A 1153433-nucleotide genomic window follows, 5' to 3' on the forward strand; every position below is an offset into this window, starting at 1 on the left:
AATACCTTTGCAATGGTAGCCACAGTAAACAAATTATTAAAACATATTGGGGTGGAGGTAATTGAATAAAATTTAATTGCCAATTTTCAAAAGGTCCAATAGGTAAAGGAAAATGTCCTTGAGAGGTATGGAAAATGTTTTCCTGAATTGTGACTGGGACAAATTAAACAATTGTAGCATATTTTCCTGAGTTTGATAATCAGTATGCTTTCAAGGTTGTTCATAATTTTAAGATATTATGAAAACAGAGATTTTTTTTTAATCTCTAATGGAGAAAATTAAAAAAGATTTTTTGTGTTTAAAAAATTGCTGGGGGGAGTGGAAGTAACTCAAGAGGTTGAGCGCCTGCTTCCCATTACAAGATCCTGGATTCAATCCCCAGTACCTCCTAAAAAATAAAAAAATGAGGAAATTCCTGAATGGCCAAAGCTTTTAACTATAATTCCTGGAAACTTTTAGGCAAGTACAGATGAAAACTCTAGTAACAATGAGGCAAATACAGTTGCAAAAATGTAGCGACAAAATCTAGCCCTATTCCTGTCTCTATAATGACCTTTGAACCAAACAACTCTATTGGAAATACTTTTAAAAGAATGCTTTTATAAGCCTGTAATCAATTAAATCATGGCTTTAAACCAGTCCTCCCTCCTTGCCTCCAGAAAGCTGCTTTGGAAATTATTCATAATATATCTCACCAGAAGGAAGCAGATATGGCTCCAGCGATTGGGTTCCCACCTACCACATGGGAGGTCCCTAGTTCGTTTCCCAGTGCCTCCTAAAGAAGACAGCAAGCTGGCGCAAGAGGCAGGTGCAGTGAGCTGACACAAGATGACACAACAAGAGACACAAGAAGAAAAACATAATGAGAGATAAAACAAAGCAGGGAGCAGAGGTTCCTGGTGCCTCCAAAAGAGGACAAGTAGGACTGTGCGCTGGAGCAATGCGTAGGCACAGCAAGCAGATGCGACAAGATGATGCAACAAGAGACACAAGAGGAAAAACGTAACAAGAGACACAAGAAAACAGGTAATGGAAGTGGCTTAAGCGGTTAGGCGTCTCCCTCCCACATAGGAGGCCCCGGGTTCAGTTCCTCGTGTTTCCTAAAGAAACAAAGAAGACAAACAGACACAGAAAGTGCAAACAATGAGGGGCTGGGGAGAGAAAAATAAAATAAATTTTTAAAAATATATACATGTCTGACTGGAATACTGATAAAATGTAAACTGAAGAAAGCAGTATTTCTGGAAACTATGCCCTAAAATAGCTATGTCCTCTGAACTATCATTGTTAAGTATAATACAAGCATACAGTGTTATTCTACCTGGGAATACTCTCCCTAAAGTTACACAACTTTACTGATAAAATTAACTGGCATTATATCTCTTAGATCTTAAGATGATGAAAAATGTAAATTTATGTTTAACAAAATTTAGTTATTATTTTGACAAACTTTATTTTAAGAATAATTATGTTTTATAGGATGTTTGAAGACAGCTTCAAAGACCTTTTTGATAACCTAAGGTAGCAGATATGTAAAGTGTATAGGATGTGCTTTGTTAAGAAAAAGAGTGCATGGTTTTCACAGAATGAAAAACAAAATTGTAGGACAAAGCCTTGGAGGATACACAAAGTTGTGAAGAGTTAGTGAAATGAATTTTATTTGTCATGGTCAATACTGATTAGAACTTGATAAGCTTATTTATAATATTTTTAAAAGCTTTCATATTAAACTGTGTATTCATGCAGAACTGAAATTTGTTTTTTTCTCTGTTAAAATAACGAAATTTCTCAGTTTATTGGTCTGCTCTCAATGAGAGATTATAAAAAGTTTTTCTTAACCATTTGAGTTTTCTGTCATATCAGAATAATATCCTCATTGATGTTTATGTTGACCTTATAATCCTTTATGTTTTGTAAGCCAAGTCTTCTCACTTTTAAAGGAACCAAGTCTTTTTCTGACAATCTATTAATTCCTATTCTACTCTTTTATTGTCACTTTGGTTAAATAGGGAACCATATATTATTTCACAGTGACCCATTTCCTTAATTAACAAAATGTTCAAACCTGACAACTTTGAGATTTTGCCTTCCCAGAATTAAACCCTAAAGGATATCTTTTTATTTCAAACTGTTGCAAAGGATTTAGTCTTTCACCTTATAAAAAGAGAGGTGCTAAAAATAGTTAGGTCCATTTGATATGTTATCAGTTGTGTGGGAAGTATTGTAAAAACTAGAAGGGATTTTCTAACCTCCTGTTGGCTGAATTTGTATGTGTGAAATGTTATTCATTTAAGTATTTGGGGACTATATAAAACTCTAGGAGACTTGGCAGCGTGCTCGGTGTCCGTGGTGTGTCCTGTTACTGGTCTGCGTGATATTAAACACCATCTTGGTCCTGGTTTTAGTTATTCTTAAAAAAAAAAAGTTACACATCAGAGAAGCAACCAAATTTCCTCATCAGTTACATTGTTTTACTCTGACACTTCCCTTAAAGTACTTGCAGGCTGCTACAGGTCAGAGCTTCATCTTCCAAAAAAGGGAACTTTAAAAGAGAAGTAAGGCAAGACTATAAATTCTATTCTATTAATTAACATAACCCCGGTGAAAGCGTAAAGGTGAGACGGGGGAAAACCTGCCACAGTCTGCAGTTGAAGGCCTCAACGTACGTTAATTGTCAAAAGTGTTTTTTTCTGGAAATAACTTCACGTGGAAAGTGCTCATTAGGGAATTAGAGCCTAGATTATAAACTCTTGCAGCAGCCTTATTTGTTCCTGGGCCCTGGTTGCTATTTCTAAACTGTGAGCGGCTCTCTTCTTGGTGTGCAGCCTGTAGCTCCCTGCGTCAACCTGGGGCTCAGAGTGCGAGTTCTCCAGCTCCGGAGGTGCTGAAGGAGCAGCATTAATGCTCAAAGACAGCTCCACACGGCAACTGCTGAAGACGCTGAAGGAGGGATCAGACTTCAACTGGGGACATGAATGGGGCTGATCTGGTTAGGACTAAGGTGGATCAGAATACAGGGTGAAGAGTGATAGTGTCTGTATCCTGGGACTTTTAATTTCTATGCGAGCAGCTTTATTTGACTTAAGAAAAGCATAGAACTGTAAACTTCCCCACTTGGGGAATTCCCGTCATTCTCTCAAGCAATAGGGGCTCCTAATTTACTGAAACCATAATGAAAAAATTTTTGCAAAGTCTAAATCTAAAATCTACTCCTTTAGAAAACATAAATTATGCCCTTCTAAACCTATAACAGGGAGGCCTATGAAAATAAACTCCGGAACATATGAGCCTTGCCCAAAAAAGGAAATATGCTAATGAGCCAAGCCCTCGATTTTGAGGCTTATACTTAGGAGACTTATTTCTGTAATGATGAAACTAAGCCTAATTATAATTAATGCATAAGAGTTACCCCGTGAAAACTCGTGTTGTTGCTCAGATGTGGTCTCTCTCTAAGCCAAACTCTGCAAATAAACTCATACCTTCTCCCCCACCCACCACCACGTGGCACATGACTCCCAAGTTTGAAATTCCCTGGTGTGGAGGGATAGAACCAAATGTTGATCAGCAATGCTTTTTTTTTTAAGATTTATTTTTATTTATTTCTCCCCGCCCCATTGTTTGCTCTCACTGTTCTCTGTGGCTCCTTGTCTTCTCTTTTAGTAGGTACTGGGAACTGAACCCAGGACCTCCCATGTGAGAAGGAGGCACCCAATTGCTTTCTTGAGCCACATCCAGTCCCTGCTTGTGTGTCTCTCATGGTGTCTCCTTGTTGTGCCTCCTTGTTGCATCAACTTTTTTGCATCAGCTTGCTGTCTTGCTCTTCTTCTTTAGGAGGCACCAGGAGCTGAACCCGGGACCTCCTATGTAGGAGGCAGGCACCCGACTGCTTGAGCCACACCTGCTCCCAGCAATACTTTTGGAGAAAGATCTTGATCAAAAGGGATAAATGTTAAAAGAAAATAAAAACACACAAAATAAAGTTTCTATGGCCAAGAGATTCAAAGGGAGTAAGGAGGTCATTCTGGAGGCCTCAGCCAGACACAGCGAGCTTCCCGCCATGCCACAGAGGGCCGTGTTCCCAGGAAACCCGAGCGGGGGCTTCTCGCCTGGAACCGGCCCACTTCACCCCGTGTGCCTGCCGAGGGAGGGGCACATGGTGTTTAGGGTCCAGGGGAAAGAATGAGGTCGTTAAGAAAACAAATGTAGGGGGGAAGCGACCTATACTCTTAGAGCACCCATACAAATAAATCAACAAGAATTAAAAGCTATTTTTAAATATTTGCCAAAAATGGCAAGACTCTTCTTCACTTCCCACTAGCCCAGCCTCAGAGAAGGCAAAGGCTAACTCTCAAGTTGGCCAGCCCCATGGGCCAGGGTCCCCTGGGGAGCCCCCCACCCCACAGTCACCCGTCCCTCCTGGCCCCTGGGATGGCACAGCCGGCGGCGCAGAGCAGGCCCCCCAGATGTCCACGTTCCTGGGGGCCCTCCGGCACCAGCAAGGACCTCAGCCTTCAGCGCCTCCTTACTGGGAGAAGGAGCCCAAACCCACCCCAGGCACTAGCTCTGCGTTTCCGTTCCACCGGGGCTCGGCCACTGCACCTTCATCCTGAGCCCCCTGGCTCAACGCTGAAAGGCTTTCTCTAACCCACCAAAGGAACCTTTGCAAAGGCCCTGACCCCTGACCTGCCCTGACCCCTGACCCGCCCTGACAATCGACCAGCAGCAGACAAAGCAGAAAGAGGCAGAGGAAATGGATCTCTTGCTTACCCCAGGAGCCCTGGGGCAACTCCGCCTACAGGAAAACTGATCCTAAAACAAACCCTGCCCCACAAAAGTGGGAATGAAGGTCCCGGTGGCTACCTAGAAGTGAGGCAAATAATCCAGGGGGGACAGGCAGCGCTGTTGTAACTCAGGTGCTTTGTGCTTTGTCCCCACCTCAGAGCCCCCACCCCGTACCCCCTCACTTCCCCGCTCCCCTTGGCATCTGCCCCAGGGGTAAACAGGATGTCACCCCATCTTGCTCGGACCACCTTCTATTGAAAGCAGACAAACGAGTTTGAGGAAAGCACGCATGTTTGGGGCAGTGAAACCATTCCAGACAAGGCTGTAATTGTGGGTCCACGACGTCATGCATTTGTCCAACCCCAGAGAACTGCAAACTCTAGAGCGAGCCCTAATGCCAGCAATACACTTGTTGTAGAATTTGAGAGAGGTTCAATTATTTGCATATAGAAAGGCCAGGACTCAGTAATGATTTTGATAAGGAAAAATGGTTTATTGACAGCCGGAGGGACTCGGGAGCTTTCCGTTGAAAACCCGAGGCCCAAATAAGATTTTTGAGTCCCTTTTATTCAGAGAGGAAAGCCCAAATGGTTCTTTTGTTTCAGTTCTCAATAGGCTTGAATTAGCTTATATCTTCCACACCCTAGGTAAGCTATTAGCATGGACTTCATACATTCTAGATAAGCTTTTAGCACATTTGGTTTACATTTTCCCTGAATATTTAAAGTTTATAGAGTTTGCATTGATAAACTGTTTCCTGGGCCTGGAGTTGTTGCCATGGTCACCGAGGGCAGGACTGCAGCCTCTCATCATCCCACACCCACAAGTCAGGACAGACAGCTTTGGTTAAGGTTATCTCTGAAGAGACAAAGAGCCTCCCACCCATAGCCCACATCACACTTAGCTACTAAAAACACACCAGCCCTGGTTGTCAGTTGTAACCAAAGTCCCACACTATTGCAAGAGGTTAAGAATATGGGATACTGGGGGCAGGCGGGGCATGTACAGTAATCAGAAACTCTGTACTTTGGTGCAATTTTTCTGCAAACCTAAAACTGCTCTAAAAATAAAGTTGATGGTTTAAAAAAAGAAATAAAATGAAATGTGTAAGAAACAAAGATTAGTTTAGTTTTCACATAAAGGAAGAAAATAATGAGTAATGTAACCTGGCAGCCTACTGCCTCAGTCTCCCACTCCCGGGTTAAACAGCAACAAAGGAAACCAGCTTAAGCCAGTCCTACAGGCAATAAAAAGATGCCCAAGAAAGAGCTAAGTCAATACCAATTCATGCATCCAGTACCCATGTGCAATCTAAGCCCTCACTTGACATAGGTGTGCAATGGACACAACCAATCCAATGTCCACAGAGAAAATGTGGAATGGGTGTGGGAACGGTAGCCATGGGGGCTGCTGGGTGTGGGGAACGGGAGGAAGAGATGAGATGTGGAGGCGTTTTCGGGACGTGGAGTTGTCCTGGATAGTGCTTCACGGACAATTACGGGACACTGTAGATCCCCCCAGGGCCCACTGGATGGAACGTAAGAGAGTCTGGGCTATGATGTGGACCATTGACTATGGGGTGCAGTGATGCTCAGAGATGAACTTACCAGGTGCAATGGATGTATCACGATGATGGGAGAGAGTGTTGCTGTGGGGGGAGTGGGGGGCGGGGGCGGTGGGGTTGAATGGGACCTCATATATTTTTTTTAATGTAATTAAAAAATAAATAAATAAATATTAAAAAAAAAAAACCAATTCAGCACTAAATTCCATTCCTCATTTGACAAAGGGTAGCAGGTAAAAACTAAAGTGGTTGGAATGTGATGGGGGAAGCAATTAATCATAAACTTTTGCGCGGGAAAGATAGATCTTCTTGGATAGGCTGTAACTTCTGAAGTATCCAATCTATGGAGAAACAGAGGAAAGCCTTGCCTCCTAGGCTTAGGGGTATAAATTGTGTCATTTTTCTTTGTTCGGGGTGCCAGCCATGTTTTCTGGTTGTGCACCCCTTCTTGCAAGATTGAGAATAAATTCTTTTCTTCTCCACAATCGGGTGAGCCTTATTTTCTTCCAGAAGAAGATTTCTTTCTAACAGCTTTGGGGGCTTGTCCGGGATTCTGAGGCTTCAGAGAGTGGACCCCTGGGTTGGGCGACAGGGAGGTGCGCCCCGCTGTTTAAGCGATCTTGGACTCCACCGACGGGGGCTTCTCCTCTGGCAGCAGGAGGCCCGAGAACAGATGCTTAGATGTGCTGATTGTGGACGAGAAAAAGGGAAGGGAAAATCTGCCTCTTGTTGACCAGGTGACTCCATGCATGGACCAAGGTAAGAACAAAGGCTATTAAGTATTACCTTGGTGGTCGGGAATTCTGATGCGTCTGAGGTTCACTGTGTGTGCATGAGATGTGTGACATACAGTGTGAAGTGAGTGCAGAGTCCCAATTCACATTTCCCCTCTCCCGTGAGGGAAAGGGCCGGATACAGACAAAGAAAAGATTCAAAAGAAAGAGACCCAGACAAGATTCAGAATGGGAAATAGAGGCAGTCAGTCGACTGGGAAAAAGGGGAAGGGAGTATCTGTAGGATCCCCCAGAGACATTCCAGATAGTCCACTAGGGAGGATGCTAAAGCATTGGACCGATAGTAATTGGACCAAGGGAAAAGACAAGCAGAAAATGACTAAATACTGCTATTGTATCTGGACCAAGGAAAGTATTTACTGCCTGACATATTCTGGCCAAAATACCGGGCAGATGAGGATTGGCTTTGTGCTAAGCTTATACTGTATTGATGTGGGCTATGGGTGGCAGGCTCTTTGTCTCTTCAGAGATAATCTAAACTATCTGTGATTTGTGGGTGTGGGATGATGAAAGGTTGCAGTCCTGCCCTTGGTGAGCAGGGGACAGTTTAACAATGCAAGGTCTATAAACTTTAAGTATTCAGGGGAAATGCAAAGCAAATATGCTAAAAGCTTATCAATGCCTGAGGTCCATGCTAAAAGCTTACTAAGATGTGGAAATATATGCTAATTCAAGCCTATTGAGAACTGAAACAAAAGGACCATTTGGCCTTTCCTCTCTGTATAAAAGGGACTCAAAAATCTTGTTCGGGGCTCGGGATTCAAACAGAAAGTTCCTGAGTCTGGCCGGCCATCAGTAAACCATTTTTCCTTCTCAAAATCATTCCTGAGTCTTGGCCTCTCTATACTCAAGTAATTGAACTTCTCTCAAATTCTACAACAGTATGTTAATGGAAAAACACCCTTCTCCAAAGAAGAGTCTGACTACGCCATGTGCTGGTTAAAGAGAAAGGGGGCCACTCTCTATCCTATGAAAGCTGAGCATCCAGACCCCAAGACTAAGCTTGCAGAAACTAAGGCTGCAGAAACTAAAGCTGTAGAAACTAAGGCTGCAGAAACTAAACCCTGGGGCTCCCTGTCTACTTTCCCTCCTCCTTATGTTCCCTCTCCCCTCCCAGGAGAAGGGCCATTAGACTTGGAGGGCCCAATAGAACCCATTGTAAGCCCTGGGGAACCAGAGAATCAAGCAGAGCCAACAGCTTCACGGGTTACAACCCACCAACAGCTGAGGAAAGAATTGGAACAGTGTGAGAAAGATATACAAAATTTTCCATTTCCCAGAGCATCTGAGGAAAAGAGAGTGAAAGAACAAAACTCCATTGAGCCTTTGTATCCCCTGAGAGAAGTACCAATGGGGCCAGGGGAGATTGGCTATGTAAATGCCCCAGTGACGAGTACTGAAGTAAGGAACCTCAAAAAGGAGATGAAATCACTAGTGGAAGATCCAGCAGGGCTGGCTGAACAAGTAGATCAATTCCTAGGTCCTAGCTTATATACCTGGCCTGAACTTATGTCCATACTGAATATCCTCTTTACGGGAGAAGAGGAACGGTGCGGAGGGCAGCTATGAAGGAGTGGTAAAGGCAGCATCCCCCGGGACAGGGGGTAATGGCAGCAGAACAGGAGTTCCCAAATACAGACCCTAATTGGGATAATAATGACCTGGGGGACAGAGCACAGATGAAAGATCTTAGAGACCTCATTATACAGGGGATCAAATTGGCTGTACCCAAATCTCACAACTTGAATAAGGCCTTTGAAGTAGCCCAGGAGAGGGATGAAACTCCCTCTGCTTACCTGCAATGATTGAGAGACCAAGTGAGGAAATACTCAGGGATGGACCCTGATGATCCTGTGGCTCAGGGAATGTTAAAAGTCAGCTATGTGAAAGGGTCTTGGCCTGACATTCAGAAGAAGATTCAGAAAATAGAAGGATGGATGGATAAGCCATTGGAAGAGTTATTGAGAGAGTCCCAGAAAGTGTTTGTAAGGAGAGAGGAGGAAAAGCAGAAACAGAAAGCAAAGGTTAAAATTAGCACAGTTGATCAAAAGGTTAGGAAAGGACTCGAGAGGAATCAGGGAGGGGACAGGCAGAGGCAAGATAAAGATGCAAAATGGGCCTATTTAGATAAGGGGACTAGGAGAAGGCAAGGATCTGCAGGGTGCTATCACTGTGGGAGGCCTGGTCCTTTCAAAAGGGAATGCCCAAGTTTAAAGAAAGAGAGTCAGGTAATTCCCCTCGTGAATTTTGAGGATTAGGGGGGTCTGAGGCTCCTTACTTCTAAAGCCCACTGGGAGCCTTTAGTAATTCTAAGAGTGGGCCCATATCAGGAAGAAATTGCATTTCTAGTGGACACTGGCGCAGCCAGATCCTCCGTGACTCATCCCCCCAGAGGAACCAAATTCTCTGGAAGTTCCCTTACAGTCTCAGGGGTAAAAGGAGAAAGATTCAAGGTCCCCATTCTTTCTCCCACTAATATTTGTTGGGCAGACAATCGAATTGTAAGCCTTTTGTTGTACATCCCAGAAGCTGGGACTAACTTGTTGGGAAGGGACTTAATAGTATTCACGGGTCTGGATTTGGAAGTAAGGGATGGGCAGATAGAAGTAGTCTTAGCCACGCTCACTGAAGAAGATGAAAAGGATATCAGAGGGAAGTGTGGGTGAGAGAAGGGAATAGAGGGGGTTTGCAGGTATGCCTTATTAAAATCAAATTGAAAAAGAAAGGGGAAATTATTTGTCAAAGACAATATCCCATTCCCCTTAAGGGGAGGCAGGGGCTTCAACCCATCATCGAAGGCCTCCTTGGGGATGGACTCTTGGAGCCCTGCATGTCCCCCTTCAATTCTACCTTGCCTGTTCAGAAATCAGATGGAAGTTGGAGGTTGGTATAGGATCTAAGGGCCATTAATCAGCTCATTCAGGTTCGACACCCAGTAGTCCCAAATCCATACACTCTCCTTAGTAAGATCCCCTGCCATCATAAATGGTTTAGTGTAGTATATTTAAAGGATGCCTTTTGGGCCTGTCCCCTTGACCCAGAGTGTAGAGACTTGTTTGCCTTTGGGTGGGAGGATCCCTCTACAGGAAGAAAACAGCAGTATAGGTGAACAGTTTTACCCCAAGGCATCAGAGAATCCCCCAACCTCTTTGGGCAAGAACTGGAGAAAGTATTGGAGAAATTTGCAGTCCCACCTGAAATTTCCCTTTTACAATATGTAGATGATATGCTATTATTAGGTGAAGAAAGGCAGATAGTGGTCCGAACTACAAAGAGCTTATTGAATTTCCTGGGGAATCAAGGGCTAAGAGTGTCAAAAAGTAAGCTACAATTTGTAGAAAAGGAAGTCAAATACCTGGGTCATCTCATTAGTGAGGGAAGGAGGAAGATAAATCCAGAAAGAATTCAGGCCATTACTGAATTACCTCTTCCCCAGACAAAAAGAGAACTAACAAGACTTTTGGGATTGGTGGGATATTGTAGATTATGGATAGATTCTTTTTTTTTTTTTTTAAATTATTATTATTTATTTATTTAATTTCCCCCTCTCCCCTGGTTGTCTGTTCTTGGTGTCTATTTGTTGCGTCTTGTTTCTTTGTCTGCTTTTGTTTCTTTGTCCGCTTCTGTTGTCGTCAGCGGCACGGGAAGTGTGGGTGGCGCCATTCCTGGGCAGGCTGCACTTTCTTTTCACGCTGGGCGGCTTTCCTCACGGGCGCACTCCTTGCGCATGGGGGCTCCCCCACGCGGGGGACACCCTTGCGTGGCAAGACACTCCTTGCGCACATCAGCACTGCGCATGGCCAGCTCCACATGGGTCAAGGAGGCCCGGGGTTTGAACCGCGGACCTCCCATATGGTAGACGGACGCCCTAACCGCTGGGCCAAAGTCCGTTTCCCATGGATAGATTCTTATGCATCCCTAACCAAAGGGTTATATCAAAAACTGTCGGAGGAGGAGCCTGACAAGTTAGAATGGAAGGAGGAGGAAGTAAAGGCCTTAGAGGGGCTCAAAAGGGCATAGGTGCAAGCCCCCGTTCTAGCCCTTCCCTCCCTCAAGAAACCTTTCCACCTGTTTGTGACAGTAGGTAAGGGGACAGCCTTGGGGGTCCTAACCCAGATCTGGGGAGGGCAAAGGAAGCCTGTGGCCTTCCTTTCCAGAATCCTGGACCCTGTCTCCAGGGGATGGCCAGGGTGTGTTGAGGCCGTGGCAGCAACTGCTCTCTTAGTAGAAGAAAGCAGGAAACTGACCTTTGGAGGGGCCTTAGTTGTTAGCACCCCTCATCAGGTCAGGACTATTTTGTCTCAAAAAGCAGGAAGGTGGTTAGCAGATTCCCAAATTCTGAAATATGAGGCTATTCTAATGGAAAAAGATGATTTAATACTGACAATTGATCATAGTCTGAACCCAGCTTCTTTCCTTTGGAAAGGTCCCAACCAGGTAGAAACTCCTGAACATGATTGTCTAGACGTAACTGAATACCAAACCCGAGTCCGGCCTGACCTAGGGGATCTTCCCTTACATTCGGAGGAAAAATTATTTATAGATGGGTCTTCTAGAATCCTGGAAGGAAAAAGGCATAACGGCTATGCTGTTGTTGATGGACTAACTTGTGAGGTGAAAGAAGCTGGCCAACTGCCCAATGATTGGTCAGCTCAAACTTGTGAGCTGTGTGCATTAAATCAAGCCCTTAAATTGTTAGAGGAAGAAGATGGTACAGTCTACACAGATTCTAAATATGCCTTTGGCGTGTTCCACATCTTTGGAAAATTTTGGGAAGAAAGGGGATTGATCAATAACAGAGGGAAGAAATTAGTCCATGCAGAACTGGTAATACAAGTGTTAGCCAGTCTGCTCTTACCAAGGGAATTATCTGTGGTACATATAAATGGGCATCAGAAGTGTCAACTTTTGAAGCAAAAGGCCACAGATTGGCAGATGAAAAGGCCAAAGAGGCTTCCCTCTGTTCCCCTCTGGAACTAATGGTCCTGATACCCTCCATCCCCAAAGAAATTGGAATCCCTGTATTCTCTGAAAAGGAAGTAAAAGAACTAGAACAACTGGGGGAACCTTAGATAGCCAAGGGAAGTGGCTCCTCCCAGATGGCTGGCAGATGTTGAATAAGCAAATAATGAGGGAAGTACTAGCGGTTTTGCACCAAGGGAGTCACTGGGGAGTGCAGGCCCTGTGTGACCTGGTCCTCAAGCATTTTGGGTGTATGGGCCTTTATACTATAGCCAAACAAATAAGTGAATGGTGCATAATCTGTCAGAAAGTTAATAAGAAAGTTTTAAGAAAGCAAGTGCCAGGGGGGAGGGAGCCTGGCCTCAGGCCATTCCAGAGCATTCAGGTTGATTATACTGAAATGCCCCCTGTAGGTCGATTAAAGTATGCTCTGGTTATTGTAGATCACCTGACAGGGTGGGTAGAAGCATACTCTCTTGCTTCAGCTACAGCATCAGGGACTTCAAAAATTATCCTTGAACAACTCATTCCCCGATACGGGTTAGTAGAAAACATAGATTCAGACAATGGTAGTCACTTTACATCCAGAGTGTTGCAAAATTTATTATGCAGGGTCTGGGTATCACATGGAACTCCCATACACCCTGGCACCCACCATCCTCTGGGAAAGTGAAAAGAATGAATCAAACCTTAAAAAATCATCTAAGTTGGTGTTAGAAACCAAGTTACCATGGGTTAAATGTTTACCTATAGCTCTGTTAAGAATCCGAACTGCCCCTAGGAGGGAACTGGGAATTTCTCTTTATGAAATGCTCTTTGGTCTGCCCTTCCCTGGGAAGTCTGGAGAACTCCCCTCATTTGAGTCAAAGGATCTCTTTCTTCAAAATGATATACTGGCATTGTCTTCTACTTTGTCATCCCTCAGACATTGGGGTTTGCTGGCTCAGACTCTGCCTCTTGAATTTGCAGTCCACCAACACCAACCTGGCAGCTGGGTCCTAATCAAGTCATGGAAAGAGTCCAAACTCCAACCGAGCTGGGAAGGACCTTATCAAGTCCTGCTGACAACTGAAACAGCAATCTGAATGGCAGAAAAAGGCTGGACTCACTACACTCGAGTAAAGGGACCAGTACCCAAACTGCATGATAAGTACCCAACAACTTTATCTGAGTCTTGGAAAATAATTTCAGCCCCAGATCCCTTAAAGATTACATTGAAAAAATAATAACTGGGGTGGGGGGGGGGAGGGGGCTGAGCTGTGTATTGTCCTTGTCAACCATGGCCCTAGTCCTATCAGAACACCAAAGGAGAAATTCAGATCTTAAGTTACAGGTGAAAATAATCTTACTAGCCATGATGTTTCAAACCCTAGAAGCAACTAGCCCCATCAAATTAGTTATAAATGTGACTGAAGGTCTGGAGTCCCAGACGGTGCAGTTTGACACCTGCCAAGTAATAGACTGTGGGAATTTAGAGCACCAGTGATGGCTGAGTAGGGAAAATGAACACCTGTGCCCACAGCCAGTGGGGAATGGTTACAGTCAAGCCCCCCCCCCTGCCCCTCCTGGGATGATGTATAGTGGACTACCCAGTATAAGGGATGGACTGTGAATATGGGATGGGTCTCACCAAGTTCAAGGCCATTAAAGGGTAAGATAACCTTTTATAAAGGTAATACCCTGCCAGACTGCAAAAGTCTTCAGTCCAATCCAGTAGTAATAACTATTAAGGAAGAAGACAACTTAGAAACTAGAAGCAGCTGCAGGGACCAAGTGGTGGATAGTGTCTATGGAATGGGAGCAGACGTTACAGGTAAAGATCCTCTGGGGAGGTTCTGTATCCGAGTCCTTCCTCCCCCTGTAGATATGACATTGACAATGCCCTCTCCAGCCAACCCTTCAGAAACACCACAGGAAAACCCAACAAAGTCCAGTTCTCCAATTCAAAATGATCCCAAAGCAGTTAGGACACTTAACGCAGAAGATTTAAAGCAAACTATAGAAATAGAGACAGGATATGGGGACACAAATGCCTGGGTAGAATGGATCAAATATACAGTCCAGAGTCTAAACAAAAGCAACTGTTATGCTTGTGCAACAGGCCGCCCCACAGCTCATATTGTGCCCTTTCTGCTCAGTATGGAAAAGTATGAAAAGGAGTTTTAAGTGTATGATACTCCTCTTTCAAAATGCTTCTCCTGGTGAAAATTGTAGTACGTTGTCCTCTCTCTTCCCACCAGTCAGAAATAAGAACATCAAGGCCATACCTGCCTCCCGTCTGGGCCCAGGGAATTACTCTGCTTGTCTCTCTAGACAGGGGGAAGGATTCCAGGACCTTGGAACTATGGCCTCGTGTACACAAGTGTGGAATGTGAGCAGTGATCGTACTGACAATTTCTCCAGTTTGGTCAGACCTCGAGCAGACCTGTGGTGGTGCTGTGGAAAAGGTGTTCTCCGACCAATGCTGACTGAGAGGTGGGGCGGAACCTGTGCTCTGGTCCAACTGGCTATCCCATTCACCTTGGCATTTGAAAAAGAAGCGCGAATATCATCCCAGGGAGGGAGAGAGAAAAGAAGTTTACTTGGTTCTCTTGATGAGTGGATCTATTTAGATAATATAGGAGTTCCCCGAGGAGTCCCAGATGAGTTGAAGGCTAGAAATCAGGTAGCAGCTGGGTTTGAGTCATTCTTGTTCTGGTGGGTCACCATTAATAAAAATGTAGACTGGATTAATTATATCTATTATAATCAACAGAGATTTATTAATTACACCAGGAATGCAGTTAAAGGAATTGCAGGACAATTAGATGCTACTAGCAGAATGGCATGGGAAAATAGCATGGCCTTAGCTATAATGCAAGCTGAGAAAGGGGGAGTCTGTGTTATGATTGGAGGTAGTTGCTGTACATTCATCCCCAAAACACTGCCACTGACGGAACTATCACTAAAGCTTTACAAGGTCTAACAGCCCTAACTGAAGAATTAGCAGAGAATTCTGGCATTAGCAATTCACTCACAAGATAGCTTGAAAATTGGTTTGGAAAATGGAAAGGGGTTGCACTGTCCATCTTAACTTCCCTCATTATCTCAGCTGGGGTGCTTACCACAGTCGGATGCTGTATCATTCCATGTGCCCGCAGGCTAGTTCAAAGACTCATTGAAACTGCCCTAACCAAACAAATGCCCATACAGTGTAGGCAAAACAATCTGTACCCCCTTAAAGAAGGAGATTCTTATGATGAAGAGTGTGAGATAGCACTTAGAAAATTTGAAGAACGGAAATGTGAAAACTAAAAAGAATTTAAAAGAAAGAGGGGCAATTGTAAGAAACAAAGATTGGTTTAGTTTTCACATAAAGGAAGAAAATAATGAGTAATGTAACCTGGCAGCCTACTGCCTCAGTCTCCCACTCCCGGGTTAAACAGCAACAAAGGAAACCAGCTTAAGCCAGTCCTATAGGCAATAAAAAGATGCCCAAGAAAGAGCTAAGTCAATACCAATTCAGCACTAAGTTCCACTCCTTATTTGACAAAGGGGAGCAGGTAAAAACTAAAGTGGTTGGAATGTGATGGGGGAAGCAGTTAATCACCAACTTTTGAACGGGAAAGTTAGATCTTCTCGGATAGGCTGTAACCTCTGAAGTATCCAGCCTACGGAGAAACAGAGGAAGGGCTTGCATGCTGGGCTTAGGGGTATAAATTACGTCATTTTTCTTTGTTTGGGGCGCCAGCCATGTTTTCTGGTTGTGCGCCCCTTCTTGCAAGATTGAGAATAAATTCTTTTCTTCTCCACAATCGGGTGAGCCTTATTTTCTTCCAGAAGAAGATTTCTTTCTAACAAATGGAAATAAAATCAATAAAGGAATAAATAAAATAACCAAACAGTGTACATAGAAGAGCCAAAGTAAATCCTCCCCTCAACCCCTTCCCCAGAGGAAGCTCCTGGGAGCCGTCCAGTGTGTGCCTTTCTAGTTGCTCTCTGGATGCCCACACACAAGCCTGCACACACAGTTGGGTTTGTAGTGGAAGCAGGGAGGATTCAGTGAAGGCTAGGACTCAGGAATCTCTGAGAAGGAAGATTTATTAAGACCGGCCGGGCACGGCGGACTCCTGTTCAAAAAGCTGAGCCCTGAGTAAAGGTTTTAGGTTATTTTTCTACAGGAGACATACATGGTGGGGCCAGGAGAGGTTTAGGGGTCAAAAAGACTTTCTTTGTAGTTTTTTAGGGGTTAGCCATTTGTTTGAATACCAGCTAAGCTTGAATTAGCATATTGCCCACATTCCAGCTAAGCTTGAACTTGAATTAACATACGGCCCACATTCCGTCTGAGTGTAACTTTGAATACACATTCAGCCTACATCCTTTCTGAATATTCAAAACCTATAGGGTCTATATTACTTAATTAGCTTTCTAGAAACTAGGCACACTTGGATACAGAATTAGGTAAGTTTGAATTCATGCACAGGCTATATTAGGTTCACGCCACACACATGGCTTGGAGGGTGGATGCTTTCTACTTAGTGTATCACGGACACCTTTCCATGTTGTACACACACCACCGAGGTACCACGCTCTTTTAAGTGCTGAAATACGTTCCATTTCATGTGTGTACCACATGAATTTCTTTTTAAATTAGGTGTTTTGTTGTTGTTGTTATTGTCAATTATAGAAGCAATGCACACAAGTGATCGAATGAAACTGAATCAGAAGACTATGAAGCCCACCTCCCTCAGCAACCAGCCTCAGTCCTCAGAGGCACCCACTGTTGACAGTCTCTGGTGGCTTCCATTATTGCTCTAAAGACTGTTACTCCTCTATTTCTTGATTCAACCAGAGACATCAGAGAATGATGATGAAATAGCACAAGCTGTGTTTCCCTATCTATTCTCCACATTGGTGTCCTGGTCTCAGTCATCTCCACAACTCAGAACACTACCTTGCTGATTTCTGTCTTCAGCCTGACTTCTCCCAACTCAAAGACTTGTAACTCCAAGTCCCATCTCACCATCTCCACCTGGATGTCCAATAGGCACCTCCAACCTGCCTGTCCAAAGTTGAATTATTATATCAATTTCTGCCCCGCCTCCATCCTCCAGTTTCATTCTGCTCCAAGCCTTCTTCCATCTCAGTAAAAGCCATCACCATCCTCCAGTGGCTCACATCGGAGTCTGCCTGTAACTCCAATCTGTCGGTAACTTCTTGTTGACTTTTTCTCCAAAACTGTCCTAGGTCCAACCACCACTCACCATTTCCTCTGCTACAATCCTAGTCCAAGGCAGCAGGCTCTTTCTCCTCAGCTGTCACATCGGGCTCCCCCCTCCAGTCCCATTCCCTGGACTCCAGGGAATCATTCTAAAGGTAAACTCTATTACACGTCCATCCTTAAAGCCATGCTATGGCTTCCCATTAGAACCAGAATAAAATTCAAACTACTTACTATGATCCACAAAGCTCCATAGGATCAGAAGGTGAGTCCTTCAGGAAGCAAGCTCTGAGATGGAGTAGTAGCTGTGGAACAGAAGGGGCAAGAAGCCGAGCTTGGCAGGGAGAGCCTCAGATTTCCCGTCTGTGGAACCCACTGGACAGAGATGACCAGGCTCTAGTACCCCGAGCCTGCTCAGCCATTGGCTTGGGACTGCCCAGAAAAAGAATGGCCTCAGCTCAAAAGCTGGAGGCTTTAAGCAAACTGCACACTTTGCAGCAGGTTCCTTCTGGAAGGGAGGCCCAAGGGGTACACATCTGGGTCTCATCCTTATCTTGTACTCCTGTTACCAGATTTTATCTAGGTTCTTGGCTATGCTGCAGAAATGAATTTCAAGAGCATGCCAGGTGAGTTAGGCCAGTAATTTATTCAGGTAGGGAGGGAAGAGAAATGGGAGAAAATAACAAGCAGGGGCCCCAGGTAGAGAGGAAGGGGGTGAAAAGGGATAAAGTGGGCTGATTTACAGACGACAATTCCCCATTACAGGTTATAAATGCCCAGGTTTTACTTGCGTGGAAAATGGTGAGAGCAACACGCAGAGGGCAGGAATGGGTCCCAAGCCAAGAGAGCAGAAAAAGCTAGGAGCTCAGGCCTGGGGGCTGCCTTTTAAACTGTTAATTATTCCACCCCTTTGCTAATGGCAGGGGAGGGGTTCCAGCTGTTTGCTGTTTTGTTTTGTTTTGTTTTGTTTTTAAGATTTATTTATTTATTTAATTGCCCCCACCACCCCGGTTGTCTGTTCTCTCTGTCTATTTGCTGCGTCTTCTTTCTTTGTCCGCTTCTGTTGTCGTCAGCGGCACAGGAAGTGTGGGCGGCGCCATTCCTGGGCAGGCTGCACTTTCTTTCGCGCTGGGCGGTTCTCGGTATGGGGCGCACTCCTTGCGTGTGGGGCTCCCCTATGCGGGGGACACCCTGCCGGTGGGGCTCCCCTACGCGGGGGACACCCCTGCGTGGCAGGGCACTCCTTGCGCACATCAGCACTGCACATGGGCCAGCTCCACACGGGTCAAGGAGGCCCGGGGTTTGAACCACGGACCTCCCATGTGGTAGACGGACGCCCTAACCACCGGGCCAAGTCCGTTTCCCTGTTTGCTGTTTTGATTGATTACCCCACCCATCAATTCCCCATGAGGGCCCAATGATAAGGTCCTTGGAGAATATCCCGGGCTTCTCCTGGCTTCCAGAAGAAGTCTTTGTTCTGGATGGCAGGATCTTGGGGGTGGAGGTCTTCCAGCAGCCATCTTGGGGGTTACTGATGTCCACATGGACTTCTTGCCAGGTTCCAGATCCATCTATTGGTTCTCTATCTTACTAGCCTGCTTCACTCCTCTCCTACTCCTTCACTTTGACCCAGCCACACTGGCCTTCCTTCAGTCCCGTGAGGATGTCAAAATTAGAAGGAAAGCGGATGTGGCTCAACTGATAGAGCATCTCCCTACCATATAGGAGGTCCTGGGTTTGAACCCTGGCCTGTGTGGTGAGCTGGCCCATGAACAGCACTGCCACGTGCAAGGAGTGCCATGCCACGCAGGGGTGCCCCCCGCTTAGGGGTGCCCCCCACTTAGGGGTGCCCCATGCACAAGGAGTGCACCCCGTAAGGAGAGCCACCCCATGCAAAAAAAGCGCAGCCCACCCAGGAAGGGCACACACAGAGAGCTGATACAGCAAGATAATGCAACAGAAAAGAGACACAGATTCCCAGTGTTGCCTGATGAGAATGCAAGTGGACACAGAGAGCAGACAATGGGGGGGGTAGGGAGAGAAATAAATAAAAATAAGTCTTTAAAAACATTAGAAGATAACAGGAAATGAGTTCAAGTTGGAGGAGGTGGGGGAGAAGATGCTGAGGAGCCTTGTAAATCATAGTCAAGCATTTGACTTTCCCTCTGAGAGATTTGAGCAGAGGAGGACCAAGCTCTGAAGAGTCCACTGACGACTCTGGCCACTGTGTTGAGGACAGGCTATAAGGGGCAAGGGCAGAAGCAGTGTCAGCACTTAGCAAAGGATTGTGGGAACAGACCAGAGGAGACCAAACCTCCACGCATAGCAAAGGAAATGGTGAGAAGCATTTGGAGGAATGTTTGGAGCCCAGATACATTTAACGGGTAGAGCCAACAGGAGTTGCTGATGAATTGGATGGGGGGGGGGTCAGCAAAAAGGGAGTCAAACTTTACCCCAAGGGTTTAACCCTGAGCAGTTGGAAGATTGGAGCTGTCACTTCCTAAAGATGGTGGCAGGAGCAGGTTTGGGAGACAAGGTCAGGAGTCTGGTTTTGGATTTGATAAATGTCTTAGTGTGGGCTCCCCAAACACAGCACAGTCACAAGGACTTGGGGATGATTCCAAGTGAGCAGAAGGAAGAAAGCAGGGAGAGGGAGACAAGTTTCAAATAATAATTCTGTGCCATGCCTCATTTCTCCTTGAAAATATAAATACGCTCAGACACACCCACATAGATTCATGTTTTGTCTTTTCTTACTAAAAAGGTAGCATCCCGCAAACCATCCTGCACCTTGCTTTGTCCCTCCATGCTTGCGCTCACTTTTTTTTTAAGATTTATTTTTATTTATTTCTCTCCCTTCCCCTCCATTGTGTACTCTCTGTGTCCATTCACTGTGTGTTTTCCTTTGTCCACTTGTATTCTTATCAGCAGCACCTGGAATCTGTTTCTGTTTTTTGAGCATCTTCCTGTGTCAGCTCTCCATGTGGGCAGCACCACTCCTGGGCAGGCTGCACTTTTTTCACATGGGGCAGCTCTCCTTGAGGGACGCGCTCCTTGCGCATGGGGCTCCCCTACGTGGGGGACACCCCTGTGTGGCAGGGCACTCCTTGCGCATGTCAGCACTGTGCATGGGCCAGCTCACCACACAGGTCAGGAGGCCCTGGATTTGAACCCTGGACCTCCCATGTGGTAGGTGGACGCCCTATCAGTTGAGCCAAATCTGCTTCCCTCGTGCTCAGTTCTAGTACCCATTAGATGGCCATGGGTGACAGCAAGGTGGCTGCTGGACATGTGGCAGGAGCTTGGGGGAGAGGCCACTCTGGAGATAGAGATTTGGGAGTCAGTGAGACCCCCAAGGGACCGAGTGTACCCAGAAGAGAGAAGGGCTCCCAGGACAAGAGCAGACCTCCAGGTCACACCATTGGCATGACTATAGAGGTTTTAAAGTTTTGTTCCAGAAAGTTTCAAACATACGTAAAAGTAGAGATGATGGTTTAAGGATCTCTCTTAGGCCCATCATTCAGCTGCTACCTAATCATCTTTTTTTTCCTTTCTGGGCTATTTTAAAGCAAATCTCATGAACTGTGTCATTTCACCCTTAAAGTCTTCATTATGTGTTGTAACTGACAAGGTCTTAAAAAAATGTTAACTACCATATTAGCTTCTTATGGCTGTTGCAACAAATCACCACTAATTCAGTGGCTTAAAAGCACACAAATTTATATTATCTGACAGTTCTGGAGATGAAGAGTCCAAACACGGGTCTAAAATCAAGGTGTGGGCCAGGCTGTGTCCCCTCTGGAGACTCTAGGGGAGAATCCGCTCCTTTGCCTTGTGCAGCTTCTAGAGGCCACATTCCTCACTCCCACCTCACCACCACCTCCGCTTCTGTCTTCGGCCCCTCTCCTCCTGACTCAGCCCTCCTGCCTCTGTCTTCTAAGGGAGGTTCTTTGAGATGACATTGGGCCCCCTCGACAATCCAGGATGATGTCCCCATGGCAAGATCCTTAACAGATCACCTGGGAGTCCCTTTTGCCAGGTAAGGTCACATATTCACAGGGTCTGGCTTAGGACATGGGCATTTTAGGGAAGTATTACTCAGTCTGCCATAACCACCAGACCACACTCACAATTAACAGAATTTCCAGCTATTCCTTAAAATCAGTTAATGCTGGGAAACGGATGTGGCTCAACCAATTGGGCTTCCATCTACCATACAGGAGGCCCAGGGTTCAATACTCGGCCTCCTGGCCTGTGTGATGAGCTGGCCCACAAGCAGTGCTGCCGCATGCAAGGAGTGCTGTGCCATGCAGGGGTGCCCCCCCATGTAGGGGTTCCCCATGCACAAGGAGTGTGCCCTGCAAGGAGAGCCACCCCACACAATAAAACATAGCCCGCCCAGGAGTGGCGCCGCACACATGGAGAGCTGATGCAGCAAGATGACACAACAGAAAGAGACACGGATTTCCAGTGCCACTACAAGAATGCAGGCGGACACAGAAGAACACGAAGCAAATGGACACAGAGAGGAGACAACTGGTGGGGGGGAGGGGAGAAAAAAAATTTTTTTTAATTAAATAAAATCAGTAATGGGGAAGACCTTTGTTGCATTCCTGACTTAAAAGGATGGTTTCTCAGTTTAAGTAATTTCCCTTCTATTCCTAGCTTGCTGAGAATTCTTACCATAAATGATTGTTGACTTTTCTCATATGCTTTGTCCATGTCTATTAGGGTGATCATATGGATTTCTCCCTTCAGTCATATCTGTTCTAGAATATTCTCAGCCATTATCTTTTTAAACATCATTCCTCTCCATTCTCTTTGTCTTCTTGCTCTGGAACTCCAATTAAACTCAGGTTAGGGAAGCAGATGTGGCTCAAGCGGTTGGGCTTCTGCCTACCACATGGGAGGTCCCGGGTTCAGTTCCCAGTGCCTCCCAGAGAAGGCAAGCTTGTGTAGCAGGCAGGCACAGCAAGCTGACACAACAAGATGATGCAACAGAAGAGACACAAAGAGGAAAGACAATGAGAGTCACAACAAACCAGGGAGCTGAGGTGGCTCAGGTTATTGAGCGCCTCTCTTCCACATGGGAGGTCCCAGGTTCAGTTCCTGGTGCCTCCTAAACAGAAGACAAGTAGACACAGAGAGTACACAGCAAATGGACACAGAGAGCAGACAGTGACTGCAAACAATGCAGGGAGGATAAATAAATAAATCTTTAAAAACAAACAAAACTCAGGTTAGACTTTGTATTCAATCCTCCATGTTTCTCATCCTCTCACACTTGCCTTTTTTTGTCTCTCTGCGCTGTAGTCTAGCTTTTTCCACTCAGTCTTTCTGGTAACCAATTCTGTCTTCAACTGTGTCTAATAACTTGCTATTTAACCCATCTGTTTTCATTTCTAAAGGTTATATTCATTTCTACAGGTTGATACAAAAATTCACCGTATTAGTCAGCCGAAAGGGTGCTAAATGCAAAATACCAGAAATCTGTTGGCTTTTATAAAAGGGTATTTATTTGGGGTAGAAGCTTACATTTACCAGGCCATAAAGTGTTAGTTACTTCCCTCACCAAAGTCTGTTGCCACATGTTGGAGCAAGATGGCTGCTGAAGACGGTTCAGCCATCTTCTTCCCCTTAAGGCTCTGGTCCCAGCTTCTTCTAATCTCAGCTGCAGGCTGGGATAAGCCTCTTCTCTCTCCTGGGGCTTGTCTCTCTCCAGGCTCAGCTGCTCTGGTCTCTCCACAAGGTCAGCTGTAGACTCTCAGGCTCTCTCTTCCCAGGGCCTCTGCCCTGTCTATGGGGCCATCTCTACTCTGTGTTCTCCTGTGTACTTACTTCCTGCACCTCCAGCATCAAAAACTCCAACTGTCTCCTCTGCCATGTCGTTTTCATAATTTAATCAGCAAAAGTGAAACCTCTGAATCCAGTACAATCTAATATGCCCAGAGGAACAGATCAGTTTATAAACATAATCCAATATCTATCTTTGCAATTCATAAATACTAAACTGCTACAGTTGCCTATCATAAAATTCCATTTATATGAACTATCTCAAATGGGTAAATCCTTAGAAACAAAAAGGAGATTAGGGGTTGCCAGCAGCTGAGGGGAGAGTGGACTAGGGGGTGACAGCTTAGTGGGTATGGAGGTGATATTGGGGGTGATAAAAATGTTCTGGAATTAGATAGTGGTAATGGTTACACAACATTGTGAATGCACTAGAAGCCAAGAAATTGTACACTTTAAAATGCTTAGAGATTTAATCCTTAGGAATTAGGATTGGTGTGAGAGGAGTGGGGTGGGGAGGTGCGGGGAACACAGGAACCTCTTATGTTTTTTGATGTAACATTTTTTGAGATGTATATATCTTCAAAAAAACACAATTTACAAAAATAATGGGGGTGGGGGTGGGAAGTGGGTTATATGGGAACCTCTTATGTTTTTTAATGTAACATTCTTTGTGCTATTAACTTTAATTTTTAAAAATTTAAAAAAGAAATAAAAAACATTAAAATGGGCACACACAAAAAAAGAATCAATAATAGAGTGGTATAAGAAGTGTGGGGTTTTTCTTTTTGAAGTAACGAGTATGTTCTAAAATTGATGGTAGGAATGCAATGCAATGAATGTGCCACAATGATAAATGAGGTTGTTGATTTGGGAGGAGTGGGTGGGTTGGGGTGTGGGGTATATGGGAACCTCTTATATTTTTTAATGTAACATTTTTGTGATCTATGTATCTTTTTTTTTAAAAGGCAATTAAATTTAAAAATTTCAAAAAATAAAATAAAATGCTTAGGGAGGGAAGTGGATGTGGTTTAACCACTTGGGTGCCCACCTACCATGTGGGAGGTCCCAGGTTCAGGTTCCAGTGCCCCCTAAAAGAAGATGAGCAGATGCTGCCTCCTGCTGCAACAGAGCTAGATGCTGCCACAAGAAAGCTAGGCGCTCTCCTGTTACTTTTACCGGGACTTTAGTTGGTGCTGGGTTTTAATGTATACCCAGGGAACCTGAATCTCTGAACTGACCACGTGATAGCCAGGCCCTGAGCCTCAACAGACTTCAGCTCCTATACTCTGGTTTATTGGACTTACCCCACTCAGCTAACATGGAATTGAAGAATGTCAACCACCACACCATGGAGCCAAGAGTGCCTACAACTGAAAGCAGGAAGATTGCATCCAGCATCCACGTGGAATCTAAGCCCCCTCTTGATACAGATGTGGAGTGGACACAACCATTCCAAGGTCCACAGGATGGAGGAATAGAGTATGGATTAGAGTGGACTTACTGATATTCTATTCATGAACTATTGTGATTAGTAATTGAAGAAAATGTGGCATTGGTGTGGAGAAAGTGGCCATGGTGGCTGCTGGGGGTAGGGAGTGGGAGAAAGAGATGTGATGTGGGGGCATTTTCGGGGGTTGGAGTTGTCCTGGGTGGTGCTGCAGGGACAGTTACTGGACATGGTATGTCCTTCCACGGCCCACTGGGTGGACTGTGGGAGAGTGTGGGCTATGACATGGACCACTGACCATGAGGTGCAACGGTGCTCAGAGATGTATTCACCAAATGCAATGAATGTCTCATGATGATGGAGGAGGTTGTTGTTACGGGGGGAGGGGTGGGGAGAGAGGGGTGGGGGGTATATGGGGACCTCATATTTTCTGAATGTAACATTAAAAAAAAATAATAAAGACAGAAAAAAAAAAGGGATGAGGATGTGAAAAAAAAAAAAAGAGAGAGCTAGGCGCTGCCACAACTGAGCTAGACTCTGCCCCTGCTGCAACAAGCAGAGGCCACAAGCCAGCAGACGCCGCAGCCCACGGGGAGCAGTTGTGGCTCAGGCCATTGGGCATTTGCCTCTCATGTGGGAGGTCCCAGGTTTGGCTCCTGGAGCCCTCTCCAAGAGGCAAGCAAACAATGAGCAGACACACAAGAGAACCATCTGGGGGAGGAGGGATAAATAAAGAAAAATAAGGTAAATTTTAAAAATAAATCTTTTTAAAGAAATGCTTAGGGAATGGATGTGGCTCAAGCAGTTGAGCTCCTATCTCCCACATGGGAGGTCCCAGATCCAGTTCCCAGGGCCTCCTAAAGAAAAAACAGACAATGAGCAGACAATGAGCAAACCAAAGAGCAGACAACGAGCACAAACAACAAGCAAAAAACAATAAGCAAAAAACAAACAAACAATGAGCAAACAGCCGAGAGGGTCATCTGGAGGGAGGAGGGGAAATGCTTAAAATGGTGAATTTTATGTTATGTGCATTTTAGCTCAATAAAAATAAAACCTTCCTGGTCACTTTTGGAAGTCTCGTCTTTTTTGCTTCCTCCCCCAACTTTTTCTTTTATTTCTTAAGCATTTCATATATAGTTTTTTTTTAATTCTCTGTATCTGATCACTCCAATATTTGAAACCCCTTAGGTGGTCTACGTCTTGTTCAGAGTTCCTGCTTATTCTCTCATGATGGCTTGTTTCCTTGTGATCTGGTAAAGGCTTGTCATGAGTTTAAATTTAGTTGAACTATGTGAAATCCTGAGCGCTAAACTGAGGACGCTTTCCTCTAGAGAGGAGTAACTGGGACACAGTCAGTTAGCTACAAAGGGAAAATGACAAAACAGTGAAGGAAATATAATAAAATGTCAAATGGTCTGACACTGTGGAAGCAATAAGTGCCCCAGAAGATGAGAGAGATCTGATGAAAGAAATGGCGTTTGCTGATAGATAAGAATCTGTTAAGTAGGTAAGAAGACTATCTTTAGAAAAAAGTTTTTCTCACAGTCACGGGATCACAGGCATGTTACCAAATACAACCTCTTTGGAATCCCTGCTAAATTAGCCTGGAAAAGAACTTAGAGTAGCTCCAGATCTCCACCTAGGAAGGGCTTAGAGAAGCAACTAAATTGGAAGAGACGTAGACTTGTCTTAAAAGCACATTTGTAGAAAACAAAACTAGAAAAAGAGCGTTCGTGGATTATTTTTACCTAGATCATGTTTTGGAGGATGTCACGGGGGAGATGCTGGTGGAGGTTACAGGGGAGCTAACGGCCCTCTTGGTGCCACACTGAAGGTACGTCTGCAAGCTGCCGAGAAACCGCACCTCTCCTCTCCTTCCTACTCAGCTGCCCATCCTGCGAAGAGTGGGAAGGAATGTCTCAAGAGAAAGAGTTGAAAAGGAAGGATTCTCAAGCAAACCTCCAGGCCCTAAGCTTCCCTTGTCATTCTTTCATTTCAAAACAAGTCAAGGAGGGAAGCGGCTGTGGCTCACGCAATTGAACTCCCATTTACCATAAGGTCCCCGCGTGACAAAGCAACGCACCAAAAGGACGATGACGCAACCAGATAGGGAAAAAAAAAAGTCAAGGAGAGGCTGAGTACAGTAGTTTTTACAACTCGCACCACCTGCTCTTGCTGATGTGATGTTTGGAGCATGAACGCTTTGTAAATTGCTGGTTGAAGGAGGAAAACCTTGCCCACAGAGTTGACTGGTGCCAACACAAGTCAAGGATGCTTGGCTCCCGTTGCCTTGGGCGCTTGCTGAGTTTCTGACCATTTCCGTTCCCCTAGTCCCAGAAAGTTGGGAGTGGCTGGCCCAGCAACCCAGGCAGCTGCAATCTCCCCAGAGAGATCCTGCCTGGGCCTCAGGAAGATGCAGGGTCTTCTGTGATCCCACCAGGCGATCCCCACTGGGAAGGGAGATTTGGATGCGTGTGGTGGCTGGACCCGTTTCTCTTTCAGAATCTCGTGGGCGCAGGTGGATTCCTGAAGCTTACCACCAAATCTCAGCACTGCCTCCCAAGGAATCTCAGACTCAGAAAGTGGGTCAGAGGGAGCTAGAAAAATAAATCCAGCATCCCCAAGGGAGAAGCACTTCATTCATTCAACAGAAGTTTATCACGCACCGGCTTTGTGTAGGAGGGGGGGATAGACGGTGACCAGGAAAAGCCCCAGCCCGGGGCTCCTCACCGTGGGGCGACAGCCTGGTGAGCGGTCAGTCGTCCTGTCGTAGACCAGAACCACACAGCTGGCGACTCCCGTCGTGCTGTGAAGATGAATGACTCTGAACCACACACACAAGCCCTAGGATGAGTCCCAGAAGCAGAATACTGGTGACAGGTGGAGGCGGCGGGCATAGAGCAAAGAGAAAACCAAGAGCGTAATTCCATTTTCAAAAAGTCCAAAAATGTGCAACAGTAAACCACACTGTATATGTGATACAAGCATATGTAATAAACCTTGAAAGAAAAGCAAGGGAACAATAAACACAGTTCAGGAGAGTGGGCATCTCGGAGGTCAGAGAAGCAGATGGAATCGGCCGGGGCTTGCGGTCTTAAAGGGAAGGCTGTGTCCTCCAGCCGGGTGGTGGTACCCGATGCTCAACCTACGATAGCTGTCTACAATTGATGGTTAAAATACAGTTTTGTCTTTTACTGAAATTTGCTCAAAATGATTAAAAAGAAGAGATGTGAACCTGTATCCCTGGATCTCTTTGTCAAAGACTTTCTTCCATTCCTCTCGCTCTCTTTTTACCCCTTGTCTTTGTCCCCTCATCTGGCACAGACCAAACAGGCTGATTTTAAAGTATGTGTACTGTGTTACGCTCTAATGGACAATTTTTATCTTGAACAGTGTGTAATCCCAGAACTTCATTTTATGTACTTGGCATTAGACCTTTTTATACCAGAAGTAACCACATTTAAAAATTGAATTGAAAAATTCTTAAAGCCAGTTCAGGACCTTTGAACACACACAAAGGTCAAACATGCAGGTCATGGAGGCCGCGGGACAGAGTGAAAATCCCACGTGGGATGCTGGTCCCCCTGCTGGCCACACAATGACCTGCCCAGCATGAGAGAAAGGGGACCTGCTCCTTCTCAGAGCTCTCCTGGAAGAAATCCTCCTAAGGCCAGAAAATGCAAAGGGCCTGGGGCTCAAGGGATCCAAATGGAAATAGGTGGCTAGATGCCCAATTACGGGGATCACTGCCAACAGGCCACAGAATCAAAGAGGCAGTTTGTTGTTTGATTTTTTTTTTAAGATTTATTTTTTTTCCCCATGCAACACAGCCCTTCCCCCATTATTTGTACTCACAATCTGCTCTGTGTCTGCTCATATTTTTAGGAGGCATCAGGAACTGAACCCAGGACCACCACACAGGAGGGAGGCACCCAAATGCTTGAGCCACCTCCACTCCCTGCTTGTTGTGTCTTTCATTGTGTTTCCTTGTTGCATCATCTTGTTGCATCATCTTGTTTTGTCATCTTGTTGCTTCAGCTCGTCTTCTTTAGGAGGCACTGGGAAACAAACCCCAGACCTCCCATGTGGTAGGCAGGTGCCCAACTGTTTGAGCCACATCCATTTCCCATGTTGTTTGATTTTATTATTAAAGTAACAAAAAAAAAACTTACAGAAGGCTTGGGAAATGGGGGTACCTAGGGAACTTGCCCACGATTCCACCTCATAAATATCATTTTCCAGGCTTAGGCTGTATTTTTTCAAAAATACTAATTTGTTTTCAAGATTATAGGTTAAGGACACTTAAAGACATGAAAAAATGTTCAAGGTATATTGTTAAGGGGAGGAAGCAAGCTACTAAACACTAGGTATAGAAGAATCCATTTGTAGAAAAACACATAAGCACAGAAAAAATGATGAAATAATTCAGCAATCCCACTCCTAGGAAAAAATGATGAAATAATTCAGCAATCCCACTCCTAGGCATATACTCCAGAGAAATGAAACATGAACAAACACTTGTACACAAACATTCATAGCAGAATTATTCATAACTGCCAGAATGTGGAAACAACCCAAGATTTCATCAATGGAAGAATGGATAAACAAAATGCGTTACATCCACACAGGGGCTATTGTTCGACAATAAAAAAGAATGGAATTCTGATAGGTGCTGCAGCATGGACGGGCCTTGAAGACGTTACACGACAAGAAGCAGGTGCTAAAGGCTACATATTGTATGATTCCATTTATATGAAATGTCCAGAATAGGCAAATTCATGGAGACAGAAAACAGCTTAGTGGTTGCCAGGGCTAGATGAGGTGGGGGAAATGGAACTTGACTGCAGGTGAGTACTGGATTTCTTTTAGGAGGGACAAAAATATTCTAAAATCAATTATGAGGAGGGCTGCAAATCCTATAAATACACTAAAAACAGGGAATTGCACACTTTAAATGAGTGAATAGTATGGTGTCTGAATTATATCTCAATGAAGTTTTTTTTTAAAGACAAGATAGACATACTCCAAATTGTTTATAGAATTATTTATGGCAGCATGAGAGGGCTTTATTTACCTCTTTGTATTTTTCTGTGTTTTCTAAATTTCAGACACCTTTTATATAAGCAGAAGGACTGGGTGTTTTCATTTGTTTGGTTTTTTTTTAAGATTATTTCCCAGTGGCCATGCATGTTAATATTTCTTTTTTACCTTTTGTTCTAAACTTGGTTCACACTCTTCAAACTGCTTTCAGAAAACAAGGGGATTCTTTTTCACGTAATACCAATCAATAAACATTTATTAAGATCTACACTATTTGGCACAAATTCTTATTTCCACCTGACCCTTATTTCCAGGGACATCTGTCTCCACCTCCATCATAGTTTGAAAACTAAGGGGTACAAGCACGAATCATTATCTGCAGTTTCTATATTAAAGACTTAATTACCTTAAAGAAAATTTAAAGGCTTAAGTGGACTGCTGAAGTGGACCAATTAAGTGGTGACCAGTTAGATCGGAGATTTACATAACTTACTCTCAAAGGTGTCAACAGATGAGGACCTGGGGAGTTGGTTGTGCTAGGAGTTTTTTACTTTTAAACGTAGAGGACACTACCTCCTACAGGGTTTGTCTGCATTTTCAAATTCATCCCAATCAACAAGCCAAGCCATCCTCCAGGCTGGGGAGCAGAGGTGGCCTCGGGGGACAGAACTCCTGGCTCCCAGGAAAGACATTCTACAACAAGAAAGAAGCAGGCGCTAAAGGCTATATATTGTATGATTCCATTTATATGAAATGCTCAGAATAGGCAAATTCTATTCTATTATATAGGACCTTAATAAATTTTTATTGATTGGTATTACATGAAAAGTAAGCCTCAAGGTCCTTTATCTGGCAAGCGGATGTGGCTCAAGCAGTTGGGCACCCACCTACCACATGGGAGGTCCCAGGTTCAGTTTCCAGTGCCTCCAAAAGAAGGCAAGCAAGACAGCGAGCTGATGCAATGGGCTGATGCGACAAGCACTGATGCAACAAGATGGTGCAACCAGATGACGCAACAAGGAGACATAACAAAACACACAACAAACAGGGAGTGGATGTGGCTTCAGCAATTGGGCACCTCCCTCCCACATCGGAGGTCCCAGGTTCAGTTCCCTGTGCGTCCTAAAAAGAAGGTGAGCAGACACAGAGAGCACACAACAAACAGACACAGAGAACAGACTGCAAAACAGTGATGGAGGGGCAGAAATAAATAAAAATAAAATAAATCTTATTAAAAAATAAGTTCCTTTATCTTCCTTTACCACCCTCCCCTCACATTATCCCCACTTTTTCCATTTGGAGGGCTGGAGGGAATGAGAACAAATATATGAAAAGAAGCTCAATTTAGCCAACAATCAAAGAAATATAGTTACCAATCAGCCAAAACCATTTTTAAAAGGAACAAAATTGGAGGACTCACACATCCGCATTTCAAAATATATTACAAAGCTATGGTAATCAAAACAGTTTGGTACTGGCATTAGGGCAGACAGATAGACCTATGCCCTGGACCTGAAAGTCCAGAAATAGACCCACAGATCTATAGTCAAGGGACAATCTATATATTTTGGTTTGTTACAATCCATATATTTGCTTATTGATTGTCTTCCACCCCAGAGTGTAAACTCCATAAGAGCATAGCAAGAATTTTGTCTTTTTCTCTGTTCTATCTCCAACCCTTAAAACAGTGTCTGGTATATAGTTGGCACTTGATAAATATTTGTTGAATGAATGAGTGAACTTTGACTCAGAGGAATGGCAATGGAGGTTTAGACTTTGTAGCGTGAATCATGTTTCAACACAAATCAGAAACTGGAGGTGTTGCTACTTCAGTTATGACATTTAATTTCGCATCATAGTGTTGTGAGTAGAAGGGTTTAAATGAATGTTGCTGGGGAGCAGATGTAGCTCAGTGGTTGAGTGCCTGCTTCCCATGTACAAGGTCTTGGATTCAATTCCTCATACCTCCAAATAAATAAATATCGCTGCCTATGGAGCTTTTGTAAATAGCTCAAACAGAAAATAAGTAAAAAGGAAATGCTCTTTCCTCTATTTACATTCAAGAACACCCCAAAGTTCTATGTGAATGCATCCAGAATGTACATTTTTTCCTTGGGCAAGAGCCCCAAACTCCAAAAGGGAATGTAACCATCTCAGAAAGGTAAAAAGTACTGATGAGGGTAGGAATGGATGTTTTATTTCCTTTTTTATTAGCCTCTCCAAGCATATTTATCATAGATAAATGCCCCAAGGCATTGCTCCAAATTAAACTGGTGGGGATGGGTGTTGCTGGCTTTCCCAGCACCCCCCACCCCTTAGGTACAGAATTAGACACCAGAGAGTAAAATCTCAGAATCAGAGAGGCTACTAGTGAAGCCGGCTAGTAAGATAGGGTATCTATAGATGGATCTAGAAGCTGGCAAGAAGTCCACGTGGACGTGATACCCCCAAGAAGGCTGCTGGGAGACCCTCCCCAAGATTTTGCCATTCAGAACAAGATTTCCCCTGGAAGCCAGGAGAAGCCCGGGATACTCCCCAAGGACTTTATCACTGGGCCCTCAAGGGGGATTGATGGGTGGGGTAATCGATCAAAACAGCAGACAGCTGGAATTCCTCCTTCCATGAGCAAAGGGGTGGAATAATGAACAGTTCAAAAAGCAGGCACAAGGCCTGAATGCGCCCTCGCCTTTGGACCCCTGTTCCTGCCCTCTGCGCCCTGCTCTCACCATTCTTCCTCTGCCATGATGGCCACGCAAGTAAAACCTGGGCATTGATAATCTATAATGGAGAATTGTTGTCTATAAATCAGCCTGCTTTACCACTTTTCAGCCCTTTCCTCTCTACCTGGGGCCTCTGCTCTGTTGTGTTCTCCCATTTCTCTTCTTCCCTCCCTACCTGAATGAATTACTGGCCTAACTCACCCAACATGCTCTTGAAATTCAAGTCTGCAGCAAGTCAAGAACCTAGACAAATCTGGTAACAATAGTGAAGTGGAGAGTACTGGGAAGCAGATTGGGCCAAGTTCCTTTGACTCTGATGAAGGGTCTCTTGCTTCATTTCCGTGGGAGTCTCCTGAGAAGCTGGGCGCAGAGGAGAGGAAATGAAGGGGTTCCTCCTCCCTGTTCCTGAGCTTACACTGGAGAACTACGATGTTAGGTCAGAAAACACAGGGACCTTTGGCAGAATGTGTAGAAAAGGTAAGTTATTTCACTTGCCCCAGTGATACAGATGAGGGAACACAAACAGGATGTCCTCTGGGGTGGGTCGTAGTTTTTTGGGGGCACCAGACCTCTTCCGGAACCCCTCGCCACAGAATGCATGCACAGACCAGCCCTGGAATTCAGCTCAGGCCCTCTTGGGGCTCGTGCCCAGATGAGGAAGCTGTATGTGGACGTCATCCATGGACTCTTCCAACAAATGAGCATAAATTAATCTCTCAGTAGAAAAAGCACTGGCGGGGGAAGTGGATTTGGCCCAACGGATAGAATACCCACCTACCACATGGGAGGTACAGGGTTCAAACCCAGGGCCTCCTGACCCGTGTGGTAAGCTGGCCCACATGCAGTGCTGATGCGTGCAAGGTGTCCCCCGTGTAGGGGAGCCCCACGTGCAAGGAGTGCGCCCCATAAGGAGAGACATCCCATGTGAAAAAAGCACAGCCTACCCAGGAATGGCGCCGCACACACGGAAAGCTGATGCAGCAAGATGAGACACAGATTCCCGGTGCCGCTGATAAGGATAGAAGCCGTCATAGAACACACAGTGAATGGACACAGAGAGCAGACAACTTGGGGGGGCAGGGGGGAGAGGAAGGGAAGAGAAATAAATAAAAAATAAATCTTAAAAAGAAAAAAAAAAAAAGAAACACAGATTCCTGGTGCTGCTGATAAGGATAGAAGCAGTCACAGAAGAACACACAGAGAATGGACACAGAGAGCAGACAACTGGGGGGGGGGGGAAATAAAAATAAAAATTTTTTTAAAATTTAGAAAAGCACTGGCGGGATATAAGCTTCTGGCCACGGAGCTGGAGCTGCAGCCCGGCCTAGAGGATGAGCTGACCGGAGCGAGCCCGGCGATGCCGTTAGATGGGACCTCAGATGGGACCTGATCCTGACGGGGCCCTCGGGCCGAGTCTGCGCCGAGAGCCACCGTGGCCAGGCTGCGACAGGCCCACATGGGGCAGGCTCTGACCGGGAGGTCACAGGAGCATCTTTGTCTTTGCCTGAACTCCTGGGCCCAAAAATCTCTTCGTGGTGAATGGAAGGAGAGGCGGGAGCCCGGGATGTCGATTCCTGGTCTCTTTCTTTTTTTTATCCCGAGGTTTCACAAATGATCTTAAAGATATTCTAAAAATCTCAAAAAAATTGAAAATAAATTTTAATTTGTTTAAATATAATAATACACCAAAATCCCTTTTGACAGAGAGGGAGCAGCTGCTGCCTTCATATGACGTCTTTCCTGGGCTCCCCTTGAAGAGCACCCAAGAGCGGGAACCCTGTGTCATTTGGAAATGGTTCATTCGATTTTTCTCTTAAACTGAGCTGCTCTCACCCCGCCGGAACTTCGCCTGTCTAGTCATTGTCCCCATCTCAGGAGTCACAGAGATTAAATCTATTCCCTTTACCACATAAGGATCCTTCAATAACTTGAGTATGGCTCTCGCGTCCCCCTCCACCTCCTCCCCTCCTTAGGACCCCGTGGTCCCGTGTCCCCCACATCCCGGCCTCCCCCAGAGGCAGCCGTGTGGGGTTATTACTCGGAACTTAGCACCCTTCCCGAGAGCACGATCCTTCCGTGAATGCCACTTGTTTTCGTTTTCTACGCAGCTCAAGCAAATACCATGAAATGGATGGGTCTATACAATGGGGATTTATTACCTTATGCTGTTGCGGCTGAAAGAAAGCCCAGTGCGGGCAGTGTTAAGGCGATGCTTTCTCGCTGAAGACTGGCACTCTGGGGCTGCCGCCGGTCAGCCTCGGATCTTCTGGTACATGGCAAGGCACAGGGTGGCATCTCCTGGGCTCTCGTCTTCCATGTTCTGTCCATGTCCAGCCTCTTGCTTCCTGTGGCTTTCTCTCTCTAGGTCTCAATTTCCCTCCACTTACAAAGGACTCCAGTAATAGGATTAAGACTATCCAGGCTGAGGTAGGCCACACCTCCTGAACTGAAGTAATCTCATCAAAAGGTCCTATTTACAATGGGATCACATCCATAGGAATGGTTTAAAAGTAAGAAAATGTTTTTCTAGGGTACATACAGCTCCAGACCACACTGCTTAAGTGTGAATTACAGAGCTGGGATCATGGTGAAGCAAGTGAGGCACAGGCCAGGGGTGCAAAATTCAGTGGGGGGAAGTGGATGTGGCTCAGGCGATTGGGCTCCCATCTACCATATGGGAGGTCCAGGGTTCTATTCTTGGGGCCTCATGGTGAAGGCAAGCTGGCCCACGCGGCAAGTTGACCCTGACAGAGAGCTGGCCAAGTGGCATGCTGACCTGTGCAGAAGTGCTGGCCTGTGCAGGAGTGCTGGCCCACGCAACAAGGCAAGGTAGCCCGAGTGGAGAGCTGGCATAGCAAGAAGACACAACAGAAAGAGACACAGAGGAGAGACAATAAGAGATGCAGCAGACCAGGAAGCTGAGGTGGCACCAGAGATTGAGCACCTCTCTCCCACTCCAGAAGGTCCCAGGATCAGTTCCCAGTGCCACCTAAAGAGAAGACAAACAGACACAGAAGAGAAGATAAGCAGACACAGAAGAACACACAGCAAATGGACAGAGAGCCAACAACAGGGGGCAGGGGAATAAGTAAATAAATCTTTAAAAAAAATTCAATGGGCACCAAAAACCTCAGAAATCGAGAGAAATCACACTTTAATGCATTAATGCCTAAAAAAATTCATGATAAACAAAACATTAAAATTTTAAATAAGACCCATAATATCGGATCCTAACACAAAAGGAAAAATGTGCGCCCCAATACTTGATTTTATATATATGTATTTTTTAGGAGGTAGTGGGGTTTGAACCCAGGATCTTGTACATGGGAAGCAGGCACTCAACCACTGAGCTACATCTGCTCCCCTTCCACCATATTTTTAATAGTTAAGTTTTTACAGGTCATAAAGATGGTTGAAACAACATAGAAAATGTTTGAATATTTATTTTTAGATATTTCAAAATCGACTAGAGGCAAACGGATGTGGCTCAAGTGACTGGGCTCCTGCCTACCACATGGGAGGACGCAGGTTCAGATCCCAGTGCCTCCTAAAGAAGACAGCAAGCTAGCACGACGGGCAGACGCAGTGAGCCGACACAAGATGATACAACAAGAGACCTGGGGAGGAAAAACAGAATGAGAGATACAACAAAGCAGGGAGGGGAGGTGGCTCAAGCGATTAGGCACCTCCCTTCCACATCAGAGGTCCCGGGTTCAGCTTCTGGTGCCTCCTAAAGAAACAAGACCAATGAACAGACTTAGCAAGTGAAAAACAACAAGGGGGTAGGGAGAAATAAATAAATTTTTTAAATTAAAAAATAAATCTTTTTAAAAAGAAATCTACCAGAATATGCTCACTTTTATTCTGCCAATCACCCCTCCCCCAGTGCCTACAGTCCAGCTAGCTCCCAAGAGGGGCCACTGCCCACACACATGGAATAAGGACGCAGCCTGTGACCAGCACCGTCCCCAGCACAGACAGCTTTAGTCTTTGAAATCTGTGCATTTTCACTATAATGTATTGGCTTCTAAAATGGAAGCAAATGCCTCAAAGAGCAGGTGTCTTTTTCTAATTCTCAACAGGTGCCCTGCTGCTAAGTCTTTTTCCCTGCCACCCATGCTTGTTTGTCTCTCTCCCTATATTGGTACCTTCTAGTATTGATCTAATGTATATTGATTTTATTGCACTCAACTTTCTATGAGGGAAACGGACTTGGCCCAGTGGTTCGGGCGTCCGTCTACCACATGGGAGGTCCACGGTTCAAACCCCGGACCTCCTTGACCCGTGTGGAGCTGGCCCATGCGCAGTGCTGATGCGCGCAAGGAGTGCTGTGCCACGCAGGGGTGTCCCCCACGCAGGGGAGCCTCACGCGCAAGGAGTGCGCCCATGAGGAGAGCCGCCCAGCGTGAAAGAAAGTGCAGCCTGCCCAGGAATGGCGCCGCCCACACTTTCCGAGCCGCTGAGGACAACAGAAGTGGACAAAGAAACAAGACGCAGCAAATAGACACAGAGAACAGACAACGGGGGGGGGGGGGGGGGATTAAATAAATAAAGAAATCTTTAAAAAACAAAAACAAAAAACTTTCTATGAGGAACCTCAGATTCTTTTTGGAAGTAGGTGGGGTTTTAAATAAATAATTGAGAGTTTTGCCCAAATCCAGTCCATCACCAAAAACTGCTTTGCTTTCAAGTACAGTCGATTCTAATTATTCATGACAGTTAGGATATAAAAATCTCCTGAATTAGTGAATACTGAACCATCGTCCTTGGGAGACACACAGGTTAGTCCCCTGAACCTCTGGTCACATTTTCATCAACCAATCCATATATAACCTTGTTTCCTGTGTGTTTCTGTTAAAAGATGTCCTATTTCATATGTACTGTTGATTCATGAACACTGAACTCTTAGCCAGCAGCACCATAACTCATGCCTGAAGCTTCTCTCTCCTGGCACATCACAGCCTTCTTGCATTTAGGAACACAATACAGCACGTCAGTGCTATGCTTGAGGGCCATATTAGACAGCAAAGTCACCAACAAAAAAACACAAAAATGAGGAAAATCTGGCCCTAAAGGAACTACAAAGAGGAAACCTGCTTACAGATGAGAGCTGAAACAAGAAGGCAGAACTCACCTTGCTCTTCCTCAGCTGGAAGGTACGCAGCGGGCAGTTCAAGTTTCTCACCATCTGCACATGTGCACAAATGACCATGAAAGTGCTGTGAGTTTTGATTTGGAAGTGACAAATATGAGTAGTTGAATTTGGAAATACAGAATCCACACATAAAGGGATTGACTGTATACCTAGAATCCAATGATTTCTCAGCCTTCCACTGCTACCACCCTAAGTGGAGCCGCCTGGTCTCCCCTCTGAGTGATGGAAAGAGCCTCCTCACTGGTGTCCCTTTTCTGGCTCTGCCTCCTGTGCTAGATGTTTCTTTGGTGACCCTGATGAACCCCCCACATGACATCCATGCCCTTGGGTAATGCCCTCTCCCCTTGAGGCTGGGCTTGACCACGTGACTTGCTTTGCCAACGGGACATCAGCACACAGAGGCTCCGTTAGAATTTGCCCACTGGGACTCGTCCTCTTGGAAGTCTTGTTTTGGGGAGGCAGCGGCCATGGTAGAAGCTGGGATGGACCAAGGATAAGCAAATTTTTTCCGTAAAGGGCCAGATAATAAATATTTTAGTCTTTTGCCACTACTCAACTCTGCCATTATAGCTTGAAAGCCATAGACAATATATAAGCAAATGCGCATGGCTGTGTTCCAATAAAACTTTATTTATAAAAACACATTTAGCCCATGGGTCATAGTTTGCTATCCCTGGGCTAGACTACTGAACAATGAAGAGCCGCGTGGAGATACCATGGAAGACGGAGGCTATCTTGCACATGTCAACCTTCACCAGCCTTCCATCTGAAAGCACCCACGAGAAACTCCAAGTGAGACTGGCAGAAGAACTGCTGGCTGAGCCCTGACCAATCCCACAGAACCATAAGCAGATAAAAAGGCTGTTGTTTTAAGCCACTAAGATTTGGGATGGATGGTTATGCAGCACTAGATAAGTGAAACACGCCTTCTAATCTTTCCTCAGCAGAAGCCAGAGTGATCATTTTAAGACAGAAGTCAGGATGCCATTCCTCTGTCAAAACCTACCAGGTTAGACACAGCAGAAACCCCAAGGAGAGAGACAGAACCATTCAGTTTATAGTAAACAGCTGACCTTGCAGAAAAAAACAGAAAAGCTGAGCCCAGAGGAACCCAGGAAGCCTGAAACCTGGCAGACGTCAGCAGCCATCTTGCTCCAACATGTGAAAATAGACTTTGGTGAGGGAATTATGCTTATGGCCTGGTCTCTGTAAGCTCCTCCCCCAGATAAAACCCATTATAAAGACCAAAAAAAAAAAATTCCAAAAACACACCAGGACTCCCTCAAGCTCAGGGGAAACCGACATTCCTTTCCTTTGCCTTCAGGGTCTCCACCCGCTAGACTCTGGCCTTGAGGATCTACCACTGTCCCAATGCCTGATTTTACATACATAACGACTCATTCATCCTGCTGGTGTCCCACTCCTCCAACACACAGCCAGCTGCCCCCAGCCTTTGCCCTTGAGGTTGCCCTGATGGAAATGCTCTTGCCCAGTGACTTCCCCATAGTCTACCCCAGAGACTTCCTTCGGTCTCTGCCCAAATGTGGCCTTTATATGGGTCATGTGGATAGTCACATGTATTTTCCTGAATTGCCTGCCTTCCTCCTCCCAGTCATAGAATGTAAGTTCCTTGAGAGTAAGGCTCTCCTCTCTCCCCCTTGCTGTATCCCCAGAACCTGGCACATAGTAGGTGCTCAATGAATCGTCACCAGATTGACAAATTTGAGTCACCTTTTTTCCCACTTATGGTCTGTGTCTATCTCTTTTCCATTTCCCTGAGTCCAATTTGGACCTTCATTCCAGCTGGTCAAGGTAAGTTTGTTAAGTTCTTTCAGATTCGAAAGCACAAGCCTCATACAGATTCCTTCCCTGTGGGGTTTCCTGGAGGAGCCGCAGAGAAGCAGCGTGGGCAGGGATTAGGGCAGTGGCACATCTGGCCTGCCTGAGCCCTAAGAGAGCCTAACACTATGGCTCTGAGGACAGTGCCTTGGGTACCCAGCAGCCACTTGGCTGAGCCCCACCCCATCAATCAACCAACTGATCCTGCGCGTCTCGCTGCCCGATGGGTGTTGACACCTCATGGCCTGTCCAGCCTCGTAGCTTCTCTCTTGACATCTGCATTTTCCTACCATCATGTCGTTCTCTTCATAGATCTTGAATCCAAACTTCCCAAGGGAAAGTATCTGACTGGTTGGCCAGTCACCCACCATTATGGATTGAATTGTATGTTCCAGAAACACCTGGCCAAGCCCAGTACCTGTGAAAGTGATCTTATTTGGAAACAGGGTCCTTGCTGATGGAAATAGTTAAGATGAGGCCCTGTGAATTAGGTGGGCCCAAATCTAGTAACTGGTGTTCTCAGGAGACGAGAAGAGACAAACACAGAAGGAAGAATGCCTTGCGGTGATGGGGGAGGAGACTAGTGGTGCCTCCACAAGCCACAGAACAGGCAGAGCCAGCAGGAGCAGGAAGAGCCCGAAGGCTCCTCCCTGGAGCCTGCAGAGGGAGCAGGACCCCACCGGCACTTTGATTTTGGACTTCCCGCCTCCAGAACCGTCAGTTTACATCTGTGTTGCTTTAAGCCCCCCAGTTTGTGACAACAGCCCCAGGACACCGAGATTCCCACCGTCCCCTGTGACAAGGCCCTGCTGGGCAGAGCTCTCAGGTCCGGCCACCTCAGAGGCCACCTTTCCTGTTGATCCCTGGTCCTGTTAGCTGCGATCAGAGGGCACAGGCCTGCTCAGCCTATGGAATCCGTCCCAAGGGACTGTGGGTGTGTCCGGCACACAGAAGGCCACACCCACAGGGTGAAGGGCCTGGCCCCACGCCTGGCCTGGGCAGTGCAATTCTGAGCTGGCCATTCACTGGTGGAGCTGTCCCCACCTCTGCTGGTCTGAGCCTCAGCAGCATGCTGTCACCAGCCGCAGCTAGAAGGGCAAGAGCCACCCCTTGGGGAGTCCCTTTTGACTAGTGATCAGTCTATCCAATGGCTCCTCCATCCTATCTGCGTTTTCCTTCCTGCCACAAGAATATTCCGAGAGGCTCTGACAAATGCTTTCCTCGCATTTTCCTGACCATCAGGAAACCGGGGAAAAGCGAGTGAGAGAGAGACTGAGGGGGTTACAGATTCCAACACAGGAGGGCCAAGGACCTCATCTAGGAAACAACAAGCGGATTTGGAAAATCAGGGAGTTTCTCCCCCTTTGTTTAGGAAAGGCAGAAAATGTCATCCCAAGTGTGGGACTGGGGACATTTTGTCACGGGAACTAGGTAGAATGTATCCAACTCCCTGATTTGTGCTGCTTTATTCTTCCAGCTACAAGAACAGCTACAAGCTTGTTCCTGAAAGAATACCGGCTCCAGCACCACTGAAGGCCTCATGAGTATTGCTCCGCAAACCCTGAAGCTGCTGCAGTTGAATTCTCTTCCTGGTCACATTTAAGGCACAGCTGTCCAAAGTAAAGGAAGGCTCCTTTTTTACCAAGTTTAGCGTCGCAGCCTTATACTCACCTCCTTCATCTCGGGGGAGCAGGAGGCTGAGCAGCTGAGGGCAAGGGCTTCCTCGGCTGGTCCCCCAGCGCCGTCACAATCCAACTGTGGACTTAGCAAGAGTGATGGTTAGGCTATTGCGTCAACTCGGCCAGGTAACTGTGCCCAGTTGTTTGGTCCAGCAAGCACGGGGCTAACTGTAATACAAGGGCATTTACGGACTTTAGTCACCATTGACTTTCTGCGATGGTAAATCCTAGATAGCTGATTACAATTAAATCAATCAGGGAGATTACCAATAGCAATGAGTGATGCTTAATCCCATCAGTTGAATGCCTTAAAAGGGAAGTGATTCCAGCATTGAGAGAATTTCCCAGCTCGTCTTTGGACAGGTAACATCTCCCAGAACTCATCGAGAACCTTCATTGGACGTTCATTGCAGCCCCTGGTTGCAGCCTGCCTGCAGAACCTGGACTTGTACATCCCCACCATCCCCATGGCTGCGAGAGAGACTCTCATAGAATCTCATACTATTGAACAGATATCTCTTGTTGGTTCTCTTTCTCTAGAGAACCGTGACTAATACAGCAAGTCAGTTAACTTCTCTGCGCTTTGAAAACTGATGATCATAGTGGAACTGTTCATGGACTTGATGGGATTTAATGACTAATCCACACATGAGCAGCATGGTGCCTGGCGGGTAATTAAGGCCTCAGTGATGTTCTCTCTTTGTAGTAGGTGGAAGGAGAACTTTATCTTGCTGTCCACATGAAGCCTCCATAGAAACCCTATTCTCAGTGAATCACAAGTGGCAACTCCCACCTGAAGGAAGAGCTGGTGTTCTGATTTGCTAGGCTGCTGAAGACAACCAGAAATGGGTTGGTTTTCACAATGGGGATTAATTAACTTGTAAGCTTAGAGGCCATGAAAATGTCCAAATCAAGACACCATCAAGGTGATGCCTTCTTCCTTAAGACTGGATGTCAGCGACCCTGGACTCCTCTGTCACATGGCAAGGCACACGGCAGCATCGGCATCTTCTGGGCTCTTCCTTCTCTTCCAAGTTTCCTTGCTTCCCGCTTCTTGCTCCTGTGACTTTCTCTCTCTTTGTCTAAGTTCCATTCTCTTATGAAGGACTCCAGTAAGAGGATTAAGGCCCACATCTGGATGAGGTAGGTCATATCTTAACAAAAGATCCTACACATGAAAAGATCCTATTTACAAGGGGCCTACAGGAATGGGTGAACTCTAAGGAATGGGTTAACACCTTTCCAGGGTCCATACACCTTCAAACCATCACACCTGGCTTCTGCTTTTCCTTCCATGGCTGTGCTGCACCCTCTGGCCCTCTTCCTTTCAGGGGCCACTCCTGCCTCTGGCTCACTTGGCTTATGGGCCAGGAACCCTTTGTGGCCACCGGCTCGGGTTCTTTGGCCCCCAGCTGCCCTGGGCCTGGCCTCAAGCATCTGATAGGGATGAAAATTAAAATGTCCCCCAGATTTTCTACTGCAGTTGCTACTCAGAGCTATCAGTGCCTCACAGGCCTCCCTCCCACCGTTAAGCAGTGATTCCCAAAGAGACGATAAGAGCCTCTGGAAGCTGTGACTGCTGGAGACATCCTCTTGAGGGTGGTGTTATCACACCCACTTCAAAGCTGAGGGAGCCGAGGCCCAGAGACCCTTGCACAGCTCCTTGACAGCAGGATACAGACTCTGTCCTCTGACTCTGACTGATTTTTCCTGAAGGTGATCCTTTGCCAGTCTAGAGACCCCTCAGTGTTCACTTGGTTCTTCCCTCATTAGCTCCTCTGAGGGGGCCTATGCTCGCTGGGTGCCTGCTCCTTGCAACCCCACCCCTCCAAGCCCCTTTGTGGGCAGGTCTCCTTATTTTAATCTCTTCATTGGGGCACCCCCAAAGAATGCCTCAACGTGATGTGGTTGAAAACCATACCGTCCTCTGCCATCTGTCTCCCCAAACGTATGCTGGGTTTCTAGGATAGGTTTGTTCTTTTCTAAGTGAAAGACTTGGAAAGGGTGGTAAAGCGAGAATCCAAGAGGATTGAATTTATTAAAAAAAACACTTGCAAGGAAAGAACTGAATTTTATTTTTCCAAACTGGGTCAGAACTCATATGCATACAGGTACAAACCCTTTAGAAAGCAAAGGGGAAGATGTGTGTACCCTACACATCCTGGTGTGCTCCCCAGAAACTCCTGCACCCATGCTCAGGAGACATTTACAACAAAGCTCAGAGCAGCATTGTTCACAGGAGCAAAAAAGAAAACCGGAACCAAACCAAAGGTACATTGACCAGAGAGTGTGTGATGGTCACACAGTGGAATGCTACACAGTACTGAAAATGAACCACCTACAGCTACCTGGATGGGCCTCACAAACAGCTAGGTGAAAAACAACAACAAAAAAATGACGAAAGTCTACAAACAGTAAGATGCCTGTTTACATCAAGTTCAAGAAGTATTTTAAAAACCCCAAAGAAATGCAAGGGAATAAGCATAACATTTAAAATAGTAGTTACCTCTTGGGCTGAGGAAGGACGGATACCCAAGGGTTTTCGATGATGACAGTGCAGATAATACATGTCTTATGCAGGTAGAGGGCACACAGAGATTCGTTTACTTATACCACATTAATGATACATAGTCTCTGATATGTGTTAAATATTTAATGATTTGTAAACAAACACAAAAACCTCACCCCCTGTTAGGAGGTTCAGCCTAGATGCTCAAGGATTTTCTGTTCTTATCTGCTATCTTACCTCCTTGGGGGAGGGGGTCATCTCACCCTCAAGTTTTCTAACTGGCTGGAGGCCTTACCCCCAGAAACAGTCCTATCACTTTTTCAGTAGACTAGCAGGTTTTCCACCACTGGCGCTCATATCACAGATGGAATCACTTATCTAGGAGGGTTCTAAATTGCTGCAGATTCACTTTCCCTCCATCAAGCACTACCTGCAAGGCTTCATCTGTGGTGTGCTGATAAAACCTTGGCTATCCCCTCCCTGTAAAAAAGTAAAGCCCCTGCGCTACCCTACAGGCAGCGATGAACTCCACAGCCTACCAGAAACTCAGGAGCCACCGAAATGGAAAGGATTATTTTGACAGCCTGTGGATTCAGGGACTGATTTGAGGGCATCTCCAATAAACATTAACATTTCAGCAACAATTTGAGGTCAAAGTGCTGGCTCAGAACACAGTGGGGTGACCTCCAAGAATCCTGCAGTAGCAGGTGTCACAGATCACGTTGTACTGTTTGATCTCCTGCTACATTCACTGCTTCTGGCCAGAGACCTATTACAAGAGCCATGTCTATCTTCCTCTCTCTAACAATTTTAGTGTAAAATAAAAGGCACTGTCTGGAGCCCTTTCAGATTCACACCTTAGAATTGCACTGAAAATAAAAGCTCTTAAGTGTTTGATTTCCTTAGAGTTCTTTCAAAGGCTTTAGCTGCTGAGTCATGGAGCTGGGATACTGGTCTTTCAGGAGTCAGAAACATCAGTGTACCACTGTGAAATCAAACTCTCCTAGCAAAATTCATAGAATTCTTTAGTAAAGCATTTTACCATTTCCTTGTTTTTTTCCTTGCTGAATTTAATCCTAAAGTTCTTGCTTAAAGGACAATAAATATGTGGGCTCAGTAGGCCTTCTTTAGCCTGTGTTTTGGAAGCCTAGCTCAGGGGGAAAAAAACAAATAATTAAATTCAAATACTGTTTGAATTTCTCTATGCACGTTGGTGTGTTAAACAAGATGACATTGTTTTGGCTCTCAGACTTTGAAATCAGGAGGAACGTTCAGAAAATACAAAAATAAATGCAGTAGAAAATAAAGCGATCATCTCAGCCTCCTCTGGGGCAGGGACACGTGCTGCAGAGTGATTTTTACTGGACTATCAGATTTTTCTCGATCAGAAAGGCAAAACCATTTTGCCCACCCCTTCTTGGTTTTCATTTGATAGACCACGGTGGAATTTACCTACCATTCTGTACTTTGAGAAATCACCCCGGGGCATGTGAAATTCCATCTCTAAATATTTATTTCTCAGTTCACAGGAAGCTGGGTGGGTTTGATCCAACCCTATGCATGGGAAAGATGGGAGAAATGACAACTTCTGTTTAAGATAAATCAAGAACAGCAGCTGGAAAACGAAACTCGCGTGGGACGTGGGCCTGGCGCGTAGGAAGTGCACGCTGTTAATAAATGAATCTCCACTTCCGTTCCCTGGGTGAGACACTCAACGTCCCACCAACGCCGCAAAATGAAAGGGACTCCGGGGTCACCTTGGCGGTCGCAGGGGCGTGGGACGCAGCGCGCAGGCGCAGGCGGGCGCACGTGGCCATAGGCCTGCGGCCCTGCGGGCCTCCCCCTCCCCCATCACTCTGCCCCTCCCCCTAAGGGGGGGTCGGGCCCGCGCCCCGTGGCCGCTTAACGTTTCCACGCCGACCGGGTCTCTCCCGCACCGCGCTCTGGGGCGGGCCGGGAAAGGGGACGCCGCGAAGGTCATCGGCAAGGTCGTGCGGCGTCGGAGGTACGCGGCGTGCGTGCGGGACTCGCAGTACGTGCCGGAGTCCTGAGCCCTCATGCCCGCCGCGTCGTCCCCGCCCCGGCCCCACAGATCCCCGCCCTCTTCAGGGGCCCCGGCGTGGGGGCGGGAGCGGGGGCCGCGGGGCCCGGGGCTCACTGGAGGGTCGGGTTCCTCACGGCCCCCGCCACGCTTCTCCTCAGCCCCTAGTCCCGCCCCTTCCCGGCGAGGGCCCGAGTGGCGGAGCGCTCGGCCAATGGCGAGGCGGCGTGAGGGGGGCGGGCCCGGGGGCGGGAGGGGGCGGGGCTGCGGGGCGGCTCGGAGGCGGGGCGACGGCGGGGAGAAGAACCCGGGCCAGCGGCGCGCCCAAATCTCTCGGCCTCCGCCTCCCTTCGTGTCCGGTGTCCCTTCGCTCTTTCCATCGGCCACGAGGCCCGGCGTCCGGGTAAGGACCGCGGGGCAGGGCCCGCGCTCTCGGGCGAGCTTCTCGGTGCACCCCGAGGACCGACCCCCAAGGGGCCACGGGCCGCACGGAGCCCGCGGGGCCGCACCTGTGGGACGCCCGGCTCCTGGGCGCGCGGGAGGGCGGCGTTCCGGGGCTGGGAGCTGGGTGGGGGCTGCGAGCATCCGGGGGCAGCCAAGTAAGGTGATTTTGGGGCAGAAAACGGCCTTCGTGGTCCTAAAGCCAGGCCCTTCCTAAGGCGGAGGGAGACGCCCTCGAAGCCGCGGCCCCCTGCTCCCAGCTCCGACAAAGAAACGGTATTAAAAGAGGAATTTTATATCCATTGTCTAAAAAAGTGCGTACCCCACTTGATCGTGATGCACCTTTTTTTTTTTTTTTTTTTGAGAAGTTGTAGGTTTACAGAAAAAAACATGTGGAAAGTAGAGAGCGCCCATACGTATCCCCCGAACCGTAACGGCAGGAAGGGGCTTTTGGGGGCACTGAAATGCCCGGCCCACGCAGGCGCTGCCCCCACCGCGGGGCCGGCCACCCGCGTTCCGGTCCCGAGCCAAGCCCCAAAGGAAGCATCTTGAAAGAGCTTCCTGTTGGCAGCTGCCCGCAATGAGGTCTGGCCTCTGGGCGGCGAGGGCCACGCGTGGGCCTGGCCACCCCTATGAAAAGCGACCCCGAGCGGTTTGCTGAGCAGCCTTCTAAGACCAGCCTCCGTCCTGCCCTGTGCTCCCTGAACTTGCGTTACTTTGGAAAACAGTTAACCAAATTTACAAACGCGTCATACTGACTGGATTATGTTCTGTATCATTAAAATGAAACAGAAAATTAGGTCTTTACTGTATACTGCACCACTCTTAGTGCTTAAAAGTAAGGTTAAAATCTACAGTGACGAAGGAAAGCTGTGGTTGCCTGGGAGATTGACTGCTGACGGACGTGGGTGTATATAATTCGTCGAAATTCATTAAGCTGCACGCTTGAAATGGGTGCATTTTATTGTAGGTAATTTTTTTTTTCACAAAGTTGATTTAAAATAAATACGTTTAAACCAGTTTGCTTTGCTGGAAGCTAGTAGATAAAAACTGGATACCTTTTTATTGGCTAATGAATAAACTCCACCGTTAATTAAAAAGCAAAGCCACGGAGATAACTTCAGTATCTTTAATTTTGAAACTTAAAATTTAAAACTAAAGATACATGCCATTTTTACTTCTTCAGAACATTCCAGAGAAGATGTTGGAAGGGAGCCCAGTGAAATAATGGCTTCTGAATGCTAACTTATTTCCTCTCATCCACTTCAGTGCCTTAACTTGTTGAATTAGTTTTTTCTTTGGGGGCACATCCTTTTGGTTGTTTTTGGTTTTGTTTTAGGTATATTTCCCTCAGAATGCTGTGGTCAAAGAATTTTGTTTTTACAAATCCTAACATGTCATATTAAGCTTTTTTAGTGGGTAAAATGCCCTTTGGAAGAAATGCTAGTTAATATATCTGTCTTGCTGAAGACCACATACTGAGATTTGAAAGACCCAGAAGGTGGCAAGATCCCAGCCCAGAGCCCAGGAGCACATGTTCCTAAACTCCAATCTTAAGCCCCCAAGTGAACACTCTACTGTTACCTCGGACATGATGAATCAGGTCCCAAACTTATAATTGAAAGGAAATGACAGAATGAATGATTTTGAAGTAAAAATCAGTGGCATTTAGTACTCTGATGATGCTGATATGGTTCCGTGCCTCAAAGTTCACTATTGAGACACTATAAATTAGAGGTTACTCCTGTTCCCTCCCCCTTTCTTTTTGCCCTGTTTTTACATGGTTTATCTTTGAACTTTCATGTCCATTCTTTGTCTTTTGGTCTTGCCTAGGTTCCTTTCCATTGCCATGGCAACCTTACTAGCTGATGAAACCAGCTTCAGACATTTTCCTCTAGCCATCCTGCATGCAGTCACCATGCTAATCTTTCCACATGGATTTGGTTTCCCCTGGCGCACACATCTTCCAGCTTTCTCTGCTTATGGAATGAGGCCTGACCTGGCGTGTAAGGCCTCTCAAAGTTGGGGACAACCCCCCCCCCTTTTTTTTTTTAAAGTTCCATTCCTACTGCTTCCAGTAGACTGTTTCCACTCCATCCAGTCTTCCTATATCTGATAACCGGTCCAGGAAGCCTTGGAAGTGATCCTTGAAGTAACGAGTAGAGTATGCATGATGGTTTGCAGAAAGTATAAACTCTGCTTCCCCCCACAGAAATCCACCATGTCTATTCTCAAGGTCGTTGCCAGAGAGATCTTCGACTCTCGTGGAAATCCCACCGTTGAGGTTGATCTCTTCACCCCAAAAGGTATGTGCCATCTGTGTTTCTATTGTTCCATCCACCATGTTCCTTTTTAAAAACAGGAGAGCCTTAGGCAAAAGAAAATCTTGTTAATGTAAAACTTTCCTTTTTGCTCTACACTCCGGTAGGTTGTGGTAGGTTGTGGTTTCTGGTGTGAGATGGGGAACTTGTGACACGAGTCCTTGACTTGCTGCTGCTTGGTGGTTACAGCATAGCCCCCGGGGGCCCTGGGTCCCTGCTGTAGGAACGAAGGAGAGACCTTACCCTGGAAAGGTCCCTTCACCTAGTCACCGCCTGTGCCAAATATGCAGATGTGATCTGATAGGATCTTTCTCCCTTGATAAGGAAAGAGATGAGGGGAGTCTGAACAAGTGTAGTAAATACAGTATTCTTTCCTTTGTTTCCAGAAATCATGTGGGGCTTTGGGAGAACCACAAGCTTTTAACTTTGCTGGCTGTAAATCTCCCCAAGAGTTTTCCCACATGAGAAAAGAAGAGAATGGGGACTCTTCAAACTTGTCCCCTTTTATTAAAGAAGAAAAATTGGTCTCTGGGTAGCTCTGTTTTATCCCCCAATGTCTCTACCATTTTAAAATGGACAGAGCAGGCAAGGTTGGAAAAGGAGCTTCAGGCGGAAAACTACTGGTGGTGCCCACAGGACCGAGTCACTGTGAGTCACAGCCTCCGCCCCACCCCACTCCTTCAGGAAAAGGAGGATCCTGGTGTCTAGACTTCATGGGCACCAAAAGTCTCCCGGTTAGTGCTGTGGGCTTGTGTAGGGCCCTGCTTAGTCAGCGGTAGAACTTAAAAACAGACATTAGGGGGTTTTCCGGAGGGGATCATGCTTAAACCTAGAGAGAAGAGTAGACATTTTCTCTGAAACCACTATAAATGACTAAAGGTAATATTTTGAAATTTAATTGAATGGAGCTTCCTCTTTTGTTTGTCTTAATCCTTTTATTAAAAAACTGAAGAGATGGATTGCTTAAGAGCCTTTCTTAACTTCTTTGGGTGGCCAGTGCCTGGTGGGGACACAGGAAGCTGGTGCATTTCAAGAAGAATGTGTGTCCCGCTTATCACATACAATCGCTGCAAATGGCACAAGTGTACAAACAGGTCACCTGATGCAAATACCTGGTTCCTTTTTTTTTCTCATTGCTTTTTGCCTTCACATCCCATACTCACTAGTTGTTCACATAGCTCAGATGGGGGAAATGCCTTACAATTTAGAGTAGTTTCAGGAAGCTGCCTACTTAGTCTGTGTAACTAGGTAGCTGCAAACTTTTCTTGTTTTCTTCCACATCCGTCTATCTAACCATGGGTTTCATTCATCCATTCACCTACCCATCCACTCATCTATATTTCCCCCATCCATTCATTTTCCTTCCCTTTTCTCCTCATCTTTACAAACCATCAACATACCAAATCATTCATTCATACCCAACACATCTGCAAGCCTTTCTCTTTTTTTTTAAAGATTTATTTTTATTTCCGCCCCCCCCCCCCCCCCCCCCAGTTGTCTGCTCTCTGTGTCCATTCGCTGCATGTTCTTCTTGGGCAGGCTGCGCTTTCTTTTGTGCTGGGCGGTTCTCCATACGGGTTGCACTCCTTGCGCGTGGGGCTCCCCTAGCAGGGGACACCCCTGCATGGCAGGGCACTCCTTGCACGCATCAGCACTGTGCATGGGCCAGCGCCACATGGGTTAGGGAGGCCCTGGTTTGAACCTTAGACCTCCCATTTGGCAGGTAGGCAGATGCCCTATCCATTGGGCCAAGTCCGCTTCCCTGCAAACCTGTCTTGATACCGCCTGCCCCATGCCTTCTCCGAGATTCACCGTTTTTAAACCATATAGGCTTAACCAGGTGGCTGGTTTCTGTATCTAGATAATAACTGCACATTCTAGTGCTTGTGTCCCAGTATTATTAAACTTTGCACCTTTTGTCTTTATTCCTTCTCCCCCCTACTCTATCCTGTTTTCAGTCTTCTCATTGTGCAGGAAAACCACAAAATAGCATTTATCACTGTCCAAGTTGAAGCAAATGAGCTGCAGAGATTTCCTGTAACTATTTGGGCCAATACTTTCAGGACTTGAAAGCGGGCAGTCTGATTTCAAACCCCTGAGAACTTCATGTTCTGAGCTGGGCTGCTGTATGATGACCACTAGCTACAAAAAGTAGTTATTGGACACTTAATGTGACTAATCCAACTTACGATGTGCTGTGAGTCTAAAATATATATTGGATTTTTAAGCCATCGTATGAAAAAATAGAACTTCTAAATAAATATCTCATAATAATTGTATTTGTTACATATTGAAATGGTGCTATTTTGGATGAATTGAGTTAAATAAAATTTGCCCTGTTAGTTTTTAAACATAGCTACTGGAAAATTGGAAGTCACCACCCCAGTTGCTCACATATTAGTATTCTACGGCCGTGCTCGAGGCCTACGGGCTTGCTGCTGGCACACAGGCCTCCCAGGCCCAGGTCTGCATTTTTTAACAAAATCCTGCATGATGTGTGTGGGAAGTGCTGCTCTAAAGCATTTTCTTTAGAGAAAGATGGGGAAGGCAGAAAGAACAGACTATTTGAGGCCCCTGTTGGAAGAAGGAAGTGGCAGTGTTTCCTGAGGGTGGGTGCCATCTGCAAGTGGGAGAGGGAACGTGGGCATGTGCTGTAATTCTTTCTTAATCATCACTCTTGGCTTCCTTCTCCCCCTCAACACCCAGGGCTCTTCAGAGCCGCTGTGCCCAGTGGGGCCTCTACCGGAATCTACGAGGCCCTCGAGCTCCGGGACAATGACAAGACCCGCTACATGGGAAAAGGTGAGAGGCAGCCCCACAGCCCACCTCCCAGCCTGTGGCCCCTGTTCTTGTGCTTCCCCGGCCTCTGGCGCTCTGTGGGGAGCTGGTATACATGGGTCACCTGCCTCGGTCCGTGAAGCACGGGGACGAGAGCTGTCAAGCTGGTTCCTGCTCAGTTTGTCTCCGTTCTTCATGTCTGCTTCATGGTTAGGCCGAAGAACGTAGGATTGAGAAGAGGACTATCAAATAATACTAAAGAGCCTTCCCCCCCACTCGGGGCTCCTGGGCCCCTCAGACCATCCCCTTCAAGGGGCTTTCTCATCCTTTAAGGGTGACCTATTGGTCCCTCCTGTTGACAAACTCACCGAAGTCGTGCTCTGTGGCAAAGCCAGTGTCGTCTTGTTTTCACATTGACTTGATAGGCTTTTTGCAACTTTTACCTCTACAGATAGGACCTATTGGGGGGTGAGGGGCCTGATTCTTAATGAGTGGAGACCAAAAAAATCTTAAAATATTATAGCATGCAGTATACTTGTAGGGTTAAAATTGCCTGGAGTGGGGACAACTACAAAAAAGTCAAAAGGCTCAAGAGATGGGCAATAATAGGGTGAGAAACACTGGGCTAGAGTCAGCGTTTATGTGGGCAGGAGGCTACGCAAAAGCAGTATCTAGTTCTGCAAAGAGCTGTCCACGTCCTACAGTGTTAACTGCCTCCTGGATACCGGTCTCATGAGGGACAGCGCTGTGCCTTGGTTGTAATAAGTGTAATAAGTGCTCAGGAAATAACTCTTTATCAAGGGGTGATCTCGTGGGCCTGCAATATCTGGCCCTGCCCGCCTGTTCTCTCTCTCTCTCTCTCTCCTTGCTAGCCAGTTCTCTTCTGAGCCTGTCTTTTTATCTCCATTCCTCTCAACTGGTCAGGTGTCTCCAGGCCTGTTAAGTACATTAACGAGTTCCTGGCGCCAGCCTTGTGCACGCAGGTAACGCATTGGCCCTGCAGTTGCTGCAGCTGGGCTTCCAGTGCATGGTCTTGCAGACTAACCTGCCTTCAGACATTCTGTGGGTTGCTCTATGCTTGGCTCTAATCCTTTGGGGTCCTTGGTAAGAGCACTCAGACTGGGCCAGAAAGTCCTTGATTCTGTGGGGGGCAGGGGGAAGGGGATTGTCAGGAGGGGCCCCTGGAGTTCTTCTGGTGGGCTTCTGGATATCTGAACTAGTGTCATCAGTGTTCTCTCCTGCAGTGCTGCTCAAGCCTGTTTCTTAACCTCAGTAATTTGATTTGATTGTTCCTTCTAGGTGTCTCAAAGGCTGTTGAGCACATCAATAAAACTATTGGGCCTGCCCTGGTTAGCAAGGTAGGAGCCTTCCCTCCTGGTAACTAATGTACATTAATGTGGTTAAAGCATCGCCCAGCTCAGTGGGCTTTTTTATTTACCAAAGAGCTTATTCTGAGAGCTAAAGAAGCCGACTGGATTCCCTGACAAAGCATGAGAAAGATTGGGTCTCTTCTAACCTGCCCTCTGCTTGTGTGTCCATGTCTAATCGTGCATGGAGTCGGTCAGAGTTGGCATGGGAGACTGTCCCAAGCCTCAATTCTCACCTCCAGCCATCTAGCCCTTTGGGAAATGAAGATCTAAAAGCTTTAAGAGTCCAGCTCTCAGGGAGTTGGAGTTCAGTACCTGTGGTGACCAACTCATTTTTCATTAACTGTAGAGATTTACTCTGTTTTCACTGACTTTAACATCAGAAACATTAAATCTTAGTTGGAATGTTAGTGTCAAACAGGTAAGAGCAGTGCTGCTGCCATTGAAGTAGAGCTGGGAGACGGGGCAGCCCTACCTGCTTGGCCATTTTTTTTGTCCCATTTATTCTCCTATGGCACCTCCCTCTAGAACTCCTGTGGGGCTTCCGCAGAAGGGAAGAGGGGGGCCAGTGTAGTTCGAGACACAGCTCCAATCCCCACCTCTGTCCTCCCTGCATCTGTCTAGTCTCCTTGCCCCTTGGGCTACCAACCGCCAGATGAGAGCCTCAATTGTCCCCCTCTTAACCTGACCTTGGTGGTTCTCTCATTGATCCTGGGTGCCGCCACACGTACCACTTTCTTGGGTCTTCGTACCTTACACGGCATGACTGATGTCATGAGTTGGGCTTTCGTTGACTTTTTTTTTTCCCCTTTAGGGAAACATATTTCTGCTTTTAACTGTTAATGAGGCTTGGCCTCTGAAGTCACCTGCTTAGGTGACCGCTTACCTCTTCCAGTGATGCCTTATCTAAAAAGCAAAGATACCAAATTGCCAACATGGTGTAGTGGTGATAAAAAATTTTCACATTTTAGTTTTTCTATTGAGCACATCATTTATAAAATAATGGAGTGTTGGGGAAATTTACTTTTTTAACTGTTTTCAAGACTAACACTGGTATTATGTATGTTTCACCAAAAACACTGATTTCTATCCAACATTTTGCTAAATTGTTTTTGACTACTTGGACAGATTTGCCAGTGTGAAGGACAGTCAAAGACGGCAGTGTAGCCTGCTTTGAAAGGCGTAACTCATCTGTATGAATAATACTTTCATTTATTGCCCAAAAAGTAGTAATGCATTCTAGAATATGTACCACAAGTTTTGTTTTTGTATAATTATAATAAGATTCTGCTTTTCCTACACAGAATAATCTCAAGGACTGTTTATTCCATCGTTTAATTATATTTCATTGTTGGCTCCCTGCTGCTTGGAAAAGCACCTAATGCTGCGAAAGCAAGTCAAGGCAGTTTTGTGTGTCTCCCATTGTTTTCATTTTTCCCTTTTACGCCTATAAAAACAAGCATATGCACAGAGCTGGCTTTGACGTCATGCGGTTGACAGGGTTTATAGATTCCAGGACAGGTACTAATTAGGAATGGGTATGCCATTTCCCTCCCAGGGGGCTTATCTTCTCTCTCCTTGTAGAAACTGAATGTCGTGGAACAGGAGAAGATCGACAAACTGATGATAGAGATGGATGGAACTGAAAATAAATGTGAGTGACCTGAGGGAGTTTTTGCCAAGGATTTTGGAATTTCCTCAAGGCTTTTTAAAAAAAAAATTCTGGAAAAGGTCATGTAATCCCTAAAGAAGAACTAAATGGCAGTCTGTGGACCCTTCCAGTTTCTTTGCCTCGCCTTAATCACATTTTTAAATGTCAGGAAGTCAGGCAAATGACAGAAGCTTGTTTAAGGGGTTGCTCAAAAGAGGTTTGCCTTTTGTATCAGTTTATAGAATGGGTGATAGTTCCATTGACCATAGGAGGGGCTTTCTCATAGGGGTCAAAACAGGGTGGGCCCGCATGGAATTGAGTTGGCATTTCTAGTTTGAACGTAGAAAGTGAAACATGAAGAGGGCGAAAGTTCCCAATGGAATCAAAGGTACAGCACAGTGTGTGGCACTTCCAGGAGAGGTGGCAGGAGAAAGGGGGGCAATTAGGAACACCTGGATTTAACTCTTCGGTTCTATTCTAGCTAAGTTTGGTGCGAACGCCATTCTGGGAGTATCCCTTGCCGTCTGCAAGGCTGGGGCTGTGGAGAAGGGGGTTCCCCTGTACCGTCACGTTGCTGACTTGGCTGGCAATTCTGAAGTCATCCTGCCAGTTCCCGTGAGTTGCTCATTTAAACTTGCTGTCTTAAGGTTTGCTAAAAGCTGCTGGGAGAATATTCCAGAAATGGGTTAGTTTTTAAAATGGGGTTTATTAGGTTAAAAGCTTACAGTTCTGGGGAGCTATGGTTGAGTACCAGCTTCCCAGATACAAAGTCTTGGGTTCAGTAACTTAAAAGGAAAAAAAAGTGCTTAATAGTTCCCAGGAGATATGAAAATGTGCAAATCCAAGGCATCATCAGTGATGCTCTCTCACCAGAGGTCAGCTGCTGGCTCTCCTGTCGTGGTTTTGCCTGTGTGGGTCTCTGCCTCGTCCTCCAGGCTTGCCTCTTTCTCCTCAAACTCAGCTGCATGTGACGAGACATAGGGCTCATGTCTCCCCCTCTCTTCCAGCCTCTCAGGGTTTCTATCTCTGCTGCTTTTCCTCTGTGTGTCTGTGTTCAGTCCTCCGTTTATAAAGGACTCCAGCAAGAGGACCAACCACCCTGGGTTATGCCTCGCTGAAACAATCCAGCAGAGGCCCCCTCAGCTGAATCAAGTGCCATCAAAGAGTCCCACATCCACAGGAATAGATTAGTTCCAAGAACATGATATTTTCTGGGGTCCACAAAAAGCTTCAGATGGTCACACTGGGGTGGGAGATGTTAGATGGGGACCTGAGACCCCCCACACCCTCTTCTCTTCAACCTTTGACTTGCCCGGCTCAGAGAAGGGCAGACTCTGGAGGTCCCAGCCTGAAACAGCTCCTCTGCCCCTTCTGAGCGTGTCAGCAGGTGACTGGACTTGCCTGGGCATACCACCCTTAGGTCATTAGCAGAGATGGTGGCTAAGCACTTAGGGTGATAAACATTACAGTTACCAGGAGAGACCTGGTGAGCACTTGATGGCCACACCTGGCCTTGATGGTGCTCTTCCGAAAACTGATCCTTACTGTTCTGTGGGTGACCCTGGGCCAGGTGCCATACCTTCTCCCCTCTGCTCTGCCAGGCTTTCAACGTGATCAACGGTGGCTCTCACGCTGGTAACAAGCTGGCCATGCAGGAGTTCATGATCCTCCCCGTTGGCGCAGCGAACTTCAGGGAGGCCATGCGCATCGGAGCGGAGGTTTACCACAACCTGAAGAATGTCATCAAGGAGAAGTACGGGAAAGACGCCACCAATGTGGGAGATGAAGGAGGCTTTGCTCCTAATATCCTGGAGAATAAAGAAGGTACCTGCTCTAAACGGGGTCCCCGAGCCCTGCCAGCCTGCAGCTCTGTCGCCCACTCTAGATGGTCCTTCCACAGGACTTGGAGGAGGGAAGTGGGTGGCTCACTTTGTTTTTAAAGAGTGACGAATTTCACTTCTGACTGGCTCAATTTGCTATTGGGGATATAGAGAGGCGATTTATTTTGCTTACTATTTTTGCTCCAACTTCCAATGGGGAAGTTTTGAGATCTGCTCTGTAAAGAGAAACAAAGGTTCAGGGCTGTGATCAGTTACTGTTTTGGTTAACTCAATTACAGTAACGCTTAAACGGGCTCTTTTTTTTCCCCTTTAAAGTCTTAAGCAGAGAATTTGAGATTGAATAGAGAAAGTCATAGGACATGAGTCAACTGCTGAATTTTTTGTTTCAGAAGGAAAAATATTGTCCCTTAAAGGGCAACTAAGGAAAAAAAGCATACTCCTACTATTTGGTTCAATCGTTTGAAATTGGTGGTGCTTGGGCCTTTCCTGAAAAGTACTTTCATGTGGTTTGATCCAATCCTTTGGAAATCTCTGGTTTGGAGCAGGAGCAGGCCCAGCGGCAGCTGCCACTCAGGCAGCAAGTGCTCCATGTAAGGCAGACTTGGAGGGCTAGGCTTTCGCCATCCAGGCCTCACCTTCTGGGCTTGCTTTGCTCTATTTAAAGCCACTTCCTGGGGACAGCTGATCTCAGCTGGTCACTGTAACTGTATCTTGGCCAGCACAGCTGTTCTGGGCACTAAATTTGGGCACAGTTTGTCAGCGAGGAAAACTGTCGCCTGCTGAGTGGTGGACTGAGGACCATGAGCAATGGTTTCTTGCCCCAAAGCAAAACAAAGTAACTGGAGTTGTCAGAACTGATGTTTGGACCAGAGCATCTTTCGTCTTCCTGTTAATCCCCCCATTTGGCTGCCTTTAAAGAGAACTTTTCCTTTACCTTCCTGCTTTCTAAACTTGTCACTGCCATGTCTTTCCAGCCCTGGATCTGATTAAGAGTGCAATTGGGAAAGCTGGCTACACTGACAAGGTGGTGATTGGCATGGATGTGGCTGCCTCTGAGTTCTTCAAGTCTGGGAAATATGACCTGGACTTCAAGTCTCCTGATGATCCCAGCAGGCACATCACTCCTGACAAACTGGCAGACCTGTACAAATCCTTCATCAAGGACTACCCAGGTGAGTCCTCCAGAGGTGCCCCAGCTTCCAGTGGGAGCTTGTCCAAGGAGTCTCAGGATTGTTCTTCAGGTGCCAGTAGTGACATCATTGGATAAGTTGTTTTACAAAGTACCCATACCTTTCAGTCACTGTCCCAACCTAGTAGAATGCAGTCTGAGCTCTGTTCAAGGGTGAGGAAGCCAAGCCTGAGCTTGTGAGAGCTGGGTGCTGGGTGCTGGCATGCGTTCATGCCTACAGAGTGGCTGTTCCTGCCTCTTCGTATGGGAGGAAATGGAGATGCAAGCATTTTCATAACTTGCCCAAGGGCACCCAGCAAATGGTGCTAAGTAACTCAGTCCAGGTTTAGCCAGTATTTAGATTCAGGTTCTTCCGTTGTCAGTGGCACTAAACTCTAACCACCCTGTAGAATTAAGCATCCCTTTTAAAAACATGCACTGAAGGTGACTTTTGTGCCCTGCTATGGGAGCAGGTCACCAGGGCAGTGTGTTTCCCCAGGGACGAGTTAGGGAACCTTTAGCATCCTGCGTGGGAGGGGTGTGTCAAGAAGGGGAGATAAGGCTTTGCGCATTGGTCATCAGGCCTGAAGGGCCACCCTGATGGTCCGCATCTCTCCTTTCCTCAGTGGTGTCAATTGAAGATCCCTTCGACCAGGATGACTGGGAAGCGTGGAAGAATTTTACTGCCAGTGCTGGAATCCAGGTGGTGGGAGATGACCTCACGGTGACCAACCCAAAGCGGATTGCCAAGGCCGTGAATGAGAAGTCGTGCAACTGCCTCTTGCTCAAAGTGAACCAGATTGGCTCCGTGACTGAGTCCCTGCAGGCGTAAGTGCCCTCTCAAGTGCACTGTCGTCCTAGAACCCGGGTACTGGGTGGTCCTGCTGGCTGGGACCGAAAGCATCCAGGTGGCAGGGAGGTTGCAGCCTGGAACTTAAGGGGTGGGCATTGAACGCCTACGGCCTGATCGTGGCCAGTTCTGACAGACCAGGCTCTCCCCTCAAAGGAGACTGAACCCTGTTTTCACAACAGGACTAGAGGGCTAGGGGAGGTCCCTGGTGTAGTCTGGCCCTTGCTGGTGATTTCCTAAGGCCCAGGAGCTTTAGCTGCCATCGCCTGCCCCTGCTGGCTCCTGACCCCCCACAGACCTCCTCCCAGGCATGATGGTGTCAGGAGAGTTTCTCTGGTTGCCCAGGTCACCATCCTGGTTCCCAGTGCTTGGCAGGAGAGGCTGCAGTACTGGGGCTGGGCAGTCACGTTGTCGGCTTTTGCTTCCAGGTGCAAGCTGGCCCAGTCCAATGGCTGGGGCGTCATGGTGTCGCACCGCTCCGGGGAGACTGAAGACACCTTCATTGCCGACCTGGTGGTGGGGCTCTGCACTGGGCAGGTGAGTGCGCTCAGCCCCTCAGGACACAACTTTCCTTGCTGCTATTCCCCACATAACTGCCAGGGTTTATGAGCCTGAACGGGGACGGTAATAGACGCCCTTTTTATACCCACTCCTTCCTGGAGTCAGAGACCTCTAGTTCTCTGTCATCACCCTTCCTCTTGCTGGAAAGATACAAGCAAATGTGGCCCTTTTTCCCCTCCTTGCAGATCAAGACAGGTGCACCTTGCCGGTCTGAGCGCTTGGCCAAGTACAACCAGCTCCTCAGGTAAAGGAAATGCACTTAGTAACTGAGTGGGTGGGCAGGTGGGGCTGCTTTGTACTTGGCCTCCTGCAGGGTGGGGCAGACCCTGATCCTGAGCAGTTAGACAGATCTCACTGCCCCAAGCAAGCCTTCTCTGGATCCTTTTCCAGAAGCAGGCCCCTGTTCTGTACGATACTGCCACCTTCTGGTGGAGAGCGAAGAATCCCCTTTAAGCACCTTAATCATTAGCACGGGTAGAGCTCAAAGCAGCTTAGTGGTTATCTTTTTTTTTTTCTTTTTAGTGTTTATCTAGTTTAGTGTCCTTGTTTTGTGGACGACAGACAGGCTTCTCTCCATTGTGCCAGGGGTGTCTGCTCCCCCTTTCCTCCTTGGTGTGTCCTTGGGAAGCCCTTGGGCATAGGGAGGCAAGGGAAGGAACGTCCATTCATAAGTTCACCTTGGGGGAAAAAACCTATTCTGGAAACATTTGAGCCTACAAAAAAGTAGTCTTTGTGCCCATCACCCAGAGACAAGAAGTTACCAAAATTCGTTCATTGTTTCTGTTTCTCATTTGTTTTGTGTGTTTTGTTTCGGTTTTTTGTGATTTTTTTTTTTTGAGGTACTGGGGGCTGGAAATTGAACCCAGAACCTCCTGTGTGGGAAATCAGCACTTAGTCAATGAGCTTCCCTGAGTTGATTAGCTGCTTGTTTTTGTTTTTATAGGAGGTAGGCATTCAGCTGCTTGAGTCACATCCATTCGCTCATTGTTAACTTTTTTTTTTTAAAACATTGTTTATCTTTTCAACTCCACAGTTGTGTTTTTTTGCTGGGGAATTTTAAGCATTTTAAATTCTAGACATCTTAAACATCTTATGATTTCATCTGTAAATACTTGAGTAAATATTTTTCTCAATAGACTTTTTTTTAATAGCAGTCACCTCACTGTTATATATTATATTGCCCAAAATTAATAGTAATTCCATGGTATTAACACCAAGTCTTTTCGATCTGCAGTGGTCTCAAAATACTTACTTTTTTTTTTTTTTTTTGTCATTGAGATCCAACCAGGGTTCATGCATTGTCTTCCCCATACCAAAAAAAGGAGTAGGGTTTTTTGATTCTGAGAAATCACAATCTTGACATTGCATATTTTTGTCCTTGGAGTAGAGAAGAGAAGGGATGGTGGGTGGATGACCTGCAGGGCACATTGAGGGTGAGGGGCACAAGTGTTGCTCTGTTTTTGGCAGCTCAGAGAAGCACAGGGGTAGGACAAACTGGCAGAGTGCTGGGTTTGTAGCTTCCGGGAGGGGGTGGGAATGTGGGTGGGGAAAACTGACTACATGGAAAAATTGATTGCTCTCTTCCTTTTTTCTTCTGAAGAATTGAAGAGGAGCTGGGCAGCAAGGCTAAGTTTGCTGGCAGGCAGTTCCGAAACCCCCTAGCCAAGTAAGATGGGCCCCTGAGCCCTTCACAAACAAGTCCTTGCCTGGTGTGAACACGGGCAGCTCAAGGCTGCATGCCAGGCCTGGCAGGGGCCTCTGGTAGTTAACTCCCTTCCCACCCTGTGATGTTCTCGCTGCTTCATAGAACGGCTGCAGAAACCAAGCCTGACCATCTGGAACCCTGGTGGAAACGTAGCTTTGTGATCATGTGATTGGCCCAAATCATTATTTTTCTCAGCTTGCTTCCCACTGAGTGTCTGGCCACAAACACATACAGTGTCATCCCCGAGGTAGCCACAGGAAGGACCCCAGTGATTCTGTGTACAAAATAAAAGGCCTCAGTGACCATAGAATACCATGTGTGTGTGTCTGTACTAGGAGTCCAGGTTCGTATGTCACTGCTATGAGTCCGTCATCCTTATACTGTGGTATTCCAGGCATTGCAAGGGGGGAGTACACCTGCCAGATTAGAGGCAAGAAGTGAGAGGGTGACTTAGAGCATCCGTTAGCAGAAGGTAGGTCAGAACAGGGGGTCCAAGCTAGAAGCAGGCACACAAAAAATTTTTTTTAAAGGTTTATTTTAAATCTCTTGTGGTCACTGACCTCTGTGTCTGCTCATCTTCTCTTGAGGAGGCACCAGAAACTGAAACTAGGTAAGTATTTGATTAAATAACTGGGCCTCTAGTCAAGCTGATACATCACAAAGCCTTAACAGTCTATCTCTTGTCAACCTGGCACCCATACACTTGGCTTTAAACCATACTTAATCTCAAAATAGCGGTATCAAGGTATACTTTGGCCTCACATGACACAACCATCCCATGTACAACCAAAATCAAACAAACTAATCCTTTCCTGATTTTTAAATGACTTTCTATCTGAAAATTGATTCTGGAGAGAATTGACCCATTGAACTGGGGCTAAGTAGTTCATCCTTGCTTTAAAGTAAGCTTTAACAACTTAAAATTTAGTTCAATGACATTTCCTGATGTTCAGTATTTAAAACTATGCCTGGCAGATACAGGCCTTTATCACTGTGGTTAGAGGGCAAGTATAGGTAGAAGCCCTTTCAGATTTGCTAGGCTGTTAAAGAAGGCTGCCAGGCCGCAGCTGGTATATTTCCACCACAGGCTCTTTGGTTTGTCATGTAGGCCCCGGGTAGAGAAAGTTGGCTGTGACTAAACTTCCTGATGCCCCAGAAGTGACACACATTCCTGACTGGCAGAAAGACACTGCAAAGAGTTATAGACCAGACCCAACTTTTTCCTAAGGTCCTCTCTGAAGCTGGACATTTGACATTTAGTTTCCAGAGAGGCATTCTTAGTACGACATCTGAGATGGGCCTGGGTTTTTAAGCATGCTTCTGGGCAACATCAGAACTCCACGTGTCTTTGAACAGCTCTGTTAGTGCATGTTAGTGGTCTGGGCTTTACATGTCCTCTATCCTTTAAAAATGTATTTTCACTTTTCCTTTCTGCTGGAACTGCCATCTTGCAGTAAGTCAACAAAATGACAAGCACAGAGGGAAAGAGAAGAGGTACCTGCTATGTTTTCTAGGCTTTTTATTTTTTTTATTTCTTTTTTTTAATTATTTATTTATTTTTAAATTTACATTAAAAAAATATGAGGTCCCATTCAACCCCACCGCCCCCACCCCCCACTCCCCCCACAGCAACACTCTCTCCCATCATCATGACACATCCATTGCACTTGGTAAAGTTCATCTCTGAGCATCACTGCACCCCATAGTCAATGGTCCACATCATAGCCCAGACACTCTCACGTTCCATCCAGTGGGCCCTGGGGGGATCTACAGTGTCCCGTAATTGTCCGTGAAGCACTATCCAGGACAACTCCACGTCCCGAAAATGCCTCCACATCTCATCTCTTCCTCCCGTTCCCCACACCCAGCAGCCCCCATGGCTACTGTTCCCACACCCATTCCACATTTTCTCTGTGGACATTGGATTGGTTGTGTCCATTGCACACCTATGTCAAGTGAGGGCTTAGATTCCACATGGGTATTGGATGCACTCCTCCCGCTTCTAGTTGTAGACACTCTAGGCTCCATGTTGTGGTGGTTGACCTTCTTCAACTCCATGTTAGCTGAGTGGAGTAAGTCCAATAAGTCAAAGTGTAGGAGCTGAAGTCTGTTGAGGATCTGGGCCTGGGTGTCATATTATCAGTCCAGAGATTCAAATCCCCTACATATATCTCAAACCCAGCACCAACTACAATTCCAATAAAGTAGCATGCAAGTCTTGTGAAAAGAGATCCCCTCTGAGTCCAATTCCATCACGCAGACTCAAAAGAACCAATACCTGGGGTTGTATCTACCTTATCTGTCTCTTAGACTCTGTTCAGTTGTACATAGGGGTATTCCTTCTGACAACCTCCAGACTCTTTTTTAGAGACTCACAGCCTTATAATCTCATTTCTCCTTTCCATTTCCCCCTTACTTTAGGTCAAACCGCTTCCCGAAGTCATGTTATTATATGTAGACAGGTATATTCTGCTGTTCCGCATTGAATCTTTAATTCAAGGTCATTTTCTAGTTGCTTCTTCAGCTGGTATGTGGTAGTGATCCCTCGGTGCCAGGGAGGCTCATCCCCGGGTGTCGTGTCCCACGCTGGGGGGAATGCATCACATCTACACGCTGAGTTTGGCTATGAGAGTGGCCACATTTGAGTAACATGAAGGCTGTCAGGAGGAAACCCCCAGGCACAATGCTACTCTAGGCCTTGTTCTTATTGCAGGTGTATAGGCTCAAAAGTGTAGCCATTAGTATCAAGAGCCCACTGTTGGGCCCTCCTTCCTTCCTGGTTCTTGCCGTTGCACCTGGAGGATTGCCGCTGCTCTCCCAGGGCCCACAACAGTGACCCCCCAGCCAGGAGCCCAGTACCCCCCCAGCTGTTGTTTTTAATTGTTTCCACTATGAGTATATATAGACATTACCATATACCCTGGGCTCTAGGCTTTTTAGAAAACAGTTGTTCTTCAGCCACATGTATGTGAATCTACAAGAAGGGCGATACCATAGACGTCAAGGGAATGGGTGCTGTTCAAAAAGGATGCCCACAGGGCAACAGACTTTGCCCAGTGGTTAGGGCATCCTTCTACCACATGGGAGGTCCACAGTTCAAACCCTGGGCCTCCTTGACCGGTGTGGAGCTGGCCCATGCGCAGTGCTAATGCACGCAAGGAGTGCCCTGCCACGCAGGGGTGTCCCCCTGCATAGGGGAGCCCCACGCGCAAGGAGTGCGCCCTGTAAGGAGAGCCGCCCAGCATGAAAGAAAGTGCAGCCTGCCCGGGAGTGGTGCCACCCACACACAGAGCTGACACAAGATGACACAACAAAAAGATTCCTGTGCCGCTAACAACAGAAGTGGCCAAGGAGATGCAACAAATAGACACAGAGAACAACAACCGGGGGGGGGGGGGGGGGAAGGGGAGAGAAATAAATAAAATTTTTAAAAAAGGATGGCCACAAACCACCATTGCAAAGTCAGAAGAGTTTACATTGTTACCCAACATGCTGTTGATATGGTAAACAGGTTAAGGGCAAGATTCTTGCTAAGAGAATGAATGTAATGAGCAGATTAAGCATGCCAAGAGTTGAGATGGCTTCCTAAAATGTGAAGGAAAATGATCAGAAAATGAAGGAAGCCAAAAAGCTATCGGTTCAACTGAAGTTCCAGCCTGCTCCCCACAGAGAGCACTTTGTGAGAACCGATGGAAAGGAGCCTGAACTACTGGAACCTTTTATGAATTGCATAGGAGGTATATAAAAAAGCCTGGATTGTAAAAATGCTGGTCTTTGATTTTCTCTTCAGTAGTAAGTGTTGTGTCCCTTCCCCAAAAGAATGAGCATTTAAAGCAAAACCGTGTCCTAATCATTGGGTAATAAATATTCTTGTATTTCAAAAACTTATTTCATGATACAAATGCTTTTCAACAGTATTTCCCAGCTGGTTCTCCCAATCTACAAATTCCTGTACCTCAGACATTAGAACAGTGTCAATTGATGAAAGCCCTGAGGTCAAGACAAGGATGCCCACTTTCATCACTCTATTCAATATTGTCCTGGAAGTTCTTGCCAGAGCAATTAGGCAAGAAAAAAAAGTATCCAAATTGGAAAGGAGGAAGTAAAACTAGTCACAGATGAACAGATGACATGGTCCTATATATAGAAAATGCCAAAGAATTTTAAAGTTTGCTAGAACCAATAAAGAATCCAGCACAGTTGGAGGCTACAAAATTATCAGTTGTGTCTCTATACACAAGCAAATTTCCTGAAATGGAAATGATTTTTTAAATTCCATTCACAAAAGCTTATAAAAGAATAAAATATCTAGGAATAAATTCAAAGAAGTGAAGGACTTGTTCACAGAAACTACAAAACATTGCTGAAAGAAACAAAAGAAGACCTAAATAAATGGCAAGACATCTATGTTCATGGATAGGAAGATTTAATATTACTAAGATGTCGATGTTATTCAAAGCTATCCACAGATTTAATGCAATACTTAACAAAATTCCAGCTGTCGTTTTTGCAGAAATGGAAAAGCTAATCCTCAATTTTGTGTGGAACTACAAGGGGCTCCAAAAAGCCAAATCAGTATTGCAAAGGAAGAACAAAGTTGGAGGTGTCACGTTTACTGATTTCAAAATTTACTGCAGGGAAGTGGATGTGGCTCAAGTGATAAGGCCTCCACCTACCATATGGGAGGGCCCAGGTTCAGTCCCTGGGGCCTCCTGGTGAAAAAGAAGAGATGTGTCCGCACAGTGAGCCAAGTGCCCGTGCGAGTGCCCACATGGTGAGCGAGTGCCCACACAGCTAGCTAGTGCCTACATGGTGAGCTGAGTGCCCTCACAGTGAGCCAGTGCCCACACAACTGGTCACAAAAGAAACATGAAAAGGAGAGTCAAGGTGAAGCCAGCAGAGATAAGAACTAAGGTGGCGCAATTGACAGGGAATCTCTCTCCACATCAGAGTTCCCCAGGATTGAATCCCAGTGAATCCTAGAGGAGAAAGACGAGAAGAGAAATAGAACAGAAGATCACACAGCGAATGGACACAGCAAAAACAGGTTAGGGGATGTGGGAGGGGAAGAAAGAAAACTACAAAGCCACAGTAATCAGTGTGGTATTGGCATAAAGATAGATATAAAGACCAATGGAATAGAATGAAGAGTTAAGAAATAAATCCACACATATATGGCCAACTGATTTTTGACAAGGGTGCCACGTCTACTCAAGGGGGAGAGAATATCTCTTCAACAAATGGAGTTGGGAAAAATGGAAATCCATATGCAAAAGAATGAAGTTGAAACCCTACCACACATAACATATAAAATTTAACTCTAAATGGATCAAAAACCCAAACAACAAAACCCATAAAACTAGAAGAAAACGGGGGAATCCTTCATAACTTTGGATTTGGTACAGGTTCTTAAGATACAATATCAAAAGCATAAACAAAAGAAAAAAATAGATAAAAAGGACCCTATTAAAGAAAAGTGAAAAGTCAATCTACAGAATGGGAGAAAGTAACTGTAAGCTTATATCTGATAAGGGTTTAACAGGCAGAATGTATAAAGAACTATGAAAACAAAAAGACAAACCAAATAAAAATGGGCAAATGACTTGTATACACATTTCTCTATTAACTATAGTCCATGGTTTACATTAGGGTTCATTGTTTGTGTTGTACAGTCCTATGAGCTTTTTAAAAATTCTAGTAACATATGTATAACCTAAAATTTACCCTTTTAAGCACACTTGAATATATAATTCAGTGCTGTTAACTATGTTCACATGTTGTGCTACCATCACCACCATCTCTTACCAAAACTTTTCTATCACCCCTGTAGCAGTTTGATATGGTGATGAATTCCAAAAATAGATATTGGATTATGTTTGTAATCTGGTCTGAACCTGGGCATGATTAAATTATGATTAGGGCTTTGATTGGGCCACATCATTAGGGTATTGAGTCTCCACCCCTTAGTGTGTGGGGACTCAGATAAAAGGCCTGGCAAAGAACAGAGTTGAGGGTTTTTGATATTGGAGTTTGATGCTGAAGCCTTAAGCTGGAATCCCAGGAAGTAAGCTCACAGAGGAAAGAGAAGCCAGCCCCAGAAGAGAGGAACCCTGAGCCTGGAAATAAGCAAGCCCTGGGAAGAGAGGTGGCCTGAACCCTCACAGATGTTGGCAGCCACCTTGCTCCAACACATGAAAATAGACTTTGGTGAGGGAAGTAACTTATGCTTTATGCCTGGTATCTGTAAGCTCCTACCCCAAATAAATACCCTTTATAAAAACCAACCAATTTCTGGTATTTTTGCATCAGCAACCCTTTGGCTGACTAATACAACCCCAAATAAAAACTGTTCAATTAATTCCCCATTCCCTAAGACCACCTCAGCCCCTGGTAATCTGCATTCTCATTTCTGACTATGGATCTGCTTTTTCTAGTTATATTGTATTGTGAGATCAGACCAATTTGTCCTTTTGTGTCTGGCTTATTTCATTTACCTTGTCTTCAGGATCCATCCACGCTTCAATGAGCCAAAACATCGTTCCTTTCTCAGCTGGTTCATCCTCATGGGTGGTGCAGGCTGTGGGTTAGTTAGCACATCAATCTAGACTCCCCGCTGAGCACAACGCAGTAAAGCCACAATCCAGGCTCTGCACACAGACCCGGCGAGAAGAGGGACAGGCCACAGGGAATTGGAAGCATATGAACCCCTGTGGTCTGGTTAAAATGCAACCAGGTCTCCCTGGCCGCTGAACTCCTTCCCCTTTCATTTAATCATCTTTATTGAGGAATAATTTACATCCAATCAAAGGCACTCCTTTTAAGTACTCAGTTAAATATATTTTAACAAATATATTCACTGTGTAACCAGTGCCCCGATTTTAACTTAGAACACTTCCAGCATCCCCAAAAGCTCCCTTGTGCCCATTCCCAGACAGTCCCCACCCGCCCCCAACCCAGGCAATCTACAGTGCTTTGTAAAACATTCCAATTAGTTGCCAACATAGGAAAACCCTCTATCTCCAGGGATTCCATAGGAGGTCAGTTCCCCCAGGGCTTCCCCGCCATTGACAACTGACCTGGTGCCTTGGAGAAGCAAGGACACCCTAACACGACCTTGAACTCTGCAGCTCAGCTAGTCCCAAGATGGAACGAGTGTGAGCACCACCGGGCCCTTCATCCCACCCCCCTGCCAGTCTTGGTGCCAAATTGGGTGCTTCACAGTGGGGACTGTCCCCTGGGACCAGGAAAGAGAACAGACTCATTTGCATATGTGAGCATAAGGCAGTAATTAAACCCAGGTGCCCAGGGGTGAGAAGGAAGTACATTAATACAGGAGCAATTAAAAACCCTCCAGCAGCCCCCATCTCCCAGCCCTCACTTCTGAGACTGGCTCTGACCGATGACCGTGGCCTTGGGGCTCCCACTTTCGCCACTGGACTGCGCCTTGGCTGCCTGGTTTTAGGGACTAGGCGGCAGCAGTTTGCCCAGAGGCTCTGGTGGAGAGGTCCTGCTGCAAGACGGTGGCGGAAGCTTCCACACCCCGGGCTCGTTTACTCCTCCCCGGTGCCTCTGCCATCAGCCTTGTAAGCATTCTCACAGTGTAGAAGAAATTTGGGTCTAAAGAGGTTGGTGGTTTGCCCTAGGTCACAGAGCTGGTGGGTATGTTGTCACCTGCAAGGTGACACTCTAAGTGCTTCCGGGCTGGCAGGCAGAAGTGGGGATTCAGAAACAACCTCCGCAGCGGCGTAGCCATGTCAGATGGCGCCTCGCCAGACCTCCAGCAACCAGGATCCCAAAGCCGGGCGTCTCCAGGGGGAAGAAGGCAAGGCCCCGGCACCTCGGATCCACCTGCGGGCGAGGAGGTGCTCCCCCAGATACACCTCCGGGGACGGGTGCTTGCCAACTCCCTTCCCCCAGGGCTAACGCTGCCCTCCTGGGGTCCAGCTAAACCTGACCTTCAAAGCCCGAGCCCCCGGGGCTGTCTGGGCTTGACTGCCCCCCTGCCGCAGTGCCGGGACTTTCCCTGTGACCTGCGCTGAGGTCTGGGCAGGTCCGCGTTGAGGATGAATTCCCGGACTGCAGGATGCTGGGGCCGCGAAGCTTCGGGAAACGCTCTGCAGGCCAGCGGGTGCCTTCGTTTCCTGGGGCAGCCAAAGCAAAGAACCACGAACTGGCCTGAAACAAAAGAAATTTGTTTTCTCACAGCTCTGCGGGCAGAAATCCAAAATCAGGCTGCGGGCAGGGCGGCTCCCTCTGCCGGCGGCCCGGAAGCGCCTTCCTGGCCCGCGCCCAGCTTCCGGTGGCGGCCCGCGATCCTCGGCGCGTGGCCGCAGCGCTTCAGTCTCCGCTCCACTGTCACGCATGTCTGTCTCTTGTCCAAATTTCCTTCTTATAAGGACCCACGTCATAGCAGATCAAGGCCCACCCCAGCTCAGTGTGGCCTCATCTTAACCAATCACGTCTTCAAAGACCGTGTTTCCAGCCCCACGCCCCGCCCCACGCCCGTGGTCTTTTTCTCGTTTTGTTTGTTAATAAACTCTTTACTCCCTTGCCAGAAACAAAACAAAAAGCATAAAACTACTTCCAAATAAAGTCACCGTCATTCATGGGGTCAGGTTTAGGACTGAACATGTCTTTTGGGGGACCCAATTCACCCCAGAACAGAGGTTGCTGCTGTCTCCCTGAAATGTCACCTGCGCACGCTCCCTACCTCCCCGTTCCAGCGCCGCCCCGGCTGGCATTCTGTCAAACTTTATTTTTTTTCTCCAAAGCACTTACCAACACCTGAAATGATGTATCTGCTTTTTATTTTTCTTAATTAGAATAAGCTCCGTGGGGGCAGGGACCCTGTCCGACACAAGGCTGATACACCAGGAACAAATGGGTGATGGAAAGTGCTCCTCGGTCCACAAGTTCGTGCCAGTGTCAGACATACAGGGCCTCTGCTGCTGCTGTAGGACCTCGAGCTCTATGTTGATTCTGAAGTTTTGGTGCTCACGATGAAGGAGAGGAAGCGGGAAACGGACTTTGGCCCAGTGGTTAGAGCGTCCGTCTACCATATGGGAGGTCTGCGGTTCAAACCCCGGGCCTCCTTGACCCGTGTGGAGCTGGCCATGCGCAGTGCTGATGCGCGCAAGGAGTGCCGTGCCACGCAAGGGTGTCCCCCGCGTGGGGGAGCCCCCCGCGCAAGGAGTGCGCCCGTGAGGAAAGCCTCCCAGCGTGAAAAGAAAGAGCAGCCTGCCCAGGAATGGCACCGCCCACACTTCCCGTGCCGCTGAGGACAGCAGAAGCGGACAAAGAAACAAGACACAGCAAACAGACACAGAGAACAGACAACCAGAGGAGGGGGGGAAGTTAAATAAATAAATAAATCTTTAAAAAAAAAAAAAAAAAAAAGGAGAGGAAGCTTTTTATTTTATCTTATTTTATTTTTTAAAGATTTTTTTTTTCTCTCCCCTTCCCTGCCCATACCACCCTCTGCTCTCTGTGTTGTCTGCTCTCTCTGTCCATTCGCTGTGTGTTCTTCTGTGTCTGTTTGTATTCTTGTCAGCTGTACCGGGAATATGTGTCTCTTTTTGTTGCGTCATCTTGCTGCTGCAGCTCTCCGTGTGTGCGGCGCCACGCCTGAGCAGGTGGTGCTTTTTTCCTGTGGGGCAGCTTTCCTTACAGGGTGCACTCCTTGAGCGTGGGGCTCCACTATGTGGGGAACACCCCTGCGTGGCAGGGCACTCCTTGTGTGCATCAGCACTGCGTGTGGGCCAGCTCACCACATGAGTCAGGAGGCCCTGGGTTTGAACCTTGGGCCTCCCACATAGTAGGCGGAAGCCCTATCCATTGGGCCAAATCCACTTCCCTGCTGTGTCTTTTTCTGTGTATCTACTTCCATGTAAGAGTCTGTTTTATTGACCCACCAGGGGGGCAGGGACCCAAGCCTGCATGCCCTAATGATGTGGTCGAATCAAAGCTCTAATCTTCACATAATCAAAGTCATCTCAGTTGAATCTAATACAATCAAAGGGTATCACACCCAGAGGAACAGACCAGTTTACAAACATCAATATATCTTTTTGGAATTCATAAATAATATCAAACTGCTGTAATGGGTATTTTGGAATTCTCTGTATGGATTTTGTATTATATTTTGGAACTGTACTATAACTTTGAAATATTTCAAAAGTTAAACTTTATGGAAAAATAAAAATAAAAAAAAATAAATCAAGTCCAGAGAAGTGACTGCAGCTGCCTCTGGGGGCCTGCCTGCAGCTCCTGCCTCTCCCACCAGAGGACGTGAGCCTGGGGCTGGGGCGAGGCCACGCAAAGGGGGCTGCCCTTAGGCTGCCCACTCCACAGTGGTTCCCTCTGTTGTTTTCTTCCCTGAGGTCTTAACTATTGACAGATCACCTGGAAAGTTGTTGAAAAAGGGGCATTTTCAGAGAATGTGCCACCCCCGGAACCCCACCCGGCCCAGCAATGCTTCTTGCTATCTTTAAACAAAGCGCTCCTATGGTTTAGCACAGTTGCTTTAACCGGGCTTAAATCCCAGCTCAGGCTGGAGAAAAAACTAAGCTCGGCAGCCAGGGTGAAACGTCCATTCCCCCTGCCAGTGTGGAACCAGGTCTCCGACCAGAACATGCAATGTCTGAGGCCCAGGGCGACAGGAGCCTTCTCTCAGGGGTGGCCCCAGGCCCACCCCCACCTTCTGCTGGTGCAGCTTCCGCTCCCCCTGGCAGGAGACGAGCTGCCCATCGTAAGGCCAGGAGTAGGCTGAGGCAAGAGAGGACCGAGGGCACAAAATATAGAGAGGCACTCACTGTGATGGGTCCTGGCTCTGCTCGGGACACTCCATCCCGACTGCCCCTGCACTGGGCAGTAGCAACGCTGGTGGCCTGGGATCTGGTGTTCGCAGGACCCCCCTCCCGCCACCAGGGGGCGCTGTGTGAACTGCCCAGAGCCCCTTGGCCCGCTCTGCCTGCACAGTTCTGCCCAGCTGTCCTCGCCGGCCCCAAGACAGCCACTGGCACGGGACTGTCCTCCCAGCTCCCGGCTCTCAGGAGCTCGGAGCCAGAGGTAAGGCCAGCCCAGAGCTGCGGGCGCAGCTTGCTGAGGCGAATGGCGCTGTCGTTGAACACAGGAAAACTCCCGGGCAGAACAGCCCCTCTCGTGGTCGACCACAGACGCTGCGGCCAGGCAGGGAGGACCTTGCCCGGCACCCGGGGAGGCGGGTGCAGTGCCCCCTTCCTTGATTTCTGAACCTTTTAGGAACCGTCTCCCTCATTCCAATTTCTTGGGTGCTGAGGACTTTCATTTAGTCTTTCCAGGAACAAAGGGAAACAGATGCCGAAAGAGCCAACAGCGAGCCCTTCCCTCTGCGCTGGGCCAGCGTTCTGCTCTCCCTACCCTTGCTGTGCCACCCCTGACACCACCCCCTGGGGGCTTTAGCCCTGAGCCTCTGCTCCCCTCCCCCGGGCTCACATGGGAACAAAGTAACGTGGCAAGTGCTAAGCTCAAGCCTGGCCCTGCTTTCCAGCACGGCTGTGTTTGGCATTGCCAGAGACATGCCAGAAAAACAAACCAACAGGGGCTGAGAATGGTACTTCCTGGGGGCAGCCTGGTGCCCACTCTGGCAATGATCCGAGCAGACGCAGCCACACAGTAAGATCACGAGGCCACATGCAGCTGCTTGAGGGAAATATGCGTGTTGTATGCAAAAGAGCTGGCTGAGAGGGCCTCTGTGGGCGGACTTTTGAGGATTTCCCACAGGCACCTGCTCTGCAGCCATTCCACACCTGAGTGCCTGCACCTGTTTCCAGGGCCACTCGGGGGTGCAGTTTCTGGCAGTGCAGTCCGGCTCTGCCCTGGTGCTGTTCTGTTCTATCCCATCCCATTCATGGAGAATCAGTGACCCAAAAAAGGGCAGGGCTCCTGGACACCTGGTGTGGTTGCTGGGAGCTATTGTCCCCAGAAAAACAGGTTCTTAACAGGTTGTCAAGGGAAAACTTAACCCTTTCCTGTGGGTGTGAACCCTTGAAAATAGAACCTTTGGATGTGGTTACTTCCCTTAAGGCATGACCTAACTGAATCAGGATGGGTCTTAATTAATCTTGTCCCTGAAGGTCTTTTAGGGAAGGCCACACAGACAGAGAAAGCCAGACAGAGCAGGCAGAAACTGAAAGTCAATGGAACTGAGAAAGCAGGAGAGGCCGTCATGTGCACTGCCATGTGACAGAGGAGCCCAGGACCAGGGACTGCCAGCAGCCAGACCCAGAGCGCCACAGTCTTCTGGAAGAAAGCATCTCCTCCATGATGCCTTGATTTCGGACTTCACCTATCCTCAAAACCAGGAACCAATAAATTCCTGCAGTTTAAGCCAACCCATTGTGTGGTAGTTGTGTTTAGCAGCCAGGAACTTAAAAGAGCAGCTAAGAAATTAGAACACCTGGTCTCTGGGCAAACCTCGTATGGGGAAGGACAACCAGAGTTGGGGGTGGGGGTTGATCAGATCCTTGGCTCTCTTCTCTTGGTCTGTCCTGATCACACCTTTTTCCCTGCTTCTACGGCCTCTTCTTATTCACCAACATCAATTCATCCAGCCAGCAACCAGAGAAAAGGGATTAAAGAAATTGGCAGAAAGAGCTTGTTGTATTGAAAGACCCATGTGAATCTCTGGCCAGGGCCTCTAGAAGCCCTAGCGATATCAGCACTGGAAAAGTAATCTTGGAGCAGATATGGAGACAAAGGCTGAAAAAACAAAGGCTTTACCACCCTTCTCTGATCTCATGGGAGGCAGTGTATGTGGGAGCTGTCAGCATGGGTGAGCACTCTTTTCCTGAAAGAAAGTGACACTGTCAGCAATAGACTACCCTGGGAAGCAGATATGGCTCAACTAATAGCGTCTGCCTACCATATAGGAGGTCCAGGGTTTGAACCCAGGGCCTCCTGGCCTGTGTGGTGAGCTGCCCCACATACACTGCTGCTGTGCTCAAGGAGTGCCCTGCCACGCAGGGGTGCCCCCTGCATAGGGGAGCCCCACGCACAAGGGGTGTGCCCCACAAGGAGAACCACCCCACATGAAAAAGCACAGCCAGCCCTAAGAGTGGCACTGCACACACAGAGAGCTGATGCAGCAGGATGACGCAGCAAAAAGAGACACGGATTCCCGGGCCACTGATAATGCAAGTGGACACAGAAGAACACACAGCGAATGGATGCCAAGAGAGCAGACAACAGGGAATCTATTGCTGGGGGAGGAGGTGAGAAAAATAAATAAAAATAAATCTTGGGAAGCGGACTTGGCTCAATGGATAGGGCGTCCACCTACCACACAGGAGGTCAGCAGTTCAAACCCCAGGCCTCCTTGACCCGTGTGGAGCTGGCCCATGTGCAGTGCTGATGCATGCAAGGAGTGCCCTGCCATGCAAGGGTGTCCCTCGCTTAGGAGAGCCCCACGCGCAAGGAGTGCGCCCCGTAAGGAGAGCTGCCCAGCACAAAAGAAAGTGCAGCCTGCCCAGGAATGGCACCACACACACAGAGAGCTGACACAGCTAGATGATGCAACAAAAAGAAACAGAGATTCCCGGTGCTGCTGATAAGGATAAAAGTGGTCACAGAAGAACACACAGTGAATGAACACAGAAAGCAGACAACCTAGGGGGTGGGGGAAGGAGAGAGAAATTTAAAAATAAATAAATAAATCTTTTAAAAAATTAAAAATCTTTTAAAAAAAATAGACTATCCTGATGAACACAGGTTACCCAGTTCAAGAGACCCAGAAACATAGAGACGACCTCTGTATTTAATAATTCTTGCTATAACCTAAATCACCTTCACAGGGCAGGAGTGGGGTGGGGACTTCATAGGGTTGTTGGTCTATGAGGTTTGCAGAGCAAAATCCCTCAGGAACCACACACAGGTTTGGGGAGTGACATGTCCTCAGGCAGCACTTGCAATCTTTCGTGGTAGCTCTTGCCAAAAGCAATGTCTGTCACACATGAGACTGCAGCAAAGCAGCTGTATTTGTCAAAACAATAGATGAGGCTGGGAATTCATGCAGATTCCATCACAAACACACCCTAACGTTGATTTTCTTTTCTTTTCTTTTCCTTTCTTTCCTTTTCTTTCTTTCTTTTTTCTTTCTTTCTCTCTTCTTTCTTTCCTTTCTTCTTTCTTTCTTTCTTTTTTAAATATTTATTTATTTTTATTTATCCTCCCCCCACCCTGTTGTCTGCTCTCTGTGTCCATTCGCTGTGTGTTCTTCTGTGACCACTTCTATCCTTATCAGTGGCACCATGAATCTGTGTTTCTTCTTGTTGCATCATCTTGTTGTGTCATCTCTCCGTGTGTGCAGCACCATTCCTGGGCAGGCTGAACTTTCTTTCACACTGGTCGGCTCTTCTTACGGGGCACACTCCTTGCACATGGGGCTCCCCTACGCGGGGGACCCCCTGCGTGGCAGGGCACTCCTTGTGTGCATCAGCACTGCACATGGGCCAGCTCCTCATGGATCAGGGAGGCCTGAGGTTTGAACCATGGACCTCCCATGTGGTAGACGGATGCTCTAACCACTGGGCCAAGTTTGCATCCCGCTTCTTTCTTTTTTAAATCCTAGATACTATAAGGAAACATCTGCAGGATGGCAAAAAATAACATATATGTGCAAGATACAAAGCTTACAAAGTTTAACGTGTAGGTACTTGTTCATGGTTCTGCCTCTTTTGAGATGGTAGATGGAAGCTCCCCTTTCACTTGCCTCTAGCTGTCTGCTTCCTGGGATGAAGAGCCAATGAGGTGACTGGAAAGGGTGTGGAAAGAGATGCATGGAGAGTATTCTGGGCCCTGCATGGCTGTCAGACTCCCTGGAGCGAATTTGATCCAAAGGAGAAAATAGTAACAAAACTGTGCTTGCTTATTTATCTGTTCCTCTGGACTTTTTTTCCTCCCCCTCTCCCCCAACTTGCTGTTTTTGCTGTCTGTGTCCATTCACTGTGTGATCTTCTGTGTCTATTTCTCTTTTTTGTCTTCTCTTCTCATTTTCTCCTCTAGGATTCACCGGGATTTGATCCTGGGAACTCCAGTGTGGAGAGAGGTTCCCTGTCATTTGTGCCATCTCAGTTCCTGGTTTCTGTTATGTCTTGCCTTGACTCTCCCCTTCATTTTACTTTTTGTTGCATCATCATCTTGCTGTGTGGCTCACCACACGGGCACTGGCTCTCCATGTGGGCACTGGCTCGCTGCGCAGGCACGCCTTTACCAGGAGGCCCCAGGGATCAAACCTGGGTCCTGCCATATGGTAGGCGGACGCCCAATCTCTTAAGCCACATCCACTTTCCTGTTCCTCTGGATTTTAAAGGTAAACACAGTTTTACAGAGCAGAGATCAACTGAGGCTAAGTTACAGGAGTACAAGCCCTGGCAAAGACTGGGATGGTGCTCTGGGGCATGAGAGACCAGTGCTGATGGCAATGGTGGCAGAAGAGAGCATGGCTTTGGGGTCCATGTGGTACAGGATCTTTCTTTGTTTTTTTAAAGAAACAAGCCTTATCACTTTTTTTTTAAGATTTATTTATTTATTCCCCCACTTGCGGCTTGTTCCTTTCTTTGCTCTCTCTTCTGTGTCCATTCACTGCATGTTCTTTCTGTATCTGCTTGTCTCCCTTTGTTGCATCATCTTGCTGCACCAGCTCTCTGCGGCACACGGGCCATCAGCTCTCCACAGCACATAGGCCAGCTTGCCTTCTCAAGGAGGTCCTGGGACACGAACCCAGGACCTCCCATATGGTAGACGGGAGCCCAACTGATTGAGCCACAGCCGCTTCCCCAGCATCTTTCACTTGCAAGCAGAAGTGACAAATTCAAAGTGTCTTGAACCCAAAAGGAGATTTATTGGTGTATGACTTCAGGCATGCTGCGGTCCAGAAGCTGAAACAATGTCATCAGGACTCAGCATCTCTCCATCACTCAGCTCTGCTGTCCTCTGTTTTGGTTTTACCCCCGTTGCACACTGTTGCACTGCTCCCGCTGGTTGCGGAGCTCAGCTGGCTCAGGGAGAGCTGCGGGGGGGCCAGGGGCCCTTTGAGCCGGCAGCAGGCAGCTCAAGGTGTGGTGGGGACGCGCAGCGCGATAGAAAAACGCCGCGGAGACGAGGACTGTGCGCAGGTCTACTTTATTGAGGAAGTGCACTTGGTTATATAGTGTCGGGTGAGGGAGGGGTTAGTGCAGGGGTGGGCTAGCTATAGGGTGGCGGTGGATAGGTGGGTAAGGGCGGATGGCTATGAGGTAAGCAGTGGCTAAGGAGGGAGGCAGATTACATGTTGGCAATGTGGGCGGGAACAAAGGCTCGGAGGAGAGGTGAGGGGAGGCAGCAGCATAAGCTGCTGCTAAAGAGGGCTATAGTGTAAGGAGGTTACTAATGGCTAGCGGGCAGGGGAAGTGAGGTGGGGAACATACCCCTATGGGGGCTCTTCAGGCTTGGTGGACCCCATACATCCCTCAGCGGCTCAGCTTAGCAGCCCTAGGTTTTTCCCCCAAATTATTCCACCCAAAATGCTAAGACTGATTCTTATTGGCTGAGACTGGGTCACATGCTGATCCTTAAGCCAATGACCAAGACTCACTGTGGCCAAGGGGATGAAATCACTGGTCAGCTAGTTCTGGGTCACATGTTCACCTCCGGATTCTGGGAACAGATTGGCCTCAGCTAACAATGTGGACTCCCAATGAGATTGGGAAACGTGTGTTCCGCAAAGGAAAAAGAGGATGCTGCAACTTGAAGAAGAGTGAGTGGATGAAAGGCAGGCACAACCATCAGAGGCCACAGCTGGTACTCCTGCCACTCACTGGTTGTGTGTCTTTGGTCAGGTCACTTAACTTCCTTAAGCCTCAGCTGGAAACAAAGGCTTGCTTCAATCTTAACGGCCTCTTCCATTATAGGGAAACAGAAGGGGTCTGAGGTGTCATGGATTCCTACTATAGTGGAAGCTTTGGTTAGAATTGATTACAAGGTGATCTATTAAGACTTTAGCTGCTTTAACCCCTGGACACAGAGACTGAAGAAGAGGCAATGGTAAAACGTGAGCAGTTGGCTCCTTAGGAGATCAGCCATGATGGAAGCTCTTCCCCTGCTCTTTTGGATCTTTTGTGCTGTTTAAGTAATAAAGTGTTCACTTGCTGAAAGTTTGCTGTGCCTGAGCCTGCGTTCCCATGAAGCACCACATAGCAAGTCACTCCACAATTCCTGTTGGTGTGAACCCTTAAAATAGAACCCTTTGATAAGGTAACTTCAGTTAAAGTGTGGCCTAACTGAGTGAAGATGGGTCTTAATCCTATTACTGAAGGTCTCATAGGGAAGGCCACAGAGAAAAAGCCAGAGGGAGCAGCCAGAAGCTGAGAGTTAGCAGAACCTCGAGGAGAAAGGAGGAACCAGAAGAGGCCACTATGTGCATTGCCGTGTGACAGAAAAGCCAAGGACCAAGGATTGCTGGAACCAGCCCCAGAATGCCAGTCTTCCGGGAGAAAGCATCACCCTGATGATCCTTTGATTTTGGACTTTGAGCCTCAGAAACGTGTGCCAAGAGGAGCAGACGTAGCTCAGTGGTTAGTGCCTGCTTCCCATGTACGAGGTCCTGGGTTCAATCACCAGTACCTCCTAAAAAACAAACAAACAACAACAACAACAAAAGTGTGCCAATAAATTGTCATTGTTTAAGCCAACCCATTGCATGACATTTGTTTTAGCAGCCAGGAAATGAAAAAAATTACCCTACATTTTTTGTTCCATTTTCATATCTTACTTAGTGGCTCATGACTGAGCAACAAAGCTCACTTTTTAATTTTGAGTATAAAGCTCTGTAGGAAACCATAATAAGTATAATGACCAAGCAACCCTTTTGTTTTGCCAGGAAGAAAAGGGAGAGGTTGAGAAGGGTGGTTGGAGGAGTGTGGGGCTTCCTTCACAGCTTTAAGCAAACCAGATTAGAGTCCCCAGGAAACAGAAGGTGCAAGGGGTCATCCCAGCTCTGCTGAAACACAAGTAAAACCAGCTGGGTCGCTAGCAGAGACATGCCAGAAGACCGTCCATATACTGGTTTCCTTACATCCACACACAGGCTAGTGTGCAAGAACTCCTTCAGGGTGCTTGGGGCCTCAGCTGTGGGCCCTCAAATCAACATGCCACTTTGTCCAGATGCTGAAAAAATAAAGAATGGATCCCTCCACTAAAGCTGTCACAGCAATAACAGAGGGCCAGCTGGAGGTGCTGAACTGTCATCTGACTTCAGCCATGGCAGTTCTAAGGCCCCAGAGGGAAAATGTACAGTTCCAAACTGAGACAGGCCAGGACCTTAACAGGCCACCTGCTCCTGCCTGTGCACTTGAGCTGTTACTGCCCCTCAGGAACCCCACACTCCTTTTCCCATTGCCGATTGCTTCTAAGGGAAGGGAGAATGAACCCTGAGGTTTTACCATTGCCTCTTCTTCAGTCTCTGTGTCCAAGGGCTAAAGCAGCTAAAGTCTTAATAGATCACCTTGTAATCAATTCTAACCAAAGCTTCCACTATAGTAGGAATCCATGACACCTCAGACCCCTTCTGTTTCCCTATAATGGAAGAGGCCATTAAGATTGAAGCAAGCCTTTGTTTCCAGCTGAGGCTTAAGGAAGTTAAGTGACCTGACCAAAAACACACAACCAGTGAGTGGCAGGAGTACCAGCTGTGGCCTCTGATGGTTGTGCCTGCCTTTCATCCACTCACTCTTTTTCAAGTCGCAGCATCCTCTTTTTCCTTTGTGGAACACGCGTTTCCCAATCTCAGTCCACATTGTTAGCTGAGGCCGATCTGTTCCCAGAATCTGGAGGTGAACATGTGACCCAGAACTAGCTGATCAGTGATCTCATCCCCTTGGCCACAGTGAGTCTTGGTCATTGGCTTAAGGATCAGCATGTGACCCAGTCTCAGCCAATAAGAATCAGTCTTAGCATTTTGGGTGGACAATTTGGGGGAAAAACCTAGGGCTGCTAAGCTGAGCCACTGAGGGATGTATGGGGTCCACCAAGCCTGAAGAGCTCCCATAGGGGTAAAACCAAAACAGAGGACAGCAGAGCTGAGTGATGGAGAGATGCTGAGTCCTGATGACATTGTTTCAGCTTCTGGACCGCAGCATGCCTGAAGTCATACACCAATAAATCTCCTTTTGGGTTCAAGACACTTTGAATTTGTCACTTCTGCTTGCAAGTGAAAGATGCTGGGGAAGCGGCTGTGGCTCAATCAGTTGGGCTCCCGTCTACCATATGGGAGGCCCTGGGTTCGCGTCCCAGGACCTCCTTGCAAAGGCAAGCTGGCCTATGTGCTGTGGAGAACTGACGGCCTATGTGCCGCAGAGAGCTGGTGCAGCAAGATGATGCAACAAAGGGAGACAAGCAGATACAGAAAGAACGCGCAGTGAATGGAGACAGAGAAGAGAGAGCAAAAAAAGGAACAAGCCGCAAGCAGGGGAATAAATAAATAAATCTTAGAAAAAAGAGTGCACACTATCTGAATAGGCTCACAATTTCCCAAACCATCCATTTCTGGGTTCTTTGTGCTTCAGAGTTTAGTTCTCAGCTTATCCCTTTCCTCTTACATTTTATTACAAACTGCAAGGAGAAGCCAGGCTGCACCTTCCTCACTTTGCTTGAAAATTTCCTCAGTTAAATATCCAAGTTCATCACTGACAAGTTCTACTTTCAATCTGACATGTAAATACAATTTTCCTAAGTTCTCTACCACTTTATATCAAGGATCAACTTTCTTCCAATTTCAAACAATACATTCATTTCCTTCTAAGGCCTCATTGGAAGTACAGTTAATGTCCATATCCCTACCACAGTAATCCAGGCCTTTTCTACCAAGCACCTCAAAATTCTTACAGGTTCTACCTATTATCCAGTTCCAAAGCCATTTCCACATTTTAGGTATTAGGAGCACCCCACTTACCTGTACCAAAAATTTAGTTTCCTGGCTACTAAAACATATACCATATGTAGCAGTGTGATATAGTTATGAATTCCAAAAATAGATACTGGATTATGTTTGTAATCTGATCTATTACTGGGCATGATTGAGTTATGATTAGGGCTTTGATTGGGCCACTTCATTACAGATAAAAGGCATGGCAAAGGACAGAGCTATAGCTTTTGATGCAAGGGTTTTTGATGTTGGAGTTTGATGCTGAAGCCTTAAACTGGAGCCCTGGGAAGTAAGCTCACAGAGGAAAGAGAAGCCAGCCCCAGGAAGAGAGGAACCCTGAGCCCAGGAAGAAGCAAGCCCTGGGAAGGAAGGAACCTTGAACCTAGAGAGAAGCAAGACCCTGGAAGGGAGGAACCAGGAAGCCTGAACCCTCGTATCTGTAGCAGCCATCTTGCTCCAACACGTGAAAATAGACTTTGGTGAGGGAAGTAACTTATGCTTTATGGCCTGGTATCTATAAGCTCCTACCCCAAATAAATACCCTTTATAAAAACCAATTTCTGGTATTTTGCATCAGCACCCTTTGACTATTACACCATACAACGGGTTGACTTAAACAATGGGAATTAGTTGGTTCATGGTTTTGAGGCTAGGAGGAGTCCAAAATCAAGATGACTTTTCTGTCATACCGTGTGGCGGTTTGGAACTATGCACTCCAGAAAAACATGTCCTTAAGCTTAATCAATTCCTGTGAGTGTGAACCCATTGTAAGTAGAATCTTTTGATGTGGTTACTTCAGTTGAGGTAGGGCCCAGCTGAGTCAGGATGAGTCTTAATCCTGTTACTGGAGGCCTTTATAGATGGAATGAAATTCAGACAAATAGAAAGCCAGAGGAGCATCCAGACGCTGAAAGTCAATGGAACCCAAGAGACTGCCATGTGTATTTTCACGTGACAGAAAAGCCAAGGACCAAGGATCATGGACAACCAGCCCCAGAATGCCAGCCTTCAGGAAGAAAGTATCATCTGGAGGATGCCTTCATTTGGACCTCTCTTAGCCTCAAAACCATGAGCCAATAAATTCCCATTGTTTAAACCAATCCATTGCATGGAATTTGCTTTAGCAACAAGGAAGTTAAAACACATGGCAGTTGGCGGCGGACTTGGCCCAGTGGTTAGGGCGTCTGTCTACCACATGGGATGTCCGCGGTTCAAACCCCGGGCCTCCTTGACCCATGTGGAGCTGGCCCATGCGCAGTGCTGATGCATTCAAGGATTGCCCTGCCATGCAGGGGTGTACCCGTGCTGGGGAGCCCCACACGCAAGGACTGCGCCCTGTAAGGAGAGCTGCCCAGCGCCAAAGAATGTGCAGCCTGCCCAGGAGTGACACCGCACACACAGAGAGATAACACAACAAGATGACGCAACAAAAAGTAACACAGATTCCCGTGCCGCTGACAACAACAGAAGCGGACAAAGAAGATGCAGCAAATAGACCCAGAGAACAGGCAACCGGGGTGGGGAGGGGAAGGGGAGAGAAAAAAAAAAACAACACATGGCAATTATATTTTTTATGATCTATGTATCTTCAAAAAATTACAATTAAAAAATGAAGGAAAAAAACAACACATGGCACTGCATATGGCAACATCTCTTTTCTCGTTCAGGGTCAGTTGACTTTCAGCTTCTGGCTCTTCCTGTGACTTTCTCCCTGTAGGCCACTCTATAAGGCCTCCAGTAAAAGGATCAAGATCCATCCCGATTCAGTTGGGCCACATCTTAACTGAAGTAACCTCATTAAAAGGTTATATTTACAGGTTCACACCCACAGGAATGGATAAGTTTAAGAACATATGCCCCCCCCCACATCCGGGGTACATAACTCCAATTCACCATAGCAATATTATCCATTTTTCAGTAAAACACACACGAAAAATCTGACCATCTGTTATGGATTGAATCATGTACCCCACAAAGACGTGTTCAAGTCCTAATTCCCGGTTCTCTGGATGTGGACCCATCTGTACATAGGATCTCTAAAGATGTTATTAGCGCAAGTGAGACCAATCCGAATCCAGGTGGGCCTTAATCCCATTTTTGACTGGAGTCGATACAAGCAGAGGAAGTTTGGACACGGATATATACAGCAAGGGAGCCAGATGGCCATGATGGAGGCAGAGACTGGGTTATGAATGCCAGCAAGCCTCTGACTTCAGAGGAAGCACGGCCCTGGGGGCACCTAGATTTTGAACTCCTGGCCTCCAAAACCCTGGGACACTGAACTCCTGCTTTTTAAGCCATCCGGTCTGAGGTGCCTTGGACCACAGCCCAGGCAAAAGAGGGTGCCGTTCTTCCGTTTCCGGTTTCCAGCAGGGCCCTCCCTCTGCCCAGCTCTGGAACACGCCCCACCAGAGGGCTCACCCTTGGTCCCTCCAGTTCTTGGACTTAGTGGCCGACTTCCCGGCTTTGCAGCTGGTGCCTCCCACCAGCCCTCTGCCACCTGAGTCATCAGCCCACAGGAGGGCGTGGCGGGTGGGGAGGTGAGCGGCAGCAGCTCCATCCCCGGAACCCCAGCGTGAGCCCAGAGCTGGGACCCTGAACCCTGATGCTCACCCGTACTAGCAGCCAGGATGACTTCCATTTGCGCAGATCTTTGCCAGGCAAAAGTCCATTCTATTACTTGTTCCTACTTATCCCATTGATAACATAAGTTCTTGTCCTCTCTGCTTCTTTCTCATGGAGGACTGGCTGAAGAAATCGTATATGGAAGATAGGAGAGGAGATAAACACTTCCGAGTGCGTTAAGGTCAGGCTCTCTCTAGCATTGCCCTCGGTGACCTGGGCCATCCACTAGCTATGAAGCAAGATGATATCTTGAAAATCTTGACCTATCGATATTCATGCTCCCCCGCAAACACACACACTGCCTTTGGGACTCCTCCCCCTAGTAAGAGGCGTCTACATTCCTTCAAGAGTACGAGAGCTACAATAAAAATGTCAAGGTCAAGAAGCAATCAATACCCACCTTTTTTGAGATTCAACTGGGAAAGCCTAGGGAAAAAACAGCATTTATATCACACTGGGAGGATTGAAAAGAGAATAAGGAAAGAAGAGACCACCTTCCACCCCTCTTGGAGACCAGGGGAGTTTCCTGGGCTACGGCAGGAGAAGCAGAATGGAGCTGGGGCACCTGGAAGCAGGTTAGCCCAGGAAGACTGCTTTTAATTAGTTTCATTACAGACACAAAAATCCTTTAATGTGAAAAATATCTTTTCATATTTTTTCCAGTTCTTCCTGAAGACGGTTTATTGGTGTGCATTAATGACAAGGAGATACAATTTAGATTATTGATTTCTAAGATTTTTAATGATGGAAAAATGATTCAAAAAACTCAATTTATCATATTACACGTGTCCTCTGTCCCACCAAGTGACAGTGGGAGGCATCCTAGATGGAGGTGGGTGGTAGGTTGAATTATGTACCCTCCAGAAAAGACATGTTCTTAATCTTACTCCACATCCCTCTGGGTGTGACTCCATTGGTAAACAGGACCCTTTGAAGATGACTTGCACCCTTTCTTAATCCGTATTACTGGAGGCTTTATAAAAAGCCAGGAGTCAGAGAAAGACACAGAAGGAGACAAAGGACATCACCATGTGATGGAGACAGATGCAAGTCAAGAAACTCCAAGAATTGCAGCAAGCCAGCACCAGAACGCTATAGACTTGAAGGAAAAAGCAATAAACAATGAACGTTTGTTATTGAAGGCAAACTCTCATGTGGTATTTGTCACAGCAGCCTGCAACCTCATTTGCAGGGTCATTTGATTTTCAGGCAGAGAATAGCAAGTGCCAATACCCTGCGGTGGGAGCAGGGTAAGGGTAGCTCAGTAACAACCTTGGGCCAATGTGCTTGAGGGGAAACGGGCCAAGGGAAGAACAGCGGGGGGAATGAAGTTGAGATAAACCACGTAAGACTCCGTGGAACTCTGGCAAATCTCTGGGTTTGCTCTGAAGGAGATGGAGCAAGTGGAAGGGTTTGAGGGGAGGAAGGCAAAACCTACCTAAGTTTTAAAACAATCCTTCAGGTCATTCTTCTGAGAATAGGCCATTGGAGGCAAGGAGGGCGATGGTATCACCCAGGCGAGAGGTGGGGGGGTCTATGTTAGAAGTGAGCGAGTCCAGGATCCACTTTGCAGGTAGAACCAATGGGATCCACTGAGGGACTGGGTGTGGGGTGTGCACGGGAAGGGCCCAAGGTGATTGTGAGGATCTTGGAAGGATGGAGTTGGTATCAGGAGAGAAGGGGAGACTTGCATGGGAGGCAGATTTGAGGGAGGGAAGTTTGGTCTTGGACATGGTAAGTTTCAGACCTCCACTAGCTGTCCACTTAGGCTTTTGGACATGTGGGTTCTGGGGTTTGGGGAAGAGATCTGGGCTGGAGATACACATTTGAGAATTGTCAGCATAGTGGTCCATTTATGGCATCCAAAACAGTGAGTGTAGAGAAAAGAGCAGGGCTGAGGACTGAGCCAACATTTGGATGTTGGAAGACTGAAAAGGTAAGCCATCACCTACATTTCCCCCTCACTTTAAATTGCTTTGTTTATTATATTCATGCTATAAATCATTGAAGATTTATTTTGTGTACAGTGAGAAGCAAGGATCTGCATTGATTTTGATCCCGCCTTCCTCCCAGATGGTCCCAGTAGAGAGCTATTTAGCTGTTTTATCCGAAGAACCCTTCCCAGTCTAATCTCCTGCTCAGTCATTATCGATTAACCACGCTGCCACGCGACCATGTCTTCATTGGCAAAACTGTAGTCCTGGACTGAAGCAATTGAAGGTGACACGTTCGAACCTGTTTTCAGAAATGCATTGTCGCTTACTAACCAACCTTAAAAGAAGGTTATGCAGTTAATGAAATGTAAAGCTTTAGGGGAGCTTCTAAGATGCTTGCTAAATTCAAAGTATAATATGCTCACAGGACAAAATCTTGCACAGCAAAGGGACACACATCTGTGCAATCACCTAATCGTTACACCTATCTTGACGTCCTTACCCTTTGTTAATAAGGGAAAAGGCCTACATTTTCATTTCAGATGTCAATGAAAGAACCACTTTGTTGTTTTGAATGAACATGGCTTTGTGTTCCTCTCTAAGGGATAGGTTGACAGGGGGCTTCCAGCCTGAAGCTCAAAGGTCTTGGCTATTGTGTCCCCTGGCTCAGGGATCAGTCCTAGAAACATTAAATGCATTTGAATTATTGGAATAATTTATTGCACTTATATACTCCCTTTAGAAAGTTTGTGCTTTCAATTAGTTCCATTAGAAACACAAAATCTTTTATTATGACATCTTTTAATACTTTTTTCCATTTCTTCAGTCTTCCTTTTTTTTCTATAAAGACTCACTGATGCACATTAATGATAAGGAGATACAACTTGGATTACTGTTTTCTCAGATTTATAATGAAGGAAAAGTGATTTTAAAAACCAGTTTACCACATTACAAATGTATATCACATTTATTTTGACAAGATGGTAATTATTTGATGTCAGGAAATGGTAAAGGGCATACCCTAAATCAGCTCTTTGTAGACAAATAATGATGACACAAAGATATTTGTGAAATTATTTGTAAATCAGCCAAGTTAAGAATCAGCCAAATTATCCTATAAGTCCTTTAACCTTTTAGATAAGCACAGTTGAATAATGAACTGTAAAACATAGAGGGACGTAGTCCATGGATGTGTAATGATCATAACGCAGAGTCGTAATCGTCTTGGCATCCATCAAGAAACCTATAACTTCTATGACATTGAGTAGAGACTGTTTTGGATTCAGACCAAAATAATTTAATAAACTGTAATATTTTAGCAGCTGAAAACCTGGAATGAACTACCTTTTATTGCTCTAAATTATAAACAGAATATGTAAGGATGGATTGGGGGAATATGCGATTAAATCCCACACACGGGGAAAGAGCTTCATTGGCAGTTTCAGCGTTGGTGAATTTTTTTTAAATAATAGCATTGATCGTATTGAAAACATAGCACCTGCCTAGCACTTTGTTAAACACTTTATATGCATTAACTCAGGTAATCCTTACAGGAACCCTGGCAAGTGGATACTCTTACTAGCTCCATTATATATTTTAAGATTTATTTATTTATTTTATTTTTCTTTATTTATTCCTTCCCTCCCCCAGATGGTTCTCTCAACTGTCTGCTCATTATTTGCTCGCTTTCTCCAGAAGGCACCGGGAATTGAACCCAGACCTCCTACATGAGAGGCAAGTGCCCAACAGCCAGAGCCACATGTGCTTTCTGTGGGGTGCAGTGTCTGTTGGCTTGTGGCATCTGCTCGTTGTGGTGGGGACAGCGTCTGCTCATCTTCTTGAGGAGGCACCAGGACCCAAACCTGGACCTCCCATGTGGTAGGTAAGCACCCAACTGGTTGAGTCACATCCGCTTCCCAGCGTTTGTGAATTTAAGGTGAATAAATACACCTCTTGGAAGAAAGATTTCCTTTTCCATAAATGCCATTCCATCTTTATATTGTAACACAAAATATGAAAAAATAAGTGATGAATTATTTCAAACATTGATTCAGTTGGAAGTTATTTTTTATTGCTTTTATACCAACATATTTTTGGAATTTAGAAGAAATTCAATCTGCTGACTTTCTCTACTCAGAATCCTCAAAAATAATATGATTTTGGAAGGTGCAGCTGATTAATAAACATAAACATGCACAGGCAAATTACTTAAGAGTCTGGTCATCATGAAATTGAACTTTATTTTTCATGAAATTGAACTTTAGATAGTTGTAAGAATAAAAAGGGCAGATTTTCTTTTTCTAAAATATAAATATATTTACAAATATATACATATATATATTACTATTTAGTTCTAAAGGGAAAAAAACTTACTTTAATTTAGTCATTCAAGATCCATCCAATATATATTCAAGTGTTAAAATATTTAGAATTTTAAATGTCGTGGTTACAGTGTTCATATTTGTATGTACATTTTGCCCTTTGGGGCCAAACTGAGTGACTGAAAACCCAAACAAGCTTTGTACATCATAGCATTCCCCTCCTGGCTCCAGCACCCCTGAATTATTGTTATTTGATGACCATAGACAGCTACTGCAGGTGGAGGTCATTCTTGATAGAACTTTTTAATTGATTGGCTGTTTCATGCACATCTATTTTCATGTCATGAGACAGGGAAGGAAAGGTTCAAGGTCGAGGGAGGGCCGCATGCTGTCAGTGGACAGCATCAGCCATGCAGAAGGGCGTATCCCTTGGGCACAAAAGGAAGAAGCAGGAAGCAGCCTGATTGTCAGGGCCACACACGGTGCAGAGGGCAAGCTGCTAAGTTGCTATTGCCTGGATGACCTTCCCTTAGAACAGTGATGCGTAACCTTCTTTTGAGTCCTGGACCCCCGTGAGAATCTGATGAGAGTTTTCTCCTCTTCCCTGCAAAAATGTGTGTTTGCAAGTCCTCGTGCACATGCGCACACATGCTCATGGGTTTTCTTCTTTTTTTTTTAAAGATTTATTTTTATTTATTTCTCTCCCCTTCCCCACACCCTACCCCTCAACAGTTGTCTGCTCTCTGTGTCCATTCGCTGTGTGTTCTTCTGTGTCCGCTGTTATTCTTGTCTCAGCACTGGGAATCTGTGTCTCTTTTTTGTTGCGTCATCTTGCTGCGTCAGCTCTCCGTGTATGCGGCGCCACTCCTGCGCAGGCTGCACTTTTTTCCCCCACTGGGCAGTTCTCCTTACAGAGCACACTCCTTGCACGTGGGGCTCCCTTACATAGGGGACACCCTTGAATGGCACGGCACTCCTTGCACGCATCAGTACTGCGTGTGAGCCAGCTCATCGCATGGCTCAGGAGGCCCAGGGTTTGAACCCTGGACCTCCCATGTGGTAGGTGGGCGCCCTATCCATTGGGCTAAATCCACTTCCCTCATGGATTTTCTTTATACAATTTCAGGGTCTTCTTGGGTGCGCCAGGATCCCTTGGAATCAGATTAAGAAACTTTGCCTTGGGAAATGAGGCAATTCTCTTCTCTTAAAATGTGGACCACACTCTAAATCACTTTTACAAATAAATGAGTATGTATCCTGCCATAACCTACTGAATAGGCTGGGAAAGAGTGTAAACTACAACATAAGCTATAATCCATGCTGTGCAGCAGTGCTCCAAAATGAATTCATCAAATGCAATGAATGTATCACACTAATGAAAGAAGTTGTCCATGTGGGAGGAGTGGGGGTGGGGGTGGAGAGTGGAGTATATGGGACCCTCTTATATATTTTTTAAAAATTTATAGAAGTATATCACCCACACATAAACATACATAAACAATAGGTATATAGTAATAGTTGTGAATTTACAAAACAAACATACATAGCATCATGCAGGACTCTCATAACTCACCCTACCACCAATACCTTGCATTGTTGTTAAACATTTTAAATTAATGATTGAAGAGCACCGCCAATATATTACTACTAACCAAAATATTTTCCCCCAACCCACCCTAATATTATTATCTTTATATCACTTACATATGAACATATATAAACAATAAATGTAGAGTAAAAGTCATGGACTTAACAAAGCAAACATGCATAACATTATACAGGGATCCCATACATCAACCCTCTGCCAACACTTTGCATTGTTGTGAGACATTTGTCACAAATTATGAAAGAATATTGTCAAAATCTTACTACTAATTATAGTCCTTATCTTACATTTGGTGTATTTTTCCCCAACCCATCCTATTATTATTTTCTAAATATATTTTTTATGACAGAAGCTGTAAACTTATAAAATAATCATGCACATATACAGAATTCCCAGACAGCATCTATCTATCAACACACCACACCATGGTGGGACGTTTGTTACAGATAAAATAATATCATCTGCTTGTTACCACTTCTACAGTGTACATTTGGCTCACATTCTCCATACTGCCCCATTGTCAACACAGTGCATCTTTGGCATAGATGCAAGCATATTACATCATCACTGCTAACCACAGTCCATAGATCACTTAAGTTGTATTTTTCCAATGCTTCTCCACATTCCCAGCACCCTGCAGTAGTGATGTACACTTGCTTTAGCTGAGAAAGGACACTCTTGCATCTGTACTATCAACCACAATTGTCATCCACTTCTTGGTTTACTGTGCTATTCAGTTCTTAGATTATTCTCTAGCATTCTTTCAATTGACATTTACATCCACCTCTTATATATATATATATTTTTTAAGATTTATTTTATTTATTTCTCTCCCTTTCCCTCCATTGTCTGCTCTCTGTGTCATTTGCTCTGTGTTCTTCTGGGTCCACTTACATTCTTGTCATGCAGCACTGTGTCATTTTGTTGTTGTTGTTGTGTCATCTTGCTGCATCAGCTTTCTGTATGTGCAGTGCCACTCCTGGGCAGGCTGCACTTTTATTTTTCACACGGGGTGGCTCTCCTTGTGGGGTGCACACTTGCGCATGGGGCACACCTAAGCGGGGCACCCCCTGTGTGGCAGAGCACTCCTTGCATGCGGGCCAGCTTACCACATGGGTTAGGAGGCCCTGGGAATCAAACCCCGGACTCTCCATATGGTAGACGGATGCTCTATCAGTTGAGCCACATCCGCTTCCCATCTCTTTTATATATACATATATATATATTTTTAGATTTATTTTTTATTTATTTCTCTCCCCTTCCCTCCCCCGCCCCAGTTGTCTGCTCTCTGAGTCCATTCACTGGGTGTTCTTCTGGGTCTGCTTGTATTCTTGTCAACAGCACCGGGAATCTGTGTCTCTTTTCGTTGTGTCATTTTGCTGCGTCAGCTCTCCATGTGTGTGGTGCCACTCCTGGGCAGGCTGCACTTTTTTTTGCACAGGGTGGCTCTCTTTACAAGGTGCACTCCTAGCGCATGGGGCTCCCCTACGCAGGGGACACCCCTGTGTGGCACAGCACTCACTCCTTGCACGCATCAGCACTGCACATCGGCCAGCTCACCACTTGGGTCAGGAGGCCCAGGTGGTAGGTGGATGCTCTATCTGTTGAGCCAATCCACTTCCTTATATTTTTTAATGTAACGTTTTGTGTGATTCATATATCTTTTTAAAAAAAAGATAATAATAAAAAAATTAAAAAATATTTAAAAACACTAAAAAATAAACAAGGAAGTGGATGTGGCTCAAGCAGGTGGGTACTCACCTACCACATGGGAAGTACTGTGTTCGGTTCCCAGTGCCTCCTTAAAAAAAAAAAGAGGAAAACAAAACATCAGGGGTGTGTGTGTGTGTGTGAGAAATAAAAAAATTGGGAAACGGACTTTGGCCCAGTGGTTAGGGCGTCCGTCTACCACATGGGAGGTCCGCGGTTCAAGCCCCGGGCCTCCTTGACCCGTGTGGAGCTGGCCCATGCGCAGTGCTGATGCGCGCAAGGAGAGCCCTGCTACACAGGGGTGTCCCCCGCGTAGGGGAGCCCCACGCGCAAGGAGTGCACCCGTAAGGAGAGCCGCCCAGCGCAAAGGAGGGAGCAGCCTGCCTGCCGAGGAATGGCGCCGCCCACACTTCCCGTGCTGCTGACGACAACAGAAGCGGACAAAGAAACAGACAAAGAAACAAGACAGGGAAATGGACTTTGGCCCAGTGGTTAGGGTGCCCGTCTACCATATGGGAGGTCCGTGGTTCAAACCCCGGGCCTCCTTGACCCGTGTGGAGCTGGCCATGCGCAGTGCTGATGCGCGCAAGGAGTGCCGTGCCACTCAAGGGTGTCCCCCGCGTGGGGAAGCCCCACGCGCAAGGAGTGCGCCCGTGAGGAAAGCCGCCCAGCGTGAAAAGAAAGAGCAGCCTGCCCAGGAATGGCGCTGCCACACTTCCCGTGCCGCTGACGACAACAGAAGCGGACAAAGAATCAAGACGCAGCAAATAGACACCAAGAACAGACAACCAGGGGAGGGGGGGGAATTAAATAAATAAATAAATCTTTAAAAAAAAAAAAAAAGGAAAGAAACAAGACGCAGCAAAAAAGACACAGAAAACAGACAACCGGGGGAAGGGAGGGGAATTAAATAAATAAAAATAAATCTTTAAAAAAAATAAAAATAAAAAAATTAAGTAAATCTTTAAAAAATAAATAAAAATAAATGAGTCCTGGAGTGGATGTGGCTCAAGCAGTTGAATGTCCCAGGGTTCAGTTCCTGGTGCCTCCTGATAAACAAAACAAAACAAAATGAAAACAAGCAAAACAAATGATAAAACCAACTCAGGAAGCCAAAATGGCTCAATGGTTGAGCACTGACTTGCCACAGACAAGGTCCCGGATTTAACTCCCAAACCCTGGTACCTCAAAATAAATAATAAAGGAGTGCCACGTACAAGCCAGTTTAATGGACAAACACTGAATGGAATAGCAAAGTCTAGAGTGTTAACTAGTCTAGAGTAACTGGCAGGTTCACACCAGTTGCTTGCCCCTACCCCTCTCCTAAACACTCCTTCTGTGGCTCTATGATTCTAGCAAGTCCCCACAAAAGCGTCAGGAAGCTGGGACACTAGTTAGTCCAAGGCTGGAGGAGCCCATTTCCCCTCATTGGGTCTCAGTTTCCCCACCCGAGAAAAGAAGGGATTTGCAGATGTTTACACTTGCAGATATTTATATATTTATGTCTCCTAAGAAACAAAATATCAGTTGAAAACACTGTGATATAACCTTAAAGTATCAACTTTCAGCAGTCCAGCCAACCATGATTACCAAAACCTTTTTCATGGGGATTGAAGGTCGATGAAAATTTTCACAATGCTGAACAGGAGTGTATATTAAATTTACCATTTCCTAATGGATCTCAAATCCCATTTAATTCAGCTTTGAGAATCTGAGATCCTAAGCAAAGCAAATGGAACTTTGTTTACCGGGTGAAGGACACTTGTCACTTTTCTAATGTTGCTGAGTTTATCTCTGCTGTTGAAAAACTGTAAACTGAGTGCCAGGGATTTATCTAAAAACATATGGAGGAAAAGGAGAAAGTAAATTTTTGTAATATTAGAAGGATCCTGCCTCTACTATTTGCTTTATATTTAAAATTTTTATTAACAAGTTAAATATGGAAAATAATAGACAAATAGATTTTGGAAATGTTTTTTAGTATTTGCTTCCGATATATATTTTTAAGAAGTAAAAATATCACGGTTATGCTAAAAAAAACTCCTGTGCTGCATTCCTCATTCCTGCCACCCACCCTAGAAGAAACCTATCCAGAAAATGGGTTTGGCTTTTTAAAATATATATAATAATCACCTTTAGTTTTGGAGTAGTTTTAGGTTTAAAGAAAAATTGCATAGAAAGTACAGAGAGTTTGCATACAGTGCCTCACACACACACACAGATACACACACACAGTTTTCCCTATGACCTTACATTAGTGTGGTACATTTGTTTAATTGATGAACCAATATTGATACATTATTAGTATATAGTTGGGAGTGCATATTGCTCAAGGAGTTGAGCTCCTGCTTCCCACACAGGAGGTCCCAGGTTTGTTTCCCGTGCCTCTTAAACAAAAACAAACAACAAGTAAAACAAACTAAAAGATCAGCTCAGGGGAGCCAGTGCGGCTCAGTGGTTGGCTACCGGCTTCCCACATTCAAGGTACCAGGTACCTCAAAAACAAAGTTTATAGTTTACTTTAGGGTTCTTTCTTTGAGTTTATAGTTCTGTGGTTCTTGACAATTGTGTAATGTCATGTGTCCACCATTACAGTATCATATAGACTAGTTTCACGGCCCTAAAAATGCCCTGTGCTCCCCCTCTTCAGCCCTTCTGAATTCTTTCACTTAGCAATAGGGTTTCTCCATGTTTTTTTCTTGACTTAATAGCTCATTTCTTTTTATCGCAGTTTGGCTCTTTTTAGTGAATGTTTTTATATTTTCATTAACTATATTTGTATCCATAAAATATATATGGCATTGTTTAGTATGTTTTTATAATTTATTTTAATGATATGCTTCTATTCAAGTCCTTTTGCAAATTGCCTTTTTCCTTCAACTTTATGATTCTTAGAGATTTTCTGTATTATACACTACATTAAATTCATTCCCTTTACTGTGAGGCATTCCCTTACATATTACAATTATTCATCAATTGACCTGCTGATGGACTTTCTAATTGTTTTTAATTTTTTTCTATTGCAAACAATCCTGTTATCAAGGTCTTTGTACAATTTTCCTTTGGTACATGTGGAAGAGCTTCTCCAAGCTAAATATTGAGAAGTGGATTTGCTGAACTGGAATTGCTGAACTGGAGGGCATGCCTGCCTTTGACTTGACTACTGAGTGTCAAATTGTTTTAGAAAGTTAAAAAAATAAAAACTAAAAAAAAGAGCTACAAAGTGGTTGTAGCATTTTATGCTTCCTCTGACAATGTAGGAAGATTCCATTTCCCTCTATCCTTGTCAGGACTTGCTATTGTCAGATTTTAAAATTTTGCCATCTGATGGATATGAAATGGTGCTTTGTGGATTTAATTTGTATTTTTCCTGATTCCTACTGAGGTTCATTCATTCGACCAATACTTTTTTTTTTTAAGATTTATTTATTTATTTATTTCTCTCCCCTTCCCCCTGTCCCGGATGTCTGTTCTCTGTGTCTATTTGCTGCATCTTCTTCTTTGTCCGCTTCTGTTGTTGTCAGTGGCATGGAATCTGTGTTTCTTTTTGTTGCGTCATCTTGTTGTGTCAGCTCTCCGAGTGTGCGGCACCATTCTTGGGCAGGCTACACTTTCTTTCACACTGGGTGGCTCTCCTTACAGGGCACACTCCTTGTGCGTGGGGCTCCCCTACGCGGGGGGCACCCCTGCATGGCACAGCACTCCTTGTGCGCATCAGCACTGCGCATGGGCCAGCTCCACACGGGTCAAGGAGGCCCGGGGTTTGAACCGTGGACCTTCCATGTGGTAGATGGATGCCCTAACCACTGGGCCAGTCTGCTTCCCTCAACCAATACTTTTTGCATTCCTACCATGTACCAGGTCCTGTCCTTGGCTTGTGGGATACATCAGTGAACAAAATTAAGTGTCTGCCTGCCCTGCCCTCATGAAGCTTTCATTGTTGTGTGTGTGTGTATGGGCAGGGGAGAGGAACTTGGAAATGGAGAAGGTTGGATTGCAATTTTAAACAAAGTGTTTTGGGTAGAAAGTGAGGAAATTAGTTGTGTAAAGTATCTGAAAGAAGAGCAGTCCAGGCAGAGGAAACATGTTCTCAAGTGTGATTGTGCCTGTGTGAGAGCAGAGGAGTTGGGGGGAAAGAGCATTGGTAATGCAGTGCTTCACAGGCCACTGTAAGGACTTTGTTTTTATTCTGAGCTCCACTGGCAGCCTGGGATGCACCATGTATTTCTGGCTTTCTACCCTCTGAGCACATTAAGGATGATTCTGGCTTTCTTAAGGATGGATGAGGCTCAGCCAGTTCTGACCACTGAGCATTTAATTGCCAGTGATAAATCTCCTAGAGCTTTTTACTCCTCTACAAGGTGACCAGAAACATTCAGGCTTGTGTCCTGGGCTGAAAGCTCAAGTCCTTAAGCAATGATGGTGCTGAGCAGGGGTGACTGGCTGCCTGAGATGGACATGGTGCATGAGTAAGAAATGATCAGTATTTTAAGTGACTGAAATGTTGGAGTTGTTTTTTGACCACGGCATAATCAGGCTCATCTTTTCTATTTTTTTTATTTTTTTAAATTTATACCCTCGCCCTTGCCGCTTGCTTGCTGTCTGCTCTCAGTGTTCATTTGCTGTGCGTTCTTCTGTCCGCTTGTCTCCCTTTGCTGCATTATCTTGCTGCACCGGCTCTCCGTGGGCGCGGGCAGTCAGCTTTCCACGGCATGAGCCAGCTTGCCTTTACAAGAAGGCCCTGGGAAGCAAACCCATGGCCTCTCATATGGTAGACGGGAGTCCAATTGATTGAGCCACATCTGCTTCCCAATCAGGCTCATCTTGACTGATACTAAGACATTATCAGAAATTGGACTGAAGAATGATGTAATCGAACTAACATTTCAAAAGGATCATTGCTTATTGTGTTGAAAAGAGATTGCCTGGAGACAATGGTAGAAGCAGGGAGACCAGTAGTTAGGAGTCTATTGCACTAATCCATGCAAAAGATGATGGTGGTTTTGACTAGGGTGGTAGTTCTTCTGCCATATTGTTATTTTGTCTTTGTAAGTCTTATACCATTTTTGTCTCTCAATTCTTCAACCAATGCTTACTTTCATAATCATTTTTTTGTAGTGTACCATTTTGATTCCCTTCTCTTTTTTTCCTCTGTATATATTTTTTCAGCTGTTTTCTTTGTAGTTATCATGGGTCTTCAATTTAACATCCTAATAACACTCACACTTGATTTGATACCAGCTTGACTTTAATATCATACACTGGGAAGGGGCCTTGGCCCAGTGGATAAGGCATCTGCCTATACATGGGAGGTCTGCAGTTCGAATCCTGGGCCTCCTTGACCCATGTGGAGCTGGTCCATGCACAGTGCTGATGCATGCAAGGAGTGCTGTGCCACACAGGGGTGTCCCCCATGTAGGGGAGCCCCACGTGCAAGGAGTACACCCCATAAGGAGAGCTGCCCAGTGCGAAAGAAAGTGCAGCCTGCCCAAGAATGGCCCCATACACACAGAGAGCTGACACAACAAGATGACGCAACAAAAAGAAACACAGAGTCCCAGTGCTGAAGATAAGGATAAAAGTGGTCACAGAAGAACACACAGAGAATGGACATAGAGTAGACAACTGGGGGGGGGGGGAAGGGAAAAGAAATTTTTAAAAAATAGCATACACTAACACCTCTGTCCCCCAACTTTTTGTTGCACTTGTAAAAATTATGTCTTTATACATTGTATGCTCCAAGCAATATATTTATCATTACTTTTTATGCATTTTCATGCATTAGTACCTAATGCACTGCTTTATGCATTAGTACCTAATGCACTGCTTTTCTCTTGCAGTTTTCAGAACTCTTTTCTTGTCCTTGGCATTTGACAGTTTAACTACTATGTGTCTGGGCATGGTTTTCTTCAAGTTTATCATGCTTGGGGGTTCTTGGGTTTCTTAAATGTGTTTATTCATGTCTTTCATTAAACTTGGGAAGTTTTCTGTCATTATTTCTTAGAATATTCCTTCTGCCCCTTTCTTTCTTTCTTCTCCTTCTTGTACTACCATAATATGTATATTTGTATGCTTGATGGAGTTTACAATTCTCTTTAGGCTCTGTTCACTTTCTTTCATTCCCTTTCTTTCTTTTCCTTAGCCTGATCATTTCAATTGGATTGCCTTCAAGTTCACTGATTCTTTCTTCTGCCAGTTCAAATCTGCTGTTGAAACCCTCAAGGGAATTTTTCATTTCTGTAATCATGGTCTTCAACTCATTATTTCTATTTGATTCCTTTTTAAAATTGCTATCTCTTTATTGAAGTTTTCATATGTTCATTCTCCATTTTACTGATATTCTATAGTTCTTTCTCCATGTTTTTCTTTAACTACTTGAGCATATCGAGATTATTTTTTAAAATCGTTGTTCATTATATTCAAAGTCTGGGCCTCTTCATCAACAATTTCTGGATTTTTATTTTTGTTTCTTTGGATGGGCCATAATTTTCTGCCTCTTTGTCTTATAAGACTTTGCAATCTTTTCTTGCACACTGACATTATAATATTTTAATGTGTTAACTCTCGAATTTAGTCCCTAGTCTGTCTGTTCCTTAAGTTAGTATCCATACAGTGATATGACAGAGATTTCCTTGAGTGCCAGGAGTTAAAAAAAACAAACAAACCACAAAACAGAAAACAAACCACCACCACCACCACAACAAAAATACCTTTCACAGTCTTCACAAATTGGCTTCTGATCTCCTTCAGAGCTTAACGAACCTATCAAGATTAGCCTGGGCAAAAGTGAAGTGCAGGGTCTTTTTTGTCTTTTCTGAGCCTGCATCTTTTCCTTGTCTCGTACCTGCTTATGGCCTTAGGGCTTCCCTCTTTATAGGCACCTGAATGTCAGTAATCCTTTGCCCCAATCCACTTTGACTTAATTGTTTTTATACTCCTTTGACTGTCTGCAGGCTGCTTCTGCCTTCAGGGAAAGTTCTGGGAGGGCAAGCCAGAGATGAGTTTTCTGGTTCTGTCTTTCAGGCTATCACCCAATAGATTGCCTCAACATACAGGCACACCATTATGTGCAAAGGATTACTCTGCCTCATCTGGGGTACACAACGGGAACCCAGGACTGCTCCACACTGTACTGGGGAGGTGGTTGTGGGGCCAGCAATAGCACTGCAAACTTCTACTACTGTTTACTGTTTTTAACACTGCATTTTCTCAATTTGGCACTTGTTCAGCTACTGCAACCTCTTAACTATTTTCCATAGTTTTAAGGAAGATGGTTCTGCCATTTTTTTCTAGGTGTAAAGATTCTGTGGGAGAGGGCACCCAGGTGTGTCTTATGCCACCATCTTGGTTGACTGAAAATTTCAGTCCCTTTTAATTATTCCTTCTCTTCTCCTCAACCTCTTCCTGTTGGAGTCTCCATTCTCAGCCCTTGATCTTTTCTCTACCTATACCCAGGCTCAAGACTTTAAAGGCCATCCAATTGCTGATGATTCTCAAATTTATATCTCCAGTCCAGACCTCTCTCCTGAATGGAACCCCAGACTCATATCCAATGGCCAACTTAATCTTTTCACTTGGATGCTCTTTTAGTTTCCTTTGCTGTTCAAGCAAATAACATGAAATGAGTTGGGTTAAACATTGGGAATTTATTCATTCATGGCTAGATGCTGGAAAAAAATTCCAAATCAAGGTGTCATCAAAGTGATGCTTTTTTCCTGAGGACAGGTATTCTGGGACTAGCTGCCAGCATTCCTTGGTCCTTAGTTTGTCATATGGTAAGGCATATGGTGGCATCTTCTGGTCTCTCCCATCTCTTCCAGATTCCATTGATGTTCATATTCTGGCTGTTTCCTCTGTGCCTTTCTTTCTGTGTGTCTGAATTTCATTCTCTTAAAAAGGACTCCAGTAACAGGATCAAGACTCACCCTGGGCCACACCTTAACTGAAGTAACATCATCAAAAGGTCCTACTTACAATGAGTTCACACCCATAGAAATGGACTAGATTTAAGAACATGTTTTTCTGGGGGTACATACAGTTTCAAACTACCACAGGCATCTAATGGCTATGTTAAATTTAACATATCTAAGACTAAACACCGAACCTCTCCCAATCCTTGCCCCACCTGAAGTCTTCCCTATCTCAGCTAATGGTAACTCCACCCTTCCAGTTGTTCAGACTAAAACCTTCAAGTCTCTCATATCCACATCCAATCCATTGGCCCTTCCTTCAAACTACATCTAGGAGCGGACTGCTTGGGCCAGTTCACCATGTAGGTTAGCTTGCCTTCACCAGGAGGCTCTGGGAATCAGGGCCTGGAGCCTGGTAGACGGGAGCCCAATTGCTTAAGCCACATCCATGTCCCCTTCTGTTTCTTTTTGAGTCAAAGTATGTAGTTTATGTGTTTCTAGGAATTTGTCAATTTCACTTAGGTTATCTAATTATTTGGCATGCAGTTGCTCATAGTATCCTCCTATAGTCCTTTTTATTTCTGTGAGGTAGGTAGCAATGTCCCCCTTTTCATTTCTTTTTTTTTTTTTTAACTAGGTCAAAGAGCTTTTATTTATTTATATATTTTTATTTTACCTTTAAAATAACCAGGTAATTTTTTGTTTACTTTTAAAGAATTTTTACTTTTATTGGTTGTAAAAGTAAAACATGTTCATTATAGAAAATCTGGAATTTTCAGAAAGGAATCAAGACAAAAAACCACCATAATTCTATAACCCAGAGAATATCCATAGTAAACATTTTTACATATTTTCTTTCAATCTTCTTTGCACATAGATTTCTTTGCCTCACAATTAAGATGGTTTCTTACATAAGTTAGTTAGGGAATACATTTTTATATGCCTTTTGAAAGAACAAATTGTCTCTACTTTCCAAAAACTTGAAAATGTATTTTGTCAGCACTACTTTATTACATTCCTTCAAAGAGACACTAAAAGCCTAAGTCAATTATGAAGCTGCCTTTTCTAGGTGACAGGCTAAAATTTTTTTTTTTTAAGAAGGTACTGGGGATTGAACCTGGGACCTCGTACACGAGAAGCAGACGCTCAACCACTGAGCTACAATCACTCTCCCAGGCTAAATTATTTTATGTAATTTTTTAAGATTTTTTTTTCTCTCCCCTTCTCCCTAGTTGTCTGCTCTCTGTGTCCATTCACTATGCATTCTTCTGTGACCACTTCCATCCTTATCAGCGGCACTGGGAATCTGTGTTACTTTTTGTTGTGTCATCTTGCTGTGTCAGTTCCCCATGTGTGCGGTGCCATTCCTGGGCAGGCTGCACTTTCTTTCGTGATGGGCGGCTCTCATGGGGCGCACTCCTTGAGCATGGGGCTCCCCTATGCGGGGGACACTCCTGCATGGCAGGGCACTCCTTGCGCACATCAGCACTGCACATGGGCCAGCTCCACACAGGTCAAGGAGGCACGAGGTTTGAACTGCGGACCTCCCATGTGGTAGGCAGACGCCCTATCCATTGGGCCAAGTCCGCTTCCCTAAGTAATTTTAAGTAGCACAATATTACTTGACTGATGTTACTTTATTTGGAGGCAGAAGTTAAAATGCTTGTGCATAAGACATAAAGTGGCACTTAAGATTTTGTTTGGTACTTTTTCTTATGATTTGGCTTGGCTCAGGAGTGCTAATCTAGATCTCTGCTGTCCAATATTGTAGCCAGTAGACACGTGGGGAAAATTTTTTTTAATTCATTTATTCAGTTTTACCAGTCACATTTCAAGTGTTTAATAGCCATATATTGCTAATGGCTGCCATACTGTCAGTGCAGATAAAAAACATTTGCATTACCATAGAAAGTTCTTGTGGACAGTGCTGATATAGATGCTGTCACCAAAGAAAATGGCTTAAAGATGAGTTTTAGGGACGGGAAATGAGAAATAGACTTGGATATTTCAGAAAGCAAAACTAGGTACAATAGGAAGAATTATAGCTACCATTTGATCATGTGCTATATTAGGCAACTTAATATACATTATTTCATGTTATACCAACCTTGAGTGAGGTCATGATGAAGAAACTGAGGGTTGGGTTAGTAACTTACTTAGCATCACTTAGAAAAGAGGCTCATGTTTGTGTACTTCCAAAGAACCATCCCACACTACATGGGAGCATCAAAAAATTGCCTTTCTGCTAAGAATATAACTTTCTGAGGATATAAATAAGGTGGCTCAAAATGGATGGCTCTACCATTAGGATAGCTGAAGCTGAGCCTGAATAGCCATCTATCAAGAAGACTGGAATTGTTCCTCTGTGAGGAAGCTGTTAACATGATATTTGAGGGAAACGGACTTTGGCCCAGTGGTTAGGGCGTCCGTCTACCATATAGGAGGTCCGCGGTTCAAACCCCGGGCCTCCTTGACCCGTGTGGAGCTGGCCATGCGCAGTGCTGATGCGCGCAAGGAGTGCCGTGCCACGCAAGGGTGTCCCCCGCGTGAGAGCCCCACGCGCAAGGAGTGCGCCCCGTAAGGAGAGCCGCCCAGCGTGAAAAGAAAGTGCAGCCTGCCCAGGAATGGCGCCGCCCACGCTTCCCGTGCCGCTGACGACAACAGAAGCGGACAAAGAAACAAGACGCAGCAAATAGACACCAAGAACAGACAACCGGGGGGGGAATTAAATAAAATAATAAATCTTTAAAAAAAAAAAAACATGATATTTGATATAAAGGAGTAGAAAGAGCTAAACTGAAGAGACAATATTGGGCACATTAAAGAAGTAATGCCCTTGTTTAAGTGGCTAACCTTTACTGCAATTCAGTCTTTTGTTGCCCTGTTTAGTCTTTTATTATAGGGCCTAAAAATGTACCTCCTGTAATAAATTACAACCTTATGTTTACTCATAAGTTAGACATGAATTATTTTTACCATTTTATTTCTGTGTACAGATTTGCTTAAAATCAGTGAATTTCTAGGCCAGGTTCAGGTCACAGAAGAGCCTTTATGAGCAGTTTATATTGCCTAGCTCCAAGGTATGCTACAGAGTCTGGAGCAAAATGGGAAATAACATCTTTCTAAAGACAGGCTTAGAGATTCTCATCCAATAAATTAAGATGTTTCCTTTCTCTGGTAGCACAGCTGAGACATATCTGGCTGTGAGGCCACCATTCACAGAATAGCCAAGAAAACAGGGTATAGACCGCCAAAAACAAGACCAACCAGTCCACCCCGTGTTATAGTACAGGTCTCACAATTCAAATCACCTGTAGTCAAAGGTAAACTTACAAAACCTTTGTAAGATGCATGTGCTGTCAAAAATGGGGTCACTGCCATTGGTAAGTCAGCGGCTATACGAGCCTATGTCACATTTAAAACACGTCAAAAAAGACTGTTTGCTATTAGTCCACAGAGAGCAGCATTAAGTCCAATATATGTTGATCAATGTGCAAATAGATTCCTTTCTACTTCTGGAAGTTGGTTAATTTTTCTGCTTACTATATTGAAAGTTGTTAAGTTTTCCTCTTCGTATCATCTGGTTCTTGGTTTTCCATCTTGAACCTTAAGCTCTGCTTCTCTCAGAGGTTGCCGTAGTCCTGGTGGCTACGAGAGCTTCTCTCAGCCGTGCTACCTACCCTAACTCTCATAGCCACCAGGACTCACCGCAACCTCTGCACCCCACACACGGGAGCAGCCATCCTGACTGACACGTGACTCCACGGCGGCCGACTCCCCGCTCCCTCATTTCTGGTTTTAGTTATTTGTGTCCCCTTTTTTTCCTTTGTCAGTCTAGTTAAAGGTTTCTTATTTTATTGACCTTTTCAAATAACCAACTTTTGGTTTCATTGATTCTTTTTTTTTTTATTCTCTATATCATTTATCTCTACTCTAGTCTTCATTTCATTCCTTTTGCTTACTTTGAGTTTAATTTGCCCTTCATTTCCTAGATCCTCCAGTTGTGAGGTTAGGTCTCTGATTTGAGAACTTTCTTCTTCTCTCTTTTTTTAAAGATTTATTTATTTATTTATTTCTCTCTCCCCCAATCCCCCCCGCCCCGGTTGTCTGTTCTCTGTGTCTATTTGCTGCATCTTCTTCTTCGTCCGCTTCTGTTGTTGTCAGCGGCACGGGAATCTGTGTTTCTTTTTGTTGCGTCATCCTGTGTCAGCTCTCCATGTGGGCAGCGCCATTCTTAGGCAGGCTGCACTTTCTTTCTCGCTGGGCGGCTCTCCTTATGGGCCGCACTCCTTGTGCGTGGGGCTCCCCTACACGGGGGACACCCCTGCGTGGCATGGCACTCCTTACGCACATCAGCACTGCACGTGGGCCAGCTCCACATGGGTCAAGGAGGCCCAGGGTTTGAACTGCAGACCTCCCATATGGTAGATGGAGGCCCTAACCACTGGGCCAAGTCTGCTTCCCTCTTCTTTTTTTAATGAAAGCATTTAGAGCTATAAATTTCCCTCTCAGTACTCTTTTGCTGCATCTCATAAGTTTTCGTATGTTGTGTTTTTCATTTTCATTTCCTTCAAGGTATTTCCTAATTACCCTTATTATTTCTCCTTTGATGATTGGTTGTTTAAGAGTGTGTTGTTTGAGGAAATCAACCAATTGGGCTCCTGTCTACCATATAGGAGTTCCAGGGTTCGATGCCCAGGGCCTCCTGGTGAGGGCAAGCTGGCTCACATGGCAAGCTGGCCCATGTGGAGTGCCAGCCCACACGGGAATGCTGCTCTGTGCAGGAGTGCCACCCTGTGTGGGAATGCTGCCTAGCATGGAAAAGCTACCCTGCGCAGGAGTGCTGGCTGACGTGGAGAGCTGGTGCAGGAAGATTATGCAACAAGAGACACAGAGGAAAGAAAATAAGGGGTCGTAGCAGAACAGGGAGTTGACATGGCACAAGAGAGTAATCGCCTCTCTCCTACTCCAGAAGGTCCCAGGATCGGTTCCCGGAGCCACCTAATGAGAATACAAGCAGACACAGAAGAACACACAGCAAATGGACACAGAGATCAGACAACAGGGGGAATGGGCGGAGAGGGGGCATAAAATAAATAAAATAAATCTTAAAAAAAAAAAAGGAGTGTGTTGTTTGGACTTCTGGGAATATGGCAGATTAGAAGAACACATGACTCTCTCCCCTCACAGAAAAACAGCTAGAGGACAGGCAGAAACAGTCTGGGAGAAGTGTTCCAGGGTGTAGGACACCAAAGGAGAGCTGGACACCACCCAGGGGAGAGAGGCACAGGAAAAGAACCTCAAGGTTGAGACCTTGAGTAGACTGCAGTAGGAGCTGCCAGCGCCCTTCCCCCACCCTATGAGGAGATAGCATTGAATTCTCTGGCCCAAGGCCACAAACAAACAAAGTCCCCCCCCACTCCCCCACCCCCCCCACCACCACCCCCACCCCCCCCTCCCCCGTGCACAGAGATCCACCTCCCCAGGAAAGAGGAGAAAGAGGGATTCAACCTAAGGCTGATTCAGCTTTTGACCCACAAATTTGCTCTGCCGTGTCCCTCAAGCTCTTCCAGGCTGTAAATGCCCTCCCTACTGACTGGAACTTGTTGAGGATGCAGAGGGAAGTGGAATTATTTCCCACCTGGGAAAAGAGAGGGGGCTGCCAACAAAATTTGGAGAAATTTCTCTGAAAACGTTTAGTTTGTGAGGTTTTTAGCCTCCAGGTAGGAACCTCTGTCACATCGATCCAGTCTGTGTCATGTTGCAGCAAACACACTCAGATAGGCTTTGGACTGAGAGGCCTGCTGAAGAGCGCCATCTGATGGCCAACCAAGGAAGGACATATGAGGGAATTAAAAGTAAAGAAGAGAGGCTTTTCTGGCCTTTAGAGCCTCCCTCCCCAAGGCCCTTGGAAGCAGGTCTGCAACCCGTTACTGTGTCTAGGGCCCAGATTAGAGCAGCTAACAGGGACAATCCTAAAGACCCAGAGCAGGTCGAGCCAAGAATCAAGAACAGCCATAGTACAGTCTTCTGCCACTAAATCCCTACAAAAGAAAAAGAAATTGAGCAGCAAGTAAACTCATTATCATAATCAGATGCCCAGACACAAAAAATTACAAGGCATATTATGAAAATGGAAGAAATGGCCTAAGCAAAGCAATGTATCAAAGACCTAGATGAGACACATTATTTGAGACAACTGATCGAGATTCAAACAAATTTGCAAAATCAAATTAATGATTTGAAAGACAATATGGATAAAGAGATAAAGGACATCAAGAAGACACTGAGTAAGCACAAAGAAGAATTTGAAAACCTGAATAGAAAAGTAGGGAAGCGGACTTGGCCCAGTGGTTAGGGTGTCCATCTACCACATGGGAGGTCCGCGGTTCAAACCCTGGGCCTCCTTGACCCATGTGGAGCTGGCCCACGCGCAGTGCTGATGCATGCAAGGAGTGCCATGCCACGCAGGGGTGTCCCCGTATAGGGGAGCCCCATGCACAAGGAGTGCGCCCCGTAAGGAGAGCTGCCCAGCATGAAAGAAAATTCAGCCTGCCTAGGAATGGTGCCGCACACCCAGAGAACTGACGTAGCAAGATGACGCAACAAAAAGAGACACAGATTCCCATGCCACTGACAACAACAGAAGTGGACAAAGAAGAACACGCAGCAAAATGGACACAGAGAACGACAACTGAGGGGGGGAGAAATAAATAAAAATAAATCTTAAAAAAAAAAGGAGAAAAGTATGAGCTCATGGGAATGAAAGAACACACTATGTGAGAACAAAAACACATTAGGGCTGGGAAGTGGATGTGGTTTAAGTGATTGAGCTCCTGCCTACCACATGGGAGGTCCGAGGTTTGGTTCCTGGTGCCTCCTGGAGAAGACAAGCAAGACAGTGAGCTGGAGCAATGGGCTGGCACAATTAGCTGATGCAACAGTATGACACAACAGGAAGACACAAAGAAGAAAGAGAATGAGAGACACAACAAAGCAGAGAGCAGAGATGGCTCAGGCAATTGAGCACCTCTCTCCCACATGGGAGGTCCCAGGTTCTGTTCCTGGTACCTCTTAAAGAGAAGACGAGCAGATACAGACAGTACACAGCAAACAGACACAGAGAGCAGACAGCGAGCACAAACAATGGGGGGGGGGAATAAATAAAATAAATCTTAAAAAAAACCATATAGGTGGGAAGCAGATGTGGCTCAAGCAATTCGGCTCCTGTCTACCATATAGGAGTTCCAGGGTTTGATTCCCAGGGCCTCCTGGTGTGGCAAACTGGCCTGAGCAGAGAGCTGGCCCACACAGGAGTGCTGACCCGTGTGGAGAGCTGGTGCAGCAAGATGACACAACAAAAAGAGACACAGAGAAGAAACAATAAGAGACACAGCAGACCAGAGAGCTGAGGTGGTGCAAGAGATTGAGCACCTCTCTCCCACTCCAGAAGGTCCCAGAATTTGTTCCCAGTGTCACCTAGAGAAGACAAGCAGACCCAGAAGAATGTACAGCGAAGGGACACAGAGAGCAGACTGGGGGGGGGGGGGGGCGGGGAGAGAAATAAATAAAATAAATAAATCTTTTAAAAAAAGAAGAAGAAATAGGAGATCTCAACAAACCAAAAACAAGTAAAGAAATTGAATCAGAAATCAAAAACCTCCCAACAAAAAAAATCACAACAAAACCTCCCAGAAAAGCCTAGTACCAGGTCACTTCACTGGTGACTGTTACCAAACATTCCAAGAATTAAAACAATCTTGCTCAGGGAAGTAGATTTGGCTCAACTGATAGAGTGTCCACCTACCACATGGGAGGTCCACGGTTCAAACCCAGGACCCCTTGACCCATGTGGTGAGCTGGCCTGTGTGCAGTGCTGATGCACGCAAGGAGTGCCGTGCCACACAGGGGTGTGCCCCACATAGGGGAGCCCCACACGCAAGGAGTGCACCCCATAAGGAGAGCCGCCCCTCACGAAAAAAGCACAGCCTGCCCAGGAGTGGCACCGCACACATGGAGAGCTGAAGTAGGAAGATGCCGCAACAAAAAGAGACACAGATTCCCTGTGCCATTGACAAGAATGCAAGTGGACACAGAAGAACACACAGTGAATGGACACAGAGGGCAGACAACAGTGGCAGGGAAGGGGAGAAAAACAAATAAAAAAAATTAAAAAAAAATATCTTGCTCAAACTCTTAAAAAAATTTTAAGAGGAGGGAACACTTCATAACTCACTCTATGAGGCCAATATCATCCTCTTACCAAAGCCAGATAAAATTACAAGACAAGAAAATTACTGACCAATATCCCTTATTAACATAGACACAAAAATTCTCCACAAAATACCAGCAAACCAAACTTAACAGTACATTAAGGGAAACAGATGTGGCTCAGCAGATAGAGTGTCCACCTACCATAGGGAGGGTCCAGTGTTCGATCCCCAGGGCCTCCTGACCTGTGTGGTGAGCTGGCCCATGCGCAGAGCTGCTGCATGCAAGGAGTGCCATGCCATGCAGGGGTGTCCCACGTAGTGGTGCCCTACATGCAAGGAGTGTGCCGAGCAAGGAGAGCTGCCCTGTGTGAAAAAAGTGCAGCCTGCCTGGGAGTGGTGCGGCACACATGGAGAGCTGACACAGCAAGACAATGTAACAAAAAGGAGACACAGTTTCTCAGTGCCACTGAGGGTGCAAGTGGACGCAGAAAAACACACAGCAGGTTGACACAGAAAGCAGATGGCGGGTGGGAAGGGGAGAGAAATAAATAAAATCTTGAAATAAAACCACAGTACATTAAAAGAATTATATACCACAATCAAGTGGGAATTATCCCAGGTATGCAAGGGTGGTTCAACCAAAAAAAATTAATTAATTTAATATACCACTATCCTCTTAATTGATGCAGAAAAGGTATATGACAAAATTCAACACCCCTTCTTGATAGAAACAACAACAACAACAACAAATATTAGAAAACATTTGAAAACCACATATCTAATAAGGATTTAATATCCAGAATATATAAAGAAATCCTGCAACTGAATAAAAAGATCCTGTGGGTTGTCTTTTTTACTTTCATGATAAAGTCCTTTGATGCACAAAAGTGTTTTTAAAATTTTTTTTGTTCTTATTTATTTCATTTATTTTTTAATTTCTCTCCCCCCGCCCCCCTCCCCAGTTGTCTGCTCTCTGTGTCCATTCGCTGTGTGTTCTTCTGTGACTGCTTCTATCCTTATCAGTGGCACCGGGAATCTGTCTCTTTTTGTTGCGTCATCTTGTTGCGTCAGCTCTCCGTGTGTGAGGCACCATTCCTGGGCAGGCTGCACTTTCTTTCACGCTGGGGAGGTTCTCCTTATGGGGCGCACTCCTTGCGCGTGGGGCTCCTTTATGCGGGGGACACCCCTATGCGGGGGACACCCCTGCATGGAAGGCACTCCTTGCATGCATTAGCACTGCGCATGGGTCAGCTCCACATGGGTCAAGGAGGCCCGGGGTTTGAACCACGGACCTCCCTTGTGGTAGGCGGATGCTCTATCCATTGGGCCAAGTCTGCTTCCCCACAAAAGTTTTTAATCCCTACTTCCTTCCAGATATTTTTTATTTTTGTAGGATGTACCAGGGCTTGAACCCAGGACTTTGTACATGGGAAGCAGGTGCTCAACCACTGAGCTACATCTGCTCCCCCACCCCTAGGAACCTTTTTCTAAATGATTTTTTAAATTATGGAAGTTGTAGATTTACAGAAATACAATGCATAAACTATAGAGCTCCCATATAAGCTATTATTAGCACCTTGAATTAGTGTGGTACATTTACTATAATTCACGAAGGAACATTTTTTAAATTGTAATATTAACTACAGTTCATCATTTACAGTAGGGTTCACAGTTTGTATTTTACAGTTCTATGTTTATTTGTATTTTTTCATTCTAGTTACATATATACAACCTAAAATTACCCCTTTTAACCACATTCCCATAAATGACTGTTAAAGTACAGTACTGTTAATCAAAAGTTTTAAATTTTGATGTCTCATTTACCTATTTTTTCTTTTGTTACTTGTGCTTTTGGTATAAAGTCTAAGAAACTTTTGCCTAACACAAGGTCCTGAAGACGTTTCCTGATGTTTTCTTCTAGCAGTTTTATAGTTTTTGTTTTATATTTAGGTCTTTGATCCAATTTTGAAATAATTTTTGTATATGGTATGAGGTAGAGGTCCACCTGTATCCTTCTGCATATGAATATCCAGATTTCCCAACGTTGTTTGTTGAAGAGACTGTTATCTCCTCATTGAATGGAATTGGCACCCTTGTAAAAAATCAGTTGGATATAAATGTGAGGGTTTATATCTGAACTCTCAATTTGATTCCATTAGTCTATATGTCAGTCCTTGTGCCAATACCATACTGTTTTGTTTACTATACATTTGTAATAAGTTTATAAAAATTTATTTATTTATTTATCTATCTATCTATCTATCTATCTATCTATCTATCTATCTATCTATCTATCTATCTATCTATCATTTCTCTCCCTTTCCCTGCCCTGCCCCTGGTTGTCTGATCTCTGTGTCCATTCGCTGTGTGTTCTTCTGTGTCTGCTTTGTATTCTTGTCAGTGGCACCCGGAACCTGTGTCTCATTTTGTTGGATCATTTTGCTGCGTCCGCTCTCCATGTGTGCAGTGCCATTCCTGGGCAGGCTGCACTTTTTTCGCACTGAGCAGCTCTCCTTATGGGGCACACTCCTTGCACGTGGGGGCTACCCTGTGTGGCATGGCACTTCTTGCGCGCAGCAGCACTGCGTGTGGGCCAGCTTATCACACAGATCAGGAGGCCCTGGGGTTGAAACTTTGACCTTCCATGTGGTAGGTGGACGTCCTATTCATTGTGCCAAATCCACTTCCCTGTAATAAGTTTTAAAATTGCTAAGTGTGAGTCCTTCAACTTTGTTCTTCTTTTTTTCAGAATTGTTTTGGCTATTCAGGGTTCCTTACCTTTCCATATAAATTCAATAATCAGCTTTTCCATTTCTGAAAAAAAAAAAACTGTTGAAATTTTGGATAGGATTTTGTTGCATCTGTAAATCACTTTGGGTAGAATAGACATCTTAACAATATTTATTCTTCCAATCCATGAACATGAAATGCCCTTTGATTTATTTAGGTCTTCTTCGATTTGTTTTAGCAATGTTGTGTAGTTTTCTGCCTACAGATCCTTTACACCCTTGGTTAAATTTATTCCTGGATATTTTATTCTTTTAGTTGTAAATGGATTTTTTATTTGCACAGTGGTGCAACCACTGTGGAAAACAGTTCAGCAGTTCCTCAGAAAGTTAAGTATAGAATTACCACAAGACCTGGCAATCCCACTTCAGGTATACACCCAAGAGAATTAAAGCAGGGACTCAAATCTATATATATATATACATTTATATATATCTATATACAAATCTATATATATTTATATATATCTATATACATATATATATATATATTTATATATTTAGGAGGGTATCAGGGTGATGGAAAATTTTGGTTGGGTCATGGTATTGGTAGCACAACATCGTGAATGTGATTAACAGCACTGAATTAAATACTTGAATGTGGTTAAAAGGGGAAGCTTTAGAAAAAATTTTAAAACCATAGGGCTGTACAACACAGTGAACCCTAACATAAATAATGGACTATAGTTGACAGTAAAATTATAATAATGTTCTTTTGTCAACTGTAACAAAGGTACTCCACTAATGCAAATTGTTACTAGGGAAAACATGTATGAGGGGGGTATATGGGAACTCTGTTTTCTGTATGATTTTTCTGTAAATCTACAAGTTCCCTAATAAAAAAAAAAGAGAGAAAGAGAGACCAAGGAGTCCCAGGTGACGATGTAGTGTCCTGGCTGCCCAGCAGAAAGAGCATGTCAAAAAGGCAGTGATCAATTGTGTGAAACGCTGCCTAAATCAAGAAAGAGGAGGGCTCAGCATTGCTCCCCATGGTTAAGCAATCTGGTGTTCACCGAAACTGTCAGGAAATTTTTGGTGCAGCAGTGGCATCAAAAGTGAGATTGAGGGAAGTGATTGTGGCTCAACTGATAGAGCTTCCACCTACCATATGGGAAGAGCTGGGTTCAATCCCTGGGGCCTCCTGGAGGGAAAAAAAGAGAGAAAGCATGTCCACACGGCAAGCCAGTGCCCACACGAATTCCCGTGTGGTGAGCCAGTGCCCTGCACAAGTGAGTCACACAGCAGTATAATCATGCATCAAAAGAGAGACAAGGGGAGAGTCAAGATGAAGCACTGCAGAGTGGCACAGCTGACAGGGAACCTTTCTCGCCATCAGAGATCTCCAGGATCGAATCCCGGTGAATCCTAGAGGAGAGAAAATGAGAAGAGAAGACAACACAGACAGCAAAAAAACCCAGCAGGGCGGGAGGAGAGAAAGGGGGGATATAAACAAACAAACAAATAAATCTTAAAAAAAAAAAGTGAGATTGAAAGAGATTTGAAAGAGAAGGGAGGGAAACATGTGGCTCAACCAATTGGGCTCCCGTTTACCATATGTAAGGTGCAGAGTTTGATGCCCAGGGCCTCCTGGTGAGGGCGAGCTGGCCCACGTGGAGTGCCAGCCCACACCGGAAGGCCGCCCCACCCAGGAGTGCCAGCTGACACTGACAGCTGGCGCAGCAAGATGATGCAATAAGAGACACAGAGGAGAGAAAATAAGAAGATGTAACTGAACAGGGAGTTGAGGCGGCACAAGAGAGTAATCGCCTCTCTTCCATTCTGACAGGTCCCAGGATCAGTTCCTGGAGCCGCCCAATGAGAATACAAGCAGACACAGAAGAACACACAGTACCCAGTGAATGGACACAGAGAGCAGACAACAGGGGGAATGGGGTGAGGGGAGGGAGAAATAAATAAAGTAAATCTTTAAAAAAAAACAAAAAGAAAGAATGGAAAAGAGGAATTGGAGACAACACACACAGATCCTTCATTTAGGTATTTTGCTATAAGAGGGAGCAAAAAAAACGGGGCAGTAACTAGAGTGTAGTTGAGAGAAGGATTAAGGAGGAAGAAAAACGAATTTATTTGTGTTGTTGGGAATGATCCAGTGGGCGGGCGGGGGGGGGGGAAGCTGCAGCAGAGAGAGTTGCTGTGGGAAGTCCTGGCATAATGAGAGGGGATGGGATCAAGGGCCAAGCAGAGGGCGAGGCTTAGGAGCATAAATAGTTGGTCTGTAATAGCAGACAGGAAGCCAGGATGTAGGTTTAGCGATAGGTAGACGGGATGAGGGTGGAGCCTGTGGAAGATCCCTGCCGATTACAGCAGTATTCTCAGTGACCTGGGAAAGAAAGTGATTAACTGAGAGTGAGAGGGGGAGGAAAGTATGTGAAATACTTGGCTGGAAAATTGGGATAGAAATTGCCAGCGGCATTAAGAGTCTTCTTGAGGTTTGTGGTCATGAATACAGTCAGTGTGACTTTAACCTCATTTGGATGGGGCAGGTGCCTAGTGGGCAGGGAGTTGGAATTATCACCAGGGTTGTGGTTTTGCCAAGGGGGTTATTAGGAAGTGAGAGGAAGAAATTATGCAAGGGAGAGCAAACAATGACTGGTCATGGGATATGAACAGGGAAGAAAGGGAGGGAGAAGATCAAGGGGTGACAGTGAAAAGGTGAGGGTCCATGGACCAGATATCCTATCAAGGTCAAAGTACTGGAATCAGGATACAAGAAGAATGACAAAATAGCTGAAAGAAGGTGGGCTGCAGGATGGGATGCACAGCAGTGGAATTAGGTTGGGCTTGTAGGTTTTCTTAACGTGAGTTTAGGGGAAAAGGTAGAGACTAAGGTTTGGAGGAGAGAAATTTTTAGGTTATTAGAAGGATCAGCCATGTGTATATTGAAACTATCAAGAATTAATGCAGGGAAGTGGACTTGGCCCAATGGATAGGGCGTCTGTCTACCATATGGGAGGTCCATGGTTCAAACCCCGGGCCTCCTTGACCCGTGTGGAGCTGGCCCATGCGCAAGGAGTGACCTGCCACGCAGGGGTGTCCCCCACGTAAGGGCCCTCCACGTGTAAGGAGTGCACCCCATAAGGAGAGCCACCCAGCACAAAAGAAAGTGCAGCCTGCCCAAGAATGGCGCTACACACACAGAGAGCCGACATAGCAAGATGACGCAATAAAACAGAAACACAGATTTCTGTGCCACTGACAACAACAGAGGCGGACAAAAAGAAGAACACGCAGCAAATGGAAACAGAGAACAGACAACTGGGGCGGGGGGTGGGGGAAGGGAAGATAAATAAAATAAATCTTAAAAAAAAAAGAATTAATGCAGTAGTTGCTGAGGGTGGGGAGAGGGAAGAAGGGATGTGATGTGGGGGCATTTTTGGGTCTTTGAGTTGTCCTAAATGATACTGCAGGGTCAGATGCTGGACTTTATATATCCTGCCGTAACCCACTGAATGTACTGGGGGAGAGTGTGAGCTACAGGGTCAACTATTATCCATGTGGTGCAGCAGTGCTCCAAAATGTGTTCACCAAGTGCGATGAGTAGGCCACAATCATGGTTGTTGGTGTGGGAGGAGTGGGGTGGGGAGGTGGAGGGTATAGGGAAACCTCTTATGTTTTTTAATATAACATTCTTGTGATCTATTAATTCTAATAAAAAAGTGTAATAAAAAAGAATTAATGCAGGAGTAGGAGTAGGAGTAGGCTGAGCATCTTTTCATGTTTATTGGATATACTAATTCTTCTGTGGAATGGCTTCTCTTAGCCTTTTCTCACCTTTCCATTTGCCTTTTTCTTATAGATTTGTAAGCTTTCTTTATAAATCCTGATCACTAATTCTTCCATGGTTATAGAAATGACAGTGATCTTTTTCCAATCTGTGGCTGTCTCTGATTATGATATAATTTATCATAAGAAATCTTTTTTATTTTAGTCAAATGTATCCGTAAACAGTGTATGCTTTTATTTAGGTCTTGTTCAACAACTTCTCATGTATTTCATCCTAAAGTTTCTTAAGTTTTGCACTTCACATTTGAGTCTCTTTTTTTTTCTTTGTTTAAAGAGGTACCAGGTCATATATTTTTTTTATTGTAATTAAAAATAATAATAATAAATAAATATTAAAAAAAATAAATAAAAATAAAGAGGTACCAGGAATTGAACCTGGGACCTCGTACATGCAAAGCAGGCACTCAACCACTGAGCTACATCAGGTCCCCCACATTTGAGTCTTTAATCCATATTCTTCATTTTCTATATTGGGTTTGGAAGTATATTTTCATTACTGTATTATCACAGGCTCCTAAAAGAAGTTAAAAAAAATCTGTAAAATTTTGTAAGACACAACAATGTGATTATGAACTTTGATTTTCTCTGTCATCATACCTCATTCTAGAAATATGCTAATGGTTTATGTGTCTTTACTTCTCAAGGCCAGGATTTATTAGCCTGTTTCTTTTACTCTTTCTTTTTTTTTTTTAATTTATTTCTCTCCCCTTTCCCCTCTTCCCAGTTATCTGCTCTCTGTGTCCATTCACTGTGTGCTCTTCTGTGACCGCTTCTATCCTTATCAGCAGCACCAGGAATCTGTGTTTCTTCTTGTTGCATCATCTTGTGTCAGCTCTCCGTGTGTGCGGCGCCATTCCTGGGCAGGCTGCACTTTCTTTCAAGCTGGGCAGCTCTCCTTACGGGGCGCACTCCTTGCACGTGGGGCTCCCCTATGCGGGGGGACACCCCTGTCTGGCACGGCACTCATTGCGCGCATCAGCACTGCGCATGGGCCAGCTCCACACGGGTCAAGGAGGCCCGGGGTTTGAACTGTGGACCTCCCATGTGGTAGGCAGACGCCCTGTCCATTGGGCCAAGTCCACTTTCTTTACTAGTTTTTTTGTTCCTCCATTTTATCCTTAAGTAGAGAGACTGAAATACATTTCATTTATTTGTGGTAATTAATTTACTTGAAGTCTTTATGTCCCAGGATAAAGTCATTTCATCACCTTTCCCTGGTTCACTAGCTCTAGGCCATTTCTCTCACCCTGGGATTAAAACCAGAGTCACAGAACACAAGGTTAGATGGTGTTTCAGAGCTGAGCAAATATTCACCACACCTTTTCTTGGCTTTATGGTTACTCTCCTTGGATGTAGTGAGGATGTGCTATTGTTTTGAACAATAATGGGACCCTTCTGATGGCTGAATGGAAGCCCTTTTGGGGGCTGCAGTTTCCTGGGCCATTCTTGTGGAATTCTCTTTGACCTAGAGAAAGTGAAAGTTCTGCTCTTTCTTTTGGATTTCCTCTATAAGAAAAGCCAACTGTCCATTGAAAAGGTGATTTTAAAAAATGTAACGAAATGGTTAGTTGCTCAGGTTCAATTTTAACCCCATCCCTTTTTTTTTTTTAAGATTTATTTCTCTCCCCTTCCCCCCCCACCCCAGTTGTCTGTTCTCTGTGTCTATTTGCTGCGTCTTCTTTTTTCCGCTTTTGTTGTTGTCAGCGGCTCGGGAATCTGTGTTTCTTTTTGCTGCGTCATCTTGTGTCAGCTCTCCATGTGTGCGGCACCATTCCTGGGCAGGCTGCACTTTCTTTCGCGCTGGGCGGCTCTCCTTACAGGGTGCACTCCTTGCATGTGGGGCTCCCCTATGTGTGTGTGGGGGGACGGGACACCCCTGCGTGGCAGGGCACTCCTTGTGCGCATCAGCACTGCGCATGGGCCAGCTCCCATGGGTGAAGGAGGTCCTGGGTTTGAACCGTGGACCTCCCATGTGGTAGGCAGATGCTCTATCCACGGGGCCAAGTCCATTTCCCCGCCACCCACCCCCCCCAGCTTTTTTGACCCAGGCCATACTGAAAGTCTGCTAGTCGCAGAGGCACACAGAGAGCGAGGCGTGCCCACCCGCGCCTCTGAAGGGAAGCTGCCCCGCGTGGTCGCTGCTGAAGGAGCTGCAGGCTCCCGCACGTCGCTGCACGGGGCGTCCCACAGCGGCGCAGTGAGCAGTGCACAGCCTAGCGGGTCATTCTTGCTCAGAAATTCGAGGGTCCGGAGGCAGTCGGCAGGCACTGAAGCCAGTGACTCACGAGATACAGAGAAACGCGAGAAACCCTAAGATGCCACTTGCAAGCCCCAAATGAGGGAGCTGAGACGAGAAGGCAGAAGCTGTGAAGAAAAGCTCCATGGTAAAGGGTGAGGAGGCCAGCCTGTGGGAAAGAGGAGGAGCTCAGAGGGCGAGGGATATTACCGGTGGAGAGATGGCCTGCGACACGGCTTCTAGTTCTTTCTTTGCATTGGGCTTTGCCTGGGCTTTTTATACGAGTATTCTCATTATAAATCTTCCACTACCTGAGATGTTGAGTGAATCTCCATTCCTCACGATACAAAGAACAGAACTGAAGTGCTCTATTTAAGATTAAACAAAACTGACTGTAGTGGAGTTTATTCTGGAAGTTTGGGTATTAAAAAGAGACATTTGGGGTTGAGGAGGATGGGAACATGGTTTTTTTGTTTGTTTTTAAAGATTTTGTTTCTCTCCCCTTCCCCGCTGCCCCCCCCCCCCCCGGTTGTCTGCTCTCTGTGTCCCTTCACTGCGTGTTCTTCTGTGTCCACTTCTATTCTTGTCAGCGGCACCCGGAATCTGTGTCTCTTTTCGTTTCATGGTCTTGCTGCATCAGCTCTCCGGGTGTACAGTGCCACTCCTGGGCAGGTGGCGCTTTTTTCGCGTGGGGCGGCTCTCCTTATGGGGTGCACTCCCTGTGCATGGGGCTTCCCTATGCGGGCGACACCCCTGCGCACATCAGCACTGCGTGTGGGCCTGCTCACCACCCCAGTCAGGAGGCCCTGGGTTTGAACTGTCGACCTCCCATGTGGTAGGTGGATGCTCTATCAGTTGAGCCAAATCTGCTTCCTGGAACGTGGGTGTTCTGAGATGAACATGGGTGTTCTGAGATGAACATGGGTGTTCTGAGATGAAGGTGTTCTGGCTCCCCAGCGCTGCAGTACCCTTCTCAAGTACCACATGCTGGGGACTTAACACAGCAGAAATTTTTTGTCTCACAGTCTGGAGGCCAGAAGTCCAAAACTAAGGTGTTGGCAGGGCCAGGCTCCCTCTGAAACCTGTAGATTTGGCTCCTCCCTTGCCTCTTCTAGCTTCAGATGGTTTGCTTCAACCTCTGCCTCATACTGACATGGCATTCTGCCCTCTCTTTTTCCAGGTCTGTGTCCAAACTCCTTCTTCTTATAAAGACACTGGTCATATTGGGCTAAGGACCCACTGTACTCTGGAACTCCTTTTGGCTGAACTAATTCCATTTGTAATGATCCTATTTCCAGATAGGGTCACATCACAGATACGGGGTGGGAGGCAGGTGAGCTCATTGTCTATGTTTTGGGGGGACACAATTCAACCCATAAGAGAGTTGACTAAAAAGGAAGGAAGCATCCAGCTGCGCATCCTTGGCGTGTTTAGCGCAGCAGTGGAAGCACAGCACGGCTGGCAGAGGGTGCACTTTGCTAGCTCTTCCAGGTTAGATTTGTTAATACCTGCCTGTCTGCTCTGTTTCTAAAGATGCTTTAGATTGAAGGAAAACATGTTGGTGGCCAACAGCACCTGCCACATCAACGTTATAAGATTGAATTCTGGGTGCTCAAATTAAAATTTTAGAATCTAAAATATGTTGTCTTTGGGTAGGAGATTCCTCTTTCTAGGACCCCTCTGTGATGAACAGGAGTTTTTTTTATTCACCATTTAGACAAAATAGGTTTTGCCTATAATTCTTAATGCGCCCCCCCATTAGTAAATTCTTACTACCCCTAAAAAGCAACACCTTTCCTCCAAGGTAAATCTAAGTAATTTGCCAAGAGATGCAGAAGAAATGTTTATCTTGAAATGCCGCTTCCCCCAGGGTGGGATTCACCAGCTCTTGGCCTCGTTCAGTTTACAGTGGACAGCTGTTTATAGCAGGAACTGTGCAAGAGCACTAACGTCTCAGGGAAAAGGGAGGGAGACTGTTAATTATCAATCTTGGAATTGGGCCAGACAGTGAAAATCAGCATCTCCTCCCCTCAGTTCTTTCACAAAGCCCTTGAGACTCTGAATAACCACAGATAGTCAAAAGTGGGCATTGGGGCTGAGAGCAGTCCCAAAGGCATCAGCCCCAGGGCACTGGCCAAGCACACCTCAAAGGGAAGATCAGCAATGCCACCGAATCAAGGAGGTGGGTTTGAGCAAGGTTTCCTTGAGATTTGTCTGTAAGTGTGTTGAGAAGCGACCCATTTCTACTCTGGCTGAAATAAAACACACCAGAGCTAACTGCTCTGCTTAACCAGACATGCCCAAGCAGGGGAAAGTGTTCTTCATTTGATCCTTTTTCTGTAAGGCATTTCAACTCTGAGGTATGTGTTTGCACACACACGATAACTGCCCCAAATCACTGATTTCTACATTCCAGTTCGGGACAAGGACTTCCAAAGGCTACCAGGGAAAAGACTGGAGAAGAAGCAATTCTGATTTACAACAAATTATGAAGTGAAAACCTACAATGGGCCAGTGTAAGGCTAGTGCTGGCAGAGTCCTGACTGGGAAGGGAGCAGTGCTCAACCTGGAAAAGTGCAGTGGGAAGTAGCTGGAGCTCCTTATCGGCTTGTATTTGTGCTACATCAACTTGGAAGCCAATTTCAAAGAATATGCATAGAAACAAACTTCAGTCTGTTAACAAGCTTGCTAAAGCACCCTATTTCTGCTTAAGGCATTTTAGGGGAAAATAATTTACTTGTTCTAAAGCTTGAGAATAGCCATATGTCCAAATAACTTGAATCCTTATTTTTTAATACAAAAATTATACACGCTTGATATGAAAAGAAAAAAAATCAAACAGAACCTAACTGAATGAAATAAAAAGTCAGTTTCTGGGGAGTCAATGTGGCTCAGTGGTTGGGTGCCGGCTTCCCACATACGAGGTCCTAGGTTCAATCCATAGCCCTGTTACCTAAAAAAAAAAAAAAATCAGTTTCTGATTTCCTTTCTACTCTCCATGCTGGCGTATATGTTTTTTTGTTGTTGTTTGTTAAGATTTATTTCATTATTTTATTTCTTTATACCCCCGCCCCACTGTTTGCACCCGTTGTGTGCTCATCTTCTCTTTAGGAGGCATGGGAACTGAACTCTAGCCCTTCTGTGTGGTAGGTGGGAGCGCAATCACTTGAGCCACATCTGCTTCCCTGTATGTGTTTCTTGACATTTTCATGGCAAATGCAAATTTGTCCTCTTTTTTTTATTCAAATAGAATTATACCTTACATCATTGTTCTATGACTTGCTTTTTTCATTTAACTCTGAATTGTGGCTATCGATCTAGATCAATTCAGATTTACTTCATTTGTTTTCAAGGCCATAAAGTATCCTATTGTATGTTGGTACCACAATTTATTCAAATATACTTTATTGATAGACATTTAGGTTTTTACAACTTTTCACTACTGTAAATAATGTTGCAAACCTTTTGTATAGATCCTTGTAATACTTGTGCAAGATTATTTGTAGAATGGCTTTCTAGAAGCAGAACTGTTGGGTTAAAGGCCATGGATATTTAACATTTTGATAGATAATGCCAAATATTCTAAAAAATGGCCCATTACATTCTTACCAACAGTGCAGGAGAGTGCCTGTTTTCCCACATCTTTCTTAATATTGGATATTAAGAAGTAAAAAAAAGAGTTTCCTAATCTGAGAGATGATTTTTTTTATTTAAAAAATTATTGAAGTATGTCACTCATACATGAAAAAACATAAGCAATATTTACTATAAAAATATACTAAAAGTTGTGAATTTACAAAACAAACATGTATGACATCATAAAGGCTCCCATACCTCACCCCACCACCAATACTTTGCATTGTTGTGAAACATTTGTAACTAATTACGGAAAAGCATGGTGAAAGTACTCCATATTTTACATTTGGTGTATTTTTCCCTCAACTTACCCTATCTGAGAGATATTTTAATTTGCATTTATTTCATTATGACTGCATCATATGCTTACTGAGTACATGTTTTCCTGTGGATGTTTTGTTCACATATTTTGCTCATTTCTCTCTTGATTTTTTCTTTTTTTTTAAAGATTGATTTTTAAATTTATTTCTCTCCCCTTCCCCCGCCACCGCCTCAGTTGTCTGTTCTCTATGTCCATTCGCTGTGTGTTCTTCTGTGTCCATTTGTATTCTTGTCAGTGGCACCAGGAATCTGTGTCTCTTTTTTGTTGTGTCATCTTTCTGTGTCAGTTTTCCATGTGTGCGGTGCCACTCCTGGCAGGCTGCACTTTTTTTTGGTCAAGGCTGGCTCTCCTTACGGGGCGCACTCCTTGTGCATGGGGCTCCCCTAAGCGGGGGACACCCCTGTGTGGCAGGGCACTCCTTGCACACATCAGCACTGCGTGTGGGCCAGCTCATCACACAGGTCAGGAAGCCCTGGGTTTGAACCCTGGACCTCCCATGTGGTAGGCAGATGCCCAATCAGTTAAACCAAATCTGCTTCCCTTGATTTTTTTCTTACAAGTTTATAAGAGAGGTTTGTGTTAAGGAAGTTAGTCCTTTATTACAGGACTATTGAAATATTGAAAATATTTCCCCCTAGTTTGCTTGTTCCTTGCATTGTTGTGGTGTTTTTTGCCATACAGAGATGCAAAATATTTATGCAGTAAGATTTATTGGTGTTTTTCCTTTATGGCTTTTAGGTTTCCTGTAATGCTTAGAAAGAGCTTCCTCATCCCAAGGTTTGAAAAAGTTTTAATAGTCTTCTAATACTTGCATGGTTTCTTTAAAAAAATTAATCATAAAATATTTAAGAATGTACATAATGCATATGTAGTTATAGAGGACAATAATAAAATAAACACCCAACCTAAGAAACAGAGGTTTCATTTTTACATGAAAAAAAATTCCTTCTTTAATTTTTGAAAAGGAATAATGAGAACCTAGTGTTGTTGTTGTTTTCCTGTTTTGCTTTTGCTTTTCTTTATAGCTGCCAGATTGTCTGAACATTATCTATTGAATAATCTCTCTTTTCCACAGGCTTCTTTTAAATAATGCTATTAAATTTCTTATATGACCTCTGTATACAAAATATAATCATTTCTTACCTATTGTAAAGTATATGAAGTAATAAAAAAGTCTCATATGTTTCTTCTTGTTTTCAGATTCAATGACGAAAATAATCCCCATTTCTAAAGCTTGCTGAAAAGAGAATAGGGAAACATTTTCCAATTTCACGGAGGGCGGGGTAATGTTGAACAAGTTATTTAACTTGTTTCCCCAGTTTTGTGACCTTTAAAACAGAGATAATAATAATAATACACCTCATAGGCTTGTTGTATGGACTAAGTGGGCTGAGGATATAATGTGCTTAGCATGGTGCTTGGGATGTACTAAGCATTCAATCAATAGCTTAGAAGTTGTTCTTATTACTATTGTTATTGTTATACCATTATCAGTTCTCAAGCCTTGGAAGGAAGGTCCTAGTGTCTGGCTTTACGGCTAAGCTAGATGTAGTATGGCCCTGATTTATAACATTACGCTTTGAAACTCTGTGGAATTTCGAGATTTCCAACTCAGTATTTTTATAAGTAAATGAAAATGGCACCAATCCCTAATACTGCAGATGCTGTTTCTTAATCTTGAGAGCCTGTCTCCTCCATGCTGGCCAGGCAGGATGCACAGGTATCCTCTTAAAGCAGTGTCCGTTTGCCCACCAGAGACAAACCTTTATTAGGAATAGCGTTTCTGTAAATGTAGATTTTGATGGAAAGTGAAGCCATCTAACCAATACACTTTACTGCTCATTATTTCCAAATTGATACCAAAGAGTTCCACTCATACCTTGAAAGCAGTTTATTGAATTTAATATGTTATAAAATTCAATTCTCACATTATCAGGTATATAAGGAGCTATTAACTAGTTCCCCCATTTCATAGCTCAAGGAATTGCAGGAGAGGATTATTTTCCCTGAAAGTTACTCAGAGATGTAATACCAGAACCCATTTGTTTTTAGATCTCTGGGGTCACAGTCCAATAATAACTGCTAGCCCAAATTATTCTTAAAAGAAACTGTTGATGTGGAAATTAAAATCTGAATAGATATTCCAAAGAGAAAATTAGCATTATTATTTGAAATAGATGAGTGATTTTGAGCTATCATTCTATCAATTATGCTGTTATACACAGGTTTTAACTCCTTCAGGAAAAGTATATGGTGTAAGGAACAAGACACCAATAAGCATTTACAGTATATTAATAAACCAAAAACAGGTTGATGATTCACCCGGGATTCATGCCAGTATCTGTGTAGGAACTCCTATAATCACGATATGCATTTCAAAAACCGCTAATTATAATTAAAATCCCAACCTCAATCCTAGAAGTTATATTACTTAATATATAAGCATTTGACCTATTCGCTCCCTTTTCCTCCCCAAAGGAACTGCAGACCTGTAATTATCGGTCTTTTTTGGAAGTAGAAGGCAATACTACCTTCTTCAAAGAAAAAAAGGCAATTTTCTTTTGGTAATTTTTTTTCCTTCAAATTTACAGCATAGAGTTGTACATAGATAGCGCTCTCTCTTTAAAATCCCCCCTTTATACCTTGGGGAGACTTTTCAGGTTTTCCTACATTTACATTCTATTCAGATAAGCAGGGCGGTTTATTAATTTTGCTTTTCTCTTTCTTAACCTTTCTTCAAATATTTATTTTTAAAATGTCATAATTGCTCATCAACATTTCGAAAGCGTCCTTACTACATGGTTCCCCAGAGTTAGGAACTCACGACTCAGGTGACTGAGAAGGCAAACTGTGATCATGGCACAAAAAAAAAAAAAAAAAAATCAACTTGACTCTAGACAGCCCTGCCTCCGCCGACAAGCTCGCGCTGAGCCGCCGGCCCAGGCCGGGGGGTCCCGGGAGTTCCGGGGCGCGCAGCCCGCGGCGGGGAGGGCTCAGCTGCACAAAGACGCGCCCCTCCGTCCCGCCCCGGCCGCCGCCCGCAGCGCGCACCTCCCAGCCCTGGGCGGCGGCGGCAACCCGCAAACTCGGCCTCGCCCCCTCCTGCCCTTCGGCTCGTTTTATTAAAAATGAAAAAAAAAAAAAAAAAAAGAAAAGTCCCGCCCCCTCCGCCCCCGATAGGCCCGGCCCTCGCGCGGGTCACGCCCGGCTGCGCCAATGGAGAAGCGTGATACTGCGAGGTGGGCCGGGCCGGAGCGGGGAGTGGGCGGTGGGTCGGCGCAGCAGCCCCGCCGCGACTCCGCCACCATCGCGGAGGCGCCGCTGCTCCCACAGACGCTCGCGAGCCGCCCCCCGCGCTGCCAGCCTCCTCTTCCTCCCGCACGCCCGGAGACGCTCGCCTCGCTCGGCTCCCGGTGCCCGCCTCCTCTTTCCCCGCTCTTGCTCCCCACATTGTCTCCGCCTGATTTTCTCTCCCAGCTGAGGAAAAATAAATCACCATCATCCTCAGGGAGCCCCCGCGCCCTCAGAAAAACAAAACCAGACATGATATTGGGCTCCCGTTTCTGAGGGATCTGCCTGACCGAGGAGGAGGGAGCCTAGTTCAGAGCCCCATTAAAGGTCACCGGAGGAAGCCCCCTGCCGCCCCTCGTTCCCGTCCCACTGGGCCGGCCCTGAGCCCGGCGGCCCCGCAGCCCTCCTCGCTGGCCTCCCGCCCCGTGCCCTCCACTTTCCGAGCTGCTGGGCCCCAAACACATCTCTATTGATGGTGTAGCGCATTAGGGAAGGTAAGTCTCCAACTTGCCTGGGCCGTGTGGTGTGGTTTATTTTTTCGGCCTCTGCCTGGTTACGGGGTCTTGGGCGGGGAAAGAGGGTCGGTCGTGAAATCACTCGTCCAGGGTGAGCCGTGAGCCCGAAAGAAAAGGTGGGCGAAGAAGCAGCTGAAGTCCAGGGGAGCGAGGAGAGAGGGCTGGGAAGGGGGGTGGGGGTGGGGAATAAAAGAGGGCCGGGGACTGTAGTCCTCTCCGAGCAGGTAAAACTGCCCAACTTGCCTTCTCGCCCTCGTTCTTTCTTTGCTTCTTGTTCAGGCTCTTGTTTTACTTGTCTGAGCTTTAAACAATTTTATTATGATGGACTACATTGTTGGCTGAACTGTCGGAGGAAAGGAAGTCTGGGATTGAAACTAAATTTCTTGAATGGTTGTAGATTCGGGGGTCTTGGGAGGGGACTTTTTAAAAAAGTATCATTTTCACATTGGGGAAGACTCTTCTTTGTATTCTAAATTTCTGGTCCTCTGCCCTATGTGATTACAAAATTAGGAAACCAAAATTCAATTGCGGCCGTGTAAGAATTCTTACTGTCGTGTTAAATTCTGCTCTCTGAAGGAGGGTGGCTTCTGTGTTTTTTTTTTTTTTTAAGGTTATGGAAATATGGAAAGGATAAGTAGTTTTACAAGGAATCGTGTGTTGGGGGGGGTGGGATGGAGAGAGTATTGCAGGTTTCCTTTGAAACTCGTTGCTTGAGAAGTTGCTGAAAGGAAAACAAAATGATTCATTGTTGAATTGTCATTTCTCTCTGCTGCTTTTCCAAGGTTTGCTTACAATTTTTCTGGATTACAGACTTCAAACATTGATTTAAGCAAAATGTGTCCTTGAGAGACTGGGTGCTTTAAATGTTTCAGTATGTGTTTCTATTTTAAGGAACATTTAGAAAGTAGTTTTGTATGAATTCTGAAACCGCTTTCTCCCAAGCAATTTTTTAAAAACAAAAAGGTAACTAGTAAGAGGGAACTTGGTGAATTACAAAACAGACATTTTAATGTGGCACAAATTAATGTGTCCTGTGTTCAGATTTGAAACAGTTTTAATTACTGCTTTCCATTTAAAGAGAGACCTTTTTGTCTGGTATACACTGGTTTCTTCAGGCTCAGTCTGTTGGGGGAGGGGAGAGAGGATGGCTCTATACAATAATCAGATCATCTTTTGGTAGATATTTGCTCCCATGGATTTGCTTGCTGAATTAATTCCACTTTAAATTTTGAACCAGTTTTGATTTTAGTGTCCTGATCTCGGTGGAAAAGTGGCTTCCAGTTGCCCCCTGTTGTTGTTGAGGTCGAAGGGAAAAGAGACAGGCAGACACATACACACACACACACACACACACACACACACACACACACACACTGTACCAGGCTGAGAGCTCATTGTTCTTCCATACACATTCATTCTCTTTCTCCCATATTTGGGACTAGGTTTGCTCAGACAAATACAGCTCTTTTTGGGGAGAGAGAGGAGAGAAGATGGGGGAAAGGAGGGTACTTTCCCCCCCCCAGCTTTCTTTTACCCATCTCATGTCTGGCTCTCCGCCCCCCCCAACCTTGCAAGAGCTGCAGAAGTGTACATTGGAAACTAAAGGACACTCAAAAACATGTTTAGTGACTCTTCTTTTGCACCTCCCTTTATTCCTTTTGCAGTTTTGGTTTCTGCTCCTCTTTTTGTGTATTTGAAGGTAAAATTCTGCCTTCTGTGTTGTGGCCTTAGTCATCTTTCGCTGTTTTCTTCTTCTTCCTTGCCCCTGACTTGGATGGGGATAGTGGTTAGTTCATTTGACTATTATTGTAGTGAGTGTGACCAGTGTCTTCTTTTCTAGGTAGAAATAGGTTGTCTCAGTTATCCTGGAGTTAAGAATATAAAGATCATATCTGAGGTTAATACTTGGCAAGCTAATGTATGTGTATGTTTTGAGTTACTAGTGATCAGGTATGCTGGTAATGAACTGTTTTTTTTTTTTGTAAATAATTATAGTAAAAGATCTGTTTTTCTGCTTTTGGGACTATTGTAGAGGCTCCTTTGATAAACAGACAAGGAATGGGCTGAGATAACCAGATAGGGTGGGTAAATCCCCCACCTCCCTCTGGGCCAAGGATGGCGGTTGGTGTAGTTAAGTGTAGATTTCAGAATAGCTCCTTCTACAGGTTAATTGCTTCGAAGGCTCCAGAGGAAGAGGTTGGGGGCAGGGATTGAGGGCTGATGCTAAATGATTTTCTTTTGAACACACTTACAGTGTCTTTCTGCAAATGCCACTTCTCCAAGCTGCTAGTACAAATGCCCTTCGACAGGCACGATTGCATCAAGGCTTATTACATTATTGGCTGTTTCCTGACAATTTGTTCTGTTATCAGAAGTATTTACACATTGTAATTCCTTTGAATTCATAACTCTTCCATCTTTCAGGAGAAATATAATTTGTCTTGAAATGTTAAGCAAAATAGGGGGGATCATTGGCATTCTAGGTGTTGGAGACTGTACATGCACAAGCAATTTTTAAAAGGTTTTATCTTCATTAGTAAAAAGTTAAATAGACCTACACAATAGAAAAGAAAATCCTAGCATTGGATAGAAATTTTCCTCAAGGATTTAATCAGGAAGAGGTGAGGGTGGGTTGGGGCATGGAAATCTTACTAAAAAAAGCAATTTTGCATACATATTACTGTTGCTTTTTAAAAGTGTTGTTTTCAATAGTCCTAAAAACATAAATGAAATTTCTGATAGGATGACTCATTCTATGTATTAAATGTTTTTTTTTTTTCTTAAAAAAAATTGGAGGCAAAAGAAAATGTGAAATGAGTGTGTACACAGATTAACATAGAAGAGGGCCAAATTCCTGCTAGAGGCTTCTAAATCTAGGTGCAGTTTCAGAGATAATCTGCTTGATAAACACCTGGAAGGATTGCATCCTAACCCTTCTCAGTTGTCTTTTACTGGGGATGGAGGGGGTTGGTATTGCATTGGTAAGGAGGACTCTTAGGATAAACATCTGTTCCAGATGGGCTCCCCCTAGGAATGTGATTTCAGATTCACTTTGTTTTCAGAATTTAAAGTGTTATCTCTAAGGTTGTATATCTTTTACAGTGAAATGTGAACAGTTTAAATGTATTATTTATTCAGTGGGAATAGAGTCAGGTAATTTCAATCCAGTATATCCTCTGCCAGTGTTTTGTTGCAAGGAAACTAGAGTAACTGAGAACAAATTCACAGGAAAAAGGTGACCCAAATCAAAGAATAAAATGAGTTTCTTAGCTTTTCAATTTTATTTATTGGTTGGTCAGAAACATTTTTGAAAAGCGGGATAGTAATCATTGCCAGGTCCTGCAATAATTGTACATAATTTTGAACCGATATATGCAAGGTGCTGTAAAGAGACACACACACACAGAGTGTCTTTTTAAAAAGTTGTATATGCTGAATATTATGAATTTAGTAGTATCCATTGCTTTTTAAATTAATTTTGAATCTTTAACATCTTGCTCAAATTGCAGTAATAAAAAACGCTAAATAGTAATATGCATATTCAAGGTCTTTTGGGAATAATATGCTTTCCTACTAACTGCCTTTTCAGTTGACTTAAAGGGTAAGAAAGAGAGCAGAAAGTTCAAATGTTTGTGAGTCATTACTGTAACCAAGCTGTGAACTTCATTACACACACATACCCTGGAACAATACTTTATTATCTAACATAATTTCTGATGGTGTTGTGCTCTAGTTGATCATAGTTTTTTTTTGATTGATTGTTAATTATTGTTATCCTGATAATTATCCTGAAGTTGTAACTTAGCTTGTCCTGTTTAAGCGTGATTTTGGTAAGCCTGTTGACTTGGGCCTGGTTTCTTTTTTTAACAGAGTTATAGTGTTATTTTAAAAAGAAGAAGTGAACATTGAGAAAATTAAGACTGCTTAAGCTATTTTAATGAACATTTGACCACGAATACTTTAACCTCAAATACTAAATATGTTTATTAGTTTGGAGTTTTGGTTGGAATTGTAAATTGTATCATACAAGTGTGTCAAGATGCAATATGTGGGGAGCAGATATAGTTCAAATGGTTGAGAGCCTGCTTCCCATATCCGAGGTCCCAGGTTTGATCTTTGGTACCTCCTAAAAAGAAACAAACAGAAAAACCAATTCTCATTGGGGAGCGGATATAGCTCAGCGGTTGAGGCGTTCCTCTTGTGCCACCTCAGCTCCCTGGTCTGCTGTGTCTCTTATTGTCTCTTCCCTGTGTCTTTTTGTTGCATCATCTTGCTGCTCCAGCTCTCTGCTTGGGCCAGATTGCTACGGGGGCCAGCACTCCCGTGCGGGCTAGCACTCCTTTGCGAACCAGCATGCTGCATGGGCCGGCTCTCCACTTGGGCCAGCTTGCCGCATGGGCTAGCTTGCCTTCACCAGGAGGCCCTGAGAGTTGAACCCTGGACCTCCTGTGTGGTAGACGGGAGCCCAATTGCTTGAGCCACATTTGTTTCCCACCTGCCCGATTTTAAACTAACTAAACTCATAACTTGTAAGGGCTTTGGTTAGGCTTATTTGGTTGCAAGAAACAGAAAGTCTTCTAAGCCACCTAAGTATTGGGGAAAGTAGAACAGAAATTTAAACCTTTGAGTCAGGCCTCACAAAAAACAAGAATATCAGATTTAGCTAGGCCTCATGGAGACTTGCATACTCTTAGGGATATGGGTCCTGCCCAGCTTTAGCCATCAGATTCTTTGTTGCTTCCACAGCTATAAGGATTTGTTTAGCCCTAACTAGTGCCAGGGCTGTGTTTGGTTGCCCAGGCTCTGTGTAGCATAAGGAGCATAAAGGTACTACATCTAAGAGGGACCGTGTTTACTTTGTGGGCCTAGTCTAACCTGAAAGAGAACATACGAGCAAGTATGGCCATTTAGTGTCTAGGCAGAGTTCTGGAGCAGCAGGGGAGTATCCCCTCCTACAAAATGCTAGCCCTCTCTTACAAAACCCCACTCCAAAATACATGGCCACCCACACATATATTTAGTAGGGCATGCATGTACACGTTCATTGGTATGTATATGTGCCCACCAGGCTCTCAGAGGTCTGATTCCCATTCCCCTTCTTGGAGTGGGGAGCAATGGCAGTGGGGTAGTGGTGGCATACAGTGTGTGCCAGGTGAACATGGTTTGGTGTCCAGGGGGAGTGTGCAAGAATGTGTCATGTGTTTTTATGCATGAACTCAGACATACTGCCTGGGGAGGCTTGGGAAACCTGTCTTCTAGCCAGAACCTGGCTAGACCTGGGAGGCAGATCTTTACAAGAGCAGCTTGGCTTGATTCCCAATAGGATGCATAGACTCTGGCCACTGATTTAGAAAGAAGTTCTGTATAGGAAGACATCATTCAGGTGAGTTTAAACTTAAATGCTCCTTACCCAAACCAGTGTTCGCCTCGCACCCTCACTCCTCTCTTACATTATGTGTGGGTTGCCAAATATGACTGAAGTGGGCAACAGTGCATATTCTCCTGCCTGGCAAGGGTCACCACATAAGGTTGTGCAGATTGGGCAACAAATGTACTGACTTAAATTTTTTACTGAAGGAAGGCATGCCTTTTAGTACAAAGGCATCAAAAAGCCAGTGCTGGCCCATCTAGGTCTCTACTATTAAATCAGCTGTTTATCTCTAGTTTGTGTCCTTATGCTTCTGCTTCCACTTCCACTACTAAGAACTCTTTGTATTTTTAATTAAAATTTCCCAAGAGAAAAGATCTGATAGGTCATTAGTTCCTTTCCCTAGCTAATGTTTTATTTTGCTTTAAGAAACTCTGTCTTATCTGGGAGTATCTGATTCCTTGTTTAGGTGAGATCACTTTATTGCATTTTTCTCTTTCTCCTTTATTTTCTGTGAATCTACTCATCTACCTATCTACCTGCCTACCCGAATCAGTGTTCTCAAACTGTATTCATAGCATTCTTAAGTACTGCAGCTATTTTAAATGTTCTGAGGTCAAATGAATTTATAATACACATTAGCACCTTAAAGGCTCAGAAATATGCTTATAGTCTAGACACAAAAATATTTTTTTTTCATTCAAAGAATACCTGTGACCTTCTCATGGAATACTAATATTCTGTAGAACACAGTTTTAAGAAACACATGTAAAATGAATCCTTTCTTTTAGCTAAATGGCTTATTCTTTTTCTGCTTAGTATTGAAGAAGTTAAGTTCTGAATGTTATCACAATGCTTTGCTACTCTGTACTATCTTTCTTAAGCGACATTTGTACTCCAGTACTTCCAGCTGTACAGAAAGACTGCTTTTTCCACCACATATTTCATTCTGGAATCATTGTTGCACCCAGTATCCCTCATTCTATTTCTCAATCACATGAGTCAAATATTTTTCTTTCTTTTTACTCCTTTTCAGTAGCTGTTCTTATTCAAGGTTTGATCACTTCAGTTTTGGACAATTGCAGTTAATTGTATAAGCCCTGGCAAGAATCTTTCAAGAAATAATAAAAACAAATATTTATTCTTTGCAGTGCATTGAGCTAAGCTTTACAGGAATGTTAAGGTAAAGAAGGTGGCCTTCTAGAAGATTATTCTCTTATACTACCTACTATATACATTTAACTGTTAGAAAGATAAAGTGTTTTAGAGACACAAAATATCATGGGATTTGTATTAATTATTTATTGCTATATAACAGATTAACCCAAAACTTAGTGACTTAACATGGTTAACATTATCTCACAGTTCCTGTGCGGGTTAGGTATCTGGGAATAACTTAGCTAGGTTGTTCTGGCTTAGGGTCTCTCATGAGGTTGTGGTCAAGATTGGGGCTGGAGTATGTGCTTCCAAGATGGAGCATTCACATGGCTATGGGCAGAAGGCCTTGGCTCTTAGCTGGATATTGTCAGGAGGCATGAGTTCCTTGCCATGTGGACTTTTCCATAAGGTTATTTGAGTAACTTTACAACATGGCATTTGGTTTCCCCAAGAACAAGTGGACGGAGAGAGAGAGAACAGAAAGAAAGTCTTAATGCTTTTTATGACTTAGTTTCAGAAGTTGCACATTATCACTTCATCTTATTCTGTTCATTAGAATCAAGTTACGAAGTCCGGCCTATACTCAAGGGAAAGATGCTTAGGCTCTACCTCTTGAAGGAGTATCCAAGAATTTGTGGACTTACTTCAAAACTATCATGATGGGGGAGATTAAAAGGAGAGAGAGCTAGATTAAAAAAAAGTTTTTCTCCCTTGATTGATTGTCTTCAGACAAGACTTGACTTTGGAGGATAGTTGCTGGTTCTTAGATCAAAACCTCACATTTTCACTGTTCCTTCTTCTTTTGTTGATCTGTCACTTATTTCCTGTCTTCTTCCTGTTCTTACATCAGACCATAATCTTTTTCAATTAAAACTGTGCTTAGGACATACTGCCTTAAGTTATTTTGGTTTGGCCAATCCTTTTTCCAGTCAGAGTACTTTTCTTTAGAATTTTAACCGTCTCACTCATTTTGTCACTTCATGTCTTGTGTTAATGTTTATTACTTGCACTGATACCTTAGTGTTATGTTTTTTCCATTAGATTTTAAATTTCTTGAACACAGAGCTTTTTAACTATACCAGTATGTGTGTTTACACTTGGAATTAGATGTATTCTTGAAAACGTTTCATTGAATCTAAGATGTGATTGATTGTGAGATGCACTATTATCATATGTGTCACTAAGAAAAAAATGCTGCGAAATAAACTTTGTAAGACCCATCCCACTTCCAATGATGAACAAATGTAAAACACTGTGCATCTTAGAATCGTTGAAATATGATTGCGCTATCTATTTTGGAAGTGTTTTCTTTTCACAGTTGTGTATTTCCTGGAAAACTTGTCCGAGAATCATCTTAAAACAGATTATTTTTTCCCAAAGTAACAGTATTATAAGCTGTGTTTTACCTAATGATTTCGCATAAAAAATCTTAGCTATGGTCAACTAAGTGCCTAAAAAAACAAAACAAAACAAAAAACTACCATAAACTGACAATCACTATAGTTAAATTATGTTCTAGTTCCTTTCGAATAGATTAAACATCCCTATGCATTTTAATTTGTAATGTAATATACATTATACATATAATACACAAAAAATACTACCTTATTCCAACAGCATTTTGATCTAAAATATGCTAACTTTATTTTAATTTTTTAAAAGATTTATTTATTTAACCCCCCCCCCCCCGTTCTCTGTGTGTATTTGCTGCGTCTTGTTTCTTTGTCCGCTTCTGTTGTGGTCAGTGGCACGGGAAGTGTGGGCGGCGCCATTCCTGGGCAGGCTGCACTTTGTTTTGCGCTGGGCGGCTCTTCCTACGGGGCGCACTCCTTGCATATGGGGCTCCCCTACGCGGGGGACACCCCTGCGTGGCAGGGCACTCCTTGCGCGCATCAGCACTGCGCATGAGCCAGCTCCACACGGGTCAAGGAGACCCGGGGTTTGAACCGCGGACCTCCCATGTGGTAGATGGACGCCCTAACCACTGGGCCAAGTCCATTTCCCATAACTTTATTTTAAATATTGGTATTTCTCAAAGTTCTATCCCATAACTTCCATCTCAGCCCCATCCTTCAGGGTGACTTCATTCCATGACTTCCTTTAACACCTGTTTGCTTCCAACCTCCAAATTAACAAATACATTCTTGATCTCTCTCCTGAGATCTAGACCCTAATTGTCCTCTGCTTCCTATACATTGTTACTTTGGATGTCTTTTGGGCACTAAACCTCAAACTGTGTTTGTCCACTTTTAACATTGTGTTATTGTAGCAAAGTAGTTAAGAGCTGTAGACTCAGTACCCAGCTTGCTGCTTGTTAACTTTGTGACTTTAGGTAAGTTATTTACCTTTGTGTATCTCAGTTTCTTTATCTGTAAAATGGGGGTAATAATAGACCTACTTCATAGGTTTGTCATGAGGACCAAAATAATTAACATGTAAAGTACTTAAAATGTGCCTGGCAAATAATAAGTGCTCGGTAAATAGTAGTCTTTTTTGTCATTATTGGTGTTACTGTTCTCATCCAGAAATTTAGCCTTCCACATGTGTTCCCTTTTGTTGCTATTTGCATCATTCAGCAACCAGGACTTGAAAACATTAAAAAAAAATTAATTTTATTTCTCCCCCTCCCCCATTGTTTGTGCGGGCTGTCTGCTCTCTGTGTCTGTTCATTGTGTGCTCATTTTCTTCTTCTTCTTCTTTTTAGGAGGCACCAGGAACCAAACCTGGGACCTCTCATGTGGGAGGGAGGTGCCTAATGGCTTTAGCCACTTCTCCTGCTTGTTGTGTCTCTCACTGTTTCCTTGTTGTGTCTCTTCATTGCATCATCTTGTTGGATCCTCTCGTTGATCATCTTGTTCTGTCAGCTCACTGTCTTGTTTGTCTTCTTTATGAGGCCCTGGGAACGGAACCCAGGACTTTCCATGTGGTCAGTGGGCATCCAACTGCTTTAGCCATATTTGCTTCCTATCAACCACAGGACGTTGGAACAAGTTCTCTCTAAGGTACTATATTAGTCAGCCAAAGGAGTGCTGATGTGAAGTACCAGAACTTCGTTGGCTTTTATACAGGGCATTTATTTGGGGTAGAAGCTTAGGGTTACAAGGCCCTAAGGAGTCCAATTCAAGTTACCATAAGAGGAACTTTCTCATCCAAAGTCTCTTGCCATGTGTTGATGGAAGATGGTGGGCATCCTCTGCAAGAGTTTAATCTTCCTCTTCCCTTTTAAGGCTCTGTAAGTCCAGCTCTTTCTGATCTCAGCTGTAGGCTGGCATAGGGCTCATTTCTTCCTGATGTTCATTTCTTTCTGGGTTCATCTGCTCTGGTCTCTTCGTAAGGTCAGTTGTAAACGCTCAGGCGAATGGCTTAACTCAGTTTCCAGGGCCACAGGATCCTCTTCCTTGTCTATGGCCCTTTCTTTCTTTTCTTGTGTATCTGCTTCTGTGTTTTCGATTGAGTGTCTGTTTATATAGGGGGTGAATACTCAACCCTGCATACTCTAATGACGTGGTCTAATCAAAGCCCTAATGTTGATTTAATAAAGTAAAAGTGAAACCTCTGAATTTAATAAAATCAAAAGGGTGTCATGCCCAGAGGAACAGACCAGTTTACAAACATAATGAGTATCTCTTTTTGGAATTCATAAATAATACCAAACTGCTGCAGGTACAAACTCTAAAATTTTGCTATCCCTTGACTTGAGGAAATGCTGTAAAACAGTACATGATGCCAAATGAATGGCATAGACCAGAGAGTAGTGCTGAGGTTCTGAGGTCTTAAATGATGAGAATGTCATTGTGAAGTTGTTCCTTTTCCTTGTGATGTTCCTGAGGGAGACTTATATGAGTAGATTAATGGCAAGTGGGGAATTCAAAATACTACTTTATTACCAGTGCAGAGCTGCCTAGTAAACTGGGTTGGATGGAGCATATGCCTAAACTTAAGGCCTGGGCAAAGGATTTCCTTCCCTCTTAAATCTCACTATTTTACAGAACATCCAAACATTAAATGTCTTTTTTTTTTTTAAGATTTATTTTTATTTATTTAAACCCCCCCCCCCCCCCCCGGTTGTCTGTTCTCTGTGTCTATTTGCTGCGTCTTGTTTCTTTGTCCGCTTCTGTTGCCGTCACCGGCAGGGGAAGTGTGGGCGGTGCCATTCCTGGGCAGGCTGCACTTTCCTTCACGCTGGGCGGCTCTCTTTATGGGCGCACTCCTAGTGCGTGGGGCTCCCCTGCGCGGGGGACACCCCTGCGTGGCAGGGCACTCCTTGCGCGCATCAGCACTGCGCATGGGCCAGCTCCACATGGATCAAGGAGGCCCAGGGTTTGAACCACGGACCTCCCATGTGGTAGACGGACGCCCTAACCACTGGGCCAAGTCCGTTTCCCTAAATATCTTTTAGAGTATGTGTGAGAGAAATGAAAGACAGCAAGATAGATACCCTTATATATATGTATAACTTTTTAAACCATAGTGAGTCTTCATACTTACCAAGAGGGTCCAATCAGTATTTTGGACTGTGACCCAGTTGGTTTAGTATTTCCTCTTCTTAGGGAGATTCAGGAGGGCAGGGGATGGAGTAAGAGTGTACATCTTTTTGGCCTAGCTTTGGGTCTGTAATGATCTTGGTTTAATGGCCTGTGAGGAATAACTAAAAACAGTTGGTTATCTGTCTAGCAGCCCTCTATTCCTACTTTTCTTTTCAGGACAGCCTCTGGGATCTGGGAAGAACAGCAAAATACTTTTCAAATTTAAGGATCAGGTTACCCTCTGAGGAGGAAATGAAAGAATAATAATGTGATAAATAATATTTCCTATTTGGGAAAGTGACCCAACATTAGTGATAGTTTTTGTGATGTTTTTGGAAATAGGCTGATTCTACTTTTGGTGAGTGGGGTGTAATCTTTGGAGAACATGATTATATATGATTGTATTAGCAGAGCAAAGCTAAAGCTCAACTGTATTATATTATCTGAAGCAAGGCTATGACAACAGAAGGGGGATGATTGACCTTGAGCTGGAAAAGAGGTATTCAGAATGTTGCATTCAGATTCTGCAGCCTTGGGTACTTTGCTGATTTGTCAACTCCAGGAGGGAAAAAGCCATGTCTACTTTGGTCACATCTAGCATGTGAGGAATGTGGTAAGCATGTATTTGTCGAATGAATGAATGAATATTGTATAACATTGTCAAAGCAGGTGATAAAGGAGCTTTGACTTAATCTCTTGACCCCAAGACATACCAGGAAGCTGATTTTTGACAAATTCTTGAGAACATTTTTATATCTTCATAAAATATAGTTTAGAAAAAACATTTTAGAGCTGCTTATTCACATCATCAAAAATTAGTTTTTAATTTAATCCTAGAAAGTTAAAAATATGTATTAGAGATTTTTAATGAAGTGGTACTTAATAATATATATGTTTTGTGTGACCTATTTATCTTTCAAAAAACAATTAAGAAATGAAAAAAAAATATGGTTCTCTGTAATTTTACCTTGTTTTTTATTAGTCTCAGCAGTGAGTAGTAGAAAACCAAAATAATAGTGGCTTGAAAAAGATAGTAGGTTACTTTCTATTTGTGTAAATGAGGCAGTGCTGAGCTGCTATGGTAGCTAGAGTCCATCTTCTTCAATGTGTGCCTTTCTCTTTATGGTCAGAGTGGTTTCTCCAGTTCAAGGCGTCAGTTTTTCTTTTTTTTTTTAAAAAGATTTATTTATTAACCCCCCCCCCCCGCCGGTTGTCTGTTCTCTGTGTCTATTTGCTGCGTCTTGTTTCTTTTGTCCACTTCTGTTGTTGTCAGGGGCACGGGAAGTGTGGGTGGTGCCATTCCTGGGCAGGCTGCACTTTCTTTCGCCCTGGGCGGCTCTCCTTACGGGGTGCTCTCCTTGCGCGTGGGGCTCCCCTACGCAGGGGACACCCCTGCGTTGCAGGGGACACCCCTGTGTGGCAGGGCACTCCTTGCGCGCATCAGCACTACGCGTGGGCCAGCTCCACACGGGTCAAGGAGGCCCGGGGTTTGAACCGCGGGCCTCCCATGTGGTAGACGGACGCCCTAACCACTGGGCCAAGTCCGTTGCCCCTCAGTTTTGCTTTTTCACCCACAGGAAGGAGGAAAGGGCAGAGTTTGGCACATTTCCATCCTGTGAGGATACTTCCCAGAAGTTGCACATATCACTTCTGCTTATGTCCCTTCAATTATAACTGAATCACAGGGACCACAAATAGCAGCAAGGGAAGCTGGAAAATGTAGTTTTTCCTGGAGATGGCTGTGAGCCTAGTCAAAAATTAAAGATTCTATTATTTTAGAAGAAGCAAAGAATCAGTATTTAGGACATCTGGCCATCTGTGCTATAAATCCCAAAGGATAATAATGTAGTATTAGCACATTTGGTAATTTGCCCTTTAATATTGTTTGTAAGAATACCATACTGCTACCATGAGTTCACTATTTAGTATAGAATTTTCACTAAACTTTGTCTTGATCTAGTGATAGCTTCAGATTTTTATTGCTAGGTAAATATTTTAACAAGACAAACTGCCTTCTGATTTTAATATTTTGATCTTAATAGCATAATGTACCCTGTATATATATATATATATATTTATTTATTTATTTTTCTTTCTTTATTTGTCCCCTCCCGCCTTGTTTGGGCTCACCATCAGCTCCCCATGGTGGCGTGGGCCATCACCTCTCTGCAGCGGTGCAGGCCAGCTTGCCTTCACTAGGAGGCCCTGGGAATTGAACCTGGGGCCTCCTAGATGGTAGATGGGAGCCCAATCGCTTGAGCCACATCTGCTTCCCTATGTATTTTTTTTTTTTAAAAAGATTTATTTATTTATTTAATTTCCCCCCCTTCCCTGGTTGTCTGTTCTTGGTGTCTATTTGCTGCGTCTTGTTTCTTTGTCCGCTTCTGTTGTCGTCAGCGGCACGGGAATTGTGGGCGGCGCCATTCCTGGGCAGGCTGCTCTTTCTTTTCACGCTGGGCGGCTTTCCTCACGGGTGCACTCCTTGCGCGTGGGGCTCCCCCACGCGGGGGACACCCTTGCGTGGCACGGCACTCCTTGCGCGCATCAGCACTGCGCATGGCCAGCTACACACGGGTCAAGGAGGCCCGGGGTTTGAACCGCGGACCTCCCATATGGTAGACGGACGCCCTAACCACTGGGCCAAAGTCCGTTTCCCCCTATGTATTTTATTTTCATGTGATTGATTATTGTAGGAAAGGTTACTGAAGTTTCCTGTTTTTATGTATTAAGTTTATAATAAAAAACTTAGAAACATTTAATTCTTACCATTTGTAAACTAGAAAAATGAGCAGATATCTTGTTGCTATTAATCTAATATTAAGAAATGCTTTTTAAAAATGCTTTATTAATATTCCATAAGAAATCTAATTTTATAAGACATCTGTATTGTTAGTATTTTATTTGTAATGACTTGGCACCTTTGTTCTCATATCTTAGAATTTCAGGATCCTTATGGACTCCTTCAGCAGTTAAAAAAAATTTTTTTTAATTAAAAAAAAAATTTTATTTTGTTTCTTTATTTCTCTCCTCCCCCCACCAGTTGGTCTGCTCTCTGTGTCCATTCGCTGTATGTTCTTCTGTGTTTGTTTGTATTCTTGTCAGTAGCACCTGGAATCAGTGTCTCTTTTTGTTGGGTCATCTTTCTGCGTCATCTCTGCATGTGCGGTGCCATTCCTGGGCAGGCTGCACTTTTTTCACACTGGGTGGCTCTCCTTACAGGGTGCACTCCTTGTGCGTGGGGCTCCCCTATGTGGGGGACACCCCTGCGTGGCGTGGCACTCCTTGAGTGCATCAGCACTGCGCGTGGGCCAGCTCATCACATGGATCAGGAGGCCCTGGGTTTGAACCTTGGACCTCCCATGTGGTAGGTGGACACCCTATCCTTTGGGCCAAATCCACTTTCTTCCTTAAGCGGTTTGACACTATAAAAAACTTTAATAACTTGGGTTATAGATAATGCTTAAATTTATCTATAATTTTCCAGATAATAAACAATGACTTCTTTTCAAAGCTCAGGTAAACTTTAGTTTTACATGTCATGGGACGGTTGTATAATATAATTGTCATAAATATATTTACTTTATTTTTATATATTTTTAGAAAGATTTATTTCTCCCCCTGCCCCCCCCATTCCCCCCCCCCCCCCCCGTTATCTACCTTCTCTGTCCATTTGCTGTGTGTTCTTCTGTGTCAGCTTGTATTCTCCTTAGGTTGCTCTGGGAACTGATCCTGGGACCTTCCGGAGTGGGAGAGAGGCATTTACTCTCTTGTACCACCTCAGCTCCCCTATTCTGCTACGTCTTCTTACTTTGTGTCCTCTTTGTCTCTTGTTGCATCATCTTGCTGTGCCAGCTCTCTGCGTTGGCTGGCATTCCTGTGCGTGGTGGTTTTCCCATGTGAGGTGGCATTCCCATGCAAGGTGGCTCTCCTGCGCAGGGCCACATTCCTGCATAGGCTGGCACTCCCAGCTTGCCACTTGGGCCAGCTTGCACTCACCAGGAGGCCCTGGACAACAAACCCTGGAACTCTCATATGCTAGAGGGGAGCCCAATTGGTTGGGCCACATCCGTTTCCCTATCTTTACTTTAAATGCCATTTATAAATTATTTGTCAATGTAAACCTAAAGTTATGAGTGTGTTATAAAGTTATAGTGTCCAAGGACTTCATAAAATCTAGTTTTAAGAAACTGGTCATAGCAGTTGCCTTTAAGAGGCATTCAAAGGCACTGGGCAAGGGGACAGAGAGCAAGGCGTTCTTACCTTTCATAGTCTTACATAATTACCTCACTAATCACCTAATTAAAGTAAATACGTAATAAAAGCCTATACTTTTTGCTTTTTAGGGGCTTTGGTGAAATGTAAGTTTGATTTATATATTAAATGAGGCTTACAAAATGACCAACACAGATTGTACCCTGGAATTGTCCCTCAGGAGATGATGGTATTGTGTGTGTTTTTTTTTCAAAGATTTATTTATTTCTCTCCCCTTCCCCCCACCCCCAATTGTCTGCCCTCTGTGTCCATTCACTGTGTGTTCTTCTGTGACCACTTCTGTCCTTATCAGCGGCACAGGGAATTTGTGTTTTTTTTTTTGTTGTGTCATCTTGCTGTGCCAGCTCCCCATGTGTGCAGTGCCATTCTTGGGCAGGCAACACTTTCTTTTGCACTGGGAGGCTCTCCTCATGGGGCGTACTCCTTGCGTGTGGGGCTCCCCTATGCGGGGGCCACCCCTGCGTGGCGCGGCACTCCTTGTGCACATCAGCACTGCGCATGGGCCAGCTCCACATGGGTCAAGGAAGCCCGGGGTTTGAATCCCATGAAGGATTGGCAGTATTTGGACATATGGTAAGTAGCTAAGAGGATTTCAGTCAGGAAATTGTATGGAGCAAAGGCACAGAGGCTGGAAACCATGGAAAATGGTGAGTACTTTTCTTGCTTCTATGATGAGGATAATTATATTGTATTTCACTTTCCTTTTACTTATTTATTTTTACTTTCCATTTTAAAAAAATGTTTATAGGTGGGAGGGAGGGGCAACATACAAACATGGGAGAGTGCCAGAAGTTCATTGAGAACTAAATGTTGAGTAAAACGTATCAAAGTATAAGTAGGAGGGTTACCTGGTTAGGACGCTCAGGGGGTATGGTCTGATGCGGGACGGACTCCGGAGGGAATAGCTGAAGGCTCATTTTGCCAAGGTGGGTTCTACCATTGGGTGGGGTGGACCCATATCCTGGGGAAGACTAATGCCGTCGAATAGAGAGAACTGTATCTCTCGTGAGAAAGGACGGCTCCCAGGGCATTAGATTGGCAGGCGTTGTGGGCCCTAAGGGGAGGGGAAAATGGACGTGCAATGGATGGAACAAAGGTAAATAAGGGGGCAAAAGAGGAGTTATGTGAGAGTACACGAGGATGAATATAAAACAGCTAATATTACACCAAAAACATATAGGGGACGACAGACTAATAATGAAAACCATAAGACAAAACATAGGATAACTAAAAAATTTAGAAAACTGTACAACCTAAAGTATGGACCACATAGTAAGCACAAATGTTACCTTGTTTGAAAACTATAGTTTCGGAATCTGTACATCAGTTTCAGGAAATATGATATGAATAAGTTAAAAGATTATTGCTGTGGAAGGGAAAAGGTTTTATGGTGGATCTGGGGAAATACTGTATATTGTATATATGAATTTTGGTGATCTAAGACTCTTCTGAAGCTGACATTATGTTGGGATTCACTTTACGGGAAGTTTTGGATCACAGAGTGGTTCAACAGTGGCAGCGGAGGAATACTGATATGGGATGTTATTGACAGGATATATATGGTTGACAGGGAGTTATACAGGGCATATGTCCAGGGTATATGGTAATGTCTATATATACTCATAGTGGAAACAATTAAAAACAACAGCTGGGGGGGTACTGGGCTCCTGGCCGGGGGGTCACTGTTGTGGGCCCTGGGAGAGCAGCGGCAATCCTCCAGGTGCAACGGCAAGAACCAGGAAGGAAGGAGGGCCCAACAGTGGGCTCTTGATACTAATGGCTACACTTTTGAGCCTATGCACCTGCAATAAGAACAAGGCCTAGAGTAGCATTGTGCCTGGGGGTTTCCTCCTGACAGCCTTCATGTTACTCAAATGTGGCCACTCTCACAGCCAAACTCAGCGTGTAGATGTGATGCATTCCCCCCAGCGTGGGACACGACACCCGGGGATGAGCCTCCCTGGCACCGAGGGATCACTACCACATACCAGCTGAAGAAGCAACTAGAAAATGACCTTGAATTAAAGATTCAATGCGGAACAGCAGAATATACCTGTCTACATATAATAACATGACTTCGGGAAGCGGTTTGACCTAAAGTAAGGGGGAAATGGAAAGGAGAAATGAGATTATAAGGCTGTGAGTCTCTAAAAAAGAGTCTGGAGGTTGTCAGAAGGAATACCCCTATGTACAACTGAACAGAGTCTAAGAGACAGATAAGGTAGATACAACCCCAGGTATTGGTTCTTTTGAGGGATAAAGAGACCCACGGGTTCTGTGGTCATGGCAGAAGGGGTTCACTGCCATGACAGATGGCCCTTCTTTGGAGCTGGTGTTTCTGCGTGTTGGAAATGGACTCAGAGGGGATCTCTTTTCACAAGACTTGCATGCTACTTTATTGGAATTGTAGTTGGTGCTGGGTTTAAGATATATGTAGGGGATTTGAATCTCTGGACGGATAATATGACACCCAGGCCCAGAGCCTCAACAGACTTCAGCTCCTACACTTTGACTTATTGGACTTACTCCACTCAGCTAACATGGAGTTGAAGAAGGTCAACCACCACAACATGGAGCCTAGAGTGTCTACAACTAGAAGCGGGAAGAGTGCATCCAGTACCCATGTGCAATCTAAGCCCTCACTTGACATAGGTGTGCAATGGACACAACCAATCCAATGTCCACAGAGAAAATGTGGAATGGGTGTGGGAACGGTAGCCATGGGGGCTGCTGGGTGTGGGGAACGGGAGGAAGAGATGAGATGTGGAGGCGTTTTCGGGACGTGGAGTTGTCCTGGATAGTGCTTCACGGACAATTACGGGACACTGTAGATCCCCCCAGGGCCCACTGGATGGAACGTGAGAGAGTCTGGGCTATGATGTGGACCATTGACTATGGGGTGCAGTGATGCTCAGAGATGAACTTACCAGGTGCAATGGATGTATCACGATAATGGGAGAGAGTGTTGCTGTGGGGGGAGTGGGGGGCGGGGGCGGTGGGGTTGAATGGGACCTCATATATATTTTTTAATGTAATTAAAAAAAAATAAATAAATATTTAAAAAAAATAAAAAAATGTTTAGTAGCAGATACAGCAGGCATAGTTCTTTCAACGCAGGTAATTTATATTTGAGGCTGTTACTGGTACTGTTTAAACCAAATTTTCAGAGCAGTTTGGAGAGGAATACTTTAGGTTGATGTCTCAAAGGAAAACAGTTTGGTTTGGCTGGAATAATAGAACACTGTTTGGAGTCTTAGTATGGGGAGTTTTAACACCAGGGTGGTAAGACTTTATTTGATAGTTTCTTACTTTCAAATGCGTATATAAACACTTATTGTACACTATAATACTATCCTGAAATTTACTTTTTAATTTAATGTATCAAGCACCTATTTTTCAACTTAATAGCTGTAATTATGTCTCAGATTTTTTTTTTCTTAAGATGTCTCCATATTACGACATTGGTTGATACCTTAATTTCCTAATAATGGACACTTAAATTTTTTTTTTGTGTGTGGTAATGTTTTTTGGTGCAATATTTTGTACTTTCGTCTGTAAGATAAATTCTTAGAAGTGGAATTGCGGAATCAATGGATATATGCAATTTTTTTTTTAAGATTTATTTTTTATTTATTTATCTCCCTTTCCCCCCCAGTTGTCTGCTGTCTGTGTCCATTCGCTGCATGTTCTTCTGTGACCGCTTCTATCCTTATCAGCAGCACTTGGAATCTTGTTTCTTTTTGTTGCGTCATTTTGTTGTGTCACCTCTCTGTGTGTGCGGCGCCATTCCTGGGCAGGCTGCACTTTCTTTCGCGCTGGGTGGCTCTGCTTATGGGGCGCACTCCTTGCGTGTGGGGCTCCCCTATGCAGGGGACACCCCGGCGTGGCAGGGCACTCCTTGCGCGCATCAGCACTGCGCGAGGGTCAGCTCCACACGGGTCAAGGAGGCCTGGGGTTTGAACTGTGGACCTCCCATCTGGTAGGCGGACGCCCTGTCAATTGGGCCAAGTCCGCTTTCTGATATATACATTTTTAATTTTGAAAGCTATTAACAAATTGCCCTCCAAGATATGTCCAGTGTATATGAAGAGTTTTAAGATTTTTATTTCCTTCTCTTCTCACCAGCCTGGCTGTTACTAAATCTAATGGGTGAAGAAGTGTGCAGTATCATTTTAATTTGTATTTCTTTGACCATGATTTGATAATCTTTTCATGTATCAGAATTGAAAAATATACATTTTGTGGACTCTCAGTAATAGAGCCCAAATGGTCTATGTTATAGAATACTTCCTTCAGAGTACTGTTTATATTTAAAACATTTTTGTAATAACAGTTTTATTGAGTTATATACTTCACATACCAAAAGATTCACCCTTTTAAAGTATACAATTCAGTTATTTTGAAATTGAATGCCAACCATTGCTTTATTTTTTTGAAGTAAAAATAACAATCAAGTTGAAATTGAGGTTCTTTCTTTCTCAAGTCATCAGCATATTGGGACCCAAATATGAAATGAGAAAGTGAAACTTTTCCTGTTATTTTTCCAGTCCTGTAGTCTCTCTTACATGAGAGTGCAATTAGGCTAGCTGGGTTCTGAAATGGAATGGTACATGACAACTGCTTTGGAATCTCAGTGGTTCGGTACTGGATGGGAAGTGATTTCTTTTAAATCATTAAACTGATTCCAACTGCTAAAGGTGATACAGACTTCAGTTTTTTTCTGAAAATGTTTTAAACGCAAAATGAAAAGTGAAAAAGTATTATGAGGTAAAAATATTTAAAAAATTTAGTGTTTAAAATTAGTTATTTTTGTAGGAATGATTGAACTTTTTAATAACTTGTTATTTTTCATTTCAGAGATTTCTTAATCTAATAGAGCGTGAGAGCGAGAGTGTTTAAGGTAAAATGAATAAGTTGCTTCACTTGCAGAACGGCAATGATGTGGCCTATGTGTGTTTCTGTTGTGATTCACACAGATAGTTTAAATGTAGAGAAAAGCATATGGGTAATTTACTTGACTGATTTTGTGAGTAAACTATTTCTGCCCTCTGACACTGGCTCCCATCTCATAGGGTCCTCAGGTAGCTCCTGTAGATTGCCCAAGAACCATTTACAGAATAGTAGTTTTTATTACTGGCTAAGTTTGGGACCTTGATCTGTATTGTTCTTCTCCTGGGGAAAAGATGACAGCAGAGGCCCATAGTAGATGGTTTTATATTGATTTTGATAAAACCAAATGTATCATTTCCTTTCCCTTTGATTTTATAAAGTAATATTTAAACATTTAGTTTCCTATTTTTCTTATTAATAAATATCCTTAAAATTGGGGTTGTCTGCATTTTAACCCCCTCATCTGCCATTATTTCTCTTTGTTTTTATATCTCTGTTTGGAAAATTATCTTTTGTTGGTGTGGTTTTAGTCGTTTAAATTAAAACATTCGCCCCCCCCCGGCATTCCTTGTCTTGTTACCATTTTTTTTCCATGTTATAAGGTTTTTTCCCTACCTTAATGTCCCTTTGTCTATGATTTGTAGTTTTGATAAAATGGAGTTTTTCTTGGGCTTTTAATTAGATGTTTTTGTCCTTTTAGCTCTTAGGGAGGTTGAAGATGATGCTGACATACACTTGGGTCAGTGGAATGATTACTTATAATGAGACTAATGTGAACACTGAGCGGCTCGAATATAGCATTTAGTTTAGCATTTGGGTGTTTCCACTTTCACTTGAAGGCTGTTTACTAGCTTAAAGGTACTGTCCTAAACAATAAAAAATAAAATTCTTATGTAATATGTGTATTCAAGTCAGGATGAGATATGAAAATTAGGTCCATGATGGGGTAACAATGTTTATAAATCTAGAAACTATTCTGCTAAGACATGCAACGTTGATTTGATTGGAGAGAGTAACAGGGTCTTTTAAAATACTAAGTATACCAGGGGTTCTTAACCCTTTTCGTTCCACGGACCCCTTTACCAGTCAGGTTAAAGCCACGGATCCCTTCTCAGTTGTAGCGGCAGAGAGTCGTATGACGCTCAACTAGCATCGGGTCTGATAGCTATCATAATTTCAACGTATGGATGAATGTAAGTGATTTTTCAAGATGTGCAACAACTGTAATGTGATATGAAATGAATGCTACTGTAATTTATTGCTTATATGCATAAGTGAAGGAAACGCTAGATTTCAGTTAGAGGTCAGAGAAAAATAAAGATAATAAGTTGTTTTTTTTTACAGACTCCCTGAAATCTTTCCTGGGCCCCTTGTGGGGGGTCTCTGGTCCCCTGGTTAAAAATCCCTAATGTATACTGTGTAATTCATGTGTTTTCTTGCTTTACTGAAATTTTCTTAACCATGATAGCCTATATGCATTTTAAATAAGTTTGATATGCCTCCTAGTCAGCATGAGAAAACTTGGATTCTGGTTCCACCTTTACCATGGACTTTAAGTATGAGTAAGTCCCCTGGTTCCTTAGCTGTCAAATGGGGACAGTCATATAAAAACTGAAATGAAAAAATAGATATGGAAATTCGTTGAAGCTATAGCATTCTACAAATCTGAAATATTTTAGTTATTCTTAGTGAGGAACTCAGGGAGATTGCAGCTCTCTATCCTTACTTAATTTAGCAATTTTTATCCTTTGTAATGTTATCTAGAGAAATCCATCCTTTTCTCCATACACTTCATATATATGTGTAGACATTTGTTCCGCATACTTTTATGCAGATATTACTAAGATCGTGCTTACCATTTCTAAGATACAGTAGAGAAATACTGTTTTGTCCTTAAGACTTTTTAATTTTATGACAAAAGACATCAAAAAGGCATTTTATGACAGGAATAATGCCTTTCTTTTTTTCTTCTCTTTTAATAAAATCAGCAATTTTTCAGTCCTTGAAATCTGTAAAAATATTGTTCGTAGAAACATACAGGGGGAATGGCATCAGTAGGTTGTTATTTGAATTAGGAATGGAATCAAATAGCGGTTTTTCTTTTTTTTTTCTTCTCTTTTAATAAAATCAGCAATTTTTCAGTCCTTGAAATCTGTAAAAATATTGTTTGTAGAAACATACAGTGGGAATGGCATCAGTAGGTTGTTATTTGAATTAGAAATGGAATCAAATAGCAGTTTTTCTTACCACCTCAATTTCAGACCCAGGACCGTTAATCTAAAAATACAGAGAGAGCTAAAGTTAGTTTGTAGTCCCCGAAATGATTTAAGATGCCTTTCTCTCCCTCCCTTCCTCCCTCTCTCTCCCTCTCTCTCTATTCATTCAGGAAGAAAGCTCTGAAGTGTTTTTGCTTTCTGGAAATCAAAGAATAATTTATGACAACAACAATTAAAAATAGGTCCTCTTTTTTAAAAAACAAAAAACAAAAAAACAAACACTTAAAAAAAACTCTCCTGAATTGGGGTAGATTTCTTTGGTTAAGTTATATCTTCCTATGAGATGCGCTCATAAAATTTTTGGATATTTGGGTGTAGTTTTTCTTGAAAATAAAATTCTGTAGGAAGTGACTATATTTCATCACCCCATTAGAAGAATTCAGGTACCAACAAATTCTTTGCATCCCCAAAGTCTGGTTTGCTTTTTTCCTTTTTGTAATTTTTTAGGATGCCAGTTGCCAGCCTTTCTGATGTGGAGCTATCTTTGAAATCCAAAGCATCTTTTGAGCATATTGAAAGACTCTAGAGATGGAAATGTTAAGGTTGCAACATGCTTGCAGAGTACCACATGCTGTTGGCATGCTTAGTGTAGTGATTTATGATTCTTGAAAATTTAGGCCTTTGATACAGCTGTCTTCAAGGTGGGCCTTAGCCCTGTCTGTGCATCTCTCCACAGTAATTCACCTTAAGCTCCCAATATAAAAACAGACCCATGCTTCTTTGATAGCCTCCTCCCTCTGCTGCCTTTCACAGCTTCTTTAAGCCTTCTTAAAATTGAGAAAAAATACTTGGTGTAAGACAACACTAAAAACAAACTAACATCTGGGGAAGTGTCAGAGAATTGAATGTTGCTGATGTATCACAGAGAGAGGAGTTTGACCTATTTGAACTCAACCATGACACCTGTTTAGTTTAGAAAACTTAATGACACTGAGTTGGCAGAGCTGCATTTTTGAGGTTCAGTTCCATTTAGACACGGTGACAGTCTACCGTCTTCTTTTAGGAGGTGATTGTCTAGGAGTAACTATATGCGCTTTTAGCATTGAGTCACAAGCACCAAGGAATCCACATACAAAAGATTGGTGGAGGGATTTTTAAGGAAATGTGATTATTTTATGAGCACATCTCATAGGAAGAGGTAACGTAACCAAAGAAATCTACCCCAATTCAGGAGAGGTTTGTTTGGTTTGTGTTTTTTGTTTTTTAAAAAAGAGAACCCATTTTTAATTGTTTTTGTCGCAAATTAATCTTTGATTCCCAGAGAGCAAGAATACTTCAGAGCTTTCTTCCTCAAGTAGTGAGGCAGCTGGTGATGATGGAGGTAAGTCTTTCTTAGGACTTTTGGTCCCAGACTTGTAATGTGGTGATAGGAAATGCTTTGGCCAGGCTTTGTAAAGAGTTGTCTGTGCATTTGTGTGATGTGTTAAGTGTGCTTCCTGCTCCTGTCCCCGAACAGTGAGATAGACTGAACGAAGGAAGAATAGCCACACGATCAGATGGGCTTTTTGAAGTCCTAGTGGTTGGTAAAGGATCATTATTTGCTTATATTTAGTACCATATTTTATTTTTAAAAAAATTTACCAAAAACCCCTCCCCAAATATGGACATTATTTTAGCTTTTAAAAAAACCATAAATCACAGTGTACATGAGTTTTATCTCTTCTCTTGCCTCTCACCCAAACATCCACTTTATTTCATACCTGTCTTTTTCTTCTCTTTTGCTTTCTTCTGCCTCTTTCCTTTATGTCCCATCATGGTTTTTTTTTTTTTGAGGTCTCCATGTAGGCATCAGTTCACTGGAAAGCCTTTCCTCAGACAGGGTCAGATGCCTGAACTGCTCACTTCCCCATGCCTTCTCATCACACTTCTTGTCAGTTCACTTGACTGTGGCCTCTGCTACCCTCTGAGCTCAAAAAGTACAGGGGCAAGCAAGTCTTGTTTGCTCTTGAGTCCTCATCTGCTAGGGTATATCAGGCATATATTATATGGTCAATAAATATTTTTGCAGTGTAAATGACTATTTTTGTCATTATAATTACAGCTTTTTAAAACTTATCTCCTAAACACCAGCACTTTTCTGCTTCTTTGGCTTCTTTATTATTATTATTATTATTGCAGAAGAACACAGCGAATGGACACAGAGAGCAGATGATGGAGGGGAAGGGGAGAGAAATAAATGCATCTTCACACACAAAAAAGGCACTGTCAAAATATTACTACTAACCAAAGTATTTTTCCCCAAACCAACCCTATTATTATTATGGTTATATCATTTATATGTGAACATACGTAAACAATTAAGTGTATAGTAAAAGTTGTGAACTTACAAAGCAAACATGCATAACATCATACAGGAGTCCCATACATCAACCCTCCACCAACACCTTGAATCGTTGTGAGACATTTGTTACAAATTATGAAAGAATATTGTCAAAATCTTACTACTAATCATAGTCCTTATCTTACATTTGATGTGTTTTCCCCCCAACCCACCCTATTATTATTTTTTAAATATATTTTTTATGACAAATTGTATGTAAACTTATAAAACAATCATGCACATGTGCAGAATTGGCAAACAACACACCTCCATCAACATACCACATTGTGGTGGAACATTTGCTACAGATGAGATAATGTCATCTGATTGTTACTGTGTCCATAGTGTACTTTGGCTCACATTTTCCATACTGCCTCATTATCAACACAGTACATCTTTTGCATAGATGCAAGAATATTATATTGTTACTACTAACCACAGTCCATTGGTCACTCCAGCTGTATTTGTCCCATGCATTTCCACATTCCCAACACCCTGCAGTAGTGATGTACATTTAGCTGTAGCTCACAAAGGACACTCTTGTAGCACTTAATTTTAATACTTTTAAATTAAAAATGGTAAAGAGAGCTACGCAGCAAAGCACATGTTTATATTTTTTAAAAGGTAAAGGTGTGTGGATATATTTATTCTGCCTAACTTCATAGTGAGTGGCCTATAAAATAGCATTTATTTTTTGCCCAGCTTTCATATCTTTACCTTTTTATTTTGAAATAATTAAGAACTCCAACATATTCTCACCCTTCCAGATACTGAGATCTATCATTTTAGTGTTTTGCCACCTTTTTCCCCCCAAAGACTTATTTATCTCCCTCCCCCCCCCCCCCCATTGTTTGCAGTTGCTGTCTGCTCTATGCTCTCTGTGTCTGCTCGTCTTCTCTTTTGGAGGCACCGGGAACTGAACCTAGGACCTCCTGTGTGGGAGAGTGGTGCTCAATCATCTGAGCCACCTCAGCTCCCTGGTTAGTTGTGTCTCTCTCTCATTGTCTTTCCTCTTTGTGTCTCTTTTGTTGTGTCATCTTGTGTCAGCTTACTGTTTCTGCCTGCCATGCCAGCTTGCCTTCTCCAGGAGGCACTGGGAACCAAACCTGGGACCTTCCATGTGGTAGATGGAAGCCCAGGGAAGTCCCCTTACCCGTTTTGCCACCTTTGACATATTCTACTGATATATCATCTATTTATTCATCTCTTTCTCTAATTTTTAACATTTGAGGGCAGGTTGCATACATCATACTCCTTGAACACATAATACATCCATGAACATTTTCTGTGGACAAGGATATTCACTTATACAGTCAACTTAAGTCCAGTTATCAAGTTCAAGAAATTATAATGTTGATATAAAGCTTACATTCTGTACTCCAATTTTTTCTTATGTCCCAGTAATGTCCTTTTTTCCTCCATTTTCATATCCAATCCAGTGCCATACATTGCATTTCATTGTCATTGTCTCTTTAGATTACCTTCCCTTTTTTTTTTTTTTTTTTAAAGATTTTTAAATTTATTTCTCTCCTGTACTCCCCACCCCACAGTTGTCTGCTCTCTCTGTCCATTCGCTGTGTGTTCTTCTGCTTGGATTCTTATCAGTGGCACCAGGAATCTGTGTCTCTTTTTGTTGCGTCATCTTGCTGCTTCAGCTCTCCATGTGTGCAGGGCCATTCCTGGGCAGGCTGTGCTTTTCTCGCTTGGGGTGGCTCTCCTTATGGGGTGCACTTATTGTGTGTGGGACTCCCCTACATGGGGGACACCCCTGCGTGGCATGGCACTCCTAGCACACATCAACACTGTGTGTGGGCCAGCTCACCACACAGGTCAGGAGGCCCCGAGTTTGAACCCTGGACCTCCCATGTGGTAGGCGGATGCCCTATCAGTTGAGCCAAATCCGCTTCCCTCTTCCTTTTTTTTAAATTTTGGAAATATATATGTACGACCTAAATCTTTCCATCCCAACCTCTTTCAAGCATACCATTCAGTATGCAGTATTTACAGTGTTGTAGTACCCTCACCACCATTCATTACTAAAACTTTCCTTTCATTGCATTCAGAAATCCTGCAGTCATTTTGTACCAACTCCTCATTGCTTCTGTCCCCCCATCTCTAGTAACCTGTATACTACCTCTGTCTCTTTGAGTTTGCATATTCTCTGATATTTTTTATGGTTACCATGAGGCTTAAATTTAACATCTAAAGCTTTAACAGTCTTGTCTGCTTTAGTATCAACTTAATTTCAATAGCATATATAAACTATGTTCTTTTATCCCATCTCTCTCCCCACCTTTATGTAGTTCTTGTCACAAATTGCATATTTATACATTGAGTCCCAAAGCATTGATTTATCATTACGTTTTATGCATTTGTCTTTTTTAGATCTAGTAGGAAGTAAAAAGTGTAGTTACAGATAAAAATAAAGTAGTACTGGTATTTATATTTGTCCATGTCATTGTCTCTACCAGAAATCTTTTTCTTAATGTAGCCTCGGTCAGGTTTCTTTTCAACTTGCATAACTTCCCTTAGCGTTTCTTGTAGGACTAGGCTAGTGGTGATGAAGTCTTAGATTTTGCTTATCTGGGAATGTCTTAATTCTGCCCTCAATTTTGAAAGATAGTTTTATCAATATAGAGTTCTTTGTATTTGCCTATATAGATATAGTTGGCAGTTTTTGCTTTCATCAATTTAAATATGTCATCCCATTGCTTTACCTCTCTTCTTTTTCAGATTGAGCATATTATAAAATGAGGCAACTGTGATGCTTAGACAAAGGAACAGACACTGATGGGGTGTATAAGAGGTATTGTTTTAAGTAGTGTATTCAGGAAAGGTTTGCCTGAGGAGGTGATATTTTAGCAAGGCCTTGAACAGGGTAAGGAACTAGCCATGCAGGGATCTAGGGATAGAACATTCCAGGTAGAGGGAACATGAAATGCAAAAGTCCCAAGGTGGGTGCTTGTTGGTGTGGTCAAAGAACAGCAGAATAGCTTGGGGAGAGCAGGAGGCTGGGACTGGGTCTGGATGGTCCCTGAAAACCCTGGGCCAGGCCTCTTGCTATTATTTTAAGTGCGATGGGATGTCATTGGGTTGTTTTGATTAGGCGTGTGCAGGATCTGATTGCCTTTTTAAAAAGATCTCTCTGGCTGCTGTGAAGAAGTTAGACTGCTGACAGTAGAAATGGGGAGACAGTTTAAGAGGCTACTATAGTAATACAGGTGAGAGATGATGTGGTTTGGATTAGCGTGATAGTAGACGTGCTGAGAAGTGATTAGGTTTGAGGTTTGGTGAAATGAAGTATCCTATGAGCTGAAAGTCTTACCACTAGTGAAAAAACAGCTGAAGGCTAACACCTTGTTGAGTATTAGTAGCATGCAAAATGCCTTTCTTCTTAAAGGATCTGATAGAGTCTATATCTTTGAAATTCCCGAACTAGTGAAATGGGGAAAGGAACCAGGGAAGGCAAGGGCTGGGACTTGATCCTATTGCCAGTCCATTTGCTGATGGAACAGGAAATATTCCATTACAACAGATGAGCAAATTCTCATTTGTAATGGTTACTTAGTTAATATAAAAGGTTTGTCTGAAGAATATATACTTAGGTAAATAATATACTGAGTTCTGTTTAGTATGATTGTGTTAAACTAGTTTTGTTTAGTATTAACTGAAATACATTGCAACAATAATAAGGAATGCAATAGGGGCCTTTCTGCTATTACCACAATCCATTAACAAGTTTTGTTGTGCTTGAATGCCTTTCATTGTTACGCTTTATGGTTCATACCAAAGCTGTAGTTGTAAATGACATCCATTTGACAACAATTTCTTAAGGCCCAACGACCAATAATGTATTTTTAGTAAATATCTGTTTACTGCATAGTAATGATAGATATTAGATTTTGCTCCTCTACTTTGTATAGCATTTTGATAAGGTAGAGAAAAGTATTTGATAAGTTCTTGAGCTTTGTTGAACTACACTATGTGAATGCCTTCTCTGTTGGCTACTTTAAAAAATTTTTTATTTTATTTTTACTTTTATTATTTTTTAAAAATGTTACATTCAGAAAATATGAGGTCCCCATATACCCCCATCCCCCTCACCCCACTCCTCCTACATCAACAACCTTTTTCATCATCATGGCACATTCATTGCATTTGGTGAATACATTTTGGACCACTGCTGCACCACGTGGATAGTGGTTTACATTGTAGTTTACACTCCCCCCCCCCCCCCCAGGCCACCCAGTGGGCCATGGCAGGACATACAGTGTCCAGCATCTGTCCCTGCAGTATCACCCAGGACAACTCAAAGTTCTGAAAATGCCCCCACATCATATCTCTTCTTCCCTCTCCCTACCCTCAGCAGCTACCGTGGCCACTTTATCCACATCAGTGTTACAATTCCTTCCATTACTAATCACAGTAGTTCCGTAGTAGAATATTAGTAAGTCTACTCTAATCGATACTTTATTCTTCCAGCCTGTGGATCCTGGGATAGTTATGTATTCCCTTTCTATAGCAAGAAGGGGCTTAGATTCCACATGGATGATGGATGCATTTATCCTTCTTGCAGTTGTAGGCACTCTTGCCTCCTTGGTGTGGTGTTTGACCTTCTTTACCTCCCTGTTAGCTGGCCAGGGTAAGTCCAATTAACCAGACCGTAGGAGTTGCAAGTCTCTTTCGCCGTGGAGGAATGTTTGCTTAGTCCAGGCATATCCTTCAGTGTAGAAGGGCCTGTGAAAAGTGGTTGAAGGTACTTCTCAAGCCTCTGAATTGGAAAGTCTCTTTTTCAAAATTTGGTTTTGGAACTATGAAATTTAAACTTTATGATATCTGTTATTTGTAATATAATAAGTCATTGTGTGTGTTTTTTTTTTAAGGAATACATTAAGATATAATTTTATAATTCTGTTTTATTTAGCCAATTAAAGATTTAGAACAAAGGTTTAGAAATCTTTTATGGGTAACAGGTCCCTTTATTAGTCTGATTAAAACTGTGTATTTTCTTCCCAGCAAAAGATGTGTACACATTTATGTAGCAAATGTATTCAACATGTATTTATTGAACAGCCACTGTTTGCCTCTACCCGGAATGCTCTATTCCCACATCTCTGTATGGCTAGCTCCTTACCCCGTTCAAGGCCTTGCTAAAATATCACCTTCTCAAACAAACCTTCCCTGAATACCCTACTTAAAAGAGTACCTCTTATACACCTTATCAGTAAATGATGCTTAGAATACATCACCAAACAAAATAGAAAAACCAACCAACCAGTCCGCCCCTATGGAGTTTTAAGAACATTGTATAGTATATTAGAATGTGATAAGTGCTATGGAAAAAATAGAATATGTAAGGAAGTTCATGTATAGGAGAAGAATGATGTTGTTGCATTTTAAATAGGGTAGTCAGGTTAGGCCTCATAGAGAGAGTGATATTTGAGCAGAAGCTTGAAGACGATGGTGTTAGTCATGTGGCATCATGTAGAGTTTTGGGATTTGAACATTCCAGTGCAAAGGTCCTAAATGGGAACAAGGAGGAAAATGGTTGGAGCAGAACAAGCAAGGGAGAGTAGTATATTAGTTTCCTAGGGCTGCTGTAACAAAATACCACAAACTTGGTGGCATAAAACAACATTTATTTGCTCACAGCTCTGAAGACCAGAAGTCTGAAATCAAGGTGTTGGCAGGATTGGTTCCTTCTGAGGCTCTGAAGGAGAATCTATCCCAAGCCTCTTTTCTAACTTCTGGTGGCTTTCAGCAATGCTTGATGTTACTTGGTTTGTAGCTGTATCACTCCAGTCTGCCACTCTTCATATTGCCTTCTTCTCTGTTTCTCTGTGTCTCATCTCCCTTTGCTTCACCTTTATAAGGATATCTGTCAATGGATCTAGATCCCACTCTTAATCCAGGATGGTGTCTTCTTAAGATGCTTAGTTTTTTTTTCCTTTTATTTTTTTAAATTAAATTTTATTTTTTAATTATCTTTTTTTAAAGTTAATAGATCACAGAAAACGTTGCATTAAAAAAACATGAGGTTCCCATATACTCCACTCCCCACCCCCGTACCCAATCATTTTTTAATTTGTATTTTTTTGAAGATACATAGATCATAAAAAATATTACATTAAAAAATATAAGAGGTTCCCATATACCCCCCCCACTCCTCCCACGTCAACAACCTCTTTCATTATTGAGGCACATTCATTGCATTTGGTGAATACATTTTGGAGTACTGCTGCACCACATTGTAGTTTACACTCTCCGCCAGTACATTCAGTGGGTTATGGCAGGATATATAATGTCCAGCATCTGTCCCTGCAATATCATTTAGGACAACTCCAAGTCCCGAAAATGTCCCACATCACCTCTCTTCTTCCCTCTCCCTGCCCTCAGCAACTACCATGGCCACTTTCTCCACATCAGTGCTACAATTTCTTCCATTACTAGTTAAAATAGTTCTATAGAGCTGCAAAGATCCTTTTTCTGAATAATGTCACATTCATGGTTTCTGGGGGATAGGAGTTGACCATATCTTTTTGGTGATCACCACTAAGTCCACTACTACTATAGTGACTCCTAAAATGGAAACAAAATGCAGTATGTACTGGTAAGGGGGAGGGGAGAGTAGTCCATTGGTGCCCTTGGGGCCCCTTTTAAGGAACTTGGCTGAAATTGAAATGGGGAGGCATTTTAAAAGGATCACTCTGACTGTTGGGTTACATTGGGTGACAGGGTAGAACTAGGGAGATTAGGTATGCTGTTGTAAAAATATCCGTGTGAGAAATAATGGTGGTTCAGACTAGTGTGACGGTAGGGAGAGTGCTGAGAAGTGTTTGGCTTCTGGATGTATTTTGAAGGTAGGACCAACAGTATTTTCTGGTAAATTTCAATGTAAGATAGGAATGTAAGAGAGGAATCAAAGATGTGTCCAAAGGTTTTAGGCTGAGCAACTGGAAGGATGGAGTTGCCATCAGCTGACATGGGAAGGCTGCTCTTAGTGCAGGGTTGTGGGGAAGAGCAAAAGTTTAGTTTTGGACATAATGAATTTAGGATAAGTATTAGACATCCAAGTAGAGATATCAGGTAGACAGATGGATATGACTTTGAATTCATGTGTGAAACCGGGATTGGAGTTATACAATTGTGAGTCCTTGGCAAATGTATGGTAATTTAAGCTGGGAATTAAATATTCTGAGAGAAGAACAATCAGGCAATGAAAATTGAGACGAGATCAGCAAAAAGGGAGGAAAACCAAGAGACTAAAGGCTTTTTGGCCTTCTGGAAGCCATGTGAGGAAAATGTATCGAGGAGAGGGAGAGAAACTGCGTCAAAAATTTGTTAAAATAAGATCAGGTTAGGACTGAGAATTAATCATTGGATTTAGCACTATATAGAGGTCAGAGGTGATTTTGACAGGATTCATTTCAGTGGAGTGTGTCAAGAGCTTTATTGAAGTGAGTTTAAGAAAGAATGGAGAGGGAAACGGACTTTGGCCCAGTGGTTAGGGCGTCCGTCTACCACATGGGAGGTCCGCGGTTCAAACCCCGGGCCTCCTTGACCCGTGTGGAGCTGGCCATGCGCAGTGCTGATGCGCGCAAGGAGTGCCCTGCCACGCAAGGGTGTCCCCCTCGTGAGACCCCCACGCGCAAGGAGTGCGCCCGTGAGGAAAGCCGCCCAGCGTGAAAAGAAAGAGCAGCCTGCCCAGGAATGGCGCCGCCCACACTTCCCGTGCCGCTGACGACAACAGAAGCGGACAAAGAAACAAGACGCAGCAAATAGACACCAAGAACAGACAACCAGGGGAGGGGGGGAAATTAAATAAGTAAATAAATCTTTAAAAAAAAAAAAAAAAAAAAAAGAAAGAAAGAATGGAGGGAGCAGATGTCGCTCAAGTGGTTGAGCACCTGCTTCCCACATGGGAAGTCCTGGGTTTGGTTTCTGGTACTTCTTAAAAACAAAAACAAAAAACCAACTCCAGAGCTGATGTGGCTCAGTGGTTGAATGCTGGCTTCCCACATGCAAGGTCCTGGGTTCAATCCCTGGACCTAGTACCTCAAAAAAAAAGAAAGAATGGAAAGAGAATTTGAGGAAGTGAGTATACCACTTTTTTTGAGATTATTTGCAGTAAAGGAAAACAGAGAAATAGGATTGTAGCAATGGAAATTTAATGAAGACTTTTTTTTTTTTAGATAGTAGAAATAACTATAAAAGTATTGCATTTCTTCAAAATTTTGTATAATCTCAGGGGATTAACTGGTCCCCTGAATCCCTCCATGGAGCTGGAATTTAAAAACTCCTGGCATTTAGCTTTTCAGCAAAACTATGGGAGAGTAACTTAGAGATCATGTGATATGGTAATTAACCACAAGGAATGAGAATTCCTAAATGTGTTCAGTTTTCCTTATACGGACTAGCCTTATTTGCCTTACATTTTAGAAAAGTTTATTTTACACTTATTACTTACCCAGGCATTGTTGTACATAAATTTAATCATCATAATAATCCTATGTAATAGGTGTTATTATACCCATTTTGTAATTGTGGGGAAACAGAGGCACAAGACATTACTTAACTTGCCCAAAATCACCTAGCTAGTAAGTGATAGTCAACTTTTGAACCCAAGCAGTCTGATTCCAGAGTATATGTGCTCCTAACCACTGCAATAGACTTCCTCTCATGGTTCTTTAATTGTGGGCACTAATAAAGCGAAGGAGTGTGGGGTGTTGAAGGGCAAATGATACTTTGGGAACTCTGAAAGATTCTGTGAAAGAAAGAGTTGCTGTTATGGATTTGACCCCAGGTGTAATGAATATAGTAAAAATATAATTTTTATTCCAAGGACTTGAGAAATAGCTGCTTTTCAACTCTAGCAGAAAGCATCCTATCTTGTATGAGAGTTGTTGGTTGGCACACAGTTCTACATTTTCTGTTTCCAGCAGATGAAATTGTTCCCTCTCCACCTGTACTTTATTTTCTGCTTCCTTTGACACTAAGACTTGATATGTTTGGTGTGCTCTAGATGACATTGTTCTCTTGGACCAGATGACCTAAATTACTGGCTCTGTTTATTGTAGAGGTTCAAGTATGCCTTTGGGGCTCTAGAGTTAAAATGGATGATTCTGAGCCAGTGTGGCTTGAAGCGCATAGCTGCTGGATATTACAGACTCCATTTGGTTTGGTATAGTCTATATGATCCCTTTCTCCATCATGCAATCAGTTCTTTGCTTTTTGAGGTACTCAGGCATGTTCTTTTTCTCCCTGTAATCTCTAATCAAGGATGGTCCCATTAAAACTAGCAAAAGCCAAGAATTGTGAATAACGAAATGATGAGAAACCACTTTCATTTTAAAATTTCTCTTTCTCTCTTTCCTTTATCTTATTTATATAATTTTGAGTTATACATTCATATGGTTCAAAATTCTTGGGGTATCATTAAAATATATACAATGAAAATACTTCCCATTCCTCTCCCCCCTTTATCCACATCCTACCCACTCCCCCACAATGTTATTTCTTAAGTATTTTTCCGAAGTTCTTCTATGTATCCAAGTAAATATGAATATAGACTCTTTATTTCTCATACAAAAAGTGGTATATTAAACACATTGTAATACTACATATATTGTTTGGCACCTTTTTTCCTCTTAAAATATTGGGAGATCTAATTTGGGGAAATACATATTGGAATCATTTTATATCTGTGCCCAGAGAGCTTCCTTGGTTTTGTTTTTTAATATATATTTAATGTATGTATATCCATTTGCATAGGATTCCATTTATCTGTTTATTTAAGCATCCCTTTATTGATGAACATATTGTTTTAGTTTTACATTATTAAAAGGCAGTATTGGGAAGTGGATGTGGCTCAAGTGGCTGGGCGCCCACCTACCACACAGGAGGTCCCAGGCCCAGTTCTTGGTGCCTCCTAAAGATGAGCAAGACAGTGAGCTGACGTGGTAGGTTGGTGTGGCAAGGTAACGCAACAAGCTGATGCAGCGAGATGACACAGCAAGGAAACACAAAAAGGAAACATAATTAGGGATATAATAAGCAAAGAGTGGAGGTGATTCAAGTGATTGGGCGCCTCTGTCCCACATGGGAGGTCCCGAGTTTGATTCCCAGTGCATCCTAAAAAAAAGATGAGCAGACACAGAAGACAGCGAGCACAAACAATGAGGGGTGGGACGGGGAGATAAATTTTAAAAATCTTAAAAAATAAAAGCAATATTGCAATGAATTATATACATATCATTTAAAAAATTTTGTCCTCATATATAAGCCAGTTTAAGGTGAGACTAGAGTGAGTGGGAAGTGTGTTGAGATGTTAAAATAACTCATATATTTTAAAAATAACTCATTTTGAAGAGACTTGAGTGTCTTAGAGAAAACTCGGGGCTTTCTTGATACCATTTCTCCATTCAAATCACCTTGCCAGTTGGATCACTTTAAATAGCTCTTTGGATGTGTTATTCCTCTGAGAATCTGTGATGGCTTCTTGCTTGGTTTTTAAGGTCTTTTTTTGAACCTTTGGCAGTCAGCCTTATTTCCCTTTCTTCTCCATCATGTCCCTAATCATGTGGTTCTCTTTCTGTAGGATTCTCATCTTGAAATGTTGCCTTTGTTTAGTCAGTTTTTATTACCTGGGTGGATAGTCCTGTCTCTTCACACAGCTTATCTAGATCTTACTTCATTTTTAAGTTCAGATTTCCCAACCAAGGACAATAAATTGTTCCCTGATTTTGTCTTGTGTTAATTCTCTTTGCCCTACGGCCTGTGGGTAGGTATTGGCTTAGGATGGTCTTGACTTATATTCTTTTTAATAGAGTAAGAACAGGATGAGGCCATGCAATCTCTAGCTTCCTCCCTCTTCTTTTTATTTCAAAGACTGATTTTTCATTCCTCTCACTTTTTGTGGCATCTTCATGTACAAAAGTTGTAAGCATGACCTATAGGGAATTCTTGCTGTTATCTATACTTTGATTTGGGAAATAACAGAGTTACAATTTATATAGAAGCAAGTGGTCAGATATATAAATTTTGATTTCACAACAATCCTATGAAGTAGGTAGGGGAAGAAGTCATACACATGAAGATATACTGGAGACCATAGAGATTGTTTACCCTTCAGGACAAATCAAGTTAGAGACAGCTGGGATTAGAACCCCGTTTCCTTAATATTTAGGTTAATTTTTTTTTTTAAATGTATGAATGAGTTGTATAAAAAAAGTTTAAGGACTTCCATATTATAAAATTTTCATTATTACAGTGAATAAAGAATGTTTTATAAGTATTTTCCTTTTTTTAAACTGTTGTAACACTTCATGAGTCTTTTGTTTAATTGACATATTTATTGATTTTACTGTATGTTAAACACTGTTCTGAGTATTGGGAATATGTAATGAATAAATAAAAAAAAATCTTGGGGGAAGCAGATGTAGCTCAAGTGATAAGACCTTTGCCTACCATATGGGAGGACCCAGGTTTGATCCCTGGAACCTTCTGGTGAAAAAGAAGAAGAGAAAGTGTGCCTGCGTGGTGAGCCATTGCTCACATGGTGAGCCGAGTGCCCACGCAAGTGCCTGTGTGGTGAGCCAATGCCCGCTCCGTAATCCAGTGCCCATGCAAGTGAGTCACGCAGCAAGGTGATGATGCAACAAAAGAGAGACAAAGGGGAGAGTCAGAGTGAAGTGCACCAGAGTCCAGGAACTGAGAAGGCACAATTGACAGGGAGCTTCTCTCCACATCAGAGGTCCCCAGGATCAAATACCGGTGAATCCTAGAGAAGAAAGATGAGAAGAGAAGACAAAAAGAGAAATAGATACAGAAGGTCACACAGCAAACGAACACAGACAGAAAAAGAAAAAAAGCAGGGCGGGGGCGGGAAAAAAAGAATTAAAAAAAAACCTTGGCTTTTAGAGCTTATATTCTAATAGATATTAATAAGCATCTTCTCATTTAGAATTCTTTCTTAGCGTAGATTATAAATGCATAATGATATTAAAATTAAAGTGGTTCAGTAACTGCATTTCTAAGCATCAGAACCAATTTTTTTTTTAAAGGTTTGTTTATTTATCCCCCCACCGTCATTCTCCCTGTTTTGTTGTCTGCTCTCTCTGCCCAGTTGTTGGATGTTCTTCTGTGTTTGCTTGTATTCTCATTAGGCAGCTCTGGGAACCGATCCTGGGACTTTCCGGAGCGGGAGAGAGGCGATTACTCTCTTGTGCCACCTCATCTCCCTGTTTTGCTACTTATTTTCGCTCCCCTTTGTCTCTTGTTGGGTCATCTTGCTGTGCTAGCTCTGCACGTCAGCCGGCAGTCCTATGCGGGGTGGCTTTCCCATGCGGGATGGCATTCCCATGCAGGGCGGCACTCTTGTGCAGAGCTGGATTCCTGCATGGGCCAGCTCACCTTGTGGGCCACCTTGCCTTCACCAGGAAGCCCTGGGCATTGAACCCTGGAGCTCCTATATGGTAAATGGGAACCCAGTTGCTTGAGTCACATCCACTTTCCTAGTTTGATGTTCTTTTAACATTCAGTAGGGAAACGGACTTGGCCCAGTGGTTAGGGCGTCTGTCTACCACCACATGGGAGGTCCGCGGTTCAAACCCCGGGCCTCCTTGACCTGTGTGGAGCTGGCCCATGCGCAGTGCTGATGCGCGCAAGGAGTGCCGTGCCACGCAGGGGTGTCCCCCGCGTAGGGGAGCCCCACGCGCAAGGAGTGTGTCCGTAAGGAGAGCCACCCAGCGCGAAAGAAAGTGCAGCCTGCCCAGGAATGGCGCCACCCACATTTCCCGTGTGGCTGATGACAACAGAAGCGGACAAAGAAACAAGATGCAGCAAATAGACACAGAGAACAGACAACCGAGGGAGGGGGGCGGAATTAAATAAAGAAATAAATCTTTAAAAAAAAAATTCAATAAAAGAGAAAGTATGTAAAGGGAAGCTCAAATATTGATGGCTTTTAAAGGGAGAGAAGAGAAAAACTCACTTTTAAAATTTGGCAGATTGTGTGTTATATACTTAAAATAGAATGAGACAATCTTTTGGGGAAAGAAAGTACCTGATAATTTCAGGTGAATGAAAGAATTTAGAAAGTCCCTGAACCATGTAAAGTGAAATCATTTTAGGAAGTTTATGTAAGGAGTGGTTTGTGAACAGAGAAAGAATGTATTGTTTTATTTTGAATAATAAGCATATACTAAGAACTTTGGGATTATTACAGTTTTTGTTTAAACTAAGTACCTATGTGATGATGTTTACTTGACTCATGTTGAAATCAATTATTAACTATGTTTTCAATTGAAAGATTTCTCAGATAAGCAAAAGTTTAGCTTTGGTTTGAGAGGCAGTGTGTCATGATGGTTAAGAGCATGGGCTCCAAAGCCACGCCACATGGTAGCTTTATGTTAATAATGAAGTTACTTAACTTCCCTGAGCTTCAGTTTCCTTAGGTATGAAACAGGGATAATGTTAGTCACTACCTCAGAGGACTGTTGTGAGAATTAGATGAATTAGTATACACAAAGCACATGTGATGAGAGTGGTCAGACATGCCAGTGTTTATCGAACATCTGATGTGCGTGTGTGTGTGTGTGTGTGTTTTAAGATTTATTTATTTACCCTCTGCCCCCCATTGTCTGCTCTCTGTGTGCATTCGCTATGTATTCTTTTGTGTCTGCTTGTATTCTCATTAGGTGGCTCCTTGAACCTATTATGGGACTTCCTGGAGTGGGAGAGAAGCGCTCACTCTCTTGTGTGACTTCAGCTCTCTGGTCTACTGCATCTCTTATTGTCTCTCCTCTGTGTCTCTTTTTGTTGCATCATCTTGCTGTGTCAGTTCTCCATGTGGGCCAGCACTCCATGCAGGCCAGCATTTCACATGGACCAGCACTTTTCCATGGGCCAGCACTTCTGCACGGGCCAGTGCCCTCCGTGGGCCAGATGCAGGCCAGCTTGCCTTCACCAGGAGACCCTGGGTATTGAACCCTGGGCTTTTTATATGGTAAATGGGAGCCCAATTGCTTGAGCCACATCGCTTCCTTGCCATGTGTATTTCATGTTAGATGCTAGGAAATAGATTTTATGGAGAATTTTTTTTTTTTTTTTAAAGATTTTTATTTTTATTTATTTAATTCCCCTCCCCTCCCCCGGTTGTCTGTTTTCTGTGTCTTTTTGCTGCGTCTTGTTTCTCTGTCCGCTTCTGTTGTCGTCAGCGGCATGGGAAGTGTGGGCGGCGCCATTCCTCGGCAGGCTGCTCCCTCCTTCGCGCTGGGCGGCTCTCCTTATGGGTGCACTCCTTGCGCGTGGGGCTCCCCTACGCGGGGGACACCCCTGTGTAGCAGGGCACTCCTTGCGCGCATCAGCACTGCGCATGGGTCAGCTCCACACAGGTCAAGGAGGCCCGGGGTATGAACCGCGGACCTCCCATGTGGTAGACGGACGCCCTAACCACTGGGCCAAAGTCCGTTTCCCGATTTTATGGAGAATTTAGAGATGATATCATGAGAGAGTGTATGAGGATTAGATAGAGAGGTCACATGGTTGAATTCTGTTCTGCTAGAATAATAGAATAACTTTGAGGAGATGAAGGTTGACTCATTCAACAGTTAAAAATGCATGCCAAGGGAAGCACATGTGGCTCAAACAGTTGAGTGCTTGCTTGCCTCCCACATGGGAGTCCCAGGTTTGGTTCCTTTACGTCCTAAAGAAGATAAACAACCAGCAGACATCGAGCAAAAACAAGCAGATAACAAGCAAAAACAGCGAGCATATGAGTTAAAAAACACAACAATAAACGCAGACAATGAGCAAAAACCAAAATGAACAGGGAGCACATGTGGCTCAAGCATTTGAGTGCCCACCTCCCACATGGGAGGTCCTGGGTTCGGTTCCTGTTGCTTCCTAAAGAAAAAAGATAACAAGCAAAAACAATAGCAGACAGGGAGCACAAAGAATAAGCAAAAGCAATGAGCAAAAAACAATGAGCAAACAAACAAGAGAACCATCTGGCAGTGAGAAATGCATGCCAGTGAACAAGTAATTCTGTGATCATCTCTTGGAAAGGATAAGGTAAAGCAGGATTTTCCTCCATAAAATAGAAAAATTATTCTGGTTTCATTCTCTCCCTTTTTTTAAAAGTCATTGCAGTAAATTAAATTTGATGTAGAGTTTAAACAGTTAACCAAAATGAAGGAAGTGATATGAAATTCCTAGAAGCAGTAAGTGTTAAGTGGAAGTGTAGGTGGACATGAAAGTAAAAGGAATTAAAATCTGAAAGATGCTGACAGGAAGAAAACAAAGGATTGAAAGGTGAAAATCCTGTCCAGACGGGAGAACAGAGTATCATGAGCATTCAGGGTTGCTGGAAGTTGTGGTCAGTGAATGGAATGCCTTCAGTTGATGGTTTTAGGGAGGAAGCAAGTTGTGTGTTTGGCTTTAGAGAGTGAAGATAGAAATCACTGGAGATGAGCACATGCAGGAACCAGATACCTCATGTTGCCAACACCCTGGATTATAGCAAGACCTCAGTAAGAAGGAAGAGGATGAACAGGTGTCAAAGACCTCAATAAATTAGGGAGAAGAACCATCCAGAGGTAGCCCTATTAACATTGTGGCATTTTTTGTCTGAATTTTTTTTCTCTCTAACTCATTGTCTTTGAATATCATTGATATCATATTATATATAATGTTTTATAATTTACTTTAAAAGTAACTTTTTAGTTTTGCATGTATATAAAGTGGTTGTAGGCATTCATTGTAGAAAAGTCAGAAAACTGTTAAAAAAGAAGAAACTAAAAAGCATTCATAGATAACTAATGTAGGCTATTTGTGAAATCCCTCTTTAGGCTTTTTTTCCTACTTGGTATAATTTAATTTCAAAATATGGTATCCCCCTAGATACATTTTTTTTTTGCAATTACTCCACATTTAGTAAATGTGAATATTTTATATGCCTTTCAGTGTCAATAAACTTTCAGTATTTTTTTAAAAGATTTATTTTTTTCCCCCTTCCCTTGTTGTTTGCCCTCGTCTACTCTCTGTGTCTGCTTGTCTTGTCTTGTTTTCTCATCTTCTCTTTAGGAGGCACTGGGAACCAATCCTGGGACCTCCAGTGCGGGAGAGAGGCACTCATTCGCTTGAGCCACCTCAGCTCCCTGGTATGTTGTGTCTCTCATTGTTTCTCCTCTTTGTCTATTTTGTTTGGCCAGCTTACCATGCAGGCCAGTTTGCCTTCATCAGGAAACCCCGGGAAACAAACCTGGAACCTCCCATGTGGTTGACAGGAGCCCAATTGCTTGAGCCACATTTGTTTCCCAGTATTATTATTATTTTTGTCTTTATTTTTTTAATATTGCATTAAAAAAATATGAGGTCCCCATATACTGCCCACTCCCCTCACTCCACCCCTCCCATAACAACAACCTCCTCCATCATCATGGGACATTCATTACACTTGGTAAATACATCTCTGAGCACTGCTGCATCACATGGTCAGTGGTCTACATTATAGCTCCTGTATTATTTTTAATGACTGTTGTGTTCTGTTACATGAATTTGCTTTATTTTACTAACTAAATCCAATTATTAAATGTTTGTAATATCTTTTATTTTCCTCAACCAATTGTGTATTTAGTCTTTAAATTACAATGGGGGAAGCAGATTTGGCCCAATGAGAATAGGGCGTCTCCTACCACATGGGAGGTCCAAGGTTCAAACCCAGGGCCTCCTGATCCGTTTGATAAGCTGGTCCATGTGCAGTGCTGATGTGTGCAAGGAGTGCCGTGCCACGCAGGGGTGTCCCCTGTGTAGGGGAGTCCCATGCGCAAGGAGTACGCTCCATAAGGAAAGCAGCCCAGCACAAAAATAGTGCATCCTACCTAGGAATGGTGCTGCACATAGGAGAGCTGATGTGGCAAGATGATACAACAAAAAAAGAGACACAGATTCCAGGTGCTGCTGACAAGAATATAAGCAAACACAGAATAACACACAGCGAATGGACACAGAAAGCAGACAGCGGGGTGGGGGAAGGTGAGAGAAAAAAAAATCTAAAAAAATTTATAATGGTTGCATAGTGTTTTTTTTTTTTTTTTTTTTTTTAAGGTGGTGCTGGTGATTGAACCCTGGATCCTGACTGTACATGTGAAACAGGCACTCAATCACTGAGCTACACCTGCTTCCTGAATATAGTGATTGTGATTTGATGCATGGATGCACCAAGTTACCAGTGGGGAAGGGTCTTTTTAACCATTAACGTGATTTACAGAGGTCAGTTCAACTGTGCAATTATGGCCACGTGCATTAACATTTTATCTGTAGTATAAACTTCCATGGTTTGTTTTTATTTTTTGGCAGAAGTTGATCATGTCAATCTGGGCATTTATGCCATTTCCTGGACAAAGAAAATTTATATTGAAGGTAGTGAATGCTTAAGAATTTGGGATTTATTTTGCCATGCCAACAAGATGTTCACATTTTCCTTTCTTCAGTGAGAAAGGGTTAATCATCAAGGACTCCTCCCCCCCCCAACCGCCTTCTTAACCATTAAAAACCAAACTGACCATTTCAGTGTTATAAGAATCATGGCAATAACACATAAATTTCCTTACGTTTTTTTCTGATATCTTTGGGAATAGTACATGTTTTTTTGTAGAAAGCTTTAATGGAAAATATTTATACAGAAAATGAGCTTGTAGTATGAATACCTTAAAATAACTCATTTATCATCCTTAAAATAAATCTCAGTGCAGCTTCCAAGGACTCCTAAAAGCTTATTCTAAATATAAGGTTGGCCTTGAAAGGCTCACAACTGACTCCCCCTCCCCCCTCCCCTCCCCTCCCTCCTCCCCCCACCTCCTTTGTCTGCTCTCTGTGTCCATTCACTGTGTGTTCTTCTGTGACTGCTTCTATCCTTCGCAGTGGCACCGGGAATCTGTGTTTCTTTTTGTTGTGACATCTTGTTGTGTCAGCTCTCCGAGTGTGCGGCGCCGTTCTTGGGCAGGCTGCACTTTCTTTCGCACTGGGCGGCTCTCCTTATGGGGCACACTTCTTGTGTGTGGGGCTCCCCTACGCGGGGGACACCCCTGCGTGGCACGGCACTCCCTGAGCGCATCAGCACTGTGCATGGTCCAGCTCCACACAGGTCAAGGAGACCCAGGGTTTGAACTACGAACCTCCCATGTGGTAGGCAGTACGCCCTGTCCATTGGGCCAAGTCTGCTTCCAACTACTGACTTTTGTTCACATGACTTACTGAAAGCACTTTTCTAAATTGTTTCTTCATTTATTGTTAACTTGTTCGTTGTTTGCTCGAGCCCCGTGACCCCAGAAAGCAAGCCACATTCTTATTCACCACAGCACCTCCAATGCCCTGTTAATAAACATTCTTAAATGAATGAATTGTATCATATCTGTTTTCAATCCATTAAGTGACTAAAGAATTGACAGTAATTTGCCAGATACACATGAAAAAAGTGAAATGAAGCAAAGAGGGTTTGTTACAGGTGTCCCCGTTGTACAGAAAGATAATCAGTCTGAGTATCCTCTTTTTCCTAAATAGTGTTTTTCCCTCCATATTGTCTAGGTAACAACTACAGCACCATTTTGACCATCTCAACCTTTGCATGGTTTTCTAAGTCTTGATGCTCAAATTGAAGTCCTTATTCTATTGCTACTTTGATATATCTAGGACAGCACATATCATAGAAATACAATGTGAGCCTTAAATAGAAGCCACATATATAATCTAACATTTTCTAGTGACTGCATTTAAAAAAGGTAAAAAGAAACATAAAATTAATTTTAATAATATTTTATTTAACTTATTATGTCCAAAATATTTCAGCGATGTAAAGAATAGAAACATTATTGAGCTCTTTTTATATTCTTGTTTTTCACGCTAAGTATTTGAAATCCTGCATATATTTTAACTTTATATATTAGTTTGACTTAGCACATTTATTAGAGTCCTCAATGGCCACATGTTTGGTATCTACTATATTGAACAGCGCAGGTCTAGGAAATCATATAAAAACAAAACCATAAGTCAAAATGTTAATAATTTAGATGATAGCCATTTTACAGTCTTTCTGAGGATAGCATTCATAGTTATTTGACTTTTTTTTTCTTTTTTAGGATTACTGATATAAATTTATATGATCATTGTTAAGTTTTTGCTGCATGCTCAAATTTCTACTTTAAATTGGTGAAAAGTTTAACCAGGGTAATAATATTAATTTTATAGAATTTTAAAAATCCAGGAACCCCAAAGTTTGATCACATCCAGTGCTTCCTTCAAAATATTAAATACTAAAAATCAATAGATTGAGAGGCTCTAACTAGATCTATAATATTTTATTAATTGTTTTAGGGGAACAAAGATGTGAAGCATATATGGCAAAATGTTAACACTTGTTACATCTGGTTGATGGATACGTGGTATGCCTTATATTTTTAAATACTTGTCTTTTATGTTTTGAGTATTTCACAAATAAATTTGAAGATTTAAAAAAGCTTCACAAAAGTAAAATGTGAATAAGAACATTATTTGATGCATTATAGTTTCTGGAGATGATAACTGTGCTTGAACTTTTCCATATTGACAATATTCTATCTTATGCCCTAGTTAATAGTGAATTATAGAAAAATGGCAACTTATTTTCAGCAACTGCTTTCTTTGGAGGAGGCTTATGAAATACATACAATCTGGGTATGATTTAATATAATTTCACTTCATTGCTGTAGTATTTCAAAGAATGGGATATATTTTAGGATTGCTGTTCAGACAGATGCTTGACTTTCAAATCTTTAAATTGAGATATCAAGTAGAAGTGACATTTTTGGAGCTTAACATTTTTCAAAACGTTTTTTTATTTTGTAACTTAATCAACAGACTTCTTTATTTTTTTAATTCAATATTGCTTTAAAAGTACAGACCAGATGACCACTTTTTCAGTGGAAATAGGTGCTTTTTAAAATTTTTAGTTTTTTTAAGTAAATTTCTTTTCCTTAGAAACATTGATTGTCCTTGCTGAATTTGCACAAAGTCCAAATAAAAGTTTTATCAAAGCAAGATATGCAGTCTTATCCCTTCCTTGATAGAACCCCAAGTTTACCTGGTAAAATTTCATTTGGAATGATGCTTCAAGGAGATAAGGTAAAACAGAGTTACATCAGAAACAAAATCTTCAAGGTAGTAGCAAGTTTTACTCAAATATAGAAAAAGAGTATATCTAGAAATATATACTTAACAAATATTTATTACCGCCTATGTATTTCAACAAATATGAAAACAGTTGAAGCCTCCACCATCATGGAATTTATAGAGATAATTGCTGTTTGCATTTTGCTGTCTTTTCTTCCAGTCTCTTTCTAGATCATCTTGTGTGTATAGTGTTTTTTAAAAAAATTTATCCTCCCCCTGTTGTTGTTTGTGCTTGCTCTCTGCTGTCTGTGTCCATTTGCTGTGTGTTCTTTCCACGTCTGCTTATCTTTTCTTCTTGAATTTCCCTTTAGCAGGCACCGGGAACCAATCCCGGGGCCTCCAGTGTGAGAGAGAGGCATCTCATTTGCTTGAGCCCCTCAGCTCCCTGGTCTGCTGCGTCTCTCACTGTCTCACCTGTGTGTCTCCCTTTGTTGCATCATCTTGCTATGCCAGCTCTTCACCGTGTGGTCTGTCAGCTCTATGTGGCACAGGCCAGCTTACCTTCCCGCCTACCCGTGTGGTAGATGGGAGCCCAATTGATGGACCCACATCTACTTTCTTGTATATAGTGGTTTGTATCTTAAGCAGCATTTGCAGGGTAAATAATTTCTCCCAATACTAAAGTCTTTGGAAACCTCATTTTAAAGGGCTTCCTACTATTAACTATATAAATATGCTATTTATAAACATTTACATTATGCAAAAATGTATAAATTAGCAAATTTCCTAATTGTTCTGACCTCTAAAATGATAACTGTTTGTAGTTTGGTATACATTCTTTCTAACTTTTTCTCTAAAAAACCTATATACTATATATCTTTACATTTTAAATGGGTTTTAGTCTACACACTACTATAATTTACTCTTTTCACTAATCCACATACTCTGGACATTTTTTTCATATCAATAACTGCAGAGTCTACCTAATATTTAATGATCACATGGTATTCCCTAGTAAGGTACATTAGTCTTTGAACTTAACCAGTTTCCTGTTGATGGATATTTGGGTTCTGTTCAGTTTTTTGCTATTATGTATAGCGCTTCAGGTAATGTCTTTGTTAATATCGTTATGTAAACCTGTGAATATTTTTGTTGGATAAATTCCTAAAGATAGAATTACTGACTCAAAAGTTAGGCGCAGGGAAGAGGATGTGGCTCAAGTGATTGAGCTCCTGCCTACCACATGGGAGGTCCCGGGTTTGGTTACCAGTACTTCCTGGAAAAGGTGAGCAAGACATAGACCTGGTGCGATGAGCTGACACAAGATGACTCAGCAAGGAGATGCAAAAGGGCAAATACAATGAGACACAACAAAGCAGGGAGTCGAGGTGGCTCAAGTGATTGAGCACCCCTCTCCCACAAAGTCTCAGTTCCCAGTGCCTCCTGAAGAGAAGACAAGCAGACAAAAGAGCATACAGCAAATGGTCACAGAGTGCAGACAGCAAGCGCAGAATAAGGAGGTGGGGAGGGGGGAATAAATAAATCTTAAAAAAAAAAAAAAGTTAGACACATTTTAAACTTTAATAGAAATAGCTAACTTAGCCTCTGAAAAGGTTGTATCAGTTTGTATTCCTATGGGCATTACACTAGCCATAATTCTCTTCAATACAGCATTTATTGAGTGTGTTCAGTATGTCACTGCTGTTCCACGTTACTGTAATCCTTTCCACATTCTTCATGAAGTAGAGATGGTTATTTCCTCAGATTAGGAAATTGAGGACACAACTAGTAAGTGCTAGGACTACATGTAACCTGAGGCAGCTGGTTCCAAAACCTGTGGTTTTAATTACTATGCAACATTTCCTCTTAGATCTAGGATTGACAAAATGGTCAGTGCTACTACAATTGTGGAAATGTAATTTTGCGTTATTGAGAAAATAAAGCCTAATTATCCATAATGGGTTGGGAATGTCCCCTCCAGTCAACTTTATTACTGTTTTTTAAAAAATGATACTTAAAAAAAAGATTTATTTCTCTTCCCGCCTTCCCCTGGTTGTCTGCTTTCTGTGTCCATTCACTGTGTGTTCTTCTGTGTCTGCTTCTATTCTTGTCAGCGGCACCTGGAATCTGTGTCTCTTTTTGTTACATCATCTTGCTGTGTCAGCTCTCCGTATGTGCGGCGCCATTCCTGGGCAGGCTGGACATTCTTTCGCACTGGGTGGCTCTCCTTATGGGGCGCACTCGTTGCGCGTGGGGCTCCTCTACGCGGGGGACACCCCTGCATGGTACGGCGCTTCTTGCACACATCAGCACTGCACATGGGCCAGCTCCTATGGGTGAAGGAGGTCCTGGGTTTGAACCATACACCTCCCATGTGGTAGGCAGATGCTCTATCCATTGAGCCAAGTCTGCTTTCCTATTACTGTTTTTTTTTAACCAGGTACCCTCTGTATTAGGCTCTGTGCCTTGTATACCTACCTTACTTAATCCTCACCATAGTCTTGGGATTGGTGAGTTTTCTTTCTGTTGCAGATGTAGACACTATGCTCAGTGGTACCTGCTCTCTGTACTACAGAAAACAATTTTTTGTTGGTGGATTCAAATTGTTGTAGGAAATCTTCAATATGTTAACATACTTGAAAAATAATAATGTATTTTATCTCCTTAAAATGATTTGGGAATTCAGTGTCTTAAGGTTGTCATTCTCAGTTAGGCAAAAAGTTCTTATTTATTAGCTGCCTATCACTTTGTACCTGTATATTTATTTCATGGGTTAGTGATTCTTGTGAAGTATTATTGATTGGGCTGGAAGTGCAGTATTTTAAATCTTCCTTTTGTGTTTTTGTTTTCCTTGTAGTTGCTTCTCTCATTTAAAAAAAAAAAGGGCTTTTTCCCCCAGGCAAATAAAGCCTTTTGTACTCTCATATTATTGCCCTAAATTAACAGAAATGCCTTCAGGTTTAAGATTTTTTTTTTTTAATAGTTTTTTTATTTTTACCTTTCGTTATGACCTGGATGGTTTAGGTATTAGGAATAGCTTTTCAGTTGATGATTGTGGTCTATGGAATCTACTTAATCCTTCCCTTGTGCAAACAGTTTTTCTTTTTTTGTTGCATCATCTTGTTGTGTCCCTTTGCAGCCGTAGCGAGGGCCACCTTTGCTTCCACCAGGAGGTCCTGGAAACTGAACCCAGGACCCCCTATATGGTAGACGGGAGCCCAGTCGCTTGAACCAAGGCTGCTTTCCTGGAAACACCTATTGTGGCCTTTAGCCTAGAACAGGGGTCTACAAACATTTTCCATAAAAGACCAGTAGTCAGTATTTTAGGCTTTGTGGCCTGGATGATGTCTGTCATAACTACTCCACCTTGCCATTGTAGCCCCAAAGCAGCCATGGACAGTAAGTAAACAAACGAGTATGGCTACATTCAATAAAACTTTATTTACAAAAATCATATTGATTTGGTCTGGGGGCCCCAGTTTCCTAACTTCTGATCTTTATAAAATGTTTAATAACATGTTTTCTCTGAGAACGAAGGGCTTCTCCACTTAAGTTTCCTGGATTCCTTAAGACTTGTAATGGGTTTCCTTTGTCCCTCTAGTTACACCAAAGGCTTTTCTTGGGCAAGGATCAATATTACATGCATTAAAAAATGAGTGAATTCACATATTTTTTTTTCATGTGTTTTAAACAGTATTCTTGGACACATAAGTTTCTTCTTTTTCTTTACTAGAAAAGTCTACTGCACATTGTCCCATATGGTAGCTAGTAGCCTCAGGTGGCTATTTAAACTAAAATTAATTAAAAGTAAATAATTCACTTCTTTAGTCGCACTAGCTTCATTTCACTTGCTCAATAGCCATATGTAGCTAGTAGCTACTGTATTGGATAATGCAGAGACAGAATATTTCAATCATATAAGAAAATTTTATTACACAACATTGGTCTAGAATCCTTACGAGGGGTTAGGGGAAAAAAGACAGGAATAAGTATAATGAATAAATAACTTTATATTTTTTGGAGAGGTATAGTGTTTTTACACTTCTTTTCTGGAAATAATTTTTTACCAAAGTCATGATTAGAATGTAGAAGTCGAATTACATTGTATGAACTGGTTTTCCTTTTAGTTATTTCTATCTTTAAGTTATGGCTAAAAGATCAAAATTCTAGAAACATTTCTTATATCTCAGAGTAACCAAATATATGTGACATTAATTAGAAATTAGTCCTTATGCAAAATAGTTGTAAAGTAAAAGGCATTGTCCAGCCAATGGGTGCCTCTGTGATGTCACAGTCTCCATGCTCCAAACCAGGCCAATACAAGTGTCCAGTGGTCCTTCTGTATCCCTGCTTTGCCTTGTTCTTTCTCTGTCACTTTTATTTCAACCTTTTCCTTAAAGCTAAGATGCCTTTTCTCCTTTCTCTCATCACTCATCCTTCCTTTCTACCTTTTGCACAGATGACCTCACTTCCTATTTCACAGAGAAAATGGAAGCCATCAGGTTGGAACTTCTCACCTTCTGTGCTAATGCTACATGTCAGTGATAACCAACTACTCACAGTTACTGGTATTTAAAATTAATAGCCTATTAAAGTTAGAAAATTTAAAACCCTAGTTTTCTTTAAGCCTTAAATTCAATTTATAAATCTTATTAGAATACTTATTTTTTAATACAGTATGTTTTGTATAAAAATATAAGAAAAAACTATAAGATAGCTTTTGATGTATGTTGATGACTTTAAGTTAAATGAATTTATTAATTCCTAATCCAGTTCCATTTAAAAGCATAATTAACAATAAATTGCATTTAGAAATTGAATAAACAAATATATGACCTGGAAAGCTCACAATATCTTAAAAGAACACCTTCTGCAAGTACTTATACAACTTTTGTAAATATAAATAACTTAAAAATACGGTGAATTTCCTCTCATCCAAACCTGTCTTTCTATGCTTTCCTGTTTCGGTAAATGCTTCTCAGTTGTTCAGGCTAGTAACCCTGGATAGTATTGACTCCTCTGCTTCTCCCCACTGTCTATAATCAAGTATTGTTTCTTTTTCCTCCATCTCTTCCTTGTCCTAGTGCTCTGTCTAGTTAAGGCCCCTGTCTCTTGCTGAATTACTTTATAATTTCTAAACCCATCTGCCTGTTCAAATCCTTTGCCCTCCAATTTGTCTTCACCTTTGCACTCCTTTGATCTTTTTTGCTTTGTTTTATAACAGCTTTATTTATATTTAATTCACATATACAATTCACACATTTAAAGTATAAACTTGATTCTTTTTTTATTTTTATTTTTTAAAATTCTTTGTCCTATTTATTTTTTTAATGTTACATTAAAAAATATGGGGTCCCCATATAATCCCCCACCCCCTCACCCCATTCCACCCATAACAACCACCTCCTCCAACATCATGGGACATTCACTGCACTTGGTTAATACATCTCTGAGCACTGCTGCACCACATGGTCAATGGTCCACATTATAGTTTACACTCTCCCCCAGTCCATCCAATGGGCCATGGCAGGATGTACAATGTCCAGTAACTGTCCCTGCAGTACCACCCAGGACAACTCCAAGATCTGAAAATGCCCTCACATCACATCTCTTCTTCCCACTCCCCACCCTTAGCAGCTACCATGGCCACTTTCTTCATCTCAGTGCTACATTTACTTCCATTACTAATCACAGTAGTTCCAGAATAGAATATCAGGAAGTCCACTCTAATCCATACTCTATTCCTCCATTCTGTGGACCCTGGGATGGTTATGTCCACTCCACCTCTGTATTGAGAGGGTGCTTAGATTCCACTTGGATGATGGATACAATTCTCCTGTTTGCAGTTGTAGGCACTCTTGGCTCCCTGGTTTGGTGGTTGACCTGCTTCACCTCCCTATTAGCTGGCCGGGGTAAGTCCAATAAACCAGAGGGTAGGAGTTGCATGTCTGTTGAGGCTCAGGTCCTGGCTATCACATGGACAGTCCAAAGATTCAGGTCCCCTGAGTATACACTAAACCCCAGCGCCAACCACAGGTCTGGTAAAAATGACAGGAGAGGCTTGTGAACAATGATCACATCTGAGTCCAACTCCATCACACTCAGGAGCACAAACTCCAAAGTAGGGCCAACTGACATGGCACTGAAATCCATCTGCCATGACCATAGAACCTGTGGGTCTCTGTAGCCCTCAGAAGAACCAATGCCTGGGGTTTTATCTACTTTAGCTGTCTCTAGGACTCTGCTGAGGTATGTGTAAAGGTGACCCCTCTGATGACCTCCCAGCTCTTTTTTGGAGACTCATAGCCATATAAACTCACTTGTCCTTTCCATTTCCCCCTTTTATTCAGGGTCAAAAAGCATTTTTAACTTCTGATATTACATGTAGGCTGAGATATTCTTCTGGTCTGAGTTGACCCTTTTATTCATGGTCGTTCTCCACCCACATCATCAGCAGGTACTTGGTAATAATCCCTTGGTGCCAGGGAGGCTCATCCCCAGGAGTCATGTCCCACGCTGGGGGCAAGGCAGTGCATTTACATACTGAGTTTGGCTTCGAGACTGGCCGCATTTGAGCAACATGGAGGCTCCCAGGAGGTAACTCTTAGGCACCCTGCAGCTCTAGGCCTAGTTCTTATTTCAGGCACACAGGCTCACAAGCATAGTCATTAGCATCAAGGGCTCATTGTTGGACCATCCTTCCTTGTTGATCTTAGCTATTGCACTCTGGCGATTGTTGCTGTTCCATTAGGGAATGAGACAGAGCTTCCCTGGCTAAGAACTCAGCACTCCCCTAGCTGTCATTCCCAACTGTAACCACTATGAAAATATCCAAACATTTTTATGCACCCCGCACATATGCCCTGGAGAACTCCCTCCCAGCCATGCGCCCCCCCCACCAATAACATCCCACACCAGTAGTCTTCCCCTGCCACCATCAAACCCCTCTGTGGTCCAAAACCTCCCTGAAAATGAAGCCCAATATATTGCCAGGTTCCATTAATAGTAAAATGGAATATAGTGATGGGTTTAAAGGTTAGATATAGAATACATACTAATTTAGGAAAATTAAAGTAAAAATAAATTGGGTATCAAAAATTTAAAAATGAAAAAGCTTTGTTTTTGATGTTTTGCCTTCCATCACTGCAATAAGTGTTGCCCTGTATGCACATTGGCAAGGCAACTTCTTCCATATCTTCCTCAGTGTGTATGTCTTTTCTTTTTCTTTTTTCCCCTAATTATTCAGCTTGTCTTCACAAAAATTTTAGACCACAGTAATTCATATATACAATATATGGTACTCCCACATATTCAACATCAGACACTTTGTCCTTTCCCCAGCAATAATCTTTTTACATGTTCATACTATATTTACTGCAACTGATGTGTAGATATTGAGACAATAGTTTTCAAACAAGGTTATACTTGGGTTTACATTGCGGTTTATTTTTTAGACTGTACAATTTCCTAAATTTTTAGTTATCTTAGGTTTTACATTATGATTTACATTTTAGCCTATAGGCCCCTATACATTTTTAGTGTAATTTAACATGTCCTATATCCATCCTTGCATAATCTTGTGGAACACTTTCATTGCCCCACAATTACACTGATTCCACCTATTCAATACCTCTTTCCCCCTCCCCTCAGGGCCCACAGTGACAATCACTCTTCATTGCTTGAAGGGACATGTTCAGAGATACTTGCAACAATGTTGAGGGCTTGACATGCTCCACTGCCCTAAGGCATTGGGAGCCACCATTTCTCTTGAGAGACACAATTCCCTCTATTTGAGAATGTCAGCCCTCCCCTGGATGTGGGTATACCTTCACTCTCATTGTATGGGTCTCCCTCCAATGATATAACCCACTATGACAAAATGAGCACTCGCACACTCCCTAGAAGCCTGTCCTGCCATCAGATTATCCCCTTTAATCATCTTAAACAGGTAGCCTTCCTTATTATATTTTTGAAAAAGTTTTCTCAACATTATACTCTTAACCACATAACTGACAATCTCCTATGTTCATATGTTCTCCCACCCTCCCCCCAATTTCTTATATTATCCATCCTCCCATCGTTAGCCCCCTCAAGCCCACAAAGCCCCACCCAAAGGTATCCCTATGCCTCCTTTTTATCCCTTCCCTGTGCAAATATTTATCATAGATTTCACCCAGGTAGGTGTCACCTCACAACCTTCCTCTACCCCCCAAATTCCTTTAAGTCTATCATCCAGTCACTAGCTTTCTGAGGCAGCTTGGTTTACTTATTTCATACCATTGAGGTCATGTAGTATTTGTCCTTCAATGCCTGGGTTGCTTCACTCATTATAAAGTTCTGAAGATTCCTCCATGTTATCACATGTGTTTGTAGTGTATTCGTTCTTAAAGCTGAGTAGTATTCCATTGTATGTATATACCACATTTTATTTATCCATTCATCTGTTGATGGTCATTTGTGTTGATTCCAGCTTTTGGCAATATTGAACAATGCTGCTATGAACACTGGTGTGCATATATCTGTTTGTGTCTTTGTTTTCAGTTCTACTGGGTAAATACCCAGCAGTGGAATTTTGGGTCATATGGCAAATCTATAGCTAGTTTTTTTGAGAAACCACCAAACTGTCCTCCAGAATGGCTGGATCCTTCTGTATTCCCACCAGCAGTGGATGAGTGTTCCCATTCCTCCACATCCTCTCCAGCACTTGTAGTCTTCTGTTTTTTTCATAGCTGCCGTCTTATGGGAGTAAAGATGGTCTCTCATTGTAGTTTTGATTTGCATTTCCCTAATAGCTAGAGATTTGGAGCATTTTTTCATGTGGTTTTTAGCCATTTGTATTTCTTCTTTGGAGAAGTGTCTGTTTAAATCTTTTTCCGATATTTAAAATGGGTTGTTTGTCTTTTTATTTTCAAGATATAGGAGTTCTTTATATATGCAGGATATAAGTCTCCTATCAGATATATGGTTACCAAATATTTTCTCCCATTGTGTAGGTGCTGTTTTCACTTTCGTGACAAACTCCTTTGAGGTGCAGAAGGCTTTAATTTTGAGGAAATCCCATTTATCTATTTGTTCTTTTGCTGCTTGTGCTTTGGGTATGAAGTTCATGAAGACATTTCCTATTAAGAAGGTCTGGTAGATGCTACCCTACATTGCTTTCCAAAGTGTTTATGGTCTTAGCTGTTATATTTAGGTCTTTGATCCATCTTGACTTGATTTTTGTGTAAGACGTGAGTTGGTAATCCTCTTTCATTCTTTTACATATGGATATCCAGTTGTCCAGGTACCATTTGTTGAAAAGGCCATTCTCTCCCAGTTGAGAGGGTTTGGTGGCCTTATCGAATATTATATGACTGTATATATGAGGATCTATAACAGAATTCTCAATTCGGTTCCATTGGTCAGTGTGTCTATCCTTGTGCCAGTACCATGCTGTTTTCACCACTGTAGCTTTGTAGTATGATTTGAAGTCAGGTAGTGTGATTCCTCCAATTTCACTTTTCTTTTTCAATATGTCTTTGGCTATTCGGGGACTCTTTCCTTTCCAAATAAATTTCATAGCTAGTTTTTCTAGTTCATTAAAGAATGCTGTGTTGATTTTTATTGGGATTGCATTAAATGTGTAGTTCAGTTTTGATAGGATAGACACCTTAATAATAATTAGTCTTCCTATCCATGAACATGGAATATTTTTCCATTTATTTAAGTCTTTGATTTCCTTGAACAGTGTTGTGTAGTTTTCTGTGTATAAGTTTTTTTATATCTTTAGTTAAATTTATTCCTAGATATTTGATTTTTCAATTTACTATTGTAAATGGTATTTGTTTCTTGATTTCCTCCTGAGATTGCTCATTATTGGTGTACAGAAATGCTACTGATTTTTGTGCATTGATCTTATAACCTGTGACTGTACTGAACTCATTTATGAGTTCTAGAAGCTTTCTTTTAGATTTCTCAGGGTTTTCTATGTATAGGATCATGTCATCTGCAAATATAATGAGATTTCGACTTCTTCCTTTCCAATTTGGGTGCCTTTTGTATCTGGTTCTTGCCTCAGTGCTTGAGCAAGTACTTCTAAGACAGTGTTAAATAGAAGGGGTAATAGTGGGCATCCTTGTCTTGTTCCTGATCTTAAAGGGAAAGAATTTAGGATTTCACCATTGTAAATGATGTTGGCTGTGGGTTTTTCATATATACCCTTTATCATGTTCATAAAATTTCCTTATATTCCGATCCTTTGCAGTGTTTTTATCAAGAAAGGGTGCTGTGTTTTGTCAAATACTTTTTCTGCATCTATAGGTATGATCATGTGATTTTTTTCCCTTCAGTCTGTTTATATGGTGTATTACATTGATCGATTTTCTTATGTTAGACCACCCTTGCATACCACTTGTTCATGGTGTACAATTTGCTTAATGTGTTGTTGAATACTATTAGCAAGTATTTTGTTGAGGATTTTTGCATCTAGGTTCATTAGAGAAATTGGTCTGTAATTTTCCTTTCTTGTGGTGTCTTTGGTACTAGGGTAATGTTGGCATCATAGAATGAGTTAGGCAATGTTCTTTCTATTTTGATTTTCTGGAAGAGTTTCAGCAAGATTGGCGTTAGTTCTCTCTGGAATGTTTTGTAGAATTCACCCGTGAAGCCGTCTGATCCAGGGCTCTTCTTAGTTGGGAGGTTTTTAATGACTGATTCTCTCTCTTGTGATTGATTTGTTGAGATCGTCAGTTTCTTCTTTCATCAACATAGGCTGCTTATGTGTTTCTAGGAATTTGTCCTCTAAATTGTCCTTCTTGTTGGAATATCGTTTTTCAAAGTATCCTCTTATGATAGTCTTTATTTCTGTGGGATAGTGGTGATATCTCCTTTCTCATTTCTTATTTTGTGTATTTGCATCTTCTCTCTTTTTTTCTTTGTTAGTCTAGCTAAGGGTTTGTCAATTGTATTGATTTTTTCAAAGAACCAGCTCTTGGTTTTGTTTATCTTTTCAAGTGCTTTCTTATTTTCTATTTCATTTAGTTCTCTTATCTTTGTTCTTTCTTTCTTCCTTCTTCCTTTGGGGTTACTTTGTTGTTTTTTTACTAAGTCCTCCAAGTGTGCAGTTAGTTCTTCAAGTTTAGCTCTTCTTTTTTGATGTATGAATTTATGGCTATAAATTTCCCTCTCAGTACTGCTTTTGCTGTATCCCATAAGTTTTGGTATGTTGTGTTGTCACTTTCATTAGTTTCAAGGTAGTTATTAATTTCTTTTGAGATTTCCTCCTTGACTCACTGTTTTTCTAAGAGTGTGCTGTTTAATTTCCATATCTTGTTGCGAAATCTGGGCTTCTGGCCCTTGAAGATTTCCAGCTTCACTCCACTGTGGTCAGAGAAATTATTTTGTATGATTTCAATCTTTCTGAATTCATTGAGACTTTCTTTGTGGCCTAGCATATGGTCTGTCTTGGAGAATGATCCATGTGCACTTGGGAAAAATGTTTGTCTTGCTGTATTTGGGTGTAATGTTCTGTATATGTCTTTTAGGTCCAGCTCCTCTAATATACTGTTCAAAGTTTTTGTTTCTTTATTGATTCTCTTTTGAGATGTTCTGTCTAAAGTTGATAGTGGTGTATTAAAGTCCCCTACTATAATTGTAGATGCATCTATTCTTTCACTTAGTTGTTCCAGTGTTTGCCTCACTTATTTGGAGGCGTCCTTGTTAGGAGCATAAATGTTTATGATTGTTTGTTCTTCTTGAAAGATTATCCCTTTTACTAATATGTAGTATCCATCTTTGTCTCTCACAATTGTTTTGCATTTAAAGTCTATTTTGTCTGATATTAATATTGCTACTCCTGCCCTTTTTTGGTTATTGTTTGCTTGTAAGATTGTTTTCCAGCCATTCACTTTCAGCCTTCTTGAATTCCTGGGTCTAAGATGAGTTTCTTGTAGACAACATATAGATGGGTCATATTTGCTTATCCAATGTTCCAATCTGTGTCTCATGGAGCCTCCCTTGTATTTGATGGTTCTCTTTTCTCTTGCTGCTTTTAGTATTTTCTCTTTGTCTTGTGCATTGGATAATTTGACAAGTATATGTCTTGGGGTAGGCCTCTTGGGATTTATGCTGTTTGGGATGTGTTATGCTTCGTGGACATGTACATCCATCTCCCTCAGTAGGTTTGGGAAGTTCTCAGCCATTATTTCCTGTAATGCCTGTAATGCATATGTTTGTGCGTTTTGCATTGTCATTCAGGTCCCTAAGTCCCTGCTGGATTTTTTCTATCTTTTTATCAATTAATTCTACTATCTGTTTGATTTCAGTTATACTGTCTTCCACATCACTAATTCTTTCCTCTGCCTCTTCAAATCTGCTGTTATTTGCTGAAAGTGTAGTTTGATTTCTTGGATTCTGCTATTGATCCCCATCATCTCCGTGATCTTTTTGTGCATGATCCCAATTTCTTCTGTATGCTCTCCAAGTGTTTTCTGAATATGCTTAATCTCTTCCTTCACTTCATTGAATCCATGACACATGTTTTGAGAGCTTTAATTACTTGTTCAGTGTTCCACTTCTCTTTCTGGTTTTTAGTTTGTTCATTGTATTAGGCCATGTTTTCCTGATTATTGATATGGTCTGTAGTTTTTTGTTGCTGTCTGGTCATCATTTTATCTTGTTGGGTTTATTCTGTTGATTATCTTCTTATTCTAGCCTTGGGGTTTAATTAGTTGTTTTTGTGTGTGTGTTAAGGCTTCTCTTTGTCAGTTTTTTCTTCTTATTCTATTTCCTTGTTGTTGGCTAAGTTCTCTCAAAGGAAAATATTAGGTCCAGAGAAAGCAAAAGAGGTAAGGAAAGAAAAATATAATAATAGTATTGATAGTGAGTGTTAGCAGAAGAACCATGTGAGATCTGGGAAAATGTATATAGAACTCATGGAAGCTGTGTATAGTTACAGCCCTAAAAAAGTGGAGTATGTATAATAAGATATTAAACTGAATATTGGGAGGAATATACTATGAATTAAAAGGTCAGTGTGGTCAAGAGAGAGGGAAAAAGAAAAGAGAGGACAATAATATAAAGAGTGAATAAATGACAAAACAGATTGGAGGTATTAGAGATAAAAAGTTAGAAATATTGGGGGCTAAGCAGAGAGAAGTGGAATGTAAGAGGAACAATAAATGATGGAGCTGAGAATGATGTAAAGGAAAGGGGATAGCATTGGTAGTTAAATTCAATACACACAGAAAAGAGAAAATTGAGGATGGGGAAGCACAACAAATAAATGTTGCCTGCAGCACTAATATTAAAAAAAGGGAAAAAGAGAAAAAAAGAGAGAAGGGAGAAAAAAGAAAAAAAAAAAAGGTGGTTGGGGGGGTGATAAAGAGGAAGAAAAAACAAGGAAACAGACCAACAAAAAAGACCACATAAGGCCCCAGGCAAAGAATCCTTTTTGCAATGGAATAAGCTGCTTTGGAGGCTGACCTTCACCCTTTCTCCCTTCCTCACTTTTTTCTGTCCCAAGACAGCAGAAGGCAGTGTGAGGGCTCCTGTAGGATATTCAAATGGGTCCCTGGTGAACCAACTCACCTGAGAAAATAATGACTCTTAATTTCTTGAGAGAGTACCCACCCCTGTCCAGGAACTCTAAATATGCTATTGGAAGCCTGTAAAGCACGTCCTACTGTCCCCCTCCCTTAGATGTGCTACAAGGGGGCTGGCTAATTTTCTGACTCCACCTTCTCCCAGACCAAGTTTCCTATCCTAGGGCGTTTAGGTAAATTGGGCTCTCTCATCAGATTTGCCTCTTCTCTATTCCTAGGCTCTCCCCAAGTCAGCTAATATCTCCTCCAAACTCAATAAAAAGGGGGGCCCAGAAAATTTAACCTGCACTCCTTGGCCCCTGTGCACCTCCCACCTAAACTCTCCCACTTCCGGAGTTAGTCCGTGTCTGGAGGGGTAGGGCAATGCTGGATTTCCGGGAGTGCTGGCCTTGGGAAACAGAGGCCCAGGAGAATGTGGACTCGGGGTATTTAGCGTGGGCCGTGGGTGTCCAGGGGACACAGGCTTGGGATTCACACATTTGGGGGATGCAGGGCTTGGAAACTGCCCCACGACCAGCAGTTCTCAGTGGACGCCCTGGCTCTTAGCCCTAGGGGGGAAGGGATTTACCTTCCCACGGCTTCTGCGTTCAGTGTTAGAAACCCACAGTTCTACCGTGAGCAAACACCAATTCTGCAGTCACTCCATATCGATGTCCGGACACCTCCTGCCCTGCAGGTTCCCGAAATAGCCTGTTCCAGTAGGACTCCGTCACCACACAGCCGGTCTTTTGTAAGAGAGATGACAACTGTGTACTTACTCAGATGCCATCTTGCCCCACCTCCAAAGACCTCGATCTGATTCTTTTTAATATGCTCACAAAGTTATGCAGTCATACCACAGTCAATTTCAGAACATTTTCATCACTTCAAAAAGAAACCCTGTAATCATTAGCAGTCACTTCCCAGCCTAAACAATCACTAATCTACTGGTTTTATGGATTTGCCTATTCTGGACATTTCATATCAGTGGAGTCATACAATAATATATAGTATTTTGTGTCTGGCTTTCTTGATTTAGTACAATATTTTCAAGGTACATCCGTGTTGTAGCATTTATCAGTACTCCATTCAATTTTATTCCTATGTAATATTCCATTGTATAGATAATAGCATATTTTATTTATCCATTAATTTGTTGATGGACATATGGGTGGTTTGGGTTGTTACCACTCTGCCTATTATAAGTAAAGCAGCTATGAACATTCATATACAAGTTTTGTTTTGTTTCCCCCCCTTTAGGTACCAGGGCCAGGGATTGAACTAGGACCTTAGATTGAACTGGGACCTCATATGTGGGAAGCTGGTGCTCAACCACTGAGCCACATTGGCTCCCCTGTGTTGAGTTGAAGTTTTTTCTAAATGCTTTTTTATTTTGTTATTTATGATTTATTTGTATGTATGTGTGTTTGTGTGTGTGTGTATATGTGTGTGTATGGCCCCTACCATTGATGACTCCCTCGTCTGTCTATTCATCTTATTTAGGGGCACCAGGAAATGAACCTTGGACCTCCTATGTGGGAGGCACTTGAGCCACTTCCGCTCCCTGCTTGTTGCAGCATCTGCTGGTAGTGGCATCTGCTTGTTGCAGTGTCTACTGGTTTCAATGTCTACTGGTTGCAGCGTCTGCTCATCTTCTTTAGAAAGCACTGGGAAATGAACTTGGGATGTCTCATGGGGGAGGTGGGTACCCAGTTGCTTGACCCACATTGGCTCCCTGAGTTGGTTTTTTTGTTTTGCCTTTTTTTTTTTTTTTTTTTAGGAGGTACTAGGAACTGAACCCAGGACCTCCCATGTGGGAAACAGGTGCTCAACTGCTTGAGCCAAATCTGCTCTCTTGTGTACAAGTTTCTGTGTGGATATGTGTTTTCAGTTATTTTGGGTATTTATCCAAGAGCAGAACTGCTGGGTTATATGGTGACTGTAGGTTAATTTTTTGAAGAACTGCCAAGCTGTTTTCTAAAGTAGCTGCACATCCTGGTAGGTTTGAAATGGTATCTTATTAAGTGTTGGTGTGTTAGGCATCTTTCTTGTGCTTATTGTTGCTTTGTTATCTTCTTTGGTGCCTTTTAAAATATATATATATACTTTTTTAAAAAAGTACTTAGATTACGTAACTGTTACAATAAAAATATATGGGCTTTGGAGCCTTTTGATCTTTAAAAAAATAAAAATCTGAATGTATTAGTTCCCTAGATAAAACCTTCTAGTGGTTCCCTTATCCTGGAACATTCTTCTCTTCTGTTCTGCCTGGGCATCACTGATTTATTTAATTCTTTGGGCCTCAGCTTAGATGTAATTTCCTTCAGGAAACCTTGCCTGACCCACTGCCCATCACCCCATTACTGTCACTTAAACTGGGATTGTTTATTTGTACTTCCTTCTATATAGCCAGGTAGTAAATTTATTCACCAGTGATTGTGTAAGGCTGAATGACTGAAAAATTGGAATGAGTGTGGTTTTTTTTTTTACATTTAAAGTTTTATTTATTACTTTTTAATTTTGCCTTGAGGTTTTAAAAGATCTGAAGGTATTTCATGACTTTTGTGCATATTTTGCTTTCACTCTTGTTTTTACAGATGATGCTAGGATAGGATCATATAGAGAGCCATTTTGCTGTTCTGGGCATAGAGTGCCCCAGAGCTGCTGGTGGCTTAGGTCCTGTGAAACCTGTGCTTGCTTTTCACTTCTTCTGGTTGAGGGTGGATGTAGAAAATGAAGATGCAGCCTGCCCTGAGGGTGATTTTTGACCTGGCGGAGGCAGAGATAAGGGAAACTGAAGAACCACAGAACTGACAAGAAGCTTGGGTGTTTTGAGTGGAAACTGCCTCCTAGGACTGGTACAGCACAAATGATGACAGAGGTCTGTTTGACCTTGAGTTATCTTTTTGCATGGGAATAAATATTCGGTTATCTGGTGCCCTAGTTCTGCCTTTAGTTCTAGAACTATGGGCCAGACGTTCATTTTTAATGCTGTATGGAAAATCTGATCACGGGTTTAGATTTTTTTCCTTCTAAGTTTCCTTCTTTTTTTTTTTATTTTTATTTTAAAGATTTATTTATTTTTATTTATTTCTCTCCCCTTTCTCCCCCCCAGTTGTCTGCTCTCTGTGTCCATTCCCTGCCTGTTCTTCGGTGAATGCTTCTATCCTTATCAGTGGCACAGGGAACCTGTGTTTCCTTTTGTTGCGTCATCTTGTTGTGTCAGCTCTCCGTGTGTGCGGCTCCATTCTCAGTCATGCTGCACTTTCTTTCGCGCTGGGTGGCTCTCCTTATAGGGCGCACTCCTTGCGCATGGGGCTCCCCTACGCAGGGGATACCCCTGCATGGCAGGGCACTTCTTGCGTGCATCAGCACTGCGCGGGCCCCTCATGTGGTAGGTGGACACCCTACATTGGGCCAAGTCTGCTTCCCTTCCTTCTAAGAAAGGACCTCTTCTTTCTGAACTGTAAGTGGATCACACCATTGGCTTTCCGCGTTGTGCAAAACAATTAAAACAGATCTATTTATTTCTATGATTGTGACCTTACTGAGGTAAATATTACCATTCTCCATCAGGATATCTGGAAGTAGTCTTCTATTTTCATTTTTGTTCTCCAAATCTGCTGCAAATTGCTGACAGGAAATTTTAAAGACTCAAATGTTTCCTTTTCTCAACTTACTAGGTGCTGAATTCTTTGACTCTTATATGTCTAGATTCTTTTATAAGAGAAGTTGTGAGTTTACAGAACAGTCATGTATAGAATACAGGACTCCCATATACCACCTCACCACTAACACCTTGCATTGGTGTGCCATGTTTGTTATAATTAATAACACATTTTTATAATTGTACTATTAATTAAAGTCCATGGGTTCACTTAGGGTTCACTGTTTGTGTACTTTAGTTCATGGATTTAAAAACTTTTTTAAATTTTTTTTTAAGATTTTATTTATTTCTCTTCCCTTCCCCCTGATGTCTGCTCTGTGTCCATTTAAGTGTGTGTTCTTCTGCGTCCACTTGCATTCTGGGAAACTGTGTTGCTTTTTTTTTGTTGTTGTTGTTGCTGCATCATCTTGCTACATCAGCTCTCCGTGTGTGCAGTGCCACTTCTGGGTGGGCTGTGCTTTTTTTTGCGTGGGGTGGCTCTCCTTACAGGGCACACTCCTTGCATGTGGGGCACCCCCACACGGGGGATACCCCTGGGTGGCGTGGCACTCCTTGTGCTCAGGTAGCACTGTGCGTGGGCCAGCTCACCACATGGGTCAGGAGGCCCTGGGTATTGAACCCTGGACCCTCCATATGGCAGGTGGACACTCTTATCAGTTGAACCACAACTGCTTCCCTTAAAAAAATTTATTCTACCATATAATACAGTCTTAATACTTTCACTTTTAATCATATTCAGATACATTTTTTAGTGCTGCTTTCATACATATTTTTCTGTGCTGCTAATTGCATTCACAATGTTATGTTACCACCATCATTACAAATCCATGCCTAGATTTTTGCTGATTGTAGAGCTGTGATAAATGTTTTCATTTTTTCTTCCTTGCCCAAGGGTGTAGCTTTACTGTGGAGGGTAAATAATTTTCCATGACCCCCTGTTGTTCAGGCATTTTTAAACTCCTAGTCTTCATTTACTTGGCTTAGTTTCTCCCTAAGCCATGCCTCTAGGGCCTTGCTATAAGAGGGAAAGAAGAGTTAATCTATGAGAGAGACATCTGAATGTTTGGAAAACAGGTTTTGGGTAAATGAGGAGGGTGTTTTAAACAGAGTAGTCATCATGACTCATTTAGTGCATTTTCAGAATATAGCCCTTTTGAGGCTTTTTCATCCCAAAGTACCAAAACTGAGGCCTCATGTGGAGATGATTCCTGGCCTCAGTGCATGGTAGGATTGATGCTGCTTGGCATAGCTGACCAGTGCTACCTTTTTTCCAGTCTTCAAGTAAAATAAGCACTTTTCCTGGCTATTCTAGAAACCAAATAAAAAATTTTAAAGAGCTAGTTCCATGGGAATTACAGGTCCTCACAGATTTGTAGTATGTTTTTAAAAAAATTAAGTAAACGAGTATAAGCCATTTTGCTAAAAAGCTTGTTTTACACCCAGAAAGCTGATTTTGAATTTTTCATTCATTTATCAGATATTTGAATACAGTACCATATGTACTATATTCTTACCAGAATCTTTGGGAGACTTAGAGATGAATCAGATCTTGATCCTACTCCTAAGGAGCTTGTCCCCTAGCAGTGGCTATTCTTCTTGGTACATAAAGAATTGAAATCAGGAACTTGAACAGCTATTTGTGCACCAGTGCTCATAGCACTATTATTCACAATAGCCAAAAGGTGGAAGCAAAGCGAATGTCCTTTGATGGGTGAATGGATAAAATGTGATGTATACATACAAACAGTGGAATATTATAGCTAGCCACATAAAGGCTTGAAGTTCTGATGCATCCTACAGCAGGATGAATCTTGAAGACATCATGTTGAGTGAAAGAAGCCAGACTCAAAAAGACAAATATTGTATGATCTCATTTATATGTAATACCTACAATAAGTAAATTCATAGAGATAGAAAGTAGAATACAGGTTACCAGAGGAATAGGGAAGAGTGAGAGGAATGGAGAGCTGTTGCTTAATAGGTGCAGAATTTCTTTTTGAGGTGATGAAAAAGTTTGGAAAATGGATGTTGGCCATGATAGCCATGTGAATTAATTAATACCACTGAATTTTACACTGGAAAGTGGTTAAATGGGAAATTTTGAGTTGTTCATATGTGACTAGAATAAAGTTTAAAAAAAAAAGTATGAACACTAGCGTAGAAAGATTTGAATCCTTGTTCAGGCCTTCCTACTTGCCTGTCCCGTGACCTCTGGTCCTCCACACTGTGGCCCCTGCTAATCTCCACATCTTGAGAATTGTCTCACACTGGCATCATTTGCTCTCTAAATCGGGTTCTTAACCTTTTTGTTCCACTGACCCCTTTGCCAGTCAGGTGAAAACCATGGACCCCTTACTAAGTCCACACAGTACTGTGTATTATTCAATAAATACATCATACCCACACCAACATGTCCCCCAGGAATAGTGGTTTTTTGAATTTCAGTTCAATCTCATGGACCCCTTGTTAAAAACCCCTGCTCTAAATACAGCATAACAAAGCTTTTCTACTGATAAGGATCTTTTCATTCAACATTTTGTTCCCCATCTTATCCAAGGCTGACATTTCTGGTTTGTGGTGACGATATAAATGGTTATAGATGATATATAAATGATTGTCCAGCTGTTATAGGATTGGGTCTAAATGTTTGAGGGTATTTTAAGTTATTTCTCAGAGAATTGCTCCTTTTCCTTATTAGGGAAATGTGGCCTTGATTAAAAAAGAGTTACAGGAAAGCGGACTTGGCTCAATGGATAGGGCGTCCGCCTATCACGTGGGAGGTCCGCGGTTCATACCCAGGGCCTCCTGACCTGTGTGGAGCTGGCCCATGCGCAGTGCTGATGCACGCAGGGAGTGCTGTGCCATGCAGGGGTGTCCCCCGCATAGGGGAGCCCCATGCGCAAGGAGTGCGCCCTGTAAGGAGAGCCGCCCAGTGCGAAAGAAAGTCCAACCTGCCCAGGAGTGGCGCTGCACACACGGAGAGCTGATGCAGCAAGATGACGCAACAAAAAGAGACATATTCCTGGGCTGCTGACAAGAATAGAAGCCGACACAGAAGAACAGGCAGCGAATGGACACAGAGGGCAGACAACTGGGGGTTGGGGGGAATGGGAGAGAAAAAACAAAACTTAAAAAAAAAAAAAAGTTACACAATGTATAATTCGTAAACTGATCATAAGTAAGTATCTTATATATAGTAAGAGTATCATACATGTATTAGCAGGAAGATTGTGCCTCACATTTAAATTTTGTAGTGTTTTAAGTTCTGTATGACTGTCTTGCAGTTGAGCCTGGTGGAATTATATTGCATACAAGTAGCAGGCTAACCAGTTCTCCAAAAGGAATAATAAAGATTTTGCAGTCTCCATTCAATTTTTTAAACATTTATTTTTTATTTATTATCCCCCAGTTGTCTACTGTCTGTGTGACCATTCTCTCTGTGCTTTTCTGTGACCACTTCTATCCTTATCAGCGGCACCGGGAATCTCTGTTTCTTTTTTGTTGCATCATCTTGTTGTGTCAGCTCTCCATGTTTGCGATGCCATTCTTGGGCAGTCTGCGCTTTCTTTCGCTCTGGGTGGCTTTCCTTATGGGGTGCACTCCTTGCATGTGGGGCTCCCCTACGCGGGGGATACCCTTGCGTGGCACGGCACTCCTTGTGCGCATCAGCACTGCACATGGGCCAGCTCCACATGGGTCAAGGAGGCCTAGAGTTTGAACTGTGGACCTCCCATGTGGTAGGCAGATGCCCTATCCATGGGCCAAGTCCGCTTCCCTCCATTCTATTTTTGCTTTTGTTATCTTAGGAAAAATTTGCTTTGAAAATTTTCAACACTCTTGCAACTGCAAAATTCTTTCATTCCTCTTTTAGAAAACAATATGAGTTGTTAGAGTCTGTACAAACAAAGGCATAAGGTGCCTTGGCTTGTTTCATTTGTGAGCTTTTGGTCTTTCCATTGTAATTGTTGGATATATTCTTTTTTTTTTGAGGTACTAGGGCTCAGGATTGAACCCAGGAGCTCGTATGTGGGAAGGTAGTTCTCAACCACTGAGCCATATCAGCTCCCCCGAGATGTTTTTTTCGTTTGTTTACTTTTTGTTTTTTGTTTTTTAGGAGGCCCTGAGAACCCAACCTGGGACCTCCCATGAGGGAAGCAGGTGCTCAACTGCTTGAGCCACACCTGCTCCCCTATTCTTCATCTTTGCCATTTGAAGGGATGATGTTTCTTTCCATGTTACATCTGATGAATTCTAAAGTGAGAGCCTGCTTTAATAGTTTTCTAACATAACAGGATTCTGTATTTAAATTAATGTGTCAGAGGAAATAATTGACAGTAAAATACTAATTTTTCATTTTTCTGAAGGAAAAATATAACTTTTCTGTATCTTAATAGTTCTACTTCCTTTCTTTGATGATCTCTTCTACATTTCTTCCTAGACAGTACCTCAGATATTGAGGTGAGAGAATAAGCCCATATTGTGTCCATATAGGGAATTTGAATGTTCATCATCTTTATGATGGAGAAGCTGTCTTTGGTGAACAGGTAGAATGTTTGTTATTTTGGTTGAATTAATACTTTAGAATGAAAAAAAGGCTGAGAACAATTAAGTAAAATATATTAGAGATATATATTCTATCAGTTCTCTCTCTCTCTTTTTTTTTTAAAGGTCTATCTATCTATCTACCTATCTATCTACCTATCTCTCTCCCCTTCTCCCGCCCGCCCCAATTGTCTGCTCTGTGTCTATTTGCTGCGTGTTCTTTGTCTGCTTCTGTTGCTGTCAGCGGCACGGGAATCTGTGTTTCTTTTTGTTGCATCATCTTGTTGCATCAGCTCTCCGTGTGTGTGGCACCATTCCTGGGCAGGCTGCACTCTCTTTTGCGCTGGGCGGCTCTCCTTATGGGGTGTACTCCTTGCGTGTGGGGCTCCCCTACGTGGGGACAGCCCTGCGTGGCATGACACTCCTTGCGTGCATCAGCACTGCGCATGGGCCAGCTCCACATGGGTCAAGGAGGCCTGGGGTTTGAATCGCGGACCTCCCACGTGGTAGGCGGATGCCCTAACCACTGGGCCAAGTCTGCTTCCCTCTATCAGTTCTCTTAACCCACCTACAAAGTTTGATCAGCTGTGGGGAGAGTTGAAAAAAATAAGAATACATAAACCAGGAACAATGAAATGATACTGTTTTCCTTCTCATTGTCTTACATTTGGTCCTCTGGTAAGAGTATGGAGAAATCTATAAATTCGTGGTCTCTTTTGACTGAGCGTCACATTTAGTATTAGATTAATGATGTAGAAGAGAATTTGGTTTTGGAAAGCCCTATAATTCATTCACTTTGATGTAGGTAGAGGATGAGAGCTGCCAGTGGTATTTCTTCAGTGTTAACTTTGGAAAAAAATGATTATTTAGTGATGAAGAAATGGAGCAATAACTTGTTAACTAGGGTAAGTTTATTTGGGACAGGGGTTATTAGACATAAATTTTAACAGGAATAGGGAAATGTTTACTTAGTGACATTTGCCAGTTTTTGATACTTTTTTTGTTTTTGTGTACATTTTTTGTATTGAATGGTAAGTAGCTTCATTACTTTTCACCTTTATTAATGGCATTGGAAGCAGTGAAAAATAATAAGTGCCCTCCTAATGAGGGAATAATTTTCAAAGTTTTAAGCCTGCTAAAACTAAAGAGATTATTTTCAGTGCTATAATAATATAATAGCACATTTTCCTCCTATTATTAAAGTGATCCTGATCTTCAAAGAGAACTTTCAAAAAGATACACTAAATCAACAAAGCAGACTAATATTTTAGAAAGAATATTACCAGTAATAAAAAGGACAGAATTATGGTAGTTTGATGCATTAATTTTAACAAATTTTTTTTTTGTATAAGTTGTGTATCAAGATGAGAAATGTTAAACAGAAATATGGTTTTCATTTTGATTGTGTTGGATTTATAGGGATTACTGTCTTAAGAAACAGAATCAAGGTTTAGGTTTTTTTTGTTTAAGAGAGTATGGATGAAGTCAATTTTCTATGGCAGTAGAACAAAAATCTATTTACTGAATATGATTCAAAGCAATTTAATAAAAAATGTAGTAATATAAGTATAGCAGACTAGGCAGTAGTTATTTTAGTTATACATCGTCTGCTGCCTTCTTTTGATTAATAAATTGCCACAGATGATCTAATTCTGCTTCGTAAAGTAGTTGCTTATAAACGTTCTACTTGTTCTTTGTCCTATAGCTATTGTAAAATTGTTAATTTTGTTCTTTCATTTGCTTTCCCCTCCTTTACCTTGTTCCAGTGGTCTGCCAGAGATTTGGGGTTGTGCATTTTAGAAAGATTTATGTTATAAATCTTTTCTAAGGAAGTAGTCAATTTTTACTGATGTGTCTGCCTAGAAAATCTTCTTTACAACTCTGCAGGTTGTCAGTGAAATTGTCTGCTTTTTATTTTTACATTCCTATACCTACTCCACTTAACCACTTGGTGTATGTACCTTTCACTGTTGGCCTTACACAGCCTTTCCTTTTACCGAAGGCAGATTGCCTGAGGAGCCAACGAGGCTTAAGCTATATAGACTGTCCCTGAGACCCTTGGGAGGGCCTCTCACAATTTTAAGTAGTCTTTTTCCTTAGGAAGGGTCCTCCGCGTTGTAAAAACATCAGAACCTCAACCTTGCCCTTTATTAAATAGATAATATATATTGCTGTTAGAGGAGATGGAAAACAAAGGTAAATGTAGATTTTTAGCTTTGTGTTTTAAGTAAGAAGGGAATAGAATAGAATATTGAATGGGTTTGTGCTTGCAGTGTCAGATTTAATTTATCATGATAACCATCAGCAGTGCACCAGATGTTTTGACTGTATTTAGCTTCATATTAAATTAAGCCTAGCCAGTGACCTGCAAAGTCCATTAATACTGCTGCCAAAGGTAGCACTGATGACAGCTGCCTTTCATGTGTTACCACTGCTAACTGCTCTTTCCCTCCTGTCATATTTATTTTTTTAAAAAAAGATTTATTTAATTTATTTATTTCTCCCCACCCCCCTCGTTATTTGCATTTGCTGTGTCTATTTGTTGTGTGCTGGTCTTCTCTTTCTGGAAGGCACTGGGAACTGAACCCAGGACCTCCCATGTGGGAGATAGGTGCCTAATCACCTGAGCCCCCTCTGCTCCCTGCTTTGTTGTGTCTTTCATTGTGTTTCCTTGCTGTGGGTGTCTCTTGGTTGAGTCATCTCAGTGTGTCATCTTGTTGTATCAGCTTGCTGCACCAGCCTGTCACGCCAGCCCACTGTCTTGTTCGTCTTCTTCAGGAGGCACCGGGATCTGAACCTGGACCTCCCATGTGGTAGGTGGGAGTTTAGTTGCCTGAACCACATCTGCTTCCCCATATTTAGTCTTTGGAATTGCCAATGTAAAAGGTGAATCTTTGTATTGAGATGAAATTTGTCTTCTGAAAACCTGTGGTTCTGAATGAAAGAAGCTTGCATTTTTCTTTTCAGTCCGGTAGGTAGGCAGTTTTTATTTTTGGTTACTTATAAAGCAGTGGAAAGAATTCAAATAAATAAAATTAGTTAGAGATTTGTTTAGGCCTGACGCCTAGTGACAGGGTAGCTATTATATGAAAGTGGCAGTTTTTATATATGTGCAAAAACCAGAACCAAAACCAAAAAACCCAAATAACACACTTATGTACCCTTTAGAAGATAGTTCTATATCTGCTCCTAATCATGGGAAAACAATTAACTTATTGATATTGTCATATAAACACATTAAGATCTGAAAATCCTAGTATTTAGTTTTATTTACACATAGAAAGGCAAGTGTTAAAATCACTCAAAATCTTTATAAGGATTTAAATAAATACACTTTGACTTTTACTTGATTCCTACTTTATCAGCATAAACAGGGAATGCTTGGATTCTTTCCCCATGAATGAAGTTAAAACTGATCTGCAGTGTTCTCAGTGGGAGGATCATTAAGATGGCAGACCTTGCAGATCAAACAGTTTCTCCCCACACATGCTCTCTTTCCTAGAAAATCATTTTCATTTTTGAAATTAGACCTGTAAAGCATGTACTAACTCCAGAACAAATATCGTGAAAATTTTATCATAATGTTGCTTTTTAAAGTCCTAAATGTCTATTTAAAATGAAATTCTTTTGTATTAACCTCCTTTCATACGCTAGCTTACACTAGCCTGCAGAATTGCCTGATTTGACTTTCTAATGTAACTATAATGAATCTTCTGGGAAGCCAAATGATTGAACGCACGTCCTCTCCAACTCCATTGTAAAATATTCAGTCAGTACTGTCGATGTTGCTGATTAAAAATGAAAAAAACAACAACAACAAAATAAACTCCCCACAAAAGCGGTGGGGAATTGGAAGTGGGGAGAGAAAAATGAAAAAACAAAACAAAACAAAAAAAACCCAAACCAAACAAAAAACCTTCCTAAAATACATTAAGGCTTAAACCCAAACATATTCTCTTAGGGATTTCATCCTTTACTGACATCATGATGCGCAACGATACCTTGATTAAATATATTAAGGAACACCTTAATAAAAACATCAAGTTGGGTGGAGGTAAAGTTTGTGTTGTACAGCCAGAATTAGGGCATATGATTACATTAATTTAAAACACTTATTCCATAAAAACTCTTGGAAAAAAAAGTCCATTTGCACAAGCAGACAAATTACTGTGTATTTTATGCTTGAGTACCCAGCAGTGTTAAACATTTGCTCACTAATAAAAGCAGCACCTATGTAGGCCAGAGCCCAAATGTTTAATGACGTTCTGGCAAATGTGTGTCTGTTACAGACTTGGAGTCTTACAATAGCCAGAGAGTCAAGAGGAAAGCCCTCCATGGTATGTTGTAACTAGTTTATCCTATGTATTTATAACTGTACAGTGTATTGTATTTGGCTTATCTATGTGTAAGAAATTGAACACCAGAGTTTAATAATTAAGGATTTATTAGTTAAAACTTAATGTTGTAATAAGCCAGATGCTGCAGCATTGAAATAGTCATTTTCATTAGCAATTTTAAATGGAAGAGAATTGAATTTAAATTTGCAGTGTCTTGACTTTGATGTGTTAACATTTTAAGATATTTTTAAAATCCATCAAGTAAAAGGTAAGTTTCCCTTAATTTAATTGAGAGACAACAGCACTCATACTAAAATATCAGGATAGGTAGGTGCATTAAAACCCTCTGACTTTTTAAAATATTGCACTCTTTTGTTTGAAAAATGATAAAATAATCTTAAAATGCTTATGAAGAGAAATGATTGCAAAAATGTGTGGAATGTGAAGATTTATTTTTACTTTTAACTGTGAAAGATAGAAATCACTTAAATGGAAGAGGCAATGGTGAATGGGAATGAGGTAGTGTATTTTTATTGTTTCTTTTTGAATCTCAGGGAAACATTTTTAATAATAGCTTGAATGGTTTGGTGAAGCATGTGAAGGATACTCCCAGGAGAGGAAGATTATACTAGAGAGGGATCTCTCAATGAATCATTTACACTAACCTCTTGCTGAAGCACACTTGCATTTTTAATGAAGGATGATTGTATTTCATAAACAGACCTTTAAAAATTAAAATAATATTGATCCTTCCTCATTTAGGCCTATTAATATAACATGCTATACATCTCTTTCTAATAGCTCAGGACAGACTATTATTTTTAACATTACAAAACTTAATAATTTCCAACCAAAAATTTATTTATCTGTCTATCTATCTATCTATCTATCTATCTATCTATCTATCTATCTATCCATCCATCTATCCATCCAGCCAAAGGAGTCTATCTGTCTGTCTGTCTGTCTGTCTGTCTGTCTATCTATCTATCTATCTATCCATCCATCCATCCATCCATCCAACCAGCCAGCCAAAGGGGTGCTGATGCAAAATACCAGAAATTGGTTGGTTTTTATAAAGGGTATTTATTTGGGATAGGAGCTTATAGATACCAAGCCATGAAGCATAAGTTTCTTCCCTCACCAAAGTCCATTTTCACATGTTGGAGCAAAATGGCTGCCCACGTCTGCCAGGGTTCAGGCTTCCTGGGTTTCTCCCTTTCAGGGTGTTGCTTTTCTCTCCTCTCTGTGCTTACTTCCTGGGGATCCAGCTTAAGGCTTCGGCATTGAGCTCCAACATCAAAAACCCCTAACTCTGTCCTTCGTCATGCCTTTTATCTGTGAGTCCCCATCCACCAAAGGTGGGGACTCAATGCCTTAATGGAACAAGAGGTTTACATAATTACTTAATCAAGTAAACCAATGAATCCAATATAATCTAATATGCCCAGAGGAAAAGATCAGTTTACAAACATAATCCAATATATATTTTTTGAATTCATCCATATTTTATTAACAGTTCCCCCTCTGATATACTTGTCTGATGATCTTTTGTCTGAAGAACTATTACAGAAGAGTTTCTTCTCCTTGGGAATGGTGCTGACTTTAGGCATAATAAGGAAATAGACAAACTTTGGTTTGGGGATCCTCCCATCTTCTTTAATATGATTTTTCTACTTTCTCCACCAGCCCTAAGACCACAGCTCTTGCCTCATACCTGCCCTACCCCTCAGGTGCTCTGTGTAGCACTTTACCTACCTCTGCTTCCAGAGGTTGAAGACTTTGGTACTCAGTGTGCCTGCTCTCAGCCATCTGATGAACTATTTCACATTAAGGTATTTTACCCATAACTCTTCCAGAATTGTTTGCATTTAAAAGAAAGCACAGATCCTTTTGTGGTTCATAAATGTGATGAATGGGTGTTCACATGCTTGTGTGAGGTGTGCCTTCCTTCATTCTTTTTTACAATGTTGGCACATTACCTGTCTGACGTGAAGGAAAAAAAAAAAGAAAGCACAGGGAAGCAGATGTGGCTCAGTCGATTGAGCTCCTGCCTACCATGTGGGAGGTCCCGGGTTCAGTTTCTGGTGATGCCTGGAGAAGATGAGCAAGACAGCAAGCTGGTGCAATGGGCAGGGCTGTGAACTGATGCAACAAGATGATACAACAAAGGGACACAAAGAGAAAAGAAAATGAGAGACAACAAACCAGGGAACTGAGGTGGCTTAAGCGATTGAGTGCCTGTTTCCCACATGGAAGGTTTGATTCCTGATGCCTCCTAAAGAGAAGATGAGCAGACACAGAGAGCACACAACAAATGAACCCAGAGAGTAGACAGCGACTGCAAACAACCAAGGGTGGGGGTGGGGAGGTAAATAAATAAAATAAATCTTTAAAAAAAAGCACATATAAATAATAGTAGGTAGCCTTTTTTGTATGCCACCTATGTAATAAATGTGCCAGGCACTGCCCCAAGCTTCTTTACATTATGTAAAGGAAATTTATCTTTGCAATAACACCTATGAGGGAGATACTATTATTTCTCCATTTTATAGATGAGAAAATCAAAGCAGAAAGAGTAATTAAAACAGTGCTTACAGCTAGAGCAGGGATTCAGACCCTGGCAGTTAGGATCCAGAGCCCAAGCGCTACTCTGAATCACTACCTCTTTATTGATGTATTGATTTCCAGTTGGTAGGGTACCATGTAGTCCAGGTGAAATACCTGGTGGTGGTGGTGTCGCAGTTGGGAAGACAGGTGCAGAGATTTTTGCCTTCTTTACCCACTCTTCATCTTCAGGCTGGCCTGCTTTTCCTAATTCCTTTTCTGCATGTTCTTCTAAATGTGTGGTTAAAAGTACTGGTTCTAAGGACAGATTGAAGTGGGTTTAAATCCTGACTTTGTAATTTTGAGCAAGGTACTTAGTTTCTCCAATCCACAGTTTCCCTATCTCTGAATTGGGAATAACACTAGTGCCAAGTCTTTAATACCTACATAGTGAAGAGCAAACTAGGTAATAGATGCAAAATGCTTGTGACATTTCTTAGCACATGATACGCACTTACCCTGTAGCTCTACTGGCAGGGTGGACAGAGGTAGGGTTGGTAGGTGTTTGTGAACAGGGATGGCTTGGATATGTGTTTTCCAGAGTTAATGAGATATTGTCCTGATGGGCAACAGAAAAACACCTGTTTTAGGAAGAGTGTTCAGATATTTAAGCACTTTGGAACAGCTTGTATTAGAGACAGTCAAGGATGAGAATTGGTTTTGAGATGAAATGTTCAATATTATAGTAGTTTGAAGCTGTGAAAGACAGACTGTGACTGAAAATTACATTAACCTGAAGGTTTTCCATTGTTGATAGAGATTAATTTCAAAGGGAATAAAAAGGCAGATGGATTTTGAATCTAGACATCTATCTATGTATATATATACTTAAAATCACAACAAGGGAAGCTTCAGATTATGAAAGAAAAAGGATTTTTATGTGGTGATAGCACCAGGTTTTCTAGTTTTGAGTTAAATATTTGAAGTCTTTGCCAGAAATCTTAAAATAGAAATATTACATAGAAGTGAGAAAGCACCTTTTTAGTGAAAATAATTTTGTAAACTAGTTCTTGATCCTTACTACTAGGTTCTTAAATATTAATTTTTCTAATTAATTATAAAAAGCTAAAACTGCATGTGAAATATGAATGTGAGTAAAACTGCATATGTAAGACTGTTTTTCTTTGAAATTGAAAATGTATGTTAATGTATGTTAATATCAGACCCAGAAAACCCCACAACATTATGCTAAGTGAAAGAAACGAGACACAAAGTACTACATATTGTATGATTCCATTTATATAAAATGTAAATATAAATCATGCTATAAAGATGAAGTTAGATTAGTGATTATGTAGGGCTGGGGAAGGATTGTTAAAGAGTGTGGAGTTTTTCTTTTTGGAGTAATGAAATTGTTCTAAAATTTTTTTGTGGTGATGAATGCACAATATTGTGATTATAACTAAAAGCCACTGGTTATACACTTTGGATCGATTGTATGGTTTATGCATGTATCTCAATAAAACTGTTTTATAAGTAAATAATTGTGCAAGAACGGCCAGAAATAGCAGCTTTGTACAGCAGGGGAAGCACAGAATGCGCAGGTGGTAAAGAATTTTCTTGTTTGCTTATTATTATTATTATTGAAATAATGAAAATGGTCTCATGATGATTGAGGTGAAGAATGCACAACTATGGTGATTATACCAAATACCATTGATTGTATACTTTGGATGAATTGTACGCTTTATTAATAAAATTTACTTGTTAAAAACATTTCTGTAAGGAAGCAAGATTCAAGTTCTTACGCTATTTTAAAATCAGAGCTAATATTTGTGATACCATTTTATTTCATTTAATAATATATGTACCATTAAGAAAACCTCACAATTTGAGACCTTAAAATCCTAATTGTTCATAATTCTCAAACATTTATTAAGATTCTTTTTTGATAGTGGATATCTTTGATATTTTCCCTGTTAATGTAACTATTGATTTTAAAAGTGTGCAATATCTATAGCTTTTGTCCTTCACAAACCTTGACAAACTACAGAAAAAAACGTGTAAGAGGAGTTATCTAAAAAAGACAAACTGATTGTATCTCTTATAATCCCATTTGCAGGTCCTACTCCCATTTTAAGTGTTAAGTATTTCCTTTAACTCTTGCTTTCTGCTTTTCCCTATCTTTTTTTAAAAAAACAGATTATTTATTTATTTATTTATTTCCCCTTCCCTCCTCCCTTCCCCACCCTGCTGTTTTTGCTGTCTGTGTCCATTTGTTGTGTGATCTTCTGTATCTATTTCTCCTTTTGTCTTCTCATTTTTCCTCCTCTGTGATTCACTGGGATTGGATCCTGGGGACCTCTGATATGGAGAGAGGTTCCCTGTCAGCTGTGCCACCTCCGTTCCTGGTTTCTGCTGCACTTCACCTTGACTCTCCCTTCATCTCTCTTTTGTTGCATCATCATCTTCCTGTGTGACTTACTTGTGTGGGCACTGGCTCACCACACAGGCACTTGCTTGCCTCACGGGCACTGGCACAGGCCCTTGATTAGCTGTTCGGGCACTTGGCTCACCATGAAGGCATGGTTTCTCTTCTTCACCAGGAGGCCCCAGGGATCAAACCCAGGTCCTCCCATATGATAGGGGGAAGCCTTGTCACTTGAAGCACATCCGCTTCCCTTCCTCCTATCTTAATGTCTATTCTTCCCATGTTTAGAAACATCTTTTTTAACATATCCAGAGCCAAAGATTTTAATATAGCATTTGCTTTCATTATATTATGACTGTACTAGGGAATGTAAATATATGTATAAACATATTAATCAGAAGCATTTAAATTCCTTTTTGAAAAATACTGATTAAATTGTTACCCACTTTCTCAGGAAATATATCCTTAGTGTGAGAAAACCATACTGGTAATTGACACGACATTTTCTTAGTATTTCTTTCTGTCTACAATGTGCAGCTTTTGGCAGTTACAGAAGGAGACTACGGAATCTAGTTCTCCTGGGGCATTCCCTGGGGTGACTGACTTTGATGGCTCTTGGTTGCTGCAGTGATATGCATCCAGTGCTAGAGCAAGCTGCTGCATGAAGCCTGAACGCTTCTGTACCTGTCACTATATATCCTGAGCTTGAAACAGTTCTCTACTCTTTTTCTTGTCAGTTTATTAAAAGGAATACTTGCTACATTTACTGTCCATTTGGTTATCTACATAGCTTTAGCTGTCATGGTAGAAGAAAACAGTATCCTAAGAGTCTGTTTATAACAGTAGTATTTGTTTGTAGCAACTTACGGCATTTGATAGAAAGAATGTGATTTGAAGCAGTTGGTCCCAATTCTATTTTTAAAGGCAGTATTGATATGTTAAAAAAAATATGCAGTATTTAATATGGGCTAGTCAGTGGCAAAAGTGTGATTGTGTTTGTGGCTACAATTAAAAGTACGGCAAAAAAGAAAAAAAAAACAAAAACAAAAACAAAGGGAAAGAACACAGAATGACACAAATAAGAAGCAGAGCCCAACAGGATGTGATGACTATTTTTAGGTGACTGCTGCAACCCTAATCAGTGAGTGTTTTTCCTATTATGATACCTGATAGAAAATTTTATTTTTGTTTATTTATCTTTTTAATCCTTGGCTTTTGGGAGGGAGGGAGAATCTTATTTTGGGAGTGGCTATTTTAGGGCAAGAAATTAGGTAATGTTTTAGAGCTTAGTTGGAATATTTAACTAGTAGTTCTGAAAAGGACAAGTTGGTTAGCAGGTAAACCTTAAAATGAAAAACAAAAATAGAAAAACAATCTATTTTGTTAGTATTCTGGAAAAAAGTCACCACTGTACCTTTCCTGACAGAAACTCTTAGGCATTGATAGGTAAACAGGTACAGAAAAGTTACTGAGGATTAAACAAACTGGTAATGTGCGTCATAATGAACTGCGTTAGTTAAATTCTTTGCATAAGTTAACAGTTATATGAAAGGATGCTGCAAACTGATGTAATTTACAATTATTACATTCTTTTTGGAGATATCAGTAACTTTAAGTAGAGGAAAGAGAAGACTGGTGACAGGCTGAGAGAAGAGAGGATTGGAAAGTCGTATTTATAATAGTAGTACTTCAACAACAGTTATTGCTATGCTGCTGCTGCTGCTAAGAAGAACTAACATCTCTGGAGTCCTGGATATGTCCTAGGTACTGTGTTAGGTGCTTTACATGAATTATCTCATTGAATCTTCCCTACAACCAGATTATTTCACTATGTTACAGTAAGCCTACTGAGTTACAGAGAAGAGAAATAACTTACTGGTAAAAGATGTAACCAAGATCTGAATCTAGGCTGTTTGATTCTAGAGTCCAAGCTCTTAACCATGACCTGAGTGAGCAAGAGGCCTTTAAAAGAGTCTGGACTCTTCTCAGTGAAAGAATGCCTACTGCTTCTTGTATGACTTTGGGTTTCTGATACTCACTAGCTGTCATATGCTGCTTCTACTGTAGTACCTTAGTCTTTTTTTTTTTTTTTTTTTAAGACTTATTTTTCTCCCCTTCCCCCCCGTTGTCTGCTCTGTGTCTGTTCGCTGTGTGTTCTTCTGTATCCACTTGTATTATCAGGCGGCACTGGGAATCTGCATCTCTTTTTTGTTGCATCATCTTGCTGTGTCAGCTCTTCGTGTGTGCAGCGCCATTCTTGCGCTTTTTTTCACTTGGGGCGGCTCTCCTTTAGGGGCGCATACCTTGCATGTGGGGCACCCCTATGTGGGGTCACCCCTGTGCATCATGGTACTCCTTGCACACGGCAGCACTGCGAGTGGGCCAGGTCACCACACGTGAGTCAGGTGGCCTGGGGATTGAACCTTGGACCCTCCATATGGTAGGCGGATGCTCTATCAGTTGAGCCACTTCCGCTTCCCTGTAGTACCTTAGTCTTAGTCCTCATCTTTTCCTACCTAGACTATTGCAGCATGCATTCATTCAGCATTTTTTTTTTTTAGACTATCACTCTGTGACAGGTACAGTTCTAAGAATAATAGCTCCCTAATACCTCTCTAGTCTTCCGTTTTTTGTTCTTCTGTAATCCTTACTCCATTCAGAAGAGTGATCTTTCAGAAACATAGATCACCCCATTCCTCTAATTCAAACCCTTCAGGACTTCCTTCTCCTGCTAGAAATAAATTCTAGATTTTTAAAAAAAGATTTATTTATTTATTTAATTCCCCCCCTCCCCCGGTTGTCTGTTCTCTGTGTCTATTTGCTGCGTCTTGTTTCTTTGTCCGCTTTTTGTCCGCTTCTGTTGTCATCAGCGGCACGGGAATGCTGCGTCTTGTTTCTTTGTCTGTTTCTGTTGTCATCAGCGGCACAGGAAGTGTGGGTGGCGCCATTCCTGGGCAGGCTGCACTTTCTTTCGCGCTGGGTGGCTCTCCTTATGGGTGCATTCCTTGCGCGTGGGGCTCCCCTACGCGGGGGACACCCCTTCGTGGCACGGCACTCCTTGCGCGCATCAGCACTGAGCATGGGCCAGCTCCACACGGGTCAAGGAGGCCCAGGGTTTGAACCGCGGACCTCCCATGTGGTAGACGGATGCCCTAACCACTGGGCCAAGTCCGTTTCCCCTAGATTTCTTTGTATGATCTTGTTTCAGGATGGTTTGGCCCTTCTCAGTCTCTCCTGTAACCTCTGACCACTCTGCACCTTCCTGTTAGCTTCAGCCACATTGAGGAATGGACAAACTAACTCTCACCCTGGGAGGATTGCATTTATTATAGCCCCCTGTATAGTATGCTCTTTCGTTAGGTTTTTGCTTCACTCACTACATCTTATAATTTAGGTCTCACTTCCATATTATTCCTCAGGCTTTCCCCTGACCACCATTGTAAAGAAGCCCATCACTTCACATCACTTTATCCTATTTTATTTCATTTGTCTTCTGAAATTAATGAATTATGTTGTTTATTTACTGTGTATTGCCTGTACTCCCATCCCCCTGGTTATATGCTCTATAAAAACATTTTTTACCATTGAATTCCCAGTATGAGAAATAGTTCTGGAACATAGTAAGTTGTCAAGAAACATTTTTAAAGTGAGTGAATATGCTCACCATAATCTTTTCTCCCTCTTTTAGAGTCAGCCATGGTGGTGGTTTGCAACTTTTTGTACCCCAGAAAACCATGTTCTCAAAGCTAATCCATTCCTTTAGGTATAAACCTATTGTAAACAGCATCTTTTGATGAGGTTACTTCAGTTAAGGCATGGCCCAGGGTAGGTTTTAATCCTCTTACTGGAGTCCTTTATAAAAGGGATGAATACAGAGAGAGAATGCCACAGAAGCAAGGAACTGAAAGCAGCAAAAGCTGGAAGACAGAGACCAGCAGACATTGGCATGTGCTTTGCCATGTGACAGAGGAGTCTGGGATCTCTAGCAGCCGGTCTTAGGAAGAAAGCATCAACCTGATGATACCTTGATTTGGACATTCTCACAGCCTCCTCTGTAAGCTAATAAATTTCCATTGTTAAAAGCCAACCCAATTTATGGTATCTTCTTTCAGCTACCTAGCAAACTAAAACAGCCGCTATAGCGACATGGTTAGTAATGGGTGTTAGGAGATCTCGATCTGAATTCAGACTGCCTGGGTTTTTAATCCTGGCATTGTGTGCTAACTGTGTGGCCTTAGACATGCTACTTCTCCAACTTTCAAATTCCTTATCCAAAAAAATTAGATAACCTTCATGGGGTTGTTGTGATGATCAAAGGAGTAGACGACTAAATACATGCAAAGCAAGTTAAAACAGTATGTGGCAAACAGCTTACTAAATCTTGATAAATGTTAGCCATTATTATTTTTATTTTTATCACTGTCTTCCATGTCTATAATGTGCTAGATTTAGAAACTTATTTGTTTAACATTTCTCACTGGGTGAATTAGGAATACAGGCTTGAATCTTAGGTCTCCCACGTCCCAGCAGAATAACCTTGGCAAACGAATTTATTTTTCTGAGCTCAGGTTCATTACTTGTAAAATGGTGGAGGTAAATGATGTTGTTTCTCTCATAGAATTGTCTTGAGGTTTAAATGAGATTATATGTAGTATCTTGTTAGTTACATAGTCATATACAAAGTGATTAGTAAATTTACTTTGTTTCTTATTATCTTTAGTAACAACCAGGAAGGAAATAATAATATTAATGAAACAATCACGTTAGGGAGTAATGGAAGAGTAGACTTGGGTTGGGTGAAGTGAGTATGCGATATCCAGTTGGAGAATTCCCAGGAGGCTGTTTGCATGTGGCTCTTGAGCTTAGAAAGAGTTCTGGACTTGATTATTACATCTGGCAAAGAGGGACTAATTAAATAAGAATGTCTGGGAGGTGGATGTGGCTCAAGTGATTGGGTTTCTCTCTTCTGCATGGGTGGTCCTGGGTTCAGTTCCTGGTGCCTTCTGGAAAAGATGAGCTGGTGTAATGGGCAGGTGCGGTGAGCTAATGCAGCAAGGTGATGCAACAAAGAGACACAAAGAGGAAAAACAGTGCAAGACAACAAACTAGGGAGCTGAGGTGGCTCAAGCAATTGAGCACTTTTCTCCCACATGGGAGGTCCCAGGGTTGGTTCCTGGTGCCTCCTAAAGAGAAGACATAGAAAGCACACAGCAAATGAACACAGAGAGCAAATGCGACTGCAAACAGTGAGGTGAGTGGGTGGGGGGATAAATAAATAAAATCTTTAAAAAAAAACACAATGTCTTACAGTAGATAATAAATAAAGTATGAATATCTAATGTGCTGATTTATCTGTCTTGTCAAAGTTGTAATTGGTAGCAACAACAAAAAACAGAACCCAAAAAAAGGGATATTTAAAAAAAAGGGATATAACACAAGAGAAGGGTTTGTAGGACCTATCTGTATTGTTAAATTTTTCTCTATACCTAAAACTACTCTAAAAATTATTAATTAAAAAGAAATGAGCAGTGAGCTGATGTGGCTCAGTGGTTGAGTGTTGGCTTTCCACATGTGAGGTCCTGGGTTCAATCCCTGGCCCTGGTATCTCAAAAGGAAAAAAAAAGGGGGGCGGGGAAGCAGATGTAGCTCAAGTGGCTAAGCACCTGCTTCCCATGAATAAGATCCTGGTTCAATCCCCAGTATCTCCTAAAAACAAATGAAAAAAAAAAAAACAACTCTCATTGGGGAGCGGATGTGTAGCTCAGTGGTTGAGTACCTGCTTCCCATTTACGGGGTCCTGGGTTCAATCTCTGATACCTCCTTTTTTAAAAAAAGTGAGGCATGTCGAAAGATAGAAAAGAATGGGAATATGCATTAGATAGTAGAAGCAAGTATGCCAAGACATGGAGGTTGGAGCCTGGAAAAGAGGGTTAAGTCCCTTTCAAGAAGGTTGAGGTTGGGTATTTGAGTGCTATGTTGAGACTACTTTAACATATTTTTTTTAATGGACATTGGAATCCACTAGAAGTTTCTAAGATGGTGTGAAAGTTTGAAATTATTAATTCCAAAAAGAGAGATTAGATTGATTGTAAACTGATCTGTTCCTCTGGGCATGATCCCCTTTGATTGTATTAGATTCAGCTGAGATGTCTTTGGTTAAATTATCTTAAGACTAGGGTTTGATTCGACCACATCAGTAGGGTGTAATTCAGTTTAAGTTCTCATGCCTTTGGTTGGCTATATAAACATACACTTACTCAAGAATTCACACAGAAGAGAGAACTTTGTCAGTTAAAGTTTTCCATTCTAGAGTTTGGGCATTTTTCTCAAATATGCTGCAACTCATTTATTTTGTTTCACAACTAGATATTTAATGTCTTTTAGCATGGGGACCATTTGTATGTTTTATTTCTTTTGTCTTTTACCAGAAAACTCAGAATAGACCAGTGCACATTGTGGCTTACTGAATATATTCTAACTCAGCAATATCTTTGTTTTCTTATTTATTTATTTATTTTTTGCCTCACTAAAATCTGAAGATGAATTGATTTCTTCCAGACCAAATAAATATTGTGAGCTATTTAGATCAGTTCTGTATTTCCTATTCTGTTTTAATGACCAAATGTCACACCTGATTGCATAATTTTCTTCATCAGAGTTACATGATTCAGAATTTACCCATCAGTTATATTGCTGTGTCAGAATTCTTAATGAGAGTGTCTAAGACTGCAATTACCATGTCTTACTATCGTAGTTGTGATGAGTTATAGTATCAGAAGGATATTGAAGAAAAAATTCTTTTACATGTAAGACCAAATTCTATCTGTAGTTTGTCTGAACCTCAAAGTTTGGAAGATGTGCTATAAAATCCCTAATTACTCATATATGGAATTTAAATAATTTACATTTTCCATAGCAGAATTTTCTCTCATGTTGTAATAGGACATAGAATTTTTGCTTTTTGCTGAAATGTACTTGAGCAGTTTCTTAGGGCCAGCCTTAGTGATCTTCGAGTGCAGCTTTGAGTAGCACTTTAATTTTGTAAAGCCTTTTAGGTTTTGAGTTGAATTTAAATAGATATCACCTCTCAGATATAGGTCCTCTCCCACTTGGAAAGATTTTCATTTCATAGCTTCCATTTTAAGATCAATTTCTGGGATTATTTTCATTCATTCAGCCAATATTTATTGAGTACCTACTGTGTTCTGCAAAAGACAAACCATCCCTTTGTTCATGGGAGCTTATATTCTAGTGGGAGGAAACAGAAAATAAAAAAGTAAAGATGTGTTGATAGTGTTAAGTGCTTTGGATTGAAATACAGCAGAAACAGGATGGAAGTTTCAGGATCTAGCTGAGGGCATGGGAATGATGGGTCTGCAATTTTAAAGAGTATATAGGGAAGTAGGCATTTGAGCATAGTGAGGGAGTCGTGGAGATTTCTGAGTAAAGATTATTCTTAGCAGAGAGCGTAATCCTGAGGCCTATTTTGAGTTTCGTTTTATGCTTGGCTTCCCTTGATTAGACTGTGGGTGTGTGTATGAAGAAATTTATGGAAAATGAAATATACAACAGATGGAATAAAAGTTAAAGGATTTCTGAGGAAAAAGCCACACGAACATATTAGGTACTTGAATTCTTTCCTTGACTTTAGTATTAAAAATATTGCCTAAGGTCATGTATTTTACCAGAAGGAAAACTAAAAATTGTAACATTGGGACTGTGTAAGATAGTAAAACCTCATGTAAAGCACAAATATGGGTGATATTTCTTATATAAGACTATGTTTTGTAAAATATAAAAACAAATATGCTAGAGAGAAGGAAATGTAATAGCAGGGGAAGCATAGAAACATTGAGAGGTGTGAATTTTGTTTTGTGTTTATTATTGTAATAATTAAAGTGCTCTAAGAATGATTGAAGTGATGAAGGTACAAATAATATGATTACACTGAATAACATGATTATACACTTGGGGTGGATTTATGCTTTATTAATATGTATCAATAAAATTGATTTGTTAAAAATATTGTGTGTGGAATGTGTGCATGCATATCCCTGGGCTTGTGTATATGAATGTTTTACCCTGGCAGGCTTAGTACTTACATTGCGGAATATTCTTATAGAGGAAGTTGTAATTAATAATTTCAGTTCAGTGGTCAACCTGTGTTTATTATGCTTCTGTTGTTAGTTCAGTGCTCTGCTGGGTGTTGGGGAGGAGAGAAGATGTAAGACATTATGATCTGATCAGACTGGCCAGATTATTGTCTATACAAGATACAGTAAATTAAACCAGCATAGTTGAATGGGAGCAGTTACTGGATTGGTAATTCGAAGATGTATACATTTTGATTCTAGTTCTATTTTGTGATGATCTTGAGAGGCACCTAGCAATGTTGGTTAAGAGCATGCCCACTGTTGCTCATCTTCCAGGGCTCTTATTCAGGCTTCACCACTTATTAATTCTGCAACCTTGAGTTTTATTCCAAAGTTAGTATTCTTTTTTCTCTCCTCTACCCTCTTACCCAAAAAACTTAGCTTACTATTTAATGTCTCACACCTTTTGACCTTGAGAGCCTAGAAAATAAAAGCCTAGGATTATTTTATGAAATTATTTGAAGGAGAGTATGGTTTGCCAAATGGGGCCTTGAACCTTTTGGAAGGAAACTCTATGATGCTATTTGTCATGAGTCTTCTACCCTCCCCCCCCTTTAAAAAAATACATGAGTGATATACTTGTCAGTAAAGATTATTTAAATGTCTGGTTTAAAAACCACCAGGATATTCATGTTCTAATAATAATGAACTGATTAGAAGCCTCTTTATGCACTAAAATGATTTCTGTGAATGTCTCAGCGTTGTGATGTCCATAGGCTTGGGTACTGTCAGTCTGGTATTACTATTGACCTGCTTTTAATAGAGGCGATAAAGTATTTCTGGTCCAGTGTGAAAATATTAACAATTTCATTATTTGATATTGCATACAAAAAAAGCATATGTATGTATTATATGTTTTCTTTAGAGGACTGGTGGTTTATTTTCAGTTATGCAAGGAACTCATTGAAGGCTGCCATACTTTTTAAAAGAAGGTACCAGGGATTGAATCTGGGATATCATGCATGCAAAGCAGGTGCCCAGCCACTGGGCTGCACCTGCTCCTGCCATACTTTATTTTTTTTTAAGATTTATTTTATTTATTTATTTTTCCCCACCCCCTTGTTGTTTTCACTTGCTTTGTCTGTTTGTTTTCTTCCTTTGGGGGCATCGGGAGCTGAACACGGGACTTCTGATGTGGGACAGAGGTGCCTAATTGCTTGGGTCATCTCTGCTCCCTGCTTTGCTGTGTCTCTCACTAGGTTTTTCCTTCCTGTGTCTCTTGTTGCATCATCTTATGTCAGCTTGCCGTGCCTGCCTGTTGCATCAGCTCTCTGTTTTCTTTAGGAGGCATCAGGAACCTCTGCTCCCTGCTTTATTGTATCTCTCTCTGTTTTTTGTTCTTGTATCTCTTGTTGTGTCAGCTTGCCACTCCTGCCCATCAGGCAAGCTCACTGTCTTCCCAGTGCCCAGGAGGCACTGGGATCTGAACCAATGACCTCCCATGTGGTAGGTGGGAGTCCGGTCACCTGAGCCATATCTACCTACTCTGCCATACTTTTAAAAAATATATTTTTTGAAAAAGTTGTCTGAATAAATTTGCACACATTTAAGTTGTATAATACATTCATCAGCAATTTAGGTCTTTTTAAAAAAATATTTTTAAAAAATTAAAGTTAATAGATCACAAGGAATGTTACATTAAAAAACATAAAAAACAAGAAACATAAGAGGTTCCCATGTAACCCACTTTCCACCCCCCACCACATCATTTTTGTAAATTGTATTTTTTTGAAGATACATACATCACCCAAAAAAAGTTACACTAAAAAATATGAGGTTCCTGTATACCCCCAGCAAGTTAGGTCTTAAGAGGATTAAAGAATTAATTCAAAATTATTGAATTGCTGAAAATAATATCAGACCATTGTATGTAACCTAAGAAGATTTACACCTCTACAGACTGTAAGAAAAATAATTAATTATTAAAGGCTATTGCCTATATATATATACTTCCTTTAGTGCTTTGCCTTAAGTGAAAACCAGGTTCCAGAAGTCCTGAATATATATTTCCATTGGCTGTTGAGTAGGTAGGATCTTGCTGCTCAGTTTTGTAGGCTTGGTTAAAGATTCCTCCAAAGTGGCAGAGTAACTTTACATACCAATTCACATATCCAGCTTTTGCTCCGTATAGCCCTGAGCAAATTAGTAAGAAGGAGGTTCTGCATTGGCTTTTATGTGTAAGAAAGGACCTCATTTTTATTTCAGATGCGTTCAAAGTACTTGAGAAAATTGTTTGCATTGCATGACGATTCTAGAACTGTGGTTGGGTAAACAAGTTACTGAAAATGAATATGATGTATTGATTTTTCTACTGTGGAAGGTATGGTGTGCTCTGGAGTGTTCTGTTGCAATGTTTGATTTTCATTAGGTGGGTGTAAACAAACGGAATCCTTTGATAGACATACTACATTAGAATGGCACTGTTCACCTTGAAAACGGACTTTTTTGCTTATCTTAGTATAATATAATACTATACATTTATATTATCAACTGGCTGAATTAGTTTTTTTCTCTGAGGAATAGATTTTTTATTTGTCTTAGTTGTTAATCATGGAACAAAGGCATTTTCTCCTCATCCTTAGAATGATGTATGGGTAATGTATTTATTGCATGTATACTGTCAGGTATAATGTCAAAGCCGTAATCTTTTCCTTTTAAGCTGTTAACTTCATTTTTTTTCCCTCTTCATTCAGTATTCATTTGCTGAATTGATATTGATTGCTTACTTTTTTCCAGATACATTGTTAAGTCTTTGAAATTCAGTGATGAAGCTCTTTTTCTTGTCTTCGTAGAGGTAAAACTATGGAGATGAGAGAGGTATCAGGAAATTACAGTAATGTGTGATGTGTTCTAAATGTGGAAGAAGAGGGTTCTTTTGGGAGCACATAATGGGGTATCTGACTTGGAGCTAGAGACCTCTAAGGTGAGAACTGAAGAATGATGAAGAGTCAACTTCAAAGTGAATATGGAAATGTGGGAAGGTAGGGAGGGTGTTCTGGGCACAGGAAACGTGTGTGCAGTGGCCTAGAGGCAAAACAGAACAACAAAAAAGCAAGCAAGCCAGCAAGCAAGCAAACAAATAGCACATGGTAAAGAACATGGAAGTTCGAAATGTCTGGATTATAGATTTTGAAGAGGGAAGTTGCAAGGAACTTTCAAAGCCATTAAGAATTTTTGGGGAAGCAGATGAGGCTCAAGCATTTGGGACCTGGTCTACCATATAGGAAGTCCAGGGTTTGATTCCCAGGACCTCCTGGTGAAGGTTAGCCGGCGTGCACAGCTAGCTGGACCGAGCAGAGTGCTGGCCCACACAGAGTGCTGGCCTGTGCAGGTGTGTTGGCCTGCCCGTAGAGCTGGCACAGCAAGATGACACAAGAAAAAGAGACATAGAAGAGAGACAGTGAGAGATACGGCAGACCAGGGAGCTGAGGTGGCACAAGAGAATGAATGCCTCTCTCCCACTCCATTCGGTCCTAGCATTGGTTCCTGGTGCCACCTAAAGAGAAGACAAACAGATACAGAAGAACACACAGTGAATGGACACAGAGTGCAGACAGTGAGCGGAAAAAAACAAGGTGGGGGGAAGAAATAAATAAATCGGAAAAAAAAAGGATTTTGAATTCTATCCTATGGACACTTAAGAAATCCCTGAAGAGTTTTTTTTTGTTTTGTTCTTTTGTTTTTTGTTTTCAATGTTTTAGGGGGTTGGGGGGGATTGAACCCTGGAACCTTGGAGTTTCTCATTCACCATCTTGCTGGCATCCTGTTTTTAAAAGACATTGTTTTTTTTTTTTTTTTTTTATTTGTAGCATAAAGATGTTTATTTTTTTTTTATTTTTATTTTTTACTTCTTTTTTTTTTTATTTGTAGCATAAAGATGTTTATTTTTTTTTATTTTTATTTTTTACTTCTTTTTTTTTTTATTGACTTTGTAATAATATTACATTAAAAATATATATGTGAGGTCCCATTCAACCCCACCCCCCCACCCCCCCTCTCCCCCCCCAACAACACTCGTTCCCATCATCATGACACATCCATTGGATTTGGTAAGTACATCTTTGGGCACCTCTGCACCTCATAGACAATGGTCCACATCATGGCCCATACTCTCCTCCATTCCATCCAGTGGGCCCTGTGAGGATCCACGATGTCTGGTGATCACCCCCGAGGCGCCATCCAGGGCAGCTCCACGTCCCAAATACGCCCCCACCTCTCATCTCTTCCTGCCCTTCCCCATACCCATCGTCCACCATGTCCACTTTTCCCAATCTAATGCCACCTCTTCTATGTGGACATTGGATTGGTTGTGTCCATTGCACCTCTATGTCAAGAGGAGGCTCAGATTCCACATGGATGCTGGCTGCCATCCTCCCATTTTCAGTTGTAATCACTCTAGGCTCCATGGTGTGGTGATTGTCCTTCTTCAACTCCATCTTAGCTGAGTGTGGTAAGTCCAATAAATCAGATTGTAGGTGCTGGAGTCTGTTGAGGCTCAGGACCTGGCTATCACATTATCAGTCCAGAGATTCAAATCCCCTAACTATATCTTAAACCCCAACGTTAACTGCACCTCCAGCAGATTAGTATGAAAGTCTTATGAAGGGAGTAAAAGACATTGTTTTTATTGTGGTAAAATATATGTAACAAATTTTTTTTTTTAACCATTTAACTGTTTTTATGGTTGCAATTAATTGGCATTATGTACACTCACAGTGTTGTATAATTTATCACCACTGACTTTTTCCAGAACATTTTCATCATCCTTAACAAAAACTTCATATCCTTTAAGGAATAGCTTCATTCTTTCCTTCAGTTCCTGATAACCTCTAGTTTATTTACTGTCTTTATTAATTTGTCTTTAGGTATAGATAACTCATGTTAGTAGGATTATACAATATTTGTCCTCAACTAAAAGGTTGTATCATATTGAAACATGTATCAGAACTTAATTCATTGTTACAGCTGAATAATATTACATTGTATGTATGTACTACGTTATGTTCATCTAGTCATCTGTTGATGGACACTTGGGTTGCTTCTGTCTTTTGGCTATTATGAATAATATTGCTATGAGTATTGGCATAAATTATCTATTCAAGTCCCTGCTTTCAGTTCTTTTGAGTATATACCTTGGAGTGGAATTGCTTGGTTATATGGTAATTCTGTATTTAATTTTTTGAGGCACCACTGTAGGTTCCATAGCAGCTGCACCTTGTTACATTTCCACAAGCAATGCACAAGGGTTCCAATTGCTTCATAACCTCACCAACACTTTTATTTTCGCTTATTTGAAAACTGCCATTTTAGTGGCTATGAAATGGTATCTCATTGTGGTTCTGACTTACTTTTCCCTAATGGCTAAGGATATTGAACATGTTTTCAGAAGCTTGTAGGCCATTTGTATATGTCCTTTGGAGAAATGTCTATTGCAGTCCTTTACCCATTTTTAATTTGGGTGTTTGTCTTTTTGTTGTTAAAATGTAGGAGTTCTTTATATATTCTGGATATTAAACCCTTATCAGATAAATGATTTCCAAATAGTTTCTCTAATTCTGTAGGTTGACTTTTCACTTTATTGATAATATTCTTTGATGCACAAAAGTTTTAAATTTTTGATGAAGTCCAAAATTTTAAAAAATTGTTGCTCATGCTTTGGGTATCATATTTAAGAATCCAACGACAAATACAAGGCCTTGATGATTTACCCTTATGTTTTCTTCTAAGCATTTTATGGTTTTAGTTCTTATATTTAGGTCATCGATCCATTTTGAATTAATTTTTATATATGTTGAGACATAGGGGCCCTATTTCATTTTTTTTGCATGTGGGTATATGGTTGTCCCAGCACTGTTTGTTGAAGACACTAGACTGAAGTACTTTTTTAAAACTAGCAGATTGACAGATTGAATTTGCTATTAGAAAGTTCACTGTGGTTGCAATTGAAAAAAAAATTAAAGAGAGTATTGTCTGAAGTAGGAACTCTGAAGTTTTGACAGTGGTACTTAAAAGAGATGTTGTGGGCTGGGACCTGGGCAGTAATTGGGATAGAGAGAAGTGGATGGGTTCACAAAATACTTAGGAGTTAAAACTTACAGGACTTGGTGATTGAGGGAGTCATAAAGGATACTTCTAGATAATGGACAACTGGTAGATGATAGTGCTTATTCCAGTTATTTTTGCCTCTTCCAAATTTTTACTCTTCACTGCCTGCTCCTTGAAAATGATCTGGACCCTTTAAATACTTTTCCTGTGTTAGCTTTGTCAATAGAAGGCAATGGAGAAACATTGAAGGACAAAAGAGCTTTATTTGATGGCTCCAGTATACTTCTTGGGAGGCCCTTGCAACACGTGCCACTTCTCCAGTGCCCAGGCTGTGCGAGCTCCCCATAGGCTCCTCTCCAACCCCTCTCAGGCTGTTTTGTAGCAAAGTCCTCCATAAGACACCTCCCACAAACAGTTTTTCTGGCACCCTAGAGGACAGATTTCTGGCCAGCTCTGCTGGGTGTGTGCCCTCTCCAGCATGAATTGGGGTCCAAGCCTATGGGCAGTTGGGAGCCAGCCTGAGGACCCAACTTTTCGATGGGCCTCTGGGTGGGGGAAGGGTTGAGAAAATGTCTGGCTCTCCTAGTTTCATCCATGGCTACGGTGGGGAAGAGGAGGAGGAAGATAGAGGATCAAAGGCAGGTGGAGGAGAGAATCCTCTGGTCAGCCTTACTCTGAGGTGTCCTGAAGGGTGGACTTCAGGGATAGGAGTGTATGTGGGGAGCTTCTCCCTGTGATTACTCTGCTTAAAAGCCTTGTGGGTTGCCTCTAATCAGATCAGAATTTGTAGCCTTGGAGTCCACCTGGCATTGTATACCTCCCCTAACATTGTACAACCAGCTGTGGATGGGTCCCTGGAGTGGGGCCAGTTTTGGAAGACCCCTGTCCCTGGGTCTGGTAGGGTTACAGGCAGATTTCCATTTCTTCCCAGAAAGATAGGTGGCAAGTGCAGAAGAGTAAGAAAGTCCTGTGTGGCCTCTTTCCCTTTTCTTGTCTGTTCCAAGGCTGACACAACTGTGGCCAGTGATGTCTGTGCCGTTTTAGCTTTAGGGCGCTAGCTGGAAGTGAAGGTGTTTGGATGAGGGGCCACAGCTCCAGTCCCTGTCCTTCAGGAGAGGAGAGTGGTGGCGGTCAGGCCTTGCCCTAGTTCTGCTAGAGGAGGGTTTAACTTGAAGATGATGATGTCTAAAGCTCCTGTTATGCTAAATAAATACTTTTGAATAAAAATGGAATTATTTTTAAATAGGGCTCTAAAATTGAGTAAGATTTAGCCCTCATAAATCCTGGCTCTGCCGCTGTCCTACCTTGAAGGGGTTCATGTCATATCCCCAGGTACCAAGTAGCCAGACTAGGGCCCAAACTGGTGTGGGGAGAGGGATGTGGCTGGGAAGCCCCAGCCACCGAGAGGATTTGAGTTAGGGTGTGGGGATAGGTTCATTGGCAGAGTCAAAAGGGCAGGGAGTAGCTTATTGCTGCCCTCCCAAAATCCAGGTCCTCAGTCTCGATCTTAGCCCTGAGGGATGGGGAAACTCTTCCTTGAATGCTAGGTCTCAGCGCTAGGGGTGGTGTTGATTAGATCTTATGTTGTATAATATATCTGCTATTATTTATTGTATTTGTTGGTACTGTGATGGGTAATGGGTGATGGAGATAGAAAGATGACTAGGACTGTAGGCTAAAGGAATAGGGAGAGGAACAGGCTCATTTTAATTATTGAGGTATAGATGTCAGAGAAAGGCTGGAGCAGAGTGCCAGAGGCTTCTTCTGCCTGAGGAATTCTGATCAGGAGTTCCAGGGAAGGTGATGGCTGAGCTGGATCTTTCAGGGGTGCAGTTTTGCCCTGTGGAGAGAGGGTAGGGAGGAACTTCTGAACAGAGGGTACAGCATGAATCTGGTATAAAGCTGGTATGAACATTTGACATGTAGGGTGGGGTAGTAACAGAGGTGTGGATAAATTGGACAACCACTCGAAATGTCTGCTCTGTATCTCTGTGTCCTCATATCTATCTAGGTTTATTGCTTAAAATTCTTTTCTTCAGAACTGTTGCTATTTAACAGCAACCTAAAACTATTTAAAACTTTCTCTTAGTGCCATCATTTCCTTTAAGCTTTCATTGACTTTGAGCTTTGGATGTTGTAGGTTGAATGAGGTAGTATAACTAGTACCTGATTCCTGGTCATTAACAAAGCTCAGAACTATTTATAGTTTACACGAGTTCTCTTCATCTTGCCATTCTTGAAAAATTCAATAACTGAAGAAATTCCTCAAAATGGTATGAGTGTTCTTTCAATCTATATTTTTGGAGATTTGAGAAGTAAAAGTGTTTTTAACTTTTAGGAAAAAAAGCAACATTTCAGCTGTAAAGCACTTTGTGGTTTCATCTCTGTGACTGGAATGCCCTTTTCTTTTCCCGTTTTTTTCTGGTTGGCAAACTGCTACCCTACCCCTCTTTGAACATATAGCTCACATGTCAGTTTTCTGTGAAGTGAAGTCTTCTCCTGAAGGTTCCTGAGTATTTATTTGGTCTTAACAAAGCACTGTCCTGAGCTTTTTGTAATGTTGATTGCTTTTACCTAAGACCCTCAGGTTGCAGAAAAAGAAAACAAGGAAACATTCTTTTTTATTTGTTATCTTAATATGTTTAGACTTGTTGATGATACCTTTGGCTGAAGTGGTGCTGTGTATCCGGAAAGTCTCTTGAAGGTTCTACCTTTGAATCTTTAGAGAAATGATGAATATATTCTCTAAAGAAAGAGTAGAGGAATAATCATTGATTTTTAATTTTTTTTCCTCTATAAAGTAGAGTTAAAACATTCTTTATTGACTAGGAGAACTTCTGGGATTTTATACCCTCTGAAGGTTTTTTGTTTCTTAGTTTTGGTCAACCATTTTTTTTTGTATTTATTTTCCTTTATGTTTTAATATAATAGTTGACAAATGCAGAAAAAGCTATATATAACGTAATTGTAAGTTATAAAGCATAATGCAAAATACTAGCGATCCTTCCATGCCATTCTACAACCAGAGTAATCCTCATCAATCTTCCTGTGTGCTCTCCTCTTACCACATCCTCTCTTCCCCAGGAAGAGCCACTCTAATTTTCTTTTCATTATCACTCTGCATTTAAAAATAGTTTTCAAAAATCATACATATATATATATATATACTTCCATGTTTCTGTCAGTTTATTGGTTAATTTTACTTAATTTTAAGATTTATAAAAATGGTATCAAACTGCTTGTAGTTTTCTGATACCTGTATTTTCCCTAACCATCTAATATTGTTTCTAAAATTCTTCATGTAATTACACATAGCTCTAGTTCATTTTCATTACTGTATAATAGCTGATCGTGTGAATGAATATACTGTTTTTTTAATATTTAAAAATTTATTTTTACATCAGTGTTACAAGTTTTACTTAGTTAACACAAGATAATAACTATAATAACAATATATCTGCTTTAGTCAGTGGTTATACTCCCTCCTTATATTTGTTCATTCTTCAATCTTGAGGGATTTGGGACGACATCCACTGACTGCTTCAGGCTGAGAAGGGATGCAGATATTATCCGACAGAGAAATGAAATTATTTTGCTTGTAGTGAAGATGCTCCTTTCTTTTGGGATGTGGCTGCTCCATCCTTATCATTTTGTTAGTTAACAGGGCAGGCCTGAAGAACTGGAGAGTAGGAGCTGGCTTTATATCTGCTGGATTTCAGGCCTCAAAGGGCATAAGAACAGTCTGAAGGCTTTAAGCCCCCTGCTTCTCTTAGGTACTTAGACGGAACTTTTTGCTTTTGGTGAAGACGTGCTTATATAAAGTATTGGGAGACCAAAGAAAATAGGACTTTTGGCAATTTAACTTGATATTGGGTAAAATGGCAGAAGTCGTGTGATTCTGTGATTAAATATAAATTTGAAAAGCTGTTTGATAAAAACAGCTTTTTTATCCAAGTAATTATAATGAAAAAATTTTAATATATATATTTTATTAGAGAAGTTGTAAGCTTACAAAACAATCATGCATAATGTTCAGAATTCCCATACATCATCCTTCCACCAACACCTTACATTGTTGTGGAACATTTGTTACAGATTATGGAAGAACATCATTAGACTGTTACCATTAACTGTGGTCCATAGCTTACATTTGGTATGTTTTTTCCATATTATTAGCACCATGTATTAGTATTATCCATTTGTTATATAGTTCCTGAGAGAACATTCATATTTGTACAGTTAACCACAGTCCATCTTCTACCTTATGGTTCACTGTGTTATACAATCCCATTCCTGTACATTCTATCCAAAGTGTACACGCAGTGGCTCTTACTTTCATAACCGTGTTGTGCAGTCATTGCCTCAGTAAATTTTTGAATGTTTTGAAGCCTACTCCTTTTGATAATTGCTTCTCTTTGTTTGGGTTGTAAACGAAGGGCAAGAGCAATGTCCAGATTATTATATTTTTGGAAATATTTTTTATTGTTTTGAAGGTTGATAAAATTTCATATTAGGGAGTTTTTTTAAAAGCTGAAAGAAAAATGGCATGTTCACTCTAAGAATCATGTATAAATTTGGTAGTTTATTTTCAGAAATATTGAAAGAATTTGCTTTTTGCTGTTCTCTATGTATCTACTATTTTTGTATACTATATTATCTGATAAAACGTATCTGTACTCTAGCCATCCCTCTATTTTTGTATAAGGCTTTCCATTAAAGTATTTTATATTATGGCAAAAGATGGCCGACAACATAGGGGATTGGTTAAATAAATATGGTATACCCTACAATGAAATTCTGTGCAAATAAAAAGAACGAGGCACTTTATATGCATTGATGTGGAACAGTCTCAGAGATAAATTAAGTAAACAAAACAAGAAGCAGAAGACTATATAAAGTATACATTTGTGTAAGGAAAAAATTTATTCATATATATTGAATATGCATAAAATATCTCCAGAAAGCTTCAGTAAGAAGTTGATGAAAGTGTGTGTGGATGGCAGCCCCCTATATATTATGAATGTTAATAGCTGCTTATTTTAGTTGCTGGAAATTTAAATCTTGAAATTTTCAGGATGGCAAGATGTCAAGTTTAAGTGTTGAAAAGCACAAGTTACAGTCAGACAGCTAAGGTTCAAATTCCTACTCTGGTGTTTACATGCAGTATAAATTTTCCTATTAATAAAGCAAGGATAATAATAATACAGTTATTAGGGTTAAGTAAGATTGCCCATGTAAAGTGCCAAATATAAGCACAGTGACTGGCACACAGTGCTTGACACCCAATAAATCAATCTTGTCAGAAGCACATAGTTTTGTGGAAGAAGCAAATAATAAATAATTGAAATATTTTCACTAAGTGTATATATTGGGATCAGGTAAGTAAAAGGGTAATCAGAGAAGGCTGTATAAAGAAGGGACCTTTGAAAAATTTAGAAGGGTGAGTAAAAAATAAGGAAGACCATCACAACTCTGGAGAGTCCTTTTAAAAGGTGGAAAAATATGAAAAAATCTGGGTGGGTTCATAGTGGTTGGAACCAGTATAGGCTATGAGAATGGGAATGCCAGATGATAATGATAATAACTAACATTGAGCACTTAGGCAAGGCCCTATTCTAATAGTTTTTGTTTGTTTTGTTTAATTTTGCTGCATCCCTACAGTAACCCTGTTACTGATACTATTTTCATCTTCAATGTACAGATGAGGAGACTGAGGCAGAGATGTTAACTAACTTATCGAAGACCCTACTGAGTAAACCCATGTTCTTATGTATTCATTATGCTGTCTGATGAGGTGAGTAGGTAGGGATAGGACGGACCTTGAACAGTTGTGCCTGGTTTGTTTCCATAAGTCTTTTTTTTTTTCCTTTCTTTCTCTTTGATATATATTTTTAATTATTTATTTTTAAAAATTACATTCAAAAAATATGAGGTCCCATTCAACCCCACCGCCCCTACCCCCCCACTGTTTCCATAAGTCTTGACCCTCCCCCACCTTTCTTCCCTTCTCCTTCCACCCCATAGCTTTTATGTCCTAACAGAATTGTACAATTAATTGTAATACTTTGAGAAAAGTGGAAGAGCTCTTTAAACCGATCTTCACTTGCTAGTGAACATGGAGACATTTTTTAGGACTTCTCCAACTGTATCAGAGTAAAGGCAGGAGTCAACAACACAATCCTATTATTACATATGTTATATTAAGCCTGTATATAATTATCTATTGATGTGTAATGATTTCCCCCAAAACTTAGTGGTTTGAAAAAACATTCAGCATTTTTTATCTCATATAGGTTTTATGGGTTAGGAATTTGGTAGCAGCTTGGCTGTTGTGTTTTGGCTCATTGTCTCTCCTGAAGACTTGAGTTGGGGCTAAAGGATCCAATTCCAAGGTGACTAACTCATGCAACTGGCACGTTTGTGCTGGCTGTTGGCTGGAGGTTCAGTCCCTTGTCACATGGTTCTTCCTCTCCACAGGACGGTTTGAATGTCTTCATGATATGGCAGCTGGCTTTTCAGGGAAGGGTTCCAAGAAGGAGCAAGGTGGGAGCTATAATGTCTTCAATGATCCAGCTTTGCAAATCATGTATTGTGATTTCTGCAATATTCTTTTGTTATGGAATCAACAAGGGTTTGACTACCATGAGGCAGAGGTCATTGGGGGCCATCTTGGGGATTAGCTCCTATCCTTCCATGAAAACGTGAGTGACAACAGAATCATAAAATGTAGGATTGAAGGGAGCTCTAGCAGTAGTTCTCAAAAGTATGGCTCCTGAAGCAGCAACAGCAGCACTTGGTAACTTCTTAGAAGTACAAATTATTGGACCTCTCCCTAGACCTCTACTGACTCAAACTCTGGGGGTGGTGTCCAACAAACTATTTTTTTTTCTTTCTTTCTTAAAGACCTTATGTTTTAACATAGGTATAGATTTACAGAAAAGTTGAACAGATAGTAGAGTTCCTGTGTATATATTAATATAACCCTATAACCACAGATTTCTCTATTGTTAACATCTTGCATTAGTATTGTTCATTTATTACTGTTAATGAAGGCCAAGATTAATACATTGTTATTAACTAAATTCTTAGTTTCCATTAGGGTTCACTTTTTCCTTTGTATAGCTGTATGGATTTTGATAAATGCATAATGTCACCTATCTACCATTACAGTATCACACAGAATAGTTTCATTGCCCTAAAAATCCCCTTTGCTTCATCTGTTCATCCCTCTCCCTCTCCTCCCCTAATCTTTGGCAATCACTGATATTTTTACTGTCTGTATAGTTTTCCCCTTTCCAGAATATAATACAGTTAGAATCATATACTTTGTAATCACTTCAGACTGGCTTCTTTCATTTAACAACAATATGCATTTAAGATGGTTCTTTTTTCTTTTTTTCTTTTTACTTGATAGCATATTGCTTTTTTTCCCTTTATCTTTTTTCCTTTTCCTTTTTTGAGATACCAGGGCCCAGGATTTAACCTGGACCTCATATGTGGGAAGCTAGCACTCAACCACTGAGCCACATCAGCTCCCCTGAGTTAGGCTTTTCGTTTGTTTGCTTGTTGTTTTGCTTTTTGTTTTTAGGAGGCACCAGGGATTGAATCCGGAACTTCCCATGTGGGAAACAGGTACTCAACTGCTTGAGCCACATCCTCTCCCCAACATACTGCTTTTTTTGCTGAATAACATTCCATTGTATCATTTGTACCAGTTTGTTTATTCATTTAGCCATTGAAAGACTCTTGTGTCCTTCCAGCTTTTGGTGTTTATGAATAAAACTGTTAACAAACATTTGCTTTTAGGTTTTTGTGTAGATATTATTATTTAAAACTCATTTGGATAAATACCTAGGAGCACAGTTGCTGGATTGTGTAGTAAGGATTTATTTTAGTAAGACTGTTGTAAAAACTGCCAAACTTTCTTTCACAGTGGCTGTACCATTTTGGTAGTTCTGTCAGTGAATGAGAGTGCTTCTTGATCTGCATCTTGACAGCATTTGATGTTGTCAGTTTTGGGTTTTAGCTATTCTAATAGATGTATAGTGGTATCTCATTTAATTTTTAATTCACTAGTGACATATGATGTTGCAGATCTTTCATATGCTTATTTGCCACCTGTACATCTTTATTGGTGAGGTGCCTGTTCAGATCGTTTGTCACGCCCCCCCCCCCTTTTTTTCCAGGGCCAGGAATTGAACCTGGGACATCATATGTGGGAAGCCAATGCTCAGTGCTCAACCACTGAGCCAGATCTGCTTCCCTTAGTTTTTTTGTTAGGTTTGCTTGCTTGTTTTTGTGTTTTTCAGGAGGCACTAGGACCTGAACCAGGACCTCCCATCTGAGAGGCAGGCACATTCAACTACTTGAGCCACATCTGCTTCTTGCCTATTTTTAAATTGATTTCTTTTCTTTTCTTTTTTTGTTTTAAGATTTATTTTATTTATTTCTCTCCCCTTCCTTTTGTCTGCTCTCTCTGTCCATTCACTGTATGCTCTTCTACATCTGCTTGTGTTATCAGGGGGCACGGGGCAACTGCATCTCTTTTTTGTAGCATCATCTTGCTGTGTCAGCTTTCTGGGTGTGTGGCGCCACTCCTGGGGGGGCTGTGCTTTTTTCATGCAAATCGGCTCTCCTTGTGGGGTGCACTCCATGCATGTGGGGCTGCCCTACATGGGGGACACCACTGCGTGGCATGGCACTCCTTGCACGTGGCAGCAGCACTGTGTGTGGGCCAGCTTACCACACAGGTCAGTAGGCCCTGGGTATTGAACCCTGGACCTCCTATATGGTAGGCGGATGGTCTATCAGTTGAGCCACATTCACTTCCGAATTTGTTTGTTTTCTAACTATTGGGCTTTTTTGGGTCTATTTTGGATACAAGTCCTTTATCAGATATGTGTTTTGCAGAGAATTTCTCCTGGTCTGTGTCTTGTCTTTTCACTCTTGTAACAGTGTCTTTTGTAGAGCAGTAGTTTTTATTTTTAATTTCAGTAAAGACCAACTTTAAAATATTTGTTTTCATGGCTGTCGCTTTTGGTATTATATCTTAAAACTCATCACCAAACCCAAGATCACCTAGATTTTTAATGTTATTTTCTAGAATTTTTATGGTTTTGTGTTTTACATTTAGGTCTGTGATCTATTTTGAGTTAATTTTTGTGAAAGGTTTTTTAAACTTTTAAAATTTGTTCTTGTGTAAGAATGTCCATCTGGTCCAGCACCATTTGTTGAAAAGACTATCCTTTCTCCATTGAATTGCCTTTGCTCCTTTGCTGACGGTCCAAGTTGAGTATATTTGTGTGACTCTGTTTCTGGGATTGCTATTCTTTTCCATTGATATGTTCTATTGCCAACATCATGCAGTGTTTTGTGTTTTTTTAATTATCTTTTTTTTTAAAAAAGATACCTATATCACAAAAAACCATGCTGTTTTGATTACTGTAGCTTTATAGTAAGTTATAAAGTCTGGTAGTGTCACTTCACTCCTTCAGTTTTCTTCTTCAGTATCGTGTTGGCTATTCTGGGTCTTTTGCCTTTCTATATAAACTTTAGAATTATTTTGTTGATATCCACAAAATAACTTGCTGGGATTTTCATTGGGATTGTATTGACTCTGTAGTCCAGTTTGGGGAACATTGACATCCTAACAATATTGAGTCTTACAATCCATGGAGGTGGAGTATCTTTCCAGATTTCTGTCATCCAAGTTTTGTAGTTTTCCTCATATAGATCCTGTACATATTTTGTTAGATTTATACCAAAATATTTCCTCTCTCTTCTTTTTTGATGCTGTTAGAAACGGGTATTGTGGTTTTAGTTTCAAATTCGAATTGTTTGGGAAGCGGACTTGGCCCAATGGATAGGGCGTCCGCCTACCACCTGGGAGGTCTGTGGTTCAAACCCAGAGCCTCCTTGACCCATGTGGAGCTGGCTTATGTGCAGTGCTGATGGGCGCAAGGAATGCTGTGTCACGCAGGGGTGTCCCCGGCGTAAGGGAGACCCACGCGCGAGGAGTGTGCCCGTAAGGAGAGCCACCCAGCGCGAAAGAAAGTGCAGCCTTGCCCAGGAATGGTGCTGCCGCACACATGGAGAGCTGACACAATAAGATGATGCCAAAAAAAAAGAGAAACACAGATTTCCGGTGCCGCTGATAAGGATAGAAACGGTCACAGAAGAACAGACAGGGAATGAACACAGAGAGTAGACAACTGGGGGGGTGGGGAGGGGAGATTAGAAAAAATCTTAAAAAAAAATTCAAATAGTTCTTTGCTGTATATAGGAAAGCAATTGGCTCTGCCTATTAGCCTTGTATCCTGCAACCTTGCTATAATTCTTTATTAGTGCCAGGAGTAATTTTGTTGATTATTTGGGGTTTTCAATAGTGACAATCCTGTCATCTGTATGCTCCTCTTCATAGTGAATCTTGAAGCTCACTTGAAGTGTTCTCTTTGGCGTACATATCAAACTATCTTAGGTGTGTGCTCTTTATGTAACATCTCTGGAGTAAAGTTGTATATGTGAAATTTTATTTTCCCCATTCTTTATAAAAACATACCTAAAATATTATAAAACCTTAGAGCTCTCTATTCAGGCTTTTGGAAAGCCTCATGTGGACCACAATATAGGATGAATTAGCTGCATCTGTCAGTTCTTCTATTCCCTGAGGGCCCATCATTCCATTTCCTTAATATTTAGTATAGAGTAGATAACTTTTCTCCACACCAAGTCCTCCCCTTTCCCCCTTCGTGCTCTTACAGTTGGTATCCTTTTAAGTCTGGAGAAGTCTAGGGCATCTTTGTTTTCAGCAGGGTTTGACAGACTTTGTTTATAAAAGGCCAGATAAATATTTTAGGCTTCCTAGGCCACATCATCTTTGTTGGGACTGCCCAGCTCTGCCATTGTAATGGGAAAGCAGCCAACCATAGACAGTATGTAAATCAACAGATATGGTTGTGTCCCAGTAAAACTTTATTTAAAAAACAGGCTGCAAGAACTTGGCCTTAGTTAGGTGGCTTCTGTTCTAGATCCTATTTCACTTCTGTGCCCCCCAAATCACTTTTATTAGGCTGCTTTCAAAAGTAATGATAGATGTTTGGATGTGGAATGTTGCATTTTAGTTTTAATTTCTTTGTTGAGACATGCGCTTTTGGTGTTGAAGGAATATAGATTTTTTTCTCTAAACAAGGCTGGAGTAGGAATGGTTAACTTACGGTTTCATGTGAATCTAGATTAAAACAGGAAAAAATACTCTACTCGTTATAATAGTTGAGGGAAAGTATATGCCTGGATGGAGTATAGTAAAATATGTCTTCTAAGAAGTTCTCACGTTTTAGCAATAAAAGAAAATCTCAAGTTTTCTTTTGTGTTATAGGTGCATATAGAGTTATTAGGTTAGAAGATTATTTTAATTTTGAATCCTTGGCAGGTTGCTTATTCCAAAGCCTCATTGAAAGTGGGATACTGGTGTGTGTTTGTGCTTTTTGCAGCTACCACTAAGATCCTTTTATGGACCAGGTTGCCTGTTAGGACAAAAGGTGGGCTAGAGAACTGCTAGGATCTGAGAGAAAATATGGAAGCAGTAGAAATAGTTCCTGGGGTGGGTGCACTGGCTATATTGGGCCCAAGTTTTGTATGTGTGGTCAAATGTATGAACTTGGGAGGTTTTTCTAGACTGAACTGGCCACATGGGTTAATATAGATTTTATTATATTAGTGATCTTTGTTTTAGAGATCTCTGCAATTTGTTAGAGCTTTTGAAAAAGTACTTTTAAAAATGCAAATTAAAGAGTAGAATTATATTGGATGGTAATATAGTGTGATGGGAGGAAAATTAGAATTAGAATTTAGTTCACTCTTCCTACCCCCTTAACAACCCACATGGAAAGCCAGTTACTACACACGAGTTTCATTCATCTTACCTATCTGTAAAATGGAGAACAGTATTTCTCCTGCCAAGTTTGAAGATATGCAAATTAAGGCAAATCTTTTAAGACTTTGAAAAAGCAAATTAGAAGATGCTGTTTTGGGTGTGTTCTTTTGGGGTAATATTACTGATCTTTAAAAAGGATGGGCAATTGAAATATTACAGGTTTTAGTAATGACCACTACAAATTCATTTAAAAAAGGTTAGCTGCAATATTAGAATACTGAAAGCTTCCTTAAATTCAAAGGGCGTTATGATTACAGTATAATTATTCCAGTCTAAGAAGTCTATCAGAAGGAGACTCTAGAGGGCAGTGTAACTCTGCATATTCATGCTTCTCCTGTGTAAGGTTAAGTGTAAGGTTTTGCTTTAGGAAATTTTCTAGGTCTTCTGAAATGGTTCCCTCCACATGGTGTTCCAGTTTGGTGGAAATGAAGTGCTCTGGTTTGGCTTGGGAAAGTTATTTAAATAATATATCATAATTATTTGGCCCTAGGGAATATCCTTGCTGGGTTTAAAACATATTGGTTTAGAAAAAATGGAATTTGCTTATTGATTCACCTAAATTGAATTGAGTTTGCTCTTGAGGCATTTGTGTTACATTAGGCAAAAGAAATGTTATATCTTGTATTTCTTTCAAATCTTTTTTGAGTATTAATTAAATTTATCCTCTTAGAGAATTCAACAAATGGGAAAAGTTTGACTTATTCTGACACATTTTTAAACACCTTCTTTAGTGGAAAGGTTGTAAGAAGATGCATGAGTGGTGAATGCCTTGTGTCAATGTTGAACCTTTTCAAACTTTTCATGTTGGCATTCAGCAAAACTGGAAGTATATTATGCCACTTTCTTCTAATTTTTAAAGTTCTGTATATTTTCAGGGAAATCTAATATGCATGTTTTTGACTCATTTACACATAAATCGTGTGTATAGATGTGCCTTGAAGGAACTGTTTTGACATCCGGGGAACTTTGGGAACCTTTCAGATTTTCTCCCCTAAAAACAGAAAATGGGGATTACAAAGGGTAAACTAGTGAATCTCCTAGAATTTTAGGTTTAAGATTTTAAACTAATAATGATGAATTTAGGAAATAGAATTTTTGTAACTGCATTTTCTGCTGTTAATTGCAGTGTGGGAATGGATATAGCCAATGAACCCTTTGACAAATGGACATTTGAGATAGTGAGCTATTTTTTTTTCTTCTGCTATTCTGTTTGTGTCTCTCTAGTTTACTTGTATTTATATATTTTAAAAAATATATAGGGATATATTTCCTATATTCATATTTCACGTGCGGTTTCACTATGTTACACAGTGCCCTGTAACATATTTTAGCTATCCTTCTAGTAATATACATGTCCTTAGACTTTTCAACCACTGTCATACCCATACAATAGCACTGTGATGTGCTTTATCATTTCTGCTTATTTCCAAATTTACTAAAAACCTTTTTACCATTTCTGTATAGATTAACCCTCAGCTTTCTATTCTCTACCTTCATTGGCTTTCCTGGTGACTTATATTCTAATTATAAATTCTATGATTTATAATTACACAATATATATAGTTCATAATAACGCAAGTATTCAGTATGTGTCCTTTTGTGTCTGGCTTGTTTCATTCAATATAATGTCTTCCAGGTTCATCCATGTTATTATATGTTTCATAACTTCATTTCTTCTTACATCTGCATAATATCCCATCATATATATATACCACAGTTTGATTATCCATTCATTTGTTGAGGGACACCTGAGTTGTTTCCATCTTTTGGCAACCATGAATAACTCCACTATGAACATCAATGTACAGATGTCTGTGTCACTGCACTCAATTCTAATGGATATATCCCTAGTAGTGGTATTGCCGGGTCACATGGCAAGTCTATATTCAAATTCCTTAGGAATTGCCAAACAGTCCTCCACAGTGGCTGTATCATTCTACATTCCCACCAGCAGTAAATAAGCATTCTTATCTCTCCACATACTCTTGAACACTTGTAGTTCTCTGTCTTTTTAATAGTGGACATTCTGATAGGTGTTGAAATGTCTCATTGTAGCTTTGGTTTGCATTTCCCTAATCGCTAGTGATATTGAACATTTTTTTCATGTGTTTTTTTCCCAATTTGTGTTTCTTCTTTGGACAAGTGTCTCTTCAAGACTGTTGCCCATTTTTTAATTGGGTAGTTTGTCTTTTTGTTGTTGAGTTGCACTATCTTTATATATCATGGATATTAAACCCTTATTGGATATATGATTTCTAATATTTTCTCCAATTGAGTCAGCTGCCTTTTCACTCTTTTCAGAGTCAGTCCTTTGAGGTACAAAAGTGTTTAAGTGTGAGGAGGTCCCATTTATCTTTTTTTTTTCTTCTTCTGTTGCTTGTGCTTTGGGTATGAGGTTAAGAAACTTCCACCTACCACAAGATCTTGAAGATGTTTCCCCACATTTTCCTCTAGGAGTTTTATGGTTGTTGCTTTTATATTTAGGTCCTTGATCCATTTTGAGCTAATTTTTGTGTTAAGATAGGGTTCCTCTTTCTTTCTTTTAGATGTGGATGGATATCCAGTTCTCCCAGCACCATTTGCTGAATAGACTGTTCTGGCCCAGCCAGGAGGGCTTGACAGCCTTGTCAAAAATGACTTGACCATAAATGGATGGGTCTATTTCTGAGTTCTCGATTCAGTTCTATTGGGCAATCTTTCTGTCTTTATGCAAGCACCATGCTGTTTTTACCACGGTAGCTAAGTAATATGCTTTTAAAAGTTAGGAAATGAGAGTCTTTCAACTTAATTCTTCCTTTTTAAGACATTTTTGACTGTTTGAGGCCCCTTACATTTCCAGATAAATTTGATAATTGGTTTTTTCATTTCTGCAGAAAAGTGTGTTTGAGTTTTTTGGGATTGCATTGAATCTGTAAATCAGTTTGGGTTGAATTGACATTTTTATGATACTTAGTCTTCCAGTCCATGAATACTGAATGTCCTTCTGTTTATTTAAGTCTTCTTCAGTTTCTTTTAGCAAGATTTTGTAGTTTTCTGAATACAGGTCCTTTATGTCCTTGGTTAAATTTATTCCTAAATATTTGATTCATTTAGTTTCTATTATAAATGGTTCCCCCCCCCCCCCCCCCCCCCGATTTCCTACTCAGATTGCACATCAGTAGTGTATAGAAATGCTATTTATTTTGTATCCTTCTGCTTTGGTGAACTTGACTAATAATTCTAGTAGCCTTGTAGATTTTTCAGAGTTTTCTACATAAAGGATCACATCAGCAAATAGTGAAAATTTTATTTCTTCCTTTCCATTTGGGTACCTTTTTATTTCTTTCTCTAGCCTCATTGCTCCAGCTAGATCTTCTAGCACAATATTGAATAATCGTAGTGACAGTGGGCATCCTTGTCTTGTTGCGGATCTTAGCGGGAAGCTTTCAGTCTTTTACTGTTGAGTAGAGTGCTCACTGTAGATTTTTCATATGTGCACTTTCGCATATTGAGAAAGCTTCCTTTTAGTCCCATCTTTTGGAGTGTTTTTATCAAGAAAGGACACTGTTTTGTCAAAAGCTTTTCTGCATCAATTGAGAGCATCATGATTTTTCTTCAATTGATTAGTGTGGTTTATTTTTATTTTTATATTTTCTTTATTAAATCTTACAGGTATTGTTTAAGGGACAAACACACAGACAAGTATGCTACAGTGATGATGTCTTATTTTTAATACTTGAGAAGCTGTCAGATACTTCCAGGCATTATCTTCAGTGATGCTTCTAATCTTTATTCAAGAACTCCAGGAAATATTCAGCCCCTACAGCTACCACATATGTAGCAAATCCACATTTGAGTCCTTTCAGTAATGCACCAGTGAAGGAAAGATTGTTTGCAAGGCCATCTGTGTATCACCAAGCTTCATTGCAGCCCCATGGATCCCTTAGGCTTCATGTAATCAGCTTCTCCTGGGTAGCTTCTAATGGTTTTCCTTCTGTCTTTCATTGTTTATGATCTGGAAGTTCAATTTTATCATGAGCATGTTGATGTCCATGATCAGGGACCATGACCTCTCAGGACTCTCAAATTCAACCCTCCAAGCAGGAGCCAACTGGAAACTGATTAGCATGGTTTAATATGCAAATTGTTTTCCTTCTGTTGAACCACCCTTGCATACCTGGGATAAAAACCCACTTTGATCATAGTATATAATTCTTTTTTGTGTGCTTTTGGGTTTGGTTTGCAAGTATTTTATTGAGGAATTTTGCATCTATATGCATTAGAGATATTGGTCTGTAATTTTATTTTTTCTAGGTATCTGTCTAGTTTTGATATTAGGGTATTTCTTCTGGGTGACTCCTTTTATTACTATATAATGACCATCTTCATTTATTATAACAGATTTGCATTTAAAATCTATTATGCCTGATATATTTTTTATAGATTTATTTATTTATTCACACCTCAGTTGTTTTTTCACTCACCATCTGTTTTCCATGTCCATTTGCTTTGTATTTGTCTGTGTCTGCTTGTCCTTCTCTTTAGGCAGCACTGGGAACCTATCCTGGAACCTTTCGGAGTAGGAGAGAGGCACTCAGTCTCTTGTGCCACCTCAGCTCCTTAGTCTACTGCGTCTCTTATTGTCTCTTCTCTGTGTCTCTTTTCGTTGGGTCATCTTGCTGTGCCAGCACTCCTGCATGGGTCACCACTCCGCGCGGGCCAGCTCTCTGCTCTGGACAGCTTGCCTTCACCAGGAGGTCCCAGGAGTCAAACCCTGGACCTCCTGTATGGTAGACAGGAGCCCAATCACTTGAGCCACATTTCTTTCCCTATTCTGTCGGATATTAGTTTTGCTGCTCTAGCTCTTTTTTGGTTACTATTTGCGTGGAATATATTTTTCCAGCCTTTCACTTTCAACCTGCTTGTCTCCTGACGTCTGAGGTGAGTCTCTTTTAGACAGCATATAGATGGCTATATTTTTACATTCATCCAATGTCTTTTAATTGGGTAGTTCAAGACATTAGCATTCAGTGTACTGTAAAGTTATTATTTACTTCCTCTTTGTTATCCTTTGGCTGTCCATTGTCATATCTAAGTCTTGACTGTCTTTTTACCGTTTAATTTACCCTTCTTACTAATCTTCATTTCTATATTTTTGTCCAAGTCTCTCACCCTTGTTTTTTCCTTTCAGGCTATAGCATTCCCTTTAGCATCTCTTGTAATTCTGGTCTTTTTGGTAAATTACTCTCTCAGTTTTTGTTTGTCTATGAAGACTTTAAATTCTCCCCCATTTTTGGAGGACAATTTTGCCAGATAAATAATTCTTGGCTGGCAGTTTTTCTCTCTCAGTACCTTAAATATATCATACCACTTTCTTCTTGCCTCCATAGTTTCTGATGCGAGGTTGGCATTTAATCTTATTGAGGTTCCCTTCTATGTGATGCTTTGCTTTTTTCTTGCTGCTTTCAGAATCCTCTCTTTACCTCTGATATTTGTCATTCTAAATAGTACATGTCTTGAAGTACGTCAGATTTATTCTGGTTTGGGTGCATTGTCCTTGAATATTGATATTTTTGTCTTTCATAAGGGTTGGGAAGTTTTTGGTCATTATTTCCTCAAATATTCTTTCCTTCCCTTTTCTATTCTTTTCTCCTTCTGGAACATCAATAATATGTATTGTTTGTGCATTTTGCGTTGCATTCAATTCCCTGAGACCCTGTTATATTTTTTTCCATTCTATTCTCTTTTTCTCTTTTCCTGTCTTTTCTAGTTTGGATGTTCTAATCTCAGAGTCACTAATTTTGTCTTTGGGCACCTCAGTTCTGCTCTTATGTGCCTCTAATGTATTTTTTTTTTTAAAGATTTATTTTTATTTATTTCTCTCCCCTTCCCGCCAGTTGTCTGTTCTCTGTGTCCATTTGCTGTGTGTTCTTCTTTGTCTGCTTCTGTTGCTGTCAGCGGCACAGGAATCTGTGTTTCTTTTTGTTGCATCATCTTGTTGTGTCACTCTCTGTGTGTGCAGTATCATTCTTGGCAGGCTGAACTTTGTTTCACACTGGGTGGCTCTCCTTACGGGGTGCACTCCTTGCGCGTCTAATGTATTTTTAATCTTATCCATCATGTTTTTCCCATAAGCTCTGTTAATTTTCTTTGCAGGCTTTCAAATTGTTCTTTATGCTCACCAGTGTCTTCTTAATATCTTTTATCTCTTTTGTCACATCTTCCTTTACTTCTTTGAATTGGTTTAGGAGATTGGTGTGATGATCATTTATTAGTTTTTAAATACCGTATGTAGCCGGGCTCTTTGGTTTGTTTCTTTGACTGGACCATCTCTTCTTGTTTCCTAGTATGGCTTTTAAGTTTTTGCTTATGTCTAGGCATTTGAATATGTTGGTGAGTTTACCCTGATTCAATTTATCTCTCTTGCCTAATGTTTTTTTTTTTTTTTCCTTCTTCTTTTGTTACAGCTCCCCTTTGATTTTTGGTTCAAGTTATTCTAACTCTTTAAAATTACCCAGCTGAAGTTATCAGAATTGGGTCAGGGACTCACTAATGGGGTGTAGATTTCCTTCTGCTAGTAGGGCTAAGGGGAGACCTGAAAGCTGTTTTCCCCCTTGCGGTTTCCTCCAGGCCAGCAGATGGCTCTCCTTGGCAAACCTTTCCATGGAGGTGTTTCATTCAACCTTGGTTTTCCCACATTTCTGATGTGGCCAGAGCCACAAATCAATGTGGGCTCTGCTGACCCAATTCACTGTGGAGAAGCCTCCGACTCTCCCTCTCTCTTCCCTTGAAACATCTCCCCTCTCAGTCTGCTGCAGTGAAACAGGGATTTTATCCAGGCTTAATACCTTGAAGGTGGTGGATGGGAACATTTGTTGTTTCATGTTCTCTCTCTGCTCCTTGCCTTCCTGGGAGTTGTGCAGCACTGTCCTGGTCTGCTGACCCCCAAAACAGGTTCCTTGGACAGCTTTTGCCCCCTCTCTCTTGTTTTTGTGAGATAGTTGAGTACTGTCTACTTACTTCCTGGAACTCCCTTGGGATTTTGACCTCGTTGAATGACCTCTAACTGCAGTTTTTCAAGGTACTCCTCATTTTCTTTAATCCATCTAGAGTATTCAAGTTTATGGTTGAAATGAATGTGTTAAAGTACTTGACTGTCTTTTCCAAAAGCTCTTATATGAGTACAAATAGTGCAAATTTAAGAAAGATACATTATGGAGAGTCTGTTCTGGTGTATGGTCACATTGGTTTATGGAAACCAACCAAAGTGAATGAATAAGTCTTCTGTCTTTTTGTTTTGTCTAGTTATTCAAGTGAGTTACTTCTTTCCCCCCATGGATAAAATAATTATTTTGACCTAGTTTTGCTTTGGAAAGAAACAGATCAGGATTTTTTTTTTAATGATAGTGTTTCACACATTTTTCAGTGATGTTAAAACTGAAGGGCAGGAAAACGGACTTGGCCCAGTGGTTAGGGCGTCCGTCTATCACATGGGAGGTCCGCGGTTCAAACCCCGGGCCTCCTTGACCCGTGTGGAGCTGGCCCATGCGCAGCGCTGATGTGCGCAAGGAGTGCCCTACCACACAGGGGTGTCCCCGCATGGGGGAGCCCCACGCGCAGGAAGTGCACCCCGTAGGGAGAGCCGCCCAGCGTGAAAAAAAGTGCAGCCTGCCCAGGAATGGCGCCGCCCACACTTCTCGTGCCGCTGACGACAACAGAAGCGGACAAAGAAACAAGACGCAGCAAATAGACACAGAGAACAGACAACCGTGGGGGGGGGGGGGGGGGGGGGGAGGGGGAAATTAAATAAATAAATAAATCTTTAAAAAAAACAACAACACAAAACTGAAGGGCAGTTGGGGAACAGGAGTGAATATGGGGTATTAGCTTTGACTTTTTTTTTTTTAATATTATTTATTTCTCTCCCTGCCCACAGTTGTCTGCTGTCTGTGTCCATTTGCTGTGTGTTCTGTGTCAATTGAATTCTTGTCGGCGGCACCCGAATCTGTGTCTTGTTTTTTTGTTGTGTCATCTTGCGTCAGCTCTCCGTTTGTATGGCACCACTCCTGGGCAGGCTGCACTTTTTTCGCGCTGGGTGGCTCTCCTTACGGGGCATACTCCTTGTGCGTTGGCCTCTCCTACGTGGGGGACACCCCTGTGTGGCATGGCACTCCTTGTGCGCATCAGCACTGCGCGTGGGCCGGCTCATCACATGGGTCAGGAGGCCCTGGGTTTGGACCTTGGACCTCCCATGTGGTAGGCGGATGCCCTATCCATTGGGCCAAATCTGTTTCCCAGCTTTGACTTTTGGGTATTAACTTTTTCTCTGGCTCCACCTTTATGTATATAAATGCTTTTTTCCCCATTACTAATCAAAGAGAGTAATATAAAATATTCGTGTGTACAGAATATGTAACACATAGCAGAACTTTAACATGAAATTATGTACTTTTAAACATGTACAGAATTGGTATGATGTGTGGATAAATTAAAGAGTTTTTTTTTTTTTCTTAAGAAACAGTGAAGGAATTACATGGTTTTTGGGAGAAACAGCTTTAGATTAAGTAGTTTTCACATAGTATCTAGAAATAGAAAGTAAAAACTTTTTCGCAGATATAATTTGTAGGGAGAAGAACTAAATCCCTGATTTTACAAAAAACTGGGAGGTATCTGTTAGTTTTCAAATTTGAAATAAACGTAAATGTCTCTTTCTTCTTATGACTGATGATAGAATCTATATATAAGACCCCATCCCATTCCTTAGAAGTAAATACTTTTTTAACTTTTAAATTTTTTTTCCTTCTTATTTCCCCTTCTTTCCTACTCCCCTCTGTTGTCTTCTCTCAGTGTCCATTCACTGTGTATTCTTCTGTGTCTGTTGTATTCTCATTAGGCGGCTCCAGGAATCCATCCTGGGGCCTTCCGGAGTGGGAGAGAGGTGATCATTCTGTTGCTCCACCTCAGCTCCATAGTTCACTGCATCTCATATTGTCTCTTTTCTGTGTCACTCTTTTGTTGAGTTGTCTTGCTGCGTCAGCTCTCCTTGTGGACTGTACCACTCCTGGGAGGTCTGCCTTCCTGCTCAGGGGCCACTCCTTGCCTGATGGGCACTCCTGTGTGGAGTGGCATTCCTTGTGTGTTGCAGCATTCCATGTGGGCCAGTTTGCCAAACAGGCCAGGAGGCCCTGGGTATCGAACCCTGGGCCTCTTATATGGTAGGCGGAAACTCTATCCCTTGAGCCATATCCGCTTACCTTTAGAAGTAAAATTTAGATTTGTATCCCCCCCCCAATGGAATCCAAAATGGTGCTCCATTTGTTGTTTTGTTATTCCACTAATTGGTGGCAGTAGCTCCTTTTGCTCTAGACAATAGATTTTCCTGAAGTTCTTCTTATAAAATGTCTCCAATTGGCTCTCTAAGTAAGACTTGTTTTATACAGTTACACACCTTTAGCTACTACTTCAGAGGAACACATGTTCTGGTTATATGGCAATTTCAGAGCTAAGATACTTCATGAAACATTGATGTCCATTGATAAATACCAGCAGGAATTTACTTTTCAGTTCCAAATTTGTTCATTAGAGCACATTCCCTTTCAGTAATTGCTTTCCTTTTTATGTTGCTGCTCCTTAATAATATGTTTTGTAACTCTCTTGGAATAGCTGGAACAGGGTTCAGCATGGTTTTTCTGTAAAGGGCCAGAGAGTTAATATTTTAGGCTTTCTGGGTCATACAGTCTCTGTAGCAATTCTGAACCCTGCTTTGTAGCTTTTGTGCTACAAATACAATATGTAAATGAAAGTGCATGCTTGTTTGCAATAAAACTTTTGTTTATGGACACTTGAAATTAGAATTTCATGTAATTTTTATGTATCACGAAACATTATTGTTTTTTTTTTTTCCCCCCAGCCATTAAAAAGAATAAAAACCACTCTTCACTTGCAGGCTTTGATCCATGGCCATGTTTTGCCAACCCCTCAACAGGAAAGCCAAAGAAGGCAGCACATAGAAGTGGTTACTTATGACAACTTTAATTTATGCAATTGCTTATCCAGGGTTGTTTTTATTATATATAAAATATAAAAAATAGGTATTATTATGTTCGACAATATAGTTTATGTACTTTTAAACAGTTACCTGAAGGTCTAGTGATTGAAAACTTCTGTCAGAGAAAAGATTAAAACTGTTTTTCTTTGTCAGATATTAAATGTGGAAAATTGCCAAGGGCTATGGATTTACAAGTTGGGAAAGGCTAGAACACAAAGAACGTGTATAGATTTGTTTGATATAAAGTCTTCATTTAAGGAAAGAATTGCCTTCAAGGCAATTTAGGGTATGATTCTATTTTGGTATATCCCATCTCCACTTGATGATTTGTACAATGTAATGATGGTAATTCAGAGCTGGGCAGTAGGTTGTCTGCTATTTTGATCCTTAGCATTATAGTTTTTTATCTGAAATAATGAAAGAGCCAAACTATCTTCTGTTCAGGTAGGGATTACTTTCCTTCTGCTTAAAGTTAAAAAAAAGTACAGCCTGTTTGTTAGCTTTTGTTGGACACCAGATCTTTCATAGCATCTTTTTTTCTACTTAACATTGTGAGCAGTTGCTTAATTTGAAGAAATGTTACTTCTGTTGATCCTCACTATGACAAAGATCAATGTACACAACACAGTCTGAATTAATAAGGTTCAAACTCATTAGGCCATGAAAATGGTTTAATCAGCAGTGAACCCTCTAAAGACCTTGTGGAAAGAATCCTAAAACAGATTCGAGGGGAAAAAAATGGTTAGTGCTTAGAAAAATGGTTAGTGCATATAAAAAATATAAAACCTGCTTCAAAGTTTATACTCCTCCTTTTTAACATCCCCTTGAATAACTTATGGAGTTGTTCCTAAGTTTTATTTAGGCGGGGAGACAGACCTCTTATTCAAGTAGTTTAAATTAAACCACAGTCATTCAGTGTAATTACTAATCTCTTCTTGGTGAAAAGTCTTTTCAGATACTGAAAGGGACTTTATCCATTCTCTTTTCTAACCTGAGGGTATATTCAGGCCGAGTTGTTGGATTCTTTTCTTCTCTGCTATCATTGTGCAGTTTTATTCCCTCTCTGCCCCTACACCCTTTCATTTTGGTAATATGTAGTTGGTTAATTTGAAGTGTGTGAAACATTTAGGATTTGGTAGCTGTGTAAGTGCTGACCAACCTTTCCTTCCATGCACCCTCTCTTTTCTCTAGTGAAAGTTCTAACTATTGTGTTGTAGGTAGTTTGTGACATGTAGGTAAAGGGTCGAAGTGGGAAAGTTCTATTAACAAATCAACTGAATTTTCATGTGACATAGCTTTTTATTATAGGGTATAGAGCCTGGTTCTGAAACTTACTAACTCTATGGCTTTATTTAACATATTTGCTCATATGTAAAATGGAGATAAATTAATAAAACCCATCCTTTAGGCATATTGTGGTACATGGAAAGGGCTTAGAAAAGTATCTGGCACATAGCTTATAGCATTATAGTTATAAAAAACTATAATGCTAAGGATCAAAATCACAGACAACCTACTGCCCAGCTCTGAATATTAGCAAATATTAACATCATCATCATCATCATCATCATCATCATCATCATCATCATTCACAGTTTGGATGAAAAAGAGCTAATGGGGAACCTTGGGATTTAAGCAGAGATGTGACATTATCAGAATTGAGTTTTGGAAAGATTGCTTTGATAGACCATGGGAAGAGGGATGAGGGCCCTGGTGAGCAAAGCTAGGGGCAGAAGACAAACTCTGGAGATTCTGAACTGAGGCTGTGGTAGTGGTGGTACTGAAGAGAAAGGGATAAGTCGTGTTTTCAAATGCAAACTTAACAGTTCCTTGGCTTTGGGATGGCAGATGGTGGGAAGAATGTAGAGATTCTTTTACTTGTGCAGATAGTGGTGCCATTAACCAATTAACCAAGACTGAATTTACAGGAGGAGAAAAAGGTGTGTGGCGTGTGTTGAGTTTGAGGTGCATGTAGGACATTTGGAGAGAGGTGCCAAATGTAGGCAGTTGTATAATTATATATCTAAGCTCAGGAGGGAGGTTGGGTCTAGACTAGTTTTGGTAATTATCATCTATATAAGCAGGAGTTGAGAACTTTGGAGGGAGTAGCATTGCTCAGAATAGTGTTTGGCATGTGAAGAGAAATCTGTAGACAGGCATTCTGTCTACAGATTTAAAAGTTCCAATCCTTGTGCCAAGATTTTACACTCACTAGCTCCTAAATCCTCATACAACTCTAATTTAGGTACTGTTGTTATTTACAGATGTAGAAACCGAGGATTGGAAAAATTAACCAATTTTCCTTAGTTTAGACAATGAGTAAGCAGTAAACTCAGAATTTGAATCAAGGTGGGCTAACTCTTGAACCTGAGTTCTTTTTTTAAAAATAAGATTTATTTATTGCTGAGTGTGTGTTCATCTTCCTCATTTTTTCAGGAGGCACTGGGAACTGAACCTGGGAATCCAATGTAAGAAAACCAAACCAGGGACCTCCCACGTAATAGGCAAGAGCCCATTAGGTTGAGCCACATCCACTTCCCTGAACCTGAGTTCTTAACTACTGCATTAGGATGTCTCCTCACCCAGAGTCAGGGTTGAAGATTTTTGGGGTGGTTGTGAGACAGGAACAAAGGAAACGGGTGAGGATGCTGGAGAGAACAGTTGAATGAAAATGAAATATTTGGTTCTATGCCAGGCATTTGGGAAAAAAGGGACAGATCAGTAGACTGGAGTTCTCATTGAAAGCCAAGAGGGGGATAAGAAAGTTGGGGCAGGGCTCGACAGTACTGTCAAAAGAGAATATGATCTAAGGGCTTCTCAACTACTGGTAATAACCAATGGTTTTGAAACCCAAGACCGAACTCCTGAGAACTTAAAATCATTTTGTCAGTTTTCTTTGCCACTCCCCAACCTCCAAAAAGAAACAAATGAAAGAAAAACCTACTGGAATTTTGATAGAAATAGTATCAACTAATTAGAGGACTAAGGCATGGGAATTTTTCCTATTAGGAACATTGTATGTTTCTCTCTTTATTCAGCCCTCGATAAAGTTTTGAGTTTTATTTATATTAAGTTTATTTTTGTGACAGCTGCACTGATGCCATCTTGACCTCTTTATGTTATTTTAAAAAATTATTATTTTTATATAAGCATTAGAAAAGCACATTTTTTTTTTCTTTTTTAGAAGGTACCAGAGATTGAACCCAGGACCTCATATATGGGAAGCAGACACTCCATTACTGAGCTATATCAACACCCTATATTGTTCTTGTTTTTCCTCTTAAGTTGATTCCTAGGAATGTTGTTTGTATTGTGAATCTTTTCCCCCAATTTCTAACAGTTATGTTAATATTTAGAAAAGCAACTGCATTTTATTTATTATCTAATTACATTGCTAAATTCTTATTAGTTTTAATACTTTTCCAGTTTATTTTCTTAGGTTTTCACAGTCAAGCAGTCATATCATCTACAAGTAATTTTCTCTTCCATGTGTGTTTTAACCTCTTCTTTCTTTTTCTTGTCTTACTAAAATATAATGTTAAATAAAACTGGCAGTAGTGTATGCCCTTGACTTATTCAGGATTCCTCTAGTGTTTCATCATTTATAATGCTGTTGGGTATTGGTTTGAAAAGTATTTTTAATATCATGTTAAAGAGAACGTATTTTTTAATGAAGACTTTTATCAGTTGCCTTTTTGGCAAGGCTTTCTTTAACAGAAATGTCTTCTGTTGTGTGGCGATCTTGGCTGAATTAAAGATGGACTTTGAAGATTTGGTTCAGTCTTGTGGTTCACTCAGTCCACATCCAAGTGCATTTGTGACCTAGCCTGAAAATGTAACTATAATTTATAAAATTGTTTCTTTGGAAATTTATGTCACATGTAAAAGCTAGTCATTTAAAAAAAAGTTTTTTTATTTCTCTGATATACTCCCTTCTTTAATCATTATCTAGTCCTTTTGATTCGCTTCTTAATTTTTTTTTTTCTTTTAAGGAGGTACTGGGGTTGAACCTGGGACCTTATAACATAAATTTCTTGATTTTCCTCACTCCTACAGACAGCCAAGCCCAGGCCCCCACAATCTTTGCTTAGAATACAGTTTGGCTAATTTTTCCTCAGTCTTTCAAGTCTCAGTTGTCCCTGGGACTTCTAGATTATGTGAAGGCTGGTTTTAGGTACTGTACTTGTCTGAGCATATCACTGATCACACATGACTATGATTGCTTATTTAATTATGAAGAAGGGATGGTGTGGTGCAGTGATGTACAACCAAGGCTGCACATTTGAATCCTCTGGGGAGTTTTCTGTACTATTGGTCCCTATCCTTTGATCACAAGAAGTATATTTCTAAAGTGCTCTCCTGCTATTCACTGTGCTGCCATGATAGGAACCCACGTATAGAAAGGGTAGTATGTGAACACCAGAGTCAGAAATATCCAGGTTCAAATTCTGGGTCTACCACCTTCATTTATTCGGCAGATACTTGTGAAAATCCTGTATGGTAGGCACTGTGCCAGGTGTTAGGAGTGTGGGTAGGGAGTAAGACAGATGGTCTGTGCCTGGTGATACCCACACCTTAGTGTGTTCTACCATAGCATTGTTTCCTCCAGTAGTAATTTACTGTATGCACCCTCATGATTTCTGTTCCTTCTATACATACCACTGGCACTTCTAGTTAATATTAAAAAGAAATTATTCAATGTGAAATATAGGGCTATTTATAATCATTTAATAATAGGTGAATATTCAGCTCCATGTCACACTGCTAGTAATACAGGGATGAGGGATTTACATTAATAAGATGATATACAGTTTTGAGTTTTGATATTACCTAGCACTGAAAATCCCACCATATGTGTTTAAGCAGTCAGAAAAGACAGTATGTTTGCCAGATTGTAATTAAAATTTCTACTAGAGGCCAGCAGCCCTACTAGCAGAGAGAAAGCAAGACTGAGACAGGAAGTCACTTTGCCAATTCCCATTGACCTGGGTGAAGTATCTGCCTGCAACTGCACTTTCACTCCCATCCAGCAGAAGATGTTTTAAGAAACTCTTGGGTGAAAATAATATCACTTTCAATTCATCCCCTCCCACATCCTGGGACCTTCTTTTAAAACCTGCAGGAAAGTTGGAGGACTGTGTTGAAAGGTCTAGAAAAGCAGACCCACTGCATTGCTCCTAGCGGTACAATGTTAACTATCCAAGGTAGGACAGCATAGGGCATTGGTCTTCAAAGGAGAGTGCTCCTTTTCCAAGGAACAGTATGTGCAAGATGATTCATTGGCATGCAGGAGAACTATTAAGGCTTCTATTTTAAAATTTTCATAGGGCCTGGGTATATTTCATGCACAATTATACATATTTTGGTTGTATACACCTGGAAATTTTCTACTCTACGAGTTATACAATTAAAGGAACACCCCTATAATGGCCTATGAGGCTTTCTCTGACCTTAACTTTCATTATTAGTGCTTCCTTGTTCCCCACCCCCTAATTCTGCTCCAGCCCTTCTGGCCTTCTTGCTGTTTCTTAAACAAGCCAGGCATGCTCAGAGCCTTTGCCCTTTTGCCCAGGTGGTTCCCTCTGCCTTGAATGCTTTTCCCCAGAGATCTTCCTTATCCTCTTGGCTGACTTCCTCACTTCTTTAAAGGGGTTTGCTGAAAATGTATTTTCTCATAAAAAAAAATTTTTTTTAAAGCTTTATGTTACATGTTAACATAAGAAATATAGGAGATTCCTATAAGCCCCATTCCCTCCCCCTCCCACACCTTCCCACAGTAACAACATCTTTCATTAGTGTGAAACATTTGTTACAAGTGATGAACACACATTAAAACATTGCTACTAATTGTGGACTATAGTTTACAGTATAGTTTATACTCTGCCTGCACCATTTTATAGGTTATGACAAAATGTATAATGGCCTGTATCTGTCATTTCAACATCATGCAGGACAATTCCAGTGTTCCAAAAATGCCCCCATATTCTTCCATATCCCTCCCCTCAGAACCTTTGGTGACCACTGCCTTTATATCACTGATAAAGATTCTTCTATTGCTAGGTAATGATAAGTCTATAATAGAATAATAATGTCTACTACAGTCCATTGGTCATTCCCCAATTTTGGGATGGTGATGCCATGCATTGTTAGTACAAAACAATTCCATGAATTGTTAGTGGAACTACTTTTTTTTTTGTTCATTTTAAAAATTGAAGTATATCATTCATATATGAACACACATAAAGTAAAGATTGTCAATTTTTACTTTATAATAAAAGATTGTGAATTTACAAAATAAACTTACATAACGTTACACAGGGGTCTTATACATCACCCCTCCACCAACTCTTTGCATTGTGAAACATTTGTTACAAACTATGCAAGAGCATCATCAAAATATTACTATCAGCTATAGTTGTTATCTTACATTTGGTGTAGTTTCCCCCCAACCCATGTTATTTTTTAAAAATATATTTTTGTTATAGATTTTGTGAACTTGCAAAACAATCATACAGATATGTAAATTTCCCATACAACTCCACACCCTGGTGGAACATTTGTTACAGATTATGAGACAATATCATCAGACTATTACTACCAATCGTGGTCCATAGCATACATTTGGCACACTTTTCCCATACACCTCCATTATCAGCACAGTATAGCTTTGGCACTGATGCAAGAATATTATAGTACTACTGTTAACCACAGTCTGTAGGTCACACCAACTGTAGTTTTCCCATGCTTGTCCATATTCCCATAACCCTGCAATAGTGCTATATATCTGCTCTAGCTCACAGAAGGACTCTATTGCATTTGTACCCTTAACCACAATTCTCAGCTGCCTCTGGGTTCACTGTGTTATTCAGTCCCTAGATTATTCTTTAGCTTTCTTTCTATTGACATTTACTTCTCCAGACTACTTTTTTCAGCCACAGTCTCATTTGTCAACCAGTTGGTACTCTCTATAATGTGTTACTATCAACTCTTTCCATCTCCACACTTTTACAGTCAAGTTAATTAAAACTTCTACATACATTAAGCATCCATAGTTCTTCTCAACCCTCCTCTTATCTCCTAATAACCTATACTATAGATTTTAATTCCGTGTATTTATTATTTGTATTTAGTTCATATTAATGAGACCATGCAATATTTGTCCTTTTGTTTCTGGCTTACTTCACTTAGTATAATGTCCTTAAGACTCATCCATGTTATCACATTTGTCCTAATTTCATTTCTTCTTACTGCAGGTGAGTATTCCATCGTATGTATATACATTTTGTTTATCCATCCATTGGTGGAGGGACACTTGGGTTGTTTCCATCTTTTGGCAATTGTGAACAGTGCCGCTATGAACATTGGTGTGCAGATGTCTGTTTTTGTGTCATAGTTTTTAGTTCTGGATATATTCCTAGTAGAGGAATTGCTGGATCATATGGCAGTTCTATATTTAGCTTCCCGAGGAACTGCCAAACTGTCTTCCACAGAGGCTGCACCATTTTACACTCCCACCAACAGTGAAGGAGTGTTCCTATTTCTCCACATCATCTCTAGCACTTACTGTTGTCTGTTTTGTTAATAATGACCATTCTATGTGGTGTTAGATGATATCTCATTGTTGTTTTAATTTGCATTTCCCTAATAGTGATATGGAACATTTTTCATGTGCTTTGTGGCCATTTGTATTTCCTCTTTGGAGAAATGTCTATTTAAATCTTTTGCCCATTTTTTAATTGGATTGCTTGTTCTTTTATTGTTGAGTTGTATGATAACTTTATATAGAATGGAAATCAAACCCTTATTGGATAAGTGGTTTTCAAATTTTTTTCTCCCATCAATTGGACTGCATTTTCACCTTCTTGATGAATTCCTTTGAATCACAGAAATATAGTGTAAGTTTGAGGAGGTCCCATTTATCCATGTTTTGTTTCGTTGCTCATGCTTTTGGTGTAAAGTTTAAGAATCCACCACCTACCAGTAGGTCTTTTTTTTTTTTAGATTTATATATATATATTTTTTGTTTCTTTCCCCTTTCCCCCCCAGTTGTCTGCTCTCTGTGTCCATTTGCTGTATGTTCTTCTGTGACCGCGTCTACCCTTATCAGTGGCCCCCGGAATCTGTGTTTCTTTTTGTTGCGTCATCTTGTTATGTCAGCTCTCCGTGTGTGCGGCGCCATTCTTGGGCAGGCTGCACTTTCTTTCGCACTGGGCGGCTCTCCTTACGGGGTGCACTCCTTGCGTGTGGGGCTCCCCTATGTGGAGGACACCCCTGCATGGCAGGGCACTCCTTGCGTGCATCAGCACTGCGTGTGGGCCAGCTCCACATGGGTTAAGGAGGCCCGGGGTTTGAACCGCGGACCTCTCATGTGGTAGGTGGATGCCCTATCAATTGGGCCAAGTCCGCTTCCCTACCACTAGGTCTTGAAGATGCTTCCCTACGTTTTCTTCTAGGAGCTTTATTGTTCTTCCTTTTATATTTAGGTCTTTGATCCAGTTTTAGTTAATTTTTATGTAATGTGTGAGATAGGGGTCTTCTTTCTTTCTTTTGGCTGTGGATATCCAGTTCTCCCAAAACCATTTGCTGAATAAACTGTTCTGCCCCAACTGGGAGGGCTTGACAGGCTTGTCAAAAATCACTAGAACATAGATGTGAGGGTCTGTTTCTGAAACATCAGTTCAGTTCCCTTGGTCTATGTGTCTATCTTTATGCCAGTATCATGCCGTTTTTACCACTGTAGCTAGGTAATACGATTTAAAGTCTGGAAGTGAGAGTCCTCCAACTTCACTTTTCCTTTTTAAAATATTTCTGGCTATTTGGGGCCTCTTACCCTTTCAGATAAATTTGATAATTGTGTTTTCCATTTGCTTAAAAAATGCTGGTGGAATTTTAATTGGGATTGCATTGTATCTGTACATGAATTTGGGTAGAATTGACATCTTCCAATCCATGAGCATGGAATGTTCTTCCAGTTATCCAGGTCTTTTTTTATTTCTTTTAGCAATGTATTATAGTTTTCTGAATACAAGTGCTTTGCATCCTTGGTTAAGTTTATTCCTAAATATTTGATTCTTTTAGTTGCTATTGTAAATGAAACTTTTTTCCTTACTTCCTCCTCAGATTGTGCATTATTACTGTATAGAAACATCACTGATTTTTGCGTATTGATCTTGTATCCTGACACTCTACTGAAATCATTTATTAGCTCTAGCAGCTTTGTTGTAGATTTTTCAGGACTTTCTAGATATACAATCATATCATCTGTGAATAGTGAAAGTTGTAATTCTTCCTTTCCAATTTGGATGCCTTTTATTTCTTTTTCTTGCCTGATTGCTCTAGCTTGAACCTCTAGCACTAGATTGAACAACAGTGGTGACAGTGGGCATCCTTGTCTTGTCCCTGATCTCAAAAGGAAAGCTTTCCTTTGAGTACAACTTCAGCTGTGGGTTTTTCATATATGGCCTTTATCATGTTGAGAAAGTTTCCTTCAATTCCTTTTTTTTTTGCAGTATTTTTATCAAGAAAAGATGCTGTATTTTGTCATGTGTTTTCTGTGTCAATTGATAAGATCATGTGATTTTTCTTCTTTGATTTATTAATGTGGTGTATTATACTGATTGATTTTTTTGTGTTAAACTAGCTTTGCATGCCTGGTATTAAACCCACTTGATCATGATGGATAATTCTTTTAATGTGATGTTGGAGTTGATGAACAAGTATTTTATTGAGGATTTTTGCATCTGTATTCATGAGAGAAATGGGTCTGTAATTTTCTCTTTTTGTAATATCTTTGTCTGGCTTTGGTATTACGGTGATATTGGCTTCATAGAATGAGTTTGGTAGCGTTCCTTCTTGTTCAGTTTTTTGGAAGAGCTTAAGTAAGATTGGTATGAAATATTTGAATGATTGGAAGAACTCACCTGTGAAACCATTTGGTCCTGGGCTTTTCATTTAGGGGAGCTGTTTGATGACTGTTTCAATCTCTTTACTTGTGATTGGTTTGTTGAGGTCTTCTATTTCTTCTAGCATTGGTGTAGGTTGTTTGTACATTCCTAGGAATTTTTCCATTTCATCTACATTGTCTAGTTTTTTAGCATAAAGTTGTTCATAGTATCCTCTTATGAGCTCTCTTATTTCTGTGGCATCAGTAGTAAGGTTCCCCTTTTCATTTTTTATTTCATTTATTTTCATCTTCTCTCTTTTTTTCTTATTCTGTCTAAAGGTTTGTTGATTTTGTTAATCTTCTTGAAGAACCAACTTTTGGTTTTGTTAATTTTCTTTACTTTTTTCCCTCAATTTCATTTATTTCTGCTCTGAACTTTGTTATTTCATTTCTTCTCTTTGCTTTGGGATTAGCTTGCTATTCTTTTTCTAGGTCTTCCAGCTGGGTAGTTAGGTCATTGATTTTAGCTCTTTCTTCTTTTTTAATGTAAGCATTGAGAGCTATAAATTTTCCTCTCAGCACTTCCTTCGCAGCATCCGATAAGTTCTGATATGTTGTATTCTCATTGTAATTCATCTCGAGATATTGATTTCTCTTGAAATTTCTTCTTTGATCCACGGATTATTTAAGAGTGTGTTGTTTAATATCCACATATAGATGTGAATTTTACCCTTATTTGCCACTTGTTTATTTCCAACTTTATTCCATTATTATCAGAGAAAGTTCTTTGTATAATTTAGGTTTTGTTGATTTTATTGAGATCTGCTTTGTGACCCAACATATGGTCTATCCTGGAGAAAGATCCATGAGCACTTGAAAAGAATGTATATCCTGCTGTTTTGGGGTGCAGTGTTCTGTATGTGTGTATTAGGTTTACTCCATTTATCATATTATTCAAGCTCTCTGTTTCTTTATTGATCTTCTACACTGATGTTCTGTCCAGTGCTGAGAGTGGTGTATTGAAGTCTCCCAACTATTATTATAGAGATGTCTATTTCTCCTTTCAGTTTTGTCAGTGTTTGCCTAATGTATCTTGGGGCATCCTGGTTAGGTGCATATATATTTATGATTGTTATTTCTTCCTGGTGAACCATCCCTTTTATTAGTATACATGTCCTTCCTTGTCTCTAATAACAGTTTTGCTTTTAAAGTCTATATTATCTGATGTAAGTATAGCTACCCCAGCTTGTTTTTGGTTACTGCATGCATGGAATATCTTTTTCCAACCTTTTACTTTCAATTTATTGGTATCCTTGGGTCAAGGTGCCTCTCTTGCAGACAACATGTAAGATGACTTATATTTTCTTATCTATTCTGCCAGTCTGTGTCTTTTGATTGGGGCGTTTAATCCATTAACATTCAATGTTATTACCATAAAGGCAGTTCTTATTTCATCATTTTGATCATTGCATTTTATCTGTCATTTTATAATTGACGGTTTTATTTACTGTTACTGATACGGTTGTCATTTCTAGACTCTCTTCCAGGCCTCTGTCTCCTGTCTTTTCTTTACAGGCTGTAACACCCCTTCAGTATTTCCTGCAAAGCTGGTCTTTTTGTTATGAACTCAGTTTCTGTTTATCTGTGAATATTCTAATCTCACCCTCATTTTTAAAAGATAATTTTGCTGGGTATAAAATTCTTGGCTGGCAGTTTTTCTCCTGCAGTATGTTAAATATATCATACCACTGCCTTCTTGCCTCCATGGTTTCTGATGAGAAATTGGCACTTAGTCTTATTGGGTATCCCTTATATATTATGCATTGTTTTTCTCTGGCTGCTCTCAGAATTCTTTCTTTGTCTCTGGCATTTGACATTCTGATGAGTATGTTTCTCTTTGGTCTATTCAGATTTATTTGGATGGAAGTACATTGTGCTTCTTAGACACAGATATCTATATCATTCAATAGTGTTGGTTAGTTTTCCACCATTATTTCTTCAAATATTCCTTCTGCCCCTTTTCCCTTTTCTTCTTCTGGGACACCCATAACACATGTGTTTGCATGTCTCCAGCTGTCATTTAGTTCCCTGAGATGCTGTTCAATATTTTCCATTCTTTTCTTCATCTCTTCTTTCGTTTGTTTGCTTTTGGAGGCCCTGTGGTCAAGCTCGCTGATCCTTTCTTCTCCTTCCTTAAATCTGCTGTTATATGCCTCCAGTGTATTTTAAATTTCATTTATTGCTCCTTTCATTCCCATAAAGTCTGCTGTTTTTCTAGGTATGCTTTCAAATTCTTCTTTGTGCTCATCCAATGTCTTCTTTTTTTTTTTTTTGTCCATAATATTTTAATACTTTCAATGTCTTCTTAATAACCTTAATCTCTTTAGCCATTTCATTGAATTTATTAAGGAGATTTGTTTGAACTTTTAAGATTAGTTGTCTCAACTCCTTTATGTCATCTGCAGGCTTATCTTGTTTCTTTAATTGGGCCATCTCTTCCTGTTTCTTGGTTTGGATTGTATTTTTTTGTTGGTGTTTCCGCATCTGGCTTACTAGATGTATTTATTGTGGGTGTAGTTTTACCCTTTAGTTTAGGGATTTCTTTTCTTTTCTTACTTGCTGGTTGTGTAACATGTAGGAGCCTGGGATGTAGTTGGTGCTGTAAACTGTGAAGGCTGAAGCTGCCCACATTGTCCCAGGAAGTGATGAAACTTCTCCCACCTTTCTCCTCTGTCAGGGGTAGGGACAGACCTGTAGCCATGTATAATAATCTAAGCTGGGCACAGCAAGACTGTCTGTAGTCACCTGGAGACATTGATGAAGCTTCACACCCCTTCCTCCCCTACCTTTGTCAGGGATTGAGCCATAGTTTTGGCCAGCAGTCTATGCTGTGTGGGTCCACAATGACCACAGTTGCTCAGATAAACTGATGTAACAGCAGACCCTCTCCCTCCTGGGGGTGGGAATGGACCTTCTGGAGTGTGCAGCAATCTGATCTCTGTGGGCCAGATACACCTGCAGTTGCCCTGAGAGGCTCAGGGGTACTGTCACTTCTGCCCTTTAGGGGTTGGGAGCAGAACAACAAATGCTCAACAATTCATTCCTGTTGGCTGAAAGTACCCATCGTTGACCGGGGAGGCCAAGGATGCACCAGCCCCCTCCTATCCTGTTGTGTGGTAGGGGTGGTTCTAAGGGTGCTCAACAGTTCAGTCTCTTTAGGTGAAGAATACCTGCTGTTGCCTGGAGAGGCTGAGGAAACACCAGCCCCCCTCTGTCCTCTTAAGGGGTGGGTTGGATCCATAGGCACCCGACAGTTCAGTCTCTGTTGGCTGAAAGTACCTACTGTTTTCCAGAGAGGCTGTGGAAACACCAGACCCTTCCTGTCTTATTGGGGGTGGATTCATAGGCATTCAGTAGTCCAGTCCATACAGGCCAAAGGTCTGCCATTGCCCAAAAAAGGCTGTGGAAAGAACAGCCCCCTTCTTTCCTATTGGGAGTGAGGGTGGGTCCACAAGTACCCACCAGACCAGGCTGTGTGGGCCAAAAGCACCTGCAGTTACCCAGAGAGGCTGGGCAAACACAGTCCGTCTCTTGTCCTATAGGGGATGGAGGTGGAGCCACAGATGCCCAACAGTCAGGCTTGTGCAGCCTGAAACTATCTGAAGTTGCCCTGAAATGTTGAGGCAACACCAGCTACCCCTTACCCTGCGGGGAGACAGAGGTGGAGATGGGCTCAGAGGCACTCAACAAACCTACTGGTGTGGGCTGAAAACTCCTGCCATTGCCTGGAGAGGCCAAGGATACCAAGCTCCTCTCCTGTTCTCTTGGGATGAGGGGATGCAGCCCCAGGTGTTCGAATATTCAGCTTGTGCCAGTGGAGAGCACTTGCAGTTGCCTGGAGAGTTTGGTGGAGGTACCGCCTCCTTCCTGCTGGAGTTGGGGCTGGATCCTAGGCTAGGGCTGCATTCAGATCTTGATGGAAAGAAGCCTGTCCCTAACTTCACTGGATTCCAATCAGCCAGACTCCCCCTCGTGGGGAGTCAGAGTCAAAATGGTGGCTACCGGACTCTTTCCTGCTTGGACATGTTCAGACCCTAGCTATTTCTAGGATTATACTTTAGCCAGCTGAGTCCACTAATCAGTAGCTGAGGTCAGTGGACATCTGTCTCTTCCTCCACCGTTAATGGGAAATGGAGCCTCCAACTCCAGCCACAGAATAGCTCCTGAGGCGGCTTGCATCCCTGAAGTAGGATGGTCACCAGCCTCTCTGGCATGGCTTGCAGCTTCCCAGAGAGGTGGTGCAGGTCCCCCCAGCTTCCTCCCTGCTGGAGGTGGGATTCAGACTTAGGCTAGACCTGCAATCGAACCTGGGTGGAAAGAAGCCGGTCTTTACAGGCAACATGATTTTCAGTCAGCACTGCTTCTCCTTGTGCCCAGGGTGGAGTCAGAATGGCAGCCACCAGCTTCTCTCTGACCCGGACAGGCTCAAAGTCTAGTCCCTAGGATTCTACTTCAGCTCGCTGAATCCACTAATCAGTAGCTGAAATCAGTGCCACACTGTGTTTTCCTCCCATTTTTATTGGGGGAAATGGAACTTCCAACTCCAACCACAGAATAGCTCTCGAGGTGACTTACATGCCATGGGCACCGACTTTCGTGGCATGGAGGGCTCTACTCACAGTTCCTCTGTGCAGATGGGTAGTCTCCTTCCACACTCTCAAGAATGTTGCAGGATATTCCTCTGGTCTCCTGGGTCCTCTGAACAGGTGCTTTAGGTAGCTCTGGGTGACCACCAACTGCCCTGTATCACGAGCTGACTCTAGGAGCTCCTTACTCTGCCACCATCTTGGCTCCACCCCCAGTAGAACTACTTTTAATTCCCCAGGAAAAATAGAAATGAGCAAAGTTATTTTGAATACAGTGCTTGTGACTCTATAGAAACTCTGTCTTGGATAGACACGTCTTTCCTCTAACTTGAATAAACTGGAAGGAAAATCTCCATTATTTGTTATTGTGTGTAAATATTCTGTAAACTGGTGTTATTTCAATAATTTCATTAGATGTGCTTTATTTAATATATACTAGAGTGCCTATTGGAAATGTGCTTGTGTTTTCTTCCCTCCCTGTCTCTGGGTTGTTTTTTTTTCCCCCTCAACTACACCTTATGCCTCTTTGGATATTTAATAGTATTTTAAGGACACAAATTGGGAATAAAAAGAATCCCTTGGTAATGGCTCATTTCATTTAATCAAAAACTTCAACCAGAACACATCACATGGACACAATAGCTTTTGACATTGTCTGGCCCTGTGCAGCTTTGCTGTACCCCTCCCCAGTGGGGGTGAATGGTGAAGGGAAGGGAGGAAGCAGTGAGGGAGTTTGCTATGGGGACAGGCACGGTCTATCTTGATAGATGCTCTGCAGGCTGAACCCAGTGGAGTATCTGTCCAGTCACACCCCTCCCTCTTTCATAAATAATGCAGCAGGGGTGGTAACAATAATTAAAAGCAAAATGCTAATTTTGCTTCTCCTCCCCATCATTTTTCTTTTTTTTTAACAGAGTGATATGCTGTGTAGACAAATAATGAATTACTAACCTCACTTCACTGATGGGGTGATTTAGGCCTTGGTTGATTGTTTTAATCAGGTTCTTATAATGAGTCCATGACAGAGTCCGTGACTACAATACTAATAATACCTAACATTCACTGTGCACTTCCTGTGGGCCAGACACTCCAGGGCATTATTTGAACTATTTTATTTCATCCTTCTGATAATGTTATTTAGTAGGTACTATTATTAATCACATTTTACAGATGAGCATATTGGGACTTGCCCAAGGTTATAGAGTTAATAAATTGTAGAGCTGCGATTTAACCCCAGCCATCTGACTCTTAGAACTGGAGCTCCCTACCCCACTAGGTTAAATTGCTCAGACTGCGAAGCTTATTCAGAGCTAGAAATGAAATGGTGCCTCCTGTTCTTAAAGCACCAGATAAGGAGACCATCACAGACACTAAAATCATCTGGGAAAATACATAGGCCTAAACCTTACCCGCGTCCCGTTCCCCCCGCCACCCCCATGAAATAGAACACATTTCTGCCTTTGCCTGTCTAGTTTGCTTGATTGTCTTCAGGCGCATTGCCTCCGCTGGTGGGGTCTAAGTAAATTAGTAGGGTGGGAGTCTAGTTGTCACCTGACATTATAATTTTTTAATGCCTTTTTTTTAAGTTAAAAGAAACTTTATTGATATATTATTATTAACTAGAGTCTGTGGTTTACATAGGTTTTAACAAATATAAAATATGTATTTACCATTTTGGTACCATGTAGAGCAGTTCTATGACTTTTTTTTAAAAGAAAATCTGTAAAATTTTAGAAATCTAACCATGTTAGAATTTATAATTATAAGAACTTATACAAAAGTCTCAATAATATTTCCTAAGGTAGATTCACTGTTCTGTTTCTTTCTTTTGCATTTCCCTGAATAAAGCAATTGAGGATATAATGGATACTATTGGTAAAACATGTTTCTTACTTGACATTGCATGCACTATGGTCTTGAATGCTAACCACTTTTAACTGTATTTACTATTGGAACTGGAATTAAAGACTTGGATTATAGTTTAACCAGCTTTTCTCATACTGCTCTCCTGTTATTTTTAGTTTAAATTTTTGCTGCAAGCTCTTTCCCACTCCTTAATTGACTCTTCAGTCACCACTTACCGTGCACATGTCAGCACTGCCACGGTTGCTAAACACACTCATTGTTGGCACTGTGGCAGTTTCTCTGTGAATTATGGGTCTCTTTTTAATCACTTTTAATGTTGAAAATAGGATCCATTCTGGTCCTTTAATGGAAATCTAGGGAGTGTAAGTCTGTCTCCTTTCAAAGTTTGTCCAACAGCTCTTGGTGGTCATTGTAAAATTATCCATCTGAAACTTTAACAGATTGTAAATGAGATTGGTATCCCAGTATTTGTTTTGCCATTGCCTAATGACACCTCTGTTTGTGTCATTGAATACTTCCAGAGCATAACCCTTAAGGTTTTCCCACATCTTAACTTGCCACTTGGCATACTTAGTTTTGACATCCAGAAGCAAATTTTGCTTCATGAGAAACTGCTTGCCAAAGTTTAATTTAGGTCTTCTTAGTAAAGCAGGGGTTCTTAACTTTTTATTCCACAGGTCTCTTTGCCAGTCATGTGAAATGAATACAACTGTAATTTATTTATTGCGCACATTCATAAGTGAAGGAAATGCTAGATTTCAGTTAGAGCTCAGAGAAAATAAAGATAATTAATTGATTTTTTTCAATTCAAACTCATGGATACCCTGAAATCTTTCCACAGACTCCCTTGGGGGTCCATGGACCCCTGGTTAAGAACATTTCTTTTAGAGGATTATTAATGAACTTGTGAAATGTACAAAAACTTTTATTATTGATGAAATACAACACACACCAAAAAGAAAGACCAAAAAAAAAGTGACATTGAAATTCAGCAGTATTTTTAAGACTAGGCATTGTATTTGGGAGATACTGAAAAATACCCTGTTAATCTAATGATTAGCTTTTAATTTTGCCTCTAACTAGTGTTTGAAAATATCCTTGACTTCCCTTTTATGCATCTTAATCTTTAAAAAAAAAAAAAGCAAACAAAAAAGCTTAAGCTGATTATGGAACATAACTGAATAAAATGGGTAAAATGCTAAAAATTGCTTAAAAATCCATTTTAAGTTGTTTGAAGCTGGATGATATATTTGTTCTTTTGCTTTATAGCATTTATCTTTTTAATAGCTGTTAACTTCAGTTAATAATATGTTTGGCCATGTACTAAAATTATAGTGATTTTTGGTTGTTATATCACTTCATTATTTCTTGTGATTGTTTCTATAGTTTTTCCCCTCTTTTTGATTTTATATTATTATTGTGATGGAGTGGCTAAACTTCAAGATTCTTCTTGCCCAGCATGTGGCAAAATGAAGCACAATCTGTCCTTTGAAGAAAAACAAATTTCAGTTCTGGTACCTGCAACTTAAAATGATTGACTGTGTCTTTGGCTTAAGAGTAGATTTTTCTTCTTTTTTTAAATCTGAAATTTAACTCTCTTCTCCAGGTGACCATAGCCCTCCATAAAAATGTTAATGGTTTGTGTCAATGTATTTCTCAAAAAACAGTAACTAAGTTCTTTCAGCAGTCTTTTTGTTGATTTTTAATTAAATTTTATCGACATAATGTATGTGCATGGAATTAAAAAATCAAATGGAGGCAAGTGGATTTAGCTCAACAGAGCATCTGCCTACCACATGGGAGGTCCAGGGTTCAAACCCAGGACCTCCTGACCCATGTGATGAGCCGGCCCACGCGCAGTGCTGATGTGCGCAAGGAGTGCCATGCCATGCAAGGCTGTCCCCTGTGTAGGGGAGCCGCATACACAAGGTAGGCGCTTTGTAGGGAGAGCCGCCCAGCGGGAAAAAAGTGCAGCCTGCCCAGGAGTGGCGCCGCACACATGGAGAGCTGATGCAGCAAGATGATGGAACAAATAGAAACAGATTCCCAGTGGTGCTGACAAGAATACAAGTGGACACAGAACACACAGCGAATGGACACAGAGAACAGACAACTCGGGGGATGGGGTGGGAAGGGTGGGGTGTAGGAGGGAGAAATAAATAAAAAATAAATCTTAGGGAAGCCGACTTGCCCCAATGGATAGGGCGTCCACCTACCACATGGGTGGTCTGCAGTTCAAACCCCGGGACTCCTTGACCACTGTGGAGCTGGCCCACATGCAGCGCTGATGCGCGCAAGGAGTGCCGTGCCACGCAGGGGTGTCTCCCGCATAGGGGAGCCCCTTGTGCAAGGAGTGCGCCCTGTAAGGAGAGCCGCCCAGCACGAAAGAAAGTGCAGCCTGCCCAAGAATGGCACCGCACACACAGAGAGCTGATGCAGCAAGATGACGCAACAAAAAGAAAGATTCCCATACCGCTGATAACAACAGAAGCGGACAAAGAAGAACACACAGCAAAATGGACACGGAGAACAGACAGCTGGGGGGTGGAAGGGAAATTAATAAATAAAAAAATCTTAAAAAAAAAAAAAAAAGAAATGGTAGGAGTGTCTGTAGCTCAGTGGTTGACACCTGCTTGTATGAGGTTGGGGGTTTAATCCCCAGTGCGTTCTCCCCTGCCCCTCAAAAGAGTATTATTATTTTTTAATAATTGTTTCCTGTTCCACCTCTCCCATTTTGGAGTCTTACTTTCCGGAGGAAACCAACTTTAACTTTGTAAACCAGTTTTTTTTTTATTTACCTCAGTATTGCTAAAGAATGTGCTTGTATTTCTAGTTTTCTATTTTAGACAATCTTTGTGTACTTCATCCAATGATAGGTAAGGATTTAGCCTTTTTATATCACCTACTTTCTCCTCCTCCATCTTTCCCCTGTAGTGAATCACAGTTTGTAGTTACACAGATATTGATCGAATGTTTATATTACTATGGCTATATATATATTAATATATATTATCCTAGCTGGATCATATATTTTATTATGATTTAATTCTGTTTCTTGTACAACTTCTTTAGTTTCTTTCCTGGAATTAATAATTGTCTCTTTATTTTCTGACCTTTTTATGTTCCTATTTATTAATCACATCATACTGTACAGCAGAACTATATGAAACTCCTCTCAATGTAGTGGTGAAATACCAGGTAATCTATAAATTACTCTTGGTAGTTTTCTTCTTGGAAGTACTTGTCCAAAGTTACTGTGTAGACCTGCCATGTACCCATTCAGATAAATCTTCCCTTTCATGTCACCCTGGGTGTGTACCCTCAGCCTCTCTTCTAAGTTAGAGATAATTTTTCATGGGTTCTTGCTCGACTCCCTCTCTCATTTGTGGAGTAACTTCCTGGGAAAGGGTTCTTGAGAAGCAAATGTCTTGATGCTGTGCATGTCTGAGAATGTCTTCATTTTTCATTCATATTTGATTCATAATTTGGCTAGGTATAAAATTTTAGGTTTGAGATTATTTTTCCTAAAAAATTGGAATATGTTGCTGTATTCCAGAAAAGAAGCCTGAGCTAATTTAAAGTGTACACTAAAGTATAAACCAGTGGGCTCCTAAAGGTTGTTTTTGGAGCAATGCCTTCTGAAAGATAAGGATGCCTATTTGGTTGAGGGAATGTAATTTTTCTCCCATATGCTAAATAAATATAGTTCAATCCCTTGAAGGATTATTGGGGATGTAAATTAAAATAAATAACATGCAATGAGTTGGCTTAATTGAATTTTTTATCCCCCTCCTTGTGGCTTTTTGCTTGCTGTCTGCTCTCTGTGTCCATTCTTCTGTGTCTGTATTTTATTTATTTAATTTCCCCTCCCCCCTTGTGGCTTGCTTGCTGTCTTTACTGTCTGCTCTCTGTCCATTCACTGTTCACTCTTCTGTGTTTTTTTGTTTTTTTTTTGTTTGTTCTTGTTGTTGAGTCGGTTCTCCGCAGCACGTGGCGTCTTCGGGCTAGGGGGTACTTGCAAGCCAGGCAGGTGTCTACAGCATGCGGGTGAGTCTGCCTTCACAGGGAGGCCCTGGGTTCACGTCCCAGGGTCTCCCATATGGTAGATGGCAGCCCAACTGATTGAGCCACAGCTGCTTCCTGGCTTAATGGAAATTTAATTGACTCATAGTTTTTAGGCTAGGAAGAGCCTAAAATTGAGGGATCAGCAAAGCAGTGCTTTCTCCCTGAAGACAGTGGCATTCTGGGGCTGGTGATCCCTGGTCCTTGACTTTTCTATCACATGGTAATGATTATAATGTAAGGCATGTCTTACAAGTGAAAGGAAATGACTGTCTTCTTTTTTCTTCTCCAGATACCAGATATTTTTGACTTTGGCATTGACTTGCAAGTACTCTCTGTTCCTTTCTTTTTCTCTCTCTGAAATGTATTCTGTTTATAAGGATTCCAGTAATCCAGATCAGATCCCAACCTGGATTAGTTGGGCCACACTGTAACTGAAGTAACATCTTCAAGAGATTGTATTTACACTGGGCCCATACCTCTTGGAATGTGAACCAAGACCAAAAACATATCCAAACTGGGATATATACGCTTCAATTTACCACATAAACATTAGAAATTAAAAAAAAACTATACTATAATGATCAATAGAGAATTTCTTAGATTGTTTCTCTTCTTGACACACCTTGGGCTAAATGACAAATTTTTGTGGTAATAGCCCTTTGTGTTTACATTTTAAAGCTCTTTATCTTGATATTATGATTTTTAAAATCATACTTTTTAGAAGCCAAATGGATTTTAAATTGATGTAATATGTATATTATGATAATGGACCTTTTGACTTAAAATTTTCATAATATAACATAAAATGGAGTCCAGAAATGATAAGCCATTTATTTTAATTGCCTGTGTAAGTAAAGGATATATATGTAAAGGATAGAATCATCAAATGGGATTTTTTTTTCTTTAAAGATTTATTTATTTATTCTCCCCCGTCTGTTCTCTGTGTCTGTTTGCTGCGTCTTGTTTCTTTGTCCGCTTCTGTTGTCGTCAGCGGCACGGGAAGTGTGGGCGGCGCCATTCCTGGGCAGGCTGCACTTTCTTTCCCACTGGGCAGCTCTCCTTATGGGGTGCACTCCTTGCGCGTGGGGCTCCCCTACGCGGGGAACACCTCTGCGTGGCAGGGCACTCCTTGCGCGCATCAGCACTGCGCATAGGCCAGCTGCACACGGGTCAGGGAGGCCTGGGGTTTGAACCGCGGACCTCCCATGTGGTAGACGGATGCCCTAACCACTAGGCCAAGTCCGTTTTCCCAAATGGGATTTTTTTGAAATAAAATATTACCCCCCCTTTAAAGATTTATTTATTTTTTTCTTCCTACCCCCTTGTTGTTTGCACTTGCTGTGTGCTGTGTCTTTAGGAGGCACTGGGAACTGAACCTGGCACCTCCAATGTGGGAGGGAGGCACATAATTGCTTGAGCCATCTCCATTCCCTGCTTTGTTGAGTCTCTCGTTATGATTTTTCTTGAGTTTCTTGTTGTGTCAGCTTACCATGCCTGCCTGTCATGTCATCTTGCTGTCTTGTTTTCTTTAGGAGGTACCTGGAAGCTCTGTTCCCTGCTTTGTGTTGTTTCTCATTATGTTTTTCTTCTTGTTACTTTTGTTGTGTCATCTTGTTGTACCAGCTTTATGTGCCTGCTTGTCATGCTGGCTTGCTGTCTTCTTTAGCAGGCGCTGGGAACTGAACTAGGAACCTCCCATGTGGTAGGTGGAAGCTCAGTCACATGAGCCACTTCCGCTTCCCAAAATATTAACCTTTAATGTTGAATATGATATGAATTTGTTTTGCACTCTAGGAGAATTTTTAATTATCTTAAAAAATATCCTTAATAGCAAAAATCAGCCATTTTGTTAGGAATTTTTTTTTCTAGTTAATTTGCATTGATTTGGTTAACAAGAATTTTCATTCAGGAAAATTATCATGTTATCATTTGATTACAATGAGTGATATTAGTATAATGATTTAAAATGAGGAAGTCACTAGAAAGCACTTATAAAATGGCCAGAATCAAATCTTAATCCAACTGCTAATTGTTATTAGGAGGCTGTTTAGCATTGATGTTACTATGGCTTTTCTTTTGCTTTTATAAATTCTCACAAAAGATAAACTGTTCCTCCTCCTACACTTAAACACACATAAAACTAGCTCCTATTTATGGTGAAGAGAGTCATGGAAGATTTATAATTCAGATTTTATAACAAGACTTATTTTATAATAATATGCTTTTTAAAATGTCTGTGTACCTTCCCACCTTCCCCACATTAATCTCTGGCTGAAAAGAATAAACTCCAGTCCTCTATAACACCTAACTGCAGACTGCAAGTATAAAGCCTTAAACTGTTAAAACAAACATTTCCTCAACCTTATTGCACTGACTTCCTGTTTTTAAAGCTTTTCTGACTTTCTTTAGAGAAAGACCAGTATAGCTATGGTTACATTCTGTGGTTATTGTCATTAAAAAAAAAGACACATATAAAACAAAACAAAAACTGTAGAATTTTTCTAAAGTCCTTGAGTATAAAATTCATTAGTGTACCAAAAAATGTAAATAGCATTGGATTCATATATGATCTTTGGTAGGCCTTCAATAGAAGGTAATAGGACCAGGTCAGTTTTTAATGTGTTTCTGTTCATTGTCTGCTACAATTGGAAGATCAGGATAATTTCACATTAAAAGACCTGCCCTATTCTTGGAAAGATTGTAAAGGAAGTATTTGGCAGTCATTTCCTTTCTCTTGTGAGACATGCTTTACATTATAATCATTTAAACATACCATAGAGACTACTGTAGGGCATATTTTTCTTTGTAGGGTTAGCTTACTCTGAAGATTGGAGGGGATGATCAGTGTTTAGATTTTATTATTAAATTTAATCAAAAGATGTAAATGTTAGAAGTTTTTAACCCATGTTGTTTTTTATACTAAGTGTGTTTCTTTGTAGCCCTTCTAATTGCTTTTCTGAGTCAGTTGAAACTAAAATTCAGAATGGACAGTCAGCATTTGTCTTCATGACAGTCTCACTCATCTCTAATCCCCTTTTCCCAAAAGAAACCACCCTGTTTTGTTTAGGTAGAACATTTTTGAAACTGTGCGTTTGATTTTTGTTTTAGCCAATGTATTCAGTGTTTGAGTGCATATTTTGAACTAGTTTCTTCTGAAGTAAAAGCACCCGGTTCTGGAGAGAAGTGTTTTGTTTTTAGACAAAAATTTACTGGAACAGTAATGCTACCTGTGATGTTGAACCTGGCCCACGATACTCATTTAATGTTTCAGAATATCTAAAAATATATTTTCCTGAAGTACATGTACGTTTGTGGGATTTTTTGGGAAAAAAAAAAAGTTTCCTGGAGGCATATTACCAGAGAAAACATAATGAGGATAAAAAATAAAAGGTGAAGCAACGTTTCGTTAATTAATGCCTAATTAATGCCTAATTTAAAAATTCTTGGTGTAATAATTCCAGTTGGGGTTTTGAGTTGTCTTACAAAGCTTGCTTTCTTTAAACTTGGCTGAATCTCCTCAAGTATTCGATCACATATTGTATTGTCAGCTCAAAGTACCCAAGGAACCTCATTCTAAACATCCATCAGGGTCTGGAATCCCTGTGCGCTTTCTTCCACAAAGTGTTTTTTGTTTTTGTTGTTTTTTCTTTTCTTTTTTTTTTTTTTTTAACCCATAATACTTTTCCAAATGAGAAATCTCTTTTCTTGATTGTATGTTTACCCTTTCAAAGCATCACTCTATTGGAACTCAGGGATACAATCTGACTAAAACTCTAGTGAGTTATGAAATAGAGATGAAAATGTACTTAATGTTGGGGAATGGATGTAGCTCACACAGTTGAGTGCCTGCTTCCCATGGGAGGTCCTGGGTTTGTTTCCTGGTGACCCCTAAAAAGAAAAGAAAAGGAAACAAAGCAAAAAGAAAACAACAGGCAAACAAATGAAAAAATCAACTCAGAGCAACCTATATGACTCAGTGGTTGAGTGTTGGCTTCCCCATAGGAGGTCCTGGGTTCAATCCCAGGCCATGGTACCTAAAAAAAATTAAATAAAAAAGCAATGCCTTCTTAGAGTTTCTCTCCCTCTCCTCTCTCCTCTTTCCCTTTTTCCCTGTCTTCCCACCCCGTCTCTTTCAGTTCCTTTAAGGCATTTCACTTCCTGTATCCATGAGAGGGCTGCATGCTTTAAAAACGAAAACCTCCAGGCCTGACCTCTGATTGGCTTTTTTTTTTTTTTTTAAAGATTTATTATTGTTATGGGAAGCGGACTTGACCCAGTGGTTAGGGCGTCTGCCTACCACATGGGAGGTCCGTGGTTCAAACCCCGGGCCTCCTTGACCGGTGTGGAGCTGGCCCAAGCGCAGTGCTAATGTGTGTAAGGAGTGCCCTGCCATGCGGGGGTATTCCCCCCCCCCCCCCCCAGGGGAGCCCCACGGGCAAGGAGTGCGCCCTGTAAGGAGAGCCGCCCAGTGGGAAAGAAAGTGCAGCCTGCCCAGGAATGATGCTGCATACACGGAGAGCTGACACAACTAGATGACACAACAAAAAGAAACAGATTCCTGGTGCCGCTGATAAGGATAGAAGCGGTCACAGAAGAACACAGCGAATGGACACAGAGAGCCAACAACCCGCGGGGGGGGGGAAGAGAAAAAAAAACTAAAAAAAAATATTTATTATTATCATTTTTATTTACACCCCCCCTTGTGGTTTGCTTGTCTTCTCTCTGTGTCCATTCGCTGTGTATTCTTCTGTGTCTGCTTGTCTCCCTTTGTTGTGTCATCTTTTGGCGCCAGCTCTCTGTGGGTGTGGGCTGTCAGCTCTCTGTGGGTGTGGGTCAGCCTGCCTTCACAAGGGGGCCCTGGGACGTGAACCCAGGGCCTCCCATATTGTAGACAGGAGCCCAGTCATTGAGCCACAGCCGCTTCCCTCTGATTGGCTTTTTATGTAAGAAGATTTCGCTTGTGAGTGCACACTGGAATTTAGTGCTTCTCCTGTATATAACTGTAAAAGGGAGATTTGATACCGCAAGTTGTGTTATTTTCTATTAAATAACAGTAAATACCTCTTAGCAGTTTATTACTTTTACATATATGATTAGGGTTGTGTTGGAACATGTCATACAGAACAGTTGTAATTAGTGTCCAACCTTATTGTTGTACTTTCTTATTTAATTTTGAAGTATATGCTGTTTATAGTTTTACTAAAGGTCAGCCTGGCCTTATATTTGAATCTGATGTTATGTGGGTTTCAGCAGTTTGTGTTTAGTTTTAAATTACCTCAAGTTTTATTGCTAAATATAAGAGAGTAAATATATTATGATTCTGGCACAAAAGGGAAAACTCACTTCTACTCAATACTCATGAATTATTGGTCTAATTATTTCAACATATATGTTCATTGTTCTCCATGTAAGTCTTTTTCTATGGATGTAATTATCATTAGCAACTGAATTGATTTAAGATTTTATCTTTTTGTCCTTCAGCACCTTTACCTACAAAGAAACACATGTGTTAGTAGATCATTAAATGTTAATTGGATGGAATTTGATATGACAAACAAATGGATAAGTAATTAGGAAAATTATTTTCTTAATTCATATTATTATAAATGCCTGACTTTGATTTGCATTTAAGACTTGTGTACCCTGGTTTGGCTGATAGTAATCTATTATTAAAATAAAAATAATCTAAATCATCCAGTAGTGCTAAAAGCCAAAAAATATTTTGGTATATTTTATATTCATGTACTGGTTCTGATTTCACATACATTTTAGGATATACTTAAATAAATGTGTGTGTGTGTGTATTATATAAGGTTTCCTTTGAAAAATAAAAGGCATGCTATTAGTACTTAACTAGGGCAACCCGAGTATCCTAGTTGTGTTGGGAAGCCAGATGATATGTGGAAGGGCATTTTTATCGGTTTAAGTTGATTTGAAAATGTCTGTGGAATGGCATTGTGGTGGAACCCAGAGGACATTTGAAAATGTGAGCCTATTAGAAGCAAGCTCAGGGTTGGAAGAATAAAATTTTGGAATCATTTGCACAGAAGCTTGAGAGTAGATCTCAGTCCTCACTCCAGAGATGCCAGAATGTGATAAGAAGCAGCTAGACTTTGACTCCCTAAATTCAAGAGGAGTCATTGAAAGAAACAGTGAATGGCCAGAGAAGTAGGTCAGGAGGGTACATAATCAAAAACTTAACCAGAGGGAGAATGTAACTAGAGGGAGAATGTGGGGACCTGGTATAGTGTTGGTAAGAATATAAATTGGCCCAGCTTTTCGGAAGGCAATTTGCTTGCATCTCTCTGACCAAAAAGTGCATAGCAATGGAATTAGAGATTCCTGCACTTTTTATAGAAAACCCACATAGGTACACAAAGACACGCTCAAGAAATTTATTCCAGCAATACTTAAAAGAGCAAAAAATGTGGAAATAGCCCCAATTATGAACTTGTTAATTATGGTACTTCCACACTGTAGAATTCTGTGCATCTATGTTAGAAAGAAATCTTCTTCTGGAAGAAAATAAGGCTCACCCGATTGTGGAGAAGAAAAGAATTTATTCTCAATCTTGCAAGAAGGGGCGCACAACCAGAAAACATGGCTGGCGCCCCAAACAAAGAAAAACGTTACAATTTATACCCCTAAGCCTAGCAAGCAGGCCCTTCCTCTGTTTCTCCATAGATGGGATACTTCAGAAGTTACAGCCTATCCGAGAAGATCTAACTTTCCCTCGCAAAAGTTAGTGATTAATCGCTTCCCCCATCACATTCCATCCACTTTAGTTTTTACCTGCTCCCCTTTGTCAAATAAGGAATGGAATTTAGGGCTGAATCGGTATTGACTTAGCTCTTTCTTGGGCATCTTTTTATTGCCTATAGGACTGGCTTAAGCTGGTTTCCTTTGTTGCTGTTTAACCCGGGAGTGGGAGACTGAGGCAGTAGGCTGCCAGGTTACATTAATCAATATTTTCTTCTTTTATGTGAAAACTAAACTAATCTTTGTTTCTTACAATCTATAAAAAGGATCAGGTGTTAATGGTCTTCTGTAAAGATAGAGCAGCAAGTTGCCATATAACATGATTAGTAAGATTTCATTTTTGTGAAGTAAAATTCAACAGAATGAACCCCCACATAATGAACGTACATGTTCTTATGTAAATGTGTATGTTTGTATATGTATATTTTAGAAGATAATATGGATAGATACACTTTAATCTCTTGAGTGGATTTGTTAGAATTTTCTGTAGGAACATATGTAATAAAACATTTTAATGATAATTAAAAATCCAAAAGGGCTTCCAAAAGAAATAAATATTTTTCTTTTTCATTTTCAGAATTGGCGTCTTTTTTTTTAGATTTATTTTATTTATTCACCACCTTCCCCCTTTCCCTGTCTTCTGTGCTTGCTGTCTGTTGTTCTCTGTGTCTGTTCTTTGTGTGCTTGTCTTCTTTTTAAGGAAGCACTAGGAACTGAACCCGGAACCATCGCATGTGGGAGGGAGGTGTCTCATTGCTTGAGCCACCTCCACTTCCTGCTTGTTGTGTCTCATTGTGTTTCCTTATTGTTTCATTTCATTGTGCCATCTCGCCACATCAGCTCACTGTCTTACTTATCTTCTTTAGAAGGCACCGGGAACTAAAGCCAGGACTTCCCTGTGGCAGGCGGGCACCCAACTGCTTGAGCCACATCAATTTTCCTCTATAGTTTTTGTTGTTCCATTTTGGGCAACTTGGAAAAGGGAAAGAAGCGATTGGGTAGCTTAAAGTTATAACTCCATAATCCATGTAATAATACAAAACAAAACCTCCCAACCGTAACATACTGTGCAAATGTAGCTAACTAGTATTATCTACCCTTGACTTTCGTATTCTTTTGACATTTTGACCCTAAAGTAAGCTACGTTACTTCAACTGAATGGTCATACTACATAATGTCATTGTTGATTGTCTCAACTTGGTAGTTATTTAAAAAAAAAACACAAAACTTGGTAGTTATATTTTTGGCAGGCCTCAATAGTTACTATTATTGGATGAATTTTAAGCTTTCATGTAAAAATGCGTGCCCCCACCTCCCTTTGGTAGTCTTGAGGAATGGTCCAAAGCTGCCATCTTTAGATGATGTGGCCAAGAGTCTTCCTTGCTGCGAAAGAAGCAAGTGATAGAGTAAATGCAAAGTACTTGGTTGTTGTTAAGGGTCTGGAATAACCTGGGCCCAGTTCAATTAGTGCTAAGGTTATACTTTTTATTTCCCCTGTGTGCTGTTCCTAGTCAAAGCTTTACTGTTAGTTTAACCAGACTTTCTATTTAATTATAACTGTTAGGGTAAAGTCAGATGTCAGCTCACTTGGCTGCTTGCTTAGGCCTGTAGAATATGGAGTGCTTTGCTTCTGACTGCATCTGTTGTCTGCTCTCATTATCTGTTAATGGTACTCAACTTGACAGGGTTGTTTTGATAAATGAAGGGTGTTATGAAACCAGGAGCTGGAATTTACATGGAATGGAGCTTAAGACAAAAGGAAGCAGTGACATAGACGGAGGTGGGAAGGGGAGGGGGGGAGAGGAGATCAAGTCATATCCAAGCAGTACTGTGTAGACTGCTAAAGATAATGAAGCTTAATATCTTTTGTGTGTGTGTGTGTGTGTGGGGGGGTAAATTAATATTTTTCATTCATCTCATACAATTATTCTCTTTTTTCCTGTGCTCATGTGCAAAAACATCTGAGAAATTATTGGTTTTGTTTTAATGATGCCCCTTTCTCATCGTTTTAATGATGCCCCTTTTTCAACTACAGATCTCTTAATTTACAAATTCACACTAATGGGGTTTGAATGGAACTCTTTGAAGAGTTGAAGGGTGTGCAGATTCCGATTGTCTATCTCCATTGCCTTGGGCTCCTCAGGTCAAAAGAGCTGCTGTTTTGGTTTCTATGTGAGGGGGAAAAAGAGGTGTTTTATTTAGAAAGGAAAAAACTGGAAATAAAGAAAAAGTTCAGTGTAAAGGGAAATGAGGATTTTCCTCCCAACCCCTTATAGCAAGCATTTGCTATTACATTTGCATTCAGAGAACCTGTGAAGACAAACTAGTGTACAAATGTGCTTTTACATTTTAATATTCTTTTTATATTGCTGTGTGTATATGTACAAGATTTAATCAACTATCCTTTTACCTCTTGCTGTTTGCATATTGCTTAAATTCCAGGTAAGTAGGAAGAACTTGAATAAATTACTGATGACTTCTGTTCCTCATAACTGTAAAAAAAAAAAGTGTAGTTTGTGAGTAGGACCCTGGCTAGGGTCTTAGTGTTTTCCTGAATTACCGCAGAACATTTATTTTTATCTCTGTAAAGTTAAAAATCCTTTTATTAGATTTTAGACGTTAATAAAAGATAAGCTATTTATTTGAGAGAGGCTTCTTTGTGCCAAGAACTGTGGAAAGAATACGAAGATGAGTAAAACAGGGTTGTTGCCCTCAATTCATTTATTCATTCCACAGATCTGTGTATTTTACACCCAGTATTTGATAATAAGCAAACATAACCTTCTCTAACGGAACTCACTGTCTAGGGGGGGATTATGGATATTAATCAGAAAATCACAGCAATGAATTATAAACTGAGATAAATGCTTTGGAGAAAAAGAACCATGAGAAATTATAACAAAGGAACACAACCTAGAATGGGGCCTCAGGGGAGGCGACTCTGAAGAAGTGATATTTGACCCGAGATCTGAAGGAGAGATCTGAGATCTCTGTGGGAGAGTGGGGGTGGGGAACGGCCCCAGCAAGGTTATTACTGTTGTGGAGGGAATAAGCAGTGCTGGAGACCTGTGGTAGAAATTGTGGTACCTTGGGGGAATTGAAAGACTGGTGTAACTGGAAGATGGGGGAGGGGATGCTTGTGGATTAGCAGAGGGTGCAAGACAGGAATGAAAAGAATTTAAGTGTCAGAATTACAAATAGTTTAAAGCAGTTAGAAACCCTTGGAGATAGCATGAATTCCGAACTGAGCAATTTGGTTATTCTTATCAGTCTTTCCCAACTCATTGTAAACCAGCACTTTTTAGATGGTCTGCAAGAGAAAAATCCTCTTCAGGAGCTGCCATGTGCCTGGGTATTGCTGGTTAGAAAATCGGAAGTGTGTCCAAGTATAGGAGTAGCTTTTGTAGCGAAGGTTTGGGATTGATTTCATCTCTGATACGAATGGCATGATCTCAGAGCGACCTGGTTTCACTAAGCAGATTTTCAAGCCACATTTCCCCTCTGGAGGTCTCATTGAGAAATAGTGTTTAGTGGAGTTTATAGCACAGCTAGATTTGTACCATACACCACCTCCAATTTGTATTGATCACAGCAGCCTTCCAGGGTGGCAAAGGCATTATATACTTACTTCATCAGCTTTGGCTCTCAGTACATGTGCTGTGTTAGTAGTTTGAGAGATATATTTCTCTTGATTTTTCTTTAAAAGAAATCAGCAGAATGATCGTTACTTTTTATTTAAAATTTTTGTGTGTGCGTGTGTGTGTTTACAGCAGAATGATCTTTAAAGAGCAAAATATTCATATCAGTTTGATTATTTGTGCCAGCAAGACAGGATTTCCTGGGTTCTCACCAATTCTTTCTTTCCCTCATTTGTTGAGACTATGGGCAAGTCACTTAATCTGTCTATATCTCAGCTGCCTATTGGTAAGGCGGTACCTGATAAATTCAGCAAATTTATGGGACCTTGGAAGATCAATTTATAAAGCTATTTGAGAATTCCATGATCCCCCTGGAGGGTGAATGGTGTATTATTAAAGATACTAGAAATGGTGGTTTAAATTTTGAGCTTGTACTTTCTAATTTTGGTGACACTGATGTTAATACTTTCACTTTCTTGTCCATAGGAATACATTTATTATTTAAAAAGTCCTATTGAGTGTCTTATTTAATAGGACAAAATTATCTTGGCTATTACCACTAGGGAATGAATTATACATGGTATAAATGTAGTGTGAATTTTAAAAAATTTTAGCAATTCGATATATTTTGCCAGACTTCATTGGGGATGGGGAATAAACTAACTTGAAATTAACAGTTGGTAATTCTATTTAGATGTACATAAAATTAGAATTAATTAGGGAGCCTGGAATCTTGTAACCAGTGTGTGTTATATGTTTAAAGCCACTCGATAAGGAATGTGCATTTATTTTGCTTCTTTATTAGATGAATTTCAATCCTTCACAATTTAAGCTATGCCTTCTCTAGCAGATGGAGCTTTATTTTCTTGTGGAAAAGGGGTTGAAGATTTTAAAGCAAAATGATTTACAGAGAATTCTTAAACTGTAAGGTAAATTGGAGTCAGAAATGTTGTTTGATATTTAAAAATGCTTTTTTCCTGTGCATCTTTGAAACAAATGTTCAGCGTGTCTCTTATTGTTGGGTATTTCTGTGCATTTGTTAGACATCAGAGGTGGCTGGCATTAATATTCCTGGCAGAAGCAGAGGCAGCTCTAGGATGTGTGAACTGCTGATCACTCACGGGGATGCACTGCTTAATATCTTGCTTGCAGATGCATTTTCTAGCTGACCACGCTATTAAGCGCTGCCATCAATCACGCAGCTTCTCGGTTCCGGCTGTAGGGAAGGGAGGGAAGCTTGGGGAGAGCAGAGGCTCGCCAAGGAAGGAGATAAAATTGCAGCCCGTATTGTGTGCTTGTCTGTGTGTGTGTGTGTGCGTGTGCGCGCGCGCGTTCGCGAGTTCGCGCGCAGAGCGGGCCGGGCTCCAGCCCGGGTTTTGCCGGCCGCCGTCTCCGCCGCCGCGGGAGGCAGCTCTTTCTCTTCGGGCGTTTGGGTCACAGGCATGTGGCGGTATCGGCCCCTCGGTCCTGGCTGAAGGAGCGCGGGCCGGAGCGGCCTCATCCCCCAGCCCCGCGCAGGGCCCCGCGCGACCACCGCCTTCCGGAGCCCCGGAGCAGCGGGAGATGTGCCAGCACAGCGCTGCCCTGCGGTCGCCCCGGCCTCCTTTTGTTTAGCAAGTGCATTTCACGCCCCGAGCCCCGCCTCTGCCCGAGGGCCTGGAGTTTGCAGGGGGTTCTGCGCGATCCTCTCCTCGCGGCGGGCGCCGGAGGTGGAGGAGGAGGAGGAGGAGGAGGAGGAGGACCAGGCCCGCGGGGTCAGCCGCTGACACCCACCGGCCGCAGGCAAGTGGCGGGGAGAGCGCGGCGGTGGCGACTGCAAGCTGCGAGTGGGGCGCGAGGGGCGGACCCTGGAAGTTGGGCAAGTGTGGCCGCAGGGGCTTTCGGAGGGGCGTGCACCAATAGTGTTCAAGCTGACCCTAAAAGATGAATTTGGGTATTTTTGAAGAAAGAAGATGGCTTTCCAGGAATAAGGAGTCTGTGTTTCCTGTGTTCCATTGCATTTCTGCTGGTCTTTCTAGTTTTTTAATTGCTCTAACGCTGTCATTCCAGTTTAATAAACCGAATAGGAAACATCTTTCGGACAGGGAAATTACCATTTTAAAAAGTATATGTGCGTATGTATGTTTTTTTTCCTTCTCTGAAGGGAAAGTTATTGAAGATGACTTGTAAAGATGACATGTAAAATACAAAAGTCGCTGTTTAATCAAGAACTTTATCCCTTACTGTGGAGTAAATATAAGTTAAAAAAAGATGAATCTGATAGATTTGATTATAAAGTAATTCTGGGCTACTTAAGTGACAACTATAATTGGTTTGATGGATCAAAAAATTTTTTTTCTGTCAAAGTAGCTAAAATATAAGTCATTTTTTGAAGATTGCTCTAAGTTTAAGTTACTAAATTATTTTGGTGTGAAGTGGTGGCTTATCTGCCCAGCTTCCCCTTGTTTACTCAATCTTGTTCTCTGGTGAAAGCAACTGGGAGACCTGCCTGACCGCTTTTTGTTTGCTAGGAAAACTCATGTAATAGGTTACTTTATTTTACACTCAGCTTTTAAGCTTCTCTGGCACACATGTGCCACAACTCCATGGGGCATTGTTTGACTGAAGGCCTCCTCTCAGCCATATGGAAAAATTTTAAAATGGTATGTGAATGAACATGGCAGTCAAAGGAGATTAATTTTTCCCATTGAAATTCTGTGTGTACTGTAAGGTTGAGATACTGAGTAAAAGTTAAAGACAAAGTTGACAAAGTCATTGAGATCGTGTGCAGGATTACAGTATTGAGGTATGACTTTTTATTTTTTTTTTAATTTCCGGAGAACTCCAAATTTAAATTAGACACTATTTAAAACCTTACAGATGGGAACAATATCCCATGTAAGCTGGTTAATCAGTGGGCAATTATTTCCAGACGGACAACCGAGTCTGCGTTTTTATATGTGTTAGATTTGAGTTCTAAGAGGCAGTTGCCTTTCTTAATATTTACACTGCCTAGTAAAATAACACAAGACAGACATTTTAGATGCTTAATAGCAACATTAGAATAGTATGGGAGCAGAAGTTAGGTATTTATGTCCTCTCCCACCCCCCAACTCTAATTTCGCAGTGTTTAAACTATTATAAAGATCTCGGGGACCAGTGAAAGGTGATTTTGAGTCCAGAGCACACGAATGCTCATTGTATTCTGGCAAGCCCTGGTGCTTGGCAGGCTGTTTGAAATGTTATTTGATCTGGTTGCATGATAGAAGACTGAGATTCCCCTTTTCCCCCCAAGTTGCCTGTGAAGGTGATGCATCAAGGAGTACTGTTCGATAATGTTTTTAAAAACTTAGCCTACATTCATTCACTCTTAAGAAGGGTTCCAGAAAAAGACTGTTTCGATTTTTGTCTTGTTTTGTGGTTTGGCATTTATGAATTGAGGCGGGAGCTGACGTAATGTAGCAGTGCCACTTCCTTTGTGTGTGTTTTTATAGCACATAGGATATGTTCCAGCCTACGTGGTTGTGATAATATCAGAATTATTTCTGAAATGCTTGAATGCACTTCATCATTCTATCCATCCATCCATTCAGCCATCCATCCATCGATGGATTGATCTATCTATCTTAAACCCAAATACCTTCAGTTATGTGCCAGTTAATTTTTTTACATTGTAGATTTGGGCGGGGGGAAGAGTGTAATGCTGAACTCAATCACCTTGTCATTGACTGAACATTTACAAAATTGCCTGTAACTAAAGCAGACTAGCTTTTCATTTTAATTAGTGCAACTGTGTACAGCTGTTAGGTCAGAATGCATTGGCTGCTCCTGCAGGGTCACTTTGTCTTACACTCAGGATTTTATGGACTTGGCTGGCTGTGTTTTTTAATCTCTCTCCCACCACTGTGCTTGATTTTGGGGAAAGGATAGAATAAGACAGGCTTTTGTTTACTCATGTAATAGTTTACTTGTGAGAGATTTATTTTTGGTTTTGAGGAAATTGGTAAACCATGTAATTTATTAATAGGTATTACATTTACCATGCTTTTCCCAGGTCAGAGGGTTTTGCTTGCTATTGTGTGTGTAAGTCAGAGTAGCCAGTGTGTAGTCTGAGTAGTTTCTGACATAGGAACCTGATTTTTTAAAAAGGTTCTTTGTTCGTTATTCTATGATTACGTTGTTAAACAAAAAGAAATGTTAGCATCAGCCAAGATAACATGACTAGAATGAGTGTTTCGCCTTGTCTCTTCCAAAGGAACGGAAAGAGACATTGACTTAACAGTAGTTTGGCTGCTGGCTGGATGATTAATAAAAGGATTTAGAGATGTCTCTGCTCAGGTGAATGTGTGGCCAATTTTAAATTTTAAAATGGTTTTGGCTCCAAGTTTTCAGAAAGTGCTTTAAGATTGAGTAGATTTGAATCTTTGAATGTAAGTCCTGTGAAAAGCAGGTCATCAAACTGTATAATAGATTGTGATGTGAATGATACATTTTCTCAGTGGTCCAGTTTCCTGTTTACCTCCATATACTGAAGAGACACTGTCCAGAGTTGTTTGTTATCATTACCACAGGCTTCTAAGTCTATCCACTAAATTTTAAGTAGCAAAAGTCATAAAATTGCTTGAAATTTGTTTAAACATAAAGCTAATGTGGTGCCTTTTCTAGAGACCTATTTTACTGATAGACGAATATGCCAATTGGTGAGTGGGTAGCTGGTAGGGGTAGTGGAGCGGATAGTGCGGTTGAGGGAGAGAAAGGGAGTTGGTTGAGGTTGAGGTGGCCTTTTTTTCTTCTTCTTTTTTCTTCCAATAACTCATTAGAGAAATGGATCCTTCTTAAATGACCTGGAATGAGGAAAGACTGCTACATTTTCTCGAAAATGTGGTCATTCCAATGTATCATAGAAAATGTTTTCCCTTATTAAAAGAAATGAAATCATTTAGATGCAGAGACTGTTAAAGCTAAGGGAAAAATAGAAGGAAGTGAAAAGTATCCTAGATTCAAACAGGTTATTTCAGAAGTTCATTTGTATGACTTTAAAAAAAAATTGAGACCATATTTTCCTATTCTAAATATTAATGGTTATTAGAGACTTAGTCTTGCCTCACAAGTCTATTTTATCTGTGATATAGTTGACATGCTTATATATGTGTAATGAGAAACAATAAAACAATAATGTTGACATTTAACTAGCAGGAAAAATTGGCACAATTTTAATAATTTTTTAAGGCTATCACATGGAGCCATGCTGGTGAAATTAATCAGTTTATTCAGGATAGCTTGATGGTTAATAGTGAGACTGCCAGAGTTGTTCTCCTAGGTCCATTACTTACTCACTAGAGACCTGAGTTCCTTAAACCCTTTATGACTGTTTCTTAAAGATGAAGCAGGGAAAATTATCACCTTAGCACAGAAAGTATGCAAAATGCTTAGGAACTTGCTTGACATGTAAATAATGATGAATACTTAGTATACTGAGCACTAATTATGTGCTAAATACTAGTTTAGTTACTGTGAAGATTAAAAAAGACTTAAATACTTGTACTCATGGCACTTAAATTTCAGTTGAGGAAGACAAAAGAAAGCATGATTTGTGAAACTTCGAAGGATAACTTTGGGGCATTTCAGTGGTTTTTAGAAATTTAACATGGGAAGTTTAACTTCATTCTTTAAGCCATTATTTTCCTCCTCTTTGACTAAAAACATGTTGTTTTCCCCCTCACACCACTAGTAGGGTATTAGCCATTGTTAATAATTTTGGCTCACAGATGGCGAAGAGAAGGAGAAAGAGACTTTTTCTAGGGGGAGAAAGGAATGGGAAGTAACTTAGTGATATCAATTTAAATGTCCAACAGTAGTAGGGGAATGTTTGAATCACGGCTCTTCCATCAAAGGAAATATTATGTAGCCATTAAAAGTCATGATTTAAAAATTATCATGATGTAAATCTAAGTGGAAAAAACTGTAGATGCTAAACTATGGAGTCTGATTCCAGTTATATACATATCCATATTTACTCACAAAGGCTCAGGGAAAAGATTTGAAACAAAGTGGTAACCATGCTGATCCATCTACTGTGGGATTGTGGATGATATCATTTCATGAATATTGTTCTGTCTTTGCATGAATTATTTAATCCTTTTAGGTTTAAATCCCTGTGAAATACAAGTGAGGAAAACCTGAGACTTTAGGTTAAGGGATTTGTCCAAGGTCTGGTAGCTAGTGAGTGGTGAAACCAAGATCTCAAGCTAGAGGTTGACCACCTCTCATTTTATAGGAGCTGACCTTTGTAAAAGGACTTCCTCCCCAGGGCTGGCAGTTCTGTGGCCCACAGGGTCTAGGGATTTGTTTATCAGAACAAGGGTGCTTGCTGAACTTCAAGTGGAAGGAGCTAATACTGAGAGAATGCAAATACATGTAGTTATTGGAAAAGAAAAGCTGACACTTGGGGAAAGACTACAAAGATGATGGGTTCGCTCAGTGATCTTTGCTCTATGGTAATAAATTTAGAACTATAATCGAAGTCTTTATTTTTAAAATTCCTCAGGAAAGCTTTGTTATTGTAAGTCTGAAACTCTGGCTTCTAACCTTCTTTCCCCCATTAAAACAATTGGTTTTGTAAAAATTTATTTACCTTGTGGAAATAATTTTTATTAAGAAAATTCAAACATTACAAATAGGCATGTAATGAAAACCATACCTCATGGGTAACCCGTATTACTCCTTCCCTGTATTCCAGAAATTTTCTATGCATAAAGAAATATATGTATTAAAAATATACAAAAATAGTATATACTGCATGTACTGTTCTGCTTTTGACTTCTTTCATTCTCCATATTTGTACTTATGAAGAGTTAGGGAGAAATGAGTGTCTGTCCTTTAACCAGTCCTCTATTCATAGACATTGATTGTTTCAGTTTTTTATTTGTTTCTATTTTGATTATAGAGCAGTGCTGCAAAGAGCATCAGTGTCTGGTTCATAAACCTTTGTTTCCTTGTTCATAAAATTATCTGTGGGATAAATTCCTGGGTCTAGAATTACTTTAATGAAAGTTCTTATTAACTGAAAGTTCTGTTAACAATAGGAAGGTAACTAGGTAAATCAGGGTTCCTTGAAGATATCTGAGGTTTTGGGAAAAATCAGGTGTCATATTTGTCTTAAATTTAAAGCATTTCCTCCAAATAAAATGATAAGCAGAATTCTTTAAAAGTTATTTTTAAGGTCCTATTTATAATTAATAAAGGAGCAGAAGAAATTAGAGAATCTGCTAAGATTTGGTGCTAGAACTAGTAGATTAGGCAGTATGGCATTATTAAGTCTTTAAATAATTTCAGACAAGGTTGACTTTTTTGGTAGACGTGGAAAAGGAAATACTGGCTGAAAGGAACCCTTATTCTATTTGTCATTTTTGAGGATATCATATGGTATAGTGTTCGCTAAAAATTTTTCTTAATAAAATTGATTTAGTAATTCAATAAATATTTATTGACATTCTACTTTTTTCTTAAAATTTAAAGAGCAATTGTAGTTTACAGAAAAATCATGTAGAAAGTACAGAGTTTCCATTACACCATGCTCCCACCCCAGTTTCCCTGTTATTGACAGTTTGCATTCGTGTGGAACCTATGATGCAGTTGATGAAATGATATTATTATAATGATTAACGTCCATAGTCCATGGTTTACATTAAGGTTCACTCTTTATGTTGTACAGTTCTATGGGTTTAAAAATTTTTTATTATGGTAACATATTTATAAACTAAAATTAATCTGTTTAGCTGCTTTCAAGTATATAATTTAGTGGTGCTAATTTCATTTAAAATGTGTTGCTAATACCACCACCACAATCCATTACCCAAACTTTTCTATCACCCCGAACAGAAATTCTGCACCAATTGGGAGTTAAGTCCCCATTCCCCACCCCCATCCCTGCCTCTGGTAATCTGTATTTTAATTTTTGGCTCATTTTGCGTGTTCTCCTTATTTTGTATAAGTGAGATACAATATTTGCTCTTTTGCGTCTGGTTTATTTCACTCAACATGATGTCTTTAAGGTTGAGCTGGGCCTGGTGATAAGGAATAAATAAGACAGACATTGTGCCTATTCTCATAGGAGGACCCCTGAGAATTTGGTGAGAGCAGAGGAACCTAGGAGGTGAAGGATGGCCAGTGATGTGTAGAAGCTAGTTTGCAAATGGTAAGAAAATGGTGAGTTTTGTATGATAGTTAGAAGAGGCTGCAGGGCTAATGGCAGTGGCATTCTGTAGCTAGGATTTTATGGCGATCAATCTGACAGTTGTGGTCATGTTTTTGAAATAAAACGAGGTCATGAATATGAATCACTTTTTTTAGTAGAAAGTAGAAAAAAATTTTAATTTTAGTGTATCAATCAGAAGTTACCTGTGAAGATTTTTTGAAGAGCATGGAAGGTAAGTATAAGATATCCTTTATAAAATTAAAATTTTTCTGCCGTTAAAAATTTGGAATGGTCACTGGGTTCTAGAAATGAACAATTGTATCTATGTTTGTCATGTCTTGTTTCCACAAAGTGTATTAACTTTTGTAGTTGTGGCTTTAAAAAAGGATCAGTTTATATGTGACTGTGCTTCAAAGGAACAAAATAGAGTGAATATACTGTGCATTTGAAAAATTGCTTAAGTCAAAAGCCTCCAGATGGTTGTGTGCTGCTGTGTTCACAGCTGTATTTACTGCTAACTCACCAGATTATCTATTAATAAGTTAAAAATAGCTGGTTAGAAACAGTGATGTATTCAGGTCTCTGTTGGTTTTGAGTCTCAACAGCAGTAGTGACTTGTGTATCTTCTAGTAAAATGCCAGTTGAAATGACTTAATTTCTTTTGCATTGCTTTTTGGGATTTCTTAGATGGGCTGATTTATGCTTTCTTTAAACAACCAGAGTGCTTACATACAGAAATAGATAACCAGGTTGTTTTCATGTGATGTTCTTATGGGAATATGATTGGAAAAAGGCTATTGATTTATCTTTTAAAAATATTTTTGCTGTTTTACTTACTGTTTGTCATTTTTAACATTTTAAAAATGTTGAATATGTATAGTTGGCACTTTGTGTGTATATATATGTACATGTATATATATGTATATATACATACCTTCTATAAGTGTTTTGTCATTACCAAAAAATAAAAACAAGACAAAAGCCCTCCAATACTCAAATCCATTCCCCATTGTTTCTATTGTAAAGATTTAGTAAAAATTTCAGAATGATTGGAATTACTATTACTAAACCTTTTTTAAAAAAAGATTTCTTTTATTCCCTCCCCCCCCCCCCCCCATTGTCTGTTGTGTGCTCTCTTTTGTCTGTTTGCTGTGTGTTCTTCTATGTCTGCTTGCATTCTTGGTGGCACCGGGAATCTGTGTCTCTTTTTTTGTTGCATCATCTTGCTGCGTCAGCTCTCTGTGTGTGTGGTGCCACTCCTGGGTGGGCTGCACTTTTTTTGGGCAGGGTGGCTCTCCTTGCAGGGCACACTCCTTGTGCATGGGCTCCCCTACTTGGGGACATGCCTGCATGGCATGGTACTCCTTGCACGCATCAGCACTGTGCGTGGGCCAGCTTACCACAGGGGCCAGGAGGCTCTGGGTTTGAACTCTGGACCTCTTATATGGTAGGTGGTTGCTCTATCAGTTGAGCCACATCTGCCCTCCTGGATTACTAAACCTTAATTCTTTTTTGACAGTCACTGTGTATTTGCTTAATAAAATGAGCAGTTTGTATTAAATTAAATGTAAAACATAGGGTAATAATTTGAAACATTATCCATGAATTTTAAGAGAGAGTGAGTGTGTGTGTGTGGTTACATGGGCATTTATTAGTTAACTAGTATTATATAAAAAAACCCTATAACTTGATTAAATATTTTGGACAATTATTTCTTTTGGTTTTAACTATTTCTTACTGTTGTCTTTGTTTGTATTCTAAATTAGGAAAATTATACAGAAGAGTTTCTGCCTTCTGTGTATATTCTTTGACCACCTACCTAGACAATCTCTTTTCTTTCATAGGCTGTGCTCTTTTCACAAAACAATATTCTCACATTGAATAGGTAAGGGGGAATGTTCAGCAGTTGAATGTTCACCTTTCTCAACCAGATAATAGCAGTGATAATAAATGTTAGATGTTAATGGAAGGAACTTTAGCAATTAGGATTCACTCTTAAGTGTGTTGGGGGTAGGAGCAGTTTGAGTTTGGATTTTTGAATGGAAAAGAATGGAATGCTGAAAGTGCAATAGCTAAAGCAGTCTGGCTTTCGGGGAAATTTTTCTTCAGTTTTGCCAAAAGGTTTAAATTGAGTACATAAGCAATTTACTGGATAAGTAATATTTTATTATATGTGAATGTTTCAGTTTTTTTAAACTATTTCTGGTGTCAGCTATGTTGCAATTTTCATTTTTCCTATTATTTGCTTATAGAGTGGGAGAAAGGAGGACCATACTTTTATGTATTACATGTGCCTCATTGTCCATCCTGTCGGGGAGTGCATAAAGATATAAACTTAAAAGGAATAATAAAATCTGATTAGACTTTAAAAACAATTTGGGTGTAATTCTGGTACAGTAATGGTATGGTTCATGTGAAATGTAGTAGTAGTAATTTTTCAGAGGTTCTATGTTAATAATATTTCCCCTCAGTTTCCTAGTGTCCATGTTGCAAAAGATTTTTTTTTGGTAAAGAAATGGAGGGTGTAGCAGTTTCATATGGTTATGAATTCCAAAAATAGATATTGGATTATGTTTGTAATCTGGTCCGTATTTGGGCATGATTAAGTTGTGATTAGGACTTTGATTGGGCCTCATCATTAGGTTGTTGATTCCCCATCCCTTGGTGGGGATGGCAAAGGACAGAATTGGAGGGGTTTCTGATGTTGGAGTTTTGATTTTGGAGTTTGATGCAGAAGTCTTAAGCTGGAGCCCCAGGAAGTGAGCATGCAGAGGAAAGAGAAGCAAGCCCCAGGAAGAGAGGACCTGAGCCAGGAGAAGAACACAGTGTAATAGAGATGGCTCCTTAGACAAGGCAGAAACACTAGGGAGAGAGAGAAAGCCATTCACCTGATAGTCTACAGCTGACCTTATGGAGAGAGGCAAAGTCTAGAGAGCCTCAGAGTCTACAGCTGACCTTGTGTAGGAAATAGAGTTGCTGCGCCCAGAGGAACCCAGGAAGCCTGAACCCTCACAGACGTCAGAAGCCATCTGGCTCCAGCACGTGAAAATAGACTTCGGTGAGGGAAGTAACTTATGCTTTATGGCCTGGTATCTGTAAGTTCCTACCCCAAATAAATACCCTTTATAAAACCAACCTATTTCTGGTATTTTGGATCAGCATCCCTTTGGCAAACTAATACAGAGTGATACTTTGAAATTTTAGAAATATACAAATTCTGCCAAGATCCTTATCTGCTAGATATTTATAGATTTGTATTAGTTTCTATATTTATTGAGGAACCATTTATTGAATGATCAAGGCACTCAGAAATGAGGAAGACTTGATCCTGGCCTGAGAGTTTATAATATATCTAATGATCGCAGCACTATCTGAGGGCTTACTATGCACCAGGTGCTATGCATTTCAAAGACAAATTTAGAACTACTTCCCAGCCTTGTCTACTTGGAGCATTATGACTCTGTGTTTATCCAGTACCTGATATTATCAGAGATTAACACTATTCTGACTACTGCCTAATACCCACCCAAAGCATGGATTATGAAGAAAGAGAATTTGAGTAAGCTCTTCTGATAGTTATGCAATTCAGTCATTCCTCTGTCAAGGTTCTTAATGTTATTTTTATCATGAATTCCTTCAATATTGATGCAAGCTTATGGTCCTTCTCAGAATAGAGTTTGTGAACATTTGGTCACATACCCACAACACACAATTGTGGTTGGTTTGTTTATGGGACCCCCAAAGCCCATCTATGGACTTTTTGCTAAGAATTCCTGTTCAAGTGAGCCCTGAATCTACCTTTCAATTACCAGCAAAGCTTTGCATTTCTTATTTTTGGCAGATTTGCTTTACTTGAATTGTATTGGTCTGAGGCCATTGCTCTGTATGGAGCCTTGTGGAATGCACTGTTGTATGTACTGAGTGGTTTATAAAGTAGTTCACTAGGATGCTCTTCTCCTTGTCGGTCAGCTCTTTGTAAGACTCCAGAGGAGAAACGTTTACCAGAAATGTTTTAGCACCAGAAAGAGCAGACCTCCTGAGCATGTGGTATTTAACCTTAAGGCTTAAAATTCTGATCCCATTTCCTTTGAGCTAACTAGAGTTATGAAATACATAAATTCATGTACCACCTCACTCATGGTTTCATTTTCTTCAACCCCCCCTTTCCCCTACAATTTTCCCTTGTCTCAAGGAAAAGAGGAGCAATAGGGAATAATCGAGTACAGGTTCTGTATCCAGACAAGGTGTGTGACTTGAGGAAATATACTTCACCCATGGGTGCTCAGGGTCTTTTCTGTAAGTGGTTTCTACTTCATGCAGTTGCTGTGGGGGAAAATGGAAGCGCTTAGAGTAATACCTGGTACAGGTAAATAATAAATCTTAGCTGTTATTATCTCAGTTTCCTCTTCTGATTTAAATTTTATTTTATATTGTATGTATTTCAGTAAGTTGTATTGACCCTTTAAAGTAAGTCATCCTTTAAATCTATTGTCAAAAAAGGTTTAATTTCTATTGAAGACAGTCATTAAAGAAATGATACAGGAGAGTAAATTTTGTACATGTGGGATAGGAGGTGGCCAGTAGCTCACCAGAGAGACGGAGCTTTTGGAGAATGAAATAGTGGTTATGTTTCTTTTTGCAAAAGGCTTTACACCTACTGGATAGCCGTCACTGTGCTCACATTTGGTCCTTACCACTACCTTTTGAGGGAGTCAGAGCAGATGCCAGCTTCTCAGGTTGCAAAACTGGAGAACCAAGTGTAAACATAAATTGACTTGCCCGCGTTCACAGTTTACATTTGGAAAGTGGCTAAGCCTCTTCTTTTTTTTTCTTCCTCTGAATATATATTTTTTAATTTTATTTTTTGTCTGTCTTTATTTTTTTAATATTACGTTAAAAAAATATGAGGTCCCCATATACCCCCCACCCCCCTCACCCCACTCCTTCCCCCGTAACAACAATGTCCTCCATCATCATGAGACATTCACTGCACTTGGTGAATACATCTCTGAGCACTGTTGCACCTCATGGTCAGTGGCCCACATCATAGCCCACACGCGCCCACATTCCACCCAGTGGGCCATGGGAGGACATACCATGTCTGGTAACTGTCCCTGCAGCACCACCCAGGACAACTCCAAGTCCCAAAAACGCCCCCACATCTCATGTCTTCCTCCCATTCCCTACCCCCAGCAGCCACCATGGCACTTTCTCCACAGCAATGCAAGATTTTCTTCGATTACTAATCAAAATAGTTCATGAATAGAATATCAGTAAGTCCACTCTAATCTGTACTCTATTCCTCCATCCTGTGGACCTTGGAATGGTTGTGTCCACTCCATATCTATATAAAGAGGGGGCTTAGAATCTACATGGATGCTGGATGTAGTCCAAGCCTCTTCTATATCCTTTGTTCCATCTGTGAACACCTTTATTTTGTCAGTTCGTTCTTCTAATCTCTTTGCTTAGAAGAGCATAAGGTTTATTTTTAGTCTTTGTGGGGATATAATTTTCAAAGTGGAGAAATGTTCCACTCCTTACATTTTGACATGGGAACTCAAATTTCAGTGGTGAAAATTTGAATGTATCTTTCCTATCTAAGGGTAAAAAAGAGATATCTTTCCTATCTTAGCTTACACATTCTTTGATTAGATTAGAAGTGTAAAATTTCAGGGGAGTATCATAACCCTAAGAAATATGATATGACCTGAATTAGTACTCATGGCATTTTTATCCTTCAACTTTGGTTTGGGTATTGATTTGCCATTTAATCTTGCTGATTAGTGCCTGTGGTAGAATGTGGGAATTATTTGAACCTATTTGTAGGAAAAATATTGCTTTTCATTTTAATTAAAGTAGTTTGAATATGTCTTCATCATAGGGATGAAACATGAATTGTTAAAAGCTACAAACTTCAAACATTTAAATGGGGGAGGTGTGTGAAAAAACCCACACACCAAACAAATCCCTGAACCCCAGCTTAAGCCCTGCCCTTCATTCTGAAGAGTTCCACATCCCAACAAGTTTGTATTTATAAGCCATTCAAAACATAACCATATTTACTCCATTTCTTATTGAAATTTTAACAAAGACTCTGAAAATAAAAATCTGAGTTTTACTTCCTGATGTAGAAACTCTTCCTTTGAGATTAAGAGCTTGGAATAAATTTAAAAAAAAAAAAGGCTTTATTGGAGATGTAATTGCCATACCTTACAATTCACCTACTTGAAGTGGTTTTTAGTATATTCACATAGTTGTACAACCAATACCACAATATAATTAGGAATAGATTTTTACATTGCCGTTTCTGTTGATTAATTGAATGCTCCTAGTTAATCTTTTATGTGTAAGTTTAGACTTTTATGAGTAAGAATATAACAAAACCGACAGCTTCCCTGTTACATTATTGTAATTGGCTTAAGGCATTCAAACCCAGTCTGACATAAGGGAACTATCTTCAACCTAAGGTGTTAAATCCTTCAGAGACTGATGACTCCCTTCAGTGGATAATAAAGCAATTATGAATATGGTGTGAAAATGGGATGTAATTTCTTTCAGCATATTATGTGGAGAAATCGCAACTTTTCCAGAGCATTGCTTTTACATTTTGTGTACTCAAAATATATTAGATACTTGCAATTTTAATCAGTTTGTATTAAAGAAGTCTTGTTACTTGAAATGCAGCCAACTGTATGTCTTAGATTAGGAGAATTTTGTAGTGTTCATAAAATTCAAGTGGGTCTTTAAGTCTTTTCACTTGCCTGCTTTCCTAGATCACTGTTCTTTGTTTCTCTTTTCATACTTCATCACCCATCCTCATACTCAGATTTGTGTTTCAAAGAGAAAATCTTTGAAACCTTGAAGAGAACTGCAGACTCCCACCATCAGCCTTGCTACATGGACTGCCATTCTGCCTGTTGGTTTATAGATAGGTCAGTCCTTCTGTTCCAAGGTTCTATCCCTTGTCCTCTCCCATTGTAATTTCCTGTCTTTCATTCACGTTTCATTCTCTACTGGATCATTCCCAATAGCATACAAACGTGCTCTTTTTCTCCTATCTTTAAGCAAATACAAAAACAAAATCCCTTCTTTTGACTCTACCTCACCTTGCCAGGTATTTATTTCTCCTTTGCAGCAAAACTTTTCAAAAAGAGTTTTCTGCACTTAAGGCTTCCACTTCTCCTCTCTTTTCTTAAATCCATCCTATCATAAGACTTTTTCCCCATCCCTCCAGGGAAACTGCTCTTGTGAAGATGCACTAGCTCTTCTTCCTGGAATACATTTCCCCAGATACCAGGGTGGCCCACTTCAACACTTCGAAGACTCAGTGAGACCTACCTTTGACTCCTATTTCCTCTTCAGGGTCTCCTTACCCTGGTCTGCTTTTTTTCCCCCAGAGTACTTGTCTTCTCACATACTATGTGCTTTTTTTTTTTTTTTTTAAAGATTTATTTATTTTATCTGCTCCCTGCCCCATTGTCTGCTCTCTCTCTCCATTTGCTGCACAGTCTTCTGTGTCTGCTTGTATTCTTATTAGGTGGCCCTGGGAACTGATCCTGGGACCTTCCGGAGTGGAAGAGAGATGCTCATTCTCTTGTACCACCTTAGCTCCCTGGTCTGTGCATCTCTTATTGTCTCTCCTCTGCGTCTCTTTTTGTTGTGTATTCTTGCTGCGCCAGCTGTCCGCATGGGCCAGCTCTCCATGTTGTCCAGTACTCTGTGTGGGCCGGCTCTCAGTGAGGGTTAGCTTACCTTTACCAGGAGACCCCGGGAATCAAGCCCTGGACCGCCCATACTGTAGACGGGAGCCCAGTTGCTTGAGCTACATCCGCTTCCCTGTGCTTATTTGTTTTTATTGTTTATTGTTTTGTTCTTCCCACTAGAATGTATACTACTGAAGGGCGGGCAGAGAATTTTGACTGGTTTGGCCCATATAACAGTACTTGGCACATAATAGGTGTCTGATAAATATTTGTCAAATCTCTGCATTATTCAGTAGGACTAATGGCTTTAAAAATACTCTAAGTGAATATAACTATTTTATCTCTAGTCCTACTTAGCACCCTCCTCACATCTTTTGAATGACTTAATAACCATTTAAAAACACCCTGTGCGCTCTTCAGTAGCATATATGTAGGGCTTTTGTTTTTTTAACTTATTCATTTAGGGGTTTTACTTGGTCGCTCTTTTCTTTGGAATGCCAGCTATGACTGGAGCAATCTTAGATTATTTAAATTAGTTTCATCTGGCACCTCTAAAATAGCTACATTTTTGAACACTGAAAAAGTTCTAAATAGTATTAATGAAAAAAGTCGGTGTACATTATTAAGTCATTTTAATCTAATAACCTGTTTTTAAAAAAGATTTATTCCCCCCCCCAATTGTCTGCTCTCTTTTATCGGTTTGCTGTGTGTTCTTCTGTGTCCGCTTGCATTCTTGTCAGGTGGCATTAGAATCTGTGTCTCTTTTTTTTTGTTGTGTCATCTTGCTGTGTCAGCTCTATGTGTGTGGTGCCACTCCTAGGCAGGCTGTGTTTTTCGCACAGGGTGGCTCTCCTTGCGGGGTGCACTCCTTGCGCATGGGGCACCCCTATGTGGAGGACATCCCTGCATGGCAGGACACTCCTTGCATGCGGTAGCACTGTGCTTGGGCTGGCTCACCACATGGGCCAGGAGGCCCTGGGTTCAAATTCTGGACCTCCTATATGGTAGGCAGACACTCTATCAGTTCCGCTTCCCTCTAATAACCTTTTTATTGTAGATTCCTTAGGACCGTTAGGTACTATTTTGTTGTTTTATTATTGGAAATATGTTTTTAGCTTTAAAAGTAGGGAAATAACTCTGTGTTATGGAACCTTTGATTTTACAGTATTTTAATTGTCATGTACTTAGCAAATATAAAATACTTCTCAGAAAGCCTTTTTAAAGTGTATCTGGTAAACTTTTGATTCAGGGAATGTGTAAAGTTCATCTCTATGGAATGATCCAATCAGTCCTCTTAAAGTCCAGACCTTTTATGTAGGGTTTCAGCAACACATCAGTAATGGGGCATCCTCTTTAGAAATGCTGATCAGGGCACACAGCTTCATAAATATTGAAGTAGCTTTCTTCAGATTGGATTTAAGTGGGCAATTATATTTTATACTTACCAGTAAATTATTATATTCCTTTTTCTTAATTTACCCATGAAACTCTTGAAAAGAATCTTGTCCTTGTAGATATATGTATGTTGAGAGTTTGTAGGAGAATCTCTGGACATTGTAGGCAGACCTTTTAGGCGGAAACGTTATCATTGACTTATTTTATATATATATATATTTGGAACCAGTAAGCTAGCAAAACAATCCTTTTTAGCCTAATTCAGTACTGTGGTGTTACAAAAGGAATCAGAATCAGAATATGTCCAGTCCATACCAAGACAACATAGTTATTCATCAAAAAGTTAGTTGATATTTGGAAGATGGGGGGAGGGGGAGAGGAGGAAGAATTTGCCTGAAATTTTAAAAATTAACTTTTAAACCAGTTGAATTTCCATTATGTGTATAATTTGTTTTTATGTTTAAAGTGAAATTTTATTAAGTAGTTACAAAGCATGTTAAATGTAGCATCTTAATCTTCATAACCATCCTAAGGAGTAGGTACTAATATTATTACCATTTTAAAAAAATATTTTGTTATTTAGAGAAGTTGTGAGCTTACAAAACAATCATGCCTAACGAACAAAATTCCCATACATCAGCTTTTCACCAGCACCCTTACATTGCTCTGGAACATTTGTTACAGATTATGATAGAACATCATTAAATATTACTAGCTATGGTCCATATTGTATATTTGGTATATATTTTTCCTATATCTTCCCCAATATTAACAACATTATTATTAATGTCCATTTGTTATATTTACATTGTTAACCATAGTCCATCTTCCACCACATCGTTCACTGTTATATACTCCTATGCCTTGTACAAAATCTCTCCAAAGTGTACACTGTTGCTTCATTTTCATCACAAAGTAGTGCAGTCATTGCCTCAGTAAACATTTGAATGTTTTCCTTGTTTCAAAAGAAAAAATCCTAGTCCCTATTATTGATCCTTAGTGATGATATAGTAGCTTCTTTGACATTGATGCAAGAATATTACAATATTACTGTTAACTACATTCTGTAGGTTACACTATTTGTATTTTTTCCCATGCATCACCATATTCTTACCACCTTGTAATAGTGGCATACATTTGTTCTAGTTCATAGAAGAACATTTTTGTATTTGTGCTATTAACCACAATCCTCATCTACCTCTGGGTCTACTATGTTATTCAGTCCCTAGATTATTCTCTAGCTTTCTTTCAGTTAACATTTACATCCCTCGACTCCCCCTTTCAGCTGCAACCCCATTTATAAACTAGCCATATTAGTTATACTCACTATAATGTGTTATCATCAACTCTGTTCATTTCCACATTTTTAGTCAAGCTAATTAAAAATTCTGCATACATTAAGCATCAGTACCCCCTTTCAGCCCTCATCCCATCTCCTAGTAATCTATACTCTAGGTTTTAACTCTGTTTATTCTTTGTATTTTGTTCATGTTAGTGATCCATACAATATTTGTCCTTTTGTGAATGGCTTATTTCACTCAGCATAATGCCCTAAAGGTTATCCATGTTGTCATACATGTCCCAATTTCATTTCTTCTTACAGCGGCATAGTATTCCAGTGTAGGTATATATACCACATTTTGTTTGTCCATTCATCAGTTGATGAACACGTAGGCTCTTTCCATCTTTTGGTAATTTTGAACAATGCTGCTATGAACATCGCTATGCAAATGTCTGTTTGTGTCCCTGTTTTCAATTTTTCTGGATTATATTCCTAGTTGAGGGATTGCCGGATCATCTAGCAGTTCTTTATTTAGCTTCTTGAGGAACTGCCAAACTATCTTCCACAGAGGCTTCACCATTCTTCATTCCCATCAAGAGTCAAGTAGTGTTCCTTTTTCTTCACATCCTCTCTACCACTTGTTGTTTTCTGTTTTTTTAAAAATTGTCTTTCTATGAGGTGTGAGATAGCTCATAGTTTTGATTTACATTTCCCTAATAGCTAGTGATATTGAACATTTTTTCGTGTGCTTTTTCTCCATTTGTATTTTCTCTTGGGAGAAATGTCTTTTTAAGTCTTTTGTCCTTTTTAAATTTTTAAAACAGATAAATTTTACTGATATATATTAGTAAAGCATACAGTTAATCCAAAGTGTGCAATCAGTGGTATTTGGTATAATCACATAGTTGTGCATTCATCACTTCAGTCCTTATCAGAGCATTTTGATTATTTCAGTAATAACATAAAACCTTCAAATAAACAAGAAAATTCTTTACCTCTCCATCTCTGTATGCTTTCCCTACTGCACATGGCTGGTGTTTCTGGCTGTTTGATCCAAAGTGTATAATCAGTGGCTTCAAGTATGATCACAATGTTGTACATTCTTCATCTCAAAAATTTTAGGACAATTTCATTACTCCAAAAAGAAAGACTCACACCCCTTAGCATTCCTTCCTCAGATCTACATAACCACTAGTCTCATTTCCTATTTATAAATTGATTTATATTTACATTTCATATAAATAGAATCATACAATTGTGTAGTACTGTGTCTAGTCTCCATCACTTAGTATGTTTTTTTGTCTGATATTAACATTTTGTAGTATTAACTTAAATTTGTTCAGCTTCAAAGAAAAAGGATCTTATATAGACAATATATAAATATAAATATTCATATTTCACATAATATATTTAGTTCATAATTGGGCAGTCATACAGTATTTGTCCTTTTGTGTCTGGTTTGCTTCACTCAATATAATGTCCTCCAGGTTCATCCATGTTGTCATATGTTTCACAACTTCAGTTCTTCATACAGCTGCATAATATTCCATCGTGTGTATACTCCACAATTTGTTTATCCATTCATGAGCTGATGGATACCTGGGTTGTTTCCAACTTTTGTTTTGCCCACTTTTTAATTGGATTGCTTGCTCTTTTATTGTTAGTTGTATGATCTCTATAGCATGGAAATCAAACTTTTAATGGGTATGTGGTTTCCACATATTTTCTCCCATTGAGTGAGTGCCTTTTTACCTGCTTGACAGAGTCCTTTGAATCACAAAAGTTTTTAAGTTTGAGGAGGTCCCATTTATCCATTTTTTCTTTCATTATTTGTGTTTTTGGTGCAACGTTAAGAAACCACCACCTATCACCAAGTCTTGAGGATGTTTCCCTACATTTTTAAGGTTCTGCTTTTATATTTAGGTCTTTGATCCAGTTTGAGTTAATTTTTGTATATGGTCTGAGATAGGGGTCCTCTTTCTTTCTTTTAATTATGGATATCCAGTTCTCCCAGCACCATTTATTGAATAGATTGTTTTGCCCCAGCTGGATGGGCTTGATAATAACCTTGTTAAAAATCACTTGAGGGAAGCAAATGTGGTTCAAGTGATAGGGCTTCTGCTTACCATATGGGAGGATCCCTGAGAAAGTGTTCCTGCATGGTGAGCTGAGTGCCCACGCGAATGCCTGCGTGGTGAGCAAATGCAAGTGTGTCATGCAGCAAAATGAGGATGTAACAAAAGAGAGACAAGGAGAGAGTCAAGATGAAGCGCAGTAGAAACCAGGAACTGAGGTTGCGCAACTGCCAGGGAACCTCTGTCCACATCAGAGGTCCCCAGGATCAAATCCCGGCTAATCCTAGAGGAGAAAAAATGAGAAGAGAAGACAAAAAGAGAAATAAAGAAGATCACACAGCGAATGAACACAGACAGCAAAAACAGCAGGGTGGGGAGAGAAGAGGGGGAAAAATAAATAAATCTTTAAAAATACATATATATATATATTGAGGATCTGTTTCCAAACCATCAGTTCGGTTCTGTTGGACTGTGTGTCTATCTTTGTGCCAGTACCATGGAGCTAGGTAATATGATTCAAAGTCTGGAAATGAGAGCCCTTCAACTTCTTCCTTTTTAAGATTTTTCTGGCTATTTTGGGTCTCTTCCCCTTCCGAATAAATTTGATAATTGGCTTTTTCATTTCTTTAAAAAAGGCTGTTGAAATTTTTATCCAGATTGCATTGAATCTGTATATCTATTTGGGTGGAAATTGATGTCCTAATGATATTTAGTCTTTCAGTCCATGAACACGGAATGTTCTTTCCATTTATGTATGTCATGTTTGATTTCTTTTAGCATTGTAGTTTTCTGAATACAAGTGCTTTACATCCTTGGTTAAGTTTGTTCCTAAATATTTGATTCTTGTATTGTAAATGGAATTTTTTTCCTGACGTCTTCCCAGATTTCTCATAGAAGTGTATAGAAACAGTATTGATTTTTGTATCCTGCTGCTTTGCTGAACTTGTTTATTAGCTCTAGTAGGTTTGTTGTACATTTTTTGGGAACTTCTAGGTATAGAATCATCTGTGAACAATGAAAGTTTTACTCTTTTCCAATTTGGATGCCTTTTATTTCTTTTTCTTGCCTAATTGCTCTAGGTAGAACCTATACCACTATACTGAACAGCAGTGGTGACAATGGGCATCCTTGTTTTTTTCCCCATCTCAACAGGAGAGCTTTCAGTCTTTCACCATTGAGTACAATGTTAGATGTAGGTTTTTCATATATGCCCTTTATCATGTTAAGAAAGTTTCCTTCAATTCCTGTCTTTTGGAGTATTTTTTATCAAGAAAGGATGCTGTATTCTGTCAAATGCCTTTCTGTGTCAGTTGAGATGATCATGTGATTTTTCTTCTTTGATTTATTAATGTGGTTAATTACACTGATTGATTTTCTTGTGTTGAACCACCCTTGCATGCCTGGTATAAAACCCATTTGAGGGGAGTGGATGTGGCTTGAGTAGTTTTGCGCCTGCCTCCCCTACGGGAGGTCCTGGGTTTGGTTCCCAGTGCCTCCTAAAAAAAAAACCCAAAACAAACAACAAGCAGGAAATGAAAGAAAAAAAAAACCAACCCAAAACAACTAAATGGAGGTGATGTGGCTCATTGGTTGTGCGCCGGCCTCCCCCATATGAGGTCCTGGGTTCAATTCCTGGTAGTCCCATTACCTAAAACAAACACCATTTGATCATATGAATAATTCTTTCAATGTATTGTTGGATTCAGTTAGTGAGTATTTTGAGCATTTTTGCATTGTATTCATTAGGTGTAAAGGGTCTGTAAGTTTCTCTTTTTTGTGATACCTTTGTCTGGCTTTGGTATTAGGGTGATATTGGTTTCCTAGAATGAGTTTGCATATAACATTTTAATGTAGGTATGTCTTTAATAATCATTTGCAAAGGTAAGTCTATGAACTATAAAAACAGAGACAAAGTCCTTGGTTTACTAGTTTGAGTTTACCTTTCCTTTATGTAACCCTAAAATAATCTAAATTTAACCCTCAACTTAACCTCTTGGAATGGGATCATAATTCCCATTGAACAAAGGAGAAAACAGAACTCTGAGAGGTCAAGTTGCCTTGCTTGGTCCGTAGTTTGATTCCACTGCCAGTGTTACATATTTCTACCCCACAGCCTCCAGACTTGTTGGGAAGGGATGAGAAGGACTTAAGCAAAAGTGGATTGCTGGGAGAGAAATTTCCAAAGAACAAAAATGCCAGGACATGTAGAAGAAGAGAGAGGAGAGGAAGCTATCACTTATACTTTGAATATGGTCAGTGTGGTGAATTGCATTCTATACTCCAGTTTGGACGTGATTTTGGTCTGCATTCTGGTGGGTGTGGACCCATTGTAAATAGATCTCTTTATGATGTTACTTCAGTGAAGGTGTGGCCCAACAAAGTCAGGTTGTGTTTTAATCTGAATTACTGGAGTCCTTTATAAGCAAAATGAAATTCAGATGTAGGGGAGAAAGCCAAGTGAAGAAGCCCCGCCAAGTGAAGAAGCTGGAAATCCGTGGAACCTGGAGGAGAATGGAGAAGATGGCACTCTGTGCGTTGCCATATCACAGGAAAGCCAAGGACCACGGATGACCAGCCCCAGAATGTCACAGAGTTCCAGAGAAGGCATTGCCTTGCTGTTGCCTCAGTTTTGTGCAACTATGAGCCAAGAAATTCCTGTTCTTTTAGTTAGCCATTTGTATGGTATCTGTTTTAGCAGCTGTGAAACTACAACAGTTTGAGTAGATCACTTAACTATAATAAGATGGGGAACACTAGAAGATTGATTTTGGTCATATTTAAATATTTCTATTTTGTTATCTGGATGTGTTATTTTAAGAGGTAAAAAAACTGACTTAATCTGATATCAGTTTTTCTCAGAAGATCCTCATTAATCAGGTGTTGTGGGAAACTGACTTACCTGTTCCCTATTTGTTGCACTTGTCCCCAGTTATTGTAGATGTTGCCATGCTGATGAGGAACAGCTGCTTTGGGGTTCCTAATAAATGTGATGTGGAAACGAGGGTCGAGACTCGCAGTTCCAGAAGCTGTGAGTCCCCTGGTCCCATTATCTCCTTTTTTTTTTTTTTTTTTAAAAAAAAAGATTTATTTATTTATTGAATTCCCCCTCTCCCCCGATTGTCTGTTCTCTGTGCCTATTTGCTGCGTCTTGTTTCTTTGTCCGCTTCTGTTGTCGTCAGCGGCACGGGAAGTGTGGGCGGCCCCATTCCTGGGCAGGCTGCGCTTTCTTTGGCGCTGGGCGGCTCTCCTTATGGGGCGCAGTCCTTCCGCGTGGGCCTCCCCTATGCGGGGGACACCCCTGACCGCGTGGGCCTCCCCTATGCGGGGGACACCCCTGCGTGTCAGGGCACTCTTTGCGCGCATCAGCACTGCGCATGGGCCAACTGCACATGGGTCAAGGAGGCCCGGGGTTTGAACCGCGGACCTCCCATGTGGTAGACGGACGCCCTAACCCCTGGGCCAAGACCGTTTCCCTATCTCCTCTCTTGTGTCTTTCTCTATGTCCTTCAGTTCATAAAATTCTGTGTTGCCTTCCCTTTGAGCCAACCTATTGCTGAGCTGATCTCAGCAATCAGGAGGTTGAATTTTAAAACATAGGGGCCAGAGAGTTTGTTTGTTTAGTGACTACTTAAAAAAAATTGATTCCAGCATTTAGGAAAATACAAGGGAGCAAAAATTTGGTCTTGTGACAGTGCTGAGAATTATTTTATTTGTTGAAATTAATGTTCCCTTGTCAAAAAGCCATTTCTGAGTTCTTGGTGGGTGAATTTGATTTAACTGAGAATAGTTTACAGATTACAACATTAATTCATCTGGATTGTGCTAATCTGAAAAAAACAAAACGAAATTTGTTTTACTGTTAGTAGATGTCCTACCTGGTATTATCATATATCATATCATATAAAGGGTTTCCCCCCCTTTTTCATATTTTGACTCCTTCTGGGATAAAATCAAATGTTAAATATTGGGAGCATATGTGGCTCAAGCCGATGAGCACCTGCTTCCCACATGGGAGGGTCCTGGTTTTGGTTCCGGTGACTTCTAAAAGAACACACAAACAAAAAAACAAAACAAAGAACAAGCAAAACAAATGAAAAAACCAACTCAGGAGGCAATGTTGCTCAGTTGGTTAAGCACCGGCTTCCCACATACAAGGTGGTCCTGGGTTCATTCCCCTGCCCCCGGTACCTCGAAAAAAGAAAAGTTATATATTTTGACATACCTTAGTAGTCTATACTTATTTTCAGTTTTCCTTTAACTTCTCTAACACCTATTTAAAATTAAAAAAAATTATCGTTTTAAGATAGAATAAATTTAATCAGAAGCTATAATATGTTAGATTTGTAGTTCTTTATCTGTTGGGATCTGAAGAGGTTTGGTTAACAGATGTACCAGTCTAGTCCTTAGTTGAAAACTTTAAAGTTTTCTGTGGAATATGATTTGGAACTCAGGAGATTAGCTCTAAATATCTGGACTGGTGAAGTGGTTTCTGGTCCTTCTCTGTTATTTAGCTACTGAAGATGACCACCTTGTGTTCCATGTTCACTATCATTTTAGGAAAGATGATATGATTTAAAGACCTTGTCATGATGGGGAGAGCTGAAGTGTATCAGATTTTGCCACATTGGATGTCAAATAAGAGTTTAGAATTTAATATAGCCTCAAGGAGTTATTTGTTTTAAACAGTCAGATAGAAGTATACTTTTATAATTTGTCATGGAAGAATATTTTCTATATTTTATACCTTTATTGGTATTCTGTCCAAAGCAGCATCAATCACTTGGGTGGATGGTTTTCACTAGGCAGTCTGCAGTGGAGTGTGTCTAGTTTCTGTATCACTGAAGAGATTTGTGGAGAGGTTTGTTGTCCCTGTCCTATCGCCCACCCCAGCAGGTCCAGTGATTTAATTTCTCTAGTTCTTAAAAATATAAATTAAGTTGTCTGTTGTACTAAGTTGTACAATGCCTGGAAAAATGGCTAGGGATGGTGAGTGCTACTTGGTTTCAGTGAGCCCCCATCTCCTCTTTCTACTTAAATATTCAAGCTGTAGAGTTCTTAATCTGACAGGTATTCAGCACCAAAATATTGGTAATTTGTGACTTTTGTTAAATTTGTTTTGTGAAGTTATTCAATTTAATATTGATGAATCATAGTAAGAATTTTATTTTTTGTGTGTGGGTCTTCCCTCCCTTGTTTTCACATGAAGAAACTGAGACAAAGAGTTGGTAAATACAGCCCGATTTATTTTTTTTTAATTTTATTTTTTAATTATCTTTTTAAAAAAGTTAATATATCACACAAAACGTTACATTAGAAAACATAAGAGGTTTTCATATACCCCAGTCCCCACCCCCACGTCATTTTTTTAAATTGTGTTTCTTTTGAAGATACATAGATCACAAAAAATGTTACATTAAAAAATATAGGGGCTTCCCATATTACCATGCCCCCCCCCCCCCACACACACTCCACACTCCTCCCACCCAATTTCTGATTGAGAGTTTTTGGTCTTCAAACCAGTGCTCACTTTTCCACACCTAGCATTGAGTAGTTTTATTGCCTGCTTTTGCATCTGTACCTTCCTGAGATTGATTCTTGATTGCTTTTTAGAGTGAATTTAAGTCATGTGAAAGAATCACTGTCATTTCTAATAAAGGCTTGGTTAAAAAACCTGACTGAGGCTGATGCACTTGTAAAATATAAGTCATTACTTGACTGTCTAATTTTTATTCTAGAGCCAGCATTTCTTCTTAAATAATCATTGTATGCTTCACATTTCTGGATATAGAGAAGTGAGTTAGTATAGTTTTTATTTTGTAGATAACATTAATTTTCCAAACCCTTATATTAAAAGTCTTTGGTCTTATTTTCAGTAAATAGTGGACATTTTGACTTGAAAGAAACCAGGAAATAATTCCTCATTGAACAGTGCATGATCACAATAATTTTTGAGAGTTTATGGTCAGTAATAATCAACAACAAAAATGGACTTAGGAACGTTTCACTGAAGCAAAAACAACTTAAAGAAACTACCTACTTTACATAAGAACAGAAACTGGTTGTGTAGCTTAAGGAACAAGTTCACAAGTTGTGCTGTTGATAGCAAGATTTATGTTGAAATGTGTATAATTTATTATACACATTCTATGTTCCATAAATGGTATAAAGGAAGTGAGATGTAATTTAATTGCAATTATTAGTCATGAAATTATGAAAAATATAAAGCCCTGCTTTGTTACAGATAGCAAATAATTGAAGGAAAAGAACAAGTCCCCATTTCACACATAAATAAACAGACTTAATCTCATGATATGATAGAGCCACAGTACAGGGGAAGTGCCTGGGGGTGAGGAAAGCAGAAATCTGTGTCACTTAGTCAAAGTAGGCTAGTGGTAAATGAGACCTAGGATTTAAATAAGCCTTACTTGTCATTAGGTGTGGTTTCTTTGTGGTTATCTTGAAATGGGAATAGAGAATACAAAGTTGTTTTTAGGCATGCAATTTATTGTACTTAAGTGCCTCCTTTGCATACCTGAAGTGTAGAATCAAATTGAGTTACCTTATTTGACCAAATCTCTACATTTGAATATTAGGATATAAAATAATCTATTTCAGATTCTTCTCCCATTCCTGGACTACTTCCTTAATGCTGTCATTAAAAATCCAAGTGAGGATGGTATTTCTTTATTTGTACTGGCACCTGTGGTGATTATATGAATATTTCAGGTAACTTCTGTCTGTGCTAGTTTATAGTATTAAAGATAAATTTCATTTTATTTTTTAAAAATTTAATAGAAGGCCTGTGATATGGGACTTCAAGAAAAGTGTTGCCCAATTTCAGATTTTGTCGAGATACTTAATAGGATATTTTATTTTAACCTGGGATCAGATTTTTAGGCGTTAATGATTTTAGATTTCATCCCACATTGTGTACTTAGAGGGGAAATAGAATAATATATAGAGAATGATTAAGCTATGCAAATATTTGCAGTTTTGTCAAAATGTTAGTTGTTCTAAAGCCAGATATTTACCATAGAAATTAAAGGCTTAGGTAAATTGAAGAGCCAGCTATCTTACCTTTTAATGTGAATAGGCAGAAGATGTGGTTTCCAAAATTTTACTTTCAAAACACTTGACAAAAATACTAAGAGAAGGATTTCTTGGTTACTATAAATAATTCAGCACATCCACAGTGATCAGTGAAATCCTTAAGATTTATTTCTTTTATATAAAATCCATATCTGGTTTGGCTTGGAAGTGCCTCTGCGACTCAAGTAAGCTATTTGATAGGAATGTAGTGGTATTGTGGATTGTTGCTCTTTTCTTGCTTCCACACCCCTCTCCAATATCTTTTTCTTTCTGGGTGGTTTCTCTTAGCTCTGTTGTTAAGTTAGAAGAGACAAATCATTTTAAGAGCCCGGGAAGTTTGTTTCAAAGGTCAGCCTTCCCACCCTCCATTTAGGATTGCTACAACTCAGTGCTTATAATTGTTCTAATGAAGAATTTTCAAATTTGTATTCTTTCTTGTTTTATGTGCTTTCCCACTTCTCTGACCCCCCACATATGTGGTTGAGCCATTGGAAATTTTGACCTGTATTTAGATTTATAGAAAATATGCAGTAATATTTCCTTCACATGTATTCCTGCAGGATTGACCCTTATTAGTGGGAAGCAATTTTCTTCTGATCTTTTATCTTTCTACCTCCTTTTCCTGGGTTATATTGTACTCAGTTTACAGTTTGAGCTGGATGTGAAGAGTGAAAGGGTGCTTGGTCACTTCTAAATTGGTAAAGTTTTTCATACTTCAGTGGAGGGAGTAAAGTGGTATAATTCTTTCTTTTCCTTTTATCCTGGCTGAGTGCTTCCTTTTCTTCTAAGGATCCATTTAAGCATAGACGGTATATTTCACAGCCTCTTTCCTTTTTAATTCTGATTCTCGTTCCCCAAGATCTAAGATTCCCCTCTACCCCGTCCCACCCCTGGACTCCTCCATTCTTCTCTTTCTTTACTCCTCTCTCTTTCCCTTACCCATATGACTTTATGTCCTTGTTCTTGATTGGTTCCTTCCTGTTCTTGATTGGTTCTTTCCTATTCCTGTCAGAGTCCTTTTGGAAACATTTTCTGTGGAATCCTTTGCATTCAAGCCAGAGTTCCGTAGGGAGAATTTGCTTGATATAATACCATCCTACTTTTGCTTGCTTTCTCAGATTTGGAGACTCTTCCAAAGGGAAGTACTCCAGAAAAATTCAACCTCTTACATACACTCCAGGTTCCCACCTCCCTCCCCATTCTTATAAAAGAAACAAAAAGAATGGTAATCACTAAACAGTTTTGTATGCTTGTATTAGTCAACCAAAGGGGTACTAATGCAGAATACCAGAAATCTGTTGGCTTTTATAAAGGGCATTTATTTGGAGTAGGCGCTTACAGATACCAGGCCATAAAGCATAAGTTACTTCCCTCACCAAGTCTATTTTCACATATTGGAGCAAGATGGCGGCCAATGTCTGTGAGGGTTTCAGGCTTCCTGGGTTCCTCTGGACTCAGCTCCTCTGTTGTCTCCACAAGGTCAGCTGTAAACTATGAGACTCTCTAGACTTTGCCTCTCTCCACAAGGTCAACTGTAGACTACCAGGTGAACGAGGCTGTCTCTTTCCCCGAGGCTCCAGCTTAAGACTTCAGCATCAAACTCCAACACCGGAAACCTGCAATTCTGTCCTTTGCCATGCCTTTTATCTGTGAATCCCCACCCACCAAGGGGCGGGGACTCAATGCCCTAATGATGTGTCCCAATTAAAGCTCTAATCATAACTCAGTCAGGCCCAGCTACAGATCAGATTACAAAATCCAATATCTATTTTTGGAATTCATAACCATATCAAACTGCTACAATGCTCTTCCTAATTTTGCCTCAAGTGTGTATGGAAAGGGCGTCAGTGTAATATGACCACCATTCTTCCAGGTCATTTAATCCTTTACCACATGCCCTATGATAACTCCCCTCCTTCCCCATACATCACTCAGAAAACAGATCTCCCCTGAATATTATTTTCAAGCTAGTACTACAGTGTTGCATTATAGAAAAACGTTTATGGTTCAAGTTTTAGAGGGAATTTTATAAAATTATTCCCGCCCAAAGTCTCGAGTCTCCCATCTGTCTTTCTGTGTGTAAGAAACCTGTGCTAATCAGTGCAAGTGGCAGGTAAAACTAGCATAGTGCCCAGGGGAGGCTTTGAGATATTTTAGTCATTCTAGGGAAATAAGTGATTGAAAGTGTGCTTCTAAAACTTCTAGTTTTGTTAGAAAATCAGAATTCTTCCTTTCATCTTGTTTTATAAATAAAGAAGTAATTTATCAACTTTGCAGAAATTGGGGCTTTGTTTTTATTATGAAGAAAAACATGCAGCCTTCTACATACCCACACAATTGTATAGAATTGTTAAAATCCTCTGAGAGGGGATAGATTCATGATTTTATCCAGACTGACATTACATAAAGCCTGTCTGCCAAGAGACTTAGACCCTGATTTTAGAATGATGGCATAATATGTTGAGTGTGTCCGAGGAGATCAAGGTGAAAGGGGAATTTATAAAGGAAGATTGCTGATGGGGTAAGATAATGGAACCTGTGATTTTAAAATTTGGCAGATGTGACTATATGGATAAAAGGTATAGTGGAAAGATCTGCTTTCATGCTCTTTTTTTCCTCAGGTCAAAGTTGTGTGAATTGCTGAAAGAATAAAACCCTAGATTGCTATAGGACTCTCTCACCCTATTTTTCCTAAGAATTGTATTTTATTGTCTTTATATCAAGGATAAAGTTCTTGTACTTTAAAAGGGCATGGGTTAATGATGAAAAGGGAAAAATGGATTCTTAACATTTTACGAACCACATGTGGCTGCTGAGTACTTGAACTGTGGCTAGTGTGACTGAGAGACTGTGGTTTAAATTAAATTAAATTAAATTAATTTAAATAGCTGTATGTGGCTAATGACTGTCTTATGACAGTACAGCCCTAGATCAAAGCTCTTATGTGATTCACAGGACTATAAAGTGAATCATATCTGAGGGTATTATCTCATGTATAGATGTGGTATAGATTTGTGGACTTATATGCTTTTATTCTTTCTTTGTTTTCTTTTAGAGAAAGTTGGAATGTAAAAGGGAGTATAAAGGCACTCTGTGTGCAATTCAGAATTGTGATTTAATTTTTAAAACTAAAAAAAAAGGTAGCTTATTTTAATTTATTAATGAGAACCATATTACTCTGCCTTAAGAATCTGTGCTCTTTGATTATAAAAGAGGAACGCTTGTTAATGGAAAATGAAAATTGAAATCTAAAAGTGGATTTTGTTCATTTATCAAATATTTGAGTGCTTTTGAAGGTAAACATGGCACAGTCCTGCTCTGTGTGGGATCTAATTAGGATCTCTGCGTGCTTATTCAGACTGATTAGGATTGGCTTGGGGAAACCAGCCTCTCGGAGGGTAGGAGAGCTTTTTGAAGGGTGTGGTTGTCAAGGAAAGCTTCCCTGAGAACTGACTCTTTTCCTATTTAGCAATACAAACTAAAATAACTTTCCTAGGATCAGCTGGATGTGTTTTAATATACTGTTTTCTGCAAAGTGTTTATTGAGGGCCTCTGTGCTGTGGAGTTCTTAGGATGTGTAGAATGTGATTTGTTATTATCAGTGTTAACTGACAATTAAGCATCTTGTATGATACATATCTTGTGCAGATTAGTGCTTTACATGGATTATATTACCTCATTAAATACATTGTTTTATATATATATATATATATATATATATATATATAAAGAAATTGAAGTGTAGACAGAGAAATTGACTTGTCCAAGGTTACAGAGCTAGCAAGGAGAAGAGTGACATTTGTATTTTTATGGAGTAAGATAAAAGGTCGTGGCATTTTCATTGATTAAGAAATGAGCTCTTAATTTATGAAGAAGTAAATGGTGGCACTGAGGATGGAGAAAAGCGTTCACAGTATTTCCCCAAAAGTTTTCCTCTAAATTCATGTGGTTCAGGATGGTAATGGCCCCTTGCCTGCTGTTGTCTCCATCCATGTGGTGCTCATCTGCTTTGATTGGATGGCAGTTCTTGGTGAGCTAGGGAGGTTATGACTTTTTCCCTGTTCTTGGGACCTGGGTTGCAGCTAGGGTGCCCTGCCTCTGCGTCCTAGAAAGACTTTCTTTTTTTTAAGATTATTCCTTGATTCCTGACCCCTCCCCCCTTATCCCCCATTCTTGGTACTTCAGTTTATTAACATTTTAATTGAATGTTCCACCTGAGTGAGTCACTCCTCTCCCTTGTTTATGCTCTTTTTTTGTGTTTGGCCAAAAGAAAAACAAACAGAAAAACCTGACTTGATTCATTTAATCTTTCAGCTTGTCATTAAAGAATATTTCGTGAAGAGACTGATTCTTTATATGGTTTTGTAGTTAGAGTTGGGTTTAACCTCAAATGTGGCCAATTGAATATCTTGCTTGTCTCTTCTAAAACCTGATCAGTGGGCAAGGCACATATTGATGTGGCAGGTGTTTGGGATGTTAGATTCCCACCGAGAACACCGAAAATTAGTTGAGTGCATTTGAGTTGTAGAATTTCTTCTATGCTTGTCCATGACTTAATTGCTGTTCTAAGGAAGAATGAAAGTCAAAATTGAACATTTATAAGTTTTGTCATATAGAGATAAATTACATTGGGAATTACCCTGTGAATGAATGGTAATTAATTTGTTGAGCTGTTTTCTTACTGTTGGACTTCTTAGAACCTTTAATGTGACAATATATAGTATAGACTCTATGTGTCTTTGTAAGCAGTGTGTCCTGCACTTTACACAGTAAGTTTTATTGTTGTGATTGTTGGGCTTGAATGCCTGTCATACGGCCTCTAGATGGTCTTTCTGAGGAATTTGATTTGGGAAATGCTACCATGGGCTGTCCTTATTTATATGGTTTCTATCTTTTTAGCCCTTATTCTTCACCTACTGCTCTTCCTGGGGTACCTCATTCATTCCTATGGATTTGAGTATCTTCTATACATTATTGACACCTGAGTTGATATCCTTGCTTTGGTCTTTTCCTTGAGTGTCATATTGTACTTCTAGCTTCTTAGTAGATACCTCAGTCTGGAAACACTTTATATGTTGGCAATACCTGACATTTCTCAGAATCAAAATCTCTACTCCATTCACTAACCTCCCACACAAACCTCCTGCTTTGCTTTTCTTTCTCCTTTCAGTTATGTGCATCATCAGCCACCCAGTTGTTGAAACAAGGAATAGAAATCATAGTTCTTATGTCTTAAAGCCCCATCTGGTTGATTACCAAGCCTAAATTCTATAGGATATGTTAATAGTGTCACCAGCAGGACACACATCTTGTTCCTGGTGGAGATTAGGATTGGTTTAGTTATAGTAGTGATTGTGGGGGCCCCTCGGGATACTTAAAAATGTCTTTTTTACTATTGGGCACTTCGGTGTGTTTTTCTTTGGTGACAACAATTGCCTTTTCTTATTGTGTCTTTTCCACAAATTTCTAAAATTCTGTAACAGTCAAAAAATACTTCCCACTTGTTATGTATTATGTCGTTTGTTACCAAAAGTGATAGAGAAGTGACACACCTGTTCAGCTACTTTTAAAATAATATAATAAATTATCAATTGCTGAGAATGGCAGGCATGTGTTTAGGTAGTTAGTCATATTGTTAGTCAATTTGCAAGTTGCTAAGTAAAGCAGGGAGGAGAGTAAAGAAAGGGATCTATGTATTTCTCCCAGGCCCCATGGATTTGATCAAATTAACTTTAAGCAGAAGTGGTAAGTTTCAGTTGAAAGCTCTTGAGAAGGAATTCCTGTTTGTGGAAATGAGAGTTTGTTTTTTGAGAATGATGTTATAACCCTGTGCTCCATTTACATTTCAGTCTTGTAGTTTCTAGTTTGCATTTGTCGGTTGCTTTGGGGATTTATGTCCTCTAGTGTTGAATATTGCCTTGCTTTCATTTTCCAGGTAGTCTTAAAATCACTAGAGACTAGAGTTCTTCAATATACGTTTACATTGGGCAATAACCCTGAGCTTCTGATATTTTGGTTTTGGAGTGTGAGATGAATATTTTGCTTCTTGGTTTAATTTTTCCTTGACAACAATATTGAGGAAGTTTGTCAAGGGAACTTGACTTTAAAAGTTGGGCTACATACCTGATTTTAACCTGGCAGTTGCTCTCGAGGCTTTTATCTTGCGGTATATGAGATGAAAGCTTAGAAAAGAATGTGTGGTATTAAGTCTGCAGAACACGAGGAATTCAAATCTTGTTGAATGATCTCTTGCTTGTTGAAAGATCTACTGGCTTGCAGAAGAGAAATGTATTTTCTCCCTCTTTCAACCCTGCTCAGTGTTAGCAGTTTTTGTTCATAGGTGTGATCCTATATAGTTGCTTTCAAATGTGAAAAAAACTTGGTTGGTAAAGCTCTGAAAACTTAACTCTGTAGCCTTGAAAAAGAACTCTGCGATTCTTTGTTTCTGATGATAATGTTCAAGTCTGGAAATCAAATGGTTCTCTTTTAGCCTAGGTGATAGTTAAAGGGTTGGGTTAATAATTAATTGTAAATGTCAAGATGAGGCCTCTTTATGGCTATGGAAAGAGATGCAACTTTACCTTGTTATTTAACAAAAGCTTGTGTTTTAAATTGTAATGCTATCATTTTAACCTTGGTATCTTTTAATATAAAAATATTTAGCAACACAATATTTAGTTCTTCTTCCTTTGGCACTTATTTATTGTTTCACACATTAATGATTTTCTTAGTAATTACTTTCTTTCCAAGGTCTTCCTAAATAGATGACTTAGAGAAGAACCATATTTATATTGGAATTCCATGATGTAGACTTGATAACATTCTCTTTTCATTTCCAAGTGGGCCTAGTCAGAGAGGTAAAGGAGTATTTCACTAGAGAATATGTTACTTGCTGATTAGGACTGGAGTAAATGATCTGTGATGGGGTGGGTGTGGGGTAGGGGAAAGGATTATTTATTCCTATAAAGCTTCCTTTAGTGGAAAAAAAATAAGTTCCTATATAATAATAGGTACAATTCTTGAATTTGTGGCTCCTCCCCTTAGCAAAAGAATAGAAGTGAATATTAACTTTTCTCATTGTAATTCTGCCCTCTGTCTCAGTTTATTCTAGTTATTTAAAGAAGTTTTAGATTACATAAAAATGGCTTATTAGGAATTATTTTATTTTGAGACTCTCTGAAAACTGTGAAGATGGGGTGGGGTTGACATGTTGGGGCCAGAAGCTGGATATACCTGAGGCGGAATAACCAGAGAGCTTTTTATAGCAGCTTTTCAGCTCCTGCTGATACCCACAGTGGGATAGGTGATGTTCTAGAGGTATCTGCTGTCCCCGGCTTCCTTTCATATTTCCTTCTTTTCACTTGTAGTGTATTCTCTCATTTTCAAGTTCCAAAGTGGGAAGTACCTGCTTGACTTAGTAGTGTCCACAGATTTGCCAGTTGTGCTTTTCATCTTCTTGTTATATGTATATATATCCACTTGACTGCTCTTGGCTGTCTTGTGTGTACTCTTCCTGGCCATGGAGAGAACCTCAGTGCTCAGGAAAATAGCAGAGCTGTCCTCCTTGCCAGTGAATGACAAGGGCTAGATCAAGGTTTCTAAGAATTTTTGTTTAAAAATCTCCTTTCACTGGGCAATGATTCTTTGGGACTTTTCCTAGTCTGGACATTGCCCCTTTTTGCCATCAAATACAGGGAATCTAAATAGTCAATAGGCAGCTGTCAAATGAGTAAGGTTATGTGGAGTCATTGCTTTCCACCTTTCCTCATTGTGCCATACTGAAAAAATGATGTCTATAGAGCAGTCTGGGGAAGTCTGGAAATATTTTGGATGTGTTCGTATGAGGCTTTGTGAAAAATTAATTATATACTCTTTAATATTATAAGACAGGAAATGTAATGAGGGAAGAGAATAAATACTGAAATCATATAAAATGCTCAGATAAAATGTCTTAACAATTTCTAATGGAAACTTTGATTCTGTGAATCAGACATTTTCATATCAAATTTTAGATGTGAAATGACTACATGTAATTTATGATGAAGACTTTATGACAGAAATTTCTTCAAATACTTGAAGATCACCATTAATGGAAAGATTTGTTCATATGGGGGGGATGGCAAATGGAAGAATCAGTGCATTTTTTTCTAGTTACTGGAAACATCTTTGTTATTAACCAGAATTTGGCAATTTGATCTCTTTAAATTGCATTTCAAGGGTATGATTTTCTTTCTTTCGTTCCTGTTTTTTTTTTTTTTAAGAGGTACCGGAGCTGGGACCTTTTATGTGGGAAGCTGGCACCCAACCACCGAGACACATTGGCTCCCCTGAGTTGTTTTTTTCCCAACTCTGTATTTTTGGAACCCGGGACCTTGCATGTAGGAAGCAGGCCTTGAACCACATCCACTCCCATAATTATTTCTTTAAATGTAGCAGCTTTCCCTTTTCTTTCATTGGCAAATGTCATTTCAAATTTTTTATGACGATTCATAGATTTTGAATCTAATTAAACATTTTAATATGAAATATTTAAGAACAGTAAGCTTTCCTGATGTGTAGGTCAAGGGTTCTTAACCTTTTTTTCCTACTATGGACCCCTTCTCAGAATGTAGCAGCAGATAGTTTCATGATACTCAGCTAACTTGAGTCTAACTACTACTGTAATTTTGAAGTATGGATGAGTGTAAGCCATTTTTCAATACTCAACTGTAATGTGATATGAAATGAATACTACTATAATTTATTGCATACATTCATAAGTGAAGGAAAGGCTAGATTTCAGTTAGAGGTCATAGAAAATAAAGATAATAAGTAGATTTTTGTTCAATTCAAGCTCACAGATCCCCTGAACTCTTTCCGTGGACCCCTGGTTAAGAACTCCTGATGTATCATTAAGGGAATGCAGTATCTGTAACTGCCAGTATCTCTGGAGGCTTGTTGCCATTTTTGTCTTGGAAAATTCTTGTCCCCAAGAAAGGCAGGAATACATTTTTTCCCGAGTTGGTGTCTTGTATTCTTGGTTGTCACAGTACCTCATGGCTTTGGGGCTTTGAATGAGTAAATATTCATGATGTGTGAAAAAGCATGATACATTCTTTGTAATCTTGATCTGTTAAAAATGTATGACCAATTGTATGTATACACACATGGGACCTAGAAGGGCATGTCAAACTGTAAACTGCCTGTGATTCTGGATGACTTGTGTGTTCTTTGCTTCTGTGTTTTTCAGTTTTCTGTATTGTACAAAGAAAACTTTGGAGAAAAAAAAAAAAGAACCCCTGATGTAGATGTTCTGTTTGACTTAATTCTTCTTTAGGTTTCAAATTATGATGCTGATCAAAATTTACTAGTGACCCTTTAAATCTCATTTTTTTGGATCTGAGTTTTCATTTTGAATTCAAACATTTAGTCACTACATGGTTGTATTTTCCCTTTTCATGAGGACTTCCCAATTTTGGTATAGTTCATTCAGGCCCTGAAAAATGTTAGTTAAAGGAGACTATTTTTCGAACCCAACAACTCTCTTTCATTCATTTTCAAGGTAAGAACCTTTCAGATTTATTCATTCATTCATGCATACATACATACTTGCATACATACATACATACATACCAGAAACCCCTGCCAGAGGCCTTCATTTGGACAGCCTGTGTATTTTCCTGTGAAGCAGCAGAAGGAGGTATACGCATCCTATATCTCCCAAAGCAGAAACAGCCAGGACTGTACCAGCCTGGATTTTATTAGATACAGCACTTGATGACATCCTTAATATGGAATTTACCCACAGGTAGTTTTTACCTATATAAAGGGTTTCTGTTTCACAGTGTATTTTGGCCACTTTGAATATTTAATCCTTGGTAGTTTATTTGATAATACCACCCAGTCTTCTGTTTATATGAACTTGAATGCTGAGGATTCCTGGATTTATATCTCTAGCTCAGAGCTTTCTGACCTCTTAATTGATACATATATCTCTGCTTGGATTTCTGCTAGGCACCTTAAATTTAACATATTCCAAACAGAACTCCCAATTTTCCTTCCCATTTCAGTATTAGTAAATGACAATTCTGTTCTTCTAGTTCAGGCCCAAACCTTGGAGTCTTCCTTGACTGTCTTCTTTGTCTTATACTGCATCCAATCTACTAGCAACTTTAGATGGCTCTACTTTCTAAACGTATCCACAATCTGACCACTTCTTAACAACTGCACTACAACTACCTTTCCTGAAGTAGTAGTTTCCTAACCCTATAGGCAAAGGGAGTCTTTTAAAATGTAACTTAGATCATTACCTCTCTCAAACCATGTGGTGACTTTTCTTTTATTCTAGTAAATGCCAAAGACCCAGCCACTACTTCTTTGTCCTTACTGCTTCAGCCACCTGCGTCTTTTGCTTGGGTAGGTCAGGCAGCCCTTTCTACAAGCTCCTTCTCTGTGTTCTGGCCATGGGTATATCTACAGCTCTTAGAACAGTGCTCGGCACCTAGTTGGTGCTCAGTAATTATTTGCTGAATTAATGAAGAAATTGACAGAGTGTCTGTTCTGGAGATGGATATTTACTTGATCAGTGGCACAGCTACAGCATTTAAGTATTGCTGTCCAGGTTCTAGGACTTGTGTTCACAAACCCTCTGTCTTCCCTCCGTGGTCACTCACTAGCTGCTGGCATCTGGAATTGAGAGGTTCTCATGACTCTGCTGCCCTTCTCTTTGAATGACGTCAGATTAAAGAAGATGGTAGGGTAACACATTTGGTCAGCCTAGAGATTACATCCAGCTAAAATATTAATAGATTAGACATACAAAATTACAAATTGAGGTTTTTGATTTTTTTTTTAAAGATTTATTTCTCCCCACTCCGTTGTTTTCTCTTGTGTGAAAGTGTCTGTTCATCTTGTTTCTTTAGAAGGCACCAGGAGCTGAACCTGGGACCTCTAATGTGGGTGGGACGTGCCTAATCACTTGAGCCATGTCTGCTCCCTGCACTGTTGAGTCTTTCCTTATGTTTTTTCCCTACCCACCTCTCTTGTTGCATCATTTTGTTGTGTCAGCTCTCTGTGCCTGCCTGTTGTGTCAGATTGCTGTCTTCTTTAGGAGGCACAGGAACCTCTGCTCCCTGCTTTGTTGTGTCTCTCATATATATATATATATATATATATATATATATATTTTTTTTTTTTCCTTCTTCTTCTTGTGTCTCTTGTTGTGTTAGCTTGTTGCACCTGCCTGTCACGCCAGCTCGCTCTTTTCTTTAGGAGGCACTGGGATCCAAACCAGTGACCTCCCATGTGGTGGGCAGGAGCCCAATCCCCTGAGCCACATCTGCTTCCCCAGATTGAGTTTTGACCAGGACTTTTGCTTTCAGTCAGAGCTATTTTGTCTTTCCATCTAAAACTTACATTCTGAATGTTTAGGACTGCTTCAGGGAATTTTCTGTTTTCATTTTTCCCTAGATATAATTTGTACCCATGGAGCAGAAGTACATTAAGAATGCTTTTGATTTTTCATATATGTGTGAAGTTAATTTATTAAGTTAGGTATAAAATTCACTGTCATTTCCTTTCATCAAATGCTGAGAGCTTGTGTCCATGATTGCAGATTACTTTGAATCTTAGAACTCTGCAAACTGAAAGAAATCCTGTCCAGTTTACCTACTTCTGAACATGCTATGCATAGAGGTAGTAAGCCTGACCAAGAATTCTTGCCTGTTAAAGATTATTGTGGTCCGAAGAAGGTTTTCTTTGATTCTCAGAATTGGAGGAAATAAAATTAATCTCTGTATTTGCTTAAACTATATTTTTGCAGTTTTAAAAGGTGGTTTTTCTCAAATGTAGAGGTAGAGCTCATCCTTGTGAATTTTTATAGCCAGATGCATCTTCTGTTTGGCTGTAGCAAAGCCTGAGCAATTTCTTATTTGCAGTGTTGATGCTTGTTATGTTTTTAAAAAACAGCTTACTGAGGTATAATTCACATAATGTATAATTTACCCATTTAAAATGTATAATTTAATGGCTTTTAGAGTATTCACAGATTTGTGCATCTATTGCTACAATCAATATTAGAACATTTTCATTATCCCAAAAAGATGCCCTGTACCCCTTAGTGGTCACTCACCAAACCTTCCACGCCTGCTACTCCTAGGCAAACACTAATCGTCTTTCTGTCTTTATGGATTTGCCTGTTTTGGACATTTAGTAAATGGAACCATATAATATGTGGTCTTTTGTGACTGAGTTTTTTCACTTCACATAAAGTTTTCTAGATTTTCCTGTGTTGTAGCATGTGTCAGAACTTCATTTCTATATTGCTGAATAAGTTTTCATTGTATGGATATATCACATTTTGTTTATCTATCTGCTTGACTCTTATGTTTATCCACTCCTGGCTTTCTCTTTACTGCCTTGTTTTGGGAAAGTGTATTTAGGAAATGTTTAGTCCTTTCAGATCATAGACTTGGTTTCACAGGCATTTAGTTTCCATTGTTCTTGTTTGGCATTATGGCACTAGGTTTTTCCTTCTCCTTGGTTGGCAGCGGAGGCCTCCAGTTGACCCCATAACAGTAGCAGGTCACCAATGAATAATACTGCTTCTAACCAATCTTCAAGGCTTGTCAGGAAATACTGAGATTTTCAGAGTCTACGTCTGCTTACCTAATCCAGCTTCCAACATCTGTGGAATTATTGTTTTGGGTCATGCTTTGAATTGGTCCAGTTTTATTTCAGAGAACAAAAAACATGGCATATTATAGTTTCTGTAATAGTGTTAGCCTTATGGATTCCATACAAGTTAAGCATAATTTCAAATAAAGCAACTCAAATGCTTAACCCTTTTGAAATATCTGCATAGTCAAAATTATTTGTTGAAAACAGTGATTCTAAACTAGGGGTGAATTTTGCTCCCCAGGGTATGTTGGCAATCTGGAGATACACAACACACACACACACACACACACACATTTTTAAAATTTTTATTTATTCCCCCCCCCCCACACACACTTGTTTGTGCTTGCTGTTTGCTTTCTGTGTCTGCATTGTGCACTTTCTGCATCTGCTTGTCTTCTCTTTAGGAGGTACTGGGAACCAAACCTGGGATTTCCTGTGTGGAAGAGAGGCAGTTGATCTCTTGAGCCAGCTGCACTCCCTGCTTTGTTGTGTCTCTCATTGAGTTTCCTCTTTGTGTTTCCTTGTTGCATCATCTTTTTTCATCAGCTGCAGTGCCAGCCCATTGGGTCGGCTTGCTGTCTTGCTTGTCTTCTCCAGGCGGCATCGGGAACCAAACTCAGGACATGTGGTAGCCTGGCGCTCAAATACTTAAGCCACATTTGTTTCCCTCTGGAGATATTTTGGTTGATTTAACTGGGGCAGTGGGTTTGTCTATACAGGTAGAGGCCACAGATGCTGCTGAACATCCTACAATGCTCAGGACACCCCCATAACAGAGAATAACTGGCCCAAAACGTCAGTGGTACCCAGTGGAGAAGACCTGGTTTAGAGGTAGCAGTGAATTTCCCATAACCCAATGAGTAGGAGAGAGACAGCTTTAAGCAATAGTAATTGGCAAAAACTTTACTGTTAACAATATAGGAAGACAGTTGTTTGTGTGAATGGGTTTGTGTGTTATTTAAAGAAAAGGAAGATTAAAAAATTTTTATTGGAAATCTCCTGGGCACCTTGTTTTTGGGAATTTTGTACTCCTGTTTCAAATAATAAAGCTTACTATGAATTGTTTTTTAATTTTAATTGGGTTATTAATTGTAACCTTGAGATTTGCTTTTCTGGGTACTTTTATGTCCTTTGCCGTGGTCCTGTGTTTTGTTAGAGGAAATTAAAATTTTACTTGTAGTGAGAGTCCACCAGTCTTAGTTTTCTCTGTTTTTTTCCAAAGTCTCTCAAGGAAATGAGAAGGGGGAGTTCATTCTGTGACTCCTGTTTCAGTGCTACACAGGTCCTTCTCAGTTTTGGTCAGGGGATCCCATGGTGGTTATTTACGTTCCTTTGATAAGCCATGTGTTTGGGGAGTGGGTAAATAAACACTCAGGAGGATTGATTGAGCTTAAATATATGTTAAGTCCAAATGTAGAGTGTTAGGGCACATGTAGACTGAATGCATAAGCTTAAATAAGCCATTTGCCTAGATGGTCAGATTTGGTCAGGTGGAAGAACTTCACATCCCATTTATTTTTACATGAAAAAGCTTCTCCGAATACATCAGTTTCAGAGAGAAAAAAAGTCATACTTTTGTGTGAGTTTAGAGATCAGTTGACTACATATTTCAGTGTTGCCTTGCAGTGATTCTCTGGCATATTTTGAGATATTCTCCACATCATGTTGCTGTTTGCAAGAACACCCCATTTCTTATCCAGTGAGTGTGTTAGAGAGTGACATTGCCCCTTTCAAAGCAAAAGTCATCACATTTTCTTTCCCAGTCATGTTGATAGGAAAGGAAATAGGAAAAGAGAATTGATTTTCCTTTGAAAAGCAAACTGTTTAGTGTCACCTTGGCTTTCTGTTTCCTGTTTGTTGCAGCTGCTACACTTGGAAGCCAGACCCCAGCAGAGTGGGTAGCCCACTTAGGACTTTCACATTTGGACTATTTGGTAATGTTCCTAAAGGAGGATGCTAAAACATTTGTTGAGACATAGTAAATACAGAAATGGCAAAGAAGTACTTAAGATACTTTGGTCCTTTTTTAGGCTTCAGAGGTAGTGGATTCGGAAACAAGCTTGTTTGGATGGTACTAACAACTCTTGATGAAAAATAGGTCCTACTGCCAGCTGAGATGAATATTCCAAATACAATTTTCATCTCAAGAGCCTGCAACAGCACCCTGTTGCTTAGCATGATGTTTTGGAAAGCTTGCCTTTAAAGATTGTAATTTAAGGCAGTAGAGCTTTGGCTAAGAGTGTGGGTGCAGGAATTAGCTCCCTGGGTTCATCTTTTTGTTCTAAAACATAGTTGTATGGCCTTGGTCAATTTGCTTAGCCTTTCTGCATACTTTTTTTGGGCGGGGGGAGTATGAGATACTGGGGCTGGGGATTGAACTTCGTATGTGGGAAGCTGGTGCTCAACCACTGAGGTTCTCCCCCCCCACCCCTTTACCCCATTTGCTTGTTAGTTTGTTTTTAGGAGGCACTGGGAATGAAACTGGGACCTTCCATGTGGGAAGCAGGCGCTCACCCACTTAAGCCACATCTGCTTCTTCATATACTTTTGCATTGGTAAATGTCAAAGCAATAATATCTACTGAATAAGTTTGTAGTTAAGATGACCATATGACCTGATTTACAGGGTGTTTTTCCTGTGTAATTATTAATCATGCTTTCTTTTATTCTCAGATGGTAAATCAGTTTGGATGGTAAATCATGTAGTCACTCTTGGTATAGTGAAGATCAAATGCTTGTTAGTATATGTTAACTGCTCAGTTCAGTTTTAACTACTTTATTATGTAAAGATCTTCTATCATCTGTTTTACCCTTTCTACTTAAAGTTATTCCTACTGCTGTTCTCCTATAGCTGCCATCAAGATAGTCTATTTTTATTGAATGTTCTTTTTAATGAAGTTCTCACCTGGAATGTCTTTTACCTTTTTATTTCTCTTTATCCTGTTCATAGTTTATGAGCCAGTTTAAGTACCACTTCAGGTATTTTATTCATGAAATAGTTCCTTTCCTAAATAAAATTCTTGTCTAATTCCCTCTTGATTTAGCCAACTTGAGTGTGAGAGGAAGGAAAGGAGAAGATATAATTTCTTAATCTTCTTAGTGTGTTGGGCAGTGAAGTAGGATCTCAGAATATAACAGAGGGCAAAAACAGTCAAAGGTCAGTATCCTCACAGTTTCTAGCTTGGAAGTAGAGACCCGTGTAATCACACGAACAGATGTAAAATCACGGTTTCGCAAAGTTTTCTGAAGGGGATTTGATCTAATCGTACTGGACAAGAAAGGTTATCCTGAGGAAGTTGCTGTTGAACTGTGATCTGAAGGAAAAGAAGGGGATAGCTAGGCCAGGAGAGCTGAGCATTTCAGACAAAACAAAGGACATGAGCAAAGGGCTCAGTAGGAGGGGAAGTGGTGTGTTCAAGGACCTGAAGAAGGTAGTGTGATTGGGTTTAGAGTGTGGGAGAGTGATGTGAGATGAGACCAGGCAGTAAAAAGATAAGGGCCTTTTAGATCCTTGTTAAGGATTTGGTTTTTATCTAGCAAAAATAGGAAAGCACTAAAAGTATTTTAAGGTAGGGATTGACATACCAGTAGCCTTTTGAAAGAATCATCCTGGCTGCAGTGTAGAAAAAGAATTGTAGGGTTTCAAAGGGGAGTGCATTTGAAAAGACCAATCAAGACACCAATTTGAGGTCGTTTTCTTAGGAAAGCCATACTAATGTAGCTTGAACTAAGATTGTTGCAGGTATTAGGAAATAAATGAATTTGGGGAGAAATTTATAAGGTAACAATGATAGGATATCTTGATGATAGGATGTGGGATGAGATAGAGGAAGTGCTAAGGATGCTGCTTAGGTGTCCTTCTTATGTAACTGGATGGATAATGTGCCAGTCACCAAAAAGACAATCTAGGAAAGGGACTGGTTTGGAACAGAGTGAGCATTTCATTTGAACACGTTGAGATGTCTTTGAGACATCCAAGAGAGACCTTAGTAGGCATTTGTCACATGCATCTGGAGCTAAAAGAAAGTCTCATAGACATGTGTAATTGTGGGTACATGGTACCAGAGGGCTGATATGTGTTTATGAGATTGACTGAGGAGAAAGTAAAGGGTGAGAAAAGAGGGGTCTGGATAGTACCTTGAGGATCAACTACATAGGTTGACCCAGTAGAGGAGCAGTTAGATAGGTCCAGGAGGGGACCATGCCAGGAAAGCCAAAGAGAGCCTTTCTAGGAGAGTGTGTGGTCAGTCCTGTCAGATGATACTGAACAGTCAAATGATAAGAGGACAAAAAATCTGTAGTTAATTTCATACAGAGAGAAAATTGTTATGGTGAAGTCAATATGGTAGACCTGGTGGTCATCCTCATAAACTTTGCAGTTAATAGAGAATTGATGTAAGATACCAACTGGTAACAATAGTGACATCAATGAGGCCTTTTTTCTCATTTTTTTAATTAGAGAAGTTGAAGGTACAGAATTCCCATATATCACCCCTCCACCAAAACCTTACATTGTTGCAGAATATTTGTTGCAGTTTATATAAGAATATAATCAGACTATTACTATATTCCATAGCATACATTTGGTATATTTTTTCTGTACACCCTTATTATGAGGACTGTTTTGTACATTTGTTATAGTTGTGCATTTGTTATAGTTCATGAGAGAACACTCTCGTACTGTTAACCACAGTCCATCTTCTACCACATTGTTCACTGTTGTCAGCCAAAGGAGCGCAAAGTACTAGAAATCTGTTGGCTTTTATAAAGGGTATTTACTTGGGGTAGAAGCTTACAGTTACCAGGCCCTAAAGAGTCCAACTTAAGGTACCATAAGAGGTATTTCTCACCCCATGTCTGTTGCAATGTGTTGACGCAAGATGGAGGGTGATGTCTATAAGGGTTCAGCCTTCCTCCTTCCTCTTAAGGTCCTGTGGTCCCAGTTTCTTCCAATCTCAGCTATAGGCTGGCATAAGGCTCATCACTCTCCCCAGGACTTGTTTCTTTCTGGGCTCAGCTGCTCTGTTCTCTTCTCAAGGTCAGCTATAGACTATTGGGCTCATCTCTCTTCCTGGGCCAGTGTCAGTGGAGCAGTCACTCTTCCTGTGTATCTGCTTCTGCGTGTCTACTTCTGTGGGAGAGTCTGTTTTTTCAGCCCAAGGGGACTCTAATGATGGGGTTGAATCAAAGTCCTAATCTTAACATAGTTTATTTTTTTCTTTATTTATTTTTAAAGATTTATTTTATTTATTTCTCTCCCCTCCCTGTTGTTGTGTGTTCTTCTGTGTCCACTTGTATTCTCCATAGCACTAGGAATCTGTGTCTCTTTTTGATTGCGTCATCTTGCTGCGTCAACTCTGTGTGTGCGCGGCGCCACTCCTGGGCAGGCTGCGCTTTTCTTGAGCCGGGCAGCTCAATGCGGGGTGCATTCCTTGAGTGTGGGGCTCCCCTACACGGGGGACACCCTGTGTGGCACAGCACTCCTTGTGTGCAGCAGTGCCGTGTATGGGACAACTCACCACATGGGCCAGGAGGCCCTGGGTTTGAACTCTGGACCTCCCATATGGTAGGTGGACAATCTATCCATTGAGCCACATCCGCTTCCCTTAACATAGTTTAATCAGATGTCTTCACTGAGTCTAATACAATCAAAGAGTTATTCCCAGAGGAACATATCAGTTTAAAAATATAATCTCTCATTTTGGAATTAATAAATCTCAAACTGCCACAACTGTGTTATACAGTCCCTTGTCCTGTACAGTCTTGCCAAAATGTACACTCAGTGGCTCTTATTTTCATCAGAGTTCTGCAGTCATTGACCAATGAGATCATTTTATAGGCAGAATGGGACACAGTGAGAGAAGCCAGACTTTGGAAGGGTGAGTGAGTCTTCCTAGAGTTGAGATCATAAATGCCTGAGACCCTAATTGTGAGTAGAGGTTGGGTAGGCAAAAGGGAGGGGAAGTGTATTCAAAGCAGGTGGGCTCCAGGAACTGAAGAAGGTGGCTGGAACAGACTGGAGGGGCACAGATGGGAGCAGTAGAGGAAGCTGGAGAGAGAGATAAGAGGCAGCCAGGATGTGAAGGTCTGTAATCCTTGAAACAAAGTGGTGGGCATGGAATTGTACACTTTAAAAGGGTTAATTGTATGGTATATGAATTATATCTCAATAAAACTTACAGTTAAAGAAGTGGTAGGGTGTCAGATATGCTGGCTGATTGCATTGAAGGGCATATTGGAAGAAAGGCAATAAAATTAACAAATTTGTAGTAACAGACCATTTGGAGGCAGTTACAGTAATCTGAGAGATGATGATGGCTTGAAATAAACAAGTTATGTTTCAGAGTAATGAATTACAGATATAGTCAGGATATGTTTGCTAGATTATAAGAGCTGAGCAAAATGCCTGGTGTGTGCTTAGACATTTGAAAAATATAAATATTTCCTCCTGTGGCTGAATGAAGAAGAATTAATTGGACTTTACTGACTGTTTTTGGAATGAGAGTCATGTCCTACAAAGAGTCTGGTTTGTGCAACTGAAATGAATAGAACTCAGGGATTGAGAATTTAGTTTCCATGGGTAAGTTTTACAGGATCCAAAAGGAGATACTCTTGAAATTTTACTTGATTTGTATCAATAGGGTAGATTTTCCTCAAAGTAGATGATAAGTTTCCTGAGGGTAGGGACCATTTTTTGATACCTTTGGATCTCTCATAGCCCAAAACATTATTGTATATACAATAGATGATAAATTATGACTGATTTAAATACATGTTGTACCTAGTATACAATGGTAAAGGACTTTGCCAGTTATAAGTGCGTTACATATGCTATACTTAATTCTCACAGTAGCTCTGTGAAGTAGCCAGACAGTGTCCTACTTTTACAGAGATGACATTGTGACTCAGAAGAAGAGTGATTCGTCCAAGGCAGTAACCTACATGGCAGTACCAAGAACTTGGATCTTGTCTTCTTAAAGGGCCAGTGTTCTTGCAGTTCTGTCAATCAAGTCAAACCTGGTTGGGACTTAAAAAGGAGAGAAAAGAAATGGTTTTCTTAAATCACCCAGAGCATGACTAAGATTTGAGTCCTTTATCTGGATCCATTCTCTTGTTGGCTTCATTTTGAAAAGTTAAAATGATGTTTTTAGAAGTTGAAGTAACTGAAAATAGTTATTATTTCCTGCTGAAGGTCTTTGCCCCTGATTAAAAATTCAAACAAAACCAACTAAATTTGCTGTTCTTTCTGTTAACTCCAATCAACCTTATCAATTAAAATAAAATGATGAGGTGCAATCTAATTAGGAAACCATTGAGAGGAGTATGGGTTTTGTTATGAGTCCTGAAAGTACTCCTTTTGGAAACGTATGCTCTGCATTTTTTGGATAGTTTCTCTACCTATGCATGAATAATAAATGTTTTATGGATTAAAATTTTTTAATCAAAAATATACATTCACAGTCTCTTATTGATCTCACTCCGTCTCATGACTTTAAAACCCAAATAAAGCAGTAAATTTTTATCTCCAGTCTGTAACTCTCCCCTGATCTCTGTGCTCACATTTTCTACACAGTTTTTATTGGCTTCTCAAACTGAACATGTTCATACCTGAACTTCTCATATTCTCCCAAAACTCAAATAATGGCAATATCATCCAAGGTCAGGCTAAAAATCACGTGGTCCTTCTTGACTTCTTTTCTCACACCTCCTCACCTCTGAGTTTATCAGCATATCCTATTTAACTCATGTTTTAAAACTATATAAACAAAATGAGTCTCCTCACCACTCAGGTCACCCTGGTCTGTCCCAACTACCTTCAACTCTTGCCTGGGTTATTGCAATAAGCCTCTTCACCAGTCTTCCTGCTACAGCCTTCCACATCCATTCAGGTTTTTCTTAATGACCAGAGTAAGCTTATTTAAGCAGAAATCAGATCATGTGACTCAGCTCCCTGTGTGGGTAGAGTGCCATGTTTCACTTCATGTCATTCAGGTAAAAAACAGAAACAAAGTCCATATACTGATCTACAAGGCCCTACACTATCCAATCCCCCCTCCTCCTCCTTTTTCACCCCTCTGAACTTATTGCTGACCACTCTCTTCCTTCCTCATGCTACCTCAGCCCCTCTGCCTACTGTGTCTTTTTTTTTTTGGAGGGGGGTGTTAATTTTGTTTATTAAAGCAAATCAGTTTTATTGACTGATTTATTTACTTACCCCCCCACCCTTCCCCCCCCCCCCCCCCCGTCTGCTGTCTGTGTCCATTCGCTGTATGTTCTTCTGTGACCGCTTCTATCTTTATCAGAGGCACTGGGAATCTGTGTTTCTTTTTGTGAGTCATCTTGTATCAGCTCTGTGTGTGTGTGGCACCGTCCTTGGTCAGGCTGCCCTCTCTTTCGTACTGGGTGGCTCTCCTCATGGGGCGCACTTCTTGCATGTGGGGCTCCCCTAAGGCGGGGACACCCCTGTGTGACAGGGTACTCCTTGCGCACATCAGCGTTGCGCATGGGCCAGCTCCACACGGGTCAAGGAGGCCTGGGGTTTGAATCGGGGACCTCTCGTGGTAGGCGGACGCCCTATCCGTTGGGCCAAGTCCGCTTCCCTTATTGATACATATTAATAAACCATACAATCATCCACTTTCTTTGTCTTGAGTGTGCCTGGCTCTCCTGCTTTTAGACGTTGATACTTCCCCTCTGCTGGAAGGCTCTCTTTCATGTGTCCTCAGGATGACTTTTCTGATACTAATATTCAAGGTCAGCAACACCTCAGTGAGGCCTTCCCTGACTATCCTGTTTAAATTGCAATCCCTCCTCACCTCCTGTCCCCATTGGATTTTGTCACATACTATATAATCTTTTCTTTTTAAAGCAGTTTTATTGAGATGTATTCACATACCCTACAATACATCTAAAGTGTACAATCCGTGGCATTTAGTATAATCACAGTGTTGTGCATTCATCATCACAAAAAATTTGAGCACAATTTCATTACTCCAGAAAGAAAACCTCCATACTCCTTAGCAGGCACCTCTTAGTCCCTCTGTCCTTCGCCAGCCAACATAACCAGTAATCTAATTCCATCTATATAAATTGTTTTATATTTACATTTTATATAAATGGAATCATACAATATATAGTACTTTGTCTAGTTTCATTTAGCACAATGTTGTTGTTTTTGCCTGATATTAACATCATGTAATATTAAATTATGTTTGTTCCGTTTCAAAGAAAAAGTTTTACATGTGCAGTATTATCCATATACATGTTTCGCATGAAGTCTTACTATGCTGTATAGCCCCATGTACATTTTTAAGCTTTCCTTCTAGTCATATACATGTCCTTAGACTTTCCCTTTTAACCACTTTCACACCCATATAATAGCACTGCTAGTTGCAAACAGTATGATGTGCTTTCACCATTTCTATTCATTTCCAAAAATTAATAAACTACGTTCTTACCAGTTCTGCACAGATTAACCCTCAACTTTCCATTCTCTAACCTCATTCTATTTTCTGGTGACCTCTATTCTAGTTATTCACTCCATGAGTTTACACAGTACATTTATTTCATAACAGCGCAGTCACACTTTTATGTCTGGCTTGCATCACTTAATATGTTCTCCAGGTTCATCCATGTTGTCCTATGCAACTCTTTAAGGAACTGCCAAACAGTCCTCCACAGTGGCTGTACCATTTTGCATTCCCACCAACAGTGAATAAATGTTCTATTTCTCCATATCCTTTCCAAGACTTGTAGTTTTCTGTCTTTAAAAGTGGGCATTCTAACAGGTAAGAAATGATTTTTCATTGTAGCTTCGATCTGCATTTACCTAATTGCCAGTGGTGTTGAACTTTTTTTTTTTCATGTATATTTTCACCATTTGTATTTCTTTGGGCAAATGTCCATTCACGCCTTTTGTCTATTTTTTACAAATGTTTAAAAATTTTATTTTTTAATATATGTTTTTATTACAGAAGTTGTGAACTTTACAGAACAATCATCAAACAAAAGTGTTTGATTTTGAGGAAGTCCCATTTATCTGTATTTTCTTTGTTGCAGTGCTTTTATGAAAGAGCCAAGAAACTACCTCCTACCACAAGTTCTTGATGATGATTTTCCTACATTTTCTTCTAGTAGTTTTTTTAAGATTTATTTTATTTATTTCTCTCCCCACCTGCCCATTCCCTCCATTCCCCACACTGTCTGCTCTGTGTCCATTCGCTGTGTGTTCTTCTGTGTCTGCTTGTATTCTCTCATTTGGTGGCTCTGGGAACTGATCCTGGGACCTTCCAGAGCGGGAGAGAGGTGATTACTCTCTTGTGCCACCTTTGCACCCTGTTCTGCTGTGTCTTCTTATTTTTTCTCCTCTGTGTCTCTTACTGCATCATCTTGTTGTGCCAGTTCTCTGCATCAGTCGGCACTCCTCTGCAGGGTGGCTTTCCCTCATGGGCCGGCACTCCATGTGGCCCACCTCTCCGCATGGGCCAGCTTGCCCTCATCAAGAGGCCCTGGGCATTGAACCCTGGGCCTCCTATATGGTAGACGGGAGCCCAATTAGTTGAGCCACATCTGTTTCCCTCTTCTAGTAGTTTTCATGGTCCTAACTTTTATATTTAGGTCTTTGATCCATTTTGAGTTGATTCTTCTATAGGGAATGATATAGCTGCTCTGTTTCATTATTGTGGTTATGGATATCCAGTTTTCCCAGCACCATTTATGGAAGAGACCATTTTTGTCCTGGCAACATAGGCATGGTAAGTTTGTAAAAAAAACCAGTTGGCTATACAAGTGAGGGTTTATTTCTGGGCTCTCAGTACTATTCCACCGATCAAGGTATCTATCTTTTTGCTATAGCACAATTTTTTGGCTACTGTAGCTTTTTAATATGTTTCAAGGTCAGACAGCAAAAGTCCTCCCATATCGTTCTTCTTTTTGAGGGTGCTTTTGGCTATTTGAGTGCACTTTCCCTTTCATATAAATTTGGTAATTGCCTTTTCTATTTATGTAAAGTAGGCTGTTGGAATTTTGATTGTAGTGCATTGAATCTATAAACAGGGTAGGATCGACATCTTTACAATTTTTAGAGCAATCCTTGAACATGGACATGAAATGTTTATGTCTTCTTTGATTTCTTTTAGCATTGTTTTGTAGTTTACTGAATATATTTCTGTTCTTCTATGGTTAAATTGATTCCTGGATATTTGAGTATTTTTTTTACTATTGTAAATTGAATTTTTTCCCTGATTTCCTCCTCAGATTGTTTAATACTGGAGTACAGAAACATTTTTGTGTGTTGCTCTTGTATCCTGCCACTTTGCTGAACTTAGCTCAAGTAGCTTTGTGGCAGACATTTTAGAATTTTCTAAATATAGGATTGTTTTACTTCCTCTTTTCCTATTTGGATGCCTTTTATTTTATTTATTTTCTTGTCTAAATTGCTCTATTAGAACTTCTAGCACTATATTGAATAAGGTGGCAGTGGGCATCCTTATCTTGTTCCTGATCTTAGAGGAAAAGCTTTCAACCTTTCCTCATTGAGTGCGATATTGACTGTGGGTTTTCATACATGTCTTTTGTCACTGAAGAGTTTTCCCTCTATTCCTGTCTTTGTTTTTAGTCAAGAAAGAATGCTGGATTTTGTTGAATGCCTTTTCTGCATCAGTCGAGATGATCATGTGGTTTCTTTTCCTTCAATTTGTTAATGTAGTTTATTACGTTAATTGATTTTCTTATGTTGAACCACCCTTGCATACCAGGAATAAATTCTACTTGGTCATGGTGTATAATTATTTTGATATGCTGTTAGAGTCTATTTACAAGTATTTTGTTGAGGATTTTTGCATCTATGTTCATTAGGGAGATTGGTCTGTAATTTTCCTTTCTTGTAGTATCTTTATCCGACTTTGGTATTAGGATAATGTTGGTTTCATAAAATATGTTCGGTGGTGTTCCTTCATCTTCAATTTTTTGAAAGAGTTTAAACAGGATTGGTGTAAATTCTTCTGTGAAGCTGTCTTAGTTCTGAACTTTTCTTTGTTGAGAGATTTTTTTCCTCTCCCCTCCCCCCCCCAGTTGTCTGCTCTCTGTGTTCATTCGTTGTGTGTTCTTCTGTGACCGCTTCTATCCTTATCTGTGGCACCAGGAATCTGTGTTTCTTTTTGTTGCATCATCTTGTTGTGTCTGCTCTCCGTGTGTGCTGCGCCATTCCTGGGCAGGCTGCACTTTCTTTCGCGCTGGGCGGCTCTCCTTACGGGGTGCACTCCTTGTGCGTGGGGCTCCCCTACGCAGGGGACACCCCTGGGTGGCAGGGCATTCCTTGTGCACATCAGCACTGCACATGGGCCAGCTCCACACCGGTCAATGAGGCCCAGGGTTTGCACTGCGGACCTTGCATGTGGTAGGCAGACGCCCTATCCATTGGGCCAAGTCCACTTCCCTGTTGGGAGATTTTTGATGACTATTTCAGTTCTTTAAATATGATTGGTTTGTTGAGTTCTTGTATTTCTTGTAGAGTCAATGTAGGTTGTTTGTGCATTTCTAGGAATTTGTCCATTTCACCTATATTGTCTAGTTTGTTGGCATACATTCCTCATAATATATCCTCTTATAATCCTTTTTATTTCTGTGGGGTCAGTCATAACTTTACCCCTCTCTTTTTTTTTTTATCTTACTTGCATCTCTCTTTTTTTCTTTGTTAGTTAGCTAAGGGTTTGTCAATTTTATTGATCCATCTCAAAGAACTAGCTTTTGGTTTTGTTGATTTTCTTTTTTTGGGGGGGTTCTCAAATCCACTTGTTTCTCCTCTAATCTTTATTATTTCTTTCATACTTGCGTTGGGATTGGTTTGCAGTTCTTTGCCTAGTTTTTCCCATTGTTCAGTTAGATCTTTGCTTTTTTAGCTCTTTGTTCTTTTTTAATATAGTCATTGAGGGCTCTAAATGCCCCTCTCAGCAATTTCTTTGCTGTTTCCCATTAAGGCTGTTGAGTTGTGTTCTCGTTTTCATTCTTAGTTATATATAAGTTGGCCATTTATATAGTTTTTGAGTTTCATTTTGTGGATGACTTGTCTTTTGTTTCTTGAATTTTTATTACTTCCTTGCTTTAATCTTGGCAGAAACAAGTCTACCTTCTTGTGTATTGAAACAGTTTGATTTTGTAAGGAGTAGCATTAAATGTACACTTTGGAATTATTGTTTTTTTCACTTAAGTGCTAAAATAACATTTCCCCACAATTTTCTAGGGAGCAATTATCTTGTTAACTCCAGGGAGAGAATGATCTTTTCTTCATCTTACCAGAAGTATTTTTGTCCTGAACTGCAAATGAAAGGAGGTTTTTACCCCAAGCTCCTTATTCTTTTTAGATTACCAGTTGACCTTTAAATTTTTTGTTGTTAAAGAGAAATGTTGTAACAACTGTTGATATTTTTCTTTCTTGCATGATTGACTTGTTCATGTTCTAAATCTAAGCCTCTTGGAGAAATTCATATGTCCTGTCAGCAATATTCCTCCTTTGTCTGTGTGCCTCCCAGAGGTAATTGTTAATATATTTTATTTTCCTGAATACACAAGGAATTTTGATGTCCTTATGAGGAGAGATTTTCTGGTATCAGATTTGACCCAAGAGCTTTGGGGAAAATATATGTTAATTTATGGTTTTGGTATATACCAAGGAGAATTCTCTCTGCCTCTGAGATATATAATTGGAAAACGGATTTGTTTGTTGTTGTCTGGAGATGGTCAAGTTTTTGTTTGCTTGCGTTATCTGTTTCCTATCTGTTTCAGTAACATGAAAAACTTGTGGTTCTCAAATTATTCTCTGCTTCATTTTTTTACATTTAGGGCAGGTACCATGAGTTTACCCTCTGTGTTTCTTCAATTCCTAACACCTGGCACTTAGAAAGTGTTTAGTGTACATTGTTGAAAGAATAAGATGAGATGTTGGGAAGATGATATAAAACTGTAAATGGAAAGTGAATTGTTATGACTTCCAAAACTGGTTTGTAAAGCAGAACGGTTTTTCCTCTATTTAATTTTTATAAGAATTACATAAGGATTAGAGTTTGAGATTCACTTTTCTTATGATAGACTCTTAAAGATTTGAGACTTTTCTTATTGTATTTAGTTCTGTGGAGGAGTTTATTAAGGAAACTATGAATAGTGCAAATTTAAAAGAATGGAAAAAATAATTGTTAAATTTTGGTGGATCTCTGTTTCTGAGGTGTGTGTGTGTGTTGGAGTTCTGTATAGATGTATTATTTTTGCAACTGTCCTGTTGGAAAAATTGATGTTTGAAATTATTTAACATCCCCCTGGCCCTCCTTCCCACGAACCACCTAGTATTCTCTGAAGGTGGAAGGCTGTTCTGGAAGCTATTTTGTTTTGCTAAGGTGGAAATAATATATATATGTATTTTTTTTAAGTTTTTTTTTTTTTTTTTTGAAAATAACTAGGTTTGTAGACTTAGATGATATGTAAAAATGTAATTGAAGGAAAAATTCTTGCTTTGAGGCTTTTTTTTTTTTAAAGATTTATTTATTTCAGCGCCCCCCACCCCCACCCCCCACCACTGTTTGTGTTCATTGTCTGCTCAGTCTTCTTTTTAGGAGGAACCAGGAATGGAACCCCAGGCCTCCCATGTGGGAGGGAGGTGCCTAATTGCTTGAGCCACCTCCACTACCTGTCACTTTCTTTTGAGTTAAATCCTGTGTTTTTTTTTTTCTTGAGAAGAGTTAAGGGTCTTTAAAGTGGGTAGAAGGAGTCTTTTTGTGTGAGTCTGAAGTGGGTAGAATGAATCTTCAGATGTTGGTACATTATAGACATCCTAAGACATTTCCTGAGGCTTACCCAGATTATCTTGTTTTTCAGGTAGAAATAATTTTTTATTAAAGATTCTTTTCTCTTTAATATTGTGGGTAATGAAGTTCCTTTTGTATCGTTATAAATATTATATGTTGTCTACTGGAATACAACATATTTTTCCTTTCTCTTAAAAACGAAAACATCAATTGGTGTGCACAAAGCATAGCTTACTCTTTTCATTTTGGTATTGGTGAAAAACAAACCCAAACCATTTGCTCATAAGGCTCTAAACTGTATATTTGCAGTTTAGATTATATTATATATTTATATTCCTTGTTCTAACTTTTATGGTCTGTGAGAAGTTTTTAGTGCTAAAACATGTATAATTAAGAGATTCATTTAACAAAGCATTATTTTGGAAAAGAAATATGAGAGAATATTAAACCAAAATCAATCAATCTCTGTCTTTTCTGTTCTAAATAGCATTTTTGAAACGTTGGGGTTGTTGGAGTGGTTGGATTTTCCCTGGAATTGAGTGAGAAATTCAGAAGACTGAAGCCCAGGCTTACTGTCTACCTTTCACGGAGGCCTAGCCGTGAGAGGACAGAAGAAGGCACGTGGCGAATCATGACAGCTGACAAAGACAAAGACAAAGATAAAGAGAAGGACCGGGACCGAGATAGGGACCGAGAGAGAGAAAAAAGAGACAAAGCAAGAGAGAGTGAGAACTCAAGGCCTCGCAGGAGCTGTACCTTGGAAGGAGGAGCCAAAAATTATGCAGAGAGTGATCACAGTGAAGATGAGGACAATGACAACAATAGTGCCACCACAGAGGAGTCCACGAAGAAAAACAAAAAGAAACCACCGAAAAAAAAGTCCCGTTATGAAAGGACAGATACTGGTGAGATAACATCTTACGTCACTGAAGATGATGTTGTCTATAGACCAGGAGGTAAGAAAGGATTACATTTGGAACTTTACAGTGTTTGTGGTTGAAAAATGGCACCTGCATTTAAAATGAAATAAATATCTTTTTCACATGTTAAGAAAGGAAGCTTTGAACCCAGAAGACTAGAAAGCAATTTGGGGTTGGAAAACTTGAGATTATAAAAATACTTGGACCCGTGGTTGGTCATTTATCACTTGTTTGCTTTAGCAAGTCTTCCTTGCTGGTTTGTACATTTATCAGTTCTTCCCTTATTTTCTCATGCTACTTGTTCTCTCATTTACCATCTGCTCAGTAATTTTCATATTTTGATTTCTTCCTTGTTTTTTATCTTCAGCCACAAATTAGGTTGTGGTGATCTTGCAGAATGAAATACATGGTGGCCTGAAGTAAACCTAAATAAAGATTCTTGGAAATGGAATTTTACATTATTTTGTGAGATTGGCCAGAAGCTGGAGGGGGATTTTTATTTGCTTTCAGACCAAGGTTTATTGCTCCGGTTAACCTTCTTTTCCTAAGTATTGAGCTTAAGCCCTGTAATGATGATCATAGATAAAGCCCACTACCCTGCTTGTTTTTTCAGAAAATGTAAAGTGGCTGTATTGAGGTTTATAGGATTGCTCAAAAAGAGACAATTCATCTTTCAGGTGAGATGTTGGTAACAAGTCACTCAAAAGCCTTCCTTTTTAATTTAATGTATTATGTATGTTAAGGCACTTTTCTTAAAAGAGCCAGTATAACTAGCTAAGATCATTTTGTTCTCATTACGTGTACTGCTGAGGAGTGACATGTAATTTTATATGAAATATAATTATCAGATTATAAGCCACCCAGTTTGCTGCTTTCCCAGGAAAGGGAGATAAAAGAGACTATACTAAGTTATACCTTATACCATCAATCTGGTACATTCATTTTACTGAGGAGTATTGTCACTGTTTGAGCATCATATAAAGTTATGGATTATTTCCCCTTAAATATAGATGCAAGTTGGGAATTTCAAAAGATAATCAGTATTAAACTGTTCACAAATGAATTTTTCTTCACAACTACAATTTCTAAGAAGATACGTGGTATAATAAAAGATGAAGTTTTAGAGAAGTTAGAGCTCTGTTACAGAGATTTAGTGGTGTTTAGGTTACAATATTATTGGTATTTATCTTTGACTCAGACTTACATTTTAGGTAGTATGAATGAATTTCTTAATCACTGAAGAATCTCTAATTAGAGTTAACCAAGTTTGTAATAGACCTAGTTAGTTCTAGATTATGAGAAAGAAACAATGTGTTAACTCCTTAAATGTAGATTACAGTCATTTAAAAATAAGGAGAGACATACTTGTTATCCATATCTCTCAATACATATCAATTTATTAAAAGTATCAGTGGTTAATGTGATTGTTTTGATCATTCTCAGAGATTAGCTATCTGCCTTGTGCAGTTTTAAGCAGCAGTCTTTCTTCAAGTATGCAATATGGAGCATTACTCCTGGTAAATATCAATAGAGATACTTCCAAAAGTTCATAGTGAAGTACGTGTGGAGAAATGCTGCACATATACTGTCGGCTTTGTATGAAAATCTTAATTAGTAACTGAGAAATCTTTCAGTTAAGCAAACCTCTTTAAAATTAAAAAAACATACTGTTTTTCACATTTATGGGACTATGGCACCCTAAATTTGCTGAACACCTTTCTGGAAAAAAAAAACCAAACAAACCAGGTTGGTAAGCATTGCACATGCATTTTGCACTGCTTACAGGGTAATAGGAAGTCCTGTTTGGTGTCCAGAAGAATAAGTGGAGGAAGGTTGCTAAGAGTTTATTTATAAAGCAGTAAGTTCCTAATAAAATGTTTTGTTTTTTTTTTAATTTTTTTTTTAAAGAACTGTGTTTATGAAGGCTTGCATTTTTTCAGTAAATTTGAGGACCTTTGTGAAATGTGAAAAATGTGTGCTGTCTCTGGAAGCTAAATATGTTACAAAGGATCTGTAAAGGCCAAAAAAGGGTTGGGAGTTTTCTCTGGTACCCAAAATATACCCACTTCATGCAGGGCTCCTCTTGTGCTCAGGTGGGTGACAGTACTGTGCTCTTGGTTTACATCCAGCAAGGGCCAGTGGTTGTTCGATTCTGATAAGAAGGCTGTACTATGACCCTCTCAGTGGTTCCCTCCCTCCCTCCTCCCCATTTCCTCCTCTCTCCTCACTTGTTCCCTTTCTTCTACCTTTGCAGCTCATTTACTTGGTTGCTTTCTCCAAGTAACTTCTTAATAATGGAGGCTTGTTCAGTATTGCCTTTTCTTTAGGTTTACTTAAACTCAAGAATCAGAAGTAGAGTACTGTGATTAGATTTCCAGATGGGACTTGAATTTTTAAAAATTTTGTCGTTCTTCCTAGTCTTTTAATTTCTTGGTATAAACCATTACAGTGACATCCTTTGTTAATTATCCATACTCTATTGCAGAGATTCTGTATGCTTAGTTTTATCTTACACATTTAGAAGCTCTACAAGATATTATAAGGGGGATATCTTCAATGGATTGCTAATTTTTTTTTTTTTTGAAGTATAACTGGGCTGGAGATTGAACCCGAGACCTTGTATGTGGAAGCCAGCATGCAACCACTGAACCACATCAGCTCACCCGAGTTGGATTTCTTGCCTGTTTGCTTGTTGTTTGTTTTTAGGAGGCCCCAGGGACTGGAACTGGGACCTGGGACCTCCCTTGTGGGAAGCAGGTGCTTAACCACTCGAGCCACATCCACTCCCCAGATTGCTAATTTTAAAAATTCATTTGTTTCTTTAGGTAATAAAGTACTGATTGAGAGTTTTTTTTCCTTCTTCTACGTTTCTGAATTGGTTTTAATTTTCAGATTAAGTTTACATTTTAAATATCTACCAAAATATCATTTAAAAATGAGCTCCACAGTGATAATGGTGAGGATCAAACAAGGCTATTATAAAACCATTTCCCTGTCCTTGTGGGACAGGTATATATTCACGTTATTTGGTGTGAGAAACAAATGAGAGTTCCTCTGAGAGGTTTTATTGAGAAATGGGATATTATTTAGAATTGGTCACTAGCTAAGCTTTAGTCCCATGCATTGTTACTACCACCACCTCTTTTGCCTCTGCTCATCTCTGGTGTTACCATCACGGTATCCTTAGAAGCTTTGCATAAGCAGAATGGACTTTAGGTTACTTTTACTACCCCTTTTTCCTCCTGCTTCAGGACCTTTGTACTTGCTGTTGCAGCACTTACCTCTTATCTTTTCTTGAGCTCTCCCACTCCAGTGTCACGCCTTTCTAATCCCAGGTTAGTCAGCTCTCCTTAATTGGTGCTGACTTGGCATTTTGTATTTTTCTTCAATGCTTGTAATAATGATAATCTTCTGTTTTCTTCTGATATTATTTTAGAATTAATAACTTTTCCCCTTAAGATGGTAATTTTTTACTTATCATTATATTCTGGTACATTCCACAATAATGTATGTATTTCATAATACTTATAGAATGAATACATTTCTGGAAGCCTTTTTAAAAATTACTGACTGCTTAATGTTGAAATTAGAATAAATGCTTCTGGAAATTATCTTTAATCATTTATTTCACAATGGCATAACATAGTCCTTTAAAAAAAAACAACTATTGTATGTTGCTCCTGGGTTTAATCTGACTCCTTTGTTATCTGTCAGTGGTTACTCTGCTTTTGACATGACTGTCACATTAACAAATTTATTGATTACACAGCTGTGTGCAGTCAGTTTCCTTATGGGGCTTCTTTAGCCTAGGTTATTAGATTTCTAAAGTTTGCTGTGGTTGGCATATTAATTTCTTTCTAAAATTTTCATTTAGGTAGTAGGAAGTTTGAATCCTTTGTTCTCGATCTAGGTAGAACAGGTCAAAAGATTAAATCCAAATTATTGGAAGATACTTTCTTCATTTTTGTATATCAGTATTGCTTGCTATTGGGGTAAGGAAACCATGGTCTTTATAAATTTCCTATTAAGATGCTTCTCTGATTCTTGTATTCTGTCATATCAACTGATGATTTTTCCCCCAACTCTCTCATTTACTCTAGATGTAGTCCCAAAATAAGAGAAATCTCTTATATATATGAGGAGGGGGGATAAAATCAAGACTCAGAATTTTTGAGTTTGTTTTATCTAAGTCCTTTATATTTTCATGAAATAAGTGTGACATCAAGTTTACATAAAATAAATTTTATATATAAAAGACAAAGATTGAGTGTGTGGTTTGTGACTTCTTAGGGTGAAATAAAACCTTTCTCCCTTTATTTGCTAAGTTTTCTCAATGTTGGGAATTAGGCTCTTGAACTAAAAAATGACCTGGATACTAGAATTGATTATACAGTGAACACTGAAGTGTTAAAATTTGTTGATTCAAATGGAATTTAAGCTTGAAAAAAATGAAATCTGGGGGTTAAAATTATTGAAGTTTAAAGTAGACAAAAATGTTATGTTGAGCAAATGAAACCAGACACAAAAGAATACAATGCTGTTTGATTACATTTGTCTAAAGCTAAAAAAGGAAAAAAAACAATTACTCTTTAGTGTTCCAAGTCAGCATGGTGGTTAACCCTTATGGGCACTGCTGGCATGAAGAAGGCATGAACTCCTCCTGGATTCTGGTCATGTTCTATCTTGTGATGTTGGTTCTGGCCACATGGGTTTGTTCACTTTGTGAAGATTTAAAGTTATTTGTACTCTTCTGTATATATACACATATATTGTACTTCAGGGAATTGTTCACTTAAGTAAGAAAAGTAAAGTTAAAATATTATTTTACTGAGGGATAATTTTCCTTTAATTCAATATCTTATTTAAAAGGAATGAGTCACCAGCATTTTAACAAATGGTATTGTCCCAACATTTAGGTAATGATTCTTCATTGTGACATTGGGTTATGATTTTTAAGTGGTTGAATTTTTTTATTTTTAAAGGAGATAGTGGGGATTGAACCCAGGACCTCATACATGGGATATAGCTCAACCACTTGAGCTACATCTGCTCCCCAAAGGGGTGTTTATTTTATATATACTTAAAAAAAAAATTTATTTATCTCCCCCCGCCCCAGTTGTCTGCTCTCTGTGTCCATTTGCTGTGTGTTTCTCTGTGGCCACTTCTATCCTTATCAGCGGCACCGGGAATCTGTGTTTCTTTTTGTTGTGTCATCTTGTTGTGTCAGCTCCCTGTGTGTGCAGTGCCATTCTTGGGCAGGCTGCACTTTCTTTTGCACTGGGCAGCTCCCCTTATGGGGCGCACTTCTTGCGTGTGGGGCTCCCCTACACGGGGGACACCCCTGTGTGGCAGGGTACTCCTTGTGCGCATCAGCACTGTGCATGGGCCAGCTCCACTCGGGTCAAGGAGGCCCGGGGTTTGAACTGTGGGCCTCCCATGTAGTAGGCCAAGTCTGCTTCCCTGTATAAGTTTTTAAAAAGGGGGTACTGGGAAGCAGGCGCTCAACCACTTAGCTACATCCTCTTCCCAATAAGAGTTTTTTTGTTTAATTTTTAAGAGGTACCGGGGATTGAACCTCTGAATCACTGAAAACTTATCTAAGACAGTTGCTCAGACAAACAAACATTCCCATCCCAAACTAAAGCAAAACAAAATGCTAGCATGGGAAGCAGGTATAGCTCAGTGATTGGGCGCCTGCTTCTTATATATGAGGTCCCAGGTTCAGTTCCTGGTACCTCCTAAAAACACAATACAAAAAAAAACAAAACAAAATTTTGTCATTTGGTGTGCTGGGACATAAATTTATTGGGAAAAATAAAAACACATTTAGTCTGTAATTTTTATCCGTGTTTCTTATTTTTAGAAGAATTTTGCACGTACTTGATGTGCGAGTGAAGGTATCTCTTGGGCCATTCTTATTTTGGGATGGGGCAGTTTTCCTGGTGATGGCAAGAGTAACAAGATTCATGAATTCTGGCATATAGAAACTTCAGGGCACCTTGAATGAATGTTGTTTTTTTTTTTGTTGTTGTTGTTTTTTTTTTTTTTTTTTAAAGATTTATTTATTTTATTTAATTTCCCCCCTCCCCTGGTTGTCTGTTCTTGGTGTCTGTTTGCTGCGTCTTGTTTCTTTGTCCGCTTCTGTTGTCGTCAGCGGCACGGGAAGTGTGGGCGGTGCCATTCCTGGGCAGGCTGCACTTTCTTTTCACGCTGGGCCGCTCTCCTCACGGGCGCACTCCTTGCGCGTGGGGTTTCCCCACGCAGGGGACACCCTTATGTGGCACGGCACTCCTTGCGCGCATCAGCACTGCGCATGACCAGCTCCACACGGGTCAAGGAGGCCCGGGGTTTGAACCGCGGACCTCCCACGTGGTAGACGGACGCCCTAACCACTGGGCCAAAGTCTGTTTCCCTGAATGAATGTTGTTTGAGATTCTTCATTGACCTTGATGGTTTCCCATCTCCTCAGATAGGGTTTGTAGCATCTGTGAACCCACAATGACATGGGTTATGGTAGATGGGTGTTGAGAAAAATGTTTGTCAAATAAATAAAATATTTCCAGTCCAAAAAAAGAAAGTGGTTTGTTGCCTATTACAAGTTCATTTGCATTTTGTAGGCCTAATATTAAAGTGTTCACAAACTTGGAATGGATCCCTGCTGCCCATAGGATCAAGTCCAAAATCTTTGCTTGGCACACATTAGCTTCTGAGCTTCTGGAATTTGAAGTTGTGTATTTATTTGTGCAATCATCTGCAGACCTTACTGGTATTTGGGGAGGCAGCATGCTGAGGTGTAGGAAGATCTTTCTTGTTAGGTTGACATGGGTTGGAGCAACTGCTTCAGCACCTGTAGTTGGTGTCCTTGGAACAGCTGATGTTTTCTGAGCTTCAGTTTCTCTTCAGTAAAAAGGGAAAATTTAATTTTTATTTTTAATCAGATTATCGTATACAATTAATTGTGGATTATATTAAAAGTAATAGTGTTTTATTTATTTTGTTTCTCTTGAATTTTTGTTTTATTTGAGATCATCTTTTCCCAAGCCTCAAGAAATGATTGCCTTTTATTGTATACTAGGAAGTTATTCACATACTACATATGTAAAAGAAAATTCTTTAGCACATAAAAAATTATTGATTTATTTTATCTCTGAGAGGGTAGAAGAAACAGGAGAAACTGCAATACTAAAGTGATTCTAACCAACAAATGGAAAGTGATGGAAACTTCAGTAATAATTAACCATGTCTTTTTAGATTTCAAAATGAAAGGATTTTTAAGCATAGTTAGACAATGTATTTTAGCCACTTGCTACCCTCGTTGTTGGCCACAGATTGGCATCCCTTGGGCATCTGTTAGAAATGCAGCATCTCAAATTCTGCTCCAGATCTGCTGAATCAGAATCTGCATTTTCAGAAGACTTCCATATAATTTAAATACACATTAAAGTTTGAGAATCATCAATTTACATTGTTGCTCCCCAGTCTTTTTCAGGTCAAGGCACAACTTAGAAAATCAGTCAATTGCCTTGGGAACTGAGAGGCTCAGTATATCTCAGCACACCTGTCAGCGATTTGTGCCTGAATGGTTAGGAAGACCTGCCTCTAATTTAGGCAGATCAAGTGATCTTTTTTAAAGGGAAGAAGGAAGATATGATCTCTTGGCTTGAGATTTTGAAGTGAAATATAATGCATACATATTGTTCAAGAGAAACAGAGGTGGCTTCAGAACTAAATTTGACCAATCAACTGGGAACAGTTTGGATCTTCTAGAGAAATAAGTGCTTAATTGCAAGGAAACTGTGCAACCTGAGGGTTAAATAGGCATGAGGGAGTGAGGAAGCTGTGACCATAGGTGATACCTAACCACCATTTCTTAAGCACTCGCTATTTTCCAGGACCTGGCTCGTTTTACACATATTATTTTATTACATTAAAACATTCCCATGTAATCCAGGCATTATTTCACTATACACAGGTGAGGATAGGTCAACCCAGAGGCCAACTAGTTTGTAAAAATGGCAGGGGCCTCTGAGAATTGGTATAAGCCAAGAATGAATGGACATGTGCTTAAAATCCTGAAGATAATTGTAAAAACTAACAGTGTTGAAGGAAAAAGAAAGGGTAGATACATTTCTTGGAAAATGCCAAATGATATCATTACTTTGTTCTTTTTCTCTCCTTTCCCCACTCTTACTTCTAAAACTAGTTATATCTTACCTGCTTTTGAAAATTGTTTCTCTTACCTACTAGACCAGTTGAAGGTTTTTTTTTTTTTTTAACTAAAAGACAAATTTTTAATTTTCAATTTTGTATAAAAAGAAAGTAAAATAGGGAAGCAGATATGGCCCAATGGATAACGCGTCTGCCTACCACATGCGAGGTCTGCAGTGCAAACCCTGGGCTTCCTTGACCCGTGTGGAGCTGGCCCATGCACAGTGCTTATGGGCGCAAGGAGTACCGTGCCATGGAGGGGTGTCCCCCGCGTAGGGGAGCCCCACGCGCAAGGCGTGCACCCCGTAAGGAGAGCCGCCCAGTGGGAAAGAAAGTGCAGCCTGCCCAAGAATGGCGCCGCACACACGGGGAGCAGGCACAACAAGATGACACGACAGAAACACAGATTCCTGGTGCCATTGATAAGGATAGAAGTGGTCACAGAAGAACACACAGCGAATGGACAGAGAGAGCAGACAACGGGGGGAGATTAATAAATACAAAAATAAATCTTAAAGAAAAAAAGAAAGTAAAATAGAAATTGGTTTACACTATAAGCATGGGAAGGGCAAGGGAAACAAGGTCTTATTCCTTTTTTAAAAAAATTTATTGAAGTATATTACACATAAACATATATAAACAAGTATATAATAGTTGTGAACTTACAAAACAAACATATATAACATCATACAGGACTCTCATAACTCACCTTACCACCAATAACTTGCAGTGTTGTTAAATCTTTTTAACATTATCAAAATATTGCTACTAACCAAAGTATTTTTCCCCCAACCCACCCTGTTATTATCTTTGTATCATTTATATATGAACATACATAAACAAGTGTATAGTAAAAGTTTTGAACTTACAAAGCAAACATGCATAACATCTCATACATCAACCCTCCACCAACACCTTGCATTGTTGTGAGACGTTTGTTACAAATTATGAAAGAATATTGTCAAAATCTTACTACTAATCATAGTCCTTATCTTACATTTGGTATGTTTTTCCCCTAACCCACCCTATTATTTTTTAAATATAGTTTTTATGATAAAAGTTGTAAACTTATGAAACAATCATGCCCATGTGCAGAATTTGCAGACAACACACCTCCATCAACACACCACACTGTGGTGGAACATTTGTTACAGATGAGATAATGTCATCTGATTGTTACCATGTCCATAGTGTACATTTGGCTCACATTTTTCATACTGCCTCATTATCAACACAGTACTTCTTTGACATAGATGTAAGACTATTATATTATTACTACTAACCACAGTCCATAGGTCACTCCAGCTGTATCTGTCCCATTCTTCTTCACATTTGCAACACCCCACAATTCTCATCCATTTCTTGGTTTACCGTGCTATTCAGTTCCTAGATTATTCTCTAACATTCTGTCAAGTCGCATTTATATATTAGATTACCATTTTCATTCACATCCCCATTTATAAACTAGCTGTTACTGTGTGTTACCATCCATTCTATACGTTTGCACACTTTGTAAAGCTAATCAAAACTTCTACATACATGAAACATCAGTAGTCCATCTCAGCCCTCCTCTTACCTCCTTAAAGAATCCACCACCTACCACCAGGTTTTGAAGATAATTTCTTATTATTTCTTCTAGAAGGCTTATGGTTCTTGCCTTTATTTTAAAGTTTTTGATCCCTTTTGAGTTAATTTTAAAAAATTATTATTGTTTTATTTCCCCCCGCCAAGTTGTCTGCTCTCTGTGTCCATTCACTTTGTGTTCTTCTGTGACCACTTCTATCCTTATCAGCGGCACCTGGAATCTGTGTTTATTTTTGTTGCGTCATCTTGCTGTGTCAGCTCCCCGTGTGTGCAGTGCCATTCTTGGGCAGGCTGCACTTTCTTTCGTGCTGGGTGGCTCTTCATATGGGGTGCATTCCTTGCGCTTGGGGCTCCCCTACATGGGGGACACCCCTACATGGCAGGGCACTCCTTGCACACATCAGCATTGCACATGGGTTAGCTCCACACGGATCAGGGAGGCCCGGGGTTTGCACTGCAGACCTTGCATGTGGTAGGCAGACGCCCTACCCATTGGGCCAAGTCCGCTTCCCTGAGTTAATTTTTGGATAAGGTGTGAGATAGGTGTCCTCTTTCCTTCTTCCAGCTGTGGCTATCCAATTCTTTCATCACCATTTGTTGAATGGATTGTTCTGTCTGAGCTGTGTTGAGTTTGACAGGCTAGTCAAAAATCACTTGTCCATACATGTGAGGGTCTGTTTCTGAACCACCAATTTGGTTCCATTGGTCTATGTGTCTGTCTTTATGCCAATACCATGCTGTTTTTACCAGTATAGCTAGGTAATATGATTTAAAGACTGGAGATGAGGACTGGCTTTTCCTTTTTATGATGTTTCTGGCTATTCAGGACCCATGACCCTTCCAAATAAATTTGATGATTGTGTTTTCAAATTTTTTTTAATGCTGGTTGAATTTTTTTTAATCAGGATTGCATTGAATCTGTATATCAATTTCAGTAGAATTGACATCTTAATGATATTTAGTTTTCCAATCCATGAGCATGGAATGCTCATCCTGTATTTAGACCTTTTTTGATCTTTTTTAACCACTGATTTACAGTTTTCTGAATATAAGTGCTTTACATCATTGGTTAAGTTTATTCCTGACTATTTGAGTTTTAGCTGTCATATTTTATTTTCATCACTCTTTTGAGTGACTTTTATTGATATAATCTTCATTTCTAGACTCTCTTCCAGACCTCTGTCTCCTGTCTTTTCAGGCTCTAGCACACCCTTTAGTATTTCCTGAATATCTGGTCTCTTGGTTAGAAATTCTGTCAGTTTCTCTTTATCTGTGAATATTCTAATCTCGCTCTCATTTTTGAAATACAGTCTTACTGCATATAAGATTCTTGGCTGGAAGTTTTTTTCTCGTAGTATCTTAAATTATCAGACCGCTGTCTTCTTGCCTCCATGGTTTCTGGTGAGAAATCAGCACTTCATCTTATTGTGTATCCCTTATATGTTATGAATTGCTTTTCTCTTGCTCTCCTCAGAATTCTTTTTTTGTCTTTGGCCTTTGACGTTCTGTTGAGTATGTGTCTTGGAGTCGGTTCATTCAGATTTTTTCGGATGGGAGTACGTCGTGCATCTTGGACACCGACATCTGTGTCCTTCAAAGGGTTGGGAAAATTTCTACCATTATTTCTTCTAATATTCCTCCTGCCCTTTTTCTCTTCTCTTCTCCTGGGACATCCATGATGGGTATGTTTGCTCACCTTTTGCTGTCATTTAGTTCCCTGAGACCGTATTCAATTTTTTCGATTCTTATCTTCATCTGTTCTTTTGTATGTTTACTTTCAGAGGCCATTTCTTCAAGCTCACCAATCCTTTCTTCTGCCTCCTCAAATCTGCTATTATATGATTCCAATGTTTTTAAAATTTCATTTATTACACCTTTCATTCCCATAAGCCCTGCTGTTTTCTATGTATGCATTCAAATTCTTCTTTGTGTTCATCCAGTGTGTTCTTAATCTCTTTAGCCATTTCACTGAAATTTTATTTTTAAAGATATATTTTTTATTTATTTCTGCTCCCCCCCCCCCGTTTGCTGTTTTCTATGTCCATTTGCTGCGTGTTCTTCTTCGTCCGCTTCTGTTGTCAGTGGCATGGGGATCTGTATCTCTTTTTGTTGCGTCATCTTGCTGCGTCAGTTCTCTGTGTGTGTGACGCCATTCCTGGGCAGGGTGCACTTTGTTTCTCGCTGGGCGGTCTCCTTATGGAGCACACTCCTTGCACGTGGGGCTCCCTTACATGGGGGACACCCCTGTGTGGCAGGGCATTCCTTGTGCGCATCAGCACGGTGCATGGGCCAGCACCCCACGGGTCAAGGAGGCCCGGGGTTTGAACCTTGGACCTCCCACGTGGTAGATGGACACCCTATCCATTGGGCCGAATCCGCTTCCCCATCTCACTGAATTTACTAAGGAGATTTGCTTGAATATCTATGATTAGTTGTCTCAACTCTTTTATGTCATCTGGAGCCTTATCTTGTTTCTTTAACTGGGCCATAGCTTCCTGTTTCTTGGTGTGGACTGTAATTTTTTGTTCGTGTCTTGGCATCTGGCTTACTAGAGAATTTATTCTGGGTGTAGTTTTTCTCTTTAGTTTAGCGCCTCCTGCCCTTTCTTCCTTGCTGATTGTGTAGTAGGAGCCAAGTTCGTACTGTAAGCTGTGGAGGCTCAAGCTGCCCTCATTGCCCCAGGGCCCAATGAATCTTGTTCCAGCTTTCTCCTTTGCCAGGGGTAGGGACAGAATCACAACTGTGTGGAATAATCCAAGATGTGCAGGGCTAGACTGTAGTTGCCCAGAGAGGCTAATGAAGCTTCAGTCCCCTCTGTCCCCTGCCCAGGGTGGGGATGGAGCTGTAGCTGTGGGCAGCAATCTCTGCAGTGTGGGTCCAAGATGACCACGGTTGTCCTGATAGACTTCTGATTTTCAGTCTGTGCAGCCAGATGTACCTGCAGTTTCCTGGATGGGCTGGTGCAGGGCCTGCCAGCCTCCTCCCTGCCAGAGTAGGGGTTGAATCCTAAGCTAGGGCTGTGGGCTGATTTGGGTGTAAGAAACTGGTTCCTACCATCACTCTGATTTTCGGTCAGCTGGGCTTCCCCTCTTTCTGGGGGCGAAGTCAAAATGGCGGCCACCAGCCTTCTAACTTTGACTGATTCACACCCCAGCTCTTCCCAGGGTTATATTGTAGCCAGCCGAGTCTGTCAATCAGTAGCTGAAATCTGCAGCCAACCGTCTCCTCCTCCCGTTTTTGGTAAATGGAGCTTCCAATTCCAGCCACAGAATTAGCTCCTGGGGAGGCTCATGCCACCAGAGTAGAATAATCATTGGCCTCCGTGGCTTGGCCGGTAATTTCCCAGAGAGGCTGGTGCAGATCCTTGCACCTTCCTCCCTGCTGGAGGTTGCATTGGGGCCTAGGCTAGAGCTGCAATCTGACCTGGATGGAAAGAAGCTAGTCCCCATCAGCACTGTGGTTTTCAGTTCGTCCCGCTTCCCCTCGTGCCAGGCGAGGAGTTAAGATGGCGGCCTCTTCTGACTTCGACAGGCTCAAACCTTAGCTGTGCTCAGGATTATACTTTAGTCCACTGAATTTACTCATCAGTAGCTGAAGTTGGTGCCCAACTGTCTCTTCCTCCCACATTTTTGGGTAGTGGAGCTTTCAGTTCCAGCCGAGAAACAGCTCTCCAGGTCCCTTGTGCCTCCAGTGGAGGATGGGCACCAGCCTCCGGGGCATGGAGTGCTCTACTTAGGAGTGTTCTCTGCAGATGGGCAGTCTCCTTCTTCCATTCCTTCCAGGATGTTGCAGGATGCTCTTCTGGTCACCTGTAGCCCCCAAACAGGTGCTTCAGTTAGGTCCAGATAGCTCTGGGTGTGTACTAACTGCCCTGTAGCAGGAGCTGACTCTAGGAGCTCCTTACTCTGCTGCCATCTTGCTCGTTCTTTCATTCCTTTTTTTTTTTTTAAAGATTTATTTTTTATTTACACCCCCACCCCTGGAGTTGTTTCTGCTCTCTGTGTCCATTCGCTGTGTGTTCTTCTGTGACCTCTTCTGTCCTTATCAATGGCACCGGGAATCTGTGTTTCTTTTTGTTGTGTCATCTTGCTGTGTCAGCTCTCCGTGTGTGCGGCGCCATTCTTGGGTAGGCTGCACTTTCTTTCGCGCTGGGCGGCTCTCCTTATGGGTCCCACTCCTTGCGGGTGGGGCTCCCCTATGTGGGGACATCCCTGCGTGGCTCCGCACCCTTGTGCCCATCAGCACTGTGCATGCACCAGCACCACATGGGTCAAGGAGGCCCAGGGTTTAAACCACAGACCTCCCATGTTGTAGGCGGATGCCCTATCATTTGGGCCAAGTCCGCTTCCCTCTTGTTCCTTTTTTTTTTTTTTTTTAAGATTTATGTATGTATTTATTTCTCCCCCCCTCTGCTTTTTTTTTTTTTTTGGCTGTCTGTTCTCTGTATCCATTCGCTGCATGTTTTTTCTGTGTCTGCTTGTCTCCCTTTGTTGTGTCGTCTTGCTGCATCAGCTCTCCGCCGTGTTCGGGCCAGCTTGCCTTCACAAGGAGGCCCCGGCATGCGAACCCAGGGCCTCCCATATGGTAGACAGAAGCTCAAGTGATTGAGCCACAGCTGCTTCCCTCTTATTCCTTTTTATAAAGGAGAAAACAACATTAATAGTAACGACTACAAGAATAGCATGGCTGGGTTTGTTTTGGATTATACTTTCTTTCCTGTGACTTCTGTAAAGTCTGTAGTGTTTCTAGCATTACATCATGCTGTTAAACTATACTAGTCTGATTTTTACCAATGATACAGAATGATTTTTTAAAAGGTAAATGCATAACAGTTATGTAATTGGCAGGGAGGTAAGGTGAGGGGGAAGAGTTAAATTGTAATTGAATATTTAACCTAATGCTTATAAGTGGATTTGAACCGTTAATTCACCAACTGAAACTGAAATACATAATAACATACATGAAATATATAATAAAAGGTAGTATGTTTTTATACATAGAAGTTTTTTTTTAATGAAAACTGGGAAACACTGGCCAAATTACACAGAAAGACAATTTGTTGATGGGGTAACTTGCTGGATGGCGGTGGGAGGCAGAGGGTGGGGCAGGAAGAGCGGCAGCTGGAGAAAAACCTCAATGTGTTTGGAATTAGGACAGTTCTGATTTTTTGGTCAGGAACTACTGACATTAGGAACTGCCTACTACTGGAATAGGTGCCTTAGCATTTTCCTGTCCTTGCTGTCAATCATCGCAACAGTCATGGTCTGGGAAGAGGAAATTCAGTTGGTCAAGCTTGAATTGTATGTCTGTGTCTGGAATTAAAAAAGGAGGAATAGGGGAGTTAGTGTAGTTCAGTGCTTTGAGTACCTGCTTCCCATGTATAAGGGCCTGGGTTCAATCCCTGTACCTCCTTTGAAAAAAAAAAAAAGGGCAGAAACCTTGATTTGTACCTCCTTCTAAAATTGCACAGGGGTCTAAGGTAATTGCCTGCAATGAAATTAGGTATTTGTTAGGTAGGGGTAATAGATGCTGGATGGACAGAAAAACAACATATGTTCACTGCATACACAACTTTATCAGGAGACTATAGCACTAGAATCTATGAGAACTTTAACATGGATATTTTGAATAATTTGTTTTGCTATGTGTGTGATAGGTATGTAAGGAATGATGAAAATAGAATGTGCAATTTTTGCTGGTTCATATGCTATGTTTCCTAGGCAAGAGAAGTATGAATAGAGAAAGTTATAACATATAATTATATGTTATAATATAGAATTATATTTTTGCTGGCAAGATAAAAGAAGGTGAAATTTTAAACCCTTTAATTCAGCTGTTGCATAGGCAAAAGCCCTTTCAGCTCTATTTAAAATGAAAAGTGAGCACCTCCACCTGCACGCCAAGATACCCTCCTCAGAGAGTTCCACCCTCTGTGACAAGTTGTGTTGCCTGCTATTCCCACCTTCACAACAGGCTACTTTAATCTGTATTATTTCGGTGCCTCTAAGTCAGTACCTGTTGTTTTAAGGCATTTTAAATATCCTCTACGTCGGCCTTCAGTCACGCTGGGGTACATGTCATATCTTGAGGTATGAGTTTTTTTTAACATAGCAATATAGTTAGAGAGTTGGATTGGATGCTTCTTGAGAATCTTTACATAAGTACTTATATTTTTAGTGAACATTTTTTATGGAACATGAGGTTTTCCCAACAACATATATAATGTATTATAGCAGAAGTGCCTGTATAAGAAACAGTGAACCACAAATGCATTCCAAAACTGTATATTCCAAAAAAAGCGGAAATGTCTTTTAAGCGGTCATTTTACAATCATTCCTGATAATTGGAAAGAACATGTTAAATTATAATTCTTTGAAGTCATTTTTATGAGCAACTATTAATGTAATAAAATTCAGAATGTAACTTTCTGGTAAACTGATAATCTCAATTTTATGGATCTCACTCTTCTGCCTCTTAGCCTTTTAGCCTTTTAGGGCTCTCCACCTATTGCCCTGATTTCAACAATTGTTTGACCACGTTAGGACCATTGATCCTACTAATTTTTCAGGGTCCCTTACCCTGTTAATGTCCTTATACCTGGTTTCAACACCTTGTCCATCATTTAATGACTCCCTTACATAGTCCCTCCATTTCCATGTCTTCTGTCTCCCTTCTTATCTGTTACTGGACAGGATCTTTATCCTTTAGTTCAGTGATGTGCCTAGAAGTGTCTAGCATGCGATAGACACTTAGTCATTCATTCCACAAATACAGAGCTATAACGTGACTATAACCCTGCCAAATATAACATAGGCAGGGTTATGATGAAGGCTTTTTTTATTTTTATTTTTTTGGAGTCCTCAGGATTGATACTTATATGCAGAAAGACTATTCAGAAATTTACTTAGGCTTAAGAAATTGGTATTCAGTTTGTTAAAGTTACAAAATAAAAAATGCTGGCATGAGTGCCTGCTTCCCATGTACTCATCCTGGGTTTGATCCCTGGTAGCTCCTAAAAACGAAACATAGAAACAAATGAATGAAGAAAACAACTCTCATTGGGGAGGGGATGTACGTCAGTGGCTGAGCTCCTGATTCCCATGTACAAGGTCATGGGTTCAATTTCTGGTAACTTCTCTTAAAAAAAAAAGTGCTGGTCTACCTTAGTGTTTAGTTAACAAATCTTATCTCATTTATAAGTTTAACAGTCACTTTTAAGAGTTTTGAAAATATAATAGGTCCTTTGTTATAAACTCAGTTAATTGAATACCTCCAACATTTAAACTTGCCTTTATAAATTTAATATTTGGTTTTTATTTTTAAGGAACCTATTAATGCAAAACCTTTCCAAGTTGAAAACCTGTAAGTGAAGTAAACAAAAAATTTCTAGTAGATGTTTCAGTGCTTTGCATAAACTTACTTTTTATTTTAACCACAAGTTTGAATCAGCTCAAACAACTCCCATTAATTGATTACCGGATTTTTTTTTTTAAGCATTTCACATTTGGCTCAAAAGATTGTTTGAACATGATGGGATCCTAAGATAAGTAATTATGTTTCCTCTCCAAAGACAAAGATTTTTGAAACTGTTGGGATCTTACATTTGTTCATTTTCCTAGGACTATATAATCCTTATGGATATTTAAAGTGTTTAATTAAATGCTATATCACATGGCCTTGTCTGACTTGTGGTCACATCTCATGAAGTTTTTTCTGTAACACAGGAGTAGGCTGTGGGCAAAAGTTTTCTTCAGAAAGGTATTTTGTCTGTACAAATACATAAATGATACCTTAGTAAAAAGATATCCTGGTAATGCTAAATTCATGAGTAACATTATTTTGAGAGTAGACTTTGCCCTAATGCAGTTCCTGTTGACTATAGGATTTTGATTCTTTAGGACTTGATTCTAGTGTGGTGATCATGGTACATTCCTGGTAGCATGTATTTTACTCAGTCTGTCTGAGTCTTCTCAGACCTACATCTCAGTCTAGTTTTGGTTCTGAAGCCCAATGTTTTTCATTGATGACATATAGCTTGCTTATTAATACCTTGTCCACAAAGAGCAAAGAGAAAACATACCTATTCCACTTTGTTTTGCTTTTGTCCTCCCTATCAAGGAACATGGTCTTTAGGCAAGAAAAGATAGAAGTACAAAACAGGTAAGAAGAATATAAAATATCTTCTAGGTTAAGATGACAGAAGGATTTCATCTTTTCTTTCTAGTGAATGTTAGGGCTCCTTGGAGGCTTGCAATTGTGAAACGTTGACTAGGTCCATTTTTGTTGAGAGTGTTTCAGTTAATTGACAGTGTTTTGATTCGGCTCAGGTATGGGAATATTTCCCACCCCTCATCTGGATCAATAAATTAAAGTGAGTTTTCTGCCCAAATGAAGTACTTGAAAAGTAACTTGCAGATGTCTTGTTTGAGGCTATTATCCTTCTGAAGGGATGGGCTAAAAGGCTTATTTCATGTAGTGTGCTTTAGACCAATATGCTTGATGTTAACCTCTAGAATAATTTTTGAGTGTTTATAAACATATGGTTTGCAAGCATTTGGCTAGAATGTAGAGAGACCTGGAAACCCAGTTTCCACATTGTGTGCCATTATAAAATAAAACCCTTTCACATAGGGGTTTTCTATGATGTAAAATTTACGTCATCAGTTGAGTTATCATCAATTACTTTTTAAAAAAAATTTTCTCCCGCCCTCCCCCCTGTTGTCTGCTCTCTGTGTCCATTCACTGCGTGTTCTTCTGTGTCCACCTGTATTCTTGTCGGTAGTACCTGGAATCTCTCTGTCTCTTTTTGTTGCGTCATCTTGCTGCGTTAGCTCTTCATGTGTGCAGTGCCATTCCTGGGCAGGCTGCACTTTTTTCGCGCTTAGTGGCTCTCCTTATGGGGCACACTCCTTGCTTGTGGGGCACCTCTACGTGGGGGACACCCCTGCATGGCATAGCACTCATTGTGGGCATCAGCACTGTGCATGACCCAGCTCATCACACGGGTCAGGAGGCCCTGGGTTTGAACCTTGGACCGCCCATGTGGTAGGCAGACACCTTATCCGTTGGGCCAAATCTGCTTCCCATCAATTACTTATTGTTTAGGGAGCTCTTCTAGAGTTGTGGTCAGCAAACTTTTTCTGTATAGGGTCAGATGGGAAATATTTTTGGCTTTGCAGGCTATACTGTCTCTGTTGAGCTACTCAGCTTTGCTGTGGTAGCATGAAAACAGCAATTAGTGTGTCAGAACATATTCTTCTTTTGATTTTTGTTTCAACCATTGAAAAATGTTAAAGCCACCTTAGCCGATTTGACCTGCAGATCATATTTCTCTGAGGTTTTTGCCCCTGTGCCTCTGTCAGAAGTGCTCTGTCCTACCTTTATGCCTGTTTGAAACAATGCCATCCTTTAAGATCCAACTTGCATTTTTCTTTTATAAAGCCTTTCTTAACCTTTAGTTTAGCCTGCTCATTTAGTCCATAAAATTCTTTCACCTAGGAAAACGGATGTGGCTCAAATGATATGACCTCTGCCTACCACATGAGAAGACCCAGGTTCAATCCCTGGGACCTCTTGGTGAAAAAGAAGATAAAGTGTGCCTGTGTGGTAAGCCAGTGCCCACCTGGTGATCCGTGTGCCCACGTGGCAAGCCAGTGCCCGTGCAAGTGAGTCACGCAGCAAGATGATGACGTAACAGAGAGACGAGGGGGAGACTCAAGTGCACTGAGCCAGTGCCTACTCAGTGAGCCAGTGCCCACGCAAGTGAGTCATGCAAAGTGATGGCGCAACAAAAAGACAAAGGAGAGAGAGTCAAGGTGAAGCACAGCAGAGACCAGGAACTGAGGTGGTGCAATTGACAGGGAACCTCTCTCCACATTTGAGGTCCCCAAAATCGAATCCCTTTGTACCTAGAGGGGAAAGATGAGAAGAGAAGACAAAAAGAGAAATAGATACAGAAGATAACACAGTGAATGGACATAGACAGCAAAAACAGCAGGGCAGGGGAAGGGGGGGGAGAAAAAAAATTCTTTCACCTAGTGTTTTATGCTGTATTTTAAATTATTTGCTGGAATGATCCATTTAAGTTTTTAAAAAATAATTTTTACATGTTTGTGTGGTTGAAACCATTTAGGTATTAAGGTGTAACTTTTTCTGCTTCCCTTTCAAATTCCACCAGGCATAGGATGATGCCTTATAAATTAGTTGTGATCTCCACCTCCACTTGTTAATTCAGTGTAAACTCTTCTCAAAAAGCTTGTCAGTAAGAAAGATATCCCTGTGAAGCAGCTGCCATCCCAAATAATGCCACTTTGAAACCCTGTGTTTATTTCTGTTTTCTTTTTGAAAAAGTATACATAGCCTCCACATAGAACCTGAACAGACTGGATGTGGAAAGAAAGCAAATTAGTTAAGATGTCACTATTATAAATTAGCACTAACCATAAACATGTTAGAGGCTGTTACTGCCTCATGATAGTGTGGTAAGTTTCATGAATTCTCTTGGTTGTAAGAGCAAGTTGACAGCCTTCCAGGATGGAATCCGCCTCTATTTAGTATAGAGCCTCAGAACCTGGAGGTCCCGGATTAATCATGGAGAGAAACAACAGAGGGGGCAGAGGTTTCTTTTGTTTGATTTGCCAAGCTCGATACTAAAATCAGTCTGGTGGACTGTAACAAATAGAGTTCCAATCACAGTGGAACAAGATTTATATTTACCTAGAGTCTAATTGGACTGAGATTTCCTGCAGCTATGTTAAAATCCTCTGCCCTTTTGCTTAGTGAGCAAGCATTTGAACCCCTAAGCTCTGGAGGTTTTGCTTTTGCTGGCTCAATTAATTGTTAAATGTTCCTTTTATTATAATTATACATTGATGCCTTGCTTTGTAGTTGCCAAGGAAATTGCTGAAAGAGTCGTTTAATCTGTTATACTCTATGAGTTTTGTAAAAAGCTCCTTTTAAAAGGAAACTATTTTGATTTGAAGTAGCAGGGTGGTATTTGAGTTGGATAATGTCATTTAAATTGAAATGCAGGAATTTGGCTCTGCTCTTGACAGAGATTGGCTTGTACTTGACATTGACCCATGTGTTTGTCATCTTTCCAGATATTGCCTTCTATTTATTCTGTCAGCTTCACCAGCTGAGAAAACCAGATTTGCCAAAATTAAAAATATTGTCTGGGCATTTAAAGATGGAGCAGTGTATTATGTTTGTCGAATTACTTTAAAATGTACATATACGTATGCATATACATATATATGATACTTCATGTTTCTTCGTTATATCCCTGCATTTATTTTCTTACTTCTATCTCTAATTAAATTTCATTAGTCATTTTGAATTTTTGAACATTACATGCAATTGCCTTTGCAAGGAATGTCTTTTCAGTAATGTCCAGTGTATTGTTAGTATTATTTGTAAAATGTATAAATAAACTAAACTGTAAAAGGTAAAGATTTAGTTGTTGTATATTCTTTCTGAAGGCTGCAGGCATTGTTTTGGCTTTGTTTGTGTGTTGAGCAGATAAGTTGATGCTTGACAGATGGAGTTAGTGTTTCACTTTAGAATGATCAGCAGAGATTGGGAGAGTATAAGATTTTTGTTTGTTTGATTATGGCTATAAGACCTTTTTATAAAGAGGAAACGGGTATGAGTTTATACTATGGATTTTTAATATTATTTCAAAATATTACTTTTTATTCTCAATTTTTACATTAACATTTAAGATGTGCTGTATTATTAAAGCTATGTATAACTGTTGGCCCTAAGGCAGTCATTATCGTTAGATGGTATTTAGTTTTTGGTCCTCACTTGTCCTGTACATACCATTGTACTGGTATTGTAAAACAGAGGTATTGTACAATTGCCAAATTAATTCAGGGATTGTTAATAATACCTTGTATAATTAAAATTTTTCCCTCTTTAGTAGAGGGAAGGGAAATGTTATGGAAGATTTCCCCTGGTAAGTTGTGTTTTTACATTGTCAAGAACAGTTTAACTGAAGTGGTTTAATTACCACTATTTCACAGTACAAAATAAGTAAGATTTTTAAGTTTGTATTTGAGAGTTAATGCTTAATGTCACTCAGTCTTAGAGAGATAATGCTTCTTACGGTGAGTTTTATATCTTTCTTTTTAAACTAGACAATAAAGACCTGATTTCTAATTTGCTCTCTCTACTGCCTGAAAGACATTTTGAGGGAGAAAAACTCAGGGCTATCTTCCAGGGTCAAAACTAGTATGACTTTAAAGTCTGCAGCAACTCTCCAAGAAAATAGATATCTGGTGTCATGGAGTATATAGTCTTTTAAAAAATTGCATTTGATGTTTAGGTCATGATTGGTGGAGGCTAGTTGTTTGGAGAGACCATCATTTTTGTCCTGGGTTTTACTTGCTATTAGCTGTTAGGATTCTGAGTTTGGTGCTTTTTAACGGGTCTAAATAAGAGTTTCCTATTCCCCGTGATGTGTCTGTAACCAACTTTCTAGAATGATTAGTGGTATTTAATTTTCATATTCACTCCTCTGAATTCACCGACTGCTTTTTTTATGCATAATGTTTTGGCAAATGAATGCTTTATTTTAATAGAAGTTCTTTAATGTATGATCCTATTACATTTTTTTTAAAAAATATTTATTTATTATTATTATTTTTAATTACATTAAAAAAAATATATGAGGTCCCATTCAACCCCACCGCCCCCGCCCCCCACTCCCCCCACAGCAACACTCTCTCCCATCATCGTGATACATCCATTGCACCTGGTAAGTTCATCTCTGAGCATCACTGCACCCCATAGTGAATGGTCCACATCATAGCCCAGACTCTCTCACGTTCCATCCAGTGGGCCCTGGGGGGATCTACAGTGTCCCGTAATTGTCCGTGAAGCACTATCCAGGACAACTCCACGTCCCGAAAACGCCTCCACATCTCATCTCTTCCTCCCGTTCCCCACACCCAGCAGCCCCCATGGCTACCGTTCCCACACCCATTCCACATTTTCTCTGTGGACATTGGATTGGTTGTGTCCATTGCACACCTATGTCAGGTGAGGGCTTAGATTCCACATGGGTACTGGATGCACTATTCCCGCTTCTAGTTGTAGACACTCTAGGCTCCATGTTGTGGTGGTTGACCTTCTTCAACTCCATGTTAGCTGAGTGGAGTAAGTCCAATAAGTCAAAGTGTAGGAGCTGAAGTCTGTTGAGGCTCTGGGCCTGGGTGTCATATTATCAGTCCAGAGATTCAAATCCCCTACATATATCTTAAACCCAGCACCAACTACAATTCCAATAAAGTAGCATGCAAGTCTTGTGAAAAGAGATCCCCTCTGAGTCCATTTCCATCACGCAGAAACACCAGCTCCAAAGAAGGGCCATCTGTCATGGCAGTGAACCCTTTCTGCCATGACCATAGAACCCATGGGTCTCTTTATCCCTCAAAAGAACCAATACCTGGGGTTGTATCTACCTTATCTGTCTCTTAGACTCTGTTCAGTTGTACATAGGGGTATTCCTTCTGACAACCTCCAGACTCTTTTTTAGAGACTCACAGCCTTATAATCTCATTTCTCCTTTCCATTTCCCCCTTACTTTAGGTCAAACCGCTTCCCGAAGTCATGTTATTATATCTAGACAGGTATATTCTGCTGTTCCGCATTGAATCTTTAATTCAAGGTCATTTTCTAGTTGCTTCTTCAGCTGGTATGTGGTAGTGATCCCTCAGTGCCAGGGAGGCTCATCCCCGGGTGTCGTGTCCCACGCTGGGGGGAATGCATCACATCTACACGCTGAGTTTGGCTGTGAGAGTGGCCACATTTGAGTAACATGAAGGCTGTCAGGAGGAAACCCCCAGGCACAATGCTACTCTAGGCCTTGTTCTTATTGCAGGTGCATAGGCTCAAAAGTGTAGCCATTAGTATCAAGAGCCCACTGTTGGGCCCTCCTTCCTTCCTGGTTCTTGCCGTTGCACCTGGAGGATTGCCGCTGCTCTCCCAGGGCCCACAACAGTGACCCCCTGGCCAGGAGCCCAGTACCCCCCCAGCTGTTGTTTTTAATTGTTTCCACTATGAGTATATATAGACATTACCATATACCCTGGGCATATGCCCTGTATAACTCCCTGTCAACCATATATATCCTGTCAATAACATCCCATATCAGTATTCCTCCGCTGCCATTGTTGAACCACTCTGGGATAATGTGAATCACAGTTTTGCTTTTTAACTTAAGATATCCTGAATCTTTTGCCATGCCAGTGATTATAAATCTGAACCAATATTGTTGCTTAGTATGCCATTAATGCTGGAGTTCTTAAGCTGGAGTCTAGGGTTAACCAGGGGGTCTGTGAATAGAATTCAGGGGACTGTGAATTTGGATGGAATAAAGCTACATCTGTATTTTTATCATTTTATTACATTTCAAATGATATTTAGCATTTTCTTCAATTTTGAAAGGAGTCAGTAAACTACAATACTATTAGCAGGATCTGTGAGTGTCAGCAGTATAAATTGCTGATATTCTTATACCACACCACATAGGGAAAGTCACCTCAAATGTTTATGCTCATCACTACTTTGAAATTATAGAGGATATTAAGAGAATAATCTCTAGTAGAATCTGGTGTTTCATGAATCAATACAGAAGTAGGTATATTTACAAATTTGTTTTATAAATATTTCAATCCATTTTTTTCTTTGTAATCTGTGAATTTTATTTTCCGCATTTGAAAACTGTGTGTGTGTCTGAGAATGGGTATGTAGGTTTCACCAGATAGTTAAAAGCATACATGGTACAAAAACGTTAGGCACCCTTACATTAATAGAGATATACCATATTTTGACTAGTACTACGTTGTTGAGCTTCAGGTTGTTCCCAGATATTCTTTTTTTAATTTAAAGATACTTAGATTACATAAATGTTACACAAAAAATATAGGGGATTCCCATATACCCTGCTCCCCACATCTCCCTTTCCCACACCAAGAACATCCCGCATTACTGTGGTACATTCATGGCAATTGAACATATTTTCGAGCATTGCCACCAAGCATGGATTACAGTCCACACTATAGTCAACATTCTCTCCTGCACAGTTTTGCAAGCTATGACAAGATATACAATGTCCTGTATCTGTCACTGCGTTGCCACCCAGGACAATTCCCAAGGCCCAAAAATGACCCTGTATTACACCTGTTTCTCTCTCTCACTACCCTCAGAACCTCCAGGTATTCCTTTTTTTAAAAAGCTATATTTTTTTAAAGATTCATTTTTTATTTTATTTCTCTCCCCTTCCCCCTCCAATCCCCTCGTTGTCTGCTCTCTGTGTCCATTCACTGCGTGTTCTTCTTTGTCCACTTCTGTTGTTGTTGTCAGCAGCACGGGAATCTGTGTTTCTTTTTGTTGTGTCATCTTGTTGTGTCAACTCTCCGTGTGTGCGGCGTCATTCCTGGGCAGGCTGCACTTTCTTTCGCGCTGGGCGACTCTCCTTACAGGGCGCACTCCTTGCGTGTGGGGCTCCCCTGTGTGGGGACACCCTTGAGTGGCATGGCACTCCTTGCGCACAGTAGCACTGTGCGTGGGCCAGCTGCACATGAGTCAAGGAGGCCTGGGGTTTGAACCGCGGACCTCTCATGTGGTAGATGGATGCCCTATCCATTGGGCCAAGTCCACTTCCCCCATATATTCTTAATTATAAACCTCCAGATAGTCTTAATTATAAACAATAGTAATGATCATTTATAAATTCATTTCTGCTCACTTTCATTAGGAGGGTGTGATGGTTAGACTATTGTGTCTACTTGGCCAGGTAATTGTGCCCAGTTGTTTGGTCAAACAAGCACTGGGCTAACTGTAATGCAAGGGCATTTATGGACTTTAGTCACCATTGACTGGTAAATCATAGCTAGCTGGTTATAATTACATCAATCAGGGAGAGTACCATCAACAGTGAGTGACACTTAACCCATTCAGTTGAATCCCTTAAAAGGGGAAGTGATTCCTGCATTGAGAGAGAATTTCCCAGTTCATCTTTGGACATCCAGCATCTCTCAGAACTAATCAGGAATCTTCACTGGACTTTCATTGGAGCTCCTTGTTGCAGCCTGCCTGTGGAACCTGGGCTTGTGCATCCCCGTGGCTGCATGAGAAACTCTGATAAATCTCTTACTGTTGACGGATATCCCTTGTTGATTCTGTTTCCCTAGAGAACCCTGACTAATACAGAATTTGGTACCAGAAGTGGGGTAGGAGCTTACAGATACCAGGCCATAAAGCATAAGTTAACTTCCCTCACCAAAGCTTATTTGGAGCAAGATGGCCGCTGATGTCTGCGAGGGTTCAGGCTTCCTGGGTTCCTATGTTCCCGGGGCTTGCTTTTCTCTGGGTTCAAGGTTCCTTTCTTCCTGGGACTGGCTTCTCTTTCCTCTGCATGCTGACTTTCCGGGACTCCAACTTAAGTCTTCAGCATTAAAGTCCAGCATCAAAACTCTAAAATCAGAAATGCTCTGCTTTGTTCTTTGCCATGCCTTTTATCTGCGAGTCCCCACCCACCAAGGGGTAGGGACTCAGCACCCTAATCATAACTCAGTCATGCCCAGGTACAGATCAGATTACAAATATAACCCAATATTTCTTTTTGGAATTCATCAATAATATCAAACTGCTGTAGAGGGGAATTGCTGAGTGTCTGGACTTTTGAAGATTTTTAAAAATGTATTGCCATTTCAGTTATTTCTAACTAGCCCTTCATGCATCATAGGACTTTGGCATTTGCAAGCAACTGACTTTGTGGCTTTGAAATTGGAGAAGTATTGTCTAGGTAGAGACAAGATTTACATTATCTTTGAATGGTAAATATTCACCTCCTTGTGTGGATCCAACACATATGTCAGCTTGTTTTCCTTATCAGGTTAATGGCTTGGAAAGGAGGAGATTGAAGACGCTGTCAACAGCAGAGAGGATGTCTTATCAGTATGAAATAGCACATGGATTATGTTCAGAGAACTTTAGCGTAGTATGAATTCTGGTCAGCTTTAACTTATAAACGATAATGTTCCAGAAAACTTGGTTATCAGTGGTCCCTATATTTTTTTGGGTAAGAGGAGTCACACATTCCCTCTCAAGTTCTAAAATCAACCAGAAAACCAAGGCAGAGAAAGAAAGAGGGGACCCAAGTGGTGCTAGTAGATACCGGCAGCCTGCATCCAAACAAAATGTGTCTCTAGGGTAGGGGTTCTTAATGTTTTTTGTTCCATGAACCCCTTTGCCAGTCAGTTGAAAACCACAGACCCCTTACTAAGTCCACACTATACTTTGTATTATTTAATAAATATATCACACCTGCACCAACACTTCCCCACGAGAATAATTTTTTTTTTTGAATTTTCAATTCAGGCTCATGGACCCGTGGTTAAAAATCCCTGCTCTAGGGGCTGATTCTTAATTCTACTAAACATAGTAGTTTATCCTGTGTAATCAAGCTGGTTTAGTCATTTGAAAATCAAGAGCTCTGGATCTTTTTGTTGATTGTTGTTAAATGTCCGTGCTAGGGTCATCTGTTGTATTGGTCCCTCTTTTAAAATAATTTAAAGATAAATTTGAGTACAGTGGCCAAAAATGCAGAATTATGAATCAGGCAATATGTATTCTTGGCCTGGCTCTTTAACTACAGTAGAAGATTTTGTTATTCCATTGTGTGTGACCTGTATTCCACTGATGGTCCATCTGGTGTTTTTCCTCTAGCCAATATATTTGCTTTCAGAATAGCAAAAGGATAACTGGGTCAGGGCCTCCCTTTTTAAGGATTCAGTTCTCAGAAGTTGAAAGGATCTCTTTATAATCGCATGGCTAGAACTTAGTCACATGACCAAACCCACTGCAAGGGAGCCTGGGAAATGTTGTCTTTATTTTGAAGGGTCATGTATCTAGCTAAACATCAGATGTTCTGCTTTTTAAAAATGGGGGGAATGGAGATATGATTCAGCTGACAGCCTCTGTTGCAGAAATTGAAAATCAAGTACAATTAAAATGATTGAAGACATAGTTATTTGTTTCCATGTCTAGCTTTTATTAGATTGTGAACTTGTCAAGGGAAGGATGATATTTTTATTCATCTCAGGATCTCTAGTTCTTAGTTACACAGAGGTGGTTCCCAATAAGTTTGTGTGTGAATGTTTTTTGAGATTATGATTCTGTTCCTTGTAGAATGTTTCTCTTCTCTTTTTATCTTTGTTGTAATCTTGACAAGACTTGACTATTACCATTTTGATAAAAAACGAGAAGTTTAGTTTTTCCCCAAGAGTTCTGATTCATTTTGTCCAAGCAGATGTTCAAAACATGCTTTTTCCAAAATACAAATTACAAAAGGAACATGCTGAAGCAAAACTCTCATTAAGTGTTATACTGGCCCAGAGCAGCTGCACTCATTTCTTGGAGTGTGTTGAGTACTGAACCTCTGTGGCCCAAACAATCGACTCTCCTCTCATTTTAGGAAATGAGGCATTTAGACACTTTAAATGCTACTACCTTGCTCAAATCTCAAATTTTGATTATAAATATGACAAGTAGATGGTGGATTACCAAAGTCCCCAGCCAGTGAAATACTTTACAGCCTGAGAATGATGTACATGTTATATAAAGCGAAATTGCTGCATGTAGAATCCTAAGGAGAGAGGATTCGAAATCTCTGTGTTGGTCGAATTTCTCCTCCAAAATACTTCTTGAATACTTATTTTAAAAATGGCATTTAAATTCACAGTGGACTGATGATCCTTAGTGAAAAATCTGAGGTCTCTTTTATTCAGTCGTGAAAATATTCAGTCTTACTTCAATTAAAAAAGTAGTGGCAGAATAACAGTATAACAACAGAAGTCCAAATGAAAAACAACAATGAATGATTTAAAGGAGAGAAGAAAGAGGCATGGATACAATAAGAGCTGGGAACAGATCTTGCTTTCCAAGTTTTCCAAATGATTAAATTTGTAGCCCACTGAAAATGTAATATACTTTGAGCAAGCGAAGTTTATTTTATGGGTTATGTTCAATGTCAGCTATAGTATTTAGCAGTGTTATTAATCACCCAACAATAAGAGCCAAATCTTCTCTATCTGTATCTTAGTGTTTTTGGAGGTGAGATAGGACAAGGTACCAGTAGATAGGATTCTAGCCCTTGTGCCCTCTTTCTGTGGGGAGCAATGACACTCATTCAAGTAAAGTCATATGTCAGTAACAGGCAGTAAATGGGCAAATACCAACCGAATAGGACAGACCTGTAAGTTGGTGCATTAGAAGAGACATGAATGGGCAAGGAGAACTTAATTTAGGTCTTGGATGTTAGCCGGGATTTTTCTTTTTTTTTAAAGATTTATTTATTTCTTTATCCCCCCCGTTGTCTGTTCTCTGTGTCTATTTGCTGCGTCGTCTTTGTCTGCTTCTGTTGTTGTCAGTGGCACGGGAATCTGTGTTTCTTTTTGTTGCATCATCTTGTTGTGTCAGTTCTCCGTGTGTGTGGCACCATTCCTGGGCAGACTGCATTTCTTTTGCGCTGGGCGGCTCTCCTTACGGGGCGCACTCCTTGCGTGTGGGGCTCCCCTACATGGGGGACACCTCTGCGTGGCACGGCACTCCTTGCGCACATCAGCACTGTACGTGGGCCAGCTCCACATGGGTCATGGAGGCCTGGGGTTTGAACCGTGGACTTCCCATGTGGTAGATGGACACCCTGACCACTGGGCCAAGTCCGCTGCCTTGGACGGGATTTTGATAGGTCCAAGTAGAGGGAAAGCATCTTTAAAAGGGATAGCAGCATGAACAAAGGAATAGAATGGAATGGGGGTGTGATTAGAATGTGGTTTTAGGAAAATCAGAAATACACTGTGCAGATGTAGAGTTTTCAAGCTGGAAAACAAAATGAAAGGAGTATCTTGAATTTTTTTCTGTATTTTTCTTACTTGCTAGCAGCATTTGTGTGAACTTGAGTCTCTCAATCTGTGACCCTGGTTGTTACAGTTCTGGGGCAGGAAATTCTGGGTGCTTGCCATATTAAAGTAATTATTTGCAAAGTTTTTAAAAAATGTGCTTCTTTGCATGCCTATCTTTTTCTCCTTTGTGTTTTATTTTGTTTTGTTTTTTTGAGGTACTGGGGCTGGGGATTGAACCTGGTACTTCGTATGTGGGAAACAAACAGGTGCTCAACTAGTTGAGCTACATCTGCTCCTTCTTTAAGCATCTTTTACATAGCTGTGTGATTGGTTAAGTGAAAGGCAGTTACGCAAGAGGAAAAATCACTCATGGGGTTGTTTTGTTGTCTGTTAAGTAAAAATCAGAAGTTAATTTCTGTTTAAACAGAGTATCAATTTCAAAAGCAATTCAGTATGCATTGTGTGCTATGTTCCTTGTTTGTATATTTAAATCCATACAATAAATATAGCCTACTTTAAAATTTTTTCACTTAATTTTGACATCGTGACTGATTTGAAATACATAAGAAAATCATCCAAAAGTAAAAATGATGATATGGTAAGGCAGAAACTACTGCCATCCATAATAATAGAGCATCTCTCTGATCAGCTGATAGTTAAGCTTTTATTTTGTCTACCTGTAGTTACATTAAGTCCTAACTATTTCTGGAAAATCAGTAGTAAATATTTGAAAGGAAAGAATGGTAAATGAATACATACATTAGCTTTCCAAGCAAGGCTTACACGATGTGGGTGCCTATAAGGAATAGAAAAAAATAATTGGTATGGGAAGTTTTGCGACTTGATGCTTGAACTGTGGAACAGTTGCTTTTACAAAATTGAGAGCTGCAGACTACAATTAACTGTCATTCATTTCATCAAATAGAAATATGTTCCATTTACTGTACAATCAGGAACAAGGCGTGAATGAGTTTAAATAGATGGAATTTAAATTATACTGACTGTCCATTACACAGTAGCAGAAAACTTGTAAAGAAAATGGATTCACTATGATACCAGTTTACAGTAAAATCATTTGCCAAGTAAGAATTATAGGCCAGGCCTGTGAATACTTATGTATGTTTCAGATGAACACTGCAAATTGGTTGAATCATTTATTGTAAAACCTAGGTTCCCAGTGCATTGTTTTCTGAAAAAGGACAAGCATTGTTGCTTGAAACCTGGTCTGCATGATGTGACAGCAGATCCAGACCAGTCTACCTGTGACTGACTATTTTTCCAGTATTCTTAGAAGTGTTTGAACTCTCTCCACTTTGGTTTCTTAAATATACATTATCTCAACCAGTTATAATCTTTGAATTAAGGGTCTGTCAGCAATTCCTTTAGCAATCATCCTGTACTTCTTAGGAATTTGACAGCAGACCTTTTTTAATAGGGTAGAATTCACTAAATTGGGGGTGGGGTTGTTAGATGCCCTTTTTAGGCTTTAGAAAGTTAGGTTTAGTACAATGGCAAAGGGGCAGAAGGATGTGAGGGCAACTTAGAAATGCCCTTCCCTTATGTTTCTAAGGCCCTAAAATAGTGGCCCTTGCTGATTTTTTCTGCCATATAATAATTATTATTTTTAGATAAGTTTTAGATTACCTACATAAAAGTTACATCAAAAGTTTAGGGGATTCACATGTACCGCATCCTGTTCCCCTGCTACATTTTTTTTTTTTTTTTTTTTTTGAGATCTTGGGGCCTGGGGATTGAACACCGGACCTTGCATGTGAGAAGTCGGCACCCAGCTACTGAGCCACAGCACCTTCCCTGAGCTGGTTTTTTCATTTGTTCTGCTTGTTTCTTTTTATTTGTCCAGGAGGCAGTGGGAACTGAACCCAGGACCGTCCATGTGGGATGTGGGTGCCCAACTGCTTGAGCCACATCCGCTCCCCATTTTCTCTTATTAATAACATCTTATGTTATTGTGGTACATTTCTTATAATCGATGAACTAATACTGAAGCGTTGCTACTAACCATGGTCTATAGTTTACATTATAGTTTATACTTTGTACCATACAGTTTTATAGGATTTGAATCTTGAGCATTTGGGGATGATGATGCCTGCTCTGCTTCAGATTGAGAGGTGGCTTAAATCTTATGAGGCAGATGGAGGGAACTGTTTTGCTTGCAGTTGTAGATACTCTTTGTTTTTCAGGATGAGGGTTGTCCATCTTCCTCATTTTGTTTGTTGTCCTGGTTGAGTCCAATGAACTGGGGAGAAGGTGTTGGCTGCAACTCTGCTGAAATTCAGGGCTCAACTGGCCTATGAACAGACCAAAGATCTAGTCTCGGGGACATATTTAATGGGTATATTACTTGAAAAAAAAACAAACAAACTTTATTTTATTCTCTCCCCTTCCCCCCACCCTGCCCCTGTTGTCTGTTCTCTGTGTCCATTTGCTGTGTGTTCTTCCTTTGTCTGCTTCTGTTGTTGTCAACAGCATGGGAATCTTGTATCTCTTTTTTGTTTTTGTTGCGTCATCTTACTGCGCCAGCCCTCTCTGTGTGTGGCGCCATTCCTGGGCAGGCTGAACTTTCTTTCACGCTGGGCAGCTCTCCTTATGGGGCGCACTCCTTGCACATGGGGCTCCCCTACATGGGGGGCACCCCTGCATGACCTGGCGCTCCTTGCATGCATCAGCACTGTGCGTGGGCCAGTTGCCCACGGTTCAAGGAGGCCCGGGGTTTGAACCGTGGACCTCCCATGTGGTAGATGGATGCCCTATCCACTGGGCCACTTCTGCTTCCCTATATTACTTATTATAGGTTCAAATAAAAGGGGTAGACATTGTAAATGAGTCAAGCTGTTACATTGGGAACACATTATCATATATTCTAAGGTAAGGCCCACCACTGGTGGGATGCTTTTTTCATGGGTTTATATGCTTTTCCTAGTATCCAGATGCCTCAGAACCCTCAGGAGCACCCTTGTTTGGGCTTTGTTTACTGTGGCAGTCAGTGAGATTGACCTGAGATGTGTATAAGTGTAACCTCTGAAATCACCTCCTGACTCACTTTGGAATCTCTTAGCATAAAAATTCATTTATATTTAATGTTTCCTCCTTTTGGTCAAGGTCTTTTCCAGATGCATCACTAGTTTGTTGTTAATCCCTCCTTGTGAGGGAGATGTATTCCTGGGAGTCATGTCCCTCATCTGGGATGGGGTAGGTGGGTTGGTGAGTTTATTGGCTTAGAGAGAGGCCACATTTGAGTTACAAGGAGGTTTTCAGGAGGGAACTCTTAGGCAAGGGTTATTATTAGGTAAAGTTTCAGTTGTACAAGAATAAGGTTTATGAGTACAAGCATTAATATTGAAGGCTGACATATTTTTCCTTTTATTAGGCACTGCCTTTGTAGTCTAGAGTTTCTTGCCACTCTGAGAAAGTAGCAGGCTCCCCAGGATGGAAGTTTAGTATTTTGTTGGTTGTTATCCACCCACTGAGATAACACCCTATAACAGCATGACATATTCATATTCCACAGAGGCGTGCCCCAGGTGTACCCTTCCTCACACATCCCCTCTACCACCAACAGCCAGCACCAGTGACCCTCACCTGCCATAGATACGGAAAGAACACTCTCACAGTTATATTCTCAACCACACACCTCCCCAAAGTTAACCTGTTCTTTCCTCCAGTCCTTACCCAAGCTCCATGGTTGGCCCCTCCCATCCCCCTACCTCATTCACACTCACACTCCAACACCCCTTACTGATTTTGTTGTTGTTTGTTTTGTATGTGTGTGTGTGTTCATCTTAACTCAGAGGTTTCCAACACATTTTATTTTGCTGACCACTGGTTTGTAGCTTTTGGGGACCGACATCTGATGGGACATTTTATAGGAGGGTATGCAGATGTTGGTCCTCACTGATTTTGAAAATAGATTTCTCCCCTTACATTACCTGTATTCTCTGGCACCTAAATCCTGTGCAAATACAGTAGCTATAATCTATAAGATTATAATTTATTGGGTATTTGGGATGTTAAGCTGACTAGAGTGTTTTTCATAATGGAGATTCAATATAGGCTACAAGGTGCAGGCAGTGGTGGTTAGGAATATTTTCAGAATTAAATACAGTGATGAGAATGCTTACGATATTCTTTGCTTGAGTAATACAAATGTCAAACCATTATTAATATTTAGCATATCAGTATAAGTATTAAGATTGCTGTTGCTGACAGGATGATCTTGCTTTTTCTTGTTTTACAGAGTTCTCATGTCCATACAGGATATGATTGGTTTGGGAAGGGGGTCATAATGTATAATTATTCCAGTATCAGCATTCCTTCTTAAAGTTAGAAAGACAGTTATCTTTAAGCTTTTGATGCATTCGACGATTTCCTAACCCCTATAGGAGAAAAGAGAAATGTGTGAAATGTAAAAAATCTCTTTGGTTTGACCTGCAAACCCCTCACCCATCCTTGGTTTTCCTCATAATTTAGTTTTCCTTGTTAGGAATTAGGACAAAGATAGGCAAATGTTTGCTTAGAAGTAAATAGTGAGTTTTATTTTTAGACAAAGATAAGCCCATGTAAACCTGGTAGCACTCTTAGGAATCTATAGGCATTTGAATACTTAAAAAGGAAAGGAACCAAGAATATGTTACCTGAAATCTTTCTTCCACAGAATTTAAAATATGTAAAAGGATGTTACTGGCCAATTTTGGTAAGTTTTCAGGGCCAAGCACCGGTTTCTAACCACAGGATAAGAGTAAGGACTGGGAAGGTTTCACTTACTGAGGTGCTGTTTTCCCAATTTTTGTTTCCTTTCCCTCTTAAATTCTCTATTATTCCCGAACAATGGAGATGTCCCCTTCTCTTGAAAGCATCCAACAGAAAACTACAAGTAGGCTGTCCTGCAGTTATTTCCTAAAGAAGTGTTGATTAGAAAGCAGAAATCTTTTTGTTCATCTTAATAGAGCATAGCAACTTTATCACTATGATCCTTTATACTTTTTCTCCTTTTACAGCATCGTCACCTTCATTGAATTCATTTATTTTGAATGCTTGCTGTGTAGAGTAGAGAATTTCATTTATTGCAATAATGGGTAGGACGTTAAAAAGAGGACTGGTTAGAGGCTGCCACGTGTGTCATCAGGGCTTCTGGATTGGCATTTGGGTGTCAAGCCTCCAGTGTTGTTTCTAGCATGTGTGTAAGCACATATACCCTTTCTGGGTGTTGGAAATTGGAAACATCCTTTTTTTTTTTAAACTAGTAGACTTTTTATTCTGCAGTATTAAACCAGCCTATTTTTATTTCTTTGAATGGTTCGGAGCATTGGTAGAGGAATCATCTAAGTTAACTGGAAAGCTGAAGAGCACAGCAGTCCTGAGGGGTCGCTTCCCGTGTCACTGCAGTGCCGTGGTCCTCATTCTCACTCCCCCATGTCTCTGGGGAATTTGTTTGAGAGGAAGTCTTGGTTCATACATTCTTTTTACAAGTAGAGGGTCTTCTATTAGAAATTATACTATATTACAGCTTTAGGGTGACATGTCATGCTTTGTGAAAGGACTAAGGGTATTTTCAAAGGTTAATAAGTTAATTAATGGGGAGGGGAATTCTTTAAAGTGGGGCAGAGCAGTGACTGGACATTCCCTGTATGTTGTGACCATAGGCTCACAGTGCTGCTTGCTTGAAGATGGGGTGAAAGGGTGTCCACTGTGGTTTGTGAGGAGCCTCTCTGGAAAAATGCTGACAGTTTCTTTGTGTTTCATGATGACAAACTACGTAATGCTGCAGGCTGTGATTTTTACCCTTGAGAGGAAAGTGTTCTTGCTCTGTTTATATAAACCTGCTGAAAACAGAGAGGGCTTTCTCTGCTTTTGAAATCTGCCTTCATTTTTTGAATGGCTTCCTTCCTAAGCCTAGCAAAATGCTCTTTTGTTTTCAGATGGCACAGTAGATTTTTTTGGAAACAAAGCTATGTGGTTTTGAGAAACAGCCAGAAACATCCCTGTTCAGTACTATTGTCCAAATCATGGATTTTTTTGCTCCCTGTTTTCTAGGATTTGGGGTTATTTAATCGTGTGAGTCATTCCCAGGCAGAGGCTAGGTATTAGAGAAAAAGTCTCAAATCTAGACTGTTGATTTCATTTCCAGATGACTCTAGTGAAGAAAAAACTAATTATCAAGTGTTGTTTAGAATAACTGATATCTATGGTAATAACCCCACTGGTTTTTCTGGTCAATTTCAGGAATACTGAATTTAAGATTAAAAATATATATATATTTGCTGTAGCACTTGTTTGTCTAATCTGGTAAATATGTGTTTTCAGACAGGCAATTTTGAAAATGTGCATTATGCACTTTTAAAAAAATGATTTATTTATTTATTTCTCCCCCCTTCCCCCACACCCCGGTTGTCTGTTCTCTGTGTCTATTTGCTGCGTCTCCTTTGTCCACTTCTGTTGTTGTCAGCGGCACAGGAATCTGTGTTTCTTTTTGTTGCGTTATCTTCTGTCAGTTCTCTGTGTGTGCGGCACCATTCTTGGATGGGCTGTACTTTCTTTTGCACTGGGTGGCTCTCCTTGCGCGCATCAGCACTGCGCATGGGCCAGCTCCACATGGGTCAAGGAGGGCCTGGGGTTTGAACTGCAAAACTCCCATGTGGTAGTTGGACGCCCTAACCACTAGGCCAAGTCTGCCTCCTGCATTATGCACTTAATGGATTGCATCAGCTTTGCTCAGTTCATAACTGCTAGCTTTCTAATTTAAAAAAAAAAAAAAAGGCTTTTTCTTCTTCTTTCTCTTCCTTTTCCTCTTACCTGCCATGGAGGATTGTTGCTTTAACTGACTAAACCCAATTTTATAACCAGCTTCAGACAACCCATGCACTCATCAATCGTATTAAAATATCAGCAAATTATTTTGACTTTAAAGATTACTGGGACACATATATATTATAACCGAGGTCTTGACAATGCTTTTGATTCATGTCCTTATCTTTTCCTTTCCAAATAAACCACTTAATTTTTTTTTTTCCAATTAAACACCATCTCTCTTTAATGTGAACGTTGAGCCAACAGCGGCAGCACATTCCAACAAGAATATTTTTTTTTAAATATTTATTTATTATTTTTTTAAAATTACATTAAAAAAAATATATGAGGTCCCATTCAACCCCACCGCCCCCGCCCCCCACAGCAACACTCTCTCCCATCATCGTGATACATCCATTGCACCTGGTAAGTTCATCTCTGAGCATCACTGCACCCCATAGTGAATGGTCCACATCATAGCCCAGACTCTCTCACGTTCCATCCAGTGGGCCCTGGGGGGATCTACAGTGTCCCGTAATTGTCCGTGAAGCACTATCCAGGACAACTCCACGTCCCGAAAACGCCTCCACATCTCATCTCTTCCTCCCGTTCCCCACACCCAGCAGCCCCCATGGCTACCCTTCCCACACCCATTCCACATTTTCTCTGTGGACATTGGATTGGTTGTGTCCATTGCACACCTATGTCAAGTGAGGGCTTAGATTGCACATGGGTACTGGATGCACTCTTCCCGCTTCTAGTTGTAGACACTCTAGGCTCCATGTTGTGGTGGTTGACCTTCTTCAACTCCATGTTAGCTGAGTGGAGTAAGTCCAATAAGTCAAAGTGTAGGAGCTGAAGTCTGTTGAGGCTCTGGGCCTGGGTGTCATATTATCCGTCCAGAGATTCAAATCCCCTACATATATCTTAAACCCAGCACCAACTACAATTCCAATAAAGTAGCATGCAAGTCTTGTGAAAAGAGATCCCCTCTGAGTCCATTTCCATCACGCAGAAACACCAGCTCCAAAGAAGGGCCATCTGTCATGGCAGTGAACCCCTTCTGCCATGACCACAGAACCCGTGGGTCTCTTTATCCCTCAAAAGAACCAATACCTGGGGTTGTATCTACCTTATCTGTCTCTTAGACTCTGTTCAGTTGTACATAGGGGTATTCCTTCTGACAACCTCCAGACTCTTTTTTAGAGACTCACAGCCTTATAATCTCATTTCTCCTTTCCATTTCCCCCTTACTTTAGGTCAAACCGCTTCCCGAAGTCATGTTATTATATGTAGACAGGTATATTCTGCTGTTCCGCATTGAATCTTTAATTCAAGGTCATTTTCTAGTTGCTTCTTCAGCTGGTATGTGGTAGTGATCCCTCAGTGCCAGGGAGGCTCATCCCCGGGTGTCGTGTCCCATGCTGGGGGGGAATGCATCACATCTACACGCTGAGTTTGGCTGTGAGAGTGGCCACATTTGAGTAACATGAAGGCTGTCAGGAGGAAACCCCCAGGCACAATGCTACTCTAGGCCTTGTTCTTATTGCAGGTGCATAGGCTCAAAAGTGTAGCCATTAGTATCAAGAGCCCACTGTTGGGCCCTCCTTCCTTCCTGGTTCTTGCCGTTGCACCTGGAGGATTGCCGCTGCTCTCCCAGGGCCCACAACAGTGACCCCCCGGCCAGGAGCCCAGTACCCCCCCAGCTGTTGTTTTTAATTGTTTCCACTATGAGTATATATAGACATTACCATATACCCTGGGCATATGCCCTGTATAACTCCCTGTCAACCATATATATCCTGTCAATAACATCCCATATCAGTATTCCTCCGCTGCCATTGTTGAACCACTCTGTGATCCAAAACTTCCCGTAAAGTGAATCCCAACATAATGTCAGCTTCAGAAGAGTCTTAGATCACCAAAATTCATATATACAATATACAGTATTTCCCCAGATCCACCATAAAACCTTTTCCCTTCCACAGCAATAATCTTTTAACTTATTCATATCATATTTCCTGAAACTGATGTACAGATTCCGAAACTATAGTTTTCAAACAAGGTAACATTTGTGCGTACTATGTGGTCCATACTTTAGGTTGTACAGTTTTCTAAAATTTTTAGTTATCCTATGTTTTGTCTTATGGTTTTCATTATTAGTCTGTCGTCCCCTATATGTTTTTGGTGTAATATTAGCTGTTTTATATTCATCCTCGTGTACTCTCACATAACTCCTCTTTTGCCCCCTTATTTACCTTTGTTCCATCCATTGCACGTCCATTTTCCCCTCCCCTTAGGGCCCACAACGCCTGCCAATCTAATGCCCTGGGAGCCGTCCTTTCTCACGAGAGATACAGTTCTCTCTATTCGACGGCATTAGTCTTCCCCAGGATATGGGTCCACCCCACCCAATGGTAGAACCCACCTTGGCAAAATGAGCCTTCAGCTATTCCCTCCGGAGTCCGTCCCGCATCAGACCGTACTCCCTGAGCGTCCTAACCAGGTAACCCTCCTACTTATACTTTGATACGTTTTACTCAACATTTAGTTCTCAATGAACTTCGGGCACTCTCCCATGTTTGTATGTTGCCCCTCCCTCCCACCTATTTCTTGGACCATATTACCCCTCTTCCCATCCCCAGCCCCCCTCAAACCCAGAAAACCCCACCCGAAGGTAACCCCTTGCCCCCATTTTGTCCCTTCTTTGTGCTCATACTTACCCCCAGCTCATCACAGATTCCACCCCTACAGACATTAACTCACAGCCTTCCTCCACCCCCCGATTTCCAGTAAGCCACTTTTCCAGACTCTAGCTCTCTGAGGCAGTTAACTTATTTCATATCATTGAGGTCATATAGTATTTGTCCTTCAATGCCTGGGTTGCTTCACTCAACATAAGATTCTCAAGGTTCATCCATGTTATCACGTGCGATTGTAGTGTATTGGTTCTTACAGCTGAGTAGTATTCCATTGTGTGTATATACCACATTTTGTTGATCCACTCATCTGTTGATGGACTTTTGGATTGATTCCAACTTTTGGCGATGGTGAACAATGCTGCTATGAACATTGGTGTACATATATCGGTTTGTGTCCTTGTTTTCAGATCTGATGGGTATATACCCAGCAGTGGTATTGCTGGGTCATATGGCAAATCTATGGATAATTTTTTGAGAAACTGCCAAACTGTCCTCCAGAATGGTTGGATCCTTCTGCATTCCCACCAGCAATGGATGAGTGTTCCCCTTTCTTCACATCCTCTCCAGCATTTGTATTCTACTGTTTTTTTCATGGCTGCCAATCTTATGGGAGTAAGATGGTATCTCATTGTAGTTTTGATTTGCATTTCCCTGATAGCTAGGGATTTGGAGCATTTTTTCATGTGCTTTTTAGCCATTTGTATTTCTTCTTTGGAGAAGTGTCTGTTTAAATCTTTTTCCCATTTTTTAAATGGGTTGTTCATCTTTTTGTTTTCGAGATCTATGAGTTCTTTATATATGCAAGTTATAAGTCTCTTATCAGATATATGGTTGCCAAATATTTTCTCCCATTGTGTGGGTTCCCTTTTTACTTTCTTGACAAACTCCTTTGAGGTGCAGAAGGCTTTAATTTTGAGGTAGTCCCATTTATCTATTTGTTCTTTTGCTGCTCGTGCTTTTGGTGTGATATTCATGAAGCCATTTCCTATTACAAGGTCCTGTAGATGTTTCCCTACACTGCTTTCTAAGGTCTTTATGGTCTTGGCTCTTATATTTAGGTTTTTGATCCATCTTGAGTTGATCTTTGTATAAGGTGTGAGATGGTAATCCTCTTTCATTCTTCTACATATAGCTATCCAGTTCTCCAGGCACCATTTGTTGAATAGGCCATTCTCTCCCAGTTGTAAACCACTTAATTTTTGTGCTAACTGAAATATTTATGAGTTATTTTTGTAAATAGCTTTAATTAATGGGACAAAGATGAACCCCCCCCCCCCACCGCTCTCTCTGTCCATTCACTGTGTTTTCTTCTGTATTAGCTTGTATTCTCATTAGGGAACTCCAGGAACTGATCCTGGGACCTTCCAGAGTGGAAGAGAGGTGATCATTATCTTGTGCCACCTCAGTTCCCTGTTCTGCTTTGTCTTACTGTTTCTTCCTCTATGTCTCTTTTTGTGTCATCTTGCTGTGCCAGCTCCCTGCGTCGGCCAGCGCTCACACACCAGCATTCCTGCGTGGTGTGGCACTTACGCGTGAGTTGGCACTCCCTGGGCCAGCTCGGCTTGCGGGGCAGCTTGCCTTCACCAGGAGGCCCTGGGCATCAAACCCTGGACCTCCTATATGGTAAATGGAAGCCCAACTGGTTCCGCCACATCTGTTTCCCGAAATTCTTTTTATATAAGTGTTTGGACTGAATTTAACCTTGCTTTGAAAATCATTAGGAGTAATAAAAGATAGATTCTTTTCCTGTGACTCCTGATTGTATTCTCTTTTAGCTGGATCATCCTACTTTTGGTGGAAGTACTTGAAGGAAAAGTTTGACTCTACAAGAGTTTTTCATGCTTTCATTTTACAAATGAATCAGAAAAGCCAGGTCAAAACAATATGTCAAATTTGACATGGTTTTAAAATTTTTAATTCATACTACCCCCTACCTTGTCATTTTGTTGTATGACTGTTAATGTCAAATAAGCTCTCTATTTTGCCACTTAATTTTGTAGTGAGCTTACCTGATTTTTTCAGGCATAAGTTTCGAAATACTGATAGTTCAAAATTACTTTATAAGTGATCTGTTTTAAAAATTAATAGCCTTGTGTATTGGAGTCTCATATGAATTCATAGTTCTGGATCAGTTTAGGTTGCAATGGTAACTTTTTAAAATTTTATTTTTAGGTGGTACTGGGGATTGAACCCAGGAGGTTGTACATGGGAAGTAGGTGCTCAGCCACTGAGCTGCACCTGCTCCCCAATGAGAATTTTTTGTTTTTGTTTTTGTTTTTAGGAGGTATTGGGGATTGAACCTGGGACCTTGTACGTGGAAAGCAGGTGCTCAACCATTTGAGCTAAATCTGCTCCCCCATGGTACCTTTTTCAAACAACAAGGTGGCTTTGTAATTTAGCAGTAAGGCATTAATAATTGTAATAATTCCATGCTTCATGCCTGATGGTCAGATCTTCCACTTTGTGTCCCTTGTGGCACCATTCACCCGGCCAGGTGTGAAGCGGCCTCCACTAAGACTTGAGTAATGTTTAGATAAATGGGTGTAGGTGGCTGCTGTTTCTGTACCAGCATATACTTTCCTCCCTTCTCTAAGTTACGTTCTGGTATACTTACAGATCATCATTTTCCTACAGTAAGCAATGAAAGCATAGATTCTCTCTCTTGTTTATGGTAAGCCTTTTATATCCAAGTTAATAACTGCTTTATTTCTCAAAATAAGCGGGTTAGGAGTAATAATGATCCTGTTGATTATGAAAAGTATATACAAAGCTTTTCTTCATGTAAAAAGAACACAGCTGTTCATAGTCCTCACTTTCTAAGCATCTGTCATTTGATTCAGTTCTGTCTTATTTTATGAGCATTAATGCCAGGCATCATCCTCATGGGTACAGGGAATGCAGTAGTAAGTACCTTTCTCTGCAAGCTAGGAGCCTCTTAGTTTGCCACCTAAGATTGATAGTAATGTAGACAGTGCAGACCTTCTGACTGCCAGATAATAACTGAACAAACAGAAAATATAAATTGTTAGTTTTTGTGTAAAGGAATGGAGGTGTTGCCATTTCTTTACAGAGGAACCATGAAAATTACTGCCTTTAGACCTAACTCATTATATGGTTGGTATGACTAGGAGCTGGTGGAATGAAGGAGTAAAGAGGGTTTGGCATGGGGGTGGGGTAGGGTGTGTTGATGTGTCTTTTGGAGAATGCAGCAAAAGGGGAGGATGAGGTATGGTGGGACCAGGCCTTTGAATGCAGCACGCTCTTTGTCGGGTGAACCTTAAGAAATTGAAATCATTTGTTAGGAAGTGCCCAATTTTGAAGCCAATTGATATTAGCTAGGCAATGATGGTGTTAAGTGATGAAATATGAAGAATATGGCTTTCTGTAGAAGGTAATGATACTGGGTGTAGTTTCTGGTTCTTGGCCATTTTGTGAGAAAGAATTCGAAGACATGAAAGACCACCACAAATTAAGCAAGCAGAGAGTTTATTGCAGAGTGAAATTACATACTCGAGATATGAGGGCAGGTGCTTTTCTAGTGAAGAGGTGTGTCTGGTGACTCGGGACTGGGCTTTAAGTAGGGGTGAAATGGGGAGGGTCTTCTGGCCTTGTGGATTCAGTTGGTTCCCCACCAGTTGTGCAGAATAAGATGTTGTCACTTATTTTCTGAGTTTTTTATGCAGTAGCTCAGGCTTGGCTACCCGCAGTGCTTTTTGTTGCTCCTGAGAGGTCGTGCTCACTGCCCCCACCTCCCTTTTCCAAGTTTCCTATTGTGACCTGCCTCAGTGATAGGAAAAAAGGATAATAGATTGTGATTTGCAGTTCAGGTTGCGGGGAGATGAGTAAATAATTGATGCCTAGAGATTTGAAATACTGGTAATGGGTACAACCAGAGTTGAAACACAAAAATTAATAACCCAGGGTCATTCCAAAATTGTATACATTGGAACTACCATTTTCATTGTGGGGAATGGGTTTCTTGTTGTTTTTTCTTGAAATAGCCCACTGGATGGGTGGCTCAGAATCATTCCCCCCTTTGCTCTTGGTTCTTAACGTGTGTGAGAAATGAAGCAGTAGAGGAGTCTACCTGTCTTCCCAAGCACCTGAATTACTCTAAGATGCATTTGTTCTGAAGGGCACTGAGGAAGGATAAAATGAATGGCATTTTAAATAGGGTAATCATGGCCACTCTTCCTAGAAGATATGACTAAATCTGCAGAGCTCTTTACTTTTAAAGTAAATAATGCATAGATCTTCCTGTCCTAAATATTAAGGTGCTGTTGGGTTGTAATATGGGTTGTTTTTTTAAAAATGTATCTTTAACAGACCATTTATAAATGACACCTTTTAGGTGTCAGTTGTTGAGAGAAACAAAAACAGTTATTCATTCAACCACTGCCATGTCAAATAGAAATTTCAGAAAGCACTCTTCTTCCCTGAGGAAAATGTAATGTGGTGGTATTCTTTATTCCAGCTCTGACTTGCTACCTTGGTTTCTTTATAATTGTAAAATAAAATGTGTTTAGATTAAAATTTAATAGCAAGTTACCCATGATATTAGATCAGTTTTCTTTTTCTTAGTTTAGGTGGAAAGGTCATTGAAATAGTGTGTTCAAGCTTGTCTTATTTGCATGTTTTCATTTATTTCCTCACAAAAATTTATTGAAAACAAAGTAGCATTTGGTAAAGCCATTTCTCTTCCTGGAGACACAGGACATCTAATGTGAATAAAGTATTCAGTATTTTGCCATTTGTGTAACCTTGAGCAAGGAATTACCCTATATCTAAGTTTTTTCATTTGAATTTGGATTAATTCCATGTGATTCACTCCTCCCCTTCTTTATTAGTCAGCCAAAGGGGTGCTGATGCAAAATACCAAAAATCCGTTAGCTTTTATGAAGGGTATTTATTTAGGGTGAAAGCTTACAGTTACAAGACCCCTAAGAGTCCAACTCAAGGCTGCTTTCTCACTGAGTTCCTTGCCACTTGTTGAAGCAAGATGGTGGGCGATCTTTGCCTGGTCTCTCCTTTCTTCTTCTCCTTAAGGCTCTATGGGCCCAGCGTCCTCTGATCTCAGCTATAGGCTGGCATAGGGCTTGTCTGTCTTCCCAAGGCTTTAGCTGTTTGAGCCTTCTCGTTTCTGTCATGTGGCAAGACTGAAATGACCAAGTTTTCCTCTTCCATGTCTGTGGAACTCTCTCTCTTCCTGTGGGAGTATCGTTTATATCAGCCCACCAAAGGGGTGGGGACTAAACCCTGAGTCATGCCCTGCTGACCTGGTCAAATTAAAAGCCTTAATCTTTTATGAGGAAAACTTAAAATCTTGAATTTAATAACAGCCAAAGGTATCACACCCAGAGGAACAGACCAATTTACAAACATAATTTTTCTCTTTTTTGGGGATTCATAAATAATATCAAACTGTCACAGGGACTGTAAAAATGACTTTATCAAGTACATTAAATGATCAGAAAAGTGGTCAAAAAGGACTTTTCTTTCAGTAGTGTAAAGTTACTTGTAATTTAATATCACCTTGAAAAAAATGTTACTGTAAAAGGTATGTGCTTTGTCATTTGTTTATTTATGCAGTGGCTTTATGGGCCCTGTCTTTGTTCACTTAAAGATAAATACCATTGTTTTAAAATTTCTTTTTCTTTTAAAGACTGTGTGTATATCGAGAGTCGGAGGCCAAACACACCGTATTTCATCTGTAGCATTCAAGACTTCAAGCTGGTAAGCATTTTTTAATGGGCTGTTGATTCTATTCGGCAACTCTTTTTCCAGCTCTACTGGCTGTCTGTTTTGGTTGCTCTGCATCACTATAGACATGATGACCAACCAGTTCAAAGGTGGTGACTAGTTATATTATTTCAGTTTTCTAACACTTGTAATGCTATGTGGTGAATAATGTTTCTGAAGTTTTTATTCCGTTAGTAACTTTTTTAAAAAATAAAAAGCAGTTATATTGAGATATTCACATACCATAAATGTGTACAATCACTGCCTTTAGTAGCTCCTTTGAAAACTAATTTCAGAGAATCCCTTGAGTTTTTGAAGTAGTATTTTTTCCCTCAGCCATTGTTAAGAGCCTGAAGTAAAGTAAATTTAGGAGTTGATGCTAAGTAGGAAAAATATGTATAAATGAGCCAAAGATTGGTTTTAGGTGGGAAATTGTAATTTACTTAGATATTTTGAACATGAATGGAGTATATATTGAATGTTTCTTTTCTTCTTCTTCCTTTCTTTTTTCTTTTTCCTTTTTTTTTTTTTTTTTTTTTTGAGTCTCCTAGTGGTGGTGGTTGGGGGAAGAAAGTCTGGCTTAGGGATGCTATAGCTACTATACTTTCCTCATTAGAAATTTTTTCTGGGTATGAAGGTATTGCTATCACCCATTATGAAATCTCTTCGTTTTAGACCAGTGGTTCTGACACTTTGGGCTTTGGATCATTGGATGTCAGTAGAGATTTTGCAAAGGTCTGCAAATAAACATGCTCAGTCTTAAATAAATGTATCTTGCATATGTCTGTACAATTATTTTACACGTGTGAATATGTGTTGTGATTATAAAAATTCACTGAGAGCAATGTGCAGCTAATAATCATAGTTTATTATGCATTTTCCTCAAACAGCTTATACTTGAAATACTATCAAGAACTATCATTGGGGGATCTTTTGAGACATTTTGGTGTTGACAAGTGATCCTGGTACTTGAAGGATATGATCCACTGTTCTACATTTTTAGGTGTAATGAAGTCCTATTATTTAGTTTTGTTGAGATGTTTATCCCTACCTGTGAGTGCTCTTACTTCCCAAATCCTTTCTAACTTCTGACTGTATTTGTATCCTGATACACATTATATGAGCTATGTTAGTCTAAAGAACTAAAGGAAAGTCAAACATGCCTCTGAGATTTATTTATTCTTGGTAGTTTGCTTTTAACGTCCCTGTTTGGTTTACAGGGTGGTCTTGCAGTTTAATCTTGTCACATCTAATGCTTTCTATTCGATTTTTATATCAGTATGAATTTTTACCATTTTTAGAAGTCTTTGGTATTTATTATATCTTTCCTTCCAAAGATATTTTTACAGATGGTGCACTGACATCTGAAAATTGGCGTGGTCGCCTTATTTCCTGAAGAGTTTTATTTTGGTAGTGGCTGCTGCTACTGCTTTTTCCATGCTCATTGTCTTTGGTGGGATTTCTTTACCAAACCTAATACCAAACGTAATAGCTACATAAGAAATTGCCAACGTTTTCCATTTATGTAGTAAATTCCAAGCCCTTTTGTACTATTTTTGTATGTTAGCTGATGCCTTCAGTGTTTGAACAACATCTCTTAGGAAATGCTGATTACAGTGTGATAGTGCTGTTCTGGGCAGAGTTCCTGCTGAGTTACAGTAATTGCTCAGGGCATTAGCAGCAATAAAAGCTGAAGCTTCTGTCGTCAGTATTGGTCTAGTACAACACATTAAAGCGTCTGCAAAAACAGTGTGGGAAGCAGGTTACAATATGTTTAGATACCTTTTTCTAAATCACACACTGCTATTTCTTAGGTGTTATATAAGAATAGCAGAGATGATTAAATATTTCCTCTTGAAAGGAACGTAGCTACTCTCTGATACTTGCTTTCTTCTTTCTTTGATTCTCTGAACTGTATGGGAAGATAACCAAAGCGATGGGAGTTTTAATACATTTTTTTCCCCTCCAGCTTACCCAAGCTTAAAGGGAAAGGATAGGCAAAAGGAAATACGCTTTGTTTCTCTGCAAGATTTTTTTTGAAAAAAGGAATTGGAGTTTGTTTTGACACAGCAAATAACATGTGGCAAATAGAAAAATAAAAAAAAGCCCAATAGCTTTGAAATGTTGCTGATTAATTATTTTATCTTTTAAGCTATCATAAAATAAAAAGTTGATTTAGGGTTATAACTGAGAGATATCTTTCTTTGCTTACCACATAAAGATATGTTTCTTTGCTTACCACATAAATTTTTTGGTATAAGGTATATTTTGAAACTTTAAAAAGAACTGGGTAAATGCCTTTATGGTATATATTAAGCAAGAATATAATGTTAAACACAGCAAAAGCTAGTGGATTGAATAGTGGAAATGAGGAGAAATCTAATACCAGTCACCAAGACGAGCATAATGCCAGTTCATTGAACTGAGGATCCTGGGCAGTATTTCATGAATTGGCTCTGTCTGAGATGAGGAGAAAGGGTATTTGGATTTTATGTGAGGATATTGTCATCTAGGCTTTGCTACTGCAACCCTTAAAAATCCGAGTCTGTGCTTATAGAGCATAGCTACCTTTATGTCCTAGTTTATGTTCATTGTCCTGCCAAACTATTAAATAGTGCGCCTGTTTGAATAATAGTTTACGTGGTCATCTTGCCTATGGGAATGGGATCCATGGCTTCTGCTTACATATAACTGTCCAAACACACAAAGTACTACCATCCCACACAGGTAGATAAGTTTCACAGAAGTTGTGAAAGCTATAATATTACAAAGTAATTAAGTTCCTAACTGTGTCGAGTTTTCGAAAAATAGCCTTTTTAAGGGAAGGAAATTTTATTTTCTGTTAGGAAGCATTCATTTAGTTGGGTTTATTTACAAACTGGGAGATGTTGGTTTGTTTCAATACAATAACAAAAGTATCTCTGGAACAAGTAGTTAAAAGCAGGGACATAGATTGGGAAATGTATGGTGAAATTACAGACAGTGTGTGCTTAGAAGAAAGAAGAAAGGAGTCATCTTAGTTATATAAGGCCGCTTTTCATCTTAGGTTCCCAACGTAACTAATAAATGAGCTGGCAAAATTTCAGTACTTTGAGAGAATAATAAAATGGAATGGCAATCTATTTTTGTGGACTGGCTTGAAAAGAATAGTTGAGCCAAATTTCTTAGATTTTGGAATTGGGAAACTGAATGACAGAGGCAGTTAGCAGAGGGATCAAAACTGAAAGGATGAATCAAAAATTACCCCAATAAAGGGAGGCTGGGGTCGCCATAAACAAGTCATAATCAAACTGACACGATAGTTTTGGAAATCAGGAAAAGCAGAAGAATGGAGCATCTGTGTAGAGAGCAGTAAAACGCCTAAAGGGAATGAAAGAGAATGCACGGTCATTCTTTCCTTGAGTTCTCCTGAGGCCTGCTGTACTGCATGCTTCTTTCCCTTGGAGTCTTCCGTTATCTTGTTGTTTTCTCTCAGTAAAGGCCGCTTTATTTGAATTAGCTTGAGTGGATCTCCACTAATTGAACTGAAAGATTTAGCTTTGTTTAACAATTCCAACTCTTTCTTCTTTTGCCCTCCTATAGCTTTTCTGTGTCAGTGTGTGACTTAGTCTGCTTTGAGGGTTTTGCTGAATAAGTAGGTGTCATCAGTGAGCATTATATCCCAGAGTGCAATTAGGAATATTTTGGTCTATAATGTATGCCTTCGGCATGCATTAATTGAAAACCGACTTTGTGTTTTCTTTCAAACTCTGCACCGTAAGGGGAACTGAAAGAAGTATAAGATACAGTTCCTTCCCCCAGTGATCTTAGATTCTAATTGGACAGACAATTTGTGTCATTGTTATTGGTTGTCAGTCTCTTTTGGAGAATACTTTGAAGAGGATTGCCATGGAGAAAGCCACTCACTCTCTGTCCTAAAAGGAAGATTTCTTTCTTAAAACAATAAAATTCTGTTTTTTTAGACATTGTAGTCTTAAGAAGCATTATAGCAATAATTTGCTATCTGGAAATAATCGTGGAGTCCGAGAATACTAACAAGAAGATCACTGAGATTAAGACTTTCCATTCAGTTTAACACTGAGGAGTTCCTTGTCTGGTTCTAATAGTAGTAGTTCATACCTAGTTCTTTACTCACAGAAAAGTATTCTAAAGCCATTTCTTTTTATATTATGCATGGGCATTCTGTGTGGACCCCTAATGTATTGCTATCATCATATGATAAAATTAAATATGATTGTGGTTCCCTAAATTATATATTTATAGGCTTCAGCTGATAGCCAAATGAGTTTCCAGAAAGGATATGTGATTATTATAAATATTTTTCCATATAAATACCAGTGATTTACTTTAGCTGCTGTTTGGTTTATAAAAACTGGGAAAATTGTCCTCAAAGTTAAAACTGGTCTAGAGCTTCTTTAGAGTTGGGAATATGTTGGTGTATTCAGTTTACTGTTAGCTGGGCTCAACGTATTATTATGGCTCTGCGTGGATCAGCATACTGTTGTGTCATTGATGTCTCTACTAGCACTGGTTCTAAGTGCTGATTATGAATGTGAAGTAACTAAGATTCTATATTGCTCATTGCCGTGGAGAAGGCATGTCTCCATTACTGCAGCAAATGTGGAAGCCAGGATTTTTGGGGATGTAATGCCATATCCCTCTCTTTATTCCATTATAAAAAATGAACAGCTCTGGGGAGGCACATTTGAAATTATTTTCTGGTCCTTATATGTATCTGTAACCCTAGTCCAGAAGCTGACCATCACCAATCCGCTTTTATTCTTGCCCTTTGCTGATGGTACATCAGAAGAAGGGCTACAGTAGAGAATTAGCTTCAGCTTTGCTTCTACCTACCATTAAAATTGCCCTCTCTCCATCAAATTTCGTTTCTAAAACTGGATTAAAAGCAACAAGAAACTTTTTCCTTCTTTAAAATGGAACCTTATTGAGGATAGGTAGGTATATCTTCTCAATTTTTGTTAGAGACCTTTACATAGATAATGCTGGAAGATACCATTATGTGAGACTTAATTAATATACACTTTTTGTGTACACATATGCATATACACACAGAGAGTTAATTATCAGATTTATCATATTTATTTCTTATCCATCACAGTTATTTAATACCAGCTTGGCTATTTTGATCACTAGGCATAGAATGTATGGTATATGGGCATTCAGGAAATGGGCATTCATTCAGCTAATCAAAGCATGATTCTTTAAATCTTTTATCAAAAGCTTTTGAGGGGAGGTGAGGAAATCCACATTAATTTGAATGTGGCTAATTCATAATTTAGAATATGTTATTCTGGGACCAAGACAAAGAATTGTAGAGTGCACATGGTTTTGGGCAAGAAACTTTTTAACATTCTTAACCTCACTGTCCTTGCTTATGAAGTTGGATTATAAAGCACTGACCTTACCAGGTAGGTTGTTTTTTGTTTAAAAAAAAAAAAAAAATCATACCTACAAAGTGTATAACCCAGTGTCTGGCCCACAGATGATGATGATGATGATTAGTTGCACTCTCAATTAATTTAAACTTAAGGTCAGATCCCATGTTAGTTTTGTTCATTGATATATACTTTATACTTAGAGAACATTGCTTGGCCCATATGAGCTCTACAATAAATACTGAGTATTGAATGAAGTAACATTTCAGTGGAAAAATATACTTTAATGTTTTCAAAAACTTTAGTAATAGTTTGCGACAGAGCATTCATTAGCTACAAATTAACCTTATGTCTGTTAAACTAGCCAAAGAGATCTGCTAACTTGCCTTTGGTTGGCCTGCAGTATGTAGTGTTTTATATATTTAAATAAAACTCTGTTCCATTGTAATTACTTCAAAAATCAGTTTCTTATTTTCTTCAGCAAGGTTAAATAAATGTAGCCCAAGTAACATAAGAGGTTTTTAGGCATCATTATATTCAGTTTTAAATTTTCTATATGACTTATTTTTAGCAAAGATATATGAAGGCTTTGTATATATGAACATTTCAGAGAAGGCCAGCTGTTATGAAAAATGCCTAACATATGATGATTCCTTTCTGTGTGAAGCAGTGTCTTGACACCACCCTTACCCCCCTCCACATACAGAACAGTCTCTCAAATTAGACCTGCAGAATTGGATATTACATTCTATATAGTTCTTTCTTCCCTTTACCTTCTTGTTTCTTTCCCTTATAAAAAGGTCATTCCTGCCCAGTTATAGCTTTGTGACTTGATTATGGTGGTAAATAACAAAGTGAAAACCTTCATATTCATTATCAAATGTTTTCAGTGTGTAAAGACTTCAGTATTACTTCGAGATAATTGAATGTACAGCTGAAACAGTTCTTTAAAAGGAGTCGTTTCTTTCTATTAGTTTAGTTTTTTTTCCCCTTAGGACTGAGTATATCAGCATAATAATGCTCTCTTATACAGTTGATTTCTAAGAAGAAATAGTATGCGTTACTAATTTGGTGCAAGAATTTTTTTTGGAGGACATGCCTCTTTTTTAAAAAAATTAAGTTAGTCATTGCTCTCTAAGAATTGTAGTAAGTTGCAGTAGAGCATTGAGTTTATTTTGTGGTATTGTGGGTTAGGATTACATTTCCTTTTACATATAAATTTGAAATTTATAATTTTATTTAATCCTTTAAAAGGCAAGAATAGGATGAAATCTCTTAGCCCTGAATTTAAGGAATGGAGTCAGAGAGATGTTGTCTGGTATCAACTTTCCCTTCTCTCCCCTAATAATGGGGCAATGATGGTGACTTTTGCTTCCTTTCTGTCTGATGTGGATGTCAGTTTATAGGTGGAGGGCTGGTTGTTCTTGTAGGTGGAAATCCAAATGAGACCTTGGGAATAAATACTCTCAGAACATCTTATTGACCCCGTTTACTCAGCTTCTTGGCAGTCTGTTTTCACTCATGGCTGACAGTCATCGTAGCACACATGGGATTTAAAGTTTTAATGGTTCACAATTAAGAAGTTAGTTAACTCGTTTTCTCCTAACTTAATTGGATTTTAGTACTTTCTATTTGAGAAATTCAAAAAACTTCTGTTTACATTTATTCCATGAAATATTGATCTACAATGTTATTTACTAAAACTGTTATCTATATGTGAAAATTTTTCAATGCAGAAAACTCTAGGTATTCTAATTTTCTTTCTTAAGGAGTTTAAGAAAAGAAAATTTTGAGACAATCTGATACTTTGCAGAGATCTGCCATGCAAGAATATTGGTCAAGTTGTGTTCTTCAAACTTGATTCCTTAAAACTGGAAATTTGTCATTTGTATTTATATCAAAATAGTTCAAGAAAAACCCACTAGCAGAACTTAAAGGAAAAGAATGAATCTCACATACTGTCAAAATGTTTTCTAATTCATAAGAACAATGGCCTACCTTGAAACGATGCCTTTTTTAATGCTTAAGATGTTTTAATACTTGAATTACTTACTTTTTAAAAATGTCAAGGTGCTTAGAAATGCTTTACTAGATGTTTTTATTTAAAAAACTTGATTTGAATGAATCATTTCACAATCATTGAACAAACATTCATTTGAATGAATATTTAAGGATTTGAGTGGCTGATTATTTGGTTTCTTAGTTCAAGAGGTTAACCAGAAATACATTTTTATTTTGATGCTTATGGTAAAAAATAAGAAGTATACTGTACATTTTGTATAGAATTGAATCTTTGATTTGGAATTTGCCTTGCTGGTAGGGATAAGAAGGAGATGTGTGGTGGCAGTGGTTATGATTCTGAACTATACTGTCATTGAGACTGGGAGTCAGATTGACTGCACAGAAAGCTTACCATGTGGACAGAATGTACTCCAGAGGGTAATCTTTAGAGAAAGCAAAAAGAAAACAATCATGATAAATACATCACCAATCTTAGCTTTTTATTAGGGTGGGGGGATTTGTCTTTTTATTTTTGGTTCTAAAAGAGACATTCAAAATCAAAATTTGAGTTAATGGGGCATATCAAAGCCTTGGTATACAGAAAGGTATTAGAGAATGATTCTGTGTAACAAAACTTCTTAATAATAAAGTGTTAATTTACCTGTAATTTTTAAACAACTTTAAGAGATTATGTAAGTATTTAGATTTTATGGTCATTTTAGTTTTTAAAAACCACATGAAATTGGATTGGTTTGATTTAATAAAAATGTCATGTGCTCGCTAGAATATTTGAAAGAGAACATATTCAAACTATAATCTGAATTATCTTTTGCCATACTATAAGGACTATGCCTGACTTTCAGAAGTTGCTCTCTAATCTTTTTTAAACTCGTATTAAATGTTTTCAAGGATTCTATTTTAAAAGACATTTGATCATGGTTTTTACCCCTAAAAGAAATATCTTTCTTGAATTTTATTCTCTGTGCCTTTTTCATTATACTTACCTTTTAGGTCTCATGAGAAAATTAAAACACATTTTAATGATTTCTTTTGTTCTTTGGTTTTAAGTCTTTGTCTATTTACCTGGCCTTTTGCTTTACAAAATTTAATGAGGACTTGAAGAAAATAGCAGAGGTGAATGTTTTCTTGTTATGGACATATTATAAGCAAAGCATGCCACTGTTACTGTGCTTTGGCGTTGTGTCACAGCTTAACTTGGTTATTTTGAGGGGCACACACCATACTGCTTTACGACAAGACTCAGATTAAATTGTGAACTCAGAAGGGTCATGTGTTTGTTCACACCCTAAAATAAGGGAATTGCTTGGATTAAACACAGAGAGGTTCTAGTGATAGAACAAATTAGTTACCTGACATTTCAGAGGCCATCTGATAAGGATTTTTGCAGGTAACCTACTTGTGTGCTGAGTGCCCCTAATAACCAGGGCATTATGAAGAGGCATTGGGCACGTTAACTTAAAACTTTTTTCTTTTTTAGGTCCACAACTCCCAGGCCTGTTGCAGATCTCCAACTCCTGCTTTGTGTGACCCCCCAGCATGCTCTCTGCCGGTGGCATCACAGCCACCACAACATCTTTCTGAAGCCGGGAGAGGGCCTGTAGGGGTAAGGAGAATCCCGTTTTTAAAAGCTATCAATATTTTATATCCCATAGGGTATAAAATAGGAATATTACCTCCCTCCCCAGAGCCCCTTTAAAAATGTGCTGTATTGTATGTGTTTTTAAAGGAGTAACAATTACATACTTGCACAGAGGAAGGAAAATACGGGACTTGCCTTACCCCTCTAGGACAGTTCCAGAAGATAGTGGGGTTTTGGTGATAGGGTATTTTGGCACCAGCAGAGAGCATGCTGGGCTGCTGCAAGGAGCAGGAGCTGGCAATCAGCAGCGAGTATGGATGTTGGCAACTGAAATGGGGAATAAAGGGGGTAAGTTTGAGTCCAAGTGTGGAATGTTCATTTCTTCAGGCTTATTGGGACTTATGGCCCATGAATCTAAACTGTGTGGGTGATGTCCTCTTAGGTGACATTTGTAGAGTATTGCTTAGAAATAGTGAGGATTTTTTGTAATGCTAGATATAGAATATATAGAATAAACACTTCAAAAGACTTGGATTGGGGTATAGTTGTACTTCTTACAGCTGTACTCTAATTCCTCTGTTACCTGGTGATAAGTTAGGATGTGTGGAGTGCAGTTGGATGAAATGAATAGTGCTTTATGTAGGAAAAATCTTGCCTTTCACGAAAGCTCTGTACACCTTTTATGAAATCTCTGCATACACTTGTCTTCCTTTTCCTTCCATTAGGAGGATTTAATGGTAAAATTTCCTGAAGGATAGGTATTTACTGTATACCCAAGACTGCCAAAAATCACTAAAGAAGTTTAAGACCTGTCTCTGTCTTATATGTAATCTGATTGTGGGGCTCAAATTTGTATTCCAGAAACAATTAGAAGATAATACAGACAATAACCATACCCCTCTCTCTATATATAAAATGTAAGATATGTTAATATCTAATGCATTGTTAAATATAGTGTACACTATTAATATCTTGGAACTAAGAAAAGGGAGTGCTCCAAATGGGCTATAGCAGTCGGGAAGTTTTGTGAAGGTAGGTTTTGAGGAGCTAGGTATAGTTTTGACGTTTCAGTTAGAATAGGGTAGGCTGAATGGGGGAGTCTTCCAGATACAGGTCTGCCTGTCCCTATAAGCAACCCAGGCCATGAGCTTGATGAGTCTAGGAGCTGTAAAAAGACCTATAGGATGCCAGTGGAAGACAACAGGTTAGTGGGTCTTAGGAGGCAGAGATGGAGGTGTAAAATGGAGCCAGATCTCAGAGGAACGTAAAAGTTAGACAAATTAAGGTTTTATCTAGTAAATGGTAGAGAGCTTTTGTAGCCCCATGCTTACCCAGGCAGACTTGCTAACCACTGCTTAAGAATATTCACTAGGCAGCAATACGCAATGTGGAATGGGAAAAGACTATAGAAGTTCCAGTTGTCAGGTTAGGGCTGTTGCTGTCCAGGCATAAGGTGAAGAGGATCAAGACCGTGGAGATGGGATATTAATAATTGTAACAGAATCAGGAATGATTGTAACAACAATAACACCATGTTTATATAGCCGCCAGGATATTTAACAAGAATTAGATGAGAAAAATGTTTCACATTATGGGAAGTCTTTTAATTCTTGAAATAATAGCTATTGACAATGGCCAATGACAAATAGCAGAGTCCCAACTTGAATAGTGCTACCTGCTTTTAGAGCTACAGCATTTACCACTTATCATCTTATCTCAGTATATAAGACATGATAGTTTCTTGCTTTATTCTCTAATCTGGTCAATGTGAATATCATTTAGACTGTTTGATTTATAATACCCACTAACTAGGATTTGCTTCATGGATTTTAAATTTTACCTGTAACAGCACTGATTTTTTAGTAAGCTTTATATTAATATTAGTGATTACCAGTATTTATTTTTCAACAGTAAAAATATTTGGGTCCTAGTATATGTGGGTTTGAAAGGAATCTGTAGTAAGTTGATGAATCTTCTTTTAATCAAGATGTTGCTGCATAGAGCTAATTTTATTGATTGTTCTTCAAAGACACTTTGTACTGCCAGAGTCATTTTAGCTGGCTCTGAATTGGATCCTGTTGGCACAGACCCCCTTGTGCATCACTTGTAAATCCTGCTACCACACAAATCTAATACAGTGCAATAAGAGAGTTGCAGGGGGAAGTTTTGATTACAGGGTTGCAGACAATATCATTAATGCTTCTTGCCATGGTATACCAGATGTCTTCCCTAATAGACTATTTTTATTAATTTAGTTTTTATAGTATAGCATTGATTGCATCTCATAATTTAATTTCCTTCAGGTATATATTGATGGTCTGTATTTCCATACTAGTAGTAGCATACATTCATATGGTTAAATTTTATCAATTTTAACTTATCTGTTCATTTTTTTTTTAGGTATCTTTGATGGGAAGGCAACATTTTTACTTATTACTGGGAATCTGTTGGCTTGGATATTTTCAAGCTCACTGGTAGCGTTGGGGTGGTGAGGGAGGTAAGAAGCAAAGAAGACCTTGCCCAAATTCTGCCTAGACTGGGCAGAGATGATTTTTCCCCTCAACTGCTTGAAGGTATCAGGTTAAACACAAACTACATGGGAGCATACCAGATTTTTTCTCCAAAACAGCATAGGTGTAACCATTTAAATGGACTTAAAATGCTCATTTATTTCCCTTGTAAAGGCTGTGACTCTGCTGGCTGTTGCTTCCGGTGACTGTATCTATACTCATCCTCCCTGGGAGGTCAAGGGCTAGTTGGTGGTATTTAGTTGTTTAGGGTTTTTGTTTTTCAGCCATTACTTTTTGTGTGTCTAAGACCTCTGGGTGATTGGCCAACACACTTAAATAAGATAGTTCTGTCATAGTGGATCGAGCTGTTTTATTTAATTAAATATATTTTACCACTAGTTTTATTTTTGGTGCATTTTCCTTCAGAGAATATTTTTTTCCCTCCCTCTTCTTTTTTTTTTTTTTTTGTATAACATAAGACTACTTAATTAAACATTTGTAACTCCTAGTTTACTCACTTGTTAAATGGATATAATATTGCCACCTTACCGCAAAGGGTTGTTGCAAAAATTAAATGAAATAACTAAATTGTTTAGCATAGTACTTAGTATATGGTAAGCATTATCCTTTTATCACCTAATACTTTTGAATTTTACAAACATTGGTTTTAAATAGTTTATTAGGTGTTTAGACATTCTTAATGAGGTCCAAAGGCCCCTAGGTGGTCTCTCTGAATTTAACTTCCTGAAATTGCATGTAAAGTCATATTCATGCATGTACATATATATGTGCACTTTTTTTGAGAGAGGATCTATACTTTTCAATCATGGATGCTAATTAGTAAAGGTATTGAATACATAAAAAATTTAAATTAAAAGCTGCTGCTCTATAAAGAGTTTGAGTTACTTTGTTTTTATTGTCTTTGCAGTCCGTCATTGAAAACCCAATCAGTCACCTCTTTATTAAGGAAGTAAACTAACATAGAGCATTTACATTGTGCTCAGGCAATCTGCTACTTTTAATCTTCACTACAATCTGTGATATTCCATTTTTTAGGTAAGAAAACTTCAGGTCCATTTTTACATAAAATACTTCCTTTTGTAAGCAACAGGATTGAGGTTTAAATCAAGGGAACCAACTCTGGCCTTGGATAGTCTTCGTTGCTTTCAGTTCTAGATGGTCCCTGCAGTGGTACCTCAACTTTCCTAGGGAGCTTCCTGCGCTAACAAGTTGCTCATTCACTTTGCATGCAGAGTCGTTAGATATTTCTGCCACTAAGAGATGTACAGGTTACCCTTTTCCCTGAATAAACATGCAATGGCATTAGTACTATGGTGACTTTCTTTTTTAAGTTTTAAGCTTTCTATTGTATGTGTATACATAAAAAAAACCCAAATACATGACTGACAATTTCCCATTTTAACTACATTCAGGTGTACAATTCAGTAGTATTAATTACACTTACAAAATTATGCTACGATCACCTAGATCAATAACTCCAACTTTTTCATCACTTTGTTTAGAAAAGTGATGTTTAAATAGCATGATCAACAGCTACTATGAATTCCTATTTCATTCATCTTAATGGCATGTATGTACACTTGAGAAATAATTCCTGTAGAACTTTTCTTTGGGATAGTTTTGGTCTCTGGTAAATCTTATTCCATTTAAGAATTTGGACTTTATATTTCCCTTGGAGCAAATTCACTCCACCATGCATATCAGTCCTCTCTCATTGCAGAGAGCAGAGATCTAGTGCCCAGCAACAGGGGTTGCTTTTACCCAAATCCATGCTTAGTGAGAGGCAGTGCTGGGCCCAGAAACACAGTCTTCTGGGTCGCAGGTCAGTGCTCTTTCCACTGCCCCACACTACCTTCCTTAACCCATGAGGGTATTCTTTGGCTGGCCTATGTGATAATACCACTTACTTTTAAGACCAAGAATGATTTGCTTAATATGAAGTTGAAACTTTTGTCACTGTCTCTCAAACTAGTGTTAAAACAGTGTTCATTTTTGCTTATGGAAGGCATTTTCATTACTTTTTAATTAAACAAAATTTTTTAAACTTTATTTTTAAAGAAGTTTTAAATTACAGAAAAGTTACATTGAAAGTATAGGGGATTCCTATATACCCAACTCCCTCCCCTTCTCACATTTCCTCCTACTAATAACATCTTAAGTGAATGTGGTACATTTGTTACAATTGATGAACAAATATTGAAGCATCACTACTAACCATGGTCAATTGTTTACATTATGGTTTAAATGTTATACTGTACAATTTTGTAGGTTTTGACATAATGTATAATGGCCTGTATCCATCACTGTAAAATCAGGCAAAACAATTCCAATGCCCTAAAAATGCCCTATGTCCTACCTGTTCTTCCCTTCTCTCCCCTTAGAACCTCTTTTTTTTTTTAAAGATTTATTTTTATTTATTTCTCTCCCCTTCCCCTTACCCCCGCACCAGTTGTCTTTTCTCTGTGTCCATTCGCTATGTGTTCTTCCGTGTCTGCTTGTCTCTTTTGTTGTTGTTGTTGTTGCATCATCTTTCTGTGTCAGCTCTCCATGTGTGCGGCGCCACTCCTAGGCAGGCTGGACTTTCTTTAATGCTGGGCGGCTCTCCTTACGGGGCGCACTCCTTGTACATGGGGCTCCCCTACGCAGGGGACACCCCTGCATGGCACAGCACTCCTTGCGCACATCAGCACTGCACATGGGCCAGCTCCACATGGGTCAAGGAGGCCCTGGGTTTGAACCGTGGACCTCCCATGTGATAGGTGGATGCTCTATCCATTGAGCCACGTCCGCTTCCCTCAGAACCTCTCTTAACCACTACCTTTATATCAGTTCTTCCTTTACTACAATAATAATAAGTCTACTTTTGGTCTGTGGCTGTATTCCCCCCCATGTTTGTTCATTCCTCTCTTTTGAGGATTTTCGAATGATGCTGCCCACTCTTCTTCAGATTGAGAGGGAGCTTAGATCTTATGGCGCAGGAACTGCTTTGCTTGCAGTTGTAGATAATCTTTGTTTTTTGGGATGAGGGTTGTCCATCATCCTTGTTTTGTTAGTTTTTCTGGTAAGTCTGATGAACTAGAGAGTAGGTGTCGGCTGCAACCCTGCTTAGATTCAGGTCTCAACCGGCATATGAACAGACCAAAGATTTAAGTCTCTGGGACATATATTTAATTTCTCATTATTAAGTATCTTTATTTTTTTGAGGTACTGGAGGCTGGGGATTGAACCCAGGACCTGTATGTGGGAACCCAGTACCAAGCACTGATTCATATCGGTTTCCCTGAGTTGGTTCCTTCATTTGTTTTTTTTTTTTCAGGAGGCACTGGGAACTGAACCCGGGGCCTCCCATGTGGGAAGTGGGGAGCTCAGCTGTGTGAGCTGCATCAGCTTCCTTAAGTATCCTTTGTAATGCTCATACTTTTCATACTTGGGTCTTCTGTATCATTTAAAATAATTAAAAGCAGAAAAATTTATTATAAAATGCTGTTTCAGAAGTTAAGCAGATTGTTATTTCTTATCAGTTTGTTGAGTAAGAAGAACTCTATAATCTGGTTGCTTGTTTAGCTCTTGTATTAGTCAGCCCAAGGGGTGCTGATGCAAAATACCAGAAATTGGTTGGTTTTTATAAAGGGTATTTATTTGGGGTAGGAGCTTACAGTTACCGGTCCATAAAGCATATGTTACTTTACTCACCAAAGTCTATTTCCACGTGTTGGAGCAAGATAACTGCTGACGTCTATGAGAGTTCAGGCTTTCTGGGTTCCTCTGGGCTCAGCTCCTCTGTTTCCTCCACAAGGTCAGCTGTAGACCATGAGACTCTCTAGGCTTTGCCTCTTTCCACAAGCTCAGCTGTAGACTATCAGGCAAACGGCTCTGTCTCTTTCCCTATGGCTCCAGCTTCAGCATCAAACTCCAACATCAGAAACTCTCATCTCTGTTCTTTTATCTGTCCTAATCATATGTCCTAATCATAACTCAAGTCACACCCAGGTTACAGATCAGATTATAAACATAATCCAATATCTGTTTTTGAAATTCATAACCATATCAAACTGCTACAGCTCTGTAGGAATTTCTGAGGATAAACTGCTTTTTCAGTATTTACTTTGGCTTCCCCTGCTGATAATAAGATATACCAGATAGAACCATTGAGAGATATCAGAGATACTGCCCTTTATATTTGATTGTAGTGAAAGGTAATAAAATTACTGACTTCTCAGAAGAATTGCTAACCAAATACAGAGATTAATCCAACTAAGTTAAATGAAAGATGATTAATAGGTGTTGAATTTTAACATAGCAAATTGAAGAAACTCTTTTTTTAAAAGATTTATTTATTTATTTAATTTCCCCTGGTTGTCTGTTCTCTGTGTCTATTTGCTGCGTCTTGTTTCTTTGTCCGCTTCTGTTGTCGTCAGCGGCACAGGAAGTGTGGGTGGCGCAAAATATGGAACGCTTCACGAATTTGCGTGTTATCCTTGCGCAGGGGCCATGCTAATCTTCTCTGTATCGTTCCAATTTTTAGTATATGTGCTGCCGAAGCGAGCACTGAAGAAACTCTTAAAACACCCTGTGGACCTTAATTGGGAAACCCCACACTAAAATTAGTGAACCCAATTCCCTGCTGCCAGTTCAGTTTTTTCTCCTGGAACAGTTGTTTCTATACCCCTCTCTCCCTTGAAATCTAATTGTTAGTAATTTTTATTCTTATGGCTGTCTTTCCTCATATTCATCTTCTCCTTTTTCCAAACAGGAACATCAATCCATATTTTCAGAAAACAGATTTGAAGAATTCTGTAATTTTATAACTTTCTAAATTTAGGTAGTCTTTTTGTTACAACAGGTCTATAGAAGACTTACCAGTCCCGTTAAAGTTTTATTGCACTTCCTTTTCTTTCAGGGATAGTGCATTACTCTTTGTCTTTCAGTACTATTTATGTCTTTCAGCCCTGTTTTCATTGAAAAATATGTAAGCAAACATATGGAGCCTCCCAAGTTTTACAAGTTCCCAGAATTAGGTTTACAAAATATAAATTGTCAAGGACATTTTAGCCCCTAGAAATAGAGTTTACAGTTTGTTTTTAGCCTAACTTTGTTTTGTGGTCCTAAATGCTTTTAGTGTTACCCTCCTGGCTTTAGGATCTGAGTTCTTTCAGTGGCAATGTCTGTTTTAAATATCAAGATTTTGAGTGGAAGAGGAGATGATACTCTTTCTTAAGGGTACCAAAGTTTTCCTAGGAATTAAAGGGAATTTTAATAAAACTGAAATTGATTAAAAATTTTTCAGAGTCTGTGGTAGTGATTATGCCTCAGGCCTGGAAGTTGGCATTTTCTCTTATCTTTGATCTTATATAGTACCAGTAGATTGGATGTCAGGTATTTGTTATTTTTTTCCTTTTCATTTTATTTTTTAAAAAATGAATGTTTCTCTAAGTGAATATCTGAGAGGAAAAAATCTTAGATCCTTGGACTGTGTATAGCTTTTATATCCATTTTCAGGAACTGGTATCACATTTTCAAGAAACTGGCTGTCTAAAGGGAGAGAAGTTTGCATATCTCCATCCTTTCAGCAAATATAGAGTTGCTTTTCCTCCATCTGCTGACTTCCCTCTCATCTCACTGAAATGGATATTTGTCAGCTTTATTACTTAATGGCTAAAGTAATCAAAAGGTTTATGAGAACTGATAACTGAAACTACTTGCTGGATTTTTATTAACGTTTTTTGTGAATTTTGCATGTACATAAAGATTTGATTGTTCTCAGGGGTATCCCAAATTTTTATTCCTTGGTAATTTAAAAATATACGTCAACTGGTACTTATCCTACCCATTAGTAAATTTCATTGATAACTTTTGTTCTTTTCACTTAATTTCTAGAAAGGTAGATTGGGAAATTTTTAAAATTTAGAGTCTTCTGAATTTTTCAAAGTGAGGTCTAGGTGTATTTTTTAGGTAGTTGGAATTATAATAAAAATGTAGTTTGATTAATTAAAATTAGTAATGTCATATCCCTGTACCTGGGTACACTGAAAAGGACATTCAGGGCCATGATTATATCATATTTTTTAGGGCAAAGAATTATATGTAGGCTAAACCTTTCCTTTATCTTGATCTTTGAGTAGAAAAGACATCTTGGCATAGCCAAGACAGATATATTGCTGAGTTATTTTGAATCTCTAATTCCAACCATATTATATTGTACTTGACTGGGAAATACTTGAATACTGGCTTCACTTATGTAATGTAAAAGTGTGTGGTCTTTAATGATTTAGACAAGTTTATATCCTGGCTTCAATAATAAGAATCAGTCTACAGCCTGTTAAAAATAAGTAGGAAAGTATTAATTTACCCTGTTTTTAAAGAGAATAGCAGTATGTTTTCTTAAATTATTTAGAGATACAGTTATGTTGGCTGGTAATATTAAATCTCTTAGAAGAGATATTCTGGGACAATTTCATATTGACTCGGTAAGATATCTCCGGCTGTATGAGTGACAAATGCCTTTATTGAGAAATTTTTAGTTGTTGTTAAATAAGGTAAACCTCAATTCAGAGCTTGTTTTCTGGATCCCTGTTAGAACACTGCCCTACTATTTAGCACAGAAATGAATGTCCATGTAGTAGATGAAGAGAGGTTAGAAGTTGTGTAATCAGTTGTTTGGACCTCAGGATGCATTTCTCCATAAGCATAAATAGGTTTCCTGGCAAGTCCATCATGTTAATTTGAGCTTATAACATAGCAAAATACAGAAAGACTTTGACTTCTATATCACCATCTACAGATATATAGACATCTTCCTTTCTTCAGGTAATAATTCCTTAGTTATTATGACCTGGGATTCCTTCTTAGCACCCGCCTCCCCCCCCCCCCCAACAAAACTGGAAACCGTCTGAGGAGATGGCAAGTGCTGGCTCTCTGCCTGCCCTCTCCCTCACATGCCTAGTTTTAGGTCCTCATTTTTTCCCATTTTCTATCCCTTCTTCCTCCTCTTAAAAAGTCTCAGCCCATTATCCATTTTGGTGGGGGCTTATTTTTTAGCCTTTTATTTGGAAATAACTTCAAACTTACACAGAAGTTGAAAGAATAGTACAAAGAGATCTGCCTTGTATACCCTTCCTCAGATTCCCTTATTCCACCCCCCTGCTGTTTTGCCGTGTCCATTGGCTGTGTCATCTTCTGTATCTGTTTCTCTTTTTGTCTTCTCATCTTTCTCCTCTAGGATTCACTGGGATTTGATCCTGGGGACCTCTGATGTGGAGAGAGATTCCCTGTCAATTGTGCCACTCAGTTCCTGGTCTCTCCTGCGCTTCACCTTGACTCTCTCCTTCATCTCTCTTTTGTTGCATCATCATCTTGCTGCGTGACTAATTGGAGTGGGCACTGGCTCACCACGTAGGCACTCAGCTTGCTGTAAAGGCACTTGGCTCACTGCACGGGCACTTGCGCAGGCACTCAGCTCACTGTGCGGGCACTAGGTCACCACGTGGGTGCTCAGCTCCCCATGTGGGTACTCCCATATGGGTACTTGTGTGGGCACTTGGCTCACTGCGCAGGCACACTTTCTCTTCTTTTTCACCAGGAGGCCTCAAGTATCAAACCCAGGTCCTCCCATATGGTAGGTGGAGGCCTTATCACTTGAGCCACATTCGCTTCCCAGAGTTACTTATTTTGAATGTTGATCACATTTGCTTTCTCTCCATATGTGTATATATATGTATATATTTGAATATTATATTTTTTCTGAATTAATAGTAAAATACAGACATTGTGCCCCTTTCCCCCTAAATACTTAAGTGTGTGTTTTGTAAGAACAAGGAGATTTCTTAAAAGATTTATTTATTTGTTTGTTTGTTTGTTTATTTCTCTCCCCTTCCCCCCCCCCCCCCCGCCCCCCCGTGTCTGTTCTCTGTGTCTATTTGCTGCGTTGTCTTCTTTGTCCACTTCTGCTGTTGTCAGCAGCACGGGAATCTGTGTTTCTTTTTGTTGTGTCAGCTCTCTGTGTGTGTGGCGCCATTCCCGGGCAGACTGCACTTTTTTTGCCCTGGGCGGCTCTCCTTAGGGGCGGGGCGCACTCCTTGCGCATGGGGCTCCCCTGCGCATGGGGCTCCCCTACGCTTGGGACACCCCTGCATGGCACGGCACTCCTTGTGTGCATCAGCACTGCACATGGGTCAAGGAGGCCCGGGGTTTGAACCACGGACCTCCCATGTGGTAGACGGACGCCCTAACCACTGGGCCAAGTCTGCTTCCTGTGAGATTTGTTTTTATAGACCATCTAAATCAGAAACTTTAACTGTGATAGAATACTAATCTAATCTACAAGCATTCAGATTTTGCCATATGTCCCAATAATGCTGTCTATAACCATTTGTTTTTCTGACCTAGGATCTAGTTTCTAAGTTGTTCACTGTCCTTTCACCTGGAACAGTTCTTCAACCTTTCTTTGGTCTTTCATGGCATTGGCATTTTTAAAGAAGTATAGGCCACGTTTTCTTTGTTTTTGTGTTTTGTTGTTGTTGATTGTGGTTTGTCTGCTATTTCCTTACCATTGAACTTAGGTTGTATGTTTTTTGGGCAGTAATATTGCATTATTGGTATTGTGTCCTAAGTGCCTCACATTAGGGGGCACATGATGTCAGTTTGTCACATTGGTGATAGTAACCTTGATTACTTGTTTAAAGGGGGTGTTGGCCAGGTCTCTACACTATAAAGTTACTATCTTTCCTTTGTAATTAATAAGTAATTTGTAGGGGAGACACTTTGAGACTGTAAATACCCCTCCATCAAATCTCACTAATATTAATCTGTTGATTATTTTTGCCTGATACACTGTGGTGATTGCAAAATGCCACTCATTTTTTACCCAAACTAGACTGCTCTGTCTCTGAAAAATAGATCAGAATCACCTACCATTAATTCATATGTGTGATTTTTGTCTTTGCTTACTGAATAAAGTGAAACGAATGGTAGGGGAGGAAGAGAACCTTTGAGTTGTCAAGGTATCTCTCATCACTAGCAAGACAAGGACTTTATTTTCTGTAGAAAAGAGGAAAATCCTGTGATGGTGTTTTGTTCCATTTTTTTAAGCTAAGGAGGAAAGAACTGTTGATCAGAAATAATAATAGATAACAGAGGTGGTAAAACACACACTTTTAAACATTGTCGAAATCATGGCATTAGTTTGAATCACATTAGGGACACATACAAGTTGTGGAATCCAGTTACTTAATCTCTAAGTCTTAGATTTTCAGTTGTAAAACCAGAATACATTTTTATTCCTTTTTTTAAAAATAAAATTTTCTTGAAGTGTATCATTCATACATGAACATATATAAACAATAAGTGTATAGTAAAAGTTGTAAACTTACAAAACTAACATGTATAGATAGCATCTTACAGGGCTCTCACACATCACCCCACCACCATCACCTTGCATTATGTGATACATTTGTTACGAAGTAGGAAATAGCATTGCCAAAATATTACTACTAACTATAGCCCATATCTTACTTTTGATATATTTTTCCCCCAACCCACCCAATTATTAACACCCTGTATTAGTAGTGTACATTTGTTATAGTTCCTGAGAGAATATTCTCATATTTTTCCTATGTTAAACCAGAATACTGATTTCAGTAGTTATTGAGTGAGGCCCAGGAGATTTCTTCAAAATTAAAAAAAGAAAGAAAGAAAAAGAAACCTCCTGACCCCGAGATTCTGATGGGGAGCCTCCCCAGTGAATGTTCTAAATACATATCTGATTATATTCTTTATAGGATGTAGAACTTTGTTTGAGTTCTGAGACTTCTTACCTTTCTCAAATGAACTTAAAAAATTTGTTTTTGTGGTACTCCCCTGTACTTAATTTCCTTCCTCCCACAATACACAAATTAGGTATATGCTTTATGTTTATAATCTTAATGCAGCTATAAAAGACAGTCTAGGTGAGCAGGTGTGGCTGAGGGGTTGAGTGCTTGCTTCCGTATTTGAAGTCCTGGGTTTAATCCCAGATACCTCCTTAAAACAAACAAAAAAACAATCTATAAGTTAATTTCAAACAAAATTACAAAATCATTCAGATACCAGCATTGATTCAGTAGGATGGGCGATGATGTTTTGTTGAAATAAAATACCCTTTTGTGACATAAATTTATTACTCATTTTGAGAGTCCGTATTATTTGGTGGACAAGTTGATGTATGACATAGGTAGTCTCCTGTGTTCCTTAAGTACTTATTTCTATCATTCTTTATTTTCGTTACTATTTTATATATCACTTTTCTTTACTATTCTTATCACTGTGAAGCCTTTATAATTGTAAGTGTAACTTGCTTTGGTATGACTTTGCCTTTATCAGGCACAAATGTACAAGTGGCATATTGGAGTCATCTTCTTTTCTTACCAGTTTGTGGTAGTTGCAGTAGCACTACTTAGTTACTTGTTTGTATACAAGCTTACTCAGAGTCAGTCACAAGATTCTAAACTCTGATAATGAAATGGTAAAATAGTAAATCCAGAAAATGAATGTTAAAAATTTTTCAAAAATACTTTAAACATTGTTTATATTACAGTTCACTTTTCTTCTGTACAGTTCTGTGGGTTTCAACAAATGTATAATGCCATGTATAAGATAAACATTGAAATGAAAAGAAATATTAGGTGTCTCTACCCTCCAGTCTTCTGTCCCAGTCTGAGACAGCCGGCATCACATATATGCTCTGGCTACTTTATAGGTTTTTCTTTGTGGGTAAGTTGAGAGAAGGGACTGTTTTAGTCATCTTTTTCTCTCCAGTATATAGAACATCCTGGCTTAAAGCACTTGCTCCTTAATCAGTGAAGTTAAATTTGCTTCATTTACAAGGCAAAAAAAGCACATTGACTTTTTTTCTTCTTTCTCTTTTTTTAGACATCAGATGAAAAGTTTTCCTTTTTTTTAAAAAGGAATATATTAAATGCAACAGTGGGACCTACAACACAAAGAATAGCTTTTAATAAAATCAAGAGAAAGATTTGGTCAATACTAGCCAGTAAAACCAAGTATGTATAATTTCATTTTTTAAAAGGAAGTAACCCTTTTTTTTTCTTTTTTCAAAGATTTATTTATTTATTTAATTTCCCCCCCTCCCCTGGTTGTCTGTTCTTGGTGTCTATTTGCTGCGTCTTGTTTCTTTATCCGCTTCTGTTGTCGTCAGCGGCACGGGAAGTGTGGGCGGCACCATTCCTGGGCAGGCTGCTCTTTCTTTTCACGCTGGGCGGCTTTTCCTCACGGGCGCACTCCTTGCGCGTGGGGCTCCCCCACGCGGGGGACACCCTTGCGTGGCACGGCACTCCTTGCGCGCATCAGGAATGTCTCTCCAATTTGCCTTCCACCTTCCATGCAAAGGACAGGGATTGGAACCAGAAGAGTAGTCTTGGCTACAGTTTTAAGCAATTAGGCATCGATAAATGACTTAAGTTTAGGTTTTTCTCTAAGTTTTGGATTTCTTAGGGTTATGTGTAGCTCATAAAAACATTATACATTAAAAACACGTGCATATAAAATTTTCAGCTAACATAGCATGAAGCAGCTTTATGCTTTCGTTTTCATTTTTTAAAGTTTTGATTTTTTCATTACCTTTTTAAAAAAAGATACATAGATTACATAAAATGTTACATTAAGAAATATAAGAGGGAAACGGACTTGGCCCAGTGGTTAGGGCGTCCGTCTACCACATGGGAGGTCCGCGTTTCAAACCCTGGGCCTCCTTGACCCGTGTGGAGCTGGCCCATGCGCAGTGCTGATGCGCGCAAGGAGTGCCCTGCCACACAGGGGTGTTCCAGGTGTAGCGCCGGTAAGGAGAGCCACCCAGCGCGAAAGAAAGCGCAGCCTGCCCAGGAATGGCGCCGCCCACACTTACCTTGCCGCTGATGACAACAGAAGCAGACAAAGAAACAAGACGCGGCAAATAGACACAGAGAACAGACAACGGGGGGGGGGGGGGGGGGGATTAAAAATAAATAAATAAATCTGTAAATCTTTAAAAAGAAATCTAAGAGATTTCAATGTACTGCCACGCCCCACCCCCACCCCCCGCCCCCGGTGTGGTCTACAGTGTTAAACATTGGCCTTTTGAATCTTTATTGGAGAGGATTGTACTGTGTGTGTGCTCTTAAGATTTATTTTATTTTTTTATTTCTTATCTCCCCCCCCCAGTTGTCTGCTCTCTTGTGTGCATTCTCTGTGTGTTCTTCTGTGTCTGCTTGGATCCTTGTCAGTGGTACCAGGAATCTATGTCTCTTCTTATTGTATCATCTTGCTGCATCAGCTCTCTGTATGTGTGGCCCCACTCCTGGGCAGGCTACACTTTTTTTTCACGCTGGGCGGCTCTCCTTACAGGGTGCACTCCTTGTGTGTGGGACTCCCCTACGCAGGGGACACCCCTGGGTGGCATGGCACTCCTTGCGCACATCAGCACCGCACGTGGTCCAGCTCATCACACGGGTCAGGAGGCCCTGGGCTTAAACCCTGGACCTCCCATGTGGTAGGCGGACGGTCTATCTGTTGAGCCAAATCCGCTTCCCTTTACTGTGTTTTTAAAACAGAAAAGTGGTTGGTTGCTGCACAGGAGGGATAGACATGTTGTGAGTTCTCAGGCTGCTGCCCTGATTGCAGCCTCTTAACAGTGAACTCTCTCTTGAAGCTGATTGGAAGGGAGCATTTTGCTGCACTACCATTAGGGCCTTCTGACGATTTGTAGTTTGAAAGGAAAGGTAGAAGGACCTAATCAGCCAGCTATAAAATGTCTTTGGTACTTCCATAATAGATGATGTATACATGGTGAACTTGGCCGTGAAGACTCTTGGGATTGTGGTACTTTGATCTAAAGGACATGGAAAGAATGCTTTGGGGTCAAATCTAAAGTCAAATTAGAAACAAATGGCTGACCCCAAGTCCCACCCCAGGTACTCCATGGCTGGCAGGTCTAAATTGCCTACAGCAACCAGGTAAAAGTCCAGTGACATCAATGGAGTTTTAGGGTGGAATTTTAAGGTAGGTAATCAGAGTGCAAATATTCTGTCAGGAATGAGAGCAGTTTGAGTTGTGCTTGATTCAGAACACATTGGCTTGTTTTCACTCTTAAGAAAAATTTAGTTTGAATATTTTGCTGGTATTCAGAGGTACGGAATATTCTTGAATTAGAATTACCACCAAATTTAATATTCAATAATTTTTCCTTGAAAGTTGGAGGACTTTCTGACTCTCTTTTGTTGCAATGGGGAAATAGTGATTGAGAAACATACTGCTTCTCCCTGAGTTTTCCTTTTGTTAGTAGCAGCTTCTTGGATATAGTAAAAGTATCCAGGGGAGTTAAGTGTGGCTCAGTGGTTGAGCACCTGCTTCGCATATGTGAGGTTCTGGATTCAATCCTCTGTATCTCCTAAAAACGTGTATGTGTGTGTGTATCCTCCACAGATTGCGGGATTGGCATATTATCATTATGTATGTGATTGAGTATAAATCTACTTTTGAGATTTTGAGCAGATTTGTTAACAAACAAGATAGAATGCACAAAGATAGGGTGCATTGTTGAATTGTCTGAAAAAAAAACTGAGCTGAAAATGATAATCGACAGATATGTTTAATCAACAGAACTTCAAATGCTGTGGTGTTACTGTGGGCTAAGTAGGGAAGGCACAATCATGAGACCAAGGAATCTTTAGAAATGGATGAGGAATGAAAGAATCTAAGGTGGCAGTTTTAAGGATTGCGTGCCAGGATAGGAACTGTGATTAAATTCCCAGATGTTGTCACTGAGCTGTAAGGATGAAGATAACACTCTCCTTCTGCTGAAAACAAAAGTCAATACTCCTTGATGGGCTAAATTATTAAAAAGAGCCCCACTTACAGTGTTTCATTATCTGGGATTTGCCTCAGCTGAGGATTGTCTGCAGTGTGGGGAGATTTGCTAGGCATTTCATATTAAAATTATTCAGTCTGAATCTCTTTTGATAATTCTCTTCCATTTTACAATGCTCTTGAATAGATTCACGATTTGCTTTTACCTAAGGAGTGTTATGCTTTTTGAGTTATTAAATAGAGGGTTGGACATGTAGGCACTTTCAAAAAACAAAACAAGACCTTATTTTTTGTTTTCTCTGTCTTGTAGTTGTGGGCAGTTGGCTAACAGATTACCTTATTAATAGCTTTAGCAAACATAAAATGCATTTGGCATATTACATGAACCTGACACATTGATTAATATACTCTGAATTTTATGTTTTTACCTTATGAAGAAAATTATGTAAGAAATTGGACTTTGTTTTGTAGTTTTTAGTCTAGAGGGTATTTTCTTAGGTGGCTGGTAGGATTTCAGTCAACAATTGACAAAGAAAGCAGTTCCATCTTGCCAGTCTCATGGAGGGGGCAAAGAAACTACCACTGTGCTAGTTCAGTGCTAGCCTAACTTGTCTGGGCATTATGTGAAGGCTTGGGAATAAAGAGCCTTCACAGATAATCCTTGGTCATTATCCACTAGGATGGGAGAAGTTATGCAGGAGGTACTGTCATGTGGAAGCATAGTTGGCCTTGTCAGTTGGACTGGCCCAATAGAAATATGCATAAAGTTTGAAGCCTTATGCCCTTCTACAGTCTGTGTGATGGAAGATAAGACTCTGTACATCAAAATTTCAGAATTGCTGGTATCATAAATTTATGTGCTTTTATAGAGCTATTTGTAAAATTATTTTTTTAAAAAGATTTATTTATTTATTTATTTATTTATTTATTTATTTATTTATTTATTTATTTATTTATTTATTTATTTATTTATTTATTTATATCCCCTATCCCCCCATCCCGGTTGTCTGTTCTCTGTGTCTGTTTGCTGCGTCGTCTTCTTTGTTCACTTCTGTTGTTGTCAGCGGCACGGGAATCTGTGTTTCTATTTTGTTGCTTCTTCTTGTTGTGTCAGCTCTCCATGTGGGCGGTGCCATTTTTAGGCAGGCTGCACTTTCTTTCGTGCTGGGCGGCTTTCCTTATGGGGCACACTCCTTGCTCTTGGGGCTCCCCTACACGGGGGACACCCCTGCGTGGCAGGGCACTCCTTGCACACATCAGCACTGTGCATGGGCCAGCTCCACATGGGTCAAGGAGGCCCGGGGTTTGAACCACAGACCTCCCATGTGGTAGGCAGATGCCCTAACCACTGGACCAATCCGTTTTCTGTAAAATTATTTTTAAAAATTCACCTTCAGGAAGAGCCTGGTCAACAGGACAAAGCCGTGTTAAAAGATGTTGGTCTCTGTAGCAGAATCATGAGGTGAGTCTAAAGAACAGTACAAAATCAAATTTTATTTCCCCAGAAAAATGATCAGATTTAAACATCTTTTTCTTTATTTGTGTGGGGAGAGGGTTGAAAAGGAAGAGACTTTAGTGAAGAAAAGGTAGAAAGGAGAGATCCTTGAAAATGATGTGGTTGGATTCCAGTAAAAAAGGATCGACATGGTTTACATGCATGGGATCCAGCCACTGTGGGTGCCCACCGGTCACAGAGAGGTTCTGGTGTGTGGTGAAGCTTACCCGAGGGAAGCAAACCCCATGCCAGGTTGCATTATAAAGAATTGATGGCAAAATAGGTGCTGCTTCTGCCATAGTGTACTCCTCCCAGTTCTGTCCTTAACTACCGGTGATGAAAGCCTCATGCAGACAGTTATTTTATCTTCTGTGCTGCCTTTCTTTCCACGTGGCCTGTTCTCTTGTTGTGCTTTTTGCAGTGTATTGTGAGGTGCTTGTTTCTTGTTTCCCCTACCAGATTTATACCTTCTACCTTCCTGTCTGGTCCATTTTGGTTGAATGAATAGGTAAAGGACACAGGTGGTGGTCTGTCTAGGAGTGAAAGAGAGGTGGCCTTACAACAGGCTGCTGGTTTGCTGAACATTTAAATCCCCATGGGGAAGTCTTTAGAGTACACATTTGTGTCCTGCCTAGTAATTTGGAAAACAAAATTTAAGTTTTTCAATTTGTTTTATTAAGTTGGTTTGAGAGCAATTGAAATTCTGAGCATATTGCTTTATGTGAAAGAAAGAGACAATAATATTGACAGTTTATATTTTGGGGAGAAAGGCAGAAGCGCTGAGCCTGAGACAACCTTTGGTCTTATTTCCTGCCTGGATGAAATGACACCTTCCTGCTGTTTCTTGAGGAAATGTAATTATCCGCACAATGACTGATGAATACCAAGCAGTTAGTTCAGCAGAGGATAGTTCTGGGAAGATGGACTGGAACACCATTAACAGGATTGCCCATTTAAGAAAAAAACCACTGAGATGTTTTACTTTAAAATTACAGTGAGGAAAGTGGATGTAGCTCAGGCTACTGAGCTCCCACCTACCACATGGGAGGTCCCTGGTTTAGTTCCTGGTGCCTCCTAAAGAAAATAACAGGCTGGTGCAATGGGTAGGCATGGCAAGCTAATACAAGATGATGAACAAAACACACGAGAAGAAAAACATAATGAGAGACCCAACTAACCAGGGAACAGAGGTTCCCAGTGCCTCCTAAAGAAAAATGAGCAAGACAGTGAGCTGATGCAACAAGCTGATGCAATGAGAGAGACAGAAGAAAAGAAAAACAATGAGAGACACAGCAAAGCAGGGAATGGAGGTGGCTCAAGTGATTAGGCACCTCCTTCCTATGTTGGAGGTCCCAGGTTCAGTTCCCAGTGCCACCTGAAGACACAGCAAGTTCAAACAACGAGAGAGTGGGGAGAAATAAATAAAGAAAAGAAATCTTAAAAAAAAAAAAAAAAAAAGCTGATTAAAAATTACAGTAAAACTCCCTTACTTTACAGATCTGATTACTGTCCAGATCAAATCGTGTCCTCCATATGTCCATTTAAAAAGGTACGGTGGCTCTCAATCCGAGTGACAGTCCGTGCTGCAGACTCTATTCCTTTCTTATGGTGGTAACCACATGACAGGGGTTTCTCTTGCTACATTGCAGGGTAAATTCCTTCGTATGTGAATATTTTGGTCATGAAATTTTAACACATTGATTTTTACTACATATTTTTTCTTTGGCTTTACTAATTTTGGGGCATTTTGTTTTAAAGACCTGGTTAAATGTGAAGTAACCTGGGTTTCTTTGAGAATTAAAATTTTTTAAAAAATTATCATTGGTACAGGTTTATGGTTAAGCACTTGCTAATCTACTAATGGAAGGAATGGAAGGTAAAACCTAGTTAACTTTCCTTTTTATTCATGGCTTGCTATGGACATCTTCTGTCATGTTTAGTAATGCTTTTGACTTTTAGGAATATTGAAGTAGAAATTTCTGTCTGGTCATTGTGGGGTGCTTGAACACCTTTAGATACTCTGCATCAGTAGTATCTCCAAAGATACATCATGGTATATCATAAATGTCTGAAGTTAATTCACTGGAGAAATACTTTTACTTATTCCAAATGGGTTTTCTCTATAAAGCAGATAAAATATCAGTGCACGTCACTCCATTTCTGTGTCATATTCTGACTTGTGTCTGGCATTAGTGGTTAGTGACATTTTTTGCTTAAGTCAGCTCTTTTCAAGGTAAATTCTTACATCTCATGAACTAGAACTGCTAAATATATCAAGGTGTTTAGAAAAGAAGACTCATTCCTGTCCGCTGACAGAGAAGTGCCATCTTTCTTCGTGCTGCTACTCAGCTGTCTGATTAATAACATTATTAACCATTGCCATATGCTTTTTGTACCTAAGAGGTGGCAGGCTTTTTCTGTAAAGGGCCAAATAATAGATATTTCAGATTGGTGGTCTCTGTCACAGCTACTCAACTCTGCTGTTGGTACAAAAGCAGCCACAAGCAATACGTAAGGAATAAGTGTGACTGTGTGGCTGTGTTCCAGTAAAACTCTATTTACAAAAATAGACTTGTGGGTCTCTAGTTTTTGACAGGTGCTAGTATAAAGTCTTATTATTCCCCAGAAAGGGTCACTCCAAAGCTTGCTTTCCTGTTTCACTATGGCCCCCTGCATCCCAAAAGATTGAGAGTGGGTTTGCAGAGTTAATGGTTTTTGTTTTTCTTGCCTACATTATTTTGAGCTGGTGAATCCTTCTTTTATGTATCTACATTTATATCTATAGCTATGATTTTATCTCCAATGGTTTTTGAACTGTACACTGGTAGAGAGGTTTCCTTGCGAGAACTCAGTTTCACTAATGATCCTTGGTAGTTTGATATTTAGAAAAAGTTAAATGTACATAAATAAAATAGATTAAAGTTCATTTCCTAATACTTCTTGCTTGTGTGTTTGTGTGTGTGTGTATTTAGGAATGTAGCAGTAAAATATTCAGATTAGCAGAAAGAGCCTTTTCTAGAGTTAGTTACTGATGAAATAAAATGTTTGGTACTCATACAGGCATAAAAAATTTGCTCAAAGAAAGATTAGTCCACAGTCACTGATTACATGGTTAACCCTAACCAGCATTTTTTAAATAACATGCCTTTTTTCACAAGGGTGCATCTTGGGTTGTGAGTGGGGGAGGCTCCTTGCCAAACCTTTCTCCTCTGTTGAAAGAATACTACAGAACTCATTTGATTGACAGTGGTTCACAGAAGTCTTGTTTATATGAAAGGTTAGGGCATTATTATTTGCAATTGTTTGGATAATGCTGTCATGTAATAATAATCTGTTTTTACCCAGATCCAATATTAATGTTTTAAATTTTATTTGAGACTAAGGTTTGAGGGTTTGTTTCATAACCTCCCCTAATGTGATAGGTATTATTTGCTCTTAATTTGTTGCTCTATTCCTGGCTAAATTATTTTAACTTGACTGTGATTTCTGTCCCTCCATCTCTTTTTTTGTTTTTAAGATTTATTTATTTCTCTCCCCTTCCCAGCCATTGTATGCTCTCCATGTCCATTTGCTGTGTGTTCTTCTGCATCCTGCTTGTATTATCAGACGGTGATGGGAAATTGCGTCTTTTTTGTTGTGTCATCTTGCTGTGTCAGCTCTGCTTGTGTGTGGTGCCACTCCTGGGCAGGCTATGCAGGGCAGCTGTCCTTGGGGGACACACTCCTTGTGCGTGGGGCTCCCCTACGTGGGGGTATCCCTGCATGGCATGGCACTCCTTGTGCGCGACAGCCAGCTTACTACATGGGTCAGGAGGCCCTGGGTACAGAACCTTGGACCCTTCATATGTTAGGTAGATGCTCTGTCAGTTGAGCCATGTCTGCTTCCCCCTCCATCTCTTTTCACAAATGCTTTATTTCTATTCTAAATGCAGGCTCCTTTCCCTGGGGCCTTTTAGGTCTGATTTTTTGTCTTCACTAGTTGACTGTGATATTTTTGTTGTATCTTTCTATCCAGTTGATTTAGTCAGCCAAAGGGGTGGTGATGCAATGTACCAGAAATCTGTTGGCTTTTATAAATGCTATTTATTTGGGGTAAAACCTTATAGTCACAAGGCCATAAAGAGTCCACCTCAAGGTTGGTTTCTCACCAAAGTCTGCTGCCACGTGTTGAAGCAAGATGGTGGGTGGTCTCTGTCTGGTCGCTCCTTCCTTCTTCTTCTTAAGGCTTTGTGGGCCCAGCTTCTTCTGACCTCAGCTATAGGCTGGCATAGGGCTCATCTTTCTACGTGGGGCCACAGGATCAAAGTTCTATTCTTTTCCATATCATAACAAAATTCTCTCCTCTGACATCTATGATGCTCTTTCTCTTTTCTCGTGTATGTTCTTCCTGTATGTCTTCTTGAGTGAGTATCTGTTTATATAACCCACCAAGGGGGTGGGGACTTAACCTGAGGTATACCCTAGTGATGTCCTTGAATCAAAGCCCTAGTCTTAATTTAATCAAGGCCATCTCAGCTGAATCTAACACAATCAAAGGTTATCATGCCCAGAGGAATGGACCAGTTTACAAACATAATAGCTCTTTTTGTAATTCATAAATAATCTCACACTGCCACACCCAGTGATATACACAGTTTGTGTAACTTGTTGTGAGTATATACCCTTTATTATTTGTATTTTGTGTATGTATGGTCATGACAAAGCTGAGAGGTGGATTCTTCTTGTCAAAAGAATACCCAGCTGGTTTCTGTTTTTAGTTCAGTACTTCCTAGTGTGTGTTACTTTAGGCAAGCTCTTTAATCTTTAAGGACATTAGTTTTCATATCTGTCAAATCTGGATAATACTTGTTTTGCTTACTGCATTCACAGAGTTATTCTCATTAGAATAAAGAGGGGTTATAGGGAAGTGGATGTGCCTCAAGAGATTGGGCTCCTATCTACCACATGGGAGGTCCCTGGCTTGGTTCACAGTGCCTTCTAAAGAAGAAAGTGAGCTGGTGAGATGGGCAGACATGGCAAGCTGACACAACAAGATGATGCAACAAGAGGCAAAAGAAGAAAAACATAGTGAGAGATACAACATAGCAGGGAACAGAGGTTCTCGGTGCTTCCTAAAGAAGATTAGCAAGACAGAGAGCTGATGTGACAGGCTGTCATGGCAACCTGGTGCAACGAGAGACACAAGAAGAAAAATAAACCAAAAACATAATGAGAGACACAAAAAAGCAGGGAATGGTGGCTTAAGCAATTAGGCGCCTCCTTCCCACATAAGAGGTCTCTGGTTGGTTCCCGGTTGCCTCCTAAAGAGACAAGGAAGAAATATAGACACAGCAAGATCAAACAGTGAGGGGGTAGAGAGAAAACAAAAATCTTATTTAAAAAAAAAAAGGGTTATAATATAGTGACTTGAAATCTTACAGTGATATGCAAAGGTAAGAGCATCAGTTGTTATTAGGATGGGATGTGTAATAAAAACCCAAATAACAGTGACTTAAAGTAAAAGTCTCATATAAAACAAGTATGCCATCCCATTTGGTAGGGTGGCATGATCCTCATGTATCTAGTCTCCTACTCTCTGCTCCATGTCTTTAGTGCTTGGTTTCCATTCTCAGGGTCACCTAATGGGCACAGATGACTGTTGGCAACTTCAGCCATCAGGTTCATGTTCTAGGCCCGCGTTACTTAAATCGTGGCCCAAGGACTGTATTTGTTACCAGTCTACCATGAGATAAACACAGAAACTGAAAATAACTGTTTAAAAACTTTTGTAGCCATTTGACATTGCTGTAGTATTTTATAAAAGTATGTGTCTGCAATGGATTGGTGGGAAGTGGGGAGGGAAGGAATGACTATTCCAGCACAGATACTTTGAGACCCATTGTTCTAGGCAGCAGAAAGTAAGGAGACACATAGGCAGAAGCCAAGTTAGGCTTGATTCAGAGATTTTCCAGTCGCCCTACTTAACAACTTCTTTTTATAAGCCTCTTGTCTGAGTTTTCCAGGCTGCTATGACAATTACCACATAGTGGATTGGCTTAAACAAAAAGAATGTATTGGCTCATAGTTTTGAGGGTAGGAAAAGTATAAAACTGAGGCACTAGCAAGGCAGTGCTTTCCCCTAATGCCTGTGACATTCTGGTGTTGGTTGCTGGTGGTTATTGGGGTTCCTTGGCTTATATCCCTGCCTCTATCACTTTGGTGATCTGCTCTCTTTTCTTTCAAGTTATGTTGAATTCCTGCTTCTTACTATCTTTGTGACTTTCTCTGACTCTTGGTTTTTAGTTTCTTACTTTTTATAAGGTCTGCAGTAATCTAGATTAAGACCTAACCTCATTCCGTTGGTCCACACCTTAATTTTAAATAGCTTCTTCAAGAGATTGTATTTACAGTAAATTCACAGTCACAGGAATGTGGATTAAGATTAAGAGCATGCAAGCTTCATAACTTGTCTTTTTTTTTTTTTTTTAAGATTTATTTTTATTTATTTCTCTCCCTACCCCCACCCCAGCTGTCTGCTCTCTGTGTCCAGTCACTGTGTGTTCTGTGTCCGCTTCTATTCTTGTCAGTGGCACTGGGAATCTGTGTCTCTTTTTGTTGCGTCATCTTTCTGCGTCAGCTCTCCATGTGTGTGGTGCCACTCATGGGCAGGCTGAACTTTCTTTTGCGCTGGGCGTCTCTCCTTATGGGGTGCACTCCTTGCACGTGGGGCTCCCCTATGCAGGGACACCCCTGCGTGGCACAGCACTCCTTGTGTGCATCAGCACTGCACACGGGCCAGCTCCACATGAGTCAATGAGACCCTGGGTTTGAACTCTGGACCTCCCATGTGATAGGTGGATGCCCTATCCATTGAGCCAAGTCCACTTCCCAACATAACTTGTCTTTTAAAGTTATACTAATCATCCACCTGAGGCTGAAAATTGCTGAACTCCTAGAACTATTTGAATGGTCTGTACTCATTTGTCAGTTATAGGAGCAACAAGCTTACCATTATTATTGATAAACCAGGTGAACAAAAAAACGAAGCCATAGTTTGCATTCTTAAGTGCTGTCACAGTTTGGTATATAGTTTGTGAATTCTAAAAATAGACACTGCATTGTGTTTGCAAACTGGCCTGTCCCTCTGGGTGTGTTAGATTATATTAGATTCAGAGGTTTCACTTTTACTTTATTAAATCAAGATTATTTATTTGACCATGCCATTAGGAGACTCAATTTGAGTCTCCGCCTTTCCCCTTTGTGGGCTGTAAAATAGATAATCAAAAACAGGGAAGTAAATACATGGAGAAGGAAGAGTAAAGAAGCAGATAGGCAGGACGAGAGAGTGCTCGGTAGACATGTCCCTGGAAAGAGAGATGAGCCTGATAATCTATAGCTGACGTTGTGGAGAGAACAGAGCAGCTGAGCACAGAAACAAATGAATCCTGGGGAACGTGATGAGCCTTGTGCCAGCCTGTAGTTGAGATTGGAAGAAACTGGGACCATGGCGCCTTAAGAAGAAGGAGGAAGACTGAACCCTTGCAGACATTGCCCGCCATCTTGTGTCAACACTTGTCAACAGACTTTGGGTGAGAAAGTACCTCTTATGGTATGTTGAGTTGGACTCTATAGGGCCTGATAATTGTAAGCTTCTACCCCAAATAAATGCCCTTTATAATAGCCAACAGATTTCTGGTATTTTGCATCAGTACTGGCTGACTGATAAAAGCATAATATTTTATTCTGTACGTCACTCTAGTTTAAGACATCAGGAAGATTTTAAGAATAAACGTTGGGATTCCAAGAAAAAAATAAAGATTAAGAGCATGTCTAAATTGGGGTAAATAATTCAATCTTCAAGGAAGACTGACAAGTTGTGGTTTTGGCCATGTCCAGTAATGTGGGAGCTCTATTATTAAAGAAAAAGGGGAAAATAGAACTTGAGTAGGCAACTAGCAGTCTCTGCCACAGTTGGACATGCTTGTTGCCAGTCAGTGCCTGTTGAAAATATCACATCTACAAACGATGCATAGTGTCTGATAATGACCTGCAGCCCTTTGTGGGCATCAGGAGGAGTCCATATATCTCAAATGGAACTAAGAACACCTAAAGCAGAGTAGAATGACATAAGATATCAGATGGTTATCATTTGTAAAAAAAGATTTCCAACAGATTAAAAAAAATTATTTTCATAACTTAGAACTAAATTTGTGAATTGAATTACAGTTCATCTTACACCATGGATTATCTTCACACAGATATGATAAATTTGTTTCTCCTGTGATAAGATGTAGAATCATGTTTATAAGGATGACTTTTAAAAAGATATCTTTTATTGGTTTGGAATTGGCTTGAGCATCTCTTGTATGTTGTATGAAACTGCATACAGAGTCTAAGTTTTAGGGTGATTTTAAAGACAAGTGCTATCAATTAAGTGGCTTGTGATTTCATAAAATTTTGTTTGTTCTTTTTTATTGAGAAGGGGAGGTACTGTAAAGTATCTTCACTATGAATATAGTACTTCACATTGATATTGCAGTATTTTTTCCTACTTTATAAAAATCCTTGTTTCTTTCCTGTGTGTATTTAAAGCCAATATGTATTAAACCCTCACATTATGTAGCATTTGGTACTGGGCACCTTTCGGGGAGGGATTTTAAAAGAGTGATAGGGGTAAGCGGACTTGGCCCAATGGATAGAGCGTCCGCCAACCACATGGGAGGTCCGCGGTTCAAACCCCAGACCTCCTTGACCCATGTGGAGCTGGCCCATGCGCAGTACTGATGCGCACAAGGAGTGCCCTGCCACACAGTGGTGTCCTCTGCGTAGGGGAGCCCCATGCGCAAGGAGTGCGCCCCGGAAGGAGAGTCACCCAGCACAAAAGAAAGTGCAGCCTCCCTGAGAATGGCGCCACACACTCGGACAGCTGACACAAGATGATGCAACAAAAAGAAACACAGATTCCTGGTGCCACTTATAAGGATCGAAGCAGTCACAGAAAAACTCACAGCGAATGGACACAGAGAGCAGACAACTGGGGGCGGGGGGTGGGGGTGGGAATAAATAAAAAATAAATTTTAAAAAGAAAAAACAAAACAAAAGGAAGCACAAATTTCCGGTGCCCCTGATAAGGATAGAAGCGGTCACGGAAGAACACACAGTGAATTGACAGAGAGAGCAGACAACTGGGGGTGGGGGAGGGGGGAAGGGGAGAGAAAGAAATAAAAAATAAATCTTAAAAAAAAAATAAATAAATAAAGCTCTTTGAGAGCAAAGACTCATCTCCCTTTTTCTTTGCCTGTCTGAGGACCTATATGACTCAGACATTCAATAGTCATTGAATAGATAAGTGAATAAAGGAAAAATTAAATAAATATTTGTGATATAGCAGATGCTAATTATTTAATTATACTTGGGGCAGTGGTTTCTTAAGCCACTTTCTGAGGTGATACATTTTTGGGGTAACCATGGAAAATAGTCAGAGGAAGGCTTTATCAGAGAAGCTTTGTTTCTGCTTGAGGGATGATTTGTATTTCAATTTGTAAAGATTTGGACCTGGGGAAAGGGTGGGGATAAGTAAAAGGCCTTACTTTGCCTTGTGACATCTTTGCTGTCTTTTGCTCCACTGAAACTGATATTACATGGTTGTCACTTGAAGTGTCTGAGGGAATCTGGCACTTGTCTTTTTATCACGGAAAGTTATATGTTGTTGGTTAGCCTGTGGATTGACTGTTTTTCGTTTGGGTAAGGAGGTCACACCTCACGTAGTCAGTCAGCTGTGTGTTCAGGACAGAGTCCAGTGAAACAATTAATGTTCACCCAAAGAGAATGGACAGGGCACCTTCCTTAGAACAGGGGTTCTTAACCTTTTTTGTTCCATGGACCCCTTTGCCAGTCAGGTGAAAACCACAGACCCCTTCTCAGAATGTAGCAACAGATAATTTTATGACCCTCAATTAACATTGGGTCTAACAACTACCGTAATTTCAAAGTTTGGGGGTGCATGAACAATTTTTTGTCATAAGCAACAACTGTAATATGAAGTAAACTGTGATTTACTGCATTCATTCGTAAGTGAACGAAATGCTAGATTTCAGTTAGAGGTCAGAGAAAATAAAGACATTAAGTTGACTTTTTTCAATTCAAGCTCATGGACCCTCTGAAATCTTTCTTTGGACCGCTGGTTTAGAAGGAGGTGTGGAAAGGTGGGCCTGGGGGGCTTTTCTAGCCCAGGCACCTTTTAGGAACTGTTGCTAAATTTTACAAGAGGCAGACATAACCCAAGCAACATATAATAAATCAATATTGTTTGCAAAACCCCGAGTCCATCGTGAAGTAAGAGTTATTAGTCTCTCCCTCAAGACTGGCCAGCTCCATGAAGGCAGGAATATTTGCCTATTTTGTTTACTGCTGTAGCTACAGTGCCTAGAACAGTGTTTGGCACTTAGTAGTAGGTGCTTAATAAATATTTGTTGAATTAAAAAATATGAATTAGACTTGGCCATTGTACTCGGAGTAGTTTGAGATGAGTAAGAGAGATGAGTCATGCATTTCAGGGACCACCACACACACTGTAGAGAGTGGGGGGTTAGGGAAATGTGAGAATGGTTTTCCAGTGTGGGGCTTGGATAAGGGTGCCCAAAAGTGGTAGCCTTTGAGCTAGACCTTGAAGGATTGATTAGAAGGATTTTGACTGGTGAACAGAAAAGCTTTTTTAGGCAGAGGTTGGAGACAGAACATTTTTGTTGAATATTGAACTTTAGCTTGTCATTTAAAGACAGTGGTTGGAGATAGATGGAAATGTATGTTGACATCTGAAAGCCATTTTGAGAAATGAATTTTGTTAGTCAGTGATGAATGATATTTTTTTGTTTTGTTTTGTTTTAAGCAAATGAGCATATGCTCCAAACTATGCCTTAAGATGATTAGAGTTGCCAAGAATGAGAAAGCTACTAAAATTGTGCAAATGAACCAAAATGGGGCCTGATCCAGGATGCTGTTAGTCAGTGTTGGGAGGAAAAGGGAGAAACTTAAAGTTATTGTGAAACATTGATCTGCTCTGCAGTAAAAAAAGTGAGAGAGAGAATCCTTTCCCTGCGATATATAATTGCTAGTCATATCTGTTTCTATAAATTTTATTGATATTTACATTTTGTATAGATGGAGTCTAATAACATGTAGTGTTGTGTGTCTGTCTAGCTTCTTTCCCTTAGCATTCTTCTTTTTTTTTTCTTTACCCCTGATGGAAGAATATTAATATACTGCTATCTCCTACCTTGTATAATTTACTTTGGTTATATTTTTACCCAAACATTACCCTGTTATTAACAGCTTGTAACATTAATGTTCATTTGTTCTGTTGCAGAGAAAAACCTTCTTATATTACCCACATTCGTTTTCTACAGAAGGGTTCGCTATGCTATACAGGCCCATGTTGCATTTTTTTAGCTTTCCTTCTCGTGATATCCATGATGCAGATGTTCCCTTTCAACCACTATAATACCTAAATATTAGTTTTTCTAATTACAAACAATATAATGTGCTTTCAATGTTTCTATTTCCAAATATTTACAAACAAGCTTTTTGCCAATTCTGTACAGATTAAGCCTCAGTTTTCTATTCTCTGTCCTCATTCTATCTTCTGGTGACCTATATTCTAGCTATTAACTCCACGAATTTGCTTATTATGTTTAGTTCATAATAGTGAAATCATACAATCTTTGTCCTTTTGTGTCTGACTTGCTTCCTCAACATAATGTCCTCCAGGTTCATCCATGTTGTCAGACGCTTCACTACTTCATTACCTCTTACAGCTGAATAGTATTCCATTGTATGTATGTATACCAGTTTGTTTATCTCTTCATCAGTTGATGGACACCTGAGTTTTTTCCATCTTTTGGCAATTGTGAAATTGTGAATAACACCACTGTGACCATTGGTGTGGGGAGCCAGATTTTGAGCTTTGGACTCCTTAAAGCCTGTGCTTTTTCCAAAAATTCCTTATGATGGAATATAGAGAGGACAGAATGTCCTGATCCTTGACTATCCGTTAAATGTGAGTGGAGATGAAGTATCCTTTATGGTTTTTTGGATCCAGCGGTTTGTTCCATTTGAAGTTTTATGTCTGTGGTATTTATTATGAGTATGAGAAAAAAGTTTAATGCTTGTTCTCTCGTAAGTTTTATTTTGTTTGTTTATATTTCAGAATTGTTCTTAAATATTTAGTTTCCTGGATTGTATATTTAATCTATGGATGTCATTCTGATTAATCCTGCCGGGGAAGGAAATGTCTACTGTGCACTAAGTAGCTATCTATTCCTTTAGTAGAATCCTGTGACAATTCCATTAGATTTCTTGTATCTCTGTTTTCTTACATACCCTCCCTTCCTCCTTCCCTCCCTTTCTTTTCTTTCTTTCCTTCTTCCCTTCTTCCCTCCCTTCCTCCTGGTTTTTTTTTTTTTTAATAACTGGACTTTGAACTTGGAACCTCACACATGGGAAGCAGGCTACCTCCCTCCCAAATCAAGAAATGGGACTTTGCTAGCCCTCTCAGCTCTTTCGCAATGACAGTTCCTAGCTTCCCTACAGAATTATCCACTGCCCTCACCTTTATATTACACATTTTTTACATGCTCCTTTATAGTTTTATCACCCAAGAGTGGATCCCTGGACACAATAATATTGTCTTGCTCTTGATATATTTCCTAAGTCTCTTATCTACAGATATTCTCCCTCCGTCCCTCTCTCTCTCTCTCTCCCTCTCTCCCTTTATTTTCTTAACACTGTTGAAAAAGTAAGCCATTTGGCCTGAAGTAACTAGAATCTGGATTTTACTGATTACATCCTCGCAGTTAAAGATGTCCCTTTGTCTTCTATATCTTCTGCCTATTGGTATCAGGATCCCCAGAGGTTTGTTTGAACTCAGATCTGAACTGATCCCCTTTCAGCAAAATTAAAGGTGTTGTAGTATACTTTTATCAGGAGGCACATAATGCCTGGTTTTGCTCTTTTTTGATATTAGCCTATCTCCATTAATTCCTTGAGAGTTGCAAAATTGTGATATTCCAGTTCTTACCCTTATGAGACTCAGATTGCTCCATCATTGACTAAGAGGAGCCTCTTGAAGTTGGCTCCTGAGTCTTTTTGATGTGAACTTAGTATTCTTTGATAGTTTCCTTGACATCTGTCAAGATGGTTCATCTTCATTTTGTACATTTACTGCAGCAAACTTGGAATCTGCTTTTCTTCTAGAGTACCTGGTTTCTTTCAGTGGAAAGTGATATTTCAAGAACATGGTCTGGGCCCTTTAGGTCTCATTGCTACTGGCTTGGTGACTATTTCTAGACATTTGGTTTTTATATTATGTGAAAATTTATTTCTATAGTTTCAGTGGACAGAGCTTGGAAATATTATATAGTTCGTACTGATAGACTGATATTTTTAATTCAAATTCTGGATTATGTTTTTTTTTTTAAACTTAACCTTATTTGTATTCCATCTGTATCTTCTCATGGGGATTCTGGGTTTTCCAGGACACGGAAGTGACAGAATTAGAACATCCCATAATTATTTTCTTTGTCTCATTTTTTTCAAGTAATTAGCCTCAGAGCAACAATACTTGTACTGCCACCACCAATTATGATTTCTGAAAACAGTTTTTAAAAATGTTTCATTTTCACATGCTCTTCTTATTCTCCCCCATATTTTGAATACTACTGTTATCTACATTGCCAAATTATATCAGGTGTTACATACTGTAGTCTTTCCTTTCTTAGTTCTTTGAGTAACTTTCACCACTCGTGCTTATATAGATGTCTCGTCATTTTGATTATCTGGAGTTTATTCTTTAGTAGATTTTTGAGAAAGGACTCATGGAAATAATATTCCCTGCCTCTTGAATGGTTATAACAGATCGTCTGTGTCCTTATACTTGAAGATCAATTTCACTGGCTCATGTTATTAAAGTATACATTGTGCCCCTTATGTGTGTAGTTTCAAATCTTTATTTCAGGAAAATTTCCTTGAATTATATATATATATATTTTTAATCAGCTTTATTGGTATATATTAATAAAATATACAGTTCATGCAAAGTGTACAATCGGTGGTACTTGGTATAATCACATAGTTGTGCATTCATCACTTCAATCATTATTTTAGAGCATTTTCATTATTTCAATAATAAACAAGTAAACAAGAAAGTTTCTTGAGATTGAGAGGTAAAGAATTGTATTTTTTGGATTCTGTTTTTTTAATTTGGTTTTCTTTTTCATGAGCTCTTTTTATCTGTATGTTGAATCCTTGCTTACCTTAATATTTGCTGATAACATCTGAATCTTTTTATCTTATTTCTTTTTGATTTACAAAAGTTTTCTTCTTTCACCCTTTTTTTCTTAAAGCATTGTTAGCTGTGTTTATTCACTCTTAGCTACCTTCTGGTTTAATCTTCATTTCCAAAATGATTTGTTTTGTTTTGTTTTTGGGTGGCTTCCTATTCATCAGAGAGATTTTGTTGTGAATGTGTGTTGAATTTTTGAGCATCCTATTATGATCATGTGATTTTAATTTTTTCAGTAGTAATGGTGGGTTAGATTGGTTGATTTTTGATTATTGAACCACCTTTTCATCCTTGGAATTGTATTTGCTAATGTTTCATTAAGGATCTTTTTGTCTGTATTTACGAGAGATATTGGTCTGTAGTTTTTTTTTTTTGTACTGTCTTTGGTAATTATGGTATTACTAGTTTCATAGAAAGACCTGTTGTTTTTCTGCTTCTGAGATCCCTAGCCTATCTGCTTTCTTCTCTCTACTTTTCAGGGTCTTAAGTTTGTTTTACATATAATGTCCAAGGCTTTTAGTTCTACTTAGAGGGAGGACTACAGAAAAACACATACTCTATCTTCCTTGAAATGGTAACTCCCTATATAAGTGGAATCGCCTAAATTCCACTGCGTAATAATATCAGGTTTTCCTTTCTCACTCAAGATTAAGCTGCTTTGCTCATCTTTTGTCTTTTTTTTTTTTTTTTTTTTTAACATTTATTTATTTTCTCCTCTTCTCCTCCACCCACCATGCTCTTTTTGCTGTCTTTTGTTGTCTTCTCATTTTCTCTCCTCTAGGATTCACTGGGATTTGATCCTGGGGACCTCTGATGGTAAGAGAGGTTCCCTGTCAAATGTGCCATCTCAGTTTGTGGTTTCTACTGCCCTTCACCTTGACTCTCCCCTTGTCTCTCTTTTGATGTGTCATCATCTTGCTGTATGACTCAATTGTGCACACTGGCTCACCATGTGGGTGCTTGCGTGGGCATGCTTCGCCCCCCCCCCCCCCATTGTCTGCTCTCTGTGTCCATTAGCTGTGTGTTCTTCTGTGTCTGCTTGTATTCTTGTTGGCAGCACCGGGAATCTGTGTCTCTTTTTTTTGTTGCGTCATCTTGCTGTGTCAGCTTTCCGTGTGTGTGTGGTGCTACTCCTGGGCAGGCTGCACTTTTTTTCACGCAGGATGGCTCTCCTTATGGGGTGCACTCCTTGTGCGTGGAGTTCTTGTACATGGGGGACACCCCTGCGTGGCACGGCACTCCTTGCACGCATCAGCACTGTGCGTGGGCCAGCTCACCATATAGGTCAGGAGGCCCTGGGTTTGAACCCTGGACCTCCCATGTGGTCAGTGAACGCTCTATCAGTTGAGCCAAATCCGCTTCCCTTTCTCTTCTTTTTCACCAGGAGGCCCTAGGGATCGAACCCGGGTCCCCCCATATGGTTAGGCAGAAGTCCTGTCGCTTGAGCCACATGCGCTTCCCTGTCTTCATCTTGAATACTCTTATTTGCACACTTTAAATTTCTGAACTATTAGAAGGATTTGTGGCTCAGTAGGTTTTTTTTTCCTCTTCACAGAGTTCCTACTTGTATTGTTTTCATTTAGTGTTTTTTCAAAAAAACGTGGCAGCTTGCTTTCTGCCATTTCCTAACTCTTTTTCCTTTCCTTTACTTTAATCTGGTTCTTCATTTTCCTTCACTCTCTTGTCCCTATTCTGCTCAATTTGTATTCCATTTCCTGTAGTTTATATATGTGGGGCCCTGTCCTGGAAGTGAGCTGTGGTGGGGCAGTTGTTTAGAGTTCATAGGTGGCTAGAGTGCTGCAGCCCTTTTCATCTAGTATTGGTCTGGATTAGGTGTTCTTAACCATTTTGTTCCACGGATCCCTTTGCCAGTTAGGTGAATTGAATAGTACTGTAATTTATTTACTGCAAACTTTCATAAGTGAAGGATATGTTAGATTTCAGTTAGAAGTCAGAGAAAATAAAGATAATTTATTTTTTTTCAATTCAGTCCCACAGTCCTCCTGAAATGTTTCCATGGACCCCTGGTTAAGAACCCTTGTTCTGGATGAACTTTCTTGTTATCAGCATAGGCAAAACTCTGTCAAGTTTCTAGGTGCTGTTATCAAATTGGCCCATCTCAATACTTGTTGACTATTTTGAAATCCTCCTGACCTTAGGGATGTCAGATAGCCCATTACTTCTTTCTGTTTACTCCCACACAGGCACTGATTACCAGGGTTTTATGGCTATTTGGTTGTTTATACCCTACCACCTGCTTGTATTTTGGATTTTGTGAAGAGACCTTCTTACTTAATTCTTTTGGGTTGTCAACTGAATTTTGGTCTGACTGTAGTTTTATTATATGTGGAGATAGAAAGATTCATAAATTTGGCTGCCATTTCTGCCATCCTCCCAGAATTCCCAGTTTTTATTGAAATGTTTTTTTTGCTAATTCCCAGAATGACAAACATTTGAATTCTTAAATCCTCACCTGCTGTCCTGTCTTGGCTATGGCAATTCATTTATAAACCTTTGAGGGTGGAAGGATAGGTACAGAAGACAAGTCCAGGCAAAGGAATCTTTTTTTATCTATTATTTATTTTTGTCCCCTATCCCCATTGAGTTTCTTTATTACCAGTTCAGTCCATGTCAGAGGTCCACATACACAATTTTTTTTCTAGGCTAGGTTCAGGCATAGAAAAGGCTTTCCTGGTCTTATCTTCCTAAATTTATACCCAGATTAATATGTAAAATCTCATCATTGATGGTGAGGTGAGACTTTGCTTCTACAATCCCAACCCTCAACCCCCTGACTCCTCCCCTGTCACCTATGCAAAATAAATGCCTGAGTGGGCTGACAGGTGTTTTCTCTATTGATGGGAGTGTATCCCTTATGAGATAGCTTAAAACATGTTAACTTTTCAGGAAAATTATACTTTGAGGCAAAGGAGGAACCAAGTTGGGCATGGGGGAGGTGGCTTGTGGAGACTTGAGGAAATGTGTTGCTTTTGTATGAGATTATTTCTGATATAATATACCAGTGAGCAGTTATACCTAAAATATTAAAAGTTTTACAAACATGAGCATTAGCCATTACAAATTTTACAACAGTTGAGTATATGTACATATTATACAAATATGTATTTATGAAATGTATTTGTGTAATACAAATGGAAAAAATCTCAAAATGTATAACCGAAATGTATCCTCAAGATGAATCAATATTGCTGTATATTTTATGGAAATATAAAGTATGTGAATAGTAGGAGATGATACTTTCCGATATTGATAATACCATACAAAGTGAGATTAAAATGCCAGTTATTCCATGGACTAAGGTATACCTTTTATTTTTTTAACTCAAAGTTAAGTGAAGCATGCATATACTATCGTATTATGTTCAATAGGCAAAGGAAAGCCTTTTCAACAACTAACTGGAACACTGGATAGCCATATGGAAAAACAAAACAGCCTTACTGCACACCATTCATAAAAATTAATTTTGGGATTTTCAGCCCAAATATAAGCTCAAAAGTATTAAGTTCCTAGAAGAATACAGTAGACTATCTTTACAACCTTGATGTGGTGGAAATTTCTTAAAGAGGACATAGAAAGTATTAATATAAAAGGGAAAAAATTGGAATTCATCAACACTGATTAAAAAAATGAATAGAGAAGCCACAGACTGTAAGAAAATATTTGCAGCACAGATATGAGAAAGGAAATGAATTCAGAATACGTCAGGAAAACTACAACTCAGTAATAAGACAAACAGCTCAGTAAAAAAAAAAAAAAAGACTAAGACTTTCAACAAATACTTCACAAAAAAAGATACATGAATGCTGGCAAGCCCTGAAAAAGTTCTCAATATCATTAGTCATTAGGGAAATGCAAATTAAAACTATAATAAGATACTCCTACACTACCATTAGAATGGCTACATGGGAAAGACTGGTGACCCTAAATGTTAGCAGTGTCAACTCTCAAACATTGCTGGTAGGAATGAAAATGGTACAACCACTTGAACAAATGACACTTGCTTCAAAATTCAGTATAAGTCTACACTGATTAATATGAAAGAAAAGTGGTTCCTTCTAGGGGTGTGGTGGAGATTGGGAAAGTACTTGAGAGACTTCATGGAGTGGTAGAAATGTTTTGAGTTTGGGTTATAGAAGTATGTATACCTTTATTAGAACTGAGGGAACATTGTACCTAAAATCTCTACCCTTCCCCTGTACATAACACCTCAATTTTTAAAATCTAATGCAGATTAGAGGATATTTTATACAGTTTACTAAATCTTATAATTCTATTTGTAAGTTTTAGGGTTTTTTTAAGTCCAAATTTAGTTGTTTATGTTTTTAAATTTTATTATGTAGTACATTAGTATAGAACTTAAATGAAAGGTTTCATATTTGTTTTACTCACTGTCTAGCTGGTTTCATAGTGCATGAGTTGAGTCCCAAATTGAATGGTTGTAAAGTCTGGTTATGTCATGAACTATTCTAATTATCTCATTTGGTATTCATAATTTTTTTCCTAGGTGCTTAATAAGTCTAATAATAACTAGTTGTAGTGGAACTCTATTTTCATGTGAGTTTACTTGCTATTATACCCCCACAAGTCTATTTCACATAGGGTCTTGTGATGGAATGATGAATTTCAAAATGAAGATCAGGCCAAATTACTTGACATCACTTAAGTTGTCAGTTAATTTTGTAAAGGTCCCTATGTTTCACTGTTTATATTTGATTAGTTTTTAACCTCATTTATCTTGTTTTATTATAGTCAGCCTCAAGACAGTGCTGATTCCTACAATGCAGTCTAGTTTGAGTACCCTCTCTGTGCCTTAGTTTTCATATCCTAACTGCTTTTCTATTGTTTTTATAAAAATTCACTTGTGTATGAGGAGTACTTTATTCACAAATATATATATATATATATATATAGCACATAGTTTACTTTGTGAATGTATCCTTTTTTAAGTAGGAAATTGAATATTATATCCAGATTATTATGTTTTCCCAATGTTCATGTTTTATGCACTATAAATTTTTGTTGACTGCTTTGTGGAAGATCACAGAAAACTGCTCTTAAGAGTCTGTTCAGATATATTTACAAGAACATCTCATGCCAATGTTTACTTTGCCAGATGCTAGAGGTTAGGAACTTTAAAATGATCTCCTGGCAAGGTGTTGGTGTTGGTGCGATGCGTGGGAATTTTGTATGGCATACATGATCATTTTGTAAACTCACAACTTCTCTAATTAAAAAAAAGATAAAAGAAAAATATATGATTTGCCTCTGGCACATTTCCCTTTTGCTGTTCCATATCTGCCTCCCTTAGGGAAGATGTGTGATGAATGTGGCTAGAATAAAAAAGACTGCATTTCTGCTGTATGAGAAACTTCCATATTGATTACATTTGAATGCAAGATAATTTTGATAAACTCTTTAAAGTATTATTCTTCCTGCATTATTTTTCTTTAAATACATTTTGGTTCACCCTTCTTACCTCATTTGTGGCGCTTCAATTTCTGTATAATATAAAAGTATAGAAGAAATAGAGTACACATTGGATTATCATGACTGCATGGACTAAAAATAGAGTACAGACTCCGTATGTAATACTTGGGGGGAAATGATCAAGAAGAGCAATCTGCTTATAATTAGAGAGAAAACAAGAAAAAGAGATTATTTCTTTGTGTCTTACATAATATAGGCACAATAGTGAACTTTTGCACAACAACTGAATCTGGCTTGGTCATATTATAGACTGAGAGATGGGCATACAATGTATAAAAATGGAAAACTGAAAATTGAATACTTTTGTTTAAAAACTATGATTTATTGTAAATTACCAATTTATTTAAAACTGTCTTTGTAGAAACCAACATGATTTTAATTAATTGCCTAGGGATAATCTTCTCTCAGTATTATTTGCTAGAGGGTTAGGACCTCATATTGATAGGATAACACTAAAACAATGTTCTCTACTCTTGTGCTGTAACTAATGGATGGGAGTTGAGGAGCTGGCTTTAGTTAATGTGTAGGAGCTCGGGTCTGTTATTCAGAATGTTAGGGCCAGGTGAAGGTTTTGTAATTTATTGTTATAACTAGTCTCTCTAGAGTAGGGCAAGTCAATGTTTTATTACTTGGATAATTATATCTTATTTTTGTGTTTTATTGCCATTCGTTCAGTTACTCATTTATTCCTTTTAGTTGAATGTCAGCTATGAGCAAGGTACTATTTTAGTTATTGGGAATACTAGGAACAAAACTGATAACACCACCCTTGTGTGTGTGGAGTGTGGGTAGAGACGTAGACAGTAAATAAACAATATGACAGGTAGTGCTAAGTGTATCGGTTCTTAAACTGGGAGCCTCTGAATATCCAGACAGTTTATACAATAGTTTGAATGGCATGCACATTTTCTCCAGAGAGAAAGTCTTAGCAAGGACTAAAAACTATTGTTCTAGATCCTGATTTGAGGTGTGTTTACCTGATATTGATTTCTGTATAAATGCAAAGAAGCAGTTGATTCCACTATCTCCTCTTCTTTGTGTTCAGATTAAATTTTCTTGGGCATTGTTTCATTTTATGTCTCAATAATTATTGACTGCCAGTTAGAATTTTGACGGTTTCTCTCTCTTTTTTTTTTTTTTTAATTTTTTTTTAAAAAAAGATTTATTTATTTATTTAATTCCCCCCCCTCCCCTGGTTGTCTGTTCTTGGTGTCCATCTGCTGCGTCTTGTTTCTTTGTCCGCTTCTGTTGTCGTCAGCGGCACAGGAAGTGTGGGCGGCGCCATTCCTGGGCAGGCTGCACTTTCTTTTCACTCTGGGCGGCTTTCCTCACGGGCACACTCCTTGCGCATGGGGCTCCCCCACGCGGGGGACACCCTTGCGTGGCACGGCACTCCTTGCGCGCATCAGCGCTGCGCATGGCCAGCTCCACACGGGTCAAGGAGGCCTGGGGTTTGAACCGCGGACCTCCCATATGGTAGACGGACGCCCTAACCGCTGGACCAAAGTCCGTTTCCCGATCCTTGTTTTAAAGATCATCATTTTTGATGGTGGTAGGCAGAAAGCTTGAATATATATTTCTAAGAATCTGTTGAGATTGCATTTGCACTAATATTGGTGACTGTGCACAAGCAACAGTCATGCAGTCACCAGCACAGATAAACATTGAGCATGGAGGAGCACCGTTTGGGGCTTCAAGCAAGGATTTTGGGAAAGGTTTCTTTGTTCTTAAAAACTGGGAAGTGGAAAGCCAGATTTGGCCCAACAGATAGGGCATCTGCATACCACATGGGAGGTCCAAGGTTCAAACCCAGGGCCTCCTTGAGCTGTGTGATAAGCTGGCTCATGCGCAGTGCTGATGCGCGCAAGGAATGCCATGCCATGCAGGGGTGTCCCCCCGTAAGGAGAGCTGCTCAGGAATGGTGCTGCACACATGGAGAGCTGACGCAGCAAGATGACACAACAAAAAGAGACACAGATTCCAGATGCCACTGACAAGAATACAGGTGGGCACAGAAGAACACCCAGCGAATGGACACAGAGAGCAGACAAGTGAGGGGGGGTGGTGGGGAAGGGGAGAGAAATAAACAAAATATAAATCTTATAAAACAACAACAAAAATAAAAAACTGGAAAGTTACTAGATCTCCTGGGTCAGCGGGTTTCCTCATTTCTATGGGACATTTGCCAAAAACAAGGTCTCTTTAGGGGTGGATATAACTTTGATTCTTTGTTAGTAGGCTTGACAGAAGCTCCCTTTTTATGTGTACTTATTTTTCTTATAAAGAATCTTTACCTATTTTGTATTTTAGCACAAGGGGCAGATGTCTCCATCTCTGAGCTGGGCTTTACCACATGTCCTGCCTTTTCAATGTCTCTTTTAACTTGGGTAGCTCTCTTTGTTAAAAGGCCAAGCCTCTTAGTGAGATGTTCTGGGAAAGAGGACCCCTTGATATTTGAAAGGTGAGAAACCCATTTAAACCATGTACAGCTTCCGACAGCCCCACTGCTGTTTTCTGCTTGTTTTAATGTTAAGCGATAGATGCTCTGTCTGGTTGTGTTCAGTAATTGGATGTGAACTGTATAAGTGACATTTCATGGCAAATATGAGGACACTGTGTATGATACTTGATTTCATTGTTGCCTATCTTTAGGTTTAAAAGTAGAAACCATAATGGAATTTAATTATTAGAGCATATATTCAAGGATTAGTTCAATGCATTTGTAATGCCCTTAGTTAATAGGTAACTGTTTAGTTATTGTGCATGACACTGAGTGCGTGTGATTTATAATGCCACTGTGTGTGCATTGCAGCAATAGAAATGCTAATAAGGCTGTGTGTAAGGAGGACTGCCGTCAATACTTTGTCAGCAGCTTGCTGCCACATATTCTTCCTGGAAAGATGTAATCTGTAATCAAAGTGGAGCTTGTGGAAATAGCAAACATGGACAAAAAATGTTAGGATAAAAAATAATGCTTGTTGCTTTTTTTCAAGGAAGGTTTCAATTACATCTTATTATTGACATTTCTCCTCTCCTTCTAAGTGTGTTACATCTTCCTTGGTAAATAACAGGATGAATAGGATTTTGTTAATACTATATTTTCATTTCATTTCAGGGCTGCTTTATAAGGTAGCATTGAATAGAATAACACATATTCAATAAAACACTCTAAATTCTATGTTTAAAGGCTGTATATCTCTTTAAATTCAGTAAAAATTTGACCATTTTTGAGGTGGCATTGTCTGTGTAATGACACATGTCTAGAGGACAAAGTAATACATGGCTTTTGTCTATAGGCAGTTGAGAACATGTGACTGATTCATATTTATTTGCCTTAATATTCTTAGAAGTTTTAAGTATAAAAGACAGCCTGACTGTTGGCAAGGACAGCTGTAATTAAATAGGCTTGTTCCTGTTCACTTTTGTTCTCTAACAGCATAGATGATGCATGCTTCCACACTGTTAGTCACCATCTATCATCCTTTGGAAAGCTGAAAGGAAACAGCAGAAACATACCAGGGAGGAAGGAAGAGAGAGAAAAGCGGACTTGTAACATAAACCAAATAATCTGTGGGGTTTTTTTTTTTTTTTTAATCTATTTTTGAATAGGTAATACTTTCACTTGGTTCAAAACTGAAAAAATATTAAAAGGTATACTGAAAAGTCCCTCTCCCATTTTGGGGCTAAGTTCGTTCCCCTCATACACCCCCAAGTAATCACTGTTATGACTTTCAGATACACTTTTCTAATACATTCATGCATATACATATTCATGTAAATAAGCAAATATAAAGATGATCAAATTATGCATTGTTCTGCTCCTTGTTTTTAAGAATATATATAGATGCTTCTATAACAATACATAGAAAATTTCCTTATCTCTGCTCCCCTTTAAAAAAATATATACCTGCATAGTGTTCTGTTATATGAATGTTATATAATTTATTAAATTAGGTCCCTCTTAATGGACACTGCATTACTGAAGCAAATAAACTTGTTATTTTGTATATATAAAATTAAAATATATTTTAGGATACATTGCCATAAATGATACTGTTGGGGAAAAAAAGGATAAATATATTTGTAATTATGATAGAAATTGCCAAATTGCCCTCTGTAAGAGTTGTACCAATTTATATTTATGTAAAAAGTGCATGAGAATCTGTTTTCCTATAACCTGTCGAAGCAGAAATGTTATCAACTTGGAATTTTGCCCGTCTGAACAATATATTATCAGTGTAGCTTTAATTTACATTTTTCTCACTATGATTTCATTTTTCACATTTCAATCTTTGGCCTGTTTTTTTGGAATTAATTTTGGTATAAAATGTGAGGTATGGATATAGTGTTTTTCATGACTCCTCAGTAATGTCAGCACAGTTTTTAAAATAGTTGCTTTTCTCATTTGAAATGCCATCTTTATCATAGAATTAATTCCTGAAAGTAATTTCCAACTGACAATAGCTTGTATTTTTCCTTACAATTACATGTCTCTCTTGAATTTTCATACCTACTTATTTAAATATTTTAGAGGATTGAAATTATATAGAACTTGTTTGACCACAGTGGAAATAGGAATCAAAACCAAAACGATAACCTGAAAAATCTGCAAATGTGTGGAAATAGTATACTTAAATAGCCTATGGGGCAAACAAGAAATCACAGTGGGAATTAGAAAATATTTTTTGCAGCAAATAGATTAATGAAAATACAACATACCTCAATTGTAGGATAAAGCTAAAGGCATGCATAGAAATAAATTTTTAGCTTAAAAATATATGAGAAAAGAAACAAGGCTGAAAAAAATCAGCGGTCTAAGTATCAATACAAAATATGCAAACACCCTATAAATTAAACTCAAAGAAAAGGAATAATGAAGATAAGAGTGCAGGTTAATGAATTACTCAGTGTAGGGAAAGGAGTATTGACAAAACCTAAAGTTGCTCCTTTGAAATGACTAATAAACTGATAAACCCCTGTAAAGACTGTTAAAGGGAAAAAAGGCAATCAGTTACCAATATGAAGTATATAAAAAAGAGGACAACACTACAAATTCTATGGCAGGCATCAAGAAGATAATAATGAGGCACTGACCAACTTTGTAACCATACGTTTGAAAATTTAGCTGTGGCACCGAACATTTAGTAACTTCTTTAATTGGAATAGAAAGTTTTATGTGCCTTGGAGAAGTATGTACAAAGAACATGAATAGGAGTGCTCATAGCAACAACCTAAGTAATATTGAAAAACTCAAAATGACCAATATGTCTATCAGCAGGAAATTTTATAAACTCATTGGGTAAACTCAAGGTAATTTGTATCATTTAAAATGAACGAACTAGAGTAAGGATGAATCATGCAAACATAATGCTATATAAACAAAGCAGATTGCAGAAGAACCCAAACAGTACGATGCCATTTATATAAAGCACACAAAACATCCCCTTATATATATTTCAGTTGTATGATATGTGAAGTAAAAGCATAAAGATCTACATGGGGATGATAAACAGTAAATTCAAGGTAGTGGTTACCGTTTATGGAGTAGGGAGTAGGAATGATCCTTTTTAGGAGGGGTGTCCTTTTGGTTTTGGTAATGTTTTATTTCTTACAGTATGTTTGGTATACATAGTTATTGCTTTTATTCTTTGTTGTTTGTCAAATAGCTCATAATACATTTTTTTTTAAAAGGAAAAGAGAAACAAGGTAGAAGAACCTTAGGGATTTTTCATGAACAAGCTCACCATTTCCTGAGAGTGAGAGTGAGTCACGCACACTTGGGTTTCTGTGTTGTTCCTGCAGGTGGAGAAATTGTATGGATTAATCAAGGGTTTTTTTTCACCCTTTTTTTTTTGTTAGTGAAGCAGTCAGATTACAGTGTACTTCCTGTTATCCTCATATACTGTTTTGGGAAGTCTGGTAATTTTAAGGAAACTAATACTTAAAGAGAATAAATAGTGTAAATAAATTTTACTTGCCTAGGGTTTTACGATTAAGTAGCAGATTTGGTTCATTTTAACCTTTTTTTTTTTTTTTTATAAAGCACTTAATGTTATCTGACTTTTTTTGTGGAGAAAAGAGGGGGTTGTTAAAGAGCCTGTCCCTCCATTAGGATGTAAGCTTCTCCTGGACTGGGGCTTTAACTGTTTGTTTCAGAAAAGGATAGAGAACAAAGGATTTAAAGAAAAGTGTCTAATTTCAGTATATATTGGTATTGGTGCTGGAACATGATGGTAATCTTTTTGACAAAAGTTATCCTAATTTTAAATGAATCCTGATTGTGGTAATATGCTATTTGATTTTCTTTCTTTCCTTTACTCCTTTTCTGCCATTGCCGCATTTTCTTAGCTAATGCTTGACTGAATACACAGATCGATTATCTGGGGATTAACTAAGTCTTCTCATTTCCGACTTTCCATTTCTCCTCTCCAGCAGGCCAGCAGGCCTTTGTTGTCTGGCTGTGAGCTGAGATAAGCTATCAGGACATGTTTGTATTAGAAAAATAGTTGTAGATGGAACAGTTATAAATACACAAAAAGTTTTAAAGATTATGGTCTTTGTTTTGATTTAAGTTAAAAGGAGATAGAAAAAATAAAGACATTTAAAACAAGATAGACTAGTTTGCATAAATTGAAATAGGGAAATGTAATTTTTCAGATTTCCTGATGATTTCCCTCTTTCTTACCCAACCTTTTGAATTTGTTTATTGGCAAGTTGAGGGTTTGGTAATTGTGATTGGATTCTTGTTGTAATGGGATTTCTTTGCAGGCGGTGTTTACTTAAATCAGTAATTTCTGAACTTTTATCGCTAGTGTTTCTTTAGAAAATACTTTATTCAGTTCTAAAAACTCTTGTACTACTAAAAGGTGTTTTGCTGTATTACCATCTCTGCAGTTTTGCAGTTTAACTAGAAAAGCAATCGTAGAAAAAGGTTATAGCTCAGAGGGGAAAGATATTGCTAGATTCCCATAAAATAGATATTTTCATCTTTATAAATGATGATTCATTATTGTAGTTTAAGCTAAATGTTTTTCTTTCTTAAGAGTTGATTTTGTTTAATACCGCCAGTTTTGTCCATTAGGAAACAGTACCATTTTTGAAATAGCCACAAAGTTGGCTGGAATGGCAGGTTGCTAAATAATGTTTTATAGGTTACTTTTTCTCTGCAAGCTTCAGCTTAATAGTGTTAAAAGAAAAACTTTTCATGCAATTTAGAATCTCACAGCTTTATTGAGCAATTCACGAATCAGGCAATATTCCTCACAGAATGTGGAGAGAAGCTCCCCAAAGAGTGTGGCAAGAAGTTCATACTGGGTGAATGTAGAAGCAAATGTGCAAATGTTTTGATTGGCTGACATTAAATTTAGTGGGGAGCATGTGGTTGCTTAGGAATGAGAAAGTTAGATGGTGATAATAAAGATCTAATTGTATATAAATTTGGTCTTCTGGGCAAGTGGGGAAATTATAGGGAACAGAAACTTGTTGTGGAGATTAGCACCAAGGGGCCTCCATGTTGTGCTACTAGATTTTATTTATCAATAGGTTCACCGCGGTTTTAAAGTATGCCTTTTTAGTCCAATACATCTTCTTTGAATCAATCTTTGAATACTTCTTAATAGCACAAGCTCATATTTTATAATTATCTTACATTTAAAATGAGAGGTTTCTTATCTAGATTTTCTTCCCTTATTTGGTTAACTTCCTGTTCACTACTGGAACATATGATTGTATATATAAAAATAAAATATTTGATTTTTTAAACATTCACTTTCAAATGAACATGTGCTTTATAATCTCCAGCCATAGTCTAGGGAGCATGTCTCCATTGTTTTAATGCTGTTTAGTGCTACCAAGCCTGAGAGAGTGGGGGCATCTGGACCCCAGACTGTTTGTTTACTTTATCCCTTAGAGCAGTAGTTTTCAAGTGTGGTGCAGGGGTCACACTGTTATCATAAGAATACCAAGACATCCATTTTCATTTTCACCCTTAATCTCTCATGAGTGTACAGTGGAGTTTCCCAGAGGCTAAAATGATGTGTGATGTATTTCAGTAGATTCTCAATCAGATGTAAGGGATTGCAAAGATAAGAGTATTACTTGTTTCCTAAGTTTTGTTTTTAAAATTATAGTTATTTAAGAGTATAAGGAGGGAAGTGGATGTGGCTCAAGAGATTGAGCCCCCACCTACTACCCAGGAGGTCCCAAGTTCCATTCCTGGTGCCTCCTGGAGAAGATGAACAAAGACGGTGAGCTGATATGACAAGATGACACAGCAAGGAGACACAAAGAGGAAACATAATGAGAGACACACAAAAGCAGGGAGTGGAGGTGGCTCAAATGATTGAGTACCTCTCTTCCACATGGGAGGTTCCAGGTTCGGTGTCCAGTACCTCCTAAAGAGAAGATGAACAGACACAGAGAATACACAGTGAATGGATAGAGAGAGCAGGCAGCCAGTACAGACAACAAGGGAGGTGGAAGAATAAATAAATAAAAATAAATCTTAAAAAAAAAAGTGTAAGGAATTCTGAGACTAAAGTTTGAGAACTTCTTATAAAGCATGTGTTGACTCAATGAAATCTCAAGATATTTTAGTATCAGTTTCAATAGCAAAATCTCTGTGATGAATCTTTAATCATAAGTTAGTAATTTTTATTTTTATAACAATGTGCTGGTTTAAGTTCAGTTTATGAAAGTTCTAGAGAATTCAGTAATTTACAGCCCAGACTCTTTTTTCCTTTCTATAACTTTTCTCAGCACTTTGTCATCTGCCCTCACCTTTGATATATGATAGAGCTCTGTAACTTTAGCTACATCATGGATAAGGAGTCAACCTTCAAAACCAATAAATCCACCACAATTTTAACTACCACCACTGTCACCAAACAGCAAACTCGAGTATTGCAAACATGTTAAATCTTAGACTATTTAGGCTTGATTTTGTGTTTTAAAGAAATCCAATGGAATGTTTAATGTTTTAGTAAGGATTAAGCAGAATTTGGCAATTTCTTACTGTGCTTTGGACACTTATTTTCTCTCCCTTTGATGGGAGAAATCCTTTGGGCCACAAAGAAAATTTGTGATTATACACCATACTATTGGACTATACATACTATTGGACTATACTATACAACCATAGAAGCTTTAGATTACATAAACGTTACGTAAAAAATATGAGGGATTCCCATATGTTCCACTCCCTCCCCCTTCCATACGTTCCCACATCAGCAACATCTTCATTAGTGGTACATTTGTTACAATTGATGATTACATATTGAAGGATTGCTACTAACTGGGGAGTACAGTGTACTCAGTTTTGATGTCTCACAGACAAATACAGAATCGTCTGACTGTGTCAGTGTTTGTACCACAATAAGCTTTGTCTCCATAGTTATTTATTGTAGACGATTAAATGTTCATGTGTCCTATTTTTACCCTACCAAAATATTCAGATATATTTTTGTGCAGATTAAATTGTAGACCACTGAACGAAAAGAAGAAATTTCTTTATCAAACGATATCATCAAGATACAGTGATTTTCAAAATAATTTTTGATTATTTGTGCCTGTGTCAGCACATTTTCAGTTGCATCATCTTTGTATTTAACCAGTTGTTTGTACATCTTGGTTGTAAACATTGTAAAAAAGCACCTGCCTTCCCAGAGTTCTACCTTTATGCTTCACCATTTGATACAAGGTGATTTAAATCTACTCTTCTATACCCAGATACTGTTGCAATCTCCTGTAATATAGTATAGGATTGAGTATTTAGGATTCCTTGTTTTTGAGAATGAGTTTGTAATCTTCATTCTAGTGCCTGAAGGCAAGAAAGAGCTTTATTGGATGGATGTGGTCTGTTTCTATTTTTTGTTTTGTATTATCTTTTTTTTTTTGAAGATACATGGATGACACAAAACTAAGATTTTTTTGCTTCATCTATTTATCTTTTTTTTTTTAAAAAAAGATTTATTTATTTATTTACACCCCCCCCCCCCCCCCCCCCCGTTGTCTCTTCTCTGTGTCTGTTTGCTGCGTCTTGTTTCTTTGTCCGCTTCTGTTGTCCTCAGCGGCACGAGAAGTGTGGGCGGCGCCATTCCTGGGCAGGCTGCACTTTCTTTCGCGCTGGGCTGCTCTCCTTACGGGGTGCACTCCTTGCACGTGGGGCTCCCCTACGCGGCAGACACCCCTGCGTGGCGCGGCACTCCTTGCGCGCATCAGCACTGCGCATGGCCAGCTCCACAGGGGTCAAGGAGGCCCGGGGTTTGAACCGTGGACCTCCCATGTGGTAGACAGATACCCTAACCACTGGGCCAAGTCCATTTCCCCTATTTATCTTTATAAAAGGAATCTTTATGCTAGTTCTGAGCAGATCCCTGGGTAGTTCCAGGTTATCTGATTTGGAAATGCCAGCAAATATTAAGTAGCCTCTGAACAGGATCTTTGCCTCATTTATTTTGCTTTAATGGATATTTAAAACTCAAGTGGTGTGGGTACCAGAAAGGATATGTGCTATTTACCGCAATAATTGTAGCTCCTCCTCAGGTTAATTCAACAATGAACAGGGGATGTCAAGAGTGACTCCTGGGGAAGCAGGCTTGGCTCATCGGATAGAGCATCCGCCTACTACATGGGAGGTCCATGGTGGTGAGCTGGCCCACGTGCAGTGCTGATGCATGCAAGGAGTGCTGTGCCACGCAGGGGTGTTCCCCCATGTAGGGGAGCCCCACGTGCAAGAAGTGCACCCTGCAAGGAGAGCTGCCTGCGTGAAAGAAAGTCCAGCCTGCCTAGGAGTGGTGCCCCACGCACGGAGAGCTGTTGCAGCAAGATGATGCAACAAAAAGAGACACAGATTCCTAGTGCCACTGACAAGAATCCAAGCGGACACAAGAACACAAGCGAATGGACACAGAGAACAGACACCTTGGGGGGGGATTGAGGGAGGGGAAAGATAAATAAAAATTTTTAAATAGTGACTCCTGGAAGAATTTGATCCTTTCAGGGTACACTTGTGCACATACATATATCTGGGAAAATTGAAGAAGGGTGTTTCAGGACAAAAAGAGTAAATACTTTGTTTATTCAATGACAATGGGAAATTTACTCACCCTCACGCCAACCTCCTTCGGCTTCAAGTAAAATGTTTACTTAATGTCAAGTACATTTGGGAGAGGGAAATGGATGTGACTCAACTGATAGAGTGTCCCCCCACCATATGGAGGGTCCAGGGTTCAATACCTAGTGCGTCCTTGCCCATGTAGTGAGCTGGCCCACACGCAGTGCTGCTGCGTGCAAGGAGTGCCGTGCCACACGGGGGTGCTCCCTTGTAGGGGTGCTTCACATGCAAGAAGTGCGCTCTGCAAGGAGAGCTGCCCCGTGTGAAAAAAGTGCAGCCTGTCCAGGAGTGGCGCAGCACACACAGAGAACTGATGCATCAAGGTGATGCAACAAAAAAAAAGAGATGCGGTTTCCCTATGCCGCCTGACAATACAAACGGACACAGAAGAACACACAGCGAATGAACACAGAGAGCAGACAATGAGGGGGGAAGGGGAGAGAAATAAATAAAATAAATCTTTTAAAAAAAGTGCATTTGGGGGAGAAATAACATGATAGAGTAATTATTTGTAGGAGATAATCAAAGCCTTTTCTTCTCTGAGACCTAGACTGTGAAGTCAGTGTTTTGGCTTTATCCCTGATCTCTTGGTCCCATTGTCAGAGCATCACTCTGGGATAGGTACACCTTGATGACCTGAGCTTTGGTGGCACTTTTGTTTTCCTGTTATTATTTCATGGCATTTTGATCTGTAATGGCTATATAGATATATAAAACATTTTTAATGCCTTATGTTACGGTGGAATAGTGGCATGAAGATATTTCCTACCTGATTTCATTTTGGTAGCATACAAGATATTTCCTACCTGATTTCATTTTGGTTGATCTCAGCCCTAATGTTTGTCCACAAAATTGGGTAAAGATGATCTTCTGACTTATATGGAAAGCTTATCTTTAGATTTGACTAGCCTGTGCCCATAGTGCTGTACCTTGTGTTAATTATCTTTTACCTCTGAAGAATAGTAATCTGTGACTCCATTGTCTGTTCCTACATCCCCACCTCCAACCCCAAGTCAGGAATCATTGAGGCCACTAAACTACATCCCCAAGGACTTCAGTGTTATTTTTTTATGTTGTTATACAAAGCTTTTCCAGAGGATAAAAGACTGGTTCTCGGGAAGATTCTGGTTATTTACAACAGTATTCTGTTATAGAAAGTCCGTAGAAATGGAAGTTTACTCTTGGGCTTTGGATTTTAATTTGGTTTTATATTTAGGATGGGTGAGTTGTGCGGTGTTGATGAGGTGAGCACTGTTTCCAGTCAGCAGCAGCCTCCTATTTGGCTTTCCTGTCTCAATTATCTTCCTTTATCCTAAATTTACCCTTGTCAGTTATCTAGTTCTGAATGCTGATTTCTGGCTTTTTTCTTTCTTTTCTTTTCTAATTAATTTTTAATTTTATTTTTAAAGAAGCTTTTGATTACACAAATGTTATATTAAAAATATAAGGGATTCCCATATGCCACACTTCCTTCCCCTCCCACACTTTTCCACATTTAACGACATCCTTCGTTAGTGTGGTATATTTGTTAAAATTGATGAACACGTGTTGAAGCATTGCTACTAACCATGGACTACAATTTACATTATAGTTCAGACTCTGTCTCACACAATTTTGTAAGTTATAACAAAATGTACAATGGTCTGTATCCATCACTGCAGTGTCATGCAGGACAAATCCAATGTCCCAAATATGTCACCATATTACACCTATTCTTCCCTCTCCTATCCCTCAGAACCTCTGGTGGCCACTGTCTTTACATCAATGATAAGAGTTCTTCGATTGCTATTAATAGAATAATAAGTCTGTAATAGAATAATAATAAGTCTACTTTAGTCCATTATTCATTCCCCAGTCTTGAGGATTTGGGCATGGTGATGCCCATTCTGCTTCTAATTGAGAGGGGGGTTAGATCCCATGGGGCAGATAGATGGAACTATCCTGCTTGCAGTTGTTGCAGACACTCTGTTCCTTGGAATAGATGTTGTCCATTATCATCTCCTTTTTAGCTGTTCCTGGGTGAGTCCACTGAACTGGAGAGTCGGTGTTACAATTCTGCTGAAATTCAGAGCTCAACTGGCACATGGACTGATCAAAGATTTAAGTCTCTGGGACATAAAATATTTATCAAGTGTAGTGCTGATTATTGGTTCAAATAAAAGGGGCAGAGGAGCCCCGTGTGTAGAGAACATATAAATGAGTCTCTCTTACACTGGGTAGAGAGCATAAATTCCAAAGTAAGGCCCAGTGACAGGGTCCTGAATTCCTGAGCTGTCTACCCTCCTTATAGTATCTGGATATCTATCTCTAGAGCCCTCAGGAGCCCAGCTATTTGAGGCATTGTTTACTGTGGCAGTTAATGAGATCCTGCTGAGACTTGCGTAAGCATAACCTCTGGAATGACTTCCTGACTCACTTTGAAATCCCTTAGCCATAAAAACTCAGTTGTATTTACCATTTTCCCCTTTTGGTGAAGGATTTCTGGCTTTTTAATTCATTAATTCTCAACATTGTTCTCTGACATTTTAGGTTTTCCAGAACTCTTTCCTTTTCTGATCCCATATACTCATCGTTACGCTCTTTGTCTTTTTTTCTGAGCCCAGTAGAACTTTGTCTTCTATTTCTAGGAAATCTCCATTTCCATAAGTTTACACACATCTTTCATTTCAGAAGAAATCCAAGTGGATGTAGCTCAGTGGGTGAGTGCCTGCCTCTCACATTTGAGGTTCTGGGTTGAATCCCAGCTACCTCCTTAAATAAATTTTTTCCCGGGGAGCAGTTGTAGCTCAGGGTTGAGCACCTGCTTCCATGTAAGAGGTCTTCGGTTCAGTCCCCGCGACTTTGTTTAAAAAAAAAAAAGAAACCTAAGCCAAAAATGTGGAAGACTGAACCCAGAAATGGCTTTTCCTTCTTACCTCAGAGCTGCTTCTGTGGAACTTCATTGTCAGCAGATTGGATGTGCGAATGTTTGGTGGTTTTCTCTTAGTGCTGTCCCCCACCCTGGTAATTTTTCTTAAAAAAAAAAGGGATAAAATGATGAGAAATAATTTACTTTCCAGTGAGCTCTTCTCTGCATTCAGAAATCCATCAGGGGTCTTTCACATGAGTAGGTTCTCACTACTTTCCTCTTCATTCAGCATTCCATGAAAAATATATCATTTATAAACACTTCAGCCCTTATAACCATACATTTATATCACAAATAAAAAATGAGGCATATTTGTTAGAAATACTTGACATGCCTCTCGATTTATTGCATAAGTTAAGGTACTCCTCCCAATTTGCTACATATGATTTATTTGGTTGTATTGCTTTTACTAGCTGAGGAAAGCAATACCTTTAGATCACTTGCTATATTTTGACTCAACTCTTTATCTGTGAGTGAATAAATGATAGTAATATACATTGAGAGCTACTTACATTATTTTATTTAATCCTCACAACCTAATGAGGTGGAGACTATTATCTTTTCCCCATTTTATATGTGAGATAATTGAGGCTTCGAAAAGTTATGTAATTTGCCCATAGTCACACAGCTTTTAGTAAACTGCAGAGTCAGCATTTAAATCCAGGCACTTTGGGTTGAATCACACTATCCCTAAGTTTCTTTCTGGTTTTAATTTTCTGTGATTTTGAGCAAAAGTCTTTATCCTCTGAGTAATAGGGAGGAAGATGAAGATTTCCTGTGGCTAATGTCTGAGAAACACTTTTACGTCTTTGGAATATTTTGGAGTGCTTACTGGGAAAGGGAATGCTCTTGGTTCCCTTGAGTTGTTCCTTCATGCAGAAGCAATAAGTGTTAAACGTCTTAAGGATAGTACTGTTAGCTAATGGTGTTGTGTTGATATATAGAAAATATGAGTGCCCCCCTCATATATTTGGTTTTGTCTGAGGAAGAATTCTAGACATAAGCATTTAAGAATAGAAAGAGACCCTAGAAGTCATCTTGTTCTATACCTTCACTTTTGTTTAAAGATGTATTTTATTTATTTACTTTCCCCCCCACTTGTTGTTTTGCACTCCCTTTCTGCTCTCTTTATTTATTCCTTGGGTGCTCTGTGTCTGCATATCTTTGTTTGTTTGTTTGTTTAGGAGGCACTGGGAACTGAACCTGGGACCTCGCCCTTGCTGTGGGAGGTGAGCGCTCAACAGCTCGAGCCACATCTGCTCCTTGCTTATTCTGTCTCTCATTGTGTTTCCTTGTTTTGTCTCCTCCTTGTGTTATCTTGTTGAGTCAGCTCGCTGCGCCAGCCAGTTGTACGAGCAAGACCATCTTGCTCATCTTCTTTAGGAGGCACTGGGAACTGAACCAGGATCTACCATGTGGTAGGCTGGTGTCCATCTGCTTGAGCCACATCTGCTTCCCTTTCCTTCACTTTTCAGAGGGTTAGATGACTTGACTAGAAGGTCAAGTAGTGTTGCAGATAGGACTAGAAGTCTGGATTACCTATTTTTAGTACCCTCCATAACAACAGATTGCTTCCCTTTACAGATGCTTCATCTTTAAACTCCTGGCCTCTTTAGGGAGATTGTGCCTATTATAGCTGCTTAAATTTGTTCAAAACTTTTGTTTGCTCTGACTCTAACTTTGTGTTTTATCTGTGGAAGTAAGGAGTCTGGCCATTTTTTTTTTTTAAAGCAATACTGCCACTCCCTGGTTACTGTCTAGTACTGCATTAAGAAATCCAATAGTCTCTCTGCTGCCTTGGCAATCTAATTTAAGAGCCATAAATCTGAAAATCTAGGTACAAATACACCAGAGCAGTATTGTGTGTGTGTAATCAATAAGTGTACCTGGATCAGAAAGCACTATACTTACAGTTGTTGTCCGAATCACTGGCTGATTCTGAAAAACAGATATTATACAATTTCTGGTTACTGCATATAAAAGGTATTTTTGTTGCCCTTCAGGTTTTCTGACATCTCAGTGTGTTACAGAAACACACTGAAATATAGATTTTAGGACATTTTTGCTAGGACTGCTAGTAGATCTGAATTCCCATGTGCTCCCAGGAAGTAACTTGTTGCTGTGAGCCTTGAGACAGCAGTATAGCTCAGTGGCTACTGTCATCTCTTGAAAGAAATCATGTTCTGGTGAAGAAATAATTCCTTTAATTCTCAGCAAAGTTCTTGAAACTTTTCTGAGACACAGATTATAATCACCTGCTAACAGAGAAAATAATATTTTTGAGTACCTACTCAATTCCAGGTATTTTATGTCTTTGAAATTTTTTCATTCATCTGTTTAAGTAGGTTTCAGTATCTCTATTTTACAGAAAAAAAGACCCTGAGGCTCAGAGAACCTTAATAACTTGTCCAGAGTCATATAGCTTAGAGGTGGCAGAGTTTGAATTTGAAGGCCAGGCCTTCCCATATTCTTTTCAGTAGTCCATGGTTCCTATACTGTAGTGCTTGAGCCCAATTTTATTTGGTTTTCACCAAGGACAGTCTTGTCCCACAGGGAACATTTGGCAATGTTTGGAAACATTTTTGGTTGTTAAAACTGGAGGATGGGGGTTGAGGCCAGGGATAGTGTTGAACATCCTACAATGCATTGTACAGCACAGAATGATCCAAACCAAATGCCAGTAGTGCAGAGAATGAGAACCCCTGTATTAAAAATTCTACTGTGTTTAGGCGAGGCTATCCCTGAGCACTGCAGGCTGTCTCTCTTCCCCTCCTGTATATCTTTCTTTCCTTGAGAGTGTTCTTTTCTGGTCCTGCACTTTATCACCCTGACTCGGGAAGAAACTTTTAGCTGCTTTTAGCTGTCTTTTAGCTGCTTTCTCATGTCCTGGTTTTTTGTACCTGATTGCCTGTATATTCTCAGCAGTGGAGTTAGAAGATCCCTGCTGTCCCTTAAGCTCACTGAAAGCCAAATTACAGCCAGGATTTAGGTTCTTCTCAGTGTTGCCTTAGTACATTTCCCTGTGCTGCAGGGAGCTTGACTGTGTAGGTCTCTGGATATTTTATACTTGATCTGTCTTTACATCTTTTTGAGATCTCCTCCTTTGCCTAGAAAGAATCTATTGAAATCTTTTCCGTTTCTTTTTCAATGGTTCACTCTTCTATAATCTGTAGCTGTAAGCATTTACTTCTTTCTCTAAAATTCCTCTATATAATCATACATAGATTTATTTAACATACTGGTTTGTCCTCTTTTTCCCATCTGCAGTACAAACAGTATAATATTTTTTTAAATTTAGAGAATACTTTATTAGTGTCTGTATTCAAAGCCATGTAGGTAAGACCTTACATATTTAATACAATGTGTTATACCTGTACAAATGGAAAAAAAAAATAAGTTTAACGTTTCTAGACCAGTATGGTTGTCAATTTCTTTACAATGCCAACTCACCAGAGTACAACTGGAATACTTCTTCCAAAGTTGACAGCACAGCTAAAGTTTCCAAAAATTTCAAGTTTTATGTATATTAAAAAAAAGACTGGTAGCAATATGTTACGCATCAAGAACAGCAACAGGTTTTCCAGGTTCTGCAGTCACCTGAACAAAATTATAGAAGCATCCAGCACACTCCATTTTTTAAAAAAAGTGAAAAACAAAAATCCCAGAAAACAGCAAGCTCTATTATGTTATGATACCTGGTACCATTTTTTATTAGCTTCTCAATCATCATCTGGGAAAAAAATTCTAGAATAATGTCATTAAAAATAGGTCTGATATAGCACGGTCACTGCTATGTATCATAAAGCAGGCACAAGATATTTTACATTCAGAGAGTAACTGTCTGTGAATTACAGAATTATCCTATATCTATAATACTAAAGGGTACAATTAAAAGGCATTATTTTAGAGATTTGATTCTACTTTTCTAGCAGAGGCCCCAAAAGATGGTGTGACATGTAAAATTGCAAAATGAATAAAAAGTAGAGAGTACCCATCATGTAAAATTATTCTTGATACTATTTGTGACATTTGCTTTGTACTAGCCCTTCTTCACATTAGAGTTTAGTCAAGAATTTTGGCAGTTGTTTTCTTTTCTTTCTGGTTCTTTAAATGTATTAAATGTTTTTTAAGAGTTGGGAAAGGGGTTTTTACCACCTTCCTGGCCTTTTACTGAAGATTATATTTATGACCTCTTATTAAAACAGGATGTTTCTTCTTTCATTGATGGAGACTCTAGAGGTAACTTAGGATTTAGCCTTCTCCTTTATAAATATGAGGGATTTTAAAAAAAATTTAGTTTTCATCCTTTTCTGACCTGCTGACCTTTGATACGAAGGAAGAGGCTGCCAAGAGAGGTGATACTACATGCACCTTGGGAAAGTCTGTTGAGAAAAATATTTTATGAAGCCTTGGGAAATCTTAGAGCTCTGCCATGTTGAACTGTTTCATGACCAGGTGCACAGAGATCCTCTAAACCAGACTGTAGCCCCATAGTCTGTTTCATGACCAGGTGCACAGAGATCCTCTAAACCAGACTGTAGCCCCATAGTCTTCAAATGGAAACGCAGTATTTGATCCTTTCTTTGAATTACTGGGAACAGAATTACCTTTTAGGGGTTAACATGATTAAGTGTCCCGCAAAGAGTACTTTTCATTCACATATATTTACATACACTTGTTCTGATCTCTGGAGATTCAAAGATAAGTAAGGCATGGTCTCTGCTCCATGAACTTACAGTATGCTCTTCACCTATAGTTTACTGTGTTAGTTTGCCATAGTAGCACTAACTGAAAAGTTCTGTGGCAGTAAAGTGGAGGGAAAATCTAATTCAGTCTGGCAATCCTTGGAAAGGTGATGACTTTTTCCCAGGCCTTACTGGGTAAGTTCTTTCTAGCTTATATATTGTTCTTAATGAATTTGGATGGCACGTTAACACATTTTATATATTTACTGAAATGACTAAGGTAGAAGAATGTGGTCATATAATGTCATGTAGTTAATGTTAAATTTAAAAATATAACATGGGGAAGTGGATGTAGCTCAGTGGTTGAGTGCCTGCTTCTATGAATGAGGTCCTGGGTTCAATCCCTGGTACCTCCTTAAAATATATGTAATATGAATGAATCAAATCAGTTACCCAGACTGGGGCATGTACAGTTTCATGTTTGGTTCCCATTTTTTCCTGAAATAAGCAACTTTGAATGTCAGGGTCAGAGGGGTACTATAGCTTAGTTGTTTTTTTTATATATAGCTTAGGTTTTTATTGTAATAAATGACCTTGTAATTGACTTAGGTGTTGTTGTGGTCCTAGTGGTAATTGTGTGTCTCCCTCTCTTCCTGTCCACCTCTTTTGGGGCTTTTGATCATGAGTATGGTATATACCTGTGGGGACCTCAAATCCTGTTCCTAATGCTGTTAGATTTTCCTTTTCAGAGTAAGAGGGACCATCTACTCATGAACGTCAAATGGTACTACCGTCAGTCTGAAGTTCCAGATTCTGTGTATCAGCATTTGGTTCAGGATCGACATAATGAAAATGGTAAATATTTACTTCTGATCTGAAGCTTACGTTTTCTTAGTTATGGGCAAAATTTTTTGTAAATCAGATGTGCATTAAAAGAATATAAAACATTATGATAAGTTTTTCTGCAGAGCATTTTATAAATGAGGACATTACTGGCCTGTTTGTTTTTCCCTGAGTTCTTTCATTATTTTTGCTTTGATTATTTCTTTATGTGTGTTAATAGTGTCTTCTCATTAAACTTGAAATAGAGGTAGGTCTTCTATGGGAATAATTTTTATTCCTTTTTTTTTCATCCAGTGGCAAACAGATAATCTTTTAAGACCCTATAGGATTGTATTTTATTTCTTTTTTCTTTTCCAGTAATATGAGAAAATTATGGAATGTCTAAATATTCAGGGTTGTTAACTTCAGATTTCAAAGCAAAGCTTTCTGAGTCATGTTTAGGAATTCATTGTGAGGATCTGAGCTTCAGAGCAACTGATTTTTTTCACTCTTTGGTATTGTAGTTCCTACTTAGTAACTATTGACACACATTCCGATTGTACAGATGTACAATAGCTCCTTCTCCTTGACTTCTGGGAGGTGGTAGGCCTCAATTGTTACCCATTAATGGTATAAGGTAGGTTTGGTAGTCCTTGTTTAGAAGCTCAGGGACTTGTCAAGGCTATGTGTCTTCTCAGTGGCAGCACTGGTGCTAGGCTTCAAGCTCTTTTTGGTCTGGGTGTCCTGTGTACTTTCTATTACTTTTGGTGCAACACATCAGTAAAGTTTTGGGAAGAAGATGTGGCTCAAGTGATAGAACTTCCGCCTACCATATGGGAAGAACCAGGTTCGATCCTTGGGGCCTCCTGGTGAAAAAGAAGAAGAGAAAGTGTGCCCACGCGGCAAGCCAGTGCCCACACGAGTGCCTTCGTGGTGAGTCATGCCCGCACAAGTGAGTCATGCAGCAAGATGATGATGCATCAAAAGAGAGATAAGGAGAGAGTCAAGGTGCAGTGTAGCACAAACCAGGAACTGAGGTGGCGCAATTGACAGGGAACCTTTCCACATCAGGGGTCTCCAGGATCAAATCCCGGTTAGTCCTAGAGGAGAGAAAATGAGAAGAGAAGACAACACAGACAGCAAAAAACCAACCAACAAACAAAAAACACAAAAAACCCAGCAGGGTGGGAGAGGGGAAGGAGGGGAAATAAATAAATCTTAAACAATTTTTTTCCCTTCTCAAAACCAGAAAGAAAATTTCTGTTAAAGCAGTTAAATTAAGGTTTAACATTAAAAACAATAATTTTGTTATTGAAACTATGTGATTTCACTCAGTTCTGGGATATTTAGTAATAAAATGAAAGGTAGACAGAATCATGAAATATTTTAGTAGCTGACAAGTTAGAATGTGCTAGTTATTTCTTCTCTCCTAATCTCCCCCTTTTAAAAAAATCTTTTTGCCTAATGTGTTTCAGCAAACAGTGGTTTAAACTCTGTTTGAGTTCTGTTTTAAGGGATCTTTAAGGGGACCACAAGATACTATAGGGAAGCAGATTTGGCTCAACTGATAGAGCATTCACCTACCACATAGGAGGTCTAGGGTTTAAACCCAGGGCCTCCTGGCCCATGTGGTGAGCTGGCCCACGGGCAGTGCTGTTGTGCGCAAGGAGTGCCCTGCCACGCAGGGGTTTACCCCACATAGGGGAGCCCCATGCACGAGGAGTGCGCCCCACAAGGAGAGCTGCCCTGCACGAAAAACGCAGCCTGCCCAGGAGTGGCACCACACACATGGAGAACTGACGCAGCAAGATGATGCAACAATAAAGAGACATAGATTTCTGCTTGCATTGCCGCCGAGAATGCAAGCAGACACAAAAGAACACAAGCGAATGGACACAAGAGAGCAGACAACGGGATGGGGGGAAGGGTGTGGAAGGGGAGAGAAATAAAATAAATCTTTTTAAAAAAGAGAGAAATAATGGTATGTTTTAAAATCGACACCCCCTCCACCCCTGCCCCATATACACACCTCCTTCTCTTTTTTTGTGACTGAGGGGTTTTCGTGTAGGTTATAAAATACATCCAACATGCTGTTTCATCATTTGAAAAAAATATCCCCTTATTCTCCTATAATATCCTCTTATTTCTGCTATATTCTGTTCATTTTTTCTGTTTGCACACTTAAGATACCGACTAGGCCTGGTTGTTTATTGTGCTTTCCTTAGTAGGAGATACACCTGAAAGAAAACTTTCGCAAAATTTTCCTTGCTGTTTTGAAAGCTCAATTTTAATGTCTTCTTCATTAATTAATTATTTTTTGACAGACTCTGGAAGAGAACTTGTCATTACTGACCCAGTTATTAAGAACCGGGAGCTCTTCATTTCTGATTACGTTGACACTTACCATGCTGCTGCCCTTAGGTAAGTCAGAGGCATGGTCTTTTGTGTGAAGAAGTCATTGAGTATGGGAGGTAAATGATCTAATACCCCCTGACCTCTTCTGATAATCATCTAAATCAGACTGTTCTCACTGTTTTAGTAAGTGAATACCCTAATATTAACTGGAGTATTGGGGTTTCACAGGTTGCCCATAGTTTAATCTGTGTGGCTTTCACACAGGCTGTATATTATGTTGTCTTTATTTCCTAGTATTTTTTGCTGAAGTTTTTAGGGTGAAGTGTTACAGATGGTCTGCAATTTATTTTCTAAAGATTCTACCACTACCATCAGAAAAGAGATAAAGAAATGGATGAACTCAGTGTGGCAGCATGTAAATAATGGAGAATTTAGGCAGAGTTTATAAGAATTTTCATTAAAATGTTCTTTCAATTTTCTGTATGTGTGGAAAATTTCCTACCCAAAATCTTGGTTGCTGGGGTGGGGAGGAGCCTATACTGAACATTTTATTCTGAAACAGAAGGTAACATTATAGGTATTCTTCATGCCTTAGATAATTATGCCCCAAAGTGGTAGCACCATGACCTCCTGCTTTGTACCATCTGGCATTTTCTGCCCTTCTCAAGAAAAAGACATCCTTATATTCTGGTGGTTGTTTTGTAGGTAAAGTGGGGAGACATTGGGCCTCTTAGGTGCTGGGGGGAAGTAAGACAACTAATATTCTTCCAGCCTGTTCCCAACTGGAAATAATAAACTGGTAAAAGAACTACTTAGTTAATGAATATGGTTTTCAAAACGTCATTGGGATTGGCTGCCTTTTAAGTTTGCCATCAATGAAATATAGTAATTTCACTATTACAGTGCTCAGATAGTGCTCAGTAAAACCATCTGGAGGCTCTTGTGCAAAGCTAAATGGCTAGAGTCAGTTATTAAAGGCAAATTAGTAGCAACTTTTACTCTAAGTCTAAGTCAGGTTTTGGAAACTCTAGGCTGAGTAGTAAGTATTTTTAACATCACAAGCCATGTGGTCTGTGTTGCACATACTCTAAGTCAGCCATTGGAGCATGAAAGCGGCTATAGATAACAAGTTAAAAAAAATGAGTGAATTTGTGTTCTAATAAAACTTTATTTATGGATAATGAAATTGGAATTTCACTTAACTTTCACATGTCATAAAATATTACTTTTCTTTGACTTTTTTTTTTTTTTAACCATTTAAAAACAAAAACCATTCTTAGCTCATGGGCCATTCAAAAACAGGCAGTGGGCTAAATTTGCTTGTGAGTCATAGTCTGTTGACCCCTGCATTAGGAATAGAAGCATATGTGGTTTTAGTTGGCTTCTTTTAGGACTTTAGATAAATTTATATATTTCCTATTTTTATAAAATAAGTGTTTTATAAATTTCTCCCCAAACTCCCTCAAGCTTTACATGTCCTTATAGAGGTGATTTTCCAATCTTAAACTGGCATGCTGAGCAAAGCGTTTAATGGAAGTTCGTTTAGATTGATGGCACAGTTAAATTTTTAAATAAAAGCTGAGTGATAAAACATGTGAATCGATCCTGTAAATATTTCTTATTCTGCTTTGTATGCTTTCCCCCTCTTCTTTCTTTCTTGTGTCATTGGTTGAGGTAAATAGATTTTAAGCCATTTAGAGTTTCAGTCAAAACAATTATGTGGAATATGTAAATTTGGTTATTCCACATGTTTTGTTGTAATTGCTTAACATGAATGTATTTGAGTATCTATGATTGTTCATATTTGCAGTCATTTTTATTCCATTTTAACATTTTTAGAAGAACCTGCCATCCCATATAATTCCAGCTGAACCCAAATTAATTTAACTAGGTTTACAAGTAGGTATTTTCTGGAGATGTGTAACTGTACAGGTTACCATGCCTTCACTGGCCTCTATGGACTGGAGTGATAATCTTCTGTTCATTGTGTATGTAACTGTTCATTGTGTATGTAACTGAAATCTTTATTGATTTTTTCTTCCTGTGGTCTTTTCTTTAAAGTGGTTCTAAAAAGTCGTAGCTGTTCTATAAAACTTTCATCTTGAATATGATTCCATTAGCTTTAACTATGGCCTGGCTTTGTGACTTCAAGAGTGGGTCTTTTCAAAGACACCAGTGATTTCTTGTTATGGAATGATGTGGCCTTGTAAGTGCACAGTACATAACTTTTGGCAGACTCACATTTGCCACGAGCATATTTTCTGCTCATTTGGTGTGGTTCTTATTGCTGCTTAGTAACCCAAATGAGTTTCCAGGAGCAGTGTTTTCACTATGAAAGTAGCTTTGTGTTGCCTATAAAATCATCTCTGTTAACAGCACAATTGAATGGCAGTTATCCCAGGAATCTCTGTTTAGTCCTTCTCTCTTCACCCAAATGAGATTTCTTTAATTTAAAAATATTTGATGGTGGTAGGGCAGGATTAAGCTTTAGGTTTTTCTTCCAACTCTCCCTTTTACTTTATCCACAGAGATATGAACCAGTACTGCCAAAAATAAATTCGATTTTGAGGACGAGGCAAATCAAATAGTCCATAGGCACATGAATATAATAGGAAAAAAATAGAGGGCAAAAAAGAAAAAGTTTAGGAAAAGACTAAATATTGTTAGTGCTTAGCACCATTCTTCTCAAAGATCAGAGGGTTCAGTTACATGAATTCACTGTGGCTCACTCTAACTCTGAGGGGACTCTTGCCCTTATCATTCAGTTGGGAGGAAACTGCTGTATTTCTCTTTCAAGCTGGTGCTAGAGTTGGGTTATGAAGCAGAGAGAGCTTTACTCCTTAGCCACCATGTATCAAAAGGAAAATCAAATTCTCCTGTTGCCTTTTGTGTGTAAGTTGTGAGAGTATAGCATTTTCCCACTAAAACTAAATTTATTCCCTTAAGAGACTGTGGGACCTTCACAGTTGTGGAAATCTGTGTTGAGGACCAGTGTTATTTAATATTGCTTTGCTGCCATTTTTTAATCCTTTTCTTGGCTGTCTCTCATCCCTACCTTTCAAGCTAAGTTTCTACAGCTGCTTATTTTTTTTTTTTTTCATTGCATTTATCAGTAGCCATATGGAAAAGTTAGCATCTTGAATATAGGGTATTTTTGAGATCTCCCTTTTCCAAGGTATGTATTTTTGACTGACACAGCCATATAATAGAAAGAAAGTACAGGATTGACATTAGGAGACTTCAGTTTGCAGGGAGTGGGTGTGGTCAAACAGTTCACCTGCCTCCCACATGGGAGGTCCTGGGGTTTGGTTCCCAGGTTCCCAGTGCCTTCTAAAGAAGACAAACAATGAGCAGACACTGAGCAAAAACAATGCACAGACAGTGAGCAAGCAATGAGCAAAAACAAACAAATAGGGAGTGGATGTGGTTTAAGCAGTTGAGCGCCCACCTCCCACATGAGAGGTCCTGAGTTTGGTTCCCAGTACCTCCTAAAGAAATAACAAGCAGAAAATGAGCAGAAAACAACAAGCAAACGACAAACAAAAATACAAAACAGCAACGAGCAAAACAGACTAGGAAGCCATCTCAGAGGGCAAAAAAAGAATTAAGTTTGCATCCTGGCTATACCACATAGCTTTGTGCCTCAGGTCAAGTTTGTTAACCTTTGAGCTGTCCTTTAACAGTCTTATTCAAGTCACATGACTAAGCAACAGAATCTACATTCAATAAGATAAGGTGTTTAAAAGTACTTCACAAAATTGCCTCTCATTCAGTGCTATGAGTTGTACTTGGCTCATTGAATCTGAATTGGGTTCTCAAAAATGCAAAATGATGAAGAAAAAAGTGAAATTAAATTTAATTTTGAGCTGAGTTATTGATAGTATGATTACTCAGGATTCATCCATTTATTTCTTTTTTTTTTTTTTTTTTTAACATTTGGATGGGTGGATAGGTTAATTGATTACTTCTGATATGGGGAGAAGAATTTAGCTCAGGGAGGCATCCCTAGGTGCTCTGAGAATAAGCAGATAAACTTGAACTTGCAATTTGTTTGCTGTTAACTTTTCTCCCTAGAGTAGGAAGTTATTTATTGATGCTAAAACCCCCTGGAGTTAGCACTTTGTGCTTGAACTGAGAGCATATAACCTAGGCAGACATGTTCAGGTTTACTGTGCACTTCTAACAGATTATCATCAACTATTTATCATGGGCTTGGATCTAAGGAAGGCAGCACACAAGATTTTCATAAAAGCCTTATCAAATAATCACTTGGAAATAAAATATCCTAGGGTAGGTCAGGTTACCAGCTATCATCTTTCTTAGCAATTCATGTTGTAGGGAGATAGGTGATTTTTCTGGAAGCCCGATTAGCTCTTTTTGGCTTTTTTAAAAAATCTCCTTACCTGGTTAGGGACAACTAGAGTCATATATGTTTTAGAGATGAAACATGTTAATTACATCTCTGTACAGTTCCTCAGCCATTCTTTAATGTTAAAAAACAATTCCTTTATATTCTATAAGTTACCTGAAAGTGTTCATGATACCCAGAGTTCTTCGTTTTGCAGCTTAAGATTCATTTCTTAGTTCTAATCTATAGTTGTTTTTATATGTGAAATAACTTAGGCCTACAGCATTTTTATTACTTTGCTTATACATGCTTAGTATTTCATAGCATGTATCCATTTATTTGTTTGGTCATCATTTAATACATTATTGAGTTACTAGCAGGTAAAGGACTCTGTAGTAAATGCTGGAAACTTGAAAAGAGATCCTCTCTGCCTTTGATTACTGCATAGGCCTTTTTTCATTAGCTTTTTATTTGGGGCTAACTTTTAGACATATAAAAATGATACAAATTGTACAGAATTTCTCTATATATATATCAGAACCAGGAAACTAATATTGGTACAATACCATTGAGCTAAAGACCCTATTTGAATTTCACTCATATCCTTTTTTTGTTCCAGGATTCCGGTTGGGATCCCACCTTGCATTTAGTTGTTATTTCTCCTCAGTCTTTCCTTATCTGTCATGACCATGACACTTTTAAAGATTATTGATAAATTATTTTGCTAAATGTCCTTCATTTTATTCTTGCCTGGTTGTTTTCATGTGATTGGAATGAAGTCAGTGCATTTTGGGCAAGTATCAAGTATATTGATGAGTGCGTAGTATCAGATTCTAGATATTAATATGTGATGACCAGGACATCTTGGTTAAGGCTGTTTCTGCCAGGTTTCTCCATTGTAAAGTATCTTTCCCCCTGTAATTAATAATTTGGGGGAGATTACTATACAAGTTGTTTTACCCACTGATTTTAGCATCCATCAGTGGATCTCATCTGCAACAATTATTACCTTGGTTCTTGCCTCCTGGGGATTTTATCTGATACTGTCATTTGTATTGCTCAAATTGCTCTAGCTTTGGCCATGAGAAGTTACTTCTAGTGGGTTCTTACATTCTTTTGACAAGCCTCCTCTACTCCCCCCCCCCCCCCCCCCTGGTTTCTGTAAGTTGCTCCAGACTCATATTTCCCCTGCCTTAACCCTGGAACCAGCCATTCTTTAAGGAGTGCTGGTTCCTTTTAATAGAGAATGGTATTTAGAAACCAAGATCTGGATATTATGTATGCTTATTACTACTAGATATTATTGTTTATAGGCCTTCTCAGGCTACGGAGCTAGGAAATACATGTATGTTTACTAGCAAATGTATATAAACACCTATCTCTCTGTCAATTTGTTTGTCTCTCTATCTATATAAAAACAGTGAGGTAATACGGATACGTCAGATTCCAGCCCAGCACCACAAACCACAAGGTTCATTTTTATTCTTTACCTTCCCTTATTTGTAACTTTTTTCTCCAACAGTGAGGAATTTTTCTTATTGTTTAAAATAGATTTACTTGTTTTGTTTGCTCAATTCTAGAATATACATGTATTATGTCTTTGTATTCCATTTTTGTTCTTCCTGGTCGATTATGACAGTTTATTTTGGGGCTGTCTGAAGGTATATGGATTGTTACTATGGTTCTGAGGATCAGAACTATACAAAAGATATAGTCTTCAACCTTGCTACCATGTTCTTCCAATTCCTTTCCCCAAACCCCTTTTCCACTCTCTTCCACCCACCTCCTATGGGAAACTGATGGTTTTACTTTCTGGTTTAGCTTTTCTATACTTTCTTTTTCATACACAAGCAAATGCAGGTTCAGTTTCCAATAACCCCATCTTTTTTTATGTGAAGGAAAGCATATTGTACTTTTGCGTTGTGCTTATTAACTTAATGGTATGTTTTAGAAATTCATCCCTATCCGTTCATGAGATCTTTTTTTTTTTAATGCTGCATAGTATTCCATTGTGTGGATGTATCATAATTTATTTAGCTATTCTCTTCTTATATGGAATTTAGGTAGTTTCTAGGATATTGCAATTATAACACATGCTGCAATGAATATCCTTGTGTACATGTATTTCTTATTGTTGGGTGTGTATTTTCAGGGTAGATTCGTAGGAGTAAGATTACTGGGTTAAAAGGTTTATGTGTATGTGGTTTGTTAGATACTGTCAGATTTTCCTTCAGAAGACACATACCAGGAAGTAGACTGGCTCAACTGATAGAATGTCCGCCTACCATATGGGAGGTCCAGGGTTCAATCCCAGGGCCTCCTGGCCCATGTGGTGAGCTGGCCCACGTGCAGTGCTGCCACACGCAAGGAGTGCTGTGCCACACAGGGTTGTCCCCAGCATAGGGAAGCTCCATGCGCAAGGAGTGGGCCCCACATTGAGCTGCCCTGCGAGAAAAAAGCGCAACCCGCCTAGGAGTGGCGCCCCACACATGGAGAGCTGACACAACTGAAAGGAGACAAAGATTCCCGGTGCCACTGAAGAGTACAAGTGGACACAGAAGAACACATAGCAAATGGATACAGAGAGCAGACAATGGGGGAGGGGGAATAAAATAAATCTTTGGGGAAAAGAAGGCACATACCAATTTGCATTCCTCTCCCCACCAACAATGTATGAGACTGCCTGTTTCTCTAATGGGATATATGGTCTTATTTAATTTTTAATTTTTGCCAATCTGATAGGTAAGAAATGATGTATGAGGGTCTTTGTGAATTATCTGTTCTTGTCCTTCCCCACTTATCCATTGGGGTTTTGCCTTTTTTGTTCTCTCTCAGAAATTTCTTTATCTGTCTATGGTGTATGTGTTGTACATGTTGTAATTTTTATTTTAATCATGCAAGGCTTTTTTTTTCTCTAGTCAAATTTATCAATTTTTTTCTGTCATTACCACTGGATTTTGAGTCATAATAAAAAGAGTTTCCCTATACCACATTTAAAGAAGAACTCTTCCCTGTTGTCCCATCATTATTTCAGTGATTTGAGATGATACCTTTGTCATATATTATTTTTCATATGTACTTTGGGTCTCATTCTGGATTTTCTACTCTGATTTTGGTCTATTTAACTATTTATGTGCCAGTACCATACTTTTAATTGTAGAGGCTTTTTAGTATGTTTTCTAACATCTGATGAGGCTAATTACCTCCCTTTTTCAGTTGTTTTTCCAAATGAACCTTAGGATTAACTATTAAGCTTAGTGTTAACTTTTCCCCATGAACCTTTAGTATTTAACTGTTAGTGTTCCATAAAATAGCTTGTTGATATTTTTATTGGAGTTACAAATTAACCTATGGAGAAATGGCATGTTGAGTTTTCCTCTCCAGTAACAGGGATGTTTTTCTATTTGTTCAGCTTTGCTTTTGTATTTTAAAATTTTTTCTTATATAGGTTTTGTGCATTTTTAAATTACATTCATGCTTAAGCATTTAATCTTATAAATACATATTGAACTCTATATCCTGATAATAGAGAGTACACATTTTTCTTAAGCACCTTGGCGCATTCTCAAAACTTGACCATGCAGTAGTTACAGAAAAAATCATCTATATGCTTATAATGCAATACAAGTAGAGTGATAAGCAAAAACAAAGAACAAAAAGGCTCTCCCACCTGGAAATTAAAACTTCCTATTAAACAACTCCTGGGTCTAAGAGGACGTACAAACTGAAATTAAAGATTTTTCTTAAAATGCCAGTAAAATTATTTTATATATATAACATATAATTAAATTATAATTTAAGTGGCAGTAAAATAGAATCTGTGGCATTCATTTAAATCAGTGTTCAAAGGAAAAGTAGTTACACTAAATACATTAATAAAAATGAAAAAATTAGGGAAACGGACTTGGCCCAGTGGTTAGGGCGTCCGTCTACCACATGGGAGGTCCGCGGTTCAAACCCCGGGCCTCCTTGACCGGTGTGGAGCTGGCCCATGCGCAGTGCTGATGCGCGCAAGGAGTGCCCTGCCACACAGAGGTGTCCCCTGAGTAGGGGAGCCCCATGCGCAACGAGTGCGCCCTGTAAGGAGAGCCGCCCAGCATGAAACAAAAGTGCAGCCTGCCCAGGAATGGCGCTGCCCACACTTCCTGTGCCGCTGACGACAACAGAAGCGGACAAAGAAACAAGACGCAGCAAATAGACACAGAGAACAGACAACCGGGGGAGGGGGAGGAATTAAATAAATAAATAAATCTTTTAAAAAAAATGAAAAAATTAAATCAATTCAATTCCCAGCTCAAAGTAGAAAAAGTTCAACAGAGCAAATCAGAAGAAGGCACAAAGAAGGAAATAATAAAGATAAAAGTAGAAATTAATGAGGGGGAAAATATTAGACCTATAAATCAAAGTCCTCATTTTCAGTTCTGCCATGTTAAAAAAAAAAATCATAATGGGAGCAAGTGGAATTTATTCCAGGAATTCAAGGTTGGTGCAGTATTAGAGTTTCTTTATTAATATCATACACCATATTAATAAATCTAAGGGATAAGACATATAATTATCTCTGTAGAAGCCTCTGACAAAAATTAACATCCGTTCAAGATTTGAAAAAAAGAACCCTCAAGAAAATAATAATTGGGGAATACATTCTTAATATGATAACAATAAATATCTAAGTCCTAAAGCCTAGTATCCTGTTTAATGGATAAGCACTAGAGGCATTTAAGATAAAAAGCACAGCAAGGATGCACACTATTTCCACTACTTTCCACATTGTATTATTAGCTAGTGTGATCAGAGGTAGAAGAAAGGGTAAAGAAGTAAGGCTCTCTCTTTTTGCAGAAAATTAATTGTATACCTGGAAAACTTCAGAGAATCTATTATAAAACTATCAAAGAATGAAAGAGTTCAGTCCTGTAACAGGATATAAAATTAACACGAAAATTAATAGCCTTCATATATATAAACAGCAGTTAGAGGACATAGTGATGGATTAAATCCCATTTACTACAAATTTATAGTCATTTATCAGATCATATGCTCTGATTCCTACTGCTTTTGGTTTTCTCTAAACCAGTTTTTCTCAGTGAGGAACACTTTTTAACTCCAAGGGAGACATTTAGCAATGTCTGGACACATTTTTGATCATTACAATGGTGTGGTTGGTGCTACTGTAAAGAAGTTAGGGATGTTGCTAAATATCCTATGATATGCCGGACGGTCAGTTCCTTACAGCAAAGAATCTTTTGGTCCAGAATATTAATAGTACTGAGATTAAGAAATCCTGCCCTAAACATTTGATTTCCAGTGGCTGTGTTTGTGTTAAGAAACATTTAGATTTGTGGCTTGCTTTTGTATCTTTAATTAATACAGTAATCACTCCAGTGAGGAAATACAGACTTTATTATCACTTTCATTTAGCATGAACAGTGATGGACACAATTTGTTTTATGTAGCATTGAGTGGTATACAAAGTTTCGTGTCTTATTTGTTCTTAATAGCTTTAGAGATCAGCATAGCAGGAATTATTATCATTCCTATTTAGTGGATAAAGGAATTTATGTATTTCTTTGGGTCTTCAGTGACTTAACTATCTTGGGGATGGGTAATTAGTTGCAGAGAGAATTGTTCCTCTAAAAAAGTATTCTTATTCTTTTTGTTTTGTTTTGTTTTGTTTCCAGAAGCTCATTTTAGTTCTGATTAAATACTAGAGATATAGGTCTTAGGTCTGGAAAGTAGTACTTAGTCCCTGTTTTTTTTTAATCTTATTATTCTATATCAATGCTTCCAATATAACTTTCTGGGATGATGGAAATGTTCTCTAAATCTGTGCTGTCCAGTATAGTAGCCACTAGCCCTTATGGTTGTTTATATTTGAATTTAAGATTAAATAAAATTTAAAATTTAGTTCTCTTCAGTTGCACCAGTTATGTTTTAAGCACTCAATAGCCCTGGATTATCTTCTAATTTCTACCTTCCAAAGGGGTTTTAGCATTGTTATTTAATTTAAAATACAGATCTGATCTGAGCCTGTCTTAGCTTCTGCCCACTATTGCAGCTTGGGTCACAATTACTTAAGCTGTTGGGAGAAAAAGAGGGCATTGCGTTTTACTTTTTTTTTGGTAGGAAGTATATGAATGTTGTCATGTTGTAATCTGTAGCCAGTTCCTGTCACTAATTAATACTGTGGCCATTAGCTGGTATGTATGTTGTTAGCATGTACTCTCATGGCATCCTTAGGTGAATGGAAAGCCTGCTGTAGCTGTGGGAGACCACCTCTTTGGAAGCATTGGTACATGCTATTGAGGTGAACGGTGACTTTTGATCCTCCAACTCCATCTAATCTAATCCCAGTCTTTGGTTTCTACTTGACACAAATATAACTGGCTCTGGCCTCCAACGGACATGGAGTTCTTTCAATCTGTCTGCCTCCTTTGGAGTCTTGGAAATTCTTCCATCACTTGTGTGTGTGTATTTATGTGTGTAGTGGGAAGGTGGACTGTACTGCATGGTATAATGTTTCTGGCATTTACTTTTGGTAGCTGAGGAAACTGCTTTTTAGGAGGTTGTAGTATTGTAAGAGTTTTGTGCTAGATCATGGTTTTTGTTGGTAGATGGACCTGGAAACCCTACTGCACTTCACTGCAGTATTTCTATGAAAAAGTGTTTTCCAACTTAAAATCATTTAACATCTGAAAATTTGAAAACTTTTTTTTTTTAATATATGGGTGCCCAGCTATTGATATAAAAATTAAAATTTCTCTAAAAAAGTTTCCCTGTCATGTTATTTCTTGTTGGTTAAAGAAGGAAAAATATTTATGGGCCAGACAGAAGCTGTATTCTAAAGAAATAATAGATGATATTATTTTGGTTTTAACCATTATACTTTCTGCCTCTCTCCATGTAGCAGGAAGAAAAAGCCCATTTTGCTTTGATATCTTCGAAAGACTTTAGACTGAATTTTTCTCAAAGCTATTTAATTAAGGTTTCAACTTTTCCCCTTTCATTTCTAGTTGTTTAGTATCTTTTTCATCACATTCCTGCCCCCAATTCTTCTTTATGTTTTGATTAATTTTGCTTTATCCCTAAAATGGTAAAACAAAAGCAGTTAAGTTATAAAGTTGCATATTTAAGCAGTAATGGGCATTATCTTACTACTTTTGGCGCTGCCTATTTTCTGAATAGACTACCAAGTAATAGGTTGCTAGCCATAGTGTACATCCTCTTAGAGTACCATGTATTCATTTATATGCTCTGTCCCCACCCCATTCCTCCAACACTATTTTCAAAAGGTTTGCAAAGAAATTGAAGATATTACTAATTTTTGTTATTGTTCATTTTCAGAGGGAAGTGTAACATCTCTCATTTTTCCGACATATTTGCTGCTAGAGAGTTTAAAGCCCGAGTGGATTCATTTTTCTACATATTAGGCTACAACCCTGAGACAAGGTAAGTGAGTCACTTGGGCCCACTCATTGAGAACTTTTGCTTTTCTCACTTTTGTGCACACACATGTGTATGCACATGTGAACCTCTGGGCATATACTAGTAAGATAAAGCAAATGATTCCAAAATTCTGTAGCAAAGCTCTTTGGGAGCAATTGTAATTATTTCCTTTTACTTTTATAAGGAAAAGAAAAGTGAAAAAATTTGGGTTTAGAGGAGAGAGAAAGACATAATTTTTGGTCATCTGTGTTTTGAGCTCATTAAGAATTGAATACACATCTGTCAAGCTTTCTGATAGCATATTTTAAAAACTAGGGCATTATGGTTGGTTACTCATTTGTTTTGTTCACTTTGGTAACAAGACACCAAAAACACTCATTAACCTATCTTTAATAAGAGTATTAATATGTGATGGACAGTTCTCAACCATATGGGTAAAATCCATGTGATAGTTTTTTTTTAAAATGAAAAATAGTAGGGCCAAAATAATTATTTGTTTCTGTCTGTGATGGACCTTATTTTAACGTAGTACTTGGGAGAACTTTCAAGAGAGTTTATGTATACGTAGTTACCCTGTATCAATCATGGAACTACATGTTTTATTAAGGATTTTTTAAAAAAGGAATGTTACCACTTGATCAAATGACACTAAGTGACATATATACAAATATAAAGATTTAGAAAGAAAGGATTTTTGACTCAAGGAAGTTGGTGGAGGAAGTATACTAACTTGTGTTTATAAGATGGACATTGTTTTAGTGAAGTCTTTTTTCCCTAGAGGATGCTGAGAAACTAGAATGTTATTCTTTGAACAGTCAACCTAAGGTTAATAAAAATAAAGATGATCTTCATTATGGTGTATGAGACTGCATAAAGCTTTGTTTGAGGCATGTATGTTAGTCTCGCTCTCTCCCTCTCCTTCTCTTTCTTTTCTCTGTGTCTGTCTCTCTCTCAGATTCTAGACAGTTACTGTAGCAGTAGTAGTAAAATGCTCACCTCTTTTGCTTCCTCTCAGAGTAACTGTTTTAAAAAAGAAAGAAAACAATAAAACTTGAGCTTTTGTGTTCATTTTCAAAAGTATGTGAGATCCAATGACATAAAAACTGGTGGTAATTTTTCAAAAGCATCTTATATTTTGAAATGTTTGTTTTGGTATATGCATTTATTGATGGCCTTACATATTTTCTTATTGTTCAGTTAAAGTGTAAAACCCTTGAACTTGGATCTTTATGTAGATACAAAGGAGTCTACTTTTTAAACTGTGGTAAATAGTTGTCAAATTGTACAAATTAGATTGTATTAGTGAATTGGCAAAATAGCTTTTGTGTTTTAAATGTTCAGGTTCAAAACAACCAACCAAATATATTTTTTACTAGTTCTGGTTATATATCTGTTTTTGCTGAATGCTTATTTAAAATGATATATAACTTACCTGTGTAAGCTAGAGAATAAATACAAGTTACTGTTTCATTTTTCATTATGTGTTGGTAGAAATCATCCACGATGATACGTCCCATCAATTTTGTTTTGAAATGTATGTTATGGAGAGCAGATTTAGCTCAGTGGTTGAGCACCTGCTTTCCATGTATGAGGTCCTGGGTTCAATCCCTGGTACCTCCTTAAAAAAATAAAATTTAAAATAAAGTAAAATTAATGTGTGTTAGGTATGCAGTAAAATACTATTATTTGCCTCCAGCTTGACAAAAAAATAGCACACCTATAGCAGCACATTTACAGGATCTGCATCCCAAATCACTTTTATTAGTGCCTTGACCTTCCTGGTTATCATTTGTTCATTTCTACTCTTATAAGTACTTGAGGTGTGTTGGATTAATTGAATAACTATTTGAATGTATACTTATGAGTAGAGTTTGAGGCAGATCTCAAGCTTCTCACAGTTGAAGAGTAGAAGCCACTTCTAAAAAATTTGCAATAGCAGAACCATTGATGACTCTGAAATTGAGACAAAATTTATGTGTGTGGCCTCCTGCCCTAGCTTGTTGGTCTCACCATTGGAACCCTCTTTATGTCTCTGAAGTTTCGTGTTTGATGTATATAGTTCCCACAGCTGCTCAAATGATTGTGTCTGATTTAACAAAGGATAGGAAAACAAATGGCTTTTTCTCCATCTGGTTTATTACAACTCAGTCCTTCAAATGCTCAGAGTACATAACCTTGCAAAATTTATCTGTTTTTGTCTCTTTTAATTTTAAAAGTCATAGAGCTGAGTGATGGGCTAATTTTGGTATCGTTCTCACCCCTTTTTTTGAGTGAGACTAGTATGTAATCATGGCTGCTTAGTGCTAGAGGCTAATAACTCTTAGTACGTTGAGTCATTTAAGTAAATATAAGTTAACATGGTGAGAAAAATAACAAGCTGATCTTCTGATTGGGTAGTAAATTTCTGAAATTTTGCCTAGGTCAGTAAGAACATGGGAAGTTGGTGACTAAACATTTAGACTGTTCCTTTCCCCTTAAATAATGCAGAAACTTCACTCTAAGTGACCAGTTGAAAATATACTTAAGATGGAATTGTGTCTTTTTCTCATAGCACCCCCCCCCTTTTTTAAGGTGGTACTGGGAATTGAACCCAGGACCTCATACATGGAAAGTAGGTGCTCAACCACTTGAGCTACATCTGCTCCCCACAAATTTTTTGATAGCAGTTGAAAGTTGATTTATGTAATTTTCCATCATTTGTTTAGCATATCACCCAGCACTGAAAGCTTGAATTTTTTTCCCCCCAGATTTATTTGCATAGGGCCTTTTTAAACCTCAATGCTGGACAACTTTTTTATTTTCCCAACATAATCTGGTCATTATTTTTTTGAGTGTTATGTTTTGTCAGGATAGTGGTTGTCCAGAATTTTTTGAATCTGCTGATACTACTACTTTACTGAACGTACTTTTGAAAGTAGGAAGCAAACTTTTCTATGATCTTGGGTTGATTGCCTTTAAAATTTAGGGAGGAAGGATTTCTTGGTATTTGGCATGGAATTACTTTGGTATTATTAGATTTTATGTGTTTATATTTTATTGATTTTTTTCTACCTTGAATTCTGATGATTAATACTAATAAAGCATTCATAATAATAAAGTCCCATAATCTCTTATTTTTCAGTTCTGAAATCTGAAAATAACAAATATATGCTAAGTTTGGTGCCAAAACTCATTTTGGTGGCCAAACCTGACCTGAACTGATGTGAGGCTATTTCTATTGTTAATTTAATTCACTTTGTGTGAATTTGCACACATTTTACTGCAATAATAGTAATGTGATAGAATATAGGTGTGATGATTTGAAGCTGTATGGACCCCAGAAAAGTTATGTTCTTAGAGTTAATCCATTCCTGTGGTGTGGACCATTGTAAGTAGAATCACTTGGTGAGTAGGATTTTAAGTTAGGATGTGATCTACCCTTTTCAGGGTGGGTCTTAATCCTCTTACTGGAGTCCTTTATATTTATATGAGAATGAAAATTAGGCAAAAAAACGAGAAAACACCACACAAGCAAGAAGCTGAAAGCAACGAAATCCAGAAGAGAAGGGACAGACTAGCAGATGCTGCTGTATGCTTTGCCATGTGACTGAGTAGTCCAGGATTGCCAGCATCCAGTTTTTGAGAAGAAAGCATAACTTGATATCTTAATTTGGACATTTTTCTCAGCCTTGAAACTAAGCTGATAAGCTGATAACCCCCCCATTGTTAAAGTTGACCCATTTCCGGTATACTGCTTTTGGCAGCCTAGCAGACTAGAACAATTTGGCTTTTGCTCAGACACTGCTGGGGTATTACTTATTGTATGACATTTTCATTACAATACTTTTCTAAAATTCAAATAATCCTGAATTCTGTAAAACCTTTGACCCTAAGGATCTTAGATAAGGGATTGTGGATGTGTAATAGTGTTGGCCATGGCATTTAAAGTACAAAACTTGGCAAAATTTAATTGGGGCAGATGTTTCTAACTATACGCAGGCATGATACAAGATACAAGGGGCTGACAAGAGGTTTGCCTCTAATGTGGGTCTAAACTTTGAACTCTCAGAAATTGGGCTATGCTATTGGAGTTGGTTTTGACATCTTTGCTGTCAGGTTGTGTTCGTTTTTGCTATGTGAACAAGATCCATTCCAGATTTACTTCTGCTGTCAGGATTTCTGCAAGACAATGTTATGTGCTCTCTCTGTTGTTTTTTTTTGTTTGTTTGTTTATTTGTTTTTAAGGTACTGGGGGCCAGGGATAGAACCCGGGACCTCTTATGTGAGAAGCCAGTAGCTCCTCAACTACTGAGCCATGTCGACTTTCCTGAGTTGGTTTTATCATTTCTTTTGCTTGTTGTTTATTTTTGTTTTTTCAGGAGGCACCAGGAACCAAACCCTGGACCGCCCATGTGGGAGGCAGGCACTCAAGCTGCTCAGGCCACATCCACTCCCTATGTGCGCTCATTTTGTTTAAAGGGTCTCATATAGAATCTGCTTAGAAACGTAATGAAGTCAGTGAATTTCAGCTCAGAGGACTTAATATAAAGCGAGTTAGACTTTACAAATATTTGACGCAAAACACACCAGTGTTCTTGGTTGGATTAAAATAAGTTGGTTTTAGTTTGTAGAAAGAGAAAAGGATGGAGACATGGCTAAGTGTATTCCTTTAATATCCTTTGGATTTTTTTTATTTTTTTATTTTTTTAAAGATTTATTATTTTTAAAAAATTTTATTTCTCTTCCCTCCCCCCTCTAGTTGTCTGCTCTCTGAGTCCATTTGCTACATGTTCTTCTGTGAATGTTTCTATCCTTGTCAGCGGCACCGGGAATCTGTGTTTCTTTTTGTTGTGTCATCTTGTTGTGTCAGCTTTCCGTGTGTGCGGCGCCATTCCTGGGCAGGCTGCACTTTCTTTCCCGCTGGGCGGCTCTCCTTACGGGGCGCACTCCTTGCACGTGGGGCTCCCCTACGTAGGGGACACCCCTGCGTGGCACGGCATTCCTTGTGTGCATCAGCACTGTGCACAGGCCAGCTCCACACAGGTCAAGGAGGCCCGGGGTTTGAACTGCGGACCTCCCATGTGGTAGGCGGACGCCCTATCCATTGGGCCAAGTCCGCTTCCCCGCTTTAATGTCTTTTGTATTTGTCCAATACCTTATGGCCATTTAATCTGCCTACTTGGTTCTTTTGTTAAGAACTGCTATTTGGAGATACCAGCCATATTGTGTTCTACTGTGATGCCATTTCATCTTTGTGTCCACGGGAAAAGCCTGTACTTCCTGAACTCTGTTTCCATTTCAATAAAATGGAAATAGTAAAAAGCTATCTTTCACAGGTTCTTTTTTTTTTTTCTTTTTTAAAGTTTGAAAAATATCAAGATTTTTTTTCCTTTCTAATCCTGTAAAATGTTAAGTTTAAAAGCAAAACATGAACTACTTCCCAAGATGTCTTGATCTTCTACCAGGTAGAATGCCTAACCATCTGGTTGACCGTGCTGGCATACGGAAACCTGAGTACTGTGGATTCTTTGCTGTGAATCCTATAAAAGTTTTTGAAAATATACATTTGCTAAGAATATAAGAGTAGCTTCTTCATTGACCATAATGAAATGGATCCAACAGTCTTTAATTGAATTAATAAATGGTATTCTTGTAAAACATGCCTTTTTTTTTTTTTTTTTTTGAGGTACTGGAGCTGGGGATTGAACCTGGGGCCTCATATGTGGGAAAGCGGCGCTCAACCCCTGAGCCACACTCGCTCTACATGAAACATGACTTTTTTATACTCAGTATTTCAGTGAAAAATGTGAAGGATCTAAAATTGAAAACTTTTTTTTTGAGAAATGGATTTGGACTCTTTAAATCAAAATGACCAGTCCTCCTGTATAGAAATTAGGTTTTGCTGAGTTCTTGGTTATTACTCCTGCCTCTTCCCATTCCCCACTTCACAAGTGTAGTCTGTTGGCCAGTGCCTTTTTTTTTTGTTTTGTTTTTTGTTTTGTTACCATACTCCTGACTCCTTCCACGTTTATACCCTTCCATTCCTCTACTCCTTACCTTCCAGTGAGTTAGTAGTGGGAGTAAGAGTAAGAATAAACCCTAGTAAGAACAAAACATTTGATAGTGGTCATTTGAGAAGGGATGGCTTTGTCTTTTTTAAAGATTAATTTTCTTTCTTTCTCCCCCACCCTCTTGTTATTTGCATTTGTTGTATCAGTTGTCTTCCTTGTTTCCTTACGAGGCACTGGGAAGTGAACCTGGGACCTCTAATGTGAGAGGGACGCGCTGAATCACTTGAGCTACCTACCTCTGCTCTCTGCTTTGTTGTGTATCTCATGATGTTTTCCTTGTGTCTTGTTGTGTCAGCTTGCAATACCTGCTTGTCACACCAGCTCACTTTCTTCTTTAGGAGGCACGGCAAACAGAACCAGGGACTTCCCATGTGGTAGGTGGTAGCCTAATCGCTTGAACCACATTTCCTTCCCCTTTGTCTTCCTTAAATCATTAAACATGAACTTCTGCTTACCAGAAGAATAGTGTAATAATATTTAGGCTCCTACAGTGCAGTTAGGGACAAAAACATTTGAAATTTAGCATTTTGTATTGATGGTCATTGAGAATCTTCCCCCTCCCCCCTCCATCCTTTCCCCTCTCCTCTCCCCCCTTTCCCTCTTCGTCTTATGAAAGTGTCAGCCATCTGCTCAGAGACTTGGTCTGTACCACCAAAGCAGCTAAATATGTTCTTGGTTCTTTGTTTTTTTTATCGTGACTCTTCTCTTGCTGATCAGGTGGAAAACAAGTTGACAGCTCAAACCAGATCCTTATCATTTCTTATCCTATCATTTCTTATCAGGAGACGAATGATGTGGTCACCTGCAGCCTCTTTGCTTTTCTCTCTTCAACCTCTTTATGTCAAGGACATCTGGGATCTATTTTAAAGTGAATGATGAAGGAGAGGGCCTCCTCAAATGGAATTTAGCCCATATATGATTCCCCCACCTCCCCACAACTAACGATGAGGTATTTGCCTTCTAGGAAAGAAATTAACGTTGAGTTTTCAGACCCCATTAAAATTTTGCCAGTTTTCCAGTAATGACCCTTATAATGAAAGAATTCATTCTAGTGTTGTAGATTTAGTTGTCATATCTTGCTCATCTTCTTCAATCTAAAAGTTTCCTCAGTCTTTTCTTGACTTCATGACCTTGAAATTAAAAAATTATTACCAAGCTAATTATTTTGTAGACTGTCCCTCAGTTTGCATTTATAATGTTTCTTCATTGTTAGATTCATGTCCCATATCTTTGGTAAGGATATCACAGAAGCCTTGTTTTCTTTTCTCTGCATCCTGTCCAGTTCTCATTTGTCCTATTGTGGATATTGTTCACCTTGGTCAACTGAATTAGGTGGTGTCTGCCTGGCTTTTGCACTGTAAAGTTTCTCCTTTTCCTTTTGTAAATAATGACCATTTATGGGAAAGTACTTTGAGATTATGTAAATATCCCCTACTTCATCAAATTTTCAGTTCATTTACTTATATCATTATGGGCTAATGGTTTCCCATCTTATTCTGTGGCTTAAAATCTGTTACTATCTGTAGCAGTTTGGCATTGTTTATGAATTCCAAAGATAGTTATTAGATTATGTTTATAAACTTGTCTGTCAGAGATATCACTTTTAATTGGTTAAATTATGATTAGGACTTTGATTGGGTCACATCAATAGGGCATTGAGTGGCGGCTGGGGACTCTCAGAGAAAAGATACGGCCAAAGACAGAATTTGGAGTTTTAAACTGGAGCCAAGGAAGTGAACACACAGCAAAAGAAGAATACAGAGGAATAGAGATGGTCCCTTAGACATGACAGAAAGCCATTTGCCTGATAGTCTACAGCTGGCCTTGTGAAACAAGCACAGCAGCTGAGCCCAGAGAGAAATGGAGCCCCAGGAAGAAAAGAATCCAAGAAGCCTGAACTCTGGCAGACATTGGCAGCCATCTTGCCCCAACATGTGACAGTAGACTTTGGTGAGGAAAGTAACTTATGCTTCATGGCCTGGTAAATGTAAGCTTCTACCCCAAATAAATAACCTTTATAAAATCCAAAAGATTTCTGGTATTTTGTATCAGCACTCCTTTGGCTGACTTATACACTGTGATTATTCATTTTGATGTCAAATTGTCCCAGGTTTGGGAGAATGATATTTAGAAACCAAGATCTGGTACTAGGTGCTTATAACTACTCTCAGGCCTTCCAAGTAAACAGACCTAGGGAATGAGGTGTATGTGTGTGTATCCATTAGTTCCTACCAAATTCTTCAGTTCTAATCCCATACCCCATGGGGTTCCTTCTAGTTTTTTTCCCTTATTTGTAATTCTCTTCTTTAGCAGTAGGAAACCTTGTTCCATTATCCTTCATATCTTTACTTCAAATCTCTTATCACCAACCTTGCTCTCTCCCATACTTTGACACCCATGCCCAGGTTTCTTCTGTGCATAGATAATACTCATCACCTATCAGGCTCCACTGCCTGATGCCTGGCCATCCTCCTACAGGGAAGTCCTCCTCACCCAGCTTGGGCTCTGGCACTCTATACATAGAATTCCTTTTTACCTCACTTGTGAACACCAGCTTCCCAGGCTGGCTGCCATCTTATGCTGATGCTCTCTTTACCTCTCTCAGACTTTGTTACACCCCTGTCTCCCATGGGCATCTTGGTCATCCTGCCTTGACTTGGGCATTTTATACTGGGTCAGCCTCCTCCCTATATATCCTTCTACTGGCACCAGCTCTGAAACCATATGCTAGGCTGCCACCCCACAAGGACACACTCCTTACCTGTGTTCTTTGACTCCTCATGCTATTCCTTCCCTTTATTCTTTACCTAAGGCAGTCCCTTATAATGTCTCTAGGATTGATTTATTCAAGAAAGGACTTGGGGAGAAGGGGAAAGGTTGTGTGAGCTTACTTAACTCTTAAAGTAGTCCACTGAGTTTGGTGCTATTATTATTCTAATTTTAAAGATACAGGATCCTAGGGCTCAGAGAGGTCCAGCAACTTAACTGTGATCACACAGTTGGCAGGGGGCAAGGCCCCCTAATTCTACAGCACATGCTTTTTCACGTCCTAGTACATAAACGTTCAAGAGAACTGAAAAAATTTTAAAAAGTCAAATTCAGGGAATTCAAATTTGTTTTAAGAGATTTACAATTAGGTTTTAGTAGATTTAGCATTTGCTCCTTCTGAGTATGACCTCAACTCAAGGAATCAGATTTGTAATACTGTCTCTTAAAGGTTCATGGGATAAATTTGTAATAACCACCTATTACACTGTTTTGGATGTCCCATTATACATAGCCGAAAAGTTGACAACCTAGAACTCTTTTATTTCAATTAATTTGGATTTGAGACATTTCAAAATTCACTTCTGTTTTAGTAAAGTGACATCTTCTGCCCATAACAGATCATGGTCTTTGTATAGTTTTTGAGGATGAGTTGTTAGAGCTGGATAGAAATATTTTCGTTTGCTTTTCCTCTGCCATCCACATCTGAACTCTCTTAACATTTACCTCATATGGCAGGTATAGGAGACAGTTGAGAGAGTATGTGTATACTTGGGAAACAATCTACTGAACTTTTAAGAACTTAAATAAAATAGGACAAATGGTGAAATTTGATCATTTCAAAAACATCTCACCAGGAAACATGTATCAGTTTTGACTAAAATATAATAAAGCTGCTTTTACATGTAGAGCTGAACTTGTAAGAATTAAGAGAAACTCAATACCAAAACAACCCAGGGTGAGAGGGGACTGGCTTGGTTGCTGATCTCCTTAAGAAAGGATCTTTGGCTTTAACATCTACTGGGTTCAGGAGGTGATGCCTTGATATCAAGGGGTTTAGAGAGTTGGAACGGAGAGACTTTCAAAAGTCAGGACCATCAGAGGCCTGTTCCCTTGGGGAAAGGGTGAACTAGATAAAATTTCCCTAACTAAAGGGAAAAAAACTTACGTGTTCAAGCTAGGGACTCTGGCTCCAAAATAAAGAAGAGAAGGAAAAGAGGGAGGATTCTCTTTATAATTCATAACTTTGGGCGTTGTCCCCAAGACATATGGGGTTTTAATTATTCTTTTGAAAAAATGTAAGACCTTGTGGGTGAGAAGATAACCAAAACCATGATCTCGTGGAAGACACAGGAATGCCTGCAAAAGCATATGTAAACTTTCTCTTTAGGGACCACTCTCTCATTCAAATGGTAGGATCTCCACAGATTAAAAAAATACCTTCATGCTCAGCTCACAGTAAAAATATTCACAATATATTGGAAGAAATCATATACTATCAATTTGAATCAGATAAGTAGTAAGATAACACACCCAAGAATTTTAAATACTAGAATTGTCAGAAAGAGACTACATGAAAAACTTAAAGTACAACTTTACTTCCTCATGTAAGCAAGCAAGTTTGAAGGGAATTAATTCTAGGCTAGTCTGGTGGCTCCACAATCAGCAAACCTAGCTTCTGCTAGCTTCACCTGCAACTTTTATCTTGTGACTCAAAATTACACTTAAATGCTTCCCATCACATCCAGAGATTTTAGCCTGGAATAAACTGGAAAAGTAAAGTACATGCTTTATCCCTTTCAAGGCAGTTTTCATAATTTGCATAGGACAGTTCTTTTCATCTCATTAGATCAAAAAGGGATGAACACGCTTTGTAGGTAAATTCTACCAGTGTTACAGAGAAGAGAAAAAGATGATTAGGTTCACTGTGTCATTTTAAGAAGATAATAAAACTATTATATAAAACCTGTATAAAGATAGTATGAGTAAGTAAAATTTATAGGTCACTCTTATTTATGAACGTAGATGTAAATAGTTTAAATAAAATATTAAACGAATCTAGCTGAATATTTTAGAAAGTTGGGTTTATAAAAAAGAATGGTTTAATATTAATTTTTCTTTTACCATTTTAACCTACCTAAAGGAAAAATATACAACCATCTTGATGTAGAAAAAGCACTTAATATAAATTTCAATACCAGTTCCATATTAGGAGTGAAAAACACCTTAACAAAGTACCCATAGAATAAACCTTCCTTAATCTTGATAGTATTTACGAGAAACCACAACACGCGCCACACTTAACAGCAAAGTGTTGGAAGTCTTCATTCTAAAGTTAGAATGAATATAAGAATTCCCATGCCCAGTAAAACATGACAAGGAATTATATATGAAGATTAGGAATGAAGAAAAGAATCTTTATTATCAGGTGTTATATTTTTACTATAGAAAATGTTGGAAAATCTATAGAACTAATAAGATAAATTGCCAAGCTTGCTGGATATTTGATCAATATATAATACTCAGTTCTATTTTCACATACTAGGAACAAAAAATTAGAAGGGGAAGTTTAAGCAAACTGCTTCTGAAAGCCTCCCTTCTGTTATTGTGAAGTTAGGATGAAAGTCAAATTGAATATTTTTTTCCCAACAAGAGTTTATCTCCAGAATTTCCTAAATGTTAAGGTGTTTTTAAAATAATAAGCTTTATTTTTAGAGCAGTTTTAGGGTTACAGGAAAATTCCACAGAAAGTACACAGTTCCTGTATATGTCCCCTACCCCCAAAAAACAAAACAATATACTACTATCACAATACATAGTTTTCCCTATTATTAACATTTTGCATGAGTGTGGGACATTTGTTACAATTGATGGACCATTATTTATACTTATATTCATAACTAAATTCAGTAGTTTACATTAAAGTTCGCTCTTTGTGTTGTACAGTTCTGTGGTTTTTCACAAATGTGTCATGTTGTATATCTACCACTATGGTATCAGAGTACTTGAAATGCACTAAAAATGCCCCTTACTCCACGTGTTCGTCTCCCTCCCTTCCCCTGAGCCTGTAGCGCCATTGATCTTTTTTTTACTATCACTACAGCTTTGCCTTTTCCAGAATGTCATAGAGTTGGAGTCACATGGTATATTGCCTTTTCAGACTGACTTCTTTAGCTTAGCAATATGTATTTAAGGTTCCTCCATGACTTATTGATAGAGGAAATAACTCATTCCTTTTATTGCTGAACATATTCATTTGTATGAACGTACACCACAGTTTATTCTTTCATCTATTGAAAGGCATCTTTGCTGTGTGCAGTTTTTAGCAACTAATAAAGCTGCTATAAACACTTGTGCAGGTTTTTATGTGAGCATAAATTTTCCCTACCTTTGGGTCTGCACCCAGGAACATGATTGCTGGGTCATATGGTTAGCTTATGTTTAGCTTTGTAAAAAACTGCCAAACCTTCTTCTAAAGTGACTGTACCATTTTGCATTCCCACCAGCAGTGAATGAGAATTCTTGTTGCTCTACATGCTGGTATACTTTTGATATTGTCGGACTTTTGGATTTTAGCCATTTTAGTAAGTGTGTAATGGTATCTTACTCTTGTCTTAATTTGCAATTCCCTAAAGAGATATGTTGAATATCTCCATATGTTTATTTACCATCTGTATATCTTCTTTATTGAAGTGTCAGCTCTGCCCATTTTTCAGTTGGGTTAAAAAGTTCTTTCCTTATTTTGGATACAAGTCTTTAAATGTTTATTTTACACATATTTTCTCTCAGTCTGGGGCTTGTCTTTTCATTCTCTTAACAGTGCCCTTAGCAGAGCAGAAGTTTTACATTTTAATAAAGTTCAACTCATAAAGAATGTTTTTATTGCTGGTTTTGCTTTTAATTTTCTTTTTGTTAAATAGAATAGATATTTTTCTATTTCTGGTCAGTAGAATACTCAAATAAGGAAACTTCTATGTTACAGCTCTTATTTTTGCTCTTATTGGGCATAAATTCTCTGCTCACTAAAAATTAAGTTTTTCATTCAGTTTTAATATATTTTTAATGTTGGAAAGAACACATTAGTATAGTATAGTACATTCATTTCACCTGCTCAGCAGCAGTCCTTTAAGCAATTCAGAAGTGTTAATCTATTGTCTGTTGTTTATGAGATTCAAATTTTAGTTACCAAAGCAAAAGACAAGAATTTTTGTTGTAGCCTTTATATAAAAGGTAAAATATAACAGGAGCAAAGTTTAGGGATTAACAGGAGAGGACAGGAGAGATAGGATCCCAAGACAATACCTGAAGTACTGTGGATCACAGCACCTCTGGGAAGATCCTAGCAGTAGGCTGCAGATGGAAGCTCTAGAGCAGCTTTGTGCAGAGTATATGTCCATATCCTGGCAGAAAGGCAGGTGGTCGCAGCTAGATGAAGGTCTGAGTGAGTATCAGCATCAGCAAGCAGGCACCTGGTGTTCAAGAGAAACCAGTAGAAGAAACAAGTTCATGGAGGCCTGTAGCAGTTTGGCATTATTTATGAATTCCAAAAATAAATATTAGATTATGTTTGTGAACTGGTCTTTTCCTCTGGGTATATTAGATTTTATTGGATTCAGAGGTTTACTTCATTAAATAATGATTAAAGCTTTGATTGGGCCTTGTCACTAGGAGGTTGCATCCCCTCCCCCTTGGTGGGCGGGGAGTCACAGAGCAAAGACATGGCAAAGGACAGAGTTGTTTTGAGCTGGAGCCTGGGAAGTGAACACACAGGAGAAGAACAGAGGAATAGAGATGGCTCCTTAGACACAGCAGAAGCACCAGAGAGAATGAGTGAGCCGTTCACCTGATAGTCTACAGCTGGCCTTGTGGAGCGAGCACAGCAACTGAGCCAAGAAAGGACCCCTAGAAACCTGAACTCTTGGCAGATGTCAGCAGCCATCTTGTCCCAACACATGGCAGTAGACTTGGTGAGGGAAGAAACTTATACTTTATGGCCTGGTAACTGTAAGCTTCTACCCCAAATAAATACTTCTTTATAAAAAACCAACAGATTTCTGGTATTTTGCATTAGCACCCCTTTGGCCGACTTACACACAGCCCTTAAGTACCGAATAGAGTACCAGGATATATTCACTTAGATAGTATAAGGCAAGGCTTAGTCAGTGGAAACAGCCCCATTTCTAGACTCTGAATGAATTTATGGTTAAAAGTGGCACAGTGGCTCACTTAATTACAGATCACTAAGCTTCAGAGCTGCTTGATTTTCTCTGACTAGGAGCAGGTGTGGACTGATCCTATATCCTGGGGTTGAATTTGGAGCATTAAGTGACTCTACTTTGGGGAATTAGAGCACTGTGGAAGCACAGATAGCCAGACATGTCACTAATTATCTATTCACTAGATTCCCTGAGAAGTGGTGTTAAGAAACAGTATAGGCTGGCCCACGCGCAGTGCTGATGCACGCAAGGAGTGCCTTGCCACGCAGGGGTGTCCCCGCGTAGGGGAGCCCCACGCACAAGGAGTGCGCCCTGTAAGGAGAGCTGCCCAGCATGAAAGGAAGTTCAGCCTGCGCAGGAATGGCGCCACACGCAAGGAGAGGTGACACAACAAGATGACGCAACAAGAAGAAACAGTTTCCTGTGCCGCTGACAACAATAGAAGCGGACAAAGAAGAACATGCAGCAAATGGACACAGAGAACAGACAACTGGGGTGGGGAGGGGAGGGGTGTGGGGAGAGAATAAAAAAAAGGAAACAGTATAGGAAAGTGGACTTGGCCCAATGGATAGGGCGTTCGCCTACCACATGCGAGGTCCACAGTTCAAACCCCAGGCCTCTTTTGACCCTTGTGGATCTGGCCCATATGCAGTGCTGACACATGCAAGGAGTGCTGTGCCACACAGGGATGTCCCCTGCATAGGGGAATCCCATGCACAAGGAGTGGACCCCATAAGGAGAGCCGCACAGCACGGAAGAAAGTGCAGCCTGCCCGAGAATGGCACCGCACACAGGGAGAGCTGACACAACAAGATGACGCAACAAAAAGAAACACAGATTCCCAGTGCTGCTGTTAAGGATAGAAGTGGTCACAGAAGAACACACAGTGAATGGACACAGAGAGCAGACAACTGGGGGCAGGAAGGGGAAAGAAAGAAAGAAAGAAATCTTAAAAAAAATAAACAGTATTTTTTTGCTTGTTTTATTTATTTTAAACTTTTAGTTTGGAATTTTATACATATACACAACCTAAAGAAGAGTTATGAGGATATAGTACAAAGAACTCTCATAAACTTTTCACGCAAATTCACCAGTTGATAATATTTTGCTATATTTTCTTTTATTATTTTATTTAGTTGGTTTTATTTCCTTTAGTTAGGTTTTACTTTATTACAGATCTGCTTTAATATCTCTATTTTTCATATTACTCTCTATATTTGCTGTCTTTGTGTCTTTACTCCATAGTATTTTCCTTTCCTGAACCATTTGGGAATGAAACACAGACATCAAGCAAGCACCTTTCTACCTAAATATTTTAATGTGTAATTCCCAAGAACAAGAGCATTCTCTACATAACCATGGTACTATTATCAAAACAAGTAATTATAACATTGATATAATAGTTCAATATAGTCCATATTCAAGTTTTGCTATTTTTCCCATTAATGGCCTTTGTAGCAATTTTTCATCACAATTATGCATTGCATTTAGTTGTCATTGCTTAAATATTCTTTGTGTTTCTATGTTTTTTTATTACGTTTCTTGGCCTCCTTTTGTTTTTCATGACATTGCTATTTTTGAAGAGTAGAGACCAGTTTTGTCAAATTTCCTTCGATTTGGGTTTATTCGATGTTTCCTCATGGTTAATTCAGATTATGTAATTTCTGTCCCGAATACTTACAAGTGACGTTGTGCCCTCTCAGTGCATCAGATATATTTTTTGAGGTTACAGTATAAAAAAGTTGTGGGGCTCCGATAAAGACGTTCACATACTGTCCTTGCCCCCAAAGAGTGTAACATCAAATCGAGGCAGCCCTTACAAAGCTGTAATAATTTGTGATGAGTTAGTTAGAGACAGCAGGAGGAATAGAAAGTGCCTTGAGATTTCTGCGAGGAAGCTAGCCAATCCCAGTTAAGGGATGGCTGGTGTTGGAGTACAATGGATGAATTGTCAGAGAGAGTATGAAAGAGAGGAGGTGTTACATAGGAGAAAGTGGAGTTTTTGTCAAAGCAGCATTTGTAGGACAAATTTGAGCTTACAGTGTCAGGGAAGATGAAGAGGATTTGAAGATAGGGTAGAATCATTACTGGGATATAGTATTACAGACAAAGGTCCATTAGATTTTGATATCTTCAAGTCACTGATGGCGTCTAGTGGAACCCAGATCATAATTCTCATTTACCAACTTGCAAGTACAATAAGCTTTTTTTTTTTTTTAAGATTTGTTTATTTCTCCCCATCCCCTCGATGTTTTGCACTTTCTGTATCTGTTTGTCTTCTTGTTTCTTTAGGAGGCTCCGGGAGCTGAATCTGGACCTCCGATGTGTGAAGGAGGCTCCTAATCACTTGAGCCACTTCCACTCCCTGTTTTCCTGTATCTCTCATTATGCTTTTCCTCACTGTGCTTGCCCATCACATCAGCTCCTTGTCTTCAGAAAGCACTAGGAACTGAACCAGGGACTTCCCGTGTGGTAGGCGGGAGCTCAGTCTCTTGAGCCACATCAGTTTTCCCAGTAACCTTTTTTATACTGTGTTCCATATAACAGTTCCCATGGGTTTTCAGAGTAATGTTGAATTCATGAAGTTATCATCTAAGTTATTTTTTCCCCAAGTGAGTAGTTGGTATGTGAGAGAGTTTAGTTATTTTGCTTTTGTTTTTTGCTTTTTTCCTAATGTACTTTTGAGAGGGAATGCTTTGCTTGTCATAGTCCCGTTATTTGGCTGCTAGGTTTTTAACAATTGCTTTTGTTTTTAGAAAGTTCTTTTTTTCTGGACTGTTTCCTAGTCACAACAGTTCTGGGAAACATGTCTTACATACCAAGAAGAGAAACCTTTCTTCAAACCTGTAGCTACTTGTGTTAGTGTGCTGGGTCAAATGTAAAACTTGAATGTATTTGGCATTTCTTGTGTTTTGTAAATTACATTTTCAGCAGGATAAGAATTATTTTATTCATTGTCTTAGAATGTAGGTTATTTTCTAGTATAAACAGGAGTACTGAGGAAATGGAATTACTTCAGAATTTACCTCGGAATCTTGATGCATTCTTTTAAACAGGTTTTAATTCATTCATACTTCATTGCATTTCTGGGAAACAAAATAGACACCACCCTTTCCTATCCTACTTTTCAATTTATTATTTGGGAGAGATTCATGGTTTTCCTTTTCCTCTTTCTTTCTCCCCACTCCCCAATGGCTCCCTCCTCTGTTTGCTAGCAATTTTTGCTTGTTGTCTGCTCGTTGTTCTTGCTCATTGTTTCTGTTTTTTGTTTTTTGTGTTTTTTTGCTTGTTGTCTGTTTTTGTTTCTTCTTAGTAGGCACCGGGAAGTGAACCCGGGACCTCCCATGTGGGAGACAGGCATTCAACTGCCTGAGTCACATCAGCTCCCTTCCCTTTCTTTTTTAATTGTAAGTAAATAATATATAGAATTTTCTCTTAGATTGCAAATGGAAACTAAGCCTACAGATCCAGAATTAGGGTTTTGTGTATGGCTAACAGCCCAGTTTGTCATTTATTGGATATGGGGGGAAGGACAAGAGGGCAAAAATGTATTTTTAAAGGTTATCAGAAAATGTCTTGGCTGGTAATAATGGGCAAGTATGAACACTCCATAGGACTGAGTATGACTAGGTGGTTTCGCTTTGCTTCTTTAGGGCTTTAAAATGCTTTTCTGATTAAATTTTAAATGAATTTAGCTCACTGGGTAATGTTATAAAGAATGACCTAGGATTTTGAATCAGGAGATCTCAAATGACATTGAGGTACTCGAGTATTTATGGCAGGGTGTCTTCTGAATGCTTGCCTTGACCTCCCTGCCCTTGTTATTGTTAGAAATACTTTATTCAAACCAGCCATATGTATTTGTATAGTATTACTTTAGAAAATGGTTTTCGTTTATTATTTGGGAGATTTTAGAACTTCTTATCTAAAGAACATTCCCATTGAGCTCATAGCTTTTCCAGAATTTTGTGTGTGTCTTTTGCCAAATGTTTAACGTTTTCAAAAAGAAATTTGTGGGACTGCCCCTCTTAAGTAGCTACTAAGACGTTTTTAAATGTGCTGCCGTATTTCTGTTGATTTCATGTGTAGTCATTCATATCTCTATCTTTTGATTAAATTCGTTCTTGGAGATCTTGCTATTTACAACCACTGTTTATTACAAAACAAAACAAATCCCAAATAACTTGCTTGTTGTCTTGGCAGAGCAGGGCATTTAAAGCCTCTCGGTGGCTTGGCTTTCCACGTTCCCGGGTGTTGGCTGTCTTGGATCCCCTTTTTAAGGCCCCACTTCCCTGCACACTAGCTTGGTATGCAGGGAGAAGCTGCAGAGTCTGTTGGCTGGGCTTTATTTACGGAAACAGCAGGGTTGAGATTGATTGCGTTGAGAGACAGTGTATGGATGAGGGAGGGTCACAGCACATGCTCAGTCCTGTCAGTGTGAGGGGGAAGTTTCTGCGTTCTACGTGAAGGCTTAGGTCATAGCACAAGCTCAGTGAAAGCTCTATGAGGTCTCTCAGAACTGCATGTGCCTCCATTTTGAGTTGTTAGAGTAGAAAAGGGCAGAGTTTTTGCAATAAGTAGAGGTTAAGGATACAGCTAGAATCACCAGAGCCTCTCTTTAGTCATGGATGAGCCATTCAGCCCTTGCAGGTAGGCTATCGTCCTCGGGCCTCACCAAAACAGTGACGGTTTCTGCTGCTCTTTCTCACTCATGAAAATGTTTATGAATCATTTCATCATTCATAGTGCATGTTTCTGAGAACCTTTCAGCCCTGTCTGGCTATGTAGGTGGTGCTAGTAAGCGTGAAAGCATTGCTAAGGGAATGGTATCTAACTGGAGATGCATTAAGCAAATATAGAAACAACTGCTTTGTGGGTCTCTCTGTCCCTGTCCTCTTTCCCCTTCCCTCACTTCTCCTTCTCCTGATATAGTTTTAACCTGAGTTGTGCTGGATGCATGTTGCTGATCTGGCTTGCCTTCAAGGACCTGCAGAGCAGACCTGCATGTTGCCCATGTGGCTGGTAGGCAATGCCTGGGCCCGTTAGCTACTCTGTTTGGGTGTTTTAGGAAGGGTGGTAGGTGGGCAGCTATTGGTTGCTTTGAAGGTGGGTGGAACTTGTTTTGATTGAGAGCCTGTTTGCCAGAGCAGATGATAATTTCATGATCTTTTTCCGAAGTCTGGAAATGAAATAGTGCATATGTTTTGACATATGCAGAGAATGGTTTTGGGTTAATAAGGTTGCAACAATATCACCTTGAAATAGATTTTTTTTTTTTAATGAAAGGTTATGTCACATCAGTTTGTACTGTCTGTTGCTTCAAAAGAAAGCAATACCCTTTTGCCTTTGGAGCTTATGGAAAATTTTCTGACAATTTTTAAAAACTTGCACACTGATATTCATGTTAGAACTTTGGGGTTCCAGGCTTTTTTGTTTATTTTTTTGTTTGTAATTTTTGCTTTAGCAGAGGACACTGTTTGTTGCATGTGCATAGTTTGTTGTATGACTTGTGAGTTCTGTAGGGAAGGAGTGAAAAGGGTAGTTGATGCCTAAGAAGGTGTAGACATTGACATGGCCAGCATTTGTGTCCACTGCTTGATGGCTCTTACAGGAGTCTCTTCTACTGAGGGGAAGTTGTGCATTTTGTGGCACATGCTTGCAAAGAGGCCTCAGACAGATGGCTTTCACCATGGCTAACTCAAGGAGCTGGTTGGAATTAGCAGATTTAGGCAAGTTGATGGTACATGAAGTTTTTGAATTCTCTTAATTCCTTCTCTTTGTTTCTCCTCCTTTTTTTCCTTCTTATAAAGGCTGAAAAAAATCTTAGAAGTGACATGTTCTGTGCATTGGGAGAATAAAAGAAAACATACAGTTTAGAAGAATATGCATCTGAAAACTTATAGAAGAGGGGAAATTTTTACTGTGTTGATGATACAAGGAGAAACTCTTCATATAAACATCTTAGTTGTATAATATGAATATGAAGCTGTGCATGGTGAACTCTTGTTAGAGGAGGCCCCTGATTTTTGGTGGGAAGTTTTTTTTTTTGTTTTTTTTAGGAAGGTTAATGTTGGTGAATGTCTTTTACTGAAAATATTGCAGAAGTATAATCTGACTACTAGCAGATTCAGTTTCAGAATTGTGATTAAGGAGATGCATTATACAAGGAAAATTTAGGATAAGTACGTTTATTATTATTTGTTGAAATCTATTTTTCCATTCATGTGAGGTCTCTTTTCCCATTATCATTATATTTATTCGAACATTGCATTTGGGGGGTTGGACAGATGCCTTCTTTATCCCATACCATGAAGCGTTGCTTCTGGTAATTGTCTTATTTTACTCTGGTTAAAACTACCGTGTGTTCTTTTTTTCTGCTTCTCTCCTTGAAGCCTAAAATTATCTATTGTCTAAACTATAGGAATTGGGCCCTGCAGCACTTACCAGTCCTTCATGTGTGGAATCAGTTCAGAAGTGGAGTTTCAGACTCAAGGAAAAAAGCCAGTGTTTTGAATCAGGTGAATACTTCTCAGGAAAACAGTTGTAGAACTTTCTTTCTGTTCTAGGATCTTTAAGTATTCTTAACTTTTTTTTTTTTTTTTTACATTTAGCAAATAAAATGTGAATAATAGCATGGACTTCCATTCCGATCAGGAAGTTGTATTTGTAGCTGAATCATCTCTGACTCGGATTCTTCCTGTTAGTTAGTTTGGCCTGGCCTGGCCTAATAGAAATCTGGATTTACAGAGTTGGATGTTGCCACCTATTTTGATGGCGAGGTCTTGTAATTACTGACAAGGATTTGTGGGCACTTTTCATTCAACTCTTAATGGAGTTGAATTTTGCTGTTTTATTTGCTATAGCTAGGTCTTGGTCATATGCATTTGTTCTGTATTTTCCTGTCCTAGAAAAATATTTTTAGAAGGTTATTTGCTGAACAGCTGTCTCCTGCTTAGGGCTTCTATGCTTCTCTGTTGGAGGAGGTGAAGGGACAACAAAATGGGAAGAAGTTGCCTTGGTTGGTGAAATTGTCTAGGGTCTGTATAGCTTGGAGATTGGAAAATGCTAGTTGGTTTCATTTTACCTTATTGTACCCCTCCTGTTGTGCTTCAGAAGATCAGGAAATGTTAATAAATAAAGGAAATATATGTTTCAAAAAAGAGCATAATGGTAAAAGTTCACAAAATTATAATCCTGTTATTAGCTTTTCCTTGTTATTTTATAGACTCTTGGATCAGAATCATAAGTTGAACCTTATAAGTAAAGTGTTCCTTTTTAACATAAATTTTGCAGCCTGTCAAAAGCTAAGACGAACTTGGTTGTGTTTAATTATTTTTAACATTTTTGTTGTAACGTATGTACAATATAACATTTCCTATTTTAGCCACTTTAATGAGATTCATGATGTTTTGCTTCCATCACCATCATTGATTACTAAAACTTCTCCGGCACCCCAAACAAAAACCCTGCACCCATTAAGCAGTAACTCCCCCTTTCCTATCCCTACTACCACTCCGGTACCCTATGTTTGGCATTGTTTGTATTTAATTGACACTTCATTATTAATCAGCTCATAACATAGCTCTGCTTTTGACAGCTTCCTAGACTCTTGTCTGTGGTTGTTTGCTTATGAATTGGAAGTCTTTGATACACCTAATACCTGATGTTAGGTGTTCATTATTCCTAATCCTTTTTCCTTCTGAATAAGTTTCTCCTTTTCCATTTGCTTTTGGTCATTACTGAGGGGCATTGCAAAAGCCTTAGAATAAATAAATGCCTGACAGGATCAGAGAGAAAATAGAAAATACTGACTAAAAATGAAGATTTGAAATTTTGTGTGCATTCATGATTCTTCTCCTAAAAAAGCACAGGCAATTGATAATCATCTATATTTAGCAGTTTTTTTTTTCTTTCCTTTTCTTTTCTTTTTTAAAGAAGTACCTGGGATTGAACCTAGAACTTTTGTACATGGGAAGCAGGCACTTAATCTCTGAGCTACAGCAGGTCCCCAGCAGTGTCTGATATGAGAAGTTACAGGTGCTTGTTGAAAGCAAATCTGAAAGAAAACTAATCTGCTCTCATGTGATTCTTTGGGTCTAAGCAGATGATAACAGCAAAGCCTATGAGGAGCTTGATGTGGACTGGAATTATATGTTAGTGCCAAATATTGTATGTTACTACCAAATGGAGGGAGGAAAGAATAAATAAGACATTTAGACAGTGGAACAGGTTATTGTAGCATGTTGCATTTGCAACTAGGTCTTTCTCTCCTGTTTTGTTTTTGTGTTTTTTTGTCTGCTGTCTGTGTGTTCTTCAGTGTCTGCTTGTATTCTCATTAGGCAGCTCCAGGAACCAATCCTGGGACCTTCTGGAGTAGGACAGAGGTGATTACTCTCTTGCGCCACCTCGGCTCTCCTATTGTGCTATGTCTTCTTATTTTCTCTCCTCTGTGTCTCTTGTTGAGTCATCTTGCTGTGCCAGATCACTGTGTCAGCCGGGTTGGCCGGCACTGCTGTGCAGGGTGGCATTTCCACGCAGGGTGGCTCTCGTTTGCAGGCCACGTTCCTACATGGGCTGGCACACCGTGTGGGCCAGCTCACCACATGGACCAGCTTGCCCTCACCGGGAGGACCTGGGCATTGAACCCTGGACCACCTATATAGTAGATGGGAGCCCATTTGGTTGAGCCACATCCATTTCCCTCTCCTGTTGTTTTAAAAAATTTTTACCCTTTTTTTTTTTTTTTTTTTTGACATTACTCATATGTTGTGTATAGAGGCCATATTCACTGCATTTTATTGTCAGCCATGGAAATTATTATTCTTCAGTCAATTCCTAAATTTTTAGTTCTGGACTAAAATTATTTTTAGGAGAACCCATGGAAGGAGGGCTACTTTTGTGGCTTAGACTCTCTGTATTTAACTAGCTGAGACTTCTTGAAAGAGTCCTTTTATCTCCTCAGGCTTTAGTTTCTTCTATTAAGCTTGAAGACTGAATCAGATATAACTTTCCATCAGAGAAAATTTAGAATTTTGTGAGTCTAAATCCTAGACAAGGTGCCATGCTGAACCTTTATGTTTGTGTATGAAGGTGGAACATTATCTCTTTCAGTTGTTGACTGATTCTTTGTCCTTTGGGTTTGTTGAATAAATGCTGAGTTTTGTTCCTGCTAGCAGTTTGTCAAGTCTGTTTTCAGATTAATTTTACTTGAGCTATGTCCTGTCACAGGTGACTTAAATATATAATTTTGCAACAAAGCCCTTAGTTGCTTCCTCTCTGTGGCTAAATAATAGAGTTAGAATAATAGAGTCATTTATTCATTTAAAATATATTTTGTGCCTGTGTGCTCTGGGATATAGTGATGAACTAAAAACAGACTTAGCTGGTATACCCACATGGTAAATGGCATACCCACATGGTAAATGCTTTCATTCTAGAGGGGAAGACAACCATTGAAGAAAACAATTAACATGAAATTAATATAAAATCATGACTGTGCTAAAGGCTGAAGGAGAGGTAGGTCATGCTATGAGAATATGTAATGGAGAGATTAGCTTCTGGTCACACTGCCTAGTACTTAGAGCTAATAATAGTAACAACTACTCTGCGACAGGCACTGTGCCTTATTCTTTGCATAGATAGTCTTTTTATTCTTATAGCACCCCTACATCTAGAAAACTTCATCTTAAAGATGAGGAAACTGAGACTCAGAGAAATTAAAATTCATGTCCCTCAGATCAAACTTAGAGCTAATAAAACCTTGCTGTGTAATTTTAATCCAGGTTAATTTGGCACTGAAGTCTGTGCTCTTTTCCCTGACATGTGCATCTGGACTTTAATGTATGCATAACAGCTTCTCCTTCCTAGTAGTGAGATGCCTAAGTCCTGGGACATCCCAGTGGGAAGCACAGAGCACAGTAATTTTACTCAGAATCAGGGAAATTTTTTTGTATAATAAAATGGATAAAATGGATGGGGATATATTACAGAATAGAATGCAAAATTTGCATGGGTTTTTAAGATATTATGCCAGACTTTGAAGAAATTTCAGGCTTGCTAAAGAGTGCTTTGGAAGCGTGTGATCATGCTAGAGAAATTGAGAAACCCAGCACATTGTCCTAGTCTTCCTTCTTGTCAGCCTTGTTTTTAGTTTTGCCCAACAAACCTTCTAAAAAGAAGTGATTCGATGAAACTGCCTTTTGAGTTTCTAAAAATTTGGTGTACAGGATTTGGTTCTGGACCCACCAACTCTTCTATGTAGAATTTCTAGTCTTCTGTTGATGTCATGTCAGTCTTCCTGCTCAACTTAATCAGAATTATCTGCTGCCCAAGCAATAAGATCCTGAGTGATAGGAAAGGGCAGGATTGCACAGTGATCTCATCCACACATGACACCAGCCACAGAGCAGAGGTCTGACTTATGAATTGTCAATCCAAGCCTGATGGGAATGGGCCACAGGCTACTCTGCTATTAACATCCACATCTGCTGGTTTGGGGTAGGAGCCAGGCATGTGTTGTTTAGACTGGATTATGATGGCAAGTCACGCCACCTCCCTGTAAAAGTTCCTTCCAGCTCTTGCCTTTAATTGCTTGATGGCAGGGCTGTCTAATCATGTCTTCTCCCATTTGCCCCATGTCTTTAACCTTTTACTTCACTTACATGGTAGACTCAGGCCCTTGTCTTAAGTGTAATCATCATGATCATGTAGCAGTATGTAGGTGTCCTCTGAGTGAACATGAGGCAGACTGTGGCCTTCCTGGCACCTTCCCTTCTCTTGGGTTGAAAAAATGACTTTGTCAGTTTCTTAGGAAAGCCCATGTGGCAGGCCAGCAATTTCTAGGCAGTGTGCTCTTCCCAAGGAATCCTTCCTGTGTCTGGTCAGTAGCCTTCTCATCTCCTTTGCATAGATGCTTCTCCCTTTTTTGATATTCACTTGCAGGCTTCATGCTTCTTTCTGTCCAGTCCCTGTTTACTTCTTAGTCTAAGCTGTTTCCTTGGTAACCGGTTACTTTTCAAAGGGAACATCTTGTCATTTTATTTAAACTACTGCAGCTGAAGAGAACTGAAATATTAAATTGTAGTTGCTATGGCTACTGCTTTCTTACATCAGTTTCTTTTGTATCAGATTGCATATACAATGACTTTTTTTAATACTCAAGGAATAAACACGATAACTTACTATTATTTTTGTAATTTGGCTTCTGGGACTTTTTTCAGATTTCAAAGCAAAGATTTGTAGAATACTGTGGACTGAACCTCAGCTGTTTAAAAAAATGTGTATTATTTACATTAATTGTACAGAGAAATTTTACTGGTGAGGATGGTGACAATTCTTAAATTTTTTATGTGGTATGATTCAATAAGGATGTATCCAGAATGATGAACCCTCACTAAAGAGCCATAGTAAACTTAGGGACAAAAGAGATATGTGACTTAGAGTTAATTCTTTGAATCTCATCATTAATTCCTTGTGGGCATCTTTTTCCTTCAGTTACTTGTTCAACTGTCTATATTATCACTCTGGGGAAATCTGTTTGCCATTTAGTCAGCTTTCCTCATCTCTGACTTTCTTTCTTAACTCCAGTCTATCTGTAGTCACTTAGCTAATTCCTTTGATTTTTTTTTTTTTAAAGATATATTTATTTATTTCTCCCCCCTTCATCCCCCACCCCAGTTGTCTGTTCTCTGTGTCTATTTGCTGTGTCTTCTTTGTTTGCTTCTGTTGTTGTCAGCGGCACGGGAATCTGTGTTTCTTTTTGTTGGGTCAGCTCTCCGTGTGTGCAGCGCCATTCCTGGGCAGGCTGCACTTTCTTTCGCACTGGGCGACTCTCCTCACGGGGCGCACTCCTTGCGCTTGGGGCTCCCCTACACGGGGGACACCCCTGCGTGGCAGGGCACTCCTTGCATGCATCAGCATTGCGCATGGGCCAGCTGCACATGGGTCAAAGAGGCCCGGGGTTTGAACCGCAGACCTCCCATGTGGTAGACAGACGCCCTAACCACTGGGCCAAGTCTACCACCCTCCTTTGACTTATTAAAAATGTTTTATTTTGAAATAACTGTAGATTCCCTGGAAGTTGCGGTGTACTACAGAGAGGACCCATGTACCCTTCCCTCACTTTCTGGCAATGGATACATCTTAAGTAACTATATAGCACAGTATAAAACCAAGAAATTGCCACTCTCTGTGTATAGTTGTTTACCATTTTATCATATGTGTAGCTTTGTGTAACCACCACTGCAATCAAGATACGGAATTATTCCATCATTACAAAGAAATCCTTCATTCTACCCCTTTAGAGTCATACCCACTCTCTCCCCACCCTTCCCCTCCCCGTTCTCTAACCCCTGGGAACCACTAATCTGTTCTCCAGCTCTATAATTTTATGCTTTGAGAATATTATATAAATTGGCATTTAACTAAAGATTTTCTTGTTCAACATGGTTTTCAAACGTTCAAAAACGTTTTGATTATTCTTTCTTGCTTTGGTCATTGAGATGAACATAGAGGGACTTGGCCCAATGGATAGGGTGTCTGCCAACCACATGGGAGGTCCGCGGTTCAAACCCTGGGCCTCCTTGACCTGTGTGGAGCTGGCCCATGTGCAGTGCTGATGCGTGCAAGGAGTGCCCTGCCACGCAGGGGTGTCCCCTACGTAGGGGAGCCCCACGCACAAGGAGTGCGCCCCATAAGGAGAGCCAACCAGCGTGAAAGGAAGTGCAGTCTGCCCAAGAATGGCGTTGCACACATGGAGAGCTGACACAACAAGGTGACTCAACAAAAAGAAACACAGATTCCCGGTGCCGCTGATAAGGATAGAAGCAGTCACAGAAGAGCACACAGTGAATGGACACAGAGAGCAGACAACTGGGGGGGAGAGGGGAAAGGGAGAGAAATTTTAAAAAAGAAAAGAAAAAAGATTTATTTAAAATAAAAAGGGTGAACACTGAACTGAAATAGGGCAAAGGAAACAGATTATCATACAGATTCTCCTTATAGTTAATTGTATAGTTTTGTTTTAGTAACATAATAGCTCTGCCATATGGGAGTGTGGTTGAGAGCCCTCATTTGGGAGTCAGCTAAACTTGAGTTTGAATTTTGACTTTTGCGTTTGTTATCTCAGGCAATTGTTTTAACTTTCTTAGCTTCAGTTTCCTTATCTGCAAAGGTAGGGATTATAATAGCACCTTCCTTACCTGGTGGTCCTTAAGATTAGATTGGAAAATGTATGGAAATTGCTTGGTGGACAATACCTGGTACATAATAAATGCCCCATGTATATATTAGTTGCTTTACTAATGTTACAGTTGGTATTGTTATTTTCTATAGAATGGAGATTATCATTGGAATAATGAAAAAATAAATATGCCTGGCATGGAAAGCACTAAGTGACTACGAGTGCTGCTATTTTCCTTCTTTGTTGTATACCATACCTAGATTTAAGGTAATGTACATGAAAACCTGGAGGTGTGGATAGAGGTGTAAACATAGGTATCTTGCATTATCCTGGGGTATGTCTTCCACCTTTGGTTTCCTATTTCATAGAATAGTATCCTTCATCTGCCTTGGCTGGGGATTTATGCTGCCCTTAATGGCCACCTGGGCTTTGCCTGGATCTACTTTGTTCATTAAGCAGCATTGTATATCCAACAGAAACCTCTAGTAGCTATGTTGTTTTGTACAGTGGATAGAATGAGAACTAAATTTCTGTGACTATCACTACTGAAGCGTTCATTAGTATCAAAACATGAACTAAATGATTTAATACATAGAAATGAATAATATTGTAGTGTACCTAGAACAGATAGTGTTCAAATGTTAGCTATTCATAATTGAAAGGTAAACCTGGCATCATCTCGACTAGAAGCCTTTTGAATTTTAAGCACCAGTACTTTTCAGCGTTCAGAGTGTTCATAATCAGTAGTTCTCAAAGTGTGGTCAGCAGACCCCAATATTAATTTTATCAAATCTCAACTTTTGACTTCATGTCTTTTTAATATTCTTTGTGACAAAATGGCAAGTGTCATAAAAGACCTCTGCTGTGGACCAAAGGCCAGTGACTGTCTTGAGGAAAGGCCCTTTAACAGTGGTTTGAGTTAGAAGTTGAGCTAGCTACTGTTTCATGGAATACCTCCCCCCCCCCTTTTTTTTAAACATTTGACAAACTGTAGTCATTCAGACTTGGGAATTTAGCAGGCATTTTCTTAAAAATGAGTGAAGAGGGATTGGAGGTGGCTCAGGTGATTAGATGCCTTCCTCCCACACGGGAGATCCCAGTGCCTCCAAGAAAGAGAAGACCAATACACTACAAATGGGCACAGCAAATGCAAACAACAAGGGGGTAGGGAGAAATAAATAAATCTTTAAGAAATTAAAAAAGAATTAAGTGAGCCTGTCGTTTCATGAAGAACAACTGAGAGTATTTGCCAGTGTTTTTAATTTGTGCCTTGATGTAAAAAAGACTATTCTTTTGAGATAGTTAGTGATGTTTATGAATATGAGTTTTTAAAACCATTACATAATAAGCTGTCAGTACTTGGAAAATCTATATACTTGGTGAACCAGTATTTTCCAAATGACCGGTGCATGATGTTAGAAAATCATGCCTGGGCAGAAGAGCCAATCAAAGGCAAGACAGACCAATCAATGGATTTTAATGTAATAGAGCAGAAAAAGTTCATTAGTAAGGTTTAAATTCTGCATTGTAACAACCTTTAAGAAACTTTCACTTGAGTGTTTGTGTAACAGCTAAAAGAATATTCATAATTATCAAAAAGGATATTATAATAGTCTTCCCTTTTCCAGTTATATATCTGTGTGAGGCTGGATTTTCCTCATATACTTTAGCCAGAGCAACATATTGCAACAGAGTGAATGTAGAAGTAGATAATGATTAGCTGTTCTTCTGTTAAGTCAGGCGTAAAAGAGAAGAAATATGAAATAATTCCTCTATTTTCACAGGTTTTTAAAAAAATACAGTTATTCATAAAAATGTTCTAGGTGTAAACATACAGTAAGTTTATTGCTATTTTTAAATTGATAAAATATTTTGAAATTTCTCATAAACACAAGCGCCTTGAGATACTCAATAATTTAAAGAGTGTGAAGGGATCCTGGGACCAAAAAGTTTGAGAATTGCTGAGTTGATTAAAAGGAAAGTTGTAGCAGTTTCATATGATTATTTAGAATGTTTTCTACAAGCTGTTGATATTAAATCATCATAATTTGTGATGATTTTCACCAAGTTTTACATCTAGTTGTCTGGAAATACTGATGGAACCATGGTGTTCCATCAGTGTTTGAAATACTGATAATTAAGTATGTATAGATTATGTCAGGCAGATAGTATATTAGATTCAGAGTTAACAGAAGAAGAATTAGAAGTCAGTCCCTGTACTCTAGAAGCTTATCGTCCCACAGTGGATGGAGGTCGGCGATGACCAAATTCGAGTTGCGTGTTGCCTTGAAATAGTGAGATATGAACACAAAAGGACATTCAGGGAGAGGGGGTAGTGTAGGGAAATTGAAAGAACATTTAATTTCATGTAGAGTTTGATGTCAGAAGGGGAGGATGGTGATTGTTCCATAGATTCTGGATAGAGCTGGATACTGGCAATTTCCTTTGAAGCCTACTCCTCTTTCATCTTTTGTTCATATACTGTCCGGTTTCCAATTAGAAGTATCTAGTGCTCTGTAAATGGGATGTGTTGCTACCTCTTTTTATATTGGACATAAAATACATTTTACAATTTATTCTCTATTTGGCAGCTTCTGGGTATACGATTGGCTAATACCATTGTTTACTCACCTTGAACCCTAATCCATGCTACTAAACTACACTATTTTAAAATTGCATATGGGGAATGGATGTGGCTTAAGCGGTTGAGCTCCTGCTTTCCAAACGGGAGGGCCTGGTTTTGGTTCCTGGGGCCTCCTAAAAAAACAAAAATGAACAACAGGCAAAACAAATGAAAAAAAAAACCACTCAGGGAGGCAGATGTGGTGGCTCAGTGGTTGAGCATTGACTTCACACATACACGAAGTTCTGGGTTCAGTCCCCGGTCCCTGGTACCTTAAAACAAAAAAAAACACATGAAAAAAAACCCAGTTGCATATGATTAAAAATACTTTCACTGAAAGAGATGATTTTTAAATAAATTTTTAAAGTGTTCTTTATTTTATATATATTTTGGTTTATTCCTTAAACCAAAACTATACCTTTTTAAAAAAGCACCCTTCATTGATATAAACCTAAAAGAGATAAACTATTTCCAATTTAGGCTCTTAAGATACCCCAACATATTGTATTGTCTCACTTGTATCATTATTAGCAGTATTAACAATACTAGCCTCTTATTTTTTGGGAAATGGGATAAATAGTTCCATTTAACAAGGTATTGGGGGGTTGTTTTATAATATTATGGCACATTTTTTAAAAGCTAAACATGATGATAGAATTTGCTTTTTAAAATATTAAAGTAAAGATGAACCAGGAATATTGGTCCTGGAATTGTTAGGAGCTAGCCATCTATGTAGCAGTGTTAGGAAAATGATCTTGTAAGTGGCTACTTAAGAGCCCTGGAATAACATACACCTTCCAGAAGACCCTAAAAGTTGACCTCTAGGCAGTGTTAGGGGGAAGAGCTGTGATTGATGCTTTCTGAGATGATACTCTTTGGCTTTACCTGCTTGTAGGCAAGAAAACATTTGCAAAGTATTTAGAAACAAAGGAAAGTGCTTTGGGCAACTCCTTTGGCTGCTGAATGTTTAGGGAAGAGAAGGGGACAGGTTGGAAGGAAGATAGTGATAACACTGCTTGTTTTTCTCAAAGAAACACACTGATTTAAAAAGCCTCCTGGGAAAGGGGAGGTGGCTCAAGTAATAGGGCTTCCACCTACCATGTGGGAGGGCTCCTGGTGAAAAGGAAGACAAAGCATGCCTGTGCGGCCAGCTGAGTGTCCACGTGGTGAGCCAAGTGCCTGTGTTGGTGCCTGCGCGGTGAGCTGATTGCCCATGTGAGTGTCCGTGCAGTGAGCCAGTGCCCACATGGCGAGCCAAGTGCCACACAACGAGCTAGTGCCTGTGAAAGTGAGTCACGCAGCAAGATGATGACGCAACAAGAGATGAAGGGGAGAGTCAAGATGAAGTGCAGCAGAAACCAGGAGTTGAGGTGGTGCAGGTGACAGGGATCCTCTCTCCACATCAGAGGTACCCAGGATCAAATCCTGGTGAATCCTAGAGGAAAAAAACAAAAAGACTAACTAAAAGAGAAATAGATACAGAAGATCACAGAACAAATGGACACAGACAGCAAAAACAGCAGGGCAGAGGCGGAGGAGGGGGAAAGGGGATAAATAAATAAATATTTAAAAATTTAAAAAAAAGCCTCCTGGATGATTTATCTGATTCCTCTACGTAGCTCCTAAAATAGCTTTTTCTAATTCCTACATAAATTTGCTAAAACCATCCATTTTCTAGCCTCTTTTTTCAACCTGCCGTTTCCCTACTACAGAAACATGTATGACATATATTAACATATAAAAGCTCTTCCTTGGGAAATGGACTTGGCCCAATGGATTGGGCGTCCACCTACCAAATGGGGTGTCCATGGTTTAAACCCCAGGGCTCCTTGACCTGTGTAGAACTGGCCCATGCTCAGTGCTGATGCGGGCACGGAGTGCTGTTCCACGCAGGGGTGTCCCCTGCGTAGGGGAGCCGCATGTGCAAGGAGTGTGCCCCATAAGGAGAGCCACCCAGCGCTAAAGAAAGCTCAGCCTGCCCAAGAATGGTGCTGCTCACACGGAGAGCTGACACAACAAGATGATGCAACAAAAAGAAACAGATTCCCGGTGCCGCTGATAAGAATAGAAGTGGTCACAGAAGAACACGCAGTGAATGGACATAGAGAGCAGACAGCTAGGGGGAGGGGGGGAGGTGCGGAATAAATAATAAATCTAAAAAAAAAAAAAAGGCTTAGGAAAAACTTAAAAAAAAATAAAAGCCCTTCCTGTAAGCTCTCTTCCATCACAGTCCCTCTCTTTCAGTCCATCACCTCTTCATTTTGAATGGTTTATCCCTACTTGGAAAACCTCCCTTTTGTTTTTCCCTATTGTGCATCTTTTCTCCTTCAGTGTTCTCTTTAGAAGTTAGCCACTTCAGAGGGTGTTTCCTTTTGAAGCCTTCCTAATTTTGACCACTCTCCTTAGTATTTATGTACGCTATTTGTCCTACGACTTTTTATTGATTTATGAATGTAGTGACTGGATCTATTCTTTGGTATTTTAGAGATGGCTGATACTTCCCTAGTTAGAGGGATTAACAGCTTGCTTGTTTGTTTATGTTTATGTTACTTTTTTTTTAATTAGAGAAGTTGTAGGTTTACATAAAAATCTTTCATAAAATTCAGAGTTCCCATATACCACCCTTTTATTATCACCTTGCATTAGAGTGGTACCTTTGTTACAATTCGTGAGAGAACATTTTATAATTGTACTATTAACTATAGTCTGTTGCTTATAATAGTGGTCACTGTGTTGTACAGCCCTCTATGTTTTATTTTGTTGTGTGTTTTTTTTGTTTTTTTTCGTTTTTATTCTAGTAACATATATAACAAAAGTTTCCCTTTTAACCACATTGAATTGTAAGCGTCTTAAGACCTGAGTACCTGACTTCTTTTCTTTTTGTTACTCTTCTCTCTCTGTCATGTCTACTGTCTACCTTTACTAAAATGGCTCTTCATGAGAAAAAATGCTGGTTTTAAAGAAGAAAGTACTGACCCAAGAGTCCTAAAGCAAATAATAAGTTTTCCAAAATTCATTTTAACAGCTTCAAACATAATGGGGAAGGGAGTGGTATCGGATCCACAGGAGAAAAATAAGAGACTTTGTCAACTCTTCGGTTATTTGCTGCTTTATTTTGCTCTCCAGCTCAGTCAAGTCAACAGATAATCATTGAGCAGCTCTCACTATGTAAAAGCCCTCTTCTTGCCACTATTGAAAATTCTAAGGTGACTATAAAACAGAAAAATTACTTGTCACTGGGCATGGGATGGGTTTCCCTAAGATGGCCCACAGATAGTCATGATGCAAAGTTGAGAGTCAGAGAGCTAGAAACTGAGCTCTGGGAGAGCAGGAACTATTTCAAGGCCCTGTGCAAAGCCTGGGACACAACAGGCATTCAACAGATAATTCATGAAGGGGTAAACAGAGGAAGGCACTGTTTGGTGGGAGTTTGTGGAGTGAAATTGAGGACAATATCAAGAAAGGCTTCATGGAAACATTAGCTTTTATAAGGAACTTAGATGATTAGGGTTTTGGAACAAGGAAAGGGACAGCATTGCAAATTCAGTAAGAATGGCACAGACAAAAATGAGATAAGCTCTTTCACCCTGTACCAGCTGGGCTCATTCCTTCACATCTTTTACATCTAAGCTCAAGTTTCATTTTATTAATGAAGTCTTTTCTAACTGTCCTGTGGCTGTAAAAATATTTTATCACTTACCATCTACTTAATTCCTCCGTATTTTTAATTATCTGACCAATTGTTTATTTTGTTTTGTTTTTTCTTCCCTAATTAAAATATAAGTTTCAAGAAGGCCAGGATACTCTGAAATGTTTTGAATAGAAGAAACGTGTGATTGGGATTGCACTATAGGAATGTACCTTTCTATGAGATGTCATGGGAAGGTACTTGAGACAGGAAGCTGCAGAAATTAGGTTTTCAGAAGGAAGAGTTTTTTAGAGACGCATGTGTATGTGGGAGAACGGTGGTATGTTGGATGGGGCGTCCTTTGAAATAGTAGGAAAGTTAAGTCTTCCTGAGTTGTCCCGCATTTATTTTCAGTGAATTACTCTTGTTGAAGAATGTGTAGATGTGTGTCAAAACTGTTTTATGCTAATTGTATCTGCTCTTTTCATGACAGGAGGCTGAACAGTACCCAGGGGGAAATTCGTGTTGGTCCTAGCCATCAGGTAAAGCAAATTTTAGTTGCTTCTTTAATATGTTTTTATTTCTTATTGTTCTCTGTATTCTTCATTATGTTAAGCAGCGCCTTTGCTATAGAGAATTTTATATAAATGCTGAGATTTTTTTTTTTTTCAGGTGACCACATGCTTTTATTTTAAAGTTTTAAAAACTGCTTTCTTTCAGAAGAGTTGAGATAGTTATTTTGGTTGGAAGCCTGTTGTGTTGTGACCTGTGCCTTCTTATGCTTTATTCAGTCTCATGTTTTATTTCAGACTCCGGCCTCATGTTCATTGTTACATTTTTTGATCTCTCTATCCGTTAAGATGCTTCGGATTGGCAGGAACTGGCTCAGAATGGCTCTTTATTGTCTTACTGATCAGGGCATCTAGGTCAGGCCAGATCAGGGCTCTGCTGTCCTATCTGAGTTTCTCTTGTGTCTCAGCTGTCCTCCATGAGTTGGCTTCATTCTTAGACTGGTAGCTTGGTTTTACTGATGCTAAGATCACTCCCCCCCCTCACATTTTATTATCTCTGATGTTGGGCTTCATTGTACATTCTGAGTATGATTATAATTTAAACAGCAGCATGTCTCCTTTCTAAAGGCAGATAATAGTGGATCTTACAATGAATGAAATATAATAGGTGTTCAGAGGAAGAGAGCATTCTTCCTTTTTATCCCCTTAGGAGCAAGGGAAATTTTCTCAAAAGGTCCCCCCAAAATCACCACACTTTTCATTGGCATGAGGTGAGCCAGTCATGAATTGATTTCTAAACCATGAGGAAAATGGGTTTAGCATGACTGGCATAGACCGTCATTTGAGTTGGAATGGATGTTGGGTAAGTCAGCTGCTATGGCCCGCTCATTCTAGAGACATGAGATATAGGCAGCAGAGATACAGACAACTCCATATCAGAACACATAAGTGTTAGTCTTCTAATTAGATTTTGAGCATTTATTATATGTCAGTTTCCTTATTTTCATTCACTCTTTTTGGAACCCATTTTAACTCTGTAATGAGAAAGAAAGTAACTGAATATTAAAAGCAAAACACAGGGAAACAGAGATGGCTCAAATGATAAGGCCTTTGCCTACCATATGGGAGGACCCAGGTTCGATCTCTGGGACCTCCTCGTTGAAAAGAAGAAGAGAAAGTGTGTCTGCACAGTAAGCCTTTGCCTGCGTGAGTGCCTGTGTGGTGAACCAAGTGCCCACGTGAGTTTCTGCGATGTGAGCTAGTGCCTGTGCGGCGAGCCAGTGCCCATGCAAGTGAGTCACACAGCAAGATGATGACACAACAAAAGAGAGATGAAGTGGAGAGTCAAAGTGAAGCACAGCAGAAAGCAGGAACTGAGGTGGTGCATTGACAGGGAATCTCTCTCCACATCAGAATTCCCCAGGATCAAATCTCTCTGAATCCTAGAGGAGAAAGATGAGAAGACAAAAAAGAAAAATAGATACTGAAGATCACACAGGGAGTGGGCACAGTCAGCAAAAACAGCAGGGTGAGGGCAGGGGAGGGGAAAATAAATCTTAAAAAATAAGCAAAACACTGAAACCATCAGAGGCATATAATTGCTACAAAACATCTCATCTCAGAATGAGCATTATAACTGATAGAAGGAAGCAGATGTGGCTTAAGCAAGTGGACTCCCGTCTACCATATATGAGGTCCTGGGTTTGGTTCCCAGGGCCTCCTGAAAGTGAGCTGGCCTGCGCTGTAAGCTAACTCAACAAGATGACGCAACGAAAAAGAGACACAGAGGAAAGACAATGAGAGACACAACCAACCAGGAAGCTAAGGTGTGGCTCAAGTGATTGATTGCCTATCTCCCATGTCGGAGGTCCCAGGATCTGTTGCCATTGCCTCCTAAAGAGAAAACAAGAAAAGGAGACAAGCAGACACAGAAGGACATGCAGTGAATGAACTCAGCAGACAGTGAGCACAGACGGCAACGTTGAGTGAGGGGTGGGTGGGGGAATAAATAAATCTTAAAAAAATTAAAAATAACTAATAGAGACAGAAAAAAGCTGTCCTGAATGTCTACCTTGTTCAAGTAAGCCATCTAGGTGGACCTCACTACCACCTTTGGCCTGCGTTTTCTGTGCCTTCGGGCCACGAGTTTTTAGTCAAAGGAACCCTGTACTTAGCCAGGATCACATGTCCTTTTCTCTATCCTCTTTTGTACTAGGATATTTATCCCTTCCATTTTTTCTTTTTCCCTCTGTGTTACCAGTGTCTTGAGATATTTGTGCCAGACTTTTGTTTTACAGATTTTTTTTGCCCTTTATAATTACAGAAAAAATGGTTCTTAAGTAAAAGATCCTTGAATTTTTGGAAAGGGAGCAGATTTCACTGTGCCTTGATTTTTGTTCTCTCATTTTAAATTGAGTTATTTGTATTATATCAGATTTTAAATTTATTCTACATGCTTTATATTTTTAAAAAAACAGGACTTTCTTTCTTCATTGAATTGGCAACATTTACCACCTTAAAATTTTTAATTGTTTTTTTAAGGCAGAGGGACTGCGGCAGGCAGTAGCTGCTCTTCTCTAGCTCTGGGAGGAGTGGACATAGTAAAAAACATGGCTGTGATCCCCCACAGACTGCTACCACCACTGCTGCTGCTATCTCTGCTGCTTGCTGCCCACCTAGGAGGCACCTTGGCACAGGGCTCAGGCTGCGGGCAGAAGCTGCAGGGAGATTGTCCAGGGGGCTGTATGGAGGAGGGTTGCCGGCAGAGAGCTGTGTGAAAGTGGGGGCTGCCTCAGGAGGGAGTGGGAGCAGTGTGGAGTCTACACCCTGAACTCTGCCCCAGAATTGCAGTGTCAGCTGCCAAAGGAAGATGAGGCACCTTTGTGGACTCTGCTGTTGGAGTGAGGTTGCTGCTGCCAGGCCCATGCGCCCTCAGAGGAGACTTCAAAGGAGAGTAAACCCCCAGGAGGGACCACCCACCCACTTGATGTGAACTGCAGAGACCAAGAGAGGAATCCTGGGACCTCTGCCACCCTCTCCCGGCCCAATCCTGGGGGTCTCCAAGCTGCTGAGATGGGCCCCTCCTACTAACACCTGAGCTCAGTCCTACAGCAACTCCAGACTGAGGTATACTGCTGGGCTCACACCCTCTATATGATTAATTGTGACCATCAAGACTTCTACCAGAAGTGGCAGAGCTGCTCCTGCAGAGGTCCCCAGACAACAGTGGAAGCGCCTTCTGTCCCTCTGGGATCAGCAGCTAAGGCAGGGTGGAGGGTGCTGTGAGGCCACTAGTAGAAGCGCTGTCAGTGTCGCTTGGGTTATTTATTGAACCATAAGTAGCTCAGGGGCCCCAAGCCCCACACTCTCCCTTCAGCTCCTGCCTCCTTGTCCCACTCACCATGGGCCTTAACACAGTTCTCAAGTGGGAAGATGGTTGGTATTGGCATGGGATGCTAATAAAGCTGTTTTGGGGGTCTCTGGCCTAAAAATATGTACTTTTTAATGGGAAATTTTTCCTTTAAAATGGGGATTCTTAACCTTTTTTGTTCCATGGACCCCTTTGTCAGTCAAGTCAAAACCATGGACCCCTTACTAAGTCCACACTATGTATTATTTAATAAATATATCACACCCACACTAACATATTACAACAAAAATAATGTTCTTTTGAATTTAAATTCAAGCTCACAGACCCCTTGTTAAAAACCCTTACTTTAAAAGTAGGGGGAGCAAAGCCTTTTCAATTTTTAATACCCTAATTTATTTTTGCTTTATTTAATTTTTCTAAATTAGTATGTATTGTATATCTAACCTTTAAGCCTGTCACTATATTCCATTTTAGTTTTAATGGAGTTTGGCAATATATTAGGCTTCAATTTCGAAGAAGTTTTGGACCACAGAGAGGTTCAGCTATGGCAGGGAAGGAACACTGGTGTGGGGTATTATTGATGGGGGCATATGGTTGGGAGGGAGTTCTCCAGGGCGTGTATACAGGGTACATAAAAATGTTTGGATATTTTCATAGTAGTTATAGTTAAAAACGACAACTAAGGGAGTGCTAAGTTCCTAGCCAGGAGAGCTTTATCACATTCCACAGTGGAACAGCAACATCCCCCTAGTACAATGGCAAAGACCAACAAGGAAGTATGGTCCAACAGTGAGCCCTTGATACTGATGACTATGCTTATGAGTCTGTGTGCCTGAAATATGAACTAGGCCTAGAGCTGCGGGGTGCCTAAGAGTTACCTCCTGAGAGCTTCCATGTTCCTCAAATGTGGCCATTCTCTAAGCCAAACTCAGCATGTAAATGCATTACCTTCCCCCCTGACTTGGGACATGACTCCTGGGGATGAGCCTCCCTGGCGCCAAGGGATTATTACCAAGCACCAGTTGATGATGTAACTAGAAAAAGACCTTGAATAAAAGGATCAACTCAGACTAGCAGACTATCTCAGCCTGCATGTAATATCAGATGTTAAAAACTGTTTTTTGACCTTGAATAAAAGGGGGAAATGGAAAGGACAAATGAGTTTATATGGCTAAGAGTCTTCCCAAAAGATTCGGGAGGTCATCAGAGGGGTCATGCTTACTTATGCCTCAGCAGGGTCCCAAAGACAACCTAGGTAAATACAACCCCAGGAACTGGCTCTCCTGAGGGCTACAGAGACCCGCAGGTTCTTTGGTCATGGCAGATGCCTCTGGAGTTCAGTGTCATGTCAGTTGGCCCTACTTTGGAGTTTTTGTTCCTGAGTGTGATGGAGTTGGACTCAGATATAACCTTTCTACACATACCTCTTCTGTCACTTTTACTCAACCTCTGGTTGGTGCTGGGGTTGCTGTATCCTCAGGAGACATGAATCTCTGGACTGTCCATGTGACAGCCGGGCCCTGAGCCTCAGCAGACTTGCAACTCCTACCCTCTGGTTTATTGGACTTATCCTGGCCATCTAACAGGGAGGTGAAGAAGGTCAACCACCACACCAGGGAACCAAGAATGCCTACAATTGCAAGCAGGAGAATTGCATCCATCATCCACGTGAAATCTGAGCCCCTTTTCGATATAGAGGTAGAGTGGACATAACCATCCTAGGGTCTACAGGATGGAGGAATAGAGTATGGATTAGAGTGGCCTTACTGGTATTTTACTATGGACCTATTGTGATTAGTAATAGAAGAAATTGTAGCACTGATGTGGTGAAAGTGGCCACAGTAGCTGCTGAGGGTAGAGAGAGGGAAGAAGAGATATGATGTGGGGGCATTTTCAGGACTTGGAGTTGTCCTGGGTGGTACTGCAGGGACAGATGCTGGACATTGTATGTCCTCCCATGGCCCACTGGGTGGACTGGGGGAGAGTGTAAAGTACAATGTAAACCACAATCCATGTGGTACAGCAGTGCTTCAAAATGTATTCACCAAATGCAATGAATGTGCTGTGATGATGAAAGAGTTTGTTGATGTGGGAGGAGTGGGGTGAGAGGGGTGGGGGATATATGGGCACCTCTTATATTTTTTAATGTCCAAAAAAAAAAATAGAGGAAAAAATAAAGTAGAGGGAGCAGAGCAGGTGTAGCTCAGTGGTTGAGTGCTTGCTTTACACATATGAGGTTCCAGGTTCAATCTCTGGTGTCGCCTTAAAAAAAAAAAAAGTAGTACAGTAATGCCCCATATCCTCATTACTCAGGTTTCACAGATATCAAACTAGTTTGATTTACATTCCCTTATACCTCCCATTTTGAAACAAATCATAAATATATCATTTTAGTAATATTCCAAAGATAAGAGCTCTTTTAAAATAAAAAACACAATCATTATATCAAACCTAATAAAAATGATCACTTTCTTAATATTCAAGTGTCCACCTATGTCCAAATTTCCCTCATAGTCTCATAATTTTTTATATTGCAAATTGGTATCTAAAGGCCCATACAATGCAGTTATTTGGTATGTCTCTTAAATCTGTTTTAGTCTGTAGGCTTCTTCTCTATCTACATCCCCACACCCCACCCGCACCCTCAATGTTTGTGTGGAAGAAGTTGGGTGATTTGTCCTATAGGATTTCCCAGTCGGAATTTTGCTGATTGCATCCATATATATCAATCTTGTTTCCTTGTCCTCTGCATTTCATGAATACTAGTGGTTAAATCCAAAGGTTTAATCAAATACTGATTTGATTCCTTATTCTACCCACCCCTCCACAAGATTACTTCATGAATGGTATAATGTACTTCTTTCAGGAGGGAAACATGCTCTTTTTTTTTATATATATATATATATTTATTTTTTAAAGACTTAATTATTTATTTCTCTTCCCTTCCACCCCTCTTGTCTGCTCTCTCTATTTGCTGTGTGTTCTTCTGTGTCCTCTCACATTCTTGTCAACGGTACCAGAAATTTGTGTCTTTCTTTGTTGTGTTATCTTGCTGTGTGAGCTCTCCTCGTGTACGGCGCCACTCTTAGGCAGCCTGTGCTTTTTTCTTGTGGGGCGGCTCTCCTTGTGGGGTGCACTCCTTGCACGTGGGGCTTCCCTACGTGGGGGGCCACCCCTGTGTGGCATGGCACTCCTTGTACGCATTAGCACTGCACGTGAGCCAGCTCACTAGAAGGGTCAGGGGGCCCTGGGTTTGAACCCTGGACCTCCTATATTGTAGGTGGAAGCTCTATCCATTGAGCCAAATCCGCTTTTCTGCTCTTTTAATTATATTGTAGTTAGATCCATTCTTTCATTAAGGACTTCAAAATGGTGTTGTTATTATATCATTCCTTCTTCATTTTATTGCTGAAGAAAGTTCCCTGAAGGTACAGATCATATAGAAAAGGCAAGATAAAAGCAGTTTTCAAAATTTTGAGTTGGTTCCCCTACATTTTCCAGTGGTGACCATTAAGGGTTGTTGGTGTTTGTTTGTTTTTTTTTTCAAGTATTGTAAACGCATTGATTTAAAATCATTTGTTATCTTTTAATCCATTTCTGCTATTCTTATTGATGAATAAATTATCTCATCTTTGGCTAGCCTCTTCCTGCTGGTTTCAGCATCCTTTTAATTTGGCTTCACTTGTCTTTGATAGGTTTCCTTTTACCTGTTATGACATGATTTTAATGCTTCATCTTTTATGCACTCCTGCCCTAGAAATTAAACTTTCCTCTTAGGAGCCCTCTTTTGTTTTACTGGGAAATAGCATTTAGAGACTGGGTGCTAGGGTGTTCGTTGTTACTGGGTTGGTTACTGTTTTTAAATAGTTTTGTTTATATACTTATGGAAGATGTTTACATGGCTCCAAAGTCAAATCTTCAAAGTGTACTGAAAAGAAATCTAACCTCTATCCCTGTCCCCTCCAAATGTTTCCCTCCCTCCCCTATGTTAATCTTTTTTTTTAAAGATTTTAATTTGCCCTACTTATGTTTATTCCCCTTCCCTTCTTAGATAACTGATAGTGTAAAATACACATTTTTTGCTACCTTTCTTTTTCTTTTAACAATATGCCTTGGCATTCCCTCCATAACAGTATATAAAGCTGTTCCTCATTTCTTCCTGCCACTTCATGGAACTCCTTTGTATAGATATACATTTATTCTTCTAGGTACTGTTGATGGACATTTCGGTAGGTTCTGTTACAAGTTTGCCATACAAGTAATGCTGCAGCATATAGACTATGCATATAAATTTGTATGTTTCTGCCATTTAATCTTTGGGATATATCTCCAGAAGGATGATTGCTAACTTAGAGGGCAAGTATATCTGTATTTTTTAGGACATTTCCAAATTATCCTTCAGAGATATTGTACCATTTTGCCTTCACGTCATTACCTCATACAGGTGCTTTTTAAAAAAAACATAAAAACAAAAAAAAAACAACTTAAAATATCCAATGTATTTTTTATCTTTATTTTAATGAACAAAACTGTTAAAAATCCTGATGCACAAAAATTTTTTTTAAAGGTTTATTCCCCCTCCCCATTTCCTCTGTTATCTCCTCTCTGTGTCCATTTGTTGGGTGTTCTTCTGTATCTGCTTGTATTCTCATTAGACAGCTCTGGGAACTGATCCTGGGACCTTCTTGAGTGGGAAAGAGGCAATTACTCTTTCACGCCTCTGCAACTCCCTGTTCTGCTGCGTCATCTTATTTTCTCTCCTTGTGTCATCTTGTTGCGCTAGCTCTCCACGTCGGCCAGCACTCCTGTGCAGGGTGGCTTTCCCACACTAGGTGGTGTTCCCGTGCAAGGCGGCACTCCTGCAATGTGGGCCAGCTTGTCCTCATCAGGAGGCCCTGGGCATTAGACCCCGGACTTCCTGTATGTTAGACGGGAGCCCAATAGGTTGAGCCACATTTGTTTCCCTATCTTTATTCTTAAATACAGTTTGTAATTGGAAAGTAAAATATTGTGAATCCTTGGTTTGACTTTTTTAAATCGATTTTATTGAAACCTATTTTATAAACCAAACAATCCGTCTCAAGTGTACAATAGTTATATTTGGTATAATCATAGAGTTGTGCTTTCATCACTACAATCAATATTACAGAATATTCTTTACTCCAAAAAGAAATACCCCTTTGTAGTCACCTCTCAATCTCTCTATCCTTCCCCTGCCCTACCTAACCTCTAATCTGTTTTTTTCTGTAAGCTTATTTGTTTTTATATTTTGTATAGATGGAGTTAAACGTTATGTAGTACTTTGTGTCTGATTTCTTTCATTTTAGCATACTTTTTTTTCCTCACAGCACTGATGGAAGAATATTAACATATTACTATTCGCTACAGTCCATAGTTCACTTTGGTTATGTTTTTGCCTAAATATCACCCTATTTTTAACATCTTGTAACATTAACATATTTTTTCTGTTTCAGAGAAAAACATTCTTACATATGCATTATTCACCATACTCATTGTCCATAAGAGTGTTGGCTAGGCTATTTGGTCCCATGTTTAATTTTTAAGTTTTTTTCTTAATGGTATACATAACCTTAGATTTACTCTTCCAACACTGTCATATCCGTAATTATCTCTGACTAGTTAGAAACAATAAAATGTGCTTTCATCATTTCTATCCATTTCCAAACATTTATAAACAGAGTTTTAACCAGTTTTGCTCAGATTAAGCCTCAGCTTTCCATTCTTTATCCTCTTTCTATTTTCTGGTGACCTATGTTCTAGCTATTAACTCCATGAATTTGCTCATTATTTAGTTCATAATAGTGAAATCATAAATTTGTCCTTTTGTGTCTGACTTGCTTAACTCAGCATGTCCTCAAGGTTTATCCATGTTGCCATACACATCATGGCTTCATTTATTCTTACAGCTAAATAATATTCCATAATATGTGTATATTGCAATTTATTTATCCATTCATCAGTTGATGGACACCTGGGTTGTTTCCATCTCTTTGTGATTGTGGATAATGCTGCTGTGAAAAGGATGTCTTTTCATGTTCCCACTCTTGTTCTTCTGAATATATACCTAATAATGATATTGCCAGATAACATGACAGATCTTTATTTAACTTCCTTAGGAATTGCCAAACAGTTTTCCACAGCAGCTGTACAATTTTACATTCATACTATTTCTCTACATCCTATCCCAACACTTGTAGTTTTGTTTGGTTTTAGAAATGGCCTATTAGGTGTGAAATTATATCTCATTGTAATTTTTTTTCAAAGACTTATTTTTTTATTTATTTCTCTCCCTCCCCCTTCCCACCCCAGCTGTCTGCTCTCTCTGTCCATTTTGCCGCATGTTGTTCTTTTTGTCCACTTCTGTTGTCAGCAGCATGGGAATCTGTGTTTCTTCCTGCCGCGTTATCCTGCTGTGTCAGCTCTCTGTGCGTGGCACCATTCCCGGGCAGACTGCACTCTCTTTTGCGCTGGGTGGCCCTCCCTATGGGGCGCACTCCCTGAGTGTGGGGCTCCCCCACATGGGGGACACCCCTGCATGACATGGCACTCCCCGTATGCATCAGCACCACGCATGGGCCAACTCCACACGGATCAAGGAGGCCTGGGGTCTGAACCGTGGACCTCCCATATGGCAGACGGACGCCCCATCCACTGGGCCAAGTCCACTTCCCTCATTGTAATTTTGATTTGCATTTACCTATTAGCTAGTATGCTGAACATCTTTCCGTGTGTTTATTTGCCATTTGTATTTCCTCTTTGGAAAAATGTCTATTCGGGTTTTTTTTTTTTAAACTGTGTTGCAGTTTTGTATGTTGTCAAACAAACTTGAGGATTTATGCCAGTCTGATAGGTGGGAAATGCTATTGTATCATTAATTTCATTTCTCTCATTAGTACGGTTGATCACCTTTCCTATTATTAAGAACCATTTGCATTTCTTTTTCTTTAAACGCTCTTAATTTTATTTCTAGTTCATTTTTCTCTGGTGATTAGTGGGGACAGACACAATGGGTTACTGAGCCTCCAACAGTATAGTACTTTAAAGTGAATGTAACAGGCAGAAACATTGGAGGTTTTAAAAATTTATTTTTTATTTATTTTTCTCCCCTTCCCCCTCACCCCTAGTTTTTTGGAGGTTTTAAACTCTAGCTCTTTATTTAAAATATCAGACTAGTGGGCCCATATTTATCATTTAATGAAATGAGATAATTGAACATATATGTTGCAAAACATTTTAATTTCTTCGGTCTCCAATGCTTGTGGTAATCACAGTACCTGCTTTCCCTTGCTTTGCACCATGAGAATGAGAAAATGCCAGAGGTATTTGAATCTGGTGAATTAGAGAATCTTGGTGGTTGAAAACCATTGTTCAGATATTTTTTTTGTTCCTTTAATTGAGATATGCTTTACTTACATTGAAATTGTTCTTATCTTATGTAAACTGTCCAGTCAGCTGTTGTGTTTGCCTGTTAAGACATGGAGGGAGTGAATGTCGTTTAATCAATTGGGCGCCCACCTCCTGCATGGGAGGTCTCGGTTTCAGTTCTCAGTGCCTCCTAAAAAAGATGAGCAAATGCAATGAGCTGATGCAACGAGCAGATGCAATGAGCAGGGAGTGGATGTGGCTCTCTTATATAAACTGTTCAGTCAGCTGTTATATATTCCTAACAAGACATGGAGGAAGCAGATGTGGCTCAAGCAGTTGGGTGTCCACCTCCCACATGGAATGTCCCAGGTTCAGTTCCCAGTGCCTCATAAAAGGAAGACAAGTGGACAAAACAAGCTGACCCAGCAAGCAGATGCAATGAGCAGACAGTGAGCAGACACAGCAAACAGATGAGGGAGCCATCTGGGGGGTGAGAGACACGGAGAAGTGGATATGGCTCAAGTGGTTGAGTGCCTGGCTTCCCACATGGGAGGTCCCAGGTTTGGTCTCCTGCCCTGGTACCTCAAAACAAACAAACAAACAAATAAATAGAAGAACATTTCTGTCTTCCCATAAAGTTCTTTCCTGCCCCTTCATATGTAAGTGCCCCCTTCCAAGAAGGAACCACTGGTTTGATTTTGTGTGTATGTGTTTTATGATGATCTTGACTCACATTGTTAATTGACTCGAGAGCAGCAGTTGTCTAGTAGGAGAGTTCATTCGTAGATAGCCTTCATTATTTGTATATTTCTTTTATTTATTTGTTTTCTCCCTTTCCCTCGCCCCTCTCCCTGCTCTTTTTGCTGTCTTCATCCATTTGCTGTGTGATCTTCTGTTATGTATTTCTCTTTTGGTCTTCTTCTCATTTTTTCTCCTTTAGGATTCACCGGGATTTGATCTTGGGAAACTCTGATGTGAAGAGAGGTTCCCTGTTAGCTGGACCACCTCACTTCCTGGTTTCTCCTGCGTTTGACTTTGAGTCTCCTTTCCTCTCTCTTTTGTTGAGTCATCATCTTGCTGTATGACTCGCTTGGGTGGGCACTGGCTCACTGTGCAGGCACTCAGCTTGCCTTGCAGACCTTGGTTTGCCATGCGGACACTGGCTCACTGCACATACAAGCACACATTTCTCTTCTTCTTTTTCACCAGGAGGCCCCAGGAATTGAACCCAGGTTCTCCCATATGGTAGGCAGAAGCTCTTACCACTTGAGCCACATCCACTTCCCTATTCTTTGTAAACTTGTTATATTGGAGAGGGAGAGAGAGAGAGAGAGATTCTCTCCTTCAAAGCTATGTTCTGAGGCTGTTTTTGTTTTTAATTATTTTATATGCACGTATTCCTTTAGACTGTGTTGGCCCTGTTTCGCTTTGACACAGTTTACTTCTCCTAAGTAAAGATTATATAGTCCATTGTACAATTTTCTGTGGTGGAATGATCCTGAGTATGACACAGATCAATGGAAAATGACTCAAAGTTTTGCTGTTATTTTCCTACTGCCTAAGGAAAGAGTTTCAGTAAGCCATTGCATCTGTTCTCATATGCAGTCTTGATGGTGATTACTTTGTTTCTGTCTTACAGGCCAAACTTCCAGATTTGCAACCGTTTCCTTCCCCAGATGGTGACACTGTGACCCAACATGAGGAACTGGTTTGGATGCCTGGAGTTAATGATTGTGACCTCCTTATGTACTTGAGGGCAGCAAGGTAATAGGATTCCACCCCATCATACTTTCTGAATTGATTAGTAGACAATAAACTTTCTCCTTACATCGAAAATTGTATTTGTATGTTGGCCAATCTCTGGCATTAAATTTTCTTATACCCTTTGTAATCAGGGTCCTGATCCTTACTACCAGAGGAAAATGGTTTACCATGGTATTCTTCTTGGTGTTTGTCCCGTGTCAGATTTTGGAACTCGTCATCAGAAAGAAAACAGCTTAAAGCCATATATACAGTTATCAACACCATTCAGTCCCATAGAAAAAGTGGGTTATTCAGACCATCTTAAATTTCCATTACAGATTCATGTTATTGCTGTACTCTGACTGTTCATCAATGCCTGACCCCAACTTGGGCATTTTTGTGACTTACTGGTGTGAGAACATTTATCTATGATTACACCATGGAACTTACTTGCCAACATCCAAAGGCCTCAGCTACAAAAGAGAATTTTATATCTGTTCTTAACATGTCAAAGAGTAGGTAGACAGCTTTCCTTTGTCTGCAGTGATTTCTGGGACTCACTGTCTGCAGCATCAATAATGTACAACAGATGAAAACACTAAAGCAAGGCTTAAAACATCTCAATTTTAGTGTGGCTGTTTTGTGGTCAGCATTGTTGTGCATGTGGCATACAGTAGTGATAAGAATGCTTGAATGGAGTGAATGACTGCTAGGAGATTCTTTTACCTTCTTACTTGTAATTCACTTGGAGGTAGTTGTTGTATACAGTATGAGAGGAAGTAAATGAAGTTTCAGAGGGTTTAATTTTTTATGTTTTATGGGGACTATTCCACAAGATTGTAAGCTGGCCTACTATTAGGGCAAATTTAGATTATTCATGCACTCAGAAAGAAAACCTGAGTACTAGTAAAGTGTAGAAAGAAATAAAACAGATGTACCTAACTGAAAATAACATTTCCCATTCTGCCTGAGTGACAGGCTACTTGGAGAGGAAGTTTTTCTTATTTTTCTGCCAGAGCTGAGGCAGAATTGAGAACTCTTAAGTTACTGTGCATTAGTAATGGAATTTGGGCTGGGCTGAAAATGTACTCTGAAAATTTAGGGTTAAAAAATCTGTGTTCTTGAAAATAAAAAGTAATTTAAAAAAAAATTATGTACTCATGTTTTTTCCTTCCTTTCTTCTGAAGGAGCATGGCAGCATTTGCAGGGATGTGTGATGGAGGTTCCACAGAAGATGGTTGTGTTGCAGCATCTCGGGATGACACCACTCTCAATGCATTGAACACAGTAAGTCTCTTAAAGTCACCCTTGGTGGGAAGAAAATTATTTTATCCCTTTGCTGGTTGTAGGGAATATGTGACAAGCATGGAATGTGAAGTAGCCTTTCGTCTCAGGAGCAAGTACTTTGGTGTACTGCTAGAATTGAAACATGGGTTTTCGTTTTGATCCTAGAGCTTCTAGACCTTGGCCCAGTGACATGGTTTCTCCAGCTTCATTTCCTAATCTGTGTCTGTATTGCAGAGTTGTAGTAAACCTCAGAGGAGATCCTAAACAGTAATTGTTAATATTTATTGAGATCTCACAAAGCCTAGTACTCTGCATAGATGATCCTATTTCTCACAACACCCCTCTGAAGTATGTCTATTATTACAACTATTTTAGAGATAAGGAAATAAATTTAGAGAGATTAAGTCACAATCCAAGGTCACACACTCAAGATTTGAATCCAGAAGCCACATTCTTATTCTTCTTCACAATGTAAAATACAAACTTATTTTTTAAAAATAAATTTGACTTTGGAATATCTAAATATTTCACATAATTCCAAAACAAAATTTTTCAAATAAGAATCTCTAAAAACTTGAACGCTAAATGAAATAAGTGAAACTAACCCTGTTGGGCTGCTTGCATGACAAACCACCATAATAGCTTGTTTGCTTTAATCCTGCAATACACATCATCAGCTCGAAAATAACAACATACAGCTACATACAAGCTGTATAATTTCTGAAACTAGTTTCCTTTTTTATTCCCTTCTTTTTTGTCCTTAAAATATATTCCATAGATCTGTATAGAAAAGTCAATGGATTTTAAAGTTCTTTCTTTAAGGTTAATGATGAATAATCATCAAATCTGAGGGAAAAATAATGAGTTACTATGGAAACAATTTCTGATACTATTAATGAAGATTCTATATGGTAATATGTATTTACATAGGATAATGAGCATGAGGCTGACCCACTCCTCTGATGATTAGCTAAGTGTAATTTAAATAACCCAGTTTTTTTTTTTTTCTTGAAAGGTCATTATAGTTGGAAGGAACTTTGGAGATCATCTATCCAGTATCCTTGAATAGGTAAAAAGGCTAAGAAAGGCCAGGTGACTTGCTCAATGGCAGCAGTCCCTGGCAGCAGTCCAGAAAGTTCCTAACAGAAGAAAGAAAGTAACTCTGATCCTCAATTTAGGGATGTTTTTATACATGTTTTGCTTTTGAGGAAACGTATATGGATATCTCAGTGATAAGATTGAATTTTGTTCCTGATCTAATTGTTTCCTGGGTATTCCCTGATGTTGCAGTAGTCCCTTTGTATGTGCTGTTTTGGGCAGTTGAGTGATTTTGCTGAGAATATGCTGTGTTCTAAATAATTCAATGTTCTTTTTCACATTCCCATACAGTATATTTGCCTTTCTTCTCATTTATTTGATACTTAAGTTTTTAGGTCTAAGGAAGCTTTATTCTGAATGAAATAAAGATAGAGCTGGCAGGTACCTTTGAGATGATTTTACAGATTAGGAAATTGAGTCTGAGAGAGTGTTGATACTGCAGGAAGGCTGTGGAAGGTGTGGGTGTGACTGTCTGAATTCAGAATACCTTGAAAAATGTGTTTGTAGTCACAGTAAATTTTTGATATGAGCTTGTTTTCTGTTGGTTATTTTTTTATAAAAGCTTTATGAAACATTCTGCTTTTATAACTTCTAATCAACTGAATTTTGAGTAATGAATATTTTGCCACAATGTAATTATATATGTTTTGGCACCTTCCTGAATTTATATGATTTTCTTTCTTTTCTTATTCAAAACTCTCTAAGGATTCTATAGAACATGTTCTGTTGCAGAAATAATTGGGAGTATTTTTGCCCATGGTCCTTTGTGGCATGTTCCTTCTCAAGTTTTTTAAGCATTGCCAGAGGGTTTTTAGTTTTACTAGTTTTTATTTCTTTGAAACATCACTTGAAATTTGGCCTGCCTAGGCTGGCCCATGATGGCTCAGCTGTTTTGAGTTAATGCAGTACAAGTACATTTAGCTACTTAGGGCCTATTCTGTTTGCTCATTTCATAATGAATGGAAAAGTTTAGTGACTTTTAATTTTGGTGTACTTCATTGTTTTACTAGGTCACAGAGGTTTTTAGTCTTAGGCACTAGAAGAAAACGAATGAATGAAAAAAAAAATTTTGTGAGAGGCTATTGTTTATTTTGACTTCCTTAGAGTAATGGAGGATTTGAGCTATATTGAATAATACATTTAAAAGATAAATCCTTTGTTATGTGGAAAGTGTTCATTGCTTTTCTTCAAACTGTATAGCATAGAGTTAAAACATCAATTTAGAGAGTGTTTTGTTAGTGGTTAGTGTCTAATAGCTATTTCCCAATTATAAAAATTTTAAAAATATATATATAATCTGTTCTATGGCCCTATTAGAGTGTGTTGAACAACCTATTAGGGTGATTTAAACATAAGCATATTTAAATAGATGATTTTTTAGAACTGCTACTGTTGCCAGGTTCTTGCCTATGTGGCATAAAAGAATTTAAGGATACACCATAGGGTATGCAAGCAGGTAAAGAGTTTATTGAGAAAGGAGAATAAGGGAAAGTACACACCCAAGACATGGGTGGGTATGGGCATGTTCCAGGCAGGAGGTGCACAATGTTGGGGCCCCAGGGTAGGCCTTTCTTCTTCTCCCTTCCCCTAATTAAGGAGGGACCTCAGCTATTTGCTGTCCTGGTTGGTTGCCTTTCCATTTTCACCTGTTAGTTTTCAGGAACCAATAGGGAGGCCTTTCTGTTTCCAGTTAGCCAAGGCTTTTTTTGAGCCCAGGAGTTTCAAATGGGACCTCTTGACCAGGATCTTGACGGGCATTTCGGCTGTAACAGTTACAGCTTGTTTTCAAGTGGCTGCTGCCTTCCCTTGGGAGTTTCTGGGTGGAGTCTGGAGCCCTGTTCTTTGCTGGGTCTCAGCTGTGATGGTTGTGGCTTTGTTTTGGCCACACAAACACTAGTAGAAAGTTTTGCATCTATCAGTTCTGTGTGACAATTGTATGACCCTATGTTTTAAATGTTCATTCTTTTAAATTACCTACTTTTACTCTGAATTTTTTCCCTTCATTATTCAAATGAGGCTGTTGTTTTTTTAGGAGGAACTGGGCACTGAACCAGGACCTTTGTATATAGGAGGCAGGTTCTCAACCACTGAGCTATACCTGCTCCCCCCAAAATGAGATTTTTTTTTTTTTTTAATTTTTTATTGACTTTGTAATAATATTACATTAAAAATATATATGTGAGGTCCCATTCAACCCCACCCCCCCACCCCCCCTCTCCCCCCCCCCAACAACACTCGTTCCCATCATCATGACACATCCATTGGATTTGGTAAGTACATCTTTGGGCACCTCTGCACCTCATATACATTGGTTCACATCATGGCCCATACTCTCCTCTATTCCATCATGTAGGCCCTGTGAGGATTTGCAATGTCCGGTGATTACCTCTGAAGCACCATCCAGGGCAGCTCCATGTCCCGAAGACGCCTCCACCTCTCATCTCTTCCTGCCTTTCCCCATACCCTTTGTCCATTATGTCCACTTTTCCCAATCCAATGCCACCTCTTCTATGTGGACACTGGATTGGTTGTGTCCATTGCACCTTTATGTCAAGAGGAGGCTCAGATTCCACCTGGATGCTGGATGCAATCCTCCCATTTTCAGTTGTAATCACTCTAGGCTCCATGGTGTGGTGGTTGTCCTTCTTCACCTCCATCTTAGCTGAGTGTGGTAAGTCCAATAAATCAGATTGTAGGTGCTGGAGTCTGTTGAGGCTCAGGATCTGGCTATCACATTGTCAGTCCAGAGATTCAAATCCCCTAAATATATCTTAAACCCCAACATTAACTGCACCTCCAGCACATTAGCATGAAAGTCTTATGAAGGGAGATCCCATCTGAGTCCAGATTCATCACACATAAACACCATTTCCAAAGAGGGGCCATCTGCCCTGGTAGTTAACCCCATCGGCCATGACCATAACTCCCATGGGTCTCTTTAGCCCTCAAAGGAACCAATATCTGGGGGTTGTATCTGCTTTATCTGTCTCTCTGACTCTGCTCAGTTGTGCATGAGGGCAAACCTTCTGCCAGCCTCCAGACTCTTTTTTAGAAACTCGTAGCCATATAAACTCATTTCTCCTTTCCATTTCCCCCTTACTTTAGGTCAAACAGCATTTTAAAGTCATGGTATTTTATGTAGACATGGATATTCTGCTGATCCGCATTGAACCTTCCGTATAAGGTCATTTTCCAGTTGCATCATCAGTTGGTAGTTGATAGTGGTCCCTCGGTGCCAGGGAGGCTCATCCCCGGGTGTCATGTCCCACGCTGGGGGGAAGGCATTGCATTTACATGCTGAGTTTGGCTTCGAGACTGGCCACATTTGAGTAACATGAAGGCTGACAGAAGGAAATTCCCAGGCACAAAGTTGCTCTAGGCCTTATTATTATTTTGGGTTTATCAGCTCACAAGCATAGTCATTAGTATCAGGGGCTCACTGTTGAACCCTCACTCCCTCCCGGTCCCCACCACTGTACCTGGGAGACTGTCGCTGCTCCCCTAGGGACCACGACAGAGCACCACTGGCCAGGAACCCAGTACCCCCCCTACTGTGGTTTTTAATTGTTGCCACTATGAGTATATCCAAACACAAAATGAGATTTTTGATGTGCAATTTTAAAAATGATTTATTGAGGTATAATTTTATGTACAGTAAACTCCTTTGATTTAAAATATAAATTTGATAACTTTTTACTGATACATATCTGTGAAATTTCTAAAATAATGAGGATTAAAAAAGACATTTCCAACACTCCCAAAAGTTGCCTTGTGCCCTTTTGTAGTCCTTTGATGCTTCCAGCCATAGATAACCACTGGTATGTTTTCTGTTATCATGTATTAGTTTTTATTTTCTAAAAGTTGTATAAATAGAATCATTCGGAATGTATTCTTCTGGGTATGGCTTCTTTCAGCATAATGATTTTGAAATCCATTCATATTGCTGCATATGTCAATAGTTCATTCCTTTTTATTGCTGAGTAGTATTTCATTGTATGGATATTCATATTTTGTTTATTCACTCACCTGTTAATAGACATTTGGGTTGTTTCCAAGTTTTGGGCCATTTCCAATAAAGATGATATGAACAGTGTTATACAAGTCTTTGTACATATTTTCATTTCTCTTGGGTAAATATTTGTCTTGGAGTAGAGTGGCTGGATTGCATCATAAGTGTATGAGTAGCTCTTTTAAGAAATTGCCAGAAAGGTTTCCAAAGTGGTTATACCATTTTACATTCCCATCCATAGTATATTAGAATATCAGTTCTTCAGAAACCTCATCAAGACTTGATGTTGTCAGTCCTGTCTTAATTTTAGCCATTCTAATGAGTGTGTAGTTTTTCAGTGGGGTTTAAATTTGAATTTCTTTTCATGTTTCATTGTCCATTTGTGTGTTTTCTTAAGTATTCGACTCTTATGCACAATTTAAAGATTTTGGTTGTCTTACAATTTAGTTGTAAGACTTATTTTTGTATTGTAGATACATGTTCTTTGATACATGTGAGGTGAATCCACATTCATTTTTAAAAATTTCTTAATAGTGTCCTTCAAAGAACAAAATATTTACTGTTGATAAAGTACAATTTGTTGTTATTTTCGTATAGTGTTCTTTTTATCCTATTGATACCGAGCAAAAGTGGGTTCTTTTCTCCAGATGAGTCTTTAAAATTTAAAGCCAATTCCTGAGACATTGGGATTTCAAAGAAAGAAAGAGTTTCATTGGTTGCACAAGCAATGAAGCACAGTGGCCTCATGGCCCAAAACTGCTTCTCTGATCTGCAATCTGCAGAAATTCTAATGTTTTATAACATTCGGGTACCAATGAATAATTGGGTTGGAGCTGAACAACAGGCTCCTTCATTAATAAACTTTAAGGGGCTGAACAGGACTGACGCGGGTGGGACAGCAATTCAGGGTCAGTCACCAGGATTTGGGATTGAGGTATACAGAGCAAAGGTCAGTTACAAGGTCTTTCATATGAATGTGAAACAGAGGTAAGTGAAGTGGTTACCACCCCAAGTTTACACAAGGGTGAGTTCAATCTAGAATTACCGTCACAATAGTTAGCATACACAAAGATGAGGTTAAGTCTATTGAGTAACCATGGAGGGGTGGTTCCGCTATAGCCAGCTTCAGTAATTAACACTTATTAGCCTTTTGCTATTTTATAATATAAAAGCAACGTATATGATTTAATCATCATAATTATTAACTCAGTTATACTAAGTTCTTTTGATTACCCCAAGATTACAAAGATTTTTCCTTTGTTTTCTTCCAGAAGTTTTAGTTTTTTAGGACGGCAATTATTTTCAAGTTAAAAAGACTTTCTTTTTCTTGTTTAATTGCCTTAAAATTTTTATTGAAAATAACTGCTTGTAAATGTTTAGATCTTTCTCTGTAATCTTTATTCTGTTTCATTTGATCTATATGTCAATCCTTTTTTTGGTACCACAATATCTTGACTACTCTAGGTTTATAAATGATAGACGCCTTGAATTTGGGTAGTGTAAATCTTTCTTCTTTGTAATTGTTTATTAAGATTGCTTTCACTATTTTATGTTATTTGCATTTCCATATAAATTTTTAAACATCTGTTGGAATTTTTGTTGGGATTGCACTGAATCTATGATTAACAGCTTAACAATATTGAATCTTCTAATCCATAACATGGGATGTCACCCCTTTTTTAAAGATCTCTTTACTTCAATAATATTATATAATTTTCAATGTACAGATCTTGCATATATTGTGTTAAATTTACCCCTAAGTGATTTCTTTTTGGGGATTCTATTGTAAGTAAAATTGCAGTTTTAAAATTAAATTTACAAATGTTCACCTATTAGGACAGAAATAAAATCAATTTTATGTATTTACCTTGTATCCTGTGACCTTGCTAAGTTCATTAGTTCTAATAGTTTTCTTGTTGCATCCTAAGGGTTTTCTATGTACACAATCATGTCATCTGCAAATAAAGATAGTTGTACTCCTTTCTGATCTGTATACATTTTATTTCTTTTTCTTGCTTTTATTGCACTTGCTTGGACCTCCGATACAATGTTGAATAGCAATGGTAAGAGTGGACTGTTGTTGCCTTCTTTCTGTTCTTTTGGGGGAAACATTGTCTTTCACTACTATGTACAATGTAGTTTTTTGTAGAGACTCTTTATCAAGTTGGGGGTGTGCACTTTTATATCCTAGTTGAGTTTTGACATGAGTGGACATTGGATTTTGCCAGATGCTTTTTCTTTTCTGCTTCTCATGAGATCATGTGGCTGTGTAATCTTTTATTTTGTTAATGTGTTAACATAGTTAATTACATTGATTTCAAATGTTAAACCAATTATGCATTCCTAGGATAAATCCTACTTGTTTACTATATATTATTGTATTCAGTTTGCTAGTATTTTGTTTAAGGATTTTCACATCTGTGTCCTTGGGGGATTTTGGACTGTAATTTTCTTTTTTGTAATGTCTTTGCCTGGTTTGGATATCAGAGAAATATTGCTCACAAAAATTAGTTGACAAGTATATGCTCCTATTTTCTTGAAGAGTTTGTGCAGGATTGGCAATTATTCTTTTTTAAAGTTGGTAGAATTCACAGAGAAGATATCTGGTCTAAATTTTTTTATGGGGGATTTTAAATGTAGAAATAATAATAGGACTGTTCATATTTTCTATTTTTTTCATGTGTCAATTTTGGTAATTTTTTGGTCTGTGCCTTTTAAGCATGTTTTTCATCTCCATTTAGTTGGTCAATTTCTTTTATCAAAGTCTAAAATATTCCTATATTTTCTTTTTTCTTTCTTTTTTTTTTAAGGTACCATGGACAGCAGGTACTCAACCACTGAGCTACATCCACTCCTCAGTGAGAGTTCGTTTTTTCATTTGTTTTTAGGAGGTACCAGGGATGGAACCCAGGACCTCGTATATGGGAAACAAACGTTCAACCACCTGAGCTACATCTGTTCCCATATATATATTTGCTGTTGTTATTGTTTTGAGTTAACATGGGGCTGGGGATTGAACCTGGGACAATATATGTGGGAAGCTAGTGTTCAACACTGAGCCACATCAGCTTCCCTGAGTTGGGTTTTTGTTTGTTTTACTTGTTGTTTGTTTTTGTTTTTTCAGGAGGCACCAGGAGCCAAACCCAGGGCCTTTGCGTGTGGGGGTTGGGAGTGCAACTGCTTGAAGCACATCCGCACCCCCTGTATTTTTCTTTTTAATGTCTGTAGTATCTGTAATGTTGTACCCTCTTTCATTCCTAATATTGATACTTTGTTCTTGATAAGTCTAACTAGAAGCTTATCAATGTTATTGATCTTTTCTGATACCTAGATTTTTATTCCATTGATTTTCTCTATTATTTGCCTTTATTTTATTCCATTCTTATTTCTTGTCTACTTATTTGGGGCTTAATTTGCTCTTTTTTTTTTTTCCTGGCTTTCCAAAGTGGTAGCTGAGATAACTGGTTTTATATATTTTCTCCTTTTCTAATAAAACTATTTCATGCTGTAAGTGATCTCCCAAAGTATTCCTTTAGCTGCATTCCACAAATTTTGATTTCTTCTGCTTTTCATTTTTCTGTTAAAAATATTAAATTTTTGCGTGTGTTTCTTATTTGATTCTTTAAGAATTGCTTGGTTTACAGAGATTTAGGGCTTCTCTAGATTTTAAAAGTTTGGAATGTTTGTGATTTCTAATTTAATTCTGTTGTGGTCAAAGAATGTCCAGTAAGATTTCCAATTTTTTGAAATCTATTGAAACTTGTTGCAGGGTTCAGCACATGGTTTATTTTGGTTCCATTTATGCCCTGTACACCTTGTTCCACGTACACCAGTAATGAAGATATATTCTCCAGTTATTGGGTGTACTGTTATATAATTGTCAGTTTCTTTCAGGTGGTTGATACTATTTTTGAAGAATCATGTAGCTTACTAATTTTGTTTTTTCCAAGTTGCATTGCCAGTTACTAAGAGAGATCTATTGACATCTTTAACTATGATAGTGGATTTGGTTATTTTATCCTTTAGTTCTGTTAGTTTTTGCTCTGTATATTTTGAAGTTTTATTAAGGCCAGAAACACTTATAATTTTTATATTTTTCTTCATATATTGACCCTTTTACCTTTTTGGTATGATCCTCTTTGTGTCTAGTAATGTTTTTGATTTGAAGTCTATTTTGTCTGATAATTATACACCCCTCTAGTTTTCTTATGCTTCTTGTCTGTAGTACCTCTTATTCTATCTTGTTACTTTGAATCTTTTTTTTTTTTTTTTTTTTAATCTAAAGTACCTCTTTTATGGTCAACATATAGTTGGTTCTTGCTCTTTTACCCATTCTGGCAAGACCTGCCTTTTGTTTGAAATGTTTGGTCCATTTTAATTTAATACAGATGGTTCTCAGATTATATTAAAACTTAAGCCAAATGTACACTTTTTTTTTTTAAGTGTTATGGGAGATTGAACCTGGTACCTTGTACATGGGAAGCAGTCACTCAAACCACTGAACCTCATCCCTTCCCCGTACACATTCTTAATAGAAGAGACCTCATTGGAGAAACACACTGGAGAATCTTGTATAAACATTTTCATGGCCACGTGATTTACTTGGAATTACTTTTGATTCAGATATGAACTTAGGGAATAATTTAGTACAGAGTTCTTCAGTTGTCATTCAAATTAACTTGTGTTTCTTTATCATTTAACTTCTTATCTAAGAAATAGTTTTGTAGTGATGTAGATTCAGAAAACTTCAGAAATATGCAGGCCTCTCTCTTTGGGAGAGGAAGGTTTCTTAGTAGCAACAAGCATTTTCCTGGGAGCTTAACAGTAGAGATAAGATAATGCTTCATTGTGTGTGTGTGTGTGTGTGTGTGTGTGTATGTTTAGTTAGGGAATTTGTAGTTTTATAGAAAAATCTTGCATAAAATACATAATTCCCATGTGTCACCCTATTATTTAATTCCTTGCATTAGTGTGGTACATTTGTTATTAATCATGAAAGAACATTTTTATAATTGTTCTATTAACTATAGTCTTCTGTATACATTAGGAGTCACTGTGTTGTACAGTTCTATAGGCTTCATTTTTTACTCTAGTAACACATATACAATCTAAAATCTACACTTTTAATCATATTCAAATATATTATTCAGTGTTGTTATTTTCATTCACAGGTTATGCTACCGTCACCTGTGTCCATTACCAGAACTTCCAATCATCCCAAGTGGAAACTGTGTACAATTTAAGGATTAACTCCCCATTCCCTTTGCCCACCCTGGCCTCCTAGTAACTTATATTCCATTTTCTAACTATGAATTTGCTTATTCTAAGTTTTATTATATTTTTAAATTTTAAATTGTGAACACTTATAGATCCAAAATTTTACTATGATTTTATAAGTTATGTTAAATAAAAACATTATGTTAAAATGCGAATAAGCAGTAGTGGGGTGCAGATATAGTTCAAGTTGTTGAGTGCCTTCTTCCCATGTATGAGGTCCTGTGTTCAATCCCTGGTACCTCCTAAAATAAATAAGTAGTGGTGCTTTTCCTGGAAGGTCTTGGATAGAAATTTTCTGTGTACTCTTCAGGTATGCCTTTCTTCATAGGCATCTTATATTAAGCTTATCTGTACACTTTTATATAACATATAATGTATAAACATAGTTCTTTGTAACTTAGATGGCCTATGTTATACTAATGGGTATACATCTTTGAGTGCTTAAATTTATTTGGCTTTTTACAAAATAGGCCTTAACAAAGAGAGAGAGATCTTTATATTTGTGCTTAGAAACTGCATTAGAGCCCTGTAGATTGAGACTAAAGTTTTCTAGGAAATATAATGCTAACTTAATTTTACTAAACTGATACTGGGTTTCGTGTTTTGGGCTCTGGTATCTTCCCCATTTCCTAGTAAAATTCAAATTCTTTTGACTTCTCATTCACAGTATTTAATTGGCATTTTTATAAGTTTAGCTTCTCTCACCAACACTAACCATATATATACCCACTATATATAAGTAAAATTTATAATCATTCAAGAAAGATTTTACCTCCACCTAGACAGCTTTATCCCCTGATTTATGAATGATTGTACATTTGGATGAAGCTTTTTACGTATTAAAGAGAGTATGTATTTGTTGGTAGATTTATTGATGCATGTCCACATCTCCCTCAGCAAAGTGTGCAAGGCTTCCAGTAGCTTAATTGTTGCTTTTTCATCTCCAATCTATAAATATCACTACTTGTTAACCATTGTATTAATCAACTTTGTTTTCTGAGCTATAGCCTGATGCTGGTACATGGTAGAGGCAATAAATGTTTGTTGAATGATTGAATACATAAATTAGGTTGAGGTCCATACCATGTTAGATCATCCCGAGCTTGGTATATAGCAAAATATGTAGATAAACCTACACTGAGAATTATTTTCATCTTTTCTCTTTTACTTATTCTAAAAATTAAGTTCATAGAATTTGTCAGAGATTTCTTGTTTTGCTCATCTTAGTTTTCACTAAAGCATCTGGACCTGGGTTTGCTTTACAGTAGATGTTACTTGTGTAAATATGGCACATTTATTTCTAAGCTTCCTAATAAGTCATTGCCAGAAGTCCCTTTCATAGAAGTTTTTCTAAAGCATGTGATTAGTATTCTTCTACCACTCATTCTGCACCCACACCCTTCACTTAAATTCTTCCCTTTGAACTACTACTTCTTTCAGATTAGTTACCATTATTGGTTAGTGTTGACTGGCTTGGGTTAATAGTAGGACAATGGTTTTTTCCTTTCAGGGTTTTGATTTGTTATAGAAAAGATCAGTGATATACTATGTGATTTCTTATCTATGAAAATTTAATAAGTTTCAGAACAATATCTCAGTCCATATTGACAAGGACCTTTGCTAGTGTTTAATTTATAATAAAAGAATATTGGTGCCTATTGCATATTAAAGTTTTAACTATAGACTAAGTGACGATGCTGAAAAAGACTATGCAGTTAAGGCTTGTTAGTATAGCCACCATCTTTTCAATGGACCATCAGCTTAATGTGTAAATTTCTAGTTTTATTTATGGTACTTCAAATTAGGAACATTTTGAACTTTTGTTTTGAAAATTAGGCATTTAGAAATTTACCAGTGCAGCCCCTTTGTGCTGAGAACTTCATAAACTTATTAGTATCCTAAAGTTACAGGTAACAAGACTTTAAATACGGATTCCTTATTTTACTCTTGTTCTTTTGTCTCATTTACATAAAGAGTTGAACTCTTTTTTTTTTTATTCTTGCCCCCACCCATCTCGTTTTCTGCTCTCTGTGTCCATTTGTTGTGTTTTCTTCTGTGTCTGCTTGTTTTCTCATTAGGCGGCTCCAGGAACTGATCCTGGAACCTTCCGGAGTGGGAGAGAGACAGTTACTCTCTTGTGCCACCTTAGCTCCCTGTTGTGCTACGTCTTCTTATTTTCCTTGTGTCTCTTGTTGCGTCATCTTGCTGTACCAGCTCTCCGTGTCAGCCAGCACTCCTGCGTAGGGTGGCACTCCCATGTGGGGTGGCATTCCCATGCAGGCCGGCACTGCACGTGGGCCAGCCTGCCGCACAGGCCAGCCTGCCCTCACTAGGAGGCCCTGGGCATCAAACTCTGGACCTCCTAAATGGTAGACGGGAGCCCAGCTGATTGAGCCACATTTTTTTCCCAAGAGTTGAACTTTCAAAATTTACTGCTTTAATATTTTGTTCTTTTTTAGATCATGTATAAGTTAAAGTTGAACTTTATGGTCCATTTTATTCTTTTCCCTAAATATGATAGCATGATAAAGTTTCTCATGGTTGGATGGGGAGATGAAAGACCCCACTGGTGAAATCACCTTCATTACTTGTTACAGTAGCAGTTTTTGTTTTTGATATTTCTAAATAGAAAAGTCTTGTAAATTCTTTTCATTTGTCTTCTTTTTTTTTTTTTAAGATTTATTTTTATTTATTTAATTCCCCTCCCCTCCCCTGGTTGTCTGTTTTCTGTGTCTTTTTGCTGCGTCTTGTTTTCTTTTGTCTGCTTCTGTTGTCGTCAGCGGCACAGGAAGTGTGGGCGGCGCCATTCCTGGGCAGGCTGCTCCCTCCTTCGCGCTGGGCGGCTCTCCTTATGGGCGCACTCCTTGTGCGTGGGGCTCCCTTACGCGGGGGACACCCCTGTGTAGCAGGGCACTCCTTGCGCGCATCAGCACTGCGCATGGGCCAGCTCCACACGGTCAAGGAGGCCTGGGGCTTGAACCGTGGACCTCCCATGTGGTAGACCGACGCCCTAACCACTGGGCCAAAGTCTGTTTCCCTCATTTGTCTTCTAATGCAGCTCTTCAAAATTGGGGTCCTTCTCTTATTCATGTAAAATGCTCACAAGTTTTTTAACCATTGTTTTCTTTCTTTTTAAATTATATACCAGCTTTATTGAGATATAATTCATATACCATACAATTCACCCATTTAAAGTGTACAATTTAATGGTGTTCTAATATGTTCAGAGTTGTGCAATCATCACCACAATCAATTTTGTAACATTTTTGTCACCCTAAAAAAAATCTGTGGTTATTAGCATCCGCCCCAGATATTCCTCCCTTCCCCAGTCTTAGTCCATAAATCTATTTTCTGTCTCCATAGATTTGCATATTCAGGACATTTCACATAAATGAAATCAGGCATTATGTAGTCTTTTGTAATTGCTTCTTTTGCTTAGCATGTTTTCCAGATTCATCCATGTTGTATTATTAGCCTTTTTTTTTTTTTTTTTTTTAATCTATACCATTTATTTCTCTTTCTGGTCAACTCTTGTTTCTTTAAAAAATGTCCCACCTGTACTAAAGCAATATTTCTCAGGTCTGGTCAGCATAAAGTGACAAAGAAATGCCTTAATTATTTTATAAGCTGATCATCTGAATATAGTCTCAGCTTATACGCCTGTGTATCTCATTCTTTTTTTTTTTTTTTGGTCTTGCTTTGTTTCATTTTTCATTTTATATTTGCCTTTGCTAAACCACTTTTCCCACTTTGAGCTTTGCACCTGAATTGTGAATCAGACATGGGACCCTAAATTTATTTTTCGCTGTTATTTCTAGTTTGTTAGATATAAACTGTTGTTTAGCTGCATGACATAAATAACAACAACAACAATAATAAAATTAAAATTTGTCAAATTTTTTTTTATTGTATGCTAGGCAAAAGTTTAAGTACTTTTTATGAATGAATTCATTTTAATCCTCCAAACAAGGCATTGAGGCCAAGTATGGTTATTACCTACAAATTAATAAGCATACCCTGTCTTTATTTACACACATAATAATTTAAAATTGTGAACAGAATTGAATTGAGGCATGTATCTTATAGCAGTCTTCTTAAAAGTCCTGTGAATCAGCATTTTTGGAGATTTGCCATTCAGCCAGTTGGAAATTCTGCAGCCTGTCCGTGCATCTCAGTCTTTTCTCATAGGGGGCTTGGTCAGATGTGACTCAGCTCGTTCGTTTGGAAAAATTAGAAAGTTAAGTTTACTAATTTAAGAAACCTGTGAAATAATTTTTTCAATACCAGAGAGCAATAAAATCTGTTGAGATTTACAAGTGGTTTTGACGGAAAAAAAAAATCTGCTTAATGTCAGTCAGAATTTTAAGATCTTTGAGCCTGTAATAAGTATTTTAGCAAATGAGGGTAAAAGCCCTTAGCCTTTTTATGCTTAAGAAGAGGGCTTAATAGAATCATTCATTAATTTATTCAGCAGTAAATATGATTGAGTTCCTGCTCTTTGCAAGGCCCTGTGAGTGGACACAGATGCACCAAAACACTTGTTGAAAGTGTGGATAATCTAAGCATGCAATTGTTTGAACAAATTGGGCACATGATTTTTAGAAGGGCTCATATGTTAAAAGCTTATTTTTAAAAATAACTTTTAAGTACCAATACATATGAGTAAAATATATGTTTTAACATGTACTATAAAATCCTTAACTTCATAATATCTTTCCTACTACTCATGTTTCTTCTCTCTTTCACCTCTCTCTTATAAGGATGCTTGTCATTCAATGGGTGATAGGTTTAGGGCCAACCCAGATAATGTAGAATTATTCCTCATCTCAAGATCCTTAATTAATCACATCTGCAAAGACTTTTTTTCTCCCATATAAGGTCCCAGTCACAGGTTCTAGGGCTTTGACATGGATATCATGTTGGTGATCATTTTTTGTCCTACTGCAGTTGTACTTCAGTATTATGTAAAGTGTTACTGAAATAAATTACAGTGCTTTTTAGTTTTCCATAATAGTTTATTATTTTTAATTCCTATCTTTTTCCATCCCTTTTATTTAGATTTAAATATGTACTTCTGAGAATTTAAAAATTTGTCTAATGGTGATAGTGATATTTCCATAACAGCTGAGGGCATTCACTTAATAAAATACTAGAAAGAATGTGTTTTCCTTTCTCTATCCAAAGAATGAATTCATTTGGTAACAAAATTGACATATGTAACTACCATATTAACTGATATATTCTGACCTACCAGGTTGCCAAATTTTTCTTTGTCTGCCAAAGCAGAAAGGCCATTTGCTCCTCAGTGGCACACTTGGGCAAGATCCATTTGGTGTTGTGCTGTTATAGGTTTGATCTTTGTGGTGGCTATGGGTAGGCCCAGGGTCCCCTTGACTGCTCTGCCCCATCTAGTTTGTTCCAGTATCTAGTCCCACAGCCCTGTCCTGAGCCCAGGCCTGCTGTACTCTAAATAACCTATGTTTACCTGGCCAGCCATCTCTGCCTCAGGAAGCTGGATACTTTCTGTATGCATTTACTCACTGGTGCCTGCCCTACCTGCCCTCCCTCCTTCCCTGGCTCTTGGTCCACACTACTTGTGTGTACAGCTCACTTCGGTACTTTAGATTACCTGTTCCCTGAGTATTTTTGAAAATTTGGCTCCCCCCACCCCCGCCACTCCTATTTCTTTCACTTCAGAAATGAGGTCTGCATTTTCATATGTCCTCAAATCAAGTGTACTTTTACTTGGTGCCTCTAAAGATCATTCCTGGTGGCAGGTATACAAAATCGTGTGAGACTTTTAGAGTTTACCTTTGGTTTTCATAATATTTTGCAAAATCTTTGTCTTTAACAGTCTTTTTAGGTACCAAAGCTGGAGACTGAACCCAGGACCTCGTGTGTGGGAAGCTGGCACCCAATCACTGAGCTACATCCACTCCCTGAGAGTTGGTTTTTTCATTTATTTGTTGTTTTTAGGAGATACCAGAGATCAAACCCAGGACTTTGTACTTGGGAGGCAGGCACTTAACCACTTGAGCTACTCTGTTCCCCTGCTGCTCTCTTTTGAAATCATACAGTGTCTGATTTGTTCTTTTGAGACCTGTTGTTGATTGGTGGGTGAAGAAAAAGAACTGTGAGGAAACTAAGTTTCTAAGGCTCAGAGTGGGTGCCTTCTTGGTTCTCCAGTGCCATTGCTTGAGGGCTGCACTTGGGTTGCCCAAGAGACTTCTTGCCTGTTTCTTGGTTATAAGCTCTGTTCTTGGCCGAGGTTTCCAGATAAAAGAGCAGTTGCTTTGAAATTTTCTCAGCTCTGTGGTCTCATATGCTTTATTTATTTATTCTTTTAAAAAAGATTATCTGCCCCTCCCCACCCCCCATTGTCTGCTCTCGGTGTCCATTTGCTGTGTGTTCTTCTGTGTCCCCTTGCATTATCCGGCAGCACTGGGAAACTGCATGTCTTTTTTGTTATGTCATCTTGCTGTGTCAGCTGTCTGTGTGTGTGATGCCACTCCTTGGTGGGCTGTGCTTTTTTTTTTTTTTTTTTTCCCTCCATCTGGGGCAGCTTTCCTTGCAGGGCGTACTCCGTGTGCATGGGGCACCCCTACGGGGGAGTGGGGGGCACCCCTGTGTGGCACAGCACTCCTTGCACATGGCAGCACTGCATGAGGGCTAGTTTACCACACGGGTCAGGAGACCCTGGGGATTGAACCCTGAACCCTCCATATGATAGATGAATGCTCTATCAGGTGAACCACGTCTGCTTCCCTCATGTGCTTTAGACAACCTTTTTGGTTGTCTTTGTTGCATAATTTTATCATTGTGACCAAAAAAATTAATAAATGTCACAGCCTTAAAATTACTTTTATAAACCCACTGAAGTTCATGTTGCTAAGCCCCACAAATTGCAAACAGTTATTCCTGCACCTATTGTGTCAGATTGAAAGCAGTTCATTTCTTTAAATGTTTTCCCCTTAATTACAATACAACTAGTCCTGAGTTTTTGTTTTGCTTTAACGGTTCAAAGAAATCTGGTTAAATTTGACCCCTACCTGACCTTTCACATGTAAGTTGTTTTAGCATTTATGACTAGGTTCACTAGTGCCTACATGAGGTAGATAGAACTGTGTTTTTTCTTTCGGTCACCTTTAGCCTTCTCCACAGTTTCATGTTAGAACCTTACTTTTCCCCCCTGTTTTCAAGACTTGTTAAGAATAAGTAAAAATGTGTTTTAATCTTCACTGTGGCCCTGAACCATTTCTATTTCTGATTAGTCATAGGTCTTCCTAAACTGACAAGTAATTATTTAGAAAAGCAGTATAAAGAATCTAGATTCATGATTCTGCTAGTAGTTTTTCTCTCTGTGGCCAGAGTTAGGGTCACCTGTATCATCAAGCTGAAATCTTATCAGTGGTTTAAAGAGTCAGCCTACTATTGGGAACATCCTCCCATTGGGAACATTAACCTAGATCCCAACATCTTTGCTTTCTTTATGTTCTGTGACTGAACTCACATATAAAAAGGAAGAGGAAAGGTTTTGTTTCTAAGAAGTGAGTTTGTATAACATTAACTGTGTAAGTGATAAATTATCCATAATTTTGTCTAAAGACCAGACATAAGGTATAAGTGACTCCTATGCAGTAGTTGTTAAGTGTTTGGCCAGGGGAATTTGGCCTAATTTAGTAGCTATATTGTTTAATTTAAAAATTAATAATATCACTATTTCTTTATTTGCTTAAAAGATCCTTTAGTATTTTGCCTTTTTTAAAAAGTCTTTGTAAAGTGAAGGAATGTTATAAACTGAGAAATTCTAAGAATTACCTACTTCAGCCCCTTCTTAAAATCCAGCCCCTTCTTAAAATCCCAATTTACTCTCCTAGACTGCTCCTTTCCCAGGACAGCTTGTTACCTCTGTCAGCTAAGTTTTCTGTTTTCTTTTTTTTGAAAGATTTATTTATTTATTTATCTATCTCCCCCTGCCCCCAGTTGTCTGCTCTCTGTGTCCATTTGCTGCGTGTTCTTCTTTTTGTCCGCTTCTGTAGTTGCCAGTGGCACGGAAATCTGTGTGTCTTTTTGTTGCGTCATCTTGTGTCAGCTCCCCGTGTCTGCGGCACCATTCCTGGGCAGACTGCACTTTCTTTCGCGCTGGGCGGCTCTCCTTACGGGGCGCGCTCCTTGTCCGTGGGGCTCCCCTATGTGGGGCACACCCCTGGGTGGCAGGGCACTCCTTGTGCACATCAGCACTGCGTGTGGGCCAGCTCCACAATTGGTCAGGGAGGCCTGGGGTTTGAACCCCCGACCTCCCATCTGGTAGATGGACGCCCTAACCACTGGGCCAAGTCGGCTTCCCAAGTTTTCTGTTTTCTTCTAACTCAGAGTTTTTATAGTTTCCCAAAAAAATTGCCAATTTCTCTATTATTTCCCTTCTCAATGCCATTTTTCATTCTTCTAAGAATTGTAGAATGAAATGCTTTGTAATGGTCGTTCCTGTAGTGCTCTAAACCTTGTTCACTTGCCCTAGGCAGCATGTAGGAAAGCAAAGCCTGTGCTGTTAATTTAAAAGGTAAATGCACTTCCTAGCTTCATCACGTGACTTTTAAGAGTATTTCTTCTACCCCTTAAAAATCTGATTCCTCGGTTCTTGGACCTTCATTCTTCATGCTCTTTCCCCATGATAGTCATCGAGTCCTATGCTTTTCGGGCAGAGTAATAATTACCTCTGTCAGTGTTCCTTGAACTTTGTGTTTTTATGATAGCATTTGTTTCATTGTTATTTTGTTAATATGTGTGTCTTTTGTCTGAGCTGCTTGTTCTATCCTTACTTCTACCCACCTGCACTCGATCCGAGTTAAGAAAAAGATCTAACCCTTTCTAGCACACTGTGTGATGTTCAACAAACCCTGGTTTCCCCTCCTCTCTCCCCTGAAACTCCAGAAACTGGCAGAATGCCTAGAACATTGTTATTCTGATGAAGGGAAAGAAAGAGGGTTGGTTCAGTGGTTACTGTTTATTTCCTTGTGAAAATTAACTGGATGCTACTCTCAGCAGTTAAAATATTATCTCTAAATAAAATAAAAATATTTAGACAAATTCAGAGCTTAAAAAAAACAAAACAAAACAAAAAACAAACAGTGAATAAACGCTATCCTTTAGTTTTAATTCTGGTTTGTTGATGTATACATCTATCATTTTTTGCTTGGTGTAGTATAGGTTATTGGTGATGGAGGTATGACTGAAAATTTATTGACGTCTATGAATTATGATTTGTGAGGAATTTCTTTAAGTTCTTAGATTTTGGCTAGATCTTTCCCATTTATGTTAATAATTGAAATAATTAATATCACATGAAGAATATAAAGATTTATTCCAAATCCCACCTTTTTTCCTTTCTAATTGTCTTGGAAATTTCTTGCCTTGAGTATTTTGCATGGAGCAGAAGACTTTGAAACCTAATACTTTACTTAGTAGACTGTAGTTACTTAATATTTAGCCTGAATGTAGTCTAAGAGAGGGTTTTTCTACAATTATTATAATAGCTATAATTGTAAAAGGATGTTTTGGTGGTATAGAAACTGCCAGATGCAATGCCATAAAATCTAAAAAGGTCAGAGTAAAAGGGACATTTGAATTAAGATATAAATTATAATAGGAGAACAATATTTTGATGTGTGAGAACAGAGATGTCAGGGCAGGGAGATGTAATTCATGGGTTCATTGTAGAACAGAGGCGCCTGACAGCTGAACCTTGCCAGAAGGAAAATTTATTTGCAATATCATGCAGACAGAATATGGCAGCTAAGATGAGAAGCCAGAGTGGAAACTTGAAACGTTGTGGTAATACGCAGAGTTTATGCTAATAAAATTGCCTGAGACCCAGAGAAGTTTAATGACTATTGTAATATAAATGAGGTGTTTGGACATGTGCACGTTTTCTATCTTACTTAAATTAAAACATCTTACGTATTCTATAAAGTAACACACTTTATAACCAGGCATTAAGGTTTTCTCTTACCTCTCTCTGTCCAGTATACAGAGTTGCTAAAATTTCAGAATTATTTAGGCAGGAGAGTTAAAACTTAAAACAAAATTTCCATCCATGGAGCTTTGAGGAAGGATATAATTTCATGTTTATAGCAGTCCATGAGAAGTTCAATCATGAGTTAATTAAACTGTAGGCAGTCATTAAGTATTATTTATGCTTTTGAGAAGCTTGCCAATAAAGCACTTATATATATTATTGGGGAATGATTTGTTAGGCAGAGTGAGATTCGCAGATTTAACTTGGGCAATTATGCAGAAATGTCTTTTTCTTCTTGCTTCATGGACCTTTCTTCCTGCTATTTACTGAGAGGTCAAAGGCTGTAACAAGACAACTGTATGCCTAGTTGCCAGCATGGTTGACTCTGTTGACCAAGTGTGTGTTTGAATAGTCTTAAATAAGGGATATGTATCTAAAATATTACTCCCTATGATAATACCTTGTCTCTCATTGAATTCATCCCCTTGTTCTGTTATTATGCCCACTCGACAGATGAAAGCCTCAACACAGATGGTTTGGGACAGTCCTGGTAATAAACATTTGCCCCCACCCCGAATCCTGTGCTGTTTTCACTGGGCTACAGCAGGCACTTGAAAGTTTATATAGAAGGGTTGCTGAGCACCTGGAGTCCTTGAGAGTTTCTTAAGCAACTGGCTAATTGTTTCCAGTTCCATATTGTACATGTCTTTGGCTCACAGTGATCCACTGTAGTGGTGGTTTATTACAGTGGAGCTATACCAGGAGTTTATTACTCTGAAGCTATTGTTTTTAGTACACAAATCTACCAGAATGACTCCCCTCATTCTCTCCTGCCCATATTTGCATGACACTGAATCCCCATTGCTAGCACAGTAATTGGCATAAGGAGTTGCCCAGGGCTCTTCGTTGAATGCATTGAAGGCAAAGAGAATATCATGTGAGCATCTTGTCTCTGGGGCTGGGAGGATATCCCACTGGACCTGCCTCCATTCCCTGGATCTCATGGACACTGGACTTCTGATGCAGAAGGTGTGGTGGAGGAGGGATGGATAACTAATAGGGGAAGAGTTCACATTTGTCATTTACAGTAAACAAACCAAAAATTAAGGGAAGAACATACATTTGAGGATTCTGTGGGGCAAGCCTAGGCGGCAAAAGGGCAAACTGATGGAAAACAGTGAAACAGGGATTGTTCCATGATGGAATGGCTCAAAAGGCTTCTGGGTTGGTGATTCTATATTTTGTGATCAAATTCTCCAGCTGAAAACCCCAGATCTTTCCCTGTGGTTTGTGGGAAAACAGGTTTTACTTGAATAGAAATGCAGTCATGCAGTTAGTGCTGTATGATTTACAAGTAATGTTCCCTTGAAAATTGGATTTAAAAAACCCACAAAAACCTGTGGTAACAAATTTGAAAAGCTAAATGACATCCTGATTTAGTGGATGGTATGGTAATAAGGATAGTGAAAGATCTAAGTGCTTCTCCCATCAGTAGTTGAGAAGCTTAGAAGTTGATTGAGTCAAGATGCTATGTCTTAGTCCCTGCTTTTTGAAATTCTCTTTCAGCAGCAGCTCCAAAATGTACATTTCACTACACCATACATTAAAATTGCATTTAGGGGAAAGCAAATGTGGCTCAAGTGATTGGGCTCCTGCCTACCACATGGGAGGTCCATGGTTCAGTTCCCAGTGCCTCCTAAAGAAGATAGCTAGTGCAACAGGCAAGTGTGGCAAACTGATACAGCAAGGTAACCCAACAAGAGGCAAGCGTGGCAAACTGATAAAGCAAGGTAACCCAACAAGAGACACAAGGAAAAAAAACCTAATGAGAGACCCAAAAAAAACAGGGAACAGAGGTTCCTGGTGCATCCTGAAGAGAATGAGCAGGATGGTGATCTGGCATGATGGGCAGGTGTGGCAAGCTGATGCAACAAGAGACAGAGGAGGAAAAACACAACAAAAGACACAACAAAGCAGGGAACAGAGGTGGCTTAAATGATTAGGCACCTCCCTCCCACATTGGAGGTCCTGGGTTTGGTTTCCAGTGCCTCCTAAAGAAACAAAGAAGACAAATAGAAATAGCAAGAGCAAATAATGAGGGGGTGGGGAGAGATAAATAAAATAAATCTTTAAAAGAAAAAAATTACATATAGGGGAGTGGATGTAGCTCAAGTGGTTGAACGCCTCCTTCCCATGTGTGAGGTCCTGGGTTCAATCCCCAGTACCTCCTAAAAAAAAAAAAAAACAATAGAGTTTGCATTTAATCCCAGATTTACCAGTCTGACTTGGTAAAGTTCTACCTTGAATTTTATTTTTACCCCCATCTGAAGGAAGAAAATCTTTATAATTACCTAGAAAACTCCTTTTATGAAGGGCTTACCTATGCATGATGCACCGAACAAAGAAGGTAAAGCCCAGCGTTCTTGGACCCCAGAGATAGGATGTAACATCTGTATATAAGTGTCATAGTAGAACAGATTCACACTGTTCACAAAATTCTCAGTTATATGTTTTTGGCATCTATGCTCCATGTTATTCACAGTTCTTTAGTGCCTGCCCAAGTTTCACACTCAATAAATACTTGTTGAATAAACGAATGATGTCCTGAACGCCAATAATCTTCCCAGAGCGCTCTAAAATTATTCATCACTGTTGTGAAGCAACATGGGCCATACCTTTTATAAAAAAAGATTTATTTCTTTCTCTTTCCCCACCCCATCATTACCTGCTCTCTGTGTCCATTTGTTGCACATTCTTCTGTGTCTGTTTGTCTTCTCGTCTTCTTCTTAGGAGCCACTGGAAACTGATCCTGGGACCTTATGATGTGGGAGAGAGGTCCTCAATCACTTGAGCTACCTCAGCTCCCTGGTTTGTTGTGTCTCTCATTGTTGTTCCTCTGTGTCTCTGGTTTGTTGTGTCTCTCATTGTTGTTCCTCTGTGTCTCTGTTTTGTTGTGTCAGCTCTCTGAGTGTGCCAGCTCTCCACGTGGGCCTGCTTGCCTTCACCAAGAGACCCTGGGAACCAAACCTGGGACCTCTCATATGGTAGATGGGAGCCCAGTCACTTGAGCCACATCTGCTTGCCTTGCCATGAGCTTTTAATTAGGAATTTATGATTTGATCAACTTGATTTCTATTTATTACTAAAATATGTGCTTTTAAAAAATAAATAGGCATGGAGTTTTTATTTTTATTCAATTCTAATCCATGTTGTTAAGCTCTCATTGTACATCTTCATTATATCATAGAACTTGGCATATATCTCCTTGTTCTAGATATTAGGCTAAATATGGAACTCAAACCTTATTTTAATTTTTTTTTAAGATTTATTTCTCTCCCTTTCCCCGCTCTCCCCCCCCCCCCCCCCACGCCCAGTTGTCTGCTCTCTGTGTCCATTTGCTGTGTGTTCTTCTGTATGTGCTTATATTCTTGTCAGTGGCACTGGGAATCTGTGTCTTTTTTGTTCTGTCATCTTGCTGCATCAGCTCTCTGTGTGTGGGGTGCCGTTCCTGGGCAGGCTGCACTTTTTTCACGCTGGGTGGCTCTCCTTATGGGGTGCACTCCTTGGTGCATGGGGCTCCCCCTATGCAGGGGACACCGCTGCATGTCACGGCACTCCTTGCATGCGTCAGCACTGCGCATGGGCCAGCTCAACACACAGGTCAGGAGGCCCTGGGTTTGAACCCTCGACCTCCTGTGTGGTAGGCGGATGCTCTATCCATTGAGCCAAATCCGCTTCCCTTATTTTAATTTTTTATACCTCAAAAAAGAGGTGAGATTGGACAGTTTTCATACATTTGCAAGTTATAATAATCTATTTTAAAAATAGTATAATGTTGGAGTGCCATAAAAATAAATACATTACTATCTACATTCATTACACATACACCGCACATTGTACCACCACTCCAAAGCAGTAGCCAATATTGGTAGTTGTTAGAGATGATTAGGTTTGTTTTAAGTTGACTTACTGTTAGAATTAACATGTAACCTGGACTTCTTGGATGGTTGTGATTTAAAATAAATAGATGTCCTGTAAAATAAGAGAATGTCCTGGAAATTTTTATTTTTAATACTTTCTATTTCACTCAGTGAGCAATGAGAACAAATTTGTAACATCCCTTCCAATAGCAGTTGAATCATTAGAAAGATGAGAGTCCTGCTGTGTATATTTCAAACCTTTATTCATTTCATTGAACAAATACTTATTTTGGGCTTATTAAGTGTCCAGCCCTGGGACTACAAGCAGTTACTTGGAAGGTAGTCTGTATGTCCTTCTAATGAGGCTTCTCTTACAGAGATAAAACAGGGCTCTCTCATTCTGGTTCTATAGCTCTTTGTGTACACCTAGGTGATAGTAATTATTACAGATTACTTGATCTTCTCATCTTCTATCTTTTGTATTCCCTCAACACATTCCCACCATTTGTGAGTATCCTGGGAGTAGGAACTGTGATTTATTAAGACTTACTTTCACTGAGTGTTCAGTAAATACTTGTGAATTGTTCAAGTAAGGGATTGAGCCCCAGTGAAAAGATCAGAATGTTTACTCCATGAGGACAGGGATTTCTCTGCCTGTTTTGTTAACGCCTATGTTTCCTAGGCCTATTCACATTGCCTGAAACATAGTAGGTACTCAGTTGACTTAAGACTGAATGAATTCAAATAAACTGAGATTTAGACTTAACTTGGGTACATAGGGACAATAGTTGAAGGCATTTATTCTTTTACATGTTAATTTAACAAGTGTTTCTTGAGTGTCCCCTTCATGATAGGGACTTTTCTTAGCCAAAACAGATACCGTTCTTGTGTCAGAAGAATAGATCTGTAAAAGAAAGGTAGATTTCCATTAGAATTTTAGAGAGACAGCTATAGTTTGGGCAGTGGACCTTTGTACCTGTTGTTTCTTTCCATCATCTGTAAATTGGGACTCAGGTTTGAGGAGTGGATGAGACCACGGAAGCCAAGGCAAATGTACTGTTGCAGTGTAGCAAAGGGTCAGTGCTGCCGGGCACTGCCAGGGCTCAGAAGAAAAGGGAGTGAGGAAAGGTCAATAGATTCAACCGGAGAGGAGATGTCTGGTCCTGAAAGGAATGTGTAGTTATACCAACATTTTCCTTCAGGTGTACTGAAAAATTAGTGTATTATCACAGTATTATTTTCTTTAAAAAGCTCTTGTATTGTAGGCACTTTAGTTTTTTTTTCAGTTATAAGACTAAAGAAATGCTAAGGGAAAGAGCAATCTAATATATCTGTAGGCTGCTTTGGGGAGAACAGAACAAAGAGTAGAGTCAGTGATTGAGTTCAGGTCCTGGCCCTACTACCTACTGGCTCAGTGTGGTGAGCACCTTTACTTGATCTTTCTGTGCCTCGGCTTCCTCATCTGTAAAATGGGGTGACAGTAGTTCCTATCCTATGGGATTAAATGAGAGACTATCTTCCTCACAGGATAAGAAAGATAAAGAATACATGGAATGCAGTTTGCACTGTGCCAGATTACATGCTCAATAGATGTTTTTTATTTTTGTTCTTAATCCTATTCTTGTTATCATCAAAATGTTCTCTATCTTACCCATATCCCTCTCCCAGAGCAGCTGGATCTGGGAGGATGGTTGGGATGAAAACAAATTACCACTCTCACTAAAATGATTGAGGGTCTGTATGTCCCTTCAGTATTCTTCTATTAAAGAAAGTAAATGTAGGGCTTGCTTTCTATTGATTTGCTTCCAATTCTCTTATTTGGTGCAATTGACTAACTCAATTGTTGTTGTTGTTTCAGTTACATGAAAGTGGTTATGATGCTGGCAAAGCCTTGCAGCGCCTGGTAAAAAAGCCTGTGCCCAAGCTTATCGAAAAGTGCTGGACCGAAGATGAAGTGGTGAGCTTCAATGGGCATTTGCCCTCATGTTCTGGGTCATTGGGGTGGTTGCTTTGAAGTGTGTGAGCTCCCTGCTACTTGGGGAAAGACGTGCATTCAGGAGAATCACCATCATGGCATCCATCAGTCAAAGGGAGAGAACCTTGAAGTCTCCTATTTACTACTTGATTTTAGTAGTAGCTACTACTGATGGGAAAGATTTTCTCAGGTTTCATGGGAAGATAGGAGAAATTGGTAATTATTCTTAAAACAAGTTAAGTTTGGTTGGGTTGGTTGATTTATTTTTGGTGCAAGCTGACACTATTTTAAGGCACAAGCTTGTTAAAATCAACTGATGCATAACCTAGAGTAGGGCTAGTGACTTCTTTTTATTTTGAAGGCTGGCAGGACTCTTAACCTACTGAAGGACGAGTGAATTTTATGTCTATTCTAGTGCTATGGCACTTTAGAAGAGGTGAGAAGGGAGAGAGAAATGTCCTCACAAATACAGATTTGCAAACCCGCAGATTCCCATCCCAGCAAACAAGGGTTTTCATGAAGCTACATCCCCATCTTGTGATTTTCAAAAGGCATTGCTGTAAAAGGCTCACTGTTTCTAGTGCTTTCTCAAATACAGCCTTTAGAATGAGTTTATTGCTTGATATTTGCCCTTCAGGTCAGATGAAATTAAGATGAAGGTTGGCACTCAGTCACATATTGATTTCTAGTTCTTTAACACATTAAAAAAATATGTGATGAAACGAGTGTAAAGAAATTTTAGGCGCTCTACTGATCCCACCCTTTCTTATTTATTTGGTGGTATTCATTGAGTGCCTACTACATGCCAGGTTCTTTGTTAGGAGCCATGTCCAAAAGAACACAAAGTCCCTCTTTGCATGAGTTTCATGTTTTAATGGGAAACTGTCTGTAAATCAGTATATGTCAAGAGGAGTTGCATGTGCTGAGATTGAGTAGAGTAGGATAATGGGGGTGGGGAGTCCACTGTGAATGGGGGTGCTGGTTTATGTTAGGGTGTTGGGAAAGCCTTGGTAAGTAACATATGAACAGAGACCTTAGTGAGATGAAGAGATGAGAGTTGTAGACCCTAAGGTGAAAGCATGCTTGGCATGTTTAAGAAATAGGCAGGAACATATTTGGTGCATAGTGGTCGGGGGGCAGCAGTAAGAGAGGTGGATGGTGGGGTGGGGTGGAGGCAGATCAGGTCAGGTATGGCCTTGTGGAACCAGGGTTAGGATTTTGCTTTGCATGAGCAGATTTTGAGCAGAGGAGAGATTTGATCTGACAGTGGGGATCACTGTGGCTGCAGAGCTGAGAGGAGACTACAGGGCAGCAGCCAGGCCAGAGACTGGTAATTCAGTGGTACAGTAGCAGTTGTGGCGGTGAGAGTAGTGAGAGCCTGAATGTATTTTGAAGGCAAAGCCAGGATAATTTGCTCATGGTATGTTTTTGGATGGGGTTTCAGGAGGAGTTGAGAAGAATGGAGGAGGAATGGGAAAAAAACTAGGTGGCAGCAAAGAGGTGGACTGAAATGGCCTTTGAAAGTTTGATAATAGAGTGCCAGTTGAATAGTTCTTTAAGTCTTTCATTTTATCAGATTTAGGATGAAGTTAGTGTAGCTGTTTTGAAATTTTAGAAATCTTACCTGATTAGGGGTGAGACCAAAAAATCATTAAACATTGTTTTTCAGATCATTGCCAAAGTTACAAACATTATACTCAAGTTATTGTTTTTTTTAAAGATTTATTTATTTGTTTGTTTGTTTCTTTCTTTCTTTCCCCTTTCCCCCCACCCCCCACTCCAGTTGTCTGTTCTCTGTGTCTATTTGAGGCATGTTCTTCTTTGTCTGCTTCTGTTGTCAGCGGCACAGGAATCTGTTTCTTTTCATTGTGTCATCTTGCTGTGTTAGCTCTCTGTGTGTGCAGCGCCATTCTTGGGCAGGCTGCACTTTTTTTTTACTCTGGGCAGCTCTCCTTAAGGGGCGCACTCCTTGCGGGTGGCGCTCCTCTACATGGGGACAGCCCTGCGTGGCACGGCACTCCTTGCGTGCATCAGCACTGCGCGTGGGCCAGCTCCACATGGGTCAAGGAGGCCCAGGGTTTGAACCACGGACCTCCTATGTGGTGGGCGGACGCCCTATCCACTGGGCCAAGTCCATTTCCGTACTCAAGTTATTTTGAAGTCATATTGATGTAGTTTCTTACCTTAAACCCATTTATGGGAGGAGATAAGAGATTGGATAGGTAAAATATTTTAATTCTACAATTTTAAAAAAATCTTTATGGAGCAAAGATAAAAGGAGATGAATAGGATGCTTTACAAGATTTCTTTCATGCTTCTTGGTCTGGCACTTCACAGTCTTTAGGCCTTTGTTGGTACATGTGTACCATGACAGTTGGGTCTAATCCTTATTCTCCTTTAGTTCTTGAACATAAATCTCCCTTCTATCTCCATTTTTTTTTTTTTTAAGATTTATTTTTATTTATTTAATTCCCCTCCCCTCCCCCGGTTGTCTGTTTTCTGTGTCTTTTTGCTGCGTCTTGTTTCTCTGTCCGCTTCTGTTGTCGTCAGCGGCACGGGAAGTGTGGGCGGCGCCATTCCTCAGCAGGCTGCTCCCTCCTTCGCGCTGGGCGGCTCTCCTTATGGGTGCACTCCTTGCGCGTGGGGCTCCCCTACGCGGGGGACACCCCTGTGTGGCAGGGCACTCCTTGCGCGCATCAGCACTGCGCATGGGCCAGCTCCACACGGGTCAAGGAGGCCCGGGGCTTGAACCGCGGGCCTCCCATGTGGTAGACGGACGCCCTAACCACTGGGCCAAAGTCCGTTTCCCTATCTCCATTTTTTATTGGTGCCTCCCTCCCTCTCTCGCCTCTCTACCCCTTCTACTTTGCTGTTCCTGCCCTGCTCTACCTCCCTTTTCCTCATGCCTCGTCAGCTCCTCCCTAGCCATGACTCTGTCTCCTCTCTCTCTTCCTTCATTCCTTCCTTAACCTTTCATTCCCTCTGGAATTTTAAAAATACACAGCATCAAGTCCACTCTCCTGCTGATTTCCTTTTCTTGCAGCATTTGTTTATATCCAGCAAGATGTTGACTATCTCCATTGCTGCTGCTTGGATATTTTAGCAGAGGCAGTGGGATGGAAAAGGGAGCCTCACATATCGGAAAGAGCCCAGCTTCATTAAAAAAAAATAAAACATGACTCCAGAGTTGTAAATATTGAGTACAGAATAATGATCCTTGACTACATAGATCTTTGTCAGTTTGGGCTCATTTTTATCATGTTTGCTTCTTGTTTCATGCTGTTTTGAGAAATGTTTTGGCAGTCATTCAGTTCTTGCAGAGCCTAGGGATAAAAGTGTTCCCTTATTTATAGGAAGTTAAACTTCATTTTCTTAAATCTCAAAAGCAAATAAAGGGAGTTGCGGTGGCTCAAGAATTGATTGCGTCTCTCCCACATAGGAGGTCCCAGGTTTGGTTCCTGCCACCTTCTAAAGAGAAGATGAGTGAGCAGGCATAGAGAGCACACAGCAGATGGACACAGAGAGCAGACAGCAAGTGTAAACAACAAGGAGGGGGATAAATAAATACAGTAAATCTTAAGGAAAATAAAAAGCAGATGTGGCTCAAGTGATTGGGCTCCTGCCTACCACATGGGATGTCCCTCGTTCAGTTCCTGGTGCCTCCTAAAGAAGACAGTGAGCTGGCCCAATGAGCAGGTGTAGCAAGCTGACATAACAAGATGATGCAACAAGAGACACAAGGAGAAAAACAATAAAAGACACAGCAAAGCAAGGAGCAGAGGTTCCCAGTGCCTCTGAAAGAGGGTGAGCAGGGTGGCAAGCTGGCGCAACAAGAGGATGCAATAAGAGACAAGGAAAAAAGCGAGAGACAAAACAAAGCAGGAAACGGAGGTGGCTTAAACAGGCATCTCCCTCCCACATTGGAGGTCCCAGGTTCAGTTCCCAGTGCCTCCTAAAGAAACAAAGAAGACAAACAGGCACAGCAAGTGCAAACAAAGAGGGGGTGGGGAGAGAGAAATCTTAAAAAAAAAAAAAAAAAAAACAGGAGAGAATGATTAATTGATTGATAGACTAAAGGAAACTTCAATAAATGTATCCAAAGCAAATCTTGGAACTGTTTTACCTGGCAGCCCCCTCTTTACCTTAGCCCAGCTTTGGATCCAGATAGTAATACCTGTTCCATTCACACTGCCCCCTTTGTTGAATTTACCATATTTTCTCACCCCAGGAATCTGAGGAATAAGCCAAACAAATGTGTACCAGCTAAAATTAGTGCATGGGCCTACCTCTCTTCTTTTTTCCCCCCAATTTTCTATATATTTGGGATATTTTAATTATTTTTTAAGCTTTATTCTCTCTCGAATATTAATTTGATTACTCAAGTCCTGTCTAAAATGGATGAAGTTATTTTTCTTTGTGTCTATATGAATACTTTGAAGTGGCTACCCCCCCACCCATGTGAGAGGGTTGATGGGATGAGCACCTGATTACCCTTGCCTTCTTCCAGCAGATGTGGACCCCCTTCCTCCTTATGCTAGAGGTCCTCTCCTCTGTGACTCTTCACAGACTACCTCTTTCTCTTGCCAGTCCAAATCCTAGCCATTCTTGAAGATTTAGCTCATTTCTTCTGCCCATACCACAGCCATTACTCCCTCTTCTGAACTGCATTTCCCATTTACATCATTATTGGCAGTTAATCCTTTGCCCCTTCATGCTAGCTTTTCATGCCCTGATTGCCTGCTTGTTTTTTCCTCACTGTCTTTATTTCTGAGTTGATTGCTTTGTTGCCCTTCTCCTTGTAAACTTATTAAGGGTAAGACAAGGTCTCTATCTACAGGGGCTTGAAGAATCTTGCTGATTCTTTATTCAAGGTTATTCTTTTAAAAATTGTTTACTACATTAAGACTGTCCTTAATATATCACTTAAAACTTGTAATTGTTAATAATCATAAATGAGTATCAAAAAGAAAACATTTACATGCATCCAAAGCTAACTTTACAAATTTTACTTTTGGAAAAAACTCCTAAATTAATAGCAGCAGTAATATCCCCCAACCTCTTTTTCCCAGTTTTTCACCAATTCTTGAGATCTAAGACCTCAGAGTTATCCAGAGGAGGCCTTCCATCTCACATTTTCTCTCAGTAATTTTTCTGATAGTTTGTATGTAGGCATAGTATTTTTTTTTTATTGAAGTTGCCTTGGGGCTGTGATATTTTACAACTTGTTGTAATAAAGCAAAATTGATGTCAATTTCTGTCAAATTCTAGACCAAATAAAAGATACACGAACTCAGCTTTAGTGGAGTGGTGGTAAGAAACACATTGGTAGCTAGCCCATGGAAAAATCTTTCATGTTAAATAAACTGGATACACATTTTTGAAGAAATGGCTAGGGAATTTAATGACACTAATAAATACTACAGTATGGACAAGGGTGGAGCCAAAGCAAATGGTTGTCTACTGTGTATGAGAGTTTTATTAATCGTTAACCAGTCTCTCTTACATTAGACTAAAAGTATTCTTCCTTTATAGGAAGTCATGCAGATCAGAATTTATGAAGAGGAGGAAATATAGATCAGAACTTAAAAAAAACCCAAAATCCTAGATTATTAGGTTTTAATTAAACATGATAAACACATTTAAATATGACATAAAGGCCCCTGGCTGTGAACTGCACCTCATCAAAACAGATGAAGTCACCCTTCCATGCTCGGATAGTTTTTAATTCTGTTTATTTATGCATGCAAGCTGAAGGTAGCATTTGTTCCTGTTAATGTTGTTGCTTATTGCACTCGGATTTCATTTCATTGCTTCTTGATACTGTGCCCTTAATTAGCATTCATTTGTTGATTATGGAAATACTGGAGATGAATTCTTGAATTCTTTTTAGAATTCAGGGTCTGCATTTTACTGGTGGAGTTGGGAGTTCGGCCTGGCTTGCTTGCAAGATTGTGAGGCTCAGAACTGGGTGTTCCTCTGGGCCATGCATTTACTCTTTGCTTCCCACTTGGCCATGTTTGGTTTTTGAAATATTTTCATATTGAATTAGCTTTCAGCAAAAATCCAGGTTTTGCACAAGGTAAGGGTTTTGTTGCATAAGTTTTCATTTCATCTTGGGTAACTTGCAGTATAGAAATATACTGCTTTTTAAAATATTTTGTATCATTTTACATGAAATGCTTTGAGGTGACCAACCTAGATACAAATATCTTCTGAAATTTTTATCCAAGGATGGTTAATCCTTGGTAGTAGATAAACTTCAATTGGTTATGTACATGGATTTACAAGTTCATACATTTTAAAACATCTAAACCCACCTTTGATTGAAAGCTCAGTTTATCATAAATACAAATGAAAATCTCTCTTTCAAAATTGGCGTGACTTGGCAAGCTGTTTTCTGAATATTTGTAATCTACTAAACCTGTGCAGTTGGTCAAGAAATTACATATGGAATACATACAGCTATTTGCATGGTTTCTTTCCCCAGCAACATCCTCAAATGCCTTTGTTATACCCTGTTTCTCTGCTAGAGAAAACATTGATTTCATTGTTCCCTCTTTTCAGGCCAGACATCTACATGTGTTAGAAGATGGAGCTGCTTAGTGGGGCAAAAAATACAATGAATTTATTTATTGTTTGTGTGGCAGCTTTAAAAAATGTAATTCACAGCAAAATAAAAGTTAAGGTCTTAGGGAGCAGATGTGGTTCAAGTGGTTGAGTGCTTAGTTCCCACATGGGACGTCCTGGCTTCAGTTCCTGGTGCTTCAAAAAAAAAAAAAAAAAAAACGACAACACACACAGAAAAACCAATTCACGGGAGCAGTTGTAGCTCTATGGTTGAGCATCAGCTTCCCACATATGAGATCCCGGGTTCAATTCCTGGCCCCCAGTACTCCAAAAACAAACAAGCAAACATCTGTTAGGGGAACAGATATGGCTGAAGTAGTTGAGCACCTACTTCCCACATGGGAGGTCCCTGGTTCCATCCCTAGTACCTCCTAAAAAAAAAAAAAAAAAAAACCAACTCCAGAACTGATGTGGCTCAGTGATTGAATGCTGGCTTCCCACATACAAGGTTTCGGGCTCAATCCCCAGTATCTTAAAAAACAAACAAAAAATGGTTAAGGTCCTTTTGTGAAGGGTGAAAGCAGAGGGGGAGAGAGAGAATAATGACAAAGGAAACAGAGACTTACACAGCCTGCAGTTACCATCACATGGTTTTAAGATGTCCATAATTTTGGTGTTTGAATTTACATTTTATATCTGCAATAGAAAGGGAGGCTTAATTGTATGCTGTTTATTGTAGGGATGGTAAAATTTTCAATATTGTTTACAGTTTCACATAGTCATTAAAAGAATGTAATACTAGTAGAGGATCCTTTAAGTCATCTAATATGAATCTATTCATTTTCTTCTCTTTAAAATTGTATGTGAATTTCCCTTTTGTTAGAACATCATTTTAAAAAACCAAAGAGGATTTAAAAACTCACTGTACCACACTATCATTTAAATATAAGTTTACTGGTTTCTAGCTATCATTGGGTCTTTGTTTATGTATATACATGGCTTTATGTAATTGTAATCTTTGTGTATATTTTACATACATGTAAATTCAAACATTGAAATTCACACTTTCTAAAGAAACTTTAAAAAGTTTTTTAATTCATTTAGAAACTTTGCTATAACTGAAAGGTAGACATGCTATATGTGTAACACATAGGTACTTAGAAATGTTTAAATTGAGTTCTAGTAGATTTCTCTCCACTAACTACACTTCCTCCTATTTTAAACATAATTGTTTAACTGTTTCTTATGAACAACTTAATTCTTAGATTTGAGAGTAGAAAAATAAGAGAAATATAAATGTTGACGTGTTACTTACATAAATGTTGGTCTCATTTCATGTTGAATATTCTGATGATGGTCCTAGGTAAAAATCAGTTCTTCATATTAAAAAAGTCAGTGGAATTTGTGCTGTTTCAACTATTAATGAAATTGAATTATTTTTCCTGTGATTAACTCGCATTAGCCTTTGAACTAAACCCTTGTTTAATAAAAAAGTCGATTCTATGGATAGAGTGGAGTTTATTGGTGGGTCCTTTCAGAAATGAGATAGTGAATTAAAAATCAATTATATGTACAGAAAAGTTATTATAAAGAAATCAATTTTGTCAGTTAGCTTGCAGAAAGATTCTCCTTTTAACACTGTAAAGAGATGTATTTTTACATCCTTTAGTAAATGAGATAGGGCATTTTAAGGGGAGAGATATTTTAAAACATTATTTCATTTCATGTCAGTAGAAGTTGCCTCTGGGTTAAAACCTATAAATTCAGCCTTCCACACATATGTGGCCTTATTGCTTTCTAGGTTTCCTCTTTACACTATGGTTCAAGAAGTTAGTATGTTTGTTTCTCTTTCTCTTGAACAAGATCATCGTTACTCTTATTTTCTTAAACCAATACATTTTTTAGTTTATTATTCTCCAGCCCTATTTTTAGATTTTTTTTTTTTTTTAAAGAAACTGATCATGAAATACCTATTCTTCCCCTCCGGGGCTCCATGTACATATACATGCATGTTCGCATCTGCTTCCATGTTTGGGTCTTGGAGCTGTGAATACCAGAACAGATGGAAGACCTGAAAGGTAACCCCACATTGAATACAACATACCCCGAATTAGTCTTCGTAGCTAGGGATAAACTTTTTAAATTGAAGAGTACTTTTTATGACATGTTTTTTCATTTGTGCTGGGAGAGGGGGTTTGCTGGGGGGGATTTTCATCCTGAAAGATTAATAAACACTAGAGCAGTTGGATACATGTTTTCCATCTAATTTTCAGGGGCATTTTAAAAAATGCGGGTAGCATAGACTTTCAGCTACTCCTAATCATCTTTTCTCTGCTTATTCTAAAAATGAGAACAAGACACAGGGGGACTTGAGAGATTGTATTTGTTCTTCCATAGACAGAGTGGTTATTTTATAAATGACAGGTATAAAAACCTTTTTCTTGAGTTTTTTAGCAACAGAGCTGGTGTTCATTTTAAGGTGTAGGCATGTGGTAGTCTATGTACAGTAACATTAGAGCCCTAGGTTTCAGAGGTGAGACATTACCCTGGTAACTGGAATGCTTGTTGGAGGTAGAAAACAGGAAGTAAAAGAAAAAACTGGAACCCTACAATGAGAGGCAGCTTATTTAAAGCTGTCTTCTCTCTCCTGGCATACTTCCATCTTAAATCTAAAGGCTCTCTGAGGTAGGGCCAGTAATGGCCTCAGTAATCCCCTACTTACTACATTTGCTCGAATCATAGCCTGTTTTCTTTGCTTGTTTTATTTTCTTTTGTTGTTTATTCCCTAGTACTGCTTTGTTATTCTTCTTCCTCTAACACTCTGCATGCTGCTAAATGACATTTGTGAATGATATTTCAGCACTTGCTTTAAAGACATTTTCCAGAGTACTTTTATATAGGTGGATTCCAGATGTTTTCCACATGCATAAAGTAAAGTATTAGGAAGCAAAATTTGGTGACCATAACAAGAAAGAGACAGAATTCTGAATTGGGCTTCACCAGCTTAGCAAGGAAAGGCAGAGTTTGTCTCTCCAGCTCTGAGAGATACCTGCATCCCATATTGGAGTTTGGCAGGTGGAAAAACCTGCCCATTGTCAGTAATTGTTAAATCTTTCTGATAGGATACCCTCACGTTCTCCAGTCCTTCAGCAATAACAAAACATAAAAGTATCGTTTTCATATCATCCTTTGGAACAGCCCAACTTCTTTTTCAGCTAATTGTAACTTCCCAAGTTTTTGGCACTAGAGCACCCTGACTTTGTGGCTTGTCTCCCACATTAGAACTCTCTGACTTCATAATCAACTTTCATTATTTTTTTCTTCTTTTCTCCCTTTCCCCCACACCCCACCCCCTTCCCACTTCCCTTCCATCCTTCTATCCTTCCATCCTTCCCTCCGCCTGTCAGACATAGATTTATCTTCCTTTGTGGCAATACTTTGAAATGGATCATGCTTTTAGGGGAGTCAGAAAGCATCACACCAGGGAAGCAGATTTGGCTCAATGGATAGAGCATCCTCCTACCACATGAGAGGTCCAAGTTTCAAACCCAGGGCCTCCTGACCGGTGTGGAGCTGGCCCACACGCAGTGCTCATGTGCACAAGGAGTGCCGTGCCATACAGGGGTGTCCCCTCCATAGGGGAGCCCCACGCACAAGGAGTGCACCCCGTAAGGGGAGCCACCCCGTGTGAAAAAAGTGCAGCCTACCCAGGAGTGGGGCCGCACATACAGAGAGCTGATGCAGTAAGATGATGCAACAAAAAAAGAGACACAGATTCCCGATGCCGCTGACAAGAATATAAGCAGACACAGAAGAACACACAGCAAATGGACACAGAGAGCAGACAATGGGGGAGGGGGAGAAGGGGAGAGAAATAAAAAATAAAAATAAAGTCCAGCATCTGACCCTGCAGTATCATTTGGGACAACTCAAAGTCCCAAAAATGCCTGCATGTCACATCTCTTCTTCCCTCTGTCTGCCCTCAGCAACTACTGTGGTCACTTTCTCCACCTCAGTGCTACAATTTCTTCTATTACTAGTCACAATAGTTTTATAGTTGAATATCACTGACTTTAAACAGATAAACTGCCTTGCTCTTTAACTGCTAACATCTCTGCATGAATCAATGCTAACCTTGATAATTTCAGTGTGGCATGCATCTCACCATCCCACTGTGGTATCCTTGACTGATTTTGGCAGTGGTTGTAAATGAGTGCTTGAGTTGGACATTGTCACCATGGTCAACCTAGAAAGGAGACAGCAACCACAGAATTTAAAACTCTTTTTGAGGTCCTTTTATACTCCTGACATTCTGCTAGGGATCACGGGACATGCAGGATGCATGATGTTTTCTGTTCTTGGAAAGGAAGATCAGGAAGGTCTCTGTGGAGGAGGTATTACTGAAAGGGACCTTGAAGGATGGACAGAAATTACCAGGTATAATCTATAGAGAGAATAGAACAACAAGGACATAAAAGACAGTGTGAGGTGGTTGGTTAGTAGTGAGTTGCTCAGTTAGAATGAAGCTTAAAGGTATGGAAATATATAAGATATCTGATTCAAAACCTATTAACCCAAACAGAAACTCTGTACAATTTAAGCATTATTATATTATCTAATTTTGCTAGTACTACCTAGAAGGAAGAAAGAAAGGCAGAACTATTTCAAGAAGTTGTTTAACTCGCTGAATGGACTGTACAAAGCACGGGACTATATAACACAGTGAATCTTGGGGTGGAAGATGGGCTATGGTTAACAGACCAAGTATGAGAACAATCTCTCATGAACTATAACATATGTAATGGGAAGCCGAAATGGCTCAGGCGACTGAGTTTCCACCTACCACATGGGAAGTCCAGGTTTGTTTCCTGGTACCTCCTGGAGAAGACTTGCAAGATGGCAAGCTGACCTGACAAGATGATGTAACCAAGAAACAGCAAAGAAACACAATGAGAGATACAACAAAGCTGGGAGCTAAGGTGCCTCAGGCACTTAGCTCCTCCCGCCCACATGGGAGGTCCCTGGGTTTGGTTTCCAGTGCCTCCTAGAAAGAGAAGACCAACACACAACAAACAGACACAGCAAATGCAAACAACAAGGGGGCGGGAAGAAATAATAAATCTTAAAAACAAAAACAAATATATAATACTGTAGCAGTTTGATATTATTGATGAATTCCAAAGAGAAGTATTGGATTTTGTTTGTAACCTGATCTTCTCCTCTTGGCATATTAGATTATATTGGATTCATAGGTTTACTTGATTAAGTAATTAGGTAAACCTCTTGTGCCAGTAGGGCATTGATTACTTTGGTGGGTGGGGACTCTCAGATAAAAGGCATGGCAAAGGACAGAGTTGAGGGTTCTTAATGTTGGAGTTTTAATGTTGGAGTTTTGGTGTTGGAGTTTGATCCTGAAGTTGGAGCCTTCGGAAGAGAGAAACCCTGAGCCTGGTAAGCAGCAAACCCTGGGAAGAGGAACCCTAATCCCAGAGAGAAGACGACGTGGGAAGAGAGGAACCCAGGAAGCCAGAACCCTGACAGATATCAGCAGCCATCTTGCATCAACACATGGAAATAGACTTTGGTAAGGGAAGGAACTTATGGTTATATGACCTGGTATCTGTAAGCTTCTATGCCAAATAAATACCCTTTATAAAAACTAACCAATTTCTGATATTTTGCATCAACACCCTTTTGGCTGACTAATATAAATACTAATACAGGGTGTCAGTAATTGGGTGGGATGGGGGAAAAATACACCAAATATAAGGTATTGGCTACAATTAGCAGTAATATTTTGACAGTGCTCTTCCCTAGTTTGTTATAAATTTTTCATAATGCAAGTTGGTGGTAAGGTGATAGATGATGCTATGCATGTTTGTTTTGTAAATTCACAACTATTACTATACATTATATATGTTCATGTGTGAATGATATACTTTAATTAAAAATCTTTATAATGAAAAAAAAACTGACATAGGAAGAGACTTTCAAGAAAATGGCAGAATAGAAGAGGGCTTCCCTGTCTTCTAAAAACAGCAAGAGGAAAGGCACAAACTGCCTGGAAAAACTGCTCTAGAGGTTTGCAGACCAGGGGAGTGCTTTCCACTCTCCAGGTGAGAGCAGGATGGGGAGATAGAGAAGCTGAAGAAAAAACATGAGTAAATCGTCCCCATGGCTAGGAATGGCACCCAACCCCCTACCCTCCTTCCTGACCAGGACTGGCTGCTGCTGATACAGAAGGAAGCAATAGTATTTTTTCCCTGGGAAAGAGGGTAGTGAGGCCGAGGGTTTAGCATGGCTTCTGATTGATGAGTTTGGATTGCAGATTAAATTAAAATGGCAGACAAGTCACAGGATTTGAAACAACTAATTAATGATGTTCAAACAAATCTCCTAAATCAATTTTATGAGTTGAAGGAATATATGGCTAAAGAGATAAAAGACTATTAAAGACTGTTAAGACATTGCATGAACATAAAGAATAATTTGAAAGCTTGTACAGAAAAATAACAACTTATAGGAATGAAAGACACAACGGGTGAGATTAAAGCTACATTAGAAGCATTTAGAAACAGATTTGAACTGGCAGAAAAAAGGGTTAGCTTAGAGGACAGAACATCTGGAATTGAAAAGACAGTAAAAGAGAAAATGGAAAAAATTGAGCAGGGGTTCAGGGAATTGAATGATAGAAGGAAGCACCCTAGCACACACATCATGGGAGTTACAGAAGGAGAAGCAAGGGGCAAAGGGGGCAGAAAGATTATTTGAGGAAATAATGACTGAAAACTAACAAACTATGATGAAAGCTATGAAAGTCTACCTCCCAGAAGCACAGTGTACTCCAAATAGAATAAATCTGAATAGAACTACACTGAGACAAATACTTATCCCTCCCTGGATAGAATTTCTAGTACAATATTGAATAATAGTGGTGACAACGGGCATCCTTATCTTTTTCTGATCTTAGAGAAGGAGCTTTCTCACTACTTAAGTATGATGTTATCTATGGGCTTTTCATATATTCCCTTCACCATGTTGAGGAAGAGTCCTTCGTTACCTAGATTTCTGCATATTTTTAATAAGAAAAGGTGCTGGACTTTGTTAGATGATTTCTCTATCAATTGAGATGTGACTTTTTCCATTCTTTCTGTTAATGTGGTGTATTATATTAATTGATTCTCTTGTGTCAAACCACCATTGCATACCTGGGATAAATCCCACTTGATCCTGGTATATAATTATTTTATTATGCTCTTGGATTTGGTTGGCTAATATTTTGTTGAGGATTTTTACATCTCTTTTCATAAGAAATACTGATGATAATTTTCTTTTCCTTAGTACTTTTGTCTGGCTTTGGTATGAGGGTGATGTTGACCTTACTGAATAAATTAGGGAGTGTTCCCTCCTCTTCAGTTTTTCGGAAGGTTTTGAGGTGAACTGATGTTCATTATTCTTTGAAGGTTTAGTAAAATACACTTGTGAAGCCATCTTGTCCCAGGCTTTTCTTTGTTGGGAGATACTTGGTGACTAATTGAACCTATTTACTAGATTTTGGCTTGTTGTGAGACCTTCTATTTCTTCTTGAGTCAGTGGAGGTAGTTTGTGTGGTTCTATGAATTTGTCCGTTTCATCAAGGTTATCTAATTTGTTGGTGTGTGGTTATTCATAATATACCCTTAACAGTCCTTTTTATTTTTGCTTTTAGTTATTTGTATCCCCTCTCCTTTTTTTCTTTATCAGTCTAACTAAAGATTTGTTCATTTTATTGATATTTTCAATGAACCAATTTTTGCTTTTGTTGACTTTCTATATTGTGCTTTTATTCTTTATTTAATTTATCTCTGCTCTCATCTTTATTTCCTTCCTTCTGTTCACTTTGGGTTTAGTTTGCTCTTTTTCAAGACTTTCCAGTTTTGAGGTTAGGTCTCTGAGATCTTTCTTCCTTTTTAATGTAATCCCTTAAAGATATAAACTTCTCTCACAGTACTGCCTTTGCAGCATCCTCCAAGTTTTTATTATGTTGTGTTTTCTTTTTTTTTGCGTCAAGATATTTTCTATTGTCCCTTATGATTTCTTCTTTAACCTCTTGTTTGTTTGAGTACGTTGCTTAATTTCCACCTCCGTGACAGTTTGAGATTATTTTATGAATCCCAAAAAGCTAAAAGATTATGTTTGTAAACTAGTCAATTTCTCTGAGTGTGGTATCCTTTGATTATATTAAATTCAGTGAGGGGCCTCTGATAGTTTACTTGATAAAATCAATGTAGGGCTTCTGATTAAGCCGTGTCAGTAAAGTATAATCCACGTTGAATCCCTGCCCCCTTGGTGGGTCAAAATAAATACTCACTCAAGAAGACACAGGAAGAGAGAGAGCTCTGTCATTTTTGATCTGGGAGCCCCAGGGATAGATGAACCATTCAAATGCCTGATAGTTTGCAGCTGACCTTGGGAAGAGAGCCAAGATTGATATAGAAGGCTGAGAAACATAGGAGCCCTATGCCAGGAGAGAGAGGAAGCCTATAAGTGAAAGATGAACCGTTGCAGAGATCGGTGATCATCTTGCTTCAACACATGGCAACTGAGTTTGGCGAGAAAACAACCTTGAGTTGGACTCTTTAGGGCTTTGTAACCCCAGATAAAAACTCTTTATAACAGCCAACATGGGAAGTGGATGTGGCTTAACTGATAAGAGTGTCTGCCTACCATATAGGAGGTCCAGGGTTCGAACCCAGGGCCTCCTGGCCTGTGTGGTGAAGCTGGCCCACAGGCATTGTTGCCGCATGCAAGGAGTGCCATACCACACTGGGGTGTCCCCCGCGTAGAGGAGCTCCATGCACAAGGAGTGTGCCCCGCAAGGAAAGCCATCCCTAAATAAGTGGCAAGATATCTAAGACAATAATAAAACTTTTTTTTTTTTAAAGTCAACAGATTTCTGGTACTTTGCATTGGCACCCTTTTGGCAGACATCTTTTATTGATTTCTTGTTTATTCCATTGTGATTGGAGAAAATACATTGTATGATTTCAGTATTTTTGTGTTTATTGAGAATTGTTTTGTGACTTAGAATATGATCTATCCTGAAGAATCATCTATGTGCATTTGAAAAGAATGTGTATTCTGCTGCTCTTGGTTGAAGTGTTCTGGATGTATGTCTGTTGGGTTTAGAGTAGCATTCAAGTCTATTTCTTTATTGATCTGTCTAGATGTTCTGTCCATTATTGAAAGTCTCCTATCATTAATGTAGAACCGTCTATTTCTCCCTTGAAATCTGTCAGTATTTACTTCATATATATATATGTATATATATATTTTTTTAAGATTTATTTTTTTCTCTCTCCTTCCCCCCCTCCCCCCAGTTGTCTGCTTTCGCTATGTGTTCTTCTGTGTCCGCTTGTATTCTTGTCAGTGGCACCGGGAGTCTGTGTCTCTTTTTGTTGTGTCGTCTTGCTGTGTCAGCTCTCCATGTGTGCAGCCCCACTTCTGGGCAGGCTGCACTTTTTTCGCGTGGGGCAGCTCTCCTTACAGGGTGCACTCCTTTCACGTGGGGCTCCCCTATGCAGGGGACACCCCTGTATGACATGGCACTCCTTGTGTGCATCAGCACTGCACATGGGCCAGCTTCACCACACGGGTCAGGAGGCCCTGGGTTTGAACCTTGGACCTCCCATGTGGTATGAGGATGCTCTATCCATTGAGCCAAATCTGCTTCCCTATATATATTTTTAAGATTTATATTTATTTCTACCCCCACACCTCATTTAGTGCTCACTGTCTGCTCTCTGTGTCCGTTCGCTGTGTGTTCTTCTGTGTCTGCCTGTCTTCTCTTTAGGCAGCACAGAGAACCAATCCTAGGACCTTCAGTGTGGAAGAGAGGTGCTCAATCTCTTGTGCCACCTCAGCTCCCTGGTCTGCTGCGTCTTTTATTGTCTCTCCTCTGTGTCTCTTTTGGTTTTGTCATCTTGCTGCACCAGCTCTAGCCAGCACTCCTGCACAGGTTAGCACTCTGCATGGGCCAGCTCGCCTTCGCCCGGAGGCCCCAGGAATCAAACCCTGGACTTCCTATAGGGTAGATGGGAGCCCAGTCTCTTGAGCCACATTTGCTTCCCTGCTTGATATAATTTGTTGCTCTGCAGTTATTAGTAGCATAAATATGCTCAAAGAACTAAAGGGAAACATGGACAAAGAACTAAAGGAAATCAGCAAAATGATAGCACAAAGAGACCATCAATAGAGAGCTGGGAATTATGAAAAGGAGCCAAACAGATTTTAAGACCATAGTGACAGAAATTAAAATGTCCTATAGGGATTCAGCAGCAGATTGGAGCTAGCAAAAGAAAGAATCAGTGAGCTTGAAGATAAAACAAGTGAAATCATCCAGTCTGAGGTACAGAAAAGAGAAAGAATGAGGAAAAGTAACCAAACCTGAGAAACTTAACCTTTTAGACGAAAATATCAATATATGCATTGTGGGAGTCCCAGAAGGACAATAAATAAAGGGGCAGAGAGAATATTCAAAGAAATAATGGCTGAGGACTTCTTACATTTAACAAAAGACCTGAATATAGACATCCAAAATATTCAGTGAACTCCAAACTGGATAAATCCAAGCAGAGCCTCACTGCCACCTTTGTAATCAAACTGTAGAATGCCAAAGATAAGAAGAAAACTGACACCACAAGAGAGAAGCAGGGAGTCACGTACAAGGGAGCCTCAATAAGATTAAGTGCCAATTTCTCACCTGAAATTATGGAGGCAAGAAGGCAGTGGGAAGATATTTAAAGTGCTGAAAGCAAAACCTGCCAACAAAGAATTTTATATAAGGTAAAATTTGTCTTTTGAAAATGAGAGAGAGAGAAAGAGAGATTAAGATTATACCTAAATAAACAAAAGCTGAAGGGAATTTGTCACCACTAGACCAGTGGTTGAACTGCAGGTTGAAAGTTGGTTCAACTGCAGTTTTAAAGGATAATACAATAGACAATAGATTGAAGCCACATGAAGAAGTAAAGATCTCTGGTAAGGGTAACAAAAGTAGTAAATATAACTGCCAGTGCTATTGTCTTTTTTTTTTTTTTTTTTTTTAAGATTTATTTCTTTATTTCTCCCTCCACCCCCCTCATTGTCTACTCTCTCTGTCCATTCACTGTGTATTCTTGTGTGTCTGCTTGTCTTCTCTAGGTGGCACTGAGAACCAATCCTGGGACCTTCCGGAGTGGGAGAGAGGTGCTCAATCTCTTCCGCCACCTAAGTTCCCTGGTCTGCTCTGTCCCTTATTGTCTCTCCTCTGTGTCTCTTTTATGTTGCAGCATCTTGCTGCACTAGCTCTCTGCTCAGGCCAGCACTCCTCCATGGGCCAGCACTCCACTCAGGCCCTGGGAATCAAACCCTGGACCTTCCATATGGTAGACAGGAACCCAGTCACTTGAGCCACATTCACTTCCCTTCTATTGTCTTTTTGACTTGTAGCTTCACTTTTTACTTCTTATAGGCTATAAAATGCAAATGCGTAAAATATAATGAGAGATCAATGATTTTGGACTCATCGTGGACTCATTTGTGAGAAGAACTGCATAAAGCCCGGGGTGTTGGAAAGCTATAGGAAGATGTGGATGTTATTGAAGTTAAGTTGGTATCAAATCAAACGAGATCATTACAGATTTAGGATGTTAAATTTAAGCCCCATGGTACCTACAAAGAAAATACTGGAGATTTTGTAAGCTCATAGAAACCGAAATTAGAGTACATATTGCCAGGGGTGGGGGTGGCAAGGGGAATGGGGAGTTAATGCAAAATGGGTATAGGGTTTCTGTTTGGAGAAAAGGGAAAGTTTTAGTAATGGAAGGTGGTAAGGGTACCACAACATTGTGAATGAGATTAATCCCACTGAATGACATACTAGGGAGTGGTTGTGATGGGAAATTTTATCTCGTATATATGTTCCCACAGTAAAAATAAGAGTGAGTAACGGGACAGTGACAATTAATGGCAATACTTGAACATGGATGAGATCTAACAAGGGAGGAGAAAGGACTCAAAAAGACATTATTGGAACATATGAGAAAATTAGAATATAGACTGTAAGCTTTTTATCAGTTTTAAATTTCTTGAGCTTGGTAACTGCAGTTAAAGTGGTTACATGAGCGATTGTCCTTTTTTTTTGGAAATGTACATGCTAGAATTAAGTGTTCAAGAAGCAGGATGTGTACAACTACATTAAAGTGTTCAGAAAATGGATGGATGAATAATGGAAGGATTGATTGTACTGAAGAATGCTACAATAAATGTGGCAAAATGTTAAAATTGTATCTGGGGGATAGAGGTATTTTGGAGTTCTATCTCTATGGGGTTCATATTATTTTTGTAACTGTCCTAAAAGTTTGAAAATGTTTCAAAAAAAAAAAAAGGAGGAAGAGACTTTTAGGTAGGTGCAGAATCACTGCATAAAGGGACGGGTTTGGCAAGTGAGTGACCTTGTGATTCAGAAACTTGGATGGATGCTGTTGACTAATGGTAGTGAAGTAGGAATGAGTGCTACCGCTGGTGTCAAAACAAAGAGAACTTAAGTTCTGGCCCTGAAAATTGGAGGAGTGAAGAGGGATATTATGAGAAAGATGAAGAGTTTTGGTATGCAGGCATCTTGAGAACAGGAAGAGAAGACAGTAGGTCTCCAGGGAACTTCGTATGAGGAACCAGTCGAGAGGCTGTTAGGGTGATGACTTCCTGGTCGTAAGTAAGTCTAATCTGAATTGTGATAAGAGTAACAGGGGGAAGGGTGAGACGGAAGGAACTGTGTGCCATCGATGGTCACTGTGGGTCCCATGAGGGAGGGATGTATAAGTTTGAGTCTCGGTCTCTATGCCCTGTGCTGCTAGATGGATGTGCTTCTTGAAGTCCAAGCAGCACCTTACTCTTTGCCTGGGGCTCATGAAGTCATTAAAAATGCTCTATTTAGTTTAACATGAAGATGGAGAGCAGTGACAAGGCAGGATTTTGTGAGTAAAAGTATATGTAGAACTAAAATTGTAGATTAGAGGGTTGGCTCCGGAATATATTACTGCTGTTTATTTCCTCAGTCACTTTACAAGTACTTTTCATGTGTTAGGCACTCTCTAAATTCTTGGGGTAGATATAACAGTGTGATTGTGCATTCTAATGGGAAACAAAAACAAATAAACAAGCATAAATAAGATGAATTCAGGCTTGTGCTTTGAAGAAGATATACCAGTTGTGCAATATTCGGCCTCTGAAAAGGGAGAGGAGTCGTACAAGTGTCCAGCTGCCTTTTTTAGGGTAAAAGTAGCTTCTCCCTCCTTATTACTATTCTTCCAAATAAGTCTGGCAGAAGGTACCACTGATACTTCAAGTCAGTCAAGAATGGTGCATGCGTTTCTAATAATTAAAATTATTTGGGGAAGTGGATGTGGCTCAAGCAATTGAGCTCCCACCTACCATATGGGAGATCCCTGTTTCAGTTCCCAGTGCCTCCTGGAGAAGAGAAAGACAGCAAGATGGTGTGACAGTCAGGTGCCGGTGAGCTGACATATTAAGATGACACAACAAGAAGACCCAAGAAGGAAAGACAATGAGAGAGATACAACAAACCAGGGAACTAAGGTGGCTCAAGCAATTGAGTGCCTCTCCCACATGGGAGATCCCAGGTTCAGTTCCCAGTGCCTCCTAAAGAGAAGGTGAGAAGCCAAGCAGACACAGAGCACACAGCAAATGGACACAAAGTGCAGACAGTAAATGCAAACAATGGGTGGGAATAAATATTTAAAATCTTTAAAAAAAAATTTATTTGACCCCATTTGGTGGACTTGTTTCATAATTGCTTATAAACTGCTCTTTGTCAGGCCTAGATAAATGCCTTCAGGACTCACGACCTTTCTAGAGATTAGAAAAGACTGAATTTAGCTGAAAGTAGAGACAGGAACTTGGCTATGGAAATAAAATCATGCAGTTGTCTTTGAAGTAGAAATCAATTTCCAGTCCTTAGTGTGACATCATTTTTTTCCTAACATGGTAGGCACATTTTTTAGAATATTTTTATAAATTCTTTTTTTTAAAAAAGATTTATTTATTTATTTCTCTCCTCCCCTCTCCCCCCCCAATCCCGGTTGTCTGTTCTCTGTGTCTGTTTGCTGTGTCTTCTTTGTCCGCTTCTGTTGTTGTCAGTGGCACAGGAATCTGTGTTTCTTTTTGTTGCATCATCTTGTTGTGTTGGCTCTCCATGTGTGGGTAGCACCATTTCTGGGCAGGCTGCACTTTCTTTCTCATGCAGGGCATCTCTCCTTACGGGGTGCACTCCTTGCACGTGGGGCTCCCCTACGCAGGGACACCCCTGCATGGCGGGGCACTCCTTGCGCGCATCAACACTGCACATGGGCCAGCTCCACACGGGTCAAGGAGGTCCAGGGTTTGAACTGTGGACCTCCCATGTGGTAGATGGATGCCCTAACCACTGGGCCAAGTCCGCTGCCCTAGAATATTTTTAAATGATAAAAATATTTTTAAAACTTTTTCATGGATTATTTTAGACTGGGGAGAAGATTAGAAGCTTCTGGCTCTTGTTAAAATCTTTGATGATTATCTTGTGGTAGATCTGGATGAATGTTCCCTATGGCCAGAAGCCAGAAAAGAGAGAGAATAGGAAAATGTTGTGCTTAAACCAAAAAGGGGGTCTGTCTAACCCTTGTAGTCCAATTTAATTGTCACTACAGCTTGGTTTTTTCTGATGCTTCTTCAGGGTAAGATGTTTTATCAAACTAGTCCTAAAAACTTAAAGCAGGAAAAAGACATGAAGGACTTTGATGGTGGATGATGAATTTTTCTCATTGTAAAGAACATTTCTTTCATCCTTTATTATGCTATAAGATTCTCTCTCCCCACCATCTCCCCACATTAACCATTCTAGATTTTGTTCAGAAGGTCCCACCAATCCAACCTACCTGTCATTAGAGCAGGCTGGATCTTCTGCCAGCCTAGAGAGAAAGCTGTAAAGCCTAATCTCAAGTCTCAGGGCTGTCCCCAGGGAGCAGTCAGCCAGTCATTTGAGTTGACAAATGAACCACAGGAAAGAAATCCACAGCTGGTGTGTGGGATTTCTTCTGAAATGCTTTTTGCCACTATGTCCTGTTATTCTTCAATTTGTGATTTGGTCCAAAACAAGAAACTCCAGTTTCTCCTCCTCTTTTTCTTTCTACCCTTCCACTCTCTCTTCCCTCACCCCCACCCAGCACTTCTACCTTTCTCACACAACTCCTTATCTGTCTGTAGTAATTATAGTAATATAAATCTTTTCTTTAGAATTTTTATTCTGAGAAATAGAGTGTAATGGTGTATATTATTCAGGGTTCTCTAGGGAAACAGAATCAACAAGAGATACCTGTCAATAGTATGCGATTTTGTAAGAGTCTCTTACACAACTGTGAAGATGCACAAGTCCAGGTTCCACAGGCAGGCTGCAACCAGGGGCTGCAATGAACGTCCAGTGAAGTTTCTTGACGAGTTCTAGGAGATGTTGCCCGTCCAAAGACAAGATGGGAAATTATCACTCAATGCTGGAATCACTTCCCCTTTTAAGGCATTCAGTTGAATAAAGCGTCACTCATTGCTGATGGCAATCTCCCTGACTGATGTAATTGTAATCAGCTATCTAGGATTTACCACTGCAGTAAAGCCAGTGGTGACTAAAGTCCATAAATGCCCTTGTATTACAGTTAGCCCAGTGCTTGCTGGACTGAACAACTGGGCACAATTACCTGGCCAAGTTGACACATTAGCCTTACCGTAACATGGTGGAAATCAAATGTGTTGGCACACCTGATTTCTAGTTGAGACTGTATCTCGAACCAGTTACCATACCCTGGACAAATCATTTATCCTCTCTAAGAAATGAGAGTGTTAGTTAAATCAGCTCTGATAAAGTCCTTTTCAGCTTTAAAAATCTTATATGCTGATAATAGGAACTTCATTTTTTAAAAAGATACTTAGTTTACATAAATGTTACATAAAAAATGTAGGGGATTCCCATATGCTCCACTTCCCACACCTCCAGGAACTTTTATTAAACAGCTGTGATATGGCAAGGACTCTGCGAGGTAGCCCCAGAGGGGCTGCTTCAAGGAGGTGAGGTTGTAAGGGCAGTGATATGGAAATGCGGGAGGTACCATAGTGGGGGCACAGGAGAGTGCAGCATAACCTAGGCACCAGATGGTAAGTAAACTTGCCCCAGTTGCAGTGTGGATGAGTGGAGGTCCTCAGGGGCTCAAGAAAGGCTTGATGTTGCATGGGATTCCCAGACAGAAGTGTTACTGTGTATACAGGGCATGTTGAGGGAACAGCAGAGGCCTGGTTGGAGTGAAATTGAGAGCACATGTGGCAGATAATTCAGCACAAGTGCCACCCACTGCCTCCTGCCTCTGTTGCTGCAAACAGTTTTCCCCTGAGCTGAAATGAAACCTCAGAATCCTTTTTTTTTTTTTAAGATTTATTTATTTCTCTCCCCTTCCTCCGCCCAGTTGTCTGCTTCCTGTGTCCATTCACTGTGGTTCTTTTGTGACCACTTTTATCCTTATCAGCGGCACCAGGAATCTATGTTTCTTTTTGTTGCGTCCTCTTGTTTTGTCAGCTCTCCATGTGTGCAGCACCATTCCTGGGCAGGCTGTACTTTCTTTCGCGCTGGGCGGCTCTCCTTATGGGGCACACTTCTTGTTTGTGGGTCTCCCCTACGCGGGGGACACCCCTGCGTGGCACGGCACTCCTTGCGCGCATCAGCACTGTGCATGGGCCAGCTCCACACGGGTCAAGGTGGCCCGGGGTTTGAACGGCGGACCTCCCATGTGGTAGACGGACGCCCTAACCACTGGGCCAAGTCCTCTTCCCTCAGAATCCTTTTTAACACAATATTCCAGCCTTAACTAATGGATGTGGTATCAGGTACAACAGGCTTTGAGGCTGGAATGGTAGATTGGAGATTACAGAGCATTTTAATTAGTATGAAGAGGAGTTTGAATACTTCACTCTCCTTGAACAGAGAAGAACCATATTCAGTTTTGGAGTTTAAATATATAATGATTTGTACCTTGGTGGAACAAGAATTCTGAAGTGCAAACTCTCCAGTGGTGCAGTCTGTCTTGATTCTAGAAAGTAAAACATGTGATTTTAGTAACCATAATTTGGTTCTGTTGGGTAAAACTAGAGTTTGATAAATCTAGTTGAGATGTGGAAACTTACTTTGTACCCCCCAAATTTTCTGCATCTTTCTCTAGTAGATACAAAGTTCTCAATTATTTTCCCACATGAAACTCCTAAAATAATTACGTCTCAAGCCATGTGCCCCCTCCCAAGTTTAAATTGACATGTAATTTTTTAAATCATAGGATGCAATTTCTAGCATATTGTAAATACTGACATTTAAAAATAAAACTCATTACTCTCTTAAATATACCCAACTGCATTTTCAATACCATATTGATTTATACCCACTATCATCTATTTTTAAAATACATCTTTAGCTTGTATTCTTATTCTCCTTCCCCATGGACTTTTTCCTAATTTATGATTGTCTCTTGTCCAATCACTGTTTCATACTTGCCTAAAACTAAAATATATGCATCAATGGAGAGTGGATGTGGCTCAAGCAGTTGAACACCTGCTTCCCACAGGGGAGGTTCCGGGTTTGGTTCCTGGTGCCTCCTTAAAAAAAACAAAAAAAAAAAAAAACAAATAAGCAAACGAACAAAAAATCCAACTCTGGGGAGCCAATGTGGCTCAAGGTTGAGCCCTGGCTTTCCACCTATGAGGTCCCGAGTTCAATCCTCAGCCCTGGTACCTCAAAAAAAAAAAAAAAGCGTATGTATCAAAGTATATGTACATATTATTTCCTTTAACCGCAAAACTCTGTGTTAAAAGAAAAATTATTTCAGATTATGTTATTAGTGCACAGCTGATGAAAGCAACATAAATGTTATAAATGTTGATATTTTACTTTTGTTTAAAAATTATTGGAAATATTTATTGCAGGTGGTTGAGGCTTTAGAAAAACATTAGTTCTCATATGAATATTACTTGGTGAAATGAGAGCAATTGTCTGTTTCAGTTTTATTCTTCTATATGTAGATGTAAGCCTCTATTCATGCTTACATGGATAGTAGATGGGAATGATAATTTTGTTACACTGCCTCTAAATTATTTGAATTCCTTTCATAATAATGCCAAAATATCATAATTTATCTCCAGACATGATTTTCAGCAATCTTATCAGTTGACACCTGCACTAAGGGCCTCCTTCAGTTTTGTTGAAAGCAAAGAATTAGAAAACTACTTGTCTTGTATAATAACCTTGTTGATCTCCTTGGAGAGGTTGTTGTTAACTTTGTCAACACCAACATCAGTATTTCGAATTGACCCTGGCATTTTGACATTGGGGGCAGTACTGTACACAGCATTCCCAGTGAGTGTGAGTATCCCCTGTTCTGTAAAGTGAGAAGAGAGCATTTGTGAAAGGGAAGGTGAAAAAAGAGGAGCTGTACCTCTCTCTTAGATGTGCCTTCTCAGGCAGGTGAATTTAGGAAAGAAAACATGACGGTTGAGACTGAGACTGAATTTTCTTAAAACTGTTTGAGTCCATGTACTCTTAAGAATGTGTCTGCACACCTCAGTTTTCAGACTGTGGGCCTACAAAATCATGTTTTCTAGGCCCGACCCTGGATACTGGGGAAACCCAGGGGAAGGCAGTCAGAGGTGGGAGGAATCTGGTCTGTGGCGTGGCAAGGGCCTTTCCTAGACCTCAGCTGCCCTTGGGAAGTGAATCAAGCACAAGCTGCACATTGCCTTGGTGATTTAGAGATGAATAAATTACTCTCCTTGCCCTCCAGGAGTTTATAATCTGAGCTCGCATGATAAAACAATCACCAAAAACAAACAAAAAACCCTCTTCTAGGTCTTATTTAACACCATAATAAAACACATATATTACTCTGTCACACATTTTTTAATGTTTTAATTGAATTGCAGTATAGCTGGTTTCCTTTGTAGCCCCATATATTTTATTTTATGTATTTTAAAACTTTTTTTTGCAGAGGAGTTAGAATTTATCGGAATGCTAAAGGAGTCCATGGCACAAAAACAATTAAGAACCATGCTCCACATGCTGGCCTTTTCCAAATACCACATGCAGTCAGTATCCAGAGAGTCCAAGATGACAATTTCAGTAAAGTGGCTTCCGGCTGCCAAGTAGATGCTAGGTATGTCTGTAGCAAGGTATTACTGAAAATGATGCATTAGACTATTTCAGACTTCAGACCTGGGATTCTCAGGTATTATCCTAAGGATACTAGTATCTTCCTTTCTACTGTAATCCCTTTGTAGTCAAACTAGTGAATCCACCTGGAACCACCAGGGGGCGTGGTTCTCAAGGGTCATTGACCCTCCTTGCCCCTAGGCTACCACAGGCCATGATGGGGGGGGAGAAAAGGTCATTATCTTCACAACAGTTGAGAATGTTCTCGATTTTATTATTAAATAATCTTAACCTATGACTTTTTAGTTACCGTTTGGGTCGTCTCTCCGTCTCCGTCGTTGTCGTCGCCCCCTGCCTTAAAATTCATTATTTTCCTGATTCTTTCTCAGGCAGCTGATTTGCTTCATGCACCAGGTCCCCTGACTTGCAGCTTCAGAGCTGCATTTAGATCAGGTATCTCATTTACAGTATCACATTTCTGTTACCATACACTGTGTGACCTGGGCCTCCCCACAGCTTTTTAACAATTAGTAATTGAGCAGGAAGTGTGTTTTTATTACAGTGGCCTTTTGATTTTGGTTTTACAATCATGTAGTGTTTAGCGGAGAGCAGAGGTGGGGAAGTGGCTCTCTGAAACACATTTTTGACAGAGAGAAGTCTGTTGTTTCAGCCACTTGGCTATCTGTCAGCAATTCTCAGAACTTCCCCCTTGTGTTGGTTGCTTGGCAACCTGGGGTTGGAGCAATCAAAGCATGGCCAGTGCTTTTTCCAAGCCCAGATTGGGAGATGATTTATTGGTGGAACTGTAAGCATGGGAAACTAAGCCTCAGAAATGTGTACCTTTTGTTGTTGTTGTTTAAACCAGGACTTTATTCAACCCACATCAAGAAAAAAAATCACTTGAAGGGTTTTAATGCAAAATTTTAAAGAAAATTGGGGCTTAGCACAAGCTTGTGGTTATTATGTGTCGAACCACCTATGTATAGGGTTTGTTATATTTTTTTTTCTTAAGGAGGTACCAAGGATTGAACCCAGGACCTCGTATATGGGAGGCAAGCAGTCAACTACAGAGCTACATTTGCTTCCCAATAAGAGTTGGTTTTTTTGTTTTGTTTTTAGATGGTACAGAAATCAAACTCAGCACCTTGTACGTGGGAATTAGGTGCTCAACCACTTGAGCTACATCTCTTCCCTTAGGTTAGTTTTTTAGTTGGATTATTTTTTTTTCTTGAACTATTTTATTGGAACACCCAACATTTTAAAATTCAGTACTTTTTGTGGTAAGTGAGGACACTTGGAATGTCATCTTTCCCCCAGAAACCCAGGCCAGGGGACCATCAGGGTCTTCCTGAGCTGTGAGGCCTTGGTAGAGTCAGGCACAGAGCCAGATCCCAGCTTCCCTGCCGCCAGGGTCTGTCCTGGCTGTGACCCAGGGAACAGCAGTGTGATTGCTAAGGGCATCATCCAAGAGAGCAGTGCTATAGCCCTGAGGTCACGTGACATATGGAATAATCACTCTTTCCCACTGTTTTTTCAAAATTGACTGAAAAATACAAAGATCCTTCCTTATTATATGCTATTTTAACAGGCGTTTTAAACAGGTCTTCCTCTTCGTCTGTGTATGCATCCATGTTTACTTAAGGGGGAGCTTTCCTTTTAGGAATGAACTTTCAGATTCTTCCCATTTTCTTCTGCCTACAGTGCCTTCTCTTGCCTCCTCTTCAACCCCCTCCCCACAAGTTAATAATTAAAGCCTTTTAACTGTGAAATTTTCCTATATTGACTCATTTGTCCTATAAAAGTGAGATTTAACAGCTCATTCTGAGATTTCTCCTTTATAGATAGTCTCTCATTTCTGCACGACTGCAAATGAGGATAGTAAATCTATTTCTGGGGCTATTCTGCATGTGGGTAGAGGAAGAGTTAGAAGAGTCCCAGCCCAATTTAGTAGCAATCTGAGTTTTTTTGTTTCTTGTTTTTTGTGTATATGTAAAACTTTTAAGAAAAATACATTGAAACTCAAAATCCACTCTGGCTGCAGCCCATTGTATCCAACTCTGTATGTAAATGTGCTAGTAGTATGTTTGCAGTCCTTACAAATTCACCGATCTAATCTATTCGTGTATGCAGTTTACACACAGCTGTGTTCATGCACCCTTAATACCAATGTTTTTGGTATTAAGTTTTTGGGACTGCTTTTGTTCTAAACAAAGCCAGCAGAATAGCCTCATTTCCAGCCCTTGATCTAAGGACCCTCCCCTGAGGGGCTTTCTTGAATGTGATGGCCATCCTGCATGGGGACATGTGAGACCAAACAAGGTGCCTATGATAGAAAGAAAATAGTGACCAGTCACCACTGATTAGAATGGGATGTGCCTTGCTGTTGAGGTTTGGCTGTTTTAATTGAAATACCCTAACCCCACCCTATCCCATCCCATTCTACTCTATCCCAGCCCCTTCCCACCACCCCTACCGCATTCTCTAAAGGGACCATTAAATTTTCTCCCATTTTGGAGATCATTCTTTTAAGTGAACAAAGTTAAATGCGGAACCCAGGCGCATGTTGTATTATCTTGAAGGGAAAATAAAGTGTAAGTTTCCCTTTTATGGCAGGAGCTGAAATGAGAACCGCCCCCCCTCCGCCCCTGCCACTTGTCAGGGCCTCAGTCTCCCTTGTTTGAGAAGTGAGACAGATCATAATGGCTTTTGCATTTGGTTGCGTTCTTCTGGAAGACAGGTTTGACTTAATTTGAAATAACAGGCCTATATGATATTATTTATTTTAGGAATATATGATATCATTACCATCATTCTTTTTTGTTTGTTTTGCTCCTCGTCTGCTCATTTTTTCTTGTCTGTTTTGCTCTTTGCGCGTTTATTTTTGTTGTTTTCTTGATGTCTGCTCATTTTCTACTTATTGTTTCATTACCCATTAATCTAATAGTATAATTCTTTCTATTGGAAAACTTTCAGTGCTTTGGGGATGTTTTAATATTTACAAAAAAGAAATAAGGCTCATTGTAGATCCAAGCTGTCCAATGCTGTAGCCACTAACCACATGTGGCTATTGAGCATCTGCAATGTGCGAGTCCAAGATGAAATGTACTGTAATCATAAAATAACACTGAATTTCAAAATACCGAGTATTAAAAAGGAATGTTAAAATATCTCAGTAATAATCTTTTGTATTGATTACATGTTGAAATGATAATGCTTTGGAAATACTGAGTTAAATAAAATGTAGTGTTGGGAAGCAGTTGTGGCTCAACTGAGAGAGTGTCCACCTACCATATGGAGGGTCCAGGGTTCGATAGCCAGGGCCTCCTGACCCATGTGGTGAGCTGGCGCATATGCTGTGCTGTGGCATGCAAGAGTGCTGTGCCACGCAGGGGTGTCCCCCACATAGGGGTGCACCACACTTAAGGAGTGCACCCCACAAGGAAAGCCACCCCGCACTAACAATGTGCAGCCCGCCCAGGAGTGGCGGTGCACACACAAAGAGCTGAAGCAACAAGATGATGCAACAAAAAAGAGACACAGATTCCCATCACATGACAAGAATGCAAGTGGGCACAGAAGAATACACAGCGAATGGACACAGAGAGCAGACAACAGGAGGGAAGGGGAGAGAAATAAAATAAATCTTAAAAAAAAAAAAGTAGTGTTAAAATTAATTTTGTTTCTTTTTTATTTTTAAAATATAACTACCAGAAAATTAAAAATTACATACTTGGTTCACATTTGTGACACATTCAATTTCTATTGGGTAGCTCCTGATCTAGACTCATTCAATTACAATTTTTACAAAAAGCTTCCTAACTAAAGATTTCTAGACAAGACGTATTTCCTTTTTTCCCTGTTATTCCTCTTTCTCCTCTGCTGAGACCAAAAAAAGGTACACTTTAAAAAAATCTATTTATGAACCACTTTACCAAAGCATATATGTAGAAACTCTATCATGATATCGCAGGGAAAGAAGGGGCCTCTAATGCCTGGTTTGGATTCTGTTATTAGTGTTGGGTTATTTTTAATTTGGGTGTAGTCATGCAATCATAATTGGCAAGAGGTACTTAACTGGCATTATTTCTACATCTTTTAATGCTCCTGCTTAACTAGCCAGTTCTCATTTGACTTGAAAGTGCATTGAAGCATGCTTTCTGATAGTCACCCAGTGGCAATCATTTTTGCTAGTTCTGTAATAATGAAAGGACTTCTGTATTCTCAAGTATCATCTAAACTCAGAGACACTGACAAAGATATTGACAAAAACTCATTGGCTTTTGATACTGGACCCAGTTGCTGTGTAAACCATTCAATATGAAGCCATTTTTTCATTGGTCTTTGAATGAAATATGGAATAAATTTCATTTGACATTTGAGACTGCCTGGGGAAGGTTTAACATAAAGGTATGTTGAAAAAGGAAATGATTGGCTTCACCCTGGGTTCCAGACTGGCATCAAAATAGTAGGATGGCTGGTTTCTCTATTGGGACTGAAATTTTGAACTTAGAGGAAATTCAGGCATCTGATTGTTTTGTAGGTGGTAGTTAGAGAGTGAGAAATTTCACAGTGACTGCATGATTGGAGATATTGGGTCAAGCTGGAGGGTAGAAGATAATTTCATTCACTTTTCTGGGTTCGTGATGGGGCTTCTTGGAAAAGGATGCAACCCAGAACCCAGCAGTGTCCGTCCAGGTTGAGATGGCAATGCCCTGAAACCACAGAAGGCTTGATTCTGAATAGGAGGTGTAGGTTCAAGTATGAGCTTGGGTAAAATGTCAGATTTAGAAAGATTGGAGAATCATAGACAAAAATGTGATTATTTAAAGTTGTGCCATTCCCTGTCTCTAAATTATAACTAGATTCTGGGAATAACACTAGTAAATTGTGCAAAGTCTAAAGTGGAGTCAGAAATCAGGAGCAACATATGGGAAAACAGTAAAAACCCACCATGGCTGCTGAATATGAATATGAATTTTGATATATTCTCCGCCCCCCCCCCCAACAGGTTGGTTCTGGTACTACTTATTGAACAAGTAGTGCTGCACTCAGGTCACCCTTTTGTTACTGTGTCACGTATTTAAACCAACGTACGCTTCTCAAAGCAAAACCAAGAGGAAACCTTCAGAAAGAAATGTGTTTTAGATATGGGGTGATAGGAATCTACAATAAACAGGGCTATATGGAGAAACTTAAAGGTTCTCATCTAGTCAGTAAAAGCCATTGATGTACAGGTCGGTGTCATGTAATACAAATGTTTGGGAATGTTTAGATTTCTCTGCCTGGCATCAGTGCTCTTCTCACACTACCCCCTCATTAACATAAGACCACATTTACCTTTAGGACAGGGCTTTGATTTCCTTCTGCTACTTTGTACCATCCGAAGAGCAGCTGATACATTCCTGTTACTCACTACCTGGCTTACAAACTTAGAATTTTGTATCTCTGTTGGGGGCAACTGTGGTTTGCTTACTTGCAGATCAGCCTGTTCTTTTAGTCCCCTGGGAACCAATAAGTTATTAACATTAAATTTTGTGCAGAAAACAGTAGAGCAGAAGGAACTGTTTTCACAGTGGGAATTATTTTAATACCTACAGTGTTTTCCAAACAGTTATGTAAGAGGACTGAGTAGAAGTCACTTTTCACAAATCATGGTGAGTATCTGACTGTGTTACACTAGTTAAAATTTACCAGAGGGACTTAATTTTGAAAGCTCTCAGCCAGTGATTAATAGAGTTATATTTTAGCCATTTTTGTAGCTTAGCCTCTCTCTTGCTTCTCTTCCTTGCTGCAGACATGGGTCAGATTCAGCACTTAAGATGATATGAGCCATGTTAGGCATTTCACTTGTAGACAAGGGAATAATCATACCTTATTCTTTGAAGGATTTGCTCTCAACCTTATGTGTGCTGTCCAGTTTTATATTCTGAATGTTTTTGTGATAAGGGACATGTATCTTATGGCCAATTTAAAAGATGAACAAATTGAGACAAGAATAAATTAAGTTTTGGGAATGTAACTTTTATTTGTTCGTTCTCTGTACTTGTGGTATAACACTGGAGACACCGGACAATGGCTTTGAAATACTTAAGTTCCTGAAAGACAAACACAGGCAACAAATACCCTGTTACATTTCTGACCTGCACCCTGTTCTTGACTCCTTTCCAAGGTTCCACCCATTTGAGCCTCCCCAATTGTTTATACTTGCCATCCCTTGACCCTCCTACTCTGGTTCAAGGATTAGGTCATATATGGTCAACTTTCCCATCTGTAAATTGGAGATGTTCATAGTCCCTACCTTGTTAAAGTTGTGATTAAACAAGTCTGTGCTTGTAAAGCATTGCACAGGTATAGGAACCACTCAATGTCAGTCATTCTCATTGATTAGAGTGGTGCCTCACTTTTTCATATGGTCGCACATATAGGAATTGATAGTATTTGTACTGTGCAGTGATAAGGTTAAAGATGAAGTAGCCTGCCCTAGATCCTCCCTACCACCCTGCGGGCACAGAGGGTCTGCATTGGGAGACTGGAGAGGAGGTCACAGCACATAGGCACAGGCCTGGGAGGCTCTGACACACCAGTGGGCTCAAGAATAGCACGAGGATCTTTTGAACATGTTAATTTTATAGCAAGAGATAATGTTATTTCATTTTGACCCTATTATTTTTATTCCTGTTAAGTATCTCCCATTTTGAAAATGGCTATGTCTAAATAGTCGTGTCAGACTTTCCTTCATGGAACAGAAGAGCAGACTCTTATGTTCTTTCCACTCTACTAAAAGGAGAAATAGTGATGCCAGATTTTTCCAAAACCCAATTTAACAATGCTTTGTTCAGGTAACACAATTTCTAAAAGCCAGGAGCTAAATTTTTTCTACTAGGCACTTAGGGATAGATAAATCCTGATGGTGGTAGAAAGTTTTAGCTCAATAATGGAAAACTAACCATTTGTTTAAAAGTTGGAGGACAGTCATAAACTAACTTTTAAAGCAAAGAACAGTCTCCTAGCCATAAATAAATATATATTCATTTTGGGATCGCATCTGGCTATGAGGATTCAGAAATAGAAAAGGACTTGTTTTGTGTTCCCAAGAAGTACATAGATTGGTTGGAGAAGAGCAGCATCGAAGGAACGAGTGCCAGCATCCAAGACAGCCTCAGATCATATGTCTGAGAATGGCCAGACTGAAGCCTTGTTAGAATATAAAAAGCAGGGCTGCTTAGTGCCAGGAGCAGTGACAAAGCCAAGTTACTTGCTGTCCTTTTTCTTTTTTATTAAAAGGTAACAAATATACAACATGAAAGTTCCTATTGTAATCACTTTCCAGTGTGCAGTTCAGTGGCGTTAATTATTTCACAACATTGTGCTACTGTCACCACCATCCATTACCAAAACTTTTCCATCACCCCACCCAGAAACTCCTTGCCCATTAAGCATTAACTTCCCATTTCCCAGTCCCTGTAATCTTATTTCTAGCTCTACAAATTTGCATATGCTAGTTATTTATCTAGTCATCTGTTGATGGGTGCTTGAGTTGTTTCCAGCTTTTGGCTATTGTAAATAATACTCGTATAAACACTGGTGTACAAATATCTGAGGCCCTGCTTTCAGTTATTTTAGCTATGTATCTAGAAGTGGGATTGCTGGGTCAAATGGTAATTTTGTATTTAACTTTTTGAGGAACCATCAGACTGTTTTTCATGGCAGCTTCACCATTTTACATACCCACCAACAGTGTATGAGGGTTCTTATTTCTCCACGTCCTCATTAACACTGGTATTTTTTTTTTTTTTTTTTTTACCAGTAGCCATTCTAGGTGGTGTGCAGTGGTATCATATTGTGGTTGATTTGTACATCCCTAATGGTTAATATTGTTGAGCATCTTTTCATATGCTTATTTATATTCTTTGCATAAATGTCTGTTCAAATCCTTTACCCATTTTTAAAATAGAATATCTTTTTGTTATTGCATTATAGGAATGCTTTATATATTATGATTCTTAAATCTTTACCAGATATGATTTCCAAGTATTTTCTCACATTCTGTAGTTTGTCTTTTTTTTTAAGATTTATTTTTTATTTATTCTCCCCCCGCCCCCCTTTGTCTTCTCTCTGTGTCCATTCACTGTGTGTTCTTCTGCTTCTATCCTTATCAGCGGCACCGGAAATCTGTGTTTCTCTTTGTTGTGTTGTCTTGTGTCAACTCTCCCTGTGTGCGGCGCCATTCTTGGGCAGGCTGCACTTTCTTTTGTGCTGGGCGACTCTCCTTATGGGGTGTACTCGTTGCGCGTGGGGCTTTCCTACATGGGGGACACCCCTGCATGACACGGCACTCCTTGCATGCATCAGCACTGCACATGGGCTAGCTCCACACGGGTCAAGGAGGCCCGGGGTTCGAACCACAGACCTCCTATGTGGTAGGCGGACACCCTATCCATTGGGCCAAGTCCACTTCCCTCTTTTCATTTTCTTGATAATTTCCTTTGATATACATGAAAGTTTTTAATTTTGATGGTCTGTTTTACCTGTTTTTTCTTTTGTTGCTCTTGCTTTTGGTATAAACTTGCTTCCTTTTAAAAATACACACATTCTTTTTCCTTCACCCTTGGCATCTATATACCATTAGGTACAGAAAAGTTAATAGAATAATTCATGAGGCCTTGAATTTCAGCCCTATAAATGCAGAATTTCAGCACAGCTACTAAACAAACTTAAGAAACAGGCTGTCCATGAATTTGTAGCCCCTGTCTGTTTATAAGTTGATAGTGTTATTAAATTAAAGCCTTAAAAATCTCAGAAGCCTATGTAACATACTGGCCTATTCCAATCATTGACTGCTGCGAGTGGTTGGTTTTGTTGTTGTTTTTAAAAGCTACTCTACATTACTGGTAAACCACAAGGTAAAGGCTGGTCTCTGAGAAGCAGATGTTTTGCTAGTTTTGAGGCCTTGTGGCTTTCCATAGAGAAGTAACAGTACAGGCCACATGAAGCTTTCACTTCCTTTTTTTTCCCCCAACTGAGGCCAATCGTGTTTTGATCTCAATAAACATAATCATTGATACACATTGATGGCTGTGGCAGAGCTATGCTCACCATCAGGTGCCAAATTTGTATTTCTGGAAGTAGTTAGCTTGAGATGTCTATGAAACATGCAAGTGACTGTTTCCAATGGACTTGGAGCATGGATTTCATCTTAGAAATACCAATGACAGTCTTGGGTGATATTTAGAGCCCAAGGGAATGGTGGAGATCATCTGGGGAGGGAATTTAGAGAATAGAAGGCCTAGAACAAGGCCTTGGGAGACTCCAATATTTAGAGATTCAGTGGAGAATTAGGCTGCCTGGGATGAGGAAGGTAGAGTTTGGACTCATGGAGCCAAGAAGGTCAGCTCTGTCATCAGAATTCAGAAAGGATCTTAATAGTCCAAGTCCACCATGACCACCCTAGCCCAGGCCCTATCCAAATCAGGGCTTGTTTGACTTACATATCAAATACTTGGGGAGCACAAGTGCCTAGTGCTATAGGGTGGCAAAGTGGTATGAAATACAGGTTCTGCCCTTTCAGAACTCACAGGCTCTATAGGTTAACAGGGCATTATACAAATAAATTAATCCTAAATGAATGGGAGGGAATGGTGAGGGAAACTCTGCTTTTGAGTAGGAGGGATTTGAGCTTGGTTGGAGGTACCTTGAGTGGGCTGTGGAGAGGAATAAAAAAGACCCTGTAGTGTCTGGAGTTCAGACAGAGGTCAGAGTAAAAGCCAGTTGGTGATATCGGACATCTAGTTGGAAAAGGACAGGATCTTGAAGGGTCCTGAATTCAGGGCTAAGGGTATAAGTGCCATCATGCAGAGGTCAAAGTGCTATTCTTAGGTAGGGGTTGGGGGGAAAGACAGTGTGGGACTCATGATGAAGTTTGTGGTTTTGAAAATTTCCTTAGCAGAGGCCTATAAGATAGGTGGACAGGGGAGATGAATTAACAGGTTAGCTAGTAGGAAAGAGGGATAAGGGCCTGGCCTGGGGTCTGATGGTGGAATGGGCAGGAAAGGAAGGCATCGAGTGACCTATCTTAGGATTAATACTAAGGACTTGGTGATTTTCTGTTGTGGTCAGCAGGAAAGGGCAGTGCCATAGGTAATGGTTCCATGACAAAAAATGGTTACCACTGTAGATTCTCATCTCCATTTTTCAGTGAACGTGATAGTGAGAGGATGGATTTTAGAGCCAAATTGCATACGTTTAATTTCTGGCTTTTCCTCTGATGAAGAATCTGATGACTTTGGTCTGTGCCTCAGCTTTCCTTTTGTGTAAAATAGGAATAATAGTAGCACTTCCTTCTTAGATTGTAAGAATTCCGAGATAATATATGAGGCTCCTGGCATACAGTATGTACTTAATAACTGTTAGTCGAACAGCTGATGTTCAGAGGATTTCATCATCATCATGGCAAGAATCAGAATCTAAAGTCACATTTATCTAACTCCCCCACATTATCCCAGTATCTCAGATTCAGCTTTCTCAGATGCTGTCTTCATCATGCTGGCCCCTCCTAGTAAACCAGTTGTAGCTTTGCATCAAGCCCACATTCAGGTTTCACAGTCCTGCAATTCCATTGTCTGGCTCATGCCAGATTGCCCACCTCAGCTCAGTTTAGACCAGGATTTCTTAACTTTTTCTGTTCCACAGACCTCTTTGCCAAGTCAGGTGAAAACCATGGACCCCTTACTAAGCCCACACTATGCTGTGCATTATTTAATAAATATATCACACTCACACCAACATGTCCCCACAAGAATGATTTTGTTTTTTAAAGATTTATTTTAACTAAATAAATATTTAAAGATGGATTGAGGTATGTGTTTGTTGTTTGAGGTGGCTGTCTGCTCTCTGTGTCTGCTTGTCTTCTCTTTAGGAGGCACCAAACTGAACCTGGGACCTCCCATGTAGAAGAGAGGTGCTAAACCGCCTGAGCTACCTCCCCTCCCTGCTTTGCTGTGTCTTTTGTTGTCTTTCCTCTTTGTGTCTCTTTTGTTGCGTCAGCTCACCTTCTTCAGGAGTCACTGGGAACTGAACCCATGACCTCCCATGTGGTGTGTGGAAGCTGAGTCGGTTGAGGCTCATCTGCTTCCCAGAATGATGATTTTTTGCATTTCAGTTCACACTGACGAACCCCTTAAGAACCCCTGATAGAGAACCATTCTTTCCTATAACTCATCTTCCATTCTCCACCTCTGCCCTTCATAGTGTTCCCCTACCTCTCATCTACCTCCACAAGTCCTCTCCATCCTTTGAATCTGGCCCATGTTCCATTGCCTTGCTGGACATGTCCTGGACACTTCAGTTCATCCCTTTCCTTGGCACCCTTGCTGCAGAGATGAGCTACATTGGCCTCTTTAACTGGTCTCTGTATTGCAGCTGTCTTTCTGTCCCTAATCCACACGTATGCCATACTGCCATTGGAACAGTCCTTATCCAGCCTTTTCGTGACACTCATGTTTTAAACCTGTCAGCCTACAATTAGGAGGATCATGACTCTTCAGTGTGGCCTAAAAGGCACTGCATCCTGATTCATCACCTGCCTGGTCAGTCTTATCTGCTGGCACTCCATTTTGTACACTTTGTCCTCCTTGCAGTTCCCAGAACGTTCTCCAAGCCCTTCCTAGCTGAGTCTTAAGCCTGAAGCCCCTCTGGAACCCAAGTTCTTTGTTGTCACTTCCTCTAGGACATCACCTAGAGTATTAAATTGCCTCCTCCTTCTAGCCCCACCCACTGCTCTTTGTTCCTCTGTTGCTCTTTACTTGCCTTCCGCAGGACTGGAGTTCCTTGAGGGAAGGCTTTACCTTATTCCTGTCAGTATCTGCACTTTGAGATGCTACAGCACACAGCCCAGGGTGTGCGCTGATCATACGAATGATAATTTTTTCAAGTAGTAAAAGGTCACTTCTTCAGACTAGGAGAGCTTGCTTTTCTCGTGCCTTGAAAGATTTTTCCATTGAACGACATGAATTATGTTGAAAATTAACAATGATGAGTCATATCTTAGAAAGGAATGAAATCCGAAAATGCCGAGCTTTCAGGAATGGAGTGGAAGGTAGTAGACCAGTCTTGCAGGCCAAGTCTGGCCCCTCACCGAATTTGCTGGGCTGGTTGAGGCCGTGAAGTCTTCAGACACGGGGAGTGGGAGGGACTCTCCCGCCGGGTGGGAAGGTGATTTATTGGCCTGGGCGCTTCCGCACGGATTTGGTTGTGAAACGGCTCCCCGCGAGGTGCCTGCTAATGTCCGGGGCCTGGCGGGAGGCCAGCCTTATGGAGCCGGAAGGGGTCGTGGGGCCCAACCCCTCCTTTCGCCGCCGAGGGCGCCGCGGTGGGGGCGGTGGGAGCGCTGCTATGTGCGCCCGGAGGCTGGCGCGGGCGCCGCGCGGCCCTGGAGGAGCTCCGCGGGGAGCGCCCTCTCCTCGCATTCGTTGCGGTAGGAGGAAGTTTTTGAGCTCTGCTGCCCTTAATTTACTCCTGTTCGGAAACGAGGAACCAGATCCAGCGCCGAAGTCCCGGGTCTTCGGCCGCGGGGGCAGGCCAGAGTCCCGGACGGGGGCCGTGCGGGTGGACGCGCCCCCTGGCTGCGGCCGGGCGGGGGTCGGGGGACCCGGGAGAGGCCGGAACGCGGCGATCCAGGCCGCCTTTTGCAGCCGCCCGTGGCCTCGCCGGGCTCTGCGCCGCGCTCCGGCCTCCTCCCCCAGCGGCGGTGGCCCGGGCCCCGCGCCCCCCGCGCCCCCGGCGCGGCCCCGCCGCGGTCACACGCCGAGCCGCCCTTGGCCGCCTCTGCCCTCCGCTTTGTAGAACCGGAGTCGAGTGACAGGCGGGCGGCCCCGGCGGCCTCTCGCCGCCACGGACTCTGCGCGCCGGCCGGGCTTTACCTGTGGCTGCCGGGGGCCGCCGCGCCCGCGCGTCCCGGAGAAGCGCCGCGGGGTTGGCCGCGCAGGACCCGGCTGCGACCCCCGAGGTCGGGGTCTGGGAGCCCAGGGGACTGCCCTCTAGTAATGGGATAAAGTGAAAGTCTCCGGGCTGAGCTTGGGGAAGAGTCTGAGACAGATTTAAAAAAAAAAAAAAAATGGGGGCGGGGAGGGGCGTTGGGAGGAAGGAAGGGGTGCTGGCCAGTCTTTATTTGGTGGCTTGGAGTGGCTATGTGGGGGCAGGCCAGCTGGGCGATATCGGTGCCTTCCGGGGCCTTCCTGGCGAATTCCTTGGATTTACAAAAGGGGGGGTGGTTAACCCTCTCGGGTCTCCTTGTGGAGAAGTCACCAGGTTTGGTTCTGCTTCCTTGCTTTTTGCTCGATACTTGGGCGAAGCTTCGTTCTCAGGTGTAAGGACTTGTGCTGTTTATTGAAACAAGGAGCACATTTGTTGTTTATACCTTCGTGGACCAATGCTGAGATTATCCGACCGCACCGAAGGGACCGATTGCTTTTTAGCTTCAGGATCGGGATTCCCTTCTCTTAAACGCGGTGCCCTGTCTGGTGTGCGTGGGATTAGGTTCTGATGAAAACTCTCAGGGGATCAGCTCTAGCCAGGGGGTTCCAGCTGTGCTGCTGAAATATTTCTCCCAGCTTAGTCAATATTCCCTAGCGCTAAGACTTTTTTTTTGTGGTTGTTATGCTGCTGATTGCAGATATCGTTGCTTTGCTGACATCCTGTTTTGTTTTTGGTTTTTACATCCCATTTATTGTTTCTTTTTTATCACAGAAACGCTTCGTTAAGGGGCTCAGGCAGTACGGCAAGAACTTCTTCAGAATTAGAAAAGAGCTGCTTCCCAATAAGGAAACAGTGAGTACAATTGGACTTTATGTAACTTGATTTTTCCCTCATTGCTCCTGCTGTGCCTCTGCATTTGATCTTATGAAATGATTTCCTTTAACCCTGTGCTGTGCTCAGACTCAGGCTGGCCGCTAAGATCGTATTCATTTTACTTCCTCCATTTTTAATTTTAGTTCATTTCAGATAGTAAAGCTACAATTATGTTTAACCCACAGAAGAATGTGAACTGTAAGAACAGAAAGGTCTTTGGGAACAGAGGGTCATTTGGTGATGACTGGGGAATTAACATCCAATTTTAAATACTGTGGCTGATTTGGTGATGACTGGGGAATTAACACTTAATTTTAAATACAGTGGCTGAAATGGGAAATGTTATTTTTCACCAGTTTGATTTGGTAATTGGCAAACGCCATCAGGCAAACCAAACAATAAAAGAGGTTCGTAGCCAAATATACGTTGAGTTCTACTGGGACTTTTATTTAGCATTATGTTTTGAAGAGGAGTTTTAACTCTCTTCTATTCTGTCCTTAAAAGTTTGCACTTTTCATTGGGCAGATACATTTAAGGGCTCTTATAAATTGCTTAAATGACTCTTTTAAAAGATTCTTTGATATTTAATAAAGCTGGGAGTCAAATCTGCGTATTACTGACAAACTTGGGGTAGAAGGATTTGCTGCGGAAACTCGAGTGAAGTTGCAGGAAGAGAATGCTGGAAAAGGGATTCAGTTGCACTTACCTATAATTGCCTGCCTCTGGACCTTGCAGGTGGTATTGGAGGAGGTTGGGGAGAGTCTTCTTTTCAGGTGGGTTAAGGAATAAGGAGACTGGGTGGAGGAGGGCCAGCCACTTCCCAGTCTCTGTGCCTGAAGCAGGCCCAATAACCAGTTCAGGACTTGAAGGGATGGGGAGAGGAATATCTTCTAATCTGTCTAAACATAGAATTGCTTTTTTAGGGAGTAGCTGGGGGAGAGATGGATGAAACATACCCATTATGAAAGTAGATGGTATGTTTGTTGGTCTTGATTTTCTAATTGGGTGGTGTTTACTGGTTTCCTGTTACTTAATTTCAATCCTGTTTTTTAAAAATGAACTGATGCTGGACACTTCTGTAGAGTGCATTAACAGTGATAGAACAGGGTAAGGAAGGGTTCTGAGATTTCAGGTATACATTTGTTTAAACTAGTAGTTTGTATCCATCAGATGATAAGTAGATTAAAACTTTTAATATTTATTGGCATGTAAATATGCTAAGACTGGCCATATTGAGAATGGTGAAAAAGGGGGACTTTTCATTAACATGAAACTAAAATGCATACTATTTAACTAATTAATTTATTTAACTAATCAATATAGTCAGTTTATTTCTTTTTCTAAAAACAAAAGAGGTATTTAATGTGGTTCAGTGAAGTTTTCTGGGGATTCAGTTATTTGAAGTTTGATTTGCAGTTTTTAAAATAAGTTCCTTTACCAAAGGTATAGGAATTTGGGTTTAGCTGAGGGAACATGAGAGACATCCGTCAGTAGATTTGCCTTGAATATGTGATGGGCCAGATTGTAACCTTTCAACTAAAGTTTTTGCTATCACTGTACTCTGCTAAAAGTTGCAAACCATGCAGAATTTGATACAAGAAATCTCTCAACAATTATTTATATCTTTCTGTATCAAAAAATAAGTTAACTTATAATAAGATTAAACATTAAATTTTGAAACTACTGCTAGCAATTGAAAATGTATTTCCCCAGTGTGGAAATGCTTCTGAATAACCTTTAACCTAGGTAAGACTCTTCTAATTTGCTTTTCTTCTTGCTCTGGTTTTCCTTTATTCATTATTGATGAAGTCTGACTTAATAAATAGTCTTTTCCCTCCCATAGAGAGGTTCTCAGAACACCAACCTTTTGAACCAGCTCTCTCGTCTTCCTGAGACCCTTCTTCATCACTCTGCCACTGTCCCTGTTTTCAGTGTGTAACTCCTTCTCTGGCACCCAGCTGTCTTCCTGTTTCCATCTTCTTTATCAGGGCATGTTCATTGGAACTAATGGAAGACTTTTTTTTTCTTTTCTAGCAATGAAGGGATTATTATAGCTTTTGACATACGACACTTGCTAAACATTCATACTTGCTTACTGTCTTTTGCTTTGAATTGGAGAAATATGGTGGGTAGTAGGATAAATCTGTAAGTATTCAACTGTGATAGGCAATTACATTTTCCTTAGTTAACAACATACCCAAGCTAATCATTCACAACACATAGGGAGGAGGAGGACAAAGGTTATTTCTCATTTTTGCTGCAGAAGATAAGGAAATTTGCATGTGTCAGTGTTCTTAGTTCAAAACCACCTTGGTAGAGAAATCTTCTATGGTCATACCCCTTTTATAGTAAATCCCTCTAATCTGGATACTTTCTACATTCTTTTTGTATCACTGGAATTATTAACTCATTTCTTTTCCATTCTCAAATGACTTGAAACATCAGAAGAGTGTCAGCCTCCAGAAGAACACACCTGATTGGGCATAGGAGCGAGGGTCAACAGGCCAGTGTTCTATTCTCGGCCCAGCCTGTAACTATAGTACTGGATTGATCTCTTCGAACCGTTGCGTCTGTTTTGAGCTGCTTGTTGGGAAGTTCAGGTCAAATCCTGACAAGACTGGGAAATTATTTTCTTAACAGTGGTGTTTTTTTGCATGAGAAGTTTATAGGTGAGCCAGTTTTTATAAAATGCTTGGACATCTTTGGCTGCTGTGCCCAAGAGTGAAGAGATAATTCCTGCTTGTCCTCTGGTTCTCATATGAAGTTCCTCTTCTGCCAGCTACTTGCTCTGGGACTTTTAAGCAGGTTACTCAACCTCTCTGCTCTTATATTTCTGAGTCTGTAAAATTCCTGCTGCCTAGAATTGTTGGTAGAACTTAGATGATGTCTATAAAGAGTGCTTAAAAACAGTTGAAAATAATTCCTCTTCCCATCCACCCCCAATACTACTACATAAAGTAGCTAAAAAAAAATTATCTGCCTTTCACTTTATCAGTCTTGCCCATACTCTTTTAATTGGAACACTAAAAAGGGGTGGAAGACAGTACCTAGTTTCAAGAATGTGTTTCCTGGGTCTTGGAGGTTTGTTGAGAAGATTTTCATTCTTTCAAATTCATTCAGTGCAATTACATCAGAGAAAGGTTCCTGGTGGGCATGGACAACTTTCCTAGCTCTTTTGGTTCCTGTTGTTTATTACACAGGAGCTAAATCTGGCTTTTTTTCTGAACATTGCTGCCAGTCGAAGTGGGAATAGTGGCTTTGCACAGAAAACCAACATGTTTATAGAAGTTTAGTTGGATGAGTAGTGCGTATTAACCTCGTGGTACCCAAGAGAATAAATGCAAGTTGTATCTTTTAGTATCACCGATATGGAAATATCCTGTGGTTTATTCCATTTGCTTCCCCACAATATACTTGAAAGGTGGATAATTAGTAGGTAAAAAATGGTAAGAAATTATGACAGAGCATCTCAGATTGACCTTGACTGTATACCTCTTCTCTCTTAGGACATTGTTTGGCCTACACCACATCAGAGCCTTGGGCATTAGTGTATTTGTGCTGTGGCTGAGCTTCTGAGAAGAGGTGGGGAACCAGGCCTGTTAAGTTCTGCTTTGAGCACCGCCACTTTATCATTGGGCAGATGAATTACATGACTTATGAAGTTAAATGAATACCTAAAAGGGTAGGAAATCTAATTACCTTAATTATCTGGGAGGGATAATCTCAGTTTTCTGGAAAGGAACCTCTGATAATGGATAATTCAAAATAATGGATGATCCAAAAATAGTTTTTGATTTTTTAATTCATTGCCATTTTCTTCAAAATCATGAGGTAATTATTAATATATAAGTATACATTTGTATATACACCTATCCTCTCACACTGAGAACATGTCTGTGTTTTTTTACCAAAGACTTTCCATGTCTGGCACCTACATGATGCCCTTGGATCCTGGCCTTGCTACTCAGACAAGGCTAGCATTTGATCAGAGACAGGGAACTTTCCCAGTGACTTGGCACTGCTGTTTTTGTCTCACATGCTGGTAGAGAAAAGAGATGCCTCCAAAGTGTTAACCTCTGAAGGGAGACAGAAGATGAAAAAATATGTGTTCTTGAGTATCTCTTATCTCTTAGTTTTATTTTTGAGCACCTAGCTCAATAGAGGATACACTCATGTTATTTGTAAACCCAGTTGGGGCTGTGTTAATATTTATTACACTAGAAACTCATCACCCCGTTTTCAGAGCTAAACATTCTGTGTAGTTCAATTTTTTAAAAATGTGAACATCCCTGGAGCACTATAATGAGTCATCTACAAAGGGAAGCAGGGAAGAGATGTGGCCCAAAAAGTTGGGTGCCCATCTACCACGTAAGAGGTCACAGGTTCGGTTTCTGGTGCCTCCTAAAGAAGACAAGCTGACACAATGGGCTGGCGCTGAAGGCTGACACAATAAGATGACACAATGAGCAGGAAAGGAGATGGCTCAAGCCATTGGGCACCTCTCTCCCACACGGAAGGTCCTGGATTCGGTTCACAGAGCCTCCTTAAAAGAGATGAGCACATAAGGAACAGACGTAGAGAGCAGATAGCAAGTGCAACGCAATGGGGGTAGGGAAATTAATGATTAAAATAAATCTTTGAAGAAAAACAAAAACATTCCATGTTCATGGAGTGAAATACTTAATATTTTTTAAAAAAACAAAAAACGGGATCATCAGTTATCTGCAACCCAAGAAGTCAGCATTATGGTGAGGAAGAGGACCCATTTACATGTCTGCCATCTGCTGAGAATCCTAGTGGAGGCTCAGGCCCCATGAAGTAAGCACAGACACTGGGGCTTTTTGGATGCCTAATTTAAGGTTGCGGCATTTGAACAGGCCATGGTTGGGAGTGTGGAGGAAAAGCGAATTTCCTAATTTTCCCAATGGAGGAAATATGAGCAAAGGCGTGGAGACAGGGAATTGCAAAATGTGCTCAGCATGTATACTGGAGATTGGAGAGCAGGTTACATAAATTGATGATATGGGAATTAGGTCAGGCATATGACTTAGGTAGTAGACTACAGGGAAACTTGAACTCTTTCCAAAGAGTGTTTGGGTAGTGGGCCTGTTGAAGGCCTTTGAGAAGTGACAGCCTCTGATCTGAGCTACAAGAGTGTATAAGATGTATAATATGGAGACAAGAGAGGAGGCTCTTGTAATAATTCAGTCTTGTAGGAAGACAAAAAATGGGGAGTTGAAAATTGTTTTATGGAAATGGAAATCTGCTTTTTATCTTAATTTTCTATATTTCATGTCACTTTTTAAAAATAGTTTCACTTTTAAATACTTTTATTTTTAAAATTTATTTATTTTAGGGGAAACGGACTTGGCCCAGTGGTTAGAGTTAGGGCATCCATCTACCACATGGGAGGTCCGCGGTTCAAACCCCCGGCCTCCTTGACCCGTGTGGAGCTGGCCCATGCGCAGTGCTGATGCACGCAAGGAGTGCCATGCCACTCAGGGGTGTCTCCCCGCGTAGGGGAGCCCCACGCGCAAGGAGTGCGCCCCGTAAGGAGAGCCGCCCAGCGCGAAAGAAAGTGCAGCCTGCCCAGGAATGGCGCCGCCCACACTTCCTGTGCCGCTGACGACAACAGAAGGGGACAAAGAAACAAGACGCAGCAAATAGACACAGAGAACAGACAACCGGGGGAGAGGGGGGAATTAAATAAATAAATAAATCTTTTTTTTTTTAATTATTTATTTTAAAGAAACTTTAGATTATATGAATGTTATATAAAAATTATAGGGGATTTCCATATGTCCCACACCCTCTCCCCCCCCCCGTACTTTCCCACATTAACAACATCCTTCATTAGTGTGACACATTTGTTACAATTGATGAACACATCCTGAAGCATTGCCTCCAACTATGGATTATAGTTACATTATAGTTTACACTCTGTCCCCGTGCAATTTTGTAAGTAATGACAAAATATATAATGGCCTGTATCCATCATTGCAACATCATGCAGGACAATTCCAGTGTCCCAAAAATGCCCTCATATTGCATCTGTCTTTCCCTCTCCCTCCCCTCAGAACTTCTGGTGGCATTTAATATATTTTTGTTACAGAAGTTGTGAACTTATAAGTGTCATTGTTTTTTGAATGTGAGGCTGAATTATTTGTGAATTCAGTCTTGAATTATCACAGTGACAAAGGGGCAGTGGTTTTTGATGCCTTTTTTTTTTTTTAACTTTGAATGATGGGATAGAAAGTATTGGAGATTTAAATTTTTTAATTTGGGTGATAGTATAACTTCCACTTTTCTCAGCCACATTGCTGGGAATGAAATCTGTTAAATATATACATAACTAACGAATATTAATTGTTCAGGCAAATTATCTTTTGTATAGACAGTATTCACCAACAAAGACTAGTGTTGAAAAAGAGCTTCAAGAATCAAGATTGTTAACATTAAGTTAAAAATGACTCTAGGATTTCACTGTGATCTTTCAGCATGAAATTTTCTTTTAACTTCAGATTATAACTTCAAACAATTTTCTCACCTTTGTAATTCTTCATCTAATGTTACATAACAAATGTAGATGTCTGGAATAGGTTTATACTATTGAGAACCACACAGTTAGGTTATAGCCACATTGTAGAAGGTCCCTGGTTTTAAACTTAGTGAATCCACTACAAATATTTTGTATATTTTCTACTTCGCTTTACAGCAGTGAGGATATACAAGCTGTGATATCAATCACTTGGGGACTTGTTAAAATTGCAGACTCTTAGCCCTCCAGGCCCTTATTTTGAACCAGAATCTGCATTTTAATAGGCTACCCAGGTGATCTGAATGCACATCAAAGATTAGGAAGCATTCCTGTTTATAATAATGTAGACTTGCAAATCCTAAACCTACATGACACATTCATTCTTAAGATAATGTCTTTATTCTGTTGAAGTTGTAAATTATATCACTATTTTGGCTTTATTTTTTTCAAATTATTATATGTTTCAAACATAGAAAAGTATCTAGGCTTGTTTTTGCTATCGTTAATATAATTTCTTAATATAGGTTCTGTCTTCCCATCTCCTACACAAATTTTTCCCTGGAAACAATTGTCTTATTTCATACAAAAACACTTGTCCTTCTCTTTGCCTTTGTGGTATGCAGTCATAGTATGTGAATTCAGCTAAGCTAGACTGTATCTTAGCTAACAGAAATCTTTTAACTAGGTGGGGGGTTGTGTTGAACATGGGACCTTGTATGTGGGAAGCTGGTGCTCAACCCTGAGTTGGTTTTTTCTTTCATTTTGCTTGTTGTTTGTGGTTTTGTTGTTTTGTTCGTTTGATTTTTGTTTTTAGAAGGTGCAGGGAACTGAACCTGGGTCCTCCCATGCCAAAAGTGGGCACTTAACTGCTTGAGCCACATCCACTCCCCTAACATCAATCTTTTTATTTGACACCATAGCCTTCTTTTACTGATGTTTACATATTCTTTACTACTACAGTGCTTTCAGGTTTTTTGGTTGTTTGTTGTTTTTTTTCCTTTCTCTGGTACCCCTTCTATATGAAAGAGAAATTGAAACACTTTGATGGGTTGGCAAGATAGACACAAAGAGACACATCTATATGCCATACTTTTTCCTTTCATCCTTGTGTAGATACAGGCAGAGTTGGGATTTTCCATTCAAGGCAAAAGCAATTGCCATTGTAAACAGGCACTGCATTTTGGCAGCAAATACTGTGATCCTATAACTATTCCAGTGCAAAGGGTTTGTTCCTATTAAAATGCTGCAGAGGCTTTAATCTATTAATCCTGATAGTCTAAACTATATGGATATTTGACTAGGCAATAGTCCAGTTTTGATTAGGGTAATCTAAGAGAAATTGGCGAATCCCCTTGGGTGAGTGAAGCAGTTAAGCAGTTTGCATATAAGAAACTTTTGCAGCTGGTGTTGGAAAGAAAGGGAGGCCTTAAAAAATTAGGTTACTTTTGTCACCAAGGGCCTTGAATATTTGCTGTTCTCAGTGTAAACTAAGAGAGCCTGTGACCTTATCGTACCTAAAAGAACTAGTGGGAATGACATGAGAGTGTGTGATTATATTAAATGTATGCTCTGTAGAAACTGCACTCAAATGAAGAATGCCTGGTCTTTTAAAATGTTTTTGAACAAAATGCTGCTTATAAGGATCAGAGTTATTTACTTGCTATTGGTATTTGCTAACTTGTATTTTTTATGATTTGGCTGGTCTTAGTTACCTAGGTGACTTTTAGATGGAAACATTTATGACTTTTAAACCGAAATAGACCGTTTTTTTATGAGCTGGTAAAACAAATCAAAGATTTGAAATGGTCTTTTAAAAAAAAGACTTATAAATTGTGATTACTGTGGTTATATTCAATGTGTTTATCCTCTGGAGCTCACTTTATATCATAGATTAAAAAAAATTCAGGCTTCTGAGATCTGTGAACCCACCTTGACTTTGAAAATGCAGTTTGCTAATGTTTTTAAAAATACATGTCTGTTAGAAAACTGGCATTAAAAATAAATTTTAAAATGGATCTGAAATGATAATCTTTGAATAATTGGTTCTTTTTCATCTTATTTGAAATTATGTCCTTTACTAACTTATTTAGAAAAATAGAGTAAAAAATAATTGTATTGTTTTGAAAAGTAAAGTAAAACATTAAAGTCTTATTCATAGCTGCTTACCAGTGGGAAAGACATTCACTCTTCCCCTGCCACTATTTTCCCTTCCCCCATTTTTTTCCGTTGTGTGTAATTTGAAAACCATTAATTGTGTTATAGAAATAGGAAAAAGTGGGAGAAACCTTTTTTGGGACACCAGAATTCAGTTAAACTAAGTTTTCTTTTAAAAATGTTTAATTTTCAAATCACATTTCAGTAATTAAAGACCTTTGGTTTTTTTTCCACTTTGGAAATATAATTCTTTATTCTGCTTACATGTCTTCTTAAATCCTTTTTCCAGTTCTTCTAAATCATGACATCATCATTCCCAGAATTTGGCCATTGAGATGTAGAAGCCATTAGAGTTAGCAAAGTTTGGAATTTTGGGGGATCCTTTTTTTTTTTTTTTTTTTTTTGAGAACCTCTGATAATCCAGGGTCTGTGCCCTTTGGGATGGGATGATGAGTGAGTTGAGAGAACAGTTACCCCAAGGGGCTCACAGTCAAGTGAAGGGGCCAGCCAGGTTTGTGTTCTTCCCTGTAAAGTGACTGAGTTAGTCACTTTATTGAGAGTGTCTAGAGCTCCTTTATGGAGGTCCCACTTGTGCTGTGCATCTGGAAAGCCTCATAAGCCCTTTCCTGTGTGGGCTTCTTGCTATAACACAGAGAGCCCAGTCCTCTCTCTAAGCAGAGTTTTATTTTGCTCTATTTATCTATTTTAGTCCTGGTCTTTGGAGTCCGCTTCCTCATATGTGTGTATATGTATTTATATAGATTGCAAGACCTTCTGGGCAAGGACCTCATTTCAGTATATCTTCATATCACTTTTAGTGTTGTTACAGGCCCTTAATGTTTATTAAAGATGAAATAAATGTGTTCACATGTGTGAATAGTGGGATAGAACTACATTGTAACTGCAGTTATATAATTATTAGTCCTAAAAGTAGATTAAAATTCCACCAGTTTTTAAAGAAAAATTTACCCCATTTTTTTTCTGTGTTGGTTCTCACGATCTGCTCTCAAGAGTACTTGAAACCTAGACAGCCTAGGCCTTTGGCTTTGTGTAATAGAAAATCCATGTTAACTCTAGAGTCCAAAGATAGAATCACACTAGGGCTTGGACTTCCCTGTGCCACAGTGGACCTTCCTGTGTTGTTTATTATGGGCGGCAAATAATCTCTACTGATTGCACAAATCGTTCTATTTTCTAGATTATAAATTGAAACCCATCGTTTATTTTTCTAAGGTTCATAGAGCAAGTCAAAAATAATAAAATAATGTCCTGCACAGTGAAGCTGCCAATTGCAGCTTGGCATCAGAATGATCACTAGAGGGAGGGAGGGGGTAGAAAGAGATGGCGGTAAGAGCCAAGGGAGGTGGAGAAGTTTCAGTGTTGTTAGATCTCTGCAGTTTTGCAAGGTTCCTATGACTGTTCATGGATTTTTTTCCTTTCAGTCTGTTAGTGATTCACCATCATATGCTATTTTATTGTCTCAGGAACTTTTATCCTGTGTCTTTGGTCTTTGAGTGAAGCAACACTGAGGATGTTCTAAAGAAAATTAAACTAGAGATTTCCTTCTATGATGCTTTGAATATATATTTTAAGCTGCTGTGATTGTCTCTTTATTCACACTGAGCTGGATTTTTCTGGAGTACACTAAGCAGTAGTGACTTTTGGGTGTCTGATTATTTTAGAGAGCTGGAGTAGTATATGTCCAGTGTCTTTGGGGTTTGGTCATTATTGATTTAAGTACGTGCCTTGTAAGGTCAAAACTTTGCTTCTCCTTCCAACAAATGCACTCAGTTAACAAGGTATATTGAATCAGGTCAGAGATTTGTAGCCCTGTCAAGGGAAGTGATTTAGCTTTGGAGAGAGAATCTGGAATTTGTGGAAAAATAGGAGTAATAATTAAATTCTAAAGGAAATAGATCCAGTAAATCTGTATACGTGGCCAATTTCAAAAAGTAAAGCAGGCAGCCAGTGAATTGTGGACAAAGCACTATAGATGTCCTGGAGAATGTGGGTTAAAAAAGAAACAAACCTTTTTTTTGTGAATCCCAAAATTGGCTCTGTTCTTTGGATGAATTTCCTTACCAGAACTTGAAGCTTTTATTCTTTTGACCATGTAAACCTACTAAGTAACTAAAAAAATCCATCTGCCTATCTGTACCAGGTAATTGGTTAGAATTAATAGGTAAAAGATGAATACCTATTTATATAGTTAATTTTACATTTATATTTAGATGTACAAGTTTACAAATAGAAATGTGTACCCATTTATCCAGAGTATTTGTCTTTGACTCAAGCTAAAAGATATTACCTTCTTTTGTACTATACTCTTAGAAATCAGTGATTTAGATAGGATATTACACTAAATAGTATGTATGTAAAAAGTTTATCATTTATTCCTAATACAAGTTGCTCAGCAAGCACTTACTGAGTTTATTGAGCATGCTAATAAGGAAATAAACGATGTGGTTTTACTCCCTGGGGAACTCTACCACTATTTGGTTACCACAGTGCAGATTGGAGTGAAACCAAGTGCTAAATTGTATGGTATGGACATTAGGTGTTAATGGCAGTCAGAAGAGCCGAAGATGAGGACTTGGGGAATCAAGTGCATCCTGAAAGATGTGGAGTTAGAGCTTGAAGGTTTTTGAAGGATCAGTTTTAAAATGTTAAAACTTCTTTGAAATGCCTTGCCAAGGAAAGATTCTTGAAGCATCCTCATTGTCTCTTGAGGTGCTTTCCAATGCATGAATCCCTTTACAGCATTCCTGCCAAAGTGGCTTTCCCTGCAGCTCCTAAGTAGCTGGTAACATGAAACTCATTAAATGCAATCATGGTGCCTTTGAACAGTTCCCTTGTTTGAAATGTCTTCCTTATATTAAACTGAAATCTGAATCGCATCACTTTCCAAGCATTGTCCTAGTCGTGTCCCTTACAAGGAGAATAATTGCCAAAACTCTTCCTCAAGGCTGCCGTTCGGATGTATTAGGGCAGTTGGCCTGTCCCTGCCCAGCCTTCTGCTCCATGCTGTCCAAGCATGCTTCTGCACTCCTCCACCATCTATTCCAAAAAAATCTCCTTTGAACCTTTCTCATAGAGCACACAATGAGGCTCCCATCTCTTGCCCTGACCATCTTTGTCACTTGGCAGGCAAGCAGACTGGCAGGCTGGCGTGAACGTGTCAATTCAGTAGAAGTAGCACTTCTACTATTATACTATTACACTTACTAGTGTAATAAAGTCATATTATAGATTGTGTTTATTCTGTTGAGCTGTTGGGCTGAGCACATTTAGCATTTTTAACTGAGCTCTCATTTCCCACAATGAGAAAATGCTAATATCAGGATTTAGTAAAAGATGTTACTTGATAAAGCATTGCATTCCTGGACCAACCATGAATTAAGTCATTTTAACTCCAGGATTGGACCTGACCTGAGCAAAGATTTTCAATGCCAAACCACAAAATAATCATGCATAAAATAGTAGGTGCTTTCCTTGTGGACTAGACCATTTGCTTCAATCACTGAGATCCCTCAACCCAGACACTCCCCAGGGACCATGTCCATACTGATCATCTTGGCACCGAACCAATCCGTCAACCCATTTTCTATATGTTTCAGTAAACTGTAGCTGGTGATTAAGGTGCCATTCATCTGTTTCCTGCTGTTTTTCAAACCAATAGTTGAAAGCATAGTTGGAAGGGCAGAGCTCTCCTCCTCTCCTCCCCTTGAAAATAAAAACTCTGGAAATGAGCAAGTCATAGACTAAATTGGGTGCCCTGGATTTTAAGGTAAAATAATTTTTCTGGTGTTTGTTTTCAGTTTTCCAAATTGGATTTTCTTTTCACTGAAGCCTTTCTCTTTATCTCAGACTGGTGGGGGAAGTACCCCCAAACAGTACCATTAATAACTATCCTGCTAGAATGTACACAGTTCCATTTTTCTCCCCTGAAGCTTCACCTGGTTGTTGGAACAGGCTAATCCAGACCAAATAGCTAGTTAGCATTTCATTCTGTTTACTATTGCTGGATAACATGGGAGCAAGGTCAGAAGGTATATAATTCAGCTTCATAACCAGTGTCTTAGATAAACACAAATAGACAGGTATCAGGCTAACCATTTCCTATTCTCAAATGCTATACTCCCTCTGCTGGTATTGAAACAGCTAATGCTTCCTGAAGAAATGTGCAGGTCTGCATTCGAGATGACATGTTCTGTTTCCCCAAGTCTTCAACTGCGTATGTTGCACAAGGAAAAAAAAAAGAACACTTACTGGTTACAGGAAAATTATTTCAATTCTCAGGCAAGGATAGGGAGGAGACAGTGTGAAAGAATTTGTTTTCTAATACCACTCCCCCACCTCACAATCCTACCCCTAAAATAATACAAGTCAATACTTTTTGACTTGTTTAGGATGTCTTCAAATAGAGAATTTCTCTGTTTGATTTTGTGTTCATTTATATTTGTTTTCTCTCCCATCCACCCTTGTCTACAGTCCAGGCTCCACCTCCTCCAGAACTCAGGCAGGATCAGAGTTATCTTTTATAGCACATATAACCTTTATACCAAAAAGAAAGTACATTGCTTATAACAAAATGAATCTCTTTTCTGCTTTTATTTTGAAAAGTCCTCTTCTTGTTTAATGTGGCAAATGTTGGTGCTGAAATCCTGGTCCAAGTAGGCATTTGTGCATCCCGGAGGAACTTTTGACATATCTTAACTCTGGCCTTCTTTCTCAGTGGTTCAAAAACCTTTAATGATCTGTGAAGCTCTGTGACTTCAGTACATAGCACCAGTGGTTTCAAGAACCCTTCTTACTATATATAAGACCTGCTCCATCTCCACATGCTGGGTTTTTGACTCTCTGAAAGGCTGATCTCTCACAAATTTTGGTTATACATCAGGGCATCATGGATTGGGACCTTGATAATGCTTTTGTGAAAGATTTTTTTTCTCCCTCTCTTTGAAAAGTTATGAGAATTCCGGGCACTTGGCCAGTCTATGGAATGTGATACAGTAGAAACATTTCAGCCCTTTGTTACTGTTCGCCTTTGATTAGGTTTATTTCCTGTGAGCTCAATCTTGTTCCCCCCATCCCCCACCCCCATTATGGCTAAGAGATTAGCTTAAACCAAGATTAAACATTTTATTATTCAAACTGCTACAGCCTAGTAGAGTCATTGTGCCAGAAAGAGACAAGGGCAAACAACCTTTCCCCTACAGATTTCTCCTTTCTAAGGCTATCATCTACTTTTTTGTTTTGTTTTGTTTTGTTTTAAAGATTTATTTATTTATTTATTTCTCTCCCCTTCCCTGCCCCCACCCCAGCTGTCTGCTCTCTGTGTCCATTCACTGCACTTTCCGCTGTGACTGCTTCTATCCTTATCAGGAGGACGGGGGATCTGTATTTCCTTTTGTTGTGTCATCTTGTTGTGCCAGCTCTGTCTGGGTGGTGCCATTCTTGGGCAGGCTGCACTTTCCTTCACTCTGGGTGGCTCTCCTTACAGGGCACACTCCTTGCGCGCATCAGCACTGCGCGTGGGCCAGCTCCACACGGGTCAACGAGGCCCGGGGTTTGAACCACGGACTTCCCATGTGGTAGGCAGACACCCTATCCATTGGGCCAAGTCCACTTCCCTATTTTGTTTTGTTTTTTTTGAGGTACTGGGGCCAGGGACCAAACCCAGGACTTCACATTGTGGGAAGCAGGCACTCAACCACTTGAACCACATCTGCTCCCCTGCCTTCTACTTTTAATGCCAGCTTTCATGGAAGAATGTACCAAACTATGTAAACTATGTTGCCCCCACCCTGCCCTATTCTACTGAAGGTGTTCCAGGAAACTATTATATAACTTGTCTTGAGATTTTGTTAGTCAAGTTAAAAATCCTGGTAGACCTTTCTTCTGGGGTTTCTGCCAAGTAGAGGGAGGAGGCCTTCAGAGCAGCAGTCAACAGTGACTCGCCTTTGATCCTACTTATGATTCTCCATATCAAAAAAGGACATGGCTGCAGCTTTAAAAACTTTATTAACACTGCTTTGACATTGTATTTATAGCTCTTCTTATCTGAGAACACTTTACAGACATTCATTAGTCCTACCAGTAGGCCTGTGAGGGACGCCAGTATTATTTCATGTGCACAGGTGAAGAAACTGAGGTACCAAGAACATTAAATGGTGCCCTCACCAGACACCACCCAGGTCAGGGAGTGGGATTGAGCCAAGAACAGGGCCTCAAGGTAGGCTTACCTATAGAACTTCTCTGATGAGTGCTTGGGTTTGGACATGGTTTGTTTTTTATAGGAGGAACATGAGTTTTTATTATCATAGAAATTCTTTCATCACAGTAGGATTTCTTGGCTAGTTTACAGTGATGAAATGTCAGTATATGTAATCTCTTTGTATCCTAGAACTGTTAAGACATGGAGTCTCTCATAAACTAGAAAAAGGCACTACAATTGAAAGTTATGCTTGATCTGTGCTCCAGAATCTGCTCAGTGACTTTCTCTTGGGAACAATGTAGCCTCCTTCCTTTTGGGTTAGGTCCCTAGGAACCTGTCACTTTCAAAATGACAGTTCTGCAGTGAGCAGCACAGCTTCATCCTTTCCATATTCTTTGCTTAGAACATGCAATTCACCAAACAGAGAAATTGGCTGCTCAAAGAACATATATGCTTAGCCATGTTTTCTAATGGCAACTGTGATCCTCCTGAAACCGCTGCAGACAGTACTTTCTGGACCCTCAGTATTTTTTAACTTTCCATTGGTAGAGCAGTGCTAACATTGGTATTCTTGCCTGTTTTGGTGAGGTAGATTTTTGAGACTTAGGTTATTTTTTTTGTTTCTTTGTGGGGTTAATGGAAGGTTCTATAGATCATTTGTGGCATGGTTCTTTTCACCCCTTCTCCCACAAAGTCATTTGAACTCTTAATTCTTGTCTAAGCTGAAAATTTGGTCTAAAATTATATATGTAGGGAAGCGGCAGATGTGGCTCAAGTACCTAAGTCCTCTGCCAACCATATGGGAGGACCCAGGATTGATCCCTGGGGCCTTCTGGTGAAAAAGAAGAAGAGTAAGTGTGCCTGCATGGCGAGCCAAGTACCCATGTGGGTCCCCACACTGCAAGCTGAGTGCCTGCCTGCATGGTGAGGCGAGTGCCTACATGGTGAGCCAGTGCCCACGTGGCAACCTGAGTGCCCACGCAGTGAACCAGTGCCCATGCAAGTGAGTCACACAGCAAGATGACACACAACAAAAGAAAGATAAAGAGGAGAGTCAAGGTCAAGCACAGCAGAAACCAGGAACTGAGGTGGTCCAGCTAACAGGGAACCTCTCTTCACATAAGAGGTCCCCAAGATCAAATCCCAGTAAATCCTAGAGGAGAAAAAATGAGAAGACCAGAAGAGAAATAGATACAGAAGATTACACAGTGAATGGACACAGGCAGCAAAAACAGCAGAGAGGGGGAGGGGGAAGAAAAGAAATACGTGTTTTAAAAATATAAAATTATATATGTAAACAGTACCACTCAGTTCTTTAAAAATCAAGTTATAGTAAATGAACTAGAAATTGTCACCAACTATTGTCATTATCTCCAGCTGTTCTTTCTCTCATGCACAGACACATAAACATATTTGTACATGTAATAAAATACTCTAATTTCAAAAAATTGGGGTTATTCTGTGCACAGTTATTGCTTTAAACCTTTTAGTTCAAAATAATTTCAGATTTCAGAAAATTTGCAAGAGAAGTATAAATTATTTCCATATATCCTTTACTCATATTCCCCAAATGTTAAAATTTTTTCACATCACTTTAACTTTCTTTTCATGTATGTTTGTATGATTTTTTTCTCCTGAGTCATTTGAGGGTAAGTTGCAGACCTGTTGCCTCTTTATCCCTAAATATACTTCATTTTTATTTATTTATTATTTATTTATTTCTCTCCCCTTCCCCCCTACCCCCGTCTGCTCTCTGTGTCCAGTTGCTGTGTGTTCTTCTGTGTCAGCTTGCATTCCTTTCAGTGGCACTGGGAATCTGTGTCTCTCTTTGTTGTGTCATCTCTACATATGTGCGGCGCCACTCCTGGACAGGCTGCACTTTTTTCGCATGGGGTGTGTGGAGCATACTCCTTGCGCGTGGGGCTCCCCTACGCAGGGTACACCCCTGCGTACCATGGCACTTCTTGAGCGCATCAGCACTGTGCATGGGCCAGCTCTCCACAAGGGTCAAAAGGCCCTGGGTTTGAACCCTGGCCCTCCTATATAGTAGGTGGACGCTTTATTGGTTGAGTTAAATCTGTTTCCTCTAAATATACTTCAAAACTCACAATTTTTATGATAGATATTATATTGCTTTCTACCTCCTCTTTAAAATTTATCTGGTTGACGGACTCAGCCAGAGCCCTTCCACTGCAGTGAAAATCTCGGTACACCTAAGTTTATCCTTTGTGGGAGTTGGGGAATAGGGAAAGGTCTGTGTTTAGTCATTTTATTTCCCTTGAGAACACAGGAAAATAGACAGTGGAAAATAGGAAATCACCGATAAGTCCATCACCAAGAGAATATCGAGGAATGGTCCATATTCAGTGGACTGTTTTAGGCATATATCAGTATTTTTTTTAACAGAAATGGCCTCCTTTTTTTTCTGTAACCCAACTTTTAAAACTAAACTGTATGTGACTTTCCATCAAACATGTATCTGTATTGTTGTATTTGATGATTATGTTTTTAAAAGATATCAGTTTTATTAACTAGCTCCCAATTTTGAACAATTATTGTTATTTCCAGTTTTCTGTTTTTGTTCCTATGTTACCATAATTTTTCGTCATGAATATCTTAGTTTTGGTTTTGGTCTTCACCATTTATTTCCTCAAGGTACATTCCTAGAAGTGTAATGGCCATGTATTTCCAAGTGTATATACATTTTTAAGGCATTCAATACGTAGTGCCAAATTGTTTTCCACAGATACTTTAGAATGCACTCCCACCAGCAATGCTTGCTTCCCCACAAAATCTTTTTTTTTTAACAAATCTATTTTATTGATACATATCAATAAAGCCATAAATCCATTCAGAGTGTACCTTCAGTGGTATTTGGTATAATCACATAGTTGTGCTTTTATCACTTCAGTCATTATTAGCACATTTTCATTATTTCAATAATAATAAGACAAACTCTTGACCATTGATTATTGTTCTTTTTGGTGTTTTAATCTATTCTAAAGTTTCCTTGTTCTAAGAAACCTTTATGCTGCTTCAAATAACACTCCCCACCCTCCAGAAACCTATCAATGGCCAATTTATCCAGAGGCAGCTGAACAGTGCAGGGATCTGAGTCCTCATCTCCCTGGCCCTGGCAATATTTCGGTGAGTCACTGGAGCTGATTTACAGCCTCAAAGAGCCAAGCCCAAAGGGCCACACTCGGGGCCTACCACCCAGCCCAACAGAGTAGTCCTTCCTCCATACCTTAAGCAGTCATCAGCAGTCTGCTGCTATCCAGTTTGCCACTGTATTTAGCTGAGCAATTGTTAATGCCAGTTCAGATACTATAGAATTTTTAAAAATATGCATATAACAAAAAAAAGAAACTATGAAAAATTTTAAAACAGGAAGTTTTAAAAGATAGATGCAAAAAAGAACAGAAACTCTGAATATACTAATTAATAATCATTAAAGAAATTGAATCTATGGTTTAAACATCCCTCTCCCAGCACCCAGATAGTTTGTTGTTTTTAAAGCTTTGTTGTTATTTTATTTCTCTCCCCTTACACCGCCCCCCTCCCCCGTTGTCTGCTCTCTGTGTCAATTCGCTGTGTGTTCTTCTGTGACCACTTCTGTCCTTATCAGTGGCACCAGGAATCTGTGTTTCTTTTTATTGTGTCAGCTTTCTCTGTGTGTGGCGCCTTTCTTAGGCAGGCTGCACTTAACTTTCACACTGGGCAGCTCTCCTTATGGGGTACACTCCTTGCGTGTGGGGCTCCCCTATGCGGGGGACACCCCTGCGTGGCACAACACTCCTTGTGTGCATCAGCACTGCCCATGGGCCAGCCCCACATGCGTCAAAGAGGCCCAGGGTTTGAACCGCGGACCTCCCATATGGTAGGTGGACGCCCTATCCATTGGGCCAAGTCTACTTCCCCCAATAGTTTATATATGAATTTTACCAGATATTCAAGTAAAAAATAATTTTTTTATATACTGTTTTAGAGATTAGGCCAAGAAGGAAAGCTCCCCAAACTTTATAATAATAGTCTAATAAGGGGGAATTATAGGCCAGTCTCTCACTTCACAGAGATCAAATTCTCTATGTGAGGGAAGCGAATTTGGCTCAACTGATAGAGTGTGCACCTACCATATAGGAGGTCCAGGGTTCAAACCCAGAGCCTCCTGGCCCATGTGGCAAACTCACCCACACGCAGTGCTGATGTGTGCAAAGAGTGCCCTGCTATGCAGGGGGTTCCCCTGTGTAGGGGAGCCCCACACACAAGGAGAGCGCCCTGCGCAAAAAAAAAAAACTCAACCTGCCCAGGAATGGCACACAGACACGGGGGCGGGGGAGGAGGTTATAAATAAATAAATAAATAAACTATCTTTTTTTAAAAAATTCTCTATGTGAAATATTATCAAACTTAACCCAGCAATGTATAAAAAATATAGTACATGGTGACCAAGTAGGTTTTATCCCAAAATGCAAGGATAGTTCAACATCAGAGACTCTAGTAAATATGTTTATTTCTGTGTGACACATCACCCCAAATTAATCACGTAAAATAACCATTTTGTTTTACCCATAGATCCTGTATCCCGTGCCTCAGGAATTTCAAGCAAGGCACGGTGGGGGTGATTTGTCTTTGCTCCACGATATCTGGAGCCTCAGCTGGGAAGATAAAAATAGCTGGAGGTGATGTGAAGAGCCTCAGCCTTTACTCACATGTCCGGTGTCTGGCTGGAATAATTCTAAGGTTCAGCTCAGCTGGGACTGTCAGCTGGAGCATCTCAGCATATTAGCTCGGTTCTGAATGGGAGTGTTCCAAAAGAGCTCAGCCAGAAACTTCATGACCATTTCTGTCCTAGCTTCAGAAGTCATGCAGCATCACTTATGCTATGTTCTCTTGATCACTAGAAAATGGTCACTTGGTCTCTTGGTCACGGAGGTCATTCCAGATTCAAGGGAAAGGAACATAGATGCCATCTTTTGATGGGGGAATGGCACAATCACATTGAAAAAGACTGTGGGGTGGGAGATATTGTTTGCCACATACTATGATGCACTGAGAAGCAAATGTAATCATCAAAATAGTTGGATTAAATGCATTCGGTAAAATTTAGCAAACTAGGAATGGTAGGAAGCATCCTTAGTCTGAGAAGATGTACTTAACCAATACTCAACATTAAACATCATACTTTAAAGGTGAAACTTTAGGAATATTCAGTTTAAAATCAAGAGCAAAAACAGGATGCCCATTGTCATCACTACTACTGTGTACTCAGATTTCCATACAGTATAAGCAGATGAAAGAGGGAGAAAGAGAAGACATGAATGGAAAGGAAGAAACAAAATTTTGATTTGCAGATAATAGGCTTAACTACGTAGAAAATCTAGAGACTTAATAGAATAAATGAAAATATGGAAAAATTGCAGCGATTGAAAGATATAACTCACTGGTATTTCTATGACCCAACATTACATTACAATGTAATAGATTAAAAATACCACTCATAGTAGCAACAAAAATGGTAAGATTCTTAGCAATAAATATAACAAATGATGTGTAAGGCTTTTATTTAAAAAAAAAAAAGACATGTTAAGACAAAGACAATAAAAATACTCAACATTAAAAAGTTATCACTCATTACTGTGTAAATTCAGTATGACATCATTCAAAATCACAAAAGGATTTCTTGTAGAACTAGAAACTGAGTATTTATGGGAGAATAAAGGGCCAAGAATAACAAGAAAATTGAATAAAGAACAAGGAGATAGACTTTGCCCTGTGAGATAAGACTGGTAAAAAGCTTGGAGTTATTAGGGTAATGTGGTAATGAAACAAAATAGATAAGTATTGGTGAGACAGAACATTGTGGTATTAGTGGGGAACCAAGAAATTTTTCAGTAAATGGTTTGGAAACAATTGGCTGAGCATATGGAAAAAATTAGATCCTAACTCCCAGATTAGTTAAAGACATATATGTGGAAAAAAAGACTTTGAAACTATAGTAAATATGTTTTTAATACTCCCTGAGTGGGAAATAATTTATGAGAATTTACAAAAAGCACAACTCAAAAAGTAAATAATGACCATATCCACTGCCCCCAAAGCGCGCATGGTGGTGGCAGGGCTGATGTATGGTTGATGACTTTCCAGATGCTGAGCTACCTATATCCCTGGCACAGGCTGTTACTGAGCCATAGTTGGAGTAGACTGTGCCTTGGAGTCCCCAGAATTCCAGTCATTCTTCACAGAAGGATTAAAGATACTGACAAAATTGTCAAAGAAAATCATCAATTAAGAATAGTAGAGTGGACTTACTGATATTCTATTTATGAACTATTGTGATTAGTAATCGAAGAAAATGTGGCATTGGTGTGGAGTTAAGTGGCCATGGTGGCTGCTGGGGGTAGGGAGTGGGAGGAAGAGATGTGATGTGGGGGTGTTTTGGGGACTTGGAGTTGTCTTGGGTGGTGCTGCAGGGTCAGTTACCGGACATGGTATGTCCTCCCATGGCCCACTGGGTGGACAGTGGGAAAGTGTGGGCTATGGTGTGGACCATTGGCCATGAGGTGCAGCGGTGCTCAGAGATGTATTCACCAAGTGCAATGAATGTCTCATGATGATGGAGGAGGTGGTTGTTATGGGGGGAGGGGTATATGGGGTCCTCATATTTTTTTTAATGTAACATTAAAAAAATAAAGGCAAAAAAAAAAAAGAATAGTAGGAGGAGCTGTGAGGGATTAATTAAATGGAGTAAAGCCTTAAGATGTTGATTTTGATACCACTGCTACCCCTACTCAAATGAAGGACATATTTCAGTCTGCTGGTATTTTTACAATAACAAAGGAAAAAAGGCATGGAACAAATTCTGACAGCCTTCATGAAGGAAATTTGGAAATTCCCATACTCTGGATTGAAGTCATCATTGATGGAAGACATGCTGTGGTAGAATTCAAAACTGACTGGCAGAAAGATGCCGAATGCAGAGATCTTACTATAATCAGGTTTCATGGTACCTTATTTGACTAATAGTTTTAAAGATTTAAAAAATTGAAGATTTGTTGGGCATGCTACACAGAGAGTACAAGATTATCTTCGAATTTAAGCTATTTCAGAATTTAAGATATCTCCCATAAAAGGGAGAATTGTAGAAAAACCCGGTGACCATGATCGAGAGACTTTAGAAGCAGTTTCAGAAAATGCAAAAGGCATGGCTGTAATATCAGGAGAGAGGATTTGGGTGGAACTGAAAAAAAAATTTTTGTTAATAGGCATATTAATCACTTACCTATGACCTTGATATGGCTCCTTAACATAGGTTTACTTGTTAATGCAAGTTTAGGAGAATTTAAAAGTCAGTAAATATGTTGAAGGTTTTCACCAAAGCCAATGACTCTTTTGGCCTAATTCTTCAAAATACAGGATGATGTCACAAATTTGGATTTGAGATTGAAGATTTCAAAAGAGAAAAACCTTATTTATAGTTAAAAATAGGAAGGATTTAATTAAAGCAGCAGATAGTTCAGAGCCATTGAAACTCTATCAGCACTTCATTATAGATTCTATAAGATGTAGTCATATCTAACCTGATGTGACTACCCGGCATGTGTGAGCTGCTGAAGTACCCAGGGGAGCATTGTCTTTGGAAGGAAATGAAGCAGTGATCCATTCTTCCATTTCCTTTAAGTGGCCATGACTTCACTAATAGCGGGTATTTCTTTGGGAAAAGAAATCAGGGCTCTATTGCAAGTTCTGAGAACAGTAGGGAAAAAAAGTGGTTACCAAATGGAAAAAGACGAACTTTTGAATTACATTAAGAAGAACCAAAAACTGACCAGAGGTGGGTACTAAAATAGTGAAAATTGGGAAGTGGGTGTGTTTCAGGCCTTTAGGCATTGGCCGCCGGTGTTGGAGGTCCAGGTTTAGTTCCGGTGCCTCCTGGAGAAGGCAGGCAAACAATGAGCAGACAGAATGTGGGGGAGGGAGGATAAATTAAAAATAAAGTAAAAATTTTAAAAAATGGTGAAAATTTTTGGTAGTGAAGCATCTTTGTACCCTATGGCCAAGTAGCAGTTTGGGACCTTGATAAAACTATTTTGAAAAGCATTTTTTATTAAAGATCAGCTGAGAGGAAGTGTGACATATACTCAGCATAACGGCTTATGTTACAAGAAAGGCAGTTGCAGAGATAACTGCACACAGGTTAGTAATTAAGTGCATTATAACATAATGCAATATTTTAATGTATGTTTGGACCCATCATAAAATTCCTACTCTATATAGGAAGTATACAGATCTAGCTGTTTCAGAAGTCTGGGTTTTGTCGTGTGTAAAATACACTTACCTGAAAATAGTATTATATGCATATTTTTGCATTTCAGAAAGTTTTATATTTAAATGTCAGCAGTATGGAATATTCTGAGATTATACACTTCAGAAATGTTTTCTTACTGCACCTGCTTTAGATTTTACCCTGAAGAGATGCATTATGCTACTAAAAGGAACTCCCTGGAACAAACATGAAGAATAAGAGTAAGTTTTAGTTCAGTGTAAGTATATGAGCAACCGGTGCAGTCAAAAGAGCTATAAGCCCACAGTTGTTAGTAGTAATGATGTAGAGCGTATGAAAAGAATGGCAGTCTTGGGCATACTGAGTTGAGCATTGTAAGAGCATACCTTCAACAGTTTCTTGAGATGTTTTTCATTTACTTAAATAAATATGCAGCGTGGCAGTCAAAAAACATAATGATAATATATTTGTCTATAGTAAGACTAAAAATGTCTGTCTTATAGGAAACCATAAACAGAGTGTGGGGGGGGGGGCAAAGTGATGGACTGAGAGAAGATATTTGTAACACATGTAGCAGGATTAGTATGTGGAATGATTAGTGTTAGAGAACTTCTATAAGTCCCTAATAGATGAAGCAAGTTCAGAAGGGAAATGGGCAAAAGGTAAGATCAAGAGTCTTATGTAAGGAAATCCAGATAAACCATGAAAAGTCATTCATCCTCACTAGCAATGAGAAATGCAGAATAATGCAGATACTATTTCACACCTTCAGAGTCACACAGTCTGTCATTGCTTAGTACAGTTGAGGTTACTGAGAAACAGGAGTTCCCATGCACCCCTAGTAAGAATGTGCTTTGATGTACCTATTTTTTGTTGACACATTAAGTAAAAATCGTAACTATTTTGGTAGTAGCCAATTACTCATTGTCTAGCAAGGCTCTGAGCTAGAGTCCATGGGGTGGTGGATCCTGTCCCCAGCTGACCATCAGAGTCATTGGATGAAATCCATTTTTAGGTTCCTTGGTATTTTCTGGTGACTATCCAGATTTGAAACCCTCCTCCCCCAACAAACGTACAATGTCTCTTTCTCTCTAAGGTTATAAAGAACGTTTCACCAGGGAGTCAAAATAGAAACATTTATATTAACTTATAAGAAAAAGGGAAAAAGATTTGATAACAGAATTGTTGGAAGCACTATGTGATTAATTACCAAAGAAATGATAAAGTCAGTAATCCTTGTAGGAGTTAAGAGAAGGAGGTCTGTGTTAGTGAGCCAAAGGGCTGCTGATGCAAAATACCAGAAATTGGTTGGTTTTAATAAAGGGTATTTATTTCAGATAGGAGCTTACAGTTACCAGGCCATAAAGCGTAAGTTACTTCCCTCACCAAAGTGTGTTTGGAGCAAGATGGCTGCTGACGTCTTCAAGGGTTCAGGCTTCCTGGGTTTCTACGTTCCTGGGGCTTGCTTTACTCTGCTTCAAGGTTCCCTCCTTCCTGGGGCTGGCTTCTCTTTCCTCTGAGTGCTGACTTCCCAGGGCCCAGTTTAAGTCTTCAGCATCAAACTCCAAAATTAAAACTCCAACATTAAAAGCCCTCAACTCTGTTCTTTGTCATGCCTTTTATCTGTGAGTCCCCACCCATCAAGGGGTGGGGACTCAACACCCTAATCATAATTCAGTCATGACCTGGTACAGGATCAGATTACAAACATAATCTGGTATTTCTTTTTGGAATTCATCAATTATATCAAACTGCTACAGGGTCTCAATTTAGACTGGGATGGTCGAGAAACACTTCAGGAAGAAGGTACAGCTTGACCTAGGTCTTGAGGAGTGGGTATGCTTATCTGTGATGGGGGAAGATAAAGGTGCAGCTAGTGAGAATTTGAGAACTAAGCACTAAGTGAATGCACAGGTCAGGGAAAGCACTGTGATGATGACAAGAGAGGCCCTTGTGTTTTGAGGGTGTTACTGTATGCAGCCATGTGCCATGTTGGGATGTTAGATAGGAGGTCAGATTGTAGCTGCCCTGCAGTGTACCATCATAGAGAGCTGTAGTGACTTTTCTACCAAATTGAATACCAACCTTTAGGCTGGTATTCAAGCCCCTAATTATTGTCACCCAAATCAGCTTTTCCAACCTAATTTCCTATTGTTTTCCCTTGTGTACTTCAGGTCCTAGCCAAAGTTTCCTGCCTAGGATGCCCCTCGATTACTCCCAGTGGAAAACTCTATACATTTCCAAACTTGCTTCCTTTGTTAATCCTTTCCTGAACCAAAGATGTAATTCCTGTCATTTCTTCCTTCTCTAGCCCCCATAAAACTATGTACTTTTCTTTAGGGCATTTATCTGAACTCTGCTTTATCTTTCAGAATTAAATTTTATGTCTGTCTTTTTTGACTGAGCTGTAGGCAGGGACTGTCCTGCTATACTTACCTTTGCCATAGTGCCTTCACAAAGTTGCTCAAAAAATAAAATTGCATTACTGATTTAGAGTTGGAAGTTAAACTCAATCTTCTTAAATTTATTTATTTATTTATTTTAAAGAAACTTTAGATTACATAAACGTTACATAAAAAATATGGGGGGGGGGGCAGATGTAGCTCAAGTGATTGGGCTCCCGTCTAGCATATGGGAGGACACGGGTTCAATTTCCAGGGCCTTGTGATGAAGGCAGATTGCTTGCACTGTGGAGAGCTGATAGCCCGTGCCTGCAGAGAGCTGGCATAGCAAGATGACACAACAAAGGGAGATGCAGAGGAGAGACAGTGAGAGAGATACAGCAGACCAGGGAGCTGAGGTGGCTTAACCTATTGAGTGCCTCTGTCCCATGTTGGAGGTCCCAGGGTTGGTTCCCGGTGCCTCCTAAGGAGAAGACAGGCGGATGCAGAAGAATGTGCAGCAAATGGACACAGAGAGCAGACAGTGAGTGCAGGCAGCTGTTGGGGGGAGGGGGGGCACAAATAGAATCTTAAAACATATATATATGTATGTATGGGATTCCTATATGCCCCACTCTCTCCCTCCCATACTTTCCCACATTAACAACATCCTTCATTAGCAGGGTACGTTTGTTCAATAAACACGTATTGAAGTATTGCCACTAACCATGGATTTTAGTTACATTATAGTTTACACTCTGTCCCCGTGCAGTTTTGTAAGTTAGGACAAATATATAATGGCCTGTATCCGTCATTTGCAACATCATGCAGGACAATTCCAGTGCCCCGAGAATGCCCTCATATTGCAACTATCTTTCACTCTCCCTCTCCTCAGAACCTCCGCTGGCCACTGCCTCCACATCAGTGGTAAAAGTTCTTCTATTGCTAGAAGAACAGTAAGTCTGTAGTAGACTTTAGTCCACTTTAGTCCATTTTTCATTCCCCAGTTCTGAGGATTTGGGACTGGTGATGCCCACTGTGCCTCTAATTGAGAGGGGACTTAGACCCCTTGAGGCAGATCTTGCTTGCAGTTGCAGACTCTCTCTGTGCCTTGGGATGGGCGTTGTCCATCATCATCACTTGTTAGTGTTCTGAGTGAGTCCAGTGAACTGGAGAGTAGGTGTTGCAACTCTGCTGACATTCAGGGCAGAACTGGCATGTGGGTGGACCAAAGATTTAAGTCTTTTGGACATATATCTATCAAGTATAGTACTAACGGTAGGGTCAAATAGAAGGAACAGAAAGAACCATGTGCAGGGAAACCACGAATGAGTCCAACTCTGTCACACTGGGGAGCATAAATTCCAAGATAAATCCCACCAGCAGGGTGCCAATCTCCTGAGCTGTCTGCCCTGCCTGTAGTCCCTGGGTGTCTCTAGGGCCCTCAGGAGTCCCACTATTTGAAACTCAATCTTTTGGAAGATTATTTTGTCAGCAATGTATTTTGGAGAACAAAAAGTCTGGAATCAGAAAGGACAAATAACAGAAAGTCTGGGAATATGAGTGTTGAGTACTGAAGTCAGGGTATAATAGGGAGAATGAAAAGACCAAGGGACTGAGAGCTTGTGGAAGACAAAGGCAATACGCATTTCAAAGGAACATGTACCTTTAAGGCTTAGAGAAAGAACTGAGGAGCCAGCATCAAACAAAGGAACAGCAAAGTTGAGTTACCTGCCATTTTGTTGACAAAATTTTAGACCTATTGAGGTTTTGTTTTTTTTTTACATTTTCATTTCGCATTTTGCTCAGTTTTGTAAATGACAAGAATTTTTTTTTCTGTGAAAGATTTAACAGCCTAGTTGCTTAGGCAGACAGAACTCACAAGTCACTCATTCATTGGGGACTTCAGATAAGACTCTTGGATGGACATTGTAAAAGGTAAAGGCTCTTCACTATAAATCAGGATCATAAATAAATAGAACCCACCTCAGACAGTTGTAGTGAAAAAATAAGGTGGCAGTGATTACAGGTAGCATTAATTGTGCTCTCAGTGCCAGGCACTGTTCCATAGCACTTGAAGCTTATTTAATCTTCATATCAACTCCATGAGATAAATACTGTTGTTGTCTTCATTGTGCATGCAAGGAAACTGAAGTAGAGAGTTTATATCGTCCTGAAGGGCACACAGTTCATGCTGAGTTCAGGCAGTGTGGCTGCAGAGTTGCAGAGTACCCATGCTTAGCCACTGTGTTAGGCTGTGCCAGATGCAGTGTCTGTCACAGAAAGTGCTACTGTTGTTGTTCTCTCCTACAGAGGACACACTCTTTGCTCTCCATTGCTTAATGCTTAACCCCCCACCCCCAGCCCCCGGGTCCCCATGGCTCCCCTGTCTCTTTACTCATTGTCTATTCATCGTCTTTAGAAGGCACTAGGAAACAAACCCGGGACCTCCCATGTGAGGTGAGTGTCCAACCACTTGAGCTTCTTCCACTCCCTGCTGGTTGCAGCATCTGCTCTTTACTAGGCACCTGGACCTCCAGTGTGGGAGGCAGGTTCCCAGGTGCTCCAGCCATATCCACTGCCCTTTCCATTGCTTTTTACCAGATGTATGTAAAATTACATGATTGGTTGGAAAGCTTATATTTCTGAGTATTGATACTACCCATTGAATTTTTCCATATCTTTGAAATGAGAAGATGCTTTTTAAAGCATCCACTTTGTGGAGAAAGCATGCTATGTCAGAATGAATATTAGCTTTAAAAAAAAAAACTTAATTTGAACTGCTTACTGGGTCTCCTTTGGGGGTGGTAATAAAAATGTTTTGGAACTAGGAAGAGGTGAGGTTGCATGTGAAAGTACTGAATGCCACTGAATTGTTCCCTTTAAAGTGGTTTATGTTATGTGAATTTCATCTCAATAAAAAGATACCCTTTTTACTTTGTTTATTTGTGCCTTCAGGAGTATAATTACATAGAGGAGTAATGGGCATTATTTCATACTGTTAAAATTAAATAAAATTTATTAGACTGCTGACTGCATGAATTGTTATCCACAACTGAAAAGGAAATGAAAATTCTACTTGTAGTTGACCAGCCTTTAGAATTCTGTTGGATTCCACTTAATTTTCATCACTCTAGTCAAGAGTAAGAGGATTTGGGACCAGATGTGGCTCAAGCGATTGGACTTCCGCCTGACACATGGGAAGTCCCGGGTTCAGTTCCCAGTGCCCCCTAAGGAGAAGACGAGCAGACACAGCACACAACAAATGGACACAGAGCAGACAGTGACCTCAAACAGGGAGTAGGGGGGTGGGCACGAATAAATAAATAAGTTAAATAAATAAATAAAATCTTAAAAAGAAAAAAGAGTAAGAAGATTTGATAATAGGGGACTAATCCCACGAGGAGAGGTACTTTTAAAGTGGGTTTTCATGTACCTTAAGTCATTTTCATGTCACATTTTTCTTAAGCTTTATCACCTTTGGAATTTTGCATGGACAACAAATACCACATTGAATTCAGAAGAGTAACAGCTGGGGTTCACATTGTGCCCCACAGCAACCCTGGTCTCCTTGGACCTAGCACAAATACCCTCCCGCCTTCCCTTCCACTTATGCCAGCTGCTCTGTGTAGGAGTTAATGTGTTCTTGAAGGATAGGAATAAGAGAATTACCATTGATTGCTGTCTTAGTTTCCTGGCTGCTAAAACAAATACCAGAGAATGGATTAGGTTAAACAGCAGGAATTGATTCATGGTTTAGAGGCTAGAAATCTAAAATCGAGCCATCTGCAATGCTTTCTCCCTCCAAGACTAGCGTTCTGGGGCTGGCTGCCAGCCCTCCTTGGTCCTTGGCCTTTCTGTAACATGGTAATGCACATGACCATGTCTCTTTCTCCCCTGAGTTCGTTGACTTCTTCCTGTGATTTTCTCTTTCTATCTGAATTTAATTCTGTTTATAAAGTACTTCAGTAATCTGAATTAAAGCCCAACCTGATTCAGTTGGCCATATCTTAACTAAAAATAACATCTTTAAAAGGTCCTATTTACAATGGGTTCACAACAACAGGAATGGATTAAGATTAAGAACATGTTTTCCTGGGGTGCATAATTCAGTCTACCACAGTACACTCTTTAAATGCCAGAAAAGACATGTTCTTCCCATATGCAGTCATTCCTTCACAATATCCCAAAAGCTTTAAGTCATTTCAGTAACAATGTTAAGTACAAAGTCTCATCAAAATCAGATATGTGTGATCCATCCTGGAGCAAAATTCTTCTCTGAAACCTAGAAAACAAATTATCTGCTTTCAATATACAATGTTGGGGCAGGCTTAAGATGAACATTCCCATTCCAAAAGGGAGAAAATGGAAGGAAATTTGGGGTCATGGGTCCCAAACAAGTCTGAAACCCAGCAGGGTAATCTCCATTAGATCTTAAGGACTGCAAACCATCTCTGGCTAAATGTTTTGTCTTCAGGACCTGATGGAATGGCAGCTCAACTCCTTCTAACCACCAAGCTCTCCAGGAACACTGGGGTGTGCCCCCCCCCCCCCAAAACATCAGCCTCTTCACAACTGCTGTGGGTACACAGGTACCGCACACTGGGGTGACAGCACTCTCCTTGAACAACAGGGCAGTTGACCTGCCTTCGCCAAGCTCAGGGACGATTGCTCTCCTGGCTGAAGGAGATCTTCTCTGTCCAGACCTTTGCTTCCATGGTTCTGCCCTTGAAGTGATTCTTCCTTAAATTTGTCATTTCTCTGCGCAGTTTTTTGCCTTCTCATTAATCATTAACACTTTTCCACTTGCTTGAAGGTTTCTGCTAAAGTTTGTTGGAAGGAAGGCTGATCTTTCTCTGGAATCATCTGTAAGTGGGTAGTTGATGGAATAGCTGTAGAGAAAGAGGTTGTTGACCCCTGTGCCTTGTCCGATCCAGTATTGTTGTCTGAGAATTCCTTCTCAGATTTGTATCCCCATTTTCTCTGGACTCTTGCTATCCAATTCTGTCCAAACAACTGAGCCCCCATTTCTCCTTGTTGCAGTCTTACTATATTCATTCAAGTCTTTTTTGGTATTTTTGCTTTGTTTTGTTTTACTTTTCCTGTTTGGAAATGCAGGTGTCTTAAATCCCCACAAGACAGTTTAAGAAAGAAATCAATTTACCAAAAGATTGAGAGAAGTTTGGCATTGTTTACTCAAAGCAAATTCGCAAATATGCCGCTCTTCTGAATCAAATACCCCTCCATCTTTTTTTCTTCCTCCCTGTAGCCCCAAGTGTCCTCAGATGCCTGCACAGCTGAGCAGGAAAGATTCCTTTTTTTCTTACACTAGTAATCCAAACAAGGCCAAAGAGGAAATTGCTCATTCTTTGGTATTATTAAGTTTATTTTTAGTTTCCTAGTACTTGATTTATTTTGGATGAGGTGAGGTACAAAATACAATATCGTACTAAGGGAAATACTTGGACGTCTTATCTGAAGCTTTTTTTTACTGTTTGATCCTTAAAATGTTTTGTTTTTTTTTTCTTATTTTATTTACATTTACTTATTCAATCAACCAGTCACTCAGCAGATATTTGAGTTCCTAAGTGAAAAACTTTTTTGGTAGATGCTGAGAATATTAAAAACTAATAGGAGGAAGTGGATGTGGCTCAGGGAGTTGAGTGCCTCCTTCCCACGTGGGAGGTCCTGGGTTCAGTTCCCAGTGCTTCCTAAAAACAAACAAGCAAGCAAACAAAACCAATCAGGGAGCCAATGTGGCTCAGTGGTTGAATGCCAGCTTCCCATACACAAGATCCCAGTACGTAAAAACAAAACAAAACAAAAAGTGAAATTTTCTCTACCTTTAAAGTATTTATAGTCTATTAAGAAAAATAAACTCCCCAAAATGTAATTCAGTGTGGTAATTGCCACCATGGAAGTATAATAAATACAAATGTAGTAGGTTGGGTTTTTTTTTTTAAGATTTTTTAAAAATTTATTTCTCTACCCCCGCCCCCTGATTGTCTGCTCTCTGTGTCCACTCTCTGTGTGTTGTTCTGTGTCCACTGTATTCTTGTCAGCAGTACTGAGAATCTGTGTCTTTTTTTGTTGGTCATCTTGCTGCATCAGCTCTCTGTGTGTACGGCTCCATTCCTGGGCAGGCTGCCCTTTTTTCGTGCTGGGTGGCTCTCCTTGCAGGGAGCACTCCTTGCTCCCCTATGTGGGGGACACCCCTGCGTGGCATGGCACTCCCTGTGCACATTAGTACTCCGCGTGGGCCAGCTCACCAAACGGGTCAGGAGGCCCTGGGTTTGAACCCTGGACCTCCCATGTGGTAGGCGGACATTCTATCCATTGAGCCAAATCTGCTTCCCTGTAGTGGGTTTTATGGTGTAAAGATAAATACTCAATCCTCAAGAGATGGAATGGGCAAGTAAAAAGTAATATGTAGAGTCATATGTCCCACATGAATTCTTTGAGTTTACATTGGGTTTTGGTTCTGTGTCATGTCTGTGCAGTTAGAGTATCTGGATAAGAATTGAAATTTGGAATTACAGAATGTCAGGAAATGCATCTGATTTGGTCTTCTGAAATTGTTAGTCCCCAACCATCCATCTTGCTATCTTTAAGCTCTCAGGGGGCTTTCGTAGAGAAATCAGGGGTATCTTTGGACTGCACTGCAGAATTAGTCACCTGTTAGGGATTGGGGATAATAGGTCCTCATGATGGGAGATTGGGCCTTGAGGACCTGTTATCTGAAGCTTTGAATTGCTCTTCAAATTAGAACTAGAGAAAATGAAGCAAGTTTAAAAAGATATTCTTACATTTTGATATCTTATGTTAAGATATTTTAAACTCCAGTTTATACAGTTTTTATTTTTACTAGGATTTACAAGTGAATCCACAGTGAATTTGATGCCACTAAACTTTCATTGATTAAATTGTCTCTGGTTTAGTTGCCCAGTTCTGGATGCATTAGAGTTGAGGGTACTTATTTTATCATCCTTATACTATTCAACTGATATTAATAACAGAAATAATGCCCAGTTTGTGCTTAAGTCCCTTTGTTGGGAGGTATCTACTATACTTTATGAACATTCCATATTATTCTTAAACCATCTTGATCTGTTTGGGCCAGAAACCAACACCATTTTATGAATAGAATTAAATGAGACATGGAGAAGAGGAGTGTTTACCCAAGAGCAATTTAGCAACTTAGTCACCAGAGGAACAAGGTTCCACGGCTTGCTGTTCAGCTGGAAGAGCTTGAGAGAGGCAGATGCTGTGACTCCTCGTCTCATGGGTCTTGTCAAATAGGGCATTTCCTCTTCCATCGCGTTTCCTATACCCTTAATGGGATGGAATAAGAACTGTTACTTTTGGACCCAGCAGATAATTGGTAAGCTTAAGGAGATGTCTTAAGACTAAAATAATCACAGATATGCCTGGAAAGGTAATATAAAGTCCATAGGACATTATCTGACATTGCAGTATCCTCCAGAGTAGGTTGAGTGGGAATTTAGGGACTAATCCCTATGAAGTCCTATCTGAGCATCTTCCTTTTCCTACTTTTGAATAAGCACACATTTTACTCCTCATAGTTTCATGATAAACATTATTATTGCTTTTTTTTAGTGTCTATTTCATTGGGTAGTTTCAAACTATTTTGACCCTGCTTGACATAGTTTAGAATTCTTTCATTACTTTCCATGAAATAGAAACCTTTGAAATGACCACTGACATGACACATGGTATTTGCTGTCCTGCATCTTTGAATATATCAGTTGCATCTGTCAGAGCTGCTTCATGAATAGTCAGAACTTCCATTGGAAATGTCCCTCCAGGGTATGTAACTTTCCAGACAAGATGGAGCAGTTGATAGAAATATTTTCACCATAACCTTACAGCAGATGTTTGCTCTGGTGTGCTGGCTTAACAAATACTAGACATAGTTCATTATGGCCTCCACCCCCCTGGTAGATGGACTTGACCATAAGTGTGAATTATGAAGACTTTGGGCCATAATTAAACATACTGAATGGAAGAATGGAGGTGCTGTAGATTGTGTTCAAAGCAGGTGCTCCATGTTGACAGGGAAGATAAAGTGTTTTATCTTTGCTGAATTTTTAGAAAGCTAGAAATGAAGAATGAGACCCAGAGGAGAGGGAAAAGACTATTTCTCAAGCTTGTTGCATATGATATCCAAAGTAGGTAAAAACATCAGACTAAAAGGATAAACAAAGGATTTGGTTAGATTTGGCCTTTGCAGTTTTTTTAACTATACAATATTTTGTTGATTTCTATTTCTTATTAGGTCCTCTGTAAGATTTTTTAGGAGGTACTGGGGATTGAACCAGAGACCTTGATGGGAAGCAGGGACTCAATCACTTGAGCTATACCTGTTCCCCTTATATGAGATTTTTTATCTCATAAGAATTAGGCACTATGACTAACAACCTCTTGAGCATGTAAGTGCTTTTTAAGATTATCTCTTAATAAAATAAGTTATTAGAATTCTGTATAGGCACTCGTTCTGCAAATGTTTATTAAAGACCTGTAGAATGCTGTGAACAGTGTGTTCCAAGCTAGAAATACAGCAGTAAACAAAAGATACGTACCCTGGTTCATATATGAAGAAGACAGATTAAGTGAATAATCCCATAAGTATGTAATTATAAATCCTTTTAAGTGCTATAAAGGAAAAGAACTAGTTATTAGAGATTATAACAGAGGGGCATCGCTTCAAGAAAGACATCTCCAAAATTGTTTCATTTAAATTAAGGAAGGCAGGGTAGAATCAGAAAACTTTTCCAGGCCAAGAGACCAGCCTGTACACAGGCCCTGGAGTAGAATGAGCATGGACTAAAAGAAAATAAGTATAGCTGGAGTGTACTGAGCAAAAAGAGAAATGGTGAGAGTCAAGGTAGAAGTGATATGTAGGATCAGATCTTGGCAACCTTGCAGGCCTCTGGAAAACAGTAGCAGGCATAGCAGCATCCCCTGAGGGACCCCTGATGTGTCAGGCACTGTTCTGGGTTGTTGTCATGCACTGACTCGTTCATTTCCTGAATGGAACCTAAGAGGTAGGCACTATAGAGAAGGAAACTGAAGTTCCAAGGATTTAAGTAACTTACTTGCCCACATTTATAGAACGAGAAAGTCTTACAGCCAGGATTTGATCTGAGGAAGTCAGGCTTCAGAATCCATGTTCTTGAACACCTTGCCATGTTTTTATCCTAAGAATAGTGATAAGACATTAAAGAATTTCAAACAGGGAAGCAATATCAGATTTGATTTTTTTTTTAAAGGTTCCACATGAAAAATAGGTTGTATTATATCAAGAGTGGAAGTTGTTGGGGAGGGGTAGGAGATGATTAGAGTGATCAGGAAAGAGGTGATACAGGGATTGAACTAGAGTGCTGGTGGTAGAAGTAGAGGGAAGTAAAAATATTCAAGAAATATTTTAGATGCAGGGTCAATGAAATTTGGTATTGAATTGGATGTGGTGGAAAAGGGAGAACAGTGTCAAAGAATCCTAGATTTAGAGCCTGAGAGCTATTGGATGGGTGAAAGTGCCATTAAGATGCAGAAGTAAGTTTGGGAGGTAGGAATGAAGTTCAGGGTTCCCTTTTGGTCATGCTAATCCCCTCCCCCCCCTCCCCCCTTTGTGGCTTTTTGCATGCTCTCTGCTCTCTGTCCATTCACTGTGCATTCTTCTGTGTCTGTATTTATTATTTATTTTATTTCTCCTCCCCCCTTGCAGCTTGCTTGCTGTCTGTTCTCTCTGTCCATTTGCTGCGCGCTCTTCTGTGTTTTTTGCTTGTCTCCCTTTTTTGTTGCATCACCTTGCTGGGTTGGTGCTGTGGTGTCTGCGGGTCGGGTGGCACTCCGCAGCGTCTGCGGGCGGGCGGTGCTCTGTGGTCTGTGGGCGAGCCTGCCTTCACAAGGAGGCCCCAGGACGCAAACCCAGGGCCTCCCATATGGTAGACGGGGAGACCAACTGATTGAGCCACAGCCACTTTCCTGGACATGCTAATTTTGAGTAGTATGTCTTTATTTTAAACGGGAATAGAAAAAAAATCCTAATTAGACGAAACTTAAATTGTGTATATAGTTTAATAGGATAAATATGATTGACTATAGTTAAAAAAATCCTTGGAATTGGGAGAACTTTGAGGCTTTATCTTCACTATTTGAATCTCTTAGGGGACTCAGTGAATAGCACCCCTATTCTCTTCCCCAGGTTCTGAACAAAGAGTGGCAGATGGGAGACAAAATATTGTCTCTAGTTTTGGTACAGTTCAGATAGGGGAACAGAGCTTTGTGGGCAGGGGAAGAGCCTAGCCCCACAATGTGGAGTCATAGATGATACACTCCCTGAGGGCAGCTAATTTCCCAAACTATAGGTGATACTGAACCAGGTTTGTTCTTCCCATTCACCAGGTGACTCCTAACCTGGGTGGGGCTGGGGGGAAGGAGCACAGAGTGTGGTTGAAGGGCCAGGGGTTAGACAAATTGGCTTCCCTCTACATGGATGAAACTGTCTGGAGTGAGGAGGAAGCATTTCTCCCACAGCTTGTCTTTATTCTTCTGTGTACGGCCGTTGTTCTTGTTCCTGCAGAGGTGTCGCAGGATACCTCTGGGCTCAGATTGGAAACTGCTGGTTGTGATACAATGGCTCTGCTTTAGGTCACAGAGTGGCTTCTTGTTCTTGGATTTTATATTGGTCTTTCTTTCTGGTGCATGTCCCAACACTTTATGGATATATCCTCACCATCTAAATACCCTTGATCTTAACCCAATGCTGTTATTTTCACTCCCTCCAAAGAAATTCAGCGCAGTTTGGCTCTGAATCTTGGCAAGCTTAGAAACAGAAAAGATGAACAGGATCTTCAGGGGCAGACACTCCTTTGCCCTTGGCAAGCTGAAGGTGGTGAATTGTGTGCAGGAGTTAGGTGCATTTAAAAGCCAGGGCTGCTGTTGCTACTATGAATTGTACTTTATAGAAGACTGCAAACAAAACAGTGCACTACTCAGCCTATGGATTATTTCATCTAGAAATGACAGTGAGGCTTCATCAGGGGAGAGAAGCAGTGAGATTGTGATGCTCCAAGCTGGCTGCCCCGCTTCTCAACCTGAAGGCGAGGCATTGGGTGTATCTCATGCCTTGTGCTTGTTAAGGCCTTTTTTTTTTTTTTTTAACCTGAAGTGTTAGACCTGGTGGTTTATACAGTAGATAGATAGTACTTTTAGCACCTTTGAGCTCTTCATTGTAGCTAACTAGCCAAAATAAGTGGTCCCTGTGTAATCGTAGCAGTGGACCTTCAAATTGACTGCAAAAGCATCAGTTACTGAAGAGAATTCTGCACCCTCTTCATGGTTGTTATGGCTGCTGATATATGTGTGGTGGTGGTGGGAAGTCTTGCCCAAGACCTGCTGTGTATTTATGAAAACGAGGCAGAGCAGTCTTGGCCCCTGCACACTTATCTGCCCCCGCTTGAATAAAGTGGGTGCATCTTCTGAGCCAAACAACAAAGAAATATTTAATGAAATGAATGGGGTGGCAGGGAGATTGCATTTGTTTTTGGAATTGACCTTATGTAGATGCTCAGCTCTGGTTATTTTAAGCTGATTTGGATAATTTTGAAAAGACTAACCCGAGGGTAGGGCTTCATGTCACCCTTTCCTAGTGTTCATGCACATAACTTCCTAAGGAATTTCATTTCATATGCCCTGGCACTTTAAGATATCACAACATCCAGGAAAGTAGTGATCCTAACAGGACCTTCTGGGGTTGAGTAAGAGAAGGGAAGGTCTCAGACCTGAGACCCACTTTGGGATTTGAAGAGCCCACACACAGATAGATACAGGAGACTGGAGCATGAATGTCTGTGCAGTGGAGTTGCTGTGGAGGCTCAGGCCATGCCCTTACTTGGGCAGACAATAGCATGGGGAGAAGAGAGAGCAGGTAGAAGAGAAGCTCGTTGGCAGTGTGAGCAGATGGCTAAGCAGGGACAGAATACACCCCCCTTGGCTTGTTGTCTAATGAACTGGAAGTACTTACATATATAACTTGCTAATTGTTTGTCGAATAAGATACCTTTTTTAAAATTGCAGGATTGGAATCTTTGACAATCCTTTTCTTTTTTTTTCATTGCTTTTGGTAAATTTTGAAAAGTTGCAAAGGAATCTTTATATACAATATGTGTATTGTTTGAAAATAGAAGCATGATGATACCTGTACACTACTTTGCCATTTAAGACTGCATGGATTGTACCCTCTCCAGCCCAATCCTCTGCCCTCTCATAATCAATAGCCTAAATATTGTAATTCCCTTCTTTTTCTTTATGATTTTGCCTACAATATTTGTGTCCTTACTCAATATATTATTTAGTTTTGCATGTCTTTGAACTCTATATAAATGGAATTACTACACGCAAAAAAATCATTTTCTGTACCTTGTGCTTTTTCATTCAACTTTATGTTCCTGAAAGTCAGCTATGTCGTGTGTAGTTCTACAGTATTTCACAGCATTGTATGAATGTAATTTATCTTTTCTGCTGTTGCAAACAGTGCTGGTGTGAACGTTCTTATGTTTTCTGGTGCTTATGCACAAGAAATTATCTAGGATATACCTAGGAATGGAATTTCTGGGTTGTAGCATATGCATAACTTCAGTTTAAATAAAGTCACTTTTTTCCCAGCTGTGTATAAGAGTTCCAGTAATTTCACATCCTTCTCAATACTTGATAGGATCAAACATTGCAAATGTTAAGCAATATTGTGGGTTTGGCATATTTCAAAGTAGTTTTAATTTGTATTTCCCTGGTTACTAAAGACATTGGGCAACTTGTAATGTGTTTATTGGCCATTTGTGTTTCCTTTTCCATAAACGGCCTGTTTTAGTATGCTAAAAGCTACCCAGAAATGGGTTCGCTTTTTAAATGGAAATATATTAAGTAAATAGCTTATAGTTCTGAGGCTGTGAAAATGTCCAAATCAAGGCATTATCGGAGATGCTGTCTCACAGGGCAAGACATAGTGATGGTTCTGCCAGTCTGGGTCTCTGCCTTCTCCAGGTTTGCTTTCTCCCTGAGCTCAGCTGTGGGCAGTCAGGCAGATGACTTATCACTCCCCTTTCCTCTGGGCCCCTTCCGTGCCTCTGTGCCCTGCTGATTCTAGTCTCTGGCCTCCAGACCTCTCTCTCAGCCCCTTGGGGTTTCTCTCTCTGCCACTTTTTCTCTTTGTATCTCTGTCTGTGGCTTTTTCTCCCATTTATAAAGGGCTCCAACAAGAGTACCAAGAACCATCCTTGGTCATGCCTCACAGAAGTAATCCAGTCAAAGGCTCCCAACTGAATCTAATCCAGTCAAAGCATCCCATACCCACAGTAATTAGTAAGTTCTTGATTAGCTTCAAGAACATGATCTTTTCAGGGATCTACAAAAAGCTTTAAACTGTCACAGGGCCTGTAATAAGTCTTTTGCCCATTTTACAATTGAATTGTCTTTTTCTTTTTGATTTGTAAGAGTTCAGAATAATACTCTTTTTTAGTAATGTATATTACATATGCCTGCTTCCATTTTTTGGCTTATCTTTTCATGTGCTTTATGATGGGTTTAAGACTAATATGTTCTTAATTTTAATATAGTTTAAATTTTGCAGTCCTTTATGAGTTGAGCTTTTTGTAAATTGTTTAAGAAATCTTCTGATTGTAAAGGGCCATGTGCTATATTTATTGTCTTCTAAGAATTTCATAATTTTGCTTTTCATATTTGTCTTTAATAAGATAGGGGAGCAGGGATCAGGCATCCCAATATTATCTGTTTAGAAGTCCAGCCTCTTCTATACTGATTTGTATTGCAACTGTGCCAAAAATGAAATTTCCATAAATATATGACTCTGGTTCTTCTTTAAGAGTGTCTTGATTATTGACCTTTTTCTCTTCTTTAAAATTTTTGTGATCTCCTTGTCTTGTTTCACAGTCTCACAGTTGGGATTTTGAAAGAAATTGCATTAAGTTTCTAGATCCATTTGAATATGGAGTTTTCTTTACTCTCCCCTTTCCTTTGGATGGTCCAAGTCACATTTTTGTCCTTTCCTCATGCTACTTCCTGTATCTCATGTTACATCCTTTTCCTAAAATAATAAAGGATAGATTTCAAAACCTTTGTCTTTTTTTTTTAATTTTATTTTTTATCATTTAGCATGAACATACATAAACAATAAGTGGCTGACAGAAATAGCCCAGTGGAAATCTTGTTAAGCAGACCTAAGAAGGACTTGTCAGTGCTGCTTTGGGTTAATTTTCAGGTTGTTATTCAAGTGATAGTAGTCATTTCAGTGATTGTGGGCATCACTATGCCCACAATTGGCTTATTGATGGTCAGTTGTCATTCTGTTGCACATGTACCCATGGGGAACAGATAAGAAGGGTCCCACACCTGCCCCATTGATTTTGGGAAGCTGTGTAAATAGGTGAGTGGTGACTGTTTTTGTTTTTTTTTCATGTGAAATTCAAAGACCTGAGCAGTATAGTTAAACCCAGTTAAGAGTCAACAGTTAACCAAAATTTGTGCCACCTCTGCTTCATCTTTTTTCCTTCCTATTGAAGTATTTTAAAACACATCTCAATCATTACATCAGTTTATTTCTCTATATGTCTATATATATCACTAAAAAATTTTTTTTAATTAAATGTTTGGTACATAAACAGATTGCCATTTTTTGAACCAACAGAAGTATTGCTGGTCATGCATTGGTTTAATGTCCAGTCCATGATTACATTTTCCCTAATTTTTTTAAAAAGAAATCTTTTCTCAATTATTTCTAGGGTGGTTTTTTTTTTTTATTGAGATGTTGTTGGGATATTTAGTGTAGAAATATTGCCAGATGTGAAAGTCCTTTTTTTTTTAAAAAAAAAGATTTATTTATTCCACCCACCCACCCCCATTGTTTGCAGTTGTGCCCATCCACTGTATGCTCTCTGTGTCTGCTTGTCTTCTCTTTCGGAGGCACCTGGGACCCTCCCATGTGGGAGGGAGGCACTCAGTTGCTCGAGCCACCTCAGCTCCCTGGTTTGTTGTATCTCTCATTGTCTTTCCTGTTTATGTCTCTTTGTTGCATCATCTTGTTGCAACAGCTCACCATACCTGCTTGTCGCACCAGCTCACCTCCTCTAGGAGGCACCGAGAATCAAACCCAGGACTTCTTCCCCTCTGGTTGTTGGGAGCCCAGTTGCTTGAGCCACATCTGCTTCCCTTTCTCAATTGTTTTTAACATGCATTTTCACAGTTGGTTTGTTTAAATAGGATCCAAACAAGATCCTAGTGGTACTTGATTGTTGTACCCTCAAGTGTCCCGCTCTTGATCTAGGTCAACCTTCCCTCTCCTTCTCCCCCTTCCACCCCCCCCCCCCCATTTTTGTCCTATTGACTTGTGGAAGCAGTTCTGGGGATAGACCCACATTCTACATTTTTGGCTGTTTCCTTGTGTTCTTAAGCTTTCTTCTCCATTCCATGTATTTCTTGGGGGGAGGGGTGACCTGAAGCCATTACTGCAGAGATTTGAATAAAAGTGTACAGAACTGTGTTGTTCCCTCATGTATTAGGGTTCTCCAGGGAGACAGAACTGACAGGAGACATCTGTAAATAGTATGAAATTTTATAAAATTGTCTCATGTGACTGTGGGGATGCACAAGTTCAGATTCCATAGCGCAGGCCACAAGATGAAGGTCCTTGTTGAGTTCCCCAGGAGATGCTGGCTATCTAAAGTAGAGATGGGGATTCTCTTCATGAATGCTGAAATCACTCCTCCGTTTAAGGCCCTCAACTGATTGGGTGATATGTCACTCATTACTGATGGCAGTCTCTCCTCAGTTGACTGTAGACATAATTAGTCATGTATGCAACCACCTCACTGATGAGTAAAGTCCATGAAGTGCCATTGTATTACAGTTAGCCCAGTGTTTGCTTGACCAAATAACTGGGCATCATTACCTGGCCAAGTTTATATTAGCCTAACCATCACACCTTATAACTGGAGGGAGCAAAGAAAATGCCTTCAAAGCATCAGATTGCCGCTCCAGAACCTTTCTGATCCAGACCATATGTGACAAGAATTTTCAAATGATATTCATGAGGCTGGTTTTCCGCTTATCTGAGGTTTTAGTATACAGCCTCTTACTCTGTTCTTTCCTTAAGCTGCTAATACTTGCCTTCTTGTTTACTACCATATTTGAGTCACTGTTGAAATGTTGAAATGTTCCCAGGAGAGGATCCTTACCTTTGCGTATTAACACTGTGTTAGGATGTAGATGCTTTGGTGCCCTAATGCATCCAGACCAGCATATTAATTCTCTGGGTATATCAGCACAGTTTCTTTACTTCTGTAGTGAGAAAGTATTACAGAATAGACTTCGTTTCTAGAAGGGAAAGCATAGACAGTGGGGAGAGGATTTATATAACTCAAGAACAGAGTGAACTTCAGATACATGTCAGCTCACACATCCCCCTATTATGCAGCACAGATTGGTGGACGGGCAGCCCTCTAACTAGCTAGAATAGATCGAAGAACCTCCTCTCCCCAAATCATTGGGCCAGAGGAAATTTGGAGATGAAACAGTTGTACATGGGAAACGGACTTGGCCCAGTGGTTAGGGCGTCCGTCTACCACATGGGAGGTCCGCGGTTCAAACCCCTGGCCTCCTTGACCCGTGTGCAGCTGGCCCATGCGCAGTGCTGATGCGCGCAAGGAGTGCCCTGCCACGCAGGGGTGTCCCCCGCGTAGGGGAGCCCCACGCACAAGGAGTGCGCCCCATAAGGAGAGCCGCCCAGTGCGAAAGAAAGTGCAGCCTGCCCAGGAGTGGCGCCGCACACACTTCCCGTGCTGCTGACGACAACAGAAGCGGACAAAGAAACAAGACACAGCAAATAGACAGAGAGAACAGACAACCAGGGGAGGGGGGAGAATTAAAAAAATAAATAAATAAATCTTAAAAAAAAAAAACAGTTGTACAATATTTTTTCTACTCAGATGAGTCTCTGCTCAACATCAGGAACATGGATCCATGTAGAACAATTCCAGAGCCCTAAAAATGCCCTATGTTCCACCTGTTCTTCCCTCCCACTCCCCTTAGAACCTCTGGTAACCACTGTCTTTATATCAGTGTTATATAAGTTTTTCCATTACTACAGGAATAATGTCTACTTTGGTCCATGGTTACATTCCCCCCTTATGTTTGCTCATTCCTCAATCTCGAGAATTTGGGAATACTGATGCCTACTCTGCTTCAGATTGAGAGGGGCTTAGATCTTTTGGGGCAGGTGGAAAGAACTGTTTTGCTTACAGTTCAGATACTCTTTGTTTTTGGGGATGGGGGTTGACTATCAGTATCATTTGCAGCATTAGTTTTGATGCACAAATTGGAAAGGTATAGGTTGGGGAACTTGTAACATCCTGTTGTTTAATTTCATGACACTATAACTCCATTCTTGAGTGTCAAAATATGTATGTTTATATTTTAAAAATTAGTCTATTTACAATGAATTCTGTTTACATTGAACTTTAAAAATATTTTCTTATTGATGATATAGGAACCCTAGAGTGTCACAGACCCCAGACTGAAAATTGCTGGCTTAAATCACAATTTTCAAAATTACCTATAAATTTTTTTGAGGTACTGGGGATTGAACCCAGGCCTTCGTTGGTGGGAAGCAGGCGCTCAACCACTGAGCTACACCCACTCCCAGATCACAACTCTTTAAGTAGAAAAAAATCTGAAAAGACATTTTGAATTTAAGCTCATCTCTTTGACCTGTGCTATCTCCCAGACTGTGAACTTGCCCAAAATTCTCTTACCCTCCAGTATCTCTAGCATTCCATTATTCTTTACCTATGTAAAGTAACTATAATTTTTTTGGAGGCATGTTAGAGAAAAGTTGCCTGATGAGTTCATGTATAGATTATTCTTTCAAAGGTTTTTTTAAAAAATAAATTAATTAAAATAGTACTTTAAGGTAAACTTCTGAGTTTTTAGAATTGAGAATAAGAACAATAGCTGCCATTTATTGAGCATATGTACCATGTGCTTCTTCCTAACTATAACCCAGTCAGGGAGGGAGCTGCTGTTGACCCACCACCCAATTTACAGTTAAGGAAGTAGTCCCAGAAAGGTTAATTAACTTTCCATGCATGATTCCAACCAGAACCATCCAAATAGCCAGTAAGTAGAGGACTGGAAAGAACATAGTACAGGAATAGGGACACAGGCAGGTAAAGCCTTATCTGTTGTGTTTACTGGATTCCAGAGGTAGATTCTGGTCTTGTGGTGTTCTGGTCTGTGCTAAATATAGGTTAATGACTGCAGATGCGAAGCAGGGCTTTGCAGAAGGTCACTTGAATGTCTTGGATCTTGTTTGGCCTCATTGGTATGCTTTCTGGCATTATCAGAACTTGACTATGTGTGCCTCATGTCTCACAGGATGGGTAGAGCCTATCCCAAAATAAAGCCAGTTCATCTTCTCCTAGGCAAGTGAAAACATTCAAATCATTCAGAACCCTGTTTCTTCTTCCTTTTTTAAAAAGCAATTTTATTGAGATACATTCATGTATAATACACTTCATGTAAAGTCTACGTTCAATGGCTTTTGGTATAATCACAGTTGTACATTCATCACCACACTCAATATTAGAGCATATTCATTATTACAAAAATAAAAATCCCCTACCTCTTAGCACTCACCTCTCAATTCCCCATCCCTCCCCTGCCGTGCATGGAGTAATGTAATTTTACCCCATTCAGCTCAATTCAGCTTTTTTGAGTCAGAATTTTGAAAACCTTTAATGCTTTTGCTGTTTCTAGAAAACTTGGGTTTGTCTGCTTAGAATTTTGTTTTGATTATGAGAATGATGCACCAAAGATCATTGCAGCAAAGCCTGTGGAAGGATTGAACCTATTGTGGGCAGTGACCTGTCACTGCTGGTGCAGGTGCTACAGGCACACAGCCCAGCAGGTTTTCCTTTTTTTTTTTTTTCTTAAGCATCTAGCAAGTCCATCAACAGATGAATGGATAAACAAACTGTAGTATGTACAGACAATGGAATATTATTCAGTGTGGAACAAAGGAATGAAATTCTGATGCATACACAACATATGAATGAACTTGAAGACACGTTGAATGAAATAAGCCAAACACAGAAGGATAGATATTGGCATGTTTCATTTATATGAAATACTTAGAATAAGCAAACTCATAGAGTCAGAAAATAGATTACAGGCCACTAATGCAAGGGTGAAAGTGGGGAGTTACTGCTTAATTGGTATAAAGATTCTATTTGGGGTGATGGAAAAGTACTGGTATTGATTAATGATAACAAAACATTGTGAACGTAATTAATACCCCTGAATTGTATATTCGAATGTGTTTAAAAGGGGAAATTTTATGTTGTATATGTAACAACAATAATTTTTAAAATATGTCTAGCAAGACTACTAGCTTGAAAACATAATCCCAGCGCCTCTTGGTATCTGCCCCCCCCTCCCCCCAGTCAAGCCTTGCGTATACCCTAAAGAAATTTGGTGCTCATTTAATCCTGTATTTGAGCCTTAGGTTTGTGTGTTCACCTAACAAACCCTTCAAAGGAGATTAGACTATATAACTACCTTCCTGAGTGCACTTAAAACAGGGTCCAGAATATTCCTACTGTATGAAGTAAGGAAAAAGGAAGTTACCCTTTTAGTGCCAAAATACCACTGAACCAGAGTGCAATATCCTTGTAGAACTGTTAATTCAAGTTAAAGCCCAGCCTCTGGAACTGTGTCAAGCCAAGGCTTCAGTGGCTCATCAAAGATTTGTAAAGTAAACGAAAGCATCTATCTGTTGAGTGGATTCAGAGTGTCACATCAGTTCAGACAAGCACCAGCATTGCCTGAGGGACTCCTGCTCTCATTTTACACTTGGGCTTCCCTTGGGATAGGGAAATAATTTTCTTTTTTGAGAGTTACTCTAACTGATTGAATAGATCAAGGAATTTGTTTTTTACTTTGATTTACAAATAGATAAAGTTCTATGAAAATACTTATAGGCTTGAACCTGGGACCTCCATACATGGGAAGCAGGCACTCAAATCACTGAACTGCACCCGCTTCCAAACTTGAAGAGTTTTGATACTCAGAGCCAATTTCTTATCTATTCAAGTATATCTCAGTTTTAAAAAGCTTCACTGAAAGTTTTCCAAACTTATCTCCAAAACTAAAAAGTTTGCTGTTTTTGTGAATATTGATGGCTTCTCTGTTTTGTAAATTCCCTGGTAAAGTATAGTTCTTTTTTATTTACATGTCTCTGATACTTCTCAGCTCAAAGCAGTGATCATTTATTGAGCTCTTATTTAATGCCAGTCACTCTGCTTATTGTTGCTGAGGTTACAGAGTTTAGAGTATTAGAGTGACTGCACCCAGACTTCCGCCCCTGTTCACATGAAATGTAGAGTACAATTTGGTGGCACACGAGCCATAAAAGGGTCATCAGGGTAAGAGACTCATACCCCCAGCTCAGAAGTGAGAACATGAAGGAGGTGACATATGTGACTGGAAGCCCTAAAAGGAGGCTAGGAGGACTCCTGGCAGATGTAGACGGGGGTAGGAATGGTGGTTAGAAGGGAGGATGGCATTCTAGGAACCTGCAGAGAGAGAGCCTCCGGGCTAGAAGGCAGGTCAGTGGAAAAGGCTGTCAGTCCTTTTTTTCCTTGAGGAAAGGACTCATGAAGCTGGATGGAATAAGAGACACGCTGAAAAGCCCTGGTGATGTCAGAGTAGCCTCAGACTTTTCCAGGACCAGTTTCCTGAGGGAAGTTTTGGAAATCCTGCTCTCTGCCCTGACATGTTATTACCACTTTGCTTCTTCCATCAGCAAAGCAAGGTTCCTTGTGGACTGAAGACTAAAGTTGCCTCGTAGGAAAATTCCTAACTTTCTGTTCTCCCACATTCATTGCAAAGGATTTTGACTTCTGTTGGGAAGTGAAGCAGAACTGGATAAAGACCAGTTTCTGAGACTTTCAGCAACTGGAAATTTCTAAGCTTTTAACATTCTTAATGAAATGTTTGTTGACTTTATTTTATTTTATTTTTAAAGATTTATTTCTCTCCCCTTCTCCCCCCACCCCCACACCCCGGTTATCTGTTCTCTGTGTCTATTTGCTGTGTCTTCTTTGTCCATTTCTGTTGTCAGTGGCATGGGAATCTGTTTCTTTTTGTTGCATCATCTTGTGTCAGCTCTCCATGTGGGCAGTGCCATTCTTAGGCAGGCTGCACTTTCTTTGGTGCTGGCCGGCTCTCCTTATGGGGTTCATTCCTTGTGCGTGGGGCTCCCCCACGCGGGGGACACCCCTGTGAGGCACGGCACTCCTTGCGCGCATCAGCACTGCGCGTGGGCCAGCTCCACACCGGTCAAGGAGGCCCGGGGTTTGAACCGCGGACCTCCCATGTGGTAGACGGACGCCCTAACCACTGGGCCAAGTCTGCCGCCCTGTTTGTTGACTTTAGAGTTGTTCCTGGGATTTCAGATTTGAGCAGTAAAAATGCAGAGCTCATCCCTCGGTGTTGCTCCTTCCGTGCGGCTCTTTGTTAGAGAAGACTAATGCCCAAGAGTGACCTTTTACCAATGGGGCATGAAGAAAACCAATCTCAACCTAACTGCTGGGGGAAGGGTTATTAGGTACCTGCCTATACCACCCCAAGAAGCTTGTTGCTATACCCTAAGTCCATGGAGGGAAGAGGTGGTGGTAATATTGGTGATTTGTCTCCAGAACAAGAATTGCCAGGATTTTGATAGAAACATAAGTATGCTAATTATAAGCCTGCGCCACACTGCACAGAAGGGATCCCACTCAGCCCTAGAGAGCCTTCCTTACCACCCCGACTGGTTTCAGAGATCTAGATTCATCTGGCTTTTTTGAAATGTGTATTAAATGGTCAAAGATGTTTCCACCTCTCCTCTAGGCAAGTGGCCCCATAGTTGCAGCAGCATCTCCCCGAATTCCCTTTGAATTGGAGCTGCTACGAGGGGAGCAGCTTCCTTAAACAGCTGAATTAACATGACATCTGGCAAAAGTGACCACTGTGCCCTTGGAGCTCTACTTCCCTACAGCCAGCATGGGTAGCAGTGCCACTTGCTGGGCTTTTCAGAGGTGAGCCGGCCCCCTGCTGACAAGGACCCCAGAGGAGACCTAGAGAGGAGCCAGGGACAGGACCCCCCTGAGCCTAAATCACAAACTGTGATCAGGGGTCTAAATGGTTCCTTACTAGAACCAACACCCCTGGGGCCGATGTTGTGTGTGTATTCTCAACTGTCGTATGGGTACCCCAGAGTAATGTGCTGTAGTCAGGGGGCCTCGCTCCCACATTAATGAGTCCCTGAGGTATAGGCTGTGCTTTTGGTGCTTTTGGTGGCAGAGTCCCAGGGAATGCTGCAGTGCTAGGGGAGCTTTGCTCTTTCCTGTAGAACTGAAGAATTAAGCCTTTGGGAACTCTGGGGGATTCTTCCATTGTGTTCCACTGGCAGCTGGTTTTTGTGTCTTATGGTCCTCCTCCTCTCCCACTCCAGTGTCCCTCCTGTCTTGGATTTGAAGAATGAGGTGTTCTGGGTTGGGCTGGTTCTTCTGGATTGTAGTGGAGCAGTTGTAAGGAAACCCGGGTGGAAAACCTGCCTTCAAAAGCTTGCTGGAATCATTTGGGAGATTCCAAGTGGTGGCCTAAAAGTGCACATGTGGGGGCTGAAAATGGGCAGTTACTTTGCCATTTTCCCACACCACTCCCCTTTGGTCCCTGTTCTTCTTCTCCAAAAGTAAACTGGTTGCGGGAGGGGGAAGAGCAGCCATCTGCCTGCTGGTCCTCCCCTGCCTGGAAGCCCTCTCACAGCCTGGTGGACTTGTGATTTAGTCACTGTGCCTTCCATCCTCTCCTGAAGCCCTGTTCTTTTGAATGAAGACACTCTAGTCCCTTCACCCTCCTTCCTGGAGTTTGTGTGCTAAAAGACTCTGAAACTACTTCTGCCCCAGGTTTGAGACAGAGGCCAGATAGCTAGCACAGAGTGGGTCCACAAGCCTGAATGGATTCGTAAATCTTTGCCTTAGGTTAAATCCCAATTTCAGGTAGAGGTGAGATATTTCACATCTAGGGAGAAGGAGGTGGTATCCTAATTGTGTTTTTGTACTTTGAGGAGTCATCTTTGCTTCTGCTCCTTTTATTAAACAAATGTGATACAATGACAAAATTAAATATCGTTTTCCTTTCTTTGTAATGAGGAAGTTTGTCCTTTATTTTAAAATTCAACTTGCAGAAGCAAATGGTACTTGATAATTTGCTGTACATCCATAAAAACCATAAAATATAAAAAGCAATGTTGCTAGAGTAGCTGTTCTCATTTCCTGGCAGTCATTACATGCTTCCAATACAAAAACATTTTTCTCCTAACTATATTTTCTGGGCTCAAAAATGGATTTCCCTCCAGCCCCTATCATTCAGTTATCACCTCGGGAAATTCATAGATATAACTGATGATCTATTTGTCTTGCAGCATGCCACCCTCTCTCATCCTTCATCTCTAGGCTAGTTCCCATCATTAAATGTTACATTGCCGATGTATATTTTATAAGGTGACCCTGATGGATGTCAGTTTGATATTGTGCAGGGATAATAAGATTGCACATATAATGAAGGGTCGATACACAGAAAAATGTTTACGAGATGGAGAAGGGCAGTTTTAACAGTTTTATAGCTTTCTTTTTTTCCTTTCTCTCTTTTCTTCTTTTGCTGGTAGAATTGTGGTTTTGTTCCAGGAACTAGAAAACACTAAGAAAGGTGATGTGGTGATATAACCACATCTCACTTGCCCTGTTGCTGAATGCTAATAAAATGAATTCAGGAAATAATGTAGTAGTCACTTGTGGGAAAGAAAAACTGATTTCAACGAATTAATTCTTGGGGTTTGGGAGACCTTTCTGAGAAAACAATAATGTTGGCATTGTTACATTTAAAATGTTAATAGTCTTTAATCAGACAGCTCAGTAAAACCAAAAGTAAGTGCCCTGAGTAGGCCCTGTGTGTGGGCTCTGTGCTAAGGGAAGGCTGGTTTTGTCACTATGTTAGGACTGCCTAGGGCTTCTGTGCCAGAGCTTTCTGCAGTGTGAGTGACAAGCATGTAGAGACTGGGGAAAACCACCTGCATGGTTCTGAGTTTGAAGCCACTGCTTTAAATAGATGCTTCTTGCTGGAGGTAATTTGGAAGGATGCTTTGTAGCGTGTGGCGAATATAAAAGTCTCTTGTTCTTGGGCAGAGCCCCATATCTTGTAGGGACTCTTCCTGCTCTAAACCCTGAACTTTCTGCCAGGGAAGGAAGCATCCCTGCTTTGGGAGCAAGAAGCAGGTGAGGGTCTCCTTACTTGGTACATTTCTGACATGTAGCCTCAGCCAAAAGTAGGCCAGAAGGCTCTTCTTGTTGCACAAACCAATGAATGGATGACTGGAGGCTTGGTGAGTGGGTTGGGAAAGGTTGTGGGCCTCCCATATCTGTCTGACATGATCCTTGGAATTTATTTTTGGTATGAGAAGTAGAAAACATTTTCCTAGGCTTCTGATTATGCACCTGTGCCTACCAAATGTGTTCCTGATTTTGGTACCTCTGAAATTGCTTCAGGCTGGTACAGTTCTGTCAAAATCTAGATGGCTGTTTCTCCTTCATTGTTTAAATTGGTGGTTGTCAAACTTTTTAGAGAAGCAGCATGACAGAGTGGTTAAGAGCATTAGACTGGAAAAAGACTGCCCAGGGCTACCACTGCAGCTGTACGAGTTGGCCACAAGATTTCTTTTTGCCCCAGTCACTTTGTTTTTAAAGCAGGCATTATAAAGACATTTATCTAGTATGGGTACCTGTGAAGATTAAAATTAAGATGTGGAAAGTAGGTATTTTTAGTGCTTAGCCAATGTTGTTTTAGATTCCTTAGCCTAGTGAAATGTTACTGGCTGGATTGCTTGCTTGTAAGTCAGCATGTGAAATGGTAGTCTTGGGCTCCTAAGCACATCCTCCTGCCTGCCCATGCCCCGACCTTCAGAACAGCTGCTCCTGAACACCTCCTGCAGATTAAGTTTTCACTGATGAGTGGAAAATGAAACAAAAGTAAGAACGCGTAATTTTTCATAATACTAAATATAATCAAAGAACTCTTCTTATCCTTTTAGAGTTAATTTTAGTTAACATATGTAAGTGAATTTTAATTCTCAGGAAATACACTCATTTCCTCAAATGTTTACTTAACACCTATTATTTTCAAGATGTCCTAGACCTGTAGGGTACTCAGAGGTTAAATGGACACAGACTTTGGGAAATTAGACAAGCTCATTCACGATTACAGCCTAAGGAGAACCTGTCTGTGCCAGGAGGAAAGGAAAAATTAAACATTGTAAGTGTTAAAATAAAATTTAAAAACTTCATGATGATGGATGTCTTACCCTACAGTTAGAGACCAAGGAGAAGAGGCTTCAAGATGAAGGTAGTATCTATATAGAATGGTGCTAGCTTCCTGTAGTGAGGAGGACTTTTGGGACATGGAACTGAGGAGGTGGCAAGGCTTTGTGGGCTGCATGCTGCCAACACAAGGAGAGCAGTGAGGTCAGCAAACCAGCCTTTGTGTTTGGCATAAGCCACAGGCCAGTAGAGGTAGGGAATGCCGTGGTGAGGTCTTCCAAGGACAGAGGGGAAGGTCTGGAAAAAGCAGACTGGCCTGTGTTCTGGAGGCCCAGAGGAACCATCAGTGGTTTGGAGAGGGAGGTAATAAGGCTAAGTTGGGCTTTGGGAAGACTCACCAGGTCTCTGTGGGAGGAGACAGGCCAAGCCCAGTCCATTAGCAGAACCTCAAGTTTTGGACATCTAAGTGGAGGTGTGACCAGAGGTATGATCTGCAATGACTCTGAGGTCAGCAACTAAACCAACATAGGACTTAGGAAATCTCATTATAATTTTGATTGAAAAACAAAACAAAACTATCTAATTCCTTCACACTGTGCACATTTAAATTAAAACACACCGAAAATTTAAATTTAAGAAACTTTTTAAAACATTGCCAACTAGGATTTTTTTTAAAAAGTGGGACGGGAACCTAGTTCAGGAACATCTCTATGGGAATCTTAATCAGGCCTTAACATCACCATCACCATCCATCACTGTCACATCATCATCATCATCATTACATCACATACCTCCAATTTGTCCTTCTTCCTTTCTCCCTTTTCTCCATTCCTTCCTCCTTTTCCCAGAACAGGACCTGAAGGTGGGTAAGAGGAGATGCTTTGCCCAGAAGCAGGCTGCCTCCCACTTTGGATTTAGGTACAGGTGAATCCACCTTTGGGCTTGCCTCACCTTTGGGCTTGCCTCGGACTTACTCCTGGATAGCATGCTAGATCAGGTGCCCTTCCAGCCTCTTGCATGCAGGAGGCTGTGATTCTAGAAGCCACTTCTGTGCTATGTACCTTCAAGCATATCATCATTCTGCCACACACACACTGAGATCACAGAGGTGGTATTTAACAATTAATAGCAGAGCTGGCTGATAGTGTCGGGGGCTCCTTTGGGGATTAGAAGATTCAGTTGGTTAAGGAAAGAAAGAGCCCAAAAGAATACCATGTTAATTATCGTTGCTGGAAGACAACCATTTGCCTGCTAGAAAAAGATCCGTAAAGGGGCTGCTCCTTATGTTCTGCCCAGTGCCAGCTTCTCCCTTCCAGTGTTGTGCATAGTGGTCAGAGCCAGCCTTATACTTTCACTACTTTGAATTCATTTTTGCCCACAAATAATAAAAAATGCAGCTGAAATTCCCAGGCTGTGTCTCATGGACTTCCAGATTGAGGACCTCCAGATGGAGCACTCTAAGGGACAGAGTCCACACAGGCTCCCAGAGGTCTCAGAGTCACGAGGTGCCCTTCCTGTGCCTCCACCGTTCCTGTACCATAATTGGGGGATGAAGTCAGAGAAGCTGCTTTTCACTGTGTTCCTTCCTTCTTCTGCTCCATTCTGGGCCTTGTTTCATAGTTATTCACTGCTTGCTGGAACCTTTGCCTGGAAAATATACACCTTTAAAAAAAAAGTTTTACATTACTCCATCCTGTAAATGATAGGTTTCTTCATCCCCTTTACATGGACCACCAAAGAAGAAACTGTATGATAATTATGGGCCTTTTTTTTTTTCCAACAAAAATCAGAAAACAGATTCTTATTACACATTAGTCCTTAAATTAAAGGTATTGTGTAGAGATCATTTAGCTGCTCTTTCTCTACATATTCATGTTGGAATATTTATTTAGCATATATGAACAGTGTTAATATGTTTTTAGGAATTTAGGTAATTTCTTCTAAATGCTTACTTTCTAACCTTTGCAATCTGGTGTATCATTTGCAGGGCAGAGGCACCCATTCATTAGCCCTGCCACAGCAGGTGCCGTCCCATCTGCTGTCTGAGCTCTCAGTGATGGGTGGGATTAGGTACAAAAGAGCAAAATTCTGGAGTTTAAAACTCAGTGAAGTGAACACACAACGAATGGACACAGAGAGCAGACAATGGGGGGGGGGAAGGGGAGAGAAATCAATAAAATAAATCTTTAAAAAACACACACAAAACTCAGTGATGTGACCTGTCAAATAGCTTCAAAAAGAAGCTGTATTTATAATCCCATTATCCATGAGCAGCATCCAGGCCTACCCCTCCCACCCCCACCTGCTATCTCCCTTGCTGACCCCTTTTTCAGTAAGCAGTGCTTGGCCCAGATAGGACACCTCTTGAAACTTTGCTGTTGAAGAGGAAATTAACTTCACCTTTGGAGAAGGCATCTGTGGGCAGCCCGCAGTGGATACTCCTGTGGGTGTAGTGACCTGGGTAGGCTGGAGACCTGATTAGATTTCCTCCTCCTCTCTCTCCCCTCTCCTAATGTTCTTTCAAATTCATACTCTCTCCCCTGCTATCCTCTACCCCCTCACCACCCCCATGTAGGAGTAGGCAGGTTACTGGATTTCCAAGGCCTTCCTTAACATAGCTATAAAACAGCCAGTCCTCATCATTCATTTCTGCTAGAATTGCCAGGATGGAAGTTAAATACTCCCTGCTCTGTGCATTGAATTGATTGGGGAAGGGGAAATGGAGGGATGCGGTGGGGGATGGGGTGATAAAGGATGGTAATAGTAGAGACAGTCTACATACACCCTGTGCTCCATATGCCAGGGTCCCCTGCCTCATCTCCCATACTTCCAGGTGGGGAGGATCCAGGCCTATTTTAGTGACTGTAAAAATAGTAATCTGTTACAATCACAAAAATAAATTTGAATTCAATCTTGGGTGTACCCTTTTATATCTAATATGAGGCAAAAATAATTGACTACCTTTTTTTTGCCTCCACTCCACCTCCCAGAGGCTCCAAATTCTGAGGGACTTTGGCGGAGTTAAGGCATAGAGAACCTTGGGGAAGGCGTTCTTGGCTCTTGTGCTCAATGTTGAGGACAGGCCTGCTGGCTCAGAATGAAATGAGCCTTTGCTACTTATTTTTTAATTGGGCAGGACAAGTTCCAGGGTCTCATCCCTTAGCATTGTCAGTACCTGAGGAAATTAAATAGCACTTATGTTTGCAAACAACATTTTAGTGAACCAAATGCCTGCAGATAAATTCACCTGCTTGTGAAACAGGAAGGAGACCCAGTCAAGTTGTCTTCTGCAGTAAGGCTTTCAATTCCACCTCCCCCCCCCCAAACACACACACAGTGGAATGTTCACTCAACCCCTGGAACCATGTTGCTATTTTGTTACCCCAAGGTAAAGCAGAGCTGGGCCTAGCCATACCAGGAGAACTTGTGCTTGAGATGGATTTTAGACCTGAAAAACTACCTTTAAGCTGTGAGCTGGCAAGACTTAACAGCCCCATCCCCTTTTGCTTCAGTTTGGATTGCCCAGGTGTAATGTTAGTAAGGCCTGCCCTAGCATTTTAAGTTGTGTGCGAGTGAACTTGATGGATTCTCTGCTAACATAGACCACAGATATAACATGGTCACTGAGGGGGAGGAAACAGCCCTCCTGCGAATGACAAATGGCCTAAGCCCAGGAAGCCCCGTGGCTGGTGCTGGGAGCCTTTTTATGGAAAGTCAGAGAACATAACATGTTTATTTTTCTCACCCTGAGTATGTAGCCTGGGGAGAAGACCTGTGTGTGTGGAGAGGGTGCTTTGGGAGGAAGCTGATACAGAAATGCAGAAACAAAAACTGTAGAATTGCCAGTGGCTTCTTTCATATGATCTTCTGGGAAAATGTAGCCCCGTACCCTGAAAGAAAAAGGAAAGGAATGGGGGGGGGGCGGGGCACAGCTGCTAAATATAGACCAAAGGGCAAATAATATCTCACTATTATACAAATAGCAGTGACCTCACAGATCCCATGAAATATCTCCACAATTCCCCAGGATCTTTGAACCATACTCTTGAAAACCCTCACGTTAGACCTCTCCTCCCTGCTCCCTATTTCTGATGTGCAGGAGTCATAGTGGCCAGCAAAGCTTGTGGGTGAGGATGGGCAGGGCATGCAAGCTGTCTAGCATTATCAACCTTGCCGGCTACTAGCCAGTGGCCTCTCTCTGCAGCCTCTAGTCCTTGAAGACCAAAACATCCTCTATGAAGTTAGAACTGCTAACCTGAGAAGTTATATAAAAGAAACATTTCCTGATATTTGGGCCTTTGCAGAGCAGACACTGTGTAAGAAATATTACTTAGCCTTTCCCAGCAGTTCCCTTTAAGACATTTTGAAAAAAATTTAAAATGTTGGCTCAAATGAAAATCAGATCAAGGGGGAAAATTTCTCTTGGCAAAGCTACAGCCAGTAACTCTGAATTGGAGATGACTTTGCTCCTTTTCTTTCTCTTTTTTACCCAGGCACTAAACCAGTTTAGTTCATCTTGCAGTTTAGTTTTGATGCTGAGATATAAGCTGTGTTGACTGTGAGGCCTTCTTGAGAGATGAGGTGAGGACACTGGGAACAAAGTGATCATTACAGGCCATTCATGTGGACAGCACTTACACCTCTGTGTTTGCTTGCAAGCAGGGGCAAGAGCTAATTTGCAAGGCTGCCTTTGTAGAGCTGCCTTTTGATCAATGATTGCCTGTGTTAATGTTTCAGTAAGTTATTGATTCCTGCAACAGCTTTTGTTCTCTGCAACACACACTATGCACGTTTGATTAAAGTTCAGTTGACTTCATTCCTGGTGAGGTGGTGAGCTGCTTCACTATTTGTAGAACCAAAGCTTTTACTAACATGTTCTTTTGTTTGTGTTCTTTTGTTTGGTGCCACCCATGCGGTCACCAGTATTCTGTTTCTAATCCTCCTAGATTCACTCCATTCTGATGTATAATCCCTTAGTAGACATTACAGTGGTTAAGAGGCAGCTAATAAAACCCAGCCTGGATGTCTCATCTCCCCGATGACCAGAGATGGTGCTACATTATATTTGGGCCATGTCCCTGATGACCATGTGTATTAGTCATCCAAGGAGGGTGCTGATGCAAAGTACCAGAAATCTGTTGGCTTTTATAAAGGGTATTTATTTGGGGTAGAAGCTTACAATCACAAGGCCCTAGAGATCCAAGTCCAGGTACTGTAAGAGGTACTTTCTTTTTTTTTTTTTTTTTTTTAAGATTTATTTATTTATTTAATTTCCCCCCTTCCCCTGGTTGTCTGTTCTTGGTGTCTATTTGCTGCGTCTTGTTTCTTTGTCCGCTTCTGTTGTCGTCAGCGGCACGGGAAGTGTGGGCGGCGCCATTCCTGGGCAGGCTGCCCTCTCCCTTCACGCTGGGCGGCTCTTCCCCATGGGCGCACTCCCTGCGCGTGGGGCTCCCCCACGCGGGGGACACCCCTGCGTGGCACGGCACTCCTTGCGCGCATCAGCACCGCGCATGGCCAGCTCCACACCGGTCAAGGAGGCCCGGGGCCTGAACCGCGGACCTCCCATATGGTAGACGGACGCCCTAACCACCGGGCCAAAGTCCGCTTCCCTGTAAGAGGTACTTTCTCACCCAGAGTCTGTTGTCATGTTTTGATACAAGATGGCCCAGCAGTGTCTCGAAGGATTCAGCCTTCCTCTTCCCTCATAAGGCTCCATGGTTGCAGCTTCTTCCTGTCTCAGCTGCAGGCTGGCATAAGGCTTTCTCTCTCTTCCTGAGGCTCGTTTCTTTCCAGACTCAGCTGGAAGAGACCTTGTCTCTTCACAAGGTCAGCTGTAAACTCTCAGGCAAATGGCTCACCTATCCCCAGGGCTTCAGCATCAAAACCAAGTTCTCTCTGTCTTTTTCTGTGTTCTTCTCTTATCTCTGTGTCTCTGTCTGTGTGAGAGTCTGTTTTTATCAGCCCATGGGGCTGAACCCTGAGTCGCACTCTAATGACATGATTGAATCAAAGCCCTAATCTTAACACTTAATTCAAAGTGTACACTCAGTGGCTCTCATTTTCATCACAGCCAGCCAGAATTTTGAAATTTATATTCTTCATGCTCTCAGCAACTGTAATTTGAGAAGACGGTCTTTCTTGCTTGGTCCTCTTGATCCTTGGCACTCAGGTGATGAAATACATTCTGGACTCTTTATTCTTGTTCAGAAACTCTTAAATATTGCAAAGTTGATGTTTATTTCATTATTAGATTTCTTTGGTTTGTGTCCTAATTTCGTCACATATTAGAGGACATGGTATAGGACTAAGGGTTTAGAGTTTGGAACCTGGACTTTGTAAGCCCTTTTTTCCATCTTAGAGCTGTTTTGGGGCATATCTGCCTCACTAGGCTTTTTGGCATCTCGTTTTTTAATCTGCAAATTATGCTAGCTTATAAAACCATTTGGGATTCTTTCAAAACATTCATATTTGAGAAATGGAAATAATCACAATCACTTGTAACTGAGGCAATGTATTACAAACATACGCAATTTAGGGTTATTAGGGTGGCTACATTTTTTATGGTGTTCAAGTTAGAGGTTTGGCAGAGACCCAGGTAGTACCTTTCTACCTTTCTTCTATTTTTCTTTCCCATCTTTGTTCCCTTCAGTTTCTTATAGCTTCACATTTCCTCCCTCATCCCAGGCCTCTAAATCCCCTGACCCCTAAAATGATGCAGGTTAAAAGAGAAGGGGAAAGAACCATTTTGGTGATGGTGATGGTGATAGTATTTTTCATTCTTCTGTCAAGCCTTGGAACTTGGGCTGTGATTTACTGTGGTATTTGACCTTTTCATCTGATGAGGCAGGTTTCACTGACAAAGTATTTGAAGAATAAACGTGACCTGCCTTTGCTTCCATTCCATATTTTCTCATAGGAAAGCCAGAGCCGGGTCAGTTTTATGTCATGAGAAGTATCTTAATCCCCTAAAAGATTGATGAGTTTTCTCTCTCTAGCCAACACTGAGGGATTACTGTAAACAAATGGGTTTCCAGGTCAGGAAGGTGGAAAGTAAAGTGGCCCAAATCAGGAGAGTCTCAAATCTTGACTGTATGCTTGGGTCATCACAGCCTGAATTTGTAGAATAACCTGTGATAGGGAAACAAATCAGAAAATTCCAAGGTCACTCCCTGCATTTTCCCTTTATGTTCAGTTACCATCTCCTGGAACTGAGAATTGACATGTACGTCTGTATGTGCCTCTGTGTGTGTGTGTGTGTGTGCGCGCACACGTGTGCACGTGCCTGAGTGCACTTACGTGTTCATCCTGGGGGTGGTTGACCCAGAGTAGTGCTTCATCTGTGAAATCTTGACCTGTCCTACTTCCTCCAAGACAAGTCATCCCTGGAGTGTTGCCATCAGAGGCCTGGCCACTATCTGGTGATCTCTTGTTGTTGGTAAGGAATGGGTGGCATTTCTTCTTGAGTTATGCTCCCAATTTAAAAAGAGGACTGCTCAAAATTTAGAGGATTCAAACCCTGATGTCAGAATAACTTCTGTCCTAATTAAATGACAGCACTGCTACCAGAATTTTATTGGAGGGAAGAGAAATAGTAAAAAAGGAGAGATTTCAAAAGTACTTTTTATTAGCACTCATTTAAATTGCTGTCTTAAATGATTTCCTGGGATGAGTGATCAGGAAAAGTAGAGCGGGCAGATGTAGCTCAAGTGGTTGAACTCCTGCTTCCCTTATTGGAGGGCCTGGGTTCGGTCCCTGGTGCCTCCTAAAAACAAAAAAAAACAACAAACAAAAAAAAACAATTCTGGGGAGCCAATGTGGCTCAGTGATTGAGTGCCAGCTTCCTGCATACAAGGTCCTGGGTTCAGTCCCCAGCCCTGGTACCTCAAAAAAAAAAAAAAAAAAAAGACATGGTCACCTAGCAAGTAGTCACCAGTGGTGGGGGAGCTGGCAGCTGACGAGGGAGCCTGGGAAGTGGCTTCCGGCTCCCCAGCTGCAACTTCCCCTTCTCATAACCTTGGTTCTGAGAGACAGAACTGTGAGGCAGTTCCAGCTGGACCACTGGTTTCCAGACCTGGCTGTATCTGAGGAGCACACAGGGAGCTTGTTAAACACAAATGCTCAACTGCGTTCTTTGGGGAATCTCATTCAGTGGATAAGGCCTGTGAATCTGTGTTGTACCACCTCTTGGGGTTGAGTCTGAGGGCCAGCCAGCTATGGGGTCTCTAAGATCTCATGGAGTATATTGGGACTGCTTGAGAAGAAGAGTGGGCCTAAATCAGACTGGTGTAAGAGGGTTAGAATACCCCTTGATGCTGAAAAGGGGAAAGGGCCAGGCCTCTGTCTCCCCTGAGCTGAATTCCTATGTTCAGCTGCCTGGTCAGCATATGTACTGAGATGTCAGAGTAGGCATCTTACACTTAGCGCGTCTAAAACCAGTCTCTTGATATTTCCACCTAAAGTCTACCCTTTGCTGACTCCTCCATTTCAGTAACTCGGCAACTCCGTCTTTTCTATTACTCACACCAGAAACCTTGGGATCATTCTTGATTCTTCCCCTTTTCTCACAGCCCACATTTCACCCATCAGCAAATCTTGTTAGTGTTACCTTCCAAATAAGTCCATAAAGTTCCCATTTTTTGCTGCTTCCTTTGCCAGCACTTGGTCTAAGCCATCATTTATCTGTTGCCTGGATTGTTTCAGTAGTTCCCTAATTGGTCTTTTCTGAACACTGCAGCCAGAGTCTCCTTTAAAGATGGGAGTCTGAGCACGTCACTCCTCTGCTTAAAACCCTTCAGTGGTTTCTGGTCCGCAGTACTGAGGGGCCACAGGTGCAGTGGAGCCCTCTCCTGCTGGAAAGGTGGGGCAGGACCTGGGTACACTCTGCTGGGGTCTCCTCCCTTCTCTCCAGTAGCAGCAACCTAGGGTAGGAGGGGAGGTAGCTGGGTTGACTTTCCTGCTAGTTTCTTTGCTAATTTGCCTGTTCTGGACTTTGAGACATACAGGAAAGAGTAAATTAGGTGCAGACCGGGAAATACTTTGAATCTTCAGGGTGAGAGGTACGGCTTGCTTGCTGGTTTTCTTACAAGGAGCTTCAGATCATGAGGCATTTTTATCATCAATTCAGCCTGAGTTGGAGGCCAGCTGCTGCTCACATAGAGATTTCCATATTTTAAGCTGGTATTTGAGCAAATCCTGTGCTGAGAGAGCTTGCCTGGGCTTCAGGGAGAGGCTTTGACATGCTTGGAAAACATCTTTAAATCAGAACCAAAGCTGTGACAATCTTTTTTTCAAGTGGTGCTTGGAAAGACATCCACAGCTCCAGGTGGTTTATGCTATATAAGTGTATTAGTCAACCAAAGGGTGCTGATGCAAAATACCAGAAGCCTGTTGGCTTTTATAAAGGGTTTTTATTTGGGGTAGGAGCTTACAGATACTAGGCCATAAAGCATTGGTTACTTCCCTCACCAAAGTCTGTTTCCCTATGTTGGAGCAAGATGGCTGCAAATGTCTGCCAGGATTCAGGCTTCCTGGGTTCCTCTCTTCCCGGGGCTTCTCTTTCCTCTGTGTGCTTACTTCACAGGGCTCTAGCTTAAGACTTCAGCATCAAACTCCAGCATCAAAACTTCAATATTAAAAGCCCTCCTAGGGAAGCAGATTTGGCTCAACTGATAAGAGCGTCTCCCTTCCACATGGGACGTCCAGGGTTCAAACCCAGGGCCTCCTGACCTGTGTGGTGACCTGGCCCACACGCAGTGCTGATGTGCGCAAGGAGTGCTGTGCCATGCAGGGGCACATAGGGAGCCCCATGCACAAGGAGTGTACCCCTCAAGGACAGCCGCCCCACATGAAAAAGCGCAACCTGCCCAGGAGTGGCGCTTGCACACGTGGAGAGCTGACACAGCAAAATGACGCAACAAAAAGAGACACAGACTCCCAGGGTCGCTGACAAGAATACAAGCAGATACAGAAAAACACAGAGAGCAGACAATTGGGCAGGGGGGGGCAAGGGGAGAGAATAAATTTTTTTTTAAATCTTTAAAAAAAAACCTCCTATTCCATCCTTTTCCATGCTTTCTAAATGTGAGTCCCCACCTACCTACTGATATAGCCCAATCAAAGCCCTAATCATAATTTAATCACACCCAGGTACAGAACAGTTTACAAACATAATCCAATAGTTATTTTTGGAATTCATAACTATATCAAACTGCTACAATAGTTTATGGAAGCCAGTCAGAAGTTGTTGAATCATAACCATCCTGTAAGAATCTTTAAGGGCTGTGGTCTCACTTTCTAGAAAAATGCACATAATAGTCCAGCCCTGATGTCTTTGCACTCCTCCCTAGCGCATGTGCATTTCCTGCTTTTCCATACCTCAGACGTGCCCACTTCTCTGCCAGCTTACTTGTCATCACCTTGAAAGGCCATTGCCTCCAGGACTGTTTTTTTGTTTTTTGTTTTTTAACTTTTTTAAATTGAAATATATCACTCATACATAAACATACATAAACAATAAGTGTATAATAGTTGTGAACTTACAAAACAAACGTATAACATCAAACATATATAACATCTCACCCTACCAGCAATAACTTGCATTGTTTTTAAATCTTTTTAATTAATGATTACAGAGCATTTTCAAGATTTACTTCTAAACAAAATATTTTTCCCCTAACCAATCTGATTATTATCTTTATATCATTTATATATGAACATACATAAATAATTAAGTGTATAGTAAAAGTTGTGAACTCACAAAGCAAGCGTGCATAACATCATACAGGGGTCCCATACATCAACCCTCCACCAACACCTTGCATTGTCCTGAGATATTTGTTACAAATTATGGAAGAATATAGTCAAAATCTTAGTACTAATTATAGTCCTTATCTTACATTTGGTGTGTATTTCCCCCAACCCACCCTATTATTATTTTTTAAATATATTTTTTAGGACAGAAGTTGTAAACTTATAAAACAATCATGCACATGTGCAGAATTCCCAAACAATACCCTTCCATCAACACACCACTATGTGGTGTGTCATTTGCTACAGATAAAATAATATCATCTGATTATTGCCATGTCTATAGCATACATTTGGCTCACTTTTTCCATACTGCCTCAGTATCAAGACAGTACGTCTTTTGCATAGATGCAAGAATATTATATTATTACTACTAACCACAGTCCATAGGTCACTCTAGCTGTTTTTTTTCCCATGCTTCTTCACATTCCCAACACCCTGCAGTAGGGATATACATTTGTTCTAGCTCGCAAAGGACACTCTTGCTTCTGTACCATCAACCACAATTCTCACCCACCTCTTGGTTTACTGTGCTGTCCAGTTCCTAGATTATTCTCAAGCATTCTGTCACTTGGCATTTACATAACTAGACTACCATTTTCAGTCACATCTGCATTTATAAACTAGCTGTTACTGTGTGTTACCATCCACTCTATACATTTCCACAATTTTACAGTAAAGCTAATTAAGACTTCTATATACATTAAACATCAGTAGTCCATGCAGTCCTTCTCTTATCTCCTTTAAGAATCTACCACCTACCACCAAGTCTTGGAGATATTTTCCAATAATTTCTTCTAGAAGTTTTATGGTTCTTGCTTTTAATTTTAGTTTTTTGATCTATTTTGAGTTAGTTTTTGGAAAAGGTGTGAGATAGGGGTCCTTTTTCCTTCTTTCAGCAATGGATGTCCAATTCTTTCAGCACCATTTGTTGAATGGATTGTTCTGTCCAAGCTGTGTGAGTTTGACACGCTAGTCAAAAATCACTTGACCATACATGTGAGGGTCTGTTTCTGAACCATAAATTTGGTTTCATTGGTCTATTGTGTCTGTCTTTAGGCCAGTACCATTCTGTTTTTACCACGATAGGTAGGTATTATGATTTAAAGTCTGGAGATGAGGGTTCACTTTTCCTTTTGATGATGTTTCTAGCTATGCAGATCTCCTTACTTTTCCAAATAAATTTAATGATCATGTTTTCAATTTTTTCCTTAATGCTGGTGGAATTTTTATCAGGATTGCATTAAATCTGTATATCAATTTGAATAGAATTGACCTCTTAATGATATTTAGTGTTCCAATCTATGAGCGTGGAATGTTCTTCCAGTTATTTAGGCCTTTCTTGATTTAACATTAAGTTGCAGTTTTCTGAATACAAGTGCTTTACATCATTGGTTAAGTTTATTTCTATTTAAGTTTTATCCGTCATTTTATTTTCATCACTCTTTTGACACTTTTTAGTTACTTTTATTGATATAATCTTCATTTCTAGACTCTCTTCCAGGTCTCTCTCCTGTCTTTTCTTTTCAGACTCTAGCACACCCTTTAGTATTTCCTGAAATTCTGGTCTCTTGCTTAGAAATTCTCTCAGGTTCTATTTATCTGTAAATATTCTAATTTCACCCTCATTTTTGAAAGACAGTCTTGCTGGATATAAGATTCTTGGCTGGAAGTTTTTCTCTTATAGTATCTTAAATATATAGACCACTGTCTTCTTGTCTCCATGGTTTCTGGTGAGAAATTAGCACTTAATCTTATTGGATATCCCTTATATGTTATGCATTGCTTTTCTCTTACTGCTCTCAGAATTCTCTCTTTGTCTTTGGCCTTTGACATTGTGATGAGTATGTGTCTTGGAGTTTCTATTTGGATTTTTTCGGATGGGAGTTTGTCGTGCTTCTCAGATAGATATCTAATGTCCTTCAATAGGGTCAGGAAATTTTCTACCATTATTTCTTTAAATATTCATTCTACTCCTTTTACCTTCTCCTCTCCTTCTGGAACACCCATGACACGTATGTTTACATGCCTTTTGCTGTCCTTTAGTTCCCTGAGACCTTGTTCAATTTTTTCCGTTCTTTTCTTCATCTGTTCTTTTGTATGTTCACTTTCAGAAGCCATTTCTTCAAGCTCACCAGTCCTTTCTTCTGCCTCCTCAAATCTGCTATTATATATTCCAGTGTTTTTTAAATTTCATTGATTGCACCTTTCATTCCCATAAGATCTGCTATTTTTCTATGTATGCTTTCAATGTCTGTGTGCTCTATGTGCTCATCCAGTGTCTTCTTAATATCCTTAATCTCTTTAGCCATCTCATTGAATTTATTAAGGAGATTTGTTTTAACGTCTATAATTGTCTCAACTCCTTTACGTCATCTGGAAGCTTATCTTGTTCCTTTAAGTGGGCCATAGCGTCCTGTTTCTTGGTGTGGATTGTAATTTTTTGTTGGTGTCTTCACATCTGGCTTACTAGAGTATTTTTTCTGGGTGCAGTTTTTCTCTTTAGGGCTTCCTTTTGTTTCTCCCTTGCTGGTTGTGCAGTAGGAGCCAAGCATGTAGTTGCTGCTGTAAGCTGTGGAGGCTCAAGCTGCCCTCATTGCCCAGAGACCAATGAAGCTTCTTCCAGCTTTCTCCTTTGTCACGGGTAGGGACAGAGTCATAGCTATGTGGAATAATCCGTGTGCAGGCCTAGACTGTGGTTGCCCAGAGAGACTGATGAAGCTTCACATCCCTTTCTCCCCTGCCTGGGGCAGGGATGGAGCTGCATGTGTGGGCAGCAATTCTATGCAGTGTGGGTCCAAGATGACCGCACTTGCTCTGGTAGACTTCTGATTTTCAATCAGTGCCAGCCCAGTTCCCTGCAGTTATGTGTATAGGTTGGTACAGGGCTCCTCAGCCTCCTCCCTGCCAGAGGCAGGGCTGAAGCCTAGGCGGGCTGCAGGCTGATCTGGTTCCTGCCGACAATGAGAGTTTCAGTCAGCCCCTCACGCTGGGGGTGGAATCAGAATGGCGGCTACTGCCCTGTTTCTGTCTTGGGCTGGTTCTCACCTCAGCTGTTCCCACGGTTATCTCATAACCAGCCAAGTCTCCCAGTCCGTAGCCGAAATCGGCAGCCAACCATCTCCTCCTCCCGTTTCTGGGAAATGGAGCTTCCGATTCCTATCACAGAACAGCTCCTGGGGTGGTTTGTGCCACCAGAGTAGGATAATCACCAGCCTTCACGGCTTGGCCAGTAATTTCTCGGAGAGGCTGGTGCCGGTCCCCGCAGCTTCCTCCCTGCTGGAGGTGGCACAGGGGCCTACGCTAGACCTGCAGTATGATCTGGATGGGAAGAAGCCAGTCCCCACCAGCACTGGGATCCTCAGTCCACCCTGCTTCCCCTCGTGCCAGGCACAGAGTTACGATGGCGGTTCCCAGCCTCTTTCTAACCTGGACAGGCTCAAACCTTAGCTGTTCTCAGGATCATACTGTAGCCCACTGAATTCCCTCATCATAGCTGAAGTTGGTGCCCAACTGTCCCTTGCTCCCCTGTTTTGGGAAAGTGGAGCTTTCAATTCCAGCCGCAGAACAGCTCCCGAGGCGGCTTGTGCCTCCAGTGGAGGATGGCACCCGCCTGCGGGGCGTGGAGCCTCTACTCACAAGTCTTCTCTGCAAATGGGCAGTCTCCTCCTTCCATTCCTTCCACTATGTTGCAGGATGCTCTTCTGGTCTCCTGGAGCCCCCAGACAGGTGCTTGAGCTAGCTGCAGAGAGCTCTGGGTGTTTGCTAACTGCCCTGTAGCAGGAGCTGACTCTAGGAGCTCCTTACTCTGCGGGCATCTTGCTAGTTCTCTCCGGGAGCGTTTTTAACGGAACTTCACCTGTGGGGGATATTCAGCATCTATCATAAGACTTTGTTTCATAGGATCTAGGCTTCTTTGGTTAGTCTCTTCCAACTTTAGTCTTTTCAACTGGATCTTAAGTCACTGGAGAATAAAATCTTTGTCTTCTCTTGGCTCCTCAATTCACAAAACAGTGAGCCTTCAGTGAGGCCTGGCCGGCGCTGGCCAAGGGTCAGGAAGTTCCCACCTCCACATGTGGATGCTCCCAGGGACCACGTGCCAGGGTAAGATAGTGTGGCCTGTTAACTAACTTTCTATAACGTCGTTTAAGTAGAAAGGAACAACATAATCTAGACTCTTTCACTGCTTTATGGGATGCTTTAAAAATTCTAGGTAAAGATACTTTACCTTGAGAGTGATCTTTTAAGACATCAGTCTCTTGTCAGTCATGTTTAGCTGAACAAGGTATTTCCCCAAATAGTCAACAGAACCGTTGCCAGAGTTCCCCCACCACTTCAGGGTTTTCTTTGTTTATTTCTGGGATAGTCTAATTGGCCATGCATTTCTGAACCGTCTCACACCTGTCTGGTATTTCTGGAATGCTGTGAAAAAAACAATATCTGTATACACGTGGACACACACATGCCTCGAATGTAAACTCTGTGAGGGCAGGAATTTTCTTTCCTTTTTGTCTATTGTTTATTGATGTGTCTCAGATGCTTAAAACAATGGTGGTGTCTGGCACATAGTAGGCACCCAACAAATATTTGTTGAACCAGTGAATGTCTTCAATGTCTGGAAGTTATGCTTCGATGGACTGAGGAGACAGGCCCCATTAGCCCAGCCATGGGCAGCTCATTGGTGCATTCCTGAGCAAACCACCCTCCCCTTACAGCTTCAGGAGCAAGCTGCTCTTTGTATTCCTCTCTGGTCTGGTATGGTTGTAAACCCAGCTTCCTCTCCCAAAAGAGGGAACAGTCAGGGGGACATCTAAAAGACAAACCAAACCCTTCTGGATCCTTTAGCTCACTGCCACCTCTTCCTTCCTGCAGGGGGAGCTGATCACCTTCTATTACTACTGGAAGAAAACCCCAGAAGCAGCCAGCTCCCGAGCCCATCGTAGGCACCGCAGGCAGGCTGTATTCAGGAGGATTAAGACCCGCACAGCCTCCACGCCCGTCAACACGCCCTCCAGACCCCCCTCCAGTGAATTCTGTAAGTGGGGAGAAGGTCTTGGCACCTCAATGGGTGTGGGAGACACAGTCACATGCACCTGTGTCTTCCCAGTAGCCTTTGCAGAGGGCTTTGGTTTTGAGCTGATGACCCAGAGATTCGTCTTGTGTGCAAGCCCGTGTGCACGTGTTTGTGAAGCCTCACCTAAATATACCTTTAATTGGGGTGGATGGGTACAGTGTGGAGAGTTTTCAATATTATTTGTACAGTTAACTTTTCTAATGACTCTAACTTGGCTTAATTTTTTTTTTGAAAGTGTTAGGGCTTGGTCTTGGTGTTGGTCTGTGGTAATTTTAGTACTCAAAGAGATTTTTTCCCACCCAGTAGATGATGAACTGTTTTAAGTTCTCATTCTACTCTTATTTTGATAGTAATAAGATCAAATCAACATTTTTTTTCCTCTGAGAAGAAACAAGTGCTTCACTAAGACCTTCTGGGTTCTAAGCTGAAATGCAACCTAATATAACAATGAAGCTCACACGTGACACCTTCTCAACCCCTAACAGCCTACACTGGAGAAAGCTGCTGTTGTGGCAAGGGCACTCCGATGCAGGGGCGTTTAGACTACCCATGCAAACAACCAGAAATAATATAGTAGGATTATGAGAGGCCAGGAATGGGGTGGCGTGAAGTCGAGAGGGGATTCCTCAGGGTGCCTGGGTGAGCTAGGGGCAGACGTCATGGGTGTACTCCCCCCCCCCCCCCAATTCAAATCCAGCCAGTTGTGGACATCAGTGCCTGCACCCCAGGATGCAGGTATGATATCCACCCCTGTCTGGCAGGGCAGGTCCTTGAGCACCACTCCTCACACACAAACTCTGTGTGTTGGTGACCGACCCTTAGTGATTCAAAGTGGGCCTCTCAGATCTGCCCTCCTCAGCCCAAAATGCCACTCTGGCTGGTAGCTCTGAGGTAGGGCAGGCCAGAATTTACAGGGTGGTCCCATGTCTTGGCCAAGCATAATGGCTTCTCTCCTACCCTTCTCTGTGCCCGCTGTGCCCAGTGGACCTGAGTTCAGCCAGCGAGGATGACTTTGACAGTGAAGACAGTGAGCAGGAACTGAAAGGGTACGCCTGCCGCCACTGCTTCACCACCAGTAAGTACCTGACAGCCCCCTGGGGCAGGGCAGGGTGGGCTTGGTGAGGCCGCAGGGGCAGGCCAAGCTTGGGGATGCCTAGGTTCTCAGTGTTTGATGAGTCAAGTTGGAGACCTGCCAGGGGTATCATTGATTTTGCATTTGTGTTGTACCTTGGGGTCACTTGAGAAAAGTGAAAATCTTTATTCAACTGTTTCCCTGTTTAGCAATTGGTGTGGAGCACTGGCCAGTGGGGAGGATGGCCCCTGCTTAAGCTCAAGGTCTGTGGTTCCTGGGAGCCAGCTGCTGGCTCCTCCTGACACCCAGAGATGGGAGGGGGCAGCAGATGTTCCTATGACCCATTCCTGGCACCAGCACAGAGCAGGGCGGCCCCAGCTCCTGTGCTATCCAAGCCCCAGGCTGCTTGGTTCTCTTGGCACGAGGACTGGACCAAGTCCACAGAAGGGCCTCCCTTCTCAGACATCCCCAAGGAGCCAGGTGGCTTCCAAGACTCTTCCTCACACAGCCTCTAAAGATTGGCACCACGGGGGCCGCGAGAACATCCTGCTCTGCACGGACTGCCGCATCCACTTCAAGAAGTACGGTGAGCTGCCCCCCATCGAGAAGCCAGTGGACCCCCCACCCTTCATGTTCAAACCCGTGAAAGAGGAAGACGATGGGCTCAGTGGGAAGCACAGCATGAGGACACGGCGAAGCCGGGGCTCGGTGAGTCCCCCGCCCACTGCTGCAAGCCCGGGGCATCTGGGACGAGGACCTCACCCCTCCAAGTGGAACGCACAGTCTATGGAGTTGGGAAGAGTGTTTCACTCTCTTCTCTCACTCAGGTCTTAGAGGAATTAGTGGATATAGAGCTGAGCTTATTTTACAGAGAGATCTGGGCTCTTGGTTTCTGGCTGCTTGCAGGCTCTCCAGGTCCCTCAGACCTTCCTTTCTCCTTAGCACCAGTGCTCCAGTGTGATGTATTACTGCAACTTTAAACTTTCAGCCTCTTTTAACTTTTTTTTTTTTTTTTTTTCAATTTTTGGTGCAGTTTTGGAAGTTTTTGGTACATTTTTTATGCACCACATAGCCCCTTCTGTTTCCCAGGTTGGAATTGTGGCCGGAGCCTTTTGGGGAGAGGGCTTCTCAGGGCTAGGGCTGAGGTCACTGACAGGGCCTTTCAGTTTGGCACTGGTCTGCCTCGTATCCCATTCTGCCTGTGGTGGGGCTGTTCACCTTCCTCTAACCCTAGCGTCCTGTTAGGCTGCCGGGAGCAGATGAGCCAGCTTTAACCACTGCACCACAATTTCTTCTGAGCCCTCATGGTTTTGCAGAAACATGCTGAAGAGACTGGTGGCTAATTTATTTGACAGCCTCATCTCTTTGGGTCACTTCCATCCTGTCAAAAAGTCAGCGAATGTTTCGTTTATTCTGATGGGGAGAGTGGGCAGTTAGGTGGAATAAACCAAAAGGATGAGATGATTTAAAGATGACTGTGTGGGGTTGTGTTTAGGAAGAACTTTGCAGGGCGTGTTGCCCTCACTGCCCTCCTGCCTCCCTGAAAGCCCTAGTCCTTCCCAGCAGGCATCACACAGGGCAGGGCCTTGAGAGGAATGCTTGGGCTTTACATTGGGTGAGGGGTCACCCACCCCACCTGTCCCCTCAGCTCCACAGTGACCTCCTGCATAATGAGGGCAAGGCACGGGTACCTCCTGTTGATCAGGGTGCTGGGGTGGGTTGTCAGGGTGCTGGGGTGGGGTTGTCAGGGGAGGGGGTGGGATCTGCCCTCCTCTTCTTGTGGGGGACAGGGCAGTTTAGGAAGAGCCACGTGGGGTCTGGGGATCCATTCTCACCCACCTCTGGTTGGGGGGCAGATGTCTACACTGCGCAGTGGTCGGAAGAAGCAGCCAGCCAGCCCTGATGGTCGCACCTCTCCCATCACGGAAGACATCCGCTCCAGTGGCCGGAACTCACCCAGTGCTGCCAGCACCTCCAGCAATGACAGTAAATCTGAGACCGTGAAGAAGCCTGCCAAGGTGAGGTGCTTTTGATTGGGTGGGACTGCTCGGCCCCTTCCTCCTGCCTACCCCTTAAAACCCAGGATTGCTGTTATTGGTGCTCATTTCCCTCAGACACAGGACTGCCCTGGTCAGCAGTGCGGACTGGAGGCCCAGTGCCTTGAGCTGGGGTATCCATCTCTGCTCCCAGCGCTGCCCTTCAGGCCTTCACCTTTGGGAGCCATCTGTGATTTGAGTTTCCCAAGGACCTCTCTCCAGAGCCAAGTACTCCCTGTCCCCACTTACTTGTTTCCTTCCTGGCCCCGGCTGGCCCCTTCCACAAGCTCTCTGGCTTCTGGAGATGGAGCTCGGAATCAGGGAGCAGAGGGACAGTGAGCAGTCGTCATTTCCTTATGGGAGGCTGATGGGATATACTTCCTTGGCCTGATGGCCTGTTCATGGGCCTTCCCACTGCAGAAGGTTAAGGAGGAAGCGTCATCACCTCTGAAGAGCACCAAGCGCCAGCGAGAAAAGGTAGCCTCAGATACGGAGGAGGCAGACAGGACCAGCTCCAAGAAAACTAAAACTCAGGTGAGCTTTGCAGCTGCACACTGTTGACTAACACACTGATGGCTGTTGAGAAGCCCCTGGCCCAGCTTCTTCTTCCTGGAGAATGGCAGTGCCTTTTCTCACAGGAGGGCAACTAGAGTTCATGGCCCAGGCCAGTGTGGGGTACAGCTAGGGCAGCCTTTGAGATAAATCAAGATAGGACCTGTGGTCCTTGGGGCCATACTTCCTGCTTCTCCTGAAGAAGCCTTTACTGTCAGCTGGGAACCAGCAGCGCAGGGCAGAGCAAGCCCCTGCTCTCCTGGGATTTCCACCCCTCCCTTCTGTCTGGCCCCAGGTGATCAGCCGGCCCAACTCACCATCCGAAGGTGAGGGAGAGAGCTCGGACAGCCGCAGTGTCAACGATGAGGGCAGCAGTGACCCCAAAGACATCGACCAGGACAATCGCAGCACGTCCCCCAGCATTCCCAGTCCCCAGGACAACGAGAGTGACTCTGACTCCTCAGCCCAGCAGCAAACGCTGCAGGCCCAGACCCCGGCCTTGCAGGTTCCCAGTGGGGCTGTCCCGGCTCCCTCCACAGCCCCGGGAGGGATCAGCCAGCTCCCCCCACCAGGGCCTACAGCCTCTGTCCCTGGAGGCCCTCCACAAGGCTCCCCCTCAGCCTCTCAGCCCCCTACCCAGCTGCAGGCCTCCACAGCACCTGCTTCCCACACCCATATCCAGCAGGCACCTGCCGCCCTGCATCCTCAGCGTCTGCCCTCGCCACATCCACCACTGCAGCCTCTGGCTGGGCCAGCCGGCCAGCCCTCCGCCCCGCCTCACACCCAGCCGCCACCACATGGCCAGGGCCCACCCGGCCCTCATGGCTTACAGGCCGGGCCCCTGCTGCAGCACCCAGGCCCCCCTCAACCCTTCAGCCTCCCACCCCAGGCCTCCCAAGGCCAGGCCCCTCTGGGAGCCCCGCCAGCAGCAGCGCACCCACATGCCCCACATGCCCCGCTGCAGCTCCCACCTTCTCAGGCAGCATTACAGGCTCAGCAGCCCCCACGGGAGCAGCCCCTGCCGCCAGCACCCTTAGCCATGCCTCACATCAAGCCCCCACCCACCACACCCATCCCTCAGCTGCCTGCACCACAGGCCCACAAGCACCCACCTCACCTCTCAGGGCCCTCCCCCTTCTCCATGAATGCCAACCTTCCACCCCCTCCGGCTCTGAAGCCCCTAAGCTCCCTGTCCACGCATCATCCCCCCTCGGCCCACCCACCCCCCCTGCAGCTCATGCCTCAGAGCCAGCCATTGCCATCCTCACCCGCCCAGCCCCCAGTACTGACCCAGAGCCAGAACCTGCCCCCTGCTGCTGCCTCCCACCCCCCAGCAGGCCTTCACCAGGTACCCCCCCAGCCTACATTTGCTCAGCACCCCTTTGTCCCTGGGGGCCCTTCACCCATCACCCCTCCAACCTGCTCCTCCACCTCCACCCCACCCGCGGGACCTGGCACCTCGGCCCAGCCACCCTGCTCTGCTGCTGTGGCTTCAGGAGGCAGCATCCCTGCGGGGGCATCCTGCCCTCTCCCCACTGTCCAGATCAAGGAGGAGGCTCTGGACGAAGCTGAGGAGCCAGAGAGTCCCCCGCCCCCACCTAGGAGCCCATCCCCCGAGCCCACAGTGGTGGACACACCCAGCCATGCCAGCCAGTCGGCCAGGTACTATCACCGGAGGCTGGGCAGGGGAGATCAGGCGGGGCGGCCAGGCATGGTCAGGCCTTGCAGAGCCCCCAGTGAGAGATGTGTTCTCTTCTAGGTTCTACAAACACCTGGACCGGGGCTACAACTCGTGTGCACGCACAGACCTGTACTTCATGCCTCTGGCGGGGTCCAAACTGGCCAAGAAGAGGGAGGAGGCCATTGAGAAGGCCAAACGGGAGGCTGAACAAAAAGCCCGAGAAGAGCGGGAGCGGGAGAAGGAGAAGGAGAAGGAGCGGGAACGCGAGCGGGAGAGGGAGCGGGAGGCGGAGCGAGCTGCTGTGAGTGCTGGTGTGGGGCCAAGGCTTGGTAAGGCTGGCTTGTAGGCAAGGACTGGGTGTTGGCCTGCATGGCGGTGGGCAGGTCGTCAAGGACAGGGCCCATCCTTCTAGCACAGGGCTGCAGCTGGTATCTTCCACGTAACTTGAAGAATCCACAGAGAAATTAAAAGGGTGGATGTGGGAGAAGAACCAGGAGTTTATAAACTGGTCATGTTGGCTCCTGCAGTAGCCCCGCCTGGTGAGGACCATGTAGGCAGGGGTCACCAGGGGCCTGCTTCTGGGGGAGGGGGAGGAGGTGAAAGGGGACCAGCATGCAAAATGACACGAGCTGGGGGTGGGGGGCCTCCGGTGAGGCTCCTAGCCTGTTAGGCTCTCCCCGTCCCCACAGACACCCACGTGTGTTATCTTCTCAGATCTGTAAACCCATCTAGGGCATATGAAGGAAACTGGCAGGTACAAGTGACATTTGGGGCAGGGACTGCATGGCTCAGGTGTTGGTGCAGGGGGAAGCAAGGTAGCTTCCATTTTTGCGAGGTGAACCCAGCTTAGAGCCAAGGGTGCTCAGCACCCCCCTCATGTACTCCTTCCGTGCAGCAGAAGGCATCCAGCTCAGCACACGAAGGCCGCCTCAGCGACCCCCAGCTCAGTGGCCCTGGCCACATGCGGCCGTCCTTTGAGCCACCACCAACCACCATTGCTGCTGTGCCCCCCTACATTGGGCCCGACACGCCAGCCCTCCGGACTCTGAGCGAGTATGCCCGGCCTCATGTCATGTCACCCACCAACCGCAACCACCCCTTTTACATGCCCCTCAACCCCACTGACCCTCTGCTGGCTTACCACATGCCTGGTCTCTACAACGTCGACCCTGCCATCCGCGAGCGCGAGCTGCGGGAGCGTGAGATCCGCGAGCGGGAGCTGCGGGAGCGGGAGTTGCGAGAGAGGATGAAGCCAGGCTTCGAGGTGAAGCCCCCGGAGCTGGACCCCCTGCACCCGGCCACCAATCCCATGGAGCACTTTGCCCGGCACAGTGCCCTCACCATTCCCCCCACGGCGGGCCCCCATCCCTTTGCTTCTTTCCACCCGGGCCTGAATCCCCTGGAGCGGGAGAGACTGGCCCTGGCGGGCCCTCCATTGCGGCCTGAGATGAGCTACCCTGATAGACTGGCGGCCGAGCGGATCCACGCGGAGCGCATGGCGTCACTCACCAGTGACCCCCTAGCCCGGCTGCAGATGTTCAACGTGACACCGCACCACCATCAGCACTCCCATATCCACTCGCACCTCCACCTCCACCAGCAGGACCCCCTCCATCAAGGTGGGTGGCCCTGGACATGGGGGAGGCAGGGCTGTCCCCGCAGGGGTCTGAGAAGGTGGCATGGCTGAGCACTGGTGGGAAGGAAGGGCAGAGATGGGGAGCCTGACCAGAGATGGGAGTCAATGTCAAGAGGCAGAGATTTTTTTTTTCCCCTAAATTAATACCTAGTTCCAGGCAGCCCATAGAATGTCAGCATCCACCTAGGAATCGTATCTTTGCTTTACTCACAGACAGCCCTTTTGACTTCTTGGTCTCAGCTTTCCAGGGCTGCAAGTCCCAGGCAGGTGCCTCACACTGGGGCCTTCTGCCTAAGTCCCTTGGGTAAAGCTGCCCTTGTGACCATCTAGCTCTCCTTCTTGGCCCTTCTTGGACAGGGGATTAGGCCCTGTGGAGAAGCCAAAGGCCAGGCCTGAGGAGCAGGGCAGGGTCTTGTGACCTTTGGAGCCAAGGAAGGTGGAGGTGGAGGCACCTGGGACACACAGGGAAGCTGGACGTTGCCCATTAGCAGGAACTTGAAAGAACTGTTCTCTCTGCAGAACCAGGAGCTTGGCCTGGAGGGCACAAGAATGGGAGGGAAAAATGCAGGCCTCAGCAGCCAGTGCTTCACTTTCTTTCTGGAGCAGCCACTTTTGGTCAAGAGACCACTGGTTGCCAGGTGGTGCATCCAGCCCTGGAGACCAAGAGCTGACTTCGGTGAGAAGGAAATCACTGGCAAGATCAGCTGAGAAGAGCAAGCACAGAGAGGGCACCAGAGCCGGGCGCTGCCTGCATCTGCTCTCTACCCTTTTCTTAGGTTCAGCAGGTCCTGTCCACCCACTGGTTGACCCCCTGACTGCTGGCCCTCACTTGGCTCGCTTTCCCTATCCCCCGGGCACCCTCCCTAACCCTCTGCTTGGACAGCCACCCCATGAGCACGAGATGCTTCGCCATCCGGTTTTTGGTAAGAATTCACCTCACCTGTTTACCACACCAGGGATGTTACCTTAGACATGCTGGGTTGGGACAGGCACTCCAGCCTGAGGGTTGGGTTGGAGTTCTGATCCAATGACTCCATTCATTAGTCCATGGATTCAACGTACTGGTCAGCACAATGTGTGCCAGGCAGTGGCCAGCCTCTGAGAATGCACCTGTGATGAAAGCAGGTCAACTCCTGCCCTCAGAGGGTGGCCATCAGTGGGGCTCAGTGAAGCATAATCGAAGAGCCATGGCGAGTCCCTGGAAGACCCATCACAGGGGCCTAGGGAAAGTACTAGGTGCCACAATCAAGCTGAGACTCAGGGAGGCCTCACTGAAGAAAAAGCCCTAAGGCTGGGCCCAGGTGGGAATTTGAGGGGAGAGGGCTCTGCTCCGAGGAGTCCCTGGTAAGGAGCTCCCGCCCCTCACCTTGACTTCCCATAGCCAGTGGGGCAGGGCAGCTGGGCATGCTCTTTCCTCACTTCCCTGCTGGCCAGTGTGCTCTGTGGCTGCCGCCCTTGTGCTGGCCACCACCCTGGCTGTGTCTGTAGTAGAGGCTGTGTTGTCTTTGGCAGGTACCCCCTATCCCCGAGATCTGCCTGGAGCCATCCCGCCCCCCATGTCAGCAGCCCACCAGCTGCAGGCCATGCATGCCCAGTCAGCCGAGCTGCAGAGACTGGCCATGGAGCAGCAGTGGCTGCATGGACACCCGCACATGCACGGCGGCCACCTCCCAAGTCAGGAAGATTACTACAGGTGAGGGTGGACCATTGGTCAGAGCCCAGGCTCTGTGCCCCGAGGCTGCCACTCTGTGTGACTGTTCTCTTGGCCTCTGATGCAGCCTAGTGGCAGCGCCCCTGCTCCCTGGCTGTGTCATGGGACCCAGAGGGAGCTTCCAGGCAGCCACCTAGGTGGGGAGGGAAGGCCAAGTGGCTGCGTTTCCCCCTCTGCCCCATCCCCAGCTGCCTTCCTGCGTGCATGTGTGCATGCACACATGCGCACACACACTCATCCCACTCCCTCCACCCCCCGTGTCAGGGATCTGACACTCACTGTTCTTTCCTTTCTTTTTCTTTCCAGTCGACTGAAGAAAGAAGGTGACAAGCAGTTATAAGTTATTTATTTGTTAACGCTGGCTGTGGAAACCCCAGTTCTTGGGGGGAAAAACAGGACTTTTTACATACCATAGGAGCTACAAAAGCAAAAAGAATATCTTCTAAAGATTTCTTTATATATTTAAAAACTCCACAACTAAAAATGTATTCAGCATAATAGTGTTTGTTTGTAGAGAGGATTCCTTGAGACTGGTTGGGTCTCCCTGCATGACAGTCCCCCAGAAACTAGTGCATCCTGGACTGGACTGAAAATTCAGAAAACTTCCCTTGCAATCTTGGGGTTCAGCTTTAGTTTTCTTTTCCTTCCCTTGTTTCTCAGTAGGTGCTAGAATCCAGCCCATATCCATCACTGTGCGCACAGCACACTGGTTAGGTGTTCCCATACCTGCCAGGTTTGCAGATAGGCAGCATATGAGTTTGGAATCCAAGAGCTATAATATTTTAAAAAATCTTTTATTTTACTACATTTTAGGAAATCTTCATAATTTGAGAAAGTTCTGCAGCATGGCTTTTTAAGTCTGTAAATAAATAATTTTAGAACAGCCTTTTTTTTCCTTCCACAAACTATTATTCTTTTCTATTTTTTTCCAGCCATGTCACTAATTGTGAATTCTTACCAGCTATTGACAGAATACAGAGTTGATTTTTTAATAAAAAGTTATATATAATATCCCTTTAATTAAAGGGAGCAGATGGGCGTTACTAATTACAAATGGGCAGAAGCTTGGGACTAGATTTGGTCACAGCAGTGAGCATCCAGGGATTTGCAGGGACAATGTTACAGACTGTTTTGCTGCTTTGATCTTCACTTCTGTCTGTTCCTAGCATGTGCTTTGCCAGTGGTGCAGACATCTGTCAGATTGAGCCCCCTTTAGTTTTGCATCTGGAGTGCGGAGTTGTATGTCCATTTTATTCTGCCTGGTCTCGCCATTGTTCTCTCCCCCTGCAGGGGGAGAAAGCACGTGTTCATGTCTGTCTGACTGTAGGTTTCCTTATAGATTTCTATGCATATGCATTTGATTGTTCTCAATGAATTACCTTCTTTAATATTCTGAAATTTTCATAAACATTCTAGAAAACTAAAGAAAATGATTCCATACAAATGACTTGGCGCCTGAAAGACCCAGAAAATATGCTTGCCAAAGGACTCTGTTAGAAATATGCCCTCTAGGGCAGTAACACAGTTAACGTGCATCATCACTTCTTATGGTGAGGAGCACACCAGGCTGTCCTTGTCTTGGACTGAGGCTGCTTTTGAATGAGTTGAGACCCTGGGATGACCATGGTTGTAGATGGTGGCTTGCGTTTCTACCCCAGAAGCAGGCCTGGGCACAGTGACCCACATCAGATTGGGTCCCATGTGAGTCCCCTCCTTCATTCTGGAAGTAGGAACGAGAGTCCCAGCTACAAACATGAAGGCAGAGCAAAAGCAGGCTTCCCCCGGCCCCCCCTGGGAGGCGCTGCCTTTTAAGGGGTCAGGCGCTTGAGAGCAAAACTATCTTTGTTCCAACCTGCCTCTACTTTGAGTTGCAAACACAATGTACTTTCTCCAAAGTATAGGGTGGGGGAAATTCTGGGGACGTCTGTACCTGTTGATCAAGCTTTCTACCAGGACATGACCTTTTCCGTTCTTCTCTCTGACTCTTGAGAGCTACTTGTGCCATTGTTAACACCCTTGTAATGTGGTGGTCATAGCAAAGAATTGTCAGACCACAAGAGAAAAACTTGTGGCTCTGGGGACACAAAGTGAGTCCAGGACCCAAACCACAGTTGAGACATTCAGAAAGGCTGACCCTCTGACCCAGAACCAGCAGGCATTGGCTCTCAGATTCAGATTCTGGGTTCGTTCCCAGCTTGATTCTAGCCGTGTTTGATCTTAGTTGGGACAGAGGGTTGTCTTTTGAACTTTTTGTGGTTTTGTTCTTTTCATCTTTTTCTCATTCCATTTCTACCTTAACTTTTACTCTTTAGGGGAGGCCTGCTCAAATTAGCCCTTTGTCATCAAGCTTCTGGCCACGCTAGGTGGTAGTGAGGTGCTATCAGGGTGGTTTGGTCCTGTGGGCCCTCTCTCACCTGTGAGGGGGCTGCTCCACTGTGGACGGGGAGCACCTCCTTTCCCACTGCATCCAGGCTCTGCCGCCCTCGTCCCCACTTCCCTCCCGTCTGTTTGGTTTGGTTTTTTGGCAGACCACAATGCCTGCCTGGGTTCACTTAAACCTTCATCACCTCCTTCTCATCCATTTTTCCAAAGAAGAGAGTGAAGTACTTTGTAGTCTGTGCTCGAAGACTCTCTGAAGGTGTCTTCTTATTAGGTTTGGCTAAATACTCCCCCACCCCCATCCCAAGGTGAAGCTCTGAGATTCTTCCATTTAAGAAATCCAAAACAAAACCTGAAGCCCTCACCTGCTTGGCTACAAATTGTTTGGCCCCAGACCGGCACAGTGTCTTTGGAGCCCCACCTGTTGGTTTCCTTTTGGACTTTCCTTCCTTTCGTTGGCAATTCTGGGTTCCTTTTCTGTGTTTGTGTGTATCTTGTTCAGTGTCCTCAGGGTGGGCGTCACGGCTCCCCACGGAAGCAGAGCGGCCACAGCGAAGCAAACTGTAAATAGGAGTAGTTTGCCATGAGGCAACACTGTGTGAACAGAGTAGGCACCCAGAGCTTGTGGCTTCTGTGTTCTCCATTTGAGTATTCTGTGATTTTTTGGAAATATTTGTGGACATAAATAAAACCGAGCTACACTACAACACCTGCGCGTGGTTCCTGGGCGCAGGGGGTGGCAGGTGGGCTGTTGCCCCTGCCCTAAGTCAGCCCCCCAGGGTGGGGAAGGGGCAGGGGGCAATTAGGGGTTCCCTACCACTGGGAGCCCTGCTGTTGGCAGCACAATGCTTGCTTCCCAAAGTGGCTTCCAGAAAGATCCACATCTGTGATGTCTGGGATAAAGGGCTTCTCTGGTGAGCTCACTTGCTCTCTCGGGCTGCTGCAAGCTGCCGGCGTGATGAGGTGGACGGGGCCCGCGACAGGCTTCCGCAATGGTGGAACGAGCCATCGCGGTTGCCAGCACTGGGATGAAGAACGCCTGCTCCTCTGCCCTCCCCAGGTCCCTTTCTCCCCCAGCTTTTCATCCCACACCTGTAGTTTGTAGACTCCAAGGTGTGTGGACGTGTGGTCCTTCCAGCTTAGGAGAGGTCTGAGCCACTTCCTGCACTGCCCCCTCTCTGCCTCACTGAGGCTGGCCAGTGCTGCCCCAACCCCACACCCTAGCGTTAGGTGGCCTCCAGCCTGTAAGGTGTGAGCATGGCCACGAGGGGGCAGTAGTCGCCAGAGTGGATTCATGCATTGGTTTCAGAAACCATCAGAGGGCATTTTCCTGAATCTTCAAGCTCTCCCTGGAAATTTACATGCGCTCCTTTTCATCTGGGACATGGCCATAAATTTCCACTTGTTCTGGGAGATGGACAAGAGCAGCCCAGAGAACTAGTAAACTGCCCTCAAATCAGGCAGGGTCTACAACACACTGGCAAGGCTCGGGGAACAGTGTGTCAGGCTCTGCCTGGATTCAGGCTGGAAGCAGCTTTGCCAGAGCGTCCTGAGTGGCATACACAGTGTCCCTCCAGGCACCTCCTGTGTCCTCAAGCAGCAGAAATCCTGCTCAGCAACTCAGGTGGTTAGGGAACAAGGGAACAGAGCTGCAGGGATGCCACCGTTACACCAACCAGCTGCGGTGGGGGGGGGGGGTGGTGAGGAGAGCAGGTGGAGGGAAGGGAGGAGGATCCGGGTGCCGTCTGGGCTGGCCTTCCTCGTTTAGACGGTCCTCTGAAACTAGTCTAATGAACAGGATAACCTGAATGTCACAGTCAGGTGACAAGATGTGGCTTATGAATAAATCAATAGGTCTCACTGCAGGAATGGCCCTCATAGAGCTGGACAGCTGGTGTGCTTGTTTCTCAGGCCTGGACCACTGTCACCCCGCTGTGGTGCACCCCCTCTGAGGATGAGGGTCTGCGGCAGAGGCAGGGCCAACTGGACATCAGCCAGATCCACGAGGAGGTAAAGGACGCTGCTGTCTAGACAGGGCCTCTGCCTGTGGGCCCTCTGTCCTCAGTCCTGGGAGTAGGACCCCAGCTTGGCTCAGCAGCCCTTCTGCTTCCACTGTGGTGCAAGCTAAGAACATGGTACTTTGCAGGGCATGGTGCAAGGGAAGACTCGGGAGGGATGTAGCTGCTGTATTGGCAGACGTCTGTGTTAAGTCCACATGAACAGGGAGACCTTACCTTGGCACCACCTGGGTAGATAAGCATCACTTGGCCAAAGCAGAGGGATGCATAATGGAGAGATCAGCAGTGACTTTGCAGATAGATGCCCCTGCGGTCAGCACAATGGAGATGTACAGTTGTGGGTGCAAAAATGAGCGAGGGTCTCAGCTGGAGCACTTGTACACAGAAGCTAGAGGAGATATGCGGGGCCGCTCACCATTCTTGAGCTTTGCAGTCTGCCGGCCAACGCAATCAGGTTCAGGGACTCTTCTGAGCACAGTAGTGGAATCAACGGGGTTATGTGCCCAGACCCCAGGGCTGGAGCTGGCAGACCAGTGCAAGTGTCTGACCTGCACAGGACCCCTGAATGGATCCTTGCCACTGGCCACCCTAACTCCCTCCACCCCCAAGGAGAGTCAGCTGGAAGGACCTGTTGAGGGGAGGCATCCAACTGATCAGTCGGGTTGATGAGGCTGCAGGCTGAAGCAGGCCCTGTCGGAGCACATGGTCCCAGGCCCACGAGCTGCCTCCCTGGTGAGCCCCAGCCTCAGCCTTCACCCTGGGACCTAGGCACCTTCACAAGGTTCTCTGTCTTGATCACATCGTTGGCCCTCGAAAGTCTCCGTATCTAAGGTGTCCTATCTCCTGCGTCTTGCTTTGTTCCCAGCTGCCCCAGCGAGCTCTGGCGGCTCACGTTCTGTGCCATGATTCTCTACTTACAGTCTTTGCCAGGAGCATCTCTTGGGTCACCCGTGATGGTGTCATTAACTTTTTGCATGTCAAGGACCCAGGCTGTGGTCCCGTCTCCCCCAACCAGTGTGCAGGGGCATCCCGGCTCCCCCACCCTGGGCTTGATTCTGTACCAGGCCCTAGCACTGGGAAGACACTCGTAAAATCTTGTTGAATGAGTGAGTGAATGAATGGCCTCGCATGATGCAAATGTGCTGTTAAGGCATAGAGTGCATAACCACATAGCAAGGGCCTTGAGCTTGAACCTGCAGTGGCCTCCTCCATACCTTCCATGAAATTTCTTTTCATCTTCCCTCCCCCAAATCTAGGTGTGCTGCCCTCAAAGCCCCACCAGGCTCCAACCCTGATTTAAACCATTCTTAGAAGTTTAGGGGGAAATCAAGCGTGGCCTTTGGTGGACAGCTGAGGTGTGAGTACCTGTGGGTAAATTACATTAAGAATAGAACTTTAAGGCCTTTCTTAGAAGACTCATCTGTTCCCAAGCAGATTCCTGTAGCCACTGAGCTGTTTGAGGACCTCTGGCTTCTTGCTGCCCAGTGGTCCCTTGTGCCTCCATGAGGCTCTGCTGCCCTTGGTGCAGCCATGCCAGTCCCTGGCCACCAAAGTGGCAGTAGGTACAAAACCCAGGTGCTCTTCCTCTGGGCCACTATCCTGGGTGAGACTGGCAGCCCATGGTGAGTCCAGGTGCCCTCAGATGACCAAAGAGAAGGCAAACATTTTGTGGAAGTTCTGAGAACGTTTCCTGGAAGAAGGGACCCTGGGCACGGGGAGGGATACTCGGGGCAAAGAAGCAGCAGGGATGTGGAAAAGCCCATGCAGGGCACCTGGAGCTGGAGGCAGTGCAGGCGGAGGCTGGGCGGGAACCAGGGGTGGGTAAAGAAGATGTTTTGTGTCAAGGACAGGAAGTTTCTTTTGTTCTCTGCTGTGTCCCCAAATTTTTAAGTAAGGAAAGATCCTCTTTACCACATGGAAATCAAATGGCAAATTAGCAAATCTTGGGCCTCGTGGTTTAGATTCTGTGGTTTGGTTTCCACTGCCATCTGGTGGGAACAGACCCAAAGTTCAAGGGCAGCTTTTTGGAGTGAGCTTGAGGGCAACCCACTGCACCCTGCTCCACCCATGGCTGATGATAGTGATTCCCATGGGAAAAGCAATCTTCCGTTACCTAGGAGTTCTAGGAAGAGAGCCTGGGATTTAACAAGCCAGAAGCCAGAGGGGGAGCCTTCCCATTCTTCATCTCTCTTGCAGATTTGACCAGTTATAATCGAAAACAGCCCAGAGCTGAGAACAACCCATCCAGCATCACAATTTTCTAGAAAACCTAAAGTTCTTCTGAGGAGAGTTAAGTTTGGGAAGGATGGGTCTGGGATCCCAGAATAATCATGGGTCTAATAGCCTGGAGACTGGGTGCAGGGCCCAAGGAGGAGATGAAGGAGCTATGTGACTTTGAACCTGCTGTACTTCACCATTGTCGAGTGGGACTGATGAGACCCTCCCACAAAGGGCGAAGTGACAGGGTACTGGGAGCCACACAACTTCACACCAGGCCCAGCTCATGCTGTGGGGACAACAGGGACCCAGCCATGCCCCTCGCCTCGCTGCACTCACAGCCTGGTGGGCAGGCTGACCCATTGATCATCACAGTGTGGGAAGAGACCCCTGCCCAGATGTGGCTTGGGTGGGGCCAATGCCGGTTTGGGGTTTCAAAAGATGAGAGATGGTCAGACCAGGTAGTGGAGGCCGTCGAGCACATGACAAGTCTTAGCTTTACCACAGCCCACAGGCACGTGCTGGGAGGGGCGCAGGCCTGAAGGCTCCGTGCACACCATGCCCATTGTGCTGCCTGCACACAGGTGCTGGAGGGAGGCGTGCACCCGTGTGCGCTCTCCTGCACATCAGACCCATCATGGTGCCTGCACACATTTAGTTTGCTAAATGTTGCCAAAGCAGTATACCAGAAATGAGTTGGCTTTTATAACAGCATTAGATTAAAAGTTTACAGTTCTGAGACCCCGAAAATACCCAAATCAAGGCATCAGAGATGCTTTTTAACCAAGCTGCAGCTGTGGGCAACCAGGCACATGGCAGGGCACAATGGCAGCATTGGCTCATTTGGGTCATGCCTTACTGAAGTGATCTAAGCAAAAGAAAGGTCCCTTAACTACATCTAATCAAAAGATCCCATTTCCAATAGGTTTACATGCACAGGAGTGGATTAGCTTTAATCTGGGGCCCAGAAAATCTTCAAACAGCCACAACACAACAGGCGCCGGGAGGGGTGCAGGCCCATGTGCTTTCTCCTGCATACCAGGCCCACCTGGCACCTGCCCACAGTAGGTGTTCGGTGTCATCTGTGGAATAATTGGAGGATGGAAGGGGAAGTACGGGCTTTGCCCTGGCCACTGTCTCTAGCAGGACCAGTGTTCACGCAGATGCTATCCGATCTGACTTTCCTGGGGTCCCTGCCACCCTGGAACATGTCAAGCATGTTCGCCCTCAGACGTGGCTTCCTGCTTCACAAGTTGGATTTTACCAGAGAAGCTGTCCCAGGCATTTTAGCAAAGCCTGCTCCCCTGCCCACTGTCACTCCGTCCTCCGACCCTGCCACATCCTTCACAGCACCTACGTCCCTCCTCAGTCGTGGATCAGCAGATATCATCTCTCCCACTCATGTCAGCTCCAGCTGGACCCCCAGCACCTACCATTGCCCTGCACACCTGGAGCACCCAAATGGTATTTGTAGGATGGATGGATAGTAAATGGATAGACAGATGGTGGACTGATGGATGGTGATGAATGAATGAATGAATGAATGAATGAATGGAATGAATGGAATGAATGAATGAGGCCTCCTGACCAAAAGCCTGTTATGCCCTCACAGCTTCCAGGATGCAATATGCAGGGTGCTTGGTCCAGTTAGACCAGGCTCTCTCCACCACGGTACTACTGGCATTTGGGGCTGTGCTGTGCATTGTAGAAGGGGGGTGCAGAATGCATCCCTGTCCAGCAGCACTCACCCCCAGGGTTGTGACAACCCAAAATACCTCCAGGCATTGTCAGACGTCCTCTGGGGGTGCAAACCACCCCCTATTGAGAACCTGAGTCGGGCCTTTTCTTTCAATAAACTATTCTTACAACCTCCTCCCAACCCCCATGGCAAGTGCCCCAGCCCCCAGGACACCCTGCACCCCTCGAGATCCACCCTGGAAACCGCAGCCTTTGCTGCTGTCATTTATTACTGTATCAGATCTCCATTCCACGGGAACCCTGTCCCGCTGTCTCCCACGGCCCTTCCCCAGACCCCCAGGTCCAGGCACTAGTCAGGTCGAGGCCCTGGGGGTATCAGACATTCAGCACGAGAGGCCGGTGCTCCTCCTCCGCAGTGTTGCCGGGAGGGAGTTCATAGATGACAAACAGGGAGGAGTACAGGCAGCCCAGGAAAGACACGAGGCTGGAGAAGTACATGACCCCACTGGCACTGCCCACGGCCGAGGTCAGGGGCCCCAGGACGAGGGAGACCAGAATCTGGGCCAGGAAGTACTGGCAGCTCAGCAGCGAGATGTCCACACCCATGCCACGTCGGGTTCCGTCTGCGCTGGACCCTGCGAACTGAATCCGGAGATGGAGCGCGTCAGAGAGACCTGCCCACGTTTGGCCCCAGGCACAGCATGGTCACATTTCCAGGGCCCCGCGCGGCGATTTAATATTTGTGTTCAGAGGCTGTGGTTCAGGAGGCCACAGAGCCACCTTCCCACAGGGTTCACTTTCGCACCTGAAGCAGCAGAAAATCCCTGGGGCCTGGGGGCCCCTCTGCGAGTCGAGTCACCCCCTTTCTTGACCTTTGTAACACCTGCTCCCCCAGGTCCTCGGCCCAGCCTCGAGGTGTCACTCCCGCTATGCTGGGGATGGTGGTGACAAGGGTCTTGAGAGACCCCGGGGCTTCAGGAGACTCCCCAGCCCTGGCCACTCGCCCCGGCTCCTAGGGGGAAAAGCCGTTTGGGCACCAGCGCCTCCCCCAAAGCTGCTGCTGGAGCCGCCTCGCTCTGCACCCAGACGCAGACGTGGCCGATGGTGGCGCTCGGGTCAGCGCTGCCCACCCCCTGCCTGGAGGAGGCTGAGTCCAGGCTGGAGCTACAGGGTGCTCCAGGTGGGACCCAAGGCCAGTCAGGGGCTGGCTGCCTGAGGTGGCAGGTGGGGCCTGGAGCCACCACCAGCCGGAGGCCCCAAGCCTTCCAGGTAGCCTTGGTCGAATCCAGGCGGAGTGACCCGTGGCCTGAGTGTCCCCTCCCATGGGAGAAGGCAGCCCTTTTCCAAGAACGGGGCACATCCTTTGGCCCGGGGCAGGGAGTCACCAGAATTCCAGGGGTCGGAGGAGGGAGCCAGCGGCTCTCCTGGCTTCGTGGCTGCCCAGGTGGCCACAGGGGCAAGCTAGATGCGCGGGGCGGCCGGAAGGTCACTCCCACGTGGCCACAGTCTCAACCTCGCCCTGTGGTCCAGGTGAAGTCGGCGGTGGGTCCGCTGGAGAGCGCAGGGCGGGGAGCCGCGGTTGCCCTCTCGCGGCCGCGCCTGGGAGTGCAGGGCAGCTTTCAATTGTCAAAACATGTAACCGTGTGCTCACCAACCCGCGAGGCTGAAATTTGTCATATTCCAAACTCCTTCTTGTGCATCAGGCCAAAGGGAAGCACCCGCTGGGACACGTAATTAAAGGGGTGCAAAAAACTCAGTAATCAAGATATTTTTAGAAGATAATATTTAATGCGCTTTTTAAAAATGTTCAAGTTTTACTGCAAAAAAAAAAAAAAAAAAAAATTCCATGAAGGGATTCTTATTCAGCCATAAAAAGGAATAAAGTACCGATTGGGCTGACAATGTGGAGGAACCTTGAAAACATGATGCTAAGTGAAAGAGTCAGATACAAAAGGCGACATGTTGTATGACCCCACTTACAGTAAATGCCCAGAACAGGCAAATCCAGACAGCTGGAAAGTAGATTAGGGGTTGCCAGGAGTTGGAGTGGGGAGGGTGGGAAGTGACTGATGAGGGGAACGGGGTCTCCTGATGGTGGTGCTGGTTGCACAATATTGTGAATACACTAACAACCACTGGGTCGGATGCTTCAAATGGGTGGGCTTCAGGGTAAGTGAATTACATCTAAAAAGGGAGAACCAGCAGGATGGCAGCAGAGAAAGGAGCTCCTGTAGTCAGCTCCTGCTACAGGGCAGTTAGTAATCACCCAGAACTATCTGGAGCACCTGTTTGGGGGCCCCAGGAGACCTGAAGAGCATCCTGTGACATCCTTAAAGGAATGGAAGGAGGAGACTCCCATCTGCAGAGAAGACTCGTAAGTAGAGCGCTCCACACCCCGGAGGCCGGTGCCCCTCCTCCACTTGAGGCACAAGCCACCTCGGGAGCTGTTCCGTAGGTGGAATTGAAAGGTCCACTTCCCAAAATGGGGAAGGAAGAGACAGTTGGGCACCAGCTTCAGCTGCTGATGAGTAAATTCAGCAGGCTAAAGTATAATCCTAAGAACAGCTAAAGTTTGAACCTGTCCAGTTTGGAAAGAGGCCAGTGGCTGCCATTTTAACTCCGCACCTGGCATGAGGGGAAGCTGGACTGACTGAAAATCGCAGTGCTGGTAGGAGCCGGTTTCTTTCACCCAGATGGCCCTGCAGCCCTAGCCTAGGCTTCAGCCCCACCTCTAGCAGGGAGGAGGCCGGAGGGCCCTGAACCAGCCTATCCAGGTAACTGCAGGTACATCTGACGGGCACAGACTGAAAAATTGGAAGTCTACCGGGCAACTGTGGTCATCTTGGACCTGCACTGCATAGACTGCTGCCCACACCTGCAGCTCCATCCTTGCCCCAGGCAGGGGAGAAAAGGGCATGAAACTTTATCAGTCTCTCTGGGTAACTACAGTCTAGGCCTGCAAAACTAGGCCACAGGACTGTGACTGTTCCCACCCCTGGCAAAGGAGAAAGTTGGGAGAAGTTTCATCGGTCCCTGGGGCAATGAGAACAGCTTGAGCCTCCAGAGCTTACAGCATCAACTACATCCTTGGCCCCTACTACACAACCAGCAAGAGAGAAAGGGCAGGAAGCCCTAAATTAAAGAGAGAAACTGCAACCAGAATAAATACTCTAGGAAGCCAGATGCCAAGACACCAACAAAAAATTACAATTCAAACCAAGGAACAGGAAGCTATGGCCCAGTTAAAGGAACAAGGAATGCTTCCAGATGACATAAAGGAGTTGAGACAACTAATCATAGATGTTCAAACAAATCTCCTTAATAAATTCATTGAGAAAGCTAAAGAGATAAGGGATATTAAGAAGACAATGGATCAGGAAGCAGATGTGGCTCAACTGCATCCGCCTACATATAGGAAGTCCAGGGTTCGAACCTAGGGCCTCCTGGCCTGTGTGGAGCTGGCCCACACACAATGCTGCTGCGCGTAAAGAGTGCCATGCCATGCAGGGGTGTTCCCCATGTAGGGGAGCCCCACGCGCAAGGAGTGCACCCCGCGAGGAGAGCCGCCCCACACGAAAAAAGCACAGCCCACCCAGGAGATGTGCTGTACACAGGGAGAGCTGACAAGCAAGATGACGCAACAAAAAGTGACACAGATTCCCATGCCACAGAGAATGTAAGCAGACACAGAAGAACACACAGCAAATGGACACAAGAACAGATAAGGGGGGAAGGGGAGAGAAATAAAATCTTTTTTATTGGATGAGCACAAAGAAGAATTTGAAAGCATACATAGAAAAATAGCAGATCTTATGTTAATGGAAGGTGCAATTAATGAAATTAAAAATACACTGGAATCATATAATAGCAGATTTGAGGAGCCAGAAGAAAGGATTGATGTGCTTGAAGAAATGCCCTATGAAAGCAAACATACAAAAGAACAGATGAGGAAAAGAATGGAAAAAATTGAACAAGGTCTCAGGGAACAAAACGACAGCAAGAGATGTGCAAACATACATGCCATAGGTGTCCCAGAAGGAGAAGAGAAAGGAAAGGATAGTAGGAATATTTGAAAAAATAATGGTAGAAAATTTCCCAACCCTACTAAAGGACATGGATATCCATGTCTAAGAAGCATATTGTACACCCATCTGAATAAATCTGAATAGACCAACTCTGAGACACATCAGAATGTCAAATGCTAAAGACAAAGAGAGATTTCTGAGAGCAGCAAGAGAAAAGCAATGCATAACATATTAGGGGTACTCCATAAGCTTAGTGCCAATTTCTCATTGGAAACCCTAGAGGCAAGAAGACAATGGTATGATAAATTTAATATACTGCAAAAGAAAAACTTCAGGCAAGACTGGTTTTCAAAAATGAGGGTGAATTTACAATATTCACAAATAAATAGAAACAGAAGTTTATAACCAAGAGACCAGCTTTACAGGAAATACTAAAGGGTGTGCTACAGTTCAAAAAGAAAGAACAGGAGAGAGACTTGGAAGAGAGTCTAGAAATGAAGATTATATCAGTAAAATAACTAAAAGTGTCAAAGAAGTGGTGAAAATAAAATATGACAGATAAAACTGAAATATTTAGGAATAAACTTAACCAACAATTTAAAGCACTTATATTCAGAAAACCACAATTCATTTTTAAAAGAAATTTTAAAATGACCTAAATAATTAGAAGAACCTTCCATGCTCATGGATTGGAAGACTAAATATCATTAAGATGTCGATTCTACTCAAATTGATATACAGATTCAATGCAACCCTGATAAAAATTCCACCAGCATTTAAAAAATAAATGCAAAACATGATTGTCAAATTTATTTGGAAGGGTAAGGGGTACTGAGTAGCCAGAAACATCTTAAAAAGGAAAAGCAAAGTTGGAGGACTTGAACTTCCAGACTTTAAATCATAATACCCAGCTACAGTGGTAAAAACACTGTGATACTGGCATAAATACAAACATGTAGACCAATGGAACCAAACTGACAATTCAGAAACAGACCCTTACATCTAGGATCGAGACTTTTGACAAGCCTGCCAAACCCACCCAGCTCAGGCAGAACAGTCCATTCAACAAATGGTGCTGGGAGAACAGGATATCCACAGCCAAAAGAAGGAAAGAGGACCCCTATCTCAAACCTTATACAAAAATTAATTCAAAATGGAATAAAAACCTAAATATAAAAGCAAGAACCATAAAGCTTCTAGAAGAAAATGTAGGAAAATATTTTCAAGACCTGGTGCCAGATAGTGGCTTCTTAAAGGAGATAAGAGGAGGACTGAGATGGAATACTGATGTTTAACATATGTACAAGTTTTAATTAACTTTACTGTAAAAGTGCAGAAATGTACAGAGTTGATGGTAACAAATTACAGTGAATAACAGCTGGTTTGCAAATGGGAATGTGGTTGAAAAGGGCAGCCTAGGGATGTAAATACCAAATGACAGAATGCTAGAGAATAATTTAGGAACTGAATAGCACAGATGAGAATTGTGGTTGATGGTACAGACGCAAGAGTGTCCTTTGTGAGCTAGGGCAAATGTACATCACTACTGCAGGGTGGTGGGAATGTGGAGAAGCATGGAAAAAATACAACTGGAGTGACCTATGGACTGTGGTTAGCAGTAATAATGTAATATTCATCCATCTATGCCAAAGATGTACTGTGTTGATAATGCAGGAATACGGAAAAAGTATGCCAAATGTACGCTATGGACCTGGTAATAATCTGATATTATCACCTCGTAATCTGTAACAAATGTGCCACCAATAGTATGGTGTGTTGATAGAGGGGTGTTGTATGGGAATTCTGGACATATGCATGTTTGGTTTCTAAGTTTACAACTTCCGTCATAAAAATGTATTTTAAAAATAGTAATAGGGTAGGTTGGGGGTAAAATACACCAAATGTAAGGTAAGGACTATATTACTAGTAAGATTTTGATGATATTCTTTCCTAATTTGTAACAAATGTCTCATGACAATGCAAGGTGTTGGTGGAGGGTTGATGTACAAGACCCCTGTATGATGTTATGCATGTTTGCTTTGTAAGTTCACAACTTTTACTGTACACTTTTTGTTTATGTATGTTCACCTCCTTAAACCAAGGGGTCCCTTTGGGGCACATATAATAATAGGGTGGGTTGGGGGAAAATACATACATGTAAAGTACTTTGGTTGGTAGTAATATTCTGAGGATGCTCTTTAATCATTAGTTAAAAATGTTCCACAACAATGCAAGGTAGGGTGAGGTATGAGAGCCCTGTGTGAAGTTATATATGTTTGTTTTGTAAGTTCACAACTATTACTATACATTTGTTGTTTATGTATGTGTACATATAAGTGATATACTTCAATAAAATTAAAAAAAGAAAAGAAAAGAAAAAGGACATTAAAGGGAGCAGATATGCCTCAAATAGTTGAGCACCCACCTCCTACATGGGAGGTCCCAGGTTCAGTTTCTGGTGCCTCCTAAAGGAGACAAAACAACGAGCAGACAACGAGCAAAAACAAAATGTAGACAACAAGCAAAAACAAGCTAGCAGGGAGCAGATGTGGCTCAAGCACTTGAGCACCCGCCTCCCACACAGGAGGTCTCAGGTTCAGTTCCCAGTGCCTCCTAAAGAAAAAACAGACAACGAGCAAAACCAATGAGCAAACAGACGAGGGAGTCATCTGGGGGCCGGAGGTGGGGGGAGAAGGCCATTAAAGAAAAATCTATGCTGAACAAAATATCAGAATTTTAAATGAAGGCATGATCAATATTCCTGAATGTTCCTTTTACCTCAGACTCCAGTATGACCCAGTGGTGTTTCTGATCTTATTTTCATTGAAAATTTTGATAACTTTAATAATTTCATGGGTTGGGGACATAAATTTTGATTTTTAAAAATACTGCATGGACACAGTGTTCATCTTGATTACTGAGTTTGGGAGTTCCCAGGTGAGTGCCTCACCTGCCTCACCCTAGGCACGCCCTGAATTGCTTGAGCCGGTGCTCAACAAGGACTCCGAAGCCTGACAGAGGGAAAGAAGGGGGCTGGGTCTGCCTGCACCCCAAGTTCCCACATGAACCAGGCGCTGACCCAGGGCGGCCACGCAGGGACTGAGGAGGCAAGGGGGGACATCGGGCGGGGCCCCAGGCCTCCGACCTGTGCCCGGAAGGGACCCCCTGGTTTAAGGCGCTGCCGTCGCCATCTGGAAGTTCTTCCTAAAGTTTTAACAAAGGGTCCCGCATTTTCATTTTGCACCGGGCCGGGTAAAATGCGTGGCAGGCCCGGGGCACTTGCGGGGACATTCCTCCCGGAAGACGCGCGGAGGCGGGAGGAGGGTGCCCTTTTCACGGCCGCGGAACGAGGGGCCCCGCAGCACCCACCTCTCTGCTCTGGTAGTAGTCACACAGGAGCGAGTAGGGCAGGGTGCACAGGGTGGAAAACAGAATCCCGTAGGTGACGCAGAGCGACAAGACCACGTAGAGGTTCCTGGAGAGCGTGGCGAGGCCGGTGCCCAGCCCGAAGGCGAGGTAGGCGATGAAGTAGAGCGTGCGCACGCTCAGGCGCTCCTCCAGCTTCTCCAGCACGGCTGCGGGCGGCGGCGGGTGAGCGGGCGGCCCGGGCCCCGCGGGCGCCGTGCGGGGCAGCCCTCCCCGGGAGAGCCGCGGGGCAGCCAGGGCGGGCGGGAGCACGGCAGGCCTGCGGGGCCTGGATCCCGCGGCCCGGCCCGCAATGGGGCCTCCGGCAGGCGCAGGGGGTTCTGCGGTCACCCCCCACGGGGGCTCGCGCGTGGGCTCCCGCACCGACCGGCGCCTCCTCGCGCCCGTCCCGCTCCCAAACGCGCGCCCCGCAGCGCCATCGAGTGAGGGCCCGCGTCTCGGCGCCCACGGTGAGGGGCGGACACCACGCGCTCCTAGAACCACATGGAGCAAGGACCCCCGCCCCGCGGCCAGCCTGCCCCGCAGCGCCGAGCCGGCCACGACCTGAGGACTCGCGGGCAAAGCGCCTCGAGACGCCGCACACCCGCTCCTAACACGCCGCGGCGGGAGCCCCGCTCTCCTGGGGCTGGAATTCACGAAAACGGGGCGCGGCCCCCGCAGCTCCCGGGGCTCCCTGCCCGCAGCCCGCCGTGGCGCCGCTCGCCAGCCAACAAAGGAAAAAGGGGGTTGTGGCCGGAAAATGCGGTGAAATGCAAATGTCACCCACACGCCGCCCCGCGCCCCGCGCCCCGCGCCCGCCGCCCCGCGCCCCGCCGCCCCGCGCCCGCCGCCCCGCACCCGCGCCCCGCGCCCCGCCGCCCCGCCGCCCCGCGCCCCGCCGCCCCCCGCCCGCCGCCCCGCCACCCCGCACCCGCGCCCCGCGCCCCGCGCCCCGCCGCCCCGCCGCCCCGCCGCCCCGCACCTGCCGCCCCGCGCCCGCCGCCCCGCACCCGCGCCCCGCGCCCCGCGCCCCGCGCCCCGCGCCCCGCGCCCCGCCGCCCCGACGGCTGCTTTCGCCTCCAAGGCAGAGAGTGGAGCCCCGGCAGTGGCAGTTCGTCCCTGCCCTTACCTCGGTGCGTTCCCCGAGAGCACCAGCCCGCCCGGCCCCCCGCCCCGGCCCCCCGCCCCGAGGGCGGCCAAGGCGGGGGCCACCTGGTCCGTCCTGTCCTCCACTGTCCCTCTCGGCCCCGGGGCCACGTGGGGCGAACACGCCCGCCCCCTGCCCCCGCCGCGCCAGCCCCGCGGGGCGGCTCCCCGGGCCCCGTGGCCGCGGCGCTCGGGGCGGGTACCTGAGTAGAGGGCGGCGCTGAAGGCGTAGATGCACATGCCCCAGCAGCCCGCCGTCACGCCGCTGTTGTACCGCCGGTACGCCTCCGACGAGCGCGGGGCCTTGGGGTCCCCCTGGAACACCACCTCGCCCACGAAGTCCGTGTAGAAGAGCAGCATCCCCTCGAACGAGAGCCACCCTGCAGGCGGTGCCCGGGGAGGGTCAGGGACCCGCGGGACGCGGGGTGCGGGGTGCGGGGGAGAGGGCTTGGCCGCGGGCGCGGGACGCGGGGTGCGGGGTGGGCCGCGGGCGCGGGCACGGGATGCGGGGTGCGGGGTGGGCCGCAGGCACGGGAAGGGGGTGCGGGGTGGGCCGCGGGCGCGGGAAGGGGGGTGCGGGGTGGGCCGCGGGCGCGGGAAGGGGGTGCGGGGTGGGCCACGGGCGCGGGAAGGGGGGTGCGGGGTGGGCCGCGGGCGCGGGAAGGGGGACACGGGAGTGAAGCCCTGCGCTGACGCCACTGCCGGGCCGGTGCTTTCACCAATGTGCCTAAGAAATTATCTTTGTAAAGGTAAAAATTAGAAGAAAACGCAAATGAATGATAACACTGCTACCCAGAGACAACCTATTTTGTAAATTTCCTTTGTCTTTTTAAAAAACATATTTTTTGTAAAAATAGGCTCTATTGCAGGTTGGTATTCCTCTCTTTCTCTGAACATCATTGCCTGGAGGAGCGCTAACCCTCTCCCACCTCCACTCCCAGTGGCTCCTCTGCCAGGAAAGCAAGACAAGGCCCATGGGTGCGCCAAGAACTGGGGTGCGGGGGCCCCTTAATTGGGAGAAATATATTAAGATTCTCAAATGTCAGTAGAGACCCAACTGCTCTCCCACCGGCAGCACTTCCGACCCCATCCCTCTGCCTCGGCATCAGTTTCTTCTTCCGTGGAGGAAGAGGGGCCGGTGCTGACGGGGCCTCCTGCACCCCAGGAGCACCTTCCCACGCCTTTAAATATTCTGGAACAGCCTCGTTTCAATGGCTGCCAAGTATTTCAAAATGAGGCTGCCCTGCAATACTTGTAACCCTTCCCCACTGCTGGGCACTGACGCCCCCAATCCCAGCTTCTGTCTGTCACACATAATGCTGGGATGATCTGCTGACCTTGCCCATAAGGGCTCGACGACCTTTCTGATTACGCCCTCGCACAGCCTACGCAGCCCAGACGGTCCCTTCGCTTGGCTGGGGGCAGATGTTAACTTCAGCCCCTTGTCTAACCAGCACGTGTTTACTGATTAGAAAAGTAACAAATGATCTTTGTAGAGACAAAATTTACACGATGAAAACGGAAATTAGCAATAACGTCGCCATTCAGAGATGGCTGCTGTTAAAATTTGGGGGTGGGGAGACAAAGGCTGTGAACGTTGTAAGATTCTTACACGTTGCCAAGGGACCTTCTGTTTTATGTCCCACGTTGAATGAGAGCCCCAGATTATCTTAATTTCCTAATAATCCTCAAACATTCAACAACCCAAAAGCGAAGAGATACCAAATGCAAGCCGGGGGTTTTCAGTCGCAGCTCAAGCACTAAGCCTTCTGAGTTGAAGGACAGCCACCTCCAGTAAGGTGCCAGGGCGCGGCGTCCGCCCTGTGTCTCAGCTCTAGACCAGGGCAAGGCGAGGCCCCAACTGATGGCCAGTCAAAGTCCGTCACTCGCTGTGAGTTTCCACCAACCACTGGTTTGAAGATCTCTTTTTTGGCTTTTGGAGACTCAGGTGTGCGGCCCTGGGGAAGGGGTGCCCCTCCCCACCCAACGCCCTGCGTTACTCTGGAGATGCCCGGTCCTGGGCAGGCACCACCCAAGCCCTGCTGAAGGTCTCGGGTGGCTGAACCAACACGCTTCGGGGGAGCATCATTTTCAGAGGCGCATCCTGGGAAGTGAAGCTCTGGGCGTGCTGGCAGGTGGACGGGGTAGGCACCCCGTCCCCATCACGCAGCACCCTGGGGCAGGGACACGCGCGGAGGCTCTGCTCACCCAGGAAGTGGTTGACGCAGAGGTTGCGCAGCGCCTCGGGCATGTGGCAGATGGTGGCGCACAGGCGCCTCATGGACAGGGGCTGCTCGGATCGCTCGCCGGAGCCCACCAGCTCGCTCTCGTACTTCACGCCGTTGAGTAAAATATTGGCCACCTGCAAAGGAAGTCCGCAAAAGACAAATCAAATCCCGGGCAGCACTGTGGAAGCGTGGACTTTTTGTGACACAAAAGGGAAGCAGAAACAGAACTGGGAGGGGCTGCGAAGCTGTGTCCTCTTATTAGACGGGTCAACCGAGCATCAGATACCACCCCTGAGAGAGAAACGGCCGCCGGTCATCCCTTCAGAGAGCCGGAGCAGCTAAGAAATCCCACGCTCTATCTGGCCACGTTCAAGGGGTGCTGGGATCTATGGCACTAAGAGTAAGTTTCTACCGTGCAAATTTGAAAATAAATTTAACAATGAAAGAAATATGGGTCAGTTCAAATTCAGACATTATGAAGTCCCTTCTTGTCCATAAGAGAAGGTCATGAAAGGCTTATTTCAAGGCGGTTGGGATGTCTGTACAAACCTGTCTCTCAGCAAGGGGAACTCTTGTCTACCCAGAGAACATGGCGGCCAAATCAACACGGGCCACAGACAGATGCACTACCCGAGGTCCTCTCCAAGGGTTCACTGTGGCCTCAAGACTCTCCCCTTGTCAGCAGAATTGAACCCACAGCCAATGAGGGTCAGGGTTCTTTCTAGGGCCCAAAACCAACATTCTACCGACGAGTTCTCTCACTGACTTTCTTTGCCCAACTCTTCCTGGAGTGAGGTTTGATTTCCCAAGAACGCTGCTTGGGCAGGTGAACTAGCCATTTTGGAAGTTAATTTATTTATTATTTTTAAATAAGGAAGAAAGGCTGCCCTGGCTCAACTGGGGAGCTCATGAGGATGTCAGTCCCTGGATATTCCAGATGGAAAAAAGAAGGAAAGACCCCCCCCCCCCCATTCTCATCCCAAGAGCTTGTCACCCACACCTGCCAGAGGGAGGCTGCTAAAATTACCCTCCTGTCCCTACTTGAACCGCTGTGCTTATATTTAGCTTGTGAGTTATACTTTCCTCAAGGAATGGAGAATTTAACAGGACCCATTACACTCTATTCAGAATGGAATTTGAAAAAAAAAATGATTAAAACAAGATTTTCAACAACCAGCAGGATGGCGGCAGAATAAGGAGCTCCTAGAGTCAGCTCCTGCTACTGGGCAGTTAGTAATCACCCAAGGCTGTCTAAAGCACCTGTTTGGGGGCTCTGGGAGACCAGAAGAGCATCCTGCAACATCCTTGAAGGAGTGGAAGGAGGAGACTGCCCATCTGCAGAGAAGACTCGTAAGTAGAGTGCTCCATGCCATGGAGGCCAGTGCCCATCCTCTACTGGAAGCACAAGCCACCTCAGGAGCTGTTCCATGGCTGGAACTGAAAGCTCCACTTCCTGAAAATGGGGGAGGAAGAGAGGACTGGGCACCAGCTTCAGCTACTGATGAGTAAATTCAGGGGGCTAAAGTATAATCCTGATAACAGCTAAGGTTTGAACCTGTCCAAGCCAGAAAGAAGCTGGGAGCTGCCATCTTAACTCTGCCCCTTGGCACAAGGGGAAGCCAGGCTGGCTGAAAATCCCAGTGCTGGTGGGGACCAGCTTCTTTCCATCCAGATCATATCGCAGCTCTAGCCTAGGCCCCAGCCCCACCTCCAGCAGGGAGGAAGCTGGGGGGGACTGCGCAAGTGTCTCTGAGAAATTACCTGCCAAGCCGCGGAGGCCAGTGATCATCCTAGTCTGGCAGCACAGGTCACTGCAGAAGCTATTCTGTGGCTGGAATTGGAAGCTCAATTTCCCAAAAAACAGGGGAGGAGGAGACGGTTGGCCACTGACTTCAGCTAATGATGAGTCAATTCGGCTGGCTAAAGTGTAACCCTAAGAACAGCTTAAGTTTGAACGTGTCCAAGTCAGAAAGAGGCCGGTGGCTGCTATTTTGACTGATCCCTCCATATGAGGGGAAGCTGGGCTGACTGAAAATCACAGTGCTGGTAAGGACCAGATTCTTTCACCCAGATCGGCCTGCAGCCCTAGGCTAGGCTTCAGCCCCACCTCTAGCAGGGAGTAGGCTGGCGGGCCCTGCACCAGCCTATACAGGTAACTGCAGGTACATTTGGCTGGCGCAGACTGAATAATCAGAAGTCTAGTGGGCCAACTGCGGTCATATTGGACCCCCACTGCATAGCTTGCTGCCCACACCTACAGCTCCATCTCCACTCCAGGCAGGAGAGAAAGGGGTGTGAAGCCTCCTCGGTCTCTCTGGGCAACTACAGTCTAGGCCTGCATAACTTGGATTATTACACAGATCTCTGGCTCTGTCCCTACTCCTGGCAAAGGATAAAATTGGGAGAAGCTTCATCGGTCCTGGGGAAATGAGGGTGGCTTGAGCCTTCAGAGCTTACAGCATCAACTACATCCATGGCTCCAGCTATACAACCAGCAAGAGAGAAAGGGAAGGAAGCCCTAAATTAAAGAGAAAAAATGCACCCAGAGTAAATACTCTAGTAAGCCAGATGCCAAGACACAAACAAAAAATTACAGTCCGCACCAAGAAACAGGAAGATATGGCATAGTTAAAGGAATAAAATAAGCCTCCAGATGACATAAAGAAGTTGAGACAACTAATCATAGATGTTCAAACAAGTTTCTTTAATAAATTCAATGAGACGGCTAAAGAGATTAAGGATATTAAGAAGACTCTGTATGGGCAAAGAGAAGAATTTGAAAGCATACATAGAAAATAGCAGATCTTATGAGAACGAAAGGCACAATAAATGAAATTAAAAATACATAGGAAGTGGCTGTGGCTCAGTCGATGAGCTCCTGTCTACCATATGGGAGGTCCTCGGTTTGAGTCCTAAGGCCTCCTTGTGAAGGCAGGCTTGCTTGCTGCTGCGGAACACTGCCTGGCCTGCCGATGCCCTGGAGAGCCAACTCAGCAAGGTGATGCAACAAAAAGAAAGGAGACAAGTGAGAACACAGAAGAGCCCGCAGCAAATGGACACAGAGAGTAGACAGCAAGCAAGCCACAAGGGGGGGAGGAGAAATAAATAAATACAGACACAGAAGAATGTACAGTGAATGGACACAGAGAGCAGACAGCACACAAAGAGCTGCAAAGGGGGAGGGGCTTAAAAAATATATATACTGGAATCATATCATAGCAGATTTGAGGGACAAAAGAAAGGACTGATGAATTTGAAGAAATGGCCTCTGAAAGTGAACATACAAAAGAACAGATGGGGAAAAGAATGGAAAATTTTGAACAAGGTCTCAGGGAACTAAGTACAGCAAGAGACATGCAAACAAACATGTCATGGGTGTCCCAGAAGGAGAAAAAAGGGGAAGAGGAACAGAAGGAATATTTGAAGAAATGTTGGTGGAAAATTTCCCAAATCTATTGAAGGACATAGATATACATGTCCAAGAAGCACAATGTACTCCCATCCAAAAAAATCCTAACAGACCAACTTTGAGATACATACTAATCAGAATGTCAAATGCCAAGAACAAAGAGAATTCTGAGAGCAGCAAGAGAAAAGCAATGCATAAATGTAAGGGATACTCAATAAGATTAAGTGCTGATTTTCTCACCAGAAACCATGGAGGCAAGAAGACAGTGGTATGATATATTTAAGGTACTGCAAGAGAAAAACTTCCAGCCAAGAATCTTATATCTGGCAAGATTGTCTTTCAAAAATGAGGGTGAGTTTAGAATATTCACAAATAAACAGAAAGTGAGAGAGTTTGTATCCAAGAGACCAGCTTTGTAGGAAATACTAAAGGATATGCTAGAGACTGAAAAGAAAAGACAGGAAAGAGAGGCCTGGAAGAGAGTCTAGAAATGAAGATTATATCAATAAAAGTAACTGAAATTGTCGAAAGAGTGGTGAAAATAAAGTATGACAGATAAAACCCAAATATTTAAGAATAAACTTAACCAACGATGTAATGTACTTGTGTTCAGAAAACTACAACTCATTGTTAAAAGAAATCAAAAAAGGCCTAAATAATTGGAAGAACATTCCATGCTCACGGATTGGAAGACTAAATCTCATTAAGATGTCAATTCTACTCAAATGGATATACAGATTCAATGCAATCCTGATAAAAATTTCACCAGCATTTTTTTAACTAAATGGAAAACATGATTATCAAATTTATTTGGAAGGGTAAGGGGTCCTGATTAGCCAGAAACATCTTAAAAAGTGAAATTGAAGGACTCACTTTTCCAGACTTTAAATCCTATTACCTAGCTACAGTGGTAAAAACAGTATGGTACTGGTATAACACAGGCATATACATCAGTGGAACTGACTTGATGGTTCAGAAACAGACCCTCACATGTATGGTCAAGAGATTTTTGACTAGCCTGTCAAACCCACCCAGCTCGGGCAGAACAATCCATTCAACAAATGGTGCTGAGAGAACGAATATCCATAGCCAAAAGAAGGAAAAAGGAACCCTATCTCACACCTTATACAAAAGTTAACTCAAAATGAATAAAAAATCTAAATTTAAAAGCAAGAACCATAAAGCTTCTAGAAGAAAATGTAGGAAAATATCTTCAAGCCCTGGTGGTAGGTGGTGGATTCTTAAAGGAGATAAGAGGAGGACTGAGATGGACTACTGATGTTTAATATATGTAGAAGTTTTAATTAGCTTTACTGTAAAAGTGCAGAAATGTACAGAGTTGATGGTAACACATTATAATAAGTAATAGTTGGTTTATAAATGGGGATGTGGCTGAAAATGGTAGTCTAGGGATGTAAATGCCAAATGACAGAATGCTAGAGAATAATCTAGGGACTGAACAGCTCAGTAAACCCAGAGGTGGATGAGAATTGTGGTTGATGGTACAGATGCAAGTGTCCTTTGTGAGCTAGGGCAAATGTACATCACTACTGCAGGGTGTTGGGAATGTGGAGAAGCATGGGATATATACAACTGGAGTGACCTATGGACTGTGGTAAACAGTAATAATGTAATATTCTTGCATCTTTGCCAAAGATGTACTGAGTTGATGATGGGGAAGTATGGAAAATGTGTGCCAAATGTATATGGACCTCGTAATAATTGGGTGATATTATCTTATAATCTGTAACAAAGTTCCACCACAATGTGGAATGTTGAGAGCGGGTGTTGTTTGGGAATTCTGCACATGTGCATGATTGTTTTGTAAGTTTACAACTTCTGTCATAAAAATATATTTTAAAAATAATAAAGGGTGGGTTGGGGGAAAATATACCAAATGTAATATAAGGACTAAAATTAGTAGTAAGATTTTGATGATATTCTTTCATAATTTGTAACCAATACCTCATGACAATGCAAGGTGTTGGTGGAGGGTGGATTATGGGACCCCTGTATGATGTTATGCATGTTTGCTTTGTAAGTTCATGATTTTTACTATATTCTTAATGGTTTACGTATGTTCATGTATAAATGCTATAAAAATAATAATAATAGGGTAGGTTGGGGGAAAAATACTTTGGTAGTAGTAATATTTTGAGGATGCTGTTTAATCATTTGTTAAAAATGTTTCACAACAATGCAAGGTATTGGTGGTAGGATGAGGTATGAGAGCCCTGTATGATGTTATGTATGTTTGTTTTATAAGTTCACAACTATTACTATACACTTATTGTTTATGTATATTCATGTATGAGTGATATATTTCAATAAATTAAAAAAACAAAAAACAAAAAATAAGATTTTCAACCATACCTAAAGAACTGTACCTGGAAGCCAGTCTGAATTTTTCTGAAACAGGACAGGATGACCCAATACTGATGAAAGAACTGACTGATGATGACTCGCGAGGCTGACGGTGCCCTGATTTAAGCCATTAGAAAGTCTCCCTCCTTTGAGAGTCATGGTGTTTTTCTAATTCTTCAGTGGTTTTCAGTTCTTCAAACCCTTCTCAGACCTGAGCCGATACCCCCCAACAAGGACGAGGATGCACATTTGCAGCCTGACTGCTTCGTGGGAGGTGGCAGTCGTGCTACTAGACATCAGAGGACAGGCCATGATGTGCCAGAGAAAAGCAAACGAGATGGTTATGCGAAGAAAACACACAGCGAAAGTGAACCACCACAAAACAGGTCTCCAGTTAACCTTTGGCAGAATCAGAGCCAGGGTTTCAGGGAAGTCTTCCTGGGAAGAGTGGATGGGTTCCCTGGGGTCCCTGGGGGCTGGGGGTGGGTGGGACGGAGTGCAGCATAACAGCAGGAACTGTTCATCCGGGGTCCTTTGGGGCTGCAGTTCAGGTTCAGGCTGAGCTGGAGGGTAACTGCAACAGGTAACTGCATCTGCATCAGGTTACCGCATCAGGTAACTTGCATTGGGTAACCACATCACGTAACCCTCATCAGGTAACCTGCATCAGGTAACCAGTATCAGGTAACCGCATCAGGTAACCGCATTAGGGAGACATAGCCCATGTGCATCTGCAGCCCCAGCAAATGTGTCTTCTTGGACTTTGCTTTCGGCTTACCTGGCCTCTTGAACTGCCCCCCCTGGAGGAACCTGGGCAGGTTGAACACAGGTTTTTTTTTTGTTTTTTTTTTTTAAAGATTTATTTATTTATTTAATTTCCTCCCCTCCCCTGGTTGTCTGTTCTTGGTGTCTATTTGCTGCGTCTTGTTTCTTTTGTCCGCTTCTGTTGTCGTCAGCAGCACGGGAAGTGTGGGCGGCGCCATTCCTGGGCAGGCTGCTCTTTCTTTTCACGCTGGGCGGCTCTCCTCACGGGCGCACTCCTTGCGCGTGGGGCTCCCCCACACGGGGGACGCGTGGCACGGCACTCCTTGCGTGCATCAGCACTGCGCATGGCCAGCTCCACACGGGTCAAGGAGGCCCGGGGTTTGAACCGCGGACCTCCCATATGGTAGACGGACGCCCTAACCACTGGGCCAAAGTCTGTTTCCCTGAACACAGTTTTTTTGTTGTTTTGTTTTCAAGATTTTATTTATTTATTTCTCCCTACCTTCTGGGTGTTTGCACTTGCTGTATCTGTTCGTCTTCCTTGTTTCTTTAGGAGGCTCTGAGAACCGAACCCAGGACCTCTGATGTGAGAGGGAGGCACCTAATCGCTTGAGCCACGTCTGTTCCCTAGTTTGTTGTGTCTCCATATCTTTCTGCTTGTGTCTCTTGTGTCAGCTCGCTGTCTTGCTCTTTCTTTTTATGAGACACCAGGAACCTCCGCTCCATGCTTTGTTGTGTCTTTCGTAATGTTTCCTGTTTTTCTTTTTGTGTCTCTTGTTGTGTCAGCTCACCACACCTTCCCGTTGCTCCCGCTTCCTGTCCTCTTTAGGAGGCACTGGAAACTGAGCCAGGGGCCTCGCAAGTGGAAGGTGGGGGCTCAATCGCTTGAGCCACATCCGCTTCCCTGAACATGGTTTTATGGGACTCATGCTTAAGAAGCTCCAAATTCTTACTGAAATTGTTTCTCATCCTGTAATGTCTCTGGGGGCAGACAGGACATATTAACCATCATGCTACTTTAAAGGAAAGCATAACCTCGCTTAAATTTAAAGGAGCCTCCTCAAGATCACGAATTCTGAAAGCTGGCAAAACCCCACATCTCAGTTAGTGGCCCTTCCACCAACCTGCGTACTAAACACAACTAAATAGCCTTCTGGAAGTTTCTTTGCCTTCACAGGAGAACATGCCACTGCTCTTCAGAATCCATAGTTTGCACGGTCTCTAGAAGTCAGCTAATGTTAGATTCTAGGAGAGATGAAAATAGGGAAGGAGAGACCAAAAGCATCTGCCAGGTTTTATGTTTTGTTTTCATCTTCCACGAAGACTTAGATTCTTTGACACCAGATTTCCGTGGCCAACACAGGCTATAGGATATAACTTCAAGATGGCAGAGTAGGAGGCTTCAGCCCCCACCTCCCCACACAGAAGCTTCAAACAACCAAAAAGAACTGGCAGAAACAACTTCCCCAAAGCTCCAGAAAATAGTTGAAGGACTTCAGTAACAGGGCAAGCACCAAATCAAGAAAAAGAAAAAAGCAGCAGGGCCTCGTGGCACCCCGGTTGGCCCCTCCACACTTCATTGGCTTGGCACATAGTCAGTCGTGCTCCCAATGCAGATCCCTGGTCCCAGTTCCACAGGGAGCAGAGTAGCCCTCGTGCACATGCTAGGGGCATGGATGCCTGCCCTGCTCCGTCTGGTGTGGCCTGGGGGATGCACTGTCCCAGAAGTTGTCCCATGTGTAGGAGGCTCATCAAGCTCTCCGCAGATGCTGTGGGAGAACAGTCGAGAGTCTGCCTAGAGCAGGGGTTTGCTGGCTGTAGGACAGACAGTGCAGTGCTCCCGAACATGAGAACACTGTTCCTCAGGAAGAGGGGGTGTTTGTATCGGTGTAAATGGGGGAAATCGTAGTGACACATGCATACACACAAACACACACACTCGCACACTCAAGACGAGATCAGGGTGGCTCCTGTGCTTTGACCACAAGCCATTCTCTAAACGCTTTGTATGGATAAGCCCTGAAGGGAAGCACTTGAACGATCAGTCTGCAAAGACTAGGAAAGGTATTTTCTTTTTTTTCCTTCTTTGTTTTTGTTAGCACCTGACAATCATAACACTAGCTGGATATAAGCTTAAGGAACAGACACCTCAGAGTCTAAATTCCAGTGATAACACATTAAAATGTCAAAATGTCCAGGTTTCAACTAAAGATGACAAAACATACAAAGAAACAGGAAGTGATGACCCAGGAGAAGAAGAGTAAAGTATTAGAAACCATCAATGAAGAAGACCAGACATGGTACATACCAAAGAATTTTTAAAAATGGTTCTAAGTATGCCAATAGAGCTAAAGGAAAACATGGACAAATAACTAAAAGAAACCAGGGAAACAATAGATGAACAGGAAGAGTATCAGTAGAAAGATGGAAATTATAAAAGGAACAAAACAGTGCTGAAGACCATTGTAATGGAAATTTAAAATTCCCTAGAGGGGTTCAACAGCAGATTGAAGCTGGTAGAAGAAACAATCAGTCAACTTGAAGATAAGACAACTGAAATCATTCAGTCTGAGGAGCAGAAAGAAGAAAGAAGAAAGAAAAGTAAACAGAGTCCAAGAAACCTGTGGGACACCATCAACATACCAATTATGCAGAAGGAAAGGAAAGGAAAGGAAAGGAAAGGGAGGGGAGGGGAGGGAAAAAAGGGAGGGGAGGGGAGGGGAGAGGAGAGGAGGGGGGAAGGAAGGAAGAAAGAAAGGAAAGAAAGGAAGGAAGGAAGAAAGAAAGAAGGAAAGAAAGAAGAAAGAAAGAAAGAAGAAAGAAAGAAAGAAAGAAAGAAAGAAAGAAAGAAAGAAAGAAAGAAAGAAAGAAAGAAAGAAAGAAAGAAAGAAAGAAAGAAAGAAAGAGGCAGAATATTTAAGGAAATAATGGCTAAAAACTTCCCAAATTTAACAAAACACATGAATATACACATCCCAATGAACTCCAGACGGGATGCTGTGTCATATTATAATCAAACTGTCAAATGCCAAAGATAGAGAAGTCTGAAAGCCATGTGAGAAGCAATGTGTCACATACAAGGGAACGACAATAAGATTAATTGCCAGTTTCTCATCAGAAACTATGGAGGCAAGAGGCAGTGGGATAACATATTTAAAGTGCTGAAAGCAAAAAATTGCCAATCAAGAATTCTATATCTGGCGAAACTGTCTTTCAAAAAGGAGAGGGATTATGCCATTCCTAGATGAAAGCTGAGGGAGTTTGTCACCATTAGACCAGCCCTACGAGAGAGACTAAAGAAATAGACAAAAGACCAATGCCACATGAATAAATGAAAATTACTAGTGAGGGTAATGACAGGTAAATATAAATGCCAGTACTACTGTATTTTTGGTTTGTAACTCTACTTATAGGACTTCTTATAGGACTCTTCTTATAGGACTCAAAGGCAAATGCATAAAATATAATGATAAATCACTGGGTTTGGACCCATAATGTATAAACATGTAATTTGTGACAAAATTACATAATGGTGGAGGGGAAAGAGGGGTATAGGAACACAATTTGTATATACTCTTAAAGTTAACTTGGTCTCAAAGCAAAAGAAATGGTTACAGATTTAGGATGTTAATTTTAAGCCCCGAGGTAACTACAAAGAAAGGATCGGAGAACATGCAGACTCATAGAATTAGAAATCAGAAGTACAGGGCCAGGGCCAGGGGCAGGGGGAAGGGGGAGTTACGCGTAATGCGTGCCGGGTTTCTGTTTGGGGAGATGGTGAAGCAGGCTAGTAAGATAGGGAATCAATAGATGGATCTGGAACCTGGCAAGAAGTCCACGTGGACATCAAGAACCCCAAGAGGACTGCTGGAAGGCCCTCCCCAAGATTCTGCCACTCAGAAGAAGACGTCCTCCGGAAGCCAGGAGAAGCCCGGATATTCCCCAGGGGCTTTGTCATTGGGCCCTCCTGGGGATTGACGGGTGGGGCAATCAGTCAAAACAGCAGACAGCTGGAGCCCCTCTCTGCCATTAGCAAAGGGGTGGAACAATGAACAGTTCAAAAAGCAGGCACAAGGCCTGAATTCTCTCTCGCCTTTGGACCCTGTTCCTGCTCTCTGCACCCTGCTCTCACCATTCTTCGTCTGCCATGACGGCCACACAAGTAAAACCTGGGCTTTGATAATCTATAATGGGGAGGGAAGCGGACTTGGCCCAGTGGTTAGGGCGTCCGTCTACCACATGGGAGGTCCGCGGTTCAAACCCCGGGCCTCCTTGACCCCTGTGGAGCTGGCCCATGTGCATTGCTGATGCGCGCAAGGAGTGCCCTGCCACGCAGGGGTGTCCCCTGCGTAGGGGAGCCCCACACGCAGGGAGTGCGCCCCGTAAGGAGAACCGCCCAGTGTGAAAGAAAGCACAGCCTGCCCAGGAATGGTGCCGCACACACGGAGAGTTGACACAACAAGATGACGCAACAAAAAGAAACACAGAGTCCCGGTGCTGCTGATAAGGATAGAAGTGGTCACAGAAGAACACACAGTGAAGGGACATAGAGAGCAGACAACTGGGGGAGGGGGGGTAAGGGGAGAGAAAAAAATTTTTAAAAAAGATTTAAAAAAAAACTTTAATGGGGAAGTGTAATCTGTAAATCAGCCCTCTTTGTCCCTTTTCACCCCCTTTCTCTCTATCTGGGACCCATGATCTGTTATTTTCTCCCATTTCTCTTCTCTCCCTGCCTGAATAAATTACTGGCCTAACTCACCCAACGTGCTCTTGAAATTCATTTCTGCAGCACAGTCAAGAACCTAGACAAACTCTAGTAAGAATGGAAAAGTTTTAGTCATGGAAGGGGGTGAGCATACGTGGATATTGTGAATGGTTGAGACAGGAAAGATGTACACCTGTTTCCACAATTTGGAAGGACAAAAAAACTAGCAACTTCAGAGACAGGACAATTAAATGCAATACAGATCCTGGGTGGGATCTGGCAAAGGAGGAGAAAAGGCTCAGGGGGACATTATTGGGACATAAAAGAAAACTTGGAATATAGAGTGTAAGCTTTTATCAGTGTTTAAGTCCTTGAACTTGCTAACTGCCCCAGGGTGCTTGCATAAATGAATATCCTTGTTCTTAGGAAATGCACACCACAGCCTTAAGTGTCCCGGGAGCATGACCTGTGCAACCTACAGCCAAGCGTCAGTGAACGGACTGATAAATAGGCAGAAAGATCCGGCAAAGGTGGGGGGACAAGAAACTTGCCTCTGGGTTTCCGCAGGTAGGGGTGTGCTGCGGCCCTCTGCAGGGGGTTGTATTATTTCCGTAACTGTCCCCCAAGTTTGAAAGGATTTCAAAGTCAAAATGGGCCATGCAGTTGGGGGGAAATACTAGAAACGAATGAAAGGCCTCTGGGCGCTGTCGCCTTCGGGCTCGCGCGGGGTGTGCAGGCGCCCAGGCGTCGTGGGCAGCCCCTCACCGCGCTTCGCCTGTACCTCCCCCGCCTCCCCCACCTCATCCTGGGAGCCCCTTCGGGGCACGGGAAGGGAGACGCCGGTGTTTATGCAGCTTCTCTTTTGATCTGCGCCCCGCGCCCCCGCCCCCGCCCCGCGCCCCGCGCCCCGCGCCCCGCGCCCCCGCCCCGCGCCCCGCGCCCCGCGCCCCGCACCTGCTGGCTGAAGGTCACGTTCCGCCTGCGGCTGGCCTCCGGGCAGCCCCCGCTGGCAGCGTCGGGGATGGCCAAGGTCTGGGGCCGCTTCAGGATCCCGCACGAGCGCGGCCTGGAGGCGTCCAGGGAGCCCACCCTGAGCGCGGCGCCCTCCGGGTCGGCCGCGGGCGCGGCGCCGCCCCGCTCCCGGCGCGCGAAGCCGTCGGGCGCCCGCGGGAAGCTGGCGCTCACCGCCGGCCGCGGCAGGCTGCCGGGCAGGCCCGGGGACGCGTCCTGGGCGCCCGTGAAGCAGTCGATGAGGACGCTGTCGAGGTTGGCGGCGCCCAGCGACGACGCGAACTCGCTGAGGCCGGTCAGCGAGCTGTCCCTGCTGACGAAGCTGCCGTACTTGGGCGTCAGGGGGCTCAGCGGCGAGATGGGGCTGGAGAAGCCGGACAGGCCGGCGCCCGGGTGCGGGTCCTCGGGCGGGACGGGCGGCGAGGGCGGCAGCGGCAGGCTGGGGCTCTTCATCGCCGGCCTCTTGTCGCCCGGGGGCCGCAGGGGTCTCTCGGGAATGCTGAGCAGGGTGAGGACGGTGGTGAAGCTCAGGGTGACGGCCGTGAAGATGTAGACGACCCGGAGCTGCCCGCCCAGGGCGCTCCCGAAGCGGGTTTTGTCCCAGTGGATGCCCCCGACGACGTAGCCGAAGCCGCCTCCGAGACCTGGGGAGAGAGCGGGGCTGAAGGTCCCGACACGCGCGCGCAGGGGCGCGGCCCAGGCCGGGGACCCGCACGTCGCCCCGGCCCCCCTCAAGATGAGAGCGGGGCTCCCGCGGGACAGCCCTGGGGCGGCTCAGGTGAGCGGGCACCTGCCTGCGCTGCGCTCCGCTTTCCGCGGGGCCTTGCAGGAAGCCGGCAGGTGACCGTCTAGACGGAAGCGCGCGCTCCCCTCCAGCTCCCCCCTCGCGTCCCAGACCCGTGCCCGCGGCAAGATCGCGTCTGTGGCACGGGATGCGGCCACACCTGGCCACCCAGGTGGCCCCGAGGCACTCCCCGTCTTGTTCACCTGGCGGCGTCTTCCTGGTGCACGAGCGGCATTAGGAAAGTCACTCCTGACAGTGACCAAGGAGGGGCCCTGGCCTCTCCCACCTGACGTCCCCCCACCTGGAGGATGGCCGGGCAGCAGCCCACCTGGCCAGCGAACCCTCGGGAAGCGACAGGGCCGCAGGACTCGGTTCTCCGCCCGCCTGCCTGCACAGGGCCCACTTCCCGCAGCCCCAGCCAGTGGCCCAGGGGCCCTCAGGTTACAGCGCATGCGCCAGGCGCCCAGTGGCCACGGACCTGACCTCCAGAAACCGCCGTTTCTTCGGGCCTGGCTTTAAGCTGCCAGCACAAGGGCAAGAGGCCTGCGCGCCCGGCTCGCCCCACGGCCCAGGCCCCCCGCCGCCCCGCCGCCCCGCCAGCACTGCTGCGGACCGAGGCCCTTTTACCTTTTTATTTTTTTTCTTTTCTTTTCTTTAATTTTAATTTTACTTTGAGTTCATCTGTATGTTGAGTTGGTCTCCTGGTTGGGAGACGAGTCTCCTTGGTTTACTCACAGCGGTTTAGGGGGACCTGCATTAAGCAGCGTGGGCTTTTTGGCTGCACTCTGCTTGGGGGAGAATCAGACACATCAGGGATTTTTACCTTTTTAATAACAATCCCTATGGAAGGGCCTGGGCTTCGGACACCTTCCGCTCAATCTTCCACCTGTACCTAAGGTGTGGTGGAAACATGAATCTAATTATTCAGTAGTTTTCCTGTAGGACTTCCTTCATTTGTCCCATATTGTCCTCCTGAGCCTTTTAATTTCATGTCCATGTTCTTTTTATTATCATTATTTTTAGGAAGTACTGGGGATTAGACCCAGAACCTCGTATACAGGGAGCAGGCGCTTGGGGCTCCCCCACGCGGGGGACACCCTGCGTGGCGCGGCACTCCTTGCGCGCATCAGCACTGCGCATGGGCCAGCTCCACACGGGTCAAGGAGGCCCAGGGTTTGAACCGCCGGCCTCCCATGTGGTAGGTGGATGCCCTAACCATTGGGTCAAGTCCGCTTCCCCTATGTTCATTTTAAAAGCCCCAATCCCATCCCTTGGCTGCCTGTCTTTCTAAACTGTGGGGTAGGGTCTTTTTAAAATTTTATTTTATTATTTTCACCTTCACATTTATGATCTTAACTGCCTTTTCTCCCATTCTGAAGATGTTAAGATGTGATTGCTCTTTTCTGATCCTTAAAAAAGGTCATATGTGAGATGAACTTTATTAACTAATTTTTTAAAAACAATCATAGTGATACATTCCCTCAGTTAAAAATGGTACAGAAAGGTAAAACAGAGTCCCTCTTCCTACCCTCTAGGCCCAGCCCTGGCTCAGGGGAACCACATTGGTACCTGTGCGTAAACAGAGAGAAAGGACATTCTCAGGTGGAGCAAGTGAGGCTTAGAGAGGCCAAGCACACCCCACAACTAACACGTGCACTGCCAAGAACTGGTTCAGGCTTTCAGAGTCCAAAGCCGGACCACTCACCAGACCGACAGCTGCTTCCCGCACACAAGTCTTTTCACTGATTCTTAAAAATCTTTCTGATTGCAACTTTAAATGGAATTTTTTTTTTTTTTTTTTTAGGTACCGGGAACAGAGGATTGAACCGAGGACCTTGTATGTGGGAAGCCAGGACTCAACCACTGGGCCACATCAGCTCCCCTGAGTTGGTTTTCTTTGTTTGCTTGTTTGTTTTTAAGAAGCATCAGGAACCAAACACATGATCTCGCGTGTGGGAAGCAGGCACTCAACTGCTTGAGCCACATCCGTTCCCTCTTCCATTTTATTTTGTAATAAGCTAAGTGTTTTATAGAGGAAAGCTAGAAATATTGATTTTTACAGAATTCCATGGTAACCAAACACCCAACTGAATTCTTTTGCTGTTTTGCAGTTCGTGCCCTTGAATTTTCCATCTGTACAATGACAGATGCCAGTGATGATGACGTTGACACTCCGCGTCTCTCATTTATTTCTACATCAGCTCTGCAGAGTTAGGGGTCATTCTTGCCTTATTCCTGACTTTAACAGGAATGTTCCCAATGTTTTGCCATTAAGCAGGACACAGTCATACACACACACACATAGACCTAGCTACAGTCAATCCTCATTATTTGCAGATTCCATATTTGCAAATTCACTTACTTGCTAAAATTGACAACTCCAAAATCAGTGCTCACGGTGTTTTCACAGGCATTCGTGGACATGCACAAAATGGTGAAAGCTTTGAGTCACCTGATGTGCACGTTCCCAGCTGAGGATGAGCAAGGCGGTGTTCTGCCTTCTTGTCTCAGCACCCACGCTGTCAACAAGTGGGCTTTTCATGTACATTTTGTGCCACATATTCCCCTTTTTTTGCTTTCCTTGCTGATTCTGCTGTTTCAAATGGCCCCCAAGTGTAGCGCTGAAGTGCTGTCTAGTGTTCCTTAAAAAAAAAAAGCTGTGATGTGCCTTGTGGAGAAAGTGTATGTGCTAGATAAGATTCATTCAGGCAAGAGTTATTGTGCTGCCAGCTCCACCTTCAATGTTAATGAATCAACAATACATATTAAAGTGTCTTTAAACAGAACACACAAAACAAGGTTATGTACTGATGGGCCTAACCCTGTATTCTCCGGGAACCAAGGTTCAATATTTGCAGGGACTTTATAGAACATTAAGTACCGCAAATAATGAGAACTGACTGTACACACACACACACACCCAATTTATATTACTTTCGATCTCTTGCTTGAGATACTTATTTTCAATCACTTCAATATTCATCCGTGTATTTGAATTTTATTAACTTATTTTTCAAATCAGGGAGCGGGGAGGGGCTTCACAATGCACACACAGGAGCCAGCACGCCAAGGGGAGGAGCTGCATACCTGCCAGGAGGGCGTGGATGTTGAGCCCCCGGTCCTGGTCCGCCGGGCCGCACACGTCCATCATGTAGGCATGGCTGGGGTTATCGGCCGAGTCGGCGCTGAAGTCCATCAGCACCACGCCGCACACAGTCAGGAGGATGCCCCAGTGGTGATCTTCGGCCGTGTCGGCCAGTGCTGTCCCGATGTCCCTGCCGTTCAGCAGGAGCGAGAGGCCCAGCAGCGCCCCTGGACACCGAGACACAAAGAGTCACCCAGAGACACCGTGGCCCAGCATGCCCTGAACAATTTTCTCCTTGAGTCTAGAATCCTTAGGGCCCCAAGAATTTTTTTTAGTCCAACGTCAAGCAGAGCAAACTGGCAAAGTCACCTGCAGACTCACTGCTCTATTTTTCTCTATTTTTTACTGCATTAGGATCAGGGTTTTTATTTCATCAGACAAAGGAAGTAAGAGATGAACTTTATGGACTTTTCTTTTTTAATGACCACAGTGACTCATCTCACAGTTAACTCAGGCCTAGTTATGGGGTAACCCCTGCCACCACTTGACTAGACAGTGAGGGCTCAGTAACTGCTTGGGTCAGGACTCTCTTAGATTTTCTTAAAAGGAAGTCCTTGGGGTTTCTTTGTTGTCTTTCATTTTATTTCAATGCCAAAACAACAGACCTAGAGCCAGGACAAGAATGAAAGGGCGTCTCCTTCCAAACCTTGAGGTACATCGGTCACTCCAAGCACCCAACAGAGGCTGCAGCAGGAATCCTGGAAAAAGCAGGCCAGGGGTCATTGTCCAGAACCACACAGCACAATGGATGACCAAGAGAGCTTGGCCTCATCCCATTCTTGAAGTATCTGCACTCATATGTCCCCAATGCATCAAAAGAGTAAAATGACGAAATTTGGAATCAGCAATGAAACCCTAAGCTAGAAAAATAAAGGATAAGCAGACTCCTGGAATCCCTCTGCATCCCCTTAAATGTTCTATTTTGGACCCTATGAGGCCCTAGGCAGCCATGCCTTCCTTGTGATTCCAAGAAATCCCACGACCTCCCAGATCAAACGTTAAGCTTTATTGCTTGCATCCACCCATGATAGCTTGGCACAAAATGGCAGTCATCCTTGGGGTCTGCTAAATTCCTGTTCTACAGTCTGGGTTAAAGTGCCTTAAAATGTGGCCGATAGCCAGTCATATCTGCACTTTCCTTCAGCTCCCTACTAACAAACTTATCCCTTTTTCTTCTCTTATTCCCTCAGGACCCTAAAGTGAGACTTCCAGAAGCTTCCAGGGACTTCCAGAGGCTGCCCACCATCAGGGCTGAGGTGGGGCTCACCGAGGATGGGGCTGATGAACCACACCAGGCTGTACAGTTGGTCGGGCAGGCCCATCTGCAGGAGCACCGGGGTCACGTACGCCGTCTCCATGGCGTAGCTGAACTCAATGCCAAACAGAATGCAGCCGTTGAAGAGCAGCTCCCGGAAGGACCTCTGAGGGTGCAGGTCCCCGAAGTCCACCAGCTCAATGGGACATGGAGTATTAGGGGGCGGGGGTGGAGAGGGCCGGATGCACTTCCTCCTCTTGGGGTGCCGTTTGAAGTTGTTGGCCCGGTGGCTGATGTGTCGGGTCACGGAGCCTGAGTAACTCGAGACCTGAGACCTCCAGAAGTCGTGAGGAGCCAATGTGGGGAAGTGGGCCTCTCCTGGAGGAGTGCTGCTCGCTGGGGGGATCATCGTAGGGAGGGCTTGTGGGTGTTCCTGTGAGGAAAGTCCATTTGGGGGGGCAGCAGTTACTTCACACGGGGCCTCCATTTTAAGAGTTAATTTTTCTGAGAAACCATCCCCTACCCCTTGCCCCACAACTGGCATCCACTCACCCTTTTCAATTTCAAACTCCAATTATTCAATGCTGATATATAGGAAAGCAACACACGTTTGTATATATAAACTTGTATCCTGCAGCCTTATTAGTTCCAGGAGTTTTTGTTGATTGTTGGGGATTTTCTACACAGGTAACCATACCATCTACTAACAAAGACAGTTTTATATCTCCTTCACTATCTGTGTACCTTTAATTTTCTTTTCTTGTCTTATTGCATTAGCTAGTACTTTCAGTATGATGTTGAATAGGAGTAGTGAGAGGAGACATCCTTGTTTTGTTCCTGATTGTATGCTCACCCTTTTCACATGGGAAACATTGTATGAACACTGGAGAAACTTTAGGATAAAAAACAGTCCACCCAAAGTAGAGCCTACTGTGTATGGGTGATGTGACAAGGCTCCTTTTCCCCCTCAGTGCAGCTCATCTCCCAATGACACCAAAGCCTAATGCTCTCTCCCTGCTCAGATCAAGGACCCCCAGATTCCAAAGTCTCCACACTAAAACTCAAGGGGATCATTCCCAAACAGAGGCTCTGTCAGGAAAGTCATGCAAAGAGCAGCTAAGGAAGTAAAGGCAGCCAAAAGCCCAATGGCTGGCCTCAGACCTACTGAAGAATCTGCAGCCCATTTCTAGTGCTAATGTTGCCCTTCCCTGGAGGTTCCAGGGAGCAGAGAGGAGGGGAGACCAGACATGGGACAGGGTCACATGCAGGCACCCTGAGCACTCGGTTAGGTGACAGCCCTTCCTTCATGTGTGCCAAAAGTCACAGCTGCTAAAAGAGTTTAATAAAGATCCTTTCATATCGGCGTGGATTTTAACAAGTGCATTTTTAGTCAAGCCAGGACAACGACAAGTTTTACAGAGTTTTAAACCGCTCTCTCCGAAGAGACAAACCAATGGAGAGACAATTTACAAAGTAAGGGGCAAACAGAACCAGGGAAGGCTGAGAAATAGATTTTCCCCCTTTCTCAAATAATTTTTTGAGCAATTTTCACAATGTCAAGGACTTATTAGCAATTAGCAAATGTCTTCACAAACAAGCCCCCACCACCACCTCCTTGCCTTCTGTGGCACTGGGAGACCTTCTCCTGGCATAGGCTAAGACTTTAGGGATATTGGAATAGGGTGAATGTAATTTGCCCACGGGAAAGATGTGAATTTTGGGTGGCTGGAGGGTGGACTATACTGGGGTGAACAGTGTCCCCCCCCAAAATGCATGTCCTCCTAGAATCTTGGAATGTGACCTTACTTGAAAATAGGTCTTTGAAGAAGCAATTAAGTCAAGATGAGGTGGGAGGGGAATTTGTACCCAGAGACACATAAAGACAGAAGTAGAGCCTGGAGGGAGGCTTCCACGAGCCACGGAACCACAAGGAGAGCTGGCAGCCACCAGAAGCTAGGAGAGGCAAGGGGGGTTCTTCCCTAGAGCTTTGGGGGGAGTAGGGCCTCCCAACATGATTTAAGGACTGCTGGCCTCTAGAACTGCGAGAGAATCCATTTCTGTTATGTCAAGCCACCCAGTCTGTAGTCATTTGTTATGCCCTGGAAAACTAAGACTGCATCCAACTGTTTTTCACTGATTTGAAATTAATCTAGATTATACATATTAAAAGAATGGGTCCCAATAGGTTGACCTGTGCATTTCAGCCAATGTCTATTTCACTAAGAACAGGGAGAGGAAATCTCCTGAGATTTGAGGGGAAAAGACAAATATAGCCTAAGAGAGGGGAGATTCTTGGATTCCGTTTGGCCCTCTGATAGCCCACCCCACCTCGCCTCTCAAGAAAGCAATTCCCCAAATTTTCTTTGAAGTTCTTCCTGAGAAGTAGGCTCCAAACCTCAGATGAGTTTCTCAGTGTTGACAGGTTTCCTGACAAGGACACGGGTCATTTACAAAGATAAACATGATTGGCTTCCTTTCAAAATTAGTTTTAAGCACTAGAAATGAGGCCCTTATTTCTGACATCAGCTTAACATACCCCCTTTCATCACACCATCACTAGCTCATAACTTTGTCACGAATCATCCTAAAATGTGTCACTCTAGCCAGGCATCCCCGACCCCCCACCCCCACCCCATCCACTCCAGGGTTATCTTTATTCTCTTTAGAAGATACCAGTGATGGAAATGATTGACTGGAGAGAGGACCCAGCAGAATTCAGGCCCTAGTGCTAACCCAATGACCCATCCATCCATCTTCCCAACCCCATCCATCCTTCCAAATTGCCAACCATCCATCCATTCATCTACACACATCGGGGCACTCATCCACCCATCCACTCATCCACTCACTCACCCATTCTCCCACCCACCAACCCATGCACCCATAATTCCATCCATCTATCCATCCATCCATCCATCCACACTTTCACCTAAGAATCCTTCCATCCACTCATCTACCATACCTTTCCAAACATTCATCCAGCCACCCACACATCCCCCCCTTCTGACTGAGAACTGAATACCAAGACACTTAAATCAAACAGATAAAAGAAATATCCAGGCATTGCGCTGGCGTTAGCTGAAAAGAAGAGGAAAGGCGTTCTAAGCTGCGGGGACCGCTGCGCAATCAAGCGTGCACCACAGCTGGGCACGATGGGGGTGGAGAGAGAGATGGCCATTAGGGAGGGGTCAAGGCACGAAGGCCTTGAAACCTAAAAGATGGACTTTATACCAAGGTGACACGATGGCCTGGCCAGAGACTCATTCTGCTCTCGCTTCTGTGCCTTATTTTGTGACCTAAGGGAAAAAAACCCATGCTTTCCTCTAAAACAAGATCTGGTGTACCTCAGAACTTTGTAGACAATACTTCATTAAAAATGTAATTGATTTATAAAGATTCAATCAAGATTGAAAGAAAAAAAAAAAAAGCTAAGCTTCTTGCTTATGTTCCTCACGGGGTTTGGCCCAGACCCTCGGATACAGCAAATACTCAAGAAAAACTCCAAAAACCTAGGGAGCTCTTAGCATCCCCTGGAATTTCATTCCAAGGTGGCAGGATTAGAGTGCCACAAACCAACTACCAGTGCCAGGTGACTGTCCCACACTCGGTCCGGGGCCAGTGCCCTCTGTCCAGCCCCTTTCCTTCCGGCACAGGTATCAGCACTTACACCCCGTGACTGAAGCGCATGCCTCAGGCACCTCACCTTTATCCTTGGAAGGAAGAGCTGTGCACCCAGTTTGGAGGAATTTCACCTTTAAACAGCATGGAGAAGTCTATTTTTGAGAAAGGGAACCTTTTGATCCTACTTAAAATGGACTGTGTAGCTAGCCCACTCCTCTACCTGTGACGTGCCAACTCCACCACCGCCGCCCCGTCACCCCCAGTTCTAGAACAGCCCATGGCCTGTCCCGGCAAACGCCAGAGCCTCAAGGTCCCCACTTTAAGTTCCCTCCAGCAGCTAAGCCTGGAGTAAACCTGCGCTTGAAAAAGGCCTTCGTGAAAGGTATGCCTCCAAATTTGGGGATCAGTACTACCATTTAAAAATAAGATGCATCTATTGGAAGTTCCCATGAAAATTTATTTCAAGAGTTGTAAGACTTCATTTTGTGAATGTTACTATTAAAAAATGATCAGAAGTGAAATCTAAAATAATGAAACAGAATTTTAACACGCCAAAGCAAATATTCACCAGACCACAAGGTATGACTGTGTACTTGGTCCAAAGAAAAAGCATACACTGTCTCCAGATACCCAAAGGTTATCCAAGGACCTCTGGTACTTTGGGAAGACAGAGGATGTTTAAAGGAAGGAGCCCTCGGACTGTGGTACCCAAAGTTTAAGCAGCAAATGAGTAATCAAAATAACGTCCATGTCATCTGAATGCTTAAAATTATCCTGCTAGGAGCCAACATCAATTCCTCATTTCTTTCTCCTCTTCTCTCTGAAAACAGCACTTCCCATGGGGGGTTCAGGTGGGGTCACTTGCCCTCGCGTTCCTCATCCAAAGGCAAGGAAAGCCCCCCGGAGCACCCCTGGGCCTGCAGGCTTAGGGGTTTCTTTCATCAGCTCGTTCCCGGATCACAGGCCAGTGAGCTCGCCTCTCACTTTCTGCCACCGCCAATTAGGGTCCCACCTGAGCGCCAGGGCGCACACGGCACCTGGGTTTCCCCAGCACCCGACTCTATTTCCCTACAAAAGCTGGAAAACACAGACATCATGGTAACCCCCGAAATCATGGGAGAACTTCTCCACAGTCGAGGACGGAGCGCAGGGAAGGCGCCTCGTGGTCCCCGGGCTGGCGCTCCGGGGGGCAGGGATCGCCCCGCTCCCGCTCCGCGAGCTGAAGCCCGCGGGGCGGGGGCTCATCCCCGGGGCCCCGGGCGGGCCACAGGTGCAGCCCCGCGCAGGGGTGACGCGGGCGCCGAGGACACCTGCCCGGCGGCCGGGGCGCAGGCCTCGGGCTCGGCGGGCACAGCGGCGGCCGGGCGCGGGGCCGAGTCCCCGCTCCTCCCGTGCCAAGGGCGAGGGCACCTCCCCCGGGCCCGAGGGCTCCGCACCCGGGGCGGGAGGCGGGGGCTCTGTGTACAGTTCAAGCCACCGGACGCCCCCGAACAAGGGTCGCGGGGCCACCTCGGCCCGGGCGCCGCACGGCGCGGGGCGCGCGCGGATGGGGAGGTACCTGCGGTCCGCCGGGCCGGGCTCCTGCCCGCCGCGCGCTCGGGTCCCGCCCGCCGCCCCCCGCGCCCGCAGCCGCATCACCGCGGGGCGGGGCCGTGACGTCACGCCCGCAGCCTCCCCGCCCGCGCCCGCAGCGCACCCTTAAAGCGGCCCCGCGGCGCCCCGCGCCCCCGCCGGCCGCGCGCCCCCCGGCCGCCCGCGGCCAGCCACGGTCCAGGTCCGAGGGGGCGGCGCGGGCCCCCCGCGGCCCTTCCCGGTGGCGAGCGACGTGCCCACCCCCGCCCCGGGAGGAAGGCGACGCTGACGGCGCCGCGTGGGGGGCGGTGTCCCCTCCCCGCGACCCCTTTTCCTCTTCTGATTCTAGAAGAAACGGGAACCGCTTCGCGCGCCCCTCCGCGTGCGGGGCGCTGCGGGGGGCAGCAGCCCGCCTTTACGCACGCGCGTAACGCGCGCACCCGGTGCCCACTCGGCCCTGGGAAGGCAGCAGCGCAGGACGCAGACGCGAGGCCCTGCCCCCCGGAGCGACGTTTCAGACGGGGACAGAGAGCGGCTCCTCCGAGAGGGGCTCAGGAGAGTGGGGGTGCAGGGGGGTGGGTGCTGCGGTTCTAAGCAGAGGGGCCCTCCCAGAGGTGACGTCTGAGGAAAGGCTTGGGGAGGCCTGGCTGCCACCTGGCGGGGGAGGAGCACGTGCAAAGGTCCTGGGGTGGAGGAGGGCCGGGCCCAATAATGCTGCGGCACTGGGCTAGCCCGTCGTCAGGGAAACGACCTCTGCGGAGGTGCTGCCGAGGGGAGCGCGCGTCTAGTAGGGGGGTCGCCGGGAGCGCAGGGAGGGCGGTGCGCTCAGCACGGGGTCGGCGAGCGGCTGGAGGAAGGCTGCGGGCTGGAGGGCGGAGGCGCCCGGCGGGCCGGGGTCAGAGCAGAAGCGGCTCGGCCTCCGCGCTGGTGGCTTTTCCCGAGAGCCAGGCGAAGCCCGCACAGGGTCTGTGGCGGGCGCGGGTGACAGCTCGCGTCCCGGCTTGGAGAGGCCCCTGCGGCTGCAGCAGGAAGGCGGATTGGAGGGGGCGGGGGCGCCGGGAGCGAGGAGCACGGGCGGTGGGCTAGCCGCGAGTCTAGGAGGCAAAACCCCCTAGGGCCGGGGGTAGCTGTGGGTGGGGAGTGTGGGAGGAGGCGCCGAGGGGTCTCCAGTTTGAGCCCCCGATACGGGGAGGTAGACTCGCCGAGGGGAAAGCGGGTTTGGGGTGGGGGGGGCGAGCGCCGAAGGTGGGGCGCCCTAGCCCGGGTGGCCCCGTTTCCGGGTGGGGGTCTGTTCAGCCGGCGCGAGGCTCGCGGCGCTAGCAGGTAAGCCTCAGCATCCCGCCGCGCGTGGGGTGGCGGCCCGGCCGGGAGGGCAGGCCGCGTGGGGGCTCCTAGCTCGGGGGGCTGCGCCGCCGCGCTGGCCCCCTGGGGTGGCGGCGAGGGTGTCTGGGTGGCCCTCATCCTTCGTGCGGGAAGGACAGCCAGGCCGGAAGGCAGGTGGGGACAGTGGCGGACACCCAGAGGGCCACAGGGCCAGGCAGGGCCACGAGGCAGCAGGGACCCCCCCCTCCAGGTTCCCACAGAGCCCCGGGAGGGCAGGGGTTCGCCGGGCCCCAGCCGCCCCTGCAGCGCACCCGGGGGACCTGCATGTGGCCAGGAGCCCCTGCACCCACCCCAGAGAGGAGCAGGGGGACAGAGATGGGAAAGGCCGATTGATTACCCCCAAGAGACCAAACCGGACCCAAAGGGACCGTTCAAATGACTAGACTGGACTCGATTTTAAATCCAGTTTGAACAAAGTCAGTACCTCCCGCCGCCCATACCTCCCATCCACCTGGTGGGTGGTGGCTCAGCAAAGAGGGCAAATCAGTTGGCGATAAATAAGTAAACACGTTCCTCCGCACACCTGGGTAGGGTGTGAGTAACTGCACACCTGCCGTGGCTCAGGCCACGCAGGGAGAAGCCCGCGTGGAGAGGCGGTGGCTGTCCCCGGCCGTCCACGAGGTGGTGGCAGAGCCCCACGGCCTGCGGCTGCGGCGCACATCTTGTATTTTTTCAGCACAGAAGGGAAGAAGAGGTAGTCGTTTTAAAGCATTTTCTGGTTTTTCAGGGATTCCTAGTTCTAAGGTTGGATTTTCTTTTAACTTTTGCTTTACTCAAAGCAAGTACCAAGTGTTTGCCTGCTTTTTAAACTGAAAAATATTATTTTTAGTAACAGAGCTTGTGCCAGGGGCTGTCAAGGCCTTATGCACCTTAATCTCATTTAATCCTCACAGTTTAATGAAACGAGCAAATCCCCACCCTATTTTCCATCTCCAGAACGAGGATTCAAACCCAGGACCAGGTCGCTCAGAGGAGCCAGGAACCTTATGGGTTAAACAATTGTTATGGAGTGGCCTGGGAACAAAGTCATAATATTTCTGCGGGAAAATGAACTCTGACTTCCAGACATATGCCCTCCTGATAAAGAAGCTTTGGAAGCAACAGCTGGACCCTGGGCCCTCTAGCAGGGCTGGGACTCAGGGGAATTAGAACCCAGAAGGATTATATTTGGGATCTGGAGAGGGGCCAGAGCAAAATCCCAGGGCGTAGATTTCAGGCAGTGCTAGAGCCGCAGGGCGTTGGGGCTCCGAGGTTCTAGACCAAGGCAGTGGAAACCAGGTGTGGCGGGCACCCAGGGGGCAGAGTCCTGCCTCCTTGGGACGTAGAGTTGCCAGATGAAATATAGGATGCCCAGTTTAGTTGGAATTTCAGATAGACAGCAAATTATTTTTTAGTGTAAGTCTGTTCCAGGCAGTGTTTGGCACCCTGTATTTTGATGTGGTAACTCTGGTAGCCCTTTGGGACAGGTCTTGGCGCCGAGGAGAGGAAACCGCCCCTCGCTGACGAAGCTGGGAGGCTTTCAGGACCTCTGGTGCCGGGCTGCTCTTCAGAGCCTTGGAGAATCCAGAGGACACCCCAGATGCAGAGGGGCGTCCCCGCCAACCTCCGGAGGGGGCTCGAGAGGAGAAACCCGCAGACAGCCCTTCACCGAGATCTTTAAAGTCCATTGGGTTTTTGTGCTTTATTTGTTCCATATATTAAAATTCTGAGTCTAAACACTTAACCTCCACTTGTATTACTAATAAATAAAAGTTTAAACAATTTCCACATGATTTTAATCTTTTTTCTTAGTAACAGTCATGAGTTAGTAAATTTTACATCATGAAATACAACCCAGAATAGTGCACCAAACAAAATAAACAGCTCGATGATGGACCACAAAGTGCGCACTTGTGTAAACACGAGCCAGGTCTAGAACAGAATATTTTCCAGATCCCTAGAAGCCCCTCCTCACACGAACCCCTGCTCCCAACCCCCACCAGGACATAATCACTATAACAACTGTGATATTTGTCACTTTCTGGGTTTTTTTCTCTATAGCTCTAACACCTGTGTGAGTGTTAAGACAAGCAGGTCCTGAGCTGGTGGCAGGTCGTTTATTCTGGAGATGAGCCAAGGATGCAGGGGTGAGGAGAGCGAGGTGGAGGGGGCAGAGCCAGCGGCCAGCACAGGAGTCACCAGATTGCACCCGTGGGCCGCCGGGGTGCAGTTCTGCTGGCGCCCTGAGGAGCCAGTTGGAATGGGTCTGGGAATCCTCCCTGTGATGATGGGGAGCTGGGGCATTTAACTGGCATCTTTTTGCCCCGGGAAGTAGAGGATTACCCCTGGGGGTGTTACATACCCTGCACTTGCAACGGCACCTGTAGGCAGCAGAACCAACTCCCAGGGTGCTAAAGAAAGCACAGGAGTCTGAGGTGGGAAACTGTCAGGGTGTGGAAACTGCCTACTGCACTTACAGGTGCGCCCAGGAGGCTCACAGCACACCACTCCAGGTGCCCGTCTGCTGAAAGATGTGGAGCTGGCACCAGTGTTTAAAGGAACACACTGCTTCCTTCATCTGGAAAGTCTTGCGGGGGGGGGGGAAAAAAAAAGACAACCCAAGTAAACAGTTTGTTTAAAGACACTCTGTTACAAGCGCCTTGATTCCTTGTGAATGGGTAAGGGCATGCAGACAGGAAATCCTGAGTAGCTTCATCCAGAAACTCTAGGGCTTTGTTTAGCCAGGTTTGTTGTTGTTTTGTTTTCTTTTTTTAACTTCGTATAAATGGAATCATAAATATGTATTCTTTTGCTTACTTTTGTGCATCATTCTGATTTTGCAAGTCATGGCAGTGCTGTCTATGTTCTATCATATAAGTATACCCTAAGATCTTTAGCCATCCTTCTGCTGATAGACATTTGGGTTGTTGCCATTTTAGGGTTATTGCAGATAATGTTACTATGGACATTCTGGTACAAGTTTTGGTGCACACGTGTAGGTATTTCTGTGGATAAATATATGTTCAGCTTTAGTAGAGAATGTCAGTTTTCTAAAAGTCATGCTTATTTCCTTTCTAATATTAGTATTGCTCACATACTCACCACAGTCTGGTATTGTTCATCTTTTGCTTTTAGCCATCTAGTGGGTATTTGTATTTAATTGAAGTTTGTTTTTTTTTTTTAGATTTATTTTATTTATTTCTCTCCCCTCCCTCCCCCCCACACCGATTGTCTGTTCTCTGTGTCCATTTGCTGCATCTTCTTTTGTCCACTTCTGTTGTCAGCGGCACAGGAATCGGTGTTTCTTTTTGTTGCGTCATCTTGTTGTGTCCGCTCTCTGTGTGGGCGGCGCCATTCCTGGGCAGGCTCCACTTTCACACTGGGTGGCTCTCCTTACGGGGCGCACTCCTTGCGCATGGGGCTCCCCTACGCGGGGGACACCCCTGCGTGGCAGGGCACTCCTTGCGCGCATCAGCACTGCGCATGGGCCAGCTGCACACAGGTCAAGGAGGCCCGGGGTTTGAACTGAGGACCTCTCATGTGGTAGACAGATGCCCTAACCACTGGGCCAAGTCCGCCGCCTAATTGAAGTTATAATTTAAATTTTCTCTGACTTACTTATTGACCATCTCATTGTCTCCCTTGTAAAATGCCTGTCAAGGCTTTTGCCCATATTTCTTTTGGGTTGTCTGCCTTGTTTATTGATTTACAAGCATTTGTTATGTATTCTGGGTACAAGCCTTTTACAAGTTCTTAATTTTGATGCAGTCCAATTAATCAATTGTTTTCTTTATGGTGTTTTTTGTGTCCTATTTAATAAATCTTTCTTTACTTCAAGGTTGTGAATGTAATTCTGTGTTATCTTTGAGAAATTTTATTGTTTTACTTTTCACATTGAGATCTTAATTTACCTAGAATTGAGTTTTGTTTTTGGTATGGGATTGGTGTCGTTTTTTTTCCCCACATGAATATCCACTTGACTGAACACAATTTATGAAAACGAATGTCCACGCAAAGCGGATTTGGCTCAACTGATAGAGCATCTGCCTACCATATGGGAGGTCCATGGTTCAAACCCAGGCCTCCTGACCCATGTGGTGAGCTGGCCCATGCACAGTGCTGATGTGCACAAGGAGTGCCGTGCCACGCAGGGGTGTCCCCTGTGTAGGGGATCCCCATGTGCAAGGAGTGCGCCCTGCAAGGAGAGCTGCCCTGCTCAAGAAAAGCGCAACCTGCCCAGGAGTTGCCCTGCACACATGGAGCACTGACACAGCAGATGATGCAACAAAATAGACAGAGAAGAGCATACAGTGAATGGACACATAGAGCAGACAATGGGGGAAGGGGGGAAGGGGAGAGAAATAAAAATAAATCTTAAAAAAAAAAAAAGAAAAGAAAATGAATGTACTCTCCTCACTATTTTAGAGCACTACCTTTTTCATAAATCATTATAAAGATCCTAAAGAATATTATAAACAATTCTTTGCCAAAAGAATTTTAAAATTAAGATGAAGTGGACAATTTGATTAAAAATATAGATTACCAAACTATCACAAAACGCTTTAAAGTAAGGATTTATGTCTGTGAGATCTGTAGCAATGCCCCATTTTTTCCATTACTGATACTGATTATTTAGGTTTTCTCTCTTTTTTTCTTGATCGGTCTTGCCAGGGGCTTATCAATTAGTCTCTTCAAAGAAACAAATTTGTTGATCCTCTCTATTGTATGCTTATTTTGTATTTAATTAATTTCTGCTTTTACCTGTATTATTTCCTTTCTTTAACTTTTTCCCCCATCTCTTTTGCTGTTTGTTTCTTAATATCTTTTTTTTTTTTTTTAAGATTTATTTATTTATTTAATTTCCCCCCCTCCCCTGGTTGTCTGTTCTTGGTGTCTATTTGTTGCGTCTTGTTTCTTTGTCTGCTTTTGTTTCTTTGTCCGCTTCTGTTGTCCTCAGCGGCACAGGAAGTGTGGGCGGCGCCATTCCTGGGCAGGCTGCTCTTTGTTTTCGCGCTGGGCGGCTCTCCTCACGGGCGCACTCCTTGCGCGTGGGGCTCCCTCACGCGGGGGACACCCCTGCGTGGCAGGGCACTCCTTGCGTGCATCAGCACTGCGCATGGCCAGCTCCACACGGGTCAAGGAGGCCAGGGGTTTGAACCGCGGACCTCCCATATGGTAGACGGACGCCCTAACCACTGGGCCAAAGTCCGTTTCCCTTGTTTCTTAATATCTTGAGATGAATGCTTAGATTATTCATTTTTTTAAGCTGTTTTTCTTTCTAAATGAGCATTTAGAGTTGTACATTTTCCTCTAAGAATGACTTTAGATTCACCCCACATATTTTGATATCCAGTGTTTTCATTTTCATTCAAAATGTTTTCTAATTTCCACTACAATTTGACCCATAGATATTTAGAAAACTCTTAATTTCCAAATATGTTATGTTTCTAAATTCTAGTTAAATTTCTGTTATTGATTCCTAACTTAATTACATTGTGGTCAGTGAAAATACTTTGCATGATGTTTGTTGACATTTGCTTTATTGCCTAACATGAGGTCACTTGGGGGTCACATATTTATGTGTACTTGAAAAAAAAAAGTGTGACTGTGAAGTACAGTGTTTTATATATGTCACTTAAGGCAAATTTGCTAAGCATGTTCAAATCTCCTATATCTTTACTTTTTGTATGGTATTTTAAAAGTTACTGAGAGAACATATTACAATATCACGTTATGCTTGTGCATTTGTCTACTTGTATTTCTGTCAGTTTTTGCCTTTTTTCATTCTAAAATTGAAGTGTTTAAAAAATTTATTTTTGAAGTTTATCATTCATATATGAACATACATAAACAATAAGTTTATAGTAAAAGTTGTGAACTTACAAAACAAACATGTATAACATCACACAGTGGTCCCATACATCACCCTACCACAAATACCTTACGTTTTTGTGAAACATTTGTAACAAATTATGAAAGAGCATTGTCAAAGTGTTACTACTAACTATAGACTGTTTCTTACATTTGGTGTATTTTCTTCCAACCCACCCTACTTTTTTTTTTTTAAAGATTTATTTTTATTTATTTATTTCGCCCCCCCCCCCCTCCAGTTGTCTGTTCTCTGTGTCTATTTGCTGCATCTTCTTTGTCCGCTTCTGTTGTTGTCAGCGGCCTGGGAATCTGTGTTTCTTTTTGTTGCTTCATCTTGTTGTGTCAGCTCTCTGTGTGTGCGGCACCATTCCTGGGCAGGCTACACTTTCTTTCGCACTGGGCAGCTCTCCTTACGGGGTGCACTCCTTGCACGTGGGGCTCCCCTACGTGGGGGACACCCCTGCGTGGCAGGGCACTCCTTGCGCGCATCAGCACTGCGCATGGGCCAGCTGCACACGGGTCAAGGAGACCCGGGGTTTGAACCGCAGACCTCCCATGTGGTAGACGGACGCCCTAACCACTGGGCCAAGTCCGCCGCCTACTTTTTAAAAAAATAAACCATATAATTTATCTAAAGTGCACAATTAATGGCATTTGGTATAATCACCGAGTTGCGTATTCATCACTTCAAAATACTGGTGCATTTTCATTACTTCAGTTTTTACTTTTGGGGCTATGTTTTCATGTGCATACAAATTTAGAATGGTATATCTTGGTGGCAGATGGGACCCCCTGTCATACAGAATGTCCCTCTTTATCTCTAACAATCCCTCTTGCCTTGAAATCTGCTTTGTCTGACATAGGTATAACTACATCAGCTGTCTTTTGGCTAGTGGTGGCCTAGCATGTCTTTTTCCACTTTTATACTTTTAAAAGTATCATCATAAACAGAATAAAATTGGACATTTAAAAATCCAGCTTTGTCTTTTATTTAGAGTTTTAGTCCATTATATTTAACATAATAACTGACATATTTGGGTTTAAATCTACCATCTTACTCTTTAAATAGTTTGGTCTAATTTGTCTATGTTTCTTTTTCTCTTTTTTTCTGTTGTACTGATTTTTTTTTTCATTGTTATCCATTTTCCCCCTCTACTAGCTTGGTAGTAGATATTTATTCTTTTACTATTCATTTCATGGTTACACTAGAGAATGAAGTATTCATCCTTAACTAATGAAAGTTTAACATAAATGAGCACTTTCACTTGTTTCAGACAAGTAAGGACTTTGAAATACTTTATACTATTTATTCTCCTCCCCTTTTGTCATTGTTGTCATGTATTTTAATTCTATATATGTTTAAATCCTACAAGATTTGTTATTATTGTTTTGGACAATTTTCCAATAGATTTACTCATACATTTAACCTATTCATTGCTTATTACTTCTGCCTGCACCTCCATTTTTCCAGCTGAGATCATTTTTCTTCCCTTTTATTTTATTGCAGGCTTGTTGGTGATGATTTCTCTTAGGTTTTCTAGTCTGAATATGTAACATTTTCACCTTTATTTTTAAAAAAGTACTTTTGCTGGGTATGGAATTCTTGATTTATCTTTCAGTTTTGAAGAGATTATTTCATTGCTTCTGGTTTATATTGTTTCAGTTAAGAAGTCAACTGTCAGTCCTAATTGTTGATAATTTGAAGTAATTTGTCTTTTCTCTCTGGCTGATTTTTAGTGGGTTTTTTTTTTCCCCCTTGGTCTTTGGTTTATAATAGTTTTATTATGATGTATCTATTTTGGTTTTCTTTGTATTTATGGTGTTTCTGGAATCTGTGGTCTGATCTTCTATCTGTTTTGGAAAATTCTTATCTATTATCTCTTCAAATTTTGCTTCTTCTTAATTCTATCTCTTCTCTCCTTCTTGGATTCTATTTCCATGTAAGTTTGAACTTTTTCCCATCCTTTTGTCTCTGCTTCATTTTGGTCATTTTATTCTGACAACTTTGAGTTCATCAATTCTCTCATCACACTTCTTAATTTCATGAACTTTATTTCTCAATTTTGGAATTTTAATTTGATTCTTTCTATAGTTTCTAGTTCTCTGCCAAAACTCTCAATCTCATCTTTTATTTCAATGAACATAGTAAGTGTAATGATTTTAACTTCTGTGTTTGGGAACAAACAATCTATGGGTTCCCTGTGGGTTAGTTTCTATTATCTTATTGTTTCTCCTCATAACCTAGTTATTTTTGTTTGGGTGCTAGACACCATATATGAAACATTGTAGAGATAATATGAGACACTGCACGATGTTCTCTTTCTCTGGAAAGTTTTGATATTAAATTTAGCAAGAAGCCAATCCTGGATCACCTCAAAACAATCAGAGATTGAAATTGTTGGGATCTGGGCCTCAATCCCTGCAAGGGTCAGCTCTACATCTGTTTAACCCTTACTCCTAGGGAATAAATCTTCAAGGTCTAGCCCAAAGTATTTACAATGTATGGCAGTTTGTAAATCTTCAGGGTCTAGTCCAAAGTTTTACAATGTATGGCAGTTTGAGATCATTTTATGAATCCCCGAAAGAGAAGATTATACTTGTAAACTAATCTATTCCTCTGGGTGTGACACCCTTTGATTGTATTTAATTCAGTTGAGGGGTCTTCGATTAGATTACTTGATAAGATTGCTTTAGGGCTTTTGATTGGACTATGTTAGTGACGCATGACTCAGGCTGAGTCTCTACCCCCTTGCTGGGTCTGATATAAATGGACACACACAGAAATAGACAGATAGGCACAAGAAAAGGAAGCCAACATATTTGATTCTGCCGTGTGAGAGGAAAGGACCACTTAAGCACGAAGGCCCAAGAGGCTGGGCCCACAGAGCAGCTCAAGAAGAAAGGGTGAGACTGGAGGGGAAGGCGGAAACCTCTGTAGAGTTCGGTGGCTTCATCTTGCTTCATCTTGCAACACGCTGGCATCAACAGTAGCTGACTTTGGTGAGGAAGCATCTCTGATGGTCCCTTGGTTTTACAAAAGCCAACACATTTTTGGTAATTTGCATTAGCACCTCTTTGGCAAACTGAAACACCATGTCTTCAATATGATGATCTCTGAACTCCAATTTTTGTTCCACTAGTCCCTGTGAATCTGTTGAAAGCTCTAGTAAGCTTCTCAACTGCTCCCAGGATCTGCCCATGTCTCTAAAGGGAAAGTGGCCCAAATGTCAGATTAACCTCTCTAGATAGTCTTTGTCTTCTCCTCCTCCTCTTTCCCTCCTTTCTTCCTCTTCTCTCCCCTCCTCCCTCCCCTCCTCTTTTTCTTCCAGTTCATAGTCCTTTAATATTCCTTATTAATTCTCTCAGGTCTTTTTAGCTGTTAGGAGGGTTAGTCACGAAGAATTTTTAAGCAATTAAAATAATTCTAAATAATGGTGTGGGCTGTTTTAAGACAATAGTCACTGGAGATAGGCAAGCAGAAGTTGAGCAACCAGTTGCCAGGGATACTGGGGAAAGGACTGAAGCAGCCATGGAAAGCTTGCGGAGATAACCCCTACGGACACATCCAATTCTGATATTTAGTCATGAGAGGGGGGGCAGGGGCAATGAAGAAGAAATAGCCAGGGCTGGTGACTGAGTACATACGAGGATGAAAGAGAGGGATATGTAAAATACTTCTCCAGGACTTTAGGGTTAAAATATGGTTAAATTGAATATTTAGGCAAGACATTTATGTGAAAATGTATATTTGAGAATTAGAGACATGGGCCTGGATCCTAGCTATGTTTAGAGATGTGGATTTAATGTTTATGGTTGGATTTTTATTTTATTTTATTTTATTATTTTATTTATTTCTCTCCCCTCCCCCTGCCCCCGTTGTTTGCTCTCTGTATCAACTCTCTCTGTGTTCATCTGTGCCCGCTTGCACCCTCGGTGGTACCAGGAAACTGCATCTTTTTTTTTTTTTTTAAGATTTATTTTATTTATTTAATTCCCCCCCCTCCCCCGGTTGTCTGTTCTCTGTGTCTATTTGCTGCGTCTTGTTTTATTGTCCGCTTCTGTTATTGTCAGCGGCACGGGAAGTGTGGGTGGTGCCATTCCTGGGCAGGCTGCACTTTCTTTCACGCTGGGCGGCTCTCCTTACGGGGCGCACTCCTTGCGTGTGGGGCTCCCCTACGCGGGGGACACCCCTGAGTGGCACGGCACTCCTTGTGCACATGAGCACTGCGCATGGGCCAGCTCCACACGGGTCAAGGAGGCCCGGGGTTTGAACCGCGGACCTCCCATGTGGTAGACAGACGCCCTAACCACTGAGCCAAGTCCGTTTCCCTTTTTTTTTTAAAAAAAAAAAAGATTTATTTATTTATTCATTCCTCTCCCCTTTGCCTCCCACCCCCCAACCCAGTTGTCGGTTCTCTGTGTCTATTTGCTGCATCTTCTTTGTCCGTTTCTGTTGTTATCAGCAGCACGGGAATCTGTGTTTCTCCTTGTTGCGTCATCTTGTTGTGTCAGCTCTCCGTGTATGCGGCTCCATTCCTGGGCAGGCTGCACCTTCTTTTCATGCTGGGCGTCTCTCCTTATGGGGCATGCTCCTTGCGCGTGGGGCTCCCCTACACAGGGGACACCCCTGTGTGACATCAGCACTGCGCATGGGCCAGCTCCACATGGGTCAAGGAGGCCTGGGGTTTGAACCGCGGACCTCCCATGTGGTAGACAGACGCCCTAACCACTGGGCCACGTATGCTTTCCTGCATCTCTTTTCTGTCATGTCATCTTGCTGCATCAGTCTCCACGTGTGTGATGCCACTCCTGGGTGGGCTGTGCCTTTTTCACATGGGGAGGCTCTCCTTGGAGGGCGCACTCCTTGTGTGTGGGGCTCCCCTATGCAGGGGCGCCCCTGCGTGGCACAGCACTCCTTGTGCACAGCAGCTCTGGGCATGGGTCAGCTGCACACGGGTCAGGAGGGCCTGGGATCAAACCCTGGACTCTCCTGTATGGTAGGCGGATGCTCTATCAGTTGAGCCACATCTGCTTCCCTACAGTTGGATTTTGATCAAGGGAACAGACATATTTGCAGTTTCCACTCCACTGCTAACTAAACCGAGAGGGTCCCTTGACTCACTAATTGCCATTTAAATACCATCTATTCATGAATGATTCCCCTGTTTATATCTCCAGGCTTGAGCTGCCAGTTCTCTAGATTTATATATCAACTTCTTACTTGACCTTTTAACTTAGATATCTAACAGACACCTCATGTTTATCATGTCCAAAGCCAAACTCTTGATTTCCTCCCCCAGATCTGCTATTTGACTTGTTTGCCTAAGAAAATTTAGATGACACCTAGGAACCCATGGAAATGTGGGCTAGACATATTCATTACTTCTCCAGGCATACGCATAAGTCAATGACCCCAGATGATAGACAGATATTTCCTAAACATCTGCTTGAAAATATTCTATGGCCATTTCCCACATCATTAAACATTCTGCGTTGTTTTCTGGGTCTTCCCTCATCTGTTTCTCTCTGTCCACTCAGGTACACTTTTCTCCCCAACTTGCACAATCCACTTCCATAACCCTGGACCCACATTTGCCTGTGACTCTACTATGCTCTTTCCTGCTTCTGTCCCCTTTCCCAGTGATTTATTTAAATCCGACCAATTCCTGCAGTTCTGATGTTCAGCCTGCCTTATATCTCTAACCCTCGTTTACTTCCTCTGAACTTGCCTGTCTATGCCACATAATTTAGCACCATGACTCACGATGTTCAATATTGTTTCATTTATGTTCATCTTTTGTCCCCAGACCAGTCTGTTACACCTCCCCTGCCCCCAATGCTTAGCACAGACTTAGTTCTGAGACGATAACCCCTACTTGTTGACTAAAAGGGAATGATCTGAAGTATCAAAAATGACTTATTTTCTCATTTCCTCGGCACAGAAGGCCTCACACTTGTACTTGACTTCTGCACGTACACGGTGCTGGCCGAGGCTGGGCAGCCTCTTGGGTCCTCCCTTCCTGTCATTTGGTCTAAACGTCTTCTCGGCCACAGGGTAGCCTGAAATAAGCTCCAGAGAACAGAGACAGGGCTTGTCCTCTCAGATGGAGCATGAGGTCAGGTCCAGGCCTTCTCTGCGGCTGTGGTCCTCACACTCGGGTGTGAATAAGGGCCATTTGGGGGCTTTTAAAAATACCATTCCCCCAGAGATGCTGATTTAGTAGGTCTGCGACGGCGAGTTTAACTAACATCCCAGATGCTTCTGGGCATTTTGAGAAACCAAGCTCCTGCCATTTTTGGATGAGTTTAGAGACTAAATGACCCTTGGTTCTTGGAACTTCTTTTCATACACAGACTCTTCTGTCCTTCTAGTGTTAAAGGAAATCACTGTACTGTAGTCTTTTTTGGGTTTTCCTCAAAGACCACCAAAAGCTTGAACTGGTGTGAAGTCACCACCACTGGGCTTATGGGCACTCTCTGCAGAGGCACGCTGAGACCAACGCCCCGTCTCCACGGGCCCCTAAAGATCATCTCGCATCTCCTTGCAGTGGTACGAGGTTCAGCCAGCCTGGGGTTTTGGCTTTCGCCGCGATCACCTCAACAGTGACGGGAGCTGAGTGGAGGTGAAAACACCGCTCTGGCTCCAGGTCTTGCCATTTCGAGTGGTGGTTTTCCCTGAGGGAAGGTTTTCTGGTGTAGGGCATGGTTCAGACTAGCACTTAGTTGTCAAATACAGCTCAAGAAAGAGGAATGTTTAAATGTTGGTTTTAATTTCAGATCTAGAAGTTTTGGGGAGAAAAAGAGGCATGTGTTTGTGTAGTTTGTAAAGAAACAGCCTGGAATGGTACAGCCTGCATGTCATAGTTATCTATCCCTGGGCCGTGGCGTTGGGGTGGGGGCAGGTGACTTTAATTTTTTAATTCAGACATTTCAATACTCTTTGTGGTGGTGATTATTTTACAATGAGCATGTGCTACTTTTATGATAAAAATAAGTTAAAGAAAAAAGAGCCAGCACCGTCTTTTAAAATAAAATATTCAGCATAAATAGTCAAAGTTCCATGTAATAAAAGTAGTGACGTGAGAGCTTGAAAGGATCCTATTAAGTAGTTCCCATTGTCCAGGAAGGGGCTGCCCCAGTAATTTATAGGGCAGTAGAACTGATTGCCTTCTTGGTCACTTTGGGCTCTCATTTCTATTTTTGCACCATTTAAAGCATTATTTCCTGGCTTCTGAGTTTCCCAGTAGCATCATTTAGATTCTTTTTGACCTTAAGCAGAACAGAAGTTGCAGCTCGCCCCTGCTTTCCTCACTGCAGCCCTGTACCCCACAAATGGAACTTGAAAGCCGAGAACTTTGTCTTCAGTTAAACCTGACCAAAGAGGTCGAGTTGGGATCCTCCCACTTCCACAAATCTCTCTTCTCCTCCCGCCCACCGTGATGTCCCTTCTGTATGGAGGCGTTTGGTATTAATTAAACTGCTTTGTTTTCTCCTTCAGTGAGTCCGCCTCCTGCAGGGACTATGCCCTGCTCACTTTCAGCTTCACTTGGGCTCAATGTTTCAGCTGCCAACACACAGACACCTCATTATTCAGCGCACTTGAACTGGGACTCTTTTTCTGTTTCTTGGAAACCTCCCTCAAGAGTTCCATAATCCGTTCTCTGGGGAAAACAGTAGCTCCTGCTGAGTGAAATTCCGCTTATGGAACCAACACAGACTACGCTGTTCTCTTTCTTAAAGAGATTTTTTTTTACTCCATTTAACTTGTTTTTCAACTAAGCTCCATGGATCAGACTTCTCCATTCAGAAGCCACCTGGCCAGCAGCAGTTGTGTCTTTCAAATAGAATTAGATTCTTTTCTCAAGGCCCTACATTTTGGAAAGAGCCAACTCAATAACCTTGAGGTTGGCCTTTGGGCAGCTCTGGGGTGGGACGAATCCAGCCGGCCTCCAACAGGTCGTGCCCCAAACCGGCCAAGATCGCCAACGCTGCAGGGTTCACAAAATGAGACCGGGCTACCTTCCGCCGCTCCCTCTGTGCAGAACCTTTGGAGAAGTTTGTAAAACAATTCCCTGGCTCCTTTTCAGCAGAGAAAATGCCTCTGTCAGAGGCCTCTGAAGGTGGGGAAGGCTTGTCTTTTCCGGCAAGAGAGCAGAGCGTTATTGAGTTATTGTAATAACTCAGAGTGACACCGCTATGTAATTCTAGAGGTGTAATTAGTGTTCAAAAGCTCTGCTCATTTATTATTACAACCCTGTCCTGGAAAACAAATAGCATTCACAGTGTTTGCTGAAGAATTGCAAACATGAAATTGCCAGTGATGTATTTTAGGAAGTCTAATACATCATATTTAACCTTTGAAATTGCTCTTAAAAATTACTTCCAGATCTTTTAAAACCATATTTCAATCAAGATCAAGGGCTGTGGTGCTTGCAGACAACTTCACTCATGAATTACAAAATCCCAAATGGGAAGGTTTTATGAGATGATGTGGTACAACCTCAACACTTTAAAAACAAGGAAAGGAGGCCTGGAGAGGTTAAGCAACTTGCCCAACGTGGCATGGCTTTTAAATAGCAGAGCCAGCAAAAGATCTCCATGTTTTCTTCTTCATCCAGGGACCTTTATTTATTCTACTACCCCAGTGAGTCTCAAATTCTCAACCCAAACAGGCCCAAGGCCCCTTCACTCCCTTGATAATATTCATAGATAGTATAATCTACCCAAGCCAATAAATGTCAATCACTCAGTATAATGCCCTAATTATAAGATAAGGCAGGAATAAAACAAAATAAAACTAAACTAATTTCGAATTTACAATATTTCTTAGGACCTAACTTCAGAAGTGACCCCAGTCAATTTGCATATACTTTTCACCTACCCACACGCACCAGGAGAGTAGTTACACTCGCTGCCGTGGCACTAGGAGACCTACGGAGGCCGGCCCGAGCCTCCCCTTCTATGCACACAGCCCGCCCCAGCCCCGTGCTATTGGCAGTAACGATATCGAGAAAACAGACTATAATATACCCTCAATTTACACAGACTTTGCATTCCTGGAAAATCCAGTTTGCAAAAAACACACAACAATTTCCATTTATATGTAAAATGGAAATTATGTTTTAGGCTCAGATTATACAGAGGGTTTTTTTGTTTTGTTTTGCTTTTAAAGATTTATTTATTTATTTATTTCTCTCCCCTCTCCCCTGCCCCGGTTGTCTGTTCTCTCTCTCTATTTGCTGCATCTTCTTTGTCTGCTTCTGTTGTTGTCATCTTGTTGTGTCAGCTCTCTGTGTGTGCAGCACCATTCCTGGGCAGGCTGCGCTTTCTTTCGCGCTGGGCGGCTTTCCTTGCGGGGTGCACTCCTTGCACGTGGGGCTCCCTTACGCCCTGCGTGGCAGGGCACTCCTTGCGCGCATCAGCACTGCACATGGGCCAGCTGCACACGGGTCAAGGAGGTCCGGAGTTTGAACTGTGGACCCCCCATGTGGTAGACGGACGCCCTAACCACTGGGCCAAGTCCGTTTCCCTGTTTTTGTTTTTAAACTGCATAAATATTGGGAGGATATTTAAAAATCGTATAGAACACAGAAAGCTGTGTAGAATTAAGGGAAGATTCTTCATTGCTTGGGCCTGCCCTGCCTGGCTACCCTGCCTTTTAGATATCCTCGTACCCCACCCCGTCCACTGTAGGGTGGCACCGTGTGGGAGCGCGGCGACAGCAAGGGTCGGCTCGTCTCCAGGCGCCGGTGCGAGTCGGACCCGGGTGGCGGGAACGGGCGTTAAGGCCCTCCGCTTGGGGTTCGGGCGTACTGCCCGCCCCTCTGCCCAGCTGCACCCGCTTCCCCCTCGGTGGCCTAACCCCGCCTCTCCCCCGAGGGCCACCACCACGCCATGACAGCCCCGCCTCGCTGCCGCCGAGAACCCTGGCTACCCCGTCTTCTGCCCGCAACCAGTGATGCACCCCTGCACGAACCTATCAGCCGTCTGCCGCCCCCCGGCCACGCCCCCTGCCCCTCCCCTGTCTTCGCCCTATATTAACCGCTGTACTTCTGAATAAATCAGACTTGCGCACAGATCCTGGTCTCCTCGGTAGTCTTCTTCCTACCGCGCGTCCTCCGCACCTTGCCGGCCCCGGAGCGCCTTCTCGGAAGGCCCCTCCGTGTGTTGCAGCCCTCCGCCCGAGCCCACACCGCCCCTGCAGCGGCCCTCCGGGCGAGCCCACACTGCGACAGTCCGCTATGGAGGAGAGACCATCCTAGTACCTGAAAGGCTGATTCTGAATTAGTGCAGTGGAGGAACAGGTTAATGCCAACCCCTGAGCTCGGGAGGCACCCCCAAATTAGGTTCCCAAGGCTATTGTAACAAATAACCATAAGCTAGGTGGCATAAAGCAATAAAAATGTATTGTCTCACATTTCTGGTGAACCCAAGGCGTAGGCTGGGCATGCCCCCTGAAGGTGCTAGGGGACCTCCTGCCTCCTTCCAGCCTCTGGTGGCTGCTGACAATCCTTGGCGTTCCCTGGTGTCAGGGATTGAATTATATACCCCACAAAAGACATGTCCAAGTCTTAACCTGTGTGGCTGTGAGTGTGACCCCGTTTGCAAATAGGACCTTTGAAGATGGTGTTAGGAGTTGAGATGTGGATATCTTAATCCATGTGACTGGAGTCCTTACAAGCAAAGGAAATTGGACACGGAAATAGAAGCCAGAAGTAGGGAGAAAGGGATCAGAGGCTTCCTGGATCGCGCTGGACTCCAGGAGAAAGCAAGCCCTGCCGATGCCCTGACGCTGGGCTTCGAGCCTCCAGAACCGCACGACAATAAATTCCCATCGCTTAAGCCAACCTGCGGTGGGCTATTTGTCATAGCAGCCCTGGCAAACTAAGACACTTGGTTTGTAGATGTGTCACTCCGTTATCACATTACCTTCTCTCTGTGTGTCTATGTTTGGCTCTCTTTTCTTCTTATAATCATTTGATTAGGGCCCAACCAAATGAATCCAGAATGACCTCATGTTAATTTAATAATTGCATATGCAAAGGCTCTATTTCCAAATAAGGTCACATTCTGAGGTTCTGGGTAGACATGGATTTTGAGGGGACACTCTTCACCCCAGGACCCTCCCCTTAAAACTAGGCCATTTCCTCAACCAGGAAGTCATTGCCTGGACTTCCTTCTACTCCCTTTTCCCTCTGACATCTGAGCACCACAGGGAGAGGACCCCTCTTCCGGAGCTCCTTCTATGATGCTCCCAGTCCTGCTGTGCCTGGCCAGAGCTCACCTTTCCAGGGGATAACAAGAATTCAGGGGATTGGATATGTTCTGCTTTTTCTCTTCTAAAAGTTTCCCACCATGTGTGTGTATTCCCCGTGGTGCTGGCAGTGTGTGCCTTCTTTACCTGACAGTGTCTTGAAGACTGTCCCCCAGGGACAGTGGCAGCCCCCTGAGAGCACTGCATGAACCCATACCTGCTGCTGGATTACCTCTCCTAAAACTGGATGGAGCTCCATATACATACTTAATGGAGCCAAATTTACCATCCCAGTGAACTGACTTCTGCATCAGAGCTCAGGATTAACCAACATCTACCCATGTCGGCGTGACCAGTCTTCCCTCCAACCCTCACTTTCTCCTATTGTATATACCTGCAACTCCTAGCTCTTTCTATGTTATGAAAAAATATTTTGCTAAAAACAAAATCTTTGGAGTACGCAAAACTCTGGCTGTATTTGCCCTAAGCCACTTCCTTCCATCAGCTCTGCTAGGAGGTAAAGCAGCAAACCCCAACAGGAGAAAGCTCCTGTCTCCTAAGGGCGCCGGCCCTTTACCATAGCTCGGCGATTCTGTGGCCCGGTGGATGCTCTTCCCAACATTGCTCGTAAGGAATGATTTAAAACATATTGCTCTTAGTTTCCTAGGGCCACCTTAACAAAGTACCACAAACTGGGGGGCTTGAAACAGTAGGCGTTCATCGTCTCCCGGCTCTCAAGTCCAGGCGTGGGCAGGGCTCTGCTCCCTCTGAAACCCCAGGGTAGAGCGCTCTGCCTCCTCCAGCTTCCGGGGTCCGCCGGCCGCCCGGGCATGGCCTCCCTTCGACCCACTGTCTGCGTCTCCTTTCCCCTTCTTTTAAGGACACAAAGCACATTGGGTCAGGCCCACCCTACTCCAGTTTGGCCTCATCTTAACTGATCACATCTTCAAAGACCCTGTTTCCAAAGCAGGTTGTGTTCACAGGCTTGGGAGCGAGGGCCTGAGCTTAACTTTCAGGGGGACACAACTCAGCCCTCTCCTCGGCCTCTGCGTGGGCTCTGATGACTGTCATCTGAGCTGTGGCTGTGTGTGCTCTCCAGCTACACCCCCAGGCAGCGTCCCGGCTCAGGAAAGCATCCTGCGCTCGGGGGCCAGGTTTATGACCATGGAATCAGTCTAATCCCCCAAGGAACAAATGCTTCTACTGCAGGGGTGTGTTTTTATTAAGCATCGGTTTTTATTGCTGGGGCATTGTTTAGGCACTTAAAAATAATTTAAAGAACTTTAATTTTTTGGCTTCATGCAACTTTAGGCCTTTATAGGGCAGTTAATTATTGCAAAACTGCCTCTGCTTTCAGATGCTGGGAAGCTTCTTGGCAAGCCCCGTTCCCCATTCCCTCAGCCACCAAGACATTTGCACGTGCCGAGGTGCAGGTTGCAACACTCCTGCTAGTTGCGCGTGGTCCTATAAAAACAGTCTCGTGTATTAGTTTCTTCCTGTCTGGGACCAAACCTCTTGCTTTGCGTCAAACTTAGAAATAAGCAATTGTATAAGCAGAGAACTGGCTGGAGGGAAATTTTCATCCATAAAGGATCAGGGTTCATCTTGAGCAACGTTGCTTGTCTTAAACTGTCAGAAGTGAGTTGATTTGATGAAGCTTTGTTTGTCTCCTGACATGTCTTAAGCTCGACCTCTGAACTCTGCTCTTTCATTCAGAAAGTGGCACTGCGGACGTTCTTGCTTTTCTGTAAAACGTGGACTTTTCAATGATCTCCTCTACCCGGTCCAGAATAATGCTTTTAGGCCTTAGTCCGCTTCTCTTCTCCCTTTCCCTGCAGTAGGGCCATTGGAGCTCACCTTCCCAGCTTCAGCTTGCTTCCCTCCTTGGAGCCTTTCCTGGATTCCCTGGCCTCTCTTCCAGCCCCTCTGCCCCCCGCAGGTACTCAGCCGCTGGTGAAGGGGGCTTTGTTTCCTCGTAGACGGAGCCCCTCGAGCTTAGGCAGTGGAGCTTGACCCAGTACAGGGCTGGACGTACATGAACAAACAGGGACCGGGACGGAACGGATGAGCCGGGCTCGGCAGCCTTGGCTCACTGATGCTCTGTCCACATGTCTTTGCATCTGGAAGTCAGTTCCGTCTGTCCTGCCTCACTCTGGCCAACTTCACGGTTTCACAGCCAGAGGGGTCGGTCAAATGCATCTCCCTGCTCCAGCAGCTGTCTCTGCCTTTTCTATAAACACTGATGTGTTGGAATACCAGATCTTCTGGAAAGGGACAATGCTGGGAAACACTTGCCTTGGGGCAATGAGGAGTGGTGATAAAGTGTTCTGAGGAAAGCAGGTAACCAGGTCAAGGGGAATTTCAGTATACCTGCCCTGACAGGAATATGACTTCTCCAATCGAACCTCATTCCTTGCCAACCGCCAGTACTATTCCTTGCAGAAAGGACAAGCGAGAACTTTGTGATGAGATTCTATTTTTTGGTACAGTCAGAATTCCAAAGCAGAGCCAAGCGAATGCCACTCCAGCTCTGCCTCTTCTCATGAACAAACTCACAAACGTCCCTCTTCTTTGAGGAGTTAATGTTGTAGGCAGATGCAGATTTTATTCACTCCCAAATCACGTCATTGCCCATTTTCCAGTTTAAGAGGGAAACTTCATAAAAGGTTTCATTTCCACTTGACCTGTGGAGGAGGGTGGAGTATGTGGTGAGTTGGAAGCTGTGGACAAAACAAGGGTATAAAAATTCCAAATAGAGCAGCACTGCTGATGACATTAGCCAGCCTTAAAATTGACAGCCTGGCCCCCAGTGATGGAGCACGGGCTACCCAGGGGAAGGGGCTCCGCAGGACACAGGAGAAGCTGGGGAGAGCGTCTCTCAGATGAGAGAGGACCGCTCATTGCACAATAAAATAAGGGATCCTCCAAACAGATGATTAAAAACAGAGAATTTAACATCTCAAAAGGAGAGAAGCATCTTGACTATCATCTGTCCCACTTCCCCACCTGCCAGAAACTCAGAACAACAACAAGAAAAGATGCAAAAATACCTTGGTAGAGGTCCCATGGAGGCCATGTGGACCAGAGAGGTCAGGTGGGAGGGGCCGAGTGGGGAGGACCCCACCCTGGAGGATGAAGGCGTGGACTTCGTGGGGCCAAACCAAAGGGAGGAGACCAGGCGGAAGGATGGGGCAGGGCTTCATGGGGACACCGTCTAGTTAAGGTTATTTTATTACCTTTCTTACAATAAGTGTTGGGGACTTCCAATCTCTCATAAGAGTGTGGAACTTCCCCGTCCTCCAAGTTCCACCCAAAGTCGACACGAAAGTCAGGATGATGGAAATCTCCACATAGGGTTTCCCATTGGCAAATGTATCAGAGAGTGCACTCATATCTGTGGTCAAGTGGGTGCTGCCTGGGCTCCCCTTCTCTCATCAGAAGTACCCTCAGTCCCAGGCAAGGACAGGCGTCCAAGGCCCATCTGGGACGTACGACCAGAGTCGCCTGAATCAATGCTTGTGAATGGGCAATCTTTGGGTGTTTGTGTGAGCAGTCAAGGAAATGAGAGATGAGGAAGATGTCTGACGTATTGGCATTTTATCCCATGACTTTATTGTAAAAAGTCAACAACAAGATTGTAACTAATTTTATAGTATCTAAAGAATAAATTAAAGTCTCCCTCCTCCACCCTAAGTGGAAAAAATTTAAAGAAGTGTTTTTAGAAGAATATGTCAGTGTATCAACTGTATAAAACAATTAAGGATGAGTAAGACTTAAAGAGCATGAATAACAAGCTTGATTTAATATATGTAGATAAGGAGAGAGAGAGAGAGAACATTGACTATTGGAGACTACACATCCTTTTCAAGCACATACAGAACATTTATAAAAATTGACTAAATATTGGGCCATAAAGAAATCTCAGTAGGGGAGTGGATAAGGCTCCAGTGGTTCAGTGCCTGCTTCCCATGTATGAGGTCCCAGGTTCAACCCCTGGTACTTCCTAAAACAAACAAACAAGCAAACAACACCAACTCTCACTGGGGAGCGGTTGTAGCTCAGTGTAGCTCAGTGGTTGAGCACCTGCTTCCCAGTTATGAGGTCTGGAGTTCAATCCCCAGTACCTCCTGGGGAAAAAAAAAAAGAAATCTCAGTAAACTGCTGGAAATTATACAACACAGACTATAGTCTCTGACCATATGTAAATAATTTTAAATATTTATAAAAAGCTCAAGTAACCATAATCCAAACTACAAATTATTAAATATTTAGAACTGAACAATTAAAGCATAGAATATTAAAGCTTATAGAATACAGTTAAAGTGATACATACAGGCTAGTTTTTGTCTTAATTGCATGTTTTACAAGGAAAGAGAAGTTGAAAGTCTAATAAAATAGTCAAATCTTAGAAAAGTTATCAAGAAAAAGAGAGAAAGCATCATAACAACATTATGAATTTAAAAGGTCCATAACTTCATATAAAAGATCAGAGACTCTTATGAACAATAATAGAAAAAATTTTAAAAGTTAGATGAACTTGCAGGTTTCTAGACTATGAATTAGCAAAATTGACTCAAGAAGAAATATCAACCACGGCTCTGGTAGTAACAAGTAAAGAAATTGAAGTGGTGGCTGAAGAGCTCCACACCAGCACCACCAGTTATCAGGCTCGACTGGATTTACAGGCATGTTTTACCAAATGATCAAGGAGCAGATAATCGCTCTTTTATATAAACTATTCCAGGGAATAAGAAAAGAGGGAAAGCTCCCCACCTCCATCTTGTGACAGACTCTTGATGCTGAAACAAGTAAAAGACAATATTATAAAATTATGGCCTTAACTCATTTGTAAACAAATATTCAAAAACCCTAACTAAAATACAAGACAACTGATATGATAGGATGTTGAAAATATCCAAAGAATGCAAGGACTTTTCCCCCCAATTTTAAAATTGAGATAATTCGCATGCCATAAAAGTTACCACTTTGAAGCATACAATTCAATGTCTTTAGTATATTCATAGGGATGTGCAACCATCACCACTATCTAATTCCAGAACATTTTTCATCATTCCAGAAAGAAACTCCATACCATTTAGCAGTCACTTCCCATTTGGTTCTCCTCTTGCTGCTTGAAACCATTAATATACTTTCTGTCTCCCTGGATTTGCCTATTCCGGAAATATCATATACATGGAATTGTACAATATACGATCTTTTGTGATTGGCTTATTTTACTTAGCATAATGTTTTCAAGGTTCATCCATGTATCAGTATTTCATTCCTTTTTATTTCTGAATAATTCTCCATTGGTTGGTTATATCCTATTTTGTTTATCCATTCATCACTTGGCGGCCGTTGGGGTTGTTTCCACTTTCTGGCTCTGCTGAATGATGCTCTTTTGAACATCTGTGTAAAAGTTTTTGTGGGAGCGTATCTTTTCAATTCTCTTACTAGGAGTGGGATTTCAGGGTCATATGGTAATTCTATATTTAACCTTTTGAGGACCTGCCAAACTGTTTTCCAGTGACTGTACCATTTTACATTCTCACCAGCAGTGTATGACAAGTTTTCATTTCTCCACATCCTGACAAACACTTGTTATTTTCCATTTCTAAAATTATAGCCATCTTAGCAGGCTTGAAGTAGTATCTCACTGTGGTTTTGATTTGCATTTCCCTAAGACTAATAACATTCAGCATTTTCATGTGCTTATTGGCCATTTGTATAATTGCTTTGGAAAAATGTTTTTTCATATCATTTATCCGTTTTTAATTGGGTTGTCCTTTTACTTTTGAGTTACGGGAGTTCTTTTTATAATCTACATACTAGACCCTTATCAGATATATGATTTGCAAGTATTTTCTCCTTCTGTGGGTTTTCTTTTCACTTTCTTGATAGTGCCCTTTGATGCACAAAATTCTAAATTTTGATGAAGTCCAATTTTTTTTTGTTTTGTAGTTGGTACTTGTGCTGTTGGTGTTCATATCTAACAAGCAATTTCTTAATCCAAGGTCATGAAGATTTACACTTAGGATTTTTCAAGGGTTTTATAGTTTTAGCTCTTATATTTAGGTCTTTGATGAATTTTCAGTCCACTTTTGTCCTTGGTGTGAAGTAGGGGTTCAAATTCATTCTTTTGTGTGTGACTATTCAATTGTCCCAACATCATATTTGTTGAAAAGATTATTCTTTTCACTAATAGTTTTGGTAGCCATGTAAAAAAGTCAATTGGTCAGAGATATTTGGGTTTATTTCTGTGTTCTCAAGTCTACTGATCTACACATCTGTCCTTATGTCAGTACTACTCTGTCTTGATTACGTAACTTTGTAGTAGGCTTTGAAATCGAGAAGTGTGAATCCTCACACTGTTCTTCTGTTACAAGATTTTTTGGCTTTCCTAAGTCTTTTGTAATTCCACATGACTATTAGGATCAGCTTGTCCATTTCTATAAAAAAAAGCAGTTGTAATTTTGATAAGGATATGTTGGAGTTAGATTTATTTTCAAAGTATGGTATTTTAACAATATTAATTTTCCAATCCCTGAATATGAGATGTCTTTCCATTTATTTAGGTCTTCTTTAATTTCTTTTAACATCGTTTTATAGTTGGTATGTTTTATTAGAAAAAAAAACTATCAATGTGGTTTACCATTTAACAGAATGAAAGAGAAAATAATTCATTAAAACTCAACACTCTTTCATGATAAGAACTCTAAGTAAATTTGAATCCAAGAGAGTTATATGAATGCACAACTATGTAATTATGCCAAATACCATTGATTGTACATTTAGAATGATGGCATGGTTTACTAATACATATCAATAAAATTGATTTGTTTTTTAAAAAAAGAAGAGAATTATCTTAATAGGATAAAGAATGTGAACTAAAAGCTACAGTAAACATCATATGTGTTTTAGTTTGCTAAAAACCGTGGAGAGCAATATACTGGCAATGGATTGGCTTTCATAATGGGAATTTATTAGGTTAAAAGCTGATAGTTCTGAGGCTGTAAAAATGTCCAAATCAAGGCATCATCAGAGACGGTGTCCCACTGGGGGTCAGCTGTGGGTGATGAGGCACATGTCAGGCCTTAATGGCAGCTCTGCCCAAATCAAGGCATCAAGTGAGGCGCTATCCCTGAGCTCAGCTGTGGGAAATCAGGCAGATAGCGCATCTCTCTCCTGTCCTCCAGGCCTCTCTCTCATCCCCTTGGGGTTTCCCTGTCTCTGCTGCTTTTTTCTGTGTGTCTCTGATTTTGTCCTCTGTTTATAAAGGATGTGACAAGAGGCCCAAGACCCACCCTGGGTCATGCCTCACTGCAGCAATCCAATCAAAGCCTCCCCAGCTGAATCCAATCCATTCAAAGGTTCCCATACCCACAGGAATGGATTAGCTCCAAGAACTTTTTTTTTTTCTGGGACCCACAAAATCTTCAAACTGTCACACTCTGTCCTCTGGATCCCAAAAAGACATGCTCCTTTGATATGCAAAATACATTCATTCCATCACAGTATTTCAAAAAGACCTTAAATCATTTCAGTAGCAATGTTAAGAAAAAACTCATAAAAATCAATTATAAAGCAGGGCAGACTGAAAATCACAGTGCTGGTAGGAACTAGCTTCTTTCCATCCAGATCAGACTGCAGACTTCAGCTCTAGCATCTTCCTCCCCTCTGGCAGGGAGAAAGCTGGAGGGGCCTGCACCAGACTCTCTGGGAAAATAGGGGCCATGCTGTGGAGGCCAGTGATCATCCTACTCTGGGGTGCAAGCTGCCCTGGGAGCTGTTCTGTGGCTGGAATTGGAAGCTCCATTTCCCTAAAACAGGGGAGGAACAGACAGCTGGCCACCGACTTCAGCTACCGTTCAGTAAATTTGGCTGGCTAAAGTTAATCCTAAGAACAGCTAAAGTTTGAACCTGTCCAAGTCAGAAAGAGGCCAGAAGCTGCCATTTTGACTCCAGCCCTGGCATGAGGGCAAGCCAGGCTGACTAAAAATCAAGGTGATGGCAGGGACCAGTTTCTTTCACCCAGATCAGCCTGCAGCCTAGCCTTGGCTCCAGTCCCACCTCTAGCAGGGAGGAATATGTGAGCCCTACACCAGCCTCTCCTGGTAACTGCAGGGACATTTGGCTGGGACAGATTGAATAGTTGGAAGTCTACAGCTGTGGTCATTTTGCACGTGCATGGCATAGATTGCTGCCCACACCTGCCACTTCATCTGTGCCCCAGGCAGGGGAAAAAAGGGCGTGAAGCTTCATCAGTCTCTCTAGACCTCCACAACTTGGATTATTATACATGGCTGTGACTCTGTCCCCACCCCTGGCAAAGGAGAAAGATGGGAGAAGCTTCATCGGTCCCTGGGGCAATGAGGGCAGCTTGAGCCTCCACAGCTTGCAGCACCAACTACATCCTTGGTTCCTACTACACAACCAGCAAGAGAGAAAGGGCAAGAAAGTCCTAAACTAAAGAGAGAAACTGCACCCAGAATAAATACTCTGGTAATCCAGATGCCAAAACACCAACAAAAATAACAATCCACACCAAGAAACAGGAAGCTATCACCCAGTTAAAGGAACAAGGAAAGCCTCCAGATGACATAAAGGAATTGAGACATAAATGTTCAAACAAATCTCCTTAATAAATTCATTGAGAAGGCTAAAGAGATTAGGGATATTAAGAAGACATTGGATGAGCACAAAGAAGAATTTGAAAGATACATAGAAAAACAGCAGCTCTTACATTAATGAAGGGTACAATAAATGAAATTAAAAATACACTGGAATCATATCATAGCAGATTTGAGGAGGCAGAAGAAAGGATTTGTGAGCTTGAAGAAACACCCTCTGAAAGCAAACACACAAGAGAATAGCTGGAGAAAAGAATGGAAAATTTTGAACAAGGTCTCAGGGAGCTAAACAACAGCAAGAGACATGCAACCATATGTGTCATGGGTGTCCCAGAAGGAGAAGAGAAGGAAAGAGGGGCAGAAGGAGTATTTGAAGAAATAATGGTAGAAAATTTCCCAAATCTATTGAAGGACATGGATATACATGTCCAAGAAACACTATGTACACCCTTCTGAATAAATCTGAATAGAACAAATCCAAAACACATACTAATCAGAATGTCAAATGCCAAAGACAAAAGGAGTTCTGAGAGCAGCAAAAGAAAAGCAATACATAACATATAAGGGATACCCAATAAGATTAAGTGCTGATTGTCTCACCAGAAACCATGGAGGCAAGAAGACAGTGGTATGATATGTTTAAGATACTGCAAGAGAAAAACTTCCAGCCAAGAATCTTATATCTGGCAAGATTGTCTTTCGAAAATGAGGGTGAGTTTAGAGTATTCACAAATAAACAGAAAGTGAGAGCGTTTGTAATCAAGAGACCAGCCTTGTAGGAAATACTAAAGGGTGTGCTAGAGCCTAAAAAGAAAAGACAGAAGAGAGAGGCCTGGAAGAGAGTTTAGAAATGAAGATTATATCAATAAAAGTAAATAAAAGCGTCAAAAGAGTGGTGAAAATAAAATACGACAGATAAAACCCAAATATTTAGGAATAAACTTAACCAATGATGTAAAGCACTTTGTATTCAGGAAACTACAACTCTTTGTTAAGACATCAAAAAAGACCTAAATAATTGAAAGAATATTCCATGCTCATGGATTGGAAGACTAGATATTAAGATGTCAATTCTACTCAAATGGATATACAGATTCAATGCAATCCTGATAAAAAATTCCACAGGCATTTAAAAAACAAATGGAAAGCATGATTATCAAATTTATTTGGAAGGGTAAGGTGTCCTGATTAGCCAGAAATATCTTAAAAAGGAAAAGTAAAGTTGGACAACTCTCCATTCTGGACTTCAAATCATATTATCTAGATACAGTGATCAAAACAGGATGGTACTGGCATAAAGACAGACACACAGACAAATGGACCTGAACTGATGGTTCAGAAACAGATGCTTACATATATGTGCAAGTGATTTTTGATAAGCCTGTCAAACCCACCTAGCTTGGACAGTCTGTTCAACAAATGGTGCTGAGAGAACTAGCCAAAAGAAGGAAAAAGGACCCTTATCTCACACCTTTTACAAAAATTAACTCAAATGTATTAAAAACCTAAATATAAAAGCAAGAACCATAAAGCTTCTAGAAGAAAATGTAGGAAAATATATTCAAGACCTGGTCATAGGTGATGGATACTTAAAGGAGATAAGAGGAGGACTGAGATGGATGGGCTACCGATATTTAATGTTTGTAGTTGTTTAACTTAATTATAAAAGTGTGTAAATGTATGGATTTCATAGTAACAAATTATAGTGAGTAACAGCTGGTTTATAAATGGGAATGTGGCTGAAAAGGATAGTCTAGGGATATAAATCCCAACTGAAGAAAGTTAGGGAAAAATCTAGGCACTGACTAACACAGTAAACTCAGAGGTGGATGAGAATTGTGGTTGATGGTACAGGTGCAAGAGTCCATTGTTAGCTGGAACAAATGTACATAACTATTGCAGGGTGATGGGAATGTGGAGAAGCATGGGAAAACTACAACTGCAGTTACCTATGGACTGTGGTAACAGTAATAATGTAATATTCATACATCTATGCCAGAGATATACTGTGTTGATAATGAGGGAGTATGGAAAAATGTGCCAAATGTACACTATGGACTTGATAATAGCCTGATGATATTATCTCATAATCCGTAATAAATGTTCTACCACAGTGTGGTGTGTTGATAGAGGGGTGTTGTATGGGAATTCTGGACATATGCATGATTGTTTTCTAAGTTTACATCTTCTGTCATAAAAATACATTGAAAATAATAGGGTGATGTATTAGTCAGCCAAAGGGGTGCTGATGCAAAATACCAGAAATCAGTTGGTTTTAATAAAGAGTGCTTATTTGGGGTAGGAGCTTACAGATACCAGGCCATAAAGCATAGGTTACTTCTCTCACCAAAGTCTATTTTCACTTGTTGGAGCAAGATGGCTCCAATATGAATCCAATATAATCTAATATGCCCAGAGGAAAAGACCAGTTTCCAAACATACTCCAATATTTCTTTTTGGAATTCATCAATAATATCAAACTGCTACAGGTGGGTTTGGGGGAAAATACACCAAATGTAAGATAAGGACTATATTTAGTAATATTTTGACAATGTTCTTTCATAATTTGTAACAAATGTCTCACAACAATGCAAGACGGTGGTGGGCTGATGTACGGGACCCCTGTATGACGTTATGCATGTTGCTTTCTAAATTCACAATTTTTACTTCACATTTATTGTTTATGTATGTTCATGTATAAATGAGATAGTAATAATAATAATAATGATAATAATAATAGATTGGTTTGGGGAAAATACATCAAATGTAAGATACTTGGATTAGTATTTAATAGTAATATTTTGAGGACGCTCTATAATCATTAGCTAAAAATGTTTTACATCAATATAAGGTATTGGTGGTAGGGTGAGATATGAGAGCCCTGTATGATGTTATGTATTTTTGTTTCATAACTTCACAACTATTACTATATACTTATTGTTTATGTATGTTTATTTATGAATGATATACTTCAATAAATTTAAAAAATAAAATAAATCAATTACAGGTGTGCAGTCTGTCTTGGGGCAAAATTCTGCTCTGGCTATAGACCTGTGAAACCTAGAAAATAAGTTATATGCTTCCAGTATATAGAGGGACAGTCATAGAATAAACATTTCCATTGTCTTAGGAAGAAATTAGAAGGAAAACAGAGGTCATGGGCCCCAAACAGTTCCAAAAACCTGCACAACATACTCCAATAGATTTCAAGTCTGAGCGCCATCTATAGGGTGATGATTTCTTCTCCTCAGGGTCTCTCAGAAGAGAAGTCCCACCCTTCCAAGGGCTTGCCCAGCAGCCATTTTCTCAGCCCCACCCTCGTCAAAGGAGCTGGGGGGCAGCCAAGCTATAGGCCTCACCCTCCAAAAACACTGGTGATGCCACACTCTCCCCAATCTCTGGGGCCCAGGCCCAATCGCCTGCAGAACGGTGGGGTGATGACCTAACTCTCCTCAACCCTTGGGGAATGTGCTCCACCTCCTCTAAAGCCTGGGGCAGCCGCACGCTCTCTGAACAATGGGGTAGAAGGCCTGCCCTCTTCAAATGCCAGGGAAAACTCACCCTTTCCACACACATGGGGTGGGGAGTGCCCCTCTCGGCCCAAGAAGATGTCTTAAGTCCAGACCTGGGGGAGACTGTAAACTACAATGTAAACTATAACCCATGCGGTGCAGCAGTGCTCCAAAATGTATTCACCAAATGCAGTGAATGGGCCAAATGATGAAAGAGGTTGTTGAGATAGGAGGAGTGGGGGTGGGGGGGGGAAGGTAGTGTATGTGGGAACCTCTTACATTTTTTAATGTAACATTTTTTTGTGTGATTTATGTATCTTAAAAAAAAAAAGGGGAAACGGACTTTGGCCCAGTGGTTAGGGCGTCCGTCTACCACATGGGAGGTCCGCGGTTCAAACCCCAGGCCTCCTTGACCCGTGTGGAGCTGGCCCATGCGCAGTGCTGATGCGCGCAAGGAGTGCCGTGCCACACAGGGGTGTCCCCCGCGTAGGGGAGCCCCACGCGCAAGGAGTGCACCCATAAGGAGAGCCGCCCAGCGTGAAGGAGGGAGCAGCCTGCCCAGGAATGGCGCCGCCCACACTTCCCGTGCCGCTGATGACAACAGAAGCGGACAAAGAAACAAGACACAGCAAAAAGACACAGAGAACAGACAACAGGGGGAGGGGAGGGGAATTAAATAAATAAAAAAATAAATCTAAAAAAAAAAAAAAAAAAGACAATTTATTAAAAAAAAAAAGTCCAGATCTCAGCTTCCACAGTTTCGCCCTTGCAGTCATTTTTCCTCCAATCTCTCCTTTTTCTGTCCCTTTTAGTTCAGGCTAACAGTGGTTTCATTCACACAGATTTCACAAAAAAAACTTCTTGGTTTAGCACGTAGGAAAAAGGAGTCCAAGCTGTCAGACAGCAATAGCTTCCACAAATCCTTCCTGCATAACTGCATTTCCAATCCTGTCTTGCAAGGAAATGGCTGCCTCTTTTCATATTCAGTTAAATCCTCACATGGGTCCCTGGGAATTCATTTTCTGGAAGCCCAGGATTTCCCAAACCATCAGTTTCTGGGTTTTTTTTGTGTGTGCCCAGGTGCTCAGTTTTCAGTTTATCCCTTTCCTCTCACATTTAGCTGTAAGTTACAAGCAGAAGCTGGGCTGTGTGTTCTACATTTAGTTTGGAAATCTCCTCAGCCAATTATCCAAGCCCATCACTTTCAAATTCTGCCTTCCATCTAACTTCAGGAATGAATTTTGCTAAGTTCTATGCCACTTTAAAGCAGGGATCACCTTCCTTCTAGTTAGCAATGGCACAGTCATCATTTCTGTTTAAGGCCTTATCAGAAGTATCTTTAGCATCCGTATTTTTACCAACAGTCTCTTCAAGACAATTGAGGCCTTTTCTATCAAACATCTCACAATTCTTCCAAGTCTTCCCTCACCCATTTATAAAACCAGTCCAGGGGAGCAGATGTGACTCAAGTGGTTAAGCATCTGTTTCCCAAATGGGAGGTTCTGGGTTTGGTCCCTGGTACCTCCTAAAAACAAAAAAACCAACAAACAACAAGCAAACAAATGAAAAAACCAACTCAGGGGAGCTGATATGGCTCAGTGGGGTTGAGCGCTAGCTTCCCACATACAAGGTCTGGGGTTCAATCTCCAGGCCCAGTACCTCAAAACAACAATAAAACAACAAATGAACAAACCAAAAAAACCCTCTGCAGTATTTTTGGTATTTGCATAGTAGAAGCTGCATCCCACTCATGGTACCGATTTCTGTTTTAGGTGCTGGGAGCAGTATACCAGAAATGGGTTAGTTTAAAAGCCGACAATTCCGAGGTGTGGAAATGCCCAAATCAAGGCATCATCAAAGATGCTGTCTCAATGAAGTTTGGCTGTGGGTGATGAAGCACATGGCAGGGCATAATGGAGGCTATGTCTAAATCAAGGCATCGATTCCTTAGCTCAGCTGTGAGCAATCTCCTCCAGGCCTCTCTCTCAGCCTCTCAGAGTTTCTCTGTCTCTGCCACTTTTTCCTGTGTGTCTCTGCTTTTAGTCTTCCATTTATAAAGGATTCCAGCAAGAGGAACAAGACCCACCCTGGGTCATGCCTCACTGAGGATTTCCAATCAAAAGACCCCCAACTAAATCCAATTAAATCAAAGTGTCCCACACCCCCAGGAATGGATTGGCTCCAACAACATGATCTTCCCCAGGGTCTACAGAAAGCCTCTAACTGTCACAATATGTAAAGGTGAAATTTTAAAAGCAGTATCATTAAAGTCAGAAACAAGGTATTGCTATTCAACATCAAACTGGAGATCTTGGCCAATGTAATAAGGTAAGAAAGACAAATAAAAGTTATATGCATTATAAAGCAAAAGACAAAATTATAATAGTTTTCAGGCACTAATGAATGTCTCTGTAAAAAAAAACTAACAGAAATAAGTGGACACATTATTAGAAACAATAAATAGTTCAGCAAGCTAGCAAGTAGAGTCCCAAGACTTGAGAAAAGAAAGAATGATGTAAAACTACTATTTGAAGATATACAGGCTGAAGATTTTACAAAATTGATGAAAAGACATCAAGCTACAGATTCAAGAAATGCTAAGAATCCAAAGCAGGATAAATACAAAGAAATACCTTAGTGAATTCCTAAGTATATAAAAGTAAAAACCACTGAAAATCTAAGAAAATAAATATTTTAGGAAAAGCCAGAGAAGAATGGTAGGTTAACATCAAAGAGCAAGAATGAGACTTATAGCTTGGAGAGCAGGTGTTCCTCAGCAGCTGAGCACCTGCTTATCACGTGCAAGGTCCTGGGTTCAATCCCTGGTGCCTTCTTAAAACAGAAAAGACTTAAAGTTAACTTCTCAGTGGAAACAACAGAAGGCAGAAGATAGTAGAATGTACCTTCAAAGCACTGAAAAAAAAAGACCTGTCAAAGCAGAATCCTATTCTATACTGAGATGTATTCGTTTCTTAGGACTGCATGAACAAATTAACACAAACGAGGCAGCTAAAAACAACGGAAATTTGTTGCCTCACAGTTCTGGGGACCCAACGCTCAAAATCAAGAGGTTGGCAGGGCTGTGCTCCCTTTTTCTGTAGGGAAGGGTCGTTTCATGTTTGTCTCCTGACTTTTTTTTTAAATAAATCTTTCCAAGGATTTATATTCCTCAATGTTCCAATCTCTGTCTCCGACTTCACAATGTCTTCTCTGCGTGTCTCTTCTCCCCTTCTTATTGGGATGTTAGTCATGTTGGGCTAAGGGTAAACCCTACTCCATTTTGAGCTCGTTTTAACTTAGTTAATGCCGTCTTCAAAGACCCTATTTCCAAATATATTCACATTCACTGATACTGGGATTAGGACTTCAACATATCTTTTTGGGCAACACAATTCAACCCAAATACTAGAGAAAATATTCCTCAACATTCAAGGTAAAATAAAAACATTTAAGACAAATAAATACAGATAACTTGGTACCAGTTAATTCACAGTAAAGGAAATACTAAAGAGAATTCTTTAGGGAAAGGGAAACTGATCCCAGAGGGAAGCATGGAGATGCAGGAAGGACCAGTGAGCAACACAAGGGGTAAAAATGTGGGCAAATCTGAATGAATATGGATTACATAAAATTATAATGGCAAGCCTTGTGGGGCTTTAAGAGATTGTATACTAATATATGTGACAACCATTCCACAAAAGGTGAGAGGAGAGTAAGTAGAGTTAACTCTATTTATAGCTGCATTATCTAAGGAGTGGTAAAAATACCAATTTATATTAGACTAATAAATAAATGACACATGTTGTAATCTCTAGGGTAATCAGCAGTAGTAAAAGAATGTATAACCAACAAGTTAGTGGGGGAGGGGGGAATGAATGAGAAGTAATAAATCTGAAAGAAGAAAACAAAGCACGTAGGACAAATCAAAAACAAATAATAAGATGGTAGATTTAAACCCAACTACATTAGTTATCATGCCAAATGTAACTACACTAAATATGCAAATTAGAAGACAAGGTTGTCAGAGTGAATTAAAAAAAAAAAACCTTCAACTATATGCTACTAACAAAAGACACACTATAAATACAAAGATACAGAGAAGTTGAAAGTAAAAAGGTGGAAAAAGATATATGCTAAAACTAAGCGAAGAGTGAGGGAAACGAGCCAAGGAGAGCTGATATAGTTATCTTAATAATAGACAGAGCAGACTTTATACCAAGGAGCATTATTAAGATAAAGACAGACATTTCAAAATGATGAAAGGGTCATTCCATCAGGAAGATAAAAGAATATTAAAAATTTAATGCACTTAATAATATAGAGACATATTGCCTCAAAATATATAGAGTAAAAACTGGCAGAATTACAAAGGAAAATAAACGAATCCACATTTTTAGTGGGAGGTCTTAACACACCTCTCTCAATACCTGAAAACATGGGAATTTAAAAATCATTAAGGATATAGAAGATGTCGTTAACATAAATGGCAAATTTGATTGATTGATATTTATGAAACTATATCTCCAACTGCAAAATGCACATTCCTTTCCAGGGCACATGGAATATTTACAAAAATTGACCCAATATTGAACCTCAAAACAAGTCTTAACACATTTCAAAAGCTTTACATTGTACAGAGTATGTGTTCTGAAAATAATAGTTGTTGATTAATAGCAAAAGATAAATGAACAATTCCCCCAAATTTGGAAATTAGTTAATACTCTTTTAAATGACTCAGGTCAAATAAAAAAACGTATTAGAAACAAATTAGAAAATATTTTGAACTGAATGCAAATGAATATGCCACATATTAAAACTTGCAGTCATAGGCTTAATGGATGATTTATAGCCTTAAATGCACATGTCGTACAAAGGAGAAAGGCTGGAAAAAGCAATTAGCTAAATATTGAACTAAAAATGTTAGAAAAAGAATGGAAAATTAAACTCAAAGAAAGTAAAAGGACAGAAATGATAAATGTATGCATAAATGTTAGTGAGATAGAAAACAAAAGTAAAAACGGAAGAATCTTTTTAAATTATTTTTTATTGTTACTATATATATACAACATAAAGTTTCTAATTTGGACTACTTTCAAGTATACAATTCAGTGGTGTTAATTATATTCACAATGTTGGCTACCATTAAAAAAAAAAGGCCACTAAACCGTATAAAGCTGTTGCTATTTAAGCAACTCTTTATCCTAGTTTTGAATCTGAACGAGATTCCATCTCTTGCTCTTATATTTTTCTTTTTAATGAGCACTGCTTATTTAAAATCCAGATAATGTTTTTGATGTATTCTTTAAGGCTACAACTAATGTAACATTTTATAAGCAATACTGAAACATATAAATTATTACTTCCATACCATGAGTGCAATATTTTGTTTTGTTCAATTCAAGAATGCACTTGTTAAAAAAAAAAAATCAACAAAGCTGAAAGCTGACTCTTTGAAAAGATTGACCTGGAGAGATTTACCCTGAGAGAGAGAAAGAATCAGAAGGAATCAGAAGGAACCAGAGGACATCCTATATATCCTGCAGATGTTAAAAAGATGATCAAAATATGTTCTGAACAAGTTGATGCTAATAAACTTGAAAATTAGGTATAAAGAACAATTTCCTTAAAAGATACAACATACCAGAAATATGTCTTTTAAAGGCACTGGATCCATAATTTAAAATCTTCCCATAAAATCCTCCAGTCCCAGAAGTCTTCATCAGTGAATTCTCTTGGACATTTAAGGAAGGCATCACATCAATAGAAATAGAAAGAACAGTCCATAACTCGTTCTAGGAGTATCTCTGGGAGGGATTCCTATGAGTACGGTTGAGCATCTTTTTATATGGTTAAAATCTGTTTGCATATCTCTAGTCCAGGAGTTCTTAACCAGGGGTCCACAGACACCCCAGGGGTCCATGGAAAGAGTTCAGGGGGTCTGTCAGCTTGAACTGAAAATTCAAAAAAACATTCTCACGGGGACATGTTGGTGCAGGTGTGAGATTCTGATTAAATGCTACGCAGAATAGTGTGGACTTAGTAAGGGGTCCATAGGTTTCACCTGACTGGCAAAGGGGTCCATGGCAAAGGTTAAGAACCCCTGCCTAGTTCATTCTTTTTTTCCCTCCTCCCTGCCGGCTTGCTTGTTGTCTGCTCTCTGTCCATTCGCTGTGCACTCCTCTGTGTTTTTACTTGTCTCCCTTTTTGTTGCATCACTTGCTGAGTCAGCTTTCCGCGGCGCTGGCGGGCGAGGCTGCCTTCACAAGGAGGCCCCGGGACGCGAACCCAGGGCCTCCCATATGGTAGACGGGAGCCCAGCTGACTGAGCCACAGCTGCGTCTAGTCCATTCCTCTTTGGGGATAATGCCCATTTTCTTTATTTTTAACCAGGTTTTAGATAAAGATGTTAATCTGAACCATATGAAACTGCCATTTTGGTAGGTTGAATATGGTCAAATACCAGCAATTTCAAAGGGCTCAATCTAATATATTAATCCTTTTGTCTATGATAAAAATTGTAAATATTTTTTTCCAACATTGTCATTTGTCTTTTTTGCTCAGCTTGAAGTGCTTTTTGGCCATGCAAATTTTATGTTTTTATGTAACCCTCTGCCACCAAATGCGCAGCTGTTTTTTTCCTTAGCTATTCCTTGACTGTTTATTCTTCCAAATGAACTTTATAATTAATTTGTCTGGCTCTGGAAAAAAAAATCTCATGATATTCTCACTGAGATTTTGCCAAATATACAAATCAACTTTAGGAGGATTGGGATTTCTGTTTCTTCTCCAGTCACTTTGGACATTATATTTTTTCAAGGAATTTGCCCATTTAATCTAAGTTTTCATCTTTACTGGCAAGAAGTTGGAATATTATTTTGCTATATTTTAAGTCTCTGCAGATTTTTCAGTTTTGTCCTTTTTTTCATTCTTAATATTTTTCCCCTTGTCTCTTTTTTTCCTTGAGCAACCTTTCCCAAAGGATTGTTTGTTTTCTTTGAATTTTCAAAAGATAACCTCTTTCCCTCTCTTGTATGTTTGTTTTCTATTTTGTTGGGTGTTTAACTCATTTTATTTTCATTTTTACTGATATAGGTAATTAATGTTACAAATTTCCTTTTGAGAATTGCTTTAGTTCTATCCCAAATATTTTGATGTGCTGTGTTTTCATCATTATCTTCAAGACATTCAGCACTTTCATCTTATATTTCCTCACTAGATTAAGAGTTTTTGAGGTTTTCAATTTCCAAGTGAAAAGGTCTTTTTAAAAATTTCCATTAATTTCTAGTTTTACTGTTCATCTCACAAATGAGGTGACAGACTCACAAAGGTTAGGTGACTAACCCAAGTACACACACTGAGTCAGGGGTGGGCCGTGCTGGAGACAGTTTGACTCCAAAGTCCATTTCCTTCCCAGAGCCCTTCCCTGCCTCTTACGGCTGCTGGACAGCTATGCTGCTTACCCACCACAGGCAGAATTCCAGCAGATGCCAGGAGGATAAGACCATGAGGGAAAATTAAAATTTAATTTCCGCAGGTAGGAAACGAGAATGTTGTTAAAAGTAAATAATCCAGTGGGCATTTTCTTGAAGTAAAGGCAAGTGACTCTTCGCCAGAGACCTCGCCAGAACATAGTCCAAGGAAGGCTTGTGCGATGGCAGTTTCCCTGGGCGGGAGCCCACAAGCAGGAAAGGGGGGAAGCCAGTGCAAGCCGGTGCCCCGTCGACCTGGCCGGGTCGCTCCCTTTGGTGGGAGCCGCTGAGGTGTCTCGAACCAGCCCGCCCTCCTGGCTACAGACCAGGAGGTGGGGTGGGAGCGAGGGCCCCATCAGCACCAGCCCCCACAGGCCAGCAGCGGGCCCCGGGGTCTGTCCCCCACCTCAGCGCTGGCCAGGAGCCGAGGGTGATTGGTCCCTGGGTCACCTGCAGCTCAGGCAGCCCATCCCGGGAGGTTTCGAGGCAGGTCCCGTGCCCCCTGCTGCCCTGGTGGCAGCCTGCTTGGAATTCACTGGAAGAAGAGGAGAAGCGAGGCAGAGAGGATTTGAAGTATCGTCCAGAAGGGTCTGATATAAGTAGAAACTTTAAGAAATATATACTCTTTGCATGCATTTTTTCAAATCTACTCAAAGTGTGAACCCCTATTTTGAAAGGAATGACCAATTATCATAATGAATATGAGGAGCTGAGAATTTCCTTATGATCAGGAATATGTCAAATTTAACTACATTTTCTTTGTTCTTGTTGGCATTTGCTTCTGTGCATGTGCACTGGGGATGGGACGTTCAAGCCACTGGCAGAGGGCTGATTGTAAATGAAGGAAGGCTAAAATGAAAGGATTAAAATCTATTTTGGGTTCAGAGAGTTTATCTGAAAACATACCAGGGAAGTTGTAATTGTTTCTATAAACACGCTTATTTCCTTCCAACAAGTTTATCCTTAAACCATACTTGGAGACCCATAAAGAGGTGCCATGCAAACAGAGGACTTGGTGACGTTTACATACATTTAAAATAGAATCTTTGATTCTATATGTTTATCCAAAGTCCATGGTTATTCTATCTTTGAATATTTAGGTTAATGTTTAAAAATCGACACATATCTCTATGGTATTTATGACTCATTGGTGCTGTTAATGTAGCCAGCAGAATAATGTCCAGCCAATAGCTTAATTCGCACGCCACTGACAAACATTTTCCATTCTCTATGCAGAGACTTGATGCAACCTGCCTCATCCTTCCCAAGAAATAGAGGGCAGGGGGGTCATTTCGTCCACGATCAAACGAGGACTATTATATTCTTCCCTGACACGAATATCCCACACTGTGTGGCACGGTGTTGAAAGTTTGTTACCATATAAATGCAAGGCGCTATTATTATCAGCAAATGGCCCGGTTGGGACAAAAGCAGAGGGCAGAGCTGGGCACCAACCGGCTTGTGCTCTTTTCTCAGAGAGGCTCCTGGCCCCCGCAGGGGGGCCCCAGGGCCCTGGCGGCTCGCAGCCCACCTGGAGACTCATGCTCAGGGTCTGTTTAAACTCGAATGGTGTATGTTCTTCCATGTTTCAGAAGGTAAACGTTTTTGTCGTATTGCGCCTTGCAGGGAACAGCTCACTACAAATTCTGGGCTTTGAGTCATAAACACCCTTGTTCTTCAGAGGGCGTTGGGAAGCAGGTGGACGAGTCATTTCTTCTCCTGCACTGCTCGCTCTGTGGACACTTACATAAGACCTGGCTGGGGACATCACGTTGAGGAAAAAGGTTATTGCCCTTACGGTGTTGGTACTAATCACTTCTCAAGCGTTTAGTTTTACAGGAAACAGAATGAGTCAACAAGATACTGAAACGGGGCAAATGAAAGTCTGTGGGCTGCACTTGACTTGGGGTTGATGAACTTGGGGTGAGGCTGGGAGGAGAAAGCCCTGTGCTAGACGCCCTCCCCGTCCTGCCACCACTTCCCCCGCCCCCCCTTAGCTTCAGCTGGAGATCATCAAAACAGCACAAGGAGCCTCAAGACTCCCTGCCAGCAGAGGCAAGGCTCCTAGAGCCGAGAGGACATCTGTGCCTCTTAAATCCCGGGTATGCCCACTCGTTGACTCATGCGTGTCAGAGTTAGTATGAATAAGACTTTCCTGGATTAACTCAGATATAACTAAATTGCCCGGCAAGGAGGAGCAACTTTCATTTACAGAAATCTAGTACTGACCATAAAACTCTTTTTTCATGGCACTTGCTAATTACCCATGACCCAAGCTGGTGACTGTCCTTCCTGAGCTGCCCCCGCACAGCAGGGCACAGCCTGCCTCCTCCACTGCCCGGAACGGGCACGGCGGTTATTGCTCGCCTCTGCACATCTTTCCAATTGTCACCGAGAGAGTCCATTTTGTTCCACATTCATGAATGATGTTTGTTTTCAGAAAAATGCATATGCTTGTTCAAAAAGTGCGGTGAAAAGTAGAAGTTTGACCTGATGGAAGTGCCATTTCTCACCAGGTGTCTTCCCCAGACCTGCGATTGCAAAGCATGTCCTGTAGCGTCTTCCGTGAGATGGTGGCAATGCTGATGGCACTGGTCCAATAAAAGCGTCCTCATTCCTTGCCTCGTGTGGATTTTGGATAAACCCAACTATCTGCTTTCCCAAAGGCTGCACCTGGACTGCGTTGTGTCACTGATAGAAATCCCCTGGCCCAAAGATTGGGGTGATTATAAACCCTGGGCATCAAGTTCACCTGGGCCCTGCATGCCATGCAATCAGCCATTCCCAACAAGGACTACTTCAAACCGAATCCCCTCTCTCAAACACCCAGCTCCCCCTTCCCACTCAGTCTTAGCAGGGGCCTTTGTTTCCTATTAGACAGAGAACATGGCCATCAACAGACCCTGTCTACTGTTGACATCTAAACCCACAGGCCTCCTGGTCCCTCTCATCCTTTCCTCCTTGCCCTCTGCTATGGTACCAGCAGGGTCCACCCTCTTATCTGAAGCCAAGGTCTCCAGCTGTGTGCTGACCCGATGGTACCCTCCTTTTCTGAGAGGTGCCATACCTCCCTCGATTACTTCTGGCAGCTTCAAAATCTCTCAGCACTGCTCCTTTTGAGCCTGGACCTGCTGGCCTGCCACTGCCCCATCTCTTTCCTTCCCAGCTCAACTCCTTGGTGTGTTCTCTGTGGCAGAACCTTGATGGGATATTGATTCACAACTGCCCACCCCCCTTTTTCATTTTGGAAGTAAACCCCTCTGGGTCGGGCCCTCCGCTGGTGCCTGCACTGTCCAGCCTCTCCTGCCAGCAGCTGTGGTCCATTCTACTAGGTTCCACTGGGTTTGAGTAGAGAGGTGAGTGGCAACTCCCAGGATGTCTCTCTCAAAGAAGATGCTTGCTTCCTCTTTCCACTTCCTGAGGCCTGGATCGTGGACATGAGAGTGTCAGCTGGCTTTGACCATGTGGACAAGGACAACGCCCTTGGCAAAGGCTGAGCATCTTGTAGAAGGAGCCCAGGTTGCGGAATGAAACAGAGCCACCTATCCCCCAGCTCAGCTAATGTACACTTGGACTCATTTCCACTGCCTCATTCCACTGCATTCAACCTTCCCCCAACTCCAGGCTGAAACTGCTCTCGCGGAGGCCAACGGTGACATCCTTATCTGTAAACCCAATGGGTACTCCACAGCCCTCGACCTTGCTGCAGATTCTGATCCTGCCACCCAGTTTCTCCCACCTGTAATCATCTCTCTTCTTGGCTTCCAGCTCATGACTCTCTGGCTTTCCTACAGCCTCTGGGCTGCACTTGATGGTCTCCCAAAGCTGAATCCTCCTCTATCACCCCTTCCTTCTCACCACCTACTCTCCCTGTCTGCTACCATCTCTTCTAAGTAGGATTCTTTGGTTGCATGCCAAGACAATGACTCTGACCAAATGAAGATAAAAATTGAGATGGGATTGTAATAGCACAGGAGCAGGTTTTCCTTGAGATCCTGAACTTGACACTGATGCAGTAGTTTATGAATTATTATTGGGTGCTGGATGATAAGGAGATTCATTTTCATTTGCATATGTAATTGTTGTTGTTGCCTGGGGAGTATCAGCAACTCTATCCCCCTTGATAGGGTCAATCATTTCCACCAATATTGTAAACCCCTCCCCTGTGGGGGGGTGCTGCTCATTCAAAGGCATTCGAAGCTAAAAATATCCTGGAGGAAGTCTCAGGATAGAAGGATTTGTGATACCCTGGAGCTAAAACCTCTACACCAGGAGAGCCTAGAGTTGAGGGACAGCAAGAAAGCATTTTGAAAGAGAGCCATTGGGTGTATCAAGAGACGCCCACTCTCACCTCCGTCCCTGCGTCCCCAGAGCTACATAGTTTAGCTCCAGGGAAGAGACAACCACGCAGGACCCGAGAGGGGGGCAAAACACTCTCCTGAAGGACGGCCCCCACCTTCACAGGGTCTTGACTCCCGGTTGACACCATCACGGAAGCCTCAGAGGCCACTTTGGCATCCTGTAAAGACAGTGCTGGGAACTGGTGACTCTCAAGGGTGTGGGGCTGGGCTGGGAGTGTCACACCACATGCGATGCCATCTGGTCCAGCAGCAGAGCCTTCTCTCACTCTTTGGCTCTCTCCAAGCTGGTGACTTTTGAGTCAAGAGGTGGCCTAAGTTGCCTCCCAGCGAGCTCCCAAGCATGGGCCTCTCCATTGGTCTGTGGCAGGGGACGCAAAGTGTGGCCACTTGCCCTTCACCCTGGAGGGCAGTTCCTTGCAGGCACCAGACCACAGGAGCCCCAGGCATTTCACCGAGGTGTGTTTCTCACCAACTTCTCTGTGACAGCTTCTACTTTCCGCAGCGACTGCCTAAACTGGGACATCTTTGGCAACCACTTATATTAGTTTCCAGCGATTGCCATAACAAATGACCACACACTGGGTGGCTTGAAGTAACGGAAGTTTATTCTCTCTCCCCGTTTTGGAGAAGTTGGCAGGGCCGTGCTCCTCTGATGTCCCTAGGGAAGAATCTGTCTCCTGGTCCTCTCGGGTTTCTGGTGGGCCCTGGCATTCGTGGCGCTCCCTGACGTGTCACTCCAACCTTTGCCTCTGTCTTCACATGGCGGCCTTTTCTCTCTGTCCATGGGTCTGTGCTCAGATTTCCCTTTTCCTTTAAGGACACAAATCACGTTGGTTAGAGCCCACCTTAATCGAGTTTGACCTCATCTGAATTAAGTATATCTATGAAGACCTTAATTCCAAACCAGGTCACACTCACTGGTAGCCCAGGTTAGGACTTTTGAACATACCTTTTTCAGGGACACAGCTCAACCCCCCACCCCCAAACCAGCAACGAGTGCAGGAGAAATAGTTCTTTGTAGAACAGAATACAAGGATTGTATTATAAGGCACAGCTATGAGAAGAGAGAAACTGGAACACGCACTGCAAACAAGAAGAATAAGCTTCGTTATTTTATACTCACAAGTTTAAAATATATGCTTCCTGTTTATGAGTCTTTTGTTTTGTCCTATTGACTTGAGCTAACGAGGGTAATGAACTTGGAAACTGAAAAGAATTACTGCCTGGGCAACTCTTCCAGGCTCCTGAAGTTTCTTTTCATGTGGTCTATTTCCGGGTGGCAGTAACATTTGTTTACCTTGAAAATAAGGGAAGACACTTTTATGGCATAAGGTCTCCATGGTGCATTGGAGCTTTGCTCACGAAGCTCTGGGCACCCCCTTTCTGTGAGGAGCTTGGGAGAGCGGTGAAAGCAGCTGACTCCAAACAGAGGCAATATTCAATTAGAAAAGAAGGGAAAGGAGCAGATTTATTCCCGTTCCACTTGTCCTCCAGAACACTTGTTTAATCAGAACACAAAGGCGAATAGCCCCAGAAGAGAAGCATTTCTGCTGCACTGAATATTTTGTTTGGGTTTTGAGGTTCAGAGCTTGGGAACAGTAACTCCTATTAGGCTAGTCCAGTAGTCAGTACACCTGCCTGCTTCGATTTCTAATTTTTAAGCTATGAATTTATGGAATCTTCTCTCCCATGGAAAGAAACATTTTATGCATGATCATATGTTAAACATTTTTAAATCTTCACCATTAGACTATTTATATCATACAAAACCAAGCAAAAGGTCCTTAAGGGAAAATGGGAAATAAATTACACATGCAGGTTTCATTTTGAAAATCATTGTACTGGAAGCAGATGTGGCTCAAGCGGTTGAGAGCCTGCTTCCCACAAGGGAAATTCTGGGTTCAGTTCCTGGTGCCTCCTAAAATCAGAAAGGCAAGCAAACAAATGAGAAAACCAACTCAGGGAGCCGATGTGGCTCAGTGGTTGAGTGCTAGTTTCCCACACATAAGGTCCTAGGTTCAATCCCGGCTCTGGTACCCCCAAAAAACATCCCCCCCCCAAAACAAAAGCAAACAAACAAAAAAATTCTACTAACATCACACAAAACTGTCAATGGCCCCCTTCCCAAGAGAACTAGAAATGGCTTCAATACAGAACCCTAAATCAACTGGCAAGTTTGGCTCCTGACTTTATCAAAAGGTTATTACGGGAAGAGTCGAAAGCTGTTGATTTTCATGCTGAATATCATTTTAGAAACTGTAATAAGAACCAACAATTCTATGAAGGTTTCTGTTTAAATCCAAGGTTTCTGTGGATAGGGTACTTCCTTTAGAAGTCTGAGGTGGGGAACGGATGTGGCTCAAGCAGTTGAGCACCTGCTTCCCACGGGGGAAGTCCCAGGTTCAATCCCTGGCTCAGGTACCTCAAAAAAAAAAAAGTCTGAGAGACACTCTGGTTTCAAATTTATCTTTTGTGTCAGATACAAAATAGTTTGTATCTGGAACACTAGACAATAAAGTTTCGGGAAAAAGAAAAGAGTACCCAGTGTAGGTAAATTTCAAGCAGTACCTAGCAGCAGACAGTACTTGTTAGAAGAGGGCCGTGCAGCCTCTTGATAAGGGCCAAGGAAGACCTGCCTTCTGACTAGAAGAGTCTGCTCAGAGGCACCCCACCCCCCGCCTCGCCAGGCAATGTACTATAACTCTTCCGATGTTTGGCTTCTTGCTCCGATGGGGTAGAAAAGTTCAGGAAGGCCGGAAAGGATAGAAAAGAATGCTAAGGTCCCTTCTCTGATTAGCTGGGGGCAAATACGAAGAGTATCCTTACCAAGGAAGAAAGGCTGCTGGCAAGTGAAGAAGCTGCTTGTTGGAGAGAAGCCCCCAGGCCGTCCTCGGGGGAGAAAACAGAGCAGAAGCAGAGGTCAAGAGTCAGCGTGTGGTCAACTGCCAGAGATGAAGGGTGAACGTGGAAAAACACCTTATACATTTGTTTCTAAAATCTACTGAAATATTTTTTGAACTTCTTATTAGGAAAACTTTTAAATCTATATAAAAAAAACCGAGAAAAGCCTCACAACCCCCCATGGGCCACCACCCAACAACATCCCATCCACTCCCCCCTCATTACTGTGAAGCAAATCCTAGATGTGATATTATTTCATCAGTAAACTTTTTCAGTATATATCTTTTTTTTTAAGTTTTTTTTTCCACTCCCCTTTCCCCCCCCCAAGTTGTCTGCTCTGTGTTCTTCTGTGACCGCTTCTATCCTTATCAGCGGCACCAGGAATCTGTGTTTCTTTTTGTTGCATCATCTTGTGTCAGCTCTCCGTGTGGGTGGCGCCATTCCTGGGCAGGCTGCACTTTCTTTCGCGCTGGGTGGCTCTCCTTATGGGGCGCACTCCTTGTGCGTGGGGCTCCCCCACGCGGGGGACACCCCTGCGTGGCAGGGCACTCCTTGCGCGCATCAGCACTGCGCATGGGCCAGCTCCACACGGGTCAAGGAGGCCTGGGGTTGGAACCGCGGACCTCCCATGTGGTAGGCGGACGCCCTATCCTTTGGGCCAAGTCCGCTTCCCCCAGTATATATCTTTTAAGATGAGTCCTAAAAATAATAATAACCACCTTAAACTACCAAAAAAAAAAAAAAAAGAGCAGTCCTTCCCAATTTGAACAGTGCTCAGATTTGTTGGTTTGAATCAGGATGTCCAAATAAGGTCCGGACGTTGGTTGCACCTGTTCTCTTAGGAACGAGTGGGGTGTGGCGAGGTGGGTGGGCGGGGGGTGGCCCGCCTCTGCGTGGTGAACGCCGTCTCTCTCGGGGGTCAGAGGTGGCAGAGAAGGTGGCTTTGGCAGAGCTGCCCAGTGTCCAGGGCAGCGGGTCAGAGGGGAGGGCTTTCAGTGCCGACCCCGGGCAGCTGCTCCCTGGGTCCAGGGCGGACGCGATGACCGTCCTCCAGGCGCGGAGCTGCTATGCCACCGGGCGAGGACCGGGGCGACGGGGAGCTGGGCCAGGACGAGGTGCCGGCCCCCTGCCCCAGCGTGCCCTTGACGTCCCAAAGGCGCTGGTCCTCGGCCGGCCGGGGCGTCCACCTCCACAGGCACGGCCTTCAGGAGCGCGTCCTTGCTGACAGCCCCGGGAGCCCCTGGATGCGCCGGAGCAGAGGCTCCGCCAGGCCCCCGACCTGCATGCCCCGATCAAGAGGCCCAGGCCGGGGCCTGGGCCTGTCCCTGCCTCAGGACCAGCCTCGCCCTCTGGGCGTTCTCTTGGAAAAGAAGAAGAATGCATTTCTAGAAAGTTCTATCCCGTTAGCGCGTGGACCTGCGATTCCGAGTTCAGGGTACTCTGCGGGAACGCGCGGGGCCGTGCGGCGGCACCAGGTGCAGGCCCGGGCCGGAGAGGAGCACCCGGATCCCACCTGGGGGCCCGGAAGCGGCTTAGCCTCGCAGGGCCTCGGTCGCCTCAGCCCGAGCAGGGAGGACGGGGTGGTGGAGGGCACGCTAGGCCTCCTGCCTGGGTGTGGCCCCGCCTCGCTCGTTTCCTCCTGTGGCAGGACACGCACTGGCTCTCCTGCAAGTCGCCCTGCGGCCCCCGCCGTGGCCGCGCCACTGCTCGCCCTTCCCCTGCTCCTCTCCCAGCCTCGGGCTTTTCAGCTGTCCACGCGCAAACACCAGCCGCCTCTCCAGCTCTGCTCTCCCCCTCCTTCCCTCTGGCTATTTCAGCAACCTCCCAGCTACGCCGGCGTCTTCCTCTCCACCAGCTCTTTCTGCACCTGTCCCCTCCTTCCAGAACAGCTCGTCCCAGCCAGCTCCGCCCACCCCACTGCCACCAGTCGCTCTTTTGCAAAGATGCTGCCTTTTTGATCTGAATGATTTTTTTCCTCACTTGTAGATGATCTTGTATAGTTCTGGACTGATTGGCTCTCTCCCCACTCTGGACCCCACGCTCCACTCTCCCAGAGGCTGGGAGTCCCGGGGGCCACACAGGGCAGGTGTCCGCTCTCAAGGAATTTCCGTTCTCCTGGGACTAGGTCGTGGTTGGTGGGGCGGATGGACAATAAACAGACACATAAGTGAACAAAGTAATTTCAAAGCGAGGCAAGTACTGCAAATGCCCCAAACAGGACGATGTACCAGACATGGACAGGGGCCCTGCCGGGAGACGGTTCTGCACAGGTCTTGCAGTTTTTGTACGCTTTGCGAGCGGGAACCCTGGTGGCCTTGGCTCCAGACTTCCTTTTCAAGGATGTTAGTTTAGTCCACAGCCTTAGAAGATACCGTGTCTCCCTCTGGAGCAAAAGGCAAGTTTTTCTACTGTCCAGGATAATAAAAACAATGCCCACAAAGTGAGTCGGGCGGTCATTCCAGAGGTTACGCTTATGCACGTCTCAGGAGGATTTCACTGACTGCCACAGTAACGGCGCCTCAAGCAGGGGGGCTCCTGAGGGCTCTAGAGACATCTGGACACTACAGGCAGGACAGACAAGCCCAGGAATTCTGCACCCTGTCAGTGGGTCTTACCCTGGAATATATGAAAATCTATCCCCCAGTGTATTGGAGTTGGACTCATTTATATTTTCCTATGCATGGCTCTTATGCCCTTTTATTTGAACCTATAACTAGCACGAAACCTGTTAAATATGTGTCCAAGAGACTTACGTCCAGCTGTTCGTGTGCCTGTTGAGCCCCGAATCTCAGCAGAGTTGCAGCCAACACCTACTCTCCAGTCCATCGGGCAATAAAAGGATGATGATGGACAACACTGATCCCTCCAAAACAGAGAGTATCTACAAATGCAAGCAATGCACCCATCTGCCCCATGGGATCTAAGCCCCCTCTCAATCGGAAGCAGAGTGGGCATCACCATGCCGAAATCCATAAGACTGCGGAATCCTCCAGAAGGAGGAAGGAATAAGGGGGGAGTGCAACTATGGACTAAAGTAGACGTATTATCACTCTAGTAATGGACCCGTAACATTGATATAAAGGCAGTGGTCACCAGAGATTTTGGGGTGAGGGAGAGGGAAGAATAAATGTAACATGGGACACTTTTGGGAACTGTTCTGTTTGACATTGTAATGATGGATACGGGCTATTACACATTTTGTCAAAACCTATAAAATTGTGCAGTGCAAATGGAAACTATAAGGTAAACTTTAGACCATGGTCAGTAGCAAGGCTTCAATATGTGTTCATCACTTATTACAAATATACCACACTAATGAAAGATGTTGATGGGGACAAGTGTAGGAGAAGGAGGTGGGATATACGGGAATCCCCTACATTTTCAATGTAACATTTATGTAATCTAAAGCATCTTTAAAAATAATAATAATAAAAAATAAAAACAATGCCCATTATAAAAGATTCAGGTTCCCTAAGCTCAGAGCTCCTCAGCTGCAAACCCACTGAGTCAGCAACACACACCTGGGCCACTAGACGCTGCCGGCACGGGCCTTGGGGACCAAGGGGCACCAACACCAACAAGGAGCGCATGCTGCCTGCTGGGCTACGAGTAGTCAAGTCTTTTGTCTCTGATCCAGGAGTCTCAAGTCTTCTGCCACACCTGTGACACCAAGGCAGGCTAACGTGTTAGCTTGCAAGTAGGGTAAAATCTCAGACTTTTCACAGTTCTTGACCAGGTGAATTAGGTTGGGTGGCCAGAAAAGGCCTCTCTGAGATTTCAGCTGAGACCTGAAAAGTTCAATAGCAGCAGCCCAAGGAACATTAAGTACAAGATAAGGGAACATTAAGTACAAGGTTCAAACAAAAAAACTTACTTGATTTTCCTAAACAGAAAGCAAAACAAAACAAAATCCAGTGTTGCTGGCACTTATGAGTGGGGGGATTTCATTTGTTCATTCATTCATTCACCATGCATTTATTGTGCTCCTACTATGTGCCAAACACTGTCTTAAGTACTTGGGATGCACAGCATAGTATAGAATACACAAAGATCCTTGTCCTCATGAGGCTTACACTCTACTGCAAAGAAAGACAAATAATAACTACCTAAATAATATATGTATATAATATTATAAAACATAACTTAATACATAGTGGGATAAATGAGTCAAAGAATAAAGCAGGGGAAGGGGCTTTGGAGTAATGGGGTAGAGAAGAAAGGAGGAGTTTATGATTTTAAATGGATATGAAATGAGATGGAGCCCAGATTCTGTGTGGTTTTGTTGGTTAAGGAAGGGAGTTTAGACTTTATTCTAAGTGTAAAGATATAAGCAGGAAGAAATGATGAAACCTGATTTGCTTCCTTAAAGATCATCCTGGCTGCAGTGAAAGGATCTGAATTGGAGGGCAGGAGCCTGGAGTGAGTAAGGGACAGCACTCTGGGCACTACACACTGATACAGGTGACAAATGATGGCAGGTGGGGATGGCGGTGGCAGTGGGAGGGGGCACAGATGTGGGAGATTATGAGAAACAGAACCACTGGCGCTTGGTGCCACCCTGGTGGGGGCAGGGAGTGGACTCAAGCAAAGGGTGGGAGGTGGTGCCATTTATGCTCCAGAGACACATGAGGGAAGAGCAGGTGTGGGTGGGAGGGTGAAGGGCTCTTTTGGGGCACACTAAAATCGGGAGCTGCTGACCGCAGAGGCCAGCCTAGTCCAAAGCTCATGAGTGGGACTGAGCCTGGATGCTGTGGTTTTTGGGGTCGCCAGGCAACAGCTAAAGCCATGAGGCTGCTGACATCACCGAGGAGAGTGAGAAGCCAACGGGACCAGGACAGGCATGGATGTTCATGATATAATAAAGTTTTGTGTTTGAACTGGCCGCCTCTGCTTTGCCATTCCAAACACTACCTTTATAATCATTTCTCCCAGCCTTCTCTGACATACCATTTCAGGTTAAAATGTCTAGCACCAAAGTGAGTCCTTATTTCTGTTTATTGACATCATTATGAGTCTCAATAATAATGGAGTCAAGGGCTAAAATGGCCCTACGCACTTGGTGTTGGGAATTTCCGGCTGGAGGATGTTCGAATAATGAGGCTCTTAGCTCATACTGAGCTAATAAAGTTCCTAATTAAATCAAATGGGAAAATAAGTTTATCGTTCATTTATAAGCAAAGAGTGTTTGATAACAAAGCCAGGCGCCTTTGTAATCTGCACTGACATGGTCTTTTAAAACTTGGGTTTGCCAGGGATGGCCATAAAGAAATGGAATTCGTTGCCTTTACAAGCAAATCCGAACTCGTGTATTCAAATGAGGGCTTTCCTCTTCAAAGCAGGAGGATTATTAAAAGAATTATGCCATTTGAAAGGACTTCACTGGAAACTCCTTTCGGCGCTGCACACTCTTCTGAATTCCCCAGCAGCAGCCCACCCCTCTCCTTTGGGGAGGGCTAGGAGAGGTCTGCATTTTGGAATCTGCCAAGTCGTCTGGCGCCAAGTTTGATGAATAAGATAAAAAATGGCGCTAAGGAGCACCAGATTATCAAATTCTGCGGTGTGCCTGCCCCACCCGATCCAGCTCCTCCCGGGTTCCGTGAAGCACTTCAACACCCACCAGGCGGCAGGCGGGAAAGAGCTGGGTTTCTTCTGTCAGCACGCCCCCACCCGACTCACGCCCGGCACGTCAGCTTTTTCTCCAACACGCACCCCGAGGCTGCGCCCTGCGCCCTCTGCACCCACCCGCGCAGACACCACCTGCCCCCAGGCCCTCCCGCTCCCTCCACCCCTCCGCTCCCCCAGGGCCGCAGCCCAGCCAGCCCGCCGCGCACGCCTCTCTCCTGCGGAGCTTCTGGGGGCTGCTGTGGCAAATGTCAGGAGTCTGCGGGCTGTGAACAACAGAAACGCATTCTCTCGCAGTTCCGGAGGCCGGAAGTCCGAAACCGAGGTGTTGGTAAGGCCCAGGGCCAGGCGCGCCCTGACTTCCGGAGGGGAGGAGCCTTCCTCGGCTCTTCCGGCTTCCGGTGGCGGCGGCCATCTTGGCGCCCCGTGGCTTGTGGCTGCTGCGCTGTAGCCTCCGCGACCGTCTTCACGTGGCAGTCCCCTGTGTGCCTGTGTCTCAAGTCTACCTCTGCCTTTCTCTAACAAGAACGTTTGTCACTAGATTTAGCACTAACCCTAATGGAGGATGAACTTAACTCAAGATCCTTTATGGAATGAGACACTTTTTCCAAACAAGGTTACCTTCGCAGGTTTCAGGGATTGGGACTTGGATACATCCTTTAGGGGCCTCTATTCAACCTATCACACCTATGAAACACCCTCCTCCGACTCCCCGGTGTGGGTCCATCCACAAGTTTTCCTGTCTTACCAGGCCCCATACAACCTGGTCTAGGGCTGCCCTGGACAGGTGGGTCCGGATCTCACGGGCTTTTTCTCAGCTCCTTCAACTTGCCAAGATTTTGCCTCCCCAGACCTGTTGCAAATGTTGCGCCCTCAGGCTGGGACCCCCTTTCCCCACTCTTCGCATGACTGGCTCCTATGCATCCCTTAGGTCCCAGGCCAAATATCCCTTCCTGCAAGGTGGTAGAGCTACCCAGGGCGGGCTATTCCTTGTCAGCTCAGCCGTTAGCTGGCTTCCTTGGGGGTGCTTCTCCCATTTTAGACAAACACGTGTCTTCTGTTGTCCTGTTGCCACGATGTGTCTCTCATGTAAATTTGAATTGGTTCTAGGTTCCCCTGTATCTCCAGAGCCTCGACAAGCATAGCCATAGTGTAGATGTACAACAAACATCAACCGAACTTCAAAACAACTTGCATACTAGAGCAATAGAAGTGGCCTGAAGATTGGACGACAAAGTAACAATATTGTAACCTGCAGCCATGTATCTAGTGCTTTATCCTTTTTAATGTTTTTAGAGCCATCATTTCATGCAATCCACAAAACAACCCAGCAAGATAGGCTGGGTGAGTCTAAATATCCCCATTTTACAGAGAACAGCACAGAACCCAGGACTAATGATGGAACGCTCTGGCTCAGATGGGAATTTACAGACCATGGGTTCTTAGAGCCAGAAGGAATCTTGTAAGACATTGGATCTGATCTCCTTATTGTACAAATGAGAAAACTGGGGCCAGAGAAATAAAGTTTTTCATTTATAATAACATCTTGGCTGCTTAATGGTAGAGCTGGAACTGGATTCCAAGTCCTTCAGTCTCCAAACAAATTCCGAGAGGGTAATCCCAGACACGTCTGGGGGAATGGCAGGATCAGTGTAGTGAGTGTGTAACATCCCAAAATGATGGTGGGGAGGGGTAGACCAACGCTTGTTCAGACTGCCTGGCACCAGTTGGCCTGGGTAGGAATCCTGGTAGGTGACCTTTAGTGACCTCATAAGTGGATTTACCCCTGGGTATAGGGTCATTTCATGCATTGCATTGCCTGTTCCAGTTGAAAAGAGAAAGCCTGGAAATCTTTAGCCCCAGGCACAAATCTCTACCACCAGTTCCTCACATCATATGTGATACAGAGTAAGCACTCCGTAAATATTGAATGAATGAACGCAGAATTCCTCAGACCATTTCACACACATGAGGAATCACCCTTCCTCCACGTATGTGGATAGCCTGTCAAATGTGTTCCGTGGCGGTCAAGTGCAAGCTTGGGAAATAGGGAACCTTGGCATTGTGATACAAATTATAATGATAGGTTAGTAAGCTCCATTATATCAGTTTTAAGGCAGAAAGAAGACATTAGAAATTAGAGTGCACCTTTCCAATGAAAACATAGGATCAATATATCACTGTGGCCAAAGGCCCATAAAATAGCCTGAGCAGAGTTTTGCACACTTTTGCAGAAAACCTAGGATATCATGTGCGTTTGTTTTTTTTTAATTTAAATTGTCTGTCAGTAAAATATCTTAGAGAAGAGCCATTAAAATAACTAGAGGAATGAGAGGCTGGCAGTGGGGGTAGAATAAAAAGCTTGGGATTTTCTTTAATTTAGAAAGAGGAGGGCTCAGGGGGAAAGTAGCAAATAATTCACACGGATTTTCTGTTCATTAGACAAATATTTATCAAAACACCTACTTGATTCAGGCTGGTCTGGGTGCTGGGATCCAGTAAAAGACAAGGCAGATAGAGCCTTGCCCTCATGGGATCACTGGATATTAATATGAATTTACCAAATTTTGGAACGTTAGTTGGAAGGATTATCTCGTGAAACTTGGAAGGGTTACATTTAGAACGAACAAAAGAACCAGTGCAGAGTGATTGGACTAGAGAGGTGCTGGTTTTTCTATAAGGAAAAAAGCATTGTGAGTCTTAATATCCTCCTATAGAAAAAATATGGGCAAAGGATATCAGGCAATTCAGAAAGGAGACCTACAAATGGCCAATTAAACTTAGTAGCAATAAAAACAATGCAAATTAAAATATTACAATGCACAGCTGTTTCATCAACTTTTGGAATTAGTAGCACCATGGGTAGGAGACCAAAATAAGAGAGCCAAAATATATTCTGCTAAATCCACACAAGGTATATGAAGACTGAGTATTGAGAACCAGGATATCTGAGGGCCTAAAAGCCAACACTTGAAAAATAGGTCAATGAACTTCCCGGCATATGAGCTCATTTGGTCTAACCTGAGGAGCCCATCCCTTGAGACCACCTTTGGGTAGCAGAGATGCTGAGCTGGCCAGCAGGCACGCGTCCAGTTGGGCTTTCTTATGTAACAGTTGCCTGAGCTGGTTAGTACTAGACCTTGCGAAAGAAAAGCAGAGGATGGCCAAAATAAATATGTGGCCAGATAAAAGCCAACTTGGTCAATGTTTCTCTAACATTCGAGCTTTATAAACACAGAAAGCTGTAATAAAGTAGAAGCGTGTGCTCATTGTTCACCCATAGCACTGTTATTCTGTTTTTACCATCAAAATCTCAGCAAGGCATTCATGAGAGCAATTGAGAACATTTGAAACACTAATCTAAACAAGGAAAAATAATCACGCGTGGGGAAATGCGAGCTTCCCCTTCTCCCATGGATCCAGCAGCTGCGTTCTCTTTCATAACTGATGTTGAATCTTTCCAGGCAACACCTGAAACTCTTGGCCTCTCCATAAAGCAGGTATTTGTGGACCAGGTTATGTATTTGTTTAGCATCCTGTGCCTTTATTCCCAGAAGAAAGGGAATGGGACAGAGCCCTGTCAAACAGTTGCTCAAGACGTTGGGTAAGAGAAATTGGGACAGGAAGCAGACGGTGGACTCTTTGCCCCAGGTAACTGCCCGATAAGGTAAACAAGCCATGGACAATGAGTTCCTGTCCTCTGCGTGATAAATATTTATATGCTGAGCCCTGTATTTGGCAGCAGTAAACCATTTCTCAGTCTGAACGTTGACCTTTGGATGCAAAACACAAAGCTAATTTTGTAGGTGATGTAATTAATTTTTGTGTCTCAAAGCTCTATTGGGAACAAGAGAAATTGTTGTTTTCTGTGATTGTTTAAAAAGTGGTTCAGCAAGTGAGTCCAGCTTTTAGATAACAGCTTTCATGAGTTGGGACAGGACCACTGTGTCAACTTACAATTTAAAGCTTTTCTTAGTTGCACCTGGAATTCAATGCTTTTTGGTAAGATTACGATATTGGATTTCATCATTAACAAATTCAGGTTCTCCTGATGTTAGAAGTGATGAACTCAGCCCTGGGTTTGGGGAAAGACTTTGAACAATTTCTCAGAGGACACTGAGAAATTTCTAGAATGTTGGTTTAATGTGGCCCCAAATTTCTATGACCTAAATGTTTTTATTTTAACACTGATAAAATGTACAAATTGTTTTTCTGCGGTGAGCTAAATTAACCCCACCCCCAAATAAAAGTAAAAGGCAAATGACAAACTGGGAAACATGTCTACCATCTTCCTGGGTGGTACAAGCTGAAGACTTGGATGCATCCTCTCCTTCTCCCTCACCCCCAGCATGCAATGTCTCTAGAAATCTTATTTTCAGATCCACATGCTTACTCCACCTGCACTTCACCAACTCTCCTCTGCCTTCTCCATCTTGCTATTTCCACAGGTGCCTCAAGGCACTAACTCTCCGAAAACAAACACAAGGTCTTCCCCCAAAGCTGGCCCTTCCAGGGCCCCCTTCCTAATGAAATGGCACCTTCCTGGACCCAAGGTGGCAGCAGAACTTAGAGTGGAGGGAAAACCACGAGCCACGCACCGAGGCCTCCAATAACCGCCTTGTTCACAGCAGTGAGCCCCTTCTCCAGCTCTGCTCACCAGGAACTCGGGCTTCCTCCTTGCCTCCAGCCTTTTCCCCGCCCATCACCCTCCTTCCCCAAGGTCCTGCTGATGGTACTTCCTGAACATCTTGGATCCATCCTTCCATGTTGTTCTGGGTTCACCGATTCCACCCTTATCTTCCACATGGACCACAGAAACACCCCTCTCAATCTCCAGGGTCCACTCTTGAGGTCTCCAGCCCCATTGTCTATGTGAAGCCAAAGGGATTTTTCCTAACCACACCTGAGGGCCACTGCTTGGATAAAACCATCAGTGAAGTCCCTTTGCCCTGTGGATGAAGACCAGGACCTTATCTCACCTGACCTATGGGGCCCTGTGTGACCTGCCCTTCTACCTGCCTTATTCCACAATCTAGCCACACAGGTCCCCACCATAAAGCCCAGTGGGAGAACCACTCTTTTTCCTCTTTAATTCACTTCTAAATACTCATTGGCATCTGCGATTAGTTTATTTATTTCTTTGCACATTTGTTTATTGTCTGTCTCCCTAAAGGGCTTGGTCGACTTGTTCACAGCTCCTTGGAGTACAGCCTACACATCATAGATGCTTGGTGACTGTGGAATGAATGATTAGATGAATGAATGAACCAATCAGGGGAACCACCAGGGTGATGGGACCCACCCTCATGGCAGCAGAGATTAGAATGGAGGGAAAACCATGAGCCACACACCTAGGCCTCTGTAGCAGTTTGATACTGTTATGAATTCCAAAAATAGATACTGGATTGTGTTTGTAATCTGATTTGTACCTGGGCCTGACTGAGTTATGATGAGGGCTTTAATTGGGCCACATCATTAGGACACTGAGGTTCCCCGCCCCCAGTGGGTGGGGACTCACAGGTAGAAGGCATGTTGGAGTTTTGATGTTGGAGTTTGATGCTGAAGTCTTAAGCTGGAGACCCAGGGAAAGAGACAGAGCCGTTTGCCTGATAGTCCATAGCTAACCTTGTGGAGAGAGGCAAAGCCTAGAGAGCCTCATAGTCTACAGCTGACCTTGCGGAGAAAATAGGAGCTGAGCCCAGAGGAACCCAGGAAGCCTGAACCCTCGCAGACATCGGCCACCATCTTGCTCCAACACGTGAAAAGAGACTTTGGTGAGGGAAGTAACTTATGCTTTATAGCCTGGTATCTGCAAGCTCCTACCCCAAATAAAACCCTTTATAAAAACCAATCCATTTCTGGTATTTTGCGACGGCACCCCTTTGGCTGACTAATACAGCCTCCAGTAACTGTCTTATTCACAGCAGTAAGCACAGCCTTTGAAATGGATAACCAAAGAGGGCATTAACAGGCTGTAATTCATAGTTAGACTCACTAGTCCTCACAGGGATTGAGGAAGATTACCAACTTCTCCTGATTGGCTCACAAATACTATGAAGGAGACCTGATCTAATCTGAGGGCTCAGAAGGGGCTTTCTTCAGGAAGTGACATGAGAGCTGAGAAGTGGAAGCTGAGTAGGAAATAACTAAAGAGGGTGCCATGGGGCAGTGTTGGAAACCTTCAGAGCAAAGGGAATAGCATGTGCAAAGGCCCTGAGGCCCGAAGGAGCTGGGTGTGTCCAAGAACAGAAGAAGGTAGTTGAGCTGGAATGTGAAGGAAGAGTAGGGCTGTTTAAGTCAGCCCCTTTTTGTAGGAAAAATTACATAACTTGGGTGCTTTGGTTGGGGGTAACTCCTCCCAGCATCTCGCACAAACCCGGCTTTGGTGCTTTGGTGTGAATTCTAGGTTCAGGCATCTCCCAAGACCTAGTCCTGCCCTGGCAACACCTGGCAGTAAGGTCTGTAATTCCTGGAATGGTGGGAACCATAGAAGCAACTCCAAAGATTCCCTGAGACTTAGGTGGCTTGGGTGCTTCAATTTGGAAGGTAAAAGTTTAGTCAGTCTTGGACTCTGGGATGCCAGGTCAGCTGAATAATAAAATTGTTTTAGTTGCTTGGTTAATGAAAGTGCCTAATTTCTTCTAGAATAATGAGCACTGTCACTAGCCTTCCAGCAGATTCCCCATAGGGGTGTTCTTCTCAGGAATCGGGAAAACTTGCACGTTGATGGTCTGTGTGGCCACAGTGTAAGAGTTAGTGAACTTGGCTATCAGATAAAAGAATGGCTCTCTTACGTACTGTCTTTATTTTGCTTGCCATATGCTTGTCTTGTTGTTGTCTATACTGTCTTTGTGAGTTTATGGCTAGGGCAGTGCCTCTCCAGACCTCTCCTAGCTATTCTAAGCATAACCACTGCTGTGGGAACTGGGGTTGGCAGTTTCTACCCACACCCAGCAGGTCTACCACAGTCTCTCCCTAGAGTTAACCAACAGTATAAAAGAACTCAAGGAAGAAGTCTATTTCCCATCAACATTGGGAGGATGAAGCCTCTGAAGGCAACTGGCCTTCCTCACTCTCGTGGTCCAGCATGTCGTAGCCGGCCCCCTTTTGGGGCTTGCTTACCACCGTCCTCTTTATCCTTTTAGTGGGATCGTATATCTTCAAAATTATATGAAGTTTATTTCTTCCAGAAACCAATGCCTTGTTAATCATATGGGGATTTCATCTAGCTCCACCCACAGTACCAGATTTATCTTCCCCCAGTTGCAATAGAGTAGCAGGAGGGTTTTACACTTTGTCAGGGTAGAGCCTCCTGCCCCTAATCAGCAGGAGGTCATTTCAGAAGAATGACCATCGTTCTTCAGCATCTCCTTAAGAATAAGGGTGTAAACCGTCTGAGGGGGAAGTTGAGGTAGGCTAGTTTAGAAAATAGGAAGATGAATCTAAAACCTGGCAGAAAAACATGGCCATAAAATACGTGGCTATGGAATTCCATCTGGAAACCCCCTGGAAGGAAGACCCTATAAGAATCCCCCATTTGGAACCAATATTTGTCCAGGATCAAGGAAAAATCCCAGATATTCTCAAGGGGCCTTATCTTTGGGCCACCCTGGGGGAATTGATGGGTGGGTTAATCAATCAAAACAGCAAACTGCTGGGATCCCTCCCCCAAACGTTAACAGGGGAGGAGAGTTAATGATTTAAAGCATGCGCACAAGCTAAAACTCTCTCTCTTTGCCTGGACCAGCCTGCAAGTATACCTGGGGACCCATAATCTGCTATTTTCTCCCATTACTATTCTCTTCTCTCGTTTCCTTAATAAACTACTGGCCTAACTAAACTGGCATGTTCTTAAATTCTTTTATGTAACATAACCGAGAACCTAGGGGAATTTGGCAACAGTCTTTGCCATTATATCACTTATCCCAATTTGTAATTATGTATTTGGGTAACTCTTTCACTATTGTCTACCCACCCTACCCATGAGAACAGGGTTGTGATTTTTTTCTACCTCACCAAGTAGGTCAAAATCCACCACAGGGGCTGGGTTAGAGAGTGTCCAGCGATTTTCTGTAACAAAAGAGTGCTGATATTCTTTTTTTTTTTTTTAAAGATTTATTTTTTATTTCTCTCCTCTTCCCCACATTGTCTGCTCTCTGTGTCCGTTCGCTGTGTGTTCTTCTGTGTCCATTTGCATTATCAGGTGGCACCGGGAAACTGTCTCTTTTTGTTGCGTCATCTTGCTGCGTCAGCTCTCTATGTGTGCGGCGCCACTCCTGGGCAGGCTGTGCTTTTTTTTCACACAGGGCAGCTCTCCTTGCGGGGTGCACTCCTTGCACGTGGGGCATCCCCATGTGGGGGCGCCCCTGTGTGGCACGGCACTCCTTGCATGCAGCAGCACTGCGCGTGGGCCAGCTCACCACACGAGTCAGGAGGCCCTGGGGATCGAACCCTGGACCCTCCACATGGTAGACGGACGCTCTATCAGTTGAGCCACATCTGCTTCCCTGATATTCCTAATATCCTCTCTTTATATGATATTAAAGCTCCTATGAAAAGGTGGGCAAAGGGTAATAGGAAATTCAGAAAGGAGAGTTACAAATGGCCAATCAACCTTATCAGCAACAAGTAAAATACAGATTTAAAATATAGCAAACTATCATTTTACTCTGCCAGTTTGGCAAAGATTTTAAAAAGCAGTAGTGGCTTCAACAAAAATCAGTGGTAGAATACCACCACTCCATCGGCATTTTATCTGAACTGTGTGGTTAACCCCCACACGAGCAGAGTGGCGTTATTCACTCCATTTCCCCTTTGGGAAAACCGAGGCACTAGCACAGGGGTTGGCCAACTTTAGTCCATGGCCAAAATCTGGCCCACAAACTGCATTTGGAGATAAAGTTTTATTGGAACATATTTATTACGTTTTAAGCAACTGCAGGGTTGAGTAGTTGCAACTGAGTCTTTGTGTCTGTAAAGGCTAAACATTTACTATCTGGTCCAGGGCAGGTCTACAGGGCCCCCTGTTCATAAGTTACTGAGAATCTCAGCAGTGACAGCAGAGCATTAAACCAAGCCCAGGGCCCTTCTAAATGCCGGGCCTGTGCAGCTGATCCTAATTTGGCCCTTTAGAGAAAAAATTAGGCAACTCCTGCAATTAGAAAATTTAGCTACTCACTCTAAGTTGCCTGGGGGTGAGCTGCAGCGGGTGTTCCTACCTCGGCAGGCTGAGTACAGGGTCTAAGCTCTTGATTGCCCTGCTTCTCTTAGGAGGTCACACCCCGGGTTGTGGAAGGATCTGGAACCTGAGTGCCTTCAAAGGCTGCTGGGTTTGATACGAAGCTCTATAGTCTCCCCAGAGTGCAATCTGGAAAAATTTATTGGAAGTTTTAAAAAAATGCTCATCACTGAGACTTAGAAGAATGTTTAACATTATGACAAAATGTTCTTTTTTTGAGGTACCAGGGCCAGGGACTGATCCCAGGACCTTGTATGTGGGAAGCCAGTGCTCAACCACTGACTCACATTGGCTCTCCTGAGTTGGTTTTTTCATTTGTTTGCTTGTTGTTTGTTGTTTGTTTGTTTTTTTAGGAGGCGCCAGGACTGAATCTGGGCCCTCCCATGTTGGAAGTAGATGCTTAACCACTTGAGCAACATCTGCTCCCCCAAAATGTTCTTGATATAGTTAAGTGAAGAAGGAAGTGACAAAATAGTATATACAGTATGATAATCAGTTCTGTAAACATATAGTTAGATGCATAAATGGAGACATACAGATAAGCATGGAAAAAACAGCTGAAGGATGCACCAAAACATTAATAGTGGTTATCTTTGAGAGGTGGCATTGTGATTAAGTTTTAGTTACTTTTTATACTCTTATGTAGTCACATTTTTATAGCGAACATATATTACCCTTCTAACTTTAATAGGAGAACAAATAAAATACAGAAGTCCTCCCATCATTGTACCTGCAATCTTATCTGAGTGCTTTTAGAACGGACAAAAACCAAACAAGCTCCGAGACTGCAGCATCACATCAGAGATGCCTGTTCCCAGATGGACCGAGCATGTGGACCCCCTGGGAAGATCCAGCCATGCTCCATTGATACAGGACTGGTTGGCTATTCTAAAGACACGAAAGAGAATTCCAGCTCCCTGCTGTCCCTCTTAGATGTCAGAGCTGGCTTTTACATCTGAATATTATGGATTAAGCTCTTTAAAATGCTTTAATAAGGCTAAGACATTTTCTGTACAGTCCAGATCATAAAATAAGACCAACACCTCCGGAGAAGGAGGGCAGGTCTGACAGTGGTGGTGCCACCGCAGCGTTTGTTCCACACGCAGCTCAGATGGGCGCCCCGTCCTGGGTCTTGTGCCTCAGGGGGTCCCACTCCAGGCTCCCTGGCTGCACCCCTCTCCTTGGAGCAAGGAGCCCAGGCTCACCATCTACATTGTACCTTGCTTTTCTGGGACCCCAGAATTCCTTGCCCAAATGGTCACAAGCCAACTTCTGCTGCCAGCCCCTCCGAGGGTGGACACGCCCTGGTTTGTGGGTCTCTTTGGAAAGGGGGAGGAGGAAAGAAGGGCTTGGAGGTGTGGGCTGGTTTTCACAGGCATGTGGGGGTGGCCCCCCTAAGGTGTGGGCCAGAGCCAGAGGGGGGCCAGAGGCTCCAACCCTACAAAGTTAGAGGTAGATCTGCGTGTTTTATTTTATTTACCAGTAGTTAATTGATGGATAACTTGTAAATATTTAGACCACCAGAGAGAGGGCTTCCATTTGCCCTATTATCCTGGGTCCCCTGAGTCCTGGGCAGGCCTGATGGTCGCAGGGAGAGGAAGTGGGGGGGGGGGGGGGCTTTGGATAGATTCATCGAGCCAGGGCTCTATTTTTTTTTTAAAGGATATAGTAGGCCATTACATCAATTAAGTGTGTTGCAACCAGCATTTTTTTAAATTAAATATTATTTTAAAAATATGGTAGGACAAAAATAGTCGCCCAAAAGATACCCATGTCAGGTCCTTGGAAACTCTGACTGTGACCTTGTTTGGAAAAGGGGTCTTCAGAGATGTGTTTCAGTCAAGAATTTTGAGATGATTCTTGGGTGTCATCATCATTAAATCCAGTGACAAGCGTCTTTGTAAGAAATTCGTGAATGCATTCTCTCTCCAGGGACCTGAACCCGGATGACCTTGGACAAGTCTCTGGACCTTTCTGAGTTTCTATGAAACGAAAGATTGGATGACAGGATTCCTGAGGGGCTCCCTAGCTAGAAAATTCTATAACTATATCAGAATATAACTATTTGCAACCAGATTTCTATTTCTATTCCATTCTCCTCCTACTAGGGAAAGAATAAGGAAGACTATAGCTATAGTGTGGAGAGAAGGAGATGAACGCTTCGAACCCTAGGAGGAAAGCTGGTATTTTATCATTTTTAAAGAGTTCTGCCGTTGGCATTTATGCTCTAATGCTATAGCTTTTTAAGGGTTTGAAATGTGGCTTACTGCCTTGATGTGCTTTGAAAGTCTTAAGAGAGCTTTCCTGAGTGAGCTTGTTTCAGTGACAAAAGAAAATATAGAAAATAGCGGCTTTAGGTTGATACTGAAGTCAGTTTCAAATTCCTACTCCCGTGAAATTCTAATGAGGAAACACACAGGGATTTCTGTGAGTGTTTCAGTCTAGACTTTTTGGATGTTTGAGAGTGTGCACATAATCATTAACTTTTATGAGGAACCTAGCCAGCTTTATTGCAGAAATAATGTAATTATTTGCCAGCTCTCCATTCCTACAGGCAGAAGCACCTCGAGATTTCAGAAAGGGATTTTCATCATGTACTTTCCAGTTATTGCACCCAGGGAAAAGCCCATCAAATTGATAGCTTGCACAAAATCATTTTTACAGTTGGAAACGAACTCACTTGGTGGTGAAACAAACAAAGCTACCATATTCTTATGCCAGGATGCTAACTGAATCGTGAAAAATATACTCATCCCATTTGCTATTGGTGTTCTCATTTTATTTATGTTTTTTGGTGGCAGTGATGGCCACCAGAGGCAGAATTTTATTTTCCCTACCTTCAATAACGGAGGACCTTCCACTCTCTAGTTGCCTTAATCGAATTGTCCCGGGGGAACTCTCTCCAATACCCAAATGTGTGCAATTGCAAAGGTTGTTTCAGGGGTAGCAGAAGTTCATCCCTAACACCTAATCTTTTAATAGACTGTCACAACTTTTCTAAAAAGTTAACCTCGGGAAGCGGATGTGGCTCAAGTGATAGAGTGTTCACCCCATGGAGGGTCCAGGGTTCAATCCCCAGGGCCTCCTCACCCGTGTGGAGCTGGCCCATGCGCAGCGCTGCTGCATGCGAGGAGTGCTGTGCCACACAGGGGTGCCCCCGTGTGGGGGGGCCCCACGCTCAAGGAGTGCACCCTGCAAGAAGAGTTGCCCCAGAGTTCCACCCTGGAGTGGAGCTGCACGCACGGACAGCTGACGCAGCACGATGAGGTAACAAAAAAGAGAAGCAGTTTCCCGGTGCTGCCTGACAATGCAAGCAGATGCAGAAGAACACACAGTGAATGGACACAGAGAGCAGACAACGGGCGGGCGGGGGGTTGGGGGCGGGGGAGAGGAGAGGAATAAATAAAATAAATCTTAAAATAAATAAATAACTACGTTAACCTAACTTGGAAACTTGTTCTAGATGTGACATTGGTTAGTGGTTCACTGCAGCTGCTGAGTGACTATTTCATGGCATGAATACAGGGCCACTGAAAAAAAATTTTGGACAATGGAACTTTCTTTTGGACAGTTTTATTGATATAATCCACATTTCACAGTTCATCCATTCAATAGATAATTCAACAGCTTTAGTACATTCACAGAGTTGTGGCACCATCACCACAATCAATTTGAGAACATTTTCAACACAGCACAGTGAAACTTGCACCCTTTAGCTATCGCCCTCCTCCAATCCCTCCATTCCCTCAACCGTAAGCAACCACTAACCCACTTTCTGTCTCTATAGATTTTCCCACTTTTGACATTTTAAATAAATGCAATCAGGCAATATGCAGCCCTTGGCGACTGGCTTATTTCACTTCGTCTAACGTCTTCAAGGTTCATCCATGTAGCATGTATCAGAATTTCATTCCCTTTTATGGCCGAATAATATTCCATGGTACAGGTAGACCATATTTTGTTTATCCATTCATCCACTTGTGGGCCACTGAATTTTAGAACTGGAAGGGACCTGGCAGATCATCTACTCCAGGGATTCTTAACAAAGGGTCCATGAGCTAGGATTTAAATAAAAAACAAAACATTATTCTTGTAGGGACATGTTGGTGTGGGTGTGATGTATTTATTAAATAATACACAGCATAGGGTGGACTTAATGAAGGGTCTGTGGTTTTTGCCTGAATGGCAAAGGAGTCTGTGGAACAAAAAAGGTTAAGAACCGCTGCTCTAATTCAATCTCTCAATTTTTTAAAAGGAGAAAACAGGCACCGAATGGGGAGGGACAGCCAGAGTGGGAGAGCTGGCACTAGAGCTTGGGTTTTTTAAGTCATATAATATGTCTTGCATATGGAAAAGGACAGAAGAAAAGTACAATGAACATGCACATACCTACTACCCAGCTTTGAAACCATTTTCCATATTTGTATCATATATTATTTAAAGAAATAAAGTATTAAAGATACTTTTAAAGATTCATATTAAAATACATATAAACCCCATACATACCCCCTTCCTGATCACTCATCCCTGCCCCTCTTGCCTAGAGGGAACTACTTTACTGAATTTGGTATTTCCATGCACATTCTTGTTCTATTGCTACATATATATGTATTCATAAACATATATAATTTTTATGTATATTTTAAACTTTAGATAGATAGCATCACACTATATGTATCATTTTGCAATTTGTTTTTTTTTTGTTCAATACCATGTTTTTGATATGTAGCCATGTTGATGCTTTTTCACTGCTTTATAGTATTTATTTTAAGAATATACCTGGATTTGCTAATCCATATTCCCCAATGAGTTTTTGGATTAGGGGTTGGCAAACCTTTTTCTGTAAATTGTCAGATATTAAATATTTTAGACTTCGTGGGCCATACAGTCTCTGTTGCAACACTCTCCTCTGCCACTGCAGAGTAAATCAGCCATGGACAACATGTAAATAAATAGGTGTGAGGAAATTTAATTTATTAAAATAGGTGGTACTACAGATTTGGACCAAGGTCTAGTTTGCTGACTCCTGATTTAAATGATTTTCAAACTTTTCCTGGTACAAATAAAGCTAGGTGGAATATTGCTGCACCTATCTGGTACACGCGTGAATGAGAGATTTTTTAGAATGTGGAATTGCTGTGTTCTAGAGAATGCACAATTCTTCAACTTAACTGAGTATTACCAACTGGCTCTTCCAAGTGGTTGCATGAGCTCATACATATGAGAATTCACGCTATCTGTGGCCTTTCTGACTCTTACTATTGTCAGAGTTTTCCATTTTTCCCAATCTCATGGGTGTAAAATGGTAACACATTATGGTTCTAACTTGCATTTCTCTATGATTATTATTATTATTTTACCTTTTATTTTAAGGAGGTACCGGGGATTGAACCCAGGACCTTATACATGTGAGGCAGGTGCTCAGCCACTGAGCTATACCCGCTCCCCTATTATTTTAATGTTGAACTAAAATAATGAATTATTTTAATGTTTCCTTGTTTATTGACCATTTGGGATCCCTCTTCTGTGAACTTCCTGCTGTAGCTTTGGCCCATTTCTCTTTTGGGTTCTGTTTTACTTAATCACATATAGGAGGAGCTCTTTATGAAGTCTTTTTTTTTTTCCAAAGATTTATTTATTTATTTATTTATTTCTCTCCCTTTACCCCCCACCCCACTTGTCTGTTCTCTGTGTCTATTTGCTGTGTGTTCTTCTTTGTCCACTTCTGTTGTTGTCAGCGGCATGGGAATCTGTGTTTCTTTTTGTTGCATCATTTTTTTAAAGATTTATTTTTATTTATTTCTCTCCCCTCCCCCCCAGTTGTCTTTTCTCTGTGTCCATTTTTGCTGTGTGTTCTTCCTTGTCTGCTTCTATTGTTGTCAGCAGCATGGGAATCTGTGTCTCTTTGTTGCATCATCCTGTTGCGTCAGTTCTCCGTGTGTGCAGTGCCATTCCTGGGCAGGCTGCACTTTCTTTTGCGCTGGGCAGCTCTCCTTACGGGGCACACTCCTTGCACTTGGGATTCCCCTACGCGGGGGACACCCCTACATGGCAGGGCACTCCTTGTGCGCATCAGCACTCTGTGTGGGGCAGTTCCACACGGGTCAAGGAGGCCCAGGGTTTGAACTGCAGACCTCCCATGTGGTAGGCGGATGCCCTAACCACTGGGCCAAGTCTGCTTCCCTATAAAGTCTTAATGCTAATCATTCATTGCTCATAAACACTGCATTTATCTTTTCCCTGTCTGGACTTGTGTTACCCTTTGCTTTTGTTGTTTCTTTGATGCACAGAAGTTATAAATTTTAATTGTCAGTTTATTTAGTTATGGTATGTTCTTTCTATGTTCTAGTTTAAAATTTTTTCTTGATCTAATAGTCTCCTAAATTTTCTTCCAAATGTTATCAGAGTTTGCTTTTTACAATTAATTCACCTGTAATTAATTTTTGTGCTTGGTATAAAGTGGAATCTAATTTATTTTCTCCATATGCCAAACTATTTGTTCAGCACCGATTACTGACAAGTGCATCCTTTTATCACTAATCTTCAATGCCATCTCTGTCATTATCAAATATGCAATATGTGTGGGTTTGTTTCTTAGCTCTGTTCCATTTTTCTGTTTGTCTGTTTCTGGGCCAAAATGACATGTCTTAGTTCCTACCACTTTATAATAAGTCTTGATATCTAGTGAGGCAAGTTCCCCACCCTCCCACCTTATTCTCCTTCAAAACGGTCCTAACTAGTTTTGGTCTTTTGCTATTCCACCTCAACTTCAAAATAAGATGGTCAATTCTGCAAATACCCTTTTGGCTTTTTTTTTTTTTTTACTGGCATTGCATTGAATTTATGTATTAATATGGGGTGTTCTGACATCTTTATGAGATATTGAATATTCCTATCCTTGAAGATGGTATAGAGCTCTCCTCCTTTTATATGTTTCAAAACGTACATTTTAAACAGTTTTAAAAATTATAGAATTTATAACTTGTAAATGATAAATTTTTTTCATTATAGTCTTTATTTTAGTTTCTTAGGCTGATCAAGCAAATAACATGCAAAGGAATGACTTAAACAATGGGAATTTAATGGTCCAAGGTTTTAAGGCTAGAAAAAGTCCAAACACTGCAGTATTCTGGGGCTGGCTGCCTCTGATCACGGGTCCTGGGGCTCCTCTGTCACATGGCAAGGCACGTGGCAGCCTCTCCTGGCAGCTCCTTTCTCTTCTGTGTTCCATTGACGTTTAGCTTCTTATTTCTTACTTCCCTTGTCTTCCTCTCTCCCTGCCTGAATTTCATTCTGCTTATACAGGACTCTAGTAATAGGATTAAGATCTATCCTGACTGAGTGGGCCCCGCCTTCACTGAAGTTACTTCATCAAAAGATCCCACTTACAATGGCTTCACGCCCACAGGAATGGATTGAGTCGAAGAACATGTTTTTCTGGGATACAAACAGGTCCAAACCACCACAGTCTTATACTTTAATTTTCTTTATGAAAGCCTTACACACTTTTTGCTATATTTGTTCTTTTATGGACAATTCCTTCTTGCTTTTGTAAATGGCAGTTTTATATTATTGCTAGTATAGAGGAATAAAATTGAATTTTCTATATTAACCTGAAAGCTAACAACCATGAGAAACTCTTAGTTCCAAAAAATGTTTTAGTTTCAAAATTTTCTTGGATTTCTCTGTGGATGGTCATATTATCTGTGAAATACGACAGTTTTGTTTTGTCCTTTTGCCTTTTATTTTTAATTTCTTTTTCTGATCTTAATGCATGGACTAGGACCTGGATCTATTACATGGCTGAGTGGAAGTGGTGAGAGTGGGCCTCCTTCACTTATGCCTGCCTGACTTTAAAGGACTGTCCCTCATTTAATCTTTTAGTGTGACATTTGCTGTAGGAAGAACGCTCACGACCCAGTTGTGGGTGATCCCTTCTACTTTCAGCTCTGCTGTCTGCATTTTTACCTTGCCTGGTGGTTTGAAGTTGTATGTACCCCTGAAAAACATGTTCTTAAATTTTATCCATTTCTGTGGGTGTGAGCCCATTGTAAGTGGGACCTTTTGGTGACATTGTTTCAGTTAAGGTGTGGCCCACCTCAATCAAGATGGGTCTTAATCCTTTTATTGAATCCTTTACAAGCAGAATGAAACTGAGACACAGAGACAGAAAGCCACAGGAAGCAGGAAGCTGGGCACTGGCAGGGACTGGAAAAGAAGGGAGAGACCAAGAGATGCCGCCATATGCCTTACCACGTGACAGAGGAGCAGGGACTGCTGGCAGCCAGCGCCGGAATGCCACAGACTCTGGGGGAGAAGCATTGCCTTGATGAGGATTTGGACTTTCTTTTAGCCTCAAAACTGTAAGCTAATAAATCCCCAATTGTTTAAGCCAAACCATTTCATGGTATTTGCTTGAGCAGCCCAGGAAACTGAACCACCTTGGTTTTAGGGGAACAGATGTGGCTCAAGCAACTGAGTGCCTGCTTCCCATACGGGAGGTCCCGGGTTCAGTCCCCAGTGCCTCCCATAAACAAACAAACAAACAAAAATAAACCAACTTCAGGGAGCGGGTGCGGCTCAGTTGTTGCGCACCAGCTTCCCACATATGAGGTCTGCGGTTTAATCCTTGGCCCTGGTATCTCAAAAACAAACAAAATAACCACCTTGGTTTAAATATATTTATTATTTTATTTTCTAGTATTTTTATTATAAAAGTAGGATATGTTCATAGAACAAGAAATCAAACACAGTTGGTGAAAAGTAGAAATGTCCCTTCCCAGGTGAGCCTGGCTCTTCTGGTGCACCTCTGGTAACTTTCTGTCTATGCTTCCAGAAATTTTCACTGCACATACAAGGACATATTTTTATACCCCTGGGTTTTTTTTGTTTTTGTTTTTGTTTTCACACATATAGCTCATACTCTACATACTATTCTACAATTTGTTTTTTAAAAATAAAGAATCTTGGGCATTAGTGCATATTGGTCCATGTAGATCCACGTCATTCTTTTGGTACCGTATTCCATTGTAAGGATGCCCCATGGTTTGTTGAGCTGTTCCCCTATTAATGTACATTTAGGCTGCTTCCTAATTTGTTCTTTAGACTATGCTGTTGGCGGAGGCGTAGGTGAGGGGGCGGTAAGTCCCTACGCCCCCTCCCGCCTTTCCTCCAAGACCTTGCGGGCCTGGAAAAGAACTCACGCTGCTGCCGACAACTGCATACTGAGTATTCTCACCGTGGCCGCGAGGTCGGCGCGATAGAGCCTTTGCGCCAATCAGCAACCCCAGAATATCTTAGCCTTGACCTGGAGCCGCCGGAAGAGCTTCAGAGGAAGCGCCGCCCCCGCGCTCCGACGGAGGCGCGACGCCAGGCCGGCAGGGCCCGCTGTCCCAGCAGGGGCGACACCGAGCACCCGCGCCTGCGCCGCCCTCGGGGCCGCCGCCCCCGCCGGCTGTTCTGCGCTTTCGCCTGAAAGCTCTGCCAAGCGGAGGCAACCGTGCAGGAGGAGAAGCCATCAGGCGCGGGATGGTCTGGGAACGGGACACCCCACCATTTGTTTTGCTTTCTAAAAAAACAATCTCCCATTTTTTCAAGAAAGTTGGTGGAAAGGGCGGTTCCTGGAGGAATGAGGGCAATCGCGGAGCCAAGGAGGTTGGATGGACAGAGCCTTTGGGAGGAATGTTCTCCAAATGGCCCGGGACTGGCATTTCTCTCCCCCTTTTAGTGAGTACCTCAAACTTGCCATGCTGGATGGTGGAAGAGTTTGTGGTGGCAGAAGAGTGCGTTCCGCCTTCTAATTTCCAGGAAAAAAAACACTACTGAGTGCGGTTCCACAGGGTAGGTGGAGAAAATCACGTGCAGCTCATCTAAAAGAAATAGTTCAAAAGCTGCCGCTCAGCACTGATGGAACAACACATTCTAGAAATTTGATGGGGCTGTTGTAGGTGTGACCTTGGTTTTTGCTTGCCTTGTCATCGTTCATCAGCGGCTACTGGACAGAAAGGCTCTGGAAACAAAACAAACTGAGTTCAGATAGCTACTTTCTACCGCATCCTGGGTCTTAGAGACCTCAACTCAGAGAAGGTGGAATGGACTGATTTGCATCCCTGGCTCTTTAGCCACGTGGTGGCAACCTTTTCCCCACCCCTTCTCCTCTTCCAAATTAATGGGCAGAATAAAAATAGTGAAACAGTACAAAACAAAACTAATGAACATCCTTGGAAATACATCTTTGTGCATTTGTGCAAATTTTTACTATTTATCTGTAGGGTAAACTGGAAAATTTCCTACATGTGGACTTCTAACACCCAAACCCTTTTCCACGAATCTCCACTGAAGGGGCCCCAGGAAGACTCTGTACTTGCTTTAATCAAGACCCCCCTGGGAAGCAGACTTGGCCCAATGGATAGGGCGTCCGTCTACCACATGGGAGGTCCGCGGTTCAAACCCCGGGCCTCCTTGACCCGTGTGGAGCTGGCCCATGCGCAGTGCTGATGTGCGCAAGGAGTGCCCTGCCACTCAGGAGTGTCCCCCGCGTAGGGGAGCTTCACGCACAAGGAATGCACCCCATAAGGAGAGCCGCCCAGCGCAAAAGAAAGTGCAGCCTGCCCAGGAATGGTGCTGCACACACGGAGAGCTGACACAGCAAGATGATGCAACAAAAAGATACACAGATTCCTGGTGCTGATGATAAGGATAGAAGTGGTCACAGAAGAACACACAGCGAATGGACACAGAGAGTGGACAACTAGGGGGAAGGGGAGAGAAACTAAAAAAAAAAAAAAAAAAATCAAGACCCCCTGGGACATTGGGTCTTTGCCACACCCCTTCCTTCCTCGGTAAGAAGACAGAGCCAGGGCAAAGAGAACGCCACAGCTTGCCTTCCCCGCCTGTCTTGTGGGCCTGCGGGTGCCGGCTGACCCGTCTTAGCCTCTGTAGACTTTGCACCTCTTCTGTCCTCCTGCTTCTTCCTGACCCCAGGGCCTTCCCCCACTTGCTTCCGCCACTTACTTGGGGGCCTGGTACCCATGGGCTCCTCCCTACTTTCAAGGACATGCCGGGTCTCCGACTTGGCTCCTCCTTCCTCCGAAGGAGTTCTTGGCCTCCACTCTGCTTTCCCTGTGTGTGGGATACTAGTTTTTCCTCCTTATAATAACCGACCCCTGCCCTGCCCTGCCCTGCCCCTGGCCTGCCCGGTCCTGGCCCCATACCGTCAGCGGCCGTCCCCATCCCCAATCAGTAGCACTCTTAGCGGTGACCGAGAGCTGCAAAAATAAGAGAAAAAAGCGCACACTCCACTGTATTCCCTACCCCGCAGCCAGGGCAATCTTATAAAACGAACATCAGATCATGTTACTTCCTTGTTTAAAATCCTTCTATGGCTTCTCAACACACTTGGGAAAAAATCCAAATACCATGCTGTGGCCTGCCTCTTTCTCTCTCCTACTCCAACCCACTCCCACCACCGGGAGGGTCAAGCAGGTCTCCCGTCAGCCTCCTTGCCTTTGCACGTGCCCTTCCTCAGCTGGAAGGACCCTTCCCTCTTTCTTTCTGCAGGGGCAGCTCAGCCCTCAGCATCACGCCCAGCACTTCCAACCCCCACCGCCAGGGCTGTGCTTATCACAGCGTGGACAGTTGCCTTCCTCCTGTCTCCCCCACTGGGATGAAAGTGATTTTCCTGGAATGAATTACCCCCCCCCCCCGCATGGTGTCAATCAATTGCCCCACCTTCCCAGAGGGTGTGGCAAAAGCCTGGCCAATCAGAACCTCCTCTCCGGAATTTGACCCTAGAGCTCAGAGGCGTTGGAATTTACAACAACAACAAAACAATGGGAGCAGATTTATTTCCACAGAGCTGCCCTTCTGCTCCTTTGACAGCCTCGCCCCTCCCCCGCCCGCCCCCGCCCGCCCCCGCCCTGCTGGGTCAGCTTTCCTTCCGTTCCCTGAGCTTCCGGTTGCCTTCTCCCCAGCCTCCTTATCTCTTTTCAGTGAGGTCTGGTTTCTGCTCTTTGCGCAGACAGACCCTTGCCTGACATGCTTCCGGGCCCCAGCTCTCTGTACCATCCCGCCCCCGCCCCCCCCAACTCACCTGGGTCCCTGTACAACGCCTGCACGTTGAAGCCCTCTGTAAATATTTGATGAGGAATTAACAAAGGCATGGCACTTTCTAAGGGAGAAAAGGCAAACTGAAAGGAATACCTGCAACATTCTTTTGAGAAGGGGCAAACAACATGCTCTATTAATTGCATCATAGACTTTTGTTTTTGTTTAGACTATGGTAAAGACAGGGAGCTTAGAAAAGGCCTCTGGGGGGTGGGTATGAATGAAGGGTCTTTATGGTAAATTAGTATCAAAATATCCAATGTAACCACCTTCATCATTGTCTATCAGTGGTAAATATATGGATTAAAAAAATTATTTTTTAAAGAGCAAGTTTTACTTAAAGATGAGAGAGTGGAACAGACAAGTGTCTATTCAACTTTCTAATAATTTTCTAAGTGCTGGAGACCAAGTTTTTCATCTCTTGACTTAATTCATTGCTCTTTTCAACGCTGATCTTTTGCTACACTCCAAAGACCAATTGGAAAATATGGAAATGACCAGTGAGAGGCACTTTCTGGATAAAAGGTCAATATGCACATGAAAGAGGGGGCAGTTTTGTCTGGCTGGTCGCCTCTGTCCCAGCACACAGCGTGCTGGAGTTGCTCAATGCATGTGTTGTGTGGCTGAATCTAGCTACTTACACTTGCATTGAAAAGGCTAGCTCTAACGTAAAGCACATGCTTCCCTTTTCTTCTTGCGCAGGACAGAAGCTTGAACTAGAACAACAAAATCTCAGGGTCGCTCATTGAGGATGAATTCCTCTGGATCATTTTAACAATTTTTGCACAGTTCTGGGTTTGGGCGCTTTCTTTGCTTCCCAGGGCTGCCTTTAACAAAATATCGCAAGTCGAGTGGTTTATAACAAGAGACGTGTGTTCTCTCAAATTCTGGAGCAGTTCAAGTCTGAAATCAAGGTAGGGAGCTGCCGGCAATGCAGGGGCTCTTTGTCTAGCAGCATAGCTCAATCCCTGCCTCCTGCACTCAGCTGTCCATCTGTCTCTGTCTGTGTCCAAGTTTCCTCTCTTTATAACCCAGTTTGGCCTTATCTTCACTAATAAGATCTTCAAAGACCCTGCTTCCAAAAAGGATCACATCCCCCGGACCAGGGGTCAGGACACGGACATTTCCTTTTGGGGGACAAATCCATGACAGGCAATTTTTCCTTATATTAAGCCATTGATTCTATCCTGTGGTTGATCTTCAAATATTTAGGGGCATCTTATCTTTTTCTCCAGGAAACTCCCACTGTACCCCAAGCTCTTTGCTTGGGAAATGTTACCCACTCTCCTCCCATTCTCTAAAATATAGAGGTTCCCCTGGCTCAGTCCTGGACTCTCTTCTCTTACGGCTCTGAAAGTTCTCCTGTCCCCTCATCTCCATGACTTTAAACACCATCAGTAAACCGAGGTTTCCCAGATTATTTTCTGTGGCCCTGATATCTGGTCCAAGACCCTCATCTCCAGACAGCTGTTTACATCGCCCCTTGGATGTCCCATGGCATCTCAAACTCAATGTGCACAAGACCACACTTGAGATTCTACCTGTTGCTACCTGGCTCCCTCTCTGGAAATGGCACCACATCTTCCCCAGCTGTTCAAACAGAAATCTCCTCATCCACCAGATCCAATTCATCACGAGGCTTATCGATTCTATCATCAAAGTGTTTCCCAAATCCAGTCCATCTCTCCAACCCCACTCCATCACTCTAGTCCACCCATCAGAATCTTTCACCTGAACTACTTACTGCAGGAGCCTCCTCTTGCTCCTTGGATAAAATTCCTGGATGACTTTCCATAGGACCTACAATACAATTCAAATACGACCTTCCCTGCCCCCTCTTCGATCTCCGCATCCCTCCTCTGTGCTGACAACTCTGCCACTCTGGCCTTATTTCAGTGCCCTGAACAGACCAATCTCCGTTCTGCCACAGGGCCTTTGCATGTGGGGCTGGAATATTCTTCCTTTCCTCTCAGCATGGTTGTTGCTTGCTTAGCCATCAGATACCTTCCCAGAGTCCTCAGTTACTCTTCCACGGCACCTTGACTAGTTTGCCATCACATTTTTACTTACACCTGTGTGTCGAATGTCTGTCTTCCCCACCAGATTCTAATCTGGTCAGTTATCTTTCTCCTATGAAAGTCTCAGCACTTGGCAAAGTACCTGGCATATGACAAGGCAGGACACAGACCCTCCCATCCCAATTCTTCATCTAATAGATGCTTAGGTGAACTGCTCGTCTCCACTGATCCGTCAGAACAAAATGCTTGTTGATCAAACCTTGGTTAAGCACCTCTTCTTCCTCCAGACTTCCCAGAAAAGCGGCTGTTTCAGCAGACACCATCAAATGCCAGGAATGTCATGGGAGGTTGCTTGATAAATATTTGCTGAATGGACATGCTGATGGCTTTTCAAATATGCGTTTCTGGCCAGTAGCCCTCCCCTGGTGTCCTATGGGGCCAGAAATCTATTCAAAATCAGTCTCATTCTCTGCCCCCCCCCCCCAACAATGTGCTTCTCCTCCTCTAACTCAGGCATCATTCGCTGATCATCCTGGTGAGACGGGGGTCACCTTCATCCCTACATCTAATGAGTCAAGCCAAGTCTCCTCTGCAACTCTCCTTTCTGTCCCCTCCTCTTCCTCCTTGTTGCTCTGAAGGTTTTCGCTCAAGCCTCACACCTTGTACTTTCTGACACTGGGGACCATCCCCTCCTTCTAGAAACACTGTCTTCTCAATGCCAGCAAAGCACCTTTACCCACCTCCCAGACAAAATGTCAGCCCTTTCTTTGCTCATGGTTGGGGACAGAATTCCACATAGGGCATTAGACGCATCCTTCGCCATATTGGAGGGACCCCAGGGGCCAGTCTTTGCCCCTCACTCACTCCTCCCCAGAGAGAGGAAGTGGCTTCCCTGACAGGTGCACTGGGAGCCTCTGCTGAGGCTGACCCTTGCCCTGCTCCCGGGTGGTCCCAGTGTGGCCTGGACAGGCCCCCGCAGGGCTCGGCTCTGCCTGTGAGCACCTCCAGCACTTAGGGGAAATTCCCGGCTGTACCCGGCTGCCAGCCCCGCGGGCCTGGGCTGTGTTCTCACACATCCTCTGTGTCTGGCAGTGACGGGGCGCCTACGTTGCTCTCTCAGGCTCCCTGGGGAACGGGGACCGCCACGGAGCTGACCTCCCCAGCAGAGAATATTAAATATACGTTAAAAGACGTCAAGCCTTCAGAAAACGGCCTCATGCTGAGGAGGCTCTTCAGAAATGTTGTACATCATCCTCATCATCACAAGCGGGGACGGGGAAAGGGCTCCCCAGGTCCTGGCTGGCCTCGCCTTCCCCACCAGCCCTCCCCGGAGGGCCCCATCCCAGGCCGAGTTTGCCCTCCGAGGCCTGTTGAACAGCAAGCCCGGAAACCACCCTCTCTGCGCCTGCCAGCCGGCGGGCCTGGGCTGCCGAAGCCGAGGCCTCGGGAGCTGGCCGCTTCCTCGAAGCCTTGAAATCCAGGCGTTCAATCTGCAGTAAAGGCGAAAGCTGGAGGCGATGACTCAAAGTCCGCGTCATCCCCCTCTCCCTTCCTTCCCGCCCCTCCTCCCGCGCGGCCCGGGTCTCGGCCCTGCGGGGCCTGAGTCGCTGCCCCGCGGCCCCCACGCCCAGGCTCCTCCCGCGGGCCGCGGCGCTCCCGGGGAAGCCGGCTCCCGCTCCCCTCCCGGTGGAGGCCGCGGCCTGCGCCCCCGGCCAGCGCCCCCTCCTCGGGCCGCCGTGCGCCTCCGCGTCCCCCCGGGGACGGTCCCCTTCCCACAGCGGGGGACCAGCCAAGGTTCTCGATTACAATCGGCCCCTGCGACTCAGGTGAATTTCGGTAGAAGGGCAATTTTTGGGGGGCAGTAGCCAATAGAAAGGGATGAGACCGGGCAGCTTCGCAGAGAAAGCACGTCAGAGGTTGTCAGGGGCTGGGGGCAGGCCGGAAGGGAGGGTGTTTGTAAAAATAACCAAATAAAATCACTTAAAATTTTTTAAATTTATTTTTTAAAAGATACATAGATCACACAAAACAAAATAAAATCACTTTTAAGAGTTTTTTTGACAAGTAAATAAAAATTAGGCGGGCCTCCATACACAGTACCAAGGCCAGATGCCCGGCTGTGGGGCTACACTCTAATTGTGTTAAGTTGCAGCCACCATGGAATCACTCTGTACAAAATTTTTTTATAAGATTTATTTTTTATTTATCTCTCTCCCCTTCCCCGCCTCCCCCCCACTCCTGTCCGTTCTCTGTGTCCATTCACTGTGTGTTCTTCTGTGTCCGCTTGTATTCTTATCAGCGGCACCCGGAATCTATGTCTCTTCTAGTTGTGTCATCTTGCTGTGTCAGCTCTCCGTGTGTGCGGCCCCACTCCTGGGCAGGCTGCACTTTCTTTCGCGCTGGGCGGCTCTCCTTACAGGGCGCACTCCTTGCGCGTGGGGCTCCCCTACACGGGGGACACCCCTGCGTGGCAGGGCACTCCTTGCGCGCATCAGCACTGTGCATGGGCCAGCTCCACACGGGTCAAGGAGGCCCAGGGTTTGAACTGTGGACCTCCCATGTGGTAGGCGGACGCCCTACCAAATCTGCTTGGGCCACATCTGCTTCCCTCCGTACAACATTTGCAACTTCCTGTGAATCTATAATAATTTCAATAAAATATGAAATATAAAAGTACTCTTTTAAAGAAAAATCAGGCAGGGACCAGGGGCTGCTGGGACAGGCCCAGGTCCTGGGCGCCCTCAGGCGCAGTACTCATGGCTTACACAAGCTGTTGACCCTGCCGCACAAAATCCCCTACCATCCCTGCTTCTATGGGGGGCTGAGGGACGACCCCCAGGGAGGCAGGGGCAGCCAAGGAAAGGGCAAAAGTCTTCTCCGGGGAGAGTCTGTACACGGCCCCTGCCCCTGCCTGGGTATTTTGCAGATGCCCTTAGCAAAGCAGCTTTGACCTTCATTCATGCACACGTTCATTTATTCAGCAGATAGTAACAGGTCCCAGGTGTGCTGGGGATTCTGCAGAGAGCAAAGCAAGCAGAAAGCCCTGCCCTCCTGCAGCTGCCATTTAGAGTTCCCAGGTGGCCTTTTCCTCACTGGGTCAGGTTTCCGGTGCCTTCATGAGGACACGCTGCCGTGTTTGCCTGAAGATAATCTTCTTGATCAAACTGCAGAAACGATGTAGGAGATGAGGACTGCTTCCTCATCCATTCCTCCTTCCTCGTCGGCTCCGGGCACCGGGGTGTCCTTGGCCCTGCTAAGACCCCTCTGCTCCTTGCTTTAGGAAACCAGAAAAGCCACTTTCATGGACCCTAAGTCTACATTTCCAGTTACGTTGCCCTTTTGCCTTCCTGCGACTATTCTTAGAAGCCCATATGGTTTCTCATATTTTCCCATGGTTAGGTAACTTACTTTCCTTTTTAGAGAACTGTTCCTCAAAATTCTCAGCTCCCTGTGGGTATCTAATCAAGGCCCCTTTTCCCCTCATCGGAAAGGAAGCCCTCTGTAATTACGCAGTCAGCATTGCGAAACTTCCAACTTTCCTGAGAACTGCATGACACTCCTCTAGGTGTGCCTTTTGAAATCTCTTGTGCTGAGGATGAGACAGCATACCTGCCCCTGCCCCATTATCCTCCTGGGTAGCAGGAACCCTAAGATTACATTTACTTTCAGGCGTCTGTCATCGCCAATTGGCCAGCAGCCCCTCCTTCCAGTAGCCACTTCCTGGGAGTAGTTCCTCTGAGAGATGAAATCATTAAGGAGGCAAGTCAAGAATCTGCCAGTCGCCTCCACTATCTAGTTTCCAAATAGCGGCAAAGTGGACTTCCTAAAGCATAAAGCACGTGGTGCCACCTCCCTGCTGAAAACTCTGACATTATCTGCCCTTCTCACCAACCTCATCCTGTACCGCTGTCACTCTGTTCTTTCCACTCCTTGAATATGCTCAACTCTTTCCTGCCCCAGGGTGTTTGCACCGGCTGCCCCCCTTGCTTAGCTAGCTGCTTCTCCTCCTTGAGGTCTCAGGGTAAATTCCACATGCTCCAGGAGGCCTCCTCTGTCTGCTCTTCCCCCTGTGGGACCCCTCAGTTTCTTCACAGCACTGAAGTTAACCTGCACTTATTAGTCTGTTTACTTGCTTGGTTTTGAATTTTGCTTGCTTCCTGCTGTTCCAATGTCAGCTCCAGAAGGACAGGGACCATGTCTGCCTTGTTCACCACTGTGTCCCAGCACCTATCATAGAGCCTGTCTCATGGGTGATGCCCAATAAATGTGGGTGGGCAAGGAATGAATGTCACCATCTAGTTTTGCTGAGCGGAGGATTTCAGCAAACTCGCGGGCAGCCCGCCTTCCTCCTCTGCTCTGCCCATTTGCGGAGCTCTGTCTGACACAGGATAGATTTTCTCCTACGTCTGGGTGGCCTATGGAATGCCATGATGATAGCATTTTTCTGTCCCTCTCTTCTTCTTCACCACAGTCCCTCCTCAGCCCCTATCCCTCAGAGTCATGGCCAGATCTCCTGTTGTGGGGGGGCCCTCTTCTGCATTGTCTGCTTCATCTTAGTATCCTCCCACAGTCTCGGGGGAACTGCTTCTCCACATGCATCCCCCGGTGCTTCCTGCCCTCTGGGTCTTCTTCCTGCATTCCACTGCTGTCCCCCATGGCAACCCAAATCATGAATGCCTGGGAGGTTTGCTCCCTCCTCTCAACATTCAGTATCTGTCCCATCTGCCAGTCCCTTGCTAAGAGCCTCTTATTCTGGAATCTTAAGATAGGCACGGTCCAGGAAGTCAAAATCCAAATAACCAGCCACGTGTGTGTCCCCCCATTTCCTTTCTTGCTTGTTCCAATGTCAGCAGGTAGAAGTTACAGAAACCCCACCTCTGCCTCCTGGTTCTTTGCTACTGGACCCAAGAGTCCAGTCTCCTGATGGTGCCACGTGGATTAGTGGCCCCTAGAATGGCAGTTTCAGCTGCTGGGGAGACAGCACTCAGGGCAAACGCTCCTGGTGGATAGCCCATCTCCCACGGTGGTGCTAGAGTCTGTGGGCCCTGCCACACCCCTTGGCAGGGAGCACCCAACCCCCACAATTCCTCTTTGTCTCCCAGAGCCAGTTCCCTGGCCCTGGTTCTTCTGCATGTGGTGTCTCATGTGGCCTCTCTGTATTACCCCCAGGGACACACACTTCCTGTTCTCCTTCTTTAGGGAACAGGACTCTAGTTTTGCTGCCCCCAACACTTGCCTGTTCTGTGAGCTCTCAGCAAAAGGCTCAAGTTCTCCACACCCTGTGGAGTTTCAGGGACTGCGAAGCTTTCCTCTTTCTTTTACCTGTCACACTCCTCTGCGTTCCTCAGTCTTGACCTAGGTTTTGAATGAGCAGGGTTTAGGATGCTTGTCTCCTCCACTCATACTGGATTGAAGGGACTTGTTCCATTTCTACCAATCCATTGACTGAAGGCAGGGGCCATGTCTGTCTCATCTGTCAAATAAAAAAAGAGAACAAATCTGGGCTTGGTAAGGAGATACCTCCTTCAATTCCTTCAAAAGGACCACTGCAGAGGGGAAGGGGCTGCTGCAGTAGAGAGAGGGGCCTGTGGCAGCAGGGAGGAGCTCTAAAATGAGGTCTGCAAGCGTTTTAAGACATAGGCATAAGGGGGTTTTCTTTCAAAGGGAAGAGCAAAGCAGGTGTGGGGAGTGGGCTTGAGGCAGGTTAGTAGAGTGAAAGGGGAAAGCAGCTAAGGCCCAGCAGACAAGACGGCCAGCAGACAACATGGTCAGTGGACAACATGGCTGTGAGACTCTGCCCAGGAAACCCCTGAGGGATCCTGCAAGACTCTGGCCAGGAGAACTCCATTTGGAATGAGAATCCCATTTGAAATGAGACTCCCCCAACATTATGAAGGGGGAGGAGGAAAGACTTTAAGAAGGCCTGACCTGAGGCCCTATGTGTGTCTCTCTCTGCAGCACATCCATGCTCCATGCCTCGGACCAGGTACTTTTCTCATTTTCTTGTTTCTTAATAAACTCTTTACTCCCTTGCCTACCCAATGGTGTGCCCTTAAATTATTTTATGCAACATAAGCCAAGAACCTAGAAGCCCAGAACACAGGGCTTTCTGCTAACATCATTTGGTGAGCCAGCCAGGAGACAGGAGGCTAGTAACACTCCCTGACACCTGATGAGGACTGGCGAGCCTAAACTTTTAATTAAAGCCTGTCTGTGCCCTCTTTTACTTTATTAGCAAGGCCATGAGATTCTCACCCTGGGCCATGCCAGGAGATTTGTTTCTTACTCGGCCCCCAGGAGGCCCTGAAATTCCTCTCTATCCATTACCTTCAGGGCCCCTGAGGCTGTTTGGCTTCTTAATTGCCTCTTAACATCTGATTTAACTATGAAATGTCGTACCTGACAGTGGCCATAAAATGAGCTCTCTCTCATGACCACTTTCTTTTTTTTTTAATTATATGAATTTGTTTATTATAATTAGTTCATATCAAAGACTTCATACAATATTTTTTCTTTTGTATCTGGATTATTTCACTCAGTATAAGGTCTTCAAGTTTCAGCCATGTTGTTGCATGCATCAAGATATCATTACTTTTTATGGCCGAATAATATTCTATTGTATGTATATATCACATTTTTAAAATCCATTCATTGGTTGATGGTCAACTGGGTTGCTTCCATCTTTTGGCAATTGTGAATAATGCTGCTATGAACCTTGGTATGCAAATATCTGATTGAGTCTCTGCTTTCAGTTCTTCTGGGTAGATACCTGGTAGCGAGATTTCCAGGTCATATGGTAATTCTATACTTAGCTTCCTGAGGAACTGCCAAACTGTCTTCCACAATGGCTGCACAATTTTACATTCCCACCAACAATGAATGAGTGTCATGACCACTTTCTAAGACCCCTGCAAGTGTAAGCCAAAAGAAAGGTACCTAGCCAGTCCCTTTCCTAGCAGGACAGCCCAGTTTGGAAATCAAGATCTGGGAACAGACCCAGATATCTCCAAGACCACTAAGGGTCTGGGAATGCCCAGAGACATAAGGCTCCTGATCCCTGGAACAGGGGGACAGCAAGCAGGGCTCCCAGCCTCTGGGACGCGGGCTCAGCAAGCAATCCAGTCAACCAGGTCTAGCAGTGGGATGCCACCAAGACTGATGAATGCATTTATCCTCCCCAGGATGGTGGGCAGCTTTTAACTGGGACAACCTGTCTACTGATGGTCTAAAAAGGAAGAGGCTAATCTTTTCCTGCTACGCCATGTGGCCCAGTACAGCCAAGAGGAGCTATGTATGGGATCTTGAATTCCAGTTAAACCTGTGTAAGAGAGAAGGACAGGACAGACAGATCTGAGGGCCAGAGACCACGTGGCCTTAAAGGGATGAGGAAATACACTACCAAACAGTCAATGAAATGCTCAGGAAAATCACTCAGAGGCAGAACCTAGAAACCCAGCCTTATTTTAAAGAATGCTGGTAGAGGCAATGAAGTACCTCCCATCGATCCTAACTCTAGAGAAGGAGAGGTCCTCCTAAGAACTCCAGTCTGTCTCAGATTTCCACAGAAAGCCACAGAAACTTTCCCTGTGTCCCCAGACTTCCATTGGCCCCCGTTTAGAAAGAGCCTTTGAGTTTTCAACAATCAAGACCAAACCACAGAGAAGAAGCGGGTGAGGAGGGGGCAGGCACTGGGCCCAGAAACAGGCTCACTTTTTAACTGCCACTATTAAAGGCACTGTCACTTCAGAGTTACCCAAATCCAGGCTCCACTTTGGCAGGAACCTGGCCCTAAGCTGCCTCTTCATCTGGATGGGGCTTTGCCCCAGGCGAGGGCGGAAGGGGCCTGAAGCCACCTGTGAACAATCCACGAGGAGGCCTTGGGTGAGGAGGCGGATAAGATCCTCAACGTCTTAATTAACAGGAGAGCTGATTCCTAGGTCCTAGACTTCACTCCCCACCTCTCCTACCCTTGGTTGTGCCTAATGAGGGGAGTGAATGGGGAATCAAGAGCCAGGCCACTTACTAAACCTCTTCCCTAGAATAAAGACCCTCCTCATGTACCATCAAGATCAGAAAGTTCCTGCCTATTCCTAGCTCCCTGCCTATTCCCTTCCAGTACTCCAATCCTTCCAGCAAAAAAAGCCTCGCAGGGCTTTACTCCTTGCAGGAGGCAACTAATGGGACGCAGCTCCCAGAGCAGCCCCAATTCATGTCTCATGGGGCAGGACTTCCCTGGACCCCTTAACTCCATACCTAGCAGTTACCCGGGGATTTTCCAGGAGGAACAAAGCTGGAGGGTCCTGCTGTGGACAGACACTGGGAGCTCTGCCTCTACAGGATTCTAAAGCCAAGTCTTTCCCTATACGAAATGTGCAAAATTCACTCTTCTGTTCTTATCTGTGCTTGCTTTAACTTTGCTAGTCTGCTTGTGCCCACGAACTTGTAAATCAGATTTGGGGTTCACCTGTCACAAATTGGATAATGGTGAAAAGTTACTTAAAAATGAGTCTTTAAATTTCAATACTGGGAAGCGGACTTGGCCCACCACATGGGAGGTCTGCGGTTCAAACCCTGGGCCTCCTTGACCCGTGTGGAGCTGGCCCATGCGCAGTGCTGATGCACACAAGGAGTGCCGTGCCTCGCAGGGGTGTCCCCCGCGTAGGGGAGACCCATGGGCAAGGAGTGTGCCCCGTAAGGAGAGCTGCCCAGTGTGAAAGAAAGTGCAACCTGCCCAGGAATGGTGTCACACACATAGAGAGCTGACACAGCAAGATGATGCAACAAAAAGAAACACAGGGATGGCGGACTTGGCCCAGTGGTTAGGGCGTCCGTCTACCACATGGGAGGTCCACGGTTCAAACCCCGGACCTCCTTGACCGGTGTGGAGCTGGCCCATGTGCAGTGCTGATGCGCGCAAGGAGTACCCTGCCATGCAGGGGTGTCCCCCGCATAGGGGTGTCCCCCGCGTAGAGGAGGCCCATGCGCAAGGAGTGTGCCCTGTAAGGAGAGCCGCCCAGTGTGAAAGAAAGTGCAGCCTGCCTAGGAATGGTGCTGCACACACGGAGAGCTGACACAACAAGATGACGCAACAAAAAGAAACACAGATTCCCGTGCCGCTGACAACAACAGAAGTGGACAAAGAAGATGCAGCAAATAGACACAGAGAACAGACAACCGGGGTGGGGGTGAGGGAAGAGGAGAGAAATAAATAAATAAATCATTAAAAAAAAAAAAGAAACACAGATTCCCATGCGGCTGATAAGAACAGAAGTGGACACAGAAGAACACACAGTGAATGGAGACAGAGAACAGACAACTGGGGTGGGGGAAGGGGAGAGAAATTTAAAAATACATAAATAAAATCTTTAAAAAAAAGATAAAATAAATGTCAATACTGTCTAGCAATTGAATTTGATGTATAAAAGAAATTTAAAGTAAAAACTTGCTAGAAACTGAAACTAAGATCTAAGATCATTATATAGATGTCTTTATATTATAAAACAGCAGGATAGGATCTGAAATTGCTATAACTAGGTGGCTTTAGCTTAGCCCTACTACTGTAGTGGTAATTATAAACTGAATTTATGTTTGTTTATGGTTACTTCAGCTCTAACCACACCCTTGCTTATGCTTGCTATAGTAATGGTAATTAAAACTGAGTTTACCTTTGTTTATGGTTACTTCAGGTCTAGCCTCACCCCAGTGTATGCTTGCTATTGTGATGGTAATTTGAAACTGAGTTTATCTTTGTTTATGGTTACTTCAGGTCTAGCCTCACCCTTGCTTAAGCATATGGTTATTTTAGGGCTGGCATCACCTTCGTGATGGTAACTACTCTACTCTCCCATTTGTAACATGGCAACTTCTGCCCTCTGCGGCTCAGGGGAAGGCACATTTGAGACACCCATCCCTCATCTTTCCACTGGCTTCAATAACCCGGCTTTCTCTCCTGGTTACACAGGGGTGGACTGGATTGCAGCCTGGTGGAGTTCCTGACCCTCAGGGTTGGATGTCCACTCTTCCAGCCAGCAGCCACCAGAGTCCTGTTATTTTGGAGGACTGGGGAGTGGGGGGCCTCCCACCTGGAAAAAGAACCTAGAAGCTCAGAACCCAGAACTTTCTGCTAACAAGATGAGAAGGTGGTGCGATCAGACAGCAGGTCTGAGGATGGCGTCTGCTGAAGCAACCTCTTTCCTTGGAAGCACCTTGGAGTTTGGGGGTCTGGAGAAAGGAGAGATGCTTAACCAAGGTTTGTTCCATTTGATCAGTGGGGGGAAGGGTTCAGCTATGCATTTTTGTTTTTTTTTTAAAGATTTATTTTATTTTTATTTACTTCTCCCCACTCCCCCATTGTTTGCATTTGCCGTTGTCTGTTCATCTTTGTTTCTTTAGGAGGCACCAGGAATTGAACCTGGGACCTGTGATGTGGGAGGGAGGTGCCTAATCATTTGAGCCACCTCTGTTCCCTGCTTTGCTGTGTCTCTCATTATGCTTTAACCCTTGTGTCTCTTGTTGTGTCATCCTGTTGCCGTCTTGCTCGTGTTCTTTAGGAGGCACTGGAAACCTCCCCTCCCTGCTTTTTTGTTTCTCTCATTATGTTTTTCTTCTTGTGTCTCTTGTTGCATCATCTTGTTGTGTCAACTTGCCGTGCCTGCCCATCACACCAGCTCACTATCTTCTTTAGGAGGCACTGGGAACTGAACCACGAACCTCCGATGTGGTAGGCAGGGCTCAATTGCTTGAGCCACATCTGCTTCCCCAGCTAAGCATTTCTGAGACAAAGAATGGGGATGTGGTGGTCTGTGTCCTGCCTTGTCTTAGGTAAACTACCCTACCTAAGCACATGGTGTGGTAGGGTAGTTCTTTGCAGTAAGCTGTTTTCCAGAATACAGAGGGTAGAGAAATTTCTCAAACTTTGCTGTTTTCCAGAAACATGGGGTTTGGGTAAAGTGTAACACTGTCAGTCACGTGTGTCTCATCTACCCCAGATGCACAGCAGAGGCATGAAAGGCATGTGTTGAATGAATGAACAAACTATTTCTGAGATGCTACATCCTTTCTGAGAAGCCAAAACACAGAGAGTTTTCAGACCTATTTTACCTTCTCTTTGTTTTTTGTTTTTTTTTTAAAGACTTATTTTTATTTATTTAATTCCCCTCCCCTCCCCCGGTTGTCTGTTTTCTGTGTCTTTTTGCTGCGTCTTGTTCCTTGTCCGCTTCTGTTATCGTCAGCGGCAGGGCAAGTGTGGGCGGCGCCATTCCTCGGCAGGCTGCTCCCTCCTTCGCGCTGGGCAGCTCTCCTTACGGGGTGCACTCCTTGCGCGTGGGGCTCCCCTATGCGGGGGACACCCCTGTGTAGCAGGGCACTCCTTGCGCACATCAGCACTGTGCATGGGCCAGCTCCACACGGGTCAAGGAGGCCCAGGGTTTGAACCGCAGACCTCCCGTGTGGTAGACGGACGCCTTAACCACTGGGCCAAAGTCCGTTTCCCTATTTTACCTTCTCTTTGGACAGTCACCAGTTTAGATTTGCTGCTCTTCTCAGGCAGGAAGACACGCCTAACCACACTCCTTGCTCGTCACTGGAACTGTCATTTTGGCATCTTGGGTAGGAATGCGATCCCAAGAGGGATGCTGAGCCCACAAGGCTGTGAGAGGAAGGACGTGACGTTCACCTGCCGACCTGGCACGTGCAGGCACCAGTGGGAGGGACAGTGGTGATGATGATGGTGCTGATGGAGGTGATGACGATGACAATGGAGATGATGACGGTGCTGATGAAGAGGAGGATGGTGATGATGGAGATGAGGACGATAATGGTGGAGATGACGATGACGATGGAGAGAACGACGACGATGACGATGGAGAGAACGACGACGATGACGGAAATGATGAAGACACACTGACTCCTTGGCTTTCTGCTGAGCTAAACTGTGGGCTCAGGTTTGTCCCCGCCCCGTCCCATCTGGAGGAAGCTGTAAGCTACTTCCTTCTTACACTTTCACCTTTCCTCCTACCCAGGAGCTGAATAAAGCCTTGGCCAGGACCAGCAAATCGCAGCCAATTAGACAGCTCTAACAGCCTCCAGGCGGTGAGTCACCAGGCAAGTGGAAGAGAATCCTCCAAGGAAGAGCAGCGTTCACATTTGTTTTGTTTAAACTTGTGAATCTCTGCAATCGGGGAAAGGCTCTGATTTGTTTGTCTTCAGACTCAGGAAATGAACACTCTCCTAGGGCTGCTCGGGAGTATACAAAAGATCTAGAAAGAATTTTCCAAAGGGTTCCAAACTGTGCTGACACATTGAATGCTTCTTTCCTCAAGTTATTTATATAACACGTAATAAATTGTATGATCAGATTAATCTAAAGCATCATCCATTTCAATGAATCTAATTATAGACTTCTAAAATAAATTTGGTTTCCTTACACTCAAAACTGTATAGAAACGCAAACCAGGGGTTACCAGATTTTTGCTCCATGGAAACACTGGCAGATTTCCTTAGGGAACCTAGAAGAACAATTTAAATCAACATTGAATTACTAATAAACAAAGGAGGGCCTCTAAAATCATGACAAACATGTTTTCCTCTAACCTAGATTGAATGCTTTCCCTCTGATCTTTCTTGCTCTGCAAAACCATTTTTTACAACATGTATGAAAGTTATTACATATTCCAAACTAGGGAGGTTGAAATAAATTATGGTTGACGTAATTGCCATTATTTAGCAATTAAGAGGAAGCCTGTTTTATTTCTAGGTTACCTCAAAAGCCCAGTCCTAGCCCACCAGTGATGCGGAGCCAAGCTCCTCAACCCCTCAGGCACCTCCCCTGCCCTGCACCGGGCTTGGACAGTCACCGAAATTCAGCTCCAGGGTAAACAGCTTCAGTCAGTTTTTGTCCTTCTCGAATTGTGCATAATGGAGAAGACAGAGTGCCGCCTCAGGCAGTCTGTGACCGCCACACTTGGTCACCTTCTCAAGTGAATTTTAATTGATCCCAAGACTGACACTTGCTCCTGTGCAGGACCTTGGTCAGGGATGCTTACTGAGGACGTTTCCTTCCACAAGTCCAGTGTTCTACACAACTGCACTTTAAGCATTTTCTTCCCACCTCCTGAAGAATTATGATAATGAGAATGTTTAACCTTACTCAAATCCTGTGTTTCTGGAAAACAGCAAAGTTTGAGAAATACCCTGACCCTTCGTATTCTGGAAAATAGTTTACTGCAAAGAATCCCCCACCCCACCCCATGGGGCTTACGTAAGACTCATGGGTGCTCCTTGTCTACGACACAGACCCTGCCCACCCGCACTCACTGTCTCATAGACGCCCAGCTGAACTGCTCGTCTCCACGGATCCGTCAGAACAAAATGCCTGTTGACCAAACTTGGGTTAAGCTTCTCTCCTTCCTCCAGACTCCTGAATTTTTAAGGGTACCTCCCAGAAAAGGAGCTGCTTCAACAGACACGGTCCTCAGACCTGCTACCTGATCACACCACCCTCCCATCCCATTCCCCACACCTGCTCTGCTTCTCTGGAAAAGAAAACCCCCTTTCACCTACCCCTTGAGCTGCCTCCCGCTGCCCGGGCCCTCCCTCTACCGCTGTAGCCCCTTCCCCCTCCCTCTGCAGTTGTCCTTTTGATTAAAGTCTCTCCTTACCAAGCCCAGATTTGTTTTTTATTTGACAGTAAGAAAACGGAATTTCATTAGATGCATAGAAAAATAAGGCCTAAATCACAGAAAACATGGTAGATAAAATAGAGCTAGACCTCCTGTAACATTTAAAATACTTCTTGTCTTTTTGCTCTTGTGAGCTTTATAAACGTCCTAACTATTCAAAACATAGCGCTTAGTAGAACATAAAGGAATGAAATCAAGCGAAGAAAGCATGGCTGCAGTCAGAGTTTAGAAGGGGTGCTTTGCCTTCTCTGGGTAACGGCCGGGGCCCACCGGGTGACGAGGCTTTAGCAGACGCCCAGCTGAACGGCGGTTAGGGCAGGCAGAGGGCAGCCTGGGTCCCGGCTGAAGGCCCTGTGGAAGGCAAGCCCGGCAGCCCCACGGCCTTCCTGAGGCTGCCAGAGAGGCCCCCGAGACCTGGCCACGAGATCTCATTTGCAACTCTTTCCAGGGTCAACGGGGAGGCCCGGGTGCCTTCAAACAAAAGGCCTCACCATTGGCCCCTGAGAGCTAACAAGCGGGGCCACCAATCGGAACAGCAACAGCTGGACCCCTCCCCAACATTATGACAGGGGGGTGGCAGGGGAAGGTTTTAAAAAGCCCCAACCTGGGGACCCGCCATCGCACCTGCAGCACGCCCCAGCCTATGTCTCAGTCTGTGGACTTTTCTAGTTTTCCCGTTGCTTAATAAACTCTGCTCCCTTGCCTACACCATGGTGTGTCCTTAAATTCTTTTTTTTTTTAAGATTTATTTATTTATTTATTTCTCTCTCCTTCCCCCCGCTTCCACCCCGGTTGTCTGTTCTCTGTGTCTATTTGCTGCGTCTTCTTCTTTGTCCGCTTCTGTTGTCAGCAGCACTGGGAATCTGTGTTTCTTTTTGTTGCGTCATCTTGTTGTGTCAGCTCTCCGTGTGGGCAGCGCCATTCCTGGGCAGGCTGCACTTTCTTTCGCACTGGGCGGCTCTCCTTACGGGGTGCACTCCTTGCGCGTGGGGCTCCCCTACGCGGGGGACACCCCTGCATGGCAGGGCACTCCTTGCGCGCATCAGCACTGCGCATGGGCCAGCTCCACACGGGTCAAGGAGGCCCGGGGTTTGAACTGCGGACCTCCCATGTGGTAGACGGACGCCCTAACCACTGGGCCAAGTCCACTGCCCCTTAATTCTTTTATGTGACATAAGCCAAGAACCTCGAAGCCCAGAACCCAGAGCCTTCCACAGACAGAACGAAGTCACCATTCTCCTCAGACGGGACAGACATGAGAAGAGAAAACATCCAAGGCTGGCAATCTGCCGAGAGCAAACAGTCTCCCTGGCAAAGACGCGTGAAGTTCCCGAATCCCGTGGCGGTGCCAGCATCCAGGCGAGGGCAGTGTTTGCGGGAGCATCCCGCCCCCAGCTAGGCCAGTTTAGCCTGTGGCGTGGATCAGAATAGATGATACACGTTCATGCTTTGGAAAACTCTAATGTAAAGTCTTACCGTTTTCTCTTAGTCTGCAAGCGATAAACCTGGATCCGCACTATTAAGCACAAGAGAAGAAGAGCATCTAATGGGCTGCGCGTGCAGTCTGACCCTAGATGTGCTCTTTCAAACAAAATAAAGAAAAATCCAAGGTGTGAAAAAGTATAGCTTCAAATTGGGAAGATGCTTCCTCAAAAGCCCTGTTTTCTGGGTCTTAGAAGTGTAGGTCTATGGTCCCAAGAGGGAAACCTTCCTTGGGGTAAGGTGGCCTGGGGAGAGGGAAGGAGTTTCCCATCCAGAACTCAGAGGGGGAAGAGTGCTGTGCTTCCGCAGGACTGGCCTTCCCTCATCACAGAGGCACCTTCCGGGAGATCCAGGGGGGGTTATTTGGTAATAGTGGGAGAAAAGGACAGAATGAGCCCCTGTCAATCTTTCTCGGCCCTTCACAGTCACTTTGTGCTATTTTCTCGGATTCATTAATAAATTGAAACTACCCTTCAAACAACCACACACACACCGCTCAATGCTCTCTTCCCTTTGCACTTTCTCTTTACCCTAAACAAAATGTGCACAAGGAGGCCCCAGAGCTGCTTGTTGGGACTCCACAAGGAAAGCTCAAAAGGTTCTAGAATCCCTGCCCCGTACCGTGGGTCTGCAATCCATCTGCTCCCACCCACAGATCCATTTTCTGGAAGGAATAAATGCAAAATCAAACAAAAAGAGCATTATACTCTGTTCTTTCCTTTTAGGCAAATGGGTTTTCATTGTTAACGCCCCCTCTCCAAACCCCCATTCTAGAGCTTGAGGAGGGATGACTTCAGCCAACATGGGTTGTTTCAGAATAAATGTAAAATAAAGTCCAGAGACTGACTCCTGAGGAATATTGTAACATCTAGTTGTTCTAGGCAAATGTAAAAAGAACCAAATGGTGCCAAGAACCCCAAGATTGGCCTTTAGAGACTCCCCCACCCGAGGAAGCCCATCCTAGAGCAAAGCATGGAACATTCAGGTCAAATTCCAGAGTTTCTGCACAACTGTCTCCAGGTCCATAGGTCTGTACCCTCACTGGGGGCCCTGGGGAAAGTTCTGTGAGGACAGTGGTAATACACAGGAGGGGGCAGGAGCGGAGCACCTGGAATCATCACTGTGTGGCACACCTTGTATTTTCACACTTCTAAATGCCCCTCTCTTTGACAGAGCACATGTCCCAACAAGCACTGGGGTGGAAGGAGAGGGGAGCAGGTTCCGGGGGTCCCCACTTCACCAGGGATTGGGCACAGTAGGAAACGCCCATCTACCAAGCCACCTCTGTGATGAGGGGTTTTGGCATCATGTGGGATTTGGTGTGCGTCTTCCCTTGAGGGAGAATCAAAACTTAAATTGGATTCCCCAAAGCCTGACCCTGTAGCTGCCACGTCAGAGTGGGACCCATCCAAGGGGATGAGGGTCATCTGAGAGCAGGATTCCAAAGTTCCATGTTCCTAAATCCAAGCATCTCTCCTGAGAATGAACGTAGGAAGTGTGGCTAGACAGGGGCTGTATTAGTCAGCCAAAGGGGTGCTGATGCAAAATACCAGAAATTGGTTGGTTTTTATAAAGGGTATTTATTTGGGGTAGGAACTTATAGATACCAGGCCATAAAGCATAAGTTACTTCCCTCACCAAAGTCTATTTTCACATGGGGAGCAAGATGGCGGCAGATGTCTGCGAGGGTTCAGGCTTCCTGGGTTCCTATGTTCCTGGGGCTTGCTTTACTCTGGCTTCAGCATTCCTCTCTTCCTGGGGCTGGCTTCTCTTTCCTCTGTGAGCTTACTTCCCAGGCTCCAGCTTAAGGCTTCAGCATCAAACTCCAACATCAAAACTCCATCAGAAGCCCTCACCTCTGTCCTTTGTCCTTTTATCTGCGAGTCCCCACCCACCAAGGGCTGGGGACTCCACGCCCTAATTACAGCTTGATCATGCCCAGATACAGATCAGATTACAAGCATGATCCAATATTTCTTTTTGGAATTCATCAATAATATTAACTGCAACAGGGGCCAAAGGGAAAAGGGGAAAAGGGGCCAAAGGGTGGTGGCCAAGGGAGGCTGGAAGAGAGACCAGGGGGCTGCAGCTGGCGGTCCCTGCGGTGAGCCACATTTGTGTGAAGGTGTCCATGAGGGAAATCCCCCATCGCCAATTCTTCCCCCTCCCAGAATGTGGCGCCACCTAGAAGCCTGGGGCTTTGTGGCACATCCCTTCTGATCCACCAAAGGGCCAGGGAACTGGCGGCGAAGACATGCTCAGAGGACAAAGCAATACTCTAATGACAATATGATAGCCAGGCCCTGAGCCTCAACAGACTTCAGCTCCTACACTCTGATTTATTGGACTTACTCCACTCAGCTAACATGGAGTTGAAGAATGTCAACCACCACACCATGGAGCCTAGAGTGCCTACAACTGAAAGCAGGAGGATCGCATCCAGTATCCATGTGGAATCTAAGCCCCCTCTTGACACAGATGTGGAATGGACACAACCAAGCCAAGGTCCACAGGAAGGAGGAATACAGTAAGGATTAGAGTGGACTTAATGATATTCTATTCATGAATTATTGTGGTTAATAATCGAGAAAATGTGGCACTGGTGTGGAAAAAGTGACCATGATGGCTGATGGGTACGGGGAATGGGAGGAGGAGATGAGATGTGGAGGCATTTTCGGGACTTGGAGTTGTCCTGGGTGGTGCTGCAGGGACAATTACCGGACATTGTAAGTCCTCTCATGGCCCTCTGGATGGAACGTGGGAGAGTGTGGGCTATAGTGTGGACCATTGGCCATGGGGTGCAGCGGTGCCCAGAGATATACTCACCAGATGCAATGGATGTGTCATGATGATGGGGGAGAGTGTTACTGTGGGGGGAGTGGTGGGGTGGGGGTGGTGGGGGTGAATGGGGACCTCATATTTTTTGAATGTAATATTTTTTTAAAAAATGAATAAAAAAATAAAAAATAAAGAGTATTGCGTCCTCAAGAAGGGAAACCCGCGGGTGGGCTACAGCCCACCCAGGAAAGGCCCTGGTGAAAAAGGGGGTGGAGGAGAGAGGTGGGGGCATGAGAGGCCTCCCCTCTGAGGGGGCCATTCTTTCTTTACATTTTGTTCATCATGAATTGTTTGCATTGATTTTGAGTTTTTAAAATAGCTCATTAAAGTGTTAATTGATCTTGACGACTGGGTTTTTTTTGCGCTCCCCCTCCCCTTAAATTTTGCGCCCACTTGCCTCACCCTAGACCCAACCATGTGCCACACCTGCAGCTTTCAGGTGCCCCGGTTGCTCTGATTTTACATCTGGGGTCTGGGGGGCGGGGGAGGAGGGTGTGTGGATGTCTCCCCGCAGCGGAGCCCCTAAACAGCGTCCGCCTTCCCCCTTCCCCGATGCTGGAGGCGCCCCGAGCTGCAAACCCCGTAAATGGGTGCTGTGGTAGGAAAACCGGGCCCACCCCCGCTCTAGCACGTACAGGAAGCCCGCGTTCAGCCGTGCAGTAAAATAAGCACGGGTTATAAATAACCGCGTCCATTTCCTCCAGGACCAGCGCCACCAGAAAGCGCCGCCGCACAAGTGCGCACTTGAAAAATTCTAAACGCATAAAAATAACTTTGATCAAAGCGTGAAGACGCCTGGCTCCCGGGACAGGAAGCGTCCCGCGCCTGAGAGCCCACTTCCGGCCGGCCCCCTCGCCGCCCGCGTGCGCGCGGAGGAAGCGGCGCGGGGCCGGGCGGGTCCGCACCCACCCACGTGGGCGGGCGCGCGCGGCTGACTCAGCGCGGGCGGCCCCGCGCCTTAAAAGGGCAACGGCTTCCCGCGGCGGCGAGCGCGCCCGGGCCACGCCTCTGGAGCCCCCCGGCCCAGCCCGAGCTGTCGGCGTGCGCCCACCGCGCCCGTGCCCCGGCTTCCAGCAGCGCGGGCTCTGCGCCCCTGCGCCCCGGCCCGCCCGCCCGAGGAGACGCTCACCTGCGCCCCACAACTGCTGCAGTCTGCTAGTAGGCTCTAGCACCGACTCCTTCTCCTTGCCCCCCAACTTTAAAAAATCCCACCCCTCAGATGGTCACCCCCTCCTTTTCCTTTCCTTCGCCGTCCAGTTTCTCCAAAGCGCCCTCGATGGGTGCTGACCGCGCTGTCTAGTTGGCACCGTTAGCGCGGCCCTAAACGGACTCCTCGCTGCAAGGTGATTGTGCTCTGGGCATCGTTTCAAACTTAAACAAGAGTTGCAAGAATATAACCAAGAGCGCCCCCAAACCGTTCACCCAGACGCACCACTTAACGTTTCACCGCCCTTGCTTTATCATCCCCCCCAAAATATTCATATACACGTATTGTTTTTCCTAAACCACTTGCAAGTAAATTGCAGTCGTCATGTCCCTCGACATGTTAAATTTTACCCAAGCCCTGCCATCCTTGGGAAGCAGCAAAGGTTTAGAAATCCCCTGGTATCCTTTCTGTTTGGGAAAGTGGCTGCCCGCAAAGGGTAAGGTGACTTGGGTGAGACTCACGGGTGCCCCCTTGTTTCCGAGACAAGGCAGGACTCACACCTCCGCATCCCCCTTCTTTGTCTCATAAATGCTTACTTAGCTGAACCGCTTGTCCCCGCGGGTCACCCGGAACAAAATGCTTGTTGACCAAACCTTAGTTAAGCATCTCTCCTTCTTCCAGACCCCCAAACGCCAAGGGCACCTCCCAGAAGAGGGGCTGCTTCAGCAGACTCATCCTCACGCCACGCGCTCATCCCAGTCATCCCACTTGCTTTGCTCCTCTAGAAGAGAAAACCCCCTTGCACCTGCCCTACACCCCCATATGCCTGCAGCCCTTAGGCAGAGCTCCTCAGCTGCCTGGGCCCCTCCCTCTACTGCTGCAGCCCCTTCCCGCTCTGCAGAGGTCCTTTTGATTAAAGTCTCTCTTTCCCAAGCCCAGATTTGGTTTTTTTTGGTGACGCACTTATCCCTAAATAAGTATTTATAGCCTCAGTATCCAGTGCCCACAAGGACATTCACTTGCATAGTTCATCAAAAGACTCCTTTAAGGATGTAGGGTGTCCCCTGAATCACTCAACCCAGTGGTTTCTTTCGGGGTCATTTTGCAAGAAGTTTCTACCCCTGGTGTCTGTCTGTCTGTCTCTCCCTTCCACACACACACACACACACCCGTTGCTCTCTTCCTCTCTACTCTCCTTCCACCTGTCCCTTGGGGGTAGGTTTCTACTCCTCTCTCTCTCATTTTGCAGCCTCTCCATGAAGGAAACCGTGGATCCTTGTGTGTAGCATCTGTCACCCACGCTCAAGGGGCCGCTGAATTTCAGCCTGGTCCCACTTCTGAACTTCTGCCTCGAGTTCCTGCTGCTTTGCTGGCATGGCTACTGGAATTCCCCTGGATCTTTCCACTCCTCACGTAGACTGGATACGTTAAAGCACTGAAGTCACTGCCCCTGCCCCCCCCCAACCCCCCCAGCCCTCTGGCCCTTCCTTCTCCCTGCTGGAAACATCCCTCACCTTTGAATTCTGGCCCCTGCAGACTCTTATCCAGGGATTAGTCAGCAGGACCCGCCCTCCTCCTCCTCTTCCTATCTAATCTAGCGCCTCTGTTCCTGTGAACGCCACCTGGTCCTGTGAACGCCTCCTGGCTCAGACTCCATCCTCCATCAACCTTGTCAGCTGGACTTCCTGCCTGGAGCCCCCTCCTACCCTCTCCGTGTGGACATTGCAGTGAGAATTGTCTTTTGATCTGATCGGGACCCTCTCTCGATTGAAATTGCCATCTCCCAGGTTCTTACACTGGGGTCCAAAGGGCGGATTCTTGGGTCCCTGAAAATGTATTCACATGCGGGGCGGAGGAAGCATTTTCTGGAGAAAGGGTTTCTACCTTTCGTGACATTTTTAAAAGAATTTATGACTTCTTCCCCAAAAGTAAAGATAAGAGGCAGTACCTGGCCTACCTGATAAAGTTGGGATTCCTGATGGGATCTAAGACCATTCACCTTTGGCTCAATCTACCTTTCCTAGCCCACTTCCAGATGACTGTATGACCAGCCCAGTGTTTCCCAAACTCACTAGAAATGACCTGAGGCACTTGGTAAAAATTCATTCTTTGGCCCTTCTGCTGTGGATTCTGATAAAGAAAGAGGGAGCTGGTGGCTGGGTCGGAGCCAGGAATCTGTGTATTTAACGATAGGGAATTCTAATGGGGAAACACTGGGCTGGAATAAGCCATGGACTTCCATCTCCCAGACTTGCATATAATGTCGCTCCCTCTGCTTGGAGTCTGCACCCACCTCACCCCTTCATTGATAAATTCCTACTCATCCTTCAGTGTACAAGGCAAAACCAGTGTCTTGGTCAAAGCTTCCCCAACCATTCTTGATTGGTGAGGTAAAGGCGAAGCTGCTATAACGAAAAGCCCCCCAGGGCAAAGCCTTCCCCTTTTCCCAAAAGAGTCCAGGTGATGTAGGCCGGCAAGGAGCCTCTGCTCCCGCAGCTCATACTTGTGGTTCTTCCCCAGTTCCAGGGAATGGGACTCTGCTCTGTGGTTGAAGCCAGGCTCCTGCCAAGACTGTTTCCAGCTCAGGGAAGGGAAAGAAAGGGAAAGGGAGAGGGGAGAAGGAAAGGAACGGAAAGGAGGTCATGCTGTACCAGGAAGGTGCAGCCCTTGCTGTAACTTGCTGTATGTAGGTCACATTGGTGAGAACTTGTCAAAAGGGTCCCACGAGCTGCAAGGGAGACCGGGAAATGAAGATTCTAGCAGGGTGGCCCGGCGCCCCTCTCCCAGAATGGGCTGCGCCTGCCGGAGCAGAGGTGCCTGTCGTCTGTGTTGAAGTGGATGGAGACGAGCATTGATTGGGCATGTCCTGTGTGCCCAATATGAAGGGCGTTTTCCCTCCTCATCCCTTTTAATCTTCACAAGTATTTTATCTTCTGCTGAGACACAGCAATGAAAGGATAGAGGTGCCAGTCAAGCCAGGGCACCCTCCAGGCTCCTGCCCCTGCCCGTTCTGCTGTCCTCTCACTCGCGATGCCAGTTTTCTTTATTGTGCCTCCCCACTGCACGTGTGTTTAATAAATGTTATGCTAAGTGGTGAAAGCAGAGTGGGGTGATCAGATCCGGTTGTGAAAGTTAGGCAGTGTCCCCTCCTGGGGTCAGCCACTTCACTGGGCCACCAAAACAACGTAAAGCCACACTCGTGGCCCTCTGGAGAGCGGGACATGGTGCCGGGGGCTCTGACTATCAAGAGCTTTCTGGAGGCACCGAGTTGCTGAGACAGGAAGGAAGGCTTCTGGAAGATTTAGGAGGCAGGAGGAGGGGTGGGCGCAGAAGGCAGGGCCAGCAAAGTAGACAAGCATGTGCAAGGGGCTTCCTGGGGCAGGAGGAGCTGGGGACCTTCCAGGAACTGCACCGAGCAGGCAGCAAGGAAGATGAGATGGGGACTAGTGTGGGTGGGTTTATGTGTTTGTGGTGGGAAGAGAGGGGAGTTCCCTTGTGAAGGTGAGAGAGCAGGTCGCAGGCTTGGAGGGTGGAGACAGGCATTTTAAAGCGTTTCCCAGCCCGTTCCTTGCTCTGGATCAGCCTGTGTGGCTGCAGATGTGCACTTGACCTGGAGATGGTAAGCTCTGTTTGAAGCCAGTGGCTGAGAGTGATAATGCAAGGTCGTAGGAAATTTCTCCACAAGCCCCAAAGTGATCATCCAAAATCAGTCTAGCATTTATAAGCACCCATGGCACTGGTGTCCTTGGATAGAATTCCAGAAAGAATTCCACAGAGGGAGGGGAGAACTGTCCCTTAGTCAGTTATCAGTTCATTCTGGTGAAAATTCTAGGGCAGTCCAAAGTTTGCCAAAGCTGCTGAAAGGTCAGTTCAAAGGAGAGCTTCCGTATCTCCAGACTCAGAGCTCCTATTAAATTATCGTCCCCCTTAAAAGGAGAAAATGGTTCAATATGCCAATGAGAATGAATTGCCCAAAACAAGGCAGGTGACCTCCTCCTGCAATTTTTATTTTTCCTCGTGCCTTGGAGAGCCTAGAAGAAGTAAGGCCAGGCCCCCACCCACTCCTGCCGTTTTTTAAAAAGAGCTCACTGGGGAGAAATTGCCACATCACAAAACTTATGAAATGATGGCAAATTAGAAAATAGAAGAAAAGTTTCTATAACCTAAAGCAATATGCTTGTGAGCACAACATCGGAAAAAAACCAACAGAACACTGGACAGAGGGGGATGCTTAACTACGTAGTTTTTCAAAATTAATCTTTCTCAAAGAGATTTCTGATAACTTGGACATGATTTAAGAGAGGGAAAAAAAAGACCATAGAAGCCACATCAGGGCACAAAAGTAATATTTTTTTCTTAATACCCTGAAAACATTGATGTTGTAGAAAAATGGAGGGAAATAAGTGCATTTGTGCAGAAGTGTAGAAGTGTTACTGTGTAAAGATACCCATTATTCTTCAACCTTGGAATTCCATTCCTGGGAATCTATCCCAAGTAAATAATTCAAATGACAAAAACAAGCTCAATGTGCATGGATGCGTATTGCATCATTATTTGCAATACTTTAAAGAACTTAGACTATTGCACAGGAGATGGGAACCATTGAGTCACATGGTCACTTGGCGGCGCGGTGGGGGCGTGGAGGGTGGGTTCAGGGGTGGGGCTGAGCTGAGCTGGTCCGGGCAAGGGATGTGGGAGGCCAGGTGAGGCTGGGGCTTTGAGGCCAGAGAAGAGAGTGTGTCGTCAAAGGAATATTTAAAAGTCAGCTTAAATGTGCACAGGGAGAGGAAGGGAAAATCTAGAAAGACACCTGGGTTGGGGTGGACGGGTGGATGATGGTGGAACAAGTTTGGGGTAGGCTGACTTTGAAGGACCCCTGGAAAATCCAGGTAACAGCATCCAGGTGGGGGCACTGGGAACCGAGGGCCAGGACTCAGAGAGGAAGGGGGGTGGAGACAAATAACGACAACTAGAAGTTTCCCATCAGACATGGAAGGTCATTTTCAAGGCTGCTCGGCCTTGCCAAGGCCGTTGACTCTGCTCCCAGGAAGGTGTATCTTCCTGGAGTCCCCGAACTCACATGTTCTTGGCCCTTTCTTCCTCTGCATTTGTGTCTTTCCTTTTGGTTTTGAAAATTATTTAAAAACAAATATTTTGCCAAGGTAATCCACCTTTGCTGTAGGAGGGAAAAACACCTAGACAATTAAGATAACTAAAAAGAAAAATGAAACTCATAAAGCGTTTTGGTGTGCATCCCTCCAGTTCCCACCCGTGTCAGTTGCAGACTGGGTTGGGACTCCTCACCCGTGTTCACACTTTGAGAGGAGCCCCTGCTTCTCCTAGGAAGCATTTATCACAATTGAAATTAAGCATTCATAGCATTATTTTTCTAAACAGCTGGATAGTTTAATGAATGCATTTGTATAAAAGGGTTTTTTACCAAAATGAGATCAATTTGGTACATAAAGTTTTATATTTTCCCTTTATTAATATATCATGAATGATCTTTTTTGAAAGCTATAATTATTTATTAATAGTAAATAAAGGAGTTATGGTTGATCTCATGAACGATTTAACATGCTCAGGTCAATTAGCATAGGGTTCTTTTTTTTTTTTAAGATTTATTTTATTTATTTATCTCCCCTTCCCTCCAGTTGTCTGCTCTCTGTGTGTGCGGCGCCACTCCTGGGCGGGCTGCGCTTTTTCATGCAGTGTGGCTCTCCTTGCAGGGCTCACACCTTGCACGTGGGGCACCCTTACGTGGGAGTGCCCCTGCATGGCACGGCACTCCTTGCGCACGGCAGTACTGTGCGTGGGCCAGCTCACCACACAGGACATGAGGCCTTGGGGATCGAACCCTGGACCCTCCATATGGTAGATGGACACTCTATCAGTTGAGCCACCCTGCTTCCAGCATAGGGTTCTTTTTGATGTTACCTAGTATTGTGTTCAACTGTATGCCTGAGCCAACCTTTGTATCAATTCCCTATTTTAGGACTTTGAAGGTATTTCCACTTTTTCTATAATCCACTGCTTTAGACATTGTTATTTACATACCTCTGCCGGCTTGAGGCAGAGGTATGTAAATAAACTGGAATTGCTAAAACTGGAACTGCTGAGTTGAAAGAATAAGTCAAATTTCCAGCTGTAAATGGATGTTGACAAATTGGCTTCCAAAAGGTCTACCCCTTTACACTTCGACCTTTTGGCTGTATTAAAACTTCTCCCCCTCCCCATTACAAAAATAGTGTGTATTACCATAGGTAATTTAGAGAAAGGAGCAAAGCAAACAAAGGAAATGTGAGGGATCTACAATTCCAGCACGAAGCTTCTTAACCTGTTAGGTGACTTCTTCCCATAATTTTATTTATGCAGGGGCCCCGGGGCCTGCGTGCTGGGCTTGCCACTTTTTAGCGTGTGGCCTCAGGCAAGTTACTTAATGTCCCCCAGCTTGTTTTCTCATCTCTGAACTGAAGACAACGACAGTAGCTTGTCACAGGGATGCAGGGCAACCATTCAGCTCAGTGCCTCACGTTGCAAACTCTCAAGCCCTGCTCCTGGAATGCCTTTTATACCTTGCTTTCTTATCCCACCTTCCCTTTGTAACAGGTTGACGATGGCAGCACCTGTCTTTTTTTTTTTTTTTTAATATTTATTTATTATTATTATTTTTAATTACAATAAAAAAAATATATGAGGTCCCATTCAACCCCACCGCCCCCGCCCCCCACTCCCCCCACAGCAACACTCTCTCCCATCATCGTGATACATCCATTGCACCTGGTAATTTAATCTCTGAGCATCACTGCACCCCATAGTCAATGGTTCACATCATAGCCCAGACTCTCTCACGTTCCATCCAGTGGGCCCTGGGGGGATCTACAGTGTCCCGTAATTGTCCATGAAGCACTATCCAGGACGACTCCACGTCCCGAAAACGCCTCCACATCTCATCTCTTCCTCCCGTTCCCCACACCCAGCAGCCCCCATGGCTACCGTTCCCACACCCATTCCACATTTTCTCTGTGGACATTGGATTGGTTGTGTCCATTGCACACCTATGTCAAGTGATGGCTTAGATTGCACATGGGTACTGGATGCACTCTTCCTGCTTCTAGTTGTAGACACTCTAGGCTCCATGTTGTGGTGGTTGACCTTCTTCAACTCAATGTTAGCTGAGTGGAGTAAGTCCAATAAGTCAAAGTGTAGGAGCTGAAGTCTGTTGAGGCTCTGGGCCTGGGTGTCATATTATCAGTCCAGAGATTCAAATCCCCTACATATATCTTAAACCCAGCACCAACTACAATTCCAATAAAGTAGCATGCAAGTCTTGTGAAAAGAGATCCCCTCTGAGTCCATTTCCATCACGCAGAAACACCAGCTCCAAAGAAGGGCCATCTGTCATGGCAGTGAACCCCTTCTGCCATGACCATAGAACCCGTGGGTCTCTTTATCCCTCAAAAGAACCAATACCTGGGGTTGTATCTACCTTATCTGTCTCTTAGACTCTGTTCAGTTGTACATAGGGGTATTCCTTCTGACAACCTCCAGACTCTTTTTTAGAGACTCACAGCCTTATAATCTCATTTCTCCTTTCCATTTCCCCCTTACATTAGGTCAAACCGCTTCCCGAAGTCATGTTATTATATGTAGACAGGTATATTCTGCTGTTCCGCATTGAATCTTTAATTCAAGGTCATTTTCTAGTTGCTTCTTCAGCTGGTATGTGGTAGTGATCCCTCGGTGCCAGGGAGGCTCATCCCCGGGTGTCGTGTCCCACGCTGGGGGGAATGCATCACATCTACACGCTGAGTTTGGCTGTGAGAGTGGCCACATTTGAGTAACATGAAGGCTGTCAGGAGGAAACCCCCAGGCACAATGCTACTCTAGGCCTTGTTCTTATTGCAGGTGCATAGGCTCAAAAGTGTAGCCATTAGTATCAAGAGCCCACTGTTGGGCCCTCCTTCCTTCCTGGTTCTTGCCGTTGCACCTGGAGGATTGCCGCTGCTCTCCCAGGGCCCACAACAGTGACCCCCTGGCCAGGAGCCCAGTACCCCCCCAGCTGTTGTTTTTAATTGTTTCCACTATGAGTATATATAGACATTACATTACCATATACCCTGGGCATATGCCCTGTATAACTCCCTGTCAACCATATATATCCTGTCAATAACATCCCATATCAGTATTCCTCTGCTGCCATTGTTGAACCACTCTGTGATCCAAAACTTCCCGTAAAGTGAATCCCAACATAATGTCAGTTTCAGAAGTCTTAGATCACCAAAATTCATATATACAATATACAGTATTTCCCCAGATCCACCATAAAACCTTTTCCCTTCCACAGCAATAATCTTTTAACTTATTCATATCATATTTCCTGAAACTGATGTACAGATTCCGAAACTATAGTTTTCAAACAAGGTAACATTTGTGCTTACTATGTGGTCCATACTTTAGGTTGTACAGTTTTCTAAATTTTTTAGTTATCCTATGTTTTGTCTTATGGTTTTCATTATTAGTTCTGTCGTCCCCTATATGTTTTTGGTGTAATATTAGCTGTTTTATATTCATTCTCGTGTACTCTCACATAACTCCTCTTTTGCCCCCTTATTTACCTTTGTTCCATCCATTGCACGTCTATTTTCCCCTCCCCTTAGGGCCCACAACGCCTGCCAATCTAATGCCCTGGGAGCCGTCCTTTCTCACGAGAGATACAGTTCTCTCTATTCGACGGCATTAGTCTTCCCCAGGATATGGGTCCACCCCACCCAATGGTAGAACCCACCTTGGCAAAATGAGCCTTCAGCTATTCCCTCCGGAGTCCGTCCCGCATCAGACCATACCCCCTGAGCGTCCTAACAAGGTAACCCTCCTACTTATACTTTGATAAGTTTTACTCAACATTTAGTTCTCAATGAACTTCTGGCACTCTCCCATGTTTGTATGTTGTCCCTCCCTCCCACCTATTTCTTGGACCATATTACCCCTCTTCCCATCCCCAGCCCCCCTCAAACCCAGAAAACCCCACCCGAAGGTAACCCCTTGCCCCCATTTTGTCCCTTCTTTGTGCTCATACTTACCCCCAGCTCATCACAGATTCCACCCCTACAGACATTAACTCGTAGCCTTCCTCCACCCCCCGATTTCCAGTAAGCCACTTTTCCAGACTCTAGCTCTCTGAGGCAGTTAACTTATTTCATATCATTGAGGTCATATAGTATTTGTCCTTCAATGCCTGGGTTGCTTCACTCACATAAGATTCTCAAGGTTCATCCATGTTATCACGTGCGATTGTAGTGTATTGGTTCTTACAGCTGAGTAGTATTCCATTGTGTGTATATACCACATTTTATTGATCCACTCATCTGTTGATGGACTTTTGGATTGATTCCAACTTTTGGCGATGGTGAACAATGCTGCTATGAACATTGGTGTACATATGTCGGTTTGTGTCCTTGTTTTCAGATCTGATGGGTATATACCCAGCAGTGGTATTGCTGGGTCATATGGCAAATCTATGGATAATTTTTTGAGAAACTGCCAAACTGTCCTCCAGAATGGTTGGATCCTTCTGCATTCCCACCAGCAATGGATGAGTGTTCCCCTTTCTTCACATCCTCTCCAGCATTTGTATTCTACTGTTTTTTTCATGGCTGCCAATCTTATGGGAGTAAGATGGTATCTCATTGTAGTTTTGATTTGCATTTCCCTGATAGCTAGGGATTTGGAGCATTTTTTCATGTGCTTTTTAGCCATTTGTATTTCTTCTTTGGAGAAGTGTCTGTTTAAATCTTTTTCCCATTTTTTAAATGGGTTGTTTATCTTTTTGTTTTCGAGATCTATGAGTTCTTTATATATGCAAGTTATAAGTCTCTTATCAGATATATGGTTGCCAAATATTTTCTCCCATTGTGTGGGTTCCCTTTTTACTTTCTTGACAAACTCCTTTGAGGTGCAGAAGGCTTTAATTTTGAGGTAGTCCCATTTATCTATTTGTTCTTTTGCTGCTCGTGCTTTTGGTGTGATATTCATGAAGCCATTTCCTATTACAAGGTCCTGTAGATGTTTCCCTACACTGCTTTCTAAGGTCTTTATGGTCTTGGCTCTTATATTTAGGTCTTTGATCCATCTTGAGTTGATCTTTGTATAAGGTGTGAGATGGTAATCCTCTTTCATTCTTCTACTTATGGCTATCCAGTTCTCCAGGCACCATTTGTTGAATAGGCCATTCTCTCCCAGTTGTGAGGGTTTGGTGGCTTTATCGAATATTATATGGCTATATACATGAGGTTCTATATCTGAACTTTCAATTCGATTCCATTGGTCTGTGTGTCTCTCCTTATGCCAGTACCATGCTGTTTTCACTACTGTAGCTTTGTAGTATGTTTTGAAGTCAGGAAGTGTGATTCCTCCTATTTCGTTTTTCTTTTTCAATATGTCTTTGGCTATTCGGGGCCTCTTTTTATTCCAAATAAATTTCATAGTTAGTTTTTCTAGTTCCTTAAAGAAGGCTGTGTTGATTTTTATTGGGATTGCGTTGAATGTGTAGATCAGTTTTGGTAGGATAGACATCTTAATAATATTCAGTCTTCCTATCCATGAACAGGGAATATTCTTCCATTTATTTAGGTCTTCTTTGATTTCCTTGAACAATCTTGTATAGTTCTCGATGTATAAGTTTTTTACCTCTTTAGTTAAATTTATTCCTAAGTATTTGATTTTTTTATTTACTATTGTGAATGGTATTTGTTTCTTGATTTCCTCCTGATCTTGCTCATTATTGGTGTATAGAAATGCTACTGATTTTTGCGCATTGATCTTATAACCTGCGACTTTGCTAAACTCATTTATGAGTTCTAGGAGCTTTGTTGTAGATCTCGCAGGGTTTTCTATATATAGGATCATGTCATCTGCAAATAATGAAATTTTGACTTCTTCCCTTCCAATTTGAATGCCTTTTATATCTGGTTCTTGTCTCAGTGCTCGAGCCAGTACTTCCAAGACAATGTTAAATACGAGCGGAGACAATGGGCATCCTTGTCTTGTTCCTGATTTTAGAGGGAAGGATTTCAGGATTTCGCCATTGTAAACAATGTTGGCTTTAGGTTTTTCATATATACTCTTTATCGTGTTCAAAAAGTTTCCTTGTATTCCGATCTTTTGGAGTGTTTTTATCAGGAAGGGGTGCTGTATTTTGTCAAATGCCTTTTCTGCATCTATAGATATAATCATGTGGTTTTTTTCTCTCAATCTGTTTATATGGTGTATTACATTGATTGATTTTCTTATGTTGAACCATCCTTGCATACCTGGAATAAATCCCACTTGGTCATGGTGTATAATTCGTTTAATGTGTTGTTGAATACGATTAGCAAGTATTTTGTTACGTATTTTTGCGTCTAGGTTCATTAGAGAAATTGGTCTGTAATTTTCCTTTCTTGTGGTGTCTTTGTTTGGCTTTGGTACTAGGGTAATGTTGGCATCATAGAAGGAATTAGACAGTGTTCCTTCTGTTTCGATTTTTTGGAATAGTTTCAACAGGATTGGTGTTAGTTCTTTCCGGAATGTTTTGTAGAATTCACCTGTGAAGCCGTCTGGCCCTGGGCTCTTCTTAGTTGGGAGATTTTTAATGACTGATTCTATCTCTTTGCTTGTGATTGGTTTGTTAAGATCATCAATTTCTTCTTTCGTCAGTATGGGCTGCTTATGTATTTCTAGGAATTTGTCCATTTCCTCTAAATTGTCATTTTTGTTGGAATATAGTTTTTCAAAGTATCCTCTTATGATAGTCTTTATTTCTGTGGGGTCAGTGGTGATATCACCTTTCTCATTTCTTATTTTGTGTATTTGCATCTTTTCTCTTTTTTTCTTTGTTAGTCTCGCTAAAGGTTTGTCAATTTTGTTGATCTTCTCAAAAAACCAGCTCTTGGTCTTGTTTATTTTTTCAAGTGCTTTCTTATTTTCTATTTCATTTAGTTCTGCTCTTATCTTTGTTATTTCCTTCCTTCTTCTTCCTGTTGGGTTACTTTGTTGTTGTTTTTCTAATTCCTTCAAATGTGCAGTTAATTCTTCAATTTCTGCTCTTTCTTCTTTTTTGATATATGAATTTATGACTATAAATTTCCCTCTCAGTACCGCTTTTGCTGCATCCCATAAATTTTGGTATGTTGTGTTATCATTATCATTTGTTTCAAGGTAGTCATTGATTTCTTTTGAGATTTCCTCTTTGACCCACTGTTTTTCTAAGAGTGTGCTGTTTAATTTCCAAATTGTCGTGTGAAGTCTGGGTCTCTGTCCCTTGCAAATTTCCAGCTTGACTCCACTGTGGTCAGAGATATTGTTTTGTATGATTTCGATCTTTCTGAATTCATTAAGCCTTTCTTTGTGGCCTAGCATATGGTCAATCTTGGAGAATGTTCCATGTGCGCTTGAGAAAAATGTATATCCTGCTGTGTTTGGGTGTAATGATCTATATATGTCTATTAGATCCAGCTCTTCTAATATACTGTTCAAATGTTTTGTTTCTTTAGTGATTCTCTTTTGAGATGTTCTGTCCAGAGTTGATAGTGGTGTATTAAAATCCCCCACTATAATTGTAGATGCATCTATTCTTTCACTTAGTTTTTCCAGCGTTTGCCTCACATATTTAGAGGCGCCCTTGTTAGGAGCATAAATATTTATGATTGTTCGATCTTCTTGACAAATTGTCCCTTTCACTAAAATATAGTATCCTTCTTTGTCTCTCACAATTGTTTCGCATTTAAAGTCTATTTTGTCTGATATTAATATAGCTACTCCTGCCTTTTTTTGGTTGTTGTTTGCTTGTATGATTGTTTTCCAGCCATTCACTTTCAACCTCCATGAGTCTCTGGGTCTAAGATGTGTCTCTTGTAGGCAGCATATAGATGGGTCGTATTTCCTTATCCAGTGTCCCAGTCTGAATCTTTTGATAGGTGAGTTTAATCCGTTGACATTCAGTGTTATTACGTTTAGAGAGTTATTTATGGTAGCCATATTTTGGTTGGATTTGTGTTTGTTATACTTTGTTTGTATCATTTTATTTTCCCCTTCTATTTTTGTCTTTCTTGTTGCTTTTACACTCTCCTCCATCTCTGACTGTCCTGTTTTTTCCTTTCTTCCTGCAGAATTCCCTTAAGAATTTCTTGAAGGGGAGGTTTCTTGTTGATATACTCTTTCAGTTTCTGTTTATCTGTGAATATTTTGAACTCTCCATCATTTTTGAATGCTAGTTTAGCTGGATAGAGTATTCTTGGTTGGAAATTTTTTTCCTTTAGTACCTTGACTATATCATACCACTGCCTTCTTGCCTCCATCGTTTCAGATGAGAAATCAGCACTTAATCTTATGGAATTTCCCTTGTATGTGATGGTTTTCTTTCTCTTGCTGCTTTTAGAATTTTTTCTTTGTCTTGAGCATTGGATAATTTGACAAGTATATGTCTTGGGGTGGGCCTGTTGGGGTTTATGACCAGTGGAGTGCGCTGTGCTTCTTGGATATGTACATCTGTCTCTTTCAGTAGATTTGGGAAGTTTTCATTCATTATTTCCTGCAACACTCCTTCTGACCCCTTTCCCTTCTCTTCTCCTTCTGGAATGCCTATAATACGTATGTTTGAGCGTTTTGCGTTATCATTCAGGTCCCTAAGTCCTATCTGGATTTTTTCTACCTTTTTATTGACCACTTCTACTATCTGTTTGATTTCCAATGCACTGTCTTCCACATCACTAATTCTCTGCTCTGCCTCTTCTAGTCTGCTGATATTTGCTGCAAGTGTATTTTTGATTTCTTGAATTGTGGTGTTCATTTCCATCATATCTGTTATTTTTTTGCGCATGTCTGCAATTTCCCCTCCAAGTGTTGTCTTCACGCTGTTAACCTCTTTCATTACTTCATCAAATTTGTCGGTGATAAATGTTCTGAGATCTTTCATTGCTTGTGCGAAGTCCTGCCCCCCTTCCTGATTTTCAGTTTGTTGATTGGATTCAGCCATGTTTTCCTGATTACTGGTTTGGTTTGTAGATTTTTGTTGCTGTCTTGTCAGCATTTTTTCTTGACGGGTTTAATCAGTTCCTTAGCTTCTTTGTCTAGTCTTGGAGATTAATTAGCTGTTGTTTTTGCGTAAGTGTTATATCTTCTCTTTGTCACTTTGTTCTTCTTATTCCAATTTCTTATTGCTAGTTAAGCTCACTTTAAAGGAAAGTATTAGTGCTGGGGAAAGTCAATTGTGTAAGGAAGGAAAAAGTGTGAAGTAGTATTGGTGATATATGTTTACAAAGCAATAATATGAGTTCTGGGAGGATGGAGGTTAGATCATGTAAATTGTGTAGAGTTATAGTAGTAGGAAAGTACCTATAATGAGGTAGACGACTGAATATGGGAGGAATGTGGTACGTACTAAGAGGCTATTGTTTTCGTGAGAGAGGGAAAGAGAAAAGAAAGGTAATAGTTTCAGGGACGAATACCAGATGGAAAACTAAACAAAGGTATTAGAAATTAAGAGTTAGACACTTTATGGATCAAAGAAAGGGAGATGGAATATAGGAGAGATAGCAGATGGTGGAGGATATCAAGTTGTAGGGGAAAGGGGATAGTGTAGATAGGCTAAATCTATTCACAGAGAAATGAGGCAGTGGAGGGTGAGGAAACCCAGCAAATGTGAGGTATTTCCTGTAGGACCTATTGTATTGTTAAGGTAAAATAGTATAAGAAGAATATTGGGGACAAGAAAGAGAGGATTGAAAAAAAAAAAAGAACAACGACAACAACAAAAAAAACCAAAGAACAGAAACCCCGCCGCCAGGCTCGGCTGGGCTCAGCTGGGCTCCGGTCCCCCGCCCGCCGCCCACTGCGGCTCGGCTGGGCTCAGCTGGGCTCGCTGGGCTCGGCTTTCCCGCCCGCCGCCCGGCGCAGCGCAGTGCGGCTCCGCTCTCCCGCTCGCCGCCTGGCGCGGCGCGGCTGGGTTCGGCCGAGCTCAGCTGGGCTCCGCCCCTCCCCCCGCCGCGGCTCAGCCGGGCTCGGCCGGACTCGGCTACCCTGGCCGCCGCCCGCTGGGGCTCCGCGCGGTGCTAGCTGCCTCGGCTCCACCTACCCAAGGAGGGAGTCCTCCACACGTAGCTGGGATCTCCGTGTATATTTCACAGATGGATCCTCTCTGTTGCCTTCCCTCCAAATCGATGTCCAGACACCTCCGGACCAGGAAAAATCCCGAAACAGCCGGTCCCAAAGAGTCTCCGACGCCTCCAGCCAATTCCCCCCAGGAGCTAGTAACCCGGAAGTTCACTCAGCCGCCATCTTGCCTCCCCCTCCTGAAAAGTCTCAATTTATATCTTATAGACCAGTCCTTTCCGTTACCTTCCCACCAAATCGATGTCCAGACACTTCCTGCCCTGAAAAAATCCTGAAAAAGCCTGGTCCCGGAGAACCTCCAGCGGTGCCCAGCTGCCTCTTCCCAGGAGAGACGGCAAGGCAAGCTCACTCAGCCGCCATCTTGCCGGAAGTCTCCAGCACCTGTCTTAATACGAAACTCAGGCCAATAGTCCCAAACACGGACCGTCAGCACCGGTGATTGTTTTGCTGGCATCAGATTTCCTTTGGTCCAAGCCCAGCCAGTCACAAGTGCTGCTCCCCCACCTGCCTGCCCCATCTTAGTCACCGCTGGCCCGTCACCTGAGGCACAGGAGAACCCACGGGCGCCGCCTCCCTCTCGCCCCACAGCTCCCTGGGTTTCCAGCCACTCTGTTATCCCACAGTACAGGGTGTGGCTGGAGTCGAGCCCCGGCGCCAGGCACTCCTGGGTCTAAACCCGAACTGTGCAGCCAGGAGCAGCCCCTCCCTCCTCTGAGCCTCAGTTTCCCCTGTGAGATGGGCTGCCCCAGAGCCGCCACCGAGGGCTGTCGCTCTGGTGATCAAATGGGATAGCCCATGTGAGCGCGCAGCCTCACACCTGTCTCCCGGTAAGCTCTCGGAGGAGCCGGTGCTCACTGCCGTCCCTGCCGTGGGCTCGCTCCGGCCTCTGCCTCCGCTCAAGCCCCCTCCAGGCTCGCGTCCAGCATCGGCCTCCCGGCTGTCCCACCTTCAGCCCACCTGGTCCCCAGGAGGACCTTCCGGCGCCCACCTCTGCACTTCACTCCTTCCTCCAGCCTCTTGAGGCCCTCCAGCCCCCACAAACTGCAGCCTCACTGTGGCACGAGCCAGACCTGTGCATCCCCGAGTCCAGCTCCCGTGTCCCTTCCCCACTCCGCCCTCCAGCTCCCCACGAGCTCTGCTTCAAACTCTGGTCTGTCCTTCTTCTCTGAACTCCCCTGTCCCCCTGTCCTTTGTGATGTTGCCCCACCCAGATGGGTAGCACCTTCCTTCGCAGCAGTCGCCCAGCCCAGCTCAAACGCCTTCCTGGCTCCTCTTCCCTGACCCTCCCCAGGCAGCATTTGACTCGCCCTCCTCTAAACACAATGTAGGTGTGCCCCCTCCTGCCATCACATCATGCCTCCCAGGGCTCGGTCTCCACCTTGGAGTTGTACCCTTTTGGGGGCAGATACCCTTCTGTTCACCTTTGCATCACCTGCATGCCTTCTCCCCAGCTGCCCCTTAGCCTGCTCTCGACGTTTGTTAATTCTACTGTTAATAAATAACATTTCTTCTGGGATTCGGGTACTCAAAAGTTTACTCCCAGGCCAAAGGTTTCACCGAGATCATTTACCTTTCCTGTGACTTATTTTGAAATGACAAGGGCAGAGAATTTTTTATTATTTCAAAATTTTAAAGAAGAATCACACATACCATAGAGGATTCCCACACATCATCCCACCACCAGCCCCTTACGCTGTTGTGACACTTCTTACAACTGATCAAAGAACATCGTCACAATATTACTGCTTTCCACAGTCCCTAGCTTGTATTTGATGTATTTTCCCCACAAACCGTCCTGTTACTGACCCCGTGTATTAGAACCGGTTAGTTGTTCTAACTCATGAGAGAACGTTCTCATGTTTGTGCTGGTGACCACAGCCCATCGTTCACCACGGGGGTCCCTGTGCTACACTGTCCCTGCCTTGCACAGTCCATCCAAAGTGCGCACTCAGTGACTGTCAGTTTCATCACGGAACTGTGCTGTCATCGGCTCGGTGCATTTCAGAAAGTTTTCATTACTCCCAAAGGAGAAAGCCCACATCCCCCCACCCCCCCCACTGACCCTTAGCGCTGATAAAGCCCCTTCTTTGAAGGGCAGAGGAGTTTAGAACGGGGATGACGGGTTTCAGTCACACGTGCCCCCGGCTCACGGGCTGTGAAGCGAGAGCGTCTGGACGTGGTGCTGCTGTTCTCCACGGTCACGGGAGGAGCACGCGTTCTCACCCAGGGCAGCGCAGGGGCCGGGCAGCGGCCGCTCTTCCTCTGGGGCAGGAGAAGGCGCGGCTGCAGGAGAGGGTGCGGCCAAACCTGTCCTCCCGCCTTCCCTCCCCGGGGGCATGCAAGTTTCTAGGGAAGTTCTTTAATCCTGTTCCGAGAGTTGATGCAACGTGACTGGAGAGGAAGTGCGCGTCGGCTTACTGCTAGAGCGAAGGAATGTCACGTCGCCCGAGTAGTCTTCACATTCCCCCGCAAGACGACGTGGTCCACAGGGAGGGGGTGACTCAGGGTCCCCCCGGCTTTCCGCGGTGCCGGGGAGCGCAGGCTGGTGGGAGCCCAGTGGGCAGAGGCTGGCCGTGATGGGGGCTCCCCCCACCTGGGCGCTGCCCCCCACCTGGGCGCTGCCGTGGCCTTCGTGGGCAGAGGAGCCAGGGGGCACGGCAGGGTTTCCTCCGAGCTGGAATTTGAGGGCCAGCGGGCCGCGGGGCGCCCGCGTGCACTCCCGGCTCTGCAGAGGTCTGTGAGGGACGTTCAGGCAGCAGATGCGGGGGGCACGCGGGAGCCCCGGCTGCTGCCCTTCTGCCTGCTGGCGTCCCAGGGGCGGGGGGCGTCCTGGAGGACGGGCGCTTGGAACACATCCCTCGCCACGTGGGCCTGGAGCGTCCTTCTAACCTGCTTGTTCCTCCCATTTGCTCCCTCACCCTCCAACTGTAAACTCTTTCTAGTCGAAAGATCTGGAAATTATTTCAAGGGCAAGAATTTGGCAACGGTCCCTGAAAACGGGACCCAAGCTCTGCAGGGGGTTGAAGATGCTGCTGCGATCTCCCAGCCCTGCACAGCCTCCTCCACCCTAGGGTCTCCGGCTGCCCCAGAGAGGGTCCCCTCGGCCCCTGTGTCCTCCAGCTCTGCAGGACTTGTTGGGAGTTGCTGTCCGAGGCCCAGGGCCCAAAGCAATGCTTTACTTCCTAAACGTATTAATATTTCCAAACACATATTTACTCACTTGCAAACAAGAAGACTCCTATTTCCCAAGCTTGCTAATAAGAACCTGGAACCCACCAAAGACAAGAGAGCGCAATGCGGGCGCTAGGGCACCCCGAGGGTCCCCTGGGTGAACATTAGTTGGAACGAGGATTCAGGAGAGGGCGGGCAGCCCCGGCCTTGCTCAGCATCCTCTGGGGGAGCTCAGTGTCCCCTGGCCGGCCCTGCCTCAGTGCCTTCTGTCCACGTGGCCGCTCAGCTCCCCGCACCTGCTGTGGTGGGAGGCTAAAGCCCCTCCCGTGAAGGCAGGCGGTGGGTGCCGTGCCCGAGGCGAGGAGCCGGGGCGAGGCCGGGAGAAGAGGCTTGTTCACCCCTCTCTCCTCTCCTGCAGCCCGGCCTCGGGCAGCACCCCTCCCATGGGCTGGTTATGAGTTTGAGTGAAGGGCCTGCCCCAGGAGTGCTTGACAAACGGGCGAACACCCAAGGTGCCCTCCCCAGGGCGTGGCCTTTACCGGGAGCATCGGAAGGACCCTGTGCGTGGGGTGACTGCCCCGCGGTTTGACCTTGGAATTTGCGTTCTGGAAGTGGAGTCCAACAGGACGAGGCCGCGTGCGCCGGGGACTCAGAGGCTGGGGCCACCCGCGGCCCGCCTCCCAGGAAGGGGTGCTGGGCTGCCGCACCCCTGCATTCCCCCTGCTCCACCCACCCTCGCCCGCTGGTGCCCCTGCAGTCCCAGTCACCCCTTCTCCGCCCCCCACCAGAGACCACTGACTCTCCACCCCAGGGTGAGATGGGGTGCAGGGGCAGCGCGCACCCCAAGTTGCATGGCTCCAGGCCCCTGGGGGGGGTCTGTGCTCCTAGTGAGGTCAGAGGGCATCCTCTCTCAAGAGAGCAACGAAGAAAGGGGAAAGTGTTTTGCCCTGCTGTACCTCTAAGTTTTGCATGGGGCCCTGCCTCTGCCCTAACTCCTCAGTTGTGTCTTCTTGCCTTGGCTGGAGGCCTGGGCAGGCCGGGCTTGAAGGGATCTGTATTTTGGAGGGTTGTGGGTTCCAAAGCAAAGGGGGCTCCCAGGCATTCTGCGGCCACATGGGGTGGGGTGAGCTATCCTGACTTCCCCACCTGCAAAAAGAGATTAGACAAAACGGCGTTCACCCCCTCCTCTGGCTCAGAAACCGTCTTCTTTCCCAGGACACGATAAGGCCTGCTCGTTTTCCCCTTGTGGAAACGCAGGGCTGGAGATGACACGGGATGGCTCCAGTGCCCCGAGACCGGCCTGGCCAAAGGGCATTTGGCCACAGAACGTTGTGGAATTAGAGATGGTGGGAAACAGTGAAAAGGGTTCTGTGTTTACAGGGCCACTCCACGAGCCGGGTTTATTATGTGAGAAATTTCACCGAAGAGATTGGTAAATACTCCTGCCATTGGGTAGTTGAGATTAAGGAAGGTGATATATAAATCAGGACTACATGAAATTATGAAAACCCCCTCTGTGACAAAGTGCCAAAATTTACTCTCTTGAAAAATTTTTATTATTGGGGGGAGCAGATGTCGCTCAAGTGGTTGAGTGCCTGCTTCCCACATGGGAGGTCCTGGGTTTGGTCCCCAGTGCCTCCTAAAAAACAAGCAAATGAAAATGAAAAACCCAACTCAGGGGAGCTGCCGTGGCTCAGTGGTTGAGAGCACCAGCTTCTCACATATGAGGTCCCGGGTTCAATTCCCAGTCCTGGTCCAAAAAAAAAAAAAGTTTTATTATTGGAGAATGACTTTTAATTTTAATGGCACTGAGGGAAGGATGGCCTTTTTGATTTAACTCATTCTGGACTCAGGAAATGCTTTTTTAATTTGTAAAATTGGGTTGACAAGCCTACTTGCTGTGAAATGGATGTTGTGAAGGTTCTTCACTTAAAAGGTGTTTGTGCAGTAAAATCTTTGGGATGTTCACTTTTACTTGCAAATGAATGGAAAACTAGCAGGCAGGGTGTCCTTGCACCAAGAAGCCTAAGGACACCGGTGGGTGTTGAGGGTGGGGATGCGCTCGTGGAGGGGTCCACGGGCCAAACCGTGGAGGCTTTAAAAGTTGGGCTCCTGGGAAGCAGATGTGGCTCAACTGATAGAGCATCTGCCTACCATATGGGAGGTCCAGAATTCAAACCCAGGGCCTCCTGACCCTTGTGGTGAGCTGACCCATATGCAGTGCTGATGCACGTAAGGAGTGCCGTGCCACACAGGGGTGTCCCCCGCGTAGGGGAGCCCCACACGCAAGGAGTGCGCCCTGTGTGAAAAAAAGCTCAGCCTGCCAGGAGAGGCACCACATACACAGAGAGCTGACACAGCAAGATGACGCAACAGAGACACAGATTCCTGGTGCCACCTGACAAGAATGCAAGTGAACACAGAAGAACACACAGCAAGTGGACACAGAGAGCAGACAACGGGGAGGGGGAGGGAGAGAAAGGAAAAAAAAAAAAGTTGGGCTCCCGAGCTGACCTCGAGCCCTAGATGGGGGCTGACACCCACTGGAAGTGGGGAGTAGGTTCTGGACCCCGGAAGAGGGCATATCAGGCATGCTGCCTTGCGGAGCCCCGAGGTTAAGAGTTACAAAGTTCCCTCTTAAAATACAAGCATCCCTGGGAAACAGGATCTACAAAGAGGAAAGGGGGAAGGGGCCACAGGCAAGGCCCGAGGACTCCCCTGCCCTCCTCATTTTGCTTGTGGCTGCCCTGACGTTGGCCACATGTCCTTCTGGGACCCCAGGCCCACTCGGGGCTGGGGAGAGGCCATGCATCTGGCTCCTCCACTGTCTTTGCTCCCCAAGGACCTCAGGACTATGTTCTGAAAGGTGTAAGGAGGCTACAGATTGGCAGCGGAAGCCTCCCTTTGTGGATCGTGATATAACTCTAAAGTCACCCATAGGGGGAAGCGGACTTGGCCCAGTGGTTAGGGCGTCCGTCTACCACATGGGAGGTCCACGGTTCAAACCCCGGGCCTCTTGACCCATGTGGAGCTGGCCCATGCGCAGTGCTGATGCACGCAAGGAGTGCCATGCCACTCAAAGGTGTCCCCCGCACAGGGGAGCCCCACGCGCAAGGAGTGCACCCCGTAAGGAGAGCTGCCCAGCATGAAAGAAAGTGCAGCCTGCCTAGGAATGGTGCCGCACACACGGAGAGCTGACACAACAACAACAAAAAAGAAACACAGATTCCAAGTGCTGCTAAGGATAGAAGCGATCACAGAAGAACACACAGCGAATGGATAGAGAGAGCAGACAACGGGGTAGGGGGGCAGGAAGGGGAGAGAAATAAATTTTAAAAATAAATAAATAAAATAAAGTCACCCATAAAAGAAAGTACCCACCTGCTCTGTTTCCCAGGGGCTATAAAAATCACCATCAAGAAGGTCTTTAGACAACATGGCATTCCTTAAGCACCCGGGCAGACCTGTAATTAGTAGTAGTTTACTTTTTTTCTTTTAAATTTGATCATGGCAACATGTATATAACATAAAATTTGCCACTTGAACCATTTTTTAAAAAAAGACTTATTTCTCACCCCCCCGTTGTCTGTTCTCTGCATCCTTTTGCTGTGTGTTCTTCTGTGTCTTCTTGTCTTCTCATTAGGTGGCTCCAGGAACTGATCCTGGGACCTTCTGGGGTGGGAGGGAGGCGATCATTCTTTTAAGCCACCTCAGCTCCCTGCTCTGCTGTGCCTCTAATTCTCTCTCCTCTGTGTCTCTTTTTGTTGTGTCATCTTGCTGTGCCAGCACTCCTGCATGGGGCAGCACTGCTGCGCAAGGCAGCACTCTGTGTGGGCTAGCTCACCGTGTGGGCCACCTTGCCTTCACCAGGAGGCTGTATAGTAGACGGGAGCCCACGTACTTGAGCCACATCTGCTTCCCTAACCAAAAGTATGCAATGCAGCAGCTTTAATTTCACTCACAATATTGTGCAGCCATCACCACACTCTATTTCCATTTTTCACCACCCCCCGCGAGAACCCTGTGCCCATTAAGCAAAAACTCCCCATTGCCTCCTCCCCTGCCCCCTGGTAACCTCTGATCTCTCTGTCTCTGTGAATTTTCCTTTTCTAGATATTTCATAGAAATAGAATCCTATAATATTTGTCCTTTTGGCCTGGCTTCTTTCACTTAGCACGAGGTTCCCAGGTCATTTTGCAGCATGAACCAGGACTTTGTTTCTTTTAGACTGAATACTATTCTCTGGTAGTTAATACCTCCTTTTGTTCATCCACTCATCTGCTGCTGGCTTCTTGGGTTGCTTCTACTTTTGGGCTGTTGGTAGCAGACCCTTTTCTGGCCTGAAAATGAGCTCCCTGGCTCCTCCGGACTAACATGTGAGGTCTGGGGGCTGAGACCCACGTCTCATGTCAGAACTTTGCCTATTCAGATCCAGGACAGACAACTTTCCACCCCTAAAGAGCAGACCCATATTTGACATTTCCCAAAATAAGCTAATTTACTTTTCCCTAAAATGAGCTATGGATTCTAAGCAGCAGTGTTATTACCTTGTTACATTTGCGAGTTAGCTTGTAAATCTGGGATATAAAGTTAGTAAACACACAGGGACCTACAACACTTAGTTGTGAGATTTCAACATCAGAAAAATATTTCCTACATTCAGGACCCTTTATTTGGATCATTGGAAAAGGATTTTTATGAAATTAAGGGTGCCAAATTTTCTGTCTGGTTTCCTTTCTATGAGATGTACTGTAAATGTGTTGCAGAGAATTCTTTGCCTTGTTACATACCAGGGCCCAATTTGCTAAAAACAACTCTCTGGGCCCCTGTAAACAAAATCTTCTTTAGGGATAGAGAACAATTAGTAGCCATCAAGAAACGGGAGGGAGTAATGTGGACGATCAACAAAGGGCTTTAAAGGTTGTGTCATCACAACAGAGGCTAAAAATGATTAAAAACGTGCAAACTTTCACTCCTTCTGGGTCACAACTATTTCCTAAGACAATGACATCAGCAATGAAAGAATTTCCTCCTTTCCTGTGGACGGAATGTTTGGCTGAAAGGAGGCATTTCAGAGATTTCCATTTCAGCCTAATTTGACAGCAGGTACAGCACTCTGGGAATGAATACTTGATGGAGAACATGAAACAAAGATGTGATTAGCACCAGACCCCAAAGCCTGGTTAGCTGAAAGGGACCCAGCTAGTTCAGCGAGCAAAAACTCTCCCCCTTTTCCTCTATGAACACATGCGGGGAAAGGGATTAAGCCTTCCTGTGTATGGCTTTTCCCAAGTGCAAAATCAGAAAATTATTTTAACCCAGTTAATCAAACTATGCAAGGAAAATACAAGGAAAGGTACTCTTCGCCAAGTGCTCTGCCTGCTGCTAAGTGCCGCATCAGCGCCCCAGGGAAGGCCTCGCAGTGTGAAGCTGCAGCCTTTAGGCCACGCACCTGCTTCGAACCAGAGCTTGAGTAAAAGTCACATCTTTGGGCCTTCAAGAAGAACCCAGGACATGTGTCTTCATGCCAGAGCCTGAACTTTCCAGTAGTGCGGGGGCTGAGTCAGGAGGGCAAGTACTTCTCTTTCTTGGCCCACTGTGAAAATATTTTTATTTTATTTCATTACATACACATTTTCCTCCTTTCCTTGGTCGTGAATCAGAACACTTTAGAGCTAGAAGGAGCTGTAGGGATATTCTAGTTATTTCTCATTTTTCTTTTTTTTAAATTTTATTTTTAATGATCTTTTTTTAAAGTTAATAGATCACACAAACTGTTACATTAAAAAACGTAAGAGATTCCCATATACCCCACTCCCCACCCCCCACCCCATCATTTTTTTTAAATTGTATTTTTTTGAAGATACATAGATCACGAAAAATGTTACATTAAAAAATATAAGAGGTTCCCATATACCCCCCCACTCCTCCCACATCAACAACCTCTTTCGTCATTGAGGCACATTCATTGCATTTGGTGACTACACTTCGGAGCGCTGCTGCACCGCATGGATTATAGTTTATACTCTCCCCCCAGTACATTTAGTGGGTTATGGCAGGAATATAATGTCCAGCGTCTGTCCCTGATATTTCTCATTTTTCAAACAAAGCAAGCCCCCCAGTGAAGTGGTTCCAGAGTTTTCTGACTCAGACCTGAGGTCCGAGTTGGGGAAAGGCCTGAGCTCAGCCCAGCGAGAGCCCCTCGCGATATCCCTGGTAGCCCCTCTCAGGATTTCTACTAGTGGGTAAATTGATACGTGGGAATTCCTGCTTGGACATCACTGGAATGTGTCTTTTTGTCCAAGGCCCCCATCTGGCCCCGGTTCAGCCTCCTGGGCCCAACGCCAAAGCCCCAGGCTCAGGTTGGGATCTCAACATGGGCGATGGTGGGAGAGCTGGGACGTCAGCGGCATGCGTGGAGTTTGGCTGGGCGATTTCACGTGCTAGCACGTGGCCGTCTTCACCTTAGTCCAGTCCCCAGCCACGGAAAATGAGGATGAGAATGTAGGCAAGCTCTCCAGGGGGCGGTAGGTCCAGGCTTCCGGCCACATTCCAAGGCTCCTGCTCTGTCCACTTCCCTGTAAGGCAGGATCAGGGGCTGGTGTCCGGGCAGGTGCCCAAGGCCCTTGGGTGAAGCCTGGGATGGATTCGGGAACTGGATGATGAGCCGGGGCTCGCTTGCAGGAAGAGGCCAGAAGCCAGTTTGTCGAGCCGGAGTACAAGGTAGTGGGGGGGAGGGGCACAGCGCTACCTTGTGGGGGTCCCCGACCCCCAAATCTCATCTCCCCCTTCTGTGAGCCCAGGCCGCCCCGGCCTTCCCTCCTGCTGCTCTCGGCGCTGACCCCTCACCTGATGCTTCCTGCTGCGGCCTTGACGCCCGCCCCCTGCTAGCACAGACAGCTGCTGGCCGCGCTGGGGAACACGAACCCCCGGTCACCACCGTGACAAGCCGGAGGGGTGCAGTCGGTCTGCCCAGGTGTCCAGCTGACCAGCAGCCCAGGCAGGTCGCTCAGCCGCTTTGTGCCTTGGGCTCCTCATCTCCATGACGGAGGTAGCGGCAGGCGGTCGTCAGCCCTCCGGGCGGGGGGCTAAACGGGACAGCCACTGGGAGGTGCCGAGGACAGTGCCTGCTGGTGCAGGGCACGCCGGAACGAGCGGACCTGGGGACCTGGCCCACCTTGACCGCTGCTGGCCGGGAGCCCCTGTGGGGCCTCACGGGGCCTCCCTCAGCCTGGGGACGTGCTGTCAGGCTGGCCCACTTTGGGGCTGCTCTGACTAAGAAAATTCTTCCTTGTGTCCAGCCAAAATCCACCTCCCTACGTCTCCCACTCATCAGTCCCTGCTCTGCCAGAAGGCAAATGTCAAAAAAATATTCTCGAAAGAGAAGACACAGAATGTAAATAATAGTGAGTGACACAACCCGGCCGAGGAATCGCAGCCCTCCTCTCGGCCCAGAGGCCAGCTCCTGCCGGCCGGGCGCAGCCCTTGGAGCAGAATTTGAAAATCCGTACAAGTTCTTAGTCTTCTCTGCTCCCTTGAAAAATGCCCACCACGTCTTTCTTCACTGTTTGCAGACCCTACAAGCCGCTCCTGCCCTGAGGCCGGGTGAAAGGTCACTCTGCGTGACCGAGGTGACAGCACAAGCTGCAGAGCCACGGCGGCGCCTCCCTCCGTACGTGCCGGCCAGCCCGTAATCACCCGGCTGGCAGGAGGGTGACCCAGGAAGTCACACGCCGGGCGCCGCCTGCTTACAGAGCCGGGTCCCGTGTCAACGACCCCGGGGTCCGTTCCTGCCTCCGGGAGTCGCTGTCTGAAGTCGGTGCAGACGCTGACACGGGATGAGCACACCCTTTCAAAGCTGTGGTTATATACACACAACATGAAATTTCCTGTTTTAACCACTTTCAAGAACACTTCAATGGTGCTAAGTACATCCACAATGTTGTGCTGCCATCACACCATCCACTCCAAAACTTCTCCAGCACCCCAAGTAGAGACTCTGTACCCAGTAAGGGTTAACCCCCCACTCCCTCTCCCCCACCCCAGCACTGCTCCCCTGGAATCTACTTTCTGACTCTATGAATTTGTATATTCTAGTTATTTCGTGTCAGCGAGATCACACAGTATCTGCGCTGTTGTGTCTGGCTTGTTTCACTCCAGGGGGTGTCTGCGAGGTCCCTCCCTCCTGCAGCAGGTGCACAGCCCTGCCCCTGTGACGGGGCAGAACATTCCACTGCAGGCACAGAACACGTTTTGTTTGTTCGTTCGTCTTTGACAGGCGCCTGCGATGCTTCCACCGCTTGCCTCTTGTGAATAGCTGCAGTGAACGGTGGTGGACAAATACCCGTTTCTAGTCCTCACGCATCTTTTTAAAGATAGATTTGATAGCGTAGCGCTCATAATGCTTGTTAAAAAAACTTAGAGCATTTTAATCTGGATCAAGTCGGCCTCGTGTCGGCTCCGCTCAGCCGCTTCAGGGCACGATAGGAAGGACTGGGCCCCAGCCCCCGGAAGCCAGACCCTACGTTGTTCCTGAGTTGGACGCAGGGTGGCCCGGAACTCCTGTGGGGCCCGGCCGGTGGCAGCACCAGCCACGGGCAGGCCACTGTGCCCCCAGATCTGGAACAGAAGGAGGAGCGGCCTGGCCCCCTTGCCCTGCGAGGGCCTCTTCCCAGCTCTCCTGGGTGAAGGGCTTGGCCCAGGACCCCCGGAGGCCCCTCTCACGGTGGAGCGCTTACGGGGGTCAGCGGCCCTCTCCCCGCGAGGGGGCTGTGCTGGCAGGCCATCCCGTCCACTCGCCTCCGTCTGCCCCAATCCCCCGCGCCCCTCTTCACTTGCTGCTGGGGGGTCGCCAGGTCTTCGCCCCCGCCCACCTTGGCGAGCCCCCTCCCTCCCGGCGGGCAATCCGACTGTCTCCCTCCACCGGCCTGGCCCACCTGAACTACAAGGGCCCAGGAGTGGCCGTAAGAAGCTGCGACCTCTCCAGATCCCCCTCCAGGGAACGGGTGTGGCCGGCGTCCCGCGAGACAGACACTGAGCGGGTTTTCCCATCTGCTTCCCAAGACACAAGGTTTTGTTCAAATCAGCCGAGCGGTCGAGCGGCTCAGAAGGCCGCCTTGCTCTTGCGCCTCTGGGGCCCCAGCAACGCTGATCAGGGTTCCTTGAGTGTCACTTCCTGGCCGGACAGCGCCCCAGTGGAGCAGAGCTGCAGCCCCCCGGTGCCCCCCACGCCCGCCCCAGGCCACCCCGGCGTGCAGGCCTGCGCAGGCCTCGGCTCCGCGGCTCTCCTCAGAAGAAAAAGGCTGTTCTCCTGCTGGTGCTCCCTGGTTTCTTTCACCCCCTGAAGCTGCCTCCTCCTGAGACCCCTGGAGGCCTTCTCGGCCCAGACCCCCTGTGGGCCTCGCTCTCCATGGGCCCCCGTGCGCCCCCCTCCCGGGCCCACGTGCCCGCGGCCGTCTTTCCCCTCCCTCTTCCCTGCCTTGGCCTCCTCCCGCCCAGGTCCCAGCTGTCCTGGTGGGCAGAGAGCATGAACGCCCCCCTGGGTGGACACGGGACAGTGACTCAGGCTGCGGGGGGGGGGGGGGCGCTCCTGGGTGCCTGGACCCTCTCCCCACCCCGAGCTCGGGCTCTCCCCTGCCCTCCTGAGCACCCAGGACCTGTTCCCCCAACCCCCTGCCTGTACCACCTCCCCCACCCTCCTGCTCCACTCCAGCTGCCGAGGCAAGGAAGGCTCCAGAAGCCACAAGCCCTGCCTGTCCCGCCCAGCGCAGACCCAGGCTGGTCCATTGTGAGTCGCCTGTCACCTCCTTCCTACCCCAATCACCCCAGCTCTTAGCACAGGTCTTCCTTCAGCAGCCAGGACGGCTTTCCATCGGGCCAGTGTGCAGGCCGCCGACGTGACAAAGGTGAGGGTCAGGCGTCTGCTCCCAGCAAGGCCGAGCCACGCCTCCCTCCACCCCAGCAAGGCTCACGCACGGCCAGCCCCGTTCCACGCCCCCCCCCCCCCCCGACGTCGTCACGCACGTGAGGTCCAGGTAAGGCACAGCCTGGCTCTCCTAGCTCTCGGCTCGGCTCTCTCGTATCTGTTCTCCGCACGCAGAAGGCAGGGCCTTGCTAAGCTGCCCGGCAGCTGGACAGGCTCTGCGGGCCTCCCTCACTCTTTCCCCGTGTCCCACGCTGTCACCAAATGCTGTCCCCTCAGCCCACACTCAGCCTCCAGACAATACTTGATTGGCATCTCCATCCCCTATGCTGGACGATGGAGGTGATGCTGGTGACAGCGAACATAAAGGAGGAGGAGAGGAGGAGAAGGAGAATAAAAGAGGATGCGGGGGAAGGAAGCAGGAGGGGGAGGAGACGTCATCTGCTTAGCACGTGGCAGTTTACATCCACTGGCTCGGCTCGGCTTGTAGCTGGTCCCTCAATCTTCAGGAAGCTCCAGGGAAGCAGGTGCGGGGCCATCCCCGCTCACCCACCCAAGTCGCCCGCCAGAGAGGGGGAGGTGGGACCTGATCCCGGGAGAGCCACCCTCAGCCCCTGCAGCGGCGACCCCACCCCCGGGCCCCTGGTGGTCTGCAATCCCAAACAAGGACGCGGATAAAGAGGTTGCCGGCCGTGTGGATGGAGAACAGAGGGCTGGCCGAGAGGGTACAGTGACCCCAGAGCAGTCAGGAAGTACCTGAAGTAGTTAGGCCCTGAGTGGGGGCAAGGCTGGGCCCACAAAGCCGGGCATGACTCCCGCGCGCTGCCATCCTGGACTAGAGCCCGCCTGCCAGGGACGCGGTCGGGACAGCAGGTGAGATCTGAACATGGACCGCGCGTTGGATTGTGGCATTATAATAATGTCAACCTTCCCGATTCTGATCGTTGTGTTGTGGCTGTGAGAGAGAACGCCTTAGTTCTCGGAAACGATACACGTGAGTATTTAGGGGTCAATGTTTCCTACGCACTCTCAAATGAGTCAGAAAAAATGTGCATCTATGTGCATATTTGTGTGAGTGTGTGTGTGTTTATGGAGAGAGTGATGCAGTAAATGGGGCAAAATGGAAACAAATAATGAACGTGGGTAAAGGGTATATGGGCATTCTTCGTACTATTTTTCCATTTTCAGTAAATTTGAACTGTCCTCAAAATAACTGACAAAAAATATATATGTCCTTAAACAGCGTACACAAATTACAAGATCTGATTAAAACCAAACACTACCCGCTGAATACATTAGAATGATTGACTGAGAGGGAGGGGGTGAGAGTGGGAAAGGGAAAGAAAAGAAGTAAAAAAAAAACCCCAAAACCGAAAGACAGGAGCAGGCACAGAAAGAAAGAGAGAGAGAGAAAAAGTGGGGGGAGGAAGGTGGGGAGGGCGAAGGGTGCTGGCCCTTTCCTCACTGCTCACTCCTTGAGTGCACTCAGCTGTTCTCCCGCTCAACTTTCCACTTCCTGGGTGGTGACCGCTAAATCGCTATGTCCATCCCAGGCACGCAGGCCCATCTTGTATTTAGAATTGCTTGGCAAATGGCGCCTCTTTGACACCCCGCCATTAACAAAGGGTCAGTGGCCCACATTTCACGTCCATCATCCTTCCCAGCCAACCCTTCTCTGGCCAGGGCCATCCCCATCCTCCTAGCCTAGAAACTCTGGAAGCTTCGCCGCCCTGCCCCTGCTTTTCCCCTGTGCCCCTTCTGTGGCCGCCCCTCATTCTTTCTTCCTGTGGGCCCTATCCCGAACGCGCCTTCTCTATTTGCAGCTCTCAGAACTCTGCCCTGGGATCACCACGATAATCTGTCGGGTCTCAGCACCCCCAGTCTGTGCAGCTTCCGTTCAGGGACGTTTGCTGCCAGCCTTGTTTTCCTGTTACCCATGAAGACACTCCAAATCAATCAATTGCTCTCTGCTCTCTGATTTTTTCCATGAGTTTTTGTCTTATCCTCTAGCTTTATCAAAAGGCCATGGTCCCCCTCTCAATCAGAAACAGAGTGGGCATCGCCATCCCAAAATCCTCAAGACTGAGGAATGAGCAAACATAAGGAGGAATGCAACTATGAACTGAAGAGGACTTATTGTTATTATTCTAGCAATGGAAGAACTTGTAACACTGATGTGGAGGCCGTGGTCATCAGAGGTTCTGAGGGGAGAGAGAGGGAAGAAGAGGTGTAACATGGGACATTTGGGGGACATTGGAATTGGCCTGCATGACATTGCAATGACAGGTACAGGCCATTATACATTTTGTCAAAACCTATAAAATTGTGTTGTGCAAAGTGTAAACTATCATGTAAACCATTGACCATGTTTAGTGGCCATGCTTCAATATGTGCTCATCATCAACTGTAACAAATGTACCTCACAAATGAAGGATGTCGTTAATGGGGGAAAGTGTGGGAGAGGGAAGGAGTGGGGCGTATGGGAATCCCCTATATTTTTGATGTAACATTTATATAATCTAAAGCTTCTTAAAAAAAAAAAAAAGTCCACGAAACACAGGCACTAACTCTATCCTGGGTCACTTTATATGCTCTTCAGACCTGCGGTTGAATGCCTGGCCGCTCGAGTTACACAAGTACCTGATCAATTAATTGGTTCTCCTGATTAAACTACTTCCTAAGAGATAAGAAGACCCCATCATACAAAGACGTGCTATACAAAAAGAAAAATGTCAAATTCACCTTCCGCTAACATCAGACGCCAGTGCAAGGGGACACCTGGGGCTTTTGGAGGCTTAGGCTCCCCAGCAGTGCTTGGGGTAAGCAGGCACCGCAGACCCCAGGGGTGGATTCTGGGCAGATCTTTTCTTTAACGCTTCTCATAGCAAGGATGTTAAAAGGTAAGAGGCTGCTTTTAGAATATACGTTTATTTCCGTAAATGCTCGAGGCATTGCCCAGTTAAAAACAAACCCCTGAATCACTTGCTGCCTCTTACTTTACTCTTTGCCCAGCCCAAGACACACATTCTTAATATCAGAGCACACAACAAGGGATTCTATTTCTAGGTGCTTTGTTTGTTCAGTGACTAAGCCTCCTTGTGTCACCGGCTTGAGTAAGGTCATCGAAGCTGAACGTCTCACAACCCCCAGCCCCATATACTTAACTCCTTCTCTCGATATTTCATAATCTCAGCTCATGAAAGAGAGAATGATGTAATGCTTAACAAATGCCAAAGTCGCCTTTTGGAGAAGCAACACCAAACATGGGCAGGATGCCTAAGCCAAGTTTGCTTGGGCAAATATTCAGATTTTTGTCATTTAAGTTTTCATCTGAGACGCTGGTTCATAAACAGGTTGCATAGAGGTTTTGGTCTAGCTGAACTTGAAAACAATACGATATAAGCCCACCCAAAATGTACTCACCAGGGTCTCCATTTCATTAGGGAAACAGGCACCAAAACATTTTTTTTTTTAAGATTTACTTTTTATTTATTTCTCTCCCCTTCCCTCCCCCCCCACCCCCAGGTGTCTGCTCTCAATGTCCATTCGCTGTATGTTTTTCTGTGACCGTTTCTGTCCTTATTGGCGGCACCGAAAATCTGTGTTTCTTTTTGTTGTGTCATCTTGCTGTGTCAGCTCTCCATGTGTGCGGCGCCATTCCTGGGCAGGCTGCACTTTCTTTCGTGCTGGGCGACTCTCCTTACGGGGCGCACTCCTTGTACGTGGGGCTCCTCTACGCTGGGGAACAGCCCTGTGTGGCACGGCACTCCTTGCGTGCATCAGCACTGCGCGTGGGCCAGCTCCACACGGGTCAAGGAGGCCCAGGGTTTGAACTATGGACCTCCCATGTGGTAGGCGGATGCCCTATCCATTGGGCCAAGTCTGCTTCCCAGCACCAAAACATTTGTGTGCAACCATAAGTACAATGATATTGTCAAAGACCACTTACTGTGGGCAGATTTAATTAATTAATTTATTACTATAATGTCAACCTCCAGTTGTGACTTTAACCAGTTCCATCTTGCTGTGTTCTTAAGGGAGATGTACACACTCCTCTCAATTCTCCAAATCACATTTTAGTTGTGCTTTATGAATAGGAACACTCCTGACACTGAAAAAAAACTATTGTGGTAACATATATAACGCAGAGCTTCCCCTTTTAACCACTTACATGTGTTCAATGCAGTGATATTCATGACATTCAAAATGTTGTGCAACTGTCACCACCACCCATTACCGAAACTTATTATCTTCACTCCAAACAGAAGGTCTGTACTCACTAAGCAATAGCTTCCCATTCCCGACCCCAGCCCACAGCCCCTGGCAATCTGCCTCTATGAATTTGCTTATTTTAACTATTTCATATAACTGAAATCATACCATATTTGTTCTTTGTTTCTGTCTTATTTCTCACAACATAAAGTCTTCAAGGTCCATCCATGCTGTAGCATGTATCACTTCTTTTGACGGCTGAATAATGTTACATTGTGTGTCTATACCACATTCTGTTCTTCCCTTCACCTGTTAATGGGCACTTGGGCTGCTCCCACATTTTGGCTATTGGGAATAACGTTGCTCTGACAATTGTTGTGCAAATTGGTTCTTCTTTTTTATAGGTGTATTAGTCAGCCAAAGGGGTGCTGATGCAAAATAGCAGAAATTGGTTGGCTTTTATAAAGGGTATTTATTTGGGGTAGAAGCTTACATTTACCAGGCCATAAAGCATAAGTTACTTCCCTCCCCAAAGTCTTTTGCCACGTGTTAGAGCAAGATGGCTCCCGAAGTGTGCCAGGGCTCAGGCTTTCCTGGGTTCTCTCTTCCTGGGGCTCGTCTCTCTCCAGGCTCAGCTGCTCTGCTCTCTCCCATGTGTTTACTTTCTGGGCTCCAGCTCAAAACTCAAAACTCTTTTTGCTGTGGTGTGGTTTTCATCCTACTGATATGGCCAATCAAAGCCTTATTTAACCCTTATTTAATCAAGTAAAAGCGAAATCTCTGAATCCAGTACAATCTAATATGCCCAGAGGGACAGAATAGTTTACAAACATAATCCAGTATCTATTTTTGAGGTGGCAGACTTGGCCCAGTGGTTAGGGCGTCCGTCTACCACATGGGAGGTTCGCAGTTCAAACCCCGGGCCTCCTTGACCCGTGTGGAGCTGGCCCATGCGCAGTGCTGATGCGCGCAAGGAGTGCCCTGCCACGCAGGGGTGTCCCCCGCGTAGGGGAGCCCCACGCACAAGGAGTGCGCCCCGTAAGGAGAGCCGCCCAGCGTGAAAGAAAGTGCAGCCTGCCCAGGAATGGCGCCGCACACATGGAGAGCTGACACAAGATGACACGATAAAAAGAAACACAGATGCCCGTGCTGCTGACAACAACAGAAGTGGACAAAGAACAGGCAGCAAATAGACACAGAGAACAGACAACCAGGGTGGGAAAGGGGAGAGAAATAAACAAATAAATAAAATCTTCAAAAAAAAAATCTATTTTTGGAATTCATAAACAATATCAAACTGCTACACCGGGTAGGCTGCTTTTCTGTCTAGATGTTTGTCCAGAGGCCATGCGCTTTTATTGTTAATTTACAAGTTTGGCCCCTTTTGAAATTAGAACATATACTGGCTATATTCATGGATCTAGAGGAAAGAAAAGGGTCTTGGCCATGAAAGGGTGTTTAAATGATGTTAGAAGCTGATTAGCCACTCTACCCCAACCAATTGATTTAATAAGTCTCCTGTGATCATTCACAGAGCCAATAACCACAGAAGAGGAAGAAATGTCAGAAATTCTCAGATCCAGCCTTCTCCCATGGGGGCTTCCATGGAAGCCCAAATCATCCACGTTATGGCCTTGAAGGATTTGTACGACAAGTCCATGTAGTTGACTCCCTCCTTCTCCCTATTTTATCCTGAAACAACCCAACAAATATACTGGGGCAATGCTGGGACTCTTTAACCCCTCACCCAGCCCCAGAGACGCCTGCTGTGCCAGAGGCAGTTCCCATGAGAAGGGCCAGCAGGTGCCAGGTGGGGACAGGACAGAGGTGAGGTCTCAGGTGGCTTCGGGCTTCCCGGGCAGCTGGCTTCCCCTCATGTCCCCTCTTCCCCTCCTATGGTTTCTATGGCCTGCCACAGAAAAATTAGAATGCAGCATTAAAACGAATTTAAAATGATCCTCCCTGCTTTTTACTGGTTCTAAATAAATGAAGAGTGATCCACACCAGTGGCTTCCGAACTTTCTTAGCGAGTCCGTTCAATTGAAGCCCTAATGTGTGCTGGATTCTGTTCTCAGACCAGTGACATGTAAGCCCAGTCCAGCACATAACAGGATTAAAGAGTTAATGTTTAAAAATGTACACAAGTATTTGATGGAGTCATAAGTAAATGTCATAATATGGAGATGAGGGAGAACTTCTCACAAGAGTCAGAAACCATAATAAAGACATACTGGGATGTGAATACATACAAATTTATACTTCTCAATACAAAAATATCATAAGCAAATTTAAAAGGCTGATGACAAACAGATTTTCTACAAACATAAAGATCACAGGTTAAATATATGAAGAGGTTTTACAAATCCTTTAGAAAAGATGAACTAATTCCAAAAGGAAAACAGAAAAGGCTGCGAATAGTCAAATGTTTGAAATGGCTGGTAATGTGGTTGGCGCTGAGGTTTGTGTGTGCTCAGGAGACTTGACTCTCTGGACTGCCCATGTGCCAGCTGCGCCCTGAGCCTCGGCAGGGCTGCAACACCTACTATCTGGTTCGTTGGACTTCCCCAGGACAACTAACAGGGAGGTGAAGATGTTCAACCACCATACCAGGGAACCGAGGGAGTCTATAACTGCAAGTAGGAGAATCACATCCATCAGCCATGTGGGATCTAAGCCCCTTCTCGATTTAGAGGTGGAGTGCACATCGCCATGCCAGGGTCCTCGGGATGGAGGAATAAAATATGGATTAGAGTGGACTTACTGGTATTCTACTATAGAACTGTTGTGACTCTAGCAATGGAAGAAATTGTACCATTGATATGGAGACGGTGGCCACGGGAGTTGCTGAGGGCAGGGAGAGGAAGATGTGTGATATGGGGCATTTTCGGGACTTGGAGTTGTCCTGAATGCTATTGCAGGGACAGATGTAGGACCTTGTATATCCTGCCATAACCCACTGGATGGACCAAGGGAGGGTGTGAACTACAATGTAAACTGTGGTGCATGCGGTGTGGCAGTGCTCCAGGTGTGGTCACCAAATGCAATGAATGTGCCTCAAGGATGAAAGGGGATGTTGATGTGGGAGGAGTGGGGGGGAGGGCAGTTAAAAAACCTCTTATGTTTTTTAATGTAACGTTTTATGTTATCTATTTATCTTTTTTAAAAAAGACAAAAAACAAAACAAAACAAAAAGAAAACGTCATCCTTTCAGGCAGCAGTTTGGAGAAGGGGAAGGAGGGCAGGCTCCTCTTCTGGAAGTGGCTGGGAATATCACGTAGCACTTGCGCTTCATCTGATTGGTCAGAACCTAGTTCCCCAGCTAGCAGAGCCAGAAGGCAGGCTCTGAATGTAGGCTCTTCCCTGAATGACACCGTGTCCCGCTAAGTGTGAGGTTTTGCTGTTAAGGAAGGAGGGGAGGATGGACAGTGGAAGGCAACTACCAGTTTCCACCAAAAGTGAATTTTTTATTTTGGAAAGCAAAGGGGAGTGTGCACAGATCTCTCCATTACTCCCCCACTGCATTTCCACTCCCTACATCTGAGGCTTTGTTGCAGCTTCTAATATTATTCCATTGTGTTCTAGCATCTGTTGTTGTCTTCTGCCAGTCTAATTGCTCTCCCTTTATAGGCAATCTGTCTTTTATCTCTTGTTGCTTTTAAACTTTTCTCATTGTTTTTACTATTATTTGTTCTGTCTTGTATCTGCTTTCATTCTCTTGCTTGGGACTTGCTATACTTCCGCAATCTGAAGAACGTCCTTCCTCAGTTATGGAAAATTCTCAGTCATTATCTCTTCAAACATTGACTCTCTTTCATTCTCATTATTTTCACCATCTAGAACTATTAGCTGTCCATTGGGTCTTCTCATTATGTCCTCATATCTTAACTGCTGTTTGCTATTTCCCTTCTCTTTATCTCCTCATTCTGCTTTCTGGACTATTTCCTTAGCTGCCTTCCAAGTCACTCTCTCTGCAGCCGTCTGACCTATATTTTGAACTTTCAATTATAATGACAATTAAATCTTTTGTCTATAAAAATAAAAAAAAATAAAATGGCTGATAAGCCTGTGAGAAAATCTTTCATCACATTAGTAATCAAAGACATTTGATTAAAATAAGATTATTTTAGATTATTATATTTAGAAAAATTTTAGTAAAGGACCAGCATGGACAAGGCTATAGGGGAAGTACATTGGTGGAATATTGCTGGAGAGATATTTAGCAATATACATTAAAGATCTTAAAAAGTCCAAAGTTTCAACTTACAGCTGAAATAAAGGAGCAAATATACAAAGATAGAAAAAGAAGTTTAAGGTTGGCTGTTACAGTGCTGTATAAAATAGCAAACACTAAAAATGACTGAAATGTCCAGCAATATGGGTTAGTTTAATAAATTATTTGACTTCCTTTCAATGGAACAAAATGTGCATATTTAAAATTATGGCACAAAATTTATTTTTGTTGATGTGGGGTGAGGCCCACCATAAAGTGTTGCATGAAAATACAATGAAAACAATGCATATCAAATAGTCTAGTCCTTTTTTCTCCTCCTTCTTCTTAAAAATCTATTTATGAACCGCTTCACCTCCACTGGGATGGCAATAATCAAAAAGACATATAATAGCATGTGTTTGCAAGGATGTAGAGAAATTGGAATCTTTGTAAAATGGTGCAGCTGCTTTGGAAAACAGTCTATGTCCATGAAACACTTGTGCATGAATGCTGAAAGCAGTGTTATCCACAATAGCCAGAGGTGGAAATAACCCAAACATCCATCCAGTGATGGGGAAATAAAATGTGGTACATCCACGCAATGGAATATTATTCAGCCCTAAAAAGGAATGAAGTCCCGATACATGTGGCAACACGGGTGAACCTTGAAAACATTAGAGGAAGAAGCAAGTCACAAAAGACAATATATTCTATGATTCCACTTACAGTGAATGTCCAGAACAGGCAAATCCATAGAAAAAGAAAGGAGCTGCAGGGAGGGGTGGGGTGGGGAGAGGGTTAGGGGAAATGGGGAATGACTAGTAATGGCTATGGGCTTTCTTTTGAGGGTGTTAAAAATATTTTAAAAGTTGATTGTGGTGATGGTTGCTCTGTGAGATTACTAAAACCCAATTAATTATGCACTTCACATGGGTGAATCACATGGTATATGAATGATACCTCAAGAAAGCTGTTTTAAAAATCTATTTACGTGTATTTAGAAATAGAAAAAATCTGGAACATCTTTTCATCAAAATATCCATAGTGATTGTCTCTAAGTGTAGGATCATCTTAAAGGTCCATTTGTGAACCTTCTAGTGTCATTTGGAGTTTTGCAAAGTTTTGCAGTGCTGCGATCAGCTCAGCAATAGGTTGGCTCGAAGGGAAGGCGATGCAAAACTTTATGAGATAAAGGACAGAGAGAAAGACACAAGAGAGGAGATAGATATGGGACCTGGACTCACAACTTCGGGAACCGAGAGCCCCTCGATCCTAGTTTCCACCTCGTATTTATTGGAAACTCCCAAGCAGCTGTTTGCCATCAGAACTGCAATGTCATCTACAATGATAGGGAACAACTGCAACATCTACAATAAAGAACAGGTCATACAAAGTTCAAATACAATTTAAACTCTTTTTCCCACATTGCAGAAAAACAAAACAAATAAAAACAAAAAACAAAAACCCAAAAAGCCTTTTCTCTGTTCTAGGGCTGTTGGGCTGTTTTATAATCCTCAGGTCCCAGGACTTTTATAGGTGGAGCTACTATCTCCACATCCTATCAAATATATTAAAATGCCCCTGAGTCCCACATTAAAATTAATTCTTTCTTTGAAAATATTTGAAGCAACTTTTATATGCTTTTTTTAAAAAAATTATTTGGCTACAAATAACTTCTTTCATTTATGATTGACTCTAATTTTCTCAGCAATCACATGCAAACTTGGGAATTTGTGCAAGGGGGAATAAAGCAATTCATAGATAACTTTCAAATATGATGGAATTTTTATGAATTATAAATTATAAACTAACAGTGTTGATATCATGTTAACATTTCACTGATATTTAAATTTAAATGTTATTTAATTTCTTTTTTTTTTTTTTTTTCAGATTTTCTTCTGTATTTAGAAGGTGATATCATTTTTCAGGCCTCCAATATTTTGGTAGACAGAAGACCAGCTCACAAGCCCCAGGCCAGAGGTCTGGGGCCCCCAACGTCCCCTCTACCTTTTCAATAGGAGTCATTTGTCCCCAGTGTCTACTGCAGTAACTGGCCAATTATCTGGGATCACTAAGTATCTCAGGACCAGTTGACTTATGGAGGCTTCAAATCTTCTCTAAGAAGCTTGATTTTATTTAACTCTTTTCTCTTTTTTGCAGACCTCCATAGACATGGAGAATATATTTTTGCATTCTTCTATTAAAAAATAATCAAGATACCTCTTAATCAAGTTTTTCATTGATGAGACAATTCCAATTCATTTATCTAGTCATTAAAAATCAATTTATTTTTTATTTATTTATTTTATTTTGTTTTTTTTACTTATTTCTCGCCCCTGCCCCCGCCCCCCCGCAGTTGTGTGCTCTCTGTATCCATTTGCTGTGTTAAAAACCAATTTTAGGGCAGCGGGCACAATGGATAGGGCATCCGTCCCCCTACCACATGGGAGGTCCGAGGTTCAAGCCCCGGGCCTCCTTGACCCGTGTGGAGCTGGCCATGCGCAGCGCTGATGCGCGCAAGGAGTGCCGTGCCACACAGGGGTGTCCCCCACGTAGGGAAGCCCCATGCGCAAGGAGTGCACCCATAAGGAGAGCCGCCCCGCGCGAAAGAAAGTGCAGCCTGCCCAGGAATGGTGCCGCACACATGGAAAGCTGACATAGCAAGATGACGCAACAAAAAGAAACACAGATTCCCAGGGCCGCTGATAAGGATAGAAGCGGTCACAGAAGAACACACTGTGAAGGGACACAGCAGACAACGGCGGGGGTGGGGTGGGGGGGAGAGAAATAAATAAAAAATAAATCTTTAAAAAAAACAACAACCAATTTTATCATTAGTTTCTGTACTTTTCCAGTGTCTATATTTCATTGCCAACATTTCTTTGCTCTTTCATAACTATTTGACTGACGCAAAGCAAAGGGGAGGATTTACTCTCCCGAACTATGCCAGGTTGTTTCTTTTTTAAAAAAATTTTAATGGCACCATTACTTAGCTTGTGGTCTACCCCTGATCCCACACTCTTCACCTTCTGACCTTTGATCTGGTAAGTTCTTTCTCATTCCATATTCAAATTATTTCTTGTTCTTCCATAACTACTGCCTTGTGATTTTCTACCAGATTTTCTAATTTTAAAGATAACTTTAAATTTCATTCCTGATTTACAGAATTTTAGCAATGAGAGGATAAATGAATGTGTACTTTGGCTAAATGTTGAGTGTCCAACAAATGAAACCAATATTTGTCCATATATTTCTTATAAAATAAATTTCTGGGATATAATATAATATCTGAGATTTTGTTTTAACTATGCAAGTATTAGAAATGTTTAATTTGGTAGTCCTATTTTAAAGGTTTAACATTATAGTGCAGATAAAGATTTCTCAGCACTACTAACTTTTACATCACTTTCCAGGGGCATGGTAATGATAGTAAATAAATGTTCTCTTTCACTTGACAATGGAAGAGCAAAAAAGTGATGTTTTTCACTTGACTAACATTTTCTTCATTTTTTCACACTTTTTATATTCTTTATTATGTCCGGATAGAAGATATTTTGTCATTAATATATATGAGTCTGGAGACTCTTCATGAAATTTGGAGGTGGCATATTACTATTCTGCTTTTAATTCATCCTCCAAGACATGAAGTCTTCCCAAACCAGACTTTTAATTGAAAGATTCATAAACTTAATGGATTGAACTATAAATTAAATATAGTTCTTAAATGTTTCATTTAATGTAATGAATGTGAGTCACAGAACAAGACTATAAGGATTAAAATTATGACATAATCTAATCTCTCATTCTGCCTCATACAATTATTTACCTTTTTATAGGTCTTTTTTGGCACAACGTTCTGAAAGTTATCTAGCTAACCCACTCTCACAATTCACAGGAACTTTCAACCTATTTACCTTTTTGAATGTTCTTAATTGTTTTTGTACATCAAATAAAGAGTTTCACAATCACCAATTACTGTAACAGTTTCATGCAATAATAATTAAACATTTATTCTTCAGCCAATTGATAGAATTTCAAGGTATAAAGTGCACGGCAGATATTTCCTCCAAGGGGAATCTAAAATATTTACCTATATTTGAAAGAAAATAAATGGATGTTAATATATGCTAATTATATTGTTATTTATAATTCTGACAGTCAGTTGATTAACTACAGTGGTAGTCTTTGCAATCACATACTCATGGATCACTTGCAAATCCAGGAATGCTAGAAATGGTACTGAAGTATGCATTTGGCTCTCCACCCTTCCAAAGTTCAAAGCCAAACAACAGAATATTGGGGCCAAAGCTGAGATTTGGTACAACTCTATAGAATCCAAGAGCATGGCCTGTGGGACCAGAGGGTCTGTGTTTGAATCCTGGCTCCACCACCTTCTGGCTGTGTGACCTTGGGCAAGCAACTTAACCTCTCTGTGCCTTGGTCTTCTCATTTAGAGAATGGGAATAATAAAGTTACCTATCCCATTGGGCTGCAGTGAGAACTTATAATATTTACCAAGTGCTTAAAAGAATGCCTGCCTCCTAGTCAGTAGTGCATGGGTTTGCTGCTGCTCTTTTTATTAATTTGGTATTAATGAGCCTTAATTCATGATTTATTGCTCTTCATGAACTCTATTCTCAAAATGGCAGAAAAGAGAGATATTGGAAAGCAAGAAACAAGTTATCAGGGCTGATAGATCTTCTGGATTGTTTAGACAATTTCTGAGGAACATAAATAACAGAGTTAATCATAATTCTGTATCATTCTATAGCCTATATAAGGGTCTCTTAATTGTCTGATCAAAGCTTACAAAATATTTAATTAAAGAAATTGTCAAGCATACACGAAAGTAGGGAGATTAATAAGGAACTCCCAAGTACGTCTCCTCGCCTTCCACAATGCTGACATCCTGCTTTGGGTTTAACTGAACCATTCAGCCCTGATCCCGCAGCTTCCCCGTCACGCAGTCGACGGAGCAGCACCCAGCCGGCCAGGCCGTCAACGCACGCTTTTTAGGGTGTGACAGTTTTTAACTTACTGAGAGGTGGAAGAAGAGAGTGGCCATGTAGTCCCAACTACAAAGGTTTAGGCTGAAGAACCATTTTTCGCATTTTTAAAAATCCAAAGTTACATTTCAACTTTTGGTAATAGAAGAGGTACAAATCACTCCAGTTGGTTTTGGTCTTAGCCAAAGTGTCAGATGCCTCTGCTGCCAACAGACCAAACCTCTGGTGTCCGTCGCTGCCGCGCCTTGCTGTCCTGTGCACACACGCATCTACCAGACATCCACACCCGCAGCCCCAGAGAAGCAGGCACGCGGTGCCGGCCACGCTTTGTCGTATCCCGGCACCCATGGAAAAGGCAGGGTCCAGGCACGGGGTGGGCCGCATGGGTGGCTGGGATGCATTCGTCCTTCCCCCAGGTGATTGCCACCTTCATATCCTGCCCGTGGGTTGGGAAGCTGGGGACTGCGGCAACCGCTTTAATCCTTACAACTACGAAGAAGGTGCCACCGTCCTCTGCTCAGCTTGCCCAAGATCACACAGCCGCAAAGTGGCAGTCGTTGCTGGTACAAGAACCTGTGTGCCTAAGCTCTCTACAGCAGCCTCTCTAGTAACCTTGACCTCCATGAAAAACTCAAATTCATGGCCTGGTTTTCCACATTGCATAAGCAGTTTCATATTTCCTCTGCCTTATGGCTCCTCTTTTGATTCCATACTAGATTCCAAACCGCTTGCAGTCATGAACACAATGTGAGCATAGAGCGGAGACTCAAATACCTGCTGGCTAAATGACCGATCCCACACACAAAAAAATTTAACTCTAACACTTACGGACATTCAAAATTGATGAAAATGAGGAAAGAGTAGCAAGACAAGATCAGTGACAGATTATTAGCAACACCCTGTTTTATCAGCATCTCAGTCAATAAAGCACAGCAAAAGGGGATACTTCTAAGTTCCTTATCTATACAAGATGCCAACACTGGATGTTTTAGTTTTCCTATGCTTTCCTGCTGTCACACAAAAGGAATGCCTTATTCTTTCTGGCACAATTTCAAAGACTCAGATCTGTGTTTTGATCTCGGTGAATTCTTGAGAATGCAATCATTTTACCTAAGTCACACTCCAGCGACCTTAAAACAACACGCTAGCAAAAGCTTCAAAAAGCTCGTCATCACTAGTAATTACCTGAAATCAATGCTATGTAGACCAACAGCACAACCAGCACAGGAAAGGCTGTTGAAATGAAACATTCATTGTTTTGCAACGCTTTTATCAGCTAGAACAACACACATCTTTCTTTGGGTTTCATTGAATCACCTCAATCAGGAAACAAAGTGATTCTAATAAGGAATAATCACAATGGCACATCTTATTTCTACTATTTACAAAATGTTCTTGACATTATCAAGGCTCTGGCCCTGCAAAGGGGAAGAGGAAGAAAACAAGGAGTGAACATTTACTGAGCACTTGTTCTTTGTCTGGCACTTATATTTACCTGGTAAAATTCCCAGAAAGGCAGGTGTGATTATTCTCAATTTCCAGAGGAAGGAACTGAGACTCAGAGAGATTAAGGAACTTGCCCCCAGGTAGAAGGGGGCAGAGTGGAGATTGGCAGCCAGTTCTACCCAGCACTAAAGCCCACACTTTTTGTCCAACACCATGCTTCTTAGAGTTTCCTGAGAAAAGCTTTGAGAAGTGATTGAGTCATTAATTTCCTAAATATTTGGTTTCATCCCTGTACTTTACCGAAAAATAGCGTTTTCTCAAGATGCAAAACTTCTAATAGGAGCAATATTGAGGAAGGGACAAAGACAATCAATACACCTGAATTGTCAGATCATTTGCTTTGATTACTGGCAAAGATATATTCTCGTAGTATGCATACTCCCTAATGCGCCCTCCTTAAGGTGGTAAAAACTTATCTATCAGGATATTGATAATCCCTCAAATATAAATAGATTAAATCCTTGAGTTAAAAAGCAAACATCAGGGAAGCGGCTGTGGCTCAACAGTTGGGCTCCCATCTATATGGGAGGCCCTGGGTTTGAGCCTCCCTGTGAAGGCAGACTCGCCTGCATACCGCGGAGCGCCGCCGGGCCCGCAAGCGCCACAGAGAGCCGACTCAGCAAGGTGACGCAACAACAACAACAACAAAAAAGGAAGACAAGCAAAAACACAGACGAGTACGCAGTGAGTGGACCAGAGAGCAGACAGCAAGCAAGCCTCAAGGGGGGAGGGGAACTAAAATAAATAAATGCAGACACAGAAGAGCGCACAGTGAATGGACACAGAGCAGACAGCATGCCAAAAGCCACAAGGGGGGATAGAAAAAAAAAAGCAAACATCATACTGGATCTTGATAAATCCTGTTTATACCTAAAGAAAAGACTTCAATACTTGAGAGTAAATGGATGAAAACATATATCAGGAAAACATTAACCAAAAAGTAACTGGCATAACTATATTAAAATCACAAAAATAGACTAAGACAGAAAGGGACATTATATAATGATAAAATTTCAATTCACAAGAATGAGAATTCTAAATGTATATACATCTAATTTTAAGAAGGCTTAAACTATATAAATAAAAACCACATATGGGAACCTCTTGTGATTTTTAATGTAACATTTTGGGTTATCTATTTATCTTTTAAAAAAAGAAAGATAATTGTGAGAAATGTAAAAAAATAAAATAAAAGCTTTGGAAAATTTTGAAGAAAAAAAAACTTTACAGGATGACAGGGAGAAATGACAAATCCACAACATTTCTCTCTCAACTATTGAGAGATCAAGTAGCAAAAAACAATAAATATATAGAGGATTTGACAATTTGATTAATAACCTTGATTTAATGTGACCAATAGAGATTATCCATTTTTCTTAAGCACACATGGAATATTTGCAAGAGTTAATCAGACTAGATAATAAAACACAGCTCAACAAATTAAAAAAAATAAGTATTATACTCATCACATTTTTTATCAAAATGTAATTAAGCAGAAGTCAATAACAAAAAGATAAATTAATTTTATACATTGGAAATGAAGAAACAGAATTTTAAATAATTCATCTTCAAAAATTATAATGAAAATTTAGAAATGTAATAATTGAAATACAACATACAGACATACCTCATTTTATTGTGTTTCACTTGATTGCACTTCACCAATAGTGCAATTTTTAAAAATTGAAGGTTTGTGGCAACCCTGCATCAAGTAAGTCTAACAGCACCATTTTTCCGACAGCATGTGCTAACTTTGTGTCTCTGTGCCACATTTTAATTAAGGTATATACATTTTTTTCTAGACAATTCTATTGCACACTTAATAGACTGCAGTATAGTGTAAACATAATTTTTATGCACTGGGAAACCAAAACATGCATGTGATTCACTTTACTGCATTTGTCTAGAACTGAACCCACAATATCTCCAATGCATGTCTGTATAGAACTTGTTCTATGCATTGAAAGCTACATGTAGAGGGAAATGCATAGCCTTAAATATTTGTATTTGAAAAGAATAAAGGCTGAAAGTTAATGAGCTAACTCTAACAAAAAAAGTTAGGGGAAAAAATATAAATCCAAAGAAAAAGAAGGAAGATGATAACAAAGAAAAGAATAGGCATCATTTAATAGAATAAATACATCTATCATTCAGTAGAAAGAAACAAAAAAGCCAAATCCTTTGAAAAGCCTGATAAAATAGACCAACCTCAAGTGAAATTGGTCAAGAAGAAAGAAAAGTCACAAATAATCAAGGCTATTTAACCACAAATCTTAGCAGAAGATATAGGAGTATAAATAGAGCAGAGGTAGAAAAGATAAAATATTACAAACAGTTTTATACTGAGATATTTAAATATTAAATATAAGTTTGAATAATGACTCAAGAAGAAAGCCTGAATAGTCCAACAGTTAATAAAGAAATTGAAACAATATTAAAAGTCTACCACAAACAGGATGAATAAAATATGTTAATCTGCAATGGAATATTATTTAGCCATGAACAGGGATGGAGCTCTGATATATGCTACAACATGGATGAACCTTCAAGATATGTTGACTGAAAAAACCAAACACAAAAGGATCATGTAAGTATGATTTCACTTATATGAAATAACTAGTATATATAAATTCATAGAGAAAGAAAGTAGATTACAGGTTATCAGGGCAGGGGTAGGTGCAGAGAAATGGGAGGTTATTGCTTAATGGGTACAGGGCTTCTCTTTGGGATGATGGAAAAGTTTTGGCAATGGATGTGGTGATGGTAGCACAACCTAGTGAATGTCATTAGCCCACTGACCTGCATACTTGAAAGTGGTTAAAATGGAAAATTTTGTATGTCTATAGTTAAATATATAAATTAAAACATAGAACTGAACAACACAAAGAGTGAACCCTAATGAAAACTATGGGCTTTAGTTAATATAATTCTACTAATATTGGTTCATCAATTGTAACAAATATACCACACTAATTCAAAATCTTAATAGGGAAAACTACATGTGTGGGGGGTGGTAATATGGGAGTTCTGTACTTCCTATGTAATTTTTCTGTAAACCTACAACAGCTCTTAAAAAAATAAAGCTTATTAAAAAAGTTTACAGGGAGGGGCAAGATGGTGGCAGAGTAGGGAGCTCCAAGAGTGAGCTCATCCTACAGTGCAGTTTGTAATCACCTGTTTAGGTGACCCAGGAGACCAAAAGAGCATCCTACAACATCCTTGGCAGAACATAAGGAGGAGACTGCCCATCTGCAGTGAAGATTCGTGAGTAGAGGACTCTACGCCAGAGAGTCTGGTGCCATTCCCCGCTGGTGGGGCACGACGCCTCAGGAGCTATTCCCTGACTGGAAATGGAAGCTCCATTTCCCAAAAATGGGAGGAAAAGGGGGTCAAGCGCCAACTTCAGCTACTGGCTGGTAAATTTGACTGGCTGAAGTCCAGTCCTAAGTACAGCTAAAGTATGAACCTGTTCAAGCCAGAAAGAGATTGGTAGCCTCTGTTTTAAATGTCTCCAGAATAGGGGAAGCAGGACTGATTGAAAATCACAGTCATGGTAGGGACCGGCTTCTTTCCACCCGGGTTGGATTGCTGCCCTAGCCTGGACTCCAGCCCACCTCTGACAGGGAGGAAGCTGGGGGTACCTGTGTCAGCCTCTCTGAACAACGGTAGCTGCTTTTGACCTGCACAGACTAGAGTGCTGAGCACACCACTGGCTCCATCCCCACCCCTGACAGGGCAGGAGGAGGGACAGTGTTCCCTCAGCCTCTCCTGGCAACTGCAGGTGCTTTCAGCCTGCATGAACTAGATTGTTTTGCACACCTGGGGCCCCATCCCTGCCCTGGCAGGAGAGGAAGGGAACGGGTGCTTCATCAGTCTATCTGAGCCACTGCAGGTAGTTTTGTCTGCATGACTTAGTTTACTGCCCATACCTGTGGCTCCATCCCTGCCCCAGGCAGAGGAGGAAGGGGTGTGGAGCTTCATCAGTCTCTCTGGGCTACTATAGAAGGTCTTGGCCTGCATGGCTTTGAGTATTGCACATGGCTACAGCTCCACCCCTACCCCTGGCAGGGGAGAAAGGTTGGAGAAGCTTCTTTGGTTCTTGGGGTAACATGGGCAGGTTCAGCCTCCAGGGCTTACAGTATCAATTGCATCATCAGCTACTACTCTGCCACCAGCAAGGGAAAAAGAGCAAGAAATATGAAAAAGAGTTGAAAAAATTTCAGATTGGCTAAACACAAGCCATTATAAAATTCCATAATAAGTTGAACCAAGTATCAAAGAGGGGCTATAGCACAAAGCCAAACAAATAGAAAGCCCTAGACTAAAGAGAGAAACCAAGCCCAGAATAAATACATCAAGTAAATCAGATGCCAAGACACCAACAAAAAATTACAGGCCATATACTAAGAAACAGGAAGATATGGCCCAGACAAAGGAACAAACTAAACCTCCAGATGATATAAAGGAATTGAGATAACTAATCACAGATGTTCAAACAAATCTCCTTAATAAATTTATTGTGATAGCTAAATTGATTAAGTATATTAAGAAGACATTGGGTGAGCACAAAGAAGAATTTGAAAGCATACATAGAAAAATAGCAGATCTCATGGGAATGAAAGGCACAATAAATGAAATTAAAAATACACTGGAGGCATGTAACAGCAGATTTGAAGAGGCATAAGAAAGTGTTAGTGAGCTTAAAGATAGGGCCTCTGAAAGCAAATATTCAAAAGAACAGCTAAAGAATGGAAAAACACTGAACAGGATCTCAGGGAACTAAATGATGGCAAGACACATATAAATATACATATCATGGGTGTCCCAGAAGGAGAAGATAAGGGAAAAAGGACAGAAGGAATGCTTGAGGAAATAATGGTAGAAAATTTCCCGACTCTAGTAAGGACATAGCTATCCATGTCCAAGAAGCACAACATACTCCCATCTGAATAAATATGAGTAGACCTACTCTGAGGCACATACTAATTAGAAAGCTAAATACCAAAGATAAATAGAGAATTCTAAGAACAGTAAGAGAAAAGCATTCATCACACACAAGGGATGCCCAATAGGATCAAGTGCTGAATTCTCAGCAGAAACCAAGAAAGCAGTGGTATGATATATTTAAGATAATTGGCAGCCAAGAATCTTTTATCTGGCAAGACTGTCTTTCAGAAATGTGGATGAGTTTAGAATATTCACAGATAAACAGAAACTGAGAGAGAGTCTATAACCAAGAGACTGACTTTGCAGCAAATACTAAAAGGAGTGCTACTGCTTGAAAAGAAAAGACAGGAGAGAGAGGCTTGGAAAAGAGACTAGAAATGAAGATTATATCAGTAAAAGTAACTAAACATGTAAAAAGAGTGGTGAAAGTAAGATATGACAGATAGAACCCAAAGGTCAAAATGGGTGAAGAATTGGCTTCACAGTAATAACACTGAATATTAATGGATTACACTCACCAATCAAAAGATGCAGACTGGCAGAATGGATAAGGAAATATGAGCCATTTATATGCCATCTACAAGAAATCACCTTAGACCCAAAGATACAAATTGATTGAAAATGACAGGCTAGAAAAAGATATTCCATGTGAGGAGTGGATGCAGCTCAATGGTTGAGCAATTGCTTCCCATATACAAGATCTTGAGTTCAATCCCTGGTGCCTCTTTAAAAAAAAAAAGATATTTCACACACTATGCAATAACCAAAAAAAAAAAAAAGGGTGGAGTAGTTATACTTTATACCAGATCAAAAAGCAAAGCTGTTATGCTGTTGTTAGATACAAGGAAGAACATTATATATTAATAAAAGGGGTAATTCTTTCACCAGGAAGAAATAACAATCATAAATGCGTATGCCCTTAACCAGGGTGCCCTAAATTATGTGAGACAATTACTGGCAAACTGAAGGGAGGAATAGATGTCTCTAAAATAATAGTTGTAGACTTCAGTACACCACTCTCATCATTGCATAGAACATTTGGGCAGATAATAATAAAGAAACAGAAAGTTTGAATAATATGATAAATGAACTAAACCTAATAGACGTATATAGATCATTGCACCCCAAACAGCAGGATATACATTCTTCTAAAGTACTTATGGCTCTTTCTCCAGGATAGACCATATGTTGTTAAAAAACAGATCTTAATAAATTTTAAAAGATTGAAATTATACAAAGCACTTTCTCTGATCATAATGGAATGAAGCTGGAAATTAACAACAGGCAGAAAAAGGGAAAATTCACAAATACATGAAGATTAAACAACACACTCTTAAATAATCAGTGGGTCAAAGAAGAAATTACAAAAGAAATCACTAAATATCTTGAAATGAATGAAAACAAAAATACAATGAATCAAAACCTATGGATCGCAGTGAAGGCAGTGCTGAGAGGAAAATTTATAGTCCTCAATGCTTACATTAAAATGAAGAAAGAGCTAAAATCAAAGGCCTAACTATGCAACTGGAGGAACTATAAAAAGAATAGCAAACTATTACCAAAGCAAGCAGAAGGAAGGAAATAACAAAGATCAGAGCAGAAATAAATGAAATTGAGAACAAAAGAACAATATTGAGAATTAACAAAACCAAAAACTTGGTTCTTTGGGGAGATCAACAAAACTGACAAATCTTTAGCTAGACTGACAAAGAAAAAAGGAGAGAAGACATAAATAAATAAAATCAGAAATGAAAACAGGGACATTACTACTGACCCCACAGAAATAAAAGAGTTCACAAGAGGATATTATGAACAAATGTTCACCAACAACTAGACAATGTAGATGAAGTGGACAGATTCCTAGAAAAATATTGTGGCAGTTTGAGATTATTTTATGAACATGAAATCAGAAAGATTGTGTTTATAATACTAATCTATTCCTCTAGGTGGGATACTACTTGATTGCATTAAATTCCACTGAGGTTCCTTTGATTAGATTACTTGATAAGATTGATTTAGGGCTTTTGATTGGACCACATCAGTAAGGAGTGACTCAAGTTGAGTCTCTGCCCCCTTGCTGGGTCTGATATAAATGGAGACAGACAGACAGACACAAGAAAAGGGAGGTGCAATATTTGATGCTGCCATGTGAGAGAGATTTCAGCCACAGCTGAGCTGCAAAGAGGGAAGCCTCTGAGAGGTTCAAGAAGCTGAAGGCCAGAGAGAGAGAGAGAGAAGGCCCAGTAAGAGACAAGCCCTATGCCAGGTTTACCTGCAGAAAGGCAGATACTTCAGCAGAGACCAGTCACCATTTTGCTTTGCCACATGCCCAGGCAACATAATAAACACTAGCTAACTCTGGTGAGAAAGCACCTCTTAATGGTTTTTCATGGACTTAAACTATACTATTTTACCCCAAATAAATACCATTGTAAAAGCCAACACATTTGTGGTACTTTGCGTTGGCAATCCTTTGGCAAACTAAAACACATACCGTGGGAAGTGGACTTGGCTCAATGGATAGGGTGTCTGCCTACCACATGGGAGGTCCACGGTTCAAACCCAGGGCCTCCTTGACCCGTGTGCAGCTGGCCCATGTGCAGTGCTGATGTGTGCAAGGAGTGCCCTGACACACAGGGGTGTCTCTGCATAGGGGAGACCCACGCACAGGGAGTGTGCCCTGTAAGGAGAGCCGCCCAGCATGAAAGAAAGTGCAGCCTGCCCAGGGATTGGTGCGGCACACACAGAGAGCTGACACAGCAAGATGATGCAACAAAAAGAAACACAGATTCCCTGTGCTGCTGATAAAGATAGAAGTGGTCACAGAAGAACACACAGTGAATGGACACAGAGAGCAGACAACTCGGGGGAGGGGGAAGAAGGGGAGAGAAATAAAAATAAATAAATAAATAAATAAATAAATAAATAAATAAATAAAACACATACCAACAGCCTACACTGACCCTAGAGTAGACCTCAACAAATCAAACCAATCACAAGTAAAGAGATTGAAACAGTCATCAAAAAAAAAAAAAAAAAAGAAAGAAAAAAAAAAAGAAAAAGAAAATCCTCCCCAAAATGAAAAGCCCTGGGGTAAAGGCCCCAAATGGCCAGAATCATCTTAAAAAGGAAGAACAAAGTTGAAAGTTTCTCATTTCCAGACTTCAAATCCTATTACCTAGCTACAGTGCTAAAAACGCATGGTACTGGCATAAAAATAGACATACAGCCCAATGGAACTGAACTGATGTTCAGAAATAGACCCTCACATCTATGGTCAAGTGATTTTTGACAAAGCTGGGTCAGAACAGTCTACTCAACAAATGGTGCTGGGAGAATTGGATATCCAATTCTTATCCAAAGGAAAGAAGGAGAATCCCTATCTCACACCTTATATAAAAATTAACTCAAAATGGATCAAAGACCTAAATATAAGAGCTAGAACCATAAAACTCCTAGAAGAAAATGTAGGGAAATATCTTCAAGACCTGGTGACAGGTGGTGGCTTCTTAAACCTTATCTTCAAAGCACAAGCAACAAAAGAAAAAATGGATAAATGGGTCCTCCTCAAACTTAACACTTTTGTCCTTCAAAGGACTTTGTCAAGGAAGTGAAAAGGCAGTCTACTCAATGGGAAAAAATATTTGGAAACCATATATCTAATAAGGATTTGATTTCCATGTTACATAAAGAGATCATACAATTCAACAATAAAAGGACAAGAAATCAAATTTTTAAATGGGCAAAATACTTAAACAGACATTTTTCCAAAGAGGAAATACAAATAGCAAAAAAGCACATGAAATAATGTTCAATATCACTAGTTATTAGGGAAATGCAAATCAAAACTATAATGAGATATCATCTCACATCTTATAGAATGGCCATTATTTAAAAAAACACACACAGAAAACTACAAGTGCTGGAGAGGATGTGAAAAAATAGGAACACTCCTTCACTGTTGGTGGGAATGTAGAATTGTGCAGCTTCTGTGGAAGACAGTTTAGTGGTTCCTCAGGAAGCCAAATATAGAATTGCCATATGATCTGGTAATACCTCTAGGAATATATCCAGAAAAACTGAAAAAAGGGACACAAACAGACATGTGTACACTGATGCTCATAGCAGCATTACTCACAATTGCCAAAAGATGGAAACAACCCAAGTCCATTAACTGATGAATGAATAAACAAAATGTGTCCTATACGTATATAAGAAGAAATGAAATACTAGGACTGAGACAGTTTTATAGATGAGTTCTACAAAACTTTCATGGGACAGATCTTTCCAATCCAACAAAAATTCTTTGAATACATAAAAAGAAATAATACTCTCCAACACATTGTTCTATGAGCTGAGCATAACCTTAATTTTTAAAATCAGGCAAGAAGAGTAAGAGAAATGAAAATTATAAACCAATATCATAGGTGTAAAACGGACCCAGCAATGTATAAAATAGATAATGTTATATTATTCCAGGAATTCAAGGTTGGATTGACATCAGAAAATCTATAAATGTCGTTTTCCACAATAACAGATTGAATGAGAATAAAAATATTTGATAACCTCAATAGATGCAGAAAAAACATTGAAAAAAATTCCTACTCTTTTTTATAAAAAAAGAATTAGTAAACTAGGATCAAAAGAAAACTTCTTTAACTTGATAGAGACTCTATATACATACATACATATTGTATTAGTCAGCCAAAGGGATGCTGATGCAAAATACCAGAAATCTGTTGGCTTTTATAAAGGGCATTTTTTGGGGTAGAAGCTTACAGTTACCAGGCCATAAAGTGTAAGTTACCTCCCTCACCAAAGTCTTTTGCCACGTGTTTGAGCAAGATGTCTGCTGATGTCTGCCAGGGTTCAGGCTTCCTGGGTTCCTTTCTTTCCAGGGTTCATTTCTCTCTAGGATCAGCTCCTCCGGTTTCTCCACAAGGTCAGCTGTAGACTCTCAGGTGAATAGTTCTGTCTCTCTCTCTCTGGGGCTTCTGCCATGTCTAAGGAGCTGTCTTTATTCCTCTGTCTTCTCCTGGTATTCACTTCCTGGGCTCCAGCTCAAAAACTCTGACAGCAAAACTCCAACATCAAAACCCCAACATCAAAATCTCTAACTCTGTCCTTTGCCATATTTTTATCTGTGAGTCCCCACCTACAAGGGGTGGGTCTCAACACCCTACTGACATGGCCCAATCAAAGCCCTAATCATAATTTAATCATGCCCAGGTACAGACCAGTTTACAAATATAATCCAAAATCTATTTTTGAAATTCATAACTATATCAGACTGCTTCACATATGCATATACATTTACAAACTAGCAGCTTAAATGTCAAAATGTTGGGAGTATCCCTTTAAAATCAGGAACAAGGCAAGGATGTCCATTATCATTGCTTTCTACCAAAATTTAATGACAGCCTAATAATGCAATATGACAAGAAAAATAAAATAAGGCATAAGAATTGGAAAAGAATAAAAACTCCACAATGAAAAGAAGGAATTACTGGTACTCCAAACAATAATAATGAATCTCAAAAACATTATGGCAAGAAAAAAAACTAGGTACAAAAGAATAAATATTTCTCAATCCCACTTATATGAAATTCTAAAACAGGCAAAACAAGTTTATGGAAAGAAAAATCAGAACAGTGGTTTCCTCTGGTAGGGGAGAGGGGACTGATTGGAAGTGGGTGTATGAAAGACTTTCTGAGGTATTAGAATTATTATATGTCTTAATTTGGGTGAAGGATCCGTTGTTGTAAATTTCTGGCAAAACTCAAACTATATACTTAAGATCTGTGAATTTTTGTAAGTAAATTATACATCAATAAAAAGAAAATTTAGAAAGAAATGATATAACCTAAAAAACAATGGCATGATATACATAAAATTTACCTCTTAAGGCGAGTTACCTCTTAAGGGGAGAGAGAGAGGAAAAGGGAAGGAATGCATAGATACATGAGAGTTATTGGTAATTTTCTAACTCTTGGTTTGGGTGCTGGGTCCAGGGATTCATTATACTATTACACTTTATAGTTAATATATATGTTACATTTAATATTTTTTTATGTATCAAATAATATATTTCTAAAGATATTGAAAGTATACAGAAGGAACAACTGGTCATTTTGGGATGGGAAACATAATTTTAAAAACACATTAAAGAAGTGGTACTTGAAGAAGAGATAAGATCTTTATAGACAAAGAATATTGGCAATAGAAATTCTGGGTAGAGAAACTGGCATTGACGGGTTCATGGAGGTAAGAAAGAGCAATGCCTTTTTGAATGTCTAAAATACTTATTTATAGACTAACACTGTTTTTGTTTCTAATATGGAGGTCTTAGGTCTCAAGAGTAAATTTGTCAAGCATGCAGGTCAAGTGAAAAACCATTTTCTGGCACCTCTCAAAGAACCAAACATCTCAAAAGAAGGAGTTTAATAAATATATGCTGCTTTTGACTGGATTCTATGACTGGTTAAGCAGAACATCAAAAACTTAGGTGTCTACTAGAGTTGATAGGCTTATGTCCAAGAGACTTAAATCTTTGGACTTTCCATGTGCCGGTCGGGCCCTGAATCTCAATAGAGTTGCAGCACCTACTCTCCAGTTCCTTGGACTCACCCAGGACAACAAAGAAATGATGATGGACAATGACCATCCCAAGGAACAGAGAGAGTCTACAACTGTACCCAAGATGGTCCCATCCATCTGTCCCAAGGGATCTAAGACCCCTCTCAATTAGAGGCAGAGTAGGCATCACCATCCCAGAATCCTCAGGATTGGGGAATGAAAAATGGACTAGAGTAGACTTACTGTTATTCTACTACAGATTTATTGCTATTCTAACAATGGAAGAACTTTTATAATTGATGTGGAGGCAGTGGCCACTGGAGGTTCTGAGAGGAGGGAGAGGAGATAAATAGGTGTAATATGGGGGCATTTTCAGGACATTTGAATTGTCCTGAATCACGTTGCAATGACAGATACAGGCCATTATATATCTTGTCATAACTTACAAAATTGTGTGGGAAAGAACTTAAACTATAATGTAAACTATAATCCACACTTAGTGGCAATGCTCCAATGCGTGTTCAATTGTAACAAATGTACCACACTAATGAAGGATGTTGTTAATGTGGGAAAGTGTGGAAGAGTACGAGGGGGCATATGGGAATCCCCTACATTTTTAATGTATCATTTACTTAATCTAAGTATCTTTTAAAAAATAAAAAAACTAAAAAAGATAAAAAAAACTTAGGTGTGATATTTTCTCTGATGATCCATTGATATGTATATGCCAAGTCAATGAGGTAGAATTTTCAGGTATGTGTGGGTGTGTGGGTGTGTGTATGAGAGAGAGGTGAGGACATGGTATTAGCTAAAAAAAATAGGGCCATTTTGATAAGCACATGCAATTATTGAAGGTGATTGTCATTTGAAACAAAATATTTAAGAACAGTAGTAACCCTAAAATCTAATGTGATTAGGAGACCTGCGGTTGGTTGTATAATTGAAAATTTTGGTTAAAGCAAGCACTCATAAAAAATGAAATATACAACAACCCCTGATATTTTGTAACTTAAAATGTGTACGTTCATTTGACCATCTTGTGATGGAGAGCCAAACAAAGCTTCCTCTTTGCACGTGGGTCTGCTTTCTTGTGTAGTTCCACAAAGCTGCACGATGGCCATGCATATCCCCTGGGCACCCAACAGGACTGGGAACTCCAAGCATGCAAGAGTTGGTCAGCGATTTCCCTGCCTGCACACAACCGCCAAAAGAATCTTAAAAACATACATCTGAGCCAATCAGTCCCCCCCTTAAAAGCACCAGGGGCTGCCCTCTTTCCTTAGGACAAAGTCCATGGAGGTACTCTGTGCCCACTGCCCTCTGCTACAGGGGCCCTCTCCCTGCGCCGGGCACCTGCTGGGCTCTTTTGGGCCTCCCCGCCCTTGCCTGCCCCCTTTCCTTTCTTCTGTGGTGCAGCCTTCAGCTCAGCATCACCTGGGCTGGGAAGCCTTGGCTCTTCTCCTGCGTCCCTGGTGGGAAACGCTGTCCCTGTCGAAGGACGGAAGCCACTCCCCAAACAGCGGCCCCAGGTAAGGACAAGGCTGCCCACCTCCGTTAGAAAGCACTAACGCCAGCGCCGTGGGACCCTTCCCTGCCCACCAGAGGAAAGCAGCCAGGCCCGCGGCTGGTGGGGGGCGGAGAAGGAGTGCGGACAGAAGGCGTTTGACCCCTGCTGGGGTTTGAACTGGGTCCCCATGGAAGACACCATCAGGCCCTCATCCCCTACGGGGTCTTTGAAGATAAGATCAGTTAAGAGGAGGCCACACTGGAGTAGGGTGGGCCCCGACCCAGTATGACTGGGGTCCTGGTAAGGAGGGGGGAGGGGACAGAGGCAAACAGTGGGTTCAAGGCCACGGGAAGGAGGGGCCCGAGATGGAGCCGTGCAGCCACAAGCCAGGAAGGCCAAGGGTGGCGGGCTGCCCCGGGAGCTGGAGGAGGCCAGGAGGGCGCCTTCCCTGCAGGGTTCCGGAGGAGCCGGGCCCTAGCGGCACCTCGCTTGCGGACTTGGGGCCTCCCACACCGGGACACGATGGCTGGCTGTTGACTGAAGTCCAGGTTGCAGACGTTGTTTCCACAGTCCAGGAAACCACCCTCCCAGCCCGTGTCCCTGGCCAGGGCTCGCTGCTGCTCCTGCAAGGGGCTCTGGGTTGACCGTGCCTCGATGAGCCCACGTTCCTGCCGGGCTCGCTGCCAGGGGGCTCCCGGGGGCTCCCTGCAGCTGTAGCCCAGGCTGCCGTGCGCACTTGGGCCTCCGAGAACAAGGGTGGCCTGGCCCCCCGCTGGGGGTCAGGGCGTGTGCAGGGCCGGGGCCTCCTGCCCTTGGAACTCCCTGGCTTTCCACGCTGTGTCTCAATTGTCCCCACGAGCGGCCGGGGAGCTGCCCCGTCCGTCCACTGCCGGTCCACGCTCCCCAGCCCCGGGTCCAAAGCCGGTCCCGCCCACCGAGGGGTGCTGGGGGACGTCCCTCCAGGCCTGCTCTCCACTGCTCTGCCCAGGTGGCTTTTGAGCAGGAGGAAGCTTTGGCCTTTGTCACTTTTAATTTTTTTATGTTTTAAATTAAATCACCTGGGTTACCGACTCCCTGGAGAGACTGTGAACCGCAGCCTTGCCTTTTGTTAATGATACACCAGCTGTTTGTTCACACCGTGAGATCACGTGACCTTTGTTCTTCGGAACATCCTGTCTCTGGCCTGAGCCACTGCAGGTGAAAGGCTGGGACAAGGCGGGCGCGCTGTCCCCCTTCCCTCCACCCTCCCTCCCTTCCTCCCATTTTAAGATTGGCTGGTGCCCCCAAAGCCCCTGGCAGAATTTGTGGGAATGACCCTTCCCCAGCCTGCTCGAGGCAGTGATTTCCCCTCCTCTGATGGGGTCCCAGTGGGGGCGGGACTGAGACTGGGGATCACGGGGCAGGGGGGACACTCATGGGCAGCAAAGGGGGCCCTGGCCCACCTCTGACACCCCAGCCCAGGCGGGCCTCCTGCCCGGCCTCTGAGCACGGGGTGACTCATTTTCATCACCTACGTGACTCATCTCACATTATAATTAGATTAAGATCCCTAAGAATCTCGAGGCCTGAGCATTTTTAAATGCTTTCCAAGCTTACTCACTGCAGCCGAGTCGGGGCCTCGGAAAGCAACAAAAAACCACCACCGAGGCGGAGAGGCAGCCTGTCTGCCCGGCTTCCCCCCTGCCAGGACCGTGCCTGCTGCCCTCGGGGCCTCGTGGCCTGGGGGACAGAGGCCCTGGTGGCCACAGCCTGCCACTAAGGACGTCCGTGTCCCAACAGCCCAGCACTGAGCTCTGAGGAGCCGCGCGCGGCCCAGGAAGGGAGCTTGCCCGGGGCCTGCGCGGGGCCAGGTGACTGCAGCTTAGAGAGGCTGGAGGTGGCCGTGGTAAGGGACGGCTCGGTCTACTGGCATTTAGGAAGCCGAGGAGGCTTCACAGAACAGGGACACGCCACGTCAGCGGTGACCCCGCGTGCACGCGTCCCTCCCCTCCCGCGTCCTTTCAGGTCAATTGCCCCCCTCCCAGCTGTCCTTTCCCTCTCCTCACCGGATGCCACTTCCTGGCTGTAATTTGGGCGGGGGCCGCCCACACACGCTCTGATCCCACAGGTTCCTCTGGGGACCTGCCTGCGGTGTCAAGGCTCGGAGCCGCTCCAGGGCTCCCCTCACGGGGAGTTCTTGTGTGGAGAGCGGCCCTGGGGTGACTCATGCTCAGGTGTTTCACGCTTTGGGCTTATGAAACACCTCTCCTGGCGGTGAGGAACCAGTGGCCCAGGGCCTCTTATCGCCTTCCGATGGAGGCTCGCAGCCCATAAAACCCTCTCGCACGCTCCCTGCCGAGGACACCTCCGCTCCTGTGCCTCTTGGCGCAGCCCAGTGTTATTGTCGCCTCATAAGCCAAGTCATCGTTGCTCCTCTCCCTTTGTCACTGCTTGGTCAGCCCATGGAGGACCCTTGCTGGGACGTGTGTTTCTCTAACTTGCCTTTTAGCCCCCACAAGGAAAACAGCAATGATGGTTTTCCTTGAGACAAAACGAGCCATATTCTTTAGGGAAGTATTTTCCTGAAATTCAATCGACACCCCCATCCTGAAATAATTTCGAGGAATTAACTCGTATTGGTAGGAACGCAATTCATGTCATATGTCCACACGAGGGTTACAGAAAACATGTGATCAACAGCAAGAAAGGAATGTGGGGCACTTTTCAGTTCTTCAAGTCCAGCTCCATCACTTAGCACTTGATTTTCATGCAGGAAACAGGTAATACAACCACCGGATCGCACAGATGACGCTTTGAACAAAAGCATCATTCACTTCCCGGGGCTTTGACCATTGTTACGCGGGAGCTGTACTGAACACACCAGCTGTTTTTTCTTTCCTCTCATCTGTGCATCGGAATTGAGCAATCTTATGATCTGGGGAGAGCAGGAAATGATTTCCGGCTGGATCCATTACAAAGGAAAGCAAGGTCCACGGTGAGCGATCAATATATGCTCTCCCAAGGACTATAATGAAATACTTCCTGGGGGGAATAAATCTAGGGATGATTGTCCTCAAAGCGCTTTTACTCCTGGAAGGAAACTAGAGAGGGATTGTGGTCTTTGCAAATAGTGAGCTCAGTCATCCCAGGGAGTTTTCTAGGGAGCAGCACCCGGGTTTGGGGAAACCGCTTCTTCTCTACTGGTATCCTCCCCGGTGCTCTCCCTTCCCTCTTGCCTGCCAACTGCACCCCACCCACCCGGACCCCTACGTGTGCATCCTTCCCTGCGTGCACTACACGCTTACGGTCTGCAGCCGTCCGGGTGAGCTAGGCCAAGCTGCCTCCAACCCTCGGGACAGGTCCAGCCCACACCCCACCCCAGGACGGTCTTCCCAGCAGGGCCACTCACGAGGGGCGCCCCACCTGCCGCCCACGCCCACAACCCAGCAGCGTGCACACCGCCCCTCCCAAGGGCAACCCAAAAGTGACACGCATCACTGCCACACACACTTCTGGTCAAAGCCAGTCGAATGGCCACCCCCAACCGCGATGGGCAGTCCTCCCAAGCGCTTAGCAGGAGCGGAGCCACCGGGATCTGACGAGCACCCCGATGATCACCGTGGGCCGACCCACTCCAAGCCAGGGCGGATGCAAACAGCACCGCCTGCCTGGCCTGCCCAGGCCGCAGGAGCACCCTGGCTTCTTGCCGCGGGCCCTTGGCACAGCGCTGGGGCAAGCGGGCGCTGCATAAATTCTGCTCCGGCAACCAGCGGCCTTCGGCTCAGCCCAGCCTTGCAGGGTGAGCTGCATCTCCCAGTTACAGGTGATGCTTTCTGAGGGCAAGGAGTTTGTCTTATCCTTCTGTGCTTTCATTAATTCAATACACACTTGAAATAGAAGTTGGGGGAAAAATAAAACCAATCTCTGTTCTAAAGGGTCTCAGACCCTGAGATTAAACCAACCCCCCACCCCCCCACACACATAACATAAATGGGGAGCTGATATGGCTCAAGCAAGTGAGCACCCATCTACCACCCTGGATGTCCTGGGTTCCAGTCCTGGTGCCTCCTAATAAAACAAAAAACAACAAACAGAACAAAATGAGAAAACCAACTCAAGGAAGCCAAGCTGGCTCAGTGGTCGAGTGCTGGCTTCTCACACACGAAGCCAGGGGTTCAGTCCCCAGCCCCAGTTCCTAAATAAATAAATAGACAAGTGATGCGCTGCATGCTGAACAGTTCACAAACCACTATGCAGGATGTTAATGTGATTGAAAATGTGAAGGGGATCGGGGAAGCTTTCCCCAAGGAAATGCAACTTATACTTGGCCTTAGCGGAGAAGGCATTTAATAGGCCGAAAAAGGCAAGCAAGGGATTCAAGCTAGAGAGATCAGGGTGAATAAAACACAGAGAGTTGAAAGTACTTTTTCTCTGGACTAGAGAGGTAGAGGGGTTGGCAAACTTTTTTTGAAAAGGGTCAGACAGTAAATACGGTAGGTTTTTATGTGGGACAGAGGCTCTTGGTCTAATATCTCCTTTTGTGTTTGTATTTGTGTGTGCGTCTGTGTTGGGTGTTTTACAACTCTTTAAAAATGTAGGGAAACGGACTTTGGCCCAGTGGTTAGGGCGTCCGTCTACCATATGGGAGGTCCGCGGTTCAAACCCTGGGCCTCCCTGACCCATGTGGAGCTGGCCATGTGCAGCGCTGATGCGCGCAAGGAGTGCCGTGCCACACAAGGGTGTCCCCCGCGTGGGGGAGCCCCATGCGCAAGGAGTGTGCCCGTGAGGAAAGCCGCCCAGCGTAAAAAGAAAGAGCAGCCTGCCCAGGAATGGCGCCACCCACACTTCCCGTGCCGCTGACAACAACAGAAGCGGACAAAGAAACAAGACGCAGCAAATAGACACCAAGAACAGACAACGGGGGGGGGGGGGGTGATCAAATAAATAAACAAACAAATCTTAAAAAAAAAATAAAATAAAATAAAAATGTAAAAACCATTCTTAGCTCACAGGCCATACAAAAACAAAACCAGGCCGAGGCACACCGACCGGGTTGGCTATAATCAAAAAGACAGAAAATAACAAATGTTGGTGAGGGGGTAGAGAAATTGGAGTCTTCAGCCACTGCTGGTGGGAATATAAAGTGGTGTCGCTGCTGTGGAAAACAGCTTGGCACTTCCTCAAAGAGTTGCACATAGTGTTACCACATGATCCAGCAATTCCACCCCTAGATATATCTCTATGAGAATTGAAAACTTATGTCCACACAAAAACGCAAACACACAAGTTCATTACAGCCTCATTCATAGGAACCAAAAGGTGGAAACAACCCAAATGACCAACTGATGAACAGTTAAATAAAATAGGGCATATCCATAAATTGGAATATTATTTGGCCATAAAAAGGGGCTGAAGTGCTAATACACCCTACAACATGAATGACCTTGAAGACATTATGTATGCTAAGTGAAAGAAGTCAGACACAAAAGACCGCATGTTGTATGATTCCACTTACGTAATATGTCCAGATTAGGCCCATCCAAAGAGGTGGAAAGTAGATTCATGGTGATCCTGGGATGGAGCAGGTGGGGGGAAATGACTGACTGGTAATGGATAGAGCATTTTGGAGTGATAAAAATGTTCTGGAATTGCATAGTGGTAATGACCGCATGACTCTGAATATACTTAAAACCACTGAATTGCACATTTTAAAAGGGTAAATGTTGTGGGTTGTGAAATCATATCTTGTTGGGGATTGAATCATGTCTCCTACAAAGGCATGCTCAGGTCCCAACCCCTGGTCCTGAGGGAACTCATCTGTCAATAGGACCTTTGAAGGTGTTATTAAGGTGTGCCCAAACTGAACGAGAGAGGGCCTTCATCCAATATGGCCAAAGTCCTTCGAAGCAAAGGACATTGGACACAGAAGAGAAGCCGTGGAAGTCGTAGTGGTTTGATATGGTTATGAATTCCAGAAATAGATATTGGATTATGTTTGTAATCTGGTCTATTACTGAGTGTGATTGAGTTACGATTAGGGCTTTGATTGGGCCACGTCATTAGGGCATTGAGTCCCCACTACTTGGTGGGTGGGAACTCATAGATAAAAGGCATGACAAAGGACAGAGTTGGAGCTTTTGAGACAAGGTTTTCTGACATTGGAGTTTTGATGTTGGAGTTTGATGCTGAAGTCTTTTTTTTTTTTTTAAAGATTTATTTATTTCTCTCCTCACCACGCCCCCTGCCCCAGTTGTCTGTTCTCTGTGTCTATTTGCTGTGTATTTTCCTTTGTCCGCTTCTGTTGTCAGCAGCACGGGAATCTGTATTTCTTTTTGTTGCATCATCTTGTTGTGTCAGCTCTCCATGTTTGCGGTGCCACTCTTGGGCTGCACTTTCTTTCGCGCTGGGCAGCTCTCCTTACGGGGCGCACTCCTTGCACATGGGGATCCCCTACGCAGGGACACCCCTGCATGGCACAGCACTCCTTGCGCACATTAGCACTGTGCATGGGCCAGCTCCATATGGGTCAAGGAGGCCGGGGGTTTGAATCGTGGACCTCCCATGTGGTAGACGGGCGCCCTAACCACTGGGCCAAGTCCACTTCCCTGATGCTGAAGTCTTAAGCTGGAGCCCCAGGAAGTCAGCATGCAGAGGAAAGAGAAGCCAGCCCCAGGAAGAGAGGACCTGAGCCAGGAGAAGAACACAGGGGAATAGAGATGGCTCCTTAGATACAGCAGAAACCCCAGGGAGAGAGAGACAGAGCCGTTCACCTGATAGTCTACAGGTGACCTTGTGGAGAAACCAGAGGAGCTGAGCCCAGAGGAACCCAGGAAGCCTGAACCCTTGCAGATGTCAGCAGCCATCTTGCTCCAACACATGAAAATAGACTTTGGTGAGGGAAGTAATTTATGCTTTATGGCCTGGTATCTGTAAGCTCCTACCCCAAATAAATACCCTTTATAAAAACCAACCAATTTCTGGTATTTCGCATCAGCATCCCTTTGGCTGACTAACACAGAAGTCACTGGAAGCTGGAAGTCAATGGAATCCAGAGAAGAAAGGAGAAGGCACTGCCATGTGCATTGCCATGTGCCAGAAAAACCAAAGAACCCCAAAGATTGCAGGCCAGCCAGAAGATACCAACCCTGGAAGGAGGCAAGCCTTCTAGCCTCTGAAACCATGAGCCAATAAATTCCTGCTGTTAAGAAGCCAGGAAACTGAAACATATCTTGATTTAAAAAATTTTTTTTAAATAACCAAACTAGGCCATTGGCTATAGGGTGCCAAGCCCTGGATTAATGCATGAAAGGGAGTGGCAGGTGGAATGGGTGCCCTGGAGATGTCCATGACTTGTAGCTTGCCCTTAGGAGCTTGGACTTGGTCCTCCAGGCGATAGGGAGGAGCTATCAAGGGTCTAAGCATGGAAGGAACACCAAAAGGCTGGAGGCAGGCAGACCCGGCAGGTGGCTGTCGTAGTATCCCAGACAGATGATGGGAGGTTGGATGGGACACTGGTAGAGGGAGGGTCAGAGCGGGCTGCTCGAGATCTGTAGGTGGAAGAATCAGCAGACCCGGCGACCTAAGGAAAGAGAGAAGCAACGACGGCAGCTGTCTCTAACTGGGGACTGGGTGTGTGCTGATGGGGGGCAGCACATCACGGGACCCAGGACAAGGAGCAGCCTGTGAGGGGGCGAGGAGGACACGAGAATGGCATGAGGCCCCTGGGAGACATCGGGGTGGGGTCCGTCATTAATAGCAGCTGGAAATATCCTAGGAGTCCGGAAAAGAAGAGAGAACATGTAGGCTGTGAGAAATCATGTCAAATTTTAAAGGGGGTGGGGGGGTGGGTTATAGCATTGGGAGAAAGCAGAGGGGAGAGTTCGGGTATTACAGGGGCTTGGAGCAGGCAGGGGCCTGAAAGCAGCCCCCACCCCACTTGGAGATGGGAGGCCACCGCCAAACTCTGAGAGAGGTGCTTGCCCAGTGTGAGGGGGGTGAAGGCAGAGGCTGTGCGCCGAGAAACGGGGCAGTGGGTGGCAGGACCTTGCGCCGGAGACGCCCCTCCCGGCCTGGGAAGGAGCAAGCAGGTAACACAGCGACAGGGGGCTGGTGCAGGGGGGCATTTTATCAGAACAGAAGATGCGGTGACCCGTTCAAGCGAGGAAGAAACACCCCTAAATAGAGCCAGAAGCCTTCAGCTTGAAGTCAGGATGGCAGGCGTCAGAAAGCACACATTTGTATCAAGGGGGAGTTTTACAGAATCACAAACTTGGACGTGCACAAGCTTTACATCATGTCGTGTCTTTCTAGTTAACTCAACCATTAGCCATGTGGTCACAGAAAACCTTACATATTGACTCCAGGAACCTCGGACGACCAGGTGCAAATTCCATTTACTTTGTGAAACCGGCTGCTCTGTAGCCCCCAGCCCCCGCCTCCTTCTTTTTCCTCTGTCTGAATTCAGAAGTTCATATAACATCTCTGAATTAGGGGCAGAGACGTGCACAGCGGTCCTGATCCTCTGTCTTTTCCGGCCTCTACAAAGACATCCCTTGTGCCACCAGGTCTTAGAACTTGTCCTCCACTCCTGTGGCCCCTGGGGCTGAAGTCTGAGAATCCATCCAGGTGTCAAAGTCTGTGCTCTCTGTCCTGGCCAACCAACCCTGGGACTTTTGCCCACAGATAACCTCCATAGCTATTGTTCCAGAAGCTTCTCGGTAAGATTCCCACTCTCCAGTGCCAGACCTGGGAAGCTGGACACAGGCTCCTGCTGCTCTGATTTCTTCCTTCCTCTCCCTGCCCCCGAGTGGCACGGCAGGGCTCAGCCTAGGGAGATGGGACTCCAAGCAAGTGCCCGACACTCGTCACCAGTGCCTACGGCCCCCCACTTCCTTCTCACCCACCGTCGAAACTTACCTCCTTTGAGACAGGAAGAGAGTTCCACGTTACCACACATTCCTCCCCACTCGGTTGTTCATTTTAAGTCTATGTTCTGAGTTCTGAAAATTTTAGATATTTGGATGTGAAGTATTAGGGATTTTTTTTCTCTCGAGCTCCAGATTTTGTGAAGATCAGGGCTCTCAGGATGATGGCCTCTGTTGCAGGGTCACAAGTCTCTGCAGGAACTTCAGGATGGAGAATTTGACACACACACACACACACACACACACCTGCATGCACACCCCGCTCGGTTCTCCTAGATACCCCTCGGCCTGAAGCAGTGCAAGCTGGAAACTGGTGGGAGGTGGGGGTGGCCAAGATGGACATGGTCCAGCCTCAAAATGTTGTTCTGCTGCACCCTTTATAACAGGAAGGTTCAGAAATAAAGGGCCCTTGTGCCGCGAGATCCTTCCAGCACAGTGGGAACGTAGGCTACGGCTGGGGGTGGGTGGCAGAGATTGGGAGACAGGATGTGTAAGGAACTGAGGGCCAGGAAAGGAAGTGAACAAATGACCAGAGGCCACCATCAAGTCAACAGCCACCAACAGGTGCCGGCACCCCCGGAGGCTCGGCTCATGGATGAAGAGGAAGGGCCGTTCTCCCACTCCATCCATGATTTGGGGGGAGCCCCTTACTCATCCTGTACCTCACCTTCCTCACCAACAGAATTAAGAGGGGGTGGGTTGGTTGGCTGTAGATTCTAGAGAATCTGGGTGAGAAATCAAAGGAGGGAGTCCAAGATCTGGTCCATGGACGTTCAAAACTGTTTCCTAGATTGAGACATATTACTCTAACTCACCAAAAATAAATGATAAACTAATAGAGTAGAGTAAGTACAATAGTGGAATTTCCAAACATACCGAATGTTTGTCAACCCCGTCAGCACCTCCCTTGCCAACAGTGAAACGTAATCTAATCATCCAACCCGAGTTTGCTTGATTAATAGGAGAGCAGGGCCAAGAGACGGGCTGTGGACCATCCTCCTCCAGCTCCCCTCTCCACTCCTAGCAGCTAGAGCTAGAGAAACCTGCCTCCAGAGAGACTCGATTACCAAATCTGCCGCAGACAAGGCTTCTTTACAGGGCAGGCAGTCGTGCTTAAAACTAAATAAATCTACAGCGATTGCCAAAAGGCCTGGCACAATGGGTTGGGGCCGGGGAGACCGTGGCTGCCAGGCAGTGGGGCAGCGGTGGGGAGGAAGCCCACGGGGAGGTGGCTGCTGAGAAGGCCACAGGGACAGAGGCATCAGGGACGGGGAGGCTCTCTGCCCCTCCGTGAACCCAAATCTCATTGTCGTGCGGTGCTCCAAGGTCTCCAGCCCCCTCCCCGTGCCTGGCCCTAGCAAACCACGTTCCAAGCAAGGCTGAGAGACTGAAAACCATTGTTCCTGCCCAGGATGGGGCAGCTGTGGGCCTTCTACCGTCAGCTCCCGCTTCTTTAAGGCCTTCCAGGAACCGCAAACGGGGGAACAGAGCGGTCGCCAAGTGGAGCACAGAGGAAGCTAAGCATGAGCTAATGACACTTAAATCTCATTGCAAAAGCCATACTGCCCTAAAAAATTTTAAAGCCACCTGCACATCATGAATTCCATCGGGAAATGCCAGGGTGGGCTTTTTGAAGCTGGAATGAGGACGCATCAACCCTTTTCCATGCTAAGATGCAGATTCCTCTAGATGCTGTTGTCCTAGGATAAGTATCAGAAAGATGAGGTTTTCTCCTTTCTAATAAGCAAAGATTATAGGATTTACTGTTTTCCCCCTTCTCACTCTTTTTCCCTTTTTTTGCTCCCCATTATTTCAAAAATATTTGTTTTTCCATAAATTATTTTTAAAAATTTCTAACTGTAAGTGTAGCTTACACCTTTTCTTTTAAGAAAATATATCCTTTTCCAAAATGTAGTACAACGCAATGCCATCTTCATCTAAGGCAAGATTTTTGCGATCTGAAAGAGGAAAAGCAAAATCATATCCAACTGATTTTTTACAGTAAAAACGCACTTTATGTTTCTCTACTCTGACAATAGAGTAATTGACTAGTTAGCATGGATTTAGTTTTTACAGGACGCTGCTTGCATTTATTTGCAACAGGTGATTCACAGGGGCTGTCTCACCTATGAGAGCAAGACGCACGACTGATTAGCTGACACTGAGCCCGTTGGTGGGCAGTCACGTAAATGACCCTACATGCCAATGGTGAGGTGTGCAAAGGCGGGTGCTCGATCCGTCTCTCCTGGCAGCTCCCCACTGCCTGCCATGCCACTCTGATAAACCAGTTCTTTGTCCTGCGACTGAAGAGAGCCCAGGAGTGTGTCCACTATGGCGACAGGCCAGGCAGGTGTTCGGCATCGGGTCTGCAGCCTCCAACAGTCACTTCTGCTGTGGAGAGTCGCCAATTAAAGCCCGTTGTAAGGTGTGACTCCTTGGCCTGGTGGTTAGCTTCGGTCACTTACGCTCGCTGTCTCACTTACTGCAAACCGTTTTGAGCCAGTTTCAAACCCAAGGTGCCCCTCCGAGCTCTCCTCACCAGGCAAAATAAACCCCGCCAGCAGGCATGTAAGTGGCAGTGCAGAGAGCTGACAGAGAGCCGAGTAGCCGGGGCTGGGGCTGGGGCCAGTGCCGTCACTGCACTGTTGTCACTGGGCGGTGTAGGCGGATGGGACAAGCAACAAGTTCTCTTTTGCGCCTGAATTATAGAGCGCTGCTGGGGTTGTCTGGGTAGGTGACGGGGGAGGCGAGCAGGCCTGGGGCTTCGGCTTCCCTCGGCCTTTTCACCACCACCCTATGATCCTGCGCTCACCTCTTCACTCCTAGGTCAGCTGGCACTTGGCACCGGGCAAGGTAAGGTGGCACTTTTTGCATAGAGGTGAAAAATCCTGCAGCCCACGTGCCAGCCCTGCACCCAGCGGGCAGGCTGGTGGCTTAGGCAGATTGGTGGAGGGGCAGGTGGCAATGCTCCTGCTGGGCTGGGCCCCCTCCACAACATCGAATGGACTAGAATTTGCCTGGACCCAGGGCAGTAATTTTATGTCTGCGGCAGTAGCACTTATCGGCTCTAGACCTGAGTACTTGAACCAGCCCTGTGCCACCCAGCTGTGTGGCAGTGAGCACATCACCTCCCCAGGCCGAGCCCCAGTGTGTCACCTGGGGGCAGGGAGAGTAGGAGTCTTACAGAGAAGCTTCTGGAACAACAGCTATGGAGGTTATCCGTGTGTAGAAGCCTCGGGGTTGGTTGGTGAGGACAAAGAACACAGAATTTGACAACTGGATGGATTCTCAGACATCAGGACCACAGGATGGAGGGCAGGGTCCAAGGCCTGGTGGCACAAGTGACGTCTTCACAGAGGCTGGAAAAGACGGAGGATCAGGGACCCACGTACAAGTCTCTGCCCTGAAAACACAGAGATTCCACCTCAGACTAGGGAAGAAGGAGGGGGGCAGGAGAGCCTCTGGTTTCACAAAATGAGTGGAGTTTGCATTGGTTGGCCAAGCTGCCTTGAGTCATAACATTAGGTTTTCTGTTTCCAGATGGCTAATTGAGGGGCTCTACTAGAAAGCCAGAGGCTACAGGATGTAAAAATTTTGCACTTTCAAGTTTGTGATTCTGTAAAATTCACCCTTGATACAAATGTGTGTGGACAATCACACATTTGACCCCTGCCAACTCGACTCTGAGCTGAAGGCGGCTGGACCGGAGGTGAGGTGCAGCTCCCTCCTCCCCAGCTGATCCCCAGCTGACTTCCTCTTGGGTCTTACATCTTTGCTTTCTCTCCACAGGTGCAAGAAAAGCAGGGGCTTGGGGCGGCCAGCGCTCCCTTCCTTTTTTTGACTCTGGGGAAGCCTCTCCGTCTCTGCTCTTTGATTCCTTCTTGTTTGAAAAATGGTGATAGCTTCCGTCTGGCCACCTTAGTGGGGTTTGTTCCTTGTTTGAACAGGTCACAGCACCGTCGGGCCTAACAAAACGCCCTTGCTGCAGCCAGCCCCCTCGCACTGGGTTGCCCGTTTGCTCCTTCCCCAACCCGTTTGCAGGTTTCTGGGCCTTTCCTCTGTAGATGACAGGCCTCCCTGGTCTTCCAAGTCCCCTCAGTTCTAACCATCTCTGCCACCTACAGTGATCGCCTTTGCTAATTTGAGGAAAGGAGCAGGAGGATTATATTTTAAAACCCCAAATCTACAAAACATGCTAAGAACACACGTATGTATTTATTTTTAAAGCATCCTTTAAAAAAAAAAAGCAGTTAGAAAAGTATAAGGATGCAAAAACACTTCTGGTCCAGACTTGAATCCGTTTTGAAGCCGAGGGACAGGTGTTCGTGAAGCGCAATCCTGGAAGTCCTCGCCCCGCGGGGCCGGCCGCGCCTCCACCTCGTCCAGCGGAAGCGCCTCCAGGAAGCCGGGGCAGCCCTCCCGCCACTCTGATTTTTTAAACCAACGTTGTTAATACAAAATGGGAATATGAAGAATTTTCAGTGAAAGTCCAATTGAGGTCATCATCCGTTAAATTGTTTGTCCCTTAGGAATAAAAGCTGAGACAAATTCATCTCAGAGTTGGCTCGTGTCTCCTGACAAGCTCATCTGTTTCCTTTTTTTAGACAATGCGGTCTCCACTCCTTTGACTTGTTTGTGAGAGAATTCAGAATAAAAGTTCGTGTTCAATCGAGTGATTTTTCTTAGCCTAAGTTCTCTAGTATAATTGCCTTTGTTTTAAAGGTTTTAGGTTTTACTGAAGTACTGCTTTTTAAAAAGAAAACTAATTTTCATTTCTATTATGTTACTTTCACCTCCTTCCTTTTGGAAGCAGACAGGAGTATAAATTAGTATTGGAATATGGTTAAAGGGTTGCTCACATTATACAATACCAACTTTTAAAAATCCTGCCAATTATAATCAAGTTCACCACTGCTCTGACTAAAAGAGTAGAAAACAAGCTGTGACAGATACACAAGCACTGAGACAAGCACGCCCTTGGCGCTTCTAAGTAGGATGTAGAGCAGGTATGTGCTGTGCCAGGTAAAGAACCCAGCAGTGGTTTACCCCCCAAAGTACCAAAATCACAGAAGTCAGAAGAATTCTCTTGCTTCTTATCTGGAATCAAATTCAAATTACTTTCCATCAGAAATTAGCAGACAGATTTGTACTTTCTGCTACCAATGACACCACAGAATTCTCAGTGTGTAGCAAATCATTTTTATTGATAACAGTATATTCTAGTTATGCACTTAAGAGTATGCCCAGTTTGATTATAGGCCAGAGGTATAAAGGGGCGTTTGTCATAGGACTTCTATTGGGTTAAGTCTTCGGCGAGATCTGAGCAGGCGTTGGGAGCTGCCTGCCAGCCAAGACTGCTTTTAATTTAAATTTTTAGCAAGGTGAAGCATAAGCATGTCTCTTTCTCTCTTTTCTTTCCTGCCACTTGAGATGGTTCCCTCTTTGTTTGCCTGCTGTGTCTGCTCATTGTCTTCGCTCATTGTGTCTGTTTGTTGTGTCTACTTATCTTCTTTAGGAGGCACCAGGAACCTCCCTTGTGGGAGGCAGGCACCCAACCACTTGAGCCACACCTGCTCCCTGCTCGTTGTGTCTGCTCATTTTTGTCTGTTTGTTAACCAGCTCATTGTGTCTGCTTGTTGCATCAGTTCCTTGCACCTGCTTGTTTTCTTTAGGAGGCACAGAGATCTGAACATGGGACCTCCCGTGTGGGAGGCAGGTGCCCAACTGTTTGAGCCACATCTGCTTCCTCTTTTTTTAAAAGTAGTGTTTAGAAGGGTTATTACAAAGCAGAAATAAAACAAAAGAGTAATCTTCTGCACCCTCTCCCCATCAGTTTTCAACTCTCTTGGTGTTTTTCTCCACCCGATATTTACTTCCATATTTTTCAGTATAGTTTGATCATTCTGCTCTTATTAACCAATTTGGACATGATCTGCTGTCTTCCCATCACAATGATTGAGGGTTTAGTACTCTTACAACCATCCTATCTTCCTAATATATTATTATTTTGGGTTAAACCATCATTCAATGTTTATACTATTAAAACCATGCAAATATTATTCCCTGCTGAGTCAGGTAATAAAATATGATTAAATTTCCTTTCTTCTACAGCTTTTTCTTTGTCCCAAACTTAATAGTTGCCTCATATTGGGGTCTACTTGGTTTAATTTGTGCCTATGCTAAGTCTCCCCTCAACATCTCCTAGTGGGGGGCTAAGCCGTCTGATAATCAACCTCTCCCTTCTGGTTTCTAGGACGCATCTCCTGGAGCCCTGGGCTTCCTAATCCCGGCTGAGCCCTGTTCCCTCCGCTGGCAGCACAGCTTTGTCCTTGGCCTTCCCTTCACCATCACCCTGGAAATTCCCTGTGTTTGCTGTGCGAGCCTTTGGCTCTGGGATTTCCTGCCCTCCTCACTGTTATTCTCAGTTACTCCCTCGTTCTGACGGAGTACATCCCCCAGCAGCTTCCTGAGAAAACACACGGCGCTAAGGAGAGCGGGACGCTGGAGTCAGAGGCAAGGAGATCAAAATATCAGCTTTCCTGCTGCCGAGGCTGTTTGGAGAAGGTGGTTTCTGGTCTGCTCGCCAAGGAAGCATCCTCCCACCGCGCCCTAGAATTAAGTTCACCCACTCAGCAGTGCCGGAGAATGGCAGCCTCCCCAGCCGGGCGAGAGCTGACCGGAACACCTGCTCTCTGCGGGGCCCGAAGGGCAGGGGAGGGGGAGGCCAGTTCCTTCTCAAACCCCAGTCCCCTGAGCCCCTCCACCGGGAGGGGCAGGAGACCGAGGCCGGGGGGCTGCACCCACCTCGGCGGTTCTCACCCGCTGCTCGCTGGAAGCCCGGGGCGTCAGCAGTTCATCCAGAGCCTCAGGCGACTCCCCGCGCAGCCGGGCAGAGCCCTGCCGCGAGCCCCGCTGCGGGAGGCGAGGGGGGCAGTGTCTGCCCACCGGCTCCTTCTGAAGTCCCACCGCGTGCAGCCTTCGCCTCTCCCTGGCTTCCGGCGGAAGCCCTGCCTCCCGCCCTGCTCGCCGCTCTCTGCCGCCCGCGGGCGCCTGCCCCTGAGTGGCTTACCCCTACTCCAGGGCCCGGCATTAGCAGCGGTTGGGTTGTGTAATTCTCGCCCAGTTTTACCTAGGATTGAGTTTGTGCTTTTGTTTCTTCTTCTCCTTGTCTTGAGGAGAACAAGAGGAGATGGGGGAGGAGGAGTGTGTGTACTCTGCCATCTCAAACCCAACTACGGAGCAAAGCCAAATTGAATGGCTTCTTTTACCAAGAGCATTCCTCAAACTTTTTTAGAACTAATGCAGAGAGATATTGACGGGTATAGTTCTATGAAAATATTTGTTGTTTTGGAAAAGAGATACAGAGAAAGTGAGGGGAGAGTCCCAAGCCGAGAGCATGTCATGGAGGAGACAACACTGAGGAAACAACCCTCAGCGACCCTGAGGAGACGACCCTGAGGAGATGACCCTGAGATGACCCTGGGGTGAAGACCCTGAGGAGACGACCCTGAATTGACCCTGAGGAGACCACCCTGAGATGACCCTGAGGTGATGACTCTGAAGAGACGACCCTGAGATGACCCTGAGGTGATGACCCTGAGGAGACGACCCTGAGGAGGCGACCCTGAGATGACCCTGAGGAGACGACCTTTGGCTCACACATGAGCAAGTGCATGTACGGGGTGGGGTGAAGGGGAGCATCTCCAGGCACTCCTCAGGGAACTCTTTAAACTGCACAATATAATTCAGGTGATTATAGTCATCTTCCCAAACACCCCTTGTGCACAGCACCACACAGCAGAACCACCCGCATCTTCTGGCGTGAGCAGGAGTCCCAGTTCTGGCGCTCACCAGCTATGTCATCTTGGCCCAGGAGTTCACCCTCTCAAAGCCTCAGTGTCATCATCTCTCACAAAGACATAGTATTATCTGCACTACATGCCTCAAAGAGTTAATGTGAAGCATCAGTGTGACCACACACGGAAGGGTGTTTGTGAACTGGAAAGTGTTAATCAGAGGTGTTACCATTATAATAATACTGCCCAATCCTTTTCCCTTCAAGCCAAACAGATATCCCAAACAGTTGCCAGGTCCCCTCTGAATATATCCTTTTGCATGACCAAAAAAAAAAGTTCTTATCTATGTTCAAGTTCAAATACAATTATTATCAGGATAAGAAAACAAACTTAAGACCAAACATGAAATAGAAATACCCTAAATTTCTCAACCCATGGTATAGCTAAGTTCTTATAAAATATCACAGCAAAGAAGAATTTAGGAAGTACACCCTAGATTTAAATGAGAAATGAACTTAGGGTCACTGCATCCTCCTCCCACACACAGATTTTTGTCTACTTGAACATTCGAGGGCTTTCTGTGTGCCCACACACAGCTACGTCTCTAGCTTTGGGCATCGTGAGGGGTCAAGAGCTTCAACATAAGTTAAACAAAAGCAAAGGGGTATCCATATGAAGGGAAAGAGAGGGCAGTTGGAAGAAGATAAAATTGGAGAGCAAAAGACAGATGTGATAGAAGTCAGTGTTCTGGGGTCTATGGCAAGAGCTTAGTCTAGACCAGACATTGAAATCAACTGGAATTCACAAAATTAAGGCTATGGATTGAGGCCAGCCTGATCTCACAGGCTCAGTAGAGCTTTCCAGACTCTGGGATATCCATAAACAGTGTCTCTTAAAAGTTCCAATATCATCTCTACTTATATTAATGGTCTTAGATATAGTTTGAACCTTTGTAAACTTTCAACCACTATTGTGAAGCACAGCAGCCCTATAAAAATGATTCTGAAAGCATTTTCCTTTGACAACTCATACAAGAAGGGATATGGAAAGACTATATTTCTGAATCTGAAACCACAAGAAGATTTAAGGCTCCAAGGATTGGCAAAGAGGTCAGAGAATCTGCCACCACAGAATTCAGCGTTCTTTGTGGTTTGACATAATAGCTACCTATTAAGTTTGCCTTCTGCATGACCTGTGCAATTGCTATTTAGAAAAGAGAAAGCTATCATCCATCATGTGTCTTTATAAAGAACTTCTTTAAAATTTAGCTTTTGAGACTGTTCATAATTATGTAGCTTAGCTTGGTTTCCAGAACACTGTACAAGATGTACAAGTGGAGTACTATTCCAATCATTTAGAATCAAGCCAAAAATATCTTCCAAGCAAACAAGTATGAAAAGGTTTCGTATTTTTTTTTCCTTGAAAAGGACATAAATCATTATCAATTAAGACCAAATTCAAGATTTACTTTAAAAAAATACAACTCCCACTTTTGTCCTTGTATTAGTTATTTATTCAGATAGGCCTCATTCAACATTCTTTGGTCTATACCCTCTAAATGCTCAAAATGCTGATTCCAAGGTGTAATAAAATCCGAATCATAAATCCATGATTTTCACTGTAATACAGAAAAGTGTACTAAAATATTTAGCTGTCTTTGATATCTTGATGATGTCATTATAAAAATCATAGTTCTATGCATATTTGAAAATGTTGTCATTATGTTGTATGTTAAGGTAGGAAGATAGCACATATTTCATTCTTCTGTTAGTCTGATTGATAATTTTTAAAATTTAGTCACAGTATGTAGGCTTACATTTGTCCTCTTGCCCCAGACCCCACAAATGTTAGGGGCAGTACTGGCTTCCACAAAGGCCATTCCACACTCCTTTTGTCTGTCTGCTCCTCCAACACTTAGCATGTGACTTTTGGCTTCCTGTTTTTACCTCATGGCCACATGGAGGTGGCTGTTCAAGCTCTAGCTTCATGTCCATATTCCAAGCAGGAAGATGTAGACAAAGAGAAGGAAGAAGTGCTAGATCACAAGAGCAAAAGAATTCCTAGAAATTCCTGGAAGACTCCCCACATGACACCGAGCCTTGTCACACAGCCACCCTCAGGTGGGAAGACATTGGGAAAGGCAGGTATTTTAGCTGGGCCTGGTGCTGTCTGAACAAAATTGGGTTTCTGATAATCAGGGAAAAGGGGAGAGAGTGGTTATCAGGTAGGCAACTAGCAGTGTTTGCCATATGCAAGAGCCAAGGGAAGTGACCTCTGTGGATGCCTTGTCTCCGGACTAATTGGTCACAAAAAAAATAGAGCAAGTGAAGCCCAGCTGTCATGACTGGGACACAGTGGGAAGGATGAGGTTCTGGTAGACTCACAGGTAGAACTGGCTAGGGCTAAGACCACAGACAAGACACAGACATTAGGGCCCCCAGCCTGGAGCAACTACAGAAGGAAGGGCCACATACACTTAGGCCCAGGGCTCCCCAAACTTTTCTGGAAGACCACTTGGCAGCTCACATCAAAAGCTTTGAGAAAATGGGAGCTCCCCCTTCGGAAGAGACTATCTGGTACTTCTTGCTACCCTGGCCCCTGGAGCTGCTCTAGGACTTGGTGGCTCAGCCTTTTCTCCCATTCTTTGAGCTGTCCCACTTATCTTCACATATTTTGTTGTACCTTCACTGGTCAGAGTCCGTTTTAGTGGAAGCTCCAAGTTTTTCAAGTCTAGGGTCTGAGGGGCAGCCTCTGGGAGAAAGTGAGGTGAAGAGACATAGCAAATGTTGACACAGCAGTTGTAGAGCAAGAATGTTGGTGTTTTCTATGATTTATTTGGATTTGTTGGGGGTGTGTGTGTGAAAATTTCAGTGGAGGGGAGTGTCAGAGGTTAAAGCCCTACCTCATGCAATTAGTTGAATTCTGCTGCAACCAAAAAATCCCAACGGATATAAAAATGTTTATTATTTTAAATATATTTTAAATGAAACTTTAATTTTTAAAATAAATTTGTTTTAATAAAATTTTATTTAAATTCCTTTGAGTTAGTTACATTAAAAAGATGATTTATCAACAAATTTTAAAGTCCCATATTTTGTGACAAATGTGGCTTCAAAGGTAAGTATGTATCAGGGCATCAAAAATAGAAACTATTTCTATGAACTAATCAGAATTTTTGCATTTTTTTAAAAAAACTGAGTTTTAATAACTTATTAAATAATGCCCTTTTAAAGGTCACATATTAAATATGACATTTAACAATGTCATATTTTGCTTCTAAATAAAAAGAGAAGTTCAGACTGCTTGTTGCAAGCACTTTTTAGCTATAACATTACATGGATGTGATAGTTTTTATTCCTAACAAATGATAGGAAAAATTGAATGTCATTGTCATTTTTAATTTTTAATATTAGACACATTTAATTTTGATTAGATGAAAAGAACCAGTAAGGATCTTCCTACAGCAAATTTGTAGAAAGAGAATTGTTCTTTACTTCTAGGTAGCCTTTATTTTTATCATCAGTGTTCCTTCACTTTCCTTTAACCAGAGATTCATTATGGGAATAAATTAAACAGTGAGGATGATTATAAATTGTATATTAGCTGCTCGTAGGGGGCAGCTGAGAATCCACAGATTGAGGGACTGGGCGGTGAGTAACTTTGGCTTGAGTGTCATTTGCCATTTAGGGCCTCTCAATCCCCTCCACTTTGAAGGTTAAAAGAATTTTAATAATTGCTTTATTTATAAAAAAATAAAACCAGAAACACTTTTTTGCCTTCTAGTCTACATGACAAATTATATTTCCTCCCTAACCCCTTTTTACTAATATCCCAGCCTCTCGAATTGAGCGTCACATGTAGAATGCCACCATCTTTTCAAGTACACCAACTCTTCCCCAGCCCCCAACCCTGCTCAGATGTCCTGAACAAGGAGAGCTGTAATTTCTGTAACCAGAGAGAATCAGCCAGCCGTGCTGCTCCCCAGCCAAGATGAACTAAGCCTGTCCATCCCCAGAGGAGCTGGGAAGGCAGCAGCTGTAGAAACACACAGTTCTGGGTTTCAAAACGCAAATGACCACATTTCCCTGACCTGATGTGTTCTCTGAAACATTCCCTACCAATGACTACACATCAGCTCTTGGAATGTAGTAGGTTGAGAAATTAAACACAAACACTCCGATCTGACAACCTTCCTTCTGGCCTTTCATGGTATTTGTTTACAGAACTAGACTTCAGAAAATGAATTCCCTTCTGTTCAGGGTTTTAGACGTGTTTGTTTTCAGGGCTGTCAGGTTCCAGTTGCCCTCTGTTTACTCCCCCTTCCTAATAGAACTTGGATTTCCTTTTATGGAATTGTCTCTTCCTCTCTGGGCCCCTCTTGATAGAATGGCAAATCCAAGTGCCAACCTCCCACTAAGGCTGTGGAGAAGGCCCACGCTGCCATCTCTGGTCTGCTTTTCTCAGCCCATTTCCAAACCCAGGGCCTTAACCTCCCCGCATTCCACGAGGCCTAGGGTCCCTTCCAAGCCATGCCTTTTTGCTTCCTTTAGACTCTAGTGTGTACAGTAGGAGCCTACCCCAATCACCTCTGATCAGATCCCCTAGAAGAACCCTGTTTTGATCTCAAATATGCCTTCCACTGTCAAAACACATGGGGCTGTTAGACATGGACCAGGGTTTCTCAAACTTTGTGGTGCTCTGGTCTGTAGATACAGCCTCAGAGATCCTGAGTTCTTTACAAAAGTATCTTAATTGCTTTCTTTTCAATGAAAATCTTCAAAGGATTAATACAATCATCTTATTGTGGGATCGCAGTCCTCACACCAAACTCAGTTTCAAACATTCACATGAAAGGGTATTATTCAGTGAGAGGGTAGATGACCAGAGGGAGACTTTCCTGAACATTGGGAATCTGGAGGCAGAGATGGAGATCAGGGAAACCCAGGCACTGAGTCTGGTTTCTTGTCCCTGATAAGGGCGAGGCCTTGACAAAACTGAGTTTGGTTTGGGAAGCAGGACAACCCAACATTGGTTAACAATCTCTTGAACAAAAGCCATAGATAGCCAGAGCAAGTTCTTCTTCTGGAATTGTGATAATAAGCCCAGCTTATAAAAGGTCAAGAAAATAGCAAAATTCAACTTTTCTCAGTCTGATGAGGCCTTGCCTTGAGTGGGCAGTACTGATTGGCCATGGGGCCATGGGGGGATCCACGGTCATTCCTGGGGAGCTGCCCCGAGACGTGCTGCATGGGCTTCCACCCTAGGGTGAACCCTGCCTCACGAAAGCGTCAGTGTCTTGGCTGAATGAACGGGGAACTTAATCTGATCTTACAAGGAGGGGGTTTCACGTGGTCTCTTCTATCCAGACTTTAATCCAACTGAAATGCTACAGCTGGTGTCAAAAGTGAGATTGATATTACCATGTTCAGAATATTCAGAAAGAGGAAAGAAGAAATAGTGAACTATTACTAAAGCAGGATACAGACCAGTTGGTGGCATGAGACTGGGGGTGGCTGAAGAAGTCATACTAGAGGAATTGATCTGCTATTTCCCTACATGGGACCATCTAAGCTCAGCGATAAAGAGAGCGGAACTGAGGACAAGGACGCTTAGGGGGCTGTTCCCCAACCACATTGGCATAAAACGTGGGACAGCTCATAAGCCCAAAGGGAGTTAAAAAAGTAAGGAAACCCAGGTATTCTTGCCCAGATAAAAACCATCAAAACAACAGCAAAAACCCAGAATCTTGTCAGAATGAGGGGAAGTTCTACAGGACAAATAGTTTAGGTTCTCCACCAAATAAAAGAACGGGTGGCGGGGGCAGGGGAGGCAGGCAGGGGACTGTTAGAGATGAAAAGAGAGGTAAAAAGCAGAGCAACCAAATGCAATGTGTGGGTCTCCTTTGGACCCGCATTTGAATAAATCAGCTGTAAAAACCCACGGTGAAGCACTCGGGGTATCTGAACATGGACTGGGTGTTCAAGGATCGTAGTGGTTTGTACCCGGTCAACTTGGTCAAGCTGGAACTACATTTCCCTAAATCCCTCTCCCTGTGTACTTCCGGACTAGGAGTTGCCAAAAGAAGAGTGCTCATAAGATTTGGGAGGCAGAGTGAAGCAACAGCTGTTACTCTCGAAGCTTCTTGTGATTCGATCAAATGACAGACAGACACAGAAGTGTCAGAAAATTCCAGCTTTTCCTCTCTCTCCTCTGTCTACATGCAGCTCTTCTCCATGACGGATGACTCCGATGACCAATAGCCGCCCCCGGCCAGCCGCCCCGATGCTTGGCTGTGGACTCAAAGCCATCCTGGGGACCTTCTCCTCCAGCATCCCCTTGTGGCATCGCTTTGGCAACGTGATGTGCTTGGCTGCGTTGGTGAGGGTGTCACATCCTCCAGCCCCCTTTTCCACCTTCACTTTCCCTGCTGCTTTAGTTCTGGCATCAAACCTTTATCCCCTAACTCAGAGTGGCTCTGCTTCTCTGTCTGAACTCTGACCAAAACATTTATATTAAAGGGCTATTGTCGATATTGTTAAGGTGATAATGCTATTATGCTTAAGTTAGAAAAAAGAAAAGGAACCCATCTGTTACAGGAACACATGGAAGTGTTTATGAATAAAATTATGTCCTGTCTAGAATTTGCTTTAAAATAGTGCTAAAAGAGAAGGCTGGGGCAGGCAGGATGGATAAAACAACATTGAATAATGGCAATAATGATTAAAGCTGGGTAATGGGAACATGAGGGTCCATTGTATTATACCCTCTATTTCTGATATGTTTGAAAAAGTTCATAATAAAAAGTGAGGGAAAAGAAAAGTTAAGGAAATGGAAAAGATCCCGAAGTCCCCCCCTCAAATCTCCACCAGACCAGCCCTGGGCAACATTCCAAACAACATTCAAAACTGCCAAAGTGTCAGATAAGAGAAGGGGGAAGAGGAGAGCTAAAGAATTTTCCAGTTCTCCCTGAGGATGTGGCTTAAAATGAGGGGGGACAATTAAGGATGGCAGGAGGGCAATTAAAACAGTTATGCTGGGAAACGGACTTTGGCCCAGTGTTTAGGGCGTCCGTCTACCATATGGGAGGTCCACCGTTCAAACCCCGGGCCTCCTTGACCCGTGTGGAGCTGGCCCATGCGCAGCGCTGATGCGCGCAAGGAGTGCCGCGCCACGCAAGGGTGTCCCCCGCGTGGGGGAGCCCCACGCGCAAGGAGTGCGCCCGTGAGGAAAAGCCGCCCAGCGTGAAAAGAAAGTGCAGCCTGCCCAGGAATGGCGCCGCCCACACTCCCCGTGCCGCTGACGACAACAGAAGCGGACAAAGAAACAAGACGCAGCAAATAGACACAGAGAACAGACAACCAGGGGAGGGGGGGGAATTAAATAAATAAATAAATCTTTAAAAAAAACAAACAAACAAACAAAAAAAACAGTTATGCCACAGAAGAAAAAAAAAAAGAAAACAATTAAGCCTTGATATTACTTTTAACTCTGAGTAATGTTTTCTAATATGTGCAGGCTGGTCTGATTATTCTTACTAACAGGGCTAAAATACCTATGACCTAGGAATTCTGCAAGCTAATTGAATTTCTTAAAAAGATGTTGAGAGGACAGGGTTTTAGACCTGAGTATGTACTTCATTTTTTTTTTTTTTGAGGTACCAGGGGCCAGGGATTGAACCCTGGACCTTATATGTGGGAAGCTGGTGCTCAACCACTGAGCTACATCAGCTTCCCTGAGTTGGTTTTTTCATTTGTTTTGCTTGTTGTTTGTGTTTAGTTTTTCAGGAGGCACTGGAAATGGAACCCAGGACCTCCCATGTGGGAGGCAGGTGCTCAACTGCTTGAGCCGCATTCCCTTCCCAGTATATACTTTTAAAACAGTGCCTTCAAAGTTGAAGTCTAAAATATTTAATTGAGATGTAAAACTTTTTAAGGAGAACTGTAAACATTTTCATCGTCTCAGGCATTGTTTTGGTCCGGAGAGAAAATGACCATGCAAGACTGAGGCCAATGAGCTAAAAGAGAGGAGAATGGCAACACGCCACAATTTTGTTCACAAATGTTCTTGTCTAAGGCCCAACTTCCTGGAAAGGGGTTTGTTTTATTTCACTCTCTCGGTCCTTCATTTGGGTCACTTTAGGATCTCAGCTGGCGGCCACAGCTTGGGAGGCGTTTGAGCCAAAGCCCTCCTTTTAAAAGAAAAGAAGTTTATTTAATGCTGAAATGGTACAGTTGCTATTTGGGTTGAGTGTAAAGTTTTGGTAACTTTTTTGAAAAAGATAATAAGCATCCATTTAACAGGCTCTTTCTCATATTTCTTTTTCAAATTACATATTCCTCCATGTATTCACATCCAAATTTTTAACAAATGGAGGTTCGTGTTCTGTTAAAGTTTCTGTTGAGAACACAAAAAGCATTCGCTTCTCATTCGTATATTAGTCTCTGCTTATTGGACATTCGTCACACTGGTTGCTGACCCGACTTAACTCCACCTCCTCCTGTCCCTGCCAGGGGATGCCTTTTTGGTTTATAGTTTTATATCTTATTTTTACTTCTTAAATAACTTAATTGCCGGAACATTTTTCATTTTGCTAAAAATTTTTCGGAAACAGAACAACATGCCTTTCTATTTATAGGTTGTAACGTATTTTGTAATGTTCCCTCTCATGAGACATTTAAAGTGTTTCCAGTATTTGCAGTCATACATTCTCTAGAGATGGTCATCCTTCCAAAGAAACCTTTGTTCACATCTGTCTATTTCCTTAGGCGATGTTTCTAGATGTGGGATTATGGGCACTCACTGCCATTCAAAACCAGTACCGCCCTGGCAGGGAGGGGCAAAGATTGAGCTCCAGCCCTGAGAATCACCGGACCAGGCGTGTGCGGAGAGGAAAGCAGTGGTGGAAGGGACATGGGGCATGCCCGCTCTGTGCTAGCGCGCTGGCCGCTTCCCAGGGCAGAGCCAAGTCAGGACACGCTGGGATGCGACCCGGGTCTCCACTCTCAAGGCTGCTCTCTGCCGGCCCGTGCCAAGGAGGGTTCTGCAGGTGCCACTCCCTCCCATGCCCTTTAGCTGTCATGTCTGAGTGCCACCAACTGCAGAGGTTCCGCCAGGAACAAGACAGGTTCTGGCCTTATCCTCTTAGCCGCAGCAGGGAAGGCCTTGTGAGACTCCAGCAGACATGGGCACCTTCGCTGCTTTCCTTGTTGGCTCTGCACGTGGCTTAGTGATCACGAAGCGTGACAGCTTGTATTTCAAAAAGCCAGAAGAGTGGGACGCTACACTTCTGATGATCCGAATTGTGCTCTCTCTTCTCTTGCACTGATCACCATCGTGTTCCACCGCCTGGTGACAATGGTAGCACAACATTGTGAACATGATTAACTGCACTGAATTATACATTTGAATGCAGTTAAAAGGAGGTCATTTTAGGCTGTATACATGCACTAGAATAAAAATTACAAAGAGAAACAAACATAGGACTGTACAACACAAACAGTGAACCCTATGGAAAATGCTATAGTTAATAGCACAATTACAGAAACACTCTTTCGGTACTTGCAAAGTCTAGGTGTTAATAATAGGGTGGTATGTGGGAACTGTATTTTATGCATGTTTTTTCTGTAAACCTACAACTTCTCTAATGAAAAAAAAAGGTTTATTTAAAAGGTCTTTAAAGTAGGGCATTATTATATGGACAATATTGACCAGAAGAAAATATTTCATATTGGAGAAAATAGATTATATTATTGTTAACAAAAATGTTCTGGCCTTGCTTCTTTTTAAAAAATTCCTAAAATATATCAATGGGTACAAATACCAAAGGCCATATGGGAGTAGGTAACTGTGATGTAAAAGTAAAATTTTATCTGAAATATGTTACAGCTTCCATTTTTCTGAGAGTTTTTCATTGTTGTTTAGTTATTTGTTTATGAATTGATTCTAGTGGAACCAGACAATACTGGGCAAATTATAGAACCTTTTTAAAATGTTACACTTAAATTTGTGGGGTACACTTACACTTTTAAAGTCACTGATAATTCTTAGTATTAATTTGGTTGTGTTTTTATGACATTCTTAATTGGCCTTCAAGAAGTTGAATTGATACTGTATAATGAATATGTTTATTTAAATGATAGTTATCTGAATAAAAAATCAATAACAATGCCAGTTTCCACTAAAATTTGGACAAAACCTTAAAAGGATTTATTTATCTATTTTTCCTATCAGAGGCACGATCTCATAATTGCCTGGAATTACAGTTGAGCTATGAGGTACACCTAGCTATTAGTGCCCCATGTCTGTCCTCTTTGGCGATGCTCTGGAGAAAGGTTAACATTCTTCATTCATTTCAGGTAACTGGTTCTTCAACGAGGCTGACAAACTGGATGTTCTGGGCCTGAACTCTGAGCCAGTTCCAAGATGGTGGAGACAAGGACAACTGGATTTTTAGGGATAGATAGGTAAGTAGATAGAGGAATGGAGAGATGGACAAAAGCGAGGGACTGGGGGGAAATTTTCTGAATGCAAAGCTCCTGTGCAATTTTAGCATAAGGTTTGATATGATGAGATATTTTATGGGACTTTAAACAAAAAACTGACAGTTAAAGAAAATTAAATGGCTTTCTGTCCTCTTTTCACTTTCCTTTTCTCCTCCTAATCCCTTTTTTTCTTCTTTTCTTTCTTCCTTTCTTCTTTGCCCCACTTCTTGACCCTTCCTCAGTAATTCAGTCCTATATTCGATAAAGGTGGTAGAGCAAAGCAGGCCTCTGTAAAGAGAGGCCAGCATGTGGAGTCAGAGCCCTGGGCTGGGGAGGGCAGGGCAGACCTGGTGCTGGGTGATGACGCCCCAACAAGAGAAGGGCATCCATGCATGGGGCAAGCAGAGGGTTCAGGCAGGAGCTGGAGCCCAGCACAGCACTCGGGAGCTCGAGTGAGGCAAGGAGGGCAGGTGTGCAGGCAGGTCATGGACTGGCATGGGTAAGAGAGTGTCCTCACAAGGGGGTGACCCAGTGTGGGATGTCAGAGTTCAAGCAGGGTCAAGAGAGCGTCATAGCAGAGGAGCGGCCTAGCACGGGACTCAGAGTCCAAGTGGGAGGAGGCGGAGGGGTGGCCTGGGGGAGGGGAGAGTCAGAGCCAAGCCCACATGGGAGAGGAGGTGGTGGCAGCAATGGGAGAGGGATTACATACAGGAGACTGATCAAGTAAGTAAATATTAGAATAATGGAAGTTACAAAGATGGAAAGGGAGAAAGAAAACTAGAAGGGATCTTAGGATGTTGTGCTGGAACTGAAGGTATTGATGTGAAAATGGAAATAGAAGTAAATATGTGTGTATTTGCATATACATATATTTTCTAGCTCTTTCTACTGAGAGGCCCTTGGAGCAGTAAGAGTTCAATAGCAATGAGTAGACCCATTATCCAGACTTTGGTTTCTAAATACCATTCTCTACTAACAGAAACACATGTTCCTTGGAGAAATGGCTGACTTCAGGACTTGGGCAGGGAAAACACAAGATAAGCCTAGAATATCTTGTAGTTGGAAAAACAGGAAGTGCTCAAGGAATGATTGGGAATGTCAAAAGGACTCTAGCCACTTTGAAGGGGCTACCATTGGCCAAGTTTGGGACAATTTGAGCATCAAAATGAAGACAGTAGCAGATTATAACCCACTGCATAAAATAGGAAATCATGAATCCTTACTTAATAAATTGTTTGATGAGGAATGGGATACTTTTCAGTACCTCCCTCAAAAAAATGTATTAATGACAGAGGGAAAAAGACTAATTTCCCAGTGAGGAAGCCTAGCAGACGCCACTTCATCAAGTGAGCAGAGTGAACATCGTCATTATCGAGATAAATCAAAATCTGGTGCTGCCTGTATAAGACAATGAAAAGAACACTACATTACTCTGAGATAATTCTGCTAAAGATGTAGAACTTGAATCTAAACATGGGGAAACACCAGACAAATGCAAATTGAGGATCATTCTACAAAACAACTGTCTTTTTCCTTCCAAAGTAGCTAGGTCATGAAGGCCAGGGAAACACTAAGGAACTGCTCCAATTTAAGGATTCATGACAACTCAATGTAATGGTGATCGTGAACTGGGCCTGTTGGCGGCAAAAGACATTACTGGGACAAGTGGCAAATCTTGAGTCAGGTCTGAGGACTAGAGTGTAATAATGAGTCACTGCCAATTTCCCAATTTTGATGGTTGTGGTGGTTATGGAGCAGAATGTCCTTGTTTGCAGGAAACATACTGAAGTACTTAGATTTGATGAGGCATCACTGGGGCAGCTTACTCTTAAATGGTTTAGGAAAAAGTTTTTTTGTGTGGTGTCTGCAAGTTTTTGTAGGTTTGGCTTTGCTAATAAAAATATACCAAAAATTAGATAAATAGAGCATCATATTCTTTTCTTTTAAATATGTGTCTTAAATGGGTTTATTCGTAATCTCAAGGAAGTCAGTCTAGAGGGAGACAGATGGGAAGAAATCCCTTGGTCTGGACAAATCATTCCTTCCTCTCAGCCTTCCCTGACCCCTAAGTCCAGTCCCTTTTTAGCAGTTTTCATATGACCCTCCATTTCACCCATCACATCACAGTTGTAACTGCCCACTTAACTTCAATTCTGTGTGTGCAGCGAGAGATGCCATCTGACTTCTCCACCACTGAAGCCCCATAGTGTGAAGCAATTCCAGGAACGCAGTAGGTACTGAATAAGCATTAGCTGAATTAATAAAAGAATAGTTCAAAGTGCTCCCAAAGAAGGTTTTTTCCATAGTTTTGGAACTTTTAAAATAAAATAATTAAAATTTAAAGACCAACTGGCTGGTAGTGCTGAATGATTAGCCGGTTCCTCAATTCTGATGGAGGCCCTTTGCCCTTTTTTATGGAACTTTCCCAAAACTTTCTTGAGTTGTTGCAGAGAAGGCACCAGAGTGCCTGACCTGAGTCACTGTCACACATCAACAATGGCATTGTTCTCTGAAGGAGTCGCAGTGGGGAAAACCTAAAAAAAGAAGCAAAGTCAGAGGCTTGTGAGCAAGGGGGCATGGCTTCCACCTAGTTATCAAGTTTCAGACTCTCTTTATCAAGATTATAAAGTTATGCAAAGCCTTCACCCCTTCTCAAACTATATAATAATTCTGGGGCTTCCAAAATACGAGATTGATTCCCTTTAAAGAGAATTATTTAAACAACCCAAGGACACCACTTTGACCTTACCTCAAAAATGTCTACAGACTGCCCACAATGCAAAATTCTATTGCTGTTTCTCACTTCAGATCCAGATGGGCCGAGAAAGCCCAGGACAGGAATTTGTTCTTCTTTGGTTTTGCCTCTCCACCAAACAGAGTGTGTGTCAAAAAGGAAAAAAGGCCAGTATTCAGTCCACAATAGGGGCAATTGTTCTAAGCTGCCACATTCCCTTTAATGTTTACCTTTTTGTTTCACAATCTAACAGGAAATAAGGGGTCAAAGATTTTTTGATTCCTCTCTTGCCCCTCTGGTCAAAACTAAAAGAGATCGGTTGTTTTTCTAGTTACTCACAGAGGAAATGGTAGCAGGTAGGAGATTAGCACTTAGCTAACAACTCTGGATGGCAATCCTGGGCTTCCACCAAAATATGCAGCAATTGCATGAAATTTTGTCAGAAGGAGGAGCCTTTGTCAGCCTTGTCCTACCTTCCTTGTGGCTCAGGGCTGGCTAGGGAAGGGGCTGAGCAGTTCAGCCATCTTCCTGGTTGATTTATTGCACACCATGGATGATGAACAAGCCGGGTTGAGCCATTAGGTGCCTCCCTAACCAAACGTGAGGTCGGTGATAACAAAGCTGTAAAGAGCAGGGAAGGAGGGTGGGCGGAACTCACTGCGCTCCTCTCCCCCACGTCAGACGCAGTCTTCAAGTCCAGACAATCGCCCAGCCTTTGCTTCTAGAAGTTGGTATTTGGTTAAGGGTCCATTGTAGAATGGAAACCAGAGCCGTGCATTCTCACACCAGCCCTGTCCCTGAATTGCAGAGTAAACCTCCCCGGCCTAGTCTTCTGATAGGTAAATTCAAGTCCGAGAGGAGACAGTTGATAGGGCATTTCAAGCTTCTGAATTCCCTAGCAGAAATTATTACTTTTTATTTAAAAATTTGTAATTAGGTTTTAAACAATATTGTCAGAACCAAATTAGCAATTACTTCTAAGTATTTCTTTATCAGAAGCCAGACTTGGATTGCCTGGGTTCAGAGCCTGTCTCTGCCACTTACTAGCTATGTAACCTTTCTTCATCTTTCCTTGCCTCAGGTTCCACATCTATAAAATGGGGGAAAATAACACGATGTCTTTTGTAGGCATCTGTGAAGATGAAAAGTGTTAATACCAAGTGGTGGCTGGTGCGTACTACCAAAACCATGGATGAAAAGGGATTTTCTCTCTCTCGGATCCAGGTTGAAAAGTTCTGGGGAAGGGCCAGGTATTTGGGGTATTTGGGGTCACATGACCACTGCTAGAACTGGCCAGGTGTGGATGTCCAGGTGGGCAGAGGAGGAAGCTCTATCAGCAAACAAAACCCTTGGACATCCACCATTCAAGCCCACTGCCCGCGGAGGAAACCACACCCGCTTTTGTAACTGCTTTATGAATCTGGGTGCCAATGAACCAAAAGGATTTTACAGGCAGTGAATCATAGTTATGTTCAATAACATACATAAGGTTTCCCTGGGCACATAGCTTTCCATGAACCTTCATCCGTTCATCACTCACTGAGAGGTGCAGGGACTGCAAGTTTTATTCATTCAACAAGCAAGGAGTGCTTGCGCCTGTCAGGCCCTGGGCAATGCACTGGGTGCAGGACCACCACCAAGTCAGGTCCTCCTGAGCGTGTGTTGAAAGAGGCATTGACACTGTGCCCCCCGCCCCCAAAGGGAGCAGCTAATGCAATCCTTAGGCCAAGACGTCATCACTAAACTGGGAATCGATGAAAACAAACAAGTGCCTCACATCCTCTTCAAATTGCTGGGTTTCATTGGAATTTAAGTTTGTAAAATTTCCACTATCTAAATCAAGTTATAAAGTTTGATTAAATATTTTTTTGTCTAGTTCTGTAGTCTGGTTTCCTCACGCTTTCAAGTCCTTCAGGGTCATTTGGTAGTTCTAAGAAAGATCTTTTATTAAAAAAAAAATTTTGCTAAATTTTGCGAAGGAACAGTTTGTTTTCATTTGTCATTCACTGGCACAGGCCCACCTCCAGGTCTCTGGGGACCCATATAAGGCATTTTCCAGAGTTATTTTCAGAATAAACTGGGCTTGGAAAGCCGGCCCTGCTCAACCACTGCCCATAGCTTCATTTCTCTGCTTCAGGTGGGAGGAGAAACTTCTTGGCCTGTAAATATTTCAACAAAACCAGTTCTCCAAGGAATTAGAATTTGTATTTTTGAATCAACTTGCAAACATCCACAGAAAAGATACCTTTTTACTGCTGGTTGTACTTTATTGATATTGAAATTTCTCAACATTATTATTTTTATTGCTATTAACAATCAAAGGAATTTCACATTCCAAAACCATGGCAAGAAGAGCACTAAATAATAGTCTAAGTAGTCAGACTTAAAGGGCTGCTTTTACCCAGCCATAGAAATGGTAAGATCTCAGAAAATCTCTGTGTGATTGAAAAATATTTATGGCCATTAGCATGAGCTGCTAAATTGGGAACACCCAATGGTCTTAAAATGGAACTTTAAAAAATGAAGCCATGATGATGGTATAAAGACAGAAGGTTATATTTAAAAAGTACTAAAACTACCCCATTTTTCTTTGACATATACGTTTATATATCCCAGAGAAGAGGTTGTAGCTTCTGAGGTTTTCTAAAAAAGGGATTTCTAGATCTTCCACTGCCCCTCCTCTCAGTACATGTACTTGGGAAAAGAGGCCTTAAACTGAATACTGTGGGAAGGAAAGCCTAAAGTATTTTGAGAATTGTGTTCTGTGTATTACAAGAGATGGGAACGTGGACTCACCTTTGCCTCAGATGCTTCTTAGCTCAGGGAACAGCAACTCAATGAACCTTTTAGTTTTGCAAGTTGAAAGACCTTGGCCTGGAATGGAGATTTTCTAGATCAGAAGTTTCAGATTTGTAAGTCTAAGGGGGTTGGTGGTAAATAGCAGTAGCCTCCTGGTGTCAGGAAGGAGGTGGGAATGGGGACATTGTGGGCTCTCAAGAGAACACACCTGCCCAAAGAGGCAGCACCAGTCACCTGCAGGCAATTTGCTGCCAAAACACCATTGTTGCAGGACCTTCTAATTTTAAAGAGAAACCAGAAATCTCCAAATTTTTTATATTGGCAACTAATTAAAATTTAAAAGACAGTGAGGTAACACTGACAGAGTATGAAGATGAGCAATAAAGTTCTGCTCAATGGGAAACGGACTTTGGCCCAGTGGTTAGGGCGTCCGTCTACCATATGGGAGGTCCGCGGTTCAAACCCCGGCCTCCTTGACCCGTGTGGAGCTGGCCATGCGCAGTGCTGATGCGCGCAAGGAGTGCCGTGCCACGCAAGGGTGTCCCCCGCGTGGGGGAGCCCCACGCACAAGGAGTGCGCCCGTGAGGAAAGCCGCCCAGCGTGAAAAGAAAGTGCAGCCTGCCCAGGAATGGCACCGCCCACACTTCCCGTGCCGCTGACGACAACAGAAGCGGACAAAGAAACAAGACGCAGCAAATAGACACCAAGAACAGACAACCAGGGGAGGGGGGGGGGGATTAAATAAATAAATAAATCTTTAAAAAAAAAAAAAAAAAAGTTCTGCTCAAGTTCAAATCAAATATGACTGTTATGTATTTAGAATGTTAAATGGTAACCCCAAAGAAAATGTATGAAAAAAATATATACAGAAGTAAATGAGAAAGGGCTCAAAATGGTACAACACAGAAAAATCAAATAAATCTGAAAGTAAGCATTAACAGAAAAGTACAGAGACAAACAAGTTTTAAGATTTACAAAGCAAAATAGCAAAATGGCTGAATAAAGTTTTGCATTACCAGTAGCTTCATTAAATGAAAATGGATTAAACTCTTCAGTAAAAGGCAGAGATTTACAGATTGGATTCAAAAACACATATTGGGTGAAAAGCAACTATATGCTATTTACAAGAGACTCACCTTAAATTCAAAGACATGAATAGGTTGAAAGTGAAAATATGGAAAACATATATACCATGCAAATAGTAACTAAAAGAGAGTTTGGGTAGCTATACCAATATCAGATAAAATAGACTTTAAAAACTGTTATGAGGGATAAAGAAGGTCAATGATATGGATCATTCTCTTGATAGATCATATGTTAGGTCACAAAACAAGTCTTAATAAATTAAAAAATATTGAAATCATACAATGTTTCTTCCCTGACCACAATGTAATGTAGCCAGAAATCAGTAACAGAGGGGGAACTAGAAAATCCAGAGCTGTACTCGTCATCAACCAATGGGCCAAGAGGAAATCACAAGGGAAATTAGGAAATATCTTGAGGAAAATGAAAACAAAGACACACCAAAACAAAACTAATGGGATGCAGAAAGGCAGGGCAGAAAGGGATTGTATTAAAACGTGCTTGCATTAGAAAAGAATGATCTCAAATCAGAGACCTAACCTCATGACTGGAGGATCTAGAGAAAGAAGAGCAAACTAAATCTAAAGTGAGCAGAAGGGAGGAAGTCACAAAGCTTAGAGTGGAGATAAGTGAAACAGAGAACAAGAAGACAGGGGGGAGTGGATGTGGCTCAAGCAATTGAGCACCTTCTACCCACATGGGAGGTCCCAGGTTTGGTTCCTTGTGCCTTCTAAAAACAGAAACAAACAATAACAAGCAAACAAATGAAAACCAACTCGAGGAGCTGTATTAGTCAGCCAAAGTGGTGCTGATGCAAAATACCAGAAATTGGTTTGTTTTTATAAAGGTTATTTATTTGGGGTAGGGGCTTACAGATACCAGGCATAAAGCATAAGTTACTTCGCTCACCAAAGTCTATTTTCATGTGTTGGAACAAGATGGCTGCCGACTCTATGAGGGTTCAGGCTTCCTGGGTTCCTCTCTTCCTGGGGCTTGCTTCTCTTTCCTCTGTGAGCTTACTTCCTGGGGCTCCAGCTTAAGGCTTCAGCATCAAACTCCAACATCAAAAACCCCTAACTCTGTCCTTTACCATGCCTTTTATCTGAGAGTCCCCATCCACCCAGGGATGGGAACTCAACGCCCTACTGACACTTAATCAAGTAAACCTCTGAATCCAATATAATTTCATATGCCCAGAGGAAAAGACCAGTTTACAAACATAATCCAATATTTCTTTTTGGAACTCATCAATAATATCAAACTGCCACAGGAGCCAATGTGGTCAGTGGTTGAGCGCCAGCTTCTCACATACAAGGTCCAGGGTTCAATCCCCAATTCCAATAGTAGAGAGAATCAACAAAATGAAAAGTTGATTCTTTAAAAAGACCAATAAAAGTTGACAAACGTTTAGCTAGACTGGGAAAGGAAAAAAGAGAGGGTGCAAATAACTCAGAGATGAAAGAGGGAACATTACTATCGATGCCTCAGAAACAAAAGGAATTATAAGAGGATACTATAAACAACTGTACACCAACAAATTAGATAACTTAGATAGAATGAACAAACTCCTAGAAGCACACTACCTACACTGACTCAAGAAGAAATAGATCTCAACAGACAATAACATGTAAAAAGATTATATCAGTAATCAAAAACCTCTCAACAATTTTTCCTTTTGGAGTAATGAAAACGTTCTAAAATTGACTGAGGTGATGACAGCACAAACCTATGATGAAAATGAGGAACACTGAGTGCTCACTTTGAATGGTTTGTATAAAGTATGGGATCCTTAGCACAATGAACCCCATGATAGAAGATGGGCTGTGGTTAACAGAACAAATATGAGAACATTCTTTCATGAACTATAACAAATATATAATACTAAATCAGAGTGTTAATGAGCCATTCTTACCCAGTAGAACGGCTACTACTTAAAAATGGAAAATGGAAGATAAGAGCTATAGTTAGTAGTAATATTTTGACGAAGCTCTGTCATAGTTTGTAACAAATGTTTCACATCAATACAAGGTGTTGGTGGTGGGGTGATATATGAGAGATATATGTTTTGTAAGTTCACGACTTTTACTATACACTTCTTGTTTATGTATGTTCATGTATGAATGATACACTTCAATAATTTTTTAATTGAAAAAAACAAAAGCCAAAAAAACCTCCCAACAAAGAAAAGTCCAGGATCAGATGGCTTCATTGTTGAGTTTGATCAGACATCCCAAGTATTAACACCAATTCTTCCCAAACTCTCCCAAAAAAATTGAAGAGGGAGGAACTCTTTTTAACTCATTCTATGAAGCCAGTATCACCCAAATACAAAAATCAGATATCACAAGGATAGAAAATTATAGCCCAATATCCCTCATGAATATAAATGCAAAAATCCTCAAAATACTAGCAAACCCAACCCAAAAGCATATTAAAAGAAATATAGGGGAGCAGATGTGGTTCAAGCAATTGGGCTCCCATCCACCATATAGGAGGTCCAGGGTTTGATGCCCAGGGCCTCCTGGTGAAGGCAAGCTGGCCCATGTGGTGAGCTGGCTCACATGGAGTGCTGGCCTGTGCAGAGTACTGCTCCATGCAGGAGTGCTGCCCCATGCAGGAGTGCTGGCCCATGCAGAGAGCTGGCACAGAAAGATGACACAACAAAAAGAGACAAAGAGGAGAGACAATAAGAGACACAGCAGATCAGGGACCTGAGGAAGCACAAGAGAACGATCACCTCTCTCCCACTCCAGAAGGTCCCAGGATCGTTTCCTGGAGCCACCTAATGAGAATAGAAACAGACACAGAAGAACACACAGTGAATGGACACAGAAAGTAGACAACAGGGGCGGGGGGTCAGGGGAAGGAGAAATAAATAAAATAAATAAATCTTAAAAAAAAGAATTATACATGTGATTAAGTGGGATTTATCCCAGGTATGCAAGGGTGGTTCAAGATAAGAAAATCAATGAATGTAGTACACTACTACATTAACAAAGATAAAAGCCACATGATCATCTAGACAGATGCCAAAAAGGCATTTGACAAAATCCAGCACCCTTTACTGATGAAAAAAAAAAAAAAACTTAGAAAAATAGGAATACAAGGAAATTTTCTCAACATGATAAAGGACATATATGAAAAATACACAGCTAATATCATACTCAATGGTGGAAAACTGAAAGCTTTTTATCTAAGATTGGGAAGAAGGTAAAGATGCCCATTTCCACCATTGTTACTAACATTGTAATGGGAATTATAGCCATAGCAATCAAGTAAGTAAAAGAAGTTTAAAGTATCCAAATTGGAAAGGAAGAATTTTTATTTGCCAATGACATGATCCTATATACATAGTAAATCTTGAAAAATCCACAATAAAGCTACCAGAGCTAATTAATGATTCAGCAACATGGCAAGATACAAGATCGATATGCAAATATCAGTAGTGTTTCTTTACACTAGTAATGAACAATCTAAAGAGGAAATTTACAATGTAATTTTACTAAAAGAATCAAATATCTAGGAATAAATTTAACCAAGGATATAAAGGACTTGTACATGGAAATCTACAAAGTATTGCTAAAAGAAATCAAAGAAGACTAAAAAAAATAGGACATTCCAAGAATGAACCAGAAGACTAAATATTATTAAGATGTCGATTCAACCCAGATTGATTTGCAGATTTAATGCAATCCTGATCAAAATTCCAACAGCCTTTTTTGCCGAAATGGAAAAACCAATCATGAAATTTTATGGAAGGGTAGGTGTTCCAAATAGCCAAACTATCTTGAAAAGAGGACTTACCCTTCTTTATTTTAAAACTTATTATAAAGCTACAATAATCAAAAGAGCATGGATTCTTGACAAGGGTGCCAAGCCAGCCCACTGAATGGGGAAAACTAGATATCCATATGTAAAAGAACGAAGGTGGAACCCTACCTTTCGCCATATACAAATTACAAAAATTAACTCAAAATGGATCAAAGACTTAAATATAAGAACCAAAACTATAAAAATCATAGAAAAAACATAGGAAAATATCTTTAGGACCTTGTGTTAGGAAATGATTTCTTAGTCTTCACTCCAAAAGCACAAGCAATAAAAGAAAAATAGGTAAATGACACTTCATGAAAATTAAAAATTTTTGTGTATCAAAGGTGAAAGTAAAAAGATGACCCACAGAATGGGAGAGAATATTTGGAATCCACATATCAAATAAGGGTTTAATATTCAGAACTCTTACAACTAACAACTAAAAGACAAACAACCCAATTTAAAAATGGTCAGAAGGCTTGAGGTGACATTTCTCCAAAGAAGATATATAAATGGCCAGTAAGCCCCTGAAATGATGATTGACATCATTAGCCCTTAGGGAAATGCAGATCAGAACCATGAGATACTACCATTTCTTACTCACTAGAGTAACAATCACCTTACAAATGGAAAATAACTAGTGTGGAGAGGATGTGGAGAAGTGGGAACAGTCATTCATTTTTGGTGGAAATGTAAAATGATGCAGCTGCTATGGAAAACAATTTGGTGGTTCTTCAGAAAGCTAAATATAGAACTATTATATGACCCAGCATTGCACTATTAGGTATATAACTAAAAGAATTGAAAGCAGGGACTCTAATAGATGTTTGTACACTGATGTTCATAGCAATATTATTCACAATTGCCAAAAGGTGGAAGCAACCAAATGTCCCTCAATGAATGAATGAACAAAATGTGGCATATCCATACAATGGAATATTATTCAGCTTCAAAAAGGAATAAAATTCTGATACTTGCAAACATTTGTATGAACCTTGAAGATATCATGTTGAGTGAAATAATCCCGACACAGAAGAAAAACCATTGTATAATCTCACTGATGTGAAAATTAGAATAAGCAAATTCATCGTGTCAGAAACCAGACTACAGGTTACCAAGGACCCAGTCAGGTGTAGGAAATTGGTATGGAGTTTCTGTTTGGGGTGATGGAAAAGTTTTAGTAATGGATGATTATGATGGTAGCACAACACTGTGAATATAATTATCACCCCTGAATTATATTAATATATTTGAATGTGTTTAAAAGGGGGATTTTTAGATTGTATATATGGTACTAGAATAAAAATTTTTTTAAAATCATAGGACTGTACAACACAAGAAGTGAACCCAAATATAAACTATGTACTACAGTTAATAGTATAGTTACAATAATATTGTTTCATTGCTTATAACAAAGTAACCACATTAACACAAAATGTTAATAATATGCAGGTTAGGCATTTTATACAGAGTTAGGAACTGGTATTTTCTGCATGAATTTTCTGTAAAATGCTTTCAAGCCCTGCATGTGGCCATGTCTGAATATTCCACACAGGGCAGTCTGAAATAAGCAGAAGCTTACAGCAGGGTACCCTACTTTGTAAAGAGACTTGGCCTCTACTTCACAAGGAGCTGCAACTGGCATCCATGTTTAAGTCCTTTGGTGTAAGCATCTTCTATCATAGCAAAGTTTACAGCAAAGTCTTACTGAAAGTAATAGCTTGGTCTACACTAACACTGAAAGGAATTGAAGGAAAGGTCTAGAAGTGGTATAGAGGATAAGAGAGGCACTCTGAAGGAACAAAGGAAGTCAAGTCTGGAGTCACAGCATGATGGCTAGCTCAAGTGGATTTGCAGAACAGGTGGCATTGGGGAGAAGAACCTGGTAACAAACTGAACTTCCTGCAGTCAGGTGCTAGAAACAAGGATGACTATAATTGTCATTAAAGTGTGGCATCATAGGCCAGCAAACTGAATATCTGGGTTACGTGAAAAAATTAAGAAACATCACAGGCTGAGCTACCTGACTCCACACCATAGATTCCTTGTTGCTTCTGACTTTGTCTCACCTGCTAGCGGCCATGCTCTCTTCAGTCAAGCTATGGGCTGTTTATAATGCCGATGAATGAAGAACGCAACTCAAAACATCCTTAGTGCCCAAAGGTGGTCAAAATAGTCAAAAGCCATAATATCGTTCAGATTTATAAGGTCTACAAATACCTATATGTGGATCTTTTTAGATGTTTTGCTTATTTTAATATTCTAAGATATAGGGCAGAATTTGCCCAGCCTGCCTTGCTGTAAAACTAATAATTTTGTTGAATCTTCTGATATCTCTTGAAGTCATTATCCTTTTACACCAAGCCATTCTCTTGATTATCTTAGTCCATTCCCTCTGTCTTGAGTTGGGGCTCTGAAAGGATTTCCTTTCTTGGCACCACCAGGTCCACAAACAAAACTTCCATCAAGTCTTTTCTCTTCACTGCTGTGTCCATGGAAATACCCCTTTCTATGTTCTTGCCTTCTTGTGGTCTTCAATTCCTTGATTATCCTGTCTCTCTTCTGGATCTTCTTCAAATTTTTCCTCTCTGCAGGACCATACTCATCAGCACCCCAACCTTCTCTACTACTTGCCATCCTAAAACAAGATGAACAAATAAAAGAAGACATCCTATACTGTACATCCTCTTCAGTTACCTGCTTTCACTGGTCCTTTTCATAATCAAGCTTTTTAAGAGTGGTTTACACAAACCCTCTTTATTTGAAAACTTTTCTTTTACTTTAAAAAATTACTATTTTTAATCTTGTCCAAAAAAGTCAGTGTAGACAATAGTAAAATATATAAAAGCACACACACAAATTCCATAATCTCACTGTGATTGGGAATTCTAAGAAGGCCTTCCAAGATTTCAGGCCCATGGTATGTACACACCTCCTTCTAGTTTTTCAGTCAATCACTAATCTAGGTATTGCTGGGAAGGGATTTTGCCAATATAATTAAGGTCCCAAATCAGTTGATTTTAACATAGGGAAATTGTCTTGATGGGCCTGACCTAATCCCATGAGCCTTTAAATACAGAAAGTTTTCTCTGGCTGGTCACAGAAAAGGAAGCCAGAGATCTGAAGCATGGGAGGGATTTGACACCCCATTGCCGACCTGGAGACCGAGGGGCCCCTTGGCAAGGAATGTGGATGGCTTCTAGGTATTGAGAATAGTCCCAGCCTGCAAGGAAATGGTACCTCAGCTCTACAACCAGAAGGAACTGAATTCTTCCAACAAGAATGAGCTTAATTAACAGCCACTTTTTACTTAATTAGCAAGTAACAGGGTCCACTTGTTACCCTGATTTTAGCTGTGTAGTACTCTGGGGAGAAAATACAGCACAACATGCCAGATTTCTGACCTGCAGAACTGTGAGCTAATAACTAATTGTTGCAAACTGCTAAATTTGTGCTAACTTGTTACATAGCAAAAGAAAATGCATACTGCCCTCCACCCAAATTTTTCCAGGTCATTTATGCATGCCATGAATATGTACATGTTCCTTCTTTTAAAATGCAATCATACTGGATGTACTATTTTATGATCTGAAAATTAAAGATCCAGCTTGCCAAGTTCCACAAAACAAAATGAAACAAAAACAGTTTGTTGGAATTTTAATTGGAATAACATTATTGTATAGATCAGTTGGGAGAGAACTGATATATGTAGGAAGTTATATTTTCACCAACTCTATTATTTATTTAAGTCTTTAATATCTTTCAGGTGAATTTTATAATGTCTTCTGTAACAGTCTTACTCGTTTTAATAATGTTTATCCCTAAGTACTATTACAAATGGCATTTTTATTACATAATTTCACTGATTTGTTGTTAGGGTGGAGAAATGCAATTCATCATTGTATTTTGATTTTGTATGCATCATCGTTTCTATATTAATCTATCTGTATATTCCTTTAGATTTCCTAAGAATCCAGTCAAATACATTTCTGAATTATTTCTGTTTTATTTCTTCCCTTGCAATTCTATAATTTCTCTTTTCTTCCTTGTGATTACTTTCTGTGCTGATTAGGATCTCCATCCCCATGTGGACAATAAGTGGTAAGACTTGATGACTTTGATTTCTTCCTAATTTTAAAGGGAATACTTTTAATGTTTCACCATTAAGTTTGAAGTTTATGGTAGTTTTTAAAAATAAATTCCCTTCATTATGTTAAGGATATTCCCTTCTACTTGTAATCTGTTCAGATTTTTTTATTATTATGGATGAATATTGAATTTTATAATTTGCTTTTCTGCATCAATTAAGATGACCCCATGGTTTTTCTCCTTTAATCAACCGATGGGATACATTACAATAGATTTTCCAATGTTGGACCAATCTTGAGTTCCTGTGATAAACTTTATCTTTCTCATACATTCCTTGGCTCTATTTACTAATATTTTGCTTAGAATTTTTACAGTTAGGTTCATGAGTGAAATTGATCAGGAATTTTTTCTTATACCATCCTTGACTCTTTTAATTATTATGGTTATACAAATTGATTTAAGTTTCAATAAATGAATTAAGGAGTGTTCCCTTCATTTTTATTACTTGGAAAGGTTTATGCATATTGAAATTATTTCTTTTTTGACTGCTTCATGAAAATGACAGAATAATCTGTGCTTGACACTTCCTTGAAGGAAGATTTTTATCTCCTGTTTCAATTTCTTGAATAGAAGTAGAACCAGTCAAGTTTACTAATTTTTCCTAGGTCAGTTTTGATAAGCTACATTTTTCTAGGAATTTATAAATTTATTGTCCTAAAGATGCTTAATATATCCTTTTATTGTCTTATTAAGCTCTGATACATCTGTTCTTATATGCCCTGATTATATTTATTTGTGCCTTCTTTCTTTGCTTGATCTTCCTGGGGTATGTGTTTGTTCTCAGTATTCTAATAGAACCAACTTTGTCTTTATTAATCCTTTCATTATATCTTTGTTTTCTATTTCATTAAAAATTTTTTTTAATTTTGGTTATTCCCTTCTTTGCATTTTTTTCTGCAGTCCTTAATTTATTTTATTAATATTACACTGAATACTTGGCTCATTAATTAAAAGTTTCCTTTTTTCAAATGTAAGTGATTAAGGCTAAAATTTTTATTCTAATGATTGCTTTAGCAAGGTTCCTCCAGTTCTGATATGTAACAAGTATCATCATTCATTCTTAATGATTCCTAATTTCTGTTTAACTTTAGACTAACATATTAAACTTTTTTGACTTCTAAAAGTATGGGATATTTCATATACAGTTTTGTTATTCATTTATAACTTAATTTATATTGTGCTCAGAAAATGGACTGATCATAATAAATTTAAAATTTGCTGAGACCTACTATATGGACCAGTACGTTGAAATTTTTTTATATAAAGTTCCATAGATTCTATTTTTTCATTCTTTTTTTTCAACATTCTGTGTATGTATGTTGTAAATAAGTTCTTTTTTTTTTTTTTTAAAGATTTATTTTTTTATTTATTTAATTCCCCTCCCCTCCCCCGGTTGTCTGTTTTCTGTGTCTTTTTGCTGCGTCTTGTTTCTTTGTTTCTTTGTCCGCTTCAGCAGCACGGGAAGTGTGGGCGGCGCCATTCCTCCGCAGGCTGCTCCCTCCTTCGCGCTGGGTGGCTCTCTTTATGGGAGCACTCCTTGCGCCTGGGGCTCCCCTACGCGGGGGACACCCCTATGTGGCACGGCACTCCTTGTGCGCATCAGCACTGCGCATGGGCCAGCTCCACATGGGTCAAGGAGGCCCGGGGCTTGAACCGCGGACCTCCCATGTGGTAGACGGACGCCCTAACCACTGGGCCAAAGTCCGTTTCCCAATAAGTTCTTGAATACAGAAAATAGATGGGTTTATAAGAAAATTTATTGTGACAATCTTTGCCTTTTAACTGGAGAGCTTAGTCCATTTACATTTATTTTGATAATTGATATATTTGGATTTCTTCTACCATTTTCTTTTGTGCTTTCTAGTTGTTTCTCTTTTTCTATGTTCTTTTTTCCTTTCTTGCCTTCTTTGGATTTGAGTGGTGTTTTTTCCCCCCTCATTATATCTTGTATCCCTTCTTCTGGTTTCTTTTTGGATTATTTATTTATTTCTCTCCCCTTCCCTCCCCCAGTTGTCTGCTCTCTGTGTCCATTTGCTGTGTGCTCCTCTGTGTCCGCTTGTATTCTTGTCAGCAGCACCGGTAATCTGTGTCTCTTTTTGTTGCGTCATCTTGTTGCGTCAGCCCTCCATGTGTGCGGCGCCACTCCTGGACAGGCTGCACTTTTGTTGCATGGGACAGCTCTCCTTACTGGGTGCACTCCTCACACGTGGGGCTCCCCAACACGGGGTACACCCCTGTGTGGCACGGCACTCCTTGTGCGCATCAGCACTGTGCATGAGCCAGCTCATCACATGGGTCAGGAGGCCCTGGGTTTGAACCCTGAACCTCCCATGTGGCAGGTGGATGCTCTATCAGTTGAGCCAAATTTGCTTCCCCTCCTTTTGGTTTCAAGACCATTTTGTTTCTAATCTTTTTAGTGGTTACCCTTAAAATTTAAGGTGCATACTGAATTTAACAAAATTTAAAGTTAATCAGTAGCTTTACTCTCCTTACACATAGCACAAAAACTTTAAAATGTTTTTATTCTAATCATTTCTTTAGCAAATTAAAAGTTATTCTTGCCCAATAATTTAGGGATTTTAAAAAATCCCACAAATAAGATCTTATTTTTACTCTATAGAATCAATATTTGTTTAGATTTGCCCACATATTTACTACTTCCCTTGCTCACCATTCCCTCTTACATCTCATACCTTCCATATGAGGTTGCTTTTCTTCTGCTGGAAGCACATTCTTTTTTTCTTTTTTTAAAGGTTTATTTATTTATTTCTCTCCCCATCCCCCGCCTCTGCAGTTGTCTGCTCTCTGTGTCCATTCGCTCTGTGTTCTTCTGTGTCCGCTTGTATTCTTGTCAGCAGCACTGAGAATCTGTGTCTCTTTTTGTTGTGTCATCTTGCTGCATCACCTCTTCATGTGTGTGGCGCCGCTTCTGGGCTGCGCTTTCTTCATGCAGGGCGGCTCTCCATACGGGGTGCACTCCTTGTGCGTGGGGCTCCCCTACACGGGGGACACCCCTGTGTGGCACGGCACTCCTTGCGTGCATCAGCGCTGTGTGTGGGCCAGCTTACCACATGGGTCAGGAGGCCCTGGGTTTGAACCCTGGACATTCCATATGGTAGGCAGATGCTCTATCAGTTGAGCCAAATCCGTTTTCCAGCACATTCTTTTAGAAGTTCCTTTAGTGCAGGTTTTAAAGTGGTAAACTCAGTATTTGTTGCCTGGGGAAAAAAATATTTATTTTACATTCACTCTTGAAAGGCAGTTTCACTAGAGAGACAATTATACATTGAAAATTATTTTATTTATATATACCAAAGACATTATTTCATGTCCTCTGACTTTATTATTGCTCCTGAGGAGTCAGCCCTCAGACTAACTGATCTGAATTACAATGATTTATTTTCATGTTTATTTGTTTAGTTTCTATCTTCTTGATGAGCTCCATTAAGGCAGGGATCCTGACTGTTTTACGTACTCCTTTTATCTAGCAATTGGATTTTTTAAACAGTAGTTTTACTAAGATATGGTTCACATATCACACAGTTCACCCATACAACATGTACAATTCAATGGCTTTTAGTACATTCATAGAGTTGTGCAATATCACCACAATTAATTTTACAATATTTTATCACCCCACAAAGAAACCCATTATCCATCCCTAGATAATCACTAATCTACTTTCTCTATATATAGATTTGCTTTTTCTGGACATTTAATAAAAATGGAATCTTAAAATAGATGGTCTTTTGTGACTGATTTCTTTCACTTAGCATAGTATTTTTTAGGGTTCATCTACATCATGGGATGAATTAGTAGTTCATTCATTTTATGGTTGAAAAATATTCCATTGCATGTGTACACCACATTTTACTTATCCATTCATCAGTCAATGGCCATCTGGGTTGTTTTTATCTCCTGGTCATTATGCATAATGCTACTATGAACATTTATGCACAAGTTTTTGCAAGGATGTATGTTTTCATTTATTTTGGGTATATACCTAGGAGTAGAATTGCTGGGTCATATGATAACTTCATGTTTAACTTTCTGAGGAAATACCAGATTATTTCCCAAAGTAGCTGCACCATTTTACAGCCCTACCAGCAATAGATGAGGGTTCCAGTTTTTCCACATCCTTGCCAACACTTGGTATTATCTGTTATTTTGATCATAACACTTACTCCTTTTTGCCCATCTTGTACAATGCCTGACACATGGCATGAACTCACATATTTAATGAATAAATTATAAATGACCCTGCTATTATAGCATGTTTTAATTCCCAAATGTATGTTATGGTTATATAGATATAATGGTTACATATACAATATGGCTGAAGTATTATTACATCTGTACCAGTCATTAATTGTCTTATTTTAGATTACACTGCTGTTTTGATAGAAGGTGGGGGAAGGGGGAGAGGAGTGGTTCACTAGTGATGGTCAGAGCTGATAATCTAGACTACTACAGGCTGAATCAGTTCTACAGAACATGTAGATCAATTCTTGTCACTACAGGCCAAGATCTAATTTCTGGATTAAAACAATTACAAAAATCCTTCATTTGCTATGCATCAATGTTCCCAGATATTAATAATACAGCTCTATTTTTCTCAATCACATTTCATTACTTAATTAAGTAGATAATCTAAATTTTAAAAGTCTACATATTTTCTATGGGTCACAAATCTATTTAATTTTAAATGATAAAAAAATGCCAAAACATTTTTCTTTTTCCTGATGACTTCATGGAAAATAGATGATTGCCACCGGACTAGATAATTCATTTATTAGTCAACTACGGCCTTCCCATCAAGGTGACTTGTACTGGAAACAAGATACTTTACATGGCCTGAAAGTCTTGATTCAGGGAAAACAGAAAGAATTACGTTTTAAAAAGGTCATTTTGGCATTTGTTTTGAGGGCTAGAACATACGTGAAAATATATTTATTTAACAGTTTGAAAATATAATTTGTATGCCTCTAACATACCTCCAGATGATACTCAAATTTTGTTTGCCTTGGTTACTATGATTTATAGATCTCTTTCCTGAGTTATAACCAACACCTTGGGACTGTGTCTTTCTTCTAAATATAGTGTAGATTATATTTCCTTAAACGTATGTACCTTATACTTACCCACATGATGCTCATCTACTCTTTTTCTAACCTCTCATACTACCCTTGCAATTGGTCCTCATTGCCTTAAAATGTCCAGGTAACCATGGCCACACTGCTTCTTCATGCTATTCCTTTATTTGGTGATCATAATAAGAGCTTAGCACATTATGAAGTTCTTGATAAATACTGAAATAACAGATTCCATCTTTAATAACCAATAACTACAAGAAACTAATGAAGCAGTTGCCTTTGTGCTTGAATATGGGCAATACAAACTATAATTACTTGCTGCCATGAAATCTACCAGTAAATGACAATATAGCATTAGATGATTTAGAATGTGTGACTCAGCTGCACATCAAGCTGTGAAGTCAGACATGATTTTGACCTGTGTCTAAAAAGGTAGAACAACTGGGCCCAGAAGACAGAGGGCACTTTGTCCCTGAGTGTCCCAGGCAAGGTCTTTGACTTTCTCTCTTGCCCTCCTGGAAAGATCCCAGCTTCCACCTTCTGTCTAATCAGAATTTCCCTTACCTAGCATGCTCTTTCTTACCATCTTTGGACTTCATTATTCTGTAGACAGTTTCAAACCCTGAGAGAAAGAGGAAACATCCCCACTGAAGGATGGCAAATGGCTAGAGAACATGAGTTGTGATGGTGATACCAATAAAAGGCAGGCATGACAGCCACCACTGCGTTGCATGGCACTCCTTGCACATGGCAGCACTGTGCGTGGGCCAGCTCACCACAGGGGTCAGGAGGCCCTGGGTATCTAACCCTGGACCCTCCATATGGTAAGTGGATACTCTATCAGTTGAGCCACAACCGCTTCCCTCCATGACTTTTTAAAATTATAATAAGTTAAGAGCAGAAGAAAAATCGATTATAGGAACACTGGCATGAAGCCTGGGGAGTTTGTTTGAAGACTGTTTACTGTGGGCCTGAAAGTATTTATTTAATCCTTCCCAATTCAACCCCCTGCTGCAGTGGCTCTTCTAGCTTCCTGGATATGACAGGGCTTTAAGCTGCAATGTTTCTGCTCTGTGCGCATTCAGAAAACTGCGCCAAATCTCAAAGTGCTGGTTCTGTCAAGCAATTATTTCACATGTAATTTCCCCCCTTAAGGCCACTGAAGGAAAATAAGGCTGACTTAAAGTAAGTACCATATTGCTTATAATCAATATGATCTAAACCCTTTCACATGGTCCAACTTTGAGAAATGAAAATACCTTTAAAATCCTGTCTTTTAGAAATTATTCATTCATTCAAAAGTATTTACCAAAAATGAAACATGATCCATGCCTTTTAGGGCCTATGGTCTGTGGGGGAGATAGTGATTGATCAAAGGTGCACACAAACAGTGTAAAATTCCAGCCAAGGTCTGTGCTGGCAGGGGGAGGCCCAGGGTGCTTTGAGGGCTAAAACAAGGCAATACAGAGGTCAGGGATAGAAAAAATGGTCATTGAGCTGAGGATTTGAAGCATGACAGGCGCTAAGTAGGCAAAGAAAGAAGGAAAACGTGTTCCATTTAGAGGGAAATGGTGGGCAAATGCCTGTAAATCCATTAAGAGCAAAAGGGTGAGGCACAGCTCAGTCAAAATCCTGTAAGGCCAGTGAGCCCAGCACCAAGGAATAAACAGGGAGGGGGTAGGCGTATGAAGGCGGTGGGGGGAGCAGATAGGGGTAAAACATCATCTCTCTTACAAATCACAACTTTACGCAGTTTAATAGGATTATATCATATCTCCGCCTAAGACCCCTGGTGTCTTCCCATTGCACTGGGAATATAATCCAAACTGCGAGGCCCTTATCCTCCAGAGCCTTCCTCTGTCTCCAGCCTCCTCAGGATCTGCTCCCCCCTTACTCTACAGAGCCCCACAGTCCTGCTTTCCTCCCAATCTCGAAAGCCCCAAGTCTTTCTCTCACGCCGGAATCTTGGTTTTTGCAGGTTCCTTTTTCTGGAAAGTTCTTTGTCCCAGTTTATGCTGGTTCTTTCTTCCCTTTCAGGTCTTAATATCATCTTCCAGGACTCACAGGACTACTAATCTGGAGTCTTTTCTGCCATTATACCTTGCTCTTATCCTCAAGGCCATTTATCAGGATGGATGTAAATTTGCTTGCTCACTTACCTGTTGTGGAGCTTTCATGCTAGACTGCAAAGCCCCCAAGTGCTGGGCCTCTGCCCATTCCTTCTACCTTTTAGACCCAGGCCTAGCACAGTAACTGGCAAGCAGGAGGTGCTCACGACCTTATTGCTCAATGAATTAATACACAAATATCTCCCCCCAATGTTTACATTATTCATTCAACACTTAAGCATTTACCAAACATCTATAATGTGTTGCACACTGTGCCAGGAGCAGGGAATTTTGAGGACAAGGTAACAGGACAAATTAACCAAATCATAGGATTGTAGCCTTTTCCTACTAAAACAGTGTCTTTCAGATGACATGTCTTTACATAAATTCTGGATCTTTGGGATTCCTTCCCCGTTCCCCATGCATCTCCCTTTTGCCCTGTTCCTCTCTAAGATGGTGTTTGGGTGAATGGTGAGGGCTTGCATGAGCCTCACGGCAGCTAGAGAAGGTTCCATGGATCTTACCTTGTCCTCTGTCCTTGCTGGTCTCTGCCAAAGGGAAGCTCATGTGCCCTGGCATCTGCTGAGAGACGGCAGTCCCCAGACACTCACTGCCAGCACCAGACAGGCCCAGCCATTGAGGCTCCATGGTGAAACTATAAACATGGCAGCCCCTTATTCTGTTTTTGGCCCCTGTCAGGCTCCGGAGTCTCTTGGCACTGCTGGGATTTCTCAAGAGAGCTCGTCTGTGAGGACCTCTGTTCCCTGGCAACACGGCAGCTGTGGGGAACGAAGAACTCTACACCAGGCCCATTTGTCTTGCTACTTCCTTCTGCTAATCAAGCATTAAATTTCTGTGTCACGATGGACTTGGACCACACAGAATGTGGCTGTGCCTGGAGTTTGCTCCAGGCCACCCCTGGAAAGTTGGCCATTACCTTTGCTGTATTCCAGGCCCCTCAGTACTAGTCTAGGTTTGTACTGTGACCTCAAGGCTTCACCACAAGAGAGGAGAAATGAAAAACTGACCTCTTCACCCTTAACCCTTTCCTTTCTCCATCTCGCAAGCCCTTGGGGCTAGAAGGCACAGGCTCCCCCCTTTCCTTTGTGGAAGAGATTTTCTCTACATCATATTAAGAGTCCTCTGCTCCCTGCTTCTAGAAACCTACTGGCCCCTCAGGCTTGGTTCTTTATATAAGAACTTGGAATTACCAAAGATAAAAACATGGAAGTATATTATCCACCATCCACAACCCCAAAATAAAAACATTATCTTTGAAAGACTTGTAAGAGAAAAATGGCAAAACTTGGTAACTAGATATTGGGGGGGGGGGGGGGACAGAGGGAGCAGCTGAAAATGATTTAGGTGCATCGTGGGATGGTGATACCTTCAAACGCAGTTGTGACTGTAAGAGGAAGTACAGGTCTGAAGTACAGGGCTCTTCTAAAACATCTAGGTGGCAATGTCGAGTAGGGACGGATATGTGGTTTAGAGCTCTGTGGAGCAGTTAAAACTAGAAATAAGGTTTAGGGATTACCAGGGTGCCCAATGAATGGAAATTGTGGGAGTCAGGGACAGCATGAAGACTTGAGAGCAGTGGGAACTGAGGACCGGATGATGGAGACCACTCACATTAAAGAGCAGGTGGAGGAAAGGGAGTGAGAATGAGGGAGAATAGTCAGCGCTACGAGACCAGAGGAGAGTAACGCTTTGTCAAGATTACTAATAATTGCACACTGCTAAGTCCAATGGTCAATTCTCAATGTTCATTTCACTAGCCTATCAATAGTGTGTAATACAGGGGATCACTCCCTCCTCCTTGAAACGTCTTTCACACTTGGCCTCACTAGTTTCATCCTAATCCCCTAGCACCTCTGTTTCTGTCTTCTTACTGGCTCCTCCTTAGCTCCCTGGTTTCTGAAGGTCAGAGGGCCCCAAAATTCAATCTCAGGACTTCTAATCTTGAGAACAATCATACCCTTTGAAAATTCTCCCCTAGTGTTATGGCTTAAACATTCTCTATAGGTCCAGGACTCACATGTTTATACCTCCAGCCCATACCTCTCTCTGAGGTCCAAACTGTCTACTCAGCATCTCCACTGGGTCATCTTTCAGGCAGCTGACACCTAATGTCAAAAATCAACCTCCTGATCTCCCCTGCAAGGCTGTTCTAAGTTTTCCCATCTCAGCAAAGGGCTATTCCATCTTCAGACTGCTCAGGTCAACAGCCTCGGACTTATCCTTGATAATTCTTTTTCTCTCTCTCCCACATCTAATCTCTCAGGAAACTGTGTGGAATTTATCTTCAAAACATACTAAAATCTGACCACATTTTATCAACTTCATTTCTACCACCCTCTACAACTCTCCATCCATCATCTCTCACCTGGAATTCTGAGATCGCCTCCCACACGGTCTCTTCTTCACCATTTGGTTCCTTACAGTCAATTCTCCCCATGCAGACTGAGTATGCCTATTAAAAATGGTAGTCAGAGCATGTCCCTTCTCAGCTCCAAGTTCTTTAACATCTTCCCGTGTCACAAAAGCAAAAGCCAACATCCTTACAACAGCCTACACAGCCCTAATCCACATCTCTCTCTCTTTCCTAACTCACCGTTGACTACTCACCCTCTTACTCATGCAGCAACAACCACATTGACGTCCGCCCTGCTCCTCAAAAATGCCAATGCTCCCACCTCAGGGTCTTTGCCCTTGCTGTTTCCTCTGTCTGGAAGAGTCTTCTCCCAAGGATCTACATGACTCACTCTTTCACTTCCTGCACTTCTTGCTCAAACATCACCCTCACTGTGAGGCTGTCCATGACCCTCCTACTTAAAACTGAACCATTCCTGCTCCCTATCAACCTCCCCTGATTTGCCTTTCAGATAAGCATTATGGAGATATAATTTATATAAAATGAAATGTACACGCTCTTGGAGTATGACTTGATGCATCTTGATAAATGTACACATCCGTGTGACCACCATCACAGCTAAGATATAGAACAGTTCCATCAAACCAGAAGGTTCCCTGTGTCCCACTCCAGTAAGTCCCAACCAACCATCCCTGGATCAAGGCAACCAGTGATCTTCTTTCTATTATGATAGATTTGATTTGTCTTCCCTGGAGGAGTTTCATGTATTAATAAACGGAGTCATACAGAATGCACTCTTTTGTGCCTGGCATCCTTTACTCAGCATGTTTTAAAAATTCATCTATGTGGTGTTGTGTCAGCTGGACCCTGAGCCTCAGCAGAGTTGCAACACCTACTCTCTGGTTCGTTGGATGTACCCAGGTCAGCTGACAGGAAGGTAACCACCACACCAGGGGACGAGAGTGTCTACAACGGCAAGCAGGAGAATTGCATCTATCAGCCACGTGGGATCTAAGCCCCCTCTCGATTTAGAGGTGGAGTGGACATCACCATCCCAGGGTCCACAGGATGGAGGAGTATAATATGGATTGGAGTGCACTTGCTGGTATTGTACTATAGAAATGTTGTGACTCTAGCAATGGGAGAAATTGTAGCATTGATGTGGAGACAGTGATGTGGAGTTGCTGAGGGCAGGGAGAGGGAGGAAGAGGTGAGATATGGGGCATTTTCGGGACTTGGAGTTGTTCTGAATGATACTGCAGGGACAGATGCAGGACATTTTTTATCCTGCCATACCCCACTGGATGGATTGTGGGAGGGTGTGAACTACAATGTAAACTGTGGTCCATGCGGTGTGGCAGTGCTCCAGGGTGTATTCACCAAACGCAATGAATGTGCCTCACTGATGAAAGGGGATGTTGATGTGGGAGGAGCAGGAGTGGGGATGGGTAGTGGGGTATATGGAAACCTTCTATTTTTTTTTTATCCTGCCCCCCTTTGTGACTTTTTGCGTGCTGTCTGCTCTCTGTGTCCATTCGCTGTGCATTCTTCTGTGTCTGTACTTATTTATTTCCCCTCCCCCTTTGCAGCTTGCTTGCTGTCTGCTCACTGTGTCCATTTGCTGTGCACTCTTTTGTGTTTTCGCTTGTCTCTCTTTTTTTGGTTGCGTCACCTTGCTGAGTTGGCTCTCTGTGGTGCCTGTGGGCTGGGCAGTGCTCTGCGGCACTTCCGGGCCAGGCGGCACTCCATGGCGCCTGTGGGCCAGGTGGCGCTCTGCAGCATGCGGGCAAGACTGCCTTCACAAGGAGGCCTCAGGACACGAAGCCAGGGTCTCCCATATGGTAGATGGGAGCTCATCTGATTGAGCCACAGCCGCTTCCCTTATGTTTTTTAATGTAATGTTTTGTGTGATCTATTTATCTTTTTAAAAAGAGCTAATAAAAAATTTTTGCTATTTAAAAAAAATTCATCTATGTTGTGCATATAAATAATTTGTTCCTTTGTATTCCAAAGTAATATTTCACTGAATGGATACATCACAATTTATTTATCCATTCACCTGTGGATGGACATTTGGATTGTTTCTAGTTCTTCAGCTATTATTTATGAATAAAGACACCATGAACATTTGTGTACAAGTCTCTGTGTGGACCTAGGTTTTCACTGCTCTTGAATAAACACTCACAAGTGGAGTTCCTGTGTGATAACTGTATGTTTAACTTTAAAAGAAACTTTCATGCTGTTTTCCAAAGTGGTCATACCATGTTATATTACTCTCAACGCTGTATGAGCGTTCCAGTTACTCCACATTCTTACCAATACTTGCTGTTGTTATGCTTTTGTTTTTGTTTTTCAATTTTAGCCATTCTATGACTTGTGTTTTTCCTATTGCATTATAAAAATCAATTGACCATATTTTGACAGTGCTCTTTCATAGTTTGTAAAAAAAGTCTTAGAACAATTCAAGATGTTGGTAGTAGGGTGATATATGGGAGCCCTGTATGATGATACACATGTTTGTTTTGTAAGCTCACAACTTTTACTGTACACTTATTGTTTATTTATGTTCGTGTATGAATTATATACTTCAATAAAATTTTGTTTTTTAAAAAATCAATTGACCCAGATTTGTGATGACTTCTGGGGAAGATGGCAGAGTAAGATGCTCCAGGACTCAGTCCTTCCACCAAAACAACTATTCAACAGGCAGGAACTGTCTGAAATAACTATTTTGAAATTCCAGAAGCCAAAAGAACACTGTATGGCATCCAGGGAAGAACGGGAGAAAGAGGCTGATAAATTACGGTAAAGAACTGTAAACCGCTCTCTCCACGTGGCAGCTACCAGTGCCCATCCCCCGCTCTTGCAGCAGACTCCCGTGGGGTCCAGACCCTGGCTAGCTTTGCTGACAGAAAAGGACATAAAAACCTGCTTCCCCAAGAACAGGGGTGTACATGGCTGATCACTGATCACGGCTTTTGATTAGCGAACTTGGATCATTTCGGTCGCTGGTTCCCAGCTCTGAGGGTAGCTATTACTTCAGCACGCCTGGACAAAGGTGGTGGCAGCCATTGTTTCAGCCCTCCCCGGACAGGGGTGAAGGTGGTGGAGATTCAAAGACACAGCACTTCACGAGAGCTGCGAGAGAAGTCAGCTGAAGTGCTGCATTTCCTGGAGGCCAGGAAAGCTCAGCTTTGGGAGCCATCAGGAAAGGTGTTGGCGCCCTTCCTGACCCCTCCACAGGGCACTCTGGGAGCTGGTCTGCACCCCCTTTGTGGGTTCCTGGCCCTGTTTTGGCTAGGAAAGATCAAATTGGGAAAGTCCTCCCAGAACTTGCCTTCCAGGCAAAAGCAGCGTGAGAAAATGAAAGGAATGAGAAAAACTATAGCAGCTGACAGTCTGGGACAAAGGTCTGCTAGCTTCAGGTACCCAGAAGAGGGAGGTTTGTCCACTGGGAAACAGAAGGGACAACCGAACTCCTATAAACAGAGGAGCTCCAAAACAACTAATGAGCAAGACAGAGGCCCAGCTGTCACCCTGGGCAGACCTTCCTGATTGGAGAGCTGAGGCTCAAGAAAAGCTCTGTCTTATCACCAGCTGGTTACAAAAGCAACAAACAGACATCCCAGAGTTAAATTTTTAAATATTAAAATGTACAGTGTGCTGCCGGCAGATGTGAGTGAAGAAGGAAAAGGATTTAATCTTAGTGTAGCCATGGGCAGAACCACTGAGGATTGCTGTATACGTTTTAACATTAAAGATAATAATAAGGGATGTGGCTCAAGCACTCGCACACCTGCCTCCCACATGGGGGGCCCCATTCAGTTCCTGGTGCCTCCTGAATAAACAAAAGCAAACAACAAGCAAAACAGACAGGAAAACTAACTCAAGGAAGCCAGTGTGGCCCAGTGGTTGAGTGCTAGCTTCCCAAACAGGAAGTCCTGGGTTCAACTCCTGGCCCCAAGTACCTCAAAAAAAAAAAAAAAAAAAAAAAAAAGAAAGAAAGAAAATATAATAATAATATGATAACAAGAGCTAACATTAAGCATCTTTCATGCTCCGCTATATTAAGTTCTTTCCATACATTAATTCATTTGGGTACAAAGCGATGCATGCAATCCCCTTTAACTCCATCTCTCAGGTGAGAGCCCTAAGACTCAGAGAAATTAATAACTCGAGCATCCAGAGGTTCTGAGGGGACAGGGAGGGAAGAATAGGTGGAACATGAGTCATTTTTGGGGACATTGGAATTGTTCCTCATGGTATTGCAATGATTGATACAGGCCGCTATATATTTTGTCAAAACCTATAAAATTTTATGGTTCAAAGTATAAACCATAATGTAAACTATAGGCCATGGTTAGTAGCAGTGCTTCAATGTTTGTTCATCAATTGTAACAAATGTATCACACTAACGAAAGATGTTATTAATAGGGGAAAATGTGAGTGGGGGTGTGATGGGGTATATGGGAATCCCCTGTATATTTGACGTAACTTTTCTGGAATCAAAAACTTCTTTAAAACATAAGTTAAAAAAACAAATATAATGTGCAACAAAAGAGTACTAGACAAAGAAATAAGAAATGATGGCCCATCCAAAGGAAGAGGATAAAAAAATAAAATAAACACCAACAAGAATGTGGACATACCAACGCCTTCAAAAAATTGTCTTAAAAATGCTTAAGGAGATGAAGGAAAGTACAGAGAAAACTACAGGATATCAGGAAAACAGTGAATGAACACCATGAGAACCTAAGTAAAAAGACAGAAAGGAACAAAACAGAACTATTGAAATAAAAAGGAACAAAACAGAACTATTGAAATTAAAGACCACTATAACTGAAATGAAAAATGCCCAGGAAGGTTTCAAGAGCAGTTTGGAGCTGGTAGAAGAATCAGTGAACTTGAAGACAAGACACTTGAAATTAGTCAGGCTGAGTAGCAGAAGAAAAAGAAATATTAAAAGTGAAAATAGCCTAAGATAGCTATGGGACACCATCAAGCACACCAAAATATGCATTAGGGAAATCCCAAATGGAGAAGAAAGTGAGAAAGGGGCAGAAGGAATAGTCAAAGAAATAATGAAAACACTCTTCCCCAAATCAGCAAAAGACATGGATATGCACATCTGAGAAGCTCAGAGAACACCAAACAGTATTAGCACAGAGGAAAACACACCCCATCATATATTTGATATTACACTGTCAAATACAAAAGACAAGGAGATGATTCTGAAAGCTGCAAGAGAAAAGCAACATGTAACATACAAGGGAGCCCTATTAAGATTGAGTGCCGATTTCCCATCAGAAATCAAGGAGGCAAGAAGGCAGTGGGTTGAAATACTTAAAGTGCTGAAGGAAAAGAATTGCCAGCCAAGAGTTTTATAACCTGGTGAGATTCTTTTTCAAAAATAAGGGAGAGATTAAGACATTCTCAAGTAAAGAAAAGCTGAGGGAGTACACCATCACTAGACCTTCCCTACAAACAATGCTAAAGGGATTTCTTCAGACTGAATGAAAGGACACTAGACAGTGGTTCAAAGCAGCTTAATGAAACAGAGACCTGCAGTAAAGGCAACCATTTTAGTGATTATAAATGCCAGTATTAATGTATTGTATTCTTTGGTATGCAACTTCACTTCTTACTTCCTACAGGTGCTAAAATGCAAATGCATAAAAAGTAATGATAAATCTAGTTTTTGGGGGCACACAATATATGAAGATATATATTTATCATGAAAGTAAAAAGACAGCCTAACAATGCGAGAAAATATTTGGAAACCACATAACTTATAAAATACATATTAAGTATATATTAAAATCCTTCAACTTAACAACAAAAAAACAAACAGCACAATTTAAAAATGGGCAAAAGACTTGAACAAACATCACTCCAAAGAAGATATACAAATGACCAGAAAGCATATGAAAAGATGCTCAAAGTCATTAGCCATCAGGAAAATGCTAATCAAAACCACAATGAGATAGCATTTCATACACCCATTAGAATGGCTGCTATTAAAAAATCTGAAAATAACAAGTATTGGAGAGGATTCAGAGAAACAGGAAGGCTCATTCATTGCTGATGGCAATGTAAAATGGTACAGCTGTTGTGGAAGACAATTTGGCAGTTCCTCAGATAGTTAAGTATAGAACTACCATATGACCCAGCAATCCTGCTACTAGGAGTATACCTCAAAGAATTGAAGGCAGGGGCTCGAAAGATATTTGCACACCGATGTTCATAGCGGTATTATTAACAATTGCCAAAAGATGAAGCAACCCAAGTGTCCAGCAATGGATGAATGGATAAATAAAATGTGGTATATACATACAATGAAATATTTTTCAGCTATAAAAAGGAATGAAGTCCTGATACATGCAACCACATGTATGAACCCTGAAGACATCAAGATGAGTGAAATAAGCCAGCTGCAAAAGGACAAATACATGATCTCACTAATTTGAAACAATTAGAGTAAAAAAAGTTATAGAGCCAGAATCTAGAAAATAGATTACCAGGGGACAGGGTGGGGATAAGGAATGGGAAGTTGAGGCTTAATATGTACAGCATTCCTATTTGGAATGATGGAAATTATTAGTAATGGATGGTGGTGATGGTAGCACAACATTGTGAATGTAATTAATAGCACTGAAATATGTATCTGAATATGATAATAAGGGGAAATGTTAGATTATATATATGGTAACAATTAAAACTATTAAAAAACTATACTACATAGTGAATCCCAAGTTAAACCCATGAAATTTAATTAATATTACAAATATAAAATTGTGCTATCATGAATGGTAACAAATATTCCATACCAATAGTGGTGGGGTGGTATATGGGAATCCTGTTATTTTATGCCTGATTGTTCTGTAAACCCACAATTTCTCTAATAATGAAATTTAAAAAGAAAATACCAATTGGCCATAAGTACATGGGTCTATTTTAGTACACTCTATACTGTTCCATTGATCTATATGCCTAACATTACACCAATACCACATTGTCTTGATTACTGTAGCTTTATATTAAATCTTTTTTTTTTTTAGATTTTATTTCTCTCCTCTTCCCTCCCATTGTCTGCTCTCTGTATCCATTTGCTGCGTGTTCTTCTGCATACACTTGCATTATCTGGCAGCACTGGGAAACCGCGTCTCTTTTTTGTTGCATCATCTTGCTGCATCAGCTCTCCATGTGTGCGGCACCACTCCTGGGCAGGCTGTGCTTTTTTCATGCAGGGCAGCTCTCCTTGCAGGGCACACTCCTTGCATGTGAGGCACAAGGGTGCCCCTGCATTGCACGGCACTACTTGTGTGCTGCAGCACTGCGTGTGGACCAGCTCATCACACAGGTCAGGAGGCCCTGGGGTCCGAACCCCAGACCCTCCATGTGGTAGATGGATACTCTATCAGTTGAGCCACGTCGCTTCCCTATATTAAATCTTGGGGAAACGGACTTTGGCCCAGTGGTTAGGGCGTCCGTCTACCATATGGGAGGTCCGTGGTTCAAACCCCGGGCCTCCTTGACCCGTGTGGAGCTGGCCATGCGCAGTGCTGATGCGTGCAAGGAGTGCCGTGCCACGCAGGGTGTCCCCCGTGTGGGGGAGCCCCACGCGCAAGGAGTGCGCCCGTGAGGAAAGCCGCCCAGCGTGAGAAAGAAAGAGCAGCCTGCCCAGGAATGGCGCCGCCCACACTTCCCGTGCCGCTGACGACAACAGAAGCAGACAAAGAAACAAGACGCAGCAAATAGACACCAAGAACAGACAACCAGGGGAGGGGGGGGGAAATTAAATAAATAAATAAATCTTTAAAAAAAAAAAAAATCTTGAAATCAGATAATATAAGTCCTCCAACTTTGTTCTTGATTTTCCAAATCATTCAGACTTTTGTAGGCCCTTTGCATTTCCATATAAATTTTAGGATCAGCTTGTCAATTTCTACAAAAAGCTTTCTGGAATTGTAATTAGGGCTGCATTGTATCTACAAACAAATTTGGAAATAATTGACATGTTAAAAATATTGAGTCCTCCCATTATGAAAATGGTTATCTTCCAATTTATTTATATCTTTAAAAATTTCTCTCCACCAGAGGTTCTAAGGGGAGGGAGAGGGACAAATAGGTGCAACATGGGGTCATTTTGGGGACACTGGAATTGTCCTGCATGACATTGTGATGATAGATACAGGCCATTATACATTTTGTCAAAACCTATAAAAGGTGGAGTGCAAAACATAAGCTATAATGTAAACTAATGTCCATGCCTAGTAGCAACGCTTCAACATGTATTCATCAATTGTAACAAATGTACCACATTAATGAAGTATACTGTTAATGTGGGAAAGGGTGGGAGGGGTAGGAGGTGGGGTATATGGAATCCCCTGTATATATATTTTAAAATATTTATTTATTTCTCCCCCCTCCCTCCATTGTATGCTCTCTGTGTCCATTTACTGCGTGTTGTTTCTCCTCTGTGTCTCTTTGTTGCGTCATCTTGCTGCATCAGCTCTCTGTGTTGGCCGGCACTCCTGCACAGGGCGGCACTCGGCGTGGGCCAGCTCACCACATGGACCAGCTTACCTTCACCCAGAGGCCCTGGGTATCGAACCCTAGACCTATGGCAGACGGGAGTCCAATTGCTTGAGGCCCATCTACTTCCCCCCCTATATTTTTATTTAACATTTATGTAATCTGAAGCTTCTTTTAAAAAAATTTTTTTTCATTTCTCTCCAAAAATTGTGGCATTTTCTGTATACACATTTTATGCATATTTTGTTAAGATTATCCCTGAGTAGCTCATAATTATTGAAGCTATTGTAAGTGGCAATTTTTATTTGTATTTCTAATTATTCATTGCTAGTACACAGAAATTCAATTGATCCTTGTATATTGACCTTGTATCCTGCAACCTTACTAAACTCACTATTTACTTATAACAGTTTTTGGTAGACTCCTTAGGATTTTCTATTTATAAGGTCATGTTGTCCATGAATAAAAATAGTTTTACATCTTTCCAATCTGTATGCCTTGTATTTCTTTGCCTTCCTCTATTGCACAGGCTAGGACTTCCAGTACTATGTTGAATAGGAGAGGTGAGAGTGGACGTGTCTTATTTCCCCTTCTCAGGGAAAATAACAGTTTTCCCACTGAGTATGCTGTTAGTTGCAGGTTTTTTGTAATTGTCCTTGAAGTTAGAACGTTTTGCTTCTATTCCCAGATTCCCAGTTTGCTTAGTGTTCATGAATGGGCATTAAATTTTACCAAAAGCTTTTTTTTTGTTTTTGTTTTTTTTTTTTTGCATTTCTTCTGATATTGTACTGAAAAGAGTTAACATAGCAGGTCTGAGTTTTCTATCCTTAGAAAGTCCTGCTTGCAAATTTGGCCTTTGGCTGGCATCTAGGAACTTAGATTTAGGGAGGGTTCCCACCATTCTTAAAAATGGTAAGAGAGGCTCACTGTGCTTAAACTCTGTACAAATAAACCGGTTTCTGCTAAACACCTGTTTTCCTTTTTGGGTCTGAAATTTGGATACATGCCAGGCAGAGGGTGCCTACACGACCAGCTCACAGTAAAAATGCTAGACACTGAGTCCCCAGTGAGCTTCCTTGTAGATAACCTTTTACATTTGTTGTGCCAATTCGTTGCTTGAGGATTAAGCTCATTCTATGTGTCTCCACTGGGAGATGATGCTAGGAAGTTTGCACTTGGTTTCCTCCAGACTTTGCCCCCTGTGCTTTTTCCCTTTGCGATTCTGCTTTATATTTTTTCACCATAATAAACTTTAGCATGTGTATGACTGTGTGTTGAGTTCTGTAAGTCCTAGTGAATCATTGAATCTGGATGTGGTCTTGCGGACCCTTGACATAGATATCATTTTGTTTTTCTCCTTTATTCTGTGAATTACATTGATTAATTCTGAAGATCAAACCAACCTTGAATTCCTAGAATGAACTCTGCTCGGTTTTATCCTCTCTCTATTGTTTCAGATTCTATTTGCTAATATGTTATTAACAATTTTGCCTCTATGTTAATAAGGGATATTGGTATGTGATTTTATTTATAATAACATGTCTGGCTTAGGTGTCAGGGTAATGCTGCCCTTATAAAATGAGCTGGGAAGTACTAGCCCTCCCTCTGTTTTAAAGTTCATGTAGGATTGGTATTACTTCTTCCTTAAATATTTGATAGAATTCTCCAATGAAGCCATCTGGGCCTAGTATTTTCTTTGCTGGAATTTCTAAAATTACCAATTTAATTTCTTCAATAGATAGAAGGCTGTTAAGATTTTCTATTACTTCTTGAATCAGTATTAGTAATTCACGTCTTTCAAGGAAGTTGTTTATTCCATCTAAGTTGACTAATTTTTTTTTAAAGATTTATTTTTTATTTATTTCTCTCCCCTCCCCCCACCGCACCCCCCCTGCCCCGTTGTCTGCTCGCTGTGTCCATTTGCTGCATGTTCTTCTGTGACCGCTTCTATCCTTATCAACGGCACCGGGAATCTGTGTTTCTTTTTTGTTGTTGTTGTTGCGTCATCTTGTTGTGTCAGCTCTCCACGTATGCGGCGCCATTCCTGGGCAGGCTGCGCTTTCTTTCGCGCTGGGCAGCTCTCCTTACGGGGCGCACTCCTTGCACGTGGGGCTCCCCTATGTGGGGGACACCCCTGCATGGCACAGCACTCCTTGCGCGCATCAGCACTGCACATGGGCCAGCTCCACACGGGTCAAGGAGGCCCGGGGTTTGAACCGTGGACCTCCCATGTGGTAGGCGGATGCCCTAACCACTGGGCCAAGTCCACCTCCCTAAATTGACTAATTTATTGGCATTAAGTTGCTCAAAATAGTCTCTTATTATCCTTTTAATATTTGTAAGATTTGTGCTGATGTCCTTTGTGTATTTACAATATTGGTAATTTCTACTTTCCCTCTTTTTTACTTAGATCAGTCTGCCTAGAATTTTATCAATTTTATTAATTTTTCAAAGAACCATCTACTGGTATCATTGATTTTCTCTATTGTTCTATCATTTTCTCTTTTGTTAGTTTCCATGCTTATCTTTACTATTTCATTCTTTATGGTTATGCTTGGATGCTTTAATTTGCTCTTCTTTATCTAGTTTAAGGTGGAAGCTTAGACCATTTAGACCTTTCTTCTTTTCTAATATATGTATTTAATGCTATAAATTCCTCCTCTATACCCAGAATTAACTGAATGTCCAAGTTTGATATATTGTGCTTTTATTTTCTTTCAGTTAAAAATATTTTCTAATTCCCATTATGAGTTTTCTTTGACTCATGGTTATTTAGAAATGCCTTATTTTTCTTAATATTTGTAGATTTTTCAGATAATTTTTTGTATTTCTGTCTTTGTTATTGTTTTTTATTTACTTGATCTTAGCTATGTTGTGGATAACAGAGAATTGGTAGTAGGTAGTGCTGTCCCTTGACTAAAAGCTTCTCAGACACTTAAACTATTTAATTTATTCAGACAGGAAATTTTTTTCATGGCTATTGCAAAAGTAAATTTCAGACATATTTCACATTAATGAAATCTTAATGTTAATATATTGAGTGAAATATTAATGAGTGTTATCTATTAATTTTAAGTTAAACACTTGGATTCTTGTGCTATTTAAAGTTTTGGATTTTAAATCAGCTTTATATAATTTAATTTGAAACTAAAAAATAAATTCTCATGACATGCTAAATTAATGTTCAGTAATATTTTCATCTTTGTTGCTGCTACTAAATCATTTCAGTTCCCCAAAATCAAGTGTGACTTTTTAAAATCCCCCTTAAACTTCAATGAACTTTTCCAGCTAATAGCAAAATTACTTAGTTTCCAATGCAACTACATTAGTTTAGAAACGAAGCATTTTGAGGACACAATCATGTCCCTGGGATATGAGTCAGCTATTTAATTATTATGACTTTAAAGAAAAATGACCCCTTTTCTACTCACTCATTGCATACCCTGATGAGACTCTATATTAAGATTAGAATCATGTGCTGCACAACTGCCTCTCCTATGAATTCAGCAGGAGCTTGGTAAATAATATCAAGACTGAGTCATTTACGGTTGAATGACACAGAATGAAAAATAAATGCCTTTCAGGCAGTTCCTGTTGCCTAATATGGACTAAGAAGCAGACACTTAAACTAAAGAGCCCCACCTGTGATCCAAATGAACCTTTCCCTATAAAGGTGTTGATCTGATTTCCTGATCAAAAAAAAGGAATCCAAAAACACTGTAAATGATCTGTCTGGACCTGAAAATAGGCCTATTTTCTTTTCTCAAAAGCCTTGTTAATGTAAGTCTGCCAAATTTATGTCTTTAATCGTTGAGGGTGTTTTGTTTTGCTTTGTTTTGTTTTAAAGAACTCTAGTTAAGTTGCTCTCTCATCCTATAAAAGATCATAGCTCCCAGATGGCTAAAACGTCTTGCATTGGGAAGCTGGAACAAGGTAACTGAAAGCAGAGAATTTATATTTACAATATGGAAAACAGAACAGGTATTTTTGTGTGTTTTTTTTCCAATGCAACTATCCATTCTAGTGTAACAGCCTAGAACAGTGGTGCCTCATAGACTTTATATCACTAGTCTCTAGGCCTTCTTATCTGAAAAGACAGGTGAAATTGGCATATAATATCTTCTTTCTTTAAGAAGTAAAGAAGGGGAGCAGATGTGGTTCAAGCAGTTGAGTGCCTGCTTTCCACATGTGGTTCAAGCAGTTGAGCACCTGCTTTCCACATGTGAGGTCCCAGGTTTGGTTCTCAGTGCCTTCTAAAACAAACAACAAGCAAAACAACTCTAGAGCAGATACGGCTCAGTGGTTGAGCGCCCGCTTCCTACTTGGAGATCCCAGGCTCAATCCCCATCTCCCAATACTCAAAAAAAGAGAAAAGGAGGTTAAAAATTACAGTTTTCAGATAACTAAAATTAAACTTTAAAGCCATAAAGAAAGGGAGCCCTTTTTTAAGGAAGTGACAACAAGATTTATAAATGGAATGACTCATATGCTGCTTTCAAATTGCAAAACTGATTATGAATCATTGAAGAAAAACTTAAAGTCTCCTAAAATCTGAGTTGTCTTTCAGGAATCGACAACTGTAGCCTCTGTTGTTCATTAACATAATCTTATTCACTAACCTGAAATAACCTTTGTGGTGTTACTAAAATAGATCAATTTTTAGAAAACACTACTTAGAAATATTTGCTTAAAAGCAGATTTGGCTCTGAATTTTTTTGAGTGAATCATAAGAATCTGAATAATAAAAAGAATTATGTTTAGAAAAATTTATTGGACACGTGTTGGATAAAAATAAAGAAATCCCTTATAGTAGAAATCTATATTTCTGAGTCCTTTTTCAGAAGGTAGTTTCCTTGGAAGAAGATGCTCTGTTTAAGTAACAATCTGATAAGGAGAAAGTGGCCTTGACAATTAAGGCTAAATGAAGAAGGGGGAGAAATGTTCAAAATCAGAGGCTTACAAGATGATGCATTATATAAAAACCATTAAAAATAGGTGGAATTCTTTAGAGATCAGAATCTATATTGCATTAGGCTATTTAAGAACTTGAAACTATGAATCTTGTCCTTCAAGCAGTGAAGCTTGGTTGTCACTGTGGGCCCTGAGGGGAGGGGGAGAGAGGAATAGAATGGATGGAAGTGGGGGTAACTGGGGGGCAACGGAAGTGTTCCACAAGTTTGTGCAACGATGGATGTAAGCCATGTTAAATTTCACCAAAATTTTATAAAAGTGTATAGTCTAATTTTATTAAAAAAAAAAAAAAGAACTTGAAACTAATGGATGACCCTAGTATGCTTCCAAGAAATGATGAGTAATGTCCACTCAAACACGATTTTGATCACTAACTTTGTAACAATCTTGCGTTTATTTCTAAGTCCTGGTACAAGTGAAAGGAGGATGGGAGTAGAAAAGTCAATATGTTTTCTAACCTTCTGGAAAGATGGTAGATAGTGAAAGTAGATAAAAATAATATGAGTGTTGGGCTTTTTTTTTTTTTTCATGTTTATTTAAGGGAAGTTTCACTATCAGTACTTGGGAAATTGAAATATAAATAAACAATAAAAATTTATCTAGACCATGTAAATACTATGGGATGGGCTTTACAATTTGGCTTGAAAATCTCCTAAGATTTGCTTGCCTGATTATATGTGATAGTCTTGTTGAACATTAAACTCCAAAATTGGAAAGGTAGTTGAGAAAGCATTCTAAAACCCAATGGCCCTTAGCTCTGAAGTCTATTACTCAAGGGAATTTTTAATTCCCTTGACTTCAGGGTATAGATAAGGTTTTTTTTCCCCTAGGTCTAGAGATGAGTCAGCTTGGGGTGTTTTTCCTCATAGGGCACCCTTGATATAGAGCAAAGAATTTACAACCAGAAGACTTGAGTTTCAATCCCTTTACTGCCACTTGCTACCGTGAGATGTGGGATGTTTTCAACTTCCTGAGCCTTAGTTTCTTCATCTCTGGAATGCACCTGATTAACATCTACCTCTAAGGCTGTGAGGACACCAGGGTAAGATGTGAAGGCATGATGTAGGAACCCCATAACTACTCAGTCAGCATGACTCTTAAAGCTAATGGGAATCCTTATTTTATGTATCTAGTATTCAATGGTTAAAAAACTTTAATTACTCAGAGGAAAACTTTCAGTGCTATTACTGAGGACACTGATTTCAAAGATTGTATTTGTGAAGACAGAATCATGCCTCGTCAACAGATGATTATAAATGCTCACCCACAAATCCTTCCAAACATGTCGGATACCATTAGGCCTAAACCCAAAAGAACAGAAACGGTGTCTTCTTTGTGTTTAAACAATCTTCTACCATGTAAATACTCAGCAAATACTTGTTAAAGTGAGTGGTTTGCCACAAAGAATCTGAATGGATTCCAATGTTTTCCTGCCTTCTTCACTTAGCACATTCCCTTGTGGAAAACATCACTTGTGCAGCTTACAGGATAAGCTGTCGGATTCTTCTGATTTACAGCTTTTTCCTGTGGACGGCTTCTCTGAGAGCTAAAAGCAGGATGTTATGTTCATGTTTGTTTTATTTTTCTCCTCTAGCCAGGAGTTTAAATCAACTTAGATCAAGAAACCAAAATCTCCACTGTGCTTTTTGATCTTTGACTAAAGTTCAGTGCACTGAATACACTCACTGAGAGAGGACACTTTGGCCTTCTCCAGGCTCGATGTGGTGTGATGTGGGGGAGGCCACATTTCAGCTAACGTCTGGGGAGTAGATGTGTCTCCCGGTGAGTCCTAGATGACTCTCATGAGTATTGGGGATCCAAACTTTTGGGTTCCTTTCCAAAAAAAAAGTCATAATTAAATCTCTCCCCAGTAACTTTTGCCAAAACTTAAAAAGTGAAGTGGCTGAAGTGACTTCACATTTGAATGAAAGAGGCAGTTCATCGGGTGGAGTTAATAAGGGCAGAGGTGAGTCATGGAGTCTTGAGTTGTGAGTATAATTACAGCCCATTTAGAAAGACGCACGTATATACATGACCTTTATTCTCCACCAAAGCTGCACAAACGTTCACTTCAACGCTGACACAGTCAAGCAGTGGAAATGAATCCAAACAGCAGGAGCCAGACATCTGATCACGTTCATAGAGATTAGATGGCTCTGAGCAGATAAGGCATTGATAAACACTCAGGAACCGTCACATGCCTGAGTTTAAGGCACTCGCTGACAGTGGGACAGGCTGGTCTCCATGACTGTGGTGGTTGGATTTGACACTAATTCACCAGATCAAGGATTTCACCCCTGAACTTCTTTCTTCCATGTCACTATTCTAGTCTCATGTAGACTCAACCCTGATGTTTGGCTTGGTTTTTATAGTTCATAGTCTGCAAGGCACGCCAATTTTTTTCTTGAAAATGTCTTCCTCGCCTCCTTCTTCTGTTCTGCTCCCACTGATACTACCTCCTCACTTGTGATTTGTGCTTTCACTCACCCCCTCATTTCTGGTTCTGTCCTGCCTTCAGTGTATTCTATGCACCCCTACCAGTTTTGTGTCCCTAAAATGCCTTTGCAAATGTCACACCTCAACCAGAAATCTTTAGTCCTGCTCCATTGCCTGGAAACTCTCAGGCCAAATATTCTGGTATAAAATCTGGTCCAAATCTACTTCTCCAGGTTTCTCTCCTATCATGCCCTATTTTTAGTCTTGTTGATGGGTGCCCCTCCATAACATACCATTTTAGGGACCTGTTCTGTGTCTTCAGTGCCTAAGGACATCCATCCTGGCTGCCAAGGCCCAAGCACTGCCGTGTCCCCACCTGCGGAGCCTGATCCAGCCATTGCTTGGCTTTCTTTACCCTCCTCAACTTGAAATGCACTTTCCCCCCACACTTAGTCACCAGCTCTTCCCCAAAACATTCCTGATGCCTCCCCCATCCTGTCCCCACCCCACCCCCTGCCAGAAGGATTTTCACTCCTCTAACCTTTGCAGAACATTCATTACTGTTTATGACCCATACCCCAAACTGCCCGATTCTCAGGTTATTTCCATGTTAGAGCATAAGCTCACTGGTGATAGGGAAAGTGTCTTACTCATCTTTTTATGCCCTCTAGCACCTAACACAGTAGATGATCAAAAAAAAAAAAAAAAAAAAGGTCGGTTGAATGAATAAATAAACCAGTTGAGGGGCCTGTCAGAGCAAGAGACATTTTGATCCCAGTTAATAGATGCCCCTTTCATGTTCTCCCCTTAGTCAATGCGACATCATCCATCTCACACCAAACCTTCTCTTGCCTCTAAGAAAGATCCACCATGGTTCACCACATGGATCAAAACTGGTGCCAAATTACATGAGATTTCAGTTTTATTTGATAAATTCATGTGTAATAAGGAAAATAAGTATGATAGATTTCAATATGCCTAAAATTATATATGCCTGGTGTATGTTTATGAAATGAGGAATATGTGTTAGAGGCCAACCTTGCCAGCATTTTGAACATGCTGATCAAAAATACAAGTGATTAAAGTCAGACATAATAACTGTGTATTAAAAAGGTGTAATTGTAACACCATACTAAGTACCAGATTCTGGGTCCAGTATGCAGTTTTCTTTAACATATGTTCTCCTTTTTCCTCACCCTGCTAGAGGGGCCATCCCTTTTTAAGTAGAATTGTGAAATCTCTGTTGACATACATCAAAATGCCCTGAAATTAAATGTCACTCTCCCCATCACTCATCTTGTTCCAACTTCACACCCGTCCCCTCCCAGTCGCCCACAGTCTTTCCTGTCCATGAACCTTTTGGTGCTAAAAAGCCATGTGTTTCTTATAATGACACCAATGCCGTCACTGCCACAGTTCTATGACATGCCTATTTCAAAGACACTCAGAGTACTTTATGGGCATCAAATGATTACCATGTTATTAATTGACATAATAATTCCATAATGTAATTAGTAATTACTCTCTCCACTGAGGAAACTAAGTGACCAGTCCTAAGATAGTACAAGGTCAAAATCAGGACCCAGACAGGGAAAAAGTTCTTCTAACTCCTATTCTAATTCAGCGCTATGCTTGGAAAGCCATGTACCTTTCCCTTTTCCCATGGTATGCTCTAAAAGATACCACAGCAAGAAACCAGTAGCAGGACATCCAAAAATTAAATAAATAAAGTTTTGTCTCAATTATCTGAACATCTGCCATGAATTCTTATTTTTCCCTTGTCTGGGGAGACCTAGCCTGTCTCTAAACTTTGCAAATAGCCTTTCCCTTCTCCTAAAGAATTTCTGTGTTATGGTCACTGGTCCAGTAGAGCTTCTCCAATGCTCTCTCTGTTTTGAGTGTTAAAAACACAAATTAAATCATGTTGCATCTCAGCTCAAAGCCTTCCAACGGCTTCCCTGAGACTCAAAAATAAGAGCCAAAGTCCTTACAGTAAGGTCTTCTATGATGTGGCCCCTGTTTCCTCTCGATTCTCTCCCCTCTCTTACTCTCCCCCTACTTAACTACATTCTAGTACATTCTAGTGTTTCATACACATACTTCTACCTCAGAGCCTTTGCACATGCCATTCCCTTTGCCTGAATGGCCTTCCCCAGATGTCTGTATAACTCACATTCTATTCAGGTCTTTATTCACATGTCCCCTTCTCAGTGAAGGGTTTATTGGCCCCACTACGCATAATTTCAACCCTCCCTTGGACCCCACCCCAGCAGGTTCAAGATCCTGTCCTTTCCTAACTCCCCCAGCCCAGCACTTTATTCAACAAGCTTTGTTTATCTTGTTTGTTGTCACCACCTGTGATCACAGTGGAATTGGAATACACGTCTTTATGTGGGGAGTACTATGCACAAAAATGATTAATGCTTTCATACAGTGGGCTCGGTTGTTTTTTTACACTACTGCTAAGAGCTATTACAAAGTCACTTGTGGTTTGAATTACTTTAAAACTCGGAATACTATTAATTTCCGGTGAATAATTCCAAGAAACATGGTGCTTGGGGAAGAAATAAGGTGTTTTCAGAACAGCACAAAAAGCTGCATGATGTGGATCTAGAGGAAAAAAGCCATCCTGCTGAAGTCATTTTCCGGTTTCGTAAACCACAGCAGGCAGTTCAATGGACATTTTGAGATTTACTGTACTCTGATTCATTCAAAATGAGACTCCACGTGATAATACGTTTCTTTAAAGTGTTTTGGAATAAAGTCATTTCCATTGCAGTTAATTTTTTTAAAGCATTTGTCATGTCCAAGTTTAGAAGTTACTGAATTATACCAAACATCTTTTACAGGTTACCCAAGAAGATTTTTTTAAAACTGAGATTTAAAGTGGACACTTATCTAACTAAAGTCAGCATTGCAATGTCTTCCATGGTGTGTCCCTAAGCAAATTATTTAGCCACCCTTTGCCTGGGAAAACACATCAAGGGTAAAAGAACTGTCTCTTTACACAAATGCTAACTGTATCTCTCACCCTCTTCCTTAAAATTGATGTTGGGAAGGGAATTCCATGAATTGGAAAGGGGATTCCATGAACTGGCAAAGGGATTCCATGAACTGAGGTGGGGAAAGGGAAGGCAGGAGCCATGTACACAATGTACTCATAAATGCACCCATGCACCCTGTGGCCAGTTCTGCACCCAACTCTACTCCCACCTGCATTTCAGCAGCTACCCCAGAGGAGATGGTTGGCATGAAATCTACCAAAAATATTCCCTGATGCCAAGAATCATTTTAGCAGCCAAGCTCTGGGTCCATGCTTTGTTGCATTCTGTTCTCCTTTATTCCCCATGGCAACTTTTCCTTCCCCACAACCCTAACCCCACCGCTAAACACTACAGAAACCATGGCACCATGTCACTATCAGAACTCCCAGTCTTAAACATTGCTACATTTCTCACAAGATTTTTTGTTTTCTGTTTGTTTTTAAAGATTTAGTTTTTATTTATTTGTTCCCACCCCTTGTTGTTTGTGCTTGCTGTCTGCTCTCTGTGTCCATTCACTGTGGGCTCATCTTCTCTTTAGGAGGCACCAGGAACCAAACCTGGGACCTCCCATGTGGGAGAGAAGCACTCAGTCACTTGAGCCACCTCAGCTCCCTGCTTTGTTGTATCTCTTATTGCTTTTCTATGTGTCTCCTTGTTGCATCATCCTGTTACATCAGTTTGCCATGCCTGCCCATCACACCAGCTCATTGTCTTGCTTGTCTTCTCCAGGAGGCACTGAGAACCAAACCCGGGACCTCCCATGTGGTAGGTAGGAACTCAATTGCTTGAGCCACATCCACTCCCTCTCACAAGACTTTGAGAAAATAAATGAGGTGATGATTAAGATTCTTGACAGCAAATTCTCTTTCCATGGCGTTCCAATGTACCTTGAATGAACTAAAGCTTCTACTATACAGGCTTCTTTTTCATATCTGAATTCCCAAACACCTACCATGGTAACCCTGCATAAAATGAATGTTTGAGAAATAGTTACTGAGTTAAGATTTCTGTTGAATGACTTGTTCACCTCTCCAGAGAGAAAGTTTAAGCGGGTTTAGCACTGAGGGTTTGTTTTTTTTTTTAGCACTATGCACATATGCAAAAGGCACATGAAGCTGAAGGAGCTAAAATAATTCCAAATGCATGTAACATGGTCATCATGACACCAGAAGAATCTAAACGATCTGATAAAGAAAGTCTAAATATGCATAAACAAAAAACCTTCCGTTTTCATCCCTGCATTTCAATATTTCATTAAAAACAAACAGTGGCATATTCATACAACAGCAAGCTACACCATGACAAAAATGAACTATTGCTATACATCATAACATGGATATGACTCAAAAATATTATGCTGAGTGAAAAAGGCTTTACAAAGAGTATAATTACATGATTCCATTTATATGCAGTTCCAGAACAAGCACATCTTAACTCTGGTTAGAAAAAAAAATTCAAGCAGCAGGTGCCTTGGGGGCTGGTGTATTAGGATATACTGGGAAGGGGCAGGAGAGAGCTTTCTGAAGTTATGGCAATGTTCTATATTTCAATAGGGGTTTTCATTTGACTATTGCATGCATTTATCAGAATGAATTCTATCTCATTTGGAAAGCTTGGGTGTACAGGCAGGGAGGCATGAGGGGAGCAAAGCTTCTCAGTGCATGCTTTTCTGAATAGCTATGGCTTTAGACGCACTGCACTGTTTCACATGCCCCACTTCACCCCCCAAAAAACCACTCAAATATTTAAAATCAACCAAGTAGAGGGAACCCAAAATTGAATACACACAGTAACAAAAAGGCTAACTGGAGAAGCGGACTTGGCCCAATGGATAGGGCATCCGTCTACCACATGAGAGGTCCGTGGTTCAAACCCCGGGCCTCCTTGACCCGTGTGGAGTTGGCCCATGTGCAGTGCTGATGCGCGCAAGGAGTGCCCTGCCAAGCAGGGGTGTCCCCCGCATAGGGGAGCCGCATGTGCAAGGAGTGCGCCTGTAAGGAGAGCCGCCCAGCGCGAAAGGAAGTGCAGCCTGCCCAAGAATGGCACCACACACATAGAGCGCTGACACAACAAGATGATGCAACAACAACAACAAAAAAGAAACACAGATTCTCCGTGCCACTGATAAGGATAGAAGTGGTCACAGAGGAACACATAGCGAATGGACACAGAGAGCAGACAACTGGGGGGAGGGGGAAAAGGGGGGAGAGAAGGGCAAAGAAATAAAAATAAATAAATCTTTTAAAAAAAAGGCTAACTGTATTACAAATGAGTGACACAACCACACTAAAAAGGGTGGAATGAAAGGACTAACCTAACTAACTTTGGATATCGGTATAAGTCTAATAACGATAAAAAGAACTGTATGCAAATGGTATATTCAAATTAGCACATTTGATTCTCACAAGGGTATTGGTTAGCAATTCTGAAACTACTTTATGTGTATAGTAAGGTTGAACAAATAAGTAAATATATCATGGATAATGAGAGCCAAGTCTTTCACTGCTGGAGAAAAACTTCAGACAAACCCCGTGGAGGGACATTCAACAAAATAAATGGTTAGGATACTTCAAAAGGGTCAAGGTTATGAAAGATGAAGGAACCGTTACAGATTGGAGGGAACTAAGGAGGCATAACGACAAAATGCAAAGCAGGATCCTAAATGAGATCCTGGACCAGAAAAAGGATATTAGTGGAAAACTGGTGAAATTAAAATAAGGTCTGTAGATGAATTAATAGTGTTGTATTACTGTTAATTTCCTAGTAGTGGTTGTTGCACTGCAGCTATGTAAATTGCCAACATTAGGGGAAGCTGGGTGAGGGCACTTGTGAACTCTCTGTACTGTTTTTGCAACTTTTCTGAAAGCCCAAAATGATCGTAAAATTAAAAAGTTAAAAAAATAAGATGGATTGATGGATAGGTAGATGGATAGATATGCAAGAAAGATAAAGCAAATATATTAAATGTTAACTTGTGGATATTAGGGTGTTCGTTACATAATTCTTTCAACTTTTCTGCATATTTGAAGTATTTCAGAATAAAATGTTAGAAAAAAAATCTAATTAATAAATTTAACTTAATTTTAATTGTGGTAGTAACTTATTTATTCCTAAATGAACATAGTGTAAATAGCAATTTGATGTAAGTAAAGTGGGAAAGGTTACTTTTGCTCATGAGATGACACATGAAAGGAGATCCACATTCAGGAGTTAGAAACCAGAACAATCAAGTCTAACCAACAAGGGACCAAGCAAACACTAGAAGAATATTCAAAATCTTGAAAGTGTTAGCAAGAAAGGATTATCTATATTTTTAGGTTCATTAGTACTCATGATACTAATAGAATACTGTTAAGTGCTAGACTTCTCTTAGAAGAGACAGTGGCCCTATTAGGAAGTTCATGCTACATCTACAATTCAAGATCTGTTCCTGGGAGTACAGATCAACCTTATCAAGCTACTGATTAGAAGAGGGAGGAGATAATGGAATGAGCTAGGCCAGGGCCGTGTGAGTTGATACAGTTGCATTATTTAATACCATTTAATTGCTAAATACACTGATTTAATGAATCAGCCCTGCAGTAAAATGATGTAACAAGCAATAAATGTGTACTGGTAACCTTTGGTGCTCTGTATGAATGAATACACTGTAACGAATATACTTGTCACTGAACATGAAAAACCATGGACTTGTAATGAAATACACACATGTTCCTTAGAGACAGAAAATCAGGGGATGATGAAGGGAAAAACATGATCCTCATGCTCTAAAGATTCACAGATCAGGAAATGTCCTATGAGATAATTCAGAAAGCTTCTGGTTCCCGGTATAGAACAGGAAACGCCAAAAGTCCAATTCATCCCTGGGAGGATATACATTTAGGGAAAATTCCAAAACCTCATCCTCCAGGGAACTCAGTAAGGAATCAGACCCAGAAGGTGGAGATTTCATCTGCAGCTAAACTTAACTGGCTCTACATGGGACTCATGAGTGTTTGAAACTTTGCAATCGAGCTTCAAAGGTAGAGTAAAACTAAAAAATTCTTTCAAAATGATGCATCCTTCTTTTAACTTGTTTAGTATAAAACTTGAATATCTCAATCTAGAACTGATAGACCATGTTAAAGAGTGAAATTTGGACCATAATCATGACACATTCCAACAAAGTGTTAGTACCAATTTCTCAAGCCCTTGTCCTTTTCAGATATGCCTTGAAATCTCTTGTGTGCATTATTTTGTTTACGTGAAAGGAATGATTAGTGTTTTGAATTGAATCTTGGGAAGTTAAAACTTCTAAATAATAATAATTTAAAAAACAACAACAGCTAATAGTCATTGAGCACTCACCATGTGCCAGGCACTGTGCTAAGCAATTAGATGTATTCACTCATTTAATAACAATAATTTCTCTCTGGAGTGTTAACTGAACTTTACCAGGACATAGAGCAAATCCATTGTTTATTGGCAATTCTTAAGAGTGATAACTATTGAGTATGGTCTTGGAGCCTCCTCCACAGCTTTTCATACATGCTGAATATTTGCCAAGGACTGAAGTGAAAATTATTTCAGCTGCATTTATTTCAAAATTGCCAAACAGGGCCACTCCTCCAGCCAGCACCGCACTATTCATTATAATTCAACACGGCATCCTTGAGCCGCCCTTCTCCCTCTGATAATCAAAGAAAATGCATCTTACAGAGAAAAGTAACTCTGTAACAAAGCTGTACTTATGCAGCCTGGAAAAGAATGAGAGACATCACAAATACATAAATTTACTCGGAGAGTCTGCAATAAGAATTTGATGTGTCAAAACACAAAGCTCCAGGAAATACTCCATTCTAACAGATCTTCCATGACTATGTTTTTAAAAGGGTAATATGAATATTAATCCCTTAAGGTATTTTTATTTTTTTTATTTTTATTTTTTGTCTGCACTTTTTTTTTTAATTGACTTTGTAATAATATTACATTAAAAATATATATGTGAGGTCCCATTCAGCCCCACCCCCCACCCCCCCCCTCCCCCCCCCAACAACACTCGTTCCCATCATCATGACACATCCATTGGATTTGGTAAGTACATCTTTGGGTACCTCTGCACCTCATAGTCAATGGTCCACATCATGGCCCATACTCTCCTCCATTCCATCCAGTGGGCCCTGTGAGGATTTACAATGTCTGGTGATTACCTCTGAAGCACCATCCAGGGCAGCTCCATGTCCCAAAGACGCCTCCACCTCTCATCTCTTCCTGCCTTTCCCCATACCCATCGTCCACCATGTCCACTTTTCCCAATCCAATGCCACCTCTTCTATGTGGACATTGGATTGGTTGTGTCCATTGCACCTCTATGTCAAGAGGAGGCTCAGATTCCACATGGATGCTGGATGCAATCCTCCCATTTTCAGTTGTAATCACTCTAGGCTCCATGGTGTGGTGGTTGTCCTTCTTCAACTCCATCTTAGCTGAGTGTGGTAAGTCCAATAGATCAGATTGTAGGTGCTGGAGTCTGTTGAGGCTCAGGACCTGGCTATCACATTGTCAGTCCAGAGATTCAAATCCCCTAAATATATCTTAAACCCCAACATTAACTGCACCTCCAGCACATTAGCATGAAAGTCTTATGAAGGGAGATCCCATCTGAGTCCAGATTCATCACACATAAACACCATTTCCAAAGAGGGGCCATCTGCCCTGGTAGTTAACCCCATCGGCCATGACCATAACTCCCATGGGTCTCTTTAGCCCTCACAGGAACCAATATCTGGGGGTTGTATCTGCTTTATCTGTCTCTCTGACTCTGCTCAGTTGTGCATGAGGGCAATCCTTCTGCCAGCCTCCAGACTCTTTTTTAGAAACTCGTAGCCATATAAACTCATTTCTCCTTTCCATTTCCCCCTTACTTTAGGTCAAACAGCATTTTAAAGTCATGGTATTTTATGTAGACATGGATATTCTGCCGATCCGCATTGAACCTTCCATATAAGGTCATTTTCCAGTTGCATCATCAGTTGGTAGTTGATAGTGGTCCCTCGTTGCCAGGGAGGCTCATCCCCGGGTGTCATGTCCCACGCTGGGGGGAAGGCATTGCATTTACATGCTGAGTTTGGCTTCGAGACTGGCCACATTTGAGTAACATGAAGGCTGACAGGAGGGAATTCCCAGGCACAATGTTGCTCTAGGCCTTGTTCTTATTTTAGGTTTATCAGCTCACAAGCATAGTCATTAGCATCAGGGGCTCACTGTTGAACCCTCACTTCCTCCCGGTCCCCGCCACTGTACCTGGGAGACTGTCGCTGCTCCCCTAGGGTATTTTTAAAAGGCCAATTAACTCTAGTTCTTTTTCTGAATTAGGACATTAAATAAGTACACTTGATTTGATAGACCTGGCACATGATTTCCTAATGCGTCTTTCATATTAAACTTAAAAATATGTGTCTATTTTTAAAGATTGTTTGGTTTCATTGACAATCCCATGGCTGGACTAAATTGTTAGCATGAGATGTAAACTAACAGGCCACCGGAAATACAGACTTGTGTGGATAGTGTGGGTACCTAGCCTACGATAAAATTAACAAGCCTCTAAGTCGCAAAGCACATCTCCAGTCCTCTTTCTCACCCTTCTATAACTACCCAACCAACCCAGATCCCAACAGCAGAGCAAACTATGCCATGAAGCCAGAGAAAAAATGATTTCTCAACAATGCTTGAGATGTCTGCTGCTTTGACATTTAGAGATTTAAAACTGCCCAACTGTTTCCAGTTATAAAATTGAAATACTGTACTTTGCAAAATACTGTGAGGGTAAAACAATGTTTGTGCCTATGCACAAATAACTTAAATACCATATATATCCTATGTATTCTATACTTCTACACAATACGTACACCAATATGTGTCAGTCTCCCCCACATTGAAAAGTGACGCATAGGCAACTTGGTGCCTTCTCTGCAGCATCTCACAGTTTCCTGCCCCTCTCCTCCCAGAGCCTGGATGTTTACCCTATTCCTGAGAAAGTGGCAGCATCCCGCCAAGAACCCGCTGAGCTCTCTTTGGGGATCAAGTCCTCAAACCTCAACTTCCCTCATAAACTTACCTACGTATTTGCCCACCCTTTCTTCTCACCTTAGAAGATCAGTCTTCCTGTTTCTGGTACCCATATATTCCCTACTGCTTTTTATTTCTTCCAAGCTCTCTCTCCACATTTTGTTCCCCTTTCCTACAAATAAGCTCAAATATTCAGCACCTGAAGCAAACAACTTTACCTTTACCAACTTCCCTGAATTACTATGCTCTCTCGCTCTCACCTTCTAGTGCCAATCTTAGCTCCTAAATAGTTCTTGACTGCATTCACTTTTCTTCATCTCCATCACCTGGTCCAATCTGTCATTGTCTCTCACTGAGATGCTCCCAGCTTATTTCAAAATGAAAAATACGAACTGATCGTTTTGTACTAGTTTCCTATTTTCTTAGACCCAAATCCTTTTCTTAGACCCAAAGTGCCCCTTTCACTCTCTCCTTTGCTCTCTCCACATTCACAAGGTTTTGCATTTGCTTTCACCATTGTCTGGAATCTTTCTCTGTTCTCTGCTCCCACCCCCAACCATTTCATTCCTATTCACACTTCAGGTCTGAGCTCAAACATCACTTCCTATAGGAATCCTTCTTAGACCCCCAAATTAGGCCCAATTTCTTTCCTTCAAAGCGCTCACTCAGTTTGTAAGGATATAAACTTACTTTGTGTCATGATCTGATGTGTGCCCATCTCTCACCTGAGACCCTAAAGTCCATGAGAGCTAGAGAGACATGTTCATCCTATGTGAACTTTGTTCACATTTCTGTCTGCAGTGAAACGTACCCTATCTGGACCATCTTAGGAATTCAGTAAATATTCACTTTTGTTGTCAAATGTTAAGCTTCCAGAAAGAGAAGGCTATACTTATTGTCCCTGCTCCCTGATTCCCATTCTCTACTTATCACAATCTGCCTTCCATCCACACTGCTCCTCTGAAACAGTTCTCATGAAAGTCACCAATAACTTCCTTGTAACCAATCCAAGCGTTCTTTGCATACTGCTTGACTTCAAGATACCACTTAGGGGAGCAGGTATAGTTCAGTAGTTTCCCATGTATGAGGTCCTGGGTTCAATCACTTGTACCTCTGGGAAAAAAAAAAAAGACATTACTTATCCCTGTTGGCCAAGCTCGCCATCATCTTCCATATGCTTTGGATTTCCATAACAGAATTCTGCCCTCCTTAGCATGTTGGCCTCCTTCCATGGCTTCCCCTTGATTGCATCTTTTTTTTTTTAAGATTTATTTATTTTTATTTATTTATCTCCTCTTCCCCCCCACCCCCACCCCAGTTGTCTGTTCTCTGCGTCCATTTGCTGCGTGTTCTTCTTTGTCCACCTCTGTTGTCAGTGGCACGGGAATCGTGTCCCTTTTTGTTGTGTCATCTTGCTGCGTCAGCTCTCCATGTGTGCGGTGCCATTCCTGGGTAGGCTGCACTTTCTTTCACGCTGGGCAGCTCTCCTTATGGGGTGCACTCCTTGCGCATGGGGCTCCCCTACGCGGGGGCACCCCTGCATGACAGGGTACTCCTTGCGCGCATCAGCACTGTGCGTGGGCCAGCTCCACACAGGTCAAGGAGACCCGGGGTTTGAACCATGGACTTCCCATGTGGTAGACGCCCTATCCATTGGGCCATGTCCGCTTCCCCTTGATTGCTCCTTAAATGCTGATTTTTCTCTAGAGTTCAGATCTTCCTGCTCTTCTCTTTCCATTCAACGTCATTGATTTCTTAACCTTCTGATAAACTCTAAGAACCTGATCAAAGTAAGAGAAGCACTCCATCATAGCATGCCTAGTGGAAACTCACAGAAAATATTGTTAGTAATTTCCCGTGTTTGAAGAGGCCTGAACCCCAGTCATCCAGTCCCACATGGATCCCAGTTACCCATCTTCCCGACTCTCCTTAGGCACCTTTATCCACCTCTAATACCACCTTGGTATTAGAGATTTGACTTCTTTTGAGCTTAAGTCGTGATTTCAAATATCTATTTACTACCTCCTCCTAGAAACTCCCACTAGTACCGTCACCAAAGGAACTTATTTATTTCAACAAAACTATAACTTCCCTTGTTTTCCCTAAACTAAATATCTGTTTTTAAAGAATTCATATTATTCATCCACAGCATTCTAGAAAGTCATGTCCCACAATCCTTCCCTAAAAAAAAAAAAGGAAACTTCATTTCCTCATTCTGATTTTCCAATAGTTTTTTAAAAATACATTCAACATCTTTTCTGAAAACAAACCAATTCCAGAAGAAAATAATTAAGAAATAAAATATAAACACCTCAAACACGGAATGATGAAATCATATTAGCTGTCCCCACCCCACACTCAACACCACTAAGAATAGACTAGAAGAGCTAAAGAGCGATGAGGAAGATGACAGTGGCCTCTGGATGAAATAAGGAGAAATAGGAATGCTGTTAATTTGATATATATGTATCAACCACAAGCTCCTCTGTAAGGCCCTCCCATCATCTCTAGCCACCCCAATATCTCAATTATTCTCCAAAACAACATCCTGGCTGCTGTCTAGCTGGCCTCTTTCCTGATCCTACACTAACGCAGAGCTCACCAACCTGGCTTTCCTTCCCACTTGACTTTGGTTTCTCAGATTTTTCCTCAAAGCCTAGAACAAACGACTCACATAGGGGCAATCTGTCTCCATTCAGTTGACCCCTCTCCATTTAAAAGCAAAGTTCTACCTTGCCGACAAAGCCTTCCCCAATTCAATTACATCAACAAGTGCTTACTAGGCACTTACCAAGTGTAAGCCACTGGGTTCTATGGGGGAGGGGGACTGAAGGTACTAAAATAAAATAGCGAAGAGATGGAAAGGTGAAAATAATGTGGCCTCTGGGTTCAGTAAAACAGCTCTTTTAAAAAAAGTTAAAACTAAGTAAAATACTAGGCTGAAAGACATAGGCATTAGGATACAAGATGAGGCAAAAAGTTATTTCTACATTCTCTGAAAGTGCATTTCATTTGAACTTCTTGTTGTTTTTGTATGTTAGGCCTGCATCCACAGCTGGTTTGGAAGCTTTCTGAGGGCAGGAACTCTAATCTTCATTTCTCTAATGTAGACTTGGGAACTGGCCTTTGAGTGGAAGATAGGCAATTGCAGAGGGCAGAAGGAAAAAGGCAAGAGGTTGCCCCATTTTTGGAAGAAGTTTTTATAAAGGTAGCTCACCTCATACCAAGAAATAGGCAATAATAACTGAGCCTCAAATTAACCATAACCATTACTCTTCAAGTCACCAAAATACATGCAGCTGAATTTTAAATAATACCCATGCAATTGCCTTGGCCTCCTAGGAGACTAAATTTAAAGTTAAGACTACATGTCTTCAAAGATCTTTGAGTAGCAATTGAGAAATATAATTTAAGAAAAGTGAATCCAAATGTCTATGTCTAAAGTCCACCTTCAATGTCCGATAAAGGTGAGAATAAGAGTCAACAGCAAGGCAAGCTGGGTAGGTAGAGGAGTCGGCTAGGCTGCAGCCTGCAGTGCATCTGGCCAGCTGTCACAGTAGGTGGCTCACTGCCTTCGCTGAGTCACACCCCAGTGGAGCTGCAGTTCTAGACTGGGACTGTAGGCGCTAAGATCCGGTATTTGCTTTTAAGCCGTGGGAGCAAAGACTAAGAAGGAAAATACACCACAACAGCTGGGAAATGAATTCCCTTCAGACCAGAAATTTGATAAAAAGGGGGTGTGGGGGCTACTGCCAACTCATTTTCCATCCTCCAGACAGGGGAGGTCCATGAAGGATGTATGCTTTTCTGTCCTTCAAATTCATTTCTCTTTGCTTTCGCTCTAGCCTCACTTACCACTTTACATCCCTGCTAAAAATAATATTAAGCATTGGCTCTGTTTTATAACATGGAACAAGGAAAAAACAGATGACTAGACAAGCAACTAAAAAAAATTCATTTGAGGGAATTTCTTTAATCTTTTGAATACTGCATATTCAGCAATTTTGAGATTCAGCCTATAGAATGTATCAGTGTTAGCTCATATGGCGAAATGACTTCCTTTTTCTACCAGGACAATTTCATAATTTCATACAATATTGCCATTGGTACAACTGCAATGAAAAATTTGACCCCACTAAAACTTCTAGGCCGAGACAGAACTCTATGAGCCTAAGAGAATGCAAGCTAACACTCCTGGATTTCAAAAAATTGTGAACAGCTTTATCAAAGAATACCCAGTTCTCTTGGAAAACCACCTGGTTACCAGCAACGACCTTTAAGTAGTCAAAGTAAACCAGCATGCACCATGGGAACTATGGTTCATTATTCAATTCTTAGTTAAAAGTAATTTTTTGACCACATAATATTTTTTTCAAGTTTGCTCAGTGGTAAATCCATTTTCTGGATAAAAATATCTAGCAAAATATCTTACTTTATAAATATCAACTTTGCCTTTAGTTATCAACATGGCCTTTAGTTCCAATAACACTTTACCTATACTGGTTCATCCTGTGAGATGTCAGTTATCAAAAACAAGTATTGGGAGGCAAACGGATGTCACTCAACCAATTGGGCTTCTGTCTACTATATAGGAGGTCCAAGGTTTGATGCCCAGGGCCTTCTGGTGAGGGCAAGCTGGCCCACACGGAGTGCCAGCCCACGCTGGAATGCCATCCTGTGCAGGAGTGCCTCCTGCATGGGAATGCTGCCTGGGGTGGTAAAGCTGCCCCGTGCCAGGAGTGCCAACTGACTCTGAGAGCTGGTGCAGCAAGATGACCCAACAAGAGACACAGAGGAGAGAAAATAAGATGTAGCAGAACAGGGAATTGAGGTGGCACAAGAGAGTAATCACCTCTCTCCCACTCCGGAAGGTCCCAGGATCACTTCCCAGAGCTGCCTAATGAGAATACAAGCAGACACAGAAGAATACACAGTGAATGGACACAGAGAGCAGACAACAGGGGGGAATAGGAGGGGGGAGGTGGGAGAAGAAATAAATAAATCTTTAAAAAAAAAACAACACACATATTGGGAGTTCCTATGTAAAGAATAATCCTTCCCTCTGGTTTGTTGGACTTACCCTGGCCAGCTGACAGGGAGGTGAAGAGGGTCAACCACCACACCAGGGAGCCAAGAGTGCCTATAGCTGCTAGCGGGAGAATTGCATCCATCATCCATGTGGAATCTAAGCCCCCTCTTGATGTAGAGGGGGACTGGACATAACCATCCTGGGGTCCACAGGATGGAGGAATACAGTATGGATTAGAGTTGACTTACTGGTGTTCTGCTGGAGAATTATTGTGATTAGTAAGGGAAGAAATTGTAGTAGTGATGTGGAGAGGGTAGTCACGGTGGCTGCTGATGGTAGGGAGACAGAAGAAGAGATATGGTGTGGGGATATGGGGACCTGGATATGGAGTTGTCCTGGGTGGTGCTACAGGGATGGATGCTAGACCTTATGTGTCCTGCCATGGCCCACTGGGTGGACTGGGGGAGAGTGTGGACTACAATGTGGACCACTGTCCATGTGGTGCAGCGGTGCTCCAGAATGTATTCACCAGGTGCAGTGGGTGTGCTGCGATGATGGAAGAGGTTGTTAATGTGGGAGAGGAGGGGTGGGGTGGGTGGGGTGGGGGGTATATGGGGACCTCATATTTTTTTAATGTAAGATATAAAAGATAATAAAGAAGGGAAAAAAAAGAATAATGTTCTAGTAAGGAGTATGCAAAATTAATAATCTGAGGAAAAGTGTACAAACTATGTACAGAAGTGATATACACAAGTAATGAATATATATTCTTTTGATTATTTTTATCCAGTCGGCTCTAATCCACTAGTGGTTTTTCAGCATCATGCTAGCCCTTTTAGCTTTCCTAACCTATTGCTATACTGAAATGGTCAAAGCAAAGAATAGTTTAAAACGGCAGAAGGGAAAATATAAAATTAATAACATCTCAAGATTAACAGCAAGATGGCAGCTGAGTAAGGAGCTCCTAGAGTCAGTTCCTGCTACAGGGCAGTTAGTAAACACCCAGAGCTGTCTGAGCTAGTTGAAGCACCTGTTTGGGGGCTGCAGAAGGCCAGAAGGGCATCCTGCAACATCCTTGAAGGAATGGAAGGAGATTGCCTGTCTGCAGAGAAGACTCATAAGTAGAGGCTCCGTGCCCTGGAGGTTGATGCTCATCCTCCACTGGAGGCACAAGCTGCCTTGGGAGCTGTTCCACGGCTGAAATTGAAACTCCACTTCCCCAAAATGGGGGAGGAAGAGACAGTTGGGCACCAACTTCAGCTACTGATAAGTAAAATTAAGGGGGCTAAAAAATAATCCTGAGAAGAGCTAGTTTGAGCCTGTCCAAATCAGAAAGAGGCCTGGAGCTGCCATCTTAACACCACTGCGCCTGGCAAAGGGGAAGTGGGGCAGACTGAGAATGCCAGTGCTGGTGGGGACTGGCTTTTTTCCATCCAGGTCAGATTGCAGGTCTAACCTAAGCCACAGTGCCACCTCTGACAGGAAGGAAGCTGCAGGGACCTGTGCCAGACTCTCCAGGAAATTACTGGTCAAGTTGCAGAGGCCGGTGATTGTCCTAGTCTGGTGGTGCAAGCCGCCCCAGGAGCTGTTCTGTGATTGGAATTGGAAGCGCCATTTCCCAAAAACAGGGGAGGAGGAGACGGTTGGCTGCCAATTTCAGCTACTGATTAGCAGACTCGAATGGCTAAGGAATAACCCTAGAAACAGCTGGGATATGAATTTGTCCAAGTCTGAAAGAGGCTGGTGGCCGCCATTTTGACTCCACCCCCAGCCTGAGGGGAAACTGGGCTGACCGAAAATCACAGTGACGGTAGGTACCAGTTTCTTTCACTCAGATCAGCCTGCAGCCCTAGCCTAGGCTTCAGGGCCCCCTCTGGCAGGGAGGAGGCTGGCTAGCTCAGCTCCAGTCTATCCAGGTAACTGAAGGTACCTTTGGCTGACACAAACTGAATAATCAGAAGTCTACTGGGGCAACTGTGGTCATCTTGGACCTGCACTGCATAGACTGCTGCCCACACCTGCAGCTCCATCCATGCCCCAGGCAGGGGAGAAAGGGGTTTGAAGCTTCATCAGTCTCTCTGGGCAACTACAGTCTAGACCTGCACGACTTGGATTATTCCACACAACTGTGACTCTGTCCCTACCTCTGGGAAAGGAGAAAGTTGGAAGAAGCTTCATTGGTCCCTGGTGCAATGAGGGCAGCTTGAGCCTCCACAGTTTATAGCACCAATTACATCCTTGGCTCCTACTGCACAACCAGCAAGGGAGAAAGGGCAGGAAGGCCTAAACTAAAGAGAAAAACTTCACCCAGAATAAATACTCTAGTAATCCAGATGCCAAGAAACCAACCAAAAATCACAATCCACACCAAGAAACAAGAAGACATGGCCCAATTAAAGGAACAAGATAAGCCTCCAGATGACATAAAGGAATTGAGACAACTAATCATATATGTTCAAACAAATCTCCTTAATATATTCAATGAGATGGCTAAAGAGATTAAGGATATTAAGAAGACACTGGATGAGCACAAGGAAGAATTTGAAAGCATGCATAGAAAAATAGCAGATCTTATGGGAATGAAAGGGGCAATAAATGAAATTAAAAAACACTGGAATCATATAATAGCAGATTTGAGGAGGCAGAAGAAAGGATTGATGAGCTTGAAAAAAATGGCTTCTGAAAGTGAACATACAAAAGAACAGATGAAGAAAAGAATAGAAAAAATAGAACAAGGTCTCAGGGAACTAAATGACAGTCAGAGATGTGCAAACATACGTGTAATGGGTGTCGCAGAAGGAGAAGAGAAGGGAAAAGGGGCAGAAAGAATATTTAAAGAAATAATGTTGGAAAATTTCCCAGCCCTATTGAAGGACATAGATATCCATGTCCAAGAAGCACAACGTACTCCCATCCGAAACAACCTGAATAGACCAACTCCAAGACACATACTCTCAGAATGTCAAAGGCCAAAGACAAAGAGAGAATTCTGAGAACAGCAAGAGAAAAGCAATGTATACCATATAAGGGATACCCAATAAGATTAAATGCTGATTTCTCACCAGAAACCATGGAGTCAAAAAGACAGTGGTCTGATATATTTAAGATACTATGAGAGAAAAACTTCCAGCCATGAATTTTATATCCAGCAAGACTGTGTTTCAAAAATGAGGGCAAGATTAGAATATTCACAGTTAAACAGAAACTGAGAGAATTTCTAAGCAAGAGACCAGATTTTCAGGAAATACTAAAGGGTGTGCTAGAGCCTGAAAAGAAAAGACAGGAGAGAAGGGCCTGGAAGAGAGTCTACAAATGAAGATTATATCAATAAAACTAAATAAATGTATTAAAAGAGTGGTGAAAATAAAATATGACAGATAAAACTCAAATAGTCATGAATAAACTTAACCAATGATGTAAAGCACTTGTATTCAGAAAACTGCAACCCAATGTTAAAAGAAATTTTTAAAAATCCTCAATAATTGAAAGAATATTCCATACTCATGGATTGGAAGACTAAATATCATTAAGATGTCAATTCTATTCAAATTGATATACAGATTCAATGCAACCCTGATTAAAATCCCCAGCATTAAAAAAAATTGAAAACAATTATCAAATTTATTTGGAAGGGTAAGGGGTCCTGAATAGCCAGAAACATCATAAAAGGAAAAGTGAACCCTCATCTCCAGACTTTAAATCATACTACCAAGCTATAATGGTAAAAACAGCATGGTACTGGCATAAAGACAAATACATAGACCAATGGAACCAAACTGATGGTTCAGAAACAGATCCTCACATGTATGATCAAGTGATTTTTTTTTTTTTTTTTTTTTTTTTTTTAATGTCCCCCCCTCCCCTGGTTGTCTGTTCTTGGTGTCTATTTGTTGCGTCTTGTTTCTTTGTCTGCTTTTTTGTTTCTTTGTCCGCTTCTGTTGTCTTGTTTCTTTGTCTGCTTTTTGTTTCTTTGTCCGCTTCTGTTGTCGTCAGCGGCACAGGAAGTGTGGGCGGCGCCATTCCTGGGCAGGCTGCACTTTCTTTTCACGCTGGGCGGCTTTCCTCACGGGCGCACTCCTTGCGCGTGGGGCTCCCCCACGCGGGGGACACCCTTGCGTGGCAGGGCACTCCTTGCGCGCATCAGCGCTGCGCATGGCCAGCTCCACACGGGTCAAGGAGGCCCGGGGTTTGAACCGCGGACCTCCCATATGGTAGACGGACGCCCTAACCGCTGGGCCAAAGTCCGTTTCCCTCAAGTGATTTTGACTAGCCTGTCTAACCCACATAGCTTGGGCAGAACAATCCATTCAGCAAAATGGTGTTGAAAGAACTGGATATCTATAGCCAAAAGAAGGAAAGAGGACCTCTATCTCATACCTTACCCAAAAATTAACTCAAATTGGATTAAAAACCTAAAAATAAAAGCAAGAACCATAAAACTTCTAGAAGAAATTGCAGGAAAATATCTTCAAGACCTGGTGGTAGGTGGTGGATTCTTAACAGAGATAAGAGAAGGACTGAGATGAACTACTGCTGTTTAATATATGTAGAAGTTTTAATTAGCTTTACTGTAAAAGTATGGAAATGTATAGAATGGATGATAACAAATAGTGAGTAACAGATATAAATAGGGATGTGACTGAAAATGGTAGTCTAGGGATGTAAATGCCAATTGACAGAATGCTAGAGAATAATCTAGGAACTGAATAGCACAGTAAACCAAGAGGTGGATGAGAATTGTGGCTGATGGTACAGATGCAAGAGTGGCCCTTGTGAGCTAGAGCAAATGTGTATCACTACTGCAGGGTGTTGGGAATGCATGGGAAAAATACAACTGGAATGACCTATGGACTGTGGTTAGTGGTAATAATATAATATTCTTGCATCTATGCCAAAGATATACTGTGTTGATAATGGGGCAGTATGGAAAATGTGAGCCAAATATATACTATGGACATGGTAACAATCAGATGATATTATCTTACCTGTAATAAATGTTTGCCCACAGTGTGGTATATTGATAGAGGGGTGTTGCTTGGGAATTCTGCACATGGGCATGTTTGTTTTATAAGTTTACAACTTCTGTCATAAAAAATATATTTAAAAAATAATAATAGGGTGGGTTGGGGGAAATACACACCAAATGTAAGATAAGGACTATAATTAGTACTAAGATTTTGACTATATTCTTCCATAACTTGTAACAAATATCTCAGGACAATGCAAGGTGTTGGTGGAGGGTTGATGTATGGGACCCCTGTATGATGTTATGCATGTTTGCTTTGTAAGTTCACAACTTTCACCATACACTTAATTGTTTATGTATGTTCATATACAAATGACATAAAGATAATAATAATAGGGAGGGTTGGGGGAAAATACTTTGATTAGTAGTAATATTTTGACAATGCTCTTCATTCATTAGTTAAAAAGGTTTAACAACAATGTGAAGTGTTGGTGGTAGGGTGAGTTATGAGAGTCCTGTATGATGTTATATATGTTTGTTTTGTTAGTTCACAACTATTACTATACACTTATTGTTTATGTATGTATGTGTGTGGCTGATATATTTCAATAAAGTAATTTAAAAAATTAAATTAATAACTTCTCCTTTACCCAAGAATCACTGTTTTGGTTACCTCAGCTACTGGAACTCTGGTGAAAAAAAGGAAAAAGGAAAATAAAAAGATATTCATATGAAGTAAAAATAGAAGTGACAAAATTAATGTATCACATTTGTAGAGGGACAGACACACGGCAAACAAGTGATAACTGCCGGAGAGAAGAAAGAAAGCTTTTAATAAAAGATAAGTACATGGAACTAAAAATGCAAATTAATCTAGAGAAGACTAGTACAGGGGCAAAAAGCTCCAACACTTCAAAAGACTCTATACACTTAACTCTATAATAGACCAGAAATGCTACTGGTACATAGTAGGCCCTCAACATACATTTGTTGAATATACAAAGGACAGCAACTGCTGCTCTATTAATGATGGCAAGTTTTCAGTAAATAAGTAAATTGTATTTAATATAATTTCACTTAGACATGATTTGTGAAGTAGAGTAACTTTCACAATTTTATTTTTCAAATTGCTTACTAAAATGATAAAAATACATCGTATGTAATGAAGCAAATATCTGACACAGACAACTTAATTGATTCTAAAACTGGGTCTGAGTTTTTGTGTACTTGGGAAATGGAATTCTGCAGGGCTCCAGCAGGAAACGGTCAAATGTGGCATTCTATATGAAAGGATAATTTTAATTTGCATTCCTTTGGGGCTGCAAGTGGTATTTATTAGATTAGATTAGATTAGATAGATAAAAGAAAATTGGCCTCTTACATTTATTACTTTAGAATTCAAAAACAGACTGGACTACTGGAGCTAAAAATGAATTCAGAGAAGTGGCAGAATATGAGATCAATACTCAAAAATAGTGTTTTTTCTATATACCAGAAACGAACAAATCGAAAAGAAAAATAAGCCCATTTACAATAGCAAATAAAAGAATAAAATATCTAGGAATAAATTTAACCAAGGATGTAAAAGACTTGTACATGGAAAACTATAAAACATTGCTGAAAGGAATTAAAGTAGACCCAAATATGTGAAAAGACATTCCATGTTCATGGATTATAAGATTAAATGTTGTTAAGATGTAACAATCCAAAAGATGTTAAGATACAATATAATAGCAATCAAAATTCCTCCAGACTTCTTCACAGCAGAAAAGCCAATCATTAATTGATATGGAAGGGTAAGGGTCCCTGAGTAGCCAAAATCATCTTGAAGATATAGAATGAAATTGGAGGACTCACACTTCCCAAATCAAAACTTTTTACATCGCTACAGTAATCAAAAGAGTGTGGTAGCGGCACAAGGACAAACACATAAAGCAATGCAATTGAAATGAAGAATTCAGAAATAAACTCTCATAGCTGCCCAGCGTGAAAAAAGTGCAGCCTGCCCAGGAAATGGCACTGGACACATGGAGAGCTGGCGCAGCAAGATGACACAACAAAAAGAGACAGATTCTAGGTGCCACTGACAAGAATCCAAGCGGACACAGAAGAACACAGAGTGAATTTACACAGAGAGCAGACACCTGGGGGGTGGTGGGGCGGGGTGGGAAGGGGAGAGAAATAAATTTAAAAATAAATAAATAAATAAACCCTCATAACTATAACTATTTTTTTTTTTTTACTAATTGATTTTTGAAAAAGTTTCCAAGTCCCCAAAATGGGGAAAGAATAGTCTCTTCAACAAATTGTGCTGGGGAAACGGGATATCCACATGCAAAAGAATGAAAATGGACCCTTACCTCATACCATATACAAAAATTAACTCAAAATAGATCAAAGACCTAAATATAAGAGGTAAAACTATAAAATTTTTCAAAGACAACTTAAAGGAATATCTTTAGGACCTTGTATTATGCCATGGATTCTTAGACTTTACACCAAAATTAGGCATGAGAAACAAAAGCAAAAATAGATAAATTGGACTTCATCAAAATATTATTAAGAAAGTAGAAAAGACAACCTACAGAATGGGATAAAATATTTGGAAACCATATATCTGATAAATGATTAGTATCCAGAATATGTAAGAAACTCATACAACTCAACAAGAAAAAGACAAACAACCTATTTTTAAAATGAGCAAAGGACTTGAAGAGACATATCTCCAAAGATGATATACAAATGACCAATAAGCACATGAAAAGACGCTCAACATCATTAGCCATTAGGAAAATGCAAATGAAAACTACAATGAGATACCATTTCATGTCTAAAAGAATGGCTATTATTTTTTAAAAATGGAAAATAACAAATGTTTGTGAGGATGTGGAGAAATAGGAACTCTTATGCATTGTATGTAGAAATGTAAAATGGTATAGCCACTGTTGAAAACAGTTGGGCAGTTTCTCAAAAGTTATATGTAGAATTACCAAATGCCCTGGCAATCCCTCTTCTAGGTATATACCCAAAAGGATAGAAAGCAGGGATTCGAACAGATACTTGCACACCAATGTTCATAGCAATATTATTTATAACAGCCAAAAGGTGGAACCAACCTAAGTGGCCATCAATGGGTGAATGGATACACAAAATGTGGTATATCCATAAAATGGAATATTATTCACCCACAAAAAGGAATAAAGTTCTGATATGTGCTGCAATATAGATGAACCTTGAAGACATCAAGTTGATTGAAATAAGCCAGACACAAAAGGACAAATATTGTTATGAAATAACTAAATTCATAGAGACAGAAAGAAAATTACAGGGTACCATAGGTGGGGATGGGGAATGGGGAGTTAATACTTAGTGGGAGGAGAGTTTCTGTTTGGGGTGTTGGAAAAAGTTTGGTAATAGATGGCAGTGATGGTAATACAACATTATGAATGCAATTAATACCCCTGAATTATATACTTGAAAGAAGTGAAAATGGGAAATGTTGTGTTGCATATGTTACCACAAAATTAAACCAAAACAAAACAAAACAACAAACCAGATTGGATACCTATCAGCATCTCAAGTATGCAGACACTGAGCTTCTCTTCTGCCCCCAAAACCTGCTCTACCAACATCCTTCTCCTTATAGTACTGGCAACCCCAGCCTTCTGGTCACCGAAGCCAAAAACCTGGGAGTCTTCCTTGACCCTCCACTTTCTCTAACATTCCACATCCAATCTATCAACAAATCCTGTTGGTTCTTCCTTCAAAACAGATCTAGAATCTACCTACTTCTCACCATCTCCACCACTAACTCCCTGGTTCACGTCACCATCATTTCATGCCGAGATTACTGCAAAGCTTCTTCAATTGACTGCCTTGCTTCCCTTCAGTCAATTTTCCCCACAGCATTCAAAGAGACCCTTTTAAAATACAAGTCAGGTCATGCCCTTCCTCTGCTCAGGCCTTCCACTGGCTCCTACCTCATGCAAGGCCTGAAACAACCTGCAAGGCCCTCCCTGAACTGCCCTTCTCCGATGTCACTTCCTCCCCTCTCTCCAGACCTCACTGTCTGCTCCAGGGAACCAGTCTTCCTACTGCTTGAAAACAATTCCCCTGCACTGCTTGCTTCTCCCTGGAATGCTTTCCCCCCCAGTACCACTCTAGTTCATTTCCTCACCTCCGGGTTTTTGCTCAGATGGTACCTCAGTGAAACCTCTCCTGCTAACTTGCTAAGAAATGACACACCCTCCCACCACATGGCAGAATTCCCTATCTCCCTCACCTGCATTTTCATTCTCTCACACTTACTCTAATCCAACAAATTGTATTTTACTTAAATTATAATGCCTCCCTTATTAGATTGTAAACCCCATGGGGCAAGAATTTTGGACAGTTTTGTTCCCTAAGGTATCCCCCGCTCCCAGAACAATGCCTGGCACAAATAGGGGCTCAGTAAATATTTACTGAGTGAATGAATGAATGGACAATAGGAGGTTAAAGACTCCACCTTTGGCTAGGTGGTGCTATCATTTCTATTTAAACCAACCCACCAGCACATTTCCTGTGCACTCAGCAGGCTCTGGGGCTGGGCAGGGGGAACAAGAGTAGGGTGCTCCCTACCTTCAGGGCTCACGGTTGAGTCCAGAGAGGAAGGCATTAAAAATGTCAGAAAGGAGATGTTCAGGAAGGTCATCACAAGGACATTTAGTCTAATCAAGAAGTCAGGTAAGAGCTACCCCCCAAAAAGTGACATTTAAATGAGAGCCAAATAACAGGCAAAGAGAGAAGAGACTCTTCCTGACAAAGGAAAAGAGCAAGGTCAGGGTCTAGCATTGAAAGCTCTGAACCCCAGCTCATTAGAGGAACTGAAAGGAGCTTAGTAAGGCTGTAGGAGAGGGAGAGGGGTGGCAGGACAGAAAGACAGAGACAGAGGGACTGAGCACCCGGAGAAGAAGTTCAAGGACGGACCTTGAACTTTGCGTGAGGAGTTACTGAAGGGCTTTAGGTGAGCAGTGACAGGACTGGATTTGCATTTTCTTTTAAATTGACCCTATATTGTGAAAAACGGATTGGAGGCAGGCAAGAATAGACACAGGGAGGTAAGTGAGGAGGCCAAAGCTTGAACTCAGTTAGTGGTGATATGCAGTAAGTACACACTGGGAATGCGGTGTGGATTTATATAAAATCATTACCTTCATTCAGGTTCCCTCATTTCCTCAAATATTCTTAATTTAAGGCATCAAAAAGAGAGATTGGAGTTGTATATGAGTTAAGATAAAACATTTTTAGTATTAAATTTTATCAATTATATTAGCAACATATCGCAAAGTTTAAAAATAGCATCTTATTTATTTTGCAGGAATAGTAGAAACAAAATATTTTGGAGTCCTTGCCAAATAAAATATGCAATTAGCAAATTAAAAATGGCTTCTTAATGTTAATGAAGAAGATAAAGCCCATGGAAGTATGTTTATTCCATTTTACAAATGAGGGAATTGAAGATCAGGGAGGTTAAGCATCTTCCTAAGATAACACAGCTAAGAAGTGTCTTTTTTACATCTAAGACTAGTTTCAATCCACTGACTAAACATTAGAGCAGGGGTTCTTAACAAGGGGTCAATGAGTTTGAATTGAAATTTTTAAATAAGTTATTCTTGTGGAGACACGTTGGTATGTGTGTGATATATTTATTAAATAATACACAATATAATGTGGACTTAGTAAGGGATCTGTGGTTTTCACCTGACTGGCAAAGGGGTCTGTAGAACAAAAAAGGTTAAGAACCCCCACATTAGAGCATTAAGTGTCAAGCAGACCTGTCGATTTAATGCCTCATTCAGGATTTTACGTATGAAAAATACTTTTGATTGTTTATTAAGTGCCCACTTTGTGGACAGTTCCAGGTACTGGGGATGCAATGAAAATTAAGACCAGGTTCCTGACCTCGAAGAGCGTACAGTCTTGTAAACAGACACTGTCACACCATCCAGCAAGTTCCACAGGACAATATTGGCGCATCTATGGAGTATGGGGCCTAGACTTGGGGCAGGGAGAGGGCCAGTGAAAGCCTCCTTGAAGAATTGTCATCTAAATTACCTAAGACTTCCCACTCACTGCTACAATCTCACTCCAGAATGAATTCCCAATTTGGACACCCTTTTCTGTCTGTTTCTATTTCTTTCAAACATGATGGTAATTACATATTACTTATATAAAGAGATTTAGGGAAATGGATGTAGCTCAAGTGACTGGGCTCCCATCTGCCATATGGGAGGTCCAGGGTTTGATTCCTGGGGCCTCCTGGTGAAAGCAAGCTGGCCTGCTTGGTGAGCTGGCCCAAGCAGAGAGCCGGCCCACGTGGAGTACTGGCCTTCACAGGAGTGCTGGCCCAAGCGGAGAGCTGGCGCAGCAAGATGACACAACAAAAAGAGACACAAAGGAGGGACAATGAGAGATGCAGCAGACCAGGGAGCTGAGATGACGCAAGAGATTGAGCACCTCTCTCCCACTCCAGAAGGTCCCAGGATTGTTTCCGAAGAAGAGACAGCAAATGGTCACAGAGAGCAGACAATTGGGGAGGGCGGGGGGGAGAATAAATAAATAAATCTTTAAAAAAAAGATTTAGAGTTTACAAAGTAGTTTTGCAAGCAATATCTCATTTGAGACCCACAGCCATCCTATAGAAATAAGCCAAGCAGGTATTATAATTCTCATTTTACAATGAAGAAAATAGGGATTTGGAGAGGTTAAATGAAGTTTCACAGTTTCCCACAACTAGTAACTAAAGAGTCAAGCTGAAAAAAACCCTAGTTTTTAGACTTCTAGTCTATAGCTTTTCTCATTAAATCACAGATTTCTTGTTTAACTTACATTCTAATTGCAGTATTCTTTCTCTCCTTCCTGACCAGTTCCTTCTCTTACCTACTTATTGCCCTTTGTAAATTTGATGAACACATTGTATAGACTGGAGAAGCCCATATCTGGTTGGTGAGAACATGTACAAATACGGAATTTAAGAACATTAACAGAATAATACACAAATGAGAGGGCATTCATTCAGTGCTTAGCAGATTAATTCCTAAGGAATTTGATTCAAAATCAACCTATACTGGGCTCACTAAAGATTAAGAACTTTCTGAAGTGAGTTAAAAAAAATTCATAATAAATTTTATTTTTAGAGATGTTTTAGATTACAGAGAAGTTATAGCAAAAGTATGGGGAGGGGAAACGGATGTGGCTCAAGCAGTTGAGCTCCCACCTCCCACACAGGAGGTCCTGAGTTTGGTTCCTGGTGCCTCCTAAAGAAAACAAACAAACAACAAGCAAACAACGATCAAAACAACAACGAGCAAACAGATGAGGGGGCAACTTAGGGGAGCCTATGTGGCTCAGTTCAGTGGTTGAGCGCCAGTCTCCCACATACAAAGTCTTGGATTCAATCTCCGGTCCAGGTTCCTCAAAAAAGAAAGTATGGGGGGGAGCGGATGTAGCTCAAGTGTTGAGCACCTGCTTCCCATGTACGAGGTCCTGGGTTCAATCCCCAGGATAGGGGATTCCCATATAATTTTCCCCAAGTCCATATTTTCCTCTATTATTAATGTCTTATGTTAGTGAGGTTCATTGATGAGTCAAATCGAAGCACTGCTACTAATCAAGGTCTATAGTTTATGGTTCACACTTCGCGCTGTGCAGTTTTATAGGCTTTAACAACACATAATGTCCTGTAGCTGTCATTTCAGTATCATACAGAACAATTGCAATGCCCTAAAAATGTTCCACCTACGCATCTCTCTCCCTCCCCTCTGAAGCTCTGGTAATCACCATCTTTATACCAATGTTACAAGTTCTTCTGTTACCACGTGATAATACCTACACTAACAGTAAAACTGCATTGGTCCACGGTGACCTCCCCCGGTATGTTTATTCATTCCTCAATCTTGAGGAATTTGGGATGATGTCTTCTCTGACTTCTGATTTTAATCACAATTTTGAAGGAAGGAAGGGATAAAGAATACTCCTGTATCAGGCCTGGACCTAAATGTACTCCCAAATACTAGGAGTTCACGTTGTTTTAATCTAACCAGTTAGTTGCAGGTTAAATGAAGCAACCTGGGTGGGGCGTGGGGGGGGTGCTGCCAGAAGGAATCCACGCACAGATGCTAGTCATTAGAAATGTAAATGAATAAATGGATCCTAAAACATGAAAAGTCAGGAAACAAAATCATCAGAAAGTAAAAATGGCAACTTCGATATCACTTTTCTTTAGAGCGAAAAAATGGCTCTGCGTAAAGAATGGCACAGGCCCACAGATGCACGGGTCTGCTCTGCTGCACAGCCACGCCCTGCAGGCTCACTTGTAACGACTGTGTTTCTTCGTGAGTTTAGGATATCTGGAAGACTGCAGCCTTGGATTCACAGGGTCACTTCAAAGGCCCTGCAGGGCTCTTTGCCTCTTTTTCTAAGGCTAGGAACGTCTACAGTTCATTTTCTACAAGTCAGGTCTGAGCCAAAGCACTTTTTCTCTGGAACAAAAGAGCAGCCATTCCAAAACCCTGTCCAACCTGAAAGACCAGATTTCCCAAGGAGAAGTCAGTTCAGCCTCTGCAGTCCCAGCTCCTGCGAGAAAGGACCATATTTAACCCCTTCCTTCCCACAGGCCCACAGGATTCTACTCTACTCTGTACCAAAAAGTTTATTTAAATTTTTTAAAAAAATTATCACTGGTGGAAATTCTCATGTCTAACCATTTTTTAGAGAAAAGCGTGCACAATATTCCTTCATACATAATCATTCCAAGGAACACCAAGTAAAAAACTGTACAAAGCAATAAATAGCACTACCAATCATTACAAAGTTATCTATTAATTTTTCTAATTGAAAAATCTTTTTGGATAAAAATTAATAGTTCTGATCATTTTCCAAAGAACAGCATCATGAAATTTTGAGTTGGTTCACAAACAATAAATATCAGGCATTTCCCTCAAGTTACCTGAAATCTTAAACTGTATTACTCAGCTTTGCACATTCCCATCCAGTAAATGAAGAGAATAAATTCCCAACTAAGTTTCTTTAATTTAAATTGTTGATATTCCTGTTGTCCTTATTTCAGGTCAGTATTTAGATTCAGGAGTTCGCATGCTTGTAATTTTTATTAATCATATTCTTCACGGGCATTAGCAGTATCTAAAAGGCTTTTTCTCCTCGAGTGTAATTCATGTAGGTTTTTTTAAAACACCTTTGGTTGTTAAAAATCCTGTGATCATAAATATAGTGGAATCTGAATTACAAACATTTACTAAAAACTAATAAAGAACTGTAAATAAGAGCAAGATATACCTTCTTCATTTCTCTTATTTTTTTGCCTATGAATTTAGCAAAGATAAAAAACAAGAATAATATTCATTGGTAGCAAAAATATGGCAGAAATAAACACCCTCACTGTTAAGAGTATAAATAAATACAACCTTTTTGGAAGGTAATAAATATAGCAATTAGTATTCAAAGCCTTTAATCATTTCCTTTGATCCAATAAATCTGCTTTGATCAATTTATCCTAAGGAAATAATTAAAGACGCACAAAAGTTTGGGGTGAAAGGATGTTCATTTTAGCATCACTGGTAATAGTGAAAAGTGAAAAATGGAATTAACATGGAAGAACTGAAAAAATAAACAGTAATTTCCTGATTAATATGGTCAAGGAACCAGGCATCAGAAGTCTTTTATTTCTTACTTCTGTTTCTACCACGCACTTTAACGTGACTTCATATGAGGCACTTAATCCATACACTGGATTCTTCAGAAACAGGACATTTAATAAATTGTAGATAATCTACCAGTCAAGGCTCTCACTAAAATTACTAAAATTCAAGAACTATGTTAAACTTTTCTGCCCAGAAATATAACATTTCTTTATTTCAAAAGTTCTCCATTTCCCAGAGTAAGAACTCTAACGCAAAATAGCATTACAATACATTTTAACATAATCCTATTGTTTATTTTACAAATAAATATAATTAACATATAAAATTCTTAAAAAGTATTTTCTCAAATAAAATCAGTGCAATTAATATAATCGCTTCTTCATGGAATCATGAAAGTGCCCAGTAAATATCAGTTCCTCCCAGCCAGTGTTCTAAGAGCTTTACATGTATTGATTTATTTAAACTTCACTATAGCCCTAGTAAGTGGACACTGTTAGTCTTTCCATTTTACAGGTGAGTAAATTAGAGTACAAAGAGCTTAAGTCATTTGCCCAGCTGACCCACCTAGGAAATAGCAAAGCCAGAACTGGAATCCAGGCATTCAGGCTTCAGAGCTTGAGGTGTTAACCACTGCACAAAGCTGTTATTAGAATACAGTAATTAGATATAAAGAGAATAAGTAAAATTTATGTAACCTAGATTAATATTAAAAATGTATTGGCACTCTGGATGAAAAGAAGCAGGCATGGGAGGAAGGAGATTATCAAGGTAGGCTTCCTGGAGGAGATCATGATGCACAAGCCTTCACTGAGCCACTGGGAGAGGGGAGGCAGCCTGGTAAAGAGCATTCTAGACCAAGAGCACAGTTAGAGCCAAAGAACAGATCTAGGGGTATTTGTTTTACCCTGAGCCTTGAACGCCAGCCATGAAGGAGGGTAGGCAGGGGTTAAAAGGCTCTATGTACCTAGCAAGGAATCGGTGGTTTATTTGGTCTCCTCTTGTCCTCCCCCCCCCCCACCCCCACCCCCAGGAGAAATAAAGATGGAAGGATTATAAGGGGCAGAATGACATAATCAGGTATATGTTTTCAAAAGAACCATTATTCTTTCAGCGTGCGGAAGGTGGACTGGAGAAGGGGATCCTGGGATCAAGAAGACTAGTTCCAGGTCAGGAAATACAGTAGCCCCAAGGAAGTTGGATTGGAGAGGAAGGGCCAGATGAAGGGGGTCAGTTAGCAGGACAATTCAAGGCTTTGGTCACCAACTAGATGTGAGGGGTTAAAGGAACGGTGACATGACAGAGGTAACTGACTAAAAAAAAAAGACAAATGCATATATATATACTTTAAAGGCAACTACTTCTCAACAGACCCTCTAAGAGGGGGATTTACTTTTTTCCCTTCCTTGTGTTTCTCCTCCTAACAACACTCGGAATCACAATTGTTCTGCTTTCTGTTTTAATTACCAGGCCACCTCCACCGTAAACAAAATAAATGAGACAAAGGTTAATATCTTAATCACCTTTCCATAGTTTGATTTCCTTTGAATTTGTTAAGGACTGAAGAATTCACATTGAACAGACTATTTCTAGTAATCTCACTTTAAAAACATGAAAATATTTTTAAAAATACAGCCCTGATTCTGGTAGAAAGTCAAATACCATAAAAATCTCCATTTTACCTCTTTCAGACATTACCTTAAATTTTATTTGACAGTAAAGAGAAAATTTAGTCATAATTTACATGTAAAAGTCCTACCTAGGAATGATTGTTTTGGCTGTGACTTGTATCCTTTAAGAAGTTAGTTTTTTAAAATAGATTTAAAGAAATAAAATTATAATTTTATGTTCTGGAGGATAATTAAACGACTGGGTTAAGTGTCTTAGTAGATAGTGTATATGTCTTTGTCTTATTTGAACTGCAATTCTAATTCTAACTCAGGATAACAAATTTGTTTAAATAATTTTCAAAAGCTGATTAAATTACAAACAAATGTATTTTCAGATAAAATAATAAGAGGCTTTGAAAACTATCAAAAACACTAGAAGTGTTTATCCTCAAACACCCAAAAGGCCACGTCTGAAAACCCCATACCAAAAACAGCACCAATGACACGCTGGAGATTCACGTAACAAATCTACCATTCTCAAAGATGGACACATATTTCTGCTAAAGCTGTCTGTCTGGACCTCCTCGGCTCAGAGGCTGACTTACAGCCTAATTAGACCCAGAGAAGAGGGCTTTGTCTCTTTGTTCTCCCAAGAGACACAAAGGTAAAGCTGGAATTATAATTTACTGGGCAGCCCAGACTGAGGGCAGCTCTTGTACCGTCCTCTGAACTAACGGCTCAGTATATAAAGGAAAAGCTTTCATGAACTAACTATAAGACATTGAAACAATTACAAAGAATGTTATTTTAGAAAAATGACAGCATACACTTAAAATGTTTTCTAAATCTAGTAACACTCCCTTTTAGCAATGAATGCTGTTGTTAACTGATAAGAATGCTCAAAAGTACATAGGCTTTGAAGTCAAACAACCCTCCACTCACTGTTTATGAGCTGTGTGACCTTGGGCAAGTTGATTAATCTCTCTGACACCTCATTTTCTTCATCTGTAAAATGGTGATAAATATACCTACAGTAACAAGTTTAATGTGTGCCCCCTCTCACCCCACACCCCCCCCCAAAAAAACCATACGTCTACCCAGAACTTCAGAATGTGACTTGTTTTAGAATAAGGATCTTTGCAGATATACTCAAGCTAAAGATCTCAAGATGAGATCATCCTGGATTAGAGTTGGCCCTAAATTCAATGATGAGTATCTTCATAAGAGGCAGAAAAGGAGACACGGACAAAGACACATGGAAAGAAAGGCCATGTGAAGACGGAGGCAGAGATTAGAATTCTGTGACCAAGACAAGGAACACCAGCAACCACAGGAAGCTGGAAGAGGCAAGGACAGCGCTCACCTAGAGCTTTCTGAAGAAGCGCGGCCCTGCTGACACCTTGATTTTGGACTTCTGGTCTCCAGAGCTGTGAAAGAATCAATTTCCTTGTTTTAAGCCCCATACCTTGTGGCTACTTAAAGAAAGGGTGGAAAAACTAAATTAAATAACATGTGTCAAAGTATCAAAGCCTCTTGCACTATGCTTGGTACATAATAGGGGTTGGCAAATGGCTGTTACCATAGTGTACCTGGTGCATCTTGCTTGTTTTGGGTCTCCTAAAACTTAAGCTACGAGAGATTTTCCCCCTTCTAGCATTAAAAAAGGGAAAGTTGACCCTTTTCCTCCTGCCTGTCCAACCCTCCCTCAACCTTGATTTGAACCAAGACCAAAAAAAAAAAAAAAAGAACTGAGTGCCTACTGTATGCAGCCAGTATCTTGCTGAGTGCTCCAGGGTATGCAAGAGAAGGGGCAGCTGCTGCCCTCACACTTCCTACAACACAAACAAGATGGTAAGATCTCGGGAGATGAAACTAGAATAAGACTAAAAAATAATTAGAAAAGGTTTCATATAATCCAGAGATGCTAAATTATATGATACAGACTGTATTAGCAAGGTGATTCATCAGTGGGGAAAAAATTAAATTCAGATTCTCAGACTCAAAGTAGTGAAGGAGCATTTGTGTTTTGTTTTGCATTGTTTTAACTTCTAATCTAACATGAACCAACAAGAGGTCCTATGCCCATGACGTTAACAAGCTCATGCTACATGCAGCACCCAAAATGGTCTCTACCCTGTGTGGTAGGTTGAATCATGAAACACGTTTTTAATCTTAATCTGTGTCCCTGTGGGTGTGAACCCATTGCAAATAGGATCTTCTGCAGACATTATTTTGAATTAAGGTACAGGAAAGCACCTTAATCTGGATTATTGGAAGCCTCATAAAGAGAGCCCAGAAGTCACAGAAGGCAGAAAGGAGAGGACATCACCATGTCATGGGAGGCAGAGATACAAGCCAAAAAACCCCAAGGATTGCCAGTAGCCAGCACCACAGATTTTCAGGAGAAGGTATGGCCTTGCTGATGGCCATACCTGAAACCAATAAATTTCATAAACCAATAAATTTCCATTGTGTAAGCGAATCCATTGTGAGGTACTTGTCGCAGCAGCATGGCAAACTAAGATACCCTGTCAACAAGGTTAATTCATTGATCATAGGCTGGGAGGTTGGGGTAATGATCAATGGCCAACAAGTTTCTAAATGCTTACTCCATGTCTGTACTCATCTTGACACCAACTAGTAATAGTTTTTGAACCAGCACTGTTCCCTCTCTCTAAAATGTCCTGTACCAGACCTAAAAAGGTAGGAATTAGATTATTAAAGGGGCATCCCACGATGGTGAGTGGAGGACAAACTAAGCTAGAGTCTAGAGCTGGAACAGGCCCTGCATGTACTTGGAATAATTATTTTTATCACAACTTGGTACAAATCAGTAGGATTTGTAGTATAGCAAAAACTTCTATGTTTCATAATGGGGGGCGGGGGGGTGGGAAAAATGTAGTAGGGATCCCAAAATAGTAAAATTGATGGACCTACCTGAAGGTTTACCAAAACCACTACCTGATGAGCTCATCAGCAATGAGGAATAGAATCCAGAAGGGTACTCCATTGTAAGAAGAGCCCACATTTCATGGTGGTGCATATAACTCAGGAATCCTCTTGGTCAGCAAGGAGAATGAGACAGGATTGACTCTGAGGTTTTGCTCAAGCCCTGCCTGTTATGAACTCAGGATCTCAGGCTCTATAGAGCCACACTGCCTGAGACCAAATCCTGGTTCTTCCATTTACTAGCCATGCAATCTTGGGCTAGTTGCTTAATTTCTCTTTGCTTCTGTTTCCTTACCTATAGAGTGGGAATAAAGATAGCACCTTCCTCCAAGGGTTGTGAGGACTGAAGGAGGTAATGTGTGACAGAGTTAAGTTCTTTTATGAATCCCCAAAAGATTATGTTTTTGAACTAATCCATTTCTGTGGATCTGGGACCTTTTGATCAAACTATGTCAATGAGGCATCTGCCAGTTTGGGTCTCCTCCCTCTTGCTGGGTCTAGTATAAATGGAGACACAGAGACAGAGAGGCATAGAGGAAAAGGAAGCCACCATATTGATCCTGCCATGTGAGACAGAGGATTGCAGGAAAACAGAGAAGCCCCATGGGCTGAGAGAGGTCCTAGAGTCTGGAACCAATAGAGCATAGAGGCACAGAAAGAAGCCCTCGAGGAGGTAGTCCCACAGAGCAGGTCAAGGCTGAGGAGATGAGCCCAGGCATGTGCTGATGGCCACTTGGCAGGATGTTAGGATCACTAGCAGCTGACTTAGTGAGAAAGCATCTCTGATGGTGCCTTGATTTGGACATTTCATATCCTCGGAATGGTAAGCTTTTACGCTAAATAAAATTCCCATTACGTTATAAAAGCCAACTCATTTCTGGTACTTTGCATTGACAGCCCCACGGCAAACTAAGACAACACGTAAATCTCATAATGTCTGGTACATTTTTAGCTATTATTACCTTATTAGAAATAGTATTATTAGTCTTCTCTCCTGCAGATTCATTGCCTCTTCCCTTTTCCTGAAACCACTTCTAGAGATATTTTAAGCCATCCTAGTCCAATAGCCTTGAACTCTGACAATGAAACCTCAGTGTTCAAAAGCCCTAGGTCTGGACAGAGGACACTGGAAGCACTCTTCCCCTGGGTACCATTCCTCAGACCCTCCAAAGCCCAGTTTAAATGACACTTCCTCAAGTAAGCTGTATCAACGAGGAATTGCATTCAAGTGTAGGAATGGAAACCCACCTACTGTAGTTCAATCAAATAGGGCCTCATTGTTATCACCAAACAAGGAAATCCAGGCTGGTGTATCAGTTCCTAGATATCATCGATGCTTCAGGCTCTTTCAATCTTTCTGCTTGACCCTCTTTAGCATGGGACTTGAACCCCATGTTCACTGCATGGTCACCTCCTACCAGACAGGAAGTAGAAGAACGAGACAAGGACAAAGAGGTGGTACCTTTATTGAGAAGGCAATATTGGCCCAGCAATCTCCAGCATGTCTCTGTCATAGGTAAGGCTATATTAGAAAGGTACCCCCAACTGCGGGGGGCGGGGGGGGGGGAAGGCTAAAAAATGGAGGTTTTTTTTTTTAACTGAATATATTGCCAACCTAAACAAAATCAGGGTTCTGTTAGTTACAAAAAAGGGAAGAATGACTATTGGTTAAATAACTAGTACGGAAGTTTTTCTTGACCTCTAAGACTAGCTCAGTTTGTACTGTTAGATACTTTCATAGCATCTTTTACTTCTCATTTGTGTATCACTTAATATAAAGATTGCAAATCAATCATTTCTTATGCAACTAATTTTTAACATCTGTCCTGCAATAGCACAAGCTTCGGAAGGAAGATAGGGACCTGTCTGTCTTTGTCAGGCAGACTGACTTTGTCTCCAGGACTCCAGGACCAAGCCCGATGGCTCGTACGCAGTGAGTACGTGATGAATACAGGCAGAATTAATGAATATACCACTAAATAAAAGCTTGTGCTTATTAGTCATAGACAGTTAACTTCACTTTTTTCTGTTTAAAAATCAGAGCAGAAATGTTTACATGCCTTATAAAGTAAATGTTATGAAGACTATGTGAAAAGAAAATCAGGAAACATTGGGAAAATATGTCAGCTAGGAATCTGATCCAAGTGGTAACTCAAACGGCAGAGCTGGGTATTCACCAGGGATATGTTTTAAGGTCATGGGAAGAGTGAGATGCCAAATAGGGGAATCCCAGGAAAGCTAACTGCATTACTTGGTAATAAGTATGGGAGGTGGAGATAAAATGGGCAGTAGGGTTATATTTGGATGTGGCTGTCTTTTACTTTTCTTTCTCCTCTTTTTTCTCCTGTTAGTAAAAGAGAGACCCATTTTGGTAAACTGAATCAAACTACACAGGGGGACACTTTACCAGTGGAAGATTATTTGGCTCATTCCCTCAGCAAACACTCGTAGGTACACACTGTGTCCTAGGCCCTGTATTTGGTACCAGGACCACAGGGACAGTCTTAGCACTTACATGTGGGCTGGGCGTAATGGGATAAAGAAATAAACATATTTACTGCTTGTGTTAAGTGCCATGAGATGCTGCAAAACCAAACAATGAGGAAGGGGGTGACATGAGCCACCACCCAAGAATGAAATACAAACCACTAAAATGGCCAGGGAAAGGACACCGAGGGAGAGAGAACAGCAAGAGTGAGAAGCGTAGCAAATACACTGATGTGTTCTCGGAACTGTGAGAAGTACCTTGTATGCAAGGGCAGAGTGGCCTTCTGGGCTCCAACTCTCTGAGGGCCTGACCTTACCCTGTGCTCGCTCTCACCAACCTTGCTCGCTGTTCCTTGAACATACGAAGCACACTCTTACCTCAGGCCATTTGCACATACTCTCCTCCCACTCTTACTTGAACACTCTTCCCTATATCTTCTCATTGTTCACACTCCCACAGATCTCCTCCAATTTCACCTTTTCATAGAGTCTATCAATGACCATCCATGTACAGTAGCCCCATCCAGTCCCACTCTGTCCCCTTACCTTGCTGTATTTTTATTCTTAATCACTTATCCTCTATTGACCTGGTATAAAATATATTTAAGGGAAGCAGACTTGGCCCAGTGATTAGGGCATCAGTCTACCACATGGGAGGTCCACAGTTCAAACCCCAGGCCTCCTTGACCCGTGTGGAGCTGGCCCATGCGCAGTGTTGATACGCGCAAGGAGTGCTGTGCCACGCAGGGGTGTCCCCCACGTAGGGGAGCCCCATGCGCAAGGCGTGCGCCCCGTAAGGAGAGCTGCCCAGCGCGAAAGAAAGTTCAGCCTGCCCAGGAATGGCGCCACACACACGGAGAGCTGACACAACAAGATGACGCAACAAAAAGAAACACAGATTCCCGTGCTGCTGACAGCAACAGAAGCAGACAAAGAAGAACACACAGCAAATAGACACAAAGAACAGACAACTGGGGCTGGGGGAGGCGGGAGAATTAAATAAAATAAATCTTTAAAAAATAAATTTTAAAAATATATTTAATATCTGTCTCCCACACACTAGACTCTAAGTTCCCTAAGAACAGGAACTTCACCTGTTCACTGATGTATCTCTAACTACAACAACCTGGAGCAGAGGAAATTCTTAATAAATATTTGTAGAATGAATGAATGATTGAATAAATGGACTCAGAGCATAAGAGAAGACAGAAAGAATCAGCAGACAATGATAGCAGTAAAATCGGCAACCTCTCTAGATAGGCTAATCATCAAGATGAGTCACATCAAATTACTTCAGGATAGGAAAGAAAATATTCAGCATCAAAAATGATAAACTGGAATGTGGTTCAAGCAGTTGGGTGCTTGCCTACCACATGGGAGGTCCTGGGTTTGGTTTGGTTCCCAGTGCCTCCTAAAAAAAAAGACAAGCAGACACAGAAAGCACACAACAAAAAAACACAGAGAGCATACAGTGAGTGCAAACAACGGAGGGGAGAGGGGGGCATTAATAAAATAAATCTTTTTAAAAATCATAAACTGCTAAATCTGTAAATATTTTTTTAAACTACCCAAAAGAAGCTGAAAATAGCAAAAAGGATGAAAAGGGCAAAGGACTACCTATGTTGCATATATAGCAAATCCATTCTCCTGCCAAATTAAACAAGCAGACAATAACAAGGCAAGAGATATTAAGTCTTAGAAACCAGCAGTTCCATCCTAGCTCTACACTCTAGAGAAACTCTTGTACCAATGCATCCAAAAATACATGTACAAGAAGGTTCATATGTGGTTAATATTTTTATGGAAATTACATGTAGGACACACTGTTGGTTGTCTGCTCATAAAGCTTGGGCATTCACCGCTCCTATGCATGCAAACCAGAGGACTTCCAACTGCCCGCACCCGCAACTTCTTGCTTGAGGGCTTTCTCTGGCCCTAGTCCATGCTGGGAGCAGATCTGGAGTCAAATACTTCTCCCCAAAAGGCATTCAACGAATAAAAAATGTTTCTTAAAAAAAAAAAAAAAGTCTTAGAGAATAAATCAAAGAAATCCATCTATACAAAACAAATACAGCCTAATAATTCTTAGAAAAGATCAGCAATATGGAGAATAAAGGTTGAAAAAAATTAAACAAGTATTTTCTAAATGAAATAAAATCCTACTATCATTATTAAGTTGCATAGAATTCTTCTCAGAAGAACTTTTCAACAAAAACAAAACAAACAGAAAGCAAGGTTCTAAATAGCATACATCCATTTCTTAAGTATGCAAACCAAAACTTAAAAAAGAGAAAACACATACAAATATGCAAAAATTAAACTGACCTCACCCTTAAAGCTAAGAGAAATGTTTCTAATCCTATATATTCAGGGTCCAACCAAAGTGATACTTTTCTCCTAAGACCAATAGAGAATATTTTTAGAACTGGAAAGGTGAAATAATCAACAAAGACTAGTGAAACTGCGGTCACATTCAGAATAAAATAGAGACCCGAAAGAATATACAAATTGCAAAGAGATGAGGTGATCAAATCAACAAAAGGCAAAGCTGGCATTATGAAGTTATTAATCAGAAAATTAGACAACAGAATGTTAAAAACTATAAAAAATGCATAGAGTTTCAAAAAGAATGATAGACTAGTAAACAATTTGGAGAGGAAAGAGAATTAGAGTAAACCCAATTTATCTTCCCTGGAAGGAAGGTCAAGATTTATATAATGAAATAGAGTAGAAGTATTGAAAATTTGGCATAAAGTAAAAATAAAACTCAAAGTCCACTAAAGAAACATAAATTAAAAGAAAGTCAAGACTGGCAATAAAGTGATGGGGTAATGGATGATGCTACAATTATATTCGTTCTTGCATTAATTCAGGACATATTAGTTGAGCTCCTACTGTGTGTCCCTCACTGTTGTGGAGCTGGAGAGATAATGGTTAGATGCAAGACAGACCAACTTTCTGCTCTCATGGAGCATACGTTCTAGTGGGGAGACAGACAGTAAACAAACACATAAAATGTCAGATCGTGGTAAGTGTAAGTGAACAAGAACTTCTATTTTAGATAGAGTGGGAAGAAGAGGACTCTGAACAGAAGTAAGTTTGAGCAGAGAAGCTGAATGACGTAAGTAAGCATGAGAAGATGGAGAGAGGAGAGACTGAGGCAGAGCGAGCCACTGCAAATAGCAAATGCAAGGCCCTAAAAGGCAAACTTTATGTTTTTAAAAAACTGCCAGAAGTCAGGAGTAGCCACAGCAGAGTCGAGTGGAGAGTGGAGGCCTAGACTGCATGATTCCTTGAGGCCCCAGTAAATTTAAGTTGAATTCTGTTTGGGATGCTATCATAGGGTTTTTTTGCAGGGGAATGACATGCCCTTAAAGAATTTCTCTGACTGTTCTGTGAACCACTGCTAGCCAAATAAGTGTAGAAGCAAGGAAACCTTAGAGGACGTTACTCAGTGCTCCAAGCAAGAGGGGACAGTGGCTATGGGGGTCAGAGAAGAAGAGGCGGTGAAGGACGCAGAGATTGGGAACATGTCTGGAAGATGGGCCACCAGGACTTGCTGATGGGTTGGACATGGAGTGTGAACAAAAGAGAGAAGCTGAAGGTGACATGTGGGTAGTTTTTGACCTGAACAATTCTGTGAATGATGCTTCCATTTAATGAAATGAGAAAACCCAAAGAAGAAGGTATAGAGGGTGGAAATTAAAAATATCTGTTTGAGATACCTATTAGTCCAAGGTTTGGAATTCAGGAGAGAGGTTGGGGCTGAAAAATAAATTTTGAAATATAACTATAACACTATAAGCAAATAGACTGAACTTCACTATATTGAATGAAGTTGTCTACAGAACAAAACAAAAGTTGTCTACAGAAGTTACATAAACACAGATGCCAACCTTTAAAGTCAGGAGATGGTCTACATTCTAAGATGCCCACACAAATTTAAGAAAAGTGAGCCAATCACTACAGTATCCAATTAAATCAATGCCACAGCAAGAAGCATAACATGTAAAACCACCATATAATGGCAGTCCAGTAAACAATAAAAATGTTAACACTCAATTCATGATCCAATTAATATAATAAAAACATATTAAATGGTAGAAATGTAGCAGATAGACAAACACAGTGGTAACTAGTAACCTCGGTATTTCCTTGTTGGCACTTTGTGATAATCTTTTAATATAATGTTGTTTTTATGTATCTGAAGAGATAAAAAGCTTTAACTTTCAGAATTCTTGATTCTCACTGTGGTGGCATTATTGGAAGCCTCTGTAAACTTACCAGTAACTCATCTGGGATGCCTTTAAAATATCAAAATTTGGTCCTTAAAAAAAAGAATCAAATATCAAAGAATTGGACAGAAAAGTTAGGCCAGGATGAAACAAGTAAGATAGAATTAACAGGTATAAATGGAGAAAAGTAATATAGGACAATAAACTTCCTTTTCAGTATATATGTCTCACTAATAAAAAAGTTATCAGATTCTACAACAGAATTTGGTCATCCCCTCAAATCAAAACTATAATAAAATGAAAATAAACAAAGGAAAAGGCAACTTGAAATAATTAAAACTTACAAACTTCTAGGATGGGATAATTCAGAACCCACCAGACTCTTTCTACAGTGATAAAGACAAACATGATACCTCAACTTATAAAATGCTGTCTTAAATTAGAAATCATGTCCATTAGGTTCTTGAGGATGAGAAGCTATCATCCCGCGACTGCATGGTCAACTGGGCTGATTTGTCAGGCTGAGGACATCCCACCCAACGCTCACACTCCATCCTGCTGGAGGAGGGCTGAGCTTTTCAAGGAGAAGCTGGTGCAGAAAACTTTAACAGGCTTTTTTCCTTATAAATTCCCTTAAGAGGACCATTTTAAAGAAATCTCACAGCATCTAAAATTCAGGTCCCAACTTTTATTCCAGCAGCCTAATCAAATTAAAAACTGTGTAGAATCAATTTAACAAACTGTGGTCCTGAGACTCTGGCGGGTTTAAGTGGGTGTTTGGCAGTGGTGGGGATTTCCTGCCTCCTGTTTGATGAAATCTCTAGTTGTAGCATTGTTAGGTCACCAAGACCCACAGCTTGCCAAACCTCATCTTAGACATTTATGTGGGTTTTCCCGAATATCCTTCAGCCACTTACATCCTAGATGTTATTGCCAGCTACCAGAGAAATTAAATAAGGAATACAGGAAATACAAAGTGACTAACAGTTAGCAATTGCAAAACTTTTTCTCATGGGCATTTTCCATGGCTGGGAAACAAACTTAAGGGAACAGTGGAATACTGTAAAATGTTCACAGACATCTTGAGGTTTATTGTCTACAGACACATGGAGACAATTCTGGTTCTGTTCCTGGAAGGACTGAATGTCTTAGTCGGAAACTTCTAGGCCCTAGGCTTTTTCACTTATATCTGAGTCGTCATAATTAAAACAAGTGAAGTCATGTGTTAGCAAAGGTCAACATTTAAAAGTTTTATAGTATCAACCACCTTTCTTTCATAAAAATAGTGAAATCAAAATGAGTTGTCAATAGAAACACATTTTAGACCTTCCTACTCAAACTTAAAGTTCCACAATTTTTTTTAAAGATTTATTTTTTTTATTTATTTCTCTCCCCTTCGTCGTCACCAACCTCCCCCCCCCCAGTTGTCTGCTCTCTGTGTCATTCGCTGTGTGTTCTTCATGTGACCACTTCTATCCTTATCACCAGCACCAGGAATCTATGTTTCTTTTTGTTGCATCATCTTGTTGTGTCAGCTCTCCACGTGTGTGGCACCATTCTCGGGCAGGCTGCACTTTCTTTCATGCTGGGCGGCTCTCCTTGTGGGTTGGTCTCCCCTACGCGGGGGACACCCCTGCATGCACGGCACTCCTTGCGCACATCAGCACTGCACATGGGCCAGCTCACATGGGTCAAGGAGGCCCGGGATTTGAACCACAGACCTCCCATATGGTAGGCGGACACCCTATCCATTGGACCAAGTCTGCTTCCCTGCTTGTTTTCTTTAGAAGGCACCAGGAACCAAACCTGGGACCTTCCATGTGGGAAGCAGGCGCCCAGCCACTCAGGCCACATCTGTTCCCTGCTCATTGCATCTGCTCATTGCATCAGCTTGTTGCATCTGCTTGTCTTCTTTAGGAGGCATCAGGAACCAAACCAGGGATCTCCCATGTGGGAGGCAGGCACCCAACTGCTTGAGTCACATCTGCTCCCAAGACAGAATTTTTTTTACCAGGGCCCCTTACATATGGAATTCCCTCTATTTTCAGATGTAAAAAGAATTAAAGCCTTTAGTGAAAAATGTACTTGTATATTTTCTCCAAGATTTATCTGTCAGGGTTGAGTTTCATTATTAATTTCAATATTACTGTGCAAATGGACCCAACATAGGGAAGCTTTAAAAGTTGATAAGTACTTTCTCTATAGATGTATGCAAATACAACAAAACATTCCAAAAGCTTTGTTATTTATGCAAAATGCACTTCTCTAAAGTAAAGTTCTAACCCTTTACCCTAGAACAAATAAACATTTTTCTGTCTGCCAGATTCTACATATCTGCAAATTTCTAATTTCTCTAGAAGGCAAAGCAGTTTGCTCGTCCACCTATTTTTGTAAAATTCTTTCTTGTTTTAACTATTTTTATTAAGGTGTTTAATTGCAAAATAGGTAGCATGCACTTTCTTTGTCCCTGTTCTTTCTGTAACTAATAAAAAGGAAAAAAAATTCTGAGAATCTATAAAATCCTGAGTATGTGAAATATTCTTTATACCTACTGACCCCATCTCACAAACTAATAAACTGCTTAACTCAGTTCTAGTCTACCCTCCAGAATACACATTAATGCCAGATGGAAATTCCACTGACTAAATTAAAACATACTAATTGGGCATCAAATTTCTCCTGAAAATGTTCTTTCCCAGCATCATAGATGAGGTATCGTGTGGGTGTCGGATGTACGACTAAGAGGAAATTCATTCTTTCTGTACAAATAAATCATTCAGATTCACTTTACTAAACTTTCCTATTGGCTCCTGGAAATGATCAAATGTAGGATGTGGGAAATTTAACTGAGTAAACATACAAAAGGTTTATTCAGTGAATGGAAACAAGAATCAGTGCCATCAGACAGCTAAATCATATTCTAGATAAGAAGTGTCCCTTTTCCAAAACAATTCTAGAAAATCAAAGTCTACATGTAGGGAAGCCAATATGGCTCAAACAGTTAAGCATACACCTCCCATATGGGAGGTCCTGGGTTTGGTTCCTGGTACTTCCTAAAGAAAAAACAGACAATGAGCAGACAACAAACAAAAAAACAACAAGCAAACAGATGAGGGAGCCATCTCGGGGCGGTGGGGGGAGGAACAATTACAAAATTTTTTAAAAGTCTACATCTGGGTCATGAACAAATATAGATGTTCTCACTTCCATTTGGATACACATGAAAAAAATCTTGCAGTTCAGATCATATCCTAAAATGTTTTAAAAACCATTGACCAGCAAAGACATACTATAACAAAGCAACCATTATAGATTGTCTCAGTCCAAAAAAACTGTAGAAGAGAGAAAATTCATCTGAATGGAAAGATGGCAAAGAAGAGTGCTGAAAAGGCCTCCTAACTCCATACTTACCCAGCTTGAGCCTAAGGACAAAATGAAAAAACCAGTTGGGTCCTTCCGGCTTACCATGGCAGAAGAAGATGAACAAAGATTATTTATAGAAAAAAGTAAACAAGACATTTTCTGAATGCCTGAACCTGATTAACAAGAATAACCAAAAGAAGCCATATTGGCCACACTGAACGGCCTAGGTAAAAATATCCCAGATGCCAAAAAACTTATTAAATATTGGATATGCCTTGCACAACTTGATCCAATTACAAGTACTATTGAAAATATTACCACAATCTATGAGAAAGCCATTCTGGCAGAGGCTCAGGAGGAAATATTGAGAGCTATGCAGTCATGGAACAAATCCAAGAAGTCAACATTGAAAATACAGGTGTCAACCCAGAGCCAAGAAAACTGGAAATAGAAAGTAAACAACATAAAAATATGATCTTTCAGGATTGTTAAAAATAACAAGAGGACAAAGAACCCATCAGTGATATTAAAATCCTCAACAAAGAAACTAGAGTTGCTTAAAGACTATGTTTCTACTACACCATATTTGCAAAGTGTAAAAAAAGAAGATGCAGTTGGATGAAACAAATTCTAAATTTAAAGACCATCTCTACCAGTGAGATGGTCTCGAACTCTTCAAGAAAACAATTCAAAATTGCCCGATTACATTAAAAGACCATTATCCTTGTGTATCTTCATTGGAACAGTTAACAAAGTTGGGAAGTGAAAAAGATGCTTTTGTATGCCATCTCAATACTGCGCTTCCCGATATATTCAGAAATTCAGACAGCAGAAGGAAAATAAAGCTGATAAGGAATGGAGTTTTTATGCCTGGGGGCAGGGGAGGTGTTTTGCAGCAGCTGGGTATTTCTTTTAGATCTGGAGTTGGCCAAGTACCCAAGTATTCTAAGTTGTCATGGCAGTGAGCTCCTTGACTAACTTTCGCATTATAGCAGGAATGGCCTTCCAGGTGTAAAAAAGCTAATCCTACTTTGTTAATCTCAACAGGCTGAGTTTTTCTTTAAGAGAAGTAAACTTTGTCAACTAGTTTACTATGTTCTATCACTACAAATAGGTTTCAAAATGTTAGCTTTTCCACTTTGCTTTTGAAAGAGTTCCAAATTACAGAAAGATGGTAAGTCACAATATAAATACAGTAATGCTACATTGTCAGAAAATGAGATGTTCTCGGTAAAATATATATTTATATTAGAAGATACTTTATGGTAAGAAGGAAAAGGTGCCAAACAGTAGATATTAGAAATTTTAAAGCTAGTCTGAGTTCCCTTCTTAAAATGTTAACTTCCATAGCTTCATTTGATGTGGTTTGTAGATTATTTATAATGGTATTGGAGATGGAATATATATTTAATAAATGTCATTCTAGCATTTCTAAATAACTAAGAGTTTAACTTGATTTCTTCCTCATGATATAGAAACTTTACTGTTAAGCCCATGTCCCCTGAAACATGACCATTTATACAGTAAACATTTCTCTTCTCCCCATATATAAATACCACCAATGAAATTGTTTTATAAAGCCCTGAACAAATATTTAAATTACCTACCAATTCCAGTTTCAAATAAGTGATTTGTCATTGTAAAAGATTTGTTTTGAAACTATTATGCAATATGAATGTGATTGAAGATCACATATTTCATCTTATTTATGTTCGCTCATTCCATTTGTGTCTTTGTTCTATTTATTGTCTTACCTTCTGGAGAGTAGGACTGAGGCAGGATAGAATAGGAACCTAAAGAGGAAGGGAACAGAAAATCTAACAAGCCACACAAACAGAAACTGAGGCAATGGCCTGCTGACTTGCATCAGCCTGCCGAGTCACACAGGCAAGTTAGGAAGGGGCAGCTCACAGCACACCCCCCCAAGGGCTGCGTTATCAGAAGGCAGCCAGCAACATCATTACAGGGCGGGAAAGAGGTAAGGGGCAGGAGGGGCTCCACCCCCACACACCCACTCTCAGGTTACCTCATGTCTAGTGGACAGTAACAAGAGGCCAATCACTGCTGGCCAATGCCATACAGAGCTTGTGAACATCAGCCAGAAGTCAAATCACCACTGGACAGCAACCCCCGCACCCCTAAGCAAATCAAACCACCTAACAGAGTTCCCCTGCTTTATCTCAAATATGCCAATCAGCACAGGCTCTGGAGTCCTCTACCCCCAGAAAACAGGAGCCTCCAGGGCAGAACTTCGCGTTTCTTTCCGTTGAGAAGGCCTGCCTTCATCTTTGAAGGTGTATTTCTGTTCTCTTGTTTTACCCCTCCCCCCAATAAATCCTCTGATTAATTTGAATTCTTTCTCACAACAAAGCCAAGAACCTAGACACTGACCACTGGCTCCAATGATAGGACTTTTATTCCTTTTAAACTATGTAGCTAATATATATACAATAAATTAAAATACCTGTTTTTAAAAAAAGGCTATGTTTTCTTCAGGCTGGTGATCAAGGTCAACATCAACAGTGATAAATCATGTTGATAGAATGTACCCTTGATATGATGTAATGAAAATGGCATTTTACCTCTATGGGCTTCCTCTCTCAAACCAGTACATCCAATATAATCATGAGAAAAACATCAGAAAAATTCCATTAGAGGAGCATCCTACAAAACATCTGACCAGTATGCCTCAAAACTGTCAAGGTCATTGAAAACAAGAAAAGTCTGAGAAATTGTCACAGCCAAGAGGAGACTAAGGACACATGATGAATAAATACAATATGGGATCCCAATGGGATCCAGGAAGAAAAAAAGGGTATTAGGTAAAAACTAGGGAAATCTGAATGAACTATAAACTTTAGTTAATAACAATGCACTAGCATTGGTTCATTAAGTGACAAACATACTATATTAGTATAAAATGTTATAATAGGGAAAATGGGTGTAGGGCATATGAGCACTTTGTCCTATATGCTCAATTTTTCCATAAATTTAAAACTATCTAAAAAATAATGCCATATCTTCATGTCTACAATTTACTTGTAAATAGTTCAAAACATAAATTATATATAGAAAGAGAGGGGGGAAAGAATAAAACACATGTTTTTAAAAAACTGTTAACATTTGGGAGCATGAGCAGCAAAAGGAAAGAAAAGATAAATTGGACTTCACCAAAATAAAAAACTTTTCTGCATCAAAGACATTATCAGGGAAATGGGCATGGCTCAACTGATAGAGCATCCGTCTACGATATGGAGGGCCCAGGGTTTGAGCCCCAGAGCCTCCTAACCCATATGGTAAGCTGTCCCACACCCAGAGCTGCCGCACGCAAGGAGTGCCATGCCACACAGGGGTGCCCACATGCAAGGTGTGCACCCCGCAAGGAGAGCTGCCCTGCATGAAAAAAGGGCAGCTCACCCAGGAGTGGATCCACACACACGGAGAGCTGATGTAGCAGGTGACGCAACAAAAAAGAGACTCAGTTTCCCAGTGCTGCCTGATAATGCAAGCGGATGCAGAATAACACACAGCAAAGGGACACAGAGAGCAGACAATGGGGCGGAAGGGGAGAAAAATAAATAAATCTTTAAAAAAAAAAAGACATTACCAAAGAAAGTGAAAAGTCACCCTTTTCACTCCATACTGAGAATGGGAGAAAATACTTGCAAATCATCTTTCTGAGAAGGGTTTAATATTCAGAATATATAAAGAATTCCTACGGCTCAACAACAACAAAGAAAGACAAACAACCCAATTTTTAAAAAACGGGCAAAGGACTTGAATAGATGTTTCTCCAAAGAAGATAGACAATTGGCCAATAAGCACAGGAAAAGATGTTCAATATCATTAGTCTTTAGGGAAATGCACATGAAAGGCATAATGAGCTATTACTTCACACCCTCTAGAATGGTTATTATTTTTAAAATGGAAAATATCAAGTGTTGGTGAGGATGCAGAAAAATAGGAACCCTAGTGCATTGCTGGTGAGAATATAAAATGGTACAGCCACTATAGAAAACAGTTTGGCAGTTCTCAGAAAGTTAACTTTCCATTTGACCTGGCAATTCCACATCTAGGTATATAACCAAAAGAATAGAAAGTAAGGACTCAAGTAGATATCAATGGATGCTAATGTTCATAGCAGCATTATTGACAATAGCCCAGAGGTGGAAACAACCCAATTGTCTATCAACCGAAGAATAAATTTAAAAAGATGTGGCAGATACATACAATGGAATAATATTCAGCTGTAAAAAGGAATGCAGTTCTGCTGATACATGCTATAGCATGGATAAACCTTGAAAGCATTATGCTAAGTGAGGAAGTCAGACACAAAAGGACAAATATTCCACTTACATGAAATATCTAGAATAGACAAATTCATAGGAACAAAAAATAGATTAGAGATACCAACAGCCAGGTGGGGGTAGGTAGGAATGGGTAGCTGCTGTTTAATGAGTACAGAGTTTCAGTTTAGAGTGATGAAAACGTTTTCATAAAAGATGGTGGTGACAGTAGGGCAATATTGTGAATGTAATTGGTGTCACTCAATAGTACACTTAAAAATGATTAAAAAATGGGAAGCGGATTTGGCTCAACTGACAGAGCATCTGCCTACCACATGGGAGGTCTAGGGTTCTAACCCAGGGCCTCCTGACCCTTGTGGTGAGCTGGCCCATGTGCAGTGCTGATGCATGCAAGGAGTGCTGTGCCACTCAGGGGTGTCCCCCACATAGGGGAGTCCCACGTGCAAGGAGTGCACCCCTAAAGGAGAGCTTTCTCACACGAAAAAAGCGCAGCCTGCCCAGGAGTGGTGCTGCACACATAGAGAACTGATACAGCAAGATGACACAACAGAAAATGACAACAGATTCCTGGTGCTGCTGGCAAGAATGCAAGCGCACAGCAAATGGACATAGAGAGTAGACAAGGCAGTGCGGAGGGAAGAGAAACAAATAAAAATAAATCTTAAAAAAAAAAAGGATTAAAATGTGAAAAAAAAGACTTAACTTTTGGGGACATTGAGTGAATGGTATCTGAGAATCCTTTGCACTTATCTTGCAAGTTTTCTGTAAGTCTGAAGTAATGAAAAAAAAAAGTTAAGGTAAAAAATTTGCCATAGTCTGAAAGATGAACATACACTAAAATGGAAAAATATTTTTACACATGTATGTGATGGACAATGAGCCAATTCCCTACAATATAAAAACATTTTTTAAAAGACAAGTGCCACAATAAAAACATTTAAATGAAGCTTAAGTGATTGAGTGCCTGTTTCCCACATACAAGGTCCCAGGTTCGACCTCCAGAACCTCCTAAAACAAACAAAAAAATCAACTCTCACTGGGGAGCAGATGTAGCTCAGTGGTTGAGCACCTGCTTCCCATGTACCAGGTCCTGCATTCAATTCCCAGTACCTCCTACACACATATATATTCAACCTCCACATCAGTAATGGAAATGAAAATATTTAAAAAGCAATGATAAAATTTTGCCTAATAAGAAAAAATTTAAAACTAACCAAAAATCCAGAGTTGGAGAGTGCAACATGGGCACTTCACTGCTGGTGTAGTGTCTCAAATGATCCAATAAATCTGGTTACAATTTGTCAAAACAAAGTTTTTAAAGATGTTCAGTCCCTTTGATCCAGCATTCCCTTTTACTTAGTTGAATTTATCTTGAGGATATAAGCAGAGAAGAGCTAACTTACGTATAAGGCATTTTGTTATAGCATGATTTATAACAGTATTATTAAAAATCTAACAATGAGGAGCTGGTCAGATATGAGCCATGCTACATTCATATGATGGATTACTAAGTAGCTGTGAAATAGATTATATTGGGGAATAGGGTTTACTGAAAATGTATCCTAATATGTATCCTATTAACAGTAATAGTTGGGTGGCGGTTTTATTTTGCTGGCAATAATTTCTGATACTGTAAAAGATAGTCTACATAGGCTATAGATTCCTTTTCTGAAGGAAGGCAATAACTGTGATAAGCAGATGATAAACCTAAGGAGAAGCAAAGATGACAATAAAATATTGAGTTTTACCAAACTTTAAAAAAAGACTATATACATTTGTTTTGCAAGTATTTAAGTAAGTCTACAATTTGCATGAGCTTATAATTTAGCTGATGTGATCAAAACAGTTTACAAATGACTATAATGTAGAGCAGAACACAGGAAAATGGGGTGAGTACATCCAATTGAGATTAGAATAAAAGAGATGAAACTTGTATTAGTTTCCTAGGGTGGCCATAGCAAAATACCACAAACTTGATGGCTTAAAACAACAGAAATTTATTCTTTCACAGTTGTGGAAGCCAGAAGTCTGTAATCAAGGTGTCAGTGGGCCACACTCCATCTGAAACTGATATAGTGTCTCCCTCTCTGTATCCAAATTTCCCTCTTCTTAGTAGGGTCCATCCTAATCCAGTATAACCTCAATTTAACATGATTACATCTGCAAAGACCCCATATCCAAATAAGGTTACATCACAGAAACCAGGGGTTAGAACTTAAACATATCTTTCTGGGAACACAATTCAACCCACAACAGTATCTGAGATGAGATTTGAAGATAGTCATCATTTAACGGTTGTTGTTGCCATGGGAAACACTAGGAGTGAAACATGTAGGAACAGTAGAGGGATCAGCATGAACATGGAAGAGAGGGAGATGGAAAATAAAAGGCTCCTTGAGGAAAGGATGTTTGCAGTAGTTTGGCTGAAAAAATGAGAGATGTAAAAGGGTAGAGAAAACTAAGAATTGGAAAGATAGGTTAAAGTCAGATAATAAAAAGCCTTAAATACTCCCATGAGAAGTCTGGACTTAAACTTTCAGGCAAGTGAAGTTATTAAAGGTTTCTAAGAAGTTTGGAAACCTAACGAAATCTTTTCTGGCAAGATGAACTTGACTTCTATTGCTGCCAATGACGTGAACTACATATCCAGAAAAGCTTCCTCATACAGATCACCTTAAATGCAAACAAAATATTATGAAACATTTTTATAAATGCATGACAGGACTGGCAAAATAGTAAGTGAAATTTCAGAGACCTGATAAAAAGAAAGCATGAATGTAAATAAGGGATAAAATGATGCAGTTGGCATCTTCTCTGAGGGCAGCTCCCAATTCCTTATGGCCTAGAGGAGGGGTTGGTAAACTGTGGCCCATGGCCAACATTCAGCATGCCACTTGTTTGTGTGTATAAAGCTTTATTGGAACACAGCTACATCCATTCATTTATTTATGTTCTATAGCTGCTTTCCTGCTCCAAAGACAAAGCTAAATAGGAGTGACAGAGACTCTACAGCCCACAAATCCTAAAATATATACTATATAGCCTTTTACAGAAAAAAAACTTTATGAATCCTGGGTTAGCATGAGTTTTAATGGGCTGAATTCATGGGATTTTGGAGATAAAGGCTGGTACCACCACAGGGTCATATGTTGAGCCCTGAAAGGTGGACAGAAAAATGTTTGCACTAAAAAGGGAGATGGAAGGGACACTTGCCTGGTCATAGCTTGGCTATAAGTAAAAAAAAAAAAAGTTCCCCCCCAAGAATTCCTCTGATCCCTAACATAGATCAGAGTCCACATTATCTGTGTAGTGCCCCCAAAACAACTCCAAGTCAAAAATTCAGTTTATTTCAAATGATACTGAGTCAATAGTACCTCAGGGTGATTAGCAGAAACAAATGCCAATCCTTGAATTCCCACAGATAAAGTTCCAAGAAACATGAACCCAAAAGCATAGCTCATGAGGAAAAAGTTACTAAACGTAAAACTAAGCAGGATAAACAAACTATAAACCCACAAATACTACAGATATTGGCATTATTATATAGGACAAATATAAGATATTATGTTTACTATGATTAAAGAAAGTATCAGAGAAGGGGAAAAGATTATCAAAATGACCAAGCATATTTGAAATAAAACTAAATATCTAAAAATGACCAATAATTGATATTATAAATTCAATCAGTGTTAAGCAGATGCAGCTGAAGAAAGTAATAGCAAATTGAAGAACAGATTTGAAGAAATCACATAAAATCTAGGATAGAGAGACAAAGAAATAGAGAATACAAAAGTAGAGACATGAAGAACAGACTACAAAAATCCATTACTCACCTAATCATGGTTATAGAAGAAGATAAGAGAATGAAGAAGAGACAGAAGGTGCAATGGAGATAATGGCTAGCAATTTTGCAGAACTGAATGAAAGACAACAATCCTCAGTTAGAAATAAAACAAAATCCCATTAACCCATTGTAAAAAAAACACTGCAGACTATTGACAAAGAAAAGATAGAGTAACCACAAGAAAGGATAATTAGACTGACAACTGGTTTTTCATCAATAATGATAGTATCAGAAGACAGTGAAATAGTTTCAAAGTTCTGAGGAAAAAAAAACTGTCAACCTAGAATCATGTACCCTCAAAATTATCTTTAAAGAAGGATTGTTAAAATAAAGGCCATTTTCAGTCAAACAAAAACTGATAGTGTTTAATCAACAAATCATCTCTAAAGAAACTTCTAAAAGAAATATATTGTAAGAAGACAGAAAATTAACCCTAAAAGAAGGATCTGAGGGGCAAAAAGGAATAGTGAGCAAAAAAGACATATGGTTAAATTGAAATAAATTTTGACTATATAAACAATAATAATAATGTCCAATTAGTGGGTGTAAAGAAAGATTTAAATTCTAGACAAGAAAATGAGAATTGGGAGGTGGTAATATGAATTAACATGATATACATGTCCCTTTTATTTTTCAGAAGGGTAAAGATATTAACTTGAGTCTTTGCTACACTAAATATGCATGTTGAAATTTCTAGAGAATCACTAGAAAAGAGAAATAGAGTAAATAATTCCTAATTTTGGAGGAGGGAAAGGAAAAGAAAAAAGTAAAATTCAGTGAGTACAAAAGAAAGCAAGAAAGAAGAGAAAAGAAACCCTAAAAGCAAGACAAATAGAAAATACAAAATAATATGGTAGAAATGAATTCAAATTATTAGTAAATATATGAGTAATCAAAAGAATTATAAGTGGACCAGTCTCTCCTGTTGGAAGACAAAGATTATCAGACTGCAGTTTTAAAATAGTCATCTCTGCACTTTTTACAAGAAACACATCTAAAGCCTCAGATGCCAAAAGATTAAAAAGAAAAGTTTGGAAACAAAATAGACTTCAAGGCCAAAGGTATTACTAGAAAAAGAGGCTCACTACATACAAACAATATTGTTCAATTTAACAGAAAGATTTAATAATTCTAAATTTATATGCACCTAATAATATAGCATCAAAATATCTAAGTTTAAAAAGAAAAAACTAGCAACAGAACTACTAGAAGAATGGAGTAAAAGGGAAAGACTTAAGAGCAGGGAGAACAAAAGGAAGCTGCCAAGATGATGTTAGAAAGGAAGGTGCACCTGTAAGAGAATAAAAGCTCACCCAATTGTGGAGAAGAAAAGAATTTTATTAACCATCTTGCAAGAACAGGCGCACAACCTGGATAAAATGGCCAGCATGCCAAACAGCAAGAAACAATGACATTTATAACCTAAACCTAATACGCAGACCCCTCCCCTGTTCCCCATTGCTTGGGTACTTCAGGGGTTACAGCCTATCCAAGGTCTAACTAACTTTCATGGGCTCCTGCTCCGAGCCACTGCTCCCTGTTCCCTACATTCTGGCGGGTTTGGCCCCACTTTCACTCTTGGCATTGCTTTTCAAATTTGGTGCCACTTCTCACCATTGGCCCTGCCCTCGCTTTGGACCTGCCCTCTCTTTGGCACCACTTTTCAAATTCTTGGTGCCGAAGTCACTAGAATCCCTTTCCCTCCCTCCTCCAACTTCAGAGCCGGCTCTGGCTTCACCTTTATGTGAAAATTAAATTTAACACTTTCCTTACAAATCCCTCCTCTTTCTTTTAGACTCTCTTTAGTTTCACAGTTTAGTTTCTCAAATCTGCTAAAAATTCCTCACATTCTTCATCATAGAGATCTTCCTCTTTAAGGGGGTACAAGTTGTTTTGCTTGTACTGTTTGGGCATCTGTTTGGTTAGTGCCATTTCAGTGAGTTTTTGAGCTAACCCTTGGGCACATGGGATGACACAACATCAACTGATGTGAGTAGCCCAGCCATGATGATAAGGGAAGTCAGGATAGACAGTGCCACTCCTTTCCATTTTCCAAACCAGCTCTCTAACCATCCCATGAGTGGGTTGTCAACGCCAGAATTTTCTGCCAACTCTTCAAATAAGGCTATTAAACCTTGCAAGGTTTTGGTGATTGTCCCATCAGGAGCTGTATTGTTGGGGATGAATGTACAGCAACTACCTCCAATCATAATACAGATGCTTCCTTTTTCTGCTAGCATCACATCTAGGGCTATCCTATTTTCCCAGGCTATTTGGCTAGTAAAATCCAACTGTTCTGCTATTCCCTAGTGTAATTGATAAATCTTTCTTGGTTATAATATATATATTTAATCCAATCCACATTTTTGTTAATAGTGACCCACCAGAACAAGAATGACTCAAATCCTGCAGCTACTGGATTTCTAGCTTTAAACTCATTTGGGACTCCCCGGGGAACTCCTATACTATCTTGATAAATTTGGTTATTAAAGGAACCAGGTAAACTTCTTTCTCTTTCCCTGGTTTTGTGTTTCTTCCTTTTTTTCAAATGCCAGGGTAAATGGGATGGCCAGTTGAACCAGAGCACAAGTTCCTCCCCACTTCTCAGGTAACACCAGTCAGAGGACGCCCTTTCTGCAGTACCACAAAAGGTCTGCTCCGGGTATGGCCAAACTGGAGAAACTGCCAGTACTATCCTAACTCATGTTCCATACTTTTGTATATAAGGCCATGGTCCCAAGGTCCTGGAGCCCTTTTCCCCATCTAGAGAAAGAGACAGAGTGACTTCCTAGACAAAGGCGGGAAGACAGTATGGCTTTGATGTTTCCCTATTTGACAGGAGGGAAGAGAGAGAACAATGTAAAACAATTTTCACCAGGAGTAGCATTCTGGAAGAGGAGCCCCATGCACTTAAACTCCCTTTCATGCTCTTCTATACCTAATGGAAAGGGTACAATATGAGCAGTGGGCTGGCCTGTTGCACAAGCATAATAGTTGCTTTTGTTCAAACTCTGGGCTGTATATTTGCCTCATTCTACCCAGGCATTTGTGTCTCCATATCCTGTCACTATTTCTATGGTCTGCTTTCAGTCTTCTGCCTTAAGTATCCTGACTGCTTTGGGATCATTCTGCATTGGGGAACTGGCCTTCGGTGGGTTTTCCCTTGGTATTTCTGAAGGGTTAGCTGGAGGGGAAGTTGTTGACATCATATTCGTAGGGGAAGGAAAGACTCAGATACGGAACCTCCCCAGAGGGTCTTGACCTGTAACATCCACCCCACCCCACAGACTGTCAGGGGAAGAATAACAGTTGTTATTGCTGAATTTGTCTGCCTCTCTAATGGTTATTACTACCGGATTACACTGGAGGTTTTTGCAATCTGGTGGGGTATTACCTTTATAAAAGGTTATTTTGTCCTCTAATGGTTTCGAGTGCATATGGCCTCCTCTGTTCTCGGTGGTCCAATCCTTTTACACAGTAGTCCACTGCACAAAGCTCCAATTGAGATGGGGGGAGGTTCAGATAACCTCTCTGTGGCTCTGGGCATAGATACTTATTTCACCCACTCAGCCCCTACTGATGTCCTAAATCTCCAAAGCTTATTATGTGGCAGATGTCAAACTGCACAGTCTGAGACTCTAGGCCTTTGGTTATGTTTACTATCAATTTAAACAGGCTTGTCATGACCAGAATCTGAAACACCTTAGTCAGTATAATTATTCTCATTTTCAGAAACTTTAAATCCTTCATCTGCTAGTCTCTCAAGGTACTAAACAAGGTAGATATAGATAATAGCCTGCCCTCTAAGTGGAGGGATATCTTCCTGCAAATGTCACTGATATAGAGTCCTACAATCCCTTCCCCTTTCTGATATGCCCTCCCAACTATTGTCTTCTCAGAGAGATCCTTAAGGGATCTGAAGTTGGAGTTATTCCCCAGGACTCAGACAATTCTTGGGTACTTATTGTCCAGTTTGGGTACTGGTCTTTTTACTCGAGAGTAGTGGATCCAGCCTTTTTCTGCTGTCCAGACTGCAGTTTCAGTTGTAAATAAAACCTGATGGGGTCCTTCCCAGGTTGGCTGAAGTTTGGACTCCTTGCATGATTTTATTAGGACCCAAATGCCAGAATGGTGTTGATGGACAGTGAATTTGAGAGGCAAGATCTGAGCCAGCAAACTACAATGCCTGAGGGATGACAAAGTAGAAGACAAAGCCAGTATATAACTCTTGTTTGTTTTTTTTAATATATTTTTATTTTTAAAAGATACACAAATCGCACAAAATGTTACTTTAAAAAATACATAGGGTTCCCATATACCCCACTTTCCACACCCCACACTTTCTTAAGGAAGAGATCCTTCAACACTAAGGAAGGGAGGTCTCTAGTCCTCCTAGGAAAAGGCAAGCCAAAAAGCATTTCGTAAGGAAAGATTCCCAGTCCTTTCCTAGGGGCAGTTCTAATCCTCAATAGGGCTATGGGTAGGCACTTAATCCAGAGTAACTTTGTTTCTAAGACCAATTTAGAAAGATGCTTCTTTAAAGTCTGATTCATTCTCTCCACTCTATCTCAAGATGGCAGGTGCCAAGGTATATGGAAGTTCCATGTGATACCCAGCCTTTGCATAACATTCTGGAGTACATGGGAGATAAAGGGGCTATCATTGTCTGAGTCTATATTTTCCACTCACCCATAATGAGGCATGATTTGTTCAAGGATAATTTTAGAAGTTCCTGATGCTGTAGCTGAGGCCAGAGGATATGCCTCTATCCATCCTGTCAGATGATCTATAATAACCAGAACATACTTTAGCCAAAGCATTGGGGGCATGTCAGTGTAATCAACCTGAATATTCTGGAATGGCCTGAGGCCCTGCTCCTGTCCCCCTTATTCTTGCTTCCTTAAGACTTTCTTATTGATCTTTTGGCAAATTATACATTGCTCACTTATTTGTTTAGCTACAGTATAAAGGCCCACGCATCTAAAATACTTAAGAACCAGATCATACATGGCCTGTACGCCCCAATGACTCTCTCGGTATAAAACTTCTAAAACCTCTCTCATCACTTGTTTATTCAATATTTGCCTGCCATCCAGGAGAAGCCACCTCCCTTGATCATCTAGGGTAGCTCCTAACTGCTCCAGCTCTTTCACCTTTTCAGAGAAGGTGGAGACCCCAAACTCTTCAAGAATGGAGGATATCAGGATCATCAGCCTCAAAGGGGAACTATGGGAGTCTTCCCTAGCCTCTTCATCTGCTAACCTCTTGTCCTTTGCTTAAAATGTACGACCTTTCGGGAAGCGGACTTGGCCCAGTGGATAGGCCACATGGGAGGTCTGCAGTTCAAATCCTGGGCCTTCTTGACCCACATGGAGCTGGCCCATGCACAGTGCTGATGCGTGCAAGGAGTGCCCTGCCATGCAGGGGTGTCCCCGCATAGGGGAGCCCCACGCGGAAGGAGCATGCCCTGTAAGGAGAGCCGTCCAGCAGGAAAGAAAGTGCAGCCTGCCCAGGAATGGCGCCGCACACTTGGAGAGCTGACACACAAGATGATGCAACAAAAAGAAACACAGATTCCCGTGCCGCCGACAACAACAGAAGCAGACAAAGAAGAACACGCAGCAAATGGACACAGAGAGCAGACAATGGGAGGGTTGGGGGCGAAGGGGAGAGAAATAAATAAAAAATAAATCTTTCTTAAAAAAACGTACAACCTTTCTGCTGTCCATTTACATGCACTACTGATATTTCCCTGGTTAAGAGTAGATTGGCCAATACTTGTTTTATTAATTCCCCATGGACTAGCCCTTTTCCTTTTCTATTAATCTCCTCTATTCCCAAATTTTTCTAAAGGTGTGGACTACACCAAAGGCATACTTATAGTTGGTTTAGCATGTACCATCCTTTTCCTCTAATAATTTGAGGGGTTGATTTAATGCATACAATTCACAAGTTTGAGCTGACCAGTCATTGGGCAATCAGCCGGCTTCTTTCACCTCTCAAGTTAGTCCATCTACAATTGCATAGCCATTGTGCCTCCTTCCTTCTAGGATACTGGAGGACCCATCTATGAATAATTTTTCCCCCCCGAGTGCAGGGGAAGGTTCCAGAGGTCAGATGGGACTCGAGTCTGATACTCAATCAGGTCTAAGCAATCGTGCTGAGAAGCCTCCATTTGGTCAGATCCCTTCCAAAGGAAGGAGGCCAGGTTTAGGCTATGATCTGTAGTCAATACCAAATCATTTTTTCCATTAGGATAGCCTCATACTTCAGAATTCAGGAATCAGTCAGCCACCTTCCCACTTTCTGAGACAAAATAGTTCTGCCTGATGAGGGGTGCTAACGACCTCTGAAAGTCAGCTTTCTGCATTCTTTTACCAGGATAGCGGTTGCTGCCACAGCTTGAATGCATCCCGGCCACCCCCTGATGAGAGGATCCAGGATTTTGGAAAAGAAGGCTACAGGTCTCCTCTGACCTCCCCAGATTTGGGTCAGAACCCCCAAGGTTGTCTCTTTATCTACTGTAACAAACAGGTGGAAAGGTTTCTCAAGGGAAGGGAGGGCTAGAATAGGGGCCTGCACCAGTGCCCATCTGAGCCTCTATTTCCCATTCTTTCCATTTTAATTAGTCAGACTCTTCCTCTAACAGTTTTTTATATAACCCCTTAGTTTGGGATGATAAGAGTCTATCCATAATTTGTAACACCCTACCAATCCCAAGAATTTCCTTAGTTCTCTTTTTGTCTGTGGAAAAGGTAATTCAATTATGGCCTGAAATCTCTCTGGATTTATTTTCCTCTTTCCCTCACTGATGAGATGGCCCAGGTACTTGACTTTCCTTTCTATAAATTGTAATTTACTTTTTGAAACCCTTAACCCGTGATTTCCCAAGAAGTTCAATATGTTCTTTGTGGTTTGGGCCACTGCCTGCCTTTCTTGACCTGATACTAGCAGATCATCTACATATTGTAAAAGGAATATTTCAGATGGAATTGAAAATTTCTCCAATACTTTCTCTAGTTCTTGCCCAAAAAAGGTTAGGGGATTCTGTGAAATACTGGCATAGGACCGTCCATTGTATTGCTGCCTCCTTCCAGGGAAGGGACACTCCCATTCAAATGTGAACAAATCTCTACTCTCTGGGTCAAGGGGACAGGACCAAAAGGCATCCTTCAGATCTACTACACTAAACCATTTATGATGATAAGGGATCTTACTGAGGAGGGTGTAAGGGTGTATAGGATGCCGAACCTGGACAATTTGGTTGATGGCTTGTAGGTCCTGCACCAACCTCCAACTACTGTCTGATTTTTGAACAGGTAAAAGAGGAGAATAAAAAGGGGATATACAGGTTTCTAAGAGTCCATCTCGATTAAGACCCTCAATGATAGAAGTTCCTGTCTCCTTTTTAGGGGGATGGGATATTGTTTCTGACAAACAACCTCCCCTTCCTTCTTCAATGTGATTTTTTTTTTAATTATTTCTCTCCCCTTCCCACCCCCCCACCCCCACCCCAGCTGTCTGTTCTCTATGTCCATTTGCTATGTTCTTCTTTTTGTCTGCTTCTGTTGTCAGTGGGACAGGATTCTGTGTCTCTCTTTGTTGCGTCATCTTGCTGCATCAGCTCTCCATGTGTGTGGAGCCATTCCTGGGCAGGCTGCACTTTCTTTTGCACTGGGTGGTTCTCCTTACGAGGCACACTCCTTCCACATGGGGCTCCCCTACACAGGGACACCACTGCGTGGAATGGCACTCCTTGTGTGCATCAGCACTATGCATGGGCCAGCTTCACATGGGTCAAGGAGACCCAGGGTTTGAACTGTGGACCTCCCAATGTGGTAGAGAGACGCCCTATCCACTGAGCCAAGACTGCTTCCCTCAATTTGATCTTAATATGGGGAAACTGCAACCCTTCCCCCATTCTCTTCCTTCACCCATACTTCCTCCTTGATGTCCTTTATGTCTTCTTTGGTGAGTAGGGCTAAAACCACTTTCATCTGTCTATCCCTTACTTCCAAATCTAGCTGCACGGGTATTATCAGGGCCCTTCCCAACAAATTTCTCCCAGCTTCTGGGATGTACAGAGGGCTCATAATTTGGTCATCCTCCCAACAAATATCAGTAGGCTCAAGAATGGGAACTTTAACACCCCTCCTCCCCTTTTACCCCTGAAACTGTGAGGGAACTACCAGAGAGTTTGGTTCCCATCGGGAGGTGGTTCACAGAAGATAGAGCTACTCTGGTGTCCACCAAAAATGTAATTTCCTCTTGATATGGGCCCACCTTTAGATTTACTAGAGGTTCCCAGTGGGCTCTTGATATTAGGAGCCTCTGACACTCCTTTCCTCAAAATTCATCAGGGATATGACTCGACCTTCTTAAAATGACCAGGTTTCCCACAGTGATAACACCCTGCAGAGTCCTATACTCTCTTAACCCCTTTATCCCAGCTAACCCTGCCTGCTCCCCTTTCTCATCTCTGCCTGCCCCCTCCTGGCCTTGCTTCTAATCTTTATGTACCATGTGGTCAATCGTGCTCATCATGACTTTGGCTTTCTGCTTCTGCTTTCCCCCCTCCCTTCTCACAAACACTTTCTGAGACTCTCTCAATAACGCTTCCAGTGGTTTATCCATCTACCCACCCATCCATCCATTTTCTGGATCTTTTTCTGAATGTCAGGCCAAGACCCATTTATATAACTGACCTTTAGCATACCCTGGGCCACTGGGTCATTAGGGACCATTCCTAAATATTTCCTTACCTGGTCCCTCAACCTTTGCAGGTAAGCAGAGGGAGTCTTGGCTTTTTCTTGATTCACCTCAAAGGCCTTACTTAAATTTTGGGACTTAGGCATAGCCAATTTTATCCCCTGTACAACGAGATCTCTAAGATCCTTCATTTGTACTCTATTGCCCTGATCATTATTATCCCAGTTAGGGTCTACACTGGGGAACTTTTGCTCTGCTGCCATTACCCCTGGTCCAGGTGGGTGCTGCCTTTCCCACTCCTTCATAGCCACCCTCCTCATCACTCCCCTTTCTTCTTTTATAAAGAGGATACGCAGAGGATAAGTTCAGATCACATTTATAGACTCAGGCCTAGGAATTGACCCACTTGCTCAGCTAGCCCTGCTGGATCTAGCATTAATGACTTCATCTCCTTTTTAAAGTTTCTGACTTCCGTACTTGTCAGTGGGACATTCACATAACTGATCTCTCCTGGTGCAGTTGGTACTTCTCTCAAGGGGTAAAGAGGCTCAATGGGAATATGTTCCCTCACCCTCTTTTCTTTGGGGGCCTTGGAGAAGGGAAGGTTCTTTATATCCTTCCTACTTTATTCCAATTCCTTCCTTAACTGCTGGCGGGTCATAACCAGTGGGGCAGTGGGCATTGCCTGGCCCTCTGGCTCCCTGAAGGCTTGGGTGGGTTCCACTGGATCTTCCGAATCCACCAGTTCCTGCCCCAGGAGGGGAGGGGAAACATAAGGAACAGGAAGGCTCAATAGAGGATCCCACATTTTAGCTTTTAGACTTAAGTGTCTGGGGCTGGAGTCTTAGCTTTCAAGGGATAGAGAATGGTCTCTCTTCCCTTCAATGAGCATATGGCAGTGTCAGACTCCTCCTTGGAAAAGGATTTCTTTTCATTAACATAAAGTACAAGGTCGGCACATAGCCAATCCTCATCTGCCCCGTATTTTGCCCAAAACACACTGGGTGGTAAAATGCTTTCTTTGGCCCAACTGTAACAGCAATATTTAATCACTTTCTTTTTATCCTTTCCCTTAGTCTGATCATAATCAGTCCAAGTTTTCAATATCCTCCCTAATGGATTATCCAGAGGAATGTCCCCAGAGGACCCAACAGATACCCCCTTTCCTCTTTTCCCAGCCAGTCGGCTGCCTCTATTCTCCATTCTGAGTTTTTTCTGGGTTTCTTTCTCTCAAACCTTTTCATTTCATTCATCTCCAGCCCTTTCCCTCACCAGAGAAGGGAAACACAAATTGGGACTCCACACTCGCTTCATACAGTATGTCGCACATCTCATGCACACACAATCAACCCCAGACTCATCAGAACTCTCCACCACCAAGGCAATACTTAATGGTCCCCTTTTCTTACCTCGGTTGTGCACAGAGGCACCAGGTTGTGCCTGGTCACTGAGAGGCCAGTTTTCCCTTCCCCTTTTCTCATCCACAATTGGCAGATCTAAGCATCTGGTCTCGGGTCCTTCCAGCTGTCAAAGGCAGGCCCCCAGTGGTGGAGTCCAAGTCCCCTCAATCAGTGGGGTGTGCCTTCCCCTTGTCCACCCCAGGGAGTCCTCCTCTGAAGCTCTGGATACCAGATGAGCCCCCAAACTTGTTAGAAAGAAAGCTGCACCTGTAAGAGAACAAAGCTCACCTGATTGTGGAGGAGAAAAGAATTTTATTGATCTTGCAAGAACGGGCATGTGACCTGGATAAAATGGCTGGCATGCCAAACAACAAGGAACAATGATATTTATAACTTAAACCTAAGATGCAGGTCCCTCCCCTGTTCCCCATTGATTGGGTACTTCAGGGGTTACAGCCTATCAGAGAGGTCTAACTAACTTACGCAGGCTCCAACTCTGAGTTGCTGCTTCCGGTTCCCTACATTCTGGCGGGCTCAGCACCACTTTCACTCCTGGCACCACTTTTCAAATTTGGTGCTGCTTCTCACCACTGGCCCCGCCCTTGCTTTGATGCCACTTTTCAAATTCTTAGTGCCAAAGTTGCTAGAACCCCTTTCCCTCCTTCCTCCAACTTCAGAGCTGGCTCTGGCTTCACCTTTATGTGAAAATTAAACTTAATCCTTTCCTTACAATGAGGTACGCAGATCCCCCTTGAGGAATGAAAGCTTTATTCCTCCAAGTACTGGGCTTGCTGACAAAAAGTGGGTATTAGTTGCCAGCCCTCTTTGGAGAACTGTTTTAACCAAGGTATACCTCCTTATAAGAGCAACCCACATCTAATGACTGGCCAAGGGGGAGTGGGAAAATAAAAGCCCAGCCCTCTTGCTCAACTTGTGATAACTCTGAAGGGCCAGGGGGTCAGCTGAGGCCTTTGTTGGGCCTGCACTCCAGCTCAATGTGTCCCTCTGCTCAATTCCACTTCCTCCCCTTCCCTTCAACAGCTGTTGACTCCCAAGGGCACACTCTAATAAATATTCTTCATGCTAAACTCTATCATAAAGTTTGTTTCCCAAAAAGCCCAATTTGCAGCAAATAACCAGGGGACATGCAGTGGTAAGAAATTGAAGCTGTAAGATTAAAGGTCAGGAGAGTAGGTGGAGCTACAATTAGATTTTAGGGCAATTCATAGAGAGGTGATTAAAGCTCAGGAATGGAACGAGATGTCTAAGTTAAAGAACAAATAAAGATAGCCTCATAGAATGTCTATATCTAAGCATCCAAGGAAAAGAAGAATAGAAGCCTCAGGAGGACTGAGGAGTGGCATTCAAAAAGGTGTGACTATAGTGTTGTTATCTAAGAGAAAATTTCAAGAAATGAATACTGTTAAATGTTTTGTGGGTACTTGATTTATACTAACATCCATTCTCTCTTTCTTCTAGTTCGTTCTCCACACCCTCTGCTCTTAGCCTATTGTGTTTCAGATGGAACCGATTCTACCCATGGTTCCAAAGGTGGGCTCATGCTTAGAATTGACTGATCAGAGTATTACATTTTCCCTGGTTTTGGGCCAGCAAAAATCAGGCTCAGGGTTTTTCTTCACACCATTAAATAAGCTCTTGGCTCTTTTTAAAATTGTATTCCACTAGGACTTCTTGAAACCCATCTTACCATTAGAGCTCCTGGCAGAAAACATGCCACCAAAATCTCAAAATGAAGTCAACACAAAAGAGCACAAAGCCAAAAGTTAGAGAAAGTCCTGATCCAAATGACATCATTGGAGCACCTGAATAAAGCTGTGCCTGTGCTACATATCCTTGGATTTTTCCAGTACTAAACTACTGAATTCCTTTTTTTTATTTATTCAGCTTGTTATCCTAACATGAGTATAGATACTCCATATTCAATTTCATATTCTCCTCTTCTCACTAAACATGATAATGAAAGCATTTGTAGTAGCTAAAAGAAAACTGCCTTGATGTGAATCTACAGTTACTAGCTGTGTAACTTTCGGGGTGATTGTAAATTAATTGTTAGTACTTAATCATAACAATCATAAACTGGATATAATAATAGTATGTGCCTCATAGGGTTGGTGTGAATGTTAAATTAATTAATATATATAAAGTCTTAAAACAGTCCCTGCTTCTTAGTAAATGCTGTAAGAATGTTAGCTATTATTAGTTATTATTATTCCTAATTACAAAGTCTTCATGAGCATCATTTTAAAAATTGAATAAGATATTTCATATTTTACTTTGCCAGTTGTCCTAATAACAGGCTAGTTATTCACTATAATGAATAACAGTCACTGGACATCTTTGGGTATAAAGTTTTCTGTACTTATGATTGTTTCCTTAGCATAGAGCACTAGTGAAAATACTGGTTCAAAGAGTCTATTTAATTCTCAAAGTTTTTTAAGGAGGTAGAGTCTACAACTTTGCTCTGAAGACTCTTCCTGTGTATTTTTTTTTATATCAATCACAGTTTGCATTTACTCAAACCTACCATCCTACAACTGAAGCTTATGCCTGTGGCCAAAATAGTCAACAAAGGTGCTATGTACTATAAGAGATATAAAATAAGTAATAGAGTTTTTACTCGGATCATAGATTCTAACTAGTGAGATAGGGAAAATGCATATAAAGTATAAAATAAAATTTAAAATAGAAACAACCAGAGCTCAAATGACTAGAAATTTTTCTATGAAAGGCAGAAACCATCAGACGTATATATAGCTGATATCCAGAAAATAGTTAACTGAATATAATGATTAACCTGGAGGTTCTGAAGTGCCTTGTGGTACACCATGATAGTATGTGTTAATAGGAAGTAGATTTTATTATATTTCTAAATTAGTGAAAATGAAGTTTTTATCACATTTTCCCCAAACAGTTGTTATTAATTACAATACACTGAGGTTAATGGCAAATATAATTATACCTGTTTAGCAACAGAAAAACTAAGTATAGGAATGGTCCTTTGTCTTAATTACACAAATGTGCCTTTTTAAGAAAACAAATTCTGCTACCTTTAGAAATCAGTTATTCACAATCATTCCAAAATATAATCTGGAATGATATTTTAATTTCAGTCTTAGATCGACTAAGGAAGAGGTAAAAAACAACTCAAAAGATTATGGTTGCCACTAACTATTAATAAATTATCAATCAACATTCATCTAACCTTTATAATAGATCTGAAGTTCATATACTCTCTTATAAAAGGAGCATTGAACCCAAAGTCCTGACTTTTAGTGATGTCTCCAGTCGGTATTGGTAGCTTTTGTAACAGAGTAGGCACCAAGGGATTTATGTAAACAACAATGAATATCAACCTGTATTCCCCAAAATGAGACTGTTAGCCACAGAGACTACTCCCAAGTTATCCTAAGTGGCTAAAGACCGAAGAGCCTCTTTCTACTGGGCACTGAGGACTTATCATATTGCACAACAAATGCAACAAATTGCCCCAGCCCCTTCACCTCCTCTTTTCCTTAACTCAACTTGGCTCTTCTTTAAGGACCCACTTTCCCTTGTAGTATCTCCAGGTGAAACAGTTCCTTCTCTATTCAGATGCTGGAAGGCAGACTCACTCCAGAACCTCTGGACAAAATAAGCACAGCAGAGGAGGTCCCACTAACGACTTAGAAAAAAAATTAAGTGTGGCAGTTGTAAGTATGAGGGAACTAACAGAAGCACAGGAAATTGACTAATTTTAAAACCTGGGGAAGTGCATGTGGCTCAAGCGACTGAGCTCCCGCCTACTACATGGGTCGTCCTTGGTTCTGTTCCTGATGCCTCCTAAAGAAGACAGCGAACTGGTACAATGGGCGGGCACGGGAAGCTAACACAACAAGATGATGGAACAAGAAACACAAGAAGTAAAAACATAACGAGAGATGCAACAAAGCAGAGAGCAGAGATTCCCAGTGCCTCCTAAAAAAGACAGCAAGCAGGCACCATGGGCAGGTGCAGTGAGCTGACGCAACAAGATGACACAAGAGACATGGAGGAAAAACATAAAGAGAGACACAACAAAGCAGGGAGCAGAGGTGGTGCAAGCAATTAGGTGCCTCCCTCCCAACATCAGAAGTCCTGAGTTCAGCTCCAGGTGCCTTCTAAAGAAACAAGGAAGATGAACAGACACAGCAAGCACAAACAATGAGGGGACTGGGTAAAAATAAATAAATCTTAAAAAAAAAAAAAAACCTAAATCACAGCTTCATTATTTTGTGAATTGGTAAAAGCAAACAACCCCCCCCCCCCGCAAAGTTTTTCCAAATCAAGATAAAAAAATAAATAAAAGCAAAATGAAAATATGAGTAAAGTTCAACTGACACTGATACTTCAATCAATTTTACTCAGTTTGTGTGGCTACCCTGCCCAGGCAAACCTGTTTCTTTATGATTATACCCAAATTTGCATACCTTGTTACACAAATGTTTTATTCTCCTTAAATTGTTTGATATTTTAACTGTATTCAGTTGTGGTTTCTTTCTAAATTCAATTATTTAAAAATTTGTTTTAAAATAAAAAAGCAGTTTTTTTCTTTCTCTCTAAGATCTAGAAAACTAGTATGGACAGGAGGAAGAGAAGGAAGCTGATAAGGATTTAAAATAGGAAGGATTAAAAGCTAGAAGACAGGGAATTGGTAGTTAAGTCATGAGAGTATAAATGTATGTGGATCATATAAACTAAGGATAGAGCTAGAGTTTTTGCTTGGCTCATAGAGCATGATGATAAGATTCCAGACCTGTATAGGAAGTGTCCATGAGAGGTAATGGTAGGCAAAATATTGGCTTAAAAAATGCCAACACTGTAAACCCTGGGTCTGTAAATATGATACCTGTTATGGCAAAAGGGACTATGAAGATATTATTAAAAATATGGATTAAAAAAAAAAAAAGATCTAGAACAAGACAAGGATGCCCACTGTCATCCCTGCTATTCAACATTGTGCTAAAAGTTCTAGCTAGAGCAGTTAAGCAGGAAAAAGAAATAAAAGGCATCCAAATTGGAAAGGAAGAAGTAAAATTTTCACTATTTGCAGATGACATGATCCTATATATAGAAAGATCCCAAAAATCAACAACAAAGCTACTAGAGCTAATAAGTTCAGCAAAGTGACAGGAATACAAGATAAACATGCAAAAGTCAGTAGTGTTTCTATACAATAGTAATGAGCAATCTGAGGAGGAAATTTTAAAAATTCCATTTCCAGTAGCAATTAAAAGAATCAAATATCTAGGAATAAATTTAACCATGATATACAGGACCTGTGCACAAAAAACTATGAAACATTGCTGAAAGAAATTTTAAAAAGAGTTAAATAAATGGAAAGATATTCCGTGTTCATGGATTGGAAGACTAAGTATCATTAAGATGTCAATTCTACCCACATTGATTACAGATTCAATGCAAGCCCAATAAAAATTCCAACAACCTTCTTTGCAGACATGGAAAAGCCAATTATCAAAATTATTTGAAAAGGAAAGGGAACCCAAATAGCCAAAAACATCTTGAAAAAGAAGAATGAAGTTAGAGGACTCATTTCCTGCTTTTAAAGCATGTTACAAAACTGCAGTGATCAAACAGCATGGTACTGGCATAAACATAGATTATATTGATCAATGGAATTGAATTGAGAGTTCAGAAATAGACCCTCACATTCATGGTCAAATTATTTTTGACAAGGCTTCCAAGTCCACGCACCTGAGACAAAACAATCTCTTCAACAAATGTTGCTGGGAGAACTGGATATCCATTCCAAAAGAATGAAAGATGACCCCTATCTCATACCTTATACAAAAATTAACTCAAATGGATCAAAGACCTAAATTTAAAAGCCAGGACCATAAAACTCCTAGAAGAAAATGTAGGGAAGCATCTTCACGATCTTGTGGTAGGCAATGGTTTCTTAGACTTTACACCCAAAGTACAAGCAATGGAAGAAAAAAACAGATAAATGTGACCACCTCAAAATTACTTTTGGGCTTCAAAGCACTTTGCTAAGAAAGTGTAAAGTCAGCTTATTCAATGAGAAAATATTTGGAAATCACATATCCCATAAGGGTTTTTTTTTTTTTTTTTAAGATTTATTTATTAATTCCCCCCCTTCCCCCGTTGTCTGTTCTCTGTGTTTATTTGCTGCGTCTTGTTTCTTTGTCCGCTTCTGTTGTCGTCAGCGGCAGGGGAAGTGTGGGGGGCGCCATTCCTGGGCAGGCTGCACTTTCTTTCGCGCTGGGTGGCTCTCCTTACGGGTGCACTCCTTGCACCTGGGGCTCCCCTACACGGGGGACACCCCTGCATGGCGAGGCACTCCTTGCGCACATCAGCACTGCGCACGGGCCAGCTCCATACGGGTCAAGGGGGCCCGGGGTTTGAACCGCGGACCTCCCATGTGGTAGACGGACACCCTAACCACTGGGCCAAGTCCGTTTCCCTCCCATAAGGGTTTAATAGCCAAAATATATAAAGCAATAGGCGGCGGACTTGGCCCAGTGGTTAAGTGGTTAGGGCGTCCGTCTACCACATGGGAGGTTCGTGGTTCAAACCCCGGGCCCCCTTGACCCGTGTGGAGCTGGCCCATGCGCAGTGCTGATGCGCACAAGGAGTGCCCTGCCACGCAGGGGTGTCCCCCACGTTGGGGAGTCCCACGCGCAAGGAGTGCACCCTGTAAGGAGAGCCACCCAGTGTGAAAGAAAGTGCAGCCTGCCCAGGAATGGCGCTGCCCACACAGAGAGCTGACCCAACAAGATGATGCAACTAAAAGAAACACAGATTCCCGTGCTGCTTGACAAAGATGCAGCAAATAGACACAGAGAACAGAAAACCAGGGTGGGTGGGAGGGGAGAGAGAGAAATAAATAAATAAATAAATAAATAAATAAATAAATAAATAAATAAATAAATAAATAAATAAGAAATCATAAAACAATAAAAAGATAAAAACCCAATTTTAAAATGGACAAAAGACTGGAAGAGGCATTTTTCCAAAGAGGAAGTATAAATGGCTTTAAAAAGCATGTGAAAAGATGCTTAACATCACTTGCTATCAGGGAAATGCAAATCAAATCCATATTGAGATATCATTTCATACCCACTAGAATGGCCACTATTGAAAAAACAGAAAACTACAAGTTTTGGAGAGCATATGGAGAAAAAGAAAAACTTATTCAGTGCTTGTGGGAATGTAAAATGATGCAGCCACTGTGGAAGATAGTCTGGCAGTTCCTCAAGAGGCTAAGCATAGAACTGCCATATGATCTGGCAATCCCACTACTAGGTATACACCCAGAAGAACTGAAAGTAGGGATGCAAACAGACCTTTGCACACTGATGCGTATAGCAGCATTATTTACAATTGCCAAAAGATGGAAACCACCCAAGAGTCCATCAACTAATGAATGGTTAAACAAAATGTGGCATATACTTATGATGGACCATCATTCAACTTAAGAAGGAATGAAGTCCTGAAGTATGATCTCACTAATAATGAACTAATTATAATAAGCAAACTTACAGAGTTAAAATCTAGAATATAGGTTACCAGGACATAGAATTAAAGAATGGGGAGCTGATGCTTAATTTGTGCAGAATTTCAAATTACGTTGATTGTAAATGTTTGGAAATGGATAGAGGTGATGATAGCACATTATTGTATAATTAACAGTGCTGACTTAAATGTGTGATTGTGGTTGAAAGGGCAGTTTTAGGGTCATGAATGTCACTAGAAGGAAAGCTAAAGGATAAGAGAGAACCCTGCTGGGATAGGGACGCTAGCTAAAATTACAAATATAAGAATGTTCCTTAATGAACTAGAACAAATGTGTCACTATTACAAGGCATTAATAACAGGGTGGTATATGGGGGGACACCTAATGCAAACTATGGACTACAGTTAAAAGTAATGTTTTGGGGAATCAGATGTGGCTCAAGTGATAGAGCTTCCACCTACCATATGAGAGGAGCTGGGTTTGATCCCTGGGAACTCCTGGTGAAAAAGAAGAAGAGAAAGCAAACATGTGCGGTGAACCAGTACCTCCCTGAGTGCCTGCATGGTGAGCCAGTGCCCCGCACAAGTGAGTCACGCAGCAATATGATGATGCAACAAAAGAGAGAAAAGGTGAGAGTCAAGGTGAAGCACAAGGAAACCAGGAACTGAGGTGGTGCAATTGACAGGGAACCTCTCTCCCCATCAGAGATCTCTAGGATTGAATCCCCGTGAGTCCTAGAGGAGAGAAAATGAGAAAAGACAACACAGACAGCAAAAACAGCAGGGCAGGAGGAAGGGAAGGGGGGAAAATATTTTTTTTAATTTTTAAAGTAATATTTTAATATTCTTTCATCAGTTTTAACAAAGGTATCAATCCAATGCTAAGAGTCAATAATAAGGGAGGTATAAGGGTATGGGGTTTTTCTTTTTGGAGCAATGAATATGTTTTAAAATTTATTGTGGTGATGAATGCACAATTCTGTATTTATACTGAGATCCATTGATGGTATACTTTAAAAGGATTGTAGGGTGTGTGGATATATCTCAATAAATTTTTTAAATAAAAAAGGCAGCTTTTTATACCTAGCATTCTCTGTGTCTCTCCCAATATCTGTGTATTTGTCTCTTCCTCTCTGCTCCTTTCCTTGTTTCCTGCCTGCTTGAAAATTATTGCCTGAGATTGGTGCAAGTCTCTGCATTCTAGTTAGGAGAACCAATGCCCTAGCCAGAAATGATGGCTCAGGACTAAAACAACTTAGCATGCACACACACACGCACACGCGCACACACACACTCCCAGTCCCGAATTTTAACTATTTTTGTTCACACAATGCCTATGGCAACAAGAGTGATTTCTCTAAAATGCAAATTTAAACCTTTCACTGACTGGCTAGACCTTTCCAATGGCTCCCCTATTCTTAGCTCAAAGTCTAAGCTTTTTATTTTTTATTTTTTATTTTATTTTATTTTTTTATTGACTTTGTAATAATATTACATTAAAAATATATATGTGAGGTCCCATTCAACCCCACCCCCCCACCCCCCCTCTCCCCCCCCAACAACACTCGTTCCCATCATCATGACACATCCATTGGATTTGGTAAGTACATCTTTGGGCACCTCTGCACCTCATAGACAATGGTCCACATCATGGCCCATACTCTCCTCCATTCCATCCAGTGGGCCCTGTGAGGATCCACGATGTCCGGTGATCACCCCCGAGGCGCCATCCAGGGCAGCTCCACGTCCCAAATACGCCCCCACCTCTCATCTCTTCCTGCCCTTCCCCATACCCATCGTCCACCATGTCCACTTTTCCCAATCCAATGCCACCTCTTCTATGTGGACATTGGATTGGTTGTGTCCATTGCACCTCTATGTCAAGAGGAGGCTCAGATTCCACATGGATGCTGGCTGCCATCCTCCCATTTTCAGTTGTAATCACTCTAGGCTCCATGGTGTGGTGATTGTCCTTCTTCAACTCCATCTTAGCTGAGTGTGGTAAGTCCAATAAATCAGATTGTAGGTGCTGGAGTCTGTTGAGGCTCAGGACCTGGCTATCACATTATCAGTCCAGAGATTCAAATCCCCTAACTATATCTTAAACCCCAACGTTAACTGCACCTCCAGCAGATTAGTATGAAAGTCTTATGAAGGGAGATCCCATCTGAGTCCAGATTCATCACACATAAACACCATTTCCAGAGAGGGGCCATCTGCCCTGGTAGTAAACCCCATCGGCCATGACCATAACTCTCATGGGTCTCTTTAGCCTTCATAGGAACCAATATCTGGGGGTTGTATCTGCTTTATCTGTCTCTCTGACTCTGCTCAGTTGTGCATGAGGGCAATCCTTCTGCCAGCCTCCAGACTCTTTTTTAGAAACTCGTAGCCATATAAACTCATTTCTCCTTTCCATTTCCCCCTTACTTTAGGTCAAACAGCATTTTAAAGTCATGTTATTTTATGTAGACATGGATATTCTGCTGATCTGCATTGAACCTTCCATATAAGGTCCTTTTCCAGTTGCATCATCAGTTGGTATTTGATAGTGGTCCCTCGTTGCCAGGGAGGCTCATCCCTGGGTGTCATGTCCCACGCTGGAGGGAAGGCATTGCATTTACATGCTGAGTTTGGCTTCGAGACTGGCCACATTTGAGTAACATGAAGGCTGACAGGAGGAAATTCCCAGGCACAATGTTGCTCTAGGCCTTGTTCTTATTTTAGGTTTATCAGCTCACAAGCATAGTCATTAGCATCAGGGGCTCACTGTTGAACCCTCACTCCCTCCCGGTCCCCGCCGCTGTACCTGGGAGACTATCGCTGCTCCCCTAGGGACCATGACAGAGCACCACTGGCCAGGAACCCAGTACCCCCCCTGCTGGGTTTTTAATTGTTGCCACTATGAGTATATCCAATCATTACCATGCACCCTGGACATATGTTCTGTACAGCTCCCTGTCAGCCATATATCACCTGTCATTGGTATCCCATACCAGTATCCCTCCATTGCCATTGTTGAAACACTCTGTGATCCAGAACTCCCCGAAATTTGAAGCCCAATATAATGTCATGGTCCCTTACTAGGGAATGGCATATAGCGATGGGTTTAAAGGATAAAGAACTTGGATAAAGTTAGATAAAGAACTTAGATAAAGAATGTTGACTTGAAAAAATTCCACATCCTATCCTTTTTTTTTCCCCCCCCCCCCTAATTATTCAGCATTTCTTCGTAGGAGTCCTAGACCACAGCAATGCATATATATAATATACAGCACTCCCATACATCCACCACAACACCTTTTTCCTTCCACAGCGATACTCTTACACCCTATTCACATCATATTTACTTAAGGTGATGTACAGAGTCTGAGATATTAGCTTTCTAACATGGTAATATCTGTGCTTACATTATGGTGCATACTTTAGGATACACAGTTCTTTACATTTTTAGTTCTCCTATGTTTTACATTATGGTTTACATTATCAGTCTATCGTCTCCTATATGTTATGGTGTAATATTACATGTTTTATATCCATCCTTATGTACTCTCAAGAAACTCCTCCCTTGCCCCCCATTTACTTTGGTTCCACACATTTAACGTCCATTTTCCCTTCCACCTTGGTGCCCACAGTGACAGCCAACCTCCGTTTCCTGAGGGGCCACTTCCAGAGATAGATGGAATAGTGTTTAGGGCCTAACTTGCTCATCTGCCCCAATGCCCTGGGAGCCACCCTTTCTCTCGAGGGATAGAGTTCCCTCTATTTGGTGGCATTAGTCCTCCCCAGGATGTGGGTCCACCCCCACTCTCACTACTTGGGATTCTACCCCATGGTGTCACCCACTCTGGCAGAATGAGCATTTAGACATTCCCCAGGAGCCCGTCCTGCATCAGACCCTCCCCTCCGAGCATTCTAAACAGGTAACCCTCTTTATTATATTTTGATATTATTTTCTCGGCATTTTACTCTCCACCACCTCCTAACCCTCTCCTGTGTTCGTATGCTACCCCTCCCTCCCAAAAGTCTAAGCTTCTTAACATGAATTATAAGATCAAGTAAAATCTGGCCTCTACCTAACTTCTCCAGCTTCATCTCTCATTTTCTTGTAGTTTATAGCAAACTTGACTTCTGCAAACATGTCACATTCTGAACACCTGCTGTTTGCTTTGCTTCCCTATTAGTCTTAACCTTATTGACTCTAGTCATCCTTTGGTTCTCAGTGAAGACCTCATTTTGTCCGGGAATGCTCTCCCAATTTCTCCAGGCCCGGGTCAGCACCTCTCCTATATACTCCCCAGGACCCTGCAGGACCATACCACAGCACTATCTTAGGACTTTCTGCATACTTGTCTATCCCCGCTCTACTGAAATTTCTCTGAGGACAGTAATTGTCTCTCTTGCTCACTGTTGTATATCTAGCACAGAGTAGGAGCTCAATAAATATTTATTGATGAATGAATGATTAAAGTTAGAAATCCCAAGAAATGCTGGCATTCATTTCAGTTCTTAGAAGGTTACTGTATGTTGTGACTGACTATATCCCTTCTTTGCATTCCAGAAAAAATTTAAGGTCACTCATATTAAAAAGTTCTGATCTCCTAAATTAATTTTTCTAAAGAATGTTTATGAGTATGGGGTTACAAGTAATTGCTCATAGACTTATGACTCCTTGTTAGCTGGCCTTCATGGATGCTGAGAAGATTCTCCCTGCCCAAGCCTATCTCCCCAAGGATTGCTGTTGCCTGAAATTTAACTATTACAGATCTCTTTCTTTGGCTTAAGATTTTATGTCTTTAGTGGAAATACTACAGAGAAAACTAAGACATCTTATCTTATGAATCATTATACTCCAGAGATTTAACAATGAAAAAACCTGCTGGCCATATTACTCATGTATACTAACAATCAATAGAGAATTCTGGAATCTTACAATGAAACGTGTTCAAAAACCTCTCAAAGAATATACAACAACAATAATGAGAATCACAGCAACAATAAAAACCACTAATGTATGCTGAGCCCTGATTGGGATCAGGCAGTGTTCTAAGTATTTTTACATGTATGATCTCATTTACCTTTCCAATAACCATATGAAGTACGAACCACTATTATTCCCATCTTTCAAGACATCAAAAGGTTAAGTAACTTGCCCAAAATGATAGAGCTAGTGAGTGTTAGAGTTAGTATTCAATCCCAAACTTTATCATTCTAGAGCCTATGCCTTCATCACTACACTATTTTTATTTTTCTTGTATTCATAATTAAAACAGCTGTTACCAGGTTATTTTAGAACTAAATCGAAAGGAGTAAACATCTCAAAGTTTTCTCTCACATAACAATTTGACTTTCCATATATGCTGTGTATACTGAACTGTGAACTTGCATCTATATAAACACACCTCACGTGTGTTGGTGGCAATGAAGGAAAGTGATATATTTTTGAAATCTCTTAATGAAAAGTTTACATTAATATTTTTAATTAATTAATTAATTAATTTGGCAAGGGGTTACAGCACACCCTACTGCCAGCTATAAGGAAATACAGCATTTACTAGGGAGAAAATGTGAGGTTAAAACTTGATAAAATTTAAAAATCAGTTTAATGTTTAAAAGAAACTTGAAAATTTTGTCTTGTAAATAGCTGCATATTAAATTAATATATCTACAGGACAATTAAAATTTTATAACAGTTCTGTAAATAGGATAGAACTAGAAATACAATAATCACCAATAGAATCAAATGTTCTTTAAAGAACATTAAGGTAGGGAAAGTGGCTCAGCTAAAATAAACACACAAACAGCCTGTCTAAAAATCATACTAAAAAAAGCAGTTATGCTTTGGCCCTAACATGCAAAACAACAGACTGATAAACTAAAATCAGCCCACTCAGTATTTTCATTGGCTATATATACTGTACATAATTTTTCCCCTTATTTTAGGGGGAAAGATAGAAAGGGAAAGAAGTGTCCTTAATTATGCACAGGAAAAAAAGAAAAATGGAAAAATACAAAGAAATGTTTTTCTGTGCTATTTTAGAGAAGGCCCCTATTGTGATGGGTATTCTTCATGGATATGAATCCAAGGCTTTTATCAGATGCTTTAAAATAATCTGCCAAGTTTACTGAATATATATATAGATGCATGTATATATACACCTGTACATGGATGTTTCTAAAACACAATGCAGCATACCAAACAAATGTCCCATAAGAAACCCAATTTTCCCATTTTTCAAGTATTTTTAAAATCTTGCATACTTAGTTACAAATTAGTTTTTTAAAAGTGCATAATACACATTTATACAAATTTATATCACGTATAAACAGAAATAAAGCAAAGGTTCTACAACTGAGAGCAATAGAAAAGTGTCTCTACAATATTTCTTTATGAACAAAGAAGTACGAAAGCATCTATAATCAAGAATAAAGTCCAACATGCTTATACTCTATTAAAGGACTCAAATAATATTAAAGTATAAATGTGGAAGGCTGATAAGGCCACTGTCCAGCACATTTATGCTAACACATGACCTGGTGCTTCTTACTCTGAGAGGAAATAATGGAGCAATGTCCTCCGGAAAACAGTGTCTGTGGTTCTAAGGTTTCTGAACCAGAGCCTCATCCTTGTTCTCACTCCAGGGACAGTATCTTCTTACGCTCAAAGAAGGGTGAGTACAAAAGTGACAATTTGGGCCAATATTATTTAACGTTTTTGACGTTGTATTTATGTTTTATTATATTTTAAAAATAATCAATATAACTACATGGGAAATGGCCTTGAAAATTAAATGGACTATAAGAGATATAAAATATATTGTCTGACTTTAGAGAACACTTTGTTAGTTTCTGTAATCAAACCCATGTTAGGTAAGACCTTACATATGTAATACAGTGTGTTACCCTGTACAAATGTGGGAAAAAATTAAGTTTAACATTTCTAGACCAATATGGCTGTTAATTTCTGTACAATGCCAAATCAATACGGTAAAACTGGGATACTTTTTTCAAAGATGACAGCACAGCTAAAGTTTCCAAAAATTCAAATTACATATATATGTGTATATACAAATTTATATTAAAAGACCAATAGGAGTATGTTATGCATCAATAGCAGCAACCAGTTTACCAGCTTCTGCAGTCATCTGAACAAAATTAGAGATATCTAGCACACTCCATTAAAAAAAGAAAGAAAAGGAAGTAAAAAACAAAAACCCCAGAAAATAGCAAGTTCTATTCTTGTCATAGTACCTGGCACCAATTTTTATTAGCTTCTCAATCATCGCCTGGAAAGAAAACATTCTAGAATAATGACATGTAAAACAGATCTGATACAGCATGGTCACTACTATGTATCATAAAGCAGGTCATTTTAAATCTCTTTCTTACTGGAGACAATATAAAATAAGTTAGGTTCAATTAAAAGAGAATATTTTCTCCAAACTTCTACTCTAGTTTTCTGATCTGTTGAAGACTGATGAATGATGGCTTGAAAAACACAGTATGTTAGTATTACTTCAAGATACTTAGAATATTACTTAGAATATCACTAATAGACTACTAGATAAAATATTTGTGGATGTAAGTCTTTTCATGTAATTCCTCCACAGCTGAGAAAGTCATATCATCTGAATATAATTTTAAGCTAAATTCAGTAAGCTATCAGCCTAATTTGTTCCTCCCCCCACCCCGCAAAAAATGATTAAATCAAGATGTTTATTTTGCAAATTTAAATAGATCAGAAAGAAAAAAATTGCATTAATCACTATTACTCATAGTCACTATTACTTCAAGATTTTTGATAATTTACCAAAACATTAACACATCGTACAGCTCACAGCTATACAGTGAGTATCCTGTTGATCTTCTTTCTCTGAAGAAGGGTTGTGGTTTGATGGTTGCTCTGGTGATTATCACTCTTTTATGAATAGGGGAATGTAAAATCATGCCAATAAAGCCAAAGCATAAATTACAACCATATTGTAGTGACTTGAAATAGCATAACTAGGGTTCCTTTCTGATGCAATTTGAGCTCATCTATGTCCCCATTCAGTTAATGCTGTACTGTGAGGTCTGAAAAGATGTTCCCTGGCAAGTTCTCAGGCTGATCCTTTTTATACGCTGATAAGAGCATACCGGCAAGCCTTAAACATAGAGGAAACAAGTCTTTTTACAGAATGAAACCAAAATGGGGAAAAAAAATCTGCATAGATTTTCTGCACATCAATAAACCTAATTAGTTTGATAAGAAAACCAACAATTAGTTGTGACTAATTTCCATCATCCTAAAATAATAATAAATGAGTGTCAATAAGAAAGACGATAAATTCGCAGAGAGGTGGAATAAATACTGAATTGTTGATAAATTGCACAGGCATGAAAACAATCCAACAGCCCCATAGGCCAGAAGGAGCCATCAGAAAGGAGGGTAGAGTTCTCTCTGCTTAACTTTTGTTTATATTACAACTGAGAGGGCAAAGGGAGACTTCAGATTCACCAACACCCTCCTCCATCCCCCCCCCACACACCCCTCTTAAGGCCTTGAATTCAAATTAGGCTTTTGAATTAAATGTAAAAGAATATAAGTAAATAATAGGAGAGAAAAAGCAAATCATTTCATGGGGTGCAAAGTTAATAGTTAACCTGATAATGAGGTCAGAATCTCATTCCCTATGTTAAACTACCACAATTAGAGCCAAATGTATAACCTGCAGCAGCACTGCTGAGATGCGGGAAGGGGCTCCACTGGGGCTCCAGAGGTCAGCGGGAGGGCTCTGGCCTCTACTCCACGCAGTACCATTCGGGGAATTTGTGCTGGCTAAAACTGGAGGGTTTCTGTCTGTTTGCTTTTTTTCTTACTTTAGTTACTCTTGGTTTGTTATCATTTGTATTATTTATTTTACGGTTAAACTATAAGCCCAAGTTGCATCACCTGCGGCCTGAGGAGCCTCCTCCCGCGGGCCTGCCGGGGTTCTGGCCTGGGGCATCTGTGGCTCCTCCGACGTCAAGGGGAACTGGGGGGAAGGGGGGGGTCCTCCGGACCAAATGCCATCAGAGGCCGCTTTCTAGAAAATTCGGCCCGAAGGAGCCTAGGCCAGGCCAACCTACTCGCTCCTGTCCTCTGAAAATCCCCGGGCCCGCCCTGGCCACGAGGCCTCGCCCCTCATTGCTTTTCACTGACCCCCCACGGCCCGCGCCCGCCCTCCCTCCACTGTCCCCAAAATACGCGGGACAGGAGGAAGGCAAACGGCACCCGCAGAAGCGCAGCCCGCACGGGCTCCCCTCGCCGGCTCGAGTTTCCGCGGCCCACCCGCCTGCCGGCGCCCGAGGACAAATCCTCCCGGGGCTGGAAACTGGGGTTCTCAGGAACCGCGGCCGAGGCCGGGCTGCCCGCAAAGTTCTGAGGAAAAATCAGTGCAAAGGCGTTCCCGGCGCTGGGCAGCTGCCGTCCGAGTTTGGCAGAGGCGAGACTTGGACGCCGAAGTCAGCCCAGATAACCCTTCCTAAGGCTGCTTCCCGCAACCGCCGCGCGACGCCCCAGTGGACCCCACGCAAACGCCTCAGCTGCGGCATCGCCCCTTTAAGCGGTTCGTGGCCCGGATTGGCTGCGCGAGGGAGGTGGGGCGCGAACGGCTACGTCACGGCTCCTCCCTGAGGCTATATAGCGGCGGCGGCGTCGACCTCGGCGACGGCGGCCGAGTGCGAGGCAGTGACTACGAGAGAGGCGAGCGGCGAGGCGCCTGCGCGATGTCCGGGCCCCTGAGCCGGAGGCGCTGAGCCAGCCGGGAGGGACATGCGCGGGAGAGCGCCGTGGGGAGCCGCGGCTCGTCCGGGGTAAGGGGCCTGGGGGCTGAGGGGGTGGGGAGCGCCGCGCCTCCTCGGAGCCCCCAGCACCCGGCGTGGGACTCCGAGCGCAGCGGCCGACTCCCCGACGCGAGGGCGGGGGCCTCTGAGGGCGCGGGCCGAGGGTCGCCGCGCCGCCGGGTCCCTCGAGGATGGAGTGAGCGAGCGCCGAGGGGCCGGCGCCTGCGGTGCTGAGGTGGACGCTCCCCTCAGCGGCGCGGACCTGGCTGGGGGCGAGCCCGAGCCCGGCGCTCGGGGGGGCACCGCGGGGCGCCGGCGCCTGCCTTCTGTTCCTCTCGCCGGCTGTGGTCTCCCGCGGCCCCCGCCCCGCCAGGGCCGTGCTCCGGGCGCTGTGGACTCCTCTCGGCGACCGAAGGGTTTTGGTTTTGTTTGCTTTTTCTCTTTTTTTCTAAATCGGGGTTGCGTGACCCTCTTCACCACCGTGTGCCCGTAAACACTGCCCTAGAAGCTTTGGTGGGAGCTGCCTGAAGCTCCGGGTCGCAGTCAGCCTCGGGGTCCCTGCTCAGTCCCTCAGCGAAGAAGGCAGGCCCTAGTCAGTGATTTTTAATTCATCCATGAGCTTCGTGTCCCCTTTTCCCCTTCCTTTAAAAACATGATTCTTTGCTCTGAATGTCCTAAACACGGATTGGAAAGGAACGAAATTGCAGAATTATGTGTTCAAAGTGTGAACGTTTATTGGATATTTCTCATATGTATCTCATGGGCTTGTACAAATTAGATGTCTTAACTGTGATTGGTGCTGTATTGGTGCTTGCTTAGTCTTTATTAGGATTTCGTCATTGCTTGAAAGAAACCAGTCTCTTACCTGATAAAAATATGAATAGATTGTTAGTCATAATATTAAGTGCAGTCAGAAAAGAGACTGTAGCTTTAAAAGAGATGTGGTGGTGACTTGAGGTACACCTGCAACACAGGTAGGGCCGGACTGGTTTCTAGGCAACTGTCAGGGGTGAAGAAAGGTGAGTTTAAAATGCCTTAAAAAAAAAACACTTCTGGAGAACTAGTGTTCTGTTAAGATTTGAGCTTTATAAATGTATCTTAAGAATACAATGGGTATAAGTTTGTTGAGGAGACTGAAAGATCTAAGTTCACCATACCTAATCTTTTTTTTTAACTTTTTTTTCGTATTTCTGTAATTACACAATTTTAAGTGATATTTTACTTATATTTTAGCAACTGACCAAAATAAAAGAAGCTGGTTACTTTCTTGTTAGCATGCTAACTATGACTGGTTATCAGCAAGTTATCAACCAAGCTCTTATCTAAATTTTAGTGCATTTGAAGAGAGAAATGTAGGTTTTTGCATGTACTCAAGACACTTATTTTGTCATTTCCCTCACTTCACATAGAGGTTTATTTTCAGGTGTGTTACAGTGAACAAACACTACCTAATATGTGACAGAGGTCTTGGACTAACAAGTTTTAACCTAACAGATAGACTATAAACTCCTTCAGGGCAGGAACTCTGCCTTGTACAGCTTCTGTTTATACAGCCTTGTGCATAGTTGATGGTTGATAAATAACTGCATGAAAGCACTTTTTTTTTTTTTAAGGCTCAGCAGGATTGGACCAGTCACTGATAAGGATGGGAAAGCAAATCTGTTTAGTTTTTTTTTATGGCTGTTATGAAATGACTAGGTTATTCATATTTTTGACAGATAGGTAAAATTACTATTTTAATGAATTGTTTTTCCTGCTTTGGTTCACAATAGACTGGTCATTCTTTTCATGAGATCTAAGTATACCATAGGCTTGGGTTTTTTTGTTTGAAAATTACTTTTATCTGCTGCTTCTCAGAAGTTGCACCAGATAATACTTCTTTCTGCTAATACTAAGGTAGCTTTTAAAAGCAAGTTACCTAAATTACAGGTACAATCTCGCATGCTTGAAACTGACCTGATTGTCTGCATACCATCAGGTTGCTTTAGAAAGGTGAGCAGAGGAGGGAAAAGGTGGTGACAAGGGTAATTCTAGGAATTTGAATGTCATAGGCTCCCTGTTCCGGGAGAAACAGCTCAACTTGGAATCTAAATAAATCTGAATAGGTACCTCTTGAGCATGGATTCATTTAGCATCCTTTGGAGCTGGTGTTTGACCATGCTTTATAAAAGCTAATGAATAACTCACTAGATAAATACTCTCCAGTTGAGGTATTCTGGCATTATTCACCCAGTGTAAATATGCTTTGTTTTAGGGTCCTGAATATAAGTTACTAACTTAATAGAGAATTAGTTTTAAGGTAAGGAGAAGTTAGTGTGAGATTGAGATTTCAGAGGGGGATAAAAAGATTCTGAGATTTGGAGTCTGATACTTGAGTCAAATTCTTTATACCATAAAATTGGGCAGTATTACTAAAAGACCTTGGGTTAAGTCCCTGATTTCCAGGCCTCAACAGATGATGACTTTAGACTCTGATGCCCTGGCTGCGTGAATTAGGGTCCTTTACAACTCTAAAATGCTATGATTCAATGAAACAGTATAGTTAAACAGAGGAAAGAGTAGGAATAGGAATATAAGGATTAGAAGACATTATCGAAAAGCTCTTTTGAAGTACCCACAGAATGTGAACCTTGACTAGATAGATTGTTTAAAAAAATACCACTCACTCTGCATGGCATGCTCTTTGCCTAACTTTTTCCATGGCTGCCACTTTTTCATCCTTTAGATTTTGATGTCAAAAGTCACTTACTCAGAGGTCCCCCTGACCACCTGTGTAAATAGGGCCTCCTCTACCTCCTTATCCTCCCACTTCCCTGTTTGTTTCCTTGGAAATTATTACAATTTGAAATTGTTTGCTTGCTTATTGTCTCTCTCCCTCATTAGATTGAAGGCTTCAGCAAGCAGCAAGCCCATCTCTTTCTCATCTAGCATTAGTATATAACACAGAATAAGTATTTGATAAATAACTGTGAAAAGAATAAATGAATCCTTGCTCTGAAGAATTTGTGAGCTAAAGCCTGGGTTGAGTTCCTGTTCCTCTCTGCACCTGACCAGCACTTGGGGCTCAAGCGCTGGCTTAGTCTTCCTCTGTTTTACTTTCCCCAATTACAAACCTGAATGTGAGGAGGAGCAAGGCAGCTGTTACCTAAAATGAAGATACTACAGAAAGGAGAGATCGTGAAGTGTAGCAGAAGAAATGCTGGGCTGTAGGGCAGGAGTGCTGTAACTGCCTGTCTGTTCACTGGGAGGAAGATATTTAACTTCACTTTATTTCCTCATCTGCAAAATGGGGATTGTAATCCCTGACTCTTCTTACAGGGATGTTGTGGGGATTAAGTGAGATAATGTGTAAGAAAGTACTTTGTATTTTGTAATTTGTGGAGTGCTTTACAAATATAGCGTATTTTGTCCTTAAATTTCGGGTTTTACAACACAGCCTGATTATAATGCCATCATTGGGCCCAGGTTGTGGGACTGTGTTAAAAGAAGGCCCTTTGGGTTTATGTCTTACCAGTAAAGACAAATCTTTGTTATATCAAATACCATGTTGTAACAGGTTATATTGCAATGGGGCTTCGGCATATTGCTAAAGATCTAGGGCTTCAAAAGAATTGTTTGAAGTGGTCAAAGAATATAAAATTAATACGTAAATTCACCCTTTTAAAATTATAATAAATAACTCTTATAGGAGATTTTGAAGGCGTTAAAGTAAAACAGGAACTTTGAGAGGCTAAGGGTTACCCAAGCAAAACTCTTACAAGTAGTAAATCCCTCAAAAAATATATCAGAGCTCCTTATATAAATTGAACGTTGTACTTTTGTAAGGTTAAATCTTATCCTGTCTGTTTAAAGAGCCCTAGGGACCAGAAAAGGCAAGTGTGGTGGTGAAGAGTATGGACTCCTTTGTTTAAATCCGGAGCAAGATACTTAACTCTCTGTGCCTTGATTTCCTCACTTGTAAAGAGGGTAATAATAGTAGCCCACTTCAAAGGGTTGTTGAGAGGATAAAGACATTAATACACAAAAAGCACCTAGAACAGCACCTGGCAGGAAAATGACCAGTGGATGCTATCTATTCTTACTGGTTTTATATTCATTGTCACTATCATGCCACAACCATTGTGTGACTTAAATGCTTGTGAAATCAATTTGGAGTTTTAAAGACTTATTCCCATCCTTCCACCATTGTACTCATTGTTACTGAGATAGAATAGAATCCATTAAGAATAGGATGGAATTCTATTTTATGGTTAAATCCATTATGTGTATGTTAAAAAGAAATATTTTTCCATCCTCTGTGTTTATTGCTCTTGACTGTACTATATGAGAAGTACAAAAAAAGAGAAAATATATTCCTGCTATCACACTAATAAAAGTGTGTCAGAGACCAAGTGAATCAAAAGGCTATCAATGATGACTGGTAGTTGAACAAGTTTTTCTTATATCTTGCCATTTCTTAAATTGCTTAACTAGAAAGCATTCTGAATTATTCAACAAACTATGTCATTTACCTTTGGTTTGGCAGTCTCAAGATTTTGCTTCTGCTTAGAGCTCTTCTGCCTGTCCACTTGGATAAATTACTTTCCTTGTTGCCTCAATTTTCACTGTCTACATATAGACCACAATGAATTAGATGTGTTTAGGAGTCTGAGGAATGGAAGTTACAAACAAGATAAAATATTCCTTCTTTCCACATTGAACCACATTTTACTCTTTCTGAAGCCACCAAGTTTAGCTTAAATCCATGCAGCAGGAGTATTTGTTACATTTTATTAATGTAAAATGCTTAAAAGTTATTTATGCTTTTAAAGCCTTTGTATGCTTTCCATGGTCTTTTTCAATGGATTTAATGAAGGAAATTTTTCTCAGTGAAGGAATTTTTTTTTACCTTGCCTCCTCCTCCTTTCCCTATCCCAAATCACAGCCAAGTAAAATGAAATTTGAGAAAAAACTTGAGTTAGGGCCTTTATTTTTAAAGAATCTGCAAAATTGTCCTTTTGTTTTCAGTAAACAAACTCCGGTTACATATTAAAGCCATCATAAATGTTGAGTATGTTAGATGAATATCAAATCAGTTAATTTTCTCAGACTAATAATTAAAATAAGTTCTATGAAACAGGTAAACTAAAAATTCACTGGTTCAGATAGCTTGGCTACTAGTGATTTAGACACTAATAAAATAAAATTGGTGGGTTTTTTTGTTTTAATTTTCCCAAAGGTGTCCTTTTAGACATTTAAATGCAGACATTAGTATATTTGGGGAGAATCTAAAATCATGGAATTGTTATGTCCCTAAATCAATTTCTAACTTTACAAATTTTGACTCTAAATGTAGTTACCTTATATCTCTGGGTATGGAAATAGTTCTGTAGGTAATGGTTAAATGTACCTGAAAAGACCATTTATCACTCTGAATAAACAGAAATCAGGTTCTAAAACCAGATTGAAAGAAGGAAATTACATCACATACTTTTAAGGAAGCACTGGGCAGAACTGGATGAGTTGCATGACAAAAAATGTGCCCCTCCTCCTCTTGTGCATTGCTCCTGAGATTGATTCATAAGATCTAGTGGCAAGGTAAGCATATCTAGGTTACTATCTTAAGGTAGCCTGGTTTTTTTAGACACTTTTTCAAAGAGACTCTTCTCATACTAAAGGCTTGTGAGAACCTTAGCAAAGAATGTGCAATGTACTTTTTGGTGTAACTTTTTTTTAAGGAAGGTGACCTTAAATTTAACCACAAAAACACAGTAGGTATACTGTAATCCAGAAGGAATAGTGGGTAAGAGAAGGTAAAGTTCAGATTTCAGGATGCAGCCCCCTAATCCAGGAGTTCTTAACCAGGAGTTCACAGACCCCCAAGGGGTCCATGGAGAAATTTCAGGAGGTCCATGAGCTTGAATTAAAAATTCAAGAAAACATTTTTGTGGGAACGTGTTGGTGCGAGTGTGATAATATTTATTAAATAATACACAGCATAGTGTGGACTTAGTAAGGGATTTTTGGTTTTCACCTGACTGGCAAAGGGCAAAAAGTTAAGAATCCCTGCAAATCTAATCCCTTCAGATACATAAGGTACAACAGAAACCACAGTAGAAAGTTACCTTGTTAACCATTTAAACTTTTAATTTTTACCAAGTCTGCAAATTATCTACTTTAGAATTTTGGAAATGAGTTTTATAAAAATTCCTCGCATGTTGTATGTCCTAAACATGTTGCATTATTATCAGGCAGTCTATCACTATAGCATATGAAGTTTATCCCTTACAAATCTTTGCTTCTTTCCCTTAGTTCTTTATTAACTTACGGTGTATATGAAATTTTCATGTAACTTCTTTTTTACAAATAAGGATATTTTCTCAATGTCCATTTAATAAATAATTTTTAGGAACTAATGGTGCCTGGATCTACAGGGGAGGGGCCGGGGGGAATAAGTCAGACCTCAGTCCTGTCTTCTAGAAGATTTGAAGGGTGGGAGAAAAATCGAGGCATGGTACAAAAGAACCCAGGAATGCAGGACATAGCAACACACTGCTCTGGTTTATTCATGGAAAGCAGAGGTTTCATGGAGAAGGCCATATAAGAGATGACCTTAAAAGATAAGTTGGAAAAGAGCTAGAAAAAGGTAGATTTAGGGCAGTGTTGTGGAGGCCTTGAATGCCAGGCGGAGGAGCCTTGGAGGATTTTTGAGCAATGGAAGGTCTTAGTTTGAGCTGTAGTGTAGGGGACTCTATTGATCTGGTACTGGTGGGTAGGATGCATTGGGTGTTTTCAGACAGGAGGCAGATTGATGCTAGTGAATGGAAAAGAGAATAGATTGAAGAAGCAGTGTAGAAGTAGGCAGTGTAGTTGGTGATTTGAATGTATATTGCCTGAGCCTCAGTTTGAACATGGTGCCTTTAGAAGTGTGATCCTCTTAGACCTTAAATTGGTTTGGAGGTTGGGGGTGAGGGGGAGTAAGTGAAAGGAGGAGTTTGGTTTGTAGAGTTTGACGTGCCAGGGGACCATCCAAGTGGAAAGATAATCACCAGACAATAGAAGTTGCTAAGTTGATGTTTGACCCAGGGCTTCAGTCATTGATTCAGAAGCTGCCTGGATATAGTTCAAGCCATAGAAGTGTGGGTTAAAACTAAACTCCAAGGGAGAATGTACGAAAAGAAAATAAAAGGATGACCTCAAAAAACAAATGTGTTTTTTTGTAAGGTGTTTTTCCCCCTTGAATTAAAAGAAAAATACCAAGAGATATTAACAGGAAAAGGTAGTTCTTGTTTGAGATTGGTATTTAATTACTTTAAAAAAATTTTTTGTTGAGTTTTTGCTAAAGGCTGAAGCAATTAGTTCATAAATTCTAGAAAGTTATTATGTCCAAAATTAATTTGGATCCTGGTCTAAGCCACTGCCTGGATTAACATTAACAGTTTGCATTTCCTAACAATGCCATCTTGTACTTTAATTTTTATTTTCTCACAGAGGTACATTTTTGCAGTTGTTTCCTAATCAATTGTTAGGCACAAGTTTTTCAGTTAAAAGGGAACAAATAAAATTTGAAACACCGCAGCATTAGTTATATTTCACTTAAGCAGAGTTTCTTTTAATTTGAGGCTGACCAAATTGATTCATTTTCCCCCAAGGACTGTATCTATTGCATGCTAAAGAATTTTGAGAGAGATGTACAAGAGTTTCAGGTGACTTCGTACCCTTCTATTTACAATATAAGGAACATATTTAAAAAGTTTGTTTCCAAACTATGGTACCTAGCCTTTTATAAGTGTATGGTTTAAGTTATTTTCCAAAAGAAGAGAACATGCACTTACTATATTGCCCTCCTCAGCTTCTCCCATGCAAGCAAGTAGGAAGTTCGGACAGTTTCATAACATGGCCCATTCACAATTCCCCATTGAAATTTAGAGGCAGGTCACCTTCTATGAATACACAAAGACACTATTGTGGTCAGAAGTGAGCTGGCTTAGTGAACACAATTCTTTTTATACTAAAAAAAATTTTTTTCTTAAGAAAGCTAACAAATAAGTGATGGAAACAATGCTTAAAAATAACTTTTTTTAGAACATATAAATAATTTTAAGTAACATTGAATTGTAAGTTTGGAATTCCAAGGCATTTCAGAAGAGGCGATAGTTACACAATCATTCTGTTGAAAGCTAAGATTTAGATGGCATTAGAAGCTGACACAGTAATTACTGGGAGGACTTGTTGGCTTGCAGACAGGTGGGGGCTGGGCCTCCAGAATCCCCCGCAGCATTTGCCTGTAATCTGGATGAGCGATCTTCAAACGTGTGCTTTCAAACTACTTAAATACCATTTTCTTCTTTCTATCTTGCCTTTTATTTTTATGTTACTACAGATAGTTTCCCTGTAGTCTTGCCCAGTGCCTGGAAAAAGCACCATAAACTACCGGGCTAAGTAGGTACACAGAACTCAGCAATTTTTTATCAAGTTCATTTTCTAAATTTTTTATACGTTTACTGATTCAGGTAAATTTTTAAAATGAAGAAATAACATATTTGCTTCATTTCAGTTAAGACACCAAACCAACCATAAAAACAAAAAAAACCCCCAATGATTTAGATTTCTTAAAGTGATGGATTTTTTCCCCTCTTAATCATATCTTTGAGACACTGGATTAAAGAAAAAGAATCCTTGGCCAATTTGAAATAATATTTTAAACCAATTTCTAAATCTCTGCCTAGTATATCAAAGTAGCTGACTTTAGGAGAGTGAAAAGTCTGGGCACACCCTCCTTCCATCATCACTGCAGTCTTTAACCTGCAGAACATTATTTTTACTTGAAAAAAGCAATAAACACTTGCAAGAGTACTTTTTAGATCTTTAGCTGAAGAAAAAAAAACAAACCCAACGCCTTACACATTGTATACACTCACGATATGGATGACAATAATTGGATGGCATGGTACAGTCATTCAACAATCATTCTCATTGAGCACCACTAAGTCCTAGGTGCTGGTGATTAAAGTGATTGGGACCTAGCCTGTGTTCTTGAGCTCACAGTGTAGTAGGAGGTGACAGATTTGTAAAAACTAGATTTGTAGTTGCTGAGCCATTGAAAACAAAAATGAAAAAATAATCTGCATTCCCCCCACCCCAGGAGCAAGTAAGTGCCTTGTGCATCTCTGCTTCATTCTCAGTCCTTAGACTACTGCTTAGCCTCAGTGGGTGTGGTGTGCACATGATTACTGAGAGAATGAGAAGGTGTTATATGATAAAGCATATGTGTACAGAGCCCACGAGGCAATGTTATACAGAGATGATAAAGTTCTAGTACCTAAAAGGAAAAAAACAACTGTAAGTAAATACATGAATATCTGAGATGGATTACCTTCTGGCAGTGAGAGCAGGAATCCAACCACTGATGCTTATTAATGCTCATATAAAGAATAATTAAGAAGTAAAGTAAAAAAGAGGCTATGGGAAATAGTCATGTAACATCTGCCAAGGGGGGGTGGTGAGGGTCGTAGAGTTTAATGAAATAATACTAGGTTAAGAAAAATATATTTAGCTGTGTAATCCATGCCTTGCAGCCAGGAAAGACAGGAATTACTAGGCATTTCACAAAGGAGAATGTAAAGAATGTACCTTTAAGTTTGTCTTTAAAAGGGAGGAGGAAAGAAGCTCTCTCCAGGCTTCCACTGAAGTTGCAGAACTTGATTTTTACAGGATAATGGAAATTAGTATTTTTAAGTTAAGCATTGGGTTTTAGTGAATATTAGTTCTGCAGTAATTTCTGAAATTACTTTTTGAGTTTCGGAAAAAGAAGTACAATTCACTTGTGCTTCATACCCCATACAATCGTACACTGGAAGGTCAGTTTAATAGGAGATTAGAGAAAGGTTTGTATACTTTGGCAAGTGAGAGCAATTTGTTGTGCCGCTGTCAGGTTCTACAGTAAGAGGTCTGCTTTGCTGGAAATAGACTGTTTCTCATTCTGCTGAAACATTTGAAGATTTGGATTAGTAGTTACCAAAGAATTATTTTTAATACCTACATTTAAGTGTCCTCATGAGAAGAATTAATATAAAGCCATAAGAATAAGTGCTTGTCTAAAACTAAACTTTTCTGTCAACATCCCCCCAAATTCTCTAATGCTAACTATTTATGCTCTGATTTACACTATCCCAATCAAGGTATTTCTGAATTGTTTCCCTTATTCTCTCATTTCTCACCCCCACCCCCCACCCCTTTTTACTCCAGGGAATGAAAGCTACTGGTTGACTAAAAATCCTTAGGTTTCACAATTTGGAGTCATCCCAAAATACAGCACAATGTCAACCGCAGGAGTTGCTGCTCAGGAGATTAGAGTCCCATTAAAAACTGGATTTCTACATAATGGCCAAGCCATGGGGAATACAAAGACCTGCTGGGGAAGTCGCAGTGAGTTTGAAAAGTAAGTGGGGAATATAATGCCACATAATCTGTATACATTTGTGATGTGAAAATGAGGTAGATGGGATGACTGCTGTGTGTTTATGACTAAGATATTTTTCCTTTTAGTAACTTTTTCAACATTGACCCAATAACCATGGCCTACAATCTGAACTCCGCTGCTGAGACGCACCTACCATCCAATGGTATGTATTGAGAAAATCGTAATGAAGTTAAACATGGGAAGAGGAAGTTGGCAGTCTTGTTTAGTATTCGCTTGTCCTCCAGCATTATTTTTTAAATGAGGAAACGACCTGAACTCTTTCCAACAATAGTCTGACCCCTAGTGGCAACAGATTCTGGGGATCCCGTGCTCTTCACAAATGATTGGCCCCTGCTGCCTTTACGTTGAGTCACAGAGTCCTACCTAGAATTACTGGTGGAAGGGTGATCTTGTAAAATCAATTAAATTCTAATCCCAGCTGTGGTACACATTTAATTTTTAGATACCTTGAACAAGATCTCTAATCTTTCTTAATAATATTGAATGCATGTTTGAACGTGGTAGGTGAAAGGAGTGTAAATGTTATTTAAAACTTAGTCAAGTGTGTCTGTAGGACTTTTCATGTGAAATTATGTTCCATGGATTTTTGTCAAGAGCTCCTTATCAGTTAAACATTGCAGGTGAGTCCATTTACTTGCAATATGATGAGGATGCCAGCAGTAAGTTGATCTTGTCTCATCCATGCCCTCCTTGCTTTGTATTGTCACATCTCTTAAGTCGCAAAGGCTGGTGTCATATGGTATTCATGTAAATTATATGCTCTTTGCTTCTGTGAAGATTGTACACGTCACAGAACTTGCCTGAGATGTGTGGGCGTGCACAGTGCACAGGTCCAAGGGAAATGGAAGAGATAATTTGTTCTTTGAACCAGATCATGTGCATTAACAATCCCCTGGTCTCTAATTACACCTGTGGCTGTTGCATGGGTATCCTTAGGGTTAGGCAGTCAAGTATTTCACTGACAGTTTAGGCAGAAAGCCCTAGAAGCACAAGTAGCTGAGGCTTTACCTCCCTCGGGTGGAGAGAGGCTTAGGCTTGTTGATCTTCTATTCATATCTCTTATTCATTCTAGGGCATACTTCAAAATCTGCTTTGATGGATGGTCACTACTTTGCAGAAAATGGTCCACCTCAGAAGTCTAGCTTGCCCCCTCTTGTTATTCCTCCAAGTGAATACTTGGGACAACATGAAGAGGATCAAGTTGCGTGTGGTTTTAAGAAACTTTCAGTAAATGGGGTTTGTGCTTCCACCCCTCCCCTAACACCCATAAAAAACTCACCTTCCTTTTTCCCCTGTGTACCTCTTTGTGAACGGGGTTCCAGGCCCCTTCCGCCACTGCCAATCTCTGAAGACCTCTCTCTGGATGAGACAGACTGTGAGGTAGAATTCCTAACTAGCTCAGATACAGACTTACTTTTAGAAGACTGTACACTTTCTGACTTCAAATATGGAGTTCCTGGCAGGCGAAGCTTCCGTGGGTGTGGACAGATCAATTATGCATATTTTGATACTCCAGCTGTTTCTGCAGCAGAAGATCTCAGTCATGCACGGGACCAAAATGGATGCATCCAAACTTCAAATCCTCCACCTCAAACCCACCGACGATTAAGAAGATCTCATTCGGGACCAGCTGGGTCTTTTAACAAGCCAGCCGTTCGGATATCCAGCTATTTACACAGAGCTTCTCCAAATTCCGATGAAGACAAACCTGAGGTTCCCCCCAGGGTTCCCATACCTCCTAGGCCAGTAAAGCCTGATTATAGGAGGTGGTCAGCAGAAGTGACTTCTAGCACCTACAGTGATGAAGACAGGCCTCCCAAAGTACCACCCAGAGAACCTTTATCAAGGAGTAACTCCCGCACACCAAGCCCTAAAAGCCTTCCGTCTTACCTCAATGGGGTCATGCCCCCTACTCAGAGCTTTGCCCCTGACCCCAAGTATGTCAGTAACAAAGCCCTGCAAAGACAGAACAGCGAAGGATCTGCCAGTAAGGTTCCCTGTATTCTGCCCATTATTGAAAATGGGAAGAAGGTTAGTTCAACACATTATTACTTACTACCTGAGAGACCACCATACCTGGACAAATATGAAAAATTTTTTAGGGAAGCAGAAGAAACCAGTGCAAGCACCCAAATCCAGCCACTATCCGCTAACTGCAGTATAGTTTCGGCCCCAGAAAAACTGGACTCCAAAACAAAAATGGACATAGGGGGCCATGTGAAGCGTAAACATTTATCCTACGTGGTTTCTCCTTAGACTTTGGGATCAGAATTCAGCAGAGGTTACATAGGAGCAAATGCTTCTCAAGCAGTTTTCCAATTTGTTTAAGAGTCACTGAAAAAGGTCTTATATGGCAAAGTAAAGTTGTACTCTCTCTGTCTCAAAGAGGGAGGATTAGAGCAGTTGTGAGGTGCTGTTCTGCTGAGAAGCCCTGATTTTGTTAGCATTGGAGAAAAAGTCCTTTCGAGTCTATAATTTAAAGATGTGATGATGGTAGGGGGGATGGGAAGATGGTTATATATGAATACATCATATACAATATATAAACTTGTGCTGTAACCATTGACCATAGTGGCAGGTTAACCAGTTAGGTACTATGTTAGAGTAATATATATTCAGAATAATAAAAACTCAAGCTGGAGAAAAGACTCTTGATAGACTGAAAGTTGAGCAAATGGAAGAAAATACAGTATTGTTTAGATCAGAATCATTAAAAATTATTTTTGTTTAGTAAGTTTGAAGATTTCTGACTTTTAGGCCTGTTATATTTTGTTTCATTTATTTTTGCAACTGGTCTTTTCCATTGATGGCAGGGTATACATTCTTTACCATGACTGTACCTACCTAGTTGAAAAACCATCCCAAGGTCTAATACTTCTTCCAGGTTTTTTTTTTATTTTGTTGAAGGGAGGGGCTAGCAGTTTATCTGGCAACGGTATTATCACCTGTATATGTCTCACATTTTGAAAAATGAAGAGAGAATTAGCAAATAATTTTTCCTTTTCACTTCCTACTTGATCCCATCCACTAAGGTGGCCCCCTGTAGTATGTGTCTCACAGAGACAGTGGGACACACTAGGCTCATATTGGAAAGCATGCTAGTTGCCAGTTTTCAAGATGTCAGTTTTAAGCAATAATGAAGCAGTTAGCTATATGATTGAGAGTTTTTGTGCGGGGATGTGTGTTGTGTTTTTTGTTTTTTGTTTTTTAGACTGTATTAATAAACAAATACAACACAAGCTGGCCTTGTGTTGCTGGTTCCTATTCAGTATTTTCTGGGGATTGTTTGCTTTTTAAGTAAAACACTTCTGACCAATAGCACAGTATGTCTTAATTCCAGAGGTCACATCAGCATCTTTCTGCTTTTTTTAAGACTCTCACAAGTGACTGCTCTGCTGCTTCAGTTCAATCCAGTGAGACACACAGCTTGTGCTCATGTTTTCACATGCTTTAATGTATTTATCTTGTATAGATAAGCACAAAAGAGAAGGTGCTCACTAACGGAGATACATTACCACAATGTTCTCTTAACAGTTAAACAAGCTGTTTACAGTTTAAACTGCTGAATGATATTATTTGAGCTATTTAAAGCTTATTATATTTTAGTATGAACTAAATGAAGGTTAAAACATGCTTTAGAAAAATGCACTGATTTCTGCATTTATATGTACAGTATTGGACAAAGGATTTTATTCATTTTGTTGCATTATTTTGAATATTGTCTTTTCATTTTAATAAAATTATAATACTTATTTATGACACCATTAATAATGTTTCTTGCCTAAACTCTTATAAAATGTCTCAAGTAATTTGAACACAAGGAAAGATTCCCTGTAGTTAATATATACTTGAAATTTACTGTCATTCCCTAAAATGACATATTTAAGTAATATGTATTTAAGTTATAAAGCAATGTACAGTGAAACTGCCCTTTTTGTATTTATCGATCACCACTAAGAAAGAGAGCTTGAATTAACTGGTGTATTACTATCAAAACCCTGAAACTCTGGGGAGAGGTTCCACATCTAGGAGAATGCAATGAAAGAAACCAGCTCTGACAGAGTTTTAGGGCTAGATCTGCATAACTATGGGCCTTGTGGAAGGTTTTGTTTCTTGTCTGATGTGAGACCACCAAAGAAATCCCAGTCTGCCCTGGCCTCTTGGGGAGATGGTGGGTCCACAGCCAACCAGGATGCTTTAGTGGCCCTGAACAGAAGAAAGAAGTGGTGTTGCTGCTTGTGTACTGTCCGGCTTCCCTTGGTCCTTTGCATCATTCTCTGCACCTTTGCCCTAAGCTAACCCAGGCTGCTCCTGACACTATTCCCCGGGTTCTTTATTTCATGGGCGATGACCGTGATGGCTCTCTGTGACCTGACTGAGCACCCTGTCCTGCACAGTGCTTGGTGTTTTGGAGGACCCCAGCTCTGCCTCTTTCTAATGGTCATTTAAAAACTCTATACCTCAGTTTTCACATTGGTAAAATGGTGGGGTGGGGGTGATGGTTGTACCTACAATATGGAATTACTTTCTGCCCAACTGTAAGTAAGCAGCCATCACAGCAGCTGGTACACAGTAAGGACCAAAAGCATGTTCATTGTTTTTGTGATCATCCATTATTCTCACTATGAAAATTGGTTATTATTTCTGGCATTTTACAGATGAAGAGAGAGGCTTAGGAAGATGACAGACATCTCTTGAAAACTAGCTACGTGCTAAGTCCTGGAAAAGTAGACACAGCCTCTGTCCTTGTGGAATTCAAAGCAATTACAATTTCTGTTAAGTGCTTAGAAAGGCAGTGCACTGTAGCAGAGAGGTTAACTTCCTCTCTAGTGATAGTTAATAAAGTTTTAAGGGTTAGAGGTTAGGCTGAAGGTAAAGCAGGAAAAGAAAGATATTACCAACAGAAGGAGTATGTGTGAGACCCTGTGACAAAGAAAAGCTAGGCATTTCCAGAAGCTGAGCCAGTGTGGCTGGAGTGAGGTGGTGGGAAAGGGGACAGAACCACAGTCTAGTGAGATGGGTGGTGGTAGGATAGGGTGATGGAGCCATACTCAGTTAAGTGAGATGGATGGTGGAAAGGGTGGTGGAGCCATACTCACTGAGTCTTGGCAGGGAGTAACATCATCTGATTTGTTTTAAAAGATAGCTGGCTCTTGTGTGGAGAATGGATTGGACAGAAGCAAAAGGAAATCGAGACAAAAGCTCTTGAAGTCCAGAACAGAGGTAAGAGTTTGGCAGTGGAGATGGAGAAAAGTGAAGGGATTTGAGAGAGACTTAGGAGATAGAAACAGCAGGGTTGAGAGGATGGGCTCTAAAGCCTACTGTACACTTGCCACCTTCTGCTGGGGTATAAGCTTAAATGTGGAAATTCAAATCCCCTGTCCCCTTTTCCTTGGTGCCTAGCTGTGGCTGGCGCAGGGTGGACACTAAACGTCTGAATGAGGCACTTGCCACTACTCGGCTGCATTTTATGTTTGTATACACATGTATATATATATGGATATGTGTGTATGTATATTTAGCCTCGTTTTTTCCTCCACTACCTTTTCTTCATAGTGTGGTCAAGAATATCTTTCATTGTTATGTATTCTTTCCTCTAACCTTTGTCTTTTTTTCTTGATTTTGTAAGAATATACTTTTCCTAATTTTTCCTGGCCAAGCAGATATGCCTCGCTGTCATTTTTAATGCCATGCTCCTAGGACACGGTCCATAGCACAGTTTGCCAACTCCTTCCTCATTCATGCAGAGCAAACTGAATCCTAAACAGTTACCAGGGCACGGGTCAGCCCAGGTACCCGTGATACTCTTAGCTGAGACATTTTCTAGTACCAAATCCTGGCCTAGGAGTCAGGAAACCTAGGCCCCTTTTACTCACATTGTCTATGAAGGATCCACTTAACTATCCTGAATCTCACTTTTCTCATCAATATAAATGGGACCATAGCAGAATACTTTATAACATGACACAAACTAAAGGGATTTATCAGTAGTTACTGTTTCATAGCAGGAAGCAGAAGCTGAGGTCAGGAGGGCTCATTTTTAATCAAAATTGTATAACAATTTCTATACTGCAATAATCAAGTGTGTGTTGCCTACTCATTATTATTAAATTCCAAAAATACACTAATGGAAGTTTAATGTTTATATGTTGCTTATTTCTCTCTTGGTAGCTCAAGCAATGTCTTAACTATTTTCTGAAAAGTAAGAACTACCTTGAGCTAAGAGAATATTTCTGTACCTCTAGGAATCCTATTTAAGAAAGAGCCCACTGAGTCTTCTAGAGCAATCCATAGTTGATTAGAGAAAAGAGAACAATATCCCTATGTCCACTGGTTCAAGAACACAAAATACAGGTATATTCGATATTAAGCTACTCTTTTTTGCTTCTTAATTTTACATAATTTAGAGAGTTTTAGAGGCTACAGAAATTTTTCTCAAAAACAAGTAAAACTCCTAGCACAGTATTTAATACAATTGCTTTATTAAAAAACAAAACAAAAAATTTTATTTTGAAATAATTATAGACCCACAAAAAGTTTCAAAAATAGTAGAGAGAGGTCCCTGGTACCCATCACCCAGATTCTACCCCTCTCCCCCCTACCAATGATAACACCTTATGTAATTATGGTACATAGATTATCAAAACCAGGAAACTGACGTTGGGACAATACTCATACACTGACTCTGGTTTAGAAAGAGCTACTGTCAAAATGGACTTAGGTCCTATTTTTTAAAAATCAGTTTAAAAATTTAATTTTTGCCTTCTATGAGGCTTTTTGTAAAGCCAGTAGCACTTAATATTGTGCCGTTTAATAATAATTATACATTATGGTGATGGTGATTGAGAAACAAGATAAAATTGATGCAAGCTAACTTTGATCTGCCAAGTTCTATGTGAGATTAATTTGTATTAGCTCTAGTAAAGATACTGCTTTAAACTCAGGCTCGCACCGCTGGCTTCACAGACACACAGCCTTGAGGATCCTGGTCTTTGAATCTGAAATGCAGAACAAACTAGGAGGCGAAGTGTGAATTTCTAATCTAGTACTAAAGCTTTGAGGTATCCTCAGGTCTTTGAGAAAGTAAGTTTGGTTCAAACTAAACTACACTCCAGGACTTGTTTCCTTTGTGCACTACATCATTTGACAAACCCTTTTCCACACCACATGTGAACCTTCTGACTTCTAAGAAGTTTTTGGGTTTTATTTGGGGAAAGTGGGGAAAAAAGGAAAGGAGAGGTAGAAAAGGGTAGAAAGTTATAATTAAGTCCAAACTTGGTTAGCCTCACCTTATAGGCCTCATAACTAAGTGAAATAATAGGATTTAGGCATATCTAATGCAATCTGATTGCTGTGAGGGTGTGAATTTTCATGCTTTCTTTTCACTTGAATATATCTAACCTCAAGATCCTTCTGCCCAAGCCCCAGAAAATGTATGGTAAGAACATGTTTAAGCAAGCCCACCTCTGCTTTCATGTTAACTGCCCAGAATGCAGAGAGGCTGAGGCTTTACTTGGCATACCAAGAAAGTCATTTACATCTGGCAGCTGAGTGGCTCTCATTTGCTCCTCAATGTCAACCATCACATGGCAGCAGAGGGGTTTTGGCATGGGAAGGGGGTTTGGGAATGAGCTGGAAAGATTCTGTTCAAAGTCCTAGTTTTCACCTGCCTGGATAGAGAGCTGCTATCAGGCCATTGGATTTAGTGTGCCCCTCCCATGCCTTCATCTTTCACCCTGGGATTCCAGAAACCTACCATGAACCCCGTAGTTAGAAGTGCAGGTTACCAAAAAGGCATCCAGAAAGACAAAAATCTGCTCTTTTTTTGTACACTAAGTTAAAAAGTGAGGGGAGGGGGGGGAGTGTTTGCTGTTGTCATCCAGGGAGCCCCCTTTGGACAGTAAATGTATCAGCCAGACATGCTCCCAACGTAGAAAAGCAAGCTACCTTGAAAACAACTTTGGATCCATGCCAAATAAACATCTTGATCACATGCTTCCTGCATTTTTCTTCATTTTACAGTCGCAAGAGTTTAGTCCAGCACCTTCCCTTGCGACCACATGACTGGACACTCCCCTCTGTGTAAGTCAGATGAGTCCTGAGTCCTTACTCTGGCCGTGACTGCGCTGCATTGGGCTCGGCCTGCAGGAAGCTGGATCCTGTGTTTTGGATTCCTGGCTGTCCTAATGTTCTTGGGTGAACTAGTTAGTGTTCTTGTATACAGTGTTTCTATTTAGTAACTGATAGAAGTTCTAGGCTGAGCAAAAGCCAAGTGACAGCTCCCCCAGTACGGTAGGTAAGGAATGAAGGGCAGCTCAGCCAGCTGCAGGCTGCAGAGGCAACTCCGAGCACCCACAGCAGCTCCGGTGCAAGACAAGACTTGTCGGCACCGCAGCACCCCAGCCCCAGAGCCTCTAATTACACGTCTGAGTGTTTAGAAGAACGCAGGTGGCCTGAGCTCACATGGCCTGAGAGCTGTGAAGACAGCCCTGGTACAGTTCTCACTGCCAGCATTCCAGTGTGTCATTTCAGTACAAATTACACCAACCACATTCCAAAGAAAACAAGAGTCCACTTAATAATGCACTTCTCTTTTCTTTCTGCAAGAAAGCATGGCCACAATTTTATTTTCCCATATAAGTTTCAAGCCCTAACTTTTTCAGTTTTATACTTCAACTTTCTAATTGTCCCTCTAATTTAGTACAGGCAAAACCCATTTGGCACGGCAGAGGAGCTGGTGTGTGAAAAGGCAAAGTGATGGGTTTAAAAGGCAGCATGTTTTCCTTCCCACAATGTAGCTTTGTCTTACTAGTTGTCTCATGTGATGGCACTTAGGCTAATTTAACTCATTTGCAGATGTCTTTAGTTTAATAGTATTAGCATCTACCATGTAACAGGAACTTGTTATTTGCCAGGCACTGTGCTGGGTACATGGAAATATTTTTTACTGCTATCCACCAGAAATCAGTCTTAGAATGAAGAGACCTAGTTTAAAAGAAATGACATTTGTACAAAGCAGAGGGAGAAAGTCACTGTCCCTGGGACCAAAATATGGGCTGGCATGTACCAGGCAGTGACTTACTGATGAAAGCTGCATTGTGGAAGAGTAACAACAGTTGTTGATCCCATCAATAGCATCAGCTGTGTAGGAAGAGTGTGGGGACAGCAGCCAGAAATCTGTTTTTGTTTTTGAAGGTACATTTTTTTTTTTATTCCAGCCTTAGTGATGCTGAATCAGTTCAACTTTCTTTTGCAAGAATCTGCAAACTTTTAATAATAATAAATATATTGTCATTTGTTGTCTGGTCGTTTATAAGAATCTGATATAGAAATGGCTTTGCAAAACTGAAATGCTCATTTAAAACTTCTTCCTCTAAACCCTGGAGTTTATCCAGTCTGTGGATATCTGTTGAAGTAATTTTTCTTAAGGTATAGGACTTAAGTCGTACAGTTTAAGAATTATTTGTGTTCAGTAATCACAAAAAGACAGTTTTCTGGATACAGAGCTTCCTCTGAACAGCGTTGGTATAGGCAAAAAGAGGAATCACCACCCACCCAGCATTATAATTCTGCCCTTGCTTAATCCCCACCCAAATGCCCATTTCCATCTATACAAACTCATATTATTCTTTCTGAATCATACATAAATGCCACACCCTGAGTTGCACATAAAACTTTGCTGTATTATTTATACATTGGTGTGTACTGAAACAAGTTGTGGCTGATTTAGAAGAAGTCCATTTGTATTTTCTGGAATTATCACTTCTCCATAACCAGTTCTTCTAAAGTGTGATAGCCTAGTTTTGAGGATATATTTTTAACTTTTTTCTGGCAACAAATCCTAATATTGCTAAGTCTTTTTTTTTCTGGGAGCTTGAACCTCGAGTAGGAGTAGGTACACTATTAATTCTAAATGATACAGGCTACTATTTTTTAGGTCACATCCAGGAGTATAATGTAAAACGGTGATGGAGGGTTATGGAGATTCCACCCATACAGCAGCCTAGCATGTGGGTCCTCTGCCTTCCTGCTAAACTAAATGTCTCCTGAAATCACAGAAAAAAAGAACTATCAATATACACATCTCCACATGCCCCACCTTCCTTGGACTAAACTGCAGCAATATGTGCCTATCAGCTAGGACACTGGGGTCAGCATGGCAAAATCCCAGGTAGCAAGAACTCTCCAGATGGGATGGAGAGGCCCCTCCTGGGGGAAAGCACCCATCCCTACCTCACCCCCTTCCTCTTACACATGTAACCAGAACCTGGATCCACAGACAGAAAAGGTATTTTCACACTCAAACAGGAGCATAAGATTTAAAATCACACGTGAAGAAAATTAGTATCAAGAAAAATACAAAAGACATGACACCAATGCAAACATTTCATAAAGCAAAAATGTTAAAGTAATCCTCAGAGATTAGAAAGGCTATTACATCCATGAAACAAGCAGAAGCTATTATGGGGGGAAAGACCAAAGGTATGGGAAGTGTGAAAAAAAAATTGAGACATTTAGAATAGAGCCAAACAGTCCAATATCCCAACTAATAGGAATCTGAGAAGGAAAGACTAGAGAATACCACAGAAGAAATAATTAAAACAGAAGAAAACTTCCCAGACAGATCTGAAGAAAGATACAGGCCTTCCTGTTTTGGAAAGGGCCCTCTGAATGTCAGATGATTTACTTGAAATTGAGATCACACCTACATTTTCTAAAACTAAAGAACGCCAAGGATAAAGGAAATAAACTTTCTAAAGAGAAACCAAAAGTTGCCAACAAAGGAATAAGAATAACACGAGTTCCAGCAACAGTGGAGAAAATAGAGCAAGGTCATTAAGCTTCTAAGAAAAAATATTTGGACCCCAGAATCCTGTACTCAGCCAAATCAGAATTCAAGGAAAAAGTCAAAATATTTGGGAGAATATAGACCCTCTGAAAGTCAGTCTTCAATTTACTCTATGAAGGAAATTCTCAAGGACTGTAACTCATCAAAACATGAAGAACCCAAAGAAGTATGAAACTGTGGTATCCAAAGGGCAATGGCAAACAACAGACATTATAATTAAGTTTATATACTTGTTTATGCATAACTAAAAAATGAATAACAATATAAAACTAAAATCCCAGCTTAATTTAGGAAAGTGAGAGCAAGCTAAGGTTGTGTCTTTTTTGGAGAAGATAGGCTTTATTAATTCTGGATATTGTTGAATACTATTAAGTATACGTTAAAAATTTAGAGGATGAGTTCTACTTCAAGTAATAGCAGAGAAACTGGTCTCATACTAACCATCTGGCCTCAGGACAAAACTCAGGACAAAATATATAAAGCGACTATTTAAAAGGTTCTGGAGAACAGCCAGTGCCCTTCAAAGGAGAGAGGCCAACTAAGGCAGATGCCCATTTAATCAGGTTTTACCCTGAGGTTGTTCCCTAATCTGCTCAGATCACAAGAAAGAGTTCAAACAGGAAATGGAGTTAAGGACTGCCAGAGTAGGTGGGAACTGAGAAAGAGTAAATCTTGGAAAGCAGGGAGCCCCAAAATCTGTATACAAATACCCCTGAAATCATTGCCTGAATCTTGAATGTGGACATACAAGTCAAAACTCCAGAGGGACATCAAGACTGCAGAGTGAGATGCTCCAGGGTTCCATCCTATAGAATCTTTGAATAACTAGCAAAAACTGGCAAAAAAACCACATCTTTTTCAGAGAGCTGGAAAAGTTACAGGGTTGCAATAACTGAGTAAGCACCCATTCAAGAAAAACACAACTTAGAACTGGTAAGAAAACCTCATGGCACAGTTGCTGGCCCTTCCCCAAATCCCTCCCAACTTGGTGTGGAGCCAGTGTTTGCAATCAGTGTGGATGCCTAGTCCCACTCAGAGGGAGCAAAGTAACCCCAGTATGCATACGGGATGCATGGATGTCTGCCAATCTATCTGGTGGCAGCCTGGAGGAATGAATCAGGACATGTGTCTCTGGCTATCACAGAACTTGTCCTTCCTGCAGGTGTAAAGACAATCTAATCACAGCAGCCTGGAGCTGCTTTAAGACATAACATAAAGTGTCTGGTCTGGAATGAAAGTATTTCATGAGGAGAAGGAACACTCAGATTCCTGTAAACAGGGAATTTCTAAACATATGCCCAAGACCAGATAAATGCTCAGCAAAGACCAGAGAGGACCCTATGCTTTCACCTTGGGCTCTTCTTCAGTTTCCTTATTAGGAAAGCTAAGGTCTGAAGGAGAGCAACAGTGAACCCAGGGGCCAATCTGCAAAGTGTTCTTTTTGTATTGGTTTCTTTGTTTTTGTTAGCTCCTGGCACTCAAAGAAATCTAAGTCATTATCACTTACTGGATACAAACTTAAGGAACATACAAATCAGAGACTAAATTAGCTAAAGGAAAACACAAAGTACTAAAGGATATCAAGAAAATGATTTATGAACAAAATTATAATTTCAATTAAAAAAATAGAAATTTTAAAAAGGAACCAAACAGAATCACTGGAGTTGACAACCACAAGAACTGAAATTAAAAATTCCCTAGAAGGGTTCAACAACAAATTGGAGGGAAGCAGATTTGGCTCAACTGATAGAGCCTCCACCTACCACATAGGAGGTCCAGGGTTCAAACCCAGGGCCTCCTGGCCCATGTGGTAAGCTGACACGCACACGCACAGTGCTGATGTGTGCAAGGAGTGCCGTGCCACGCAGGGGTATTCCCCATGTGCAAGAAGTGTGCCCCTCAAGGAGAGTCACCCAGTGCAAAAAAAATACAGCATGCCCAGGAGTGACACCACACACACGGAGAACTGATGCAGCAAGATGATGCAAAAAAGAGACACAGCTTCCCGGTGCCATTGCTGACAAGAATGCAGACGGACACAGAAGAACACAGAGCAGACAATGGGGGGCAGGAAGGAGAGAGAAATTAAATAAAATAAATCTTAAAAACAACAACAACAAATTGGAGCTGACAGAAGAAAGAATCTGTGAACCTGAAGAATTTAAATCATTCAGTCTGAGGATCAGAAAGGAAAAAAGTAAAGAAAAGCAAACAGAAACTAGAAATTCATGGGTAACTACCAAGTGTACCAATAAATATATTAAGGGAGTCCCAGAAGGAAAAAAAAAAAAAAAAGAGAGAAAGGGATAGAAAGACTATTCAAAGAAATAATGGTTGAAAATATCCCAAATTTAACAATAACAACAACAAAAACAACATGAATATACACATTCAAGAAGCTCAAGAAACTCTAAACAAGCTCTTTGAATGCCAAAGACATAGAATCTTGTAAGTTGCAAGAGAGAAGCAATGCCACATGTCAGGGAGCCTCAGCAAGAGTAAGTGCTGATTTCTTTTCAGAAACCATGTGGACAAGAAGTTAGTGGGAAACATATTCAAAGTACCAAAAGAAAACAATTGCCTATTAAAAATCCTATATTTGGCAAAAATAAGGGTGATATTAAGATATTCCTGGATAAACAAAATCTCAGGGAGTTGTCATCATTAGACCTACCTTATAAGCAATGCTAAAGGGTGCTTTTCAGGTTGAAAAGATAATACAGTAGACAGTAGCTCAAAGTTGCATAGAGAAATAAAGAACACCAATAGAGATAACTACATGGGTAATTATAGATGACAGTACTATTGTATTTTTGCTTTGAAACTCTTCTAACAGGATCTAAAATGCAAATGCATAAAAATTAATGATAAACCTATGGTTGGAAGAACACAATGATAGATGTAAGTTATGGCAAAAACATTCAGGTGGGGCGATGAAGTGGTACAGCAACATAGTTTGCTTATGCTATTTAAGATAAGATGGTTTCCAATCAAACAAGTTTGTTATAAATTTAGGATGTTAAGTTTAAGCCACATGGTACCCACAAAGAAAATATCTGAAATATATTCACAGAAGGAAATATATTTCCTACATGGCTCACTACAAAAGATCATCTATATGTAAAAGTCAGCAATAATGGAAGAACTGAAGAGCAAAAAAAGGTAAAAGACTCACAAAAATCAAATAACAAAATGGCAGAAGGAAGTCCTGCATTATTAGTAGTTACTTAAATGCAAATGGGTTAAACACTCCAGTCAAAAGACTGAGGTTGGTGGAATCGGTAAAAAAGCATGACCTAATTATGTGCTGTTTATGAGAAACTCACCTCAAATTCAAAGACACAAGTAGGTTAAAAGTGAAAAGATGGAAAGAATATAATCCATGCAAATAAAAACCAAAAGAGAGCTGGGGTGGCTAATAACAGATAAAATAGACTTTAAAAGGCAAAAACTACTAACAAGGGACAAAGAAGGATACTTTATAATAATAAAGGGGTCAATTCATCAAGAAGATATAAGTATTATAAATATAAATGTGCCTAATGGTAAAGCCCTGAAATATATGATGCAAAACTGGAAAAAATTGAAGGGAGAAATACATGGTTCTACATTAATAGCAGGAGACTTCAATACACCACTTTCAATAATAGAACATCTCTACAGAAGATCAAGAAGGAAATAGAAGACTTGAAAAATGCTATAAACCAAATGGACCTAACAGACATGGATAGAACAGTTCACCCAACAACAGCAGAACACAAATTCTTAAGTGCACATGGATCATTCTCAAGGACAGACCATATCTTAAGTCACAATACAATGTCTAATTGAATTTTAAAAGGCTGAAATCATACAAAGTATCTTCTCTGACCACAATGGAATGAAGCTACAAATCAGTAACAGATGAAGAACCAGAAAATTCACAAATAAGTGGAAATTAAATAATACACTCTTAACCAATGGGCCAAGAGTGAATCACAAGGGAAATTAGGAAATGTCTTCAGATGAATGAAAACAAAAACACAACAAACCAAAATTTAAGGGATACAGCAAAGACAGTGCCCACAGGAAAATGCTTACATTGGAAAAGAAGAAAGATTGCAAATAAGTAACCAAACCTCATACCTGGAGGACTAGAAAACAAGAGCAAACTAAACCAAATGTGAGCCAAAATAAGAAAATAGTTAAGATTAGATCAGAGATTAATGAATTAGAGAGCAGAAAACAGAGTCAACAAAACCAAGAGTTGGCTCTTTGAAGGGATCAAGAGAATTGACAAACCTTAGACTGACAATAAAAGAGAGAAGGCACAAAATATTAAAATGAAAAATGAAAGGGAGACATGACTACTATCCCCATAGAAAAAAGGGTTATAAAAGGATACTATGAACAATTATACACCAGCAAATTAGATAACTTAGATAAAATGAACAAATTCCTAGACTGACTCAAGAGGAAAGAGAAGACCTCAATACACCAACAACAAAGAAATTGAATCAGTAATTAAAACATCCAGCAAGGAAAAGCCCAGGATCAGTTGCCTTCATTGGTGTATTTTACCAAACATTCCAAGAAGAACACCTTTCCTGTTCAAAGTTTTCCAAAAAATTGAAGGGGAGGGAACACTTCCTAACCCATTCCATGAGGCCAGCATCATCCTAATACCAAAGCCATATAAAGATATCACAAGAAAAGAAAATCACAGACTAATATCACTTACGAATACAAATGCAAAAAATCTCAACAAAATACTCACAAACGGAATTCAACAGCACATGAAAAGAATTATACACCACAATTGAGTGGGATTTATCCTAAGAATACAATGGTGGTTCAATATAACAAAATCAATTAACATCATACCCCACATTAATAGAATGAAGGAAAAAAACCACATGATTAATTCAAGTAATGCAGAAAAGGCATTTGGCAAAATCCAACACCCCTTCTTGATTAAAAAAAAAAAAAAAAAACACTCTGAAATGTAGGAATAGATGGAAACTTCTTCAACATGATAAAGAGAATGTGTGAAAAACCCAAAGCTAATATATTCAATGGTGAAAGCTTTCCATCTAAGATCAGGAACAAGACAAGAATGTCCACTTTCAACTCCGTTATTACAACATGAACTGGAAGTTCTAGCCAGAGCAATTAGGGAAGTAAAAGAAATAAAAGGTTTGCAAATTGGAAAGGAAGCAAAGCTCTCCTTATTCATAGATGAGAAAATCCTATGTATAAAATCCTGAAAATCTACAAAAAAACCTGCTAGAACTAATAAATTCAGCAAAGTGGTGGGGTAAAAGATCAACACGCAGAAATCAGCAGTGTTTCTATACAACAGCAATGAACAATCCCAAAAGCAAATCAAGGAAACAATTCCATTTACAACTGTACCTAAAGAATCAAATATCTAGGGATAAATTTAACCAAGGATGTAAAGGACTTATAATACAAAAAACTACAAAACGTAACTTGAAAGAAATTAAGGAAAAAATCTAATAAATGGAGAGATACTTTGTGTTTGTGGATGGGAAGTCTAAATATTGATAAGGTGTCATACTATCCAAAGTGATTTAAAGATTCAATACAATCTCAGTCAATATTACACCAGACTTCTTTACAGAAATGGAAAAGCCCATCATCAAATTCTTATGGAAGGGCAAGGGTCCCCAAATAGTCAAAACCACCTTGCAAAAAGAAGAACAAAGTTAGAGGACTCACACCTTCTGATTTCAAACTTTTTGCAAAACTAAAGTAGCCTAACAGTCTAGTAGTCACAAGGACAGACATATATAGACAAATGAAATTGAATTGAGAATTCAGAAATAAACCCTCACCTCTGTGGCCAACTGATTTTGACAAGAGTGCCAAGACACAAAATTGGGAAAGAATAGTCTCCTCAACAAATGCTGAGAATACTGGATATCCATATGCAAAAGAATGAAAGTGGACCCTATCTCATACCAGATACAAAAACTAACTCAAAAGGGGTCAAAGACCTAAATATAAGAATTAAATCTATAAAATAAAAAGAAACATAGGGAAACAACTTCAGAACTTTGTTTAGGCAATGGTTTCTTAGATTTTATATCAAAAGCATAAATAACAACAAAAAGATTTCATCAAAATTAAAAACATTTTAAATGATACTAACCAATCACAAATGAACAAATATTGTATGATCTCACTGTTATAAACTACTTAGAGTAAGCAAATTCATAAGAGTCAGAAAGTAGCATACAGGTTACCAGGAGCTGGGGTGGGAGTAGGGAATGGAGAGTTAATGTTTAAATTGTACAGAGTTTATCTTTGGGATGATGGAAAGGTTTTGGTAATGGATTGTGGTAAAGGTAGCACAATACTGTGAATGTAATTAATAGCACTGCATTATATATTTGAATGTTGTTAAAAGGGGCAATTTTAGCTTGTATACATGTTACTAGAATAAAATTTTTTAAAAAAGGACTGTACAACACAAGCAGAGAATGCTAATGTAAACCATGGACTATAATTAATAGTATAATTATAATAATTATTATTTCATCAATTATAGCAAATGTACCACACTAATGAAAGGTGTTTATAATGGGGTGAACTCTGTATTTTTTGCATGATTTTTTTTCTGTAAATCTACAACTTTTCTCATTAAAAAAATATTATCAAAAAAGTAAAAAAAAGACCGTCTACTGAATGGGAGAAAATATTTGGAAACCATGTAGCTGATAAGACTTTAATACCCAGAATATATAAATAACTTCTACAATTCATTCAGGAAGACAAATGACCCAATTTAAAAATGGGCAAAGAACTTGAATTGACATTTCTCCAAAGAAGATATGCAAATGGCCAATAAGCATATGTAAACATGCTCAAAGTCATTAGCAATTAGGGAAATGTAAATCAAAAGCACAATGATACCACCATTTCATATCCACCAAAATGGCTATTATTAAAAATGGAAAATAGCAATATTGACAAGGATACAAAGACTAGGAACCATCATGCATTGTTGGTAGGGATGTAAAATGGTTCAGCTGCAATGGAAAACAGTTTGCTCAAAAAGTTATGTACAGAATTACCACATGATTTTGGTAATCCCACTTCTAGGTATCAAAAGAACTGAAGGAGACACTTGTCAGATATGTACACTACTGTTCAAATCAGCGTTATTTACAATGGCCAAAAGGTGGAAGCAACCCAAATGTCCATCAACGGAAGAATGGATAAGCAAAATGTATTATATCCATACAATGCAATATTATTCAGCCATAAAAAAGGAATGAAATTCTGAATACATGCTACAAAATGGATGAACCCTGAAGACATCATGTTGACCGAAATAAGCCAGTCCCAAAAGGACATATATTATATGATCTCACATATATGAAATAATTAGAATATATAAATTCATAGAAAAAGAAAGTAGATTACAGGGCACCAGGGTCAGGGGTGGTGGTGGGGAATAGGAAGTTAATGTTCAATATGAGTACAAAGTTTAGTTTGGCAGGATGGAAAATTTTGGTAATAGATGATACTGATGGTAGCACAACATTGAGAATGTAATTAATGCCATTAAATCATATACTTTAAAGTGATTAAAATGGGAAATGTTGTATATTTTACCACAATAAAAGTTAACAAAAACAAAACATAAAACTCCAAGAAGACCAATGGAAAGCAAAAACTGGAATACTAAAAAAATAGATTTCAGCAGCCATTTAGCTATGGAGACCAAATTTGAAATTTAAGTCCAGCCAAGTTAGAGTGCCTGGAAAACACCTTAGGCTTTCCATTAAAACCTAAGAGAGCTATGATTTGGAAGTAAGAGTTACACTGAAGGAGAGGGAGCAAAACTGAAATAAGCCTGATCTAACAAAGCCTAAAACAACCAAACTTCTACAAGATCTAAGTTTTCTGTAATTTAACCGCCTGTTTAAAAAAAAAATTCATTACTCTCAGAGGAAGATAATAGAAACAATTGTACTTCAATGTGTCATCAATATTGACCAGATTATCAGAATTTGTAAGACATGAAAACAAGCAGGAAAATGAATTTCATAATCAAGAGAAAAAGTAGTCAATAGATGCAGACCCACAAATGACTTAGATATTGTAATTAGCAAGGATTATTATAAATTACAAGAAGAGATGGATAAAATGGATGAAGAGATGGGAACTCTAAGTAGTAATATGGAAACTATAAAAAAAAGAACCAAATGGAAATCCTAGAACTGAAAGCAGAGTATATGGGAAAAAAGGTTTTTTTGTTTTATGGAATTGACAGCAGATTGGACACTGCAAAAGAAAGGATCAGTGAACCTTAAGATAGATGACTAGAAATGATCAAAGTATATCACAAAGAGAAAAAAAAGATTGAAAAATTGTCCCAGTTGGGACAGCAGAAATTGGATGTACAATTTCTAAACCACTTGAGGATAAAGAAAATGAAATAAATAATAATAATCCATCAAATGGTTAGGAAGAGGAGAAATTTAGCATAACAAGAAAATATGACAAAAAGCAAACATAAAATTAGATTGTAGGTATAAGTTTAAACATATAAAAAATCACAAAAAGTCAATGAATTAAATTCTCCTTTAAAAAGTTAGGGACAAGCAGAGCAGGTATAGTTCAGTAGTTGAGCAACTGCTTCACATAAGGTTCTGGGCTCAATCCCTAGTACTGCCTTTAAAAAAAGAAGGAAAAAAAAAACTTTTGAATTAAGTTAACAAAAACAACAACAACAAAAAATATGTTATTCACAAAAGACGCACTTAAAAAGAAAGTTATTTATTAGTTGGGACTACTTTTGATTGCAAATACCAAAAATACCAACTAACAGTGGCTTAACAAAATGGGGCTTATTTTTCTTGTATTAAAGTCCGGAAGTATATGGCTCCTTGTGTTGGTTCAACAGCTGAGGGCTGGTATCTCAGCAATTTTCTTCATGGTCCAGAATGGCTGCAAAGGCTCCAGGCATTACGTCCACATTGAAGGCAAGAAGAGAAAAGAGGCAAAACTTGTCACATTGCCCCAATTTTTAGAAATAGCAATAGACTTCCTAGCGGCAAGACAGGGTGGCCACCCACAGCCTACACTGTAGAAATAGACAAGAGAGAAGGAAACTAGAAAGAAGTGTTCAATAGCCAGTGTACAGCATCTCTCACAGGTGGAAAACAAAGAGACGGAAAAATACACTATTAGGCAAATGCTAACAAAAATAAAGCTATTACAGAGCATTAAGAATACTACGTGGTGGACCTGAGCTGAATATGATCACTTGGGACTTGTACCACTTAAAATATACTGAATGATTTCTATTTCCTACATGAACTCTGAAACTGATTCAGGTAAAGAGCATAACAAACCACAACAATTAAAAAAAATATAATAAGTGGAAAATTTAATTTGAAATGGTCTTGGAACAACAGGGTCCTCTGCTGACTTTTAGAAGCAAATTCCTATTCTCTTTAGAAGAATTCAATGTCAATCCAAACCTCAAAGAATTCCTACAGAATAAAAAACAAAGATGAACACATCCCAAGCAAAAACCACAAAACACACAAGGAAAAAAAATTGGAACAGCATGGGAAGCAGATGTGACTCAAGCGACTGAGCTCCCTCCTATCAAATGGAAGGTCCCAGGTTTAGTTCCTGGTGCCTCCTGGAGAAGATAAGCAAGACAGTGAGCTGGCACAATGGGCTAGCATAGCAAGCTGACACAATAAGATGACGCAACAAGGAGACACAAAGAGAATACAATGAGAGATAACAAAGGAGAAGAGGTAGCTCAAGCAATTGAGCACCACTCTCCCACATGGGAGGTCCCAGGTTTGGTTCCCAGGGCCTCCTAAAGAGAAGACACAGAGAGCACATGGCAAATGGGCAGAGAGAGCAGAAAGTAAGCATGAACAACAAGGGGGGAGGTAAATAAAATATTTTTTTAAAAATTAGAATAGTAGGAATCACAGATGGGAGAAGCGTAACTTCAGATTTTAGAATTATCAGATGCAGAACACAATAATGGTGTTTAATAAGTTTTCGTAAATAAATATATGCCTAGAAAAAGAGTAAAATGAAACATTTACAAACAAAACTTATGTATAATTGAAATCATAATTCAATGGATGTAATGGCCACCAGACTGGATACAACTGAAGAATCAACGAACTAGATGTTGCTTGTGAAGAAATTATACAGAACACAGTACAAAGAGACAGGACTAAAAAATAGACAAAAGACGAGGGCCCACACAAATGCCTGCGTGGTGAGCCAGTGTCTGCACAGCAAGCTGAGTGCCCGCACAAGTGAGTCACGCAACAAGTGATAACACAACGAAAGAGAGACGAAGTGAGAGTCAAGGTGAAGCGCAGCAGAGACCAGGAACTGAGGTGGCACAACTGACAGGGAAACTCTCTCCACATCAGAGGTCCCCAAGATTGAATCCCAGTGAATCCTAGAGGAGAAAGACGAAAAGAGAAGACAAAAAAGAGAAATAGATACAGAGGATCACACAGCGAACAGACACAGACAACAAAAACAGTTGGGTGGGGTGGAGGTGTGGGGGTAGAAGTGGGGGAAATGCAGGGGAGGGGGAGGGGAGAAAAAATAAAATAACTTCTAAAAAAATAGGCAAAAGAGGCTAAAAGATATGAAAGGTAGAATGAAAAGGTGTAAGTTACATTTCTAAAGCAGAGACCAGGCAGAATGTGTTAGAAGCAATATTTAAAAGATAATGGGTGAGAATTTTCCAGAACTGTTGAAATATACCAAGGTTCAACTACAGAAATTCCAACAAAGCCCAACAGATAGGAAGGAAAAAATGGAGGAAGGAGAGGAGGGAGGGAAGAAGGGAGTGAGAAGGGAGGGAGACATCCATAAGTCATGAATTTGCAGTGTGACTGCAAAACAGCAAAGCAAGCCACAGTGGGGATAAAAAACAAGTTACCAACAAAGAATAGCAATTAGAATAAATTCTCAACTGCAACAATGAGAGTCAAAAGACAGATACTAGTTAAAAGAAAACACTGTCAGGAAAGCTTGGGCTCAAGCCATTGGGTTCCCATGTACCAAATGGGAGGTCCCGGGTTCATTTCCCAGGACCTCCTGGTGAAGGTGAGCTGGTCCATGTGGCAAGCTGGCCCCACGTGGCAAGCTGGCACGACAGAGACAATGAGAGGCACAACAAACCAGGCGGCAGAGGTGGCTCAAGCAATTGAGTGCCTCTCACACATCGGAGGTCCCAGGATTGATTCCTGGTGCCTCCTGAAGAGAAGACGAGAAGAAAAGACAGACACAGAGCACATTGTGAATACACACAGAGAGCAGAGAGCAAGCACAAAAATAACAAGGTGTGTGTGGGGGGAGGGGATAAATAAATTTAATCCTAAAAAAAAAAAATCATTGTCAGACCAGATTTTAAAATGTCAGCTATATATTGTTCACAAGAGGTGCTTCCAAAACATAAGGACTCTTAAAACTGCAAAGTCAAAGGATGAAAAAAGAGAAAAAAGATAAAGTGGAATATGGTAGCCAAAAGAAAGCTTTATTACTATCAGGCAAAATAAATGTTAAAGCAAAAATCAGTACTAGAGATAAAGAAAATTACAGGATGATTTAAAAAAAAATTCCATTTGCCAAGAAGAGATGATGATTCAAAACTTGCATGCATCTAGTAATATAACCTCAAGATAGAAAAAGCAAATTTACAAGTCTAAGAAACTGGCAAACCCACCATTATAGTGGGAAAGTTTAACATACTCCTAGTAATAGATAGATCAAGCATATAAGAAATTAATAAGGCTAGAGAAGATTTGACAAGCACAATTAACAAGTTTAATGATTGTTGGAGAAATACGGCGCTTACTGGGGACATGGAGCTGGTGGGGGGCTGAAATCTGTTCTCAGATGCCCTCTGTTGGGACAGCTTCTCCATAAATCTTTCTTTGCCTGTAGTCATTTCAGTCTCCACGTCCCAGTAAGCGCCGTATTTTCTCCAACAATTATATAAATAAAACAACCAGCAATTAAGGAAAACACATCCTTTTTTTGAAGTAAACTTTTTATTGAACCATAGCATACATAGACAGTAAATAAAGTATATGCCTGAATAATTGGATGGTGGACTGTGATCAACAGCACAAATATGAAAACATTCTCTCATGAATTATAATATACAACACTAATACATGGTATTAAGAATAGGATGGTCTGTGGGAAAAACACACCAAATGTAGGCTACAGACTATAGATAGCAGCAATATGATGATGTTCTTTCATCATTTGTAACAAAGGTTCCACAACAATGCAAGGAGTTGGTGGTGGGGTGATGTATGGTATGTATGATTGTTTTGTAAATTCATAGCTTCTCTAATTAAAAAAGAAAAGACAAGACAAAGTAAGGATTAAAAAAGTACATGGCTCAATGAATTTCCAGGGTGAATAAACTATATAACCAAGACTTGGATCAGGAAATAGAACATCTCAGTACCCCAAGAAGCCCCAGTAGCAATCCATGCTAACAGTAACCACCATCTTGATTTGTAACACCATTGACGAATTTTGCTTGTTTTTAAACTTTATATAAAGGAGTCATATTGTAGCACTTTTTATGTGTGGTTTATTTTGCTCAGGATTATGTTTGTGAGATTTATGCAGGTAGAAAAATTTTTTTCATTGTCATTCCATTATATGAATAATGAAAGATATTTATCTTACCCTTTCTACTGAAGGACATTTAGATGGTTTCTTCTTCGTAGCTAAGACAAATGCTGTCTGTGATGCACATTCTTACATACATCTTTTGATGATTTTTTTTTAAGATTTTTTATTATTTATTTCTCTCCCCTTCCCCCCCCCCCCCCCCAGTTGTCTGTTCTCTGTGTTTATTTGCTGCATGTTCTTTCTTTGTCCGCTTTTGTTGTTGTCAGCGGCACGGGAATCTGTGTCTCTTTTTGTTGCATCATCTTGCTGTGTCAGCTCTGCGTGTGTGCAGCACCATTCCTGGGCAGGCTGCTTTCTTTGGCGCTGGGCGCTCTTCTTACAGGGCGCACTCCTTGCACGTGGGGCTCCCCTACGCGGGGGACACCCCTGCGTGGCAGGGCACTCCTTGTGCGCATCAGCACTGCGCATGGGCCAGCTCCACACGGGTCAAGGAGGCCCGGGGTTTGAACCGCAGACCTCCCATGTGGTAGACGGACGCCCTAACCACTGGGCCAAAGTCCACTTCCCTCTTTTGATGATTATATGTACATATCTCTGTTGGGTATGCTTAGCTTACATTTAGTTTTTGCAGATATTGCAAAAAAAAACTTTTCCAAAATGATGTAGCAATTTACAGACCCACCAGAAGTACAGGCAGATTCTGGTTTTCCACACCTCACCGATACTTGGTATTGTTCTGATGAAGAGGGATTCTTTTTAATGCTTCACACGAAATTCATGACAGGGGCTCCCTTTGGGCACCAGGTGGGGGTTCTCATTGGGAAGACCCGTCCAGTCAAGTACTGAAAAGGCCCCTTTCTTCTCTTAGGTGCTGGGTAAACAGGCATTCACCTCACTGTTGTGCATTAATTACATATCTGCATTCTGATACATTCTTTGTAGGTAAGCAAATAACTTTAAATAAACATTTTAAAAACTGATAATAATCAGTATTGTGGAGATAGAGGGAAACAGATAATAAGGCTAGAAATTTCCATTCTAGCCTTATTATTGGAGGGCAACTTGGCCATCTATCTTTCAAAATTAAGGTGTGCCTGCTCTCTGATCCAAAAAATCCCCTAAAAATACTCACATTTGCACAAAAATGTGTGCACAAATTTGTCCCCTGAAACATTTTTTAGAACAGTGAAAACTGTTTAAAAAACAACTAAAAATCTATTCAATAGAGGAACAGTTAAATAAATTACAAGATAGCTGTGCTGTAGAATCCTGTTCAACTATGAGAACAACCCAACAGCAGCGGATCTCTAAAGCACATTAAGGGAAGCGAACTTGGCCCAATGGATGGGGCGTCCGTCTACCACATGGGAGGTCCATGGTTCAAACCCCGAGCCTCCTTGACTTGACCCCTGTGAAGCTGGCCCACGGGCAGTGCTGATGCGTGCCAAGGAGTGCCATGCCACGCAGGGGTGTCCCCCATGTAGGGGAGCCCCACGAGCAAGGAGTGCGCCCTGTAAGGAAAGCCGCCCAGCGCGAAAGAAAGTGCAGCCTGCCCAGGAATGGCGCCGCCCACAAGGAGAGCTGACACAGCAAGATGATGTAACAAGGAGAAACACAGATTCCTCCCGGTGCCGCTGATAACGATAGAAATGGTCACAGAGGAGCACACAGCAAATCAAATGGACACAGAGAGCAGCCAATGGGCGGGGGGGGGGGGGGGGGGGGAAGAGGGGGGGAATAAATAAAAAATAAAGCACATTAAGTTAAAACAAAAAATTCAATCTGTAAAACAATACATTTAATAGGATTGATTTGTCTTAAAATAATTTTTAAATTATAATGTATATCTATAGGTATAATATTGTTAGAGGCTCCCCCTTGGAAGTTTTGCAAGGATTAACAGGTCATAAGACCGTGACTCAACTCCCCCAGGACATATAATGAAGAAGGCAGCCTCCAGCCATAACCAGTAAGTCATAGCCAATGGGCTAGGAGGCAGCCCATCTCCTCCCAAGAATAAACAAAGTGGAGCAGATAAGGGCCTTTATCTGCTTGGGGGCCCAGGCACCACCAACCCCTCCCACATTCTAAGACCTCTGAGCCCACTTCCCCAGGCCATTTGGCCCTAGGCTGTCCTCGGTTTCCCCACCTATTGATGTACTGTATAAAGCCACACCACCACCCTCCAGGGGCGGGCTGAAGTCTCTCTTCAGACCCCCACCATGCTGGGAGAGAGTCTGAATAAACTTTCTGCCTGCAATCGTGTCAGTCTCCGTGTCCCAGTGAAGGTCGCTTTTCTCTAATAAATATACACACACACATATTATATATGATGTGCGTAGGTTTGGATGTGTTTGATTGTTCATTTGATGTTCACTGAAAAAAGACAGGAAGAGAGATCCCAAAATGGGGCCTTTGGGAAGGGAAGTGGCATTGGGGAGAGAGGGGTATGGAAGGGAACTTTCAAGTCTTACTTTACGTATCCATGTTTCATTTGACTCGTTTCCAATGAGCAGGTACTGACATATTTGCTGTATAATTAAAATTTTTCCAAGTGTTTTAAGAGCCACTGGCACTGAGCTAGATGCCTTGTGGACTAATCACATAGAATTAGCCACAATCTGGAAATAAAATCCTCTGTTGTAAACATGCCAGTGGCTGTCACTAAGGCAAAAACCAAGTGTTAGAAAAGAGGGTGATTTCATGATTGCTTGTGAATTTTGTACCTTTTATTCTTGCATTGATTTGCTTCTTTAAGGTCAAGTCCATAAGGACTCAGGCTTGAAAATGTATCCCATGGCTTATTTCTCACCATCCTTTCACCTGCCTCTCCTGCAGTGACAAGCTGTGAAGAAAGTTTCCTCCTCACTGCTCTGAGTCCACAGAGCTAGACACTCAGCCCTGTGAATGGAGTGAATTGTGCATCTTGTAAAAACTGACCACAGGCCCTGCTGAGGTCCCGAGGCTGGAGTTTAAAACACAACACAACCTTCCCTTCCATAAACTTGGTGAAATGTTATTCTCCCTTTGAAAGAAAAACCTGACCCAAGCACAGATTTTTACGGCACACGCAGTGTGGCTGGCTTTAGGAAAAAATGCTCAAGCAAAGCTATGGGAGCTCAGGAACCCCCCATCTCCACTCCAGGGGCTCTTGGTAGCCCAGCCCCTCAGATCTTATCATCCTCAGCCCATGTTTGTGATGGAGATTACTCCTTCATTACCCACAATTTTTGCTTTTCCTTCTTTCTTTTTTAAAGACAATGAACTTTCCATTCTAGCCTTATTTTTAAGCCAAGTTAAAAATCTCCAGGAGCAGGCTGAAGTAAAAACAAAACAAAGCAAAAAAACCCACCAAAGTAATTGAAAAGCAAAAAGTTTAAAGAACACCTGAGAATTTGATCACATGAAGAACTTAAAGAAAACGCAAGCAGCACCATGAGGCAGCCGTGAGGGGCTGGCCCAGGACTTGTTTGGGAACCTGGATGACCCGATGGCGAGGAAGAAGGATCCTCCGCATTCCTCCCGTGAGTCGGCACAGAGACCTTACTCAGTATTCTTCTTTGAGGGTCAGGATGCTCAGGTGGCCCCAGGAAAGGCCTCCCGCCAGGCCTGGGTGCCTAGGGGTCGGGTTGGGGGCTGGGGAGAAGGGCTGGCTGCAGAAGAGCCCCACGATGGGAGCGAGGGGGGCGTGTCCAGCCCACGTGCACCCTGGATTTCCGAGAGCCCCTTCCTGCCCATCTCTGATCCCACCCGAGTGGCTGATGAGCAAGCAAATGTCCCAGAGGCAGCCCCGGCCCACCCCACCAGGGCCTCCCCTGGCTGAAAGCAAAGGGAGGGCATCTTCTGAGAAACCAGGGAGGTGCTTCAGCAGGAGAGCAGAATGTTCTCATTCCTGAGGAAACCAACACCCCACACCAGCAGACAAGAGGACACCGTCAGCTACAGGAACACCGTACGTTACGCTTCTTGTTTCCCCGTTTAAGAAATGTACTTCCGCCTCCATTCTAGCCTTGGAGCCTTGTGACAGTCTGATGGCACAGGATAGACAGGTTTTTGACCTCTGAAGCGGCTCGGCTTTTCTCCTGTTTTTACAATGGATGACCACAAGGAAGGCTTTATAAGGCTGTTGAGAGGGTTCAGTTGATTAATGGATGTAAGGCAGCTGCTTATCAGCCTCCACACGCTGAGCGAGAAAAGGCTCCAAGAATTACATGAACAGCAAGGCGCAGAACAGCGGGGTGTGCGCATTCCCTTTTGGGTAAAGTGTGAAAGAAAACACATTAGGGAAACAGACTTGGCCCAGTGGTTAGGGCGTCCGTCTACCACATGGGAGGTCCACAGTTCAAACCCCGGGCCTCCTTGACCCGTGTGGAGCTGGCCATGCGCAGTGCTGATGCGCGCAAGGAGTGCCGCCCCACGCAGGGGTGTCCCCCGGGTAGGGGAGCCCCACGCACAAGGAGTGCACCCGTGAGGAGAGTCGCCCAGCGCGAAGGAGGGAGCAGCCTGCCGAGGAATGGCGCCACACACACTTCCCGTGCTGCTGACGACAACAGAAGCGGACAAAGAAACAAGACGCAGCAAATAGACACCAAGAACAGACAACCGGGGGGGGGGGGGGGGGATTAAATAAATAAATCTTTAAAAAACAAGAGGGGCTCAGGAGGTTCCCGCCCCTTTCTGGTGATACAACTTAGATTCTGGGGAACAGATGGGGCTGTCGGGCATTCACAGCAATACCAGAAAGACACAACTATTACGTCTCCCTCCAGAAGAGCAGTTCCACCACTGCTTTCTAGAACAACACTCCTAACCGAGGCCCAGGAAATTCAGTTCAAAGGTGCTTGGCCCCCTTCCGCCTTTGCCTGCGTGCTGGAAAGCCGGGGTCTTAGGGCCAGAGAATGGGGCACCTGCCCTCACAGGGGCCAGGAGCTGGTGCCAGTTATGACGCGCGGCTTGAGATCCGCTGCTGCCAGGGGCTGGGGAAAGGGTGAGCGGGCGGGACTGCTGGTGGGTACGGGGTTCGCTTCTGGGGTGGTGACAATGGGCTGTAATTAGATAGTGGTGATGGTTGTACAACATTGAGAATGTGCTGGAAGTCAATGAATTATACACTTTTATAGTGAAAATGGTGACTTTTATGCTACGTGAATTTTATCTCAATAAAAAGAAATTATTTCTCATTTTAAAAAAAGAGAGACTTGCTTTCTATACCGAGTCCCCTCACAAACTCCTCGCTAACTGAGCTCTCAACGCCGCAGTTCCTATCCCGGAGACACAAGCAGCGCGCACTAGGATGGCTGTTACTAAAAAATGGGAACTAACAAGTGTTGGTGAGGATGCAAAGAAACAGGAAACTGCAATGCACTGTTGGAGGCCGCGGAAAAGGACGCAGCCGCTGTGGACGACGCTGGTGGCTCCTCAGAAGGGGAAGAAGAGAATTACCGGCAGGACAGGGCAGTCCACTCCTGGGAATATATCAAGAGAACGGAAAGCATGGGCTGGAACAGACACTCGCACAGCAGCATCCACAGCAGCATTGGTCACAGGACCGAAAGGACACACGCCCAGTGTCCGGCGACAGACGAAAGGATAAACACAATTTAGTGTCACCAAACAGTGGGGTGTTATCCAGCCTTAAAACAGAACGAAGTTCTGACACAGTACACCACGGATGGCTTGAACCTGGAAGGCATCGTGTTGAGTGAAATAAGCCAGAAATGAAAGGACAGCTATTGTATGATTCCACTGGATAGGAAATATCCAGAATAAGCAAATTCACAGACAGAAAGCAGATCAAAGGTTGCCAGCAGCCAAGGGGAAGGCGAGTGGGGAGGTGCTGCTTAATGGGTGCAGGGTTTCTGTTTGCGACGGTGACACAACGACGTGCACGCGATTAACACCACTGACGTGGACACTCGAAAGCGGTTAAAATGGGAAATGTCATGGCGTATATATGTTATACCACAGTGTTTTTTAAAAATGACAATGAACAAAGTCCCCTTCAATTCCGACTTTCTGGGACCCCGGGTTTAGAAGAAGGCACGAACTGGAAAACTGAAGATGGACTACGCTCCAGGTCTCTCTGCAAGTAGAGAGCCCAGTTTATTTAGCATAGGAAAGAAGCCAGCAGAAAGAGGGTGGAGGCTTTGAAAATGCTGTGGACTCGTGCTAGGGAGTCTAGTTCTGGCCAGAAATGACCCAAGGTTAGATAAAGCGAGGGGATGCTGAGGTCGACACACTCACTCCAGTTCTCCTAGAAATGCTCTTTCAAGTTGGGCCATCAACTTGGCAGCCCTAAAGCCTCAAAATTCAAAGGGCTAATCTCATTATTTCCCTTCCTATAGATTTCTTCTAAAAATTCCAGGGAATTTATTCAGAGGCAGGGGCTGCTGGCAGAACACCTCAGTAATTGAGGAGTCTACAGATGTTTACTGTTAAACTGTTTTCAGCTCAGCAATCTTTCAATAGCAATACGTCTCCAGGGGTCCACTGTGACCACAGATGTCTCCAATTCACTGACTTGAACGCTAAACTCGTTCTTCCTGGCTTCTCCCCCAGCTCTGCACAGTGAGTCTCTTCATGTGTGGGTATCCTGGGGTATCCTGGACACCTCTTTCTCTCACACCCCACCTCCAGCCCTTGGGCTCCCACTTCAGCCATCCCAGTCCAGGCCTCGGCATCCCGCCCGGGATGGCAGCGACAGGCCCGGTGCAGCTGGCCTCAGGGCCAAGCAGTGTCCTCAGCTCCCCATCTCAGGCTGCCGGGTGGGAGCCGTTCTCAGGCGGGTTAACTCACAGTGGCAGGAGGGTCCCCTCTCCACAGGGTGAGCCTTTAAAGCAGGGGCCTCCTCCAGTGGTTCCCATTTCAGAGTCAACTCCAAAGTCTGGTCAGCTCCCCAAGGCTCTGGCTCCGTCTCCAACTTCACCTCCACACCCCTGCAAACTCCCGCCTCAGGACCTTTGCACTTCCTGTTTCTTCACCTGGGAAGCTCTTACTACAGGTACCCTCCTTCATCACACCCACACTTCTTCAGGTTGCCTGAGGTCCCTTTCCAGAGAAGCCTCCCATAACCAGCCTACAGTTCTCAAACACCCCATCACTGCCTGCTTATCACTACTTTATTCTCATTGGCATTATCTGAAATAGAACTTTAAACATTTATGTTTCTCTCTCCCGCCCCCAGAACTTCAGCTCTGTAAGGACTAAGACTGTTTTCCTACGGCTTGTTCCCAGCATTAGGAGCAGGACTGGCACTTAGTAGGTACTGGATAAGTATCTGCTGAAGAAATGAACCTCGTCCCTTCTCTCTCTCAGGCCCCAGCACTTCCACAGAAAGTACTCCATAGAAAGTCTTACTCTCTCTCCCCCCAGGTAAACAGGTTCTCTCCTGTAACCTTCTCTACAGCCCCCACAGTGCTTACCGAAATGTGCTTACCGAAATGTGCAGCTACATGTTTGCATTTTTAAAAATTAACACCGCATGCCTTCTGGGCCAGGGCAGGGGCCGGCACACTAGCCTGAGGACCACAGCCCCACTGCCGCCCAGTTTTGCTAAGTTTTACTTAACCCAGTCCCAGCATTCCTCGTTGTCTGTCAACGTAGCTGCTTTTGTGCTACAGGTGAAGTCGGAAGATACTGGATTCCTCTAGTTCTAGGCTATGTCACACAAAAGAATTTAAGAACATGCCAGTTTAGTAAGGCCAGTAGAGTTTGAGAGAAACAAGAGAAAACGACACACTAGACATGGGTGCAAGCTGCCTCCAGGCAGAGGAGCGGCGGAGCTGGGGGCTGCTCTCCACCCTCCCCTTTCATAATTTGGGGAAGGGCCCCAGCTGTTCGCTGCTCTGATTGGTTGCCTTTTGATCCCCACCTGTTAGCTCTCAGGGAACCAATGAGGCGGCCAGTTTGGGGCTATCCAGGACCAATGGGGAGGCCTGTTTGGAATTATCTGGGGCTTCCTAATGGGGCCCTGTGGCCAGGGTCTTGGTGGGGTCTTTCCAGCTTTGCTCTTAGTAGCAGCCGTCCCTCAAGGGGTTTCTGGGCAGGGAATCATGGCCATGTTCTCCGTGGGTCCCAGCTGTGACTCTTTCCTTATTACTAACCTGCCTCACAAGGACAGAGTTGAGTTGAGTAGCTGCACTTGACACTGCATTGCCCCAAAGCCAAAAATATTTACTACTACGTGAGGGAAGGGGAAAAGGAATGCCAGGAAGGAAAGGAAGGACAACCCATGATCAGGAATGTACAGCAAAGTCGGCGTGCTCTTAAGCATTAAAGTTTCCCTAGAAGCTCAGCTCTCCATGTTCCTGAGCCTCACCACTACTTAATTTGCGGCAAACACAAACAAAAGGAGTTGTTTGTGCTCCAGTGCAGCTGTGCCTCAGTGTCGAGCAGTGTCCGCAGTTCCTCTTCTCAGCCTGCCATGTGGGAGCCATTCGCAGGCAGGATCTTTCCTCACAGCGGCAGAAGGGCTGCCAGTGCTCCAGGCTTATAGTGCACACTGCACCTCCCCAACAGAGAGAAATACTGCAAGCTCCAACAGAGGCCCCAGGACCAAATCTCACTGGCTGACTAGTCTCACCTGGGTTGAGTGGTCAGGGATCTAGAAGGTTCTGACTGGCTGGGCCTGGTCATCTGCACACTGCAGGGGCATGCTTCACCCAAACACAATGCAAGTGAGACAAGGATCTCAGGGGCTATTACCTGAGGGAGGGAAACAGATTCTGGGCAGGCCAGCCTCCGAAACTTTTCAACTGTACCTGAGGACTCTTTCCACCATGAAAAAAGGAAACAAAAATTTGCCATACAGCCAATTTCATCAATATTCTTTAATAACACATTGAAAGTACAGTTAGTAAAAGGGAGAAAATCACAGTCCTCTTAAATGTTTGCTTTTATGCTTTTCCTACTTGCTGTGCAAAATGCATTCACCGTTCTCTGATTTTAGTTGTTCTATCAACAGTTAAGAGTTGCACATGAAGTTGATAATGAATTTGATTTCACAAAAGAAACAATCAGTGATTTGCTAAATAAACTGTTTATCTGGTACACAAGGTTCAGAAATGTACGGACACAAAACATGTAGGCTGAGACGTCTCTGTCCAGCTGTTCCTCCAGAGGCCGGAACGGTCTCGTGGACACGCGGACCAACCCTGGCCGCTGACATCTAACAATGAGAAGAGATGACACACAGCCTCTCTAACTGTTACCACGTATTTCTGCGCTAAGCTCTAAGGACGAGCGGCGCTTTCACCTGATCGGCCACCTCCTTGCCACTCAGCGCCTCCACAATAGCAAGAGCAAACTCAAAGCTGGTTCCAGGGCCACGGCTGGTGAGAATGAGGCCATCCTTCTCCACGCGGCTCTCTGAGTAGCTGTAGTGATCTTCAAGGCAAAAATAAAGAAGGTTTCATCCCAGTGAGTGAGGCTGCACAACAGTGACTATCACTTAGCAATGCAAGTCACTGTTAGAGCCCATTACTGCTCTCATAAATAAATGCACCCAAGCTCTTCAAAGTACTGCATGAAGATAGTAAAGAAACTGTGTAACAAAGGGTAAAAGAATCCAACTGTTGAAAGAAATAGATTCTTATGAGGTTCCACGCAGCTACACAGGCCCTCAGGAGGGAGCACTGAGGAGGACGTCCGAGGGGGCGCCCAGGGCTCACACTTCTATCATATAACAAAAGCTCAAGCGTCGACTCTGCAGACGCTTGGGGGACAGAAGGGAGGGCAGTGCAGCAGCCGCTGAAGGTGCACACGCCCTGCATTAGCAGACAGCCAGCATGCACACGTGTCTCCTGCCTCAAATAAAAACAGACAGGTAACGGGGTAGACGGATGATCTGGAGGGGGAGATGTGTGGACATGGAATCCACATCTCATTTCTCAGGACTCTTCTCCTTCCACATCCCCTAGCTAGCTTTTCTTTTTTTCAAATATAAGAACAAGAAGCGGATTCCCTCCTGGCGAATCTCAGGTCACAAAGTCAGGACTCCTTGTCTACTCCCCACGCGCAACAGGCAGTCATCAAGCACTCGCCACTGCGTGCAGAGAAGCCTGAACTCCTCACGATGCTGCAGAGCCCCATGTGCCTGGCCCCTTCCTCCCTCCCTATCCTGTCTCTGACACTCTCCTCCCACTCCTGAGTTCCATCCTCACTGACAGTCAGCTGCAGGAACACACGACATTTTCACAACTCGCAAGAGCTGACTGGCTGATCACTCTGTCCAGAAAGCTCTTCCCGGCTCCTCCGGGCACCAACCCCAGCTCCTCGGGCACCGCTGACTCCGCTCTTACATCAGGTCCTCTCATTACTCGCTATCTCTACCACAGAGTGGCAGTTTTTCTCTTTACCTATTCCAGGAGCCAGGCACTAAGGAAAAGAGCAGTAAATGCTTGCTCCACGAATATATGCAGACAACATTCACCTAATAACCCCCCGCAAAGCAAAGCAAATAAAGTTCTGTCACACTTTAGAAACGGCACATTGCTGTTAATGTCCTCTCAAAGTGGATTAAAAAATACCCGTAATAACTTATGTCTTATTATCCTCATTAAAAATCAAATTATCCACTGAAATAACTAAATAAAGTACATTGAAAATTATATATCATGCTATTATTGAGAAACAGAGGATCCCTAATTTGAGAGAAAAAGGTTTTCATGCTCTGACCTCATTTACTGTTGGCTAAACCAGGCCAAGATAACTGCAAATATCCTTGTGGCCAAAACACTCTTCACTGCAAATAGAACTTAAACTGGGAAAGGCGTTTAATGGTTTCACTGCTTTTTCCAACATTTTAAACAGGAAAAGCAAAAGGTTTACATCTATCAACTACCTCCACCTAGTGGAGACAATGAGAGAAACAACGTAACAGGTACTCAACTGACAATGACTGGAATCAGCTGATTGGTACTTGTGAGCTTGGGGTAAATTTACATACTTTATGCTCCAAATTGAAACATGCGTTAAGGCATTAATTTCTGTGTCTATTTGCTGCGACGTCTTCTTTGTCCGCTCCTGTTGTTGTCAGCAGCACGAGAATCTGTGTTTCTTTTTGTTGCATCATCTTGTTGTGTCAGTTCTCCATGTGTGCGGCACCACTCCTGGGCAGGCTGCACTTTTTTCGCGCTGGGCAGCTCTCCTTATGGGACGCACTCCTTGCGCGTGGGGTTCCCCTGCGCAGGGAACCCCTGGGTGGCAGGGCACTCCTTGCGCGCATCAGCACTTCGCATGGGCCAGCTCCACACAGGTCAAGGAGGCCCGGGTTTGAACCACGGACCTCCCATGTGGTAGACGGACACCCTAACCACTGGGCCAAGCCTGCTTCCCAAGGCATTAATTTCTTATTAACATCAAGCAAAAATCTAAGAGCCAGGAAGTCTCTTCAGAGAAAAATCAACTGGGGAGCGATAAAGGGGTTAGCAAATGCACTAAGTGGCCAAATCCAGTCCACCATCTGTTTTTGCAAATTGATTTATTGGCACCCAGCCACACCTATTTGTTCACAGGAGGTCTGTGTTCGGTTTCCAGCTAAGACAGGTGAGTAGCTGCTAGAGACACCTCAAGTCCCTGCAGGGCCTAAATACCTGGCCCTGTCAGGAATTTGCTGACACCTGAGCACAGTAGCGGTTCAAATCCCAGGTCTGCCACTTAGTAGTAGACTGACCTTTCCGAGCCTCCCCCTACTCTGACATTAAGTAGAAACGCTACCTAATACTAACAGGATTTTTGTGAGAAGTAAACCAAGACAAACGACAGTACTCAGTGGTGGTGGTGCTGGGCTAGCCAGCGGCACAGCCAGGCAGCCTTCCCATGGCCGAGTTCCCAGCACACAGCACAGGGCTGTGGAGGGCAGAAGTGGTGGCAGCAACGGCTTGAGCCTGTACAGCAGACCCCGTGCCAGGCAATATTCTAAGCGAGTCACACATATTAATCCCCTGAAACCATCGATAATCCTGTGAGGCAGCTGCTACGATTTTTCACGACAGGTGAGGAAACTGAGGCTCAGAGCAGCTAAGGAATCGGCCCACCCTCAACACACAGTGGAGGTGACCATGCATTCAGATACCAAAACAATGGGTAAAGCAGAACAGAAATAAAATATTAAAGTCATCACTTATTTTAAAAATGGAGAAATTAAAAGATTGTGCCCTTCAGACCGGACAGCTCCTCCGAGGAAAAAAATTCCGACAGCTCCATTGAGTTTATGATGAAGAGCAGAAGAGCCTCATGAGAGCTGACACCCAGGAAATGGTCATAGATTCGTTCTCAGAATAATCTCAAGAGGTGGACATTCCAAATATTTTTTTCTTGACTAGGACTTTAGTATATTCAGTGCTTGGTAACATAAATGCACATGGGAACCAGGCAGCACAGCGGTGGCGAGGGACAGAAAAAGCAGAGAGGGCTGGGCTTGAGTTCCGGCCTGACTCCGGGCAAGTCGTCTATCCTCTGAGCCTCAGTTTCCTCACCCGTAAGTGGAGACAGGAACACCTGCCTTTCTGGGAGCCGGGTGTGAGGCTCCACCCAGACACTGCACGTGAACGTAATGTATCAACTCTAAGTTTAGGAGAGCTAACAGTACAGTCTTTCTCCTCTTCCTCACCAACCTCAAGGTTTTTGAGGCATTAAAAGGAAACTTATACAACAGATACACCCTCAGATAATGGAGGGACCTCAAATGCTTCCGTTTTCCATCTGAATATATCCTAACTGCTAAAGAAGCCAGGTTCTGATCTTTTCATTTCTTTCCAACCTTTTAAAACCTCTCGGGGTTTGCACAGAATAAATTCCTACAATTAAAGTGCTCAGAAGCCAGAGCCTTTTTATGAACTCTCACAGCAGTTTGACTGACAACTTAGTCTTTTCAAGAAAATACTGCTTTGGATCAAATTTTAAAATATGCAAAAAAAAAAAAAAAGATGTCTGCAGATATGCCACAAAGACGTACAAGGATGTTCACTACAGCAAAACCCTGGAACTAGCGTGTGTGTCCCTCCCAGGGGAAGAGTTAACTACGTTATGACACATTCACGTGCTGCAACAGCAGGCGGCAGTGAACAGCGTGGAGAAGCTGCCCGGCATGTGCTGTGAAAAGATATCAGAGATGCCAAGTGAAAGAAGCAAGGTGCAGAACAGTACATTTAGTATGATCTTGTTTGAGAAAAAAATTACTAACTAAAAAGGAGAATGAATATATGCAGAGAAAATTCTGGAGAGTACATGAAAACCTTTAAACAGAAGTTAACTGAGAAGGAGAAAATGGGTAGGGCAGAAAGAAGAGGAACACCTAGTTTTTACTTCACCCCCTTCTGTGCTGTTTGCATTTTGGCCATAAACAGAATTTGATGTAATTAAAATCAATTAGGGAAGCAGACTTGGCCCAGTGGTTAGGGCGTCCGTCTACCACATGGGAGGTCCAGGGTTCAAACCCCGGGCCTTCTTGACCCGTGTGGAGCTGGCCCATGCGCAGTGCTGATGCGTGCAAGGAGTGCCGTGCCGCGCAGGGGTGTCCCCGCGTACGGGAGCCCCACACGCAAGGAGTGTGCCCCATAAGGACAGCAGCCCAGCACGAAAGAAAGTGTAGCCTGCCCAGAAGTGGTGCCACACACAAGGAAAGCTGACACAACAAGATGACGCAACAAAAAGAGACACAGATTCCTATGCCTCTGACAACAACAGAAGTGGACAAAAGAACAAGTAGCAAATAGACACAGAGAACAGACAGCTGGGATGGGGGGGGAAGGGAGAGAAATAAATTTTAAAAAACTCTTTAAAAAAATCAATTAAGAATTAGGTGTTCAGCTGATATTTATGAAAGAAATATGCCTGCCACTCAGGCATTTCCTGAACAACAAAGAAGTCACTAAAGAAAGTAATGCTCATTTTACTTTGGACTGTGGGTAAAAGGGCACTTCCTGACATTGCTGTCACGGTTTAAAATTTACTCTCAGGCCGCTGACAAGAGTATTTAATAAAAATAGTGGTTAAACTGGCATTTCTTAATCACTTTCAATCTGTGACAGTCAGGATTCGGCTTGGTGTAGGCAACACATCCCCCTATCAGGGTGGCCACCTAGACAGGTACGCTCCATCTTGCTATCCCTTGGTTACCTCCACCTCGCCCGTGAAAACACTCGCAGACACAGCGAGGCATCCACCAGACCTCGCCCCACAAAGGAGCTCTACAAATTAGACTGGTTGGAAAAACAATGTTAAATACAGTTTTTTGGAGAAGGCATTTTTGCACATTAAATTATAAGCACATACTTACTTCCATTCATCATTTTGTCTTTAACAAGTGGGTGTGTTGTAACTTTGCTTCCAAAACCTATTTCATGAGCCAACAGAGCTGTAGGACCTAAAAATAAGGTAAACGGAAAGACTTAACTGCAGACACAGAAAAACCCCATTTTAAATAATTTCAAGAGCAAGAACAGTCTTCAAAATTAGGAGGCTGTTACTAAAAGTCATGATTATGAAGTTAAACATTTGTTTGGAGCAAAGTACACTTATAATGAATCATTTGCTAAGCATATTTGGCAAAACTGTACAAAGATGCAAACTCGAAATACTTAAATAACCATTTAATCAAAAAAATTGACCTCGATGCCTGTGGAGGACACAGAGATACCAAAGCTGGGCGAGTGAATGATGAGCACAAAGCAGGAAGAGGCCATGTGGACTCTTAGCCAAACCAAAGACTCGGCTACGCATTAAAGGCAACCTGTGACAATGGAACTTCTCGACTTTACCACTATTTTAATCTACTTGAAACAGAGAAAATTAATACTCATTCATCCATCTCTCAATCCAAGCAGAGCAGGTGCTAGGATTATTAATGTGAACAGGACACTGTCCCTACCCTGAAAGAGATTCCTCTGAAATTCCTACAAGCCTGAGATGTAAAGCGGTTTTAATTTAGTCAAGCTACTTAACAGAAGTAACATGCCAAGTGTCAGCTTTTGATACTCCATACCTCTGCTTAAGATGAAGCTTGAAAATATGTAGGTACTAATTTGAGATTTGTATCCAAATGTCTTTACCAAAAGTGGTCAGCTTTAAAAGTTTTATACTTCTAAGCCTTATTATTTTAAAACATTTTTTGAAGTAGTATTCTATTTTCTCTAAGTCACAAAGAGAGAAAAAGATACTTTCTAAGGCTTCATCTCACATTAAAAAACCACAACAAACAAGCTTGCTTTAAAACAGCACCCTGTCCTTCTAAGGGCCCAGGGTGCCAGGGCTGAGATCCTTAACAGTCACTTGCAGCTACACTTGCAACCTCAGCGAACCTGAGGACTTCCTCCTGCTGACCTTTCACTTTTCAACCTGGCTCCCAGGAAAAAGTAGTTATGTAATGTACCTCACTGCTACAGTACTCAGATCACAGCCGTCGCAAACGCCAACCTTACAGGAAGATCAAATAAATAATCCTAATTCCAGAAGCTTCCATCCAGGTCTGCTTATCATTTTCAGACTAAGTCCTGATTTCTCTCTCTCAAAGACCTCAAATACATGTCCTTTCTCCACCTTACTTTTACACTATGTACAAGATACCCAAGAACAGTAACCAATTTCCAAAAAATTGAATATAATCAATTTTAATTTGAATGGATTCATGAGCTACCTTTAATTCTTATTTTGTAAGAGTTTAAGAAATAATTGGACACCATTACATCACCAGTGTCTAGCACATACAGGCATTTAATAAATACTTGTTGAATAAATGAAAACATGAATTGAAGGATGGATGATGGGTGATGGATGAATGGATGGGTGGATGGATGATATTTGAAGTTTCTTCATTAAAGAACGGTTCTACCTCTAAAAAAAAAAAAAAAAAAAAAAAAAAAAAAAAAAAAGAAATAATTGGACACATTATCTTATATTTTAAAGTAAACTTCAAAAAGATGATTTTCCGATGATTATATACTGAGGAGAACCAATGAAATCAGGAACGGTCAGGTTGCTACCTTTAGGTGATAAAACAGCTGCCTACAGTAAAGTTAATAAATTTATGTTATAGTTGGGTTTAGGAATTTACTCATCAGGTTAAGCTCATAATTACTGCTTTTGGGGGCTTAAGAATCATATCTGGAAAATTAGAGAGGGGAAATTTAAATTCTCCTACTGTCTGGAGTTCTGAAGATGAAGGCGCTGTGGCATCTGCAGCACCAGTGCAGCTGCGAGCAGGGGCAGCGCGGGCTGCAGAGCTCCCTCTCCTTCTGCAGGCAAAAGCAGCCCAGAGAACGTCCACAGCGCCACCGTGTGGCCACCAACAAGAGGATGGCGAGCACGGCAGTGCCGTGGGTCCTCGACCTCCCTCCAGGACTACGCCCGGGCGTGGGACAACGGCCCAGCCTTCTTGAAGCCTCCTCCTCTCCATGCCAAAGAAAATCTCATTTTGCTGTGTTCCCAAGATAGCCTCCCTTCCAATTTCTGTCCTCACTCACTAGATTAGGGGCTAAGCTGAACCTACTGATTCTTTCCTTTCAAGCAACTGTTCCCAATTCCTAACTTCAACAATTCAGAAGTTTTTATTTTTCATGTGCCAATTTAAAACATCTAAATCTCTTCCACCAGTCCTCTGTTCCACTCCCGTAACTAATCTAACACTAGGATTACTGTAATTTACTCAACTCATGATAAGGCTTTTTCCAAGTTTTACAGTACCCAAAATAGTGGCTCAGGATATTCAACCACATATTCACATTGTTAAAATGTCACTATATTTTTAAACATTATAAGGTATAAGATCCTTAACATGGCATTCGAGCTTGCCTGGAAACAGAAGAGCGGTTCAGATGTGGCTGATAATTCTGCTGCCTTAGGGACACAGAAGGACAAACTGACATGGGGTTTTTACATTGGGCAGTCATAAGCAAATAAACCTGGGCAGTCATAAGCAAATAAACCTGGCCCAAGCTTCTTTCTTCCTTTGGTCAAAGAACCTAAAACGCAAATGCAGGTGAGGGCCAGGGAACTACTAGATGAAGTCCTTATGCGACTACCAAGAGCTGACCTGGGGTGCAGCTGTTTGGGCTGAAGCGACTGCAGAGATGACCCATGAGGACTCAGGGTGCCTATGGTTTTTAAGTGAGTTACATCTATCAGTATCTACCACGTGCAAAGTTAAAACACAAGAAGAGACGGGCACACGCGTGGGATGTATGTGCGACAGCCTCATTGCACTCAAGGTGCACTCCCCAAAGGGAGTGAGAAAGGCCAATAAGTCATCGTACTATGTTTTGACCTCCCAAGGCCTTTGACAGATCTGAGAACCCCTGAGCCAATGCACAGTCCCCAAGATCCCTGACTGCTTTTTTAATGTCTTTTGAACTGAACATTAACATGTCATTTTATCAAACTATTGATTATTGTTTATTCTCTCGCTTTCTTGACAAATATTTAATAAAAACCTATAGCAAGGAAGTCCCTGGCAAAAGTTACACTATGGAAGAAATGCAAGATGGCAGATCATCATCTGATATTAAAGAAACAAAAAATAGATTTTAAAACGTTTTCAGAAAACAGAGCGCAGATCTGCAGATCACAGAGTGCCACGTCAAGATTCACACGTGGCACCAAGCACCAGAAAACGCTCTGGAAGGCAGCAATCTACAGAGCCAGCACAAGGCAGGGCTGTCATGCTTGTGTCTGACAGATTCTTGCTGACTGCGTGCTGGCAGAAATGCTTTCTGGCACAGAGATTTGCTGTAACAAGCTATTTACTGAATTCCTGAGGGCAGTATTTTCCTCCGAGATCAACAAAACATGAAAAATAAGTTTTGCTGCATGTGGGCCAAAGTCATAAAGAAGCAGAAAATGGAACAACTATACTCATTTCTGAAATGACACCAACTTCATGCCACTCAAACTACATGCGCCAAATACAGATGCTGTTCACATTTCATAAAGGGGGAGAACCATTTGGAACAAAATTAAAAGCTACTCATCACATATTTTGGAAGAAAACCAACACCACGTTTTAATGCCAGGTGGTTTTGCACATACCTGCGCAGATAGCAGCTATGAGCCCTTTCCTCTTCTCTTGTTCCTTCAGTATCTCTTTCACAGCACCAGACTATCGACAGAAAACCAAAAACACATCAATCATCAAGCCCTAAGCCAATCTCTAGCTAGAAAACTTTTGATAAATCTGATTTTAGTTTAAACCATAAAATCTTTAATCTGTTCTGAGAACAGTATTTCTAAATCATTAATCTAGAGATATCAAATTCATAGTTTTCCATTAAACCCAAGCAAGGGACTTATTTTAAGGGAAAGGCACCACTCTACATTTAAAGATGAGAAGGAAAAATCAATTTCCCTTGGGCATATTTGATCCTTGCCATTCTGTACTCCAGGAGGGAATGTGGTATTGGGGTTTTTTCCCGGTGGTGGAGTCAGGAAGGGAATCTAACAGGAAACAATCCCAAATGTCGGACATCGACCTGCCTCATGAGTTCTCTTTGCCTCCCCACCTCAACCCCCCTTTTCCTCTTCCTGCAAGCAGACTCCTCGTGTAAGACTCAAATGAAGGAGCAGCGGCCTCTCCTGATGCCATTTCTAACTGGGCTGGAGCTTGACCCCTAGCCCGTGACTGCTGAGGACAGAGGCAGTCTCTTATGTTCCTATGCTTAACCCTTTGCAGGGCACAAAACTAGATCATTTTTCTTCCACTGGGGAAAAAATAAGTACTCTTAGACTTGGGCTGTATTCATTGACTCTGTTCACAAATAACTGTCACATCAATTCAGCTTACTTCTATAAAAGATGTCATTAGAATTATTTAAAAATTAAGGCGAGAACACCATTTTATAAATTTCATTTTTTCTATTTCTTCACGCCTACCTGAAATATGTGAATAACATAAAAATCAAGGAAACAAAAGTGGATGTTGAAATACTTTCTTTAGAGTTTTTACCTCAGCTAAATTCTGTGCACCAAGATTACCTCCTGGCAGAACCACCACATCATATGGTCCCTGTAACAGTTTAAAAAACAAAGAAAGCAAAAACATTTCATTTTAAGTGGGCATTAAAGAGACAGTCCAGTGACATTTTCTAAATGAGGGACACAGCTATATACAGGAGATAATTTAAATATCTGTCAACAGAAAAACATTTACATAAATTAAGTTGGCTCCAAATGATGGCATGTTGGTGAAGCCAGCAAAAAAATGCAAAAAATCACCGGTCTACAGCAGCAAGAATGTCCACACTGTAGAATAGCAGGCGCAGTATAATCCCATTCTTAAATAAATGTGCGTATGTTTATGTGTAGATGGATGTGTGTGTTTTTCAATATTATACATTGACCCCCACATGTATATACAAATACTCTCAGACAAAGGAGGTACCCCGGCTGTTAATGGGGCTTAGTGGGGGATGGAGCGGAGGAGGTGGTCGGGAGAATGAGAAAGGGACACTTAATATTTTGACGTTGTGAGGGTCTATATTGTGAATTATTTTCAACAAGCATATACATAGTAATAAAAAATAATTTTTCAATTTTATGAAAAAGAGAACTTGGGGGAGAAATATGGCACATTTTGGTATCCCACATTCCAAAACAGCCATAATTACAAAACGGGAATAGGTTTAACAATATTTTGAAATGGTTCAACAAAAAAGTTTAAAAATTTTTAGTCATTAAGCAAACTAGAACATGAATATTTAGTCCAATACACACTTTTTTGAGAATCGCTTTTAACACCATAAATACCCTACAGTTGTTTTAAAACCAATCAAAACTCAAAACTGAAAAGAAAATATGTGATGTACAGAATGTTTCACTGCTCTTAGAATCTCAACTGAGTGATAAATCACTGCTGTAAAATATCTGGACACCACAGCACCACAAAGAAGAGATGAAGAAATATTTTCTACTTTTAATTTTTAATTTATTTTTTAGAAAGTTTCAGCAATTTGTATTTAAATATTAATATTCTAGTTCTTCACAACCCATCACCAAAATATGTGAATAGACTAGAATGGAGCAAACCTTTTCCTGTGCATTTTAAGAGGATGGGTAGGCATGGGGACCCTTGCACTCGCTGACTCTGCCTCTTTACCCGCCACATCTCTATCACTCGAGAGTATAGCCACACTCCTGTTACTCCTGCGGCCCCAGGGAAGGGAATGCAAAAGCGCTGGTGCACGCATGGGCAGCATGCTTCTGGGGAAAGGGGCCCGGCTCCTGAAAGGCACCAAAGCTGTCTGTAACCCTCAAAGGTTAGGACCATAACTGGAAAGATACTAAAAATTTACACAGTTTAGTTAGAACTCCTCCCTCAATCCCACCACTACTGGGTTGTTGCATGTAAATGAGTCCCCCAACCACCTCTGTGTCACTGAAAAGGGAAAGATAAAAAGCAGTTTTGGAATAAAGAATGAGAATAAATGGGGACTTGTTACACCAAGCAACCAATTCTAACAGGAGACAAGGCTGTCTGTGTAAGCCAGGAGAACAATGACGTGAGAGCAATGCTCCCACTCATCCACCCCCCACCCACCTGTCTACCATTTATCCACATCCATCCATCCATCCATCCATCCATTTCCTGAGCGCACGGACTATGCATATGGGGTGGAAAAAGGCAAAGTCCTCACCCTCCCAGGGCTTAGTCTGGTGGGGAAGACAGCCCAGCAAAACAGCTTTCTTCAATAAAAGTCTGTGCCAACAATAGCCTCAGACACGACCAAAAGACATTTCAAAACTAATAAAGAAGCCACATGAAGGAACAGTTCCAAGCACAGAGCACAAACCTCTTTTTTAGCATCTTCAAGACTGGCGTCAGGACAAATGACAACATCTCGACTACACTGTACTGGCTCTTTTCCAGCCAGACCCGCAACGGTGACCTTAATCTAAGAGAGAGACATCATCGTGATATTTGAGAACATTGAAACATAAATTTAGAGTGACATTTTCACAGCTGCCCTGGGTTTTAAAATAACCTGGTAGGAAATACTGCAACCAAACCAGGCTAAATTTAAGCTAGTAAGTTTACCAAAAATATTTCTTAACCACGTCTGCTCCTGTTTGCCTGGGGAGTCCCAATTCAACATTTGCTGACTCGGCATCCCGTCTGGTTAGACTGTCCTTTCTCCCCTAAGTGTTCTGGTTTGGGCAATAAATTATACGGTCATATTATTATTAACCATCTTGAGAGTTACAGCTGCCATTTAAACCTCATTTTATGAGAGAGAAATGCAATTTAAACAATGAAATACTACTTTTTAGCAGTTTTATTGAGATATATTCACAGACCATACAATGAAGTACTATTTATCTTTCCAAAAATTTAAAAGTTGACAATACCAACAGCTGGTATTGAGAAAATGGGAATTTTCCTACACTACTGCTAACTACAAATTGGTATACTGGAAAGCAATTTGGCCAAATCTAGCAATGCTGAGTAAAGGCTATCCTTTGGTCTATCAATTCCACTCACATTTGCACAAGGAAACTTGTACAAGAATATTTTATTACAGGATTGTAATACTGTAACTGGAAACACTGCAATAGAAGAATAAAGAGACTGTGGCATATTCATATAAGGCGACAGTAAGCAGCAATTTCAACTGAATAGACTGAATCTACATGTGTCTACATTTTGAAAACCAGAAGGGTGTAGGGTTAACAGACCTGGGGCCAGGCTGCCTGGGTCTGAGGCTGGCTCTTCTTACTCTGTGACTGGAGGCTGGCCACTTAGCATCTCCATGCCTTAGTTTTCTCAATTGTAAAATGAGCGTGGGAATGCTCATTTTACAATGAGCATTGAATACTTGTGAGGTTTTAAAAGAATATACTTAAGTGCTTAGAAAGGCACCTGACACAGCGAGTACTTTTTCAGTAAGTGTTCACTCGCGTTATTTAACAACATGGAGGGACATGCAGGGTAGCTGCAGTCCAATGATGCTTCAAGGGCATGTGTAGGATGTAGACACACACCAGTCTGAGGAGAGTAGTTATCTCTGGGGACAGAGGAAGGCGAACAGGATTGGGGAAAGGAACTAAGGGGGCTTCACGAATAATTTTTGAAAGCATTTGTTCCTTAAGAAATAGGTCTGAAAGAGCAAAATGGTAGGTGTTAAATGTTGGCAGTAGATCAGCAGGTATCTATAATACAGTCTCTCTATTTCTGTGTATGTTTGAAATATTTCATAAAGTACTTTCAAAAATTTTACAAAAGGGGGTGAGGGCTTGAAACCGGTGGGGGACTTACCCCAGCTCGTCTCATGATATCTACAGGGATGACCGTCTCCATCTCCTCTGCGCCTTTAGCCAGGATGACCAGAGCTCTTTTGGAAGCCATTTTGTTGTAATTTTTTAAAGGCTTAATACAATCCTGGAATAGCCAAAATTTTAAAGTTTAGGAATGTTTTCAAGCAGAGTAAATAAGAACCTCCTACGGATAAGGTTCTAATGAACAAATACAACTAAATACAAGTGTTTTGGATTAACAGTGGTTTACATAGCAGAGTTTCAATTTCTCAGAAGAAAACAAGTGAGGTTCCTAATTCTCACAGGGAGTCAACAGTAAAGCACCAGTAAATGCTAATACTGTTTAGACTTTCTTGTGCCATTATATTTTAACCACGTTTTCTTAAATCCTATTTCTAATAATATATTGCAAGTGAAGTTTTCTAAAACATAAGTACATGGGCCTTGCATTTCCTACATTGTGGGGAGCTAAAAAGTATTGCCTATTGTATTACTATTTCCAGAGAGAAACAACTAAACTTGATTTTATGGTCATAAAGTTAAATACACCGTCTTTAGCAATTAGCCCGTAAGATTTTTGGAGGGGATTTTTATTTTAGTTCCGAAAAACTACAAAAATTTTGGGGAGGTGGGGAAAAGTCTAAGTGCTAAACGCTTTAATACATTTGTTATGATCGAGAAAGACGGAAATTCCCTTCATTAAAATCTAATCCAGCTGGTGGTCTCCCTGCACGCAGTTCTCTCGCACATGACGCTAGGTAAACTAGGTTCTGAATTCTTTTCAGCCTATTCTTTTTCTGAAGAGTTTGCTATCCATGCAAAACACATTACCAACACTATCTGAACAAACACAGCATTAACCAAGTCCAAATTGGCGAGATGTCATGTACAGAATTTTCTAAGTTCTCTTCTTTAGAGTTGCAACTACGTTTAACAGTAAAAACAGCAGCACGTGCTTATGCTAAAACACCGTCTGTTATCAGACACAACAAACGCACGGCTGGAGTCCGCAACTGTGCAGGAACAGTGCGAGGGCATAGGCTTGGCACTGTTGGGGGTGGCTGCCCTTGCTATGGCCCCGCACCAGCACTGGGTCTCGGCATTGGGCGCGCTCCAGCCGGCGCCGACATCGCCCAGCCGCCGGCAGTGGATCGAGCCCGCCGCAGCTCAGGGTGCCGCGGCCCACAGCCCACAGGCTCCGCCACAGCAACCACGCCGCGCCCCCGCCCCCGGACCCGAACCTGAGCCTCGCGTCCGTTTCTGCAGACCCGGGGTCTCACCCTCTTCCGCCGCACGTTTGCGTCGGGTAGGGCTTAACCGGAAACAGCCACCCCTATCGCACTGCGCAGACTCGCGCCGCTCTCCCTTCCCACCACCGCGCAGACTCGCGCCGCTCTCCCTTCCCACCACTGCGCATACCGCGCCGCTCGGCCTTCCCACCACTGCGCAGACTCGCGCCGCTCTCCCTTCCCACCACTGCGCATACCGCGCCGCTCGGCCTTCCCACCACTGCGCAGACTCGCGCCGCTCGGCCTTCCCCTAACTGCACTGCGCTCTTAGCCTAACCACCACTGCGCAGACTCGCGCCGCTCGGCTTTCGTACCGCTGCGCAAACTCTCGCTGCTCGGCCTTCCCACCCGCTGCGCGGGCTCGCGCCACTCGGCTTTGACGGCGCAGGGAAGTCTAGTGTTTGGTCGCCGGCGGCACAGACCATCTCCGAGAGCCGCAGGGGAGTGGCCCTGGGGCGCGCGAGGGACGCTTTCAAGCCCCCGACTTTGCCCCTAGGGATATTTTCCGTTCCCTTAGTACAACACTGGCAACACAAGAATTCTATGGATTCACACACCTTTTGGTGAGCCCGCTGGGAGACAGTCTCTGGTAACCCTCTTCCACCCGACGAGACCCATGAGTTTTGGGCTTCTAACCAAAGCCTGCCTATGTCTGTATGTCTCTCTCTCTTTGCCCTTCCTAGTGGGTCTCCAGCTCTGCTTCCAAAGGACACAGTCTCAGTTTACTCAGAATTCTCCAGCTCCCTCTTTGGAGGTGGTAAGGGCCAGCCTGCACACTGTGCATTTCCAAGGAGGCGCTGGCTGACCGATGACACCATCCTTGAAACCTGACTGGGGACATTCCCCGAGTCGCGTAAGAGTCCAACGGGAGCACGGGAATCCAGGAGACCCTTCTGTAACGCAGGAGGTCGCACCCGGAAGGTCGACCAAACACTTGATACTCCAAAGAAACCACCTGGAAGGCCAGCAGCAGTCATGCTGTTTATTACCCACAAGTCCCAATGACGGGCCTGTCGGGTAGTTACCGTGCCACCAAGATTATATAGGGCTAGATTATAGATAAATATATTTATCTATAAAAAATGTATTTTATAAATATATATATGGTGAGAATTAAATATATAGGGCTAGACAGCACAAAGAGTGGGTTTAGCTAATGCGGAGAGCAGCTCGAAGGTGCACGTTTCCTAGTAAATGATTAACAGTGAGTGTGTACATACGGGGGAGAATTATGTAAGTTCCCAGAACAGTAAAATGGCTTCAAACCTTAACCTTCCTTTGAAGCAGACTGTGATTACCATCTTGGCAGCAAGCTCTCGTCTGCTGAGGAAGAGTGGCCTGCTGGCTGGTACCGCCTTCCCCCTCCCAGCCCTTCTGCCTTCAGGTCCTGAAAAGCGCGTTCCTTCTATAAACCCTACACTCCACCCCAATGCCCTTTCTGCTTTACTTTCTACCTGCGTTAGCCAAAAATTTATAATTTTCATCATTTTAAAATTTAACACACATTGCTAATTTATTCATTAGTGTCCATAGTCATTTACCAATATAAGCACTTACTTAAGTTTTTGGCCCCTTAAATAGAGCTCTTTTAAGAATTTTCATTTGTTAATTTAATGTTACCTTCTGGAGGTATCAAATATACCCTGAACAAACAGACAAACACAGAAAGAGTTAGGACACACCAATAGAAACGTAAAGCTCACTAATTTTTTTTAAGATTTATTTATTTCTCTCCCCTCCTCCCACCCCGGTTGTCTGTTCTCTGTGTCTATTTGCTGCGTCGTCTTCTTTGTCCGCTTCTGTTGTTGTCAGCGGCACAGGAAACTGTGTCTCTTTTTGTTGCGTCATGTTGTGTCAGCTCTCCGTTTGTGTGGCACCATTCTTAGGCAAGCTGCACTTTCTTTCGCACTGGACGGCTCTCCTTACGGGGCGCACCCCTTGCACGCATCAGCACTGCGCATGGGCCAGGTCCACATGGGTCATGGAGGCCTGGGGTTTGAACCGTGGAACTCCCATGTGGTGGACAGGTGCACTATCCACTGGGCCAAGTCCACTTCCCAAAGCTCATTAATTTGACTCATAATTCTTATTCTCTTGTTCAGCTGTCTCCAAGTTTTCCATCATTTTACGTCTCTGATTTTTACTGCTTTTAAGATCTCCTCTAGAATCTGTGTTGCCTGTAATATGCGAGCTTGCTCTTGGAAACATTTTATTAGTAATCAGCAATTAGTTAAGAATACTTGAGCAGTATAGATGCAGTTAAGCTCTAATTCAGCAGTTTAGATAGACATTTAACATGTATATTCTGGATTACTCTTCAGGAGTACACTTGGGCTTGAACTTCAGGAGTAAGCTACTGATTCAAAACTGAAAGTTCCTTTTAACACCTTGATAAAAATTCTGATCAAAATAAAATGTGACTAAAACTTAAAACATGTCAAAGTAACATCCCATTTAAACTTTTCTACAGTTTACACAAGTATGATGAGCTCTCAGTTTTGTACTATATTTTTAATTGCAGACTTACAAAAGCTGCTAGCATTTTTCTTTTTTTTTCTTCTTCCTCTTACATTCATAGAGTTGTTCAGTTCAAAAGTTACCAAATTTTAACAGCACTAATTTTATCAATGTAGCTACCCAGGCCCACTTAGAAAATAGCATGAAAAAAAACAGAACATTGATGTTGCTAAGTTCTTCTACTCTTCCAGCAGTTTAATTCTATCAGCCCCCACTAGCCCATGGCCACACCGTTCAGGTGGCAGGGGGCTTGCAGAGTTGCTGCGGAATGTTTTCCTTACCTTAGTTAACTCTTTAACAGAATGTTTTCTTACAAGCATGGTTTCCCTGACAAGTGCCTTATTTAGCACTTCTGCTTGGGCAGGATGTTTTATCTGTGATTTAGCCTTATTTTACACAAGTGGTTTAACACGATTTAAAGATTCTTCTATAGTTTCTACATCTGACTCACTATCTCCTTATCTAGTTGTTCAGAGAGACCTGCCACTAAGGCAGAAGTGGAAGTCTGCAAATTCCTTTCTAGTGGTAATGTTGTGGAATTTAAGAGAAGTTCAATTATTTGAGTATAGAGAGGCTAGGACTCAGGAATGATTTTGAGAAGGAAAAATGGTTTATTGACGGCCGGCCGGACTCGGGAGCTTTCAGTTTGAATCCCGAGCCCTGAACAAGATTTTCAAACGTCTTTTATACAGAGAGGAAAGGCCAAATGGTCCTTTTGTTTCAGTTCTCAATAGGCTTCAATTAGCATAAATCTTCCACATTTTAGGTAAGCTTTTAGCATGGACTCTAGACATTCTAGATAAGCCTTTAGTGTATTTTGTTTTTGCATTTCCCCTAAATACTTAAAGTTTGTAGCCCTTGCATTGTTAAACATTTCCTGGGACTGGAGTTGCTGCCAGTCCCTAAGGGCAGGACTGCAGCCTCTTACCGTTCCACACCCACAAGTCAAACAACTTAGTTATCTCTGAAGAGACAAAGAGCCTTCCACCCATAGCCCACATCATTCCCCCCCTTTTGCCAAAGTTTACTTGCTAAGCTTTGGCATAATTATTGTTGGAGCTATGAGGTGGATGGCTGTTTGTTGTCTTGATTGATTATTTATTAGTTTTTAGTACAGCATCCAGGACTGTTTTTAGAAGTTTAGAACTTTTTATTTTGGACAGCAGAATCTTGGGCAGGGGCCTCCCGCAGTTATTCTGTTGCCACTGGCACTCACGTGGATTTCCAGTCAGGTTCCAGATCCATTTATTACTTTCATTTTACTTTTAAAGAGTTTACACCTTTAATTTAAAAGGGGTGCTGAAGGGAGACGATTTCTTTTCTGTAACTGCTTCCTGCTGGCCATGGGCTGTAGTCATTGCCTAATAAGGTGTAAAACTCTTTAATTTATTCTAACTGGAGGAAGATGGATCTGGCATTCTGTATGAAGTTGGATGAAGTTTTCATATGGTTAATAAGATGTTCACTCTGAAAGAAACAAACTTAATTAAAAATTTGGAATACTTGTTTTTAAAAGAGGACACATTGGATTACAGAGGTAGACAAGGTTAGGTGCCTATAAAGATGGCATTTTTTAAAAGCTGGTGGGAACAGCATATATATTCTTTTTTAAGTTATCCATCTTTAGAGAGAAGTTGCAACAGACACTTAGCTTTGTTTGAAGACACATTTTAAGCTGTTCAATGATTGACACTCATTCACTTTGTTAGATGCTCCTGGTGAACTGGCACTCCTTGGGCAACTGGCTTCACTCAGGATTAGAACATTAAAATTTGGAAATACTCTTAGTTTTCACTTGTGGGAGTGATCAGAACTACAGAATAAAGATTTTTACACCTTGGTTTTTATTGTACAATTTTTAGCAATTTTGACTTGTTCAATAGGTGACTTACTATTAGCAAGCAAGCCTTACTTTTGCTAACTGAGACTGGCTGAGACTGCCACTTTATTTTATAGACATGTTATTAACTGTTTAGAAAATGATTTTACTAGGAATTTAACATGTCTAATATACTTTTGCACTTGATCCAAAATAGAAAAGATAACATTACAATTATTAGGCATATATTTAGTATAGGATAAAAGTGCAGCACTTAATATTAACTAATGTATTACTTAATGCATAAGGATTCAGAGTTGCAATTATTAGTTTTGAGTTTCAGGTTTGTAATACTTTACATGTTATTTCTCCATGAGAGCAGGCCATAATGCCAATTGTGTTTAAGTTTTACTTACAGTATCCTGGTATCATGGCTCTACTTAGCATGTTCTTTAACACAGTGAGCAAGTTGCAGCATCTTTTATCTTAGAGAGATTTTCCAGTATTCTACTAGCTTGGTGCATAGTGCTCTCTGGCACCATGGAACAGGCCAGTTTGGAAGTGATATCCATTGTACACTTGGCTGTACTGAGTCATTATTGGCTGCAGGAGCTTGAAACTGCAATATAGTTTCCATCGACTTCAGGAGCAGAACTAGAGACTGATATAGCACATATTTTTAATTGAGGGGTCAGTGACCAGCCTAGCCAATAACTCACATGGAGAGGCCACCTATAATGTATACAAGGCCTGGTTCGAATGCACAAGAGTTTGACAATGTTAAAGTTTATTCTTTGTTTTATATATATTTTAAACAACTTAACGCAATACATATATTAAATGACTATTTACTTATATAATTTTACTATGAAGATAACAGTAGGTACTTTACTTTAGTAATAGAGGAAAAATATTATTTTTCATTGTTAGAATGAAAACAGAATATTTCCAATAGAATCAAGACAACTTTTTATTACTGTTTACTTAAATGTGTATTTTGCAGTGGCCTTCAGACAGGTTTATTATCATGAAGTTATTTCTGCTACTAATACCAATCTAAGTTTCTTTAGTTAACAATGACTTCTACAATTAGAACTATTTAAACATTTTTAGTTTGGAAGATGTTTTACAAACTCTTTATAATTGACTATAACCACATTGACTAGCCACTTTATGTTTAAATAAACTTACTAAATTACAATTACCAATGAAAGAAATTTACTCTTTATTTAAGAGAGCATATCTATAATCTTTTTCCTTTAGCTTAATTTCACCAATGTGAACTTACAATTTTCATTACTGTAAAGATTTTGTACATATAATGTTAATTTAGTTTATAAATTAACTATGGGAGATTACACTCAAGTTAAATAAAATTGAAACCATAATAGTTTATGCAAGGAATGTTCTCTTTTTTCCTTACAGGAAGCTAAAAACTTTTTTTCTTTAAGTTATGAAAATTATTAAATTAAAAGCATACTGACTACCAGGTTTTAAAACACATGCATACTGATTACCAGGTTTTAAAACACATTACACAATTACTTAATTTTTTTAAAATCATAACCCAGGAAAGATTTTTCCATAGTTTTTATGGACTTTCCTTTACTTACTGAAATTTGTTAATAGAGCCACTAATTACTTTTATTTTGTTGGAAAGAAATCTTCTGGAAGAAATTAAGGCTCACCAGATTATGGAGAAGAAAATAATTTATTCTCAATCTTGCAAGAAGGGGTGCAGAGCCAGATATGGCTGGTGCCACGAACAAAGAAAAATGACACCATTTATACCCCTAAGCCTAGCATGCAAGCTCTTCCTGTTTTTCCATAGATTGGATACTTCAGAAGTTACAGCTTATTTGAGATTTAACTTTCCCACGCAAAAGTTTGATTTAACTGCTTTTTCTATCACATTCCAACCATTTTAGTTTTTACTTGCTCCCCCCTTTGTCAAATAAGGAACAGAATTTAGTGCTGAAATGGCACCGACTTAGTTAGCTCCTTCTTGGGCATCCTTCTACTGCCCATAGGACTGGCCTAAACTGGTCTCCTCCACTGCTGTCCAACCCGGGAGTGGGAGACTGAGGCAGCAGGCTGCCGGGTTACATTAACATTTTTCTTATGTGAAAATTAACCTAATCTTTGTTTGTTTTTTTTTTTTTTTTTTGCAATTTATGGCTGACAAAGGTTTAAACTGGGAAATTACCAGGCAAACTGATTCTTAATTCCTTAGCCTAATAGATAGGTTTAATCTGCTACACCTAGTCTTGCCTTAAAAGCTTTTGCAAAGAGGAGGCCCTTTTCCAATTGTTTCTATAATCAGATTTCTATGACTTTTTCATCCTGCTTAGTTTAATTTGGGCTTTAAGAATATTTATAAATATAACTGCATATTTAATTTTTAACAATTTGAATAGACTTCTTTTAAGAATTTTTATTTGTTAATTTGATATTATCCTGATGTATGAAGACATACATTGAGCTTTTTTTTTTAAATGGGCAGACACAAAGAGTTAGACACAAACACAACTCATTGATATTACTTATAATTTGCATTATTTTATATACTGTTTAGCTTAATTAATTAGGGGTCCAGAAATACATATTACTTATATAACTGCATATTTAACCTTAACAATTTGAGCAAATAGGCAGACATGAATAGTTTGACACAACAACATGACTTTAGTTACTTTAAACTTTTTAAAGACTTTTGAAACTCTTCTTAATTTGCACTATGACCATGCAGTTTACTACAAGAATTTTTTTTCTTACTTAATGGATTGTAATAACCAAAATGTTCTCAATGCCTTAGCACTATTTTGTTTTAGAACTTTATATTTTACTTTGAAATTAGCAGAATTTTGGATAAGCAACAAGATTAATTTTATATATATTTACTGAGGCTATTTGAAGCCTCAGGGAGACAGACTGCTTTCTCTCATGAATTGCCACTCTTAGGAACACTGACCATCAAGGCAGGAGACTTCTCCCCCTCCACCCCCCTTTTTGATTTTGGAGATAATAAAACTCCAGTGGCCATTTAACCTTATTCTATCAGGCAGCAATTTATTTAGTTTACACTTGAATTCATGAGAGAAAGGGTTACTAATATCAGGAGAGGAGACAGTGATGTCCCAGCTCTTCTCAATTATGAAATAACCATAGGCAAAGGCAAAGGGTGAGGTTAGGCTTGAAGTAACCATAAACAAAGGAAAGGTTAGTGTAGAATTTACACTTAAATAATAGTTTCAGGCTAAATTCACCCAGCTATAATCTCAGTTATTGTTTTTTCACTGTTTTATAATATAAATGCATTTATAAATGATTTTAACTCTTAGTTACAGTTTTTATTAATTTTTTTAAAACCTATTAATTTTATAACACTTTTAAATACCTTTCATTCAACTTATAACATATTAAATGAACTTAACCATTACTTTAATTTTTCTTTTAAAGTAAAAGAATAAATCTCTTGCAGTTAGTTTGAAATAAAAGGCTACTTTTCAGGATTTGATTTCTAGAACATAAAATGTTTTTTTAAAAGAGGTAAGACTCTTCTTCAAACATTGAGGATATGATGAGGTTAAAGCACAAGAAGCTATTGATAAAAGACTTTCTTTGTATATTGATCTTACTCAATTTAATCATAAAAATTTTCCTTCCACAAATCTTCTACACTTTCAGTATTCATTCAGGTTCTGTCCCATACTCTACTCTTTCTAATAATCAATCATTTTATCTTAGGACAAAATCATTTTCTGTTTCCTTAACAATAAAAACACACTCCATATATCCCACATACTGAGTTACCAGGCAAACTTCTTACAACATATAATTGCCATTAATACTAAACAAGTTTGTTAAAATAATGAACTTTTTTTCACTTTAAATACTTAGTAGCATGTAATACCAGAAACAGTTTTTTTGGAAGCAAGTTGGCAGGGGAGATTGGCTGCCGAATAAGTTTGTTATAAAATTGCCTTTTATTATTATTATTATTATTAATTCAGTTTTGTTAAATAATGACTTTCTGCAATTAGCCACTTAAATACCTTAAACAATGCTTTGTAAAACTTTTATATTTATACCCTTAAGACAAATTTTACCTTCACAGAACACATTCTTTTACTTAAGGTTACTATAATACCTTCTAAGAACCTGAGCAGAATGCAAACGTATATTGGCTTTGACACCCTAAGGAGGGAACTTTACTGCATTTATTCTGATTCTGCTTTTCACCCTCTTCACTCCCCCCCCCCTTCTAGGCAGTCAGGCGCACAACAAACAGGAATGCAGCTTATGAATAGAAGGGTGGACTCACTGGAAAGGGGCAAGCTGCTCCCCCCTTTTCAGCTTTCAGCCAAAATGGGCAGACAGAACCTACTCAAATTTGGCAACTCTCCCAGGGACCCAGCCACCCTGACTGGGACATCCCCAACAAACTTGGGTGCGTGGCGGGGACACAGATGGCCTCCAAGCCCCGGCAAAGGGCCAGACCAGAGACAAGACAGCAGAGCATGCACAAACATCTAGACTCCGCAAACATCCAGACTCCTCAGCTTTTGCCCCAGAATCATTTCACCCCCTTGCCAATGGCAAGGGAGGGCTCCAGCTCAGCTGTAATTCCACTCTACATAAGGACACAACTCCAACACTAGCCTTGAGCTGACACAGACAGAAGCACAAAGGTCACTAATTTGACCCACAAGTTTATATATTTATTTTCACCATGGCTGCCCCCACAGCCATCACAAACCTCAGAACACTTAACATTTGGTATAAAGCGAATTCATTCACAAATTAGCACCATAACAAAAGATTTCAGCTAGACTTTTCCACTGTTTAAACTTTACACCCAGACCAAGCTCCACCAGAAAAGCGATCCATTTTTCTGTAACCAAGTTTTGTTTCCCTTAATCTAGACCAATTTCCAGGACATTAGGACTTGAACCTATAAATAGCCCTTCCTATTAAAATCGAGACTCCACTCCTTTAGTGGATATAAGACCAGTACCAGATTCTAACATGCAGTTAGACAAACCCAAAACACCAGGGCTTTTCCCTGGTTTTCCTCCTTTTCCCAAGCCTAGAGAGAACGGCTTCCCCCCAGCCTTCTGGGGCTACTAGGGTTCTCTTGGGAGGTGATCAGCCTCCCCTTCCTAGCAATTAAACTAGGGCCTTCCAGACTGTGCTCACCCGGGGAGTCTTACCTTCTTCCATGTTCGGAGTTCTTTTTCGTTCCCAGAATCTTTCTCTTTAGACCTTCCATTGCCCTCGATTTTTGTCGGGAAGATTCTGGTGGAGCCCACATCTTTTCTGGATTAAATTTAATCCAGGGGCGCCCAGATTTGGGGTTCACCCGAGTCCTCCCGGCTTCCTCGGGGATTTGGAAGGGGCAGCAAAATGCTACTGTCTCTGGCCTTCATTTATGTCCCATCTGGGTCGCCAAAAATGTTGTGGAATTTAAGAGAAGTTCAATTATTTGAGTATAGAGAGGCCAGGACTCAGGAATGATTTTGAGAAGGAAAAATGGTTTATTGACGGCCGGCCAGACTCGGGAGCTTTCAGTTTGAATCCTGAGCCCTGAACAAGATTTCAAACGTCTTTTATACAGAGAGGAAAGGCCAAATGGTCCTTTTGTTTCAGTTCTCAATAGGCTTCAATTAGCATATATCTTCCACATCTTAGGTAAGCTTTTAGCATGGACTCTAGACATTCTAGATAAGCCTTTAGTGTATTTTGTTTTTGCATTTCCCCTAAATACTTAAAGTTTATAGCCCTTGCATTGTTAAACATTTCCTGGGACTGGAGTTGCTGCCAGTCCCTAAGGGCAGGACTGCATCCTCTTACCGTTCCACACCCACAAGTCAAACAACTTAGTTATCTCTGAAGAGACAAAGAGCCTTCCACCCATAGCCCACATCAGTAATTCTCCTTTCCTTTAACCTGAGCTTATCGACAGACCGTTGTCTGCACCTGTTCTTGTGCTTTCTCCAATTTCTCAGTTAAATCTTCCTTCTGATCTACTTGTACTAGTTGGAGATCCAGTTCCAACCTTACCTTCTCCTCCAATCCCTTGCCCTTGCTTTGGCTCTGACTGCTTGTTAGGGCTATCACGCAGGGCAAGGAGAAAGAGCCACACAAAGGCCCACCACATAGTGCTCTTTCTTCTTCATAAAAGTTCCCTCTACACTCTTTTCTAACTGCACTAATCCAGCGGTAGTGTAGGGGGCATCCCCCAGCTTCCTCACGGATCCCCAAGGTTTACCAGCTAGGCAAGCTCACACCACATTTATGTGCATGGCCACCCCAGGATTCCCCCCGCAGACTCCTCCATGTACTATAGGGTCTCCCCTACGGTAACTGGCAACCAGCTGGGCAAGTTCATACCACATAGACATCTGCAGCCACCACGGGGTTGCCCCCACAGACTTCCTCGTGTACTATAGGATCTCCCCTACAATATCTGGAACTACTGCCTTATCCCCAGTGGGATTCGTTGGAATATCCTGCTGACTATGCCAATTTTAAGGCAGGAAGTCGAGCCCCTGGAAGATCAAATGAATACTTTTGATATTCCAAAGAAATCACATGGAAGGCCAGGAGCAGTCACGCTGTTTATTACTCCTAAATCCTGATGGCCGCAGGTCAGGTAATTACCAGCCACTCAACAGGGAAACAAAGGTTATGTAGGGCTAGACAGCACAAAGAGTGGGTTTAGCTAATGCATAGAGCAGCTCCAAGGTGCATGTATCCTAGTAAATGACTAACAGTGTGTACATATGGAGGGAATTGTGTAAGTTCCCAGAACAGTAAAATCATGGTTTCAAGCATTTAATATTCCTTGAAGCAGACTGTGATAGACATCTTGGCATCCAGCTCTCTCCTGCTGAGGATGAATGGGCACCAGCTGGTATGGCCTTGCCCTTCCCAGCCCTTCTGCCTTCAGTTCCTGGAAAGGGCATTCCTTCTATATACCCTACACCCTTCTCATCTTAAAACTATTTTCCTGTCCTCCACCTCTGCCTCCACCTGAGAGACATGGAATCCTCTGATGACACCATCATGTTCTCTTTCTATTTTCCCATCTTTGTCACTTTATCTCCACTCCAGCTCTGATTATCTCCTTCTTCTGTGCCTTCTAAAATTCTCAAGGCAGTCCTTGGACCACTGGTCTCCCTGTTCTTGGCCCCCCTGCTACAGACCTTTCTGTCCCCTCTGTAAAGACCTTCTTAAATGTTGGGCTTGTAAAAAAGCTAATTTTGGTCAGTATGTCTGGCCTGGTCCCAGGATTGGTCCTCATCCACTCCCCCAAGAAGTCGTGAAATCAATTCTGGGCCACTTTCTGGGATGTTCCTCCAAATCAGGTTCTAGGTTTTCCCAGCAAAGCTTGGATTTCAATTGCTTAAACATCGTAGTACAATGTGGTAAAGGACCTATGAAAGTATTATGTTCTGTTATGGGCCAGGTCCCTGATCTCCAGTCTCTAGCCATTTAGGCAGTGGTCAAACTTCTACCCCTCAGGAGGGTAAAGTTGGGAACTGCTGGAGCGATTCAACCTCTTTTTAGGGATAAGTCTCGGCTCCGGAGCTTCAGTCTGGAAATTGACCCCAGAAGTCCCTGAAGACCTAGGGAGCCCCAGGGATGCCCAGCGGCATGGCCTCTGTATTCTTAGGCTGCCAGGAACCACAGTGGTAGCTCCAAACATCTCCCAAGATGTAAGCAACTTGGGAGCATCAGTTTGGAGGCTGTGGCAGTTTGAGATTATTTATGAATTTCAAAAAGAGAGATTATTTGTAAACTAATCTATTCATCGGGGTGTCATACCCTTTGATTGTATTAGATTGAGCTGAGATGTCTTTGATTAAATTATGTTAAAATTGGGGCTTTTGGGCGGCAGACTTGGCCCAGTGGTTAGGGCATCCGCGGTTCAAACCCCAGGCCTCCTTGACCTGTGTGGAGCTGGCCCATGCGCAGTGCTGATGCGCGCAAGGAGTGCCCTGCCATGCAGGGGTGTCCCCCGCGTAGGGGAGCCCCACGCGCAAGGATTGTGCCCCGTAAGGAGAGCCGCCCAGCGTGAAGGAAAGTGCAGGCTGCCCAGGAATGGTGCCGCATACACTGAGAGCTGGCACAAGATGATGCAACAGAAAGAAACACAGATTCTCGTGCCACTGACAACAACAGAAGCAGACAAAGAAGACACAGCAAATAGACACAGAGAACAGACAACCAAGGTGGGAGGGGGAAGGGGAGAGAAATAAATAAATCTTAAAAAAATGTCATTAGGGCAATGAAGAATTCAATCCCTGCCCCCTTGGTGGGCTGTATAAACAGATGCTCAATCAAGATCATGGAAGTAGATACACAGAAGAACACAGAGGAAGAGAGAGAACTCCATAGATGTAGCAGAGTCCCCAGGAAGAGAGATGAACCATTCACCTGATAGTTTACAGCTGACCTTGTAAGGAGAACAGAGCAGCTGAGCCTGGAAAGAAATGAGCCCAGGAAGAGAGAGACAAGCCTTATGCCAGTCTACAACTGAGATCAGAGGAAGCTGAACCCATAGAGCTTTAAGAGGAATAGGAAGGCTGAACCCTCACAGATGTCACCTGCCGTCTTGCTTCAACATGTGGCAACAGAGTTTGGTAAGGAAGTAACCTTGAGATGGACTATTTAGGCCCTTGTAACTGTAAGCTTTTACCCCAGACAAATACCTTTTATAAAAACCAACAGATTTTTTGGTACTTTGTATCAGCACCCCTTTGGCTGACTAATACAGAGGCTAAAAGTTCAGTCAGGCTGGAATCTAGGACGCCAGATTGGCTGACAAACTTTTCTCCATCTCTTCCTATAACAATGGGCATGGCCTCTGGCATACCAGCAGACTCCCCACTGGGGTTCATTCTCAAGAGCTCTGTAACACCTCATGGCTACAATACCATTGTGAAGACAGCCAACAATGACCTCCAATGGCATCCTAAACTCTAACCCTATTTTACAGTGAGACCTCCTGTGTAAAAGGGACGGGAAGCAGTTGGAAATTCCGTATGTCCAACTCTCTATGGCTCTATATCAGAACACAGGTTTACAGTGTCTTGCAAGTTGTGTTATGCTCAGGAAGGGAACCCAGCCCTAAAAAAGAAGGAACCAGAAAAGAAAGAACCTGAAAAGGAGGGTGATATCTTAGACAGTCCCCTCCTATGCATTACAACCCAGTTCCTGAATCCAAGGTTCCCTTGGACCCACCTCCATCCACGGCCGCCTCTGCACCCAGCCTTATTTTCCCAGGGCTAGTGACCCTCTTTTCACCCTCTCAAGAGGCCCAGGAACAGCCTCTACCCAATAAGGGAAGTAGCACATGGAGATGCAGGAACAATTAGAGTCCATCTCCCCTTCTCCATGACAGACTTAGCTCAATGTAAAAAACAGCTGGGGTGATTCTCAGAGGACCCAGCTAAATTGTTTGTTGGTTTTGTTCTTCTTTATTTTTTAAATGTTACATTCAAAACACATCAACAACATCTTTCATCATTGTGGCACATTCATTGCATTTGGTGAATACATTTTGGAGCACTGCTGCACCGCATGGATAGTGGTTTACATTGTAGCCCTGGTTTTTCAGCTAACATGGGGAGATGTGCATATTATCTGGCCAACATTAAAAGCCCTCAACTCTGTCCTTTGTCATGGCTTTTTATCTGGTGGGGACTCAACGCCCTTCTGGCACAAGAAGTTTCCATAATTAATCAAGGAAACCTATGAATCTGATATAATCTAATATGGCCAGAGGAAAAGATAGGTTTACAAACATGATCCAATATTTCTTTTTGGAATTCATCAATAATATCAAACTGCTATAACTAGTATTTCCAAGCCCCAAACAAAGAAACAGCTGTGGGCATTCCTAGGGGTGGCAGGATATTGTAGATTGCGGATACCCAGATTTGGTGAAATAGTCTAGTGTAGCAGTTTGATATGATTATGAATTCCAAAAATAGATATTGGTTTATGTTTGTGATTTGGTCTGTACCTGGATGTGATTGAGATATGATTAGGGCTTTGATTGGGCCATGTCATTAGGGCATTAAATCCCTGCCCCTTGGTGGGTGGGGACTCACAGATAAAAGGCATGACAAAGGACAGAGTTGAGGGTTTTCTGATGTTGGAGTTTTGATGCTGAAGTCTTAAGCTGGAGCCCCAGGAATTCAGCACGCAGAGGAAAGAGAAGCAAGCCCCGGGAAGAGAGGACCTGATCCAGAAGAAGAACGCAAGGAATAGAGATGGCTCCTTAGACACGGCGGAAACCCCAGGGAGAGAGACAGAGCCGTTCACCTGATCGCCTACAGCTGATCTTGTGGAGATAGGCAAAGCCTAGAGAGCCTCATAGTCTACAGCTGACCTTGTGGAGAAAACAGAGGAGCTGAGCCGGAGGAACCCAGGAAGCCTGAGCCTTGGCAGACGTCGGCAGCCATCTTGCTCCAACACCTGAGAATAAACTTTGGTGAGGAAGTAATTTATGCTTGTGGCCTGTGGGATAAGCTCTACCCCAAATAAATACCCTTTATAAAAACCAACCAAATTCTGGTATTTTGCATCAGCACCCCTTTGGCTGACTAAAAAACACAGCCATTATATAATGCCAGCACCGGAATGGATAACCTACCCTTAGACTAGGGACAAGACCAGAAAACTGGTTTTAGAGCCTTCCAGGCTCTAAAGAAAGCCCTAATCAACCCCCCAGCACTGGGGATCCCTAGTCTTAATAAGCCACTCATTCTGTATGTAACTGAGAAAAAAAGAGTGGCTCTAGGAGTATTAGTCCAGAAACTGGGCAGGATTTCTCAACCAGTAGCTTATTTCTCCAAACCCCTGGATGATAGCGCAGGGATGGCCACCTTGCCTGAGAGCGGGGCCGGGTCGACCCCCCTTTTAATTGAACAAGCTACCAAATTGACCTGGGGGCAACCCCTCACAGTTTTCACCCCACACCAGGTGAAGGAACTGTGTCTGTTTTCTGGGGCCCTGGGCAGTCATAACTGCTATTTCTCAGGGCAGCAGAACAGTCTCTAGTAGGTCCAGGATTTCTTGATGGTGCTTAGTAGATGACCCACTGTTAATAAGCAAGCCTTGTTCTTGCCATAGAGAAGAGTGGGCATGGAGGAACTTGACCTTGGAGTCTGTGTAAATGTTAGCTCTTTAAGTCTCAGTTAGGGCAGTCAGCTCTGCCCTCTGGGCCCAGGTCCCAGGGGAACGGCTTGGGCTTCTGTCGTTTCAAATTGAGACCTCTGCATAGTCTGCCCTTCTAATCCCTTCCCTGATAAAACTGCTGCCATCTGTGAAGGACTCAAAGTCTGGGTTTGCCAGAGGCTCACCCTTTAAATTCCTTCTACTTGAGTTATTGTGACTGAAAGTCTCAAGGCAGGAGTGGAGGAGAAGCCCCTCTGGAGCTGACCTTGGGCCTCCTGCGGGGAGCAGGGTGGCTGGGTTGAGGGTCTGACACACCCTAGCTGCACCTCAGGGCTCTCTAGTAATTGAGCCTGGTATTTCATCAACTGCTACCTATAAGCCATTAATGGCCGTGGGCAAAAGCAATCAACGAGGCCACCAAGGGTTGCTCCTTATGTGCAATTAATGACCCAAACAACAGGAGGCTTAGCAAACCCTTAAAAACCCCTGTCCAGCTTAAGGGATCATACCCTGGGGAGGACTGGTACATAGACTTTACCCACATGCCATCTTGCCAGGTCTATAAGTACCTCCTAGTACTGGTAGATACTTTTACTGGGTGGGTGGAAGTGTTTCCCACTAGAAGGGAAATAGCAAACAAGGTGGCTAAGGCCCTCCTAAAGGAAATCATCCCCAGGTTTGGATTGCCTAAATCCCTTCAAAGTGACAATGGGCTAGCTTTTTCTAGATAAATAACCCATGGTCTATTGGCTGCCCTCAGAATTAGATATCATCTTCATAGTTCCTGGAGACCCCAATCCTCAGGGAAAGTAGAAAGAGCCAACCAAACCCTGAAATAAATTCTGGTCAAACTTTACCAGGAAACGACATCACCTTGGGCCATCAATCTGCCCATTGCTTTGCTAAGGATGCGCATAGCTCCAAAAGACCCACTTCAGCTTAGCCCCTGTGAAATGACCTGCTACTAGAACAGGAGACCCAGGAACTCACTAAATATTTTATCCACGTAGCTAAAACTGAACAAATCATCCAGGAGCTCAGGGACAAAATCCTCCTTAGCTCCAAGAGTGAGTTGCCTTTACCTAAAGTTAAACCAGGAGACCAGGTGCTGATCAAAACATGGTAGGAGAACAGACCTCACTCCCAATTAGAGCCAAATGGAAGGGACCTTAGTCTGTGGTTCTGATCACTCCCACACCTGATAATTAAAGGAATTGCCAGCTGGGTGTACTTATCATGAGTGAAGCCCACTATCCAAGGAAGTGCCAATGCACTGGAAGCACCTGATGAGATGTTTGGGTGCCAGCCATTGGATGGCCTGAGATACCTCTTTAAAACCCAAAATCTAAGTACCTAATGACAACATTCTCACAGCCTGAACCCCGTGGAACCCCGTGTTGGTGCTGCTTCCTCCTTATAGACTCCATTATTGTAACTGCTATAATAACTCCCCCTTGGTGGATAAGATTTGCTTAGCTACTAACACGACAATCTTAAAAACTCTTCTTTTAATCAATCTTCTTGCTCCAGCTCTCCCCATGGAACAGGCCACCTCAAAACCCCCCTTATTCAACCTAAAAGGCAATTGACTTGTATAATGTCTCCTCTTGCTGGGTGTGTGCCCCCCAATCAGAAGAAACGGTCATCTGGCCAGCTGACCTACATTTGTGGACCATAGTCCAAATGCAAGGATTCCTTCACCTTGATTTCCTTTACTATTTCCCCAATTTTACTCTCAACCCATTCTTACAAAAACTATACCCCACACTACAAATGCCAAACACCCCTCCCATCTTAAGACCTCTCTCCACTAGTGTTCACCTCCCTCCTAATAAAACCTTTCCATTCTCACTCTTCTCAAATAATACCCACCCCAAACCATATTTTTGGGAAATGTGAATTTATCTCTCTACAACCTTACCTTCTGGATATTTAAATTTACTCAGTTCATGGGCCTCACTGACTTTAAACCCAAACCCACACCAAGCCCATCTTGTGGACTAGCTTACACCCATATCCCAGCCTTTGCTGCTTTTATGCCCAGCCTCACTCATCCTAACCAAACCAATTTCTGCAAAGGTCTACTAGATGTAGCAACATGCAATTTGTCCCTCTGCAGCTATGACCTCTGGCATCAACTCCATCACTGATCGCTGCAACCCATTATCTGAAAACTTAACTGGTACTCCAAACCTAATATGGAATGAAACCCAAGGAATTCTCTTCTATAGCAGAACTAAATCCTCGGGGCCATGCCTCTCTGTCCTTTCCTGGGCACAAATCACACATGCTAGTTTCTTTGTGGGCTCCTGCTAACCCAACCCAACTGTTTTTGGGAAAATATATTTTGGTGCCTTGCTACCTTCCCACCATGGCCTCTTCTTTCTGTGTGGAGACAGCACCTATCTCAGTCTTCCACCCTGGTAATAAGAGACCTGCTCCTTAGTGTCCTCATTTCTCAACTTTAAATACAAACCAGGAAATGAGTCCACTCCCTATATTTCAGTCCAAAAGCCTTTCCCACCTACTATGGGCTATCCCAGTATTTGTACAATGCTGGGTGTGATCAGAATTAGAGGGGCAGTAGCCACAAGCACCACCAGCCCCCTCCAGATCCAATGGACCTATCACAACCTCTCCTAATAACTAGAAACTAGCATAAAAAACCCCACAGACAGCATAGAACTTGTTCAAATCCAGCTCAATTGTTTGGCAGCTAGAGTCCTTTAAAACCAAAGGGCTCTAGACATGCTTACTGCATGTCTAGTGCAGGTGCCTGCACCTCCTTGAGAAAAGAATATTGCTTCTATGTCAACCGGTCTTTTAAAGCCCAAGAAAACATAACTTTATTGACCATACATCCAGACTAGAAAATGCTGCCAGCAACACTCCATTCTCTCTGTTCTCATATCTCTCTCACTTACCTTGGCTTATTCCCCTTCTAGGCTCCTTCACAACCATCCTTCTTATACTTTTAGTGGGCCCCTGTATATTCAAGCACCTAACCCAATTTATCTCTTTCAGGATTAATGCATTCCAAAACAAACTGCTTATGTGTGGATATCACCCATTCTCAACCACTGAAGCAAGCACTCCTCCTCCTGACCCCAGCAGCATAGCAAGAGAGTTTCACACCTTGCCAGGCAGGGACTACAATCCCTAATCAGGAAGCAGATACAGAAAAATGACCCTTACGCCTCAACTCCCCCTTCAGCTTAAGGGCGTACAACTCTCTCAGGGGGTGTTTGAGGCAGGATAGAGTAGGGACTTAAGAGGGGGCAGAAAACCCAATGAGTTTCACAAACACCACCTGGTGAGAGATGCTGAGGCAACAGCCTGCTGACTTGCACAAGCAGGTTATCAGGGGGCAGCTGGCAACATTATCGCACAGCAGAAAGAGAGGAGGGGCACCCCCACCCCCACCCACTTTCATATCACCCCGTGCAGCAAACTCCAACAGAACTCATGGGCAGCAGCCAGAAGCCAGCCACCAAACAGCAACCACTAGAAATCAAACCACCCACTGAATTTCATACAATTTGTCTCAAATATGTCAATCAGCATAGACCCTTACTGTTGGAAACTGAGGCACAATGGTCTCACAAGGAGAGATGTGCTGTTTCCATGGCTACCCTTGCAACCTAAGGAATGCAGTAATTAAGAGTTCCCACAGGTTCTATGGTCATGGCAGATGGAGTTCAGTGCCATGTCAGTTGGCCCTTCTTTGGAGTTTGTGTTTCTCTGTGATGGAGCTGGACTCAGATGCGATCTTTTTTCACAAGCCTCTCCTTTTACTTTTACCAGAACTGTAGTTGGTGCTGGGGTTTAATATATACCCAGGGGATCTGAATCTCTGGACTGACCATATGATAGCCAGGCCCTGAGCCTCAACAGACTTCAGCTCCTACACTCTGGTTTATTGGACTTACCCCACTCAGCTAACATGGAGTTGAAGGTCAACCACTACACCATGGAGCCAAGAATGCCTACAGCTGAAAGCAGGAGGATTGCACCCAGCATCCATGTGGAATCTAAGCCCCCACTTGATAAAGATGTGGAGTGGACACAACCATTCCAAGGTCCACAGGATGGAGGAATAGAATATGGATTAGAGTGGATTTACTGATATTCTATACATGAACTATTGTGATTAGTAATTGAAGAAACTGTGGCATTGGTGTGAAGAAAGTGGCCATGGTGGCTGCTGGGGGTAGGGAGTGGGAGGAAGAGATGTGATGTGGGGGCATTTTCAGGGATTGGAGTTGTCCTGGGTGGTGTGGCAGGGACAGTTACCGGACATTGTATGTCCTCCCATGGCCCACTGGAAGGAACGTGGGAGAGTGTGGGCTATGGTGTGGACCATTGACCATGAGGTGCAGCGGTGCTCAGAGATGTATTCACCAAATGCAGTGAATGTCTCATGATGATGGAGGAGATTGTTGCTAAGGGGAGAGGAGTGCAGTGAGGGGGGTGGGAGGTATATGGGGACATCATTTTTTGAAAGTAATATTTAAAAAAATAAAATAAAAAATATTTTGAAATACCAAAAAAAAAAAAAAAAAGAGTTCCCAGCAAACAGGATGAAGCTATTAAAGGCTGAAAGAAAAGATGAGCACATACCTTTTATGGTAAATAGAACACTTAGACCTTGTACCTTGAAATAAGATTTTTTAAATTTCTTAGACTCTAAATAATGCTGATTGTTAACTGCATGTTGCTGCTTGTTCTCATGTAGACTGGGGTATATATAGAGCCCCTTGTAAACAATGAAGTTGTCTGATGAGTCTCTACTGGCAGACCCCCTGATCCCAGCTCTCTCTTTCTCTATGTTTCCTTCTCTCTTTCTTTTTCTTTTATTCCCGATACCCCGTGGAAAAGACCTCATCCAGGGTCAAGTGAGACGTCCAAAGCAGAGTGACTTAAATCTTCAAGATTAAGTAAGTAACATTTCCACGAAGTCATCAGGGTAATGGGTAATCAAAGGGGATGTGTGGAAGCATATTCGCAAGTGTTAAACACTTTATTGAAAGTTAATGGGGTACCTGTAAAAAGTTATGAATTACTAGAATTGTTTGCTTTAATACAAAAGCATTGTTGCTGGTTTCAGTCTCAGGGTTGTGATGTTTTAAATTTGAAACAGTGGAAACACTTAATGAAAGCTTTACGGAGAGCATATCAAAGAGGGGAATCCATTCCTTATATTCGTGTGAGTTTTGTGCCAGTAAATTGCTGCCACCTTAGATCCTTTACAATCAGAGGAAGATGACGAAGAAGAAATTATTATATTTTCAAAACCCATAGACAAAATGGCGGGCCATTTGAAAGAACTAAATTCTGAGCCAAAAGGTGGAGGAGAGTTTCCTGGCTTTATGCCTAACCCAGTACTAATCCTTTTATAGATAAGAAAATAACTGTCTGCTCTAATAAAATATCCAATCTCCATATATCTCATCCAGGCGCTTATCCTAACTTATATCCAGTTCAACCTACTGCACCTGATGAGCCGCCGCTTATGGCTGCCCTGACCTCAGCCCCTGGAATTTTTTCAGATACGACAGACCCTTTACCCTATGTTAAAAAGATAGTTGTTTCCAACCCCACTCCTCAAACACCCTTGATGCGCTGTTTATTGCAAGGATCTCGACAAGGGGATCCAGAGGCCATGCAATTCTTATCAGTTTTCCCCGTTATATCACGACCAATCCCATCAGATGCTAATAATCCTCACGGAGGTGCTGAGTTCCATCATGAACCAATACCTTTTAAACTTTTGAAAGATTTACAACAGGCAAAAATACTAAATAAAGTCCTTGTTAGTGAAATCAGGCTTGTAAGAAAACTCTCTGTTAAAGTGTTAACTAAAATAAGGAAACTATTCTGGCAGCAACTCTGCAAACCCCCTACTGTCTACATGACAATTTAGCTGTGGGCTAGTGAGGGTTAATAGAATTAAACCGCTGGAAAAGGAGGAAAACATGGCAGCATTGTTGTTCTGTTTTATTTCCATGCTAATTCTGAGTGGGCCTATTTAACCAAGGTAATAAAATTAGTACAAAATTTTTATCAATGTGTTAAAAGGAATTTTCAGTTTTAAATCAATAGTTTACTCCTGAACTTCAAATCTAGTATAGTCTTAAAAAGTAGTAATCTAAAAAATACATGTTAATGGTCTGTTTAAACTGCTAAATAAGAGCTTAACTACATTTATGCTGCTCAAGTTATATTCACTGATTGCTGATAACTAATAAAAATGTTTCCAAGCACAAGCTTGCATGTTACAGGCAACATGGATTCCAGAAGAAATCTTAAAAAGTAAAATCTAAGATGTGCTATTGATGTGGGCTATGGGTGGCAGGCTCTTTGTCTCTTCAGAGATAACCTAAACTATCTGTGACTTGTGGGTGTGGGATGATGAAAGGTTGCAGTCCTGCCCTTGGTGAGCAGGAGACAGTTTAACAATGCAAGGTCTATAAACTTTAAGTATTCAGGGGAAATGCAAAGCAAATATGCTAAAAGCTTATCGAATGCCTGAGGTCCATGCTAAAAGCTTACTAAGATGTGGAAATATATGCTAATTCAAGCCTATTGAGAACTGAAACAAAAGGACCATTTGGCCTTTCCTCTCTGTATAAAAGGGACTAAAAAATCTTGTTCGGGGCTCGGGATTCAAACAGAAAGTTCCCGAGTCTGGCCAGCCATCAGTAAACCATTTTTCCTTCTCAAAATCATTCCTGAGTCCTGGCCTCTCTATACTCAAGTAATTGAACTTCTATCAAATTCTACAACATTTTTGGTGACCACGAAGGGACAACAAACGAAGGCCAGAGACGGTAGCATTTTGCTGCCCCTTCCAAATCCCCGAGGAAGCTGGGAGGACTTGGGTGAACCCCAAATCTGGGTGCCCCTGGATTAAATTTAATCCAGAAAAGATGTGGGCTCCACCAGAATCTTCCCAACAAAAATCGAGGGCAATGGAAGGTCTGAAGAGAAAGATTCTGGGAACGAAAAAGAACTCTAAACATGGAAGAAGGTAAGACTCCCCAGATGAGCACAGTCTGGAAGGCCCTAGCTTTAATTGCTAGGAAGGGGAGGCTGATCACCTCCCGAGAGAACCCTAGTAACCCCAAAAAGTTGGGGGGAAGCCGTTCTCTCTAGGCTTGGGAAAAGGAGAAAAACCAGGGAAAAGCCCTGGTGTTTTGGGTTTGTCTAACTGCATGTTAGAATCTGGTACTAGTCTTATATCCACTAAAGGAGTGAAGTCTTGATTTTAATAGGAAGGGTTGTTTATAGGTTCGAGTCCTAATGTCCTGGAGAAAAACTGGGGAAAAGCCCTGGTGTTTTGGGTTTGTCTAACTGCATGTTAGAATCTGGTACTAGTCTTATATCCACTAAAGGAGTGGAGTCTTGATTTTAGTAAAAAGGGCTATTTATAGGTTCAAGTCCTAATGTCCTGGAAATTGGTCTAGATTAAAAAAAACAAAACTTGGTTACAGGAAAATGGATTGGCTTTTCTGTTGAAGCTTGGTCTGGGTGTAAAGTTTAAACAGTGGAAAAAGTCTAGCTGAAATCTTTTGTTATGGTGCTAAATTGTGAATGAATTTGCTTTATACCAAATGTTAAGTGTTCTGAGGTTTGTGATGGCTGTGGGGGCAGCCATGGTGAAAATATATATAAACTTGTGGGTCAAATTAGTAACCTTTGTGCTTCTGTCTGTGTCAGCTCAATGCTAGTGTTGGAGTTGTGTCCTTATGTAAAGTAGAATTACAGCTGAGCTGGAGCCCTCCCTTGCCATTGGCAAGGGGGTGAAATGATTATGGGGCAAAACTGAAGAGTCTGGATGTTTGCGGAGTCTAGATGTTTGTGCATGCTCTGCTGTCTTGTCTCTGGTCTGGCCCTTTGCCGGGGCTTGGAGGCCATCTGTGTCCGCGCCATGCACCCAAGTTTGTTGGGGCTGCCCCAGTCAGGGTAGCTGGGTCCCCTGGAGAGTTGCTGAATTTGAGTAGGTTCTGTCTGCCCATTTTGACCTGAAAGCTGGAAAGGGGGGAGCGGCTTGCCCCTTTCCAGTGAGTCCACACCTTCTATTCATAAGCTGCATTCCTGTTTGATTGTTGTGCACCCAACTGCCATGAAGGGGGTAAAAAGCAGAATCAGAATAAATGCAGTAAAGTTCCCTCCCTAGGGTGTCAAAGCCAAAATACCTTTGCATTCTGCCCAGGTTCTTAGAAGGTATTGTAGTAACTTTAAGTAAGAGAATGTGTTCTGTGAAAGTAAAATTTGTCTTAAGGGTATAAATAATTATAAAAGTTTTACAAAGCATTGTTTAAATTAAGGTATTTAAATGGCTAATTGCAGAAAGTCATTATTTAACAAAAACTGAATTGATAATAATAATAAAAGGCAATTTTATAACAAACTTATTCGGCAACCAGTCTCCCCTGCCAACTTGCTTCCAAAAAAACTGTTTCTGGTATTACATGCTACTAAGTATTTAAAGTGAAGAAAAGTTCATTATTTTAACAAGCTTGTTTAGTATTAATGGCAATTATATGTTGTAAGAAGTTTGCCTGGTAACTTAGTATGTGGGATATATGGAGTGTGTTTTTATTGTTAAGGAAGCAGAAGATGATTTTGTCCTAAGATAAAATGATTGATTATTGGAAAGAGTAGAGTATGGGACAAAACCTGAATGAATACTGACAGTGTAGAAGGTTTGTGGAAGGAAAATTTTTATGATTAAAATTGAGTAAGAGCAATATACAAAGAAAATCTTTTATCAAAATATCTTCTTGTGCTTTAATCTCATCATTTCCTCAGTGTTTAAAGAAGTCTTACCTCTTTTAAAAGAACATTTATGTTCTAGAAATCAAATCCTGAAAAGTAGCTTTTTATTTCAAACTAACTGCAAGAGATTTATTCTTTTACTTTAAAAGAAAAATTAAAGTAATGGTTAAGTTCATTTAATATGTTATAAGTCAAATGAAAGGTATTTAAAGGTGTTATAAAATTAATAGGTTTTTAAAAAAATTAATAAAAACTGTAACTAAGAGTTAAAATCATTTATAAATGCATTTATATTATAAAACAGTGGAAAGACAATAACTGAAATTATAGCTGGGTGAATTTAGCCTGAAACTATTATTTAAGTGTAAATTCTAAACTAACCTTTCCTTTGTTTATGGTTACTTCAAGCCTAACCTCACCCTTTGCCTTTGCCTATGGTTATTTCATAATTGAAAAGAGCTGGGACATCACTGTCTCCTCTCCTGGTATTAGTAACCCTTTCTCTCATGAATTCAAGTGTAAACTAAATAAATTGCTGCCTAATGGAATAAGGTTAAATGACCACTAGAGTTTTATTATCTCCAAAATCAAAAAAGTGGGTGGAGGGGGAGAAGTCTCCTGCCTTGACTGTCAGTGTTCCTAAGAGTGGCAATTCATGAGAGAAACCAGTCTGTCTCCCTGAGGCTTCAAATAGCCTCAGTAAATATATATAAAATTAATCTTGTTGCTTATCCAAAATTCTGCTAAATTCAAAGTAAAATATAAAGTTCTGAAACTAAAAAAATAGTGCTAAAGCATTGAGAACATTTTGGTTACAATCCATTAAGAAAGAAAATTCTTGTGTAAAACTGCATAGTCATAGTATAAAACTGCACAGTCATAGTGCAAATTAAGAAGAGTTTCAAGAGTCTTTGAAATGTTTTGCAGTCACACTTGTTTTGTAAGAATTAGAAGTTTAAAATAACTAAACTTATGTTGTTGTGTCAAACTATTCATGTCTGCCTATTTGCTCAAATTGTTGAGGTTAAGTATGCAGTTATAAATAATATATATTTTGGGACCCCAAATTAAGCTAAACAGTATATAAAATAATGCAAATTATAAAATAATATCAATGAGTTTTGTTTCTGTGTCTAACTCTTTGTGTCTGCCCATTTGCTCAGTGTATGTCTTCATACATCAAGATAATATCAAATTAACAAATAAAAATTCTTAAAAGAGCTCTATTCAAATTGTTAATTAAATATGCAGTTATATATGTAAATAAATATTCTTAAAGCCCAAATTAAACTAAGCAGGATGAAAAAGTCATAGAAATCTGATTATAGAAACAATTGGGAAAGGGCCTCCTCTTTGCAAGAGCTTTAAAGGTAAGACTAGGTGTGGCAGATTAAACCTATCTACTAGGCTAGGGAATTAAGAATCAGTTTGCCTGGTAATTTCCCAGTTTAAACCTTTTGTCAGCCATAAAATGTAAAAAAAACCAAAGATTAGGTTAATTTTCACATAAGAAAAATGTTGATGTAACCTGGCAGCCCTGCTGCCTCAGTCTCCCACTCCCAGGTCGAACAGCAGTGGAGGAGACCAGTTTAGTCCAGTCCTATGGGCAATAGAAGGATGCCCAATAAGGAGCTAAGTCGGTGCCATTTCAGCACTAAATTCTATTCCTTATTTGACAAAGGGGAGCAGGTAAAAACTAAAATGGTTGGAATGTGATAGAGGAAGCAGTTAAATCACAAACTTTTGCGTGGGAAAGTTAAATCTCAGATAAGCTGTAACTTCTGAAGTATCCAATCTATGGAAAAACGGAGGAAAAGCTTGCATGCTAGGCTTAGGGGTATAAATTGTGTCATTTTTCTTTGTTCGAGGCACCAGCCATATCTGGCTCTGCGCCCCTTCTTGCAAGATTGAGAATAAATTCTTTGCTTCTCCACAATCTGGTCAGCCTTATTTTCTTCCAGAAGATTTCTTTCCAACAAAATAAAGGTAATTAGTGGCTTTATTAACAAATTTCAGTAAGTAAAGGAAAGTCCATAAAAACTATGGAAAGATCTTTCCTGGGTTATGATTTAAGAAATTAAATAATTGTGTAATGTGTTTTAAAACCTGGTAGTCAGTATGCTTTTAAATTATTAATTTTCATAACTTAAAGAAAAAAGTTTTTAGCTTCCTGTAAGGGAAAAAGAGAACATTTCTTGCATAAACTATTATGGTTTCAATTTTATTTAACTTGAGTGTAATCTCCCATAGTTAATTTATAAACTAAATTAACATTATATATACAAAATCTTTAGGTCTTGAGGCGGGAGGAGCCCGAGGGGGCGCGGGCCCCGCATGTGAGTGATTGGGGCCCGAAGCCGGGAGGGGGGAGGCCGCCCTGTGACAGCCTCGCCGCCGCGCCCCTCTGTGACATCCTGGCGCAGGCGCTTCCTCGCCGCCACTGCCACCTCTACTCTCCGGTGGCCCCTTTTCTGAATCTCTCGCGTTTTCCTGGCTGACAGCGGCTCCCCCGGGGTCGTCACCTTTAAGACATCCCCTTTTTTCCTTGGCTCCGCACGGGAGAGCAAAGCGGGGTCGTCCTTGATTGAATTTGTTTCGGAGGTGTCGCGCAAGGTCCAGAACTTGAGCGGTGCTTGCGAAGTCCAGATTTCCCGGCCCTTTTGACAGATTTTTTTTTTTTTTTTTTTTTAATCCTGCGGGCAGAGCAGATTACCCGCCCGGTTCCGAAACAACTTTTTCTAATAATTGTATGTGTGGAGGCAGCATTTAAAATACGGACTTGTTATACGATAAACTTGGCATCTCGGCTTTCAGAAAGGAGTATGACTTGGTTTATTGACACTGGTAAATGAACTGTTTCTACTCGCCTTTTAGTATAAGAAAATGCCTGCCTGGTGTTCTTTAGTATTTTAGGGCCGTTAACCCTGCTGGCCACACTGTTTGTCGTTTATGTAGTCACCTATTACCTTTTAATAAATACTCCAAGATAAAAAAAATATATATATATATATATATACAAAATCTTTAGAGTAATGAAAATTGTAAGTTCACATTGGTGAAATTAGGCTAAAGGAAAAAGATTGTAGATATGCTCTCTTAAATAAAGTAAATTTCTTTGGTAATTGTAATTTAATAAGTTTATTTAAACATGAGGTGTCTAGTCAATGTAGTTATAGTCAATTATAAGGAGGTTGTAAAACATCTGCCAAACTGAAAATGTTTAAATAGTTCTAGTTCTAGAAGTCATTGTTAACTAAAACTTAGATTGGTATTGGTAGCAGAAATAACTTAATGATAATAAAACCTGTCTGAAGGCCACCGCAAAGTACATATTTAAGTAAATGGTAATAAAAAGTTATCTTGATTCTATTGGAAATCTTCTGTTTTCATTTTAACAATGAAAAATAATATTTTTCTTCTATTACTGAAGTACCTACTGTTATCTTCATAGTAAAATTGTGTAAGTGAACAGTCATTTGATATATGTGTTGCATTAAGTTGTTTAAAATATATATAAAAACAAGGAATAAACTTTAACATTGTCAAACTCTTGTGCATTCAAACCAGGCCTTGAATACATTACAAGTGGCCTCTCCATGTGAGTTATTGGCTAGGCTGGTCACTGACCCCTCAATTAAAAATATTTGCTATATCAGCCTCTGGTTCTGCTCCTGAAGTCGATGGAAACTACGTTGCAGTTTCAAGTTCCTGCAGCAGCCAATAATGACTTGGTACAGCCAAGTGTACAATGGATATCGCCTCCAGACTGGCACTGTTCCATAGTGCCAGAGAGCACTATGCACCAGGCTAGTAGAATACTGAAAATTCTCTCTAAGATCAAGGATGCTGCAACTTGCTCACTGCATTGAAGAACATGCTAAGTGAAGCCATAATACCAGGATACAGTAAGTGAAACTTAAACACAATTGGCATTATGGCCTGCTCTCATGGAGAGATAACATGTAAAGTATTACAAACCTGAAACTCAAAACTAATAATTGCAACTCTGAATCCTTATGCATTAAGTAATACGTTAGTTAATATTAAGTGCTGTACTTTTGTCCTGTACTAAATATATGCCTAATAATTATAACATTATCTTTTCTATTTTGGATCAAGTGCAGAAGTATATTAGACATATTAAATTCCTGGTAAAATCATTTCCTAAACAGTTAAAAACACGTCTATAGAATAAGGTGGCAGTCTCAGCCAGTCTCAGTCAACTTCTGTATTCTACTGTACTCTGCTGTGTAGCAAAGGTGAAGCTTGTTGCTAATGGTGAGTCACCTATTGAACAAGTCAAAATTGCTAGAAATTGTACAATTAAAACCAAGGTGTAAAAAAACCTTTATTCTGTAGTTCTAATCACTTCCACAGGCGAAAACAAAGAGAATTTCCAACTTAGTGTTCTAATCCTGAGTGAAGCCAGTTGCCCAAGGAGTGCCAGTTCACCAGAGCATCTGACAAAGCAAATGAGTGCCAATCATTAAAGAGCTTGGAATGTGTCTTCAGACAAAGCTAAGTGTCTGTTGCAATTTCTCCCTAAAAATGAATAACTTAAAAAAGAATATATATGCTGTTCCCAGCAGCTTTTAAGGAGTGCCATCTTTATAGGCACCTAACCTTGTCTACCTCTGTAATCCAATGTGTCCTCTTTTAAAAATGGGTATTCCAAATTTTTAATTAAGTTTGTTTCTTTCAGAGTGAACATCTTATTAACCATATGAAAACTTCATCCAACTTTGTACAGAATGCCAGATCCATCTTCCTCCAGTTAGAATAAATTAAGAGTTTTACACCTTATTAGGCAATGACTACAGCCCATGGCCAGCAGGAAGCAGTTACAGAAAAGCACCCCTTTTAAATTAAAGGTGTAAACTCTCCCTTCAGCACCCCTTTTAAATTAAAGGTGTAAACTCTTCAAGGGTAAAATAAAATTAATAGATGGATCTGAAACCTGACTAGAAATCCATGTGAGCGCCGGTGGCCGCAGAATAACTGCAGGAGGCCCCCGCCCCAGGATTCTGCTGTCTAGAAAAAAAACTTCTAAACTCTTAAAAACAGTCCTGGGTGCTACACTAAAGATTAATAAATAATCAAAACAACAAACACCCATCCACCTCATAGCTCCAACAATAATTATGCCAAAGCTTAACAAGTTAAACTTTGGCAAAGGGGGGAAATGATGTGGGCTATGGGTGGCAGGCTCTTTGTCTCTTCAGAGATAACCTAAACTATCTGTGACTTGTGAGTGTGGGATGATGAAAGGTTGCAGTCCTGCCCTTGGTGAGCAGGAGACAGTTTAACAACGCACTGGTTTATAAACGTTAAGTATTCAGGGGAAATGCAAAGCAAATATGCTAAAAGCTTATCGAATGCCTGAGGTCCATGCTAAAAGCTTACTAAGATGTGGAAATATATGCTAATTCAAGCCTACTGAGAACTGAAACAAAAGGACCATTTGGCCTTTCCTCTCTGTATAAATGGGACTAAAAAATCTTGTTCGGGGCTCGGGATTCAAACAGAAAGTTCCCGAGTCTGGCCAGCCATCAGTAAACCATTTTTCCTTCTCAAAATCATTCCTGAGTCCTGGCCTCTCTGTACTCAAGTAATTTAACTTCTCTCAAATTCTACAACACTATGATGGAGAACTTAAAAACAGCTATACCAAAAAAGTAAGAATTATGAGTCAGTTGTAAACTGTATGTTTCTATTGGTGTGTTTTGTTTTGTATGTATTTGCTCAATGTCAGAGTATATTTGATACCTCCAGATGGTAATATAAATTAATAAATAAAAATTTGTAAAAGAGCTCTATTAAAATGGCCAAAAATTAAATAAGCACTTATATTAATACAAAAGTTTAAATGTTAATAAGATATCTACAATGATAAAAATTTTAAGTCTTGATTAACAAAATTACTATAAGTCTTTTCATTAAAAATAGTTCTTGCCTAGATTGAAATGAATAGCTTATTTTTCTTCACAGGATAAAATAAAGGATGTAAAACTTAAATGAATATTAAAGAAGGTTAAAAGTTTGTGGGAATGCTGACTGAAATTTAGTAATTTTTTTTCAAAAAGGTGTGTTTTGTCCTAAAATAGGATGGCTAATTTTCATAAACTCATGGGACCTAAATGCATGTGGCAAGTTGTAGAAGGTATTGTGGTAACTTTAAGTAAGGGAATGTGTTCCATGAAGGTAAAATTTGTCTTAAAATAATATAATTATAGTCTATATTGTTACAAATAATTATAAGAAGTTTAACGAAGCATTGTTTAAATTAAGGTATTTAAATGGCTAATTCCAAAAAGTCATTATTAAACAAAACCTGAATAATAATAATAATAATAAAAGGTAATTTTATAACAGGAAAACTTGTCAACAGCCAGCCTTCCCTGCCAACTTGCTTCTAGGGGACTGTTTTCTGGTATTGCATCTACTAAGAATTTAAAGTGAAGAAAAGCTCATTATTTTAACAAGCTTGTTTAATGTTGATGGTAATTATACATTGTAAGAAGTTTGCCTAGTAACTTATGTGTGTGGAATGTATAGAATGTGTTTTTATTATTAAGAAAACAAAACAATTTTGTCCTAAAATAAAATAATTGGTTACTAAGAAAATATAAAATGTGGAAATATGGCCGGAGGTTAAAATACTTCACTGAGACCTGTGGCAATTACTGCCATGCATCGCATTAACTTTACAAATCCTGGAACTGTGAACTTGTAGCTTGTGTCTGCCTATGGACTTTGGGCCTGTGTGCCCTCTCCTTATGCTATAGTGGCAGGAACTCTTAACATTACAAAGGAAAATGGATACCGGCCCCTTGGGCTAATGGCACTCATAGTCATAACCTTCAAAATAATTTGTGAAAATATTTATTGGAATTGCCCCTACTTAGGAATGGTTGGGAAATATAAATAAGACAGGACAATATTTGACCCTTAATCAAACATATCATTTTAAAGCCTGTGTTGGAGATCCATTTGTTTTCATAACTGGTAAGATAACTATTAAGAGTGACTCATTGTTTTATGAAAATGGTGCATTGTATATATGTCTATCAGAAAGTGTGTTGCAGGATGGAGAAACAATAGCGATGGCCAGAAAAGGCATCTGGATACCTGTGAGAGTGACGTGAATTTGGCAGTCAGCTCCTGAAAGTCAGTTATTGCTACCTATGGCACAAGAATTCTTGACATGGACTAGACACTTTATTGGACTGCTTATTATAAGCATTTTGGGACTGATTGGAATCATTACAGATGCTGCTACTGCTGTGGTAGCTTTACATGAAAGTACAAACAACAGTATGTACATGATCGGCATAAGAATGCTAGTGATTTATGGCATAGTCAAGAGCATAGAGATGAGCAGTTAAATGATCGAGTTAATGATTTGGAATCAACTGTGTTACATATTGGAGATCAATTGCATAATTTAAATTTTTTAAGGGAGTTGAGGTGTGATTGGAATGAAAGTAATTTCTGTATAACTCCGCTTGCATATAATTCATCAGATATAGTGTGGAAAAAATTAAGAATCATTTACTAGGCCATATAAGTAATGTTTCTCTGGAAATAATTGAATTACAAAGGAAAATATTAGAGATGTCTCATAATCAAATTCATGTAGCAAATGATAAGGATATTTTCTCAGACATGATTTTACATACTACAAAATTTAACCCAGTTAATTGGTGGAAATCACAGCATTTCCTGTCAGCTTTAGGAATAGGGCTAATCATATTTGTTCTGTTGCTCATGATTTTTGCCTATACCTTACAATGCTTTAGAAGAAAATTGCAAAGCGTAACAGCCATTGGACATGCAAATAATCTGGTGCTAGCAAAAGCACTTCAATAATTTCCCCAAGTCAAAGAGCTTGGCTGGTAGTCAATGACAGGTAAGACTCTCAGAGGAGGACAACCTAAGACAGGCATGGCCATCTTCACTAAAACAAAAAGGGGGAAATGTTGGAAACTGAGGCACAGTGGTCTCGCAAGGAGAGATGTGCTGTTTCCATGGCTACGCTTGCAACCTAAGGAATGCAGTAATTAAGAGTTCCCAGCAAATAGGATGAAGCTGTTAAAGGCTGAAAGAAAAGATGAGCACATACCTTTTGTAGTAAATAGAACACCTAGACTTTGTACCTTGAGAAAAGATTTTTTTAATTCCTTAGACTCTGAGTAATGCTGCTAGTTATCTGCATGTTGCTGCTTGTTCTCATGTAGACTGGGGTATATATAGAGCCCCTTGTAAACAATAAAGTTGTCTGATGAGTCTCTACTGGCAGACCTCCTGATCCCAGCTCTCTCTCTTTCTTTCTCTGTGTTTCCTTCTCTCTTTCTCTTTCTTTCATTCCCGATACTCTTTGGGCCAACATTCTGACACCTTACCCTCCATGATAGCCCATAAAACTGGGAACCCCAGAACAGAGTGTGCATATCTCTGCTTTGAGCATGCCTGCACTCAACATTTGTGTGTGTACATTCCCCTCATTAAATTCTTTTCTAACTTATAACTGTGATGTTTCTCTGAATCCTTTCTTATAACATAACCAAGGACCTGGAAATAGCTCTGGCAATACAACCACATGAAATCACACACACACAAATGGCACAGCCTGTTCTGCTACAGTGCCTGTTGGATTTAACCCACTTTTTGCAGAAGCTGAAAGGCACGATGTATTGGTCAAAGGGATGCTGATGCAAAATACCAATCTATTGACTTTTTAAAGAGTATTTATTTGGGGAAGATGCTTACAATCATAAGGCCATAAAGAGTAAGTTACTTCCCTCACTGAAGTCTGTTGTCACATGTTGGAGCAAGATGGCTTCTGGTCTCTACAAAGGTTCAGCCTTCCTTCTTCCTTTTAAAGGCCCCAGGGTTCCAGCTTCTTCCAATTTCAGCTGTAGGCTAGCATAAGACTTGTCTCTCTCTCTGAGGTCATTTCTTTCCAGGCTTTCTCAGCTGTTCAGGGCTTTGGTCTCTTCAGCAGCAAACTACCAGGTAAACAGCTTGGCTCTCTCCCCAGAATTTCAGCATCCCAAACTAAACTGTGTTCTCCTTCTCCATGTATTTACTTCCCTGTCTTTGATTTAGCTTTCATTTATATAGCCCATTGGGTGGGTGGGGGGGGGGGGAGCAGAGCAGGGACTCAAACTGAGTCACCCTAATGAAATGGCCAAATAAAAGCCCTAATCTTGATTTAATAAAGTAAAAGTGATGGGAAGCAGATGTGGCTCAAGTAATAGAGCTTCCACCTACCACATGGGAGGAACTGGGTTTAATCCCTGGGGCCTTCTGGTCAAAAAGGAGAAGAGAAGTGTGCCCGTGTGGCAAGCCAGTGTCCGTGTGAGAGCCCACATGGTGAGCCAGTGCCTGCACGAATGCCTGCGTGAGTGCCCATGTGGTGAGCCAGTGCCCCATGCAAGTGAGTCACGCAGTAAGACAATGACACATCAGGAGAGAGACAAGGGGAGAGTCAAGGCGAACCGCAGTAGAAGCCAGGAACTGAGGTGGCAGAGTTGACAGTGAATCCCCATCAGAGGTCTCCAGGACCAAATCCTGGTGAATCCTAGAGGAGAGAAAATGAGAAGAGAAGACAACGCAGGGCGGGAGGAGGGGAAGGGGGTATAATAAATAAAAATAAACAAATCTTTAAAAAAAACAGTACAAGTGAAACCTCTGAACCTAAAACAATCTAATACACCCAGAGGAGGAAACCAGTTTACAAACACAATCCAATATCTATTTTTGGAATTGATAAACAATATCAAACAGCCACACACAGCCCCTGTTTCAAGAGCTGCTGCAGCTTATTTTATTTTTTTTAAGATTTATTTCTCTCCCCTCCCCTCTTCCCCCCCCTCCCCCAGGTGTCTGCTCTCTGTGTCCATTTGCTGAGTGTTCTTTTTTTTGTCCAATTCTGTTGTCAGCAGCACGTAAATCTCTGTTTCTTTTGTTGTTGTTGTTGCATCATCTTGCTGCGTCAGCCCTCCATGTGTGCGGCGCCATTCCTGGGCGGCTGCACTTTCTTTCGCGCTGGGCAGCTCTCCTCATGGGGCGCACTCCTTGCACATGGGGCTCCCCTACATGGGGGACACCCCTGCGTGGCACGGCACTCTTTGCACGCATCAGCACTGTGCATGGGCCAGCTGCACACGGGTCAAGGAGGCCCGGGGTTTGAACTGCAGACCTCCCATGTGGTAGACAGACACCCTATCCACTAGGCCAAGTTCACTTCCCTGCAGCTTGTTTTAGACATATATTTTTATAAAATAGACTTTGTCCTCACATTTCTTACTGTGCTCTTCTGTCTCCTTTTGCATTGTTCATCCTTCCTGGAACATCTGCCCATTTCACCTATGACCAATTAGGACCTGTTTTTCAAGGTCTGCTTGTGTTTGATGGCCCAATTCCTGGCAACTCTTTAGCATGTATTTATACACAGTAACTTCATGTGTATTAGTTTATCTCTCCTAGCTGTTTTTTTAAAGATTCTAATATGGCTTCTATGTTTACAGGATTAGAGCACTGCTGAGCACATAATTTTAGTAGGTACTTGATTGATTAAATTTATTTACATTATAATCTCAGATTTATTTCTTTTAACTCTTATTGTGGTAATTTATATACAACATTAAATTTCCCATTTTAACCACTTTCAGGTATACAGTTCGGTGGTTAAATACATTCACAATGTTGTGCTACCATCACCACCATCCATTACCAAAACTTTGTCACCCCAAACAGAAAAAACTCTACTCATTGACTGTTAACTCCCCATTGCCCTCCCACACCTGATAACCTTAATCTACTTTGTTTCTAAACATTTGCTTATTATAGGCATTTCATGTAAGTGGGATCACACAACATTTGTCCTTTGTGTCTGGTTTATTTCACTTGACGTGGTATGTTCAAGTTCATCCAGCCTGTAGCATGTATCAAAACTTCATACTTTTTATGGCTGAATAATATTTTATTGTATGTATATATCACATCTTGTTTATCCATTCATTCTTTGATGTACCCTTGGGTTGCTTCCACCTTATTGTGAATAACGCTGCTGTGGATGTTGGTGTACAAGTATCTGTTGAGTCTTTGCTTTAAATTCTTTAGTGTTATATCTAAAAGTGAGATTGCTGGGTCAAATGGTAATTCTGTTTAATTTTCAGAGGTACTGCCAGACTTTCCTACAGCAGCTGTACCATTTTACATGCCCACTAATCATGTAAGGGTTCCAATATCTCTGTATGTTAAACTACACTTATTTTCAATTTTTAAAATAATAGCCAGTCTAGTGGGTGCTAAGTAGTATCTCATTGTGATTTTTATTTGCATTTCATTAATGGCTAATGATGTTGAGCATCTTCCCATGTGTTTCCTGGCTATTTTATGTATTTTCTTTGGAGAAATGTCCATTCGGTCCTTTTCCATTTCATTGGGTTGTTTGTCTTTTTGTTGAGTTGTTGGAGCCAACATTATTTTTTAAAGTCTCACAAACCAAATGATAAGGGTTACATTGAAAAGACAGGCTCCCATTCTTGTTCCCATCCAATCCATCCCCAACAAATAACCACCATAGTTTCTTGTGAAACTTTCCAGTATTTTTTTATAACAGTACAAGTAAATACAAATGTATACTCTTATTTTCCCTCTATCTCACATAAAAATGTGGTCAGCTATGTAGATTGTTCTGTGCTCTTTTCATATCAAAAAGGACTTCCTCATATATTTTTTCCAGATAGTATGCCATTGTGGGAATGTTCAGATTTTTTTACCAGTGCTCTGCTGAAGAAATTTTAGGTTATTTCCAATCCTACTTGTGTAGTTATAACAGACAGGTAAATTCCCAGCAATGTGAAATGCGTTTGAATAACTCCATAGAAGCTGAGCCACTTAGCACTCCACCCATAATATATGAATCAAGCAGTACTGTTTTTTAAAGTTTCAAATGAAGATGTTAAAAACATGTATATTTCCAGTTTTTTGTTTTGTTTTGTTTTTACCCCCTGCTTCCCAGCTGTGAAGGAGCATGGAAAATAGAAGAGACAGAGGAGAGGCAAGTGGACAGATGTGTGCTTTGAGGACCAAGGAGAAATTTAGGTAAAAAAATAAGGAAAATCAAAGGAAGATAGGCTGTTTTGATTCCCTCCCGATAGTGAACTCTGGTAAGGAGATAACAGTGCTGGTAGCCTCCTGCAGCCTGAGCCAGCTACAAGAGAGTAAAAATGGCAATACAGGTGGTTTGGCAGAGAAAGCAGGAGGGAAGTAGAAAAAGAGCCTAAATACCTGGATTAACACTGTTGGGACATGTAGTAGTTTGATATGGTTATGAATTTAAAAAATAGATATTGGTTTATGTTTGTATCTGGTCTATATCTGGGCATGATTGAGTTATGATTAGGGCTTTGATTGGGCCACGTCATGAAAGGCATGGCAAAGGACAGAGTTGGAGGGTTCTTAATGTTGGAGTTTTTTGTTTTTGTTTTTTTACACTTTTTAAAATTAAAGTTAATAGATCACAAAGAACATTACATTAAATAACATAAGAGTTTCCCATACAACCCACTCCCCAGCCCCATAATGTTGGTGTTTCAATGTTGAAGTCTTAAGCTGGAGTCCCAGGGAAAGAGACAGAGCCATTCGCCTGATAGTCTACAGCTGACCTTGTGGAGAAAGGCAAAGCCTAGAGAGGCTCATAGTCTACAGTTAACCTTGTGGAGAAAACAGGAACTGAGTCCAGAGGAACCTAGGAAGCCTGAACCCTCGCAGATATCGACAGCCATCTTGCTCCAACACATGGAAATAGACTTTGGTGAGGGAAGTAACTTATGCTTATGGCCTGTATCTGTAAGTTCCTACCCCAAATAAATGCCCTTTATGAAAGCCAACCCATTTCTGGTATTTTGCATCATCACCCCTTTGGCTGACTAATACAGGACATCTGCATCACTGTCAAGATCTGAGACGGACTTGCGTCAGCAGAGATTTTCATCAAATTAATACATTGTGAATGGTTGTAAAACTCAAATATTACTTTTTGTAGATTGGATTTATTTTTTCAGAAATATTCACTCTTTCATCTTCCACCTGCATGGGTTGAATGTACTTTCTACCCCATGATTCTGGGGTTGACCTTGTTTTGGCCAATGGAATGTTAACAGACATGACCTAAAAAAGACTTGGAAAGTACTGACTTGGTAGTCAGGCTAATTACCAAGTACTTTCCAAGCATTGCCATAAGATCTGCCCCTTAGGGAAGCTGCTTGTCCCCTGTCAGCCTGAGTTTCAGAATGAATTTATGTGGAACAGAGCTCCCCCAGCCAACCTGTGCAACACATAATCTGAAGCAGAGACACTACAGCCAATTGACAGACTGTAGCATGCAGGTTTTGTTACACAGCAATAGCCAATTGATACAACATTAAAAAGTTTATATTAAAAAACAGCAGTCCTCTGATTTGGTCTTTCTTATGCCTTCACCCTTCTAGAGACAAATATTTTCAGCTCTGTTATTTCTTCAAGGCAATTATCTTCAAAACAATATGTTAATTATTTCAACAATATGTTACTACTAACCTATTAGCTCTATGTTAATACATATTTCTCATGTATCGATACTAGATATCACATATTGTTTTCCTGGCAGGAATTCTCATAATTTTCACTTCAGAGACGCAGAGATTGAGGTCCGGGGGGGCAGAAATGACTGTATAAGGTCTTGCAGCTAATTCATGACAGAGCTTGGCCAAATTCAGATATTCTAATGCCAAATTCTATACTTTACCACCATATACTAAGGAATAAGTGAACAACTCTCGTGACACTGTCTTAACTTCGTAGTTCACATATATTTCTCATCACATATTTACAGAACAAAGCCAACAAATTAAACTACCAAAAATATTGCTCTAGTATTGGCAATGAAGACATCTTAGTTCAGTCGCATTTCCAAGCAAGAAGACCCCATACTATCCACTGCCTTTTTTTATTCAACATTTGGAAATCTTTATGTATTGTGGCAAGTACAAACCCAGAGACTCTCCCTGTTTTCAAGGAGCTTAAAATCATCAGTTTCCTGAAGCAATTGCGACTTTTAACTAGGAGATACTGTTCTGCCTCATGGTGTTCATAACCCAATAATGGAGAAATAATTTAGCAACAGCCACCCAAGGGAGGTCTTATCCTGGTTCCAAAAAGCAACTCCCCCAGAATTTTCCTGATCACAATAAATAGCAAAGAAACTGCAGCAAAGTTATTCTTTTTCCATAGGTCACATATCTGGCACCTCATCTTACTTTAAAGCAAAGAGATCAGCCTCTTACTGTTTCCTTTTTATTTATAGCACTTATTACTCTGGCATTTTCTTGTCTTTGTTACTTATTAACTGTAATTTCTCTATTTTAGTCCTGTTTCCTAATTCATTCATTTCCCGATGGTGAACGTGAAATGTGTAGTTTAGAAGTTAACATTATTTTCATCTGTTTTCTAGCTTCACTGAAAGGAAGAAATTTAAGTTGCAGTTATGGGGCACGAAGACATATAAGACATTAAATAAACGTTTGGTTTAACAGCCAACAAATGCTGTATTCCGGGCACGTTCTAGAAGGGTCTGGCAGAAACGGCGAACTTCCCCTCCGGAGCCCCCGAAAGGTTACGCTGGAGGGACGAGAGAAGAGTGGGCGTGCCCTGACATTTGAGGCAGCGCGGGCGCACGGCGGGAAATTCTGACACCAAGATCTGTGAAGGTTCCCGGGGACGGCTTCGCCTCTGCTCCCACCGGCGCGAAAGCCCCCAGAACGTGCAACTCCCACGCCTTGACGGCAGCCGGAAGCCTGCCGGCCGGCCGCCAGTGACGTAAAGTCCCCTTCCGGCGGCCGCGGCGCGCGCCCCTAGCGCTCCCCCGGAGGCTTCTGCGATTGGCCGAGCCGGGCCGCAGGGGGCGGGGCGCGAGGTCGCTGTGGGCCCGAGACGGCCCGACCCGGTCCCCGCCCGCCCACGGCGCTGCTAGGAGCGCCCGTGGGAAACCACGAAAGGTCACTTCCGTTTGTAGGTAGGGCGTGTGTGAATAGCTCGGCCCGTCGCGCCTGTACACACACACTCTGACACTCTCTCCCGGCCACACACACACACACACACACACACTCACACTCTCTCCCGGCCCTGGGGTCACCTTAGCTCTACGACCCCGCGAACTTCCGCGAACGATCCATGTCTTTACACCTCATCCCGGATTCGTTTTGGTGACCGAAGCCGATGGATTCTCAGACGAACGGCATTTAACCAGTTCCCAAACCCTGGAGCCTTTGATGCTTTGAAGAATCTGAGTCCCATCCCTGTGGCCTTCAAGGTGCTCATCGCCTCACCGGTGGCTTACTAGAAGATGCGCAAAGCCCTGCGTGGAAACAGCTCCGTGCCTGGGCAGCGTTTTTAGTTTCTCATTTCTCCCGAGTTGTTTGCTGAAAACATTGGCATGACTTGTTACTGGTGTGTTTTTAAAAGTGAGATTAAGAGTTGATTAGGTTTTCCATAATGGTTGTCTAAAATACTTTCATTTGTAAAAATGTGAATAGTAATAACTGCTCATAGGTTGGTGAGGGCCTAGTGAGATCTTAGGTAAAACACCACGCTCAAAGGAATTGCTCAATAAATGTTGGGATCCTTCTCATTTCCTGATGTAGTTCTCTATTGGAATTCTGCTTCAGTAGTGTTTTCAAATTCCAGTGTTCTTGGAAAACTGATCCAGAAGCCAAGCCAATATTTCTCTCAGTGGGCAGAGTAATCAGTATTATACAAGCATGTGAATCCAGCAAAACTTCTGACTCCCTGCTACCTGTCCTTTAACTGTATCCTGTAAACCCCTTTCTTTCCTTTCCCACTTAGGAGTTTAAGCTTTGCTACCTTCATGCCTTGGCTTAAGAGTTCCCTCTACCTGGAATGCCCTCAGCTTCCACATTAGCCTTTCCACATATTATCCATTTTCCAAAACCCATTTTCAGTGCGTCTCCACCCCCCCACCCCCACCTCCCAGGAACTTTATATTCCCCTAGCACTTTGTCCTTCTGTTATAGAGTCTATGAGATATGTGGCCTATTTATGCAAACTTTTTCCTTCAGCTGTGGAAGCTGTTGGGGCAGTGCCTTATTTATATGTATTTGCCTCACTAGACAGCAAAATTCGTTGAAGAGTTATTTATTGGGGTGCCTGTCATGTGCCCAGCACTACTCTGCATAGCAGAGATATAGCAATGAACAAAGCAGTCTTGTCTTTTGGAGTTTACATTGTAGTGGAAGAACATGAACAATAAACAAATACACAAGCAAATATGTGTGCCAGGTGTTAATATGTACTATGAAGTAAACTAAAGGAGAGAAAGGAGATGGAGATAATGGGGAGGGGTGCCCCTTCAGGGAGTGGTCAAGGAAAGCTTTTTTATTTGAGGAGGAGACCTGAATAAGATGAGAGAGCAAGTGGTATAGATAATGGAAGGAAGGCCATTTTAGACAAGAAAACAGCAAATGTAAAGTCTCTGAAGCAGGAGTGTCTTTGGTATAGTAAAGAACAGCAAGGAATTCAGGCTAGAGGGGGCATGGTAGGACATGAAACGATCATGTCAGATCATACACAGGCTTGCATTAGACATCTAATAAATGCTTGTTGGATTGAATTTATTGAATTGATAAGGGATAGAGAAGAATTTAATAATAGTAGTAGTGAAACTTGGACATTGCTTGTTATTGAGTGTAACAGAATCTGCAGCATGTTTAAACTATTCAAAATTTATATACATTAGCCCTCTTAGTGTGGCGACATTTAGCTGAAAAAAAATCTTAATGGAATCCAGTGGTTTATGCAGTGATTTTCCATTATAATGGAAACCCAGAAGAATAGCAGGCAGATTTTGTAGATGAAGAAATAGGTTGGCTTGTGAGTAGAATTATTTGATAGATAATACTGGTCAGAAGGAAACAAAATCCAACTCCCGATGTTTCTCTTGTTTTGTTTTTTTTTGGAGGAAAAAATACTTGAGTGTTAGTTGGCACTGAATTTATTAAATAATCAGAAAAATTTATGTATTTGTTCATTCTAATAGTACTTTCCTTCCTGAGGGCTAAAATGGATGCTAGGATTGGGAGCTGTAACCTGCAGACAGAATCTGGCCTGCAGTTCAAATTCATAAGCTTTGGAGTGATGTTGCTTATTGTGACAATGCTTTGATCACAGCTGTCATTTGCAGCCCAAAGAATATTTCTTACCCTTAGTAGAATGTGGCAACTAACTCTAGCCAGAAGAATTTAAAGATACAGATGCTTAATATTTTTTGGTTACATGCTCTTAAACTTTTTAAAAAATTTTAGTTTAACCTAGCTCCCTCCAAAATGTGCCTAATACTAAGCTATAGATATCACTGTTCCTCACATGTTTCAAAGTTTAAACCGATTATCGGTTTCTTGGCAATCATTCACGTAGATGAGATCAAGTGTGGTTTCCCACTTGGCTCTCAAACCACTGAATTGACAGTATCACTCTTGGTTGCTGAGTCAACGCAGCTTTTTATTCATTCACAGGAATGAAGCACACCAAGTAGCTTCTGAGTTAGTCATATCTCTTGGTCAAATGTTAAGGTAGCTTTGGAGTGAGAAGGCCTGGGCTCCATCCCTGGCTTCTCCAGTCCTTAAAGGTGGCAGTATGTTGTGATGGTCACTACACCAGTCCATCTGGGTTCAAGCTCAGCCCTGCCTCGTGCTAGCTGAGTGATCTTGAACAAGTTACTTACTCTCTTGCCCCAGGTTTCCCATCTATAAAACAGGCATGACAGAACCTACGTATTTCAAAAGGTTACTGTGAGGATTAAATGCATTAATAGAGGGAAAGCTAGAACACCGGCCGATGAAAGCACGCAGGTGCTGCCACTGATACTTGGCTCAGTTACTCAAACCCCATCAGCACCTATTTCTTTAACATTAGAACACTGACAATAGTTCTTACCTCATAGGGTTCCTAAGAGGCTAAATAAAATATTTAAGGTGCTTAGTGTAACGCCTGGAACACAGGAAGCAGCCCATAAATATTAGTAATTATGAAGTATTAGAAAACATTTATCAATAGAACCATGTTAAATTCAGAGGCGAAGTGCTCGTAGGAGAGGAGTCCAGAGAGTGAAATGCCATAAAAACGTGTCAGCCTGGTGAAGAGGGGGAGGGATAGAAATTGGAGAGGTAGAAAGAATTTTTGCTTTAACATACAGTGATGGAGGCCTTTGGTAAGACTTCCAAAGAAGAAATGATCAAGGTGAAAATTGCTTCTTGGGAATTAAGAGCAAGTACCCAGAGCCAAAACTATTTAGGTGTTTGAAAACAAGGCATTTATCTTATCATGAAAGGCAGGGGTGTAGTACAGGGTCTGTGACCCAGGGGTCCTCAGATCCCCAAGAGGACACAGATAAAATTCAGGGTCTGTGGACTTGGATGGGGAAAAATGACATCTTTATTTTCACTAACCTTTAACTGAAAAATAACATTCCTTTCATTTTTTTTCCCCAACGATCTCTCTAGACCATACTAGCCGTGAACAGAAGTGCTCGCAAGGGCTCCAGGGGCATCCAGACACCATTGGCAAGGTACACAGCCTCATGAAATCAACACCCCTCAGCCAGCCCTATGGTCCCTTCAATTTTTTTTTTTTAAGATTTATTTTTTATTTATTTCTCTTCCCTTCCCCGCCCCCACCCCCCCAGTTGTCTGCTCTCTGTGTCCATTCCCTGTGTTCTTCTGTGTCCGCTTGTATTCTTGTCTGCGGCATCAGGAATCTGTGTCTTTTTGTTGCATCATCTTGCTGCATCAACTCTCCGTGTGGGCGGCACCACTCCTGGGCAGGCTGCACTTTTTTTCACGCTGGGCGGCTCTTCTTACGGGGTGCACTCCTTGTGTGGGGGGCTCCGCTACGTGGGGGGCAGCCCCACGTGGCACAGCACTCCTTGTGTGCATCAGCACTGCGCGTGGGCCAGCTCATCACACAGGTCAGGAGGCCCTGGGTTTGAACCTTGGACCTCCCGTGTGGTAGGCGGACGCACTATCCATTGGGCCAAGTCCGCTTCCCTGGTCCCTTCAATTTTGAGTATAAAAATTCACAAAGCACAGCCATAGGTACAGTACTATGGCTGTGCACCCATGGAAATCAAAGGTGCTATATCATGTTATAGTTGTTGTGCTCTCTTGAGATACCACTCATGTTCACAGTTAATCTGAAATTATGACAGGTTTGTGTTAACAAAGAAGCCCATATGCTACAACATTACAAGTTTGTTTTTTAAATACTTAGTAACTGTATTTCAGTACAATTATGGTTTCCTTTGTAATCCTTTATGTTATATTTTATGCACCTAAGGACTTTATTCTGACAAGGGTTCACAAGCTTAGGCTGATAAAAGAGCCCTGGGCACAGAAAGGCTAAGAGTCCTTGGTAAGAGCCCGTGTTCCAGAGCCAGACAGAGGCATTTCATCCCTGGCTCTGCTGCTTAACGGCCGGGGACACTGGGCAGGCCACTCCCCGTTCCCTGTGCCCTGGCTTCCCTATCCGTACAGTGGGCATGAAGGCCATTGTAAGGGAGAAATGAGGGAACTTGGGTAAACCAGGTTCTTAGAACAGAGCCTGGCACTTATTAGTCAGCCGTTACTAGAAGAGAATTTTATGGGAGACTAGGAAAGAGGACCTGTTCACCTTAGCTTGGTCTGTTCACCCCAGGAGGACCTCCTGAGGAAGAAAAGGGGAAATGAACAGTTAGGCTATGGAGAGGTAAGCAGACATGACAGACTCTGGCACCATTGTGAACAAACTCATTCATTTGTTCATTCGTTCATTCATTTAGCATGCCTCTCAAGTCAGCCTCCAACCCTTTTGGAAGTTTGCCAGAGCTAGAATATGACTGGAGCCCATGCACCATATCTAAATATTTCAAAATTAGCTCAAGCAATTGGGTGCCCACCTACTATATGGGAGGTCCCGGGTTTGGTTCCTGGTGCCCCCTAAAGAAGATGAGCAAGACAGCAAGCTGGTGTGATGAGCTGATGCAATGAGATGATGCAATGAAGAGACACAACAAGTAGGGAGCAGAGGTAGTTCAAGCAATTGGGAGTCTCCCTCTCACATGGGAGTTCCCAGGTTTGGTTCCTGATGTCTAAAAATAAGACAAGTACATAACAAAGAGACACAGAGAGCAGACAAGTGAGTGCAAACAATGCGGGGGGGGGGGGCAGGGTATTGACATAAATTTTTAGAAAATAAAATCTTTTTTAAAAATTAGCTTGGCAAATCAAACTAAAGGAATGCTAATTGTGTTCAATTCTCCTGCTTTGGCAGAGAAAAGTTCAAACTAACAAAATTTAAAAAAAAATTTTTTTTGAGGTACTGGGTCTGGGCATTGAACCCAGGACCTCATGTGTGGGAAACTGGTGCTCAACCACTGAGTCTCGTATGTGGGAACCTTGTGTTCAACCACTGAGACATGTCAGCTTCGCTGAGTTGTTTTTTTTTGCTTTGCTTGTTATTTTGTTGGTTTTTTTCAGGAGGCACCAGGAACTGAACCTGGATCTCCCATGTGGGTGGAGAGCACTCAACTGCTTGAGCCACAGATCGCTCCCAAAAATTATGTTTTATTTTTTTTCAAAAATTATGTTGTTATGTGACAAGTTTTGGCAAAATATAATGACTGAATTTCATTATTCTTGCAGATATCTGGATGTTCTTTGATGGCCTGGTATTGTTTGAACAGGTAATAAATAAAGAGATATAGTTCATAAATTATTTCATATTGTTCCATAAAATTTATTTTTCTTCCCTTCATTTCAGTTGTTATATCGAGAATTTCACATAATTTGTGTTTTGCATGTAGTAATAACCTAAGGATTAAAAAGTAAAATTGTAATTTTACTTTTAAAAAGTATTAAAGGATTAAATAAGGATTAAAAAGTATAATTGTAATTTTACAATTATACAGAATTTGTATATATGTTATATAAAATGCAAATTTAAGTATGTAGAATTTTTAAATTAAAATATTTTTCATGTTTGTTTTAAAAAAGTTAATTTCTATGCATTTCAAAATTAACTATTAAAATGAAAAATACAAATAATGGATAAATATCAAATCTTTAAATAAAAATGTAAATATACAGTATCTGAGTATTAAAATCTTTTGAGATTTAGTTAAAGTCTATTAAATAATTTTATAAAAATGTGTACAATTCTAGGGCTCAATTACCTTGTTGATTCTAATAAAGAATCTGCATTATAGTTGGTATACAACCTACTTCATATATATGTATTTACAAGTAATATGAATTGTCTAATGCTGCAAAGGGTTCTTCAGAGTTCATGTGCAATTGCTGTGAATTCCATGCTAAATCTTCCAAAACCACTACTGGGTTTATTGGGAAACTGTACATCCCACAATATCTTGTGTAAAAATAGATTATGCAAGAATCCATTACATTCTTGGTATCTGAGAGGGACTCGTCAAATTAACTTGTCCTTGCCTTGACCCTAAGTACTTCCATGGGAGAGTCTGGTCTCATTAGCAACAGCACAATCCACCACCTTCACAGCACGGAGACATGGCTATCTTTTGTTTCAAGAGTCAGTCACCTAAAACCAGAGAGGTGGAGAAATGTTTACCCAGTGTCGCAAGAGTTAGTCCCCAGAGCAGACGGAGCACTGTTGAGTTATATGTCTGCGACCCCGGCACAAAGTGCCAAGTCCCCAGCCACAGAGGCAGACAAGTGTCAATTGGGGAGGGGTGTGTGTGACTTATGGGGCCCTACCCTGGCTAGAACACATTTTATTTAACACTTTATTTAGTTTGATTTATAACTCCTAAATATTTGGACAAACGTCTCCATTTGTACTGTTGTCCTGGGTGCTGTGCAGTGTTTGTGGTGGTCTGGAGTTGGTGATAAATATTTATGAGCCATTAACACAAAAACTTGCCAACTGAGAAAGTGCAGACCAGGTTGAAGGAAAGGGCAAATGCAACGACAGGTAACAATCCACTCATCCTTCTGTACTTTTTTCTCTCCCTATTCCACCTTCCTATTCTACCTTCTTCCTCTTCTCTGATTTCCTGCTTATTTCCTTTCCTTCTACTGCATTTTACCCCTTCTCATACCTCAAGCTCCTACTGGTGTCACAGCATATGTGTTTGTGGTATGTGGCTACTCCCTTGAATGGGCAAATGGTTTGGATGAGGGGCATTCATTTATTTGATGTTGGAGATTTGAACCCGAAGGGTGTCAGGAATGAAAGAAAGAGAAAAGGGAGAAGGAAACAAAGAGAAAGAATGTGAGAGCTGGGATCAGGGGGTCTGCGAGTAATAACTCCTCAGACAACTTTATTGCTTACAAGGGGCTCTTTATATACCCCAGTGTATGTGCCAAGAAGCAGGCATACGTAGCCTACATGCCAATAAGCATAGACACATAGCCTATGTGTCATCAAGCAGCAACACGTATTAACTATCAGCATTACCCATAGTCTAAGGAATTTTAAAAAATCTTATCTCCAGGTACAAAGTCTAAGTGTTCTATTCACTACGAAAGGTATGTGCTCATCTTGTCTTTCAGCCTTTAACAGCTTCATTCCATTTGCTGGGAACTCTTAATTACCACATTCCTTAGTTTGCAAACGTAGCCATAGAGACAGCACTAGCATGGAGACAGCACATCTCTCCTTGAGAGGCCACTGTGCCTCCGTTTCCAACATCTCCCCCTTTTTGTTTTTGTCAAGATGACCGTGCCTGTCTTAGGTTGCCCTCCTGTGAGAGTCTTACCCATCATTGACTACTGGCCAAGCTCTTCGACTTGGGAAATTATTGAAGTGCTTTTGCTAGCACCAGATTATTTGCATGTCCCATGGCTGTTACGCTTTGCAATTTTCTTCAAAAGCACTGTCTGGCACAGGTGAGAATCATGAGCAACAGAAGAAATATGATTAGCCCTATTCCTAAAGCTGACAGGAAATTCTGTGATTTCCACCAATTAACTGGGTTAAATTTTGTAATATGTGAAATCATATCTGAGAAAATATCCTTATCATTGGCTACATGAATTTGATTTTGAAACATTTCTAATATTTTTCTTTGTAATGTTAACAGTTCCTGCCACAATAGCATAAGGAGAGGGCATACAGTCCCAAAGTCCCAAAGTCCATAGGCAGACACAAGCTGCAAGTTCACAGTTCCAGAATTTGTAAAGTTAATGTGATGCATGGCAGCAATTGCCACAGGTCTCAGTGAAGTATTTTAATCTCCGGCCATATTTCCACATTTCCCCCTTTTTGTTTTTGTAAAGTAATGAATACAGCTTTAGTGAGTTTGAATAGTATATCTGAGTGCTCATTCCTCTCAAGAGCAGGAGGGATCTGATGTCAGAGTCATTGGAGTAAGCATGAAGGAACTTATGGGGGATGTCTATGAGCTGTTGGCAAGTAATGGGCAGCTGGAACTGCTGGGCTAGGCACCACAAGGTTTGGTACTCACGATGTTTGCCTTTTCAGTGGAGCCACTTTGCCTTTTCTCAGGTTTCAGTGGCAGGGCCCTGGATCTTCACAAAAGCATCTGTGTCAACAGTCCTAAAAGGGATGTTAGTGGAGTGGGCAGGGAAATGACATCACCTGTTACTACTAGCAGGTATCCCGGTGTTTTTTCATCGATTTGAGGGTGATTTACAACAGTTCATCATTTCTGTCTTGCTTTTAGTATTTGCAATCTACTCCTGGATAGGGATGGCAGTCTTTAGGGTGACCAGACACTATTGAGTTAAGTCTTTCACTTTTAGCAGGACCTCCTATGCTGCACACAATTGCCTTTTTATATTGTACTTTTGGCCTCTTTTCAGAACTGTGATTAAAACCCAAGGGGTACTTGTTTAGAATTTTGCTTTTGCCACAAACTCTACCCAAAGCCAATATGGTTGCTTGCTACATCCAATTCACAGGCTAAGTTAATGTCCACAATTTACCTTCCTTTTATTATTATTTAAAGCAGCGTGCTTGAGGTTTTCCTACTTCCATGAAGGACCTTTCCCAATTAATACATACAATGGTTTTAACATTTGAGACTAAGTGAGAGATGAAAGATTTTCAGTATTCCAACAATATTACAAACTACATTAACATGAGAAAACATTGTACTTTATCAATTACAGCAGGTTATAGTTTTGTTTTACGAAACTAAACATAATTGAAGAATTTGATAGAGCGGCAGGGACCCTGCAGCCTGTCCCAATTGTTTGCTTAGTTCAGGCTCTTAAGATAGTGTCTCTGATGTTTCTTTTCATTCTGAAAAAAGGATTACTGGTTAACAATGTCATCAGTAGAGTTTCAGCCACCCATTTTTTCTATGCAGGTAGATTATTATCACCATGCCTGGACAGATGGTTGGGCTATGCACACAGCCTTGGGGAAGCACTGCAAAAGTCCATTTTTGGGTTTTCCATAGGTAGGCGAATGCAGGCTGGCTGGACTTGCCTAAGGAAATACTAAAGAAAGTCTTAGCATGTTTTAAAACAAAGTGATAGTGACATAGCTGGACATTAATTTCTTGCAACAAATTAGCAATATTTGTGACTGCTGCATACTACAATGTTGTTATTTCGATTTATGATAAGAGGTTGTTTCTGTGACACATATCTTTTTATAATAATTAAAACCATAATTAACCACATTGTACTTCTGTTTAATATTATGCTGAAATATTGGTAAATTTATACGCTCTTAAGTATTCATTTGAAACTTTTACTCACACAACTTAATTAACAGGGGGTTAAAATTTTTGTTAATTTTATAACACTGTTAAACATTCTCTACTTAACTTATAACATATTAAATGAACTTAACTGTTACTTTAATTTTTCTTTCAAGGTCAAAGAACAAATCTCTTGTAATTAGTTTGGAACAAAAAGCTACTTTTCAGGATTTGATTTTTAGAAAGCAGGTTTGAACATTATTTTCCTTTAAAAGAGATAAGACCCTTTCTTCTTCAAACACTGAGGAAATGATGAGATTAAAGCACAAGAAGCTGTTTTGATAAAACAGACTTTCTTTGTATACTATTATTCAGGAAACTTACTAAAACAGACTAATGACTTGAGAGACTTTGAGAAAGGACAAAGTTTTTATCTTTGCATTAGTATACTACTTGATACTAAACCTTTTAAAACTTTATAGACGGACCCATCAAATTTTATTTAACTTTAATCATAAAAATTTCTTTTCCACGAACCTTCTACACTTTTAGTATTCATTCAGGTTTTGTTCCACACTCTCTTTCCCAATAATCAATCATTTTATCTTAGGATAACATTATTACTATTATTTTTAATAATAAAAACACATTCTATATATTCCACATACTAAGTTAGCAGGCAAACTTCTTACAACATGTAATTGCCATCAACACTAAACAAGCTTGTTAAAATAATTAACTTTTCTTCACTTTAAATACTTAGTAGCATGTAATACTAGAAACAGTTCCCTAGAAGCAAATTGGCAGGGGAGGCTGGCCACCAACAAGTTTTCCTGTTATAAAATTACCTTTTATTATTATTATTATCAATTCAGGTTTTGTTTAATGATAAATTTTTGGAATTTCCATTTAAATACCTTAATTTAAACAAGGCTTCATTAAACTTCTTATAATTATTTATAATTTTAAGAGAAATTTTACCTTGAGAGAACACATTCCCTTGCTTAAAGTTACCACAATACCTTCTACAACTTGCCACATGCATTTAGGTTCCAATAGTTTATGAAAATTAGCCATCCTATTTTAGGACAAAACACACCTTTTAGAAAAAACTTATTAAATTTCAGTCAGCATTCCCACAAACTTTTAACCTTCAGTATTCATTTAAGTTTTACATCCTTCATTTTATCCTGAGAAGAAAAATAAACTATTCATTTCAATCTAGGCAAGAACCATTTTTTATGAAAAGACTTATAGTAATTTTGTTAACCAAGACTTAAAATTTTTATCATTGTAGATATCTTATCAACATTTAAACTTATGTATTAATATAAGCACTTATTTAAATTTTGGCCATTTTAATAGAGCTCTTTTAAAAAATTTTTACTTATTAATTTATATCACCATCCGGAGGTATCAAAATATACACTGACATTGAACAGACAAACACAAAACAATTACAACACATTAACAGAAACATACAGTTCACAATTGACTCATAATTCTTACTTTCTTGGTATAGCTGCTTTTAAGTTCTCCGTTATATCACATCTTAGATTGTACTTTTTTTTTTAAAAGATTTATTTATTTATTTAATCCCCCCCCCCGGTCTGTTCTCTGTGTCTATTTGCTGCATCTTGTTTCTTTGTCCACTTCTGTTGTCGTCAGCAGCACAGGAAGTGTGGGCGGCGCCATTCCTGGGCAGGCTGCACTTTCTTTCATGCTGGGCGGCTCTCCTTACGGGGCACACTCCTTGCCCGTGGGGCTTCCCTACACGGGGGACACCCCTGCGTGGCAGGGCACTCCTTGAGCGCATCAGCACTGCACATGGGCCAGCTCCACACAGGTCAAGGAGGCCCGGGGTTTGAACCGCGGACCTCCCATTTGGTAGACGGACGCCCTAACCACTGGGCCAAGTCCGTTTTCCCTTTAGATTGTACTTTTTAAGATTTCTTCTGGAATCCATGTTGCCTGTAACATGCAAGCTTGTGCTTGGAAACATTTTTATTAGTTATCAGCAATCAGTGAAGATAACTTGAGCAGCATAAATGTAGCTAAGCTCTTATTTAGCAGTTTAGACAGACAGTTAACACACATTTTTGGATTACTACTCTGTAAGACTATACTGAGCACCTCAAGCTCCTGTTCTTGTTCCAATTTACTTTCTTTCATTTCAAATTTACTTATGGGCTTAGGAAAAATAGTAATTTCATCTTTCTCTCCTTCTTCAGACTGTAAAGGATCTAAAGGTGCCGCTATTGGTGGCATATGGCCCACACTGATAATGGAATGAATTCCCTTTTTTGATATGCTCTCCGTAAAGCTTTCATTACACATCTCCACTGTTTCAAATTTAAAACATTATGCCCCTGAGGCTGAAGCCAGCAACAATGCTTTTGTATATTAAAGCTAACAATTCTAGTAATTCATAGCTTTTTACAGGCACCCACCCCATTAACTTTCAGTAAAGTTCCTAATGCTTGTGAATATGCTTCCACACGTCCCGTTTGATTACCCATAACCTGAGGACTTTGTGGAAAATGTTACTAAAAAAGAAGACTCAAGTCACACTGCTTTGGACATCACATGACCTTCGATGAGGTCTTTTCTGCCATTCCCGATACTGATTTGGAAGACTCACTAACTTCTTTGGGCCCCACGTTGGGCGCCAGATGTTGGAGATTTGGACCCGAAGATGGTATCAGGAATGAAAGAAAGAGAAAAGGGAGAAGGAAACAAAGAGAAAGAACGAGAGAGCTGGGATCGGGGGTCTGTGAGTAATAACTCTTCAGACAACTTTATTGCTTACAAGGGGCTCTCTGTATACCCCAGTGTACATGCCAAGAAGCAGGCATACGTAGCCTAAGTGCCAATAAGCATAGACACATAGCCTACGTGTCATCAAGCAGTAACACGTATTAACTATCAGCATTACCCACAGTCTAAGGAATTTTAAAAAATCTTATCTCCAGGTAAAAAGTCTAAGTGTTCTATTCACTACGAAAGATATGTGCTCATCTTGTCTTTCAGCCTTTAACAGCTTCATTCCATTTACGGGGAACTCTTAATTACCACATTCCTTAGGTTGCAAGTGTAGCCATAGAGACAGCACTAGCATGGAAACAGCACGTCTCTCCTTGAGAGGCCACTGTGCCTCAATTTCCAACAATTTATTTCTCTCCCCTTCCCCCCCCCCCAAGTTGTCTGCTCTCTGTGTCCATTTGCTGTGTGTTCTTCTGTGACTGCTTCTATCCTTATCAGCGGCATGGGAATCTGTGTTTCTTTTTGTTGCATCATCTTGTTGTGTCAGCTCTCCGTGTGTGGCGCCATTCCTGGTCAGGCTGCACTTTCTTTCGTGCTGGGCGGCTCTCCTTACGGGGAGCAGTCCTTGCACGTGGGGCTCCCCTATGTGGGGGACACCCCTGCGTGGCACGGCACTCCTTGCGTGCATCAACACTGCACACGGGTCAGCTCCACAAGGGTCAAGGAGGCCCGGGGTTTGAACCTTGGACTCCCATGTGGTAGGCGGATGCCCTATCCATTGGGCCAAGTCCGCTTCCTGACACTAGATCTTGAAAGACTGGATCCTTTGGGAAGTTAAGCAGGATAACCAGCAAATAGCCCATGGATTACATTGCTTCTAAGATGTGCCCTGGAAGGCAGGAAAATATTTTCTAGGAAGCTAACTTTTATTCACAGTAGTTGAGCCTTCATGCTCTTTAGCCTCAAAGCTCCTTTGAGATATTCAAGATTAGAGTCACTCTTAACCAAAACCAAACAAAATCTATTCCTTGTTTTAGTTTAGAACATGATGAAATAAATATTACTGGTAATTCTGCTAAAGTGTTGATGTTCTGTTGATCGTTTCTGATTGGGTTTGGAAAGACTTTAAGGAAGAGATGAATTTTTTGTTGCATTGGAAAGATTAGAAGGCTAAAATGAATAAAGCAATGTGATACACATTTTAAAGCAAATGAAAGTCATACAAAAGGAGTATGACACCTTTTGCCAGCTTAGATATATGCCCATTTGGGTAACTATAATCTGCCTTAGCTTACTACGATGATTTTATGAAACAAGAATGCAGTAACAAGAATATTCAAAACTCTTTAAACACCTGAATAAAGCTGAGCATAACTTTCAGTGGCAAGATTCTGAAGTGGCTGACTTTGCTTAACCATAGGCTGGCAAAACTAATCTTGAGAATCTTTTATCTCAGTAAAGACTTTTATGCCACAGGCCCAGCTTGTTAAAGTGAGCTAATAGCTGTGCTGGGAAATGAGATACATCACTTAAAGAGGTGGTAGTATTTCTGCCCACTATTCAAAACGCAGATTAGTACATAGCATTTAGTTAAATGAAAATATAGTCAAAATGTCATTGTTATAACATAAAGCACATAGTACAACACATCAATGAGGAGGCTGGTAGGTTAGACTGTGACTTTGAAAGTGTTAGGAGGCCACATTTTTCTGGTTTGACACCTCTACCTTCAGTCAACTCTTCTGAATTGGTGCGGGGGGGCTTCCCCCACAATCCACATAGGAACGATAACTCCCAGATGGCCTCAGAATTTGGGAATAAACCTTGTAGATGGTCCATACCTTTTCCTGCTTTTCTGTTGCTACTTGCCCTGTGGTTGCTTAACCGATGATAAGTGCTTCTTCCACCAGAGAGTGAGAGGTGAGATAAGGAAAATTTCAAAACAGTGAGGTTCTTAATTAGAGTTACTATTTTTCTTCTTTTGAACACTGTGTGCCAGACACTGAGCTCGGTACTTCATGCTCATTGTCTGCTTTAATCCTCACTAAAAGAGGATGAGGTACCATTATTAACTCCATTTTAAAATGTTACTAAATTCATAAAGTATGTTGAAAAATATTGAGACTTAGGGAAGTTAGGAAATTTGCCCAAGTTTATGTGGTCAGTCTGGCAGCAAAGCCTGGGCTCTTAACCACTGGGTTATGTCTTTCCGCTCCCATTCCATGGGGGTATGACAAAATTGGGGTAAGGGTAGCAAATCAAAACCATAATAGCACTTTATACTGACTGGGATGACTATCGTTCTTTCAAAAACTCCGGAAAGTAACAAGTATTGACAAAGATGCAGAGAAATGTGCATTGGTGGTAGGAATGTAAAATGGTGCCACCACTGTGGAAATCAGTTTGACAATTCCTCAAAAAGTTAAACATAGAATTATCATATGACCCAGCAACTCCACTCCTAAGTATATGAAAAGATATGTCCACCCAAAAACATGCATGCAAATATTCATTGCATTATTCATAAGAGCCAAAATGTGGAAACAACCCAAATAATCCATCAATGGACGAATGGATAAACAAAATGGGGTCTAGCCATACAATGGAATATTATGCAGTCATAGAAAGGAATGAAATTCTGACACATGATGAACCTTGGAAACATTACGCTAAGTGAAAGAAGCCAGGCACAAAGGGCCACGTGTTATATGATTCCATTTATATAAGATATCCAAAATAGGCAAATCCAAAGAAACAGCAGATTTGTGGCTGCCAAGAACGGGCGCAAGGAGGAACTGGGACAGATCGCTAAGAGGTATGAGGTTTCTTTTGGGGTTTGTGGAGATAGGAATGTTCTGGAATTAGAACGTAGTGATTAGATACAGTGAGTGTAGTTAAAACCATTGAACTGTACATGTTACAGTAGTGAAGTTCATGGTATGTGAATTATGTCACAGTAAAAAAAAGATGACTTCAGGATCTGAAGGTCCTCGGATCAGACATTATAGAGTTGAGGTTTTATTTTGTGAGCAACAGGGAACCACCGAACATTTTAAAGGAGCATGGTGACATGATAAGGGTCTTCTTTAGAAGGTCGGAATCTAAGGTAGTGGTGTGAGGATGGAGAGGAGAGAGCAGTTATAAGAGGAAAAAGTAGACTTGACAGCCCCCCAAGGAACTGAACTAATGTTTATGGAGAGCTCCATTTCCAAAGTCTGTAAGGATGACATATGAAGAAACAGAAGAGCAGAGAGGTCAATTAACCTGCCCAAGGTCACAGAGCTATCAAGGGAGAGAGCTAGGACAAGCAGACAGAACCCTTGGCACTCCTTCTGCTTCCACAGGAGTCACGGGTGATGGGGCAGCAGGCATGGGAGAAAGGCACACTCTGGAGGCAGGAGAGCCAGAGGAGGGAGAGGCCAAATCTCCTATGCTTTCACGTAACCAACACTCTGATAAGCTTCCCAAGGAAGGATGGATGCATTTTGTGGCTGCAGAAGTTTTGGAGTCAAACCAGGGCTTAAATGTTAGCCCCACTTCCCTGGTTACCAGTTACCTTGACCTCTTTGAGCAAAGCTTCATTTGTTTGTCTGTAAAATGGTGATGATGAGAATACACTGGGGACAACAATAACCATCTTTTTTTTTCTCTCCCCTTCCCTGCCCCACCGCCAGTTGCCTGCTCTCTGTGTCCATTCGCTGTGTGTCCTTCTGTGTCCGCTTGTATTCTCGTCAGTGGCACCTGGAATCTGTGTCTCTTTTTGTTGCGTCATCTTGCTGCGTCAGCTCTCAGTGTGTGCGGTGCCGCTCCCGGGCAGGTTGAACTTTTTTTTGCACTGGGCAGCTCTTCTTCAGGGCGCACTCCTTGTGTGTGTGGCTCCCCTACGCAGGGGACACCCCTGCATGGCAGGGCATTCCTTGCGCGCATCAGCACTGTGCGTGGGCCAGCTCACCATACCAGTCAGGAGGCCCAGAGTTTGAACCCTGGACCTCCCATGTGGTAGGTGGACGCCCTATCTGTTGAGCCAAATCCACTTCCCACAATAACCATCTTGTACAGTTATTACTGGAAGGATTAAATAACAGGTAAAGTGTTTAGCACAGAGGAGATACTTAGTATTTGTCCGCTCTCTTCTCTTGTCTTGTCCCCCAATTCAAGACCAAGCCTCCATTTCTCCTGTGGAGAAACAGTTCTTTACTTTTTGGGTCCTAACAGAAAGCTCATCTGTTTTTGTCAAAACTATTGTTGCTGTCATCCTTTTCCCCACACACCCCACCCCCAGCCAAAGTTCCCCTGGTTGTCTTCCTGCGGCCCCTAGACCCTCAGCGCTGGCCAGGTTCATCTGAGTCTCCAGAGAACTCCCCTCTTCCTCCTTCTTTTTGTTCTTCTCCTTCTTCGTTTCCCTGCTCTTCTCTTTCTTTTTTCTTCTTCTTGCCCTCTTCCTCCTCCTTTTCCTTCTGCTCCTCTCCCCCTCCTCTTTTTCTTTTTCTCCTCTTCCTTCTCCTCTTCCTTCTTCTTCTGTCTCTCTCTCCTCCTTCTCCTCCCCCATCCCTCTTCCCTCTCCCTCACCCCCTTCCTCCTTCTTTATCTTCTTTTAAAAAAATAATTTTGAAATCATGGTTTTCTGAAAAGCTCACATCAGTCTCCACTTTACTCAAAATGTCATCCAGGCACATATACCCCCTGCCCCCCTCCTCTCCATTCCCCTCCACGTCCCCTTCTTTCTTCCCCAGTCTCACCCCTGCAGCAAGGAACCAAGTAAACAGGCACCAGGCAGGCTTGGGTTCTAACTCCGACTCCCGGTCCCACCTCCTCTCCGACTAGACTCAAGCCTCAAGTTCCTCGTTTACATAATGATGCTCCAGTAATAAGAATACAATGCCTAGGATTGTTTTGGGAATTGTATTAGTTAAAAGTGCCTATCTGGGGCCTGGTAGCATTCAATATGCCATAGCTATAGCATCGTTATTATGAGGGAATTAAGGAAAAGTGAATGGCAAAAAATGCTAATCTAGATTTCCAAGTTGGTTCCATCCCCCAAATGTCACACATGTTCTGGACACGTGATAAACTCTGACCTGGAGAACTACTTTAAGGGACAAATGCCTTTCCCTTGGCAATATGTCCTAAGAGTGGAGAGCTGCTTCTAAGAAATGGTCTACAGTGCCATTAACAAGGGGGGGACAAGGAGTCTAGGGAATTTTGGGGTCAGCAAGTCTCAAATGCCTTACCCTACAGACTTAAGGTGGGGATTTCCCACGAGGCCCCACCCCCGACTGAGTCACTCAAGCTGCCTGCTCTAACCTGCAGCCTCCTCTAGCTGCAGAGCCCTCACTGCTGCGAAGATCACGGAGCGGAAAGATCACCAGCCCCATTCACCAGCCCCGAGGCCGCGAGGTTTGTTCACCTGGGGGGGCGGGCAGGAGGGAACTGAGGTGGCAGAGGATAGGCTCTCTGTTCCCTTTGCATATTTCTGGACCTTTTTTTCTCTTCTGCTTTATGATCACATCTATTCAATAACCCATTAGATAAAGATCAGGAAGCTGATTTAAAAATCCTTTTTAATCCTCAGTCTTGTGACCATATGAGCTTCAGTTCTCAAGAGGGGACAAATCCATGTCTACCTTTTAGAAATTAGGACGATGAATTGGGCTGGGAGGTGTTCCAACATTTAAGCAATGATGTGTTGAAACCTTCCACACGCGAGTTCTAGCGGAGGGGAGAATAGTAATAATGAGATGTCTTCTCATTGAGCTGAACCATCAGATGAATGGGGAGTGTATTTCAGAGGCAGCAAGCTGCAGGCATTGTTGAAATCCGGATGCTAATGCTGTCTATGAAAGTCCCCAAAAGTTCTTGCTATTGTTATTTCTGCATTTTGGCAGAGCATGTTGGATTTTGTCAATTTTGACAAACCTGCACAAAGCTACATACGTAGTCACACTTGTCTTCTTGTAGAAGTTCCCATATCTACCCAAAGGGAAGAGGCTCTCCTGAATTTCCTGCCTTTTCCATAATACTCTATTATTAATTGTTCCTGAAAAGCCCTGAGTTAACGTCTTGTGGAATTATACAGGTAATGGTTGGAAGGTAGGTAATTATGGAAGAAGAAGTAACTTCATTATTTTAAATGTTTCCTTATTGTAGAGTGACACTCGTGGAATCAGCTAATGTAATTAAAATTCTTTTGAAATCTGCCTTGCCAGTATCTTCCCTTTGCGAGATTTCATCATGGGAAATGGCTATTACAACATGGTGGCAACTGTGTTGTTGGTTATGAATTTGGAGAGGACAAGATCGATGCAGGATTCCTGTAGCCGCTGTCCAGCTGGTAAGCACCGAATCAATGTGTGCTCTGAATCTGTTCTGCTAAAAAATATGGTTCAGTTAGTCTCATAGCCAGGGAAAATGGGCTTCCTTTTAATTGTCTTTTATTTATTCCTTTACAAATATGTATTGAATGCTACAAACTAGTTGTGGGGACAATAGGAGAAATCATCTCACAGTATTCCTGGGCGGATCATATGAAGAATTTAAAACAGTCTGTGGCACATGGCAAGACCCCCACAAATGTTTCTAGTGGGTGTGAATTCCTGTGTTCTAGGAGCACAGCAGGCAATAAGCAAGTGGTGGGGGCTTAACCCAGTAGGGAGATTGAGACCCTTGTAAATTTTGGTATAGCAATCATGACACTGATCGCCTCCTGGATCCAGTCCAGTTTCTCACCAATCAATAGAAATCATTCTGTTTTATTCAGTAGGTAAAGGACCATATTTTTCTTTCCGTTGATTTATTTGTTATAATATCTGTATTTTGTTATTTCTAATTCTGTGATTATGCAAAAGGCAATCTTGCAAATGCACAACTTTAAAAACTCCACCAAGAAAATAAAGTCTATCACTGTGGCCTCTAGAAAACCAATTGTTGGAAACTGAGGCACAGTGGTCTCACAAGGAGAGACTGTGCTGTTTCCATGGCTATGCTTGCACCCTAAGGAATGAGGTAGTTAAGAGTTCCCGACAAACAGGATGAAGCTGTTCAAGGCTGAAAGGAAAGATGAGCACATACCTTTTGTAGTAAATAGAACACCTAGACTTTGCAACTTGAGATAAGATTTTTTGAATTCCTTAAACTATAAGTAATGCTACTAGTTAACTGCATGTTGCTGCTTGTTGTCATGCAGACTGGGGTATTTAGAAAGCCCCTTGCAAACAATAAAGTTGTCTGATGAGTCTTTACTCGCAGACCCTCTGATCCCAGCTTTCTTGTTCTTCCTCTTTCTCTTTCTTTCTCTCTCTTTCTTTCTCTCTTTCTTTCTCTCTTTCTTTCTTTTCTCTCTCTCTCCCTCCCTCTCTCTCTCCCTCCCTCCCTCCCTCTCTCTCTCACTCTCTCTCTCTCTCTCTCCCCCTCCCTCTCTCCCTCTCTCTCTTTCTCTTTCTTTTACTCTCCTTTTTCTCTTTCTTTCATTCCTGATACCTTTTGGATCCAAATCTCCAACACGAATAATCTTGCATATTCTGATTTTCTTGTAAACCCCATAATACTTTGCGTGATGACTGAACATTGTCAAACATGAACATTGTCTAACCTTCTCAGGTACCTTCTGCGAGAAAAACAAGAATCAGACCTGCACTCCCTGTCCGTTGAACAGTTTCTCCAGCACTGGTGGGCTAAAGGCCTGCAACATATGCAGGCAATGTGAAGGTAGGATTTAAAGGTTGTAGTCTTCATCGGGATATGATTTTATTCCCTGTCGTACTGACCTCTGTCACAGGTCTTAAGTGCCATAGCTTAAGTGCCATAACCACTGGACCAGCCTGTGGTTACTCTAACCTCGGGCTGGTCCAGTAAAACAATGGACTCCAATGGCAGTTATTTGTGGATTGAGCTTTTCAAATAGTAGAGGAAACTTGTATTTGGCAAGAGAGAAGTTTTCAATGGGTGAAATATAACATGTCTTTTCTGGAGATTTCAAAGTGAATGGTCTACTCTAAGGTCATTAGGGACATTATACATCAAGTGAGCATGGCTTTTTAAAAATTTAATTAATTTATTTTTAAATTTATTTATTGTTTTATTACATTCAGAAAATACGAGGTCCCCATATACCCCCCAACCCCCCCATGAGCATGATTTTGATTGCAGAATTTCCTAATAAAAATGTACTTCCTGAATTCAGAGTTCAAGTGTAATCTAATGTGGGGGTACCTTGGTAGGTGTTTTCAAGACCAAGAAGGCGTGCTCCCCCACCAGCAACGCCGAGTGCGAGTGTGTGTCTGGATTCCACTGCTTGAGGGCAGGATGCGCTGTGTGCGAGCCAGATTGTAGACAAGGTCAAGAATTAACCAAAAAGGGTAGGTGTGCTGTCCTTCAACCACTGTAAGTCTGTTCTCTAGACCTCCCAGGAGATGGCCTGGGTGAGCGAGACCTGGTGTCTGCCCCCTACTGGGGGGAAATGCAGACAAGACGAGGGCATTTGCACTAGAGTGATTAGTGTACATTCCTACAGCTCTTCTGTCTACCTGTCTATCAGTCATTGCCTCTGATTGTGTGTTTGTCCATTTCTGCAGGCAATTCTGTCAATTTCATTTTAAGTATTTTGAAGCTCTCTTATTGGGTACATAGGTGTTTAGTTTCGTATGGTCTCTTGATGAATTGATCTTTGAATATAAAGTAAACAAACAAACAAAAAATAGATCCGTAGAACCTTAAAGTCACAGGTAACGGATACTGAGTCAAGTTCTAATTTGAAACTGGAGCATCGTTAGTCACCAGGGCCGTGCATTTGCTAACATTTTACTCCCATTCAGTGCGCTATACAGTTAAACACTTTAGTAATCTTAGGGTCTCCTTTCCGTCAGCTTCACTGAGCAATCTGTGTAGGTTGTATTAAGGTGACAACTATATCATGCTCACCACTGGGAAAATTAGGAAATGCTGGAAGTGCTTCCTTTTTAATTATTTATTTTTGATGTAAGGTTGCAAAGACTGTCGCTTTGGGACGTTTAATGATGAGAAACATGGCATCTGTCGACCCTGGACAGAGTACGTATAATGTTAATTTCCTGTTGCTTAAAAAAATAAAGAATCTATGTTAAACATTTTTGAAGACAAGGAATGTTATCTGGGGAGTTTTCGTTTTTTTCTTTTTTAGGAGGTAGCAGGGATTCAACCCAGGACCTTGTACTTTGGAAGCAGGCGCTCAACCACCGAGCTGCATCCACTCCCTCTGGAGTTTTTTTATACCTATCAAGGGTGGACACATAATAACATATTAATAACGTGGGGATAGTGCAAGGCGATAGCGACCCAGTACGCAAACTGGCATTTTCTCCAGGAACAAGCCAAGAGCACATGGATCAGATTTTCCTGGGGAGCGTGGTTGCTCTTTGCTCTGGGTGCTCTTCTCTGCCCTTCCCTCTTCATCCCTCATTAGTCATTTCATCCTCAAGTGCTCAGCGCCAGGACTGAGCCTGAGAGAGGGAAGGTAAAGGACATTCCCTGCCTTCCAAACCTTGGCACGCAGGGGGCAGACGAGGGTGCCCCACGTAGTAGAGAACCAGCAGCGTAAGGGAGGATGCGCTGCTGCGTTGTGACCTCGACCAGAGCGACTCCAAGCGCAGTCTGTGGACAGGTGCTGTCCTTGACCGGCGAGCGGGCCGTCCATGGCCAGGGCGGTTCTGACGGGAGAATGAGCGTTTAGCAACTTTGAAGGCCGCTGCCAGCTATTTTTGTCCGTTGACGCTGATGATAAAAATTTGGGCCTGTGTTTTGCATGCGTTTGTTCTGTGTTCATTCCATTTTCTAGTCATTCATTTTTATTCCATTTTACAAAACTGCTGAATAAATAGGATTTTTTTTCACAAGAGGTCTTTTGATATAAATAATTCAGAGTAGTCAAGTGAGTGTGCACGGGAGAATGGGGTTTGAACTGGGCTTTGAAGGATGGGTGGGCTTTTGATAGGCAATGGGACAAGGGAAAAGGCATGACGATGACGACAATGACGACGACGATGACAGCTGCCCCTCATCGAGCGCTACGAGACATGCTCAGGGGCATCACTGGGGCTCACTCACTTGCTCTTGGCCACAGCCCTTACCTTGCAGATGAGAAAACGGAGGCTTAGAGAGAGCTCCCCACTTGCCCGTGGTCATTCTGCCAAGCTGCAGAGCCAGGCGCTCAAGCCCCATCCCATGCCAGCTCCAACTCTATGCCAAGGCGTTCAGATACGATTTGAAGCTCAGGGGCAAAAGCTGCCATGCGGCAGGAAGCTTCCCCGGCCCGGGAAGAAGTTAGAACCCAGTTAGGTGGGTGGAGCGGAGTGGACTGAGGAGCACCTAGAAAGCGAGGGCAGCTGGAGGAAGCCCGAGCGCCAGGCAGAGGCTTTCGAATGCTTTTTGCACTGCCTGTGCACCCAGGCCCACAGATCGCTATCGCCAGCCTCTGCTGGGTGAAAATGGCAGTGCCTTTTACGTGGGGATATCTGTGCCTGCATTAATGATCGGAACGCTTTCCTTTTGGCGGTCCAAGCTGTTCTGCAGATGGAAAGTCTGTCCTCGTGAACGGCACGCAGGAGAGGGATGTGGTGTGTGGACCGGCTTCGTCAGATTTTCCTCCCAGCACAACGTTGAGCACCGTTGCCGTGCCTGTGAGAGAGCCAGGTAGCTTGTTTGTTGCTGTGAAATCAAAGCGACTCTGTCGTAGCTATCCCCGGGGGTCTCTAACTCATCAGTGTCTTGGCTCACATCTCTGCCTCCAAAAGTCTTCCTCCTTTCTCCCTGGGTGCAATCTACCCCGGTTTTCCTCAGGCGTCTGTCCAAGATACACATTAGGATGCAGGACAAGGTGCGACTTGACCAACGCAGACACTGCCTCTTTGTTGATGGTAGCTTGGAAGAGCCGCTGAAGGAGGTCTGGTGGCTGCGCCTAACTGCCAGCAGACCGCCCCCCAGCCTCCATTGCCACGGGCAAATATCATTCTTTTTTTTTTTTAAAGGTTTATTTTATTTATTTCTCTCTCCTCCCCTCCTCCCCCCATTGTCTGCTCTCTGTGTCCATTCACTGTGTGTTCTTCTGTGTCTGCTTGCATTCTTGTCATGCGGCACCCGGAAACTGTGTTGTTTTTTTGTTGTTGTGTCATCTTGCTGCGTCAGCTCTCCATTTGTGGGGCACCACTCCTGGGTGGGCTGCACTTTTTTCACGTGGGGTGGCTTTCCTTGCAGGGCACACTCCTTGCGCGTGGGACATCCCTATGCGGGGAACATCCTTGCGTGGCACAGCACTCCTTGCATGAGTCAACTCACCACATGAGTCAGGAGACCCTGGGCACTGAACCCTGGACCTCCTATATGGTAGGCAGACGCTCTATCAGTTGAGCCACAACCGCTTCCCAGATATCTCATATCTCATTCTTTTTTTTTCTTTCTTTCTTTTTTTAAAGATTTATTTATTTATTTAATTTCCCCCCCTCCCCTGGTTGTCTGTTCTTGGTGTCTATTTGCTGCGTCTTGTTTCTTTGTCCGCTTCTGTTGTCGTCAGCGGCATGGGAAGTGTGGGCGGCGCCATTCCTGGGCAGGCTGCTCTTTCTTTTCGCGCTGGGCGGCTCTCCTCACGGGCGCACTCCTTGCGCGTGGGGCTCCCCCACGCGGGGGACACCCTTGCGTGGCACGGCATTCCTTGCGCGCATCAGCACTGCGCATGGCCAGCTCCACACGGGTCAAGGAGGCCCGGGGTTTGAACCGCGGACCTCCCATATGGTAGACGGACGCCCTAACCACTGGGCCAAAGTCCGTTTCCCTCATATCTCATTCTTAAACATTCCCAGGCCAGAAGAGGCCTTCCCGTGTGTGATAACATTTTCTATGTTAGAAAGGCCAAATGCCCTTCATTATTGTGGGTCTCTAGGAAAATTACACAATGCTGTAAAAGTTTCCTCAACATGTGAGCAAGTTTGTTAAGTTTAGGCTAGAGATGCCCAGGTACCACGTCCCCACTCTTTAGGGGCTCACAAATAGGAACATAACGTAAGCGCGTTGGCATGGCTTCTGCAGGCACCACTTCTTTCACTCTTTCTTTTTTTTTCCAAGGTCACCGCCTGCAGTTCGTCACCTTCTGGCTCGCGCTGATGCTGGCCACTGCACTGGTCATGATACTGACCTTCGGGTTCCACGTCTTTCTTGCTAAACGGGGCCGAGAGAAACTCCTGTATATATTCAAACAACGTAAGACTACCGGAAAAGTATTGCATACAAATTCTTTTGGGGCAAGGCTTTGTACGGTAGGAAGGAAAAGTTAAGTTTTTTAAAAAAGTTATTGGAACTGGGTTAGTATACCATGGAAGGTCTCGCCGAGGGGCAATTTTGCGCCCCAGGAGACACCTGGCAATGTCTGGAGACGTTTTTGGTTGTCACGACTGAGGGGTTGCCACTGGCATTTAGAGGGTGGAGGCCAGGCACGTCGCCACATCTGCACCGCGCAGGGCAGCTGCCACCACGAGGAATCGCCTGGCCCCGGTGTCAGCAGGGCTGGGGTCGAGGATCCCTGGCCACGGCAGAACGCAGTCCAAGAAGCCTAGAAAAACAAGCCGAGTGTGCCACAGGCTTGGATAAGTCTGTGTACGGGCGTTTTAAGCCAGTTTTGTGCATACAGGACACTGGCAAAGAGGAATCACAAAATAATCTCTGCACTACCCAGTACTGCCTCTTCTGGCTAATAAATGACCTTAAACCTGCAACTGGAACAAGGAATAGAGAGCGAGGGGGGGAGTCTTTAGTAGGTTTAGCAAAATGGATTATTAAAACGCCAGTCTGAATTAAATGAAAAACTTCCACAATGGGTTTAATCCTTTCATTCATGAAACAAGATACTCTTTCTATAGAGCACCCAGTTGGTGCTGGATAGAGTCAGCATTCATCAAATGAAGCCTGGTAATACTGATTCGAACAAGTTTATAGATGGGTGTGACCTGTTCTTTGTCTCTGTAGATGATAGAATTATAGATAACAGGCTCTAAGAAGGACTCGTATGTTGGAAGCACTTTCCAAGAGTAAGAGTGTAAAATTTCAAACACAGACTGGCAAGTGGCTCTTTGGAGGTTGTTAAAATATACGTGGAAAAGCATTAAAAGGTCTGATATAAAGATGCAATACACTAATTTGTTTAAAGCTTCCTTTTAAAGCAAGATTAACAAACTTTTTACATTGTGAAATTTACAAAGAAGCAAAAAAATGTAAAGTTTAACAAATTGTAACTGAAATGCCTAAATAACCCAACTCAGGTCCAGAAGTAGACCCCATCTGCTCCCCAGAAGCTCTGCATGTGCCCTTCCAGGGAACAGCCCCTCCCTCCCCACGAGGGCTAACCACATCGGGTCTTTATGGTAGCCACTTCCTTGCTCTTCTTTATAGTTTTCCTCCCCAAACAAAGTCTAATTTGGCTGGTTTTGAATTTCATACAAGTGTAATCACGTAGAGTGTATTCTTCTGTATCTATCTCCTTTTGCCCAACATTGTATCTTTTTTTTTTTAGGAGGTACTGGGGATGGAACCCAGGACCTTGTACGTGGGAAGCAGGTGCTCAACCACTGAACTACATCTGCTTCCCCCAAGATTGTATCTCTTTTTTTTAAAAGACTTATTTTATGTATTTATTTCTCCACACCCCCTTGTTCGCATTTGCTGTGTCTATTTGTTGTGTGCCGATCTTCTGTTTAGGAGGCTTCGGGAACCGATGCCTAATCGCTTGAGCCACCTCTGCTCCCTGCTTTGTTGTGTCTCTCATTAAGTTTTTGCTCTTATGTCTCTTGTTGCTCCAGCTCATCACATCAGCTTGCTGTCTTGCTCATCTGCTTTAGGAGGCACCGGGAACCGAACCCAGGACCTCCCATGTAGTGGGCAGGAGCTGAATCACTTGAGCCACATCTGCTTCTCCCAACATTGTATCTTTAAACTTCATCCTTGTGTTGAGTTTATCTTAGTTGATTTTCATTGCTGTATGGTATTCTATTGAGCAACTATCTCACAGCTTATTTATCCATTCTAATATTGAGTGAACATTTGTGTAGCTTTTAGTTTAAGACTTTCAGACAATGATGTATGAATATTTTTGTCCATGTAGCCCAGTACGTATGAACACATTGCTTTATTTTTTGTTTAATTTTTTTTTTGACCTAGGAATAAAAGTGCTGGGACACAAAGAATGTGTATACTGATCCTTAATAGATATACCAAACTATTTTCCAGAATGATTTGGTGCCTCAGCAGAACACATGAGAGTATCTTTTGCTCCAAATTCCTGTAAATATTTGTTACTATCAGACTTCTTAATTTTTATTTATTTGATGGGTGGGTAGTGGTATCTTCTTATGGTTTTAATTTGCATTTCCTTGATTATTAGTGAGATTGAATACCTATAGCTATTATATTGGTCATTTGGATTTCTTCTTTTGCAAAGTACCTGAGCAGGCTTTTCAGCATTTTTCTGATGGGTTATCTGTCTTTTTCTTATTAACTTATAGGAGTTCGTTAGTCTGTTGTTCATGTGCCACAAACATCTTTCCCCACTCTGGGGCGTGTACTTTCTTCTCTTTGACTTCTAAACCTCGCATCTAAGTTAAGCCTCTAAGCTTCGCATTTAAGCCTGTGATTTAAAGAACCGTCCCTCCCACTCCATCCCAAACTATGACCAAGTTCTTAGTAAAATGCTTTCCAGATGTATTCATGAGTAATGAGTGAGTTGCAGTGGATCTGTAATCCATTTTTAAATGTTTAGGTCATTTTCAAAAACTTTTTATTCTGAAATAATTATAGATTCACAGAAGCTGCAAAGATAGTACAGCGAGTTCTCCTGTCCTCTGCCTGGGGTATAGTGTAAGTAGCTACAGCACAGTGTCACACCAGGACACTGGCCTTGGCACATTGTGTGTGTATAGTTCTATGTGATTTTATCCCAGGTGGAGACTGGTGTAAACACCAGCACAATCAAAACTCAGAACTATTCTCTCACCACAAACGACTCCCTTGTGCTGTCCTTATAGTCATACCCACCTCCTCGTCCCCCCACCACACATCGGTTTTCCATCTCTATAATTTTGTCATTTTGAGACTGCTATATATAAATGGAATCATCCAGTATGTGACCTTTTGAGATTGGCTTTTTTCACTCAGCATGCTGCCCTTGTGGTCCATTCAAGTTGTTGTGTATCAGTAGTTCATTCCTTTTTATTGTTGAATAGTTTTCCATGGTTGTACCACTCTTTATTTTACCAGTCACCTGTACAGAGACATTTTGGTTGTTTATAAAGCTGCTATGAATAATCATGTACAGGTTTGGGGCAGACATACTTTTCATATTTCTAAGATAAATGCCCAGGATGGCAATTGCCGGGTCAGATGGTAATTGCATGCTTGGTTTTGAAAAGAAACCACCAAACTCTTTTCCAGAGTGGCTGCACCATTTTACATTCCCACCAGCAACATATGAGAGAGCCAGTTTCTCTGCATCCTTGTCAGCATTTGGTATTTCATCTTTTTTGTTTTAGTTGCTCTAATAGATGTTTGAACATTTTTTCATGTGCTTATTTGTTATCATTTTATCCTTTTCAGAGCAATGTTCTTTTATATCCTTTGTCCATTTTCTAATCAGATTATTTGTTTGTTATTTTACTGTTAAGCTTTGAGAGTTCTTTATTCTTTATGAATCCTTTGTCGGCTATGTAGTTTGCAAATATTTTCTCCCAATTTGCTGCTTGTCTTTTCATCCTCTTCACTGTGGGTCATCTACAGAGAAAAAGTTTTTCATTTTGATGGAGTCTAATTTATTGAGGTTTCTCATTTATGCTTACAGTGGGGGCCATTTCTGGGTTCTCTCTTTTCCACTGATCTATGTTTATCCCTCTGCCAACACCACAGGGTCATGGTTTTCACAGCTATATTAGAAGTCTTGAAAGTAAATAGAATGATTCCTCCCACTTGATTCTTTAGGGTAGGTCTGCTGGTGGCAAATCTCGTAGCGTTCCTTCATGTGAGAATGTTGGATTTTCCCTTCATCCTGAAAGCTACTTTTTACTGGCCGTGGAAACCTGGGGAGTCAGTTCTTTTCGTCCACACTTGAAAGATGCTGTTCCACGTCCTTCTGGCCTGCAGAGTTTCTGATGAGAATGCCACTGACCTTTGAGTTGTTTTCCCTTATATGTCGTTTCTCTCTAGCAGCCTTCAAGATTTTTCTGTTTTTTGTTCTCAGAAGGTTGGTTATGGTTGTCTTGTCGGGAATTTCTTTGGGTTTATCCTGATTGGGGATCACTCAAACTTTTTTTTATCCCCCCCACTCCCCGTGGCTTTTTGCATGCTGTGTGCTCTCTGTGTCCATTCGCTGTGCGTTCTTCCTTGTCTGTATTTATTTATTTTATTTCCCCTCCCTGCTTGCGGCTTGCTTGCTGTCTGCTCTGTGTCCATTTGCTGCGGGTTCCTCTGTGTTCTTGCTTGTATCCCTTCTTTTTGTTGCATCACCTTGCTGAGTCAGTGCTCCATGGCCTGCGGGCAAGCCTGCCTTCACAAGGAGGCACTGGGACATGGACCCAGGGCCCCCCATATGGTAGATGGGAGCTTATCTGATTGAGCCACAGCTGCTTCCCCATTCATTAGATTTTTTTTTTTTTAAGATTTATTTATTTCTCTCTCCTTCCCCCACCACCCCAGTTGTCTGTTCTCTGTGTCTATTGGCTGCGTGTTCTTTGTTTGCTTCTGTTGTTGTCAGCGGGACGGGAATCTGTGTTTCTTTTTGTTGCGTCATCTTGTTGTGTCAGCTCTCCGTGTGTGCAGCACCATTCCTGGGCAGGCTGCACTTTTCTTTCACACTGGGCGGCTCTCCTTACGGGGCACACTCCTTGCACATGGGGCTCCCCTACGCGGGGGCACCCCTGTGTGGCAGGACACTCCTTGCACGCATCAGCACTGTGCATGGGCCTGCTGCACACGGGTCAAAGGGGCCCAGGGTTTGAACCGCGGACCTCCCATGTGGTCGACGGACGCCCTAACCACTGGGCCAAGTCCACTTCCCTAGATTTTTTTAAAAAGCATATGTTTATGCTTCCAAATTTGGGAAATTTTCAGACATTCTTTCTGCCAACACCTTTTGAGCCCTACTCCCTTTCTCCTCTCATGCTGAGATGCCAAGGACTTGACTATTAGATCTTTGTTTTTGATCCACCTACCCCGGCGGCTCTGCTCACTTTTTTCCCAGTCTCTCTGTTCAGATGGAGTAATGATTCATTCCTCTGTCCTCTCCATCCTGTTGTTGAGCTCATTCATTGGATGTTTTTTTCCCTTTATTTTTAAGGAAGATTTAGATTATATTGGTGCTACATTGAAAATATAGGAGATTCCCATATACCCCACCCCTCCCCTCCCACACTTTCCCCCATTAACAACATCTTTCATTAGTGTGGTACATTTGTTACAACTGATGCGCACGTACTGAAGCATGATTACGAATGGCCTGTATCCATCACTACAATATCACGCAGGACAATTCCAGTGTCACCCAATTGCCCCATGTTAGTCCTATTTTCCATCTTCCTCCCCTCAGACCCTCTGGTGACCACTGTCTTTATATCAGTGTTACAAGTTCTTCCATTACTAGAGTAAAGTCTACTTTGGTCCATAGTTGCATCCCTCCCTTATGTTTGTTCATTCCTTGATCTCGAGGATTTGGGGATGGTGATGCCTGCTCTGTTTCTGATTGAGTGGGGACTTAGATCCCATCGGGCAATGGGTGGAACTGTCTTGCTTACAGTTGTAGATTCTCTCTGGTTTTGGGGATGGGCATTGTGCATCATCATCCTTTTGTTAGTTGTCCTGGGTGAGGCCGATGAAGTGGAGAGTAATTCATGATTTAAAAATTTTCTATCGTTGTAATTTTCAGTTCTAAAATTTCCACTTGGTTCTTTTTTGTATTTTTTTCTTTCTTTCTGAACTTTCTATTTTTTTCATTTGTTTCCTAATTGCTTATTGAAGCAATTTATTTTAAAATCTTGCCAGATATTTCTATCATCTAGGTGCTGGCATCTGTTGATTGCCATTTCTCATTCAAATTGAGATCGTCCGGGTTCTTAGCATGACAAGTGATTTTCCACTGAAAGCTGGGCATTTGTGGTATTATATTAAGAGGCTCAGAATCCAAGCTTGCATTTCCTCAGACTTCCGCTGGCACCACTCCGGTGGTGGACGGAGACTGCTGCCTTGTTGGTGGGGGCAGAAGTGCAGGTCCGACGCTAGACCTCCTGGGGGTGAGAGTCTCCTTGACACTGCTGGCACGTGTGGGGGCTCAGGAGCCTGGCTGGGCCTCCGCTGGCTGCCGCCGTGCGGGGGGAGGCAGGGGCACCTCGTGCATGCTGCTGAGGCGGCCTCCGCTGACCTCGCTGTGGTGGGAGGCTTGGCTGTGCTCCAGGCTTGCACAGACCCTCCCCCAGTGAGGGAGGGGGTGCCTTGTGATAGCCCCAGGAGGGTGAAAGTCCAGCCTCTTCGTGTAGCCTTTGCTGGCAGGCTTGGGAGTGGGGCGCCAATTTTCACTGTGTTGGGGTGGAGTGGATGGTGACTGCCTAACAGTTCTCTGTCCTGCTATGCTGCCCTTTTCTGCCCTTGTGGCTAGACAGGGCAGGCTTTTCTGGAGCTTGTGTGTGTGTGTCTGTGCGCCCATGGGATTTTCCCGTTCTCAGGCTGAGATTCCTTGGGTCCTGAGCTCCTCAGCCAGTCAGCCTTCTTCTCTCCACCTGCCAGCATCTTCCTATGTTTGTTTTACCTATAATAGCCAGAGCTTTTAGCTGTACTTAGCGGGAAGAATAGGAAAAAGTACCACCATTCCATATTTCCGGAAGTGGATCTCCGTTGTTACATTAATCTTTTTTTTTTTTTTTTAAAGATTTATTTATTTATTTATTTTTTATTTATTTAATTCCCCTCCCCTCCCCCGGTTGTCTGTTTTCTGTGTCTTTTTTTGCTGCGTCTTGTTTCTTTGTCCGCTTCTGTTGTCGTCAGCGGCACAGGAAGTGTGGGCGGCGCCATTCCTCGGCAGGCTGTTCCCTCCTTTGCGCTGGGCGGCTCTCCTTATGGGTGCACTCCTTGCGCGTGGGGCTCCCCTACGCGGGGGACACCCCTGCGGGTCGCGGCACTCCTTGCGCGCATCAGCACTGCGCATGGGCCAGCTCCACACGGGTCAAGGAGGCCCGGGGTTTGAACTTCGGACCTTCTATGTGGTAGACGGATGCCCTAACCACTGGGCCAAAGTCCGTTTCCCTGTTACATTAATCTTGAGACTATTTTCCGAAGACAAGAGACATCCCATTAGTATTTTTTGAAAGTCTGCTGGTTTGTCATATTTTTTGGTAAGATAATACGGTTATTGGTGTTTATTATTACTTTTTTTAAAGTAGTAGTAAGCATCTGAAGTTGAGGTAAGGCCTTTTGCTTTGTTAGGTGTAAAGAAATATCTGCTTGAAATTCCAGAGTTGCGCAGCAGTAACATAAATATTTCACATGAACAGATAAAAGAAAACCTGGAAGTTAATGCATGTTTTCATACTCTATAAACCAACTCTTCACTTATCAATAGATGGAGGTAGTGGGAATACTTTAAAATCTTGGCGCCATAAGCATTTAGTTCTGAAGAAACTTTCTCTAATGTCTAATCGAAGTAACACTGAAGACTAAAATATGTGCTGCCGAACTGAACCTCAGTTATGTTAGGAATGTGGCTAGTATTGTATGCTGTAGTGATTCATCCTCAGGATTCTTTAGCTCTTCTTAAAAAACAAAGAAAATAATCTTTAAGGATCCATACGAAAATCTGGTAAAAGGGAAAAAAAATCTTAAATGGTCTTGAGTGAAAACTCCTATTTACTCTGATCTTTTTTGTGGATGAATTTGTTAAAATTAAAGTTGAGAATGTTTGCTACTTAGAGATGTTTTGAGACTGGGATTTACAGAGAATAAATGTTAAATGATTAAAGCAGACAGCAAAAGGTAAATATCTTTTAAATTATTTTTTAGCATTTATAAAACCAGTACAAACCGCCCAAGAGGAAGATGCCTGCAGTTGCCGATTTCCAGAAGAAGAAGAAGGAGAATGTGAGCTGTGACAAGGAAATCCAAAGAGCCACTGGGATGCTCTTGAAAAGAAGAAGAAATACAAGTGATCGCTCTACATGTCCTTCTAAAGTGAAAAGCACATCCTAGATAATACCCAGGATTACCCCCCAAAGTTTGTTTCCAAGGGCCAATGCGTTGGCCTTTAAAAATGTGCCACTTTTAAAAGAACTTAAGTATGGGCAGAGCTGGTAGTATTAGTAAAAGGGCATTTTCTCAGTTACCACCAACAGGCATGGGCTAATTTTTTTTTAAATCCAAAGAGAATTATATTTAAAATGTAATCATATAGGCTCAATGATTCAGATAAAACTACAATCAAAATTAATCCAGTGTTTTTGTGTGTGGCTATAAGCTGTAAAATGAGATAAGCCCCAGCCAAAATTTCCATCAGTTCTGTCATGGAGCACAGTGACCTTCTCCACTTCCAGAGAAAGAATGGCAAGAGCGTCCAGGTCGGGTCAAGGGTGCAAAAAGCCCCAGGCCTCCAGGAAGAGCATCTGAACGTGCCCACGCGCCTTGGCGAGGTCTGTGGTCCTCTCCGCCGTCTCATCTTCTGCCCTGGCGGACACCCCTCTGAGTCAGGTCTTAACATTTTTCCTAAAAAAACATTTAAATAATATTTGATGCCCACCAATTAGTACCTGAAGAACGTATCAAAATTAGAAAGCACAATAACAGAAGGAACATCTGTGAAAGCATGACCCAGCCTGAGTGCTAGAGTGGAGGTTGTCAAACTTTACCGCGGACCAAATCTGACCCACCATCTCTTTGTGCAGCCCATGAGCTAAGAATGGATTAAACATTTTTAAATAGTTTTTACACAATCAAAAGAAGAATAATACATCACGATGCACAGAATTAGATGAAATTCAAATTTCAGTGTCCATAAATCATGATCTCTTGGAAAAGAACCACACTCATTTTTTTTAACATATTGCCTAAGGCTACTTTTGCCCTCCAAAGGCAGATTTAAGTTGTTGCTATAGACCACAAAGCCTACAACATTGAACATCCGGCCCTTTCCAGGAAACGTGCTCCCTCCGGTGCTCGGGCATCCAGCTGTGCCTGCTTGCTTCCCTGGTCTTCTGCCTTAACTCCCCACCCCATCCTCAGGCAACTTCTCTTAGCAATTTTATCGTTCCCTTGCTATTAAAAAAAATAGTAATTTATCATATAATTATATGCCCTAAAACTATGTTACGTAGTTTTGCTGCCTGTTTTTGAGCTTTATGTGTGCTCTATGTAGACGCCTGTGACTTGCTTTAATTACCCAAAATTATATTTATAAGACTCACTCATCTTGTTGCATGTAGCTAGAGTGAATTCATTTTGACTACTGTATCATTTTGCAAATATACCATAATTTAATTGAGTCATCTTTTCCCCTCAATGACAGCTAACAAAAAGAGAAAATTGGGACAGAAGAAAATGATCCCCTCCTGGGGTTAATTTACAAAATAAATAATTACATTTAATAGAAATCAATGAAAATTTTCTATAATAAAAATAAACATATTTAGGAATATAGAAGTTGGAAACTGGTTTCCAAATGCTTCAAAACAAGCTGGGGTTATTTCTGAAGCAAATTTTGATTTTCTTCTCAAGTGGAAGATATCACTGATGGAAACTCTTGATATGAGGGGCCTCTGACTGCCAAGGTGGGCGTCTCCTTCCCCTGGAGGGCAGATGTTTCCATTTGTGGGTGGGATGCACCCATGGACCACAGCCAGGGTGGGGTGTTTGTGGGCTGTTTTTAAAAGGGCTCTACAAGAAAATACTAATTTATGGTTTTAGAGAAGTAAAAAAGGGTCTGTAAAAAAGATAACATTTTTAAACTTCATGTTGCTATTGCAAATTCAAATCATACAGAAAGGCTAATCATGAAATGACTATTTTGAGCCAAAGTTGGTTAAAGATTTAGCATTTGGGATTTGTTTTTGTCCCAACAATTGACTTAACAGTGGCAAAAATGAATGCTGTTTTTTTTTTTTTTGAACCAATAGTGATTCAGCTAGTTGAAGATCACATTAATTACATCGTTAAAGCCTGTCAAAAAATGTGCTTTTTAAAAATAAATTCCTGGAAGAAGCTGCTTCTGAAACAGAAGTGACCGCTCCATTGAACAGACGTTCTGAGGTGCCTGCTCCGCTCCAGGCACCAAGTGAGGGAGGGAGGACTTCCTGCCGCTGAGGATGAGGAGGACACATTCAGGCAGCCAATTTCCCACAAGGAGCAAAGGGCTCTGGGAAATGGGGGGGGGGTGAGGACCGGGCGGGGAGCACGAGATAGGAAGGGGCAGGGTAAACAGAGACCATTTAATAGGCTAGGTAAAGATGCGCGGATTTTAACTTGTGGACACTGGACAGCCAGCGAAGGAATCTGATGAGATGTGCATTCTAGAAAGATCTAAGTACAGTGAGAAAAACAGATTAAAGAGAGACCAGCCTGGACTTCGAGGCCAAGCTGGAAGGCTCCCACAGGAACCCGGGCCGTAGAGGGGTGTGATGTCGGGGAGCCCGAGCTCCTGGCTCGGGCAGCTGGGCCGGCAGCGGTGGCCTTCGCAGAGCCAAGAAGCCCTGGAGGAGGAGCCGGGGGAGGGCAGGACCGTCTGCCCGGTGTCAGCGCTGAGGACACAGGCGAGCCGGAGGGGCGCCAGGGCAGCCCGAGGCCACGTCGGGGTATGTGTATGTGGTGGCATCTCGGGAACCCCCAGCACACGCCTAGTCAGGGCAATGGCAGGCCCTGGAGAGGCCACGTGGGTGCTCGCCCTGCATGGATGCTGGGTGCAGCAGCAAGGCAGGTGCCTCCACGAGAGCCCTTTCAGAGGAGAACTAGCCACAGGTGTTGAACGGCAGAGGATCGAGGAACACGTGGGAAGTGACAGAATTGTGCAGCAAGTGTACTCACACCTTTCAAAAGCGTGGCCATGAAAAGAGGGGAGGACGGCTTGGGGAACGGAGGGCCACGGTGGGCTGATGGGATGATAGAGTTGCCAGATAAATTTGAATGTCAGATAAGTGAATAATTTTTTCATATAAATATATCCCATGCAATATTTGGGACATACTTATGCTAAAAATGCATCAATGTTGATTTGAAACTCAAATTTAACTGGGCATCCAGTTTTTTTTAAGCTTTATTTTATGTATTTATTTCTCCTCCAACCCCCATTGTTTGGGCTCATTGTCTTCCTTTTTTTTTTTTTTTTAGGGGGTACTGGGAACTGAACCCAGGACCTCCCATGTGGGAGGGAGGCACCCAATCACTTGAGCCACCTTCACTCCCTGCTTGTTGTGTCCCTCCTTGTATTTCTTCACTTTCTCTTTGTTGTGTCATCTCGCTGTACCAGCCCTTTGCTCACTGTCTTGCCCTTCTTCTTTAGGAGACATCGGGAACTGAACCCAGGGCCTCCCATGTGGTAGGCGGGCACCCAGCTGCTGGAGCCATGTCCGCTTCCCAACATCCTATATTTTCATTTGCTAGCTCCTGCAGCCCGAGTTGAGGGGGAGCGTGTGTTTATCTTGTAATTGGCCAGACTTGAGCAAAGCTAAATGCTGCTGGTGAGGGAGTCTCCAGGGTGAATCAAGGCAGCCGGGGCCTGGGAGGTGGGGGGGTGGCGCCCTGAGCGCAGGGGAAGGGCGAAGGCCAGTCCTGGTTAACGGGAGGCGGGCAGTGCAGACAGGTGGGCCCCTGGGCCTGAGGGAGGGAAGGAGAGGGAGTGCCTGCCAGAAGGTTCTCTGAGGTCCTCCAGTGGGGCACGGGAGTGGTGGAGGGGAAACCCGAAGGCTCGCTCATTGGAGGGGAGAGGCGCCAACTGCAGGCTCCTGGGGCTGGTTCCTTGGGAGGGCTCACAAGAAGCAGAGCCCCCTGACCTCCGGCCGGGATTTTCCAGGAGGGTGGGACAGCAGGAAGTGGGAAAGCAATTCCAAAGACAGGCGGGGGGTGGCAGGAGAGGTACACTACCAAAGAGTCGCCTTGGGCAGAGGAGTATTCCAAGGAGCAAACAGAAGCACAGCCAAGTGACTTCGGTCGCAGACATCAGGAGGGGAAGAGTTTAGCTGAAATGCCCTTTCTTCCTTCACCCCTTCCCTCCCTCCTCCCACCTTCCCAGCCTCACGTCTACACCAGAACAAGGGGCCTTGACACCAACAAAGGCCAAGGAAAGCCCTGCGGGGGGCATCAGATCCAAGAGAGAATTCGCTGTAACCAGACGGCGCTCCTCGGGCCCTGACTTGACATCGTGTAGTTATTTGCTTGTCTTCCTCCCGGACTTGAACATCAGCTGGCCCAGGAGCGGGGACTTGGGCTCATTCTCTCCTGGGTGCCAACGCCTGGACAGTGCCAGAATTATGGGTTGGTTGAATGAGTGAGTGAATGGGTTCAGGAAAGCACACCGGTACCCCCACTTTTGGCATAAGTGGCAGGACGGTTTTTCGGCAACAGGAACTCTCCTCACTTATTACAATGAGATTTCACCAGGTTGTCTTGTGCCCCCACTGCCCGGTGCAGACAAAGATTGCCTGAGCTGGTCACTGTGGTTATCTAGACCTTTGGGTTGTGAGTGGTTTCTTTTCTGCGGCTTTGATGACTGCTGCTTACGTCAGGGAGAACTGCTGAGAAGGCTGAGAACTATGTAGTGCGATTTTCCATTTGGAGTTCTGTAGGGGAAAGTTAAAGATCTTACCTTCCATTTTGGAAGTGCATCAGTTACCTTTATGTTCCTACCCTGCTTCCCTTCAGAGGAGCTGAAGCTTGGAGGAAATTTGTTTCTGTCCTGGAGAGTCCTGGCAATCTCCTGTAAAATAAAATAAAAATTGCACCCCAACGTGGAAGAGACAATTCAACCTGCCAAACACAGATAGGAAAGATGAGATGGCCTCTGGCTGGCACGTGCTGGCAGATTTAAGAAGTCCCCTGGATTATGCTTTTCTTCAAAATTTCTTTTTGCTGCCATAATGCTTACAAAGGTTTACAACAAACCAGAATCCAATGAAAATTCTTCCATCCCAGTACACTTAAACGATTTTGAGGTTATATAGGATGGAGGTTAAGTTCATGGGTTTTGGACAGTTTGATTTCTGTCACTGCCTCTTGGTAGGTGAGTACCCATAGACAATTTCCATAATCTTCTAAGCCTTGGTTTCCTCATCTGTGAAATGACCTAGGGCTGTTACAAAGAAAAATAAAATAAGGTGCTTTGCCCAAACCAAGCCCTTGAGACGTGCTATTGTTGCATTATTATTAAATGAACCTGAATAACAGTTTAGCCCTGCTCAGTGCAATTAATGTTCACTACTATTAAGCAAGTAAACATTTTGGATGCAAGAGATGCTGATAACTCAGAGCAATTATAATCACACATCCTGCAGCTGTGGTGTTTCTAAATATAGACCTTGGCTGGTCTGGTTCTTTAAGGGGCCCCAGGAAATCGATTCAGGCAAAGCTGACCAATCTAGGGCCACCTGCTCACCTCCTACGCCTCTCTGCACAATCACCAAGAACCATCCCTGCCTTCCGATTCCTCCTGGCTCACGGCAAGTACAGGAAGTTGAAATTATCACGGGCTTTCCTTTGACCTGAGACACTCCATATAGTAAACTTCACAAATGAGTTCTGCATACATGTTTGACAATGAAACAGTGTTCTGCTACTTTTAGAAGACAAATTCCTGGATCCCTTGTGTACTGTTAGCAAATTAGTATCTGTTTAGTGAACAAATTACATTATTACTATGCTTATTCCTGTGCCACAAAAGCACTGTTTGAAGAGTATGTTTTTAAAAGGAGAATTCTACTTCTGACCCATAGATCTTAAATATGAGGCACTCCTAAAATAAATGATATTTTATATGTTGATGAAGAAAACTATTGAAAAATAGTACTTTATTAGAATTTTTAGCCACATTGCTTAGCCTTATTAATTTGATATAAATTATAGGGAAAGTTATGGAATAAGTGTTTAAAAACTGATTCAAATTATAAATTCATAAATTGTTACAGATAATTAATTTAAAAAAAACAAATTGGTTCTACATGGTACAACATTTTCAATGACAGCTTTTGAAAATTAGGCCATACCACTATACCATTATATACTCTTATTAGCTATAGAATAGAATATTAATAGAGCAATGAATTTCTTGTTACACATGAATGAATATTTTTATAGGATAGAGTCCTAGAAGTGAAATCATGGGACTACAGGGGGTACAAATTTAAAATGTTGACAAGTATTGCAAAATTGCCCTTTAAAATGCTAAATCAGGGAATCAGATGTGGCTCAAGTGATAGAGCTTCCACCTACCATATGGGAGGACCCAGGTTTGATCCCTGGGGCCTCCTGGTGATAAAGAAGAGAAAGTGTGCCTGTGTGGTGAGCCAGTGCCTGCATGGTAAGCCATGCCCGTGCGAGCGCCCGCGTGGTGAGCCATGCCCGTGTGAGTGAGTCACGCAGCAAGATGATGACGCATCAAAAGAGAGACAAGGCGAGAGTCAAGGTGATGCGCAGCAGAAACCAGGAACTGAGGTGGCGCGGCTGACAGGGAACCTCTCTCCACATTAGGAGTCTTCAGGATTGAATCCCAGTTAATCCAGAGGAGAGAAAATGAGAAGTCAACACAGACAGAAAAAACAGCAGGGCAGGAGGAGGGGAAGAGGGAAAAGTAAATAAATAAATCGGAAAAAAAGAAAGAAAAAAGCCAAATCAGCATTCTGCAGCCTCAGGAATTTTCACGTGGATGGAAAATAAAGGGCGAGGCAGGGAGGGCGGAAGTGGCCGTCTCCAGCTTGTGGGTCTAAGTGGTTCAGCTTCCCTTGGCTGCTTGTCCCCGGTCTACCTTTACCCGCCGTAATCCTACAAGGTAGGTGACTATAAGTGGAGTTGAGGCTTCAAAAGTTGGATCTTCTGGGGCGAAGAGCTTTGCGCATTTCTCCCCTTACGCTGAGTTGAGAGCTGTTGAGCTAAAGGCTTCAGGGAGCTGCAGAAATATCTGCCTGTGACACAGCAAACTCATCGTCTGTCACCTGTCTGGAGTCTTGCTGTTAAGATTTTACAGAAAGCACGAGCTGGAGCCCCTTCTGTGGGGGCAGGTAGGGGTGCACTCCTGATCGCGGTGAAGGGGGGTGGGCTGAGGAAGCACCCTCTCCAAGGCTCCCTCTGTCCCATCTGCTAAACCCGACAAAGGCACAGTCCGCCCCTTGTTTTGGTCAACGCTGTGTTCCCCAGTGCAGGCCCGTGCCTGGCTCTTAGCAGGCGCTCAGTGAGCACACAGTGAACGAACGAATGAATGAGTGAATGAATGAATCCATACAACAGTCAGCGATGGCCAGAGGGTAAATCAAGTGAATGGCCTTGACACTCCGCCTTGGATTTTCAGTCGACTTTCTATTCTACTTAAGTGCCAAAGAGAGATTGCTAAAAAGTGTCCAGCTTGGCAAAGTAGATTTGTTTCCAGGTATGTTATACAGAATTACTCAAGAAAACGTGCTGGCTAAGAACTTGTCTGCTCTCACTTTGTGAGCCTCCCCCTCTTCCTGTCGACCCTGCCCCAGACATCTCTCCATCTTTCCCCAGTTACGCCCCCTGGAAGGTCAGGCTCCGCCCTCTGCTCCTCCAGCAGAGCCTGGAGACCCCAGTTCCAGGCTGTGCACCCAGAGAAAGCCCCACACTCACACGGGATTGATGGTGTGCTTAGGGAGGGCATATTTCATAGCCACAACTCTGTTCTTATAACTTAAAATTTTTCTTAGACAAGTTTTGTAGACAGGAGATACATACACATTTTAAAAATAATAAAAGCCACCATTTGTGCCAATGGTTTTGATAGTAGAGAAGGGTTCTACCAAAGACTACCCACATACAATGCTGCTATTTGGACCAGGGCATTTTCCTATCAGAGTTGATAAGAGAAGAAAAAGTATCTTCTAAATTTTCAAAAACTATTTCTGGGATGATCTAGCAAAAATTTATAATCCCAACCAAATGGAGGGATTTAAGCATTTATCCTCCCTGCTCTCATAGACCATGTATGCTGATTTGAGTCTTTTGTGGACCCCAGAAAATTATGTTCTTAAGTTGGCTCATTCCAGGAATGTGTGGGACCATTGACTGGACTGAATTCAGTTGGGGGCCTTTGATTGGATTGCTCCAGGGAGGCATGACCCAGGATGGGTCTTGGTCCTTTATGAATGGGAGAAACACGCAGCCACACAGAGAAAGAGAGCTGCCATTTTTACCCTGCCGTGTGAGAGAGGACCCCTGGATCTCCTATGGAAAGAAACACAGGGAAACCCGAGAGGCTGGGAGAGAGGTTGGAGGCTGCAGCCAGCGGAGGGCCGAAGCTGAAGCAGCCAGGCACAGAGGAGAGATGAGCCACGTGCCTGACCACCCCTCCCTCCTTCTGCTGAGCCCAGGGAGAAAGTGAGCCTGGAGGGGAAGGCACGGACTTCCACAGAGACCAGCCACCAGCAGACCTTTGGTGAGACAGCCTCTGTGATGATGCCTTGGTTTGAACATTTTCACAGCCTTAATACTGTAAGCTGTTCCCCTGGTAAATTCCCATGATAAAAGCCAACCCATTTCTGGTATTTTGCAATGGCAGCCCTTAGCAAACTAAAACGCCATATTTTAGGGCAGCCAAATGCTCCTCACAAGGGAAGTGGTAACTTTGGGGAAAAAAAATAGTATCTTAAAAAACACCATTTTATGACCCTTAATGAAATAATTAACTCAGAGAAAAATCACCAAAGAATGAAACCACTAAATGAAGGTGAATAAGGAACTTTAAAAAATGATAGTGCGATTAGATAGATAGATAGATAGATAGATAGATAGATAGATAGATAGATAGATGGATGGAGACAGAGGATGGGTGGATAAACAGATGGTTGAATGGATGAATGGACAAATGAAATAAATTTCTAATCCAGTATATCGCAAGACGTTCAGAGTCACCAGGATTTCAAAGCTGAATTCATTACCTTCTTCCCTAAAACCTGCCACTCCTCCAGCGTTCAGCCCCGTGCTTGGTGAGACCTCAGTCCCACCGCTCCCAGGCAAGGGAAGAGCCTGGAAGTCAGCCCCCGTCCTTCCCACCGCTCTGCATCGGCTTCTCGCCCAGCACACAAACGCGCAGCTGCCTCACAAGGTCCCATGGCTTCCTGGGTTCAACAGAGGGAAGCCCCAAATCCCAATCACTGTCCAAGGCCACCAGCGAGCCGGTCTCCACCCCGTCCTTCAGTACTGCACACACCGTGCTGTGTCGTGACTTCGAGCTGCTTCCTCTGCTTAAAATGCCCTCACCTGCTTTACAAAACCCCGTCTTTAAAGGCCTGCGGAAGCAGCCGTCCCTGCGAGCCGACCCTCGGCAGAACAACCTTTCCCTCGCGGGGCTTCCTCTGAGCCCCCCACATCCTCTCTGGCTGCACTTCCCAGTTCTGCTCACGTATATTTCTGTGTCCATCTCCTTTACCTGAGGTAAACTCCCTGAGATCAGGGGGCGCGGCTTACTCAGTTTTCAGTCTCCAATCCCCCGGCTAGTGCCTGGAACAGAGCAGGGACTTAAAAAATCTTCCAAAACTTTCTGAATGACTCCTTTAAGACAGACGGGGGAACAAAAGGATATATATGGAAGGTGCCTGATTAAACTTTGGATTATTATTTTTTTAATTACCAGCAGTTTTAACATATGGAAATTTTTTTTTAAGATTTATTATTTATCTATTTCTTCCCCATCCCCCGCCCCCCGTTGTCTGCTCTCTGTGTCCATTTGCTGTGTGTTCTTCTGTGTCTGCTTGCATTCTTGTCAGCGGCACCAGGAATCCATGTCTCTTTTTGTTGCATGATCTTGCTGCATCAGTTCTCCATGTGTGCAGTGCCACTCCTGGGCAGGCTGTGCTTTTTTTTCACGCAGGGCGGCTCTCCTTGCAGGGTGCACTCCTTGTGCATGGGGCTCCCCTACGTGGGGGACACCCCTGCGTGGCACGGCCCTCCTTGCGTGCATCAGCACCGCACGTGGGCCAGCTCATCACACAGGTCGGGAGACCCGGGCTTTGAACCCTGGACCTCCCATGTGGTAGGCAGATGCTCTATCAGTTGAGCCAAATCCACTTCCCATCTCCTATGGAATTAGTAATTTCTTGACTTTCTGCATTTAAGGAGGGAGCAATGATGTGAAAATCAAGTAATCTATATCTGAGTCATAACCTAGAAAGGCATTTGGGTTAGGACTTAAGAGAGTTCCGATCCTCATTGCATCCCTCTATCTTGTTACATTCTCTGTGGACACTCCAGTGTGGTAATGGCAGAAAAAATGAGGCCAAGTCAGCCTGGGGGGTTACAGTTTTCCCCCCATAATCCACCTATGGGGTGTCAAGCGTCAGCAGGCAGCCAAGAGGCTTAGCGCCCAGGGCGTCACCCTACCCACAAACTGTCGAGTGAAAGGTGTAAAGTGGCCCTCAAACGGCTGCTTTCTTTCCCGACGGCTGACTCAGCCATCACAGCTCTTTGGACAGGCCTGCGTGGGCTCTGAACTCGGCCTCACGCTGGGCTCCCTGGTTTCCTTGACTGTGTTCGGCGTGAACCTTTCCTTCCGTGTGGCCGGGTTTCTTGACTTGCCTGCACGCCCAGTCTCCACGGCCCGCTTCCTCTCGCCTTCTTTTTGTGGTCATTTAGCTTTCCGCACAAAGGCTAACCAGGACCCCCGGCTCTGTGGCTCTTTACAGACATGGGGCACACGTGCTCCTCGATCAGCCCTTCCTTAGGAGCTGATGGCCCCCCACGGTCCCCGGAGTTAACTGGTCTTAACTGTTTTGGGCATTCTTCCTGGACTTGGCTTCCGGGTCATGGTGGTGGCTTGGCCTGGCCATGCTGTCCCGCCTGGGCTCAAGGCAGTGAGCTCAGCAGAGGTCCTAGGTGCCAGCGCAGACTCCAAGGCCATGGTCGGAAGGAAGGTCAGGGAAGGAATTCTAAAATGATCTCTGAGCTGAACCGCGTCGTGAAGCGAGATGGTCAGTTGAGATGGTCCCGAGCCCTGTTTCCAGGCCCCTGTGCCTGCAGGAGAAGGCGTGGCCCAGCTCAAACGAGCAGCTTGGCAGAAACCTAGAAAGGGGAGCTTGGAAAAGTCGGTGACACTTTTCAAAGTTTTGTATAACTCAGTCAACTTAAGAGTGAAACACTGCTGTGCAAATTTTAGGAGACCAGGCAGGGCCCCTCCTAAGCACAGCAGCTCCCAAGTGCGATGGGGGCGGAAGAAGCACCTGGGGGCCAGGTAAAAGCCTGGGGTGGGGAAAGCGGGACTGCATTCTGGTAGCCGTCGGTCACTCAACACAGGGTGGCCACGCGGAAACAGAGCTTCACGCGCCCCCAATGAGACCCACGCCCGCACCCCCGGCTGTGAAGGAGGTCTGCCGCCTGCATGCCCCGCAAGACAGGACCCCAGGCGCCTCACCCGTGCTGCAACCAGGATCGGCCTCGTTTCTTCCCAACAAAGTGCCGGAAGATGGGAGCTACAGCTAACGCTGGCTGGGGAGCGGACGCGGCTCAGCGGTGGAGCACCTGCTTGCCACGCGGGAGGTCCCCGGTTCTGTCCCTGGTACCTCCTAAAAACAAAAACAAACAAACAACAAGCAAACAAAACAAACGAAAAAACCAGCTCCTGAGAGCCGATGTGGCTCCGTGGTTGAGCACCAGTGTCCCACATATGAGGTCCGGGGTTCTCTGGGTTAACCCCCAGCACCAGTACCCTAAAAAACAAACAAAGCCTGATCGCTGGGTTTCCCCTAGGAAATCCTCCAACCCATTTCCAACCTGCCCCGCTTCCCTGCCCCCGCCCCAGGCCGTGCTCTTCCTCCAAGCTTCTCCCCGTGGTTCTGTGACTCTCAGACCCCCCCTCCCTGACTCCTGCTGTCGAGTGAGCTGCAGACCTGTTACATGCAGGGGTGAGGGCCAAGGCCACTTTACCCGCACGCTTGAGACCGCGCACCTGTACCCAAGGCCTCTTCACCCGCACGCTTGAGACCGCGCACCTGTACCCAAGGCGAGCCCCCTGTGCGGCCGCTGAAACCTCCAAGCTCGCCCAGCTGCCAGCACGTTCTGGCATTCTTTGAACCTGGGTCTTAATTTCCCCCAAACCAGGACTTTTGTCGGGGATAAGTAAATTTTGTTAGTATTCCATCCCCTTACAAGGCTTGTTTATTTATTTTGCCTTAACCAGGTATATTTTTCTTTGTGTAACCTCCTTGGGTGTCCTATATGAGCTGGGAAAAATGGGGCACTTTGTGGTAGGTTCGGAGGGAAGCTGAGGTCCATTCGAGCAAAGCTTTTTAAATTATTTGTTTGTTTGTTTGCTTGTTTTTAATTAATTAATTTATTTATTTCTCTCCCCTTCGGCCCCCTCCCCGCCCCCCCCAGTTGTCTGCTCTCTGTGCTTTAGATAAAAGAAAGAGCCGAGCAGGCGGCTGAGTCTCAATGGCCTGCAGCCGCGGGGGAGGGGGAGAAGGGGATTTTAGGGCTCTGGGTGTAGACTACAAAGAGCCTGGTTGTGAGGGTTTGTGCAGTCTTAAGGTGGGGGTGTGATGGATCAGCTATGTGCTTTCATCCTGTGTTATCGCCCTCGGAAGTGGGTCGTTACTTTCTTATCGACAGGAATGCTCAGGGAGCGAGCAGAGGCAGGGGCCTGGTCTCCTATCTGTTAGGAATGCGCAGCGGGGGTGGGAAGGGGGGTTGAAAAGGGGAAGGAGGTGGGAGCTCTGGGCCTAACACTCTGGTCTCCCCGTTCTCCAATTTGCAATGCCTGTTCTCCAATTTGCAATGCCTGTCTCTTTTCTGAATTCTTTTTTAAAAATGAGTATTCTATTTATTTCTTTAATGATATCTTTTATTTTCATTAACTACTAAGTGAAAGTTAGCATTTTTCCTCCTCTCCCTCCCCCACCCCCACCCTGCTGTTTTTGCTATGTCCATTTACTGTGTGATCTTCTGTATCTAGCTATTTCTTTTTTTTTTTTTTTTTTTTTTTGGTGTTCTCTTCTGGTCTTTCTTCTCTAGGATTCCCTGGGATTTGATCCTGGGGACCTCTAATGTGGAGAGAGGTTCCCTGTCCATTGCGCCACCTCAGTTCCTGGTCTCTGCTGCGCTCTACCTTGACTCCCCTTCGTCTGTCTTTTGTTGTGTCATCATCTTCCTGTGTGACTCACTTTCGCGAACTCTGACTCATTGCGGGGACACTAGGCTTGCTGTGCAGGCACTCGGCTCACCACACAGGCACTGGCTCATGACGTGGGCACTCAGCTCGCCACAGGGCAGTCACGTGGGCACCTGGCTCACCATGTGGTCACTCGGCTCACCGTGTGGGCGCTGACTCGCTGCGCAGGCATGCTTTCTCTTTTTTTTTCACCAGGAGGCCCCAGGGATCAACAGGTCCTCCCATATGGTAGGACCTTATCACTTGAGCCACGTCTGGTTCCCTCTTCTCTGAATTCTTAAACTTTGTTTTATATATGACAACCCCAGCTTAGACGTGCTCTTACTCTTCATCGGCATTCCTTGTAAACAGGACTCTTGAAGATGTTTTTAGTTAAGGTGTGTCCCGACTGAATGGGGGGGGCGGGTCTTAGGATTGCTGGAGAGAGGAAGCCACAGGAGGAGCAGGAGCATAAGGAGCAGGAACCCGGAAGAGAAGGGGAGGGAAGGCCTCATGGCAGGAAAGCCAAGGAACACAAGCTTTGCCTGCAGCCAATACCAGCGCGCCACAGACTGCTGGCAAAGCACAGCCACACCGATGCCTGGATCTTGGACTTCTGGCTTCTGCAACTGTGAGACAATGACTTCTTGTTGTAAAACCAAAACCCGTTGTGTGGTATTTGTGACAGCAACTCAGGCTAATGAAGCCCTCCCTACCCTCTGCTACTGGGCCCTCTGAATAGTGTCTTCCTGGCCCTGCCGAGCACCCCCTGGAGGTTCATCAAGACACTGCCTCCTCTGCAAGCCTCCAGCATCCAGGCCCCTCTTCTCCTGTAGAACATTCTGGCACCCAGCTAGCTAACTTCCTTCCCACCACTCACTTTGTTGACTACAAAATATCCATGATCCGTCGAAACTTGGCCTTCTTAGTCCTAAGACCTCCACAGTTCCCAGCACCCACCTCAGTCACCCACTCCCCCACTCGAGCCTAGAGAGAACTTGACTTTCCCAATAACCGCACCACCTTTTAAAATCTGAGATTTTATGCATCCACTCCCTGGCCGTGCTCTCCTGTCTTTCCAGCCTACTCTCTCTCATGTTCCCACCCCAGCAATTCCTCACCTGGGCCTGCTCTGCTGGTCATGTCACATTTTCCTCTTCTACCACCCAGTCTTGTTCTGTCCTCCCCCAGCTGAGCATCCCTGTCCTTCTGTCTGTGTGTCTCAGAAGTGCCCTCACCATTACCATCCACCTTTCGGTCTTTCTCCCTGGTCAAGATGACTCTTCTATATTTTCCCTCTTTCCTCAACCCTCCAGCAGCTTCTGCCGCCAACTCGCTCTCAGCCCAGGCGACCCTTTTATTTCACTGAAAAGCAGAGGCCCCAAAAGAGAACTGTGCTTAGCTGACCGTGGCTCCACTCAAAGCCTGCTGGGTTCTCATTCCTGGAACCTATGAATATGTGACCTTCCATGGCAAAGGGGACTTTGCAGATGTGATTAGGTCAAGGACCTCCGGATGGGGGGTTATCTGGGATTACCTGGGTGGGCCCGATGCCATCACCATAAGAGGGAGGCAAAAGGTCAAAGAAGAGGGAGGTGGGATGACGGAAACCGGGCTCCAGTGATGCGATTTAAAGTTGGAGGGGTGCAAGGGGCTTCTAGAAGCTCCAAAAAGGTAAGAAACAGGCTCTTTCCTCGTGTGCTGGAAGCAGTGCAGCCTTGTCCACACCTTGATTTCAGCCCCTTAACACAGAACAATAGTGAATTTATGTTGCTTTAAGCCACTAAATTTGTGGTGACTTGTTCCTGCAGCCTGGGAAACGAAGCAGGACGCCCGAGCCTGCGCCTGACCCTCGGCTTCCCTCTGGCTCCCGATTCCACACAGCTGCGCGACCCACGCCTCCTCTGACGCGGGGCCCGCCCCCCCCCCGCGCGCGCCTCGGGGCCCGCCCCCCCCCCGCGCGCCTCGGGGCCCGCCCCCCCCTCCCGGCGCGCCTCGGGGCCCGCCCCCCCCCCCGCGCGCCTCGGGGCCCGCCCCCCGCGCGTCTCGGGCCCGTCCCCCCCCTCCCCCGCGCGCCTCGGGGCCCGCCCCCACTCCCCCGCGCGCCTCGGGGCCCGCCCCCCTCCCCCCCCCGCGCGCCTCGGGGCCCGCCCCCCCGCCCCCCCCCCCCGCGCGCCTCGGGGCCCGCCCCCCCGCGCGTCTCGGGCCCGTCCCCCCCTCCCCCGCGCGCCTCGGGGCCCGCCCCCCCTCCCGCGCGCGCTTCGGGGCCCGCCCCCCGCGCGCCTCGGGGCCCGCCCCCACTCCCCCGCGCGCCTCGGGGCCCGCCCCCCGCGCGCCTCGGGCCCGTCCCCCCCCTCCCCCGCGCGCCTCGGGGCCCGCCCCCCGCCCCCCCCCCCCGCGCGCCTCGGGGCCCGCCCCCCCCCTCCCCCGCGCGCCTCGGGGCCCGCCCGGCGGTGTTCAGGGCGCGTTCCAAGCCCCTCGGCGCCTCCACCGACGCTCGCGCTGCCCCCCTCCGCCGCCACGCCGTAGCAGGAGTCGGCACTACCGGCTCCCTGGCGTCCCAGGCCCGCCGCGCCCCCCGCTCCCGCGCCGCCGCCCACCCCCCGCCGGGCTTCCGGCCCCGCCTCCACAGTGCTCCCAAGCCGACCCCTTCTCCCCGTCGCCTCGCCCCGGCTCGCGGTCAGCTCGTGACGAGTCACCCCGCTTCCTGTAGTCCCCACGGCCTAGGCTGAATGGAGACAGAGCGAGCCTTCCCTCACGGAAAATCAGGTCCTGTTACTCCTTGGTCCAAACCCTCCGAAGGCGCCCCAGCCTCCGAGGATAAGCACCTGCGCCCCTGTCCCTGGCTGACTGGCCCTGCCACCCTCTCACAGGCCCTCTTCACCCCCCACCTTGCCCCCTCCCTGGAACAATGGCCTGTGTGCTCTCCTCACACCTCGGAGCGTGCTCCCGCCACAGGGCCTTTGCACCTGCTTCTCCACACTCGTCTTCCTCTCACTCTATTCTCTAGTTCCTTGCCAGGCAGGACCTCAATCTGCAAAGTCTTTTACATACGTCATCTCTACCTGTCACTCTGTCTACCTACCTGTCTACTTCCCACACACACTTCCTTGTCAGCCAGCGGTGGGGGGTGTGGTCTGTCTGGCCAGTTCCTGTCTCCTCAGCACTGAGGACCGTGCCTGGCACATAAGAGGCCTCAATAAACTTGGGTTAATGAATGAATGAATGAACCTCTGCCTACATCTATAAAATGTGCTTAAGCACAAGCACTTAGAATCTTCTGCTGCGAACTGTGGTGTAAGTTATCAGGGGAAAGTTTGACTTTTTATTACTAGGCTGTTCATCTTTCAGGGCTTTAGGTCCTTTAGACAAGTCCTTTGAGTTGCAGCCTTTCCCTGAAAAATTCCACTTTTTTCCCTCTCCATTTTAATGTTCTTGCTCATGGCACATTTTGGAGACGTTTTCTTTAATAACCGCATGTATTAGCCAAAGGGGTGCTGATACAAAATACCAGGAATTGGTTGGTTTTTACAAAGGGTATTTATTTGGGGTAGGAGCTTACAGTGACCGGGTCTTAAAGTGTAAGTTGCTTCCCTCACCGAAGTCTATTTTCACGTGTTGGAGCAAGACGGCTGCCGACACCTGCCAGGGTTCAGGCTTCCTGGGTTCCTCTCTTCCCGGGGCTCATTTCTTTCTGGACTCAGCTCTGTTTCCTCCACAAAGCCAGCTGTAGACCATCAGGCGACCAGCTCTGTCTCTCTCCCTGGGGCTTCTGCCATGTCTGAGGAGCTGTCTCTATTCCTCTGCGTTCTTCTCCTGTGTGTTCACTTCCCAGGCTCCAGCTCAAAACTCCCACTTCCCTTGTCTGTGGTGTATTTTTTCTGTGAATCTCTGCCGCCAAGAGGGCAGGGACTCAACATCCTGCTGACATGGCCCAATCAAAGTCTTAATCATTATTTAACCAAGTAAAAGTAAAACCTCTGAGTCCAATACACGCCAATATGCCCAGAGGAAAAGACGAATTTACAAACATAATTTTGGAATTCATCAGTACTATCAAACGGCTACACTGCAGTTAGTCATTTTCCGTGTCTGCCCGAGTCATCCCTGTGCTGGGCAGAGCTGGGGCTGGGAGGGAAGTACAAGATACAGACCCTGTTCTCAAGGCGCTTACAGCTCGATTGACAGATAAATGCAAACCATTGAAGCAAGCTACGAATCAAGCCTGAGGCTCATGTCCACGGGCTCCCTCTCCTTCTGGCCATCCCCTAAAAGTAGCCCGCCACCTGTATCAGCCTCTTACTGCTACTGTAACAAACGACACACATTTCTTACCTCGTATTCTGCGGTCAGCGGTCCAGACACAGCGAGACTCGGCTGGTGTCTCCGCTGAGGTTGTCCCTGGCAACAGTGGAGGCGTGGGCAGGGCTGCCCTCCTTCCGGGGGGCGCCGGGGGAGAAGCGGTTCCCAGCCCCGGCAGGCAGCCGGCAGACAGCAGGTCCTCGCGGTTTTCGGACGGTGGTCCCCGTGTCCTCGCTGGCTGTGTTTTTCTTTGGGGAGTTGATCTCGGCTCCTGGAGGCCACGCATCCCCTGGCTCATGGTCCCTCCAAAGCCAGCGACAGCGGGCCGAGGCCTTCGGGCTTGGAATCCTTCCGACTGCCCTCCTTCGGCCTCAGCCCTTCTGCCCAGCTCTCCTGCTTTTTATTTTTTTAAGAATTTATTTTATTTATTTCCTTTTCCCCTCCCCCGCAGTTGTCTGTTCTCTGTGTCCATTTGCTGCGTCTTCTTTGTCCGCTTCTGTTGTCAGCGGCACAGGAATCTGTGTTTCTTTTTGTTGCGCCATCTTGTTGTGTCAGCTCTCTGTGTGTGCGGCGCCATTCCTGGGCAGGCTGAACTTTCTTTCGTGCTGGGCGGCTTTCCTTACAGGGCGCACTCCTTGCACGTGGGGCTCCCCTACGCGGGGGACACCCCTGCGTGGCAGGGCACTCCTTGCGCGCATCAGCACTGCGCATGGGCCAGCTCCACACGGGTCAAGGAGGCCCGGGGTTTGAACCGCAGACCTCCCATGTGGTAGACGGACGCCCTAACCACTGGGCCAAGTCCGCTTCCCTCTCCTGCTTTTAAGGATGCTGCTGATCCCATCGGGCCCCTTGGACAGTCCAGGAGGATGTCTTCACTCAAAGGCCAGCTGATCAGCACCCTTAGTTCCATCCACAGCAGCCATGCCGAGGTTGGTGTTTGATTGACTAACAAGGAGAAGGATGTTGCAGGGACCTCTTAAGAATTCTGCCTGCTACGCCATCCATCTCTGCCTACACTTTACTTTGCCTCACTTTCCTTCAGAGCACACACACACACACACACACACACGCACACCTGTGTCCATACAAATAAATAACACGTGTTCACTGACTATCTTCCCTTCCTAGACTAACACCAATATGGTTTTTTTCCCCAAAGATTTATTTTTTATTTATTTCTCTCCTCTCCCCTCCCCCCCCAGTTGTCTGCTCTCTGTGTCCATTCACTGTGTGTTCTTCTGTGTCTGCTTGTATTCTTGTCAGTGGCACCAGGAATCTGTGTCTCTTTCTGATGCGTTATCTTGCTGCATCAGCTCTCCGTGTGTGCGGTGCCACTCCTGGGCAGGTTGCACTTTTTTCCCACTGGGCGGCTCTCCTTATGGGGCGCACTCCTTGTGCATGGGGCTCCCCTATGCGGGGGGACACCCCTGCATGGCACAGCACTCCTTGCGTGCATCAGCACTGCACATGGGCAGCTCACCACATGGGTCGAGGGGCCCTAGGTTTGAACCCTGGACCTCCCATGTGGCAGGCGACGCTCCAGCCATTGAGCCAAATCCGCTTCCCCAGCAGTATGTTTCAACATCAGTAAATCTCACCAGCATAATGCTAAAGGAAAAATAAGCAATTTACAAGGAATACACACAAGATGATATATTTATATAAAATTAAAATATGTAAAAAAATACAACATATTACTCTATACACTATATACTACTTGGTAAAAATGTAAAGAAGTGGCAGAATAACAAACACCACTTCCAGGATAGAGGCTTCTCTGTAGTGGAGAGAGAAACAATAGAGAAAAGTTAGGCAAGGGATATTTAACTGTGCCAGCAAAGTTTCTTTTCTAACCTAGGTGGTAGATATGTAGGTATTCATCAGATTTTTCTTTACACCCTTTTTCTATGTCTTAAATATGTCATAATGCACAATACATAAATATCTCAGAGTAAATAGTAAACAACAAATGTATTCTGAAATTTATGTACTACAGTAAAAATAAATCAGTTATATATGTTCTTGCTTTATACACTTCCTTGAAAGCCAGGTATAAAATAAAATTTTATATTCGAACCATGAAAAATTAAATTACAACGAAATGTGAAAAAATTGGGGGGAAAATTTTTATTCCAAAATCTGAGTTTTCAGATCACAAAGCTCTAAATTTCTCACTTTAGCAGTCATGGGCAACAGACTTCTTGCATTTAGCCGTTGTGTGAAATTATGTCAAACGTAATAAAATCACATGCGGTTCCTTTTTCAAATCCAGATTCGGGATTCTAGTCAAGTAGAAACAAGACATCGACTCATTCCTGCCCCCCCGGTTTCCAGCACCTTTTGTTCTTGGATATTGGAACAGATCAAACCTGCTCAGATTCTAAAGGTCTGAGGCAAATCTTTCTCCCTTCCTATCTTTTCCTCCTTCCCTTCCTCCTTTTCCTCTTTCTTTCTTTTGTTATCATTAAGCATGACACACAAACATAAATATAACACACGCAGAGGAATTTATTCTAGCAACACGTAATCTTTTAGATTTGATTATTAGGAACTTGAGTCAGACAATAAATGGGAAAGAATAAAAACCCTCTGCCACACGAGGGCAGTAGAGATCACGAGTCTACGGTGGGCAGGCTTGGGCAGCAGAGACCTCCTCATTCCGTATCGCGTCTTTTATGGGTGGGGACAGGGAGAACCTAAGAGGCTCCCGGATTTGTCTGAAACCATGGGGTCAGTTGCCAACATGTGTTATGTTCAAGGGACAATGTGCCCCCAATTAAGGACAGAAATGGTCACCATGAATGGGGTGGTGCCCTGTTAGCTACATCCGTCCCCAATAACGGGGTGGTCTCCTGATCCCATACAACTCACCAAAATATATATATGGTCAGGGACATAAAAGTATTCAAAAAGCGACATTAACAACCAAGGCCGTTTTTAGGCACATAAAATGACAAAATGTTCTTGCAAATGACTTTCAGGGTCTGTACCAAAATGGTAAAATTGTCAGGACTTAGCCCTGACTTATGCCTTACCTTGGAGAACAATTCCTTTCCTATTAGAACCAGCTGGTTGGACTCTGCCCAGAACCTACAAAGACCAGAAGACTGTAAAAGTTCCTAACTTTTATTTAAAAAGCACCGGCAGTGTAGGGTGGGGGCAAATATTGGTTCTATAAGAATAAAACTCTACCTAAAGGTCTTTTTATATGGAGGGCAATGGTGGGAGCCCGAGGCTCAAGGCTCCATCGGCCCCAGCCGCTGCCCAGCCGTCTGCTGTAAGCCAGCTTCTGCCGTCTCCTCTCTCCAGGACACCAGAGCCCTCCCCGCCACACACCTGCTGCCCACAGACCTGACCCTGCCGCTCTCTCCCCCCACATCTCTTACCTTCTCTCTCTCAATCCCTCTGTTCTAGCATCACTGGCCTTATTTATGTTCCTTGAACTCCGTAAACTCTTTCCTGCCTTAGGGGATTTGAATCTGCCAACTCTTTCCTGCCTTAGGGGATTTGAATCTGCCGTTCTTTCTGCCTGGCATGCTTTCCCCCCAGAACCTAAGCCCCAAGGCTCAGATTAATACTTTTTCTCCTGGACAAATGTGCATGGATCTTCCCAGGTGTCTCAAACTCAGGATGTTCCAAACTGGGTCAGAGCTCTTGCTTTGGGTTGGATGGCCCGAGACAGGACCCTGCTCCTCCACTGGGATGGCTGGGTAGTTGTTATCTCATCGAATCCTTCCCCCAAAATCTGTGACATATGTGTTATTGTCTTTGTTTTACAAATGAGGAAACAGACAGAGACTACCCAGCCCGGAGCAGGTGTAGCTCAGTAGTTGTGCACCTGCTGCCCATGTATGAGATCCCAGGTTAAATCCCTGGCACCTCCTAAAAAAAAGAAGTGGATGTAGCTCAAGTTGAACACCTGCTACCCATGTACGAGGTCCATGAAAGTTTGGTAGAACTCACCTTAAAGCCATCTGGATTTAAGGTTTAATTGGATGAAGAAGGGAAGCAGACATGGCTCAACTGATAGAGCATCCATCTACCATAGGGAGGGTCCAAGGTTCGATCCCCAGGGCCTCCTGACCCATGTGGTGAGCTGGCCCATGCGCAGTGCTGCTGTGCACAAGGAGTGCTGTGCCACACAGGGGTACCCCTGTACAGGGGAGCCCCACATGCAAGGAGTGCACCCCACGAGGAGCATGAAAAAAGTGCAACCTGCCCAGGAGTAGTGCCGCACACATGGAAAGCTGATGCGGTAAGATTACGCAACAAAAAAAGAGTTTCCCAGTACCACCAGATAATGCAAGCAGTTGCAGAAAAACACACAGTGAATGGACACAGAGGGCATACAATGGGGGGAAGGGGAGAGAAATAAATAAAATAAATCTTAAAAAAAAAAAGAACATGATTTAAAAAAATAATAATTGGATGAAGAATTCGACTTCAGTTTTAATCCATCTAGAACTGATTTTTATGATTGGTGTGAGGTAGGGATCCCATCTCATGTTTTTCTGCATGAATAACCATCCTTTCGCCCACTTAACTGCAACATCATTTATGACAACTTACATGATTGTTTGACTACCAATGAAGACTAAACATAGTTGTTGAGCTTAATTTCTGAAAAAATACAAAATGTTGACACAGTATACATTAAAGTTCAAATGAAGCAGAAAGAAATCCAGTCAGCACTTGTAAGATTTTCCTTGGAGAGTGTTTTCAGAATGAATGCAATGGGAAAAGTGGCATTTGCTTCCCCCCACACCTATTATCTTGTCTGGATGAAAGATGTGATTGCAGGATGACACTTATCTCAAGTACTGATATGAAAATGGATGTTGCCTTTGGGATTTGGAATCTCAAACACTGGCCCAAGAAGTGGATGGAGCATCCCATGATGCAGAGCCAATGCTTTCATTTCAGTGTCAAAATGAAATTTCTGAATCAACTCGAAAGATTCTTGAGTAAGAAACGAAGATTGGGCAATCCAAGCCCTTGTTTGGCTCTCATTAGGAAGGACCATTTTTTCAGTTGACCATGCCAAATAATAGTTATTTTTAAATTAATAGTTTAGAAGTGGCTGATTTCCAAAGTACCCTGCACTGCTCCTCCTCCCCCGGCCAACACTGCCCTCTGTGAATTTCCCCATGCGCTGGGCAGGCCAGCAGCCCTGAGCCACTCTCCTCCCTGAGAGCATAACGGGGATGTGATGAAGAGGAGAATAAATCACTTTAGGCCTTTTCAGTTTAGCCCTAATTTTAACTTATTCACTGAATGGTGTATTTTCTTTATGCACAAAGCTGATGAAGAAGATATAAGCAAAAAAATCTGGTCATTTATAGTAATATAAAAAAAAAATAGACAGGAAAAAAAGTAGTACGAAGTGTTTTAGTTTCCAAGGTGCCACAGCAAAATACCACAAACTCTTACCATTCAGAAGGCCAGAAGTCCAAAATCTGGGTGTTGGCAGGTGGGCTGCATCACCCAACCCCTGCCTGCAGCTTCACAGGGCTCTCCTCTGCCCTAACGACACAGCAATGGACTTAGGACCCACTCCACTCCAGTGTGACCTTGTCTGACTAATTAAATCTGCAAAGATCCTATTTCCAAATAAGGTCACATTCTGAAGTTCCAGGTAGACCTGAATCTTGGGGGGACAACATTCAACTCATGACAGTGGGCAAATAATGACAATTCCAAAAAGATTAAAAGCCCTTCCCAGGGGGAAGTGGATTTGGCTCAATGGATAGTGTGTCTGCCTACCACACGTGAGGTCCAGGGTTCAAACCCAGGGCCTCCTGACCCGTGTGGAGCTGGCCCACACGCAGTGCTGATGTGCGCAAGGAGTGCCCTGCCACACAGGGGTGTCCCCTGCATTGGGGAGCCCCACGCGCAAGGAGTGCGCCTCCATAAGGAGAGCCGCCCCGTGCAAAAAAAGTGCAGCCTACCCAGGGTGGTGCTGCACACACGGAGAGCTGACGCAGTAAGATGATGCAACAAAAAGAGACACAGATGCCCCGTGCCGCTGACAAGAATCCAAGCAGACACTGAAGAACACACAGCGAATGGACACAGAAAGCCGAACGGGGTGGGGAAAGAGGAGAGAAATAAATAAAAAACAAATCTTAAAAAAAAAAAAAAGCCCTTTCCAGAATAACGTCATTCCCTGCACTTCTCCAGGATGTGAAAATTCCTGCTCCCTGCCGCCTTTCCACAGATTCTATCCACTCCTTTAACTAGTGTTTCTTTTCTATGTGATATTCCCCGATGAACGTGGTGACGACCCCTAGAAGCACCTGGACCTGCTACAGTAAATCCCCTGCTGCATTCCCACCACTCTGTGCATGGGTTCAAGGGCAGGAGGGTCTTGGTCCCAGATGGCACATGTCACTGTAGAGGACTGGTACAGCCTTTAGAACGTCATTAACAGGAGCAAATCCAGTACCCACTGATTTCTTCTCAAAAGGCCCTCGAACCTGTCGGGGAGCCCGGTGGTTTCATCCTCATGAGTACTCTCGCCCTGAAGAAACTCAACAGGACACAGATGATCCAATGACTAGAAGAAGAAGTCCAATAAGTTTTGGGATGTTAGGTGCATTGGGCGGGCCCGGGATTACGAAGCCTCAGCCCCCCCGCTGTAAACAGCAAGCTGGATGCGAGTCCTTCCGTGACGTGTCGTCCGCTTTGTAGGCCAGGACCAGCCCCGGAGGCTCAGTAGTAGCATCGTAAATTATTCCCCGTGAAAAGCAAGTATGGCACCCCTGCCGGAGTGTCCACCGCCGTGGCCCACGGCATGGCACCCAGGGCACTTCTTCAGCTTCATGTTGGGGCTTTCGGGCGCTCAAAGTGGGACCCAGTTCAAAGGCTCCCTGTTGGTGGCAGCAGGGGCAGCTCTCGGTGTCATATATTTCTTTTCAATTTAATACACGGCAGATCTCGTCAGAACACACTACCATGAAGAAGTGAAAATACAAAGTAAAGATTTCTAAACCGCAGCCCCACTGTCTCAGTTTGCCAGGCTGCTGGACAAAGGGCACACAACGAGATGCTGAAAGGATGGGCATTTCTTGGTTTACAGTCTGAGCCTGTGCGCGGCGCCTCTGTGGGCAGACCTCGGGGTGTCTCGGCTTGTACCTCGCCTGCAGGCCGTGGCCACGTGCCGGCCTGCTGTCCTGCCTGCTCTGCCGTCTCCGCGAGTCCCTCGGCAAGGCCCCGGGAACCTGATGCGGCCCCCCTTCAGCTGCCCACACCCTAAGTGAAAGAGCACCCTGCGCGAGTACAGTTACAGTGGCCCCCCCGGCACGTCCACCACACCCACTCTCCAAGTCAACTAGGACTTTTCAGGGACTTGGGCAGCGGCTGCGGGCGGCAGTGGGGGTGCATCGCTGTGCGACGCGTCCTACCCCTGGACCCCTCAGCCCGTGCTGTCTGCAGCCTGCCCTGGTCGAGCGCTCACCTGCCCGTGGGTCTAGTCTACCCTTGTGGGAAGTGGACAATCCATGGCTTTCTGCAGAATCACATGTTGTGCGTTCTTCACCACGAAACACTGTAGAGTAGTTTCATGGCTCCAAAAAGAAAATGCCTTAGCAGGCACCTCTCAGTCCCTCTATCCTACCCCAGCCCTGCACAACCACTCGCCTAATTTCATCTTTATAAATTGATTTATATTTACATTTTCTGTAAATGGAATCATACAACGTGTAGTATTTTGTGTCTGGCTTCTTTCCCTTGGCATAATGTTGTTTTGTGTTCTTTTGTTTTTCGTGTTTGCCTGTTATTAACATCTTGTAACGTTAGCATGCATTTGTTCAGTTTCAAAGAAAAAGTCTCATATATGCAACATTACCCATATTCATATTTCACATGAGGTTTCATATCTCTACAGTCCTATGTTATATTTTTTAGCTTTTCTTCTAGTAATATACATGACCTTAGACTTTCCCTTTCAACCACTGTCATACCCAAACAATGACACTGCTAGTTACAAATGTTGTGATGTGCTTTCACTGTTTCTATTCATTTCCAAAGATTAACAAAAAACCTTTTTTTACCAATTCTGCACAGATTAACCCTCAACTTTCCATTCTCTGCCCTCATTCTATTTTCTGATGACCTATATTCTAGTTGTTAACTCCATGTGTTTACACAGTATATATACTTCATAGTAATGCCATCATTCAGTATTTGTCCTTTTGTGTCTGGCTTGCTTCACTCCAGGTTCCTCCAGGTTCATCCATGTTGTCAAATGCTTTACGACTTCATTTCTTCTACAACTGCATAATATTCCATCATGTGTATGCACCACAATTTGCATATCCATTCATCAGTCAGTGGACACCTGGGTTGTTATCGTCTTTTGGCAACTGTGAATAATTCTGCTATGAACACTGGATGTCTGTTCATGTCACTGTTCTCAGTTCTTCTGGGTATATACCCAGTGGTGGCATTGCCAGGTCACATGGCAAACTTTCATCTTTCCTAGGAATTACCAAACAGTCCTGCACAGTGGCTGTACCATTTTGCATTCCCTCCAACAGTGAATAAGCATTCCTGTCTCTCTATATCCTCTCCAACACCGGTAGTTTTCTGACTTTTTAATAATGGCCATTCTAGTAGATGTGAAATGATATCGCATTGGAGCTTTGATTTGCATTTCCCTAATCATTGGTGATGCTGAACATATTTTTTGTGTTTTTTCAACATTTTTGTATTTCTTCTTTGAACAAATGTCTATTCAAATATTTTGCCCATTTTTTAATCGAGTCATTTGTCTTTTTATTGTTGAGTTGTAGCATCTCTATATATCATGGATATTAAACCCTTACCAAATATATGTGATTTCCAAATATTTTCTCCCATTGAGTCGGCTGCCTTTTCATCCTTTTGACAAAGTCCTTTGAGGTACAAAAGTGTTTAATTTTGAAGAGGTCCCATTCTATTTTTTCTTTTGTTGCTTGTCCTTTGGGTGAAAGATCCAAGAGACCACCACGTATCACAAGGTCTTTTAAGATGTTTCCCTACACTTTCTTCTAGTAGTTTTATTGTCCTGGCTTTTATATTTAAGTCTTTGATCCATGTTGATTTGATTCTTATATGGGAGGTAAAATGGGGGTCCTCTTTCATTCTTTTGATTGTAGATATCCAGTTGTCCCAGCACCATTTCTTGAAGAAACTGTTTTGTCCTGGTAACTTGATAGGTTTATCAAAAACCAGTTAGGGGAGCAGATGTGGCTCAAGCAATTGGGCACCCACTTCCCACATGGGAGGTCCCAGGTTTGGTTCCTGGTGCCTCCTAAAGAAGATGAGCAGATGCAATGAGCTGATGCAATGAGCAGACTGAACAAGCAGATACAATGAACAGGGAAAGGATGCTGCTCAAGTGATTGGGCACCTGTCTCCCCCATGGGAGGTCCTGGGTTCATTTTCTGGTGTCTCCTAAAGAAGATGAGCAGACAATGAGTAGACACAATGAGCAGAGGGAAATATGCAGACACAGCAAGCAGACAACAAGCAGCAGACAAGGAAACCATTTCGGGGTAGGGGGAATGTCCCCAAATTAACTTTTAAAAAAACACACAAAAAAACAGTTGGTCATAAAAGTGAGGATTTATTTCTGGACTCTCAATTCTATTCCACTTATCAATGTGCCAATACCATGCTGTTTTGATCACTATAGCTTTGTAGTATTTGTAAAGGTCAGGCAGTGAAAGTCTTCCCACATTGCTCTTCTTTTTTAGGATGCTTTTGGCTATTTGAGTGCTTCCAAATAAATTTGGTAATTGCCTTTCCCCTATTTCTATAAAGTAGGCTGTTGGAATTTTGGTTAGTATTTCACTGAATCTATAAATCAGTTTGGGTAGGACTGACATCTAAATGACATTTAGTCTTTCAATCCATGAACATGGAATATTTTTCCATTTGTTTAGGTCTTCTTTGATTTCTTTTAGCATTGATTTGTAGTTTTCTGAACATAGATCCTATACTCCTTTGGTTAAATTGAGTCCTTTTATTGCTATTGTAAATGGAATTCCCCCCCTGATTTCCTCCCAGATTGTTCAATACTAGTGTACAGAAACATTGCTCATTTTTGTGTGCTGATCTTATGCCTGACAACTTTGCTGAACTCATTTATTAGCTCAAGTAGCTTTGTGGTAGACATTTCAGAATTTTCCTTTTTTTGTTTTTTGTTTTTTTCTTTATTCATTTTTTAAATATTACATTAAAAAAATATGAGGTCCCCATATATCCCCCACCCCCCTCACCCCACTACTCCCCCATAACAACATTCTCCTCCATCATCATGAGACATTCATTGCATTTGGTGAATACATCTCTGAGCATCACTGCAGCTCATGGTCAATGGTCTACATCATAGCCCACACTCTCCTACGTTCCATCCAGAGGACCTACAATGTCTGGTAATTGTCCTTGCAGCACCACCCAGGACAACTCCAAGTCCCGAAAACGCCTCCACATCTTATCTCTTCCCCCATTCCCCATACCCAGCAGCCGCCATGGCCACTTTCTCCACACCAATGTCACATTTTCTTCCATTACTAATCACAGTAGTTCATGATTAGAATATCAGTAAGTCCACTCTCATCCATATTCTATTCCTCCATCCTGTGGACCTTGGATTGGTTGTGTCCACTCCACATCTATGTCAAGAGGGGGCTTAGATTCCACATGGTTGCTGGATGCAATCCTCCTGCTTTCAGTTGTAGGCACTCTTGGCTCCATGGTGTGATGGTTGACCTTCTTCAACTCCATGTTAGCTGAGTGGGGTAAGTCCAATAAACCAGAGTGTAAGAGCTGAAGTCTGTTGAGGCTCAGGGCCTGGCTATCACATGGTCAGTCCAGAGATTCAGATCCCCTGGGTATATATTAAACCCCAGCACCAACTACAATTCTGGTAAAGTAACAGGAAAGGCTTGTGAAAAGAGATCACATCTGAGTCTAGCTACATCACACCAACTCCAAAGAAGGGCCAACTGACATGGCACGAAACTCCATCTGCCATGACCATAAAACCTGTGGGTCTCTGTTGCCCTCAGAAGAACCAATACCTGGGGTTGTATCTACTTTATCTGTCTCTGGGCCTCTGCTCAGGTGTGCATAAGGGCAACCCCTCTGATAACCTCCCAGCTCTTTTTTGAGACTCATAGCCATATAAACTCATTTGTCCTTTCCATTTCCCCCTTGATTTAGGTCAAAAAGCATTTTTAACTCCTGGTATTATATGTAGACAGAGATATTCTGCTGGTCCGAGTTGAACCTTTTATTCAAGGTCATTTTCCAGTTACATCATCAGCTGGTACTTGGTAGTAATCCCTCAGCACCAGGGAGGCTCATCCCATGGAGTCATGTCCCACGCTGGGGGGAAGGCAGTGCATTTACATGCTGAGTTTGGCTTCAAGACTGGTCACATTTGAGCAACACAGAGGCTCTCAGGAGGTAACTCTTAGGCACCCTGCAGCTCTAGGCCTTGTTCTTATTTCAGGTGCACAGGCTCACAAGCATAGTCATTTGTATCAAGGGCTCATTGTTGGACCTTCCTTCTTTTTTCAGTCTATGTCGTTGTACTTGGGGAATTGTTGCTGTTCCTTTAGGGACAGTGATAGAGCTCCCCTGGCTAGGAACTCAGCACACCCTCAGTTGTTGTTTTTAATTGTTTCCACTATGAAAATATCCAAACATTTTTATGTACCCTGGATATATGCCCTGTAGAACTCCCTGCCAACCATGTGTCCCCTGTCAATAATATCCCACACCAGTATTCCTCCGCTGCCATTGTTGAACCTCTCTGTGATCAAAAACTTCCTGAAAAGTGAAGCCCAATATATTGCCAGATTCCCTTAATAGTAAAATGGAATATAGCAATGAGTTTAAAGGTAAGATACAGAATACATATTAATTTGGAAAACTTCTACATCCTATCCTTTTCTTTTCTTTTTTCTAATTATTAAGCTTATCTTCACAAGAGTTTTAGATCACAATAATTCATATATACAATATACAGTACTCCCACATATTCAACATAAAACCTTTTCCCTTCCACAGCAATAATCTTTTAACATATTCATACCATATTTACTGAAACTGATGCACAGATATTGAGACAATAGCTTTCAAACAAGGTAACATTTGTTTACATTGTGATAGGCTAAAATGTAAATCATAATGTAAAACATAAGATAACTAAAAATTTAGAAAATTGTATAGTCTAAAATATAAACCACAATGTAGACATTTCAGAATTTTCTAAATATAGGATCATGTCATCTGCGAATAGTGAGAGTTTTACTTCCTCTTTTCCTATTTGGATGCTTTTTATTTTTTCCTTCTTGTCTAATAGCTCTAGCTAGAACTTCTAGCGCCATGTTGAATGACAGTGGTGACAGTGGGGATCCTCGTCTTGTTCCTCATCTTAGAGGGAAAGCTTCCAGCCTCTCCCCTGGGGGCATTTTTCACTTAACATCGCTCCAGAGTATCTGCTGTCGGCTGGGGCCTTTGCGCTAAGAAAGCAGAGATGAGATACAAACTCCTAATGAGGCCAGAGGAAGAGTTCAAATATCTCCATCTGTCTGGGCTATGACCAAGCTGGGAAGGAGGGAAGAAGCTCTGGAGCGACCCTGGCGCGGCAGCCGGGCCCAGATTTCCAGCTCTGCCGCTGACCCCCTCTACTGTGTTCAGCCTTAGCCAAGGAAGGAGCGATCGTTTCCCAGCTGCAGCATAACTGTGAATCACTGCGCCTTTTCCCCCCTGTCTCTCTTCCATTCAAGACATAGGATGAACATAGGAAGGTCGTATTTCAGGGGGTGGTAAGTTAATGTGTGAAGAGTTGCTACAAGATGGACTTCTGTACCCCACGCTGAAGGGTGCACGTACTCCAAAGCGGACGCATTGAGGACAAGGACGGCGTGCTCTCTATTAGCCAGGCCTCTCTAGGGAAACAGAATCAACAAGGGATATCCGTCAACAGTAAGAGATTTATCAGAGCCTCTCACGCAGCCATGGGATGCACAAGTCCAGGTTCCGCAGGCAGCTGCAACAGGGGCTCCAATGAAGATTCTTGACGAGTTCTGGGAGACATTGGCTGTCCAAAGACGAGCTGGGAAATTCTCTCAATGCTGGAATCACTTCCCCTTTTAAGGCATTCAACTGATGGGGTTAAGCGTCACACATTGCTGATGGAATCCCCCTGACTGATGTAATTATAACCAGCTATCTAGGATTTACCACTGCAGTAAAGTCAATGGTGACTAAAGTCCATAAATGCCCTTGTATTACAATTAGCCCAGAGCTTGTTTGACCAAAGAACTGGGCACAATTACCTGGCCAAGTTGACACAACAGCCTAACCATCACATGTACCCACTTCAGTTCCTCCCTCTGTGCCCTCCAGGACCAGCCTCAAACCAGGGTGCACAGCTGTAAATATTCAGCTCATGGTCTGATACACCCTCACGTGCTGCATCACCACCTGGGCTTGCAAAACAGTATTGCTGGAAGCACTGAACTCCCCGGGGCTTATGTTCGTGTTCCTGCAAGCGGCAAGCCAGTGCTCTGTCTTCAAGGATTGCAAAGTCCCGACAAATCACCCCAACGAGGGAAAAAGTAAATAAACAGGTAAGTATGAACATTCACTGACCTTCACTGATCAAGGTATTCCACCTACAGCTCACAAGGCTGGGAGCTAGGAACGGGGAGCTACACGAGGTAGAGCCTCTGCCCTGAGATTTCTCAAGACAAGTACTGAACCAAAAATATGGATGCCAAATGCTCCCCAGAGTGTGCTCCAGGGACTAAGAGAGCAGAAAGCGGCTACATCTGCTTCAGGGGTGCAGAGCGGGCCTCTGGCAAGGCCGCCCAGAAGAGGCCACATACAACCTGAGTAGTGAAGGCTGGCTAGGAGGTCCCCCAGCAGGGTTTGGACACATGCACACATATGCAATGCATCACCACAAGCAAGACTGCTTTGAATTTTCTAGAGTTTTAGATAAGTGGAACAATAAAGTCTGTACTCTTTGTTGGGGGGAGGGTCTGGCTTTTTTTCACTCAGCTTAGTGATTTTGAGTACTTCTAGGTTGTATGGATCGGTAGTTCACGCCTTTTTATTTTCATTAGCCGATTATTTTTTATTGCTGTATAGTATTCCATTAGAGGGCCAGGCCACAGTTTGTTTATCCATTCTGTTGATCGACCTTTTGGTTGTTTCCAGATTTTGGCTATTTTAGACAAAGCTGCTATGAACATTCATGAGAATTTTTTTTTAAATTAAGGTGGAATTCAGATAACATGCAATTAAATACTTGAAAGCACACAATTCACTGGCTTTTAGAGTATTCACAATGTCATGCCACCACCACCTCTCTGTAACTTCAAAACTTTTTCATCACCCCAGAAAAACGTCCCAAACCAAGAAGTGACCCCGCCCCCAGCCCCCGGCCCCCTGGTACCTCTGATGGTTCTGATTCTGGGTTCGCCTGTTCTGGATATCGCAGGTGAGAGGTCACACACCGTGTGCCCTGTGTGCCTGGCATCTTTCACTCAGCATCATGTGTTCAAGATTCATCTGAACCATGGCCCGCTTCAGAACTTTGCTTCTTGGCCTGAGGATTTTCAGGAACTGGAGCCTCACGTTGGCTTCTGCAGTCACAGGGGGCCCTGGAGCGGGGACAGCGCTGAGAATACAGAGGCTGGGGAGTAGGGTGCGGGCAGTTTTCGGGAAGAGCTACCCTGAGCTTGTAATTGAGTGAACTCGGGTTGTGAGAGAGAGCAGCGATTCACGGGTGACTCGTCAGAGGTGGCGCTTGACGTCTGGGGATCAGCGGGTCCTGAAGGGGGTGGGGGTAAGGGGTGGCGAGGCAGCAGCGTCTGAGAAGTGGGGAGGAGGCAGGTGCGAGTCCTGCCTGCTGTTCTGGAATCCTGCCGTGCATGTGAAATGAACGAGGGGCTGGGACAGGGTCTCAATTCCCAGGGCTCCTGGAGCAAAGGACCCAGAGCGGGAGGGCCTCGAGCGACGTGCATTTGCTGTCCTGGAGGCCAGGACCCCGCAGCCAGGGTGTCAGCAGGGCCACGATCTCCCTGAGGTCTCCAGGGGGAGCCCCCTCCCCGCTCCTCCCACGTTCGCTCGTGACCCGTGGGTTCCTCGGCGTGTGCTCGCAGCCTCCCAGGCCCTGCGCCCACCCCTCCTTCTCGTCTCTTCCAGGCATACTGGGTGGGGGCTGCGCCCCTCCCGGGGAACTAAGCCCACCTGCAACGGCCCTGTTTCCAAATAAGGCCCGCATTCCAGGTCCTGGGGGCTAGGACTTCCACATGTCTCTTGGGGGGGTATAATTTAACCCGTAAAGCACAATTTAGGTGGGAAATGGAATTAGAGAGACAGACGTGGAAGCCATAGGCATAGAGGTAGGAATGAGAACAACCTTCCTGTACGGCTCGAGGAAGAAAATGAATGAACCCAGGGCTTCGGGGTTGCGCGGCGCTTCCCCTGGTGGAGAGAAGCACGTGTTCGATGTCGGGAGCCGTGGTCCTGGGCTCGTTTCCTCATGTGACCCCCTAAAATCAGAGACCACTCAGGCAGGGCCGGGCCGAGCGTTCTCGAGCCCCTCTGCAGGTGCTCGTGGCTGGAGAGAGGCCTGCGCTGCGTGGATGCTTTTAGTCCTGGAGCCTCGCTGGAATTCAATCCCAGAGAATGTCACTCCAAGTGACGAAGGCTTTTTTTTCCTTCAGTGATTGCTGATGACTACCCCAAGGTCACTTCTAATCTGTTTTAAATTCCAGGTGTTTTTAAAATAATATTTTTATTGCTGTAGGTAAAAATTTAAACTTGAGGTTAGATGAGACTGAATTCATTATTAGGAAGAGTTCCCTTCTTCTGCTTCCTTCACCTCTGCTTTGGCCTCCAGGTTGTAAGCGTGTGCCTGAGGCCAAAGGTCACCTAGCGGTCCCTCGGGAGACCGCCTGGCTGCCGTGGGAGGGGCCCTGCTGGGTGGGCCAAGTGGAAAAAGGCCTTTCCAGCACTTAACTCCATCGTGAAGGCCCCTAAGAAATATTTTTTTAAGTGGCCTGACAATTTTCGTGCCATTGCTAACGGTCTCACTGACAAAATCCTACCGCACGCTCCTTGGCAGCAAAGAACGGCGAGGGCAGTGCTGGGCCGGGGCTCTCAGCCAGGGCGCCTGGGCTTGGATTAAACCCAAAAAGCATGACACCTGCGGGCACGTGCTGGTGCGGGGCTGATGTGTTTATTAAGTAACGCACAGGATAGTGTGGCCTTAGTAAGGGGTCCGCGGTTTTCACCTGACTGGCAGAGGGGTCCGTGGAATAAAAAAGGTGAAGAACCCCTCGCCTACAGGAATGGTCAAATTTTAACTTCCTTCTGCAAATTTTTTCTTCTGGCAAGAAAAAGTAGTAGAGGAGTTACGGTCTAAGGTAATGGCTGTGATGACCGAAGGGCTGAAGCAGAAAACGAGAGCAGGAGAGAGGGGCCAGAAAAATTACGCTCTAAGGTTACTGCCAAGGTCTGGAAAACTTAGTTAATTCATTATTTGGCAACTGCTGGGAACTCCTTCCTGAGCCGTAGGTTTCTTTTCCACTTGGCAGGACCTGCTCCCCTAAGCTCTACGTGGTAGGCGCTGCCTTTTAATGAAAAACGTAAGTTCACACTTCTCTTTATCTTCTGGAACATTCCACAACTACTTAGTACTGTGTTCACGGCAGAACCAGATCACCATGGCTGCACGGCAGCGGCTCTGCGACTTCTGAAGGGTGGTGGGAGTTTGCTAAGAAATGCAAACGTGGAAAGAAAGAAAAGTAATTCTGGTCAAATAATTTTAACTCCTTCCAAGTCTAATAAAACTTGAGTCTGTCAGCAATACTCCGTCAGAGCCTTTTATAAGCAGAACGCCAGCACCAGCTATTGTGAGGTTTCCTTTCTATGGCTTATAGAAGTTTTAAGTCATTATTTTCAATGTAACTGTGAAATAGCTAAAGGGATAAAGTGAAGTGATAAAGGAGCAGATAGAAGAGATGGGGGGTGGGGGGAGAGGAGGGGTTTATGGGAAAAAGCAACCTCTGGGCACCCGTGGGAGGTCAACTCTCTATGGTCCAAAAGCTCTTCCATGTTCGGGTTACTGATGCTGGTTAACACTGGCCCCAAACTCAGTGGCATAAGCAGCCATTGTAACAGGCTCGCCTCTTCCGTGGGTCAGGACCTCTGATGGGGACGACTGTCCTGCTCCGCCATGCCTGGGTCTTAGCTGGGAGTGGCGTGACAGCTGGGGGCTGGGGCCATCCGGAAGCCTCTTCCCGCCCATGCCTGGTGGAGGACGCTGGCCGTGGGCTGGGACCTCAGCTGGGGCAGCCAGCCAGACACCTACAGGAGGCCTCTGCAGGTGAAGCTTCCTCAGAACGTGATGGCTTCAGGTGGCCTACTTCTCACGTAGTGGCTCAGATTTCCAAAGAGCAGCGCCCCGAAGAAATACGAAGAAGCGTTATGGTCTAGCCTCAGAAATCACGCAGAATCACTTCCCCACTGTATGAGCCAGCCAAAGGGGAGCTGATGCCAAGGACCAGAACTCTGTTGGCTTTTATAAAGGGTATTGATCTGGGGTAGAGGCTTACAGTTACAAGGTCCTAAAATAACTCAAGGTTACTTCCTCACCAAAGTCTGTTGCCCGGTGTTGTAGCAAGATGATGGGTGACTTCTGCCTGGTCTCTCCTTCCTTCTCCCTCTTGAGGTTCCGTGGCCCAGCTTCTTCCTGCTCTCAGCTGGTGGGCACAGGTAGGTGGGCACAGGGCTCATCTCTCTTCCTGGGGCTTTAGCTGTTTGAGCCTTCTTGTTTTTTTGTTTTTGTTTTTTTATACTTTTAAAATTAAATTTAGTAGATCACAAAGAATGTTACATTAAAAAAACATAAAAAACCTAAGAGGTTCCCATATAACCCACTCCTCACCCCCCACCCCATCATTTTTTTAAATTGTATTTTTTTGAAGATACATACATCACAAAAAAGGTTACATTCAAAAATAGGAGGTTCCCATGTACCCCCCACCTCCCCACCCCACTCCTCCCACACCAACAACCTCCTCCACCATTGTGGCACACTCATTGCACTTGGTGAACACATTTCGGGGCACTGCTGCACTACATGGATAATAGTTTACCCTGTAGTTTGCACTCTCCCCCAGTACATTCAGTGGGTCATGGGTCAGTTACATATAAAAATCCAGCATTGACCCTGCAGTATCATTTAAGACAATGCAAAGTCCCAAAAATGCCCCCATGTCACATCTCTTCTACCCTCTCCCTGCCCTCAGCAACTACTGTGGCCACTTTCTTCACCTCAATGCTACAATTTCTTCTATTAGTCACAATAGTGTTACAGTAGAATATCAGTAAGTCCACACTAATCCATATTATTCCTCCATTCTGTGGACCCTGGGATGGTGATGTCTGCTCTACCTCTAGCTCAAGAGAGGGCTTAGATTCCACATGGATGATGGATGCAATTCCTCTGCTTGCAGTTGATGGCATTCTTGATTCCCTGGTGTGGTGGTTGACCATCTTCACCTCCCTGTTAGCTGACCTGGGTGAGTCCAACGAACAAGAGAGTAGGAGTCGCAACTCTGCTGAGGCTCAGGGCCCAGCTGGCACATGGGCAGTCCAGAGATTCAAGTCCCCATCCAGAACGCCAACCACAGGTTCAGTAAAAGTGACAGAAGAGGCATGTGTAGGAAGGTCACATCTGAGTCCAACTCCATCACACTCAGGAGCACAAATTCCAAAGTAGGGCCCTCTGACATGGCACAGAACTCCAAATCCATCTGCCATGACCATATACCCTGTAGATCTCTGTAGCCTTCAGGAGAACCAGCACCTAGGGTTGTATCTACTTTGGCTCTCTCTGGGGTCCTGCTGAGGTGTGCATAAGCATGACCCCTCTGGTGACCAGCCGACTCTGTTTGGAAGACTCTTAGCCACATAAACTCATTTGTCTTTGTCATTTCCCCCTTTTATTAAAGGTCAAAAAGCAGGTTTTAACACTTGATCCAACATGTAGGCTGGGATATTCTGCTGGTCTGAGTTGACCCTTTTATTCAAGGTCTCTTTCTATGCATCACCAGTTAGTGATTGGTAGCAATCCCTCGGCACCAGGGAGGCTCATCCCCCGGAGTCATATCCCACACTGGGGAAAAGGCAATGCATTTACATGCTGAGTTTGTGAGCCGTCTTTTTGTCACATGGAAAGACCAAAATGACCAAGTTCACTCCTTAGTGAACTTGAAGATTTTGTATCTTCTCCTGTGCGTCTTCTTGTGTTAGTGTCCATTTATATAGCCCACCAAGGGGGAGGGGACTCAACCCTGAGCCATGCCCTACTGATGTGGTCAAATCAAAGACCCTAAATTGATTTAATCAAGTAAATTAAAAAACCTTTTCATTTAAAAAAAGATTTACTTTATTTTTCTTTATTTATGCCCCCCCTCCCCTGATGGTTCTCTGTCTGTCTGCTCATTGTTTGCTCGCCTTCTCCAGGAGGCACTGGGAACTGAACCCAGGATCTTCCACATGAGGGGCGAGTGCCCAGCAGCCTGAGCCAGATCCACTCCCTGCGGGCTGCAGGGGTGGAGTCTTGCTCATTTTCTTTTTTTCAGGAGGCACTGGGACTTGAACCCAGGAACTCCCATGTGGTAGGCGGGCATCTAACTGGTTGAGCCACATCCACTTTCCAACCTTTGAATATAAATCATTCAAAGGGTGTCATACCCAGAGGATCAGACCAGTTTACAAACATCAATATCTTTTTTTTGGAATTCATAAATAATATCAAACTGCTACATCCACATTATATTATAGCAAGTCATGGGATGTAGTAAGTTAAAATATGTCTATAAATGCTTTGAGATGCCTCTCTTCAAAGGATGGAGCCTAATTCTCCCCTTCTTGAGAATGGGCTACATACCCTTAAGAACTTGCTTATAGTGAATAGACTATAGCAGAAGTGATGGTACATGGTTTCCAAGGCTAGGCCATAGAAAGCATTGCAGTCTCTCTCTCTCTCTCTCTCTCTCTCTCTCTCTCTCTCTCTCTCTCTCTCTCTCTCTCTCTCTCTCTCTCTCTCTCCTCTCCCCCTCTCCCTCCTTCTCACTTTCTTTCTCAGATCACTTACTCTGGGAGAAGCCAACTTACATGTCATGAGGACACTCCATCAACCTTATGGAGAGGTCTACATAGTGAGTAACTGAGGCCTCCCACCACCGTGGGCAAGCTATCTTGGAAGTGGATCAAGCCTTCAGATGGCTATAGCCCTAGCTGACACCTTGACTGCAAACTCATGAGCCAGAGCTACCTAGTTAAGCTATACCCAAATTCCTGATGCACAGAAAGTATGAGATAATAAGTGTTCATTGTTTTAAGCTGCTATGTGTTGGGGTAATTTGTTACACAGCAATAGATGACTAATACACAGGTCAGCCCAGATTCTAATGGGAAAAGTGTCAAGGACATCATGGACATTTTTTGAAACTACCCTAATTCATAAGGGAACAATAAAAAATTATTTCACTCTTCTGTCCCCTTCCCCCATCCACCAAAATGCTCTCTGGATGCTTCATAGCAAAGCCTGCTTGTGTTGTTTGTTTTTCTTATTGATAGCAACAATGCATGTTATGAATTTTAGGCAAAGAAAAGAGAGTTCTTAACAAAATTGGCCTTCCACCAATTTACTTTTTTTTTTTGTCAGTTTTATCAATATATACAAATAAAGCATACAATCCAGTGTACAATCCATCCAAAGTGTACAATCAATGGTATTTGGTATAATCACATAGCTGTGCATTCATCACTTCAATCGTTATTAGAGCATTTTCATTATTCTAATAAAAATTTAAAAACAAACAAAAAAAGCAAAAAAGCTCTACCCTTAATAACACCTCTCAATCTCTCTATGCCTCCCCTACTATACACACTGCTATTGTTTCCATCTTTCTAATTTGCGGTCACCCCTTGGGCTGAAGCGTGGTTTGCTGGCCTGGCAGGGGAGCGGCCACGGTAGGCCAAGCCACTGCCCTCATAATAGGGTGGCTGGTCGGACTCACCGCCACCCCTGAAGGAAGCTCGGCATGGGCGCAGAGTGCCCTCGGGTCTCCCCTTCTCGGCAGCCGTGCTTCTGCGGCCGCCCCTCCTCCCGGATGGCGCCACACGATGCCTGTGGGGCGGCACCCTTCTTCTTCCTTCTCCCTGTGCAGGTGCAGGGCGGAAAATTCCAGTCTGCCCTTTTCCCCTCCCCCGACAGCAGCAACAGCCAGGCGTGGGCAGAAAAATCCAGTCTGCCCTTTTCCCCTCCCCCGACAGCAGCAACAGCCAGGCGTGGGCGGAAAAATCCAGCCCGCCCTTTTCCCTTCCCCCGACAGCAGCAACAGCCAGGTGTGGGCGGGAAACTCAAGTCTGCCCTCCACCCCAGCAACAGCAGCCACCAATCCCTAAACCCTGCCCCTTCCCCCAGCAACAGCGACAGCCAATCCCTAACCACCACCCCTCCCCCGTCCAGTACCGCCCACTGACCTTTCGCCGGCAACCAATCAGAACAGGGCGTGGCTTCGACCAATCAGCCTTCCCCAGCCCCTATAAAACTGTTGCCTCTCCCTCAGTAAAGTGGACTTGCGTGTTTACCTTGTCTCCGCGGTAGTTCTTCTGCCGTGCGCCCTCCAGTCCTGAGAGCCCCCGACAAGGGCCTGGCCTCCCTTGTCCCCAGTTCGTCGCCTGCTTCTCCGGGCGACCCCTTCGTCGCCGGCTTCTCCGGGCGACCCCTTCGTCGCCGGCTTTGCCGGGCGACCCCGTCAGCCGAACCGCGCAACCCCTTGTGAGACCGATCCCTCGTCTGCTGCCGGACCGACCCCTCGTCCCAGGTGGGACCGACCCCTCGTCCCAAGCGGGACCGACCCCTCGTCCGCAGCCAGACCCACCCCTCGTCCGCAGCCAGACCCCACCTCTACCGACCGAGCAAGCCGCCGCAGTTGGCGCCCAACGTGGGGCAAGGCAATCCCACTACAGCACAACGTGGGGCAAGGCAACTCCACCACAGCCTCACTCCATAACCTGGCGGCACCCCCCCTCCTCTCTTCTCACCTTGGGACTTCTCTCGTGCAACATTGCTGCTACCTGAGCCTTGGCTACCTCATATGATCCACGGCGGTCTGGGAGAATCGCTGGATGGCTTTCTCCTTCCATGTCGGGGGCTTATACCGACCCGCTATGATTAAGAGGAGCCTTGGATTTCTCGGGAGCGCGCGCTTGCACGTCTGAAGCAACCCTACCACAGCCCTACGCCCTCCTCTCTTCTCACCCCTATCTTTTCGCTCTGCATTGCTGCTCCTGAACCTTGGTGACCTCATATGATCCACGGCGGTCTGGGAGAATCGCTGGATGGCTTTCTCCTTCCATGTCGGGGGCTTATACCGACCCGCTATGATTAAGAGGCGCCAATAAAACTCTCAGGAGTGCGTGCCTGAGCACCTCCACCCCTGCCTTCACCTCTGCCTCCTCCCCTCCGCGCTTGCTACCCTTTGCCTTGCTCCACTGCTCGTCATCCCGCCCTCCCCTCGTCGGGGCCTTCTCTTGGCCCACGACCACCGTCGGAGTCCCATCGGCTCCGACCCCTCGTCTCACCGCGCACCTCGGCTCCCATCGCCGCACTCTCAAGGTAAGGGCCCCTTTTCTTATCGGCTCCAAAAGGCCATTAGCAATGGGTAACATCCTATCTGCTAAGCAAGCCCCACAAGTTCGGGCCCTCGCCGGTCTCCTAGACACTCACCGGTGTAAGATCTCTTTCAAACAGCTTCAAGTATATTGGGACCTTCTTCTCCCCTTTAATCCGTGGCTTACCACGTGTCAGCTTTGGGACCTGGACACCTATACTCGCCTTATAGATAGGGTCACTTTTGCTGTGGAGCAGGAAGGTAAAAGATTCCCTCCTGGCTTATTACAGGCAACATGAAGTCCAGAAGAAATCTTGAAGGGTATAATCTATGATATGCTATATAAAAAAGGATTTAAAAGCAGCTATACCAAGAAAGTAAGAGTTATGAGTCAACTGTAAATAAATTATATATTTCTGTTAATGTGTTGTAATTGTTCTGTGTTTGTATGTCTGTTCGTTCAATGTCAACATATATTGTGATACCTCCGGATGGTAAATATAAATTACTAGAAATCTTTAAAAGAGCTCTATTCAAATGGCCAAAAATTAAATAAGCGCTTATATTAATACTTAAGTTTATTATATTAATACATAAGTTTAAATGTTAATAAGATATCTACAATTAAAAAAAAATTGTAAGTCTTAACAAAATTAACTGTACGTCTTCATAAAAAGTTGTTCTTGCCTAGATTAAAATGAATAACTTATTTTTCTTCACAGGATAATATAAAGAATGTAAAACTTATATGAATATTAAAAAGGTTAAAAGTTTGTAAAAATGCTAACGGAAATGTAATAAGTTTTGCAAAAAGACGTATTTTGTCCTAAAGTAGGATGGCTAATTTTTCATAAACTCTTGAAACTTAATTTGCATGCGGCAAGTGTAAAAGGTATTGTGATAACTTTACGTAAGGGAATGTGTTCTGTAAAGATAAAATTTATCTTCAATAGTTTACATTAAGGTATTAAATGGCTAATTCCAAAAGGTCATTCTTAAATATATATATATAAAACTGAATTGATGATAATAATAATAAAAGGTAATTTTATAACAGGAAAGATTAACAGCAACCAAGCTCCCCTGCCAACTTGCTTTTAGGAAACGGTTTCTAATATTGCATGCTACTAAGTATTTAAAGAAAAGTTATTCTTAAGGAAACAGAAGATGATTTTGTCTTTGCAGCCATTGTCTATTTAGCAACACCCCTCGCTATCGGCCTAGCCACTGTTGCGCCGGACGATTGGAACCTTAAAGACTCCTCCTCACTGTCATCTTCCTATCTATCGTTACTATATTTACTGCCCTCATTCTCCTTCGTTTATAAAGCAGTCTCCTACAAACCACAAAGCTTCTGTCTTAAACATACCATTCTCAACCCTATCCTCTAAATGATCTTCTCACTTCCCCCACAGCCTTTAATACTTTATTTCTTCCTCATAACCTTTGCTTTCTTGATAATATTTTCCGCCATCTGTCTAGCCGCTACCGCCCCGGGAGATTGGAACCTCGGCCAACGAATTCTACTCTCCATCGCCTTTCTGTTTATTATCCTCTTTTATGCTTTACTCCTTATCTTCCTCCCATAATGACTTCACCAAGCCTCCTCTTGTCCAAAACCATCACCCTTCTTTTCCTCACACTCCCCATTGCACTCACCAACCCCAGCCATCAGCCTTTTAATTGGACAGTAAGCCTCTGGCAGGAAAAAGTAATCCTCTCCTACAATGTCTTCGCTGCCAAGGAGAGTCAACTACCTGCAACGCGCTGTCATCCTGGACTTTTAACAACAGATGGATCTTATAGCCGCCGAGATCAACAAGAATTGGACATTGGCCACCCTTGCTTGCAACGGCAAGATACCGCCCCCTAAATTGTACATTTATATCCCCGTCATACTCACCTCCCTCTTCAGCCCCGCTTCCCTCATTGCTTACTGCCTCTTGGGCCTCAGCTACTCGTTGCTGCTGCCATCCTGGTCCTTATTTGAAAAGAAGGGGGAAATGCGGTCACTCCTCGGGCTGAAGTGTGGTTTGCTGGCCTGGCAGGGGAGCGGCCGCGGTAGGCCAAGCCGCTGCCCTCATAATAGGGTGGCTGGTCGGACTCACCGCCACCCCTGAAGGAAGCTCGGCATGGGCGCAGAGTGCCCTCGGGTCTCCCCTTCTCGGCAGCCATGCTTCCGCGGCTGCCCCTCCTCCCGGATGGCGCCACACGATGCCTGTGGGGCGGCACCCTTCTTCTTCCTTCTCCCTGTGCAGGCGCAGGGCGGAAAATTCCAGTCTGCCCTTTTCCCCTCCCCCGACAGCAGCAACAGCCAGGCGTGGGCGGAAAAATCCAGTCTGCCCTTTTCCCCTCCCCCGACAGCAGCAACAGCCAGGCGTGGGCGGGAAACTCAAGCCTGCCCTCCACCCCAGCAACAGCAGCCACCAATCCCTAAACCCTGCCCCTTCCCCCAGCAACAGCGACAGCCAATCCCTAACCACCACCCCTCCCCCGTCCAGTACCGCCCACTGACCTTTCGCCGGCAACCAATCAGAACAGGGCGTGGCTTCGACCAATCAGCCTTCCCCAGCCCCTATAAAACTGTTGCCTCTCCCTCAGTAAAGTGGACTTGCGTGTTTACCTTGTCTCCGCGGTAGTTCTTCTGCCGTGCGCCCTCCAGTCCTGAGAGCCCCCGACAAGGGCCTGGCCTCCCTTGTCCCCAGTTCGTCGCCTGCTTCTCCGGGCGACCCCTTCATCGCCGGCTTCGCCGGGCGACCCCGTCAGCCAAACCGCGCAACCCCTTGTGAGACCGATCCCTCATCTGCTGCCGGACCGACCCCTCATCCCAGGTGGGACCGACCCCTCGTCCCAAGCGGGACCGACCCCTCGTCCGCAGCCAGACCCACCCCTCGTCCGCAGCCAGACCCCACCTCTACCGACCGAGCAAGCCGCCGCACTAATTTATTTGTATATATATTTTGTATAGATGGAGTCAAACAATATGTAGTACTTTTCTGAGATTCTTTCACTTAGTATATTTTCTTTTTTTTTTTTACTCTTAATGGAAGATTATTATTATATTACTATACATTATTGCCCATATTTTGCTTTGGTTGTATTTTTGCCTGGTATTAACACCTTGTAACATTAATGTGCACGTGTTCAGTTTCAAAGAAAAACAGTCTTACACGTGCAATGTTACCCATATTCCTATTACCCAGTTCAATTGACTTTATTAAAAATATGATTCTTTTCCCAAAGTTTCTTTCCAGTGGTTCTCTGCACACATCGTGCTGAATCTCACCACTGGTGCTACTGATCCCAGGCTGCTCTGCACCCTCTTACCCAACTAACCCGGACTGGAACTAAATCCTATTTATTCTTTTTTTTTTTTTCCTTTTCTTGTTCTCTATTTATTTATTGTTTTGTCTTTATTTATTTTTTTAATATTATGTTAAAAAATATGAGGTTCCCCACCCCTCACCCCCCTCACCCCACTCCTCCCCCCATAACAACAATCTCCTCCATCATCATGCGACATTCATTGCATTTGGTGAATACATCTCTGAGCACCGCTGCACCTCATGGTCAATGGTCCACATCATAGCCCACACTCTCCCACAGTCCAGCCATTGGGCTATGGGAGGACATACAATGTCTGGTAACTGTCCTTGCAGCATCACCCAGGACAACTCCAAGTCCCGAAAATGCCCCCACATCTCATCTCTTCCTCCCACTCCCTACCCCCAGCAGCCACCATGGCCACTACCTCCACACCAATGCCACATTTTCTTCGATTACTAATCACAATAGTTCATGATTAGAGTATCAGTAAGTCCACTCTAATCCATACTCTATTCCTCCATCCTGTGGACCTTGGAATGGTTGTGTCCACTCCACATCTGTAACAAGAGGGGGCTTAGATTCCACATGGATGCTGGATGCGATCCTCCTGCTTTCAGTTGTAGGCACTCTTGGCTCCATGGTGTGGTGGTTGACCTTCTTCAACTCCATGTTAGCTGAGCGGGGCAAGTCCAATAAACCAGACTGTAGGAGTTGCAAGTCTGTTGAGGCTCAGAGCTTGGCTATCACATGGTCAGTCCGGAGATTCAGGTCCCCTGGGTATACATTAAACCCCACCACCAACTACAGTTCCGGTAAAAGTAACAGGAGAGGCTTGTGAACAAAAATCACATCTGAGTCCAGCTCCATCCCCTAGAAACACAAACTCCAAAGAAGGGCCAGCTGACATGGCGCTGAACTCCATCTGCCATGACCATAGAACCTGGGGGTCTCTGTCGCCCTCAGAAGACCCAGATAGCCTCGCTGAACCAGGCTCGGTGCCCCCCGCAGCCTGTCGCTGCCGGGTGCATAGCTCTCTTACTGCATTAAGAAGATCTGTTAAAAAAGAAATACAAATTAAAAAGATCCGTTAATATTTGTCTTCCCCACCTAGAATGTGCTCTAGAGACCCCGTCTGACTCCCCGTGTCGCACCAGCACCTGGCCCACGATTAGAACACAAGAGCACTGCCCGCTAAGCAGCGACGATGGCGCTGCGTTTCACACCTGGAGGATAATCATAGGCACTAACCATCCACCGAGGGCTCGCGTCTACCGTACATACACTAACATCTTTCACATGACAAGGCCTGTGCAATGCACTACTGCGGTCTCCCTTTCAGAAAAGAGAAAACAACAGCACAAAAGACTGTCATTGCCCGAGTCACCCAGTGAGAGGGGAATGAGCCACTCACAGGGTCACCGGACCCCAGACCCTGAGTCTTGACCACAAAGCTACACTGATCCCCCTCCAAAAACACAAGTTTCAACAAGAGCAATTCTTGGCTTAGAGAAAGAGGGCCTCTCGGATTATAAATTATATCCGATTGATGTACACGGTACTTATTTATTAACTGTTATTAAAGAAGAGAAAGAAAAAGAACAAAGCACCATAGACCCACTTTTCATAATAGGTCTAGCTCATGTTCAGTAAAATACATGGATGAAAATTCAGACATAGATAAACTTGGGGAACATTCTTTGATTAAACTCTAAGATATCACACTTGGAAACAGGCTCAGTGACTAGAAAAGAAACAATCAAATTCCTCAACTACAACCTGATGTTACTCATTTTTGAGCCAATCACTCTGGTTTTCCCTCTAAAACCTTTGACCTCCCCAAATAAAGGAACACCCTGAGCTGCAGACAGAGCAGTGGGGAAGGAGCCTCGAGCCTAACACTCTCCCTCTCGGGGCCTCGACAGGCCCGCCCAGTTTCAGGGGGCAGTCGTGGAAGAGGAGCCCCCTGTGCTGATGGGGGGACACCACAGGGCAGGCAGAACGCGAGCCTCTAAAGTGCGGTTCAACGTCATGAAGTTCCGCTGCCCCATATAGCGAGGCCAACAGGATGAGGAGCTCTAGGGTACAGAATAAACCTTAGACTGTGATGAAAACAACAGACGTGTTCGTCAGGCTTAATTTTTTTTACCACTTAAGTTTGTGTCCTTTCTCAGGGGTTGAAGCCAGTCTGCAAACCAGGCAAGAGGGGTGGGTGCATGCTCATTTGTGTTCAGGATGCAAATGCCACCCAAGCAGGATTTGCACAAAATGTGACATCCGAGACATCCATGTAGGAAAAGGGAGAAAAAGATCGAGATTCACCCCAACAGGTTCGTTTAAACAGTCTCAAGTCCAGTGACTGTTAAGCTCTCTTGAGGGGAAGAAATGAAAGTACAAAAAGCCACTAACTCTGAAAAGTCCACAGCAGGAGGCGGTTTGGGGGGGTGGGGGGGGTGGGAAGCAGCCCCTGGCATTGGGGCGGGTTCCCCCCGTTGTCCCCCGCGCTTTCCTTTCCAGCCCAGCTCAGCAGCAGCCACAGGGCTGCGTGGGGGCCGAGGAGCAAGGAGAGGGCCTCTCCCCAAGCAGAGGGCGGGAGAAAGGCTTTCCTTTCTCTTTCTTCTTTTTCCCCCTCTCCTGGGTCTGCCTGAGAGCACCCCCGCTTGCGGATCTAGGAGGGAGCAGCTGAAACTCTGGGCGAAAGCCTGGGTTTTCGACCAGAGCACTGGGCCAAATGGTCTGATGGTCTGCAGGAGCTTCAGAGAGGGCAGTGCTGGAGAAGGGGGTCTCCTGATCCCATGGCCACACCGGCGCAGGCCTGGGCTCCCCCTTCAAAGTCAAGTGCAGGTCAGCTGTCAAGTGCGGGACAGCACAAGCTACGGCGCAAAGGCCTGGAGGACTGAACTGTTAATACAAAGACAAAGCCCAGCACTCCAGGCCACCCCAGGGTGCCCCCAGGACAGCGCAAGCAAGAGAGCAGGGAGTTTAGAAGCAGAAACGACTCGGGGCCACCGCTCACAGAAGGCAGGACAGAACTTGTGATAGGATTGACACAAGGCTTATCAGTTTTACCTGACGTGGTAAACGTTAAGGCAAAGTGGACTGTGAAAAGTTAGTTATGTATATTGCAATCCCTAGAGCAACAAGTAAAACATAATACTAAGATACTAAGAGATATAGATTTTAAAAATCGGTAAACTTAAATGAGGTAAAAAACATTCAAGTCATCCACAACAATGTAAGAAAGGGGAAAGCAGAAGGGGAAATAGAGGAATAAGCAGAAAACAAATTATATAATTGGAAACCTAAATTGAACCATGTCCATAATTTCATTAAACATAATTTGTTTAAAAATATCGATTAGAAGGCAGATTTCCAGATTGGAGTGAAAAGCAAGACCCAAATATTTGCTCTCTACAAGAAACCCATTTTAAATATCATGACACAGATACTGTAGGGTAAAAGTAGAAGGATGGAGGAAGACACACCATGAAAACACTAGTAACAGAAACTGGAGTGTTTGTGTTAATAAAGGCCACGTAGACTCCAGAGCAAGGAAGAGAGCCAAGGAGAAAGAAGGACATTATACAATGACAGAAGGAGGAGCCAATGTAGCTCAGTGGTTGAGTGCCAGCTTCCCACATACGAGGTCCTGGGTTCAATTCCTGGCCCCAGTACCTTAAAAACAAAAAACAAACAAACAAAAAAACCCCACATATATAATAACAAAAGGATCAATTCTCCAAGAAGGCATAGCATTCCTAAATGTCCATGCATCTAAAAGAAAGTTTCAAAATACATGCAGCAAAACCTGACAATTAAAAGAGAAACATAAAAATCTGCAATTATCCTTGGAGACTTGACTCTCCTCTCCCAGTAGTCAATAAAAGAACAAGCCCAGAAAATCAGCAAGAACAAAGAACACCTGAAAAACACCACAAGCCAACTTCACCAAATTGAGATTTATGGAACATTCCATCCCAGAACAACAGAACAAATATTCTTTTCAAATGCACATGGAATACTATTCAAAATAATCATACTTTGCATCATAAAGCAAACATTAAAACAGTAAAATAACTAAAACCATGCAAAGCATGTTTTCTGACCACAATGGAAGTACACTAGTAATCAATTCCCAAAAAATATCTAGAAAATACTGAAATATTTTAAAATTAAACACACATATACACTTCTAAATAATCCATGGGTCAAAGTCACAGGGAAAATCAGAAAATATTTTGAACTGAATTTGTAAAACATGCAATATATAATAATTTGTGGGTTTCCAGCTAAAGCAGTGCTTAGACAGAATCTACAAAATATTTCCTAGAACCAGTAAGTAAATTTAGCAAGGTTACAGAATACAAAGAAGTACACAAAAATCAACTGAATTTTTATAGATTAGCAGTGAATAATTAAAAATAGAAATTACACAAACAGTACTATTTACAGTAGCACCAAAAACATAAATACTTCGGTATAAATCTGTGGCAGTTTGATATTAGTTATGAATTCCAAAAGCAGATTCGAATATGTTTGTAAACTGGTCTGTTCCTCTGGGCATGATACCCTTTGATTGTATTAAATTCAAAGGTACATTTACTTGATTAAATTAAGATTAGGATGTTGAGTCCCCACCCCGTTGGTGTGTGGGCACTCACACAGAAGAACTCATGGCAGAGGAAGAGAGACAGCTCTTTAGACATGGCAGAGGCCCCAGGAAGAGAGATGAGCCTTATGCCAGCCTACAGCTGAGATCAGAAGAAGCTGGGACCACAGAGCCTCAAGAGGAAGGAGGAAGGCTGAACCTTTGCAGACATCGCCCGCCATCTTGCTTCAACACATGTCCAATGACTGTGGATGAGAAAGTACTTTTTATAGTACCTTGAGTTGGACTCTTTACAGCCTTGTGACTG

At 42.2% G+C, this 1153433-nt stretch overlaps 6 protein-coding genes, 6 long non-coding RNA genes, 2 other non-coding genes and 3 pseudogenes across 38 annotated transcripts; 11 read left to right on the plus strand and 6 right to left on the minus strand.

The window, feature by feature from the left end:
- The first annotated feature begins 45348 nt into the window (after nt 1–45348).
- On the plus strand, nt 45349–60524 carry ENO1 (enolase 1). 2 transcript variants are annotated; one of them, XM_023583572.2, is made up of 12 exons: nt 45349–45495; nt 48185–48278; nt 51000–51095; nt 52371–52429; nt 54023–54092; nt 54571–54704; nt 55691–55913; nt 56905–57102; nt 57725–57926; nt 58377–58485; nt 58695–58753; nt 60110–60524. In XM_023583572.2, the coding sequence occupies exons 2-12, from the start codon at nt 48194–48196 to the stop codon at nt 60177–60179; spliced, it is 1305 nt and encodes a 434-aa protein (XP_023439340.1). In that variant the 5' UTR covers nt 45349–45495; nt 48185–48193; the 3' UTR covers nt 60180–60524. The 2 variants fall into 2 exon arrangements, with proteins under 2 accessions (XP_023439340.1, XP_004449232.1); XM_004449175.5 differs by lacking the exon at nt 45349–45495 and adding an exon at nt 45791–45934.
- Nucleotides 60525–101264: 40740 nt separating this feature from the next.
- On the minus strand, nt 101265–101855 carry LOC101413254 (transmembrane protein 126A pseudogene; annotated as a pseudogene).
- A 20631-nt stretch (nt 101856–122486) lies between these two features.
- On the plus strand, nt 122487–639889 carry RERE (arginine-glutamic acid dipeptide repeats). 16 transcript variants are annotated; one of them, XM_058304472.2, is made up of 24 exons: nt 122522–123035; nt 194069–194116; nt 321764–322232; nt 367070–367140; nt 376042–376167; nt 433285–433390; nt 435682–435778; nt 447402–447506; nt 481460–481508; nt 493874–493998; nt 495165–495264; nt 521442–521540; nt 561115–561195; nt 627914–628076; nt 629098–629190; nt 629696–629895; nt 631044–631205; nt 631644–631757; nt 632071–633437; nt 633535–633757; nt 634352–635075; nt 635869–636015; nt 636605–636785; nt 637110–639889. In XM_058304472.2, the coding sequence occupies exons 3-24, from the start codon at nt 321908–321910 to the stop codon at nt 637141–637143; spliced, it is 4692 nt and encodes a 1563-aa protein (XP_058160455.1). In that variant the 5' UTR covers nt 122522–123035; nt 194069–194116; nt 321764–321907; the 3' UTR covers nt 637144–639889. The 16 variants fall into 16 exon arrangements, 14 of the variants coding, with proteins under 14 accessions (XP_004481923.1, XP_004481925.1, XP_004481926.1 ...); XM_058304474.2 differs by lacking the exon at nt 194069–194116 and adding an exon at nt 218991–219083; XR_011649764.1 differs by lacking the exon at nt 194069–194116 and having other exon boundaries at nt 122487–123035; nt 635612–636015.
- Nucleotides 196001–196105, plus strand: LOC111761486 (small nucleolar RNA U13). Its single transcript, XR_002794836.1, has one exon. It is a non-coding gene; the product is annotated as a small nucleolar RNA U13 (small nucleolar RNA).
- LOC111761485 (U6 spliceosomal RNA) lies at nt 383116–383223 on the minus strand. Its single transcript, XR_002794835.1, has one exon. It is a non-coding gene; the product is annotated as a U6 spliceosomal RNA (small nuclear RNA).
- LOC111761482 (insulin-like growth factor-binding protein 6 pseudogene) lies at nt 484047–484880 on the plus strand (annotated as a pseudogene).
- Nucleotides 561203–584432, plus strand: LOC131279851 (CCA tRNA nucleotidyltransferase 1, mitochondrial pseudogene; annotated as a pseudogene).
- A 5476-nt stretch (nt 639890–645365) lies between the features above and the next one.
- SLC45A1 (solute carrier family 45 member 1) lies at nt 645366–678597 on the minus strand. Of its 4 annotated transcripts, XR_011649766.1 has the most exons (10): nt 678537–678597; nt 673370–673790; nt 672708–672800; nt 672045–672269; nt 668117–668817; nt 655900–656053; nt 653895–654071; nt 652510–652715; nt 646501–646714; nt 645634–645757 (listed from the first exon to the last, which is right to left on the minus strand). XR_011649766.1 is itself a non-coding variant. In XM_058304483.2 (9 exons), the coding sequence occupies exons 2-9, from the start codon at nt 673764–673766 to the stop codon at nt 645491–645493; spliced, it is 2220 nt and encodes a 739-aa protein (XP_058160466.1). In that variant the 5' UTR covers nt 673767–673790; nt 678537–678597; the 3' UTR covers nt 645366–645490. The 4 variants fall into 4 exon arrangements, 3 of the variants coding, with proteins under 3 accessions (XP_058160466.1, XP_058160465.1, XP_058160467.1); XM_058304483.2 differs by lacking the exon at nt 646501–646714 and having other exon boundaries at nt 645366–645757; XM_058304482.2 differs by lacking the exons at nt 646501–646714; nt 678537–678597 and adding an exon at nt 673910–678151 and having other exon boundaries at nt 645366–645757.
- Nucleotides 678598–678721: 124 nt separating this feature from the next.
- On the plus strand, nt 678722–682509 carry LOC139439711 (uncharacterized). The gene is made up of 2 exons (XR_011649767.1): nt 678722–679311; nt 681400–682509. It is a non-coding gene; the product is annotated as an uncharacterized lncRNA (long non-coding RNA).
- Nucleotides 682510–732766: 50257 nt separating this feature from the next.
- On the plus strand, nt 732767–767468 carry LOC131279852 (uncharacterized). Of its 2 annotated transcripts, none has more exons than XR_011649768.1 (3): nt 732767–733032; nt 762855–763142; nt 766218–767468. It is a non-coding gene; the product is annotated as an uncharacterized lncRNA (long non-coding RNA). The 2 variants fall into 2 exon arrangements; XR_009187345.2 differs by lacking the exon at nt 766218–767468 and adding an exon at nt 764438–765253.
- Nucleotides 767469–796848: 29380 nt separating this feature from the next.
- LOC131279854 (uncharacterized) lies at nt 796849–799588 on the plus strand. Its single transcript, XR_009187347.2, has 2 exons — nt 796849–797083; nt 797935–799588. It is a non-coding gene; the product is annotated as an uncharacterized lncRNA (long non-coding RNA).
- Nucleotides 798866–800278, minus strand: LOC131279853 (uncharacterized). Its single transcript, XR_011649769.1, has 2 exons — nt 799297–800278; nt 798866–798979 (listed from the first exon to the last, which is right to left on the minus strand). It is a non-coding gene; the product is annotated as an uncharacterized lncRNA (long non-coding RNA).
- An 11398-nt stretch (nt 800279–811676) lies between these two features.
- Nucleotides 811677–827422, plus strand: LOC131279855 (uncharacterized). Of its 2 annotated transcripts, none has more exons than XR_011649770.1 (2): nt 811677–811748; nt 826506–827422. It is a non-coding gene; the product is annotated as an uncharacterized lncRNA (long non-coding RNA). The 2 variants fall into 2 exon arrangements; XR_009187348.2 differs by lacking the exon at nt 811677–811748 and adding an exon at nt 813467–817803.
- A 44426-nt stretch (nt 827423–871848) lies between these two features.
- On the minus strand, nt 871849–878295 carry LOC111763504 (uncharacterized). Its single transcript, XR_002796367.3, has 2 exons — nt 877730–878295; nt 871849–873222 (listed from the first exon to the last, which is right to left on the minus strand). It is a non-coding gene; the product is annotated as an uncharacterized lncRNA (long non-coding RNA).
- Nucleotides 878296–975406: 97111 nt separating this feature from the next.
- On the plus strand, nt 975407–989776 carry ERRFI1 (ERBB receptor feedback inhibitor 1). 2 transcript variants are annotated; one of them, XM_004455739.4, is made up of 4 exons: nt 975407–975576; nt 985774–985966; nt 986074–986150; nt 987081–989776. In XM_004455739.4, exons 2-4 carry the CDS (start codon nt 985845–985847, stop codon nt 988262–988264), a joined length of 1383 nt encoding a protein of 460 aa, XP_004455796.1. In that variant the 5' UTR covers nt 975407–975576; nt 985774–985844; the 3' UTR covers nt 988265–989776. The 2 variants fall into 2 exon arrangements, with proteins under 2 accessions (XP_004455796.1, XP_058160468.1); XM_058304485.2 differs by lacking the exon at nt 975407–975576 and having other exon boundaries at nt 975892–985966.
- A 28557-nt stretch (nt 989777–1018333) lies between these two features.
- On the minus strand, nt 1018334–1033153 carry PARK7 (Parkinsonism associated deglycase). Of its 2 annotated transcripts, none has more exons than XM_058304487.2 (7): nt 1033040–1033153; nt 1031761–1031883; nt 1030298–1030399; nt 1028455–1028514; nt 1027542–1027611; nt 1023799–1023885; nt 1018334–1018904 (listed from the first exon to the last, which is right to left on the minus strand). In XM_058304487.2, the coding sequence occupies exons 2-7, from the start codon at nt 1031848–1031850 to the stop codon at nt 1018744–1018746; spliced, it is 570 nt and encodes a 189-aa protein (XP_058160470.1). In that variant the 5' UTR covers nt 1031851–1031883; nt 1033040–1033153; the 3' UTR covers nt 1018334–1018743. The 2 variants fall into 2 exon arrangements, with proteins under 2 accessions (XP_058160470.1, XP_058160469.1); XM_058304486.2 differs by having other exon boundaries at nt 1033001–1033149.
- A 39196-nt stretch (nt 1033154–1072349) lies between these two features.
- TNFRSF9 (TNF receptor superfamily member 9) lies at nt 1072350–1106304 on the plus strand. Of its 2 annotated transcripts, none has more exons than XM_058304488.1 (11): nt 1072350–1072716; nt 1075922–1075986; nt 1078097–1078137; nt 1090187–1090263; nt 1091073–1091197; nt 1092463–1092570; nt 1093083–1093220; nt 1093845–1093911; nt 1095398–1095528; nt 1096954–1097088; nt 1104910–1106304. In XM_058304488.1, exons 3-11 carry the CDS (start codon nt 1078105–1078107, stop codon nt 1104996–1104998), a joined length of 903 nt encoding a protein of 300 aa, XP_058160471.1. In that variant the 5' UTR covers nt 1072350–1072716; nt 1075922–1075986; nt 1078097–1078104; the 3' UTR covers nt 1104999–1106304. The 2 variants fall into 2 exon arrangements, with proteins under 2 accessions (XP_058160471.1, XP_058160473.1); XM_058304490.2 differs by having other exon boundaries at nt 1072354–1072716; nt 1090177–1090263.
- Nucleotides 1106305–1153433: the final 47129 nt, after the last annotated feature.

This window comes from Dasypus novemcinctus, chromosome 9 (assembly GCF_030445035.2).
Source record: "Dasypus novemcinctus isolate mDasNov1 chromosome 9, mDasNov1.1.hap2, whole genome shotgun sequence".
Classification (NCBI taxonomy): domain Eukaryota; kingdom Metazoa; phylum Chordata; class Mammalia; order Cingulata; family Dasypodidae; genus Dasypus; species Dasypus novemcinctus.

What these genes read in the sequence shown, in the direction of transcription:
- ERRFI1 (XM_004455739.4), top strand. Translation starts at nt 985,845, where the DNA reads ATGTCAACCGCAGGAGTTGCTGCTCAGGAGATTAGAGTCCCATTAAAA. An exon ending in AGTCGCAGTGAGTTTGAAAA is followed by an intron (nt 985,967 to 986,073) that starts GTAAGTGGGGAA and finishes TTTTCCTTTTAG; the next exon opens with TAACTTTTTCAACATTGACC. An exon ending in GACGCACCTACCATCCAATG is followed by an intron (nt 986,151 to 987,080) that starts GTATGTATTGAG and finishes TATTCATTCTAG; the next exon opens with GGCATACTTCAAAATCTGCT.
- SLC45A1 (XM_058304483.2), bottom strand. Translation starts at nt 673,766, where the DNA reads ATGATCCCCCCAGCGAGCAGCACTCCTCCAGGAGAGGCCCACTTCCCC. An exon ending in CATCCACGCCCTCCTGGCAG is followed by an intron (nt 668,818 to 672,044) that starts GTATGCAGCTCC and finishes CTCTCTCCCCAG; the next exon opens with GTCTCGGAGGCGGCTTCGGC. An exon ending in ACGTGACCTTCAGCCAGCAG is followed by an intron (nt 656,054 to 668,116) that starts GTGCGGGGCGCG and finishes CTTCCTTTGCAG; the next exon opens with GTGGCCAATATTTTACTCAA.
- TNFRSF9 (XM_058304488.1), top strand. Translation starts at nt 1,078,105, where the DNA reads ATGTTCTTTGATGGCCTGGTATTGTTTGAACAG. An exon ending in GCCTGGTATTGTTTGAACAG is followed by an intron (nt 1,078,138 to 1,090,186) that starts GTAATAAATAAA and finishes AGCCTCCTCTAG; the next exon opens with CTGCAGAGCCCTCACTGCTG. An exon ending in ACCAGCCCCGAGGCCGCGAG is followed by an intron (nt 1,090,264 to 1,091,072) that starts GTTTGTTCACCT and finishes CTGCCTTGCCAG; the next exon opens with TATCTTCCCTTTGCGAGATT.
- RERE (XM_004481866.5), top strand. Translation starts at nt 321,908, where the DNA reads ATGACAGCTGACAAAGACAAAGACAAAGATAAAGAGAAGGACCGGGAC. An exon ending in GGCTACAACCCTGAGACAAG is followed by an intron (nt 447,507 to 481,459) that starts GTAAGTGAGTCA and finishes TTTTCATGACAG; the next exon opens with GAGGCTGAACAGTACCCAGG. An exon ending in GCTTCGCCATCCGGTTTTTG is followed by an intron (nt 636,016 to 636,604) that starts GTAAGAATTCAC and finishes TGTCTTTGGCAG; the next exon opens with GTACCCCCTATCCCCGAGAT.
- ENO1 (XM_023583572.2), top strand. Translation starts at nt 48,194, where the DNA reads ATGTCTATTCTCAAGGTCGTTGCCAGAGAGATCTTCGACTCTCGTGGA. An exon ending in GGATGGAACTGAAAATAAAT is followed by an intron (nt 54,093 to 54,570) that starts GTGAGTGACCTG and finishes GTTCTATTCTAG; the next exon opens with CTAAGTTTGGTGCGAACGCC. An exon ending in AAGTCATCCTGCCAGTTCCC is followed by an intron (nt 54,705 to 55,690) that starts GTGAGTTGCTCA and finishes CTGCTCTGCCAG; the next exon opens with GCTTTCAACGTGATCAACGG.
- PARK7 (XM_058304487.2), bottom strand. Translation starts at nt 1,031,850, where the DNA reads ATGGCTTCCAAAAGAGCTCTGGTCATCCTGGCTAAAGGCGCAGAGGAG. An exon ending in ATATCATGAGACGAGCTGGG is followed by an intron (nt 1,030,400 to 1,031,760) that starts GTAAGTCCCCCA and finishes TCTCTCTCTTAG; the next exon opens with ATTAAGGTCACCGTTGCGGG. An exon ending in CATAGCTGCTATCTGCGCAG is followed by an intron (nt 1,023,886 to 1,027,541) that starts GTATGTGCAAAA and finishes CCTTATTTTTAG; the next exon opens with GTCCTACAGCTCTGTTGGCT.